This window comes from Panthera pardus, unplaced genomic scaffold, assembly GCF_024362965.1.
Source record: "Panthera pardus isolate Hobbes unplaced genomic scaffold, ASM2436296v1 HiC_scaffold_13, whole genome shotgun sequence".
In the NCBI taxonomy this organism is placed as follows: domain Eukaryota; kingdom Metazoa; phylum Chordata; class Mammalia; order Carnivora; family Felidae; genus Panthera; species Panthera pardus.
The window spans coordinates 78,719,250-79,694,424 of record NW_026526688.1 but is presented as its reverse complement, the minus strand read 5'-3'; the positions used below and the strand labels follow the sequence as shown (position 1 = coordinate 79,694,424).

The following is a 975,175-nucleotide window of genomic DNA, read 5'->3' as shown; positions in this document are numbered from 1 at the left end:
AAGCAAATTCCAAAAAGTTAAATAAATTGCTAAAGATCGGTTCCCTAGTTAATGATTAGAATGCAGGCCCCCATGGAACTTACTGCAATCTTACTTGTATTTTGCTCATGGTCTCTCTATGCCAAGTTCAACATTAAGAGGCTCACACAAACACTAAATGGGATTGACCTATACAAGGTTGCTGACCTACACCTGTTTTTACTCAAGATATTGTTGTTGCCCACTGTTTCTTTATAACACTATACAATGACATTAAAGAATTAATGACATATACAAAAGATAGAGTAACTATGGTTAATTTTATATGTCAGCTTGACTGGGCCACAGGGTGACCAGCTATTTGGTTAAACATTATTCTGGGTATTTCAGTGAGAGAGTTTTAGGTGAGATTAACATTTAAATTGACATACTTGAAAGAAGCAGATTATCCTCCCTAGTGTGGGTGGGCCCCATCTAATTAGTTGAAGATCTCAATAAAACGAAATACTAACCTTCACCCAAGTAAGAGAAGAATTCCTTCCTGACAGTTCAAACTGAGATATCAATTTTTTTTCCTGCCTTTGAACTCAAACTGAAATATCAGCTTTCCTGTGTCTCCAATATGCTAGCCTTCAGATTAGAACCATACCAATGAATCTGCTGGTTCTCTGGCATATAGACTCACACTAGAACTAAACTATTGGCTTTCCTGAGTCTCTAGCTTGTCAGTTTATCCTGCAAATCTTAGGACTTTCCAGTCTTTATGATCATGTAGTCAATTTCCAATAATAAATAAACTAATCAATGAATAAATGAATACCTTATTGGTTCTAATCCCCTGAAGAATCCTAATACAGTACCTTTCCTAATGTTCAGATGTTGTGTTTCTCAGGTATCTCAAAATGCACATTCAAGGAAATTTTATGAGCTTTTGCCCAGATGTCAACATAAATCATTTGGTGCCATCACCATAGTTCATATACATTAAAAAACAAAGGAGTAGAATAAACATGAACTCCCAAAAGTCATTGCTAAAATGAATATTGTACTATTCCAGTTGTCTTATGTTGATCATCTGAGAAATATGGAGATTAAGTTCCTGGACTGGTAAAATTTTATTACTAGATCAGAAGTTCTCTGGGAAAATAAGTTAGGCTAGAAGTGATTGGCCAGAAAATGGGAAGAGAAAGAAGAGTCTGATAAAAAAAAAAAAAATAGCAATAACTAGCATTTATTTGGTGCCTACTGTACTCCAGACACTTGGCAATCAATTATTCATCCAACAGATATTATCGAGAACTTTTTATGTGCCAGATATTATTCAGGGTGCTAGGGATACAGCTTTGTAAAAATAGACTTGATTTCCTGCTCTTATGGATCTTACAGTTTAGAGAAGGAAGATAGACAAGTAACAAATGTTATGGAGAAAAATAAAGCAGGGAGGAGACAGAGGCAGTACAACTGGAAGGGATCATAATTTTTGGTAGGGTTGTCAGAGAAGACATTACCAAAACCAAGGTAACATTTGATAATAGAGCTGAATGAAGGAAGTGAGGGAACAAGTCATATGGGGGACATTTTTCAGGCATTGGAATCAGTAAGTGCAAATGGCCTAAAGCAGATGGATGTTTGCATGTTCAAAGAACAACAAGAAAATCAGTGGGGCTGGGGCTGAGTTTTTAGCAAGGCAAACGCAGTAGAAGAGAAGGTCGTAAAAATAATGATAGTAATAGTGACATGATAGTAATAGTGTCTAAGTGAGATAACTGGGGCTCAGAGTAGTTTGTAACTTTCCCACAACTTAGCTAGTAGATGATGGAGGCTGGCATAGACCTAGGTATATCCACCTGGGTGAAAAGCTTTGACTCTTTCCACTTTATTACATTGTTTCTCCAGAAAAATCTTCAATATTCTCCAATTGTTTTGTGTATCCCTAGCATAGTATTTTCGGTAAATATTTGCCTTTTTTTTTTACTACCCAACATATCACATATCCTTCCTACTTGGAGGGAAATCCCCAATGTGTGAATCTTGGCTTGCCATAATGAAACCAAATGTCCAGACAGTTCCTTCTCCCTAGCCCACAGCAGTTGGAGGGAGAGCATGGGGCCTGGGTCAACTTGATGCCTACACCCAGACTTTGAACCTTGAGGGTGTAGTCCAAAAAGGCAGGGTTACACAGCCAGATGGGGTGTCTAGCAAATCTAGACAAGCAGCAGTGTCCAGCAGAGGCAGTGGCAGGAGTAGCACTCTGACCAGAGGTGCCTACAGCAGGACCTTGGTTGTATTGCTTGATGCCTCCCCTTTTCTCAGCCTGGTTTTATCGCTGCTAATGATGTTGCAAGACAAAAGAGGTGAGGGAACATCTCCCTTAGTTCCAATGATGTATTCTTGTTGGGAATAACTGTTGCAAGACTTTGGAATGGAAAAAAAAAAAAAAGATTATTGAGTGTACTCTTTAAAATGTTTGTTTCTTTGTTTATCTTGAGAGAGAGAGAGAGAGAGAGAGAGAGAGAGAGCATGAGCAGGGAGGGGCAAAAAGAGAGAGGGAGAAGAGAATCCCAAGCAGGTTCTGCACCATCACCACAGAGCTCACGAATTGTGAGATCATGACCTGAGCCAAAATCAAGGGTCTGACACTTAATTGACTGAACCACCCAGGTGCCCCTTGAGTGTCCTCTTTAATGTACTCTTCCCAGCTATCTCTGCCTTTTATCATTTTTGAGCTATTTTACAACTCAGTAATTTGTAGAAAGCTGGAAATAATACCAAAGATTCTTCTCCATACAAATACAAATCAGTTGTGTCAGAAAGAATGCATTCCCACTTTCTTATATAATTGTGTGGTACTTTGAATTCACCTTTCAACCAGTTATAACTTCTCATCAAGTTCCCCCAGTACTTAATGAGTGAAAATCTATGCCATATCATATTTATTTGTCAATTCATTTCATTATTTTTTATCTGCCGATATGTGTATGGTACCTTAGAGTTTTTCAACCAGTAACATCTTACTGGTGCCCTTAACAATTATTAAGTTATGGGGGCCTGAGTGGTTCAGTCAGTTAAGCATCCAGCTTCAGCTCAGGTCATGATCTAGCTGTTGGTGAGTTCGAGCCCCACGTCGGGCTCTGTGCTGACAGCCCAGAGCCTGGAGCCTGCTTAGGATTCTGTTTCTCCTTCTCTCTCTCTGCCCCTCCCCCTCTAGGCACTCTGTCTCTATCTCTCTCTCAAAAATAAATAAACATTTTAAAAATAAAAAAATAAACCAATAAGTTAAATAAAATCCATGATGCATGTTCATTTTATATTTGTATCAGAGGCAGGATTTTGCCACTTGGAAATATTCTTTAACAATAATGAATAGGAAAATCACATCACTGTCCTGTCTTTGGCTTGGAGCACTCTCTCTCTCTGACCTTCACCAACCACACACAGGCATGCACTTCATGAGACTGGAGACCCAGATGCTGGTCTTAGCTCTCACCTTAACCAGTGAGTTAATTCACACAGCTTCCCTGGACTTTAGGTCCTTCATCTTTGAGATAAAGAGGATGAATTCAATATTCTTCAAGATCCAACTCAGCTCTGACTTCTTATGATTGACTATGTTACATGCCCTTAGGTGTTCTCCCCACTATCTTTTGTGAGTTTTTTGTCCTTTTCCCCAGGACCTGCTGTATTTGGTTCCCTTTATTTCCTCTCTGCCACAGCAGGGCCTATTTTCCTTCTCTTAATTTCCCAAGGTTCGATTCCTCGATATTCAGCTTCCTGTCTTCCCACATCCCGATAAACACACACACACACACACACACACACACACACACACACACACACGAATACAAACCTCTTTATGGGAACCAAAAGACAATAACAAACTTGTAGTTATTATAGGATTACATGGAAGAAACAAGGAATTTCCACTCTGCTTTGCCATTAATCCCTCCAAAAGAACTACCTCAAAACAAAACAAACAAGCACTTCACTAAAAAATAAACTAGTTGAACAAACAAAGCACTTTGATCTCACTACTCAGTTTCACCCAGGGGTAGATAATAATAGCACAAGTGATGGGCGTTCTTTTCTCTTCTCTGTTTCCCTTGCCAGCATCACACTCAGGCTTCCCCAGCTGGGGCAGGAAATGCACATCCTGAGGATCACACTGTAGCTTACATAGACAACTGCTCAGGTCTGCGCAGCAGAACTCAGAAGTTCCTGACTCTTTGCCTGTGCTTCACACAATAGACCAAGAGTCCTTGAGGTCAGTCATCCTCAGGGAATCTGCTGTTACAAAATGCTTTCATGTGTGTTTTTCTGCCAAGTTCACTTAAAAACTGAAATGGTATCTTTTCTATCTAAAGAAAAGATCCAGGAAGAAAGCCAAATTAGATTCTCCAAAGATTTGTTTCTAACAGCAACTTCTGGCCAGTGTGATGTTATTTCTAAGCTTTCTTATGGCTCATAAAATGTCATGGGGTATTTGCAGGTTGAAGGAATTGTGCCAAACAAAAAGGCAGGAAGAACTTCTAGGCCAAGGAAATCCATGTGCAAAGCATGGGCCCTTCAAAGGACCCCAGTGTTCTGAGCATGGGGAGTAAGTCGTTCGATATGGCTGCAGTAAGGGGGCTGTGGAGGGTCAGGAGGGGGAGGCAGAGAGCATTAGGAGAGGGCAAGCCTGCAAAGATAAGGGAGAGCTAGAATACAAGGGCCAAACTGCCACCTGTACTGTCAGGGAGCTCACAAAAGGAAATCTCTGTCAGATCTGCTATCTTGTTAGTTTATAATTCAACAAAACATGGTGACGTGATGTCTGAAACTTCCCCTTTGAGGTACTCGTTCAAATCAATAGCATTTCCCAGAGACAAATACAACATTCGACCCTAAACATTTGCTGGAAAGTATGTCTATGGAAAATAGATGTGTAGTTGGAATTTTTTTCTCTATGCAAACGTGTGATCGTCTTTCTCTCCCCGCACCTCACCCTCCAGCATCAAGAACAAATGGAGCAATTGTCAGTAGAAGTAAACATGCATAGTTGCAGTAACTCCAAATACTTTATGGTACACTAACAACCCAAGAATTTGGATCTAAGAACATGATTGTTTTCTGTCAAGGAATTTCAAATACATATGCACTTGATTGATTTTTGGTCTCCTGGGAGATAATATGAACAGGTAATCCTTCAGTTGCCATGTTTAATGACTAGCACCAGACTCTCTGCAAGGGCATCCCTCCCATGCCTGGTCAACTTATGATGAGGAGAACTGGAAAGAGGGACTGCCATCTTGATAAACTCACATGGTTGCCTGAATCTAAAATCTCCATGCTCCAAGGCACAACTAGCTCTTAAGAGACTCAAGATAGTAGTTTTGCCTTCAACATGCTCCCATCTCATACCTACCTTCGTTCTCATTCTGTTCCTTCCTCACTGAGGCAACCAGGTATCTCAGTCAGCTCAAGCTGCCATAACAAAATACATAGACTGGATGGCTTAACAGGAACTTAATGTCACAGTCTGGAGGCTGGCAACCACAATCAAGGTGCCAACGGGGTAAATGCATGGTGAGAGCCCTCTCTCCTTGAGTTTCAGACAGCTGCCATGAGCTACATCTTCACATGGCCTTTCCACTGTGCTCATCAGAGAGAGAAAGAGGAGATCTCCTTCTCCTTTTTATAAAGGCACTAATCTTATCATAAATTCCCCACCCTTATGACTTCATCTAACCTACATGCCTCTCAATGGCCACAACTCCAAATACCATCACACTGGAGGTTAAGGCTTCAACATATGAATCAGGGGACACACAAATATATAGTGCATTACATTCCACCCCTAGTCCCTCAAAAGTCATGTCCTTTTCGCATGCAAAACACATTCATTCCATCTCAATGGCCCCATAAGTCTTAACTCATTCTAGCATCAGCTCCAAAGTCTAAGGTCCAAAGTCTCATTTAAATATTATATCAAGGCACCTACATGGCTCAGTCAGGTGAGCATCTGACTTCAGCTCAGATCATGATATCATGATTCGTGAGTTTGAGCCCGGCATCAGGCTCTATGCTGACAGCTCAGAGCCTGGAGCCAGCTTCAGATTCTGTGTCTTCCTCTCTCTCTGTCCCTCCCCTGCTTGCACTCTGTCTCTCTAAAATAAATAAACATACATACATACATACATACATACATACACACATACATACATAAATAAATATCATCTCAGTTGGGGGCTCCTAGGTGGCTCAATCAGTTAAGCGTCTAACTCTTGATTTCAGCTCAGGTCATGATCTCATGGTTGTGAGATCAAGCCCTGCAATGGGCTCCGTGCTGAGAATGGAGCCTGCTTGGGATTCTGTCCCTTCCTCTCCCTCTGCCCTTCCCTCACTTGTACTCTCTCTCTCTCTCAAAAAAAAAATCATCTCAATCAGATATGGGTAAAACTTGAGAGATGATTCATCTTGAGACAAAATTCCTTTCTAGCTGTGAACCTGTGAAACCAGACAAGTGATATGCTTCCTAAGTACAATGGTGGGACAGGCATAAAATAGACACTCCTATTCCAAGAAGAAGAAAGAAGAAAGAAGGAAAGGGTGGTGGGTCCTAAGCAACTCCAAAGCCTAGCAAGACAAATTCCATCAGATCTTAAGACTTGAGAAATCCTCTTTGTTTTGATGTTCTGCCTTCAGAACTAGGGCAGCAGCCGCACTTCCAAGGCTTTACTAGATAGGAGTTGCACCCCTAATGTACCCCCAGTGTTTGGGGTTTGGTGGGGCTCCTAAGGTTCCACAGGGCAGCTGTACTCCTGAGACGTGGGTGGGATCTTCCTGGTCCACAAGACAGGCAGCCTTACCCTTTGAAACTGAGGAAGAGACAGCCTGTCTCAGGACCACTGGTGAACATGGCAGTCCTCACAATCTCTTGATCTCCTTCTGGGTCATTCCTTTCTTTCTTTGAACAAAAACACACATTCACAGCCAAACAGGCCTATGGTCTTATCTTCTAGAATCCAAGAAGTCTGGCTGACTTTCTTCATTTTGTCCCAGCTCTGACCCTTCAGTTCAAACTGGCAGTGTTTCTTCTACAATCCCATAACTTTATTGAGTGATAGTGCATTTATGAGCTTGGTGTTCTCTTTAGAACATGCTTTATCATTTTTTGCAATATGGACAAGTGAGAATTATCCAAATTCCCGAGTCTGGTTCCTTTCTATGTAACAATTCCTTCTGCAATTCATCCATCTCTTCTCTCATTTTACTCTTCTTTCCTCTCTCTGTTCTCTCATTCTTCAGTCGTGGGAATCAAGCCACTCCTTCAACACTTCACTTAGAAATCTCCTCAGTTAAATATCTAATTTCATCCCTCAACAAGTTCTACCTTCCACAAACACTAGAACACAGTTCAGCCAAATCCTTTGCCACTTGATGACAAAGATCACCTTCCCTCTATATTCTAATAACATGTTCCTCATTTTAGTCTGAGACTTCCCAGAATCGCCCCTAATGTCCATATTTCTAGCATGCACCTCAAAACTCTTCCAGCCTCTTCCCATTACCCAGTGTCAAAGTATCTTCCAAGTTTTTAGCTATTTGGAGGCTGAGAAGTTCCAAGATCTACTGTTGGCAAGTTGGAGACCCAAGAGAACCAAACGTGTAAGTTCCATTCTGAGTCCAAGTCCAAAGGCTAGAGAAGACTGATGTCCCACCTAAAAGAGAAGCAGAGAAAGAGAATTCTTTCTTACTCAGCCTTTTTATGCTATTCCGGCCTTTGACAGATTGGATGAGGCTCACTCAAAAAACGGAGGACAATCTGTTTACTCAGTCTACTGATTCAAATGTTAACCTCATTCATAAACATCCTCACAGACATGCCTGGGTATAATGTTAAACCAAATATCTGGGCATCTTGGGGCCCAGTCAAGTGGACACATAAAGTTAAGCATCACACCAAGTCAATCCACCTTGACCTGCTTTCTCTTCTTTTCTTCACACGTTTAACTCTAGCTTTACCTGTTTATCACAATTTTCTGGTTTTGTCCAATAATCAGATTCTTCCTAAGATACTGCTTGATTGCCCTAAAAATTACTACTAAGCTATTGATGAGTGCAAATGATTTAACAATTATACTGTCTATTGCATTTAACTTCTCCTTAAGGAAGAAAAAAATTCCTATTGTATTGTGGTAAAATGCATATAGCATAAAATTTACCATTTTAACCATCTTAATATTTTTTTCATGTTTATTTATTTTTGAGAGAAAGAAAAACAGCATGGGCCGAGGAGGGGCAGAGAGAGAGGGAGACACAGAATCTGAAGCAGGCTCCAGGCTCTAAGCTGTCAGTACAGAGCCTGACACGGGCTCCAATTGACAAACCGTGAGATCATGACCTGAGTCTAAGTCAGATGCTTAACTGAGTCACCCAGGCACCCCACCATTTTAACCATCTTAAAATGTACAATTTAGTGAGATTAAGTACCTTCCCAATGTTGCACAGCCATCACCACTATTTCCAGAACTTTTGCAACACCCCAAAAGTAAACCCCATACCCAATAAGTAAATAGTCACTCCCTACTCCCCAGCCCCCCAGCCCCAGGCAACCACTAATCTGCTCTCTGTCTCTACGCACTTGCCTATTCTTGGGTATTTCATATACATGGAATTTTACACCATGTGGCTTTCTGCGGGCTTTCCTTCACTTAGCTAAGGAAGAATGTTAGAAGGTGAAATTGGAAAATAGAATATATTTTGTGATATAAACATTTTGAGGTATCTTTAAAAACACATCAACTTTCTATTTAATTATTTTACCAAGGTTTAGGGAACTCATCTGTGACCCATCTCCCCCAGACATTGCCCCAGACATTATGTTATTCTTTCTTTCCATGGAGGTTTGAAGCAGCCAAACACAAGCTAGCATCAGGCCAGTGTGCAGAATGTGAGGACACCTCAGAGGGCTCATTTCACCCCCATCAGAGAGGCCTTCCTTCTCTCCCAGTGACCTGGCAAAACCATGGGAGTCAGAAGGTCATACAGCCCTGGGGGATAAAAGGATGTTTGCCCACTGACACTTGAGGTCTTGATGAAAATAAAAGCAAGCACATCTCTGGCTGCAAAGTAAATTATTCACGGGCTTTATTTAAAAAGAAAGCATTTATATAAAAAAATGGACATCACTTGAATTCCAAAAATCATTTCCAAAAAAAGAACATTTTAAATCAAATGTGAGTGAAAGAGACTGCATTCACAGTTCACACAGCACAGCTACTGAACTATCAAAGGATCCCAGGTTTGCTGAGATACTGATTTCTACAATGTGGGTGATTTGAAAGGATACACAGCTTTACTGGGAATGTGCTGTGCAGATGGCCAGCCCAGACTACGAGTCTGCTAAGTTTGATGGGAAACGAGCCGTTTGGCAACCCCCCAGTCTAAAGGGTCTGAGAATGGCATGCCAGAAGGCCCTGGGCCGCAGGAGTTGTTCTAAAACCCTAAGCCCTGGAGGCCCCACTTGCGGGTTTCAGCCTGTGTCACAGATTTTATGTGCTGCGAGCTTTCACAGCTTTATTTGGCCTAACCAACGTACCTAAGCAGCATCTTTACTTTCTCAGTTCTTCCTTTTTACTCATCTCCTATTTTTATTAATAACCAGACACAAAGAGGCTACCAATATTTTTAGTCCTGATTTCTACCCTGTTACTACTTATATTTTTGCCAAGATCAAAGTCTAGATTCATCTTCAAATCAGTTCATGTTGTTTTCCTGCTTCTATTTCAAAATATGGACCACATAGTCTTTATAATCTTATTTCATGATGTCTAGCTTAGATTTAATCATATACACAAGCTTCAGTAGCTCACTAAACCATGTGAGGATAAAGGAAGATGTAGGCCTAGTCTGAGCATGAAAGCTTTTCTAGTTTTCTCCTTTTCAGTAGTTTCTGAGGTTTGTAACTGAACAGATTGAACCCTGGTTAAAAGTTCACAATTCCTTTTTAAATAACATCATTTCTTTTTTTATGGGGTCCGTCCGCCTAAAATGATCCCTGTGTTACAACATAGATATTTAGTCGGTTAAGCATCTGACTTTGGCTAAAGTCGTGATCTCGCGGTTCATGGGTTCAAGCCCTGTGTCAGGCTTTGTGCTGATAGCATGGAGCTAGAGCCTGGTTAGAGTTCAGTGTCTCCCTCTCTCTGTCCCTCCTCCAATCATGATCTGTCCCTCTGTCTTTCTCTCTTCCTCTCAAAAATGAATAAACATTTTTTAAAAAGTTAAAAAAAATAAATAAATAAATAAAAAGATATGACTACCTGGGCACCTGGGTGGCTCAATTGCTTAAGTGTCTGACTCTTGATTTCAGTTCAGGTCATGATGTTGTGAGTTCGAGTCCTGTATCAGGCTCTGAGCTGATAGTGTGGAGCCTACTTGGGATTCTCTCTCTCTGTCTCTCTCTCTCCTCTCTCTCTCTCTCTCTCTCTGCCCTTCACCCCCTCCCCTTAAAATAAATAAATATACTTAAAAATTTTTTTTAATTCAAAAGACATGACGACAAGGCCAGGTTACTGGATTTTCACAAATATACCTGAATTTATCCACAAAAATAAATATGTGCCCTTCAAATAGGTAGCAACATTCCAAGGATATTGTTATTGTTTAAAATGATTTTAGAACTCCAGTTAGGAACTGCTTTCCTTCACTCACTGAGGGGATTACTTTGAATGTCCCCAATGGTTAAAAAAAAAAAAAATCTTTTTCTCATCAGTATAAGTTTCATTTCCAGAAAAAACCAAGTCACTCAATAAGGCAGATGGCAATTGACTGAATAAACTGCTTTAGCCTAAATAAAAAGTGACTAAAATAGAAGACTAGCTTTTTCTTTAATATGATTCCTTACATTATTTTCAACAGTAATTTGAAAAAGCGTTCATCAAACAATAGAATGATAGCAGTATGGTGAAAGAAGTGTCTAGACCTCCAAAGCAACTCCACTGAAAAGGAGGACTTTCAATTGAATATATGGAGGGTTTTATTATTATTCTTTTAATGTTTATTTATTTTAAGAGAGAGAGATTGCAAACCGGAGGGGCAGACAGAGAGAGAGACAGAAGATCTGAACCAGGCTCTGCACTGACAGCAGACAGCCCAATGAGGGGTTCGAACTCATAAACAGCAAGATCACGATCATAAGCCAAAGCCGGATGCTTAGCTGACTGAGCCACCCAGGTGCCCTGGAGGGTTTTATTTTTAAGAAAAATAGGCTAGCCTTGTTTCATTTTCACAGAAACACCATATTATTGGTGACTGGATAAGAGAGTTGGCTGTTTTTCAGCTTACTACAGGATATAATTTAACAATTCAATCTTTGCAGTGAACAAAATACAAAACCTGAAATACCTTCATTGAACCATGCTTTAGATATCTTCCAAACCAAAACGTTCATATGGATATACAATCTGGAAGTCAATAGATACACTCTGTGCAACCAATAAACATATTGAATGTACATATGAATATTAACAAAATATTAAAAGTTAGTTCTACCCTCTAGAATTTATACTTTTGGTTTCAAAGCCTTGTTTCCAAAGCTAATTTCATTAAGCATGTTTGTTTGTGACTGGGTTGCAAGAACAGCATATATCAGAATGTCAGGCACTGTACAAATCGATTTAAACAAGTTTTGTATTTCACCCACATAGAGATATTTAATATAAATAAACCTGTGTTTTATTTTTTTATTCTTTTTTTTTTTATTTTTTTTAACGTTTATTTATTTTTGAGACAGAGAGAGACAGAGCATGAACGGGGGAGGGTCAGAGAGAGAGGGAGACACAGAATCGGAAACAGGCTCCAGGCTCTGAGCTGTCAGCACAGTGCCCGATGCGGGGCTCGAACTCACGGACCGCGAGATCATGACCTGAGCCGAAGTCCGCGCTTAACGACTGAGCCACCCAGGCACCCCTATTTTTGTATTCTTATTGATGATGAAAGGAAAAGGGAAATTATTGCACGCCGGGCACCTATTATACACAAGGATTGAACATGTTACGAATTTAATCCTCTCCACATCTCTGAGCTAAATACTTTTATCCAGATTTATAGATAAAGAAACCAAGTCTTAGGGAATTTAAACAGCAGAACACTGGCACATCACTGGCAAGTGGGAAAAACACACTCAGAATTAGCTGACCATGGTCAGAGAAAGAAGTCAAAGGTCACAGCCATTTCCCCCCACCCCCCCAAAAACTGATGTTATCATTCCCCATCATCTTTTTCTCACTAATCTCAATAATTCTTTTGTCATACTTTTCTGCAAACTGAAATAGCGCAATTACCTCCTAATCTGGGAAAATAAAATGTTCTATGAATTTTTATCATGTTATTTATACAAGGAGCCTTTGGAAACCAGTTAAGTGCTTGAACCAGTTAAGTGTTTGGGTGGGACATACAAAAACAAAGCAAGCTAAATAAAGAATTGTTGAAGCAAATGAAGCAAATAAAGCAAAGGAAAAAAAATCATGATCCTTAGTTCAAAAACACTAGCAGCCTTAATCATCTATAGGGGTAATAGGTTAAACATTTAACTTATGAAAAGGATAAAGAGCAGATCCTTCAAATAAAATGTAAAAGGAAATTGAGAATCAACATCAGGATGTTTCATTTGACCTTAGAGACATATTTTACTGGTGACTCTTTTAAGAGTGTTTCTGATTTGTTGTTGTTATTGTCAATGGCCTCGATTTTCTAGCTTATCTCCCAGTTTATTTTGCCTCATATAGTTTGTTCCTTTTTGCCTTTTATTTTCTTGTTCAACCCCTATTGACTGACAATTTGAAAGGAAAGAAACTAAAATAAAGCACCTGGTTTGAGTAATAAATTTTTGTAATTACCCTGATGGATAACAATCCATTTCCAAAATAAATGTAAGCTCCATAATTTACTAATATTTTGTGAGGGTCTTACCTTATTTCTGCAGGGTTTCATGCTCATTGTCATCTGTCTTTACCATTCATCACCCAAACTAACACTAACTACCAAGCTCCTAGAAGGGGTTAAACCTGAAGTGGCTGATGTTTTGACAGTGATATGCTAAAGGAAGGAAGGAAGGAAGGAAGGAAGGAAGGAAGGAAGGAAGGAAGGAAGGAAGGAAGAAAGAGAGAAAGAAAGAAAGAAAAATTGTCTTATTCAGAAATTTAGCCTGGTGAATATTTTATCTGAGGAGTTCTCAAAATCTCAAAATTACTTGCCCAATGCTGGTGTTTTTGGTTTGTTTTCTATAAGCCTCTGTCTGGCTTCATGCTTAAAAGGATATTCAGAAACTTGTGTGCATTGCTCATCTTAAATTGACATCTTATGAAGCTGAGCTGAGTACAAAATTTTCTTTCACTTCAAAGGACATACCACAGGGTACAGAGAAAGAAGGGTTGGGTCCTTCCAGCCAAACATTGCCCTCTGGCACTCACACTCAACTCCCCCGGGATGGAAGAGGGCAAACTCTGGCCCCAGTAGCCCTAGGTAACATTTCCCACAACCCTGACTCATAAATATTGACGTTTGGGAAAAACAAGCACAGAAAAGAAAAAAGAGCTCTACCTCCCCCCCAAAAAAAAGTTGTTTTCAAGTTGAAATGTTCATATATTTTCTAAAGCTTGATTAATATCAAAGATACTGATATAATTTTTAAAAATACCTCATCTTAACATCTTAAAATATAGTTTCATCCATCAATAACTAAAGAACATAGGAAACAAAATTTTTAACAGCGTTTTAGAATTTATTTTTCCATCAGGAAAATAGTTTATCAGGACTGGGTCGATGCAATTTTTCTAAAAGTAACTATAACAATGTTCTCAGAGAACATCTTTTCTGCTGAATACCAATTTTTAAATCATAGTGAATTTAAAATTCTTTATTTTCAGCAAGATCTTTTTTTTTTCCTTTTAAATATTTGTCTCCACCTCTCTGTGCTTCAAAAAACGGAAATACTATAGTTAACTAAGACCTCTGAGAATTCTTCACAGACCCTAGGCCTGTTTGTTTCCATTGTGGAACTACAGCGCCACCTGGTGGTGTATGTGTGTAAATGGCCAAAATTACAAACCAAAATAGAGAATGCCTAGTGTTTAGCTTTTAGAAAATAAAGTATTGGGGAAAAGAATGTGGTATGGCTCTCTTAAATCATAATTGTGGATAGATGTCCTTATAGTTTCTAAAATAATATACCGTAATAATGGTTACTGATGAGTCACTGACATAAATTGACACAATTTTGTTTTAATTTTTTTTTATGTTTATTTATTTCTGAGACAGAGAGAGACAGAGCATGAGAGGGGGAGGGGCAGAGAGAGAGGGAGGCCCAGAATCGGAAGCAGGCTCCAGGCTCGGAGCTGTCAGCACAGAGCCCCACGCGGGGCTCGAACTCACAAACTGTGAGATCATGACCTGAGCCAAAGTCGGTCACTCAACCGACTGAGCCACCCAGGCGCCCCGACACAATTTTTAACATTCATATTTTTTCACAATAATCTCCCTTTTTATGACTTTTCAAATTTTCTGAACACTGTTTCAAATGCATTTAAGGGGAAAAATATCTTTAATAAGTGGCAAAGTAAACTAATATTTTACCAGCCCTGAGAGGATTCTTTTCTGCTTTGTGCCACAAGTACAGTAAGCACCATCAAAAGACCAAAATAGAAAGATGCACTTGTCATAAGATTTTTCCCGAGCTGTCAAATTTTAGCTAACAACAAGTTAATTAGGCTCATTTCCATTCTTAAAAAAGACGTGTTTTTTATATTTTTCCCCTAAAAGCAAAGACAATTTTATATGCCTTTCTTTAACAGCTAACAATACCATTGATGCAAAACCTTGTAGACAAAATGGTGATTCACAGTAACTATAATAGTTTATTATGTGTTCTTAGGACTTTACATCCAATCTCTTATCTAATCCTTTCAACAACTCTATCGAATTAAGATCAGTCTCACCCTCTTACAGAGTATTAACACTAAGGCTTAGGGAGATAAAATAACTTATTCAAGGTCACTCAGCTAATGAGTGACAGAAGGGACTGAACTCTTCAAAGCCCATATTCAGGCTTTGGCACATAGAAAGCCCTCAATAAATGTTGATTGACTCAGTGAATATATGTACCTGTTGCAGGATAGGAAAAGTTAGCCTGGACTAAATCCAGTCTTTTGACTCTCCATCCAGTAATTTTTCCAGTAAAGTTTAGACATACTTCGACTTTTCTCTTGCATCTACATGTAATTATACTCTTCTGAGCCTGCAAAGTGCCTTCTATTTTCCAGAAAAACACAAAGAAGCAATACGAGGCCAGAGTCACCTGAGTCTCACATCTAAGCTGTTTTATTCATGAGGTACTAACAGAATCTTTATAATTTTTGTGCCATAGATCCCTTTGGAAGTCCAGTGAGGCTCCTGGGACCCGTCCCAAAATAATCTTAATAAATATATTAAAAGGGAAATCAACAGTTTAAAATAATATTTTCAGGGGCACAGGGGTGGCTCAGTCAGTTGAGCATCTGACTTCGGCTCAGGTCATGATCTCATGGTTTGTGAGTTCAAGCTCCACATTAGGCTCTGTTGTGACAGCCTGTCAGCGCAGAGATCAGATCCTCTGTCCCCCTCTCTCTGCCACTCCCCTGCTTGCACTCTCCCAAAAATAAATAAATAGTTTAAAAATTAAAATAAAATGTTTTCAAATATTTTTTTAAAAACTAATTTGTAATATATGTACTCATGAATCCATTCAATAATGAAAATAGCACTAGTGGCAGATTTAATAACTACCTTATTGATATAAATGGTATTTTGAGGTATCTGTAACTACTGTAATAAATTAATCATCTGTGACTTCTATTGGTAAGAGAGATATTGTTATATTAATAAGATATCTGATAAAGGGCTAGTATCCAAAATCTATAGAGAATTTAGCAAACTCAACACCCAAAAAACAAATAGTCCAGTTAACACATGGGCAGAAGACATGAATAGATACTTTTCCAAAGAAGGCATCCAGGTGACTAACAGGCATATGAAAAGATCCTCAACATCACTCATCATCAGGAAATATGAATCAAAACCATGATGAGATACCACCTCACATATGTCAGAATGGCTAAATTTAACAACAGGTGTTGGGGAGGATGTGGAGAAAGAGCAACCCTCTTGAACTGTTGGTGGGAATGAAAACTGGTGCAGCCACTCTGGAGAACAGTATGGAGGTTCCTCAAAAAGTTAAAAATAGAACTACCATAGGATCCAGCAGTTGTACTATGAGGTATTTACCCAAAGGATACAAAAACACAGACTGGAAGGACTACATGAACCCCAATGTTTATAGCAGCATTATCAACTATAGCCAAGCTATGGAGAGAGCCCTAATGTCCATTGACTGATGAATGGATAAAGAAGTTGTAGTATATATATACAATGGAGTATTACTCAGCAATCAAAAAGAATGAAATCTTGACATTTGCAAAGACATGGATGGAGCTAGAGTGTATTATGCTAAGTGAAATAGTCAGAGAAAGACAAATGCCATATGATTTCACTAATATGTGGAATTTAAGAAACAAAACAGATAGGGCAACTGGGTGGCTCTGTTGGTTAAGCCTCTGACTCTTGGTTTCAGCTTAGGTCATGATCTCACAATTTTGTGGGTTCCAGCCCAGCATTGGGCTCTGTGCTGACAGTGTGGAACCTCATTGGTATTCTCTCTCTCCCTCTCTCTCTCTCTGCCCCTCCCCTGCTCACACTGTCTGTCTCTCTCAAAAATAGGTAAACTTAAAGAAAAATAGATGAACATATGGGGGGGAGGGGAGGGAAAGAAACCATGAGAGACTCTTTTTAAATTATTTTAAAAAGTTTATTTATTTTTGAGAGAGAACATGTGTGTGTGCACGAGTGGGGGAGGAGCAGAGAGGGGGGGGGGGAGAGAGAGGGGGAGAGAGAGAGAGAGAGAGAGAGAGAGAGAGAGAGAGAGAGAGAGAATCCCAAGCAGGCTCCACACTGACAGCAGGGAGTCCTACGCAGGATGCAAACTCACAAACCCAGGACTGAATCATGACCTGAGCCAAAATCAGGAGTCAGACCGACAGAGACACCCAGGTGCCTGAAATCAGTCTAATCTTAAGAGTTACCTGTAGGGGTGCCTCGCCTGGGTGGCTCAGTCAGTTAATCGTCCAACTTCGGCTCAGGTCATGATTCCCCGGTTCATGGGTTCAAGTCCCTGGAGCCTGCTTTGGATTGTGGGTCTCCTCCTCTGCCTGCTCCTCCCCCACTCACTCTGTGTGTGTCTCTCTCTCTCTAAAAAATAAATTTTAAAAAAACACTTAAAAATTAAAAAGAAAAGAATTACCTGTAGACAAGTCTTTTCAAAAACTAAATTATAAAACAATTCTTAAATTTCAAAAATTCAGTACATATACTTATTTACATTTATATATATTCTCTTGATTACTATGTGAGATATGTACTTTACTATGAATGGTCTGAGGCGAGTCTCCAAAAATAAGCATGCCTGGGTTCTGGGAAGGTATTAAAATACCCTTGCCTTAATCTCATGACATTAATCAGTAAATAGTTATTGACTGCCGATAATAATAATTGCATTTGATTAGCAAATATTTGTTGAACAGCTACTATGTACCACATACTCTTCTGGAAGTGTTAGGAAATTAGTAAAAAAAAAAAAAATGAATAATTTTGTATCATTTGTGTAGCACTTTATAATCTTCGAAGCAGGTCTATATACATCCTTCATTCAAGCTTAATTACAACACTGAGAGAGAGGTAAACAAAGTATGGAGACTTATTCATTAATTCTTTATTTCCACAATAAATGCTACTCCAAACACATGGTGGATACTCAATAAATGCAGACACTGTGTGCTCTGTTCTTATTCCTTAAGCCCCTGAATTAGAGCACTCAATTAAATTTGAATTTCAGATAAACAACAAGCTATTTAATATAAATTTGTCCCATGCAATATTGTCACATACACTGTATTCATTTAGTGGGGCAACCATAACAAAGTACTACAGACTGGGTGACTTAAACAACAGAAATTTATTTTCTCAGAGTTCTGGAGGCTAGAAGTCCAAGATCAAAGTGTCAGTAAAGTGGGTCTCTTCTGAATCCTCTCCTTGGCTTGCAGATGCCTGTTTTCTTATGGTGTCCTCACAGGGTCTTCCCTCTATACCTGCCTGTATCCTAATCTCTTCTTATAAGACACCAAGCATATTAGATTAGGAGGCCCATTCTAGTAACCTCATTTTCTCTTAATTGCCTGTTTAAAGGCTCTATCTCCAAACACTGTTGCAATCTGAGGTACTAAGGGTTAGGATTTCAACATACAAATTTTGGGGGCACATAAGTTAGCCCATAACACAGACTAAAACATTCTCAATTATTTATCTGAAATTGAAATTTGACTGGGCATCCTGTATTTTTATTTGCTAAATCTGGCAAACCTACCTTGTAATTCTCTGGATTTCTCTGCCTCAGAGCTCTCTCCACTGCCGAAACTCAACCATGGGTAGAAACAGGCCAGAAGTGTAGGGAAGTTAAGCATAGTGTGAGCTGCCAGGAATCACCAGCTTTCTCTCTCTCTCTCTCTCTCTCTCTCTCTCTCTCTCTCTCTCTCTCTCCCTCTCTCTCAGAGATAATTCTGAGCTACAAAGTCCCCCAGAGGTTCTCAGTAGGTTAGCGTCCCAGCTGCCCATTAACACACTGCACTGGCTTCCTTCCCTTCTCTAACTCTCCTTCTCTGAGAAGTAAGGGAGATGATTCATTTTCAGAAATACCAAATAAAAGCTGTGCTGTCTAGTGGTTTACAACATATTGGAAATGTGTACAAACCCTCACCCCCCCCCACCCAACACACACACACACACACACACACACACACACACACACACACACAATGGAGTCCCAAACCCTTAGACACTTCACTTCCTGGTTTTTCCCCCTATCACTTTCCCAGGCTTATTTTCCTGGGCTTTGCAATGAGCATGTGCCAAAGAACAAAGGAGAGACTGAAAATCTGTCACCTCAAGAAATGTACATTTGTTCCACTCAGACTACTTTTTACCTTACATGGGCATCGACGATATCCCGGAAAGTCTGTAACCTCTGTAGTTACAGCCAATGAGGAATCAGAGGAGGGACTTTCACACGAGGAGATAAACTGACTAACTGCCTCCAGTGTGCCTGTCCATCAGACACCTGCTCTCGTGCTTCACTGCGCTCTGAGTCTCTGAGCCCCTCCTTTGACTGGGTCAGTGGGCTCACTTCTCAAACCTTCCCACTCCCCTTCTTCACTTCCTGGAGTCATCTCCCAAAGAAATCTTCATATTTACATCTTTGTCTCAGCATCTGCTTCTGAGAGAACTCAACCAAAATGCTTATTGAACTAAATCCTCATTTTCAGATGAGAACTTTGGGGAGGATAGCAGATGTTGACGAGCATGGGGACGGATAATGCTGGGCCTTCTTTCCTTTATTTAGCACTGCCTCAAGTACCAATCATTAAAGTCCTGTCCTGTACCAGGCCCTGGGAGAGTCCCTTTACAGTAGCTCAGTTAATCCTTTCAACTACTCTGCATGGTAGCTACCTATTGTCAAATTGCAAATGGGGAAGTGGATGCTCAGAGAGATTTTCTGAAGTCGCATGGCCATGGCGACTGTCTTTTCCTTTGCTTAAGTGAGTTGAGAATACATACGATCTACATTTGAATAGCTAACTGCAAACACAAGACGGTGGGTGGAAGTGTATGACAGGTAGCTCAGAGAGGAAGTCCTACCGGAGTCCAAAGAGGGATGAGGGTGAACAGCAGGGAAATCTTCACACAGGAGATGGGACCTGGGCTGCGTCTTAGCACATAGGTTAGCTTCAGCTGTGAGAGGAAGGGTAGGGAGAGCGTTCTGGGGTGGATGGGCTCAGTGCAGAAGCAGCACTGGGCAGGTGTGCTGTGACTGTAAACACACGGATGGCCTGAGGATATAGGATATAGGGGACAAGGCCTTATTGTAGAGGCCTGGGAATGCCAGGTAAGAAATACGGAGTTCTTCTAAAGGCTTACATGGAGCAAATGAAGGTCGTTACAAGAAGAAAATTGACATGATCAAAAGAAGATTTTATCATGTCATCTGGGAGTAGCAGGCAGGCTAGCTTGAAACAGAAAGACTATCTAGTAGACCCCTGACAGTTCATGCCTATGATAATAAAGACCTAAATAAGAATAATAAACAGGAAGGTACAGACAGCGCTACAAGGAAGGAATTATCAAATCTGAGTCATGGAAGGGTCAGGGAGAAAAAGAATAACGAAAATTCCTTTACTGCACCACGGTATGGGGGAAATGGCACCTGAACAAGAAACTGGGAAGTTGGCTTTAAGAGGATAAGCAAACCAGCTCACTCAGGGTATGATCATTTCTCTGAAAAATTATACTCTAAGATTTTCTGAATGATCTGGAATTTTGACTATGTCCCCAGCTACACAAAAGTAACTCAAACCTATGGGTGAGGCACTTATCTCTTCTCTATCCTCCCTATTCCACCCATGACCTTGCCTAGCACCTAAGACCACAATCAGTTAGTTGTTAACTGTAAAGGACATCTGTTGTTTCTGTTTGCCCAATATCACTCCACCCCCCTCCCCATTCATCTGGTAATGGCATTTGTCTTCCCACTAAAAGATTCATTCCATGCTGTACAGGAGGGCCTGAATGCTGCCCCCCCCTCCCCCGACCCCTACCTCACTCCACCTCACCCAACCCCACCCACCCCTAGCCCAGCTACAAAAACAAGCACATAGCCCAGACCTGGCCAATTAGACCACCCTGTACCCACTCCACAGCACAGGTTCAGGAACAGGCATGTGGCTGGAGCCAAGCCAATCATTAATTATAATTGTTATTAAGAAATAATAAGGAATTAGGGCACCTGGGTGGCTCTGTTAAGTGGTCGACTCTTGATTTCAGTTCAGGTCATGATCTCAGGGTTGTGAGATTGAGCAAGGCATAGAGACTGCTTGTGATTCTTTCTCTGTCTGTCTGTCTGTCTGTCTGTCCGCCTCTCTCTCTCTCTCTCTGTCCTCCCCTGTGCCCTTTTGCTCTCTCTCACTGAAAGAAAGAAAGAAAGAAAGAAAGAAAGAAAGAAAGAAAGAAGGAAGGAAGGAAAGAAAAGAAAATACTTCTTTCTGCTACAATTAAGGTCCATAGTAGGAGTTCAGGGTTAAAAATTAAGGGTTAAAGATCAAAGGATGAGAGGAGGTCTAGGAAAGAGATAAGAGAAGCAGAGTCTCAGCAAAATTGTTTGGGCCCTGGGTCCAGCCATATCTGAAGTTAGCTGAACTTCTGAACTTTCCAACTACATCAACAAATTCTCTTTTTTTGCTTTGAGAAAAAGAAATTATATTTCAATCACTTACTACCAAAAAAACGTTTGGGGCGCCTGGGTGGCTCAGTCAGTTGAGCGTCTGACTGTGGCTCAGGTCATGATCTCCCGGTTTGTGAGTTCGAGCCCTACTTCAGGCTCTGTGCTGACAGCTCAGAGCCTGGAGCCTGTTTCAGATTCTGTGTCTCCCTCTCTCTGACCCTTCCCCGTTCATGCTCTGTCTCTCTCTGTCTCTCAAAGATGAATAAACGTTAAAAAAATTTTTTAATTAAAAAAAAAAGTTTTTATATAGTTAATTTTACTTACTAGCTTTTTACTAAAATGTGTCCTGCCTGTGCCAACAGCCCACATCATCTTAGAGATCATTTTATTGAAGTTTCTTCATTGGCCACCCTAGGTGTGTTATTCTTCCTCTCAACTCTGCCTCCCACACCTAGTTATTTGCATTTACTTTGAAGAACATTTAAAAGTTCTAGCAGCACACCCTCCCACATGTGACCACTAAGAAAGGAGGATCTCCAGAAAAGTTTCCAAAAAGACGAAAGCAGCAATGGCTCAGCCCAGGTAACAACTGTAGCCCTAGCCAACACCTTGATTTCAGCCCAGCGAATACCTGAGCAGAGAATCCAGCCATCTGAACTATCAAAAGTGTAAGATAATCAACCTGGGTTAGTGTAAACCACTAACTTTCTGGTAATTTGTTACCCTGCAATAGAAAACTGACATATGCCAGGCACAACAACTTTTCCTTCACCTTGGAAGAGGTAACTTAAAATGTCCTAAATGACTAGGACCTTAGAAAACTGAAATGGAGACGTATGGGCAGATTCCAATGAAGCTGGGTAGCTGGAACACCTATATTCTTTTTTTAAGTTTGTTTGTTTATTTATTTATTTATTTATTTATTTATTTATTTATTTTTGAGAGAGACAGAGAGCATAAGCAGGGGAGAGGCAGAGAGAGAAAGGGAGACACAGAATCCAAAACAGGCTCCAGGCTCTGAGCTGTCAGCACAGAGCCCGATGTGGGGCTTGAACCCAGGAATCATGAGATCATGACCTGAGCTGAAGTCAGACACTTAACCAGTTCAGTCACCCAGGTGCCCCAGGAACACCTATATATTCTGTTGAGCCTTCTTTGCCAAGAGAAGCAGTTCTTCCAACTCTGCTTAAAGAGGTTATAGTTTCCCTCTGCCTGAAGAACTTTCCTGGCATACTGCAGAGGAGGTGTCTAGAGGCTGAAGGAGGTTGGAACTTTGAGCTGCAGCCTCAGACACAAAGACAATAGCCTTACAAAAACTGTTTAACCAGCTCCCACAATTGGATAAGGTCAAATCTTTGTTACATGCATGTGTGTGTGTGTGTGTGTGTGTGTGTGTGTCCTGGTGTTTCTGCTTCTCTGGTTGAATCCATAGTGATGAAGGAGAGGTCATTGTCACTAATTCCATGTTCAAGGTATATTCTCTTTGCCCCAGGTCCTAGTGTCCTCCTAGTTTACCTTCCTCAAAGTGTTATTACCTGCATCTCTGGAAGAGGCAAAATCATACCTATATTCCTCAATTTGGCTCAAGAGGTTCAGGACATATCAGGCTATCTTAATAAAATCATCATGAGTTATCATCAACCCATTGTTTATATATAAAAAAGAATGATGTGAGAAAACTTATAAGATTTTTGCTTCAAAAACTATAATTTTTTCAAAAGTGTTACCTTGATATTTCTCTTTATTCTGGGGGGGGGGAGGGTTGTTTAAGGAATGTGAAAAATCTAAAAAAAAAAAGATATCCTTTTGGTTTATATGCAAGAGAAAGAAAAATAAACTGGCTGTAGCAATCAGGCTTCAATAAGAGAAACAGAGCCACTAGCATATTATGGGAATAAGAGATTTATTAGAGGAAATAGACCACACACTAATGTGGGAGCAGCTGAGAAAGTGAAGGTCAAAGGACTTGAGAAAGAGTCACTAACTAGTTCTCGAAAAGCACTGGTATGAGTGGGTAAGTTGGAGCTTGCAGGGAAATCTGAGAGGCAACTGCACCCAGCTGCTTCAGGGATCATGAAGGGGGAAGATGTTCCCTCTGTAGAGCTAACAGCCTGCTTTGGGTGAGCAGGTCCAGCAGTTGGAAACCGGACAGTATGGAGGAGAACAAGAATAAGGTGGGACCCAGGGCACCTCTGTGTCTGTCTGCCTCACCAGGATGGCCTACTGGAAATAATGGTCTTTGCTTCTCTTCAAATTTCCAAATCTCTTGGAAGTTCCTCTTTGACCAACTCTCACTGAAAACTGGACACAGATGAGGACTCTGGGAAATGTAATTCCTAGCTTAACAAGAAGGCACAGCATCATCCAGCACACTAGCTAGGAAAAAAGAGGCATTTATTGAACCTAGGGTTCCTCAAAGAGCTGAAGACAGGAATGAGATTAGGTCTCAGGAATACTCGAAAACAGGAACTCAAACACCATCACTTCTCTCAGTGTCTTGTCTCCCTTGTGGCACCTCCTTCCCTGCTTCTTTATCTGCTTCTCCACAGACTGACTTGTCCTGCAGGAAACCCGTGCCAACTGCTGACAACTCCTGAGTTTTATTTCTTACTGTTTCTTCAAATGTATTAACTGGAGAGACTCTCCTAGCTCTATCTCTTGGTGCCTCATCCAAGACATGCTGGGAAAGGACTCATTGGCCAGTGGACTGGGTCATGTTATAATATTGCTGCTCCTGCTTTACCATGTAGATGGAGAAGGAAGAAGTTTCCAGAGGAAAGTAGAGTATTTTGAGCAAAACAGCTCACAGGTATCCACTGCATGGGGAAGTACTTATAATATAACAGGCTCTATGCTAAGAGCTTTGCACATGTTATCTCATTTAATGCTTACGTCAACCCTCTGAGGTTGTTTTCCTTCTTGTTTCCATTTTACAGATAAGGAAATTGAGGCTCAGAGAGATTATATCTTATGAAAAGTCCTAGAACTCGTAAGTTGTAAGATTGGTCTGCACTCCAAATACCACACCAGTGGCTTCCAATGTGTCAAGGAGTCCCAGTAGCTTTATTTGAATATCATTGTGTGATGGGCTTTCCCCCAAGACTGCATTTCAACAAAACTTACCATTTGTTTAACGTTCTTAAGAACCACTATGCCATATTGTACTACCTTCCTTTCCCATTTCACAAGTAGCAGAGACACAAAATGAGGACCTACAATACACATCTAAAGAAAAGTTCTGACTCTTGGTACAGAGTTCTTTTTCCTATTCCACATAGCTTCTGCACTCTTGATCATCCACTGCAGTAAATACAATAAAAGCTACTTTTAATTTCTTGTAGCAAGAGAAAAGCTTCTGCACTCTTGATCATCCACTGCAGTAAATACAATAAAAGCTACTTTTAATTTCTTGTAGCAAGAGAAAAGCTGTGTTCACTCTCAAGTTCATTTAGTTTAGCATAATCAAAATAAAACCCACACTTGATATAATCACATAAATTGCTACTGACACTACTTCAGACTCAAGAACCTTCTAATGCAGATAAATATCAAAGCAAAATGGAACAATAGCTTGAAAGTTCATTGTTTGTTTTCCTTCCAGAATTTCATTATCAACAATAACTAATAAATATTGAGCATGCTATTATAAAGTACTTACCAGGCATAATAGAAAAAATTGAGCATGTAAAACACAGCCCTAGCCCTTTTTTTATTTAAATTCCAGTTAGTTAACACAGTGTAATATTAATTTCAGGTGTACAATATAGTGATTCATCACTTCTATACAACAGCTGGTGCTCATCACAACAAGTGCACTCTTTAATCCCATCCCCCCACCTACCTCCCCTCTGGTAACTATTAATTTGTTCTCTATAGTGAAGAGTCTGTTTCTTGGTTTGCCTCTCTCCCCCTCTTTTTTACCTTTTGCCCGTTTGTTTTGTTTCTTAAATTCCACATATGGTATTTGTCCTTCTCTGATTGACTTATTTCACTTAGCATAATACTCTCCAGCTCCATCCATATTGTTGCAAATGGCAAGATTTCATTCAAATGGCTGAGTAATATTCTATTGTGTATGTGTGTGTAGATAGATAGATAGATACACAGATAGATAGATAGACCACATCTTCTTTATCCATTCATCAATTAATAGATACTTGGGCTATTTCCATTTCCATTTCCATAATTTGGCTACTGTAGATAATGCTACTACAAACATCGGGGTGCATGTATCCCTTGAATTAGTACTTTTGTATTCTTTGGGTAAATACCTGGTAGTGTTAATTGCTGAATCATAGGGTAATTCTATTTTTAACTTGTTGAGGAACCTCCACACCATCTTCCAGAATGGCTGCACCAGTTTGCATTTCTGCCAACAGAGCAAGAGGGTCCTCCTTTTTCCACATCCTCGCCAACACCTGTTGTTTCCTTGGTGTTGTTGATTTTAGCCATTCTGACTGGTGTGAAGTGATACCTCATTGTGGTTTGGATTCATATTTACCTGATGATGAGTGATTTGAGCATCTTTTCATGTGTCTGTTGGCCATCTGTACATTTCCTTTGGAAAAATATCTATTCATGTCTTGTGTCCATTGTTTTTTGATTATTCATTTTTAGGGTGTTGAGTTTTATAAATTCTTTATATATTTTGGGTACTAACCCTTTATTAGATATGTCATTTGCAAATGTCTTCTCCCATTCTGTAGGTTGCCTTTTAGCTTTGTTGATTGTTTTTCTTCACTGTGCAGAAGCTCTTTATTTTGACAAAGTACCAAAAGTTTATTTTTGTTTTTGTTTCCCTTACCTCAGGAGACATATCTAGAAAGAAGATGCTACAGTCAATGTCAAAGAGGTTACTGCCAGTGTTCTCCTCTAGCATTTTTGTGGTTTCATTCTCTATCAAAATACCAAGAGCAGTTTTCACAGAACTAGAACAAATCCTAAAATTTGTATGGAACCACAGAAGACCCTGAATAGCCAAAGGAACCTTGAAAAAGAAAATTGAAGCTGGAGGCATCACAATTCCAGACTTCAAGTTGTATTATAAAGCTATAGTGATCAAAACAGTATGGTACTGACACACAGATTAATGGAACAGAATAGAAAACCCAGAAATGAACCCACAATTATATGCTCAATTAAGCTTCAAGAAAGCAGGAAAGAATATCCAACAGGAAAAAGACAGTCTCTTCAACATATGGTGTTGGGAAAACTGAACAATAGCATGCAAGAGAATGAAACTGAACGACATTCTTACAGCATACACAAAAATACATTCAAAATGGATTAAAGATCTAAAAGTCCTAGCCTTTTAAATTTGGTTGAGTGGATAGAACACAAACATGGAATATAATCAACTATTTGTGGTAGCCTTCTAACCACTAATGAGTGATACGGAATAGGGAGTAACACTGAAGCCTGGAACAGTCAGAAAAGGTATCTCAGGAGAGATAGGAGTTGAAAGCTTGGACTTTAACACTTATTCCTACAATTCATTCATTCATTCATTCATTCAATATTTATTGAGTTGAGCATCATGCTTAATACATGTAAAAGTAAATGGGCAATGGTATATAGGCTGGAAAGAGGTATGAGAGAATCAGAAGAGACATTATTCCACTATCAATAGTACAATTGAAATGTGTACTCTTCACTCTCTCACCCACCAGGCACTTGTTGAGTATGTCTTGCCTTCCGAGTGCTGTGCTAGATCCCTCTTTAAATGAAGTAAAAGATAGCCCATCACTGTCTACAAAGATACAGAAAACATTTAAATAATAAGATAATTCTTTGTAAGAATAAGTGCCCAAATAGGCCTTGTTGAGGACAACTAGGACTGTAGCACAGAGTAGGCTCAAAGAAATGGCACAAGGAAAACAGTATGCACCTGGTACCTCAAGTTCTTACCATTCAGCTACTTGGGAGGGGCACAGCCAGTCACCCCATGGTTGTGCTCCAGGAAAAATACATGGATCCTCTGCCACCTTGCATATTTATGGAAACGATGAAAGGGGCAGGAATTATTCAACTGATTTGGGAAATTCAGTCTAGCTAGTACAAGAAACACCGTTTCCTGGAATGTTAATTTGCATATCAGCACCAGTTTCAAAAGAGACCTTGAAATTTATATCCCTCCTTGCTCAGCCAACTTATTGCTAGGCAGGGTTAACGTCCTTATCCAGGTGAGAAATAGTCCATCTTCTCAGCACTGTAGGAAATCAGAGTAAGGTGGGATGGGAAGATAGATCCACAGATAGGACTTGAATAGGTAAGAAAGGGGATTGGGCATGGCATTCTAAACAAGGGGCTAGCACAGGTGAAGGTGCAGAGGCAGAAGGCAGGATGCCATGTTCCCCATAGTAATTCAAGTGCTTAGTTTAGTGGCAATTAATAGGTAATTATGGCAATAAACAGGCAATTAATAGGTAAATATTTGTTGGCTGACTGAAAGATATTTAGGAAATCTGCAAGCCTAATACATCCCAAACTTAGCCCATAAAATAAGTGGCAAAGTCTTGGGATATATTCAAAGCCACAAGAAAAAAATAGCAACAACTTTACCAGATTTACTGGTACATTAATTTAAATTAAAACATATATGTAGATACATTTGTTTCAATTTTCTACATTATACAGGAGCGTATGTGTGTGTGTGTGTACATATATATATATATACATATATACATATATACACATACACATATATAACTAGATTGCAAAGTTTCAATAAATTCTTCAAACAAAACATGAGATAAAAAAAAAAGAATGAAATCTTGCAATTTGCAACAACATGGATGGAGCTAGAGAGTATTATGCGAAACAAAATAAGTCACCCAGAGAAAGATAAATACCATATTATTTCACTCATATGTTGAACTTAAGAAACAAAACAAACAAGCAAAGGGAAAGGGAGAGAGAAGAAACCAAGAAACAGACTTATCTAAAGAGAACAGACTGATGGTTACCAGAAGGGAGGTGGATGGAAGGAGATGGGTGAAATAGGTGATGGGGATTAAGGAGGGCACTTGTTGTGATGAGCACCAGGTGTTGTATGCAAGTGTTGAATCACTCTATTGTACACCTGAAACTAATACTACACTGCATTAACTAACTGGAATTTAAATAAAAACTTAAAAATATAAAATGAGAGAAACTTCTTTCTTGTGGTGACTTCAGGTACTATCTTAGACCCCTGGGAAACATATGTTAACTCTTCTACACTATTAGGGGTTCTGTATGGAAAAGCTGGAGAAGCATGAGTAATGGGTTCCTGTTAAGCAAAAGTAAAAGAAAAATGTGATGAAAATATCAGCAAAGAGGTCAGTTGTAAGATTCCTAACCTTTTCTGGAAGAAAGAGTTGTTAGTTAAGACTAAGAACATCTTTTTCTTTAAATCAGAGGTAAACTGGATTATGTAGCCTCCACAGTAATTATTATTATAATATGTATGTATATAATATATACCATTATAATATGTATTATTATATAATTTTACATATAATACAACTAATTTAAATATAAATACATATAAAATAAATATGTTATTGTATTATATATAATAAATGTTATAAATAGAAATACTAGTTTATATCAACAGGCTTCCACAATAAGAAAATGTCTACCTTTATAAACCATCTTAGGGGATGGGGCGCCTGTGTGGCTTAGTCGGTTAAGCGTCCGACTTCGGCTCAGGTCATGATCTCACAATCTGTGAGTTTGAGCCCTGCGTCAGGCTCTGTGCTGATAGCTCAGAGCCTGGAGCCTGCTTCAGATTCTGTGTCTCCCTCTCACTCTGACGCTCCCCTATTCGTGCTCTGTTTCTCTCTGTCTCAAAAATAAATAAACATTATAAACCATCTTAGGGGAAAAATAAACAAAAACAAAAACAAAACGCTGCTATATGTAAGAATTTGTAACTGCACACACATACACTCTCCCAAATTTAAAATAATCCAATTAAGAAACCACAGTCCCCTCTTAAAACTAAAATTTTTTAAGACCATGAATGAAGATGACAAAAGTATAGCTAATGAGATATAGGATCATAGTTCATTATTAGAAATTTTAAGGATTATCTATAAGTAGAAAGAAAACTGGACCACCAAGATTCACTTTGGTATATTTTGCATAAAATTTTACTAGTCTTCAAGTTTCAAAACTTGCTCTCACTGCCTTGCTTCACCTCTTTCAGAAAATATATGTTGCACAATTTGGGGCTCCCTGAGGTTAACTCGTACGGTCAGTTCAGTGTTGCTGAAAACTTCAGATCTGGATATTGTCCCCCATTTGCTCTTTGGAAAGATGCAGGGCACTTACTTCAGGACACCTGTCCTACTGTATTAGCTTATTAAAATTCTGGTGACAGTGTAGCTGAAAAGTCAAATGGAAAAGAATTTGAAAGTCTCAGCATCTTCCCTTCTGCTGATTTTTTAAAATGATTCTTGAGAAGAATGTTCCTATGCAGAATGACCAGGCAATGGCACCTGGAATCCCATCACTATAAGCCCCTTCATAATCGGTGTAGATGGCCACACAGTGCATGCACCCCATAGTGATGAGAATCAATCATGAAAATGGCTGAAATAATTGGGTCAAATCTACAGCAGGCCAGTTGAGTGGTCACATAAAAATGAGGGCATATTCACAAATCATAACGGATCATACTTTCTGTGGGTAAAATAGGAGTGATGATGGTGAAGTATCAGCCAATTTCCGAAGGACACTAACAACTAAAATGATGTAAATTATTAATATTTATATAGGTATGGAATAAAAATAAACAACACTGTTTATCATATAAATTTAGGCAGATTTATGTCCCAAACATCTAATTTCCAGCCCATTCTCTCTCATAAAAAAAAAAGTTAGCCAGTTATTGGAAGCATTGGGGAGGTAGAATATTTTAAGCTGAAGTATTATTTTTAATGTTGTTTCATTATGCTAGGTTGGATTTCTTCCATTTGTCATTCCATATCCATCCTCTGCCCTTCTCTACTGTGTCTGTGCCCTGGGAGGCTAGTTTGTTTGGACTACATCAACAGGCTTCCTTGTCATCTGGCTTCCAGTTTGGCCAATAGAGGGCATGAATGGAAGATCAAAGAAAGGGAGGAAAGTGAGGTTGAGCATTGTTTCAGCTCCCCTTAATGAAGTCATCCCTCCACAGAAGGTCATAACTCTTTTTAGATGGCCTGTTCCACACAGCCTCTCTGTCTTCAGGTTCCAGCAACTACTTCCTCCTTTTTGCCCTGCTACTGAACCACCCCGACTGGTTTCCACACTCCTTGACAATTATTCAGAATAATTGTCTGATGATAACAACAGGTGTGGCAGTTTCCCTCTACCTTTTGCATACTTTCCTTGATAAACCTGAGACAAGACTCATGGAACACACCTTCAGTATCATCTCAGACCTTCCTCAAGGGCATGTTGGCCTCGCTTCAAGGGTATGTGGCTCCAGGTCTAACAGCTGTCTTGGGGATGGAAAGCAAGTAATTCTGTCAGGTTGACTTAAGCCAGGCCTCTATTCATCAAATGTACAATTTTTTGGTGATACAAATCAAGTACGTCTGGCTATCTAGTTTAATCTTTACTAGGAGACAATTCATTCATAACATTTCTGCTTGCTTTCTATCAGCTTTTGTTCTCAACTACCTTTGCAAGGCTTTCTAAGTCAAACAGCCTTGGAATGTAGAGATAATATCTCCTTTCAGGAAAAGAGCACACTTGTTTCCTGACCAGGATAATAAAGACAAGGTCTCCCTCCAGGGCGAAGGTAGGCAGGTTTGCATGCAGGCCCTTATAAGAGATTGGGGGATTCTAAGTTTGGAGTTCCCCATCTGTGATGCAAACCCACTTCGTTCACAGCATACACTCACACCTTTCCACCTCACTTGTAGGACTTGGAAGGCAAGGGAACCAATGTAGATATGCAACTCACACTGCCTACTGTGCTGTGAGTAGAAAAGTTGTCTCTCTGTTAAAAACTGAGAACAAACTGAGGGTTGATGGGGGGTGGGAGGGAGGGCAGGGTGGGTGATGGGTATTGAGGAGGGCACCTTTTGGGATGAGCACTGGGTGTTGTATGGAAACCAATTTGACGGTAAATTTCATATATTAAAAAATAAAAAAAATAAATAAAATAAAATAAAATTAAATTAAAAAAAAAAAGAAAAGTTGTCTCTGTCTCCTTTGTCTCTGACCAAGATACCTCATATCTTCTACTGGCATCTACAAAACTATGGCAGGCTAATCTGTTAGTCTGCAAACAGGGTAAAAACATTATACCCTTCACAGCTCTTAACAGTCCAAGGACTCCCACTGTAACCGAACTAACTTTAACTCACTCCTTGATGAGTCACAGAAACTACACCAGGTGGAGTTGTCACACAAAGTAAACTTTATCTGCAGCAAGTCATGTGGAATAACTTTCAAAGCCATGATTCCTTGAGCAAGGGTGAATGGGTTCCTTTTATTTAGAGTTAGAATGAATATTTACATAGAAGAGCCTATGTCATCATAAGGTGGGCATGGGGTGGCACATGTTCCTTAAGGAAACATGCCTATACATACATATTGTATGTTATGTAAAGGAGGTTTGTGCTCCTCCTTCGATGGAGATTTTGGTCTCATAATGAGGTAAAGGTAACCATTGGTCACTCCATGCTCCATCTGTGCAGGCGTGAGTCAAGGTTAAGTTAAAACTGGTCTGGATGGGGGGCTTCTGGGTGGTTCAGTCGGTTAGGTGTCCAACTTCAGCTCAGGTCATGATCTCGCAGTTTTTGAGTCTGAGCCCCTGCTGTCAGCATGGAACTGCTCCGGATCCTCTGTCTGTCTGTCTGTCTCTTTCTCTCTCTCTCTCTCAAAAATGAATAAACGTTAAAAAAAAAAAAAAACTGGTCTAGATGGTCTGGGCCCACTTGGGTAGAACTTTGTGTGGGCAGTTGTTATTGCTTGAGGGTAGTTTCTGGTTCCATCACAAGATGCTATGTGCCTCAGGTCTTTGCCTGAATTAAGAGACAAGCTGGAAAGAAGAGCTTAAGGAAAAATGCAGGAAAAGGTCGTGGGTACAAGCAGGTGAGCAGTAAAAGGCAGGACTTGGGGTCTAGCTGGTGACACCGTCTCAGTAAGCAACCATCCTGAAGCCATGTATTTCTGTATCAGCCCTGCTGCCTTTTATACTAACTGTAATCACTTTTCCTCTGATCATTGAGTACTGCTACTTGGCTTATATCATGTCTGGATCCCCCCTACCCTCAGTGAAATTAGGAAACCTATCTTAAGTGTGCTATTCCTCAGTAGCAGCTACAATTACAGATGATAGCCATGAAAGCATTTTCCAAAGAGGGTGGTACTTATTTTACCAATGTATTTTTCCTGCACCCCTTCTGAGGGAGACAAAGTTAGAGGGTAGGGGACTGAATGGACTGCACATGAAAAATTCACTTTAGCACCCCTAGTCCCAGGGTCTCTAGATTCCTCCCTCTACATTATGCCAAGGGAATTTTTGCACCTTGACTTCATCTAGTGTGGCCCCATTGAGTCCAGGCTTTGGTTATCTAGAATTATTCTAGCTGCTCCAATTAGCAATATTTGTTGAAGGGAACAGAGTGCCAGAGGGTCTTATACCAGCAATGAAATATCGCACCCTGAAAATGACACACACGACTTTTGCTTATAAGCCGTTGGCCAGAACCACATGCCTCCTCCTGTAAGGGGGACAGCTAAGAGTAATCTTTCAGGGTGCTGGAGAGAGAGAAGAAAACTGGGTATGTGTCAGCACCACACCAGGTGAGTCAGGGCTGCCACAAGTGATAAAGAGCTACACTATCACAAACTATTTATGCACCCTGATGGACAGCCCACTTGGCTATGCATCCTCTCTCATTTCTCCTGAACCACTACCAGAAACACAGTTCCTGAAATCCTTGACTTGGAGGATTGCAGCAGCTTTGTTTTATGTTAGTCATTTCTTTGCTCCCTCTCAGGAGCCTTTTGCTAGTACAGTTCATTGGCGTCTTCTGGACCTAGTAGAGCCAGGTTGTATAGTTGCTACTTATGTTTTATAATGGAATGCTACTGGGCATGCCCAGCATTATGGTTCAGTGATCACATAATAGCTGATTTGTGATGGGTGATTTAGGTTGTCCAGTCACTTAAGAGTCCCAAAGTCAGATGCTCAGTTTCCATCAGGACTCAATAACGAGTTATGAACTGCTTTTCAAAATGAAGAACAGTTATAGCATGAACTTCCTCCAAAACCTTGTCTAATCTGGGGCCTGCCATGGTCTCCAGACCCCATCTCTGCTGCCAGGCACACTTCCACTGCCATTAGATCTGCTAGGCTGTAAGGCCCAACAGGCATGTGAGCTTGCTTAGCGGCCTGGACCTGTTACGGAGCTAGTTCTTGTTCTAGGACCCACTGAAAACTGGCAGCTTATGGGTTATCTGCTGCATGCTGCAGCATGCCCAAATGTGGTATAGGTGGTCACCACAATCCGGAAAGCATCATACACTGTGCCTCTTTCTTTGTGGTGGTTGGGGCAAGGTACTGCCACTTATCTCTCTGTAGAAGGTATCGCCTAATATGCTCCGAATCACTGGACCCCTTGAAACTTCATCAAAGTGGCAAGGCCCTTAGGAGCACCTGGTGGCTGGGACGGTTAAGCATCCAACACTTGATTTTGGCTCATGGTCCATGAGTTTCAGCCCCACTCGTGCTGACAGTGCAGAGCCTGCTTGGGATTCTGTCCCTCTCTCTCCCTGTCTCTCTGTCCCTCCCCTGCTCTCACTCACTCTCTCAAAATAAATGAATAAATTTTAAAAAGTTGGGGGGCCAAGGCCCTTAACTATCACAGTTTATTGTTTCAGTCAATATACATCTAAAACTACAGCTGCAATTAACATCATAATCTGATTAGGTCTGCAATAATCTATTATTTTTCAAGGCCCTTTAGCCTTTTGCTCTGGTCACACAGAAACATTTTACGCAGATATAATAGGAATCGCTATCCCAGCTTCTCTCAAGGTTTTTATGGCAGTGGTAATTTCTACAATCCCTTCAGAAGTATTGCTTACCAACTGGTGTACTGTGTGGGAAGAGTTCCAGAGCCCTCATTCTGAAGGAAAGGAAACCAGAGAATGGCATTTCATTAGTTACCGAGTACATGTGTGTGTGTATTCTCACCATATATTCTACAACTGTAATAATAAACACCATATATTCTATAATTGCAATAAAACACTAGGGCTCTATAGTTCCAACTAGACCCACTGTTAGCTGAATTTGAACCAAGACTTTATCTAAAGCCTGACATCCATAAGCATCTACTTTGGTGGACTTTTGTAGTGTTTTGGGTCTCTGGGGATCAGTGTAAAATTAGCATCAGTATGCAGTAGTTCCCAGAAGTTCTGGATATTTCTCTTTCCTCAGTGCACAGTCCCCTGGGTAAATAGCTATGGGTCACTCTGTGGAAAGCTCCCCACTCTGTGGAGGAAATGCACTGTATACACCTATGGCTGTACTGCAGTGTTCTTTTTCAGAGGCTCTCTTGCCTCCACCTCTGTTGAGGGGCTTCAGATCTACACACTGGCTTAGTTCTGGGCACCTGGTAGGAAGACATGAATCCAAACAGTGATGTCTGGTTAGTTTCTCCCCAGCTGAGCTCAGAGTATTCCTTCTACGTAAAGCAGAACCTGGGTAGGCTGCCCAGTTGTTTCAAAACACACCTACTACTATTTTCTGTTGATTCATTGGACTGACCACACTAAACAGATCTTTGCTGGGATCTACCACCTAGCCTCTACCCCTCTGAAATTCCATTTTCCCACTGTAATCAGGAAATGCAATTTTTGTAGCACTTCCCACTGTCTTCTATGGGTTTCAGGACAGAGTCCCACAGAGATGCTCTCTTGTTCCCTTACCCAATGCGTGGTGAAGGAAGTGGCCTCTGGGCTTTCCCAGAGGGCATACTGGGTTTGGAGAATCAAATCAAGAGGCTGCCACTGCCTCCAGCTTCTTCACAGAACCCCAGAATGCTGCTAGAAGACCACAACTATGCTGAACACCTCATTCTGCCTTCTGAGTAACAGAGAATGCATTACTGGAGGAAACTAATCACTACAGAACTTTAGCTCCAAAGGGTTTGAGAAATGTACTGTCTAGCTGGGTGGCTATGTCCCTGATCACAAGTCTTCTCCTATGGCAGAAGGGAAGACCAGGCAGATGTGGGAGGATTACCTCCAGGCTGTCATGCTTCACTCTCCTCTACTGGTTTCCTCCCATTAGCATTTAAACATGCTCAAGTCACTGTTGTTTTATTTCATTTTTGGATTAAAAAACAAAACAAAACCCTTCCCTCATCTCTATGTCCCCCTGTATTTCCACCTCCTTATTCTATATAGTTCTACATTATGAAAGAATTGTCCTCAAATACTTAGTTACCGGTGGATGTAAGAAAGTCTGAATTCAGCATAGGAAAGGAAGCTCGAGATATCAATCTGCAATGTATGAAACTGACAGCTGTGAAGTGACTAAAAGTTGATGATGATTCCAGTGTCAGGTCATTTACTAAAAACATCAGGTGTGATAGGAAAATAATGGGCCCCAACGATGTCCATGTCCTAATTCTAGAAACTGTGAATATGTTACTTTGCATGGCAAAAGGGATTTTGCAGATGTAATTAAGGACCTTGAGATTATTTTAAATTATCTGGGTAGTATCAATCTAGTCACACGGTCCTTAAAAGTATAAGATGAAGAAAAAAGTGAGGACTCTTGAAAGGAACTCAACCCACTGTTGCTGGCTTTGAAGGCAGAGGAAGAAGACCATGAACCAAGGATGTGGACATCCTCTAGAAGCTATGGACAGCCCTCGGTTGATGGCTAGCAAGGACAGGAGCTCCAGTCCTACAACTTCAAGGAACTGAGTTCAGCCAATGACTTGAATGAGCAAGGTAAGATATTTTCCCTAGAGCCTCCAGAAAGGAATGTTACCCTGCCAACTCCTGGATTTTAGCTCTTTGAGGTCCATGCCCCCAGAACTGTTAAGATAATATACATTATTTCATCAACTAAATTTGTGGCTGTTTGTTATGGCAACAACAGAAAATAAATCAAACAAGGTATGGGGTGCCTGGGTGGCTCTGTCAGTTAAGCATCTGACTTCAGTTCAGGTCATGAACTCTGTCCTGTCAGCTTAGAGCCTGGAGTCTGCTTCAGATTCTGTGTCTCCCTCTCTCTGTGCCCCTCCCCCACTCATGCTCTGTCTCTCAAAAATAAACATCACAAAAAAAAATTTTTAATAAAAAAAATAATAAATCAAACAAGGTACTTTTGCCACACAAGTCTTCCTTCCTGGGGACACTTATTATAAAACCAGAGTCCCTGAGATTAGGGGGAGTTGAAAAATGTTAGTTCCGGGACAACTGCCTGACTCTTATATCCTGACTGAGAAAAGGTTCTAGGGAGAGTATCAAGCAGGAAGGGAAAAATCAAAACGAGAAAACTGGAAAGCATACATCATAGGATTTGCACAATAGCAGCAAAAAATTCTAGTTCTACCTCTAAATAGTAAAGATGATACATAAATAAGGACACTGGCCCAAGCCTGGTGGGACTCCATTTAGAACTATGCGTACACAGAATATTGATTGGTTCAACAGTGCAGGAGAGGTATAATTCTCACCCCACCCCCATATCCTACCTATGTAAAAGCACATAGACATGTGCTTTACGTGAGTTCACACAAGCGCAATTCACAGCCTGAATATATGAGAAAAGTAAGAGTTTTACCTTACTCCATAGAGAGCTCTCCTTACATTTGAAGAAGAAAACTATTCCTCCACAGTAGATTAAAATCCTCCCATGTATCCTCTTTACCTCATGTAATTTGTCAAAGCCTTCTTTCTATAGGGATCACCATAGTCTAGCATCTTAATGTACAAATGAATGACATATTGATTCTTGTTTAAATCCTAAAAGAATTTCTCAATATAAAAACATTTTCTTTTCCCATATTTTTATAATGCACAGAATATTCTTCCTAACCAGAAATACCTTCTCTCCCAAATCTTTTGAATTATCTAGTCTTGAGCCTGTTACTTAACATTAAGGTTTTTCACATTTCTTTCAGACTGCAGAAGTGTCACTTAAATCAGCCTGAAAAGAAAACATCCATGGAGGTAAGAGAAAAACAACTTTCCTACCAGACAGAGCTACTGGAAAGTTCATCTAGTGAGTAATAATTTATAGAAAAGGTAATTTATTATTTACTGTGCAAGTTGTTGGCACCATTCACAGCACCTTCTTCACTTGAGTGACAAAGGCCAACATGTACAACTAAGGATTATCAGGTGGCTTAAGATACTTTATCACCTTTCTTGTGAGAAAACTAAAGAACCCTACAGTCATTAATCCAGTAATTCTAGTAACACACTTTTGAAGATGAGGGCAAATGTTCTATTCATTTAAGTATTTATTTCTGTAGTTTAAACACAGAGCCTTTATAAGGAAAACCCAACATAAAAGTTAACGTACTAAAGGAAGAAACCTGAATCAAGAATGTAAAAATTGGGGCGCCTGGGTGGCGCAGTCGGTTAAGCGTCCGACTTCAGCCAGGTCACGATCTCGCGGTCCGTGAGTTCGAGCCCCGCGTCAGGCTCTGGGCTGATGGCTCGGAGCCTGGAGCCTGTTTCCGATTCTGTGTCTCCCTCTCTCTCTCTGCCCCTCCCCCATTCATGCTCTGTCTCTCTCTGTCCCAAAAATAAATAAAAAACGTTGAAAAAAAAAAAAAAAAAGAATGTAAAAATTAAATGTGTAACCAAAGAAAGCCATCAGAAATTATTGTTAGGCAAGCCCTGGAAATGTGGGAAATTGTAATTGGGATAAAATAAGAAACAAGGCCAAGGACAAAGGCAAATCCAAATCAGAAACCCAGGTAGAAGATCCTAGGACTGTAATTCCCAAACTGTGTGCTCAGGGGCATAGGACTCTGGAGTGAACTCACAAGGCACCATGACATATTTTAAATGTTTCAGAGAAACACAGAGGCATTTGTGAGACATCATATGAATGTCTATGATTAGGTTGTTCGGACTTAATTACTTAATAAATGGAACTCTACAGTATTTCTTAGGCTCAAGACACTATGAAAAAAGTCCAACAATGCTATGAAACAAGAAAGTTTAGGAATCTCTGCCTTAAGGACATACCAGGGTTCAAAAGACATAGCCTGCCTAGAGTAGAACCGGAAAGGTAGATCAGGGGCGCCTGGGTGGCTCAGTCCATTAAGTGTCTGTCTTAGGCTCAGGTCATGTTCTCGCGGTCTGTGAATTTAAGCCCCACATCTGGCTCTGTGCTGACAGCTCAGAGCCTGGAGCCTGCTTCAGATTCTGTGTCTTCCTCTCTCTCTGCCCCTCCCCTGTTCGCTCTCCGTCTCTGTCTCTCTCTCAAAAATAAGTAAACATTAAAAAAAAGAAAAAAAAGAAAAGAAAAGTAGATCAAAAGTAAAAAGGACAGCGCCTCAAGCCTCTGCATGCCTCCTTATACATGGTAGGGCCTTTCACTCTACTGTAGCTTTAAAGAAAGGAACCTTGTACCCTATTACTCTGAATTTACTGCAGCATCCCTTCAAAATCAATGAATCTTGCTTGTAAATCAGTGAATCTTACTCTTAGTAACAAAACCAAAACCGTGATTTTTTCATTGTTGGTTGGGGACCAAACAACTAAAGTTCCCCAAATATTTAGTATGAGAAAGTCTACTAAAATTTAAATACTTCTCTAGTGAAGAAATGAATGAACTTTAAGATTCATTCAGCAATAATAGTCCATTATAGAAGTTTTAAAATTTACTCTAAATTAGGGGTTGGCAAACTTTTTCCATAAAAAGTCAGATAGTATTTTTAAATATTCTTTTCTTTTTTCTTTTTCTTTCTTTTACAACTCTAAAAATGTAAGAGCTAACTGAAAGCAGTGGGTATGTTCACATTGTTGTCAACCAATCTCCAGACCTATTACATTTTGCAAAACTGAAATTCTCCATCCACTGAACTAACATAATAATTCCCCGTTTCCCCTTGTATACCCGTGTGCATCGCAGCACTGGACACCGTTAGGGGATAGAAAGTCAAAAGGTCAAAGTACACACACCAATGTTCACAACAGCAATATTCACAACAGGCAAAGGTGGAAACCCAAATGTCCGTTGACAGATGAATGGACAAACAAAATGTAGTCTATACAGCCTTAAAAATGAAAGAAATTCTGATACCTGCTACATGAATGGACTTTAAAAATCATTATGCTAAGTGAAATATACCAGATGTAAAAAGGACAAATATTGTATGAATCCACTTACATGAGTACCTGGAATGAATTCATATAGACAGAAAGTAGGATAGTGATTACCAGGAACTGGGGGAAAAGGGAAATGAGCAATGTGTTAAACAGATACAAAGTTTCAGTTTGGGATGACGAAAAAATTCTAGATATGGATAGCAGTGACAGTTTCACAATAAGATGAATGTACGTAATGCCCTGAACTGTACACTTAAAATGGTTAAATGGTAAATTTTATGTTATTTTACCACAATAAAAAAAAAAAATGTAAAAACATTTCTTAGCTTCATGAGCCATATGGAAATAGACTGGAGACCGTAATTGGGTTGCAGTCCATAGGTTGCTCTGAATCATAAGACCCACTAAACAAAATGAACAAAATGACATGAAATACTTAGAAGTTTTTTTGAAGTCATTGTAATTCATTTTTATTTCAACATAAACATGTTAAACAGATTTTCACATTTAATATATTTGTTACACTTAAAAAATTATAAGTGTACCCAGTAACTTATAAGTGTAGCCAGTAAATGTTTGAGAGAAGTCTCTTTAAGATGAAGTCAACTGATGCCACATTGGGGCACCTGCATGGCTCAGTTAAGTGTCCAACTCTTGATTTCAGCTCAGGTCATGATCTCACGGTTAGTGAGATGGAACCCAGAGTTGGGCTCTGGCTGACAGCTTGGAGCCTGCTTGGGATTTTCTCTCTCCTCCTCTCTCTCTGCCTCTCCCCCACTTATGCTTGCTTTTGTTCTCTCTCTCTAAATAAATAAATAAGCATTGGAAAAAAAAAAAGACGAGATCAAAATGTATATAAGGACATACAGACATACACATAGAAATCAGGTATTACATGTAATATATACAGCTTTACCTGTTACAGATGTAGGGAGGTATAGAGGAGATAGAAATAAATAAATAAATAAATAAACCACGGTGTCTTTAACAAAGCTTAAAATGTAGCCTGAACAACGTGATAGGTAAAGCTGAAACTTAATGGGCAAAAAATACTCAAAGTTCAGATTTTAAGTTGGATATTACAGCTAGTTCCACTTATATTTTCTTCCCCATTCATTTGGTACATAGTAGACCATTTTCCCTCCCATTTAGGGGAGAAGAGAAAATGGTACATTACAAAATCAAGCATAATGTAAAGACCTGCTCATATCCCTTCCCTACATTTGCAACCTTTAAATCTAACACTCACTTAACTCTTTCATTGGTTAGCATAATCTCAAATTCTGAAGGCAACATACTCCTAAAAAAGAAAACCCTAGACACCTTATGAAGGCTCAAAGTCAGCTCTAGGCAAAAAAAGAAAAAAAGAAGAAAAAAAAAATCACTCTAAGCAAGAAGCCTTTTTCCAATAGATAGAGTGCACATAAATATGGAGACAAGAGACATGGTTTCAGTTATCTACTCACTGGAAAAGATGCGTAACAATCCTACACAGAGAAGTAAAATAATCATTTTTATTATGCTTATGAATTCTTTTTAAGACTTTAACTTTATTGTTTTTTCAGAGCAGTTTTAGATTTAAAACAAAATTGAAAGATACAGATAATTCCTATATAACCCCTAGCCCCTCCACACATGCATAGCCTCCCCATTACCAGTATTGTCCACCAGCATTGTACATTTTTTATCAAGGATGAATCTACACTGACACATCAAAATCACCCAAAGTCCACAGCTTACCTTAGGGTTCGTTCTTGGTGTTACACATTCTATGGATTTGGACAAAAGCATAATGACATACATTCATTAACATTATAGAGTATTTTCATTGCTCTAAAAATCCTCTATACTCTGTTTATTCATCTCTCCTTTGTCCCCGTCTGGGAGCCACTGACTTTTTTTTTTTTTTTACTGTCTCCATAGTTTGTCTTTTCCAGAATGTCACATATTTGGAATCACAGTGTGTAGCCTTTTCAGCTTAGTAGTATTCATTTAAGGTTCCTCCGTGTCTTTTCATAGCATGGTAACTCAATTCGTTTTAGTGCTAAATAATATTCTGTAGTCTGAATGTACTGTTGTATATTAATCCATTTATTTAATGAAAAACATCTTGGTTGCTTCTAAGTTTTGGCAATTATGCATAAAGGTGCTATAAACATCAATGTGCAGGTTTCTGTGTGGACATAAGGTTTCACCTCCTTTGGGTAAATAGTAAAGAGTTCAATTGCTGGATCACATGGTAAGAGTATATTTCATTTTATAAGAAACTTCCAAACTATCTTCCAAAGTGGCTGTACCATTTTGTATTCCCACTAGCAATGTATGAGAATTCCTTTTGCTTCACATCTTCACTAGCATTTGGTGTTGTCAATTTCTAGATTTAGGCCATTCTAAGAGATGTGTAGTGGTAAGTCATTTTTTTTTTCACTTTGCATTTCCCTGATGGCATATGATGTGGTGCATCTTGGCATATACTTATTTTACATCTGTATATCTTCTTTAGTGAGGTCTGTAAAGGTGTTGGCCCATTTTTTAAATGAGCTTTTGTTTTCTTATTGAGTTCTAACAGTTCTTTAAACATTTTGGATAACAGTCCTTTATCAGATGTATATATATATATATATTTTTTTTTTTTTGCAAATATTTCTCCCAGTCTGTGTCTTGTTTTCCATTCTCTTAAAATCGTGGATTCTTCAGGTCAGGAATTAGGACAAGACAGAGCAGGAAAGGCTCACTTTGGTCCACAAGTCTAGGTCCTCAGCTGGGAAGGCTGAAAAGGCTGAAGGGTGACTAAATGGCTGAGAGCTGGAATCTGCTTCTCCATTCTCATATCTGGCACCTAGGCTAACTGGAGGGCTGGGCTCAGCTGTGACTGTCAATCAGAGTACATTCAAGGGGTCTCCCTATTGCCCTGGGCTTTTCACAGCACATGGGACTCAGGTAGTCAGACTTCTTACATGATGGCTGAGAGCTGCAAAAGCAAGGGTTTCAACAGACTGCATGGCCTTTTATGACCTAGCCTCTGAAGTCACATATGGTGACTATGATCACTTTCTCTATATTCTCTTGTATAAATCAATCATAAGCCCATCCAGATTTAAGAGAAGACACAAAGTATATCTTTTCATGGGAAGGACATCAAAGAAGTCATAGCCATATTTTAAAACCACCAAGGGCATATTTGTATAGAGAGATGTGAAGACACATACCAAAAGGTTGACAGCAGTGCCCACCTCCCACATTCCCTCAAAGTGAATTTTATTAACTTATTATTTTAAGTCAGACTAACACAAACATATTCTCCATGGATGGCAAAATTCCATCTACCTATTTTCATGTAATATGGTAACAAACAGAAACTTCATTTCATCTATATAAACTGCATCAAGAATGAATAATGTCTTACTTTGGGGCCTAGTACCATCTGCCAGTTACAACAACTTCTTATCTTCCAAACACCATCAAGCTCAGATCCACCCTCAGGCTTAGACTAAGTCACATCCAGAAAGAATACAGAGAATACATATACCAGATAAAGTAAGTAGACTAGAATCACACCAGCATTATGATTGCTGAAATTGGTGGCCATTCTCTATCTCAGTAATTGCTAGACTTTAGGATCTCGTGGACCAAGAAAAATTTCAGAAATAAAATAAACCAAATGGGAGCAAATAAAGTTAGCAACAAATATTTCTTCAAAGAAAATTATTTAGAAAATAACTACTCTATAACTGTCATTGGATAAAAGAAATAGAATGAACAATTTCAATATAATGCACAATCCTTAAGAGTAAGTTTCACTAAATGAAAAACTCACTATATTTTTTTCTTATTTCTCTGCTGATCTGTAGCAACTTCACCATAGATGAACCCCAGTTCACAAACTGGTGTGCAAAACTACTTGCCCATCTGACATTCTGGTCTCTTCCATCTCTTACTTTATTCTGATAGTTCTACAACTTTAGCTTGCTCCTAGGAAAGACAGACAAATAAGTAATTAAAACACAACATGAATGCCATAAGGATACAGGGAACAAAATCAAGAAAGTTTTCACAAATTAGGTTGAAAAAGGTTTGCCCCTGGGAAAGAATGAGGAAGACTATTAAAGGTGGCAATGACTGTGACTGAAAGCATAGATACAATCTACGTATGCAGTATATCCAAGGAAGATACATTGTGAATCAAAAAAGTAAGTAGTGGTTATACTTGATTGTAGAGCAAGGGTTACTTTTCTCTTCTATATTCTTCTATTTTCTGAAATTTAACACTGGAATATGCATAAATTTAATGATCGGGAAATACACAATTATTTTGATTTTGTAGATTACCCTTAGGAAGAAGAAACAAAAGGTCTATTTCCCTTTGAGAAAGCAGTTTGTATTAAAAGAGGCCAGGTTGGAAAATGGAGATGTTAAAGACTGGAGGATGGATGCAGAAATGCAGCTCTAGACTTTGGCCAGGGCAGATGACACTGGGGAAGATAACATTCCCTCAATGCCTCTGTTAGAATTCTAGGCTAGGTGTACTCAGACTGAGGCCTTCTTGTCCACAGTCATGAGTCAGAAACTCTCAGGTGGCAGGTGTGTCTGACAAGTCAAATGCTTAGTAGTGCCTTTGGAATCAAGAGACCAAAGTTGGAATTTCAGCTCTACCACTAACTAGCTCAATGAACAAAGGCAAATTACTTAACCACTTGAAACTTTTTTTTTCATCTGTAACATGGAGAACTGCCTACTTTTCTGGATTTAGATTAACTGATATAATGTAGGTGAAGAATTTAGTACAATGCCTGCCCCTCAGAACATGAGAATTATAATAGAGGACACATTTGCATATCTAATTGAGAAGTTAGATATTTGTTTGCTTTGTTGGTTTTAAAAGGCTTTAAGATCCTATTTGCCATTTGTTGTATAGGTTTAGCTAAAAGCTGTCAGTTGGAACGTCAAAACCTTTTGAAACTTAAATGTATGAGTTTTTCACACGAGTTCTAAATGCGGAAAGGATATTCAGTATTTGCAGTTGCTTCTAAAATTCAGCTACCTTTAGAATTTTCTGCAAAATCCAGAAATAATTAAGTAGCCCTCCAGTAGTTTCTAACAACTGATAGAAAACTAGGAGGACGCTTTCCATTCTTCTCTTATTCCACCCGCTCCCCTATCCACTCACAGAGAGAACAGGAGATTTCTATGCAAATAAATGGCTCAGTTATAAGGTCTTACCCAGGCTTTCTTAATGCTGGAATACAGTCAGCAGAAGAACATAGTAGGTGTCCCTCAAGTGTTCTCCATCAGTTCTTACAGCTTCCAGAATCCTGTTCACGGGCCTTTGGGGCAACCGGTACCAATTCCAACAATTCCTAACCATCTCCTCTCCTACCAACCTCCCACCCTTGCTACGCCTCTCTACAGCCCCTCCCCCCGCAAATGACCAATCAGAGAGTGTAAAGTGAGGCGGATGGGGCGGGCCCAGTTTGGAGCTGTCGACGAATCAGCAACCTCAGACGGCGGGGGCGGAAACGGAAGCCCTGGGTTGGCTTTGGGTTCCGTTGTGGGGATGTCCCGTGGGAGTGAGTGAGGAAATCCTGGGGCCGGCAGGTTTGAGTCCTCACCTCCAATCTGCCAGCGAAATCGGGCGAAGAGACGCCTGCAGACGCGGGAGGGAGAAAGCTTGACCGCCCAAGAAAAGAGCAAGTGGGCAGGCAGCGGCGGGGCAGAACCGAACTGTATGCAGGGTCTTTAGGGGCCGGTCCTGGTCGGCGCCGCTCACCTCGAGGCCATGGTGCAGGCGGTGCTCTGGGCGATACCCAGGTGAGGGCAGCGGCTCCGCCCGGGTATTCCACCACCGAAAACTGGGTAGATGCGGTGTGGGGAAGAAAGGATGCTGCCCGCACTGCTCCCTGGTAGCACCCTGAGCGGCCGCAGTTGCGGCAGCAGTAGCAGCAGAAAGCACAACGCGGGCCGAGGAGGCGGCTCGAGCTGCTGGTAAAGTCGCCCAACAGCTGTTTCTCTGTAGCATGCGAGTTGACAAAACAACCAAAGAACAGGGCTCCCCATTACAATCTCTATCGAGCTCTTTTTCCTTGCCATTGGGAGCTGATTTATGCGGAAACATGCCTTGCACTTGTACCTGGAGGAATTGGAGACAGTGGATTCGACCTTTAGCGGTTGTCATCTACCTGGTGTCCATAGTGGTTGCGGTTCCCCTATGCGTGTGGGAATTACAGAAGCTGGAGGTAAGAGGGTGTTTCACCATTGGCCTCTACCCTTTCTTCTACCGTCCTGCCCGTCTAAGGTTGCCCATTTTTACCCTAGATGCCCCAAACTTGATATCCTGAAAATCAGGGCATGTAAATGAGCCCAGTCTTAGTTCATAAACCTGTCTGGTTTCTTGTTCACTGGTTTTCAAAGCGTGCTGCAGGTGGAACGAGGGCCAAGTCGAGAAAATAGAATATATTAAGATTGCTGCTTAGAAGAGCACTCTTTTGCAAGTATTCCATCAATTCCCTGAAAGTAAGATAATTTTATTACTGAAATCTGATCTGTTCAGATACTGGACTACCTTGAAAACCATGTATTGAATTTTATTAGCATTTAACTAGCTTCCTGAATTAAAGGGTTCTAGTTGGTTTAACTTTGTTGTTTGTTTTTACTTAGAAATTAGCTCTTAACCAATAAAGATTTTGCAAAAGTCCCTTGTATATTTTTTGATGTCATATTCTTATTATGACATCAGTAAAGTACTACAAACTGGAAGACCCCAATGTAAATACTCAACTAAGATAGGTACTTTATAAAAATTGTATAATGAATTTTAAATTCTAAGTTAATAAAAACCAGCAAGTACTTTTATTTAGCAACCACCTATTTTATAAGAGCAATGGTGAGACAACAGCTAGTTTAGGCTTTTTGTTATGGAAATGTTTTTACATAATTAAACAAAAATGCATTTTAATATGCATTGGTTTCCTGTATGTTCACTAAATTATATTTTGTTGACTTTCCCATTTTGGCATAGCCCATGTAGTTATTTTTAATGTTCATATAATATTCCACTACGTTAAATATTTCCCCTTTGTTAGATATTTAGGTTATTCTCATGATTTATCAACCAGAATTCAAGTACAGACATTTTATTACAAATAGGTATTTCTTTGAAGTATTTTTTTGGAGTGTGGTATAGGAACTACTTTTAAGGCTAATAATATGTGTAGTATCAACCTAGTTTAAGACTTCTCTTAGTTGTTGATTAACTATAGTTTTTAAGTCCAACTTTTAAGGAAAAAATTAATCTGCAATCTCTACTGCAAACACCCTGAACCAAATTCTCTTCATGTCTTGCCTGAACTATTCTCAATTCACCAGCCAAAGTATCGAATTAAAACAAGTCATATTCTTCTCAAAGTTTTCCAGTCACTCCGAGTCCAGATTAAAAGCTAATATCCCTCACTCTGGCCATTACGGCCCAACATAATCTGACACTACCCCACCCAATCCCCCTCTGACTTTCTCTTCTCAATTCCTTGCTTCTACCACGGGGACTTTGCTCTAACATGTGGGAGTATGTTATCGCCTTAGGACCTTTACATTAAATGCTCCCCCTTTATGGCATTCTCTTCCCCTAGATGGTCTTCTCATTCCTTTATGTCCTTCAGGTCTTTTACTTGAATGTCACCTTGCTACCCTGTTTAAAAATTGCAAGCTTTCCTTCATCCCAGTGATAAATCAGGCTCGTGTTCTATATGGTGAGAGAGAGAAATCTAGCACTCACCTTCATGGAACTTAGTGGTAGAGATCAATACAACCAAAAAAAAAAAAAAAAAGGCTATGGAAAAAACTAAAAAAAGATCTAATAAATGAACCAGCAGGCATCTTGAAAAGACTACTACCAGCTATAGAAAAGTGGAAGTGAAGGAAAGTTAGAAAACTGTTTATGGTACTTACGAGGTCATGGTGCCTGAGTTACAATGACTATGGCCCAAATCAGAATAGCAGAAATAGAGATGGAAAACTGACTTTTAAGTATCCTTGGCAGTGAAGAAACAAAACTGTAAAAATGAGATGTGTAAACTGTTTACATGTTTAGGGACAGGTTTATATGAAAAACATTTGTCTTTTAAACACTAGAATCACAATGCTCACACTGAGAAGTCAGTGGGAACTGAGATTGTAGAAAACAAGAAGTTTGTAAGAGCCCATCCCATGCCCATGGTGGGGCATGTACTCATTTATTGGAAGGGCAAGATGACCATATGCCCTCCTTAAATTATTTCTATCTCTTACTTGGCTGAGCGTGTATAATGGAAGGTAAGTAAGTGAAATGCACACATAATACTCACTCTGCAGTCATTTTACCCTGCCTTATGTGCACTTATGCCCCGAGTAGCTACTCTTTCTGTAAGTTCTCCTCTCTTCCCCTCAGGAAGATTGGGCCCACAGAGCACACTCTTATTGCACTCTGAACCAAATGTTTTCAATTGGTTCAGGTTCAGTTAACTCACTCCTGGATGCTTGTCTTCAATGGTTTTTTCTACTTCCAAGTTACCTTAGGGGGGGAAAAATTGTGCTACTTATCTCCTCCTTGTCTTGTGAACCAAAACAACCCTGCTTATGGCCGATAAGTTTAATAATGTTAAACGATAGCCTCATATCAATGTGTCTCAAGTGTGAGTAATTTATTTAGAAATAAATGTCAATTAAAATAAACATAATGATTTCTACAAATACCTAATGTTTACTTATTTTATTACTTAAATATGTGGATACCCAAAATAGCTTTAATTTCTTATGCATATAGCTTTTTAGGTACCTCAGAAATTAAAACAGCTATAAAACCAATGATTCAAATTAATGGCATTAATGTGGACAGATGATGGTTTTAAGAAACTACCCCTTGCAATGTAAAAATGGTACTAACTCTATGATGCAAGGTATTTTTTAATTTGGTATCTCTATACTGAAATGACTCAGTTCTCTAGTCACTTGTTTTATGATCATTTGAAAAGAACTTTCTTTTTTACAGCACACTGAGGATGCTTGGCCTTTATTAGTCACAAGCACATCATTTTTCTCTTAGGTCTACCACCAAGTTGGCACTAAGGCGATTATAAAAACAAATGTGGGCATTAAAATTACTTGGCAATACTATTCTTAATTATCACCTTATAATTGAGAAGATCTAGAATATGCTATTATTATTATTACTATTTTAGGTCATCATTAAAATGGATACAGATCTTCCTTGGTTTACAGTGGGATCACATCCTGATAAACCCATCATGTTAAAAATATCATAAGTAAAAATGCATTTAATGCACTTAACCTGCCAAGCATCATAGGGACATAGTCTAGCCTACATTAAACTTGCTCATAACAGTTACATTAGCTTATAGAGGCAAAATCCTCTAACAGCATATTTTATAGTAAAGTGTTGAATATCTCAGGTAATTGGATACTGTAGTAAAAGTGAAAAACAATAGCTGTATGGGTGCAGAAGGGTCTCAACTATGATATTTTAAAAAAAAAATTTTTTTTTAATGTTTTATTTATTTCTGAGACCGAGAGAGACCGAGCATGAGCAGGCGAGGGGCAGAGAGAGAGGGAGACACAGAATCCGAAACAGGATCCAGGCTCTGAGCCATCAGCACAGAGCCCTACACAGGGCTCGAACTCACAGACCGTGAGATCATGACCCGAGCCGAAGTCGGACGCTCAACTGACTGAGCCACCCAGGCACCCCTCAACTATGATGTTTTAACTTTTGACTTTACAATGGTGTGAAAGCAGTGTACATTCAGTAGAGACTGTACTTCAGATTTTGAATTGTGATCTTTTCCTGGGTTAGTGCTGTGTAGTATAATGTTCTCATGATGCTGGGCAGGGGCAGCACGCCATAGTTTTCAGTCAACCATGCAACCATGAGGGTAAACATCTGATACATTTAAAGCCATTCTGTACCCATACAGCCATTCTGTTTTTCACTTTCAGTATAGCATTCATTAAATTACATGAGCTATGAGATATCCAACACTTTATTATAAGTAAGCTGTATGTTAGATGATTTTTCCCAACTGTAGACCACTATAAATATTCTGAGTATGTTTCAGGTAGGCTAGACTAAGCTATGATGTTTGGCAGGTTAAGTGCATTAAATGCAGTTTCGGACTTAGGGTATTTTCAACTATGATAGGTTTATCAGAATGTAACCCCATCACAAGTTGAAGCTATATCAGTTGTTTACCCTCATGATTGTGTGGTTGACCTGGAGCTATAGCTCCCTGCCCCTGCCTAGCATCAGAATAGTATCATATCACACAGCGAAAAACTCAGGAAAAAATCAAAATTCAAAGTATAGTCTTCACTTAGCGCATATGACTTTTGTACCAATGTAAAGTCAAAAAAGTGAAAGTTGAACTGTGTAAGTCTGGGACCATCTATACTCAATTTTAAATGAAATTGAACAGGGGTGCCTGGGTGGCTAAGTCGTTTGAGCATCCAGCTCTTGATTTCAGCTCAGGTCATGATCCCATGGTTCGTGGGATCTAGTCCTGGGTTCAGCTCTGCACTGACAGTGTGGAGCCTGCTTGGGATTCTCTCTCTGCCCCTCTCTGTGTCCTTCCCCCACTCATGCCTGCTTGTGCACACTCAAAATAAGTAAATAAACATTTAAAAAAATAAATGAAACTGAACCAAGCAAAAATCCCTGGAAAATGATTATAAAGACATTCCTTTTAGAATCTTCTTCTGCACGTACTCACTTTTCCCTTACTATTTTAATATCCAGTGTTTAAGACTTTTTGTATAGTTGACCCTTGAACAGCATGGGTATGAACTGCAGGTCCGCATATACACAGATTTGCCGATAAATACAGTGTAAATGTATTTTTTCTTAAGATTTTTAATAGCATTTTCTCTAGCTTACTTTGTTATAAGAATACAGCATATAGTACATGTAACATACAAAATATGTGTTAATGGACTATTTATGTTACCAGTAAGGTCAACATTAGGCTATTAGTGGTTAAGTTTGGGGGAAGTCAAAAATTATATATGGGTTTTTGACATTTGTTCTCTATACTTTTTGTTTTCTACTTCTTTAATCTTTGACCCCTGTTGAAAAAAAATCTTGTTCAAAACAGTAAAACTAGAAGTTGTAGACTTCAGTTCTATTTTAATTAGCTGTTCAAATCCCAAAAGTACCAAAATTAAATGCCCACCTTTTTTCCTTTAAAACATTAGCATTAATGTACCCCTGCCTTGATGAGTGAATTCACAAGTTAATATAAAATTCATTCTCTAGGGCCCCACGGACAGAACAGAGGTTCAATTTTTTTTTTTTTTTTTTTTTTTTTTTTGGCAGAAAGTGAGTGAATTACTTCAACTCTACCTTAAGATGAGATAGTTGAAAGTGTATTTTTAGAAATTGAGTTTTTATAGGATAAAATATTGATCAGATACCTAAAAAAAGAAATTAGAGCTTTTTAAAATGTAGTATCCTGAGTTGATATTGTTATATGTAAGAGGGGTAGCATGTATTAACACTGTTTGCTTGGACAGTGGTTGTGACAATACTTACCAAATGGGAGGGTTAAAGACATAATGTGTACAAAAAAAAAAAAAAAAAAAAAAAACTTAGCAAAGTATTAGGCAATACTCAGTAACATGTTGTGTAGCAGTAAAATTCACAGAAAATGCAGGTAGAATTTTTACTTTCCAAACATAAAAGCAAAGGAATAGACCATAAAAAGATTTTTAGAACTTGTGGAAAAATTTTAAAACTTCTGTACATCCCCAAGCACAATAATCAAATATAAAAGACAAATAACAAGCTAAGGGAAAATGATCTGATGTTAATATTCTTAATGTATACAGCGTTGTTACAAAAGGCCTCACAAGGAAAAATGCTCAACGCCATAAGGAAAAATCATCCTCCTCCCTCCATAAAAGCACAGATAGACTGGGGTGTTTTTTTGGTTTTTTGGGATTTTTTTGTTTTTTAGGTTTATTCATTTTTGAGAGAGAGAGGATCTCAAGCAGGATCCACACTGTCAGCACGGAGCTCGGTGTGGGGCTTGAACGCATGAACTGTGATGTCATGACCTGAGCCAAAATCAAGAGTCTGGTGCTTATCCGGCTGAGCACCCAGGCGCCCCTAGGCTGTTTTTTGAAGAAGAAGAAAACAAGCAACTAGTTATTTGGAAAATGTTGGGCCTCATTAGTAATTACATAAATCTAAATTTTAGAAATAAAAAATATTTTATTTAGGTCTTTCATTTTATTTTTTTTTTATTTATTTATTTTTTTTTAAATGTTTTCAACGTTTTTTATTTTTATTTTTGGGACAGAGAGAGACAGAGCATGAACGGGGGAGGGGCAGAGAGAGAGGGAGACACAGAATCGGAAACAGGCTCCAGGCTCCGAGCCATCAGCCCAGAGCCTGACGCGGGGCTGGAACTCACGGACCGCGAGATCGTGACCTGGCTGAAGTCGGACGCTTAACCGACTGCGCCACCCAGGCGCCCCTAGGTCTTTCATTTTAATATCAGAGGATTTATTTTAAATATGTTCTTTTATTTTAGGTTGGAATACACACAAAGGCTTGGTTTATTGCTGGAATTTTTTTGCTGTTGACTATACCTATATCACTCTGGGTGATATTACAACATTTAGTGCATTATACACAACCTGAATTACAGAAACCAATAATAAGGTAAACCTTAACATATTGTGATTCTTTTACTGTTGTGTTCACTTGTTTCATAAATATGATGTAAACGGTTTTTAATTTATGCTTTGCTTTCCAAATAGGATTCTTTGGATGGTACCCATATACAGTTTAGATAGTGTAAGTATGTTTCATTTTATCTCATTAGTTAAGAACTTGTTTGATGATACAACAATATTTGCAGAACGCTTAAGGTAATGAAAGTTTATTATTTGACAGTAGGGGTTAGATTAATAAGAAAAGTGAAAAGATTCACTTGTTTTTAATGTTAATAAAAAAGATGAAGTATGACAGAAAAGACGGGTGTTTTAAAAAAAAAAAAATCTATAGCTGTTTTCTTTGCTGTATCTTTTAAAATTTCCGATTATGTGTTCTTAGTCCTTTAAAGAATGTAATACTTAAAATTACATTACATCCTTTTTATTTACTAAATTTTTTATTTGGGGGGGGGGGGACAAAAAAAAACCCTTCCCCAGTGGATTCTGGGGAACAACATGCAGTTGTCACAGATGACTGCTTTAATTTAATTAAATATAAAGGAAATGTCTTTAATTGTATTTTCGGTGATCATCTCAAGAAAAATTGCATGTTATATTAAAGAACCCGATGACAAAATAATTTAGCTTCTTTCTTCATATTCACTATTTACATGAATGTTTTTATTTACCAGTATCCAATATGTTTATTGCTTTTAAAAATTCATTTCACAGATTGGTAGCCCTCATAATTTTAGAAAGTTAGATGGAAATATGTGACAAGACATCTCAAGTTTAAAAATTAGCATTGTGAATACTATGAATTGGAATGGCAATTCATTTTATCTTAGCTCCAACTATTTTTAACCTCTCTGCTTTTTCATAGTGGATAGCTTTGAAATATCCCAGCATTGCAATATATGTGGATACCTGCAGAGAATGTTATGAAGCTTATGTCATTTACAACTTTATGGGATTCCTTACCAATTATCTAACTAACCGGTATCCAAATCTGGTATTAATTCTTGAAGCCAAAGATCAGCAGAAACATTTCCCTCCTTTGTGTTGTTGTCCACCATGGACTATGGGAGAGTAAGTATGTTTGGTTTTAGTCTTTTTATGTATTTAAACAGAATTTTTAAGCATCAGTCAGTTCTCTGTAAAGTGTGTTAAGTACTATGAGCAGGACAAAAAGTTAAGAAGAGTTCCTACCCTCAAGTAGTTCATAATCAAGTTTAAAGAATAATAAAACACATATTTATAATCCACACATACAAATTACTCTCATACATTATTCATCCTAAATAGCAAACTTAAAACATTGCAGGGGAAAAAAACCTTAGAAATCATTTAATCAACATCCTTTTACAATTGGAACCCAGGATCTACAGAGATTAACTTACTTGAGATTACATAGATAGTTAATGGCAAAATCAGGTGTAAGACCCAAGGAGAAGGTAGTCTAGGTGGGGAAACAGTATATGATATGAGATAGGAGCAACAAATAGTATTTATTCTAGTACTAGTACTAAATACTAGTACTAGTAATAGTAATAGTATTTATTCTAGTACTAAATACCAGTACTAGTACTAGTTAATTGGCCTTATTATATATCCATAGAGGACAGTAAAGGAAAATAAAGCCTGAAAAATTCAGTTGAAGCTAAGATTGCATTTTTTACGTGAATGAGCCATTTGATATTTTTCAACAAGGAAACATTTGACAATACCATTTTAGAAAGATAAATTTTGCAATACTATTCAGGATATATTAGAGGGAGGAAGATTCCAGAGATGGGGAAATAAAGTAGAAGGTTATTACAGTGGTCCATTTGTGAGATAAGCTGAAAAGGAGGAATGAAATTGGAATAGAAAGGAAAGAGACTGGAACTGAAGGACTGGTAGGAGTTGATCACTGATAATGGAGAATAAGGTGAAAATTGAAAGTCAAGGTAACTGGAAAGATTTGGAGTTATAGTAATCAATGTAGATATACAACCTAGGAGTACATTGCCTCCCATGAGATACAGAACCATTTGTACAACATTGGGAATAAATAGGTCTCTAGTTTACACATTTGAAATGACAGGGAGCTACCTAGCTATTTTAAGTAATAAGCTCCTAATGTGTTCATTAACACACTCGATATGTATTGAGCACCTAGTGTGTGCCAGTATATGGATATATCTTAATGCACATAACAGATGTAGAACTCGTGGAACCAACATTTTGGCTCAGAGGTTTGGAATTAAATGAAGGCACAAATAATAAGAGTTACTTATATCAAGAAATGCTTTGAAGGGAAAAGAACAATAGTGTATGAAAGAGGATAGTAAGGGAGAAGTATTATAATTTGGGGATCAGGGGAGAGATACTGTGCTTAGCAACAAATACAACACAGAGATTTATAGCTAATGAGCAGATTGAGGTGGTCACTGGATGGAAAATTACTAAGAGGAGACATCAAGAGTAGGGGTTCTCTCTCAATAGACATAATCGAATTCTTACTAAGGGCAGGCCAAGCACTTACACATCAAGAATGGGAGATGAGGAGCTTGATTAAATATCAAAGGTAATCAGATATCAAGGGTAGGATGACTTAGCAGTATTTTTTGCTGAGACTGACTTAGATCAAGTCCAAGGCCTGAGAATGATACCTAGTTGAAAAGAGAGCTCAGGAGTCCTGTTAAAGTTCATTCAAGGAGAGAGTCGTTGTCAAATGAGAAGCCATTATAGGATGTTAAATAGAGGCCCTGGTAGGCCAATTTCATTTTCAAAGATTACTGCTCTTGGTAGAGCAAGTGGGCAAGGATGGAAGAGATTGCAGTGGTCCAGTAAATATGATGATGATAGTTCAGCTTTGATCAGGACCCTCCTCCTAATACTGCAGAACCTAAAATGAGGCTCTAGCTGTATCATCACAATTAGCTAGTTGTCAACTAAAACCCCAAACCTTTTTCAGACCATGCTACTGGCCAAAATTCCCCTGTGCTGTGTTTGTGTAATTGATATGTTCCTAATCACACAGTTAACATTTATTCTTGTTAAATCTCTTCATGTTGGTTTCATTTTTTTTCTGATACCCTTGAATTCTGACATCTGCTTCCTGAATAATGTCAGCAATGCATCCATAGTTCAGGTATTCTTTTCTTTCAGAGGATATTCAGTATTTACCAAGTCATACAGTTTGGAGGTATGGTTTTAGTAATAGTAAAATGTCTGCTGTGTATAACCACATTGTAGGTTACCAGTCTCCCTGTAGTAGATAACTAGTGTTACAAATCTGATCATTAATCAGGCTATTGCTGTTTAGGATAATTCAATATAATGCATTTGTTATAAAATGTAAATACAATGGCAAGTTTGCAGTTGTTAATTGATAAAAACTAAGTCTGCTTTTTATACTCTGTTTGCTGTAACATAAACAGCACAATGCGTTTTCTTTTAATGAACATTAAATTTTGTGTATATTCATGAGAGGAGGGAAAATAGATTACCTAATTGTTGCAGGGAGTATGGCCAGAGTCGCAAAAGATGAGTCCGCAAACAAAATGCAGTTAAGTGAAGGTCCTGACTCCAAAATGAAGCTTCTTTTTATTAGGATAATTGCTAAAAGACTACGTACATAAAGTCAGCTAAGCAAGTGTGTTAATCAATCTAATGGTTTAGTTTTTCAAGGTTGAATTTCGAGTTAATTGGTTTCTATAGCACTAGGAAGGGTCAGGTGTGAAGGAGGATCTGGCCCTGGACCATGTTAATGGCTCTAGTGTTCAGCTGTGTAAACGTATCCTAAGGCCTTGCACCTTCTCCAGCCCTTCCCTTTTGAAGTCTTTTCCTTTGATGCTTCTCCTGCATCTCCCACATCTAATGATTTAGTACACTTATGAAACAAATGTTTTCATGAAATGGTACTAATCCATATTACATATTCTCTTCCTCTTGTTTAAGATTGCTGTAAGGTATATACCTTGTAGTGGAGTGCTAGGTCTTTAGATTTTGTTCAGCATTGTTAGCAGTAAATTTCCTTTTTTTTTTTTTTTTTTTTTTTTTTTAAGTATTTATTTTGAGAGAGACTGCGGGAGAGAGACAGAAAGAGAATCCTAAGCAGGCTCACACTGTGTGCTCAGAGCCTGACTTGGGGCTCAAACTCATGAACTGCAACATCATGCCTGAGCCAAAATCAAGAGTCCAATGCTTAACCGACTGAGCCACCCAGGTGCCCCAATGGTAAATTGGTTTCTGAAGTGGCAGTACCATATTAGTCTCCCACTGACAGTATAAAACACTTCTAGGGGCTCTGGGTGGCTCAGTAGTTAAGGGTCTGACTTCGGCTCAGGTCATGATCTTGGGGTTTGTGAGTTAGAGCCCTGCGTCAGGCTCTCTGCTGCCAGCACAGAGCCCGCTTTGGGTTCTCTGTCTCCCTCTCTCTGCCTTTCCCCACTCACATGCTCTCTCTCTCTCTCTCAGAAATAAACATTTAAAAAAAACTTTTAAAAACACACTTCTAATTGAACCACATCCTCACCTACATTTGGAATTACCTAGACTTCTTTATGTTTGCATATCAAGAGGGTGTAAAGTGGTATATTGCTGTGGTCTTAATTTGGATTTCCCTGATTAGTAATGAAGTTGAGCAACTTTTCATGTATTTATTAACCATTTATGTTTTCCTTTTCTGAGGAATGCTTGTTTTCTGTTTCTCATTTTTTTAATGGGTTGTCTGTCTTGTGGCTTCATGGGGATCTTTATATATTTAGATATTAATTCTTTGTTTAGTGTGTATTGAAAATATCTTTTCCAGTTTTTGGCATATTTGTCACCTTTATTAAATCTTCTGATAAATGGAAGTTTTGGATCTTAATATAGTTGAATTTATCTTATAGTCAATACTTTTTGTGTCTCATTCAAAAAATTGTCTCCAATTACAGCATTATAAAAACATTGTCCTGTGCTTTTCTTCTAAACATTTCAAAATTTTCCTGTTAAGACATAGAAACACTTAATGTTTTGTGTGTATGTTGTGTGAGGTAGGAATGCAGTTTCATTTTATTCCATTGACTAATTTCCCTAGCATCATTCTCTCCCTTCTACCTCACTCACCTCTCTGGCCATCTCTGTCATGTGTGAAGTTTCCACGTGTATGGGTCTGTTTGTGACTTTTTGATTTTGGTTTTTTGGGTTTGTTTTTGTTTTTGTTTTTTCCTGTTTTATTGGTTAACTTTTCTATCCCTGGACCAATTCCATACATTAAGCACTACAGGTTATTAATAAGCCTTAAAATGAGGGACAAGTGCGCTGACCCTATTATCTTGCTATTTTTGATTCTTTGCTCTTACATATAAAATATAGAAACAAGTTTGTCAAGTTGCTTGAAAAACCTCTTGGGTTTTTTTATTGTAATTAATCTTTATTGACATCTTTATGATTTTTTTAGTATTACCTATGAATATGGTCTAGGTTTCTGCATATTTAGCTCTTCATTTGTCTTCCAAAAGTACGTTTTTCTCATAGAAGTCTTGTACATCTTTGTTGACTTCGTAAATGTATTTTATTGCTATTATAAGTGGAATCTATCTTAAAAATCATTTTAACTGCTTCTAGTGTGTATAAAAGCACATTGGGTTTGCATATTAGCCTTATATCCAAAAATCTTGTTACATTTTCTTAGTCTGTAGACTTTTTAAGTTCCCTGTGAAGATGTCCTCTTCAATTAAAGGATTTCTTTGATTTTCAGTCTTTATACTATAAATTACTCTTCTTACCGTGCTGGTATCTCAAGATACTCTTGCATTATTCCTGATCTTGAAGGGAATTCTTATAAAATATAATTGAATTTTATGTTTTTAAAGGTGTTTTATAGGCATCCTTTATCAGATAAAATAAGCTTTTACCCATAGCTTGTTGAATTTTTAATCATGAATAAATGATTAAATTTCATCAAATGCTTATGCTGTATCTATTGAGATGGTTGGTTTTTGCCTTAACCTGTTAATTTAGTGAATTAGATTGACAGCTTTTCTAATGTTAAAACTTCCTTGCATTCTGAGAAGTGATTAAGATGTATTATCTGTTTTTCTACATCATGAGATTTGATTTGCTAATACTTTGTTTAGAATTTTTACATCTATATTCATGAGTAAGTTTAGACTATAAGTTTCTTTTTTACACTGTTCCTGTCTGGTTTTCATATCCAAGTTATACTGCCTGAATAGGTATTGCCTTTTACTTGTGTATCACAGGAAGAGATTATATACTATAGTTTGAAAGATTGGACCTGGACTTTGTGGGAGGACAGTTACAGAACTATTTAGGCTTCCTGTTGTTTCTGAAATCATTTTTTAATATAATTTTAGGAATTAGGCAGAATAAACAGTTTTTAAATGTACAGGCATGCATTAGTTTATATCTTCTCAATCTCTTCTGGATCTGTTGTTACGATTCCTTTTCCATTTCTGATGTTAAATTTAATATCTTTATTTTTTCTTTGAACAATCTTGCCAAAAGTTTGCCTATATCTACTAATCTTTTCAAGAAGTGACTTTTGGCTCTGTAATATACTGGTTTTCTCTTTGATTAATTTCTGCTCTGTTTTTACTTCCTACTTCCCATTTGTTTTGGTTTACTATCTTTTCCTAATATGTTAGAGTCTTAGCTCACTGATTTACACAGCCTTTCTTCTTTTTTTACTACTGCTTTGAAATTGTACATTTCCCTCCAAGTTTTACATTCACTGAATCCCAGGTTTTGGTTTTTTTTTTATTTTTTTTAATTGGCATATAATTGACATACATTATGTTAGTTTCAAGTGTACAACCTAATTATTCGGTATTTCTATATATTACAAAATGATCACTACAATATATCTAGTTAATATCCATCACCACACAAATCCCAAACTTTATATTTTTATTGTCATCCCATTTAATGTTTTTAAATTCCTATTGGGATTTCTTCTTTACTGTAATTATTCTGGAGTATTTTTAGATTTCCAAACAGGACTTTTTGGGGAGGGTTTTGGATTTCATTTTATTTATTTGCATTGCAGTCAGAGAATAGACTCTCTGAGACAGTCTTTGGAATTGGTTAAGATTTGTTTCATGCCCTTTAGTAGTACATGATCAGTTTTTATAAAGGTTCCCTGTGTGCTTGACGAGAATGTGTATTCTATATTAATGAGTGGCTTTGCTGTATATTCATGTGCATTGGGTCAATCTGTTCTTCAACTTTTCTATATTTCTGTTGATTTTGACTACTTGTCTGTCATTTACTGAAAGAGATTGTTTAAATTCTGCCACTAATTATTTGTCACTTTCTTCCTGTACTTTGGTCAACTGGTTTATATATTTCGATGCTTTTTCTACTCCAACTAATCTTTTATTATCTTAAAGCTGTTTTATCTGATATTACCAGGTATCCCATCTTTCCTTTGTTTAGTATTTGCCTGGCTTATCTTTTGCTGTCTTTTACTTTCATCCTTTCCATCTCCTTATGTTTTAGATGTATCATTTTTTTTGAGTTTAGTATTTTTTAATTCTTTTTTTTTTTAATGTTTATTTATTTTTGACAGAGAAACAGAGCATGAGTGGGGGAGGGGCAGAGAGAGAGGGGGAGACAGAATCCGAAGCAGGCTCTGGGCTCTGAGCTGTCAGCACAGAGCCCGACCTGGAGCTCGAACTCACAGACCATGAGATCATGACCTGAGCCGAAGTCGGACGTTTAACCAGCTGAGCCACCCAGGCGCCCCAGTATTTTTTTAAATTCTAATCTAATAATAGGCTATTTACATTTTTGTGGTTATTGATATATTCATTTAAAATCTTGCCATCTGTTTATTTCCTCTTTGTCTCTCTTCTTTCATTGATTGCATTTTTTTGAGTAAGCCTTTATTGTAAAATAATTTTCAATTTATAGAAAAGTTGCAAAAGACAAGACAGATTTCTAATACGCCCTTTACCCAGCTTCCCCTAATGTTACATAACATCTTATGTAATCATGGTATATTCATCAAAACCAAGAAATAACATTGGTATAATACTATTAACTGCAGACTCTTCAGATTTCTCAAGTTTTTCCACTAATGCCCTTTCTCTGTTCCAGGATCCAATTCAAGAATCCACATTTTAATAAAGATTTTAGTAAATAATTTTAAGGTTTTCCAAACATTAAAGGAATACAAACAAATATAAACAGAAATCTATTTTATAACACCCACATTTAACAAATACTAATATATTGTAGGTCCATCATTCCTTATTTGTGATTATAAAATATTTTTTTAAAACCCTTGAGAACCAAAAGCTTTTTCACAGGTTATATGGTGGCAAAACAGTGTATCATCTTTAATTTTAACGTGACTACTTTTAAGTCTTTTATAGATTTAACTACAAGTGTTAGAAGGTCCTCACTCCTTGTATCTCAGAGCAATTCGGGATCCATTACTTCTTTCTGAAGTATGACCTTTAAAAATTCCTTTAGTGTCAATGTATCAGTGGTAATTTTTCTCAGATGTACTTATCCAAAAGGTTTGCCTTCATTCTTAAAAGACAGTTTTGCTGGATGTATAATTCTGTGTTGACAGGAATTTTCTCCAAGCCTTTTGAAGATTTTATTCTACCTGATTCTGGCTTCCGTTGTTACTATTAAGCCTCTCCTGTCAACCTAATTGTTATTCCATTATAGATGACCTAGCTCCAACTCCATTTAAGACCCTGTCTTTGATGTTTTGCAGATTCACTATGAAGTATCTAGGTTGTTGTTTCTGTTTTTAGTCCTCCTTTATTTACAGAGTGCCTCAACCTACAGATTGATATCTTTCATCAGTTCTGAAAAGTTCCTAGCAATAACTTCTTGTGATTTTATCTTTACTCTGTCTGAACTATGAATATATGTCGGACCTTCTGATTCTATTCAGTTCTTTGTAACTCTCACATTTGTCTCTTTGTCTCAGCCTTTGCTACGTTCTAGGCAGTTTCTTCAAATACATCTTCAGTTCATTTATTCTCTGCAGCTTTCAAAGTTATCTAATTGGCTAATCCATTTGTAAAGAGTATGGGACAGGAAGAACAGCATGTACAGCCAAGGCATTCTCTCAAGAAGTCTTGAAACAAGCCCAAGTGCACTCCCTAGGCCCCCCTCAGGGAGGCACACTTAGCTGTAAGTGGGAGTGAACCACCTTAGCACAGAGAAGTCTCTCAGCACATAGAACCCCAACAGTTTCTTTATTCAGTCCTGATACAACACCTCAAGACCTATATGCCGAATCTTCTCAGTCTTGATGCAATTCTTAAATTAGGGGATTCATAATACATTATATTGATAATCAGTTCTCCTGATAGTAGTGCGAAATAAAGCATTTGCCCTCAGAGCAACTTGTTTTTTTTTGTTTTTGTTTTGTTTTTAAGTTTATTTTGAGGGAGAAAGAGAGCACAAGCAGGGAGAAGGCAGAGAAAGAGGGAGACTGAGAATCCCAAACAGGCTCTAAGCCCAGTGCAAGGCTTGATCTTGTGAACCAAGATCATGACCTGAGCCCTTTAGCCAAGATCAAGAGTCAGACGCTTAACCACTGAGTCACCCAGGCACTCCAGAGCAACTTGGTCTTTTAAGAAGGCTTGCACAACACTGTCAGGTAGAGCCGTTTTTGTTTTGTTTTTGTTTTCCCCTTGTAAATTTTCCCCTACACTGAGTAATCTTACATTTATGCAGATCTTTGTTTTGTCCTTTCATAAATCTAGTTAGTGATACTCTCTGGAATGATATTTAAATTCCAAACTTGAAAGAAAACTGAATTCTAAATGTAAATAAGTAATACTTTTTTTTTTTTTTTTTTAGTTTAGTTTTGAGAGAGAGAGGGTGCAAATGAGAGAGAGGGAGAGAGGGAGAATCCCATACAGGCTCCACACTGAAAGTATGGAGCCTGAAGCAGGGCTCCAGCTCACCTTAAGCAGGGCTCGAACTCACGAACTGCAAATCATGACCTGAGCTGAAGTTGGATGCTTAAACTGACTGAGCCTCCCAGGCACCCCTAAATAATACTTGCTGAATACGCTTTCACATATACATGCACACAATTCATCCGTTACTCAGTCTTTCTTCTAGAAACATACAGGAACACGTTTTTGTTTTCTCTGCTGCGCTATTCAGGAATTTGAAACTGAACACAGAAAGGGGGATCTTTCAGAAGATGTAGTTGTCAAATAATTTAAAAAACAGCATTTAAACAGTTTGTTTGCTATCATCCACATTCTTCCCCAGTTGCCATTTAGAATGACTAAATTAAAAGAATTAAATATAGAGGCACCTGGGTGGCTCAGTCAGTTAAGCGTACAACTCCTGGTTTCGGCTCAGGTCATGATCTTACAGTTTTGTGAGTTCGAGCCACATGTCTGGCTCTGTGCTAGCAACACGAAGCCTGCTTGGGATTCTCTACTTTTCTCTCCCTCTCTCTCTCTCGGTCTCTCTGTCCCTTCCCAATTCACACTGTCTCTGTCTCACAATAAATAAACTTAAAAAAAATTTTTTAAATAAAAGAATTAAATATAAATATGGCATCATTTGTCAAAGGGATTTTAATATGGGAGGCTTTGGAGAAAATCTGATACTATTTAAATGAGTAGTCGAAATGCTAAGTTTTTTGTTCTTTGGCAGAGTATTGCTGTTTAGGTGCAAACTGGGTGTACTGCAGTATACAGTTGTCAGACCATTCACCACCATTGTTGCTCTGTAAGTACAAGGAACTCATTATTTTTTTTTTATTCTCATGCTCTTGAGAACAATTGAGTAGACATACCAAGAGCATTAATTTACTTGTTTATGATATATATATACTCTTATAAAAAGCAAAGTGTATGAAAACACTACTTTTAAAAATAAATAAGGTGACCGTTTATAGGCAGAGAATCACTATGGAATTCTTCTAAATAACATTCTCTAGTTCATTCTGGAAAACATTTTTAAGGTACTTTTTTTCCCAAATATTAATATTCACACAGCTTTACAGAAACATCGATTACATGAAGTTAAAGTATACTACTTTAGGTTCATTATATGGTTTTGTTTTCTATATGGTTAACTTAGAATATGACTACTATATTCCAAGGATGAAATCATAATTTTCTTATTTAAGAATTCTGTCAAGGCTTAGGAGATGAGGTAAGATGGTATATCATTAAGCTATCTGGTAAAACTATTCCCTAAAAATTTAAGAACATCAGATAATTTAAAGTGAGTAGATTGCATATTTTATCTGCTAATCATAACTAATATTGTGCATATTCAGAGAAAGAAAGGGAAGAAAGGTGAAAGAAGCATTCAGTTCTTTATTCTACCTTTGACCTAGCAATTCTTTAGCAGTATTTACCTTAGAATTAAAGCTAATTAACTTGTTTATGATGGCAGGCTTTATTTGTCTGCAGTTTAGAAACTGGGTAATCACATAAGCTAATACTTAGATATGGGTATTCATAAAATTTACCTCCCAAGACAAGTTGTAGGAAAAGTGATACTTGTAGTTATAGACTTGGATTATAAGCCTATAACTATCAAGCTTTTGAAAATTAGGCAACCTAATTTTTTTTAATCTAGTAATTATCCTTTCTAGTTCAGTGCATGTATCTTATTTTGGAATTAAGATGCAGAAATAATCATTTGGTAATGTTACTAAAAAATGTTTAATTTTGAACCACTTCTATGACCAAAATCAAGTGATTATCTATAGGGTCTTTTAAATAAACTGACTTCTAAATTTAAATATTTCTGTCAATGCTATGTTTTAAAATATATATTTGATTTAATCATAGATCTTATTTTTACCATTTTAGAATCTGTGAGCTGCTTGGTATATATGATGAAGGAAACTTTAGCTTTTCAAATGCTTGGACTTACTTGGTTATAATAAACAACATGTCACAATTGGTAAGTAAATATTTTTTTTATTTATTTTTTTTTTTAAATTATTTTAAGTAGACTCTATATCCAGCATGGGGCCCAAACTTAAGATCCTAGGATCAAGGGTCACAAGCTCTACTGACTAAGCCAGCCAGGTATCCCAATAAATATTAACTGTATTAAATTAGTATCTGTGACTCTAAATTTTCTTAGGAAAAGTTTGAGAATGAAGTTTGTTATTTTTTAATCTTGAAATTTGATTTATAGGAAAGAACCTGAAGAAACTTTAACATGTCCTTATACATATATAAAGATATAAATATCTTTGGGTTAATTATTTGGTGACTTTTACCTTGACCTGTTGATCATGTTTGTTCATTTGGTTGTGGTAGTCACTACATAGTTGTGTGGATATGTCATAAATAAAAGCACAATGCTCTCCTTAAAATATACATAACCAGGGCATACTCAATAAGAGAATATATCTAATTGGATTATGACAGTACAAGGTTTGAATAAAAATGGGAGAATAAAATACTCTTATGTATTTGGAATTAAAGGAAAATTGTGAACGCCAAGTTTAAAAAAAAAATGTTCTAGAGGGGCACCTGGGTGGCTCAGTCGGTTGAGCCTCTGACTTTGGCGCAGGTCATGATCTCACTTTCCGTGAGTTCGAGCCCCACTTCGGGCTCTGTGCTGACAGTTTGGAGCCTGGAGCCTGCTTCAGATTCTCTGTCTCCCTCTCTCTGTCTCTGTCCCTCCCCTGCTCATGCTCTGTCTCTCTCTCTCTCTCTCTCTCTCATTCTCAAAAATAAATAGAGGTTTAAAAAAAAAATTTTTTTTTAAATGTTCTAGAAACTGAAATGCTCTAAAAAAATAATTGTCCAATCCTTTCAACTTAAGAACTTGCACTTCATTTAAATCTTTAATGTTTTCAACAAAATAATAGGTGGAATGACATGCACGTGTGTTATTAGATGTTTATAATAAAAATTATATGCCTGTGGGGACATCTGGGTGGCTTGGTTGGTTAAGCATCCAACTTTGGCTCAGGTCAGGTCATGATCTCATGGTGCATGAATTCAAGCCCCACTCTGAGCTCCCCACTCTCAGCATGGAACCCACTTTGGATCCTCTGTCTCCCTCTGTCTCTGCTTCTCCCCACCTCGTGCTTTCTGTCAAAAATAAACATTTAAAAAAAATTATATGCCTGTGTATTTAAAGCTTTCCCTTATGTTCATGTTCTTTAAAACCAGTAATTCCATTACTGGGAATGTAATCCTCAAGTAGTTGTAAGGGGGTGCCTGGGTGGCTCAGTCAGTTAAGTATCTGTCTTGGTTTCAGTTCAGGTCATGATCTCATGGTTTGTGGGATAGAGCCCCTCATGGGGCTCTGCAGTGACAGCGTGGAGCCTGCTTGGGATTCTCTCTCACCGTTTCTCTCTCTGCCCCCACTCCTGCTCATACATGCATGCACGTGCTCTCTCTCAAAATAAACATTAAAAAAAAGAAATAGTTGTGTTTTTGGTTTGTTGAATATCTTTGTATATACAGACTATTTGTAATAGAAAAAGACTGGAAACCATTCAAAGCCCAGTGATAAGGACTGGTTAAATGTATGATGGTCCTTCCACTGGTCAAAATACTAGGCAGTAATTAAAAATAATCCTTATGAGGGGCCAACCTAGTTGGCTCAGTCGGAGGAACTTGCAACTCTTGATCTCAGGGTTGTGGGTTGGAGCCCCATGTTGGGTGTAGAGAGTACTTAAAATCTTTTTAAAAGTATTAATAATAATCCTTATGAAATATATGAAAAAGTAAGGTACTTTAAGTGAGGGAAAATCAGGCAACCAAATTTTATTTTCAGTTGGTGATACCTGTTAAAAACCACCTATATGTAGAATGGAATGGTTGGACAATGGGACTATAGACAACTTTATATTTTACTTTACTGCTTTTATATTCTAAAATATTTCAAAGAAACATTTTCTATGACTGTAATGGGAAAAAATAAACTTTTAGGGAAATGTTTATTGCTATGTACACTATACTATGTTATTACAATTGATTTTTAAAAAATAGTTAATACTGTCTTGAGCGTTTATTTTAAAAAAGTAAATTCAGCCAGATTAACATACTGCCCTCAAGAAAAATTGTTGATTCCTTACTTTCATTTTTCATGGGCAAATTTTATTCAAATAGTACTTATTTACTGTGTTTTATAAATAACATATATATAATAGAGTAAGATAGTCAAACTTAACTTTTATAAAATTAATGATAATTTGTATATAAAAGCGATTAATAAGCAGATCAATATATTTTTATCTTGGCTGAGGGACAGCCTTTTCTTCCTTTCATGACAGTCACTTGTTCATTGTTTTCTTTATGGGTTCCAGTAAGTGAACACTTAAAGCCACTTTCAGGGAAGACATTATGCATCTCTTATTAGAAATTTCATATCATTATTTTCATCCCCAGTAAACTATAAAAGCTTGTTGTTAATCTAAAAATAACAGAATAGAAAACCTAAAAAATATTGCCTGAACCATGACTGTGTACCAGGTTCTGGTTTATAACTAACTGTATGATTTCTGTTACCATATTTAATTAATCTTATTGAAGAAGTTTAACTGTTAATCTTGTTTCTAGTTTGCCATGTATTGTCTGCTGCTATTTTATAAAGTACTGAAGGAAGAACTGAGTCCAATTCAACCTGTTGGCAAATTTCTTTGTGTAAAGCTGGTGGTTTTTGTTTCCTTTTGGTAAGTGTTGCTTTCTCTTAAATGTTCTTAGTTTCTACAGGGTAATAATACTGTTGATTAGGGAGGATTTTCAAAATGGTCTTAATGTAGAAGATGAATTAAAATGTCTCTGCTTACCTTTTAAAAAGTTCATCCTTTTAGCCCTTCTTGGTTTTTCATAAAGAAGTAATCAGATAGCATAACATTTACAAGAAAATAATTTGAGACAATCTAAGTGTCTCAACACTAGAGGAATCATTAAAATATATCATGGTCCTTTCACATAAGAGAATAGTCTGCAGTTTGGAAGATAAATATAGAATATTTAATACTGTGAGGTATAATGTTCATTAGTAAAATACATTCTTTAAAGCAGAAGACAAAACTGTTCATGGTCCCAATTTAGTGAAAGAGTGGGTGATAGGGGACCTAGAAACAAATACACTAACATACAAATATGAAAAGGGGAAAAAGAATAATCCTTGAACTCCTACCACCCAGAAAGAATGATTAACATTGTGGTGCACATAATGTCACATATAAAATTCCACAGAAATGGTTTCATACTATAAAAACTTGTAGAATTCAATGATACATTCAGTATATTGTGTATATAGTTCTTAGTCTATAAAGTGAGGATATAATTTTCTTGTTGTTTGGGTTTGTTTTTTTTGGTTTTGCTAAGTATTCTGTTTTGTGGATCTAACTTTTTAACTAATCTTCTATTGACATTTAGTATGTTCCTGATTTTTTCACCATTACAAGCAATATTGAAGTAAAATTCTTATATGCAGAAATATGAAAACTCGTCTTACTATCTTATTATTAGCTGTCTAAATTTCACCTAGGGTTATATCCATAGATGTGCTTGAAATGTTCAGTGTGACTCCATCTTGGGAGTCTGACACCTTCTGAGTTTGTCTCTAGTTCCAGCACTTCAAATAAGACGGGTTTTAATGTTTTAAAGAATAATCTGGATAATTAAGACAGGTGTAAATAACATTGAAGTATCTGTCCTGTATTTTATTTTAAATGCCTGATATACAAGGTGTTAGGCATTGTCTATGTATAGGAAACATTTGCTTGTACACACTTTCAAAACAAAAAGACATAGAAACCAAATACTGAGGTTACATATATTTAGAAATACATAATGAAAACTCATACAATGAAACTATACTAGAAGAATAAATTTGTAAAGCAAATAAATGTTTTTAATATAGATATATGCTATAATATAATATGCTATGAAGACAGGGTGGTGGTGGTGGTCCACAAGTTGTGCAGGGTTAACTTTTTTAAATGGCATATTTGTAAAACAACTGCTCATTTTATGCTTGATATAGATTTGGCGTTTACCTTTTCCTAACATATAGGCAAGCAGTAGTTATTGCTTTGTTGGTTAAAGTTGGCGTTATTTCTGAAAAGCATACATGGGAATGGCAGACTGTAGAAGCTGTGGCTACCGGACTCCAGGTTAGTGCTATCTGTGAATTTAATATAATTTTACTATTTACCCATTTTACATATTATCTCTGAAACCTGACAACAAGCAGGCTGTGGGGCTACTATTCTCACTTCACAAATGAGGAAACGGGGAAGTGTAGGGAAACTAGCCATCATCACTCGTGGTAGAGCCAGGAATAGAACCTAGAATTTGTTTTTCCTTCTTTCTCTGTGCATTTGTCTTTAGTCCTTGGGCAGTGGATTGAGAATGCACTGTACTTTAAGATATACTTGATTGGGGAGTATAAAGGAGGTTTAGATTTTTGCCATTTTGCCTTTTTTTTTTTGAGGTCGGAGACAGTTATTTTGGAAAATGAGTATAATATGGGGAAAAACAGATGTCAATACTTAAATACTTTTTGAAAAGAAAGATAGTGCTTTTATTTACAAAACTAGATTTAAGCTCAAAGATGGCTGATGTTTTTGTTGCTGTTGTTGTTGTAGGACTTTATCATCTGTATTGAGATGTTCCTTGCTGCTATTGCTCATCACTACACTTTCTCATATAAACCCTATGTCCAAGAAGCAGAAGAGGGCTCATGCTTTGATTCCTTTCTTGCCATGTGGGATGTTTCAGATATTAGGGATGATATTTCTGAGCAAGTAAGGCATGTTGGTAAGTACCAGCCATTTCATTCATCCAAACAGGTTATTGGAGTTCTCATACTAGGGCAATTTAGTAGCTATTTTTAAGAGATGAAAAGACTGTTTAAAGCAGTACCAGTAAAATTGGGTGTGGGGAGGTGGAACTTATTTTTAGCACGGTAAGTTTATAGTGATAAAAATAACTTTTGGCTAACTTGAAAACCTTTCTATTACTTTAAAGGAAGGACAGTCATGGGACATCCTAGGAAGAAGTTTTTTCCTGAGGACCAAGATCAAAATGAACATACAAGCTTGTTATCATCATCATCACAAGATGCAATTTCTGTTGCCTCTTCTGTACCACCTTCACCCATGGGTCATTACCAAGGGTTTGGACACACTGTGACTCCCCAGACTACGCCTACTATGGCTAACATACCTGATGAAATGTATAATGACACTACAGGAGATAAAAATGAACTTTCAGATAAATCTGTGGCCTCCTGAACAAGTGTGCAGAAGCAAACTGTGCTCCTTCTACCATGTTATTTCATCACTTGGTATCCCATTGCTCAGGATTTTGTGCTTGGGACAAGCCATAAATGATGGAAAGTTTTCAACACAAAGAAGGTGAGAAAGCCAGGTACAACTACTGGATTTATATAACTGAGTTTTGTATATCACAAATAATCAGTCTAAATATCCTAGACTTAGACTTGATTTCTTAACATTAGAGTATCACATACTCAAATGGTAGAAAATGACTCTACTAAATGTTCCTGGTGTTACATTGCTTTATCAAGAGGATGGACATTAAAAAAAAAAAAAAAAAATCAATGCTTCTACCACTGCTGCATGAATAGAACGCTCTGGAATTTAGCAGAAAGTATAATTTGGAAATACGAATTAGTGGAACTTAATCATAATCATGTGCCATATATGCCTACCTAACAATTATTTCTCTATTTCTCAACTGGATGTCTTTCAATAAATAAGAATTTATCATTTATTTTCTGCAATTTTTTGTCTCCCATTACTTCAACATAAACTCTTAATGTTTTTTTCAAAAAGTTCTTGATTAGAGGCACAGCAAAAAAGAAATAAGTGCAAAAAAATTAAAGGTTAAAGATTACACACCTACAATGAAGGATACCTATATCTTCTATTCCTTTTAGAAGAAATGGGACCTAATATAAATCTTAAAACAACTACTATCTAAAAATCTTATTTGCAACACTACTAATAGATTAATAAGTTATCCATGATTTTCAGATGAAAAGAATAAACTGGATAGAAGATTGGGAGGATAAATAAGAAACTTATTGGGCATCTGGGTGGCTCAGTCGGTTAAAGCATCCGACTTCGGCTCAGGTCATAATCTCATGGTTCACGGGTTTGAGCCCCACATCGGGCTCTGTGCTGACAGCCCAGAAACTGGAGCCTGCTTCGTGGATTCTGTCTCCCTCTCTCTCTGCCCCTCCCCCATTTGTACTCTGTCTCTCTCTAAAATAAATAAAACATTAAAAAAAAAAAAAACTTATGATAGCAATGGAGTCTACTTTTCCTCAATGCTGTCACAGGTGTCAGCAAATAAATCTAGGCTGAGTAGTCTTAATTATTCATTAAACCATAGTCAGAAGACATGTAGGTGCTATTTGGGAGACACTTCTTACTTAAGATGGAGTTTCTCAAATTGCTAATCACAACCAACTGGGTTATATACTGCAAATAAAATCTAGAAAGTGCCAGAGTAGTATGTTACAAATAGCAATAATAAATATTATTTCTCAAAATCTTTGCTTTATATATTTATGCACACACATTCACATACATATACTGGTTCACTGTAAATTGGAGTCTTTATTCTGTCCGCTATTATAAACATTTCTATTGAAAGTAAAGCTGGGTAGTATAATACTAGAGCAACAAGAGCAGGCAATGTAGAGACAAGGTATGTCTTATTTTCTTTGTGGCTTACTTACAAAGAGCACACAGTATTTACAAGGTACATCTTATTAATCTTCCTGTTGCAAGTCTTTAAAAATTGGACCAATTATTATATATTTCTTACTGCACATATGGATCAAAACTTTAAAAAATACTGATTTAGGTTTACCTCGTTCTTGAACTTACCAGCTTTTTCATTTTCTTTGCCAAAGTAGACCAGGAAAAAGGCTCCCTCTTTAAAACTTTACTTCATCCTTAACTCTTTTACTCTCATAATTAGATTTAGCTTATAGCTTAAATTCTTACTCAGGTTTGCATTCTCCAAACACAAAACCCAAGGAGTTTCAGAAACATACTAAGTATTTAAAAGAAGCAAGCTTGGAATTTATAAGTAACCATAACCCTGTCTTCAATTGAAGCCAACTTTCTGATAGATCCCAATTATAAGTTTGGACTTAAAAAACTCAAGATGCCTAAAAAATTAAAAGTTTGCTTTACTTACACAGGACAATGAAGACGGGACTCAAATCCCTTATATTTATAGATTTAGAATGTAGACTAAAGCGTTTAGGAAAATTGAACCCATTGTAAGTACAACCAAGCAATAAAAACAAAGCTTACTTACTTGAAAAATTAATAACAGCCTTTTTGAAAAAAGTCTGCGGCAATATTTTTATAATAACGCTCCTCTTTAAAATCTTTTAAATATACTTTATTAATCAATTTAAAAAATATTTAACCATTACAAGGAATTAAATCTTTATACCCCCATTTCATGAATACAATTCCACTACTAATTCAGACCAGAACTGCACACTTGCTGCTCTGCCTGAACAGTTTTTCATTAGAAAACTACTCTTCATTGTTTTACTGTGATGCTGACATTGCTTTTGTGATGCTGGACACTGAGTACTAATTCTTCTCCCATTTCCACCTGGATGGGATTATCTAATACAACTGCAGCTTGTTTCCAGTGGGAGGCTTCACTTGAAGTATCCAACCTAATCTCGTCATCAAGGTACATATGATACCAAAAGGGAATGGCAGTCACTTGTCCAGATTTACAAATGTGTACCTATGAAAATTAAGAAATTATGAAAATTTCATCAGAGTAAATAGAGCAGAGTTAAATAAGTAAGTTTTTGTCTTTTTAGTCAATTTTAGCTCCAAATTTTATAAAGATTTAATCATCCAATCCAAATATCAACCTATTTTATTCACTAGTATTTACCAAGCTCATTTTTGAATATTGTTTAGAAAAAAAACCTAACATTTAAATCTTCAAAGAAAGTGACTAATACTATTTTGTGTATATAAAGTATTACCTAGCTTAAGAAAATTCTGACTATGACAAGAATAATCATTTTGTATTACCTTTACTTCTCTGTCAGAGGTGTTCAGATATGGAGTCATTAAATCTAGTCTTAAGAGTTCCACTGGCTTGCTTAAAGGTATACAGGGCAATGAGGACAGATCCAAAAATACACGTATAGGTACCTAGAAAAAGTACAAATTTTTCACTTTTACTCAATTCTTTCTGTGGCCCAATGACCCTGAAGTGCTTACTTTGTACTTGCATCAGTATGATACAATGCTTTTTACACCTAATATCTCATTTAATTTAATTCCCATATCAACCTTAAGGCATAAGGACTTTCATGATTCCAGTTTTATAAGAAGGATGAACAAACCAAGGCTTAGGCAGGTTACATAATTTGTTATGGTTTCAATTATCTACGAATTCTTTTCTTAGATGAAAGCAGATTAAATTTTTACTTAAGCCAAATAGCTCCAAAAATTTTAAACACAGATGTGCTTATGTGTGAAAGATGAACTAATTAGCAAATAGTACAATATTATTGTACTGTTTGAGAAAATGCCAAATAATAGTGGATTTCATTGTAAAATAAAGTTTAATTCTAGAAAGCAATGTTTCCCAACTTCGGCTGCAAGTTAAAATCACCTAAAGAGCTTTTTAAAAGCCTCAACTGTTCAGGCCATACCTCAGATCAATCTGGAGTTGGGAGCCAAGTATCTATAGTTCTGAAAGTTCAGTCAAGGTTGAGAGCCACTGCTATAATGTGTTCCATCAATTTTAGCAGCAATAGAACCTTCCTACCAGTAACTTCAGCCTCTTCAATTTGAAGCAGAAAGGAAACTGTTGTTTTAAAAGTGCCCTCTTTCCTTTGAGTAAAATATTAGCAACTGTTCATGGTGAAACAATGGACACAGATATACCAACCTCTTCCTGGGCATCCTGAAGGCATGCAAGCTTCCCTCACCATAAAAACAGCAATTCCATGCCATTTCCAAGACTGATTATGCCCTTTACCCTCATTTGTATCAGTCACCAGAAGAAGCCCTAAATTCCTTTGTTACCTCTCATCACATGCACTCTACTCCTTCATAGCCTGTCCTCACTTCTGTTTCTCAACTAGCCCACTGGCCATCCCTGTCATCTGTGTTAATTCTTCTCACATTTCCCATCTAGAGTTCATCATTTCATGAGTTCTCTAGAGTTCAGTTCTTTCTATATACGCCCAAGGTGATTTCACTCAGACTTAGGGCTTTAAATATCATGTACCACATTTTATCTCTAGCCTGTATCTTTCTCTGAATTCTTATAAATGATCCTGCAAACACATAAATGCAACCTAATCCTCCTGCTATTTTCCCCAAATCAGTAGATGGTAACTATCCTTCCAGGTGCTCTCATTACCCACATCGAATCTATCACACAATGCACCTTCAAGTATGTCTACAATTGGAACTCTGCACCGTCTCCACACTGCTATGACTCACTCCTAAGTCACTACTACCTCTTACCTGGATTACTGCAATAATGCCTTTGCCTGCTCTCACAAGTGGCTTACTTCTAACCCCTTAACCATAGTAACCCTTTCAAAACAAGATACCTCATGTCACTCCTCCACGTGTTTTCCACCCTTTTCACAGTAAAAGTCTTCCTATGACCAAAACGGTCTACACGATCTGGTTCCTAATACTTTTCTGACTGCATCTTTCATCTGACTCACTCATGGTATCTTCCTGCTGTTTCTGAACACTCCAATCATGCTCTTGCCTCAGGCCATTGCATTTGTTGATCCTTTGACTTGTTTATGATTTGCTTCCTTATTTCTTCAGCTCCCTGCTTAACTACCACTTACCCATGAGTCCTTCCCTTAGTCATTACCTATATGAAACAGTATATATCACATACCCCCATTCCCTGTATTTCTTAACCTGCTTTATGTCCATAGCACTTCTAACCATCTATCATACTAATCTTTTTACTTGTTTATCTATTTCTTGTTTGCCAATTTGAGTGCTAGCTCCATGAATGCAGGAATTCATCTCTTATTTTCCTAGGCCAGTAAAAAAAAAACAGAAGAGAAGGGATATGAAAAGTATACAGACCATGAATACAAACTATTAAGGAAGGGAGGATATAAGACAGGAAGTACAGTGAAAAGATGGCAAGGTCAAAATATAATAGATTCTGATGGGACCAAAGAGTTGCTTGCTGATCAAGAGGGAATAAGCTAGAAAGAAAGGAGATGGTGGTATTTTTGAACCACACAAACAATTTAAACTTCTTCTTTTTTTTTAAGTTTATTTATTTTTTTAGTAATCTCTACACCCAATGTGGGGCTTGAACTCACAACCCCAAGATTATGAGTCACACACTCCTGCAACTGAGATAGCCAGGTGCCCCTAAACTTCTGTCTTCTGATAAGTGTATTCTCCTTATTAAACTCGCAAAAAATCTGAGATTAAACAAACTCTAAAACTTGTTAGCCAGCCCTGAAAAAAGCATTTTCTCAAGAAACTTATATTTGCTAAGTACTGTTCACATAAGATCTAACTGCATCTTCAAGGGTTTACTATGTATAGCCTTCAAATAAAAGTTTTAGATATCACTTCTTGAATTCTGTACCCAAATCCTACTTCCCAAAAATTCTGCTTTGGTTTACACATCAGTATCACATCAGTAGGTACCTCCTGCCTCTGTCTTCAACCCAAACTTCTTCCCTTAAACATTCTATCCACTCACACAATTTTAATCCGCAAATCTGTATTCTGCTAATACCTTTGCCAGCACTAGATCTTGACTCCTTGTTTCCCAAATAGCAACTAAACCCTTTGCCTTGCGCTCCAGTTTCCTAGGCTCCTATATTCTTACCCACAGCAGTCTAACTGTCTAGACACTAGCTGCTTACATCTATCACCTGCCAGCCTGAGGTTTCAATGTACTAAAGGGTTCAAGTTTGGAACACAGGTCTTTTTCTGACTGCTTCTGCTTTAGACAAGAAGCACCCTTTTTCATAAGACTAAACCTAGTACCCTATTTTCACTTAGTGGTTCAGAAGAATATCTATAGACTTTTGTCAATAGGAACAACAGAATTCCTTGGCGATTCTAATCCCTATGTTGATTTTCACTCATAAATTCCTTTGCTCTAGGAAACTGATTACCATCCTGATCCAGCTAAACACAGTGACTGTATTAAACTATGGAGAAAGATAAGGTAGATGGTGGGTAATAGCCACCTGATGGAACTTCTCTTCTAAACACTTACCTGAAACTGATTAATAAAGGGTGCTATATTCAATCCAAGAGTGCGTTCTGTTCCTTGAACAGCACTCTCTTCTACCAGTGTCTGTGATTCCACAAGCAACCCAAACATCAACACATATTGAGGAAAGATCTTGCCTCCAGATTGCAGCAAACACCTAGAGAAGGAAAAATGTTTTAAAAATCATCGTGATTCCCTGCATTTTATAAATACCAATAATTAATTCATAATGAATTGGTAAACTACAGATTGTACCTAATCTAATGGACTGTATGTTATTGGCTGGTTGTTCAGAGTGATAAACCACTGGAAATAATTTCCCAAAAAGTCAAAGTGGCCGCTGATCCATGAAAGAGAAAAACAACCAGTTGGCTTGATGGATGTAAGTCTTTAGATTCAGGAAGAGTAATCAATGGATGTTAAAACTAGTGGGTGAAAGTTTTATTTGGAAAAAGATATTTACATCGTCTCCAAGTATCGTCCCCACAAATGGCTTACTAGTTACAAAGGGAAAAACAGCAACTTACTATGGAAAAACCCAGTGAATACAACTTAAAACACACTGACCTAAATTAATATCAACAATCATGGGATAAAGCAATACTATATGCCTCCTAATGTGACAAAACTTCTGTGAGGAAAACTGAGGAAGACTGGGGAGAAAAAAAGGAATATAGGATATTACTGGGATAGGGAAATGTTTAATATAGACTATATGTTAAATAATAGTATCTTTATCAATGTTAAGTTTCCTGAATGTGATTTTATTGTGATATGTAGGGAAAAGCCTTTGTTCTAAGGAGATACACGCTAAATGTTAAACCGTGAAGGTTATAAAGACAAAAACAATAGTCTTATGTTCATTGTTACTATTCTTGCAATTTTTCTTAAGTTTGAAATTTTGAAATATTTCAAAATAAAAAGTTGATGGAAAACTTTATGATAAGTAAACAGACTGCTCTTGTAACAGCTCTCCCTAAAGATTAGGTCATTGGAAGCCAAGTCATAACTGGGTCATTTGATGAACATGGAATCAGCAAGGGAAGTTAGAGATGATTCCTAAGTATAATGCCATTAGACTGAGAAAAGTCATGATCTTAAACCAAGACAATCTCTCTTCAGTAAATAAATATAAGTACATCATCATTTACATTGTAGTAAGTCCTACATATTATAGATCAGCCTAAAAAAGGACTTCACAGTACTTTGCTCATTTTTGTTATTACTTTCCTATCAACTTCTAGTATTTTAGGTAAAGTCTAATAGAAATTAATCTCTATAATTAATAAAATTACACAGCTCTTAACAAAATTCCTGTCTATGTCTTTACCAAACCAGATAAAAATGTGTCTTCCTAAAAAACTGGAGAAATCTACCTGTTTTGCTCAAATGGATCAGGTTTATTCCTGATAATTCAATGGCACTAATTTTTCTGAAAAAATGATGAAGTTATCTCTAATTGTGATCCATTTAAATAGAGCCAGATCTAATCACTATTAAGATCACAATTTCTCAAATGACAGACCAGCCAGAGCTTTATGCTCTTGACTAAATTCCCTCCATCCCCAGTAACCACAAGAGGGTACTGTTCTATGAAATTTGCAAGCTGAAAAAGCACATACGGTTAGAAGTCAACCTTCTAACCATAAAAATCTATGGGGAAAAGGAAGGGAGGGCATTACATTAAATCATTTCAGAAAATTAGACTAAACAAAATATCAAAATTTTATCTTCTGAACCCTAAAAAGTCAGAACAGGCTGACTAGAGTACTAACAACTGTACTAGAGATAAATACTATACACAAAGGCAGTATATGATAATTATTTTAAAAGACCATGGTCATACTATTTTAATCTAAAATGTTATACAATGGGGCACCCGGGTGGCTCAGTTGGTTAAGCGTCCAACTTCGGCTCAGGTCATGATCTCACAGTTTGTGAGTTCGAGTCTCGCATCGGGCTCTGTGCTGACAGCTCTGAGCCTGGAGCCTACTTCAGATTCTGTGTCTCCCTCTCTCTCTACCTCTCTCTGCCTCTCTCTCTCTCTCTCTCTCTTTCTCTCAAAAGTAAATAAACATTAAAAAATTTTTAATATAAATAAATAAAATGTCACACAAATCCTTAACTCAATATTACTGTCACTAACAGGAATGCTCCTTAGTTATGTTTAGATAAAAGAGTAATTGCCTTGAAATTCTGCTTAGCTTTACTGACACTGTTTTGTTGTCACTTATACCACTGCAGCTGCCAGACTCCTCGATGGATCCTCTGCAAAGCCAAATAATACTTCTGAACCATCTGTGCCTTCAGCAGTGAGAAAATACGTTCCAACTCAAAAGTCTAACCATAAATGGCAAAAATTCTGAAGAAACTCTTCAGTTTCCTTGTGACCCAACACAAGATGTTTTTAAATGCGTTTTAAATTTAAAAAAAGAAAAGTACCAAGCTTTTAAACTTCTTCCTGTATTTTAATCTAGTATGACTGAGCAAAGTCTAAGAATGAAGATTTTAAAACAATGACTACAAAGAAAGGTAGCTAGAAACTAAATATTTGAGTCTGTGAAATGGCTCATTTTCCCTTGCCTTGTTTGGGGGTGCTCAGAGGAGTTCTAGTGAGACAGATGCCCTTATCCCAGATATAACTTCACCCTCTTTCACCAGTCATGAGACCTCCCCTCTGTTAAACACTGACCATTAATAACAGGAGGCCTGTGTGAGAAGTATCTGCATACCTCTGTCCCCAGAATCAAGATAAGCCCGCCCATTCAGGTAAGGAGATTGAACAATAGCTTGGGCTGAAGGAAAGAAGCACTGGTTCTTCACTGTTACTCAGGAGGTAGGGATTTGGAGGGGAGGGAACACTGGTTAAAACAATAATCATGGGCACTACTAGCATTTAGTGACCAGAGGTGCCAAACATCCTGCAATCCATAGGACAATCCTATATAAGAAAATTAAACCAAAACTGTCCCACCCAAACTTCCAATAGGACACCCGCCCCAACTAAGAAACACCAGGAAAAGGAGTTGGTAGCTTTATATGTTTCCCACTAATATAACTAATCATTCAGACAGAACACACTGCTCAATTGTTTTTATAACCAAACATGCTTTTTAAAAATCCTTTAAAGGTTACATTTAAATAAAATGTGACTGACTGAACGCTTTTCCACTAAAGATCAGGAACAAGAAAAGGACACCCACTTTCATTACTTCCATTCAATGTAGTCACTGTAAGTCCTAGGGGAAGCAATCAGGCAAGAAGAATAAAGGGCATCAAAGTTGGAAATGAAGAAGTAAAACTATCTCTGTGCATAAACAACATTATCATATATGTAAAAGCCTCTGAAGATTCCACATAAAAATATTACAACTAATTAATTCAGCAAAGTTGCAGGACATAAAACCAATACACACAAATTAGTGGTATTTTTGCAATTAATATGAACAACCCAAAAAGGAAATTTAGGAAACAATTTCACTTTCTATAGCGTCAAAGTAATAAAGTACTTAGGAATAAACTTAACGAAGCAGGTGGAAAAGACTTGTAAACTGAAAACTACAAACATTGCTGGAAGAAATTAAAGAAGACACAAATAAATCAAAAGATATCCCACATTCACAGACTAGAAGAAAATACTGTTGCTACCCAAAGTGAGCTATACAGATTTAATGCAGTCCCTTTCAAATCCCAACAGCATTTTTTACCAAAATAGAAAACCCCATCCTAAAATTATATGGAATTTCAAGGGATCCAGAATAGCCAAAACAATCTTGAAAAAGAACAAAGTTGGAAGTTTTATACTTCCTGATTTCAAAAGTTACTACAAAGTACAGGGAAAATGACCATATAAATAAAATGGTAGAAAAGGAAGCCTCAGATTCACCTCTTCCCACAGAGACACTTACTTACCCAAAACGGCACAGACTAGGGGCACTTGGGTGGCTCAGTCAGTTAAGCATCTGACTCTTGATTTCAGCTCAGGTCACGATCCCACAACTTCTGAGTTCAAGCCCCACCTTGGGCTCTACATTGGCAGTGTGGAGCCTGCTTGAGATTCTCTGTCTCCCTTTCTCTCTGCCCCTCCCCCACCTGAGCTCTCTGTCTCTCTCAGAAATAAACATGAAAAAAAAAAAAAACCTAAAAAACACACAGACTAAACTGTTTCTGTGAGATACCTAGAAACTAGTTAAGAGGTTCCTGTACTCCAAGCCAGTACACGGCCAGAAAGAACTATATGGAAGATGATAGGAAAGTGTATCGCATTTACTTGCCAGCTACATTTAGTCCCCAGCTACAGCACAGTACAATCAAGAGACAACCCCCAATTCCCAGCTTCTTGTTGGGGAGAGAAACAGAAGAATGGAACGTACATCCAACACTATGACTTTTGGGAGTGCTGCCCAAGGAACTGGTTTCTGTCTCACATGAAATCTAAGTGACAAAAAATGGGCGCCAGGCTGGGGCCCTCTGGTAGATTACAAAGGCGATGACTTGGCTTAAAGACCAGAGAGTCTGCAGTTCCACAGACAGTCATCAGGGTGAGCTCTGGTACTATGACTTGCTATAGCACCAAGGGAGCTGCAGTACTTCAGACCGATACTAGGGGAGCTCCTGAGGAGAAACCAGCAAGACTTCAACTAGCTGACACACAAAAGCCCCAAAGAAGCTACAAGCCCAGAAAAGGCTTGCGAGGTCTTCAGAATCTCTAGTCAGGCTGAATGGTAAAGGTCCTCCCTGTACAAAGCCTCCCTGTACAAAAACTGAGAGAGATGAGGCATTCTTCTAAAAGCTCAAGTCCTAACAAAAGTTAACGTGGCATACAAATACGGAAACATGGCATAATCAAAGGACGTTAAATATCCAGAAATTGACCCTAATGAAACAGATAAAAGAATTAAAATTAACTATCATTAGGATGCTCAAATAAATGAAATGCAGAAAATGATGCATAAATAAATAGAGAATATCAACAAAGACATAGAAACTATAAAAAAGAACCAAACAAATTGTGAGCTGAAAAATAACTGAATTGAACATTTTACTAGTGGGATTCAACAGAGACTTGACCAGACATAATGATCAAATTCGAAAACAGACAAATGAGACTACATCAAACTTAAAAAATTCTGCACATCAAAGGCCTAAAGGACACAATCAACAGAGTGAAAAGGCAACCTATGAAATGAGAGAAAATATCAGTAAATCATGTATCTCATAAGGGGTTAACATCCAGGATATATAACAAACTCCTATAACTCAACTACAGCAAAAATCCGATTAAAAAATGGGCAATGGACTTCAATAGGCAGTTCTTGAAAGAAGATATAAAAATGACCAACAACAATATGCAAAAATGCTCAATATCACTAATCACGAGAAATGCAAATCAAACCATAAAACATGAGCCTACACCCATTAGGATGTCTACTATCAAAAGAACAGAAAATAAACAAATGTTGGTAAAGATGTGGAGAAACTGGAATCCTTGTGCACTGCTGATAGAAATGTAAAATGGTACAGCCATTATAAAAAAGATTCTGGAGATTCCTCAAAAAATTAAAAATAGAATTACCATATGACTCAGTTAATTGCACCTCTGGATATATATCAAAAGAACTGAAAGCAGGGGCGCCTGGGTGGTTCAGCTGGTTGAGCATCAGACTCTGGATTTCGGCTCAGGTCATGATCTCATGGTTTGTGAGTTCAAGCCCGGCATCCCTGCTTGGGATTCTCTCTCTCTCCCCCTCTCTCTGTCCCTCCCCTACTTGCACTCTTCCTCTCTCTCTCAAAAATAAATAAATAAACTTAAAAAAAAATCAACTGAAAGCAGAATCTCAGAGATTATTCACAGTAGCTAAAAGGTAGAATAACTCAAGTGTCCATCAATAGATGAATGGCTAATGGCATATTTATATAGTGGAATATTATGCAGTTTAAAAAAGAAGGAAATCCTGTTACATGTTACAACATGGGTGAACCTCAAGGACATTATGGTAAGTGAAATACATCAGTCACATAAGACAAATACCATATGATTCCACATATGAAGTATCTAAAGTACTCAAAATAATACAAAATAGACATAGAAATTGGAAAGGTGGTTGCCAAGGGCTTGGGGGGTGAGGGGAATTAGTGTTTTGTGGTTATAAAGTTTCAGTTTTGCAAGATGAAAAAGTTCTAGAGACCTATTGGTTACAATGTGAAAATACCTTAGTACTACTTAGCTGTATACTTAAAAATGGTTTAGATGATAAATTGAATGTTTCCCACATAAAAAAAGAATTAGTTACTTAAAAACAAACTTATTATGAAGCTACAGTAATCAAACCAGGATGGTACTGGCATAAAGGGAGACATGTAGATCAATGAAACAGAATTCAAGAGTTCAGAAATAAACCTTGACATATACGGTGAAATGATTTTTGCCAAGGGTATCAAGAGCATTCGATGTGGAAAAGACAGTCTTTTCTATTAACAGTGTTTGGAAAACTGGATATCCACACTCATAGGAGTGAAGCTGCGCCCTAACTATATACCATATACAAAAATTAAGTCAAAATGGATCAAAGACCTAAATGTAAGACCTAAAACTATAAACACTCTTAGAGAAAACATGAGAGAATAGTTTTAGGCCACAGAATCTGACAATAATTTCCTGGATATCAAACCAAAAGCACAGGCAACAAATTTAAAAAAAAAAAAAAAAAGTGGACTGTATAAAAATTTAAATTTCTGCACATCAAAAGACACTTTCAGGGCACCTCAGTTAAGCATCTGACTTCAGCTCAGGTCATGATCTTGTGATTTGTGGGTTCCAGCCCCACTTCAAGCTCTGTGCTGACAGCATGGAGCCTGGAGTCGCTTCAGATTCTGTCTCCCTCTCTCTCTCTGCCCCTCCCCGCTCCTCTCAAAAATAAACATTAAAAAAACAAAAAGATACTTTCAATAAAGTAAAAAGGCAACCAACCCACAGAATTGGAGAAAATATTTGTAAATTATCTGATAAGGAATTAATATCCAAATACATAGAGAATTCCTAAAAATAAAAAAAAAAAAGTCTGACTCAAAAATTGGCAAAGAACTTGAAAAGACATTTTTCCAAAGAAGATATAAAGATAGCCAATAAGCACTTATTTTAAAAAGCTCAACAACACTAATAGGGAAATGCAAATCAAAACATTAAGACATCATCTCCCACCCAGTAGGAGAGCTACTACAAAAAAAAAAAACAAAAAAAAAAAAAAAAACAAAATAACAAGTGCTGGTGAGGATTTAAACCCTGTGTACTGCTGATGGGAATATAAAATTGTACATCAAGTGTGGAAAGCAGTATAGCAGCTGCTCAAAAAATTAAAACTAGAATTACCATATGATCCAGCAATTCCACTTCTGGGTATATACCCAAAAGAATTTCAAGCAGGGTCTGAAAGATATTTGCATTCTCATGTTCATTATTATTGTTATTCACAATAGCTAAAAGGTGGAAGTAACCCAAGTGTCCATCAATGAATGAATGAATAAGCAAAATGTGATATATACATACAATGCAATATGATTCAGCCTTAAAAAAAAAGAAGTTCAGGGGCGCCTGGGTGGCTCAGTCGGTTGAGCGTCCAACTTGGGCTCAGGTCATGATCTCACAGTTTGTGAGTTCGAGCCCCACGTCAGGCTCTGTGCTGACAGCTTGGAGCCTGGAGCCTGCTTCAGATTCTGTGTCTCCCCCTCTCTGTCCCTCCCCTGCTCATGCTCTGCCTCTGTCTCTCAGTAATAAATAAACATTAAAAAATTTAAAAATAAATAAATAAATAAAATTTAAAAAAAAGAAGTTCTGACACATGCTACAACATGGATGAACCTGGAGGACATTATTCCAAGTGAAATAAAGACAGTAACAAAAATATATAGTATGGTTCCAGTCATATGAGGTAGTCAAACTCATAGAAGCAGAGACTAGAATCATGATTGTTAGCTGCTGGGGAGTGGATGGAATGGGGAGTTATTGTTTAATGTGCAGAAGGTTTCATTTTACAAGATGAAAAGAGTTATGGGGATAATTGAAGGTGATGATGGTTGCACAACATTATGAAAATATTTAATACCACCAAACTGTACATTTAAAGATAGTTAAGATGGTAAATTTTATGTTATGTGCATTTTACCACAATAAAAAAAATTTGAAAAAGAATTAAAACTGAAGATAAAATAAACCATTAGGTAAAGTGTCTTTCTAAATAAGTCAAACTTCATTTGTGTTAAAAATTCATAGAGCTGAAATTCCTTCCAAGGTGGCTAATGCAATATCCCTCATTTTACAGATGAGGAAAACTGAGGATGAGAGTCTGTATTATGTGATTGATAGAAAATTTCACTACTTCAGGAATTCATTAACAAATGTGAGACTAGCTCTGAACCCTTTAAGCACCACATTCTGGGCGCCTCGGTGGCTCAGTCGGTTAAGCGGCCGACTTTGGCTCAGGTCATGATCTCACGGTCCGTGAGTTTGAGCCCCGCGTCGGGCTCTGTGCTGACAGCTCAGAGCCCGGAGCCTGTTTCAGATTCTGTGTCTCCCTCTCTCTGACCCTCCCCCATTCATGCTCTGTCTCTCGCTGTCTCAAAAATAAATAAACGTTAAAAAAAAAAAAAAAAGTTGGTTAAGCACCACGTTCTAAACTCTATTGAGTATATCTGATTAAAATTTTATGTGCATGTATGTATGTATTTGTGTCAAATCTCTGTATCCCCATAATTTGTGATATGTACAAAACTGTTTTGAAGAAAAAAAAAGTGGTGATTTTTATTTGTTACTCCATAAGAAGAGCTTGGCTAACAAAAGAAAATGTATATAGAACCTAAAATATAATTACCCATAGAATCACTTTTTCCTGGTTTTGTCAAATGTTTTTTTCTTCAATAGATAATCTGCCTTTGCTATTGCAATCTGGTCTGTATTCCCTGCTTTTCCTATACTACAAAACAACCCATATATACACCACAAAATCCAAAATCTGTAACATTCATTTTACTCAAACTTGGATCCCCAAACGTTAAATATTGCCATCTTTTCAGATCTGAGCAGCATGACCAAAGGTCTTTGAAGCTTAGCCAAATTTGCTTTCAGTATTAAATATTAGGGTCAAGTTTGCCTCCAGCAACAACACTGAAGGGAAAATCTCTTAGGGAGATAACTGTACTATAAAATAAAGATTTTAAGACCTAAGAGGACTGGGATTGTTCATCAGAAGCACTCTGCTCAGGGCACCTAGGTGGCTCAGTTGGATGAGCATCTGATTCTTGATACCTGCTCAGGTCATGATCTCACTGTTTGTGAGATTGAGCCCCGAGTCAGGTTCTGTGTTGACAGTGTGAAGCCTGCTCGGGATTCCCTCTCCCTCTTTCTCTGCCTCTCCCCCACTTGTGCACATACACACTCTCTCAAAATAAACATTTAAAAAAAAAATTTTTTTAAAGAAGCACCCTGCTCTCCCAACATATCATCAACTGTGTACTATATATCTCTTAAAGATACGTCTTATTAAGATGTGATTTGAGGGGCGCCTGGGTGGCTCAGTCGGTTAAGTGTCCGACTTCAGCTCAGGTCACGATCTCGCGGTCCGTGGGTTTGAGCCCCGCGTCAGGCTCTGGGCTGATGGCTCAGAGCCTGGAGCCTGCTTCCGATTCTGTGTCTCCCTCTCTCTCTGCCCCTCCCCCATTCATGCTCTGTCTCTCTCTGTCTCAAAAATAAATAAAACCTTAAAAAAAAAATGTTTTTTTAAAAAAGATGTGATTTGATTTTTCCCTATTTACCCTGAATGTCTTATCCGTTCTTATAGATCTCTGCTTAATTCTCTATATCATACATAGACAGTCCAATCTCAAAGCAGGCTCTCTTCTTCACACCTACAGAGCAGGGATTCCTTTAGACCAAAAACAACGAGTAATGACATGCACACAAAGAGAAAGGCATAAAGTCACATGTCCTGAAAAGCAATGCTTAGAACATACTATGATCATAACTCATCTGCACAGTTATGCCATTGAAGAACTAAACCAATTTATATCAATTTAAGCTCAAAATACAAAAGTTGCATTTTGTGTTTTACCTGGATATTGCAGCTTTTTCCATTATTTCCTGCTGAATGAGCCCAGATGGCTCAATGACATCCAGTATAATTATACTCCACAACTTGTCTGATTTTGGCCTTTGCAACACAGCAGATTCATCTTCCACATGTCTCAGCCAAAACTCAAGTGTTTCTTTAGGAAAGTGATTGGCTTCAGATATGAGGTCCAGAGTTATACGATGTTGGTCTTTCTCCACAGAACTGTAAGGTTTAACCTGCCCAAGTGTGCCAGCAATTATGGGCAGAATGGAGAAGCCTTCGGAAACATCTAACACATAGAATGGTTCAGGGATGCTCTCTTCTGAATTACTCTGTCCACTTCCACAGCTCATCTCGTTATTCTGGCAGTGAGTATCCATGGCCTGACACAGTTTCTCTGGAGTCAAGGAAGACAACACTTTTCTCATTGCCATTTTAAAGCTTTCATGATAGAGGTTGTTATTAAGCAAAGCAATTTCTGTGGATTCCAATATACATGTCTGCTCCATAGCATCTGGTTTGCTGGTCTGAAGGTTAGCCAGGGCACTACAGAGTTCAGCTTCACTTCCTAAGGAGAACAAGTCTTTATCCTTGCAAAAATCTTTTCCAACATCCATTTCATGTTCTGAACTGAAAACACTGATATTCTGGATTCTTAAGTAACAATCTTGACAAGACACTTCCATCATCACCTGGTCCCCAGATTTTATCCAGTAGTCTCCATAAAACAGTAAGAAAGAAAGAAAAATTGTAATTAATATATTTATAAGTCTAAGAATCATACAAATACTTCCACCCTCCCCTCATTTTGAAATCACTACAGGAAAGATTACATCTATTGATTTAATAGAATTAAGTGAATCAATTTATTCATGTCCTACAAAAAAACTAGGAAAAATCCCTACAGCTTTACTTAGTGAAAAACTTAAGTTTGAAGATTCAATTAACTAATGGCATAATAGATTCAAGAGCTCCATTACTGGACCCCAACTATTAGTTTTATAGTGCCTTTACTGCAATCACTAGGTATCATGTCCCCATATTATGGAGTGGGGAAAGGGGTACAGGAGACTCCGAATCCTCTTCAGTAGTGAAGCGAATAACAAAGATAAATAAAAGTCAGGGATCAATACCAAATCTCACTTTAGCTTAAAGGAGCATTCTTTTCTCTAACAGCAATTTCCAAAAAGAACAAGGCAGCATTCAATAGAACCTTGTCAGTAATATTTCTGTTTATATTTAAACGTTCTTTCATGTTTAGGAATTTGATAATATAAGGAAGGACTAAGTCCTACAATAAAGAGTGTATCATGGTCTTATCCATGAACTTTCAAACTTGGTAAAACTTTAAAATGTGCATGTATAATCACAATTTCTTCTTATCAGCATTTAGATATGGTTGAAAATACAAATTATTCTTTTGTTTACACATTTAAAATGTCCTTTCCCTAAGAAGGATTAAAATTTTTAAATCCCATCTAAGTTACTATAAGAAAGTTAGAATAAACAAAATAACAAATGAAAAGATGTGCAACATCACTAATCATCAGGGAAATGCAAATCAAAACCACAGTGAGATATAACCTCACACCTGTCGGAATGGCTGAAAAAAAAAACACAAGAAACAAGTGTTGGCAAAGATGTGCACTGTGGGTGGGAATACTGTGGAAAATAGCATGGAGGTTCCTCAATAAATTAAAAATGTAATTACCCCTGCTGGGTATTTATTCAAAGAACACGAAAGCACTAATTCAAAGGGATACACACACCCCTATGTTTATAGCAGCATTATTTACAATAGTCAAGGTATGGAAGCAGCCCAAGAGAACACTGATAGATAAATGGATAAAGAAATGTGGTATAGAAGAGAGGTGGGCTGGGGGATGGGTTAAATAGGTGATGGGGATTAAGGAATACACTTGGTATGATGAGCACCAGGTGATGTATGGAGGTATTGAATAAGTTTAAATAAAAACTTAGAAAAAAAAGATGTGATATATACATACAATAGAATATTACTCAGCCATAAAAAGGAATGAAATCTTGCCATTTGCAGCAATATAAATGGATCTACAGAGTATAATGCTTAAGAAATAAGTCAGTCAGAGACAAATACCACATGATTTCATTCATACGTGGAATTTAAAAAACAAACAAACAAAGAAAAAAAAAGAGACAAACTAAAAACAGACTCTTAACTATAGTGAACAAACTTATGGTTACCAGAGGAGAGGGAGGTGGATGGATGGGTGAAATAGGAGGTGAGAATTAAGAATATATTTATGATGGGGTGCCTGGATGGCTCGGTGCATTGAGCATCTGACTCTTGATCTTGGCTCAGGTCATGAACTTATGGTTTCTAAGATCATGCCCTCCATCAGGCTCTGCACTAACATCATGGAGCCTGCTTGGGATTCCCTCTCCCTCTCTCTCCTCCCCTCCCCTACTCACATGCATGCACATGCATACATAATCTCTCTCAAAATAAATAAGCATTAAAAAAAGAGTATATTTATGATGAGCTTGAATAAAGAATTGCTGAATTATCACATTGATGATCTGAAACTAATGTAACACGATATGTTAATTATACTGGAATTATAGTTTTAAAAATAAAACAAATAAAGAAAAAATGCCACTTACTGAGTGCCAGTTGCTATGATAGGCATTTTACATCCATTATCACTGATAATCCCTACAACAATCCTACCAAGTAGGCAGCAGCATCCCATTTTTATACATCACATAATAACAGCTCTGAGACATAACCAGCAAGGCTAGCCAGAGAGTCAGTAGCAGTGCTAAGACTTGAATCCCAAATCTACCTGACTGATTCCAAAAACACCATACTAGCCGCAACACTATACTCATCCCATGACTTAATGGTCTTGCCAAATTAAATCCTTGACTAGGAGACTAAACAGAAATAGAAACTTACTACCTCCCAGTTTAAAACAGGTATAATTTTTCTATGCAATACAACTTACGTGAACTACACTAAAACCCATCAAATTGCTGGCAAAAAAATTTCTACAGAAAAATATCCTTAACATAGAACTTCTCTAAGGAAGTCCATGAATTTATGAGCCCTCTAAAACTGTAAAATGTTGTTTATATGTGTGTGTATGCATTTCTACGACTCGTGGCTCCACAAATGCCATCAGATTCTAAAAGCAGGAAGCACTCCTGCACTAGTACTTTTCTACCATGTTCTATAAAAAATGGACTAGCATTCTATTATCTGCTGATAACCAGAGTAATCAGAGCTGAAGAAATTTAACGATAGACATTTTTGAATGGTATGCAGCAATTATGTTTTATTCTCTTTTCTTAACTATATATATTAACTATTTAAAACTACTTTTTAAAAAAGAAAGTTCTGAAAAACTTAACCAATCTCCCTCAACTGGAAACTTCATATTCAAAGTAAATTTTCTTACACTGATTGAAATGCTTAGAAGATTAAAGCAACAAGACTAAACAAACACACCAACAAACAAACAAAAATTAGACAAGATATACCTGCAAGGTCATGGACGGGGTAGACAGCCTGTTCCCAACATGTTTCCTCACTAGGACTTGTGGATAAACTGTGTTCATCATCAAGCTGGAGTACAAACCAAACCACAATAGCATCTAGTATGCCTTCTTTAATCACAGGAATACCAATTTTACCAGATTTTTTAGTTGCAAGACTTTTTAATTCCTGACAAAAATGTAAAAGGAATGAAAGCAGTTTATATATGCAATATATACATGTCCTACTATTACATCTCTTTCTATTTCTGTAAGTTCTCAGATCTGCCCAGCATCACTGGGGGAATCAGTATCTTGACACACCTATAGCCATTTAAGGCATACTAAATGAGAAGCTCCAATCTACCACAGTGGAAAACTGTGGAACTATTAAAAACAATGAGGCAGAGTGAGTGGGTGGCTCAGTCAGTTGAGCATATGACTTTAGCTCAGGTCATGATCTCACAGTTCGCAAGTTAGAGCTCTGCGTAGGGCTCTGTGCTGCCAGCACAGAGTCCGCTTTGGATCCTTGTCCCCCTCTGTCTCTGTCCCTCCCCCGCTGTGCACAAGCGTGTGCACGCTTTTTCTCTCCCTCAAAAATAAACATTAAAAATAAAATGAGGCACATACATAATACTGATGTAGAGACAAATCCAGGATATACTGTTGAACGAAGGAAGTGAATAGCAAAGAAATAGGGATTGTTTTTGAAAACATGAGCACATGAGAGTGTGTGTGTGTGTGTGTGTGTGTGTGTAGAAACACAGAAAAGCAAGTCTCAAAAGATATACTTCAAATTGGTGATCTGAGAAAGTAGGACCTAGATTTAAAAAAAGGAAGGGGTGCCTGGGTTGCTCAGTTGGTTAAGTGTCACACTCCTGATTTTGGACGCTCAGCCTGGAGCTCTGAGCTGCTTGGGATTCTCTTTCTCTGTCCCTCCCCCAGCAGCATGCATGTGTGTACTCTCTCTCAAAACTAAATAAATAAAGCTTAAAAAATAATAAAATAAATTAAAAAGGACGACATATACTTTTTCTTCTATTCTTCTGTATTACTTGAAAGTGTTAAAACAAGCAGATGTTACTTGAAATTTAACTGTGGCAAAGAAAAATTAATGTAAACTGTGGCAAAGAAAAATTAACGTAAGAAAATCTCAAAATAAGGACAGCTTTGGGGTATTTAGCAACTATAATCATGTTGATCCCTACTGTACAGTTGTATCAGAAAAGAAATGCTCTTGAAGCTCAGCCTCAGTAATCAATGTCAAAGTGTTAATGTAGCTCCAAACCACCTCAAGAAAAATCTAGTAACAATTAATAGGGGATTAAATTATATTAAATGCATTAAATTATAAAGATCTTAGGCTAAAATGACCTTCACAAAGTGTTCTGTGCTCACGCGGGTTTCATCTAATCTGACTTAAAGACCTTCAGAGAAGGACTCGATGTGACATTTTTTCATTTCCTTAGGCACTTCCTTTGTGTAGCACAGCCTCCCACCACCTACCAATACACACACACAGACACTTAGGGCCATCAACTTGTCCTGGTTTGCTCAAGACTGTTCTAGTTTTGTTTTTTTTTTAATTTTTCTTAATGTTTATTTATTTTTGAGAGAGAGACAGAGTGAGACACAGCACGAGCAGGGGAGGGGCAGAGAGAGAGGGAGGCACAGAATCCGAAGCAGGCTCCAGGCTCTGAGCTGTCAGCACAGAGCACGAAGTGGGGCCCGAACCCAGGGACTGCGAGATTATGACCCGAACCGAAGTCGGACCCTCAACCAACTGAGCCACCCAGGTGCCCCAAGACTGTTCTAGTTTTAAAAATGAAAGTCCTGCGCCTTGGGAATCTCTCATTTTTGGGCAAACTGATATGGGTGCTCGCCCTAATACACATACAATCTAGAGATCTGGATTACTGTTCATTTCAAGGAATACTGTTAACTTAAAACGACAGTACAACATTGAGAAAAGTCAGAAAGCTCTAGGTTATAACTCTTGCATTCACACCTGCATAATCTGAGGAAAATGAATGTAAACAAAAGTTCTCTCATCTGTACAGCCCAAGGATAAGTATAACTATATTGCAACACTGTTGTAAAAGCAATCTAAGAACACATGTGAAAGCACCTGGCACATTATACATTCCCAACAAACTTTAGGGATTTTCTTCCTATGTATTTAAAGTAAATAATTTCAGGAGAAACTACTGGCTACCATTTAATCATTTTCCTTACATATAGTAAACAGAATCCCATGCAAACTCATAAAATAAGACTGTTCTATGTAGTACTTTAAACAATGCATGAAATTTAATGCTCAAAATTGTAACTTTTTTTTTTTTTTTTACCTGAAGATTGTTGAAATCTACTGTCATAATTTCAAAGCACTCTGTCAAAGCCAAATATCCCCCAGGAACTCGACTCATCTTTTCAGTTGTATATGGTTCCACTGTCTCTTCAGTATCCACAGAAGAACAAGCTGGACTCTGAAATTTCACATTTGTTGGTAAACAGATCCCAGCAACATCCTTAGTACACACCCTGGTAAGAGGGAAAATGAGAAGCGGAAGGGAGAAAGATGGGGTGGGTTTTTTTGTTTTTTTGTTTTTAGAATTGAGTCGAGAAAAAATAAACAAAAATGACACAAAAACTTTATTGGCAAAGATTTCTTAAACACAATACATACACAATCACTAACTATAAAGGAAAACAAATGAAAAATAGATCTACATTACAATTAAGAACTCTGTTCATCAAAAAATACTCAGCTTTAAGAAAGTAAAAAGGCACATTGAGTAGAAGCAATTTATAATACACCTATTCAACAAAGGGCTCCTATCCAAAATATATTTTTAAATTTCTACAAATAAAAGAAAAACAAAAACGGGCAAAAGACTTAAACAGACAGTTCACAAAAGAGCATATCTAAATGGCCAAAAAGCATACAAAAAGTTGCTCAGTCTCACTAGTCACCAGGGAAATGAAGTTAACATACTGCACAACCACCAGAATGGGGAAAAGGGAAATGTCAGTACCAGGTGTTGGTGAAGACACACTAGGATCTACACTAGAAGTCTAATACACTATTGGTAGGGGTTTAAAATTAGTAAGACCACTTTGGAAGACTTTTCTTAGTACCTACTCAAGCTGAACATACCCATTCTGGATTCATTCTTAATATAGGAACCTGAAGGTATGTGGCTTTTCTACTTCTGGGAATACAGCCAACAGAAATTCATGTATACAATCACCAAAAGACTGTCCAAGAATGTTTATAATTGTACTACTTCTAATAATCAAAGAACTGGATATAATGTAAATATCCATCAACAGTAAAATGGGCAAATGTCTTGGTATATTTGTACAGTGGCATACCGTACATCAATGAGAATGAACAAGCTACACACCAGTGGATATGGATACTGAAAAAAGGCCAGGCACAAAAAAACCATTCTATATGACCCCACTTGTACAAAATTCAAAACAAGCAAAATAATCTATGATGTCAGAAGTCAGGATAGCAGCTATGGTGTCAGAAGTCAGGATGGCGGGTTTCTACCTAGGGACTTTGTGGGGTGGTGGTAAGGTTCTGACCATTGATCTGAGCATTAGTTACACAAGTGCATCAACTTCATGAAAATTCATCACACCATAAATTTATGGTTTATGCACTTGCTATAACAATGTTCTGATGTCAATAAAAGTCTACACTGAAAAGAACACTTCATGAGCATTTAGCAGCACAATTTTATGAAAAAGAAGGACTCCAGAGGAGCCCAGTGGCTCACTTGGTTAAGCATCCAACTCTTGATTTCAGCTCAGGTCAAGGTCGTGAGATTGAGCCCTGCATCAGGCTCTGAGCTGAGCATGGGGCCTGCTTGAGTTTCTCTCTCTCCCTTTCTCCTCCCCCTCTACCTCTCCCCTGCCTGCACAGGCTCACTCTTGCTCTTTCTCTCTCTCAAAAAAACAAAAACGAAACTCCGATCTTCTCTCATCTCAGAGGTATTCATTTATTGGTCTATCTGCCCTTACAGGGTTGAGGTTGAGTTGTGTACTTCCAGAAATTATTTTATTATACTCTCAAAAGATGAATGAAACTATTAATGGTTTTAATAACTCAGAAGTGCTACAGAAACAAAAAGGATATGACAACTTACTTTTAATTTCTTATAAAATACATGAATATAAATTTATCAAAACTCATGATCACATGGTTGATGGGTCCAAGCCCTGCGTCAGGCTGTCAGGCTCTGAGCTTATAGCACAGAGCCGGATTGGATTCTCTCTCCCTCTCTCTCTCTCTCTCTCTGCTCCCCCCTGCTCAGGTGTGTGTGTGTGCGCTCTCTCTCTCTCTCTCTCTCGCTCCCTCTTTCTCTCCCTCTCTCTCTCTCTCTCAAAATAAATAAATAAACTTAAAAACAAAACAAACCATACCACAGGGTGCCTGGGTGGCTCAATCAGTTAAGCATCTAACTCGTGATTTTGGCTCAGGTCATGATCTAACGCTCATTTATTCCTGGTGGGGGTGGGCGGGGGAGGCAGGGAGGGGCAGAGAGAGAGGGAAGAGAGAATCCCAAGCTGGCTTGGCATTGTCAGTGCAGAGCCCAATGTGGGGCTTGATCTCACAAACCGTGAGACCATGAGCCGAGCCGAAATCAAGAGCTGGATGCTTAACCAATTGAACCACCCAAGCATCCCAATAAGAAATTGGTTTTAAAAAATCATGCAGCATATCTACTAACATGAAGAGGCTCACAAAGAAAAAGCATATATATTTATTGATATTTTTAAAACAAAATTAAATTTATACACACATACACATTTACTTACAGAGCTGACATTCAACCAGGCACACTAATTCAGCCTATCTGCTAGTTAAGGCCACTGTTTGGCTGATGCTCTATGCCCTACCAACCACTAAACATTTTTACTTATCACCCCGTAACATGCATAGAGAATAAGGACGAATATACAATAAAGATGAACAGTAGTTATCTAATGGTGAGGAGTTTAGGATAATTTTTATTTTCTTCTTTTACTCATCACTATTTCTTAAAATAATTATATGTTATGTTTACTACTATTAAGTTATAGGAAGGGGACCTCTTTAAAAAGTCCTAATAAAATAAGAATCAGTATTTTAGCAAGATAAAATATTTTTTAATGCTCAAGAAAAAAAATAACCAAGAGGCTTCTATGACTAAAAATATTTAATATCACATTTTCACTTGTGTCATATTTGATAAGTAAATCTTAGAATTTCCAGAGCAGAAACTTCCTAAAATTTCATTCTACATAACCACAACACATTATAATATCAATAAAGTTATTAAGAAGAGGGAAATAGGAGAAATAAATTAAAATAAATTATTTTCACACTGGAAACTTTTATTTCACTTTCATCTGAAATCAGTCTGAACTTAATATTTTTCTATATGAATCTATCACACATCAAAAAGATACCTAATTTGGGGTGCATGGGTGGCTCAGCTTGGGATTCTCTCTCTCCCTCTCTTTCTCTGCCCCTCCCCTGTTCACACACTTGCATGCTTTCTCTCTCTCTCCCTCTCTCTAAATATAAACAAACTTAAAAAAAAAAGGATACTAAGTTGTATCAAAATTAATTTTCCACTAAAAAATCTAAAGCTGGTTTTAATTCTTTCTTTAAAAGAAAGAAAGGGGAGCTGGTGGCTCAGTGGGTTGAGTGCCTGACTCTTGATTTCAGCTCAGATCATAATCCCAGGGTCATGGGATTATGGGCCCTGTGTTAACCTCAATTTGACTCGTGCTCCATCCTGTGAGTGAAGCCTACTTGGAATTCTCTCTTTCTCTCTCTCCCTCTGACCTTCCCACATTCACACACTCTCTCTCAAATTAAAAAAAATAATAATTTTAAAAAATTTTTAAATAAATAAAAGAAAAAGGCAAAAAGGGAATTAAGACTGGAATAAACATCATGAATTTAAAGGTCACAAAACTACAAATTCTCATCCAAATAAATATTCCCTAAATAACCTTTCAAGGACAGTCTACTCCTTAAAATTACTGTTTTCTAATATTTACTACTTAAATAATCACTTACCTATGATGTCTTCTTATTTCTGCACATTCTACTGCCATTCCATATAGAACAGCACTTGCTGGTATAACTTTCCCATACTTTTCACAATTACCATTTTCACCTCTGGTCTAAAAATATAACAATAAAAATTATATTCAGTTATATGTATGCAAAAATATGTGTGCATGATTATGAGAAAGAAAATTAATTTTTAAAAAACCTTAAAAGCAATGGGTAAGGATAAACAAGTTAAGGAACTTTTTCTTTAAAAAGCTTCTTTTGGGGTGCCTGGATGATTCAGTTGGTTGAGCATCCAACTCCTGATTTCGACTCAGGTCATGATCCCAGGGTCTTGGGATTCTCTTAAGACTCTCTCTCTCTCCCTCTGCCCCTCTTATGCATGCCCTCACTTACACACTCTCTCTCTAAAAAAAAGTAAGTTTCTTTTGTGGGGCACCTGGCTAGCTCACTCAGTCAGTACAGCATGTGAATCTTGATCTCAAGAGTTGTGAGTTCAAGCCCCATGTTAGGTACAGAAGATTGCTTAAAAATGAAATCTTTTTAAAGACTGTAATTAAAAGTTTCTTTTGTTAACTAGACTCATGGTGATCATTTCATAATATATACCAGTTTTGAATCATTAATTCTACACCTGAAATTAATGTAATGTTATATGTCAATCACATCTAAATAAAGAAGTTTGTGTAAGTATATACACATACAGTGTGTGTTTATATATCATGTATGTGTGTATATATATGTACACATACATTGGAATATTAGCCATAAAAGAGAATGAAATCTTGCCATTAGCAACAACATGGATGGGTCTAGAGGATATAATGCTAAGTGAAATAAGTCAGAGAAATACCATATGATTTCACTCATATGTGGAATTTAAAAAACAAAAGAACAAAAAAGAGACAAAAAACACCCTTAAATACGAAAAATAAACTGGTGGTTGCCAGAGGATAAATGGGGGGGGGGGGGGGGGGGATGGGTGAAACAGGTGAAGGAGATTAAGACTACACTTATTATGATGAGTGCTGAATAATGTATAGAATTGCTGAATCATTATATTGTACACCTGAAACTAATATAACACTATGTATGTTAATTATATTTGAATAAAAACACAGTATTTAAAAAAATCAAAAACAATGAATGGGATCCCATGTTAACACTAACTTTATTTTTTTTAAGCTTATTTTACTTTCATTGCTATATGTATGTGTGTGTATACATTAATTTTTTTCATCAGTACAAATAGGAAAAGGAGGGTAGCTAGGAAGTCTGTATACAGCAACAAACTGTTGGGTATGGCTAACAGAGAAGCCAAAATCACTAATTTTTTTTTAAATCATTATTACCTAGTTGAAAAACAACCTCTCTTCTTTTTAAACTTTAATTAGGTATTTTAAATTCAAATCATTTTCTGTAAATAGTAAATTCTTGTTAAAAGCCTTTCATTCACATTACCTATTACAAAAACCAAATCGACAATTTGTGGGCCACATTAGAGGATTTCACTGCAAAACATAAGTTGGCAATTTTAAGAGTTGGTCCTGTCCAATCAATTGGTACGTAAAACATATACAAAGCCAGTTACCAATATCCCTTTTGATAATTTGCCAAACTCCAATCAGTGAGGGCTGTGAGACTGAAAGCACTTCCCTTTCTCAACCCTACTCAAGAATTCCACAATGCCGGTCCACAATGTAAGCTTAATTACCATGAATTCCTTCCTGGAGTGTTTTTGCCTGAATACCCCATTTGGGTACACAAGCGTACGTTATATGATTAAATGTGGTTTTTGCATGGATTTCTTTCCACCTACAAAGTATACACCTTGACAGGATGTATAGTAAAACCTTGGATTGCATATAAATTGTTCTGTGAATGTTCCACAAGATGAGCAAACATTTTTAATAAATTTTAACCTGATAAATGAGCAATGTCTTGTAACACAAGTAGTACATGACACCGAACATCACATGATCACAACTAAGCCAATGGTTCTTCTTGCTCTCTCTCTCTCTCTCTGCAGGTTATGGGTGATCGTCTCCCATGCTCAGATGCTCCATCTCAGGCCGCAGTGTTTGGCAGAAATCAGTAATTTTTCAGAACGTTGGAAGGTGTCCACAACTGGCACTAGTGTATTTTTTGTCACTTTATAAAGCACCTATGGATAGTCCTTCGCTTTTCCACACAAGAGTAAGCTTAGGAATGCTTTCCTTCATTCTAGGTCAAGATGCCTACAGATATAGACCCTTTCCTCTGTTGCCTTATTGCCAGTTACATTAAATACAGTATACGACAAGAATTTATTGATACTGTAGTCAACATCTGTATGAGCATATACAATGGCTCCCATGCAGAAAAAGATTCCACTGAGCCAATAGATAGCAGTGATACCATTACTGACAATGAAAGGCACCCTACACAATAACGCTCCTCTCTCATCTCCCCCACACCAGCCATGAAGGTTTTCGAAGGTAAGTGCAGGTTATTTTTCTTTATATTTCATATTTTCTTTATTATTTTGTATTATGCTACAGTAACGTAATCATTTTTGTATGAATATTTTTGTGTTGTGGGACAACTCATCTGAGTTTCCACTATTTCTTATGGGGAAATTCACTTTGATATATAAGTGCTTTGGATTGCAAGTATGTTTCTGGAATGAATTATGCTCACAAACCAAGGTTTTACTGTATTTCATACTGCTTTGCAAATACACGAGGGGTTCGATAAATACCTATTGCAATAATGAATTCTTAATCAAATTTAAGTGTTTTCATGCTGCTTACCTTTGGCTGCAAAAGTAAATGCTCCCATGCATGAATTAAACTCTCCACAATTCCTTCTCCAAATAAACCTGCATCGACAGTTTCTGTTACAACTAGGGACACTCTATAGAATGATTTTTTAAAGATATATGTAAGTAAAATATCATGCTATTTATGTAAAGATTTCAAAGCTGAGAGAAGAAAGGAAGAGTATATTATAGAAACAGTCCATATATAAAATTTTCTAATACATTTCATTTTTTATTTTCTACCCACAAATCTTAAGGAACTTGACTCTACTGTTCCTCAGGCTCCTCTGTTCTCCACTGACACCTTCTGGGGGTGGAGAGATGCACAACCTTCCCTTGACCCTGCTACCTCCTCAGGCTCTTCTTTCATTCCCTAAATCCTTAAGAGTGCTTCATAGCCAGTCCCCTCCTTGATGTCAACACTCCATAAAAATATTGTCATAAATAATTCCCTTACTTATCAAGATGATTCTTTCTCAGGTCTCATTTTCCTTAATCTACAAACACGTAATGTATATGAGAAGGCCTCCCTCTCAAAATCCTTCTCTTCCTTCATTACCCATGTTTACCTCTTATATATTCATAGGTCTCTTGTTGCTTCTTTTGCTTCACCTACTACCTGCGAGTTATCACAAAAGAGCCACAGAGCTCTGATCTTTTGACTGTTCTTTCTTTCTAGAAAATTTCACTCAAAGACATACCAAAATAATTCCTCTCTTCTCTGAACTTCTTTAGCACTTATTCCCAGTATCATTTATTTATATAGCTAGAAGATAAAGAAAAACTTCATGAATATTCCTTATCTTCCTCTTTTGATTGTGGGCACCTTGAGGACTGAAATAACTTTGGTATCCTCTACAGGGCCTAAAGCCAGTATTATACAAGTCCACAAAATTTTCAATATTTAAAGGCTGCAAACATATAGAATGTTGAAAGTATCCCAATCATCTAGTCCAACATCTTGATGTCTCTAGATTTGCTCAGGGCCAAAATAAATTATAACAGAGTCAGTATTAGAATCCATATCTCCTAATTCAAAGCTGTAGGTCCTTCTACCACACTCTCTGTGAGAGAAATGAAGGTTAAATTAAAGTAACTGATTCATACCATGGACTGAATTGTGGACCACCAAAATTCATAAGCTGAAGCCCTAACCCCCAATGTGACTACATTTAAGGATAGGGTCTTTAGGAGGTAATTAAGGTTAAATGAGGTCATAAGGGTGGGGCCCTAATGTGACAGGGCTGGTTTTCTTATAAAAGTGGAAGAGACACAGGCACTCTCTGTGTCTCTTCACATGCACAGAAGGAAAGGAAAGGAATACAGCTGTCTGCAAGCTAGGAAGGGAGCTCTCACCAGAAATCAAATTTGCCAGCACCCTTGATCACGGACTTCTAGCCTCCAGAACTGTGAGAAAATAAAAGTCTGTTGTTTAAGCCACCTAGTCTCTGGTATCTTGTTAGGGCAACAAGCAGACTAAGATAATTCAGGAGACTGCTGATTTCTGCCGCAACAATCTAATAAGACTTCTTTCATGCAAACAAATGTAGAGCCCATTAAAAAGTGAATTATGTATACAAAAATACTATTATACATATCGAAGAAGACTTTTAAAAATCATAGTCCAAATGACAACAGATGATAAAAAAGTCATCTTTCAATATAAGCTGAACTTAAGATAAGAAGACAGACCACCCAAGAGAGGTAGTAAAGCAAGTGCTACATAAAGAAAGCTCTGTCTCTAAAATAGTGTTGGACCAGATGATATATAAATCCATTCTAGCTCTAAAATGCCATCAGCCTTGTGATATAGATCAAAGCAAGATGACACACTAAAAAGCCAAGACTTATGAGACAATATTCAAAGCATCTGAAGAACCCAGGCCAAAATACATGGACAGCTGACACTTCCAAAGCTTTCATTTTAGCCAAGGATAACACAAAATGTGAGAAGTCCATCAAGCTTGATCTACTCACGTATTATTTTTAACTATAACTTTTAAATAGTTATTGACCATACAGGAAGTATTACCCATTTTCACAAACAGAATATTGAAATTAACAAAAGTAAGGTAACTTGCTAAAGGTCAAGTTTATCTGTTAAATTGCTTGGCGCAAAATTTTTTCAAGATCTTTAAATATTTTTTATCAAGAATATGACATTATGAAAATTTATCTTATGCTAAATGATCCTATATCGCTATCTTTGCAATATAAGGGTTTTAGCATTTTTATTTGGGCTAGAAGCTATAAATGTGAATATCTTAATTTTTTTAAATAAAATAGTGGATTATAAAAACTAAAGTTATATATATTATATAGTACCTTTCAGGAATGTGTTTTGGAATCTCTATGTCAAGTGACTTCATATGTAAGAGTTTGATTCCTGCTTCCATCTTGTTTGCTGCTACTACATCACAGGCAAGTTCATACATGGTCTTGGATAACTCACAAGCATATACTGAGTGTGCTCCAGCTTTTTTAGCAAACATGCTGCAAGGAAAAAGGTGCCCCATCAAGAAAAAATAATCCACTATGGTTTTTCAAATTTAATGGAATCATAATGTTAAACATGGGGTTTTTCTTTTATTCTGTAATACAACCATTATTCATTCCACATTAAAAAATGACCCAGGGGTGCCTGGGTGGCTCAGTTGACTGAACATCTGACTTTGACTCAGGTCATGATCTCACAGTCTATGGGTTAGAGCCCCACATCGGGCTCTGTGCTGACAGCTCAGAGCCTGGAGCTGCTTTGGAGTCTGTGTCTCCCTCTCTCTCTGGCCCTCCCTTGCTTACACTCTGTCTCTCTGTCTCTCAAAAATAAATAAACATTAAAACAACAAAATGAACCAATATTCTTATTAAGAAACAAATCATACAGGGGCACCTGACTGGCTCAGTCAATGGAGCACGTGACCCTTGATCTCGGGGTTGTAAGTTTGAGTTCCACCTTGGGTGGAGAGATTACTTAAAAATAAAATCTTTAAAAAAACAAAATAGAAACAAACTATACAATAAATCATGACATTTATGTTTTTAAGAAGATACAACTGGCATGAAAAATATCAATAGGTTTTAACTTAGAGAACTAGATTCAACCAAAATATTAATGCAAAAAGTACTCTAAAAAGGCATTCAAAATTTCAATCATAACCTCAAATTCTCCTTAGTAGTTATGTCCAGTTCTTGATAAATTAAAGTTACAGTAAAAAATACAATAATAGTAGTTGCATGAATAATCATAAGATTATTAGAAATAAAGTAAACTCTGTTTCAATTCCACTGTTAAATTTTCCATATTTGGCAAAAGCTTTAATTTACCTTGGTGTATATGTGTATATAATTAAAGCACAATTACGACAAACCTTAGTATTCCAGTTCCTGCTCCAATGTCCAAAACACTCTTGGACCCCAAACAAACTGCATCCTGGATTGCTGCATTATAAATTGTATTCCGTTTGGTGTCATTAAGCATGATAAAGTGCCAGCGTTCCACCAACCAGTTTGCAACACGATAAAAATTCTCCTTTGCATCATTGAAATCTGGGTTTAGTTTCACTGCTTTATGAAAATACCCAGCTGCTTCATCTCTAAAGCCCATTCTGTAGTAAAAAATGACAGAGAAAATATTCAATTACTATGATAGCAATTACTGTGCCTTTATCCATGGCACTCATCTGGCCTAAGAATCCCTCTCCAGTACCCCAAATCCTACTCAACCCAAGCACCATCTCCTTTTGTAAGGACTGCAATCCTTGATCACTTCTTTCCTCTCTGAACCCTTATTGTATTTATGCATTCTAGGAGACAGACTATAAATTTACTATTGTAACTAAAGTATAGTAGAAGCTCTCATAGTCCTCTTCAATTTAACCAACCCACTAAAACACGATTGCTTTCTAAAAACCATTCCCTGTGTAAAACATATCAATGCCTATAGCTAGTAGGCTCCTCGCTGGTGTGCCTGCATACCTTTTCTCTCAGCAACTGAATGAATTATCAAGAGTCAGTTGTGTTTGTGGGGTACCTGGGTGGCTCAGTAGGTTAAGTGTCTGACTTCGGCTCAGGTCATGATCTTGCACTCCGTCAGTTCTAGCCCCACGCTGGGCTCTGTGCTGACAGCTCCGAGCCTGGGGATTGCTTCAGATTCTGTGTCTCCCTCTCTCTCTATCCCTCCCCGCTCCCTTGCGCTCGCTCTCTCTCTCTCTCAAAAGCAAATAAACATTAAAAAACAATTTAAAATAAAAGAGTCGGTTGTATTTGCTGTAAGACCAGTTTACACCAGTTGTATTTGTTATTATAATTACATATTTTAATTAAATATTACAGAAACTAAATAAATTATGACTGCAAAAAGAGAGCCACTGTTTCTGAGGACACTTAGCTAAATAAATGCTTTGTAAAACATCAGAGGCAAATCACCCAAAAAACTGCTACTGAAGTTTATGTAAGCAAATCATCAATAAAAAGGGAGAAAACTTCCAAACTATCTAGAAAAGTGCTTCTTAAACATTCTGTGAAGAATTCATCTCCCCTTTTCTAAATATCTAATATTTGTAGACCAATACAGTCGCACTGCATGTAATTAGTATGCAACTCACACATCAGATTTCACCCAAACTGGTCCACATTATTTTCAAGAAGTGAGTTTCATGATCACATGCTTGGGATTACAGCAATGTCAAACTGCTATATACATTTCTAAACACTTCCTCTCAATCTCTATACTTATCCATCACTAACTGATAATTTGTGGACCAGCACAAGTGTGTAGTCCATAAGCTGAAGAGAACTGAGCTAGTAAAACCCTTTTACACTCATACTTCTTCAGAAGAACCTTTAAGCATTCTGTCAATTTTAAAGAAACCAAATCAGATTATTAATTCTATGTATGATTTACATAAAAAAAGACATTCTGGAATTTCAAACAGGAAACTGCATGGGCAATGGCCCTATGTCAAATGATACGCACTCATGTTTTAGGTTAAAATAAAAACATTTAAGATTAGTATCTGCTAGACAGAGCTATCTTAATCTGCAACTGACATTGCACACAGTACAATACAAAATACATTGGATGTAATCACTGCTTGGTGAGAGACAAAACTAGCAATGGATATTTTAAATTTTTAAATATCAACAATCTATTGAATCAATGCCACACCTGCCCCTAATAATTTCTTGGGGTTTATGCTTCCCTGAAGTTTGATTCTTAATATATCATTGTTTTCTTAAACTGCAACGATAATCTGAAAGATGTATGGTACACTCAAAATATATCTCATACTGATAGACTCAACAATGTGTCAGTATCAACAAACTATGAAACCACCTCTTTTCTTTTAACTAGAAAAAAAAAAATTACCTTCCCAATTAGGAACTTAAATGTTTTGTTTAAATCTGATGCTACTGGACTAACATAAGGTTGTAAAGTTGAGACATTCCAGACACAAATTTCATTTAATAAACAAAAGGAATAAAGGAAAGGAAGCTATCATTTACTCTGGAAATCTTTTTCTCCTGGAGCAGTGATTCTTTCAGTGGGAAGTGAGTGATCCACTCTTTGATGAGGAAAGTAGGACAAAAAGCTAAGAGCTACTGTTGTAGAGAACAAAGATAAACTATATAGCAAAAGCCACATTCACACTATCACAACTGATGAAATCTCAATGTCTAAATTAGAAATTTTGCATAATTATATCTCCCAAAAGCAAACAAGCATGGTTTTTTTGTTTTTGGGGTGTTTTTTTTTTTTGTTTTTTTTTTTTTTTTTTTTGTCTCACGAATTGGTAAATGCTCAGACTAATATCCTGCAACAACAGGTCACCAAGTTAAAATCTGTCAAAAGTGTGTAGAGCTCCAATTTTCTGTTAAATTGAGTTTATCCTTAAAGATAAGTTCTAGGATGTTATGATAATAACATGTGCATTACCTGGAAATAAATTGAATCCCATAAAGTAACTCCTCTTTCATGGACTGAAGAACTAAAAAAACTTTGAAATTAATGGGGCACCTGGGTGGTTCAGTCGGTTAAGCAACTGACTCTTGGTTTCAGCTCAGGTCATGATCTCACCGTTTATGAGTTCAAGCCCCACCTCAAGCCCTGTGCTGAAAGCGCAGAGCCTGCTTGGGATTCTCTCTCTCCCTCTGTCTCTGTCCACCCCCCTCCTGACTCTCTCTCTCAAAATAAATTTTAAAAAAATAATAAACTTAAAAAAATCTTTTAAACTAAATTTCATTTAAAGGAAAAGTAGTTGGGGCACCTGGGTGACTGACCGAGTGTCCGACTTCAGCTCAGGTCATGATCTCACAGTTCATGAGTTTGAGCCCTGCGTCAGGCTCTGTGCTGACCGCTCAGAGCCTGGAACCTGCTTCAGATTCTGTGTCTCCCTCTCTCTGCCCCTTCCCTGCTCATGCTTTGTCTCTCTCTGTCCTTCAAAAATGAATAAACGTTAAAAAAAAAATTAAAGGAAAAGTAGTTGCTAATTAATACAGATGGGAGTCTATGTAACAGGATCAGGTTAGCTGTTAGTGTGAACAAACAAGTGTCAGTTGACAATCTGCCTTACTTTCCCGGTTATTATCATACTCTACAATTAGAAACTATCAAATATTTATCTCTTAAAGGAGTACTCATTTCACTTCCCAGGCCATGTTGATTAAGACTATTAAACCATATAGCAGCTACCTCTCTGAGACTAACACACTTTGATAAAGGCATTTCTTATGTATAACTTTTCATTGACTAAAACTTAACATGACAAGATGAACAAAGCAGTAATACTAGAGGAAACTGCTGGAACATGTAAAATTATCTTACTATATACAGTAGGACATTATCATGGCATTTCCTAAATAAGAAGTCTTTTACTTTGTACAAAGAAGTGACACCAGATTTATTAAAACAAATCCAATACAAAAATTTTGGGTTTTCATCAGTTTTCCTAATTACACAGTTTCTATGAAGAATAGACAGAAATTCCAATGGCAAGTTTTCAGCAAGATCCAGAAAACAGAATTACAAGTTCCTTGGCAAGGCATCAGAGTGACTTCACTGCCACCCTGCAGCCCATGGCTGTGTCCTCTCCAACAAGGTCTGAATCTTAGCCAGGTGGAGGGAACTCTTCCTTGAATATTATATCCTAGCCCTAGGAGCAGTGGCTGTGTGGTATATGATTTAATGTTAAAACTGTTCTGTTAGTAAGTCGGACAGAGAAAGACAGAGATCACATGTTTTCAATCATATGTGGAATCTGAGAAATTTAACAGAAGACCATGGGGGAAAGAAAGGGGAAAAAACAGTTTCAAACAAAGAGGGAGAAAAACCATAAGAGACTCTTAAATACAGAGAACAAACTGAGGATTGATGGGGCGGGGGTGGGGGGAAGGAGGCAATGGGTGATGGGCACTGAGGAGGGCACCTGTTGGGATGAGCACTGGGTGTTGTATGTAAGCAATGAATCATGGGAATCTAATCCTGAAACCAAGAGCACACTGTAAAAACTGTATGTTAGCTAACTTGACAATAAATTATATTTAAAATAAGAGAAATTTTGATTGCAGATCAATTGCCTTTATATGCTGGAATAAAAACACTTTCATCGACTGAGAAGAATACATCAGAATATTCAATCTGGATCACTTTCGATAATCATACGTTCCCGAGCATCTTGACTTTTTTCTGTATAATGTTTATTACTTTTCCTTATCTGTGTCATTTCTTATGGGTACATTCACAATTGTTTTCTTATATGAAACAAAAGTTGGTGTAATAAAAAAATGCTCTGTTATTACATGTTATATTTGTGATTCTTATATTCTTCTGAGTTCTCTTTATTTTTTACCAGCCAATCCTTCATTACTCTGATCCCCTGTCACAGTTGATAATTCTTTATATTAAACTTTCCCTTTCAAATTACTGTGTGATTTATCTCTGATCAAGACTGATACAGAATAATTCTTAACAAATAACACTGAAATCACTACAAACCTGAAGAGGTGTTCCCCCATACTATTGCAAATCACTTCATCATCAGGAAACAGTTCCAAAGCCTGCTCATAACAACCAAGTAAGTCTTGTGTTCGACTGAGAGCATCGAGCTCTTCAGCCCATCTGAACAGTGTATACTGAAAAGTTTCCTGTGTAAAAGAGAAAACAGTAATTTAGTCAATAATATAAATTATGGAAGAATATACAACACTGGTTGATAATTCCACAGAGTACAGAACGTAATTACTACTGACTGATCACTTCAAATTTTGTTTAGCTTTAGTAGACAGTTTGCTAAATAAACAAACGCATAAATGAATTTTACCACTTAGGTGGCAATAACATGCAGAATTAGACAATTTGAGCACTTTAAACTCTCTCCATTCTTAGCTATCATATCAGATTCTCCACCTACCTCTCTTTTGTGGGCTTCTAGGTTTTAGAAGTTGTTTTGCCTTCTTTGTTCATCCATCTCTATCACCCGTTCTACATCTACATCTCCAATCAAGACCCTCTCTTCTGAATCTCAGACACACAGACACAACTTCCTATTAGTCATCTCAACAAGGGACTGCACCCTCAGCCACCTCAAACTCAGCACAACTCAAGTATTTCCTGAGCAATCAGTATGCAAAGAACTGGGGCTAAAATACAGCAATGAACAACATAAATCCTATTCCTATCCTCACAGAAGCCCTGTAGAAAGAAATTTAACATACAGTTCTTTAAAAATTCAAAATGCTCTAAACTGAACCTATTATATTCCTCTCACACAGGATATAAGGTTAAGGTACCACCAAACCTCAAATGACTAAGTCATCTTATAATGCTACCTTAACTTCCAATACAATTAGTTTCAAACCCAGTCAATTCTGTCTCAACATCTTTAACTATGTCACCTCCTCTCCAACCCACTGTTACAACAGTCTGGCCCTTATAATACTTTCTGGACTACAGTAACAGCATTCCCTCTGTCACCCTAGCTCCAATCTCACTTCTCTCCAGCCATTCTCCATACTACAACACAGTGGAAAAAAGGGAAGGCTTTAGTCATTCCAGTTTTTATCATGAACACAGTTTACATCATCTTCAGAGATTTACACAGAAGAGTTGAGACTTATAACTGAATCTTGATGAAGTTTACTAAAGAGAAAAGGATATGGAGGAAGACCTACAGTATCAGGAGAAAAAAGTACGGATGATATGAAATGGATAAGAGAATTTATAACTTGGTGTGACTGAAGTGTGGGCATAGGGAGTAGAGTGAGTAGTAGGAAATACGACTAAAGAAATGGCTCTTTCACAAACGCCCACATGAAGGAATATGGACTTTGTTCTACAGGAAACAGAACTAGTTTCTGAACCCTACTGAACACGAGGCATTCAAATACAGGCTTTAGATATACTTTTAATACACATTAAGTATCTATTTAAAAAGATACTGTCACTGTTTTAGAAAGGAGGAACCTTAGGAACAAAGAATTAAAGAAACAGCACTTGGGTTGATCAATCATTATTCTACTGCTGCCTACCTATAAGAACAAACTGTATCTCAACATAGCACTTTCTCCTCCTTAGGACCAGCTGCTCCTGAAATTTACACTAAGTTTATGTTAACTACAACCATCTAGAGGTTACTGACATCTAGTGGATAGATATCAACAATGCGGGTAAACATTCTACAATGGCGCAGGACAGCGCTCCACAACAAGAATCATTCCTTCCAAAAAGTCAACAGCGCTGAGGTTGAGAAACGCTAGGTGAAAAAAAGCAAAGTAGCTTGAGGCTGAAAACGGAATACAAGATTTAGTTAAATAATTTTTATAAATTTAGACTCCAAAATAACTTGGAAAAACTTAACTATTACATATAGAACGATCACAATCCAGTAACTGAAGCTTAAATAATGCATCATCAAATGACTATTTTATAGTAGCTTATTCCCAACTTTATTCAATTACAGATACCCACGACATTCCTTCTGCATACAAGTGCAAAGGTGCTGAGGCAGGGACATGCTAGAATTAGATATAGGAGGAAGAGATCACCCTCGGCCTCATTTGCAATATGGCCTTTAGAATTCTGAGTAAGGTGGAAGTTTTGAAATAGATAAGTGGCATCGTCTGACTTGTTATGAAATGCTCACCCAGGCTGTGTTGAGACAGGTTGCCGGAGGAAGCCTAGTTATGAGCCTACACCAACAGCCGACAGATGACTGAGGCTTGAACAGGGGTAGTAAAGGAGAAGGTGGTGAGAAATGGTTAAGATTTTGGATACATTTCAAATATGGAGCCGAGAGGATTTTTTTGATGGGCTGGCTGTGGGTGTGAACAAAAGACATGTCAAGGATGAATAGTAAATATTAACAGCAACCACCAGCCATTAACCTTAGCCACCCCTCCCAATGGAAAAACACAGGATCTGCCAGCAAGTGAAAGAAGGGACATCCTCACCTTCACGTCCTCTTTCAGCTCCGGCGCCAGGCTGAGTACAAGGAGGTAGTGGGCATAGGCGGTGCCAAAGTCCTGGGCGCTCAGGCAGTGCTCTGCGCTCTGCAAGGACCGCGACACCAGCCGGTCGCGCCCGACTGCCCCGGCGCCACTCCGGGCACCCCGGCGGGGCCTGGGCCGAGAGTTCGGCATGACAGAGTCACCGCCCTGAAACCTAAGCTTGTATAACCAAAGTGAAGATGTTTTACTAAACGGAACGAGAAAACGGTCCCTTTGGCTACACTTCCAAATGACTTAAACAGAGCGCGAAAACCGGTAACGTAAAGTTATGCCTGGGCCCGGGGTGTGCGCGCCCACCTTAGCCAGGCAAAAGCCCCGCCTCCTCCCTCCCAGGCGGAGTCTGCGAGTCGACCCGGCAAACTGCAGACACCAGCCCAAGGCGCACGCCCAGCGAGCGTCAGTGCGCTTGACGTGTGCACGCCGCGGTCCGCGCCCCTCCCCGTGGAAAGGGAGGCGCGAGGTGGACGGGGCGCCTGCGCGGAGGGCAGCGCTTTTAACGGTCTTGAGGTTCTTGCCTTCCTCTCCCTCGCCTCGCTTCCCCTTGCGCCGAAACCGGCGTTTTCTGTCCCTTCTTCCTGGCCGTCAGAAGTGTGTGTGTATGTGTAGTGTGTGTGTGTGACTTCGACTGCAAGACCCGACTGTGCAGATGCAGTTAGCGCGTTGCTGCACCCGACTGTGAGGGACATGGGTGGCTGTGAGGAGGTCAGGCGTTTGTGGTGATGTTTTAAGATATTTGGATCGGGATGCCTCATCTCAAAATGGCGAGACTGAAAAGAGCCCAAGGTTAACAAACGCACCCTAGATGTAGTGGAGCAAATGCTTTCACAGGCGTTATTTAAAATCATTCTCACAAAACCCCGTGAGGTGGGCTTCTAAATCACAATCTTAAAGGCGGCAAAGGGGACATTCTGAGAAGTTACTTGCCCAGTATCACAAAACTGGGTAGTGGGAAAGGTGTGACTCAAACCCAAGCTCTCTGTTATTTTAAAACGAGTTTAGGATTTATTTCACTGTTCGATGGGTCACCACTGTATACTGGCTATACTAATAACATAGGAAAAAATGTTCTACCTTCAAGTGTGGCCCCTAAGGGATGGATTCAAAACTTTAAAAGGGGAGGGGGGCGCGTGGAAATTACAGCTGAAAGAAGTCATTTTTGTCCTCATTTTCAAACATCTCAGTAGTGAATATTTTACTTAACAAAAAATAAGACCATTTGCATATCTAACTTTGGGGGGCTCCTACCATTTTCTGCCTTCTCTATTGATCTGATTATTTGAACCACTCTTCCTCTGGGCACTTACCACTGTAAACCCTAATCAGTTCTTCAAAGTCCAGGTTACTAGATTATAATCTCCTCCTGCCGTCAGAAAGTTCCTCAAAGGCAGTAACTGTTCTTAACCATTTTTGTAAGCTTTACCTCTAGCAGAGTCCAGTTCAGAGTAAGGACTCAAAAATTTTTTTTTAATTTTAATGGAAAGTACATTCCACTACCAGGTTTCACTTGTAGATTTTCCCCATCGTTCACATCCTTTTTTCTCTCCCCTTCTGAATTGCCACTTTTTGTACTAAGCAATTTAAGATTTAACTATATGATTTTTCCCTAACAAGCCTGAAATGCTAGTCCCAATAGGATGTAGTAGAACATGCAAAGGCCACTGAACAATACAAAACAAAAAAGTACATTCTAGTGCAAACTTGGTCCTTTTCTGCCCCTCCAATAACCTTTCCTTAAGAAGCATTATTTGTAAAAAGGCCTAACAAAGCTAAATTTCCTACTTTGGACATAAGATTGATATAACCATCAAATGAGATAATGAGATGTGTAAAAGCATTTTATATATAAGGTATATTTAGTGCTAGGCATTGTTTACCTTTAGAGTTATTTAAAACTTATCTGGATTATTTTTTATTTTTCTGTTTATCTTTGAAAGAGAGAGGGAAACACAGAATCTGAAGCAGGCTCCGGGCTCCGAGCTGTCAGCACAGAGCCCAACACGGGGCTGGAACCCATGAAACACGAGATCATGACGTGAGCTGAAGTCGGACGCTTAATCGACTGAGCCACCCAGGTGCCCCAAAATTTATCTGGATTATTAAAATGAAAATTATGTCACAAACACCTTTAAGCACTTGATCAGAAATGGTGCAACTCATATCATTTAAGAGTCTAATGTAATTGGCTGGAATCTCCCTTCAGAAACCAAAGGGAAACCTCCCAAGCTTTCTCTGCAGAGATTTGGGTCAATGGGGAATCACTTAGACTTCATCATTCTAGTAATCTCTGTGAGTCCACCATTCAGCTGAATTAGTTTACTTAACAGGTTACCTGTGGTTCAGGACATGCTTTCCTATTCCACAGGGACAAAGTTTCTTTTGTCTTATTTTACTTGTTTTGTTTTTTTGATCTGTTGGTTTATTGAGATAACCTGCATATCTCAAACATCTAGACCACATGAAGCTTAAGGTGGACAAATGTTACCAATATAGGCTAAGAAATGAAGGGGCTTGGCAGGAAGTGAAGAGAAGGCAGAGAAAAAATGAAAGGAGCCAACTTCTATTGCATCATCACCTACAGTATCAACCTGTGGTCAGTGACCACTGCTAAAAAAGTACAAGGGATGCTACCTGCTGTTTGTAAAATACTTCAGGTACCTTTGTGAGCTACTAAGGTTTACTGAGTTCTGATGTGATTTATCTACATGGAGAAATCAGAAGTTATTTGCATTTATTTGTAGTTTATACCTTAGACACTATATAGGGTAAGCCATTTGAAAAAAATGAACTCACACGACCAACATGGAAGAAAAATGGAATAAAATATATTTTACTATTTCCTTTTATTACCTCATTCCTAATTAAGACTTAGAATTAGATTTTTCATATTTATTGAAGGTTAATTGTGTTTATAGTAATTCTTTCAGTCCTTTTGAAAAGGCATTATATTCCATTACAAAAAACTCAAAAGTATGTTGCAAAACAATCATAGAATATAGATTTTACTTCTTGATCCTTAAAGTTTTCTTTAAAAATATTAAAGGTATCAGGGTACCTGGGTGGTTCAGTCAGTTGAGCATCTGACTTCGGCTCAGGTCAAGATCTCGTGGTCTGTGAGTTCAAGCCCGGCGTAGGGTTCTGTGCTGACAGCTCAGAGCCAGGAGTCTGCTTTGGATTCTGTGTCTCCCTCTCTCTCTGCCCCCTTTCCACTCATGCTCTGTCTCTCTCTCTCTGTCAAAAATAAACGTTACAAAAATATATTGAAGGTATCACTCCATTGTTCACAATACCCTTCCTCTCACTCCCATCTCACAACCAAAACTGTAATCTTTAGAATTAGAGAGTCTATTTGATTCCTCCATTTATGTGTTCTAGTTCACCCTTTTTAGGGTTCCAAGAAAAACCCACTGATTAGAAAACTGCTGACTCAGAGGCAGGTTTAATTGTGGTTGTTTTTGACCACATTCTGGGCAGCTTGTCAACAAACCACACATGCCAAACAAGGAAGCAAAACCAACTGAAAGTCTCTCAGTCAACTTTCCAATTTGCAAAAGTTGAAGGTTAACGGGGGAAAAAAAGGCTCACAGGAAGTTCATTAAGAAGAGATAAACAGCTTGCCAGGCACAAGTATCTCATGTTTATACTTTCTGTGGAGATTCATATCTTTTCGTGTGATTTAGTTTGTTTTACAGTTTTGTAGTTTGGAGCCTTGTTCTGAACTCGCTGTGCATTTTAGAATCATCTGAGGAGCTTTTAAACAATAACAGTGTCTAGGCCTTATACCTAAAGATACTGATTTAATTGGCCTGGTGGGGTCTGGGCATGAATTCTTTTAAAAAGTTCTCTGAGTGAGTCTAAAATACGTGGTAGGGGTTGGGGGGTATGGTGCAAGCTTCTGTTATATCTGATACACTTAAAGTATTTAAGGTATGCAGTATAAAGGCAATGTAGGGAGTAGAAAAATTATTTCTGGCTCCGCAAGAATTGTGAAGATTCTCTATTCTTTTGAATGAGGTGATTGCTATATGATAAAGAATAGAATCATATTGAATTACTTGTTGGAGAAAAAAATACATATAATTGGATCAACAGCGCACTACCGGCCATGGACCACTGAAATTTACATTGATACGTTCTCATTGCTAAATATTCCCAGTTTCTTCAATCTTTTTTACTTTACTACAGTTAGGATTTTATAATAGCCCCCTTCTTTTGCCCTGTGTGCAAAATACAAAAAACAATTGTGTATTTTGTCAAATGCTTTGTCTGCATCTATTGAGAGGATCATGTAGTTCTTGTCCTTTCTTTTTTTTTTTTTTTTTTAATTTTTTTTTTTTAATGTTTATTTATTTTTGAGACTGAGAGAGACAGAACATGAATGGGGGAGGGGCAGAGAGAGAGGGAGACACAGAATCAGAAGCAGGCTCCAGGCTCTGAGCCATCAGCCCAGAGCCCGACGCGGGGCTCGAACTCACGGACCGTGAGATCGTGACCTGAGCTGAAGTCGAACGCTTAACCGACTGAGCCACCCAGGCGCCCCGTCCTTTCTTTTATTAATGTGATGCATCACATTGATTGTTTTGTGGATATCGAACCAGGCCTGCATCCCAGGTATAAATCTCACTTGGTCGTGGTGAATAATTCTTTTAATGTGTTGTTGGATCCATTGACTAGTATCTTGTTGAGGATTTTTACATCCATGTTCATCAGGGAAATTGGTCTGTAGTTCTCCTTTTTAGTGGGGTCTTTGTCTGGTTTTGGAATTAAGCTAATGCTGGCTTCATAGAAAAATTTTGGAAGTTTCCTTCCATTTCTATTTTTTGAAACAGATTCAAAAGAATAGGTGTTAAGTCTTCTTTAAATGTTTGGTAGAATTCCCTTGGAAAGCCATCTAGCCCTGGACTCTTGTTTTTTGGGAGATTTTTTATTACTAACTCAATTTCTTTGCTGGTTATGGGTCTGCTCAAATTTTCTATTTCTTCTTGTTTCAGTTTTGGTAGTTTATATGTTTCTAGGAATTTGTCCATTTCTTCCAGATTGCCCAATTTATTGCAGTATAATTGCTCATAATATTCTCTTATTATTGTTTGTATTTCTGTGGTGTTGGTTGTGATCTCTCCTCGTTCATTCTTGATTTTATTTATTTTGGTCCTTTCCTTTTACTTTTTGGTCAAACTGGCTAGGGGGTTATCAATTTTATTAATTCTTTCAAAGAACCAGCTTCAGGTTTCATTGATCTGTTCTGTTGTTTTTAATTTTGATAGCATTGATTTCTGCTCTAATCTTTATTATTTCCTGTCTTCTGGTTTTGGGTTTTATTTGCTGTTCTTTTTCCAGCTCTTTAAAGTATAAGGTTAGTTTGTATATCTGAGACCTTTCTTCCTTCTTTAGGAAGGCTTGGATTGCTCTATACTTCCCTCTTATGATTGCTTTTGCTGCATCCCAGAGGTTTTGGGCTGTGGTGTTATCATTTTCATTGGCTTCCATGTACTTTTTAATTTCCTCTTTAATTCCTTGGTTAGGCCATTCATTCTTTAGTAGGATGTTCTTTAGTTTCTAAGTATTTGTTGTCTTTCCAATTTTTTTCTTGTGGTTGATTTTGAGTTTCATAGCATTGTGGTCTGAAAATATGCACAGTATGATCCCGATCTTTTTGTACTTGTTAAGGGCTGATTTGTGTCCCAGTATGTGATCTATTCTGGAGAATGTTCCATGTGCACCCAAGGAGAATGTGTATTCTGCTGCTTTAGGATGAAATGTTCTGAATATATCTGTTAAATTCATCTGGTCCAATGTGTCATTCAAAGCCATTGTTTCCTCGTTGATTTTTGGTTTAGATGATCTATCTATTGCTGTAAGTGGGGTGTTGAAGCCCCCTACTATTATGGTATTATTATCAATGAGTTCCTGTATGTTTGTGACTAATTGGTGTATATATTTGGGTTCTCCACGTTTGGGGCATAGATGTTTAAAATTGTTAGGTCTTCTTGGTGGATAGACCCCTTAATTATGATATAATGCCCTTCTTCATCACTTGTTACAGTCTTTATTTTAAAATCTAGACTGTCTGATATAAGTATGGCTAGTCTGGCTTTCTTTTGGTAACCATTAACATGATAGATGGTTCTCCATCCCCTTACTTTCAATCTGAAGGTGTCTTTAGGTCTAAAGAGGGTCTCTTGTAAACAGCATATAGATGGATCTTGTTTTCTCATCCATCCTGTTACTCTATGTATTTTGATTGGAGCATTTAGTCCATTGACATTTAGAGTGAGTACTGAAAGATACAAATTTACTGCCATTGTGTTGCCTGCAGAGTTGGAGTCTCTGGTGGTGTTCTCCGGTCCTTTCTAGTCTTTGTTGCTTTGTTGCTTTTTTGTTTTGTTTCATCTTTTCTCCCTTCAGAGAGTCCCCCTTAAAATTTCTGGCAGCGCTGGTTTAGTGGTCACAAATTCCTTTAGTTTTTGTTTGGGAAACTTTTCATCTCTCTTTCTATTTTCAATGACAGTCTTGCTGGATAAAGAATTCTTGGCTGCATATTTTTTCTGAATCAGCACGTTGAATACATCCTGCCACTCCTTTTTGGCCTGCCAAGTTTCTGTGGATAGGTCTGTTGCAAACCTGATCTGTCTTCCCTTGTAGGTTAAGGACTTTTTTTTTCCTTTGCTGCTTTCATGATTCTCTCTTTGTATATTTTGTGAATTTGACTATGATATGCCTCGCTGATGGTCGGTTTTTGTTTAATCTAATGGGAGTCCTCTGTGCTTCCTGGATTTTGATGTCTGTGTCTTTCCCCAGTTAGCAAAGTTTTCCACTATGATTTGCTCACATAAACTTTCTACCCCTTTTTCTCTCTCTTCATTTTCTGGGACCCCTATGATTCGGATATTATTCCTTTTTAATGAGTCACAGAGTTTTCTAATTGTTATATCGTGCTCTTGTGCCTTAGTCCCCCCCTTTTTTTCTGCTTCATTTTTCTACATAAGTTTGTCCTCTGTATCACTGATTGGCTGCTCTGCTTCATCCATCCTTGCCACTGTGGCATCCATTCAAAATTGCAGCTCAGTTATGGCATTTTTAATTTCGTCCTGCCTAAATTTTACTTCCTTTATATCCACAGAAAGAGATTCTATTTTATTTTCCAACCCCAGGTAGTAGTATTATTATCATGATTCTAAATTCTGGTTCAGACATCTTGCTTGTATCTCTGTTGATTAGGTCCCTGGCTGTCATTTCTTTCTGTTCTTTCTTTTGGGGTGAATTCCTGCATATTGTCATTTTGGAGGAAGAAAAATAATAAAATTAAACTTAAAAAGAACAAAAAAAATCAGCTAAAGGATGCTAGATCCTAGGTGTGTTATCATCTGATTGTTGAAAAAAGCTTGATAGAATAGAAGGAAAAGGGAAAGAAAAGAAAAGGAAAACATTTGAAAAATTTAAAAAAATGACTATATTAGGGGTGCCTGGGTGGCTCAGTCGGTTAAGTGACAGACTTTGGCTCAGGTCATGATCTCACAGCTTGTGGGCTTGAGCCCCATTTCACGCTCTGTGCTGACAGCTCAGAGCCTGGAGCCTGCTTTGGATTCTGTGTCTCCCTCTCTCTCTGCCCCTCCCCTGCTTGCACTCTCTCTCTCTCAAAATTAAAAAAATTTTTATTAAATGAATACAATAAAATAGAATAAAATGAAATGAAAGTAAAATAGAATAAAATTTTCAAAAAAGTAAAAAATATCGTTGAAAAAATTCAATAATAATCTTTTTTATTAAAAAGGAAAATAAAAATAATTTTTTCCCTCTGTATTCCACAATAAGAAAGGAAAATAAAAAGAAAAAAATTGAATAGATGGACTGACAAATGGAATGGAATATGATTGAAATTACATCCAGTTTCCCCTAGAAGTCAAACTATGAAGTACTTTATAGTCTGTAAACTAAGCAGGCAGAGAGACTTGTGGTGTTCAACAAGTCTAGAGCATGGTTGGTCCAGTTGGATGGGGCTTGGTGTAATGACTCCATTCTCCATTAGATGGCCCTGCTTTGTTTATCGGTGCTGTATCTTGTGGCACATGTATGCATGTATGCATATGCATGAGAGAGGTGAAAATGGTGTCACCCAGCTACCCAATGTCTAGTATCAGAATTCTGTGCTCTTGCCAACCAGCAATCAAGAACCCCTCCTTTGTCTCTGGCTTTCATCCACTCCCCGCTTCTACCCTATCAATAACCAAGTCATCAGCCTGCCAGGTGGTACCTGCCTCCTGAGTTTTATCTCAGATGGGGCTATGTTTCCAAACCCCTCACTTTTGAGGCCCTGTGGCTTTAACCTGCTCAGACCCTCTGGAGGAGGGTCTTGCCAAACAATATCCGGGGCTGGCCCACCCCCAGGAATATTCACATGACCGTACCACTGAAGATGCCCAGAGACTGGGGCCAGGTGCCAGTCCACCCCAGAAAAGGTTCATGCAATTGCATAGCAGAGGCCTTTCAGGGATTATGGTAAATTTGCAATATACACCTGGTGTCTGGCTTCACCATTTCTTAATGTCCTTGTTCCAACACCAGCAAACACGGCCATTTTCCGGGGTCCTCTGGGACCTTTGCCTGTGGGGAGGCCACACACAAATGTCCTCTCAGGAGGGAACTGCCTCCCCGTGTGGCCCTCGGACCCCTTGGACCTCACTTTCTGCTCCTGGGGATTCGCCCCTCCCACCAGAGCTCCACCAGGTATCGAGCTGCAGAGTTTCAGACTCTGCACTCCCCTGTTCATAGTCTTAATGGTATCCAAACCCTCTTCTTTATCCCTTGTTAATTCCCTTAGGGTGTTTTCAGTCTTTCTTTTTCTCTCCAGCCACTTTTGGGGTAGGGGAAAATGCCTTTCCAGTACTCTACCCCCTGTCTCCATCCTCTCTCTAAAAGCAAAAACAGCTCTTTACCCTCTGCAGCTTCTCTCTTTCCCAGTTCACTTCTCCATGCCGTGTACCTGCTGACTTCTGTGGTTCAAGTTATGTAGATTGTTGATTTGATACTCAGATCAATTTTCTAGGTGTACAAGATGGTTTGGTGTTGATCTAGCTGTATTTCAGGGATGAGAGACGCAAAAAACTTCCATGCTGCTCTGCCATCTTGGTCCCTCCCCTATATTTCTTTGATTTCTTATGATCTCCCATCTATAACTCTATCTTAGCACTTACCCAATTATATAAGTGAAATGATATGTTTGTGTTTCTGACCAAAAAGTGAGTTCTAGGCCTTAGGAAGTATACCCTTATTCATTCCTTATCTCCAGCATTCAGATAGTGACTAGAACTTAAAAAGCAATTAAATGTGTGGTAAACTAAGCTAAGGGCAATAGTAGGAAGATCAGAGAAATGATGATTTGGAAGATGTGTAGAGAACAGAATCTAATCAACTTGAAACAGTTATATGATAGGAGTACCAAAGACATAAGGAAAGGGGAGAATGCCAAAACTTTTTAGCTATAGGGACTTGGATACATGATGGTGCTGGTAACCAGGATAGGCAGTTCAGGCAACAATATCAACAACAACAACAACAACAAGAACAACAATCAGAATTGAAGAAAAAGACATGAGTTTAATGGCTGTATGTGAGATATCAATCAGTATCAAGTGAAGATGTCCAGTGACAAGGTAAGAAAATGTATTTAGAGCTCACAAGCAAGATCTGGTCTAGAATTATATGTGGAGGTTTTAATTCTACTGGTAGGTTGAGTTATGTAAGTGGTTATTATTCTACATGGAAAGTGTGCAGAGGGTAGAAGTGCCCAAATCAAAATGTTGAATGAGAAGAGAACAGCCAAGAGTCTGATTGGGAGAATCCTCTGAAATTAATAGTGGAGGAAAATAAAATCCTGGGTAAGATGTATTGTTTTTTAGACAAGCACTATTCGAAGGAATGGTTTATAAATAAGACCGGAGTCTTTCCCAAATCCAATTGGGCCAATAGCATATAGAATAGATAAATATAAGGAATATGAATGGCATATTTTTCTCAACATATTTGTATAAACCCTTCTTCAGATTTCTTTTGGTTTGTGAAAATAGGTACTAATGTAGGTCTTTTCTAAAAGCAAAATGATGGAACACAGACTTTTGGAAAACGGGGAATATTCTTCAGTTTATGCCATTTCAGCTTACACAGCTTTCATAGGAATATTCTGCTTTCAGATAGTAGTGGGAAGCTATATTATAATTCATCTTTATGAGGAGTTTTTGTAACTTACTGAAAGTGAGAGTTGGAAAGTTGGAATTTATTGGTGTTTCTCCAGGGAAGTCTATTGAATGCATTAAGTAACTTAATGTTTAAGTGATTTAATATTTCACCAGCCAGCATCTCCCCTCTCTTTTTCTGGGAACTGCTTATACTTGTCAACTTTCACTGAGTTATGCTATATAACAAACAACTGGGAGTTCAGTGGTTTACAAAACAAAGTACCTTCTTGCTTATATTACATATAGATCATAAGTTGCCTACAGTGTTGTTTCAGGCTTTTAGAAGACTCTGCTGTGAACCATGTCTTGTCTCATCCTGATTCTAGTCTGAAGAAGACCTGCCCATTCTCATGGCAGGGATGGGGGAAAGCTGCTACTAAATCACAATGCCTCTTTTTTTTTTTTTTTTAAAGTTTGTTTGCTTGTTTGTTTGTTTAATCTCTAGGCCCAAGGTGGGGCTTGAAATCATGACTCTGAGACCAAAAGTCACACACCCTTATGACTGAGCCAGCCAGGCACCCCTAAAATCACAATACTTCTTTTTTTTTTTTAATTTTTTTAACGTTTATTTATTTTTGAGAGACAGAGAGACACAGAGCATGAACAGGGGAGGGGCCAAGAGATGGAGAGACACAGAATCTGAAGCAGGCTTCAGGCTCTCAGCTGTCTGCACAGAGCCCGCTGCAGGGCTCAAACTCACAAACCGCAAGATCATGACCTGAGCCGAAGTCGGACGCTCAAACGACTGAGCCACCCAGGCGCCCCAAAATCACAATACTTCTTAAAGCTTCTGCACAAGTGTGTTGTATGTCATGTCCTTTCACTTCATTGGCTAGAAGATATCATATGACTAAGCTCAACCTTGATGGATTGGGGATATATACTCTTAACAAGGAAAGGGACACTTCAAGTCACATATACATATACATGGAAAGGGAGGAGCAAATAAGTTAATAATACAATTGGCCACATTATTCCTCTGTCAGCTTAAACATTGTGGCTTTTGTGGGCAAATGCCCATGTTCCTACATATTCCCAGTTTTTTGGCCACAATTGATTTCGTCAGAGTTGAGCATATAACTAATTCAAACAGAACCCTTCTACTTTCTAACAAGAATTGAGACAAAAATTTTAAAAAAGAATCTCCAGTAGCCACATTATAAAATGTAGTGCGTAGGAGGAGTTGTCAGTGACCATATTCTTCAACAAGTGAAGAAAACCAGGCTGTAGTGGCAAGGAACAGAGTTGACACACAGAATAAAGTTAAACAAGGATGGGGAGAAAGTTATGGCATCTCTGCTCTTTCTGTGGTTTGGTTGTCCATCCATTCTTTGGATTCTGTAAATTATGATGTTTTTCTTTTTGTCTAAGGTAAAATGGAATTGGTTTTTGTCATTTGTAGTGATATCATGGTTCATGGATGTGTGTAATTTCATTAATCCTAACACAAATACTTTTAGGCAGGTACTGTAATTAACATTTCACAAATGAGGATCAGAGTTAGGGATGGAAGTTCTCTCTGATACCCTGTCTAGAAGAAATATTTTACAAGAACACCCAACTACATTATTCTACACTATGCTCACCAAGCAATTCTTTGCCCTGGTTTCTTCCAAGGGCACTAATATACTGGGAAACAGTGTCCCCCTGCCCAAAAAAAAATGGACTGATGTTGGTTATCTTGCCAGAAATAGTTTGTATTATGAAATAACAAATTGATACTATGATTTATAAATTAAGGGATTTTTTTTACTGACTTGGGTTGGTGTAAATCATTTCTGAGAATTTGCATTCACTATTTTTTAACATAACCTCAAGATTTTATTGTCTTCATAATGTAACAAAATATGAGGCCTCGAACTGAATCATTTGGCCCTTTCTCTTCTTATCTCTTTCCAGTCCAAAATGTTTGCATCTCTTCAAAACCAGCATTCTCTTAGACCTGTAGTTGGGCTCAACACATTCAAGCCTCAGCATAGTCTTCTTTGTAGTTTTAGCCTTTTTCTGGAAAATCAGCTTAGTCTGCCCACCAAAGCCACTCTGCTTCCTGTCATAATGCCACTTTCCCTGGCGTAAAGAGAATATTTGCTTTTCTTGTCCTTACTTGTAGGGTTGGTGCTTGCCACACTTCTTGCAGAAAGTCCACAGGTTTTAGGAATGTTCACTATGTTTGTAAGAGCACTATCAGAAAGTAAGTTAACTATTTAGAATTTAAGAATCTGAAAATTGAAGATCATCTTAGAGGTGAAACTTATCAGGATCTGATCTTGCCTAGAACACCTGTACAGCCTATTTTTGGACAAGTACTTACTGCACAGCCACCATAAACTTGGATTTTTCAAGATGCTGAAAGATAGAAATTCTATAAAGAACTGACTTCTGGACACAAAACTGAACTTTCTGATCAGTTAAATCTCAAAAAGATCTAAAAGATGTATTAGTCACCTACGTTGTGCTTAGCCCTTGATTAGCTACTATTGGGGTTAAAAATGACCTGAGGTGATATCAGTGAAAATAGCACAGTAGTATACTCCAAATTTCACCACCACCCCCCCATAAAGGAAATGAAAAATGGGCAAAAATGTAAGAATCAACTTTTTTTGTAATTTTGGAAATTAGTGAAAGGCCTGTAGCAACTTGTCAAATACTCAGGAGAAATGGCTGTTTTTTATTAAAGAACTATAAAATTTATGGTGTTTTAACCTATGCCAGCCCCATCCCTTGCTCCTCAGATCAGTGGTAGCTGTAAAAATAACAGTCTGCATTCCTGATACCAGAGGGAGAAAAACATACCTCATAAGCAAAGAATTGTAATTCATTGCCGTTCACCCTTGAACAATATAGGCTTGAACTGCATGGGACCACTTACATGCAGATTTTTTTTTCAATAAATACAGTACAGTATAAATGTATTTTCATTATGATATTTTCTTTTTTTAAGTTTTATTTATTTTTTGAGAAAGACAGTGTGAGCAGGAGAGGGGCAGAGTGGTGGTGGGGACAGAGGATCCAAAGTGGGCTCTGCACTGACAGGCTGACAGCAGCAAGCCTGATGCAGGTCTTGAGCTCAAGAACCGCAGATATATGTATGTATAATACATATACAAAATATGGGTTAATTGACTGTTTATGTTACTGGTAAGGCTTATGGTCAATGGTAGTAGGCTATTAGTAGTTACGTTTTGGGGGAATCAAAAGTTATAACTGGATTCCCAACTGCACAGGGGGAGACGGAGGGGTTCACCATCCCTAACCCCCATGTTGCTCAAGGGTCAACTGTATTTGTTCTAAACTGCCTGTTGGCTCCCTCAAATATAGGCTTGTCTTTATTTTGCTTAACTCCATACTAGCCTCATGCTAAAGCTCCTTCCCACAGGGCATTTATTGAAAACATTTACAGTATAATGTCTTAGGTTGCTGCTCCTGCTGTGATAGATAATAGCTGGGGTAAATAATAGATTAATCAGAAAGGCTGGGCTATGAGTGTCCTGTAAGCTTACAAAGGTGAAAATCTAAAAGGCTAAATGCATGCTCAGGGAAGTGTGGATGCTAAGGAAAGATTCAAGAAAGCCCTAAACTCACTCCCTCCTGACTTTGAGGTTCTAAGAAAGAAGGACGTGATGGCTAAGGCAGAGTTGTAAAGTGACTGGTGAATGTTGAATGCATGCCACAACAAATATACATAGGTTCTCTCCAAAGACTGGGATATCCCTTGGTTCCAAGTATTTAAGAAAATCTGTGGCCAATCATTAGGTGACCACCTAATTAGCTTACTACCATAACAGATACTTCAGGGGCTACATACAACAAAGAACAGACTGCAGAATTAGTTCAGAAAAGTCACTAAACAGGTGCCTGGCTAATTCAGTTGATAGGGCATGCAACTCTTGATCTCTGGGTTGTAAGTTTGAGTGTTGGGTGTAGAGATTACTTAATTTTTTTTAATGTTTTATTTATTTTTGACAGAGATAGAGAGACAGAGCATGAGCTGGGGAGGGTCAGAGAGAGAGGGAGACACAGAATCCAAAGCAGGCTCCAGGCTCTGAGCCGTCAGCAGAGAGCCCGACGCGGGGCTTGAACTCACAGACCGTGAGATCATGACCTGAGCCGAAGTCGGACGCTCAACCTACTGAGCCACCCAGGCGTCCCAGGTGTAGAGATTACTTAAAAATAAAATTAAAAACAAAATCAGGAAAGTCACTAAACAAAAAATAACAACTACAATAAATGATAATATCAACAAATCCTAGGGAATGGAGAGTTAATATAATATCACCCAAAGTCTATATTTACATTAAGGTTCATTCCTGGTGTTGTACATTCTATGACTTTTGACACATGTTTAATGACATATATCTTCCATTATAATATCATACAGAATAGCTTCACTGCCCTAAAAAAAAAAAATTTTTTTTTAAGTTTTAAGTAATCTCTACACCCAGTGTAGAGCTCCAACTCACAATGCTGAGATCAAGAGTTGCATGCTCCACTGACTGAAGCAGCCAGGTGCCCCACCCTAAAAAATTTCTGTGCTCTGCCTGTTCATCCCTTCTTTCCCCTCTGACCTCTGGTAACCACTCGTCTTTTTACTGTCTCCATAGTTTTGCCTTTTCCAGAATGCCATATAGTTGGAATCATAGTATGTAGCCTTTTCAGATTAATTTCTTTCACTTACTCATATATATAAAAGGTTCCTCTATATCTTTTCATGACTTGATAACTCATTTGTTTTTAGAGCTGAACAATATTCCATTTTCTAGATGTACCACAGTTTATCTTTTCACCTACTAAAGGACATCAAGTTTTGGCAATTACAAATAAAGCTGATATAACATCTGAATGCAAATTTTTGTGTGAGCATAGGTTTTCAACTCCTTTGGATAAGTACCAAAGAACATGATTGCTAGATTGTATGTTAAGACCATGTTTGGTTTTTAAGCAGCCTCCAGTCTTCCGAAGTGACTGTACCATTTCTCATCCCCTGCAGCAATGAATGAAAGTTCCTGTTGCTCCACATCTTCACCAACATTTGGTATTGTAAGCATTTTGAATTTTGGCTGTTCTAATAAATGTGCAGTGATATTTCATCGCTGTTTTAATTTGAAATTCCCTTTTGACATATGATGAGGAGCATCTTTTCATATGCTTATTTGACATCTGGTATATCTCTTTTGCTGAGGTGTCTGTTCATATATCTTTTGCCATTTTTTTTAGTCGGGTCGTTGGTTTTCTTATTGTTGAGTTGTAAGAACTCTATATTTTGGAAAACAGTCCTTTTTCATATATATCTTTTACAAATATTTTCTCCTACTCTGTATCTTCTCATTCTCTTCACATACTATTCACATAGTAGAAGTTTTTAAATTTTTGCTTAGCATTTATTCATCTTTGAGAGACAGAGAGAGACAGAGGATGAGCAGAGATGGGGCAGAGAGAGGCGACACAGAATCGGAAGCAGGCTCCAGGCTCCGAACTGTCAGCACAGAGCCCAACGCGGGGCTTGAACTCATGAACTGCAAGATCATGACCTGAGCCGAAGTCAGACGCTCAATCGCCTTAGCCACCCAGGCGCCCCCTCATAGTAGAAGTTTTTAAATTTAATGAAGTCCAATTTATAAATTCTTTTTTTCATGGATTGTATCTTTGGTGTTGTGTCTAAAAAGTCATCACCATACCCAAGGTCATGTAGATTTTATCCTATGTTTTTACTAAGGGTTTTATAGTTTTGCATTTTATACTAAGTCTGTGATCTGTTTTTAGTTAATTTTTGTGAAGGGTATAAAGTCTGTGTTTCGATTTGTATTGTTACATGTGAACATCCAGTTGTTCCAGCACCGTTTGTTGAAAAGGTTATCTTTGCTCCATTTTCTTGCCTTTTGCTCCTTTTTCAAATATCAGTTGACTGTATTTACTTGGGTCTAATTTGGAGCTCTTTAATCTGTTCCATTGATTTATTTGTTATTTTGCCTATACCACAGTTTATAACAAGTCTATATGTCAGATGCTGTCAATCTTCTGACTTTGTTTTTCTCCTTCAATATTGTATTGAATATTCTAAGTCTCTTAATTAACTCTCCATTTAAACTTTACAATCAATTTGTTGATACCCACAAAATATCTCTCTAGGATTTTTACTGGAATTGCATTGAATCTATACATCAAGTTGTAAAGAACTGACATCTTGATAATATTGAGTCTTCCTAGCCATAAGTATGTAATATCTTTCCATTTATTAGTTATTAAATTGCATTCACCAGAGATTTATAGTTTTCTTCAAATAGATCTTGTACATATTTTGTTAAATTTATACCTAATTATTTCATTTTGGGGTGTTAATGCAAATGGTAATGTTTAAAAAAATTTTTTTATGTTTATTCATTTTTTGAAAGACAGAGAGAGACAGAGCACAAGCAGGGGTGGGGCAGAGAGATAGGGGGACACAGAATCCAAAGCAGGCTCCAGGCTCCAAGTTGCCAGCACAGAGCCCGACGTGGGGCTCGAACTCACGAACCGTGAGATCATGACCTGAGCTGAAGTTGGACACTCAACTGACTGAGCCACCCAGGCGCCCCGAAATGGTAATGTTTTTAATGTCAAATTCTACTTGTTCACTGTTAATATATATTCATTGTTTGTATATTTACATTATATCCTGTAGCTTTGCTACAATTGCTTTTTCATTGCAAAAGCTGTTTTTGTCAATTCTTTCAGATTTTCTACATAAGTAATCCTGCCATCTGTGAACAAAGACAGTTTTATTTCTTTTTTCTTTATCTGTATACCTCTTATTTCCCTTTCTTGTCTTATTGCATTAGCTAAGTCTTTCATTACAAGGTTGAAAGGGAGTAGTAAGAGGGGACATATTTACCTTGTGCCTGATCTTAGCAGGAAAGTTTCTAGTTTCTCACTATTAAGTATGACATTACCATAGGTGTTTTGTGGATTTCTTAAGTCAAAGGTGGGAAATTCCCCCCTTTATTCCTAGTTTGGTGAGAGTTTTTATCATGACTGGGTATTAGATTTTGTCAGATGCTGCATCTATGATATGATCATATGAATTTTCTTTTTTAACTTGTAGATATGATGGGTTACATGAATTTATTTTCAAAGGTTGAATCAGCTTTGCATACCTGGAGTAAACTTCACTTAGTTTTGGCATGTAATTTTTTAACACATTATTGAGTTTTATTTGTTAATATTTCATTGAAGATCTTTGCTCTGTGTCATGAGAAATATTAGCCTATAATTTTCTTTTCTTGTGATGTCTTTGGTTTTGGTATTACGGTACTGCTGACCTCACAGAATGAATTAGGTATTCTCTGGCAGCCACCAGTTTGTTCTCTGTATTTAGGAGTCTGCTTCAATTTCTTTTGTTACTTCTTTTATTCGTTTTGTTTTTAGATTTCCACATGTAAGTGAAATCACATGATATTTGTCTTTCTCTGACTGATATATTTCACTTAGCAAAATACCTTGCCTGTCTCTGTGTTATTGGGAAAGGCAAGATTTCACTCCTTTTCATGGCTGAGTAAAATTCCATTGTACATATATACCACTTCTTCACTCAATCATCTATTGATGGACACTAGGTTACTCCTATATCTTGGCTATTGTAAATAATGCTGCAATAAACATAGGGATGCATATATCTTCTCGAATTAGTGTTTTCATTTCCTTTGGATAATAGAAAAAGCTTTTTATTTTGGTACAGTCCCAATAGTTTATTTTTGCTTTTATTTCCCTTTCCTGAAGAGACAGATCCAAAAAAATACTGCTAAGGCTGATGTCAAAGAAATTACTACCCATGTTTTCTTCTAAGAGTTGTATGGATCCAGGTCACACCTTTAGGTCTTTAACCCATTTTGAGTTTATCTCTATGTATGACATAATAAAGTGGTCCAGTTTCATTCTTTTGCATGCAGCTGTCTAGTTTTCCCAGCACTATTTATTGCAGAAACTGTCTTTTCCTCCATCATATATTCATGCCTCCTTTGTCATAGATTAATTGGCCATATAAGCACGGGTTTATTTCTAGGCTTTCTATTCTGTTCTGTTGATTTATATGTCTATTTTTGTGGAGGTACCACACTGAGTTTTTGTTTGTTTGTTTGTTTGTTTGTTTCTTAATAATTTCTTTATTTTTCAATTTATATCCAAGTTAGTTAGCATATGGTGCAACAATGATTTCAGGAGTAGATTCCTTAATGCCCCTTACCCATTTAGCCCCTCCAGGAAACCTCTGTTTGTTCTCTGTATTTAAGAGTCTTTTATGTTTTGTCCCTCTCCCTGTTTTTATATGATCTTTGCTTCCCTTACCTTATGTCCATCTGTTTTGTGTCTTAAAGTCTTCATATGAGTGAAACTATATGATATTTGTCTTTCTCCAACTACTTCGCTTAGCATAATACCACATAGTTGCAAATGGCAAGATTTCATTCTTTTTGATTGCCGAGTAACACTCCATTGTATATATATATATACCACACCTTTATACATTCATCCATCAATGGACATTTGGGCTCTTTCCATACTTTGGCTATTGTTAATAGTGCTGCTATAAACATGGGGGTGCATGTGCCCACTTCGAAACACCATACCTGTATCCCTTGGATAAATACCTAGTAGTGCAATTGTTGGGTTGTAGGGTAGTGCTATTTTTAACTTTTTGAGGAACCTCCATGCTGTTTCCAGAGTGGCTGCACCAATTTGCATTCCCACAAGCAGTGCAAAAGAGATCCCCTTTCTCCGCATCCTTGCCAACATCTGTTGTTGCCTGAGTTGTTAATGTTAACCATTCTGACAGGTGTGAGGTGATATCTCGTTGTGGTTTTGATTTTTATCTCCCTGATGATGAACGATGTTAAGCATTTTTTCATGTGTCGGTTGGCCATCTGGATGTCTTCTTTGGAGAAGTGTCTATTCATGTCTTTTGCCCATTTCTTCACTGGATTCTTTGTTTTTTGGGTGTTGAGTTTGATAAGTTCCTTATAGATTTTGGATACTAACCCTTTATCTGCTATGTCATTTGCAAATATCTTCTCCCATTCTGTCGGTTGCCTTTTAGCTTTACTGATTGTTTCCTTTGCTGTGAAGAAGCTTTTTATCTTGATGAGGTCCCAATAGTTCACTTTTACTTTGGTTTCCCTTGCCTCCAGAGACGTTTTGAGTAAGAAGTTGCTGCAGCCGAGGTCAAAGAAGTTTTTGCCTGCTTTCTCCTTGAGGATTTTGATGGCTTCCTGTCTTACACTCAGGTCTTTCATCCATTTTGAGTTTATTTTTGTGTATGGTGTAAGAAAATGGTCCAGGTTCATTCTTCTGCATGTCACTGTCCAGTTTTCCCAGCATCATTTACTGAAGAGACTGTCTTTATTCCATTGTATATTCTTTCCTGCTTTGTCAAAGATTAGCTGGTCATACATTTGTGGGTCCATTTCTGGGTTCTCTATTCTGTTCCATTGATCTGAGTGTCTGTTTTTGTGCCAAGTACCACACTTTGTGTGTATAGCTTTGTAGTATATCTTGAAATCTAGGTTGTGATACCTCCAGCTTTCCTTCTTCTTTCTCAAAATTGCTTTGGCTATTCAGGGTCTTTTGTTGTTCCATACAAGTTTTAGGATTCTTTGTTCTGGTTCTGTGAAAAATGCTCTTGGTATTTGATTAAGGACTGCATTGAATCTGTAGATTGCTTTTGGTAGTATGGACATTTTAACAATATTAATTATTCCAATCCATGAACATGGTATATCTTTCCATTTATTTTTGTTGTCTTCAATTTTTTTCATTGTCTTATAGTTTTCAGAGTACAGATTTTTCACCTCTTTGGTTAATTTATTGCTAGGTATTTTATTCATTTTAATGCGATCAAAAGTGGATTTTCATTTTTTTCCCTTTTTTAATTATTAATTTTTATTTATTTTATTTTTTATTTTTTATTTTTTTAAACATTTATTTATTTTTGAGACAGAGAGAGACAGAGCATGAATGGGGGAGGGTCAGAGAGAGAGGGAGACACAGAATCTGAAACAGGCTCCAGGCTCTGAGCTGTCAGCACAGAGCCCGACGCGGGGCTCGAACCCACAGACCGCGAGATCATGACCTGAGCCGAAGTCGGCCGCTTAACTGACTGAGCCACCCAGGTGCCCCTATTAATTTTGATTTTTATTTAAGTAGGCTCTGTGCCCAGTGTGGAGCCCAATGTGGAGCTTGAACTCATGACACTGAGATCAAGACCTGAGCTGAGATCAAGAGTCAAATGCTTAACTGACTGAGCCACCCAAGCACCCTTGGAACTATTTTTAAATTTCTTTTTCTGCTACTTTGTTGGTGTACAGAAACACAACCAATTTTTAGATATTAATTTTGTGTTCCACAACTGTACTGAATGCATTTATTAATTCTAATAGTATTTTGGTGAAGTCTTTCAGGTTTTCTGTCCCTATAATACAAATGTTATTATGCTTGATATTGTCACAAAATCCCCTTAATCTACCCTAATTTTTAAATTCTTTATTCTTTTTGCTCTTCAGTTAGGGTGATTTCCACCACTCTGTTTTCCAGATTGTGGATTCATTTTTCTGCCTTCTCTAATCTGCTGTTGATTTTCTCTAGTGTATTTTTCATTTGAGTTATTGTATTGTTCAGCTCTGATTGTTTCTTTTTAATGTTTTCTATCTCTTTGTTGAAATTCTCACTAAGTTCATCTACTCTTCTCTCAAGTCCAGTTAGCATTTTTATGACAACTTCTTTGAACTCTTTATCAAATAAATCAGTCGTCTCCATTTTATTTTGTTGTTTTTCTGAGCTTTTTTTCTTGTTCTTTCATTTGGAACATACTCCTTGACTCCTCATTTTGCCTGATGCTCTGTGTTTTTCTGTGTATTAGGTCAGCAATACCTCCTGGTCTTGAAAGCAGTGACCTTCTGTAGAAGGCATCCTGTAGTGTGCAGTGGCTCAATCCCCTAGGTCACCAGAACCCAGCATTCCATGGGTATTCCCTATATGAGTTATGTGTACCCTCTAGTTGTGACTGTGTCATGTCTACTCTGGGTGCACTGGTGGGCAGGGCTGGCCCCTGGCATGACGGACTGAGAGGCCTGGCTATAGATGCTTCACTTGTGCTGGTAGATAGGGCTGCTTCCCCAACCCAGGGGAGTCAGTGCTTTGGATGGGCATTTGTCCTGGCCAGGGCTCTTTGCTGGGTATGGCAGGAGAGTAGTTGCATTCCAGGGACACCAGTCCTGAACAAAGCTGTCTGCCATGTGTGGCATGGTGGGAGCTGCTTTGGAAAGAAGTCTTCCAAAGTCAGTAGGTTGGAAGGGACTGGACCACAGGGGAACACCAGGGCAAAGGAGAGGTGTTCTCAAGGTAGATGGAGAGTGTCAGAACTGGCTCCCACAAGTGTCTGGCCAGCTAGACTGAAGAAGAGCAATAAAAATAGTTCCTACCAGCACTTCTATTCCTGGAGAAAGTTCATGCAAATTTCTGCCACTTTACTACAAACCTAAAAACTAGTCCATACATCTCCTTCATATATAACTCAGGTATTTTTCAAACTTCTGCCTCTGTGCTGGGTCTCAGAGCAAGTGATATATGTACTGACCCTTTAATAGGAATAGAGTCTTGGGGCACATGGGTGGTTCAGTCGGTTAAAAGTTTGACTCTTGATTTCAGCTCAGGTCATGATCTCACAGTTCACGGGATCAAGTCCCTTATTGGGCTCTGCACTGACAGCAGTGAGCCTGCTTAGATTTCTCTCCCTCTCTCTCTCTCTCTTTCTCTCTCTCTCTCTCTCTCTCTCTCCCCCCCCCCCCCGTCTCTGCCCCCACTCACATGCATACGTTCACACACTCTTTCTCTCAAAATAAATAAATAAACTTAAAAAAATAGGAATACAGGGGCACCTGGGTGGCTCAGTCGGTTAAGCGTCTGACTCTTCATTTCAGCTCAGGTCATAATCTCATGGTTTGTGGGTTTGAGCCCCATGTTGGGCTCTGCGCTGACAGTGCAGAGCCTGCTTGGGATTCCCTCTCTCCCTCTCTCTCTGTACCCCCCTCAAAATAAATTAAAAAACTTAAAATAAATAGGAATACAGTCTCAGCTTCCTATAGGTCTCCTGGAATTAAGCCCTACTGATTTTCAAAGCCAGATGTCAAAGCCAGGGGGATTATCTTCCTGGTACAGATACCCAGGATGGTGAGGAGCCTGATTTGGGGCTTGATGCCCTGGTCCTCTTGGAGGACTTCTGTGTCTATGATCCCCTCCCGTTTGGGGGCTGCTGGGCTAGAAGTATGGATCCTGACCCCATCTCTGCCCCTCCTACCCTTTTCAATGTGGCTTTTTCATTATATATTTATCTGTAGATGAGCTGTTATACCAGTCTTTTAGGTGGTTTTCAGAGTGAGTTGTGTTATATGTAATTGTAGCTGCGGTGAGTCTGTGAAATGAGGTAAGGTCAGGATCCTCCTATTTTGCCATCTTCCCCATCCTCCCACCTCAGTTCTTGTGGCTTCCTCTAAAAATTGCATTGTAAGCTCATTTAAATGGCTAGAATGAGTGGATAGACATTCAGGAAGGTGATAGGACTTGAACCAGGTCTTAAAGAATGGGTAGTATTTAGGATGTGCTCAGATAAAGGGAACGGTATTTTTTCCAGGAGAAGAGACCAGCAAAGCAGAAGCAAAAGGTGAAAATGGATGCTGGAGAGAATAAAGAAAGCTGTCCCCACAGAAAACTATTTATTGTTGAAGTTGAGTATCAGTGGCAAATAAAATCAAGAGTGTTAAACAAGTCCAAATCATGGAAAAGTAGAGTATAATACAAGGGAAACTCTCTCGACTCTGAAGGCAATAAAAAAGATAGTGTGTGTATTTACTTTTTAAAAAAAGAATTCACATTTCTGGAATACTGGGAAATTAGTCTGACATCAGTTGCAAGATGAATTTAAAAGAATTCAGGCATGAGATAATTAAAGTTCTGGAAATAGGATTAAATGAGATTTAAAAGGGTTTTGTTACAAAGATAGAAAGAATATCGGGAAACAAATGGATAGTGATGAAGAAAAGAACCAAGTAAAAATGAATCATCAGACAATTAAGTAAACTGAGAGAGGGGCGCCTGGGTGGTTCAGTTGGTTAAGCATCCGACTTCAGCTCAGGTCATGATCTCACAGTCCATCACTTCAAGCCCCACATCGGGCCCTATGCTGACAGCTCAGAGCCTGGAGCCTGCTTCAGATTCTGTGTCTCCCTCTCTCTCTGCCCCTCCCCTGCTCATGCTCTGTCTCTCTCTGTCTCAAAAATAAATAAAAACATTAAAAAAAATAAACTGAGAGAAAAATGGAAATTTAAAAAATGACAACTTATAGAGATGTGACAATATTGAGATAACTACAGTTAGCAAATCCAATTCCAGTGAAATAGTAGGACTAGAGAAGCATAATCAAGGGATCTTCAGTTTAAAAGTCTTCAGTATTATTGGGGCATCTGGGTGGTTCAGTCTGTTGAGCATCTGACTTCGGCTCAGGTCATGATCTTATGCCATACATTGGGGCTCACTGCTGTCAATGCAGAGCCCACTTTGGATCCTCTGTCCCTCTCTCTCTCTGCCTCTACCCCACTCATGCTCCCTCAAAAATAAATTAAAAACATTTAAAAAAATTTATGTCTTCAGCATTATTGAAGCAATGAATCATTTTTTTTCCAAATGAATATATAATGCTGTCAAAGGACTTTTCAGTAACCTGGGGACATTCTCCAATGTACTAGACAAGCAAAGAAGGAGTAAATATGGACTTTGGGAAAATTTGTACTTCACTTTCCCCTTCTGTAAAATGAGAATAATAAAATGACTGATATAGTAAGAGCTCAATAGCTATTGATTTGTGGTAGGGATGTTAAAGAACAGAAGTTTATTTTCTGACAGTTCTGGAGGCCAGCAGTCCAAGATCAAGGTTCTAGCTGGTTTAATTTCTGGTGAGGGCTCTCTTCCTCGCTTGCAGGTAGTTACCTCATCACTATGTTTTTACATGGCCTTTCCTCAGTGTGTGCATATGGAGTTTGTTGTGTTAAAATACACATAACATAAAATTTGCTATCTTAATGATCTTTAAGGTTACAGTTCAGTGGTATTAAATACTTTCATAGTGTTGTACAACCATCACCTCAAACTATCCCCGTAACTCTTTTCACCTTGTAAAAATGAAACTCTATACCCATTATACAATAACTCTCCCCCCAGCTGCTGGAGGCCACCATTCTCCTATCTTCTGCTCTGCTTTTACTCTGCTCTTCTACTGTTTTTATGTGACTGTCTTATTTTACTTAGTGTAATATTCTCCATGTTCATCCATGTTATAGCATGTCAGAATTTCCTTCCTTTTTAAGGCCAAGTATTATTCCACTGTATGTATGTATGTGTGTATATATATATATATATATATATATATATATATATATATATAATTTTGCTTATCCATTCATCTGTTAGTAAACATATGAGTTGCTTCCACATTTTAGCTGTTTTTTTGTTTGTGTTTGTTTTGTTTTGTTTCTTAAAGAGAGAGAGAGAGCAATTGTTTTGTTTTGTTTCTTAGAGAGAGACAGCAAGTGGTAGCGGGAGAGAGAGAGGATCTTAAGCAGGCTCCATGCCCAGTGCAAAGACTGATGCAGGGCTTGATCTCACCACCTTGAGGTCATGACTTGAGCTGAAACCAAGAGTTGGATGCATAACTGACTGAGCCACCCAGGTGCCCCAAAGCACTTGCAATTTAACCTACCACGTTTTCATACCATCAATGCAAATGTGAACACACTGGGAAAGTCAAATAATGCCTTAGTATTATTAAGAAAATGTTTTTGACCTTTTGGACCCTCTGAGGTATTATTCAGGGATCTGAAGACCACACCTTGACAACTGATGATCTAGAATGTAAGCTCTATAAAAGCAGTGAGTTTCTTTTGTTCACTGTTAGATTTTTAGCACTATTCTATCTAGAAGGGTTCTTGGCACAATAGATGATTAATAAATATTTCCTAAATGTATTAGTAAAGCAAGGACAAAAGGGAGATTAATTCTTTATAGAAAACAATAATAATTTAGAATGTATTTCTTTTTACTGCATGTAGCTACATAACTAACCAACCCATGCCTCAAAATGGCATGAAAATCTAATTTCATTAATACCATTTCTTTTGCTAAAGATCCCATTGACTTCTAAATTATGAACAAAAAGACTAAAGGACGTAAGTGAAGGAAGAAAGGTGAAATATGCCAGAATCAGAACAAATGCTATTTTTTCATAAAAGCACAGACCTTAAATGCCTTCAGATCATCCAGCCCAATTCCTTCATTTTTGCAAATAAGAAAATTTAGCTGCCAAGAAAGCTCAATGACTAGCCCAAAGTTAGTGACAGCAGTAAAATACAGGATCTTTCACACTTTTTCTTTTAGATAGAAATGATAGGAACAATAATGGGAAGCAAGAGAACTGGTATGTATATCTTCTATAGAAAAGTGGCTAAGCAAGTCTGAGCCAAATCCTTAAACCACTCCATGGGTACTTTAGGACAGAAGAGGAACTTGACATTAAGGGATAGGACACCTAAATAATACCTCCTGATAGAGTACCTAGCTCCTCCCCATGATAGCTCAGGCTGGAGACATGCAAAGACTGTATGGGTAGTCAGGCTAGTCCCATGGAGCTGTGAAGAGGAAAAGATTCAGGCTTGAGAAGTAAGCAAGGGCGGTCTGATGCCTAAAAGGAGGGCCTTTGGAGCTGTACTAGATAGTAACATGGATGGGGTCAGGGACTGAAAAAGCCCAACAGAAAATAAGAATGTCTTTGGTATTTTTCAGTTGGGAACTATTGGCATTTTGTATGGAACTGTCCTGAACTTTGCAGGCTGTTTATCATCCCTACCCTCCACCCACCAAATGCCAGTAAATTCCAAATCACTGTGATGACTAAATATGTCCTGCACATTTTCAAGTTCCCACTAGGGGGCTTGTATCACCCCTGACTACCATTTGTCACATGTTCACTAATAAACACTTCCTGATGGATGTAGTGGGATACAGTTTGGAGATAATGTTTCTCTCTTCACAGGTATTTTGGTTCTCCTCTCCCACCACCAGGTCTCCCCCTTCACCCACTGAATCAATACATTCATAGTTTCAAGATGAGGGTAAACAGCCAGGAACAAACAAGACAACTAAGTTTCTGAATGAGTTGTTTGTTTGTTTTTCATCTTCAAGTAAGTGACTTTTATTTTTCTCTGATACTTTACAGTCAATTTCTTCAAAACTTTAAGATCTCCAGAGAAAATCTGAATGGGATTTTAAAATCAAAGCTAAAACAATAGGCTTTTTATTATAAAGGCAGTTTTCTCAAAAGAGGAAACGTGGGTTTTAAAATTCTAAAACAGTTACAGCTTGGAGAATTCAGGGCAGATTGTTTACACTATAAGCCAAAGAGTTAGGAGGTATGAAGTTGTCCACCAGAAGGACTGGTGGAAGGAGAAGAGAATCTGGAGTGCCTGTGACTATAATTTGGATGCTGGTGGATGCCTAAGAAAGGAATTATATCTCCTATTCACTCTTCTGAGTCAGATGACAGGACAGGAAATTTCCTGGAGGAAGAGAGTAAAGACTTAAGAGCAGAGAGGATCTTCATCTCTCTCAAGAAGACCCCTGCTCACCACACATCTGAGGCAGAATGACTGAGATGCTCCTACCCACCCTCCAGGATACTGAGCATCCAACAGTTGTTTCCTGAGCTCCGCAAGGCAATACAGAGTGGCTGAATGGTGTGACAGAATGGGAGGGGCCTTGTGGTCAGGATGAGGTTAACAGAGATGAATACAGACAGGGGGTAGCAGGGAAAGGAGTTCACAATCAAAGTTTAGACGTAATTGTGCATCCCAGCAGATCCTGGGGCCAGGTGCCTCTGAGGTCAGTACAACATATATATCCCCAGAAGAAGAGAAGGAAAGCGAGAAGGTCAAACCCCTGGATTGACTAGTTGAAATCTATAAATTGAAAAACTTACATAGAAAGTCAAGTTTTGGCTCTTAAGTGAAAAGGGTCCTAGCAACTAAGTGCAGTAATAAAGACATAAAGAACCCAGGAAATTCATCCTCAATACAGTAATGAATATTTACACCCTCTTTGCTTGAGCCTGCTGCTTAAATTTGCAGGAGTTACCTAGATGCCAAATATCAGCTATTTGTCTTGTTCAGGTTTTACTATTTGTGTGGCTTTGATGACTATTTGTTGACAAATGCTCCTTTTACTTCACTGTGATTGGAAATAACACTGAAATAGCCCCTAACTATATAGAGGTTGAAGATCAGTTAATTTTGCTGTTATCAATGGGTGAGATATTTCAGCTGGAATCCGTTTTTTTAAATATATTTATTTAGAGGCACCTGGGTGGCTTAGTTGGTTAAGTGTCTGACTCTTGGTTTCGGCTCAGATCACGATCTCACAGTTCGTCGGTTTGAGCCCCATATCAGGCTCCTCGCTGATAGTTCAGAGCCTGCTTGGTATTCTCTCTCTCTCCCTTTCTCTCTGTACCTCTCTTGCTTGCACACACACTCTCTCTCTCTCTCAAAAAAACCAAAACCTTAAAATGTTTATTTATTTATTTTGAGAGAGACAGAGAGAGAGAGAACATGAGTAGGAGAGGGTCAGAAAGAGGGAGAGAGAGAGAATCCCAAGCAGGCTCTGCACTGACAGCAAAGGGCCTCGATCTCACAAACCATGAGATCATGACCTGAGCCAAAGCCAAGAGTCAGATGCTTAACCAACTGAGCCACTTAGGCACCCCAGCTGGAATCCATTTTTTAATCAATGGAATATTTACTCTCTATTTTGTATGTATGAACTATAGCTTAAAAATAACTGTCACTCAAAATAGTGTAATTTTGTAATTAATTGTCACTTTAAAACAAAGACTAACAAGAGAAAAAAAGCATTATATAATGATAAAGGGATCAATCCAACTAGAGTACAATATATAACACTTGTAAATATCCATGCATCCAACCTTGGAGCACCTAAATACATAAAGCAATACTAATACAATAATAGTAGGGGACTTTAAACACCCCACTTACATCAGTGGATAGATCATCCAGGCAGAAAATCAAATAAGGAAACAATATTTTTCTTTAAGTTTATTTATTTATTTAGAAAGAGAGAGAGTGTGTGCATGAGTGGAGTAAGGGCAGAGAAAGAGGGAGAGAGAGAATATCAAGCATGCCCCATGCTGTCAGCATGGAGCCAGATGCAGGGCTTGATCCCATGAACTGTGAGATCATGACCTGAGCTGAAATTGAGAGTCAAATGCTTAACTAACTGAGCCACCCAGGCACCTCAGGAAACAGTATTTTTGAACAACACTTTAGACCAGATGGACTTGACAGATATACACAGAACATTCCATCCCAAACCAACAGAATACACATTCTTTTCAAGTGCACACGGAACATTCTCCAGAATAGATCACGTTAGACCACAAAATAAGCCTTAATCAACTTAAGAAGATTGAAATCATATCAAGCATCTTTTTCAACCACAATGGTATGAAACTAGAAATCAGTTACAAGAAAAAAAACTGGAAAAAAAAAAAACACATGCATGTGGAGGCTAAACACCATGCTACTACACAACCAGTGGGTCAACACAGAAATGAGAGGAAATAAAAATACATGGAGACAAATGAAAATGCAAACACAACACTCCAAAATCTTTGGGATGCAGCAGAAGCAGGGCTAAGAAGGAAATTTATAGCAATATAGATGTACCTCAAGAAATATGAAAAATCTCAAATAATCTAATGACACAAAGAAATGGAAAGACATTCCATGCTCATGGATTGGTAGAACAAATATTAATAGAATGTCTATACTAACCAAAACAATGTAAACATTTAATTCAATCCCTATGAAAATACTATCAGCATTTTTCACAGAAGTAGAACAAAAAATCCTAAAATTTGAGAACCACTGCTACTGTTGCATTCTCTGACTCCATTTGGCCAATTCCCACCACTACCACCACCATGCCCCAGAGGAGCCCCAGTATGGCTGCCCAGTCAGGTACACTGCCTCACCCTTGTTCACCTGCCCATGCACCCACTGCCCTCGTTGCCACACTGGTCTGCTCTCTGGCCAACCTTGCCCGATGGGGCAGATGGTGTTCATGGCTATTGGCTCAGCTGTGGGACACATTGTTGGTAGTACCCCGACTGGAGCTTTCAGTGGGGGAGGCTCGGAGCCCACCCAGCCTGCTGCTCAGCAGGCACCCACCCACTCTGTCCCCTAGCCCCTGCAGATGGGGTGCTGGGCTTATGAGATCAAGCAGTTCCTTGACTGCTCCACCAGTCAGAGTACTCTGTCCCTGAATGAGGGCTTGAGCAGGCCCTGAAGCAATGCAAATTCAACCATAGTCTCAGCTCCCTCTCTTGAAGATCCATGGGCCAGCCCTGCACTCACCTTCACCCCTTCACCGACAGCCAGACCATGATGTCATATTGTACCCACGTAGCTGGAATTGGGAGTGAGGATGGGGATTTCCACCCCACAGATGACTAGAATCACAAATGTGTAATTAGAAGTGTCTATTTTTTTAGCCTAAAATTTATATGGAACCACAAAAGACCCCAAATTGCCAAAGCAATTTTGAGAAAGAAAAGCAAGGCTGGAGATACCACAATTCCAGACTTCAAGCTATATTACAAAACTGTAGTAACCAAAACAGTATTGTACTAGCACAAAAATAGACCTAGATAAATGGAACAGAACAGAAAACCCAAAAATAAACCCATAATTATAGGGTCAGTTAATCTTTGACAAAGCAGGAAAAAATATGCAATAGGAAGAAGACAGTCTCTTCAACAAATGGTGTTGGGAAAACCAGTTAGCTACATGCAAAAGAATGAAACTGGACCATTTTCTTACACAATACACAAAAATAAATTCAAAATGGATTAAAGACCTAAATGTGAGACCTGAAGCCATAAAAATCCTAGAAGAGAACACAGGCAGTAAGGTCTCTGACATTGGCCATCACAACATTTTTCTGGATATGTCTCCTGAGGCAAGGGAATAAAAGCAAAAATAAACTATTGGGACTATATTTTAAAAAAGCTTCTGCACAGCAAAGGAAACAATGAAACTAAAAGGCAACCAATGGAATGGGAGAAGATACTAACCCTTTATCAGATATGTCATTTGCTCAGTTGGTTGAGCAAATGACATATCTGATAAAGGGTTAGTATCCAAAATATATAAAGAACTCAATAAACTCAGCACCCAAAAAACAAACAATCCAATTTAAAATGGGCAGAAAATATGAACAGACATTTCTCCAGAGAAGACATCCAAATGGCCAACAGACACATGAAAAGATACCCAACATCACTCATCATCAGGGAAATGCAAAGCAAAATTATAATGAAATATCACCTCACACCTCTCAGAATGTCTTAAACACACACACACACACACACACACACACACACACACACACACACACAAGAAACAAGTGTTAACAAGAACTTGAAACACAAGAAACAAGTGCTGACAGGGGTGTGTAGATAAAGGAACCCTCTTGTACTCTTGGTGGGAATGCAAACTGGTGTAGCCACTTTGGAAAACAGTATGGAGGTTTCTCAAAAAGTTAAAGTAGAGGTGCCTGGGTGGCTCAGTTGGTTGAGCACCTGGCTCTTGATTTCAGCTCAGTTCATGATCCCAGGGTCCTAGGATTGAGCCCTGCATCAGACTCCATGCTGAGTATGGAGCCTGGTTGGGTTTCTCTCTCTCTCTCTCTCTCTCTCTCTCTCTCTCTCTCTCATTCTCTCTCTTTTTCTCCCTCTGCCCCTCCCTCTCCTCATTGCCCCACTTGTGTGCTCTCTCTCTCTCAAATTAAAAAAAAATTTTTAAGTTAAAAATAGAACTACCCTATGATCCAGTAATTGTGCTACCGGATATTTACCCCCAAAATACAAAAACACTTATTCAAAGCGATACATGCACCCCTATGTTTATACCAGCATTATTTACAATAGCCAAATTATGTAAGCATAATACAGGAATATTATTCAGCCACAGAACAGAATGAAATCTTGCCAGTTGCAACAACATGGATGGACCTAGAGAGTATATGCTAAGTGAAATAAGTCAGTCAGAGAAAGACAAATATGGTATGATTAGACTCATATGTGGAATTTAAGAAATGACACAAATGAGCAAATGGAAAAAACAACAAAGAAAGAGAGAACAAGAAACAGATGCTCAACTATTGAGAACAAACTGATGGTTACCAGAGGGGAAATGGGTAGGGGAATGGGTGAAGTAGGTGATAGGGGATTAAGGAGTGCACTAGTTGTGATGAGCACTGGGCGATGTATAGAATTGTTGAATCACTATATTGTATACCTATACTGAAACTAATATAACACTGTATGTTAACTATACAGGAATTAAAATTTAAAAAAAAAATAATCTAAACTTACATTTAAAGGAACTAGAAAGAAAAGAACAAACAAAGCCCAAAGTTAGTAGAAGGAAGAAAATAATAAAGATCAGAGCGGAAATAAATGAAACAGAAACCAAAATCAACAAAATCAAAAGCTGGTTCTTTAAAAAGATAAATAAAATTGATAAACCTCTAGCCTGGACTTATCAAGAAAAAAGAGAGAGAGAGAGAGAATCCAAATAAAATCAGAAATAAAAGAGAAGTAACAACCAACACAACAGAAATACAAAGGATTATAAGAAAATACTATGGAAAATTATATGTCAACAAGTTGGACAACCTAAAAGAAGTGGATAAATTCCTAGAAACATACAATCTTCCAAAACCAAATCAGGAAGAAATAGAAAATCTGAACGGAAAAATAACTAGTAACAAAATTGATCAGTAATCAAAAACTCCCAACAAACAAAAATCTAGGACCAAGTGACTTCACATGTGAATTCTACAAACATTTATTTCTTTTTTATTATTAAAAAGAACTTTTTGAGAGAGAGAGAGAGAGAGAGATCAAACACGAGTGGGGCAGGGGCCGAGAGAAAAGGAGAGAGAGAATTTTAAGCAGGTTCCATGCTTAGCGTGGAGCCCAACCACTGAGCCCAATCCCTGATCCTGACCACTGAGCCTGTTTCGGGGCTTGATCTCAAGACCGTGAGATCATGACCTGAACTGAAATCAAGAGTTGGGTCCTCAACCAGTTGAGCCACCCAGACACCCCATATTCTATAAACATTTAAAGAAAAGTTAATACCTATTCTCCTCAAATGATTCCAAAACATTGAAGAGGAAGGAAAGCTTCCAAATACATTCTCTTTTTTTTTTTTAACATTTATTTATTTTTGAGAGACAGAGTATGAGCAGGGGAGGGGCAGAGAGATAGGGAGACACAGAATTCGAAGTAGGCTCCAGGCTCCAAGCTGTCAGCACAGAGCCTGATGTGGGGCTCAAACCCACAAACTAGGAGATCGTGACCTGAGCTGAAGTCGGATGCTTAACTGACTGAGCCACCCAGGCGCCCATCCAAATACATTCTATGAGGCCAGTATTACCCTGATACCAAAACCAGACAAAGATACTACAAAGAAAGAAAACTACAGGCCAATATAGTGGCCTTGGTGAAAATAGATACAAAAATCCTCAATAAAATATTAGGAAACCCTTTCCAACAATATATTAAAAGGATCATTCACCATGATCAAGTGGGATTTATTTTAGGGATGCAAGAATCATTCAGTATTCACAAATCAATCAATGTGATACACTACATTAACAAAATGAAGTATAAAATCATATGATCATCTCAATAGATGCAGAAAAAGCATTTGACAAAATTCAACATTTGTTCATGATAAAAACTTTGAACAAAGTGGGTTTAGAAGGAACAAAACTCAACATAATAAAGGCCGTATATGACGAACCCACAGCTAACATTATACTCAATGGTAAAAAAAACTGATAGTTTTTCCTCTAAGATCAGGAACAAACAAGGATGTTCACTCTTGCCACTTTTGTTCAACATAGTAATGGAAGTCCTAGCTGCAACAATCAGATAAGAAAAAGAAATGAAAGCCATTTATACTGGTAAGAAGTCAAACTGTCACTATTTGTAGATGATGTGATACACATAGAAAACCCTAAAGACTCCACCTAAAAGCTATTAGACTATTAGAACTAATAAATAATGCAGTAAAGTTACAAGATACAAAATTAATGTACAGAAATTGATTGTGTTTTATACATTAATAAAAAAAGTAGCAGAAAGATAAATTAAGAAAACAATTCCATTTACAACTGCACCAAAGAATGAACTAATTAGGAATAAACTTAATCAAGGAGGAAAAAGACTTGTAATTTGTAAACTATATAACATTGATGAAAGAAATTGAAAATGACACAAACAAATGGAAAGACATGCCATGCTCATGGATTGGAATAGTTAATATTCAAATAACAACAGCATTTTTCACAGAACTAGAACAAAAAATCCTAAAATTTGTATGGAACCACAAAAGATCCCAAACAACCAAAGCAATCTTGAGAAAAAAGAATGAAGCTGAAGGTTTCATAGTCTCAGATTTCAAGATATACTACAAAGCTATAAAACTCAAAACAGTGTGGTACTGGCATAAAAACAGACACACTAATTAATAGAATAGAAAGCCTGGACATAACCCCATGCTTATATGGTCAATTAGTATACGACAAAGGAGGCAAGAATATACAATGGAGGAAAAGACAGTTTCTTCAGTAAATAGTGCTTGGAAAACTTGACAGCTACATGCAGAAGAATGAGACTGGACCACTTTTTTTATGCCATACACAGAAATAAACTCAAAGTTGAATAAAAACCTAAATGTGTGACCTGAAGCCATACAACTTCTAGAAGAAAACATAGACAGTAATCTCTTACAGATTAGCCTTAGCAATATTCTTTTAGCTAAGTCTCCTTAGGCAAGAGAAACAAAAGCAAAAAACCAGAAAATAAAAAGACGCTATTGAGACTACACCAAAATAAAAAAGCTTTTGCAGAGTGAAGGAAACTATCGACAAAATGAAAAGGCGACCTGGGGCACTTGGGTGGCTCAGTAGGTTAAGCATCTGACTTTGGCTCAGGTCATGATCTCACAGTTCATGAGTTTGAGCTCTGCATCAGGCTCTGTGCTGTCAGCACAGAGCCTGGTATCATCTGTCACCTGCTCTCTCTGCCCCTCCCCCGCTCATATGCTCGCTCTCTCTCTCTCTGTCTCTCAAAATAAATAAACTTAAAAAAAGAAAGAAAGAAAACGCAACCTACTGAATGAGAGAAGATATTCACAAATGATATCTCCCATAAGGGATTAGTATCTACAATATATAAAAAACTTATACAACTCAACACCAAAACAAAAAACAAAACAAAACAAAACAAAATTAATCTGATTAAAAAATGGGCAGAAGACCTGAATAGACTTTTTCCAAAGTCATACAGATACCCAACAGGCATGTGAAAAGATGCCCAACATCAATAAATCATCAGGTAAATGCAAAGTGAAAACCACAATGAGATATTACATTACACCTGTCAGAATCAAAAAGTGAAAGAATGAATAAATGAATAAATTGAAAAAAATAACAAGTGTTGGAAGGATATAGAGGCAAGTGAACCCTCATGTAGTGTTTGTGGGAATGTAAATTGATGAAACCATTGTAGAGAACAATGGTTGTTCTCTATTTGAGGTTGCTCAAATATTAAAAATAGAACTGCCATGTGATGCAGTAATTCCACGAATGGGTATTTATCCAAAGAAGTGAAATCAGTACTTTGAAAAGATACATGCATCCCTATGTTTAATTCAGCATTATTTACAATAGTCAAGATATGAGAGCAACCCAAGTGTCCATCAATAGTTGAATAGATAAAGAAGAGGTGGTATATACACAATGGAATATTACTCGGTCTTGAAATCTTGATATTCATAACAACATGGATGGATCTAGAGGGTATGATACTAAGTAAAATAAATCAGTGAAAGACAAACCATATGATTTCATTACACGTGAAATCTAAAAAACAAAACAAATTAACAAGCAAAGCAGAAACAGACCCATAAATACAGAGACAAGTTGGTGATTGCCAGAGGGGAGGAGAGTAGGATAGGCAAAATGGGTGAGGGGGATTAGGAGGTACAGGTTTCCAGTTATGGAATGAGTAAGTCATAGGGATAAGAAGTACAGCATAGGGGATATAGTCAGTGATATTTTAATAGTCTTGTATGGTGACAGATGGTAGCTGCACTCATGGGGAGCATAGTACATAGAGTTGTGGAACCAATATGTTGTACACCTGAAACTTATGTAACATTATGTGTCAACTATACCTCAATAAAAAAAACAGAATTTGTAAATAAGAAGAAAAATAAATAAAATTAACTGCTACTAAGAAAACAACAAAGGTTCACACCTTAGGATAGTTTTCTTGAAACATTTTCCAAAACATCACAATTCCTAAATTGAGAACCATAGTGTAAATCCAGAGAGAAATTCTACCTCAAATTTGACTAAATATCTAGAAGCAATGATTTTCTCTTTGTTCACACTCGTGTAGGGCTTTTTTAATTTAGATGTCATTAACATTCAGATTTTAAATTTGATAGACATAAGCTATAAAGACAGCCCACCTGTAGAGATGACCAAAATGGGATTCTTACTGCACACACTCATTCCAGGTAAACCTAAAGTTGATTTGTTTTGTTTTGCTTTGTTTTGTTTTGTTTTGTTTTGATACTGGTAAGAAGTTTGTGTTTTACATTAGTAATTTTTGCCTTTCTCTCTCTCTCCAGAACACGAGAGAATTTCAGCTTGTTCTCAAAGAATACCAAAATAGTCTGAAAGAAAGAAAGAAAGAAAGAAAGAAAGAAAGAAAGAAAGGCTCTTAAGCTCTCCTAAGCACATAATCAGATCTTTCCGTCTCTTATGGGGACTATTGTTTGGTAAATTGTGTTTTATGTTCCAAAAGAGCAAAGTGGCAGTATTCTAGTACACTTAGAGTTTCACAACAAAGTCCTGTAAAATTTCATGTTCTCATTTTTAAATATGTGGGCTCTTAAGGACAGTCTTATGTGTAAGTGATAAAGAAATGTGGTGATTACATACCTGACACCTTTTGTATTTGAATTTGATCATTTGATTCATGAAAAAAACTGCAAGCTTGATTTTCAGGTCATTTTGGTAGCCTTGTCTTGATAGCATTTCGTTGCTTGTGAGCTTTGCATTCTGCTTTTTATTTGTTGGTTTTCCTTTTCAGTGAAATGAGTTGGTAGTTCTAATGGTATCTATGCTTTAGATAAGTAAAAAATAAAGAGAGAAGTCTTCTTAGACTTCTTAATCACATTAATATCCTCTGATAAAAATGACAGGCCTGAATAGAAGAGACAGTTGTGAATTTAGAATTTTTCTTCTTTTGATTCATTCTGTAAGTTACAAGAAACACATGAAACAAAAAATTCTGAGAACTAACGTTTAAGCTCAACTGTTAAAAACTAAGAAAAATTATGAGTTAAAAACTGGGTGTCAGTCACTGAGTATGCCAAGCAAACTTATTTCTTGCTCTTTTAACTACTTTTTCAAACAGGTTAAAAACTGATAAGAAGCTCTTGGGAAACTCTTATCAGTCATTGCAAAAAATAGGTTAACCCATCCTAATCTGGCAAAGTCTTAAAAGGCCTACATTCCTAAAAGCATTAGGGGATTTTTTTTTCTACTTGCTAAGTATGCTGTATGAGAATCATTTTTTGTGACAACAAATTCAGAGTTAAAATATCTTTTTATTCATGTGATATGCTCTATGAGTGCATTCGTAGCCTATAAATGAGATGGTTGCTTAAGCTGACACTGCAAAACATTGCAGGAAGTGTTGATTACAATTTGCACATTTGTTCTGAGTTTGTGAATTCCAAGCAGGTTTGCTAATGGAGAAGCAGTGCCTTTTTCACAACTCTTCAGCTCTAGACCATGGCCACCTATGTGTGTTTCCTATATGGTGACTGCTGTTAATATTTTGTGTATATCCTTCCTGCCTTTTCTTCTCTTCATATACATTTTTTTACTTTGCAAAGTTAATCTCATTGTGTACTTGCTATTTTATTACTTTTTTCACTAATGGTGTGTTATTAATTTTTTGAAAAATATATTCAACCTTGTAAGACAATCTATCACCTAGCTATAACATAATTTATTAAACTACTTTCCTATTCATATGTGGAATTTAAGAAACAAAACAGTTGAACATAAGAGGAAAAAGGAGAGAGAGAGGCAAACCATAAAGCAGACTTTTAACTAGGGAGAACCAACTGAGGGCTGCTGGAGGGGTGGTGTGTGGGAAAGATGGGTTAAGTGGGTGATGGGGATTAAGTGGGGCAGCTGTGAAGAGCACTGGGTGTTGCATGTAAGTGATGAATCACTAACTCCTACACCTGAAACTAATATTACACTGTATGTTAACTAACTGGAATTTGAATAAAAACTTGGGGAAAAAACCCTACTTTTCTATTGTTAGATACTTAGACTATGTCCTATTCTTACCTATTATACATACTGTTGTAACTAGAATCTTTGAACTTAAATCTTTAGGCACATCCTAATTGTTTCCTACAGATAAATTCCCAAAAATAATATTTTTGGACAAAAAGGCAAATATTTTAAATGACCACCACCCTAAGATAGCCGTTGCCAACAGTTTGATGCATATTTTTACAATCTTTTTAGAATAAAATAATATTTATGGGCTTGAATGTATACATACAGGAAACCTAGTTAGGAGTCTATAAGCAGTAATACAGGAGACAAATCAGAGTATCTTGCAGCAGGGCTCAGTGGTAGGGGTAGTGAATGGTGGTCAGATTCTGGATATATATATATATATATTTTAATTTTTATTTTATTTTTTTAATTTTAATTTTTTTTTTTTTCAACGTTTATTTATTTTTGGGACAGAGAGAGACAGAGCATGAACGGGGGAGGGACAGAGAGAGAGGGAGACACAGAATCGGAAACAGGCTCCAGGCTCTGAGCCATCAGCCCAGAGCCTGACGCGGGGCTCGAACTCACGGACCGTGAGATCGTGACCTGGCTGAAGTCGGACGCTTAACCGACTGCGCCACCCAGGCGCCCCTATTTTTTTAATTTTAGATCCAAGTTAGTTAGCATATAGTGCAACAATGATTTCAGGAGTAGATTCCTTAATGTACTTTACCCATTTAGCCCATCCCCCTTCCCACAACCCCTCCAGTAATCCTCTGTTTGTTCTTGGATATATATATATATATATATTTTTAGGAAGACCAATTGGATGTAGAGTATGAGAGAAAGAAATGCGTGCAGACTTATTCCCAAGTTTTGGAGGGCTGAGCATTTGGAAGGATGACATTGACATTAAGTGGCAGGGGAAATTCTGTAGGTGGAGCAGATTGAGGGAGAGGAAAGAACAGGGTTCAGCTAGGAGAGAGTGAGAGTGGGATGTCTATTAGGTATCCAAGTAGAGATGGCCAATAAGCTATTAAATATATGAGGCTAGAGTTCTGCAGTGAGCAGGTATGGGAAATATAAATTTGGACATCATTGGCATACAGATATTTGAAGCCAGGAGACTGGGTGAGATTACCAAGGGAGTGAGTACAGACAAAGAGAAGAGTTCGGACCAGGGAGGAGAGCATTCTGATGTGAAAAGCACTTACTATGCACCAGGCACTCTTCTATGTGATTTGCATAGATTATAGGTTGACTCATTTAATCTCCAAAGCAACTCAATGGAGGGATATTATTAGTAACCCCATTTTACAGAGGAGGAATCTGAGGCACAGAAAGCTTAAGTCAGTAAATCAATAACTATTTTATGATATTAAATTATGAAATAAGTTATAACTCCCTTTTAAAATAATGCAAACTCATTCTGAAATAAATCATGTAAAGTTTTTCTGCACAGGCTTTATCCATCATGTCTCAAAAATCACAGTTATACATTCCAGTTATACTTTAATAAATCAGCATGACTAATCTGTTCAAGGGTGCTTTTCTTTTCAGCTGACAGCACATTCTAGAAGGAATCCTGAGGAGACACCGAAAAAGGGAAAAGAGCTTATTTTCAAAAAGGAGATAAGGAGAGCCATTTTTAGGGTTTAATGTTTCTTAAAGACATTGTGTTTGTTTGCTTTCATGAGTCTCTTCCTCAAGAACCATGTATTGTCTAATTATATTTAAGGATGGGAGAAGCAAGTTAATAAAGGGGAATTATCATCACTCCTACCCGTCTCACCCTATAGCATATTCAGCATATCTCAACAGGGAGGTTTCTAAGGCTATTCTTGACCTGTAACAGAAATATGCAATACACTGAAAACTATAGAAAGCTTATGAAAGAAATTGAAGAAGACACAAAAAAATGGAAAAAGATTCCATGTTCCTGGATTGGAAGAACAAATATTGTTAAAATGTTGATATTACCCAAAGCAATCTACATATTCAATGCAATCCCTATCAAAATAACACCAGCATTCTTCACAGAGCTAGAACAAATAATCCTAAAATTTGTATGGAACCAGAAAAGACCCCGAATAGCGAAAGTGATCTTGAAAAAGAAAACAAAAGTAGGAGGTATCACAATCCCAGACTTCAAGCTATACTACAAAGCTGTAATCATCAAGGCAGTATGGTACTGGCACAAGAACAGACACTCAGATCAATGGAACAGACTAGAGAACCCAGAAATGGACCCACAAACGTTTGGCCAACTAATCTCTGACAAAGCAGGAAAGAATATCCAATGGAATAAAGACAGTCTCTTCAGCAAGTGGTGCTTGGAAAACTGGACAGCGACATGTAGAAGAATGAACCTGGACCACTTTCTTACACCATACACAAAAATAAACTCAAAATGGATGAAAGACCTAAATGTAAGACAGGAAGCCATCAAAATCCTCGAGAAGAAAGCAAGCAAAAACCTCTTTGATCTTGGCCGCAGCAACTTCTCACTCAACACGTCTCCGGAGGCAAGGGAAACAAAAGCAAAAATGAACTACTAGAACCTTATCAAAATAAAAAGCTTCTGCACAGCAAAGGAAACAATCAGCAAAACTAAAAGGCAGCCAACAGAATGGGAGAAGATATTTGCAAATGACATAGCAGATAAAGGGTTAGTATCCAAAATCTATAAGGAACTTATCAAACTCAACACCCAAAAAACAAAGAATCCAGTGAAGAAATGGGCAAAAGACATGAATAGACACTTCTCCAAAGAAGACTTCTAGATGGCCAACCGGCACATGAAAAAATGCTCCACATCACTCATCATCAGGGAAATACAAATCAAAACCACAATGAGATACCACCTTACACCTGTCAGAATGGCTAACATTAACAATTCAGGCAACAACAGATGTTGACAAGGATGCGGAGAAAGAGAATCTCTTTTGCATTATTGGTGGGAATGGAAGCTGGTGCAGCCACTCTGGAAAACAGTATGGAGGTTCCTCAAAAAACTAAAAATAGCACTACCCTATGACCCAGCAATTGCTCTACTAGGCATTTATCCAAGGGATACAGGTGTGCTGTTTCGAAGGGACACATGCACCCCCATGTTTATAGCAGCACTATCAACAATAGCCAAAATATGGAAAGAGCCCAAATGTCCATCGATGGATGAATGGATAAAGAAGGTGTGGTATATATATACAATGGAGTATTACTCGGCAATCAAAAAGAATGAAATCTTGCCATTTGCAACTACATGGATGGAATTGGAGGGTATTATGCTAAGTGAAATTAGTCAGAGAAAGACAAAAATCATATGACTTCACTCATATGAGGACTTGAAGAGACAAAACAGATGAACATAAGGGAAGGGAAAACAAAAATAATATAAAAACAGGGAGAGGGACAAAACATAAGAGACTCATAAATATGGAGAACAAACTGAGGGTTACTGGAGGGGTTGGGTGGGGGATGGGCTAACTGGGTAAGGGACACTAAGGAATCTACTCCTGAAATCATTGTTGCACTATATACTAACTAATTTGGATGTAAATTTTAAAAAAGTAAAAAATAAAACAAGTTAAAAAAAAAAAAAAAAGAAATGTGCATAAGACAGGGAAAGACAATAGTCACCATCTGGGTTAATCATTGTAGAAGTCTTCCAGACAAAAATATTTCAAATTGTCCCCTTGGTACCCTGGAGATTTTTACATCTTGGGACAAGTGTGCAGATGAATGAACTTGCAGTGTGCTTTTCTACCTTCTCCTCTTCCGTGAGAACAGAGTCACTGTGAAAGGGGAGGTGGGCAGGAGAACTTGCAAAATGGTTTTTTTCAGATAAATTTTAGGATAAAGGACAACTGGAAGTTGAGGATCTGGAAATAACAATTTTTCCTGCCAACAGTGCTCCTTGAAAAGTATTCACAAACTTTTGGGGGTTCCTATAACTCAGGTTGAAGACTACTTTCTTAAATAATTTGAATAGGGAAGAAAAAAAGGGAGATCTTAAAACACCAAGTAACTCTAGAGATATTCCTTTATGAGCCCAAAATATGAAAGGTTAGATAGATGTGTACATTTACATAAATACTAGAGAGCAGCATGAACCTTGACTAATGATATCAGGGAAAGCAGAATCCAGAAGGAACTTAGAGATGTGAAAAATAGTTAAAAAAAAAAAAAAAAAAAAAAGGAAGGGGAGCCTGGGTGGCTCAGTCGGTTGAGCATCCGACTTCGGCTCAGGTCACGATCTTGCGGTCCGTGAGTTCGAGGCCCGCGTCGGGCTCTGTGCTGACAGAGCCTGGAGCCTGTTTCAGATTCTGTGTCTCCCTCTCTCTGACCCTCCCCCATTCATGCTCTGTCTCTTTCTGTCTCAAAAATAAATAAACATTAAAAAAAAAATTTAAAAAAATAAAAAGGAAAAAAAGGGGTGGGCGGGGGGGGGGTGGGGAGTGCCCTTTTAAGGTCATGTTCATGGCAAGAACAAAACTGTAAAGACTCTGGGGAAAATGATGTAATGTTTAAAAGATAACAGAGAAAGCAGAACTAACCAAAGTCTCTTTTTCTCCATTCTTCTCTCAATAACTACCTTCAAATGAAAAGGGTAAAAGAATAATGGTAGGAGGAAACATAAATTCAAGGAAGGTAAGAAGCAAATTTAATTCTTTTAATGAATTTTTTTTATGCCCAGATAAATTGTATCCTGAGATATTTAAAGGACTTGTAGTTGTAATCATGTAACCACAGTTAACAATCATAGAAAATAATTTTATAAACATAGTCTGCATAGATTCATTAAGAATCAATGCTGTCAGGGGTGCCTGGGTGGCTCAGTCAGTTGAGTGTCTGACTCTTGGTTTCTGCTTGGGTAGTGATCTCACAGTTTCATGGGTTCAAGCCCTGCGTCGGGCTCTGTACTGACAGCGTGGGGCCTGCTTACGATTCTCTCTCTCCCTTGCTTTCTACCCACCCACCCCCCACTCATGCTCTCTCTGACTCTCTCAAAATAAAGAAATGTATTTTTAAATTTTAATTTTCAAACTTAAAAAAATTAAAAATGAATCAACACTGTCAAACTAACCTTACATCTAAGAACTTATTATTCAACTTAAGACCTAGTGTTTGTATCTTTTTCATTTAACATTATATTGGAATATTTCTCTAATATTTTTCACGAAATAGTCTTCTGTACTATAATTTTAGATAGCTAAAATTAGTGCTCAAAGTATGAATATACCCTAAATTGTTTAATCAATCCACCATGGTCAAGTTTAGACAATTTCATATTTTTGGCTTTTAAAAACCATGCTAAGGTTAAGATCATTTTGCATAAAACTTTATAAATCACTATTTTTTTTTTAATTTTAGGTCGAATTCCCACAAGGAGAATAAATGAATCAATGGCATCACATTTCAAAGAAATTTTAATAAGTATCACCAAAACTTCCTCCAGAAGGAAATACCTGTTTATATTCTCAACAATATATGAATGACTGGTTTTCTAACCCTTATAATTACTGGAAGATTTTGGTAGAAAAACTTTATACTTGTGTTTTTTTATTGTGGTAAAATGTATACAACATACAATTCACCATTTTAACCACTTCTTAAAAAGATTTTTTAATGTTTTTAATTTATTTTAGGGGGGGTGGGAAGGGGCAGAAAGAGAGGGAGAGAGGGATATCCCAAGCAGGCTCTGTGCTGTCAGTGCAGACCCCAACATGGGGCTTGAATCCACAAACCGTGAGATCATGACCTGAGCTGAATCAAGAGTTGGAGGTTTAACTGACTGAACCCCCAAACACCCCTACCATTTCAACCACTTTTAAGTACACAATTCAGGAGCATTAAATATATTCGTAACATGCAACCATCACCACTATTTCCAGAACTTTTCATCATCCCAAACAGATACCAAACCTGTTGAACAAAAACTTAAAAATATATATTAAAATATATTACCAGGTGCATGGGTGGGCTCAGTCAGTTAAGCTTCTGACTTCAGCTCAGGTCATGATCTGTTTGTGAGTTTGAGCCCTGCATTGGGCTCTGTGCTGACAGCTCAGAGCCTGGAGCTGCTTCGGATTCTGCATCTCTCTCTCCCCTCTCTCTGTCCCTATCTGCCCCTCCCCTGCTCATATTCTGTCTCTCTCTCTCTCTCTCTCTCTCTCTCTCAAAAATAAGCGTTAAAAAGTATATTACCATTCTCTTGCTTTATGTTACTAAACCATCAGCAATACTCTTCCCCCTTCCTAATATCTTAGAATTCTTCTGTATTAGTCAGAATAGGACAGGCTGTACCATGGTAACACATAACCCCCAAATCCTGTGGCTAACAGATTCAGTTCTCACTCAAGTTACATAGTCTACACCAGCCAGTGAGTGTACTTGCTTCTCAGTCTTTCAGAGGCTCAAGCTAAGGGAGACCCAATCATGTCATGGCTTCAGAGTTTGGAACATGAGGCCTTCATGATCACCAAGGCAGGGCAAGGAAGTGCTGTAGAGCCTTGAACCAGCAATCAAATGCTTCAGCCTGGAAATGGCACATGCCACTTGTAAGAACTTTGTTAGAACTGGTAACACGGTGGAGGGGGACACGTACATTCCTTCCTTGTTATCTGAAAGAGAGGAGAACTGGGTATGTGGTCTCTACATCTTCATCTGTACCCTCCCTGATACAAAATTGGCTTCATTTAACTATTTGCATTTTTTTCCTATTAGTGAAGCCCACACATTAACGTTTTACTTTATGTAATGCCACAAGAAATCCTGGAATAAGTGAAAACAATTAATTTAGAAGAATAGTAATTTGATCTAAGTGACAAGTCACACATCACAGAGTAATATATAAACACTGCTGTGGCTGACATGTTAAATTGCTATCTTTGGGCCCAGTTTTCTTCATAAATTCTAAATAAAAAAATTTAGTTTATTTATTTTGAGAGAGAAAGAGAGACAGTATGAATGGGGGAGGGGTAGAGACAGAGGGTGAGAGGGAAAGAGAGCATCTCAAGCAGGCTCTGCACTGTCAGCGCAGGCCCTGATGCCAGGCTTGAACCCATGAAACTGTGAGATCATGACCTGAGCTGAAACCAAGAGTCAGACACTTCACAGACTGAGCCACCCAGGTGCCCCAACAAATTATAACTTTTGAAGTACATGCTGAACTTTTTAGTAGCACTGGGCCCTCTGGTTTTCATGTGGTTAGGCATGTCATTGTGGACGCTCCATGGAGGATGATAAATATTGACCAACACTTGACAAGTTCATTAGCAACTTTTTTAAGAAATGGGAAATCAGTACTTGATTTCTCATTAAACATGCATTCTTTCTTTCAGCTCATTCCTGCCAAAAGTTTTCTTTTGTACAAAAAAAAAAGTTACCAATCAGTAAAGTACTTACATAGTCATACATTTGTACAGCACAATAAAGGACAAATGACTGTAGGTGTGGAGTTTGGATTACTCTATGTTTGATAGCAGCTCTACTCACCCTCATTTTCTTTTATACCTTACACTCAACCTGTAAGTGTTTATGCTTCATGTTGACTCCGATAGCCAGACAACTTCACTCATCTTGCAGGTTACTGCATGGGCCATTCTACTGACACATCAAATAGCCAGCAAGAGTAGCAGTGTAAAACCACTTCTCCTATGGCCACTGGAAGGAGTAACTGTCCCCACCTGATCATATTCCTGGGGGGGGGGGGTTCATTGTACCCACAGGTGCCCTTTATGTGGTTCTTGAAAGTGTGTTGGTTACACTGCTTCTGGAAAGGTCAGTAAAAGAGAGGTACGTTATCCTTAGTCACCTTTCAGGTTTTCTACTTGTCAAAGTAAGAACTCTGTTCACTGCTTATGTGTCTCATGTACTACTAGATGAGACCATGGCTGGAGACTAAATACAGGGTAGAGGTCCAGGAATCCATCTTGGCTTAGTTTTTTAAAAAATCTTTTCAATGCAATTATGTATAGTAAAACTCCATTTAAAAATGACACATCTGGGGCACTGGGGTGGCTCAGTAAGTTGAGCGTCTGACTCTTGATTTCAGCTCAGGTCATGATCTCACAGTTGTGAGATGGAGTGCCGCATGGAGCTTTACGTGGAGCCTGCTTGAGATTCTCTCTCTCCCTCTGCCCCTCCCCTGCTCACATGCATTCTCTCTCTCTCTCCCCCTCTCTCTCGCTTTCTCTCAAAAAAAAAAAAAAAAAAACAACAAAAAAAAAAAGACAAAAAAAAAAAAGACACATTCAGGGGAAAATTGTAAAAGGGAGGGGATTCCAAAGGTGTAAAGCAGGCCAGTTACAGTCAAAGGGGGATATAATAGGGTTCCACAGAGGAATGGAACCAACAGAATATGTACAAAATATGTACAGATATAGATGAGGAGATTTATTGTAGAAATTGGCTTGTGTAGTTATGGGGACTGAGAAGTCCCCCAGTCTGTCATCTACAAGCTGGTGAATCAGGAAAACTGGTGGTGTGTAATTCAGTCTGAGAACCAGGGTGAGGGCTGTTGGTGTAAGCCCTGGAGTTTGAAGCCCCAAGAATCAGAAGCCCCAGTGGCTGATGTCCAACGCCTGAGAGCAGGAAAGATGGATGTCTCAATTGAAGAAGAGAGACAGGGAATTTGCCCCTCCTTTGCCTTTTTGTTGTAATTGGGCTCTCCATGAATTGGATTGGATGATGCCTGCTCATGTTGGTGAGAGTAGATCTATACTCAGTCTACTGAATCAAATACTAATCTCTTCCAACACCCGCACGAACACATCCTGAAATAATGTTTAACCAGCTCTCTGGGCATCCTTGAGCCCAGTCAAGTTGGCACATAAAACCATCAGAGAGGACTTAAGGTCATGTGACTTAGAGCTAAGTGATCAAAGTTGATAACCTAATGGCTTGTTTGTCCAGTGTGTGCCATGGGCTGCTAGATTTTCTCTCAGAACATAAAGGAGGAGGGTGTTACTGTTTTTTGTTTTATCTTCACCAAATAACTAATTCCAAATATGCCCCACAATTTCCATGAAGGTCCACTGCCAATTATCCAGTTCTAGATAGGCCAATCTAGCAGGCACTGGGTCTAGTATTATTTAATCAGTCTAGGTATTAATTAATCTTTGAGTGCAAGGGGAAAAACCCTGATTCTGGCAACTTAAGCAAAAAGGCATTTCATTTGAAGTATGTGGGATGCTAAAGGAAACCTGAAAACCAGCCTTGGAATGGGTAGCTGGGTAGACTGCCAGGCAGCAGGTCTCTTGACAGTCGTGGCTGGAACAGATGAACTTTGTTTTTTCTGTCAGTTTTTTACTATGCTTCAAAGTCCTGGGAAAAAGAGTCTGGTTGGCTGAGCTTAGGGCATGTACCCTGCCCTTGGCAATGACAGGCTTAAGAGGAAGGATTAGCAGGAGCCTCCAGGGATCTCTTTGGATTCCCTAGTATAAGCTAGGCCCATGAATTTTACCAAGACTATGTGCTATGTGGGAAAATAATTACTCAGGTGAAAGTCAGGGTGCTTTTGGCAAGTGAGAATAAAGGCTCAGCATCCAAAGATCCCAGTATCTACCACTACAGCAAAAAAAGTGATCATATTAAAAAAAAAAAAGTTTATTTGAGGGAGAAAAAGAGAGAGAGACAGACAGAGTGCAAGTGGGGGAAGGGTAAAGAGAGAGGGAGACAGAGAATCCCAAGCAGGCTCTGCACCATCAGCACAGAGCCAGATGTGGGACTTGAACCCACAAACTGTGAGATCATGACCTGAGCCAAAATCAAGAGTTGGGTGCGTTAATCAACTGAGCCACCTAGGCACCCCCAAGAGTGATTATTTTAATGGTGTCAAAGCCTGAGTACTTATGAATATGTTGAGTTGGTATGTGCTGATTTATTTTACTATTTTCCAATTGTTAGATTGCTTCCTTTTTTGCCCTTCTTTCCTCCCTGCAATAAATAGCCCTAAGCATATACATTAAAATATATACATATATTTATAAATATATAATTAATAATAATAATATATATATATATTTAGGGCAAATTATTAGGTCGGGAAATATTGGGTCAAAAGATAACAGTGAGTATTTAAACTTTTTTCATTTTCTATTTTACTGAAGTGCCAATGAACTCTGAGGGTATGCCTCTAATCATTCTAGATTGGCTTTCCAGTGCCTTCTAGATTGGCCTATCTAGAACTGGATAATTGCCCGTTTGAAGGTCACCCTGTGGAAACCTCTCTCTGGGTCATATCAGGGGCATTTGTGGTGCTGGGAAAAGCATACTGTTTAGAGCTCTCCTCTTTCCTTCTGACATTTTTTATATATATTGCTATCTGGATAAAATGAAGTGCAAGGTCTCTGCTTTGGTCAATTGATTCACATACTACAGAAAAGAGGGCAGCATTTGCCTTAGGGATCTGTGGGCAGTGGGGAGTGCCTACTGATATAAGTCAGCATATATAATATGATATACCCAGCCCCCTCTTCTCCATGCGAAGTCTCTCCAAACCTGGGGGCAGGAAAAGGAGTCATTTCACTATGACAGGGCACTCCACTTGACCCACATCTTCATGAGCCGGGTTCTTCTAACTCCAAACTTGAGAAGAGTCCTAGATTTCTTCAGAGGATTTTCATTTAAATGTGAGAGAATTGGAAAATCCCGCCTTCCTTCCCTGTCACACCCATTCCCCATTTCCCTACCCCAGTTCACTGGGAATGTCTGCTTCTTAGCCAGGCTGCCAGGCTGGCTGGATTAAGCAGCAATGTGCTTTGTGTTATCATTGTCCCTCTGTCGCTTATTTCCCATGGCTGGAGTACACCAGACTGTAGATGCCTCGAGATTAGGAACTGTCTCACCTTGGCATTCCTTGCAGAAGTTTCCACAGTGCCTTGCTCTTTCCAGGTACTCAATATTTGCTGAATAACATTAGGTAAGTGGAATAGTTCTAGTATTTTCTTGGGGTCCCAATTTCTTCCAAGTTATGTCTCAAAGTGCTGGAAAAGGTGAGCATCTTCTAAAAACAATCAGGAAAGCCTGGGGGGGCGGTTTCTAAACTCACGCTCAATGTTCTGGGGGAAAGAAGCTAAGCCTGGTGCAGATGCAGATGGATGGGCACTCGCTCCCTCTTCAAGGACTGTATCCCTTCCCATAGTGCTCCAGCCACATGGCCTTTTTCAGTTTCTTGAACTAGCTCTTTGACAAAGCTTTCACTGGGCATGTTTTTTCCCCACTTTAGATCATATCCATGTTACCTGAACCCATTGAACTCCTCATCCTTCAGATCTGGGCTCAGTTGTTAATTCCTCACTAACATCTCAGAAAAGGCCATATTCCTACTACATATAGCATCATGTACAGTTCTTTCCTAGCACTTATCAGTGATTTCATTTAATATTTATATTTGTAATTATTCGATATGTTCTTTCTCTCTGACTGGAGACTATTAATTCATGAAGGCACAAAGTGTTCACTTGCACAAAAGTGCTTGTTTTGTTCACTACTGTCTTCCTAGTTCTAGGGTCCTCCCTGGTATATAGTGAGTGCTTCGTAAACATTGGAGGCATGAGTAATAGTTTCTCCACAGCACATACATGTACCCACTGCACTCCTGGAAGACACAGAGTGTATTAGAGCTTCCCATAGAAACAGAACCAACCAATGGGATGTATAAAAACATATGTTTTTACTGTGGTATAAATAGATGTATTATTTTTATTGTGGTAAAATACATATAACATAAAAGCTACCATTTTAGCTATTTTAAGCATACAGTTTAGCAGGATTAAGTATAATCACATTGTTGTTCAACCATCACCATTATATTTTATAGATTACTAGTTGACAAACCTGTTGTGTAGCATCCTCGAATCTTAGTGGCTCAACCCACCTTAAGCTCAAAGCGTCTCTATATACACTCCCAAGAAGTCCTATGATCTTGCATTTGCAAGCTGAAGAACCAGAAAGCCAGTGGTGTAAGTCCCAGTCCGAGTCTGAAGGGGAGAGACCCAGGAGCACCAATGTCTGACGGTAGGAGAAGATGGACATCCCAACTCAGAGAGAGAGAGAGAGAGAGAGAGAGAGAGAGAGAGAGAGAGAGAGAATTCACCTCCCTCTGCCTTTTTCATTCCAGCCCCTGATGGACTAGATGCTGGCCACCTGCGTTGGTCACCCCAAGCACAAAGAGTGGCTCCACTTGGGTGGCCCAAGCTATTTGGCACTACTCCCACCTCTGCCTCAATGACCAGTTGAGGGAAAGCCTCCAAGTTTAACTGAGATAGGGCATGGCAGGCCTCTAAACAGGCTTGATGCTCAGATTGAAGTAGTTGTGATAGGTAGGGGGGCATCTTTCCAGTGTAGAAAGTAGCATTGTTTTTAGGTAAATCTGGAAACGGTGAAGCCATTTGATTCTCACAAAGGAAATTTCCAAAGGGCTGAAGTCAATACTCAGATGGGGCAGAGCTGAGAAAATCACAGACAAATGAGCTGGAGTGGTGATAAATCTACAGAAGCCTGTCCCCGCTTTTCAGGGAGGATTTTAGTGATATGGTCCAATAATTTCTTGTTTATACTATTTTGGCACCTCCCCCCATACTTGTGAGAGAAAACAGCCTAATACAGTTTGGAAGACACCCAAGGATTTATCTTATATTTCCTCTCATTATATCATTTATGTTTCGCCATAGCAATAATTTATGTACCTCACTCATATAGGTGTCAGCCTGCAGCAGAGACTGCTAGGTGCCTGCTCAAAATCTATTGTCCTTTTTCTCTTTGTAAGAAAATACAATTTCTTTCAACACGCATTTTTGGAGTGCCTGGTGGCTCAGTTGGTTAAGCCTCCGTCTTCGGCTCAGGTAAAAAACCCCATGGCTTGTGAGTTTGAGCCCCACATCAGGCTCTCTGCTTTCAGCACAGAGCTCCCTTTGGATGCTCCGTCTCCCTCTCTCTCTCTGCCCCTACCCCACACCTTCAAAAATAAATAAACATTTTTTTAAAAGACCATATTTTTCTCTTGCTGCGAAGTGTGGCCATGTGACTAGGTTCTGGCAAATGATATAAAAAACAAAAATGTCTAAGACCTGCAGGAAGGCTGAAAACAGTGCTGACTCAGTTTGGGGGGAGGCACTCTTATCCTTTCCCTTCCTTCACAGAGGGAGCTGTAGGAGCCACCTTGTATTATGAAGTGAAACGGATTGGAACCCAGTGCTTCCCTGGGAACCCTGGAATCACGTTAGGCTATTTACTTCTGGACTTCTTTTACATGAGAGAGAAATAAATTCCTTGTGGTCTAAACTACTGTTATTTTGGATTTTCTGTTATAATGTGTCTGGACCTAATTTTAACTGACTCACCCTGAAACATATCCAAAGAATAGAGTAGAACCCTTATTTGAACTTTATAGGTGGCAACTTTGTTACTCATCGGGGGAAGACGACATGGTATGTAGAGGAACCTACATAAAGGGAAGGTTTCATCTGTATTAACCTCTATTTTATCTAGACTAGAACCTGACCAATTTGCATTGTTTCAAATCCTTATCTAATCCAGGCACGGAGCAAAGCCTAAAAATGCTTACCTGACACACAGAGTTGTATGTCTCCTAGGCACCTAGAGCTTAATGAGTCTGAAGCTGAAATTGATCTTGCCCATCCCAGTCAACACATCAACTTCTTATCCCCTGTTTTCCTTTCAGTGAAATGTTCAGTAAAGTTCATCTCCACCCATCTAACCTATCATGACAGGAGCCTGGGGGCCATCTTTGACACACCTCATTTCTGCACTGTTACTTAGAGGGTGAAGCTATGCCATTTCTTGCCCAGACAACTCCAAAAGCCTTCCCTCTGGACTCCACACAGGAGCTATAGAGAAAACACAAACCAGATCACATTATCATCATGCTGAAAACTCTTCAAAGGCTCCCAATAGCATTATGGTACAATCCAAAATCCTCATATGGCCTATGACGCTCTGTGTGGTGTGGCCCCTGCCTATCCGCCACCACCTGTGTTGGCCTGAGCCAGTATCTCTCAACGACTATGCTTCAGCTGCCTAACCTCTTTTAGTCTCTTGAATGTATGACTCTTTCTCATTCCAGAGGCTAGCAGAGGCTGGTTCTCTGCCTGGACTACTCTGTTCTCAAAGCCCCCTGTTTAATGGTTAACTCCTACTGATTCTTCTGGTCACTGATTAAATGACCAGAAGTCATTGTCTTCCTGACCTTACTCCTGATTTATATCAGGCTCTCAATTAGAATCTCTCACACATCCTTTACTCTAACTGTATGGCACTTTAATTTGAAATTAGATATATATTTGTGTGTGGTTTTGTGTTTTGTTTTGTTGTGTTGTTGCTGTTGTTTGGTACCATGCCAATTTCCCTCTAGAGAACACAAGCACAGTGAGGATAGACACTGTTTTGTATTCTGCTGTACCACCAACACCTAGTATAGTTCGTAATATATATAGAAACTTCACAGATATTTGTGGGAAGAATGAATTGATTAATGAAAAAAATTGGGGCCTAGGAACTCTGGAGCATCTGCTTTTGTGATCACTTTCCTTGAATTCTGTCTTACATGGTTTAATGCTATGATTTTAGGAGGACAGGTTTCCCTGCCCTGCCCCCCCCCCCCCCCATTTTTCACATACTGGTGGAATGTAATCTTCATCTCTGCCTCCTCCTGACCATCATCATTCTTGCTTTCAGCAGGTGCTTTACAAAAACAAAAATTACTATTAACAAAAATTTTATTAAGTTTTCTCAACCAACTTGCACTTGCAGCATCATTGTCTCCATGCCACGGATGGTAAGCCTGAGATTTAGAGATTTTCCTTTGCCAAGCTGGTACAACTACTAAGTAGGGAAGCTGACTAGGAGCTCCTAAATTTCTTTTTTTTTTAATGTTTATTTTTATTTTTGAGGCAGGGGAGGGGCAGAGAGAGAGGGAGACACACAGAATCTGAAGCAAGCTCCAGGCTCTGAGCTGTCAGCACAGAGCCTGACGCGGGGCCTGAACTCACAGACCTTGAGATCATGACCTGAGCCAAAGTCGGACACTTGACTAAGCCACCCAGGTGCCCTGGAGCTCCTAAATTTCTTTAGGAGAGATGGTACCATTGTACCATAAGGGTTTCCCTTACTTGGCCATACTTCTCATTCATTCCACAGTTACTGATCATTTCTACCAGGCCAGGTACAAGGTGTAACTGAATAAAACTAATTAGGGCCTTCCACTCTTGGTGATCATTGGTAGAGCTATTTAGTACTGAATTAAGATTAAAAAAAATTTTTTTTTAACGTTTATTTATTCCTGAGGGAGAGAGAGAGTGTGTGAGTGGGAGAGGAGCAGAGAGAGAGGGAGACACAGGATCTGAAACAGGCTCCAGGCTCTGAGCTGTCTGCACAGAGCCTGGCGTGGGGCTCGAACCCATGAACCATGAGATCATGACCTGACCCGAAGTCGGACACTTAACCAACTGAGCCACCCAGGCGCCCCCTTTTTAAAAAAAAAAATTTTTTTTTAACGTTGAATTAAGATTTATATTCACCTGCTGTTTAAATTGTTTTGGGGAGTGCGTGTGTGTATGTGTGTGTATGTGTGTGTGTATGTGTAAAGACACAAGTAACAGTATTTTCATGATGTTGTATAATTGTTTTAAACAATTGTATAATTGTATAATTGTTTTGCTCCAAAATATCTAAATATCTGGCCACATTGAACCAGAGTCTTTGTGGCTGGAAGTAGAAAGTGGTAAGGAAGAAGAGGCACTCCTGGAGCAGCCCCCACCCCACCCTCCTTTTTAAACTTTATAGTTGAGGTATTTCACATACCAAAAAAAATTCACCCATTTAAATTATACAATTTAATGATTTTTAGTAGAGTTACAGAGTTGTACAATCATTACCAAAATCTAAGTTTAAATTATTTTCATCATCCCCAAAGGAAACCCTTATTCTACCCCCACCCCACCATCCAGCCTCTGGCAATAACTAATCTATCTACTTTCTGTCTCTTATGGATTTCCCTGTTCTGGACATTTCACATGAGTTGAATAATATATGTGGCTTTTTGTGACTGGCTTCTTTCACTTAGCATTATGTTTTGAAGGTTCATTGTGTTGTAGCATGCATCAGTCCTTAATCTTTCTCTATTAATATTCCATTAGTAGATTAATATTCCACTGTATGGATACACACATTGTGTTTATCAACCCATTCATCAGTTGATGGATATTAGTGCTGATTCCACTTTTTGGTTATTATGAACAATGCTACTATGAACAAGTATTTATTTGTGCAAACATGCTTTCATTTCTTTTGGGTACATGCCTAGGGAGTGCAATTGCTGGCTCAAATGTTAAATTTATGTTTAATGCATTGAGGAGTATCAGCAGCCCCTCTTTATGAGGATAGGTTTAGGGTTTTGCCCAGAGGAATTTAAAAATATATATTTATTTTTATTTGTTTTGAGAGTGAGAGAGAATGCAAGCCAGGAAGGGGCAGAAAGAGAATCCGAAGCAGGCTCCACAGCTCAAACTCACGAACTGTGAGATCATAACCTGAGCTGAAATCAGGATTTGGATGCTTAAGGGAGCCACCCAGGCACCCCATGGCCTAGAGGATTGAGTGCCTGTCAATTTGTCTTGTTTTGCCAGGTCCTCACTGTTTGTTTACATCCCTTTTATTCTTGCCTCTTTCCCCTTATATTTGCCTCTTTTATTCTCTTCTCTGAAGAATCCAGCCCCCTGCTGATTTTAGTAGGAACTGAAGCTTTCAATGCCTAAACGTTATTTGTAAAACATTTGGAACTCTCTGGAGGATGGACATTAAAGTAATAATGTTTATCTGTTTTTCTGAGGGTTAGCCCCACGCTGGAGGTGCTATTTTGTAACAAAAGAGCTCATTGAGTAGGAGGCTTATTTAACTTCTTCCTGAGGGTTAGGCTCCTACAACATGCTGTCCAAACAGATTCTTAATTACCTAGAGCTGAGTCTGAAAGTTTTAGAGAATAGCTTTGAAGTTTCTTTGTGGAAAGCAACATCTTTAGTAAACATATATATGTAAACATGTGTTGTGAGCTTGTAAAAAATGTGCGCAGAGTTCCTGGTGTGTGCCTGGCACATAATAATTGCTTAATAAATTGTAAGTTGCCATTATAAAAAGTTACTGGAATGAACAATTGATTTCTTTTGGAAATACATTTCAGGAACTTAAAATATCTTAACTTTTTAGGAGACACATCCGAGTTCTGCCAGAGAACACAAAATACTTTTCCATGTGTGCTGACACAAATTCTCATTTGATCGTCACCCCCGCACCTCATGAAACCTGGCATTTGTTTTCGTCGGTTATTTTTAGAACAATAAAGATCATCTCCACCTACCCAAGCAAATTTAATCTGCTGAATACAACAGAGACAACTTTTCAGTGGTTTAGCCACCCCTCTCTCTCCCTCCAAGCGGTTCAGTGTGGATACGCAGCAGGGTGTAATAGAAACTCTCGGCCCCCAAACTCTTCCTGCTCATGTAAAGCTTTCAGTTAAAGCGGAGATTCAGCACGCATTTTACTGCAGATGGGGAACGGGAATAAGGAAAAGCGAGCCCTGCGTGCGAGAAACTTTCACAGCTCAGGGTCGCTCCCAGGATAAGTGAGATCAAGGAGTCCATCGTTTCCCCTAGCAGGCCAGACCTCTGCGTGCAGTCGCTGGCAGAGCGGGGATTATAGACTGCAACTAAGTCTCCCCTTCCTTGCCCAGGTCGAGTTCTCTGCATCCGGGAGCCTGCGGGAAGTCATCCCAAGTGGGGGAGCCGAAAAAAGGGATGGGCACGCGCCCCGGGGGTGGAGGAGAAGCGCGGGACGAAATTCTAGATCGGAGGAGGCTCGGAAGGAAGAGGAGGGGCAACTGCGCGTGGGGAAGAGAAGGAAGAGGCTGCCGGGGAAAAAGGAAGAGAAGGGAAGGGAGGGAGGAAGAAGGAAGGCGGATAAAGAAGGGGCGAGCGGAGGCGGGCGCCCGGGGCGGGGCGGGGCGGGGCGGCTGGCGCCTCGGGGAGGGTCTGCGGGGCGGGGCGGGGCCGCGGGCGCCCGGGCATCGGCGGGGGCTGCCGGGATTGGGGCGCCGCGGTTCTCGCTCGCTTCGGCCGCCAGGCTCCGCTCCGAGGGACACGTCCGCGCCGCGCTCGCCGCGCGCCTCTCCGGGACTTCCTGGCCGCTGCCCCGAAGCCCGACGCGGATCTCCGCAGGGCGCTGCGGGCGGGTGGCGGACCGCAGCAGTCATGGGGCTGCAGCCCCTGGAGTTCAGCGACTGCTACCTCGACAGCCCGTGGTTCAGGGAGAGGATCCGCGCCCACGAAGCGGAGCTGGAGAGGACCAACAAGTTCATAAAGGAGCTCATCAAGGACGGGAAGAACCTCATCGCAGCGACCAAAAGTAAGCGGCGACCTGGGCGCGGGCGAGCTGCGGTGCGGCCGGCAGGAGCCTCTGCGGGAGCGCGAAGGGCAGTCGCGCGCCCCAGCTCAGCCGCCGGTGGAGCCGGGAGGCCCCGGGCTCCCTCCTGCCCGGCTCCGCAGGCAGCCGGCGGCGAGTCCCCTTTCCCGCCCCTCGCCATCGGCAGCGGCCAGAGCCGGGAGCCGTGCGTGGGAGCGCGCCGCCGGCAGCCCGGCACCCCTTGGTGCCTGCGTTCCCTGCCCGGCCCGCCCGAGGTCAGGTTGGATTGCACCCTAAAAGCTGCCCGGTCCTTTCCTGAAACAGAAACATCAGTTTCACTCGCCTTGTCTCGTGACCTCTCCAGAGGACTTTCTGGGGATTCTTTGAAAACCTGCTGGGTGTTGAATTTTTCAAAAGTCCCTGAAACGACACTCTTACCGTGGTATTTTCTGATCGTTTCGGACCATCTCGTCCCGAGTCCTTCCCTGTGCCAAACCAGAAAGTCCACCTGGCCTTGTGCTGCTTTCCGCACATTCTTGACCTCCTGCGCCGGCGAGGGTTCAAAGATTGCGGCTTGTAAGGGGGAGCAGACAGCCTACCCTTTGGCTGGAACCAGCAGTGCCTGCAAATAGGGAATTTCACCCTGGTCAGGCTTCATGCCAACCTCCCTGGTTCTTCTCTGTGTGTTTTTTTTTTTTTTTTTTAAACTACGAAATGGCCACTGGAGAAATAGATCTCTGTAGGTATATCTATTATCCGAGGAGATTCTTTTTAGGAGGGAGAAAGGCTAAAATTCATGCTGAAACACCGAGTTGGTGATGCTGTTGGATATGGGGCGGCATTAGCTCCAGTGAGGAGCTGGGTGGCCTGACCACACCTGTAGCCCATAGACCTTCTGAGGATGCTGCTGAGTGCCCTCTTAAGATAGCAGGCAGGGGACAGGGCAGTATCCAGCTTCTACAAGTCTGTGTTGCTGGGGTCTTTATCTTTTATCTAGTTTCTCAATTCGGTAATTCCCAGTTTTGGGAATTAGTCACTTGTACACTTGTTTGTAGATATCAACTCTGGGGAAAAATACCCTGTATCACCCTCTTCCCTACCCCCCCCCCCCCCCCAATTTTGCATTAAGATTAAAACCTACTGAACAAACTGTCTCAAGAACCCAGCACAGTGTCTGAACAGTAAATATTCATTTAACGAATGAGTTGAACTAAGTTTTAATAGGAAGAATTTAGTGAGCCACCCCTGTAATTTTGGGAGCAGGTCAGTCAACTTCTTTGGACGATGTCCAGGGTTCCTTTTGGTTCTCTGACCTTGTTCGTGTTGCAAAATGAAGCTTGGGCATCACTTTGGGATGTGTGGGCTTATTTGGATGATTTTTTGTCCAGTGCCTTGGGATTAGGTATGTGTGTTGGGTGGGAAGTAGGGAGAGTCTGTAAGTATGTAGGAAGGAGGGAGGAGAGGGCAGGGTGTACGTGTATGTGTGAATGAACGTGAGGGAGAGGACTCCTTTCTGTGGCTTGGGTCAGTGGCCAGGGGAGTGTACATTCTCCTCTCTTACTGGCCTTAGCAGCTCCCTCTGGAGCTAGGAAGATGAGGGGGGAGGCTTTGGTATGGGGAGAGGCAGATGGCAAAGCCAGTTTGGCCACTGGTAGAAAGCTATTTATGTGACTGCATGTTCCCTCTTCTGCCAACAGGACACATGCCTGGTGTCCCAGCAGCAGCTGGTACATCTGGGGGGCCAGCTGTCAGCCTTCCTCCCCAGAATGTAGACTTTCTGTGAACTGGTCTTACTCCTTTTGATTCTTGTACTTTACCATAAGAAACATAATTTATAATCGTAAGAGCCCCCAGAAAGTATATTTTTTTCCTCATTGTGTTTGATTAACTTAAATTCTTTTTTTTTTTTTTAATGTTTACTTTTGGGAGAGAGAGACACACACTGGGTAGGTAGCAGGAGGGGAGGGTCAGAGAGAGGGAGACACAGAATCCGATGAAGCAGGCTCCAGGCTGCAGGCTCCAGGCTCCAGGCTCCGAGCTGTCAGCACAGAGCCCGATGTGGGGCTCCAAATCACGTACCACAAGATCATGACCTGAGCTGAAGTTGGCCACTTAACCAACTGAGCCACCCAGGTGCCCCTGATTAACTTAAATTCTTTCCCAGAAGACAGCAAAAAAAACCCTACAGCTTTAGCTCACTTGCTTTAGGCAAGTTAGGAAGACCCTGTGTTTGCCCAGCCCACTCCTTAAATTTTAATTCTAGTTCCCATCAAAGACTACAAGCACCAATAGGACTTAAGTCAGGGCACCTGAGTTTAATTCACCTTTACTGTGAGGGCCTGGCTACATGACAGCTGCTCAGGTCACTTAATTCTTTTGTGTTCAGTTTCTTTTGTCCTACTTCTTCGAGGCATTGGTAAGGTCCTGCAGTGTTTGGAAATTGCAGTGTAGGTCAGCTGTTTGCCTAACCAGTTGAGCCTTTCTGTATAACATCTGAGAGCCAAGAAGTGAAGGGAGGACATGAGGTGGAGGGAGTTGCTGCAGAAAGAATAACAATCAACTAGGTCAGACTGATTAAATTTTCGGATGTTTTACACCTTGTTGTGCAAAAATAGCATTTGGTGCATTTTCAGAATTGAGTTTAAGTGATTTCTGTTTTTCATTGCCCTGTAAGATGTCTCCTGGGTGCATTAGATACTTGTTGGATTTATGTAGTTCTGATGTCTTGATGTTTGAATATTCCATAAATATTTAAAGAAGTTGGAGGTGGCTCTGTGGGACTTGAAGGCTTACTGCTGGGTTCAGTGATGGTGGCAATCAGCAAATATTTAACATCTATGATTCATTAAATATTGGGATTGAGATTCGAAGAGGTAATAAGTCCAAGGCCCTTGTCCTTGAGTTTATCATCCTGTAGTTGAATTCAGTTCAATCTAGGGAATATGTTTGAACACCTGTAGCATTGTGCTAAATTCCATTTTGTTTAAGTTTGTTTTGAGTGAGAGAGAGGGTGCTTGTGTGTGATTGGGGGGAGGGGAGTGGCAGGGAGAGGGAACAGAGAGAATCCCAAGTAGGCTCTGTGCTGTCAGTGACTCAGGGCTGGAGCTCACAAACTAAACCTTGAGATCATGACCTGAACTGAGATCAAGAGTCAGACGCTTAACTGAGCCACCCAGGTGCCCCCACATTGTGCTAAATTCTTGAAGAAACAAAGGATACACAGACACACATATTGAAAGGTTAAAAATTCAGTGACAAGCAAGTATTCTAACTTTGCCAGAAACAAGAGTTTGTTGTAGGTCAGAATGAAGACATGTGACTTGGGAGTTTGGGAACTCATTGTTTTAAGTAAGGAATAAAACCTTGTAGAACTTGGTCAGATTGAAAACAGCTGAAAAGAAACTAGACCGCCACAGTGTTTGAGGGCCATGAGGAGACCAGCTTGGAACGGGATAAAGGGAGAGGTCAGTTTCAGATTATGGAGGGTCGTAAAAGTGAGGTCAGGAATGTGGACTTTATCCTGTGGAGAATCACTGAAGGGTGTTCAGCAAAAGGCTGACATAATGGGAAAGAGATGGTTTCGAGACAGAATTTGACATCTGTGTGCAGGGCGGATTTGGACACAGCAGTGGGGGTAGGCGGGAGCTCCAGAGAGAAGTCTGGGATCATTGACTTCTGTGGTACATTTGGAGATCATTCACCCAATTCAATGGAGTCTTTGTTTAAATGGATTTTTTAGTCCTTTTTCTTTTTCACGCCTCTCCTAGAATAACCAGTGTCCTCTCTTAATACAGTCTTTCTTCTTGTAAGCCTTTCATGTGATATCTGTATAGTTTAAGATGCTTATGATTCATACAAATGTATAGCATATTTGCCAGAAATAGAAATGAGCTATGTATGCTTCTCTCACGAAGTTTACATTAGACAGTGTTGGGCGAACTTGTTCTGTTTTAGAGGAAAAAATATATTTTTTAAACAAACAGTCCTTACAGTTATTAAGCACTTACATAGTTATGTAAAATGCTCTTTAGTAAGGTTAGATTGTCTAGCTTTCTTGATGTGTGTTAGTTAAGCTGTAGGCCCCTCTGAGTGAACCTGCTCTTATCACAGACCCGGAGAAGGGTGCTGATGGCAGCCAGGACTAGAATTTCAGTCTTCCAAGTCTCGGTTTTAGTACTTTTTTTAGGCCTTGATATTTTATTTCTTTATTTTTATTAAAAAAATTTTTTTTTAACCTTTATTTATTTTTGAGACAGAGAGAGACAGAGCATGAATGGGGAAGGGGCAGAGAGAGAGGGAGACACAGAATCAGAAGCAGGCTCCAGGCTCTGAGCCATCAGCCCAGGGGCTGAAACTCATAGACCGCGAGATCGTGACCTGAGCTGAAGTCCGATGCTTAACCGACTGAGCCACCCAGGTGCCCCTAGGCCTTGATATTTTAATATTTGCTTTAATATTTATTTGATTTTTTGTTTTGTTTACTTCAGGACAACATCAGAGTTTTCTTTCTTTCTTGACATTCATTTTGGAAAGAGCGTACGTGTGTGGGCGCCCCTGTGAGTGGGGGAGGGGCAGAGAGTGGGAGACACAGAATCTGCTGAGCTGTCAGCGCAGAGCCCTACGTGGGGCTTGAACTCACAGACTGTGAGATCGTAGATCGTGACCAGAGCTGAAGTCGGATGCTTAACCAGCTGAACCACCCAGGCTCCCCTTTTTTTGCTTTCTTTACATTAATGTTTCAGACAGATAGTTCATGCCATAATTCCTTTCGGGGGAAATTTCCCAAGTTGCTATTGCATTGAAACATATAGAAATTTGGAAGACTTAAAAGAATTTCACATCGTAATCCTGAGCCTCAGTTTCCTTATTTGTAAAATGGGACTGTTGCAGAAAGCCCAGCCTGAGGATTGAGTAAAATGGTGTGAAAGTGTTTTGCAAACGTGCATTTAAGTGTTGGGCAGACTCTATTGTTTGCCCAGCCAACATTACTTTTCTCTCTTTGGCTTGAATTTTGTTCAGGTGTCTCTACCTTTTCCCAGGTGACTCAGGGAAGGATGATTAAGGGCACTGCGGATTAGTCTAACTCTGTGTTTTTCAATCCTAGCTGACCTTTAGAATCACCTGGGCAGTGATAAAAACATGCATTCAGGGTTAAGGGTCCCAGAACTCTTAACTCCGTTATGGTGAACCTATTTTCTGTGCTTGTAACCTGGTTTCAGAATGAGGATGTTTCTCAGTTCTGGTCATGGAGACGTGATAGGAAGTCTGCTGGAGACTGGGAAAAAGATTTCCTTTTGTGTGAGGAGACTCACCAAAAGGGTTCTTTACTCTTCTGTGGTATCTGGTTGTGTGGCCTGGAGCTGCTACCATCTTGGGAGGACTGAGTGGAGCCAAGGTAAAGAGTGTGGAGCAGACAGCTTACTGCATCTGGGTTTTTGATGTCACTGTGGGAGCCACAGACTATTTTATGCCTAAAGCCCAGGTCTGGATATATTGTTAAATGACCTAAGCCAGTTTGAATTGTGTTTTCTGCCACTTCACGTCCCAATATTGATGGAGAAATGTGATTCTAAATTTCATGCTGATCCTGGAATTGAGTGGAATTTAGAGAAGTATAGAAACAAAATATTATTGAAAACGTTGATAAGTTACAAATATTATTTTTCCCTGAATGTAAAAGAAGATTCAGGTATTTTTTGCCTCAAAGAAATCACCACGGACCCCCGACAAATCAGGGCATCACCTGGGGTAAGTCTTAAACTCTCTCTTGGGGTTTTACTACAGTGGGCTGGTCTCCAGTATGCATGTAGACTTTCTATAAAAATACTGTCTGACTGGAGCTAGGAGATGGACCTAGACAGCCTTTAAAAGCTTCAAATACCTTATTTGCTGCAGGTGGTCCTTGACTCCATTTAGAATAGTCTCTGTTTAGAGCTCTCCACTAGCCATCTGTGTTCATTTAGAATGTTTTATGGGTCAGTCATCCAGTGTGCTCAGTATCTTACAGACATGTTGCGTTTTCCCTGTCCTCCTATTTATCTGTTGGGGTTCCTTTGACCACATTTTTTTTTTGCTTATTTTTTTGGAGGGGACCAGGGAGCATTGTTGACTTTTGGAAGAGGAGAAAACAGGCATTTTGTGTTTTAATTTTTAAAATAGCCGATGACACAGTGTAGCATAGAAGATTAAGAGTGCAAGTTGATGGTACTGGTCTGTCTGGGTCCATATCTTACCTCAACCACTCACTGATGGTGGAACCTAATCAAGTTGTTTGGCTTATTTATTTTTTGAGAGCTCATGTGAGCTGGGGAGAGGGAGATGGAGAGAATCTTAAGTAGGCTCCACACCCAGTATGGAACCTGATGTAGGGCTCAATCCTACAACCATGAGATCATGACCTGATCCAAAATCAAGAGTCCGATGAGCTCAACTGACAGAGCCACCCAGGTGCCCCTAGCTTTTCTCTGTTTTGTCACACATAAAATGTAGATTATAATGCTATCCCCCGTATAGGCATGCTAGTTGGATTAAATAAGTTAATACATGTAAAGCATTAAGAATAAGCATTCAGATGTGAAATGTTAACACGTATGATGTCATTCTTTAAATTGTAGGCACATGTTTTAATATTAGGGCCTTTTCTTGCCTGAGAAACGTCTGTTCTGGCCCAGTGACTACTGGGTAACCTTTCAGTGCTTATTACCCCTAAGAGTATATTCATTCATGTCCTCATTACCAGTGACCAAGAAGATAGGCAAATTTGACAAACTCTGGGAAGGCTTCTAAAGTTTGAATGTGCAGGATATTGAAGTCTTGCAAGCAAGTTGATGAATCGAAGCTAAATGGTATCTTGGGAAAACATTCTCCAGAATTTATTTGCAGTTCACAAACATTTGAAGGTGAAGTAGAAGGTGTCAGTAAGGCTGCAGTAAATCTAGCAAACCACCTGCAGCTGGGACTCCAGCAGTCAGCAGGAGGCCTCTGTCCAGAGGACTGATGGGGGGGGGGTGGTGGTTGAAGGTGACAGAAAGAGTTGTGCTCCAGGTACTGAGATGATAACATCTCATGGAGCCTTCAGATACTTAAAAATTACAGTGATATTTTTAAAGGACATTAATGTTAGTGTTTAACCTGCAGGAAACCTTGACAACTAATGGACAGTGCTTGTATTTGCTAAGGGAAATTCACGATGAGAAATTCCAGATGAGAAAAGGCAGCCAGAGACATCTCTAAGAGGGATGTACCTAAGAGCTATTAGGTAATCCTGTCATCTATGAAAGAATCCTCAAATCCCCAAAGAAGCTGTTTTGAGTCTGTGACTCTAATAGCTCTTGACTACCTTACGGTTTTGTTTGTTTTTTGGGTCATAAGAGGCAAGAATTATGAAGGATATAAAAATGGTGGGTAGTCTGCAAAGTTACCATAAATCGTACTCTAAGTGATTGCTGACTGTATGTCGCAGTGAATAGGAACAGTGTGAAAGCTTGTTCAAATCACATAATTTGTCAGTGGAGGAGCTGGAATGTGAACCCACTTTTGTCTGACTCTAAAACCCTTAACCACAATCATTAGCTGTCTCCATAATGGGGTGTAACTGCGGTCTTGTGTTAGGGGAAGTGATTATGATAAATCTTGGTTATCTGGAATGTGTGTAAACTTCATGATCTAGTTGGGAGACAGTTCTTATTAGCTCAGTACAAGGACCATGACTGAAAGAAAATTTAAGGCCCTGTAGGATGATTATTGTAAATAAAACTGGTTGCTTGTTTGTATAGGAAGTATAGACATTCAGAGATTTGTTGATTTAGGATCAGTTAGGTTCAGATCTCTACTTAAAAGAGTATCATTTCCTTCCCCTCAGTCTCTGTCTCTTAATCTCTACTGTGCCCCTCCCCCCCCCCCCCAAGTTCCTTCTTCCTTTGTGTCCCATTCCTTCCTTCCACCCTTTGGTAGAGTAAATTTTCATTTTGTTCTCATATTTTGGCATTAGTATTTTTTGCTTTGCCAAAATTATGAAATAATTTAGAAATATAAAAAGATACAGAGAATCTCATAATAACTACAAGTGTGATATTGCATTTTTCCACTAACTTCTTGTTTCATTAAGATGTAAGTTTTTGTAAATGTATATGCAGAAGCATATAGGAATAGCTGTGACCTTAACTCATTGAAAGCACACTGTGTGTAAATCGTCTTTCAAGTAACATGTTCTCTCATTAAGATATAAGTGGTTGTAAATGTTAGTGGAGAAGCATATGGGAATAGCTCTGTTCTTAGCTCATTAAAACTATATACCATAGAGGGGCACCTGGGTGGCACAGTGGGTTAAGCGTCCTTTGATTTTGGCTCGGGTCATGATACGGTTTGTGAGCTCGAGCCCCACGTTGGTCTCTGTGCTGACTGTGTGGAGCCTGTTTAGGATTCTCTCTTTTCCTCTCTCTGCCCCTCCCCTGCTTGTGTTCTTGAGTTCTCTCTCTCTTTCTCTCTCTGGCCCCCTCAAAATAAATAAATGTAAACTGTGCTACACACATATATATTTACATAAATGTATATGAAGAATGTATCTGTAAAGAGCATATATATGTGTGTGTATATATATACACGTATATATATATAAAATCTCATAATAAACATTTCTGTATTAGCCTCACAGGTTGGGAAAAAATTGTTCCTGTCTGCTTCTCCCCAGTAGCAACCTATCCCTTCTCCCCAAGAGGTAGCAACTGTCTCAAACCAGCATTTATTATTCCAAGACACTTTAATATATCTGTACAAATTCCTAAATAATAGCATGTTTTTAGACTTTATATAAGGGTTTTCAAACTATATGTGCAACTCCCCCTCCCCTATCATATTAGTGAGATTTATCCATGTGGATACATGTAGTAGCTCTATTTCATTTAGTTCAGCCTCTTTTTCCTACAAGTGGCATTTAAAAAGACTTTGTTAATTTATGTTTTATAGATACTCTATAAAAACATGAGATGTTCTGTGATGTATCATATTAATGCATTTTTTGATTGCTACACAACTTATTAGTGAATTTATGTAGTATGAAATGATAAAGTATTGTAATTAATTTTAAAAACTTTAAACCAGTAGCTTTGACAACAATCTGTAAATAATGTTCCCATGAGAAGCACCTGGGTGGCTCAGTTAGTTAAACATCTGACTCTTGATTTCAGCTCAGATCATGATCTCACAGTTCATGAGTTCAAGCCCCACGTCGGGCTCTGCACTGTCAGTGCAGAGCCTTGTTTGGGATTCTCTCCCTGTCTCTCTGCCCCTTTTCCCATTTGCATACATATGCTCTCTCTCTCAAAATAAATAAAAAAAAATTAAAGTAACGTACCCATGAATTTTGCAGTCCCTTAGTGAAATTTTTTTTGATAAATTATCAGCTTAGTGTGGATGATCACAGGAAACCAGTTTAAGTGTCAGTTGCTGGTCTGAATCAAGAACAAACAAAAATTAAAGTCTTTTCACTTCATTAAGTTAGACTTGTTGTATTGGTATCAGAAGAAAAAAATGATGTTAATATTCATAAACACGATGTGCATTAAGAACTCTGGTACCTTTCAGTCTAGTTAGGTCAGATGAACATGATTTTTAGGCAGGGATTGGTTGGTATTTTGTGACAGGACACAAAGCAAGCAGCAACCACAGCCTGCTGTATTTGATTATCCTCATATAGGAACATGATTTGTAGACTTGCCAAGGGGATGCTTTTGTAATGAGGAAGGCTTGACATCCTTCTCTTTTACACACACACACACACACACACACACAAATCTCTGACGCTTTACATGTAGGTCTCAAGCTTCACGGGTATCACACCCGTGTTGTTGCTCTGGAAGCCTGCCTCCCTGGTTGAACTAGAATTTCCTCCTTGTGTTTCCTGAGGAAGATGTTAATCCTGTGCTACTTAATATTTCAACGGTGAGTGTGATTTCTCCTTCCTTGTTGACGTGTTCACCCATGGGCACTGTCTGCCCTTGGGTGTCAAGGTATGCATTCCATCACCATCTGGTAGCGAGTCATGGTGAGGTGTGTGGCTGGAGGAAATCAGTTTGGCCAGAGTAATGTCACTTCAGGTCTGAATACAGGCTGTTTAGTACTCTTTAAGAAGGTGAGTGTTTTTATCTCTGACTATAAAGTTGGCTCCACCACTCATCAGCAGTGTAGACTGCTAGACTTTGGGCAAATCACTTAGACCCTCAGTGCCTGACTTTCCGTTTCATTGTTAGTAAAATGGAGATCGTAAGAACTCTGCCTACTGGGTAGTATGATTTAATCCTAATGTTACATTTTAAAGGATCTCAGAACTGTGCCTGGCCTATGGTAGGTGTTATTATCGTCCCCATCATCAAAAGAGCGCCATTCTGACTTCCTTTGGTTGAACTTGGACACAGTTGTGGCTTACCCAGTACAGATAGTAGAAATAGTCTGTGAACACGTGTTTTTTCCTCTTTCAGGTTAACAATATTTTGAAGTATAGTGCTGAATATAGGCCTCTCATTTATTAAAGAGAAGAAACCATCTGTAATAATGTGTTGAAATCCAGCATATTACTGAAGCTCTTTGCTTGAAAGTGTTGGGGACAAAGCCAAAGAAGTACAAGGGAGTGGAGTGTCATTGACCTGTCATTACTTTTATTTCAGAATCTGGCAGATGGTACTTCTGTCACTGTGACAGATAGTTTTGTTTTTCTTTGTGAAGTGCAGGTCAAAGGAAGCATAGCAAAAATATTGAAGAGCATGGTCTTTGATGTCAGATTTACTGTGTAACCTTGGGCAATTTGTTTAACTCCTCTGTGCCTTGATTTCCTCTTGTGTAAAATGTGGATAGTGGTTTTTCTCCATAAATGTGTCTAGAAGTAGTTAATTATTTCTAAAGTACTTTGAAAACTGATTCATAGTGACCCCTGTATGTGTTTGCTGAGCATAGGAAAAAAAATTAAAAATCTTTTCACAGTTATCACTATAATAACTTCATTCATGACAGCGGGGACAAAGTTATCACTATAATAACTTCATGACAGCGGGGACAAAGTGTCATCCTAAGTCGTTAAACTCCACCTATTGTGGGCAAGTTGCTAGAGGCTTAACAGTGAACAGAGATCTTGTGTATCCACGCAGAAGTCAGAGTTCCGGTGGGGCAGATGGAAGATTAATTAAGCATTGTCATTCATATTGTTGAGTAAGATTGGGATGCTATGGCCATAGTTAAGAGGACTATCTAGGGAGTCAAAGACTTCAAGAAAGTAGTAACTTCTAAGCTGAGGCCACAAGGAAAGCTAGGAGCTTTCCATGCTGAGGGTAGGGAAGAAGGATTCTCCAAGCACAGTTAAATGCATGCCAGAGGCCTGGAGACTGGAGAGATATTGTGCTATAGGGCTGGAGGGACAGCTCTGGTAGCCAGGGAGAGAGGCCACAGCTCCTGCCCAGTGAGAGCAATGGGGCTGCAGAGCCAACAGGGGCAGGAGTGAGAAGGGCCAGGTGAAGGAGGGTAAGGACTTCAGGCTTCATTTGTAACACAGTAGGGAGTGATGGAAACGTTTTGAGCAGAGGACTTTGGCATCATAGGAATTGCATTTTAGAACAGTTTCTCAGGCAGAGGTTTTGAGAATGCCTTTGAGGAAAGGGAAACTGGAGGTTGGGAGGTCACTCACCTAGGCCAGAGACTCTGGTAGCAGATGAGGCTGATTCTTTAGGAGGGGTCAGGATACAGAGGCTGCAAGTTTTGGTGGGTGATTGGGTGTGGGGGTTGAGGAAGGAGGCACCCAGGAGGATTCCTCAGTTCCTGCCCTGGGCAGTTGAGTGCTATTCACTGAGGTAGTCCAGCTAGAGGAACAGGTTTTATGGAGAGAGGATACATTTTTTGGATTGGATATGTTGAAGCTGAGGTGCTTCTCAGCTATCCAGTGGACACATTCAGTACTTTGCTTCCTTTTTTGAGTATGTATTTCAAGAACAAGGACTAAAGCTAGAGGCAAAGATTCTGGAGACACAGCATATAGGTAGGAAATGACACCATGCAACTGGATAGCAAACCTGCTGGGAGAGAGATGTAGACGCAGAATGCAGTGTGGCTGGGCAAATCCTGGGGAACACAACTGTTAAAGGGTGGGTAGAAGAGCTTGAGGGGGAGATTTGAGAGCAGTAACGATTGTGGGGGGAAGAAGTGGAGATGGTGGAAAATTTGGCTAGGGTCGCACAAGTCACAGACAAAGTAGGAGAGAGGAGACAAGGTCGCCTTACAAAGAGGACCAGTTCTAGCAATACAGGTGACATTGCATTAAGCCAGTTCATTGGTCAAACAAAACAAGAGACTCTCAACTATAGAGAACTAACTGATAGTTACCAGAGAGGAGGTGAGTGTGTGTTGGGGGGGGAGGGGGCGGCGGAGGCTGGGTGGGTGGGGATGGGTGAAGCAGGTGAAGGGGATTAAGAGTACACTTGTCTTGGAGTGCCTGGGTGGCTCAGTTGGTTGTTTCTGACTTGATCTCTTGGTTAGTGACATTGATCCCTGCATCGGGCTCTGTGCTGGCAGCATGGACTCTCTCTCCCCCTCTCCCCTGTGCGTGGACGCTCACTCTCTCCTCTCTCTCTCTCTCTCTCTCTCTCTCTCTCTCTCAAAATAAAAGAGCATTAAAAAAAAAAGTACATTTGTACTAAAGAGCACTGAGTAATCTGTAGAAGTGTTGAATCACTATATTGTACACCTGAAGCTAATATAACACTGCATGTTAGTTTTACTGGGGAAAAAAAAAAAAGGACGGTGACATTGGTAATAACTGGGAGATTAGCTTATGGCACAGCAGGAATGGGAGCCTGACTGCAGAGGGTATGAGGAAAATAAAGGAGCCTCCCAAAGTATTGGTTAATGAGTGAGATTTGGACATTGCTAATGAAGGTATCCAATGGAGAGGAGGGGATTGAATATTCTGGGAATATTTCAGAGTACAAAGTATTTCTGAATGTAGAAGATGGAATTCAGATTCCAGGTGAAGGGGGGACACGCCTTTCATCTACTTCACTCCTAGAAGGGGTGGAGAAGATGGGTGCACACTCAGGCACATTTGGAGATTTGTGTCAGGACATTGAGGATGTTCTTACCAGTAGATTTATTTTCTCTGTGAGGTGGGTGGCAAGATAGTTTTCCGTAGTTAATTGTGTTTTAATTTCTTCCCCACCACATTCTTTGGTTAATAAATAATACATGACTTGTAGGACTTTTGTTTCATAGTCTGTTTGAAATGGGGGGAGTGGATGGAATCTGGATGTTAAACTGAGAATAGGTAATTGGAGGTAGGGAGAAAAGGTGGGAATAAGATGTCTGGATAAACAATCACTAGGACATTAAGAAAGTGCCTCTATTCCAGACTTTATTGTGTTGGCACTTAAAGTCGAATACTTTATTCAAACAGTCTTCAATCTTTTTTTTTTTTTTTTTTTTTTTAAGAAGTAAATGAAAACACTGCTGATTTTTCTGTTTTTATCTCCATGGAATCATGATGGTTCCCTTTGGATGTTTACAGAGAAGAAAATGCCTCTGGCAACATCTGAGAAGGGACTTTAGGCCTTTAGATTTCTACCCCTTTGTCCAAGAGAGGAGGAGGAAAAGAGCCTGTGAGAATTTAGAATGTATTAAACTATCAGCGAGCTCAAAAGATCTCTCCTTCCTCTTTCCTGGCTAACTACTTAGGTTCTAACAAGTTTAAGAAACGATCTCCGGAAGAAAGAAATGCTTACGATGACTGTAATTCTTCAGATGCAGGGGTGTGCAGATGGCACCCCTCTTCCCTTTAGCCCTGGCTGCACTGGCTGGAAACCACTGCCTGGAGATGAAGGGCAGAGGCTTTCAGGCTCTTTAAAGGGAGAGACTAGGAGTTCAGTGGGGAAGTTCCCCACTTGTATCCCTAGAGCTAGAGTTGGTGTCCTCTTTTTGTGGAAAGCACAAGATAGGGTTCAGAATTAATCTGCGCCCTTTTCCTTTCTTGACAGTTCGAATTTTTGACATAAAACATGCGTTACATCCTCATTCACTTCCTTCAGTTGCAAGTGAGAGAAACCCGATTAAAATTAGTTGAAGCAAAAGGATTTCTTGGCTCCTATGAGCGAAGTCTGAGGAAGAGGGCTTGCTTAGGTGCACCTGAATCCAGGGGTTCCCACAGTGACATGTCTGTCTTTGCATCTCTAGCATTTCCCTCAGTTGGCTCCACCCTGAGATTGGCGCTCTTGCACGGTGATGAGAGCTTAAGGCTTGCGTCTTTTTTTTTTTAATTAAAAAATTTTTTTTTTAAATATTTATTTCTGAGAGAGCACAAGCGGAGGAGGGGCAGAAAGAGAGAGAGACAGAGAATCCAAAGCTTGCTGTCAGCACAGAGCCTGACCCAGGGCTCGAGCTCCTGGACCGCAAGATCAGGCGCCCCGAGTCTTGCGTCTTTCTTATTGCCTGGTAATTGCAGAGAACAGTGACTCCTTTTCCTGAGAGGAGTTGTTCTCAAAGGGATGAATCTACCCCCTTGGAGATATTTTTGGTTGTCATAACTGGGAAGTGCTACTGGCATCTAGTGAGGAGAGGGCAGTGATGCCTTGCTGCTTTACGTCCTGCAAGCACAGGATAGCCTGCTACAACAAGAAATGATCCAGCTTAAAGTTACTTGTGCTGAGGCTGAGAAACCCTGCCTTAGAAGTAGAGAGACCATATATAGTCCCTATCAAGATGCTTTTAAGAGTAGGGGACGCCTGGGTGGCTCAGTCAGTTGAGCGTCTGAATTTGGCTCAGATATTGATCTCAGGGTCCATGGGTTCAAGCCCCGCATTGGGCTCTGTGCTGACAGCTCAGAGCCTGGGGCCTGCTTCTGTGTCTCCCTCTTTCTCTGCCCCTCCCCCACTCATGCTGTGTCTCTCATAAATATAAAAAAAATTTAAAGATGCTTTTAAGAGTGAAACTATGCCGGACAACAGGGATAAACTGGGATCGTCCCGGGTAAACCTGGACATGTGGTTGTCCACCCTAAAGGCCCTGTCAGTACCGGCCCAGTCTCTGAGCATGGCACATGGTATAGTTTGGCCAACTGAATGATGTGCCTGCCACCAGGTTGAAGAAGCAGGCATCCAGTGATTATCTTTGTGACCAGGATGCTAAGGCTCACAGCAAGGGGATGTGTAGAACATAGGAAGAAAAGCAGACATCTAATAAGTAAGAGAACTCACATATTTGAAAGTGACTTTTAGACCTGTTTTGATCTGGACCTAGAGACTTTATGTGACAAATGAGGACAGTATGACTTACTAGTCAGGTAAGTTTGCCGTGTCTTTTTTCCCATTGCTTGGTTGATTCCTTTTTTTTTTTTTTTTTAAGTTTATTTTTGATTTAGAGCACAAGTTGGGGAGGGGCAGAGAGAGAGAGTGAGGGAGGGAGGGAGACAGGGAGAGAATCCTAAGTAGGCTCCACACTGTCAGAGCCTGATGCAGGGCTCAAACTCATAAATGGGGAGATCATGACCTGAGCCAAAGTTGGACGCTTAGCTGACTGAGCCACCCAGGTGTCCCTTGGTTAATTCCCTTTAACAAAAATAGAGAAGGTTAGGAGAGATGAGAGGTGGAAATGAAGGCTGGGGTCTGTGTGACTTGCCTGGGTACAAGGTTAAGGTTGCTGACACAATGTGGTAGTTGGGGTCTGTGCCTTCCAGCGTTTAAGGTCAAAGTATGGAGCGACTGACACTTTTTTTGGTCATTGTGGAAAAAGTGTAGATCAGCATAGCTAATATTTATAATATTTTAATTTCTGATCATCCAAGAAAATATTTTAAAAATTAAATAGTGATTTGGTGGCTTAATTTAAATTTCTGACACTGATACAGTGCTTCTCTTTAGTTTTGGAGAAATAAAGTATTGCTAAGGAAAACTGATGTTTGTGAGTGTAATTCATCTTGCACTGTGGATTGAGCAATTTTACATTCTTTTTTTCCTTTTAAAGGAAGAAGGAAATAAAGGGGGGGCACCTGAGTAGCTCAGTTGGTTAAGCATCCAACTCTTGATTTCAGCTCAGGTCATTAGCTCAGAGTTCATTCAGTCAAGCTCTGCATCAGGCTCAGCACTGACAGCAAGGAGCCTGCTTGGGATTCTCCCTTTCCCTGCCCCCCCCGCCCCCCCCCCCCCCCCCCCCCGCCTCTCTGCCCCTCCCCCACTCATACTCTGTGTCTCTCAAAAATAAATAAACTTAAGAAACTTTTTTTGAACAGAAATCAGAGCAGATTTTTTTCCTTTCCATTCATGTATATTCCCTCAATTTTAAGGTTGAGATAATCCTGTAAGCATGTAGAAAAGTTGTCTACATAAGTTCATTTTCTTCTGAATTGCATGATGGTTTCTGGAAATGGAAACATTTTCCCTGTGTCCATTTTATTGTGAATGCTGGATAGTATCTAGAGCAGAGATGTGAAAGGAGGTAAATGACCTACTTGGACTATTTTCATTGCCAGTCTAGGAGAATTGTGGCGGTTAAATTAAATATTTATGTTGTGAACTCTGAAATCTTTGACAGTTGACTGCTTGTCTTAATTGACATCATCTAACAGGCTGGTATGTCTATGCAAAACTATTGGTGAGCGGTCCGACATCCAGAAACCGGATGTATCACTTAACCACAGTTAACAGGTTTTTGTTTGCTGTAAGATGGTTTGGTGCCTGTTGGCAGCATCTGCCAGAGTGTCTGCAGTACTGATTTACCTTGACAATCATGGAACAAAAGGTTTTAAAAAGTGCTGCTTTGTCCAGAGAACAGAGAGGCAACTTTGTAAAGACCTTCACATTTTGTGACTTTGAAGTTTTCATTCCACAAGCTTTAAAGCTGAACGTGGGGTTGTGAGTAAATGTACTCCCTCAGTTCTCACTGAACAAAACAAAGGAACGGGGGCGCCTGGGTGGCGCAGTCGGTTAAGCGTCCGACTTCAGCCAGGTCACGATCTCGCGGTCCGTGAGTTCGAGCCCCGCGTCAGGCTCTGGGCTGATGGCTCGGAGCCTGGAGCCTATTTCCGATTCTGTGTCTCCCTCTCTCTCTGCCCCTCCCCCGTTCATGCTCTGTCTCTCTCTGTCCCAAAAATAAATAAAAAACGTTGAAAAAAAAAAATTAAAAAAAAAAAAACAAAAAACAAAGGAACGGAGCGGGAGTGCGTTCCATGGTGGAAGCTAGTGGCATCGGTGAGCATTTGTTTGACCTTTGGAAGGTGCTGGAGGGCACCTTTTTGAATGACATGTGTACCAAAACTGAGAATTTATATTAGGAAGAAAAGTTGGAATGGAATGGAATTGATACGTATTCAGCTCTGTGGGCTTCTATTGTGTGTGTGTGTGTGTGTGTGTGTGTGTGTGTGTAATCATATTTTACATGTGACTAAACTATGCTTATTATTTAAGAGGGATCAGTGATGATTCCTTTAAAATGAATAGTCATCTCCCAACCTATTTTTGGCATGTGGATGTGAATATCCATTTTTAGCTGTTGGATTTGTTTAAATGAAGGTGCATATAAAATATCTTCAATTTAAAATAGCAGTGAGTAGATTACTATTGTTTTAAGTTGGAGATAATAAATTTTGTTTTAATTTGCCTCATAATCTACTTATCAGTTGAGCTTTTCGAAAACATTATCTGAGATGTACTAAAACATATTTATAAGTTTCTAAGAATAATAATAATTGTGGTTGTAGTAGCGGATAATAGGTTTTTATTTAATTTTTTAGCACTTAGTGAATAGCTATATAAGCATTTCACATGGGTTAGCATTTACTTGTCACAGTCTTATTTGGTGCTCGTTCTTTAAAAAAAATTTTGTTTAATGTTTATTTTGGGGGGGAGGGAGGAAGGGGGAGGGACAGAGGGAGAGAGAGGGAGACACGGACTCCGAAGCAGGCTCCAGGCTCTGAGCTGTCAGCACAGAGCCCAACGCAGGACTTGAACTCACAAGCCGAGTCGTGAGATCATGACCCAAGTGGAAGTTGAAGTCAGAGGCTCAACTGACTGAGCCACCCAGGTGCCCTGGTGCTCATTCTTATAGTAAATACCATTTGCAACTTAAGAAGCTGGGTTTTCATAGGTTGAGTTCGTTGCCCAAGGGCACTTACCCAGAAAGGCATGTGCCCCCTGCCAGTTGCACACGGACTGTGAAGCCTTTAGTTTCTAGAAGAGCATACATTATTGCCATTGATAACAGAATTTCACAAGCCTTATTTACAGTATTATCTTGTGTAAAGACATGGGGTGGGGGAGCAGTTACATTTGCAAAGTGCACTTAGGAAATTAAAAAGTTTTCTATGAAGGTGATAGAACTTCCTTTAAGCTATTAAAAGTCGCAGGAAAGGAAGTCATTTTTAGATGATCTGGAATAGTGGCTATACTATTCTATTTGTTTTACAAGAAATGAAAAAGCTTGTGGTCATTTGCTCTTTAACCAAAGCAGAATTTGAAAAGTAATGTTATGGTTAATGATCCAAAGGGTGTGTGGGTTTGTTGTGTCCTGACAGCTTGCTAGGGTTGCCATTTTCAGCTTCTCTGTCTTACCATGATAAGCAGAGACCTGGAGAGACCTCCAAAGATCTGGAGGATTTATTCCCTTAAAGGGAAAGACGTGTTTTGTGAAATGGATGCTTTACTGTTTATGCCAGTAATGCCTCCTTGCTTAAACTTGTTGCTTATTTCATGCCCCAAATTGTATTGCTCTCTTATTTTCTTCACAAGTAATGACCCTCTTATTTTCTTCACAAGTAATGACCATTTCTTTTCTTTCTGGATGTATTTTCATCCTTTTTGGTGATGGTATTCTGAATGTATTTACCCTGAAATAGATTTTTTCCTGGTTCATCTATGAGGAACTTGCTCTCCAGAAGTTTAAGAATTTTGTCCAGGGGTGCCCGGGTGGCTTAGTTGGTTAAGCATACAGCTTTGGCTCAAATCATGATCTCACAGTTCATGGCTTCTAGCCCCGCATCAGGCTCTGTGCTGACAGCTCAGAGCCTGGAGCCTGCTTCAGATTCTGTCTCCCTCTCTTTCTGTCCCTCCCCTGCTTGCACTCTGTTTCTCTGTCTCTGTCTCTGTCTCTCAAAAATAAATAAACATTAGAAAAAAAATTAAAAAGAATTTTGTCCAGAGCCATAGACAAAGACATTGTAGTTAATTTAAAAAATACTTTGGGGCTTTTTAATCTTTAATCTAATGAATTTCAGTTAAAGTCCTGGTCTCCTAACTCTTGCCCTGGAGCTGGAAGGAATGCCTGACCACTGTATTCTAAAAATGAGGAAACACATCCCAAGTGGCCTCTAAGATATCTGCTTTGTCCTGTCTGTTGGTTTCTTGACGTTCATTTACAGTGTTGAGTTTACACTGAAGTCAGTTTTTTTTAACTTTTTTTTTTTTTGAGACAGAGAGACAGGGTATGAATGGGGGAGAGTCAGAGAGAGAGGGAGACACAGAATCTGAAACAGGCTCCAGGCTCCGAGCTGTCAGCACAGAGCCCGACGCGGGGCTCAAACTCATGGACCGCAAGATCATGACCTGAGCCAAAGTCGGATGCTTAACCGACTGAGCTACCCAGGTGCCCCTGAAATCATTTTTGAATTTGTTTATTTGCAGTATTAATGAACAAGTAAATGTGGGAATCATATTTAAAGGGTGATTTTTTTTTCCCCTTTTGAAACCATTTTCATGGTGCTTACATCATAATTGTGTACCTTGAAAACTTAGATGTGAATGAGCGAAAAATTTGAGACTTAACCATTTAATTTACCCGAATGAAAGCTCTTCCTCTTGACGCTTCATTAAAATTGAAGTAGGGAAGTTAATGAATTGAATCAAGATGATGTGACATTGTTTTGTGGTTGGGATTTCCATTCATCTGCCACTACTGGTCTAATAAAAACTGAACGTTCTGGAAGCTTTGCCCCTAACCTTGCTCACATGCTGGATTCCAGTACACTTTCAGCCCCCTCGAGGGTGGTGGTATCTTCTCTCTATCCTTTGCCAGTACCTAGAATAGTGCCTGGTTCTTAGGTTTTTGGATTAATAACTTGCTGTGAGTAAATGCCTGTCTGGCTCCTGGAATGTTGGAAGTCCTTGAAGTCTGGAGAGGTTACGTGACACCAGTAAAGACACAGATAAGAATGTGAGAATCCAGAGCCTTCCATTCCTGTCCAGTTTCTGAGCCACTGATGTGAGACAGAAAGTGCCTTTTGTAACTTTGTATAGTGTCAGAGCTGGTACAATCTGGTTAGAAAGTTGTTTTGGCTTTCACAGTTGATAAACGTTTGGAGCCTGAAGACTGGCTTATGAGGAGTTAGGGTGCAGTTAGGATAGCATTCAAATTCTCCGGAGGGCCTCAAACTGTCTCCAGATGGAAAGAAAGCTCAGGGTGGTTACTGTCAGAAGTGTGCATTTCTTTTGGTTGACTTTTTATTGTCAATGTTTGTTTCTACTTAAGCTGAAAGTTGTATACAGTTTTTTGTTGTTGTTATTTTAGTCTGTCTCCATGTAGAGATAGTGTGGGTGAATTTTCACTGTTACATATGTGTGAAGATAGGGTGTTTGTGTTTAATTTGTTTCACATAATGAAAAGTAACAGGAAAAAGACAAAAATAGCAATTTTGCTGCACAGTACAACTTGTACATTCTTTTATTAGATTTATAATAGAACCGGGTCCCTAAAAAATATTAAAATCCTTTCAAACTTATACCTTTAAAAAAGTCCCAAGTAGTCCCACGATTATGCGCTTGATTAATCTTTGACAAAGCAGGAAAAAGTATCCAACAGGAAAAGATGGTCTGTTCAACAAATGGTGTTGGGAGAACTGGACAGCAACATGTAAAAGAATGAAACTGGACCACTTTCTTACACCATACACAACAACAAATCCAAAATGGATTAAAGACCTAAATGTGACACCTGAAACCACAAACATTCTAGAAGAGAGCATAGGCAGTAATTTCTCTGACCTGGGCTGTAGCAACTTTTTTCTAGGTATGTCCCCTGCCGCAAGGGAAACAAAAGCAAAAATAAATTATTGGGATGGCATCAAAATAAAAAGCTTCTATACAGCAAAGGAAACAATCAACAAAACTAACGGGCAGCCTGTGGAATGGGAGAGGCTATTTGCCAATGACACATGTGATAGTTTAGTACCCAAAATACAAAGAACTTCTAAAACTCGATGCCCCAAAACCAAATAATCCAATTAAAAAATGTGCAGAAGAAATGAACACACATTTCTCTAAAGACCTAAGGTAGCCAGTAGACACATGAAACGATGCTTATCACTCCTCACTCCTCGTCAGGGAAAGGCAAATTAAAACAACAATGAGCTATCACCTCACACCTGTCAGAATGGCTAAAATCAATAGTGCAAGCAATAAGTGTTGGCAAGGATGTGGAGAAAAAGGGAACCCTCTTGCACTGTTGGTGGGAATGCAAACTGGTGCAGCTATGCTGGAAGGTAGGGAGGTTCCTCAAAAAGTTAAAAATAGAACTACCCTACCACCCAGCAGTTGCACCACTGGGTATTTACCCAGAGAGTACAAAAATAGTCAAAGGGATACGTGTGCGCCTATGTTTATAGTAACATTATTTACAATAGCCAAACTATTGAAACAGCCCAAGTGTCCATCGATTGATGAATGGATGAAGAAGAAATGTGTGTTGTATAGACAATGGAATATTATTTGGCTATAAAAAAGAACGGGGCACCTGGGTGGCTCATTTGGTTAAGCATGTGACTCGTGATTTCAGCTCAGGTCATTATCTCATGGTTCGTGGGTTTGAGCTGCACATTAGGCTCTGTGCTGATGGTGTGGAGCCTGCTTGAGATTCATTCATGTTCTCTCTCTCTCCCTCTCTCTCTCTGCCCCTACTCTGCTTGTACTCTCTGTCTCAAAAAAGAAAAGAAAAAAAAAAAAAGGGATGCCTGGGTGGTTCAGTCAGTTAAGTGTCCAACTTTGGCTCAGGTCATGATCTCGCGGTCCATGAGTTTGAGCCCCGCGTCAGGCTCTGTGCTGACAGCTCAGAGCCTGGAGCCTGTTTCAGATCCTGTGTTTCCCTCTCTCTCTGACCCTCTCCCGTTCATGCTCTGTCTCTCCCTGCCTCAAAAATAAATAAACGTTAAAAAAAAAAAAAAACTTAAAAAAAAAAATCTTGCCATTTGCAACCACAGATTTGGACCTAGAGATTATAATGCTAAGTGAAATAAATCAGAGAAAGACAAATACCATATGATTTCACTCATGTGTAGAATTTAAGAAACAAAAGAAGAAAAGGGGGGGAAAAAAAGAGACAAACCAGGAAACAGACTCTTAACTATAGAGAATAAACTGATGGTTACCAGAGAGGAGGTGGGTGGGGGATGGGTTAAATAGATGATGGGGATTAATGAGGGCACTTGTTGTGATGAACACTGGGTGATTAAAATAAGAACTTAAAAAAAATTCCCAGAAAGTACTGATAAAATACAAGCAAACATCTTACTTAAGCAAAACCAAAGCTGTGATATTAGAAGTACTTGTTATTTTAAGCAGAACAGAATGTCATATTTTTCCTTATTAAAATTTTTTCTTACATAACCAGTTCATGTGAAACCTTTGAAACTTACTCTGGATGTTGTGTGTTCATAGCATCACTTCTCATTTAATTTCTCCTAGAAAAATGCAAGGCATCCCATTCCATTTGACTGTAAACAGGAAGGGATCCTGGCTATAGGAATATCAGTGCCATGTTATCAAAAAGTAACAGCTCTTTTTGAAAACATTAACGTTAGGGTTTTCTTTGTCAAGCTGTGGATAAGGTATTTTAAGGAGTAGCTATACTTTTGGTGTTATAAACACCGCACATAGATACTGCCCTGTTGTTCTTTTCTTATGCTTATATAGGTAGGGATGTTACGTATATGGATGTGTGTGTAGTACATTGTGAGTTAGCTTCTGTGGCTGTTTGCTGTGTATTTTGTCTTTAGTTTATATTGCTGTATTTATCCTGCTTATGTCTTTTTTTTTTTTTTTTTTTTTTAAAGAGTGAGCAAGTGGGGGAGGGGCAGAGCACATGTGTAAGAGAGGGAAAATCCCAAGGATGCTCCTGACTGTCGGTGCAGAACCCCACTTGGGGCTTGATCTTAGGAACTGTGAGATTATGACCTGAGCAGAAATTAAGAGTCTGATGCTTAACTGACTGAACCACCCAGGTGCCCCACGTCCTGTTTGTGTCTTGAGAAGCAATGCACGAGTAACAATTGGTTGTGTGTAACAGAAAAGCCAGTAGACAAACCTTGACTGAGTTGGTGTTTTTTTTTTTTTAAGTTTGTTTGTTTATTTATTTAGAGAGTGAGAGTGTGTGTATGCATGCAGAGAGGGGCAGAGGGAGAGGGAGAGAGAGAATCCTAAGCAGGCTCTGCGTCGACAGCGGAGGAACAAGATTCAGGGCTCAAACCCAGGAAACTTAAGATCATGACCTGAGCTGAAATCAAGAGTTGGATGCCCAACCGACTGAGCCACCTAGGCACCCCTTGGTATTTTTTTTCTCACAAAGTAAGTCAATAGTATGTGGTTGCTGGCTGGTTGTCAAGACTGAGGTTTCTACAGATTTCTTGGCCATTTCCTCATGGTTACAGTATGGCCCAGCCATGACACCCCCCTTTCTAGGGGAACAGGAAGAGGAAGAAGTAATAGGAAGCAAAGTATATATCAGAGGCTTTCCCAGGAACCTCCCATTAGCTTCTACTTATATCCTGTTGGCCTCTGCTTTCATGTGACTTCCCCTCACTGCAAGGGAGTCTGGAAAAGGGTTGTTGAGGAAGGCGAGGGAAGAGAAGATTGGAATCCCTGTTGAATGAGACACTTTCTGGACCAACCAAAAACAGTTTAGGATCTCAATCGTGTTTCTCTATCAACTTCAATCGATAGGTCTTCACTGAACACTGTTAATGTGAACTCTGTTGTTATTGGTCTTAGTGAATGAGAGAGAGCTACAAAAATATAATGTATTGTCTTATTAGAATTTACACTCTAGTTATGGAAACAAACATGAAACAAAAGGTTCTGTGGAATTAAGTGCTGTGTTTTCTCACCAGATTTTAAGAAGAGATGCCTTCATGGATACATGGTATAATTAAAAAGGCTCCATGGAGAAGGTAGCATTGACTTAGGATGGGCTGATGGGAGGGATAGAAATTTTTGGGAAGGGGGAACGTCTTGAATACCCAAGGTTATTTGGAATGTAGTGGAAAATTATTAGTGTCTATGGGAAGGATGAATGTGGAAATAACTTCTGCCTTAAAACAGAACTGTGTGCCTTAAAAAACAGAACTTCTGCCTTAAAACAAACAGTTGTGGTTTGGGAGTAGGAAATACAGAGATGTGCTCTTTAAAGGGGAAAATAATCAGGCACTCCTTTATGGATCAGGGAGAACCTGGGGCCAGGAAAGACTGTGGAGGGCTGTCCTGCTTACTTTCAGGACTGGGACTGTGGTCCAGGTTGGTGGCAGAGCAATTGGAGGGGGAGAGAGCACCAAAGGGTGAGCGATGCCAAAGGAAAGTTAGCAGGACTCCATGGCTTCTAAGATTTGCTGAGAAAGCTAAAGCAAAGATACTGCCTTCAGCTTGGTGCGCTAGGAATAAATTAGAGACCAGAACCAGAAAGTCCACCGGAAACCCAGAGCAGTCTAATTTGAACAAAAGGTTTTGTGACCCAGCTGGTCTTCACAGTCTAGGTTGTTCTGTGTCCACCATCTTGACTTCCTTTTATCCACTTCCATCAGTTCTGTTTGTTCATAGTTTCCGCTTCCTTCAAATTTTGGCTCACTCACAGGCTGCTTCTCTTAAGTGTTCTAGCAGCCTCACTGTCCTCCACTGTACATCTGAGTATTTCCATATTTTTAAGTCAGCATCCTATGATATTGCCCTTGTTTGGGGAGAGGTTGTCTGGCAACAACTCTTGGGAGGTCACTGACCACCCTGTCAGTTGTCTGCTCTTGGATCTGGTGCCTGTCCCTCCAGCCAGTTGTGACCTGGGATACAGAGCAGGTTTGCCCAAGCCTGCCACCTCACCAGCACCTAGAAGAGGAGGGGTCGGCTGATGGAGGGGCAGGCACGATGTAAGTGCGAAACTAGTACAGATGCCACAGCTTGCTGTGAGTTTTGTAATCCTCTATGAAGGGCAGCTATTTTCCATCTCACTCTATGAAGACTGTGGTGCAGTTACATATGCATGAGCCTTTGGTTAATACATTTTTATTTGGTATATTTTATTTTATTGAGATATAATTCACTTTGTTGAATTATAATTCACACACTATTTGATTCATCCATTTGAAGTGTACAATTCAGTGGTTTTTAGTATGTTCACATATATGAAGCCATCTCCACAGTCACCTCTAAAAGAAGCTCTGGACCCCATTGGGCTCCTCTTTTTTGTGGCCAATAATGTGTAACATGCTTCTATATTTCAGCCCTTTGCTGTATGAGGCCTTTTTTTTTAATAGGACAATCAAATGGTGAAGGCATATTTTTAAATTTTTTGTAATGTTTGTTTATTTTTGGAAGAGAGAGACAGAGTATGGGAAGGGGAGGGGTGGAGAGAGGGAGACACAGAATCTGAAGTAGGCTCCAGGCTCTGAGCTGTCAGAACAGACCTTGATGCAGGGCTCGAACCCACAAAGCGATCGTTACCTGAGCTGAAGTTGGACACTTAGCCAACTGACGCTTAACCAGCTGAGCCACCCAGGCGCCACAAGGTGAGGCCTTTCTGACCACATTGTTTCAGTTGGCACTCTTTCCCCATTCTTTCTCCCCCTTGCCTGCCTGTTATACACCAGAGCCCATATCACCTGATATATTTTATATGTGTATCTGTCTGCTTTTCTCAGAATGTAAGCTTTGTGGCAGTGGTTTTTGCCTGACTTAAAATATCCAGTACATGGTAGGTACTCAGATTAATAAATTGGTTTGTTAGGCTTCCAGCCGCCAGTGTTGTGGTTTTAGCTGCTTAGATTTTCACAAGAACCAGAAGAGGTAATTGTATCAGATACCTGTCCAGTTGGCATAGAAATATTACAGATGATGATATGGAGATCCCAAGAGCTTAATACCTTGTCCAGATGCACAAGGTTTCTACTTGGTAGGGTCAGGGGTAGACTGCAGCTCACTTGAGGCTTGGGCTAGTCCTTCAACATAAAGGGTTTGTCTGTCACCGAGATCCATCCCTGGCCTTCTGAGAGACTCAGTCTGTTAGAGAAACCTAGAGGTTGTTTGTTGCTGATTTCAACCATTGCTCATTTTGACCTCTCCCATGTTCACTTGTGCTGAACCCTAATTCATTTGTATTCTCTCTCTCTCTCTTTTCCAGACTGGGTTCATTTTGAGACTCTTGTTTCCCCCAAATTCTCCCCTGGAAGTTCCCTGTTCCATCCCTTTCATGATAAATAACTTAAAAAGGCAAAGAAACAATGTAAGAAAAAGATCTATTAATTTTCTGACTTAGTTAATTAGTAGTAGATGGGGTGCCTGGGTGGCAATTGTCCAACTCTTGATTTTGGCTCAGGTCATGATCTCACAGTTCATGAGTTTGAGCCCCGAGTCAGGCTCTGACAGCACGGAACCTGCTTGGGATTCTTTCTCTCCCTCTCTCTCTTCCCTTACCTGCTCGCTTGCTCTTTCTTTCTCTCAAAATAAATAAACATTAAAAAAAAATATTTGGTAGTACAAAACTAGTTGAAGAAAAGATTTTGTCGTTTGTGATTGGTTTCCCAAGACCCCAGTTAGATGCTGGGCTGTGTTAGTTTCTTTCAGGGGTGATAGGAACACTGTGGCAGGGTGGGGTGGTGGTTGGGGCTCAGGGCTGGGTGATGGGAGCCTCCAGGTGGAAACCATGGATGGAAACAAAAGCCTGGGCATGAAGAACCTTCGCTTGAGAACTGGAAAGGAGTTGTTTATGGGTAATTATTTCTGAGAGGCAGTTTATTTGATAAAATTATCATCTTTTTTTTTTTAAGTTTATTATTTTGTTTTTTGAGAGACAGAGCACGGAAGGGGCAGAGAAAGAGAATCCCAAGCAGGCTCCGCACTGCCAGCACAGAACCTGATGCAGGGCTTGAACCCATGAACCGTGAGATTATGACCTGAGCCAAAATCTGATGCTTAACCTGCTGAGCCCCTCAGGTGGCCCAGATTATTGTCTTTACAGTAATCTGGAGTTAAAATTGTTTACAATTGTTGAAGCTTTCTCCAGGGCTTCCCCCTTTGTAGCAATAATGTCTTCACTGGCCACAAGTCTGTCCCATGCGTGTTTTGTATTTGTAGATGGCTTCTTTGGCACTTTTTGGGTGTGTGTGGCAACAGCATTCAATTCAAATCGCATGAATCTGCCACATGACTTAGTGGTTCCTCTCTGATTGAAAACTCGTGTTAGGGTTTGTTTTCCCTCCTCTCCAGAGGAGCAACAGAAGTCTTTCATGAATGGAAGGAAGGCTGTTACTGGGGACCTAGCCATTCCTTCAGGCCTTTGCATTTATCCGCTATGAAATGCAATTGCATGGAATTCTGCAACCAAATAAGAGTGAACAGTGTGAATTGGAAGATCTGTCCATCCATGGTATGTGGGCTAGTTTACCTTGCACAGTGCTGGACTCTTAAGGTTTTGTGCTAATTGGTGGTAAGCAACTTCCAAGGTGATTTTAGGAAGGCTTTGCAGGACAAAAGAAGAAAGAAGACTAAATGAGTTGAATTAAATGAGTAACCACTTGCTTTGGCTGTTCTGAGCAGCAGCAGTATCTTGTGTTCAGTTCTCTGGACTCTGGTTTTTATGCTTATGCCTAGATCAGAAACTGCAGATTGTCCACCATCAGAAACTTCCTCCTTTTGAAATGTAAATGTGATATCAATTAATGTATTCTTATCTCCTAATGGATTACAGTCTTTAGCAATGATATTTTTTCTTTCAGCTTATCGAGGTATAACGGACAAAATTGTAAGATATTTAAAGTGTACAGTGTGATTTGATACATACGTGCGTTATTACCGCCAGTACTGATCTCCTTTGTAAGGTGAAGCAGACATAGAATGATAACCTGATAGGGTTAGGTGTAGGAAAAGGAAGATGAGTGTTGATGAGTTTAGTGAGATAGCCAAACAAATGAAATGCTGTGTTTATTTCTTTGTGACCAAGTGGACTGGGGTAGGGTGGATTGTTACTAATCAAAGATTAGTTGTTGCTACTCACCTACTCTCTGCCCTGTTTGCTGGGAATTAACAGGATACCAACAGATTTTAGTAATTGAGACAGGACGTAAACTGTGACAGGACACAAATACAAGGAAAGTAAAACAAGAATGATATAACCAATTAATGATACAATATAAAAAGACCTATAATAAGTATGTGTAAGATTCATTGCAAGTTAGATATTATAGAATAGCATTTCTCCATTCTCATTATGCATTAGAATCAAATAGGAATGTTTTAAAAAATGCTGATGCCTTATAAAATGATTGAGTGATTTTATTTGGTTGCTTTGAGATGGAGACTGGGCATTGTTTTTTTTTTTTTTTTTTAATGTTTATTTTTGAGAAAGAGCAAGCCAGCTCGCTCTCATGAGTGAGCAGGGGAGGGGTAGAGAGAGAGGGAGACACAGGATCCGAAGCGGGCTTTGCACTGACAGCAGAGAGCCCAGTATGGGGCTCGAACTCTGGAACCTGAGATCATGACCTGAGCCAAAGTCGGATGCTTAACCAACTGAGCCACCCAGATGGCCTGAGCATTGATATTTTTGAGAGCTCTTGAGGTGATTCTTATGTACAGCTAGGGTAGAGAATAACTGGCATAGAGGTGAATTAAGCCTTACAAAGGGAGTGTTTCCTGAACTTTAGTGGGAATCAGAATCACCTAGGGTGCTTATTAACAGTGTGGTTTCCTGGTCTCCACTCAGATTCTCTCTGGAGTATGAGGCAATGTCTTGGGCCACCCTTTGAGAAACATGATGGTAGGTATAGAATATTGGATAATAAGATCACTTGGCACTGAACAGGGTTGGACAGGTTTCATGTAAAGTGGGACATGAGCAAGTGTCTGAATAATGCACAGGATTCAGAAGAGCAATGGGTGGGAAAGTAAAAGGTATATTGGGGCATAGATAGAATTGGTTTTGGTGGGGGGAGTAATGGGAGATGAGGTTGCAAGGTAGAAGCCTTCTGTGCCACTTTATGGAGCTTACATTTTGCATTTTTAGGCTTGGAGAGACTTGAATTTGGAGAGTATGGCCTTCGCCAGTCCTGAGCAAGCTAGGTCAGTAAACAACATCCAGAGGATAGGTGTCCTTGGCACTATGGGAAGTGATTGTTGTATTGGAGGTGACTTAGGAAGTATGGTCTCATTTCACATCGGCCTGCTGAAGTAATAAAATGGTGACACTTGAACTAAGAAACTCTAAATTTGGAATAAATTAATCCAGCAAATATTTGTTAGGTGCCTTTTATATGACCAATATGCTGAGGACCAATAGGTTATTATTAAAATTTTTTTAAAAAAAGTGTTTATTTACTTTTGAGAGAAAGAGAGAGAGAGAATGAATCCAAAGCAGGCTCCAGGCTCTGAACTGTCAGCACTGAGCCCAGTGCGAGGCTCCAACTTATGAATCGTGAGATCATGATCTGAGCCGAAGTTGGATGCTTGGCTGACTGAGCTACCCAGGCGCCCCCATATTATTTTTAATAACATACTAGAATTCATTGTTGGTAACACATTTATAGAATTTCTGCAAACTCACCAGATCCCAACCCATCAGACTATGGAGGAAAATAGCAACTGTGACTTTCATTTGTTCACAGATTTAAATATCCTGGTTAGGACTTACTGGAAATGTTTTTTTTGTGTTTTTTTAAGTTTATTTATTTATTTTGAGAGAGAGAGAGTGTGCATACACTCGAGGAGGGGGAGGGGCAGAGAGAGTGAGGAAAAGAGAGAATCTGAAGCAGGCTCTGTGCTGTCAGCACAGAGCTTGACCCTGGGCTCGATCTCACAACTGTGAGATCATGACCTGTGGGCTCATGACCTGAGCCAAAATCAAGAGTTAGAGGCTTAACCAGTTGAGCCACCCAGGCGCCCCTGGAAATGTTTTAATCAGGATAACTTGCAGTGTTTTCAATGATCTTGATTTGACAAATACAGTTGTTTTGGGTTGGAAATATTACCAGAGTAATGCTGGAAGACTGTTCATTGAGAGTTTTTAAAAAATGTATTTTGGGCCACAGAAACCTTTGAATATCTAGTATAGGCAAGCGTTGCCTTTCCGCAAAAATGCACAGATACGTGTAATCTTGCTTATAATTTAGGGCTTTTAAATGCTGTGAAGTCAGTTTATAACCTGTGTAGGTATTCACAGACTTCAAGTTAACACTTAGAGTAGACCATGGAATAACTTTGATGTCATGTGCATTTTGGAGGAGTGGAGAAATATAGGTGTTTGTGACATTTTCTGTTCTTTTAATTGTTCACTATAAATCATTGTGACCTGTGAGTAATTTAGCATCTATGTAGCAAATGGTTTTTGAGTGAAGTTTGCATAAGCCACAACCAAAGTATTTGCATATCCTAGTACTGTAATTAAGTATGCTTTGGAACAGGTGTGTGTGTGTGTGTGTGTGTGTGTGTGTGTGTGTGTGTGTGTGTGTGTGTGTATCTCAGTGTGCCACATCCATTTGCCCTCCTGACAGACTGCAGAGTATTGAGTTGGTCTGTTGTTAGGTCTCCTGAAGTAAAACACAAGATAGGATTTAATCTAGCAATCCCCAGTGTGCTTTCTGAGGATTGCTATTTCTGGTAGAAAGAAGCTCCATGAAAAGAGTCTCTGAAGACAAAGTCCTTCTGTAACACATGACATGTTCTATCCTGTCTGGGAGATATACTACACATGTGATTATATTAAAGGAAGTCTGGCAGTAAAGAAACCTGTTTAACTTTGCTTAAACCTATTGATTTTTAAGTTTGTTTAATCAGGCTCTCTCTTCTCAAAACACTCTTTAACTTCTCAAAGATAAATATTGTGAAATAGTAATTTAGCTTACTGTTATCAAAGTTGGCTGCATGAGATATAAGTGAACGCTTAATGTGTGTGAGCTGCAGAATTTGCTTTTTTTGAAAACCCATCTGGAATGAATTATGTCGGCACTCTGGGTGAGAATTTAGTCTCCCTGCAGAAGTAGGGTCAGAATTTTGAAAGGCATTCTGAGATGACCGAGCTTTGCCTCGACAGTACCTTTTAAAAATGGCCATATTTACTGCTGTAATGAAAAGGTTATCAAGAATCATGTTGAAAATAAAACAAAACTTTTATAGTTTTCTTCCACTAACAACCTGTGCCTTTTGCTCAATTGAAGTCCTTTCCCCAGTATAACTAGCAAATTTGAAAATAATACTGATAAGGGTAGAGGATCAGGGAATACTGTATTTGAATGATCAAGGGAACGGGTCTTAAATAACAGGGTAGATAAATTAGAGTGCTTTATGTATGAAGGAGCAAAGGTAAAGAATTATATAGACTTATGGAAGATATTATATATGAATATACAAATACACTAGGAAGTCACCTCCCCTCCCATATGGTATAGATCTTAAGGCAAGAAAATTTGGTGTATTTTATGGATTATTCCTTCTTAATAGTTTATAGATTAACTACTTCAGGAAGATTTTCAAATATTTAATTGATTTAGATCACATATGAAATACTAAATAAACATCTGTAATTGGCCAGTACCCTAGCTGCTGAATATTCAGAAATGGTTAGGATATGGCTTCTGCTCTTGAGAGGCTCATAATTTTGGTGGGAGTTGCTTTCTCAACGTAATTTTCCTCTGGGTGGCACTTTTTCTTCTCTGGATCTTCTCTCCTGCAACCCCTCCCTCCCTCCATTATTGCTACCTACTACTGCTAGCCTAATCAGGCTGAATGAATCATGGAACTGAGCATGTGAGTACTTACATTGCTTTATTGTATTGTGAAACACTTTCTGATAAGAAATATAAGTGGTTTGAGTGTCTGGAAACATTGTAAGCCTACTGCCAAATAGTTCTGAGGAATCCACTGTTAATGTCAACATGAAGACTTGTTGGTGATTTGCCAATTCATTATTCCTATCACAGTGGTCTCCCTAGTTACAAAAAAGTCCTTGACATTTTGGATTTAGTGAATTTTACTTTTCTCAGGAATAAGAGGCTTTAGCATGGTCTCATAATAAAATTGTCATTCTATGAGCCTTCTCTGCCAAATTTTCCATTTTTTTTCAAAGACATTTTCTCCAACCCAGTAGAAATGGATGATAGAAACTGTAGAGATGGCAAGAGTTTGATGTCAGCTTTTGTTTTTGAAAAATTTGATTTAAATGCTAGTTGCTACTTAAAAATGAAGAGGAAATGATGCAGTGGTGATACCCATATTGCTTTCAGAACTGGATGATTCTTCAGGTAGCACCAAACTGTTCCATAATGAGGCATTTTCTCACCACATATGGTAGACCACATATGGTCTTTAGGGAAGTTGGTAAATATTCTTAAATTTTTTTTTAAGTTTATTCATTTTTGAGAGACAGAGCGTGAGCAGGGTAGGGGCAGAGAGAGAGAGGGAGACATAGAATCCAAAGCAGGCTCCAGGCTCTGAGCTGTCAGCACAGAACCCGATGCTGGGCTTGAACTCATGAACTGCGAGATCATGACCTGAGCTGAAGTCGGAGGCCCAACCGACTGAGCCACCCAGGTGCCCCAAGTTAGTAGATATTCTTGAAGAAGGAGGAAAAAATGGAAGTTATTCATTGTGGCCCATAATTTTAAAACTTAAGGTAAACCCCTAACTGGAAAGTAAGAGTAAATTTGTAGGCATCTAGGTTCTTATATGTCTCTGTTCTGTATTGTTTTCCTCATAATATGGATATTAAAAATAAACCATGCATCAAAAATTTATTTCAAATAGGATTCACAGTGCTTTTCTTTATTTACATCGTAAATTCCCTATTAGCTAACGTTCTGCTACCTTGGAATTTCCATATATTAAGAGGTTCTTTTTACAGCGATGATTAATACTTAGAGTGATTACCCTGAGGATCCACAAAATCCTCTTGAATCATCAAAGATTATATTCAGTATAGCTTTAATGCCACACACTTATTGTCTTCTAATTGTTTGAAAATTGAGAATCTGTGTTTTTTTTTTTTTCCCCTCTTGGCTGAATGCCCCATTTCCTGATCATTTCACGTAAGAAACTGTAGGATGCTATCATGCAACCTGATTTCCTTTGCTACCCTAGTTTAAAAACCAGTGGCTGTAATTAAGAGATATGTTGTGGAGGTTCACAGAGGAGCCTGAAGTGACTTCTACTTTCCTAACCATGGCTATGGAGTACAGCCTTGGGCTAAGAATGATTAAAAGACGGGTATTGAAAAGTCATCCTACTGTTAATGCACCTATTCCAGATAACAACATAGAGCCCCAAGGAAAGCAGGGGAAAGAATATTATGAAGCCGTCCCCTTTGATCACAGAGATGTAGTGTGTGTTCATGGGTAGCTACTCCCTCCTAACCTTATCGTCACTTCCTTGGGCCAAGTCATTATCAGGTCTCACTTGTGCTACTTCATCAATCATGTAATTGGGGAATTTGCTTCAGTTTTGAACTTAATTCCAGTCCGTTAAATTGCTGATATATAGTATTGTCTGTCATTGCACTCAGGAATTACAGCCCTCATCATGTTATGTTATGGCTATATCTCTGGATCCTGCATTCCAGGTTAGTCACTTGGTATAAATAGAGTGGTCACTATTTATTAGTACTTACTTTGGGCCCGGCTAAGTATTCAACTTGCAAAGAGTAGTTTGTGTTTTGACCTAGATTCAAATTCTAACGATGCCACATACTAGCTATGTGACCTTGATCAAGTTACTTAGCCTCTCTGAGCTTCAATGTCTTTTTCAGTGTAACAGTTATATTAATATGTTGGGGTTGCTGTAGCAAAGTACCCCGGATTGGATGGCCGAAACAACATAAACTTATTTTCTCACAAGTCTGGGGCTATAAGTCTGATATCAAGGTATCTGCATGATTTCCTCTGACATCTCTGTTCATGGCTTAGATAGCTGCTTTCTCCCCGAGCCTTCATGTGGTCTTTGGCCTGTCTATTTGTCCTAATCTTCTCTTATATGGACACCAGTCACACTGGATTAAGGTCCATCCTAAAGACCTTATTTTAATTGAATTTCTTTTTTAAGGACTCTGTCTCTAAATACAATCACATTCTGAGGTACTGGGAGTTAAGACACCAACATGATGAATTTTGGGTGAGACAGTTCAGCAATGAACATAATAATAGCTGTGAACATAATATGTGTTGTGGTGAGGATTAAATGAAGTAATATATGTCAAGGCCTGGCCTGAGTGCGAGCTTAGTGCATGCTCAATATTTTAATGTTTATTTATTTTTGAGACAGAGAGAGACAGAGCATGAGCAGGGGAGGGGCAGAGAGAGAGGGAGACACAGAATCCGAAGCAGGCTCTAGGCTCTGAGCCATCAGCACAGAGCCCGATGCGGGGCTCGAACTCACAGACTGTGAGATCGTGACCTGAGCTGAAGTGGGACGCTTAACCGACTGAGCCACCCAGGCGCCCCAGTGCATACTCAGTATTAACCACTCTGTGCTGGGGGTGGATGGAATCTTTGTTTTTTGTGTGTTCTAGCCAAGCATAAAAGTATACTTTGGTGGAATTGTGCTTTGAATATCTAGGTGTGTCTTTCCATAAGCTTCTTACCTCCTTTACCCCCCTTCACGCAACCAAATGATGTGCTTCCAAGGTGCTTGTGTTCTCTTCTGAGAAGTTCTCTCTGCTTCTGCTCCCTGCCCAGCAGGGCATCATCTCCACTTTTCAGTGTAGCAAGGCTTTCCTTCCTCCCAGTTGGCAGGAATGTCAGGCTTCTCCCAAGTACAGCAGTGCACTTTTTTGACTCCCTCTCTCCCTGGATTCTTTCAGTGTTTCCACCTGGCAGTAGTGTGTTTCTGCCATTTGACACTTTTCACACATCACGGTTTATGTTTTTTAGACCTGCTCTTCCCCCTCTCGCCCCTTTACTTAGCAGTACCCCGCTCCCCACCACAACCACATTTCTACACACAGACCAGAGGTGTAAGGCGGGGTGGGACAGAAGAGCGAGGAAGCAATGTGAAAGAAAAACTAAACACAGGCCTGGAATGACTTAATGTTTTTGTTCAGACCAGTGCCATGTGGCCTGTGCCTCATGGTGAATGAGCGGTAATTCCTCTGAGGACGTTCTCTTAAAGCATAATGTTTGACAAGGCATTAGCCAGCATTTATCATCCAGAGAGTTTCACATAAACACACATCAGTTTAAAATCCTGGGGTATTAATTGGTCACAAAATCATTTCACTTGTGTACTTGTAGGAGAAGATATGTGCTTTGTAAGTGTTTAAAAATCTTTGACAGGCATTTTCATTATTAACTGTAGAGGAGTTTCCCACAGTGTTCTCTCAAGTTGAGAAGAAGGCTTTCTAAATGTCGTTTTCCAACTGGAGCTTGGTTTCCTGAAAACTATTCTTAGTGTGGTGGATGAGTGCAGCTGTTCATATCTTAATATTTCAGTGTGAGTCATTGGGTGGGCGGAACTGATTAGAATTCCAAATGCGATACATACAGGCGGTTAGGTGGAACTCTTTGGGAATTTACTAGGAGAGATTTGTGACAGAAGTCCTACATTCTGGAGTTAAGTGGTAAAAAGAACACTTTAAGTACTAGGTATCTGAATAAACGTCTTCTGCATTTCTTTTTGGTTTTCTCTTTTGGTTGGTGGAAGGGAGACTTTTCTTTATGTTAAGAAACCATTAATACGTGTTGTCAAGATAGGATTCTTTGAAAATATTTAAAATAACACGCTTCCCTTCCAAAAAGATGCTTGTTGTTATGGGTCAGTGTGACCTTATTTTCATGATTCATATATCTGTTCGAGACATGATTTTTTTTTTCTTTTAAACACTTTACAAAGCTTTATTGTAGTTCCACTCAGTTTACCACAAATTTGAGTTTTGCTCTATCCCAAACACCACTTGGGAAGGGCAGTTATATTTATTGAGTGGAAAGTAGCTTTTGGGCTGGCTAATATAAACATCCCTTGGAACATTACCCAGTGTAACAAAGGGGGACAACGGAAGGGTTCATATTTTAGGATTCCAGCTGCCCAGTGACAGCTTGGGAAGCAGTGTTATGTTTTAAAGTTTGTGTTAGGAATCAACCCCAATCCATAAGTGGGCTTGAATGTTACATTCTGAGTTATGACATAAAGTGGCATTGTAATGTTTTCTAGGATGTGGTACCCAGGGTTGCCATGATGTCGTAAGTCAAGCTTTAAAAACAATGAACTGTTTTTCACGGGTGAAACTTAAAACAGTCTTTTAAAAAGCATGTGCTCTCCATAATACAAGCCATAAATCAAAATGGAATGATAGGGAATCCCTTAGAGAGGGAAAGAGGGCTCTTGGCTTTCCACCTCAGGTCTTCAGAATGTGAATCAGCACAAGTAAGAAAGTGGACAACTCAGAAACAGAGGCATATTTTAGAGCTCCTAGAAGCCCCTTTAAAGGATTATTTCATTTTCTCAGCCATTTAGCCCTTGATTAGTTCTAGAGCATAGCCTGAGCCCTTGATCAGTTCTAGAGCATAGCCTGAGGTATGTTTGGAAGTCATTCATGAAGCAGCACTTCTGGTTAGCCACGCAGTCTTGAGAACCTGATTGCCTGGGTGGGTCACACCGGGTCCTGCCATTCAAGCTATGTGATCCTGGGAAAGTTTCCTACTTCTCTGAGCCCCAGTTTCCTCAGCTATAAAATGGGTATCACAATAGCATTCATAGAGTTGCTGTGAGAATGAAATGCATTAACATATGTAGGGCACTTGGGGCAGTGCCTGGCACAGGGCTAGCCCTGAATAAATGTTGACTGCTATTAGCAGTCACATATTATCTTAGCACATATTAAATACCCGTATTTGACTACGTGCAGACCAGGTGGATACCTAGAAGCATCGGTGTCCATTCCTGACCTAATTTATCCTGGGTTCTCCAGCTAAACTATGTAATCCCCAGGCTAGGTAACCATGAGCTCTTATTCTTAGTGGAATCTTCATGCGAGAATTAGTTTCTGCAGGTACTTGATGTGGTTTGACAGGTTTGGTTTGGTGGTGCACATGACCTGGGCTTGTGTCTGTAGGGTTTAAAAGTATGTCTTTAGGTGGGGGTTAGAAGGGCGATTTCGAGATCAGAGGTTTTTTTTTTTTTTTTTTTTTTTTTTTTTTTAATCTTTTTGTCCTCTTAGTGTTCTCCACTCTGTAATGTACTTAGTTTTTCTTTTTAACCTGTAAAGCCTCTTTATTTCCTGTGACTTTATTTTGTGGAATGGTGACCACCCAGGGGTTAGAGGACTTGCTGCCTGTGTGCCATGGGAGATTGTATAACATTCACATAATGCTTTTACCCAGCCGCCTGCGTGTGTTTTATTTATTTTTTCCCTGGGCTTCAAGAGGCAGAGATGAGATAAACATTTTGGTGTTTACTGAGTCCCGCGGAATTCCGAGTCGACATAAGCAGTATTTGCCCTGTGACTTCTCCATGCTAAGACTCTGCCATCGCTCTTTCCCCTTTGATGCTCTTACCTACCCCCCACATCCTCATTTGCAGAGTCCAGGTGTAAAGCTTGCATCCCACTTCCTGGCCAGTCTGGAGCCCTGTAGAAATAAAGGGGGCTTTAGGTGGGCCCCTGCTATTTGCTGCTTGACTTTTGTCTCAGGTGGAAGGAGATGGCCTCTCTGCAAGGGCAGAGCTATGCAGGTGGGAAGCTGCTGGAAGAAAGCAATGCCTGTTGTCTCAAGGGCTGGCCTGAGAGCCAGTGCTGGTGAAGGCTTTTTCTCAGAGTTGCATCACAGTCCTGATCTAAAGCTTATTCTCACATATGCCAAATTGGTGTATTGTTGTGTGGCCTGGTCGGATGGTGAAGGGTGATTATTGTTGGTGCCCTTGTCTTTTGTCTTTCTTTGGTTCACTCAGAAGGCAGTGGGAATATGGAACGAGCATAGGCTTTGTGGGTCAGGCTGACTTGGGTTTGAATTCTTGTCTTTTACTCACTGTATTATTACAAAAAAGAACTCAAACTGAGCCTAAGTTTCCTCCTGTGGAGAACAGGGGTTCTCATTCTTCTTGCTCAGGGTTATGGTGTGAAAAAGCAAAGCACAGCACACCTGGCTGGTCCAGACAGTAGTGACCTTGGTTAACACGGATGCAGGGCTTGCTGTGTACCAGGTGTTGTCCTCAGATGTGACAAATACTAGGTTACTTGGTCCTCACTCTGACAGCATTTCTATTTTGCACACTAGGAAACTGAGGCACAGATGGGTTGTTAGTACTGAAGCTCAGATCTGAATCCAGGAACTCAAACGTTGCCTTCCACAGTTATCCTGGCATGTAACTTTTTGATGATTTCCGAGACTTGATATTACAAAATACAGTAAATATCTTTCTAAATTCTTAGTCTCGACATAGCAGTTTGTTGGCTGGTACATATGCTTTCTGTAGACCTACCAGTGTACAACAGATACAACCTACTAATGAGAAAAATGTCCTCTTGCAGATGTTAAGAAGTTTTAGTGGTTGTTCTGGTTCAATGTGAAGTGTATTTCTCGGACACCACCTGTGGCACCTCCACAGACAACAAGCTGGCTAGGAGTCGTTACTCTAGAACTTTTGATAAATTTGTGAAAAAGAAAGTCTCCAAACCCTTTTGCTTCCCCCCAACCTTTAAAAATTTTTTTCTAATGTTTATTTACTTTTGAGAGAGAGAGAGGAAGACAGACAGAGACAGGGTATGAGCGGTCAAGGGGCAGAGAGAGAGAGAGGGAGACACAGAATCTGAAGCAGGATCCAGGCTGTCAGCACAGAGCTTGATGTGGGGCTCGAACCCATGAACCGTGAGATCATTACCTGAGCCAAGTAGAACACTTAACTGACTGAGCCCCCCAGGAGCCCCCCTTTTGCATTCTTCATCCAGGATGATTGGGACCTCTGCTGCTATTGAGATAAGGTTTGATAGGGAGCAGCTGCCCTGGTCACGGGGTAGCATCAGAAGCTCATGCATCAGGACTCACAGTGGAGCATAGACTGTTCCCTTAGCTGCTGTGAGGTTCAAATGACATAATGTGGTTCATTCTGATCATTCTGGGGTTTTGGGGACTTTTCCAGGGCCTGGTAAAAGCTTTAGGGTAGGTTCTCTGCTGTGGAAGAAGAGCATCTATCTACTCTCCTCTTGAGTGGCCTGCAGTCACATTGAGGCTCTGGGGAGTAGATGTTTGCTTATATTTGTTACTGACTAGTCCAGAAAAACTCTGGCTGGGTTTGACCTGGCAGTGGAAAGTACTGTGTGTTGCTGATAGCTGTCATGATCAGTTTTCGTCTTTTGGACTTAAGTGTATATTGATGATAAGCTGCTGTAAGATGGATGTGCCAGATTTGAGTTTCAACTACATATCTGTGTCTGTTTACCATTAGGAGATTTCATCTTCTTGCTGTGCCAGTTGAATGAAGGTCTGTGTGGCTGGATAGAATTGTCTGCTTAGGGTGTGTTTTTCCAACTTGGCCTTGTGTTGAACCTAAGGCTTAGAGATGTAACTCTTCTGTCAGACAGGCAGATCTGTGAGTCACGCTGACTGGGCTTCGAGGGTGATTCATGGGTGTGTCCTTTCTGACTGTGTCTTTCCTATACCTCTGGTAGGGACAGTTTGTGTCTCTAAACAGTAATATGAATTGGGGGAGTGCACTCTGCTTTTTATTACCTTGAGTAGCATACATGAGGTTATACATTGGGGCCCTTCTTATACCATAAATGTTGTGTTTTTAATGACCTCAGTTTCTAAAAACTAGATTTTGTTTCCTATAGATGGGGAGACGTCTTGAGAGATTGGAACTCTAAAACTAGAAAGGAGTTTGTAGGTCCAGCCAGTGTGTAGTTACCTTTTATTACAGTCTGTGTATGGCATTGGACTAGATAATGTGAGCTTCAAAATAAATCTTGCTTCTTGTCCTCTATGTCCTTTTGGGTTAAAACCATATGTTATTGGATTGTTCCCACTCTCCCAAGAAATCTGCTTGTAGGGATATCGCTCACTGAAATACTCTTTTCCTACCTGGCTATAGTTGAGGAATCTTTCTTAACACATGGTTCCTGGCTGCCACTACTTTCTGCTTAAAGTTGGCACATTTTATGAAGTTTGTAATCCCCACCCTAGAAGTTTGAGGTATTGTCATCTCTCTGTTCTGTTGCATTTTAATAAGATTTAAGTGAGTGGTAGGGACAGTAAGTTCTGTTGGCATTTGAAAAGCAAGAATTCATTAGAGTGATCAGTAAAGATTTTATGGCGGAAAAAGGACTTGGTCTGTGCTATGAAGAGTGGCCAGGATTTAGATAGATGTCCTTTGCGGGCCAGAAGAGGAAAGTACAAACGTAGTCTGGGAATGGTGAATGGTGAATAAGTCAGTATGGTAGCTTTAGAGGGTTTCTGTGGGGCAGTGGTTTTTACTTTATCCCCTGTTGGGCCCCGTCCCTGAAGTTCTGTTTTAGTGGGTGTGCAGTAGGTTCCTATAATTTGCATTTCTAACAAGTTCCCATGAGATGTTGATGCTACTGGTCCAAGAGCTGCTCTTGAGAACCACAGCTGTGGGGAACGTGTACAGTGTGCTGGCGGAGTCCTGTTAGAGCAGAGGTGATGGCCGGGGCAGTACTGCTACCCAACTGCAGGGATCACCATTGCCACGTGTGCTCTGCTCTGAGGTGGTGCAAGGCAACACTCGTGCTGAGGTCTGGAGTGCCGGCCTGAGGAGCTGGCTCTTTATTGTGGGTAGTGAGAAGCCATGGGAGAATTTTATCAGTGTGTTATTATTGGCATCTCCTTTCACAGTTTGGTAGCAGGGGAAAGGGTTGTGGGGGGAGGATGGGGGGAAGTGGCCAGACATGGTAAGACAAGCTGGAGGGTAGTGCAGTGTCCAGGGGATGGGTTATTTTAGGAATGGATTTAGAGAAAGATCTGGAAGGTAAGAAAGAGGAAGAATACAAAGGTGACCCAACATTTCCTTCAGCTTGAGAGCTTGGACAGTAGTGTTCACATTGACATAAAGGGGAAATCAGAGCAGTGGCTGCTTTTCGGGAAACTTCTCAGTTTTGTTTTGTTTTGTTTTCCTTATTTATTTTTTAATGTTTATTTTTGGGAGAATGAGTGGGGGAGGGGCAGAGAGAGAGGGGGACACAGAATCTGAAGCAGGCTCCAGGCTCTGAGCTGTCAGCACAGAGCCTGATGTGGGGCTCGAACCCATGAACTGCGAGATCATGTCCTGAGCCGAAGTCAGATGCTTAACTGACTGAACCACCCACACGCCCCTTTTCTCAGTTATTTTTAAACTGAGTTTAAATTGTTTATCTTTTTTTCTTTTCTGTATCTTTTCTAGATTATTGTGTATCCTGTTTTCAAACTGAAGGGTCTATATAATTTTCCATGCCTTCCAATTACATTTTTCTTTAATATCTAAGCTTTTGTGGTTCTAAACATGTGATCACCTGTGTCCCAAAATAATTTCCTTTTGTGAAAATCCTGAGGTTTAAATGAAAGAATATTGTTTAAAAATCTGTTAGCCATATCACTGTAATTTTTCCTCCAGACTCTTACATCCTTATAGTCTTGCCTAAGTAAAAGAGAAATGGTATTGTTGTCAGTCATTTGTGTTTTTAGCAATAAAACGTTAATTGGGTTGTGGTATATCTCTAATTTTTCTGTAAGTTACTAATTTCTAATCATTTGATCACTGTGAACACCCATGAATTGGTTTATATTTCACTTTTTCCCCCCTCATTTTTCAAAGTAATACATATTCATTATAAAACAGGGATGCCTGGCTGGCTCAGTCAGTAGAGCATGTGACTCATGATCTTGTGGGTTTGAACCCCACATTGGGTGTAGAGATTACTTAAAAAAATAAAAAATGGGAACATAAATATATAATAAAAAGTAGGAATCAGTTGTGAGCTACCCATAAATTATATTTTTAACATTTTCACTTATTTCACTCAGTCTTTGCATGGGTGCATGTGTGTTAAGCAGTAGATTTGGGCCTGTCTGGGTCAGAGCTGGGGCCCAGTATGCCAGTGTGTAGAATTGAGTGACAGATTTTCTCCTCCCTCTCCTCTACCTTTGTATTTGGCTACCCCGCATATTTTGTGTGGGGCCAGATTACTTGGAGTGACCATAGCTCCCCTGAGAATGAAACAAAATGCCACGGCTGAGGAAGGAGTCTGGCAAGCAGGGCTTGAGGTGAAGTGAAGAGGGCAACGTTTGTGTCTCCGATGAGATGATGGTGTGCTTATCTCAGTTTCTTTTGGATCTGTCCTCCTGAGGCTTCAAGTGCTGGGGAAAACAGACTGAATTAACCATGTTACAGCAGGGACCATGCAGCTTTGTTGTGGGATTCCCCTGGCCTGATCCACAGAGAGGGACTTGAGAAGGGGAAGTTTCTTGCCGATCATGCACAGAGAGAGAAGGAAACATTTGAGGTTAGTGACCGGTCAGCCTCATCCTGTGGGTGACCCAAGCCACGGAGTGAGACATTGCAGATGATGGTAGATGCAGGTCATGACAGAACTTAAGGCACAGCTGGGCGAGCAGATGCCTAAGGGCGTGGTGCTAGAGTGTATTCCTCCGAGATGGGGTCCAGTGATAGTGAAGTGGGCTCAGGAGAAAAGCACCTGGAGCTCAGAGAGCAACCTGACTTTTGTGTAGGTTAGACACTTGCTCCACCTCTCACCTTTAGGAAATCCAGAGAGAGGGAAAAGAGCAAGGGCTCGTGTCTGGTATTTGGCAGTAGGAGCCATTGTTCCTGCAGACTTAGGAATAACTGTTCGCGACCTTATCTAGGACCTGGAAACGATTGGGATATAGGTGTGGTGACCATTGAGCTTGTTGACCAAACTGGACACTGTTAATATTTACATTGGGACTGGGTCTGGCAAGTCAGGATGTAGTGTCACTCTAGATACTGGAGATGTTCAGGCTCCATATACGTTAAAACAAACAAAATCTGGGAACTGCTTTTATATATTAAGTAGCTCCTTCCCAAGGCTCTAAACTATTGTCGTACTTTAACTTTTTTGTTCTCCCTTAAAAAAGAAATAAAGCCCCTTTAATATTAGGAGTGTTTTGGTATACTGTTTCACTGAAAATGTTGTTCATGGGTAGTTGTGTTTCATCTGATAAATGTACCACAGTTCCATTAATTGCATAATGTTACTAGATTCCTTTCCAGCTACTTAACTACCACGAATGATAGCAAAACAAATAATTCTTTGTGTATGTCTCAGTACTTTCATAAAAGTCAAATTCTTAGAAATAGAATAAGTGGGTCAGATTGTATAGTTCTAGATATGTATTGCTAAATTCTAGGCATTTATTTTATTTTATTTTTATTTTTATTTTTTTTAAATTTATTTTTTATTTTATTTATTTCTTTTAACGTTTATTTATTTTTGAGACAGAGAGAGACAGAGCATGAATGGGGGAGGGTCAGAGAGAGAGGGAGACACAGAATCGGAAGCAGGCTCCAGGCTCTGGGCCATCATCAGCCCAGAGCCCGACGCGGGGCTCGAACTCACGGACCGTGAGATTGTGACCTGAGCTGAAGTCGGACGCTTAACCGACTGAGCCACCCAGGTGCCCCTAGGCATTTATTTTAAATCTGAATTTCTAAACTGCAAAACTCTGAGAGGCACCTGGGTGGCTCAGTCTTGATTTTGGCTCAGGTCATGATCTCACAGTTCGTGGGATCAAGCCCCATGCTGGACTCTGTGCTGACAGTCGGAGCCTGCTTGGGATTCTCTCTCTGCCCCTCCCCCACTTGCACCCATGTACTCTGTCTCGATTTAAAAAACAAACAAACAAACAAACAAACAAACAACTCTGATAGTTGAGCTGCTCTGATTTGGAAGTGGTGCAAAATAGACAATTTTTTTAAAGGCACTAGATAGTTTTTGTCACAGCATTTCTGTTGTAACATGGGGATGAGGAAGGTGCAATAAGGTGAAGCAACATTTGAATAAAGAAAACACTTTTATTGCTAATGTAACGTGTTTCACATTGCTGTGGAGTGAATGTCTCAAAGAGACTGGATTTACTGAAGTTAACTCTGATGGGTGTGTGCGGTGTGGGCATAGAAATATTTGACTGTGAAAATCCTTAATGTTTTTATTGATAGTTTGCACAATATGGCTGAAAGATCAAGTGTTGGGTGTGTTTAGCTATTTGTAGTTTCCGTGAGGAACATGATTCTCTGTGTCTGTGATGACAGTTGGATAACATTATGGAGTGCCCGTGGCATTTTTCACATGGCTTATGCATTTTATCACAAGCAGGAAACTAGCACATTTTCAGGAGTGGGTTCTTCTAGTATGAGTCAGCTTTGCAGCTGACCAGTCAGCCACTAGTTACAGAATACTACTTTGTGGAGTGGTTGTCAGCAAAAAAGAAAAAAAAAAAAAAAAGAAAAAGTCTTCCTTACCTCAGCAAGAATTAGAGCTGAGAAATCAGCTTTGAGAGAACTGTGTGTAGATCAGTAGGTCAGATGAAGTGAAGGTGCTTTGTTGTAAAGCCTGTGTGGTAATTGGCTCAGTCATTGCCAGTGTCTGAATGCAGCATGCCAGCCCTATCTACGTCTGCTATGTCTGAGGTGCTGATTACTGGCTGTGTTACAACTTGCTCAGAGGGGCCAGACCAGTTTGCAAATAGGAAACGAAGAAACTTCTGGAAGGTTAATGTGTGAGGACTTCCTGGTTAGAGAGCATTCCTAAGTTTCTAGTTCCACCGGCCTTTAAAGATTTAGAAGACCCAGGAACGATTTCCTGGTATTTTAAAGACGATAGGCTACTGTCAGTGCTGAAGTATATGGGTGATTATGTTGTGACAGGAAAATAAATATAAGCATGACACCCAGATAATAATACCTAAGCTAAGAGGAAGGAATAATCTTGAATATTGACTTGTTTAGCTCCTAGAGCCTTTATGCTTAAGAGTGAAGCATGGGAGGTAATGCGTTTGGAAGTATCACTAAACCTAAAAATCACAGTGCTGGAGTTCTGCCTTCTGAGATTTCCCAGTTTTCTAATGATGGCCTTTGGTGTTTTGTACCTTTTGCTGTGCCTGTAATCCAGTGCTCCATTTTGCTTCTCTCTGGTCTCACGCCCCAGATTTAACATTCACTGATTCAGGTTTCCAGTTGTTTTTGAAAGACAACTTGACAGTGCTAGGCATAAGTGGAAGCAGTGTGGTGACCTTCAGATTAATAGCCTGTTACTTTTAGAATGTTGAGGATTACAGAGGTAGTGCTTTGGATATCTTAAGCACCTCCTTGTATTCCTTGGACGTCCCTGAAATGATGCGTGTGCCTGATATCCAGGAGACACACAACATGCAGTTTATGCTTTCGAAAAAGTCATCCAGGCCATCTCTTTTCCACCTGTAACATGGTCGTATCTGAGGTCTTTATTCTTTTTTTTTTTTTTTTTTAATGTTTATTTATTTTTGAGATGGAGAGAGACAGAGCATGAACGGGGGAGGGTCAGAGAGAGGGAGACACAGAATTTAAACAGGCTCCAGGCTCTGAGCCGTCAGCCCAGAGCCAGACGCGGGGCTCGAACTCACAGACCGTGAGATCATGACCTGAGCCGAAGTCGGCCGCTCAACCGACTGAGCCACCCAGGCGCCCCTGAGGTCTTTATTCTTAAGATGTAATGCTAAGCCTGTTGAAGGTAGTTACTAGGAGGACATCAATTTGGTTTTCCCTCTGTCATCATTAGCCATGATTTTGGCCAATTCTTGTGGGTTTTCAGCAGTCGTTTCGTTTAATTAAGAAAGGTTGCGCTCTATGAGATTTTAATACGGTGGGTTTAAAAATAACTATAAAGGCTTGGCTCATAGATGACTCTTAAATGAAACTCATTTTCTCAATCCTTTAGGTATGCAAGCCACTCCCTATTTTCATACTTTATCACTGAATACATGTTTTTTATATCCCAAGTCAGTAGTGAAAAACTTAACCTGTGAATTCTTTTTACAGGGTAAACTTGTTTCTGATTTTAGGAAAATTGAGGTGGGTGTGTTCATGTTTGTGGATAAGAATTTTTCTGAGATGGGTCATTCACAAGCTATTGGTTTCTTTTCTTTATACGTGCAAGGTTTTTTTGGTTAAAGATAGGCAGCAGCAGACTCTAGGCTAAGGTGTTGTGAAACTTTTAAACAGGCCTGATCGTCAGCGGGGAGAGTTTGCAAGCCTCTCTTAAGCAGCTGCATCATATCAAATAACTGATTTGCATCAATGTTACCAGGCAGTGTCATTAAATGTATTTGTTTCCAGGATCAGGCAATACCAGCATTCTAGTTGTGCGACCCCCTGGGTAATGGCCATGTGGCAATGGGGAGTGTAGGACGGTACTGAGGGATCCCTCCTTATAGAAGATTCAGTTCCTACCGATGGCAGGGAAAGGTAATGACTCAAAATTTAAAGGAAGGTTAAATAAAAACTTAAAAGTTGATAGGAAGGATTTTCTTCTTCCTCTTTCCCATTAATTCATTCCCTTAAGTGAGATGCTTTCCCATCTGTAGGAGCAAAAGAGGGGAAAAAAAAATCCATGAAACATTTTGATTTGCAGTGTGGGAGGAGAAAACTTGTCATATTTCAAAGGCTAACAGGATAAAATGGTATCTTAAATTATTGGTAGCTAGAACGCAGAGCGTGTAGACTGGGTGGCAGAGATTAGTTTTTATGTTTGATTTAATTTATTCAGTTATTGGTATCTTGCACACATAAGACCTGTTAAAGATATTTGGGCTTATGGATGGAGGAAAAGTGGATACAAAAATGAATCTGTGTTCAGTCTGCATTTCCTTATATCCCACTCTTTCATTGCTCAACCATTGTAGTTCTTTTCTGTCTAGTGATCACTGTCCTCACCAGGGTCATACCTGTGATCCCTTTGGACTCAGTGTAGTGGATGTTTTTTTTTTTTTTTTTTTGTCTTAACCCCTTGGCAGCATTTGATACATTGTAAGCCGCTCCTTTGTTCTTGAAGCACTCCCTTCCCCTTTCTGAAGGGGTCTGGAATGCTTAGTCCTTATGCTGAGGAAAGTTTGTCTCTCTCTTTTTTAAAAAAATATTTATTTATGTTTGGGAGAACACACACGGGGGAGGGGCAGAGAGAGAGAGGGACAGAAGATCTGAAGCAGGCTCTGTGCTGACAAGCTGACAGCAGTGAGCCCGATGCGGGGTTGGAACTCACAAACTAGGAACTAGGTGATCCTGACCTGATCTGAAGTCGGACTCTCAACTCACTGAGCCATCCAGGTGCCCCAAAAGTTAGTCTCTTATCTACTACTTTTATCTCCCCAGGGAATGACCAAGGTGGAAGCTAGAAGATCAGGGTTGTATTGTACCAATGCAAGGTGCTGTAGACCCTTAAGACAGGAGGGAAACTGGAGGGTTGGGTATGATTTCCTGGTAGAAGTAGTGCTGATTTTTTTTTTTTTTTTTCTTAAATGGCATTTGAGATGCACTTGGCACAGTGGGGGCTCGATATTTGAATGAATAAAGGTAGGGTTTAAAGAAACAGAGTGGATGAGGGATAAGTACTTTTAATTTAGGAAGCAGCATGGGCAAGGGGGAGATGGAGCTGGTGAAGGTAAAAATGAATCATTCTCTGGGCTGCAGTGGAGTGATGGCAGGGCTTGGGGCCTGAGGACAGCCAGTGTACATTCTTGCCAAGACTTTGGAAGGCTGCGAATAATAGCCAAGGAATTTCGGGTTGTGTTTGTTAGGCAGTGGGTGGACTGGAAGGATTCTGAGCAGGAGAGGCTGTTGGAATTGGGAAGACTGATTCAGCAGCAGTTTGTCAGATGGGATTAGCTTGAGAAAAACCTTTCGTTAGCCTCACTTCTGGACTCCTCACAGGCATTTTGCCCACCGCCCCCCCTTGCCCCCTGGGGTGGGGGGGGAGGGGAGGAAGACCTACCATGCTGCTTTTGCAATGCAATGGCTCAGGCCTTATGACCATTTGTCCTGTTGTCCTTTGGTCACTTTACCTGAGCCGCCTTGTCCCATGACCAGTGACCATTGAATTCCTATCAACTTGCATGCACAGTATATCAAGGTACAGCCTTAACTCTGGTCTCCTGATAACACAGATACCATTATAGTAACCTTAGCAGAAGTCCTGCTACCTGGTGGACACACAGCAGCGGTGTGGTTAGAGTTCACGTGAAGCACTGGGTCTGTACAGGTGAGAAGGGCTGTGATGTAGAACAAGAGTGAGGGAGGTTGTGAAACAGGTGCCGTGGGTAGTTGGATCAGGAGTAAGGGCTTAGGGCAAAATCAGGGCCAAGTGTTTGTCTTAAAATCCAGATAATTCTCAGATATGTAAAAAAAATCATGAGCATTTGCTTCAGAGTTTATCGGCTCTTGCTCTCTAGGCCTCCTTCCTCCTATATCCATGAATCAAATGCACCCTTGGGCCCCATATTGATACCATAATAGCTTGTTCTTTTTCTTTAAAAGAGTACTTGTGAAGTCAAGTGCAAGTATGAAGGAGAAATTTTGTAAGGGCTTCTGTTTGGTCCAAACCTCTGTATGCTTGGGGGTGAGGACCATGGTTGGAGTGGGGGGAATCCTCACCCTGGGCTAGGAAGGGTAGTGCCCTTCATTTCACCTCTGCCAATCTACACATTTGGGAATGTTTCAAGAGTACGATTGGAGCTGCAAGCAGCAGTAGTCTGCATTATCAATAAATGATATCTATGCTAGGTTTTGTTGTTAGAAATGGGGAAAATAGTATTATGAAATTTTGTAGAGAGAGAAGTCTGATTCTGAAGGCTTTGGTAGATTCCTGTGGACAACAGGAGAGCTAGATAGTTTTGCTTGAGAGGATTTTTGCTTGAGAGCATATTCATGCTTCATTGTTTACAAGCTGAAACCATCTAGAAGGTCACTCATATGGAATAAAGGTAGGTGCAAGTTAAATGTCGGTAGTATTTATTAAATAACCATGAATGTGATGCTGGTGCCATTAATACATTTAGTTTTTGCAATAGCAAAATTTACTCACCTTTACTCAGCCAATGACTATTCACTGGACTGAGGCCATCAGTGAAAACTGCAAGGTGGTGACTGCTTATTTTGAGAGTAGCCTCCCCACATAGCAGCTCCAACTGCCTTTGGGAGGGAGACTGGGAGAGAGGCTCTTGTTATAAGCATTATTTTGCTTTCTTTTCAATCTTGTGGAAGTCAGTTTAACTATACTCTTAAATTCCGCCAGGCATAGTGATGGTCTAAACAGCATTTTGTCAAGTATATTTCTGTGTACGTGGGCTGAGGCCACTGGGTTCAGTATCCACGTTTCAAAAAAATTTTTTTTAAGTTTATTTATTTTGAGAGAGGCAAAGACAACATGAGCAGGGGAGTGGCAGAGAGAAAGGGTAGGGGGGGAAGAGAGAGAGAGAGAGAGAGAGAGAGAGAGGAAGGAAAGAAGGAAGAAAAGAAAATAAAAAGAAAGAAAAAGCCCAAGCAGTCTCTGCATTGTCAGTGCAGAGCTGGACTTGAAGCTTGAACGCATGAAACTGCGAGATCATGACCTGAGCCGAAACCAAGAGTCAGATGCTTAGCTGACAGAGCCACCAATGCGCCCCTGTCTCCACATAATTTTAAGTGAGAGGTGCACAAATGCCTAATTAGTGAGATACCGAATTCTGAAACTGAAGAGCCTCTGGTCCCCTGGAGTAGTCTCCTGTTTTAGATAAGGTTGTCAGCTAACTCGAGATCAGCTAGCCTGCTGGTGTCACCCAGCTGTGTCAGACCTCACCCCTTCCTATTTAGAGCATCCCCCAATAAACTGAGGTTTTTCTGTGTAAAACAATGATGGAAGTCATTTAAAATCAGATCATTCCTGTTTGTCAGGGATACAGGACCAAAATGATAGAATGGAAGTCTCATCCCCTCTCTTTGGCAGGGATTGGTGAAGGCTGACAGCAGGTGCTTTCTATTAGCAATGAGTATGTTCTCAGCGGGAAGGTTTTTTGTTTTGTTTTTTTATCCTAGTGTCTTAGATTGGGTTGCTGTAACAAGGTATCATAGGCTAGTGGCTTAAGCAACAGACGTTTATTTTTCACAGTTCTAGAGGCTATCAAGTCCAAGATCAAGGTGCCAGCAGATTCATTCCTGGTGTGAATCTTCTTCCTGGTTTGCACACCTTCTTGCCGGGTCCTGAAGTAGTGGGTAGTGGAGGGGGAGAGCTCTGATCTCCCCCTTCTTACAAGGGCACCAATCCCATCATGGGGCCCCACCCTCATGAACTGATCTAAACTTAGTTACCTCCGAAAGGCCCCACCTCCAGACACTATCACACAGGGGATCAGGGCTTCAACATACAAATTTTAAGGGGGACACAGATATTCAGTCCATAATATATAGGATGCTATTTTTTTAACTAGGCTATCTGGTAGAAAGTATGTTTAAAACTTTTTTTTTAATGTTTATTTATTTTTGAGAGAGAAAAAGAGAATGAGAATGAGTAGGGGAGGGGCAGAGGGAGAGGGAGACACAGAATCTGAAGCAGGCTCCAGGCTCAGAGCTGTCAGCACAGAGCCGAATGTGGGGGCTCAAACTCATGAACTGTGAAATCATGACCCAAGCCAAAGTTAGACTCTTAACTGACTGAGCCACCCAGGTGCCCTGAAAATTATGTTTTCAGTTTAGGAGATGATCCAGTGTATCAGTAGTTATTATTCATACTCACAAATATTCAGAGACATGGTTAAATGTATTTGAAAATATCCAGAGGTGGCTGGGTTAATAATGTGACTTTTTTCAATTTGCTTGTCCAATTTATTCAGCATATGCTTATTTGAGCACATTTTATGAGTTGGGCCCTGTGCTGTGTGTAGCCCAAAGGGATAATAAGATAAAGCAATTTGTCTTCCTTGAGCCATTCGGTGGCTAACATGAAAATGGTATACAATTATTTTCCTCCAATCTTCTTTCAAATACATTTTGTCAGGTTCCAGTCTTGTCCTGTTTATTTTTCATATGAAATATTATAAAAATACTTAATATGTAAATAATGAATATGTAAATATTCATGGCTTTATCGGATCTTAATATTTGAAGGTAACATGTCAAAATATTTTTTTTAATATGAGAAATAAACATCACTGGGAATTGAAGATTCCTGTATGCTCCTCCCTGTCCTGTGTCTCTCTTTCCTTTTCTAGAAGTAACTACCAGCCTGGATTTGGGGTATGTCATTACTGTGCACATTTTTATATTTTTATTATGTACATATGAGTTTATGAGCAATAGACTGTATATAATTTTTAAAGCGTTAAGGAAAAAATAGCAAACTATATGTTTTCCTGTACCCTGAGAGAAAAAAAAAAAACAAAACCAGCCACGTTCTTTGAGATTCATTCCCCTTGATATATAGCTCTGGTTCATTTTTAAAAAACAGATGTACAGTATATAATATTCCATTGTATGATTATTCTACATTATATTAGTCTGTTCTCTTGTCAGATATTTTTGGAGTGTTTTGAGATTTTCATTACAATCTATAACACTGCTGTGGACATTCATGTACCTCTCTCCTGCGTGAATGAGAATTTCTCTGGGGACAAAGGTAAATGTGGTATTGTTGGATCATAGGATGCGAGTGTCTTCAGCCCCAAGGCTTATACTAGATAGTGCCACATCGGTCTACACAGAAACCAGTTTGTGATCCCCCTACAATGTATCAGTGATCTCGTTGATCTGCGTTTTCTCCAACACTTGGTATTATCAAATGTTTGAGCTTTTGCCCGTCCATTGGGTGTGAAGTGAAACGCTTCATTTCTCGCTTTAATGCTGTGTTTTCCTGATTGAAGTGAGATTACCTTTTTTACAAGTCTGTTGGCCTTTCAGGCTGTTGCTTCTGTGAATTGCCTGTTCATCATGTAGCCCCACCTCTTCACAGGTGGGAGCCGTGGGCTTCAGGTGCAGAGAAGTGGAACTGTCATAATCCTGAATTCATGACATGTTATCATTATTGGGTTTTGCATGACCCTCTTCTTTGTTCATATTTTTAATATAATGTATACAGGAACTCATGAAGGTCTGAACCACTGCCAACAATTTACATCTACCCGTGCCTCTCCCCACCCTTCTGTCCCTCTGACTCCTCTCCTGTACTTACTGTCCTGGACTTCATCCTTCCTTGTCATCTAGTTCTGTATGTGGTCTTCCATCTGGACCTGGCTTTTCTCATTCCCCTGTTCTCAGCCTGGTTTATCCAAGTTGTTGCATTGGCTTTAGTCCATTCATTTTCACTGCAGTGTAACATTTCCCCCATTGTTATTTTTCTGTTGTTTCTACCTTCGGATAGGCATTTTTGGGTTGTTTTCATTTGTCTGTAATTATGAACCCTTCTTTTATGAGCATTCGTATATGTGAATCTTGCTGGCCATGATCAAGATGATCTCTTAAGATGCCTCGGTGGCTCAGTCAGTTAAGCGTCTGACTCTTGATTTCGGCTCAGGTCGTGATCTTGCAGTTGGTGAGATCGACCCCATGTTGGGTGCTGTGCTGACAGCACACAGCCTGTTTGGGATTCTCTCTCTCCCTCCCTCTTTGCCCCTCTTCTGCTTGTGCTCTCTCTGTCTCTCTCTCTCTCTCTCAAAATTGAGTATTAAAAAAGCAATCTCTTGAATATTACATGCTACTGAAAATGTGGGATTAGATATTCTGATGTTTAACTTTGTTAGCTAATGCTGTTTTCCCTCACAGACGGACCATTTATATTCCCATAGGCAGTGGATCAGATTGCTCTAGGGCTTTGGCACAATTTGCACCTCTCTTTGTGTGTATGAGTCTCATTAGTAAAACCGTTGTTGGAATGGTGGAATCGGGCTGTAAGGTTTGGTTTCCTTCTAATATGCCAGCTGGTATGAAAAGGGTGCAAGAGGAGCATATAAGCCTGCCCTGCTCTTGGAGGCCATCAGTGTTTATGAAAAGAACGTGACATTTGCTGGATTGCCAAGTGGGCTTAGGTTAGTTTGCAGCTTCTCTCTTCATGCGTATTTGATTCCTGCTTTTATGTCTGTAATCATTTTAAATTTATAGTCTATCTCATAGGTCTGTTATTTAAAATTCACAGTGGGTCTAATCTCTGCTCTTTTGTGGTGTCTACTCTCTTTTGTCCATGGTCAGCTTTTTTTCCTTGCGTGCTTTTTAGTTTTAGATTGTGAGTTCCTTTTCTTTTGTTTCAAAATGTTTGTTTATTTTGAGAGAGAGAGAGAGAGAGCGCAGTAGGTTCAGAGAGAGAGAGGGAGAGAGAGAGAGAGAGAGAGAGAGAGAGAGAATCTCAAGCAGGCTCCGTGCTGACAGCAGGAGCTAGATCCCCATGAACTGTGAGATCATGACCTGAGCTGAAATCAAGAGATGGACACTTAACCAACTGAGCCACCCAGGCACCCCATGAGCTCCTTTTCAATTAAACTTTATCTGTGGATATCCTGGGATACTTGGTCAAAGGTGTATTAAAAATGTAGAGTTGAGGGGCGCCTGGGTGGCTCAGTGGGTTGAGCATCTGACTCTTGATTTTGGCTCAGGTCATGATCCCAGGGTCGTGGCATTGAGCCCCATGTCGGGCTCCACGCTGAGCATGGAGCCTGTTTGAGATTCCCTTTCTCTCCCCTCTGCCTCCCTTCCCTGCCTGTGCTCTCTCTCTCTCTCTAAAATAAAATCTATATAGAGAGAATAGGGGTTTTAGTTGACAAAATACTTAGCCATACTGGGTAAAATACAGCACACATGCTTTTAAATGAACAGCAGTGATTGTAAAAAGAAAGTATAGAAAGTCTCCAGAGTTCGACAGTGAAGAGAAGACATAATTCCCGAGCAGAGTCCACTAGGAGCTGAGCTCTCAGCATCAGAAACGAGATGCTGGGAGTCTTAACACCAATACAGGGGGGAAAAAATGAAGCTTGAACAAAAAGTTGGACCTGGGATCTCCCCTTGCATCTAGTTAGCCAGGATCCTCCAATGGCTGCACTCTTGGTGAAGGAGTAGATGAGAAAAAGTCTGTCCACCGGCACAGAAATACAAAGAAAAGTCCATCTCAACCTGGGCTCTGGGTAGAGGATAAAAGTACTCCAGTCTTAAAATTAGAAAGGACAGGTGTTCCCTTACATTTTAGGGTTCAGATGTATACTACCCACATGTTCCAGGAGTCCCCAAGTCAAGAAATGAGCTTAAAAACCACTCCAGAGTTAATGATGTTCCTCTGCTGAGATGCGTTACAGAAACAAATCTGTGCCTTAGTTGTAAGCTTCTTGGAACGTAGGAACATAGGTGATCTTATGCACCTTTGCACTTCAGTGTATTTTTGGAATGAATGAATAAGTGAACAGTGGAACCACATGGGCATTTTTAATAGAACATAAAGTTCATCAACAAGGTGAATTTTCAACACATTAAAAAATAAAGCTTACAAGGGATATAATTTTGCAATTAAACTTTACTGCAACCTTCAAAATCATCCTGCCATTAGAACATTCTGCAGATCACGGAATGAGCAGACATTCATTGAGCACCTTTGCAGTTCTGTGTGTTGTGAAGGATCAAAGACTACCATATGCTTTGTTCTTAGTACAGGGGAGTGACAGGCTTAAACACCAACGGTCATGGTGCAAAGTGCAAAATAAATGCTTTAGTAAATTTTCGAAGTAGTTTTGGGATTGCAGAGGTTGGCACTCCTTCATTTCACCTGAGGAATTTATTCATTTGGTTAACATTTTTTTTTTTCTTAAAGTTTATTTTATTATTTTGAGGGAGGGGAGGGTCAGAGAGAGGGGGGGAAAGAGAATCCCAAGCAGGCTTCGTGCTATCAGTGTAGAGCCCGACATGGGGCTTGAATCATCTGGTGAACATTTAGTAGAGCTTCTCATGTGGTCAGTATTGGGAGGATTATAAGAGAACCTATTTATTGTGTGCTCACCCATGTGTTAGGTGGCAAACATTTTATGTGCAGTTAATCTCTATAACACAATTTTAATTCTCGCATCATCCCTATGAAGAGGATCCTATAATTATCCTCATTCTTAAAACTATTTATTGGAATTTAGTATTTATAGAGAGAAGCATACTTTCGTATGTGTAAAACCGGATGGACTCTCATGAATTGTATACCTCTGTGTGACCCGTACCCAGAGCAAGAACAAACTGAACATTACAGACATTCTGGAAGTCCCCCCATTGCCCCCTTGACTTCCAATAGCAATGTTTCTTTTCCTTTTTCTGTATTTTCTGGAAACAGAATCATATAACTTGTATGCTTCTGCTGTGTGCTATTGTGTATGGTTGTGGACAGCTCATTCCTATTCTTGTCTAGTATTCTGTTATCCCCATTTTACAGATGAGGAAATTGAGACTGAGAGGTCAGAGTAACTCAAGAGCATGCAACTAGCGATGAACATATTACAATGCCACTAGACATTTTTTCAGAATGTGATTTTTAACGTTCTGGTGTTCTGTCATGTGAGTATATAGCACAGTTAATTTCGTCCCCTTCTGATGGTTGTCTGGGTTGTTGACAACATGTCCTCACTTATACTCTACCATAAAAGAAAAGAAAATCAATTTCAATATTTAAAGCATGTTTCTAAGTTTCCAGCTACTTTGCCATTGACTATAATCAGTTCCGTATAAGTATAGCAGGTAATAAACATGAATTTCCTCTGTGGCTCAGAGAGCAGCTGCCAGTCACGGGTGTCTTTTGTAGTTTTTATGTGGTCGACTTGCCTTTTGGAAGTGTCTTGTAAGAGTGTGTGGTGGCCTTGCTTTATTCCTCTTGACATATTTATGCCTTCTTCTTCCTACTCCCCATTTCCCCTTGAAAACTTCTCACTAGAGTATCTCTGTTCTGTAGTCCAAAAGTACATCCCTTTGCCTGAGGGATAGCTCTCCCTCTGGCCTGCTGATGTGTTATGCAACAAGTTCTCTGTGGGTCAGCCCTTCAAAAGACTTCATGAAATGTTCTCCATGAAACATTCTCTAGTACAGTGATTCACAAAGGGAACTTCTAGAGTGTGAGCCCCTGGAAGGTAGGAGCTGTGTATTCTTCACCATGGTGCCTGCCAGGTAGTGTGTACTAAGTAAATGTGAGGTGATTGAATGACGACCCACTAGAGCCTTAGATGGTTTTCTTTTGATTGACCTTTATGATGTTATGATTGATGCTTTGGGGGAATATGGATTAATTTTTTTAGGCTCTTCAAGCAGAACTAGATTACTTAGTTTGTTTAACCTTTTTTTTTTTTTTTTTTTTTTCCTGTTCTGATAGCAGAGGAAGAGCGATTTAGGAATGTGATAGAAAATAAGGTTGTGATGATTTTGTTACAGCATGAAGTTTCTTATATTTTCTTCACTCATTGAACACTTGTTGAAACCCTACTGAGTGTCATGCAGTAGAGACACAAAGATAAATATAATTCCTGCTTTGAGGAATCTAGTGGGAGAGCCAGACACAGGTGTAAGTATAATGCATTGTGGTATATATATATATGCATGCATGCATGCTATGAACTATGCTATGAACTAGTTTTTACTTGTTGGTTTGTTTTGAACACAATGGAGCAGCTGAAAGGAAGGTCCTCTTGGAAGATACGACAGGAGCACTGAGTCTTAAGGAAAGTGCACAGATTCCTACTCAGTCTTCCATCCAAATGCTACTCCTCCTTTCTTATTTCTAGAGTGGTAGTGCTGCCCATAGTTATGTCATTCTACCCCTTCTAATGTAAAAACCTCACTGTTGTCTTTTCCAGGACACCACACAGCTCTTCTCTCAGAGTGCTGTCGATTCTAGCTCTGAAATGGCTTCAGAGTATAGTTTCTGCTTCCTCTTCCCTCCCATCCTCACATCGATAACCTGCTTTCTTTGCAAGACCAGGAATGGAAATCATTCATCTTTCTGCTTTAAGCATCTGACCTAGAGCCTGGCACATACTAGATTCAAATCTTTGTTGAACCAAAAGATTGATCTGTAACTAGTCTTCCGTCCTCTAATCCCTTTTATTTTCCTTTGATCCTGTGCTGGGTTTTACCCTGCTGCTTAAAATTCTTCCATGACTCCTCATTACCTCCAAGATGGAAATGCACCTTCTCAGCCCAGGTCCTTACCATTGACCTCAGTCTGCTTTAAGTGCCTCCCATCCCTCCCCCGCCCCATGCTACCGTGTGTCAGAGCACATCTGGAGTTCTTTGTCATTCTCATGGCCCCATGTACCCTCCCCTTTGCTGATGTGTCACTTTTGTCTCACGTGTTAAGATCCAGCTCAGCTGTCACCAACCTTGTGAAACCTCCCCTACTTTTCCTAGGAAGAATTGGTTGCACCGTCTGCTGGGTTCCCTGAAGTCTGTCCAGTTCATCCCCTTGTTGCATTTCTACAATCAATTATGGTAGCTCTTTTCCTCTGTGTTTCTCCCATTAGATTGAGGGCCTGAAGTTGTGTCTGATTCTTTTTTGTCCTTTGGTCAGGTGCTTGTTACCTGTCAGATGAATAGGTCCTGTCTGTACTGTCCCTTAAAAACACCTGCTGCTATCACATTGCTTTGGTTTTGCTTTGCATGATTTTCATGGACACACCCTTTCAGCAGCTTGCTTTATTTATGTATGTATGTATCTGTGTATTTATTTATTTATTTATTTATTATGTTTTATATTTGAGAGAGAGAGACAGAGACAGAGAGTGAGCAGGGAAGGGGCAGAGAGACGGAGACAGAATCTGAAGCAGGCTCCAGGCTCCAAGCTAGTCAGCACAGAGTCTGACGCTGGGGCTCGAACCCATGAGCAGTGAGATCATGACCTGAGCCAAAGTTGGATGCTTAGCCAACTGAGCCAACCAGGCACCCTTTAGCAGCTCTCCTTAAGTGGAGTGCATTATTCAAGGGCCAGTGCAAGTAATATCTTGTTTGTGAAATTGTCTTTGATCATGGCAGCTCATAATATTGGCACTTACCTCTAAACCATCTTTGTTTGTTAGCCCTTGCCTGTGGCACTTACACAATACTTGCTGTCATTATTTGTATTGTTATTGTGTATGTATCATCTTTCCCTAGTTAGAGTATAAAGTCTGAAGTTAGAGGTTTCTCACAGACAGTCATGAATCTTCTCTGTTGAAATCTATAATTCCTTATTTAATAGACAGTTGTGCTTTTTTTAAAAAATGTTTTTTATTTTATTTTTTAATTTATTTTTGAGAGAGAGAGAGAGTGAGCAGGGAGTGGGGCAGAGAGAGAGGGAGACAGAGGATCTGACCCGATGTGGGGCTTGTATCCATGAACCATGAGATCATGACCTGAGCTCAAATTAAGAGTTAGACGCTTAACTTACTAAGCCACCCAGGTGCCCTTCGACAGTTGTGCTTTAAAGGTAGGTCTGTAGTGACATATTCTTTTAGCTCCCTTTGTTTGAGAATTTCTGTTTGCCATTCATTCCTGGATACCCTTTTGCTGGGTATAGAATTTGTTGTTGATAGTTCTTTCAGCACTTGAAAAATCTATTTCCTTTAGTCCCATGGTTTCAGATGAGAAATACACTGTCATTTGAATTGGTGTTCCCCTATAGATAATGTGACAATTTTCTCTGGCTGATTTTAAGATATTTTTGTCTTTGGTTTTCAGGGGGTTAGTTAAGATGTTTTGATATTTTACCACTGACCCTCGTGTTGTCATGGATTTATTTAAATTTATCCTGGTTCAGGAGTTTGCTCAGCTTCTTAAATCTGTATGTTTGTGACCAATTTGGGAAGTTTTCAGCCATTGTTTCCTTGAATACACTTCTGGCCTCACTTCATTTCTCCTGTCCTTCTGGGACTCTGATAATACAAATGTTCGATCTTTTGTTGTTCCATATGTCCCTGAGGCTCTGTTCATTTTTTCAGCGTGTTTGCTGTCTGTTATTCAGATTGAGTGAATTCTCTTCTTTCCTCAAGTTCACTGATTCTGTTCTCTGTACTTTCCACTCTAGTATTAAGCACATCAAGTGAGTTTTACTTTGTTACTGTATTTCCTGGTTATAGAATTTTTGTGAGGTTCTTTTTTTGTAACTTCTATTAATTTGCTGAGAATTGCTATTTTTTCATTTGTTTCAAAAGAATTTATAATTGATTATTGAAGCACTTTTATGACTTTTATGCTTTAAAATCCTTACCAGGTAATTCCAACATTTATTTCTGGGGTTAGCATCAGTTGATAGGCTTTTCTTATTCAAGCTATAGGTTTCCCAATTCTTGATATGATGGATGATATTTGATTATATCTGTTTTGCCTGGTTATATTAGGATATCCTGGGTCCCATTTTAAATCTTTTATTTTGGCAGTCAGCATGTTTAGTTTTAGCACAGAAGTCCCAGCCTACACTTATGGGCCAGGATTCCAATGGCAGCTAATTTTCAAAGCCTCTGTGGTGGTGTTTTAGTTTGCTTTGTTGATTAGCTGTTACTGGAGCTGCCGTTGCCCCCTGCTTACACTGGCTGTGGATGGAGAAGGAGTTTCCCTAGGCTGGGGCACCGGGTGTCGGGGGAGGAGGGCAGGTAGATGCAGGTTCCTGTGTACTTGGGCTTCCCTGAGTGTGGTAGATTCCACCCCCCCCCCCCCCCGACCGTGTGTGGGGGACAGTCTCCTTGATCCTGTCACTTGTCAAGATGAGATCTTTTTACCGGTGCCCATGGCTTCTCTGAGGTCTTCTGCGCAAGGAAAAGTAGGGAGTCCTTCCTGGGCCACATGTGTCTGGGTTCCTCTCGTTGGGTTGGCTTGTCCTTAGGCGTATGTCTTGGCTCTCATAGTTGCTTATTGTCGGTGGGACTTCAGATAGGTCCCCTTTTGGATGGTGTAGGGCTTGCCAGATGTTTATAGAGGGACTCTCCTTCCATCTGGGGTAGGAATGAGTCTGCTTGCTCTGCCTGCTGCTCTGGGAAATGATGGGTCCCAATGGTTGCCTTCTTTGTGGCAGGAATGCGAGCTGTCCTCTGTTGTGCTTCTCCTCCAGTCTTGAAGTCACAGACTGGTTTGCTTTTTTCTCACCACCTTTCAGAGTTCTTTGGATGCCTCTTGCTTTATCTCCAGGGTGAATAGTGCTTAGTGAAAAGGAACAGGGGGAAATGAGTCTATGCTATCTTGTCTCTTGTTACTCATTCTTATATGTTGGATTTTTAAAAGCGATTACAAATGTGAGAGAGGGTTAGCATTTATTTTCTATCTTTAGCAAATCATGTCGTTGAGCCTTCTTACTTTATAGGTAAGGAAACTTGAGGCCCAGTCAGGTTAAGTGACTGGTTGAGGGGGTCCCACTGCTACTTAATTGCAGAATTCAGATTAGAACTAGCCTCCTGGTGAGGAATCCAGTATTTGCTCATTGTAGGAAACTAAGGCAGAGAGTTATCTGGAAGATAAAACAAGAGAACTTTGCAAGGCAGTAGAGTTTTGGACTTTATAACATTAGCACACTAAAGGATTAATACCTCAAATGAAACGCCTATCATCAGAGTGTAAGAGTACAAGAATCCAGTTTTAAATTATATTGACTAGGGGCGCCTGGGTGGCTCAGTCGGTTGAGCGGCCGACTTCGGCTCAGGTCACGATCTTGTGGTCCGTGAGTTCAAGCCCTGCGTCGGGCTCTGTGCTGACAGCTCAGAGACTGGAGCCTGTTTCCGATTCTGTGTCTCCCTCTCTCTGACCCTCCCCCGTTCATGCTCTGTCTCTCTCTGTCTCAAAAATTAATAAACGTTAAAAAAAAATTAAATTATATTGACTAAGGTTGAATGACATGCTGTATATTTGTCCCCATTTTAATACTATTTTTGATAGTCTAAAATAACATACCTTCTGCTTTTCCTATAAAATATCTAAGTGACCTTATAAAATGTTCCTTCTTGCAAAAAGTTCTATCACTTGTTATCATCATCATTCATAGTCTACTTCAAAGAGAGTAAACAATATAATTAAGATTGGTGGCACTACCCAAACAAATTAATGTCATAACTTAGCCTTCTCTGTGGTTTTTTATCAGATAATCTTTGCGTACTCCACAGACCGTAGATATTTCTCACAGTATTTCCCCAGGAAGCTTTTTCCTGTATCGCAACTGGAGGAATAGAGAAACCCAGATGTTAACTATTCGGTTATTTGTAATTTTTCTGGAGTCTCCAGGGTTTTACAGAAAAAAGGGTCAGAACTGAACTGATGCCAGAAGTCTTTGAGATCAGAGATAGGAAGTATGTACTTCTTCCCCTGAGACTCCCTGAGGCACAGGGAGAGTGAGGCCCAGTGAGTAGGACTAAACACTGAGTTTGTTTAATGTCATTTGGGTAAGACGACTGAAGGGGTCTAAGGAGGGGGTGTCACTGCCTCCCTTCTTCCCTGGTGTACTAGTTCCTCTCTTTCTGCTTTTGTTTTTTCTTCATCTTCCTTACTTATGTAGTCTTTCTGGAAAGTAAAATCTCTGTACCGAAGAGAGGAGTTTCACATTGGGCATTGGAGAACTTTTCCTGTCACTCATAATAAGACTCCTGTATAGGCAATCTATAACCTGTCTTTTGTATGTACTTGAGCTATGTGCTAAAGGTAAGGTAATATTAGTGCCAGTAAAATAATTCACCAACTGTTGGTTAGTTTAGAATAAAAAAATGTTAGCATGGGGCAGGACCTTTTTGGACCCCTGCACTGAAGTTGCACCCTCAGCAGGGTGTCCCTACCATATAAGTAGTGGTGATGGCTCATAATTGCCTGCCCGGTGAGGCAGCACATTGTATTAGTTAGCAAGTTCTGCTTTACTTGAAACCAAACCTGTTCCTTTTAGCTTCTACCGATACTGGCTTTGGGATGAGTCTCGTGACACCACGCGGGTTGAGTCTAAGAACCGTTCTAGTTAATATCCCTCAATTCAGAAACCGTCCTAAGATTTTGTCTTTTTTTTTTTTTTAATGTTATTTTTGAGAGAGAAGAGACAGAACACGAGTCGGGGGAGGGGCCGAGAGAGAGGGAGACACAGAATCCAGAACAGGCTCCAGGCTTTGCACTGTCAGCGCAGAGCCTGACATGAGGCTCGAACTCATGAACCGTGAGATCATGACCTATGCCCAAGGTGGATGCTTAACTGACTGAGCCACCCAGTCACCGCCACCCCCAAGATTTTTGTCTTAATTCGTAGGCTTTTTAGAATCCTCATCATCCTGATAACATTTTTTTAGATGTTCGGTTTTGCCAGTGTCTCTTTAAAATGTAGTGCAAGCTAAACACAGTGCCCCAAGTTTTCTTACTCAGCTGGAAATGTTGTTTCTTTAAAAAAAAAAAAAAAAAAAAAGCCTAAAAAATAAAAACATAAAAGCGAGCTTGTAAAAAAGATCAATATTTTTTATGCTCCATATAATACCATACATGCAAAGGGAACATTTCTGAACTTGAATCTTCATCTACCCCTACCAGTTTTGTTCAGAAGTGTTTCTAACCAGATTACAGTAATGCCCCTACCTGTCTTCAATTCACTATACCAGAGCCCCCTATTTCCTCTCTTCTCTGCTATTAAAAAATGCTGGTATAGCTCATTGTACTGATTTTATCACCCACTAAGTCACATATGGCACCCTGAAAAATGCTGCTCTAGGTACTTTGAAAAATGCTGCTGTAGGTCAGTGCTACTCAAAGTGGGGCCTGTAGACCTGTGCTAGTCTGCAGACTGTTAGTTACAATAGGAGTTGACTTCCTTGAGGCAAGAAGTCTTGCTATAAAGAAAAGTCAGCCAAACTAAACAGGTGTGCTCAGTGACTCGGTTAATTTACATTTTGTCCCAATTCCTTGTTTCTCAGGGACCCTATGACCCACAGTTCAGGAGCTGGCACCTTGAGTAGCATTGCCTGCGGGCACCCCAGACCTTCCTTTGGCACCTACCAGCTCTCAGGCGTGTGGCTCTCAGATTTCCAAGCCTCTGTATATTTGAAACCAGGGAAGGCAGTGCTACACTCATTTGATATGTCAGTTAAATCTCGTAGCCCGGTGCCACTTAGTGTGCGAGCAAGTACTTCTGCCAGCAGAATTTAGGAATGAAGAGATCGTGAGCTGGGAATCAGGGTGACCTGGGCTTGCTTCTGGTTTTGCTGTGTGACCAATTTCACTTCTCTGTTTCCTCCCCTCCCCTCTGTCTATAAAATGAACATGTAATAGTTATCTTTGCAGTAAGAGTCTAGCGGTAATTTTTTATATAAAACACTCCACAGAATAGTAGATATTTATTGCTTTTAGGAATAATTCTGAAATGATAAATAAGGTCCTCCTGAAAAAAATAACAGGATGATTGGTTGTATTAGGTAAAAAGTATGATGTGAGACTGTGGTTTAAAATGCACAGAAAGAGAGACAAAGGAACAGAATAACTCGGAGATGCCAGAGTTAGGTTTCTTTTTTTTTTTTTAAGCTTATTTATTAATTTTGAGACCGAGAGTGTGGGGGAGGGGCAGAGAGAGAGGGAGAGAGAGAATCCCAAGCAGGCTTCGTGCTGTCAGCATAGAACCGTGAGATCATGACCTGAGTCGAAGTTAAGAGTCTGAAGCTTAAGTGACTGAGCCACCCAGGTGCCCCCAGAATTAGGTTTCTTAAAAAATAAAGTTTAAATAATTGGAAATGTTCAGTTTAATTTTCTTCTAAAATGTTGAGGGATGTAAATAGGTGGGTGCTTTTAAAGTGAGTAAATGACAGAAGCAGCTTTTTCAAAATGGAAAAATTTGACTACCTAAGAAGATACAAAAATCAAAATCATAATCCAAAAAGGAGGCCACACAGGTAAAAAAGAAAAACATTTAACATGAAGTTATATATCAAACTTGTTGGAGTAGAGAAAATAAAGACAGTACACCCATGGCACTTTAGACCATAGAAATACTTGTGATGAAGGAAATAAAGATTAAGATTAGAAAGTATAAAGAAATAACTTTTTGAAAAAAAGTTGGGCTAATGGAATAGTGAACTCCCATGTACCTGTTACCTGCTTCCAGGTATTATGAAGTCATGGTCAAGTGCTGAGGGATGATTTAGGCTCGATTTGAAGATGTCTGTCAGTAAGTTTACAACTTACAAGATTTGATCCTTGGATTTCTAGGTGCTAAAATTTATCATAATTTTATAATGTCTGTGCTTTATCAGCTTGCAGAAAATGAAATCCAGTGTTTGCTTTTGGAAGCTTTCCACCTCTGATTCAGCTTTTTCTTTCCTTCTGTGCTGTGTGTGTGATACATTTACTTTCTGTAACACAACTTGGTGAATGAAGGATGTTAGCTGAGCTCTTTCTAAGTGTCCTTTGAATTGGAGCCTGGAAGTTATTAATGGACCAGAAGTGTTCATAAAGGGCTTTCCCCCTCTTTTACTTTTATGTGTGTGTAGTTTGGGTTGGGGAAGGGTGCATCAATAATGTGTTTAAATTGAGAATGAAAGTAATAAAAAACTGGAAAATATGCTTTTTAGGGGCATGTGTATCTTCAGTCAATATATAGCTGATTATTTCTTCTACGTTTTAGTGTTTCCTTTTCAATTATTACTGATTTGGAATACAGACCATTTGAAATCAGGAACTGGATTTCATATACTACAGCTCCATACATCTTCTGTATATACATACATCTGATAACTGGAGCCCAGTTATAAAGGCAGGCAGAGGGGTCCTGCTGGGACTTGATGGGGTTCTGGTAGCTTCTAGTGTAGGTTGTACTTGAGTTTTGGGCATTCCAGGCAGAAGGCAGGGCATGTACACAGACCCCAAGGAAGGAGAGGACTTGGCATTTTTTTTCTCCCAGGACTGGAAGGGAGGCTGATGAAGCTGGAGTTGAGTGAGCTTAGGGGATGAATGAGGCTGGAGGGCTGAGCAGAGACAAAATCACTCAAGGTATTTGAGACCTTTGGTGAGGAGTCTGGGTTTTATCCTAAATACAACAGAATGATATTGAAGCGGTAAGCAGGGGAATAAGGAAATCCAATTTATATTTTTAGTTAGATTTTGCTGCTCTTGTAGGAATTGGGTTGAAGGGGAATGAGTGGAAGCAGAGTGACCAGAGAGGCTGTGTTAACAGTGGAGATAGAGAAGTGAGCAGATCCATGGGATATTTTGGATGTAGAGTTGGATGTGTAGTGGGTGAAGGGAAAGGGAGGAATCAGGTTGATTTGTCAAAGTACTTCTTGCCCAATCTCCAGCCTTGCAAACCATTTGGCACTTTTGAGCATTCTCAGTATTGTGTCTTCTCCGATTCTGCACACCCCTTGTACCTCATTTTGGGCTGTCTTTTCTCTGTCTTGTCTTCTTCTGCACCCCCCCCCCCCTTCTCCTTTTATGGGTGTCCACCATGGTTTACTTCTTTATTTTCAGCTCCAGATTTTCTACACTTTTTCCTTCTAACAAGGAAAATTCACTTCAGTTACCTCTCAGCACAGAAGTGATGATTAGAATCTCTGTCCGTGACTTTTATCTTCAGCTGTTTTCAGAATTTCTGTTTAGTTAATCTGCTACTTTGTGAAATACCTAAAATTCAGTTGTTTCTTCACCTCACATTGGCTTCCTCTCTTGACTTCCCCTTTACAAAAAATATGGTTCCGCCATTCTGTCACCCAAACAGGATAACTTAGTAATCTTTTGATTCATTATTTTCCTTTACTACAATTTGTTGTATAAAATCCAGTATTATTCCCAAGTTGTTGGTGAAGAAGCTGGAGCTTGGAAGGGTTGTCGCCTGCTCAGGGTCACTAGAAGCTGGTCATGGGGACCGTAGTGTGTGATCCTGTCAGTCTGACACCAGAACCCATCACTGTCATTAACTCTCAATGACTGTGCTAGGAGCTTTGTGATGAGGCTTTTCTGAAGAACAACTAACCTTCCTTCGTAAAAAGTATGTCACACTGGGACCTTAGCTGTTCATAGTAGTCATATTAACCATCTGAGCATTTTCTCTGAAAATATTGCACATATATTATCTTTTTTATCGAGACCTGCCGTGACAGGTTATTCATGTTCTTCCCTCTTTTAGGGTAAGAAGAGAGGAGTGACAGCAGTGACTGCAGGTTTCTTAATTTTCTTCTCCCCTACCAATATATAAAAGGGCTTATTTACCTATATGTTTGCAAATACATACTGAAATTCATTATTAAAAATAGTATGGGCCATCAGGTGAAAAGCCATGTAAAATTTTCTTTCGTTACTAGTGAATTTGAATTTTTTTAAATGTGTGTTTATTAGTGGTTGGATGATGTCAGTTGACAGTGGGGAAAGCCATCTGCTTTGCTCAGTCTACCAACTGAAATGCTAGTATCTTCTGGAAGCAACTCACAGACACCTAGAAATAATAACACAACATGATATTTAGGCATCCTGTGGCCCATTCAAGTTCATACCTAAAATTAACCATCATAGCCACATTGTCTTACAGCACAGCCTATTCTAATGATCAGATATCATCCATTCTTTTTTGGTTTGTTTTGGTTTTAACTTATTTTTTTCCCTGATTATAAAAGTAATTTATGCTAAATTCATAGAACATAAAAAATAGAACATAAAAAGAATCATTGGTTAAGATTTGGCGAGGGGGTGTTGCTTAACTTTTCAACTGTCTTATGTGCACTTACATACTTGACTCATGCTTTCAGTGATTTTACAAGTTGACCATGTAGCTTATTTATTTATATAACACCTCTTTCCTCTTTGTTTTTTTTTTTTTTTAAATTTTTTTTAACGTTTATTTATTTTTGAGACAGAGAGAGACAGAGCATGAACAGGGGAGGGTCAGAGAGAGGGAGACACAGAATCTGAAACAGGCTCCAGGCTCTGAGCTGTCAGCACAGAGCCCGATGCGGGGCTCGACCTCACGGACTGAGAGATCATGACCTGAGCCGAAGTCAGCCGCCCAACCGACTGAGCCACCCAGGCGCCCCACCTCTTTCCTCTTTGAATACGGCTAGTTTTCAGGAGGCCCAGACCTGTGTCCATATGCCCCTTATAAGAGGCTTGGATTGTGTTGATTCTGCTGGGATCCTGGTATATGTTGACCTTGCCCTTGAGGAAGCCTGGAACCAAGAAGCAGACCTCATGGACCTCACTGCCCAGGTGGTACTTGTTTTTCTAAGAGCAGCTTTTCCAAGTTTACTCTCTTTCCTTCTTCCTGTTGGCTGTGAGCTCCTCAGCATACCTTTCTTGTCCTTCTTCCTGGGCAACTTTGCTTTCCTAGGGGCTGTCCAAAAAAGCTTTTTTTTTTTTTTCCCTAGAACCAAAAATAATTTTTTTATTTCATTCTGAATAAAAGACGGAACAGATAGAACTCTCGGATATCCTGAAAACAATGTCATCGCTATGGCAAAATTTCACAGAAATCATTGCACAGAGTGTAGAGACCAAGCCTGGGCCCAAACCAGCTGTGAAGGCTGCCTCTCTGTGGAGGGGCATTAAGGAGACGGTAGCCAGGCACAGGTGGTGGCTGTGCCCCTGTGATAAGCCCTGTTGGGTCCCCAAGGACCAGGCTTAGCGCCTGGCCTTCAGCTACCACCACATAACTGCAGCCAGGGACTGGGAGGGATCACCTTCTCAAGGTCCCTCCGTGGGCGAGCCTTTCCAGCTGTGTGCCCCACATTCCCTGCTTGCAGTGGTATTGGTAGAAATTCCACCGTTGGAGCTGCTTCACCTCCAGCCCATCCTGTAGGACCCTGTCCAGAAGCTCCCGGTCCTTGCTTCCCCCTGGTCACAGAGCTTCTCAGTGTCCGTGCCTCTGATGTGGTCAAAGTTTGACTCGTAGATCCCAAAGAGGCCAAAGCCATTTACCTCCCAGGAATGGTGTGGGTCCCCCAGCGAGCTCCTTCAGGCATGATTATAGGGGCAAAGGCCAGCTTGCCCTCCATGCATTGTTTACAGATGCCCACAAAACCTTTTAAGAAAATTCTTGACCTCTCTTCTAACACTTCCACAAAATCAAGAGATTTGGATGATTTACATACATTTTATAAGGACATTGTAAGGAAATTGTGGCCCACCTATGGCCTGTGCAGTTTTCCTTGTGGGAAGACAGCATATTGTGACCATTTAGATGGAAAGCTGGCTTCGAGGTTCAAATCTTTGCTCCACCATCTAACACAGTGTGGTCCCTTTGTGTATCCTGGTGCTTGTCTCTAAAATACAGTGGAAAAAAGGCTTACCTAATTGGGTAATGAACTAATATACGCAGAGGACTTCCTTGGAGTGACCAGTGCATACATAGTGCTAAATAAGTGTCAGATGGTCATTGCACACATTTAAACCATTTGGAAGCACTGGATGTGAAACCATTTTCTAGTCAAATATGAGTGTTCAAACTCCTTATGTTGAACGTAATTCCTCGTGTTAAAATGGCCCTTCTCATAGACTGAGGCCCTGCCTGTTTCAGTCTTCTAGATAGATTAGTTTCTGCCTTTAGGGGCGTTTTATGGAATTTTATGATATAGTCAAGTCTTCAGAAATTATTTTGGCCTTTAAAAGGGTGCATTTTACTCGTTGGCTTTGGGCCCAAGTTGTCTCTTTTGGCATTTGCTAACTACTTCACAGTTCCTGTAAGGAAAAATGGCTTTGCTCATAGCCTCTGCTGAGGAGAAAGTTCTCTGAGGACCTCGTGACCTCCCTTCTCTCATCTTTCTGAGCTGGCTGATTTGGTTAGGGTGGGATACTAGAAGCTCCTTCTTTCATGGCCTTCTGTGGGGGAAAAAAAAAATGAACTGGACCTGTTTGATTCTCTTAAGAATTTTAATTTGGGAAATAAGGGAAAAGCAGTTAAGAGCTCCAGCTGAAAGAATGACATAATTGATACAAGGACAGTGAAAGGGCGCCACCAGTCAGTGACATGGCAGCAAACCTTCTGAGTAAGCAGCGGTTCTGACAGCAAGAATTGATACAAAATAAAAGAAAACAGAGCAGTTGAAAGTGAGAGAGAGAAAAAAGTAAACACTCAGAATCCAAGTTGCGTTGATGGCGGTGGTCCAGAAAGAAGATCCCAGGTTGGTTGGGCTATGCCACAAGTTCTCTGTTGTGACACACATTGTTTGCTTTTCTTTTCTGAGTTCTTTCTGATTGTATTCTCATTATTTGAGTCTTCGTTTCTTGTATTCAGAAGGCCCTAGTTTATATAAGTTGTGTAGTATATATAGTCTTTCTCATTCTCACTTCTGAAGGATTTCCCTCATTTTGTTCCCAATGCCTCAAAGGTCTTCTCTGTGGTTTACAGTGATATAAATTTAGCTTATGTTTTTGGGCCCTTATTCAGGCCCCACATTCCATGCATGCTGTGTTTTCCTGATGACTTCAACGTGTGTTTTGTTTTGTTTTGTTTTGTTTTGAGTTTGTCTTCCATTGGACTCCTGTGGAGTGTGTAATCTGGACCCCTCAGTTCATATGCCAGATGTGATGTGATGGTGACCTCTCTCCATTAGAGGTCACAGACCTTTTAGGACAACTGTCACATCTTGGTGTGTTATATGGCACGTTGGACTGTGCTGAGTGAATGATAGATGCAAGTCCTGGGGCATTTCTTGTGGCATTTCTTTCAGCTGTTGTGATCCTGGTTTATCTTGGGACACACAAAAACAGAGGTTTTAGCCCCTCCTTAGACTGAGTCTTGTTTTACTTTAAGAAGAACTATTTTGGATGCCTGGGTGGCTCAGTTGGGTAAGTGTGACTTCAGCTCAGGTCATGATCTCACAGCTCGTGGGTTCAAGCCCCACATCAGGCTCTGTGCTTACAGCTCAGGGCCTGGAGCCTGCTTCAGATTCTATGTCTCTCTCTCTCTCTCTCTCTCTGCCCCTCCCCACTCATGCTCTGTCTCTCTTTGTCTCAAAAAAAAATGTTAGAAAAATTATTTTAAAGGGAATAAATATTAAAGCATTTGAGAGAAAGGAGAGGCACATAGTAACTCTTGGCTTTCTTTGGTTGGCAGCTAAGTTTCTCGTTTGTGCTGTGAAATGGTGATACTCCAATGGCAAAAGGGCGGGAAAGCTCACATTCATTAGCCAGATGAACACCTGACACCTCAGTCCTTACTAGTATTTACTTTGGGCCTTAAGCATATACTGTGGTTAACACGGTAGCTTGTCTTGACATTATCCCCTCTCTATGGTTTTGTTTTTCTTTTTATCTCCTCTTTCTTAGAACATTTTGGTAAACCAGTTTGAATGCCAAGTTACTATATTCAGTACCAGAATGTTTGGATAATATTGCTTTGTCATTGAGTTTACATCCCTGATCTGTAAAAACAATCCTTGCCAGTAGTGTTTTCATGCCTGTATTTTAACCCCAAGGCTACCTTATTTTTCTAAAAAGAGAAAAAAAAGAATCATGTATTAGTTTGCTAGGGCTGCCATGACAAACTTCCACAGACTGGATTGGGTGGCTTACACAACAGGAATTTATTGTCTTACTGCCCTGGAGGCTGGGAGTCCAAAATCGAGGCGTGAGCAGGGTTAGTTCTTTCTGAGGGCTGTGAGGAAAGCCTCTGTTCCAGGCGTTCCTCTCTAGCTTGTAGATGGACGTTTTGTTCCTTGCCTCGCCACCTTGTCTTCCCTTTGTGTGTGTGTTTGTGTTCGAACTTTGCCCTTCTGTAAGGACACCTGTCATGCTGGATTAGGGCCCCCCCTCCCGCCCCCAGTAACCCCACTTTAACTTGATTATACTTGTAAAGACTCCCTAAGTAAGATCACATTCTGAGATCTGGAGGGTTAGGACTGTACTATGTAAACTGGGCGGGGGTGGGCCACAATTGAACTCCTAACACGGGGCAATGAAAATGCTCTACTGATGTTGAGCACTTACAAATCAGACTTTCTTCACTTTGAAGCCAAGAAGTTTTGAAGGTGATTGCTATCCTTGGGGATGTTTTTGCACGTGGGCCCCTCAACTCATTAGGTTGAGACCCTGAAATCTTATCAGTTGTTGGCACAGTTTCCAGAAATTCTTTAAAGAAGTACCATCATCTCTTGTTTGGATCGGGCAGTAGCCTCCTAACTTGTTTTCCCTTTTCCCCTCTTGTCCATCTTCCATGTGTTCTTGACACAGCATCCAGAGTGATGCTGTTAAATACTCGATCATGTCCCTTCTCAGACCCCTCCAGAAGCTCCCCCTCTTGCTTGTAATAGATGCTCAGGTCCTTTCTGAACTGCTTCCCATTGTCTTTGACTTTCTTGCCTTTTGCTCTGTCTGTCCCCCCCCCCCCCCCTCTGCTGCCCCACCTCAGTCAGCATCAGCAGTACTAGCCTTTTGCTGTCCTACACCAGGTCTGTTCATGACTGTGCCCTCTGTCTGGAAAGTCTCCTCTGCAGTTATCCATGTGGCTTGCTTCTTGCATCATTCAAGTCTTTGCTTCGATACCATCTTTTCTGTGCCATCTGCTCAGATCTGTTCAGGCTCTCCCCAGATGTTCCCATTTTCCTAACCTTTCTTCAGTTTTCTCCATGGCTCTTACCTGTTTACCAATGTCCTATGTAATTTATGTTTTATTATTTGCCTTCTCTATTCCCTTTCTACTTCCCCCCTCTCACTTTGGCCTGTCACCCACTCTCACTCCAGTTGGTGTGATTTATTTGTTGCAGTATGCTCTGTGTCTAGAACACTGTGCCTGGCAAATGTTTGGGTAAATGAGTAGAATGTGGATGTGTAGAATGAAGAACGGGGACGCTGAGAAAGGAACACTGGAATTCTGGCCACTTGGATTCCTGGAAGTATAGGAATGAGATGAAGGCAGATGGGATGAAGGACAACTTAAAGGAATCAATAAATGTAAAGTGGTCAGGAGAGTACCTGACATTATAAGGTATGGTAGGCAGATTAATGGCCCTCCAAAGAGGTCTCTTCCTATTCCTGGAACTTGTGAGTATGTTATTTTACATGACAGAAGGGACTTTGCAGATGAGATGAAAGGCCTTGTGGTGGTGAGATTATCCTTGGTTAGGATGGTGGTCTTTAAGAGTCCAAGAAGCTGTGTGACAGGAGGTCAGAATGATGTGACTGGGGGATGGTGGCTGTGAGCCAAGGAATTTGGGCACCTGTAGAGCCTCGAGAAGGCAAGGGAACAGTGTTCGCCTCGAGCCTCCAGAAGAAATGCATCCCCGTGAGACCCGTTTTGGCCTTCTGACGTCCAGGCCAAAGGTTCCAAAAATCTTCCTTATTTATAAGATAATAAATTTGTGGTGTTGTAAGCCACTACATTTATAGTGATTAGTTACAGCAGCAGCAGATACATTTAAGTGTCAACTAATTGTTCCGTTCTCACTATAAGATTTTCTTTGAACAACCAATTCTGTGGCCCAAGACAGTTTGAAAACTGGTAGGCTGGGTGATCGCTAGCAATCTCTGCTCAGTGACAGGTACTCTCTCTGTACACAGAACCTAGCCCGAATAGACCCTTTGCACTGCTGAATGTGTGCAGTGCAGTTGAAGCTTGGAAGAAGGTGTAGCGAAGATTGGGGTGGTGGTCTCCAGTGTGGACCTGCCTGTGGGATTCTTTGCAGTGTTCAGATCCCTTCCTTTGAAAGTACTCTCTTTGTAATTATTTTGGCTAACAGAATCTGGCTGTCTGTTAATGTGCCATGTTGGGTCTTGAGTCTTACACTCCAAGTTTGTGCATTTTTTTCCTGAGGCACATGCATCATTGTGGACTCACCTTATTTTCCTCGACTCCATAAATTTGTCAATTTAGGTCTAGAATATTCTAGTGACTTTAGATGGTGCTTTTCCTACGATTAAGAAGACCTTACTACATAGACACTCCAGTTGGGCTGGAATTGGAGAGTTAGGGCCAGGAATGTCTTAATGTAACAGTTCCAGAGACCAGGCTGGCCCTTGAGCTGTTGCTGGAACAGCCTGTGATTTGGCCTTCAGGGCTGCATTTTGGATTTGTGAGATGTTTGCATTATTTTAAAAAATCTACAAAGAGAGTCATTTACCTTCTTATTTGACTCCTATAGAGAGGCTTTTTTAGTATGTAGTGCTGCTGCCAGTTTTGTAAATCTGGAAAACAGAAGGAAAATATGAAGCCAGTTTACAGATCTAGAGGAATTTTGTTTCATTTCCAAGTTGAGTTGGGTTAACATCGGCATTATTTCCTTGGCATGAATCTGGCATGAAAGATATGAAGTTCTTAGAGTCTGTACCCTGTTCCTCTCTAAATAAAACACTGAAGAATTTTGGTACGTGTTTTGATGTGCAGAATGGGTGGCAGACCTTCTCTTGGCAGAGCTTTTGCATATTTGATAAACTAGTTACTTGGGTCTCTACATGCAAAGGAATGTGAACATCTAGGTGCAGTTTGCCTATTTGAAAAAAGGCTTTAGCATCGATATGGCTTGTGCAGAGTCTTATATTTCAAATTTAATGAGTAAGAAAGGCACATTTGTTTGCTGTTTCATTTTTCTTCTCAAGCCCAGAATTAGAGGACATGCCACATTTCCTTAGGCGTCCCCATTCATGCTTCTGTTGACAGTGTGGGGAGTTGCTGGAGATAGTGGTTATGACCTTATTACCAGAGCCAGGCTGGGTCAGGTAGAGCAGTCGAACAGAGAGTTTTCCCATTCGCCTCCTTCGAAGTGCCTGTATGTGACTCAGAGTTCACGGTCATAACTGAAAACTGGTTAATAGGTGGGCATTCTGCAAAAGATAGTTTTCTCATCTGTATCATCAGCAAGGGTGAGCTTTGGCAATTTGGGCCAGTGTCTGGAGGCTTTTAACTGTGATTGGATCCCTACGTGTGCTATATCTCAAATTCATGAGATCTCAAATGTAACTCCTCATCTCTCACACTGCTCTTAGCCCTGGGAAGAGTTATATGCCTCTGCTTCTTCCTATTTGTCTGTGGATTGAAGACCTAAAAATTCTAGTCTGGGCGACTCTGAGCCCAGGTTCATTTGAAAGAGTGCAAATCACATGAATTCTTTTACATTAGTTGTGCTTTATTTTCTTTCACACCTTGAAGGTATTTCATTCACAGTAGTGAGGAATTAGTAGACAGGAAAGGATGGGGGCATGGAGCCACGTGATTGTGAGTTTTCCATTTAGTTAGAATCTGCATTAGAGCTGTTCAGATAATTGGGTGAGATCTGGACAAGAGAATAATGTTCTGTCTTCTGAAAGTCGGAATGATGTAATGGAAGGGACATTGGTAGAAGCTTGAGAGACTAGGGAAGGGATCCTTTGCCTCCAGGACTTATTACTAGCAGTCTAAAGAGGTCTGTGACCTTGATCAAGTCACTAACCTGTCTCTGAACCTACTTAACCCATTTGTAAAATAATGTGACACCAGGGGCACCTGGATGGCTCACTTGGTTAAGTGTCCAACTCTTGGTTTCAGCTTGGGTCATGATCTCAAGGTTCATGGGTTCAAGCCCTGCATCAGGCTCTGCACTGGCATCTTGGAACCTACTTGGGATTCTCTGTCTTCCTTGCTCTCTGCCCCTTCCCCACTTGCACTTTTGCACATGCTTTCTCTCTCTCCCTCTCTCTCTCCCTCTCTCTCTCAAAAATAAAGTAAACTTAAAAAAAGTGACACCAACACCTACTCTCCAGGCTGATGATAAGGAGTAAATGAAGTAATATTTGTAAGTCATTTAACAAAGAGTAGGCACTCAGTAAAGGCATTCCCATCCAGTGGGCCCCTCACCATCTTCCCCCAATAGAGGAATGTTGCTAGCTTTTGTAACTTGAAAACTAAAGACTGGTTGAGATTTATGTGCAGTGATACCCGAAAGAGGAAAACATTATCCTTTGCATAAAACATCTTTGTGCTTCTTTAATGGACTGTACTAAATATAGTGAGCTATCTCATGATTTCATATATGTTTGAAAAGGCAGAAGATGTCTATGGAGGTATAAACTGTATGGGAGAATAAATACATTTAGAATATACTAAATAAACATGATACATTTGTGATTCTTAAATGGAATGGAGTTTGGTGTGGTCAAATTTTTAAACAATAAAAATTTTGCCTCATGAATTCTAATAACACCAGAAAAAAGTCAACAGAAAGAAAAATGATTTATTCTAAAATAAAGTATTGGGGCACCTGGGTGGCTTAGTCGGCTGAATGTGTGACTTCAGCTTAGGGCATGATCTTGTGGTTTGTGAGTTTGAGCCCCACATCGTGGTCGCTGCTGTCAGCGAAGAGCCCGCTTCATATCCTCTATCTCCTTGTCTCCCTGCCCCTCCCCTGCTTGCTTGCTTTATCAAAAAAATAAACATTAAAAATATGTATGTATTTAAAATAAAGTTTTAACGTAACTACAATACTTAGCACTTAATGAGAGAAAAGCATGCTTTTTACCCAGGGAGAAATATCATATTGGCTGTGCAAATGAACCCAAATTTAATCTGCTGTTATAAACATTTTAAGCCAGAATGAAATTAGGTATTATGAAATATTTAAAAAATTGATAGATTAAGTTTTTTACTTTCTAGAGAGCCTCCTGCCATGACCATATGAAACATGGTCTTCAAAGTATATTTCGACCTAGTGATTTGGATCAAATACCGCAGGAAACAGCTCCAGAGGGGAAAAATATAACTTATGCCAATGTTTGTACATATTATATAAATAATCTATATAAAATGGGTATAATGTATAAATAAGTAAATATACACATATAAACACATATATACACATAAGTGGAACCAATGTACACGCCCCTGTTGAGAACCGACAAAGCAAACGTTAGTAAAATGGAATAAAGTTATTAACAATGGTAATAAATGCACACACTATTAACATCTGGAAGTAGGTGCATGAGATACAAAAGAAAAATCCTGTTGTGGTCCCTGTTTCAGGGATATAGTGACACACAAGACTGTCAGTTACTGCTTCAGGGACATGACATGATATTGTACAGTGGGAAAATAGATAATCCTGAGTGAGTTCTGACTATGTAAGATAGTTTCAGATAATAAGTGCTATGAGGAGGATAAAGCAGCATTAGAATAGACAGGGATTAAGGACCACGGGTGACCTTGTTTTGGAGAGGATGGTAGGGAGGATGGCTCCATCAGAGACAGATGGACTGAGCCGTCAGGGTTGAGAACCAGCCTGGTGAGGGTGGGGGTAGGGGAAGAGTGTTTCAGGTGAGGGAGTAGCAATTTTAAGGGTGTCAGACTGGAGTGAGTTTGGCATGTGTGACCCAGAGCACACCAGTGTGGTTAAACCTTGGAGAATAATTATATGTTTGCCTGGATGACGACGGAAAATAAGTTACTTTGGAATGGACTAAATTGCTAGGTTTTACTCTTTTATGGTTTTAAAGATTTTATTTTTAATTGTGAAATTATGGCAAAAATGAAACAAACGTACACTTTAAAGAAGAATGTTAAAGCAAGTATCTATCTGTAGACTCACCCCTAGGTTATGAGCTAAAATCCCTTCAATCCCTTCGTCCCTTTGCATTGCTCTCCTTTGCCTCCAGTGGTAAACATTGTGTGACTTTTGAGATAATGATTTCCTTGCTTTTCTATAATTTTGTGACCTATATATGCAACCCAGAATATAGTTTAGTGTAGCTTATTTTGAACTTTCTATGAGAGAATCATACTGTGTGCATTTTTTCTGTGTGACTTGCTTCTTTCTGTCCAAGTTGTGAGATTCATGTGTGTTGACTTGTGAATTGATAGTTATTTTTACTCTGTGGTGTATGAATGTAATATAATTTTCAGTTCTGTTGTTACTTGGTATTTGTTTTTGCCAGTTTTTGCTATTATTATGATCATTCTGTTATGGGTTTTCTAGTATATGTCTACAAGTGCACATGTGTAAGAGTTTTTCTTGGGAATTTATCTAGAAGGACAATTTTGGGGTTGTAGGGTATCATCAAGTTTACTAGAAAATGCCAAAGTACTTAAAGAGTAAGTGTACCAATTTTTACTCTTACCTAACAGTATGCGAGGATTTGTGTTGCTCCAAACACAGAATTACACCAACACCTGGACTTACCAGACTAATTTTTGCCAGTCTGGTAAGTGTATTGAGGTATGTTGAGCTTTTCATTTTCATTACCACTAATGAGTCTGAGCACCCTTTTCATGTGGTTATAGGCCATTTAGATTTCCTTCAGTTCCTTTTGTGAAGGGCCTGTTGAAGTGTTTTGTTGAGTTTTTTTTTTTATTAGAATTTCTGCCTTCATTGATCTATAGCTGTTACTTACATCTCCTGGGTGTGTGCTTATCTTCATTTTTTTAATGTCTTAAGCATTTTTCAAGTTTAACACAGTCAAATTTTACTAACCTTTCTGTATTAATTTATCTGTTGCCTTGTAACAAATCATCCCCAAACGTAGTGGCTTAAACAGCAGCCATTTATTTATTTTAGTTTGGACTCAAGTTCATCTGGATTACCTCCTTCATAAAGGGCAGGAAAGCTTTGCTTCTGCAGGTTGGCTGCCTGACCCATGGGGCAGTAAGTTGGGGGAGGGCGGGGGGGGGGGTGGGTGGGGACACTGGGCCACTAGTCTTTCACCAACTAGCAGGCTAGCTTGGGCTTGTTCACACAGAAGCCAGAGGGTTCTAAGAGAGTCGAGTAGAGGTATACAAAATTTCGTGAGATGGAGGTTCTCAATTGGCACAGTGTTACTTTCACCACATCCTGCTGGCTCTAAGGCCAGCCTACATTCAAGGTGTGGGAAGAGAGACTCTACCTATTGCTGGAGGAGCCGCAGAGTCCACATTGAAAAGAGGTGCCTACAGGGACAGGTGGAGAATTGTCACCATGCTTGCAGTCCATCACATTTTACATTATGGTGTGTGCTTTTGTTCCATATGCTAAGGGTAAGAAGCTATAATCTTGTATCATCCTCTGAAGGTGTTGTGGTTTTTACCTTTTGCATTTTGGTCTTTCAGTTTGTTTTTTATTTTAAAGAGAAAAAGGATTTGAGAACAGCGAACTAAACATGAATTAGAGGAAGAATGACGTTTGAAAAGCTGCGATAACGAGAGATGTTGATAATGAGGGAGGCTATGCACGTGTGGGGGCCGGGTGTCTCTGTACCTTCTGCCCAGTTTTGCTGGGAATCTAAAATTTATCTAAAAAATAATAGTCTGTTAAGAAAATTAAGAAGCAAAACCAAACCATGACAGTAGCTGAAAGAGCTGGGGAGCATTGTCAGAAAGTTTGGGAAGTGAGAGAAAGCAGCTTGTCCAGGAGGGTATTGGGGAGCTTTGTACTTAATGATTTGAGGTAAAGAGTTGGTAAAAGAAAAAAAAAATCAGGTAGCATTTTATAATGTAAAAATAAGAATCTTTTGCTTTTATTCCTTGTTTCGTCAATGACTAAAAGAGAAAATTGCTTCTACTATCTCATTAAAAACAGCCCTCAGTTTTGACATTCTTGGCTTCTCTTTCTTGTCTACATTTATCTTTTGTGTGAGTACTCTGGCCAGCAGTTATAGATTGTGTTTTATTTTTTTCAACTTCTTAATCTGCTTGACATGAAACTTTAACACAGTCTGTCGATATTCACGGTGTGGGAGTCAGGGAACAGCTTCTTAAAAGGTGCTTTAGACCGGTGGCAGGATTGTATCCAGGGCCAGGGCATAGCTTTGTGCAAATAGCTCTGGAATAGAATCGAGCCTTTGCTGTTGTAGTAGCTGTGCAACTGTGTAAATTGTTTAACATCTCTGAGCTTTAGCACCCCACTGTAAAATGAAGATAATCTTTATTTTATATAAGAGTATTGAATGAGATATACACAGCATGTGCTATGGCCCATAAAATAAATGTTACCCTATTTTCGAAGTAGAATTTTCCATCATTTTCTTATTTTTTCTATCTTTGTATATACTTCCCTTTATTTAATTTTTTTAATTGAGGAATAACTGTATTAGTATCAACATAGTGATTCGGTATTTATATGCATTATGAAATGGTCACTACAATACACCTAGTTACTAGCTGTCACCATACAAAATTACTACAATGTTATTGACTACATTGCCTATGCTGTACTTTACATTCCTCGGTCTTACTTATTTCATCATTGGAAGATTGTACTTCTTAATTCCCTTCATCTATTTCATCCTTCTCCCAACCCCCTTCCCTTGGGCTATCATCACTTTATTCTGTGTATCTATGAGTCTGTTTCTGTTTTGCTTTTTGTTTGGTTTTTTAGATTCCACACATAAATGAAATCATATGGTATTTGTCTTCCTCTGTCTGACTTATTTCATGTTACATAATGCCCTCTAGATTTCTCCATGTTGTCACAAATGGCAAGATTTCCTTCCTTTTTTATGGCTGGGTAATATCCCATTGTGTATACATACCACATTTTCTTGATCTGTTCTTCTACCGATGGGCATTTAGGTTGCTTCCGTATCTTGGCTATCGTAAATGATACTGCAATGTAGTTTTCTACTATTTTCTATTAATTTCCAATAAAAAAAGATAAGAATGTGTAGGTCTTTGCAGAATGAATTCTTTCCATCATTTAAGCTTGGCCTTTAGCTACCTCCTGATGCTGTTTTCTATGAAAACTCTTTGATACTTCTGTGCTTCTCTGGCTGCAGTTTGCCAGTCAGTTAAGGGCATCTGGCCGGCTGACTTTGAGCTTTGATATTTTTATATTTGAAACCGTGGCATTCAGCCAGTTCTCCTCCAGCGCTGGGAGATACCATCAGGTGTATGTATTCCTAATCATAGCCTGAACTTTTGAATCGGGCAAGTTCTGACCTGAGTGAGCAGATAAAGAGAAAGAGCTTTGGGGAACAATGTGAAGCAGTTATATCTCTGAGGAAGAAGAGGGTGGGGGAGGGAGTAAACATGTCTCCAGCACCTGTTCCGTGCCAGAGTGTAGAAGGGAAGACAGAAGCATCCCAGAGCATGCCAGGTTGAGGGTGATGGGCCCCTTGGCAAAGGAGTTGGGTTGTGCCTCCTCTTGGGTTGGGCGAAGAGCCCTACAGCTCTAGTGACCTTAGGATGAATACATTTCTTCTAAGCCTGGACTGAAAACAAGGCCCCAGGTAATCATTAAATCTTTCTTTCTAGGTCTTTCAGCAGCCCAGCGGAAGTTTGCACATTCACTCCGAGACTTTAAATTTGAGTTCATCGGTGACGCAGAGACAGATGATGAACGCTGCATAGGTATGTAACAGTGAGGTTTTGGTTTATTCTCCTTTGCTTTGGCTACGAAATAATCGTAACTTTCTCTTTATAGATGCTTCCTTACGTGAATTTTCTAATTTTTTGAAGAATCTGGAAGAACAGAGAGAAATTATGGTGAGTTGCGGGATGTGAATTAGTAACTTGAACTTCAAGCAGAGAAAATCTGGGTCTAGATGCTGGTTCTGGTAGAAGTTTTGATGCATTTATCTGCGGATGAAGTAACACTTAGCAGTGGAGAGCCCTGGATGAGGTTTCAAGAGCCTGGATTTCTAGTTCCACAGTGGTGCTGACTGTGGTGAGATCTTAGACAAGTTGCTGGACCTCTAGACCAGGGCCCGGTTTCTTTATCCATAAAGTAGTGGGTTGGACTATAGCAGTGCTTTCTAGATTTTTGTTAGCAGTGGAGCACTTTCATTTAAATTGAGTCTCAGGCGGAACATTGATGTAACTAGAAGATCAAGGCAGAAAAGCTTATGTAGAGGCAGAGGGACAGCAGAGCAATGTTAGAGTCTGAATCATAATTTTATAGATTTTTAGGCTGTGTGGAGGGAGAGAATTTGGGCCAGGAAGTCCTTAGAATCCCTCTTTGCCTTGAGGTTCATGATCACAACAGTAAGAATAATAAGTACGTTCCATTGGGTGCTCTCCACATGCTTGATGCTGTATGCCGAGTGCATTGAGTGGATGATTTTATTTAACAAAAAGCTCAGCAATGGATTTTGAGGGTATTGAGTAATAATTTCACTTTTCTTAAAAGCTTCTTTCCTAATGTCTGTGATTCATTCCTTCAATACAGATTTATAGGAGAATTGCTCCCAGATTATTATATATTATCTATTCTCACCAGATTTTACAGGCGTTAAAAAAAAATGACAAACTGGCTTTTTTTGTATCCTTGAGGATGAATCCTACTTAGAATTACGTTAAAGTATAAATGTACCAGTTGGTTCAGAAGTGCTTATAATAATAATATTGAACATGATAACTAAGATAGTTAGCCTTTAGTGTGTGTCTGGTACAGGGATATCAACCCTATGATCAACCTATGATAGAGACTCTTTTGTTGTTCCCTATTTTACACTTGAAACTGAGCCATAGTACCTTGCCCAAGATCACATGGTAGCTGAGAGGTAGAGCCAGAACCAGGCACTCTGAATCACCCACCATTTTGGTCAGCTTCCTAGATGTTACTGTAATTAATCTCTTTGGTGGTGGCGGTGGTGGGATTTCTGTCTAGTGTAGTTGCAGTAGGCGAAGAAGTAGTGGGAGGACATTGATTTTGATTTAAAAGTGACAGTGCCATATGGCTTCTAAAAACCCCAATATAATTTGCATTGTACCCTATATCCTGAGATGATTTGTTTATATTGTGAATACTGTAGAGGGCATGTGAAGGTACTGTGGTCTTGTTAGGTTTTTCTGGCACAGACTGACATCTTCAGCCATTATTTGTGTGATCCCGAGTCACTAATTTTTCAGCCATTTAAGGAAGTCTAAATGTGATAGTGGATAAAAATAATGCTATCACCTTTGTACTACATGTGGGTGTGTGGGTAGTGATGGAAGTGTGTGTACTCAGTTTATGTATTTAATAGTATCAACTTTTTTGTTCCCAGCCCTCTTTGGTATTTAGTTGTATTTCTCCTGGGATCCTGAGCTTTCAGCAAATATACATTTGATCTCTGAGTGTTTCAATTACTGTTTAGAATCTGAGCACACAAAGGAAAACCAAGCAAGCTTCCTCATGGAAGTTGCATTCTAGGAAGGGAAGGTGATAAATAAACATGTACTATAGGTCAGGTAGCGTAAGTCCTACAAAATCAAATAAAGAGGGGCCTTTGGCAGCTCAGTTAAGCATCCGACTTCAGCTCAGGTCATGATCTTGTGGGTTGTGAGTTCGAGCCCTGCTTCAGGCTCTCTGTTGTCATCTTAGGGCCCGCTTGGGATTCTCTCTCTGTCCCTCTCTCTCTCTGCCCCTCCCCAACTTGTGCGTTCTCGCTCTCTCTCAAAATAAATGAATAAACCTAAAAACAAACAAACAAACAAACAAACAAAAACAAAAAAAATCAAAGTGAAGGAAAGTTAGTAGCCAAAGAGTCAGAGAGTAGGGCAGGGTACTCCTCTATGTAGGGTGGTGAGGGGAGGCCTGTACAGCTGAGAACTATGTGAGGCATCCTGACATTTAGGGGAAGAGTGTTAGGTGGACCCGTGCTGGATTTTATCACCACCAAAATACTGTGTGACTACTTCCTGTCTTGATGTCCTATTCCTATTTCTTGATGTCCAAAACACAGCCTGTTTTGTGTTCTTTGAGATGCACTGACTAGGTCAAAAAACTGGAATGTGGTCTTAGCTCCAGGCTGTCAGATGCAGATAGTGTGGTTCTCAGAGCTATTAATAGCTGGCATCTTGGTGTAATCTTCAGCTGTGTTGGGGGTTGATAGGGTCTTTTAGATAGGATGGGGATGATGGGGCTGGGTTTCTGGTACAGGGTAGAAGTAGAAATAGGATGTTGTCTGTATAAGGCTGGAACCTCAGGGAGGAATGGGACAGTATGTTATAACACATTTGTGGGAACAGCGACTCCTGCATAGCAGGAAACTATTCAAAGCCAGAAGGCAGTTTGGTGGTGGGGGGTGGGGAGCAGCTATGACCAACCATAGAATTAAAAGGACACCTCGTGCTTTTTTTTTTTTTTTTTTTTAAAGCTTTTTAGTTTGGAAAAGTTTGAGCATGTACAAAAAGTAGAGAGAAAAATACGATTTTTAAAAAAATTTTTTTTTAACATTTATTTATGTTTGAGACAGAGAGCATGAACAGGGGAGGGTCAGAGAAAGAGGGAGACACAGAATCTGAAACAGGCTCCAGGCTCTGAGCCGTCAGCACAGAGCCTGATGCGGGGCTCGAACCCACGGACCGTGAGATCATGACCTGAGCCGAAGTCGGCTGCTTAACCGACTGAGCCACCCAGGCGCCCCAAGAAAAATATAATTAAACTACATGTACTCAGTATCCAGCTTCAGTAACCATTGCCACACAGCCAATCTTGTTTCTCCTATACTTCTCACTCCTCACTCCCATGCCCCCACAATTTGATAGAAAGCCCATTATCATATTTTCATGCATAAATATGCTACTACAGAGCTCTAAAAGGTTAACTCTCTTCCTGATCCACAGTGTCCTTCACACACCTAAAGACAAGCAAATCGTCATTTCTTAATATTACAAGGAATTAGGCTATATTCAACATTTTCTGATACTCATTTAAAGTCTGCCCTCCCCCACAGCAGTTGGTTTGGTTTAATCTGGATCCAAACACATTGCATTTGATAGATAAGTTTCTAAGTCTCTTTTAATCTGTAGGTTTTTCTTCCTTTTTCCCCTTAATAAGAATTTCTGATACTTTTCTATTAGCCTTAAAAGACCTTTAAAATAGTATTACTTCCTGAGTTATCAATGAGTTATAATAACAAAATTAATAATAAAAATGAAAATGTTTAGTATTTAACCCATATTGGTGTTCTTTGGGTCTTTCTGTCTAATCTCCATCATCAGGGGTCTCACTTTTTTGTAACCATGAAAATTGCATGGAATCACAGCTACCTTTTTAAAATTTTTTTAATTAATTAATTTTTTAAATTTTAGTGTTTATTTATTTTTGAGAGAGAGGGAGAGAGAGAGAGAGAGAGCAGGGGAGGGGCAGAGACAGAGGGAGACACAGAATCTGAAGCCGTCTCCAGGCTCTGAGCTGTCAGCACAGACCCCAACGTGGGGCTCAAACCCACAAACCATGAGATCATGACCTGAGCTGAAGTCGCATGCTCAACCGACTGGGCCACCCAGGCGCCCCTAGCTACCTTTGTTTTAAATAACTTTGAACACTTAGTAAAAAAAACTTTGATGCCTTACTAGACACTAGCCTTAAACTTTTGAATAAGAAAAGATACCTCCCCTAGGAAGTGCTCAGTATGGCCTTGGAGAATAACTGGTAAAAAATGAATTAAAATATATTCTACTGGGGCACATGGTGGTTCAGTCAGTTAAGCATCTGACTCTTGATTTCTGCTCAGCTCATAATCTCACGGTTTGCGACTTCGAGCCCCAAGTGAGGCTCTGCGCTGACAGTGTGAAGCCTGCTTGGGATTCTGTCTGCCCCTCTCCCACTTGTGTGCGCCCCCCCCCCCCCCAAATAAATAAACTTACAAAAAGTCTATTCTCCTGTGATAACACAAAGTTAGGTGGGGTTTCATGGAGTAGGGAGAGGTTAAGTCTGTGCTTATCAGGAAGGACTTTGTGGAACAAGTTGTGTTTGAGCTGGAGTTTGTGGAGCAGAGACACAAAGGAGGACCTTTGTGTGGTTTAACAAGTTCATACCTCTCCAACACGTGACATACAGATGAGGAAAGTCTTTAAGTAGCTAAAATAGAAGCCAGTGCATTCTGGGAAATTTTTAAAAACTCTTGTTTCACTTACAATTATTACACATCAGCAGCAAAAAGCTACGTATTAAGAAAAAGGAATGCAAAATCACAACTCTAACATAGAGGTTGAAATATTCTAAACTTGGTTCTAAGAATTTAGCAAAATCTTAGTGGTCGCTTAATCTTTAAAAACAGTTAGTGTTGGGACACCTTTGTGGCTCAGTTGGTTAAGCATCTGACACTTGGTTCCGGCTCAGGTCATGATCTCATGCTTTGTGAGTTTGAGTCCTGTGTCGGGCTCTGTGCTGACAGCTCAGAGCCTGAAGCCTGCTTCGGATTTTGTGTCTCCCTCTCTCTCTGCCCCTCCCCCCACTCGTGCTCTGTCTCTCTCTCTCAAAAATAAATAAATGTTAAAAAAAAAAAAAAACCCAAAAAACCAAAAACAATGAGTGTTTTCTGAAGTCCTAAATTAAATGTTGCACTGTAATAATTAGATGTTCATAATTAAGACTGAGTCATTAAAATGTGAAAAAATATTTTGATCTGTGTTTTAGAAGGCAAGGACCAGGGTGAAAAAAAAAAAAACTTTTTAAAAAGCTTTCCATTTTTTAAATAAATGTTAAAATAGGATGTTGGGTTTTAGGAATAAAGTCATCAGACTGGAAGCTCAACAATAAGGAACAAGTTCTTTGTTGGTTGTGAGCCATCAGGAATATGTATACACACATGACTAATCTGTATACCTCAATAGGCTTAGATATAAATAGTTCAACAAATACTGTGTGTGCCCATACACTGTGCCAAGTGCTATAAAGATAAAGGCATAGTTCCTACCTTTGCGTAGTTAGCCGTCCATTGGGAGAGATTACACAAAGCATGCTTTGTGGTAACAGAGTTAATGGGGAATTTAGGGAAGGCGTAGTAGAGATGTCCTTTCAGACCTCAGTTGACAGATGAGTAGGGGTTATCCAAGTAAGCAAAGATAGAAGTGAAGCACTAGTTTCTTCCGGGCAGACAGAATTTGGGAAAGAAGAAGGTATCTGTTTGTGTTATTTCCCACCAGTGTCTAGCTGCATAGCTGTTAAAGCCAATTGTTGGGGAGGGAACTGGAAAGAAGGCTGGTCAGGAAGGCAGAGTGTCTCCCCCCGGCCCCTGCATGAAATTTCTGTGAATGAATGTGTCATGCCCTTTAAAAGGCCAATACTGACTTTTTTTGGATAGTGTTTTCAAGTGAGTACTTTTTATTGATCATTTTGCCAGCCTTGACTGAAATTGACCAACTCCAGTTGGGAGCTGAGTGCTGTTTGTGGCCAGAATTGCTGAGCTCACTTCTGTGCATGTTCTCTGAGGAAAGTACTGTGTGGTGTTTCACTGCCAGAATTCTGGAGATGTTCTCTCTGGCATGGCAGGACATGGCGTACTGATCTGAGGTGGGCAGCTGTCCAAGAATTTAAGGGCTTTTAAAATATTGCTGCAGCGTTTATGATGTTCTTTTAAAAACCCTTACTATTGGATTTACCTCTCTATATGCTTTTATCATAACTTTTTCTTTTTTTTGTCCTTTTCCTGAACACGACTGCTCAGTTTCTCAGTATTTTGGGCAATCAGGGCAGTTGCGTGAGGCCCAGAGGTTGAGGAAAGCTTCAGGGAAGAGGGGATGCCTTGAGAGAGAAGGCAGAACTTGCCAGATGGTGCACAAAAGGTACCTCCCTCTCATCCAGAGAGGACTGGGTGCTGACTGGGCTGCCAAACAGTGAAGAGACATCTTGTCCACCAGCTGCATCCTTTCCCTACTTGAGCAAGATGACCCTGTTCTGTTCAGAATTTTACTGTTACTTAATTTGTGTTTAGCATTACTTATGACTTCCTGAAATGTGATGAGTACCTAAGGTATTCAAACCACTGGGAAGATTGTGCCTTTATAAAGTTTCATCTGACTATAAAAATATTTTATATGGTATATCAAACCTGTTTTAATCAATTATTTTAGACTCTGTAGGCTTTTGAGAACTCCTCCCCCTCCCGCTCCCCCTCCTGCTTTTACTCCTCCTCCCCCTCCTCCCCCTGCTCTTCTCCTCCCCCTCCTCCTCTGCCTCTTCCTCCTCCTCCCCCTCCTCTCCCTCCTCCTTCTCCTGCTACCCCCCTCCTCCTCCCCCTTTTCCTTCCTCCTCCTCCCCCTTTTCCTTCCTCCTCCTCATGTTTTTCTCCACCACAGATTTCACTTTTGTGAAAACACCAGGATAGGGAACACTTGTTAGGTGATTTGCCCTGAGCTTATGCCCCAATAAAGAAGCCACTGGGCTTCTCAGTACCAAAGGCTTTTGTCAATAGCTTAGGTGGTTCCAGGCAAGACACAGTGGATGTTTCCTCAGTGCTTGCCAATTTGCATCACTCCTTCTTCATTGGTCTTTCATTGTGTCAAGTATCTTAAGTGATTTCTAGCTCTTTTGGGGTTTTTGATACTGATTTTTGCTCTAAAACTTCCTGTTTTTTTTCTTTCAAAAGTATTTCCTGATACTTTTAAAATGACGTGTGTTGGTTAAAATGAACTAAGTATCTTTTATCTTTTGGGAGAAATTTTCATGCTATTTTTGTCTTAAGTACCATAGGACGGTGGTTCCCAAAGCTAGGTCTCTGGTCCAGCAGCATCAGCATCACCTGGGACCATGCTGGATATGCTAACTCTCGGACCCCACCCTAAACCTACTGAATCAGAAACTCTGGGGTACAGCCCATCAGTCTGTGTTTTAATAACCCCTCCAGGTTATTGTGAAGCATGCTTAAATTGGAACCTCCTGACCTTGGAGCTAGAGATGTCTGAAAGTTGGAAACACTACAAATTGGTTTTTGATGACTTTCTGTTTACCAGGAGGTTAAAATAAAACAGACTTTAAAAACCTCAGCTTTTATATGCCGTTTCCAAAGGATTTTGAACTATAGCTAGTGTTTTTTTTTTTTTTTTTTTAAATAGGTTTCTGCTGTTAGGAATTTTAGTGTTCGTGTTTAGCATTACTTTGAGTTCTTGTAATGTGCTGGGTACCTAAGGCATTCCATGCCACTGGAAAGACTGTGCCTTTACTTTAATCTTACTGTAAATATTATATTTCATATGGTATATCAAACTGATTTTAACCAGTTCTTTTACAGTTAAAGTGACTTGTGTGTGTGTGTGTGTGCGCGCACGCGTGCACAGTTCTATTGGAAGGCATATTCAGGTGGGGAAAAAAATCCATCTTGAACTTATTTGTGAGAACATTTCTCAGTTTAGTTTAAAAGTTGTCAGTGACCTAACTTTATAAAGAATTTTTCTCCTTGGAACTGACCCTTACAATTTGACAACACTGTTTTGTTCACATAAATCCGTTTTTTACCCTTGTAAACTCATTATTAATTCAGTCAGATACAGATGTCATTGTGAAACGTGTTTCCTAGGAATATACTTTTTGAAAGTTGGACTTTTACTCAGAATCCTATAGAGGTTATAGTCAGAACTGACTCGAATAAATCAGAATTCTAAAATGAGTGAGGATGATTTAGGCAAGATGATTGGGCTCCTTGGTGGACCCCATTACGTGGGAGGCCTTGCTCATGACTCAGTGCCCTCTCTTGGTGACTCATAGTCATCTGTGGTCTCGAAGCGTTGTCATCGTCAGATTCTACTTCCCTATTGAAACTTATGTTTCCTATATTTCATATCTTGGGCTTTGTTCTTGTCCGCTTCTGAGGAATCCGCTTTTCTGATTAAGCCCCTTATTACTGACACGAAAGAGCAGAGTAGACAAGGACTCCTCAACCCATCCCCAGCACACATCCATGCACACCAACAACAGACACCAGAATGTGACCAGCCCCCTCATTTCATTGTCTTATCTAGAGGAGTGGTTCCAATAGTGAGAATTAAGTTCAGCTGAGTCTGCAGTTGCATGAGGAAAATATTTTTGTCAGATCCAGTCATGAAGTACTCAAAGGTATGGCCTTGGCTCCTAAAACAAAGAGTTGAGAGAGAACTTAGGGAAACTTTTAACCCTTTTACTGACCAAAAAAAAAAACCCCAAAAAAAACAAAACAACTGGAATTCAGTGAAGTGATTTGATCCATGTCACTTCAGAACATAAGTTGGTGACAGCGATGAAAAGAGAATCTTTCTCCTATCTTCCTATCTCTTGGTATCCTAACAACATTATTCTTTGCCTGTAGCTCCTTGTAAGATTACCAACCTTCCCTCCACCTTTGAACATGGCGGGGAATGGAAATTTATCCTTATATCTGCCGTCTGCCAGGCAGGAGTCTTGAAGAAATGTGAATTTTATTCTTTCTTTGTTTTTTTTTTTTTTTTGTTTGTTTTTTTAAAGTTTATTTGTGGGAGAGACAGTGCAAGTGAGGGAAGGGCAGTGAGATAGGAGACAGAATCCATGCAGGCTCTACGTCATCAGTGCAGAGCCCAATGTGAGGTTTGAACCCACAAAGCCATGAGATCATGACCTGAGCCGAAACCAAGAGCTGGACTCTTAACTGACTGAGCCACCCAGGTGCTCCTGTTTTTATTTCTCCTGGCTGTTTGGATAACTGTAGCTCAACATTTCAGTCAACAAACCACTTGGCCACTTGAGGAAGAAATATGAATCCTGGTAGCAGTTAGAAGACCTGCCATTAAGGCCTTCTGGTTAGGTCAAAGGAGTTCCAGCATCAGGAAATACCTAGAAAGTGGATGCTATCATCTTGGAAGAAAATTCTGTGTCCTATAGTGGAGTACCACTTCAAGAAATAAGGCATCCTCCACTATTCTTGATGGCACAAAGGAAAAAAGAACAATGTGTGGGCAAAACTAGATATCAGTGAGTGAGATGAAAAGTGATTCAGGAGAGCTGGACTCTGAAGAAGTTTTAGAAATATCTTAAATATATTTTGTTTTTTGTTTATGTATACACAAGAGGGATACAGGATAAAAATTTGTCAAAGAACTTTTTCAATAAATGTAAAAGTTTAAATCAAGGTTTCCATATTTTTCCATAATACTATATAGAAAAGTGGAGTGTCGTCTTCTTAGTGGCATGTTAGATTGAATGAAATACAGAACTTGAATGGTGGTGGGCATTACTAGAGGTCCAGGAGTAGACCAGTGGCCATGGCCATATAGTGGGAAGAACATGGACTTAGGAAGCAGTGGCAGACGGGCACCTCTCAGATCGCCCACTGCCAGGAGTGTAAGGACCATTGGGCCTAGCTGTTGCTATGTGTTCCATTACTGTGTTAGAGTGAAGGCCACACCTCCTACAGTCTGCCCCCAGCCAGGACTGAGACAGCGGGGGTACTAAAGCAGCTCATTACTGGGGACTCTGGAGTCCTCTGACAGGCAGCCTTGACTCAAGGAGTCCCCAATGGCCTTGCTGAACTTTCCTTCACTGCACTGCAGTCTAATGCATGTCTATCCAACCTTGCAGCCTTCCTCCCCTCCCTGTCTCCTTCCACTGGGATGAGATCTGCATCACTGTCTCCCTGATTACCCCCGCCCCCCCCCCCCCCTTTTTCTCATAGACATTCCCCCTAATAAATTTCTGGCATTTCTAATCTTGTGGCGGTGTCTGGTTCTTAGAGGACCTGGTGTAACACAGAAACAGACTGTTTTGAATGAAGATAATATGTACAGGAGACGCAGCATAGGTGTTCATAGTTGCCATTGTTGCCATCAGCAGGGAATGTGGAATTCATATAGAAACTCCATTCTTTACGTTATCTAAATTTGTGTGAGAATCCTACTGCTTCATAAAACAAGTATTTTTGAATGTTGGGAGCTGAGCAGTGTTTGTTTATTTATTTGAGAGAGAGTGCGTATGCATGTGAGAGCAAGAACAAGCAGGGGAGGGGCAGAGAGAGGGAAGGAGAATCTAAAGCAAGTTCCACACAAGCACAGAACCCCGCGTGGGGCTCGAACCCATGAACCATGATATGACCTGAGCCAAAGTTGGACACTCAACTGACTGAGCCACCCAGGTGCCCCAGGAGCTGGGCAGTGTCCTAGCACCCGACAATGCTAGAGTTAGTGAGGGATTAGGCACTTGTCAGGATGAGGTGCTCAGCTGCTGGCTGCTTAGTGGAGAATGAGAGCCTTTCTGTCTGACACCCTCCTTCTCTCAGCCACTCAAGTAGCCCAGGTACAGAAGGGCCGGAGATCAGTGTCTTTGCTTTTGGCCAAATGTATAGGTGTTCTTTTCTGAACAGATCCCCACCCATCTCTTTCTCTCTATTTCTATCAGGTTTTCTTTTCTTAAGTTCAATTATTTACTTTGAGAGACGGAGAGAGAGTGTGTGTGCCCACAAGCAGGGGAGGGGCAGGGAGAAGGAGAGACAGAATCCAAGCAGGCTCCATGCCATCAGTGCAGAACGTGATGCTGGGCTTGAACCCGTGAACCGTGAGATCATGACCTGAGATCAAGAGTTGGAAGCTTAATTGACTGTACCACCCAGGCACCCCTCTCATGTTTTCTTGATTGAAAATTTATTGCCTGATTCATGAGGTTCCATTTCTAGCTATGCCACTGACTTGTACCATTTGCTTCAGAAATTACAATTTCTCTCATTTAAAGATAAAAATTATAATTTCAAATTCTCTCATGATACTTTTGCAGCTTTCTGTCAGGCTCCTATTTCACTTGCTTTTGTGGCGTCTTATTCCTTCTCACAATGTTCTGCCCAAGTATTTAGTAAAAGAAAAAAAAAAGAAGCTAGATCTTTACTGTCCATCATGCACAGAGGGAAAGAAGATAAAGGTTAAATCTCTGCATGTCCTTATTAGGTTAACTCATTCCTAATATACCTAATCTTTGTTTGTAGATTCTTACTTTTTCCAAAGAATAATACAAATCTTTACTGGTTGAATCTACTGGATTTAAATAATTGGAGTAAAAGGGCAACCTTTAATGAAAGGCCTTCACAATTGATGCAAGCTTCCTTTTTTTTTTTTTTTCCCCTCTTCAGCTAAACACTAATACATTTGTAGAACATAGACATTAAGGGAAGCTTAAATTTTTTGTGATTCAGTGGCCTTTTTGTTTGTTTGTTTGTTTTTTGAGAGCCAGTTTATGGCCAGATATTCAGGGAATTAAGCCAGGGAGCAGAAATTGTCAGAAATTAGCTCAAATACTCTTGTTTTATTAAGGCTCTGTTCAGAGTTTACAATTGAAAGTTGACAAAAACTCTCATTGGAGGACTTTTTATTCTTGGCCTTTCAGAAGAAAACAAAAGTGTGGTGACTGATCTAGTGAATTTGGAATATATATTTTACAAATTATAATTTCCAGACTGTTAAATTGGACTGCTGTGGTTTAAAAGAATCAGATGTTCAAGGAACCATTTTATATTAATTGGCTTTTAATTTTCAGGTTTAAACTCTGTAGAATTAATTTATAGCACCTCTGTACCTATGTCTCAGACCTTTGTACATGGGTTTATTAAGGTTCTTACCAGTTCTTAGCTGATAAGTTTGAGGTATCAACACTCTAAAATTTAATTTTGTTTTTACGTTAGTTTTTTCTACCAGAAGGATTAGCTTAGCTTGAGCTGTGCTCACAAATAAAATAATATCCAGGGATTTATTTGGAAGTTAAAATTGCTTCTCGTGTGGCATTCCCTTCCTTTTTTTTTTTTTTTTTTTTGCTTGTGTTAAGTAGGTAGAGCGAACAAGCATTATTCCTTCTTTAAAGTTGAGAGTATTCAGGTAACAAAAGAGAATTGTTTCTTTTATGGTCGAAAAACAGAAATGGTTGGGTCTGAGCCCAAATGAGAGAATGTTGGCCTCTTATTTGTCACTGGGGCTGGGCTCTTGTAGCACACCAATGAAATGTTTTTGTTTTTTTTCTCAGCATCATTTTCTTTCTCTTATAATTTCTTTTATAATTTTAGGTATTAAAAAATGTGAGGGCTTTATTGTGCATTTCAGTTTTCCTATTATAACTTGAGTCTGAGTTGATGGGAGAAAGCACAGTCCAGAGAAAGACTGGCTAGATAGAGAAAAAGGGGGGTAGCAAAGGATGAGTGTGAATGGGAAATAATCTTTCTCTTATAATTTTAGGTATTAAAAAATGTGAGGGCTTTATTGTGCATTTCAGTTTTCCTATTATAACTTGAGTCTGAGTTGATGGGAGAAAGCACAGTCCAGAGAAAGACTGGCTAGATAGAGAAAAAGGGGGGTAGCAAAGGATGAGTGTGAATGGGAAATAATCTAATTAATAAAAAATTATTTGGTTTAATCAGGAGAAAAATCTTGTTTGGGAATTGAGATGGATAGTACTGAAAGCATTTTGACACGATTGCGTACAGTTCGGAAATTTTAAAGAAATGTGAATCCTGTGTTAGTCTGTCCTCAGTTGCAAGGTCTGAGTCTTCTGAACAGAAAGGGAATTTATTTAAAGACTGTTCAGTAGCTTGTGGTATCTTCATATGGTTCTGAGAACTGAGAAAGATGCCCAGAGTTGCACTGCAGAGCTGGGTTTGGAGAAGATAGTCACCACCCTTGCCACGGGGTGTAGACAACAGAACATTCACCAACAATACCGCTGCCCCTGGTGGTGGTTGTAGAACTTCTACTTTTGCAAATGAGTTGCTACTACACTCACCAGAATCTCTGGTCACTAGTTTCTGTAAGCACTGGCTTCCGAATCAAAGTCTGGGCTGGCAGAATCTGATTAGTGGCACTCTGGCCGGGTCCCCCTACCTCACTACAAGATGGCTAGGAGAGCAAATGTCTGTCATTTCCAGCTTCCATAGTGGAAGTTGGGCTGTGTCTCATATGTTAGGAGAATTCTCAAACATAGGAAGGTGTTTCAAGTGGTGCGTATCCCAGAAGGACAGAGATCCACTACATATAATGTTTATGCCTGACTCTATGCAACATCATTTTCCCATGAGAAGATGAAACAAAAATGTTTTTGGATGGCTTGAATGTACATACTTGTAGGTATGCATATGTATATCTACTAGATAATCACATGCCTACTTTCATTATTTAGTGAATTAAGTATGTGGCTATATTTTAAAATCAAATGATTAATGTATACTTTGGAAAAATTTCCCCCACTTATTTCATAAAAAAGTTATTCCAAGTCTTGACGACTTTTACATTAGTATGTTTATCACTGAGACATTCTGAATCTTTTGGCACAACTTTCCAGAGTATGTCATGGCCACATCTGTCTGAATTCTTTCTGATACAGCACCTTTGAAAAATCTCTTTCTGCTGCTTTCTTTCAATATTTTATCTCAAGCTACAGATACCCATGTGTAGCACATTTGGACGATATCTTTTACAGATTTTATAAGACAGATGTATTTTCATGACTTACTATTAACTACTGCCTTGTTTCTTTTAAAGTGATCTTTATAAAAACACCAAACACTTAGAATTTGAGGTTTTCTCCAGAATAACTAAAGCTCTTAAATTTCTTAGCTTCCACTTGTTTTTGTAACCCAGAACTCTTTGTAAACTGCAAGTATCTGAAACTAGGTGTGATGGGGGCTGTTTCAGGCTGAGGACTGTTTCCTCAAACAGTCCTTTGTTGATCAAAATAATGGAAAGCACACTCCTTAAGGAGACTCTGAGAATTCTTATGTAGGGTTAAGTCCCTCTGACAATTTTGGGAAAAATATTTCTTATGTTCAGAAATATAAATATAATTTTATATATATCATATATATATGATATATATATCATATATATAGTGTTATATCCTGAGGTTCTGTTTCAAGAAAAAGTAAGAAACATGTTCTGTGATGTATCTTTGCTGCTATTCTTGATATTGGAGTTGGAAAGTAGAGTTTTCCATTTAGTCTAATGAAATGGGAAGTATCTGGAAGGTCATGGGAGAAAATAGTGGAAATTCTCCTTTGCTCTCAGATTATGCATTCCTCTGGGGTCAAGAACACTTGGAATCTAGGCTTAAAATAACAAGGGCCATGGGGAACAGACATAATTCCTTCTGTTTCATTAGACTCAGTCTATCCTTGTTAGTACTAAGTGATCAGAAGGGCGTGGTTTAGTACTTACACTGACATATTCACTGTATTATTTAGATTGAGACTTTAAAAAACTCTTAAAGATCTCATAGAATGTAGTTTTACCTTTTTACTGAATATGGGTTTCTAACCCCAAGCCCCATTTTCTTTAGAATTAGAACATCAGAACTTAGCCTGCCCTCAAATGGGCAGCCTTAAAACAGCAGCAGAGGTTCTTCCCCAGCCCAAAGTAGAGTCTGATGGTCTGCTGGGTAGCTGTCATTGCCAACAGATTTCTCAGCTACTGCTTGAACTGTGGGGGCAGGCAGAGATATCACCTTACCTTCTGTTTTCCTTTTAGCCATTGAAGTTCTCACATCCAGATGTCTAATGAAAGGGATTTCAGTCAGACCTGACTAGTTGGAAATATTTTAATCCCCCAGGCTGTTATAAAATAGTGTCATTCTTTTACTTGAATTGTGAAGTTTTAATGGATTCTGTGATTTGCCATTCAACACTGAAATGTGGCTTGCATTTCTGCTTCTCCCACCTCACATAGAATCCTAGAGCTGGATGAGACCCCAGAGGTCTCCTAGGCCAGCTTTTCCTCCTGCAGGCCTCTGTGATAGAGTGTCCCTGGGCATTGGTCACCTAGATTGTACTTGTTGATGGGAAAGGAGCTAGAGGTCAGACTTTGCCTGGTCCATGCAGGTCTTACTGAGCTCCCCTTGGGAGCAAACCCCAAATCTGCATTACAGCTTCTTCCCATTAGACCTGATTTTGTCTTCTTTAAGCAAATCAGAATGCTTTTTTCCTTCTTTCACTTAGCATCTGTTTAAATGTTTATAGGCAGCTTTCATGTTTCCTCTAAATATTCTCTTCCTCCCCAATTCTATTGAATGCCTCTGGTTTTCTTGTTCCTCCTACATTGTTTTAGCATTCTGGGCACATTCTTGCTTTACCCCAGTTAGAAAATGTCTTTTTTAAAAATGCAATATCCATACTATTGAGATAGATTCTGATCTCACGGGACACCGTTGAATGATTGGCTTGTTTGGTTTGTACATAGCCAATGTATGAGTTCATTCTTTTCTAGGGCAACTTAGGACTCTTTTGACTCATGCTGAACATTCAGTTAACTCATTTTTAGGGACTAAAGCCCTTATTAAAGCCCGCTATAAATTCATATAAATTGTTAAGATAGTTTTTTTTTTTTTTTTTTTTAATGCTTGCACAGTTGCTTTTCAACGCTGAAACCCACTGGCTTACTTATCCCATGCAAATCTATAACCTCAGTTGTAAATCCCTCTTTTCAGCTGGACAGCTACTTGAACTATGATTCTCTCATGCAACATTCAACCTTTCCTCCCAAATTTTGTTCCCCTGCAAATATAGTAAATGTATATTAAAATATACACTGGGGCGCCTGGGTGGTTCTGTTGGTTAAAAGTTCGACTCCTGATCTCAGCTCAGATCTTGATCTCAGGTTCCTGAATTCAGGCCCTGCATTGGGCTCTGCACTGGGAGTGAAGCCTACTTAAAAAGAAAAAAAAAAGAAAGAAAGAAAAAAAAGAAGAAAAGAAAAGAAATATGCAACCAGAGAAGAGTAAGTAGAACATCTTGGGATGTACTCAGGATGATTCTCTCAGGCAGAGTTGAGCCAGCCATGGACCACGCCCACCTCACCTCCTGTATTTGTAAATACATTTTTGCTGGAATACAGCTGTGCTCATTCACTTATATACTGTTTATGACTGCTTTTGGGCTACAATGGAAGAGTTGGGTAGTTGCAACTGAGGCTATATGACTGCAAAGCCTAAAGTATTTACTACCCAGCCTTTTATATAAAAAGTTGGCTGACTCCTGCCCTAAGGTGAAAGCATCTGGTAAATCAACACATTTTATATTCATGTAGATGCATTCTGTTTCTAAGCAAGACTATCCAAAACCCTTTTCAAGGCTCATTAGTCAAAGCCTTTTCTGATTTCTTATTGTGGCTAGTTCAAGTATTTTATGGGGACTAATATGGTTACATAATCTTATAGGTGGAATATAAAATCACATTCTCTATTTGCTTTTTCTTTCTCTCTTTAAATTACCTGATTTCTACTGTATTAGTATTTGAAAGCTTTTCTCCATAGTATTACTTTCAGCTGTCTCTTTTAAATTGGGGAACTGTTACCACCAGAAATTTTCTTTAGGGTTTAGGAGCCATCCTTGATTTGGTATTCATTTGTCTCTGGGGAAGAATCATGTTTTGGCATTAGAACATTTCAGTAACACTTATTCCTAACAAATATTATATAATACTTCTGTGAAATTTTTAAAAGGAACTGAGAGATTCCATGGAGTGTCTAGTCTATTTTGAGAGGAAGAAGAAAACAATCCTTCTTGCTCAACCACCAGTGCCTTACTGAAACGTTGAGTAGCTCCTCTTGTTTTGTTTATTGAATAGAATGCTTAAGGCTCAGTTCAGAAGGTACATAACCAGATTTTAAAAGAAAAAATTGGTAATGAATTTTAAATTAAAGTTTTTTTTAATCAAAAAAGTTTTATGAAAGAGTTGGACATAGTGATAAGACAGCAACTCCTTTCTTATTCTGGAAATTTGCTTGTTAACTTGCAAACAGTAAGAAATCTCTCATACTGTTTTCCTTGGGAAAAAGAGTTAGACCTTGGGAGTCAGACATGCTGCATCACGTTAATTATCCAAGTGAAGGACACATTTAATGACCTAAAATTACTTGTGTGTAGTCTTTGTGGGCCCCCTTTTGTAAAGGATGGTGTTTACGCCACACGATGAACTTTTAGGACTTGCATTTTAAAAGGCCTTTCTGTGTCTGTGTTATTAATGCCTGTATCTAGCATTTACTGAACATTTCCTAGATCCTATTCTGATGGCTCCTGGGGCCCATTGGATCTCTTCAGCCTCCTCTGCTGATTTTCAGCTGCATTAGTGACACTGAATTGCTTGCAGGTGTATGCCCTGAAATTGCTGTTTTCCTCTCCCCTTTATCCTTACTCTTTGACATCGCTTCTTGGCCTTTTGGCTGAGATCAAGTGTATCCTTACTCTTTGCCTGGAGAACTCGTATGTCCTATTTCGGGCTCTGTTTTATCCCCTTCCAGAAATCTCTTTTACCCAGTCAGCTCCCTCACCTGTGCAACTTGCCTGTGCTGTGCACACCACATCAGTACTATGCTGATATGTTCACATGTCCTGGAAATACTCTTACCTTGGTTAAACCTAACTGCTCACTCACTCCCTGCATTGCTAGAGAAAATCGCACAGCAAGGCAGATGGATGTCTTCCCAAACTGCTGCTCAGTTATTTCAAATGGCCTGTAGCCCTGCCTAGTAATGTTCATGTTTCTCTAGGAAGTGCTCTGCTCACGGTTTGTAATGATATTTTCCTTCATTCTCCTCACTATTCAAACTTTTTCCCGTGCTCAACCTCTCTTGTACGTGATCTTGCCTTGTATTTCATGGAAAAAATAACCATCAGGTAGCAACTCCCAGCCTCTCTTCATGAGATCTTCACACTCATTTGTATTGATACAGTACTTGTGTTCTTACTTGTTATTACACGGGAGGGACAGATCCCTCCTCCTGTGACAGGTCAACACCCATGCATGGGCACCATCTCATCTCCTCCCACCTTAGAAATTTGGAACCATCTTTTCAGGATTCTTCACGTGGGCATTTAGATGTTTTACTATCTTTTGGGTGTCTCCTAGTATCTTAGATTTAGCATAATTCCTTAGTGCTTGCTCCTAGCTGCTTTTGCTCATAATTTTCCTATTTCAATAAATAGTATTTCTGGTATTCAGTTGTTCATGCCAGAAATCTGGGAGTGATCCTGGGAACACCCACCTTTCCCACATTCAGTCCATCACCAGTTATTTTGATTCTATCTGCAGATATCTCTGAAAACTCTATTTTTGTTATCATGACCTTATTCCAGCCCCCCATCCTCTGTTATATGTACCATTCTAGAAGCCTCTTGGCAGGTTTCTCTCTTTCCATATTTCCTCACTTCTAATCTCTTTTTCTCAGAGAATCCAGAGTAATCTTTAAAAGATCTAAATAATCATTGTGTTAGTGCCTGGCTTAAAAACCTTCCATGGCTTACATCATACCCAAAATGAAAGAACTCATTCCCTGGGCTCTCAAGGTCCTATATGTTCTGGTCCCTTGCCTTCACTCCTGTCTTTCCATTTACTTCTCTGTTCTTTATGTCCCGGCCACACTGGCCTTTTGCTATTTCCTGTCATATACAAATTTCTCACCTCAAGCCTTTACCTCTGCTGGGTTCAGGCTGAAAACAATTTCCCTTGCTCTCTGCACCTCTAATTCCTTCTCATCTTTCATATATGCACTTAAATGTCATTTCTCCTCCCTGCCTTTTTTTTTTTTTTGGCATCTTTTAATCTCATTTTTAAAATTTACATCTAAATTAGTATATAGTGCAACAATGATTTCAGGAGTATCTACTCCTTAATGCCCCTTACCCATTTAGCCCCCTCCCACAACCCCTCCAGTAACCCTCTGTTCTCTATTTAAGAGTCTCTTATGTTTTGTCCCCCTCCCTGTTTTTATATTATTTTTGCTTCCCTTCCCTTATGTTGATCTGTTTTGTGTCTTAAAGTCCTCATATGAGTGAAGTCATATGATGCTTGTCTTTCTCTGACTAATTTTGCTTAGCATAATACCTTCTAGTTCCATCCATGTAGTTGCAAGTGGTAAGATTTCATTCTTTTTGATTGCCAAGTAATACTTCATTGTGTGTACTCCATTGTGTGTACATCTTCTTTATCCATTCATCCATCAGTGGACATTTGGGCTCTTTCCATACTTTGGCTGTTGTTGATAGTGCTGCTATAAACATCGGGGTGCATGTGTCCCTTCCAAACAGCATACCTGTATCCCTTGGATAAATACCTAGTAGTGCAATTGCTGGGTCATAGGGTAGTTCTATTTTTAGTTTTTTGAGGAACCTCCATACTGTTTTCCAGAGTGGCTGCACCAGCTTCCATTCCCACCAACAGTGCAAAAGAGATCCTCTTTCTCCGCATCCTTGCCAACATCTGTTGTTGCCTGAGTTGTTAATGTTAGCCATTCTGACAGTTGTAAGGTGGTATCTCATTGTGGTTTTGATTTGTATTTCCCTGATGATGAGTGATGTGGAACATTTTTTCATGTGTCGGTTGGCCATCTGGATGTCTTCTTTGGAGAAGTGTCTATTCATGTCTTTTGTCCATTTCTTCACTGCATTATTTGTTTTTTGGGTGTGGTGTTTGATAAGTTCTTTATAAATTTTGGATACTAACCCTTTATCTGATATGTCATTTCCAAACTTCTTCTCCCATTCTGTTGGTTTCCTTTTAGTTTTGCTGTTGTTTCCTTTGCTGTGCAGAAGTTTTTATTTTGATGAGGTCCCATTTTTGCTTTTTTCCCCCTTGCCTCTGGAGACGTGTTGAGTAAGAAGTTGCTGCGGCCAAGATCAAAGAGGTTTTTGCCTGCTTTCTCCTCGAGGATTTTGATGGCTTCCTGTCTTACATTTAGGTCTTTCATCCATTTTGAGTTTATTTTTGTGTATGGTGTAAGAAAGTGGTCCAGGTTCATTCTTCTGCATGTCACTGTCCAGTTTTCCCAGCACCACTTGCTGAAGAGACTGCCTTTATTCCATTGGACATTCTTTCCTGCTTTGTCAAAGATTAGTTGGCCATACGTTTGTGGGTCCATTTCTGGGTTCTCTATTCTGTTCCATTGATCTGAGTGTCTGTTTTTGTGCCATTAAATGTCATTTTTTGGATGGAGCTCTCTTTGGGTAGTTTCTTCCTTATAAATCCTCTACTAAATTCCTCACCTTAGTTCTGTTCACCATTCGAAGGAATTACTAGAATTTGCAGCTACACGTTTTCTTACATGTTCCTGTATGCATCATGTCTTCCCTGCTAGACAGTAAGTTCCAGGAGGGCAGGGACTGTACTTACTTTGTTCATAGTTGTGTCTCCAGCACCTGGTGCTGAATGCTCAGCAGATACTTGTTTCATGAAATACAGGGTTTATTGTGATGACTGCTTGGAAAGGGGAAGTCCTGTTTGGTACTTCATTGCAATGTTGTACATTGGTTAAGGTTAAGCTTGGACTTACATGATTTTGAATCTCTGCTCCTATCTTCTGTGAAGTTGAGCACTTATTAGCCTCTGTGTTCCCAGCACTGTCATGCTGGGGTGACTTCTTTCTTGAGTGGGCCATCCACCCTGGAGAATGTATTTATATATATACTTATATGTAGGTTTATTCGGAAAAGGAGTAGGCTAGGCAGTGACACTGGTGCTAATAGAAATGCGCCTTAAATTATTGTGAGATGTTGTGTGTCAGATGGAGCCCTTTAAAAACGTATGGCAGAACTTCTCATATCTGCTGGAGGCATTCCATATTGTTCTGAGTAGTTGGGATTCCTGGCATGTGCTTTGTCTCTGCTCTGTTCTTTAGGACAAAGGGCTTTCTGGTTTGCCATTGTTGTAGGTCACATGGTCAACAACATAGGGAGGATAAAATGGATGTAGTATTTTGAAAGTGATCCTTTTCCCCTGACTAGTTGTTGCTCTTCTTTCTTTTAGTTCTCTGTTGCCCCAGCTCCTTGATAGTTAAGTTATAAATTCTCAGAGTGGGAGTGAGTGGAACCTAATTTGTGGCCTGGGAAAGAGAGGTCGAACTCTAGGCATCTCGAGTAGGCATAGTCATTTTTTGAGGATTCCCTATCTTGAGTAGGCATAGTCATTTTTTGAGGATTTCTTTGGGAGAAATCCTTATCTAATGGAATCTTGCAAAGGAGCTTTTGGTTAAATTCAGAATCCTTTACTTTTCTAAGTGACTTAGTTTTTCTGTAATTTAAAGCTTGGATTTCTGGAAGCCTTGTGTGTGTGTGTGTGTGTGTGTGTGTGTGTGTGTGTGTAAAAAGAGGCATGACACTTTCTTGTAAAGTGTTGTGAAGTTTCCTTTTCTATTCTGGATATTTCTGATCTTCCAGAAATACAGGGTGAGAAGACCACTACTCACCTGCATACTCTTCAGTGCATTTTTGTTAGGTAAATATTCCCTGTGATTTTCATTTTCAGCATTGTTTGTTGCATGTTCTTGTCTTCAAAGGAAAAGCCCCAAAGCAGCCAATAGAAGAACGAGTGGTTGGAGTGTGTATATGGCTCCTACCACATTGACCTCCTTCTGTACTGTTTGCCAGCATGCCCAGTATTTACTTTGTTGTGAGCTCCAGGGATTCTGCTTTGCATATACACCTTCAATCCTTATGAGTAATTTTCAGTCAGACTGAGTGTGTAAATTTGTAGCCACAAACTGAGTCCTTACATAATGTAGTCTGATCACTAGTAAAGGAATGTAATTGACTTGTAAATTTCTGAGGAGGGGGAGGGAAAAAAAATCTCCAACAGAAGTGTTCTGTTAATGAATGTGATAGACCCCTTTGTTGTTTAAAGACAACCGGCTTGCTATTTCCCTGAAGAAAGAGCTGTGTTGGGACTGTTTCACATTTCCCTGGCACATTGCCCCACCTCCTCTTCCCTGAAAATATTTATGGAGATCCAGTGTGTTAATAAATTTAGAAGTCATTTGATGGTTGCATTGGCAGCGTGAGATAAAGTAGTTAAAATATGTTGTTCATTTTATTTCTGGGTGGGGTGGAAGAGGGAAATGAAATACTGACTTTTTTTTTTTTTTCCCTCTTTAGAAACCTAATACGATGTTCTTTTGTTATCATTCTCATTCTCTAGGCATTAAGTGTAACCGAAACCCTGATTAAACCTTTGGAAAAATTCAGAAAAGAGCAACTTGGAGCCGTAAAGGTTTGTGTCTAATTTGAGCACACTTGTACGTGGAAGATGGACGTCCCTCTGCTGCTTCACTGTCCTCTCGATTCGCATTTGGCGGCTTGGAAGGAGATGCTGGAGTAAACCATCTGTTGTTTTATGTTGTAAATGCGCTTTTTCCCCTTGGGGGGTATGAAATTGTAAACCAAACAAAAACACCTGGACGGGATAGTAAAACCTCTAGCAGTCTTTGGCTACACCTTCCCACATAGAGGTTTGAAAATATCTTTAACCAGACCTCACATGCACTCGGAATAGAAGCATCTTACCTCTGTGGGGAGTACACTGATTTCCTCACACGCCTCAGTTTTATGGAGGAGTGTAGCATTATGTGAGGGTTTAAGATTAGAAATGCTGCTACACCATGATGCCGTTGAAGCTAGGAAGAGAATATTAGGTTTTGGGGACATAATTTCCTTCAATTTAACACAGATTTACTGAGCTTCTCTTAACGCGCCAGTGTTGTTATAGATAGGTGCTGGGGGTTCAGAGGTGGGTGAACAACAGCCCGCACTCAAGGATCTGGAAGGTAGCCAGGATTTCTGGGAACAACTTGGTGACTTTACCACAGGGAGCCTGAGATCTATTTAGCAACTTCCAATACTAATGAGCTTTGAAATTATCCCAGAGAAGTAATTTCCACCAACCTTTCCTGAATTTTGTGCATTCACCTGAGGGACAAAAAGTACCAATCATGTGTTGACTCTTTTTGGCTTGGCCCGGAAGAGAGTAACATCACTTTTAGGTAGGGAAGAGAGTTTTTACATTTGGATTCTCCCCACTCCGCACCAGTGGCTTGGGGTTGTGAAGCTTTTTTTTCTTCATCTTCCTAAGCAAAATATTAAAATGGTTTTGTGCAAATAAACTCTGTGGCTTCAATGACTGTAGCTATACAGATGGGCCCAAAGAGTGCCAGCTTTTTAGTTGCTATTTAAAGAATCATTTCTCCTGTGACTTGTTAAAATATTAGATACATTTCCTTTTAGCATACTATTTTACCTTTTTAATGAAGGGCTATGTTTTCAGAGGAGATTAGTCAGGCACCCTCTAAGTCCTCTTCCTGGATTGTTTGCTGAGTTCCATGAAGCTGACTGTGTCTTCTGGATTTGCAGCAGGACACTGGAGGTCTCCTTTCACACCTGTGACCTTGGGCAGATAATTGGCTTTATAGTTCCTTATCTGTAAAATGAGAGATTTGAGGATTTGACTGCTCTACTTTGTATTTTATGATTCTGTTTTCTCTGATCTTGTCTTCTTTAGGCTGTTTTAAAGCTCGAACACCTTGACTGTTTGTTTTCTAACACTTCATTAGCAGGTACTGAATGTAAACAGTGTCCGTTTCTTATTAATTGGATGATGGTGGTGGTGAGTGAGGATTATATTATGGAAATGGGAAATGAATATGACTTAATATATTTTCTTTTTTATTTGCCATCCCCCCTACTGTTTTTTGTTTGTTTGTTTTTAAGTAGGCTCCATGCCCAATGTGGGACTTGACCTCACAGCCCTGATAGACTATGTTCTAGCAACTGAGCCAGCCACGTGCCCCCCTACTGAGTTTTTATACATTTCTAACCTTGTATTTTCTATTGACTGACTCCTTCTCCCTCTAAAACTTTTCCTGTTTCTAATGTTGTACTTGTTCAGAGTATATATCCAGCAAGCACCTTGCAGAATAGCTTGCCATGTTAAAAGAAGTTATTTTAATAATTTTAGTCTATGCCTTGAGTTGTTTCATGGCCAGATTCCATCCTGAAGTCCCCCTTTTTTTTTTATTCCTTCATTGTTCACTGTCTTTAAGTTTGTGAAGGATTTATCATATGTTCTTGTTCAGTACAGTATGTGTGTTGGCTGTCATACTATGGATACTATTTGAGGAGGCAAGTCCTTGTGGGTCACAGGGAGAAGGCCTTTTTTACTCAAAGTTTTATATGTTAAAGAGTAGAGAATGGTGATGTTCTAGGTTATATAGTGTGCTATGTAAGCATCTGTCTCTAGACGTTCAGTGTTTAAATCTAGATTGTTCTGTGTTGAAGAGAAAAAGGCTGTGCTTTCTTTACTACCGGCCTCCACTCTTGTCTTAATATATAAAGTATCTGATAAATAACCTATTCCACTGATAATTCTAGAAGAGGGTTTGTATAAAGGTTTGTAATCTGGATCCTTGGTTTTCTACATCTGTACTTCTTGAATATTTCATCATGTTTTGACAAACCTATATTTTTATTCACTCGTTAATTGGGACACTTAAAAATAACTTTATGTAAGTTAAAGGTCTTTTTAAAAAAGCAGTTTTTATGTGGGGATTAAAAAAAAAAAAAAAAAGCCTTTAAAAGTTGACCACAGCAGAATGTTTCAGATCTCCTTGTTAGAATGTGGATCTTCTCTTTCTCTTCTCCTTCCCCACCTGGTGTGTCCTACCCTCTGCCTTTCAACTGGAGCTGTTTCCGTTCTGTTCACTCTTAGTTTCTCGGGTTTCCGGAATCTCAGTGACGTCTTTAATTGGTGGTTTTAATATGTCTGAACTGCTAGGTTTTTGCAAGCTGGATTTTTTAAAAGCCCTGAGCTATTCTTTTCTACTGTTGGCCTCCATATGGATTTGTTCTCCTTCCATCATATGTGTTTGGTTTGGGCTCATTCCTTGGTTCTTGGAGGTTCTGCTGATTTTCTTCCATGCTTGCCGGGTTCTCCTGTCTGTTGGAAAAATTACATTTTCCGTCGCAGGACACAGGTCCTTCTGTGCTGTGTCACATGAGGTTCCTGTTCAGAGTTCCCTTCACAGCCTCACTCAGCTTTTACTTCCTCTGCAGCTCTTTCCTTTCCCCAGGGGCTTGTCACTTACCCTAGTGTCTGCACAACACTTTATCCAGAGCCATTGCTCATTATGTGTCGAATTAGCCACTTAGTCAAATTAGGAAACTAGTATGGGCCCTGAATGACATAGGGGCCTAGTAGGCCGTTGTGTAAACTCTGTAAGAATTACCCCAACTTGCTATGACTTACATTGGAGAATTTAAGATTTCTCTTGTAGATATTGGAACAATCCAGTAATGAAAATGTGGCCTCATGCAGGTGGCAGCATGCATGCAAATATCAAACAGATGCAACTAAACTATTGATAATCGAGCCAACTCAAATGCTAGTCTGAAAGAGCCAATTACTATTTTATTCACTGGAATAAAAAAATGTAACCAGAAGGGTTGAAAAAGATGTTCATTTCATATATTATAACTTACAGCCTCAGCCTTTCAGAGACCCTTGTGCCAAATTTCTTTTATATTTCTTTCCAAGATTATATCTAATGACTAAATATTTAATAAAAGTTGACTTCCTGAGATTCTGTAAATGACTGCAGTGAGTGAATATGAGTGAAAAGCAAATCTACTTAAATAATTTCTCAAATTATGTTTGACAAAGCAGAAAAAAATGTTGACTTAATTACATTTTTTTTCATTTTAGTCATAAAACACTTACCAGCACCTATCATAAGGGAAGAGTCCCAGTATACAACTATGAATTAAAACACTAGTTGGCCTTCAAGACATGGTCAACTCTGAGTGTGGGGGAGATGCAAAACAAAACAAAACAAACCAAAACAAAACAAAACACTAAAAAGTGCTATAATTGAGGTAAGCATAGGTGCTCTGGAACATGCCCTATTGTCTCAACTTGGAGTGCCAGGAAAGTCTTTCAGGAAGACCTGATTCCTTCTTGTTTGAATCCCATTTCTGCCTGTAAGCTAGCTGTGTGGATTCGGGCATTCATGGTCTCCAGCTCTCAATTTGCTGATCTTTACAATGAGGCTAATGACCCCTGTCTCAGAAGGTTTTTGTGAGGATTAAATGAACTTGATAGTGTATTTCCCATGCCTCGAGTGGGGCCTGGCCTACATGGTTGCAGTTTATCTTATTATCCCATTTATGGCTTGCTCTGTGTCAACTTGCCAAACAAGAACCGCTCAGGTTTTTGTCTACTCTCTGGATGCTGCAAGCTTCAGAGGTGACATGCCAGAGTACCGTGGCTTATGACCCTCCTGGCCAGGTAGTGCGAAGATGATGGATAGGTGACCCTGCACAGTAGCTCAGGGTATCCATCAACTTTGTCATTTTTGGTGCCACTGCAGCCACAGGCTTCCTTCTCTCATCCTCTGACAGATGTCTCCTGGGTGTGGAGTTAGGTGCTGGATTCTGTGGGGGAGGGAAAGCTGAATTCTCATTTCTTTGGGTAGGCTGCAGGGACTTAGAGAAAGGGGGAGAGTGAGGTTGGATAAGGCAAGTGAGTTGTCAAACAGGGAGAGGTGACATTTGGTGCAGAAGTTAAGGGAGGGTGTGCTGTTTTCACCACCATTGAGTGGTAAGGGGGCGCTTCATGGATGAGATGGCATTTTTATCTGGGCTTGCAGGATGTTGGTAGACCAGGGGAGGGTAAGAACAGAGATTACAGAACAATTGGGTATCAGGCTTGGACATCAGGATTGCAGTTTAAAAGGTGTTCCTGCCAAGTATATGTGTAATATGAGTCTTGTTTCTTGCATGGGTGGTATTCCCCCCCCCCTCACCCCACCCCCATCTCCTTACTTAAATAAGGGAGGAAGAGTTGGAATCTCTAAGAAAGTATTTAGTTCTCCAAACTAGTTACGCCTTATTATTTTAATGTTTATCGTTGTAAAATAAGCTCTTTCATTTCCTCATCCCAGGAAGTTTGTAAAATAACCAAAACATTTTTAAAAAGTTACCTGGTAACTTTAAAAAGTTCCCCCCTTTTTCCAAAGCAAATTCTAATGCTCTAAAGAAATGTGGACAATTCACAATCTCAAGCTCTTGTGAATTCTTTATATATTCCTTATTCATTTTTCCATGGAAATACTAATATGTGATTTTAGCAGAAAATTGGTTAATCTTAAGAGTGTTTTTACGTATTAGGAGTATTTACTTCTTTTCTTATATATTAATTGCATCTTCTCCCTGCTTTGTCGTTGGTCTTTTAGCTTGTCTGTTGTGTATTTTTTGATATTTAGAAGTTCTCATGGCTTCTTCCATTTCTTTTTTGCTTAAAAAGTATTGTCTGTTGTGAGATCTGATGAAACTGTTCTTTTTTACGGCTTCATTTTTTACTCGTGACTCTTTCAATCCATCTGGAATTAATTTTGATATGAGACATAGTTCTCTATTTCCAAGTAGTTAACTAATTATACCAACACCATTAGTTGAATAATATTTTTTATCCAGTGATTTATGATACAACCTTAAAAAGTATGTTTACTTCTAATATATTTAAAATATTAAGTTTTGTTTCTTAGGTTTCTGAATTCCCTTTACCATTTATACAGCATACACCTTATTTGGTTTCACTGTTGTTTTTTTTTTTTAATGTTTATTCAGTTTTGAGAGAGAGAGAGAGAGAGAGAGAGAATGAATATGAGTGGGGAAGGGGCAGAGAGATTGGGAGACAGAATCTGAAGCAGGCTCCCAGCCTTGAGCGGTCAGCACAGAGCCCGATGCGGGGCTTGAACTCATGGACCATGAGATCATGACCTGAGCTGAAGTCGGCTGCTTAACCCACTGAGCCACTCAGGTGCCCTGGTTACACTATTTTAAGTAATAACTGTTCTTTACTTTTTTTTGGGGGGGGGGGGGTTGAGGGGGTCGTGGGGCATGGGCATAGGTTTTGTAACCAATTACAAGCTGACTTTCAGTGAATCATAGTTAACCTGTAAACATAATTTTGTTTGTCTTACTCATGTTAAAATGTAAAAAAAAAAAAAAAAAACCGATTGCCACTATTTTATTTTTTTTAATGTTTGTTTATTTTTGAGACAGAGAGAGAGCATGAGCAGGGGAGGGGCAGAGAGAGAGGGAGACATAGAATCTGAAGCAGGCTCCATGCTCTGAGCTGTCAGCACAGAGCCCAATGCAAGGCTTGAACTCATCAACTGATGAGATCATGCCCTGAGCCGAAGTCAGATGCTCAGCCGACTGAATCACCCAGGTGCCCGGTAGCCACTATTTAAAAATCACTGGGTTTTTCAGCTGTTCCAGAAAAATCAGATGACATGGCTTGTATACTAGCCTATACTCCCATGTGTAACACAAAAGCCATATGAGCACAAAGAAACAATACTGCCCTGTAATGGCACTGAGAACAAATGCAAGAAGAAATAATTTTATTTAGGTCTTAAGATTTAAAAACAAAACACAGCAGCATTTGTATAACGCCATACCACATGTGGACGAATGCATTTCCACTCTCGTTGGTGGGTGGAATGTTCTTTCTTGGCTGAATTCTTTCTGCATAAAGCCTTTGATACCCCCGCTTTCTTTCATTCTCAACTTTACCCACGTGTTAACTTACAAACCCCACTGCTGCTGAGTGTGCCGGGTGTTTTGACTGCTCTTTTTAGCATCACTGCTTCCTTTGTCCTGTTCTGTGATTCTGATGAAATCAAATGCGTAAAAATATTTTCAGTGTTCCTGGTAAGTACGAATCTGCACTAGGGAGCATTTTTTACTACACGATCCTGCCTTGCGGTAACCATGTGGTGAATGCAGCGGAATGCCTTCTCTTCCTGTTTTGTTTGAACGTGAGAAACATGCTCAGAGAACACTGTGAGGCTGGTGCAGTCACAGTCCTAAGTAGCCAGGATGAGAGCTGGTTTTCTCACACCAGATCCAGCATGCATTCTACCATATCAGCTTGTTAAAATAGTGGAGATTCTGAAACAGTGGCCATATGTTTGTTTTACTTTATTTTTCTGTGAGTCACCAAAATAGTTGATGAAAACTGTAGTAATAAAAAGCAGAAAAGAGAGTAACTGTATTCATGCCTTAAACTTTTTTTTTTAAATAGCTGTAAATGAAACCTAGAGAGCATAAAGAAAAAGTGCTTCTGTGTCAACAAAAGTGTGACTGTTGTCACACGTAGGTGATCCATAGGGTCACAGAATTTTAGGATTGGATCTAAAAATGAGCAAGTACAAAAAAAAAAATCCCCTGACTTCTTCAGTAAGAAAACTAAAGTTCTGTGTTGTGAATTTTTTTTCAAAGTTGTGTAGCTAATTTGTAATTCAACTTGGAATAGAAATGGGAAGAAACATCCGTTCTTGAGACTGTCTTCCCTCCGTGTGGGATGAGCCAGCAGAGGCTCTGTCCTAGGTTCCCACAGTTTTTGTAGTCCCATGTCCTGAAAAAATAATGACAAATGTGAAGAAACAGACTTCTCACGTGCTTTGTTCAGTCTCTTTGCCTAATAAGAAAAAGATCATATCAGAAAAGATGGGAAATGTTCGTTTTTGCTTTAGAAAATAGAAGTTGGAAAATAGGGAAGAGAATGTTCCTTTCCAGGAGCCCTTGGAGAGTTAGGGAGAGTTTGAAGTTAATGGAAACATTTTGAGGGCATGAGGACATAGTGTGCTCTCGTTGGTGCTCAGAAATGTTTATTAAAAATCCACTTAAATTGGCAGAGGAGATCGTCTATCTTTTCTGTATTTAACCATTAGGATACTTGTTTTCTCAAAAAGCTTCTATCGACAAAGGAAGCAAATGCTGGTTCTAGGCAGTACCTGAGAAATGTTTGTAATGCTAATCACAGAGTCTCAGTACAAAGGTGTCAGTGTTTACCTTATGCCCTGTAGACTGATCTAATTGATACATATTCTGAATAGTGTTACAGAAATCACTGGGAAAGTTTGGGAAAGGAGATGATGTTTCTGATCAGAGGGTCTTATTGTTATATTCACACTGGACAATTAAAATCTTTCCCAAGATTTTCCCCCCAATTGTGATGATGCTTCCTTTTTTTATGTAGACTAAAATTTACTCAGTTTTAAAAGAATCCCATTTCTATGCCAAAATCTGCACAAGTTTGCTGTTTTAACCCTGTGTTCTTTTTTATTATTATTTCTTTTAATGAGGGACAAGTGACATGGTATTAATTCTAAGCACTAAGTATGAAGAGTTGAAAACTAATGTGCTTGGTAAAAAGCCCATTAAAGGAAAAAAAAGAAAAGATGAGTGACTCTTTAATCCTAACGCTGCTTTGATGATTCGTAAGCAGTGGCATGAGTACAGATAGATTTTTCAGATAGCTTCCTCACACTCAGTGGTACTTTATTTATTTTTAGATACTATTCATATCTTGAGCTTCCTAGTAGATAAACTTTGCGCATACATTTTCCCTCCTGTTTAATCGTAGTTGTCTGTGTTTTCTGACTTGTAGGAAGAAAAAAAGAAGTTTGACAAAGAAACAGAAAAGAACTATAGTCTAATTGATAAGCATTTGAATTTATCAGCCAAAAAGAAAGACTCACACTTACAAGAGGTATTGTTTTTATTTTTCTGTTAATTTGTTCCTAAATTCAATGAGCAGTGCATGTCTTTTCCATTTAAAGTGTGCTTTTCTTTTGTGAACTTTTCATCTAGGGATGAAAAAAAAACGAAGAGGTAATGCCATGAATTAAGGGGAAAAAAAAGTTCTTGTGGAACAAGATGCAAAATAATGAATACATCTTACAGTGATTAATTCAGTATAGATTCATAGTATTAACATTTTTGATTCTGAGTATATTTTCACGGGAACAATTTTATCCAGCGTTACTGAAGAACGGGTATATTATTTTTGGGGGAATAGATTCATTAATTGGCTTTCAAGACTGTGAAGAAATGAATTTAATAAGCTCATCTACCATTTTGTTTTTATGTGAAGACAGCATTAATCTTATGTAATGCTGAAGATTCAGGAAGTTCAGCTTCATTGGAAAGAGAGCGTCTGCTTTACTTGTGGTAATAGACTTTTTTTTTTTTTTTTTTTTGGAGGGAGCCATGTGTAAGGAGAAAGGAATTTATATCTTATCTCTCATTTTGTCTGTCTTTCTCTTTTCTAAATTCCCTGGCACTTGTGTTTTCTCACTCACACACTTGAATGGAAACTCAGTGGTTTGCAATTTGGAACATATGTTTTCATTAAAAATAATGCTGTTTTGCAGCTGTTGGGATCTTGACTCATCCCACAACAGTGTGATTTTTTTTTTCTTATTTGTTTATTTTTAAACACCTAAGGAATCTGGGCATAATATAGCATTATAACATACTTTTACTGAAGTATCATCAAAATGACGCTAATAACATTGGCTCTAGTATAAAGCTGGTTTATATTTAAATGTCAGATATTTAGTTGCACACTATGTGTGTGTGTGGTCATTTTGACATTCCCCACATGTCACATTTACTTTTTCCTCTTTAATAACTTTGACATTTGGATGGCGTTTGGAAGTTTATAAAAGAGAAAGGAGCTTTTATACCATTTAATCCTCACTACAATACTGTAGGTAGGTAGGGCTCCAGTCTCTCCTCGTTCCACATTGTGTAGAAAACCATACAGTTGTTCCATATGCTCCCTCTGCCCATTTTGAAATTACAGCTGTTGTTTTCATAGACTCTCCTAATGCCAGCAGCATTCTACCTGTCTTTTCCCATTATCTCTCTTTTCAGAGATCCTGAAGGGAATTTCATGCTGTAAGTAAATTTCCGTCTTCACTGGCTAATTAGGTATCTTATTCAAGCCGTTGCTTAGGCAAAATCTTTATGGCCATCCTTGGCCCTTACTCTCTTACCCTACATCCAGTCTGTTGGCATATATTGTCTGTAGCTTCCGGATATTCTCAGAATATGGCCACTTCTACTCCCCCCGCCACCCCCCCACCCCGGGCCCCATCTCACCCTGGCCCATGCAGCTGGCATCTCTCACATGGATTACTGCAAAGCCCTCTTAATTGGTCTCCCTGTTTCCACCAAGATGTTTCTACAGTTTATTTTCTATACAGCAAGCAGGGTGAGCCTTGATGTTGCTGGTCCTCCCCAGACCCCCCACAATAGCTATCTTTGGAGGCCCAGGGCCCACCCTCCTGTCCTCGCACCCACACGGGCTGCTTTGCTCTGGCTGCATTGGGTCAAGCATCCTCTGCGCTCAGGGCCATTGCTTTTTTGTTCTCCTACTGCCTGATACGTTTCCAGCCCAGACCTGTATGCCTCACTCCTCCACGTACTCTCCGCTCAGAGTTCACCTTACTAGAGAAGTCCCCCACCGTCTTATTTAAAGTGTCCCCCTTATGCTGCTTTGATTTTTTCATACTCTTACAAACATTTGACATACTAAATATTTGGTTGTTACATGGCTTCTTGCACTATCTTGTAAGCTCCTTGAAGGCAGCGACATTGTTTTATTCAGTAGTCTGTCCTTTACACCTAGAATAGTACTAGTCAGGGAGTAGGCACTAAATACTGAATGAAGAAGGATGAAGTTGCTTGCATAGTGAGCTAGGGCTCCATCCATTTGATCATTTCCAAAGATAATTAGACTCCAGATCAGCAATTTGAAGAGACCCTCAAGATGAATCATTTTAGTTTCATTTAAACTGTACATTCTGCCCTATCTTGCTATTTACTCTTTACAAACATAGAAACTCCCACTTGAAACAGCTTTCTCTTGCAAACGTGAAGGCCTTTTTTGGGGGGGATGCTCTTTAAAAGAAAAAGGTTAGATTTGGATTTTCGTTGCTTTTGGCATTGGCTTATGTATTGCTAATCTTTAGTGAACTGAGTTGAGGTGCTCAAGAGGTTTATAAAGTTTGCTGAGAGTGGTACTGAACAAAGGCATAGAAACTTGCATCATTTATTCTTTCTCTTTGTCTCAAATGAAAGTAACAGGACACGATTGTTGCAAACACCAGGCTGGCTATTTTGGTAATTTTGTTAGGACATTAGCTGTAGTTCTGTGTTTATTGAGCACAATACCTTCTACTTCCATCCCCATCCCTAAATTATAATTAATATTTACACTAGAACAAGTATCAGACATTTGAGAAAAATCTATTTCTGTTAATTTTTGAAGTATATTTTTGTTTTTTAAGCAGTCGGTCAATTGATTATATTTCAGTATATGTGACTGGAGGAGTAGATCTTGTGAATAACTTTGCAAGAGAATGGTCTGTTCTTGTTACAAATACATATAGAAGGAATGGCCAGAAATTGGGTGATGGTCAAATTGGAATTGTTAAAAATGTCACTTTTGCTTGATACAGTAAAAAGTACAGTCTGAATGTGTGTTTTCCTACACTGCCCAGCAATAAGCTCACTACTGACACTATCTACCTGAGACGGCATCAGCCCAGGGGGTTAAGGGCTTAGTCCAGAGCACTGTCCCTTTTTAAGATACCAGTTGCAAATCAAGGTGTTACCTGTGCTTCTGATCTACTTGCTATAAATTAGATGTTCCTATGTCCCCCTCCTTGGGTTTGATTCATTTCCTGAGTGGCTCACAGAACTGAGATAAAACATTTACTTAACCAATTTATCGTAAAGAATAGTATAAAAGATTGAGATAACTAGCTAGATGAAAGGGTACACACCGTGGGGTCTGGAAGGGTCCCAAGCATAGAAACTTCTGTCCCCATGGAACTGGGGTGTATTACTCTCCAGGCACATGCATGTGCTCACAGACCTTGAAGTTCAAGCATTTTTACAGAACTTCCTAAGTTCTTTGCCAGAGGTCAGTAGGTGGGACTGAAAGTTCTAGCCCTCTGATCATTTAGTCTTTCTGGTGCTATCTAGAGGCCCCACCATAAGTCATCTCAGTGGCATAAACTCCGGAGAGGCTCTTTATGTATGGCAAAAGATATTCCCATCTCTCAGGAAATTCCAAAGGTTTTGGAAGCTTTGTGCTTTATTCCACATATAGTGATTGCCTTCCAGATTTGAGTCAGGCTCTAAAGGACTGTGCTGCTCCATATCATTAGGGTGCCCTTGGCATTGTTGTAAATGACAGGTTATGGGCAACCCTGGGGATTTTGGTGATCTAATCACACAGTGCGTGGCATAGTGGTTACGGATAACCAGAATAGTAGGGGTGTGTATAGAGGTTGACCATCAATGAATGCCACGGTGATTGGAATAGTACAGACAACCAGGTGAGAAAATCTGCTGAAATAAAGAGCCTACTTGGCTAAGTCTGATCCTTGTGTAATTTTCTTGAAGGACGTTTCCCAGTAACCAAACATGAGGAATCTACCTGGAACTCTTCACATCTTCATTTTATTAAATACAAAACAAAATTGCATCCCTCTCCCCCCCGCCCCCGCCCCCGCCCCAGAGTTGTGTCTGCTAGCTACTGGTGGCTGAACTTTCAAACTCTGGTTATTCGAGGCATAAAAAAGATGATTTTGATGAGTATTAAGTAGAAATTCTCATTTTAGCTTAGTAGCTTAGTAACATAACACTCATATAACATTCTACTCGAAAATTCATTTCATGCTAAAAAAATTTTTTTGCCATGATAGATACTTTTTCCCTCCAAGATGAAAAAGATTGTTGTCACATTTCCATACCATAAAATATACGCACTTAATGATTTTCAAGGGCACAGTTCAGTGGCATTAAATACATTCACATGGTTGTGCGACCACTGCTACCTTCACATCTAGAGCTCTTGTCATCTCTTAATACTGAAACTCTGTGCCCATTGAATAATACTTCCCCAGCTCCCTACCCCTATCTCCTTACAACCACCCTTCCACTTTCTGTGTTGGTTCTAGGTAGCTTATAAAAGTGGAATCATAGAGTATCTGTCCTTTTGTGACTTGCTTATTCACTTACCATAATGCTTTCAAGGTTCATCCATGTTGTAGCACGTGTCAGAATTTCCTTCCTTTCCGAGGCTGAATAATATTCTACTGTATATGTATATATATCACATTTTGTTTATCCATGTATCTGTCAGTGGCTACTTTGCTTGCTGTTGCCTTTTAGCTGTTGAAAATAATGTTGCTATGAACCTGGTTAGATAAATCTTTTCGAGTCCCTGTTTTCAGTTTTTATGAGTATATACCAAGAAATGGAATTGCTAGGTCACGTGATAATTCTGGTTTTAATTTTTTTGGAGAACTGCTATGCTGTTTTCCAGAGTAGCTTCATCATTTTACATTTCCACCAACAGTGCATAGGGTTTCAGTTTCTCCATATCCCCATCAACACTTGTTTTGTTTTAATGTTTTTAATGTTTTATTATTTATTTTTGAGAGAGAGAGAGAGAGGGAGAGAGAGAGAGCGCGCACGCAGGGAAGGGGCAGAGAGAGGGGGAGCCACAGGATCTGAAGCAGGCTCCAGGCTCTTGAGTTGTCAGCACAGAGCCTGACGCGGGACTCGAACTCATGAACCATGAGATCGTGATCTCATCCGAAGTTGGATGCTTAACTGACTGAGCCACCCAGGTGCCCCTGTTTCTCTCTTTCTTTCTTTTTTTTTTTTTTAATAGTTTTGTTGTTGTTTTGATAGGCATGAGGTGTTATCTTGCATTTGTATTTCTGTAATGATTAGTTATGTTGAGCATCTTTTCAGGTGCTTCTTGCCATTTATATATTTTCTTTGGAGAAATGTCTAGATAAATACCTTTAAAAGTAAAATTGGCCAAATTAAGAAATATATTATGTGATGCCTTGTAAGAATGGTTTCTAGGCTGGCCATTCTTTCCCTGCTCTTCCTCCATGGAATCCTGCTCCTCCCATAGTGCCCTTCTAGTTAGACCAGATAAGCTGGAACTTTTTTTTTTTTTTGAACAGTCTCCTGACCATCTGGTGCCTGTTTACTCCCAGAGGATGAGACATTTTGAGGACTTAACAGCCTGACTGCCTACAGATGGGCTTCAAGCTCTGGCCCAACTTTTGAGAACCAGGCTCTTTTCTTTTTTCTTTGATTGAAGTACAGTTGACATACAATTTTACATTAGTTTCAGGCACAACATAGTTCTTTGACAGCTCTATACATTTTGCTGTGTCCACCATAGATGTAGCTACCATCTGCCACCAAACAACACTGTTACGGTGCTGTTGACTATATCCCCTATGCTGTACCTTTCATCCTCGTGACTTACTCATTCCGCAACTGGAAGCCTGTACCTTCTCTCTCCTTCACACGTTTTGCCCATCCTCCTCACCTCTCTCCCCTCCAGCAGCCGTCGTTTCGTTCTCTGTTTTTATGGGTCTATTTCTGCCTTTTTGTTTATTTTGTTTTGCTTTGTTTTTTAGATTCCACATATACATGAAATCATATGGTATTGTCTTTCTATGTCTGACTTACTTCACTTAGCCTAACAGCGTCTAAGTCCATCCATGTTGTTGTAAGTGAGAAGAGCTCACCTGTTTTTATGGCTGAGCAGTAGTCCATTGTATATATAGCATATCTTCTTTATCCACTCATCTGTTGGTGGACACTTGGCTGCTTTCATATCTTGGCCATTCTAGATAATGCTGCCATAAATATAGGCGCGCTCACGTCTTCTCAAATTAACGCTTTTGTTGGGTTATACCCGGAAGTGGAATTACCAGATCGTATGGTATTTAAGAACCAGGTTCTTGAGATGGTACCATAGCTACCACTTCCTCACCTGCTGCCTTCACTCATGACTACTGAAGTGACTACAGTTTCCCAGGCCGACTGCATTCTTACAGGATTTGTCAACGGAAATAATGTTTATGTGATTTTGATCATATGTGTATAGTTCAACCTTGGGTGTCCGTTGTGGTTGGGGTGAGTTTTCCGTGAAGAGGCATCCTTCAGTGTTTAATCCTTTGGGGCCAATCTCATCATAAAGAGCAAGCGTTGGCAGACTTTTTCTGCAGAGTCAGATAGTAAACGCTGTATACTTTTGCAAACTCTAAGGTCCCTGTGGCAGCCATAGTATTCAGTTTGGCTGTTCTAGCAGGAAAGTGGCTATAGAAGATCTATAAACCAGTAGCCACGACTGTGTTCCAGGACAACTTTGTGTAGAAAACGAGGCTGCAGGCCATATTTTGCACAGAGCTTATAGCATTGCCAACCTCTGGTCAAGCGTTTCACTCCTTACCGTCTCTGATTTAACCAGCCTCTATTACTTTAACATAGGCAGATATGCAAGTGGAGCAAAACCGGCAGCACTTTTATGAACTGTCCCTTGAGTATGTATGTAAGCTTCAGGAGATCCAAGAAAGAAAGAAGTTTGAGTTTGTGGAACCTGTAAGTATCATAGAAAGTTGTTCTGCTGTTACATGTAATAGATATCCTAGAAACATTTTTCTTTCTAGATGAAATTTACAGTTCCTGGGGACCAGGATTCATACACAGGAAGCAAGACATCATGAATTGTAAAGGGTGGACCCAGATTGCGATGAGGTCAAGGAACCACCTTCACAGTTCGGTGGTTCTCGGCCTTCTTTGCACAGCAACATATGGTGAATATTATTTCTCCATGACTCTGCAATCAGGTGCAATTTCTGCCACCCTATTGTAGACCCACCCTTTAAAGAAAACCCTTTGAAAGAAGTGTTAGGATGGGAGAGCGAGCAGTGGTGTCGATGGATAATCTTCACTCTTCTCGAGTTTGTTCTGAAGCAAGTACAGCAATCCAAATTTTGGCACTTTAAACAGTTCTTGGTAACAAATTATTTTTAACACAACTGTATGCTCATGGCAACCTGGGTTAAGAACCAGCATATTGGAGCATTTGAAACTATTTTGTGAGTTACTCTGGCAGTTCTTTATACTTATTTCAGAGACATATGATTTGTGTTTGTGCTTATATAGATGTTATATATATGTGACGTATATGAAGATATGTAAAGTAATAATTCATACTGTGGGTTTTAGTGAAAACAAGAAACACTAGAATTCATGATTCTCAAGATTAATTTTAATATAGGTGTTTTTGCATGTGGTTTTTTAAAAAACAGCTTTACTGAGATAAAATTTACATGCTATACAATTATCCACTATATGTGATTTTGAGAAACAAAAAATAACCAAGTAATGATTAACTTAAAATTGGCATTCATGGAAGCAATAGTCCAGTTGGAATAATAGATTAACCTAATTTCAACCATTAGGGAACAATTCATCTCCTTAAAGCTTTCTTTTATGTGAAATAATAATGACCTACATTATTTACAGTGCTCTTTGTTCAAGGCATTGTTCTAATACTTCATCGTGCTCATGTGTTTATTCCACACAGGAACTCCAGAAGGAGATATTTTTATTATCCCACTAAGCAAATACGGAAATAGAAGTACAGAAAATTTCATTAATTTCCCCAAGTTCTCATAACATAGCTGAAGTTGGGGATTGATCCCTGCTGGCCACTTGACATTAGAGTCCCAGATTGCTAGCCATTATGCTATGTGACATTATAAAGAAAATGAATTTCAGGATTTTCTTAACTCCTATCCCAAATTATGCTTGTACTCACTTTAAATTTACTCCCATGTTTGGGCAGAAGGAGGTGCTCTCTAATCAAGAAGAGCAGGTTGAGGGTTGGTAAGAACTCAGAGCTTAATTATCTCCCTGTCTCTACCCGTCTCTGCCCCAGTCACTGACTGTCCTGGTAGACCAAAGAGAGAGGTTGTGCTGCACTAAATGCCACTGGAGAGAGCCTGTAGCTCTTTGATTCTGTGATTTCACTTTTTGTTACAGTTTGTGTTGACCTACGGTGATAAGGTTTCAATTATAAATGGATATGGAGATTCTCTTCACAAAAAAGAACACATGGGTGCTGTATCATTTCTCCAGTACAGTGCACTATAAAAGCTATCTAATGGCTCTGATATTTAAGGAGAAATCACAAATCCTTCATTTTTTAAAGAGATTAATAAATAATATGCGGTTAGATTTAATTGACTTCTGGTGACTTCTTTTAATTTTATTTCAGTAGAATTGCAATGGCATTGGGGGGAACATGTGGCTGTTTTTTATTCTTTCTTCTTCCCCCTGAGGTTTTTTTTTGTGCTAATGTCATTTTTTCCCCCTTTTGTCTTAGATGCTGTCATTTTTTCAGGGAATGTTTACTTTCTATCATCAGGGCCATGAACTTGCCAAAGACTTCAATCACTACAAAATGGAACTACAGATCAACATTCAGAATGTAAGGAAATGAAAGCTTTCTGGTATAAAGGATGTTTGAGATGTGTATTTTTGATTTGGTATATGAAAAACCTTAAACTAAGACCAGACTGAGCTGTTGGTGCTGAGAAACTGAGGCTACGTTGCCACCTTCTGGTCATTTCTCAGCATAACAAACTGTTTTTCATGGAGGTGAGGCTCGGGGAATTGTGCCACCTGGCGGTTCTTTTTTTTTTTTTTTTTTAAATTAATGAATTTGTTTTATGAATTTATTTTTCTTGCCTTTCAGAAAAGTCACTAGGTATGTTTTTTAAATCAGGAGTCACATAAATTATGTATTTTTTTCTAGTTTTATTGAGATTTAATTGACACACAGTACTATTATAAGTTTCAATTGTACAGCATACTGGCTTGACATATATGTTTTTTAACGTTTATTTATTTTTGAGACAGAGAGAGACACAGCATGAATGGGGGAGGGGCAGAGAGAGAGGGAGACACAGAATTGGAAGCAGGCTCCAGGCTCTGAGCCATCAGCCCAGAGCCCGACGCGGGGCTCGAACTCATGGACCGCGAGATCGTGACCTGAGCTGAAGTCGGACGCTTAACCGACTGAGCCACCCAGGCGCCCCTTGACATTCATATTGAAAGACAATTACCATGAAGAGTTTAGCTAACGTCTGTCACTTCATGTAGTCACAGAAAAATGTTGTTTCACGTGATGAGAACTTAGGATCCACTCTCTTAGTAACTTTTTTTTTTGGAATATTTTTTTTTTTTTATTTTTGAGACAGAGCATGAGCAGGGAAGGGGCAGAGAGAGAGGGAGACACAGAATCCGAAGCAGGCTCCAGGCTCTGAGCTGTCAGCACAGAGCCCGATGCGGGGCTCAAACTCACGGACCGAGATCATGACCTGGGCTGAAGTCGCACGCTTAACTGACTGAGCCACCCAGGTGCCCCTCTCTTAGTAACTTTTAAGTATGTCCTACAGTAGTGTTAACTGTCACCATATTGCACTTTGTGGGATAGTTGTAAGGATAAGTTTTGTTATGTAACTTTCAGTGTTCCATGTAGGGAACAGACAAAAGAGCACTCCACGTTAGATGTAAGGCATTTTAGTTCTAATGATCTCAGTTTCTTCTGTGTATCTTACTTGATTTTTGGTTGCTGGTTCAAGAGGAATTTCTTTCCTGTGTTTATGCATATTCACTAATGTATTGAGTTCACAGTTGCAGTTGGTCCGTATTATTTTCCTGGAAAACGTATGCTTTCAAAGAGGTCTTGGATAAAGAGATTTAGGAGAGCTTTATTAATTTATTAAATTATTACAACATATGTGATTTTGATCAGAAGGTGGTGGGTGTTTTTTCTCTTAACACTTGAGTTGACTTTGGGAAGTGTCCTCATTGGAATGCTATTCAGATTATGTTTAGTATAATTTTAGACCTTGATGAAAAAAAAGCGAGTGAGTTTTGGAATACATGCATATGAGCGCATACTGAAAGACACACGAAAGATGGGACTCTCTGTGCTGTTGTTGCCTGACTTTCAGTTTGATATCTTGAGACTGAGGAGGAATGATTTTTGTATAGATTTTGTTTCCAAGTTTTTGTTTTTCATAGTTCCCTACATTTGGAAATGTAGATAATGAAGTTTCTTTTTCTTTTTTTTTTTTTTTTGGTAAATCATGTGTCAATTTGTATTTGTAGATTGTTTGGATATTGAGCTGGGTTAAATAAAAGAGTACAACCCTCCCCCCCCCCCCCCCCACTATCAGTGATTATAATGTAACAGAATTTAAAAATATATCAAAATGCATATGTATAGATACTTCTAATTTTATTTGTGTGATAAAGCAACATTTTTTTTATTTTGAGAGAGAAAAAGAGAGTGTGTGAGCGAGCGAGCAGGGGAGGGGCAGAGAAAGAGGGAGAGAGAGAATCCCAAGCCGTCTGTTAGCACAGAGCCCAATGTGGGGCTTGAACTCATGAACTGTGAGATCATGATGTGAACTGAAACCGTGAACTGAAACCAAGAGTGATGCTTAACTGACTATGCCACCCAAGTGCCTCGATTAGTTCTGATTTTATTTTAGTTTTTTATTTATTTACTTTGAGAGAGACAGAGACAGAGAGAGTGAGTGAGCATGAGTAGGGGAGGGGCAGAGAGAGGGAGAGAGGAGAGACAGAGAATCCCAAGCAGGCTTGTGCTGTTAGCACACAGCCCGATGTGGGGCCCGATCTCATGAACCATGAGATCATGACCTGAGCCAAGATCACGAGTCAGACCTTCAACTGACTTACAACCAGTCGCCCCTAGTTCTAACTTGAAAGTGTCTCTATAGGTAGTGGAAATAGCCTAATGTTGCTATGATTTTTCAGAATACTTTTGCAGACAGCAGAACACAGTGTTGTGAAAAGAACTCTATATAGTTAGTGTAGAAGATAAATTATATTCTTGTACCAACTGGCTATATAACTTGTGGAAATGTACTTTTTCTGTGTGGACATCATCTGTCAACTGTAGGGCTGGCCTGGGTGAGAGAACCTTCAGGCAGAACCGGATCCATAATTTGTGGGACCAATGTAAAATGGGAAGGCAGGGCCCTTATTTAAAAATGAATAATTTCAAGTCTGTGACAACAGAGCATTAAACCAAGTGTGTGACCTTCTGAGCACAAGATTCTTTGTGGTTGTGCAGACTACATGCCCATGAAGCTGGCTGTGCCTTAGTGTCTTGGGTGACAGGTGGGATAGACAAATTATCATCTCCTGTGGGCTTCACTGAAACTGTCCATGCACGGCTTGCTTGTGGATGGAAGTACTTTTGTAACAAGCCTGTATTGTAAGAGGGATCTAGTTACCTTACATACACCAAAATAATTTCGAGAGATTAAATATTTCAATGTAAATGAGCCAATACTCAGTCATGAAATATTACAAGCAAAACTTAAAAACAAACTATCACTTAAAATGGTTCACAAGGGGCCCCTGGGTGGCTCAGTGGGTTAAGCATCTGACTCTTGATCTCTGGTCAGATCATGATCTCACGGTTCCTGAGTTTGAGCCCTGCATCAGGCTCTGTGCTGACAGCTTGGAGCTTGCTTGGAGATTCTCTCTTTTCCTCTCTCTCTCTGCCCCTCCCCTGCATGTTCACTCTCTCTCTCTCAAAATAAACAAACATTAAAAAATATTTAAAAAAAGGTTCACAAAATAACTTGGTTAAATATATTCAGAAGTTAACTTACACACTTGAGAACAGCTTTCCCATAGAGAAGTGGGCAAAGAACAGTTGACTGGAAAATTTTTCTGTATCCTCTGGAGTTTAAGGATTGTCATCAGTATTGCCCTGATACTGCTTCTCTAAATATTTTATCTCTTTATTTTGTTGTGTTTCTGAGTCTGCTCCTGCAACTCTTTCAAGTAGAGCCTCTTCTTTGTGCCTCACTGGCAATTTTGAGAACACCTGACCAAGGTGTCTTTGCTGTTCATTTTTGCTTTAAGCTAATTCTTTTCCCTTCAGAAATACCTGCACGTTTGAAACACATGGCACTTGTTCTGTGCTACCTGCTGAACATTTTTACTGTATTGCTGTAATTTGCTCATTTCTTGTCCATTTCTCTCATTCCCTCATGATAGCAGCTTTTAGTGTAAAAAAGGGAAAACGCTGGCTATATAAAACTACAAATTACAAAAAGGCATATTATTTTTATGCTCTGTATATTTGTGTATTCAAGGACATATACCCAAATATTAAAACCAAATCATAGTGTCGATTATCTCTGCACTATAATGCCATGGATGATTTTGGTTGGTAAGTATTTTACTATAGTAAAAAAATCGCAAAATCATTTTATAATCAGAAAAAAGGTAAATGTTATCTAAAAATGAAAACAAGCTACTTTTCGTCTATCTGATTTCACCTTTTCTATTGTAAAAATGATCATACCTCTTTTATTTTTTATTATTTTGGAAGCAACTTATTCCTCATCCACTTTCCATAATCCAGAGTAATACATGGAAAGGAAAACAGAGCAAGATGGCTTTTAGAAGATAGATTTTCTATTTCTAGGAAAATAGATTTCTATATCTGGAAAAATATAAATTGGATCAAAATTGAAGGGTATTTTAAAAAACTGAATTTAAACTTTTGTTATCTTTATCCCCAGAAGAATGTGGGGAAAGAGAGACTAGAATAGAATTCTTCCTAGAAGGAAATTTAATGTGAGAAATCTTAGGATTCATGGAGAATCCCCAGAAAATACTAAGAATAGTTAAGAAGATTTTAAGAATATGCCCAAATATTTTTGTTACAGTGTTGTGAGAAAAATAGAGCACTAAAATAATAAACTATGTTTTTTTCAAAAAGAGATTGGAAGTGATTGTGTAAAAAATACAAATGTGGTTATTTGTGAGAAATAGGTTTATAGTTCCTTTTAATTGCTTTTGAACCTTTTCTTTTTGTAGTTTGTGCCCTTCCCTCTTTGTTTTAAAATCTTGTGGATTAGTTTTTGTATTCTGAAAAAAAAATTAAAAATACAGTTTCTCTTCCAATAAGATTTAAAACAATAAATTGTCAGTTTGATAGTGAAGATTTCCTTTTATCCTCTGTTAGATGAGAATAATTGTGACTCTTGGGTGACTTACTTGTAACAGTAGTAGTCGTAGTAGTAATGGCAGCTAAATTAATTTTGTTACCAAGTGCCAGGTATTACCTGTGTGCTTTATTTGGATTATACACATTTAGTCTTTGTCAAAGTCCTATGATGTAGATTTTTTTTTTTTTATTCCTATTTTACAGATGAGGACAATGAGGATAATAACTTCCTGATATCATATCTTAAGGTCAGGGCTGACACTGGAACTTGGGCAGAATCACTCTAGGGGGTCATGGTGGTTAGTTTCAGCTTCTGTACTCGGATACACGTGGGTCACTCATGGTATTTCTGGGGTCAGTAAATAACAGGAACTGGGAAACATCTTGATATGGCCATTTGCTTGCCTACACCGTAGCAACTTGTGGGTAACATGGGAGTCCCTTTAATTATAAGAACCTAGATTTAGGCCCTGATGTTGCACCTCAACTCACCCCTACCTCGCACCTGTTCTAACCTGTGTTCCCCTCACCCCCATGGAAGTTGTCTTATATGGGATTTAGACTCGATCACCTATTCACTTGGGGTCTGTTGCATAACATTCCTTCTTCTGCCATCTCACATGAGGGGCGATATGAGAATTACAGTGAGGGTGTGTGTGTGTGTAGGTAGGAACTTACCCCTTTATGTTATGTTCTTTTGCAAAGTTACTAAAGCAGGGCTTCATGGGGTCCACCCTGATGTTTTACAACTACTTCATGAAAGCTTCTTCATAATTTTTATTTTATTTTAAAGAGACAGAGAATATGCAAGCCAGAGGGGCAGAGGGAAAGAGAGAGAGATAATCTTTTTTAAAAAAATTTATTTACTTGAGAGAGAGAGAGAGCATGCTGGAGGGGCAGAGAAGGAGGGAGAGAAAATTCCAAGCAGGCTCTTCACTGGTAGTGCAGAGCCTGACTTGGGGCTCAGACTCACGATCCATTAGATCCTGACCTGAGCTGAAATCAAGAGTTGGCTGCTTAACCCACTGAACCACCCAGGCACCGAGAGAGAGAGACAGAGAGAAAGAAGAGAAAGAAAGAGGCTCCATGCTCAGTGTGGAGCCTGATGTGGGACTCAGTCCCACAACCCTGGGATCATGACCTGAGCTGAAACCAAGAGTCAGATAACTAACTGAGCCATCCAGGTGCCCCTTCATATTTTTAGTTCTGCCTTGCCTTCTTTTCTTCTCTGAGTGAGGTCATGGGGCTAAGATGGGAAAACTTAAAATGGCTATCAGTAGTTGGAGTCAGCCTTTGCCTCTGCTTTGAAAGCTTTATTTCTGGGTATAACACTGTGAAAAGCTCCTTCTCCCCTTAATATGGGACTGAACCTGTGCTAATCTTGACTCACCGGTTTTCCAGACATACTCAGATGGGTCTGAATTCCAGCTTAGTCCCCAAATTGTTCTCCCAAATAGGTGATATAATAAAGTGTTTAATTTAGAAGACTTTAAGACTGGTTTATTTAGAAATTTATTTAGCAAAGCATGCAAGGAAAGGAAATAATACAGTGGTATATTGCTGACAATGGATAGCACTAGCCTAACTTAGAGGTTATTTTGAGGATTAAAACACCAAAAGTAGGGCGTCTGGGTGGCTCAGTCGGTTAAGTGTCTGACTCTTAGATTAGCTCAGGTCATGATCTTGCAGTTGTGAGATTGAGTTCTGCATCTGGCTCCACACTGACAGCGTGGAGCCTGCTTAGCATTCTCTCTTTTCCTCTCTCTCTTGCCCTCCCTCCCTCTCTCTCTCTCTCTCAAATAATAAATAAACTTAAAGAAAGTAAATAAAACACCAAAAAGTGCTTTCAGTAGTGCCAGTCACAGTGTAAACACTGTCATCGTCACTTACTGTAGAATTTACAGCCTAACGTTATTATTTGATGATATCTTTTAATAGACACCAGAATTTAGAATTGGAGATTACTGGGTTCTAGCCATTCTATTATTTATGTTCAAAGTTTTAAAAAATACAATTTTAACTACCATTCATAATTTACTTAAAATGGTAAAATCCTTTCCCTCCCTTTGCAGTGCACAGTCATAAGCATCTGAGGGAGTAGGACGATGAGGGCAGGGAGTACTCCATGGAGAGCCCTGCAGCAGGGAAAGTCGGGGTGATGGTATAGTGGGAGGGGGGAGGGTGTAGAGGCAGCCTGAAAAAGAGGTGGCTGGAGTAGAGATTGGTTGCATTGAGCAAATGTATTAATTGAGCAAATAAGTAAATAGATTAAGAGTAATGGGAACTAGATTTCTCACTATCTGAAAAGAAATATACAAAATTGGGAAGGGATAGGCTAGAAAGAGACTGGAAGTATTGGATTGGAATTAAATTTACCGGTATGAACATGTGGGTTTTTCCAATATAGAGACATATAGAAATGACAGGTGTATGTGTGTAAAAACATGTATGTATGTGTACATACACACACACACACACACACACACACACACACACACACATCCGTATAGTTTTTCTATCTGCCAAGAAGACCCAGAAGCAGTGACAACCTCTTAGCTGTGAGCACACTGTGTTCAGATTTTGGTTTCTAAATACTACACTCCAGTGAAAGGAATAACAGCTTCTTTGGGGGATATGACTGATTTTAGGACTGGGACAGAGAAAAGTATAAGATGGACCCAGGACTCCTTTGTGAACCAGAAAGTAGGGGATCACTCAAGAAGACATACCAAAAGGTACAGGGGTCAGGTAGAAGGGGCCTCTGCTGGTCAAATGTAGGAAATTTGGGCATTAATATAATTAATGAGAGTATTGGATACAAGTCATGACATAAATAGGAATATACGTATGTGCATGTGTGTGTCCTTGCTGGCATCTGTGCATACATGGCATGCACATGTCTATATATGTGTGTATCTATGTACAGGCATACCTTGTTCTATTGTGCTTTGCCTTTTGGAGCTTCACAGATACTGCATTTGTTACAAATTGAAGGTTTGTGGCAACCTATGTCCCCCAAGTCTACTGGTGCTATTTTTACAATAGCAGTTGCTTACTTGGTGTCTCTGTCTCAGGTTTTGGAAATTCTTGTGATATTTGATACTTTTTCATTATCATTACATTTGTGATGCTGATCTGTGATCAGTGGTCTTTGATGTCACTGTCATAATTGTTTTGGGGTGCTACAGATTGTGCCTGTATATGATAGCGAACTTGAATGTTGTGTGTTCTGACTGCTCCACTGACCGACTGTCCTGCACCCCCATCTTTCTCCCTCGTCTCAGGCCTCCCTATTTCCTAAGACACAGCAATATTGAGATTGGGTCAGTGAATAACCCTATAATAGCTTCTAAGTGTTCAAGTGAAGGGAAGAATCACACATTAAAGCAAAAGCTAGAAATGTTTAAGTTTAGTGAGGAAGACATGTCAAAAGCCCACAGGGGCTGAAAACTATGCCTCTTGTGCCAAACAGCCAAGTTGTGAGCGCAAAGGAAGCTTTCTTGAAGAAAATTAAAGGTGCTGCTCCACTGAACACATGAATAATATGAAAGTGAAACAGTCTTGGGGTGCCTGGGTGGCTCAGTTGGTTAAGCATCTGACTGGATCTCAGCTCAGGTCTTGATCTCAGGGTCATGAGTTCAGGCCCTGCTGTCAGCTCTGTGCTGGGTGTGAAGCCTATTGAGGAAAAAAAAAAGGTGAAACAGTCTTAATGCTGATACAGAGGAAATTTCAGTGGTTTGGACAGGAGCTCAAACTGGCTACAACATTCCCTTAAGCCAAAGACTAATCTAGAGCAAGGCCCTAACTCTCTTCAATTCCATGAAGCGTGAGAGAAGTGAAAAAGCTGCAGAAGAAAAGTCAGAAGCTAGCAGAAGTCGGTTTGCGAAGTTTATGGGAAGAAGCTGCTTCTATAAGAGAAAAGTGCAACATGAAGTAGCAAGTGCTGCTGGAGAAGCTGCAGCAAGCTATCCAGAAGGTCCAGCTGAGATAATTCATGAAGGTGGCCTCATGATACAGCAGATTTTCAACGCAGATGATGCCTGGCTTCAAAGGACAGGCTGACTCTCTTGTTAGAGGCTAATATAGCTGGTGACTAAGTTGAAGCCAGTGCTCATTGACCATTCTGAAAATCCTAGGGCCCTTAAGAATTAGGCTAATTCTAGTCTTACCTGTGCTCTGTAAACGGAACAACAAAGCCAGATGCAGCACATTTATTTACAGCATAATTTACTGAGTGTTTTAAGTCCTCTGTTGAGACCTAGATGCCATTAAGAACATTTGTGATTCATGGGAAGAGGTCAAAATACCAATATAAGCAGGAGTTTGGAAGAAGCTGATTTCAACTCTTATGGATGACTTTGAGGGGTTCAGGACTTCAATGGAGGAAGTAACTGCGGATGTGGCAGAAATAGTGAGAGAACTAGAATTAGAAGTAGATACAGCCTGAAGGTGGGATTGAATTGCTTCAGTCTCATGATAAAACTTTAACAGAGAAGTTGCTTTTTATGTATGAGTAAAGAAAATGGTTTCTTGATATGGAATCTATCCTGGTGAAGCTGCTATGAAGATTTGCTAAAATGACAACAAAGAAGTTAGAATATTCCATAACTTTAGCTGATAAAGCAGCAGCAGGGTTTGAGAGCATTGAGTCCAATTTTGAAAGAAGCACTGTCGTGGGTGAAATGGTACCAAACAGCACTGCATGCTGCAGGGAGATTTTTCATGAAAGGAAGAGTCATTTGATGTGGCATATATCGTTGTTGTCTTACTTCAAGAAATTGCCACAGTCACCCCAACCTTCAGCAACCACCATCCTCATCAGTCAGCAGGCGTCAACATCAAAGCAAGACCCTCCACCAGCAAAATGATTGACTCACTGAAAGCTCAGAAGATGGTTAGCATCTTCTTTTAGCAATAAAGTGGTTTTTATTTAAAATATGTACATTTTAAAGACATAATTCTATTGCACACTTAATAGACTACAGCATAGTGTAAACAGAACTTTTGTATACACCAGGAAACCTAAAAATTCATGTGACTTGCTTTATTGCTACATTTGCTTTATTGCGGTGGCCTGGAACCAAACCCCCAATATCTCAGAGGTATTTATGTGTATAAATATTCTACACACAGATGTACCTTCAGAAAGAAGTGAGCGTTGGGAGTTGTCACTAAGCAAAGTGACAAAGGAGGCAAATAAATAAAATCAGGGTAAGATGAGTATTAAAATGGGGACAAGAAATCCTGGAGGCTTGAGAAACAGGAAGGGAAGAGAGAACTGGCATTAACAAATGAGTTCCACCCTCCCTGCAATCCTGCGTTTTGTTCTAGCACATAAAGTTTATTTTTTTAACTCTCAGCTTGTTTTTTTAAAATAAGCTTCTGAAGATAAGTTTTCCCCTTTGCAGTCTGCATTTATCAGACTCCTCTTCTCCTAAAGAATGTGTACCATTCTACCATTTTTCTATTCTAGGACCGTCGGTAACCTCTTTCCTTGTAGGGAGGAGAGGGGAGGAATTTCAATAAAATTTTTTTATCTCCGCTTGTCCACAGTTTCACATCAGCAGTTTTTTGGTGTTAATACAATTATTTTAGAGTGTGGATGAAAGAAATGTCCAGAAACTTGGTGGTGCTGACTCATCATGCTTGCCTTGGTAATTTTGTCACTTCACCTTGCATATACGTTTTCAGGGTAGCCGTTTGACAGAGATATTGGCATGCTGAGTCTCCTGGGTTTCAGAAATGTGATTTGTCTCTTCAGATAGCAAAGACATTATTTGTACATGAAATTCCACCCCCCCCCCCCTTCCTTTATCTGAGAAGAAATATCATTTCAACTGCAATTGCCATGACCTGGAGAAGATGACCTCATATTTATTAGTTTGCAGAGCAGAATTAAGTTTTTCAGATTCTGAGTACTTAATATTGCTGGTATAAATAACAAAGAGTCAGGTTGATTGTGCAAAGGAAAGACTTCCAATATATTTTATGACCTATTTTTTTTAAATCTAAGATTTAGTAATATTGTGAGACATGGAGGTAGGAATCCTTACGTTGAATAACACAATTATTCTTGGTGTTAGAAAGCTTCGAAAGTAATCCCTACTTGGCTTATTAGACTCCTATTAGCTATTTTACCAGTAATGTTTTTCTTTGAATGACAATCTTAAAGAGACACACTGGAAAGGATGGGTATACCTTGAGAAGTTTATAGAAAAATCCTACAAATTTAATTATAGTTATCCAGAGGCTTAAAAATGTACATCCAAAACACATGAAAACTGAAAGCATATGTGTATATATATATTTTATCTATTTCAGACGCGGAATCGTTTTGAAGGAACAAGGTCAGAAGTGGAAGAACTTATGAACAAAATCAGACAGAATCCCAAGGACCACAAACGAGCAAGTCAGTTCACAGCAGAAGGCTACCTGTATGTACAGGAAAAAAGTAAGAGGACCCCGAGCAATGATGAATGACTGATGAAAAATTATTTTAAAACTCTTACTGTAATTACTCGATTTTTGGAATAATTATTCCTACCACTTCCTCTGCCCCCTCCTGTCCTAGAAGGTATATTTTATATTTGGGGGGAAAGCACATTTCTGCTCTGGGGAGGGGACCCTGAAATGAAGAACTCAAGATGCACCCTGTTTTCTAGCTGCACCCCCAAATTCTGTACCATACTTTGCTAACGCTTGTGAGGATGCCGGAACATGGTGTAAGGCTGAAAGCAAGGCGTGGTATTATCTTTTTCCTCCTTTCCCTTCACCCCCGTCCTTCTCACCTACGCATACACATAGGCACATTCATATACATATGCACACCCTCCTCCTCCCACAACTCCTTTTCCATGTTAAAGTCAAGAGGGACATATTCTTCCTATTCCTTCACGTCATTGCTTTCCACACCAATCTGAGATCATTTGTTCTTGCTAAAATTATCAGGGTGATTGCAGATGGCTATACAAAATATTCCTAGGTGGCATCCTAACTTATCTCACTGCATTTTTAGTATTGTTGCTCTCAGTGAATATGCAGTGCATAGAGTGTCCTTATTTTGAAAATTAAGGCACCTAAAAATTCTTTAAAACTTTTGACAGTTTGGTCTTATTTTAACTGTTCAGCTCTTAAACTTTACTTCTTCAACTGTAGAACCCAAGTACTATGTGGTAGAAAGGAGGAGAATGTGAAAAGGTTTCTGTATTTGCTCTCTTCCTGCCTCCCCACCCTTGACCGCCGTCAGAGTACTTAACAATTTTCACTGAGCATGGCTGATTTACAGGACTTTCAAACTGACCACTGTAGTAGGAGGGCATACTCGTGGGCTAGCTATGGGATATCTGTGCTTCAAGTTGAAGCTAATGCATATGTAGTCGGCAGAGTGGTTGTTCTTTTTCTCTCTGTCCTTATGTAATCTGGACCTCCATACTCTTCACGTCTCATGAAGAGGAGTTACATGGCGAGCAGAACTCTATTTTTCTGACACTTCAGCTTTTTAATCTGTTTGTTCAATGAATTTGAAAGGACTAAATTAACATGTAGGGTAGAGACAGAAGGATAGAATTTTTGTATTATATGCCCAAGTGAAAATCACAGGAAACTTTAATTTTTAGATTTGTAACTGTTGCTCAGCTTAACTGGCTTTGAGAGGAATTGGGCTGAAACTAGTTGGAAAAACAGAATGAAAACAACAGTGGCAAAATTCTCTTGTTAACTGTGTGCCAGGCACTGTGCTAAGCTTGTTATACACCTCACTTAGTCCACTAAAAAACCCTATGAAGTGTATGGGGCTATTATTGCCCCATTTACCATTGACAGAATGAAAATACCATTGAGAAAATAGAGAGGTAAATAATGTTCTTTAGATCATACAAGTCTGAATGCTGGTGTTGTCTGTCTGTGTTGTGCTCTCTAGTATATTATCTGGACCATGGACGGTGTGAAAAGCCTATATACTTGGGTCAGATGGGAGTCAGGAAAGGATGCTGGCTTAATTAGTGGGGAGACCTTGTTATGTGGGGCCAGAGACTCGGATTTGAGGTTAGGCTTTGTCATTTCTTGGGCATTTGGTCTAAGCTTAAATTTTTTTTTTTTTTAATTAAAAAGATAATACGCCATTCTCCCTCAACATTTTTTTCTTAGGAATGAAATACCTGCACAATATGTTTTGAACCATAGAATAGGATACCAAGCTAGCTATTCCTAACACACACACACACACACACACACACGCACGCACACACACACACACACACACACACACACACACCCCAGTGGTTCCTGAATTGTGGTTTTTGCACTCATGATGGTCTGAGGTGGGATTACTGTGGTCTGGTAACCCCTTTCAACCCTCTACTGTCCCCAAGACAATGTGGTCAGTTTTTCCTAAAGCTTGGTGGATTCCTTTTGAATGAGTCCCTTTTTCCCTCCTAAGCTTGTCCTTCTTGATTTTTAGATGTAGAAAGTTTACTTGTTTGTAGACGAAATTATGGTGACAAAACAAGTTACTTGCTTTTTATTTTTTTAATATAATTTATTGTCATGTTGGTTTCCATATAGCACCCAGTGCTCATCCCAACAAGTGCCCTCCTCAGTGCCCATCACCCACTTTCCCCTCTCCCCCACCCCCTATCAACCCTCAGTTTTCTGTATTTAAGAGTCTCTTATGGTTTGCTTCCCTCCCTCTCTGTTTGTAACTTTTTCCCCCTTCCCCTTACTTTTTTAAAGTTTATTTATTTTGACAGAGAGAGAGAGAGAGAATGATCGCATGCATGTGAGTGAGCACGAGAGCAAGGGAGGAGCAGAGAGAGAGAGGAAGAGAGAGAATCCCCAGCAGGCTCCGTACTGAGCCTGATGTGGGGCTCAATGAGTTCATGACCTGAGCCAAAATCAAGAGTCAGATGCTTAACTGACTGAGCCACCCAAGAGCCCTGTTACTTGCTTTTTTTTTTTTTTTTTTAAATGTCTTTACTTGGTAAAAGACAAAATGGTCAACCTCTGGGTGACCTAACTTGTGTTATAATTGTACTTTTATTGGCATGTGAAACTCAAGATTGCTAGGTACTCCTTATGTAGACCACTGTCTTCTAAGAGCTCTGATGGTGATAATATCAACTCTACAAGAGGTAAAGAGTGGTTCTGAGAATGTTCTGGTCAGATGTAGATAGCACCTCTCCATTCTTCATTTTTCATTTTAAAGCTTACCTTTACAAAGCATCATTAGTAAGGGCAGCTACCTACCAGGGTGCTAGAGTGGACTCAGAACTCCTGAGATGCTAGATTCTGTGATTGTATCATATTGAGAGGCCAGAACCAAATCCAGAACTATCACATACATTGAATGGAATCGTTGAAACCCTTGTGAACTCTTAATACCTAGAAATAAACAAAAAGTATAGTTCACAATTAAGACATTTTTAGGTGTGAGATAACGGTGTGGCAAACTGAGAAGTATGTCTGACTCATTGCTCTGTTGCTAAAAAGTATTGCATTTTCTCTCAAATGATCTCTCTCAGGCTTATTTTCCCTACTTTTTTTTTTTTTTTTTTTAAATTGGAATCCACATCGTTGCTGGTTTGTTTCCTTGAGCTGTGTTAGTTGCTGCTTATTTTTTTTTTTCCTCTATAGTAATGCGTTTGGCACTCTGTGTATCTGCTTATTTATGAGGAAAAATTTAAAGATCTATTTCTTATTGAAGGGCCTGCTCCATTCGGTTCCAGTTGGGTCAAACACTACTGCATGTATCGGAAAGCAGCCAAGAAGTTTAACATAATCCCATTTGAGCACAGATCTGGGGGAAAGCTTGTAAGTATTTGATTATATATTTTTGTATTCTGTGTGACAGATAGTTTTTTGAGGCTGACATTTTAATGGTGTATATATTCATTAATGGTAAATATACTGTATCTTGTTTTTAGGATTCAGATCTTTGTTTTCTTTTGTTCCTAAATGAAATAGGCCAATAAATAACAGCCCTTGTGGTTTTTGAATTGTATGTGTGGGTTTTTATGGTCAGGACTAGAATCCTTTTATGTCCAGTATTATTAGAGGATGTAGTGAACACCTCCGAGAAGCTTTCACGACTCAGTGTTCTGTCAGGTCAGTGTTCACACAGATCGGATGTGCGCACATGTATTCACAGCCTGAAAACATTATACAGTAGGTAATCTATAATGAATCATATTGTTTTCCATTTAGATGTACAAAGTTCTCACTTAGGCAGTTCCCATTTATTTCCCACAGAAATAAGTAGCAAAACAACACGTGATAGCAAGAAAACCTTAGGAGTTTGCTGTGTAAAAATGATGATCATTATTTGGGTTTTAAATAGAAACTGCAACTCATAGCAATAATCTATAGTGTGGAGACAAAGCTCTTCCACCAGTATTGAATGTAATTGGTAACACGTTAAAAAAAAAAAAAAGGTGAACTCATTGCTTACTGGGTGGATGGGTATGATTTTGCTTTGGTGAATACAGAATTAACCCAGGTTCACTTCTATTTACGTATACTTTGCATCTTCCTGAAAAATGTTTAAAGCAGCTTATAATATAAACATAGTTATGTAATAAACATGGAAAATGAGGGCCGTGGAGAAGAGGAGGAAGTCAGGATATCACTTTTTTTTTTTTTCTAATGTTTATTTATTTTTGAGAGAGCGAGAGTGCATGCTTGCAAACAAGGGAAGGGCAGAGAGAGAGAGAGAGAGAGGATCCCAAGACTCTGAAGCAGACTCCGTGTTGTCAGTGCTGAGCCTGACACAGGATTCAGACTTACCAACCATGATATAATGACCTGAGCCAAAATCAAGAGTCAGATTTAGCTTAACTGACTAAGCTACCCAGGGACTCTGTGAGGATATCATTCTTTTTTTTTTTTTTTTTAATTTCTATTATGTTTGTTTATTTTTGAGAGAGCAAAAGAGAGAGAGAGACAGAGTGTGAGCAGAGGAGGGACAGAGAGAGAGAGGGGAGAGACACAGAATCTGAAACAGGCTCCAGGCTCTGAGTTGTCAGCACAGAGCCCGATGCTGGGCTCGAATTCATGAACTGCGAGATTATGACCTGACCTGAAGTCGGACGCTTAACCGACTTAGCCACCTAGGTGCCCCCAGGATATCACTCGAAAAAGGCTGATGGGGTTAAGATTGAGCATGAGGACAGGGCGCCTGGGTGGCTCAGTCGGTTGAGTGTCCGACTTCAGCTCAGGTCACGGTCTCACGGTTCGTGAGTTCGAGCCCCGCGTCAGGCTCTGGGCTGATGGCTCAGAGCCTGGAGCCTGCTTCCGATTCTGTGTCTCCCTCTCTCTCTGCCCCTCCCCCATTCATGCTCTGTCTCTCTCTGTCTCAAAAATAAATAAGCATTAAAAAAAAAATTAAAAAAAAAAAGATTGAGCATGAGGGTTGAGTGTTAGTCACCAGTCAGGACTAACTCAAATGCTAAGATAAGAGATGCCTTTCTGCTAAACCACCAAATAATAAAAAATACTTTTAGAATATAATGACTGTTAATATTTAAAATATTGGTATATTTGAATGTTTGTTTAGTATTATTTGGAGATTCTTGTATTTTAGAAAATGTCAGAATAGTCTAGAAGTATATACTCAGAGTTCTTAACAGTTTTTACCCAGAACCCATGTTCCTGCATTGCCTCTATCTCCCTTGGATGGTTTAGTGAGGTAAAATAGTACTGTATTAAAACAAATTAAGTAAAGATAAATTCAGGGTGATTCACTAAGGAAACAAAACCTATATTGAGTGGTCTAGCTTTTGATGATCACAGTAGCTGATCTAGGGCCCTTTGATACATTATGCTTTTTAGGTAGATTCATATGGAATTGAAGTTTTTGTAGGTCAAAAATGGTCACATATTGACTGTTTCATACAGTGTAACATAATGCGAATTAAAAACAAATTATTCTTTTAAAAAGTGCAGTAAGAGAATAACAAATATTCTAGCATTTGGAAACCATATTGTTAATCTGCCCTTTAAAATCAGTGCTCATGAGGTCTGGTTTAGTGTTACTGTAATCAGAGAAAGATCTAGAAAACCTTAAGGAAAAGAGGATGATGAAAATTAAGATTATACATATAGTTTAAACTCGTTTGAAAGAGAACAGGATAAATGGACTTAAAATCTTGAAACTTGTGCCCCCTCCGACCCCAATATAGGATTCTTCAATATGTTTATGTTTATATTGTATTTTTGAGAATGTTAAAAATGATTATTTTCAGGGGGATGGAGAAGTGTTCTTTTTGAAAGAATGTACCAAGAGGCATACTGACTCCATCGACAGAAGGTTTTGTTTTGACGTGGAAGCTGCTGACCGGTAAGTTATTAGAATCATGCCACTTAAGGAAAGAAGCCTATAAAAAATGATTTAAAGAATGGAGGTTAATTGAAACTGAGGTTTCCTTGGCCTGAAAGAATGTTATCTTGTTACATTTCCAGGCTTTGTGTTCATTTTGACCTGTTAGTCTTTGTCCCTGTGTTTAGCTGTGGAGTGATAGCTTGCTCTCGGCTGGAGTTGGAGTTCTTCTAACCAGTAATTAAAAAATTACCTTGGAGCATTTCATTGTTGACCCAGGCCTGATTGGTGGCACTGAAAGAATAATGAATGAAACTGAGGAAGTAGGTGACATAGCTGACAAGAGATAGTGGGCTGTTAATACAGAACAATATTCATTTTTGTGTGTGGGAATTTTCAGTGTGTATATTCTGTATGTGATGGAGGGTTGTAGGCAAACTATTCAAAGATTAGTTATTATTTCCCTTGTCATATGACTTTAAGTTATTATAAAAGAATCTTTGCTAGAGAGGAGGAAGTAAAAACAGAAAAAAGTTCGTCCGATAACATTACTACTTGTCTGGCATTTACTTCTGTGTCCGATTGTACTAAGGAAAATCCTGGTACTCAGAGAATGTTTCTTTCGTAACGTCTCACAGTATGGTGGTTCCTTGCCACTCCTGGTTTTGTCAACACTGGTCTTTAGCTAAGGCTGTTTCATAGTTGTATAATAAAAGTTTACAATATGAGACTTCTGTAACAAAAGTTCATTTCAGGTCACATACAAAAGTAATTAATGCTTCCCCTTCCCTTAGAGGATGTGACCAAGTCTATGGCGTTGGTGCAGAGAGGGAAGAGCTATGCTTTACTTTCCAATAAATGGATTGAAGAGCAGGTGTGTAAAAGTGTGCCGTTAAGCACCATGATAAATTTGGTACCACCATGAAGAAGGCAGGTGGTTTAATAAGCATTTTGCCAAGAGTGGGAAAAAAAATGAAAGAGGATGTCATTGCGGAAGATGTTAAATTTCAAGCCAGCAAGGGCTGGTTCAGATACCTTAAGACATTCAGGCTGTCTAGTATAACTTGAACATATGTGTGTATATGCCCATAGTGGGCATTTGCTGAGTCCTAAGTGCCAGACAGTGCTCTCCATTCTTCCATGCTTTATCTCATTTTATCCTCATCACAGCCCTGTCAGGTAGGTATTATCCTTTTCATTTTATGATGGGAATCTGGAGGCATAGAGAGCTTGAGTGATTCTCCCAAGGGCATGTAGTTGGTAAGTGGAGGAGCTGAGATTTTGAGGCATTCTGAGATTTCTGAGAGGCATTCTGCCTCTAGAGCCCCTTCTGCTTCTTAGCCACGATGCTGTAAGTGAGTATTACCATGTAATTGTGACATTCCCTAAATAATTGAAAAAGGTGAATCAGCAGTGTTGTCTACTAGAAAATATGTAAATGTAGTTAATCTGATTTGCTTTGAAAGCAGGATACTCCTAGTACTTTCGTTTATTGTTTTATTCCAGTTCGTATTGTTTTTGCCTAACCCTATATTTTTTTCTAAGACCTGACCATGCCAAATGCACTTGGTCAACGATGATTCTTACTATGATTGTAAGCATTTCCCACTCTTGCCAGTGATCGATGAGGGATTACTGTGGAGTTACTTTCATTTATAAAGCAAAAGATAATACCTTATAAATAGGCTCTGAGAACTGGGGAAGACTTTAGAGGTGATCTGTTCTAGTGGTTTTTAAACTGTTTTATAAGGAACCCCCCTTTTCAAATAAAATTTTACATTTATATGTATATGAAACAAAAAAGTTGCCTTACTAAAGTGGGGCAAGGGGCCTGGATCTGTACTCTTTCAGTTTCCTTCTTCTTGCAGACATCTCTAATTTGCTTCTGCTGACACCCAGAGCTGCTTTCTGTGGCAGGGGTACCGCTAGTCTAGATAGATGGTTGAAGAAAGCCAGACGGAGGATCTGATGTCTAGTTGGTGACTGATGAATTATTTGGAGTCAGCTGGGGTTGAGACTCCTATTCCAGGCAGAGTGAATGGCATATCTGAGGGCCTGTAGGCAAGGGAGGGCGTAGCCCATTTGACATCCCCAGAGACACCAATGACACTGGAGCAGCCAGGAAGAGTGGGAGAAGAAGCTTGAGATGGGGGCAAGGGCCTGAGGTATTTTAGCTTAATACATTAAATGGTTTTAAGTAGAGTAGCAGGTGATACATTATACATTATATGTTTCAAGACTCACCCTGGCAGAGTAGAGACAGGTCTAGAGATGGCAACAGTAGGGGCCCTGGATTAGTGTTGGTAGATGTGGAAATGGAAGCTAAGGGATCCATTTGAGGGAGATGCTTAGAGCTAAGTTTAGAGACAAATTGGATGTTGGAGTAGGAAGTGAAGTAAAGGAAGTAAAGGAAGTGAAGGAAGGGAAGGTTTCTGGCTTAAGCAACTAGGTGGTGCCATTTACTAAGATGGAAAACCAAGGAGGCCCAGAGATGGATGGAGGATGATGAATTCAGCTGTGGTCATATTGAGTTAGATTGTTGTGGGTCATTCAGTAAGAAATCCATTGGCACCTAGGACATTGATCTGAGGATTAATGCAACAGTCTGCATAACTTGAGCCACAGAACTTGGCAGGTACATAGTGCAGAAAGGTGAACTGGGGGAGAGAAAAGCTGCAGAGGGTAGGGAGCTGTTTTTGCAGACAGAGGATAGAGAAAGAGAATGGGGGAGGGAGTGGTGTGTAGGATTGTGCAAGAAAAGCACTCCCCCCCCCCCCCCCACAGTAGCTGGAGAGAGAGAGAGAAAGAGTGAAAACACTCACAGGGGACTGAATAAGAAGTCTGTTCCCCACAACCATTGGCAGGAAGAAAGCAGAGAGTTTCAGTACCACCAGGATTCTACAAACAGTGGAGCGCAGAGTCTGAAGGTCTGGAACTCAGTGCCTGGTGGTGCTCTGGTGAGGAAGCAGGGAGAATCCCCAGGAGCAGGCATTGGAGTCTGTGGGGTCTGTGTGCCATAAGGGGAGAGGCAGTTTCCCTGCTTGCAGTGCATTTGGTAGAGGCCATAAACCTCCCCACAGGCAAAGGTCCCAGTGGACCCCAGAGAGCAGCCACGTTTGTTGGTATTGGGACAAAGATGCCAGAGTGAGGTGAAACCTGGCACTGACTGTGCTGTGGTTTGCCATAATCTCTGAACCTCTGACACTGCATGATCACAGGAATGTTTTGTGGGGCAAGCCGGCACCCAACCATTGCTCAGTGAGACCCTCCCCTAGAGAGTGAGCACGGGTCCAAGCCCCGGCGGTTTCTGAAGCATGTGGTTTTGAAACACAACCCCATCTGAGATAAAACTCTGGAGGGAGGTGCCGCCTAGCAGGCAGATGGCTTGGATGTAGACAGGGTAGAGGGGGAAGTTAGATGGAGGCCTGAGACAAAGGAAGGGTGCCTGATTGTGGGTCAGTGAGAGCGCAGAGTTCCTGTGCCAGAGACTAGGGAGCTGGAGAAACCATTTTCACCTCTCCTGCGCAGGCGCACCACACTGATCCACTCCAGTGAGCTGAGCAGCACCACTTAGTGGAGAATGGATTCGTTACACAAAGTCCCACCAAACTGTTCCCTCCAAGCACATTCTCTAGAAGACCAGCACAAGTCATTCCACTCACTTAGTGTACAGATTATAGAGGGCTTCATAGTTTCAGTTCTAGGGGAAACTGGGTTTCATTCTGTTCACTGGTTCATTTATTTGTTCATTTTCTTTGCATCTGTTTTTGCTTAATTGTTTTTCTTTTTTTCTGTTTCTTCCTCATTCTTGGATACAGAAAGAAAATATTATTTTTACTACTTTATTTTTTAGTTTTTTAAATTCTACTTCATTTTATTCTATTATATAATTATTTCTAATTTTTAAATTTTTTCTTTTTTTCCCCTTTTCTTCTTTTTCTGTATTCTATCAAGCTTCTTTCAACAAGCAGAGCAAAACATGTAGGATCCGTCTTCCTTTATTTGATTTTTGTTTTATTTTTAATTTAATTTTTTAATATTTTTTTTCCTCCAAAATGACGAATTGAAGGAATTTACCCCAAAAGAAAGAATAAGAAGAAATGACAGCCAGGGTCTTAACACAGGTATAAGCAAGATATCTGAACTAGAATTTAGAATCACAATAATAAGAATACTAGCTGGGGTTGAAGAAAAGCATAGAGTCCCTTTCTGTGGAGATAGAAGAAATAAAATCTAGTCAGGATGAAATTAAAAATGCTATAACCGAGATGCAATCTTGAATGAATGCCATGGTGGCCAGGCTGGGTGAAGCAGAGCAGTGAATCAGCAATTTAGAAGATAAAATTATGGGGAATAATGAAGCAGGAAAAAAAGGGGGAAACAAAGGTAAAAGATCATGATACAAGACTTAGAGAACTCAGTGACTTATTAAAAAGGAATAATATCCAAATCATAGGAATCATAGAAAATTAAGAGAGAGAAAAAGGGGCAGAAGGTTTATGTGAGCAAATTATAGTGGAAAACTTTCCTAATCTGGGGAAGGACACAGACCTCAAAATCCAAGAAGCACAGAGAACTCCCAGTGGATTCAACAATAACCAACCATCAACAAGGCATATCATTGTCAAATTCACAAAATACACAGACAAGGAAAGAATTATGAAAGCAGTAAGGGGGGAAAAGAGCCCTTAAACCTTTATGGGAAGACAGATCAGGTTTGCAGCAGACCTATCCACAGAAACTTGGCAGGCCAAAAAGGAGTAGCAGGATGTATTTAACATGCTGATTCAGAAAAAAATATGCAGTCAAGAATTATCCATCAAGGCTGTCATTCAGAATAGAAGGAGACAGAGAATTTCCCAGACAAAAACTGAAGGAGTTTGTGATGACTAAACCAGCCCTGCAAGAAATTTTAAGGGGGCCCTTTGGAGAAAAGACAAAACAAAAAAGAACAAAAGCAACAAAGGCTAGAAAGGACCAGAGAACACCATCAGAAATACCAACTCAACAGGCAACACAATGGTGCTAATTTCGTATCTTTCAGTACTTATTCTAAATGTTAATGGACCAAACACTTTAATCAAAAGACATAGGGTATCAGAATGGATAAGAATACAAGATCCATCTATATGTGCTTACAAGAGACTCATTTTAGACCTAAAGACACCTGCAGATTGAAAGTGAGGGGATGGAGAACCATCTATCATGCTAATGATCATCAAAAGAAAGCCAGAGTAGCCATGTTTATATCAGACAAACTAGATTTTAAAATAAAGACTGTAACAAGAGATGAAGAAGGGCATTATATTGTAATTAAGGGGTCTTTCCACCAAGAAGATCTAACAGTTGTAAACATTTATGCCCCCAAAGTGGTAGCACACAAATATATAAATCAATCACAAACATAAACTAATAGATGATAATACCATAATAGTTGGGGACTTCAACGCCCCATTTATAGCAATAGATCATCTAAACTGAAAATCAACAAGGAAACAATGGCTTTGAATGACACCCTGGACCAGATGGACTTAACAGATATATTCAGAACATTTCATCTTAAAGCAGCAGAATACATGTTCTTCTTGAGTGCACAAGGGACATTCTCCAGAATAGATCACATACTGAGTCAGAAATGAGCCCTCAACAAATACAAAAAGATCAAGATCCTACCTTGTATATTTTCAGACTATAACACTATGAAACTTGAAATCAACCACAAGAAAAAATTTGGAAAGACCATCAATACTTGGAGATTAAAGAACATCCTATTAAAGAATGAATGGGCTAACCAAGAAATTAAAGAGGAAATTAAAAAGTACATAGAAGTCAATGAAAATGAAAACACAACAGCCCAAAACCTTGGATATGGCAAAGGTGGTCATAAGAGGGAAGTAATCCAGGCCTTCCTAAAGAATGAAGAAAGGTCTCAAATACACAACCTAATCTTACATCTAAAAGAGCTGGAAGAAGAACAGCAAATAAAGCCCTAAAGCAGAAGACGGGAAATAACAAAGATTGGAGCAGAGATCAACGATATTGAAATAAAAAAGAACAGATCAATGAAACCAGGAAGTGGTTTGTTGAAAGAATTAACAAAATTGATAACTCCCTAGCCAGATTGCTCAAAAAGAAAAAAGAAAGGACCCAAATAAAGAAAATCATGATTGAAAGAGGAGAGATCAAACCAACACTGCAGAAATACAAATAATAATGAGAGAATATTATGAGCAATTATCTGCCAACAAATTGGGCAATTTGGAAGAAATGGACAAATTCCTAGAAATGTATAAACTACCAAAACTAGATCATTAAGAACTAGAAAATTTGAACAGACCCATAACCAGTAAAGAAATTGAATCAGTAATCAAAAATCTCCCAACAAACAAGAGTCCGGGGCTGGATGGCTTTCCAGGGGAATTCTGCCAAACATTTAAGGAAGAGTTAATAACTGTTCTTTTGAAGCTGTTCCAAAAAATAGAAATGGAAGGAAAACTTTCACACTTTTTTTCTACAAGGCCAGCATTACCTTGATTCCAAAACCAGACAAAGACCCCACTAAAAAGGAGAACTATAGACCAATTTCCCTGATGAACCTGAATGCAAAAATTGTCAACAAGATACTAGCCAACCGGATCCAACAATACATTAAAAAATTATACACCACGATCAATTGGGATTTATACCTGGGAGGCAGGGCTGGTTCAATATCTGCAAATCAATCAGTGTGATATATCACATGAATCAAAGAAAGGATAAGAACCACATGATCCTCTCAATAGATGCAGACAAAACATTTGACAAAATACAGCATCCTTTCTTGATAAAAACCTTCAAGACACTAGGGATAGAGGATCATATCTCAAGATCATAAAGGCCATATACGAAAAACTCACTGCTAATATCATCCTCAATGGAGAAAAACTTCAAACTTTCCCTGTAAGGTCAGGAACACAACAAGGATGTCCACTTTCACCACTGTTATTCAACATAGCATTGGAAGTCTAGCATGAACGAGACAATGCAAAGAAATAAAAGGCATCCCAAATCAGCAAGGAGGAAGTCAAACTTTCACCCTTCACAGATGATGTGATGCTCTATGCGGAAAACCCAAAAAGACTCCACCAAAAACTGCTAGACCTGATTGATGAATTCAGCAAAGTTGCAGGATATAAAATTCATTGTAAAGAAATTGGTCACATTTCTATACACAAATAATAAAACAGCAGAAAGAGAAATCAAGGAATCGATCCCCTTTTACAAGTGCACCAAAAACCATAAAATACCTAGGAATAGACCTAACCAAAGAGATGAAAAATCTATATACTGAAGACTATAGAAAGCTTATGGAAGAAATTGAAGGAGACACAAAATAATGGGAAAACATTCCATGCTCATGGATTGAAAGAACAGATACTGTTAGTGATGATACTTCCCAAAGCAATTTACATATTCAGTGCAATCCCTATCAAAATAATACCAGCATTCTTCACAGAGCTAGAACAAACAGTCCTAAAATTTGTGTGGAACCAGAAAAGAGCTCGAATAGCCAAAGAAATCCTGAAAAAGAAAACCAAAGCTGGAGGCATTACAATATCCAGACTTCAAGCTGTATTAGAAAGCTGTAAGCATCAATACAGTATGGTACTGGCACAAGAACAGATGCATAGATTAACGGAGCAGAATACAGAACCCAGACATGGACCCACAATCATATGGCCAGCTAATCTTTGACAAAGCAGGAAAGACTATCCAATGGAATAAAGACAGTGTCTTCAGCAAATGGTGCTGGGAAAACTGGACAGCGACATAAGAATGAACCTGGACCACTTTCTTAGACCGTACACAAAAATAAAGTAGATGAAAGTCCTGAATGTAAGGCAGGAAGCCATCAAAATCCTAGAGGAGAAAACAGGCAACAACCTTTTTGACCTTGGTTGCAGCAACTTCTTACTTGGCATATCTCCAGAGGCAAGGGAAATAAAGCAAAAATGAATGATTGGGACCTCATCAACATAAATAACTTCTGCACAGCAAAGAAGACAATCAGCAAAATAAAAGGCAACCAATGGAATGGGAGAAGATATTTGCAACTGACATATCACATAAAGGGTTAGTATCCAAAATCTATAAAGAACTTATCAAACTCTACACCCAAAAAACAAATAATCCAGTGAAGAAATGGGCAAAAGATATGAATAGGCACTTTTCCAAAGAAGACATCCAGACAGATAACAGATGCATGAAAAGCTGCTCCACATCACTCATCATCAGGGAAATACAAATCAAAACCACAATGAGATAGCACCTCATACCTGTCAGAATGGCTAAAATTAACAATTCAGGCAACAACAGGTGTTGGTAAGGATGCAGAGAAAGAGGAACCCTTTTGCACTGCTGGCTGGGAATGCAAACTAGTACAACCACTCTTGGAAAACAGTATGGAGGTTCCTCAAAAAACTAAAAATAGAACTACCTTGTGACCCAGCAATTGCACTCTCATATATCTACCCAGAAGATACTGAACAGGTGTACTGATTTTAAGGGACATATCCACCTCAGTGTTTATAGCAGCACTATTGACAAATAGTCGTAGTATGGAAAGAGCCCAAATGTCCATTGACTGATGAATGGATAAAGAAGGTGTGTGTGTGTGTGTGGGTGTGTGGTGTGTGTGTGTGTGTGTGTGTAAACACACACATAATGGAATACTACTAGGCAACCAACAAGAATGAAATATTGCCATTTGCAAGCAAAATAAGTCAGAGAAAAAATATCATGATTTCACTAATGTGGAATAAGAACAAAACAGATGAACATAGGGGAAGGGAAGCAAAAATAAGATAAAACAGAGAGGGAGACAAACCATAAGAGACTCTTGAATACCAGAGAACAAACTGAGGGTTGTTGGCAGGGTGTTCAGTGGGAGATGGTCTAATAAAGTGAGGGGCATGGCATTAAGAGAACACTTGTTGGGATGAGCACTGGGTGTTCTATGTGAGTGATGAATCACTGAAATTATTATAGACTGTTAAGTAACTTGGATTTAAATTAAAAGATAAAAAATACAGTGGGAAATGTGCATAGCACTTGGCAGCTTTAGCAGCATTTGACTTGTACTTACCTTCTACCTCCTGCAAATCATCTATCCCTTGACCTCCATGACTGAATCGTAGTGGTTGCCCCCAAATTTCTTGAATCTCTCCATATTCAGCTTTTGGTTATTTTATTTTTTTCCATTCATGTCATTACTTCTTTAAATGCTTATTTATTTTGAGAGAGACTACATGCATGAGTGGGTAAGGGGCAGAGGTGAGAGGGAGAGAGATGATATTGAGCAGGCTCCTGAACGGGGCTGGATCCCACGAACCATGAGATCACGACTTGATCTGAAATCAAGACTTGGACTGTTAACCGACTAAGACACTCAGGTGCCCCTTTGTTTTATTTATTTATTTTTATTGTTTAATTTTGAGAGGGTTCAGGCAGGGGAGGGGGCAGAGAGAGAGGGACACGGGGCAGAGAGCTTGATGTGGGGCTTGAATTCATAAACCCCAAGGTTGTGACCTGACCCGAAGTCAGACACTCAACCAGTTGAGCCACCCCGGGTTTCCCTCAGCTATTACATTTTTAATGTTTTTTCCTGTGGTTGTCTTTTCTTTTTCTGTCCATTCACCATGGTTTCATCCTCAAGGTGTATCACTCTATAGACTGTGTCTTTCTTTTTTTCTATGGTGTGAACTGCTTTTAGGAATCTCCATCTCCTTACATGGTATATTTCCAATTCTACTCCTTTCATAATTTTTGGTGATTTCGGTATTGCTTGAGATGATCCTTTTAGTGCTTTGCTTCTTGACTCCTTGAACTCCTCTCCTTCAGTCATCTTCTCCTTTACCCTACCTCAGCCATCACTGTCACAGTCATTGCTTAGATCTTGTCATTACAAGAACTGGCAACTTCTTTTGGATCTCAACTGCAAGTCTTTCTCTTTCTGACACTACTTTCTAGTGTTTTGTTTTTTTTTTTCTGGTAAGTTATCCTTAGATTCTCTCTAATCAGTTGAGCCTATTGTTTGTCAGTTTCCAGATACCCTCACTTCCTTCTTCACCTAGTTTAATTTCACAATCATCATAGTTATCTTTTAAATAAACTCTGTTACTCCTATCTTTGTTAGACTTGCTGGTACAACCCCAACTTTGAAGATTCACCTCTGCCTTCTATCTTCCTAGAGAGACATATTTAACCATGTTCACTGGGATCACTTCAAATTCATGATCACTAGCCCCACATGGGCTGTTAATTCTAACCACTAATTGTGTTAACGTTTTCTTAGTTCCTTCATTCTCTTGGTTGATGAATATTTCATATTTTCCTCTCTCTAAGCCTCCAACACTGTCTCTTTCCTGATAGTTTTGTGTCCTATTTAGCTGTGAAAGTAGAAGCAATTAGAAGAGATCACCCACTGCCTTTACACTCCTCCATCACCTTGCCCTTCTTCGTCACTGTGTGACCTGTGTTCCTGAGGCCAGTCTCTCTGTTCAGTTGTTTCTCATCCTCTCTCTCATCCTGTCTCTGCTATTCCGATTACCACTCAAGCAGTCTTCTTTCTTGTTAACATGAAGGTTGCCCTTTCTACTGGATTATTCTCATCAGCAAACAAAATATTCTTTTTTCAGCCATCTTGAAAAAATGCTCCTGCCATCACCAATGAAAAACGCTTGTTTTGACCAGTCTTCCCTTTTCTCTGCTGCTCATTTCTGTCCTGTCATAAGCAACAAAACTTCTTCAAAAGCTGTTATTTTAAGGTCTCAAATTTCCTTCTTTCTGTTCTCTTTTGAGCCTACTCCAGTCTGGCCTCTGCCTCTCTTCTCCACTGCACTTGTGTTTGTCAAGTCATCATCATCTCCATGTTCTACATCCAATAGTCAGCTCTCCTGTCCTCCCTGTTCTTTGCTGGCAGCAGCCTCTGACATGGCCAGACTCTCCTCCATGATGTACTTGCTTTACTTGTTCCAAAATATCATGCCCGCCTGTTTGTTTTCTATCCCCTCGTTGACTTTTCGTTTTTTAGACTCCTTTGCCAGTTCTCATTTCCCAGACCTCTTGATATTCAGGTTCTCTCATGTTCATCCTGGAGCTCTTCTCATTTTAACCCTTATGATCTTGTCTGGCTTCATGGTTTTAAATGCCATCCTTATGTTAGTAACTCCTGAATTTATTATCTCTACCAGGATCTTTTCCCTGAACTCGAGGTTCTTATCTAGCTGAAAACTCAGTATTGTTTTTGGGATGTCTAATAAGCATTTTTAACAGTGCAGAGGTGGGAGGTATTATTTTTTTTTAATCTTTCAAGAGTTCTTGGAACAAAAAAGATCTCTTTGTCGGATACAACATTTTATATAGGTATATTCAATCTTATGTAAATACCAATAGCATAGAAATATATTTTTTAAAGTAATACATACTTATTGTAAGTCTTTTTTTTAAAGCTTTTTGGTTAACTTGGAAAATAACTTTGTCTATGTGTCTCCTTGAGTCTTCAGGATTATGTTTCTTTTGAGTTAAATTATAGACTCCCATTGTCTTTGCTTAGTTCCTCATTTCTAAACAGGGAAACATTTATTCAGGTTTGATGTTACCAATGGATAGTATTTGTGGGGCCCGTGCCCTTAGGTTCCTGCCAACCCCCGTGTCAATGTGTTACTATTAGTCTCCCACTTCTGGAGCAAAGTCTGGAGGGTGAGTTAGTGTACTTTGAGGCCTCTACCCTAATTCTGGGGTTTTGAAAAGCTTATTTAGTGAAGAGTTTGCATGAGGTAGGCTCTTCTCTTGTCTATTTCTCCGATTCCTGGCCAAGTAGACTCCTGGGAATTATAAGTAATTTGTTCCTTGTCTGTTAGATTATGAATTCCATGAGGGTAGAAACCCTGTTTTAGGATTACTTGGTATTGCAATACCAAATGCAATGCTTTATGTGTGGTGGGCATTCACCAAATTTGTGTTGAATTAAATGAAATTGAATTGTTGCTTAGAAGTGGCAGAACTGGGATTAGATTCAATCAAGCAGTTGTCAGTTAGCCATCCTTTTCTTCTGTACCACACTGCAGTGCTGTGAGCTCTAACCCATTTTGGAGCAGGTGGGTGTCATAGATGGGTTTCTGATGGAAACCCATTTGTAGACAATTCCTGTTGGGTACCTACATATAAAATTTCATAGTTTATTGCATATGCCTGATATAAACATATTTTGTCTCCTTTCCTGGTATTGGTTTTTGCTTTTTTTTTTTATTTCTTGGATCAGAAAAGCAGTCAGGTAACATTGTGACAACAGGTAATACTTCATAAACTGCAGAATGGAGCCTGGGCTTGCATTTGATTTATGTAGATACAAATCAAGAGCTTTCATGTAATTGTTGTGTGAGTCTGAATCAGGTTTGATTGCACTGAACAGAAAAAACTCAAGATGGCTTAAATAATGCAGTAGTATTTTTTTTTCTCGTTTGGGAAAACAGAGGAGTTTAGATCAGGGTGGGCATCATGTCTCCTGATGTCAGATCTTGTTCCTTCGTGTGCATGACTTTTTTTCCCAGTCACCTGAGGTCCAGGATGCCTGATCTCACTTATATAGCACTGTCTCTTATCGTAGGAACATTTTCCAGAGGTTGAACGTAGCTCTTTTGATCACGTAATACTAACCTGAATGGAGTTGTATGGTTATACCTTGTTGCACGGGAGGCTGGGAAATGCTGAAGCAGGGAAATTGTGTCTTTTGTTACCAACATCCATGTGCTATTGTAATACTTGGGGAATCTATCACTGACAATGAAGGAGAGAATGGTTGAGGATGGGGGTCCAGGTAGCCATTACCACTTTGATTATCAGTGTAAAATGGATATGTGCTTCATTCTCCTCCTTTCATTTCACCAGTTTACTTTGACTGTTTCAGCTAAGAATATTTAGGAACACATGTGCTGAGAATACCATCCAAAAAGTGAAAAGACAACCCACAGAATGGGAGAAAATACTTCAAATGGTAAATCTGATAAAGGACTTGTATCCAGAAAATATAAATAGCTCTTACCACTCAATAATAAAAGGACAAGTAGCCCAGTTAAAAAATGGGTAAAAGATTTAAATTTGACCTTTTTTTCAAAGAAAACATACAAATGGCTGATAAGCACATGAAAAGACGCTTAATGGCATTAGCCCTTAAGGCATAAGCCGCAATGAGACACTTCGCACTCACTAGGATGGCTGTAATTAAGACATGAGATAATAACTAGTATTGGTGAGGATGCAGTGACATTGGGGCCGTCATACACTGATGGTAGAAATCTAACAGGGTGTAGCCGCTTTGGGAAGCATTTTGGCAGCTTTTCAAAAAGTTAAGCATTAAGTTATCATGTGACTCAGAAATTCTGCTTCTAGTTATATATGCAAGAGAAATGGAAACGTATGTCTGCATAAAAATCTTGCATGTGAATGCCCATAGCAGCATTATTCATAATAGTTGAAATGTAGAAACAACTCAGATGTCTGTCAACTAATGAATGGGTAGATAAAGTGTGCTCTATTCATACAACAAAATATGATTTGGTAATAAAAAGGAAGGAAGAACTACCATGTGCTGTAATGTGGAATAGCCTTGCAAACAGCAGGCTTAGTGAAATAAGTGAGTCACAAGAGACTATATATCATAGGATTATATTTATATAAAACATCCAGGACAGGCAAATCTTTACTGGAGTAAAGTAGATTAGAGGCTGCCTAGGGCAGTGGTTTTCAAGGGAAATGGACACTAACTGCTAATGGGTTTGGAATATTTGGGGGGAGGTGATGAAAATGTTCTGAAATTGATTTTGGTGAGGGTCATACAACTCTTTGAATATATTAAAAGCTGTTGAATTATATACTCTAGGTGAATTTTGCAGTGTGAATTATATTTCAGTAAAGCTTATTAAAAGGAACACAGCTGCAAATAAAGACCATAAAGAAAGAAAGCCTTCAAAAATGATATAAACATTCCTTACTTCATGCCAGCCACATGTCAAATACCACGGGCTGTGAAGTGATCACGTCACTCATTTTAGGTGGGAGAAGAGGATTTTGTGCAGTTATTTTCTCTATGGCAAGCTGTAGTCTGTCAGAAGAGGCAGCTTTCTTTAAAGGATGAAACACAGTCCCCTTCCTCCTGCCCCAACAGTTTTGTTACATAACATGCTTTGAGCTTCCTTCGCAAGCTCACAACATGCCACACTGTGCTGTGACCCCCACACATTTGCTTGATAAATAATTACCATTGTGTGAGGTTCTCCCACACATCACATTCAGGCACTGCTTCAAGAAAATGCTTCCCATTTTGCTCTCAACCTGACATTTCGGATATTCTGTTTGGTTTGATTTTTGCCTGGTTCCCAGTGTATCACTCTTGCAGGATGGCAAGATAACTTCTTACTTTTTATTTTATTTTTTTAAATTCATTTTTAATGTTTATTTATTTTTGAGAGAGAGAGAAAGAGACACGAGCAGGAGAGGAGCAGAGAGAGAGGGAGACACAAAATCCGAAGCAGACTCCAGGCTCCAAGCTGTCAGCACAGAGCCTGATGCAGGACTCAAACTCACGGACTGCGAGATCATGACCTGAGCTGAAGTCTGATGCTCAACCGACTGAGCCACCCAGGCGCCCCTGTACTTTTTTACTTTTATAATTCACTCATTTATGTTTTCACGATGGCAGGGGGTGGAGGCAGTGACCTAAGTATCTGGAGCAATATGTGTTTTATAATGCTGCTACACCAAAGAGTTTATTTAGCAGCTATGTGCGTGGCACTTTATTGTTTGTCACTTTAAAAGAGTGAGTTAATAACATGTTGCTCCAGAAGCCCATGCAGTTGAGCTGAATAATAATGTTTCTGTAGTACATTAACTGTAGTAATATTTGTAAGTATCTCATAGAGCATGTCACTCAGGCAGCTAAGCAATCATAGACCGTTTGGCACTAAGGTTGCGAGAATAAGAAACTAAAAGGCCTGACCTGAAGAGAACTCACAGACCAAGAGTGTTTACAAACAAATAACAGTTCAGAGGTCTAAGGTACTTTGGGAGCTGTGAAGGAGTAGGAGTAGGGCTGGCTGCATAAGCTTACTAGAAAAATTGATTGTTAAATTGGATCCTGAAGGTTTGGTAACAGTTTGGAAACTCAGAGGAAGGGTTGCCCAAGGCAGAAAGAATCCTAGGAGGTCTTAGAAAACATAATGAGAAAATCCTTTAAGTCCGGTTCTCAACTGAGAAATTGTGCCCAGAGACATTGTGATTGTCACAACTGTGATTGTCACTGCTGACACCTAGTGGATAGAGGCCAGCCCTGGTGCTAAATATGTAGCATGTTCTGTAACAAAGTATCATCTGGTTGAGTATGTTGGGAGTGTCGCTGTTGAGAAGCTCTGCTTTAAAGCCTTTGAAAAGACCACTCCAACACATTTGTGGGATTGAATGCAATTTTTTTTACATGTATATTTATGAGATGTATATTTTGTTAAATTTTTTAAATATTTAATTTGAGAACAAGGGAGAGAGAGAGAAAGGCATGGAGAGAATCCCAAGCAGGCTCCATGCTGTCAGTGCAGAGCCTGAGGTGAGGCTTGATCTCACAAACCACGAGATCATGACCTGAGCCGAAATTAAGAGTTGGACACTTAACCGGCTGAGCCAGCCAGGCTCTCCTATGAGATTTGTATTTCAATGAAAAAAAGTATAACAGCTTAATTGGTTATAGAGCAGGGGATGAATAAAGCCAGAATGCGAAGGGATCTGTGTGGCTTTATCCTGTCAGTGCTGGTGCATAGTTCAAGAATGCTTAGACTTCAGTGTAGAGAGAATAGAAATGGAATTCATTTTAAAAGAATTTAGGTGGAATTGTTAGAAAACGGATTGCATAGAATTAGAAGCAAGTTTTGTATATAGGCCGTGTGTTTTTCACAGAGTGTAAGATTTTGCTCTAGGATGGTAGTTGCCAGTGGCATACCGAAAGGCATTTTGCTTTCTCTTTGAGAGAGATGGAGAGAGCGTCAGTGAGCGCCCCAGCAGGGGAGAGGGGCAGAAGGAGAGGGAGGGAGGGAATCCCAAGCAGGCTCCACACCCAGTGTGGAGTTCGAGTGGGGCTCGAACTGGGAGATCATGACCAAAGCCGAGATTAAGAGTCTGATGCTTAACCTGCTGAGCCACCCAAGGGACCCCCGAAAGACATTTTATACGGGTTCTAATATTTAAATGTTTTAAAGTTTATTTATTTTAAGACAGAGGGAGGGAGGGGGCAGAGAGAGAGAGAGAGAGAGAGAGAACATGAGTGAGGTAGGGGCAGAGAGAGAGGGAGAGAAAATTCCAAGCTGTGTTAGTGAGAGCCCGATGTGGGGCTCAAACTCACGAACCAATCTTTAAATGGACATTAATATGAATTTATTCTTAAAATGCTTGCTGAAGGACATTGGAATGTGAATCATAGAAGAGTTCTTAGCTTTTATGAATAAAGTTATAATGAACAGTTGTATACAAGGGTTTTTGTGGACACATATTTTCATTTCTCTTGGTTAAATACCTTAGAGTGGGATTGCTGGGGTGTGTGTACATATATATTTACGTATATTTGGCTTTTTAGGAAATTGATAGTTTTTCAGAGTAGTTTAATCCTCCTGCCAGCAATATATGAGAGTTCATATAGGGTAGTTGCTCTACCCTCTTAGCAACCTTTGATTATGTTATCTTTTTCATTTTAGCTAATTATGGCTAGTGATGTTTAATACTTTTTCATGTGCTTTTTGCCCATTTATATTTCTTCTGTTGTCAACTGTCTATTCAAATCTTTTGCACATTTAAAAACTTATATTGTTGGTCTTTTTGTTATTAGATTCGTAGGAATTATTTTAAGCAGTCTGGATACAAATCCTTCATCAGTTATATCAGTTTTGAATATTTTCTCTAACCTGTGGTTTGCGTATTTATTTTCTTAAGAGTGCTTTTTGATTAGAAGAACATCTACTTTTGGTCAAGTTGAATTACTGTTTATGTTCATGAGAGAGAGTGTGTGTTATGTTTTTTTGTTTTGTTTTTTGTTTTCCCTGCAATATCTTTGTCTTATTTTGATGTCAGGGTTATGGTGGCTTCAAAAAGTGTTAGAAGGTTTTCCATGCTCCTGATATTTGAACATGTCTCTATAATACTGGTATTATTTCTCCCTTAAGTGTTTGAGAGAATTCACCTGTGAAGCCCTCTTGGTCTAGCGTTTTCTTTGTGTGAAATTTGAAAATTCTGAATTAAATTTAGTGAGTAAAGAGATACTTAGATTTTCTGTTTTTCCTGTTTTGCTAAATTGTGGTTTTCAAAGATTTATTTCTTCTAAGCTGTTGACTTTATTAGTATGTATATCTTCATAATATCCTTTTCTTATTCATATTTGTAAGATCTGTAGTGATACTTCATTTCTAATTCCTCATATGGGGATTTTTTTTTTTTTTTTTGAGAGAGTTGGGGTGGAGGGGCAGAGGGAAAGACAGGGAGTCCTAAGCAGATTTCGTGCTCAGCTGGAGCCTGATGTGGGGCTTGATCCCAGGACCCTGGGATCATGACCCAGGCCAAAATCAAGAGTTGGATATCCAACCGACTGAGCCACCCAGGTACCCCTGGGAATTTTTGTTTCATTGTTTTGTGATATCTTGCCTAGCTCTTTACCAATTTTGTTAATTTTTTTTTCAGATAACCCATGTTGTCTGTTTTATATTTTATTGGTTTCTGCTTTTATTTTCATACATTTCATTTACTTTGGATTTAATTTGTTTTTCTTTTAATTGCTTCTTAAGATGGAAGTGTTGATTTTTCCATTTTATTTTTGAATGTAGACATTTAATCTATACTTTTCCTTATAAGGACTGCTTTAGTTTGCATCTTACAATTTGTTTTGTATTCTAAAAATTAAAAAAAAAAGTTCATGTATTTTTGAGAGAGCACAAGCAGGGGAGGGGCTGAGAGAGAGAGGGTGATAGAGGATCTGAAGCAGGCTCCATGTTGACAGCAGAGGGTCCAGTGTGGGACTTGAACTATGAACCGTGAGATCATGACCTGAGCTGCAATCTGATGCTTAACTGACTGAGCCACCCAGGTGCCCCTGCATTCTACAGATTTTTATGTGCAGTGTTTCATTGTAATTCCATTCCAAATATTTAAAATTGTGTGTGTGTGTGTGTGTGTGTGTGTGTGTGTGTGTGTGAGAGAGAGAGAGAGAGAGATTTGGACAAATTTTAACCTAAGTATTATTTAGAAATATGTTTTAAAAGTTCCAAATGGTTGGGGTTTTTTTCTATGTGTATTATTATTGTTTTTCTATTACTTTCAATAATTTTCTGTTTTTCTTTAGTACTCTTTTGGCCAGAGAACATACTTTATTTTACTAGGAAGTTTACTAAACTTGCTTTACTATCCTAAATGTGGTCTTATTGAGTAAATGTTCCATGTGCACTTGAGATCAGTGAGTTTTCTGCTGTTGTTGGATGTAGTTTTCTCTAAATGTCAATTAGAGCAAGTTAGTAATAGTGTTGCTCAAATCATCTAAATTGTTTTGATTTTTTACTATTGTTCTGGCAGTTACTAAACTAAGGATGTTAAAATCTCCATGGTTAGAATTTGCCTGTTTCCCTTTAATTTTGCCAGTTTTTATTCCATGTATTACATATTTGGGAATTTTGTGTGTATGCAGATTTATGATTGTTATGTCTTTCTGATGAAATGTCCCTTTTGTCATTATGAAATCTCTGTTTCTAATAATCTTTATTTTGAAACTTACCTTGTTTGATATTAATGTAGGCACCCTGGCTTTCTTATGCTCAGTGTTTACTTGGCATATGTTTTTTAATCTTTTTCCTTTTACCTGTACTAAACTTTCTTTTTAACAAATAGCATATTACTGAGTCCTGAATTAAATCCAGTCTCTTTGTCTTTGCCTTTTAATCAGGGTTTTAATTTATGTATAATGTAATTATTGATTTGTATGGGCTTATGTTTACCATCTAAGTTTTTGTTTTCTATTTGTCTAATTTGTTCTTTGTTCTTCTGTTCCTATTTTGCTTTCTTTTTAATGAATTGAGTCTTTTTTTTTTTTTTTTTTTAGTATTCTATTTTCTGTTTTTAGTTATGCCTCGTTGTATGTGCCTTTTTAAGTAGTTGTCTTAGGGAGTTTAACATGCATTTTTAAATTCTTAAAGTATCTACCTTTCCTAAACAATATAAAACCCTTACAACAGTAGACTTCTAATTACCATCCTTTTGCCTTCTGTGCCCTTATTATTATATATATTTAATTCTATGTATGCTATGAACCCAATATATACAACTACTTTTACTTTATGAAATCAGTAACTAGTAATTTTAAGGATATTAGGTATCTTATTTACATATGTGTATGTGGTTTTCTTGTCCTTTTTAATACCAATATATTTGTCCATTTTTTTATTTTCTTCATTTTTTTTTTTCCTACAGAACTGAGTTTCTATCTTGTGCCATTTGCCTTAAGTCCCTTAGGCTCATTTAATCTGAGCATTTCTTGTAATACAAGTTTGCTGGAAAAGAATTCTTTCATGTTTCCTTTGTCTGAGATGTCTTTATTTTGCCTCCATTTTGATGGATACAGATTTCTAGATTAATAGGCTTTATTTTCCCTAGCACTTCAAAGAAGTCATTTCATTTTCTTCACTCCTCCTATTTTTTAAATCATGATTAATGATCCATCTTTTTTACTATTCCCCTATATGCTGTCTTTGTCCTGTGCTGCTTCTAAATTTTTTTTTTTTTTTTTTTTTTTGGCGGTGTGCATAGGTGTGGCTTTGTTTCATCTTGCTTTGGGTTCTTTGAAGTTTTTGGATATGTGGGTTGATATTTCATAGCAGGTTTAGAAAATCGAAGTCCTTATTTCTTCAAATACTTATTCTGCCATTTTCTCTTTCTTCACTTTCTGGAGACAGTTACATTGTCTCTGACCGTTTGGAATTTGTTTTGGTTGTACTGGCAGGATTTTGATTTACGGAAGTGATTGAGAGATGACAAGGAGAGACTAATGGCAGTAGAAGACTATTTTATTAATTATAGTTTCCAAGAGAAGAGGACTTGCCATGCCATATGGGGCCACGTGGGGAATGCCAGGTTTTGGTTAGAAGTCAGGAAGAAGTGAGGGAAAATCCTAGATCAATCTTTACTGGAGTTTCTGCAAAAGAGGCCAGGTAGAGAAGGGGAAGCAATTTAGGATTGGCTACTTTGAATAGTAGTGGTGGGCTCTTTCCTATGGGGATGGTTGTCCTGGGGTGATATAGGGCAGAGGAAACACTGTTTTTAGTGTTTTTTGTGAGTGAAAGTCAGATAAAAGAGTTGGTTACAGACACAGACTCAGGATTGGTTGGTTTGTATCTGAAATGTGTCCTCATCCTCCTGAATTCTTTATCACTGTTCCTTTATTTTCCATTTCATGCATATCCATTTGTCTCTTTTAAATGGTTTTCATTTCTTTTCTGAAATTTCCATCAGTTTATGTATGTTGGCCATCTTTTGTACTGAATCCTTTAACATGCATATAGTTCATTAGGGTGTTTTTGTTGTTGTTTTTGTTTGGTTGTTTGTTTTTCAGTCATTTTAGTTCTCTGATCTGTATTTCAGCACTATGATTTTGTAGGGTTTCTATCCTGTTGTTGGGGTAGAACTATGTTCTCTTACAACTTTCTTAGTTCTAAAGTAGTAGTTCTCTAATGATTAATGGCTTGAATTAGCTTTTATTAGAGGAAATAATCCTACTTCTGACTGTATCATTGCTTAACTGCTCTATTTGAAACCTTTTTATTATTATTGTTATTATTATTATTATTTTTGGTGGGTAGAAGAAAGAAGTTATTATAGTCTTTACCCTCAGTAAAATCAGGCAGCTTGCTTTGGTCATTTCTGGAAACATGTAAGATTCATAGACTTGTACTTAAAAAACTTTTTTCCTCAGCAATCCTTCTGTGAAACTGATTATCACAGCTACCTTTCTATAACTTTAGAGTGTTTTGTTTGGCTTTGCCAGTTTCCCCTTCACATAGTAAAATTTAGTGCATGATTTACAACATGCTGGTCTAGTTTTTTTCCTTTTCCTTTTCAATATTCCTTTTAGTAAAACATTAGAATATTCCTGATTGTTGCTATAGTAAGTTTTGATAGCTGCTGCTTATTTTTTCCTTAATTTCCCTATTTATGATATCACATTAATTGATATCTCATAAATGCCTTGTGAACATTTCTTTCTATTTTTATATTTTCTTAATTTACGAACTCATTGATCTATCGTGTAGAATATAAGGAAAACACATGTCTTCCACCGCTTTGATAGAACTATAAAAAATGGAGTTGAAAGAGAATACAGGGTCAAACGTAGAATACAGATAATAGCTCTCTAGATTGCTTCTCATGTATGGACCTTGGTAGTGCTTAATAGTGCCTATTTTTTTTAATGAGTGAATGAAGAAAACATGAATTGCTTTAACAAGAACTTTTTTAACTTAAGTGCGTGTTTAAGAAAACATGAATTGCTTTAACAAGAACTTTTTTAACTTAAGTGCGTGTTTATTTTTTATTATTTTTTTAAGTTTATTTTTTTTTAAGGAGAAAGCACAAGCAGGGGTGGGGCAGAGAGAGAGGGAGACACAGAATCTGAAGCAGGCTCCAGGCTCTGACCTGTCAGCACTGAGTCCGATGGGGGGCTCGAACCCACAAACCATGAGATCATAACCTGAGCTGAAGTTGGACACTTGACTGACTGAGCCACCCAGGTGCCACTTAAGTGTTTCTTTTCAGTTCAGTTTTGTACCTTGTGCTCTACAGACAACAGTTATGGTTTTAAGAAAAGATAGACTATCGTGGCAAGTTGCTCTCTTTTCCTTTGTCTGTTTTTTCTTCATGGAGCTCCTGCTGTTGACTTTGTATTTGCTAAGAATTAGTTTTGCTTACTGTGCATGACGATAAATTACTCAGAGTTTAGCACAATGTCTAGCACACAGTATGTACTCAGATGTTACTTTGGTTGAAATGAATTATCAGATGAGGAAGAGAATGTTGTGTCCTCTGTGAACCAGTGTAATGCATTGCAGCAATATTGGCTCTAACTACCAAAAATTAGAACTTTGTCCATTCTAGTTCCAGCTCCAACGCAGTCACTGATGTTGTTACCTAATGTTGTCACCTAATGGAGTCACTAATGTTATTGAAGATATAATTGCTCTTTTTATATAATTGTGAACAATCTATCTCACACACTAAAATTTTCTATTCTTGGCTATCCATATATTCACCATGTCGTTCTATGTATCCATTAAATTTCATGAGTAAGCCATGTCTTTGTCTCAAAAACTAAAGAGTTTTTATGGTTTAACAATGAGATGCTGTTAATACTGGAGTTTAAAATGTGTCCAATGCTTCCTAAAGTCTCATATTTGCCAAGTGATTTCCTAGCAATTGATTATTAAAAAAAGAAACTTAAGAAATTAAGAATGTTTAAAACTTTTTAAAAAATTTTATTTATTTATTTTGAGAGAGAGTGCATGCGTGCACTGGGGAGGGCAGAGAGAGAGAATCCCAAGCAAGCTCTGTGCTGTCAGTGCAGAGCCCAACTTGGGGCTCCATCTCGCAAACTATGAGATCGTGACCTGAGTCTAGATCAAGAGTCAGCTGCTTAACTGAGCCACCGACTTACCCCTAAAACACGTTGTAGTGCATTGTTTTTTTCCTACACTAATGTTTTGGGGGGGGGTGAAGCAAATGGGGGATGAGTGTGAGTCATGTCTGTGATGGGATGGGAACTCAGCTTTATATAATATTAGTGACTGATCCCTGTATATTGTACATATGAAGTCTTCTGATAATGTGTCCTGTGATGAATTAATTCTCAAAAGGGAAATTGTTTTGAGTTACCATGTTATCATTTGGCAAATGTAAACAGAAATAGAATTCTTTCTTTATAGCTGATATATTTCTGTTTAATCTCTCATCTTTCAATAAGTTTGCTTTTTCTCTGCTGTATTCCATAAAGGGCTAGGTGGCTCAAGTCTGAGTCATTGTTCTTGGAGACAAGGCATATACTTTAGTTTTTATGCCACATTGGATTTTTATCCAGATGTACTGTGGCTGTTTCATCTGAAGCCTGACAATTTTTTTTTTCTACTGTGCTATCTATAATTCTAGCTCATAACTCTTTAGACTCTTCATCATTCAACACTTTTTTCCTGTGTTTCAAGTTGCCACCAGAACCAGTCATTCTTTCTCTTATCTGTGTCTCTGTTTGCCACTGTATGTGAATATCCCACCATGTCCATGTGGTAAATATTCTTTCTCCTCACATATCAACGGAGAACCTTAGGGGAAAATAAAAAGGAACTCGAAAGTGCAGGAATTTCATCTGGTTCAGTTTCTAATTTTGTGGGTGTAAGTATATTAAGTCCTGATTTGCTTCAATTGTTTTTGGCTTTCATGGATTCCCTTTAGTAGTTATTGATGAAACATTGTAATTGACTTGTTCTTTACTCTTGATTCTTGGAGTGGCAGCTTTCTTACTCAGTATTTGTCGCCCATAACGCGTAGAAGCAACCTCCTGCCTGTTTCCGAGTTCATGCATTTTTTTCAATTCATTTGTGCCCTTCGATCTCATCCTCTTAGTTTGTTAACAAGTCTCTGCAGCCAGCTCTTGCCTGTCTTCAGTCCATTTCCATCCAGCATCCAATGTTCACCTGCACCTTTGATCATGTTATTTCCCTACTAAAAACCTGTGACATGTAGGATAAATCAGATCTTTCACACAGCCAAGGAGCCCTTTGTGGCTGGATCCCTTGGCTGCCTCTGCAGGGAGGATGGCTGATGAGGCTGATCTAGCTCCCCCAAAGTGTGTTCTTTCCTTCCTCTGTGCCTTTTCGGCTTAGGGAATACCTCTAGCCCTGGTGCTCTGACAAGGCTCATGTATCCTTAAGGCCTTAGGTTAAATGTTCCTTTCCTAGGGAAGCCTGACTTCCAGGGCTAGGTCAGACCTTCCTCTTTCTTAGTCCCCATAGTAAGAATGTGACATTTCCTCCCGAGACTGGCAGCCGAATTAGCCCACAGACAAGTCTTGACAACAGTTTAACATATTTGAGGTTGAATGCCTTTGTATTTGGGCATGCACCTTCTGATGTCTTTATTGTCACCTCTTTCTCCAGGGTAGCTGGCTTTTTGCAGGGCTCTGTACAATTCTATTTTTTGCAGGGCTCTGTACAATTCTAACTAATAGATTATTTGTAATTTTTTTTTTTTTTTTTTTTTTACCTTCTGCTTTCTCTGATAGACAGTAAGCCCTTTGTGGGTGGTATGCCCAGCCCGGTGCCTTGCATATGGTAGGGTATTCAATAAATGTTTGTAAACTCCATGTTTGTCTTCCTGGGATAGAAGTTACCATGTTTTGCCTTGGGTCCCATTTTCTCTGCTAATTTTGCCATTCCAGGACTAGAAAAGCTGTCAGCTTTGTATTATGTATTCGCTACCACATCTTATTTTATGTTTTATACTTTTGTTCATTTAAGTACATAACTAAATGTTTGAATAAATATAATTTTTAGAGAGGTAACTAGATATTTTTTCTTCTTGACAAGAATGGAGCATTCTTGCAGAAGTGAGACCCCCATATGTAAATATTGTTTTATCACTTAAAGAATGTAAAGAAAAACATTTGTGCCATCTGAAGTTTTCCCTCACAATTTTAATTAACTCCCTTGAGCCCAGTGTGGGTTACTAAGAATAAGGGCCAAAATCTTCACGTCCCAGTCAAGGAACTTCTTAAAACAGACTGGTTGTCTGGGCATCTTGCCTTGATGCTTGATCCAAAAAGATGCTGTGTGTAGCAGAACGGGAGGAGGTGGGACCTCGGGTCTGTACTGTGCAGTGCCGAGGTGATAGAAAAGTGAGGCCAGTATAAGAAAGTGTGGGGTTGGGGTGCCTGGGTGGCTCAGTCAGTTGAGCATCCGACTTCAGCTCAGGTCATAATCTCCTGGTTCATTAGTTCAAGACCTGCATTAGCGTCTGTGCTGACAGCTCAGAGCCTGGAGCCTGCTTCAGATTCTGTGTCTCCTTCTCTCTCTGCCCCTAACCCACTTGGGTTCTGTCTCTGTCTCTCTCAAAAATAAATAAACATTAAATTAAAAAAAGTGTGGGGTAGACAATAAAGAGCCATTTTGCTATTTAGGGGTGGGAGTGGGGGATTATTGGTGATTTTTTTTTTTCCTTTAAATTTCAGTCTGGAGAACATGGTTGTCATCAAGAGCCTATCAATTGTAGCTATAATTACTTTGTAGTGAACCTTAAGCAAACAATCATGTGGGGAGAAAGCGTAATACCTTTGGGAATGAGTGTTGGGAGCCCCGCTTGTTCACATTTGTGTCTGTGCTTTTGGAAGACTTTTGACTTTACAGTAATTTATAAAAATTGTAATGATTATTGAATTATAGTTGATTATTACTGTTTGCTTTATTTGAAAAAGATAATCCATTAGTTAAAAGTGAGGGGAGATACTGTCACGGGAGTGATAACTTTAAAAAGTGTATTCAGGGGGCACCTGGGTGGCTCAGACAGGTAAATATCTGGCTCTTAATTCCAGCTAAGATCATGATCTCACGATTCGTGAGTTTGAGCCCTCCGTCGGGCGCAATGCTGACAGTGCTGAGCCTGGTTGGGATTCTCTCTCCCTCTCTCTCTGCCCCTCCCCTGCTCACTCTCTCTCTCAAAAATAGACTTAAAAAAAGTATATTCAGTATCAAAGGGGAATTAAATATTGCAAGTATTAATTATTATACTTTTCGTTTCAACCATCCACTTTCATTTCCCATTTTCTGTGTTTTGCCTTTAAATTCTTTGCCAGAAAAGTTCATTTCTAATACTAATTTCTAATATTTGAATCAAATATTCCACATTTGTTTCATGTGAGAAACCACTCACAGGTTAAGAGGTATTATTAATGACTTTTTTACCTAGTATTCCTTCCCAGTATAAAGAGTTTTCTGGCTCAATCCCTGAGTGTCTGAATAAACTGAACTGAGAAAGATTATGTGGCCCAGAGGACCAACACAGGGCTCAAGAAAATAAGAAGGAAACACCAAACCGTTAGTAGTCTGCCATCTTGGAAGTAGAATTGGGATGGGGTGAAAAATGATTTTCTGGTTTTACTCTGTCCATGCTTGGGTAACAATAAGCCTGTATCTATTTTATTAAATTGTCATCATCGCTAGCACCACACACCCATTAGGATGGCTACTTTTGAAAAAAAAGAGATAACAGGTGTTGGTGAGGATGGAGAAATTGGAAGCCTTTGATATGCCCCGATTCGAGAGACCCCCCGAAAACAAACCACCAGAGTCCAGAGTCAAAGCCAAGCGGCAAGGGTCGTTTATTGCAGGTTCGAACCTGGTCCTCCACGCACTCGTTGCCGGTGACGCTAAGCGAGGATCTTACAGCTTCTTTTATAGACAGGCACAAACAAGTTAGGGATTTTTTTGCGGTTACAGAGCTGTTATTGGTTGACATTTAAATTTGAACACTCAGCAGAACTTGATTGGTTCCCGCCTTTTTTTCAAACCACTCAGTAGAACTTGATTGGTTCCCGCCTGTAGGTCAGACCACAACCGGGCACGCCCTGGCTGGTTCCGGAGAACGGCAAGGGAGGGGAGGGATCTTTTCTTTGCAGTTGTGAGTACACCTGGTAATTTTTCTCTTAGTCTCTCAGCCTTGTGCACTCTTGGTGGGAATGCACAACAGTGTAGCCACTGTGGAAAAGATGTGGCAATTCCTCCAAAAATTAAAAATAGAATTACCATTGGCCCCTTGTGAGGCAGAACTGTTTCTCCTTTCTGTACTACAGATGTGTGGGCTTTTCCACACCCAGCAGTTCTCCAGTTCTCTGCAGACCCTGATTGAACTGAATTTTGACACTAAAGTTAGTGAAGACCCTTCAGGTTCAGGGTTCAGGCAGCCATAAGACTGCCCCCCGCCACTTCAGATGCCAGCCACAAGTCCAGATTGTCACTTTTGCTTTGGGCTGTAAATTGGGGGTTCCCCTGGTTCTCTCCTTGGGTTTGGTAATTTGCTAGAACAGCTCATAGAACTCAGGAAGACAGTTTACTTTTGCCAATTTATTACAAAGGATATTTTAATGGAAATAAATGAACAGCCATATGAAGAGAGATATAGGGGAAGGGGCTTGAAGTGTCCGCGTCCTCTCTGGACATGCTACCCTTCTAGCACCTTCATGTTTATACCAACCTGGAAGTTCTCTCATACCCAGGGTATTTTATGAAGACTTTATTGCATAGGAAATAATTGACTGAATAATTGGCCATTGCTGATTGAACTCAATCTCCAGCCCCTTACCCCTCCTGGAACGGGTGGGGGTGGGGCTGGAAGTTCCAGTCCCCTAGTCACATGGTTCTCTTGGTAACCAGCTCCATCCCAAGACTGTCCTAGAGCTTGCAGCCCTGTTATCTCATTAGAATATAAACTGACATTTATTTTGGAGATACCAAGGGTATTAGGAGCTTTGTGCCAGGAAGCAGGGTCAGAGACCAAATACATTATTTCTTACTATGTCATATCCAGTAATTCCACTTCTGGGTATATACCTAAAACAACTGAAAGCCAGCTCTTGAGATATTTGTACACCTATGTTAATAATGGCATTGTTTAGAATAGAAAAAAGTAGAAGCAACCCAGGTGTCCATTGACGAATGGATAAGCAACATGTAGCGTATACACACAGTGGAATATTATTCACCCTTCGGAAGGAAATTCTCATCCATGCTACAACATGGATGAAAATGGAGGATACCATGATAAGTGAAATAAGCAAGTTACAAAAAGAACAATACTATATGATTCCACTTATAAGAGTTACCTAGGAGTAATCAAATTCATCGAGACAGGAAGTAGAGGGAGATTGTCAGGGGCTGAGCAAAAAGGGAACAGGGAGTGGTTTAATGGGTACAGAATTTTAGTTTTACAAGACGAAGAGTTCTGGAGATGGGTTGCCCAATAATGTGAATGTACTTAACATGGCGAACTGTGCAGTTAAAGTTAAGATGATAAATCTTATGTTACGTGTCTTTTATCACAATTAAAAAAACCCCAACTTAATCACCAGAACAAAACATTAGGAAGCGGTAAAGCAGGCTTTGTTGTTGTTTGTTTGTTTGTGTTTGTTTGTTTTACCAGCCCGAGGGCTAACCTGATCCATTACTGGTGTCTTTCAGGCCTGGCGTTTCCTTGACTATGCAGGCATTTTCAGAAGAGGAAAGGAAGCAGTGGTTGGAAGCTCTGGGTGGAAAAGAAGCTGTAAGAATAATCAATGGTTGTTTTATGTCAAATCCTTTAGAGTTGATTTGTATTCATTTTTACGTTGTTTTTGTTTCATAGTATTTGAAAAAGTTTCCTGCTGAAACTGGTATTTGAATTCATCTTGGGAGCATTCAGTATTCTAGTAATTTGGCTTGAGGTAGCAGCAACACATATAAGACAGGTGTATCATTAGTTTTTATTTTTGATTTTTCTTGACTCTGCCTCTCAGATTTGCTTTGCTTGAGGAAGTCATCTAAATTCTCAATTTTTTCTTTCCTGCCTGACAGTTCTTTGGGTGATGAACACAATAAATGCTTGCAATTCATTTTGATCTCAGTGGAGATGGAACAGTAAATATGAGGCAGTGAGGGCAATATTATAAGTGACTGCTGTAGTCATTTTGCTTGATTTAACAATTTGTGGTTTAGACTAATGGTTTATGGTATGCAATATCAGGTAGCCTTAGTGAATGGGCCTCTGTACGATTGGTTTGAGGATTAAATTAAAGGTAGTGGTATAGATCCAGAGGCACACACACTCAGCCTGTTTGCTGCTTTGAGTACTGCTTTCATTTCAGTGGCCTGGTGGCCTTTGGGAATTGAGAATTTGGCAGATCATGTATTGAATTGGGGAGTTAGTAAGGATAATTATAGAAAACACCATAGAACCCATTAAAATAAACTCTCCTGAAAATATTATGACTCTAAGTAAACTGCCAGTGCAGGTACCAGGTGGGCTTAACTGGAAAGCATTTGTCATTTTAGCAGGGTTTAAAAGGAAGGAGAGTGGCTTGCAAAGGGAAGGAGGGGTCATGTATAGTAAAAGGAGAGGTGTCAGAATTGAGTTGTGAAACTGGCAGAAGATAATGTTATCTTACGGTAGCAGAGAACACACTGGTGGAATATAGGGGCCAGGGAGCTGGGCCCTGGTGTGGGTGGCAGTCTTGATTCAGTGTTGGAAAAATGCACACCCAAAGTATACATGTTAAAAATAGATGCTATAGAAGAGAATGTATCACGCTTGGGGGGGGGGGAGTGGTAATCAGATTTGTGTATTATTTTATTATATTTGACCTACATTTGGCCTTCCTCCTTTTATTTCTGTCTAGTCTTAATTTGTCCTTGAAAATTTTAGCTGGGAATCCAGAGTATTTACAGCATTAATGGTTACTGAGAATCCAAAATACATTATACTAATCCTCTCTAGTAAAGGCAATGCAGCAACTAGGACTTCTCTCCCCGGACATTCAAGTGCTTTGGAAAGTGAGTTTGCCCAGGGAAAAGATCACATGACTCAGTCTTTGAGAAATAAGTCTGTTGTCAAAGGCAGTGTAACCTTGAAGACCTAACCTCTCCTTTAGCACAAAGAGGCAAGTAATTAATTTGAGATGCACAGACGAAGGCAAGTCTGCAGAAAGAAAACATTTAGCTATGTATTTATGCGAGGACACCTAAAGTAGCATTTTTTTTTTTTCCAGGTGCTATATATATGACTTGCAAATAATGGGTCAGTGCTGAAGTTCTTAGAGGCAGCCCAGAATTATCACCTAGCTCTTTCAGATGTAGTTATTTAAATTATGACCAGGAGTCCTCTCATTGTTAAGTAAATACCAGATCTTGGAAATAGTGGTGAGAAAATGAGCTTCATCTTATTGCAGCAGTTTCTTTGTCATTCTGTAACTGTAAGGCTGAGCATTTCAAATTTACATAAACTTCCAGTAAGTTGCTCAAGAATCCTAGCTCCTTCATCTTATTTCTTGTTACCATGGCATACCTCTCTGCAAGAGACAAAGTAGACTTAGAGGTGCCCCTGATTGTTATTTATCTTAGCATTTGAGCACATATTAGTATATAATTAGCCAATATCGATCTTTTTTTGTTTTTTTTTTTTTTTTTTTTGCATGGTCATAGGCATGCCTACTTGAAACCTTTATATTGATATGTTAAAAATATTGTTTTCCCTTTTTCTCTTTTACTAGCTGTTACATAGTTTTAATAGAGCCATCATCCCAAGACCAGAAGGAAGTAAGTGCTGATTCATAAAAAGGACTGTTTGTTGCCTTTCTTCATGAGTTAGTTTTCATTCCTGATGTCAGATTGTTGCCGTGTGCTCTGTATCCTCTCTAAGCTAGATCTCTAAATGTATATATGTATTCTGTTTTACCTACTGCAACCAACCCAGATTTTCCTGGACTGCTGTAATCCTCATTGATTTTTTTCTATCTCTCAGTTTTGTTTTTTTTTTTTTAAGTCTTTCTCTATAATTACTTTCTCTACAAAGCCCAAAATGTTTCCTCCACAATTCTCATTGATATTTATTCTTATAGCCATAAACACCTAAGACTTCCAGGTGTACATCATTCAGCTTCCTAAATTGTAAGTTCCTATGGGTAGGAACTGTTTATCAGGTCCCCTGTTTGCAACCCCCTTACCCCCACCCTTGATATTTTTTATCCTTAAACTCTCTGAGTATGGATTATAGAAGTAATAAATTATTGCACCTTAGAAAATAACAATTGGGGCATCTGGGTGGCTCAGTTATTTAAGTGTCTGACTCATGATTTAGGCTCAGGTTGTGATCTTGTGGTTTGTGAGATCCAGCCCTGTGCCAGGCTCTGCACTGAGCCTGGAGCCTGGTTGGGATTCTCTTTCTTCTCTCTCTGCCCCTCCCCTGCTTGCATGTGTTCTCTCTCTCTCTCTCTCTCAATCTCTCCAATAAACAACAAAGAAAATAACAGTCACACATATTCAGTTATTTTAGGGCAGTCATCTTCCATGTATCGTATGTACTCCAGGAATGTGGGAGTACTGCCTAGTTCTGTAGTCTTTATTTTTTCGGAGATAAAAATGTGATCAGAGTTGCTGGTTTCTTCATTAATTTACTTTTGATATCTTTGGTTAAATTAAGGTTACATTAATCAAATGTATACAGTTTGGAAAGTTTATGTTCTTTAACACATGATTTCCAAATTATCATGATGTGTATATATCACTTGAGCCAGTGCTTGAGTAAAAGACCTCTCTAGCCCACCTGGTATTGGAAATTGCCAGTTGTAAAGCTATGTGAAGCGCCTTTTTTTTTTTTTTAAATTAAAAAATTTATTTTATTTTATTTTTATTTTAGAGAGCACGGAGGGAGAGGGGCAGAGAGAGAGGAAGAGAGAGACTCTTAAGCGGGCTCCACGTCTAGTGCTGAGCCAAACACAGGGCTTGGTCTCACGACTCTGGGATCATGAAGTGAGCCAAAATCAAGGGTCGGATGCTCAACTGTTTGCATTGAGACACCTTCTTAATCCCTACCTGTCCCTCCTACTTCCTTCTCTCTTCCCTTCTGTCTTTCTCCTCTTCCTCTCTCCTCCCCCAACTCCTTTTCTCCTTCTGTCCTTCCTTTCAGTTATTTTTTATAGAGAAATAAAAACCTGCCACTTCTTTCGAAAAATAGTTTTGCTAAACATTTTATAAAATATGAATTATAGATCCTTAAACAGTAAACCATTGCCTGATATTCCTCATTAAAGTTCTCCTCAAACTTAGCATTAAACCTGCACAGTTTATATTTGTGGATTGTTCATGCTGTTCCCCCTGAGAGATAAGTGTCAATATTACTGTTCCTTAGTTCTAAATACAGGCTCAAGCATTCACTTTCCCTGATTTCATTTTTGAAACAAGAATCATCTTTTATTAGGATACTCAAATGTGCCAGCCTAATCACAGGCAAGCACTTATACTGGGGAAAAAAAATAGGAAATTTTAAAATCTTTTCTGCTATACGAATCATCTGTTTTAAATTCATTATGAAATGGGGCGCCTGGGTGGCGCAGTCGGTTAAGCGTCCGACTTCAGCCAGGTCACGATCTCGCGGTCCGTGAGTTCGAGCCCCGCGTCAGGCTCTGGGCTGATGGCTCGGAGCCTGGAGCCTGTTTCTGATTCTGTGTCTCCCTCTCTCTCTGCCCCTCCCCCGTTCATGCTCTGTCTCTCTCTGTCCCAAAAAAAAAAAAAAATAAATAAATAAATAAATTCATTATGAAAATAATAAAGCATTAAACATTAGAGCATGGTATGAAATGTGAAATTCTTTTTCAAGCTCATGGCTTAAATAATACTCCCCCCCCCTCCCAAATAATACTTTTAAGAAGTGTTTTAAAAATTTTTTCTGGGGGTGCCTGGGTGGCTCAGTTGTTTGAGCGACCGACTTCGGCTTGGGTCATGATCTCACGGTTTGTGAGTTCAAGCCTGCGTCGTGCTCTGTGCTGACAGAGCCTGGAGCCTGCTTCCGATTCTGTGTCTCCCTCTCTCTCTCTGCCCCTCCCCCACTCATGCTCTGTCTCTGTCTCAGAAAAAAACATTAAAAAAATTTTTTTTTCTTTAAATTTTTCTATAGTTGAAGAAAAAAAAAGGTTTCTTGGGGTGTCTGGGTGGCTCAGTTGGTTAAGTGTCTGACTTCAGCTCAGGTCATAGTCTCGCAGTTCGTGAGTTTGAACCCTGTGTTGGGCTCTGTGCTGACAGTTCAAGAGCCTGGAGCCTGCTTCGGATTCTGTGTCTCTTTGCCCTTCTCCCACTTGCCCTCTGTCTCTCTCTCTCTCTCAAGAATAAATAAAAACATTAAAAATAGTAAATAAAAAAAGAGGTTTGTGTTAATTCTCCCTCCAACTGTCAAGTAATTTACTTCACTCCTCTGTATAACTAAAAAAGAATTCTGAGCTGCTGTTGGAATTTTGGCAAAATGTATCTTACCCATTTTTAGATAGATATCCCTAAAGATTTATAGCACTTTCTTTTCCACTGTTTAAAATAAGTCATATGTATTAGTATAAAAATTATTTCGTATTATGAATTATAAATTTGTAAATTATTGGTAATTGGTGTCCTATTCCAATAAGTGCTTTTCTAAATATATGCAATTCTCATTTACATTATAATACATGGGAATACATGGCCTTTAGCTTTCTTTTAATAGTGAAATAAATTTAAATAATTTTTTTTTTTCTATTTTTGTAAAGAAGAGAAACATCAATAATTCATCGTGCCCTTAATATTTTAACACTATTTCTTTTAGGCGCACAGTTGGATAAGATGGGATTCACAATTCTCAGAAAATGCATCAGTGCAGTTGAAACACGAGGTAACATGATAGAATCATTTTATTCATGAAAAGCTCTAGGTATGTAAAATCTAAGAGTATTTAAAGTGCCTGTTGCATGGTTAAGTGTTGTAGAATGGAAGACGTCAATGCAAAATGTGTATGTACTCTGGGGGTCAGAGATTGAGCTGTCCATTTACTATGACAGCATGGGATTTTCCTTTGTGTTTACATTTATATTTCTCCCCAGCACTGAAGTCAGTGCTGAAATGAGAACTATTTGAAGAATCAGCAGTGTTGGACAGCCAATCTGAATCCTTTTTTGTTCTCCATTAGGGTAGTCTCATCTTCCATTGTCTTGCTGGCCTCTCTCTAAAAAGTCAGCTTCATTGAGGTGTCATTTACATACGGTAAAATTCACTGACTTTAACTGTAGGAATTGGTGAGTTTTGACAAATGTGTACTGTTTTGTAGCTGCCACCATAATCATAGGAGATTCCTGGCTTTCCTCTCCCTGTTCCTTTATGTCCGTTTGCAGTCAGTCTGCCTGCCCTCCCTCCTTGGCCCTTGGCAACCACTGAGCTGCTTTCTATCACTTTAGTTTGTTCCTTTTTTAAAAACCATTTCATATAAAAGGAATCATGTGGTATAGAGTCTTTGGCGTCTGCTTCTTTATGTAGCATAATGCTTTTGAGATTCATCTTGTGGAGTGTATACCTAGTTCATTTTTTTTTACTGCTAGGCAGGATTTCATTACGTGGATATACCACAATTTCTTTATTCATTCACCTGTTGATAAATATTTGGGTTGTTTCCATTTTTTTTTTTAATTTTTTTTAACGTTTATTTATTTTTGAGACAGAGCATGAACAAGGGAGGGTCAGAGAGAGAGGGAGACACAGAATCTGAAACAGGCTCCAGGCTCTGAGCAGTCAGCACAGAGCCTGACGTGGGGCTTGAACTCACGGACCGTGAGATCGTGACCTGAGCTGAAGTCGGACGCTTAACCGACTGAGCCACCCAGGCGCCCCGGGTTGTTTCCATTTTAAATTTAAGGAAAGCTAATCCCTCCCCCACTGAAAGTTTTTTCTTTATAATCCCTAAAAAAAAACCCCAAAACCCAACAAAACAGGGTCCCTCTGCTTTGCAGCTATTGCAGCAGACTTTGGAGAAATGAAAGATTAAACATTACAAAACAGGCTGTTTCTGGAGGTGGAGTTTCTCTTTGTTTAGAGACCGAGTGAAGTATGGATAAATGGATATTTCATTCACTCTCATGTATTGAGTATCCTGGTCCCACTCGGGATGACTTTGTGGATGAAGCATTGTGTTCATGCTTTCTGTCAAAACAGGATTTTTGTCATGGAGCCATGTCAGAAATAAAAGTGTCGGATGACAGAGAAGTACCAGCCCTTTTATGATTAGGGGTTTGCCCATCGATAATAAAATCCCTAGCCATAGAAAGCCTTTTCTCATACACTCTCTTATGGTGGCAGTTTGGTCTGTGACAGATTTTCCTTCATCTGCCCTGAAGTTGAGCTGATAAATTTCTTCATTTTCCTAGTGTTTCACAAATTTCCAAAATTTGGAAAAAATACTGTGATTTTCATATCTCTCACTTCATCATTCATGTTTCTATTTCTCCTGAGCACCTGAAGTGAAGCGCCTTAATTTTATCACTTGTGTGTTTATTATTTTGATAAATTATGTTCTTTCCCCAAAGGATATGTTTTATACATACTTGCTTCTGCCTGAACAGATTAAAATCTATCTAGAATGCTTTCTGATTGGTATATGTAGTTTTATGGAATGTTCTATACATTGAATGGAATATATATACACACACACACACACACACACACACACACACACATATACATACATACACACCCGAATCTGCATTGAATGTATTTTTATTGGATGTATTTTTATTATAAATATATAATTATTGGATGTTTTTAACAGAAGAATGAGTCTACACAATTTAAGTTAGATTTTTATCATTTAAAAATAAACTAAAAGCATATGTTTTTCTTCTTTTTTTTAATGTTTGTTTTTTGAGAGAGAAAGAGAGAGAGACCGAGCGCGAGTGGGGCGGGGGCATAGAGAGAGGGAGATACAGAATCTGAAACAGGCTCCAGGCTCTGAGCTGTCAGCACAGAGCCCAATGCAGGGCTCAAACTCCCGAACTGGGAGATCATGACCTGAGCCCAAGATGGACGCTTAACTGACTGAGCCACCCAAGTGCCCCATGTTTTTCTTTTTCAAATCTTTTGTTCTTAAAGGTTTTCCATTCCTGAATGAAGCCTTTTACTTTTAGTGAAATAATAGACTAATAATAGTGTTCAGAGAATCAGTGGTCAGATTATATTATCAAAAATGATGAGAAACATTGTAGAATCTCTGAGGCTTTTATCCTAAATTTGTGAGTTCCTTTAAGGAATATTGCTGTCAATGATTTCCCGCAAATCAGCTAGCATGACTAGTGATTTTCTTATGCTATAGGCATGATTTGCCATACTTATTTTTTCATCAGGATAAAGCTAGTTTATGTCTTGTAACAAGAAACCCACAAGTCTCTGTGTCTTAAAACAATAAGAATTATTTCTCACTCAAGCACTGGTAGGAGGGTTTTGCTCATCACAAATACTTAGGCTTGAAGGCTCCTGGTTGTTTTTGTGAACCAAACAAGTCAAGGGATCCTGGCTGCCTTGTCAGAGGGAAACAATTCTGGAGTGCTTTGGACCTCCAAGCAAAGTGGTCTGGGCTTGAAGCGAGTTAGGTTTGCTAATAACTAATTGGTCAGTAGAAGCCTCATGGTCATACTGAACCCCAAAGAGTCTAGGTTCAGCAACCCTACCAGGAGACTGGAAAACACACAGAGAGCTGGAAATCTTTGGGGAATAGCTTTAATGACTGCTGTGTACCTGGTGGATCTACATGCCTAAAGACCAGGGGCTTTTAATGAGATCTGACTGAAGAAGTATTTCGAATCACAGCTTGTAGTGTTTTAAACATGACCATTATTTTCTGAAAACTGCCCATTTCATGTGTGTGGGTTAAAACCATTAGTGTGTCTTTTTCCAAATATGTTTTTCTAAAAACGACTTTTGGCATTTTTATTGTCATCAACCTTATTTGTGACTTCACTGAAATATTTGAAAGCATCAGACAAATGTCTAAAATTTAGTGTCATCTGCAGTATCCTAAGAAGGTTAACATTTTTAGTGTACTAACATATCTTTGACAACATATACACCACATATGGAACTAATATGTATGTGACACTAACACAGGACAGTAATATATGACACAAACAAAATATATGATAATCTATGTTAACACGTACAATATATGTTGACCTATACAGATGCTGACATCTTGACCTGAGTGGGACTCTTTAAGCAGTTACTCTACTTTTGAGACGAGAACTAATCCCATGTCTCTACAACATCAGCATCAGTTAACAAATCATACTTGTCACTTTCATCGAGTTGTTTGCTCATGAAGTGAGGGTGTGTGTGGGAGTCAGATCAACTGATCTTTCAACCATTTACCAAATATTTGTAATTGATATGTACTGGTTCTTAATTCAGGCCAACTGACTACCTCTAGGAAATTATTGCTTATGTACATATACCAAGTTGAAAGATTTCCTAAAGCTATTATTCTCAAATATTGCTGCACGTTGGAATCATCTGGGATCTTTAAAGACTATAACCTGGCTCTCACCACCACCCACATCCCCCCCCCCCCCCCCAAGTCAAGTTTGACTTCCTGGCTGTCGGGTATGAACTGGGAAGTGGGATTTTTTTAAATTTAGTTTACTTTTTTATTTTGCAAGAGAAAGAGAGAGAGAGAGAGAGTACATAAGCGAGGGAGGGGTGAGAGAGGAGAAACAGAATCCCAAGCAGGCTCCATGCTATCAGCACAGAGCCCGATGTGGGTTCGAACCCATGAACTATGAGATCATGACCTGAGCCACGATCAAGAGTTGGACACTCAACCCACTGTGCTACCCAGGCACTCCTGGGAAGTGGGATTTTTTAAAATGTTCCCCAAGTGATTCTATGTAGCGAAGTTTGGGAACCACTGTCCTAATGGAAGGGTTGCTTGGTATTGAAGAAATAGTTTGCACAATTGTTATCTTTATGTTTATAGTATCCAGCTATGTGGGGAGCTTTTTTTGTAACTTCTTTTTAAAAATAACCCAACCTAAACCCAAAAAAACAAAAGAGAAAAGTTCTGCAGAAAATAGCATAATGTTCTTTTCCTTCCCTTAGTAACAGGTGACTTACCACCATTAAATCCTAGTTCTACCAGTATTAATAAATAAATACTGGTTAGTATTTATTTATTGAGCAGTATTTATTTATTGAGCAATCACAGGGTGTACATAGCTTTGTTCTAGTCCTTTGGGACACATTAAAGGTTGTTTACATATAATGCCGGATACATTAATAGTAAACATAGAGATTTGTAATGTAAATATAACAGGTGATAAAATAAGTGTTACAAGGTTGCAAGGATTAAGAGAATTTGAATGCATGTTGATAGAATGAAGTGTACTTGATGTTATATAATTGAGGACTGTGGTTAGAAATAGGCTTCCTTAGATTTAAAGGATAGGAAGGTATATTGTGGAATTTAGAGACATCTTTGCAAAGCTGTGGAGACAGAGTATGACAGAAGCCAAATTTGATTGGAAAGGAAACATGAAAGTGTTGGTGGGAATGCAAACTGGTGCAGCCACTCTGAAAAACAGTATGGAAGTTCCTCAAAATGTTAAAAATAGAGCTTCCCTACGACCTAGCAATGGCCCTGCTAGGTATTTATCCAAAGGATACAAAAATGCTGATTCAAAGGGGCATATACGCCCTGATGTTTATAGCAGTGTTGTTAACAGTAGCCAAATTATGGAAAGAGCTCAAATGTCCATTGACGCACGGATAAAGGAGATGTGGATTATATATACAATGAAATATTACCCGGTGATCAAAAAGAATGAAATCTTGCCATTTGCAACAATGTGGATGGAACTAGAATGGATTATGCTCAGCAGAAAAAGTCAGAGAAAGACAAATGTGATATGATTTCACTCATATGAGTAATTTAAGAAACAAAACAGATGAATATGGGGGGAGAGGAAAAATAAGATAAAAAGAAAGAGGGAGGCAAACCATACGAGACTCTTAAATATAGAGAACACACTGAGGGGTGCTAGAGGGGAGGATGGGGGGGATGGGTTAAATGGGTGATGGGCATTAAAGAGGCACTTGTTGGGATGAGCACTGGGTGTTCTATATAGGTGATGAATCACTAAATTCTACTCCTGAAACCAATACTACACTGTATGTTCACTAACTTAAACAAAAGAAAGGAAGCATGAAGAAACAGCCTCAAAGCGGTACTGAGGCATTTGCATTTAATTGTAAAGGAGCTGGGTAAGTGCTAGAGGGTGGTGGATAGCAGAGTAGGAGGCTTAGAAAGATAAATATGAAAATTAGTATTGACAGCCGTGTGTGGGATGACTTAGTGCACAGGAGCCTCAGAATTCGGTCTAGGCTGGAGGATTCAGTAGACGAGGTAGCTGATTTAGGATGGTCGATTTGGGCAGTGGGGTCAGATAGCATTGATGCGTCCAAATAATTGAGCAGATCGTCACAGTTAGCAGTTGGTCCTACATACAGGATCAGAGTTCTGTAAGGAATTTCACCTTCAGATTTTAGTGTGGAAAGCAAAGGATATCAAGGAAACTTACGGGTCCATGGCAGACATGTTGACATGTGTCAGGATCACCAGGGGGTGCTTCCTGAAAATGCAGATTCCTGGGTTCAGTCAGTTCTGTTGAATCAGAATCATTGGTAACTGGGCCTCTGCTGTAGACGGTGTGAGTTCCAATAAGAATAGTCCAGTGGAGACAGGAATTTTCTCATTTTTTGGTTTTAGAGGGTAGAAGAAGCCATGATGGTTTCCTGAGAGAGTTTATGAGGGCCCTGGATCATGGATCCATGTAGCTTTTGGGATCATGAGAGTGGGCATAGCAGATGTAGGGTAGACCTGCATCCTAAAAAGAGGGGTTGAGGGGCGCCTGGGTGGCTCAGTCGGTTAAGCGGCCAACTTCGGCTCAGGTCATGATCTCGCGGCCTGTGGGTTCGAGCCCCGCGTCGGGCTCTGTGCTGATGGCTCAGAGCCTGGAGCCTGTTTCGAATTCTGTGTCTCCCTCTTTCTCTGACCCTCCCCTGTTCATGCTCTCTCTCTGTCTCAAAAATAAATTAAAAAAAAAAAAAAAAAAAAGGGGTTGAGAGAAGAAATAACAAAATGGCTCATAGTGGCCAAGTCTCTGTGTCAGAAGCCAAGGGTATTTCGGATTTCACATAGTTTGTAGGTGGATCCAAAGCATGTTCTGAAGTATTCATGGCACCTGTCGCTCATCATCCTGTGCTTCATTGCCAGTCTCTCTACCTGCTATTTCAGATGATGCCTCGTTTAGTGCCCTAGTGCCTAGTGCCCTGTAGCAGTTTGTTCCTTTGTGGGAAGCACCTGATTATTCTCAAAATAGTTTTATACAACATGTCCTCCATTGTCTGGGCTGAAAACCATGCAGCCACCATGTGTCTGTGGCTCCCTCAGGATGGAGAATATGATGGGCTCATTCTTCTCCTTTGCCCCTCCTGGATCTCTGAATCACCATTGACTCAGGGCTTCCTTGAGGACTTAGCGCATAAGCTGCCTTCTGAAGGATGAGGGAGGAATTGACCAGATGCATGGGTGTAGGGTTACAGGAAGGATTTTGGCAGAGGAAAAGGTGGGGTTGAAGTGTAGATGTTTGAAAGAACATGATGCACCTGGGCCCTAGAAGTCCTTGGCAAGACTGGAGGAAGAGAGGTACTTTGATTACTCTGCAGAAGCCGCACCTCTCTGTTGGCTGATGGGAGCTGTCAGGCTTACACTCCACAATGGTGCAGTGAAATAGGCACTTTGGAAACATTCTTAACCCCTTGGACCCTCAGTTTAAAAGAATGTGACTAGGAAGTTCATTCACACTGCTTACCTACCCCCACATTTGTGAGGATTAGAGCTAATTTTCTTATATAGTAGAATATTTATTAAATGTATTGTTCTAATTTCCCCTTTCCATCCTTCCCTTGAAGTGCTTTCCTTGTGAGAAGGAATTTCCTCATTTGGCAGTTATATTGTCTGATATTGTTTTTTTTTTTTTAAATTAACATTTATTTATTTATTTATTTCTGAGAGATAGGGAGAGCACATGCACAAGTGAGAGAGGGAGACAGAGGATATGAAGCAGGCTCTGTGCTGAGCATAGAGCCTGTTATGGGGCTCGAACTCAGGAACTGTGAGATCATGACCTGAACCAAAATCAAGAGTTGGCCACTTAACCAACTGAGCCACCCATGCTCCCCTCTGATATTGTTAGTTATATGATATATTTATTTTGTTTCGGGAACTTTATGGTTTTCTTGGAGTGAAGAAAATGTCTTATTTCTGCTTTGCCTTTGCTTGCCTCTTCTTATTTCTCAGTATAGTCTGTGTCTTTCATACATAGAACTCAATAAGCAATTGTGTTTTGCTTGAGTATTCAGAGATTTGACTAAAAGCCACATTATGTGTTCCAGCAATTGGTAAAATTATTGGAAGGATTTCTTCTTCTGTGTGTGGTTAGGATTAGTACTTTCAAGTAACATAGGTAGGTTGGATTCTGTTCTTTGTAAATTTATGTTGGCATCTTTCTGAATTATAGGTAGTAGTTTAGACGTAGATATGTCATGTTACCTGTTGAAGAATTTTCTGGTTTCAGAGCTTGAAGAGTAATTCCATGATTTCCTTAAGTAAATTACTCCTGTTCCTATAGAGGGGCCAACTCCCATGACTGGTGCACTGAGTTTTTTCTGGAACTGCATGACGTCTGGTTTTGCCGAAGCATGCATTGTAAAATATACAAAAACAAATAAGACTCTAGCTTAAAAACTTCTTCTGGTTGCTATTTTTTAAATAGTCATCGTGATTTGAAACTAAATTTGTATGCCACTTTTGTTTAGGAAGTTTCTCTTTAAAGATCTTCCATATGTGAATAATTTGAATATTCGCTTTAATTTCTAGAGAATGGCATTAAAATATCGGTCTAGGCAAGCTGTCAGTTATCCAGTTGAGCACTGTAACAAGCTGTGAATTCATGGGATAGAAGTAGGAAGCCACGTCTAAGACGTGTCAGTCTTTGACTTGTCGTATGTAAAAGTGAGATTCTCTTTCTTTGAAAAGCAGAGTTTTAGGTTTTTGGAAAATCTTTTTGAAGTTGGCTTGAGGATTTTTCCACTTCTGAAACACCTCTGGAATTGTGTGGGGGTCTCAGGATGGGCCTGGTAGAAGATGATACTGTATAGTTTCAGTAGGAAGGAAGATGCCCAAGATGAACTTGCAGCATATTTTACTATTACTGCACATTAATCTTAAGTTGCTGAGGGCAAATTACATGCAAAAATGGAGAAAATAAAGAACAGCTGTCCCCAGAAAATTTACAGCAAGTAAACTTGAATTTTTCCCTCACTGTCTCTTTTTTAATCATAATGGGTGTGAGATGGGAGTGGGTGGATAACAAGAGGACAGTCTTACGTGGGAGGGAATTAGAGAGTCTTGTGGTGTCTGCAGAAATGCAAATGCAAAACTAAAATCCTAAATTCAGGCGAGTCAGGATTATTCATTTTCTTAATTAGTAATCTTATTTGTTTTAAGAACAAGTAAGCTTCCAAAGCTATTAGTTTCCAAATGAGTGGTTGACAACAGTTAATAGGGAAAAATGGTTAAACTATCCTGCTAGAGAGTAGGCATGCTAGGTTTTGTGTGTTCAGTTCAGATTCTGACGAGGTCCATGGCATTTTTATTGCAAGGCTCTGTCAACACTTTTAGCATAGTGGTGAATAGCATGAGCCCAAAGGTCAGTCTGGATTGGAATCTCTTTCACCACTTACTAGCTCTGCAACCATGGCACGTTAGTTACTTGACGCCCTGTGACCTGATTTTATCATGTGTCTCATGGGATAATGGTGGCAACTCCTTTGCGGGCTTGTGAGGATGAAAAGAGAGTGCTTGGGACCTTGGCACCTATTGAGTGCTCAGTAAATGTGAGTCACTTATTTAGAGATCCATCTGTTAATTGAGGCCAGTCACAATTAAGTAGTTCCGTTATTGATTCAAGGCTCTGGGAGCACTTTTTTTTTTTTTTTTAAATAGTAATTTACATAGGGAAATAAATCACTTGAGTTCATTTTAGCAATTTCATGTGGCACTTGCAACATGCAGCAAAAGTAACTGCTTTGGAATTTCAGTCTTCTGTTCCTCAGTGTCTTGTGGACACTGGAGCAAGAAAACGGCCAGGAGGTGGTGAAGAAAGGAAGGATGCTCAGGAACAAGACAATGGCTTTTGGATATCGTCAGTCGTCCCCCCCACATCCCCTCCCTGCCCCCCGTCCCCCCAAAAAAGAGATTGCCCAGAGTTGCCTAGAGTTGGTTTAGTTCCTGATGCTGCAGCTGTTCTGAGGTGGAGAGACCGATGGCAGCAGTGAGACTCTTAGACTTTTCCTGATGTTCTGATTTCTGTAGAGAAGGGAAGAAAAAGAGTGGCAAAAAACTTCAGCCAACTTTGCCTTGAGTTTGAGTCTCTTTTTCTGTTTTACGTTAAGTAAAATTTTGTGACCACTTAAGCTTGAGCTACATGAGTGAATTTAAAAATAAAATGTACTTTTATTTAGCTGTCTCATCCGTTCCAGCTTATTTAATACTTACGTATTCTTCGACATGCACGTGTTAGATGGGCTTTAGTCAATTCTTTTTGGGTGTTTCCTACAGGAAATATATTGGAGGAAAAAATGGTGGAGATATGGTTCCTTTTTCTTAAAGATTAGTTTCAATCTAGTTTCAAGGCAGTGAAGGCCTCTGATTTCATGCTTTCATGTGAACAAGTTATTTTGTATAGTTTCATGCATGCTAGTAGAAGACCCAAGACTCCTGGATCAGAGATGAAGGACAGTTTATTACTCTCAGTAGTCAGAATATAAATTTTGTGTTGGTCTCTAATTCCTAAGGGTACTGCAGAGAACGTCAGGTGATACCTGCCCACACAATGGGTCATATTACAAGAGAAAAACTCTTTGAGCTTAGGAAACTTGACTCTTATTATGGCTGACAAGTATGCCTGCCTTTTGTTCTAGATGGAGACACTATCTCTATTTTCCAAGGCTGCAAGCAAACCTGTTCTTTGCTCTAGAGTGAGATACTGGAACAGATGGTGTTCACCCGCCCTGGGGTGTTGCTGGCAGAGGGGGTGGATGGCTATGATGTGTTAAGATGCTTTGTGAGCAGTCGAGGCCAGAGTGTGGTAGATCCCAGGCACTGTGCTGCATGTTGCCTCAGTGCTATAGGCAGAGGTGAGACGTTGACAGATTTGAGCAGGGGTATGTTCAGATCTTTTAATGGGAGTTGGGTGGGATGGGGAGATGGCAGGCAAGATGGCTGGCTGGATTTTAGAAATAATCCAGATAAAGCTGATGGAGGTTTAAACTAGGGCACTGATAGTGGAAAGAAGGGATGGATAGGATGAGAGACTTGGCAGAAAAACAGAATCTGATGACATGTTGAATATAGAAGGTAGGGAAAAGGGAAGATAAAAACTGTAAGCTTCCCAACCAAGGTAGTTGAAGACATCTTTAGCCAAGACAGAGAATGCAAGAGGAGCAGTAGGTTTGGGAGGAATATAGGTTGGTTTTTGTTATTGTGAATTCAGAGTGCGTGTCCTGTGACATTTCTGTCAGAAATAAAATGAAGGCAACAGAAGAGATGGTGGGCATCATTTTTTAGAGAGGTGAAGTTCTTTTCTTTTCTCTTTTCTTTGTTTCTGTTTTCTTTTTTTCCTTTTCTTTTTTTTTTTTTTTTTTTTTTTGAGAGAGAGCATGAGCTGGTGGGGGGTGGGGCAGAAAGAGAGGGAGAGAATCTTAAGCAGCTTCTACACCCAGCATGGAGCTTAACGCTAGGCTCACTCTCACAAACAATGAGATAGTGACCTGAGCTGAAATCAAGAGTTGGACACTTAACCAACTGAGCCACCCACGCACCCAGAGAGGTCAAGTTTTGAGTGTCAAAAAGTCTTGGCAGGTGGATGGTGAGGGAAGAAAATAATGGGGGACAAAGGGCAGAATATTTGGGGATCTTTGCCTTTAGAGAATATGAGGAAAAAGAATAATTAAGGAGACATAGCACAGTTACAGGGTCAGAGGAGAACCCAAGACAGTGTGGTGTAAAGGAATCCAGAAGAGGGGTAATTTCAAAGAGGAGGAAGTCATACCTGTGTCACCTGCTCTACAAAGTTCAGGGAGGAGGAGGACCAAAAAAAACCATTTAAGGACTGGGAAGCAAGAAGCTGGAGAATAGCCAGGCTGTACAGGTTGTACTTCTCACAAGAACCCTAGGAGACAATGGTATTTTCCATTTTCCATGAGCATCTGAAGCCAAGAGACATGATTTGACTTGTATAAGTCTCAGCTAGAAGGCAGACTACAACTCAAATCCAAGGCTGAGTTTTTAATGCTGGTGCTCTCAACATCAATGAACACGAGGAGATGGAGACCATAGGCTGATTTCGGAGGATGCTGGAGATGAACAATATAATACAGACAAATACTTAAAGAATAGATGAAGTGTGAAACTGTAGAGAGTAGGAAAGGGAAGCTGGGAGGGAAGACTTAAATGTCATAATCTGAAGTGCTCCTCCAGACTTGAGATGAAGCCATTCTAAAGTCATACCTTCTTCTTTCCATACTGGCTCCATCATGGACCTTTGAAGGGGCACCATCAGCCCAAGAAAGATTTATCCCCTTTGCTGAGAATCTATGTAATACCTTGGAAAGTCTCTTTGTAGAAAACATAATGTCAGTGTGGAATCTGCATCTGACAGTATTTAAAATCCTAATAACAAATGGCATTTTATATTTTCTGAGTATTTCATATATTCTAGCTCACACAGTCCCTACAAAACTCAGTAGGTGGTTGAGATCTATCTTGTTTCTGAGGGATCTGTGGCATGGAACGTTAAGGGTAAACCTGCCACAGTTCACACAGCCTATAAAGTGGCAGAGCTGGGATTCAGAACCGGGTCTCCATACTCAACGTCAGAATTCACCCATGGCAGGAGAGTAAGGTGAGAGGAAGAGTTGGTTGACAACTCAATTTAGTGGTAATAGGGGAGCTGAATTCTGCTAGGAGGCCCAGGGACTGTGACACACTCCTTTCCCCAAGGTTTACACTGAGAGGAAAGACCGAAGGGCACATTGAATGAGTGGTAGATCTGTTAGATGTGGGACAGAAAGACATCAGACCTTGAGAGAGTTTGGGGCCCTGAATGTTATTAATGGAAGAGGAAACTTCCTGGTAGTCAGTAGTTTCTCACTAGCCCTGCTGGAGGCTGCCTGCCCACTGGCTTGGGTGAATTTATGCCAGAAATAGCAGCAAGTCTAGGGGTTGTCTGGTCCGAAGCAAAAATGCTTTCCTCTCATGTGGGCTAGCTGCATGGAATGCTGGGAATATACAGTCTATTCTGACCCTAATACCAAGGTAGCAGCTAATAAACCAAAAACCCTTTGTATTTGTGACTTGGAATGAAAGAATGAGTCTTAGAGTCAAGTCTAGATGTGTCTGAAAAGTCCTGGAATAGGAACTTCATCACAAAAATACTGGTTTAGACCTGGAATTGGGTATTTGCCTTGTACTTTGTCCCTACTTTTCACTTATGCTGGGATGGGATGCAGTAATGAAAGTGATATGACAGGCAGACTCAGTGGGCACAGCTGCCCTCATGCACCAAACTGTTGGAGTTCTGAGCTCTCTGGTTGGTTGGGTATAGGAAGATCATGTGAATGAAATCATGAGACCTGTCCTCAAAGTGCCTGCTGGTGAGGAGGCTATCCGTTGTAATACAGAAGTGGGTTAATCTAAAAAGAACATGTAGAGGCCAACATGAAAGTGGAAGCAAGACTTCATAGGAAGGAAAAGTGCAGAGTAGTTCCTGACACATAGTAACTGTCAATAATATTTTTATATCTGCCGCCCAAATAATCATCATCCAGGGGAGAAATTCCAAACGTTATCAGTGAACAGAAATGTCATATTTTCTGTGAGCCATTCATATTGAATAAATTTTGACACTCACCATGTGCTTTATTTTATAAATTAGGTTGTAGACTTAGGGCAATTTGTATGTGTAGTGTACCTAGCTGTTTTGATACTAATTTTGAATCTTATGCTCAATTAAAGTTTGTAATAGTGCTTGGTATGTGAGGCTCATGCACTTTACACACGGTGTGTCCTTTGATTTCCATGACAATCCCATGCCATCATTAACCTCATTTTTCAGGTAATGAAGCTGGGGCAGGGAGAGAATGAGTGACTTGCCAGGTTGTACAACCAGGAGGTGGTAGAGTTGGAAGTTTCCAGGATATGAGTAACCTTAACTTGTAATAATTTATATCTTACAAATTTAACAAAGATGTGTTTACTGAATATGCTTTTTTTTTAAAGTTTATTTATTTATTTTGAGAGAGAGAGAGAGCGAGCATGCACAAATGGGAGAAGGGGCAGAGAGCTAAAGAGAGAATCCTATGCAGGCTCCACGCCATGAGCACAAAGCCTGATGTGGGGCTTGATCTCATAGACCATGAGATCATGACCTGAGCCAAAATCAAGAGTCAGATGTTTATCTGACTGAGCCACGCAGGTGCCCTTACTTTTTTTTTTTTTTTTTTTTTTTTTTTGAAGTGAGGGGACTAAGATGTCCAGTATCTTGGAAGGTAGTCTTTGTGTATGAACCTGTTTATTTTTGTGTAACTCAGTGCAGTGGATAGTCTGGAAAGTGCTGATTGTATTTACACAGACATGTAAATAGAATGTTTATTGGGGATTAGTTATAAATATACGTAAAGGACACATTATCAAATCTTTGTCATTTACCTATGACCTGAAGCAATATTCATGAGCCTCATCATTTGCTATTTTTGGAGTCACCTTTATAGCATTTCGTTCTTAGCCTTGTTGCTGGGTTATTTTCTCATAAGCTTTTCCTAATCATTTTACGTATAGTGCTTTCTTCCTTTTATTTTCAAGACCCACTCCAGGTTAGTTAATATTTATAATTGTATATAAATGTATTATTATAAAACATTTACAATTATGATTGATATTTATGCATAAAATTGTGTGTTCATTACATAGCTCAAAGGAGAATTTGTCTTTGCAGTGCTGGTGGGATATATAAACAAATTTGCATTTATGCGTGTGTGTGTGTGTGTGTGTGTGTGTGTTTATGTGTGTGGGCTGTATTACTGATGACATGTGGCAGACTTTTGGTGTAAATCTTGTGAATATGAACCTGACCATTGACAACCTTTCATCCCTGTTGTAGACAGACAAAAGTGCAAATAAATGATTCAGTCCTGCCACAAATATTGGTCAATTATCTCATTCCATGCCAAACACTCTACTGGTTACTAGATGAGAACTGACTGAATGTTAGTTTATGGACCCATAACATATGGTCACTGATTTCTGTAGAATCATATACCTGGATAATTTTTTAAAATAATTTTGTACGTATCACCATCAAAGGTCTAAGTTTCATTTTGAGTCTTATTCCTTTATAATGTTATATTTGTCTTTTCTAGTTACAAATAACCTTTTCTGTCTCTTTTTATTTTCTTTCTATATCCTTTTACTAATCACTTATCAACTTACGAATGACTTATTCAGTTTATCTATTAATTTATCTGATTCACTGGTTAAATGTATACCATGTACTGAGGATCATGCAAGATATTAAGAGTCCCTGAGTTATCAAGTATGGGTTCTGTTCCCGAAGCCAGAAAGGAAAGATGAGACGTTGTGGCTGGGTTGGTTGCTCTCTCCCAAGTTGCTCTTTCTTTTAATTTTAATTGTCTTTTAAATTTTATTGTGTCTTCACTGTATTCTACCTCAGTGCTTAAAATATAAGTACACGATAATTTTTATGAAATTAATAGGAATTTAAATGTTACACAATGTCTAGCCTGTTATTGCCTCATTTATTTCCAAATTCTCCTTCTTTCTGTTCTTCATTGACCTTTCCTGTGTGTGTGTGTGTGTGTGTGTGTGTGTGTGTTGATTACCTGTCTTCTCTCTTCTACCTCCTTTACTCTAAATGCCACTTCCTGTTGTTTTCTTCTTACGCAACAAATTTTTTTACCAGTTGTGGCCATGTTAGCCTTTGCCCCCACCTCTGTTGTTTAACTGAATTTAGCCACCCTCTTTGGCTTTATTTTCCTTTTGTATCTAATTCTTTTATTGTTCCAGAGCATCTTATTTTCTCTTTTGCTTCTCTAGCCCACCTGCCAGGGCCTCTGAGTGCCCACTGGTGTTAGGTAGTTTTGTGGAGTGGAATAGACTGGTTCTGGCAGCATCGTCTGGGTTCCAAGAGGGAGACTGTGGGGCAGAGATGATGATGAAAGTTGACTCATTTCCTTTTTTGACTTTCTCCTCGAGAAAGATGTGGCTGGTACTCAGTGACAGGACTGTGTGAGATTGGAGGAGACAGGCGGTGGGAAGTAAGACACGTTTGATTTCACCTTGTCCACTTTGCCCAGGGACAGCTGTCATCAGCTGCTCATCACTGTAATGGAGAGCACTTGCCCTCCTGATCAGAAACAGCCTTATTTGTTAAAAGAAAAAAAAAAAAAAAACAAAAATAAAACTATAGCACTTTGACCAGATGAAAAATTTTTGTTAAAAGTTAAAAAGTGTTGTAGTAATAACATCAGGGAATATTGCTACCCGAGAAAAATCGTAGTAAGTTGGATATTTTAACTTTGTTTTTAGCTCCTAATTATAATGTCTGTTTTGGCCCAAGGCCAGTCTCTACCTGTAGTTCCATATTAATTCCAAGACCCTAGCCATATCTTTTTTGTACTCAACTATTCCACGTGAGGCACCATGAAAGCTATTAAAAACGAAACCCAAGATTGACCTAGTATCTTTCCATGTCTCTGTGTATTTGGAAAGAGAAGGTGGAACACAGGTCCTCAATTCTTAATCTGAAAATCATGAGGTTGGATGTGTTTTAGAAAGCGTATGGGACGTAAGGTATACTGCATGTCACATCTCCAGATGTGTGGACATACTTTTAACATAGTTAATTAGGAGTATTCACACTGAGCAGGGGAATATACAAACGAAGTAATCTGATGTCGGGTCAAGCATTCAGACTTTGATTTTGGGAATTGTGAATAAGAGATTGTGGGCTTGTTTTAAAATGTATTCAAGTGTTCGGAGGAATCAATTATGAGTCATGTTCAGGAAAAGGGAATATCAACTGTAGGCTGGTGTTAGACAAGGTGGGATTTTATCTGGTTTTGAAGGTCTGGATGGGATTCAATTTGCTCACTGTTGAACCTCTGGCAGCTAGAACGGCACCTGGCACATATTTGATGAATAAATATTTGACAGATGAGTAATTTGTGGAGAGAAGGCGGAAGAACATTTCTGTCCGAGGAGATGACCTGGAGGGAGGAGTGAAGGGAGTGAATTTGGTGACTTGTGGGTGACAGTTCGGGGTTTGCTCTGGTTGAGGTGAATACTCCACAATAAATGTGGGTAGGTGAGGTAGGGCCCATTGTAGATACTTGTGTATTTATGCCTTACCTACTACTTCAGCAGAGGAATCTAGACTGGATCTGAGTGATGGCTTACTCTTAAATGGGGATGGCAGAGAATTTAGATAATCAGTGTGGTTTGAAAAAGGAAAAGAAAAAGAAAAAATGATGTTCAGAATGAATTATAGTCGTGTGTGCTTCCCTACAGGGGTGTCTTAATAAATATGTGTGTATAAAACTCAAGACTGTGTTGAAGAAGCAGAGATGAGTCTGAATGTGAAGAAATTGTGCACATTGACCTAGTGAATTAGGAAAGTGACAGAGGAAGTCAAAGAAAATTTCCAAATTCTAATACGTGGTGATTAGAAATAGTGACTCCTTGGGCTGATGGGGTGCCTGGGTGGCGCAGTCGGTTAAGAGTCCGACTTCAGCCAGGTCACGATCTCGCGGTCCGTGAGTTCGAGCCCCGCGTCAGGCTCTGGGCTGATGGCTCGGAGCCTGGAGCCTGTTTCCGATTCTGTGTCTCCCTCTCTCTCTGCCCCTCCCCCGTTCATGCTCTGTCTCTCTCTGTCCCAAAAATAAAAAAAATAAAAAACGTTGAAAAAAAAATTTTTTAAAGAAATAGTGACTCCTTGGGCTGAAAGGGGAAAATGTGGAAGAGAAGCTGGAGAGACTGATAAACTCACTCATATGACTTGGCATAAGGATTGGTTCCTATTCTTCAAATGTATTTATTTGTTGTCTTTTAAATGATATGTGTATGTTCAGAGATATAAAGTATGTTTCAGTTTTCTTAATTCAGACCTTTTTAAGGATGTTGTAACAAGAAACAAAATCCTATATGACGTGTGTGTGTTACATGCTGTTTCTAAGCTGCTTTTATATGAGGTTTATTTAAATTTCATCTTAAAAATGTAGAAACTGTGTTGAGTAGCATCAATTCCCCCTTGCACCTTTCATTATGCATTAGCAATTAACTCAGCTTCTCTCAGGTTGATGAATTTGAACTTGATCAATTATCTGATAGTAATTACAAGCACAGAGTGATGATTATTGCTGAGGTAACATTCTTATTTCATTTCTTTGTGCATTTCAGGCATGTCTCAAAGATGCACGTTTGCCTGACTGCAGAATATGACTTGCTCTTTTGGCTTCTGGCACCGAGGTCAAACTATTTTAGGTTTTTTAAATGGAGTAGTATTGAAAAACAGTCCTGTGATATTTTAAACTCTGGACATGGCCTTCTGGCTTCTAGGAGAAGGAAGGAATGAGGCCCAGTCTTTTCTCCCGTAGCAGGCTCAAAATCTGATTTTTGTGTTTCTTGACAATTTCCTTTCTTTTTTATCAACTCCTGGCAGGGCTGACCTGAATTTGTTTCCCTCTCTTGGAGTCAGTGAGCTTCCCCATCAGGAAGGTGCATCTCTGCTGCTTTGATTCTTTAGCATTCAAAGCATCTTTAGAACAGATATGTGTAGACTGAAGGGCTGGCCTTTGCTCTTCTGGTTCTTTGAGCTCTGTTGAGATAATTGAGAGACAAGGTGTATGTGTTTGCTTGGATTGCCATAATAAAGTCCCACAAACTGGGTGGCTTATACAACAGAAATGTATTTTCTCAGAATTCTTGGGGCTAGAAATCTGAGGTCCATGTGTCAGTAGGTTGGCTTCTTTGGAGGGCCCCTGTCCTTGGTTTGTGGGTGACTGGCTTCTCCCTGTGTGTGTCCCAACTTCTTTTTTTTAATGTTTATTTATTTTGAGAGAGAGATTTAAAAAATTTTTTCTTATTCTTGAGAGACAGAGAGTCAGACAGAACATGCATGGGGGAGGGGCAGAGAGAGAGGGAGACACAGAATTGGAAGCAGACTCCAGGCTCCCAGCTATCAGCAAAGAGCCTGATGCAGGGCTCGATCTCACAGACCACGAGATCATGACCTGAGTTGAAGTTGGACACTTAACTGACTGAGCCACCCAAGCGCCCCAAGGATTGGTTTCTTCTGAGGGCCATGGTTTGTGGGTGACCATCTTCTCCCTGTGTGTCCCGACTTCTTTTTTTTTTTGTAGGTGTTGATTTATTTTGAGCGAGAGAGAGCGAGCAAGCAAGCAAGGGAAAGGGGGAGAGAGAGGGAGAGAGAATCCCAAGCTGGCTCTGTGCTGTTAGTGCAAAGCCAGACATGGGGCTCCAACTCACAAACCACAAGATCATGACCTGAACTGAAATCAACACTTGGGCGCTTAACCGACTGAGCCACCCAGGTGCCCCCCCACCCCCCAACTTCTTATAAGAACATTAAACATACTGCTTTAGGACCTACCCTAATGACATAATTTCAACTTAATTACCTCCTTTAAAGACCTTATTTCCAAAGACGGTCAAATTCTGAGGGTAGTGAGGGTTAGGACTTCAACATAGGGATTTTGGGGGGATGCAAAATGTAGCATATACAAGACAAATGGGACATTTGAGAAGCTTAAAAAATTATTAAGGAGAAATAAATGAAAGGCAAAATAGAGAAAAGGAAAATGAAGACTTGCTTTTGCAAGGAGTGTGATAAGAGCTTTTATGTGTGCCATGCGTTACAATTGATAGTACATGTCTTGGTGTCGTCTCAATGTTTTCCCCCCACCAAACACAAAGTGCAAGGTGCTGTCCTTGATCTCAGATACATCATCGAGACTCAGAGAGGTCCATGATCTCAGAGCTCAGGAGTGACTGAGTCTTGACTGGAAGCCAGCCCTTCAGACCCTGTCTGGTCTTTTCATCACCCATGTTGAGTAGATGAAAAGAAAGTAAGCTCTCCTAGGCAAATTCCGTGGCTTTTTTGGTGTTGTTGTTGTGTTTGGGAAACTTTGGGGATTAGAGGCATCATCTTCTTTTCAACTAGTTGTGTTCTTGTTAGTTTTAACATTGGTTGTGCAGAAAACAAACACCTGCAGCAAGCTGCAACTCTTTTGAGAAGTCATGATTTTTCAAAGTCGTTATTTTATTATGAAAGCTTTCAAGCATAAAAAGAGTAGAGAGAGTGGTGCAGTGAACTCCCATATTCTTATGGCTCAGGCTCAACACTTAAGATTTTGGTAAAATTGCTTCATCTATCCCTTCTTTGCTCTTAAAGCAAATCTCAGATAGGTTCCTTTCACTCTTTTCAGTATGTACCTTAAAAAAAATAGGGACATTTTCTGACATACTCTTAATGTCACTCAGAATTTCCCAATTGCCTCAAAAATGCCCTTTTACAGTTGGTTTATTCAAATCAATATACTGTGTATATTGCCATGTATTCAATATACTAAATTCTGTTTGACAATATATTTTCTTGCCTTTATTTCTCATCTGTTGTGCCCAGAGATACTTTGTTTCCCCAGCTCTGCAGAGAGAGAATGCTGTGATTTGGCTCATTCTGATGTATATACTTTGTAGTAATGTTCCTTGGGAGTTTCAGAGCTCCTTGCTGGACAGTGCATGTAACAGCTCTTAACCAAAAACAAAAACAGTTCTGCCTTAGTTTTGAATGGATTTCCATGGCCTTAAAGAATCATCTAAATAATGATTTTCTTTCTGTGTACTAAGCACCATGTTATTTTTTAAAAGGCTGAACTTTTCAAGAAAAACAACGTGAAAGTTAGAATGCATCTTTACAAAATGCATTGGTACACATGAGTACTACTTAAGGAACTTATTTCATTAACATTGACTCATTACATTTTGTGCACATGGAACACTGTTTTTATGAGATTATTTTCCAACCATAACTCATGAATACCAAGCTGCTAAAACAAGTTGGTAAACACTTGGTTTTGTCAAACGTTTATTTTTATAGTCAACAGGAATGCTGCTAATGTGAGTTAGCAAAGATTCTGAATACAATTGTTTGCTGACAGCTTTTAAAATATGACTTGTCTTATATTTTGCTAACACTTTGTCTCTTCCAATAGGTATAAATGACCAAGGATTGTACAGAGTTGTGGGGGTGAGTTCAAAGGTCCAGAGACTTCTGAGTATGTTGATGGGTATGCCTCTTTTCTAATCATTTTCCATGCATTGTTTGTTTATGTTCATTGACTTTACAACTTAATATTTCATAGTAACATACAGCACACTTGGGTGCCTCGATGAGTTTTCTCCTGAGCAGAGGTAGTTGATTCTGAGAAGTAGATTAGTGTTTGTCTCAGCACAGATTTCCACTCCCTCTTACCTTGTGTTCCATTTCTTAGTAAATGGGGGGAAAAAAAGAAAAGAAAAGAATGCAGCTCATGGGTGAATGTCGTCTTGTGCTTGCTTCTCACAGGAAAGTAGCAGCCAGGCCTCTGTGATTTGCATGGCTTCCAAATTGCCCATCCAGAGTCTTGACAGTACATTTGGTTGGACAAGACCACTGGGACTCACTCATTTTTATGTTGCTTCCAAAACTGTCACTTGACAGCAAGGATCCGATTCTTGGGGACTCATTGGTATTCACAGTGGCTTGTTCGTAGTTTGCACCAGGCTCTTCTCCAGAACCATGCATGCTCCATCTGTGCTGATAACACAGTGTTCTTTGGCATCACAGACTAGAGGAAGCCAGCAAGTGAATTCATTTCATTACCCCAGACATTGCGTGAATGACAAAGCGCTTTTACATGACACGCCGCTGTCGGTTCGGTGCCACCTGTAAGGTGTCCTGCCTCTCTCCCTGCCCCAAAGCTGGCTGCCTCTTGAGGAGTGATGATAACTCATCAGGCTTGAGGGCCTGTATGTCAAACCAATCTGTCATTTTGACCTTGCTAAATATTAATTAACTTGATATCTCACTTTAATTAATCAGTATTAACAATGCCCTCAGGTATGCTGTAGATGCATTTAAAACCTGTCTGCATCTTAAAGCATTGTGGGAAGGACTCGTTTTTAGGAAGCATAAACCAAGATGAATAAAATCAACTGACATGTTACAGATAGGATTGCTTGTTTGGCTGTATTTGAATTAAGGATTTAATAAGCAATAACCTTTTTTTAGCTATTAACTGCAGGAAGAATTGCCCATCATCAGTTGGAGAGCTGTCTTAGAATACATTCGCTTTCATGAGCTGTTTTCATTTTCTGCCTCTCTGGTTTAACTTGGGTGTGCAATTTTGGCAGTCAGATTTTCCTTTTTACCATTAGTGGTCTCCAAATTAAATAGACTCAGGTTGCCAGTGGTTCAGTAGCAGCTGGAAGAGTTTAATGGGGCTACAGCATCTGCTTTTAGTTAATTTTAAAATTAGAAACACTTCGCTCATTTCCAAGATGGTGTAATAATGATTAGAATTGGAAGGCTGTTGGTATCAGAAGGGGATATTTTGGCTGAAAGGCACACTTTGGCAGTAAATTGGTCCTAAGGATCCCAGCATTATTTTTATTGTCTTCTTGTTCGTGTTCAAGGGAAGTTCAAACAAGGGTGTCTCTGTGGTCACGGGGAAGTGTTAAGCTGTCTCAAAATTTGTTCTTAATCTCATAAAATCCCTCTTGATCTGTATCCCTGAACTAAGGTGGTAGTTTCCTCTGCTCATGGGAAATGTCTCAAGATAATCCTGTACTGGCAAGGTGTTTTAAAATATCTAAACCCTCAAAAATTCATGACCTGGAAAACTGTTTTCACTTTCCATGAGACTCAGAGCAGAGAAGTCTAGGATACAAGCGCGATACAACCTAATTTCAGCTGCTGACAAAGGAAATTTGTTTTCCCAAGAAGCATTTCTTCAGGAAGTTGAAGAATTGATGAGAGGGATGACACTGACTTGATTATTTCCTTGTAAAGGGGGGTTGGGCACTACCACAATAATTATTTTACAATAATTCCTAGTATGAAATTGAAGATGGTCAATCACAAACTTTGGATTTTTTTTATTAGGATTAATACTGCTTTCTTGTTACTTTGTTACCAACTCAAACTTTAGGTCTTTACAAAATAGATTTATTCACTGAATCTTAATTTAAAATTCCCTTAAGATACCTTTTCCCTTCTATCCCATTCACTAAGTGTTCAAATAAATAATTTATACCTCTTCCAAAAAAAGGATTTTAAGAGTTCTGTGCAGTTGTGTATACCCTATCCACTGGACATTCTTTCTTTCCATCTTATCTCACCTCCCTATGTTGTTCTAGGGTTCTATATCTTAAAGAGAAAGAAAACACCGGATGAGTCTGCCAGATTTTTAGCTTTGCTCTTTTAGACCAGTGTCCCCACTCTCCCTGCCCCAGGAGTTCTGATGATTTTTCCCATTTGGTATTAGGCAATTAATTATTCATTTTTTGAGAGAGAGTGCAGGCAGGGAAGGGGCAGAGAGAGAGGGGGACAGAGGATCTGAAGCGGGTTCTGTGCTGACAGCAACAAACCCGATGTGGAACTCAGGAACCGTGAGATCATGATCTGAGCCAAAGTTGGACACTTAATGGATTGAGCCACCCAGGTCCCCAGTATGAGGCAGTTATTTTTTTAAGTTGCTATTCCTCCAGTAATGTGTATTTCAAATTTGGATTTTTCAAAGTACAATTTGTTTGTATTGAATTTTTCTTTGTAGAGATGAGAAATAATCCATTTTTTTAATGTCTGAGAAAAAATTCCAAGGCATTTAGTATTTTTGACAAGAACTTCTGTTTACTTGGTTCTTTAGTTCTTGAGAACTAATTATTTACTTGGATGTGTTTCTATTACTGCCATTTTTATATAACGTGTGTATTGTTTGTTTGAAATGTTTTAAGTATTTACTCTTGTGTAGAAGTTTGTGATGATTTCTAAAGAAGGGATGAATGCTTAGTATCTTCCATGTTTTCTTCACTTGTTGGTATGTTTTCACTCTTCATATTTAAGATTAAAATAAAAATCTTTCTTTCCATTCTTCTTCTCTCCCCATTTTCTTCTCCCCCACACCCCTGTTTCCTCCACCCCTTTCTTCTCTCCTCTGCCAAGAAGGAGTACGAATGGCAGTTGACCACAGAAAGTCCTCTAAATAGACATGTCATATCTACTCCTCCAGGTCAGGTCAGGTGATGGGAGTTGTTGTCTTAGTTGTCTTCTATCCTGGGAGCCAGAAGGTAGTGCTCAGCTCTCTTTCCCTGGACCACACTTCTTAAGTTTAAAAAAATATATATATATATAAATATAAATATAAATATATATATATATATAAATATAAATATATATATATATAAAAAATCACACACACATACATAATATATACATATATGTATATATGTATATATACACACATACATACATACAAAGTCCAACTGAGCAATTGTCTTCCTCCCCTTTTCAGGTGTTTTTCTTCCCCTTTTGCTCTAACAGAGGGCACACACACATAGACATGTAACTTTGTAAAAGTTTTATGTTTGTTTTTTACGTAGTAGCTTTAGAGCCCTTGGGGAGGGAAGGGAGAAATACCGGATGAGGTGTGTTTGGGTGAGTCATGGATTTTTAGTAAATGGGGTGAGAATGTAGCAGGTTAATTACAATAGTTATTGGCAGGTTAGAACTCAGATGGGTTAGAGTTGTCAGTGTTCTCCCACTTCGCCACTGAAGAATGAAAACATCAGAGCAGGGAGGGGAAATTATAAGAAAATGTGGTGGCAGCTTAAGTGTGTTGGTGAATTTGGTGGTTATTTCTAAATTTAACTTGCAAAATAGGTAGGATTTTATTTTTAGGCACAGAACCATAGGAAACAAGAGATACAACTAACTTGGAAGTTTTACTCAAAAAAATTACCTTACTTGTTTGTAAGACAGCTTTTTCATATACATTGGGGAAAACAAAGTAAACTAATATAGGTGAAAATTTTGATTTTGGATTTATAATGTATATTCTCAAAATTCATTCAATCAGTGTGCTCCTTCAAGTACTTTAATTTAAAGTGGGGCCCAGGTCAATTTTTGGAATATTGCATTTAGGTGCTTTGCATTTAGGTGGGGCTGAAAATTTCCAGTTTCAAAAAAAAAAATACTGGTTACGTAATTATGAAACATTCACCCAAATAAACAGTTAACTGTTTGTATCTGTGCTTGTTAGTTTTAACTAGTACATAAAGGTGTTGTCTCTTAGTCAATAAGGGAGCAAAATCCCTTCCTTATTTACAGTAGAATGTATATTCTGATTGAACACTCAAATGCATTTATAAGTTTGAAACCCAAATAAGTTATTAGCAAATTTACCTGGTCCCAGTGCATCCACTGATTCTAAAGAACTGCTAGGTATGATTGAGTTATTTGAAAACAGTACAAATTTAATAGGGGATTAGTACCATAGACACTATGTAGTCATTAGCCTCTGATGTGACAGCTACTTTTTATTCCATGAATTCAAAGGGTGGCTTACTTTTCCATAGAAAGGCTATGATTCTCGAAATATAGAATGATAATTTGGTAGAAAGATGAAAATAAAAGATTTCCTTTAGAAGCCTCCTGGATTTTAAAATGCTGATTTGCCGGGAGCGAATTGATTGAAAATGTTATCTGACTTGTACGTTAAAATGAGATTTAAATAATTGATTTAATGAGAGAGAGAATATTCAGTTACTGAAGTAATGGGTTGGCAAAGCCTTTAGAACAGAATTATTTAGTCCCAGTTATAAAGGATTGCACCTTTAATCAGGGTGCTTAATTTGATTTCTTGAATGTATCTGTGGCTCGTCTGACAAGCTTGGTAACAAATGAGTTCTGAATTGTAGGAACTGATCAAAATGTAATCAGTGTCAATTGCCATTGTTGTAGTTTATTGCATGTTGCTGTCAGTTGCTGTAATCAAGAACTGTTGAAGTGCTTTAAAAAGTCTCCAGACTTTTGAGTAATTGACTTCATATGTATGATGTTATGGCTGTGAAATAACCATCACTTCCTGTTTTACTTTGTTTCTGGAAAGTTTGAGAATAGCATAGTTTGAGATAGGTGAGTTGTCACCTATCCTTCCTCATGCCCAAGCCTAAAGTTTTTTAAGTGACATGCCTGACTGAATGCAGTGGTCCTGTTCTGACAGGCTTTTCTTTTTAGTTCCTTTAAAGAGGAAATACTAACAAGATGTTTCCTCCCCTATATAGATAAATACAGTGTAAGAGAGGGGGAAAAAAGTCTGAAACAACTAGTTTTCTTGGCTCTTGGTTGAAACATCATTCTGGAGTGAGGGAGAAATCAAGTCTTTTCCTGGAATGTCTGATTTTTTCCTTTAGATGATGGGGTGTAGAAAATGAGGCAAGTTTCTACTGATTGTTTAATATCTGTCATCATAACCCTTTTACTACACTTCCCTTTGAGTAGGAACCACCACTGAATGCTTATACTTTTAGTGACTCGGTTGTGGTAATTGCCTACTCATTTAAACAAGGTACACATTGCTTATTTGCTTTGCTACTCTTTGTAGTTCTGTGAGAGTGTTTACATGATCGCTGTTTTGGAGATGAAAACCTGGAGTTCAGACCGGTGTGGATGTGACTTGGTTTGAGTGGTGTGGCTGCTTAGGGTGGCCGTGAGGATTTAAGCCCAGGTTTGTGAGAACATGCTGCACTCACTCCTCTCTGGTGCCAAGCCGCAGTTGAGTACAGTAGCCCAGCCTTGTAAGGATCAAGATGCCACCATGTGCAGAGTGCTGGCCTTTCCCTTTCTGTTTCCCACCATCGTTTCCTTTTATTTCAACCAAGACTCCTTTCTTCCCTTTAATTTTTATTTATTTTAAATTTTTTAAAATATTTTAGTTTTGAGAGAGAGAGTGAGTGAGTGAGTGAGCAGGGGAGGAGCAGAGAGAGAGAGAGAGAGAGAGAGAGAGAGAGAGAGAGCGGGCTCTAGGCTCCCAGCTGTCAGCACAGAGCCTGACACGAGGTTCAAACTCACGAACCTCAAGATCATGACCTGAACAGAAGTTGGACGCTTAACTGATGAGCCACCCAGGCCCCCTCATTTCTTCTTTTGTGGAATTTACTGTCTCCTTTCCCCTCCCTTGTTTGTTTGTTTGTTTGTTTGGTTAGCCATACATCTTTTTCTGTAGAGTTTTTTAGCTATTTGAAAGGGCATCTGGAAGAAACACATCATTAACACCCTTTCGGGACAAAGAAAACTAGTTTTAGTTAGAATGAATGTCAGAAACGTTGCACAGAGGCTTCCAATAAATATTTCTTAGATGAATGTATAAATTACGATGTTAATGTCAAAGTTGAGTTTAAATTTATGTATTACCATATTGCTATTTTGGTTAATCATGCATTAATCTTCAGAAAGATAATCTGTTGAGTCCAGATCTTAGAAGCGTGGGACCAGACTTCCTGTCCTTTCTTCCCACTGACTTGTCATTTTGCCATTAACAGGGCTGCCTGTTTCCCTTGTCATAACACAGTGTGATAACAGTAATGCCACCTGAAACATGGTAAAATGTATAGATACTGTAGATGCCACATGCCCCAAGCCCTGACTATGGAGTAGTGTCTTTAATAATAGAATAACTACCACCGTGGCAGTCATCACAGCTGTGTATGCTTTGTAGTTGTGAATATTGAAATGCCTACTGTGCCTAGGTCTTCCCTCCTCCCAGCCCCATCTTATCCTGTTACCTTGATCTTCACTATGGATTTTCCGAAGTTGCTTACAAATGTCTAATAATAGAACATGGCTTATAATAGAAGAAATTTTGTACATTTTTATAAGGACTCCCAGAATTAATTATTTGTGGTTTGGCCATTTAAAAATGGAAGCTTTGTGAGCCAGTCAAGAAGACCTTTGGATGTCCAAGGTTTTAATTATTGTTTTCTTGCCTGCTTGCTCACCAGATGTAAAAACATGCAATGAGGTGGACCTGGAGAATTCTGTAGATTGGGAAGTGAAGACAATAACAAGTGCCCTGAAACAGTATTTGAGGTAAGCTCCTCTCAGTAACAGGAGGGAGGCGTGGGCTCTTGGGTATCTAACACGCGGTAGATGCCAACGCTGCCTGGAGATCTCGATCATTGAGTTCAACCTTACAGAACAGGAGGACATTCATGATGGATCTGTGTCTCTGAAAGTGCCATCAGTAGTAGTTGAATGTCTGTTGTTAGGTAAATTGCAAAACAGAATCGGAAAAGACAAAAGTGTGTGAAGTAGATGTCTATTGTAGATGGGACTTTTGGGAATTAAATGTTATGAAGCAATGAGGAAGAAGCCCATTTATCAATTTTTATTGAACCTTTTATTTATGTTTTAGGCTACAATGAAGAATTTTTTTTGGTTTAAATTTAAACCATTGAATCTAGGGGCGCCTGGGTGGCTCAAATGGTCAAGCTTCTGACTTGAATTCGGCTTAGGTCACAATTTCACGGTTCCGTGAGGCTGGGTGCCACATCATTCTCTGCTCTTGCTTTCTCTGTCTCTTTCAAAAATAAATAACCTTAAAAAATGATAAACCGTTGCACCTAGAGGCTTATAATGATAACACATAAACACAAAGCTATTTTTAAAGAAGTTTATTTGAGGTTTTAGGATAAACTTAAGTTTTGCATTTATTACAGAAAATATTTAGGACCAGAGTTAGAATAGGGCTCAGCATCTCTATGGGTGATTACCCTTTTTATAAAGAAGAAAGGAACTTAATGATAGAAACCTTGAGGTTAGATGAAGAACAATACAAAGTGAGTGAAAGAATGAAAAAAAATTATGATCGTAATTCTTTTTTTTATTTTTGAAAGTTTATTTATTTATTTTGAGAGAGACAGAGCGTGAGTGGGGGAGGGGCAGAGAGAGACTCCTAAGCAGGTGCCATGCTGCCGGCACAGAGTCCAATGTGGGGCTCAAACTCAGGAAACTGTGAGATCATGACCTGAGCCGAAACCAAGAGTCAGATGCTTAACTGACTAAGCCACCCAGGTGCCCTACGAATGTAATTATTTTATTTTATTTTATTTTATTTTATTTTATTTTATTTTATTTTATTTTATTTTATTTCATTTTATTTCATTTTATTTCATTTTATTTTCATTTTATTTATTTATTTTTTTTAGTGTTTATATTTGAGAGAGATAGAGACAGTGTGTGAGCAGGGGAGGGAAAGAGGGAGATACAGAATCCGAAGGAGGCTCCAGGCTCTGAGCTGTCAGCACAGAGCCTGATGCGGGGCTCGAACTGAGGAGCTGTGAGATCATGACCTGAGCTGAAGTCGGTTGCCCAACCGACTGAGCCACCCAGGTGCCCCGACCCACGACTGTAATTCTTATGCTGTGGTTCTGTTGGGGATTTTAATAGCAAATGGCTTTGCTCCCCTAGTATCGTTTCTTTTTAACCAACACATAGGATCGTGTTTCAGGTAGATAGTATTTGGGTTTGAATGAGCACATAGAATGAAATGTTACTGTATAATTTATATGTCGAGTAGTTCATCTATTTGAAAAACTCCAAGTCTGTGCAACCACAGACAGTTAAGTATACTGAATCCTCATGGCTCCATTATCCTGCTTCTGAAGTTACCAACACTCTACCCTTCTTGTTTCTTCAGTCTCCCTACCTGCTACTTTTTTTGGATACTATTTGAAAGATTTTCTAAACCACCCTATTGCTTCCCCCCTAAATATTGAAGTATATACTTAGAAAAAGATAAGGACTTAAAAAAAGAGTGTAGAAAGGCAAAAAAAAAAATAGTTAACATACCCAACAAAATTAATACCATCTAATACTCAGTCCATGTTTGAATTTTCACTGATTTATTTTCCAAAAGGTCTTTTTATATTTACTTAAATTCCGACAGGGTTTGAGTAATGTCAACACATTTCATTTGATTGATGTGTTTTAAGTCACTTTTAATCTGCATAGTCTCCTTCCTCTGCACAGCTTTCTTCCTCAGCGTTTTCTTGTTTGTTTGCTTATGAACCTGGGTCATTTTTAAATAGAATTTTCTACATCTTAGGGCAGGTTGTGTCATGGTGTCATTTAACATGTTTCTCTAGCCATCATATTTCCTGTAAACTAACAGTTAAATCTATAGGCTTTATTAGATCCAGGTTAGGTTTTTATAAAAAAAATGATTTATTGCAAGAATACAGTATAGTGGTGGCATATTTTTCCTGTATTATATCAGGAGGCCTGTGTTATCTGGTTGTCCCACTTTTTAATGAAATTAAAATTTATCAGTGGGTTCAGATGTGTATTACCTATTTTTGAGTGTTTTATTTCGACAAGATATTTTTAACCACTGTTTAATTTTTTCCCTTAAAGTATTAAGTACATAATTGCACTTAATATCCCTAATTGATAAAGGGATAAAATTAAGGCTAAACCTATGTGCTTATGGCTGTCTTCCTATCTGCCACCGATGGTGACTAACTGGCTTGGATGAGAATTATGGACAAAATTAATCTCCTTAGCTCCCACCTTGGGATTAGAATGTAAGCTTCCTGAGGATAGGCACCGTATGTGTCTTGTTCATTGCAGTGTCCCCAGCATCTAGAGCTGTACCTGTCACTCAGAGGCAGTGCTTCCTGACTGGGGAAATTTTGCATCCCCCAGGAGATACTTGGCAATGTCTGGAAATATTCTTGGTAGTCATGATTGCTGGAAAGGGGGTGCTACTGGCATGTAATGGATGGAGGCCAGTGATGGGCTGCTAAACATCCTACAGTGCAGGAGACAACCCACCCTTGCTCCCGTATGTACAAAACAGCAATAGTGCTGAGATTGAGAAAGCATGTAATAGATGGAGAGGGAGAGGGATATAAAAATACAATGAGTTGCATATGTTAACTTGATGTGCAAAGGATGCTGCCGCTCCAGGAGGGAGCTTTAAACCCATTTTACTGTTTGGTAAAATCATGGCTACTAGAGTTAAAGGGATTAACCAAGGTGACTCAGTTATTGGTGTGGAAACTAAGGGCAAAAATCCAGTTCTTTTGTAATAAATTGCATGTTTTTTTCTCTCTGTTCCACACCAGTTCTTTTTTTTTCCTTGTGGGATAAGTAGTTTAATAAACTTAGAGGATCTTTTTATTGAGTACCGTAAGTAAAATTTCTTTTTGGTTCTTGATACTTACTGAAGCTAGTCCCTTATCGCTCTTGGTCTTGTGTTGCTTTTTCTGCCTTTTTCTCTCTTTGCGTTGCTTTATCCTTTTGAATTCTGCTTTTAAGCAAACATTGCCTAGAGAACAACATTATGAGATGCTATTATTATATAACTTCACTCCTAACAATATACACAGTCTGCCTGAATGTGATAAAGTGATTATCATAAAATGGCAGATGCCTTGGGAGATTTTGAAACTTAGGTTGCTGTTCTTTCCCCTGTGTTATTTTTAGCAACTAAAAATGCAGTAATTAGGATTTAAGTAATACTTTTTCTCTGGTGGTGCACCAAATGGGAGAAAACAGAGTTTGTATTTTGGCTATCTGCTTATGGTCTGAGCATGTGCATTTCTTTCAGTACAAGAGGTAATAACAGCGTGATGGTCAAGAGCATGGTTGGAGCCAGCCTGCGTGGGTTGGAATCCCAGCTTTGTCACTGAAGGCGCCATAGCACAAGTCGAATATAGCTTTTCTCACCACAAAAGCTATTGCTCTTGAATTCTTCTCTACGCAAATAACCCAGCCATCATATTGGATGGGAGGCTGGAGGTGGAAGAAGGGAAATAGCCAAACCCCTCAAACACTAGGAGAGAGATAAAGATGTGCAGCACATACGTGTATGGCATCTCCCTTTTGCTTGTATTGACTTGAGGCAAAAATTCTTTACCTGAGTGTTTTAGAGGGTTGAATACCAGCTCTCTGAATGAGTTCCTATCTTTTCAGACCACAATTTAGATTTTCAGCAACGTGTTCATTACAATGGGTTCCCATTGTGAGGGGACAGATGAACTATTTTGTGAGGTTTTTAGTAAACTGATTTTACCCAGAGGGAACTTTTAAAGCCTGGAAACTAGAATGGAAGTTTTGGGGAAGAAAATGCCTGCTTAGATAAATATTATGATTTATGTTCTTAGATCCCAAGGGGTGGCAAAGAGAGGTAGCTCAAAACATGTTGGATGGCAAGTTGAGAGATACAGTGACTCAGTATAATACATTTTGTGTGGGGAACGTGTCATTTTTATTACTGCTTCCCGAACTTCGACAATATTTAATACTTACTATTTATGCTGTATTGACCAGCAGACATATGGCAATGGTAGAAGTAGCTCGTCGAAGATACCTAGGTACAAGTTCATTTTTATTGGAAAGCAATGCTGTCCGTGCTTTTCCAAATGTTCTCTCCCCCCTCCCCCATTTTCTTCCCAGTACCATTTAGCTTTCCTTCTGTGCCAAGCCGTCATTTTCCTTCCTTGCCATTTTTTACTTGTCCATATTTTGAAACAAAAAAACCTAAAGGTTTACTTCTTTTTATTGAGGCTGTGGTATAATTGCTTTTATTTTTCTTCTTTAAATGAGAGCGTAGGAGATGAAGGGGAGGGAGAGGGGAAATAAGAAACAGCTTTTCCTCACTAGGGCTTTAAGTTTTAGTTAATGTGCCTATAGTTGTTATGTGTGTGTGTGCATATGTTTCCTAAGTGGTGTGTAGGGAATATAACCTGTAAATATGTTTTTGCATCTGTTTTATTTGCTTTATAAACCACTTTATTCAAGTGAAGTTGACATATAATAAACAGAACATTTTTATAGTGTACCTTTTGATAAGTTTGACATGTGTTTATGCCTGTAAAGCAGTCAAGATAATCAGGATACTGATCCTAACCACTAGCCCCCAAAGTTTCCTCATGCACCTTCGGAATCTATCTCTCCCACCTTTCCCTTTCACTCCCTCATTCCTAGGTTACCACTGCCCTGCTTTCTTTCACTGTGCATTATTAATTTGCATTTTTTATAATTTCATATAAATGGAATAAAAATACATCTTTAAAAAAAATCTAGGTTCTTTTATTCAGCACAATTAGAGATGCATTTGTGTTGTGGCAAGTCCAGTAGTTCGTTCCTTCTTGTTGCTAGTGTTCCATTGTATGGATACACCACAGATTTTTATGGTTCATTCTCTTGCTGATGAATATTTGGGTTGTTTGTAGCTTCTGGCTATTACAAATAAAGCTACCAAAAACCTTTCTGTATAAATCTTTGAGCAGACTTATATTTCTCTTGGTTCAAGCCTAGGAGTGGAATGTCTGTCTAGATTGTATGTTGGATATATGTTTAACAGTTTGGGAAACTGACGAACTGTGTTTTTCCAGAGTGGTTGTATAAGAGTTCCATTTCCTTTACACCCTTGCTAACTCTTGATATGGTCAGCCTTCTTCATTTTAGCCATTGTAATAGCTGTATAGTGGTAGCTCATGTACTTTTTTTTAATGTTTGTTTATTTTCAGAGAGAGAGGGAACATGAGTGGGGGAGGGGCAGAGAGAGAATTCCAAGCAGTCTCCGCACTATCAGTGCTGAGCCTGATGCAGAGCCTATGTCAGGAACCATGAGATCGTGACCTCAGCTGAAATCAAGAGTCAGATGCTTAACTGACTGAGCCACCCAGGCACCCCTCTCATGTACTTTTGTTTTTCATTTCCATTATGACTGATAATGTCAAGCTTTTCTACGTGTGTATTTTCATTCTCTGTATCTTCTTGGGTGAAGTGTCTGTGTCTTTCATGCAATAAAAAAAAATGGAGTTATTTGTTCATTTGCTCTGTTTTGATAATTTTTTAATGTATTTTGGATACAAGTCCTTTCTCAGATACGTGTTTTGCAAATGTTTCTTCAGTCAGTGGCTTGTCTTTTCATTCTCTTAATAGTGTGTTCCAAAGGGCAGTCAATTTTAATGTGGTGCAGTTTATCAGTTTTTCTTTGTATGAACTGTACTTTTGGTGATGTGTCAAGAAATCTTTGCCTAATCCAAAGTCACCAAGGTTTTCTTTTCTATTTTCTTCTAGAAGTTTCATAGTTTTAGGTTTTACACTTAGATTTGTGATTTTTTGAGTTAATTTTTATGTAAGATACGATATATGGATCCAAATTCACTTTTGAATATGAATGCCCAGTTATTCTAATACCATTTGTGGGAAAAGCGCTCTTTTTTCCCCTGAATTATCTATTTAGATGATCATACAGTTTTTCTTATTTTAGTTTGCTAGTGTGGCAAATTGTATTGATTTTTGTTTTAATATTAAGGCAGTATTGCATTTTGTGCCGTAAACCCAACTTGGTCATGATGTATTATCCTTTTATGTATCTTGTTGAATTTGAACTTTGCTGATTCTATTTAGAATAGTTGCATCTATATTCATAAGTATTAAGGTCTGTTGCTTTCTTGTAATGTCTCTAATTTTGGTACTAGGGTGGGGACATGAAAGAATGAGTAAGAAAGTATGCCTTCTTACATTTTCTGGAATTTGCATAGAATATGCATAGGATTGGTATTATTACTTCTTTGGTAGAATTCACCAGTGAAGTCATCTGGGCCTGAGGTTTTCTTATTGGCAAGATTTTTAACTACAAATTCAGTTTCTTCAGTAGATGTGTTACCTGTTTCTTCTGGAGTGAGCTTTGGTAGTTTGTGTCTCTCAAGATATTTATTCTTTCATCTAAATTACTGGATTTGTGGGCATAAAATTGTTCATGCTATTCCCTTATTTTCTTTTAAATACCTTTAGAGCCTACAGTGGTTTTACAATTATCTCTACCATTCTGTCATTCCTGGCATTAGTAATTTGTGCTTTCTCCTTTATTTCCTAATTACTCTGCCTAGATTTATTATTTTCATTGATTACCTCAAAGAACTGCTTTTGGATTCATGTATGTTTTCTATTTTTCTTGTTATCTTTTTGTTGATTTCTGCTCTGATCTTTATATTTTTTCTGTTCTTTTGCTTATTTGGGGTTTAATTTACTCTTTTGTTTTGTTTTTTTTTTTGTTTTTTGTTTTTTTTGTTTTCTAGCTCTCTAAGATGGAAAGTGAAGTCATTGGTTTAAGATCTTTCTGTTTATATAGGTGTTGAATGATATAAATTTACCCCTAAATACTGCTTTACTAATAACGTCCCTTAAATTCTGATATGTTATATTTTCATTTTGCTCAAAATACTTTCTAGTTTCCCTATCTTTTGGGTTTTCCAGATATCTTTCTGTTACTGGTTTTTAATTCATTTTTTATTGTAATCAGAGAAATAGCTGGTGTAAATTGAACCTTTTAAATTTACTAAGAAAGATTTGTTTGATGGCCTAAAATATGGTTTATCTTGATAAATGTTCTATGTGTGCTGGGAAAGAATGTGTTTACTGCTGCTTTTGGATGGACTAGCATTTAGGTGAAGGACATATCAATTGGATAAAATTGGTTGATAGGATACAGAAGATGTGAAAAAAGCTAACTGATTTTTTTTGGTCTACTTGTCTTATCACTTATTTAAAAAAAAAATTTTTTTTTTAACGTTTATTTATTTTTGAGACAGAGAGAGACAGAGCATGAACGGGGGAGGGTCAGAGAGAGGGAGACACAGAATCTGAAACAGGCTCCAGGCTCTGAGCTGTCAGCACAGAGCCCGACGCCGGGCTCGAACTCACGGACCGTGAGATCATGACCTGAGCCGAAGTCGGCCACTTAACCGACTGAGCCACCCAGGTGCCCCGTCTTATCACTTATTAAAACAGAGAGGTATTTAAATCTCTTGCCATAGTTGTGGATTTGTCTGTTTCTCCTAATAGTTCAATTTTTGCTTCATGTATTTGGAAGCTCCTGTTATTAGATTTGTTAACATTTAGGATTGTTGTCTTGTTAATTGTCCTTTTTATAACTATGAAAGGAACTCCTTTATCCCTAGATTTTTCTTATCTTTTGTCAGTGTCTTAAATTTGTGTGTGTGTGCATGTGTCTTTGATTTTTTTTTTTCTTGAGCATTTGAAGAGGAATTTCCGGGTTACACGATTTAAACCTTTTAAAGATTTTTAATATCTTGCCAGATTGCCCTCCAGAAAGACTGTGCAGATTGATACTTGTCTTAGTGTTCTTGAAGTGTTTTTATAGAGTATAGAGATCTGGTCTTCTAAAATTTAAGATAATGTATAAAAGTTGAGTGAACTGTAGCATTCTGTTGACCACAGGATAAAATATACTACCATTTGTGTAATCTGCTTGGTAGAAAATTAAAATTATATGTGTAATTTTCAAGTTGTCATGTATTTTACATCATATCTTTTATTGTTTCATATGCATAAGCCAAAAGTGGATATCCTGTTTCTATACTAGAGATATGTAAGAGGAGAGGTTATGATATTTGTTTAAACTTTTTAACATATTTTGTAACGTCTTCAGTTAATATTCTAGAGATGATTTTCAGAATTTTATGCTTACATTTGGTTGCATTGAATGTTTGTCTCTAAATAAGCTAATATGTGGAAGGAAGTTTTATGTAAAAAATCAGATATTTATAAAGGTACTTTCCAAGATTAAATATGAAATATTATGTGCTTAGATCTGATAGGGATTTGTGGCTGCTTAAGCTTTGGTAGTACCTGATGCAAATAGTGCTTTATAAGGTAATCCATTGGATTTATGTATCTTTTTGATATGTAAAAATGTTTCCTAGGGAAGTTTTACACAGTAAATGATAAATGCATATCATACTTATAACCTTTTATAAAAAATGAACACAAAGAGTATAGTGACCTGTTTGGTAATTCTGAGCTGTCCTTTTCATACAGGAGTCTTCCAGAGCCTCTTATGACCTATGAGTTACACGGAGATTTCATTGTTCCAGCCAGTAAGTATGATGTAGAGGTGCAGAGACAGTTGGATGGTTGACAGTGTGTTTAAACTAAAATTTCCATGTGAAAAATCTAACTTCGTGTTCTTGTAATCTGTGTTAAAAATAGAAATCACTTCAGAAGATGCTTGGTTTGTTCTTTTAGAGGGTGAAAAAGAGGGACAAGTAATATATTCATTCATTCATTCACATTTATTTATTGCCTACTGTGTGCTAGTCACTGGTAGATACTGGGTACATGGAACCGTGAAAGGATTTCTGCCCTCAGGAGTCAATTCTTTAGCAAGTATTTGGGCACACGCACCTCTCACTGTCCCATAAAACATATAGTAATGGCATGAACAAAGCGTTATGGGAACACACAAGTATTTAACTTGCAGAAGGTTGGGGAAGATTAGCAGATTTGGAGAGATTAGCAGGTTGGAAATGGCTTCATATAGAAAGATATTTAGATGGAAATTACAGGCAGAAGGAGTATTATGAGATAATGCCAGAAGCCCACACAGTATCTGATAGAGAGTGAATTATATGTGATAAAATGTTAAATAAAAAAGGCCTATAGTCGGTAGAATTTTAATTTGTGATTAAATTTTTCGTGAGTCATAATCATTTGAAGCTGTCTTGTTTTCTATTATTCATACACTTCAGTTTTTGTGTTTGACACGTGGTGTTTAATCATCAAAGTCTTCTGAAATACATTGGTGCTAGGTATTTAATAGTTAAGGAGATGAAGGTTGAGACACGTTAAGTAACTTGCCAGATTATAGGGATCTTTATTTAAAATTCAAAACCCAAGCTCCACTGGCTAAAACCTGCAGTATTGGTTTTCACAGGTGCACTGACAGTAGCTATAATCGTATTTTCATTTCCTCCCCCCCCCCCCCCCCACACACCCCTTGGATGTATTCCATAGTTTAATCTGTTGAAAAATTCAGAGTAATCCCTTTGGGTCCTATGTTACTGCTGCCCGAACATTGCTTTAAATGTTATCTTCTTGTGAGGTCTTTGGTCCAGCCAGTGTAAAGGTTCCTAGTGTGTTACAGAAGGAAGCAATGTGTAGGCCCAGCTAGACTATACATATAAAATAGGCCTTCGGAAAAGGCAAAAATGTGGTTCTACTCACTTTTGTTTTTATGTGGAAGAGGATTTTTTTTTTTTTTTTTAAGAGAATTTGTATGATCAAGGAAGTGGGGGAAAATTTTCTTGGCAAAAACTCAAGCAAAGACTTAGTTGTTTTGCTTTCTTCCCTGTGGCATTTTTGGCAAACTGGGGAAAGAGAAATTAAACTCTAGTTGAAGGACAATTGTTTCATGTTGTTCGCCTTAGAGACTGGAAAAAGCAGAAGAGTGCCAGTTTTAATCTAGACTCCTTTGAGAATTGGAGAAAGATAAAGTGATTATGGAAAAAGGTTTTAAATTACCACAAGTTAGTGTCATTATGATTATCACGCCTTATAATTGAAGCCAGTGTGTTTGAAATTCTAATGTCAATGTTGTTTGCCAGATGAAGTCTTCCTAAGAGGTGGGGACTTAGGAGTGGTAATGAAGTCTATGGTGGTAGGAAATGAGTTTAAAGAGTTTGTCGAGACTGTGCTTGAACAATGTGGTAGAAGAGATTGCATAAATATAAACTGTATCGTCCCCTACTAGACCTGTACCTTGTGTTTTGCCTCCTGACTTTCTGGGGATGCTGTAAGAGAGTCTTGACAATGATTTGAATAACAGGCCTGTTTCAAAGAAATACTGTAGCTGCTGTAATTATTGGCATGTATTTTCACCCAAGTGGAATTGCAGGTGGAACGGGACCTGTAGTTACCTTATTTAATGAGAAGAAGTACATGTGTCAATGGGTGTATCCAACATTCCCAGTGTAGACTTTAATTTGTTATTTGAATCTCTGTGAGTGCCCCTCTCTCTACTCACAGTGCCTCGTTTAGGAAGGAGTGTGTGAGCAAATTCTCTAATCTTCCTCACATCTACTTTGAAGTATTGCATGAAACCGTTACAGAAGTCAGGTGGCCAAAATTAGTCTCCTCTTCTGAATATTGTTGGAAAATGGGGATTGCGGTCAAGTTATCATTTTCTATTGACAACGGCAGAGATTACCTTGATGTGCGAAAGTGTCTGTTAGCAGAGCTGACTGCTAAAATTACCAAGCATTGCCAGTCTTTGTTACCGCCTCTCACACCAGCACAGAAACTAATTTTTGATTCCTTCCAGTCATGTGCGGTGGTTTCCATCTGTTCTGTGCTATTGAGATGGTCTCTTCTGCCCTCCCTGCTGAGAATTCTGAAGGTTTCTCCTCGGTCCCTTTATTTTTCCCTCTCAGTTTTTTTTTTTTTTTTTCCTCTGTAGACTTCTGTTCAGAACCCATGGGTTAATTTCTGGAGTGCATGATACGAATAGGAATTTCATTTGATTTTTGTCACCACAAAAGACAAACAGTTTTTGTTCTTCATTCTTAAAAAAATACTGTTCAGTGTTGGATGCCTTAGGAAATTAATTTTTCTTGTTCTTTTTTCTTTTTTTCTTTTTTAGAGAAAATTGAGAGTTAACTAAACCCTCTCAGCTGAGAGAATTAACTGAAATTGCTGAAAGGAACTAGAGTTTATCGGTCTGGGGAAACCACTCCTTTGTTTCGCTTTTACTTGTGCATGCAATAATTCACTTCTGACTTTCTGGTCACCAACTGTGTGGGATATTTTCCCCATGCCAACCACTTCTGTGATATCAGCTGAGCATCCTACAATTCAGTTTGGATTCTGTCTACTTGGAGGTAGTGTCAGATCCCCCAGGGTCAGGGCTCAAGACTGCCCCACTTCAGACACCAGTCACAACTCCCGGGTTATCCACGGGACTTCTGACTGACTAGAAATCAGAGTTTCACAACCTCCACCTTTGGTATGATAATTTCTTAGAATGGCTCACGGAACTCAGGGAAACACAAACTTATATTTTCCAGCTTATTATATAATGAAAGATATGTTAGAGGATATGATGAAAAGCCAGGTGAAGAGATACATAGGATGAGATCCAGAAGTGTCCTGAGTGCAGAAACTTCTGTCCCTGAGAAGTTGGGGTGCTCCACCCTCTGGGCATGTACATGTGTTCACCCATTCTGAAGCTCTCCAGACTCTACTGTTTTTATGGAGGCATCATCATGTAGGCATGATGGATTGTGAACTCCACTTCCAGCCTCTTGTCCCTCTCTGGAGAATGGGAGGTGGGGCTGAACATTCTGAGCTTCATGTTATAGCTTGGTCTTTCTGATTACCAGCCCCCTTCTAGGAGCCCACCAAAAGTCACCTCATTAGAACAAAAGATGATCATAGCACCCAGGAAATTCCAAGGGACATAGGAGCTCAGTGTCAGATATTCCTATCACTTAAGAAATTACGGGGGTTGTAGGAGTTTTGTGTCAGGAACTAGCATCAAAGACTAAATATTAGAACGGAAGATTCTCTGAGCACTCATATTCACAAGGCTTTCAGAAGCTCTATGTCAAGAATCAGAAACAGAGACTAATATATATACTTCTTATTACTTCACAACATCTATCTTGTGAGAAAATGTAATAAGCTTTTAGTATAGAAATTCGTAAGATGAAAACACAGTTTACTTGGTCTGTGCAGGAATGCAAAAGATGTGCCCACCTGGGGAAGGCTGGGGTGTCTACCGGAAGGTGTTAACTCTATGGCATTTCTTACCTCTGAGAAGGTTGCAGTCCATGGTCTATGTGTTAGCCTTCCAGGCTCAGAGTCCTTGCTATATCATATTGATAAAAATTGGACCCATTCTGGATTGGACTCATGTTAAGCTTAGTTTGAGAATGACAGCTGTAGCTTGGATGCCTAATATGGCATCACACAAAAATATTTACCCCCGAACAAGAACACTTGTCTTGTTATGTTCTATATATTTTCTTTCTGTAGTCAGATTACTTGGGAAGCACAATCATAATCACAAAGTTCTTAAGTCATTTATGATGAAAAATATAACTATTACGGGATCCAGGACACTGGTATTTGCCTAACTGGAATGTTCTATTCTTGTTGATAAACTTGCATAGGAAGCAGGAAAATCATGTGGTCTTGGTTGGGAAAGACTTGAAACCTGGACATTAAAGGAACTGAATGCCTAATGACATTCAGCTATTTTAGCCTGATATATTCATTTCTCAGTGGATAGGGTCTCCCACAGAAGAACTGGAATACTTGATGTCTGTTGAGTGAGGCACCTGGGGAAGTGTTTGCATATTTACTGCTAATGTTTTCCTAAAATTACAGTACTGTTGACTTATGACATTTAAATATTGAAATAATTTAACATTTATCTGCCTGGGTAGCTTTGATAAGCTCCAGTAAGCTGTGATCCTGTCTTTTTCAGTCTCTTTTGTTGGCACAGCATCCTAAGCACATAGACCTTAAGTGTTGTGGATGCTGATTTCTAGCCCCACAATTGTAAAAAATGCTTTTGCTATTACAGTAAACTAATTTCCTGGCATATGTTAGGAATTTGGTATTATGATTAATTCAGTATTCTAAATTTTTAAAATGGTATGCTTTTCATTATATAGTTTATATAAGTTAAAACATAATGAAATGCATAGAGCATAAACAACTGAAGATAATTTATCTAATTATATAATTTATCATTTAGAAAGCTTTTCTTGAGTACCTTAGTTATTATTAGGTTGTAGCCACTTGGAAATGAAATGCCTATTTAGTAGAGATTTCTGATTAATGTCAAAATGAAGCAATGTTTTGAGAAAAAAGAAATTTTCTTTAAAAGCCTTACTTCCAAATATTCTTCTTTTTGAAAGAGGAAAAAAGCATACTTGAAAAAAGTGTGTGTGATTTCAAATGAGATGGATGTGGGAGGGGCACTCAAAGAAGGAAGTGGAAGGCTCTAACTCTAATTTCAAAACCAATTCTACTATTTTTAGAAATGAAGAACCTTTTCCTGAGAGGGTGGGAAATGATTTCTGTAGCTTGTGTTTCTGAATAAGTAGTAAATCCCCAAATATTAACATTAGATTTTCTTTGGGAAAAAAAGATTATTAATGACACGATAGACAACATGAGTTAGAAGTAGCTTTTTTAGTGCAAAGTTTTAGAAAATTTTCAGTTTTGAATGTATAAAATTTTTACTGTTGGCGGTTATCCTTTTATTCCTTTGGAATATTTTTACTATTTTTCAGGGTCCCAACTTTAATTTTTTCCCCCTACATACATTCATTCATTCATTCATTCATTCATCCATTCATTCATTCATTTATAGCTTATTTATTTTGAGAGAGAGGCAGAGAAAGAGGGAGAGAGAGAATCCCAAGTAGGCTCTGTGCTGTCAGCGCAGAACCCAGTGTGCGCTCGAACCCATGAACCATGAGATCATGACCTGACTGGCAATCAAGAGTCTGATGCTTAACCAACTGAGCTACCCAGGTGCCCCAGGAAAATGTTATTTTTTAAAAATTCATTTCATCTTTCTCCAGCTTTGATTTGATAAGGCATTACCTTGGTTTTAAGTCTAGATAAGAAACTTGATTGTAATTAATCACCTAATTTGTGGCGTTTTTTTTGAAGTATAGTTAGCACACAATGTGATGTTAGTTTCAATTATATAACATAGGAATTCAGCAAGTCTCTTCATTATGCTATATTCATCACAAATGGAGCTACCATCTGTCATCATGCAATGTTATTACAATACCATTGACTGTTTCTCCTATGCTGTGCCTTTCATCCCTGTGACCTATTCATTCCATAACCGGAAGCCTGTACTTCCCACTTCCCTTCACCCGTTTTGCGCATCTCCCACCCCACCCCCTCACCCTCTGGAAACCACCTGTTTGTTCTCTTTGCTTATGAGTCTGTTTCTGCATCTTTTGTTTGTTCATTTTTTTTTGTTTTTTAGATTATACAGTTAAGTGAAATCATATGGTATTTGTTTTACTCTAATTTGTTTGTTCACCCCTCTAGGTCCATCCATGTTGTTGCACATGACATGAGCTCATCCTTTTTCAAGACTGAGTGATACTTCTTACCCAAGTCTTTAGATAGTTATACTTTTGTTTTCAGTGACAAACTTAGTCTGTATCTAAGAGTTTTTATTATGTAATATGATTTGATTATTTTCTACTTTATCAGGTGCCTTTTCATTTCTTAGCCTTTTGCTTCCTTTGTCTTTAGCAATAACTGTGTCCTGTGCTGTGAAATCTCATTCCTCACTCTAAAATATTACTGTTGGAAGTATAAACTGGCACAGGCTTACCTTTACAATCACTGGAAGCAACTCCTGTGTTCATAGAATTTGATGGTGTTGTGTTCCTTTTAATGACATGGAGAGATGTCCATGGTATTTTAAATGAAATAGGCTGTTTGCACGTTTTGTTACAAAAACAAAATTATGAAAGGTATAAACCTAAAATTTGTCAGCCTAAGTTGGGAAGGATGACATTTATTATGAGTAGCTTAATATAAGTGAACTTTTTGTTGAAACATAATAGAAATATACATGAATAATAAATATATAGCTTAATGATTTTTTTTTTTTTTTTTACAAATTAATGGTAGCCATGTTATCAGCCCTGGATTAAGAAGTAAGACATTTCATAGTTCCAGAAGCTCTTCCTAATACTCACACAGTCACTATGGCATGTAAGCACTCCCCTGACTTTTTTTTTTTTTACTAAAAAATTTTTTTTAATGTTTTTTTATTTTTGAGACAGAGAAAGAGTATGAACGGGGGAGGGTCAGAGAGAGGGAGACACAGAATCGGAAGCAGACTCCAGGCTCCGAGCTGTCAGCACAGAGCCCAATGTAGGGCTCGGGCTCACAGACTGTGAGATCATGACCTGAGCTGAAGTCGGATGCTTAACCGACTGAGCCACCCAGGCACCCCAGCCCCTGACTTTTGATACCATAGTTCCATAGGTTAGGATTGCTGCATTTGACTGTGTGTAAATGGGAATCTCTTCTTTTGCATTCAGCTTCTCTTGCTCATCTTGTGACATTTTATCCGTGTGGGGTGAATCAACAGTTCATTCACTCTCCTTGTGGTACCGGTTTCCATTGTATGAGCATAACCACAATGCATTTATCTGTTCTACAGTTGATGGAGACTTGAGTGGTTTCACTTTGGGGGTTAACAAGAGTGTTACTGCTATGAGCATTCTAATGTGTGTCTTTCAGTGAAAATTTATGTGCATTTCTCCTGGTTTTGCGTAGAATTTTTGCGCTGTGGGTTGGAATGTGTGTGTTCAACTTCAGGGGGCATAGCCAAAGAGTTCTCCAAAGTGATTGTGCCATTTCATTGTTCCCATGTAGTTAGAGTATGACAGGTCCAGTTACTTGCCAGAGCTTAGTATTTTATTCATTTAGAGCCATTCTGGTGGTGAGAAGTAGTAGCTCATTGTGGTTTTATTTTTATTTCCCTGATAAATAATGAGGTTTAGCACTTTTTCATATTTTTATTGGTTTATTGGCTAATGTCTTTCGTGAAATTCCTCCTCCAGTCTTTTGCTTATTTTTCTTTGGGTTGTCTCTTTCTTTTCTGATTGATTGATAGTTCTCCATAGTCTGATTGCAAATTCTTTCTCAACTATATGCATTTCAAATTATTAGTGATTTTTTTTACTAAGTTCTTTTATTTACATTTTCTGACATTTTAACAGAGCCAATATTTAGTTTTTACAAGAAGCAAAAGAGTAAAACCATTATCATTTTGAAGAAGCAAATTCCCTAAATCAGGCAAAGACAAAAACCATATTATCTCACTTATATGAGGAATCTTAGAAAAGACAAAAACAAGCAAATTAATAGATACAGAGAACAGATTGGTGGTTGCTGGGGGCTGGGGAGTGGGCAAAATGGGTTAAAGGAGTTGAAAGGAAACAAACATCAGTTATAAAAGGAACAAACTTCAGTTATAAAATAAATCATGGGGATAAAGCATGGTGACTACAGTTAATAATACTATACTGCATATTTGAAAGTTGCTAAGATAGTAAATCTTGAAAGTTCTTATCATAAAAAGATTTATAACTGTGTGGTAATGGATATTAACTAGATATATTGTGGTGATATCTAGGATTGTATACAAATATCAAATCATGTTGTATAACTGAAACTAACATAATGTTACGTGTCAGTTATATCTCAATAAAAAACAAATTCCTGTTTCTTGATCTGCTTTACCTTTCTTCCCCTTTCCCTTCCATTTCTTGGTTTTCTGAACAAGTGGTCTGAAATTCTGCTTTCTCTGTCCCCTCCAGCCACCCATGTTTTAGCCTTCTTGTGTTACTAAAGAGGGGATCCCGACTGGCAAACTTAGAGGTGGGTGTCTGGGCTCTCCTCCTGGTCTTTCTGTTCCCTAGTCCCTTGTTAACTATTGATACCACTGGCTACCCAGGCCTTGCACGTTTCTTCTCACTTCAGTTTCTAATGACAGTGAACCTCCTGGTCCTTCCTCTTCTTCTTCCTTCTGTGCTTTGCTTAGCCCCCAGTTGGCATCTCCTGTGCACCCCTCTGGAGATGTTTTCCCAGCAGGGCCCTCTTAGCTTTCTGGAGTGGTTGGGCAGCCTTGGCCGAGTGCTGGAGGCCACTCCCTCTGAAGAACACTGCTACCTTTAACTCTAACACCTCCTACCATTCCCAGCTCCCAGTTAGATACCTGGCCCTTGAACATCCCTTCCTCCTTCACTCCCAACCATCATCTTTCCCCTCAAACCGGCGACGTCTCCTCTGCTCCTGTCTGTCAGTGGGACTGACCATACTATCACATGACCCAGGCGTGAAACAGTGGTCATCTTTGCCTTCTTCCTTTGATCTGCAGCCAGTCTGAGGCTAGATGCTGTCATTCTGCCCCTTCCGTAGTAGCTCTCACGCAGTAAGAGTAATACAAACAACAATAGAGACGATGGCGCCTGTTTGTTCCTGTGGAGTTTTGTGCTTTGCAGGTGTTACGTCACTGAATCCTATAATGGCTTTTTGAGATAGTATTGTTAACTTCATTTTGCAGAGGAGGAACTGAGGCCCAGAGAGGTTAGGTACCTTGCTCATGGCCACTTTTTGTCAGGTGGAAGAAGCAATTCTAAATCCTGCTTGCAGGCTGTGCTTCTTCGCTCTACTTCCTTCCTTGTAATTCTACTTCCCGTCCCCCTTCCTGCCTTACCACTTCTTGCTCAGATAGCATTTCCCTCCTAATTTGGTTTTTTTTACCCCATTCTAATCCATCTTCCAAAAAATGTCAGGTATATCTTCCCCAAATTTAACTCTGTTCGTCTCTTTTCCCAGACTTACTCACAGTGACTACTTTAGAACCAACAGGAAGATGGATTCTTCAAATTTGCTTTTATAAACCAAAGTTTGGTGTTGGACTTCTCATAAGGTTGAAGTGCTCTCTGTCAATAGGCTGTGTATTTTCTCATACTGTTTGCAGAATCTGGAATGTGCCCCTTATGCCTCAGTTCTGCTTTTCCTCAAATTCTTCAACACTCAAGACCCAACTCAAATGTTCTCCCTTACCTGAAACCCTTCCTCTGCTGCTGCAGTCAATTCTCCGTGAACCTCCAAGCAGTCTGTCACTGTCCTTTCTGCTGCAGTAACTGATCACTGAATTTTTATCAGTCACTTCTTTGACATCCCTGCAAACACCAGTGGAATTCTCTATAATAAGCATTTTATTGATTTGTTTGATAATTTTTGGTTAAGAACACAATAAAGGGAATTTGGGCACATTGCTGATAAAAGCTGTGGATAATCCATTCCAAAGTCTAAGGGATAAAGTGAATGTGTGAGTTCTCTAGGGCTGCTGAATGGCTTACAACAGTCAGTCAATCAATCAGTAAGTAAGTAAGTAAATAAGATTCATTCATTCACAATTCTAGAGAATAGAAGTCCAAATTCAAGGTGTACATTGACAGGGCCAGCCTCTAAAGGGTCCAGGGAAGGCTGTTTCCTTGCCTCTTCCAGTATATGGTGGTTCGCAGCAACCCTTGGCATTTCTTGGTTTGTGGACACATCACTCCAATCTCTGCCTCCATTGTCACATGATATTCTCCCCTTTGGCCATCATATGGCCATCTTCCCTTTGTGTCTTTGTTTTCTTACAAGGGCACCAGACAGATTAAACCACCACCCTACTCCGATATGATCTGTCTGATCTGACCTGATGTCATCTGCAATGACCTTATTCCCAAATAAGGTCATTATGTTAAGCATGTCTCTTTATTCTGATGTTTTGACGTCTGGGGCTTTACTGACCCTGGGGAGCCTTCTCTCCTGGGGCTAACCAATTCCTTGAGATAGGAAACTGAGCATGTTTTCCATATGCCAACCATACCAGAGCCCCTTTTCTCTTCCAGACTCTGTCTTTTGGGCTCTTACACTCCAAGTCAGTATTCTCCTGCCCTAATCAGGGCCAGGTACCAGACATCTGAGCACAGCCCCTGTACCTCAGAGCCTGCTGAAAGAATTCAAACCAACCAGTCATTCTAACTCTGCCTCACCTGTTCCTTCACATGGAAACCACAATAAAGCCCCATGACCACACTTTCCCCTTCTTCCCTCTGCCCCGCTCCTGACCCTGGCGCAGCCCGATGTGGTGTCCTGTGCCTTCTGTTTCTAGGGATGTGTGAGTATAAACTTCTTCCTTCAAGTCAGTCGTTTCTATGTTTGTGTGTCTTACCATATCTGGTGAAAACAAACCCCACGCACATTTTAAAACAGGCATGTTCTGAGCCGCTGGAGGTTAGGGCTTCAGTGTGTCTTTTGGAGAGAGAGAATGCAACCGGTAAGTGGGAAGAATCTATCTGCTGATGTTTTACTTGCATTCCATTGTGGGGGCAGTGAGCCAGTGACTGAACTCCTTCAAGTGACGGGCAGACTGGAAGTGTAGCGTGCCAGGGTGAGAAGCTGGAGTAGCCCTCTATTCTCAAACATCACCCCAGGGAGAGGCACTAATTGCGTTCGCATGGAAATTACCTCATAGGAGAGGCTCAGAGACTAAGGAGAATAAGGCAAAAGATAGCTTTCCTCTCTCTCTCTTTCTCTCGAGAAGTGGCAAAATACATTTAAATTCTCTGTTTAAAGATGTAGAACAGATGAACCTTTGTAATGGTTGATTTTTAGGACTGTATTTGATTCTGAGTAATCTGGTTTTTTTTCTTCTTTCTCTTCTTCTTTTTTTTTTTTTTTTTTTTTAAAGAAAGTGGAAGCCCAGAATCTCGTGTCAATGCTATCCATTTCTTGGTACACAAACTGCCAGAGAAAAATAAAGAAATGCTGGATATTTTGGTGAAACACTTAACAAAGTAAGCCTCTTTTTCCTTCTAACTTTTTCTGTTTCACTCTGGGTGCTGTGAAGGGTTCTTGGGTTTGTAACAGTTGGAAGTGGGGCTGTCTACACAATACTGGGGGCCACGCCTGGAAAGGCAGGCTGGACATTTGACTCACTGTGTATGTCTTGGACAAAACCATTGAAATACGATGCTTTCGTGAAGTCGTATAATTATTTTCTTAACATCACTGCCAGCAACTTGGGGTTTGATTGGAAGTAAAAGAAGAGAATATTATACACTTCCCTGTACACAGATTCTGGAAATGTGATTATAAGTCTGTCAGCGAATTTAGCCTGGTTTCACACCTACCTAACTCTAAGTTTGAACATGTCCTTGAAGTTTGTTTAATCCAGTAATAGGTAGTAATTTCGTAGGATCCATTCTATTTTTTATTCCTTCTTTAAAAAGCAAGCAAAATCTAATCACTCAGTGGAAAAATTAGTCCTTTCTTCAAATATAAATGATTCTTAGATCACTATAATTATAGAATTTTAGAGGTAAGTGGAAGCTGAAGAATGCTGTTTTAAAATTTATTTTTTTTATTTTATTATTTATTTTTAGTTTACATAAAAAGAAACTGAAGGCCAGGGAATATTATGACCTGCCAAGTGTCCTACTACTGTCATAGTCATTCGTTCATTCAACATATACTTACTGAATGCCTTTTGTAGGTGCTAGTGGATACATAGATGAACAAAGATGGACAAATTCCCAGCTTTCATAAAGTCCCTTCTTTCTAAGAGGAGAATAATCATCATCAGATTACAAATAAAAATACAAAATAATTTCAGATAAGTGGTTAAAAAAAACCAAAATAGAGTGAGGGGTTAGAGGATATATATTGGGTGTAGGACTACAAAGAGGGTTATCATGGAAGGTATCTGGAGGATGAGACCTTTGAATTGAGGTCTGAATTAAGTGTCAGGGCTTTTGAGAACAGTTGTCCAGGTTGCTCACTGCACAGTGTATTGGGCCAAAGGGGTGAATGTGGGTGCTCAAGTTCTGGGTGCTTGTGAAGCCAGTTCTTGCAAGAGTGCCATACAGTCTGGTCATTACTGGAAGCCAAGGGTATAAATGGGGAAGGAGAGGATATTCTAAGTAGAGGGCAACAGTAAATGAAGATCTTTGAGGGGCATAAGCTTAGCATAAACATAGATTTATTAAGAACGCCATTGTGGTTAGAGCAGAGTGTCACAAAGAGAGTAATAGTAGGAAGGTAGGCAGGGGACTCATCATCTAGGGTCTTGTCAGATCCCGTTATTTCAGACATTGAGGACAATGGAGTCTCTTGACTCCTTGTTTGTTTTTGTTTTTGTATTGTATTGTATTGTATTATTTTTGAGAGAGAGACAGTGCGAGTGGGGGCAGGGCAGAGAGAGAGGGAGACAGAATCTGAAGCAGGCTCCAGGCTCTGAGCTGTCAGCACAGAGCCCGACGTGGGGCTTGAACTCACTGACCGCAAGATCGTGACCTGAGCCGAAGTTGGACTCCCAACCGACTGAGCCACCCAGGCACCCCTTCTTGACTCCTTGTTTTTAAGGAAATACAGAGTTGTAGAGTAATGTACATTCCTCCGTTATTGCCTCTCTTTTAACTGGAGACCTATCTTTCCCCCCACGTCTATGTTAGTGTTTCACATCACTCCAAGCAGAACTTAATGACTGTGGCAAATTTGGGAGTGGTATTTGGACCAACTTTGATGAGGCCCCAGGAAGAAACTGTTGCTGCCATCATGGATTTGAAGTTTCAGAACATCGTTGTGGAAATCTTAATCGAAAACCATGAAAAGGTAAACTCTCTGTTGTTTTCTCCTTAAGGAAATTCCTGTTTTTGGCTTTACCACCAGATGAAACTGTCCTCTAAGATCCTCCCTCCCCCATTAAATGATGATATTACTCTGATGATGAGCTTGGTTCTGAGAAGTTCCCACTGAACTTATGTCTTCTGATGGCTTTCCATAAATCTGAAGTTTACTTGGTCTTCTGTTGCCTCAGTAGTTTAAGGAAGAAGCATTTAACCCAGATGCAAATGAGTATCTGCAATATAATACTGGAATCTTCAGGTTTTTTGCTGCCTTGAGTCCTATCCTTGGATTTCTCAAATTCTATTTCTGTCACACAGGGAAAATATTTTTGCCAATCTGTGTCAGACTCTCCCTAGAAAAACACACATGAAACTCCCCGTCTCCCAAATTGTGCTAACAACTTCAGGGGATTCATATGCATCCTTGATTCTGGGAACCCCAGATTAAGAATCTCTGGTTTAAAATGAATAATCTCTTTGGTGACACATCTGCTCACTTGTTTCTCTGTAATCAGGGGACTATGGGGTTTTGAAAATACGATAGATTCTTTCAAGAACTTTTATGTAATTTTTCCTCATCCTCATTATAGATGAGGACCTTGCTTCTAATTGTCCTCACTTCTTCTAAGATAGGGAATTTGAAAAACTGTTAAAATCCTTGGTTACTCATTTGCTTATTAAAAGTTTGTTTTAATTTGTTGGTTCTTTTCAACTGAGATTGTATTCTGTGCCGAGCATGTATTAGGTGCTAGGATGTGAAGACGAACATTACAGCCCCTGATGGAAAGCAGCTCCCAGTATGTGGGGTACAGGCTGTCTGGGGACCTGTATCTTATAGCACTTATCCGTGTCTAACATGTTATGTAATTTGTTTATTGCCATAGTTACCTGTTTCTCTCTGCCAGGTCCTTGAGGGCAGAGATCTTTTTTTACACTTAGAATAATACCTGGTACATGTTGGATGTTCAGTTAATATTTTTTGGATGAATGAATGAGCTCAATAAATTTTGAAGGGGGCAGAGGAGCGAGAAGGAGACAGAGGTGTTAGGCTCTGTGAGCAAAGCACAGCGAGAGCCTTGCTGCATTTGCTGTTTGCTAGAGCAGTTCTAGCTTGTGTGAATACTGGTTCCCACTGAAGAGTTAAGGGTGAAACCTAGTCAGAGATTTTCTTTCCCAGTATAGCATAAGCAGCTTGTTTATGGGTGTAAGACGTTTGGGTTTTTGTTTTGCTTTGTTTTGTTTGTTTGTTTGTGGTGCCCTAAGCTATCCAGACAGCCTCAAGGAAAGATGGCTACTAATCATTTTTAGAAAAAGAAATAATTAGACCCACAGGCTTTGAAACAATGCTTAGTGGTACAACTATCATTAGGTGAACTCCCAATTAGGGAACTTTCATGCAGTTTATTTGTGAAAATACCGGCTCTGGGTCTTGCTCTCATATAAAAGGATCTCCATTTAATGCTGCAGCTTCCTATTTTCTTCTTTTATTTGAAGCTGAGAAGGTAAGTTCATGATTTTTCTGCTGGGAAGTAGATTGTGCTGCTTCCACCTTGTTAACAGACCTTATAGGAATTTCTAAGTGGCGCTGGTGAGCCAATTATAATGGTTACAGGGGATGAAACTGAACCAACTCTCAGAGAGGAAGCTTCCTAGAGCTAAGTAGAAGGCTTGCAGGTTTCCCCTCTGCCTTTCTGTGGCTACAATAGATAATGCTGCAAATGCACAGCCAGTGTGAATTGAAGCAGTGAGTTTCCTATCAAGAAGGGGGTAGGGAGGCTGTTGAGTTTCAGATTCTTCACTGTGTGCATGGGGTTAGGTTTGGATGTACAGGGTTGCTTGGGTTGGGGAGCTGTTAGCTTGGATTAGTTCTAATTTCTGAGAACTTAATTTCCCCGTTTCCTCCTCTTTTCACTCTGATTTCATCCTTGTCCACTTTCACTGCCAGCTCTTTGTCCCACTCAGCTGGACTTCCTCTCAAAGTCCAGGCTCAGCTCTGAGGAAGGATATCTGTACTGAAGAGGGTGGCTGTGTAGAAAAACTTCATATGGACGCGTGGACCCACAGGAGCCAGAGGCTTTGTTGGCCACAGATCCATGTTTACCACCCAGAGATCTTGTGTTTGACTTGAACATTGTGAGGGAGGGATATGGTTCCTCTTAGTAAATGCTTGAGAACAAAATAAAAGAGGGAGGGAGGGTAGAAGGGTTAAAAAGAAGAGTCTTCTGGGGGAGAATTATAATAGACAGGGGGGTAGAAAGGAGGGGCAATGAGAGAGAATGAAGAGACTTAAGTAGTGTCTATGAAGGAGAACAGACAGAGGGGAAAGTGACAATAGAAGGAAGGCATTTTCTTTTCCTCACTTATGTTTCCATCCTAGGAATGTGAAAAATGCTGCCTCTGACCAGGAAAGTCACCAAAGCAGAAGAGGAAACTTTCAGCATATAATTAAAGCAAGAAAACACTAGATTAATTTTGGAGTTAGAAAAAGGCCTGAGTTAATCTGCCTTGGAGATCACATTTTATCCTAGCCTCTTTGCTGTTTTCATAAAACCCATATGTACTCTATAGGAAACTTAAATCGACATGTTTTGGCTTCCTTCCCACACAGTACATTAAGATGTTGTTTCAAAAGAAGCATTCACGGCCAAAAATATCATCAAGGTCTTTCTTCCCGTGCAAACCAGAAAATTGCATTTCCCAGGTGGAAAAGGGTACTGTGAAATTCCCACCGATTTTCAAGTTGGGATTTTGCCTTAGAATTTATGGGGTTTGCCTAAGTTTCATTGTTGACAAAGTATACTTGTTATGGATTAATGGGCATGTTCGTGGTGGGTGCCTTCTCAGAGTTGGATGTGAGATGTGGGGGAAATGAGGGCAGTGAGTCCGGCAGGGGAAAGGAAAGGTCTGTCCAACAGTAACGGCGGGATGCGGTGGAGAATAAGCGCTCTCACAGAGATGCGGAGAAAGTTGCTGAGACTTCAGAGGCGGATTTGTGTGTAACTGTGAGGAATCTGGAACATTTCCTGACTAGGTGGTTTGAATAGGTTTTAGAAGAGAGTTTGAACAGGTGGAGTATGTTTTAAGAGGACATTTCAGGTATGGGGGAATCATGTAATCAGAGAAGCACAGAGAGTAGGTGTGTGTTATGGGAATGCGGCTCCTGTTGGAACATAGGTGAGTGGTATGAAATGAGATTGGAAAGAGGTTTGGACCAGGTGTAGGGAGGCTGGGAATGCCACCATAGGACTTTTGGATTTCACTTTATGGGTACCAGGGCCTCTCCTGGCTTTCAAGTAAACTGCTTCAGGAAACAGGGTTAATCTGCTTAATCTGGCAGCAGGGTTAGCGAGTAGAAAGTAGAGTAATAACAGACCAGGTGAGGGGGTCACACGGCGTGTAGTTGAGGACATGGTTGTGACAGTGGAAGTTCAAGGGTGGCGGGCATCATCTTGTGAGGCACAGTAGACACAATCCAGGGTCTGGATCTGTGGGCCATCTCAGAGGAATGGGTCATAAATCATGGTCAGTGAGTCACACCTGAGGACCCAATGCTGGAAGAATATCGATGTCATTAATAAAAAGAAGAAAAAAAAATTGGGTTTGGGGCAAGAGTTCAGTTTACGGTGTGCTGAATTTTATTCATCTGGATGTGTAACAAACAGTTGGAGATGGGGGGCTCCAACTTGTGAGAGAATTTAGTGGAAGGAAGTATAAAAGGCAAGAGATTGGCATGGCGCCCTTTGTGTTATATGCTTTTGGTCTACTACCTGGGGTACTTACCTCCTGTAACCCTAGTGTTTACATGTGTGTATGTGTGTGTATATACACACTTAAAATGGATATATAAAGTAAAAAATATTTAAAGTATTGCATATATACCTAATAGTATGCCTGTATGTATACACAATTCTTATTACACATACGTCCCTTTATACCATGTAAGAAAACTGAAGGGTGAGAGGTTAGCTTGCTTATGGGCACACAGCTGGTGAGTGGCAATGCTTGGGTCGAGTTAAGGATGGTTTGACCCCAAACCTTTGCTTCTCATCACTAGGAGAAGATTAAGAACAATATCTTTGAGCAAAACACCGAGATTTTTCTATTAGTGATAAAACAGGAACCAGAAGAAACCCAAGCAAGTTCAGTGTTAGGGTTGTCAAGGGGCATTGTCAGTGATGCCGGATGTTGTCCCTGTGGGAGAGTACGACTGTTTACTCCAAGAGTAAAATGTCTGTTGGGAGCAAGAGCCGAAGTTGACTTGTAAGGGTTTAAATGAGTGTGTGTTCAGGAATGGGTGATAGCAAGTAGAGATCTGCATGTGTTTTTCCCTGTAGGACAAGAACAGACAGGAGGAAAAGTCCGAGCAGACAGGACAGGGATGGGAAAGAGTAGGGGAGGACTGCTGGCACTTGAATTGTATATAGCTTGCTAATCACTTTTAATTCTAACTTCCTGTTATTTCTGGGGTAGGGAGCTCTTTAGAGGAGCTTAGACAGGTGGGTAAAGAACCCTCCTGGGAGTTAACAGTTTGTTGAAATAGAGCTTATTCTGCTCTTTTATACATTTTTAGTGTCATAAAAGAAATTTGTGTTGATAATGCGACACCCTCCTTGTCTCTCCCCAAGTCCCTGAGGGCCCTGGAAGATTATGAAGAGCCTTTGAGAATCATCAAAGAAAACATTAATATTGGTGTGGTTTTATTATCTTATTTCATGTTAATACTTAAATTGGCAATTCATGTAAAGTAAGAAATATGTTACTTTCAACCAAATCACTTGACATAATATATAGAATTTTTTTTAAAGTTTATTTATTTATTTTGAGAGAGACAGAGACAGCATGAGTTGGGGAGGGGCAGAGAGAGAGGAGAGAGAATCCTAAGCAGGCTCCACGCTGTCAGCACAGAGCCCGATGTGGGGCTTGAGCCCACGAAGACCCGAGATCATGACCTGAGCTGAAACCAAGAGCCAGATGCTTAACTAACTGAGCCCCCCAGTGCCCCGATAGTATATAGAACTTTAATCCAGATTATAGGCAGGCCTTGTTTTATTGCCCTTCACAGATACTGTGTTCTTTACAAATCAAAGGTTTGTGGCAGCCTTGCGTTGACATGTCCATTGGCGTCATTTTACTTTGTGTCTCTGTCACATTTCACATTCTAGTAATTCTCCCCATCTTTTAAGCTTTTTCATCATTATATTTGTTCTGGTGATCTGTGATCAGTGATGACAGTTTGCTGGAAGCTCAGATAATAGCATTTTTTAGCAGTATTTTTTAATGTAAGTTCATTGTCTTTTTAAACATAATGCTACTGCAGACTTAGTAGACTACAGTACAGTGTAAATACAGCTCTTACGTGCATTGGGAAACCAGAAAATTCATTGGACTCGCTTTATTGCAATACGCACTTCATTGCAGTGGTTTGGAACCAAACCCATAATATCTTTGAGATATGCCTGTATATTTATCTTATTAAGGATTATAATTGGGTTTTCAAGGTGATATGCCAAATGTGGTGCCCTGCTTGCTTTTAGCTCTGTGGGATGCTTCAGTTTGCTCTGATTTTCACTGATTCTGTGATGGCCAGTGGGTCATGAAGATTTTGTCTAGTGTTAGCCTTTATATACTACAGTTTCTGTGGGCCACAAGGTACTGAGAGATAATCACATTTTATTGGCATAAAACTTTTCCTTGGTGAGGATTCTTAAAAGTTTGTCAAAATAAGCAGTTTAGTCTTTGAAATAGATACTCAGGCAGTCTGCGTCTCCTTTTTCCTGAGAAAATGGAGGCCTTTTGTGATGATCATGGTTTGTGGAAAAGGCTGATGTTTTGTTCCTGCTCTGAGGTTTCAGTAACCTTCCCTATAATATCTGTTGCAAAATCCTTGGGTAGCCGGTGTCCCTCTAGTCACAGAGGAGACAAGGTGAGACGGGCATGTACGTTTTCTCTCAGGTGTGCAGCACACTCAGAATATTAAATTACACACACACATAAAGAGTATCAAATGGCACATTGCATTACTCTTGTTAACTTTGGGACAAACTTTCGGACCTGCACCCTTGTCTTTGCCAAAAGCTAGAAGAATATGTCTCTGCCCCCAGGTTCCATGGTGGAAGGGATGCCCTGTTCAGTCCCAACTTGCAGTTCAGAAGCAGCCACACGTGGACTGGTTTGGGTTTGGGGTAGCCCACTCCTCCACTCCTGTTGCCGCAAAGACAAGGCACATCCTGGCCTTTCTGCAGGTTGGTCTCTGTCATCCTTGAATATGAAGGAGGCCCGAGTGAGTGGTATGCCAACCATTTTCTTTGAGGTGCAAAGAACCTTTTAGTCTTAAAACATGCCTGTCATTCAGGGGGAAAAAGAAATCTCTTTTTAAAAAATTCAGCCTAAAATGCTTCTTGATAAAGCTTTGCTGGCCCAGGGTTGCTAGGCAGCACCAGTTTTCATATGAGAGAAAAATAAATATCTTAAACAACAGCAACAATGATAAAACTCCAAAATTTCTAAAAGCTTTATGGCTGCCTGAGTAGTGATGGTTCAGTACAGAAGTTAAAACCCCATGGCAAGAGGATCTGACAAATTGTAGGGGGTGGGGATGGCTTTTTCCCTTATTCCAGTTTTCTTGAATGTTGGCATCTTTGGCATAGCTGTGGAGACTTCCTTTACTGTTAGATTTTTTTTTTTTTTTTCTCAGCAGGGCCTTACATTTCTCTGGAGTGTTTATTTTTTATTTTTATTTTTCTTATTAATATGAAATTTATTGTCAAGTTGGTTTCCATACAACACCCAGTGCTCATCCCAGCAGGTGCCCTCCTCAATGACCATCACTCATCCTCCCCTCTCTCTGGAGTATTTAAAAAGAAGTTTTAGAGCCACAGAAAACATTCTGTCTGCCTTCCTCCTTTCTTGAAGGAGAGTCATAAAATAATAATGACATTATCTTCTCAATTCTCTCTTCATTTTGCTATGGTACAGGAAGTCCCTTCTCTGCACTGTAGTGTGGTTCTGGGGTAGGTAGTATTTTCCCATGGTACTAGCATGGTTTGATAAGAGAAAATTTGGGAGATACAGTTCTTAAGTTCTTCAGCATTTAGTGTCTGGTGTAGACAAAGCACTGGGCCTAGCTCAAGAAAATTGAAGAGCTGCAGTATGGAAGGGGTAGTAGATTTATTTTTTATCTAAGAAAGCTTAGTATAAGCGAGCAGAACTTGCTAGGAGGTGAGTTTTTGATTCAGTAGAAGGAAGAACTTCATAATATTTTTGATGATGAGAATGTGTTCATGTTGGAGATGGAGACTGAGGAGTTGGAGAAAGCGAGCAGGCCAGGAGGTCTGGCCCACTCAGAGATTCTCTGCCAAAGTCTCTGGAGACGCAGAGCTGCAAAGACAGGTCCTCAGAGTATAGCTTGGGGCATGGAACTTGGCATTCTATCAGTATTTGTAGAATTAAGAACGATGGGGAATATGATCCTTTTGTTCATCTCTCCTTTAGGAGCAACACCAAGAGTTCTTGGAAGAGAGAATAAGGGGATGGGGTGAGTGAGGACTGAGGGGGTAGGGGGGGGTAGTGGGGAATGGGTAGGTGAGTGATGGAGAAGGTGCTGTCAGATGCCTTTTCTTAGGGACAGGATAGTGTGGGGTGTTTATGGGCTGGATTATTTGCAGGGACATGCCCACTTTTATTTTCTTTTATAAAATAACTCCTCCCCCCTCCCAAAAGCTTTCAGAGCTGTCTCTGCCACATCTCTCGATATAAAATTGAGATCAGCAATAATAGTCAATATTGACAAAGGGATGACTGTGCACTAGGCACTAGGCTTAGCTCCTTCTCTGACATTTTACTGAAATACTCTGGAGAGTATCACATAATGTAGCATACATAGTGAGCTCTAAAATGAAATTCCTTGTGTTGGCATCTCAGCTCCACTAAGTTATGTGACTTCTCTGTGACCTGGGCACCCTCTTGACTCTCATTGTCAGTTTCCTCCTGTGTGAAATAGAAACCGCTGAAGTACCCATTCACTAGAGTGGTCACAAAGGTGAGGTGAGCTGACCCATGTGAGCTCCTCCTCTCCCTGCTGTTCTACAAATAAGGAAGATGAGGCCCAGGGAGGCTCGGTAATTTGCTCAAGGTCATAGTCCCAGAGAGAGTGGCCAAGCTGGAATTTGAACCCAGTTTGTCTCCAAGGCCTATCCCTTAACCCTACACTGTCACTGTCTGCTAAGGTATGTATTAATACACATTACACAAATAAATACACACATTTTATATTAAGCTGTAATGACATATTTGTATTTTTTAAAAGACTTCAATTTTTTTAAGAGCAGTTTTTTAGTTTACAGAGAGGGAAGTATGGAGATTTCCCATATGCCCCTTGTCTCCTCCTCCACCTCCCCATACAGAGTCTCCCTGGTACCCACATCCCTCCATCTCAGTGGTACATTGATACAATCGAGGAGTCTTCACTGACACGTCATTATTGTCCGAAGTCCAGAGCTTCTTTGGGGTTCACTCTTGTGCTATACATTCTGTGGGTTTGGCCAAATGTGTTATGACACATACTCGTCATTTTAATATTATCAGCATATTTTCATAGTCCTAAAAATCCCACGTTCTACCTGTTCATCTCTTTCCTCAACTGCCCCCCACTTCCCAGGTCCGGCACTCACTGATTTTTTTTTTTTTTAACTGTCTCCATAGTTTTGCTTTTTCCAGAATGTCATGTAGTTGGAATTGTATGTAGCCTTTCAGACTGGTTTCTTTCACTTGGTTATATGCATTTAGGGTTCTTCTATGTCTTTTCATGGTTTGATAGCTTATTTCTTTTTAGTGCTGATTTATTTGAATTTTGAGGGATCCAAGGGGTTTATATGATCATTGTACCTGGTGGGCATGGACAGGAATGCCGACTGCTCTCAACTGGCCATCTCCCCCCTTCTTCAGGTCATTCTCCATTTGCCACATCACACGTGACAGGCAGCCTGCTTCTGACATGTCGTCTCTTTGGGGTCATCAGGCTGTGCCAGGCCGCTCAGCTCAAGTTTGCCAGAAACTCTAGTGAAGCTCTGTTATCATCTCTCTCCTTGTGTTTATCACCATCAGGATTATTAATATATGATAATAGAAAGGCTAATATTCACTAAGTTCTCATACTGCTAAGTATTTTATATCATGATCTGATTTAATGCCCTGCTCAACAGCTCTGTGAGGTAGATATTATCTTCATCCTCATTTTACAAATGAGGAAACTGGAGCTTAGGGTAAGAATTTGCTTAAGGTCGCACAGCTGGGATTTAAACCCAGGACTGTCTGCCTCTGGAGGTGGGACTGTTAAGGAGGCCTAGACTATATTGCTGCTTTGTCAATTCTAAACAGCTTTAAGTGGAAGGTTTTTGTGTGGTCACTGCCTAATAGGCCGGACAACTACATTCTGATCCTCAGCAACAGCAGATCTAGAGGATATGAAGATTGAACTAAATCACTAAAAGCAGAATGTTTTAGTGTCCCAAATTTTCAGAAATCCAAAATTACATCAAATAGTGTAAGTGGGAAAATATAAACATGAAGTATTGCTTCAATAATATGTAAAGAACTGATTTTTCTAAACTTTAATCCAGAGTATTGAGAATAGGCTACATGCTTTTAGCAAAACATTTAGAATTAAAAACAATAGATGTTTATATTGATAAAGTATGCATACTGTTGAAGTCTATGCAATGATAATATGGCCACTTGCATCAGACTAGGATACCTTCAGAGGAAAATTTTTTTCCCTTTCTTTTCCTGGAAAGATGTCCTGCTACTTGGTAGACAAGATGGGCTGGGAAAAGGGTATTTTTCTAGACTCTGACCTCCGTCTCTTCCCCTTTTACCTCTCTTGGGTCCTTCTCGTCTGTACTGCCCCACAGTGATTTAGTACATATATGTCCTGGAAGATAGCCCAGCATCTCTGAGAACTGCTCACTGTGGAATTCATCCCTCTCGTAAGACTCAATGCCACTCTAATCTCGATCTGCTGACAAGAACTGGCTATACACACAAGAGTAGTTCCTCTGGAGTCTGGGCTGAGTCACGGTCTCTCCTCTGGAGATCTGGAATTGGGATGGGGAGAAACCCAGCCTGTTACTGTGAGATAGCCTGTGGGCTTCAGACTGAAGGAACCCCAGTGGTGGGTCAGATGCCCGGTGGAGAAGGCAGAGCACTGGAAAGGATGGGGAGTCTCATGGGAAGAAGGTGCTTGGATCAGTTGATTAAGTGTCCCACTTCAACTCAGGTCATGATCTCACAGTTCGTGAGTTCAAGCCCTGCATCAGGTTCTGTGCTGACAGCTCAGAGCCTGGAGCCTGTTTTGGATTCTCTGTGTCTCTCTCTCTCCCTCTCTCTTCCCCTACCCCACTTGCACTCTGTCTTTCTCTCAAAAATAAAGATTAAAAACAAAATTAGGAAGGGTGCAGAGGTGAGAAATGGAGAATTGTTGGTTGGCTCTTGATGGCCACAGGTTACTAATTCAGAGCACTTTTGAGTTTCAGCTCTTTGTCCTTCCTGCTGATTCCTTTTAATAAATCCCTTTTTACTTATGTCAGTTTGGTCAGTTTTGGTTATAACCAAGTCATCTTTGGACAGTGTGAGAAAATTCACAGTGCAGCATACCTACAATTTATTCACCGACTTTGATTTAACTCAGTTTATATTTTGGTGCCGTCACATAGCTCCAGCATGTTCTTGAGGCTGGCTGCTACTTAGGCCCAGTCCTTATGAAAATGGATCAGGTGCATCTGGTCAGTAGAATTTCAGGTGGAAACGGGTATTTTGAGGTCACCCAAATCTGAACCTGGTTGCTCTATTCCCGTGGTTTTAACTAGAGCTTCTTTAACTTTCTTCAGTTTTCTCAGACCAGTATTTAAACGAGAAGTGTCTTTTATTTAGATAATTGTTTTCCTAGCTGTTGTTCTCCAACCTGATAGACCCATTTCATCCTCCGTTGCATTCTTACACATCTCCTGGCTGTTTGGGCCTCTGGTCTGCCATTCAGTCAGTCATTTTAAAGTCTGTTCCTTCATCTGACATACTTTTCCTCTATCTAGAGCAATAGTTTTGAAGCTTTAATACATTAGGACTCAATTGAAAATTTAATGAAAGCTTTGGGTCCTGTTCCCAGCAAATAGTATATTATATATACATAAAAGAAACAGTACAATTTTAGGAATTTCAGGGACTCCCAAGTCAAGAACCTAGAACCATGGGGAAACCAAGAGCTGCCGTATATCCATGAGAAGTTAGGGTCTAGAACCTATCTTCTGGCTTAGCCTTTCTTGTCTTTTGCTGTTGACTTATTTTCTGTGTTTCTGCTCAGGAACTGGGAGGGAACAGGTGAGGATGTTACTCATCTCAGATTCTTGCTTTAGTTCATCAGTGATACTTTATTGTTTGTGCGCCTTCTGTGGGGCCAGCCACCAAAGAAACCCTTTATTGAGATACTTATGGGTGGCGCCTGGGTGGCTCCATTGGTTAAGCATCCACCTCTGGCTCAGGTCATGATCTCGTGGTTTGTGAGGTTGAGTCCCGCATAGGACTTTGTGCTGATAGCACGGAGCCTGGAGCCCACTTCAAGTTCTGTGTCTCTCTTTCTCTCTGCCCCTCCCCTGTTCACACTCTGTTGCGCGCGCGCGCTCTCTCTCTCTCTCTCTCTCTTTCTTCCCAAAATAAATAAACATTAAAAAAAATAAAAAAAATAGTAATGGCTCAGTTTGGCTATGGAAAGAAGGAGCCCACACTGAAAGGCATTGTGCTAAAATACTGGATGACAGCCATTTTCCATTATTTTGAGATGTGGTGATGTTCAGATTTCTGCCTGAGTGGGAAGAAGAAGGCAACTGACTTGGGGAAGTCTGATGAAGGCACCTCTGTCCCGGCCAGGTTTTCACACCGCAACGTTGTTGTCTCATTTAAATTCTTCTGAATTACTCTGATATTAAAACCATTCTGAGACACCACTGCTGCACTAGGTCGGTGATTGACCACGCACTAGTGTTTTAGTCCCTGCATCTTTAGCATGGCAAACACTAGTGTCCCACCTAACTAAACGTTTTGAATAATGAATGGTAGCTGGAAAAATGGCTAAATTAAGGGTTGACAGTTTTAGCTCATGCACACTGGGGCATAACAGTTCTATTTCTGCTAGGCTTCCACAAATTCTCGAACTTAAAGTCAGAGTGGATAAAATGTCTATTTGATGAAGCAGGCTACTACATAGTGCCCTCCAAATAGAAGTCTTCCTAGTAAATGTAGTGCCTGCCCTTCCTGGGTGTGCTTAGAGTCCTCAAGACCACCCCCATGTTTGGGGATGTGTTGGAAGGGGGCATGGGACTTAGCATATAGTTGTACTCACAGCTAGTTTCTTCATAGCGATGTAGTAAGGACACACAGAGAAGAATTTGACAAACCAGGTGGACTCTGGAGAAATCCACATGTAGTTTTGCTTATGTTCTCTCCTCTCAGGAGCGGTCACACAGAGCAGACTCTTCCCCGAGCACTGAAAATGCAGCAACACATGTGATACTTCTGTTCTGGAAAGCCCATTAGAGACCAGTGCCTATTGGGAGGTAGTCACATAGGCATGCTTTGCCCACTGTATACCAGGATTCCAGACTCCCAGAAGGAAAGCACGTGTTCCATATAACCCCCGCATATGCACATTTATGTACAAACAGCTTAGGCATGGTAGGCCATGCTAACTTGTAAGGGACTGTTTTATATCCATTTAAACAACTGTTTACCAGCCTAGTTCCCAGATGCCAACCAAGGGCTGACTTTGCAAGCAGACATTTCTAAGGATGGCCATCTTAGGCCTGCTGTGTTTACTCTCTCCTATACACTGGGCCTCTTCTTTTTTTAAAAATGTTTTAAGTGTTTATTTATTTTTGATAGAGAGAAAGAAAGCAAGCGAGCATGCATGAGCAGGGGAGGGGCAGAGAGAGAGAGACACACACACACACACACACACACACAGGATCTGCAACATGCTCCAGGCTCTGAGCTGTCAGCACAGAGCCCAACGCAGGACTCGAACTCACGAACTGCAAGATCATGACCTGAGCCAAAATCAGATGCTCAACCAACTGAGCCACCCAGGCACCCCTCACTGGGCCTCTTCTAACTGCTGGTGTGAGGAATGTGAGGGCAGGGGTGATGTTCTCTGTCTTTGGGATTCATAGCCTTTTCTCCTTTTTTGCTTGGGAAGTGTCTTCTCCATTCTGTTGGGGAAGTGTGTGTTGTCAGGCCTATTAGGAAGTACAGGATTAACTTTATTGAGGAGCATGGGAATCGACATGAATGTGGTCAGTGCAGGTCAAGTAAATTTCAAACCATGCAGCCTTATGTTGCTGGACTAATTTGGCACAGGATGAAAAGTCCCTTAAAAGCTCTCCTTGTTTTAACTTTCCGGTTGGTTGATTTCTCCTTGAGAGTGACCCCAAAGGGCAGGAATCAGTTTTGTCAGCTTTATTTCTGTTCTCACCCTTCAGCTCTATTGAGCGCTGTCATTGGAGGCCCCACATTTTCTCAAGGATCAAGGTGCTGCTCTGTCTGTCCTGCCCTCCGTCCTTGGCGTCTGGTCAAAACCCCCTTCCTCAGCTTGGCCTAGGCTTTGTAGTATCTGGTTGACACTGACCCTCCTCAGATCTGCTCCCTCCTCTATTTACCCTTCTGGATTTTTCTCTAAAAAGTTTTTTTTTTAATTTTTTTTTATTAAAAGGTTAAAAAAAAGTTAAATCCTTCAATCAGGATTTGTTAGGTGAGTTTGTCATCCAGTATTAATGCTGTCTTCCTCCTCCTGTGAGCTATCCCAAGTCATTATTTCTTTTCATGCAGATATTTGTAGAATTATTCTCATTCTCTCTCTCTCTCTCTCTCTCTCTCTCTCTCTCTCTCTCTTTTGGCATGTAATCATGCTACCAATACCCTCTAATCCATAGTGATTTAGGGGAAGAGTTTGATTTCCTTTTGTGTCATAGCTCCTCTCTTGACCAGGTAGTGATGGCTTCTGTCAATCTTTGCATAGTATTGTGTCTTTCTAGTTACTATAGAGATAAAAGCTTCTAGAATTCTAGAGTAAAATCTAGTTACTTAAAGCTCTGTAAACACCTGTGCTAAGTCTTGAATCTGGTTCAAAATAATCTGGGGACTTGGATGAATTAAGCTAGCCATCAGTTAGTGACTGAGGTAGTTAGGTGATGTGCCCCTAGGAGTTTATTAAATTACTTTTTACGTGTGTGTGTGTGTGTGTGTGTGTGTGTGTATGTATTTATATGTATAGATCTATCTATATATATCCATATATCTCATATTATTCACGATGAAGTTATATGATCTGATTTTTGGTGTTGGCATCATTTCTTTTATCCAGTTATCAATTCATTCAACAAACATCTGTTAAGCTGCTCTTTCATGCCTTGCACTCTGTGGACAGGCACAAAAGCTTAAGGAAAAAAAAAGCAGATCTTGCTTTCCGGAAGTTCAGCGTTTAGTAAGAAAGACAACGGTGTTCGTAACTGACACAGTGGAAATCCAGTAACCTGGCCTGAAGAGTGTGTGTTTGAGTTTGGACCTATAGGAAGCCGGTAGCTTTCTTTGTCCAAAGCCAGGTTAAGACCATTGCTATACTTTGAAGACTAAATGTAGTAGGCATTCCTTTGTGAATCAACCCAGTTGTTTCTTCAGAAGATATTCCATTCGCAGCAGTGTGTTGGCCTATGGGAGATCTAGTGGACATATAAAATTCAAATTTCCGGGGCGCCTGGGTGGCGCAGTCGGTTAAGCGTCCGACTTCAGCCAGGTCACGATCTCGCGGCCCGTGAGTTCGAGCCCCGCGTCAGGCTCTGGGCTGATGGCTCGGAGCCTGGAGCCTGTTTCCGATTCTGTGTCTCCCTCTCTCTCTGCCCCTCCCCCGTTCATGCTCTGTCTCTCTCTGTCCCAAAAAAAAAAAAAAAAAAAAAAAAAAATAATAAAATTCAAATTTCCTTTCCCTGAGCACTTTAGTTAGTCTGCTTAGGAAAGAGGGTCAGCACTAAGGGCTTCTTGAGCACCTGATGTTCCAGCCACTGGCCAGCTCTCGTTCAGACGAACCACGGATCAACCCGTCAACCCTGAGAGGGTAGATAGTATTGGTTGTGTGTTTTGTTTTTTCATTTTCTTTTAGATAGTAGTGTTTTTTTTCTGCAGTTTACAGACTAATGAAAGAAACGGAAGCTTGGAGAGTTGAAATTAACTTACCCAAGGTCACACAGCTTGCTTTATTCATTTACAGCCTGCCTTGGTCCAAAAAGGATTTCAGGCAGTTAAGCCACACAGTTAGAAAATTCCTTGTGGTCTTTCTACTGTCCCAAGAAAAACAAGACCATATTTTTTTCTTTTTAAGCTTAAATGATTCATAGTGTTTCAGGCAGTATTACTACATGGATAGCTCCAAGTTTGAATTTTACAAAAGTGCTTACGTATGTCTCTGTTGGAATGTGTAGGAGTCAGAAAGGAAATCTCTGTATTCGATTTCATAAAGTCATGAGCTTTATATAGTTGCTTGAGCCACACATGTCAGTGCTTGGTTGTGTGTACAAGAAAGTTCTTATTAATCATTGCACAGCTGGTGTGTTGTTTGCCAGCATTATTACTTATTCTTAATTACCAAAAGTGCACATGGGCTGCAAACTATAGATTGTGCCAAACCAAACCTCTAAAGTGGTCGAACTGATAGGTTTTGGGGAAGATTTATAATCCTTTGTAAATGATAGCCGTGCTGTATATATTCATATAAAGAAACAGTATACATCAGAAACTCACACAAAATCTGGATCATAATCTCAAGTATATGATTCTCAATATCTGCCTCCTGTTCTCTTTAACTTGTTGCTGAATCAACTTGGCTTGTTTTGTATATTGAGAGTAGAGTTTATTTATATTTTATTTAGGAAAGGCTCTGCCTTTTTTAAGGTACTTGTTTTTCTTTCCCTAACTCAGCAATGAGTAGAAGTGGAGACATTTTTTTCTCCAGGAAAGCCTTCAAACCCTTGATTTCTCTCGAATGTCATTTCTGTTGAGATGGAAATGGTGGACATGACCACTAAGAGGATTAGTCATCGTTTTCAAAATTTAATGAAGGAATTAGGTCATTTGTGCTTAATGTGCTAATAAGCTCACAGAGTAAGCTGTAGTTACTAATGGATTGATGTGGAAGGGTCTTCGGAATGATCATTGTTTCTTGTGTGTACTCCTTCTATTCTACAATTTCTGCAGGATGGTGTTACCTGCCATGCCCAGGGCCACAAACACCTGCAGCTGAACTTTTTTGGAAGTCCTCTGGGCTTTATCCAAATTCTGTGTAGCTTAAAAGAAAACTCTTTCACTTGACTTTATTATTCAGATGAATCCAAACTATTGTAAATGGCTTCTCAGTTTCCATTGTTTTCCATTCTTGGCAGACGGGAAGTAGCGAAGTTTAGCAACTTACAGGTTTCTGCATGTGATAGTGTGTTACCTTTTACTTATGGCTTTACCAGTAGTATTTATTGTCCACTTATTATCTAAAACAGATATCTCAAACACATGTTTTAAGATATCAAAGACAGAGCTCAAAAATCTTACAATATAAACTAAAAATAAGTTAAAGGAAAAAGACAAAAAAATAAACAAACAAAAAACACTTTGGTATCAGTCAAATTGAGAAAAAGGCCAGGGATCAGCAAATGATGTTTTTAAAAATTGGCATGGGCCATATCTGTTTTACTCCTAACTCAACCTTCCACAGACATGATACGAAACAGATGCATATGTAATCCTCAGAATCCCTTTTGGGAGGGAGGTGGAGAAGATGGTTCGGGCAGCTTTGGGTAAGACTTGCAACTTCCACAAAGGTAGAAGTTCCTCCTGACCATCCTAGCCTCCCACCAGAGAAAGGAGACTAGGTGGGGTGTGACTTCCTCTCATAGACACTGCAGGGTCAGTGATCTCTGGCAGTAGACAGAAAATCAGAAAGAAAACCTCAGAATCAAAACTAAATTTTAAAAAAGAGCTTCTATAAGAGAAAAAGATGGGAAGAATGAACCCTGAGAGTAGGGAGGGGAATCCCATTTCCCACCCTGATAACTTGTAACATGAACATCTAGAAGTCATGTCTCTTACCTGGTCCAGCTTCTGCCTAGTAAATGGTGGGAAGTGGTGATAAAGTGGCCAGCTAGGACAGAGACTTCTGGCAGGGGCTGAAGGGCCCGGGGCCTCCCCTGGAGTTTGTATAGCCCAGGCAGAGGGAGTGAACACAGGCACAGGCGTTTTGGCAAAACCACAGAGATGAAGTGAGAGAGCAGGTTGCTTATAGCCCTGGCTGCGTCCTTGTCCTCCCCATCCTTATTGGTTATGGACTCAAAATGTTGAAGCCCTAACCCCAATGTGACCTTATTTGGGGATGGGGTCTTTAAAAAGGGAACCGAGGTTAAATGAGGTGATACGGATGTGTCCCTCATCCAATTGGACTGTTATAAGAAGAAGAAAAGGCACCAGGGATGCACATGCACAGAGGAAAGACCGTGTGATGACACGGCAAGAAGGCAGCAATCTGCAAGCCAAAGAGAGAGGCCTCAGGAGCAACAATCGTTGCTGGCACCTTGGTCTTGGATTCCCAGCCTCCAGAGCTGTGAGAACACACATTTCTGTTGTTGGAGCCGCCCGGTCTGTGGTGTTCTGTTGTGGCAGCCCAAGCTGATGAACACACCATTCTCCAGCGACAGAACACTGGGCAGGCAAAGCTGCAGTGTGTAGAAGAAGAAAACAGACGTCCACAACATGGGAAGAGATTCAAGGACGTGTCACCCGTGGTGTCATGGTGTGAATAAAGTGTTGACAAAGCTGCCCATTTAAAACACTAGTATGGTTGAAATGAAACAACCAAAAATATCCAGCGTGTAGTCAATGAGCCTATATTGCAGAAGGAGAGGAGAAAATGTGAACTATAATTGAAAAATCTAAGAACTACTGGTCTAAGGAAGAGAAGAAAGGAACTCACTAAAATTTATCTCTATAGAAGAATTATTTATTTATTTATTTATTTATTTATTTTTAATTTTTTTTTAACGTGTATTTATTTTTGAGACAGAGAGAGACAGAGCATGAATGGGGGAGGGACAGAGAGAGGGAGACACAGAATCTGAAACAGGCTCCAGGCTCTGAGCTGCCAGCACAGAGCCCAACGCGGGACTTGAACTCACAGACCGTGAGATCATGACCTGAGCCAAAGTCGGCCGCTCAACCGACTGAGCCACCCAGGCACCCCAGAAGAATTAAATATTTAATGAAATGGGAGTTAAAAAAAATAAAATGATGAAGGAGGGGTTTTAAAGATACTTGCTGAGCTAAGGAAACAGACTGACACATGTACAACGTTTTAAAATGAACAAATTAAAAATACCAAAATAGAATAAAAAATTAAAAAACAAATTACCCTCCTTAATGGAACAGTCACATTCAATGAAAGGAGAGACACAAGTCAAAGAAACAGACACACAGGGCAAGAATGACCCATCAGAAGTCATCACAGGAGTACAGAATGAATGCAAGGAACAGAAATAATTTTGATGATAAAACAGAACTTTTTTCTGAATCAGAGTGAGACCATAATCTGATCAAAATGTTCGCTGAATTTCAGAAAACATTAATCTGGATAGTAAGTCCTTCAGAATGATCCGTGTAGAGACAAACTGATTCAGTTATTAGATTTTAAGGAAAAATAAAAAACACTGGGAGGATACATCTGGTTGCCAAATATTTTCCTACAGCAACTCAGAAGACAATAAAAGCAGTGTTTATAGGTCTTGAGTATCTATTTTTGGCTACAAAGAAAAATCCCAAATTTCAAAAGGCAGAAATAACACAGACCATCTTTTTTCCCCCCCGATCGGTAATATTCTAAATCTAGAAATTAGAAGCCCAAAAAAAAAAAAAAAAAAAAAAAAAAAAGAGTCCTTGGTCATCTGGAAGTTTAAAGACTTTCATGATTCATGGGTGAAAGTGGAAATAAAAAAGTTGTAGAATACCTAGAAAAATATTATGAAAACAAGCTTATCAAAACTTAAAGGATAGTGCAAAAATTATGTTCTAAGGGAAATGTATACACTTAAATAACTGCATAACCAAGCCAGAAAGAATGAAATAAGTTAAATTTCCACCCACCTACATCCCCAGAAATTTGAAGAAAATATGAAAGTTGAAATTAATTAGGAAAGAAAAAAGTGGTTTTTATAAAACCTCTTGCATTTTTGGTAGATTGGGGAGCATAAAATAAAACAGATTTTCTTGGCTAAGCTAGTCAAGAAAAACAGGGGTGGGAGAGAAGGCTCACATACATAAAAAGAAACATGTGAAAATAACCATAGATACACAGTGCACAGAATTTTGAAAATCTGAATAAAATTAGTGTACTAATAAACAGAAAACGTTCAAAGAACTGCCATCCCCTGCTCCCCCCCCCCCACAAAAAAAAGCACCAGGCAGAGATATTTTCACAGGTGAATTTTAAAGTTGGAAGAAACCATTTAATAGGTAAATCAGTTAGTATTTAAACTGGTCCACACTATAGCAGAGGAAAGTTTCAACTTCTTTTTATGATGCTGGTGGGGCACTAATGCCAAAGCCTGTCAGAGATAAAGTTGTAGATCAATTTTACTTATGCATATTGTGCAGAGACCTTAAATAATACATCATCAAGTAACAGCAGTATTTTAACGGGATAATATTTCAGTCTAAGTTGAATTCACCCCTGAAATACAAGGGTGGTTCAATATTAGGAAATACATTAATATAATAATATGCCATATTAATAAGTCTAAGGAGAAAATCTTACAGCAGATGCCTAAAAGCTGAGGCTTTTACATTATTCCTAACGTAATACTTTAGTAAAGCAGAAATTGTGGATGCTTCCTTAAAATGATTTAAAATGTATATTTTAACCCTTAAGTTCATATTCTATTTAATTATTGAAATATTTAAAAGGTTGATGAAATCATGACATGACTCACTGTTACTATTGTCCTAGAAGTATGATATAAGAAAAGCAAGAAACAAAACAGAGCTAGTTTGAAAACTAGAAGGGGGAGAGTTTGCATTATTTACAGATGCTTGTACACGTGGATAGCCCCAGAGAGCAGATTGAAGAGCTCTTAGGTACACTAAAATGATTCATTGGGATGAAGGATTAAAAGTAATTACCAAATCGATAGCTTCCTTATATACCGCAGGGCATCAGAAAATACAGCGGGAGAACAGGCGTGATTATCAGTGTTATCCGAAAAGATGAATTACCTGAACGTAAGCCTAAATCAAGAAAAGATAAATCACTGGCGTGTGAGCCTAAATGAAGAGATGAAGAGCACCTATGTGAAGAAAGTTTTAAAGTTCCACCCATGGGACTTTCCCAGATGAGGGAAGTCCCTAGGAGGAGGGGGAAACAAGTGTGTGTGAACTGGAACAGACTTTGTGAGACTGTTCGCAGTGTCCCGCAAGGTGTAGAATGCACCCCTGTCGTGAAGGCCATCTCTCTAGTACAAAGTACTCTGCAGATACTGTCAAAATTTTGCAAAAATGTAGAGCGTGTTTGCTGCCATTGACGTCTACTGTATCTCTCAGTGCAAAAATCAGACAGCCTTGCGGCGCCTGGGTGGCTCAGTTGGTTAAGCGTCTGAGTTCAGCTCAGGTTATGATCTCATGGTTCATGGGTTCAAACTCCACGTGTGGCTCTGTGCTGACAATGTAGAGCCTGGAGCTGGCTTCGGATTCTGTGTCTCCCTCTCTCTCTCTCTGCCCCTCCTCTCCTTGTGCTCGCTCTCTCTTTCTCAAAAATAAATAAATACACAATAAAAAAAATCACAAACAGCCTTCAGTGGCAGGCGAGAGGGTTAATCCTCTCACACAAATTATGTGATGGCTATAAGAAGAAACGTTCAGCAGCTTGTTAAAAAGAAGACTCACAAACATGGATACCTATCTTGGTGGACACATCCTAAGGTGGCCCAGTCATCTAGGCCCTTGGGTGCCTGTGGGACCCATGGCTTGATTCTAACCAGTAGAATCTAAGGTGATGGATGTTTTCCCCATGATTGTTTTGTTATGTAAAACTCCCTGGGACCAGACTGGAAGCAGAGGTTCTCACTGGCCTGGAAGAAGCAAATAGGCATGTTATGAACTGCTTTTGGAGAGGAAACTGTGGGGGCCTCCATCTCATATTCACCAGAAAGTCAGAACGTTCAGTTGTACAGCTGCAAGGAAATGAGTTCTGCTAACAACCCAAATGAGGTCGGAAGCAGATTTATCCCCAGTCCAGCCTCCGTAATACAGGCTGGCTGATCCTTTGATTACAACCCTGTGAGCTGAAGACCGGGGCAGAGGACCCAGTGAAGATGTGCCTAGACTCCTGACACACGGAAACTAGGAGATAAACGATAGCTTTCTTATGCCCATCAAGAATCAGAAAACACAGTAATGGTAAACGTGTTGTTTTTAGGCTTTGGGTTTATGGGAATTTGTTACACAGCAATAGTAAATGAGCACACAAAACTGAATGAGAGCTAAAACACTGGCATACTGGCTCACTCTGAATTAAATTTAAAAAATCTCCTACTACTTACCCAACTTTTCTTTCATACCTTCATATCTTAAACTCTAGTCATCCTGGCCTCCTTGACATTCCTGGAATACGCAAGGTACATTTCTCCCCCAGGGCCTTTGCACTTAATTATTTCCAATGTCCAGAACATTGCAGGTCCCGTAAAAAGCATTCAGTTAACAGTTGAATAATTCAAAAAATTGAGACATGGAACTGTATCTCTATTATGATCCTTTGCGTATTAAAATACGTACCTAGAAATTGTGTGTGTGTGTGTGTGTATGCGCATGCATAGGCATAGGCAACTTTTAAAATTTCCTTAGAAGAAATCAAAGAAACTATTGACAGTGATTAATTACCTTGGAAGGGACTCAGTATTTTTCCAGTATTCTGTGTGTCAGTATCCTCATCAACAGTGTTATTAGGATAAGGCTCATTTATAGTTTTCTTCTTTGACTTAAAAAAAGCCAACTATCACATACTTAAATTTACATTACAGAATAAACACTCTAGTTCTCTTATCTCAGAGTGTAAAAATATCTGTCAGTTTGACTAATTTTTTGGATGAAACTGGAAATTGCTGAAGAAATCAGGCTTCAGTTTGAAGAAAACTTAACAATGAGTCTGAATTCTTTTTTGAGTTTGAGCCCCTTACATTCTTTGATGTCTTTCCTTTCTGATGAATGAAGCCCTTGTATGGCTGTCTTGTCCTTAGATGACAAAAACTTGAAGCAGTAGTGAGAGAAATATTTATATATATGATCTGTTGAGCACATTTACTACGAAGTGGTTATATTTTGAAGTCACTTTGGGAACGGTTATTTTGCTCATATCCAGACTATCATCTGCTTGTACATGATATCAGATGAAGAAATGAAATAAATGTGTCTCTTTGTGACAGAGTAAATAAAGATGGCCACAAACTCTTCTATACTCCTTCCATAGAGATAAGAGAATCTGTCTCCTTAAATCTTGGTGGACCCTGTGTTGCTTTGGTCATTAGACTGTGACAGGAGTCACTCTTGACTATAGTTTGACGAGCTGACCGCTTCCATTTCCTTCCTCTTGGGATGCTCTTTTTGGGGGAAGGCAGCCGCTGTAGAGAAGTCCAGCTACCCTGAGAGTGCCAAGCTGTGAGGAAGCCCATGCTTATCATGTAGGGAGGCTGTGTAGGAGGGAGGAAGAGATATGCACAGCCAGACTTAGTTCTTCCAGTCTTCTCATCCCAGGCATAGGATGTGTGGAAAAACAGCGTGGTCATCCCAGACTCTAGCGGACAAAAGTGAGGAACCCAAATGACAACCGAAACTAGGGTTTCAGACATGTGTCCCCAGTCACTGTCCCAGCCACGCCCAGCCATTTGACCTTGGCTTAAGCTGATCATTCCTGCTGTGCCATGTCCAAATACCTGAGCCAGAAAATTGTGAGCGTAATAAAATGGTGGTGGTTTGAGACCAGTAAGTTTTGGAGAGGTCTATTACATAGCAGTCAATGGAAGGAATATCCCATTATTTCACTGAACATGAATTTTGGTTTAGTGAATTCTGTGTCCCTATTGACTTCCAGAGGGGGGGTGTTTTAGGTAGAAAAGGAAATATTTTTAAAGGTTATGTATTTAATGTTTGTTTGTTTGTTTGTTTAGAGGGAGGTGGAGAATCCCAAGCAGGCTCCATGCTCCACATAGAGCCCTATGTGGGGCTTAAACCCATGACCATGAGACTATGACCTAAGCCGAAATCAAGAGTCAGATGCTTAACCTACTGAGCCACCAAAGTGCCCCTAAAGGTTATATATTTAAAGAGCAACACGTTATCTGCATCTTTTCATACGATAAAAATTCTAAAAATGAAAATACAGAGCACAATCAGGTAATTAGTTCTCATATTATTTTCCCCAGTTTTAGAGCTTTAGCCAGTTGGCTGAGGTTTCTGCCTCCCTGCGCTCCCCCTGCTCATTCTTCCCCAACACAGACTTTACTTATCCCTGGGACTCTGGCCTCTTTTGGAGCAGTATTCAGTATTACTGCTATAGTACCTATCTAGTTTTTTCGTTCTGTTTTGTTGACGTATTTTTGCATACTAGGAAATAGGAAAATAAGGTTAAAATACCTATTGGTGTGCTGTGGTTCTTAGGAAACTTCAAGGGGGCCAATCATCATGCTCTTCAGCAAACATCTCTATCCATGTCCGTGGAACTGTAAGATCACCGTTTCAGGGGTCAAAGAAGGATGACTTTATTTGCAATGAGTGTATTTATGAAATGGTAACAGTTCACAAATTTTTGTCACGTATTTATTAATATCTGACACATTCTTCTTTTGGAAAGGGAAAACCAGAATAGAGGGGATGGTAAAAGGAGATTACTCCCTAAATAGTCAGGGCCACGCCTTTGTCATGTTAACCGTGCATCTTGGGTATAATCAGAACCCACAGTATGCCTGACCTGAAGCAGAAACTAAGGGAGCTCATGTCTCAGCATGGTACACTGTGTATTTATCAGGGGTTGGGGAGAGGTTACTCTGTCCTGCAGGGAAGGGTGACAGGTCAGTTTGACAGAGCTTGTTTCTGTATTGTGGAGTCAGTCACTTGGCTCACGTAGCTTGGTGAGTGAGACAGGCTTTGGGGGATGGGCATATATTTTCTTATTCATAGATTCATGGGTCAACTATTCAAGCCCTGCATGTAGTGTCGGAGCCTCTTTTGGAATGCTCCTAGTCTTACCTTGTAAAACTTTGGTGACATGGAACTCATTCTCTCCCAAATTAACTGCCCAAGAGTTGTGTAACTTCACACAGTTCAGAGGTTTTTCCCCCTTATATTCAGTTGACATATGCCTTCTTACATTCTTAACCCATTAGCCCTGGTTTTCATCTCTGGGCCCAGTACAAGGTGAATATCTCTTTCACATGATGGTTTTTTAGAATCGGATAATTGGCAAGTTGCATGACTTTGCTTTGAATTTCCCACTTTCCTGGTCACATTGTGCTGTGGTTTATACTAAGAAATACATATTTAGTCTTCATCCACAGTTCCTGGCTCCCAGTTCCCAGAACCCTTGGAATTTCCTGAGCCAGAAGAGCAATGGGAGCATCTTTGTGATATTTGATCTCTTGTCTTCAGTTCCTGAATTGCTTCAGGTGAAAGGGATGTCTTGTTATTCATGAAAAGCTTTCTCTACTAGGACTGGATTTATGTAACCAAGGTGCCTTTTGAAAAGTACGTAAGGATGGGGGGCTGGTTGCCAGAGAACCAACAGTGAATAGAGGATTGAAACTTTCAGTCCTACCCCTGGTTTGGCTGGCAGATGAGAGGCTGGAGGTCAAATCAGTTGCTGGTGGCTGGTGATTTAATCAGTGGTGCCTGTGTAATGAAGTCTTCATAATGAACCCCAAAGCAGAGGGTTTCCAAGTGCTTCCAGTTTGGGGAACCAGAAGGGTTCCCACATTCCATGGTGCTGTATCCCAGACTCTATGAGGACAGAAACTTTCTTCATGTGGCACCTCACCCTATGTGTCTCTTCATCTGGATGTTGATTTATATCCTTTAATATCCTTTGTAATAAACCAGTTATCTAGTGATTAAACCGGTTTACTGAGTTCTGTGAACTGCTCTAGCAAATAAATTGAATCCAAGGAGTGGGTCATGAGAACCTCTGATTTATAGCCAGTCAGAAGCCCATGTAACAATCTGGTCTTACAGTTGGTATCTGAAGCAGAGGGGGGTGGGGATGAGAGGGTTGAGGGACAGTCTTGTGGGACTAAGCCCTTAACCTGTGGGATCTGATGCCATCTCTGGCTGGATATTGTCAGAATTGAGTTGAGTTGCCCTAATGTGGTCTGGTCAGTAAGGCGTGCAGTTGGGATCAACATCTTCCTCGTTCTAGGTGTAGGATGTGTTAATTCTACTTGAGATGTTCTCAGTTTGCCAGTCATGACGTGTGTGTCCTCACTCTGGCCTTCCTGTACACATTGACTTTACTCACCACTGTGGCTGAGGCATATGTTCTCATACTATACTTGTGTGGCTGCTTTTTATACAGGTTCAAGAACTTCCCAGATAGTTTTTTCTTTTGAATCCTGTATTGCTGGTCTGTTTGTTTCCAACCTGCTGAAAAATGCCTGGGCATACTTCTTGCACAGGAAATTGTTCAGTATCTCTCCAGTTTTGTGTCCTGTATGAAGACAACAAATACTGAGTTAGAGCTCTGAGGCATAACACTAGAAGTATTTCTCTAGATTTATAGTGGTGGATCTCAACTCCCAGGGGACATTTGGCGACGTGTGGAAACATTTTTGATTGTTAGAACTGAGTGGTGTTGGTATGGGTATCTACTGGGTAGAGGCCAGAGGTACTGCTAACCATGCATAGGATGGTGCCTCCAACAAGAATTAGACCCAAAATGTCAAGGGTGCTGAGGTTGAGAAGTCCTTGTCCAGATTAATGTGGTTGTCGGAAACAGTGTCTGGTGAATATGATATTTTTAATTTTGCTAATCAGACTTATTACATTAGCACATAAGACAGTGATTCTCAAAGGGTCAACCGGGGGTCCCCTGAGGCCCTTTTTGGGGTCTCTGTGGTCAGAGCTCTTTTTATGATGATTGCCTTTTCCACTCATTCTTTTACAGAGTGGAGTGGAGTAGAGTGGAGTTTTCCAGAGGTGATGTGACATCTAATACGGAAACAGATTGAATGCAATAGCAGATATGAGAATCTAGCTGCCTTTTTTTTTTACATCTGACATTAAAGAGAGTTTTGGGGCATGTGGGTGGCTCAGTCAGTTAAGCATCTGACTCTTGATTTTGGCTCAGGTCATGATGTCACGGTTCGTGAGTTCACAGTTTGTCTGGCTCTGTGCTGACAGCATGGAGACTGTTTAGGATTCTCTCTCCCTCTCTCTCTCTAAATAAAGAAATAAACTTTAAAAAAGAGATTTTCCAAATGGAAAACAATACAATTTCTCTTACTAAATTATTTTCTGTTAGAAACGTTATTTTTTCATAAAACATGTTAATATGTAATTGGCATATTATTTTAATCAACTAATAATGCATGTAAAAATTAAAAGAATTTTTTTAATGTTTAGTTTTGAGAGACAGAGAAAAAATGAGAATGAGTGGGGGAGGGGCAGCGAGAGAGGGAGACAACAGAATCTGAAGCAGGCTCCAGGCTCTGAGCTGTTAGCACAGATTCCAACGTGGAATCCATGAACTGTGAGATCATGACCTGAGCTGAGGTTGGACACTTAACCAACTGAGCCACCCAGGTGCCCCTAAAATTTCTCATAAATTTTATTTTTTATTTCTAATACTAAGAATGTCAATAGGCATAAAAGTTCTTTGGGATCCTAGTAATTTTTGTAGTATAAAGAGATCCTGAGATGATGAATTTTAAGAACTTCTGACTAGGCGACATTTCTTCATTGTATATGCAAGGATATTATATTGAGTGACAGTTTTAAAGACCTTGTTAGAATCTAAATATACAGAGTGTTTATGTTTCCCAACCTGAATAGAGATTAATTGGCAGGTTCCTAGTTAACCTGTGGTAATTTCTAGTTATCCCTTGTCTGCTTCTCCAAGTGATCACCATTCCTTTAGTAGTAAATCTGAGTGCACTTTGGGATCTCCATTTGTCAGAAGGATTTCCTCTGCTTCAGTTCCTTTGCTTCATTCATGGATAGTATGTTTTTGTTTTGTTGTGGAGTTAAGATTAAATTTTTGAAAATATCTTTGGCCTTGTGAGAAGGCTTTCCTTTCAGGACCTCAAATGATGGAAGCATACATTACTTTATGTGGAATATTTTGAAGTCTCCTTTCATGAAACCTAAGTCTGGTATTCAGATAAGGGACAGTGCTATTCCTTGGAGAGAATGTGTGGCTCACCTCCTGAACTTTTTAAAATTTTTGAAATTCTATTTCATATGGTTAACCAATTCAAAATGTCATAGATGTCTGCGATTTGGTGTTGGTCATATGGATATGTTTTTTAGATACATTTCCCTTTGCTCTTTCATTCTACCATGAAGGTAGAGGGAGATAAAGACCTGCCCAGATGAAGTGTAGGAGGATATTAGTGATTGAAGGGTGCATTGACTTATGGGAGTGATGGTATTTGAGATGCTAGACATCATGTGGTCTGGTGCAACCAGACCGCATTTAGCTGGATCAGGAAACAGGCCTATAATGGTGTTGCTTTCCCAAGGTCATGTTATATTTAATAGCAAGGAACATTATCACTTAACTTTATGACCTTGTGGCCCTTTACTAGTAATATGATTGTACACAAGTTATTTAATCTCTTTAGGCATCTCTGTTTCCTCATCTATATCATTGAAATAAAAATAGCAACTTTGTAGGGTTATTGATATTAATTTACATAATAGCCTTTCTTTTGAAAAATTTCAGATCCACAGAAAGGTTGCAACATGATGCAATAAACATGTGTATTTCCTGTCCCCATACAGTGTAATTACATTATTATTATTATTATTATTATTATTATTGCTGTTGAACCATTTGAGATGAAGTTTGATTTCTTTATGACCCCTTTCATTTCTAAAAACTTCAGTATGTGTCTTCCAAAAACAAGGAAAAATTCAGGAAGTTTGAAACTGACACTATATTGTTATTTAATGTATTGTGACACTAAGGGTGACCCACAGTCCAACACATTGACACTAGCTGGGAATTTGTTAGAAATGAGAATTTGGGGCCCTACTCCAGGCCTGCTGAATCAGAATATGCACTTATTTATTTAATGTTTTATTTATTTAGAAGCACACTATGATAATTAATTTTATTTGCTCAAGGGTTCATATTGCAAGCACCAAACAAAGCATGGGCTTCAATTCTCTGAGCCCAGATTCACATATTTAGGAGGATAAAAGCAAACTGTGATCCCTATATATGGATGAAAAAACTAAAGGCTCACCGTACATCATGTTGTAGTTTAAAATTTTTAGAATCCAGAAGTCACAGGTCTTTTAGGTCTTTCTGGATGTCCCACAAAGTATCTGCACTTTTCTTGAGCTGAGCAGCCTCATCATCCTTCACCTTCTGGTTGATAACACTGGTTAATCCCTGAGTGTTCAGGATGCATGGAAGGCTCAGGAAGACTTCATTCTCAATGCCATACAGTCCCTTCACCATTGACACTGGATGAATCCTGGATAGATTTTTCAACATGGATTCAATAAGATCAGCCACACTTAGTCCCGCAGCCCAGTTGGTATATCCTTTTAGCTTGATGACTTTGTAGGCACTTTCAGCCACCATCTTATGCACTTCCTTCCAGTTTTCACTGTCATTGGCTATTCCCATTTCTGGATTCAGTTCCTGGAGAGAAACATCTGCCACATTCACTCCCTCCACACAGCCACACTTGAGTTACCATGTTCTCCCAAAATCCATCCATGGCAGTTGCTGGGATGAGCGCCAAGTTTTTTAGCCATAAGATAGTGAAATCTGGCAGAATCCAGATTATACCCACTTCCAATCACACAGCACTTGGGCAGTCCACTTAACTTCCAGGTAACGTGTAAGAATATTCACTGGGTTGGAGACCACAATTATGATACAATCAGGCCTGCACTTGACTATCTGAAGAATAATGAATTTGAAGACATTAACATTCCTCTGCACCAGGTTGAGCTGGCTCTGCCCCTCCTTCTGGCGGACTCCTGCAGTTACCACCACAACCTTAGAATTGGCTGTGACAGAGTATTCTTTATCTGCCACAATTTTAGGTGTCTCAAGAAATCAGCTCCCATGTTGCAGACCCTTCGTTTGTCCTTTGCATTTATCTTCCAAAACATCCACAAGGGCAAGTTCACCAGCCAGAGACTTTCCTAGAATGCTGATGACACATGCCATACCAACTTGTCCAACACCCACTTGAGTGATCGTATTGTTTGGGATGGTTGCTTCTTCTTCTGCGACTGGTGCAATCAGTTTTTCCTTATGAGTTGCCATTGTGCCCAAAGAGAAATGGCTGTTAAGAGCCATGCGAAGAAGACAGTGTCAGCTGCCCAGAATCTGTATTTAACAAGACCCCTGATTTGTATGTGTATGAATATTTGAGAAGCACTGGACTGAGCAATCCATATTCATACTTAGTTATTACATGATAGCTTTTTTTGTTGTTGTTTTTAAGTAATCTCTGGGTCCAGCATGGGGCTTGAACTCATGATCCTGAGATCAAAAGTCACATGCTTTACCAACCGAGCCAGCTAGGTGCCCCCAGGATACCTTTTGTGGAAATATTTTCGTCCATGCAGGATCCAGTCCAGTGTATTGAATTGTGTTTAATAATTGGCATGTCTCCTTAGTTTCCTTTAATTTAGATTATTTCCTCAGTCTCTGTCTTTCATGATACTAGTACTTTTGAAGAGTATAGACCAGTTGTTTTGTTTTGATTTTTAAATTTTAATTCTATATAGTTAACATACAGTGTTCTCTTAGTTTTGGTGTACAATATAGCAATACAACATTTCTACATATTAGTCAGAATTCATCATGGTAAGTGTATTCTTTAATCCCTGTCACCTATTTTACTTATCTGCCAACCACCTGCCCTCTGGTAACCATTAGTTAGTTCTGTCTATAGTTCAGAGTCTGTTTTTTGGTTTGTCTCTATTTTGTTGTTGTTGTTGTTGTTCATTTGTTGCTTAAATTCCACATACGAGTGAAATCCTATAGTATTTGTCTTTCTCTGACTTACTTCACTTAGCATTATACCCTGTAGATCCTTCCATGTTCTTTTTTATGGCTGAATAATACTCCATTTTGTATATATATACCACCTCTTTATTCATTCATCTACTGATGGACACTTGGGCTGCTGCTGTAATTTGGCTGCTATATATAATGCTGCAGTCAACATAGGGGTGCATAAATTTTTTCAAATTAGTGTTTTTGTATTCTTTGGGCAAATACCCCAGTAATGGGATTACTGGATCATATGGTAGCTCTATTTTTAGCTTTTTTATAAACCTTCTTACTGTTTTCCACAGTGGCTGCACCAGTTTGCATTCCTACCAGGATACATATTTAGAAAAATAATGCTATTGCCAGTGTCAGAGAAATTACTGCCTGTGCTCCCTTCTAGGATTTTTATGTTTTCATGTCTCACATTTAGATCTTTATTTTGAGTTTGTTTCTGTGTATGGTATAAGAAAGTGGTCCAGTTTCATTCTTTTGCATGTAATTGTCCAGTTTTCCCAACACTATGTGTTGAAGAGCCTTTTTCCCATTGCATATTGCCTCTTTTGTTGAAGATTAATTGTCTGTGTAATCATGTGAGTATTTCTGGGCTCTCTATCTGTTCCATTGATCTATGTGCCTAGGTTTGTGGCAGTACCATAATGTTTTGATCACTACAGCTCTGTAGTATATCTTGATATCTGGGATTGCCACACTTCCAGTTTTGTTCTCCCTTTTCAAGATTGATTTGGCTATTTGGAGTCTTTTTTGGGTTCCATACAAATTTCAGGATTATTCTAGTTGTGTGAAAAATGCTGTTGATATTTTGATACAGATTGCATTAAATGTGTAAATTGCTTTGGATAATACAGATGTTTAAAAAATATTTGTTCTTTCAATCCACAAACATGGATATTTTTTCCATTTGTGTTGTCTTCAATTTCTTTCATCAATGTTTTGTAGTTTTCAGAGTGCAGGTCTTTCACCTCCTTGGTTGGGTTTTATCCCTAAGTATTTTATAATTTTTGGTGTAATTCTAAATGAGATTGTTTTCCTAATTTCTCCTTTTGGTGCTTCATTATTAGTGTATAAAAATGCAGTGGATGGATTTCTGTGTATTGATTTGGTATCCTGTGACTTTACTGAATTCATTTATCAGTTATAGTAGTTTTTTGGTGGAGTCTTTTGGGTTTTCTATATATAGTATATCATTTGCAAGTAGTGAAAATTTTCATCCTTTCTTACTGATTTGGATGCCTGTTATTTCTTTTTGTTGTCTGGTTGGTGTGGCTAGAATTTCCAGTGCTATCTTGAATAAAAATAGTAGGGGTGGACATCCTTGTCTTGTTCCCAATCTTAGGGGAAAAGCTCTCAGTTTTTCACCATTGAGGATGATGTTAGTGGTGGGTTTTTCATATGTGGCCTTTATTCTGAGGTATGTTCCCTCTAAACCAATTTTTTTTATAAAGGATTTTATCATGAATGGATGTTGTCCTTTGCCAAATGCTTTTTCTGCATGTATGGAAATGATGCTATGGTTTTTATCCTTTATCTTGTTGATGTATTATGTGGATTGATTTGTGAATATTGAAGTACACTTGCATCCTAGATATAAATCCCACTTGATCGTGGTGATTGATTGTGTGTATGTGTGTGTGAATGATTTTTTAAAATGTATTGTTGGATTTGGTTTACTGATATTTTGTTGAGGATTTTTGCATCTGTGTTCATCAGAGATATTGGTCTGTAGTTCTCTTTTTTTGGTAGTGTCTTTATCTGGTTTTAGGATCATGGTAATGCTGGCCTCATAGAAAGAATTTGGAAGATTTCCTCCTTCTATTTTTTGGAATAATTTGAGAACAATAGACATTAACTTTTATTTAAATGTTTGATGGCATTCACCTGTGAAGGTATCTGGTTCTGGACTTTTATTTGTTGGAAGTTTTGTTTTGTTTTGTTTTTTACTGTTTATTTACTTATTTTTGAGAGAATGCTCACAAGCAGGGGAGGGGCAGAGAGAGAGAATCCACGCAGGCTCTGTGCTGTCAGTACAGAGCCTGATGTGGGGCTTGAACTCATGAACTGTGAGGTCATGACCTGAGCTAAAATCAAGAGTCAGACCCTTAACTGACTGAGCCACCCAGGTGCCCCTTGTTGGAAGTTTTTTGATTACTGATTCAGTTTCATTTCTGGTAATTAGTATTCAGTCTGTTCAAATTTTCTTCTTCTTCCTGATTTAGTTTTTGGATGCTATATATTTCTAGGAATTTGTCCACTTCTTAGGTTGTTCAATTTGTTGGCATATTATTTTTCATAATATTCTTTTATAATCCTTTGTATTTCTGAGTGTCAGGTTTTTATTTCTCCTCTTTCATTTCTGATTTTGTTTATTTGAATCCTCTCTCTCTTTTTATGAATCTAGTGAAAGGTTTATCAGTTGTGTTGATCCTTTCAAAGAACCAGCTTCTGGTTTCATTGATCTGTTCTATTTTTTTTTTTTTTTAGTTTTTATTTTGTTTATTTTTACTCCAGTCTTTATTACTTCCTTCCTACTGTTGGTTTGTGGTTTTGTTTGTTATTCTTTTTCTAGTTCCTTTAAGTGTAAGATTAGGTTGTTTGAGATTTTTCTTGCTTCTTGAGGTAGGCCTGTATTGCTACAAACCTCCCTCTTTAACAGCTTTTGCTGTATTCCAAAGATGTTGGAGTGTTGTGTTTTCATTTTCATTTGTCTCCATGTATTATTTGATTTCCTCTTTGATTTATTTGTTGACTTACTCATTGTTTAGTAGCATGTTATTTAACCTCCATGTGTTTTTTTTCCTAAATTTTTTCTTGTGGTTTATTTGTAGTTTCATAGCATTGTGGTCAGAAAAGATGCATAGTCTAAGTTCAGTCTTTGTGACTTTGTTGAGATTTGTTTTGTGGCCTAATATGTGATCTGATCTGTAGAATGGTCCATGTGCATTTGAAAAGAATGTGTATTCTGCTACTTTAGGACTGAATATTCTGAATATATCTGTCAGATACATGGGGTCCAATGTGTTGTTCAAAGATACTGTTTCCTTGTTGATTTTCTGTCTGGTCTATCCATTCATGTAAATGAGGTGTTAAAGTCCCTACTACTATTGTATTACTATTTATTATTTCCTTTATGTTTGTTATTAGCTGCTTTATAAACTTGGGTGCTCCCATTTTGAGTGTATAAATATTTACAATTGTTACATCTTGTTGGATTGTTCCCTTTATGTTATATAGTGTCCTTTTTTGTCCCTTGTTACAGTATTTGTTTTAAAGGCTATTTTGTCCAATGTAAGTATTGCTATCTTAGCATTCTTTTCCACCTCCATTTGCATGATAAATGCTTTTCCATCCCTTCACTTTCAGTCTGCCTGTGTTGTTAGGTCTGAAATGAGTCTGTTGTAGGCAGTATATAGATGGGTCTTGCTTTTTTGTTTATTCTATCACTCTGTGTCTTTTGATTAGAACATTTAGTCTATTTACATTCAAAGTAATTATTAATAGGTATTTGTAGCCATTTTGTCACTTGCTCAATGGTTGTTTTTATTGTTCTTTTCTGTTACTTTGTTCTCTTGCACTCTTTCATGGTTTGTTGATTTTCTTTAGTGACATATTTGGATTCCTTTGTCTTTAGTGTTTGTGTAAGTATTACTGGTTTTTTATTTGTGGTTTTGATTAGGTTTGCATATAACATCTTGTGCATATAGCATTCTATATTAAGCATTCTATATTCTATATTAAGCATTCTATCTTGTGCATATAAGCATTCATGGTTGCTTAAGTTTGAACCCATTCTTCACTCTTCTTCCCCCCCATATTTTAGGTATATGGTGTCATACTTTACATCCTTTTATTCTGTGAATCCCTTGACTGAATTTTTGTGGATATATTTAATTTTACTGCTTTGTGCATCCTACTTTTCACACTCCTACTTAGGGTGTTTCCTTTCTACTCAAAGAGTCTCCTTGAACATTTCTTTTAGGGCTTGTTTAGTGGTCATAAATTCCTTTACATTTTTTTGCCTGGGAAACTCTCTATCCTTCTATTCTGAATGATAGCCTTTCTGGATACAGAATTCTTGGTTGCAAGTTTTTTTCCTTTTAGCACTTTGAATATATTATGGTACTCCCTTCTGACGTGAAGAGTTCCTGCCGAAAAATCAGCTGATAGCCTTATTGGCTTTCCCTTGTATGTAACTGTTTCTTTTCTCTTGCTGCTTTAAAAATTCTCTCTTTATCAGCACTTTTTGCCATTTTAATTACTGTGTGTCTTGGTGTCAACCTCCTTGGGTTGATTTTGTTGGGGGGCTCTCTGTGCCTCCTGGATCTGGATTTCTGTTTCCTTCACCAGATTTGGGAATTTTTCAACTATTATTTCTTCAAATAAGTTTTCTGTCCCCCTTTACTTTCTTCTCTTTCCAGGGTCCCTATTATATGAATGCTATTAACCTTGATGTTGTCACTGAGTTCCCTTAGTCTATTTTCATTTTTTATTATTATTTTTCCTCTCTCCTGTTAGGTGGATTGCTTTTCATCACTCTGTCCTCCAGGTCGCTGATCTGTTCTTCTGCTTCCTCTAGTCTACTATTTATTCCCTATACTGTATTTTTTAATTTCAGTTATTGAGTTCTTCATCTCTGATTGGTTGTTTTATGTTTGTCTCTTTGTTGAGGGTTTCACTGAAGTCTTCTACTCTTTTCTCAAGTCCGGTGAGTATCTTTATTGCTATTACTTTAAATTCTCTATTGGATATTTTCCTTAGGTCTCCATTTTCCTTAGGTCTCTTGCTGTGATTTTCCTGTTCTTTCACTTAAAACATATTCCTTTGTGTCCTCATTTTGTCTAATTCTCTGTGTGTATTTAGTCAAGTCAGCTATGTCTACTGTTGTTGAAAGTAATGGCCTATGAATGAGAGGTCCTGTAGTGCCCTGAAATGCAATGTCTGCTATTCACCAGGACCTGACGCTTCATGAATGCATCCTATGTGTGTTGTTTGTGACCTACTATTGTGGCTGATTTGCCTTTGTTCAATACAGTCATGCCCGTTGTGGACAGGGTTTTGTACCTGTGTTGTTAGTGGGCCAGTCTGAGGCTGCCTTGGGCTTGAGTTGAGTCAGCCCATGCACTTTCCAGAGATACAGTACCACCAAACTACAGGGCACCTTCCCTAAGTTGTCCCCTGTGAAGCTTTTGTTGGTGGACGTATCCTGCAGTTAGATGTAATGTCTGCCCCTAGCCCACTACTCAGGCCACAGTTAGAGTAGTGTATGTAGTAATCTTCCCCTCTCCCTGGGCAGGGGTCGCTTTGGAGTGGTGTTAGCCACTGTCAGGGCTGATTGCCCAGTGCCAGGCTTATATGGCACCACTTTGGATGGGCTCTGGCCCAGGGTTTATTGGAGGGGGCAGGGCTGCAGGATGATATGGGGGCAGGGTGCACAATGGCAGCAAGGTCCACATTGGTGCACACTGGGAGAAGGCCTGCAGCAGCTTGGGAAAATTCCTGCTGAGGCCAGCCGGGTTGTGGGGGAGTATATCCACAGAAGTGCACTGGACAGAGGTGCTTTTAGCAAGCTAGGTGGAGAATGTTGGCCCCGTGCTGGTTCCAGCAAGTGTTTGTATACCTGGACTGGGAAGCAGGGAGGGTATGCCAGTAGCTCTTTTGTTCTTGGAGATGTCTCCCAAAGATCTCTTCCCTCTGCAGCACTTGCTCTGAGATTAGTAAATACATTTCTTTCATGTATATGCCTGGTGTTCTTCAAAATGCTGCTTCTATGCTGTATTGCAGCAGGGCTGTTTGTTGTGCTAAGGCTGGGAACTCAGTTTCCTCACCCTCCAGCTCCCAGAGCTGAGCCCACCAATTTTTAAAGTTCCAGATGCTAAGCCCCACCAATTGTAAGAACTTGTGAAGCCAGGCCCTTTCAAAGCCAAATGTTACAGGAATTCCTTTTCCCAGTGTGTGTTCCCCATGCCTGGGGTACCTGGTGTGGTGGGGTCTAGTCCTCTAACCTCTCCATGCCCATCATGTCTCTTCCTCTTGTGGACAGTCCTGTGGGTCCATTTGATTCCCGACCGTGTCTCTGCCTTTCCTACCCTTTTCAATGTGGCTTCTTCTCTACATTTAGCTGTGAAGTCTGTTCTGCCAGTCTTTGGGTCATTTTCTGGTTTATTTGCCCTCATGTGGGTCTTTTTGAGTTGAGTTGTCTGTGAGATGGGGTGGACTTAGGATCCTACTACTCCACCATCTTCCCTGGAAGTCTAGACCAGTTGTTTTATAAAATCTTTAATTTTAATCTTTCTTCATGGTTATATTCAGGTTATGTATTTTTGGGAGGTAAATGATCTTGATCATTCTAAGCAAACCAGCTGGGACATTTGAATGGCTATGGGCTGGGATCATCTGGAGGCTTTGTACTTACATCTGGTGCCTGGGTTAGGGTGACTCAGAGGCAAGGCTCTTCTGAGACGAGTGAGCAGAATCTCCTACACAAGCTTCTTCACATAGCTTGGGCTTCCTTACACAGCATGGCAGTCAAAGGGAGTGTTCTATCCATGAGGGCAGACATGGTAGGACCTTTTATAATCTAGTATCCGCATTCCTCTAGCATCACTAATGCATATGCTGTTGGTTGGCAAGGTCAGGAGCCTGCCCAGATTCAAGGGGAAGAGACATAGATGGAAGAGTGTCCATGAATTTGTGGTTGTATTTTAAAAATGCCAGAAGTAATGACTGCCAGATTTCTTAATTGTAAAAGTAGCTTTTTTTTTTCCTCTTTGTCATTAATGGTGATCCATTAGGAGATAGCCTGAGAATATTTAAGAATCCTGTTCCACAGTAGACTTTTATCCTTTAGTGATAGTATTCATTGATGACTCCTCTATATTTATGATTTGGAATTTAAATTACATAAAAATCTTAAACATAATACACTCATCTCCGAGTAAAAAAACGTATAATGATGACAGACAGTGTTGGATTCTTGAATAATCTTGTGACAAAGATAAGCTTGCATGACCCGATTTGACAAGTACTAAACATTTTATGCGGATATAAGTAACAAGCACTTGATTATTAGAATGTCAACAGAAATACACATGAAGAGGTTCAGTTCTCTGTATGTGGTTCTGTTGCTGTTTTATCCTATTCTTTCTTTCCAATCAAAGGAATGCACTTAAGGCATTTGTGTCAAAACTGGTGGTAAGAGAAGTGAGATCAATTGAGGCAGATCTTCTCCTTTGCACTTCAAACGTAGCTATAATAACTCAGAGTTAGCAAGTTCCAAACGGATGTGTAATTCAGAAATATAAGCATTAACCTTTTGAGCCTCACCTTTGAAGGTGCAAGAACTAGGTAAAGAGTATGCTTTTATCACATTTAAGTCTTATTCAAATGAATTGTGCAGTGCATATTGAAGGAGATGGTGTTAGTAGCCAGCATGTGTGACTTCCACAGAGATTTGAATTGGCAGGTGAAGGTCTAAACATTGAGCTGCTTGGAATATTCCTAAAATTACACATGAATAATTTCTAAATTGCTAATTAGAAATGTCTAATTAGGAGGTGAAATCTAACTGTATCCCAGTGTGTTTAGAAATCGAATCTTGCCCAAAACTTATTCCTAACAGATGTCTGTGCCAGAGGTCACCACCTCTCATGTGTAACTGTGGACCGAATACAAGTTCTAGGAGACTGTGGTCCATATATTTTTACAATCTTATATTAACTTCTTTAAAATGAGATAAATGTGGAGCCCCTGGGTGGTTCAGTCAGTTGAGCATCCGACTCTTGATTGCTGCTCAGATCACTATCCCAGGATCGTGGGATTGGCCTTGCATCTGGCTCCACTCTGGGCATGGAGTCTGCCTGGGATTCTTTCTCTCTGTCTCTCTCTCCGTCCCTCCCTCTCTCCCTCTCTCCCTCTCTCCCCCTCTCCCCCTCTCCCCCTCTCCCCCATTTGTACGTTCTTTCTCTCTCCAAAATAATAAAATAAAATAAAATAAAATAAAATGAGACAAATGTTACATGGAAAAAAAAAAACTCTGAAGAATAGTCATTAAAATTTTAACAGAAATGTTCCTGTGTGTGGGATGATGGATGGTTTTTATCTTCTTTAAAGAGGTTTTTTTCCCTTGAGTTTACCGGAACTTCTACAAGGACTGTAATGTGTTAGTTATCACTTTTGTAACATGAATAAATTATACAATTGACCTTTGCACAGTATGAGTTTCAACTGTGCAGTTCCACTTACACATGGTTTTGTTTTTTTTTTTAAGATACAGTATGGTATTTCCCTTATGATTTTCTTACTAACATTTACTTTAGCTCACTTTATTCTAAGAATACACTGTATAATACATATGACACACAAAATATTTGTTGATCAACTGTTTGTTATCAGTAAGACTTCTGGTCAATACTAGGCTATTAGTAGTTAAAGGTTTTGGAAAGTCAAAAGTTCTATGTGGATATTTGATTGCATGGGAGAAGGGAGATCAGTACCCTGACCCCTACATTATTACCAAACTATTCCTATAAATTTTAAAGCTGTTGATTAACAAAAAAATTTTTTTTGATATTTATTTTATTTTTTGAGAGAGAGAGAGAGAGAGAGAGAGACAGACAGACAGTGTGAGCGGGGGAGGGGCAGAGAGAGAGGGAGACACAGAATCTGAAGCAGGCTCCAGGCTCTGAGCTGTCAGCACAGAGCCCCACGTGGGGCTGAAACCCACAAGCTGTGAGATCATGACCTGAGCCGAAGTCTGTGCTTAACTGTCTGAGCCACCCAGGCACCCCTAAAGCTATTGATTTAATGTGAAGGCTGGTAAATATCCCCTGCCCCCCCACCATGCAGCTTCTCATAAAGAATTACCATTGACCACCTTCAAAGCATGGTTTTGCTTAGACATTTTTTTTTTACTTTTTTTTTTTTTTTTTTTTTTTTTAGAGAGAGAGAGAGCAAGCAAGCAGAGGGAGGGGCAGAGAGAGAGAGAGAGAGGGAGAGAGACTCCCAAGCAGGCTCCACACTGTCAGAGCAGAGCCCCACATGGGCCTCAACCTCATGATTGTGAGAGTATTACCGGAGCCGAAATCAAGAGTTAGATGTTGGATGCTTAACCCACTGAGCCACCCAGGTGCCCCTAGGCATTTCATTTTTATGAGCATTAAAATGGAGGGAAAAAAGTGTGTTGCACTATTTCTTAAATATGTAGGTCATACCTGGGGCACACATACTTGAGGTTTTAGATGATTCTGATAAATACAATCATATACATGCCTTCAGGAGATGTTTTCTTCACTGTGATTAAAATTCACACATTTCCTCTTAGAGAATAAATAGATCCATGGCTTATTCTTTCTTTCTAGGGAAATGATCATTGTGGCCTACTAAACGAGGAGGGGTCATAGCTTATATTCCAAAAGAAAATGTCATTCACCTTGAAATGTTCATAAAATGATGAGTCAGTGAGTTCTGAATATGTTTACTTATATTTGGTATAAAGTTTCACAGGTAACATTCAGGGAGGGTCCTGCTTTTTGTCATGGCTAGAGCTAGTCCTGTGTTGGGGAGGTCTCTCCTTGTGGATCCCCAGGCCTTTGGGGACTGCAAATGGTAGGCTTCTTGTGTTCTGATCCTCTGTACTACTGTTAGGACGAAGTGATTTTTTTTTTAAATTTTTGTTTTAATGTTTGTTTATTTTTGAGAGGAAGAGAGAGCATAAGTGGGGGGAGGGGCAGAGAGAGAAGGAGACACAAAATCTGAAGCAGGCTCCAAGGCTCTGAGCTGTCAGCACAGAGCCCGACCTGGGGCTTGAACCCATGAACCGTGAGATCACGACCTGAGCTAAAGTCGGACACTTAAGCTACTGAGCCATCCATGCACCCCAGGACCAAGTGATTTCTAAGGGAATGAAAAGTTTTGGAAAGATAAAGGGTGAAAAAGAACAAAAAAAATTGGAAGAAGTTCTACACCGAAATTGGAGGAGGAGTTAATTTTATTCTGGGCTTTTATACTGTAATGTAAACTTTTTGTATGTAAGCAAAAGACAAATTGAAAAAAAAAATTCTAGGTAGGCATTGGGTTTTTATTTAGTTAAGAATATTTGTAGACATTTGGGTTTTGAAAGTCAAAGTTACAGCTGTGTTTGGGAAAATGTATTCTTCTGACTTCAGAAGGTTGTATGCTTGTGTTTTCCAAATGTTTGCAGGTGCAAACTGATACAACTGCACCTGGAGTGTTTTTAAGGGTTTGCAAACCAGAAAACACAGCATTTTATAACTGGGAATGTATGTTCACACCTGACTGTAAGAGCGATGTAGTTTCAGCTTAATCAGGAGTTTACCTTATGAATTGGTTAGAGAGAAAGCTATTTAGTGAGCCTGTGAACCTTTACTTAATGCCATTTGCTTACCGATGTATCAGAGTTGTTAATTATTATTATTACCTCTGTCAGTTTTTGTTGAACACTGGAAATACCAGGGCACTGATGTTGCATACACAGTTAATGCCACTGAAAATACCCATGGTTTAGGGTAGGTAGTTCTGGGGTGTGTTTCATTATATAATGTTTGGTAGATAAAAGTTGTCATTTACTAAAATCTTGAAGTAGTAAAAACCAAAGTCAATTATGTATTACTCTATGTATGTTTTACAGCACATGGAGTGCTGAAGAAATTAATGCGGTATACGCCGTTAGGAGTTGGGAAGATGTCTGAAAATGTCTCTAGAAATTAAAACTAAAAGCTTGGAAAGGAAGAAAAACATGAACCCTAGCAGTCTGATAAATTCCAAAAAGTACACTTTTTGCTTTGCTTTATTTTTTTTGGGGGGGGGAGGGGTGGGTTATGGCAGGGAGGGAGTTTGTAAAGCAACATTGAAGTTGTTTTTCAAAAAGCTCATGGTAAGTCAGGGCCATAGTGAAAGCCTGAGCCTGTAGGATGAATAGGCTGGGACTGAGAACGACTCCTGCCTTCCTTTTCCCATCCCATTTTTCCTGGCTGCCCTTCTCAGTGTCTGCTGTGACATAATGGAAGGAGCCTCATGCTGATGGGTAACAGGAGGACTCTGAACAAAACCTTGTAGCAGGGTCCAATGTCAGCCTCACAGATCTAAGTGTTGAGGTTTGCATCAGATAATGCATATGAAAGCACTTCGAGGAGTTGCAGCTATTAAGCAAAATCTCCCCTGATGAGGAGGCACATGCATAAAGAATAGTGTTTGGAAAGAAATGTTCAGAGCCAGCCAGATGGGAAATAGCAGTTGGCGTTGAGGCCTTGGTCTGGGAATAAAGCTTGAGTTTACCACTAACTAGTGGTATAAATATGAGCAAATCTTTAACCACAGGGGCCTTGGTTTGTTCAACTGTGAGAAAAGGGCTTGGCCTAAGTGATAGGTAGGATACTTTTCGCTCTGAGAGTCTGAGTTTTAATGAACCAGAACAAACACGAAGCCTTAGAATATTTCCAGCGTCTAGACTGAACCTAACTGGTATTTCACTGTCAGTCCCTATTACCGATTCTAGTTAAATTTTCTGTAATAGACCCATATTTAGTCATGGGGTAGAGCTGATTCGAAGACAGCTGGAAAGTTTTCAGAGTTCTTTTGTACTGTTCACACAGTAGCTGAATTCTAAAGTTATGTTACAGATGGAAGGTTCATGCTACCTTGGTGCCAACTTAGAGTCATATAACCTTAAGGTGATGAGTGTTTGTCTAAGCACACTATAGACTCTGGAGCTGAAAGGAATATTTGGCCATTTCGTAGCTAAATATTGTGGAAAGAAGATTGGAAATTTTATTTTTGTCCTTCCTTGTATGTTAAATGTTCACTAAGGGGAGTAGGCATTGGTTTCCAACCATCTTCTGGCTAAATCTCTTTGTGTTTATGGATAGTATAGTTATGTGAGCTAGGCCACCATCAAAGAGGACAGAGTATGAATGGGGCTTAATGTGATTGGGTAACATTGGAGACAGGGCAACACACTGACTAACACATCCACACTAGAATCAGGAAATCTGGGTTCAAATCTTCGTAGGTCAACCACTTGGTCATAGGAATTTGTCGGGTATATTTCAACTACCCAATAGTTGCAGCTATTATTATTCAAGATGATGGGAGTATGCACACATATTAGTAATCTCCCTATCACAGTAAAGACCAGTGGATTCTCCTGTAGAAACATGTAAAAAAAATTATCTAATCCCCCTTAATTTCCTTTAACCATATTATTTGTTTACTTAGTTGAATCAAATGCTGAAGGTTTGAGTTGGGTATTAAAGCAAAATTTTCAGAGACCATTTTTATTTCCTGTTATCTACAAAGCATTTCTGGCAGAAGTGGCCCAATCATTTCCGTATGTGGCCCCTGGTAGCAGAGCATGAAGGACTCTGGGAGGTATTTATATGTATGGCTGAGTCCCACGGGCATAAATGTGAGTCTGGTGAGTCTGTTGAGTCTGCAGAATCTGTGACTTAACAGTGGTGCCAGACTTGTGTTTGTGCTAACACTTAGTAGATCTGAATAAGCGCTTATCTACCTGACATATCTATGTGTGGAGTTTTGTGTTTTGTCTTTGTCTTGTCTGGTTTGAGTTTTCCTTTGTTGTAAAATACGTAGGTGCAGTGAAGACACTTTCTACCCTGAAACAAATGTTTTGAGTAGACTTGATCTTTTAGTATTGTTGAAGATGAGTTCATCTGCCCTACAACAAAGGTAATAAGATGCTAGAGAAGTTAGGAGAGTCAAGAGACTTTGGAAAGAGACCTGGGCAGCAAAGGAATTTGCATCCATGCAGTGGTTCTAGAATTGGGAAGTCAGTATTATAGTCGAAGATGACATACATCTTGGCCATAATAGAACAAGATAAGTAAATTTGTAACTTCTAGAATCAGATGGCCAGGAAACAGGACAAAATTGTAAAGTAAACAGTTTATTGTTTCCTCCTCTCCTAAACTTAAAAAGAATATTAAAAAAAAAGTTATTTTTGGTGTTTCAGAGAGAACCATAAGAACATAGCTTTGTAGCTTAAAAAACAAACAAAAGTAATTGGGAACTTGAGTCTTGTGCATTGGCAAATAAGGTAGATGCATATACAAAGTGATGTGTTCGTGAAACATCTAGGAAGTCATGGCACAATGATGGTGAGTCTTACATAGAGAATCTCTTATAAAGATAATCTGAAATTATACAGATAATCTCCAGTTTTACTCTTTTTAAACAGATATAGAACATTATAGTTGGTGATTTTTTTCCCCCTAACGATTATATTTTGTTTGTTTTTTAAACTAGCAGTAGGGGCTCTGGAATCAGAACTGAGAGCAAAGATACCAACTCTGCCATTTTCAAACTGGACATTTGGATTAATTGTTTAATCTTTGAGCTTTTATCATTTGAGCTTATATCACATGTTCATGTGGGGAACAATGCTTCCCTCAAAAGTTGTGAGAATATTAAACAGAAAGAAAGCCTACTACCTAGTACGTGCTTTTAAATGTTAAATGTATTTAATGAAAGAGGAAGTAATTTAAATCTCAGATTTCAGTGCTGAAGTGCAGAAATGAATACACAAAATAATTTTGTGATTCTAGCTGACTTGGGAATTTGATAAGGGGCTCTATTTGTTTCTTCCCTTTCACCCCCACTGCTTGATGAGCTTCTTCCATAAAACATTTTAGAATCATGTGTTTAGAATAACTAAACAGTGGATTTGAGGAATATTCAAGACTTGAAAGAATTAGTGCCGTCTCAAAACAGTGGTTGAGCAGAGTAATGAAGGTCTAAATCCATTTTTATTATCACATGTGATCATATTACAAATACCAGTAGCTCCCATTTGTTTCTGGTTATGATGTGTCAAGTGCTATACTAAACAGTTTATAAACATTTTCTCATTTAATGTCTGTAATAACATGAGATCTAGGTGTTATGGCCCTCATTACACCTGTTTTAAGGAGTAGTCTATACATTCATAGCTGAGAAGACTTAAAAGCCAGGATAGTGCCTTCTCAAGTGAGCAAATGGGCCTTGGTACCACCAAATTCAGATGACAGGATAACTCTTTGAAATGTTAATACAACGTGGAGTTTGTTGAGGAAGTGGTCGGTATTTAGCATCTTTGAAATATTTTACTCTAATTATGACTTGAGAGGGTCCAAGGAATCGATTGTGTGTGTTCAGTGCCAGTTTTTCTGAGATAATATTTCTGGTGTTTTGATTTTGACTTTGGTCCATCCAACACAAGTATAAAATGCTGTAGAATGTTTGTCTGAATAGGTATTTCTCAGCCTTGGCTCCAGAGAAGAATCACCTGGAAGCTTTAAAATGCAGATGAAAGAAAAGCAAATAAACCTGAAGCCCAGTCCCCATTCCCAAATTGAATTTTTCCTGAGTTTCATTCAGATATAATTGACATAAAAAATTTGTATTAGTTTGAGGTGTACAGTATAATGGTTTGATACGTGTATGTATTGTGAAATGATTACCACACAATCAGTTTGCTTAATGCCTGTCACCTCACATACATTTAACTGGAAGAAGTTTGTACCTTTTGACTGCTTTCATCCATTTGTCCCCTACTTCCATCCCCCTGCCTCTGGCAGCCACCAGTCTGTTCTAACCTATTAGTTAGGTTTTTTAAAATTCCTCATGTAAGTTAGATCGTGAAGCATTGGTGTTTCTCTGTCTGATTTCACTTAGCATAATGCCCTCCATGTCCATCATGTTGTCACATGTGGCAAGATTTCCTTGTGTTTTTTTTATGGCTGAATAATATTCTCGCCGATATTCTGATATAAACCATGTCATAAGAATTCTGGAGGCTTGCAGAATTCCATACTTAGCCCTGGGGTGTCTCAGATCTTTCCCCTGAGAGCATTGGAGTTGCACTCTCAGGTCCTGCCTTTCTTGGTGGCTTGCAGTATGACTCTGAACGCTTGAGCCGCTCCCCACAACTCCCCCCTACCCCCCACACTCCTACCCATCTTGTTACCCTGAGGTGTGTGTGGAGGGAACAACAGTCATCGGGGTGGGTCTTAGAGGAAGGTCTGTTCAGAAGATTATCAGCTATGCAGAATCAGTTCTGGGATGTAACTTTCCCATTGTTTATTTAGGCTTTGGGTGTATTGGCTCTGTGTATTGTTTGGTTTCCTATTCCAGTACTGTCCCAGAGGCATTTCCCATATTTGTAAAGATCAAACATAGGTAAGAAGCTATTCCAACAGTTGGCCACACACGGGCTGTTTTCTTTCAATGGAAGTAAGTTTTCCCAACTTCTCTCTTTCACATTGTCATACGCTTCTCAACCTAACTTCTCTCCTGTTCCCACCACTCCACAACCTTCCTTAATTTGAGTAGTGACAGATGGTAATAAATCCAGCTGTGGACAGTAGTTTAGACAGCAGAGGATTTTTTAAGGCAGATAAGTAGTTTGCTATTTGCTGGAGTGCCCTATTGGAACACAGAGTCTGTGGAAATATGGTGTTAGCAGGTTGCCAGTTGGAGCACTAAATTAAATTTTCACTAGCAAATATTTGTCCACAGTAATTTAAATCATTTTGTATCCCATTTACGCATGAGGGGGCAGTATGGTACTATATAAAGCAAATGCTCTGTTGAAATTGTCTATTTTTATTGGTATATAATAGTTTCTAGGTGAGAACTTTTAGATTGCGATCGTAACTCTGACATGGTAGTTAGTTGTTGAATGTGATATGCATATGTGATCCCCTCACTCGTATACACGGGTCACATGCCTTTTTTATTTAAATGCATAAATAATCATTTCCTTGCAGCAGTGGGGCTTTCCCACAGTGCCTTTTTTATTGTGAGTTTTATATTTATGTTTTGTTTAATGGTAGCAAGCTTTCTTCCTGTTTCCTGCTTTCACTTGGGGAGCATCAGGCCTCTTGGAGATGCAGTGTCTATTAGGTTGATGTGTCTAAATATTTTATTTTATGACTTCATTGAAGGCTGAAGGGTCTCCAGTGTTGTTGGGGACAGGAAACCTCTGAACTCAGGTCTTGGCAGCTGTGGAAGGTCTATTATAAATTACCTCTGCATGATATGCTTCCCTTTATGGGACAGATTGCTTTTCTCAAAAGAAAAAAAAAAATTGTTAAGCAAAGAAGCAGCGCATTTTAATTAATGTTATTATTGCTGATATATGAGTGACACTGTAGATTATCAAGGTGCTAATATTCTAGGTTTCATAAATGGAAGGGAAATTATTAAGGGAAGTTGGAGGGCAGTAATTGATAAAATCTATAAAGTATTTTATGAAAAATGTACATGGGAATCTGAAAGGTAATTTCATAAGCATAAGCTATTTTTAAATGTGTAAAAAATATTTACAGTCATATGTTTCTGTTTATGTAGCTGAAAAAAAATTGAGACCAGCATTTGGCATAAACATAACCCTGTATGAAACTAAATGGGATATTTACTTTTAATGTTTTATCCTGGCTACTTTCTTTGTGGGTGAATAGCTGTGGTATTGTCTATACCTGGTAAAGTTAATTATACATACTTAGTTTTGGAACGAATTTATTTTGAAATATAATGATTGGACATTGCTTTTACTTAATTTTAACTAGAGATTGTATTTTGAAATCTTCTGTTAAAAAAATAAATGAAAGACTTACGACCTGTACCCACGATTTGAAGGAATGGATTTTTGGCTCCAGCCTGTTTTGGATGAGCTCCAAATCAAATGTTGCTTGATACTGGTTTACTATTGCAACACACAGGTTTCTGTTCACGGGAAACAATTAATGTCCTTTATGCTTCGATGGCAGATTTTTAGGACCCCGCCCGATGCGACATTCCTGGAGCCAGTCTCCCTGTCGACATCACCCCCAAATGCTCCACCAAGGCAATCGAAGAGACAAGGCCAGAGGACGAAGAGACCCGTGGCCGTGTATAATCTTTGTCTGGAGCTGGAAGATGGTAAGATGTTGATTCTATTTTTCTGCTTGACAGCATGTTGAGAGTATGGCATATCATATGTCCTCAGGGAAGGCCATTCTTTTCCTTCCTTTGTGTTTTAATTTCTTTTCACCTTAAGATAATTTTTTGAGATTAACGAGGAGGGTAAAGCCTTCTTGTCAGAGAGAAAATGCAAGTTTCAGGTTTGTGTTTGTTATTTGTTATGCATGTTTCTTTTTTTATTTTTAAAAGACAGCTTAAATTTCTTTTTTTGGGAAACTTGTGTGACCTCCTGTGAGGTTACATAACTCTGAGACAAATGGAAGAGGAACTAAAATTAAAGCAGATCTTTTGAGAGGAGCTGATAGTCTAATGTTAAATACATCAAGATTAAAGGCATAGTTTTCTGTTGCACTGAAGCTTAGGGCTTCTGCATCTTATTTGGCCCACGTTTTCTCGCAAGGCTGGCGCCTCATCGTACAGTAGGCGTGGCGAAGTGACCTGCCTTCAGGGGTCAGGCCCAGTGAACTAAGGTGCAGTGGGACTCTGGCAGATGGAAGTTCTACTGTCCTGTCCTGGCTAACATGTTCCAGTTACTTGTTGTCATGTGGCCACATTGTCTCAGTATCGTCAGATTGCCTAGTTTTTTAAAGAAAGCTTGGAAATTTGAATTTTATGCACTGATCTCTACAAAACAAGACCGTGTGCCACATACAAATTACTGACTGCCGATTTGTAATCGTGCGGTTATTGGCATGGAGGGGTAAGGTGATTCTGGCTAAGAACCTCTAGTTCAGCAGGCATGTCTGAAACTATGACTCTTTAGTTGTGGGACCTTTTGAGGACATTTCCTGAATTCGTAATTAATCTTCGTTCTTCTTTTTGTTACAACCTTTTTTTCTTTTTTGTATCTTTCATTTATTATCCTTGCAAGCTACTGAAGTTATATTGGTTTGGAAGTATGAGGTGATTGTCAGAAGGAGGAAGGGAATGAAGACAGAAACAAATGCAGTACCTTTCATCGTAAGGAGCTGTATAGTCAAATGTCCAGGTAGCTAATATCGAAAGATCCATGCAAGCAAGTGACAACTGATCAGGGAGTTGCTGCAGGAAGCCTCAGAATGCTTCCTGTAATAACACGGTGGGGGGGCTAACGTGTGCTGGTATTCTTTCACATCGTTTAAGATGGGCACCATATGATACAACTCTTAGTTTTACAATCAGATCCTTATTTTCCAGAGGAAGGGCATGAATCCTTAAAATTAACCTATAATTTCAGAGCTTCCTTTTAGACCTTAGTTTCAACTTCTGATCCTACCTAACTTTTTTTTGTTCTCTTTTTTTCTCACTCTCACTCTCTCTCAACGGAGTTGCTAATAAGGAGTAAAACTGACTGGTTTGAATTGCACCTTTTCTTGTATCTCACTTGTCCTCTGGTGGAAGTGTTAATAAATAGTGAAGGAGGCAAATGTTGGGAAGTAGGAAGAGAAAAAGAAGTCAAGGAGATGTAGAATAAAATCTGCATTGGCTCACTGGCCCTTGAGCAAAACCAAATTGGCTGTATTTCATAAAGGAAATGACCAAAGAGTGACTGTTTGTCTTAGAATCACATCTACTTTTTTGGTATTTTAAGGAATTGAATCATAATATCCAATCAGTATACATGGTGACTGATCTTTTGACCATTGTGTTGGAAAGTGATTATTAATGGGTAAGAAGTTGCTGAAGTGGTGCTTGGTACATCTTTTATGGGAATGCTCACGATGGCATATAATCATAGCTTTCCTAGATTTTAGGTCATATAATAATTCTTAATTATTTGATTATAAGGGAAAAAAGATTGTGAAATATTCAATTCCTTTAGTCTGTTTTTATGTTCATTATTTATATGGTGTTTTATTCTACGTTTTGTATTTTATAACTTTACATTAATCTTTCTTGATTGTAGCCTTGGAATTTGTTGTTGTTGCAAGTTGTCGGAATCAGGAAAGTCCATGATTTTGTCACAGAGTAATTTTATTTTATCTAGAGGTCATAAGATAACGCAATTAAAAACTAGAAGTTATTTCCTTCCCCCCCCCCCCCCCCCCGCCAATTATTTGTAGGTAAGCTTTAGTGAAACTCAGGTTGTGTGAAAAAGAATTATTTCAGAGAGAACAGAGTAGGGTCTACATATTATATTTTCCAAAAGAGGCAGGGTGGTGGGGATAAATGAAGAGAAGAGCTTCTGAAAGGAAGCATACAGGGGAAGCATACTAAAAAACTGTGTTATTGACTATACCTAGCATATTGAAAAACTCTGCTCCCTCCCCCACCAAAAAAATCTGTTGTCCCTAGTACTTAAATGTTTTTTTTTTTTTTCAGTAGCCTGAGTTCTATAATTGTCAACTTGAAGGTTTCAAAAAGTTTAATCTTTTTAATATTTTTTCTTATTGGTGGTAGTAGAGTCAATTTCCTATGTTTCACTAGGTCTGGTGAAGATATGCATTACAGTCAACTTTGGTGGATTATTCTTCCCAATTTTGTAGCTTAGATGAATGTGATAGAGATTTTTAAATGTAGATGTGTCCTTCTCCCATTGATGCAGTGTAGTATAAATTAATCTTGACTTAATGAAATATAGGACAAATAGTTATTGTTTAAATTTAGGTGGATTATCTGTCAAGAGCCAAGGTGCTAGATTAGATGATCGGAGATTTTCTTCAGCCTTATGATTTGGTCACAGATTTGGTATTTGAGTTAAGTGTTTGTAATATGTTATTTCTTCTTCTACATTGAGTAGGGTATGAAACTAAGTGATGTACCAAATAGCCAACCCTGGAAAACAGTCACAATTGGCTTCAATTTAACATCAGGCAGATCAAAAAGTCATTATTAACAAAGAGTCAGCAAGCCTATTACATGAGCTGAAGCAGGATAGGCCTGGAAGCAGAGAATCCAAGCTGGCGTAAAATGAGAGAGAAACCCTCTGCTGTTAGACATGAATTTTATTATGATATATTCAACCCCACCCCCATCCCAATTGAGAGGTGACCAGTTTAATTAAAGACGCCTAGTGTCTTTACTTTGTTAAAGACTTTAATTGGCTTTGGCACATTTATCCATATTATATACACAGTGCTCGTAATTTTTCTTTGTAATATATGATTAAATGATATTAAACTTATTATTTGCGAAAGACTTTAAAATTCTAGTTAGTTGCTTAAGGATCTTTGTTGATGATTAATACAAACTGAAATGGATATACTATCTGGCTAGATTTCTTTAAATAGAGCAGCTATTAAATCTTTACTAAAGGTCTTATCTTTATTTGGTAGAAGCCATATTGTTCATTTTTATATAGCATTTAATAATCTCATGAACTTCAAAGTTGAGAAGTTTGGCTGGGTCTGTTGTGAAATAGAAAAATATGAGGTATGCTGGAAAGTGCTAAAAAGATAACTAAAAATCAGAGGTTTGCTTTCATTCTCAAATGATCTTTCTGTGTTTTTATTTTCTTAGAATTCATAATAAAGTAACTCCAGACAAGTTTATAATGTATGTTCATTTTCTCCTGCTCATTCCATATTTATGTCCTTTACTACCTCTTATGTAAAGAGACACCTTTTTTGTTGTTGTAATTCTCCCAAGTACAGGGGAAGTTCATGAGGCTATATGAGATATATTCTTTGTTATTCTCATTCAAGGCCAAAGAAAAATTTTAAAAGAGATTTGGGGAGTGGGAGACAAGATGGTGGTCATCTAAATTTTGACCAAGCTCTTTCTTTATGCTAGTTCTAATTTTAAACAGAATGAGGCATTCATAGGACTAGTTTTTATTTGTATCTTCTTGAGTAGTTAGGTATTCTGTTGCCCATCTTCTTTTGTACATGATCTAGCAGTTTATTTGTTTAGGCAACTTAAAAAATATGATTTATAGCGAGTTGAAAACAGAATCATCTTGCAAGCCAGTTGGCAAGATTTAATATTATTATAGAGTAGGTCTTACTTGGGTATCGTTGGGTTGGCACTCTCACACTTGGATCCCGGATGTGCTAACTGCAGCACATTTTGTTGAACATGTGTTATTGTAGTCCTACAGTGTGACAAGGATGGAGAGCCTTATAAGCATAAAGTGAAAATGTAACTGTTAAAAGGGAGATAGATAAACAACGAAGCATGATCGTTTCCCTTCTGTTCTAAGGAGGAACATACTGTGATACGGATCAGTCTCTAAAATCAGAGTAGCATAAATAAGTTGTATGTAGATGTCCTTTCAGCTGAAATGACACCAAGGTAGATTTTTAAATGATTACCTAACATTTAAATGTCCCATATCAATGAGAGTGATGCTGAGAGCCACCTTTGGTATTTGGAAAGAATCTTGTTGAATAATGAATGAGGCATAAGCAAGAGAATAGAGAGCTAAAAAGGAGGCTCTTGGAAGGTCTTTTGAAATGTAGATTTTTAATCCTAAAGTATGGAATGCCCCTGGCAGTTTGGAGATTTTCTGCCTCTATCATTAATTAGTGATTTTTCTCATACTAGAGACTAAAATCAGAATTCTGTGTATCTATTGAAGAGTTTTTATAAACTCTGCATCATGTTTACACATGGTTTCTATTTCAAGGCGTCAGTATTCTACTCTCCTTCTGTCACTATACAGTAAAATAATGAGACAGCATGGTAGCAAGTGCCCAGTGCTGGGCTGTCGGCCTTATGGGCCCTGAGGAAGGCAACCCCAGGGCTGCGGTAGGTGGGAAAGGTGTCATGGTTTCCTTGAGCGGAGCCATTTTGGCAGTTGGTTGGGGCATGATTTCAGGTGAGGAAACTAGCTTGAATGAAGGCCCGGCAGCAATGGTGAGTAAGAATAAGGCAGGAGGGTAAAGAAGAGGCCAGCTTGATCAGAAGGGGGCAGGGTTGAAGAGTAGTGACCAGTGAACCCAATGAGATGTTGCCAAACCAGGGGAGGTCAGCTTAAGGAATGATGGTTAGAAGTCTGGTCAGAGGACTTTGTATTCTGATTCTACTCAGATAGCTTACCCTCTCTAAATCTATCGTATTAACTACAAAATAGTAGTTACAATGTGTGCTACTGAGGATAGTTGAGAAGGTTTAGGTGGTTAATGTGCTTAATATAGTGTCTGGTATATAGTAAACACTCAAATCCTAGCTTCTGCTATTCAATATTATTATTAAAGACAGAGAAACGTGCCTTATATATAGAATGATAAGAGAAGTTACTGTTTTTCAGCAAGGGAGAGTTGTCACATGGAAAATAATATTAAAGGAAGTTTAATCTGACTTAAATCTGTCTGTAAGAATCAGAAAGGCCATGGTAAAGGCTGGTTAAGTAGTTTAGGTTTAGGTTGGTATGGTGTTGAACCAGCACTAGGAATAGAAGATAAATCTGGGACAGGTGTTAAAGCAAACTGTTGGGACTTCTAGTATATGTGCTGCCGAAGCGAGCACAAACTGTTGGGACTTCTTAACTGACTCGATGTGGAGGATGAAAGCAGATAATCAAAACGATGTCTTCAGCCACATTTTAATATTTAGACCACCTTTTCATCAAAACGAAGGAAATACCTCATTTTGTTAGCATCTTCAATACATAGTGCAATATGTAACCGCTTTGGAAAATAGGTTTAATAAAAATAGTGTACAATGTATTAGTGTAAATAGTATATATGGAAAGTCAGTGGAAAGAGGAAAATATTAAATAGTACCAAATGGTATGTCTTCTTAGAGAAAGAATAGTCTCATAACCGTGAGCAATGGAGAGCTCATTTCTTTTCCCCTATTTACCGCACAGACCTATATCCACATTCACTCATGTGCTGGGAAGGTAAAGGTTGCGAGGCAACCACCAAACTAAAAGACGATCATTTCAGTAGAAGTCAAGGGTGGATAGCAGACAGTCATGGCAGCTCTGTACTCTCAAATCTCAGTTCCCAAGAGAGCGTCTTTAGAAATTGCCTTCATGAAAACATGCTTTTATCAGTGAGTTGTAACTGCCCTGTCATCCCCACAATGTAAGAAGAACCACTGTAAAACCATTGTTGATGGGAATTTTCAGTGACATTCTACAGCTATTGACATTTTATTGTAGACATAAGCTGATCAGCTTGACACAGAATTATAACCAACCCTAAGTAACTGGGCACAAACAGATCTCCGGCTCAAGCTTGGCGATCTTCCCTTGATTCTTATCATTTTTTTGGCATGACACTTCATGGGTGGACGCTGGATAATAACTTCCTGAGTGCCAAGGCCCCTTGCCATTTCTTCGGGGCAATGTTATGATTCCCTGACATGGAATTACTGTATTGTGAAGTTAAATCTAAGACCAGGCTTGAATCAGTGACAGTATATGTAGACAGATTATTTCTTAACTCACTGTTACAATGATGAGATCAATGGGATGGAAAAGGCAGCCAGAAATTTCAGGGCTGTAATTGAGTTGTGGCGTACCCATAAATCATGCAAGCTGCCTCCCCTGCATTGGCGTCTCCCCAGAAGCCTCCCAGAAGCTCAGCCCCCCTAATGTCAGCGACAAAGCACACGGCAACTTCTTATATGACTTCCTATATAATCTTAACTATGCTTCTGTGTGGGATGAACATTTCCCCCTTTCTCTGGAGGGAAAAGGCTTATTTAACGCCTTCAAAAAAATACATAGCTGCTTCTGTGGTGAAAATAAGTTCATGGCAGGTAACTAGAATTTATAGAAGAGAGAAAAATTCTTTAAAGCTTGTCTCCCTGTGGTGTGGGTTTTTTCTTCACTTCTAATAGCTTTTATTTTAATTTCTAGTTCTGAATTCAAGCAGCTGTCATTCTCTTTATAGCCCTTTTTGAAACTCCTACAGCGTAGGAGGTAGCTGGGCTGTCTAAGAAACATCTTTTCAAACCAACCAAAGTATTGTTTATCCTGAATGAAATAGAATTTTTAAGGCTGTCAAGAGTGAGTGATTTGAAGCGTTTTCTTTGATAGCCAGGAAGATGAGCAGAAATCTTAAAGAGGGGAAGGTATTATCTCAATGTGGCCAATTCCAGGTAACTTCTCTTACCCAGAAAAAACTCTTTTGAACCATGATAAAAATTACCACTAAGTGAGGGTGTTGTCTACAATTAATATAACAAAACAAACCTGTGGCAGCTCATTTTTACTTATTGAATTCTTACCAGCTGTTGACGAAAAAGAATGAGATTGAGTCAATAATGGAGAATACTCCTGTAACTAGTCCCCTCTAGTTGCCCTCTGTGAACTCTGGGTAGCAACTTTGCAGCTTGGTTCCCTCTGAGGGCTCATTCCGCTTTCCATGGCATTGCTGTGTACCCTCTGAGCAGTATCTGGAAGTTGAATGTTACTCTTGGATGAAAAGAATTCTTCAAACCTATTAAAATGAATTATCAGGCTGACGTTTTGCAGATACTAGTATTCTCTAAAGTCAGCAGCATGGGGTGCCTGGGTGACTGAGTTGGTTGAGCGTCTGTCTCTTGATTTTTGCTCAGGTCATGATCCCAGGGTCGTGGGATCGAGCCCCACGTCAGGCTCTGTGCCAAGTGTGGAGTCTGCTTGAGATTGACTCCCTCTGCCTCTCTCTCCCCCACTTGCACATATATTGTCTCCCTCTCTCTCTCTCTCTCTCTCAAAAAAAAAACAAAATTAAAATCAGCAGCATGATTTTTTGGGCTTCAAATGTGATTATGGTCATGATTTTATTTTTCTCTTTGGGTCAGAATAGAATAATATTAAGTCTTTATTAACTCAGTTATTTGACAGGTATATTCTTTTTCTTAAAAATTTTAATAGTTAATGCAATAACAGGATACAGAATTTGGAGGGTGGATAATGGTGATCAGTGACATATACCATACTATATGCCAGACACTGTTTTTAGCAATGTTAGTTAGATCTAGATAATCCTCATAACCATCTGAGAGGTAGTATTATGATCATCCCTATTTTATGGTTCAGGAAACTGAGGCCCAGAGATCAGCAAGTCACCTGTCTCACAGCTGGCCAGTGACAATGCCAGGATTGAACCCAGGCAGTGCAGTCCCACAGCCTGGCCCCTTTTCCACGCTGCTAGTGTGCTGAACACAAGTGCTGCAGTGACATCTCCTCTTCCCTGGAGTCCGTAGACATGGCCTGTTTGCCTCTGAGTCTTTTCAGAGATGCTCTGCATTTCAAACAGTATGTCAGTTTATTCTTTTTTTAATTATAGGAATGATTCTTAGTTTTCTCATTGTAAGAAAGTACTGGAATCAGAATAATGGTCTTACTGAAGGAGATGCAGGTGAAGAGAGAGCCAGAGATGTGTATGGTTGTAAACCTGGGGCACAATGCACGGTGACAGAAATGGGCCCTCCAAGAGAAAAGGGGGTGCTCATTTTTCTGGGAGGGGGAGAGGGAGGAGCAGTCATTTTATTTCAGTGACATGTTTGTTTTCATGTGGTTTATGCAACCATTTACCAAAATGGACAATTACCTGCTCTTGCGTTAGCTGTAATGCAGATCTCTCAGGTACCTGGTGCTTCAGCGGGTTGTTAGAGATGTGTAAAGGGAATGCAATCAGCAATTTGATGCTGCCTGAATATATTGGATTTTGCTGGTATTTTTTTTCCCTCTTTGTTCTTCGTTTTATTAAAAAAATTACAACAACAGGTAATAGGTTCCTTGGTTTGAAACCCAAAAAAGTATACAATGATGTAGTGACAAGTGTCTGCTCCACCCTGTCAGCTCGTTCCCCTCACCCGGCTGCACCTGCACAGGGCATCTGCAATCACTGACGGTACTGGCTTGAGCCATATGGAAGTGCCATCTTTGGGTTTCAAAGTTATCGAATATCAGCAATTTCAAAAAAAATTTTTTCATTAAGTCAAAAGTACTAAAGCATCAGGAATTTCATGTAGTTCAACCTACAGTTTCTTAAATCATTTCAGAGTTGAGATCCAAATTGGATTGCTGACCACCGTTAGTAGGATCATGCCATGTGAAATTGCTGTTTGTGTGCATCAGAAATGATTGCAGAGCAGTGGTTTCACGTGGTTAACCTGTCGTTTCTCACCCATCCTTCCAGAATCCGATATGTATTTAGAAGCAGATATGAATATATTGTTACCTTCTTCTTCACCCAACAGCCAGTTGTACTGAATTAAAAAAAAATTATAACGTACTCATTGTTGGTTTTCATGTTTCTACAGGGAGCTCTCCTTCCCCATTTTCACTGCTGTATAGTATTCTATGTGTTCTGTTGTACAGATGTATTCCTAAGAGGGCCCTGTGTTCTATAGCCCAACTCAAGTATATGGTGGAAGCCCTTTACTAACCACACACACTTCCAGCCTTCAGATGATAGTAAAAATGTTTTCCCAGAAATCATACACATGGGGCAGGGCCTGGGTGGGTCAGTTGGTTAGGTGGCTGACTTTGGCTCGGGTCGTGAGCTCATGGTTCATGAGTTCAAGCCCCGCGTTGGGTTCTATGCTGATAGCTCAGAGCTTGGAGCCTGCTCTGGATTCTGTGCCTTCCCTGCTCGTGCGCTCGCTCTCTCGCTCTCTCTCTCTCTCTCTCTCTCAAAAATAAACATTAAAAAAATTTATTAAAAAAAGATAATACACATGGTATGCTTTCAAGTGAATAAAAGCAAGCTGTAAACAGAAATTTCAGAATAATCTTACTTCTAGAGGAAAAATTGTGTAAGTACATGTGTAAGCATAGAAATAAATCTGGAAGCATATTAATCATTTATGACAGTGGTTATACTTAAAGGATGAGAGTCATGGTTTTCTTCTTTATACATACCTGTAATTCTTTTTCCTATATTACTGGTTACTTGTCATACACACATACATATTACTTGTCATACACAAATATTGTTATACATATTTGTACATATTACTTTTATGCACCATATTGTTATACACACATATGCATATAAACACATGAATATACATATATATCACATAAGTATATACCACATAAATATATAAATATGTGTTGAAGTCACAGAAGTTTCAGCTTAACACTGATGCAAGCTGTGCTTGGTATTTAGTGTGCTAAGTGTAAGTTTAAGATTTGAAGTGGAAAGAATGAAGCAGATTCCCTAGCAAGAAGCGTATGCCATTGTTCCTATGCCATTGTTCTGGCAAGAGCTGACTTGGACAGACTTCACTGGTGCCACTGTGAGAATGGAGGGCTCTTGTTGCTTAGTGGTTTCCCATTTGATTTAATATATTTCACCTTCTACCTGGGCTGCTGTCTCAGAGCCACATTGTCCTAGCATTTTGGGGATCGCTATCACTGGAAAGACTTAGGTAGCAAAGAGTTGTATTGACTGGTAGAATTGTTTGTGGTGAAGTTTGGATTTAAAGTAACCTGGATTTAGGGATGCCTCAGTGGCTCAATTCGTTAAGCCACCGACTTCAGCTCAGGTCATGATCTCAACGGTTTGTGAGTTCGAGCCCTGCATCGGGCTCTGTGCTGACAGCTCGGAGCCTGAGCCTGCTTCATATTCTGTGTCTCCCTCTCTCTTTGCCCCTCCCCTACTTGCATCTGTCTCACTCTCTCAAAAAAAAAAAATATTAAAAAAAATTAAGTAAGCTGGATTTAAATCCGTGTGCTTTCTCTCTTTTATGATCATGGCAAATTCGCCCCGAAGCCTCACAAGTTTGGGGCAATAAAATTTCACGTGATTTTTTTTTTTTGCCAAGAATATATGAGTTAAGAGTTGTAAACCACCCACTGTTTTGTAAATACTCAAGAATTTGAGCTTATTTGTTGAGGGCTTCATGTATGAAGTAGAGGGCTTCAAATATATTTTCATATATAGTATACTTTGAAAGAAAATGTAACTCCGTCTTTTATTTTTGTCAAGCATAATGCCTAGGCATATTGGTTTCTAGTGTCTTAATTTGGCCTTTGATGATACTTAACATTCCTTAGGTGAGGCAGCTGGCAGGGGAGGAAGACGGGTAAATAGCCAGGAGTCCAACAGCCCTCATTGTCTCAGCTGGACTGGAGTTTGTGTTCTGAGCAGTGATGTAAATTTCCTGAGCTGTCAAAGTGTCAGGCTTCCTCAGAAGTTTATGGAAGACAGTTTGATTCAGTATCTGATTACTTTTTGGTTCCTAAGGATAATAGTACATGGTTGTTATATTTTTTGTTTGTTTATGTAGGCAGAAATCTGAGTCTGTAAATAATACCTCAGGACTGTGATGATGTTGTAAAAATGCTCTCTGCTTTACAGAGTAAAGCAATTTGCTTTGACTTCTATTGACATTGCAACTGAACCGGTCTTATTCACTTTATAATTGAATTGCTACAGACTTCCATCGACCTTTGCAAGTGGTAGAGGTGGTTCCTGGAGTTGTAACCTAATGCCTATTAGCTGCTGCTATAACGTTATAATGGGGTCTTATGTTTTATGTCATGTGATATTAACACAGCTGATTCCCTCATGAGCTTCTCCTGGCATACACGTTTGGTGTATCTTAGCTGTGTGGTAGATTTGGGGGCAATCACCATACTTCATTTTTTAAATCTTTGGGCAACAGAAAATAAAATTTGCTGTATAATTTTATGGCCACTTCATTACATCTTTTTATGCCTTAATGTGATGCATTAATTTAGAGTTCAGGAGTTGCCTTTTGCCTCTTACGTAATCTTTTTGGGAGATGATTATCTGTATGTAGTTTTGTTTTGTTTTGCTTTTGGGATTGAGAGTAGGAGGTTATTCTGTTGAGATAACCTTTCCTAGACACAGTTTCAGATAAAGAAATTGTATTACCCAAGTGATTTCTTCTCATTTAGCCACTGACTGTCATTAATCTGCATGTTATTTAGCTTCATTAAGGTTCCCATTATCGTTTGTCTTGTTGGACGAGGGCAAAATGAAATGAGAGGAATTGGGACATCTTGCCCCCTACCCAGCATGACATTGCTTTAACTTGTAGCAGAACTGAGAATTTGGGTAAGTGGGACTTGAGGAACCTTTCCTTCCACTTGGCAGTTATAACTTGTCTCAGTGCACCTCCCACTGCTGAGAAACACAATTAGCTTTCTTTCCTTAATGGGCATTTGGCACGGTTAATTTCTTAGGCCTCCTCCCCCTTTTTCCCTAATGTAGGACTTAGGGAAGATTTTCTGATCAAAGAACCTAAACTTTACCAACAGTAATCATTTACCACTTTCCACTCTATGGATGGTTAAGAAGAATTGCCTTTGAAAGGTAGGGGTGGATTTGCTCTTTTTAAAAAGAATATCCAATTACATTAGCATTTCAAAAAGTTCAATTTTAAAGTCAAACTTTGAGTTTCTTAACCTATCTCTATTATTCTAATTAGTTTAAGAAAGGAGCTGTGTGTGTGCGCGTGTGTCTATTTTTCCAGTTAAGGAAAGCTAATGTATAAGATAATATGATGTGATTATTCTGGGTATCTTGCCACCCTGATGTCTGCAAATCAATAATTCTGGGAATGCTAGTGCTAAGGACAAGGTGCAAAAACAAAAAACACTGGATGAAACTGAAAACCCTGCCTTTGGAGCAGTAATTTAACAGTGAACCACTCTGGAAGTCACACTCCTTAGAGCTGGAACTGTTGGATTTTTCACTGTCTGCAATGATTTCACCCAGTGGTCTGAGAGCAAGTAGACATAATGATGTACTTCTAAGACTTGGATAGAAAATGTGAGGCCGTGGACAACTAGATTGTCTTTGGCTGTCTTTATTAAAAGTAGAATTCTATCCTAGATGGGTCATTATCCTGATCCAGTATGCAATTCTAGGACGTCTTATTTCTCATGAGTCAAGTAGTATAGTTTGAACCTGTGTTTAACACTTTTCAGAGAACAGCTCTGCTTAATGCATGCTAACTGTTCCCCTGCACTGAATCATTAATGAATTCTTTGATTGCTCTTGGCCTTAAAATTCCATTGTTGGTCCCCCTTCCATCTATTATGTTGGTTTTATGAAAATCAGTGGAAAATGTTTTCCTTCTACTGTTTCATATATCTGAAGCTTCTCACCAGCTCCTGGACTTATTTAGCTTTATTTATACAAGTCACTTCCATATTTTTTGTTCAGCGTTAGGTTTTATTTACAATGCCAAGTCTAACAGCATACTGACCTGAGGGGAGGGAAAACAAATTTAGGCTTATTCTAATTTACACCAGTCAGGGCAGCATTAGAATCTGTTTTTTGACATGGTGAAATATAGCAACTCAGACTATTTTAATGAAGTAGGAATTATGTCAGAAAATACTGGAAATAGATTTGGGAGTACTGTATTTGATACAGGGCATCCCTCTCCTTTTCAGTACACTTTACGTCCTGTGTAACATTAGGAGGAAAGATGTCTGTGGCTCGAAAGGGATTTTATTGATGTCATAATATCTGCCACATGTTGGAAACTAGGGCAGCGTGACTATGTCCCTGCTTCGTTCAAAGGTTGTGTTTTGAACAGGCTTATATAAGTTAGCAAAACAAACAAATGAAACTTCCTACTGCAGCATTTGTAATTCCCTTCCACTTTCAGCCTTGTCCCAACAGCTTAGTTCCCAAAGCTGTTGTCTGTCTGCGTCTGTGACAGATGTTTATTCTTGCGGATATCTTTTCTCTCTTTCCCACCTGCTCAGCCCTCCTCAGCGTCGGTCATAAAGCCTGAATGTTTGGTTCTTAAGTCTTCCTTGGGTACAGTGTCATTAGAGAAGAGACACCAATTGGGAAAAGATGTCAAAATACTCTAAGCAAGACCATACTGGTTATTTATTACTGGGCAGCCCTATTTTAAAAGATAGAAAATAAAGAATGACAAGAAAATGGATCCAGGCCCAAGAGAAGGATATTAACCACAGCAGCTTTGTTCACCCCCTTCTGCTGAAAGAGTCCACCTAATTTTGATTAAAGTCACCCTCAAAAGTGTAATAGATCATGTTTAGTCATGAGTCTTACTTCTCTGTACTTAGGATGAGTTTTTATTTGTCTAGTCACATTTTCTCATTGATTTTCACTGTGACTTTGGAGATTTTTTTTCCCCCAGAAAGTCTTAATGCCAATAACTAATGACAATAATAGTTAAGAATATTAGCTTTTTACTTTTTGGTATACCTTGTTTACATTAATTATAATATATAAGTGAGCCTTGTTGAATCAGTGCAGTATAATAAAATACAACAAATATATTTCAGTAAATTTTAGTTTTATTGAGAGTTTACCCGAACTAAATTTAATTTGACTGTTTAAACAGTCATGACTGTTGACTATCACTATTCTGGAAAAATGTCTATTTAAAATCGGCATAAAAGTATTGTGAACCTTTTTTGTTTCCCAGTAAACATTTTAGAGCTATAAAGTTCTCATTGATATTATTTTGCCGTGTTTCACAAATTTTGATACGAAATGTTTTTATTATCATTGAATTCTAAATTTTCCAAAATTTCCATTAGGATTTTCTTTTTTAACTATATTTAGTTTTCCCACATATGGAAATTATAAAATCTGTCCTTTTGTCTGTGAAGTTATAAATAGTTTGCAATTTTGATCTGAGAAGACAGTATCTATAATATTCAATCTTTGGTATTTAAGACTTTAATTTTCCTTCAAAAATATTCTATGTGTGTTTTTTTTTTAATTGAAGTATCATTGATACACGATGTTACATTAGTTTAGGTATAGAACTTAGTAATTCCACAGGTCTGCATATTATGCTGTGTTCATCAGTAGTGTCGTTACCATCTGTCCCATTACATCACTACTGTAATACCACTGATTGTATTTCTTATGCTGTGTACCTTTCATCCCCATGACTTACTCATTCCGTAACCAGAAGCCAGAACCTCCTATTCCCCTTCACCCGTTTTGCCCATCCTCTTACCTCATTCCCCTGGCAACCATCAGTTGTATTTATGGGTCTGTTCCTGCTTTGTTGTTGTTATTCTATGTGTTCTTAAAGAATATGTATCCTCTGCTTATTGCGAAGCGTGTGTGTGTGTGTGTGTGTGTGTGTGTGTGTGTGTGTGTAACAGATCACCTTTGTAATGTTGACTCTGTTTTGTTTTTGTTGTTGACCTGCCTGATAGTAGATCTGAGAGGAGTGTGTTAACGTCTCCAATAACAATTGTTGCTTTTTCTGTTTTTCCTTACAGTTCTACTTGTTGCTTAAGGCTTATATCATTAGGTGCTTATTTTCTTGCTGGATCATCTTGTCCCTTTACCATGTATAAAATGACTCTATCTCTCATGTAATTTAAGATCATTGTCTTAATATTTGCCTAGCACATGTTAATGTTTTTTACTTTCAACCTTTTGTTTTAAGCATGTTTTTTTGGTAGTCAACATATTGTTGGATAAAAAAATATATTTGGAAAGTCACTGTCTTTTTCTTTTTTTTAAAGTTTGTTTATTTGAGAGAGAGAGCGCGCTCGTGCGCGCGCTGCGAACACACACACACACACACACACACACACACACACACACACACACGGGGGAGGGGGAGGGACAGAATTGCAAGCAGGCTCTGCACTGTCAGCAGAGGGCCTTGGACTCAAAAACCGCGAGATCCTGACCTGAGCCAAAATCAAGAGTCGGGTGCTTAACCAACTGAGCCACCCAGGTGCCCCTGAAAGTCACTGTCTTTTAACTGTTAATTTTAATCCAGTTCTGTTACTGTATTTACCATTGTGTTAGGATTTCTATTATTTTATAATTTTTATTTAATAAACTTTGATATGCCTTTTCTTTCTTTTTCCTCCAAAAAACACACAAATGTTCTTCTGTTTCCAATATTCTGTTTTTGTTGCTAAGGTGATTGCTCTTATTTTGGGACTTATCTCATTTATCTCTTGGTTTCTTATACTTAATTATATGTGTTTCTCTCTCTACCCCTAATAAGACAAGTAATTTAATGCACTCTCTTCTGCTCTGGGCTACATTCCCCCCCACCCCCCACGTGGTATTTTCCAGAATTTTTGTTCTGGATCATTTTCATTATGTTTTTAACTTTTCTTTTGTCCTAGAGTTTTAAAAAGTTAACAATAGCATTATCAAGTTTGTTGAACATTTCACATTACTTCTTTGATTTAAACACTTTAATATTTTCTTTAAGAATGTTATCAGTGTAGTTCTTTGTGTGGCAAACCTTGGGTGTTTTTATGTATAATAATATGTTTATTGTGGCCTCACATTTGAATGGCTGTTTGGCATTTTGAATATATAATTACTTGCTCAAAATTCTTTAATGGTTTAAAAATATTACTTCATGGGGTTCCTGGGTGGCTCAGTTGGTTAAGGGTCCAGCTCTTAGTTTCGGCTGAGGTCATGATCTCATGGTTTGTGGGTGCGAGTCCCATGTCAGGCTCTGTGTTGGCAGCATAGAGCCTGATTGAGACACTCTTTGTCCTTCCCCTGCTCATTCTCTGTCTCTCTCTCCTTCTCTAAATAAATAAATAAACATGAAAAAATATATTACTTCATTATTGTGCATTCAGAGTTGCTGTTGAGAACTCTGATGTCAATCTGGTTTGTTTTTTGTATAATCTGCTCTATCAGGATGCTTTTTTTTGTTTTTTCTTTGTATTTGATATTCTTAAATTTTGCAAAAATGTATCTTATGTGAAATGTTTTATTATTTAAGTTTTAATTTTAATTCCAGTTAACATATAGTGTTATATTAGTTTCACGTGTACAATATAGTGATTCAACACTTCCATATGGCACCCTATGCTCATCACCTATTTAATCCATCCCCCAACCCCCTCTCCAACTTCAGTTTGTTTGCTAAGGTTAAGAGTGTTTTCTTGGTTTGTCTCTCTCCCCCTTTTTTATCTCTTTGCTCATTTGTTTTGTTTGTTAAATTCCACATAAAAGTGAAATCATATGGTATTTGTCTTTCCCTGACTTATTTACTTTGCTCAGCATTATATTCTCTAGCTGTGTCCATGTTGTTGGAAATGACAAGATTTTACTCTTTTTTGGGCTAAATAATATTCCATTATATATATATATATATATATATATATATATATTTTCAGATATATATAAATATATATATAAAATATATATGTAAATATATATAAATATACCTATATAAATATATAGGTATCTATAGTTATATCTATAGATATAGATATGTCTTCTTTATCCATTCCTGAATCAATGAACACTTGGACTGCTTCCATATCTTGGTTATTATAAATAATAGTGCTATAAACATAGGAGTGCATGTCTCCCTTTGAATTAGTGTTTTTGTATTCATAGGGTAAATACCCAGTAGTGATTGCTAGATTGTAGGGTAGTTCCATTTTCACTTTTTGAGGAACCTCCATACTGTTTTCCACAGTAGCTACACCAGTTTGCATTCCTACCAACAGTGAAGAAATGTTCCCCTTTCTCTGCATTCTTGCCAACACATGTTGTTTTATTGTGCTCTTGATTTTAGCCATTCTGACAGATGTGAGGTATTTCATCGTGGTTTTGATTTTCATTTTCTTAATGGTAAGTGATGATGAGCATCTTTTCATGTGTCTGTTGGCTATCTGGATGTCTTCTTTGGAGAAATGTTTCATGTTTTCTCATATTTTAATTGGATTATTTGTTTTTTTGGGTATTGAGTTTTATAAATTCTTTATATATTCTATATATATTAGATATATGATTTGCAAATAATCTCCCATTCTGTAGGTTGCCTTTTAGTTTTCTTGATTGTTTCCTTTGCTGTGCAGAAGTTTTATATTTTGGTGTACTCCCAATAGTTTATCTTTGCTTTTGTTTCCCTTCCCTCAGGAGACCTATCTAGAAAAAAGTTGCTTTGGCCAATGTCACAGAAGTTATTGCCTATGGTTTCTTCCAGGATTTTTATGTTTTATGCTTTATGTTTAGGCCTTTAATGAATTTTGAATTTATTTTTGTGTATGATGTAAGAAAGTGGTCCAGTTTCTTTCTTTTGCATGTTATTGTCCAGTTTTCCCTGCGCCATTTGCTGAAAAGACTGTCTTTTGCATATTGGCTATTCTTGACTGCTTTGTCAAAGATTAATTGACCGGGGCACCTGGGTGGCTCAGTCAGTTAAGCGTCTGACTTCGGCTCAGGTCATGATCTCTCGGTTCGTGGGTTCAAGCCCACATCAGTTTCTGTGCTGACAGCTCAGAGTCTGGAGCCTGCTTTGGAATCTGTGTCTCTTTCTTCTCTCTGCCCCTTACCTACTCGCGTGTGCACGCTCTCTCTCTTTCTCTCTCTCTCTTTCTCTCTCTCTCTTTCTCTCTCTCTGTCACAAAAATTAATGTTAAAAAAAAAGATTAATTGAATGCATAATTGTGGGTTTATTTCTGGCTTTTCTATATTGTTCCATTGGTCTATGTACCTGTTTCTGTGCCAGTACCATATTTTTTTTATTATCACAGCTTTGTAATATAACTTGAAGTCTGGAATAGTGATGCCTCCAGCTTTGCTTTGCTTTTTCAATATTGCTTTAGCTATTTGGGGTCTTTTGTGGTTCCATACATATTTTAGGATTGTTTTTTCTAGCTCTGTGAAAAATGCTATTGGTATTTTGATAGGAATTGCGTTGAATGTGTAGATCGCTTTTAGACATTTTAACAGTATTTGTTCTTCCAATCCATGAGCATGGCATGTCTTTCCATTGTGCAATATTTTCTTTATTCCTCTGTTTGGCACTCTGAATTTTTTGAATTGAGGTCTCTGAAGATCCTTTAATTTTGAGGAGTTAGTGGTTATTTCTTTAAATCTCTATTTATTTCTTCTTTTGCGACCAGGGTGTTGGCAATTTCACTTCTTTTCTATATTACAGATCTCTAAATATCTGAATTTTTTTATTTGTTGAGTTTGTTATCTTAGTTTTCTTTGCATTCTAGAAATTGTATAAGTCCATTGTGAATGAGGATTTTGTGTGTGTACTCGTGGCTGTGATGAGTTGGAACCTCCTTCTTCTCCTTTTTTTCCTACTCCCTTTCTGGCTCTTGCCTCAACCTAAGTGCTTTGGTTCAGAACCAGGTCTTATTATCCCTGCTCATAAATCACATCCTGGAGATGGGAGGGGTAGGCATGTCAAATCTAGTTTTCCTGCTGAGTGGGGAACTTGGTCATAGATTATTTGTTTCCGTATAGTTTGGAGAACATCTCCTAACCCCCAGTTCCACATGGAGAACCTGGTTCCAGCCCCCTGCCCCATGCCTGGTGTATCATAAGTGTGTTGTACTTGGGACACCACAGGATTTAAATGTCTGTCTGGTTCTGCTGGTTTCAGTAGGTCCTGGAGTCAGTAATCCTTTGGCTTATACTCCCACTGACCTCTGAAGCTCTGTTTCCATTCTGTTCCATAGATAGGTTTAACATATTTTTGAATGCAGTTATCTTTTTATTTAGATATTTTTAAAATGTTATTTTATCATTTTGGTGGTGGTGGTAACAAGTGTATGTGGGAGGGAGGGGTGGGTTCTACTTAAAATTTCATTGCCTTCTTGCCTGGAAATTTCCTGACTGACCTTTATTGTAGAAGCATTACTGTGGTGTTAAAAGTATAGTTACTTTATTCTCAGTAAATGTTTCTTTGATCCTAGTGATGAACTGTTTGAGACTTAGAAGCACCTGTGACTATCCTGACTGACAGGTGGCATATTTGTGTACCTGTGTAGCTGTGTTGGTGGCAGGTAACCCAGAAGCACAACTGTGAGGCTTGCTGGAGTTAAGTTCAAGTTCGGTTAGGATGCTGGATCTTTTCTTTCTATGCTTTTTTCTTTCCTCTTTTCGGTCCCCCTTTCCTTTTCTTTCTTATCTGCGAATACATAAACCAGGATGTTTAAGCAAGAAAAACGTGGAATATTCTTGCTACTAGGGAGACAATCCATTTCTGAGGAATAACAAAGTTTCTGTGGTTTCATAATGTACGCAAACATTTTAGGCTAAGTGGAAAACAGCAGGTAAGAGATTCAAAGGGAACTACCCCTGACTTCTTAACAGTTACACAATCCATTTGAGAGGAAGACAAAAAAGAAATGAAAGGGAAATGAAATGGAAGGGAAAACTCAAAGCCTTTTTCCCTCCAACAATACGGAAGCAGTTCTAATTAAGTGAAATGGCCAGAGATGAATGGAGAGAATCATTTGTCATCGTCAGAACAAGGAAGTTCAACCACTAAAGTAAAAGCTTATCCATCTATTAAAATTAAGGAGATGAGCGTCCTCTTATGTTGTTAGATATGGTAGAACTATCAAGTTCTTGTTTCCTCCTCTAGCTCTAATTTTCTGCCAGCCTTTGAAGTTTTAGTCTATCATGAAAGTAAAACCCTTGTTCATGTACTCAGGGTCATAAAAAAAAAAAAATCAGACTAATAGTGAAATGTAGTAGCTATCATGAAAGGTATGTCCTCTTACATGCTATTTTGCCCAATTTTAATGAAAACATATGGCTGTGAGGGAATCCTAAATATTTGCAAAATAACACTTCTCTGTATTTATCTTAATAATCACAGCAACAATCATGACCACCACCACCGCCACCACCAATAATCTTGCTTTAAGGAGAAGCCTGATCCTTACAGCTGAGGTTCCTCCAAGGTTCTCTTACTTTTCTGCAGCTTTCCTTTGCCTTCTTCCAATGCCATGACTTCAGTTCTACCTCCATGACACTCAGAACACACACACACACACACACACACACACACACACACACACACACACCCAACAGTAACTGTCCCAGACCTCTTTTCTGAGCTCTGGAGTGTATAACCAACTCTTCTCTGGCTATTTTCACCTGGATTTTTTTATTGACACCTCCAGCCCAGCCCAAGGTGTCTGCAACTAGTTTTATGATCTCTCACACCCAATTCCCTCCTTGCTTTTTATTCCCTATTTCAGGTAATAATTCTACCATTCATCTAGTTGCCTAAGTCAAGAACTTGAGAGTCATCTTAGGCTCCTCTCTCACCCTTCACCTTTATTCACAGAGTTCTAGTGAGTGTACTACTGAATATCTCTCTTTAATATTTATATTGAGAGAGGGAGAGACAGAGAACATGTGCATGTGCACTTGTGTGTGAGTGGGGGAGGGGTAGAGAGAGAGGAAGAGAGAGAATCCCAAGCAGGCTCCATGCTGTCAGTGCAGAGCTGACATGGGGCTCAATCGTATGAACCAGGAGATCATGACATAAGCTGAAATCAAGGGTTGGAGGCTTAACCGACTGAGCCACCCAAGTGCCCCAGTACTGAATATCTCTTGAGTCCATTCTCTGGATCATGTCACTTCCCTGCTTCATTCCTGCAGTAACTTCCCAATGATTATGGAACAAAGTCAGATACCCTAAGGTTATATATAACACCCCACTTCGTACTCTCATTTTCTGCCTTTGATCTTATTCTCCAGCCAAATCCAGCTACCTGTGGCTCTGGAAACTGCCACATTCTCTCTTGTTTCTATGCTCTCAACCTTGATATTTTCTCTGTCGGGTTCTTTCCATGCAAGTTTGGCAATAATTTCTTCCTCTTCCTGTTGCCTTTCTCCCTCTACCACTGGCAGATTTGGAAACTTCTTTTTCTGGGTCTCAAAGCTCCTTGATACAATCATAATACGACCGACACCACCTCCTGTTGTGTTTGTCTTTACCTGACTGTCTTCTGCACTGTACTGTGAGCACCTTTGGTTTAAGGACTAATTCTTCACATTTTATTTTATTTTATTTTATTTATTTTATTTTATTTTATTTTATTTTATTTTATTTTATTTTATTTTATTTTATTTTTTTATTGTATTGTATTGTATTTATTTTATTTTATTATTATTTTTAAAATATAATTTATTGTCAAATTGGCTAACATACAATGTGTAAAGTGTGCTCCTGGATTTTGGGGTAGATTCCTGTGGTTCATTGCTTACCTACAACACCCAGTGCTCATCCTCAATGCCTATCACTCATTTTCCCTTCTCCCTCACCCCCCCATGCACCCTCAGTTTGTTCTCTGTATTTGAGACTCTCTTATGGTTTGCCTCCCTCCCTCTCTGCTTATAACTGTTTTTTCCCCTTCCCTTCCCCCATGGTCTTCTGTTAAGTTTCTCAAGATCCACATATGAATGAAAACATATGATATCTGTCCTTCTCTGACTGACATATTTCACTCAGCATAATACCCTCCAGTTCCATCCACGTTGCTGCAAATCAGGCATCCCTGATTCTTCACCTTTATAAGTAAGCATCTGTGGTATGCCTTGTATGTAAGTAGAAGCCTAGTAAATGCTTGTTGATTGAATAAAGAGGGTGAAAGATATCTGTGGCTTGAAAGGGGAGAAGATGATAATTGGAAGCTTTGTTCTGATTTTTTAACAATACTTTGAGGTTTGCAGATTTGGTTTTCTCCTCTTCAATTCCTAGAGGCACTGGCTTTCCGTATTCATAATATTCCACATGGCAGTGAGTCCACAGTATTTCCTGAAGATTTCTGGTTTGCCTGGCCCTGCATTATGTTCTCTAAGGATTACCAAGACTGAGGCCTAGTCTCCACCCTCAAAACATGCATAATGGAAATGGGGAATTAAAACCAGGTCGTGGCATTAGTGAATGCCAACTTGGTTGCTGCTGATAGTTGTGAGAGAGGAGAGAAGAGGCAGAAAAGGCAGTTGGCAAGTGCTTTGTGGAGAAGGTGGCAATTAAGCTGGATGCTGTGAAGAAGTCATTTTCTCTTCTAGGTGGTGGTAGTTCTATTTCTGGTGAGTTTCTTATCTCAGAGTCTGTTCATAACACAAGCCCTTCAGCACCATTTCTGCTCACTTACCGGAACAGTCTTGTTACTCACAGGTGATTTGTCTGCCTGTAGGTGCCTGTTAAAGGGTAACACCTAAGGGAACAGGTGTGTGACACTCCAAAGAAATGGAAGGTGAGAAACAATGAGAGTATCCAACCTTAATTCTCAAGTACAAATTAGTTTCATAGGATTCAAAACCTTTATTCCAGAAATCATTGAACGGAGAGTTTTTTTGTTTTGTTTTGTTTTTGGAATAAGTTTTATTATATTCATACTAGTTAAAAAGTCATAGTTTGATTTGGGGGAACTAAGGCTTCAGAAATGGTTGTAAGTATTTAATGCTTATATGCCTTTTTCCTCAAATGCAGTGATTCTCTAGTAGATAAGCTCATTCCGGAACAGTGGAGGAGAAAGGAATTCTGTGTGCACAGAAAGTAGGGTGAGGTATCTCTTCATTTGATCAGTTTGTGTAAACATATTCCCTTCTACCAATATTCTTTTCACTTGAGGGTTCAGATTGCTACTGTTTGGCAGGAAGGGAGAAAGAAATTCTCTTTAATAGAATGTGATTTAATATGTTGAATGACCGTTGGTGCTGTGTCAGTCTGCTTGGGAAAAGAATTTTAAGCAATGTAGATGAGTTAGTGTATCTGGTTGTAAAAACATTTCAGGCATCTTTTGAAAGTAACACTAGACCCTTGCTTTCCATTTCCCCAAAGTTGCTTCTCATTGAAATGTTTCTCCTTGTAGGAATGAATCAGGGAATAACTGGCCCCAGACTCTCATTTGCTGCTTTTGCTATGTCATGCGGTGCCCTAGAGACAGGGCATGAGGCCCAGAGAGCAGAGGGCCAGGATCCAGCCTCCTGAAGCCAGGAAGCTGCTTGCGCCTGACTCACTGCTGAGGTTATCCTGTTCTGCTTCAGAACTGATCCTATTTTGCTACTTCTAGCCAAGCCTTGAATTGGCAGCTGTCGTACAGGTACATGTTCAGGAGTTCCCAGGGAAGCTGGAGCTCCAGCCCCTTATTCTTGGGCATATTTGCAGAACAGAACTGGATGGATCTGAACTATGCAGACATAGAAAGAGAAGTAGCTTTAGTTTCAAAGTGGACTGTGTCCCAGAATGAAAATAAATCAGAAGGAAATCCTGGTGGTCTATCAGCGGGTTATGGTTTATTTGCCTGAAAACTGGCCCACGTATGTGGGGCTGAGTTACTCCAATTAGCTAGACACTTTTGTGGTGAAGGGCTGTGGAAAAAGTGACTTCACTGAAAGAGGAATCCTCCAGCCTTCTACGCTCCGTGTTTGTGAATGGGCACTGAGCACGGCTTCACAGGGACACTTAGACCAGGGAGGAGACCTGCCGCCAGAGCTTGCATTCATCTCTTGCTTCAACGCACCTTTCTCGACGACACACTTAGGAAAGAAAAAGCTCAGAAAACTCTCCTCTACCAGAATCTTCTGCCCATGATTATCCTGGCATTCCCTCCTAACTGCCCCCATAAAGAATTCCTTTTTCCAGCCATCACTGCCATCTGTAACTCCTACTTTCCTGAATTCAACTTTTCTAGATCTCCATTTCTAAGATTCTCTCTCTTCGCCTGAGTTGTAAGCTGGGTCAGAGTTAAATAAGAATTATCTCTTACAATCAATTTTCAAGGTTAGCATCTTGGGATCTAGCTTAATCAGAGGCCAGAATTTCTCTTGTACTTCATTATGAGTAGGATTGAAATCTAAGATGGTTTTCTGAGAGCAAGATCCTTGCTGTTCCTGGCGTTCACGCAGGCTTTCCTTCTAGGACCGTGGCTGGGTTTTGGCCCTCCAGGTTGTGTATCATCTGCTTGATAGTTGTTGATCAACTATTGTGACCCATCATCTATAAAATCAAGGCAAAATCAGTGCCTCCTAGTAGAATATTTCTGCCTCTGCAAGGCAGCCTGGAGCAGTTAATATTTAATGGGGACTGTGAATGTGGCCGACGGGTCCAGGCTCTGATAGGTGCTATTCAGGTACGTTATGGTAGCTGGGAGTGCCGTGAAAGTAAGACCAGTTGAGGAAAACAGCTGCTCATGTGAGCTCTTTTTCATCTTCTCCATTTTTCCACCCCAGCCTATAATGTGTGCAAACGATACTAAATGTATTTCATAAAATGGTCCTCTGTGAATGAATAAATCATGCAATCCATTTAAAAAATGCTTTTTAGTTTTGGTTTAAAGTCATCCCTGCAGTCACTGCAGAGGCCTGATTCTTATATAACATCCTCCCTAATCTTCACAGGGAGATGGAAGTTTCTCTATGTCTGGGATTTTAATAAATTGAACTATTAAGTTGTAATCTAAGACACCAGCTCAGAAGACAAGGTCCCTTTAGAGTTGTTTAATTTATTACTCACTAAGTGGTGACTAGCAGTGTCTTAAAGAGGCTTCAGGTGACTGGAAAGTGAGAGGTTGGCCACTTTGGGGCTGGTGTACTGCTCTGAATTGTTCCTGAGGTTATCATTGATTTACAACTGTGCTCCTTAAACATTAGGAAGTCATTGTGGCCACGACTGAGGCTTTCACCTTTCATTGGAACTGATTTTATTGTATTTTTTTGTGGGGGAAACACCCCTCTCTATGTATTATCTATGATTTAGTTTAAGCATTTTTGGTTAAAAGCAAAAACAAAAAATTTAAAGACAGGACCCCTGAATAATCTCAGGGTAAATTATAAATATAATTTTGGATTTAATTTGATTGTATAATCAAATGATGCCATATAATTATTAATGGAGTGGTTTGTTTTTTTGTCAATCTCTGCATATTTGTTTGGAAGTTCATGTTATTTTCTTTTTCTTCCCTAGGTGACAGTCCTAACCTTCCTAAGGAGGACACTCCTACCAGTAATCTAGATTCACTTTCCTCCCCATCTCCCACGACTGCAGCTGTCCATGGGCCTCCTGGACCAGACAAAAACCACCTTCTCACAGATGGGGGCAGCTTTGGGGACTGGGCATCCCCTGTGTAAGTAGCTGTGTTTCTCTTTGGTGCTGAGGGAAGGAGGACTGGGACCTTCATTTTGAAGTTTATGTGCTGCATCGGTACTGAAGTGTTGGGTCTGAGGACCTCTGTTCTCTAATCAGTGGGACTACCTGAGGAAGCAGGACACATGAAAAAGGCCTTTCTTGACAGCGTCTCTGAGTTCCCCATGTGGAAAAGTGGATAGGAGCTGTTTCAAATCTGTTTTGAGTTTAATTTGTGGCAGTTTTGGCTTGCACAGAGGAAATTTGTTATTGTCCTGCTCAGATACTCGGGATGTCCTCTCACCAGCAGCGTAAACTTTTAGACCTAGGATAGTGTGTGCATTGTGATCAATAGACTCTTGAAACTGTCAGTAGAATGATATTTTAGTTGTTTGAATTTTCAAGAGCTTTATGCCAGTGTTCTCTGTTTTCTCCATAACATGCTGCATACTTGACAACTGGTGAATGAAATATCTGATTTTGTCATCTCAGTTTGGTTTAGTGCCAGGCGTGTGCAGATCAGCTCAGGTATATTAAGACAGATATACCAAACAAACAATACCATGGTCCTGGTTTGACTACATGGTTTGTCTTTCTGCATTGACCAAGCTGTGGAATAAATGCGGATTGGTGGTGGGATGGGACATCAAAAGAGTGTCAAATTACAAACAAATGCTCAGAGAACAAAAACAAAAAAAGAATCCCACTAATAATTACATGCCATTACTTGATTAGTCAATCACATTACATCCAAAAATACATTTTATAATTCAGCCTTGAGAGTATTTGGGCGTCTTGTCTTCAAAGTTAAAAAACATTTTTTTTTTTTTTTTAAATCAAAGTTGCCTAAAATAAGTCAGAGATAATGATGTCATCTGACCCTAGCTAGGCATTCTTGGGACTTTAAATGGAATCGGAAAGTGTTCCTCACATTACTCGGCTTTTTATAGTTACTGCTGGATTCACATGAAATCATTATGAACTTATTAAGTATTAAAAGGCTGGGAGACATTTGGTATGCTAAAATTTTGGGGTGACCTAAAGACTTTGAAAATGTAACTGAAAGTCCAAGTGGAACTCAAAATATGGAAGCATTCTCCAGATGAGATTTATCCCCCCGCCAAGATTGTAACACATACATGTTTAAATGCCAAAGACTGTGTATTGTGGACTTAAGTTGCAAAGTACTCGAACATGCTTGTCATTTTTACTATTTTTTTTTTCCAGAATAAAAATACTCTTTTCACTTTAGGGCTCCAAGCACCAGTGAAAGTGGTTACATAGGAACCTAGAATCTAATCCCGGGCACTCTGGGGGTAGAATTTGCATGGGTGCGTGTGGGTGCATGTGCATGTGTTTAAGCAAAAACCAGATTCCTAGTTATTTCTTTCAGTAAGTGTGTATCATAGTGGAGAACAGTTTAGTTAGTCCTACTTCTTCCGGAGTGGTTCTGTGGGAAAGTGACATTATAAGCCATGATATAGCCAATGCTCAATTCATAGCACGTTCATGCCTGAAACATGAAGAGCTTGATATTTTTGGTCATAAATCAAACGAGGAGTGAATTCCCCAGCTTCCTATTCATACAAATTTTAAAATGTCATGGAAAGCACTCCAACACTGAGAGGCCAAAAAAGCAGGGGAGAAAATAAGTAGCTGAAACAAGTCTGGAAAGATTTGTGTTATAATTTGGACTTCCTCCTACTTCAAGAATTTGGTTCTTTCTGTGTAGTGGATAAAATGTATGTATATTTCTCTGAATTATATAGAGTGTTCCTTGTGTGTCTTTTGAGGGGTTTTCTTCTAAGCATATTTCAGTCCAGATTGATCATGAAGTGAGGAATGCATCTCAAGCTTGAGCACACATCAGGATCACCTGGAGGGCTTGTGAAGCCCCCACTGCCGGCCCCTTCCCGGAGTGACCCTGAGGTTTGAGGGCCAATCTCTGAGCATGCATTTCTAGCAGAATGCCAGGTGATACAGACAAATGTCCCGCCCTCCCTCTGGTTCCAGGCATGTGTGGTTGTAAACAGCTTCCCTGAGGAGTGCAGTCAGGATAAGTGATACCTCTTCTTCACTTTATTTTCTTTTACGTCGTCTAGGATGGTGTGTTCCTGTCTTCAGGTCCCCCTCTGTGGCTCCCCCATACTTTGATTCTCTTTGCCTGAAATATCTCCCCCCCTTCTTTGCTCAAGGCAATCTGACTTATCTTTAGGGTCTAATTTAGTTTCCACTCTAAAGAAGCTTTCTCTAGCTCTGTAGTCTACAGGAAGATTCTAAATATCTTTCTCTGTCTATACCCAATAATGGACATTGGGAAAATACTGCCTTCTAGTATTAGGTAATATTTACCTTTTAGTGTTAGTTGATATTTAAGTGGTATATGTGTATGTGTATGCGTATCTATATACTCACAACAGTGTCTCTGCCTGCCTGCCTGCCCATTTATGTATTTTAGTTGGTGCAGGCTATAATAACAAAAATATTGCGAGAGCTTATTTATTTATTTCTGCTTAATGACAGAAATTTATTTCCCACAGTTCTAAAAGTTAGATTTCCAAGATCAAGGTGTCTGCATTGCCGGGTTCTGGTGAGAGCCTGCTTCCAGTTTGTGGAGTGCTTGCTGGCTTTGTGACTCTTCTTATAAGGACACTAATTCCATTCATGAGGATTCTGCTCTCAGTACATCACTGAATTCTACTTACTTTCCAAAGACCCCACTTCCTAATAGCATCACATGTGAGGAGGTAGGATTTTAACATATGAATTTTGGAAAGACACATTCAGTCCACAGTACTATCTTTCCCTCATTCCAAGATAGATTATAAAATTATTGATGATAGAAATTGAGTTTTATACTCTTCGAACTTTTTAGTGATCTTGACGTAGTTATTAAAGTAAGAAATAGAACATTATGCATTTATAAAAATGGTCTCCTTTTGGAAATCTCCTTTCTTTCTGTATATCACTGAATGTCTGTTAAGTAACTGTGTTTCATTTCTGCTCCATCTTCCTTCTTCCTTGTAGAGATTAACAGCTCTTCCTCCAGGAATTTCACAGAATTAATCTCACCATTTTCTCTGTAGAGCATTTTTCTGTTTCCTTACCATTTGTAAATTTGTTTCTCATTGTGTGGTGTTTTTTTTTTTTTTTTCCAATCCATGATCTCTGCACACAAGCTATACAGTATTGAATAGAATAGGCTCTGAGTAAATACTGATTAAGACTCCTTTTAATGAAACTAAAATTGCTGTGGGGTCATTAAACCTCTACCGAGGGCTTTAAAAAAGGAGGCAATGCCTGGACTGCCTGGTTTTAATCCAGGGTAGTGATTCTATATTATAAAACATACACTTGCCTAATCTCATGTCCTGAAAAATCGACAACTGTATATGGATCACATAGGACCCTGGTAGCTCGGCTGGAAAGAAATGCCATGACCCTAGCCGCTGGAAAGCACATTTGCAGAGGGAAAGCTACAGCAGCAGAGATTCTGATCGGGGCAGTGTGTAAATACAGCAGTAGCCTCTGACAGGTAGAAAACAATACAGCAGAATTGGATTTCTTGGGTTTCTGCTGATGTTTATGACTTGTGGGTATTATTCATTGCAGTCAATCAATCTGGAGCTATTACTTACCTGTACACTCAGTAAGGTGATGGGTGACTTCATTGCCAGTGAAGAATTGCTAGCTCAGTCTCCTTGGGGGACATTACATCATAGGTCAAGGTATTTCAGATGTTCCGAAGTCATTTTTTTTTTCCAGTAAAGTAGTTTTCTCTAAACAGATTTTCTTCCATTGTAAATGATGGAACAGGTTCTTGACAAGTAATCCTTTTGGGTTCCCAGCCCCAAAAGAAATTCTCTTGTAAGAAATAGCAGCCATTGCTATCTGCTTCCCCCAAGATTTCAAATGAAAAGGAACAAACTCCTTTTGTGCCCGCACTTTCCCACCTTCAAGATGGCGGCATCATGGAATAGTTTTTTGTAGCTGGGAATGTTGGTATCCCAAGGTATGGTTCACTGTGTGCTCTGGCAGGCCAGGCGGGCAGTAGATCCTTCTGTCCCATCTGATTAGAGGCTTGGCTTAGTTTATGCTGAATATTAAGAAAGTCCTAACCCATCTTTCCCAGTTGCTGCCCAGAGCTCCTCTTGTGCAACAGATTCATGCCTACCCAGACTTGATGCTGGTTGCTTGAAATCATCTGACAGTAGATTCCCACTCTCATTTACAGCCTTGGGCTGCATGTCGTCTGTAGGCTTAGTGTTGCACTCATTGGTAACCATTTGTATTCTTATCAATGAAATCACTTGCTTCGTTTGAGTTGTGCAAATAGAGGTCCCATAGACAACTACTTGCATTTTAAATTACTTGACTGGTGGTTCCATGATTGCTTTTTGGAAGTTGATGAAAACATTTGGTGGGCGATCTCACAGTACCTTTGAAGTTTGATTTGTGCCTTGGTGTACCATGACAAACCAAGAGTGATTTGTCTGAAGTTTGGAAAACTAATCACCTTAAAACAACTTTTAACAGATGTCTGTGAAATTTGGCATACACCTAGAAACTCTAAGTAATCGCGGTCATAGGTAAGCTTTGTCTCCACCTCCTCTTCCTCTCATTTTCTTCCCATTTACTGTCTTTTCCACCCCTTCGGGGAGGGCTACTTCAACCCCATCACTTCTTGATTTTACAGCTCCCAACCCTTCTTGGGCCAGGGGCAGTCAGTTCACCCTAGAAATTGGTATCTCATGTTTTTCCCTCTCTTGAAATGATCATTGTTTAAAAAGAAAATAAGGAATTTATCTTTTAAAACTTTTTTTCCCCCCCACATCTGTTTTTTTTTTTCCCTGACTTGACTAAAATGAACACAGAGTACTTTTGTAGCAAAGGGAAGAAAGCTCTGTAAATTTAAAAAGAGATCTGGCGAAGGACAAATCGCCCATCATAGGAATTTCCAGCATTGTTAGTGGTTAATGGGGAGATTGTATCCTAATAAGTGCATTGCTTTCCTCTGCTTACCTGTAGGCTGGCCCTGGTTATAGAACATGGTGGGTTACATTGAGATCTCTAGGATAGCTAGTGCCTTCATATGGAAGGGTGTCCTTTTTGGTGCCATGTAGTGTGAGGAGTGAACTGGAAGCCAGGCCCCCTCCCACTCCCCCCTCTCCCCTCTCCTTAGCAAAGTGACTAGCAAAGTCCCCGGGTGGATTCAGAAAGATTGAAGTCTAAGATAAGATGGCTCAAGTGAAGGCAGAATGGAGCCAAATGAGCAGGGGGAGCATGTGGCCTTGCCTTGAGCCCACAGCAGCCTTTTAAATTATGCTCAGGGGCACCTGGGTGGCTCAGTCGGTTGAGCGTCCGGCTTCGGCTCAGGTCATGATCTCACGGTTTGTGAGTTTGAGCCCCAAGTCGGGCTCTGTGCTGACAGCTTGGAGACTGGAGCCTGCTTTGGATTCTGTGTCTCCCTCTCTCTCTGCCCCTCCCCTCCTTGTGTTCTCTCTCTCTCTCTCTCTCTCTCTCTCTCTCTCTCTCTCTCTCTCTCTCTCTCAAAAATAAACATTTAAAACAATTAAAAAAAAATAAAGGCCCTTTTCTCAGAGGCTTCTACAAAAGAGGTTCCTACACTGAGAGGAAGAGGAGGTCCAAGCTGAGTCCCTTTGGAATAAACACAGTAACCAGGAGTAATAAGACAACTTCAGGCCAACCCCTAAGGCTTCCCCAGGACTACAGAGGCTATTTCTCTGAGCTATTTAGTAAGGAGCTTATGTAACTGATGAACCAGGAAGTCAGGTCAACTTAAACTAAGAATATCAAATTAGGTTCTCAGAGGGAAGGAAAATCCAAACAGGCGGCCACCTGGAGCTCCAAGGGGAACGGCAACTGGGTTTTAGTATATGTGATACCTTGAAACCTCGCAGCAACCCAGAGGGGCAGATGCTGTTATTCCCTTTCAACAGATAATCCTGCTAGGCCTTGGTTTGTTTAAATAATTTATATAAAGTCTCCAAGGTTCTAAGAGCAGAATGAGGATATGAAAGCCCATCCTAACTCTAAAATCAATGCTTTACCAGCCTAAACTCTCTTCCAATTTACAGAGAACTCAGGACGTCCCTGACTACACTTTGATATTAAGGCACAGACAACCAATCCATGCATAGAAAATGATAAAGTATAACAACAAAAACTGATGAAACAAATAATAATGAGAGGAATTCATTGTTTTCTCTGAGTGTTAAGCAGGACAAAAGCTATAACAAAATTCAGACGTGTGTCTTCATTTTGGAAAGTCAACTTTTCATTAGGGGGCTTTAAAGTTAATGTGAGCAATCAACATTATCAACTGAAAATGAAACCTTTGGATTTCAGTACCTATAGAGACAGCACAAAGGAAGACATGAATTAGGCCACATGCAAATCCGAGTACACAATACAAATACCAAAAATATCCTAGGAAGACACACGGATACGTATGGAAGGATGTGAGCACGTTAGGCAGTTGGTATGGCATCATTTCTGTACAGACTTGGAGAGAAGATTCAAGGAAATATCTGGGACAAAAATTGTACCCCCAAAATGAATGTGAGCAGACATTTATGGCTGGCGGTCAAGTATGTGGGTCCTGTGATTAGCTTCAAGACCTTTACTGAAGTTAAAGAGACAACTGGATATCACATTACTCATTAAAAAATTATGAATGCTGCTCCGTTGCAGACTTTCAGATTTCCAAGCCTCTCAGTTCTGTTGTTGGGAGGGATGCCCTCCTCCCCAAATCTCGGCCAAAGGTGTGGCATGATGAACATGCAGCAATCCGATTCAAGTGTTTATTCCCCACAGATAATCCTAAACCAAAGCCACCTGACCTAATGTGGGATCAGTGCTCCCTCTTCAAAACAAGGGCACAGCCACTGTTATCTCACTGGGTTTCAGATCCAGGGGAAACCCACACTTCAAACAATGCTCGCATATGCAATGAGGTCATTTCAATCCTTACAGTAGAGTAAGTCTAAGGGCACCATGATCACTGGGGCAGACAACTCAGGGACAAACTCTACCTCTGTCCCTTATTAGTCTTGTGGCTTGGGGAAATTTTCCTACCTCTGTGTGCTTTGGTTTCACTATCTTTAAAAATGAAGATATATCTACCTGACTGGGTTAATGTAAGGATTAAGATGAAATACCATTTTATAAAGCGGCTAAAACAAAGTCTGGTGGTCCTCAGTAATTAATGCTCCTTTGTCCTCTTGGGAAATGCAAGAGAATAAGTATCCAATCAAGCCTTCTCTACAGCCTCTAACCACCAGCCACTGATGAAAAAAAAGCTTCTACTCCCTCTAAGTCCCCAATCCCCCAAAAGAGAGTCCAGAAAGGAGCCAACTTCTGAGCATAATTAAATTTTTTTTTGTAGTGTTTTTATTTATTTTTGAAGGAGAGAGAGAGAGAGACAGAGCATGAGCGGGGGAGGAGCCCTAACATGGGGCTCAAACTCATGATCTGAGCTGAAGTCAGACACCCAACCGACTGAGGCACCCAGGCGCTCTGTAAAGGGCCTTTGCGTATTGCATGACCAAGGCATGGGCACCTGCTGGGACCCAGTCATTCTGTAGATTATTTTGAGCACTATGGGTAGCTCTGCCATTACAACACATTACTCATAAAAACAGCTTGTAAGTAACTGAAGGATTTTTCTTAGCAGAGTAATGTTGTACCCCTTTGGAGCTGCACTTGGTAGCTCCCGTTTTATATGTTCAGGCTTCACATTGGGTGGCAGCTGTTTTCCACGTAAGAATTGACCTGGCAGAAACATTTTTGTCATTTATCCTGCAGGACCTCAGTGCCGAGACCTCTAATGCCCCATGATTTTCTGAAATGAAGCTTCAGTTCCTTTTCTGTTCAGCTAGCAAGCTAAAGTTCAACCTTCTTACCTGATTCCAGTGATCATCCGGAAGAAAGAAAAATGGGATTCAAGGAACACTATTCGGGCAAAAGAATAGTTAGAGATGTAATTCTAAGACAGTTCTTTTATAGTAAATCCCAAGAAAATGATTGCCCTTGGAGTGACCTTTGTAAGCTGTATGATGACCAGGTGGTGGTGTTCTTTCTCCTTAAGGAGGGAACTCTCCAGAAGCCTTAGTATCCCACAGTGGGGAGGACTGAGTGTTCAGTGTGGCCGTGTCTAACTTCAAAAGGCTTTGTCTTATCTATGCTCCAGTGATTTCCTGTGGTGCTCTTTCTCCTCTCCCTGCCCACACCCCTCCTGCAAAAAACTTTCTACTCAAGGCTGATCAAGCTAATTGCTTTTATGTGCTGGCTTGATGTGTTGTTGTCTCCCCTGTGCATGGGAGGCGATCATGAGCAGTTCGTGAGGATTGCTGCTGCTGTGGGCAAGCCCTGGGCCTTTGCAGAGCGGCTTCTGGTGCACACCTGGGAGCCCCATGCCACACAGCCAGTGGAGATGGAGGGGGCAGGGAGCAGGGGCTTCTCAAGCCTGGGGAGTTTGCCATCATTGTTTTCATCTCCCCTAGCTCTCCACTCCAAAGTGGATTCTCATGTGGCTCATCTAATGCAGGGGTTAGCACACTGTGGCCCACTTCTACCGGTTTTCATACATAAAGTTTTATTGGAACACAGCCACCCCGGCACTTAACGTTTTGTCTGTCACTGCTTTTGCACAGCAGTGATGGCAGAGTTGAAAGACCCAACTGTATGGCCTGCAAACACTAAAGTGTTTACTCTCTGGCTCTTTACAGAAAAAGTTTGTTGACTTTTATCTAATCTATAAATAAAACAAATCATTTTGGGGAAAAAAAACAAAACAACTTTTCTTAAAACCCAGTTTCTGGCACCTGGGTGGCTCAGTTGTTAAGCATCTGACTTTGGCTTAGGTCATGATCTCATGGTTAATGAGTTCGAGTCCCACATCACGTGAGCATGAGCCCCCTCCAGGTAAGCCCTGCCTCTGTCTCTCTCTCAAAAGAAAAGAAAAGAAAAAAAACACCCCAGTTGTATCAAGTGAGATTAACTGCCTTAAGATGGGCAGTGCAGGTGATTTTTAAATGTAACCCTTACTAATTTTTTCTTGTCACTAAAGCAAGCAAAAGGTTTCCTTATGGTTTTTGGATGTCTTCAAAGTGTGATCCTAATTTCAAAAGGTCTTTAGTGTTTGACTGAATCAAGAGTTTATTTGGGGTTCTTTTTTATTTTTTACAACCTGTTGTTAAAAATAAAAATTTTAGGGGCACCTGGGTGGCTCAGTCGGTTAAGCATCCTACTTCGGCTCAGGTCATGATCTCACAGTTCATGAGTCTGAGCCCTACATTGTGCTTTGTGTTGACAATGTGGAGCCCGCTTCAGATCCTCTGTCTCCCCCTCTCTGTCTACACCTCTCCTGCTTGTGCTGTCTCTCAAAAATAAATAAACCTTTAAAATAAAATAAAAATTTTATTTTGAAATAATTTTAGATTTACAGAAAAGCTACAAAGAGTTCCTCTAGACCCTTCACTCAGCTTCCCTTACTGTTAACATCTTACGCAGAGCCACGGTAGTTTTATTAAGAATAAGAAATTCACATTGGTACAATTCTGTTAACTGTAGACTTTCTTTGGATTTCACTAGTTTTTCCACTCATGCCCTTTTCTTCCAGGGTCTGTTCCAGGATACCATATTGCATTCAGCAACTTCTTTTTAAAAAAATTTTTTTTTTTAACGTTTATTTATTTTTGAGACAGAGAGAGACAGAGCATGAACGGGGGAGGGTCAGAGAGAGAGGGAGACACAGAATCTGAAACAGGCTCCAGGCTCTGAGCAGTCAGCACAGAGCCCGACGCGGGGCTCGAACCCATGGACCGTGAGATCGTGACCTGAGCCGAAGTCGGACGCTTAACCGACTGAGCCACCCAGGCGCCCCGAGCAACTTCTTTTTTTAAATGATGACATCCACTTAATATCTGTGGGTTTTTTCTCTTTGATATAGTTTAGACGTTGTCTTCAGGCAAAGAAAATGATTTGTTAGTGATGATGCAACCCTGAAAAGCACAGGTGAGATCTGCCTGCAAACTACCTGATGCTGGTAATACAGGCTTCACTTCCTGAGTGTTCACTTGCTCCTGGCCCTGCGCAGTACTTCCCACCTAGCATCCCACTCAAGTCTTTTGGCCACTTCACCTGTTAATGGTTCCTTTCTTTTCAGTGAAGGAAGCTGAGACCAGGGAGTGTGAGACTTTAGTTTTGGGTGACCCTCAGCCAAGGCTAACAGTGCCACCGTGCAGCAGCCTCCAACAGGCATTCTGAAGTCATTCTCTTGCTCCTGGCCACGGCCTCTAGCGAGTGAGAAGTGTCGTCTGTGTTTACAGAAAAAGGAGAAAGCATAAGGAGATTAGCCACAGCTGGCTTTGGAACCCAGGTCCCTCTTTGGAATGGTGGCACTCACGGCACTTGCAGTTGGTGTAATCACAGTCCTTCAGCACACAGTCCTGCCCCCTGAGTAGGTCTGACTCCCCTCCTTCTCCATTCTTCTCCTTGTATTCTGTTCCAGCCACCCAGAAGAATGTGAGGGTGTGAGCTCCATGCAGTCTAGTCAAAACGGAGTTTAGCAGCAACATGACCTCTTTTAAAAAATTTTTTTAAATGAATTTATTTAATTAGAGAAAGCGCATGCACAGGGGAGAGGGGCAGAGAGAGAGAGAGAGAGAGAGAGAGAGAGAGAATCTTAATCACACTCCGTGCTCAGCATGGAGCCTGACATGTGGCTCAATCCCACTACCCTGGGATCATGAGCTGAGCCAAAATTAAGAGTTGGATGCTCAACCGACTGAGCCACCCAGGTGACCCAACCTTTTTTTTTTTTTTTTTTTTTTAATGTTTATTTAGTTAGAGTGCATGAGCAGGGGAGGGGTAGCAGGAGAGAGAGAGAGAGAGAGAGAGAGAGAGAGAAGACAAAGAATCCCAAGCAGGCTCTAACTTGGGCCCTGATCCCACAAACCATGAGGTCCTGGCCTGAGCTGAAATTAAGAGTTGGACCTCCAACCGACTGAGCCACCCAGGTGCCCAGAGCACCAACATGACCTTGAGTGAATCCCTTTTAGCCTTCTGAGATGTCTTCTCATACGTCTCCTGTGGAATGGAAGCATACCTTGCAGTAAGTGAATCAGCATATGCAGATTGTGCCTAGCAGGAGCCTGGGTGTGGACAGGTGATGATATTGACACTGGCAGCATCAGCTCAGGGCAGACGCCGCCTCGTCCAGAAAGCCTTCCCAGTGCCCACGTGATGGTTAGATGCTTCCTCCTCCGTTCTCCCAAAGGACCCTGGGCAACTCTCTGCATGGCATTCGTCACACTGTGTTATGATTATCAGCTTGTCATTCTCTACTCACTTGACTGGGCACTCATGGAGAGCAGATGTCACAGTCCCCTGGGTGTCCCCAGGGCCTAGCATGGGGCCTGACAGGTAGTTCTCAGACCGTGAATGATGAGTGAACAAGGTCCATGTCCAGCTCTCCTAATGGGCAGTGAAGGCCTCCTTGCCCAGCACTGGATAATGGTGACTCTCTTGTCATAGGCGCTTGCATTTCTCACTGCTGTCCCCCTCAGTATGCTCATTTGGAACCAAAAACGTACTGGCTGTGGAATTCTCCCTCTCTGGCACTTAAGGAATAATGATGGCATTTATTTGAACAGAGATTTCCCATAATATACCGATCTACAATATTTCCTTCTGTCTTTATTAACATTTTCAAACACTTTTGCCCAGGACAGCTGTTCTAGACTTATGCTGTACGTTTCCCAGGCTGGAATGAAAGATCATTTCACTAATGTGTTAGCTTCTGCTCGGAGACCTTGCAAATGAGGTTTTAAAATCTTTCATTCTGACACAAACTTCTGATGTGATTCTGACATCATATAATCATAGTCAAATATCTTGGTACTTGGGGGATTTAATCACTTCACACAAGCAATCGTTTCTTGATATGTGTTCTCCCTTTTCTATGGCCTCTGTCACTGCTCCAAAGCCTGGAATCAGGCACTTGTATCTCCCACGCTGCCCAAAGCCTGACCTGTCTATGTTATGCAAGAAATGTTCATTAGATACAGACGTTCTCTGGTGACTGGTGCAGCTGTTGTCGAATTTTAACAGTTAAGGTCCTGACTCCCCTCCCCCATTTCTGAAATGCTTGTGTTCTGCTGCTGCCAAAAAGTTTTTAATATGCATGGAGCGTAGAGTCTGGTATTGGAAAAGATCGGGTCACAGTTTGAATCAGAAGCGGCACATACTGCTGATTTGTTGCAGTTTATAAATATAAACTGTAAAGTGGATACATACACAGCTACTGTCATAATGTTATGTTTTTGAGGGTTTATTCCTCCTCACTGTGAAAGCTGCAGGGCCTTTCCCTGCAATACAGACTCCAAAGCAACAGTGTGGCTTTTTCTTTCTTTCTTTCTTTCTTTTTTTTTAATGGAAAGAAGGCTCTCGTCCCTTTCACAGATGCACATTCTACTCTCTGCTATGTCTTCCAGCCCTCCACCCGCCCCACCAGGGCACAGACTTCTCTGTTGCCTTAGGGATAGCCAGATAGACTTTCAGCCTAAGTAGTTTCAGGAATGAGGTTCTGAGTGAGCAGTATGAAACCTTTATGTGTCTTTAGTGAAACACTCTTGTTGCCATTTGTTCCTTTTCTTTGAGAAGGAAACATTCCTCCTCAGAGGAAGGTGGGGATATTGGCTCCTATGCACTGAAAACGGAGAGGAGTTTTACTTTTGGAAGAAGGTTCTTTCAGTTTAGTGCATGAAATTGGGAAGATAGCAAACAGACAGATATTAGTACTTCTCTTTAATTTATTTCTGTTTTGGTAAATGTGGTTTCTGAGCTTTTCAGGAAGAGTTGACTTCGGCCTCCATTTCTGCAAACCACAAGTTGGCTCTCAGGAAATATGTGGCATTTAGGTACTTTTTTGAAATTGGTAGCAGCTCATCATTAAATAAAATTGGTGGTTTGTGATCATGCCAGTCTTACTCATCAAAAATTTGTAAAGGGGCAGCAGGAAAAAGAATATAATTTTTTTTAATGCTTAACTCAAAATATTTCGTTATGTTTTAGCAGGTACTAAGCTTTTTATTCTTAGATTACCCATCATTTTTGGTTTAACCCAAAAGACTTTTTTTTTTTTTTTTTTTTTTTTTTTTTTTTTTAACTAGGATTCTCCTCTGAACCACAGACTTTAAAAAAAAAAAAAAAAAAAGGGAGGGGATGATTGTTTTCTCAACTCTCCCAAGGATGATAATGTCAAGAACTTTAAAGTCTGAAATCGTACTCTGCTTACAAGCTACCAAATTTGTCTGCTATGATTTCATGGATTTTGGCAGAAGACACGGGACTCGTGGTGAAAGGACTACTAATTGCAGCAGTAGCAATGCTCACAGTATCAGCTCTTTGACCCTCAGTTAACAAAGGGTGTTGCCCCACGGGTGGAGGATACCTGCATAGAGTGTTCTAAGAGAGGACGGGGGTCAGTTGGTTAAGTGTCTGCCTCTTCATTTTGCCACAGGTCACGATCTTAGGGTACTGAGATTGAGCCCTGTGTGGCACTCTGTGCTGAGTGTGGAGCCTACTTGGGATTCTCTCTCTTCCCCTGCCCCTTCCCCATGCATGCGTGCTCGCTCGCTCTCTTTCTCTCAAAACAAAAACAAAAACAAAACAAAACAAAAAAACAAGAGGAACCCAGAGCTTAGGAAACCCAGATCTTTCATGGTGGTTATTAAAGCCTACTTTTTTCTCTAGGAGGAGACCCAGTCTCTGTCTTCCCAGGCTGTTTGCCCAATAGACATCCTTGTAAAGATAGTCTAGGACAGAGGCAGAAGTGCAGAACAGTCGTAAGAAGTGGAGAACACAAGAAACCCATCAAGAATTGTCTCCTACCACATAGGTAGCTGGAACTATTCTAAATATATAGGAGAGATGTGACCGATATACATGGATGCCCTAGGGCTTAATTCTCTTCTAGGGCTCAGGCTAAGAAAAACGGAGTCCTTTGTCTAGGCAAGGGGGGGTGGGGGCTGCCATTTCCAAAATGCCCAGTGTTTCTGTCAAATGTATTAAATCAAAGAAGAGAAAGAGAATATCAGAAATTTTATTTAAAAGCTAATATTTTCCTTCATTGCTTTTTGGGAAAATATAAGTAGTATATTTTAACCATTAAATACAGCTGACCCTTGAACAAGGTGTGTTTGTACGGGTCCACTTAGGTGTGGATTTTTCTCAATAGAGTACAGTGGTGTAACTGTCTTTTCTCTTCATTACAATTTTCTTAAAAACATCTTTCCTCTAGCTTACTTTATTGTAAGGATACAGCATATAATACATGTAACATACAAAACGTGTGAATTAACTTATTGGTAAGGTTTCCAAAGGTCAACAGTAGGCAACTAATGAGAGTTAAGTTTTTGGAGAATCAAGAGTTATATGTGGATTTTGGACGGCATGGGGGTCGGTACCCCTAACCATCACATTGTTCAAGGGTCAACTGTAGTTAAAGAAAAGTTTTTGATCCCTATTACAAAAACAAAAAACCCCCAAACAAACAAACAAACAAACAAACAAACAAACCCCACACCAAATTCTGAAAAGTAGGAGGTGATTTAGGTAAGGCAGCTTATGCTGATCATTTCTTGCTTTCAAAAAGATACGGACAGTGTGCTTTTGGGAGACACCTATGAAACATATTGTTATCTGACCTCTGTTGGCTGAAGTGAGAACTCATTTTAGGACTTTATATTTATTTAATCACTTTATGCCCTATCCTTACTCCTTCTTAGCGGAAGGAGCCTGTGAAAAGTTTCTTGTATCCAGCCAAGCATCTACTCTGTTTGTTTTCCACACTTTGTTTTACTACATAGGTCTCTTATTTCATAGGACTTCCCATTCTCCAGGTAACTTCTTATGCCTCCTCTCCATAGAGATTGTTTCCAGACTTGGGTTTTGCTGCCTGTTAGGAATATTCCACCTCGCAAAGTTTGTGCCATGTGGGATTCTGAAATCCAAAGGAGAAGTAACTGGGTCAGGCTTCTGAGCTGTTGTGGGGAAAACCCAGGAAATTGAATACAGAAATGTTAAGTCTAAATGGGAAGTCTGAATGGTTATCTTGGTGGCCTGTTGAGTGCTGGATCACATAGCACATCTATACGTTGAAGGACAACAAAAGGGTCACAGAAAACAAAGGAACAAAAAGGTTAATGTTGAGAACCTGACCCTGAGCCAGGATTGCTGATTCTGAGTCCCTGTTTTGGGACAGGATGGAGAAAGCTGAGCAAAGGGATAGGCCCATACTTTCTGCACCTGCCGTTGCAACAGTTCTTTCACTTTCCAAAAGGAGTGTTTTTCCTTTACCAAAAAAACAAAGCCATGTTAAAAAAAAAATAATATGTGAAGATTAAGTAGATAATAGCTATAAAATTTATGATCTTTATTTTTTAAGAGCCTTGTAAATATAGTCACATTGTTACTTTATCTTCATCCTGTAGCTGTCCTCCCTCTCAGCAGATGGATGGCCATCATTTAATCACTAGGCTATTTATGACCTGAACGAGTTGATGGGGGTGTGGTAAAACATCTCATCTTCCACCACCACCACCCCAGAAGCACCTTGAATAATTGCTGGGAGATGAAATGGGAATTGTTTGGCTAAGTGTGGTCTTAAATTCTCTGTCAGACCTTCCCTCATCCTCTCCCTTTTGATTAGTAAGACACCATTTAAGGTTCATTTTCTGATAAAGAATGGAGTGACTTTTTTGCTGCTGGTACTACAGATCATTTGAGATTTATAGGTTTCTTTGCTTGGTATGAAATAGGTTTTATGACTTCCAAATGAATTGGCTGGATAGGGGGATTGTAAATAAATTGTTCAAAAAATAATGTTTTTTAAATGTGAGCCCCTGTCCCCTTTTCTGGGCAAAGGGTAGGAAACCTTCTAGCATACTAAATACCTATCAGGTCAGTAATGCAATATTTCATGTACTTGATTTATAAAATCCAGTTTTGGTTGTAGAATGTGTGAATTGGTTGTTAAGATGTCCGTGGAAGACTTCACGTGCCCAGCACTCTGCCTGGCTCTGTGAGGTCTACCGAGAGAGTTAAAGACCTGATTATAACCCAAAGGCAAGAGAAATATCTGAAACAGTCACAGAACAAGGATGGGCCTTCAGAGAAGATCTGTAATTTAGTCCAAAGGAGAAGCATTTGGGCAGGCAGGTCTGGAGCTGAGCCAGGGAAGGGACAGATCAGGGCTGGCAGAGGGGTTGGGGAGCCTGATTGGTGAGGAGAGACCTGAGGCACAGGGTGGGGGACCATTGGGGGAGCAGACATGGAGGGGGTACATTGGGGAGCACACTAGTTCTTGGGTAGGCGGATGGGGCAGACTGGGTCTCACATGGCTAAGGGTGGCTGGTCGAGCCAGCTAAGTGGGAGGAATTAGACTGGGGGCTTATTCAGGGGACCACAGAGGTGACACAGGCATGAAGCGATGAGAAAGGGAGTCTCCTGACACTGAGGAGGAGGTGGAGAAGAGAATAGCGTGGGAGCTCTTGGAAGTAAAAATGGATAGAACTCGATGTTAGCTTTGCTACAGAAGACAGAACCATAGGTAATGCTCAGGAATGTGGAAGGATAAGGAAGCTGCTCACGGAAACTGGTTTTAGCTGAAGAGGGTGAATTTGAGGTGAAGAGCATTTGGGTGTAGCAGCCATTGAATACATGTGTGTTGAGAGTGTAATTGAAATGAGAAGCTTCCATCGCTGTGCTTTTAAAGTAAGCTTCATATACCAAGTCACAAGCCTCCAGTGTGAGATAATTGAAACATAATTTAATTCCAATCAACCCATATTTATAGAACTCTCTTTTACATTTAGGCCCCTCCATGAGTCTGTTCACTGACCTTTATACGTTAGCTTTTTTTTTTTTTTAATTTGCAAATACTGGAAATGTTAAGGTCATCAAAGATTTTTGCTGCTCATGGGTTTCTGTCTCAAATGCTGTCTGTGGTCTGCTCTAGAGGAATCTTGATTCCTGGCTGCAGTTTTTTTCTGAGTTGTTCCATGTACACAACCAGATGAAAAGGCTTTAAACATTAATAGACCATGTCTTGAATTTTTGGAGCTACAGGTAATGAGTTTGACTGTAGATTCTCACACTTTCCTTAAAAGCAGAAAACACGGATATCTCAAAAGTCCAAGCAGCTAGTCTTGGCAATTGGATTCTGGTGTCCTAATTAGTGAACTGATTGGTGCTAGGATGGGCAAGACTCGATCTCCACAAACCTGGAGAAGGACTAGGCATCTCTACTTTTGGGTTGTGGCTTTTGGGGCTACAAGACCAGGAAGGATACAATGAGAACTCTGTCTCTTCTGGTCATCAGGAGAGATGAGGAAGCTATCATCTTAGCCAATTAGGAATGCAGTTTCATGTATTTGGTGTTCTATTGCCTTTATTACTATTAATCCTGTTCTTCCAACTTCCACCTGTAGCCCCTGCCAGACGCGATCACCCATGGTCCAGTGGCTTAACACGCAGTCCCCGACCACCCCAAGCTGCAGCCCAGCGATTACACCGCCTTCACCCAAGCCACCGCCTTCCCCCGTTTCTCTTCCCACCACCATAGTGGACAAGCCGCCTGAAAGGTACGGGGTTTGGAAAACGATGTGGATGATGGGCAGCACGCAGAAAGGGCTTGACCAACCTGAGCAGGTTCTTGTGTTCCTTGCATGGGGCTTGCTCAGGTTCTCCCAGCCTCCTGGACCTCGTGGACAACATTGACAACCTTGTCTCTGACTGTGTGTTGGTTCAAGAGCAAGTAGCTTGTTAGGAGAAATTGGCTCTATGTGAGTGCTGCTCGAACCTGCTGTCCTACTCTGTCTTTTTGGTGCCTGTTGTGCATTTATGAAACTGCTTATTTTGGAAGAATTTCTCATCCATGAATATAAAACACACGCTGTTTTTTAAAGGAAAGTAAACTGGGCATTGGGAGCAGGAATTAACGTGGCCGTTTAATGGGCCAGTTGTGCAGAAGCCAGAGGTGCTGGCCCAGCAAGCTCTTCTTCCTGGGGGGTAGGCTGAAGTTCTTATCAGCGGCTCCCCCCACTCCAGTGAGGTGGGATGCTTCCTTTGCTGCAGTTTGCATCTGGCTAACAGCACGTTTTCCATCCTCGCCTGTGTGCTCTTTCCCCAGAAGGGCACAGAGGGTGTTTTGACAAGTGGTGAGAAGCTGAGCCTGAAATGCCTTTTTCAGGCAGAAGGGAGTGGGTCAAACAGGGGAGACCCAACTCAGAACGACAAGCTCCCTCCAGAGTGACGTGGGAAGCAGACTGTCAGTCTTGACAGATTGATGTCGGGAGCTCACTGCTGAAGTCACTTGGTGTGTGTGCGCCTCTGCCCTTCACCGCCTGGCCTTCTGTCTCAAGATAGTAGTGCCTCCCCTAATAGGTAAACTAAGGGCTTAGGAATAAACACACCCTGTGGCTCTGACAATGCTGAACGAGAGGAAAGGGCATCCCACCAGGCAGAGAGGACAACTAGGTGAAGAGGTTCATCGAAAGCTTCTCAGAGAAGCTCCCCGAAGAAAGATTTGAATTTGAAACCCATCATTTACTTGAAAATCAAGTGCTGGAGTTCCGCCTGCTGTTCACTTCCCTGCTATTTTTTTTTCTTTTTCTTTTTTGGAAGGAGTTGTCCCACTGGTGCTATATAAATGAGATTTGGGAAGGGAGGGTTGGGGTAAGGTGAGGTTTCCCCCTCCCGGTTTCTCATATTTTAATTTGTGTCTTGCACGTTCCCTTTTCAGCGTTGTCAACCGGAAGGCTCGAGCAGTATATCCGTGTGAAGCAGAACACAGCTCAGAATTATCTTTTGAAATAGGAGCAATTTTTGAGGATGGTGAGTGTTAGCGGGAGCTTGGTAGTAGCATGTATTCTGTCCTCCCCAGAATGTCTGTAATCCAGCCACGGGTTGTGGGTTTGTCAGGAGCACACATCTATCCCTTGACACTTTGGACAGGAGAGAGCTGGCCCCTTTGGCTGCCAGGAACTGAACACCGGTGGGGGGGGGGGGCTGTGGAGTTCACCTTCTGGTTTCATCTTGTTTATTCTCCAACCCTTTTAACTCTTGCGCATCTTTGTTCAGGACATCTTTTTCCTGATGTAAAGAAGCTAGTGCCACTGGGAGTTCAATACTTCTGATTTGCATCCTTTGTTTGCTTCTCCCAGAGTCCCCCGCCAAGCCTCCTAAGTGTTTCAGGTTCGCCAAGTCTGAGTTACAGAAGAGTATACTCTTGTCGAAAAATTTTGGTTTATAGTTTCTCTTACCATTCTTAGGCTTTACATGATTTTTTTCATTTGAATAGTGTGTGAATCTCTAGATTTGGGTATTGCCTCTGCATATTGAAACAAGGGTATGGATTTTATCCGAGTCTTTAATATTCATACACATGCATGGAGGATCTGTGCCCAGCTTAATATTTCACAGATTTCTCCTATGGTTCATTGTTTATCTCTTTTCCCCCAGTCTCTTGATATCTTCCTTAACAGCCCTGCTCATCATGAAATTCATTGGTTGCTGTGGAAACAGTGATGCGTGGGGGTGGGACTGCCCAAAAGAGTTCTGTGGAGACAGTGAGGGTCTTAGATGCCTGGAATGCAATGGTCGATTAGCCAGAATGTGTGGAATATATGGAATATAGGAATACAACGCCTAGTGGTATATTGTCAGTAATGTAGCATTTGCTCGTGGTGGTTTTTTAGAAAGGAAGTTAACTGCCTCCTGTAGAATAGATTTCTATATATGAAGGACATGTACTCTTGAGAGCCAGGGACTCTAGATAGTGTCAGAAAACAAACAGCACCACCACCAAAACCCTACATATGAAAGAATTATACTCTATGGAGAACTTTTGTTCTTGGAGTTGAAGCAAGATCATTCCTCTATCACCATAACATACATACCTGTGATTTTGCCAGGATGGCGTGGTACAATAGCCACCTACTCTAGCCCTGTCACATACTGGCATTCCATATGGCATGAGGGAATGCTGAGACAGTAGTGTTGAAACCCACTCATCTGAGAAATGATGGTGAATTTGTCCATCGTGTGATTAGATTTGACTGGGAGCCTCTGAAATCCTTTAGACTGTATCATTTGAGAGATATTTACCTTTGTAGAAGGCGTTATCTGTTAGGATGCCTTTGGCTGCAAGTAATGGAAACTGACACAAATGGCTAAATTGTCATTAAGATGGATTAGTTCATATAATGATAAGTCCGGAAGGGTTGGTTAATTCACATTCTCAAAGATGTCATCAAGACCACAGTGGATCCATCTCTGCTGAACCGCTCGTGGTCACAGTTTGTGGGCAGGGGCCTCTGGCCAGCATCCCCAGTGGGGATGAGATGGCTGCCACAGCCCGGTCATCGACCCTAATAGAAGGAGGTGGCTCAGTCAGTTGAGCATCCAACTTTCAATTAGTCGTGATTCTAGGGGTTTGGGATTGGGCCCTGTATTGGGTTCCACACTGAGCATGGAGCTTGCTTGAGATTCTCTCTCCCTCTCCACCCCCCACTCACTCTTGTTCTCTCTACCCCCACCCCGCCCTCAAAAAAAGAAAGAAAGAAAGAAACTTTTCTAGAACTTCTTTCCCAGTTGACCTGCTCTGATGTTTCAGTAGCCAGAACAAGGTCATGTGCCCACCTTAAACCCATCACTGGCAAGGACTTAGGGCAGTCTGAACCACACTGGGTGCAGGGACACCTCCTGCGCGCACACACACACACACACACGTATGTATATACACGTATACATGTGTGTACACACATACCAGTATCTCATTGTGTTTAGAAAGAGGAGAGTTAGCAGAGATCTATGCATTGCCAACTCTGCAGTTATCTTGCCTGAGAGCAGATTGGCCTTTCTACTTTCTCTGTGCTTTTGGGCAAGTTCTTTGAGTTCTCTGTGTATCAGATTCTCCATCCGAATCTTCGAGGATGTCTACAAGAGTGATGCAGTGTAGGACAGCATTTGGGGCCATGGGTAGGTAGGGCTTTGAGAACAGCACAGACCTCTGTGGAGGACGTTGCCGACCAGGGAGCCACTCTTGGCACACCACCGTGTGCCGTGGTCGGGCTCCTCTTTGAGCCAAGGCCTGTCTCCCTCACATTCAGTGCTCTGTAGTCCTGGTGTCCAGCTCTGTCTGGACCACTTGCTGGGGCACCCAGGGTGTCTCCGTTGTTCCTCTGTCTCTTCCTGAAGGCCAGCTGCTCTGCAGATGTGTCGACACCGTCTCCCTCCACGAGCGTGTGAGCATCTTATTTTACGTGAGCTGCTTGTGTTGCACGTGCCTCCCTGTGACCTTCCGGTAGTGGTACAAATAAGCACAGTGGAATGCATTCAGGGCCTCCACCATCAGACTTGCTGTGTCTTAGGGCTGGTTCTTAAAGGGTACAGAAAATCAAAGGCCCTTGAACAGGATTTACTCTTTTTTATGTGTTCGCACCTTCATCGCTGTGCATGATCTCTTTGCAGAGAATTTATAATTAGTTAAAACTGTGTGCTTGCTCAGAAACTGTCTAAGGAAGCACTTCCTTGACTGGCTTGGGGTCTTCCCTTCTGACGACTGACACAAAATAGGGCACATAGGCAACTCATCCAGCCTCAGCTTCTGTGGAGCAAGGCTGAGCTCCAGGTGGCCACCATTATAGCACAGCCCACAGGAATGTGGCCGGGAACACACCCTTTCTGCACACCAGCAATACTTAGGCCCCTAAAATGCCCAAGACGCTTTTGCTGTGTCCACTTGTCCACTGAAGTCTTGCAGCTGTCATTAAATGCTCTTGCAGAATAATCCCCTTTTGTCCCTCATATGGGCAACAAAGGAAATTGGTTTATGGCATTCAGTGGCCTTCGGTAAAGACAAAATCCAGGTCAAAATGGCCCCTGGGCCACGTTGTCAGTAGTTATGTGGCTTGTAATATATACAACAGTAAGAAACCCTAAACCAGAGTGTGGAAGAGAAAGGGATCTGTAGTAATTAAGTAGCTTGATAGCTGTTCCTTGCTCTTTGCTCTTACTGTGTGGACCTGGACTTAAGTTATGGGTTTAAACTCTAGGCTAAAGATTGATCTGTATGGTAGACACATGAGTGCTTAACCACTGTTCAGGGGAAATGCCTCCCATATCCCCCAGGGAAGGCAGTGTTTGCGAAGTCTCAGAGCAGCCTATATTCCTGTGACTGTCACATGGACCTTCCCTTTTCTTTTGGCCTGGGAACTCCAGAAACACTTTAGCCTGGTGACCAGTTAGTCTTGCTCTCTTTTCAGGTAGGCGGCCCTTCAGCTGGTAGACCCTCCAGGTCAGTGGGAAGTGGCATCCCTCCACAGGCTGCCGGGCAGGACCGGAGGGGCCCTGGTGGGAGGATTTCTAGGAGCTGGCCATCTCTCAGACGCGCTTCCTAGACTTTGTTCGTTTACACTTGGATACATGATTGATCCGATGCTTTGGAGAGCAGGTGTGGCCCAGGTTGATCTTGTGAAGCTTCTGGTGATTCCTTTTAAAGGTCTCAAATACATAAAGAGTAATCCTTGCAAAACAATTTAGCATTATCTTGGCAGGTTGAATCTGTACAGAACCCACAACCCAACAATTGTACTCCTAGATCTATTCCTAACCTTAAGGAATCTTTACATATTAAGTAAAAAAAGGGAGTGCCAGAATAATGTGGTTCTGGCTAAGCTTGGAAATAAGCAAAATAAATAGTCTATTATTTAGAGATGTGAACAGATGTGATGAGATTGTGTTTTAACCGCAGCCAGGGTAAGAGAATGAAAAATAGAACATTCAAGCTCCTGATCACCTCAGGGTAGGAAGGGGCTTTGGTGAGGGGATGGCATAGGGACAAGCCTAGGACGAGGCCTCTGTATCAGTCACACATCACCTGGGTTCTGGGTATTCACTATATTATGATGATGCTTCAGTGACTTGAATATTTGTCTTACATCTTGTTTTTATTATGCTAAAAAAAAAATCCCACCACATTCTCTTCTGGAGAAAGCTTCTTACAAATTATTCTTGTCTCTAGCTCTAGTGCCCCTGTTGTTATGGAGTGGTAATTCATGAAGACATGGAAAAACCACAGTGAAATTTCACCTCATATCCATTAGGATGGCTATTAATCAAAAAAAACATGTAAAGTCACAAACAAAAAAACTAACTCTCTGGGGGCACCTGAGTGGCTCAGTCGGTAAAGCGTCTGACTCTTGATTTCAGCTCAGGTCATGATCTCACAGTTCTTGAGTTCGAACCCCACATCAGGCTCTGTGCTGACAGTGTGGAACCTGCTTGGGTCTCTCTCTCTCTCTCTCTCTCTCTCTCTCTGTCTGTCTGTCTGTCTGTCTTGGTCTCTCTCTCTCTCTTTCCCACTGCCCCTCCCCTGCTTGAGTGCACACTCTCTCCCAAAATAAGTAAACATTAAGAAATCTTTAAAAAAAACCTCAGAAAGTAACAAGTATTGGGGACAATATGGAGAAATTGGAACCCTTGTGCATTGCTGGTAGGAATGTAAAATGTTACATGTAGCTGTTGGAAGGCAGTATGGAAAAAAATTAAGTACAGAATTACCATGGAATCGAGCAATTCCACTTCTGGATAGATAGAAGAATTGAAAGCAAGGACTCAAACAGGTATTTGTACACCCATGTTCACAGCTGCCTTTTCACAATAGCCAAAAGGTGGAAACACCCACGTGTTCATTGGGTAAACAGAATGTGGCATATATATGTATAATGGAATATTCATCCATAAAAGGAATGAAAATCTGATACATGCCCCAGCATGGGTGAACCTTAAGGATATTATGTTAAGTGAAATAAGCTTGTCACAAAAGGACAAATAGTGCAGAATTCCACTGATATGAAATCCCTATAATAGGCAAATTCCTAGAGACAGAAAGTAGACTAGAGGTTCCCAGGAGCTCAGGGTGGGGAGTGAGGAGTTAATGTTTAATGGACACAGAACTTCAGTTTGGGAAGATGTAAAAATTCTGGAAATGGATGTGGATAGTGGCGATGGTTACACAACATTGCAAATATTCTTAATTCCCCTGAATTGCACGCTTCAAAATTATTAAAATAGTAAATTTTAAGTGCTACATATTTTACAACAGTTAAAAAAAACCCACACATATTAGGGAGCATTGGTATAATTGTCATCACGTACTGATTGGGTTCTTAAGGGTGTGTGACTCGCCCAGGACCACACAGCTCTATGTGGCAGGACAGGGTGTGGCCGAGGCCCTTCCACGGCACCGGGCACATAGTTAGTGCTCTCCAGTGCTTGCTGAGTGACTGCCATACTGTCTCCCTCTGTGTCCTGGGGGTCTTCAGTGAGCAGCTGCCTCTCCACAGCCTCTTGGTTGAGTGCTGGAGCTGCCGACCTGGCCCCGACAGGGAATTGTGGCTGGTGGCAGCCCAACGTCAGGGAATTTGGTGGAACTATCTTTAGTTCACTCCCCCCATTCCATTCCCATGCCTAGTGGCTTTGGGAGCATTTGAGGAAGGTATTTACTACTCTTCAGTGCTAGTTGGGGTCCCTGGCCCCATACCCTTCATCTTAGTTGGGGCTTCTGTAACAAATACCACAGACTGGGTGGCTTAAGCAGCAGAAATGTATGTCCCACCATTCTGGAGGCTGGGAATTCTCATCAGCATGGTCGGGTTCTGGTGGGAGCTCTCTTCCCGGTTTCCTCACATGGTGTGTGTGTGTGTGGCCGGAGGGGGGGGGGGGCGGGGTAGTGGTAGGGAGGTTGGAAGGAGAGGAAGTGATCCTCTCCTGTCTTTTCTTACAAGGATACTTCCATCATGGAATGCCACCCTCATGAGCTCAGCTAACACATATCCCTCCCAAAGACCCTACCTCCTAATATCGTCCCGCTGGCAGTTAAGGTTTCAATGCATGAATCCTGGGCAGACACAAGCATGCAGTTCATAACACCTGTCTCGCCCTGTGCCCATGGCCTTCTCCCAGCATGAGGCTGACAGGGGCTCCACAGTTAAAGGAGAGCCAAGCTCTTGCACTGAGACAGACAGGGAGTGTTCAGCCCTCAGGGACAGGCACCAGGGGCATGACAAAAACTGAGACCCACACACATTTACTTGCCTGCATTGGACAGGGGCATGGACATGGTGTGTGCCTGGCATCACATCTCATGTAAAGTGTCTCATTTTAATCTCAGCAGCAATTTCAGATCGCTTCTTGTCTTTTAGAAACGAGGAGCATGGAGGTCATGAGAGATGGAAGTAAATCATCCAGGGTCTCCCAGTCATTAGGGAGCCAGAGTTCCAGCCAGCATCTCATTTCTCTTAGATTCACTGCCTCTAGGAGTCAAAATCTTCCCAAAATGAGGTTCTTATTTCCAAAGCCACCTGTATCAGGTTCTCCAGAGAAACAGAACACATAGGATGTGAGTGTATGTGAATGAGTGAATCGCTTTTGATAGATAGGTATTGGCTCATGCAGTTGTGGAGATGCAAAATCTGTAGGATAGGCCAGCAGGCTGGAGACCCAGGGAGTAGTTGCTGTCTGTGTCCAAGGGCAGGGTTCCCTCTTCTTTGAGGGATGTCAGGCTTTGTTCTGTTAAGGCCTTCAACTTCTTGAATGAGGCCCACCCATATTATGCAAGGTAATCTGCTTTACTCAAAGTCTGCTGATTTCCCTGTTCATCACGTTTAAACATCTAGAATAACGTGTGAGTCTCATGGCCTAGCCAAGTTGACACGTGAAACTATCACATTGCCATTGGAGGAAATGGTTTGACCAGTGAAGTACAGCAAGGAGTCTAGGATGGGCATTTTGGGATTTGACGCTCCCAGGAGCGTGGTGAGACCCTCACCGGCCTCATCTGAAACCTCCGAGGCACTTTCCTGTGCCTGGGGAGGCCCAGCTACGGGTGCTCTGCACTCCTCCACCCGTTCCTGCCCTCCTGTCAGCCCGTGGCCACTTCCAAGCTCTTGGATACTGTAAGAGGTCCTCTCAGTCCCCTAAGTTGGTGACATTTCTTTCCTACACCTTGGGGAATTAAGAGCTGCAGAGGAAGCAGATGAGGTATGGATAAACCCCCTGGTCTAGCGGTAGGATGGGTACAGGATTCCCGACCTAGCCTGGTTTCCTGTGTGCGGGCCTCCTTCACCCCTAGCTTTATGGGAAATTTCTTTTCTTTCTCTTCTGTTCAGGCTGTGTCTGTCAATACCTGCTCTGTGTGAGCGTGGGCGTTGGTGTGTGTGTATCAGAGATGAAACAATGAGCACATCCAAGGTGTTCTTCCATAAACTATTTGACGGCCTCCTACTTGTAGTAGTCCTACAGGCCAAGTGCTGTAACCCCATCTTGTAGGTGAGGAGGCTGAGCGGGGCCCTGAGGGTTAAGTAGTTCCCCAGGCGCACCTGGTTAGCACCTGTCAGCTGGGAGTCCCCTCCAGGCCCTCTGTCCTGAGCCTGGGGCCCCTTTCCATTGAGGTCCCCATGTTGCACAACCCCTGGGGGTCGTTCCCATGGCATCCAGTCCCCTCCCCTGCCGGTGGCTGCTCTGGTAGTATTGCCAGCTTGGGTGGTTTGGAATAAGTGGGAGCCTTTAAAAATGCTGCTCTGAGGCACAGCCTCAGGCCGGAAATCAGTGAGGGAGCAAAGAGGCAAAGAGGGGGACTTGCTGCCAGACTGCCTGGAGAGCACGTACCTAGTTCCTTCATACCTGTTCATCCTTCAAACAAATCCTCACGCGCTGGGCATGGTGCTCGGGGTGCGGTGTCCCTGTCTCATGTTAGAACCTAGACTAGAAGGGAGATAGTCCATCTCCCTCTCCCTCCCTTCCCCTCCCTCCCTCTGTGTCTCTGACACACACACACACACACACACACACACACACACACACACACACACACAACACGTATGGTGTATAACTGGGTGCTCTGACCTAGTCTGGAGCACTAGGAGTGATCTCAGAGGGACGGACACCCAAGCTGATATCTGAAGGGTGAGGAGGCGTTGTCCAGGCATATATAGGCCGGGAGGAGAGCGTCAGAGCTGAATGAACAGCTATGCAGAGGTCATACTGTGGGCTGCCACACGTTAGTGGCTTATGAACTGCATTTCCTGAGTTGCAGTCAGCATTTCAGAATAATAGAATAAAGAGAGTGCATTGCACATAGGGAGGTGTTGTTTGATGAAGCTTTTGTGTGTTGTGTACACATCCTTGTGTGCCGGCTTCTGATGCCCAGTAGTTCTTATGGGTCGCCATCACAGCTGCATTGCTCAGCCAGCTCCTGGGCTGGTGTGCTGGCCTAGGCCACACCTCCCCTCGCCTCACCGCGCACGGCCGGCTGTGGTCAAGGCCTGAGTGGCGGCTTGCCCACACTTGGGGGTTATTAGATGCGTCTGTATTTTACTTCTAAACCCTGGTGATGCCCTTTGCTGTCCAGCCTGTGGTTATTTTCTACTGTATCCGTCATGGATATTTATGGATACCTGCAGTTTGCTAGGCACCGTGCCCAGGGTATGTTAGGCCTAGGCCCTGCCGTCAGGAGCAGCCCATCCAGTGTGGCAGACACACAAGTGCCCAGATGACGCTGTGAGGCCTGATGAGTGCTGGGAATGGTCGAGGGAGTCTCCCCAGAGGATGGGGCATTTCAAGGTCTCTGAAGAGGAAGAATCACCTGGTGAAGAGGTGGGAGAAAGGCATTTCAGGTGGAAGCCATGGCACTGGTGGGGAGAGTGAGGGGAGACTGGAGATTCAGGTGGGCTGGGTGTCTGTGCATCAGACCAGTAGAAGCTTGGGTTTGCTCCTGGACACAGTGGACTTTAAGCAGGGGGACATGATCAGCTCTGTGTTCTAGAGAGTTCGTTGAGCTCCTTTATGCATAGCGGATCAGAATGAGCCAGGCAGGCTGGAAGCTCGGGGACCTGTTAGGAGGCTGCGAGGGGCTGCATGAGGTCTGTAGTGGCCAAGGGGCAGGTCCTATAAATAGCCCTTGTGCAGATTTGTAACCAGACATCCCAGACATGGGCCCCATTCTCTTCTGGTTGATCCTTTAAGACACCCAGCAGTACAGTGAATTCCATAGGGAGCAAGTACTTGGGGACATTTTGGTAAAAAGCAATTTCTCTTCCTTTTCAGTACAAACCTCGAGGGAACCCGGCTGGCTAGAAGGGACTCTGAATGGCAAGAGGGGGCTGATTCCACAGAATTATGTCAAGCTGCTGTAGTGTCCGGCCTGCGAGGCCCCACATGGACCTTTGGCTCCTGGGAACCTGCCTTCTTCCTCCAGGGCGGGACCCACAGCCCCCTGGACACGGGAACTTCAGACCATGGATTGGCACCTGAGGGGAGGGGAGGGAGACACCCCGCCAGCGGTGGGGGGAGCGGGCGCACCGCACAGAACCGTGTAGATCTGTGGAATGGGAGAAGAGTAGCAGGATTCGCGGAACGGACTTTTCATTTGTCAAGCCTGGGGACTTTGGACTGTGATTTTTAATTATCCAGTCTTCTGCCTGCCCAGCCTCCCCTGTTGGTGATCATCCCACCAGGCACTTCTCTGCACACGTGCTGCTGAGATGTAAAAGGGAACTGCACTTACTCGTGGTGTTTGCAGGCTGTGCTCTTGGCTTTGGTTGATGTGGTGTGGAGGGGGCTTGCCGCTGGCAGGCGGGGAATTGGTCCAAACCCACAGGGCAGCAGAAAGACGCTCCTTCCTAGATGGCCACCGCTGGGACCCACATTCACTCTACTTAGAGCACACTGGCGTATTTATAACAGGCTTCTCCTTGGTGCTTATCACCTGTGTGCTGTTTCCCAAACACCACCTTTTTGCCCCAAGGTCTCTGTAAATGAAATAAAATGTAATTTACTATTTGATTTGTGTCATAATGTGGGGAAGAGATGGTGGAATTCATTCCCTCTGCAACGTTTTATGATTTGGCATCCAGTGGATAGAAACTCATTTTCCTCTGACGTTGGCACACGCAGGTAGAATTTATTAACAAGAAGCCTTGCTTATTCATAGCAGGGCGTGTTCCTGAGGGCAGCAGACTTCCCTGACGTGTGAAATCCTGGAGGGGCTCCTCCAGCCACCGGAACAGGCCTTTCCCCCATGGCCCATGTGACTCCCGAGCAGGAGTGGGGCTGAGGTTGCGCCTCCCCCCTGGCCCCCCGCTGACTAGCTTCACCGTGCAAGTCTGTCCCCACCCTGCCCTGTGTTCCCTCTGTCTTCCAGGCCTCAGCACTAATCTCTCCATCTGCCTGAAGCCTGGCTGCAGTGTGGCTGTCAGGCCTCAGCCACGACCCTACACGTTATGGTGCCCCACCTGTGGGTGGGCCACACTGTGATGCTTCCTCATTCTTTCCAGGCACAGATTCAGCCGAATTCCTCTTTGTCCTCTGATCTGGAGTCCTGTGGAGTGTGGGACTCATTTTTAGGAGCCTCATCATTCTGAAGCCAGCCCCACCACAGAGCCTGCTGTGGGGGCCTGGCATGTCTCTCTTCCCCACGGGAGGTTCCTCAGCCCGTCAAACTTTTACTCCTAATAATTTGTCACAAGAAAGATGTGTCCGCATCGTCCCCAGATGAATTGATACAAGGCTTGCTGGCTCTCAGGTTTGAATTCACCTACACGGACCATGTAGGGTGTTCAGTTTGGGGTGATGGGTGTACAGGGGAATGGGCCTGTTGAAAAGTATCCATGTTTTACATCAAGACAGTCTCAGTGCAGCGTAATTTACAGTACTGAACTGTCCATTGGGAAAGTCCTGGGACTGCCGAGGAGCCCAGGGCCGCCCGACAGTGGCCAGCCCCGGTGTCCTGTTTTCTGAGTTATCACTTCCTGTGCATGCCCACTGCTAAGGGATGCGGAAGGGAAACTTGGCTTATGAGAAGGAGTTACTGACGTGTCCCACTTTACAAAAGGCCTCTGCGGGAAAATGCAAACGTATGGGCAGTTGGAGTGGGCTCAGTATAGCACTGGGAGTGATTTCCTGGCAGTTTTCCTAATTGGTATATCCCTGTAGGGCATTGACAATAAGACCCACTGCACCAGGACTTGATTTATTTGCTTGCTTGGAGAAGATTTCCATTTTTCACGGTGAGGTGCACCCCCACCCACGGTTATCCGTCAGACTACCAACTCCCAAAGTGTGTTTACCACCACACGCTTGATCAAGGAAATTGCTACGAAGTGTGACTGCCTGTGTGATTTTGGGTAGATTAAATTGATTCTGTGATTCTTCCTCCTAAAAAGAAAATGATGCCCAGAGGTTTGGGTTGAAATGATCTAATGCAAGTAGGATGCCCGGTATGTAGTACGTGTTCAGTGAATGGGAGCTGCTATTCCTTGTATTGTTCCCACCATGACCGTCACTTGCACCTCTGTTGTCAGGGCCATCTGTGTTCTGTAGGATGCCAGTGTGGTGGTCACGAAGCCTCAGAACATGCTGGATCCAAGGGCTCCGACAGCACCAAGCCCTGCAGTCCCCTCCTGTGGCTGTCGAGGGAGGAACGCCAGAGGGGACCTGGGGTGCTTTGCTCTGCAAACAGGACCGGTGTGGCCAGGCTTGCCAAGGCCTTCAGGTAGGGAGCTTCCCTCTGGGTCTGGCCCAGGGTATACCTAGTAACGGGATCAGGAGGTGTGCTCTTACGTTGGCAGATCATCTTCGTTTCCCCAGAAGAGAAATAGGGTGTATTTGTTTCTCCGTTTCTGCTGCATGGATGTGGCCAATCCCCCGAGCGTCCGCAGGGCTCTGGCTCCTCAGCCCACCTCATCCAGCGGCCGCTCAGAACGGGTCTCCAGCTTGTATTCATTGACAATCACCAAGGGGATTGGGGACGAAAACAGACACTCAGGTGCTGCCTTTCTGCTTGCCATGGGGCTGGCTGTGGGGCTTGCGTCTGATTTCATCGCCCAGGGCCTGTTCTGCAGACCATATAAGAAGATGCCATGTGAGATTAGAGCTAAAGACCTTGTACTGGTTTTCCCCCTTCCTTTATGTAGCAAAAATATGTGCACTTGCAGGTATGGGCAGGGGAAGCAGTGGACTCTGCCAGTGAAGGATGGTTAACTCATTCTTGCCATACAGTGATCGAATGAGCCAGGAGAATTTATCCCGTTTTATGGATGGGAAGATGGAGGCCTCAAGGACAAAGAGCCTTGCTCAGGTTCAGTCAGCTGACTACATGTTCTTTCTGCTGTGCCATCTTGCTTCTGGGGGCCAATAAGGGACAATGGCTGTTTGGGGTTGATTTGCACTCCCCTCCAAAATGCGTATGTTGAGATCCTAACCCCTAGTACCTCAGAACGTGACCTCATTTGGAAGTAGGATGGTTGCAGGTGTAATTAGTTAAGATGAGGTTAGTAGGGTGGGGCCCTAGTCCAATATGACTGGTGTCCTTATAAAAGGGAAATTTGGACACTGAGACAGACATACATATAGGGAAGACAATGTGAAAAGACACACAGGGAGAAGACAGTCGTCCACAAGCCAAGCAAGAGAAGTCTGGAACAGATCCCTCCCTCATGGCCCTCAGAAGGAACCAGCCCTGCCAACACCTCGCTCCTGGACTTGCAGCCGATGGTTTGTGGCACCTTGTTACAGCAGTTCTAGGGACCTAAGACAGTGGCTAAAAAAAGTGTGAGCTTTGAGTTACAAACAACCAATTTTGAATCCTTTTTTTTTTTTTTTTTAAACTATTTTATACTTTGGTGACCTTGGGCAAGTGAACTTGCCTCTTTATGCTTCAGTCCCCTTCTGTGCAATAGAGAACAGCACCAACCTCATTGAGATGTTGTGACAAAAGATAAGTGCCTGAAGGGTGCCCAGCGGGAAAGAGTTTGGTAAATGGAAATGGGAGAAGGTAGACAGCAGGGTACCCTGGTGGTGGGAATAGTCTCTGTCCCCCTTATCTCTTGGCCACTCACTGCTTTTGTCCAGGTACTTTTCCAAAGGCCATTCCTCGGCTTTCCCTTTACATGGTCTGCCCTTTCCTCTCCTTCCCAGGGGCATACTTTGCCTCTGTAATCTTGCCCTTGTCTTTGTTCCCTATTCACCTCGGTTCTGGCCCCCTTCTCACCTTCTGACTGTTCTCCCCTCCAATCTCTCAATGCTGGTCTTGGTGACTCCTTTCTCAGCCAGATATTTTCCATGCCTTTTTTTAATCTTCCTGAGCCACATAACTTTCCTTCCTTCCTCCTATCCAAAGATGTCATTCCAGGAGCATGTCCTCAAATGGCTTTCCTGCTCCAAGCTCTGCAAATGTCTTCTCCAGTGCCTGTCAGCACTCTTTTTCCTTGACTGGCCAGGGCAGTAATTTATTGCCACCCTCCTCAGGTAACCTGGCATAGTCTCCTAATGCTCATGGCTGCAAACAAAGTTTCTCAATCTACTGGTTGGAGGAATATCTCCAAGAACTCTTTCCTATCAGAAAAGATCAACTTGATTGGAAAGCAGACTTCTGCTTTTTGTCCAGCAAGAGACCTGCACTTTGAACTTGGGCAGTAAATGCACAATATTGATTTAGACAGCTCAGTGTCATGTGCTGGTGTCTAGATTTCTTCTTCCATGGAGGATTTCAGCAGCGAGGAAACACTGCAGGAGAAACACGCTCCAACACGGCTTCATAGTAGCTGTGACCCTTTCTGTAGCTGTGACCATGGATAACTTGGAAACTGCTATCCTGGCAATGTAAATTCTATGAAAAAGTATCAGGATAATTGCCAGTGTAGATTGATTTAATGATCCCAAATTTCACCCCTCTTTGAATCCATGTCCCTTTTTGTGGAGCCCTCCATGATGACTCTAGACTTGACCTTGTAACCTGTTTTGGCCAATGGCATGGGAGCAAACTTGATGCAATCGGAGGCTTGAAAAGTGTTATACCTTCCCCTTCCTTTCTTATTAGAGCCTTGCCTTTACCATGAAAATTCGCCTAGGCTGGTCCGCTGGAGGATGAGAGGCCACGCGGAGCAGAACTATCCCAGACCAGTCGGACTGCTGCTTAACTGCAGATGCCCCATGAGGCCAGATTCCCCCGAGCCTGGTCCGGGTTGGCAGAACCCTCCCAGCTGATTTGTAAACTCACTAGAAATAACAAACGGTGGTTGATTCAAACCCCGCTACATTTTGGGGTGGTTTGCAGCTACCGGCCTGCTACTCTGCTCCGTGGTTTGCTTTGCTTTGGATATAGTCTTGGTCCATGCTGACCGTTAAGATCATATTCTAATCTTCTCTTATCCAGTGTTGTTGGGAAAGCCACAGTGTTACTTCCAAGAAAACTGCTGCACTGACAATCGGAGGGCTTGAAATTAAAGTGCCAGGGAGACTTGTAATCAAGTCATTTTAGTCTGTGTACACTCACAGTTTATAAAAAGTATGTTAGAGCTGACTTTAACATAGAGGGACAATGTTTTCTATTTGATTGAGGGGCATTCAACACACAGAAGCAAACAAACCCCTAATTATAGATGCATCACTGCGCATAATCTTCACTGCTCTGGTGTGCAGTGGCTGGCTGTCTCAGGGGAAGAGTCTTCGTTCTCAGCTAAGGATTCCTAAACGTGAAGCTGGATTCTTTGGGTCTGAGAACACTTTTAGAACATCTCAGAAATAGAGTGACACTTGTCCCAAGAATGAGTCCGCTCCAGAAAGGACACCCACTCTAATTAAATAACGGCCACCCTAGCATGCTCCCTTTTAAAGTTAGGGGTTCTTGGTGAAAAGCCTTGCTCCCTAGTAGGTCAAATTCTGTTAGCTTTAAGATATAAAATAACTGCATGTACAGATGTTTTAGAAACAAATTTGTGCTTACAACTCTAAAACTGTTTCTCTCCCGTCCTGTGTTTAATGGCCATGTTGTGTTCCAGAAATCTATCATGTTAGAACACAGTTGAATTTGTTTAATGCTCAACTAGTCTTCTCTTTCTGGAAGCAAATAGTTTCATCACCAGTTAAATGACATGTTAAAAATGAACTTGAAATTATCTGGTGGGAAATACATGTTTTCTAATTTTAAGATGAGCTGATAATTGTTTGCTGCTCTTCTGTGGTCCATATAATATGCGTGAAATTAAGGGGAGCAGCCTGTAAGGAGTGTGAGAAGCATTATGGCCAGTGGGGAGCCAAGTCTCTTGGCCCAAGAGGATCTAATGGGAAGGAGCAAAGCAGAACTGCATGGAGGAAGAACTCTGGAGTCAGGTGGGGCATCTGGTCTACTCAGGTCAGTCTCAAAGTCTGAAAAATGAATGATCGAGCTTTCCTACGGCTGTGAAGATAAAGGAGGCAATGTACACAGAGTGTTTAGCAGCAGTTATTGTTATCAAACTGTTACAGGTTTTAGTGACCCCAAATATTAGCACTGAGAAATAAGCATCTAATTAGTCCCAAAAGAATATAATGGACATGTGGCTAATGGGGGGGGGGGGCTTTAACACGGGGGGCAGAAATGTTACTCTATCTTGGATGGAGGCAGAAGTGCAAGTTATCAGATTGAGAGGGACACAAAAATCCAGGTGTTCCTACGGACATTCAAATGAAATGTTTCCAAAACAACAGGTGATTAAAGTAAAGGATTTATTGTAATCTGCTTACAGTCCTTTGCAAAGACAGACATATGTTTTTGCATAAAGATATAAATTGCTTCATTTTAAACTAATTTAGTGTTTTTTAATTATATGAAGAAGTTTTGGTGAAATATGAATTGTACCAAACCAAGATTTTTAAGAGCAATATGGTACAAAAATAAGAGCAGACACACAATTTGGACTGGGACAGGCATTCAACAGTGAATTTAGAATATGGCTTTGCTGTTTAATCAAGCAAAGTTACCTGGAGACACATAAAGAGCCAGTAACTTTGTTAATACAAAAAGCTGATGCAGACTGTCTCCATCCCAAACCTGGTTACAGTGAAATTCCAATTTCATAAAACGTAAGTCTTGAGCTAAAAGCTGCTCTTGTAAGCCATTTCTTTTCTAGAAACTCCCAGTCTGCATGCTGAGTACTTATCACCTTCCAAGTGTGGCTTTCATATTGCTGTGCATGTAAGTTGACTATATTTAAAGATCTGCCTATAAATTAAATTACTGAAATTGCAAATTATGTAAGAAAAAGTCCTCCCTCTGAATGCAGCTTTCACAGGCTTCCCCTTGCATAAGGCAGGTGTCTTCTGAAAGACAAGGTAATGTTGCCTGCATGGTGAACCCTGGAGAAAAGTGGTGATCCCAATGCTGCCTTCTCCTGGCTTCTCCAGCTACAGCTTTTAGGTTCTGGAAAATAATGTGATTTCACTGAGTACCTGATGATTATCGTCACTTTTAAAAGACTAATTTGGCCTCTGTTCAAACTAGTTTATTTAGTGCAATCATATTGTTAAGTTTCCCCAAAGATATATAGGTTTGTGATCTGGGGCAAGAGAAAAGCGATAAATTGCATCAGTGCCAAACAGATTAATGAATTAAAAATTTTAGTGCCACTGTCTTGCTTATATGATCTGTAGTTATTTTTTTTTCCAAAACTGTTTATGTATAAAATTTATTTTTAAAACCTACCTTTTAAAAATCTAAAAACCCTCTAATTATCGTGCGGTCTCCACGCCACTCTGACCGAACCGTGCCAAAATGCATCTTCCCAGTGCGTCCTGCAATGGCCTATGTATTCCCATGACCAGTTCCGGGAGTGCAAAACCCCTTTCCAAGACCAGAAGTGAACATGTCACCTCCGCCGATGTAGAGAGTGCATGGAATTTCTTTCCCAAAGGAGAAAATCCAATTTTCTACAATGGGATGAGACTCCGCTCTCTGGGCCATGGCATTTCCGGTCTCACTCTCCTGGAGCCGATTCTGATTCTGCTTCGTGAGGAAGAAAGGAAAAGAGGCAACTCTCCTAAAGCTGCGGCACTCCCGGACACCCTCTCGCACGTGTGTTGTCAGGTGACCCCTTGGAGGAGCTGCGGGCACCACAGCCTGTCGCTCCCGGACGGAAGCAGGATGGAGCAGAAGCCAGAAACCGTGCTCAAGTCCCAAGAACACCCCAAGCGGGAGACCAGAGACAAAACAAAAGTACAGAAAAGGTAGAAAGGCTTAGAGACAACCAAAGAGGTTTAAGTGTGGTTATTTACAACAGAGACTGTAAAATGGTAAATTAGATATGAAGCTAAAAAAGGCACAGCTTTCCCTTTCTTAAATACACTGTAAACGGTTCATTATGCATGCAGAACATTTCACTTTACAAAAAAAATTTTTACCTTGTTTAGACAAAGATAGTACTTAAATAGTCTCCAGCAAAATAGAATTCTTTCAAAAATACTTTCCCCTTCATCCTATCAACCATTAAAGTTTTTTTTTTTTGTTTGTTTTTTGTTTTTGTTTTTTTTTTTGTATGTGTCTCATTTACAAAAGTTCCTTATACCTTATTTCAGGTCCTTCACAATTGATACATACAGTAATGTACAGCACAGCAAAAGACTGCAAAAAATTATTTGTAAAGCCAACACAATAGATACTAGAAATTGAAACCAAGGCATTTGTTTAACATCTTATCCATTCTAATTAAATAAATGGACGCTAAAGGGTGTGTATACCAGTGATGCAGAGGAACGCGGGCGAATAAGTCCCCACCCCCCGCCACCAAGGGGGCCGCTCTTCACCCCACGTGCTCTGTTATTACACAACAGGAATCTGTATATATTTTTTTCTTTTTTTGTGTGTTTTTTTAAATAACAAAAGAATATTAATGCCCCATATTGACTATACGTTTTATGTGCAACCAAGGGTAAGCTCTAAAAAGTTCGTTAGTCCTTGAACCCTTTTAAAACAAGCGATACCGGAAACTACATGGCATAGTTAAAACTTCCATCTGTTAAAATATCAAAATCAGAGAGTTATTGACTAGATATGGCTTTTCATCCAGAGGAACAGGAACATGTTTCTAAGCGCTGGGGATTGGACAGGGAAGAATCCGTCAGACCGCTCAGGTCTTGCCAAATCCGTGTCAAACTGCTTTCCCGGCTCTGAACCCTTGACGTGATTTTCAACTTGAGAAACTGCTGAACAAGTATGAATCAACCATCACATGTCAAAAATATGATTCCTTGGGTCCTTCGTGGGTGTAGAATAACATGGGGAAACTTAAGGCAAAGCTCTCCTGGTAAGACGTCTTCCTTCACTTCCTGTGAAAGTAAAGGGGCTTGGCGTTCCCGGACTCCACCTTGGGCAGCTGGTCGCTGATGATCTCCACCAGCATCGCGGGGAACTCGACCTTCAGGGCCTGGGACTCTCGGAAGGTGTAGAAGCAGAATTCCAGCAAGTCATTGACCAGCTGCAACACAGACGGGGAACAGGACAGTGAGGCCTCATCTCCGTCCCCACGCCCCTCTGTGTCCTAACCCTGCTGTAAGCTCAAGAGACTTGCAGAAATCTGACCAGGAAACCGTGGCCGTGAAGCTGCCTAATTTGGCTAAGGCATCTGTTTTAGGGGAGGATGGGGTGCTCATGTCTCCTGTCACCATGCCTTTCGTGCAGAACTGATCCCAGCTGAGAACTGAGTGTGCAATACTGAATATACCAGTAGGAACAGGGTCAGTTACAGAGGTCCTAGTGGTGGGGACACGGAATCGCTCTCACCAAGTTCTCGTTCGTAAACATGCGAATTCGGTGGAGCAGGCGTGTACGTGTATCTCTATAAGGTGGTGATGGGCCTTCCCAGGTTATAAGGTGGGCTGGGGTGGAGGGGCAGGTGGTGCCCAGGCCTTTGCTGGCATGAGTCATGCTTCCTCTAGTCCCGGGTGGGCCCTGTCAGTTGGGGCTGGGGCCACCACATGCTGGCCTTCATCTTGCCACCTTCTTCTCTCCTTTGGCTTCTCACCCTGAGCCGGGGGGCAGGGTTGAGACTTCTCAGTACCCACTGCTAGCTTTATTAAGGTGTCACTGATGCGCTACACTATGTAAGATTAAGGTGCCCAATGGGCTGATCTGATACTTCTATATTGCAAAGTGATTAACGCCTTCATTGTGTCATATAATTACCTTTTTTTTTTTTTTGTGGTAAGGAAATTTAAGCTCTATCTACCCAGCAACTTTCAAGTAACAAATACAGTATTAGCTATAATTATCATGCTGTATTTCATATTCCCAGAACTTATTTTGTCAGAACTGAAGTCTGTGCCCTTCGACCACCGTCTCTCCATTTCCCCTTTCCTTACTTAACACCACTCTATTCTCTGTTTCTGTGAGTTTTTTTTTTTTTTAGGTTTCATATATAAGTAATGTCATACAGTATGATGTATAATCTTTCTTTGTGTGACTTCACTTAGCATAATAGCCTCAAGATCCATCCATGTTACTGCAAACAGCAGGACTTCCAACTTTCTCACGGCTGTGTGTTTGTGTATTTCTCCATTCTCAGCCACTTTCTATTTCAGGCTGATTGTGGAGAGCAAACAGCAAGGGCCACCTCCATGCCTACTTGTCTATCCAGCTATTTTTCCTACTTGGTGACCCAAGGACCTTTTCCATCCTCCAGGACCTGAACCACTCCCAATTCTGTAAGTTAAAAAACCCAATTATCCACAAATGCGATATACCATTATTTCCATACCTCACTGTAGGAAATTTTTGGCCATTTCCCACTGTATTAAAGCAGACAATATTACAGGTCATAAAAGAACTCTGTAGTCTTAATAAAATGATGGTAGTGAAAATACCATCTATAACTTTCCCTCAGGGTTTTTTTTTAAACTCAATTTACAATCTTAAGAATAGTAAATAACTGTATGGCAAAGGCCTTTAATACAAAAAAAAAATGTCATCAGGAAAAGTATCTGGTGCTTCTGTTTGTGCCTGTCTATGCCCTCTGTCTGCAGAGGGACATTACCCTAATGAGGTTCCAAGGACTGTGAGAGCTTTAATAAGTCTCATTCACTCACAGAAGGTTGGGGTCAAATAAACTGGAAAACAGCACAAGCCACTGTCCAGTCTGGGCACGTTCACATCTCTGTGCTTGCTTTGTGAATGCTCTCAGTTTCTGTATCTGTAAAATGGGGTATCTGCCTCCCAGGGTTGTTTAAGAGGATGGAATGAGTGAACTGCCATAAAGCAAGTACAATATGGATGCCAATTCTCAGTCAAGATGTTGACAGGTAGTGCTGGTAAAAGCCCTCTGATTCCATCCTCCCAAGTGGTCCCAAACTCTTTAAGCCATAAAACATCCTTTTTCTCTATGGGACACAGTTTGCAAAATCTGCTCTGGGTCATCTTTGTGTAATTTTGTATCCTCGGGTATAAATTGAGGGGCTGGAGAATTTTGTGTTTTACCTTTCCAGGAGAGAGATTTTTAGAATTGGGATACCAGATTTCTTACTAATTTTTTTAAGGCAGTGGGCTAGTGGCCGTGAAAGCTAAAAGCTGGGTGCCACTCTCCAGGTGTGGTGCCACGAATGAGTTAGTAGTTTCAACTGCAGAGAACGCCTTTCAGTGGGTGACAGCAGAGCTCTGTGCACCAGCTGCCGGTACAAAGAATCAAGTTTAAGTTCATCCTGATCCCTCCCCCCATCCTGCCCCCAAGGTCTCTCTGTGTGGTGCCTGCAGGGCTATAAAGGAGGATGATTTTTCCTTTTAAAGAATGTTAACCTCCATTTAAAATTGTACCAAAAGGGAGTGTCTGGGTGGCTTAGTCATTGAGCGTCCGACTTGGGCTCAGGTCATGATCTCCTGTTTCGTGGGTTCGAGCCCTGCATCGGACTCTGTGCTGACAGCTTGGAGCCTGCTTCGGATTCTGTGTCTCCCTCTCATCTCTGCCCCTCCCCCGGCTCGTGCTCTGTCTCTCAAAAATAAATAAAGAATTAAAAAAAAAATTTTTAATAAAATTGTACCAAAAAGAATAAAGTACCTAGGGATCAGCTTAATGAAGGAGGTGAAAGACCTGTACTCTGAAAACTATAAAACACTGATAAAAGAAACTGAAGATAACACAAACAAATGGAAAGATATTCCGTGCTCATGGATTGGAAAAATACTGTTCAAATGTCTATACTACCCAAAGCAATCTGCAGAATTAATGCAATCCCTATCAAAATACCAACAGCATTTTTCACGGTACTAGAACAAACTATCCTACAATTTGTATGGAACCATGAAAGACCTCAAGTAGCCAAAGCAGTCTTGAAAAAGAAGAACAAAGCTGGAGGTATCACAATTCTGGATTTCAAGATACACTACAAAGCTACAGTAATCAAAACAATACAGTACTGGCACAAAAACAGATCATAGCTCAATGGAACAAAGGGCCCAGAAATAAACTCATGCTTATATAGTCAATTAACCTATAACAAAGGAGACAAGAATATGCAACGAGAAATACAGTCTGTTCAATAAGTGGTGCTGGGAAAACTGGACTACTTTCTTATACCATACACAAAAAATGAACTCAAATGGATTTAAGGACTGAATATGAGACCTGAAACCATAAAACTCCTAGAAGAAAACATAGGCAGTACTCTTTGACACTGGCCTTCGCAACATGGTGGAAAGAGGGGCGGGAGACACAGGCTTCCAGCTATGGGATGAGTAAGACATGGGGATGAAATGTACAGAATGGAGAATACAGTCATTGGTATCGTCAATACAACGCTGCATGGTGACAGGTGGTAGCTATCCTTGTGGCAAGCACAGCATAACATATAGACTTGTCCAGTCACTACGTTGTACACCCAAAACTAATGTAACATCGTGTGTCAACTATACTTCAATAAAAAAAAAAAAAAGGAGACCGCTCACTTTCTAGGCAACATCAACCCCCCCCTTAGGCTGGCTCTGCTGCCCTTTTCACTTCTCTGGGGTTGGCCCTACTTCATGTCCAGAGATGAAGGCTCCCTGGGCCACAGGGCGTTCAGGGAGGTGGAGGTCCTTTTCCATAAGTCATCCTCCGTGTGTGTCCATCCAGGTTACAGAGCACCTGCTCTGGGCCGGGCACAGAGAAACCATGACAAACACAACAAAGCATTGGTCTCAGGGTGTCTATGTTCTGCTCTGCCTGAGAGGAAATGATAAATGCGGTCAGGTGCCGGCAGTGCAAGAAGGGACAGAGGAGGTGCTAGTTTTGGAAGGGTGATCCAAGTGCCAAGGGGGGCGGTGGCTGATGACCTGAAAGAGGTAGAGCGGAGCTATACAGCCATCAGGGTGGGTGTGGGGTCGCTCAGAGGGTTCAGAGCAGTGCGAAGCTCGTGAAGCGGCACCTGTTAAGTGACCAGCTGACATTTGAAACAAGTTACCTGGCAGGGCCAGGGCCACTTAGGGTTTATATTTGTAAACATGCCAAGTCGCGTATGCGATAGGAGATGAGAAGCAGAGTAAATCAGGTCTTTAGCACCAGGCAGCACACACGGGAGCACCTCTGGGACCCTGTTAATGGGGACACACCTACCTTTAACACCTCATGAGCATCACCTAGGAGATGCCGAGGGGAGAGACCAGAGCCCAGGGCTCAGCTGTCATCCCTGACAGGTTGGCTGAGGACAGGTGTCCCTAACCAACCATGCATATTAACCTGGGGCTGGCATTTCACAACTGCCTCTGTTCCACAGACTGAGACAGCAGTTCCTTTCCTGTCATGAGCGGACACCCAGGGCTTCTGTTTACAGCGAACGCCTCAGCCAGCTGCATAGGGATGAGGGCTTTCCTGGGGCACGGGGGGTAGGCCTGGCAGCCTGGGATTGGGTATCTCGCCCTGTGAACACCTGGGAGTCAGGGGACTCCATCACTCTCTCAGGAAAGGGCTCATCCCTCGCTGCTGAGGCGGCCAAGATGCCCATGGGGCCGGGAGCGCCCAGAAAGCACTGGCTGCTTCAGGAGTCTGCCTGGCCCACTCCTCCTGAGGCAGAGCTGAAGACCTCTGCAGGCCTCAACCCAGCAGGACCCGAGCCAACAACTAACCGTGGCTGGTGAGGTGAAGGGTTCTTTGGGAGAATCGAAGCCAGGCGCTCCTGGTCGCTGGGCGAGGAGAACATGGGCCAGTCTGATCCAGGTTGCAGGTTCTGCCTGCCAAGTGTTCTCTGGCCCACCAAGCCCTCCCACCGCCCTCCCCAACCTTGGCCTGCTGCACCCCGTGGGTCAGGGGCTTTTAGGACAGGACCCATGCGTACCTGGCCCTTAACAGGTGTCTGAGGTGGGCTGCTGCAGTACAAGGGCAGCGCACGTACTGGAGCACACAGGGCACAGGAAGGGCGAAGCTGCGCGCGGCCAGAGCGTGAGGAAGCGGGGACTGGGCCCTGGCAGCTAAGCAGGAGTTACATAGCAAACAGCTAGGTGGGCAGGGATGCTGACCAGTCAGAATGAACATAGGTGCATGAGCCAAACTTCTGTGTCACAGCCACGTGTCTAGCAGTCCTGCTGTTCACATGCACAGGTGTCTCCCAAGTGTCATCCTGGTACAACGCACACACAATAGGGCAGGGCCCCCGCCTGAGCCCAGAGCAGCCAGGAAACACGGGTGCAGACAAGCACCACGCACATGCCATCCTCAGACACCATCCGCTGTCCCAGGTACAGAGCTGGTGGGGGAGGCCATAGTCACACCTGGAAGCTGGCCCTGAGTGGAGGTTGTGTATCACTAAATGAACATAGCTTCCGTTGAACCTCGAACCACCATTCCCACTATGAAGGCAGAAGCCGCCAGGGAAAAGCTCTGTTTGTCACGACCTGCTCCCATTCTGGTGCATCACGTGGGGAGAGCCAGACCTTCTCAAGAGCGGCCTTTAACGTGAGATTACTTCAAGACAACTGTGGACAACCCTTCAGAGATAAATCAGCAGTTCCCTTGGATATTCACTTGGTAAGGAATCATTTCTCAAAAGTGTCACTCTCTCTCTTTTCCAGCAAGGTGAGTACTGGCTTCTTCTGCTTGTTTTCTGGGTTCGTTCTTTCCACACCCCTCGCTCCCTGCAGTCACCCCTGGCCCAGGCCTACCTGGAGCCCCAGCCTGAAGGAGGCTTCCTCTCCTCTGAACTCACAGATGCCACCTGCTGTCCTTCTAAGTTGATAATTAGCCACGGAGCCGGGTGGCACAACCTTCTCTTTTTTCTGGTGGATCACATCTCCTATCGATGTAACTTTTCACATTTCCAGGTCCCGAGGCAGCCTTCAAGCTCCCTGAAGGCAGGGACCGCCTACCTTCTCAGCCCCACGGCATCCCGGAGAGTCCCCCTTCCCATTCCTTCCATGCAGCCCTGGTGAGGGGCTGAGGGCTGCAGGGACCAGAGCTACTGTTGCTGCGGCCTTGCTCCTGTGTTTCTGTGATTTCTTCCAAACTCTAAAGTGCTCAGAGTTAACGAATTTCAACAGTGTTTTCTTAAGGCAGCGTGTTGCTGGTTTTAATCAATGAACCAAAACACCAACTGGGCACTTTAAATAGACATCCTCACTTTAGTGCCACTAAGTAAATAATGCAGGACTCAAGACATAAAGCTAACCTTTTTCATCTTTCTCTCTGAGTCTGATTTCCTTCAACTCATTTATTGCTGGGTTTTAATGTGACTTCATATGTAGGCTATGCCACAGGTGCCAGGAGCCCCAGTCACTGCTCACTGTGATTAGAGGGACAGGCATAGGGAGGGGGGTGGTCACAGTTAGAGAGAGAAAAGCTCTATTACCCTGTTGGCTTGTCAGCATGAATGCCCTAACTGCAATGAGAAGAAAGGCCTGATGCCTTGATACTGGTTCCCACCAGCCGTTCCTGGTAAATACCAGGCTAGAGGGAGAGGCAAGAACCCTAATTATAATCAGAAATGAGTCTCACATTATTAGGAATCAGAGAAAAGTCCTGTGCACTGACTTTTCATTCTACACAAAATGTATCTGTGGGGATCACAGAAGTTTAGCTAGATGCCAGGCATAATTTATCCAGCCTGAAGGGCCACAGCTATCAGGGCAGTGGAGGAGCCTGACAAAGTCTCAAGGTAACTGGTGGTATTTTACTCACACTGAAGATGAAGCCATTAAGTTCCATCTCATCACCAGGGGCACGGCCACTCCCACCACAAGCAATGGCCTCTCAGCCCTGTTCTAAGGTTACAGAGTCACTAAGCGATGACAGACACTTGAATGATAACAGCCTCTCTGAAATAGGGTCCCACATATTTTCAACAGCATGCTCATTTCTCATGAGATATCTGATGACTCCAGAACTTTCCCCCAATTAGGATCAAGCTTTTAGCCTGTAATAAGCACTGGGGCGGGGGTAGGTTAAAAGGTTTATTTTCAAGATCAGAATTGTAGCCAGCTACGTTAATAGGGTCAGAGGCAAAAGATACAGAGCTTCACCTCTAAATGCTGTGACACTCATAGAAATGGCTAGCACCTATTTACTCCAGGTGTTCCTGCAATAGTTCTGTGAATACTGGAAAATGTTGCTCAGTGATTGTATAAGGAGTTTGGCCTTCCCACAACTATATGGTCAAGTCATATTTGACAAAGCAGGAAAGACCATCCAATGAAAAAAGTCTCTTCAACAAATGGTGCTGGCAAAACTGGATGGCAACATGCAGAAATACGAAACTGGACATCTTTCTTACACCATGCCTAAAAATAAATTCAAAATGGATGAAAGACCTGAATGTGAGATAGGAAAACCATCATAATCCTAGAGGAGAACATAGTCAGCAATCTCTTTGACCTCAGCCACAGCAACTTATTAGACATGTCATCAAAGGCAAGGGAAACAAAAGCAAACATGAACTACTGGGACTTTATCAAGATAAAAAGCTTCTGCAGAGTGAAGGAAACAATCAACAAAACTTAGGCAACCTACAGAATGGGAGAAGATATTTGCAAATGACATAGCTGACAGAGGGTTAGTATCCAAAATCTATAAAGGACCTATCAAAAACCCCAAAAATAAACAACCCAGTGAAGAAATGGGCAGAAGATATGAATAGACATTTTTCCAAAGAACACATGGCCAACGGACACATGAAAAGATGCTCAACATCACTCATCATCAGGGAAATACAAATCAACCCATGATGAGTTACTACCTCATACCTGTCAGAATAGCTAAAATTAACAACACAAGAAACAATAGGTGTTGGCGAGGATGCGGAGAAAGGGGAACTGTCTTGCACTGTTGGTGGGAATGAAAACTGGTATAGCCACTCTGGAGAACAGTATGGAGGTTCCTCAGAAAACTGAAAATAGAACTACCCTACAATTCAGCAATTTCACTCTTAGGTAGTTACCCAAAGGATACAGACATACAGATTTGAAGGGGTACATAACATGCATCCTAGTGTTCTTAGCAGTATTATCAACAATAGCGAAACTATGGAGAGAGCCCAAATGTCTATCGATTGATAAATGGATAAAGAAGATATGGTGTGTGTGTATAGGAATATTAGCCATCAAAAGGAATGAAATCTTACCATTTCAATGACATGGATGGAGCTATAATGTATTATGCTAAGTGAAATAAGTCCGAGAAAGACAAATACCATATGATTTCACTCATATGTGGAACTTAACAAACAAAACAGATGAACACATGAGAAGGGGGAAAAAGAGAAGGGAGGGAAACAAATCACAAGAGTCAAGTCTTAATGACAGAACACAAACTGAGGTTTGATGGAGGGAAGGGGGGTGGGAGATGGGCACTGAAAAGGGCACCTGTGATGAGCCCTATATATAAGTGATGCATCACTGAATTCTCCTGAAACCAATATTGTACTATATGGTAACTTACTAAAATTTAAATTAAAAAAAAAAAAAAGAGTCTGGCCTTCATTCAAAACCCCACTCTCCACCCAGTGCAAGCAGTGTGGAAGATGCCTGCATGTGCACAGGTGGGTGCCTGTGGCCATGTAGGGCTGACTGTTTTTCTCTGGTTGGTGATGCCTTGGTGAAACCTGATGGTAACATGGTACAAGAGTAACAATAGCACCCCAAATTTAGTAGCATTAGCTTCTATACCCAGAAGACAATATAACCTTTTACAACACAGTTTACACTACCATTTCCTTGTGGATTCCTCTTAGAAATCCAGGCCCCACAGTGCCAATACTCTGCTGAGTGCTCTTGGAGGGCTCACCTACAGGATGCGTTTGGGAGCAGTCCTGAAGGCCTCTTAGATGTGACCGACACAGAAGATCGAGAAGATATCAGGGAGTGACATTAGCACCACAGTGACAGAAGGCACCTTTCTGTCCCTCTTTTTTCAATGAAGAATGAGTCATCCATCCATGAACAAAAGTGCCTTTGTGGGAGCTGCAGGATCTGGCACCATAGGCCAGGGAACTCAGGAGGAGTCTACATACCTGTGCATCCAGTTATGGGCACAGGTGGAACCCGTGGAGCAGTGAGCCTGCCCCAACTCCTCTTGACATAGTCATGAAAAAACCTAGAGAGTGCTGATCTAAGCTGATACCCACGGACAACAGAGAAGGTGCCTAAGCCTAACTTTTATGAAGGGAGATTCCAGCATGCCAACGGAGCAAAAAACAAGTTTGGACACAGCAGAGATGGTAAAAAGCACTTTACCAACGCTGTCCTCACCCCCACCAAAGCAACATTGCACTGGGCTAAACTATCAGGTGGTAGTGACCTCTCTCACAGAGAAAAAGAAGAGCAGTGAATAAGTGTCCAGCTACCCACAGTGGTATGGAATGCAGCTGGAGGAACCCATTCCTCTCCAGGAGCACTCAGAGTACCTAGGTGAGATCTCCACGATGGAGGAAAGAAAGATAAGAATATCAAAGGACACTAAAGGGACTCAGGGCCTGCTGCCTGCACACAGCAGAAAAGTCCGATCATGAGCTTCTCAGAGTACTACACCTGAGGATCTCCCTACCAGGCCTGTGGGCAACCCTAATGCCCCAAGGACTAAATCTATACCTCCCTCCACTCTGCAGGTGGCTCCTTGTACACACTTCTGAGTGTGGTGGCAAGAGCAAGCTCCTTGGGAGTGTGCTTGAAAAACAGGCCAGGGTCTGTGGACTAGGGAGAAACCACAAACTTGAGCTATAGCACCGTCTTCTGCAAAATAAAACAAAGGTTTCCAATAGCCAGCCTGGTGAGTTGTAAGAACCAAAGATGTAAAAGCTTAAGAATTTTGCCACAAGAGGGAGCAAGAAGAGTGGAACAGGTGTACCCATACAAAGGCCAAGAAAACCCTAGATGGCAATAGCACTAATGAGCTGAATACCCAATGTGAAGGCAACACGCAAAGATTTAAAGAGGTGGCTGCTACTTCAAATGTGAAAGCAGCAATGCAAAACTACAAAGAACATGAAAAATCAAGGAAATGTGTCATCACCAAAAAATAATAATTCTCAAATAACAGAGCTCAGAGGCATAGGATTTTGGATAAAGATTTCAGTACCAGTATTGAAGAAACTCAATGAGGTACCAAAAAAACTCTAAGGACAGTTGAAATCACACACACACACACACACACACATGTGAGCATGCGCATTCAAGATGAGATATTACCAAAGAGCTATAAATCATAAAGGGAACCAAGCAGAAATTCTGGAGCTGAAGAATTCAATAAATGAAATGACAAATGCGGCAGAGTAGAGCAAATGGAAGACAGAATAAGTGAATTAGAGAAAAGAAATTTTGAAATAACCAAGTTAGAAGAGAACAAAGAAAAAAAAGAAGGAAAAACTGTGAAGAAAGCCTACATGATCTAATGGGGTTTCATCAAAAGAACACAGAATCAGGATTACACAAAGAAAATAGAGAAGGGGACAGAAAGTTTATTTAAAGAAATAAGAGCTGATAGGATGCTTGGGTAGCTTAGTTGGTTGAACGTCCAACTTTGGCTCAGGTCATGATCTCATAGTGGATGAGTCTGAGCCCCACATCAGCCTCTGTGCTGACAGCTCAGAGCTTGAAGCCTGCTTTGAGTTTTGTGTCTCCCTCTCTCTCTGCCCCTCCCCTGCTCACGTTTTGTCTCTCTCTCTCAAATATAAACATTAAAAATTTTTAAAATACTATTAAAGAAGTAAGAGCTGAGAAGTTCCTAAACGTGCAAGGGAACTGGACATCCAAGTTTACAGAGCTATAGAAAATCACCCAATTATCTCAATGCAAAAACACCTTCTGCAAGACACATTATAATGAAACTATCAAAAAATTGGAAATAAAGAATGCTAAAAGTATCGAGGGGAAAAATATTGTAACCTACAAAGGAACCACCATTAAACTGTCAGCAGATTTCTCAATAGAAACACTACAGGTCAAGTGAGAGTGGAAGGTCATATTCAAAGAATATGAATTGAAAGAAAAAGAAATTGCCAGCCAACAATGCTATATCTGACAAAGTTATCCTTCAGATATGAAGGAGAAACAGAGACTTTCCTAGACAAACAAAAGCTGAAGGAGTTCCTTTAGCACTAAATCTGCTTTGTAATAAATGCCGAAAGTTCTTCAGGCTGAAATAAACTGACACTAATCAGCAACATGAAAATACATGAAAGTATACACCACACTAGTAAAGGTAAAAAATCAGACTTTGGGTGGTATGTTAACCACTTAACTGCAGTATAAATGTCAAAGGAAAAAAAGTATTAAAAATAATTATAGCTACTATAATTTAATAAATATACAACATAAAAAGAGGTAAACGATACCAGAAATATACAAGGGGGAGTAAAGGGCGAAGTGTTTATAGACAATTGAAGTTACGTTGCTATCAGTTTAAAATGGCCTGTTTTATTTATGAGATGTCTTATGTAAGCCTCATGGTAACCACAAAACAAAAACAAAAACCTAGAGTAGATGCACTAAAGATAGAAAAGGGGGAAGCAGAGCATACCGCCATAGAAAATTATGCATTTACAAAGGTAGTGAAAGGAAACAATGGAAAAACAAAATATCAGAAAACAGTAAGATGGCATTATAAGATCTTACACAGCAATAATTTTAAATGTAGATGGATTGAATTAACCAATCAGAAGGCAGAGTGGCTGGATGAATAAAAAATGACTCGACTATATGATGCCTACAAGAGATTTGCTTCAGCTTTAAGGACATACATAGCTCTGAGTGAAGAGAGAGAAAAAGACATTCCATGCCAGTAAAAAACAAAAGAAAGTAAGGTAGTTATACCTACATTAGACAAAACAGACTTTAAGCCAAAATGGTAACAAGAGACAAAGGTCAATATATAATGAGAAAAGGGTCAATTCATCAAGAAGATATAACAATCAGACACACACACACACACACAATATTGGAACACCTAACTGTATTAAGCAATAGATCTGAAGGAAGAAACAGACAACAATACAATAATAGTGGGGGACTTTCAATACTCCACTTTCAGTAATAGACAGATCATCTAGACAGAAACCCAACATTTACATTGGGCCTGAACCACACATTAAGCCAAATGGACCTGACAAAGATTTGTGGAACATTCCATCCAACATTCTTCTCACGTGCACGTGGCACATTTTCCAGAATAGACCACATGACAGAACACAAATCAAGTCTTGTGAATTTAAGATGACTGAAATCATACCAAGTCATCCTTTCTGACCAAAGCGGTATGAAACCAGAAATCAAAACAAGAGGAAAGCTGAAATATGTGAAAAGCTACAAATACGTGAAAATTAAATACTCTTGAACAACCAATGGGTCAAAGAAGAAATCAAAAGGAAATAAAATATCTCAAAACAAATGAAAATGGAAACACAATGTTCCAAAACCTATGGGATGCTGCAAAAGCAGTTCTGAGAGGGAAGTTTATAGTTATAAATGCATATATTAAGAAACTAAAGGGATCTGAAAAAAACCTAACTTTATATCTCAAGGAACTAGAAAAAGAAGAACTAAGCCCCAAGTTAGCAAATGAAATTAATAACAAAGATTAGAGTGGAAATAAATGAAACAGAGACCAGAAGAATAATAGAAAAAAAAAAATCAGTGAAACTAAGAGCCGGTTTTCAAAAAAAAGTAAAATTGAGAAACTCTAGCTACACTAAAAAAAATAGGATTCAAATAAATAAAATCAGAAATGGAAGAGTGACATTTCAAGTGATACTACAGAAATACAAAGGATATGAGAAACTACTATGAACAAATTAAATGCTAGCAAATTGGATAATCTGGAATAAATGATAAATTCTTGGGAACATACAGTCTGCCAAGAGTGAATTGGGAATAAAGAGAAAATATGAACAGACTGACAATACATGAGGTGATTTAATTAGTGATTAAAAAGCTCCCAACACAGAAAACTCCAGGACCAAATGTCTTCATGAGTGAATTCTACCAAACATTTGAAGAAGAACTGATGTCAATTCTTCTCAAACTCTTCCCAAATTGAAGAAGGAACACTTCTAAACTCATTTTATGAGAGCAGAATTACCCAGATACCAAAGGCAGATAAGGACACTATAAGAGAACTATAGACTAATGTCCCTGATGAATACAGATACAAAAATTCTCAACAAAATAAAAGCAAGCCAAATTCAGCAATGCATTAAAAGGATCACACATCTGGGAATGCAAGCTGGTGCAGCCACTCTGAAAAACAGTATGGAGGTTCCTCAAAAAACTAAAAATAGAACTACCCTACGACCCAGGAATTGCACTACTAGGCATTTATCCAAGGGATACAGGTATGCTGTTTTGAAGGGGCACATGCACCCCCATGTTTGTAGAAGCACTATCAACAATAGCCAAAGTATGGAAAGAGCCCAAATGTCCATCGATGGATGAATGGATAAAGAACAGGTGGCATATATATATAAAATGGAGTATTACTCAGCATCAAATAGAATGAAATCTTGCCATTTGCAACTATGTGGATGGAACTGGAGGGTACTATGCTAAGTGAAATTAGAGAAAGACAAAAATCATATGACTTCACTCATACAAGGACCTTAAAAGACAAAACAGATGAACATAAGGGAAGGGAAACAAAAATGATATAAAAGCAGGGAGGGGGACAAAACAGAAGAGACTCATAAATATGGAGAACAAACTGAGGTTTACAGGAGGGGTTGTGGGAGGGGGGATAGGCTAAATGGGTAAGGGGCACTAAGGGATCTACTCTTGAAATCATTGTTGCACTATATGCTAACTAATTTGGATGTAAATTAATAAAAAATAAAACAAGTTAAAATAAAAAATAAAAGGATCACACATCATGACCAAGTGGGAATTATTCTAGGAATGCAAGGATGGTTCAACATACATAAATCAATAAATGTGTTACACTACATTAATAGAATGAAATATAAAAATCATGACCATTTAAATAGATGTAGAATAAACATTTGAAAAAATGAAACATATTTTCATGATAAAAGCCCTCAACAAATTGGTTCTGTAAGGGACATGCCTTAACATAATAAAAGCCACATATGACAAACCCATAGCTAACATACTCAATTGTGAAAAATTGACAGCTTTTCCTTTATGATGAGGAAAAAGACAAGGGTGTCCTCTTTTATTCAACATAGTAATGGAAGTCCTAACTATATCAATTAGGAAAGACAAAGAAATAAAAGGCACTCAAATCAGAGAGGAAGAAGTAAAATTGTTATTTGCAGATAATATGACCTTATGTATAGAAAACCCTAAAGACTCAACCTCAAACTGAATCAATGAATTCAGTAAATTTGCAGGAGATAAAATCAATGTATAGAAATGAGTTGCATTTCTATAAAATAACAACAAAACATTGGAAAAAGAAATAAAACTATTCCATTTGCAGTAGCATTCAAGCAATAAAATTATGACTAAATTTAACAAAGGAAATGAAAGACCTGTACAATGAAAATTACAAGAATTTGATAAAAGAAATCGAAGATACACGTGCAAAGATATCCTGTGTTCATAGATCAGAAGACTTGTTATTAAAATGTCCTTACTATTCAAAGACATTTCCAGATTCAACACAACTGCAATTAAAAATTTAATGGCATTTCTCATAGAAATTTTTCAAAATCCTAAAATTTATACAAAACCATAAAAGACTCTGAATAGCTAAACCTATCATGAGAAAGAAGAAGAAATCTGGAGGCACTGTACTTCCTGATTTCAAATTATACTACAGAGCTATGCAGTAATTTCAATATATGGCTATTATAAATATAGCAAATAGAGCAATGGAATAGTGAGCCTAGAAGTAAACCCCTACATTTATAGTCTACTAATATTTGATAAGGGAGCCAAGGACACTCAATAGGGAAAGGATGGTCTCTATAACAAATGGTATTGAGAAAATTGGATCGCTATCTTACACCATACACAAACATGGATTGAAGACTTAAACATACAACCTGATACCATTAAACTCCTAGGAAAAAAAGGGCACCTAGGCGGCTCAATTGGTTAAGCATCTGACTCTGATTTTGGCACAGGTCATGATCTCACTGTTCCTGAGATGGAGCCCTGCCTCGGGCTCTGTGCTGACAGCACAGAGCCTGCTTGGGATTCTCTCTCTCTTTCTCTCTCTCTGCTCCTCCCTTGCTTGTGCTTTCTCTCTCTCTCAAATAAATTAATAAACATAAAAAAAAAAAAAACTCCTAGGAAAAATTATAGGAAAGAAGCTCCCTAACATTGGTCTTGGCAATTTAGATATGACACCAAAATCACAAATAACAAAAACAGAGTTCAACAGGTGGGACTACATAAAACTGAAAAGTTTCTGCACAGCAAAGGAAACAATAAAAAGAGAGAGAGAGAGAAAAGGCAAACTGTTGAATGGGAGAAAAATATTTGCAAAATCATACACCAGAGAAGGAGTTACTATCAAAAATATATAAAGAACTCATCCATCTCAATAACAAAAAAACAATCCAATTAAAAATAAAAACTAAAAATGAACAAAAAAACCACATACACAAAAACATGGCAGATGAACTAAACAGATATTTTCCAAAGAAGGCATCCACATGGTTAACAAGTATGGGAAAAGATTCTCAGCATCACTAAATATCAGGAATGCAAATCAAAACCACAATGAGATAATACCTCTCACACTTGTTAGAATGGTTGTCATCAAGAAGACAAGAGATACCAAGTGTTGGTGAGGATGTGGAGAAAAGGGAACACTTGGTGCACTGTTGGTGGGAATGCAAAGTGGTTCAGCCACTATGGAAAACAGTATGGAGATGCCTCGTAACATTAAAAATAGAACTACCATGTGATCCAGCAACCCCACTCTTGGATATATAATCCAAAGGAAAGGAAAACAGGATATGGAAGAGATCTCTGCACTCCCATGTGCACTGCAGCATTATTCACAATAGCCAAGGTATGGAAACAACAACAGATGTATAGATAAAGAAGATGGGGTAAATATACACATACACACAAAGGGATATTATTATTCAGCCATGAGAAAGAAGGAAATCTTGCCATTGGTAATAGCATGGATGGCCCATAAGGGCCATTATACTAAGTGAAACAAGGCATATAGGGAAAGACAAATATATATATATATATATATATGTAGAATCTAAAAAAGATTAACTTGATGGTAACTTAGGAAGATCCTGAATTCATCTCCTCTCATGGACACACCAAATCTATACCTACATATACAGGAATTCCTCCTAAGGAAGAACTGAAGGCTGACTGAACAGTTTCTGCACAATAAAGCACTGAGGTGCCACACAGAGAACAGCAGGAGAGAGGGACACAGTAATGATGGGAACGCCACCCCTAATGTGGCAACCTACAGCAGGGAAGGGATATCACAGATGTGCCACGTACAGATTCATCTGACCCGAGTCACTGCAAAAAACAAAACAAAACAAACAAAACCATCAGTTTAAAAGGCAAGTAGACTGTAAGTGAAGGAAACCCATGTACTAATCCTGAGTGTCTCCCATATGGTGGGGGAATTGTTGTAACTCTCTCCGGGGTCAATGGTGCCGGCAAGAGCCATTGTTTACACCCTCCACCTTGACAGCACAGACAGGAACAGGGACCCAGTACTCTAGCAGCCTGCTGCCTCAGCAAGCTCTGAGTCCCTAGCTCACACCAGCTCCAGCCATTCCATCAAGGCTGCCCCAGCATGGCCCACATCTGGTTCAGCTCCAGCCATCCCACCAGGGCAGCTCTGGCATCCTGCCAGGGTTCCTGCTATGCAAAATGCCCCGGTCCACGCCTGCCCCAGCTCAAGCCATCCACCAGGGTGACCCTGGTATGGAGCAGCCTGAGACCTGCTGGTCTGTGGCCACTTCAGCCCCAGGTGTCCAGTGCCAGCCCGGCATGAAGCACCCACTTCAGCTCCAGCCATCCCTCCAGGGTGCCCCCTGTGCAGAACACCCTGGGACCCTCTGGCCTGTGCCAGCTCCAGCTCCAGCCAGCCAACCTCAGCTGCCAGGCATACAGAGTCCACATAGGGGACGTTCTTATATAAGGTCACTCCATCAAGACTGGGAGAGGTAGCGGTTTCACCTAATAAACAGAAAGTCAAACGAAATGAGGAGATGGAGGAATATGCTCTGAACTAAAGAATAAGACATGGGGCACCTGGGTGGCTCAGTCAGTTAAACATCTGACTTCGGCTCAGGTCATGATCTCATGGTTTGTGAGTTCGAACCCTGTGTTGGGCTCTGTGCTGACAGCTCAGAGCCTGGAGCCTGCTTCAGATCCTCCCCTGCTTCAGATCCTCCCCCCTCTCTCTCTGACCCTCCCCTGCTCACACTCTGTCTCTCTCTTTCTCAAAAATAAATAAAGATTAAAAAAAAGAGTAAGACAAAACTTCAGAAAAACAAGTAAATGAAACAGAGGTAAGCAACTTACCTGGTGAACAGTTCAAAGTAATAGTCATAAAGATGCTCGCCGGATTTGAGGAAAGAGAGGATGAGCTTTGCGAGAACGTCAACACAGACAGAAAATGTAAACAACAACAACAATTAGAGTTGAAAAATAATGTAAATGAAAAATCCTCAACAAATTAGAGGATGTGGAAGAGCAGATCAGCATCTGGAAGGCAGGGTGATGGAGAGTTCTCAAGTTGAACAGGAAAAAAAAAAAAATAAAGGTGAGGCTATTTTAAGGGCCCTGTGGGGCAATATCAAGAATACTAACACTTGCATTATAGGGATCCCAGAAGGAAGAAAGAGAAAGGGGCAGAAAATTTATCTGAAGAAATAACAGCTGAGAACTTCCCTAATCTGGAGAAGGAAACAGATACTCAGGTCTAGGAAGCACAGAGAGGCACCAAACAAGATAAACCCAAAGATGTCCACACCGAGATACATAACTAAAACGGCAAAAATTAAAGAAGGAATGTTACATACCAGGGAAACCCCATAAAGGCCATCAGCTAAGCTTTCTCAGCAGAAACTCTGCAGGTCAAAAGGGAGTGGCACGATACAGTTGAAAGGCTGAAGGGAAAAGACCAAAAATACTCTACCCGGAGAAATGACCATTCAGAGACAAAGGAGAGTTTCCCAGACAAACAAAAGTTAAAGGAGCTCTTCACCACTAAACCGATGTTAAAGGGACTTCTTAAAGCAGAAAAGGAAAGGCTGCTAAGTAAAAGAAAATTATGAAAGGCAAAAAAATTTCATTGGTAAAAGCAAACATACAATAAAAGTAGTAGGTCAATCACTTATAAAGCTAGAATGAAGATTAAAAGAAAAAAGTAGCAAATCAATTACATCTAAAAATTCAGTTAAGGAATTCACAAAATAAAAGGATATCAAATATGATTATCTGGTTCATAAAACATGGAAGGGAGGAGTAAAAATTTAGTGCTTAGTAAAAATTTAGTGAACACATTTTAGAATGTGTTTAAACTAAACCAACCATCAACATCATAGACTGCTATATAATTGCTATATATATGAACCTCATGGTAACCACAAACCTGTAACAGACACACAAAAATAAAGAGAAAGGAATTTAAGCTGAAAACTAAAGAAAGTCATCAATCATAAGGGAAAAGAGCAAAAGAAGAAAAAAGGAACAGAGAACTACAAATAAAAACACTACCAAAAAAAAAAAGAAAAAAGCCAAACTCATAAAAACAGAGAATAGAATGGTGGTTTCCAAAGGGTGGGAGAATTGAGGAGGCATTGGAGGGTACAAAATCACATCCAGTAAGCCAGTCCTACAGATCTAATGCATTGGGTTCAAGTGTGTCCCTGAAGCAGGGGACAAGGCTCCATGGGGCTGCTGCTCTCACATGAGATCTGCCTGCAAATTCTAGGTAAGGGGACCCCCTGCAAGGGTGGCTGAAGCCAGGGCTCCAGGCCAGGATGGGCACCTCTAGCTCTGCTTCCAGAGAGGCCTGGCTGCCTGGAGAAGTGAAGGAGGCAGGGTTGTCCTGTATAGCCTCACAGGGTATAGTTCCAGAGCCCAGGCTGGTGCAGGCTTGGGCATTTTGGGCCAGACCAGGTGCCCAAGAGGAAAAGAGGCTGGCTTCTGGGATGGGTAGAGCTGCTCCACATCTTATGAAAAACCAAGGGCCTTTCTAGAAACTCTGTTATCTCAGGCTACTTTTTAATTTGTCTTATCATTTTTATATTGAATTCAGTAGAGTCACTGATCTCTGGTCAGTGATGAATACTGTATCTTCAAAATATGTTGTTTGGATGCTATGCTAAGCAAGATGGGTTCAATTTCCTTCCAATTTTTTTGGACTCAAATTTATTTAATTTCCACCCTGTTTAAGTTTCCTTGTGTTACAAGCCTCATTCTGGATCACAGCTCCGCCTTCTTGTGCATAAGGTCTATTGTACATGTGAGAAACACAAAGAAAAATGACACAATGGAAACAGAGAAAGGAGAGCTTAAAGATAAAGGGATAATTAGAACACTGCTGAACAAAGGGAATCTGAGGAAAGGGCTGTGTTTGAAATGCATTGGCATGTTACTGTATATAGAAGTATGAACTTTTCTTAATTTTGTTTTCAGTATTTCCTAGGATCCTTTTGCCAGTATACACTGTACTAAGCCACGTAAAAATCTAAACCAGCTCGTATTGGTAAGTTACCAACTTTAATATCAGGTTAACTCAAGAGTTAAATCCATTAAAATCCTTACTTCAGTTTCTGAAGGAAAAGGAACACTAAGGAACAAGGGGCAGACCCCCACTGGGCAGGGGCAACCTCTTTTGATCCAACTAAGAACACTTGAGACCAAGGGGTCTCATTCATTCCCTTGTTTCTATTATGCCACCGAATAAATCAGGGGTTAGCCAACTGTAGCCTGCAGGCCAAATCTGGCCTAAGAACTGTTTTTTGTTTTTTTTTTTTTTAATGTGTTTTTTCATTTGGTTTTTCATAGTTTTATTTATTTTTATTTATTTTTTTTAATGTTTATTTTTGAGAGAGAGAGAGGTATAGCATGAGTGGGGGAGTGACAGAGAGGGAGACACAGAATCTGAAGCAGGCTGCAGGCTCCGAGCTGTCAACACAGAGCCCGACGGGGGGCTTGATCCCATGAACTGTGAGGTCATGACCTGAGCTGAAGTCGGACGCTTAACCGACTGAGCCACCCAGGCGCCCCTGTTTTTTATACTTTTAAAAGATTGAAGGATAATCAAAAGAAGAGTATTCTGTGACATGCAGAAATGATAGAAATAGCAATTTTACTATTTTTACTTGAACACCACCAGGCTTATTCATTTATGGCTGCTCTCTGCTACAATGGCAGAGCCAGGCAGTTGCAGCAAGATTGTGGGGCCCAGAAAGCCTACAGTGTTGACCATCTGGCCCTTTACAGAAAAAGCTTGTGGCCCTGGACTGGAAGGCATGCCAAGGATTCTGTAAGTTTATGGGAGAACAGGTTTGGTGGGTTGTTAAAATATATAAATCAAGTATAAGATGTCTCCTGATTTCAGAAATATTGAAATGTGAAAGAAAAAAAAGTGAACCAAGCAATATGGTTGGTAGCTAGAGCTGAGTTTTCAAATGCTCTCCAGATTCTCTGAGCCTTTAGGAAAGGGTTTACAAAGAATCCCTATAACATCATTGTCTAGCTTAAAGGCTCCAGAATTTGTCATTTGAATGGAGAACCACTGTCACCCTTGTCTTCCATTTCTGGCTGTTTTTTCAGGAGTCATTTCCCTTTGAGTCTATAGTCCCTGTAGGTACATACATTTCCATTTGTCATTATTCACGGTAGTTACATTCTGTTATGTCATGGAGAACAGAATTAGCAGATCCTGAACCCTTGTTCCTAGGGAGAATACAGGGTTAGGTTTCCATGAACTGCTGGTCACACTGTCAACAATCAATACACAACCTTGTTTTATGGGTTTCTGTTTAAAGGCCTTATTTAATGTATATTGCTGATTCTTTAACGTTGAACTCATGGCCAACAGCACTATAACTCATGCCTGAATGGAGTTTTACTAAACACAATTATTTTCTCCATTAGGCACATCACAGCTTTCTTTCTGCTTGGGAACATGAGACAGTGCATGAGCACTACATTTGGGGACCATTTTAAACATCAAAATCACCAAAACAATGCAAAACCTGTGCCACTAAACAGATCATGAAAAGGGCACTTCTTTGCTATAGGAGAGATGGAACAAGAAGGCAGAATATCACCTTGTTTGACCTTAGCTGGGAACGTGCACATTTTTACTACTTGTTGCATGTCTGTGAATGACTGCAAAAGTTCCATATGGATTTTGGGTTTACAGATACACTTTAACCAGTAGGAAAATTTGTAAATAAAGAATCTGCAAATAATGAGAGTCAACTGTGTGTGAAACCACATACACTTTCCAGGTCCTTTAACCATGACCTTGGTAAACGAAATTGATCAACTGGCATCTTCCGGGTCCCTGCAAGCTCAGTCATTTAAAATGATCCACCCTCATCTAAAACAGCACATGATAATAACATTCCCCCTTTCTATTGCTTCACGATGTCTCTCTCCCTTATGAAATCTGTCCACTATTTCTTTTTGTGTCATGTTGGGCTAGCTGTTTAAGGCTCCTTTCCAGTGTATCGACAAGTCTCTTACTTCCCTCAGTTCTCATACCCTGCTTCCTTTAAGCTTTCTGCCTTTCATAACCTCTGCTGCCTCCTTTCAAAGACACATGTGCACCGTGCACCGCAGGCTGCAAAGTGCTCTTCATACTCAGCATCTCTTCTAATCAACATGATCTTAGATGGATAATATTATGCCCAGGACAGGCTGCATTATTTGGGGAGCCCCGTGTGCAAAGTTTGCTACAGATTTCAAGATGGCGAGAGCAAAATATTAAGCCAAGAGTGGGACCCTCCTATGTGCGGGGCTCTGAAGTGATCCCTAACCTACCAGGGGTAACAGAGCTACCCAGGTATAGGGCTGGCCCTACACTGACGTCTCTCACACATGTTCCCTTCCCTCCTGCACCCCTGCCTTCTGGTCCTGCCTCATTTTATGAACCTGGGAAAAGGGCACTTAATCACTCCCTGTTTTAATATTTTTTCTCTATAAAACATTAAAAAATGAGTAAATATTACTTTTATAGAGAAAAGTATAGAGAAAGGAATTTTTTTTTTTTCAACGTTTTTTATTTATTTTTGGGACAGAGAGAGACAGAGCATGAACGGGGGAGGGGCAGAGAGAGAGAGGGAGACACAGAATCGGAAACAGGCTCCAGGCTCCGAGCCATCAGCCCAGAGCCTGACGCGGGGCTCGAACTCACGGACCGCAAGATCGTGACCTGGCTGAAGTCGGACGCTTAACCGACTGCGCCACCCAGGCGCCCCGAGAAAGGAATTTTTATAGAGAAAGGAATTAGGATGAGGTGATTAAGTGTAAATAGTAGTATTTACTCATCCTTGCCTCATGGAGGGAGTAGAAGGATTTAATGACAGGACTTATGAAAGAAAGACACTAGGTAAACCCCAGGTATTATATAGTTATTTTATATTTTAAGAAGAGGGATTTAGGCTGCATAAGAGGTGGGGATTTATTGACACAGGTGTTAGACAATGAGATAGTTTTCCCAAATCTTCCCTAGATATATTTTAGATTAAGAAAAGATGCCTATGTGTCTGGTTAGATTTCAATGTGATTGTCTATGAGCATGGCTTCTAGGACCCTCAGTGGTTCTTTTTTACCGGATATCTATATCTATCTATATCTATATCTATATCTATATCTATATCTATATCTATATCTATATCTATATCTATATCTATATCTATCTCTTCCCAGAAAGCTCACCCTCTAGCATCATAAGTCTTATAGAATCAGGTAGGAATGGAATGCACTATTCTTTCATATGTCCTCAAACAAGGCAAGATCCTGGTCCCCCCCTGGCCCCCCAGCATTCTTTCAAAAATGTGAGCAATGGCACATGTTCTATGGCTTTGCAACTTTTAAAATGTTAATTAATGAAGCCAAAGGAGTAGTTATTACTACAAGAAAATACACCTTTCCCCCTTTCTTTAAATAAATTAGGATCAGACACAACTTTTAATTTTTCCAGTTAAGGATTAAAAGACACAAACTGCTGTCTGTTATCGTTATAAGTTCATAGGGGAAAGATTCTGACACCAAAATAAATAAACAACAAAGCCCACGGAATGAGAGAAAATACTCGCAAGTCATGTATCTGATGGGGGATTAATATCCAGAATAAAGAACTTGTACAACTAAACAACTACAACAACTCATTTAAAAAACGGGCAGAGGAGTTGAGCAGACAATTCTCTGAAGTAGAAATACAAATGACTAATAAACACCTGAAAGATGCTCAACATCACTGATCATTAGAGAAATGCGAATCAAACCACAAGATACCACCTCACACTATTAGAGTGGCCACTATCCAAACAAACAAACAAACACAAAACAAAACCAAAACAGCAACCAAAAAACAGCAAATAACAAGTGTGGGTAACGATGTAGAAAAACTGGAATCCTTGTGCCCTGTGGGTGGGAATGTAAAAAACTATGAAAACCAGCTTGGTGGTTCCTCAATAAATTAACATAGAATTACCATATGATCTGGCAATTCTACTTCTAGGAATATACCCAAAGAATTGAAAGTAAGGTCCTGAAGAGGTAGCTACACACCCATGTTCACAGCAGCGTTATTTATCATAGCCAAGAGGTGGAGGCAACTCAAGTGTCCACCAACAGATGAACAGATACATAAAACATGGCACATACTTAAAACAAATATTACTCAGCCTTAAAATGGAAGGAAATTTGAACACAACATGGATGGACGTGGAGGATAACCTAAGTGAAATACATCGGTCACAAAAAGACAAATACTGTATGATTCTATACATCTGAGGCACCTAGAGTAGTCGAATGCAGAGATAAAAAGTAGAGGTTGCTAGGGCTGGGGGAGGGGGATGAGGAGTTGTTTAATAGCACAGAGTTTTGGTTTTACAAGCTGAAGAGTTCTGGAGATTGGTTGTATAACAATGTGAGTGTGCCCGGCACTAGTAAATTGTACAGTGAAAAATGGTGGATGCTTATGTATTTTACCACAATTAAAATAAAAGCAATGACAAAACCCTGTATGGAATTTTTTTCCTCACTTCTTTATAACTGAAAGCAACTGCATCTCAGAATGTTGCCTGGCTATCGACCAGCAGTTGGTAAACATTGCCATAGTCTAAACATTAGCCACTGAAAACATTCAATGTTTTAAATCAACCTTTTCCAAAGAGGTAAGGAAGTAACACAGATTTGACATTAAGTCAGTCACAGGAAACCACGGCCAACCATGAAACACCAAAGGAGATAAAGTTCTGTGGCTGCATGTGGAAATTAACTGTCACTGTAACTAAGGTTTCATATGAACATGATGGGTGAGAAAGGACTCAAGAGCAGTATCACTGATAAAATCGACTTGAAATGCAAAATCAGCCTTGAAGCACCACGGCTGCCTTCAATGCCCGCCTTCCATCTCTGTCTCTGTCTAGATCCATATACTGTGCAGTATGTCTATGTATATTTAGTGTACAGAATACATGTATATATATATATATATATACTACCTAGTAAAGCTTTCACTAATGCACAATTAACTCCTACATGGCTGGATTGACGTCTGTAATAGTTTGTTTTGAGGTTACTCACAAAGATAGAGTTTGCAAAGCCATTGTGATTTCTTTGCTGTACTCAAACATAAAAACTGCAGGTTCCTTCATCCATATATACTCACTTACACACATGTTCTCACATGACAGAAAGATTCATACTTCCTATTTATAACAGCAATTTTTTCTAAGGAGCTTTACTGGAAAATACCTTGAATTTTCTTCTTTTTACAAAAATATTTTCCCAGTTTGCTTTGTGGATTCTGACTAGTTACTAGAAACTACAGAACATTAACACAAGTTGAATCAATCAGTAGTTTTTCACAATAATCTCCTCGTTGCTATGGCTATTGAAGTTTTCAGACTGTTTGCTGACTGACCTTTCTGCAGCCTCTGACCCCTCATTTGCACAGTGGGAGATACATTGTTTTCTGGTTTGTCCCCTTTGTACCTCTTTTTGCCTCCCCCCCCCTTTTTTTTTTAAGCTCAGCAGCAGCTCCTTTGTAGCCTCTCAGGAAACTTCCTTCTTGGGATCCACTGGCCGTTTCTCCCTCTGGGTTTGGTGCCAGGCCCTGTGTTCTCCACACCAATGCCTGGGCAGTGCCATCTGCCCTCAGGCTTCATGACTGCCATGTGCTGCCACCTCCCCAGTCTGTATCAGCACTGTCATGCCTCATCTTCTTCTGTATGGAGCCCAAAGTCTACCTGACATTTCTCCCTGGATATGCTAATAAGGGCACCTCAAATCAGTACATCCAAAACCTGCTTATCATAGCTCCTCCTGCTCAGGCCCCTGGTCAGTTCTGGTTCCACCCCATCCAGCCACCTATGTCCAATTCCCAAGGGGCATCTTCTTTTCTCAATCTCCGTGTCCATTCCACCACATGAATATCTCCTCAGTTCCTTTTCCCTAGCTCTGACTCAGTCCCCCATCTCTTCCCCGGATCACTGCACCAGCACCCCAACTGGCCCTTTGTTTCTCTTGCCCTCCACTAATAGATTCTCTAGATCAGCACTGTCCAATAATGGACAGTTGTCAGACTTCCTACGTTGCCCCAAATGGTGGCAACTAACTACATGTGGCCACTGAGCATCTGAAATGTCGCTGGTGCAACTGAGGAACTCAGCTTAAAATTTTACTTAATTTTAATTAACTTCCATGTAAACAGTCGCATGTGACTAATGGTCATTGCACTGCAAAGGGGCAGGTCTAGATTCTCCACAGATGTGCTCAAAATCCCTCAATAGCTCCCTTGAGGTGATTCACAGTTTCTTTCATTGTCTCCATCCTCATTTCTCTCAGTTCTTCCCCGATGCTCTTGGATACAATGAAATTCTCCATGTCTCAAAATCACCATGTTGTCTCTCTCTTGGGATATTAACTCCTTTGGCTACGAGCAGCTTCCTTCCATCTGTCTGGCAAACTCCTACTTTGCCTTTGGGGCTCAGCCCAGCAATCACTTCCCTCACCTCATGCCTTGGGCCTTCTCCACTGTGCCTCTTCCTCTTCCAGATACTCCAACTATGGGCCTTACAGCCCATATTGAGCACCTGTCATGCTGGATTTTAATCCCCAGTTTGATTGTTATACTCCCCATCATACTGCACTCTGAGGTCAAGGACCAAGTCTCCTTTGCTGCTGTTGTATCCTCTGTACCAGTACGGTACCTGGCCTGGTGGAGGCCGCTGTACATGTGCCTATTCTACTGGGACCTCGGGTCCCTGAAGCAGAGCCCCTAAGCAGCACTTCCTTTGCATACCTCTGTGGAGATGATAAACAGGAAGTGTAACTGACAAAGGGATGTCTCATTCCACAGGGTCTAAAACAAGGAGACACCGAAAGATATCTTTTCTTATGCAGTGTCCTGGTTATTGAAATCCTCTTTCCAACAGGTTTGGGAAGACAGTAATTCAGTTATTCTTTTGCCTCTCACAATATGAACTGATCAGAAACCCTAGGGGAGCTTGGAGAATCACAGTCATGACCACTGACGCTGCCCTTAATTCATGTGTGAACAAAAAAGGAACAGGTAAAGACATCCTTCATATCTGTGGGGAGTTATATCTTCTATCTGGGCTTCATGGCCAATCCTTGAACCGCCCAGACCTTTCTATACCACACCCAAAGTCAAATTCCTATTTATCCATAACATTGAAATACTAGAATATTCTGACCTATTTTTTTCCATTTCTCCCATTCTTATTTTTTCTTACATCTGTTGGATTTTTTTTCAACTCTACGAACATAAAACATGTTCTTTTTTTTTTTTTAATTTTTTTTTTAACGTTTATTTTTGAGACAGAGAGAGACAGAGCATGAACGGGGGAGGGTCAGAGAGAGAGGGAGACACAGAATCCGAAACAGTCTCCAGGCTCTGCGCGGTCAGCACAGAGCCCGACGCGGGGCTCGAACTCATGGACAGCGAGATCATGACCTGAGCCGAAGTCGGCCGCCCAACCGACTGAGCCACCCAGGTGCCCCATAAAACATGTTCTAAATGAACATTTAAAATAAGCACTCACTGGCACAACTCACCCAGGACAAAGCATTCTGAATCATGCTATACTCTTTAAATTAAAAATTTGTAAAGGCAAATGACAGTCCTTACATACTATATAGAAGTGCAGAAACAGATGCTGTAAGCCATTAATAACTGTTCCACTGGTTTCACCAGCTAGACAAAGAGTAAGATTTGCCATGTCAATTATTCATTTAATTTGAAGCCTTTACTTATGAAGACTTCTTTTTCAAAAGGGGAGGGAGGGTCTTTGCATAATTTGTATCCTCCCTCCACTGGTGCACAAGGCTTTGCTCCCTTCTCTGACTCTGGAATAAACAATTCTTCCTTTATTTAGAAACTTTCTTAGTCATGGTCTTGTCAAAGGAGAAGGCAGTGTAACACTGCTAACAATTATATTAAATAGTTAAGTTTTGGTCAGTGAAATAGAACTGTGGCTTTGAATTTGAACTCTCTTACACACATACACGTGCACACACCCAGGTGTGCTATTGCCAGTAATGTACAAATAGAGAATCAGGAGCACCTGAGTGGCTCAGTTGGTTAATTGTCTGACTCTTGATTTCAGCTCTGGTCATGATCTCATGGTTCGTGAGTTCAAGCCCCATGTCAGGCTCTGTGCTGACAGCCAGAAGCCTGCTTGGGATTTTTTTCTCCCCCTCTCTCTGTCCCACCCTGTGATCTTTCTCTCTCAAAATAAATAACCATTAAAAAAAAAAAATAGAGAATCAAATAGTGTCATTTCCTTGTCACCTGATCAACAGGAAGAGAGGGAAATTTCTCTCCTCGTGCTGCAGCAGCATGGTCAGCCTTTTTTCATTGCTAGCAGTATTCTGGTAACACCCGAGGCAAGGGTTTATGGTTCTCCAGGATCAATCATCCTCATGGTCACCTCACAGCAATCATTCCATCATCAAATACCTTTAATCCTTTTAGCGAATCAGAAAGTGGTTCAAACACACCCCAACACGTTTGTACCAATACCAATCTCCCCTGGTAAATGTGTAGCTGATGTGTGCACCAGGACCTGAAGTACCGTGGAAATGCTTTAGGACTGACTTAATTCTATTAACTCACTACCAGATAACTTTTGTGCTTCCTGCCCCATTCTGTGGAATGATCTTTACTGCCTATTTCCCTGCTTGATCTGGCCAACTTTTAGACTGTCATTTCCTTGAAGGTACATGCTATGTCTCAAAGGTTTGGGTGTCTCTGTATTTAAAAGTAAATTAAGGGGAGCCTGGGTGGCTCAGTCAGTTAAGGGACCGACTTCCGCTCAGGTCGTGATCTCATGGTTCGTGGGTTTGAGCCCCACATTGGGCTGTCTGCTGTCAGCACAGAGTCCGCTTCGGATACTCTGTCTCCCTCTCTCTATGCCCCTCCTCTGCTCTCTCTCTCTCAAAAATAAACAAACAAAAAAAAAGTAACAAGTAAATTAAAACTGCCTGATGGAAGGTTTTTGGTAGTACAGAGACATGCTTTTGAGGAAATTCTAACAAAGTATGGGAAAAGGTGATGCAAAGGGGTGAATAAAGTTTGTTTGGTGCTTGCTATGTCGCAAATGCCTTATGCAGTACCTGTGTTATTGCATTCAGTCCTAAAAATTCCCTATAAGGTGGATACTATTCCTGTTTTATAGTTGAAGAAACTGAGGGTGGAAAATTTAAGTGCCCAAGTTTACTGAGTGAAATGGTGGTGCAGCACCACAGGCCATCCCCAGGGGTTCCATTTCTGTGGTGGGCTCCTATTTTGGTCTCAGAACACTTCCCGAGGAGAAGCTGATTGGGAAGATGTAAACCAGAATCAAATGTGAAAGAAAGCGGGCTGCCCAAATGGTGGACCGAGCCAAACTTGTGGCTGGCATTCTTCAGCGTGCGGTAAGAAATGCTGAAAATAGGTTTGCGTCGATCTCAAAACCACCTATAGTGTAATCACGATGGAAATTACCACTACCACAGCCCGGATGCAAAAGCACCCACTAATTAAATGAGCAATGAGAACCTCAAAATAATTTGCTAATAGTCTCGACTGCTTGCAGCAATATCTCTTTTGTTGGTGACTGTGTCACTGAAACTTAACGCCCTCTTCATGTAGAGCATGAAGTCTCCCCAGTGTGCACGTGTAGCATTAACTGTATCACCAGATGTTCTGCTCCTCACCCCCCCCTCGTCCCCCCACCTCGCAGAAGGAAAACCTTGGCTCCGAGAGAAAAGCCACTTCAGTTGTTGAGCATTCTCTCTGGAACCACAGAAGGCAATTATTCAGCAACATGGCCCTCAGAGTGTTTCCTTTTGTCACACAGAGAACAGCCTCTAAGTGATACGCCAGTGCCTGCCCAGGTTCTTACCTGGATTTAACGATCGTCCGCAGAGACAAAAGCCTCCACGCTTAAGTCTGCTCAGCTTACACTGAGGCAGACCCAACATTATGTTTTGGGAACTGCTAAACATGCGTGCCACTTTAATACAGCACCAGGTTTCACTGCCTTCAAGATGCAACCGTGTGCCTCACGAAAACAACGCATTCCACAAGATGCCAGGGAAGATCCAAACGAGTCTGGAGAGCTGGAGCGCGGTGCAGCTGTTTTTAATGTTCCTCGATGCTAGTTTTCTGATCTGCAAAGATGCAGACCGGCCTAAAACTGAGCAGCTGCTCTGAGCTTGAAGCTTTCCTTCACCATGACGATGGTATGAAAAGTACTAGACAGTGAGTCAAGAGGGCTCAGGTGCACTGGCTACCTATGGACCCTGCAAAATCACTCTCTGGGTCTCTGTCTCTTATGAAATAAAGATTCTCTGAAATCCCCCCCCTTCCCCCCCACAAGCCTTCCAGGACGCCTGCCTGGCACAGCTGACTCCTGTAACTTTTCAATTAGACTTATTATCAACTCAGAGTAAACAGCAGTGAGTCCACATCCACAACTAATGGCACGCTCACCTCATCGGAGCTCCCAAACACAATGCCTGTGTAGTGCCGTCTGGGTGCCCTGGGCAGACTACAAGCTCCTGGAGGTCAGGCTTTGGGTTTCTTCCCCTGAGTACGCTTCCTTGCACTTTCAGATATGAAAACATTTGTTGAGTAAGTGGAACGTCTTCCCCCATCAAACAAATGGGATTCCTAAGGACAGGTATTCTATTCACCTGTTCACTTGCACCTGCGGTTCCAGAACAGGGTGGGGACTCACTGGCACAGGAAAGAATGCAACTCATGTGCTCTCCAAGGTTCTACTGCCCAGATGGCCAGTTCTGGTGCCTGATTACTTTCTGCTGCGTGCATATTGTGCTCCAGCCACCTGCCTAGAATCTAAGCTATCTGAGGGTTGGGTTGGTGTCATGTATTTATTTTGTATCCCCTGTAGCCCTGTCAATATTGCTAGGCGCCAGGCCCCTTTTTTTCTAGTATATATGTTGAAATAAAGTTATCACAATAGTATGACCTTGAAACTAATAGAAAAAGGCCTCTAAAAAGTACTATTAATATCATTTAACATTTACTAACAGTTCTACACAAAGATCATAATATAATCCTTGACCTCTATGAATGAACAGAAGTTACCAATAAATTTATCAGAAATGTGCTTCTTTCACATAGAAAATTAGTCACCAGTCTTAGCAATAGCTAGAGAATGACTATTAATGATCGATTCTCTTTAGAAGAATAAGAAATCTGTATGCTTTACAAATACCACCCAAACATTTACAATGCAAAAATACATCTATTCCTAGCCGCCTGCCCACAGCTGCTTTCTTTGAAACATTCTTTGGGGAGAGATTGATGTTCAGGAGGATTATGATTCATTAAAGTTGCTGACCGATTCAAATAGCTGCCAACCTATTTTTTCAGAGAATGTTCCTTTCACTCACCTTGGCACCATTCTGCCAACACACGTGTGCACCATGTGGGAGAAATCCACATGTCCTGAGATCTATGGACATGTGTCCTGAGGGGTGGCATGCTATGCACGCTATTTAAGCAGAACTTTGATTTGATTCATAGGGTTCTTATTTGTGCGAACCTCAGGAACAAATGCTCTTTTTCCACAAGGTGACCAAAACTAGGCTTGAGCACAGAGCCAGTCATTGTGTAGCTCTTTGTTCCCTGGAAGAAAATTCCACAAATGTTGATTCACTAATTTACTCTAATGAAAAAGCTGTAGGCAGTCTCAAGTCTGAGTAAGCGTGAATGTTAGAAAGGTCCCTCTAGACTTACAATGCATTTTTCAATGTTCTGTCTAGAACAGGAATATAAATAGAGCGTTCAAGATGCTTCTGTTGGGCTACTTCTAAGAGCAGACATTTTTGATAATTTAAAATGAGGGTTTCAGAATTAAAATGACAGCAGTGATTCCCCAAAGAAAGTTCTCCTTCCAGCTATGGTGGAATAAGGAGGATTGGATTCACCCTTCCACAAGAAAAAAAACAAAAAACAAAAATGCTCTGAGAAATACATTAAAAAAAATGGTTTTTAAGACACTCCATATCTGTCAATGAAGGAGAGTGATCTCTAGAAGACAACAGGAGAAAAGCTTTGTGACACTGGCCTGGGCCAAGACTTCTAAAAACAGGATTCATGAAAGAAAGAAAGAAAGAATCACTTGGACTTTATAAAAAAAAAAAAAAAATGGGAAACTGCTCTTCAAGAGACATTGTTAAGAAAACGAAGATAAGCCACAGACTTGGAGGAAATACTTGCAAATCATAAATCTGATAAAGGACCTGTATCTAGAACTTTTAAAACTCAACAATCAGAAAGCAATCCAACTTTTAAGAACGAGTGAAACAGCTGAATAGACAACTCACAGAAGATGACATAAAGATGGCAAATAAGCACACGAAAAGATCACTAATCATGAGGGAGATGCAAATTAAAACCACAGTGAGATACCACCACGTAGCTATTAGAATGGTTAAAATTAGAAAGACTAGCCATAACTGCCAGCAAGGAAGTGGAGTAGTCTGAACTCACACGTCTTAAGCGGATGTACAACTGGACAAGCACTTTGGAAGACAGTTTGTCAGTCTCATAAAAAACGAAACCACACATACCATATGACCCAGGCATTCTACTACTAGCTAGCTCTTCACCCAAGAAAAAGAAAGCAATATCCATACAAGACTTGTACACAAATTTCTATGTTACAGTCCCTAATCTGGAAACAACCTAATGTCCATCAACAGGTGACCGGACTACCAAACTGTGCAGTATCTGTATGGTGGGATGAACTAGTGATACGTGCATTAGCATGGATGAATCTCAAAATAATTATGCTGAGTGAAGAAAGGCAGACAAAAAGAAAAAAAAGCACAGTACATACTGCATGATTCCATGTATGTGAGACTCGGGAATATGGAAGTCCAACTTGCCAGAAAGCAATACAGAAAGCAACTGGGGAGCAGGAGGTGGAAGTAAAGGTTAAAAAAGGGGCACAGGGAAATTTTTCGGGTAATAAATATGTTTGTTATCTTGATGGTGATGACAGTTTCATGGGTGTATACGTGTGTCACATTTCCCAAAGGCACGCTTTAAGAATGTTCAGTTTAGGGGCGCCTAGGGTGGCTCAGTCAGTTATGCGTCCGACTTTGGCTCAGGTCATGATCTCGCGGTTTGTAAGTTTGAGCCCCACGTTGGGTTCTGTTGCTGACAGCTCAGAGTCTGGAGCCTGCTTCAGATTCTGTGTCTCCCTCTCAAAAATAAACATTTAAAAAAATGTTCACTTTACTGCGTATCAATTATACCTTGATTAAAAAAAATACTAAAAGGACCCTTTTTCCCTCGGGGAATTTTGCAGAATATCATCATTTATGATATAGCCATTTGGGTCAAGCAGTCACTGAGTTCCGATCTTGTGCCAAGCATGGCACTGAGAAAACCAAGCTGGCAGAGGACAGTCGGACACACTGACCACTGGGGTGGACTCTAAGTGTTTCCACAAGGCCACTTTGCTTAAGGCACACAGACTCTGAAAGGCTGTGGATAAGCAAGTTTTAACTTTGGTCGTCAGTCTCCTTACACGCAAACTGCTTCAAAATGAATCAGCTATTATCATACGTTGCAATGATGACACATTACATACCAATCTTGATACTGCACTTGTGCCTGTCCATACGTTTGAACACATATGAGAATTCATCAAGAAGGAACCACAAAAACCCATTCTGAGTCCACTAGAAAGGACTTTCAACAAAACTGACAGAAGAAAGTAAATGTACTACTCGTTCTTGTGCAGATGACCTGCCCTCCAGGCACTGTTTTTCTCTGTTCCCCATGTGAGTTGTGTTCTCTAGAGCTCTGTTTGCCATCATTTTTTCGTCCTAAGATTTTCCATTAGGCCATGCTCTTTAGGCCACTGACAATTAGCAAAATTATCACTGAATTCACCTTGTGGGAATGTGACCCATCACATGAAAAGTTGAGAGAAAGCAAAATCAATGTGATATGTATGGAGTCTTTGGTGTAAAACACCGGAAAATGACATTCTTTATCAATCAAACCACAGAGACGCCACATTCCACTGGCATAAACCAAATTTTAAAGGATGACTCATTATTTCAATAGTAGTATTGTTATAATACCAGCCATGGAGACTGGCAACATTTTTCTGAACGGAGAAATATTTGAATTCTTATACAAATCATATGGGCTGAACTTGGGCAATAACTTTTCCAGAAGAAAGTACGAAAACCTCACAAATATCAAAAACCAAATCAGCATGACTGTGTACAACTTTTTTTTTTTTTGAGCCAGAACTAGAGAAAACTGCTCACAAAGTGAAACAAGAAGCATATTTCAAGTGACATAACAAAGCAAGTTATCCAAATCGATATTTTGTAGAAACTGCTAACAAACACCTCGACTACATCTATAATTGATTGATTTAGAAACAAGCTCAGAATTTACTTTCTATATTTACGTAAGACAAGAAAGGTGACTCCCGTGAGGAATGAATATAGGATTCAAAATTTGGCAAAGATTGAGATGATCCCAGTTGGCCCTAGACCACTAATAATGTTTTGGGAAGATTGGGTTATTAGATTAACAGTTGTAGAAGATGGACGCTATTTGTGCAATGTTAAAGCAAACATTTTTATTAACCAAACATTTCCTAAATTGTAAGCAGAAATGTGAAACTTGATCTGACACCTGTAGCAAATCTGAGGGCTTTCCCTGGCCGAGGACACAGAGGTTTCACCATTATGGTCCATAGTACTCTTACCCTGCTCAGAATGGAAAAAAGCCACACCCTTTACTTTAAATGAGGTTTGTTTCAAAGGTTATCTGAAAGAAATTTCCTTTCTAATCAGTTCTCAACTCTTGCTGCCTCCCACTGGATAATTTACCTCTATTCTTCCCAAAGCCCTGAGAACTCTTTCTCCCCTCTCCACTGTTTGGTCAACAGTGTGTGTGATTGTTGATCCTTCATTTAACAGGCACCAAGAGGCTCTACTTACGTCATGCATGGAGTCCAAAAGCTTGGTCAACTGGTAGAACCTTTGCCAGCTCTGCCCAGAGTTGTTGGGACACTTAGTTACCATCTTCCTCAGTTCTTTGATGTAATTTGTCCTCATTTCTTCAAATGCAGCCTGGCTTTTGAGGCCATCCTTTGGAACTGTGTTTAAGGAATACAGACATGTAAATTCCCAGGATGGGAAACAGCTCTAACAATGGTGTAGAGTATTTTGGGGTTTTTAGGCTCATACTTTTAGATTGATACTGAATCGTAATTAATTGCACTTATAAATAAATATGGCAGTTATCTATTGGCGAATTCTCGTTCACATCCATATATGAAAGAATAGTAACTGCTATTTATTGGATGTATATTAATATACACCTTGCATATATTAACTTGCTCTTGACATCAATTTTATGACATAACCGTTATTCTCATTTTACAGATGAGGAAATTGAAGACTGGAGGTTTAATCCTGCCCAAGAAACACAATAAATAAATGGCTGAGAAGGAACAGAAACCTAGGTCAATTTCCAAAGCCTGCCTCATCACCACAATGCTACACTGTCTTGTGCCCTGTCATCAAAGTTTCTTATGAATCCTAACTTGCAAGTACTTCATAGGTAAGAAAATACACTTTGATTTTCCAGGAAAACTGGAAGAGCCACCAACAGTCTAAGCCGGGGCTAGAATTAGAAAGCAACATCTCCATATCGATATTCAAATATCAAAGACACTTGGGGATACTGGCCATCTACCAAGGGGGAGGCCAGGCATGCTGAGAAGTGCTTTCTACCTTCTTTGTACCAGGATCCTATGAGCAGTTGGGCATGGTCACGTGGCCTTCCAGACAACCTGGTGGTGGTGCTGTGCACTGGTTTGCGTGTGCAAAGGAGTAACACAGCGGTGGCTCTGCGTGCAAGGCAGAATCGAAAACTTTTCGGAGAATAAACCACGTTCACCTTATCTGTGATGATGTGGAAAATGAAGCATCACATTTTCTTTTGTGTGGTGGCTGGTGTTTACTTTTATTTGGGATTCAGGGCTTGGAAACGTATCAAGTGTTTCTGTGACCTGCTGAAGGGAGATGCTTTGTCCCAGGACACACGTGAAAGCACTTTACAGAGGACAGGCGCTCCTGTGCCTGGAAGGAGGTGTATGTAGGGCAGAGTATAAACTAAAGTACTCCCTTTGAAAATCTACTTTCGTGTTTGCTTTCTTTCTACTATAGCCAATAGTGATATGCATGCTTTAACTTTGAAAAATGAAATCACTTAGGACTTTATTTTTAGGAGATGAAGATCTAAAGAAAATTGATCTTGTGAAATTAATGTTCTGAGTTTGAAACTGCTCTTATTTTCACTTCTTAATTATACAGCATGTTTGTTAATTTATCATAACTGGGATAAATAATGATTCACTTGGGTCATCAGCCCTTTAGAACAGCTAAGTACATTTTTGAGTATTATGAGGACCCTGGAAACCTGAAATACTGCTGCTTCCAAATTAAACCCTGGCTGTCCCGTACAAAAATATGGATTATCTTGCAAATTAAATTCACATATTATGTTAACAGTCTTCTCGAGTTTAATTGTTGAGGCTTTGGTTTGTGGTTTATCTAAGTCTATTTTTGTGGGGAAAAAATAAATCCCTAATAGTAATTGCACAAATTCCCGAGACTGCCACAAGAGTGGCTGTGGTTTCAAATATTTGACATTCATGTCAAAAGTTAAATGCCATCCATTATATAACAGATAGTTTGTTTTCTTTAAAAATAAAGCCTTGTTTTAAAAGTATAAAAAATATGAAGGATGGTAATAACCAGGATGTTAATAGTCAAACTTTAGATCTACTTTCTACCAAACTTTTAATGTTAACTTAAAACTTTCTGAAAGAAACTGAATGTCTGCAAATACTTTGCAAACAGTGCCCACCCACAGATTATCATTTATTTTTTTAAGTTATAAAATGTTATGGAGTAAACCTTTTGCTTTTCAGTATAAATATTTATGGATAACATCCTATACATTAAAAAACTACCTAAAATTAGAATGGAGTGAATAAATTTCACTACTATTTGGTATATCCACTAAAATCCACCAAGACCTTCATATGGATAGTCCTGTATCGGAAATTCTCAAGATTATAAACAACTTATGTCAAATATTACTTATATATTATCTGTAACTGAAATATATTGTACCAATTTCCCAGCCAGATTTTTTAGGAGTTGAAGCAAACCCACAAATAAGGAGAACTTAAGCAAAACCTCAAATTTTGGAGGTCGGCCCAGATTTTCTGAATTTACTTATTAAATACAGCAGGGCTGCTGGAAATCATCCAAAATCTATGGGCTGGAGAAGAGCAAAGAGACAATTGGGATAGAGGGTCGTCTGCTTTCCTCCATAAGCATTAAGAACACAAGATTCTCTCAATGTCATTGGTAAAGACATTCTTGATACACTGGACATTAGGTGTACAATTTAACATCCTAAATAAGAAGAACAATTTTCACACATTCTGTCATACATTAGCAAAATAAGCTTACTAAAGCCTGCAGCTCTATGATTCATACAATTCTTTACTTATGTTTTCTTGCCTTTTTATTTTGCTTTTCCAGTATCTACAAAACCCAGAATTGAAAGTATTGAGCTAGTTGGAAGCTAATAAATTACTTCGGGTAGCTTCAAAATGGTATCAGAATTGATTAAAGGCTGACTGATTAAATGGTATAAAAGGATAAGACACCAATTAAGATTGAGTAGTCAGGATTTGTAAAGAATTGGTATCATGAGCATTTTTTAGAAAAAAATACTTTATTTAAATTCTATCACCCATTTGATCTATCTATATCTATATATTTATGTCTATATCTATATCTACATCTATATCAATCTAAAACATTTTTCAAGCCAGTAATGGTTAATGACCTTGCTTGGAAAGGGGAATAAAATCACGGTCACCGAACTTATAGATTCCAGTTATATTCCAAAAGGATAAATCAGGAACATCAGAAATCTCGAGGAAGAACAGAGCGGGGAGAAAGAGCCTGGTTCTACTGACCCTGCAGAGGAGGGTTGCAAACACAACCCTACAGGAGACTGCCTGAGTGTAATTAGTGAGGAATGGTAAGGCCTGCGGCAAACAGGAGAGAGCATGCCCTGCCCTGGGCGATCAAATTCAATGAAAATAAAACAAGACAAAAGGCCAAAAGCAACCTAAATTCCTGTGCAGGCCAAACAAAACACAGCTGTGAAGTGCTGGTCCCACCTCCCTACCAGGCTGCTGTTTTGCCCCCTTCCTGGGAGCCTGAGTCTGGCCCACTAACCGATCCACTCTTCCTGCCACGCTCCTATGCCACCAGCCTGCCTTTGCACCCTTTGCTCCCTGCTCTGGGGGCCAGCACGAACAACACTGGATGTGAAGTCCAAAGCCATGGGTTTGAGTTCTAATTCGCAGAGGATACTGAACACAAACACTTGTGTGCCTCCTTTTTGTTAACTTTAGAATGGGGCTATCAATTTCAGAGGGTTGTGTGAAGCATTAAACTAGATAATATACGAACACTTCAAAAACTGCAAGGTGCTAACCATAGGGAAGCAGATGCTTATCTACAGTCGCTGTGGCAATCCCCTCTTCCTGCTCGTCACTACTTGATTCAGGCTAACTCCTCCTCAGATCCAGTCCCTCTTTGCTGGAAATAACATCTCTTCTTACCCCTTCTGTCCTTGGCTAGTGATGCCACTTCCTCCCAATGACTCTACTCAAAACTGCCCCTTCTCCCATGTCCCTGATTCATGGACCAAGGTGGCAGGGAGTGGTGCTGGGCAGGCACTGGATTCTCTTTTCTGCCTCCAGGTGGTCACTCAACAATCTCTCATCCCTTGAAGTCCATGTCATTCGCCCTGGCATCCAGAACATTTCTGTTTCCCCAGCGGCCACAGCACTTGCCTTAGACATTTCTTCTCCATACTGTCTCCTGCCATCGCTCTCATCTGGCTCTCATCTGATGTAAACTTACTCAAGTTCTATCTCCTCAGTTTGAAAATGTCTGTGTTGTTGCCCAAGGAAGAAGTACTCAACATCTTTGCCAAGGCTAATCCTGTCCTGTGTTGTCTCTCTGGCACCTTATGTCATCAACCTCTCTTCTCTCATACTTGGTTCCAGAAGCCTAGAAAAGCTTCCCATCAATCTGCAAGTCCCTGGCCATCTGGCAGCTGCTCGATGTCTAATGGTCAACTCTAGTAGGCTTCTCTCTGAGCTCTCAAGTTTTCTCTTGGGGAAGCTTTGCTCTTAGTCAAGCCCCTTTTGGAAACCAGTACGTGGATCCCAGTTTCTCTGCTTCTCTGACAGTCCCATCTCTGTCTTTTTGGTCCTGCCATCTTCCTTTCATGTAAGTCAACTGGATCATTCCTCTTCTTTCTCTGCCCTGGCAACCCCACTCCCCATTTTACTTTAGATGACAATTTTCTATGAGGATAATTCCACATTCATATCTCAATCCCCAAATCTGTCTTCTGAGTTCCAGTCCCCAATTCTCCTTATCTTTTGGCCTATTAGGATACATCTGAAAATTAACCCATTTGAAACAGAACTCAGTTTATAAAACTCCAGCATATCTTCTCTGAGTCCCAACATAAACATGTTCCTCTTAATGGTATGACTGCCATCTTAGTCATTTCTCCATGCTCAAAACCTGTGTCACTTCTGATCCATAACCTTTTTATTTCCTCTTCTAGCCAGCTGCCAGTTCTGCAGTGTTTCTTGAATCCATTTGCTCCTGTCCATCATACCATCATCATTTAGGTCATTATTTCAACAGCTCACAGCAGGTCTCTGTGCTTCTAAGCTGGCTAAATTCTCTTTGCTTCTCAGCCTCCCCTTAACTTTGCCCTTTAATCTAATCTAGCGCCAGATACAACTTCATAAAAACACAGAACACAGCTTAAGTCACGTCATCCCACTGCTCAAAGCCTGTGGTGTTGCACTCCTCCGCCCACCCAATAAGGTCAGGTGTCTTCTACAGGCATTGAATATTCTGGTCCAACCTACACCCCAACCTTATTCCCCACTCCTCTCCAACCAAATATAGCCTGATACCCCTTGAAAAATTAATTAAATTAATACAGAAGTAAGATAGAAATTTAGAACTTAATTGGCAAAACAACTTTTCCAAAACTAAGTTCTATTGCCTGGATATGCTTTCCCACATTTCCACAATCCCTCACATCATCCCCTCATGGGAATGCCATCTCAGACCTCATATCCAATTCATTATCCTTGCCAAGTTCTCCAAGATTCAGCTTCACCGTGACTCGCTCCTTGGTCCCCAGAACAAAACATGCTTCTCCCTTTTTTGAGCCATCATGACATTCTTTTATCTTCTGTAATGATTGGAGTATCCCTTTCTGCAGTGTATTAAAATTATCTTTGAATCTATCTTATAGTAAAACTCTCTGAGGGCAGAAACTGCACCTCATTCACTCCTGTAGTTCCTGATCTGCCTAATCCTCCCATGCATGTATAACAGACACTTAATATTTATTTAGTAGTTAGGTGGATGAAGGAATATGCTCCTTCTTTACCCAAGGCTTCATACTCTCCATGTAACTTAGTTCATTCACTAAAGACCAAAGCCCCTCTCCCACCTCCTCAGAAAATTTTTTTTTTTAATTTTTTTTTTAACGTTTATTTATTTTTGAGACAGAGAGAGACAGAGCATGAACGGGGGAGGGTCAGAGAGAGAGAGACACACAGAATCTGAAACAGGATCCAGGCTCTGAGCTGTCAGCACAGAGCCCGACGTGGGGCTCGAACTCACGGACTGTGAGATCATGACCTGAGCTGAAGTCAGACGCTTAACCGACCGAGCCACCCAGGCGCCCCAGAAAATTTTTTATACCTACTACTTGACACTGTAAACAGGCTCATCTCCTAAAGGTAAGATTATTGAATAATGTAGAAAAAGGGCCCAAGTGGACATCAGCTTACTTGTGCTTAGCAGCAGCAACACTTTCATTATGGTGTATTCTTCAAAGGTAAGCTGCAGTCGAACAAACTGAAGGCTGATTTGGTGCATCCCCTGGCACAATTCGTACATGGCGGACTGATGCATCTTCTCTCTGCAAAGGAAATGAAGAAAATGTCTGAGAATACAAGGTTCATGATCAAACCCAGACTGGTGGCCCAAGGCAGCTTAATAAGAGATCTGACTCAGAGTTTTCCTTTGGAAAGGCTTCAACATGGAGCAGATACGTATTTGAAAGACAAGTTAGATTTCACACCGATTGGCAAACTGCTTCTAGGCCAACACTGCCATCCCATTTACTAGTACCCTGCAACCATGTATCAGAAGCACTGAAACCGAACTTTTTCGAAGGGTCGCATTATATAATTTTATGTCAAGAGTAAGGATGACTGTGTTGTGTTCTATAGCAGAGAGGCCATTGTGATGTGGGGTAAAGCCCACAAACTTCTGTTCCTTTTCAGATACCAAGTGCTTATTAGCATTTTGATAAACTGTATTAGATGCTGTGAACACAGGACAGTGATGATCAGTCCTGTCTCCACATGGACCATCCTCGTGGAGGTCATGAAACACGACGGTTAACTGTTTGCAGCAGTACATTCCAAAAGGAAACTGGACAAAATTTTTAAATGTGAGAACCTTGAATAGAATCTTTCTGATAAAGGCAAAAAGCAAGATGGGGGTTTGGGGCAATATATGCACATTTTCATGGAAACAACCAATCTTCTCCCTCCACCAAATCCAAATGTTTCCCTAAACATCTATATTATGTAACAACAGAAGTCACCATTGTCCCTTTCCATGAGAAGTAAGCAAAGCATCAGTTCATTTTTAAGATTTTTCTTTCTCAAAGTCATAAATCTTTTGGGAGGGCCTGGGTAACTATTGCTTTATGATGACCAGAACTTAATAACTGAAAAAGAGACTATTAGTGAAAAATGGGAACAGACTTGACAAAGGCCAAAGAAACAGAAAAAAAGGTCAATGATGGCTGATAGATTTCCAAGGGTGACTGATGGCAGGTAGGGGTCTGTGGGACAGCAACATTGCGATACAGCTCCCAGGATGCATTCCTGGGTTCCCCTCACTGGCAGAAACCCTTTGATCCCAACTCTGAAAGCCACCTGCACAGAACCCAAAATGGAACACAGAACATTTTCTCTCCATTATTATTATATGTCTTTTGTCTCCCAGAAGCTGGAAGATATTCTTAATTAAATAGATGTTTTATTTTATTATTATTATTTTTTTAACGTTTATTTATTTTTGAGACAGAGAGAGACAGAGCATGAACAGGGGAGGGGCAGAGAGAGGGAGACACAGAATCTGAAACAGGCTCCAGGCTCTGAGCTGTCAGCACAGAGCCCGACGCGGGGCTCGAACTCATGGGCCGTGAGATCATGACCTGAGATGAAGTCGGATGCCCAACTGACCAAGCCACCCAGGCGCCCCTAAATAGATGTTTTAAACACACACACACACACACTACACACAAATAGCAGGAGCCTAGGTATCCACTATCCAGAACTAACAATGTAAATAAATGCTAATTTTTTTTGTCATATTTACTTCAGATCTTTAAAAATTAAACATGGCAGAGTTACAGCCTGCTCTGTCTTCCTTCTGGTTCCCATTCATCTTCCTTCAAGAAGGGCACTCGCGCACGTTGGGGGATCTACTGTTTCCTCTCAGATGTGCATATTTTACTACCACATGTATGTATCTGTAAAAACAGCATACAGTACCTGATTTGTTTTATGTAAATTTGAGATTAGATACACACATTCTTCTGCAACTTATTTTCATTCAATGTTGTAATTCTGAGATGCATCTATTTTAATACAGGTAACTGTAATTTAATTCATTGACACTGATGCAAGTTTTGTTTGTTTGAATATATTACAATTTACTTATCCATCCCACTGCCAATGGCCACTTGGGTTGTTTCCTCTTTATCACTATCATGGATGATGCCCAAGGTATACCTTGTGCATTAATCTAGGATACACAATGACAGCAGAATTGCTGAGTCACAGATCAGCACACATCTGCTGCCTCCATTCCAACCAGTAAGAGATAAGAATTTCCTTTTATTCCACATCCCTGGCAATACTTTTCATTATCTAATTTAAAATTTGTTGCCAACTGATGGGGGTTGAAAGGACAGTCCCATTGGTGCTTTTACTTGCATTCCCATTAACACCAGTCCGCTGAACATTTTTCAAATGCTTTTTGACCATTTGGGTTTCTTGTTTGGTGATGTGTCTCTCCATATCTTTATCCATGTTACTGTTAATCTTTTTCCCCTTCTATCACTAAGCAACACTACCTTTATTCTTAGTATTTTTTTTTGCCTTAAATTTTTTTTCTGATATTAATTTTGTTTCTTCCTTTCTCCTTTCCTGTCTCTTATTTTCTTCTGCTCTCTCTTTAGAATTTCCCTGGTAGACCCTAATTATGTTTCACAGGTCTCTTACCAACAGCAAAAAAAAAAAAAAAAAAAAAAAGGATTTAAAAAATCTGAGAGTCTGTGTATTTTAACAACTTAGTTTAATCTGTTTTCCTTTATCAAGGTTACTGATGTTTTATGATTTTTTTTCTATTACTCTAACTTTCCTCTTTTCCCTCTTTCTTGCCACTTTCCTTCCTTTTACTGAATTGATCCAGCTTAAAAAAAAAAAAAAATCCCCCTTTGCAGGGTGCCTGGGTGGCTCAGTTGGTTAAGGGGTTATTCAGATTTCACCTCAGGTCATGATTTCACAGCTCGTGGGTTCAAGCGCTGGACGGGACAGGCTCTGTGCTGACAGCTCAGAGTGTGGGGCCTGCTTCGGATTCTGTGTCTCCCTCTTTCTCTGCCCTCCCCCCCACAACCTTGTACTCTCTATCAAAAATAAACATTAAAAAAAAAATCCCCCTGTGCTCCAGGAATGGATTCAGAAGGTACACATTTTATTTTCACTCTTTAATTATCATGTTGTGAATTTGTATACTTAAAAATTGAAAGTTAATCCATAGCTTTTCCATGAGAAACACACAAACAAGTAGAATACCTTTGGTCTACTGCTTCTGGTCCTCCATGTTACTGCTCTTTAGAATTTACATTACACCGTTTTTCACATCTCCCCTGAAATCAGCCCATCTCTCTTCAAACCCACATGACCGTCTGTCTCATTTTGATGTGTTTCTTTGGTCCCCATTGTTCCCTGTACTTTACTCCATCCTTCTGGGTTCGATTTCTTACATATTAAAGAATATTTTCTCATAATTCTTTCAACAGCGGTCAATCACTGAAAGTTCAAATCTTTCAGTCTTGATTTGTCTGAAAATGCCTTTATTTTATCTTCATTCTTTAAAAAGTTAGAAGGGCACCTGGGTGGCTCAGTCAGTTAAGCATCCGACTTCAGCTCAGGTCATGATCTTCCGGTTTGTGAGTTTGAGCCCCTTGCGGGGCTTTGTGCTGACAGCTCAGACCCTGGAGCCTGCTTAGGATTGTGTCTCCCTCTCTCTCTGCCCCTCCTCTGCTCATGCTCTGTGTCTGTCTCTCAATAATAAATAAATGTTAAAAAAAATTAAAAAGTTAGAGATTTTCCAGCTTGATACTTTCCCTCAATACTCTGAAGATAGTATTCCACTGTAGCTGGGCCTTAATAGCAGCTGCTTTGGGGAGATTTCTTGTTAGGCTAGTTGTCATTCTAATGCAGGTAGCCTCCATTTTCTCTCTGGTAACTTACCAAAAACTCCATTTATTTGATGCCTGCAGTTTCATTATGAAGGACCTAAGTCCTGCTCAGAACTCAATATCCTTATTTGATTTGAAGATGTAGGTATTTCTTCAGTTCCGAAATGTCCTTCTACGTTGTTTCTTCAAGTATCACCCTATCCCTTTCCTGTTACTTTTTCTCTTTGGACTGCTATTCGTAGGGCCTTGGATCTTCTCATTATGTCTTCCATATCAACCTCCCTCTCATATTTCTATCTTTTTATCTCTCTGGACTGTAACTAGGTGATTTTCTCAGATTCACTTTCTAACTATACATATTTTTTGTGTGTCTGATATGTTTAATGTCTACAGTGTTTTAATGACAACATTTTTCATGTGTAGATGCCTAGAAATAACTACTTAGTTCTTCCTCAAACGTCTGTTATTTTCCATAAGGTACTTCTTACTTTGTGGTTATTATATATTCTTTCCCTAAATTACATCTTTACTTACTACATCCCTGAATACTTTTAACATGTGTGTTTCCTAGTTGCCTTCAGATTTTTTGGTGGTGGTGTTCAATTTACTGGGATGCTAATATGCGTGTCTGAGCACTGTTCTGGGTGAATCCTCGGGGCATTGTCTTGTGGAAGGGACTCTGAGGGAAGTTTCAGCATTTATAACTGTTGGGGGTATAAACATTTCACTTGTTTTGGACAAGCTTTTATGCTAATGTCTTAGCTTACATGCTCTTTGCAAGACTTGCGTAGTTTAAATTTAGACTCCACATTTGATGTGATACAGGCTTGTGTTTCTTATGTCTTTCAGCTTCTCTGCCATGTCCCTGGGCTTGCTGGCTGGTGTGTTGAGTTTTACTGTCCTTATTAGTAGACAGTGAAATCTTTGCAGAGCTGTGGCTTTATACAAGAGCCTCCACTTTAGGCCCCAGCCTTGCCAGAGTCTATGTTCTTGTCTCCTGTTCGTGTCCTAATATCCACCCCCCCTGTCGAAAGCATTCATCTACATCCACTAGTCTGTGCGCCAGCTATAGCTTTGGGTCCAAGTTAAACCACTCTGGCTGTGAATTCCCTCTTCTTGCACCTGTTTGTTCCCCCTTTTAAGCTTGCCTATATATCTAAGACTTTCTTTTTTACTTAAAAAATTTTTTTTGAATGTTTATTCATTTTTGAAAGAGAGAGAGACAGAGCACAAGCAGGGGTGGGATGGAGAGAGAGGTTGGCCGGGGGGGGGGGGGGGGGGGGACACAGAATCCAAAGCAGGCTCCAGGCTCCGAGCTGTCAGCACGGAGCCCGACGCGGGGCTCGAACTCACGAACCGCGAGATCATGACCTGAGCTGAAGTGAGATGTTCAACTGACTGAGCTACCCAGGCGCCCCTCTAAGACTTTCTTTTTTAAATGCAGAATTTCTATGTGCTTAGAGGAAAAAAGAAGGCTCAATTCAGTTCCCCCATTATGACGATTATGATTCTTAAAGGCAGGATCCATGTCTGGCTAACCTTTCTGAATATTAAACAGAATATGAGAGCCAAGTGTCATGTGTCAATCTTTGCTCAATGTATGTTCTATGAATGAATGAGAGAGAGAAGGAAAGAAAAAAGTGAAGACAACCAAATGAAGATTTGCATATGATGATGCTATTAGAGCAAGATGATACTGAAAACTTACACAAAGGAAGATCAAATGTCTAGTAAGATAGATATGGCATTTGTGAAGTTCTTCAAAACTTTCTAAAAAAGAAAGAGGAGAGATTTAGGTTGTACAATGGGGTGGAGTGGATTACAAATCAGGATATCCATGGAATACAGCACAACATGCATTTGACACTATACAAGTTAAAAAGCAGACTCTATGCATTTGATTCCTCAGGCCACCTTGTGTTGGAGACAGCACAGCCATCCTTGGCTTCACCTCAGGAGGGTCAGGAGATGTGCAGCCCATGAGCCCTTCTGGGTGCTGGCTTTGTGAGTCTGCGATGGTTCTGTTTCTGAGACCCAGACTTACTGCATGTCAAACTGGGATACTAAGAACAATTTCAACCTTGCAGAAATGTAGGAATCAATTATATGGGAATTCTTTTTTAACCTTTTAAAAATTTTTATTAATTTTTGAGAGAGAAAGAGAGAGAGAGAGAGCATGAGTGGGAAGGGCAGAGAGAGGGAGGGAGACATAGAACCCGAAGCAGGCTCCAGGCTGTGAGCTGTCAGCACACAGCCTGATGCAGGGCTCAAACCCACAAACTGTGAGATCACAACCTGAGCCGAGGTCAGACACTGAACCGACTGAGCCACCCTGGTGCCCCTGGAAATTCTTAAATTATAAAGTACTGTACAACTCTTATATTCTTTTGTTTTTTTGGTATAAGAGAACAAAATGCTTTCTGAGAGACCCAAGATCATTTTGCCTAAAACAAACCAAGCAATAATCAAATTTTTAAAATGAATTTATAGGAAAATAATATTGTATTATCATGATTATTTCTACATGTAGGTTGATAATGCAGAAAAACCAGAGAGAGTGCCGATTTTCAGGAAGGTGAAAGGAACATGCCTGGAGAAGAACATGAGGACTAAACACCTCCGTGTTCAAGTGCTTCTGTTCTCAGATGTGTTGACAAAACATCCATGCACAGATTTAAGGTTAAAGAGAGACCTCAGATTCTACCAGAAGACAGATTAGAAGATCAATGTGTGCACACCTAAAGAAAGCATTTATTTTTATTTTTATTTTTTTGCCCTTTCAGTCTGAACAGCATCTCCTTAACTCCTTCTTGAGGTATTATTATTACCTGAATAACCTCCGTGGTCTTCGTAGCTATCATGCATGGGCTGCCTACTGTACACCAAGGCTAAACTTATTCTTGCCAATTCTCACGATGCCCTGTGAAGAATGATCTCATGCTCATGATAAGGAAATGCAGGTACACGATGCAGCCCGGAGCCAACCCCAGGTTTTCCATCTCAAACTCAGGCCGTTTATCTCTCTCCGCACTTGCCAGTGGCCCAACAGTTTTTAGCTGTTTTCTCCAGAGCATCTCTTCACAACTATGAAGAGATATTTGGTACCTCATATGTTTTGTTATTACATACGCTCATTTGTTTACCCCCTGCCCTCCATTATGTGGGAAGATTTTGTGTTTACAAATGCCGCTGCTGTTTCCACTGCATGAAATTGAGTTCTCCAAATGAAGAGTACCAGGTACTCAATATAGCTTGAAATCTCAAGAAAATAGGCCATCTTGAAAACACATTTTACAGCACATCATTTTTGCACAATTAGATTAAATGCACAGAAATGTACATCCACAGAAGCTGAAACAAGGACAATCTTTTTGGCATGATACTGGTATTAATTTTACAATATTACTTCACAGAAATACTCTTTGCTACGTGCTTTTATTCATTTTATAATCTTACCTCATTTTCAGTAATGTAAAAATACATGAGCAACTTTGGGGAAAAGACAAAATTTGTATAATGCTCCTAAAACATAAAAGTAAATGCAAAAGTCACCCTTGAACACTGAACCAATATAAAGCCAGTAAGAGATTACTGATGTCGGCAACATCCTTGTACTAAAGTGAATGTCAGGACTGAATAACTGACAGCCTTCTCCACAGTGGGCACATGTCATCCGTTTATAAACATCTCATTTGCAGAACAGAATGAACTCTATTTTTGGATAAATAAATACAATAACCAAAATGGGCATAGAGACCCTGTTCCGATTCCAAAGACCTTGGGATAAAATCGACAAGAATAATAGTTCTAAAATATTTTTAAAAAAACACTTCAAAAAGATAAAAGAAATATTTCAATAGTTTTGCAAACTTGTAATTTTCTCAAACTAAGAAACCAATTTTATTCAGAGCTATAACTTCATCTGGTTCTCTCTTAGAACGTCCATAAAATCATATGGTCATTTGGAAATAGTTTTAAAATATTAAAATAATCTAATGTCTCCAAACCTGATTAATAACTTGGAACAAAAGTGAATAATTCAAGAGTTAGAAAATATTTTTTTCCTGGCTTTTTGAGAGAAGTTGAGGTTGAAAATGGAATTCACTTTCATGATAACAGTGGGAATTAGAAAAAGTCCCATTATAATCAGAGTATTAAAGACATTCACAATTTAAATGATTCATATGCCAGTTGCCTGCTTTTAATTTAGTAAATAATCGGAACAACTTTTGTGTCTATAGGACCCATGCCTTCTTGCCATTATTATGTTAACAGTATTGCCTTATTTTACATTATGAGGATAGTCCTTTGAACCTATTGGCCACTGGCCATTAAGGAACACTCTTGTTTTGGTATTCAAGTATCGGTTTACCAAGACACTACTAAAAAAGTATATGAAAAGCTTAGTCATTCAGTTATCTGGAGGTCTAGCTGGAGGCAGTTGATTTGGGAAATTACTGACCCAAACTAAATGCAATCCTGGAATCATATTTATCTTCTGTTCTGTTACAGGTAAATATTTGATAAGCGCAAGCTACAAAACATTCCAAACTATGGGCATCTGCAGAATTCAGGAGCTCTAAGTATTAGCCCGAATGTCTCCTGTGACTTCTCATGCTGTGGCTATCTACAGACAGAACACAAGCTAACTTCTACTTAAAGAATCTTTGCAGAAATTTAAAGCAAGGTCTCAAAGAGACATTTGTACACCCGTGTTCACAGCAGCATTATTCATAATACCCAAAATGTGGAAGCAGTCCAAGTGTCCCTAGACAGATGAATGGATAAACAGAATGTGCTATTTCCATATAATGGAATATTATTCAGCCTTAAAAAGGAAGGATATTCTGACAGATGCTACAACATGAATGAACCTCGATGATATTCTGTTAGGTAAATAAGCCAGTCACAGAAAGTCAAATACTATGTGATTCCACTGATATAAGGTATGTGGAGCAGTCAAACTCATAGGAACAGAACGTAGAACGGCTATTCCCAGGGGCTGGAGGAAGGAAGGAACGAGGACTTATTTACCTAATGTGTGAATATACTTAACATTAGTGAACTATAGAGTTAAAAAGGGTTATGTTGGTAAATTTTATGAGTATTTTTATCACAATTGAAAATATTTCTATTAGAAACAAAAAGGCTTCTCTGCAGCCCATGATCCTATCTGCTGTACTTTGATTGAGATTAAGAAACTAGGATGTGCATTTAATTAAGTAGCTTCTCTTAGGGTTCGGGCTTTTCATTCATTCTTCTTCTTTTATAATACATAAAATAATCTCTTTTCTTCTCGGTTTCTGCTACTTGCCTTTCACCTTTTTGTGTCTTGATGGATTTTTAGTCTTACTGTATGTACTTTTACTGCAGGCTGTGCTAAATGTTTTTTAAAAGCAGTAAGGGTAAAAATTCTTTAATAAACCATAATTTCAGAAAGTCAGTCAGAAACACTTCCTCAAAGGTCTGTCTGTTGTAGTTCTGGTACCCTAAGGGAGAAGGGAAAATACAACTACCTTTATCACTCTTTTCTCTTTCCAAGAATTTACATTTAATAAACATAATCCCTTCACATTGGCTGGTTTTATAAATGCCAAAGCATAAAAGGTCCCCAGCTCTTTCAACTACAGGAGTCTATGAAAGGTACAGTGACATTTTTTAACTTACAATTCTTTAGCAATATTGCACTAAAGTGTACCCTGGTCACCTAAATACCTTTCAGGGGTGTCAAACATCACTTTATTTAGTAAGGAGCTACAAAAATGAACTTTTCACATTAGCCCGTGGATTAAGCAACAGGCAACTCTCATCACTTCGAAGGCACGTGTTCTCCTGGATAATCATCTGTGGTTGATTTTTGTATGTGTGTAGATCCCAAATTACGCCAGTGCTAAATAAATATCTGGTAGCCACTGAGAACAGGTAAGTCCAATGGATTTCACACACTGTGAGTTGCTCGTAAAATATAGATACCAACAACACCCAGCAAGGCTCATTCAGGGCCAGGCTCCCTGGAGCCTCAAGACTTCACAAGCAAGTTTGCTAACATTGCTCTTACTTCTGTAAGTTGCCCCTAGGAATGTGTGTCTGTATTACATTGTAATACTGTCAGTCTTACACAGAGAGTGAAATAATTTCAGTGGTGTGGTGCACGCACAATCACAGCCGATCTGAAAGACCAGACCTTACATCTGATGCTGCAAACCACATTATTATGTCCAAATAAATGTAACATCATGTTAAGTGGTCAGTGTTAACAGATGGTCCCTGTCTTAGGCTTGTTATTTCCCTAAAAAATAACATGCAGAAACAGGTTCCCCCCCAACCTTAATTAAAATAAAAATGAACTCAATTTGAAGATCCAAATTATTCCAGTGTATGATATACATTTTTTTTCATAGTCTTACCAGATTTTTCCTTAACCGATGAACAAGATGTATCCATAAAAGGACCATTAGGCTAGCTGCAGTTCTGATGTCTGTTATAGTATTTACGTTACTTATTTACAGCCAGGGCAGAACTCAGTCACTTTGGTCTAGGAATTGCTGGAGAATGTTGCTTTTCTGGACTAGTGAGCCAGAGAGTGGTATCCCAGTGGTCTTTATGACATTCATCAATTCTCTATTAATTGTACATGGCCAACTCTAGTAAGAGTTAAAAGCTAACTCAGTGTTTTGTTTGTCACCTTAAGTGACGTTCCAGAAGGGATGTGTTTTTCTAGAAGTACCCTTGAACCTAAGCATCACAAATGGCCACTGACTTTAGTAGATGTTACACAGATCAAATCATATTTGACAATCTAAAAACTGAGAAAGGGCTTGGCTACATGACCATAATTTGCTACTGATAGTCCTAGAAATCATGAAAAAAATTCTTTTCACCATATATTTTAGGTACAGTTTTTTGTAAAACACTCTTTTGTACCTTAGGTTTTAAAATACTTACATAGCACAATTTCTTTTGGTACAAGGACACATATTTGTGGTACAGGAAAGAAAACAGGAAGCTATAACCCACTGTGAAAATTTCCTCTTACCTGCTATATTAAGGTTAAAATACCCAATAGCATGCTTAGAGCCTCATGAGCACTTAATAAAATGCAAACCATGTTAAGATTTAACACCTCAATTGCTCGACACATAGAAAGGATACAAAAAACCAATATTCTCTGGTAAAGGATTTTTTAAAAAATTATCAAAGTCTCACTTTTGTAGGATGTAGACTTTAACACTAAATTTCTGCAGATTTAATGATATGCAGACCACAGATGTTCCAACAGAAGACAGAAAACCTTCAGTGAGCTATTACTGCCTCAAACCGGGACACTTTAGGTATAGACTTAAAGACACGGCTTAATTTCAATAAACGACCACAGTTTCCTCACTTGTGAAAAGGAGCCGTAAAAAGGCTAGATTCCTCCTTGATAACCACTGAATTTCAAGAATGTCAACAAAGTTCATTGCTGAATTCAGGAGTGTGGCTAGACTATTGTGTGGGTAAAGGGTGACAGCAAAGCACTTTTCCTAGTACAATAAAAGATTTGTATTAAGTCGCAACTTATGGAGTCATGGTCTTCTTGAAGCCAAAGTCACATTATTCTAGCCACAGACCTGGCCCAGGTTATAAGGAAGGACATTTACTCCGATAAAGCCCAGGTGTTCAGTTAGGCTTCCAAGGTAACAGCAGAGTGTGGCTCACACAGAGGTGCCCGCCAGTGCGCGCGTGGTGAGAGTGGGGCTGCAGAAGGCAGAAAGCAACTGTGCTCGCATGACAGGACCGCGGACTCCTCCTTCTACCTGCAAAGTCTTACCGTGCAAGAAGAAAACAGCCGAACCCCCAGAGACTGTTATCACAGACACTACTCAATTCATTAATCAAACTGGGTCCTAGAAAATGTTTTCGGGTGCCATAGTTTTGGAAGAAAGGTTTTTTTGTTTTAGAGTTTGAATCATTCTAAAAGCTGGTAAGTCATCTGCCTAAATACTAATAAAAAAAGATGATGTTCAACTCAATTAATTTATTAGACATTAGCCACGTGTCCTTTCTTATTATTCTGAACATCTGTCACAAAGCAGATTTTGTTCAGGACATTATGAACAACTGCATCATTCATGACTGGGTGAAGTGAGTATAACACTACCAGGCCACTATGCCCGTAGTGACATCTGTTTCCTCTGTAAAACAGCAACACTGAAACCATACTACACATGTGCAAGAAGTGACATGAACACAACGCTTATTCAAAGCACAGCCTAAATATTTCTCATCTTCTTTACCCACTTGCAGAAAACTGCTAGTCAAGATAGCTGAGTACAGCTGATGTTCCTAACCTTCCCTTATACTCTGAAATTCTATGAACTTCTGAACATTCTCTAATCAGAACAAAATGGCCATGCAGTCTTTAATGACAAATGATTTTGGGGGGAGTTTTTGGGTTCATCTACCAGAGCGTGGAGGCTAGAGGCCGATGCTTCAAAAGCAGGCAGGACCCCATTCCCAGCCAGACACTGGGCCTCACAACCTGGCAAGAGACTGTGATTCGAACCCCTCCCTCACTACTGCTCAGCACAAAGGGCTGGGGGTGGGGCCGGGCAGCCAGTTGACAGCAGTGTTTTTCTGCAACAAGTACAAAGGATAGTGGTCAGGAAGGATATAAAATATAATAAAAATCAGAAAAGCAAAGTCACTTCTTCGAGTAGCTTCTGGAACAATTTCAATGATTTTAAGACTAAGACTAAGACCAGGATAGGTGGAACGTGAGTGAAAAAGCTTCCCATTTTGGGTTACCACTCCAAAGAAGAGAGCAAGAAAGGTCATATTGAAGTGAAACAGCAACTTTGTTCTTTCTGTTTTTCTTCCCCCTGCAAAGGTGTATGAAAACCTGAACACATCTCGTTTCAGAACTTGAAAATTGCTCAGAAGGTAGATCTTAAAAATTCTCATCACAAGATGGGGTGCCTGGATGGCTGGCTCAGTCGGTTAAGTGTCTGACTTCAGCTCAGGTCATGATCTCAGGGTTTGTGGGTTCAAGCTCTACATCATGCTCTGTGCTGACAGCTCAGGGCCTGGAGCCTGCTTCACATTCTGTGTCTCCCTCTCTCTCTCTGCCCCACCCCCACTCATGCTATCTCTCTCAAAAATAAATAAAACATTAAAGAAAATTAAAAAAAAAATTCTCATCACAAGAAAAAAACCTGCATTAACTATGGTGACAGATGTTAACTAGACTTACTGTGGTGATCGTTTGCAATATGTGCAAATATCAAATCATGTTGTACATGAAACTAATACAATGTTACATGTCAATTATGTCTCAACTTAAAAACTAAGCTGACATCGGGATGTAATATTTTTATTTGATAGATGAGACGCAGTGAAGCGCTGGAGAGCCACAGGGGGACGAAGACAGAGGAGAAAAAGAGGAAGAGAAAAATTGGAAGAAGCAACGGTCACACAGAAGTGGAGGGATGAGACAAGACACACAAAAACAAAAAGCTGCGGAGGGAAGGAGATTGGGGAAATCAGAACTAACGAGATGAAAAGGAGAGTGGGAAAGAGCCCCCTCCATTCTTTTTTTTTTTATAAAATTTTTTTTTTTAACATTTATTTATTTTTGGGACAGAGAGAGACAGAGCATGAACGGGGGAGGGGCAGAGAGAGAGGGAGACACAGAATCAGAAGCAGGCTCCAGGCTCTGAGCCATCAGCCCAGAGCCCGACGCCGGGCTCGAACTCACGAACCGTGAGATCGCGACCTGAGCTGAAGTCAGACGCTTAACCGACTGAGCCACCCAGGCGCCCCAAGAGCCCCCTCCATTCTGAAGTGTGAGTCCACAGCTCTTCCTGACCTATGAGCAGTTGGAGAACTTCAGCTGTGAACTTCAGAGACTCACCCCCTTTCCTGCTCAGCTACAGTTCCTCACCTGTGGACCGTAAAGCGTTGTCTTCACTGTGCCCATCCAAATTCTCACCCTCCTTTGGAGGCCGACTCAGGTTTTAAAATTATACAGTCCCACTAGGCAGCCTTCTTTGATCACTTCAGCCCAGGAGAATCACCTTCACTTTAAACTCCTGGAGCACTCAGGAACACCCCTCTTAAATAAAACTCGTCACTTGTCATGTGGTCTTCGTCCTGTTGGGCCACTACACATATGTCTAGGTCTTAATTCACAAACCACACCATAAAATATTCCAGAGAATGGAAACTCTGTCCTTACAACAGCCATGGTGGTGCTTTGCATATTGTAGGTATTCTCCATATTTATTAATGACTCATGAAATCTAAGTCTTTGTTAATCATTTTTTTTTAGCTAAACAATTAAGAGATTTAAATTTCACTTTAGGGGAAGTGGTTAGGATATTCACTTATATTGTCCTTCCTTTTTTAAATTTATTTTAAAAATTTTATTTATTTATTTTGAGAGAGAGAGCGAGAGAAGGAGACGGGGGAGGGGGGGCAGTGAGCACAAGGTGGGGAGGGGCAGAGAGAGAGGGAGAGAGAGAATCCCAAGCAAGGCCCTATGCTAACAAGGTGGGGCTTGAACTCACAAACTCTGAGATCATGACCTGAGCTGAAACCAAGAGCTGGATACTTAATTGACTGAGCCACCCAGGTGCCCCTGTTTTAATTTCTAATACGGGTAAATACCAATAGCTATAACTTATATAAACAAAAGCTCTAAAAGCACCAGCTCATCATCCTTCAAATTTCCCCTGTAAACCACTTGACTATTAACTGCCTTTGTACCATACATAGTATGCATGTAAATGGAGATACTACAGACTGAATGTGTGTCCCCCCCCACTCCCCAAATTCCTATGTTGAAGTCCTAAACCTTACCAAGGTGATGACAGTACGAGGTGAGCCTTTGGGGAGTAAACAGGTTTAGATGAGCACAGTCCCCAAGATGTGGTGGGAGGAGAGGACGAGGAGGACGAGGAGGACGAGGAGGACGAGGAGGACGAGGAGGACGAGGAGGACGAGGAGGACGAGGAGGACGAGGAGGACGAGGAGGACGAGGAGGACGAGGAGGACGAGGAGGACGAGGGGGAGAAGAAGAAAAAAGCAGCAGCAGAAGCAGCAACAGAGACCCCAGAGCTTTTTCTTTGCACCACATGAGGAGACAGTAAGAAGGCACCATCTGTGGGGCGCCTGGGTGGCTCGGTCAGTTAAGCGTCCAACTTCGGCTCAGGTCATGATCTCATGGTCCGTGAGTACAAGCCCCGCGTCGGGCTCTGTGCTGACAGCTCAGAGCCTGGAGCCTGTTTCAGATTCTGTATCTCCCTCTCTCTCTGCCCCTCCCCTGTTCATGCTCTGTCTCTCTCCGTCTCAAAAATAAATAAACGTTAAAAAAAAAAATTAGAAGGCACCATCTGCAAGCCAGGAAGAAGACCTTCATAGAACATGACCATACAGGTACCCTGATCTCAGACTTTCAGCTTCCAGAACTGTGAGAAATGAATGCCTGCTGTTTAAGCCACCCAACCTGTGGCATTTTTGTTACAGCAGCCCAAGGTGACTGAGACAGAGAGTGACATTATACCTGTAGCAAAAAGGAAATTAGGAGTTTATCTACTAATAATTCCTCTGATTCTATTGAGACAGTGGTCATTTCAAGGTGGGGGAAGCACAGATGATGGGCCTTTAAACGATGGTCGCCACATCTGTAAATGTGGACCCTGTCTGGGGCAGTACGCCTACTACAGAAACACAGATGAGCTTTACTAAGAAGGCTGAAGGTCACCAACTATGGCCGTCTCTTTTTTCTTTTCCTTCCCTACTAGTTTTTTCAGAAAAGTATCAATCCCAGAACCACCCCTCAAAAATTAACCTCTTCAGAGCCCTCCGAGTACACAACTCTATTAATTTGCTTAGGGTTCATAGGTGGAAGTGAGGGATTAAAACCAAATCATCTGTCATGTACGATACGATAAAAATGGATAATTATGTGGCTCGGTTTTGGTTCTAGAACTGTTTAGAGATGCAAGTTCAGTGAATACTTTGTATATCAAGACACATTCAAGTGTTCTCTTCCTACAACCTAGAGGAGCATGATCAAAGACACCATCTGTGTCTGAGGATGACACAGACGTCCTCTGTCACAGGATGACCTGTGTGAAGGGAGGAAGCCTAGTGCTCTCCTTTGTTTTGTAACTGACTAACCATTCCTCACCACCTGCCCCAATCCTGCAATAATAATCACTGCATTGAAATTAAATTTTTTAAAAAATAAATTCACTCTAGTGGTTTTATTTTCTATTGAAAGGAGGAATATTTTTAGCTGGAGAGACCAAAGTCCTTGGGCATGTTGATTGAAATAAAAAGCAACATGCTAGCATTAGCCACACTAACTAAGCCTTTTACAGATAACATGTCATATTAAACTGTTTCTGACTTTTATTCAAAATAAAAAACTGCTCCCTCTAGTTATTCAGATTAAAGCTTAGACATGTTTCTTGCATCATTATTACTCTGTGCAGTCTCTGTATGATTCCGTATGGCTTAAACAGTGCATTCTCTTTGCAGTTTCTTTTGTTTTAATTTCATACTAAACTGGAAATTTCCCAGTTTCATTAACTATCAGGAAATTTCTCAGGTATGCTACAAGAAGCAACATGTAAGAAATATTAATATATAACAATGTTCCTGAAGTAAAATTTGAAAGAACCCTACAAAAATGAATCCTTTTCATGAAGTTCACACGCCAAGCCCTAAGAGCACTGCAGAGTAAACCTGTATCAGGGATCTTGCATCTGATGCTTGTGCTAGAAAGAGTACTTATTAACAAACCAAAAATAGCCACCAAGTGTCAATTATGTAAAAAGCATTTTGCTAGACATTAAGGAAAATTTTTTCAAGTATACTTTCTGTGCTCTAGAAATTTACAGTGTATCTGGAGTGAAAATGTATATAAAACACAAAAAGCAGCAAACAACTGATACAGAAGAAAGTAATACAGATAAAAGGTTTTTAGGGTGCCTGGGTGGCTCAGTTGGCCCAAGACCAACTTTGGCTCAGGTCATGATCTTGTGGTTCACGAGTCTGAGCCCTGTATGAGGCTCTCTACTGTCAGCACAGAGCCCGCTTTGGATCCTCTGTCCTCTTCTCTTTCTCTGCCCTTCCCCTGCTTGTGCACACATGCTCTCTCTCAAAAAAATGAACATTAAAAAAAAAAAAAAGAAAAAGAAAAGAAAAGAAAAAAAAGGTTTTGGGGGAAAAAGTCCCTTCTGATTTTGAAGGGAAGAGAAGTCATTAGAGAGGAGGCATCCTTTGGGTTGGGCTTGAGGGAGAGAAACGGAAAATGTTAGCAAAGGCACGGCAGTGGAAAGATAGGACTAAGAGAAGAGAAAGGTTAATTTGGTTCACACAGCATTTATGCAAAGAAGCAGCAGGAAATAATGCTGAAAATAGCATTTTAAAATTAATTAGTTTATCAAGCACTTACTAATGCCAGACAGTATTCTAGGTGCTGGGTATGCAAAGATAAACCAAACAGGCCTTCCCTCCCTGAGTCTATATCATGCAGGCAGGAGACCTACTACAAAGAAAATAAATGTGTGATATAATGGGGGAGGGACTGACTACAGGAGTCTCCCTAGATCTGGTGGTCGGACTTCTGAATAAGGAATATTTGAGCTAAGACAAGAAGGTGAGAAAGGACCATCCTCCTGCACAGAGCAAATAGCATGTATAAAGGGGGCCTGAGTCAAGAGTGGACTTAGATCCTTCAAAGCACCACCAGGAGGTCAATGTGGCTAATCAAGGGTGCTAGTACATCCTCTGAGAGAATCCAAACTGCACCTTATCGTTTTAAATACCACTTTTTCGTGGTTGTTTACAAGGATGATGGTATGCCACCTGAGCCATGGGGACACAGCAGGTGGGACTTCTTCATGCTGCCTCCATGTTTTCCACCACCCCACCCACCTACCATTAGAGTGTGAATTCCATTTGTTCCCTGTTGTTCCAGTGCCCAGAACAGTGCTTGGTGTATTGAAGTCGCTCAGGAAATATTTGCTAAATGGACTGAATAAATATCACATATCTCCTTCACCCAAGAGCAGTTCAAAATGAAAGGCAGGGTTTGGGGAAAAAGAAGACGTGTCGAGGAGTGAGTTAGAAAGTCTACCTATGGTGCCAGTCCTTATAGGACTCTTCAGTGTTCTCACCCTTCTCAGGTGAGGGTGGTCCCCGGCCCCTACGTGTTCACCTTGGGAACTTTCTTTGATGAGCAGGAACTCAGCAGAAGCATCCATAGTGGTTACCCATTTATTTAAGAACTTCTCTCCTCTAAACTCCTTTGCTGGAAATGTCTGCAAGTAACTCTTTGCTCCGACTTTACTTCCTATCACTGTGGTAGGTTGATTATGGGGAGGAAAAGCTGTTTTTAAAAGAATCAAAAAAAAAAAAAAAAAAGAAGGGAAGAAATACCCCTTGTTTTGAGTTCTGTACCTACCTTTCCTCTGCTCCCATATAGGACTAGATGATTATCTCTCATTTGTAGCTTATAAGATCTCCTCAGGTTTCACTGTACCTTCCCCTAGACTTCCCTCTGCCTAGTCACCTTCAGGTGGGACAGTGTCTTCCACACCTGAACTTTACACAAAAGAAAGGTAATTCCATTCTGTCATGTTTCTGCACCTTGTAGACAAGGATTCACCATTTGCTGACTTGTGACATTGTTTTTCTCTATTTAGGAGTGTCAGACTCCTGAGTGAAGAGGGCCAGGTGCAAACAGCAGGGAGTGGTGGGAACCATGGGGGGAAGGGCAGTGCAAGCACCATGGAAAGGGGGAGCTTCAACTCCCGTCCAACACACAAAATGGCCACACCATTCTGCTGCAGACTCTGGCCCTCAAACTGGCAGGACAGGGCCTGGTTTCCACAGGGTCCGAGGGAAAGATAAGGCACACTTTTTCTTCTTTCAAAGTTTATTTCCTCATACTGACCAAATGGAGATTTCCAAATAGAGAAAATCTCAGAAGGCTGCTGGTTTTTCAGACAGGAGGTAGGCATGCCTGTGTGTGTGTGTGTGTGTGTGTGTGTGTGTGTGTGTGTGTGTAAGACAGGCACAGAAAGAGAAGGAGATGGAGAGGGAGGAAGGAAGGAGGGGGGAGCAGAAGGAGGAGGAGGGAAGGGAGAGGGAGTGGAAGGAAAAGGGAAAGGGTGGAGGTCAGATACTGGAAACTACACAGAACAGTGCCCCAGTGAGCACAGGGGAAGTAAGAAATCCTGTCTGAAAGCAGCAGAAGGGGAACAGAAGAGGGAAGAGCCACTGGGGAGAGAGGAGGAAAAGCAAATGCAGCCAGTAAAGGGGAAGCTTATCCAGGCTCACCCCACTTCCCTGGCTCCTCTCACCAGAACTCCTGTCCCTCATCCATCACTGGCTCTCAGCTGGAGCAAGGGTCCAGGCACAGAATCCACCTCGAGTGGCTCAGGAATACTGACCATGATGCCTTGGGAGGTGTGGGTGGGGCATGCCATGTTCTAACTCCATCTGTGCCTGCCTTCATGAAGACACCCTAACAATAATGACACGGCCTTGGAACACACGGCCGGGGTATGAGCCAGGCCTATTAGAGCTTTAGGACCTTAGGTGCAGAGGGTCCTTGAGAGCACTGGGGAGGGCCCCTCACTAAGGACAACTGGACTATGGCAGCACAGTGGCCCCCCTGGGGATACAGCAGGGACAGGCAGCACTCCATGAAACAGACAATGACTGATAACGGAGTTCGTACTTCCCTCCTGGTACTGCCATCACACAGCCGGGGTGCGGGAGTGACGGGAGTTCATCTTCCATCACTAAGGAACTGAGGCTAATGCATCTGTCTGGCATACTCAGGGCCCTCACTCGGAGGGGTCCAGAAAGTGGTACCCAGACTTAAACTCTTGCTCCTACCAACAGTCTCTGAACCAAAAATACATACATACATACGTACATACATACATATATACGTACATAAATGGTTCAGAACCACAGTCAAAGATCATTCAAAAAACATTTCTTGTTGGGCTACCACTTGAGGGAATGCAAGCATCCTTTTATTTTATTTTTTTAATTTTTTTTTTTTTAACGTTTTTATTTATTTTTGAGACAGAGAGAGACAGAGCATAAACGGGGGAGGGGCAGAGAGAGAGAGAGGCAAGCATCCTTTTAAATACACTTTTAATTCTAAAATACTGGCCACGACTTAAAACATAGTGGTAACACTAAATCTGCCTTTCAGAAATTAAAAAAAAAAAAAATTGGAAGAAATTTCATTACAGGCTTAAATGGGAGTTTTAATATGTGTACTGAATTGATAAGAAATTTGAATACTTGCAGCTATCTGTAGCAATATATGATGAGCTGTTTCAAGGTACAATTGAATAATTAATCATTTAATACATATTTGAAAAGTTTTGCATTTATAATAAGAAAAGTTCTATGCTAATTTAAAGTATTAACTCCTATCTTCACCCCAATGTTTAATAAAAAAATATTGGAAAGAATGTTTTCCTTAATTATTCCTTGCTCCCCACCTTTCTTCCAACTCCAATAAAGCCAGTACACAGCTGAAGATAAGATCTCTGGTAACTTTCAGATCTGTTTCACAGGTGAAGGCAAACACAAAGGATCAACCTTAAAATTTTGTTCACCATTTTAAACGTAGCAAAGCCTCTGTTCATGAAAACTGCACCCCCTATCATACTTCTTTATCATAAATGTCATCCTCATAATTAGCAATGATAATTTAGAAAGTGTCTTCCAGACTGATTAATAGATTGTTTGGTTCATTTGTTCAATAATTCATTTATTCGGCAAATATTTATAGAGTTCCTCCTTTGCCTTGGACACTAGGCCTATGCCAGGTGCTGGAAATTAAAAACCAATTAAGACAAAGTTCGTGATTTCATTGAGGAGGTACCAGTGAAACAAAGTGGGGATACAGATACCTGAAAAAGAGCTGCCAGTGCAGGTGAGAGGTAGCCTAAAACAGTGAGTGGGAGAGCAAGGCGGGATCACATCACAGCATTCTAGCCTCAGCTGAATGGCGTATATTACTCCCATACACAAAATGCCAGTTCCTTACTTCACTTGCTGGAAGGGTATGGCAGTACAGGAACTGGCTGAGGGAAGTATAGGGACACGTTCAGCAGACATGAATGTGCAAAGTGTTGGCAGGTGACCAGTGACACGTGCTTCCAATTTTGTGGTTCACTTCTCCAGTTCACTCAGATCACATGGCATCTAACGTTAGTAGCCATACTGTCTCTCTTGAAGCCCTCAGTTTTCTTGGGATCTGTGATGTGTAGCACTTCCCTGTCTTGCTTCTTTTAACCACTGCCTCTAAAATGAATTCAAAATTTGTATCTTCAGCTGGCTCCTCTCTTTAGGCTTCAGATGTCTATAATAACTGCTTATTTGATATCTCTTCTTGAATAATTGGAAGGCAATTCAATCTTATGTTCAAAACTGGCCTCATACAACACTCCCTACCTCTTCCCCTCCAAAGTCTGGTCCTCCACCTTTGCTCCCGTATCCCAGGGAATGACACCAAATCCTACCTGGCACTGAAGGTGAAGGCCTGGAGGTCATCCCCGACACCCACTACTTCCTCCCTTCCATTCTCTACCTGAATGTGACCACCAGTGATTCCTGTTGATTCTGCCTTTCACATCCTTGCATTTCCCTCTATGTCCCATCATCACACTGTTCTGAATTGAGTTCCTTCCTGCCACTGGCTTTGCACATGCTGGTCCCTCAGTCTAGGTCAGCTTCCCTCCTCCTGGACTCCCTACACCTGGTTCACACTACTTTAATCAATCCCAGGGAAGGCTTTCCTGACTAGATCAATACCTCCCATTAACTGCCATTAAAGTACTTTCCCTTTCAATACTTGGAATTGGAATTTGAGGATTCTCAGGTCAATTATCTGTCTACCTGATTAGACTGTCTGTTCCACGAGACGAGGACTATATACATGTATTTTCCCTATTTGAGAAACACCACTCAGAACATGGGCGGCAGTTAGTAAGTATTCCCTGAATGAATGCAGGATGAAGCAGGAGTGTGCATTCAGACTTTAGTTGCAGGCCATTCTTTCTAACCTAGTAGTCTCCCGAAAAAACACAGGTTCTGTGACAGAGTCACTCACCAAGCTCTTTTTGTTGGCGTGATCTCATCAAAAGGCTGTATGTCATTTCCGAATGTTTTCTGAGAGGCACTTCTCCCCCTTCTCAACTTTGAAAAACACAGGCCTCCCCTGCTCTGTAGTTGAGAGAAAACTAGAGAACTCTAGGTTGGGGCTGAGGTCAAAGTCTGGAGAACAGGGACAAAATTTTCAGTCTAATAATTATATAATAACATGTAACTGTTTATAACATTGGAAAGCAATATTTGTGTTTCCATTTTGTCTTGATTTTTTTTTTTTTTTTTAGAACAAACAAATGCACACAAAGCATATATGGCCTTTTCTATTTTGGGTTTCTAATTTATTTCCCAAATGCTTTAATTACATTAATTTAGATTTAAAATATAAGCTGCTTTCCCCTAAATCTCATTTGTTAAAAAGGATTCTTACAATTCTGTACTTTTTTCAGAATCTGTACACTTGGACATGTGTGTACTATTACAAATTAACAGAATACACCATACGCATAGGCAATAAAAGAAAACAAAGATAAATTGCACTTCATTAAAATTAAAAACTCTAATTTTAAAGGGGTACTATGAAGAGTGAAAAGACAACCCACAGAATGGGAAAAATATACAAATTGTATCTCTGAGAAGAGTTTAATATCCAGAAAACATAAAGGCTTCTACAACTCAAGAACACAAAGACAAACAACCCAATTAAAAATGACCAAGAGGAGGGGCGCCTGGGTGGCGCAGTCGGTTAAGCGTCCGACTTCAGCCAGGTCACGATCTCGCGGTCCGTGGGTTCGAGCCCCGCGTCGGGCTCTGGGCTGATGGCTCGGAGCCTGGAGCCTGTTTCCGATTCTGTGTCTCCCTCTCTCTCTGCCCCTCCCCCGTTCATGCTCTGTCTCTCTCTGTCCCAAAAATAAATAAAAAACGTTGAAAAAAAAAAAAAATGACCAAGAGGACTTGAATAGACATTTCTCCAAAGAAGATCTACAAATGGCCAATAAGCTTATGAACTGAGGCCCAACATCATTAGTCATTAGGGAAATGCAAAGCAAAACCACAATGAGATACAACTTCACAACTACTAAGAAATAAGTCAGACAGAGAAAGACAAATGCCGTATGATATCACTTATATGTGTAATCTAAAAAAGGCTCACTTGTAAAAACAGAGAGTACAATAGTGGTTACGGGGGCGGTGAGGGGGAGGGAACAGGAAAGATGCCGTTTTAAGGGTATAAACCCGCAACTAGTAGATAACTAAGTTCTGCAGGTTTAATGTACAGTATAGTGAATGTATAAAATATTATATTATAATCCTCAACCTTGCAAATGGACTAGATCTTAATTACCCCTACCAAAAGAAAGAAAAGAATTATGTGCCTTGATAGAGGTACTAAGACGGCTACAAGGGCAATCATATTACAATATATAAATGTATCAAATCAACAGGTACACCTTACCTTTACTCAATGTTATATGTCAATATATTTCAAAAAAAATCCCACCCCAAAACATTTTATACCTAATAGTATGGCTATTAAAAAAAATAATAACCCAAAACCAGAAAATAAGTGTTAGCAAGGATGTGGTGAAATTGGAACTCTTGTTACATTGCTGGTGGAAATATAAACACTACAACTGCTGTGGAAAACAGTATGGTGTTTCCTCAAAAGGTTTTTTTTTTTTTTTTTTTTTTTTACTTTTTAATGTTTATTTATTTATTTTGTGACAGAGAGAGAGCTAGTGGGGGAGGGGCAGAGAAAGAGGAGAGAGATAATGCCAAGCAGACCCCGCTCCATCAGCGCAGAACCCAGTGAGGGATTCTGTCTCACAAACCATGAGATCATGACCTAAGGTGAGATCAAGAGTCGGCCGCCCAACTGATGGAGCCACCTGGGTGCACCTCCTCAAAAGTTTAACACAGAATTACAATATGCTCCAGAGATTCCACTCCTAGGTATATACCCAAAAGAAATGAAAGCAGGGACTCAAACAGATACTTATACACAAATGTTTATAGTAGCAATATTCACAATAGCCAAAGGTATAAGCAACCCACGTGTCCATCAACAGATGAATGGATAAATAAAATGTGGTCAATGTTCTCTATTTGGTAAAAATAAATAAGGCAGTTATATTCTATAAAGTTGCAAATACTGAATGAGTGACTACTGAACTGCTCCTCCTAAGGGTAATAGGTTCTCGAGAGCCACTGGTCACCTTTATCAACCAATTTATATATAATCCTGTTTTATGTGCATTTCTGTTTAAGCACACCTTATTAATATATATATACATTATTATATATATATGCACACATATATACACATATATATACACACACATATATATACATATATACATATGATTCATAACACTGAACTTACAGCCAACAGCACTAGAACTCATGCCTAAGAGAAGCTTATCTAAGACCTGTATTTTTTTTCCCTAAGGCACATCATAGCCATCTTGCTTTAGGAACACTAGATAGCACTTTAGCACTATGCTTAGAGATCATTTTAAACAATGAAATCACCAAAAGACAGCACAAAAATGCAAAAAAAAAACCCCACATGGTACTAAGTAGACCATGAAAAGGCCACTTGTTCACAGTAAGAGGGCTGAAACAAAAAGGCAGAGAGTCTCAGCTGAAATGTACACGCTGGGCAACTCTAATTTATTGCTGCTCTGGGCATCTACGAAGGACTATGGGAGTGCTCTGAGTATGGACTTTGGGGTTACAAAGAAATGTAGTCAGAAGGTCAGTTCCCAAATACAGAATCTACAAACAATGAGGACTGATTCTATATATAATGGAATAATAGCCATAAAATGAAATTCTGGTACATGCTACAATAAGAGTGACCCTTGATAACATGAGTCTTAAGGGAAATAAGCTAGACACAAAAGGAGATACATACTGTATGACCCTACTTATAGGGAACACCTAGAAGAGGCAAACTCATAGGCTAGAGGTTATGAGGTGTTTGGGGGAGGGAAGACTGTGGAGTTACTGTTTAATGGGTTGAAAGTTTCTGTCTGGGATGATGAAAGTCCTGGAGACGGACAGCGGCGATGGTCGCACAACCCTGTGAATGTAATTAACGCCACTGAACTATACACTTAAAAATGATTAAAATGGAAAAATTTTAAGTTGTATGTATTTTATGAGAAAAACTTCTAATAGATGTGCTAAATAGGACTGAACGGATCATTTAAAACTCCTGTTAAAGTCAAATGGAGACATGCTGGATGGCCCGAGTAGCAATTCTTATTTACCCACACTTCCATTTAAATCAAGGACCTTCTGGGATGCCTGGGTGGCTCAGTTGGTTAAGCCCCTGAGTTCGGCTCAGGTCATGATCTCGCGGTTTATGAGTTCAAGTCCCATGTCAAGCTCTGTGCTGACAGCTCAGAGCCTGAAGCCTGCTTTGGATTCTGTGTCTCCCCCTCTCTCTGCCCCTCCCCACTCACACTCTGTCTCTCTTTCTCAAAAATAAATAGACAGTAAAAAAAAATTTAAAGCAATGACCTCCCTTAATGTGTTTTTCTTTTGGTTTATAGACCATATTAAAAAAAAAAAAAGCCTTGCTATATAATAATATCAGCTGATTAATGAGGAACACAAGTAAATGAAAATGTGCATGTCGGTTGTTTAGCCTTGCTTCACTCTTTTGGTGAAAAATTATGTGCAGTAGAAGTATTCTTTCTGACTAATCACCAAAAGGAGGGTCACCTTGGGAACCAACAGTGGATGTTCCCAATTTATACTGGGATGAAATGGTCTTGGTGACGTGCCATACTTGAGTGAACTGGACTTCCTAGGTAAACTGCTCTGGTACCATTTACGTATCTCGGCACTACGTGTCCACTATCAATCTTTTGCATTACTCTTATCACCAACCTATTTCTTATGCGCTTCCTTCCTTACCAGAACCCCCTATTTTCCTATCTCTAGACGGAGCCATCTGTTAGAATACCGATGTGGTTACTATCATAATTCAAATGTTCCTTTTTATTTTAGGTATTTCTTGACCCAACAATTACAAAGAAGCACTGCTGGAAACAAACATATGCAAAATGTGCTAACGCGGAATGAGAACGGCGTTGAAATGTAAACGTAACATAGGAAGGAATTCATGGCCAAAGAAATATCTCTTACAGTTCTTTTGATCTTTTAAAATGCGTCATAAAACTAAAAACGTTTCACTACAGAACAACATTTCGGCTTCTTTTATGATTGCAAAGAAGGATAATTATGATTGTCATGAAAACACATTGAGCAGCTGTACACTGTTAACAAAAGAACCACTGTATGAATGCATATAAAAATTGACACTTCATACATTCACATTTCCTAGAAATTAGATAGTCTTCTCAACTGGAGTAGATACCAAAAGAGACTGTTTTCTATTAATCGTGGCTTTGTACCAGTCAAGTTTTTAGAGCCAACTGGATCATCTTTCTTTTGGGACAATTCCCACATATTATACGAGATCTATATAAACTGATTTATATATACTCAGACATGTGCATTATAATTTTGCAAAAAGTAATTTTTAAATTCTTAAATGATAGATTTTCTACTCTTAAAAATGCTAGTGTCAGTGGATTCTTTCACAAATATACATATGATTTATGTTTAGAAATCATAAAAAAAAAGCATAACAAATAACTCTGCAGGTTATTTTATGAAGGCTAATTAATAGGTACTTACTCATTAAAGACTAGGTCTGGCGCAAAATAGAGAAATTGGCTGTTTGTATGTTTGTACGATCTCCAGCTCAAGGCAAATGATGATAGACACATCCAAGAATACTGGATTAGGGTAATTTGGTCCTCAAGAGGCAAGTTTTTGAATCCTGAAGAACAGAACAATTAATCACAGAAATACACTTAGCATTTAAGTACATTCCAGGAAGACGCTTCTTAAGGCAACCCCAAATAGTCACCTTTCTCTAACAGACTCAGATCAATTCAATAGCCATTTAAGGAGCACCCACCATGGGCATGGCCCTGTTTAACGTCTTATTTTAAGTTTATTTATTGAGAGAGAGAGAGAGAGAGAGAGAGAGCACGCGCATGCATGCATGTGTGTGCGAGCAGGGGAGGGGCAGAGAGAGACAGAATCACAAGTAGGTTCCTCCCTGTCAGTGCAGAGCCCCACTTGGGCTCAATCTCATGAACCGTGAGATCATGACCTGAGCCGAAATCAAGAGTTGGACGCTTAACCTACTGAGCCACCCAGACTCTCCAACATTTCATTTTAAATTCACCCTAAACTTTCAATGAGGGTGAACTGCCAGAACAAACAAAACCAGGGAGTTCAGACAGCTTCACTGTGGGTAAAACCTTTGGTTAGACTGAAAGAATTTGTGTTAACTTGTAAAACTTGCTTCATCCTATTCACATTAACATTCAAATAAAGACTATTTTAATAACTGTCAACTCCTACATATCTATAGTTAACTTTTGTGAATTTTACAGTGGTTGAAAAAGTACTATTCCTTGTTTCCCCTCGTCTGGGAGAATACTGGACTTCAACAAAGGTATAAAGTAGAGTAAGTGTCTTTGGCATCTGTCCTCCTCTCTTACAGTCTTCATTTCTGGGCTTACATCAGCCCATCTTTTGTTCCTTTTCTCACCCCCTGTATTCCCAGGGACATCATGGTATTCTTCTGTTTGCAGAGTTTCACCAGGGCATGTTCCTCTTCACAGACCCAATCATCAGAGCTTTCCCCAATCTTTTTTCTTATGCCTCTTGGCTGACCATAGGTAATCCAAGAAATTGCTTATAAATTACATTATTATTATTATTATTATTATTATTATTATTATTGAGACAGAGTGCGAGTGGAAAAGAGGGGCAGAGAGAGAGGGAGAGAGAGAATCTTAACCAGGATCCATGCCCAGTGCGGAGTGTGACACAGGGTTTAATGTCATGACCGTGAGATCATGACCTGAGCCAAAATCCAGTCAAATGCTCAACAGAAAGAGCCCCCCAGGCGCCCGAAGAAACTGCTTTGATTAACGAACTGGGACAATGTGATAACAATTCTAAGTGATGTTTCTGTAGATTAAGAAGGACTTTATTAATAAAATTCTATAGCATAAAAAGTGACTACAGTAGGAATTTCAAGGACAATTTAAAGGGTGCTGGAGGCAAGATGATATTTTCAGAAAGAACAGTCTTTCAGGATCTCCTACAACTTACTTGATAGGTCATGGTTTACTGGTCTATGCTCAGATTAGCCCTGGTTATGAGCTGCTAATAATGGGCTCACCTTGCATTTTCACAAACAGATTGTATTTCACCTTATCGATAATTCGAGGTGGAAATGTCCTATTTCAATCACCAGCACAAGAAACGTAGATTAACAACAGAACCCTTAGCCCTAACAGCTCAGGAGAAATGAGCACATTGACAGATTTTCCCTACACACTTGATTAGTTTGGTAGCGATTACAAAATTTGGTTATGAGGACCTGACAGAAAGCTAACTCCAACTGCACTCTTGGGGAGATGGTGAAATGTGTTGCCCTGACTTCTCTTCTTCAGGATGCAGACCTTGAAAGGAGAGGCATGCCTACCTGGAAGTACCTTTGCCCACTTCACGACTTGGATCATCTGTTTGCCTGCTAAGCGGTTTAGAGTGGAGAGTAGGTTTTCGGCTGTGTCTGGTTTTGAGTTGTCGTAGCCTGCATACACGATCTCAGGCTCGATGTTTTCAAGGATCGCAACAGGGGTAGGCGTGAGCGCTCGTGAGATTGTGGACAGCTGAGGAACCAGCGCTGAGTTGACGGAGGGCTCTTTTGCAGGAGCTATGTACGTTGTCCCCTCTTCGGGGCTCTGGGGGGGTGGGGGAGGGGGCGGGGGCTGCTGCTGTGACTGCTCCTCGTGAATACCTTTTAACTTGCCCAACTTCTTTGACTTTCGAGCTGTAAAAGAAATTGTAAATAATAAGGGCAAATTTAAATTAGGATTGGGATACCTTACATGAGGTAAGTTACAATTAAACATTGACTTAGATGTCTTGTCACAGTAACAGAAATAGAGCCTTCTCAGTGATTTTCTAATATCGGGCACAGTCCTAAATGTTTTATATTAATTAACCAATTTAACAATTTTATGAGTAGGTACCATTAAGTTTCTTATTTTATAATGAGGAAACAGGCCAGAAGGGTTAAGAAATAGGTAGGTCTAAGATCACACAGCTAACACATGATAGAGATGAGTGTTCAGAGGAAGGTAAAATTACTTCATATGCTAATAAGTTACATATGTCTCCATTAAATCTTATATAAACCAATAATTCCCGCCTATTCTCCACCAGGTTGCCAACACGTGCTAGAATGGGTCTTATTCTAATGCAGTCTCTGCTCCCTCTAATTAGCTCTGCTGGCCCCTTTACTAGTTCCTGTACTTCTCTACCACTTACTCTTCCTGTTCTGGTCCATGTGTCATCGCTGGCTTATGCAGTTATTTGGCATAAATTCTGCTAGCCCTAATCCCCAGTTACACTGTGAACCACTGAAACACAAAGACTGGGTGTTCCTCCTCGTTTACAGCCCCCGTGGCATGCTGGTGAATGCTATACCTGGAGAAAGTGATTTATAGATTTCCACTGAATTAATGGGAGAGCAATCAACCCCAAAGCAAGGCAACAAGATGGAATAAATTAAGTATCTAGATGATCTCAAATTGGAGAGCTAACTACTAAGCTAACTACATGTATAGGAATTAATGCTATGAAAAAATTCATTTTTCATTAATGCTAATGAAAAAAAAACCATGTTTAAGTTACATCAACGCACACATATACAATATTTAAAAATCTGACCCACTCTATATTTTGAATGCAAATCAACAATTCACATATCACATAATCTAACTAAAAAATATCATACTACGATATTAGAATCCCACTTCAGATTTTTAGGAGAACTTATTATGTACGAGTGACATTATGTTCTGATTTACCCAGAACAGTCCTGGTTTATGCTGGTTTTCCCGGCATGATTACCAATAATGCCCTGTTTATTCTTACAAGTGTCATATTTTGGACAATAAATATAATGTGGTCATTTTAATTAAAACCAAAGGATCAGTAAGTATTAATTTTAACAGAAACTGCTTTTCTTTCTCATTTTTCTCAAGGGCACTTAAAATAGACGAGAAATGAAAGAATGGGGAAATGTAAGGGAGACTGGAAGGTAGATGAGAGGTTGGGTTTTGGATGGCAGGTGTGTGGGGTCAATGGGTAGACAGATAACTGTTTGTTTGTTTGTTTTTTGAGACAAAGAGAGACAGGGGAGGGGCAGGGGAGCAGGGGAGGGGCAGAGAGAGAGGGAGACACAGAATCTGTAGCAGGCTCCAGGCTCTGAGCTGTCAGCACAGAGCCTGACATGGGACTCGAACTCACAGACCGTGAGATCATGACCTGAGCCGAAGTCGGATGTTTAACCAACTGAGCCACCCAGGTGCCCCTTGATGTATGACTTAAAGGATAAAAAGAAAAGAAAGCTTAGAAATGCCAAATTGAGCTTAGAGCTACAGTGATAACTTATTTGCAATTGTAAGGTTTCTTTATTTTATTTTTGTTTATTATTTTTGAGAGAGAGACAGAGTGCGAGAGGGGCAGGGGCAGAGAGAGAAAGAGGGAGACACATAATCCAAAGCGGGCTCCAAGCTCCATGCTTTCAACACAGAGCCTGACGCAGGGCTCAAACCCACAAACTGTGAGATCATGACCTGAGCCAAAGTATGACGCTCAATCGACTGAGCCATCCTGTAAGGCGCCCCTGTAAGGTTTTCAATTTCACTGAAGAATTTCAAAACTCTACTTAGTTCAAACACATGAGGGACTTCTAGCATACACGTTTAATGTAGAGTAGAAATACGCCACACTAATTAGCTTGATTTTAGAAATAACCATTCATGATTACAATCATGGCCATTCATCTTTACCACATTCATCACAGAAACACTTACCAATTTAGATGAACGACAAGTCACTGGCCAACAATAGATCTACCTGCCACACATCTATTAAATACTGGAACTGGGCTTAAAAGATATAATTCCTATATTTTAAGGAGTTTTAAAATTAGCAAAACAATTTTAAAGCAGTCATTTCAAATCGTTTCATTTCTTTACAGACTACCTCCATCAATAAAAGATTTCTGGCAGAAAAAATCTGATGTTTGGAATTGTTTTAATGAAAAGCAAATGTATCATATTCACATGTGCTAATGGGAAGCTGTCGGCAAGTACTGCACAGTAGTGCTAAACTTACGGTATGTAACTAAGATGCTTCTGACAAACAAATGAGTGAGCCACCAACCAAGAAAAAAAATCAGCAAAGTGCCTCATCGATAGCATACTGATTATTTGGGGATAATAGATACTTGGGAACTGCCTGGGTCATATAAACTTTTCTCTAAGCCTCAAGGAGAAATGGAGACGATAAGGCTCCCCTCTCCTATGTCACAGAGGGCTAAATGGATAAGAAAAATAAAAACATGTTGAAAGTTATTGCTGACACCTGAAGTAATATTTCAGTGTTACTTCCATTCTTTCCATAATTCTTCAAATAGTAAAAATATTCCAGTTCATTAAAATGTCCTCCTTCTTTATAAGACTACATCTGATGATAACTGTAATTTGATTGACTAGCAACAGCCAAGGGTTATAGTTTCAAATTTTATTAAAAGTGATATTTGCTTGCAAATTAATTGTAAAAATCATATTTCTTTTTGGCCTTAGGTCTATACTGCTGTGTTTATTCTCATGGCTGACTTAAGGTCAACGCTATAAAATATCACGAACATTTTCTCTAGCACTTATCCACAAGGCTATGTCTTGTAGCATAACCTATTGAAGAGATTATCAACATTATGTTTGGTATTTCAGTTACACTTAACTTTAGCCTATGATTTTGGGAATATATGTGGGACACGCTTGGAACTGAGTAATAATCTATATTTATTTAAACAGCTCAAGGTAATAAATATCTTCAGTATGTAGATTTTGCAGCCATGTGTATCCATCCAATATCTTTTCTAAAAGCACGGGGAGATACATAATTAGTTATACTTATATTACTCGAAGTAGCCTTTCTAAAGTGTTTGGAAAGTTTATGCTGCTCTTCTAATACGTGTTATATTCTAAAATGAAAGTTCCTAAAAGTTGGTAATAGTGTCTTACACATTCCTAAAACATCCTTTCCATTATGCTTATGGGTACTTAATAAATGCTGAATTTATTTCAAATTCACATTTTGAGAAACTTTAATAAATTATTATACTCTATTAATGGAGTTATGCTATATGGTTTCCTTTCTAATCCTTCTTTCTTTATCTAATTTGCATTATTTTTATACTTTAAGATTAGCCACAGCTTCAAATCCAAGTGTATAATTAAGATGTTTGCTAATTACACAGGAAAATCTTTTGCCAAAGATCCTTAATAAGCATGTTTCCATTATCCAAAGCATCAGTGAACATAAATTGGGGGTCTTAGCACTGCCTACAAACCACCTTACTAAATTAACATGGAGTTAATGGGCATCGGGCTTGGGGACCCATGCTCCCAGGTGGCCACAGCCACACTTCATTTCTTAAGTGCCAGCAACAGCTGTGTGTGTGTGTGTGGGGGGGGGGGGAAGGGTGCATGGAGAGGTACATTAATGTGAATTTAAACATGTCCCAGTCCCACTTGGACCTAAAGGAGTTTCACTCATTCTACGTGGATGTTACAGTAACTAGTATGTGCTTCCTGGCTGCCCTCAGCTGCCAAGTCCTTAATTACCAGCAACATTTGGGCAGCTACTTTTTCCCGGCACTGCTGGAGGCCAGAACTCTACAGGCTCTCCACGATTGTTCCCCTCCCCCTCCCCCCCAGAGGAGCTGTGCAGTGGGGAGGCCCTGCTTCCTATCTTGACCAAAATGCAGAACAGCAAGCAGGGCGCATCTGGTGGAACCTTATAAAAAGTGTGAAGAATTCCCATTGAGATCTCACGATTCACAAAGGCCTTGAGACATGGCATGGCAGGTCTTCCTTTGTGGTTTACTCTATGTCCCAAGGTGGACAGGACCAGTAACATACTTTTTGACAAACTACTGGTGTGGAAGAATGATGGCTGGATAGGAATGATTTCATTTTTGCACCTCACAGTAAGATGGTGGGATGGCACTCTCCCATGGTTCATGTTACTTTCATCGTGATCTTTCTCAAGTATGTTCAATTAAAGATATTTTAGTTCAAGAAATGGGTAATTAGGACAGCCTTCCCCCTGCCCCTTCTGGGGTAGAATAAAAGACTAGTATGAGATTTTTTCAATCATGACATTTCACTGGAGAAATTTAAAGTGAGAATTCTGTCATTTTAGAAATGTCTTGAAGTTTTAGGTCTTGGCAGTAAACATTAGAGAGAATAGACTGAGGTTATACAAAAACATGTCTTTTCTGTTCACGGGCCAAATATAATTTCTGGTTTGAAGCCACAGGACAGTAACAGTACCCACCCATTCCTCTCTCTTCTCTCTTGCCACCCTCACCTTGCTCCCGTTTGCCCTATCCTCCTCATCCTCTTTGTTTGCGTGGCTTCTCTTTGCTTTCCTACTGCCAGAGAAGACATGCTCAGAGAGTTAGGGGGACAATCGAGTATTTCTGTGTCATAGAACCAAAGGAAGGAATGTCACCATTCTATAGGTTTAATAGTTTTGCAGCAGGACCTCTATAACTGGTACTAACAGGAAAAAGAGCACATATTGTTCCCAAGGCAGTACATACTAATGGGAGTGGGGCAACCATCCAGGGGCAATGTGCCTACACTGCTTTAGGAATAAATGATTAGCTTCTCAATGGATAATAAAAAAGTGCATTTCAACTGTTTATAAATACTCCTTGAGTGGTTAAAGAACTTGAAGACAGTGTTTTAAAAAATATTTCTGAATAGTCTCACGTTAATGAACAAAATTTAATAAATTAACAGGCATTATCAATGTTATTAGCATAGAACACATGCTAAGACAAACTCAAACCTAACTTCTGACCACATTAAAAGACTTTCCACATTACACAGGCCTGCAGATGATAACTATATGAGGTGATGTATTATGCGAATTAGCTTGTGGTAATCATTATACATGCACATTATATCACAATACCATGTAGTACACCTTAAATATATATAATCTTTTATTTGTTAATCATAACCTCAATAAACCTGAGGAAAAAAGACATTCCGAATGAGTGGATCTCCATATGTTTAATTTTAATATGTGCACAGGGTATCTATAGACATCTTTGTATCTTTAATAAATATAATTTTGTGGCTACCGTAGAATATATTTATTCACTACTTAGCAGGTAACCAATATCCACCCACTGTGTAGAGGTATGCTGTTTTTGTGAGCAGTGCAATGTTGAGTAACGAGATCTGAGCCTAGACAAGAGGTAACAATCTTGGGGAAGTTCGATCAATACATAAGAAAGTAATTAGGTCTATGAAGTGGGCAATGATAAGTTTGGGGTCAGTGGTACTGACAATATATTTGGAGAGTCAGACAATGGCAGGGAGAAGTTGTTGCATCTTTCTATGGGAGGTCACAATTTACAATACCCCTCTGCCATTAATTCCCACCATGTCCTGGTTTGCTTCTAGTGTGATTCATGTTATACGGAAGACCCATGTGGACCAGGCCACCTTCCTGTGTTGGGAATCCACCCAAATTTAAGCACAACTGACCTCCCCTCAAAGAGGGGAGTCCCTCAGACCAGAAGCCAAATCTCAGAAGAGAGACTCAGGGGAATCTGAGGCAGTCAGAATAGGGGTTCACTAATTGTGCAGAGAGGGTAACAAGGTTCTGAAGACAACCCCCAATGACGTATTCTGACACTTTCCCTGCCAGAGGTACAAAGTCAGAAAGGTGCAAAGTCAGCACCTCCCTACAAGGTACTTCTGGGGGCTAGACAGACAGCCAGACTTATGAAGATGAAGCAGCATGTCTTCGAGGTCTGGCCAGGTTGAGACTACTTTAAATCAAGCAAGAATCTTACAAGAGGAAACAATGTCAGAGAAATGGCCTCTTGGTGGTAGGTTTGTATTAAAGCAAGAGACTGCCATAGGATTGAGTGGCAGGGCTGAGCATAAATCGTAGTTCCAAAGCTCTCTGTGGCACGACTTCTTTTCTTTTTTAAGTTTATTTATTTATTTAGAGAGAGACAGAGACAGTATGAGAATGGGAAGCACAGACAGACAGGGAGAGAGAGAATCCCAGGCAGGCTCTGCACTGTTAGCACAGAACCTGACATGGGGCTCGAACCCGCAAACTGTAAGATCATGACCTGAGTCGAAACGGACAGTCAGATGCTTAACCATGCCCGTAGTGCCCCTGGGGCCCTACTCCCACAGAACTGTAAGCAGTGGTGGGGCAGGGAAGTAGCCGGCACCTCAAGGCCAGCTGGGGTGGAGGGTGGGCTGGTTACATGGAACACCTTCTACCTGCACCTTGCCATTTATGTGCTGATACATACCCCAAGGAAGTCTCAGGGGGAACAACAAAATGACAAATCTTTTACCCACAAAGCCCTGGACAAAAAATGCTTAGTGAAGAGGGAAAAAAAAGTGGGAAAAGACTGGGATCGACTTATTCTACAGTAGAGGGTGAGGAGGGACGTGAGAGACGAAATAGCAGTTTCAAAAACTTAACAAGGCACGTGGCAAACCCTGGTGAGGATCTGCTTTCTATCCCCATTGAAGTTAAGATAAGATATAAAGGGTTTAAAGGGCAGAAGAAGGGATTGAGATTAGATATCAGGAGAATTTCCTTCAAGTGTTCTGGAATGCATTATGGAGAGAGCCTGGAATGAATTACCAGCAAGAGCACGTAGTAATATTATTTCCTAAAAACTCTAAAGTAATAGGTAGACAGGCATCCTGCTTGCCTGAGTGCAGTTCTGTCCAAAGGTAGAAAAACGTGATTCAATGAGTTACTGAGATCCAGTGGCCCCACAATGGAAGAAAATCAGACCTCCACTGTACGTTCCGGCCTTTCATTTGTCTGAAAGGAACTTCTCTGGTTCATATTTGTTTGAGAAACAGGAATAAATCCCTTACCCCTATAAATGTGGTAAGAAATAAATTTAGAAGTATTTTTCCAAAATAAGCTCAAAAGACAAATACTGCGATGTCAGAATGCATGCCTGGAAGAAGGTCCAGCACCATGGAAAAAAACACGTCAAGTCCTCTATGCTCTCTTCTACCCTATCCCCCAGCAGTCACACCTTGTTTGTTAGAAACAGTTTCACCACTATAAGCTACAGGACTGTTTGCTTTAGTTCTGTGTTTAAAATGGGCTCTTTGGTTTTCTTCTAATCCTGAGACTATGTAATTTTCTTAGTGGGGAAAAAGCAATAGTAAAGAGCTACCATTGATTGGGGATCTGTATGTTAAGTGCTAGGACACCATCTTTTAAAAATATCTCATTTAATCCTCCTAAGGGCCTTATGGGGTAGGTACTATTGTCATCCCCATCGTACAGAGGGGTGCAGTGGTTTGCAGGGGGTCACAAGGATGGCACTTGTGACTGTGGCAGAGTCAGCAGGTGGTGGGCTACTGTAATGACATGGAAAAACAGAAGAGAGAAACCCCATTACGTTTGCAGATGACATCAAACCAAGAGGCCAAAGGGGTGTGAAAAAGGGTCAAGCCCTCAAACGACTTAAATTTTCGGCAAGGTTACCATTAGGTTACCTGTACTGAAGAGATTATTAATCTCTTTAACAGGAGGCATATAACAGCCTGTACCAATCCACAAGATATTTTCTTTCCTAATTCCTTAGGCAGAACAGTCAACTTCTGTGGACTCGGGGGCTGCTCCTGTAGCAGGCAACCCAGGCTTTATGCTTTTGCTCCATGTGAAGACACCATAATCCTGATGGAAGGAGATACCAACAGGCAGAATTCAAACTGGTCTGTATGAAAAATAGAATTCATGGGGGAAGAAACTACTACTTCTGATTAAAAATAAAGTTCCTAAGTTCCATTGCACCTGAGAGTTGAGTTCTTTGCACAAATAGATATTTGAAATCAAATGAACATTATTAAGAAAATACACATTATTTATCTGCTTTGTAAATTCACATTCTTTAGGAATAACTATGCCATGCTCAAGATTGATACAACTGTATACGCAAAACAAAACACAAACAACTAAGCAAAAAAAAAAAAAAAAAAAAAAGTAGAGAAAACCTCCATCTAGTTTTATAACATACTTAAAATAAGAAAAACAGAGCCATGATAGCTATGGACGGCAAGCAAAAGTTCCCTCCCTCAGTTAAAAAGTTAATTCTTTAACAGCTGCAAGGGTTGCCTTCTTGGCATATGTTCGAGCACAGAATTTATTACACAAAGCATGATCTCATTGGGTATGCAAGGTAAATAGTCTCATTAAGGATGTTTTATGAAGAAACATTACTGTTCTAACAAGGTCAAAGGGTGAATAAGGTATGAGAAAGAGGCAGAAGGCAGTGACCTGGAAACAGACTACAGTGCACAGCTTAATTTACTGTGCCTTCCTGAGCCCCAGCACGATCCTCCATAGGCTCAGGCCAAAAAGAACTGGTCAGATGCTAGAACACATGCTGGGCAGAAAACCCATAGAAAGGGTCCCATGAACACCTCCTCAAACCAGCAAGTCTGCTAAATAGGATCTACCTTAAGCAATTGTATGTATGTATTTATAAAAGTTTATCCAATAGATATATTAGGAGGTTATTTACCCTAGGTTAATGGCATTTTTCTTTATAATATTTTTAGCAAAACATTCTGTAAATAAGCTCTCAGAGAACATTTAAAATATAATGCTTTAACATTTGCCTGAGTGTCACATTTAGGCAGGTTTCAGTTATTCCGTTTTTCCCTCTTAGCATCTGCTCTCACTTCACTGCAATGGCTTCTTCGTCTTGGACTCTTTAATTGTACCCAGTGACCTTACGACTTACAAGTATTCAAGAATTCTAATGCAACGAGGGAAGATGCCTAAATTCAATTTCAGATTTTTTTATGACTAGTATTTGTGTACCTGAGAAATAAAAACTATGGAGTGGAATGGAAAAATATGCAGATTAAGAGAATAGTTTTATCTCCAATACCAGTTTTTTTCAAAATATTTTACCCTTAGCTCAATACTCATACTGTAAAAGAATTACTTAGAGCCACATCATTATAGTTTTAATTATCTTTTACGGACTATTACTTAACAGCATATTTTATATAAAATTGTCTCAATTTTAAGCAAATTATAAGTAACGCTTTACATTATTTACATGAAAAGTAAACTGACTAGGTTCTAGTCGAGACTACCAATGTTGAGATTATAATTGAATGATTAAAAATTATTAAAATTTAGCAAGAGAAAGAATTGAACTAGATAACAAAACACAGAATAATAATACCATGAATTGATATAGACACATACTTTTCACAACTGGCATAACACAGAAAACATTCTGTATTTCTGACTACCATTAGTCTAGTGTTTTAACATTTTAAAAATGCAAGACAAAGAAGCCAAGCAGAATTAAAAAAAATATATTCATATTAGAAGCTAAGACTAATATAAAAAAAGGATGAGTGTAATAAGTACATGTTAATGAGTTAACAGGATGACACTCAAGTTGGGGGGGGGCAATTAAATAGGCCTGAGGGAAGAGAGAATGTCAATGTTTGTATCTTTTATGCATTTTAAATAAATATTACTCTACATTTTATTCCACTGACATTATCAGAATAAGTCTAAATTAGGAATTAATAGTAGCCAATGATGCATGTACTTGAAAAAAAATTATTTTTCTAGGCTGGGATCTCTTCAGGATACAGGCTGAATTGGTCTGGAAACTCCCAGATAAAGCAGAGCCAAACCAAATGGCCTTTTTTGAATAAGTGATTCTCTTACATTTGCTTCTCATGGTTTCATTCCAACTTTTCTCTGCACACAGAGTTAGTACTAAAACATTTTGAGGCGCTCTGATGATGTCTTGTGTTGGCAGGTCTCAGGTCCCTGCTGAGGACGAGGCCTTCTCAGCTGCCTGGTGGTGAGCAGAGCCATGCCAGGGTGGGGGCAGACACACATGCCTGACCTCGCAGCTCTGTTTAGAAGATGAACGGCTATTTTTTCATCTGGTATTCTGCCACAGTGTAAATTCCAGAGCTTTGGTGACTCTCTCAAAACCTAATTCAGCACGCCAGGCTGGACAAAAAGAGTCTTTAAAAGAATATGCTTTCCACTTAAGTTTCAAAAATATTATTCAAATGTATACCACTTAGCTACACTAAAAGCAAAAGGTCCAAGAAAGCATTTAAGAAAGTTGTTAATAAATATGATGCTAACTCATCAAAAAGAAACTTTTAGGAGAAGTAAACATTAGATCCCTTTTTATATTGAGTGATTCCTTATAATCTATTTTGCCTTCACAGAGGAGAAAGAACAGTAGATTTAGATGAAAACAAGTCAGCCCATCTCTGCCAGAGCTAGAAGATGAGCTGCCCTGAGGAGGTCTTCTGGAGACGATTTAAGTAGTTCCGGAAGGATAATTGGGCCATTCTGGAAGTTTTCCTTTTGGGCTGTAATTCATATTTATGCCACTGTTAGTAACTTTTAAAGTAATGTCACATTTACAATAAGGATATTAAACAAAAACACTTAGGGTTTCTTCTCACAAATTGCCTACCATTTTCCTATCAGTATTCTGCTTATGTTCCAAAGATAGGTTTCCCTTCATTTAAAACATAGTCTGCTAGCATGTTGTGATTTTTAACACTTCTATATGTAACTGGGAAGAATTCATGGTGTCTTTGATGATAAATTTCACTGATGGCTTAGCTGATGTTAGAACAAGTCTCTTCTAGTGTAATGGGGTAGCCCACGGCTGTCCCCCCAGAGCAGAGGTCTTTGCTAGGAGTCAGTTCCTCATTGCTGATTTGGGTTAGCGCCAATTTCATGCTAGGATTTTCAAACAGACAATGTGGTTCTAAGTTACACACCATGTAAAGCACAATTTTTAGCGTCCATAATAATTTTTTTTTTTTTTTGATGTTTATTTATTTTTGAGACAGAGAGAGCATGAACAGGGGAGGGTCAGAGAGAGAGAGGGAGACACAGAATCTGAAACAGGCTCCAGGCTCCGAGCTGTCAGCACAGAGCCCGACGCGGGGCTTGAACTCACGGAACCGCGAGATCATGACCTGAGCCGAAGTCAGACGCTCAACCGACTGAGCCACCCAGGCGCCCCTCGTCCATAATAATTTTTAACTTCCATAACTGAATGGGGATGATACAAACCTATAACCTTCCCTGCAAAGAATTTGTATTCTTTAATAGCAATTTCTTTGGGCCCAGAGTTAGGATTAGAAATTCTTTTCTTTTCAATTTGAGAGAGTGTGTGTGTGTGTGAGAAAGCACACATGCAAGGGGGGAGGAATGGGGGGGGTGACAGAGAGAAGAGAAGAGAAGAGAAGAGAAGAGAAGAGAAGAGAAGAGAAGAGAAGAGAAGAGAAGAGAAGAGAAGAGAAGAAGAGAGAGAATATGAATCCTAAGTAGGCTCCATGCTCAGCACAGAGCCCAACACAGGGCTTGACCTCATGACCCTGGGATCATGACATGAGCCGAAATCAAGAGTCAGACGCTCAACCAACTGAGCTACCTAGGCAACCCTAGAAATTCTTTTTTAGATTCAACAGGGGGTGCCTGGGTGGCTCAGTCAGTGGTTAAGCATCTGACTTCAGCTGAGGTCATGATCTCACAGTTTGTCGGTTCGAGCTCCACATCAGGCTCTCTGCTGACAGCTCAGAGCCCGGAGCCTATTTTGGATTCTGTGTCTCCGTCTCTCTCTGCTCTCCCCCTACTCATGCTCTCTGTCAAAACTATATAAACATTAAAAAAAAATTTTTAGATTCAACTATTCTCCCTTTACAGACATGATCACAGACAATAAAAGATCATGAGATATGCCCAGAATAATGATACACTCTACATTCATTTGTTTGGTTTCTGTATTCTCATGCTCAGAACTTGTCTAAGCATTTTATTGCACAGCAATAAAGGGGGAAAAAAGGGAAGATAAATAAATGAATGCTTTGCTGACATTCGAAAACTGGTTATATGTCTTAACGTGAGGACTACAGTTGCCATTCTCTAACAAAGCTGTTAAGGGAAATAGAGAGTATGTTAGGTTTCACCCCAAGCCCCAATGAGCTAGGCTAGTCTATCCAGAAAATAACTGCAGCCAGGGGCTCAATGAAGCCTTGGTATGATAACAAAGGCAGGTCAGGTGCCCTCCAAGAAGCAGCAAGCCAAGTACAGTAGGAGAGGGCAGGCAGCCCTGCCACTTCTGACCCTGAGAAAGTCTAATGAGAGATGAAAAAGGGAAAAGCCAAAAATAAGTGTTTTACCTCTTTAACTTCATAGAAGAACAAGACTAGAGACAGGATCCAGGAAAGAGGTACTCTCCATCCCTAATCTTAGGGTCCAATTTGTACTGCTGAGTTTGACACATCAGCATGATTTCCTTTCTGTGGATGCAATCATGGGAAATGATTCTGCCCTTGACCCTGACACATCCTTGGGGAAGGGGCAGGGATGCAGAGAAAAGCTGTGATCTTCTCCTGCCACAGATGGACCCCCGACGATTCAACGTTGGATATCTATATTGTGAGCACTCTAACAGAGTTATAGCCTTCTAGAACAAGAAGGAACATCACAGATCAGCCAGTTTAATCTCCTCATTTTAAGTCAGATGAAATAAAGTTCCAGGAAGATGAATTCACTGAGATTCCAACTGGTAAAGGGGATTTCTACACATGGCCTCATCATTTCAAGTATAGTAGCCTGTTGGTTGGGTCAGCCATAAGGATTTTTACAGAGGAGGGGCTCAGGGAAACCCGTGAAAACACATTTGCTCAGCAAGACATTTACCTGTATTTATTTATTATGAAAAACATTTGATGAATATTATGAGGGAGAAGCTAATGACCTCTCCCCAGGACATTCGATAACTATTTTAATATCTGCCAATAAACACAAAGCCATCCAGATAGAATTCCAGCTTTCTTAAAAATAGCTTCTTTGGGATTATGATGAGAAGTGGTCAAAGTTGGATAACAAAGTTACCCATGACCCTTGGTGGCAAGCTGGTTAGCAGACCAACGATGTTTGCAACTTACAACGATTGTAAGTTGTCTTATCTGTGTGGAAGGACATCTGTGTTGGTAATGACATCCCAGAGGCTATGCCTTGATAAATGATCCAAATAACTGCCACGTATCCTTCTAATTATAAATTTCAACAAGACACTGAATAACTGCTGTAGACCTATCAAAGTCCTGTGATTTGAACTCAATTTTTATAATACATGGGATGCCAGTCATGAGCTGAAGCTCCTGAAGGCAGGTATCTGCATAAACATGTAGTTTTCCTGAGTTCCCGGAAGTATTTGGAGAAATAGCTCTTATGTGCCTATAAATGCCCTCCCTTTTTGCCTCCATGGAACAACTACATGGCATAAACTATGATCTCAATTTTTGGTAATATTTCATATGCATCAGTTTGGTCAAGGAATCACTTACATGGATTATTTCTAATATTTTCAAGTTTTTAATCTTTTATTTTCAGGGAAGCACTATCAACCAGTGAAAAGACATATAGTATATTACAAAAAAAGTAGAGAAAAGAGACCAGAAATTTTGGGAAGAAACTCTGTAAGATATATTATTCAGCTACTTGGATGACTGATTGTCCATAAATATTTTAGTTTATTTCCCAAAGTGTAAATAACTATTAAAAGATATGTAATTTTTAAAGGCTTAGTAAAAGTAACAATATAGTTAAGGAGTTCAACTAATAAAGGATCCAAAAAAAGTGGAGAGAAGCAGATATTATGAAAACGAGGATTGTCCTACCACTTTCACTGTGGTCTGTGCACGGTCTTCCTTAGAATCACCTGCTTATTTCAAGAAGCAGAATCTTGGCCCACCCCAGATCCACATGTCAGAATAGCTACAAGTGGGGTCTGAGAGTCTCCATTTTTTAGAAACTCCCATGTAGATTTTTTCTACATTCTGAAATTGAGAACTACCAACCTAAAGGTTCTGAATGAGATTCCAGGAAGAGGAAACAGAGTATCTGGAAAAAAGTGCTTTAAAAGAAAGGCAAGTAAGAAGGGAAGGAGGGATACACAGAAATTAAAAACAGGGTCTACATGAAGATTTCTCAATCGTATCACCATTGACATTTGGGGCCACAAAACTATTTGTTGTTGGGTTCTGTCCTATGCAACGTAGAGCCCTATGCAATTTAGCGGGATCTCTGGCCCTTTACTCCCCTAAAGGCCAGTAGCACACTCTCACTCTAAGTTGTGGCAACCAAAAGTATTTCCAGACTTGGCCAAATATCCCTCCAAGGGATATAATTGCTGCTGATTGAGAACCACTGGTCTACACTACGGAAGTTGATAAAAACAGGAACAGTAAGCTAGAAAGATAATTAAATTCCTAGACTATATAAAAACAAGCAAATGAGAACTGAAGTAAGCAGCATGCTAATTTATGATGCTCCTAAAGTTAGTTTCCTTGATAGCAAAAGTCACAAACTGGAAAGTAAGCTAAGTAAAATTAAACAACAACAACAACAACAACAACAACAACAACAACAACAACAACAACAAAACCCCTTCGTTTTCATCATTCAGAATGTGGCATATTTCACAAAAAAATTGTATTTCTGATATCTCAAAAAGAAATCTTAAATTCTGACAAGATCTGCCTGTTTTCTCCCATGGCAACAAATGTCTGGAGCTGAGAGCTGGCCATGCCCTTTCAGATGAAGCACTGAAGGTTTTCCCCTGCTCTCTACAGATAGGTGAATTCTATACAGAATTCCTTATTTGTGTCACCGGTGTTGTAAAGGATTGGAACCTATCCATACATTTAAAACTTACGTTTAGTTTTCTGGAAATCCAAGTCTTATTACCAGTGCCACACCACATATTTTACGAGCAACATGGGCACAACATACGGTGCACTAGAGAAGTTCCTGCAGCTTAGTGTAATCACAGCATCAGGTTTACAATTTAAAAGGCATGGCCAAGTGCCCTACCACGCCCAAAGGGTGTGTGTACTGACTGACAAGTGCATATCCTGTAGGTTATTACACTCATAAAAAAAATGAGTAATGACTGACTGACTTCAACATTCTCACATTAAAATTCAAGCTGGGCTTTATACAATAGGCTTCCTTACTAACTACCCATTAAAAGAATATCTGTTCCTGTAATGAAACAAAGCATAATCTTCCTTCAGCTGTGTTGCTGGCACTGCTCCCCTTGGTCAACATCCTGCTGACACCACCTGGAGGGAAAAAGGTGCACACCCCTAGGTTTATAGCCTGTTTCTCATCTTCGGAAGTTGCACCTTTTACCCATCCCATGAATGCTAGCCCTGAGCCCAGCCAAATTAAGTGTGCAATTAAACCTGACTACTGTGTGAAGGAATTTCCAGGTATAACCTGCCCAGAGTTACTTCAATCATGAGTGTGGTTTCATGAGGTTCAGTTAGGTAGGCACACATTTTCCTAATGGGTGGAGGCCTCACAGACACTGTCTGATAACATTCTCCTTCTTCAGCTTGTAGGTTTCTCTATTTCCCAGAAACGGAGCCAGAATACTGTCTTCATGTTTATGGTTATGAACACAGCATTGCTTATTTCTGCTTTATTCAACTGGCCACCCAAACATGGGCTGAGCGTTTGTTTCTGTCAATCTTGGTGAAGTTCTTGGGAAGATAGGTCCCTCTCTCACCTGAAATCAGTACATATACCTGACTTTGACCTTGGGTTACAAATGTTCTGGAAACCATGATTCCACTGATGTAGCTCATGATCCCTGGGATTTAGGATCTCACTAAGCTGCTCAACTAAATCTTCATCTTAACCTATTCATCTCAGGTTTCCCTCACTCCTGTGTTTCCTTTCCATTACCTCTTGGCTTTGTCTTTTCAAATTTATTTTGGGGGCTCATTTCTCTAGCCCTTTTACTCCAGGTCAACTCAAACTAGCCTCTCTTGACCTTAAACTTAAACTTCACTACAAATTACCAGACCAGGGCTAGAATTTCCACCTTAATAGCTATAAGAGCTATCCCAAGATGGCCATTCTCTCATGTTGGGGACAAAAACTGTGGTTAAATAAGCATAATTTGGAAGTTCAAAAATCACATAAAATTCTTCATCAGTAAATGAAGAGATACATAAAAACTTTTTTGCAATATATTATCATTTAAGAAGTTGCCAAATTATACTATATAAGTCAACATTATGATCAAGACTTACATGTTTTTTTTGGAAACTGCACCTTCTTGGTAAAGGGATGGAAAAAACAATATTTATAGAAATTTCTTAAAATATCATCCTTGGAATCTTTGTTATGGGACTGTTTACAAAATGAAGCCTACTGTGCCTTTAATAACTATATAACCAACCTTACAATTTTTTGCTGAAGTCAGCTTAGCTATGTATGTGCAAGGTTTAACTGCATGCTCATTCACTCATTTATTCTGTAAGCATTTATTAAACACTAACCGACTTGTTCCAAGTGCTCTAGATATGAAGACAAAGGGACAACTTTGCTCCTAAGAAATTCTTGACTAGTTGGCATGAAATACCTATAAACAAATAATTGTAATAAAAACTGATAAATGCTACAATAGGGGCTTTGGAAGCACAGAGGAGGTACTAATTAACTTCATCTAAGGAAGTAATAAAAAACTCTATACAAGAAGTCTTAATAAAATACATACATATATAATATCTGGAACAGCCTAAAAGGGAGTGAAAGTTCTTTCCAACTGTGTAAAAGATTGATCTGTGAGGGCTGCACTTAATGTGGAGGTGATGCAGTGTTTGAAGCAGGCCTGGGGTGGGTGATGGAGACTAATTAGCATACGGAAGGAATATGTAGGCCATTTAAGAATTGTGCGGACAAAGGCACAACCAGAAAGTTGTGAGCAAGAAATCAGAGTGGCTTCATGGAAAGAAGTGGTGCCAGGGGGTAAGGGGAGAGGGGAATGAGCTGGGTGAGTATGTAGAGGGCCCAAGTCAGGATGCAATCCAGAAATCCCAAAGCAGCAGTGTGTTTTGATGGGTATAGGTTGTTAATAGTGTGATGGCAAAATAATGGTCCTCCAAAGACATTTACCACCTAATGCCCAGAACACGTGAATGTGTTATCTTATAGGGCAGAAGGGACCCTACAGATTGAAATACATTAAGGTAGGAGAGATGCCTTTAATCTGGCTTTGAAGATGGAAGAGAGTCATGAGCCAAGGAATATGGGCAGACTCTAGAAGCTGAAAAAGGCAAGGAAATGGATTTCCTCCTTGAGCCTCTACAAAGGAACAAAGCCTGCTGACATATTATTTTAGCTCAGTGAGACCCATTTTGGATTTCTGACCTCTAGAACTATACGGCAACAAATTTGTGTTGTTTTCAGTTTGTGGTACTTTGTTATAGCACTGATGGGAGACGTGTACACATAGGAATACAGGTGGTTTTCTTGGCCTTCCCCTATGTCTACTGCAAATGAGAGGACTTTGCTGTGCCTGACAAAGAGTGCTGTCACTCAAACCACTGAGACTGACTGGCAGGAACTTCTCTGTAGTGCAGGACCAGAGGGAGCTGTGGGCGGGAGAAGTCACTGGCGGTGTGGAGGGCACACTGGAGCAGCTGGAAGGACTAGTTACACAGGGTAGAGCCTAGGAGTGGCACAGAACCTTTCAAGGGGCAGGGTAAGCAGGTAGAGGCGAAAGGGGTGTATGTGAGTTGAAAACAAACCAAGCCTTGTGTTCGCTGCGTTATGTTCAGTCACGGGATCCTATTTATTTTGAATTTCAAATAACCTAAGGGGAGGCTTCAGATTCTGTTTATTAAAGAAGAAAATGAGTCAAACATTTTGAAAAAAACTGACCTACTGGATATGAAAGCTTGTTGGGAATGGGGCAGTTAGTGAACCTTAGAGTAAATAAATCAAATACAGCTAAGTCTTTTAAGTTTTATTTTGAATCTGTCTTAGACTCCGGAGTATTTTAATCAAATCTCTTATATAATATTTAAAGCCTGATAAGGATTTTTGTTTAATCATGAAACAACTGGAAAGCCAACAATATGTCACCACTAATATTATCTGGAAAGAGTTTAATGATGTGACCAAACCATCTCTACTGGGAAAGAATGGAGAAGGGGGTCAAGATGTCCTTTGCTCTGAAGAACAGTGTGGAGAACAGACCCACTTGAGGTCTTGGACGACACCACATACACAAACATCTGACCCACTGACTACCAGCTTGAGAGGGAACAGCCACAGTGCTGGCATGGGGGCACTCTAAGTGGGGGGGGGGGGGGGGAGGAGTTATAACCTAGCTCCTTTTCTCTCTCCTCAGTGGGGGCAAATGTCTACACATGTCCAGGGTATGAGGTAGGAGCAAATGAACAAACGTGAGGTGACACCTAAAATGGCATTTCTAAATCTGCTTCTTCTCTCGTAAAAAATCACAAACCTTTCCATGGACTCTCTCACCCCCCAGTTTCCTTCCTGAGATTATTCTCAGCCTTCTCATCTCTTTCCTCACTCTTGGCTCCCCAGAAGAGAGCTGTAGGGTCACTGTTTCAGACTTTTCCTCTCTGACGTTAAGAAACCTACCTTCATCTTTGCATTCTGAACACTCTGTCCCCAAATATTTGTAGCATTTAAATGTAAAATTTAAAAAGTTATTGCTTAGAAATGCACAACCCAGTAAAGTCAGTGGACTAAACGCTAACATGGACCTTTGCAGGGCTGTTAGAGTTGACAAGGAAAATACAAATATGTATTAACTTCAAATATCATTTTTAGGGGACCTCTCCTGATAAAGAAATATTTTCCAAATGCTGATTAGTGATTTACTTAAAAAGAGAAAAGTAATGCTAAATGGAAAAAAATAAATAAATAAAACAATGGTGCTTTAAAAAACAAAAACGAGGGCGGGCGACTGGGTGGCTCAGAAGCTTAAATCATGGTTTATGGGTTCAAGCCCCACATTGGGCTCTGTGCTGACGCCTCAGAGCCTGGAGCCTGCTTCGGATTTCGTGTCTCCCTCTCTCTCTCTGCCTCTCCTCTGTTCATGTTCTTTCTCTCAAAAATAAACATTAAAAAAAAAAAAAAGAGGGGTGCCAGGGTGGCTCAGTTGGTTAAGGGTCTGACTCTTGGCTTCAGCTCAGTTCATAATTTCCCACTTGTGGGTTTGAGCCCCACATTAGGATCTGCACTGACAGGGCTGACAGTACAGAGCCTGCTTGGGACTCTCAGCTACTCCTCTCTCTCTGCCCCTCCCCTGAAGCACAAGCTCACTCGTGTGCATGCTCTCTCTCTCTCAAAAATAAAGAAATAAACATTTAAAAAACAAACAATGAAAGGGCTTTCTTATCCTAAGAAAACTGCTGCCAGTGTTCTAGTAACCCCTAGAACAGATGTTCTTGGCTCTAGTGTACTGATGTACAATGCATACTATTTTAAAAGATGCCCGTGCTCCCTCAGATTTACTGCATGAGGGTCTCTGGGAGTAGGGCACGGGTGAGTGGGTTTAAAACAAAGACTTGACAGATGAACGTGATATACAGTGAGAACCAAGAATGACTGATCGTTTAATTACACAGTCCTCTTGGGCTTCCTGTTGTTCCTTTGCATTATCTTTTGAATTTGGCTTAAAATTTCTAACTTAACTCAATTTATCGAAAAATAGGAGTATATACAGAATGGAAAGGTGTTTTTATTCTATAGGCTTTAAGTGTCTGCTTTAAAATTAAAAACAAAAAAGTGAGCTACTTAACATATGCAAATGTTTCTAAGTCATTATCATGAAATGCCAAATAAAGATGAAACTGAATTTTCACTGGTGAACTAATTTTAGAATTAGCAATGGCTTGGTTTGAGTCTTTCTAGATTAAGAAAACTTTGTGTGGAGAGGTCTTCAAGAATAAAAACATTAAAAATATTATTCACACAAGTTTGTCTCCTGGCTTCTCAGGCCATTGCTGCAGGTGAGTCCTGAAGTTCCTGAGGGAAATAGTAACATGCTATGGTGGTTCAAGAACTGAAGGGAGCTGAGAGAGAGCTCCTAGAAAGTGGCTCCTGAAGTTCCAGCCTTTCTTCACACACGTTTCCTAGCATCCGTTACAAGAGTGATAAGAGACAGAGACATGGCACATGTTCTGAGGAGACCAACCAGAGCTGCTTCAGTTGTCCTCAGACCAGAAATGACTTAGAAACCTCTAAGGTGGCCAGAAATCTTCATGGTGAAGTTCAATTTTTCAGCAAGAATGTGAAGAGCTTATTTTCACAGCTTGAGTTGAGGGAGCAACAGGAAGTGAAGAATTCCGTTTCCTGACAGATGCTGTAGTTGGAACTGGGACGGAGCTATGGTCATTCTGCAGGAGTTCGCACTGCACAGCTGCTCCCTTCTAGACAATGTCCCATGCAAGCATTAGCAGATGCCACAGGGCCGTTTGGTAGGATCAGCACGCATGGGAAGCAACTAGGCAAGATGAACCAACCAAATATCAAGGGACACAGTCATGGGAAGTCATCCTGAGGTGCCACCACTTTGATCAATACAGGTCAAGAAGCTATGGGTACCACTCTAAGGCAGAGAGAAAGAACTCCAGGGATTTGGGCCGCTATCAACGGTAAGGATGTTTTTTAAGTACCCTGCTGCAATTTTTAATGCTTATCGGGTCCAAAATAAATCTCTTCATTCTTAAAGATTAGGTCTTTGAAAACAAGGCCAGTGCCTGTCTTCTCATTGCTACATCGGCAACATCATGTGGAACATCTGGAATTTCAGAGGTGTGCGATGGATATTTGCTGAACAAATCAACGAATGGGTTCACCAGAGATGCACTTTTGGAACAGTATGATCCCCTCCTATACAAATTAAATTAATCTTAATATAAAAAAAATAATTAGCTGGTAACTGAGCAACTGCTTATCTTCCTCACTATTTAAACATGTTCCACATTATCATCCTCTCAAAACAAATACTGTACAAACACTGAAGGAGAAACAGAGCACAATTACATTTTGGAGTTTCTGACTTCTTTGACCTAACTCAGCAACTGCCTTTATATTATTGTTGATAGATCTTCTTTTCAAAATAATGAAGCAGCACATTCTGAAGAAACCATTTTTATTAGCTCAGCTAGTTCAGTTTTTAAGAGCCTCCCTGCCAAAATGTAAATCATTATTTTTTCATCAGTAAATAAAGTGCTCGGCAAACGTCTTGACTCTTCTTCCATCTTTATTTCCTCAATATATTGCAGAGAACTATTAGTTTCCTTTATTAATCGCTGTAGCAAGTATGTATAATTTGATAAATCAATAAAAATATTTTTAAAAATCTGTTAGAATTGGGTTAGCCTTTATTTTATTTTATTTTTTGTAATATTCTTACTCTAATACTATTCTTTTTTTTAATGTTTTTTTTTTTTTAATTTATTTTTGAGACAGAAAGAGAGCATGAGCAAGGGAGAGGCAGAGAGAGGGAGACACAGAATCCGAAGCAGGCTCCAAGCTCTGAGCTGTCAGCACAGAGCCTGACATGGGGCTCGAATCACAGACTGTGAGATCATGACCTGAGCTGAAGTTGGACGCTTAACCGACTGAGCCACCCAGTCACCCCAGAATTGGGTTAGCCTTTAAAGGGTAAGTTATCTGTGCCAGAAAAATCATCATCTTAACAGAAACTAATGATATTAAATATCATACATATTTACTACTGAAGGCTGACAGACTGTTGGCAGGTTAGCTGGATGGTTTTCTGTATGTCCTAGAGGTGAGAACAGAGGACTTTATTGTAATATAAATAGCTTCCTCTCCCCATCTTCACAATCATAACATTTTACTGTGAAGACGGGGAGAAGAAGATGTTTATTCAGAAAGGCAACAAGCAGATGATCATTAGTCTCTAGGTTTTCAAATGAAAAAGATTAAATTATATTCCTTAGTGGACATGCCTGTTAATTAAAAGTAAATGAATTCAAGATTTTCACTGTGGGAAATCAGAATTTGAGGTAGACAGTGCAACGAATCCTAGAGAACAGACAGGGACTTTAGCTAGAATGACTGAGCACCCTTTCTAAGTTGACTGAGTATGGTAAACCTATGATGCCTAATTTTAAGTGGTTTCATCTTCTTCCCTAATATTTCCTTAGCCCTCATTCCCTACCCTTCCCATGATCCTAGAGCTCCTCCTTTGTCCAGAGCGTGGCATGTAGGGACAGAGAACTATCTTAGTATAGAGATGTTTTACAAGAAAATGTCTACCTTATGCATTAACTGGTGATTTTTTTTTAAATTAAGATTTGCTTTATTTATGTTGTGTGTGTGTGTGTGTGTGTGTGTGTGTATGTGTCTGTGTGTGTGTGTGTTTTCTGAAGAGCTATATCAAAAAGCCCTGAACTCCAAAATAAAGCCTTAGTAGTTTTTTCCAAGATCATGAAGTTATTGTTTTCCTTTGCCAATTTGCTTGCTAAAAACAAATGTTTTACTTTTAAATATATGGGTAACTTATAACATGTGAATAAAAATCAGGGTGTTGAAAAAATTACTATGATTTAAGGGATTCTCTACAATTAACAGTTATTGTAACTGTTTAATGAGTTTACATTGAGTCTATTATACTCTGATTGCTATCTATACTTATAGCTCCTTCCTGAAAAATGGGATCAAAATCTTTCTTGTCAAAGATCATCAAACTTTGCAGCACAGGGATCTATAACCTGCCACACCAGCCTGGGTAAGGTAGGGGCAGCAGAGGCAAAGGCAGCCATGTGTCTATATCCTCTGGAGGATTCCACCCAATCAGAAGCCCCATTCTGATAGTTAACCAACCAATCAGCCCAGACCCTCTCTTGGAAGTTTGACTCCAGGACACTCAGATGACAATGAAGCTACAGGGTACAGAAGGTAGCGCCTAGAAACAAGTATAATGAAAATAATGAGTAAGCAAAAACACCAACAGAGGGAGGAGAGAGCTTCCTGCTTGAAAAGAAGCCAAAAAAAGAGGAAAACAAATCTAAGAGAAAACCCTAGAAATTGAAACCTGATGTGTCCCAAGCAACATCCCAGTATTTCCCAATGGCTAATTGTGAAATTATCAATATTCTTATAATAAAACTCTATCACCTGGGGTGCCTGAGTGGCTCAGTTGGTTAAGTGTCCAACTTTGGCTCAGGTCGTATCTCATGGTCTGTGAGTTTGAGCCCTGCATCAGGCTCTGTGCTGACAGCTCAGAGCCTGGAGCTGGCTTCAGATTCTGTGTCTCCCTCTCTCTCTCTCTCTCTCTCTCTTCTCTTTCAAAAATAAATAAAAATAAAAATAAAAATAAACCTCTATCATCTGAAGTAACTTTTCAAAGAGTGCAACAATAGGAAGCACTGCGAACAAAGCAAAAACAAAAGCTCCCCACAATTTATCAGAGAGTTAGAAAACAATCATGTATTACAGAAAACAGCACTGAGTGTGTGGAACTGGAAGGCTGCTGGAGTCCAGACAAAAGAGGACCGTACATCCGAGGTGGTGCCCAGAAGGAGAGAGGCTGGCTCTGATGCCAGTTCTCTGGAGATCACCAGGGCCAGTGACAAGCTATCCTGGCCCCAAAAGGTCAGAAAGGCTAAGCTCTCCTGCCCATTACGTAGAAGGGATGACAACCTACCAGGACAGACTGCAAACAAAAAAGTTAAAGGATGCATGGAAGTAACAAGGGGCCTTTGTATACCAAGCAAAACTTCCCAAACATCTCTGGGTCATATATTTTAAAAGATTCAAGAAAAGCGGCCTACCTGGGTAAGCCCACCCAGACATGAGTATGTGCCTACAAATGTGTATGTTCTTAGGAGGGACGAATCTTTGAATCGAATGTTTCTATTGCTAAGATGTCATCTGTCACCAAATAAGACACCAATATAATTAAGAGTTTAAAAAAAAAAAACTAATAAAAATTAAATGCACATACTGATCGCAAATTATAATCATAATAGGTAAACTTTGGAAGAAAAAAAGTCTCAGAAATGAAGAAAAATAGTAAATCTTGAAATTGTGTCTGCTTTGGGACCAATCCTGAACTTTCCTCTTTGAAATTTTGCAAGGTAAAAATACCAGTTGTTTAACTCAAGTCATATTACTAAGAAAATGAATATGGCGTAACTTATACGTGAAGATTCAAAAACCATACTTTCATTGATTTATAAAAATGTGTTATTTCCCTCTGCACTTTACTGTTCAAAAGTCCCACTGAAATTCTTATTGTCTCCAAGCAAGAGGAATTGGAAAGAAAAAAAAAATCCAAGCAATGGTATTTCTTCATAAAACTCAGTACACTTGGGCTTTCTAAACTTATACAGACTACTGCATATCCTGCCTCAGGAGACCCTTAAAGATATAAAAATTGTTTTCCTTATTGGATTTCAGATATTAAACCTCCTCTTCACTGGCGTTGATCCTATAACTTCTCTCACCAGACCCACACCGCGTGTGAGTTTTGCAGGTGACCAAAAGTTGCTGGCAGGTAAAGCCAATTTACCTCAAGTAGAAAAGATCCCTTTTCTTGGAGAATCAGTTATGATTCTGTCACTCTAGGATCTTTGGGTCTTTTGTTTTTCACCCACTTCTCCATTTCAGTTCTCCCAGCATTTCACAGCAGGAGACTGATTTACTGATGTCTCTAGTCTCCTTCCCCCTTTTCCTCCTTTCTGTTCAGGGAAAACTCCTTTGGTTATCTGTAGAATTCTTTACTTCTTCTGCCCAGTAGCAGTATTATTCTTATGTTTCCCTTCTTTTTAGTTCAAAATTGTGAACTCTATTTTTAAAGTTTTATTATAAAACGTTCATATTATTAAAAACAAGACACAACCTACTTGAACATTTCTTCCTCAGTCTCTTGACTCCTCCAAGTCTTTTCCTATATAGCTAGAATCATAGAATAAGTAAAATTTTAATAATTTTGCATGCTAATTTTTCATTATTACTTTTTTTAGAAAGTTTCTATGTTGCTCTGAATTTTCATCGCCGTAATTTTATTGGCTGATTAATATTGCATTATGTGGATGAATTTTAATTTACAGATTTTCCTCTCTTTGGTTCCATCCTCATCAGTAATATACGAGAGTGTATCTTTGAACACTGCTAGTATCAGCATCTTGCTTCCCTTCCTTTTTCACTGAGCTGCCTCCTCTCTGTCTCCAGAAAGCAACCATCATGTCTACTGTTGCTACTGCTTCCTGTGTCTGACATCCCTCTCTTCTCACATGACATGACATGGTCCATTCCAGGAGGAAGAGGTAGCCCTGCCTGATACGGCCACCCTTTAAAGGAAGGCTCTGGCTAAACCCAGTGAGAGTGATTTTGCTGGCATTGAGGAAAGCTGCAGATAGGCGCTGGAAGTAAATTGGAACCCAGATTAGAAATGCCCTGTGGTTTGTAAAGTCTACATTTCTAAAGCTACAGGAAGCAAGATTTTAATGTTTTAGAGGCTTCATTAAAGGAAAGTGAAAGGGGACTTAGCCTATTTGATGAGAAATGAAATAAGAGAGGGGTGTGTTCTGGAAAAGAGGGAAGACAACGGAATTAGAATTCTTACGTTGCATTTTTTAAGTCTCTGATGATATGATCTTAGATTCCAAGTTCCTCTTCTGTACATGGGAGGACTGGAATAGAAAAATCTTGAAGATCTCCTCTATATGCCATGGCCAGAGTGCAGTCAAGTGAGTGAAGTGCTCCTCAAAACTTATTCTTGGTCTGAGGGCCACTTGGCTTTAATGATGTTTTATGCATTTTAGGAGAAGCTCTAAAAGACATGTATATAGATCATCCTCATCAGAACACTGGCATGTAAAAGTGATTAATTCTTTGGAGAAAGCTATGTAAAGCAATAAATTCTCATGCATATGGAACCAAGACTTTTTTAGATCTACTGATAGGGGCTAGAGCAAGCATGGAAGGCCCAGCTTGGGGCCAGAAAAGCTGTTATTTTCCTTTCAATTTCTCTGTTGACATTCTCACATCTTCTGCTATATTTTCCTTTGCATGCAGCCTAAAGCGCAGCAGGATTTTAAAGAAAAGGAATGGTACTTGTGGTAGGAAGGAGGGAGCGGATCTAGAGAAAAGGGAAGAGGCACATTTTCTGGCTTTAACTTCCGAGACATAAAAATCGACTTGTTCTTCCTTCCTCCCACTTTCTAAGGTAGATGCTAGTGTGGGGACACAGTTAGGATTATACACTAACCAGATGATAAGCTAGGAAAAAAACCGTTGTCAAGTATTTTGGATTCCTGAAGTCTTCAGAAGGGGAAGGCTAATTTTGTTCCCAGAGTGATGACCACTCACCGACAGAAAATGCCGGCCAAATAGTACACTGGGTTGGCAGCTGCCTTATCCCCCAAGAGAGGTAGCGGGGAAGAAGGGTGGATCAAAGGAAACTGCACAGTCCTCCTTCATTAGGACAACGGGTGAGATTGGAACATGTATAAAAAGGTTTCACTTCACTCACATTTTTAAGATTGCTTCACATTAAAAGGTTAAACTTTACATTATCCTTTTTGAAGATGATAAAATTGCCCACATTTCCTATTGCCCAAATTGAAACTAAAAGCAAGGCTTCAAAATAAATTATAAAAGAAAAAGAAAGATTACAATGTAGGTCACTGCAACTCGACACTTAATAAAAGTTAAGGATTTAATCTCTGAGCCAGAAATGGTTAAGTTGTAACTCGAATCTGAAGAAAAGAGTATTTTTCATAAGTATTATTTCCTACTCTGCCCATTTTTGACTCACTACTTGCAATGACCTCGAGATTCAAAATATGCTTTCTCTCTAGTAAAATGTTTTACCAAAACTCACAAAACCTATGCCTCATACACAGAAACCAACAACAAACTATGTGAATTCTATATTCAGTACTGTGTCAAACCTCACTTACAGATCATTACAGACACAAATAAAAAAGCAGGGTGCTGCTGCCATTAATAGATAATCTGGGCTATTTTAAAAATGCCAATCTACAGGGGCTCCTGGGTGGCTCAGTCAGTTAAGTGTCTGACTTTGGCTCAGGTCATGATCTCACAGTTTGTGGGTTCAAGCCCCGCGTCGGGCTCTGTGCTGACAACTCAGAGCATGAAGCCTATTTCAGATTCTGTGTCTCCCTCTCTCTCTGCCCCTCCCCACCCCTCACGATCTGTCTCTCTCAAAAACAAACAAACATTAAAAAAATAATAAAAAAATAAATAAAAATGCCAATCTACAAATAGTGGACCTAGGTCATACAGCAGAGTGACACTGGGTACAGGCTTTGGTGCCAGGGACAGAGATTTGAGTTCTGGCTCTGCCATCCCCTGGCCCTGTGGCCTTAAGCCACTCCTTTAACCTCTCTGTACCTCCATGAACTCACTTCCAAAATGGACAGATTAAAAGTATGTATCACATATGTTAACCGAGGTTGAAAAAGGATGACACATATAAAGTCTTAGCAAAATGCTGAGGACACAGAAGCCTTCAAAAATGCCAGTTAATCATTCATTCAATTAATTAATTCAATAAATGGTTACTGAACACCTACTTTGTGCCAGGCACCATTCTAGTTACTGGGGAAAAGGCAATGAACAAAATAGACAAAAATTCTTCCCCTGATGGAATTCACATTCTAGCAGAAAATATCTCACAACTGAATAGTGCTTACAATTATTTATTATTATAGCTAAACCAGTGGGTTTTAATGCCACCCAGGGTACATTTAGTGAAGTCTGGAAACATTTTTGGTTATCACAACTTGGGGAGAAGAGGTTGCTATCAGCATTTGGTAGGTACAGACCAGGGATGCCGATATACCAATGCATAGGATGGTTCCTTATTATGAACTACCTGGCCCAAAATGTCAACAGTGCAGAGGTTGAGAAACCCTGTTTTATTTATTTATTTTTTCAATATATGAAGTTTATTGTCAAATTGGTTTCCATTGGTTTCCAGTGCTCATCCCAAAAGGTGCCCTCCTCAATACCCATCACCCACCCTCCCCTCCCTCCCACCCCCCCTCAACCCTCAGTTTGTTCTCAGTTTTTAAGAGTCTCTTATGCTTTGGCTCTCTTCCACTCTAACCTGTTTTTTCCCTTCCCCTCCCCCATGGGGAGAAACCCTGTTTTAAAGGTTATAAACGGGCTCAGTTCATTCTTAACAATACACTATGAGGTAGGGAATTATAGATATGGTTATTTTGTTATAGTAACTAATAGTACTTATATTTTATAGAATGGGTTATATAATATTTATAGTAATATTTACAAAGTTTTACAATATTTGTAAATATTTGTAAGTTATATAAAATTTACATATAGACACTTTAAAAGATACTTCAGTTGTATGTATATTTAGATTCAGATGTTGGATTTTACAAAATTGATTCAGTTTATTTTATAACCAATGGCTGTACCCTTGTGCCATCTAGATTTTAAATGATTCATTTCTCCTGATTCTCACTCACATGCTTAAGAAGGTGATCTTTTGCGCCACATTTGCACTGATTCAGATAACAGAAAAAGGGAACAGTGTGGTTACTAGAAACACCAGACCACAAGTCTAGAGATATAAGACCATTTTACTGGCTGTGACATGTCTGGGCAAGTCACTTAGCCTCTCTGGGCACCTGAGGTTCACCATCACCAAAACATGGGGCAGTAATATCATTTGGATCATGTGTGAAGGCGCTATGGAAATCACAATGAGCATTACCTCCACCCACTGAACATGCACTGAATGCTTTCTTTTCTTTGCACACTGACTCATTCAATCCTCATCACAGTCCATGAGGCAGACATGCTGATCACTACAAGTTGAAGATAAGGAAACATGGGCACAGAAAAGGTGGTAGCTCCCTTGAGGTTACATGGTCAAGAAGTAGCTGGATTCCCACCCAGGCAGTCTGGCTCCAGAGCCCATCCTCTTAACCAGCAAGAGCCTCTCTGGCTGAGCTACTGTGTCACATATTCAGGCCACAGTCTGACATGAACAGTCTCAGCTGGCCATGGTCCATACCCCTCTGGATTTCTAAAAGTCTCTCTGCTCTCCATCCTGCCATTTTACTCACCAGTCCCGACCAGCAGCCTATTGGTTCATTTATCAAAGCAAAGAAGGATGAAGTCTCATTTGATTTCTTTTTCAAATTACTTTATTTCTTTTAATTAGGCAACATGTGTACATAACACATGCATTAAACAGAATACAAAATTCAAAGCCATGGAAGAGAATACAATGACAGTAATTCTCCTTCCTATCCTTGTCTCTCAGCTACCCAATCCTTTCTACTGAGACATGACCAGTTTCTTGTTTCTTATATATTATTCCAGAAATGTTCGATACAATATATATTCTTTTTCCGAAACGGATATACCACTAGTAGTAGACAAAACATCTATTTTGCAACCTGATTTTTTTCACTAAACAATATTTTGGAGATCAATCCATATAGAGCTTCCTTTATTCTTATTAATGTCTGAAGAGTATCTGTAATTTATTTAATCAATCTTGACCACATGAATAATGTATTTCTGATGGTCAACAATGTTATAATGACTATTTTATGAATTTATCATGTCTTACCTGCAAAAATATACTTAGGATAAATTCCTAAAAGTGGAGTTATTGAGTCAAATGTTTACCATTTTACTGAAATAGCTAAATTCCTCTCCATAGGGGCTGTATCACCTTATTTCCATCTCAAATGCATAAGATCACCACTGAATTTTACTTTATTTCTATATCATCAAACAATATATCATAAACATGTTTTATTTTTGACATTTGTAAAAAATATCTTAAATTTGCGTTTCTCTTATTATGGTTAGACTGAGACTCTTTTCATGTGTTTCAAGTACCAGTTGTATTTCTTTTGTCTATAAGTGTTCTGTTCATATTCTTGTTCTGTTCAATCTCATTTTTTATAGGAACTTTCTTTTTCTTATGAAATTGTAGGAGCTTTTTATGAAGAAATAAACCTTTGTCTGTAAGTTGCAAGTAGTTTTTCCCAGCTTCTTATTTATTATTTGCCTTTGAAGCAATATTTGATTTGTAAATAGTGTTGATTTCCTCAATTCTTTTAATAGCTTCTGAGTTTTATACTTAGAATGGTCTTCTCCACTTGAAGAGTATTAAAGAAATATCCATGTTTTCCTTTAGTACTTCTATGGTTATATTTCCAAGTTTAAAACTTTGAAAGACTACGATTTATTTGGGTGGAGATTATGAGTTTGGATTCAACTTTCTTGTTTCCCAGATTGCTTCCCAGTTGTCACAATAATTTCTGGTGAATAATTGATCCTTTTACCACTGATGTGGAATGTCAAATTTACTATATACAAAAATCTCATGTTAATTTTTTTCTTGACTTTCTGTTGATCTTACAATCAGTAAACAAACAGACCATTTTAATGACTATAGCTATATCATATGCTTTATTATTTGATAGAGCTAGTTGCCCTTACTATTTATCTTTTTCAGAATTTTGTTGCTTGTTGTTTAAGAACTTAGAATCACCAATTGGTAATTTAGTTAGGACTGTGTTACATGCATAAATTAATTCAGGGAAAACTGATACCTTTAGCACACTGGACCTTCCCATTCATGGGCACTGTATACTTTTGTGTTCGGTTCAAGTCTTTTACCATCCCCACCACCCATCCTACCCCCCTTTTGGCAGGTTCATGTGATATTTCAAAGTGTCTTTTGTTTTTGTTTTTCTTTAAATACAGGTCTTCCTTTATTACATTTATTCTTAGAGTTAGAAATGTATTCATATCTGATTAATGTTATCACATATAGGGCTTATTTCTAAACAGACATTGTAATAAAAACTGTTAGTTATGGTTTTATATAAAAAGTCATTCATTTTTGTGTTGGTTTTGGTTATGTTCCCAGTTTTTGAAACCTTCACAAACTCAGGGTTGAAAACTTCACTAGGACTACAGCCACATAACATACTTTTTTTTAACTGCTGCTAAGAAAGAAATACTAAAATGTTTTAGCATGAGTATAGAACTTGTTAAGATTTTTAGAAATCTTTGCTCCATGTTAGCTTCATCTTAAATTTTGGGAGTATACAGAGCTTCCATCTTAATTTTTATTTAACTAAAAACACAAGACTTACCTCCTAAATTCATTCCAGCTTGAAGACATTTCTGAAGTCTGCAGGCAGGACAATTCTTTCGTCGAATCTTATCAATGATACAGTCATTTCTTCCAGCACATAAATAGTTGTGTTGCCCTGAATAAAAAAAAAAAATTGTTAAAACAAAGACTACTACACTAATATAAAGTACTAATATGTATAATCAGAATATGAAACTTCATCTTTCCTGCCTTGAAATTTCTTTTAAAAAATAGATGAGAAATATGATTTACAGATAATACAGGCATAGGAATGCTCACTTTAACCTAACACAGACATAACAGAGTCACTTTAAAATAACATAACATAATAGACTTTATATTACAGATAAGATTAATACTACATTCATTTCCAACTCTCATATACATACAGCCACGTTCCCTCTCTCTGAAATTTTTGATAGCTGCACAAGCCCTCACGGGCAATGGTGCAACTTTCATTCAGATATCACAGCAGCAGCAAAGTGAATTATTCGAAGGCTCTCTTGCAGTTGTTTAAGCTATGCCTGCCCACCATTTACACGTGTGATTTCAGTGGGAAGACTTTTAAATTATACAACTGCAAATGTTTAACTATTTCATACTGTGGACCAAACTGTAACTTCAAACATTCAGATGTGGGAATATGCTTAGCGAGAGGCATCTGCTGGCAAAATGTAAAATTGTAGCCTAGTTCTATTATTCATTTATTAATTTCAAAAATAAGTACCAGGCACTATTAGAAACACTGAGGAGAGGGGTGCCTGGCTGGCTCAGTCAGAAGATCATGCAACTCTTGAGTTTGTGAGTTTGAGTCCCATCTTGGGTGTAGAGATTACTTAAATAAAAAAAAAACAACACTGAGGATCTAGCAATGAGAAAGGCAGTCAGAAGTCCCTGCTATCATTAACTTTCATTCAATTGGGAGGAGACAGTCAACAGACAAGGTAATTAGGTAAAATATACAACTGTTGGACAGTTAAGTGCTAGGGGGACATGAAGAGAAGGGGCATATAACATGGTGGAGATGTGGGAGGATGTGGGAGGATGTGGGAGGATATTGATATTTTAAAAAGAGTAGGGAAGACCTTACTCAACGATGCTTTAAATAAAAGTCTGAAGGAAATAAAGGTGCTGTGTGGACATCTTGGGGAGAAAGTACACTAGGCAGAGGGAAAAGCGAATGAGGGAAGGGTAGGGTTGGGGAGGATACTTGGCATGTTTAAGGTACAGCCAAGTGTGAAAGAGTAGAAAGCATGAGTAGAAAGTAAGAGGTAAGGAAAAAGAGCTAATGGGAGTCAGATCACATGAGGCCATAGTAAAGACCATATTTAAGACTTGGACTTTTTTACTCTGAGTGTAACAGAAAGGTTCGAGCAGAGAAATGACTTGATGTGATTTACACTTAGCAGGATCACTCTGGCTGCTATGCTGACAACTGACTCAACAGATGCAGGGAGATCCGGGGTAGGAGGCTATCACCACAATCCAGGGGAGAGATGATGGTGGTTCTGGTCAGTGTGGTAGCAGTGACAGTGGTGAGAAGTGGTCAGAATCTAGATGCATCTTAGAGGCAGAACTGTTAGCATCTGCTCATAGACCAGAGAGAAACAGGAGTCAGAGAAATTAAGATTCTTGGACTGAACCCTTAGGAAAAATGGAACTGCCATTTAAGGGCATGTGGTTTATGTGAAACTTCCCCAGTTCAGTTTTGGATGTGTTAAGTTTGAGATGCCTGAGAGGGATCTAAGTGGATATGTCAAGTTGACAGTTAGATGCACAGGTCTGTGTCAGGGAGAGGTCTGGGCTGGAGATGTAGTCAGCTTGTGGTCATTATTTTAAGCCATGAGACTGGATGAGATCATACAGAGAGTGAGCACAGACTGAAAAGTGAAGAGGTCCGAGGACTGAGTCATGGGCCATTGAAAACATGCAGATAAAGGAAAGAAGGGGTTTCACTGATTACTGTAAAGCAGTGAACAAGCTCTAAAGCACTCCCTTCAGACTAGGACTCTCCTGCTCCCTTGGTTGAGACTAAGTAAATTACAGTAAATACTCAATAAAAATAATATGTGTTGCTTAATGTAATTAAAATAATTTAATCTAGAGCACATTCTCGGTAACATTATGGTAAATCTTAGTAATAATAACAATAAACAGTACTAGAATAGGGAAATCTATCAAAGTAAAGAAATGGAAATCTACCATTGTAATAATCTAATGGCTTTTTTAAAAAATGAAGACTCTTAGGGAGTGTAAGTAGGTATAGATAATTACACAAAGGCAATCAATACCCATTGGTAAAGACAATACCTGATTCATATAACATTTTGTGATGCCATGCATTATTAGGTAACTGGTTACCACTTTTAAAAGTTTAAGGCCCTATTATAGCACTATCTTATTTAAGCCCTGTAACAACCCTACGGTACAGAAGGAAATTATTATTATTGCTATTTACTCAAAATAAAAAATTCATGCTAGCGCTGGTAAAGTGGCTTCCCCAAATGGTGAAATTGGAAGAATTCAGGAAAGCTGACAGTATCCGTGTGCCTTAAGGCCAGAAGCCTTTTTCAAACATCAACTTGCAATATAACTTACTGGTGGTCCAACAGGATGCTAAAAGTACTCTTTGGAACCAATAAGCAAAGTAACATTATTTGAATGAGGAGTATTCTACTTTATCAGCCACTATTTTCACTGGAAACCAGCACCATGTAGTTGTGTTGCCTTTTGCATGGTGTGAACTTGAACACAAAACCACAGATTTTATCTGTAACTCCTATTGAACTTTAAAGTCCAAAGAGAAAACTAAATGTGATTTTAATTGTTTTCTTCAATATTTATTTATTTCTGAGAGAGAGAGAGAGAGAGAGAGAGAGAGAGAGAGAGAACAAGAGCAACTGGGAGACAGAAGCTCTGAAGCAGGTTCTAAGCTGTGGGCACAGAGCCCGATTGAAGGGCTCGAACTCATGAACCGTGAGATCATGACCTGAGCCAAAGTCAGTTGCTTAAATGATTGAGCCATACAGGTGCCCCCTAATTGGTTTTAATTCAGCAAGTATTCATTGGGAACCCACTATGTGTGGAAGGCTGCCAAAATTTTGCATAAGGAGTTGGGGTAATCTAAGGTTCTTTCCGTTTCCGTGAATGTGCAATAAACTGTGACTAAGTCTCTGAGATTGTAGGCATACGAAAATGCATGAAAAATGACCACCACTGACTTACGTACACACTAGAAGACTTTGTTCTTTGGGTGTTCAAAAACAGAAACTTCCAAAAGCTGGGATATTTCTTTTTTTTAAGTTTACTTATTTATTTTGAGAGAAATAGGGAGAGAGAGAGAAAGAGAGAGAGAAGGCATGCGGGAGGAAGGGGCAGAGAGAATCTCAAGCAGGCTCTGTGCTGAGCTGGGATATTTCTATAAGAATTCAAAAAAAGTGAACACACCTTAAAAATACATGTTACATTAATAGCTGCAGGATAATTTCCTTCCTGCAGTAATATTTGAAATTGTGTATTTGGTTTCTACCAACCAGTGTGGTCACTGCCACCAATTCATCTTCCAAAAATAGGATGAGAGCAATGTAAGGGACTGCTGCAGGAATGTCTTAAGGGTTTTCAGATAATTCCCTGCCATTTATATTTTTAGTTGTGCAAACATTAAAGATTTAAACTGTAGCTACACAAATATGTAATGTGTGTCCCATCCCTGAATCTATATTAAATCATAAAAGTAGTAACAACAACAACAACAACAACAACAAAACCCACAATGAAAACAACAGAATGCATCTAGAAGATTTACAAAACTTTTAATCATGTCCTATTTAAACACTGTGTTCTCGGGCGCCTGGGTGGCTCGGTCGGTTAAACGTCCGACTTCAGCTCAGGTCATGATCTCGCGGTCGGTGGGTTCGAGCCCTACGTCGGGCTCTGTGCTGACAGCTCAGAGCCTGGAGCCTGTTTCAGATTCTGTGTCTCCCTCTCTCTGTGACCCTCCCCCGTTCATGCTCTGTCTCTCTCTGTCTCCAAAATAAATAAACGTTAAAAAAAAAAAAAATTAAAAAAATAAACACTGTGTTCTCCTAGTGTTAAGAGTGCTAATCCTCAGCAAGTCACGTCCCAGGCTCTTTCAGGTAAATGGTTTTCTACTATGATGCTATGATAGGGCAGACAACCAGAGTTCTGGGGACCAGACAGTGGAGGCTTTGGATGATAAGCTAAGGGACTCAAATTTTATTTGGCAGGTTATAGGATATCAATGAAGAATCTTGCTTACAATATGTCAAGTCCAGAGCTGTGTTTTAGAAACATTAATCTGAAGGTGATATACTAGGTAGACAGAACGGAAGTAGGGGACACTATTAACAGTCCACTTGAAAGTTCTCAGACATGGCCTCCAAGCAAATTAGTAGCCGTATCTTTGTCAGACTATAAAGGAACAGGAATAATCCTGCAGTTAAGAAAAAAATCAAAGATTTCTCATTGAAATTACATGTCCATTATGGAGAGAATTCCAGTTCTGGTAGTGGCAGAAGAGCTTGAATCAGATGAACCTCCTACAAACAACACTTATAAACTGTCCACGAAAGAAGAGAAAGAAAGATTTAAAGGCAATGGGGAGCAACCAAAAGCAGGCAGAAACTGGAAGAAAATGGATTCTTGAAAAAAAGTATCACCATAAACAATATTCACCTCTGAATGGCTCTTTCCTTGAGAGCCTTGTGTTCTACTCAGTGCAGGGTAGATAGAAATTAAGCAAAATCCTCAGTCTTAATGGCTTGAGAAGGGAGAGAACAGATTTGGGGACTGCCAGAGCAGCCAGAAGTTGAAGGAAGTCATTCTGGAAAGACGAGTATCATGGAGGGGTGGGGGGGGGGGTAGAGGGAGATAAAATGTACATATTAACTCTCCTCAAATTTTTGGCTGATCCCTAAACTGAACATGAAACTCCAAAGAGTCAAGGGGTGAAAGAATTGAAAGTTGAAAGGGCTGAGCAGATGATTTCAGCTTCTGCCCACCACAAAAAGTCTGAATCCCACTAAATCAGGGCTCACTAAATAACTCAGGCTCTCCATTGAAATACCAGAAGGTCCCTGCCTTAAGAGGAAATACTGTATTCCAGGACTGAGGCATTTACCCTACAGTTAAAGGCACAACCAAAATAGACCTATCCTAAAAAAGTTTTTTTTTTTTTTCCTTTTGAGAGAGAGAGAGAGAAAAGAAGAAGAAGAAGAAAAAAAAAAAAAAAAACAGCAGGGAGGGGCAGAGAGAGAGCAGGACAGAAGATCTAAAGCAGACTTTGTGCTGACAGCAGAGAGCCCGATGCAGCGCTCAAAGTCAGATGCTCAAATAACTGAGCCACCCAGGCACATCATCCTAAAGAAGTTTAAAGCAAAGGCTCTACAAGTTTAAGGTGATGGGTAATTTAATTGACTACTAGAAGAAAACTCAATACTCTTCAGAAAAATATAACAGGATCTGGATTTTCCAGAAAGTCTAGAATACAATATTTAAAAACAGAAAAATATGAACCAAAGTCAATAGAAAAATTAGTCCGTAGAAACAGACCCAGAGGTTGGAATTAACAAATAAGGATTTAAAAACTGATATGTCAGATTGTGTAAGAAAATATCATTAACAGGAGTTAAGAACTGTGGACTATCAGAAGAGGTTAGGAAACTATAAAACAAAAACAAATGGACATTCAAGAACTTAAAAATACAGTATATAAAATAAAATATTTATTGGTTAAAATTAATAACATATTGGGCATTAAACAAAAATGGGTTATTAAAATTAAAGAAATATAAATCATCCCAACTAAAGCATAAAGAGAAAAGATTAAAGGATAAATGAACAAGGCACCAATACCTTGTAGGACAGCATTAAGCAATTTAATATGTGTGCAGTTGGAGTTCCAGAAAGAGAGAGAAAATGGGTCAGAAAACTATATGAAAATTTACAAATCTAGAAAGCTTAGCAAATGCCCCCTTTAAAACATAAATACAAACAAAAGCACTATGGCACAATACAGTTAGGTTGCTGAAAAACAAATATAAAAATAATTATAAGCAGCCAGAGCCAAAACAAATTACATTACATAAAAAGAAACAAGGAAAAGAGTAATACATGATTTCGTATCAAAGCAATTGAGGACACAAGACAACATCTCTTTAAAGACCATCAACTCAGAATAACCAATGAAAACACTTCTCAAAATGAAGGTGAAATAAAGACATTGTTGTATAAATTAAAGCTAAGGGAGTTTGTTGCTAGTAGGATTACATTGTAAGATATGAAAAAAAAAAAAAGTTCTTTTTGCTGAAAGAAAATGATACCAGATAGAAATTGGGATGCATCAAAAAGAAAAACAAGAACTGGAAATTATGGATGATAAAATGTAAAAGAAATTTTCTTTCTAAAAATTCTTTAAAAGTCAAATGATTGTTTAAAGAAAAAATAATAAAAATGTATTATGGGATTTATAAAATATGTATGAGAGAAATACCTGAGAACATAGCACAAATAAGGAGGGATATAAATGAAATTCTACTGCTGTTAAGTTTCTTACATTATCCTTAAAATGGTATACCTGAAATTGATTCAAGGTAGACAATGATAAATTAAGAGTACATCCTGTAATTCCTGGGTAAGCAACATTAACATCACATAAGAACTTATCAGAAATTTAAATTTAAATTCACAGGCCCACTTCAGACTTACTAACTCAGAAACTCTGGAACAGAACCTAGAAATCTGTGTTTTATATAACACTTCAGGTGATTCTAATTCATATTAATGTCTGCAAGACTGCCATGAAGCAGTCACTAGAATAACAACACTAAGAAGTATGGCTCAAAAGATGGCAGAGATATATAATGGCATACTATAAAGTATTTAACCCAAAAAGTAAAGGAAAAACAAAGGAACAAATCACAGAGGGAACAAAAGGGAAACAAACACCAAGATAACAGATATAAATCTAATATAGCAAATAATTACATTAAATGTAAATGGTCTATACACTTTGATTAGAAGTCAAAGATGGTGGACTGGATTAAAAGAAGACTGAGGTATGTGTTAAGATGCATTTTCAATATATAGGCACAGGCAGTTTGAAGGTTAAAAGATGAGAAAATACATGCAATGTAAAATGTTAACATAAGAAAGCTGATGTAGCTATATTAAAATCAAACAAAGTAGACTTTAAGACAAAGAGTATCAACAAAGAAACAAAGTCATTTCATGATGATTAAACGGGCAGATAACAATCCTAAATATAAAATGCACCTAAGAGCAGAGTTGCAAAATAAATCAAGCAAAAATTGACATAACTAAAAAAGGAGAAAAGATAAATCCAAAATCACAGTTGGAGATTTAAGAACCCATCTCTCAGTAACAATTTCTCAGAACCACTATCTAGAGAAACAGTAACAATATAGAAGATTTGAACAATATTATCAAATGATTAACATTTAGTCACACAATTACACAGAACATGTGTCCTTTTCAAGTGCTCATAGAACATTTGGTGAGATTGTGCAATGCTGAGCTATGAAACAGTGTCAACTTCTAAAAGGATTAAAATCATGCATAGTATGTTTTCTGATCGCAAAGGAACTAAATTAGAAATCAATAACAAAATATCTAAAAAAGCCCCACATATGTGAAAATTAAGCAACACCCATCTAAATAATTTATGGGACAAAAAAAGGGATCAAAATGGAAATTACTGAGTATTTCAAACTGAATGATAATGAAAATTCAACATATCAAAATTTGTTGGATACAGCTATAGTACTTACAAAAGAATTTTTAGCTTTATATCCTTATATTAGAAAAAAAATATTTAAAATTGATGATCTAGAATTCTACCTTAAGATGCTAGAATAAAAACTAAACCCAAAGCAAAATAGAATGAATGCAATATAGTATAGAAATCAATGGCAAGGACAAGCAATAGAAAAAAAATCAACAAAGACAAAAAGTTGGTTTTATTTTAAAGAACTATTTTTCTGGATCTTTAAATCATATCCCGTTTACTTTAAGCTTCTATTTCCCTCCATGTTATGGAAATGTACCTTTTTTTGTAAAGATATTAATGAATTAGTCAAGAGCAGATAGGCTGGATATTCTGTTCCATGTCTTCTCACTTTGGGCCCCATGTCTTCTCACTTTGGGAGGAGTCATCATAGTGAATATTGTGAGTCTTATGCTATAGAGGATGTAGAATATGACTTAGGAAATATAATGCTCCAGCCCAGAAAGGGCAACTCACTATTCATTGCTCAGATTTAGTACAATGATCGCACTCAACCACAAAGGAGGCATGAAATGGAATCCTACCTTGTGCCCAGAAGGCAAAGAGATGGAAACAGATGGGGAACACCACTGAGGACTACCTCCATGAAGGGGAAACCAGAACATAAAATTCAGCCTCTGTATTAGTTCTTCTCTGAAGTGTTAGATTTACATTATTTTTTATGGGACAAATTAACTTTGATAATGTTGAGGGCCCTTTCCATAAATAGCTGAACTTTTCAAAATGTTAATGAGAAGATACTAGTGTGTACTACATTTCCTTTTAGAAGAAAAGAAGCATCTATGGACTATTTTAATAAATAATGTATTCCAGTGACCACCCCCAAGTCCAAACACCCACAGTCTATTTTATCAATGGTAGTATACTCATATGCACATGTACTCAAGAATTTGTACTGAAAAAAAAAAAAAAAAAAAAAAAAAAAAAGGAAAGGAAATCAATTAAAACTTACATGGGAAGTGCAAATGTCCTACCATTTTCAAATAGATTACTTTTCCTCATAAAAATTTTGAGAATGTTCCATCTGGCTAGTTGGTAGCAAGCACTGTAATGGATTCTCCGAAGAAAAGAAGGTACATTTCCACAACATGGAGGGAAATAGAAGGTTCAAGTAAATGGGATAGGATTTGAAGATTCAGAAAAATAGTTCTTTAAAATAAAACTTTTGTACAAAATTTCTGAGCATCCATCTATGGCACTCTACTAGGCTCTGTGAAGAAATAGCCTACCAGCTAATGGAGAAAGTAGAGATACAGCACAAACAGCATACTACCTGGCCCATCGTTGCTACTGAATAAAAGGATCAATGAACGAATGCAATCATTCTGATAAATTAAATCATGTACAACATTCAGAATGTACACGTTCATATAGTGTGTTGTATATGCAGACAAACCCACAGTAATGAATGTTCACAGAAGGCCTTATTGGCTCCTAGGTAATTGGCTTACAAAAGACAGATGCATATAAATCTTTTCTGCCTTATCTCCAGCATCATACCTTTCAGACTCTCCTACACACACACACACACACACACACACACACACACACACACACACACACACACACCCAATTGAGAAAAAGAGCTCTGAGGATTTGCAAGGAAGCAGCAGAGAGTTCTGTGAAAGGCAAAACTTAAACCAGGGTCAGAATCCCACAGGGGATGAGTGTGCCTTCTTGGTGTCCTAGGTCCTAAGTAATTCTCCCCCCTAGGAGACCCGCTTTATGCGCCACTGAAATTCCTTAGGTTGCCTGTAACTGTAGCCATTACAGAGCCATCTGCATCTGAAAGCATCTTGTTTTAAGAATGAAAATCTGTTCAGTAGGGCTCAGGGAACTTTAGTCACTCATCCATCTGTGTGTACTAGTTCAACGTACCTCCTGCCTGAGGAAGTGAAAGCTTTTTGGAGAAAAGACAGTAATTCTAGCAAACAGAAAGCTGCCAAGGTTACAGTAAATCTGAAGGGAGTACCAGGAAGTTTAGTTAGTACATATGTAATATAAATTCACGGGTTTACAGAGTAACCAGAAATACAAAAATCAAAGGGAAAATGCCTATGGACTTTAAAAAACAAAGTTTGAGTTCAAAAATTAAAAAAATCAAAAGTGTCATCTTCCCCCTGTTGTTTTCAACTATGGTATTGCTTTTAACTATAGAATAATTCAGTAAGTGCCTAAAACTTAATTTCATTATTTTAAAAGTTACTGAACTCAAAAAAAATTGTCATGTAAAATTTTCAATTACTTTGAAATCAAAAACCAAGTTTTTGTTGTACTTGGGCTGGTCCCAAATGAGAAAATACAGATTGGGTGACATATGGGTCTTGCCTTAAAGCATCAATAATGCTAGAAAGGAAAGAGTGGAAACATGGAAGGCGGGGCGGGGGAAGGAGACACAGTGAGAAGGGCACAGCTTTGTATCCAGACACACCTGGCTTCCAACCCTACCTCAGTCAATAGGGAACTGTGAGATTCTTGGCCACTTTGCTTAGCCTGTTCTGAGCTTCAGTTTCCTGATCTATGATGTGAACACAGTAACACCTGCTTTGTAGGCTGTCAGATGGATTCAATTAATATATACAAAACAAGACGCACAAAGCCAGGCCGAAGGTAAAAACCAAAAAACCAAAAAACCAAAAAAACCCACAAATGGTGATAGTGATGTTACCCATCATGTTTTTGGTTAGCTTGGTCTTAAATAAATAAATAAATAAATAAATAAATAAATAAATAAATAAATAAAATAAATAAATATAGAATTTTGAAAATCCAAAAAACAAACACAGTCAGCTCTTAATTAAATACATCAGCAAAGAACTTCCTGTGGGAAGAGAATATCACCACTGAATGAGGAAGACCTGTAGATGAACAGAGACCACTTGAGAAGAGACAAATACCAGTCAGCTCTGATCTCATCTTCAAGCCTTGACTTTCTCAACAAACTGGCAAGGATGTGAGAGTGGTGAGCAATATCCTTAGGGTAAACACAGGACAAAATGCTGGGATTCTGGTCTGCAACTCAGCTAAGAATTCTAGACTGGGGCCCAAGACCTTAAGCGTGGTAGAAGACTCTGGAAAGTTACAACCGCCTTGTACTGTTGCTCCTCACCTGCTTTATCTGTTTTCCAGTATCACTCAATATCAAAACTCTTAAAAGTAAGTAGGCACACATTTTAAAGGCAAAACATAGTCCATTCCCTCCTCAAACTTTCTAGAGGGTGGATAAGGCTAGGGAAACTTCATAAGGTAAATCATGTGGGATTCATGTGGTACGGCTTTTTTTTTTTTAAGTTTATTTATTTTGAGAGACACAGAGACAGCATGAGTGGGGAAAGGGCAGAGAGAGAGGGAGAGAGAATCCCAAGCAGGCTCCGCACTGTCAGCACAGAGCTTGATGTGGAACTCAAACTCACGAAACCATGAGATCGTGACCTAAGCTGAAACCAAGAGTTGGAAGCTTAACCAATGAGCCACCCAGGCGCCCCTGATGTGGTAGGACTTTAAAGAAGGAGGTGATTATACTGGGAAGAGAGAGATGAGGAAGGCTTTATGCAGAAAGCAAGCATCAGAATTAAGACTTGAAGAATGCTGTGGAGATGAAACACAGAGGGGACAGTCATACAGGCATCCCAGGCAGAGGATGGGGGCAGGGAACTGCAGAGACACAGTTAAATATGCAGGAAGCAACTGGTCTGGTCAATTGAAGCCCAGAAAGACAGGGGTCCAGAGAAGGAACAAGCTATATCTACACATTCTGGTGACTAGAGGACATCCAGGGAGCTGTCAATGCTACGAGGGCTCCTGGGCCCTCTCTTTTGGGTTTCAGACCCACGCATCCACCTAACTCAGAGGACATCCCTACCTGAACGTCTCTGACACTTCAAATCCTCCATATTCACAAACCAAACATAATGTGCTTCCTATGTTCCCCACTGTGAAAGCTACAACTAGCTGTTGGAACTAGAAGCTTCAGGGTCACACTTGATTTACATCCCATCCACCTCCCTGCAAACCCTTGCAATCCTAAATATTCAATTGGCCATGAGGGCCTGACGATTCTCTCCCCTGAGTTTCTCCTGAATCCCATCTATGTCCACCAGTACCTTCTCTCCTGATTTCAAAGCTCTCTTGGTTAAATTTCTGAATTACAGAGTTTGAACCCTTGCTTACTGTGTGATCTGAGACAAGTTACTTAACTTTTCTGTACATCAGTTTCCTTCTGTGTTAAATAGGAATTATCAAAGTGCCTATGTCATGAATTATCTGGAAGACGAATACACTACATAAAGTCCTGAGAATAGCCACTAGCATCCAGCAAGGATCCGGTGAATGGTAACTGTTATCATGATATTATTGCTATTATCATATAGCACTGCATATTACTATTATTATAACTAGTCTATCCTGCCTCTACTATGTCTCCACTTCTAAATCAAATGATTCTTAAACTTTAATTTAAAAGCTGTCTAAAAGAAATTACTCTAACAGATCTCAGTATCTTAGAATATGAAGAGAAGAGTGACTCTGGTTGAAATGAACATAAGCCCCCCTGCCCGCCCCCCCCCCCCCCCCGCGCCAGAGCTGCTCCCCATTTTGTATCGTCAGTGATCCAGGAGGCACTCCACTCGCTAGAAAACCAGGGCTCCTCTGAGGACACAGTCACAGCCATGAGCCTCCATCATCCACAGAGCTGTGCAGTGATCCTTTGGAATCACAAATCTGATAATCTCATCCTTTTGACTGAAAGCCTTCTAGGGCCCTTCACTCCTTAAAGTTTCAAGTTGAAACTCTTATGTATCTTATTCAAGTGACACTGAGCCACTGGGGAACAAAAAGGGGAGGCAGGGGTAGGCAGAGCTCAAAGACGTGCTCAGCAAAACTTACTGCTATTTCAGGAAAAGTAAGCAAAGCTGGGACCAGAGGCATCGGATACCGTAAAACCGGACTGTTATTTTTTACTGGTGTTTTAGTTATGGTGTTTTTACTGTCATTTTATTGCTATTATCAGTATGAAAGACAATGTATCTGGTGGCTTATTTTAACAAAATGGAAAAATTTCAGAAGACTGGTCACTGTATATTTGTATCTCTCTTCGCAGGTACAGGCACACAGGCTGGTCCCAAATTATATACCATCCTTTGCAAAATCCTAAAACTGCAGACAGGTAACACGGTGTGCAGTGAGTATCCCTTGCCTGTCTGATCCTGGCTGAGGTTCAGCCCTAGGCTGTGGCTGCACCTGTGGCACATCTTCCCGAATACCTCTCTGCTTTGACCTTAGGAAGGAGTCCTATTTGTGCTTCTGGCTCAACTAATTTCATATTCAGTGGTGTCTGTGGACACACACATCTCCTTCAATTCCCAGCAATGTTCTGCTCCTCTAATTACATGTGAAAACAAATACGCTATCTTCTCTTATCCTCTCTTATGGCCTGGGAGCTGGGCCATAAGCAGGGCTGATATCAAGTAAAACACTAAAATTCTCAGGTAAAACTAGATGTGGAAAGAATCAGGTTCTAGAAGCCCTTAGAACATCTTGAACACCTATAAACACCTTTATGAATGTTTGAAAAAGATACACAAAGAAGGAGGTAGGTGAATTCAATCTGATGAGCAGGTATTTAATGTGATGGGATTAAAGTGATTCTAGATCTAACAGAATGTCCCAAGTTCTACATTTTGAGAAACTGACTTATCATGACACTTGGGGAGCATAGCCCTTTACAAATGGGGGACTGGAGAAAGTAAGGACACACTGAACATGACATCTTCCCCTGCCTCAGCACCCAGATCCCTTTTCACCACCCCCCCAAAGAAGCTGTGCCTGAGTTCAGGTTGCGCCTTCCAGAGAGGAACACTCCCGTCCCTCCCCCATTGATATTTCCTTCCAGGGGAGACAGCTCTATAGACGTCACACTTCCGGCCGTCTCTTTCTCCTTTACTCACTCTGCCTTGGTTAGTAAGTCTGAAAAGAATAAATCTGACTTCTTTGCCTCAGCATCTTCCCCTTGGGGGAGAACTCCCTCAGCGTGCAGCCTCCAGCCTTGAGGAAGCATATCCTGATCCAGCGTTTGCCTGTACCTGTATCTAATTCTGTGTCTCAGGTGCAGTCCTCCTTTTTTTGCTCTTAAGCCACATCTTTCAACTTATTTATTCCCCCCACCCCCCACCCCCCAAAAGCTGATATTTTACCTACCATCAACTATTGCTTTATTTCTTAGTTTGTTCAGAATCCAGGTGGGGAAACATGGTGCTAGTTCACAGGTTTCTTAGAGATGAAGAGAAAATCCAACACCAGAGTCCCTGAGACTAAGATCTCAACAACAGGGATATGATACCACATGAGCTCCCTCTGTGTGAATCCTGTAACAAAGATCCTACGGCTCTTTCTCCATCTACTTCCATGGAATCTTGCTCCCTGATTCCTGACTCCCCAGACCTGCAACATGTTAAAAGGCAGGGAACCCAGAGCATACGGTCATGTGAGAACCCAAATGTCATGGTGCAAACCTCTTGATGACAGTCAAGTTTAGATCCTTTTCTGTTATTGTTTTTGTTTTCCTATTAAAAACAATCTGTCAAAGAGATTTCACCAAAGAATCTTATTTTCCTTTAAAACTTTATTTTCACACTTACCATGTCATGTGAAATGTAGTTTTCTTTTTCACACCTTGAAACTACAAGAGAGTTTAAGAGCAGGCAGTAATAAAATAGTTTAATATTTATCACCATCTGAAAGATTCACTGCTCAATAATTTGTTATATGCCCAAAACCGTTAAAAAATCTGATGGGTTTTGTTGTTGCTGTTATTAAAACCCGAGAACTCTCTGCTTTAGCAAAAAACCAAACTTTCTGAGTCCTCTTTATTTAACTACCCCTGATGGATACTCTAGACTATCCAGACTTTACGTACAATGTGGTTTTCCTTTTTCTGGAAAAAAAAAAAAAAAGGCATTCATTTTCAAAAAGGCAATTTCACCAAATCCCTCTTAGAATTAACTTTTTGCTTAAATTTCCTTCTCATTTTTAAAGGTCCATTTGTTATCCTGCTGGAGGATTTTTTTTTTTTTTTTTCTAAAGCAGTTGACAACTGCCCAGCAACAGCAGCCTGTGTTTGCAGTCACTATTTTGGGCTACATCACATGTCACTTACATAACCTTGTTTAACTGCTCTTGAACTGGTTTGAACAACCTGGGAAACAGATTAGGGCAGTCCCAGCAAATTCCCTCATTGCAGATTCTGATGGGCGATTTCCCATCCCCCGCCTCCCCTGGCCCCCTGTCTTATAATGTTGCACAGTGAATAAGACGGTGTCCGACAGGAACTGGTTATTCATTGTCAGAGCCAGCTAAAACGTTTGATAATTAACTTCCTCTGCTCAGTTTAAACCAGTCCGGTCTGCCCATAATAAACCAATGAACAATGATCCCCTGCTGCTGGCGTTTATGAGTGAGCCTGGATTAACATGCTTTAAAATGCCAGGGGGTTAAAAAAAAAAAAAAAAAAAAAAACTCACTTGAGAAGTAAGTATAGGTTGCCTTTGCCACCTTTAAACACAAAGCTTTTGAAGTTATGTTTTGAGGATTCTAAGATTTTAATTTAGAAGTCAGATTGGACTTATTTTTTTCCCTGCGGTGTTTCAAGAGTTCTTCCCATGTGGGTAAGCACAAAATTCCCAGATAAACATTCTTCTTGGTGTGAAAGGTGTTAGTTTTTCATTAAAAAAATATAACTTCTAATTATTGTGACTTACATTTTAGGCACTCTGTATATTTTGGTGAAAGATAATCAAAGAAAATATATGACAAAAGCCAAGTGCAGTAAGTTTTTAACCTTGAGAAACATTTACTATGATGTGCAATAAGAGAAGACAAGTACGTTATTGACAAGAAACATTTTTTTTTTTTCAGGAGGAGTGACTTATGTCCTACACACATTCAGTAGTAGGAATTTAGCATAGTTGTTACTTCACTATGTAAAAACATCTGTTATCTTGATAAACTTATAAGTTATTCAGGGCACTGGGCAGGGAATTAACATTTGTTGAATTCCTATTATGTGACAGGTGCTTTACCAATCATATAATTTAATCCTTAATTTAAAATCCTATGGGGTGAATCCTGTGAGACTGGTCATGTTTTCTCCATTTTGTCAACGAAGACACACAGAGAGGCTAAATCATGTGGCTCGCTTAGCTGGGGTTTCTACTTGGTGTTCTTGCATTACTCTCTCTATGGCTCCACACATATTAGAAGTATCCGTAAGATATTTGTACCCAGAGGGTAAAATGGGACAGAAAGAGAATCTCTGCACTGAGAAACATTATCCAAATAAAGGATAAGTTTTAGGAGACTAAAACATTAACTGCTCTGACACTTGGGAAGGGAAAAGGCATGAGTTTAGGCGAACCTATAACTCTGAGCTTCAAATGATTATTTCATAGCATGGCAAACTTATATAGTACCTAATCAACCACTTCTTCCGGATTCAAATGTACCTGAAAACCCCAGACCTTGAAGCAAACAAATCCACAGTCTTTCAGAACTGAATCCGTGTGCTGGGTTCTTAATGATCAGATTTCATTCACTTTTGCCCAACCAGCAAATTCCCCAAGATCTTAAAAGTAGAAATGAGGCCTGGCAGAGAGAAGGGGTTTTGTTCAGCCACCCTGGCCTCAAACTATTTGTTAAGATTGGAAGGTCTCAACACAGCTCAGTGGGTCCTTATTTGCCATCTGAGGCATAGCCTGGTTTCTAAAGACCCTTATGGCTTGAAACCCAGATGAGAGCTGTCTTCGTAAGAGAGAGCAATTGTATCCTAAACTTATATTGACAATCTAAATTTTTGCTAGAAAAGAAATTATGAAACTATTTAATATGAGGTTGTTTTGCTCATACACACACAATTAACTAAACTAATTTGGGTATATAATGATATAATGCATGCACATGGTAGAGAATTCAAGCAGCATTATGGGTCATATGGTGTATAGGTTCTCTCTCTCTCTACACTATCCTCTGGCTACACCCAGCTCCCTTCCCCAGAGGCTACCACTGTTATCAATGTCTTTGTAGCATTCCAAAGGTTTTCTAGGACACATGTTTTTTAAGCACAGTGAATATATCATTTGTTGAGTTAGGCACTATTAACTCAACATGTCTGCTTGTTATTTTACTAATTAACTCAACAAATAATTATTGGGTGGCTATTACATGCCAGTTATTATGATCAGCACAGGGGCCGAGAGATGAATAAGAGAAGATCTCTATCCTTGAGGGACTCATACATGGTCCAGTGTGGGAGACAGAGTGCTTAGCAAATCAAACCCCGGAACAAGAACAGCATGTGGGCAGAGTGCTAGAGGAACATGGAACTAGTGACTGTTGTTTCAGAAGTCAGAAAAGGCTTCCTAGAAAAAATTATATTAGGCCAGATTCTTGAGGGATGTTTGCTGGATGGAAAGAGAGAGAAGTTTTCTAATTAGAGGAGAACACCATATTTAAAAAAAATGTTGTCAAAGAGTATCATATATAGCGATGGGTGAGCTTGGCGTGGCTAGAGCACAGGGAATGTATGTGGCGTCAGTACAAAATAAGACTGTAAAGATTTGCCATGCCATGCTGTGGAGTCTTGACAGGAATTTTTAGGCAATGGAGAAGCCAATCCAGGGGGTAGGTCAGTGGAAAATATCCAGAGTATAGTGAAGAGACTGGTTAAGCTCAGAATTTGCATGGCTCCTTAAGAGGGTGATTAGGAGATACAATTTCCAATTAGTCATCCTCCTCTCTGTTACTCCTCAGCCCCAAATGTATTTTTCTATATCTTAGTTGCTTCAACATCCACTCATCATCCAAGTGAGAACAGTTGAAGCCATGCTAAATTATTTATTTCTAGTCCTCCATGCAAATATTCCACACCTTTTATAATTCAAAGTTGTTGACTTCTGCCTCCTGTGTTCCATCATTGTCTCAAAGAAACAGATAATATGTGTGCTTCAGATAAAAATGGAAGCCTTTGGGTTACCTACTTACCTTGCCAAAGTAGAGGAGTATTTTCTTTTTTAGCATTCTAAATTGGGAAGTCCCCCTTTATCTAATTATTCCCCAAAGAAATGACTCACAATCTTAGGTTGTTTGAGCCAAACTTCTTGTGCTTATGAGAAAGAAGTGGTAAAGGACACAGATCTGCGTACACCAGGACTTTGTATAGGATTATTTTACCACTTGGCGTTGAAGATCAGAATCAGATAAAGGAGAGTGGAGGAACTGTGGGAAACTGCCCTGAGAAATAAGACAACCTGTTGGCTGATAATGAGAAGGGCAGGGGGGGATGAGAGACTGGCTCAAAAGTGTGTGGAACAGTCATGAGAATATGAGAATAATAGCATGAGATGGAAATGCAGAGGACTAACGTTTGGTAAGGAACTACTATGCTCTAAGCTACTAGTCTGGGAAAGTTATATTATAATCATATTCAATATTTATGATAACCTTTTTGATAGGTAATATTATCCTCACATTCTGGACAAGGAAATAAGTTAAGCAGCTGTCCATGGTGCTTCTCATGGCCAGTGGTGATGTCAGGATTTGAATCCAGATCGGACAAAGCCCATGCTCGCTGGGTGAGTCACTCAGAAACAGTCCTGAAATCTTAAGAGGCACAGCAGTAGCTCATTCTTGCCTTCTAAGAAAGCTTTGTACTTACACATTTTAACCTTGTACATTTGATCATTTGACTACGTTGAGTGAAATCAAAGAATTTCCCATTTAGAAAACTGTTTAGTCCTTATTTACAGCTGAAACCCAGGATATGAAAAGTTCCTAACCATAGTTCCTAATGTAGTGATGGGCTTTGAGGTCAGACACATGTGGGTTATATCCAGACACTGTCACTTATCAGCTGTGTAATGCTGAGGAAGCCATTTAACCTTACATTTTCTCATCCATAAAGTTAGAGTAACCAAATGTATCTCATGGGGGATTATAAAGAGGAAATGCAATAGTATGTTTAGCACCATGACTGGAACACAACTGGTGCTCCACAAACCTTCTCCTCCAAGGTCATACCCTTGAGATGGGAGATAGGGGAATAGAGTACTGTTCCGGGAGCAGAATGCCTGGCTCCCACTTTGTTTCATCATGCCCTGTCTGTGAGGGCTGGTTGGTTTTCCTCACGAAGCCTTCAGATCCCCACCTATAAAATGGGAAGAGTAACAGTACCTCTCCCTTAGGGCAGCCCTGTCCAGGCCAATGTTGACTTTGAGCAGGAAGGAACTAGTCCCTCTATTCTAAACCTGGGATCTCTGTGTGAAGTCTAATATAATCTCTAATTATATTTGTATTCTGGGTTCACTTTCTGCCAACTGGGCTTATGTCTTCATTCCCCTGTGTCCCGTTGTTCTGTTCTGTGGCTTGCATAGCACCCTCAATTCTTATAGAACAAAATTCCCAACACCCTGGCTCCCTCCAAAGTCCAGCTCCAAGACTGAGCTTCTGACATTTGTTTCTCGAGAGCCCACCTGGCTCCTCTTGCACCCAGAGGCTCTCATGATGCCTTGCCCAGACCACAGGGGCTTCTGCACTCTGCCTTCTGGACTGTATTTTCTTTCAGCATTAGTGTCCACACTGGTTTGTCCTGCACTGGTGAGCAGGTCCAGTTTCATACCCCAGGCCTTTCTAGTTTGCCCCATCATTACTTATTCACCAATGATCTATATTCTTTAATTCTTGTCACCATTTCTGTTATACAGAAGAGATAAGACACACAAAGAAATAAGCATCTATCGTATTTGCAACTATACGGTGCTTTTTTTCCCTCTCTCAAAAAGCAAGAGCCTGTCATGAGGAATAGAAAAAACAATTGTGTTATTCGATCATTAAGAAATTATGCAGATTTACAAACTGATTGCCTGATGATCACTGAAGTCATTTTTAAATCAGAGAGACACATTCACTTCAGTGGCCCAAGTCACTGGAAAATGGCCAGCTGATTTTTAGCTCAGTTGGACAATCTACTTAGGCCTGGGATGCTCGCTCACAGCCCTTACCAGTCTGGGCCTTTCCCCACTCTTCCAAGTCTGCCATCTCCAGGACTCATCCAGCCACAGGTTTGGGGTTGATACTACTTTTGGCCAAAAGTTGACAGAACATTCCAGCCCTTCCTACCCCTACTCCACATCTATGATGCTGGTCTCCTGAGTTGGCTCAGAGCTGCCCTGCTGCCTGATGTTCTCTCACTAGACAAGAGTTTCCCATGCCTTAATTTCCCTACTGGACCCCGGGTCCCAAGTCAGCAAGTTCTATGCTGTGTCCTCTTCTCCTTGGAGGGTCTGGATAGGTCAGCTTCCAGATGGTAACCCTCTTTTGTTAATACGGAATGAAAGCAGGCAGGCAGAGGCCAGCTTTGGTGTGACACCTGACTGGCTGAGTTTCTAATATCCTCTCGAGACGCAAGCCCAGTGCACTGGATCAAGGCAATTTGCTTCCCCACTTGCCAGGGTTCCTTATGCATAACCCCTAAGGAGAGAAAAAGACCTGGGATTTGAGACAGGTTGGGCCTTGGTCTTGGTCCCCCATCGAAGCTGCTTTCCCAGGCACCTGTCTGATATTGCTGGTGCGTCCTTAGCACTCCCTATGCTTTATCACTGTACTCTACCACATGGCTTAAGCTCCATGAACCATGGGCAAAACTCCAACATTCCAACTGTCTACGTGGGTTCTTACTCTTACGCCCTGTCTGTCCATCTGCTACATGGTCCCTGAAGCCTCATACCAACCATATGCCTGGACTGCGGCTGGGGAATGCTGTACCCATCTGACTCTTGACTTCATTCCTATTTGTCCTAAGATATGCTGTTGGTACAGTGCCATGTGGTGAGAATGAAGAAATCCGGAGACATAACAAATGCAAAGAAATCATAATGTGGTTTTTAAGCCTTTTCTATCCACAGTGCCAATAAATGACTACTTTAATAAGTTAAATAATCTTATATAGTAGTTCCTCAGCAATCTTTGTAAATCCCTAATTTGCTGGTCGTCCTGGTCAAGTGACAGCCTTCCTAAATCCCTCTTCTTCACTTTACAATGTAGACATGGAATTGGATGATCTGCACTGTGACTGTGCCTCTATCTCTGCTTCTATGGTTCTGAAAAGAGCAACGGTTGAGGTTGAAGGAAAGATACAAAGTCATCATTAGATAGAACAAGCAGCAAATAGGGCAATGTAGCCTTACCCTGTGGCCTATGTAAATACACAGTGTAATTGGCAAAGCCAAACTAAAAGCAAAGTGCTAAAGACAGGACAGGGAGCTGTAACCACTGTCCTTATCCCACACAAGAGTCTTAGAATTGCAAATTAGTTAAAAGAATTCAAAAGCAGCCACTATGGCCTTTGATGAGAAAGGCGACTAGTCAAAGATAACAGAACTTACTTTTTTGAAAATACTTCTAAAGAAAGTACTCCAGGAGATAAAAAGCAAACAAAATCTTAAGATTGTGTATATATGTGTATAGATATCTATCCATCCATCCATTTTAAATAATTGTAACACTGCTGAAAGTTAGAAAGCAATCACATTACAATCTTGATGCTATGTTTAAAAAAATCTAGAATTTTTCACTAGGTATTCCAAGATTTAAAAAATGCAGAAATGGAATATCTGCCCTCCTCCCTCATTTTCCGTGCTCACCCCTACAAGTTTTTAGGGAGGCTGCTTGTGTTTATGTATTTATCTTTATGCTGCAACTATAAAATTGATAAAACACATTGGCAAAAAGTCTAGAAGTAATATTCTAAGTCAGAGAAAAATCAGAGATGATGATACTTGAGAAGCTGTGGCTTCCCTGGAAGAATATTAAGGAAAGAGTTACACTGTGGTTAACATCTCAGATCAAGTAACGTGGCATAATATGCCTATATGAAGCAGCATGGTGAACAAACAAAATACAGCTTGTAGGCCAAAAATAGCCTAGCTTTTCCCAGCTCAGAATTCCATCTGTCAGAATAAGGTGGATGGCATTCATCAGATACCAGCAATGCGAATAGAGCCGGACTGATTTAATCCTCTGGGGGACTTAAGTTTTATTACCCATAAAAATAATCAACCACCAATTAATGGGATTTGTGTAAATTCTTATGTAATGGAGGCTTTGGACATTATCATCAGCCCATTCCTTCTCCCTTTCTAGAGACTAAGGTCTTGACTAAACCTCACCATTCTCTGCAAACTTAACTGACCTTGGACACATACATCTCTCTGAAACATCCTCACACATTATTTGAACCTCAGGGATCTAGCTTACATTAGCTGAGAACTGTTATGAGCTGGGCCCCACAGTGCTGCGTTATTTTAATTAAGATTTGTAAGAATACCAGACACTATTAAAATTATTCCCATTTCATGTTGTTCTTACTGCCCTGGCAAATTCTCACTGGCAATTACTGCTTTCTTCCCTATGTGAAGGCTGGGTGTTTGTGAGCCAGTTCTTCATATCTGTATCAGAAAACCTTCAAGGTAGGGAGCCTCATGGTGCAGAGTACATGGTAAGTGTTAAAGATGCATTTATACCATTCCCAGAAGAGTGCAGTCCTCTTCTTTGGCACCAGACTAGTGTCTGGGGCAGGGAGGCTCTGTCTTCTCAGCTGATGCACATGCCCTGTGATAATGGCAGTTTCCTCCCAAACTTCTCAATGCCCTGGCTGGCAGAGCTGTAGGGGTTAACATTTAAAGTCTTGCACCAGAGGAGTCAGTGGTTATTGTGTCACCATATAATAAAACAAATATACACGGGGGGCCAAGAAAATATCTGAAAGTGAATGAGAAGTTCATTTGAATGAAAGGAAATTTTTTTTTAAATTTTTTAATCTTTATTTACGTTTGAGAGAGAGAGAGAGAGAGAGAGAGAGAGCGAGAGCGCAAGCACGTGAGCGAGCGAGCAAGCCGGGAAGGGACAGAGAAAGAGACACAGAATACGAAGCAGGCACCAGGCTCTGAGCTGTTGGCACAGAGCCCAATGCAGGGTTGAACTCACGAAATGCGAGACTGTGACCTGAGCCGAAGTCAGATGCTTAAACAACTGAGCCACCCAGGCGCCTGAATGAAAGCGAAATTTAAACAAAAAGTACATTTTGCGATTTTTAGTAGTCTACAACAAGATTTTGAAAAATAGATTCTCATTTAACCAAAGTTTAATCTTAGGATACAAAACGATTCGTGATAAAACAAAAATATTTTCCAATTCTATGGTTTCAGCCTCTGTCCCTTTTATAAACACCTATGTGACAGGCATTGTGTTTACTGACATACAATGGGGTGTAAGAAAAGTACAGTTGTTCACAAAGAACTTCATACATAGTAAAATGCACTTTGTGTATAAAAGTGTTACAAGCTTCACACCTATTAAGATGGCTGTTATTAACAAGTGTTGGAGAGGATGTGGAGAAAAGGAAACCCTTATACACTGTCGGTGGAAATATAAACTGGTACGAGCTACTATGGAAAATAGTTCTTCAAGAAATCAAAAATAAAACTACCATATGATCTAGCAATCCTATTTCTAGATATATATCCAAAAGAATTAAAATCATTGTCTCAAAGAATTACCTATACTTCCACGTTCACTGCAGCATTATTCACAAACTAAGGTACAGAAACAACCTAAGTGTCTGCTGATGGATAAATGCATACAGAAAATGTGATACACACAGTGGAACATTATTCATCCTTAAAAAAAAGCCTGTATGCAACAAAGTGGATGAAACTGTTGGGCATTATGTTAAGTCAAATAAGCCAGAGAGAGAAAGACAAATACTGATTGGTTTCACTTATATGTGGGATTAAAAAATAATAATAATAAAAATTAAAAAATAAAAAAAGGTCAAACTCATAGAAACAGAGCAGAATGGTGGTTGCCAGAGGCTAGGAGATGGGAAAATAGGAAGTAACTGATAAAGGGGTACGAAGATGAAAAAGGTCTGAAAATCTAATATATAATATGGTGACCATAACTGATAATACTGTATTGTATAAGTGAAATTTACTCAGAGAGTAGAACTTAAATGTTCTCACAAAAGGAAAAAAAAAATTTTTTTAAGACAAATACATGAGGTAACGCATTTATTCATTAACTCAATGGCGGGAATTCTTTCACAAGGTGTATGTGTGTCAAATCATCACACACTTTTAAATGTATTATAATTTTATTTGCCAGTTTTACCTCAATAATTCTGGGGAGAAAAGTGTTATGAGATCACAGAGGAGGAAGAAATTAATGAGGGAAGGAGGGGAGATAGCCAGTGGTGACTGGAGAAGCTTGATGAAGAGGTCACCTTTATATGGACCTCAAAACAGAAATGCAATTTCCCCAGCTGAGAAAGAAGAGGGAAGGACACTGGTGCTTTCAGACAAGATCATACCTGTCCATCTAGGGCCTCAGCTGCCATGACATGGTCTCACAGCACACTCAGTGCCTTCCACAGAGGACTCCAAACAAATCAGTTGCATAAGTGTATAGTGAAATTCAATGAAGTCATGGGATTAATTTTAAAATCAGGATAATAAAGATATCAAAAAATATTAGTAAAGACAATCATATTGCTAAAGCCAAGGGAAAAACAGAAATCAACAGACATGATTCTAAAAGTCCAAGAGATGTCCAAGAAAAGGTGAGAAACTGACCCCTAAAACAGATGAAATGCTCTTGTAGGTCTGAAGTTACATGATAACTTACTAAAGAATCTGTTTTCCACTTTAATATTTATAGTATTCTGAACTGAATATGTTTATCTCGTATGAAATTAAAGTTGAGTATTATTATGCAGCATTTTCAAAGGATACGGTCTTTCACATGTACTCAACCTTTAAGTCAATACAATCTAATCGTTTAAGAAAAGAAGACATTACATCTCAGACAGCCATTCTGCCTAAAAACACTCTAAATTATTTAAATTGAATTCTGATTAAAGTTAAAATAAAATCTTCTTCAATAGGGCATGCAAGGTTCTTAGAACTTTTGCAAATGAGATCTTTGTAATCTGATTCTGTTTCATCCAGGAAAACCATATAATGAATGCGGTATGAAACTGCAGTCACTGTGGCCGCTGGTAGAATACTTTTCACTTACACAGTCCTCTGTGTAAGTTCTTCTTAAACTCTAAAAAGGAAGGGGGAAGCCATACAAATGGCTCTCCTGCAATTCTGAATACTAGGCACTACCTTCAATGATTAGATTGAGGATTTTGTTCCTTCTAGAGGACAATAGTTTTTTTGTTTATTGTAGAAAATTATATAATTTTAGAACTGGAGGAAAATAGTTCCTTCCAACCTAGGGGTTAACCAAGGTCACAGAGATAATAGAGAGATGGGAGACTTTAGATCAGAAGAGCTAGGTTTAAAATCAAAGTCATCTAATCACCTGCTGTGTGACCAGGGACAAGTTACTTTACTTCTTTAAAAAAAAAAAAAAAATTATGTTTATTTATTTATTTTGAGAGAGAGAGAGAGAAAGCACAAGTGGTGGAGGGGCTGAGAGAGGGAGAAGACAGAGGATCCCAAGCAGACCTCCACGGTGTAGCATACAGCCTGATGCCGGGTTTGAACCCACAAACTGTGAGATCATGACCTGAGCCGAAACTGAGGGTCAGATGCTTAACCGACTGAGCCACCCAGGTGCCCCCAAGTTCCTTCACTTCTTATGGGTGAGTTTCTTCACCTGTACGTTTGTAAAAATATAATCTGCCTTTCTAGAGTATTGTAAAGGACAGGGGAAAAATATATTTAAGGTGCAAAGTATAGTGCTTAGCAGAATAGGTATATACCAGCTTAGTTTTTAATATGGATTATAATGTTGAGCCCTGAACCACACAAGACCTCCTGGTTGTCAGTCCACCATACGGTCTGGGCTGTTTTTATTTGCTCTGCCTTAAACACACACACACATGGAAAACTACAGAGTAATATAATAACCATGTACCCACTTTCTACAATTTGAGCTGTTTTTCAACCCTAGAAACAAAGTAAGACAAAACAAAAAGATTTCCCAAATCACAGGCTAGCTCAAAATGAATGCACTTGGCTCTGTAACCACTTAGCGTTTCGGGTGGACCACTGAAGGTTGCCTGTGACTAAGGAAGCAGGGAAGACTAGACGGTACCCCTGAGGAACCACCAGAGTCCCATGTAGGAACGGTGGGGCCCGGCACGTTGAGATGAGGCTGGGGCCGTGAGATACTGAAATGCGTGAAACAGCAGGAGACTGCAGGCCCTGGCTCAAGGAAAGAGCAGCTGCTACAGCTGCTACCCCGGGCGTGCCAAGTGCTGGCATGCGGGAATGCAGGGGCAGCGATGCCAGATCCTCCACTGCTTCAAGAGAAGCTGGGCATCCAGATTTTATGTGAAATCTCCGACTCCTAAATGCTGGCAACGAACTCACAAATTCAAAAAGAAATACTGTATAGGCCGAATGAAACACCTCAGCAGGCTGAATTTCAGTCTGGGGAAATCAGCGGTAAGACCCTTACAAGGACAAGAACACCCAGGTGTGGGGGCTGGGGCTTCATGCAGCCGTCAATAACTAGATGGGGCTTGGAACGAGAAGCAAACGAAATGCTGCTGGGCAGGAATCTGGCCTTCTGTATCTGGATTTTTATTTTTATGTCTAAGAATTCACAACAAATCCTGGAAACTGGCATTAGGACAGATAATATAAACCCCGTCCGGGGTATGAGAAGGAAAACAGGGCATCTAGAACAGAGGCATGTCCCTGAATTTCGTCACCCTTATGTCCTTGGGATTCACTGCTATATGCCTCTGGTGTTTCATAGAGCATTGGGAAAAACATTCAAATTGACTCTCAGTTCTCGGGAAAGCCATTCCAGTTCACTAAGCTGCAAATGTTATTAAATGCCCTTGAGGCGTTTATCCACGAACTGCTGTATGCTGGTGGAGACTGTGCTCAGCAAGCTTACAGAAGCTGATCCAGGCCTTCCTCGTGAGGAAGCAAATACTGTAGATAAACAATATGGAGAAAGTGGAGGTCATTTATTAACTCAAATATCAGTAATGCCACACATGACCAAAGATATGCATCTGTAACATCAGGATTAAAATAGCTATTAAATTTGTGCTTCTTTTGACATACCCTGGTAAGTAACACCGGGCATCAAAGACAAGAATATCAAGGCAAGAGGGCTTCCTCATTCTGTACCCTATTTGAGAGAAGGTATGATTACCCTGCCAAGCTTTGAATACTGCAAGGCTCTATCTAGAGAAGGGGTAGACAAATTTTCTGTAAATGGTCCAAACTGTAAATATTTTAGGCTTTGCAGGACAAACATATAGCTTCTGTTACAAGTACTCAACTATGCTATTGTAGTGTGAATGCAACAACGCACGATATGTAAATGAATGAGTATGGCTGTATTCCAATAAAACTTTATTTATGGACATCAAAATGTAAATTTCATGTATTTTTTTACGTATCATAAACTATTATTTTCCTTTTGTTTTTCCATCCATTCTTAGCTCATACAAAAACAGTCAGTGGGCTAAATCTGGCCCCTGATCTAGAGAAATAATCAAGCAAGAGGAAATTATATTTCCTGGTCAATTACCGTAATTCGTTTAACTGGGATAACAACCCTATGAAATATTCTTTTAGTTTCCTTTTTACATATGAGAATGCTGAGGCTTGTCTAAGTGTATACAGACAGGAAGTGAGAAGCTATGATTTGAACCCAAGCACAGACTGTGGGTTCCACGCTGAGGGCCATAAGCACATAGTTCTCAACCCTGGTGGGCATCAGAATCTTACTGGAGAGTTTTTAAAAATACAGATACCCAGATTCACCCCCTGCCCCCAGCTTCCCTAGCATCCCAGTTTACCAGATTGGAATCACTGAACATGAAGAAACCAGGGCATCTGGATGTCAACAAAATATAGTTTCCCACTAGTTCTGGGATATAATGAGGACCTACTATATGCCTAGACCCTTTGTGGGGACAAAGACTATCAGACATTGTCCTCCTAATAAAGAGCGTACATATCTTGAATGTAAACCACCCTATTTGGACCTGTTACTTAGTTCATGTTCATAATCATAGGCAAATTCTTAAAAAGCTTCAAATTACAGATCAGGCTCACAAGAAGCTAAGTCCCAGATGGTGCCCAGAGTCTTATTACCAAAGCCATATTTGCTGAAAACTACTGCCACAGAACTGGGGATGAGCCAAAGTTGAACTAAAACTGTATGCCTAAACCATATCAAGAGCAAAAAGTGGCAAGACAACTAGAAAAGGCAATACAAATCATATAAGAACTTTAAATACATTTAAATAGGATAGGCATAGATAAACCAACCTGATTTGGGGCAAAGCCTTTATGTGCATGACTGCAATGGGTTTCTAGTGGTCAGAATTCTCCCCTATAGCTCTGGGAACTCATGCAATTAAGCCTCTGCCTCAGATAATTCACCATAGGAAGCTGCTGTGATCTCCCTTGCTAGATTTAACCCAATGGCAACCTCACAAGAATGTAACCTGCCCAGGGAATGTGCTTCTACCTTAGAACAAAAATAATGGAACACTCCTAGGACATGCACAGGAAAAATCTCTCATGGTCCAGAGAATCCAACCTATACACCTCAGAGATTTGCAACCTGGGGACAGGCAAGGGGCCTGAATTTCCCCTTGTCAGAGGTCAATAGTACAACAGATTATATGGAACTCACTTGAATGACGTGACTGTCCTTACTGAGGTCTTCCTGGGGCAGATCCATTCTCCTACTGTGACTTGACCATGCAATGGACTTTCTGCCTCCTTCCAACTTTTTTCTTTTTAATTGTTTAATGTTTATTTATTCACTGCTGGGGCAGGGGGGCATGAGAGAGGGAGACAGAGAATCCAAAGCAATTCCACACTGTCAGTGCAGAGCCCAATGCAGGGCTCAAACTCACAAATGGTGAGATCATGACCTGATGCAAAGTCAGATGCTTAACCGAATGGACGACCCAAGCGCCCCCCCACCCATCTTTTCTTTTTGATGACCCATGCTGATACACTTGCCACTGTCTCTTGACATCAGGCAATCTTTCCTTCCTTTTTATCTAACTTGGCTCTGACACCAAATGTGGGTCCAGGACCCTGTGACCCAGAGTACTCTACAGGTTTTCACTCTCTCACTGGGATTGAGTTGTTGCTGCTTATCAAGTATTCAAGAAGCTTTGAGCTACAAAGAATGAAGACAGATATGGAAAAGAACTGTATATCTAAAGGGGTAGACAGAATGTATATGTAATGAACTGTAGCTCTTGTAATGAATGTCTCTTGCCACTGGCAGGAAACTTCAACAATGGCAACCTTTGAATATAAAAGACAATGAAAGCCTCTTAAAACCAGGGCAAATCTACTGCAGCTACATGCCTTCTACTTGCTTAGAGGTTTACTCAATCAGATAAATAGTTTTGTTGTCTTGTTTTAATTTTTTTAAGGAGTAACTTGTAACTTCAGCAAAGCAGTACAAAAGAAAAAGTTACCAACATTTGATCTTAACTTTTTAATACACTTGGAGCCAGTGTCTGGAGTGTGTTAAGACTATAAATTTGCTATAAGCTTAAGTACAAAAACAAGGGTAAATATCATAGTTACAATTAGTAAGTGTTACCTTAATGAGAAAAAATGAAAATAAGAAAAGATTTCAGTAACAAGAATATATGAATACATTGAAAATATATATAAAAAAATAGACGGGCAAACACAAAATAATACTTTGAGAGTGCAGTCCACAGAGATCCCCAAGCAAAAAAACATCTCATAGTTGAATAGTCCATCATACAAATGACGCAGGATTCTGCAGAATCATAGAAAGTGCTATGTTTTAAGGAATCTAAAAGACTACAGGATATAACCACATGCCCTCTCATAGATTAACAAGAGTTCAGTATTAGTCTCATGGTTTTCTAGCTTTGGTTAATATTTTCGTGTGTTTCCCATGTCTTATTTTTCAAGTACGCATTCTTTAAAACACAAAAATATATTTTTCTCATCCATTTTAAGTGTATAACTCAGTGATTATTAGTTATTTTGCAGACCTGTGTAATTATCACCACAGTCCAGTTCTAGAACATTCCCATCACCCCAGAAAGGTGCATTTATGCTCATGTGCAGACACTTCTCATCTCCTCCACCCTGATCACCAATTAATCTATTTTTGGTCTCTTTCAATTTGCCTTACTGGACACGTCATATAAATGGAATCATAACAGACAATAATTTGCTTTTGGTGTTTTCTACTCAACACAATGCTTCTGAGGTTCACCCACGTTGCAGCATGCACTAGTGGCCAGGCTTTTATTTGTTTGTTCATTTGTTTTTTAATTGCTGAAAAGTATTCCATTATGTGGATATACCACATTGTTTATTCCTTCACCAAATGATTGACTTTGGATGCTTTTTACATTGTTGTTATACCAAATAATGTTCATGTGGACATTTGTTTATAAATCTTTGTGTGGGCTTACATTTTCATTTTTCTTGAGTGTAAGATACCTAGGAGTGGAATTTCTTCTAAGTTTGTTTAGTTTTTTAAGAAACTGCCACACTGCTTTTCCAACTAGCTATATCATTTTACATTTCCACTACCAATGTGAGAGGGTTCAAAGTTTTTCCATATCCTGACACCTAATACTATCTGTTTTATATTTTTATTGCAGTCACTCTAATGAATGTGAAGTGGAATCTCCCTGTGGCTTCAACTTTCATTTCCTAAATGATTAATTATGCTAAACATGGTTTCATGGAATTATTAGCTATTCATGTATCTTCTCTGGTGTATGTCTATTCAGGTTTTTTGTTCATTTTTACAAGAGTTGTCGGTCATCTTGTTATTGGGTGCTAGGGGTTCTTTACATATTCTAGACACAAGTGCCCAACTAATGTCTAATTTTGCGTGGAACTCTAAATTAAACTTTCATTTGTTGAGCTAGAGGAGGGGATCTCAAATTGTGATCGAGGGTTTCTAGGACTATTTTAGAGAGTCCAAGAGGTCAAAGCATTGTCATATGCTCTTAAATACTTTTCCCCTTTTTCAACTATTTATCTGTGTAAAGCCAGATTTTCTTCAAATACCTCAAACAAAACAACATGAGTCTCCAGCTGTCTTCCACTAAACCATACATTAGGTAGATTTTCAAAAATATACACCAATGACATTCTTCTGGTTTTTTTCTTCAGAAAGCAGTTATTTTTCATAAGAAGTATATAATGTATGTTAACATGTAATGGATTTATTGTTATTCTTAAAGAAGTTAATTTTTTAATGTCTGTTCTAGTTCCTGACACAAAAAATATCAATAGATATAACTCACATGAACAAAAGGTTTTTGGCATCTTCACTATTCATTAAAAAAACCAAAAGTTTGGTTTTTTTTTGTTTGTTTTTTTTTTTTTTGAAAGAAAAAGAGAGACATAGTGTGAGTGGGGGAAGAGTTGACAGAGAGGGAAACACAGCATCCAAAGCAGGTTCCAGGCTCCGAGCTGTTAGCACAGAGCCCAACTCGGGGCTTGAACTCACGACCCATGAGATCATGACCTGAGCTGAAGTCAGATACTTAACCGAGTGAGCTACCCAAGGGCCCCAGATCTTCCCTATTCTTAAATGCGTCAAGGAATCCTGCAACCTAAGTTGAGAACCACTGAGGTAGAAAAACCATAAGTCAAGAAAATATTGGAATGACGGATGATTATAGAGGTCACCAGAAAGCATTTTCACATGCCAGAGTCTGGCACACCAAATCTATAATCAAAGGGAGAATTTCCTCATGGAATCCAGCTGAGCGGCAACAAACAAGTGGCTCAAATATGGAGAGGCTGAGTGCACTCCTGGGCAGACGTGGTGGCAGGGATCTCTGTCCCTCATCTGGACTGGGGTGGAAGGGATAGGGGAGCATGGGGATACAGCACTGGGTTGATGTAAAAGAATACACAGAGTGGACTCTGATTAAATTCCAGGTTTTTAACATCTGCTTCTTTATTTCAGATCCAACAAATGTTTTTAAAGGCTCTGAGGCCTTTGCCATCACATGCTGAAGACTGAAATAGAAACACTAGCAAATAAGAAAATATGTGCAAAGAATATCTGAAGGTGAGACCAAATTTCTGATGAGATTATTGTTGAAACCTATTAAACTCTACGTATTATATGAGTCTAAAACAGATGGCCTCTGGGTCATGATGCTAATGCAATGCTAAACTGATCATCTGCCTCCTGGGTCACTTGTCAGAAGACAGTGGCTGAAGGTTTGAAAGGTAAATTGTAGGTCCTTATTATTATGCAAACCTACCAATAATTTTCTTTGTAAAACATGTGCTAAATCTTAAACAACATTTCCAGAGAAGTTGCACTATAAAGTCATATGAAGTAGATGTACAATTCATAGAGCCATCCTTTCTCAAGCACTATAATTTATTCTCAGATATCCTGGAGTTTGAAGGGGACTAAGTTTAATTACTAGTCATAATATGTCATCAAATACTACAAATGAAAAAATGGAAGATAAAAGTTGGAAAAAGAAAGAACTAAGTTAGGTAAACTTCTTCAAAACAAACTGATTAAAGTTTACTTATTTTCTTCCATTATTCAGATTAGAAATGAAAAAAACCTCTAATAACTAGAAGATTTATTCCAAAGTAAAACATATCTTAATTACATTTTAAAGTCAGTTTGGAAACAGTACTATAATCTTAATACTCTAATATGGAATAATTATAATAACATAACAGATTTGTGTGTGTATATATGCAATAAATGAGTTAATATAATCTATAAAGAGCTAAAACTGTGTCTGTCAATCACTCAGCTTACTTGCTTACTTGATTAATAGTTGACTAAGCAGTCAGTAAGGGTTAGCTATTATTATGATTGTAACTAATACAAAAGGAAACTCACTGATACCAAGTAAGACTTTTGTCTGTTTAATCTATGGAACATAATCATTATATTATCTTGAAATTAAAAGAAACATCACTGCAGTTAGGATATACTTTAGGAAGAGTCATAAAACACCATATAAAATGACTAATATTCCAATATTTGCAATTATAAGAGCAAGGGGACATAAACAAGTAAAATTCCTCAGTGTACTCCTATTTCTTAGGAGGTGGGCATTAAGTACACAAAACCCTATTGATTTAGTAAATGAGCCAAAGCCCACTTTATCCTACAATGTTCACCTGAAAGAAATGCACCCTGGTTATCCAATGCTACTAAAGAAAAGCTGGTCAAATTCATATTTTTTTCAACAGCCACTCTGCCACTCAACAACCGGAAATTTGCAGTATACTGTATTACAAATGGTAACATTTAGGACATTAATGAAACATAATAAAAGTGACGTAACTTAAAATACAAGTTATACGTTCTATTTAAGATTCCTTATTTAATTCAGATAATTGTATAGCTTGCCATGTGAAATATTCACTAGGAAGGAGCAGAGAAGGTAGAAATGTTGCCATTTATTTTACTGCAATCCAATAACATAAGTTTTTATTGATCATGTACTGCGTGCCCACCAGCTTTTTAGATACTATGGGAATATGAAGACATTTCAGATAACGTTTTATGCCCTTGGGACTTCACGGAATAGATTGAATGTGACAAGATCTAATACATCAATGTGTGGGAGCATAAAGAGAAAGATATCAAGGGTAAAAATGTGTGGTAAAGATAAAATAGGCAACTGGGTAAAAGAAAAGAATGTGAACTAGAATACTTTACAAACACTATAGAGAGAAAGAATATTAAAAAGGGGCTAGAAATTGAATAGCTATAGAAGTGTAAGGTATTCTACTTCCAGCCCCACTTTTCAACCTTATCCATCCACTTGGCCCTACACTGGCATCCCCCCTTCAGCAATATTTTAGAGCTATGCATTAAGCTCCAAATATTCCTTACGTCCTCTTCAGATCTTCACTCATTCTTTGTCCCCAGAGATCCGTACTCCCTGCATCTATAATTCTTAGTATTCACCAAGATTCAGCTTTAAGACCCATAAGGAAGCACTCATTTGGCCCTCATTAAGCACTACCATCTATTGTTAGTGTTGTTTTCACACATATGTTTTAATTCTCTAACTAGACCATAAACTGCTTGAGCACATGGACTGCGTGTTATACAAATCTGTGTATTCTCCACAGCGCCTGGCAGGCTTTCAATAAATATTTGGTAGTTGATTAAGGTAGAATCTGATTTATGAGCAAAGTCAGACTGCTATTGAGCTATGATAAGCTCTTATTAGAGAAAGGCACAAGGAAATAAGCACTGGGGAGATACCAGCTGAGCAATAGTATGGGTAGTTTGGGGATAGGGAAGAGTCTGCCAATTGATAGAAAATCAATACCTGAGTAAACAGGAGAAGAGAAGGCAGAGATACTTTGAAGGAAGAGCTACTAAAGAGTTAGAGACCGATTTTACTTAAAGAACAAAGGCAAGAGATATATCCAAATGACTTTAGGGTTATAAACCTTAGTGCCTAAAATAATAATGGCGTTATCATTAATAATAATGCGGAAGTTGGAAAGAGCTGCCATGTTTGCAGGGGGCTGGAAGTTAAATTTTCATCTTGTTTTGTCTTAGGCATCTGCAAAATCCATACATACAAAGATCCTATGGGCAAATGAACAGATAGAACATGACTGAGAATTGAAGCTGAGTATGCTGATTTGGCAGTGTTCACAAGCATATGTTGACTGAATACACCAAAGAGATTAAGTCAAAAAAGGAAAAGACCAGAGAGTCAAGAACCTCAAGTTATGTGGGAAGAATATGAAGGAAGAACGAAAAGACAAAAAGAAGTGGGGAGGAAAAGTGAATGAGCAGAGACAACATGGACTGCCTGATCTTGGGAAGAAGTATAGGTTATCTTGCAACACATTTAATTGAGGTGGACAGCCAAGAATTTTATGATTAAGGGGCATACTGAATTTTAGTGAAAGGATTTTATGAAAGACTACACACACACAGACACACACACGCTGGTCAAAATGGAATGTATTAGAATGACATTCAAAGCACAATGATTTTATCTCCTTCACTTCTTCAGCCCTCACAGTAAAGCTCAAAGAAAACAGTGAATAAGCGTTCATGTAAACATGCAAAACGTTTCCAACTTACAAATAGTGAAGAAGCATTACGTTGTGGATTATACCGAAAATGGAAAATGAGACTCTCAGCTCTATAGTGAGTCCTGTATACAGTGAGTTCATTCCATAGCTGGAGATCATTTAGAAGTTTTTTTGCATATATGATTTCAGTTCTAAACTTCAAGAGTTTATGTGACATGTGGGAAAATGTTTGGGACTTGGAGGTGAACAAAATGGGTTAGAATACCAACTTGGCCATTTATTTTAAAACTCTGAAGCTTCTGGAAGTAACAACTTCAATGTCCTTATTTAAAAATGTTAGTGAAAGATACAGTGAGAGGGCCTGACTCAAAGAAAAAAAAAAAGTTCATTTTTCCTCTAATAAGAGGGAAACTACCTTCAGAAAAAAACTCCTAGCATTGAGATTCCAGCATCTTGTTTCCATTTTAATCAAGTATTTCCTCTTCCTGCTGAATCAAGACAACACTGCTGAACAAAGAGGGATGTATTACTGGGAATTATGTATTAAAAACTACAACTTTAAAAAGGGTATCATCTAGAAAACTGGAACCTTAAATCTTCATTGGGCTGACTAGAGGCCATAAAGACATATATTGCTGACAGAACACCAATTATTTTTCTCTCTCCTAAAGTCCTCCTCTTCTAACTAGAATCTCCTCAACCCCCACCCCAGCTGACACAAGATTCGAGAGAATCCTGTCACAAAATCCAGAAATTTCTGGTAAAGCTTGACACCTCACAGAAACCTTCTGCTGAATGATCAACAAAACTAGAGTCTAAAAAATGCTGTGTGGGGCGTCTGGGTGGCTCAGTCGATTCAGCAACCAACTCCTAATTTCGGCTCAGGTCATGATCACGTGGTTCAATGCGATTGAGCCCCGCTGTCAGCATGGAGCCTGCTTGGGATTCTTAATCTCTTGGGACTGTCTCAATTGATGTTGAACAAATTGATTGTTCATCAATTTTTAAGATTCATCCTCTCTCTCTCTCTCTCTCTCTCTCTCTCTCTCTGCCTCTCCCCCATTCACACAAGCACTCTCTCAAAATAAATAAACTTATAAAAATTCTGTTTGAGTTTCCAGAAAAGTTTATCTATGTATCAGAAAATACGAATTCATGTTTGCCAATGCAATTCGTTATGAAACAACAAAATAATGCCTCGATAGATATAAAAATATAAATTCCCTTGTCTCCAGAACTTTGTTTTCAAAAGTTTATATGTAATAATTTTATGAATTCTGTAGTTTAATATTTTCTCTGCTGAAACTGACACAATTATTCACTTAGAAATTATCCATTCCCATCACCTCCTAATGAATTATACAGAATTTGTGAATATTAAAACTTGACTAATTTTGAAATAAATAGAGCCCTTCTGAAAAGAAAATATCAGTATCACTTCTATACTGCTAACAGATTTACTCGGTTCCAGAAAAACGACACTAAAAAAACACACCAAAAACATTTTTATTAACAAAACCCAGTCTTCATAGGAAACGGATGCAAGGCATTTAACGGCAGACTCGCCCAGATTATACTCCTAATATTTTTACACTCTAACTTAAGCTACTTACACATCTAGCATTCTAACTCTTTCTCACTGGGTCATTTTCTCCCTTTCAAAAAGGACATTTATGAGGCACCTGGCTGGCTCAGTCGGTTGAGCATCCAACTGCAGCTCAGGTCATGATCCTGTGGTTCCTGGGTTCGAGTTCCGCATCGGGCCCTGTGCTAAGCTTACAGCCTGGAATGTGCTTTGGATTCTGTGTCTCCCTTTCTCTCTGTCCCTCCCCCATTTGCACTCTGTCTCAAAAATAAATAAAACATTAAAAAAAGGACATTTATGACTAATAAGTGTCCTAGCTTTATACAGTTTACCAACTGTAGATATTTTCAGATGTCTGCAATCCACAGTATAGAATTTATTAATGAAATTTAATTTTTTTAATGTTTATTTTTGAGAGAGACAGAGTGCAAGTAGGGGAGGGGGAGAGAGGGGAAGGGAGAGAGAGAGAGAGACAGAGACAGACAGACAGACAGACAGACATAGAATCTGAAGCACGTTCCATGCTCGGAGCTGTGAGCACAGAGCCTGACATACGGCTTGAACCCATGAACCGTGAGATCATAACCTGAGCCTAAGTCAGATGCTAAAATGTTTGAGCCACCCAGGTGCCCTTATTAATGAAATTTTGATAAAATATAAATATGCGTTCCTAAGATATGTCTAATAAAAAATAATATGTTAGAAAAAATAATATAGTGCAAAATTTTGTTAAGGCATCTACCACAGACTGTGACTGTGGTTCCAGTTTTACACATGCCATTCTTGCTTATATTATAAATCCTTCAATTTTCTACTAAGAGCTTATTATTCAATACCATGCAGTCTGCTCCATTCTGGGCCTTGTGTTCAAATGATATAAAGTTTACTGTATAATTCATTACATTTGGGTAAATACACACACACATCAAATTCATATGCAGAATATCTCCATCATCCCAAAAAGTACCCCTATGCCCCGTCTTCCAGCCAATTCCCACACACCACTGGGCAATCACTGCTCTGATTTTAATCACCACAGTTTGGTATTTGTCAAAGTTCATACAAATGGAAGTTCACAGGCAGTGAGCTAAGTTCTTTGTTCAACTTCAATTTTTAAGATTCATCCATGTTGTATGCATCACTAGTTCATTCTTTTTCACTGACTATCCTGTTATATGAATACAGTTTGTTATTAACACAGATGTTATTAATATTCATGTACACATATTTGTGTGGATATATGTTTTTATATTTTCAGATAAATACCCAGAAGTAGAATTTCTGGGTTGGAGGGTAGGTATGTATTAGATAGGCACAGGGCATATATAACTTTACAGGAAACCGAGAAATTGTTTTTCAAAGTGGTTGTATTATTTTATGCTCCCACCAGATTGTAAGAGTGCCAGCTAACCCACGTCCTTGCTGATATTTGGTGATGCCCATCTTTATCATCAAATTTTGTAGATGCCAACTAGTTTCACTGATTTTTAACTTGCAATTTGTATTTTTCTGACTGCTAACATCTTTTCACGTGCCAACTCAGCATCTTTTGCAGAGTGTGTGTTCAAGTCTTTTCGCTAACATTTTTAACTTTAATTTTGAAATAATTTCAGAGTTAGAAAAAAAAGCTGAAAAAAAGTCCCAAGAGTGCCTGTAAGCCCTTCACTCAGCTTCTCCAAATGGTGGCATCTCACATAACCACAGTACAATTATCACTGGTTTACACTACAATACTATTAACTCATCCGCAGACCTTATTTATATTTCACCAATTATCCCACAGAGGTCCTTTTCTTTGGGATCCAATCTAGGATTCCACATTCCATTTAGATGTCATGTCCGCTCAGTTTCTTTCCTCCAACCGAAGACAGTCACTCAGTTTTGTTGTTCATGACACTGACACTTTGGAAGAGGACTGGCCAGTTATTCTGTAGAATGTTTCTGATACTGCCTTATGTTTAAATTTATTTTTGGCAAGAAAATCAAAAAAGTAACATTGTACCCTTCTCAGGTCATCACACCAGGTGATGGTGACATTTCTCATTACTAAGTATATTAACTTTAACCACTTAAGGTGATGTCTGCCAGGTTTCTCCACTGCGGTGGCATTAGGTTTTTCTTTGTAATTAATAAATATTTTGGGGAGAGATACTTCGAGACAAGGCAAATATCCTGATTCTTATATTTTCACCCACTAATTTAGTACCCATTAATTATTCTTACTTGTAAAAATCATTACTGCAGTGTTGGCCAAGTAGTGGTTTTCTATTTCCCTTATTTCTTCAATATTTATTAAAGGAATTATACTATGAGAAAGAATTATTCCCTTTCCCTCATTTGTATGTTTACTGTGTATGGAATTATGGATGTTTAATTTATGCAAGGGGCTGTAAACCATTACTATCATCCATTTATCTCGTTGTTTAGGCTGTCCCAGATTTGCTACTGGGAGCTCCTTCAGCTTGGTTCTTGCACATGCCCCCATCATTTATTTTTTGAAGACCACCTTTCTGGTGCCGTAAGATGTTCCAGGATCATCGTATACAGTCCTTGCCCCAGAACTAAATGGAACCATTCTCCAAAGATTGTGACCTTTTTGTTGCAAATTAAGATCTAGATGTTAGATGCCCTTATTGCTACTGGGTGTCACTGTTTCTGGACATTCTCACGAGACAGAACAAGAAAATGTGTATATGCATATGTAAACAGGCATATAAATCTGCTTCCCTATCTACATATATGTACACCTATTAAAAATCATGAGTTGATATGAGGCCAGGATTACCTTGATTCCAAAACCAGACAAAGACCCCACTAAAAAGGAGGACTACAAACCAATTTCCCTGATGAACACAGATGCAAAAATTCTCAACAAGATACTAGCCAACTGGGTCCAACAATACATTAAAAGAATTATTCACCATGATCAAGTGGGATTCATACCTGGGATGCAGGGCTGGTTCAATACCCACAAATCAATCAATGTGATACATCACATTAATAAAAGAAAGAATAAGAACCACATGATCCTCTCAATAGATGCAGAGAAAGCATCTGACAAGATACAGCATCCTTTCTTGATAAAAACCCTCAGGAGAGTAGGGATAGAGGATCATACCTCAAGATCATAAAGGCCATATATGAAAGACCCCCTGCTAATATCATCCTCAATGGAGAAAAACTGCAAACTTTCCCTCTAAGTTCAGGAACACGACAAGGATGTCCATTCTCACCATTGTTATTCAACATAGAGTTGGAAATCCTAGCTTCAGCAATCAGACAATACAAAGAAGGCATCCAAATAGGAAGGAGGAAGTCAAACATTCACACTTCTGAGACGATATCATACTCTATGTGGAAAACCCAAAACATTCCACCAAAAAAAATGTGAGAACTGATCCATGAATTCAGCAAAGTCACAAGATATAAAATCAATGCACAGAAATCAGTTGCGTTTTGATATACCAATAATGAAGCAGCAGAAAGAGAAATCAAGGAATTGATCCCATTTACAATTGCACCAAAAACCATAAAATTCGTAGGAATAAACCTAACCAAAGAGGTGAAAAATCTATGCACTGAAAAGTACAGAAAGTTTATGAGAGAAATTGTAGAAAACACAAAAAAATGAAAAAATATTCCATGCTCATAGATTGGAAGAATATTGTTAAAATGTTACTACCCAAAGCAATCTACATATTCAACGCAATCTCTACCAAAATAACGCCAGCATTCTTCACAGAGCTGGAACAAACAATTCTAAAATTCATATGGAACCACAAAAGCCCCGAAATAGCCAAAGCAATCCTGAGAAACAAAACCAAAGCAGGAGGCATCACAATCCCAGACTTCAAGCTATACTACAAAGCTGTAATCATCCAGACAGTATGGTAATGGCACAAGAACAGACACTCAGATCAATGGAACAGAATAGAGAACCCAGAAATGGACCCACAAACATATGGCCAACTGATCTTTGACAAAGCAGAATATCCAATGGAATAAAGACAGTCTCTTCAGTAAGTGGTGCTGGGAAAACTGGACAGCAATATGCAGAAGAACGAACCTGGACCACTTTCTTACACAATACACAGAAATAAACTCAAAATGGATGAAAGACCTAAACCTAAGACATGAAGCCATCAAAAGCCTAGAGGAGAAAGCAGGCAAAAACGTCTCTGACCTTGGCCTCAGCAACTTCTTACTCAACATGTCTCTGGAGGCAAGGGAAACAAAAGCAAAAATGAACTATTGGGACCTCATCAAGATAAAAAGCTTCTGCACAGAGAAGGAAACATTCAGCAAAACTAAAAGGCAACTGATGGAATGGGAGAAGATATTTGCAAATGACATAGCAGATAAAGGGCTAGTATCCAAAATCTATAAAGAACTTATCAACCTCCACACCCAAAGAACAAATAAGCCAGTGAAGAAATGGGCAAAGGACATGAATAGACACTTCTCCAAAGCAGACATCCAGACGGCTAACAGACATATGAAAAAATGCTCAACATCATTCATCATCAGGGAACTACAAATCAAAACCACAATGAGGGGCGCCTGAGTGGCTCAGTTGGTTGAGTGTCCGACTTCGACTCAGGTCATGATCTCGCAGTTTGTGAGTCTGAGCCCCACGTCGGGCTCTGTGCTGACAGCTAAGAGCTTGGAGCCTGCTTTGGATTCTTTGTCTCCCTCTCTCTCTGTCCCTTTCCCGTTTGCACTCTGTCTCTGTCTCCCAAAAATGAATAAACGTTAAAAAAAACAAACAACCAGAATGAGATACCACCTCACACCTTTCAGAATGGCTAAAATTAACAACTCAGGCAACAACAGATGTTGGCGAGGATGCAGAGAAAAAGGAACCCTTTTATGCTGCTGGTGGGAATGCAAACTGGTGCAGCCGCTCTGGAAAACAGTATGGAGGTTCCTCAAAAAATTAAAAATAGAACTACCCTACAATCCAGCAATTGCACTACTAGGTATGTATCCAAAGGATATAGGTGTACTATTTCGAAGGGGTACTTGCACCCCAATGTTACAGCAGCACTATCAACAATAGCCAAAGTATGGAAAGAGCCCCAAAGTCCATTGACTGATGAATGGATAAAGAAGATGTGGTGTGTGTGTGTATATATATATATATATATATATATATATATATATATATATATATATATATATGAATGAAATGGTATATTACTCGCCAGTCAAAAAGAATGAAATCTTGCCATTTGCAACAATGTGGATGGAACTCGAGTGTATTATGCTAGGTGAAATTAGTCAGAGAAGGAAAAATATCATATGACTTCACCCATATGTGGAATTTAAGATACAAAACAGATGAACATAAGGAAAGGGAAGCAAAAATAATATAAAACCAGGGAGGGGGGACAAAACATAAGAGACTCTTAAATACAGAGAACAAACTGAGGGTTGCTGGGGGTCATTTGGGGTGGGAGGATGGGCTAAGTGGGCAAGGGGATGAGCTTGTTGTTGGGATGAGCACTGGGTGTTATATGTAGGGGATGAATCACTGGATTCTACTCCTGAAATCATTATTGCACTATATGCTAACTTGGATTTAAATTAAAAAAAAAAAAAAACTTAACCTCTACCTGGTTTTAACATGATAAAGATTATTAGAGCAAAAGTGATTAACTTTTGTAACTATTATAGGTTACTTTGGTCCTCCATCTACACAGAATTCCTGAATCATCCCTATGTAAGTTTATTACAGTTTTGTTTTTAATCCGGTTTTTTCATTTTCACTTTAATTTCAATATAAGGATACAAATTACTATATGATTTATGTAAAATGTTTTATACTTATATCATTTAAAAATATGCCTTTTCTCTAGCAGTAATGATAGGATTTGTGGTTATGTGAAATAGCAGGTCATCTGTTGTGTAGTGGTGAGTTCAGAGTTATTAAAAATTACTTTTTATGAAAAAAAATCATGAGTTGATACTGCTATTTCCAATTCCAACCCAATACCACAGGGTTTATTCCTTATTTGTTATAAATAAGGAATCTGTTTCTGGTTTATCCTTCCTGTACAAATAAACATAAATATGCATATATGTGTATGTTAGATCTTATATTTTCATCTGTCTCAAATTAACAGTAGCATATATAGATAGGTACTTTTGTACTCTGCTTTTTCCACTCAACAAAACGTCATCCATATCAAGTCTGAGATCTTTGTCATTCTTTCAGAAAGCCGTATTGTACTCCATTGCAGGAAGTACCCACGGTTGATTTAATCACTCTCCACCGTATGGATGCTTAGGTTGTTTCCAATATTCTATAATAACAAATAAAGCTACGATGAATTTCTGCATTTTTTTAAATTGGGTGACGTGTATTTTTTAAAAGCTGTATCTATTATATGTATTCATTCTAGCTTATTTACATAATGTGTAAGATGTATCACAAATATTTACTTCATTCTGTACTTCTCTCTGCATTTTCTTCACAGTATCTTTTGATGAACAGAGTTTAGAGTTTGATGAAGTTCAAACTTTTGATGAAAAGATAGTAAAGCAGAAAAATACTTTAAAAACTCTGAAGAGTCACTGAATTTTGAACACTTATTTTTTGAAAATATGCAAACTATAAATATACAGTTTAGAAAACCTCGTATTCAAGCCTATGCAGTAACAGCTTTGGAGAAACAGACAGTATCTTGTCACTGCAGCCGGACTGCTGGCAAGAGAGAAAGGTCAGGACATTGTCCAAACTTCTGTACCCTGTGGATACATGAGCTGGAGGCATGGATGAGAAGAGGATAAACGAGCCAGGGGCATGGATGAGATGAATAATTATGGTGAGAGAAGGAAGGACTAAGAGAAACACCTGGTCCAGACTCCATGAGAAAGACTATTGAGCAAAGAGACCAGGTATAGACTGAGAAGCTATCTCTTAGCTTTGTGCTGAAAGCAGGCCAAAGCAAGTGAGACCAGCGTACATGACCAATTCTGGGCCTGAAAAGGGTCTCGAGAGCCTGACTCTAAAAAAACCAATCCTGTCTGGCTGTGGCTTTCCTGAAGAAAAGGATGAGATAATGGCTGCAGAGTATGGACATCCTCAGCTCATAGATGCATGTCGTGACAGGTCACAGAAAGTCCTATGACACTGAGGTCTTCCAGTTCTAAGACCTGCCACAGCGAAGAAAAAAGAAACCAAAGTGAAATTCACCGGGGTGACCTCTGGCCAAATATGCCAATTTAAAGTCAGAAGTTTAAAGTTTCTTTTTCATGAGCTGCCTAGAATTGAAAAGACCTTGTAGGGGGCCTTATTGTACTTTACCCATTTCCTTCTTCTCCCTTCCCCCAAAGAACTGTAAATATACCCCCTCTGCACCTCTTCCTTCTTCAAGGGAACTAACTCCAATTTCGGCCCTAGGGAAATTCTTAATCCTACAGGGTAACACCAACACCTACCCCCCACCCCACATCCCCCCACCAGTCAACAACTGTTCTTAAGTGAGCATGTAACTCCAAGGCCAAAGGTTTGCTGAGGACGTCTGGAAAAACAAACCTCTCTTACTATTATTATTATTTTTTATGAATGAGAATTCTCTCTTTTCCAGTGCATAAATGAGAAAGCATAACTGCAGTCACTTCTGGAAGCCAGCCTTGGAGTAAAACAGACACTTAGAGGAGAGAACAGAGAGAAGAAAAGAACCTGTATCTTGGTATTTTTATTCTCTTGTATTAGCCAACCCTGACACCTGCCTTCCTTCTGGATTTGCAGTATGTGAGCCAGTATTATTTTGTATTATTGAAGTCCGTTTGCATTAAATTTCTGAAAATTAATCACAGACAAAAGCATCCTAAGTGATAGAATATCCTACCTTTGTCTTAGCTATTTTTTCTCTTACATTTCATTTAAGCTTGCATGTTCAGTTCTAACCACGTAGTAGGATGAAGTAAGAGTAAGCACACTTCAAGTTTCACGTCAATGATGGGACAATGTAATTACGCTTTTAAGTCTCAATCCTGGATTCAGCAGACCGTGTGGTTTCCCAGTGTCACACTGAAGTTTAGCAACAGCACAGAATGAGAAAGATGTGCTCAGCAAATTTTCAAAATTTAAATATCAGTTACCGAAAATAAGCTCTTGTAATATAAACTCAAAATGAATTCTAAAATGTGAAATTCATAAATGTGCACGGTAGTCACACAACCTAACAAGAAAGATGGATTTTTATTCTTAGTACCATCTAAAGGATGTCTTAGATCCTATTTGTCAAGGTAATTTTCACCCCTTGGTGAGTATCCCAATTCCTATGACAAATTAATCATCTCAAATAGTATCCTGCTAAAAGCATAGTGCTCTAATGTGACAACCAGAGTACCATGTTCTGGAAGACATAATTCTCTACTGAGAGTCAAGAGCTAGATTCTAGGTCCAGATGAACAACTAATGATTTTGCACAACAAACTGAAACTTTTTAAATTCAGCTCTTTTGCTCTAAAAAGCAACATGTAAGCAAGACTTGCTGCAACCACCAACAAACACTTGTATAATCACTGTAAGGACGAAATAACCTACCTATAAATCACTGAAATAAATGGCCCATACTTACTGAGTAACAAGGTTGCCCATCACTCACAAGCAACACCCCAAAAACAATTTCTACGTGCAAGTTTGGTTTCTGCCGTGTTTAGTCAAGAGTCTTAAAGTATCCTGCCTACTGAATACGCTGAACCAATGTGTACAGTGTTTCTACCTTAGATTTTGGGAAGGAGACATAATCACCAATGACTTTTAAAATAAACTAGAAAGATCTGCTCTGTATGAAGATATTTTCACAGGATACTTGGCTAAACCACATCTGCTGTTTTATGATATCATGAAAATATTTACAAGACCTTTGATATGGTTAATAAATCACACTTAAAATTACAACTCCTGGCCCCCAAGATCCTACTCGTATGCTATTTAGGACATTAAGCTCTGCAGAGTTTGCTTGGTTCCTGATGTGAACAATTATACAAAAGATATTTATAATATGATACTGAAGAAAATTTCAATGATTTTCTTTTAATGATAATTATATTTAACACTTTTAAGTGGCCATTTTATTACATTTTTTAAAAGAGATCTATCTCTAAAGGATACATACTGAAGAATTTATGGATGCCAGACATGCTTGAAAATAATCTAGTGAGGTAGAAAAGGGGACATAATGATAAATGTTGAACCTGGGTGATGAATACATGAGGGTTCATTATACAATTTCATGCATTTTTAATGTAAAATTCTCCACAATAAAGTTAAAAGAATTTATTTTAAGAGAGAAAGAATTAAAGCAGAATGGTTTAGTTTTCTTTCTTAGTTTAAGGATAAAACGAAACTACTCTGAAACAGGATTTTATTGGACTTTTAACTGCTTTACTAAGTATAATTTACATCCATACAATTCACCCACAGTAAGCACACAGCCTATTGACTTTTAGTTGGCTTACACCACTGTATAACCATCAGAACAATGATTTCAATTTTAAGCCAGGAGAATTTTTTTTTTTCAGTTAGGAGTATTTTTTATTTTTTGTTGTTGTGAAACAAAGTTCTATTTAAATACTGGTTATCATAACAGCTTAGTTATGCTTTAGAAACATGCCTATTTTTCTCTTTTTGAAATATCAGTAATCCTAAAAAAAAACAACAACAGTATTTATCACCAACTAGATTTTGAGACTAAAGCCATCTTTTTTCCTCTATCTTTACTGACATATTTTCTCCTTGCCAAGTTATGAGGAAGAAACACACATTTCCTCCCAACCACCCCCTTTTTCCATAGAACTTCCCTGTTGGCAGACTGCCACAGCATTAGCAGCGGGCAAACACGAGATCTGAATTGGTTCTCCTGTGTTTCCACAGCTAGACCAGGGCAGCCCTGGGAGGGTTCCCACCCCCTAATCCAGGACCCCTTGGGAAGAGCAGAATATAATTTATCTTCCCCACTTCTCAGGAAAAGAAAGAAAACCTGAATACACTGACACAGGCCTGCACAGCACAGTGCTGTCAGGTAAGCCAATTTTGTTCCTGCTCCACCATCATCTCTATCCGGGTCTTAGAGGCTTGAGGCTGGTTATCATTTAGCTAACAATGGCTCCTGATATTTGTTTCTATACAAATCACTCTATGTTACTTCACTGGCAGCTCTGGGAATTGGCGTTTGTAATTTCATTTTAAATTTCCAGTCTCAACTGAAAAAAGAATAATGGATTTTTTCTAACAAAATACTATATAGGCTTTTCATGTGGGTGAAAAGATAACTTAATATTAGGATAATTCATTTTGGACACACCCCATTAATATATACAACTTGCAACTGATAGCCTTTACATAAAAAAAAAAAAAAGCTTAGAAAACTTTTTTTGAAGATTTACAGATACCATAAATAAAATATGCGGCATTTTATAATCAGTCATAATGCTCAAATTTCATTGTTTTGAATATTTAGAAGAAATAAATACTTCTGGGGAAGTGCTGCATATACCTGAAGACTCGCGGTCATAATTAATAATGCATCAAACAGAGTAGCCGCACAGTTTATTATCCAAACACGTGTGGGTGTGAAAGGAGGTGCTGTTAAATACTGTACCAGGAACAGGCATAAGCCAAAACTATCCCAGGCAAATGGGACTAAAAAAACTATCCTATCCCTGGGACAAAACAAAACTATCCCTGGGACACATGATCACTTTAGGTATAAGCAAGTCAATGCAAAAACATTTAAGATTAACTGGACTTAGCTACAATTCCCAATTCTTTGGGGTCTATAGTGAAGTTTCTACAATAGTTATTCTCAAACTTCTACCCTTTGGAAAGCTCTAGCCACCAATATGGGAAAAGCTAAAAGGAATGTTTTTAAATCTCATCCTTTGACTCTGATATTTTACCTCTGTACCATTAATATCCTTATCTTTGTATTTATAATACATGTCAATGAACTATGGACTTTAGTGAACAATATTAAACATAGCAAAACATTAAAACTTATCAAACGACAATTACAACAATCATCCGATTGTGTAAAAAAAAAAAAATATATATTTTTTCACCCAACTGTAAAATTTTGAAACCAACATCCAATTCTAGGGAAGACGCTTTCATTTCCCAATTAGATAATTTAATTGTTTTGGAAATATATTGCCAAAACCTGCTGGCACTATGAAATACCAATGACAATTTTGAGACTCAGAGTGTACAGAAAAAGAATGAACGTGGCGGTACTCCCCACAACTAGCTATGTCATTTGGATAGTCCTAGAATTTGAATAACATTTCAATTTCTTTTAAGGTCTCCTCACACTAAAAACGTCATAATTAACATTCTCAGCAGCATTTATGTCCATGAACGTTAAAACCCAAATCAAACTAAAAAATTAAAAACAGCTGGAATTTATAAACCAGAAGGATTTTCTCCTCTGGTAAAGAGATTATAATGAAGTGTGGCACAATTTTATGAACTTATTAGTCCAACTAAATGAATTTACATTCTGCAGCACTTCAGTAACTTTGTAAGTCGGAGCACTGCCCAAAAAACAAAATGGGAATTTTTTTTCTTGTTGCTTTTTATGCAGAAGTCAGAATGACATTTAAAAATTAAATCACAGAATAAAATACAGGGTATTAAGAAATCAAGTTAAGTATACTAATGCATCAAGTTGATACATGATACAAAGTTGAGTAGTGTGATAGGCTTTTTGTGAAGCTAAAATGGTTACAATGAGTGAATAATAACGTGAATTTCTATCTTAAGAAACAAGCAAAATACATGCTCAAACTATTTCTGAGTGAACTTCCAAAACTATTAGCATCATTCATTTAAACACTCTGATATTAAGACGATACCAGCTTAAATATGGATTCTGACAGTTTATTGCATTTATACAAGACAACACAAGGGGAAATTCAGACACATTCTTAGGATCCCAAATGGGAAAACCTCAGTAAAATTTTTCTACTAATATTTAGAGCAAACCATCTGAGGATACCATCCAATACATTTCCCTAAGTGATCACTACAATATCTGCTAGTACTATTTTATATTTTTATTTAAAATTACAAACTATATTTGCAAGAGTCTCTATTTTCAGGCATGGCCACTTGGCGTGTTCAGTACTTGAATCTAGAAGAGGGAGGGGGTAACATGTAGCCACTTGAGAAGTGCTTTAACAGGGAAGACTATGCAGTCACAGATGGAAACTCAAATTTATCCTTGATAGCTGTTTCCCAAAGCCAAAACAATGTTTTCCCTCAGCTGAATTTTACCATTGGACTGATCCTGTATGTCAAAAATGACTTTAGTCTCTTAATGTCATCTGTAAGAACGTGAGAAATTTGAACAAATCACTGTGACTAACACTCGTAACAAAAAAAAAGTCATTTTGGCAGACAAAGGAGAGGTCAGAGAAACCAACACAGAAAAGGAACTGAAGTAAGCTATCAAAATTGTGAGAACGATTTTAAAGGAGTAATAGATATAAATTGCATCAAAAGACCATCATTAAGTGTTGAATTACAGTGAACTGCAGAGACCCAATTCAAAAGATAATAATCTTCCATTCTTCTCCTATAGTTAAAATTTTAAATATTGTATTTTCCGAGATCTGATGCAAGACAGACATTCAACAACTACATATGACTTTGAGGGGACCCTGGCAATCTGGGTTTATGGCTCACTCCTTCCTTCCCCTACAGTGTACTACGTACTGTGTTACTTGCAGAAATAAAAGACTAAACAAGGCGAGGTCCCTGCTCTTAGCAGTCCAGCGGGAAGACACAAATAAGACGTTTAACAGAGCTTGTGAAGATGTGGGGTGGGGCAAGCTCAGGTGTCACAGGACACATTGGAGTCGAGGAAGCTTTCCGGAAGCAGCCACCTCTAAAATGAGAACTGAAGCCCTGGGAGCAGCCGGCTGGCACCGTTCAGAGACAGGGAGGACAGAAGAGTAATCCAACAGGGAACTGCGTGTGCAAAGGCCGTGTGTGCGAGGGGGCAGCCAGACAGACGCACGGGAGGGACTGACACTTTCCTAAGCTGAGTGCAGCTGCAGAACGGATTCTGATGCATGAGTGGAGAGCGACAGAGCTAGAGAGGTAGGCAGGTTCCAGAGCTCATACATAATGCTGAAGAACCCTGAAAAGGCAGAAAGCCAAGTGGAAGAGTGAATGCTGGGTGGAGTCACTTACCCTCTGTCATCTGCTCCCCAGCGCCACCCTCGCCACACAGCGATTCAAAGTGGTGTCTCTGTGACAGTATTAAACGTCACGCATCTTTTGATGAAGGCCAGGCTCACAGGTGGCAAGAGGAGTTTTGTTAACCCGGTTCATGGCACTTGGTACCTGTGGGCCTGATGCAGGGGGTCTTCAGTTCAGCTCTGGGGCTCACCTTGCCCTTTACCTGGCTGCTTATCCTCTGAGGCCATCTGAGTCTGCCCCTGGTCTGGACTACTGAGAGGGAAGGCCCAGTGAAGACGCAATGTGGAGAGTCTTCTGTGCTCTCCAAATTCCTAGTACACGCTGAGTATCAGGACAACTACACAGAGGCAGAGGATGGGCAACTGGGTCATTATCACAAGCCCCAGAAGGCACGGTTCTTAACCCCTGCTAGTAAGTCCAGCAGATCTGGCTGCTTTTTGATAAATTGGGGAGATAAAACACCAGGTAAAAATTCAAGTGTGAGAAGAGACTCTCTCCATTGTTTGGGAGACTGTGGGACCTTTCAAAGTTCTGTGGGCACGTTTCCAAGCTTGTTTTATTTTTCTCTGTGGTCAAACTCTAGAAGCTCCAGAGAAGACAGCGTACATGGGATCTGGAGCCACCCCTCTCTTCTCTCGTGAGGGTACTGTTCAATTAGTACGCAGAGGGCAGTCTGATGGGAAAGCACGGCACGAGGTCCCCTGTGCATAAACGGGCATGTGTGTGAGGGAGGTGGCAGTGAGTAACAGTTAAAAGGCACGGAGATAAATACTTGAAATTTCCTGGTAGCCACATTAAAAAGTAAAAATAAACAAGTGAAATTAATTTTAGTATGGTCTTTTATTTAACCCAATTTCCCCCAAAATGTTATTTATTCAACATAGAGTCAGTATAAAAATTATGAAAGGTATTTTATATTCTTTTTTTTTTTATACTAAGTTTTCAGAAGCTAGTATGTATTTTTACATTTACGACACATCTCAATTAGGACTGGCCGCATTTCAAGTGTTCGAAAACCCCATGTGGCTGGTGTCTGCCATACTGGACAGTGAAGGTCCAGAATATTTTACTGAAACGTTCCATCTGCCACCAACCATAAGGCCGTCAGAATACACAGACATTTTTCTCATGGCAGAAGTAGCTAGCCTAGAATGAGGGGGAGGCTCTCACTGCCAGGAGATGGTAGTTTCATTGGGCTCCTGCCCAAATGCCCAAGGGCAGTGGAAGAACTGAATAGGGATGGAGGCCGGCTTAGGGGTGGGGTGATTCAGCACAGGTGGGAGACTTAAGTAAGTAAAATCAGCTCCCCAGTTATAGGAACAGAGCTATTGCAGATGTAAGATCTGCTAAGTTCTGTTTTCCAAAACACCTTTTCCATTCATTCCTATTGTTTACAACTAAAGGTCCGGATACAACTTTTTACACATCAATCGCATCTTAAAATAGTTTTTAAAGACTAAAGGCCTGGAAACAGGAGAATGTATGTATCTGGCTCTTTGCCACAGAAAGACACTGGGAATAAAGTCTTAGGCTTTCCTTACCTCACCTATAAAATGGGAAAAAATTATAGATGCCAAGTGTTGTGCCTGTCAGAGTGGTGATTTGTGATTTCTCTCCCTTCCTTCCGGACTTACTGTTAGGGATAAAATGCTGTACTTCTCTGGAACTCTGATGGGTGAAAACCATTCCATGTCTTGCTTCCAAGTGCCTTTACAAAAATAAAATCCAACCTCCTAACAAGGGTCTTTGAGGTCCTACATGATCTGGTGTCACCTCTGTGCCCTCACTCTACACTACCCTCATTTCATCCTCCTCTTGCCCATTCTTCAGCCACAAGGGCCACTGCCTATTCCTCTATCATTCCAGTCTCTTTCCGGCCCCAGGGTCTTTGCATTGTACCCAGGGCACACTGAGGGCTTATTTCCACTTCAAACTTTTAAGTCCCATTTACTTCTCTGGGGAACTTTTTGAGAGCACACTAACATAACCTTTCCCCTGCAACCCAGATACTCCATCTCAGAATTCTTCACCCTCCGCCCCCCCCCCCCCGCCCTGGGGCCCTTTACTTTACCTATTTGTTTATTTGTAAATAACCTGTCTTCCCCACTAAACCATTCTATCTATGAGGGCCAAAGTGTTGCTCTGCCCCCAGTGCCTGGAATAGCATCTGGCACCCAGGAGATGCTTGAAATTTTCATGACTACAGAAATAAATGAATGTCATCCAAATACAGATTTTTATCAGTAACTACTAGGACAAATCCTTTCTTGAAGAGTTCTCTTTCATCATAAAAAATATATTTTTATTGACATTAAGTGAAATAAGCCAGTCATAAAAAGACAAATACCCAATACACTTACATGAGGTAACCTACAGTAGTCAAATCTACTAGAAAGTAGATCTAGAAAGTAGATTAGAGGCTACCGGGGGCGGGGGGTGAGGAGAGAATCCATGGTTTAATGGGTACAGTTCAAGCTGGGGAATGAATGGAGGTAGACTGTGATGACGGCTGCACAACATCGTGAATGCACGTAACATCCCTGAACCACACACTGAAATGGTTAAGGTGGTAAATTTTATGTTGGGTGTATTTTCCCACCATTTTAAAAGAGGGTAACAATGATACCGATACCTATCCAACTAGCATAAAGTAAAGAGTGTGGTACCACCTATTACAGGTGAAGCTGGAAATACACTCCTGGTCAGAATGCAAATTATGGCAATCTTTGGAAAGCAATCTGGCAACACTATTTTTTTTTAATATTTTTAAAAACAATGTTCATTTATTTTTGAGAGAGAAAGCATGTGCATATGATTGGGGGATGGGCAGAGAAAGAGGGGGACAGAAGATCTGAAGTGGGCCCTGTGCTGACAGCAGAGAGCCCAATATGGGTCTTGAATTCACTAACCCAGAGACCATGACCTGAGTGTAGTTGGACGTTTAACCAACTGAGTCACCCAGGCATCCCTGGAAACACTTCCTAAAATCAAAATCCTCATGTGATTAAGAAATTTTAGTTTGGAGACCTATGAGATGTAATAAATATAAGGACGTATATAGGAAAAATCTTGGAAGCATTCTCCCTCCACATGGCAAGAGCCCATAGCATATATATTTCTGTATTCCTGTGGGCCTTGCATTTACTGGGCAAGTAAAGCAAATATCACAACACCAACTGGCTTTCATATAATCCCTTGCTATGCTCAAAGGACAGATATTTATTCTATCTTCATTCTTTTTTCCTAAAATTTCGCAGAAAATATTTTCTTACATAAGCAGGGGAAAAGACTACTTATTAAAAAGCAGGTTAACTGATGCAATTTTATCATCAAATCAACTATCCCCCAGGATTAGAAGTCTAAAAGTCTGTTACAAAGTAAAAACAACTAATTCTTATGTTTAAGATGCTGAGGTATAGGAGTGAATCACATTAAACCTCAAACATTTAATTTCCCAAAATATACTGCGCATCAAAAATGTATCTACTCAGGGGCGCCTGGGTGGCTCAGTCGGTTGAGCGTCCGACTTCAGCTCAGGTCACGATCTTGCGGTCTGTGAGTTCAAGCCCCGCGTCGGGCTCTGGGCTGATGGCTCAGAGCCTGGACCCTGCTTCCGATTCTGTGTCTCCCTCTCTCTCTGCCCCTCCCCCATTCATGCTCTGTCTCTCCCTGTCTCAAAAATAAATAAAACGTTAAAAAAAAAAAATTAAAAAAATGTATCTACTCAGAGACAAACTTAAGGCACAAAGGAAACACTATTAAAATGATTCTAATAAAAGTAGGAACATTAATTAATTGGTTGCAAGAAGGTTACCATTTTAGGTAGAAGGATTTCTCCAGATTTTTTTTCCCCATTTTAACTAAGATAGGGAGTTCGCTATAAAGGCATTTCTTTAACTCTGGGAAAGATGGTTCCATAATAAACAGGATCTCAAGTATCACTAATAAGCTGATGAATATCATGAAAAACAACTCAAAGAAAAGCTAATTTTCCTTCATTTACAGGCCCCAATGGTTCATTTTAAAAAAGGATTTCCAGGATCCCGGGTTTCCTTTCTGAGTTCTGTTTAAGACTAGACCTATATTCCTGGATTTTAAAGGGTTCCATGGCACCTCCTGATACACAGGAGTAAGACAGAAGATAGAAGATATACCATGGGAAGACTCATTTTTATCATCTTTATTTCAACAAATACAGACCTCCATATAGTGGGCCTTGTTTATTTATTTAATGTTTATTTCTGAGAGACAGACAGAGTATGAGCAGGGGAAGGGCAGAGGGAGGGAGACACAGAATTCGCAGCAGGCTCCAGGCTCCGAGCTGTCAGCATAGAGCCTGATGTGGAGCTTGAACCCACGGACCACAAGATCATGACCTGAGCCGAAGTTGGATGCTTAACTGACTGAGTCACCCAGGCGCCCCCCAGTGGGCCTCCTTTAAATGGGGTACACTTGAACCACTCTCAACAGTGCTCTTGACTAGCTCCCTGTGGCCTGAATATGTCAAAGAAAATCTAAATGACTTAATCACAGGTCAAAAACATGAAGCCATTGCAATGTCTTACGAGGGTGTAGAGCATTTAGAAGTCTTCGGAAGCAAATCATCTTTGATTTGACAATGAGCCAAGTATGACTTTGGTACCAGTTTATTGAAGAAAAGTGTTGTATGATTCCTGCTATAATTTCCGCAACAGAAAAGTTTCCTGTGGTTAGATGGTTTACAACTGGCACTGTGCAAAGGTATTAAGATGGGTAGGTTTGAGAGACAATCCCTTATGTAGGAGAATAAGTTTACATTATAGTAAATTCTGGCTAAAACGTACCAATAGGGTTAGCTGCACATACAGGTGGAACTGGCAATTAACTACAGACAAAACTACCAGCTTGACATATTGAGACATGTATTGACTTCGTTGGTTTAAAAGGCTAGTGACACATGGGGCACCTGGGTGGCTCAGTCGGTTGAGGGTCCGACTTCAGCTCAGGTCATGATCTAATGGCTCATGAGTTTGGGCCCTGCGTTGGGCTCTGTTTTGGATTCTGTGTCTCCCTCCCTCTCTCTCTCTGCCCCTCCTCTGCTCGCACTCTGTCTCTCTCTAAAATAAATAAACATTTAAAAAAAATTAAAAAAAAAAAAAGGCCAGTGACACAACAGCCATCCTCAGTAAACAGGACCCTCTTAATATTAGCTTATATACTTGCTTATAGAGGGTCAGCTATAAGCTTTGGGATAAGAGAGGTAGGCATACCTGGTATTTCCAGGGAAAACCACTAGAAGTTAAAAAAAAAATATTTTTGGACAATGTAAATCAACTGCAGGCTAAAATTTTTAACCAAGGGGCACCCCCTCTCCATTTTTCTCCAGTATGTCACACTCCAAGCGTTGTATCTAAGCTTTGCCATTTACTAGGCTGTGTGAGCCTGCCTAAGCCGCTCAACTCCAAGTGTTTACTGGTATGAAGACATGTGCAAACATAAGCTGTTATTATCACACTTGTACATGAAGATGTGGAAGTGAGCTTTGCTGTGTATTTCTTCTTAGGAGCAAGCTCACAGCTTCTTAACCTAAGCTGCAGAGTATTTGGATTTCTGAAGACTTGGTCTTGAAGGGAGAGAAACTGCCTAATATTTTTTTCTTTTCGTCAATTACTGCTTTTCCTTCTCTTTCTTCTCAAGTTTTTTAAAAGAATACTTCCATATTAGGACTATGTGGACTAAATTTTAGTAAAATTTTTGTTTCAAGTTAGAACTTAAACGTCTCCTTTTAGAAAAAGTACAATTTAGGACTTTTGATTTGTGCCCTTACCTAATATCATGCAGTGAATCTCTTCTACAAAATAGTATTACTGTACTATTATAGCTTTTAATGTCATCCATCACCCTATTTGATAATAAAACAGAGCTATTTTAACAATTGAAAAAGTTGCTTGCCCTAGGTCTGCATTTGATTCCAATGGTATTTACTCTCACCAGGATTCAAAGAAGCCTCTTACTGGTTTTGAATACACATTTTATATTTAATACACGTGGGGAGGGGGTGGAATCTGACATATAAAATTATTGTTCCCCTGACATTTTATATACTATTCCACCAAGGAAGCACTTGGAGAGCTCTGCATAATCTGTGGTCTATGTCTAGTCTGACAAGTAATAAGAACACTCTGAAAAGCTATCATTTATTTAACGTCTACGACATGCCAGGTAATTGGCATACATCACCTCCAATTGCCAAAATACCACGCTAAACTAGGAATCACCTGGTCTTCATTTTACAGCTAGGAATCAGGGAGAGGCTGATAACTTTCCCCAGGTCCCAAGGCCAGTAGTGCATAATGGTAAAAACAAACAAAAGAGAGCCTAGAGCCGGAAAGACCTGCATGCAATTCCTACCTCTCTCCTTCAGTGTGTGACTATGGACAAATTACTTAATTCTTCTGATTAACCTCATCACAAATAAGAATAGTACTTAATTCGTATAAAAACTGTAGAGAAATAAAACCACAGAATCTCCATTTCAGTGCCTAGTTCATAATGGCAGCTAGTAAATGTTAACCGTGATGAATATACCGTGTACAGTAACACTAGAATTTGAACACAAGGCTCCAAAGGTTACTATGCTGACTGTAACATCATACATCTAAACTCAATGTGAAAAATGGGATCTTATCATCTATTTTCAATTATAATTAAAATTAAGAAAAAGCACTTGTAGGGGGCACCTGGGTGGCTCAGGAAAGCTTAGGACATGATCTCACGGGTAGTGAGTTTGAGCCCCATGTCAGGCTCTGTGCTGGCAGCTCAGCCTGGAGCCTGCTTTGGATTCTGTGTCTCCCTCTTACTCTGCTCCTCCCCAACTCACACTCTGTCTCTCTCTCTCAAAAATAAACATTAAAAACTAATAAAAATAGTTAAACAAAAAAAAAAAAAGAAAGAAAAAGCACTTGTTAAAAAAAAAAAAAACACATACGGGGCACCTGGGTAGCTCAGTTGGTTAGGTGTCCGATTCTTGGTTTAGGCTCCGGTCACGATCTCATGGCTTCATGGGTTCGAGCCCCACATGAGGCCTGCTCTCTCTCTGCCCCTCCCCCACTTGCGCTGTCTCCATCTCTCTCAAAATAAATAAACTTAAAAAAAAAATACATACAAAGACAGAAAGCATAATGGTAGTTGCCAGGGGCTAGGGGAGAGTGGAGAGTTCTTGTTTAACAGGTATAGAATTTCAGTTCCACAAGATGAAAAGAGTTATGGAGATGGATGGTGGTGACTGCAAAACAACATGAAAGTATTTAATACCTCTGAACTTACACTTAAAAATGATAATATGTAAAATTCATATATATATATATGTAACATATAATGTTACCTCAATAAAAACAAAAACCAACATTAAGCTTTATTAGACTGAATCTGAAAATACAGTCTTAGATGGAAATTTTGTTTAAGGAAATTGAATTATGACATATTTTTCATATGACAATAAAAGTATTTTATTATATGATCTTAAACAAAGTATTTATTCTATGATTTACCTGTGTAATATAAAATAAATCATTGCCTAGAACTGATTTCCAATAGATTCTTTTTATTTTTGTGTGAGAGAGAGAGAAAGCACGCACAAGTGAGAGGGGCAGAGGGAGTAAGAGAGAGAATCTCAAGCAGGTTCCATGCTCAGCACAGAGCCCGACACAGGGCTCGATTCTGCGACCCGGGATCATGACCTAAGCCGAAATCAAGAGCCAGACACTCAACCGACTGAGCCACCCAGGCGCCCCTTCAAATGATTCTTTGTTTTTAAATTTTTTTTTTTTAACATTTATTTATTTTTGAGAAATAGAGTGAGACAAAGCATGAGCAGAGAAGGGGCAGAGAGAGAAGGAGACATAGAATCTGAAGCAGGCTCAGGCTTTAAGCCATCAGCACAGAGCTGGACACGGGGCTCAAACTCACAAACCATGAGATCATGACTCGAGCCAAAGTCGGACGCTCAACCGAGCCACCCAGGCGCCCCATTTTTTTGTTTTGTTTTAATGTTTACTTATTTTTGAGAGCGAGAGAGACAGAGCATGAGTGGGGGGAAGGGCAGAGAGAGAGGGAGACACAGAATACAAAGCAGGTTCCAGGCTCTGAGCTGTCAGCACAGAGCCTGATGCGGGGCTTGAATCCATGAACCATAAGATCATGACCTAACTGAGCGCCCAAATGATTCTTAAATAGATCTTTAATATGAATGAGTGGGTACATGCAATGTGTTCTAGAAACCTGAATATAAAAAAATGTTTGGTTGTCCCCTTGTTAGAAAACATGAAAGAAAGCAGAGGCTCTTTCTGTGATTCTATAGGCAGCAATTTCTATTTTAAAAAAGACTGCTCTTCAGTAGGCAGCATGAATGCATCACAGTACACACCTCTCTACATAATGACATTTTATTATTATTTTTTTTATTTGAGAGAGGGAGAGAGTGTGTGCAAGTGGTGAAGAGAGACAGAAGGAGAAGGAGAGGGAGAAGGAGTGGGAGAGGGAGAGAGAGAATCCCAAGCAGGTTCCATGCTCAGCACGGAGTCCTACCTGGGACTCAATCCCATGACTCTAGGATCAGGACCTGAGCTGAAAACAAGAGTTGGATGCTCAACTGACTGAGCCACCCAGGTGTCCCAATGACATTTCCCTTAGAAGTTGTTTTTCCTAAAAACAAGTCATCTATAATGCATAACAGAATGAGGTCACAATGCAATTACTAAAGGAAAAACTATTTATACATTGAAAAATGTTTCAACTTAAATCTTAAACATATCTCAGTAACTGAAAAAAAAAAATTTAACACAGGTTTTTTTTTTTAATCTTTATTGGAAGCACCACAGTCACGACTATCTGAAACAATATTCCTCTTGTAGTCTAGTCAATGATTGAGGTTCTTCAAAAAGTCATAATCAGACATGCTGAACACATTTAAAAAATTTTAAGGAAAAGTTGCAGTAATTTTATATTTAAAACCATTTAATAATGGTATTTCTCTATTTTCTCTTAAAAACAGGGATTTTTATCAATGCCTATTAATACTCTTACAAAATTACTATTGTTTTTAAAATTATAATATCAAATCATATTGGATGGTAAAAAAAAAGCACAATTACTACTTGTGTAATGGTAAGTTATGGTAAATACAAAATAGGAAAGTCTACTCCATTTTTCTACATAAATGAAAACACCCAGGGGTGCCTGCGTGGCTCAGTTGGTCAACTTGTTGATTTCTGCTCAGGTCATGATCTGGCGGTTTGTGACTTCAAGCTCCGCATCAGGTCCTGTGCTAGCAGTGTGGAGCCTGATTGGGATTCTCTCTCCTCTCTTTCTCTGCCTGCCCCCTCCCACGTGCGTGCGCATGCACGCTCTCTCTCAAAAAAAATAAACCTAATAAAAAAAGAAAATCCATATTTTATGTTACACTTCTGACATGCCCCCCTCACTATAGTAAAGATAATTTGCTTGATTTTTTAAAATAATTTAAAATTGCTTTAAATGTCTCACTTGTTTTTACAAAAGATGTGTTAATGGCTCAATAGAGGCTAATTTTTGATACTAAAATAATTTCTATTTTGTTCTCTCCCTGTGGATCATGACTATAAATTACAACTTACTCTCTTAAATAGCTACCAGTATTTGAAAACTCCAATTTTCTGCTTAGTAAACGGAGTTCAACAGTGAGAATCTTTGTAAAAAAAAAGGAAATCTTTACTAGTTCCATTTGAATTTTATACAGTTTGTACAGCTTCACTGGAAAAGACAAAGTTAATTCCTAAGGCTCATCATTATTTTGTATTTTTTTGAAAGAGAGAGCAAGCACACACGAGTGTGGGGGAGGGGGAAGGGACAGAGGGAGAAAGAGATAATCCCAAGCAGGCTCCATGCTCAGTACGGAGACTGACACATGGAACTCAACCCCAGGACCCTGGGATCGCGACCCAAGGTGACATCAAGAGTCAGATGCTCAACCCACTGGGCCACCCAGGTGCCCCTAGTTTGCTTTATAGGTAATTTTCAAAATCTAGAGGGGAAAAAACCAAAGCAGAACAAAACACTGCTTAGAATGATATAAAAGGTGGTATCTGGGATCCTCATGTCTTTTCATTAATAGGACTGGACTGCAGCACACCCCCAGGGCCTAGTGCATAGTAAGCACTCGACAGTGTTTGCTGCATTGAATGAAGATGCGTGGGTCGAGGTCCGACTCTACACTATGCCACAGGTGGGGCATTTTCCTTTCCATTTTCAACGACTGCATTATCCCTCATTGGCTCTGGCCCTGTTGGGTCCCTGCTTCTGGCCCTGCCCTCTCCTCACCTGCTCTCCAAGCTTTGGACCTTTCTACATTTCAGTGATTTCTGACCTCAGTCACTATTACAACTCTGTCCTGTGAGATGCTGGTTAAATCAATTAAGCAAAGGTCAGCTATTTCAGTATTTGGGAGACATAACATAAATATTTTGAATTTTAACTATCACCAATTAGAGCAACTAAAGCTCTTCAAATAAATCTAAATCCTAATCAGATGTGTCAGAAGCACATTTAATTTTAAAAATTGAGAGGGAAAGTTGTTTGAAGGAATTTTTTTTTATCTAGTATCATTTAATAATGGCATTTTCTATAACTATTTCTCCATCTATTCATCTTTAAAAACAGTAAATTTTTAAAAATATTTCTAATGAATGGCTACCAGTACTCCATTCTTTTTTTTTTTTTTTTTTTTTTTCTGAATTCAACTCTAGTTCATATGAGATAGTGAAAAACAAAACAATTAGTACTTATGTAATGCTAGCAATATCAAATTGCTGAGCCTGGTTCAACTGGGAAAATGCTATGGTGTAGGCCAGATGAAAAATAATCAACCTAGACTAATTGTCCACTGGTTTTCCAATTAAGTCATTTGTCAAGAGTGGGAGAGTAAGAGAAGGCAGTATGTTTTAGAAATCTTGATATGGTTAATCAAAAAAAAAAAAAAAAAGTAAAAAGTGGCTGGGATCTTGCAAATGGTTAAGATGTTGAAATATCCTTTGTTCTCTGATTCTGTATTCAGGTGGATTACATTTAAATCCTGACCTTAAACACAAAGGTTTCCCCACCACCGCCCTTTGGCATACAATACTCGTAACAATATAGATCTGCCTCAACTAGTGACAAAGAGGTCAAAACTCCCAGTCTTGCCTAAAGTAATAGACACTTTAGTTTTTACTGGTTTTTCCTTCAAAGCAAATATTTAACATACATAAAGTAGCTACAGTTTAAATATTCCGCATTTTATTGTGAACCAAAGTATATTGATTAAATTGCTTCCTAAGTAGGAGAAAATTCTTTTTTAAATGTAATGTTTGTAAAGCAAGCCTTTATTGTTTCTAAAGCAGTTTAAACATACATGTACTCGGTTTCATCTTCCTAACTCTGAGGGATGGGTAGGGCTGATGACTTCAAGATTTAATTTCTCTTGTTTATAGAAGAGGAAACAGATGTTCAATTATCTGCTCAAAGTGTCAGAGTGAGTAGCACCATTCTGGACTCAAGTCCACCTTGTCTGACCCCAGGCTAATTCTCTTTCTGCTCTATCATTCTCCATTAAAAAATGGACTTTAAAACCTATCTTGGTAAGGTTTTATTATATGACCTCTTACCAGAGGACTCACACAGTAAGTGTAAAAATTGTGGGATGACAACAATTAAAAAATCAGTAAGTGATCAGGATGCCTTGGAAGAGGGTGTTATAAATCTGGGAACTCAAGCCGAGGTTCTTCCTCCTGAATTGGAGAAGAAAATCAAATTTAAGAAGGGATTAGAAGGGAGGAGGAGGAGATATCTCCCTTTTAGTTTTCAAATTATATAGTTTTGATCTACTGAAATAAAAGAATACAAGTTAATGCACCTGACCTATACTACAATGATACATGTAATTTAAAATTTACATTAAACTTCCTAAAAACCTCACCCTGTCTACTCCTCAGCTAATTTGCTGGAAGTGACTCTTCAGTTCTTGCTGACAGTTACGATTCCCTTCTAGATTTATATCCTTTAATCTGTTGTTTTATTCCATTTGCTTTATTTCATGTTTTACCTTTAGAAAAGTAAACAAAACATGTTTGTAATCATGTATTAGGTTGTCAAATGCCAGTGATTTAATGGAGGCTTTAGTCTTCTACCTGTAAAAAGAAAATACATTTCTCACTCTTCCCTTAGGGATTGTTCTTTGCTCTGTGAGGTATAAAAGTTCACTGTTAATTAGCAACACAGCACATACAGGAAGGTGATGCCTTTGTAAATGGAACCTTATAGTCAACAAATTCCAAGAGCTAGCATTTATTACAGAGCTTCAAATGGGGCCAACCCAAGGGCAAAATGGAAACAATCTACATTGCTCATGAAGAGCTGTGAGCTCCATTCCGGAGCGTCAATCTGCTCTTCTCCGGTTGTGGATTTGATCTATGATGTTGGAAGGAGGTGCGTTGAGTGTGAGAGAATGTGTGCATGTGCACAGAGGGCTTTGTGACAATTCCAGGTGGTTCTGAAGTCCTCTTGTTGACATTCGGGGTTTCCCTTGCTCCTTAGCCTGAGGAAGAGCAATCACTGGGTGATCAAGGGAGGTGGGGCAGAGCTCTGGAAGTATGTATGTGCTACACCTATCCGCTTGTCTCTAGAAAAATCATTATCGGCCTCTCTCTGTTTCCCACCTACGAAGTCAGCATGGGCAGTGAACAGATACCAAGGAATAAGGTGAAAAGGGAAAAAATCACTACACTAGATAGGTCTGTCTTTATTTTTTATTTAAAAAAATTTTTTTAACGTTTTTATTTATTTTTGAGACAGAGAGAGACACAGCATGAACGGGGGAGGGGCAGAGAGAGAGGGAGACACAGAATCGGAAGCAGGCTCCAGGCTCTGAGCCATCAGCCCAGAGCCTGATGCGGGGCTCAAACTCACGAACCGTGAGATCATGACCTGAGCTGAAGTCGGACGCCTTACCGACTGAGCCACCCAGGTGCCCCAGATCTGTCTTTAAAGAGCAAAAACTTACAGGAAAAGTTTTAGGGACTTGAAACACTGGCATCTTTTTATTTGCTACAGAATTTTTCTGCCTTCTCAACCATAAATAGCTTCATGTATTTGTGGCTCCCTATGGGGCCCTAAGATGTTGAAATCATCATTTAGTACCTCTACTATGAGAAGTAACAACAGCACAAGTCCCCCCAGTGAGCCTGCTCCATAGGTGCTGTGGGCCCAACACCTTCGCCAGCCTTTCAACTTCATTGTGTAGCTTCCCACACACACTGCACCAAATATCCAGAGCAGCCACTGACATCGACTACCTAAAACTAAGGCCGTCTGCCAACATGCTTCATACTTAACTATGCCGTTTGTTTTAAACATTTCAAGAAAATATTTCCAGGTAGAAAGGGAACTTTTTCAGAATTTTGTCTCTGCTTTTCCATTCCTATTTACCTGGACTGCTTCATCCCTTTTGGAGAACTGACTGCCACAGATTCACCAGTTCTCAACTCCACTTATCCGTCATGTCTATTTTTTTTTTTTTTTTCAATTCAAGTTAGTTAACATACAGTGTAGTCTTCGCTTCAGGAGTAAAACCCAGTGATTCATCTCTTACATATGACACCCAGTGCTCATCCCAACAAGTGCCTTCTTTAATGTCCATAACCCATTTATCCATAAGATCCATAACCCATTTATGGATGGGACAACCCATCCATCTCCCCACACCTCCTCTCCAGCAACTCTCATTTTCTTCTCTGTATTTAAGTCTCTTACAGTTTGTCTCCCTCTCTGCTTTTATCTTATTTTTCCTTCCCTTCCCCTATGTTCATCTGTTGAGTTTCTCAAATTCCACATGAGTGAAATCATATGATATTTGTATCTCTCTGCCAAACTATTTTGCTTAGCATAATACACTCTAGCTCCATCCACGTTGTTGCAAATGGCAAGATTTCATTCTTTTTTATCACTATCACTCATCAGCATGGAAATACAAATCAAAACCACAATGAGACACCACCTCACCCCGGTCAGAATGGCTAAAATTAACAGCACAGGAAACATCAGGTGTTGGTGAGGATGCGGAGAAAGGGGAACCCTCTTGCATTGTTGGTGGGAATGCCAATTGGTGCAGCCACTCTGGAAAACAGCATGGAGGTTCCTCGAAAAATTAAAAAATAGAACTACCCTATAACCCAGCAATTGCACTACTAGCAATTTATCCAAACGATACAAAATTGCTGATTCGAAGAGGCACAGGCACCCCAATGTTCATCGTCTCTGTTCTTAAAGTGTTTCCTTCTCCAGTCTCTGACCTCCTTCCCCAAACTAATCCACCATCGGCTCCTGCCAATTCTTCCCTGTCACCACTCAAATCAGGCCTTTTGCTCAAGGGCACAAATGCTGTCCCAAATTAAGTGCTTTCTACTCTGTCATCCACAATCCCATCTCAGTTGTCATCCATCCTCTAGAGGGCACCTGCCATAAGCCACTGTACCACACCAAGGGACAAAACTGCCTGGGCCACTGCACTGATTTTTTCCACTGTGAAGAACTTATTAAAAGACTTGATGTATTTAGGAGAAGGGCTGCGATTTCTCATTCCAATTTGAGGGCCTTACGTAATGCGGCCCTTGTGTCTTTGTTCAGTTGCCTGCTCTGGCCAGGCTGTCCCCTGATCTGGGCCTGCGCAAGCAAGCAGGCTCAAGTTCAGGCTCCACCTTCCTGTTCCTCCTCCGCCCACTTCTCCTTAATGCCTAAACGCCTCCTCATACTACCCCCCCCCCCCCCATCCTTCCAGGATGCTATTTTGGCATTTGACTGCACTCAATTTAGCAATTTTCATATTTTTGGTGTCAAAGTATCACATCATGTAAGTTGTATGATCCTGATTACACCGTGAGTGCAAGTTCTGTGACAGCAGCTCTGTGTCCTATGGCGCTTGGGTATGGTTCTGAGCCACTAGGCATAAAGAAGACAACAAGACCTGAGGAATTAGTAGCTTTCAGCCTTGTATGAGGAAGGCCATTCTCACAATGATTCTCTGAACCTGATAGGCTACATCTAATTTTTATCACACACAGGAAATGAAACACAGGAAGATAAAATTTTTAAATAAAGCTTTAGATTAATATCAAGATGTTAAAGAGGTACTTCAGGATGGTAATGGTGACTTTTTTTTTTAAGTATGGAGATCATTCCTTAAGAAAAAAATAGAGACTACCCAATTTCTTTCCCATCAGGGCAACAGAAATTCAAATTAGAGTTTCAACTTGAAATGGCTAGGAGTTAATTATTTAGAGTATAGCGAGATAACTGTTAAATTATAATGTGCTCTTCATAAGTGTTCTGAAGCCAGAGATGTTGCCCTACTTTTTGGTGGGTAAAAATAGTTGGGATCTTTGTAACTCTTGTGAGAGGCAGTATAGTTTATGTGTTAAGTACACAGAGTCAAAATGCCTGGACTTCCTGAGTTCCAATCCCACTTCCTTCAGTCTGAGCGATCTTGGACTACTCGCTCACTTCTCACATGTCTCAGATGGCAGATATCTAACATGAGGGCAGATAATTATCATACCTATTTCATAGGGTTATTATGAGGATTAAAACGAGAATATACAATAAAATTATTAGCATAATGAGCACAAAATAAGTACTCAAATATTTACTATGACTGCTATTAGTTTTAAAAATTCAAGGACCATACCAAAAAGGCTAGTTAAAATACATTCAGTGTTTTCTTTGTCACAACTGCTTAGAGTTCAGATTTAAAGATACTACCTTTCAAAACTCACCAAGCTTTCAGACTTAAGAAGAATGTCATGAAGAATAAATGGGATAAGGGTGCCTGGGTGGCTCAGTTGGTTGAGTGTCTGACTTCAGCTCAAGTTATTATCTCATGGTCTGTGAGTTCGAATCCCATGTCAGGCTCTGTGCTGACAGCTCAGAGCCTGGAGCCTGCTTCGGATTCTGTCTCCCTCTCTGCCCCTCCCCTCCTCATGCTCTGTCTCTGTCTCAAAAATAAATAAAAACATAAATAAATAAATAAACAAACAAATAAATAGTTATCAAGTAGTCAACCAGCAAATGTTGCTTGAGCACCTGCTACATGTTTGGCATCATCTCTGCACTGGTTAACAAATCAAATCCCCTTTACATCATGTTTAGCTGTGAGCTCTGGACTGAGATTCAATAATAATCAAGGCTTAATGATGAATAAAAAACAAAAACTGGGATTGAAAATTCCACATATGCAAAACTGTCTGATGTCTAGCTAAACTTGGAATAAACAGAGACCAAGTTAACTGGGGCTTTCTGTGTGCAACTTAGAGAGAGAAAAAATTACTCATACATGTATAACACACACACACACACACACACACACACACACACACACACGCACGCACACACACACACACGCACACACAATGTCCTACATTCATATTCTGTAAGGTTCTAACCATGGCACATTCTTTGTCTAAACACCCATTTCTTGGGCAAATGCATCTATTTTCATGGATGATGACTCCAAAATCTTTATTTTCAATCCTACCTTGTTCCCCAACCTTCTGCATCTCATCTCCAACTTTCTGTTAGGCACACCTGAATGTCCTATAGACATTTCAAACTCAATGTCCTAAATCGAACCTCATTCCAATCTCCTTTATCCTGGCAATGCCCCTTCCCCCCCACCGTTTTTTTTTCATGTGCTACATAAATAACTAATTTATTGTGTCTAATCTCCCCACCACCTCTCACTGGAATGTATGCTCCACCAGGGCAGGGATCTTTGTTCATTTCAGATGTCCCTTCATTCAAGATGTCTAGGTATGCCTCGAATGGTGTCTGGCATTTAGTAGATATCATAAATAAACTCCCTCTCCAGTGTTACTAATATCAGCAGCTGAGCCTAGGGGATCATCTTAGATCTTTGCTTCTTTACCTCCAATATAGAACTGCTAATGTTCCTTCCCAGATAGTCTCGTTAACTACCCCTCCCCTCTCAATGCCTAACACTGATGGTCTAGTTCTTTCCCTGGACATCTCTTACCAAAGTGATTTAAAACAGCCACCAGAACTCTTTAAATAAGCATACCACCCTAAATCCAGATATTAAATGCAAAACTGAGCCTGCCATTCTGCTGAAAACATCCAGAGGTTCTGTTTTGCCCAAGGATAAGTTCAGGCCCTGCCTAACAGTCCAAGACCTGGACCCAATCTGCACACTTAGCTTCACCTTCTACTCACATCTCAATTTTCAAAGTGGTTAACACAAAATTGCTTCTGGTGCCCTGTGCAGACAGACTATCCTTATTCCTCCTCACCACGGCCAATTTTAATCTTTCAAGATTCAGTTTGGGGGTCAATTCTTTAAGAAGCCTTCCTTGACCTTCCAGGTTAGCCTAAATGTCATGGCTTTGCATGTTCCCATAGCAACTAACTCAAGGGCTACAAAAAATCTGGGCAAACGTGCAATTAACACTAAAGCCTTATGATTATACAAGGAGGAAGGGAGAGTTCATAAAAACCGTAGATATAATCTACTGAATAGATATTTATTTAAGCTCTTAAAATAAGTGAGTAGAAAGAACCAGGTTATCCATTTCCTAACATCTGGTAAAGGAAAGAAATCATCTTTAAAGAGTTTTATGAGAAAACTGTAAGCCAGAACAGTCCTTGGTTTCCTATCTCTGACTCAGCAGTTCTGTAAGTGACAATGGACTTTGATGTTCTTTAGCTCCCTGTACACAGCTCATGGAGACACTGAGGGCTGTATCGTAGCATGAACTGAAGACATCTAATAAATACATGTTATTTCCTTGCATTATCATTTCCTTAATTTTGTATTTCAAGTTATAAGGGAATACCTATATTTCAATTATTATATAATGCCACCCTGAATAGTGTGTGTCCACTAAATTCAAGTTCTCTATTTTGGGGTGCAAGTGTATTGTGCCCATCCCCACCCCCCTGCACCTCCCACTTGCTCACATTGAAGTGATAGGGCTAATGTGGGTATATGACACAGTGAGACAAGTTCCTCTGGACCTGTTCAGTTTAATCGTTAATTTTATAAAGCAAAGGAAATTAACTATTAACCAACCATCACATTTCCTTAACAACAGTTACCTCAAAGAGTAAAGTATAGGGGTACCTGGGTGGCTCAGTTGGTTGAGCGTCCAACTTTGGCTGAGGTCACGATCTCGCAGTCTGTGAGTTCGAGACCCACATCAGGCTCTATGCTGACAGATCCTGGAGCTTGCTTCGGACTCGTCTGTCTGTCTGTCTCTCTCTCTCTCTCTGCCCTTCCCCCAATCATGCTCTCTCAAAAATTAACATTTGAAAAAATTTTTTTCAAAGAATAAACTATAAATTTAAAGATTTTCAAATCTACATGCTGTGAACTACATATGTTAAGACTGAAATACATGTTCAGAGGCTTGGTTACCTTAAAATTCTGCCTATTTGAGGAATCTTTTGATTAATCTGCAATTGTACCTCTTAAAGTTATTTTGTTTCAGGAAATAGATTTGTAAGTCTCTTACTTAAAAGGAAATGTCTAAGTATGGAAACTGACATCACATGATTTGGCTGACCTTACCAAGATATGCACTCTTTAGCCTAACAGGTCTGCTTGCAAAAATATAAATCCAGTTGACTTTACATAATAATGAACTCTGTCCTTTCATAGCCTTGTACCTCTTCAGTGATTTGTGGTAGCTGTGTCTTCCAGATACTGCTTGTACACTGGGTATCCAAAAAGGAAATTAGGTTATAAAATAGTGTAGTGAATGTAGTCGCCTCTGTTCACTGAGGGATCACAAAATAAAATACACATGAGATGAAAGTAATGGCAATTTACAGTTGGAAAGAGAGAGTAAAAACTCAGACTAGAATTACAAGTTGCAGATTAGAAGGTCAAAAGCCTGCACCAATTCTTGCGCTGGTTTCATTGCTAATTTCCTGATTTGCAGGGAAGTCACTTAACCTTAACTGCTCTCATGCCACGTGTAAACATTCATGTGTACATTCAAACATTTATTTGGTGGCTACTCTGTATCTATAGTCTTGCTCCGTTCTGGAGATAAGACTGTCTCACCCTAAAGACATCTCACAGAGGAGCTGAAGGTCCAGTAGGTTGGTGGCTCTTAATATTTTCTCTCACTATGCAACTTCCAAAGGCAAGACTGCCTGCATGGGTGACAGAGGGTCAATTATGGGGTAAATATCAACAGTCTAGGCTGAGTTGGAACATGTGGGACAGCCTCTCCAGAAAATTCTGGCAGACCCTCTGCCCACTTCTCCCACATGCCCTCTGAGAACTTTGAAAACTCCTAGGCTAGAACAATCTTACAACCTCCAAGGGAGCTCTATGAAGAAAATAATGTATTACAGGAAAAATAAAAACCTAATGAAGAAAAAACAAAAACCTAAAAGTGCCACATTATTGTACCACTTACACGATCTCTCTCTAAAGACATTAACCAGAAAACTGTAGCATTTGATTCTACAGAATAAATCTAATATTTTGATGCCACTTGATGATTTATAAAATCTGCAAAAACATTTTGTTTCCATTTTATTTTTCTTAGCATTAGGTAGGGCAATACTACTTTCCCTATTTAGATATAAAGAAATTATATAGGCAAATTAAATAATGACACGTTATAAAATTTTTTTTAATTAAAAAAATTAAATAATGTCTTACTCTCATACCTAGTGAGTGACAGAGCCAGAAATTAAAACTAAATCCTCTGACCCTAAAACCAGTCCAGTTTCCACCAAGGGAGAACCCTACTTAAAAAATATAAATATATAAATGTTTATTCTTTTTCTTTTTATTTATTTATTTATTTAAAAAAAAAATTTTTTTTTAACGTTTATTTATTTTTGAGACAGAGAGAGACAGAGCATGAACGGGGGGGGAGGGGGGTCAGAGAGAGGGAGACACAGAATCCAAAACAGGCTCCAGGCTCTGAGCTGTCAGCACAGAGCCCGACGCGGGGCTTGAACTCACGGACCGCGAGATCATGACCTGAGCTGAAGTCAGCTGCTTAACCGACTGAGCCACCCAGGCGCCCCTATTCTTTTTCTTTTTAATATAGAAAGGTCTTGACAAACATTCAAGGCAAATAAGCAATTCAAATTTAAAAACAAAATTATAAACTTCCATTTGTAACGTACAATAATATGGCTCTTAACTGACATTATTGGAAAATAAGCTGTTCTGGATGAGACTTCTAAGTTTTTTTATATTAAATGTTTAAGATGAAAAAAAATAAGCACATATATATGTCCCATTAAACAGAACACAAAGAACATAATTTACACATTTTTTAATGTTTTTTTTAAGTTTATTTACCTATTTTGAGAAAGTGTGTGGATGGGAGGGAGGGAGGGAGGGAGGGAGGGAGAGAGAATCACAAGCAGGCTCTGCACTGTCAGCGCAGAGCCTGATGTGGAGCTCAGTCTCATGAACCATGAGATGACTGAGCTGAGATCAAGAGTCAGGTGCTTAACCAACTGAGCCACCCGGGTGTCCCCATAATTTATACTTTTAACAAATGATTTGCAGTCTCCTTACACCGTTACTACTACACTATTATACCAAGCTTTAGAGTGGAGTGCTCTAGGGCATAAAGCCCTAAACCAGTAAACTCAGAGCTCAGACTGTTCCATCTTTCTTCCTGCCTCCACTCTAGTGGATGCTTCCAGTTCTGAGCTTGGTGTGGTTAGCTCTTTTCAGCTTACCTGACTTCCCTTATCCCAGCTCTCTCTATCTACTGCTTCTTGAATTCTCTGCTTTTATAATCTAAGGAAGAGCTTAAGGTTATCAGGGAAAGCCCGATATCTATCTATCTATCTATCTATCCACACACACACACGCATACACACACACACACACACACACATATATATATACACATGTATTATATATATTTATGTGCTATATATGTATTATATATTTTTATATACACTATAATATAGACCAAATTATGTCTTCTCAATGCTTACATCACACCATTATCACCAAGTAGGCATGAACGAATGACATATAGGGTAGAATTTCCATGAGCTTGAAAATTATAGAAAATGAAAGAAGTAGACTGAGAGATTCAGAGTTGTGAGATGTTGGGTTGGGTCTAGGTGTGGAGTCCTGAGACTTTAATCCAGGTCCAAGTTTGGTCTAATGATTCTGAATAGATTGATAAACTGGGTCTGATCCCAATTGTCTTCATCTATAAAAGGGGAAGAATAATATATCCATATACCATAATTTTATGAAACTAGTGCTTCCAACTATAAAGCATTATAAAAATAATTTATTTTTATTAAGTCAAAAAAGTTCTGATACAAACAGAGTCCAATTTCTCACATATTCTCTCTCATACACACATGATAAAACAGTAAAGAAATACAAATACAAAATAAAAACAAGTAAGTCCTCACTCTGATCAAGTTTATTTTCAAAATTCATGGTCTGGTTTCACTCAGGTGAGCTCTAAAATCAAAATTCCCACTTAGTTCTCTAATTCTCCCCTCATACTCCTGAATTTTTATCTTTTTCTCAGCTTCCTCTTTTTCCATAATTTTATCTTCTAATTCACCTATTCTCTCTTTTGCCTCTTCAATCTGTGCTATGGCCGCCTCCATTTTATTTTGTACCTCATTTATAGCATTTTTTAGCTCCTTGTGACTATTTCTTAGTCCCCTGATCTCTGTAGCAATAGATTCTCTGCTGTCCTCTATGCTTTTTTCAACCCAGCAATTAATTTTATGACTATTATTCTAAATTCTTGTTCCATTATATTGCTTAAGTCGTTTTTCATCAATTTGTTAGCTGTCGCTACTTCCTGGATGGGTGGGTGGGAGGGGGGGAGGGTGGGTGATGGGTATTGAAGAGGGCACCTGTTGGGATGAGCACTGGGTGTTGTATGGAAACCAATTTGACAATAAATTTCATATTAAAAAAATAAAGTCAAATCAAATCAAAATTCCCCCCAAAATAGGGACTACGTTGTATTTTTAATTTTTAATGTTTATTTTATTTTTGAGAGAGACAGACAGACAGACAGACAGAGTGTCAGCAGGGGAAGAGCAGAGAGAGAGAGAGGGAGACAGAATCCAAAGCAGGCTCCAGGCTCTGAGCTGTCAGCACAGAGCCCAATGCAGGGCTTGAACTCAGGAACCGTGAGATCATGACCTGAGCAGAAGTCGGACGCTTAACCGACTGAGCCACCCAGGCGCCCCGGGACTAAGCTATATTAACAAAAGTCTTAAAAGGTGCTCATCAAGTTTCATTATCTATTATCGATCAAATTTCCAATGGAAGAAAAGGATGTCTAGACATCAAGGTTTTTCCATATTTATTTATACCTCAGTTACAAAAACAACTGTTTCCTCAGCTACTTCCATAGAAACTACTTAAAACAACAAAACTAAGCAAAACCTTTGGGAAAGCCATTTGCTTCAGAAGCAGAGAAGTTCAGGTTCCGAAAACAGCCACAACTTGGGTTCTGATACGAAGGCTGAGCCACAGGCAGGGTACCACAGAAGGTACCATTCCAAATGCCCTCTCTACACTGCTTTATTGTTATATATTGCCTTACTTTGTTCACTAATTAGTGAGCCTAAGAGGGGAGTCCTTATATTGGAAGGTACAAAGTGGCATTAGGAAGGTACCAAAGGTAATTTTACCTTATTATCTTATCTTCTACTGAGCCAATCATATAGTTAAGGATAGAAAGAGGGGAGTGGTGGGTGAGGAAAGTCTTAAAAAATAAATTGATCTCAGTACTGCACAAATTTATTTTCCAGAAATCAATCTCCTGGTAACAGAATCCATGGTTTCCTACAGGAAATGCTCTTCCCCACTGTTAGTGTAGGTAGTTTAAGTTGGCTGACTCTACCCAGAACTAGCCTGTCAGATCACTGCATTCCCAGGTCACTGTAATTGGTTTGGAGGGGAACATGGGAGCCAAGTGCAGTCTTAGAGGAGATTTAACTGGGAGCTTTTCTAAGAACTGCTGGGAACAGAGAACTTCTTTTTAATGAGGTCCTGGTGGCTATCTCATCACCATGAGAGAACCTGGATGAGAACAGAGCCAGAGCAAAGTCAAGCACTGGAGAGAATGCAGTGGAGTTCTAACCACCTGGTTTACAACCATGGCTTGTTTGAAGCCAAGCCTACGCCAGGGCTTTACGGTTATGTGAGCCAATGAATTTCCACTGCTGCTTAAGCCTGTTTGTGTTGATTTTCTGTCACCTGTAACCAAGAACCCATATTCTGAGAAAGAAATACAGAACTCCTATTACCAATTTAATGCTGAGTTTCGGGACTATTAAATAATTAATAGTGTAAATAATGTAAAATCATGTAATATTAATTAAATAACATGAAACCAATCCTAGAAGCACAGAAATAATGAGTTGGTCAGCTTTTCCATCCAGAACTGAGGACACCAGCTTCCTGTGGTCACCAGCAAAACAAAGATGAAACATTCAAGTGCTTTAAGTCTCTGAAGCAGTAGTTCATCCCCCAGAAAACTGCCCGAGAAATAAACCTACAGGAGTCTTAGTGTTGAGCTCCTCGGTAAAATAAGCATCAAGGATGCAATAATGCTGCTACTAAGAGCAAAACTTCTACACTTCAGCCAATCATATAGTCAATATTACTAAAACCATCTAAGTCTGATGGTAATTAATGGCTTACAAGTGAGGACGGAGGAAGGAGAACACAATCTAAAAGACTACCTCTCCCCAGGAAGTACAATTACTTGGACAGAAGCAAAGCTAGCCTAAATATACCTAGAGAATCTCAGTCAAATGTTTAATTTAGTGTACTGGTTTGGAAACCTTCAGTTAGAACAACGGTAGGACTGAAGCAGGGACCTGGAATCTGAAGCAGCTGTTCAATGCAATTATTCTGTATGGAACACAACTTAAATCACAGACACGATCGTGATATTAAAATTTCAATTTGCCACAAACACATATATTTATACAGAAACACAGAAAAGACGTGACACATTCTATGTGTGCCTAGTAAAAATGCTCTTGCACATCATGCAAATTAAGCTTATGGAGAATTATTTTTCTGAGTCTCACTGAAAAACAAAGACCAATAAAAACAAAAAAGTTCTTTCTGACAGATCTCAATTCCCAATTTCAAATTCTGCCCATTCAACAGCATTCAGTGGAAAATCTCCAGGTGGTTTTTAGATAAGACATTACTACTATTTATCACTGACAGACTGCCTCAGAAGTATTTTGTATCTATTTCCCTGTAGTGATTTAGAGTTAACTATGGAAGCAAACTATGCAGCAGGAAAGAAAACGTGTAAAAGGAACACCCACATGAACATTTACCTTCCACTGCTCTTTTGAAGAATACTTTGCAGCTGCCACAGGTTACTACCCCATAATGACATCCTGAAGCCTCATCCCCACACACCAAACATATTTTGGAAGGTCTTGAAGATCCAGTAGAAACACTTCGTAAAGTAGAGCTGGGGAAAGAAATCAAGATTTAAATAAATACGCTACAATAGCAAATTTGATATGCTGTACAGCTTAGCTCAAACTTTGTCAATACTTGCAGTTTCATAAATGAATTCAGTATTTACTGGTCACAGATGTGACCTAGAAAATGAAGGTAAAACCCTACCAGTGGAGTAATGCTATCCAGAATTCTATGCAGCAAAGCCTTTTCTCAATACCAAGAAACAATAATCACATAAATACTCCCCCCGGCCCCAATATTTTTGAGAAAGTTGACCAAAAAAATTATTTGCATTCTAGGTGGGCAGGGAGGAGGAGAATCTTGAGCTGAGTCATTACGGAAGTATTTTTGGCATCAAGGAGCTGTTACAATACTTCTTTACTCTCTTCACCCAGACTCACATTATATATCTCAATTATGCCAGATAAAAAACTCTCCCATATCCAAAACAATCCACTAATCAAAATGTAAAAATTCTTGCCTTGACTGCCAGCAATTCTACCCCTCCAAGCTTCTGCATTTTTCCGTGTTACCTTATATAGGTATATTCAAATCACTTCATTTTGCTCACTAAAAGGACACAGTCAATACTCAAAAAACAAAAGCCATATGTGGTGAATATCTCAGGTATCTTTCCGGTAAGAAAATGAAGGGCATCAGTTTTTAGGGAAAAATTTAGCCCTTTAAACAAAAATCTGTATGAATACTTAAAAAAATTTTTTATTGCTTATTTATTTTTGAAAGAGAGAGTGCGAACAGGGGAGGGACAGAGAGACAGGGAGACACAGAATCCAAAGCAGGCTCCAGGCTCTGAGCTGTCAGCCCTACGTGGGCTCAAGCTCACGAACCGTGAGATCATGACCTGAGTTGAAGTCGGACGGACATTTAACTGACTGAGCCACCCAGGTGCCCCTCTATGAATACTTTTAAAGGGGAATATTCTCATATATACTGTGATACATTCTATATTACTGTGCTAATTTAAACAAGAATGTTTTACATTCTAATAAGGCATCGTAGTTCAGTGACAGACGTATTCTGAACAGGCAAAGAAGGTGACATTATTCATTTGTAGTCCACATGTATTTGTTGAATATGTACCCACAGGCCCTGTGCAAGGTACTGAGGAAATAAATACCCAAACCCAGTCTCTGTCCTCCAGTGAGTGGGGACCTGAACAATTACGGTAAGTGCTATGGTGCAGGGTAGTATGGCGGCACATACTGGGAAGGGTGGGACTCTGCCAGTAAGGAAGCGCTTCCCCAAAGGTGACCACTGAACTGAATCTGGAAGCACAACAGGATGAGAGCTGGACAAAGAAAAGGTGTGGGGGAAGCAGAGGTGCAACGGCTCAGGGAAATGCCAGCTGGACGTGTTCAGAAGACTCTGAATAGAACTGTTGTATGTCACCACCATCGCCTTGCTGTCACGACGACATCAGTCTCCATGTGAAAAAGCAGGAACATGTGGAAAAGACTCAAAGAAAACACATTAAAAGACTAGAATGGTTATGTCACAGTGATGCTTTCTCTGTTTTCTAAATTAGCTAAAACGTGATTAATTCTGTCCTGGTAATTTTTTTTTTTTTTTTTTAAGACGTTTTCACTACGTTCTCACGAAAAACAGAAGGAACAAAGTATTCAGCTGCTGGAGCACTGCAGCATGACTGACTTTTTAGAAAATGACTTCTTAAATCAAGGACTGCAACAATGTTCTCCAAAGTTGTTTCTCCTTCCGAGAAAAGTGCTCTTTATTATTTTTATTAGTGTCCTTTGACTTCTTTATGGCATTCAAAACATTCCATTTCAGCACCAGTAACTTCTTCAGCATGTCAGAGAAACTCAATCCATGCTCTGTCCGACCCTCTTACCTCTCTTACGCCTCACAGGGAAATATCGCGACTTTGTAAACAATTAGAATGCAACTTACAATCGTCGTTAACTGTGGCTGCTTTTTCACAACTACAAGCGTAGGTAGGACTTGTGTTTCACATTTATGGGAGCCTTGGTCTTGGTCTCCAAACTTAATAATCTCTTAACTTCACTTTTTATAACCCTCCTCCTCTTGTCAAACCCATCCTCTCTGTGATCTTGTCTAGTTTCTTAGCTTTAACGTCATGGATATGCCCAGGGCTTCCAAATATTTATCTCCAGCTCAGACACCTCCTGAAATTTCTGACCCATTTATCCACCTGCCTGACATGCCCACTTGAGTGTCTGAGGTACACCTCAAACTTAACATGTCCAACTTTGCTGATCTTCTCCCTGCCCCAAACCTGCTCCTCCTACAGACAGACTTTGTCATGTCGGTTAATGGCAACTGTTACGGGCTGAGCTGTGTCTTCTCCAAAATTCCCATGTTGAAGTCCTAGTCCCTAGAACCTCCAAGTGTGATCTCTTTTGGGAATAGAGTCATAGCAGATACCTTAGTTAAGATGAGAGCATTCTGGAGTAGGGTGGGCCCCTATTCCAACATGACCCACATCCTTCTTAAAAAGCGGAAATCAGGACACAGACACACACAGAGAATGCCATGTGAAGGTAAAGGCAGTGACACTTTCACGAGCCAGTTAACATCAAAGATTGCCAGAAAACCACCAGAAGCTGGAGACAGGTAAGAAACAGATTCTCCCTGACAGCCTTCAGAAGGAAGCGATCCTGCTCGCACGTTAACCTTGGACTTCGGGTCTTCAGGACGGTGAGACAATACATCTTTGTTGTTTAAGCCACCCGGTTTGTGGTACTTTGTTACCATGGCCCTGGCAAACTAAAACAGCAACTTGGACTCTCATCTCTGACTCTTTACTCTCTCCCTCCACACATCCAATCTGCTAAATTCTATTTACTCTGCCTTCAGAATACATCCAGATTCTACTCGCTTCACACACCTCCTCTCGTACCACTAGCTTCAGCTGTCAACACCTCTTCCCAGTGATTTGCAAAAGCCTCCTAGGTGATCTTCCTGTTTTTCCTTGCCACCCCTTCCTTCCTCTGCAGCCAGAATCATCTTTATTCACTCCTTTGCTCAAAACCATCCAGGGGCTTTCCCTCACGCTCAAAAGAAAAGTCAGTTATCCATGTTACCGCAGGGCCAAATCTGGCCTCCCAGACTTCTCTAACCTCTCTTGCCTGCCTATACCACTCAGCAACACTGGCCTCCTCAGTGGCCCCCAAAACCACCAGGTGTGCTCCCACCTCAGAACTTTTGCACTTGCTCTCCCCTCTCACCTAGATATCTACAGAGTCCCTCCCACCTCCTTCAAGGCTTCATCCAAATGTCACCTTCTCAGTCTGGCCTCTCTGACTACACTGCTGAAAATGCCTCCTTCCTTAGGACCCTCTATCCCCTTTCTGCTTTATTTTCCCTCTCGGAACAACACATTACCATCTAATATGTTGTCCTCTTTACCTCTGTACTCTGTTTATTGTCTTCCCCATACACACAAGGAAGTAAACTCAATAGAAGCCAGGATTTTCTTCTGCTATTTACAATCGTGTGCCCAGTTCCTGGACTAATTAGTACCTGGGGCAGACCAGGACCCCAGTCAGCTCTTGAATAAATGACTGATTTTGAATAACTGGCATTGTTGCAACAGACACCATAAAACCCATCCCATCGTCAATTCTGAAGTCCTCCCACAGTCCTTATATGAAGGAATGAGATTTGTTTTTAACTATCTTGAGAGTGAGATGTATGTAGTGGAACCAAATTAAGAAAAGTTGAAGAGAAAGTCTAGCATAAAAAGGATGCACTGTGAAATTCAAATTAAAACATTTCTTTTTCATTATAAAACTAAAGCAAACACGAACCCTTTTCCCCTCTTGTTCACTACCATCTTTCAATGACATTAGAGCAAATCTGCCTGTACACGCCTCTCAGCAGCCCTCTGCCTCCTGGGTTTCTGTAACACTGTACTGAGCCTGTTCTCCCTAACACGCCTCCTCTATTTTTCAGGCTCCTTCTCATTTTCTAGATCATCAATGTAGCTTTTCTTCGGAGCTCGACCCTTGGCCATCTTTTTCCTTATTTCTGTACTTTGTCCCTTAATGATCTCATTCACTCTCCCGGCTCAAACAGCTCTCTTGGTGAATGACTTCCCAAATCTTCCCATCCTGCTCCAACCACTCCCCCCATGTCCAACGGCCTGTTTTCACTTCCTTTATAGAACATCTCTGCCTCTGTGTTCCATGCACTTCTGGAAGGGTACTGCCATCTGTGAACCTCCCAGGTTCAAACCCTGGACTCCTTCCTAACTGGCAAATCTAACAGTTACCAGGTCTGCCATTCGGCCTCACCGGCTACTGTGAACAGGGATTCAGGTCCCTGTCACTCACTTTCTCAGGCATCCTCCCTGTCACCAGCCTCTCCTCCCAATTCCTTCCACACTGGCTGACAAATGACTTTTCCTATTTAAGAGCTTGACTGCATTACTTCCATCATCCCACCAACACCACCATGAATGACGACCTCGGTAGGACAGCTCGGTCTTCCTCCCTCTCAACCTTCCCCTGCAGGTCCTCTCACATGCCCAGCTCGTGCGGGCCGCATGACGCTGACATCCCTGCCGGTGCAGACACTGGCACTGACACAACCCTGCTTCCTCACCCCTGTTCACACTCCCCGTAGCACATCCATCCTTTAGGAGCCCTGGTGTTCTCCCAGCAGCAAGCACCGCTTTCCCTCCCCCGATTCACCCCAGCACTGCGCTACCCTCCCCTCCCCCTTTCAGCAGACACCACTTTGGGCCTCACATTAGTGACCTGTGCACTTATCCTAATCCCTGGAGGGCAAAAATCTTGTCCTGTGCATCTCTGTGCACCCTGCTGCCATTAGTGGATGGTTGCTACTATTTATTGAATGAATGAAATCGCACTCTTAATCTCATTACAGTAGAACATAAATTTCCAAAAGGCGATTGTACAGAAGGTAAATTAATGAGGCCAAGGTTATAGGTTCAATTCCCATGCGGTTCATTTAGCTTTGCACAGGGGGAAAAAAAACATCCAGGAACACAGACTTCTCTCCAAAGCTCAGCCAGCTGTCTCACAAACATATGCATTATTAACACAGAAGACAAGCCACAGAGCGTGGATGGGTCAGGGAAATGCCAGTCTCTACTGACACCTTATCGTGTGGTTATCTTTAAAACTGAACTACGGCACGTGTTGGGAAGTTACATATCTAGTTTTAAGCAATATATCAGTACATTTTAGAAGGGGGGGTGGGTAGGGAAGGAGGAGGGGAAGGAGAGAGACAGGGAGAGGACAGGGGGGCAGACCTTGAACTCACTTCTTAGACACGGAGTGTTATGAAAATACAAAGTTTACTCAGTGATTCTGTAGATCAAAATTCAACTTTACAGTATAATCTATTTACTAAGCACCTACACAGAATGTGAGGCCCACACTGTAGGGCCAAATATGCAGGGGCAAAGGCGGGGACAGAGGCTCGAGCCGGGGGCCTCAGCTCCAGTTCTAGCTCAGTCATTTCCGAGCGAGAAACCACAGCAAAACCACCTCTCTTTAGATGATAATTCTCATCACGAAAAGGTTAAATAGAAAATCTCTAAGATTATTTTTAAGAAATCCTTTTAAGTTAAAGATGGATACAAAAGATAAATGGGACGGCCTGTCCTGATCAAGTTTTATACAAATCGAATTTCAAGCTCAAATTAAAGACAATGTATTACACACCACAAATAACCACTTTCTGATCTAGATCAAGGATAAAAGCATATGTATGTAAAAACTTATTCTTTCTAGAACAGCTATTCATACAGCATTTAAAACTTTGTTACATCTTCATGATTGTCTCTATGCTGATTTTGGTTAAAGTTTCTTTATAAATGTACACATTAAAATGCTACTTTACCCCCTAAAGAACATTTTAATATTGACGTAAAAAACTACCCAAAATGATCATTTTGGGTCTTGGTAATCAAAGAAACAATGTTTACATAAAGAAGTTTATAATCAACAAAGGCAGTTGGTTCATAGGATTTCATACAAATGTTAAAATATTATAAAAGCAGAAATCTGTGAAAATTGTATTTCCATTTGTAAAGACAGTGTCTCTTTTAGGGAAACACAAGTGAGATGCAGCTATTTTTTTTTTTGTGCCAAATATAGTAATTCTAATGACCCAGTGAAAAGCCTGAAGAGATTAACCAAAGGTTCAAGGTGCACATTAATTCTGGTGACATTTGGAAGGGGATAAATTAGCCAATCATCAAAAACAATTGAGCTATCTTTTTCCCTGAAATGGTTCAATGTTTAGGAAGAAGCCATAGGAGAAAAAATGATTTTTACTGATCAAAACAAGACTAGGAAACCAGCTCACTGAGAAACTGTAATGGACCACATTGTTCCATGAATTACCACATGTAAAACTACCCTTCACTGTCTTTATAACAATTATATAACAATACAGTGGTGACGGATCCACTATTCAGTGATAGGAAACTCTTCGTATGAAAATACTGTCTCATTTCTTAAACTCATTCAGTATGAATTGACAAACCTATCTTTTGTACTGCCACTTAATCAGCTGTATGCTTCTACCATCACCTGCAGCTACTAAAAACATTTTTTCCATGTGTAATCAATTCCAGTATTCAGTCAGCTATCTAGAGCAGGGTGAGAATTTTGAGGAATATGCAAACAATACTTCAGTAAGCATCCTTGTATCTGAACATGCTGGTGCGTTTAAATTATTCATTAATGAGGCGATTCACTGAAGGCCTACTATCGGCACCACTGTGATGAGTAAGAGAAAGTTCCTATTCTTGTGGAGTTTCTACTGTAATAAGAGAGGTAGACAACACAGAAGTAAGCAAATAATTTTAGAAAGTGATAAGTGCTAGAAAGAAAGTAACAGACTGAGATTGGATGGGGTGGTGGAGCATAGGGTTCTTTAGAAAGGTAGCCTGAGAAGACATCTTTGGGGAGACTGAAATGACAAAGTAGCTAGCTATGTGAAGATGCCAAACAAAGAGACAAGTGCAAAGTCCCTGAGACAGGAATAAACGTGACACCTTCCAGAGACAGAAAGGAGGGCATTGTGGCTCAAATTCAGGCAACAAGGAAGAAGGGAAGATGGGCGATAGGATGTGACGTCCAAAAAGAGGGTGGAAATGGACCACACAGGCCTGTAAGGCTATAGTAAAGAGTCAGGATACTATTCTAAGTGCCATCAACATAACGTGAATATTGACATGTTTTCAGCAAGAGGGTAACATGATCTGATTGACACTTAAACATCTTATTGTGACTGTTGTATAGAGAATAGACCAGAGGATGGGGTGGTGTTGGGATCAGGGAGAACAGCAAAGGAGACTCCTGTAATTATCCAGCTAGGAGAGGACAATGGCTTCTACAGATTAAGCTTTAATTAGTAAAGACTGTGAGAAGTGACTTTTTGTTTTTACATAGATAGCAGTGGCAGGATTTGTAGCATAATTGGACAGCAGTGCTGTAAATATATAAGATTGGGATAAAGAGCAGGTTGGCAAGGTAGGGTCTGTTTTGGATCTCACAGTAGGACAGTATTGGTACGTTATAGTCTACTTTTGTATATAATATAGTAACGATTAAATTAAAAGATAGTCTACTCATAGGAAAGACAGGGAGTGATCCACACCAGTTTTCCTTAACCTTTCTGGGCCAGTTTCCTCATCCTTAAAGTAGTAATAACAAAGCTCCTACCTTATATTACTCCATATATGTAAGCACACTAAGAACACGGACGTACCTTCAGTGTTATTTAAATTCTGGTGATTATTAACCAGTATTACTGTTGGATCTATAATTCTTAACAGTGACTGCCACAGTAGTGGATCTACAGGTAATTCCACTTTTCTATATTATATTTTTCTGTATTGATTTTAATTTCTATAAGCAGGCATAACATTGGTAAGCAGCAAAAGAAAGGTTTTTTAAAAATATACTATAGGGGTGCCTGGGTGGCTCAGTCGGTTAAGCATTCAACTTTGGCTCAGGTCATGATCTCGTGGTTTGTGAGTTCAAGCCTGGCATTGGGCTCTGTGCTGGACAGCTCAGAGCCTGGAGCCTGCTTTTGATTCTCTATCTCCCTCCCTCTCTCCCTCTCTGGCCCTCCCCAACTCACACTGTGTTTCTCTCTCTCTCTCTCTCTCTCTCAAAAATAAACACTAAAAATTTTTTTTCAAATATACTATAAAATAGTGGTATTACAATAGCTATGTTGTGTTATTTACTGCAGTTAGTAGTGTTTTGTGTGAATATGGATTTAAGTATTTCTCATGTCTGTAATGTGCAACTTGGAAACAGCCACATTAGATCATTAGGATAAAAAATCACTGAGATTCAAACATATATTCTTTTATATAAAGAACACTAAATCTAAGAAACATAAGAATCTGGAAAACACTCAAAAAAATTTCCAGAGTATAAATTAACCTTTACCAACTTGTTTACTAAAATCCTATTTTCACCAACACATAAAATAAGCAAAAAACAAAAAGAAAAACCCTTTTTGTAGACTATGTCCTTTTGTTTTGATAAAAAAATATAATACATATTTTGTATTGTTCTCAACAACATATTTTGTTGTTGAGAAAGCGTGAGAGGGCAAGAGGGGGAGAAGGGCAGAGGAGGAGAGAGAGAGAATCTTAAGAAGGCTCCACACCTGGAATGGAGCCCAATGTGGAGCTTAATCCCATGACTCTGGGATCATGACCTGAACCAAAATCAAGAGTGGGATGTTCAACCTACTGAGCCACCCAGGTGCTCCAATAAGCATATATTTTGAATCACAATATTTAACCTGTGCTATCTCATCCTAGTTTTCCTATTATTTAGGGGGAATATTTGGGAGTGAGACTTGTGGTATATTTTCCTTTATGGTGTTATCTTTGTTGATAAATAAATCATTAGTGTTTTGGGGGGATAATTCATCACTAAATAGAGTTTATCCTCTTAAGCCGCAATTCATAATGCACCACAGATAAAAATTAAAAATTGGTATACCATCTTACAACTTCAGTTGTATGAAAAGTTATGAATAAAATTATATACAGAAAATTCAAGGATATACCTGGATTAGGAAATTAAAATTTAAAACACAGCCATGGCTGATTAGTATTTTCCACTTTACTTTTTTATTTGTTTTCATAACAGTTTATACCATTAATAATATTAGAGTGGCTCTGTTTAAAGAGGTATGCATTTTCTACACTCTAAATTTCATTTAAGTGAAAGAAATTTGCCAGTAAAAGACTTCAAATCATAATCAAGAAAGCATAGCTTTAGCACAGCAAAAAAGTATCTTGACACAGATCTCAAAGAAAAAAAAATATTTTGGATCAAAACAAACTGAAGCCCACACTACAATATGTAGAATTCCATTAAAATATATATATATATATATATATATATATATATATATATATATATTTTTTTTTTTTTTTTTTTTTTTTTTTTTTAAAGTAATTCCTACACCCAATGTGGGGCTCAAACTCACAACCCTGAGATCAAGAGTCTCATGCTCTTCTGACTGAGCTAGCCAGGTGACCCAAATTTCATTTTAAAAATAAGGATCTATGTTAGGAGGGCATTTGAGTAACTTTTTCTCCTTAACTAGCTAGACAAATTAGCATTTGATCAAAATATGCAACATCTATTTTTTGGAAAATAAGCAAAAATATTTTAATCAAGATTAAAACGTATTTTCTAACAAAACAAAGAAAACAGTCAAATATAATTATAGGCCTTTGTATTATTAATGAATCATTTTAATCAAATGACTTTTATTAAATACAAGTTATGTGACAGTCCTTTTGAGAATACAAAGATAACAAATGGCTTCTACTCTCAAAGTTTAAAATTGAGCAGGGTAGATAAGACCTGCAGATTGGTAAATATTAAAGTCATTACACGGTAAGAATCATCCATGGTTTAAAAATAAATCAAAATTCAAAAGTGAGCTGCACCAAAAAAAAAAAAAAAAAAAAAAAAAAAAAAAAAAGAAGAAGAAAAGAAAAAAAAAGTCCAGACAATGGCAAAATGCTCCAGGGTCCAAACTCCAGGAATGCATTCTAGAGACAAGTGTGAAAAATAACCCAAACCATGGAGGGTCTCTTATACTAGATTAAGTAGTTAGAGATGATTGTAGGACAAGGAGTTGAAACATCTGGTAGACAACTGAAAATGTGGCATGGAAAATGGAGGTGGGTATAAAAATCTATGTTAAAGGTCATAATAAAAGTGACCAGTTTACAGTTTTTAATGTGTACAATACAGACAATGAAAACAAGAAGATGCAATAAACTGGAAGAAAAGTAAGGACCACTGCTAGATAGTATAAGCACAAAAAACATATTCAAGTGTGCAACACAACTTAAAAGATAGGTTATTCTTGGGAGAGCAAGGACTCTAGATTTTATTTATGGAACAATGAATGAATTCACCCAGGGAGAAGTTGAAATGAGGAGAAAAGAAAGTCTCAAATGGAAATCTATAGAAAATGAACGTTTTTGGTTAGGCAGGAAAAGACGAACTCACTAATAAACCTAAGGCAGGAGGGCAGGGGGTACACAGAGAAGTAGGAAGACAAGATAATGCAGTCTTAGAATCAAAGGGAGGGCAGATTCAATGGGAGGTCAACCGTGTCAAATGCCACCAAGAGAACAAGACTTAAGGTTGACCACTCGGATGCTGTCATGGTTAACACCACTGACCTTAGTGATGGTCATTTTTATGCATATATAAGATGCATGTAGGGGCACCTGGGTGGCTCAGTTGGTTAAGCTTTTGACTCCTGGTTTCAGCTCAGGTCATGATCTCACGGTTCATGAGATCGTGCCCTGCATCAGGCTCCGTACTGAGAGCCTGTTTGGGATTGTCTCTCTCCCTCCCTCCATCCCCCTTTCCTGCTTCAGGCTCTCTCTCAAAATAAACTTATAAAAATAAGATGCACATATAAGCCATATTGAAGTGAAAAGCATTCCACATCTTTCTATTAAGGAGTTTCCATATTCAGAGAAGTAGTCCTTGTCATAAAACTATACCTGGTAGTATACTATCCTTGAGTATATGCAGAGTCTCCAAAAAGACTTAATGTCAAATTATCTCCAGAAACATTTATTGAGCATGTATTTCTATGTCAATCAGTGGTTGCTAAGACAATGACCAAATATATGTGCTAAAAAAGATGCCTCCACATTTTATTTTGCCTCTGTGATCCCTGGCATATGTGAGTGTACTTATATACATCATAAGTTAGTTATCCAGAATTCTCTGGAAAGGAATCTTTCCAGAACTTATCACATCATCTGCGGGTCAGTACTTTATAAAGTATGTTTTAAGGAGATTACTTCTAAATGCTTGTTTGAGCATATAAAGTGGGTTTTAAGAAGATTACTACAAAATGCTTGCTTGAGTGTTTTTAATTACAGTAATTTTGCTTTTGAAACATACTATATATAGTACACATGACTTACCTTTTCCCCCTGAATGTTAACTACCCTTATGTTAAGATGCAGACTTAGATGCGGATACAGATGGCATGAGACACTGAGCACTAATGGGTACTGAACCTAGGTATGGACCTTGAACCCGAGTTATTTAGAAATTACTGATCAAAGTGTGTTCTGTTTACCACATTTTCAAAAAGTTGATGTAAAACATGCTTCACCATGGACTTTCTGTGCAGAATACAGCTTCTTTCTAGAAATATAATTTATCAGTCAAAGCTCCGAACAGCTTTTTCCCAGAGTGGTTTTTCTTACAGTCTAGAAATAATCATTTTCCTTGCCGCTGGTATTGCCCTCTGATTCACCAACTCAATTCCACTATCACTGTTACTGTGCAAGATTCGTACATAATATTACAGGGCCTTTTTGTATGAACTCACATCCTCCTACCTGTCTTATAATAAGTTTTTTTTCAGGTAGGATAAAGGGATATCCTTCATTATTTCACCAGTATACATGTCATAGGTTCAGAGAAGCTCATTCCAAAATCTACAAATTAATGACAATGTCATAGTACTTTCACTGACATGACTTCTTGCCATATTTACTTAAACCTACTCAATATCTGACTTTGAGCAGAGATACCACCCTTAAAAATATTAAAATTAGCATCTTCACATGACGTTAAAATTCCTGAAGAATGGTTATAATTAATGGGATTAGCTAAATTCATTCTTTGACATTTCAGTTTTTCAATAGTCAATGAGGTGTCACTTGAAAACTAGAAGTTGAGAAAAAAATGCCCAAGTAATAACCATATTTTCTTAGGGTTAATTCTATTGTTTTAAAATTTTTTTTTCATGTTTTATTTATTTTTGAGAGCAAGAGAGACAGAGTGCAAGTAAGGGATGGCAGAGAGAGAGGGAGACACAGAATCTGAAAGAGGCTCCAGGCTCTAAGCTGTCAGCACACAGCCCAATGCGGGGCTCGAACTCACAGACTGTGAGTTCATGACCTGAGCCAAAGTCAGACGCTTAAACCAACTGAGCCACCCAGGCATCCCTCTATTATTTTTAAATAACATTAATGCTTTCAGGTCAGCTTAATACTCTGAGATGGTCTTTCAGTAAAGGTGTAAGGAATCAGAAAAAAAAAAATCTTTCCTAAGCACACATTAGCTTGTAACAGGTAAAAAAAATATGTCCCTTTCCAAAACAGGGGGTTTTCTTTATGGCAGCCGACACTATAACCACACACACACACACACACACAAAGCAACCCTGTCCTTACTGTGCTGAAGGGCAGCATGACTGGTACCTGGATCCTGGTGGCAGTCATCACCAAAGAGAATGATTTGGTCAACTCTGCAAAATGCTACTCAGGGGACAGACCAGCCTCACTGGTAAGCTCTGAAAATAAGGTGTTCACTAACACACACATTGAAGAGGAAACACATACACACACAAGCAAAAATCTTCTGCAGTGTCGTGATTTGCTGCTCTTCAAAGTATTTTTCATTAAGAATTTCCTGGGAAGAAAACAGCAGAGGCTTTAAGTGGGAGCAACTATAGGCACTAGGTCAGCAGGATTAGATGGCGGAGTCTGCAGGGTAATTCAGAGACACCTCTTCTACCTTATTCCTATGCCCTTCGGGGTTGATGTATCAATGCTGTTCTATTCTATCAATAGTTGCCTGTGTTCACCTTTAAGGTCCCCATAGAACTCTCTTTTAAAATTCTCCCACTCAAGCATAATTTGTAAGATTAAGCCATATGAAATAGTTTTTTTCAACGGTTTTTGACCTGAAAATTTGGGAATTTGTTATGGTTCCATGTAACACCTTTCTGGCCTCTGGCTTTAACGATAAAACCAGGGTCTGCCATTGGACAGCAGTTCCAACTCAATAAAATGATCATTTACTATCATGTGGGCAACAGCTAAGTATGGTGGACTTGGGCCTTCAAGGTAACACACGGAAGTACTGAGGTGAAGTTAGATATTGTTTATTCCCACCCCACACTGCTAAGTTCCCTTCTATTACCACATTCTCCACCAGTTTTGACTAAGACTTACACATTTCTTGCAATATGCTTTTCTTCATTGTTTTCTCATCAATTTTATTACTTTTACTTTTAAGTGAAAATGCGATGTTAAAAAAAAATAACTTTAATAAACCAAACTGTACACTCATTTCCTGACTTGGCATGAACAGAACAATGGCAGAATCCTGAGTACTTTCTTTAGGTCTTTGTTTTTCTTAGGGTTTGAAGTTTGGGGCTGTTTCCTCTGTCTACAAATATTTGAAAACTAAGGTTGCAGAAAGGTTGTTCATTGGTTAGCTAAGATTCTATGGGCACATGAGTGATAACACACAGCCACTGAATTAGCACTGTTCCACGCAGTCAACACAAGGGTACATACAAATGCTGTATTAATTTACTTCATTAGCTGCCATCTTTTCCAGATATCTTACACCCTATCCTGCACTTAAGGACAAATCAAGAAAAAAAATCCCCCCAATACTCTGCCTCTTCCTCCTTTCTCTACCTTTCTCTTCTCATCCCTGTCCCCACCTTCTGTTGCCCCAACTCCACTCTCCCGCATATTTTGACTTTGAGAAAATGGCTACCACTATAATCAGAGGTGTGGGTATACTTGGTCCTCATTAGAGCAGACATTAAAATTCTTTAAATATTTAAATTTAAATTAAAAGGGCCATTTAGATACTTGCCAGTAGTTGAGAGTGGAAGAAGGGAGAACTAATCAGTGCTCAGTGTTCTTCCAGCTACTCACTTGAACCTCCTTCCTCATCTTACCTCTGGTGCTATTCTTGTACTAAGGACTAAGGAGAATCACCTCCAAGTAGCTCTCCGAGCCTATAGTTGTGTGCTATGAACAAGTGTTTGTCCCTCTTAGCATTTACCCAATACCATTGCTGAGTACCTAGCACATGCCAGACGCTGCTCTGACACATACAAAATACAAACAAAATACACTAAAGTCCCTGACGGTTGGACGCCATATTCTAGTGTCAGAATGGAGGTGGTGGGCCCAGCAGTGCAGATAAATCCCTACTGGAAAGTGAGGAAATATTACTATGTATAATAACCTCTGAAACAATTTTCTATTATTTTCCTCTTAAAAAAATACATCAAGTCTGCTTAAAACAGCCCTTCCTCAAATCAAGAAAAACTAAAATGACAGCTCTAGATTCAGTTAACTCAGTGTGACTTCTATTTCTTATAACTGAGATGTGAATCGCAGAGATTCAAGGAGACACTCCCAAGAGTACTGAGTCATAAACAGGATTTGGATCCATACTTGTACCGCTAAGTCCTGGGTGTGTTGTGTGTAAATACCCACGGCATTTATTTACGTAAACATGCCAGTCTTCCTTGCTTTCAGTGAAATACGGTAGTCCCTCAAATGAAAAGGTACTCCTCTTTACTACTGGCTTTAATGCTAGATTTAATTATCTTCCAAGGTTGCAAAAAAAATCTGTACTTATTAAAGACAATTGTTAACTTAAACATCAAAATTGCCCTGATGTTCTTAAAAGAAATTATGGAGGTTTCTCTCAAAGGGTTTAAAAGTTAGGCTTTTCCTTTTGGAAAAGATCTAAGAAAAGATGAAAAAGGTTTTTAAAACAAGGCAAAGTGCATAGATATCAAAGCAAATGGGACATTGTTTAGTGGTCAGAAGTAGTTCCAATGGAGTTTGTGGGGGGAAAAACGGATTTCAGTGTACCTATAAATAGTGATGAAAGATGGTGAAGAAGTTGAGAAAGGGCATTCCTTCTGTTGTAATGGAACAAGGCAAGAAGTGGTGGAGAAGTCACTTAGATCTACTCTGCTTCAAAAATGACTTCCTGCATTATACTGCTGCCAGACGAGAAACAGGACAGTCAACTGATATCAACCTGATAACCTACCACCAAAGATACGAGGGCGACCAGCCTTTCTCTATCTTCTATATGGAAATGCCTAAAATAAGATGCACTAAACCTCCTATGGTTAATTTCAGTGTCACAGAACTAAAACTGCTAGATGTCCTGACTTGATTTCAAGGACCCTGCTATGCCCTGTATTGAAACTGTACTATCAACACCTGCCTGCAATATAAATTTTGAAATCTATACCAATATTCTCTTTCTAGTGTTTGAAACAATGCAAATATGCATATGCTATATGCGCTCTGTGGCAGAGAGAAATTAATATAAAATATTTCCACACATAGGGAACATAAAGCATGTGTGTGTACATACATGTATTTCTATCTAGGCAAATTTCACCATGCTTTGAAGAATATGGTTGGCAATATAATTTTTTTAATACAGTAAAATAATGTTCAGGAATCAGATGTCATGTTGGCCTTTACCCTCATCCCTTAATTTAGTAAGACTTATATAAATTGATCATTTTTAAAGACCCAGAAAAGAAAAGCACCCAGAGGTGCTGCGATCCCAACACACTGAGAGACAGAGAAAGGAGACAACTTACAAGAGCCCACGTGTACACCTGAGAAGGAACACAGGGCTGAGACATGAAGCGGTCAGGAAGCCAAAAGAGAAGAATGAGAGGCAGAGAAAGCACACTGGGAAAATGTTGGGCAACCATCTTGAGCCAGTAAAGGCAGAGATTCCCAAAGTTATAAAGGAAAGGTTCCAAGTCAGCAAGCCCTTGGAAACCAGGTAACAGAATTATGACTATCGGGGCAGAAGCACACCATTAAGCTCCAAGGCAAAAGACAGCCTGGGCTGGGTCGAGTTGGGGGGCAGACATAGAGACCAATGTTGGAGACAGATGAATTTGGAAGCTCTTCTCTCCCAGGGAGCCTCCCCAGCTTGCCCAGGGACACTGAAGCCCCACCCTAGGCCTTGGGTGTGCTCAGCCCCGACCACTTCACCTGCAGAAAAAACAGGCCAGCACATTCAATAGGTAATAGGAAGCCAGTTCATGGGAAAAAAGTAAAGTTAATGCAGGTGAGAAAGGAAAGGGAGAAAAATAAACCTTTCAAAAAAAACCTGAGGTAGCTAGAAGCAGCATCAACTTTCCGAATATGGCAAGTGTTTTAAGGGAACTTCTGTTGAGAACAGATGGTGTTCAAGGAGACAAACGGCAATTTATCAGACTCCTAGAAAGGTGGATACATACAAGCTTAGTCAGAAAAGTTGCCTAAAAATGGCAGGCATTTCCAAGAAGGAAACAGGGAAATAACGGTAGAAATAAATTTGTCATAAAGGCAAAATAATTCTGAAGGATGTATCCAAGTTCACTGTTTACCTTCTGAGCAGAGAGGGCTATTTATTCGTTGAAATAATTACAGCCATGATAAATAGCAAGGTCATTAGAAAATGGTAAGTGTAAGAAATTAAAGGTAGGGAAAGGACTGGTTAGGACAGAAGAAGGAATTTTCTGCTGGACCCCTGAGGGTAAGAAAATAATTTGTTGAGGTCTAAAATTAAGCCAAAAATTTTTGCTTCCCTTTATTTTCAAATTGAAATAAAAAGGGAGTTTGTGAGGCAACATATTTTTTAATAAAGTAGATAAAGCCTAATTTTTATAAACCATATAAAAACTAAATATAATGGAAATAACCGATATCGCCATATGCAAGTCACACAACTAACAGGAAGAAAATGTGGAGTTCCTAAGAGTCAACAGATACCAAACACAGAACAGATTTTTCATTCAGTTCCTGAAATGGGGAAACCTATTTCACCATAGGCTTATTTAAATAAGCACATTAAGTATGATTAATAGAAAATGTGATTGCAATAAAAATAGGATAATCTGTGTTATGAAATGTGGTGATACTACTTGAGTATAACTCAAAACTCTGATCTCTTCCTTAAAACTAGTATTAAAATCATTCTAAAATATACAGAATATAGTGAACCTAATGAAGATTTTCACCTCACAGCTTTAGAATCCTCACTGTGAACATGTTATGGCAGCCTTAATACGTCTGACCTAAGAACATTTCCTGGATTGGGAGGTGGGGAGTGTGTGCACAGGGCAGGGGCACAGGGGCGTGAGGTGCTACTTTCCTGATGATTTCCTAGTAACTACTTGAATTCTGCATACAAATTTGTAAGTGCAGGTTCTGATTAATTTAGATATATTTAATAGTTGGTTTTGGGAGTGTTTTTAAAATACAAGTCTGATGTAGTGGGTCTTGCATGCATTTTATAGACCTTGAAGTAGACCCAGAACATAGTAACGAAAAGGCCAAAGACGGGAGAATTTACTCTTATTACTCGCAGTTGCACAAAGTTAAAAGACTTTGTGTGAGAGTTAAACAAATAATGTCATGACAGTATTATTGGGGCAGGGATTTCTTCTTCCTAACGATAAGTAGAGTCTCAACAAGCCTTACCAAAACTAGATAAAGGACCACAGTCTGGTAACGGTTCCAGTAAGGTGTTTATCAAGGGGAACTGGATGAAAACAGATGAATATGGGTACCCTCCCTTTCCCACAATTAGTAATAGGCTGTTCCTGAGAAAGAAATTTCAATCATTCAAAAGTGTACCGCAATTTCCTATTGTTTGTTCAAGTGAAACTTGGGGTAACACTTACAGAGGCATAAGGGAAGGCAATCGTTTTACTATTTTTCTTTTATACTACTGAAACAATTCACTAAGTTATAATGCCAATCACCAATACCATAACCCAGTGATAAATTTCTCTTTTATATAAATGGTTTCAAGAGTATTGGCAGCTTATATTCTAGTTAAAGTAACTGATTACATTTGTTTGCATATTGTTTCAAGCACGGTTAAGACTCAACCTACTGTGTGTTCAGTGACTTGATAATACCATTTAATATTATTTGTTTCACTTGATCTTTAGAAGCAAAGATTCAATTTAAGAAAGGAATCAAAATATTCATAAATGGGATCTTCTGAGCTATACGTTAAAAATCAAACATTCTAGGGGAATCAAATATATAGTAGCAACTTGAAGATCAGCATCACCTAATTTTTTGGGGTAAATATTAGCATGAAATCCTACAAAATGCGATCTTCTAATAAAAGCTTACATTTCAGCTCTAAAAAATTCAAGTCTGTTACTTTGTGGTATTAAGCAAGATAATAAGTACCCAAAGAAGACATTTAAAGACTATTAAAATGATATGAATCATCGCTGTATAGAAAATAATACGCCTTGGAATCCTCATGGCTAGGGGCCATCCTCACAGGCATATGAAGTACTACATGACTTTAAATATTATAATAAAGTATCTAAATCTCTAACAAATTAATCTACATCAAAATTATACGTGTTCTTTTATTTGTGCTGTGAAGTTCAAGTGAATAACAGGAAGTAAAAGTTTTACAAATGGTGCCCGAATTTAAAATAATCCACACCTCCGGAAGGCTGCTCCCATTACCTCTACCCCACCCCAGCACTCATGCCAGAAAGTCTGCTAGCTCTGTGGCAGCAGCTACACTAGTCATCAGCACCTAAGGCCAACTGCCAAGGCCAAGACTCAGGAAGGCAGGAGACGGGCAGGAGAGTATAGGCAGATCTACACCTATAGGACCTCAGGAGAGGAAATGCCTACAATTTTGATCTCTGTATGAATTCCTGGGAGCCAAAGTGTGTTTTCTTAGAAGGAAATGAAAACAGATTCCTAGCATCCAAAGATGTAACTCTGCTACGAATAACATTATTTAGTTAAGAAACTATCTTTCAGGAAACGTTTCAGAGGGGTTACAGAATCAAGTTTTGAAATACTTATTTTCTAAGTTGAAGACGGCTCGCTTTGAGATTTGCAAATGACGTGTAAGATTTTTCAGGGGACCGTGGTCTGATTACAAACAACCTGGGAAGACTAAATATGAACCTATGACTGTAAATACACAACATATTTTTTAAAGTTTTGTATATGCCTGGTTCTCCCTACCACACCCCAAACCTTTCACCTCCCAAAAAAGCTCAATTTTCCTTATGACTTTGTCAGGAAATACCTCCTTAAGAAACTTTATCTGGTAAGAAATGCACTGTGTTTTTAAAGTACACGTATACACACATACATAACATATATAGATGTCTATATCTCACAGTGATACTTAAAAGTATGTATTCTTTAACCAAAATGAGAACTACTCATTTTTTTCTTTAACATTCTGGCCTTGGAAGTCAATCTTGAATTGTGAACTCAAGAGCTGTCAAAGGGGAAAAAAAAAAAATCAAGACTGATTTCTGGCCTTGTGAAATAGCTAAATCATACCCTAATGGGATGGGGAAATTTTTCAGAAATTGTTATTCTAAAACAAAGTAGTGATTAAATTAGACAAATTTAGTGGAGAGTAAAACGTTCAATGAGCATTATCCTTAATTCCTTTTCTTTCTGTTATAGGAAGTGCAGGAACTATCAAAAATATGCATTTTATGCAAGATTTACGTAAAGGTTTATATATTTTCCTATGGGAAAATAAATCTAGTTTTCAACAACTGTTCAAAGAAATTTTAAAGCATAATGTCTCCTCACAATTTTTCTGAAGTGCACTTTTGACTAACTACTATCAGTTAACATGATCCTATGTCCTGGGAGAAATAAAAATAACTTGTTCTGCAATTTTTCAGTTTAAAAATACAGTTACCTGTTCACTTAGAAGAGTTAACATGGAAAGAAAGTTACGAATAATACCAGAAAGGATGTCAATTACAGCAAAGAAAACCGTAATGTACTTAGAAATACAGGCATACCTTGTTTTAGTGCACATTGATTTACTGCGCTTTGCAGATACTGCGCTTTTTACAAATTGAAGGTTGAAGACTTCAGTGGAGGAAGTAACTGCAGTGTGGTGGAAATAGCAAGAGAACTAGAAGTGGAGCTTGAAGGTGGGACTGAACTGCTGTGATCTCATGATGAAACTAACAGATGAGTTGCTTCTGATGGATGGGCAAAGAAAATGGTTTTCTTGAGATGAAATCTACTGCTGTGAAGATTATTGAAATGACAGCAAAGGATGTAGAATATTCCATAAACTGAGTTGATAAAGCAGCAGCAGGGTTTGAGGGGATGGACTCTAATTCTGAAGGACTTCTATGAGTCCTACTATGTCCTACTATGAGGACACCAAACAGCATCACATGCTACTAAGAAATCATTTGTGAAGGGAAGAAGTCAATGAATGTGACAAATTTCACGTCTTATTTTGAGAAATTGCTAGAGCCACACCAACCTTCAGCCAGAGCTGACCACCACCCTGATCAGTCAGCAGGCATCAACATGGAAGCAAGACCTTCCCCAGCAAAAAGATTAGGATTCACTGAAAGCTTAGATGATGTTTGGTGTTTTTTTAGCAAGAGAGTATTTTTAATTAAGGTAGGTACTTTGTTCTTTTAAGGCATAGTGCTATTGTGCACTTAACAGACTAAAGTATAGTGTAAACATAACTTTTACCTGCAGTGGGAAACCTAATTCATTTGATTAGCTTTACTGCAGTGGTCTGGAAGCAAACCTGCAATGTATCTGGGGTATGCCTTTCACAAGAATGGGATAAGGCTTTCAGATATACTAGGCCTGAAAGTCTTGTACCTCAAGTCACAGAATGCATCAAGTCATGGAATTAGTTCTATTTTAAAGCATGTATATGATATTTCCTCTGGTAAACTCCTATTAAGGCAAGAGAAACAGATCCATATGTGCATTACTTCCCCTTTTATGCTAACTTTTGATTGTGAAAATGTGTTTGAGAGAAGCAGTGAAGGCAAGCTGGGAAAAGCAATGAGCAGAAAGAGAAACTGAGCCCCAGGCTATCTGTGCTCCTCAGGCCAGAGCTGTAGGCACCGGCTAGAGCCATTTCCTTGAGAATTCCACTCGGACTCTGTCCCTCTCTTCATCTCCCATTGATACTTCATTCTTTTTTGTTCCTCAGCTCTCTACAATCAGGCTATCATGGCTGTGACCCCTCTATGTTTTCTTTTATCCCCTTGTTTAATTATAATCCCCAAATGGGAAGAAACAGTCTGTGACACTAGCTGGTTGGCCTCATGAGAAAAAAGTTTGTGAAAGATGAAAGAAGGCATTTTTTATTTTCCTCCATAAAACTAGTGCCTGTGGTTAGATGCAAATGCAGGAATGCCTGTTTGAACTGTGGTAAATTATATTTAATTGAAACAGAAGTTTCAATTCATTGCAACATAATTGAGCACATTCTATGGTTTTATATATTATTGCAATTACTGTGTCCTTTTCTAATTAAAAAAATGAACACTTTATATACACTTATACACTTTTAGTCATTACCAAATATTTTTATTTACATTTTCTCTTTCACAGTTACGAATTTTCACTTGCAGAACATTCATATACTCAGTATATATTTTAAAGCTTTAAAAATCAGTGTTTTCAGAGATATGTCCTCTACCTTGTGCTAGCTCAATTTAAATCCCAATCTTTGCTCTAGGTTCCATTGTTTCTTATGCCTTATGAAGAGAAGTGTTCATTGGAATCTCCTTTTTTTTTATTTAATATTCTTTCTACCTCTTGATTCAGTATAACAAACATTCAGCAAGTATCTATGCTATGTGGGGCATCATGCTAAGTGCTTTGGGAAATGTAAAGATGATTCCTGTCCTTCCACAAATATATGTAAAGATAGCCATATATAATATTTATTAATGCTATAATATATATAGAAATAGTATCGTGGAAATAAAATAGGAAGAGATTAATTCATTTTAGAGGCAGTAATACTTAAGATGGGCCTTGACATACAGGTAAGATTTTAACACCTCAAAGTTTTCATTAACTTTCTGAATATCCCTTTTAGATTATTTGTTTATATATATGGTAGGCTTGGACAACAATTAAAAACAAACAGAACCATTTTCTGTAATAGCAAAATTAAAAGGAACTCTGTTCAAGCTAAATACTGCAGGCAAGCCTACCATATCTTAGAATCTAAAAGTATGTAGAGTAGGGATAAAAGTAGAAAAGTCAAGTAGGCTATTCTTTCAACAAACATTCACTAAGCAAAAGTCAGTACAATGCAGAGGGAATGGTGACAAAGTCCTTGCTGGGAAGGAGCAAGGAAACAAGAAAGTCCCAAATTAAACATAGTGTATGTACATGTGTGGGTGTACATACCGGGAGGGACAGTAATGCCAAGAAATTGCCTAAAACTCATTTGGCAGGAGTAGTCTAAACAATTCAAGGGTGGCAATGAGGGAGGGAAGATAAAAGTCAAGGAAAGACAGGGGTAGGTAAAAAGAAAAGAAAGGAAGGGAGACAAGATGGACATAGGTGGAACAGGGCAGTGCAGGAAGAACAGGATTTGCAAGACTGAGAAGAGACACAAAGGGGATGCCCAGGAAGGGCAAGAGTTGAGGGACTGTGCTGACAATAAGAGGAAAAGAAAACAAAGAAATGAGGGAGGAGGTTAGAAGGAAAAGGAAGGAAACAACTAGTTGAGGGGAAAAAACAAACAAGCACACCCAGCACACTACAAGGAAAAATTATTTTAAACGTCCTATGTGCTACGAGCACAAATACCTGGCACTTGAAAGAAGTAGACAGAATACCTGCGTCGTTTTAAAGATAAGAAGCACGATGGAAGAAGAGGGAAGAGGGAAGAGAGGGAAGAAGATAACTTTTAGTAATTAAAACCTGAGTAACTTTGCTTAAGCCTATGCTCAGGTAGGGGCGCCTGGGTGGCTCGGTCAGTAAAGCATCTGACTTCGGCTCAGGTCGAAGTCGCAGTCGCACTCCGTGAGTTCAAGCCCCACATTGGGCTCTGTGCTGACACCTCAGAGCCTGGAACCTGCTTCGGATTCTGTGTCTCCCTCTCTCTCTCTGCCCCTCTTCGGCTCACTCTCTCTCTCTCCCTCCCTCAAAAATAAATCAACATGGAAAAAAAAAAAAAGACTATGGTCAGGTAAACCAATTTTAGCCACTACACCCAACTGAAAGGATCAGAAAACTCAGCACCGCTGTCACAGTCTTACATTCACAGAAATTATAACATTGCAAAATTGAAGAGTGTTTTCAAAAGAGTATTAAATTTTTAAATAAATGATACCAGGCTGATAACATTGAGGGTTTATAAATTGTGTTTCCTTCAGGCCAAGGAGTATTTTCGTGAAGAACCCATTGATAAGAGAAACACAAGAGCACCACTGACCGCAAGAACTCTCAGGGTTTTTCCCATTGTGATTGCTTGTGATGGATGTTTTAAGAATCTTAAATGACTATCAAGAAATTTAAGTATTAACTACTTCAAATTCAGATGATTGTTTTTCACTTGAATTGGATTTACAGTTTTATATTCAGTTCCTATCTACCTCTTTCTGTAACTCAATTGGCAATCTGTAACTCAATTGGCAAAAGGCACTTAAATATTTTTTCTCCATTTTCAGAATCCAGCAAGAAAAATGCTAAAAAGTTTGCAATCTATACAAAAAACAACAACTTGTAATTCAATTCTTGGTTAATTCATAACTGCTCCTTAGACAACAAGTAACTTAGTTTATTAATTCATATTTGATTACATCAGTTTCTGGTAAATCATTATTCAAACTTTAGCAGTAGCAACGACAGAAATCCAAAAGGACATGAACCCTCTTGTGTCACCTTCGAGACAACTGAGGATGAAGATAGTTAACAGCCTATCCCTACCCATGGGAGTAATTAGTACTTCCAAGATATTCTCATACCAATTAAATTCACTTTAGGAAATATTTTATTGACCTTCTACCATGTGAGAGAGACACCTGTGAAGAAGAATGGGACAATGCAGCACTGAAGAGCCAGGGCACTAAAGGAGCAGCAAGGAGGGCTCGTGTGGATAGACCTCTACTAGTATTTATTCTTCTGGGGTACTCTTTGCATACATATGTATCCCCCAGAAGCCTATCAACTCCTTGAGAGTAGAAACTGGCCTTCTAATTTTTAGGTCCCCAGCAAAAGATGTGGCATACATTAATACTCCATACAGATTTGCAGACATAAATGCATGAATAGATGAACCAAAGAACAAATGAAGGTGTCTGAGTTTTCATTGACAGCTCAAGGCAGAACCAAGTCTAGGTACTGATCAGAGATCTTGACTTCTACCTAGGAGAATAACAGAGTTGTTTCGTTTTGCAAGAAATCAGGTAGATGAATAAATACATTCAGGTTGTTTACTATAAGGATTCCTGCTAATCTATCTTGTCAAGAATACTTACTGGTACCGCCTTCTGACCAGCAAGGAAGGTGAAAGGATCCATGACTTCCTATCTTGTGGGCCAAGCTTTATTTTATACTGACATGCAGAGCTCCAATTAGTGCTTTCTGCCATCAGATGGCACACTGGCCCATAGCACTGTTAATCCCAGGCCACTGTCCAAACCTTCTGACCTTCAAGGGCAGGAGGAAGGCAATTAACATGTGCTGAACCCAAAAGCACTGAGGGTCTAGAGACTTTACATGCATTCTCTTATTTAATCCTACAGACAAATCTTCCTGCTATGGGTTACTGTTCTCACTTCATGGATGGGAAACTCAGGCCCAGGAAAAGTGAAATAGAACTACTATCTGGTTACAGAGCAGGTACCTGGCAGAGGAAGATGTGAACTTGGGTTAGTAAGACTCCAAAGCCATTTCTCTTTCCATCTCCCAGGATTATATAACATGTCGTTCATGTCCAGAGCCCCGCTCCCTTGATGTAAACTGTCGCATCAGAGCAAAGAGAGTCCTACTCTAGAACTGTCAGGCTTATACATTATGTCAAAAAATGAACTGAGGATGTCAAAAGAGACCAGAATCCAGAATGTTTTCTGCCCCAAGAAAGAAGTGATTTCCCCTTTGTTGCAGCCTTTATCATGGAATGATCATATTAAAAAAATGCTCAGGACTGTCTAATCCATAACTTACATTAGGGAAGACACAGAAAAACCAACCCTTCTGAAGAATGAGGGTGAAGTTGTGCAGAGGGTAGTGCAACCAATGAGAGAAACAACAAGCCTGGTTCATGGAAGAGGCAAGAGAGGAAGCATATTTCATCTTTTGAAATTAAAAACCTCCTCCCTCCATGGGCAAATATTACAGTTGGTTTACTGTCTCTCACATGCGGTGACAGGCCGAGTCAAATATACTGTTACCTTAAAAAGTCTGATGGTTTCTTATATAATTTCTATCAATCTATTTAAAATGTAGTCTGTCATAAAATACATTTATCTGTCACAGAATTTGTTCTAAGGGAAAAACATTAACATGTTAGTTTTATTCAAAGAATGATTTTACCATGTGTTCTTAAAAAGATTAAAAACAAAAGGAATTTTATACACCATTTGTTTTATAATTAACAGACAGTCCACTAGAAGGGCTGGAAAACAATGTGTTAAACCAGAATAATTGGAGAAATCTTGCCTCATCTAAAGTGACACTGCAGGCCAAGCCTAGGTGTGCGGCACAAAGAATTCTGTTAATTAAATTTCTGCCAGCAGTTCAAATTCTATAAAAGACCGCGATGAACAGAAATGCAGTTTTTGGGGGGTATGCTGAACTGTTAAGATTATATTTTAAAGCCAATTGATAACATTAACAGAGCAAACCAGCAATCACTTTAAAAGACTCAGCTACCATGAATGGTTTTAAGTCCATCTCTCTTGTCTTCTAGGGTACTTTCAACCGCTCCTGAATGTATAGGTCAGTAAAAATCAGGTTGTACAGAGCTAAGGAAAATAATCTGATTATAGGAATCAACTATTTGGATTCTAGAGCAACAGAAATTCTCTGTGATTCAGTTCTACAAATAATGGCACAGACCTTCACAATGACCATATGGTCACTGAAAAAAGAAAGTTCAGTCAAATCTATTCTTTTATGAAATAAAAGAATAGCCTGAACAGTCATTCTTGGCCCATCCAACAGAATCTGGATGAAGGAGGGACAAACCTCTTTCCTGAATAAATCCAAAAAACCACCACAGACTGTTCAACCCAGATACGGAAATCCTGCAACTGTCAAGTGCAAAGATGTTTTCTCAAGTTGTACACAGCCTTTTCGAGGCATGAGATGGAATACAGGGGTAAAGACATCTATGTGCAATCGCAGAAGCTTTTTAAGAAATTCAGCTTATTTAACAGACAGCAACATAAATCCACCACTTGAACTCAGTGACAGCAAAAATCTAACATAACTTCTGTCCATTATTACTTTACAATCATGTACAAAGAGAGTCATGATTCTTCTCTGAATGGGGAAGTCTTTAGGGAGTCAAGTGCACTAAACTCGCCTGCCCGCAACACATTCTTATTCTGCATCTGTATTTCCTGCTTGCTTGTGGCAGAATGCTAATTTCAGCTAATTTAAATGAAAGCCCCACAGAATGTGGCACTCTCATTCTATTTAAACAAAAACTAGCGATAAGGAGCAAGTAAGGGATGGCCCATGAGGCTGCTCAACCCAGCTTTCCATTATTTAACAGAGAATTATTAGCTATGCATGGTAACCATTTTTTTCTCCAATGTTTTTGAATTCTGATCAGAGCCATTACTACTGTTTCTAACTTTGTACCCTCTTTTGCAAGCTTTCACAAGCCCCTTATTAAAGCGCTGGGAAGGCTTCCTATCTGATGCTCTGCCAGGCACTGTCCTTTTGGACACAATGCATTCAGGTTATTAGCCTGATGTGCACCATTCAGCAAGCTGTCTTACAATTTCACTGATCATCATCTAGTAAGACTGAATTGCTGCCTTGCCCATGGCTTTTAGATTTATATAATTAACCAAAATTAGCTTGATGTTTAAAACACAATGCCAGCCTACTCATTTATTTTTGGAAGAACACTTTAGTGAGCACAATGAGTGGGCTGATTTGGAATTGCCAACTTAAACTGTCAAAGTTTTCCTATAAAATTACTATGCTTAAAAAACTCAAATTCTATTAAGGCAAATACCATTACAAGAAAACTAGGTGATAAAATAATCAGGTACCATATTATTTTCATTTAGGTTTACAATTATATTCAATTAAGTTCTAATATAAAATATGCCACACAGTTCCTTGGTTGTGTATTATGTTAGTTATACATGGTAACTCCTGGAAAAGTGTATAATGGTTTTAGTTACAAAACCTTACAGAAACATAGCATGCACAAAACGACATGTAATAACTATCATTTAGAAGTTATTAATGTCAAACAAAAAATTTTAAAAAGCCAGCTACATGCTAAACATTATAGTAGATAGCAGAGGATACCTTGGGGGAAAGCTTGAGTTTTTCCCAGCACACTTTTGCTTCCTTATATCAAATTTACCTTTGTAAGTAATCCATGAAAATATATTTAATTACCAACATTTTTCATAAAGGGGATTGAAGAATAGAAAACCAAAATGATTTCCGTAAAATGAAATAGTATAGTCCGTAAATAGCATGTAGAAAAGCTGAAATTAAAATTCAGCTCTCATGGCTATTTCTAGTTCCACCAAAGCCAGTAATATGTATTTTAGAGTTTGCTGGACCCTGGTTTGAATAATTTTAGGCAAATTCCAACTTGTCTGTAGTTCAGTTTTTTTTTTTTTTTATGTAAGAGGATGTCAATAATAACCTACCTCATAAGGATCTATTAGTAAGCACATCAATACCTTACAAATTATGTGACCAGCACAAACCATAACTGATATAAAATAGGTGATTTGTAAATGCTACTTCATTCATTATTCATTCATACTTAAATTTATTCAGCCGATATTAATTGAGCATGTGTAAGTGCCAGGCATTGTCCTAGGCCCTGGCCACGTGGAGCTGTCATTCTAGTAGGAATAATCAGGAAGAGGTTGGCTTGTGCCATAAATGCCAACGAATAGTCCCTCAGCCAACTTGTCCTCACCCCTCCATTCAGCACATAGTTCCTGGGCACCAGCCAGTTGCTCTGGCATACAAAAGGCTGTAAGATTTGAATCCTGCCCAGCTGCTTCACTTTTTTCTCTCTTGTTCACTCTGTCTGCTCCTTTCTTTTCTCTCTACTCTTTCAGTCTCAACCATCTACAATTTAAAACAGTAGCTTCAAATTGTGCCAAACACAGGGGTTTAGCCAAGAAGGTGACTGAGAGTAGGGACAGGCGTGGCTCGGGGGGACAGGTCTCTCAGCCTTGCCTAAATTAGAACAGATGTCTCTATTTTATCTGTTTGATGCCTTCTACTTAACATAAGAGGCTTCCAGTTGCAAGATGCTGGTGTGAATAAATAACTTTACTGATCAAGGAATGTTGTGGGGGGGGGGGGGGGAGGCAAGGGGGTGGACCAAGTTAAAATATGTCCCATTCTTTAACAAGTTGATGTCAGGAAAAGGAAATGAGAGTTTCTTTCAACTAAAAGAGACTTGTAAGACAGAAAAACCAAGTGGAATATATGGTTCTTGATAGGATCCTGAGTTGAACAAGTCAACTATAAACAGGCATTTTTGAGACAACCAAGGAAAATTTAAAAATGATCTGGGTACACGATAATTAATTTTATTACGTATCACTATGATAATATGTTATGCAGCAAAATACACCTTTGTAAGAGAAGAGTACTGAAATATTTAGAGATGAAAAAGCATGATGTGTGTAATTATACTTGAAATGCTTACAGCCACAAAAAAAAAAGATGATATAAATATGACAGTTGAGAACTGTGAAACCTCAGTGATGAGGGTGAATTATATGTTTCTCTTGACTTTCGATATGTTGGATACACCTCATTAAAAAAAGTTTTTAAATGCTCAATGCCTATTAGCATTCATTGGCTTTAACATGCCTCAAACTTCGTTCAGCTGCACAAGTTAAAACTATATACAGGTTGTTTGTTTTGTACTTTAAAAGTTATATAATCCTATTATAGCATTTAATAAAACATCAAAATGACTCACCACCATAAAGAAAAGAGATGGCTTATAAATTACATATCATCTTTACTGCATGGTGTTTCTACCCATGTTCTGGCATCTTCCTGTTATACAGATAAACTTCATGGCAAGTTGATACTTACAAAGAGTCTATAACCAGGTGTGGTGGGGCAGCCTCTAAGATGGCCCCCAAATGAGCCCCACTTCCTGGAATTCAACCCTTACATAATCCTCTCGCCTTTAGCACTAGGCTGGAACTAGAGACTCAATTCACAATGGAATAGAGCAAAAGTGATGAGAGGTCACTTTGGAGACTGGATTGTAGAAGACTGCAACTTCCAGACTCCCTCCCTCCTCTCAGCCTTGAGACTGACTGCTTGCTATGATGCAGTGAGCTTCCATGTTGCAAGCAAGCTGCTCTGACACAGCCCCGCAGGGCCTCAGAAGAGCAGATAATGGGGAAATGTGGCCCCTAGCTCAAAAGCCAGCAAAGCACTGAATCTTGACAACAACCACATGAGTGGGCTTGGACCAACCCCTTCCCTCATAGAATCTTAAGATGGCTGCAGCCCGTGAGACCCTGTGTTAGTTTGCGAGGGCTGCCATTACAAAATACCACAGACTGGGTGCTTCAACGATAGAGATTTATTTTCTCATAGCTCTGGAGCTAGAAGTCTGACATCAAGGCATATGCAGGTCTGTTTTTTTTCTAAGGCCCCTTTCCCTGGCTTGCAAATGGCTACCTTACTTTCCCCAGTCCACATACATGTTTGTGTGAAAGTTACCTCTTCTTATAAGGACATCAGTCACATTTCATTAGGACTCACCCTAACTGATTCATTTCAATTTAATTACCTCTACAGAGGCCTTATCTTCAAATGCAGTCACATTCAGAGTTAGGGCTTCAACAGAGGAATATAGAGCAGGATACAATTCAGCCTGTAACAGACTTCTAAAGCAAAGGACCTTGCTAAGTTACCACTGGATTCCTGATCTACCAAAAAAAAAAAAAAAAAAAAAGTGAGAGAATAAGTGTTGCTTCAAGCTGCCAAGTTTGGGGTAATTTGTTATGCAGCAACAGATAACTAATATACCAGGTCAAATAGTTATTACCATTCACCATCTGGACCTAGTGAAAAACAACTTCATGAAAACTTTATGTGAATATAATAAGCTCAAATTTTTACTCCATATTTTCCTGCTTATGAAGACATATATTCCTGAAATGGTCAATATCCTTTTAATGCAAATTAAAGTATTATTTTAATGCAAATAATCGCTCAGATACTGTCACGTATGAACCTAGAACATATTCACCTTGTAAACCCCAATTCCTGATTTCAAATCTCTTTGACAGGTTCTAGTGTATCATTACTTCTGGTACTTTTCCTTGCATTTACATCATCAAAGCACAATACTGAAAACCTTGAGGTTTGCCAGTTTCAAGAGAGGATGATCTCTTCTTTGCTCTATACATGCAAAATATTTTCACCTTTGATTTATAATAACCCATTAGAATGAGCAATACAATGATTTTTTTCATTTCTATATTATTTATTTCCTTTTATTCAACCTTGTATACAAGCCTGCCTTTAGCACTTCTCTACCTGCAAATGGTATCAAGTAAATCAGCATTTTTACTGCAAGGATGGTGCACAAACAACATGGTTTTCTAGACTGACTTCTCTTTATTCCATTTTTATTGATGTTTATTCATTTTCAAGATAGAGAGACACACACAGAGCATGAGCAGGGGAGGGGCAGAGAGAGGGAGACACAGAATCTGAAGCAGGCTCCAGGCCCCAAGCTTTCAGCACAGAGCCCAATGCGGGACTTGAACTCACAAACCACAAGATCATGACCCGAGCCAGAGTCGGACATTTAACTGACTGAGCCACCCAGGTGCCCCTCTTTATTCCATTTTTTAATTAAAATGAATGATCATATTATTTAAAGACCAAAAAAAACCATGCTCTCCTCCATTTTGGTTTTATTTCCCCCCTTACTAATTATAAACCTAACTAGATTATGACTTTGAATTTTTTTCTAATAATTGTAAGAAAGATTTACCACTTGAGTCTTTATAGCAAGAATTTCTATTCTGCTACACAGAAAAACAATACGGACAATATCCTGAGTTCAGCCTTATGACACACTATTTTCCAAAAACGTCTCCATGCTTACATTTTAGGAGATGAAATCTATCTTAGAGGACTGCTTTGTACTCTATTTTTTGGTATGTATTATTTTTATTGATCTTACTTTTGGGATTTGACAAAGCTTTCATATCCTTTCCTGTTACTATCAATATTCCAGCCTGTTACTGAACATTAGTCCATGAAACCCAATTCTTACCTACAAAAATTACCTTTTATTCAGTTCTCACCTGTATTTACATATAGTGAAGTGAGCATACTCACCTTTTTTTCTATGACCTTTTCACTATTATCAGTGATGTTTACTTTTTCTTTAGTTTCTTAAAATTTTTCAAAACATAGGTTTCCTACTGAGTAAACAGTATAGTAGCATTGTCATTCTTAACCCTGCTTTGTAGTACTTATTTCTAGTAATGTATCTCTTTTCCTTATGTGGAGTAGCCTCTTTAAGTCCTTCTTATATATACTCTATCACCACTCTCTGGATGTCATTTGTAGCATACAAAGGGTAAACTACTTTATGCACATACAATCAGCAGTCATCCTGATATTCACTATTAAGAAATTGTTATTCTGGTTCTACATTTACCTCTCATGGTTTCTTCACTGAAATGCTGTCTGGCATAGAGTAATGCCTACTAATATTTACTGCTTTATATAATGATATTTTAAGAGGACAGATAGAAGATACCATGGTAACATTATAAAACCCTTAAGACACATATTTTTAAAAGAGATCTAAAGGAGGAAATTCTAATATTTTAGACATGTTGCTATATTGACTTATAAAGTTGGAAAGAAAGGAGCTACATAAAAAACATACTAGTTCCCTGCCCAACCACCATTATAGTCCAAAGGAATCCATTCCAGGTTGGTGGTCAGAGTATGAGGTTTCTCTCAGACTGTGGTTTGCATGAGTGTGAAGGACCAAAATATAGAGAATTTTGGTAAGGCCTTTTAAAAAGTCAAACAGCTGGGGTGCCTGGGTGGCTCAGTCGGTTGAGCGGCCGACTTCGGCTCAGGTCATGATTTCGCGCCCCGCGTCGGGCTCTGTGCTGACAGCTCAGAGCCTGGAGCCTGTTTCAGATACTGTGTCTCCCTCCCTCTGACCCTCCCCTGTTCATGCTCTGTCTCTCTCTGTCTCAAAAATAAATAAACGTTAAAAAAGTAAAAAAAAATAAATAAAAAATAAAAAGTCAAACAGCTGAGTTCTTGACTGTCCCCCAATACTGTTCTCAAAGGTCTTTGGACTATTCAGGGCTACTGCCACACACTAGGCAACAAAACCAGTCATAATGCTGATATGACAGGTTAAAGTCTATAGAAAAATAGGATTTTATAACCTTTTAGAATGTATCTATTTCATATACTTTTTAAAAAAATTTTAATGTTTGTTTATTGTTGAGAGACAGAGCATGAGCCGGGGAGGGGCAGAAAGAGAGGAAGTCATAGAATCCGAAGCAGGTTCCAGGCCCTGAGCTGTCAGCACAGAGCCTGATGCGGGGCTTGAACCCACAAACTGCAAGATCATGACCTGAGCCGAAGCTGGACGCTTAACTGACTGAGCCACCCAGGCACCCCTATATTCTCTTGTAAATAAGCAATTCAAAGTGTACTCACTGGCTTCTAGACTTCAGGGCTATGATAGGTGAAGGGGACAGAGAGATGATATTGAGTAACAGCTGTACAGAACACTAAAACATATACCTATTTAGAGTTTCTGAAAGAATGCAGGACACGAAACAAAGTTACCTGTTAACTCCATGGCTAAAAACCCTGAAAAATCTCAAAATAAGAACCTTTGAATTTATGGCAAGCATTTTTTTCTGTTTTTTAACTCAGAATTATAATGTGTAAAAATGTAAACCCTTATTCAACAAATGCAATATGTAATACATATATATAACATCCACTATTCATATGTAATATGGATATATCAGAAGATTGATCACAGAGGATCAAACCAGATATAAACCCTTCTCAAAAAAAAAAAAAAAAAAAAAAAAAAAAAAAAAAGGTGGAGTTGATTTATAACCACTCATTTAGAAGATCAAATTCCTTGCTTGGGCACATGCAGGAAAATAATTTTGTTATGGTAGTCCTCAGACCTATCTCTGCATCAGAATTTAAAGGATGAAATGGCATTTCATCTCATCAGATCATGCTGTGAACATTTTGGAAATCCAGAGACAGAGATTGTTGGGAACCCCCAGACGCTGGTTCTGCTTTACGATGCTGAGGCTGGTGAAGTGTGGGTGTGCGGTTCCCTCCTCCAACTCATTACTGATTGGAAATGCCTTAATGACAATGTATTTTCACCTAAAATGCTGACATTTAAGTTAAATTCTTACAATCAGAACTGATACTGCTCTTCATTCTGAGAAATCTGTGTTCCATCTGAGGGTCTTCTGTGTCTGTCGTCAACTATTCAGAGTCTGGCCTGTATGCACAACACATTTCCGGGGCAAGGGGAAAAGGAAGACACGTACTGCCTCTAATGGTGTAAGAGGTCAGTCTGGTGATCTACCTGTTAGAGATCATCACTTCAGATTTTTCACTGGTACGAGTGACAAAAGTCCTCCTACCAACACATGACCCTGGCTTGTTGGTTGCCCCTGACCTGGTCTCTGTGTCGGAGCACAACCCTCTCCTCCAGGAACAAGGTCCGTAATCCACGCCAGGTCATGAAAGTGGCCTTTAGTTCTCAAAGCCCCTCTTCTCCCAGTACCCTTCCCCCAAACAGGGGATTTGGCTTCTTGGGTGTTCTTCTAGGGACCTTCATACTCTTTCAAAAACTGATCCAGTGACATTACTGGTGGTTGCAAACACCAGATCCGCGGGCAAACAGAGCCAGGTTCACATCACAGTGTCTTACTTAGCCACGAGTGATTCTGAATTAAATATGTGGTACCTTGAGCCACAGTGTCCTCACCTATAAAATAGGGATGGCAGCCGCTTTGTAGTTTTGAGGATTAACAGGGACAAACGCTTGGCAAAGTACTAGGAACATGGTCAGCACTCAGTATTCACCTTCAATTCCAGGCCGTAAATTTGGAAAAGTCCTGAGTGGCAGTTCCACCTCTTATATTTAATGAGCTCCAAGTAATTTCAGCTACATTATACATAAAACCACTTTGTGTTTTCCATATACAGACAACCTGTGCCTGGCTGCTTCTGACAAAACAGTATTTAAATTGTCTGAAAACATTTTAAGCATATCATCACCCACTCCCTCCAAGAATAGCCCTTTATCCTGTGTTCTATTGTAATTTAGTCCAAGGACCTTAACTGTTGACAATCCGAATTTTAATCTAGTACTATAGTACCTCTACCTTCATTCCAGCTCAAGAATTCCTTTTAGAGTTCCTCACTGATATAAAAAGTATGCTGCTTTGTAACGCTGTTAATCAAATGACTATGAAATAAGCATTCTCGTATTAAATACTGACAAAACTATGAAACATTTTAAAACTTATTTAAATATATTCATAAAGAAGAAAAAATTAAAAGATAAAACAGAGGAGGAGGGTCACTAAATTATACCTGATTTTAGACATTTCACAAAATGGAAGTTTCCCCTTAAGATACATTTTAGGATCATCTCTTCTGGAACTCAATTAATATTTAAGATATACAGATATAATAAAAGAAGAAAAATTTTGAGGAATAATTCTGTGGAAAAATTAAGAAAACGGAATGTATTGACAATTACATTTCAGTATGAAAGTAAGCATTGTCCCCCAAAAAAGTCCAAAAAGCCATAGCCCTGACTCAGAATCATCACAATAAGGCTCCAGCTGTAGCACCTAATTCCCTTCTATCCCCGTGTTAATTCCCGTATGTCCCCTCTACTCTGGAGACTAAATACACAAACATTTGTGGTCTGTGACCCATTATCTATGTCATCCCCTACACCTAGAATGAATGTCTACTCCCACCATCTTTGTTAATCCTCTAAGGCCACGCCCAAATGTTGGCACCTCCACGCACCAAGAGTGAAGGGCTCTTTCTTATACCCTCACTGTTGGCGCTACAGTGAATTCATCTGGCACATGTCTACCCTCCTCTATTAGAACCTAAGCTCAATAAAGACAAGAAATAGTCCTATTGCCTAATTCATCTTCACTTCACCATATCTCCCAGGAGAGGCACGTGCATAAAGCACCAACAGCTTTAACGCTGTGCTGCCTTCTCATCTCCATACAACTCACGACACACATAAGCTGCAGCCTGATAGGACCTTGAAAAGTTGCATTTTTATTTCAGAATCGACCCATTTCATCCAGAAAAACAGCAAGCACACAAAACACAGGACAGTTTTGTTCCAAGTTAATACTTTTGCTCAAGTTAATACTTTCCTTGAAACAGAGAGACCCTTAGTATGAGCTGAGAGAGAGGGAAAAAGAGAAGAAGATTGGGTCATAAGACAGGACTAGGCAGATGTAGGATAAGCTTAGGAAGGTCACAAAATATCTTCTTGGACTCATATCCTTTATCGAAATCAATTATCACAGCACCCACTTACTTAACACCTATTATTATAAAAGACTATTTTAAAGGACTACAGTAATATTTTTACTGTCAACTTACTTAACTGTGCTCCAGCATCACTTACAATGTTACCACATTTCTGGGAATTGACCCAAAAAAAGCAGCATTCACAGTTATTCCTTAAGAATGCCTTTTACTCCTATAAAAGATTCTAGATTGGAAAAAACAGAAACAAGTAATATTTTATTTTCTCCCATTATGGTTCAGTAGTAAAATAGACTGCTGTCTAATTAGAATCTTTTATTTGTTTTCTTTCTTTACACCAAGACATTATACCTTTCATAATCACATAATCATTGAAATCAAATGACTTTATTCTTAAGAAAACTGGATTGTTTTTAATGATTCATTGTCTTTATGACTTCAATCTGCTCAGTAATGATCTAACCAATTAAAAAAGCACATGTGTCTATAACATAAATGGAATAGATGAGAAAGTTTCTAATCCCGTAAACGTAAAGGGGTCTGCATCGGCTGCCCATTTCAATTCATGCATAGAAACAACTGACCAGTGGAAAGAATTTCTTACCGGTGGCTATTATTCTAAATCTAAGCATTAGATCAAGTATACAGAAAATGTAATTTCACATACTGGGAATTTTGTATTTGTATCTACATCAATGTTCTGGTTGTGACACTGTACTATATTTTTCCAAAATGTTATCAAGGGAGGAAATTGGGTAAAGGACATATGGGATCTTTATTAAGTCTTATAACTGCATATGTATCTAAAATTATCACAGTAAAAACTTCAATAAAAAAATAGTAAGAATATGAAATAAAATTCCAAATACCAAAAATTTAAGTGAATTAAAGGCAATGATTACAGCCAGACTTGCACTTTCTAGTATATAAAGGAGACAGACACTTTTGTTATTTTATGATATAAGACCAGACAACACCTGGATATATTTACCTGGCCATGCACTATTCAATGCAGTAGCCGCTAAGTCATAATTAAGATAAACTGTAAATCCTCTGCCCAGTAGCACTAGTCATATTTCAACTGCTCAACAACCATGTTACTAATGGCCAGCCATACTGAATAGCACAGAATGACCACGTCTATCAACATGGAAAACTCTACTGGACAGCGTTGTTAGGCAATTCCATTAAAAAGTATTCATGAATGGGTGAACTAAATAAATGACTTAGCTAATGAACAAACCAACCTATTAAAAACATAAGTTTTCTGGGGCACCTGGGTGGCTCAGTCGGTTGAATGTCCAGCTTCAGTGCAGGTCATGATCTCGCGGTTGACGAGTTCGAGTCCCACATTGGGCTCTGTGCTGACAGCTCGGAGCCTGGAGCCTGCTTGGGATTCTGTGTCTCCCTCTCTCTCTGCCCCTCCCCCACTCATGCTCTGTCTCTCTCTGTCTCAAAAATAAATAAAAATTTAAAAATATTAAAAAAAAACATAAGTTTTCACATCAAATGTGATGAATGCTCATAATTGCCTAGTTAGCTTTCATTATCTTTTACCTTATCCTTAAACATTATCTATTACCTTAAATTGTTAAATTTCTCAATTCAAACCCATTAACAAAAATACCTGGGCAATTCTAAAAAGAGCCCACGTTTTCTAATTAAAATATGTAGGTATAACTTAGAGTAATTCATAACAAACTGACCTTAGACTTCTGAGAAATTTGCCTTGATATTAAAAAGTCACACACTATACATCCACCAGAATGGCTACAATTAAAAACACAGACACCCTAGGGGCGCCTGGGTGGCTCGGTCGGTTAAGCGTCCGACTTTGGCTCAGGTCATGATCTCACGGTCCGTGAGTTCAAGCCCAGCGTCGGGCTCTGTGCTGACAGCTCAGAGCCTGGAGCCTATTTCAGATTCTGTGTCTCCCTCTCTCTCTGCCCCTCCCCTGTTCATGCTCTGTCTCTCTCCGTCTCAAAAATAAATAAACGTTAAAAAAAAATTAAAAAAAAAAAACACAGATAACCTAAAACACTGATGAAGGAGTAAAGAAAAAAAAACCCTCAGATACTACGCTGTGAGAAAAACGTCTGGCAGTTTATTTGAGACTTAACATACATCTCTATGATCCAATAATTCCCCTCTTAGATATTTTCCCAAGGCAGCAGGGGGGGAACCCTGTCCACAGAAAGTCATGTAGGAGAACATTCATAGAAGCTTTATTCTTAATAGCCAAAAACTGGAAAAGAGCCTCTAAGTGTCTATCAATAGAAGAGACACACTGGTATACTCTGACAATAGCATACAATACAGCAATAAAAAAAAAAAAAAATACCCGAGAACACTTGAAAACATTATGATAAGTAAATAAAAAACATACTACATGATTCCACTTATATGAAGCTCCAGAACATACAAAACTAACCTAAGGTAAAAACAAAATAAAGCAAAACAAAAGCCAGAAGAGTGACTGGCTCTGGGAACCAGCCAGGAAGGAGAGTGGCACGGGTGACCGAATGTGTTGCATCTTGATTGCTATTTTTAGAAGGTATAGTCTTTTTAACTAGAAATAAGGGACTAGAATGAATTAATTGCTAATCTCACTTCCTCTTTACCAGCAAAGGCATAGCTAATTTAAAAATCACTAACAGCAACTTGAAACACTGACCTATGAATGAATATGCTGATCAAATGACTTCTGTGGAGGTCTTAGAAAAGATAGCAGATACTGAAGAGTACTTTCTGCAGAACTCCAACCCCTTGTTGGTCCCTCATCCAACGTTTGCATTCAACAAAGCACAGAAATTCCAGTTATTCTGTTGGCAGAGAAATTACAAATGCCATCGTATATATGCCATGTCTTCCATAAGCTAAGGCTTTCATATTTGGAATTTATCCTTAATGAATAAACAACACATATTTAGTTTTATGTGCTATTTACCATTTCTTGCAGTTCTTGGGTGATCAATGAAAACAAAAACTTTCTCATTTACAAAATAATGAAAAAAGCGCAAAGCATTTTTTGTGTCGCCGGAACACTTTGACATTCTGGTAGATACACGATGAAAAGGGAAGCATGAAGCTGTTCATTTTCCGTCTAAGTAATTTGGATGCTTTTCCTCAGGTTTTGTTCTAGACCAAATATCTTTGGTATCCAGGGCTAACTAAAACACTTTTTCTCTTTCTCCATTCCCCTCAATATAAAACACAAATCTTCTCCTAAAGCCAGTTACGAAAGGCAGCAGCGACAATGAAAAGGAGCTGGCAGCATGGGGGACGGGGGAGTGGGAGAGACAGGCTTCCAGTTAGGGAAGGAATAAGTATGGGAATAAAATGTACAGCATAGAGAATACAGTCAGTGATACTGTAATAGCCTTGTTTGGAGACAGATGGCAGCTGCACTTGCAGTGAGCACAGCATAATGTATAAACTTGTCAAGTAACTATGTTGTACACCTGAAACTACATATGTGTCAACTATATTCAAATAATAGTAATAATAGTAATAATAATAAAAACCCAAGATGGCTGGCAGAGGCTAAGGCTATGGCTTTCCCAGCAGCACTAGAGTCCCATGTGCTGTGCCCCGTGCTGAGCACCTCCCCCCACGGCTACAGCAAGGGGCACAGGGCTGGGCTACGGAACAGCGCAGATGCCACGCGATCCTGTTGTCAAGTATCCCGTTCTTTAAAAGAAAAGAAAAATTGCAACTCCCAGAACTCCTCTGAAAATCTCCAAAAGGAAGAAAAGGCTATGATCTGGGGGGAAGTTGGGGACAACCGTCACTGGGGCTGTGCACATCTAGGGCTGCCCTCCGATCGACTGGGCAAAGCAGTGCTTTGTGGATGAATGAACACCCAGGACCTCGGAGCTGGGGAAAAGTTGGGGCTTGCCTGCAGGTAACTCAATTTGGGGATGTGGAATCGAAGAAATGTTACAACTATTAAAACAGGTGGACATCCTCTCAGGAATATGAATAGTTTATAATAATTCAGAGAATTTACAGATTCAGTATGTGTCCTGGGCTATTCCAGTTGCATTTGTTTTACATATGAAGCCAAACAAGCAGCTGCTCCCAGAGTTCTCAGAAAGGAAAGACTTGTGGGAGCCTGAAGGCCATGGAAGGGATTCTGAGGACAGACTAATGAAAGGACAAGAGTTGATTCCACTTTAAAGTCAAACAGCCCACAACAGCCCTCTGACCACCACTGCACACCGTGCCATGACCTTGTATTTTCTGCGCAGCACGTTACAGTTTAAGGCATGTTTTTGTAAAGTGAACTCTTCTTCTGCAGCCTATCACCTCACCTACATCTTCTTAAAAAGGCAAAACTAACCACCCAAGGAAGCAAGAGGTACAACAGGGGTTTGGATGTGCAGGCTTTTTCTGGATTGAAACAGAATGTTCTTCCTTGTGTTGTGTGTGACTTCCATTCACATACCTCTGAGGGGACTCTTGGTGGTATGCTGGCACTCAGGGAAAGAAGATGGCCTCTTTTGTTGAACAGTTAAGATAGATGCCTGGTGCACTTTAACTTTTTCCTGCCAAAAAAGAAAAGTTGGGGGCACAAGATGCCATGGGTATCCAAAAGCCTAGATCACAAAGAAATGTGTGGGAATGATAAACAACTCCTCTTGTCTCTGTTCTCCCCAACCCTTTAGTCTGAAGATGCTCAAACCTACAAAAAAGCTGAATGATGCATATACACAGTAAACCCTGTACCGAGATTAACCAACTGTTGGCATTTTCCCACATTTGTTTTCTCTCTTTATAGATACATAGATAGGATAGAAATAGTATGATGTTGATTTTATTGTCATTTTGACAGGGCCATGGTGCCCACATACTTGGTCAAACGATATTTCTCTGAGTGTTTTTTGATGGCACTTAAATTGGAGGACTCAAAGTCAATCGCCTTCTATAATGTGAATGGGCTTCATCTGGTGAGTTGAAAGCCCAAATATGATCAGAGACTGACCTCCCCTAGGCAAGAGGAAATCCTGATAACAGACCTCCAGACTTGAATTCTAACATCAGGTCCTCCTGGGGTCTCCAGCCTGGGGACCCATCCTGCTAATTTTAGACTTCGCAATTTCCATAACTGCAAGGACTATTCTTTAAAATAAATCTCTCAATAGACAGATACAAACATAGATATAGATCCATTATATTGGCTCTATTTCTCTGGAAAGCCCTAATATATACAGTTTTCTTTCTACTGAAACATGCAAAAATACATGTAGACATCATACAATCTTACACCATCTATCATTAATATATATCTCCTAAGATTAAGACTATTCCCCTCCATGAACATAATTCTATTATCACACCTGAGAAAACTAGCATTCATTCAATAATAGATAAAATATAGTCAACATAAAAACTGTCAATAAAACATTTAAAAAAATGGGGCGCCTGGGTGGCTCAGTCGGTTGAGCATCCAACTTCAGCTCAGGTCATGATCTCACGGCTTGTGAGTTCGAGCCCTGTATCCGGCTCTGTGCTGACAGCTCGGAGCCTGGAGCCTGCTTCAGATTCTATGTCTCCCTCTCTCTCTGCCTTGCCCCTCCCTTGCTCACAGTCTCTCTATCTCTCAAGAATAAATAAAAGATTAAAAAAATTAAAATTCTCGCAGTTATCCCCAAAATGTTTTATACTTTGTTTTGATAAGGATCCAATCAAGGTCTACTTATTGCATTTGGAAAAATCTTTTTTTTTTTTTTTAAGAATCAGACTTTTTAAATGGGGTTTACATTCTAAATGTCTTGTTTTCTCATATTTAGACCTACAATAAACTGCTTTGGCAAAAATACTACATAGGTGATACTGTTTTTTATTGTGTCATTATCAGGAGACATCATATCAGAGTATTCCATCACTGATGATATGCATTAGCAACTTTAAACAAAAAATTTAGTATCAAGTATATATCCCTTGCCTTCTAGCTCAGATTCTGTTATAATTATGCACTGAACACATTTAAGCCGCTTGCATTAACATTCATCCCATACAGAAACACAGGGCCAGACCCCATGCTTAAGGTCTGCAGGTTTTAAAGTAAAAACTTGCCAACTGATGAAACTGGCTTTAATGAAGTAAACAGCAAGGTAATTCACCTCAAAGGACTTATTTATACAAATAATCGCTGGAGAAGGACCAGGAATGATGTCAGTCTGTCAACCTCCAACTCACTGTATTGAAGACCAAATCCTGGTTACTTCCCTTCTTTAATTTTCTGTATATTCCCCACTTTTTTTGTTTTTGTTTTTGTTGTTATTGTTGTTGTTTAGGATGAAGAAATAAAAGTTAAATAACATGTTTATATTTCCAAATCCATGGGGAAACAAAATTCTGGGATGAAGCCTACTAAAAAGGAGAATTCTCTAAGTTCTGTTACTCAAGCTAAAACCCAACCATCTCTTTCTTATGATGTTCCTGCTTTTACTCTTGTTTGACAACTTGATTGTCTTAAACCGTGGTACAAGTAAAATGAAATTCTCTAACTTACCTTCCTTTCTACTAATAAATCACACATGGAAAAACCAGAAAATCAGAAGAAATACGGGAAGAATACTAATCAAAGAGGAGACAGAGTGACTGTTAAGTGGAAAAGTCTGGGATAGTGGATTCTTGGTTTTAGTGAATTCAAGAAAACAGAATTTTACTTTGAGCTGTGCACTGAGGATCTGTTGACCCAGGTGGATTTTATCATTTTCTCTGTAGCACCTCCATACATGTATTTCACTTACAAAGATGTCAATGTGAATTTGAGAAAACTGTGCCAACATAGATTTGGAACCCATGGTGCTCTGTGTCTCTCTCCTCCTTCAGCTGACCATTTTACAGAGACAGTGGAGGCAGCACTGAGGGTTCCTACACCTGGAACAGCCTCTTCACTGTTCACTCTTCAACTTTTACAGGAAGGCAAGGAGATATATGCAGTTGCAATTCTTTTTTTTAAAATATTTACTTATTTTTGAGAAAGAGAGAGAGTGAGTGCACGTGCGCAAGTGGTGGAGGGGGCAGAGAGAGAGAGGGAGACACAGAATCTGAAGTAGGTTCCAGGCTTTGAGCCGTCAGCCCAGAGTCCGATGCGGAGCTCGAACTCACGAACTGTGAGACCGTGACCTGAGCCGAAGTCGGACGCTCAACCGACTCAGCCTCCCAGGCGTCCCTGCAGTTGCAGTTCTTGAGGAAGTGTGTTTATTTTAATATCGAAAGCCATATAAACATTTCTACAATCTGGGGAAGGGAGGGGCTTGATATACATTTTTAAAAAGGTAAAATGTCTCAGATAGTAAGAAAGAAAAACTGAGGGAAGAGAGAACACATCTGATAATGATCATACGTTTGCAAAGGGATAAAAGAGAGAAGTAGGGTAACTTTCATAAAGCAATTACCTGTAAACTGATTACACAAAACAAGAGGTGACCAATTTGTACAAACCTCTTCTACCCCTGTTTTCAGACTCGTGAATTATTATGCATATCTTACTACTCTATTAAACTTCCTTGAAATCTGGGACTCTTGTATTCAGTTTCAAATCCATCCCCTATGTCACCTTCTCCAACTGCCCAAGTATATTTTCGAATAAACAACAATTTTTTGTTTCTCTATGTGAGGACAAGTCTCTCATGAATACTCCTTGAACACATCCTAAAGTTTAAATTACTGTTAACTGCATCCACTTTTTTTGCTGCCTTAGTAAATCATAAATGTTTATTTTTATAACACAACTCTAAAATATGACAGAATGCAAAGCAGTAAAGTTTGGACCCCCTGTGGGAATAAATAAAACTACTTTTCAATAATGTTTTTCATTCTTTCAGTTGTGAACTAGGAAGGATATTATTAAATATTTAAGTCCCCCAAATAAGGGAACACATTAATGAAGGAAGTTCCTATTTTCCAGTAAGTTATAACAGATGGTTTCCAAACACATACCAAAGATTTAAATGCATAATTTCACCCTATAAATATGCTGCAAAACATTAAAAATAGATTATAGCACATATGCCTTATGGGGCAAATGAAATGATGAAAGGAATTTTGTAGTGGATAAGCTCATAATTAAGAGATCATACTTGTTTACAACTATGTGTCCCTTTTAATAGAATTAATGGATTAAATGGAACAGCTTTATAAATAACAATTAAGATTATTTCCTTAATTTACATCTTAATATCCCAGCACAGTATAAGAGGAAAGGTTTTTCCCTTTAACATAAATTTTTTCTTGACAGGTTAGGGTTTTGGGATTTAAATTTTTTTCTATTTCTACCTCACTAATAAAAAACCAAGCTATATATAGTTATATACACATATAGTTATTATCTCACATTGCATTAGGTAAAAAATGCAAAAAAGATAAAACTTGGCAAAGAGAAATGGCAATCATCTTTGAAGGAATTTTCCTATTTATGATTTGTTTTCTCTGTTGAATTCTCTCTTGGAGCCATTAGTTTTGATGATTTCAGATACAGCTTACTAATGCAACTAAAATGTGTTGTGTATCAGAAAGTGAAAACAAAACGGCGAGTTAAGGAATTAATCAGTTATTCTGTGTTATATTTCCATCAGACTTTATCAGAGACTCTTCAACAGAGTTGCCTCAAGTATTAACTTACAGACTTCCAACAGGATGAAATGAGATTGGGAAGTAACATTTGACAAACGAAGACACTGAGAAAACATGAGATGTGTGTGACACGGTGCTACTAAAACATCCTTCACATCAAAATCACCACGAGCTTACACCTTGTGAATGCCCTTCCAAATCACACATCCAAACATGACCGGATCTTTGCTTCGGGAGCTCATGTTTATATTTACTTAATATGCATACGGATCTAGAGGTGGTACCAGCAGTGCTTTGGGGGTGGACGCCCAACTTAGCTGAGAAACATAGAGAACAAGCTTGTTCCCCAAAGACAGGAATCAAGTGACAAAAGGCGACAACAAATGTGTTTCCTACGTACAGGGGGGGCCTACTGAAAGAAAGGAAAATGTTTTCAATAAACGCCTGGATGGGAGAAGAGTGAGGGTAAAGATAAACTCTGCATCATAGAGGAAGGGGGCTTTAGAAACACTTTACAAGAAAAAAAAAAAAAATTCTAGTATACAAGTATGCTATTTTTTTTTCTAGAGAGAAAAAAAAAAAAAAAAACAACATTTTGACTCCATTTCCAAGCCAGTTCTCACCAAATTCTCTGTCCTCTTTCACAGCAAAACCATGGAAAGAACTCCCCACGCTCCGTCTCCAGTTTCTTTCCTCCCAGAGTCTCATTAAACCAGTCTCTGGACATGGCCAGCCACAGCAGAACCACATTCACCACAGTCAAAAAGGACCTTCACGTTCCAAGGCCAAAACAATTCTTAGTTCTCACTTATATAACCCGTAGCTTCAGACATACTGGATCATTCTCTCCTTGAAACATGCACTTGACTTGTTTTCCAGACACTGTTTCCCTTCTAACACCCAGGCTATCTTTGCTCAGGCTCCTTAACCGTCTCATCCTTATCTTCCCACTGGGTTTGGACAGCTAGCTCTCTGTTCTCTCAGTAACCTCATCCACTTCTGTTCTGCTGACTCCCAAATTTGTATCTCCAACCCAAACCTCTCCCCAGTTTCCTAAATGCGACTGCCCACCCCACAGATCTACTTAAATATGTCACGGTCACGTAGAACACAACATAGGCAAACAAACATACTTGTCTCCCCAAGTCTTCAGTGGTCTCCCTCATCTTAGTTCATAATAACTCCATTTCTCCAGCTGCCCAGGCACCAGCCTTGGAGTCACCCTCCCTCTCTCCCGTGCCTCATACTGGCAAACCCAATTGACTCTACGAGCAGATAAGATGCAGCATTTGGTCATGTCTCATCACCTCCAGCACTACCGCCATGACTCAAGTGACCATCAAATGAATCACTACAGAATGTCCTCCAACAGGCTTCCATATCTCTGTCCTTGTCCCTTAGAAATCGTACATCAGCTAGAGTCAGCCCGTGGCATTTGCAAAGCCTCTACTGACCAGCCTTTCCAGAACAGCACAGGTACGTGCATGTGCACACAAACACGGCAATTCCTTGCTCCCACTTCTGCTTTGGTTTTTGGTCACACGTCACCTTTTAACATGTGTTTTATTTTTTAAAGTTTATTCACCCCTTAGCACTGTATTGGAGATAGCTTGTATTGGCTTAGGAAAGCCAGTTCTTAAATCTGTAGGAATTCTGCAAATCGGTCATTAAACTACAGCTATTATTAAAAATTACTTTCTATAACATTACAATTTAATTTTGTTAAAAAGAATAATAAATGCTCAAAAGTTATTGTTTCCTGTTTTACTCTGTGTCCTTTAGGTATTTACATTTGTTCTATCAAGAAGGTAACTGTGCCACTTAGCACCTTTTCACAACTCATTCAATCACATCACGTTTGTAGACTGAGATCAGGGTGGTGGGAGTATTCACACTATAAAAAGCAACAACCACTAAAAGCCAGGGCCTTTCCTCCCAGATGGAAAGCCCATTGTTAAAACATTTACCGTTACCAGCACAGCACTGATGGTCTGTCTGACTCGACTCTACTGTAGCTGTGTACCTCGTACAGTGCCTGGCATATGGTAGGCACTACAATATTGAAGGGAAGAGAGAATAAATTTCTCTGAAAGTCACTTGCTAAAGTATAATGAGAAGAAAAATTGCAAAAACTATAATGTATCTCATTTGACAAGTCATATACAGTTTTATATGGTATTCCATTAAAGAATGTCACATTAATTCAAATAAATGTCTCATAAAATGATGACTCAACCTGGCTGTAGCTGGCATTTTCCCAAATAATCATACTTTTAAAATAAATATACCCTTGCTTCAGAGTTTCATTTAGTATCGCATTTCAGCAAATTTATAAAAGCTTTTTTTTTAAAATAAAGCATATGTCTTTAGTTAAAGATCTGTAATGCAATTAAATGTTACAGAATTTTTTTTTACTATTGGAATGATTCACCTTTGAACTACTATAAGTTGTAAGCATAGACAATAAATGCATCATTAACCCACAACAAATAAAATTAACACTTTTCAAAGGCAAGAAATAGTAAATGATGCTCTTAATTACTTGTTTAAGTGACCGAGGACTCTCTTTTATTACCAACTGCAAGGAATATGCCATACCAAAGTAAGATAAAACGTGATGGATAATATACCAGAAAAAGGAAACGCTAGACTTTACAAAGTCCTTGGGCTGCAGTCCAATAACGTTTATCTTGTGAGCAGTAAGCAGATTTATTAAAATCCATTAAAAAAAAACACCATAAAACATGATCACTTTTTAACATACTTAGTCCTGAAAAACTTCAAATTTGTAACAAGTCCATTTCACTAACTGAAATTTTGATACACAAAATATTTTAAGCCATCCAATGTGTTACACTTGTGAGAAAACTTAGCTGATGAACAACAACACTACAGTTTGGTATGGCTCCTACTAGATTTTGAATTGACGGAAGAACCTTTCAATTTACATTTTGAAAACTAAACCAATTGCGGGGCGCCTGGGTGGCTCAGTCGGTTGAGCGGCCGACTTCGCTCAGGTCATGATCTCGCGGTCCATGAGTTCGAGCCCCGTATCGGGCTCTGTGCTCACAGCTCAGAGCCTGGAACCTGTTTCGGATTCTGTGTCTCCCTCTCTCTGACCCTCCCCCGTTCATGCTCTGTCTCTCTCTGTCTCAAAAATAAATAAACGTTTAAAAAAAAATGTTTGAAAACTAAACCAATTAAACATTGTTATCATAAATTTAGCAAAATACTAAAATCCTTTTAATGCCAAGGACAAATGTGCAATATGCATATTATTTTCCCCATTTTAAAAATGAAAGAAAACTGAGTTTCAGTGACTTACCCAAGCCTCTATGGTTATTAGTCACGTGGGAAAATGGGACCCAGGTTTTGACTCTGAATTCTCTGCTCTCTCCATCATACTAAAGCAGGGTTTTCAAATGTTTGTCATATATCAAGTTTTTAAACTTTATTTGCTTTGGCCTTACCTACTGCAGGCTGGCTTTACCTTTCCTGTATGTATTCTGAAAAAATAGCACAGCAACTTTCTCGCTAAGCTCAACAGTAAAAACTAAGATCCCCAAATCCTATGGCAAGCCTTTTTTTGCTAGCACCCACTTGCAGGTTTTCTGAAAATGGCTAATATACCTGTTCCTTACACTTTTGCTAGGAGGAAAGCAGGTAATGGAAGGTTCTTATTTACAGAAGCTGCAAATACTCCAACTTCTTTTTGAAAGAGGTATATTTTATTGTAACAGCAAGTGCATGATACTGCAGTTCCAAACCTGACTAAGGAATCACAAAGTCTAAAGAGAGCTACTAAAAATGGATTCCATTACAAGAAACAACAAAAGGACTATATGGGGGAAAAGATCTTCATAAGCAACACAATCACATCATTTGAGGTGGAAATGAAAGGGAAGAGCAAGTGTGACATGAGGGGGGTGAAGTATCCACCTTTCCACACTTCACCAGAAATCAACACAATGTCAGATGCAAGTACACTATTTTTAGCACAGCATTAGACTTGGGCATTTTTTTAGTTCTGTGAAAAATATCATTCTTTCAGATCTATAACCGTGTTTAAAATACAAGGCCTTCGTAACATTTAAGAGCTTTACTTGGTCTTAGTCATGGAGAAGGTGCTGCGAGTTTACAATGCACATAGTTTTATAGATGTTTCCTAATTAATGGTCTGGTTGCTTTAAAATTATATTTTACATTTATTATTTACAGTTTACACAGTCAGAAAACCGAATACCTAAAGGCCTTCATTCAATACAACGTTTAATGAAACACTAGAAAACCATCTGCATGTCCATATTTTAAACATGATCTTAAGGTTACTAATAATCACTAACAAATAGTTTTATGATTTCCTAAAAAGGATAACTCATTTTAGAAGTATCTTAATGTCCGCATTGGTTCTGAGGTGAAGGCTAATCAAATCCAGAAGATTTCAAAAGAAAAATTAAAATCTAAAGCCTTCATTTACAACTTCTTTGTAAAAACAACGGCAAATTCTACACCTATTTCTGATAGCAAAATAAATTACCATAATGTTCTCATAACTAAGAAAACATACATCCAGTAATTACACAGAATCTTTAATTAACATGCTAAACAATTTGAGTGTTTTATACAATGAAAATGATGTAAAATCTCTATTATGCAAAATTCTAACACTGAAAACAGAGTTTTGTAAACATCATATAGTAAATGACAATTATGTACTTTTAACATTGAAAACTCTTGATTATCTATAATTCAGGCAAATAGAAGTTTTAAATAACCAATGTTTTGACAGTATCAAAGTTGCCATGAGAATTTATTTTTAAAAAGCAGCTTTTGCAGTATGTCATGGGACCAGAATAGTTAGGGCCAGCACTAGATTTCCTCCTACATCATGGCTCACTATCCCGTCACTAGGATCTGCCAATTCCTCCCTAAATCTAACAGGCTCTTCCCAGGTTGGCCGGCCCGGTTCTTAGTTCCTCGCACGGTTCATTCCACTGCAAACCACAACCACTCTTGGGGTTCGAAGCTGTCACCCTGTCGGAGCCCACCTGTCAGGCAAAATGACTGCAGCGCCACCTCAGAGCTGCCACATTTAGCTGTTATCCCCGATTCTTCAACACCTAAATGCAATTTGAGCAAGGTAAAAATAAACTCTTCTGGAAAGCTCTGAACCCCTGCCTATCTGACTAGTCAGTAACGTGGCGTTACAATGATGCTTTCAGATTGTAAGGTCCTGCAATACCTGTTGAAAATTTTTCTTGATGTAGCTTTTAAGGATATTTTGTTTTCATGAGAATTGAAAATTAAGGCTGATTGTAATGGAAGTTTTACTACATTTATAAAAAGTCTTATGACCTACACTTTCAAAAATTCTCACTCTTCGACCTTATAAATCCCCTGTCTTAGAATTCATCTTAAAGTGTTAGCATTCAAATGAAGATTTAAGTACAAATATGCACATTACGAGAATCATATGAGGGGGAAAACAACAACACAAACTTGAATGGTCAAAAAAAGAAAATGTAAACAAAGGACACATGATATAGGCTATATGTTTTTTGCAAGCACTAAAAATATTTTCCATACTAAAAATGCTTATGGTATGCTAAATGAAAAAAGCAAAAAAAAAAAATTTATCTCATTTACATTCAATATACGTGAAGTAGTACACACACACACACACACACACACACACACACACAGAAAAGATTACAAGGAAATATGTAAAATATTCATAGTGATCGTCTGGTGTGGCTGAGAATATTAATTTACCCAATATGTAGTTATATATAGTTATTATGCATAATAACTTAAGATAAAAATAGGTATATATTTATGGTGAGCATATAATATTTTTAATCCCTCTTTTAAGGGGGAAAATGAGATTATTTACCTTCTGAGAAGCCACAACCCATGTAAATGTAGCTTTAACTTGCTATACACAAATTTCTGTAAGGCAGTGATTTAATACAAGTGCCAATTCTTTTTTATTTTTTTTTAATGTTTTATTATTTATGAGAGAAAGAGAGAGACAGAGCACGAGCTGGGAAGGGGCAGAGAGCCAGGGAGACACAGAATCCCAAGCAGGCTCCAGGCTCCGAGCTGTCAGCACAGAGCCCAACCTGGGGCTTGAACTTGTGAACCGTGAGATCATGACCTAAGTCGACGTCAGACGCTCAACCGACTGAGACACCCAGGTACCCCAATACAAATGCCAATTCTTATGGAACATTAAGGGAAAGTATTATCTTCTACAGGTCTACAAACAGGAAGGGATAAAAAAAACTGGTATAATTTAACATACAAAGTGTCACTTTGAATTATGAGAAATAATCAATAGGTATTTGTGAAATTTTCTCTTCTCAATTTGTTTCAAGAATGAAATTTTTATAATGAGCCAAAAATTATGCTTAATTATATAGATTACTGATTTATGGCTGTGACTCCAATTTGATACTATGTATTTATACTTCACATTATTTTAACAAAACATGCCTTCTGGGGTCCAATATATTCCCCTTAAAAATTAAATGTTCACTAGTATTTTTAAAGAGAAATCATAGTCCTATTAATGCCTTAATTTATTGACTTAAGAGACTAGAAATTGAATCTATTTATTTAAAGGAGTCTCATAATATTTGAGGGGTGCCTGGGTGATTCAGTCAGTTAAGCAAACGACTTTGGCTCAGGTCATGATCAGTTCATGGGTTCGAGCCCCATGCCGGGCTCTGGGCTGACAGCTCAGAACCTGAAGCCTGCTTCAGATTCTGTGTCCCCTCTCTCTCTCTGCCCCTCCCCCACTCACACTCTCTCAAAATGGATAAATATTTAAAAAAAAATTTTAAGATAATTATCTGAGTGGAAGAGGATTTTAAAATTTTCCAGTTAGAGAAATTAAGACATTATCATTTTATCAGTTTATTCACAACTATAGTTACTTAATGAAATATAACTCAACCAGGTTGCTTTGTACCTATTTTGAACAACTGATAAAAAGTATAGAAGCTACATAAAAGAAAATACAACTGACGTGGTTATAATGTAGAGAGAGGGTATGGGGATTTGATGATTGCAAAAAATGATCTCAAAGAAAAAAGGTATTTAGTTTTCATTTTCCTCGTGAGATACATCATAAATCATTTAGGCATTATTTTAAATGTATGTACAAGAAGAGGAGTTATGGTAAAAAATAAAAAATAAAAACCTAATGGTTCTGTAGGAAAAACAAATAAAAATTACATCTGCCTCATTTTTTCAAAAGTCTTCAATACCAAGATCTAAACCTTACATAAATTAAAATGTCTGCATATGTTTTTATTCCACAAAATTACTCACTTCCAAAGTCTACACAGCTCTGACAAGAACACACCTAAATCTCAGTGCAGAATGACAACCATCTGGTGAGACCAGCATCTACCACCAGCCCATTCTCTTCCTGTATCCCCATTACTAACCAAAGAAAATAGCATAGCTCAGAAAAGATCAGCTGTCTTTAACTGGATAAAGAATCATCCTATCTGCCTTAACAACTACTGGGCAAGTCTTCTGCTGTTGTTTAATTGCCCCAGTCCAGCAAATTAAAGACATGCAAACTATCTGTGACAGAAGCCAAATGTTACTTCAAATATTACATGGGCATGAAAAAGAAAATCAGTATCATCATTGCAGGGCCACATCCAGGTTATGGAATCATTTGTTTAAGCACAAATTCTCCAAAACAAGCATCACAAGGCCTGCTGCTGTGCCTAAGGACTGAGTATAGGAGCGCTGCGTGCATACATGGGGACGGGATACCATAATCAACGCAAAATTTCATCATACAAAAATCACTCAGCTCTGCTACCAAATAGCTTTGTGACCTTGAGCAAGATAGCTTGGGTCTTGGTATTTTTATCCATAAAATGACATCTTTCCTATATATTACAATACACTAAAACTATAGGAGGTAAGCAGACCAAGTAACTAACATTGCAAAGCAGCATCTGTGTATATGTATGGCTTAGCTTCTCTCTCTTTTTTTTTTTATCTCCAGTACACTGTCCCTATTGTTAGCCTCTTCTCTAACAGCAGAGATGTCATCCCACACAGGTGTGCTACAGATCAATGAGAAAGAGATGACTGGTCTTAGGGCAAGCAGGAAGTCATGAGGTGAAGTACAGTAACTCTGCATGAAATCTAGGTATTCTCTCGCGACGGCAGATGTGGACTTTTCACACGTGTGATTGTCATCTATCAAGTGTGCTACAGCACGAAAAGGGTAAGATCAAAACAGATCTAAATAAGGGGTAATTTACTCACCAGGGAGAGACAACCCTGACTTTTACTACTGCAGTTAAGTAAGCAAGTGGTAGCAAATGATAAAAGAAAGTTTTCTCCAATAGCTGTGCTAACTAAGCCAAGTACTTCCCCTACCTATAAGAATTACAGCAAATGATTATCCTTTAAGATATTCAGAGATGAACCCTTACAGTAGTAGATAGTATCTAAGATCTTGTTTTGTTTTGTCTGTAAGTAGGAGATACATATATACATACATGTATGAGTTTGGCTTGCATTTATCAAGATTCTGTTTTAATTTTAGGGTTTAAGATTCAAGATTTTAGTTTTGTTTTATTTTGTTCAGTGAATCATACCACTGTTAACAACTGTTTGGACAAGTTTGATCCTCAAAAACATACTTTGTTTCTAACTTATAATTCACTCTAGATGTGAACTTCAACCAGCAAGAGGCAAGATCACTGGAACCAGGTTGTTGTAAGAACTACAGATGTTTCCTTTTTTTAATTTATCTTTTTCAGAGTACCTTTATAAACTTCAAGTTTTCTAACATTACTATTCCAAGATGAGTTCTTTAGAACTCCTTAGAGTAAACTCCTTAGCTTACACATAGCTTTAGTTGGTCCAGGAAAAGGTTTTATTACCCATTATTTCTATTGTTCCAGTATGCAAGATGTCAATCTTTCAAAGACTTTAGATTCTCAGGGTTATTTGTTTTTCTTTAGGGCTTGAAGGATTTTGACACCAACTGTCTATGGAACAAATAGATTTAAACCATACATTTAGAACAAGGACTGACAAACATTAACCTCTATGAAAACGAAGCTTCACCATTACTAACAATGGTCACCTTTCAAAAACGGAGCCTGCTGTTTGAGAAATCCCACCGTCTAATGCTTACAACTGAGAAATCTCACTGTCTAATGCTTATGACTAAATATAAATATTTTAAATATTTAAATATTCTAGAAGAACATCTGCTTTGTAAATTAATACATAGGTAAAAATAATTAGAAGTAAAAGCACGGTAATAAAATACCACTAAAAATCATCATACTCATAAAACAGAACTTAAATGGATCTAAACCACTACTTTAATTACTTCTTTACAGATGTACCATCTAAGATAAGTCCATAGTTGAGTAAGAATTATTTTTATCTGATAATTCAGTTCTATATTTTCAGGTCTACAGAAGAAGAAGATACATTAATGGGAAGAAATTAAAATTAAACTAGAAAAAGATGTCAGTTGGGTAAGGGCATTAATCTTCAACAATCAGTGTGGTTCAACAGGAATATAAATAAAAATATCTAATTTCCGCAATTCTAAGTCATGATTGATGGTATGATGCTGCACTGATTGATGTAGAGAAAAGCCTACGTTACGTGTTCTTACTGATTAAAAGAAACACCTCAATTTCTGGAAGCCCAAAATGTAGAAGAGAGAGAAAAAGCACATTTTAAAATTGAGGATATGTAGCTAATCTAGTTGAGGATATGTGAATCTGCAAATTGAAGTTCAACCTTGTATAGTTCCAATCCGAAAAAAAAAAAAGAAGAAAGAAAGGTTTAGAAAAGGAGGAAGGAGGAGGAAAAAAGAAGAAGAGGAAAAAAACCTGGAAAACATGCTAATCATGGACATTTTCATGTACCCTTCAAACTCACCACAGTGATCCCTTATAGTACTGTTGGATCTTAGGGGCTATTATTGTGGCAAAAACGTTATCTATAGTCTGTAGCCCCTCCAAACACACTATAATGATGGCTTCTGGAGTTCCTGTTCTTTCCCATAGTCAATAATTAGCTGATAACTTCAGTGTACTAGAGCTCCCAAAGTCCCTTTTCTGACACCCTAATGATGATTACACCTAAGGGAGTAGAACAGCAAGGGGACAGGCATGGATACGACTGGACAAGGGGCAGGATGGGTGTGCTCTCTTACAGGAGTCAAAGTATTTACCTATTAGTCTTATCTCCTTTCTCAGCACAGACATTACTTGCTAGACTTCACTTTTCTCTCCATCACCTATACATTTTTCCTCTCACATGCATGGTCTCACCTGTATGCAAAGGAACATGGCTCAGCCAGGCAGAAGAATGTGAACCAACATGTTAATGGCCAAGTGTTTTCCCATTCCCAGCCCCTAAAGCCTCTTAGTTCTTGTGGGGGGATTTTGGTCATCGCAGGTTTCCTTTCTTGCCTTAATATTATGCCCCAGCTTGTCCTTTTCCAGAGGCAATGGTGGGCCCCAACAGCTACGGCTATTTATTTCAACACCAGCTTCCTGCCAGAGCTCTGCCACCTGTAGCTGGGGCTCCATTTGCTATAGAAATGACCAGAGTGATAAGGAGAGAGGTGGTGGGGCAAAAGATGGAATGTTCTACTTCCCACTGTAGAAGGAGGGGAGAAGTTGAAGGCAGAAGAATCAGCATGGGGAGGAAGATGCTTAAGGAAAAGAGAGGCATCTGTTCTCATGGCACAGAATACACCTGCTCCCCACCTGAACACTCTACAAATTCTACCTCTTGCAAAGGTGGACACAGAATCCGCTCCCAAGGAAGAAAAGACACAGAGCCAAAAGCCCTGCCTTTTAAGAACATCCTAGCATTTGTCTTTGTCTCCTCTGCCAAAGAAACAGAAATGACGACAACTTTGGACAGTGTAAAGGGAATAGGAGTAGACCCCTCTCACTCCCCAAAAAAGAACAAGTCTTCTCCCTAGTAATAGCAACTAAGCTACCTGTCCTCAGTTTTCAGGAGTTATCCACCCAGCCAATGCAGATTTTTACATTTGTATCCATTAGTTTGAAGAGTAAAGAGGGCATCATTAATACAGAACTGTATTCTAAGTCTCAATTAACAGAAGGAAGAAACTAATAACAGGTTAACAACCACCAATGAACCAGGCACTGTGCTGGCTCAAAGAATTTATCCAAGGCCTCACAGCCAATAAATGGTGGAGCACAAATTATAAACCTTGGTCTTCTGATACCAAAAGAATTGTATTTTTCAAATCTGACTTTGACATACAGTCTCAACCAATCTCTAACCACACTTCTGCCAGACTGCTTAATGATATAATTAGTTTTTATGTTCTCCCTTTTCATTCTCTGTATCTGCAGAAATTTAAAACCTCTAAAGTTATAAGATATTAGAAAATAAGAGGATGTGATGAAGGCCTATCAGGGTCAAAAATGCAAACACCTTCAGGGGCCTGGAGACTGGGCACATGAATGAGGAAATGAAAAACTGTGCTTAATGAAGGCGCCCCAGCCCTAAGTCCTATCCAACATGCAATCCCAAGGACCTATTAGGATATCTTTCATCTACACTGCTTAGATTCTATACTTTTTGGTTCCTTCTTCTAAAACTTCATGTCCCTTTCTTCCACAATACCAATTTTACATCACAAGAGATTTTTTGGTAAAAAGACAGTCTTTTAAGTAAAGTAAAAAGGAGAAGGTAGAAAGGCGACTTCTCTTTACTGAATACCTACTATGTACCAGGTAGCACACTAACAGATTTACATACACCAACCTCAAGCAATTCCTGGTAAAATTATAAAAACTTCTCTATATACAAGCAAGGAAGCTGAGGGTGACAAAGTTTAAGTAACTTGCCCAAGGTAGAGAAGACTAGATTTGAATTCTGACCAATTCTAAAGTCAACAATTCAATTAACAAAGAGAATTTTAAAATTAAGTTAAATTTAAATTCAAAATACCTAGTGATTATTCATGAATTTCCATCTGTTAATTGGAAAATGTTTTATTTAACTCATTTGTCTAACCTGACACCTAAATTACAAATTGACTTAATAGCTTTTCAATCTATGATCACCTCCTACCTTTACATGCTTGGTCACTAATCATCTCTTATTTCTGACTAGACAGGGAGACCATGAAAATATTTTGGCGTTACGTGGAAAAACTTAATATGCCTCCTAGCACCTACATGTGCTTTTTATCTTCATAAAACTCAACAAATATTAGCTAATTAATCCTAGTGAAAGCCCCATAATATGCATAAGATCAGATTCATTCTCAATGGGCATTTATAAACTAGACAGTTATGGCTTCAAAATTGATGAGGTCCTCAACCCACAAACATATGAAATACAACCTAGATTCACAACTAGCCCATCTGGAGTCCTGATGAAACAACAGGGTCTCTCTCATCAATTTATCAGACATCAGTGTCTCCTAGAGGTTCCTTTGGGCTATTCCATCGTCTCCAAGCTCACGGTATCCCAGGAAACAACACCCTTCATGCCTCAAGCAGGTATAACCCAATTTAGGTATCAAAGTCTAATTTTTTTATTGAATATAAAATTTTTATATACTGTTAATAATATTTTTATTTCTCTGATTTTGGCAAATAAAGATTTAAGAAAAAGCTACTTGTTTTTTTTTTTTAACTCCAAGCTTTAGGCATATGTGCACATTCATGCAAAATGTCAACACTTGTCTCCCATGTCACTTTATATTCAAAAGTTCACTCATAGTATATAAATGATACACATATATTCTCCAAAATCAGTCAAGAGAAAGCAGATCTAAACCTCATCTTTGGCATTCATTAGGTTTCTCCCTAGGTGCAAAAGAAAAAAAAAAAGAAAAAGAAAAGGTCATTCTTCTACTTGCAAAAGGTATATCTAGTAGTCTTTAGAATTTACTTCTTATGACAAAAAAGATGGGTTAAAACTAAAATGACCATGAGAAAAGATTGCCCCAAACATGGAAAGAACCAGCCGATAAAGTCCCCTCAGTGGACTATACATATCAACCTAAGGGGTAGCACAGAGGTGACAGTGTCTTTCAAATAGAAATATTACATTATATGAGGGCCAAGGTAACTCTAATTCAAAAAATAAATATATGACAATTAGAAAACTTTTACACTTTAAAGGTACTTCCACGGTGAAAGTTATACAATGACATATCTACAAGGCTTCCAAGTAACAACTTAAACCTAAGCTTTTCTTCCACACTTACATAAAATTTCTAGAAATCCTATGAAATACTACCATTTTCATAAATATATAAAGATACACTTTGACTTTAGAAACAAAAGAAGACAAGTAACTTCCCAGTACAAGGGCAGCAGTGGTGCTCCAAAGAGAACAATGTCTATACGTTCTGATATCCTGCATCCAGGTGAACAAAGGGTGTGAGGAAATGAAACATGACATTTTCTGGAGGATATCTGACCTTGTCATGTATAAAATACCATCTTTCCTGACCCTGTCAAATAAAAAACATCATCTTTTATTACTAAATAGTGAGTACAACTGTCAACTCTCACCTTGGGGCTCATTCATTCTTCCTCATCTCCACTTCATGAGGTTGGAGAGCAGGGTAGGAATACTGGCTTTGCATATTACTTGGTAAAGATGAACCTGAAAGCTCAATGGTTTCTAAGAATATCAGAAGAAAATTTAGGAGAATTGTCCAATGAACTCTGGGTTGGAAAGAACTCTCCAAGTTTGTTGCTAAATTAGAAATCATAAAGGCTGATGGCTATTATTACTTTAGAAAAAAAGCACTTATGGGAATGCAAGCTGGTGCAGCCACTCTGGAAAACATTATGGAGGTTCCTCAAAAAACTAAAAATAGAACTACCCTACGACCCAGCAATTGCACTACTAGGCATTTATCCATGGGATACAGGTGTGCTGTTTCGAAGGGACACATGCACCCCCATGTTTATAGCAGCACTATCAACAATAGCGAAAGTATGGAAAGAGCCCAAATGTCCATCGATGGATGAATGGATAAAGAAGATGTGGTACACATATACAATGGAGTATTACTCGGCAATCAAAAAGAATGAAATCTTGCTATTTGCAACTACGTGGATGGAACTGGAGGGTGTTATGCTAAGTGAATTTAGTCAGAGAAAGACAAATATCATATGACTTCACTCATATGAGGACTTTAAGAGACAAAACAGATGAACATAAGGGAAGGGAAACAAAAATAATATAAAAACAGGGAGGGGGACAAAACAAAAGAGACTCATAAATATGGAGAACAAACTGAGGGTTATTAGAGGGGTTGTGGGAGGGGGGGGATAGGCTAAAAGGGTAAGGGGCCCTAAGGAATCTACTCCTGAAATCATTGTTGCACTCTATGCTAACTAATTTGGATGTAAATTTTTAAAAATAAAAAATTAAATTAAATTAAAAAAAATAATATTAAGATGACAGTTCCAAGGTTATAGCTGTTTTTACCCTTCATCAAAGTGTACACCTAAAATTTGTGTATTTTTATGGAAATTATACCACAATAATGTTAATTAGTTTTACTTTCAAAATACAAGATAATGGGATGCTATTTTTTTGTGGCACAATCTTACAAATATAAAATCAAATGTTTATTGTGTTGTGTTTTGGAAATGTGAATATATTATTGCATTGGTTTAAATACTATTAAAACTGAAAAAAAAATATTAAAAAAAAGAAAAAAGCACCTAAAAATATTGACAATCTACAAACCTGAAAAAGGTATAAGTGTGACAAATTATGATTACATTCCAAGCTTTTTCAAATCAGATTGAACAAGAAATACAAAATGTTAGAAAAAAATACAAAAAAGAAATGTGGTAGTGATGATTACACGCATTTGTGAATACACACATTTGTGAATATACAATTCAGAAAACCACTGAATTGTATAGTTTAAGTAGGGAAATTGTATGGTCTCTGAATTATCTTTCAAACTCTGCAGATGAAAAGAAAGAAAGAAGAAAGAAAGGAAGTCAGGAAGGAAAAAAGGAAGGTCTTAAAAAAAAAATCTATGTACATCAATCATGGCAAAAAAACCCCTGCAAATAAAAATTACCACCTTTTGCCCAAGATTACAATACTTATAATGCCTGTTACCAATGGTAAAGTAAACCGATTCAACCATTTAGGAGGCCATTCAAAAAAATGCTTTAATATTTAAACTATTATAACCTTTGAGGCAGAATTCCACTGGGAGTGTCTTTTTTAATACTTAGGTGATACCTACATGAATATACATACCCATGTATCACGTGTGTAAGAACACATACAAAAATTTGCTAGCAATGGTTATCTGCAACACGTTTGCTTTTTTGATGTGTATCAAAATACCCTATATGAAAATAGCTATCAAACTGTCCTTAGTATGATAATATCCATGGTAAAACATCTGAGTCAAAACGTCACATTATCTACAGCAAGGCTAGAGTAAGGCTGCCATCTGACCTGAAAGCCTTTCTTCTCACACTAGGATACGGGTATTCCCAAGGGCATGCAGTACCATGGAATGTTAGATAGCCATGGATATGGTGATACATCTTCATGGAGTATTAATTTTATTCAATTTTGGAGAAAATGTTGGTTCTTTCCCAAAGGATTGTTTGGGGGGGGGGGGGGGAGGGCTTATTTGTTTTGTCTTGTTTTTGGTTGCACCAGTACAAATAAAATCGATAGAAACTTAATTTTCCAAACGTACTCATTTTGTGTCTATTTCATCTAAAAAACCTTCAGAATTAAAAAAGAAAAATAAACATTATATGCTGAGAACAGGCCGAAAAATTGGCATTTCTGTACCATCGTTGGATAATTAATAGTAAAAATAACTGCGTTTAAACTGCACACAATACTGTCTACCCAAAGGACACTTCCAAGTCTAATTTGCAGCTGGATGTTGGAGCCAATGAGGCATGAGCTGAACTATCTCAGGGAACTTTCAGAAAGTCTCCTTAAAATATTCCTAGTGATGGGAGAATGAAAACTCGGGAGGACCCCTAAATCTCCTGAGTTTCTGATGACTATCCAGAACCACCAGTGATAGCTCTAGCCACCTCCTAGGTTCTTTTACATGAGAGGGAAATCTCATTTAAACCATTACTTTCTGTGTGTGGAGCTAAATGTAAACCCAGACGACCCAGACGATATAAATAAAATCAGGAAAAGCAAGGCACTATTCATGTGAAGACTGTTTCAAAGTGAAACAGATACATTTTTGTGGCAAGCACAGACTGTGTCCAGGGCCTGGACCCCGCCCCACTGCGCCAGTCCTACTCCAGTCCTACTCAGAAGGAAGCAGAAAGCTAGAATTTGTGATTTCAGGTCCAGTCCCCTATGAAGCCCACACCACTAACTTTCTTTGAAACTAACTTACAAAAACTCGATAAAACAAAACAAAACAAAACAAAACAAAACAAAACAAAACGAAACACCCCACAATGTTTTGCTTCTGTTTTTGACTGTATGCTTTAAAAATCAAAATAATTTTAAATTTATTTTCAACAGGGAATGTGCCTCGATAATGAGAAAACAGAAATGTGAACTTGAAACAAGGGAAAATATACACAAAACAACAAGGTGCATTTGCAACAACCAGAAGTCATGCAATGCCACAACTGACCTGATCACAAAGGTCATGCATACCGTCAGGAAAATTATAAAGAATGCTAGAAAACATTTATGGCTAAAATAAGAGGTTTTGTGATTTAGAGAAAGCAAAAGAGCACATAGAAATTTGCATAAAGCATCCTTCAAGGATTCGTAACAGAATAAGCAAAAATGGGGAACAGCACACAACAGAAACTTTGGCATTGATGTGACCACAATTTGTTCTAGAAGACAAAGAAAAGGTGCAACCAATCTAAAAGGGGGTAAAATGTAACCTTGGGTTATCAGACTATTGTAAAACATTCTTGAATTGATGTATTAGCTTGCTGAAAATGCCATAACGAAGTACCATGAATTGGTGGCTTCAACAACGTAAGTTTATTGTTTCACAGTCCTGGAGGACAGAAGTGCAAGACCAAGGCTGTCGTCAGGGTTGGCTCCTCTGAGTGCTGAGATACACAGAGGGCTCCAGGTCTCTGGCCTGGCTTCCGGCGGTTTGCAGGCAATCTTTGGCATTCCTCAGCCTCCGCTGCCACCACTCTGATCCACCTCCATTTCCATCTGGCGTTCGTTCTGTGAGTACCTGCCTGTGCCCTATTTCCCCCATTTTTAAGGACACCAGCCCTATTGGGTTAGGGGCCCACCCCATTCCAGTATGAATTCATATTTACTAATTACATCTGTGATGACTATTTCCAAATAAGGGCACATCGGAGGTATTGAGGAGTTAAGACTTCAATATATGAATTTTGGCAGAATACAACTCAACCCATTAACAACTGGTGAGAGGTCAGCTTCTCTGAAAGTAAGAGGATGTTAACAATTGATTGTGCCATCTGGTATTGATTTGTATTTATATATATACATATATATACATATATATATACATATATATATATATATCTGTGAAACGTGTGAATTTACAAATCATATGATCACAAATAACTGAGTTATTTGTGATAGACACAAAATGAGTACGTTTGGAAAATTAAGTTTCTATCGATTTTATTTGTACTGGTGCAAAAAATACTGAGTTAGCTGAGAGCTCTTAGTGGTAATGACTGGAACTACTATTCAGTCTGAACACAACAGCAGCCACTTACTCATCCACTGAATACACTGGCTCCTCTCAAGTATCTCCCTGTGCTCAGTGAGTTTGGTGAAATTGGAAACATTTAAAAGCATTAGCAATGGTCAAACACTCATCATTTTAGAAAACCCTGAAATGAAAAGGAGAATGACTTTGAAAGCCTGCTCTACTCACTACACAGTTGTACTCCCCAGAATGGTCCACTCAGTTTTCAAATTCAGCATTGGCAAGCAATATGGCTATATAGTATCTAAAAAGTCATTAAAAAAATTTCATAACTAGTAATGATACTTTTGAGAATTCACGTTAAGAAAATCATAAATAGAGAAAAAAGTTTATGCATAAAAATGTTCACCACAGTGTTATTTAGAACACTGGAAAGTAATGAACAACAACTGTATGAGTAATGGAGATGGTCAGCCAACTACAGCATCACCAGGGTAATACTAAGCAGCTAGGACTGAATAACATACGAGGTTACTGATTTTTGTGTCGCTTCCCCTACTCGCTCTCCCAGAGTGAGTAGACACTGTATGTCCCCCTGTTGCCTCTGGGGATGGTGTCTCAGAAGGCCAGAGGCAGATATTGCTCACAGACAATCTGACTTCCTCACACCTTCTGGAAGCCTGTGCTCCTAAATGGGATTAGATCAAGTGTTCTTGTCGGTGGGAATGGAAGAGAGAAGCATGCCTTTGACAGCTGTGAGATCCTGGCAGCATCAGGGAGGCCTATTCAAGCCAGGAATAAGGGAGCCCTATGGAAGTGGGTGGCCTGCTAGGAGAAAGGGTTATTTGGTGGGGCTATGCAGAGATCCAGAGGCCACAGTTGCCAGGATTCCCATACTCCACACGACAGTGAAGGTACAGATCCTTCAAACTTTGAAGGATCATAGCGGCTTGCTACCAAGCTATTAGTGGTGATGGCACAAAAACTCCTAACTAGGGGATCTCCATAGTGGTATGTAACCCCCCTATACACACTACAGGATCTTTGCCAGGCCCTGGGAAGAGAAAGCTATAGTTGAGAAACTGAACACCGCTTTCCCTAACCTGTCAGAGCAGCCTCCTAGATTTAGAAGGAGAAAAAAAGTACAAGTCTCTTGCATCCCCTAGTTTGTAGATTAAGAATCATATGTCCTACCTAGCCATTAGAATGGTATGAGAACATTACAATTATGTGAAGAAATTTGTAATGTTGTGGGGAAAAGGCAGAGCACAAAAATATACGAAAGTCTGATGGCATATATATATAGTGTTGTTTTAAACCACATAAGGAAAAACGCCTGTAAGGAAATACATCAAAATGCCAATAGCTGCTGCGTCCTCTTTTTCAGAGGCCTGGGAAGAGGGAATATTGTTTTTCTTTTTTCTATGATATGGTTATAGTACTGCTAAAATGGAAAAATGATTCAAAACAAACACAAATGACTAAAACATTCTTTCGTTTCAAACCTACATTAAGTCGATTTTGGATTCATGTAGCCTTGTTGACTTTCATGATAAATTTTGTTGGTACAAAAGTTATAGTTTAGTGGTGGGTTTACTGGATTTTAAGCAGGTATACCACAAAGTAGAAACATTAGGAAGAAAAGGTCTTTTTCATTACGTTTATTTGAACTTCCAAATTTACTTAAGAATTTACTTAAGATTTGCTACTTATAACCAGTCAAAACATAATAACATCTGTTTTTATAAAGGACTTAATTTGATCTAGAAATCTTTGGTTTCAGTATTGGGTAAATATATAGGTTTGACAATCTTTTAACAACTGAAAAAAAAAAATCAATGTTTGAGATGCTCCTTCAGAAAAGTAGAAATATATGGTACACCACCCAAATTAAGCTAACATTTCAGTCAAAGAAAATCAGTATTTTCATTAAGATACTTATAACGCAATGATTTCAATATGAAAAATGGGAATTCATTTTCTGTTCTTTGGTTTTTGAGAGAGGGATGTTTCTCCTCTTAATTTTGGGAAACAGCATGGTGGTTAGTGTTTATAAAGATAGAAAACCTGGATTTGTATCTTGGATTTCTCCCCAGCTTTGTGACCAGTTATATATTTTCTACACTTTACATACCTCATTTTTTCCCCATCTGTAGTACTGGGATAATATAAGAACTGGCCTCACTGAGATACTGTGAGGATTAAATACTATATGTAGAAGTACACAGGTGCAAAATGAGCTCCAAAGAGCACCCAACAATATATGACTCTACTGTGATTATCCTTTCAGAAACAGGACTTGGTCTCAAAAAGTAAGGTTTCCCAGGGCACCTGCGTGGTTCAGGAGGTAAAACATCCACCTCTTGATTTCAGCTCAGGTCTTGATATCATGATTTGTGAGATCCAGAGTGGAGCCTGCTTGGCATTCTCTCCCTCTCTCTCTAAATAAATAAGCTTAAAAAATAAATAAATAAAAAATAAAAAAGGAAGGCTTCCCCTCACTAAGGGCAACAGCAAAACTGTAATGTAACTCACAAAAGTCACTTTCCATTTAGAAATTCCCAGTTGTTTCTTATAGTATTTAAAACTACCTTAGAAGAAAATGCACTCAGTTATAGACTGGTTTCTCTTTACTAGACTACAGTATTTAATATCTAGTTAACTGAGAAAGAAATGCTAAGCAGCAAATTAAGCAGATCCAGTGCTCTGTAAGTTTTAATACATCTGGTCTACCAAAAGTATTAAATTCAGACAGTGCATGTATAGACTAATATTCAAAGTAGGATTCCAAGCAGGATATCTAAGAGTTAAATGTAATGTGATTTTTAAAAGAGTATGTTTTTTCCAAAGAGGCAAAATTAAAATGTCTACATTTTTAAACAGTGAGATGAAGGCATCTTATCAGTACCTTTTACTTTGCTTATGGTGAAAAGGCTTTCTCATGATTTACTCGGATTGGTTTATTCATGTAAAAGTCAGGCGTCAAAACTCAAATGGTTTATAGAAGTTAAGCAGGTAAAATAAAGGAGGAAAGCAGCCAGGGTGGGCATGCTCAGCCTGACATTAAAGGGCAACCAACCCTTCATCTTAGCAGGAAGGAGTAACAGGGAACAGTGGCAAATCCAGGGACCTAAAGAGGTGAGCCATCAAAAGAAAGTCGCTGCTCTGGACAAGGCAGAACTCAAATCCAGAAGTGCCAGACATTCTGGTCTCACTACCCTCCCCCCCCCTAAAGAATGAGAAAATAACTCCATTTTAAGAGTTAGGAACTAATTTAATTAAAAACAACAACAACAAAAATGTAGGGGCCAAACAAAACACTTCACAGGGCCAAATTTGGCCTGGGTGCCAGTTTGTGACCTATGATGTAAGTGTTCCCAATCACCTAAAACATTTTCAGTAACATCCTTTGGGAATGTTTGAAACAGAAAAAAAATTATACATACATCCATTTTAATACATCTACTTATTTTTTAACTCAAGAAAAAGTACCTGAAAACTAGGGTAATAACTCACGTATCTGTAATCAAAATACCCCTAAAATGCTGCCCATGCACACGTAGTCCAAAGCCAACCAACCAGCAAAGCAGCTTCTGAGCAGAAAACCACTGTTGTCACAAATCCGTGCACTGGATTTACATGGAAATCTCTAGTGCTGCCCCCTCCTAACTTTCTTACTCTTGATTTACATGTTTTACAATGAGTTGGCCAGTGGAGTAGGGCTGCTGAAGACAGTCCCAATGATCACAGATTTCAGGGTAAGAATGAGGATAACTGGAAGACTCAGAGGGTGACAGCTCCAAGCAGCCAATGTCACAGCCTGAGATCTTTGTGGAAGGGTCATGTTGCCCAATATGACCCAGGGAGCTCAGAGTATTACAAGGGTCTTTACTAAAAGGACGTGGTGGTTTTTCTATTCAGCACAACAGTTCAAACTAGTACTATAAATAACACACACCACACACACACACACTCTCTCTCTCTCTCTCTCATGGTCTGGGTTCTTAAGACAAACATACATAATTGATCAGCATTACATTTCAGAAAGATCTCTGTTTAATTCAACAAACATTTATAGGAAATCTATTATGTGCAGGGCTCTGGGCCACTGCAAATACTTGGTAAGAATTATTTTAAGAGCTGATGTTTCTGTGTAGGTGAGTCTACATCTCTGACATGCCTCATAATTCTGAAACTGGTCTGTGTTTTTTCCATAAGAGGTTAAACACTCAAGCTATCCAGAAAATCAAGATGTGAACATTTAAGAGTTCCTAATGGTAGAGATAAGGGTTTGGTTTGGTTTTGCTTCAAATCAGAACTGTGACTACAGATAACAAATTACAGAAAAAAAAAAAAATCTGATGTTTAAGGACTTTAGCTATCAGTGAATTGATCAAAAATAAGTTTGCTCCAATAAGCAATCACTCAAATAAAGCTTGGGGGCAGTAACTATGGTCAAATTGTTTGTGTAGATGGATTAGATGTTAATAAAGGGTCTGTTCGCTGATGGCACATTCTCATGAAAATAGGAGGCTTTATCCTCTCCCTCTTAGCTAATAGTGTCTAGGAAGTAAGAAGCAGCAATTAACCTTCAGCTCAATGCACACAAAGAACGGTAGAAATCAGAGATGCCTGGTTTTGTTCTGCTGAACTTCTTGTGAGTTGGCATTTAAGAACTGATGCTATGCATTTTTTGTTATTAACGTGTGGTTATTTATTTCTCTAAAATACATAATTCCTAAGCCTAGAGAAGACATGAGCTACTGAAAATTAGAAGTAAAAAATCTGTAGGTGACTTTTTAAATAAGTTATTTCTAAGTCTTCACTAACTCACTATTACATAGAGTTCTGTTTCATTTTTAAATTTTTGTTGTTTTTACTTTACTCCAAAGAGTTTTAGATTTCAAGTAAATTAAACATCAAGGTGAGGAGAGCATTTCCTCTATCACTTAGAATGAGTCTAAGTTTGGCTTTTAAAAGCCCAAGAACAAGACTACAGTACACACAAAATAAAAAACTTTTCCCAGAGTCAAGCTTTGTGACATATCCAAGGAGCCATCAAGAGCAATAAGGAGTGCAGTTCAAATTAAGAAACACTGGAATTGTCAACGGAAAAGAGAAAGCACAGCTGAAAGGGGGAGAAAAGGGAGAGGCTTATAGAGGAAATCTATCATATCATTTCTTTAATGTCATGGCTACCTCGAAGCACCAACTAGCAAGATACTGAACACTGAAAAGCACAGCAGAAAGTTCTCCGTTAGAGTGCTCCATACATGCACTGTGACAGGTATCAAATGGCACAAAATAAAACAACTCTGAGAATACACCTGTATTTCACATCTGATGAGGCCCTGGTTTGCTGATCCATAATAAGCCCCTTATGAGCTAAGCTGTGCTTTCACTATAATCCTTTCCCACATATCTGAACCTGCTGTGGGATTTTTTTAAACTGCTATTAGCAGTGACTAAAACTTCTAATCCCCTGCTATGCCTTTATTATTAACACATACAATTATCATGCTGTAGCATTAAAGAACTGTGAAAAACCTTATCTTATTTCTAAATCTCACTATTTCTAAAAGAGTAACAGTAGGATTTTCACAGAAATACTATTTCAGTCATTTTGTCTGTATTTTTACTGTAAATTACTTCAGCTATAAGGTTAATTGGCATCTCTTATAGGCCATGAGAAACTTCAAAGTACCTGGAATGAATCCATTACTAATGCAACTACTTAAGATATAAAGTAATCTTTCTTTAGTTTACTAAAGACAAGGGCAGATTTTCAGCCCATTCCTGGAAAGAAAAATAGAACCCATTTTGGAGATTAATATGGTAGTTGGGCACAGAAAGGAGTTCATTTGACTCCATGGTGATTATTAAATCAAGTATCACAGCTTTTTCCCTAGTCAAACTGAGGCAAGATTACGAAGCAGCCCAAATTCTGCAAGCTGCAAAGCAGAAACATATGTTCACCACGCCAAAACTTGCAGGGCTCTGAAGCAAAACTCACAGTACTCTACTCCTTACTGCCATGAGTAACTTATCCCCCACCACCTTCCTTTTATGCCTTCAAGTCCTTATTATTTAATCTCAGGATCAGTTATTTTGCCTTTATCAGTCTCTGTGTCACTGAACAATAACTGCTAAGCCATAAGGAAGTTTGAACCCTTCAGCCCAAATCCAGGGTCTCTGCAGCTCACTGAATCAAGCACCAAGGTGGTAGGGGGGCATCCCCATTTTCTGACCTACCCAAACTCCAGTGTTAGAGAGGTAAGAGTAGTGGCTGTCTTCTCCCTGCTGACATCAGCCCCTGAATTTTACTGAGTGGATTATTTTTAACCTTCAAGGTTTGGGGTAGAGTTGGATGGTATGAAGCCCAGTTTTCTCCGTGTGTTTGTAGACAATTCCAACCTAAACTTTTGGAAAATAGGATGAAAACTTCCTATGAATGAGCAATGAAACTCCCCCAAAGAAGAACTGTAAAGGTATATGAGAATGAACATCAATTAGAGGGCCAAAGTCACTAAGTGACAAACTCACAAACACATACACACACAGTCCAAAAAAAAAAAGCAAAGGAAAAAGAAAATGTAATCATTAACTCACAGTCTTCTCTTTTTGTGGTTGGGGCATTTTAAATTATGACTTCTCCTTGCAAAGTCAGGAGGCAGCGTGGTACTCGGTTCAGCTACAAAAATTACAAGGCTGGTTGCATTCCTGTTTGCTGGGCCAAGGAGTAAAGTTGTTGACAACTCCTGATATAGCTTTAAATCAACTGAATGACAAGTAAGCCATAAGCTACATCTAGGAAAAGGATGACAGACCCATGTTTTATTGAAAACTTCACAAAGAATAGTTCTAAAACCCTTGCTCTTTTTTCTAAGACTGACTTTACTCCAACAAGGCAGAGAAACTTCCATTCCATTTCTCTTCGAGTACCACCAACGGCTACTTGAAGGGTTAGATCTTCACAAATACTAATACCTAGAGTTTCTAAACTTGCTAAAAATACTCAAATGTATTCCTCATATACAGTTTGATTAAAATATTATTTGAATTATAGATGTAATATGCTGCAATAGTGGAATTTTCAGTAACATCAAAGCTAGTAACTCAAGAAATCTAAACAACATACAGGCAACGTGGCTGGAAAAAGCATGAGCTTTAAAGCCAGACACCAGGGTTAGAGATCAAACTTCACTGGGAGCTACACAAATTTAGCAAGTTATTCAATCTCTAATTTATAAAACGGAGCTACCACTGTGTCCCAATGATAGAACATACCTAACGCACATGGAACTGTGCTTGGCACCTCGTCAGCATTCAGTAAGTGCTGGCTGCTCAGAGCAGGAGCTGGACAACAGAACGTGGCCAGCCAGGATTTGAGTCCATCTTGTCTATCTCTAAAGTCCCAGTGTTTCCACTGAGCCTCTGGTATTAGTCTGAGGTCCACACTGCCACTATTGCTCAATACGCTTAATATAATTAAGAGGTTTAGAAATTTTAAAACTAGATGATGAAATCTGAATTCTCTTGAGGAAGAACCAGGACAATACACATGATCAAGATTTGCTTCTCTGCTGGATCTGAATCTGACTCTAAGAATGGAAAGAAGAGTAATTAACCCATTAAACAAGCTGGCTCCTTTTCACATTATTCCAAGGCCATACAGGATTAGCAATTCTTCCAGATTACTTTCCACTGATTAGCAAAGGATTAAAGACAAACAAATTCAAGTTGGTTTTCAGATGCACAAAATTAAAGATTGAGAAAACTTGGTATGTTCAAAGCACGCACCAGTGAAGGATTTCTTTTTAATTTTAATTGTTCTTTCCAAAACTTTTAAACATTCAGTGAAATAATCTCCATTTGTTTCGCTTTGTTCTTTGCTTTCAAATACTGTAAATGGCTGGATTCCAGATAGAGTAGTTATCCTCAAATGCCTTCCTATGAGGCCTGCCAGATTCTGTGGTTCAGAAGTAATTTAAAAGCAGAAATGTGTAACAAATGAGACCTAATGGAAAACACTAGATGCTTTATAGTTAGAAAGATCACTTCTTTTTTTCCAGCAAGAAACAGACAATACATATACACACATGTGCACATGAATGCATACATACAGATGCATGTAAACAAGACAGAAAATGAACTGACACATGTTTTACTTCTCTTCATTGTAGACACTAATTAGTAAGAGTGAAAAAATATATGTAACTGTTGTTTTTCAAAAGAAAATGAAATTCATGATGCAACTATAAACCAAACTCAACAACAACACTAAATCAAAACAGAGTATCTGGGATAATACAACCTTTACCTTATGGGTTTTTGTTTTTGTTTTTGTTTGGGGGGGGGGGCGTAAGTTGGAGAGCACATTCCCTGAGTGTTCACAAATCACTTTTTTACATAAGACAAATTCTTCCTCCATATAATGAAACAGCTTTTTAATGGCTTGTTCACAAGAAGAAATGCCTATCTAATTAGCGAGATTTCCATCACTAGCATTCAAGCAGAAGCTGGGATGTTCCAAAGGTAAATCACATGCTAGATAAAGGTTAATTAAACCTGGGACTACCCCACTGTGTTCTTCTGGATTTGTTCATTCATTCATCTTTCCTGATATGAAATGCTCACTAAATGCCAGGTACCCTACCTACCTACCGCACACTATATGTACCACAAAGGACAGACCTCGCTCCTGCCTTCCTGGAGCCTAGAGTCCAGTAGGGAAGATGAAATACAAACATTTACAAACATGATGAATGCTATATGGAAGATTAGGAAAGAAACCTACGCTGGAGGCAGAGAGAGATTTCTCTACTAAAACCACCTGAGGGCTGAAGTTAGCTATATAAGCAAAGTGTGTATAAGCAAAGTATGTATAAGCAAAGTGTGAGTGAGAAGTGAAGAAAAGCCAGGATGGCTGAAACGGAGGCAGAGAAGGGTGAAGCCTGCAAAAGAAGGCAAGGAAATGACCTTAATGAACACAATTAGGCGTGTGTGGATTTTATCACATGAGCAATGGAAACTATTAAAAGATCTTAAGCTCTGAAGCAATCCTTAGACTGGCTCAGGAAATGTGGGTAACATTGTTTAATGGAGAGAATGGAGGCAGGAAGATCAGAGGGGAAGCTATTACCATGGTCCAGTTAGGAAATGATGGTGACATGGCCCAAGGAAATGGCATTGATGACAGCTGAGTAAACAGATTCAACGATACCTATCTTGTTGTTACATATGGTAACATTGGATGTGAGGGTGAGCAGTGTCAAAGAAAATGCACAGGATTCTGGCATGGGCAACCTGGTAAATGAAGGTGTCTTCATGGGATGTGAACATTGGAGGCAAAGCAGATTGGGACTAGGAAGGGAAGGTAATATGCTTAGCTTTAAACAGGTTAAGTCTGAGGTGCTTCCTAGGTACATGGATAAAGGGTCTAGAGCTCTGAAAAAGTTGAGGGCTAAAGAGGAGGATTTGGTCTTTGTGAGCCAGATCTTTAGGGTCCAATATGGCAGCCATTAGCCACATGTGTCTATGGAGCACCTGGGATGCCACTAGACCAAACTGAAATGTGCTGTAAAAAAAAAAAATACATCCTAGGTTTAAGAGAAATCTATATGAAATGTAGGATCTCGTTAATAATTTTTATATTGATATGTTGAATGGATAAGATTTGTGATGTATCAGTTGAAATAAAATTAAAATGGATTCCTTTTTTAAGTATAGTTGACATACAGTATTATATTAGTTTCAGGTGCACAATATAGTGATTCAACAGTTACATACATTATGAAACGATCACCATCTTCTGTTTCTTTTCACCTTTATAATGTGGCTTGACTAAAAAATTTAAAGTTACATGGGAGTTTTGCCATTCTATTCCTATGGGTGGCACTGGTATAGACAGTAACTGAAGTTTAGAAGAGTCAGGGCACCTGGATGGGCTCATTTGTTTAAGCGTCCGGCTTCTGCTCAGGTCATGATCTCGCGGTCCGTGAGTTCGAGCCCTATGTCAGGCTCTGTGCTGACAGCTCAGAGCCTGGGGCCTGCTTTGGATTTTGTGTTTCCCGCTGTCTCTGCCCCTACCCTGCTCACACTCTGTCTCTCTCTCTTAAAAATAAATAAGCATTAAAAAAAATTAGAAGAGCAGGGGTGCCTGAGTGGCTCAGTCAGTTAAGTGACCGCCTTTCGGCTCAGGTCATGACCTCACTGTTAGTGAGTTTGAGCCCCAAGTAGGGCTTTGTGCTGCCAGCTCAGAGCTTGGAGCCTGCTCTGGATTCTGCGTGTGTGTCTCTCTCTCTGCCCCTCCCCGCTTGTGCTCTGTCTCTCTCTGTTTCTCAAAAATAATACATAAAAACATTAAAAAAATTTTTTTTAATTAGAAGAGTAAGGAAGACCATTAATGAGTCTGGTCTCTGTTGAAGCTGCAGGATTCAACACACATAGGATGAGTGGGATGAAGAGGAGTTGAGAGAGAACACGAAGTGGATTAAGCTGGATAATGTGGTGCAGTCGAGGGCAAGACCAGCACAGGCTCTCTGGCCAGCAGAGATTGCACAAGAGGGTCAAATTCTGCTGGGTAGTCAAGTCAGACAAGGACTGAAAAGCATATTTCAACTAGAACACAGAAGAATAAATGGGAAATACTACTTTATTAAAAAAAACCATCATTGGGGCACCTGGGTGGCTCAGTCAGTTAAGCGTCCGACTTTGGCTCAGGTCATGATCTCACAGTCCGTGAGTCTGAGCCCCTCATCGGGCTCTGTGCTGACAGCTCAGAGACTGGGGCCCGTTTCAGATTCTGTGTCTCCCTCTCTCTCTGCCCCTCCCCTGTTCATGCTCTGTCTCTGTCTCAAAAATAAATAAATGTTAAAAAAAAAATTTTAAAAACCCATAATTGTATTACTATTATTTAATTTTCTTGAGTTTCTGTATATTTTGCCACAAATTTTCAAATTCTTACTGTATTGACTTCCAAATGGCATATTATTTTAAATCAAAGGTTTTCACCTTTTATTAACCTATCCTTGTCACCACCACCCCCAAAATGCTCCTTCAGTATTATGTGAAATCCCTGATGACTGAAAATAAATCAAAGAATAGAAGGAAAAAAACTCTGTTTTCAAACTATAGCTCCTTTTGCCCCATGAGTCACATATTCCCTCTACTAAGTCATCCTTGTTCATCACCATATCATCACTGATAATCTACAAAATTCTTCAAATTCTAAAATTATATGCATCTTTGTTAATATCCGCATTAATTCTTCATTCCATCCTCAATAAAATCAGTGTTCCTGTAAGATATGGTGGCTTCACTAAAAGCACCCATTGTGAAAAAAGCACACGTCTGCACATTTTTGTCCAATTTGACTTTCCCAAAGCATTTAATTCAACACATATTTATTGAGAGCCTACTGCCTACCCCCAGTGAGCTTCCAATCTGTGGCACAAAAAACAAGTATCATGATAACAAATAACAACCATCATAGCAGCAGTGGTTTATAAGGCTTCCAACTGCCAGTCATTGCACCATCCAGCCCCTTACACCAATTAATTTATATGATATTCACAATCAACTCAGGTCTATTTTAAATATGAAAAAACTCAAGACTGAGCAGCCACTCCTCCAAGCCACACTCTGCCTATGTAAATCTAATCACCTGATTAGGCTTTAATTTACATTCCCCCCCCCCCTCCATCCCCCAGCTGTATCAAGTCTGAACTTGATGTTACAAGGCTCTGTCCTCCCTGAACAGGACCTATCATGGTGGTAACTCACACTACGTGATTCATGTCTGAGTCACCTACTCGTTCTAGACATTTCATGACGGCAGGGATTGTATGTTTTTATGTCCTCAGACCTAGAGAAATACCTGGAACATACTCATTAAGTACTAGTTAAATGAATCAAAGTAAACTTTCCAAATCCAAGAAATTTATTCATGTTCAGGCCCGAACTTTTATTTTCACCAAAGAAAAATCTTTTATTCTCATCTGCCTTCTTGTATAGGGCAGAACAAATGTAACTGTAACTTCCCAGGGTCATCATTCTAAACTCTAATTTTCGTACTTCGTTGTAAATGCAGTGATGCCATTGGGGAGCTAATGAGGTTTATAGGGTCGTTTGCCTGGATAACAGATAGCTCCCTAATTGCTGTGCTAAGTGCTTGTATGGGTTTTAATGTCCTACCCTACCACTTCCAATATGTTTGTTCTTATCCCCTAATTTACTGCAAATATACGATAATCCAAGAAACCTGATACTTGTTTACGGACTTTATGAAAAGGGCATGCGTTTTAACGCAGAGATTTTGTTATATCTATTTTAAAGACTAGAATGTCTTCTCTGCACTCTCCCTTCAGATTGTTTCAAGCCTTAAGATTAACTTGTTACTCTATCGTTGCTGCATTCATAGCAATAATATCAAGCACAAAGAAAACAATTAGAAAGAGAACGAAATAGCCGAACATACACTAAACTAATCTACCCAATTATTATTTAGAAGTGGAAACAACTTCCAAAAGCCTGGAGGAAATGCTTCCTTACTATTAACCACTATTAACCGGGAACCTGACACAGATAAAACAACGGTTTCGAATGTGTCACTTTTTGGTATAGAAAATTCCACTACATAATCCTTCATATTTCTGGTATTAAAGTGTTCTCCCTCACAAGAGTCGTCTTTGTTGCTCATCATTTTATTTGGCTTTCTCTACATTTTTTTTTCCGGTTTCATTATGTCTCTCTTGTACTATAACTTGGGTCTGAAATATAGCAACTTTCCAGGGACCCCTCATGATTTTGACTGTTGGAAATGTTAAGGTCAGCTAGAAAACCAGCCTAAAATAACAGAAATTGTACTCAGAGAAGGGTGTATGATGAATGTTTATCATCTTCTTTAGTGTAGCCCCACAGGGTTCCTGCAAAAAGGGATCACAAATGCCTACAGAGATGCATCCTGCTCTAGAGCTGAACAAACCTGTTAATGAGAAATGTCTCCCTTCTGTGAAGGCTATGTTAGTTGCTTGGGAAAGGAGTTCATAATGACCACTTTCCTTAGTGTTTACAACACGTTTGATTTTTTTGTCGTCAATGTTAATGTATGACATGCAATATCCTAGTTAATTTCATGGCTTCATTTCCCATTAGACAATTTTCCATTATTTGCTAAATTTCTTTGAGTCCCCAGAAAAGTGTAAAAGAAAGGTTTATAGTGTATATTGTTGGTATCAAATAACACTACAGTATACTGCTCCCAATGTAATGTTATGAGGCTGAGGGAAAGTGTCTGGAGGAGGAAGAACAGATACATAAACATAAAGTTGAGGAAATATGCAAACACGGGTCCCATTATACAAGTGGGAAAATAAACCAAGAGGCCCCAAATTACAATATAATTTTCTTTCCTGAAAGACAAGTACCTTACTATAAATAAAAACAGGAAACATTTACTTATTGCTTAGAATGTGAGCTAGTATTGTGCTAAATGTGTTATGTTATATCCTTACTAACTCTATAGGCCAGGGAATTGGACATTATGCCCATTTTATAGATGAGAATACTGAGGCTGAGAGAGATTAAATTGCTCAAGAAATACAAAGTACAGAAGAAGGTCTGTTTGAATCCAAAGTTAGTGCCCTTACAGATGACCATTTTGAAATTATTTGTACCCTGACCTTCCATTGCTGAATATGAGAATTTCTAAGAAATTGCAGATGGTGGGAATAAAATCCTATGTTTATATCCATAACATATGAATAAGACTTTTAATTGCTATACGTTTGGATAGACCACACACACACACACACACACACACACACACACACACACACACACACAAGCTACATATGCTTTAACTTTTCAAATAACTGGCCCTAATGCATTAAGGGAAGAAGCTCAAAGGTTTAGAAATCTCTCTAAACGGCTATTTTTTAATTCTTAAACTCAATTATCCAAATTATACCCTCATTCAGGCCATGCTATTTTCTCAGACTACTAGATTAGTCTCCTAACTGATCCTCTCAAAAAAAAAAAAATTTTTTTTTTTACATAGCTACCACAGTAAAATATTTAAAACACAAATTTAAAACTGTCTCCTCTGCTTAAAAGCCTGTAAGATTCCCATCAACTACAGAAACACTCTAATCTCCTTGGCATGGGATGTAGAGCCCTTAGTGGCTGGTTCCCATCACTCACCTGTCTTAAAAAAGGGTGTGAACTCAAGGGTAAGAAACTAACAAGTTTTTAAAAAAGGGTGTGAACTCAAGGGTGGGAAACTAACAAGTTTTACTCGCTCAATCAATGTTTACAGAGATTAATTAAATTAATAGCCATAAACTTGGTACAAAATATTCTTCTATCCTTGTATTCTTTTTTTGTTTTTTATTCCCTTTTTCCATCCTGAAACTATATTGTATACATCTCTGAATGCCAAAGAATCTGGTGTGTAGGTGTTGAATAAAACTATATTGTATACATCTATACAACTACATTGTATACATCTATACAATTATATATATATGTATACAAATATACATATGTATATATATATACAACTATATTGTATACATCTATACAACTATATATGTATACAAATATACAACTATATATGTATACAAATATACATATGTGTGTGTGTATATATATATATAACTATATTGTATACATCTATATTGTACACATATATACAATTATATTGTACATATCTCTCAATGCCAAAGTATCTGGTGTGTAGGTGTTCAATAAAAAAAGAATTATAAAATCCTTACCAGTCTCCTGTTTTTATGTTTCAATGTCCTCAGGTAACACTTAAAAGGTGTTGCATAAGAAATCCAAATCTGTTTTAACATCCATTTCATGTTCTAGGCTAACTTGTCTTTTCTAATATGTAAATTTCCTTCTTTCTTCTCGCTCCTCAGGAACATCTAGTACCTCACCCTAACACCCTACCCTCTACCTTTCTCAGTGGCACAGTGGCAAGAGCCCTGCAGGGCCCTTTGGCCCCACTGCTAAGGACAACCCTGGGGAGGCTATCAACCACCTGAGGGCAGGGACAGACCCTTGGTCACTGTGTATCCCAGCATCTTCCCAAGGCAGTTGCCAGGCGATCAACAAGTGCTTGTTGAGTAAATGAGGAAATAAAAGAGCAAATAAATTGACTCACAGTGAGTGAGTCTAGGTCTCCTCAGTCATGAAAGAGTAATAAATGATTTAGCTAAAAATGTGTCATTAGATCTTGCAGGTAGTATTACTACGTCATAGGAGACATTCTCAAAATTCAGTCCCCATTCATTTTTTTTATATATATCACTGACAAATAACATTATATTAGTTTTCAGTATATGCCATAATGATTTGATTATACAATCAAATATTGTATATATAATCAAATATTATATTGCAAAATGATTACCAGAATAAGTTTAGTTACACTTACCCCCTCACACAGTTACAATTTTTTTTCTGGTCATGAAAACTTTTGAGATCTACTCTCTTAGCAACTTCCAAATTTATAATACAGTACTGTTAACTATAGTGATCAGGTTGTACATTGCATCCCCGGGACTTAATCTTATAAGTGGACACTCGTCCCTTCTGGCTGCCTTCACCCATTCTGCCCACTGTCCACCTTCACCTCTCCCACTCTCACCTCTAGTAATCACCCAGGTGTGGTCTGTATCTATGTCAGTCTCCATTCTCTTTTTAAAGCCTTGGTTGATCAAGTACCTAAGTTCAGGACACTGAAATGGTGGATAATTTGTGGTTGAAGAAGAAACGAATTTTGGAATTCCAATGGAATTATAGATGACTCAATCTTTCTGACTTCCCAAAGGAAGGAGGGGGTGATAAATCAGATCTGCTTCTTTGGAAGCTTCCTTAAGCAATGAGATGGATTTTACAACATTAGTTCTGGAAGAACAGTGTCCTACTCATTTTCCAGCAAAGAAACACTTGAAAATATTGTTCTGGATTTCTCTTTCAGTTTTTGGAAGTCATTTTGAGAAAAAGTAATTTGTGGAGTGATACTTATGGGATGTTACTTTATACTTTATTTTTGAGGTCACTCAAGAGTATTTGTTTTCTCTTTTCTGTGTTAATTGAAATAATAAATCTTAACCCTACATAGAACTATGACAATATGTATCCTTGCTCATCTAGCCAAAATGCTGCTTGGCATCTTTGAGATTCTATTCAGCCAGGGGTGCAAACCACAGAGTGACTCATTGCAGGCGGCTGCTTGCATGGAAATGAAAGGCCCTTCTTCTTATATCAAACTGTGGATTTTCTCCTATTGGCATCAGCAGGTCATTAGAAAAGGATGAGAAATTCTGGTCATTGATCTCTATTCATCTTTGTCCTAACATCAATCAGCAACAAGCTTCTTCCACAATGAAACCCAGTAAAAGCTAACTATAGAGTCTTCATGTTTCTAAGATGGTATCTTACTGTTTGGGAAATGCTAAACAACCGGGTTATTCTGATTTTTTTTAAGTACAGATATGTAAGTAGTGTGAATGCTAAACTACAAAGAAAACTCCTGAAGAATAAAGATTCTTATATAACATGGTATAAAAATGTAGGGCAGCTAACAAGTTACTTAGCACATTTTCTGAAATAATGTAAAATAAAAGTCAAACACTGAATGAACAAACATTAATGGGAACTCAAGTGGTAATAAAGCAGGTCTTAATATTTTAAAAAATTCTTCAAAACTGTGTACATAGATTACACATAGAAAAAAAATTAAGTACTCACGTTATGGCAAGGTATCAGTTTTTACAAAACTAGAAAGATCTTCTACTTTTGCCTAAATAATTGTAGATTCATTCTCAACATGCCCCTAAGATATGATTGATCCAGATAACATATTTTAAATTTATCTATGTCCTGCTTTATTCTAAAAAATGTAAGGAAGCTTATATTAAAAACACTAGTTACATTAATTCCAAAACCCTGATAAATATACAACTGAAGCACCAATATATTTTCATTAATACAAATTCATTTTAATTTTTGAAATCCAAGAGCCACGGCTAAATCTATAGTTCGTCAAAACTACAATAAGAAACAACTTGTCTAATAATAGAGAACTGCTTACATCCACAAACACAAAAATTATATATAAATTTTCTATATATATGCATAAATATTCATTATATATAACAACATGGGAAAGTTTTGATGAGATATGTTAATGCAAGTGGTTGCAAAAAAGACAATTTGCACAAAATTATACCACTTTTATTTAAAAAAAATATATGGATACCCAGGCAAAGAAGAGTGGAAGTAAATCCTGGAATTTCAAGTTTTCTACAATGAATGTGTTTTAAAAAGTAGAAAATTACACTTTCTAGAAAAATGTATAATTGTCCTATGATTATCTTCGTATATGAAAAAAGCCATCACTGCTACTCAAAACAACAGAGTTCTTGTTAGAGGAGTAGAGGATATATTCTCACTCTTATTACTGACTTCATACGTTGTATCAAGATTTTCTGTTTTACAAATAATCCAGTGAAGAAATGGGCAGAAGACATGAATAGACACTTTTCCAAAGATGACATCCAGATGGCTAACAGACACATGAAAAGATCCTCAACGTCACATCATCAGGGAAATACAAATCAAAGCCACACTGAGGTATCACCTCACACCGGTCCAAATGGCTAAAATGAATAAATCAGGAAACTACAGATGCTGGAGAGGATGTGGAGAAACGGGAACCCTCTTGCACTGCCGGTGGGAATGCAAACTGGTGCAGCCGCTCTGGAAAAACAGTGTGGAGGTTCCTCAAAAAATTAAAATAGATCTACCCTATGACCCAACAATAGCACTGCTAGGAATTTACCCAAGGGATACAGGAGTGCTGATGCATAGGGGCATTTGTACCCCAATGTTTACAGCAGCACTTTCAACAATAGCCAAATTATGGAAAGAGCCTAAATGTCCATCAACTGATGAATGGATAAAGAAGATGTGGTTTATATATACAATGGAACACTACTTGGCAATGAGAAAGAATGAAATCCTGCCATTTACAGCAACATGGATGGAACTGGAGGGTATTATGCTGAGTGAAATAAGTCAGTTAGAGAAAGACAGATATCATATGTTTTCACTCATATGTGGATCTTGAGAAACTTAACAGAAGACCATGGTGGAAGGGAAGAGGGAAAAAATGGTTACAGAGAGGGAGGGAGGGAAACCATAAGAGACTCTTAAATACAAAGAACAAACTGAGGGTGGATGAGCTGTAGGGGAGAGGGGAAAAGGGATGAGGGACATTGAGGAGGGCACCTGTTGGGATGAGCACTGGGTATTGTATGTAAGTTGACAATAAATTATATTAAAAAATAAAAATAAATTTATATGATGGAAAAAAAAAGATTTTATTGTTTTATAGAACAAAGTTTCACCCTAGGTAGACTCATGTACTGTAATTAAGGAACCATAGCCTAGTGATGTTTCACTGCATATGAAATGGATTCTACCTAATGGGAATTTTCATTCACCATCTCTTACAAATAGTATTACACAGTGTAAACATGATTACAGAAATTGTAAATCCTACGTTATTTATCTGGACATGTAAAAATTATTTTAAACCTACACAACTCACCCCAATGAAGAAAAATAACTGAAAAAAGGAAAAAGTGAAATGCATTTTCTGAAGAAGTGTATTAGAAAATAAATATGTTGCTCTGAAGGATAAATAGTTATAAACGCATTTTTTTCAAGCCTGTGCAAGGTATCTTAAAATAAAAGATCCTATTACAAAACAATGATATAATGCTAATAATTATGATAAAAGACAGATTTTGTATATGTTACTGGTACATAGAGTATCTCCAAAAGAACACAGTTCATGAAGTTATTTTTATGAAAAATATTAAAAAAACTGTACTAGTTATGAATAACATAGATTCATCTTATAACCAGGAAAAACATAAAATGAGAACAAAAACATAATACTCCAAATTAACCATGGAAATTAAGAAACGATTTGATTTTTTTTTTTACCAAGTTTATGCTATTGTTCTTAAAAATTAATGCCTCTATCACATAATACCACTAAATTATTTCCATGAAGGGAACAATAAAATAACAGTTTTTAATGGAATTGAGCAAAATTAAACAACCACCTATTTAAATAATCAAAAGTTTTGGGGCTCCTGGGTGGCTCAGATGGTTGAACGTCAGAATTTTTGATTTTGGTTCGGGTCATGGAATCAAGCCCTGTGTCAGATTCCCTGCTGAGCATGGAGCCTGCTTAATATATTGTCTCTGTCTCTGTCTCTCTCTCTCTCTCTCTCCGCCCCTCTCCCCTGCTCGTTCTCTAAAAATAATAAAAAAATAACTTTTTTTTAAAGTTTAAAATGAATTGTTCTTATTGTCAGAAATTGCCTAGATGCAAATGTTCTACACATAGTAAGGATTCCTCTTGCTGCCCCACTCCACTCACAACTTATCAGTAGGATACCTATACCAAACTTCTCAAGGTGAAGTTCATACATCTCTTGGAGTAAGTTAGGTGTGCCAGCAATCAGAAATCCCAAGAAAACTATAGCATGTCACTGTAGGTTTTTAACTTTATGAGTGGAATGCTTCAAAGAAAAGTATCTTAGACAAAAGCACCAGCATGCTTAGAGCCCTGCATTCACCATAATGTTTCTCTCTCCTGGTCTCTGCATATTCCACCTTTTCCTCTGAACGCCCTACTCTATTCCCACTCCAGTTATTTTCCAGATTAATTACTAATAACTTCAATGTTGGTGTAACAGTCAGAAGAAAACTATCCTTAACGTCCTACGTGGCATCCCCTCTGGGGTAGTACTTCTAAGGCACCCTAGAACAGGTCGGCCCACACATCTGCCACCAGGCAGCATCATAGATGTTTCCCCTACCAGAGGAAGGGCAGGGATGCTCCCTCAGTATTGTGAACACATTACTATTAAACAACAAATATACAACCTGATCTAAAGCTTGGAGGTCCACCATGATCACTGGAAGATACTGGTAGGCTACCTGCTAAAAAAGCTCAGCACAAGGTTAAGGCTAACATTTTGGATAAAAACGTATCTTATCTGAAGAGGAAAGGTAAAGTTGAGGTTTTGGAGATCAAATTTTGGTCCTGCTACCTGACCCTGGCCAAATTACTTAAACTTTCTGTATTTCCTCACTTTAAAATGGAGCAGGGCTAAATCCCACCACATTGGATCAGAGTGTGCATAAAATGAGCCATGTGCATAACATTCTTAGCAATGGGACCCAACAAGCACCTAGCATTTCCTGAGTGCCGCTATCTTGAAAGTCAAGATCTTGAAAGTGAAAATTTCATAATGTTCATGTGCATACTTCAGACATACAGAATAAAATGATCATTCAGCAGAATGAAAACGGACCTACTGAAAACATTTTATATGTTATACTTATTAAACCAAAGCTATTGTTGCTGTTATAATGAAAGTATGCTCTCTGTATATTTGAGAAATTTTCATTTATAGTACTTAAAATACCAATGATAACTAAAACACTAATGAAAACTTAAATCTATTGTAAATGTACAGTTTCATTAAAATGAGTATACCTGTGTGTGTGTATGTATACATACATACATATATATACATATACACGCACACAATATAACTTTGAAGAAAGTGATACAAATATGTACAAATGGTAAATTCTTATTTAAAGACAGACATCTGTGGGGAACCTGGGTGGCTCAGTTAAGCATCCAACTTTAGCTCAGGTCATGATCTCATGGTTCATGAGTTTGAGCCCCATGACAGGCTCTGTGCTGACAGCTCAGAACCTGGAACCTGCTTTGGATTCTGTGTCTCCCTCTCTCTCTCCTCCTCCCCCACTAGCATGCTGTCCACCTCTCTCTCTCAGAAATAAACATTAAACAAAATTTAAAAAAAGGAAAACATCTGTGAAATAGACATTCAGAATAAAAAGGAATTATTTTTCATACTTTCCCCCATAAAGGCTATATATCTAAGCTGTAGCTTACTGAGCCACAATTTTCTACATGTGAATTATTGGGAGATTAATATAAAGCTATCCACTATAACTTGGAATTTGCTACCGGGAAACTTAAGACACATATATTACTAAATAAAAAAAGACCACTTCTTAAAGTAACCTTATGAATATGACACATAGCCCAAGAACAGACTCATTTACAAAAACACTGTCACAGGAGCATATGTATATGTATGTAAAAATAAAGTCTTGCTACCAAAATAAAAATTGCATTCCCTACAGGTTTCTGGTTGTAACTTTATAACTCTGGTCAAGTCTTTTTTTTTTTTTTTTTTTTTACGTTACAGTTGACAATGCTATATTAGTTTCAGGTGGACAACAGTGATTCAACAATACTATCCATTACTCAATGCTCACCAAGTGTAATCACCATCTGTCACCATACAAAGTTATTACAATATTATTGACTATACTCCCTATGCTGTACTTTTCATCTCTGTGACTTATTGACTTCATAACTAGAAGTTTGTACCTCTGAATCCCTCTATTTAACCCACCCTTTTCCAACCTCCCCTCTGGAAACCACCAGCTTGTTCTCTATTTATGAGTTTGTTTCTGTTTGTTAATTTGTTTTTTAGATTCACGTTTAAGTGAAATCATATGGTATTTGTCCTGTTCTGTCTTATTTCACTTAACAAAATATCCTCTATGTCCACCTGGGTTGTTGCAAATGTCACGATCTCATTCTTTTTTTTACAGCTAAGCAATATTTCATTCTATATACGTACCACAATTTCTGTATTCATTCATCTATCAATGGGCAGGCATTTGGGTTGCTTCCATATCTTGGCTATTGTAAATAATGCTGCAAATAAACACAAGGGTGCATATATCTTTGCAAATTGGTGTTTTTAGTTTCTTTAATACCCAGCAGTGGAATTACTGGATTATATGGTATTTGTATTTTCAGGTTTTTGAGGAACCTCCATACTGTTTTCCACAGTGGCTATCCCAGTTTAAAATTCCCACCAACAGTGAAGGTTCCTTTTTCTCCACATCTTTGCCAACACTTGATTTTTGTCTTTTTGATACTAGCCATTTTGGCTGGCTGCATTTCCTCAATTAATGATGCTGAGCATCTTTTCATGTTTCTATTGACCATCTGTATATCTTCTTTGAAAAAATGCAAATTCAATAAAGTTGTAGGATACAAAATTAATAGACAGCAATATGTTGCACTTCCATATGCTAATAATGAAGTAGGAGACACAGAAGTTAACAATTCCATTTGCAATTGCATCAAAAAGAATAAAATACCTAGGAATAAATTTCACCCAGGAGGTGAAAGACTCATACTCTAAAAGCTATACAACACTGATGAAGTAAACTCAAGATGACACAAACAACTAGAAAGATATTCCATGTCTATGAACTGAAAAAATTAATATTGCTAAAATGTCCACACTACCCAAAGCAATCTACAGATTGAATGCAATCATTTTCAAAATATCAAGAGTATTTTTCACAGAACTAGAAAAAATAATCCTAAAATTTGTATGGAATCCCAGATGACCCTGAATAGCCAAAGCACTACTGAGAAAGAAGAACAAAGCTGGAGGTATCACAGTCCCAGGTTTCAAGATATACTACAAAGTTCTATTATTCAAAACAGGCACATAGATCAATGAAACAGAACAGAGAGCCCAGAAGTAAACCTACATATGGTCAATCTATGACAACAGTGGCAAGAACATACAACGGGGAAAAGACAAGTCTTTTCAGTAAATAGTGTTGGTAAAATTGGACAGATACATGTGAAAGAAAGAAATAGGACCACTTTGTTACACCATACACAAAAATAAACTCAAAATGGATTAAAGATCTAAACGTAAGACCTGAAACCATTAAACTCCTTAAAAGAAAACAAAGGCAGTAATCTCTTGGACATTGGTCTTAGCAACATTTTTCTGGATATATCTCCTCATACCAGAAAAACAAAAGCAAAAATAGATCATCGAAACTACATCAAACTAAAAAGCTTTTGCATGGCGAAACAAACCATCAACAAAGTGAAACAGCAACCTGCTGAATGGAAGAAGACATGTGCAAATGACGTATCTGATGAATTAATATCCAAAACATATTATAAAGAACTCATACAACTCAACGCCAAAGGAACAAATAATCTGGCCAAATCTTCACTCGTAAATCTTTAAAATTAGGATGCATTCATTTCTGTATTGAAAGTGTCAATATAAATACAAGACAAGTTCATTCATCTATGGAAACAAGATCTATGCTTATAAATGCCAAAAACATCATCATCCTCTGGAGTGAGAGGACTGAATCTAAGGTATATTTCCCCACGTAAATTCATGTACTTTTAAATGACTAGAGTGTGAGTCTTTTTACATGGTAGCTACAACATGGAAGTCTCTCCCAAATCATAACTTTATCAAGCTAAAGCAAGTATCATATACACACATATTGTTCCAAATATAAAACATTTCTGTGATACCTACAGATTTTAAATTTCTCCCCAGAAGAATCTGGGGAAATATTAACATGACAAGCTTTTTTTTTTTCTTTTTTTTTTTTTTTAACGTTTATTTATTTTTGAGACAGAGAGAGACAGAGCATGAACGGGGGAGGGGCAGAGAGAGAAGGAGACACAGAATCGGAAGCAGGCTCCAGGCTCTGAGCCATCAGCCCAGAGCCTGACGCGGGGCTCGAACTCAAGGACTGCGAGATCATGACCTGAGCTGAAGTCGGACGCTTAACCGACTGCGCCACCGAGGCGCCCAGACAAGCTTTTATGTTAAATACAAAGGAATCTCCGTGAAAGGCTCATTATTTATGTAACATTAACGATTTCTAGTGATTTCTGCTAAATTGTACCATATTATATTCCTTTTTCTCTGTTTATCAATCCCCGTTGTATCTTCTTTCCAATTATCATTAAAAAAAAAATTTAACAGAAGCATAAGCCACTTTAGTTCCTGACATACTAAAATCAAAAGTATAGGCTTACAAAGATGAGGAACAAGTCAAAAAAGGGATAAACACACTGAGATCAGAAACTTTTACTTCTCAATTTATAGAGTATTGTTATAAAAGAAAATCACAAATATCTTTAAATTATGAAAATGCACTGAAAGTGTCCTCTTTCAAAAGGGCTATATTTACTCAACTATGTGTTCCAAATACAAGGTAAACCCCTTATTAAAATGCCATGCCTCAGTTCTTTGTTTGCTAAATTTAAATTATATGAAACTGCTTAATCACTGAGTTTCTAAAAGTAGTAGGTCTTAGAATCTCAAGGGAAAAAAAAAAGATTCCATTTTCAAGACACTCATAGCTGTGCTTGTAGTGACCCATTAGAGTACTTGGCTAGTACGTTGATATTTAATTGGTAATTTACTTAAATTGCAATAATAGCATACCAATAACAGTATTTCCATAAGACAAGTTTGACCTTGAAAAAGGGAAAGTATCTACAATAACACAAATATGATAATATAAAATAAGCTAACCCACAATTCACAAAAACAACAAAGTACAAAACACATTCCAAAATACTACATATATAATTCACTGCTAGGTCATAAAAGAGATCTGTTTTTCAAGCATCATTTCTTTGAATCATCATGCCAGAACCGAACTGTTTAAAGGAAGAATACATGTGCTGGAATTGATAAATAAAATTGCTTTTGCTAATCTTTAATTTTGGCCCAACTTCCTTATACAGTTCTGTCTCTTTATTAATTTTTCTTTTCTGGACCATTCAACTTGGATATCATACAAAAAGATCACAAGCCAGTTTTGACCAAATGTGTTTAGTTTCTCTGCCCTGCCTTCACTATAGCTATTAAAAAGTTAGAGAGGGAGAAAGCCAAACCATAAGAGACTCTTAAAAACTGAGAATAAACTGAGGGTTGATTGGGGGGGGGGGGTAGGATGATGGGGGGTGGGAGGGAGGGGAGGGTGGGTGATGAGTTGAGGAGGGCACCTGTTGGGATTAGCACTGGGTGTTGTATGGAAACCAATCTGACAATAAATTTCATATATATAAAAAAAAGAATACTTTGAACACCTTATAACCTAGATAAAATTTTTAGACTTTACTGGACCTCATGGTTATAATAGGCTCCCAACAGAAGTTACTTCTTCATATCCACTTGGGTTATACACAAGGATCTCCCCAAAACAAAGGGATTCTAGCTACCTTTGGTTTTACCACTCACAACTGGCAGATGTAGAAATGTATGAAACTTGGAAGCGAAACAAAACAGTACCAATAAATTTACCTTTTGCCAAAAATAAATTAGTCACCACTGTATCTTGCACTACTGTTTAAGAATAAGAATTTAGCTTAAAAATGGGGGTGGGGGGAGGAAGAGAGGGGAAGAAGGAAGGAAAGAAGAAGGAAAAAGGGAGAGAGGGGGAGAGAAAAGATATGGTGGTAATGGTGGAAATTTAAGAGTTAGCTCCCAGTTTTTCCCCATACCTTTGGTGTCCTAACTCCCTCTGAGAAACAGCTATGTACCCACTTCTATTCCATATGTACATATATAACAAATTTTAGGTATGATTTCAAGCAGCCCGTAAAAGCTCCCAAATTAAGGCTTTAAAACTTTTAAAATGGCAGTATCATGTACGGGAGGGAGCTGTATATCTTTACACACAAACAACTGATTCAATCATCCTGTGTAATTGATTATGTGGGCTGGAGACAGGTGAGTGCTGGGAATGAGAGAATAAGGCAGATAGGTATGAATGGGGAACTGATATACAGTGGTATGGCAAGGTCTGTGGATGTGCTCTGTTTACTTCTAAGCAGGAAGCAAAGGTAACAAACTAAAGTGGAAGAGGTTCTTGGTGACAGTAGCTAGAAAGAAATGGAATTTTCAAGGCAGCATGTTCAAACACAAAAATATAGAAGAGATATCATAAGTCATTTAATAAAATCTTGGGATTACAAAGGCGTATTTTCATCTCTCCTTGCTTCACACTTCATTATTATTTTGCTTATTTAGCATTAAGCACTATAGGGAAAAACTTTATAAAAATAAAAATTATATAATTAACACAATTTATAAACACATACACCTAAGCATACTGTATAAATGTTTTCTCCACTTAACAGTGTGTCCTTTCTCCTTTAAACAAAACCAAACTGAAAGTGAATCATACTAATGTAGGCCTAGATCCATACACTATGTAACTGCATTTAAGTATGCTTATTAATTTCTTCTCTATGCTATAGGTATTAAAGGGTCTTACAATGAAGTTAAGGACTCACAGAAAAGGCAACATACTCAGCCAAAAGCATTACAAAACTTGTATTATATTTAGAATTACATTTTCAATAACAAACCCACTCTTCCCTTAAAAAAAAACTTATAAGGATCTGACATATTAACTAAAGATTAATAATCCCTATTTGGATTTAGGATGTGTTTGGGTTATAAACAAAATCATGCTATTGAGTTGCTGCTAGAAACATGATTTCTCAGATTCTGGAATATTCCAAATCACATAGTAATTGACTAGGTTTATAAAAAAAAAAATGTTTAAAAACTCTTTAAGTGCTATGTGCCAGGCATTTTAATAGGAGATTTCATGTAAGTTTTCACCTTAATTATATAATGCTGAAATCTTTTATAATACAATATTAAATATGGATTGGCAAGAAATAGTAATGTTCAATTATATTTTTGACTCATGAAGTCTGGGGTTCCAAGTCTGGAGTGTATGACTCCAGCCATAATTTATACATCAATGGATCAATTTATACATGAGAATTCTCAGTAACAAAATTAAAGTGTTAAACCTCTAATCACTTTGAATAAAAATCTCTAAACTATGATATTCTTTTTTCTCTTAAATGTAATATAATTTGCATCCTTCCAATGACAGTAATTATTGCGAACACCAGTTATTATACAGAACTTTGCAGGTAGCTGCACCTACTGATGGCATAAGCCAAAGAATGAGAGAACCACATGGAAACCTGCCCCAGCCCTAGTCTTGCAAGCCGATGCCCCGAGAGGCTTCTGAAGTTGTCCTTTTTCGTCCTCCTCAAATATGATGTAATTAACGGAAAATTATGGGCTCTGGTTTTAATCTTAGCTCTGACGCTTTATCATCTGAATCTTGGACACGTTAAATCTCTTTGGCCCACCACGTCTTCAGCTGTTCATTTTGCATTAACACCACCTACAAAAGTCTACTGTAGAGGTAGAATGAACACCCGCTACCTTCAGGGCCTTTCCTTGTCCCTCCATTCCTATAAGGCATGACTTACCTTTAATTGTTACTGAGGTATAGGTGACCAGAATTTTCAGAACCAAAAACAGAGAGACATAACCACAAAACTAGATTAATATTTAAAATATAGATTTCCTGGATAGTTCAGGATACACGGCACACCCTAAGATTGCAAGCTGTCTGCACTATTTCCTTTTATGAGAAGTTTCTTGGAGTCTTTATCTCCACACTGGTCTTTCTATTATTTCCATCCCTGTATAGAATAGCATACAGCCATTCCTGCTTTCACCTGCTCAGGAGTTACAGAGTACCAGGCACTGTGCTCTGAGACTAAAGCAGGGAAGAAATGGGCATAGCTCCCATTGCAATCAAATTTACGATCCAGATGCTTGAGGAAGAAAGAGCCATTTCACACAAAAAATTACCCACACAAATAATTACCAGTTGTGATAACTGCTGTGGGGCACAAGAGAGTGAATCCTACCACAGGAAAACCAGATTTGGCAGAGAGATGGGTAGAAAGTGAGGGAGGCTGGACGGGGTGTCTGAGGAATACCCATTTAGGCACAGCACTGAAGGCTCGCACACTGTTTCTGTTCGCTCTATTTTTCTACCTTTCTTTCTGTGGCTTTCCATTTTCTCCATTCTCTCTCCCTCCCTCCCCAAAGATGCCCAGATGTTGAATACAAAGATCTAGCTCTGAGGTCTCATCTGTAAAGGTGACAGAGTTACAGCATCTTCCTGGGCTCAGTCTGTAAGATGGGGAGGACATGTGCCCCAGGTGCCTCATTCTTGTGAATCAGGACTGTATGTGAAGTAACAGATGTCAAAACTCTTGATTACAGGATTCCCTAACAGTGCAAACTTATTTTTCTCACTACATTTTTCTTTTCTCTTATAATTTCTGTTTTCTTACATTCAGTGATCTCCTTACTGCTGCTAGCGTTCTCTGGAAAGAATGGACAGATATCCCAAGCCAACCTTCTGTTTCCTTCTTGTCAGAATGCGACATGTCTTCCTACCATTTTTCAGTCACTCATTCGCTGAACAGACCTTCAAACTGTGTGTGTTATGTATCCAAGTCACGGGCATTAGGGGATAGCATTTTAAAAATGAAAACAGGGCACTACTCCTAACAGCAAAAGTTGACTTTTCATATATCTCTACACCCAGTCTCACCTATAATTTCAAAAGGGTAAAAATACTCTCTTGTCCAAACTGCAGTCAATCTCAAGCATCAATGAAAAGAAAATCAATGATGCATTAAAGATAAAACCTCTAAAAAGAAAGATCACATTTCAAAATTAATGCCTAATTCATTTTATTCAGTAATTATATTTTAACTCAATCATATGGCTTTACAATTAGTCTTGAATATGAATCCAAGTTTTAAAGCTTCTGAGTAACGTGACCACTTAATAAATTGACACCAACTCCAACTGACTCATCTATTAAATTGTATAATATTGATGAGCTCCATAAGGCTGTCATAAAAAGAGAACGTTCATAAAACATCAAATACAATGTTCAATATCTTTGTTCTTCCATCTCTTATTTATTTACTTCTTGATTAATTATACTAGGTACAGGAACTGAGCCACGCTGCTACACTTTGGTTTTTGCTGCAGAAGAAACATGTGTTCTCTCGTGCTTTGCCTGACTCACATACTGCTTTGGGGAGCACCGAAGCCCATCAGTTTGGATTAGAGGACTGGAGAATACAGAAATCAATTTTAAAAGAAATATTTAGGGGAAAGCAATCCTCTTTTCTTCCACGACTGGTAATGTTTTGGAGCTACAATGAAATTGGCATGTTCCTGTAGCAATTCATCGTAAAGTGTAATGACGTTGAGCCACACTGAAACTGGAGAACAAAAGCACAATTTACATTACCTCTAGATGCCTCGCTTACACTCTTAACAATTACTCATACATGCCCTGTTCTTAGAAAAGCAAAAATTCATATAATAAACATCTTCTGTATGCATAACGCTAAAAATTTTTAATACTATTTCCTTTGTTTTATCTTTACAATTTCCCGAGCCAATGGGTATCATCATCATATGGCACACATGTGCCACTACCCAAGGTAGTGGCACCCAAGGTCACACACAGTGAGGTAACAGTAAAACCAGCAGCAGAGTACCCACCTGCAATGTTCCCCTGTCCAGGGACCCCGTTTTATGGATACCTTTGGCAGTCTAGTGAAGTCTACAGACCCCTTCTTAGAATGTTGTTTAAGAGTGTTACTAGACTACGAAGAAAATCATCAGATTGACAGTTATCAAAATATTTAAAATGTGATATAATAATGTACTGCTTTATTAACGTATTAAATAACAAGCTCTAGCTGTGAGTCTAATAAATGCTGTAATTTTAAAGTAGTGATGAGCTTCAATATTTTGAGATATCTGTAACAACTATAATGTAAGATGAAAATATATGATTTCTATCAGTGGCAAAGTCACAGGCTGCCAATACTACTAGAGTTGATTGCCTACATTCATAAATAAGGGAGAGGCCAAATTTCAGTTAGATACTAGTGAAAATAAAAGAGTAATTTTCTCCACATGAAGGCTCACAAACTCCGGGGAATTTTGGCCACTGACCCAAGTGGATCCCCTTAAAACTCTCACAACAAAGCTCACCAATATATAAAATAGCCACAGAAATCTTACAGTGTTTTGATTAATGACAAAAAATTATCCTTACTATCAATGTCAAAATCTAAACATGAAACCTTCCCCCCTCCCAAAAAAAAAGCCAGAAAATTGTTTCAGAAATTCAAAACTATTATTTCCTAACCTCCACCAACATTAATATTCCAAATCTTTTTTAAAAATTTTTAACGTTTATTTATTTTTGAGACAGAGAGAGACAGAGCATGAACGGGGGAGGGTCAGAGAGAGAGGGAGACACAGAATCGGAAACAGGCTCCAGGCTCTGAGCCATCAGCCCAGAGCCTGACGTGGGGCTCGAACTCACGGACCGCGAGATCGTGACCTGAGCCGAAGTCGGACGCTTAACTGACTGAGCCACCCAGCCGCCCCTAATATTCCAAATCTTAATATAAATCTCTAAAATGATTTCAGGAAATATGGAATTCTTAAAAACTTGATCTGCTGAAAACATATATGTTGGATAAACTTACTTTGGCTTCCAAATCAAAAGAAACAACAACACAGTATATGTCACCACACATAAGAATGTTAAAAAAATCGGGGCGCCTGGGTGGCTCAGTCGTTAAGCGTCCGACTTCAGCTCAGGTCACGATCTCGCAGTCCATGGGTTCGAGCCCCGCATCGGGCTCTGTGCTGACGGCTCAGAGCCTGGAGCCTGTTTTAGATTCTGTGTCTCCCACTTTCTCTGACCCTACCCTGTTCATGCTCTCTCTCTGTCTGAAAAATAAATAAATGTTAAAAAAAAATTAAAAAAAAAAAAGAATGTTAAAAAATCATGGGTAGGGAACACTTGTTTCCATGCCTTTTTCCAAGCCCCTCCCTGCCTCCCAGGGCGCTCTCCCCCCACTGTTTGTGTGCCTTTCCCCCACAATTTAGTGCACTTGTTGCTTGCTCCCTGACTTCAGTGATATCATACACAATTCTACCTAGCAGGAAAGTACCCCCTGGAGGGAGACCTCATAGTGGCCCCAAGTAAGGAGCACAGTTTCTAAACCCTAAATAAGGAAACATGTTTGACAAGTTTATCTGTGGAAACAATTAGACAAAATACTTGATATCAGAAGGTTCTTGGAAAATCCGTAAGATGCAACATAATAATGCACATATAGGCAAGTTCTTTCTCTCTCTAGAGATAAGGTTGACCTTCCTATACCATAATTGGCACACATGCCTACTCTACACACTGCACAATAAAGGAGATTTAGGAAGACTTTTGCCAATTATGTGACAGAAGTGCTCAGGAATTTCTGAAGTAATTTCAGCTGCTGTTTTAGATGCTTGTTTTTTTAAAAACACAGCAATATTCTAGAAGATATACTAGAGAAAAAAGTTACTGGCCCTCAAATTCAGTTATAAATTTCAAGACACAGGGACTAATTTAGAAAAATCTAAATTGACAAACTTACACCAAATCAATGTCTCTATTCTTCCTTATCAGTTCACAAGCCTTCTCCCATAAGAAGTGAAATAAGTCTCTATCAAATCATCAAAAATTTCTGATTTCTCCTTCCTCCTACATACTTAAACCCTGAGTGATTACATTCCATTCTGAGTATCGAAAGCTAAAAATTACAAAAAAGAAAAAATCTCTACTAGAAAGGAATTTTCTAGAATGGCAAATCATCAAACAGTGAAAGATGACCTATTAGCTATGTTTGAATTTTATGAACAATAGCTACATGTACAACTACACTGGCAATGTGATTTCAATCATGCCAACCTACAAGAAAAATAATTCATTCTTAGGTTTTATGCATGGGGATTTATTTTCTATGGGGATATGCTAACACTTTGCAATCTCTTAAGTTAAAAAACAGCCCTTAAAAAGTTCAGAATGAAGTATATTATACTCTATGAAACCAGTCTTGAATTTTGTCATCTCAAAGGTTACCCATTTTAAAGAGAATTCACTTAAAAATGCAAAAAGGTTCCAGTAACTCTACATTTGAAAGTCAGTATTCAAAAAATATATATAATAAAATGGAATTTTCATAGGATTGTGTGCTTTCACTACATCTGAAACGCTGCTGAAAAATTAAGAGGTGATCTTAAGGAATGAATTTGTTTGAGCTGATACAGCAAACCAATATTATACATAAATTTTCAATACAGACAGACCACAGTGGTATCGTGGATTTGGTTCCAGACAGTCATAACAAGCAAATATCAGAATAAAGTGAGTCAAATTAATCTTTTGGTTTCCCAGGACATATAATAGTTATGTATATACTCTGGTCTATGAAATATACAACAGCATTAAATCTAAAAGAAAATAAAACTAAGGCACACGGTTTAAAAATATTTTATTGTGGGGGGGCGCCTGGATGGCTCGGTCGGTTAAGCATCCCGACTTCGGCTCAGGTCATGATCTCACAGATCGTGGGTTTGAGCCCCCTGCGTCGGGCTCTGCGCTGACAGCTCAGAGCCTGGAACCTGCTTCGGATTCTGTGTCTCCTTCTCTCTCTGTTCCTCCCCTGCTTGCGCTCTGTCTCTCTCTCTCTCAAAAATAAATGAAGATTCAAAACAAAATTAAAAAAATATTTTATTGCTGGTGCCTGGGCGGCTCAGTCAGTTAAGTGTGCAGCTCTTGGTTTCGGCTCTGGTATCTCACAGTTCACAGATCAAGCCCTATGTTGAGCCCTGCTGACAATGTGAAGCCTTCTTGGGATTCTCTCTCTCCCTGTCTCTGTCCCTCCCGTGTGTGTCTCTCTTCCCCACCCCCCACCCTCAAATTAAATAAATAAATACGTTATTGCTAAAAAAACACTGCTAACCGTATCTGAACTCTCAGCAAGTCACAATCTTTGTGCTAGTGGAAGGTCTTGCCTCCATGCTGATGGCTGCTGACTGATCAGCGTGGTGGCTGCTGAAGGTTGGGAGCGGCTGTGGCGATTTCTTAAGACAACAATGAAGTCTACCACATCCATGGACTCTTCCTTTCGCAAACCATTTCTCAGGAGCATTCAGTGCTATCTGACAGCATTTTACCCACAGCAGAACTTCATTCAAAATCAGAATCCATCCTCTCAAACCCTGCTGATGCTTTATCAACTGAGTTTATGGAATATTCTAAATCCTTTATTGTCATTTCAATAATCTTCACAGCAGTAGATTCCATCTCAAAAAAAAAAAAATTTTCCTTGCTCATCCATCAGAAGCAACTCCTCATCTGTTAGTTTCATCATGAGATCACAGCAATTCAGTCCCACCTTCAGGCTTCACTTCTAGTTCTAGTTCTCTTGCTATTTCTACCAGACCTGCAGTGACTTCCTCCACTGAATTCCTGAATCCCTCTCAAAGTCACCCACAAGGGTTGGGATCAAGTTCTTCCAAACTCCTGTCAGGGTTGATATCCAACCTCTTCCCATGAATCATGAATATTCGTAATGGCATCTAGAATGGTGAATTCTTTTCCAGAAAATTTTTAATTTATGTTGCCCAGATCCATCAGAGGAATCACTACCTATGCCAGCTATAGCCTTACAAAATCTATTTCTTAAATAAGACTTGAAAGTCAAAATTACTCCTTGATCCATGGGCTGCAGAATGGATACTGTGTTAGCAGGCATGAAAACAACATCAGGGCTCTTGGGTGACCGGGTACACTGTCAATAAGCAGTCAATATTTTGAAATAAATATTTTTTTCTGAGCATAGGTCTCAACAGTGGGCTTAAAATATTCAGTAAACCAGGTTGGAAACAGATGTACCGTAATCTAGGCTTTTTTGTTATATTTATAGAGCATAAGCAGAGTAGATTTAGCATAATTCTAAGGGTCCTAGGATTTCTGGAATGGTAGATGAGCACTGGCTTTCACTGGAAGTCATCAGCTGCATTGGCTCTTAACAAGAGAGTCAGCCTGTTCTTTGAAGCCTGAAAGCCAGCACTGACTTCTCCTCTGTAAAGTCTGAGATGGCATCTTCTTCCAGTATAATGCTGTTTTATCTACATTGAAAATCTGCTGTTTAGTGTAGCCACCTTCACTAATGATCTTAGTTAGATCTTCTGGATAACTGGATGCTTCACCTTGCACTTTTCTGTCACAAAGATGGCTTCTCTCCTTAAATTTCATGAATCAACCTCTTTAATATTTGTCAGTTTCCTCACCTGTGTGAGCCTTCACGGTATTAAGAAGAGTTAGGACCTTGCTCTGGATCAGGCTTTGGCTTAAGAGAATGTTGTGGCTGGTTTGATCTTCTGTCCAAACCACTCAAACTTGCTCCTTATCAGCAATGAGCCTGTTTCACTTTCTTATCATCCGTGTGTTCACTGGAGTCGCACTTTTCATCTTTTCAAGAACTTTTCTTTTGCACTCACAACTTGACTGTTTGGCACAAGAGCCCTAGCTTTCAGCCTATGCTGACCTTGACGTCTTTCTCATCTAAAGCTCCATCTTTTCTAGCTTTTGATTTAAAGTGAGGGATGTACAACCTTTCCTTTGAACACTTGAACACTTACAGGCCACTGTAGGGTTTATTCACTGGCCTAATTTCAATATTGTTGTGTCTCAAGGAATAGGGAGGCCCAAAGAGATGGAGAGAGATGGGGGAATGGTCAGTCAGTAGAGAAGTCAGAACAAAAACAACATTTATCAGTTAAGTTCACTGTCTTATATGGGTACAGTTTACACCCCAATACAATAGTAACATCAAAGATCATGGATTTGTCACCATAACAAACGAAATCATGAAAAACTCTGAAATATTGTCAGAATTGCCAAAATGTGACACAGAAAGATGAAATGAGCAAATGTTGTTGGGAAAATGGTGTCAGTAGACTGGTTCAATGTAGGGTTGCCACAAACCTTCAATTTGTAAAAGCAAAACAAAACAGTAAACCCCTTTAAACTCATCTGTGAAGCACAATAAAGTGAAGGTCAATAAAAATAAGGTATGCCTATACAGTTTAATTGTCCTCTTGGCCTATATCATGTTACATAAATACTATAACATTAAATCAACAGTGTCATCATTTAAGTGGAAGGTATAAAATATTAAAAAGTTTAAAGATACTCTCAAATAAACCGAAAAAATATCTATTAAAATTCAGCTTGGGTTTAATATGAAAAATGTTAACGTACCAAAAGAATTCTAGCTAAGCAATCATGTAAAAACATAGATATTAGCCTAAAATTTAACACAAGCTGCTGGATTGAATGATGAGACCATCAACTTGAGTTCTTCAGTTCATTAGCTTAACCACAATCCAAACCTAATATCCATAAAGTCACAAAGGCAAATGTAATGTACCTCCTAAGTTTAGAGAACTACACAAATTTTTCATTATTCACATCATGAAGGATTTATGTTCAGCATTACTTTAGAGACAGCGAAGAAAAAACTAGAACAATCCTTGAGGAAGAACTTTTGAAAAAGCACTAAAAACCTATTTCTCTTAGGTTCCATACCAACATACTGAAAAACAGAAATGTATCCTTAGAAAACAAAAACAAAAAACTGCAAATTACTCAGTATGCTTCCACCGAGAGATAACACCATAGCAACACTCAATCTTCCTCCACAGACCTGCCCTCCTGCTACATTTCCTCTACCATCTATCTAGATGCCCAAACCAGGTCCTGGGCATCATCCTGAACATCCCCTCCTCCCCAAACCTTCACTCACCAATCACTCACCTTTGATTCCACCTCAGTGTCTCACAGATCGGGAGCCTGATGCCCTGGCTGGGGTAGCGGGCCCACCTCTCCCCATACAACACTAGTCACCTGTCTTCCTCTCCTTCACTTCCTAAGACACCACTGCACCTGCTCATACTCTTGCAGGGTCTCTGAGCCTTGTATTTCCTGTTTCACCTACAAGTTACTTCCTATGGGAGGAGGAAGATCTCTAAAAATAGGTACTCGCTTCTTTGGTTGGATGTGTTCTAATAAGAAGAAAGTGTTTCAAAGGAATTAGTACATAGTCAAAGAAGAGAATCAAGAGAAGGAGACAGAATTCTGAGCTGTGCAGTGGTGCTTTAAATGTCAGGATTGATATTTAGCTCCCACCAAACCCCTCACTTCTGGTCTCTGCTATTGTTATTATTGTATCATCATCACTATTCATAATAATAAAAACCCAACAGTGGTATTTTATTATTAATAAAATGAAAGGATACTTTAACATCACAATTATGTCTTTAATCCTTCCCTGGTTCTAGTTACACTGAGCACAAGAAGAGTCCTCTACATTCTATCAGTACATAATGGTTCAGCTTTCTAAATGCGGGTGAGAGAGGAAGCAGCAGAAAGGGATCTGAACACTGGATCAGTATATAAACCAGCACTGGAAAGGAGAGAGTAAAAGAAAAGATAGGACAATATAAAAGGCACAAAGGGATATTTAGGAGATGTCCACAGAGACATCCCAGAAAGCGGGGCTCAATTCATAAGAAATCTCAATTCTTAAGTCTCTGCTCCACTTTACCCAGCATGATTTCCCAAAAGGTGCAGCTCTGTGGAGACCGAGCTTGTTTATATCATACTGGGGATATTTTCCTGGGTACTCACTAACTTTCCTTTTTGGCCTTTTCTAAACTTGTTGCCTTCAGTTCTTTTCTGTTTCTACCCCTCTACAGCTTTTTGCCATTAACTACATTATGTAAAAATGCAGTCTGCACTTCAGAATTCTTTGCAAGCAGCAGGGTGGGTCACACTTGGCAATTACCTGTTAGCAAAGGAAAAAATCATTTCCCTTAATAGAGTTTATGCAAAGATGATCCAGAATGGATTATTAGGGCAAGTATCTAAATTGTGATTCTATACATGGCAAAATTAGTGATTTTATGTGGTTTTGAAGCATTTGCTATCAACGGATAAAAATGAAGAGTTCTTTAAAAAGTTTAAGATGCCCATAACATGAATTAAAAATATATTAGAATACAATTTCACAGTGACATATATAAGCCACCTTCCAATGCTTATTTGCACTTCCCCCACACGTTTTAGGACTACAGCATTTGTCCATAGAAATTTAAATGCCCCAAATAGCAGCATTAGCAGAAACATACTTCACTTGAAATATGAATAATTTGAGTTGGATTAAAAAAATGAACTGACAGAACTTAGCTGATAACAGATCTGAAAACTGACATTTAAATACTTCCTTAGCACTTTGCATATAATCATCATGTTCACCATTTCTCTTAAACCCTTCACAGTTTCTCTAAATTTTAAAGCATAAGCTTCTGTTTCTGTATGGCAAATGGATTGTGCCCACTCTAATGTAATTATATAAATCTTTACCCAGTGATACCGATCTACTTCTTTGGAGGGATCTTAATTAATTAACAGAACAAGACAAAACAATAATTTTGTAAAAGGAAAAGCAGTAGAGATGAGCTACATTGCAAAAAGTAGCAAGACTTGCCTCTGAGCTCATGGTTAGCTATCCTGGCTGTCTCAGTCTCTCCATACGTGGCAGAGAACCACACAAAATCGGACACAATTAATGGGCACTAAGGAGTTAGAACCAAACACTTCCTTTTTAGAAGCAGCAACTTTCTAAATCAGGAACAACATGCTTTCTTGTATAGCAAGATGATGCAGCCAGCCTCCCTACTGGGAGGCACGTGCTTTGATGTATTTTTCTAGCAGTGATGATGGATAGAAGATTTGTCCCATGGGAATAGATGGCCGGTGACAGGTGCAAGACAACTGGCCAGTGTCAGCCATGCAATCTGACCACCAAACAAAGCAGAATTCCTGCTTCTGGAAGGAAACCTTCACCTTGGGCCCCACAAATACCATGACTGACCTGGTCAGATAGGCTAAGGCAAAAAAGCCAACATAAGACTTTGAGGGCAATTTTTCCTACACCTATTTTCCTATGGATCAACATTTGGAAGAACCTCATTGCAAACCAATTAAAATAATTCAACAGTACACAACAACAATGACAACAATAAACACTTTACTAAGCAATGAAAACATTGCTAGTCAATTTATTTTGCTAAAGTCTTTCTTGTGAATGTAATCGTGAAAGTGGTATGGTTAGAAGAATCATAGAATTAGTCTGAACTTTTTTTTTCAATACTGTATTTGTGTGTCACTATGTCTGCACATGAAAGAAACAGATGTTTATTATTTTGGGTAAAATCATACGGGATGCTGTCAAAATCAAGAGATTCAGATAGGAGTTTCCCTACCCATGCAATTTATATGAAATTTTGAAACATGAATGGAAGGGTATGCAGAAATTTAGATATGCAGAAAAAACAAAGCACCCTCTCAGTCTGATGTAAAGAATCAGTCTTAACAGTAAGCATTTTATTTAGAGAATAAGTTATGAAACTTAAGTTCCCTTCATTACTTTTAATTCTTATAATCATGCGGTAAGACAGGATAGCTGGTAAAAATGTCTCTGGACCTGTCTGCAAAGGGAACTAGATAAATGCCCAAGGACCCCTTGGCTTGATGGCTTTACAATTTTATAATTCTATAAATATTCAGAGACAGCAGAGACTCCCAGAGACACTACTACACCACAAAATTAAACAGGTATACCCCACCTTATAGAAAGTAAAAAATTGTACACCTTTACAATAACCTTGTGTGTAAGCAGTCCCTTTAAATATAGTCTCCAATTCATCAGAGGAGAAAAAAATGAAGGAAAAGACATTCAAAAGCACCAAGAACTTATTAGGAGGGATACCTAACAAATTTACTAAACACTTCCCTTAAAATTTCACTAAAATGAAAACATTATCAGTACTCACTAACCTGATATAGGTACTGTGATAGAGATTATGCAAAAGGAGGAACTAAAGATTAGATATATTAAATGAGGTCATTGCCTACAATCATAAGCTAGTGAGTAACAGCACCCAAATGATACAAGATTAAAAGAACAAGGTGGAGAAACTCAACTCTCCAATTTTTTCCCATGGAAATGATTTATTCATTCCGCAAACATCTGTGACTACCCTACACCAACTACTGCTAGCCCCCTAGAAAGAAAAGAAATAACATGGGATGAATATTACTCCTATACAAAAAGCTCATGGTCATAATGTTAGTACAACAGATCTAAAAGTAAAAGTAAAATGCACCTGTATGTTTTAGCAAATAAAGAGTATTTAAGTTCAGATGCATTAAAATATAACATTAAATACCACACTCCACCTTAAAAAGTGTGTTGTGGGTAAAGAAACCAAAGCAAAAAGCCATTTCACTTCCTGAAAATCTCCTACTGAAGTAATGACAATGGCAGAAACAGAATTCTAAATCCAAGACCATGATCTCTTATTTTAAAAACATGCTATATTCCCTCCCACTGATATTGTGCTACTAATATGTTCTTCAAACAAAAGCTACTATTGACCACTACTTCTCAGTGATTCTATTCATACCCCTGGAGGTGATGTAACGGATAATCTCAGCATACCCAAAAGATGAACAGATGCCAAATACCAAAGAAGCTTTCTTAACATGGAAGAAAATATGTGACTCAAGGTTTGAGAAACACATTTCCTACTGGCAACCAGATATACAATGTGCCTATAAGCAGTCTTATTCACTGTAGCTTATTTTAAATAATCTAGCATGAACTAGTATCTCAAATGGTTTGTTGCCAAATGAAAGGTACATGAAAAGAAAAAGTCAATAGCTTCTTTATTTTTCCAAGTTATTAACACTTAAAAGTCAAATATTTGCTGCATCGATTTCGGAGAAAAGTTATTCAGTCATAGCATGATTTTAAGGGATAATAACCAAGATTAAATATGCCAATCCTAGGGTACCTGGGGGGCTCAGTCAGTTAAGCATCCAACTCTTTGATTTCAGCTCAGGTCACAATCTCACAGTTCACTGGATTGAACTCCACATCAGGCTCTGTGCTGACAGCGTGGAACCTACTTGGGATTCTTTCTCTCCCTCTCTCTTTGCCCCCCCCCCTCAAAATAAATAAATAAACTTTTTAAAAAATATGCCAATCCTTCCACTGATTTCTGAGTATGCTTCAGACAATTTAATCTCTTTAAAGAACCTTTGCTCTTAAATTGTCCAAAAACTCAAAACTCAGGAGTATAATACTTTTCTACTACTAAAGGAATTTATATGCCACTTGTAATTGAAAGATTTTTCAGCATTATCTATCTATTTGTTATATGATCTGGAAAAAGTATCTGAAGAAGGTAGAGAGGTCTTTGATAAGGAATTAGGATAAACCAGCACTCAATGCAAGTTTCCAATATATAATGGGGTTAAACGTTATTTCTTACTACATAGAGCAATGTTATACTTTGATTTCCTCTTAGAGTTACTTGTTTTTTCTTTCCTAGGGAAACCAGGTTCCATCCATGCATCACATCCTCCAACCTCAATGGCTCTCTTCTTCCTGACTGGAAGTTCCTCCTGGCTCTTCCTTCTTCTCCTACTGGTAACATCCTACCCACCTTTCAAGCCCAGCTCAAATCCACCTTCTCAGATACACCTTCTCTTACAAAACATTACCAGCTGAAATCCATTGTTACATCTATATTATTACACTCTCATTCACTGTTTTACAACTAACCTTCCACATTATGCCTTCCACTCCTGTTACCCAGGTGTGTGCGTGTGCCCTCTGAGCACCATACCTTAGATATCCAACAAAAGGTTTGCCAACTTGAACCGAATGATGAGTTTTTAAAATGTTAAAACTTAAATTAAGGATAGTCACACACACAACCTAGTTTAAAGCTCAGTTAATATGCAGATCTGTGAAACTGTCTTAAATTATCCTTTTAGAGACAAGGAAACTCAGAATCAGGGAATTTTAATGCATGATCCCAGGGACCAAAACTTTTGGGTAATAGAACCAGGACTGAAACCCACAGCCTGGGCTCAAAGGCCTGCAGCATGGTGCTTGGCAGCAGCCTCTCAAGGTAGGAAATGGAATTCCACCCCCCAGAAGGTTTTATCTGCACTGGAACTCTTCAAAATTACCAAATGCCCTAATCCATATGCCATTTTTACTCACAATCGCCCTGTGAATGACATCAAATGACAGCAGCCTATATAATAAATAGAAGGAAAAGGAATGACTGGGTACTAAGGAGGTAAAAATTTCTTCGAATTATACCACACTGCAAAAGTACACATCTACATTCAATAAACGTAAATAAGCTACTCCCTATGTTAGCATATTGTGTTCTCACTTATTCATTAATTTCTAGTCTACAAAAAAAGCAAAATAACCATAGAATTTTGTCTGGACTCTTTATGTTGAAAGGAACCTCTAAGATCATCCCGTTCTACTCACTACTTTATAGATGAGGAAACTGGGCCCACAGTGAGTAGATAGGCTCTAGGTCATATTATTATGAAATGAAGGCAAAGATGAGAACCTGGCCTCCTGAGGCTCAGCCTAACTGCTTTCCCACTGTACTGGCAGAACTCTATACGTATTTCTAGAGAAGCACTAGAAGTAGGAACATACGAAAAGAACCTCAAGATACTTAGGCCTTAGTTTAACAACCTAAATTTTATGAAGAAACTGAGGCCAAAGTAGCCAATATCATTTTGCCCAACTTTTAAAATTGTTTTCAATCAGTTCAGTGAAAATCCCCCCCTCAAAATATTAAAAATATATTAGGATATAAAGAAAATTCATCACAGTAACTGACAGAGCATCTCTGTAGAAGCAGCATCCTTTCCTCCTTCTTAGATTCTCCACATATCCTAAAAAGACTGTCATAAAACCTATCTGATGATAAACATAATCTCCTCTACCTTTAACCATGTCTGAAAACAAGACAAATACCCCTAATTACATCCTAGCGAAGTTGTCTTTTTATAAGAAACAGAGATTAATGAACCAAAAGAAAAAGTATGTTGACATGTGCCTATTGTATAAAATAATTTTAATGTCACTGAAGTAGGGAAGAATGGTATATTCAATCGTCGCTTGATTTTTTGATAAATAATCACAATATACGTTTCATTTCTACTCAGGTCTAGAAGTTTCTACGTGTAAGATTAATCAATAGAACTGCAAAAATTAAAAATTTTCACAAGATTTTTCTATCAAGAAAGTATCTACTTCTTCCTGGCATCTCTATTTTAATATCATGAGCAAATAATCCTTCCACAAATATAACATTTCCAAGCCTTTTCTTACATTTAAAAGAAAAAGTTTCAAAAGGGACACACCCTGTAGTTGAAAGGCAGAACCACACACCCTTCATTTCCCTCTACCTCTTTTCAATTCAGCAGCAGCCACACAAATTCCAACACAAGGGGAAAGCAACTTGGTAACGTCAGAAGTAAAGCAGGCACATTAAAACTAGAATTTAAAACCAAAAAGATTCTAGGACAACAGGAAGTTAAAACCATGATAACAAAGAAAAGTAGGAAAACACCAACACGGAATTAATTTTTAAAGTCAACACAGTGTTAAGTGTTCTGAATTCAACTCAGTTCACACTGCTCTACTCAAGTTCTTTTCATTACCATGAGAGGACATTGTCCTTTTAAAATTTAAGAGTAATAAAAGTACTTCTGCTTATTTCAGCAGAAACGTACCCAAGACAAGGAGGAAGGCAGAAAAAAAAAAAAAAATGGACTGTTTGGGCACTTTTTCCCTCGACCACAACAACTGTTTTTCTATCTACGATAGAGGAAACTCTTCAGTATGGAAGGAGAAAGCAAATAAAAGGAAGAACTGTAATTCTTGAGCCTGTGCCAGTTTACAGTATTTAAAAAAAAGAATCTGCGCCACAGCTTGGCGGTCGGCCATATTTACAGTAAGCTATCAGAGTTTTGCCCAACAGGAAGAACAAAGGACTCAGTGTAGTGCTGCTGGTTTTGTGTGCTTCAAACACTGTACAGAGTAGGAATGCAGGTCCACGTGCAAAAGACCCTTTGCTTTCTGTAGCTCTGTCTCTCCTCAAGGACTCTCAAAACATGGTCAGAGTCTACAAAAGGCCAAGAGACAGCTTACTGCCCTAAGAGTTTTAGCTTAAACTTTAAACAACCATTTCTTTTACTTTTAAAAATACAACCTATTAATTCAGCTTGAACTTTTAAAGTCAAAAGCTTTAAAAGCACGTGATGTTTAACAATATAGGTAATTCTATCTTCCAAGAATAGCTAACCCTGAAAAAGAGCCCTGGGTACAATTTTCTTGGTGAGATTTAATATATATTTCTTCCATTATACGATTAGAAATTTTTAGCAAATAAGTGGAGTGAATAACACCAAGGAAAATGATGTTAGGGACTCAATTACTATTTTAATACAGTGCATTCCTAGTTTATCTCCAGATAAAAATAAAAATTTAAAGGTACAATTTTATGACTGCAGTATTAAAATCAGCAAAAACTCTTTTCCCTCAAAGTTATATTTCTTTTGAAACTTTGCCCAAATATATTGTAAATTCAAATTTAATTGTGTTGAAATTTACATATTTGCTAAGGTCAGACTTTTTTTTTTTTTTTAATCCTAAACCGACACAAAGGACAACACATCTCTGATTGAACTTTTAGTTTTCTCACTGATATTTTGTTCTACTGGGGTTTCCTAAGGAATATGTAAGTATTCTCAACTATTGTGAAGCTCTTCTCAAAGGTGAGGGGACAACAAAGGTAGTTTCATCTAAACATAGATGCTGTCCAGAAAACAAGAAAAGCAGCTGGCTCTGGGTCAGAAGGAACACCAGCAGCTAGAAAGAATTTATGAGGAGAAAAGGTGTATTGAAAGAACAGATGAACACGAGAGAAGCAAAGCAAGAGACAGGTGATAATGATGTTGAGAGAAAAGTTAGTGCCCTAAAACTAATTATTACAATAGCTAGACGCTGGACACTTGTGAAGAGTCTGTAAACTGTGGCAGCCTGGAATAGGCTTCTCGTCAGAGTCCGAGCAGCTAAGCAGAAGAATCCCCAAGGCAATGTCAGACACTTCTACAGAAGGGTAGTTTACCGAGATTTTATTTTTTGTTGTCTCCATTGTTTTGTTTCTTCCCTGTGGGGAAAAAATGGAGGAGAGAACTTCTCTGGGATACAGGCTGTAGAGCCTCTTGGTGCCCAGGAGATAGCAGGAGAGAGGAGTGGGTGCATGGTGCACATAGAGACCAGGCAGGCAAGGCACTGCATGGCAGCTGAGTGTCACTTCATATGGTTACAGGACCCGGGTGGTAAGACACACCAGCTATATGGGGGAAAGTGTAGATGGACAACCAGAGGAACTCCTCAAATGTCCTACTGTGTGTGCAATTGCTGGGTCCCTCCCATTGGCATGGAGGTGGCTGGAGGAACAATAATGAGTATGAGGTAGAAAGATACAATTTCCCTCCAATCTGGTTGCTTGGGGGCTCTTTAGAAAGAAGAAAAAGCAATTGAAAAACAAAAAGAAAATACTCATGCCTATCAGAACAGCAAAAACTTTTAACTCACTGATAACAGGGTTGCTAAGAGTGAGAAACAAGGAGGACTCTCAGACACTGTGGGTAGGACTACAAATTGTAGAACTTGGCAACAACTAGGAGAAAAAATAAAGATATTCGTACACCATGCCCTGTCAATTTCATTTACAGGAATATACTCAGAAAAACCTTTGTGCCACTGTATGTTTGCACAAGGAAACACAAAAAACATTCAATGCGCTAAGGTTTGAAATGAAAAATTACAAAGAATTCTCATCAAAAAGAAATTGTGCTCATTATACTACAATATGATGTGGCAATGAAAATAAATTCACTGAATCACCCTGTACAAGCAAAAGATCAAAAAAAAAAAAAAAGATAAAGTAAGCTACAAAAGAATTCTCAGTATATTACATGAAAATTAAAAGCTGGAAAACAATACAAAAGAGATTAAGCAACTAATAAATGAAAAATACAGGATGAAGAATCTTTATCTCAATTTAATCATGTGTCTAAATTTAACTCTCTAGAAAATCTAGATAACTCTTTCAGAGTATGCATGTTATTTTAAAATAATTCTTACTTAAAAATTCAATTTAAGGATGTAAGCCAAGTATCCTTTATAACAGAAGTTCTCAAACAGAAGTGGTTAGGAATTCATCAATGAATCTAGGCAGAGATCGACCTCCTCCCCACCTCCGTGTGAGGAAGAGAGGAAAAGATTCAGACCCTGGTGTGCACATGAGCAGAGCAGAACACACAGCCTAACAGCAACACGTGCGGTGAGGCCACCCTCCCTGCCAGAGTCGCACAGCTGACAAGCAAGGCTGTCTCCGCGTTGAGAAATGAGATCTTGGAGAAGCACCAAGAAGGCGCCAGGAGAGTTGCTAAGTGGGATTTTCAAAGGGGTCTAATACACCATCACTTTATAAAAACTACTTAAGCTTCTACTCAGAAACAAGTGTTGATAAGAGATAACAGGCCAATTTAAAATAAAAGAAAAATTTTAGAGTATTCTCCCATGTTATTTACTAAATAAGGAACTTTGATTTTCTAATGATGCCAATGATAAAAAGACGAGACGCAGCGAAAGGTTCAAAGAATACTTTGGAAATCTACTTCAACAACTTTAAGTATATTAAGAAGCAGGGTAACCTTCAACCTGGCCTCTGTCCTTGTTCTGCCTCATAGATGCTCTCTTATTAAGTCCATATTTCAGCATGAAAATACTTTAATACCAACTAATACTCTATTTTCACCTAATCTGGAAAACTAAAATTGAGAATTACATGAAAAAGTTCACAAAAATAGATTTAAATGACTTTTTATGTTATTCAAAAAGGCATACAGGAAACTTAGGCTATCTTTGAAAAAATATAATGATTTAGGGGCGCCTGGCTGGCTCAGTTGGTTAAGCCTCTGACTCTCGGGTTTCCATTCAGCTCATGATCTCACTGTTTCAGGCCCCAAATCAGGCTCTGCAATGACAGTGCAGAGTCTGCTTTGGGATTCTCTCTCTCTGCCCTTCCCCTGCTCATGCTGTCACTCTCAAAATAAATAAACTTAAAAAAAATTTTTTTAATGTAATGATTTAGGGCAAATATAGTACCAACGGCACTACACATGCACGCAGTCTTTCTTCCCGTTTTTTTCATTGAAATATAATTCATATGCCATATAGTGCATGTTTTTAAAATATGCAACTCAGTGATTTTTTTTAATACATTCACCAAGTTGTGCAACCATCACTTCTAATTCCAAAATATTTTACCACTGTATCCATTAGCAGTCATGCCCCATTTCTGCCTGTCTGAAGCCCCAACAACCATTAATCTATGCTCTGTGTCTATAAATTTGCCTATACTGGACACTTCAAATAAATGGTATCAGATAGTATGTGGCCTTTTGTGGCTGGCCTCTCTCATTTGGCATAATGTTTTTAAAGTTTCATATATGTTGTAGCATGTATTAGCTCATTTTCTGGTTCAATAATACTCCACTGTAGAGCTATACCACATTTTGATTATCCATTCATCAGCTGATGAACATTTGACTTTTTGGCTATTATAAAAGAATGCTTCTGTGAATACTCATGTACAAGTTGTTGTGTGAACGTATATTTTCAGTTCTCTTGGAGCTTCTGGGTCATATGGTAATTCTACGTTCAACTGTTTGATAAATTGCCAGACTGTTTTCCAAGAAAGTTGCACCATTTTACACTCCTACCAGCAATGCATAAGTGTTCCAATTTCACCACATCCTCAGCTACACTTGGTATTGTCTGTCTGTCTGATTATAGCCATCTTGGTAGGCATAAGTGACATCCCCCTGTGGTCTTGATTTACATTTCCCTAATTCCTAATGATGTTGAGCATCTTTTCAGCACACAGATTTTCACAATAAGAATTTTCCATATAGTTCAGACTGATCTAACAAATGCTGTAACAGTAACAATGAATAATTTTTCAATTCACATGTATTTTTTTACATTAGACCTCACTAAGTAGACTTACATACAATCAGTGAATATTCTGTGAATAAGAAAACTACTAAAAGATAATCAAAAAGTCAATCTTAAAATATTACATACAGTGATACAAGGTTTTATACACTTATATACGTATAATAATACACTGTCCTTTAGCAAAAATGGTTGATCAAAGGATCGTTAGGGTAAGAATAAGTCTGTAAAAAGCAGTTCAATATCTTACAGCAAAGTAGCAAATGGTGGCAGGCAAATGAGCCTAGTTGTTTAAATGCCATTTATTATTTTTCTAGAAAAATGTACTGATTCTAAATAATCACTACGTTTCATCACTTGTAAAAGTTTCTAAAATGCTTTAAAGTTTACTTCTGTGACCTTTCTATTTGCTAGACCAAATATTAAATTATATTCAGAAACATTTCATTATTAAGTACTAGAAAATATACTCTGTCATATGACAAACTATATTACTGCCTACACTTGTGACATTTAAGACCTCTGTACAATAAAAGTATGGAACCTGATGTTTAAAACATGCAAAATTCAAACAAAATGCTTCTATTTTTAGAAACCTAAAACAAGGAAACAAAAACTCAAAGTAATGCTGATAGCAACTGTTAACTCACTTAGGTTACGATCACTTTTTAACTCATTTGGAAGATGCCCACATTATCATTTAGTAAATGACACCATGATTTTTTTCCACTGAAAGAACCAAGCCCAGTGAGCTGTGAACATTCTGTGTGTGTTTTAAATGTTCTGGTCTGACCACTCCCCCACCCACCCCCCACCCCCATATGATACTTCCAGCCTCTATACATTTGTCTGTGTAAGTCTCCTTGTCTGGAATTTTCCTTTCCCCGGTGTTCTTTTCCTCACCACTGCAATCTATCCAGATCCAACAGAGGCTCCATCTTGGATATAGAGACGTCCCGACTGCTCCTTCCACTGAGCAGTTACACCAAGTATCAGTGAGGGCAATTATATTCACAGGTAGGTAAAAGAAGCTGGATTCTGAAGGATTGACAATGACTCCCAGTTTCTAGTTTGGCTGACCGTGTAGACAGTCACAACCTGTTCCACATAAACCTTTATGAAGGTATGAGTCACGTCAAAGGCGACCGTCACCAAATTACAAGGCACAAAAGTAGTTGCAATCCTCTCTAGGATCTCTAGATGAGTTAGTTATTACCTATTCTACCTCCTCCTGACCGGACTCTGACCTAGGTATTAAGGATAAAAATAAGAAGATGGTCCATGAACTTAATAAATATCTAATATTATCAAGCACTTATTTTGTAATAGTTGCTCCACTTCCAAGTTACTACTTTTATTTATTTTTTAATCTTTTTAAGTTTACTTATTTTTGAGAGAGAGAGAGAACAAGAGCACAATCCCAAGGTGGCTCTATGCTGACAAGCACAAAGCCCGATGCGAGGCTCAGACCCACGAACTATGAGATCATGACCTGAGCTGATACCAAGAGCTGGACGCTTAACCAACTGAGCCACCCAGGTGCCCCCACACTACTACTTTTAATCTTCACAAAAGACCCTGCCATTGTACTCACTGCAGAGAGCAAACAAACTCAGAAGTTAAATGGTCTGTCCCAGCTCACAAACCAACCAGTACTCAGGCCAAGATCAAAAGACAGATCTGTCCGACCCCAAAGCCACCCACTTCAATGCCTCAAGCAGCTCAACCACTGAAAAGCATATGGAAGGTATAAAATAAATATTATGCAGATGCAATCATTATGCATTTATAGCATGTAAACGTAATGTCTACAGTTTCCATGATATTATACATTAAATAAGCTAGCCTGGATATTTTATTCTAATTTGTAACATCATCTCTTTTTAAAATACGCTATGAATGGCAGTCATCAGTTTAGTAGAGTTTTTACAACATAACCTGTTTATAGGTAACTAACTTCCTACTGCCAACCAAGAGATCTACTATGGAAAAAACCCATAAAAATCACTCGAAGTATTATTAAAAGCAGGACACAAGTAAGATCTTATAAATAAAGTAGGAATGCACGTAAAGCAGTGAAATAATATTACCCCTTCTCTCCAACAAAAAACCCCTGCTCCGTACTCATATTTGTAAAAAAATGTAAATGGTTAATGTTGCAATTTACTCAGAGACTATTTCAAATCCAGTTTATAACCACAAGTTCGTTTATCCAAAGTGTAAATAAGACAACCTATAAATTAGACAATAAGTAAACATACTCAGAATATTCTCAAAAATAAGCTATTACAAGAGTTAGAATATTCACAACCTGATTATTATATACTAACTTGTAGGTAGAATGAAATATCGTCATGCTGCATGTTTCATTATATTGTATAAAAAGTGGCTATAATAATATGAACTGAGGCAGTAATTCTGTATCATTTTCTAGCATTTTCCTTTCTGAGCTGAGAAAAAAATAAGCCTTAGGCAATGAGGATGGAGATAAATCTACTGTAGTAAGAGGCATTTTAACTTCATTTAAATCAAGACAACTTAGTTATAATTTTCTTATAGTCCAGCTTGTAGTAGCCTAGAAATTCCAATAGATCTTTATTTCTTTTAGAATCATTTCATACTTTTGCCTTTGGTTAACAATTATGGGTTTTCTATATTTTGAATGTATCTGAAATTAAACACGACAGCTTTGCCACAATTTTATGAAGTTGTATAAATGTTAAACAACAGCTGTTTGACTAAGGATTTACCATACCAAAATGTAAACTAACATCACCAGTGCAAAGGGCCTAAGTTTACAACTTTAATGCAATAAGCCAAGGACAGTTTGACTTCACAGAGTCTATAAATAAGCACCTTTAAAGCTGAATGACAGCAATAAGGAACTACATGCTTAGTAAAATGATAGGAATTTTTGTTGTTTTTTATGAACCAAGATTCACTGGCAATTTCTGGAAAGAAAAAAAATTTATGTAGATTACACTTGGCATGTATTATTCCACCATATTCAAAACAGAAATTAAATGATCATGTATGATAAATAATATATGTTTTCTATTACCAAAAATATTAAAAATGTAAAAACAAGTATCTTCTACATGTAACAGAAGCTAAAACTTTTTACAACATAAGAATACTTGGTAGTAATTCTAGATCTTATTCTTATACATATGTTTCACATATAGTATAAATCTTCATATTTATTTAAAAGCACACTGGATTTGCTTTGTAAGAAAGTACCGTGAGAATTGTAATATTAATGTATTTTTTCTAGATGTTACTGACACACACACACACACACACACACACAAAATACATACCATATGGTCCAATCAACTGAATAAGTTTTTTTAATTAAAATTTTTTACACAGAACCTACTAATATTATGCACATCAACACCATGTGGTTTTGAACTTATCACTCAAGTCCAAAATTCAGTACACACTCTAAACAAACAAGAAACTGTATTTATACTTAATTTAATTCCCCAATCAAATACAGAGGATTTTCTTATTCTCTTTGGTGAAAACTACAGTTTTTTTTCTATGCTTTTATCAATTTTGTAGCCATGATGTTCTATTATCTGTTCTTCCTAAGATATAACATAAATGGAGAACTGCAAATCAATTGAATAAAATATTTAATCGCATTTTACGGTTTCTTTTTGAAATCAGTTGTCAAAACACCAGTAACTAGGCATACTGGTAACCAATCTGCAATTACGGGTCTTATAATAACTACAAAGGAACACTAAATAGTGTCAAAGGCCATCAGGGCAAAATCTGTACAACTCTATTCATGGAGGCATCATCTCCCTGGACACCATTTTCTGAGGAGAGAAAGGAGATCCTAGATCTTGCCATGCTCATTTTATCAAAATGGAGGCACATTCCTGTGGTGTTCATGGGCCTTGAGAGGTTAGCAGACAGTCAAGTAGGAATAGCACACGGATTCAGGGGCCTGCATCAGACCCCAGAGATCCTCCTATGGGCCAGCAACACTGAGATTGCCAAAGGCAGGATCTGAGAAATAAGCTACCACCTAAACGGAGGAACAAATTCCCAGGAAAACAGACTTATCACATCACTATTATATAATAGGAAGAAACTCTATGCATCATGCGGCTTGTGCTAAAATGCTTAGTGATCTCATTCTTACCATAACAAATTATCTGCCAGAAAAGACCTTCAAGGTCAACCCTGGCAACAATTAAAAAATAATGAAAAGCATTCATCCCTAAGGCAGAGTTAGAATGTTTTAGTTTGAAGCAAGGTGCTGTATATTTTATTAGCTATAACTTGTTTAATTATTCATTGCAACTCTTCTTATATTCCATACAGAAACCTCAGGTTGCTCAGATTTCTATCTGAAATCCCCCTTTTTCCCCCTTATTCAAGGGCAAATGCCTTAAGAACCCAAATTTCTATCCACTATTTCCAACTGAACACAGAGCTATACTTGTTTAGAATAAAATGCTAAATTAAAGCCAGAAAGATACAGAGGGAAAGAGAGAGAAGGGACAGAGAGAAAAAGAAAAGACAGGGAGACAGACACACTGTTTCATCATGATCCTTTCTGCACCTCGGCTGCGCACGCACCCCACCTCCGTCCCGCCTGCGTTCTGCCCTCGCCCTGTGGCGTTCTCAGTGTCCAGGACCCTCTGCAGCCTGAAAGGCTGGCTGAAGCATTGCTAGGGCACCTTCTAAAAACACTTCTGCGTGGCTGCCCATCAGTGATGCCACTGCTTCCTGTGCTGTTTTCGGGCACCTGCCACCCCTACGGAGAGAGCTACTGTCATCGGCTGATGGTCTGTGTCCGAGAGGCTGGACTGCCACAGGTGCTCTCTGCTGGAGGAGCCGGGGGCTGGTCTGCGCTGAACGCCCACGCAAATGAAGGAATGTTGTTGGTGTTTGCAAGCCGGAAACCGCCCTGATGCACATCTGAGAAGCAGTTTCCCTCATTCACATGAAATTGAGGAATTCCCTCCTCTCTCTCTCTCTCTCCAGCCCTGAACAGCAGTCCAAAAAAAAAAAAAAAAAAAAAAAAAAAAAAATCCTACTTCAGCATCAAAATGAACAGGGCCATTCGCATGTGTGGTCACAGGTCCAAGCCAAGCTACAGCTGAGTCTCAAAGGGGTGACGTGCCTGAAAAACAGCCTATCCTAGCTTTCCATACGAACGAAAGCCCTAGCAAGTAACCTGATGGCAATTTTTCATAAAAATGACCACCAATACTATATACGCTTAATCAACTTCACATGTGGGGATGCAGAAGAGAGCTAGATTTGGGGTCAAACTGAGGAAACTGTGAGCAAAAGACCCAGATAATCAAAACGTCTTTTACCTCAGAGGGATCACAGTGACTCATTCAATTCCCTAATTTTAGAGAAGAAAGGAGGAAGCCCTCATGCCAAGAAGAATGCAGTGATTTGTTGAGCATAACAAAGTCAGACATCAGCAGATTCAGGGCCAGACCCTGTGGTCTCCAAACACTGGGTCTGTAGCATTTCTACAGCACTACTGACTGCTTTAACTTGAGAACTACCTACAGTCAATTTTAAAGAGAAGGACTGTAGAAGGCTACCTTCTTTTTACTCTATTATTCATTAGAGCTTTGCCTCATTCCTAAATCAAGGATTTTAAAAAAACAACAAAAAACAAAAAAAAGCAGTTCTCTTCTATCTGCCATTTTCCTGGGCTGTGTCTTGGGTCTCTGCCATAGAAATCTCTACACACAGGGTTGCTGGATCCTTCTACCGACCTACTCCAGTTTACCCCCTTTATTCTTAGTGACACTACCCCTGCTTTGTACACAGCAGCAGTTCCCAGCTAACAAACTATATACCCCAATCTCTGGTTCAGCTATGGATGGCAAAGAGACTTAGCTCTGGCCATGGAGATATAAGCAGAAGGCACCATTTGGAGCTCCCAGTTTTTTTAAGGGATACTTGACTGGTTTGTGCCTTGTGCTCTTTGCCTTTCACCTTCTTTGTTCCTCGGAGGATTGTGGAGGTCCAGCAGCCACATTGTCATCATGAGGCAGCAAGCATGAGGATGAAAACTGGACAACAAAAAGGAGGGCTGAACAGAAAGTCAGGAAGCTCCTCAGATCTCATGATGTTGGGAAGCTACCTATCTGGCTCAGGCTGCCTCCCTCTAGATGACAGAAAAGAAGACTCGTTTGATTAAGCCACCGTGGCTTGAATTTTCTGTTATGCGCAGCTGAAATGATTGGTGATTCATGTATCAGGTATCACTGGATGTCACCATGAACAAGAAAATCACAATTGTATATTTTTAATTGTATTCTTCACGTTTTTAATGGTAGTGTGTTTAGATCAACCATTGCCTGAATGCTAATTTTTTTGGATGAACGGGGCAACATTGCTGGGATGAGAGATCACTCTTAGAAGAGGTATTGGTACGTCCCACTGTCAAAAATATCCTCACCTGATGTATAAAGCATTAAAAATGGTTGTATCCCAGGAAGAGTTGACGTAAATTGTGGTAAGATCTAAGAATTTAACAGTGACAACTACATGTCCTGCATGAACTCCTCCTACTGAGAAAGATGTGTTTTTATTCTAAACGGCTAATATCTCAATGTCTTAATTCCAAAATTTAGAGCAAGCAGTATTTTACAGGTGGTGCAAAGAACATACAGGCATCTGGTTCCCCATTTCCTATCAAATACTTTGCAGCCGGAAACAGTGTATCCGCACACTACTGAAAACCTGGCCACCTACCCTGCATTTCTGATAAGTTGCTTTAGTTTCTATGTCCAGAGTCATTCCCGAGACCACCCGAGAATTCTGGACTGCTACTACGTCCGCCTCTGCCACACACACTCATTTTTATTCTTCTCTCACTTGCAAATTCTAATAAGCTGAAATGAGAAAATGGCTGCAGAAAACAATTTATATGCTACAGTAGTTTTCTTTACTTTTTCTCTAAATTTTAGGCAAGTAAATTAAAAGTCCAATACACCTGGACAAAGTATTGTGAGGCTGCAATGACCTTTTCTAAATTTTAAATTATAAAAATTTTGCTCTAAAAAAAAGTCTACTTATGTCACATCACAACTTCACATAAAAATCTATCAGCCATCAATACCAATTTCAACATATAAAACCAGACAGAAAATGACAAAATGCTTAGATATAAGTAGGAAAACATGACACAGTCACTTATTTGGAACTAAACAAACCCATTTCTTGAAAATGCTTACTATTCAGTCACTGTCTTGCCCCAATACTAACAAAGGAGTCATAAGTAGAAGAACTAGGAGGGAATGGCTGGGCCCTGAAAGGTACTCTTTAGTCACGGGGCTGTAGGAAAGCCAGGCCAGAAAGAGAGGAGTTTCTCTGACTCCCCCCAACCCCCCCCCCACCCGCCCCCCACCGTTCAGCCAAGCTTAGTCAGGGGACTTCGGTGGCACACATCCATGGCAAGCAGGCTGGAAAGGGACATGTTCACTCATAGACTGCCTCTGCAGGCCTCCCTATAGCATGCTGGCTCTACAAGAGAAAACTCTGCCTGGCTACTGCATCATAATTAAGTTGCACTACATGTCAGTATTTTAAAGACGTATGTTGTACCTCAATTGATTCAACATTCAATTTCAAGGTCTTTCATCTAAGGTTTCCACTTTCATTTGCCAAAGCATTATACACGGCTCTTCCTAAGACTTGAAAAAAGCCCATCTCAGCCACACCTCCAGGTCTTTGAAGCATTTCAGCTTGTACTCAACAGCAATGAGGGGCCTGGCCACATCTTGCAGAAAGAGCAAAGCTGAAGATTTAAAAAAAAAAAAAAAAAAGGCTCACTGCAAAGAGAATTTGGTCTATCTGTATTATGAAGAGGATAGCAGGTGCTCTGCCATGATCCTATAGTGCACAGATAAAAGGTGGTTCAGCTGCAGGATTAAACAGAGAAGTTTCCAATGTAAATGTACTATTTACTAACTTGGTAAATGTGCCTGTCCTTTTTATAGTATATTTTAAAAATACATAGCTTTGTAGCTTTAGAAGTCTTCTTGTCCTTTGCTCTTGTCTTTCTTTCCTTATTTAGATCTTAGTATTACTTTTGTGAATTACAAAAACTAAACTGTAAAAAAAAAAAAAAAATACTTTCCTTGGACTGATCTAGATGTATCTTGCATCTTTGTTACATTTCATAATGACTGAGAGAATCCACTCTCACATGTGTGTTATTTCATTTAAATATACAGAAAGCATTCTGTTGGTTATTAATTATAAAACATGGAGGACAAAAATACTAAAAGGATAAAGGATATTGCTCAGGCAAAAAAACCTAGATTCACAAGCTACTACTTTATTAAAAATGAATTAAGAAATTTAAATTGTAAAGAATATAATAACGTTATTGAAAAACTTTCATCTATACATCTTATGTTACAGGGAAACGCAAGTTAAAACGACAAGCTACAACTACACACGTATTAGCATGGCCAAACTCCAGAACACTGATGATGCTACATGCCGGTGAGGATGGGGAGCAACGGGAACTCTCACTCCCTGCTGGTGGAAAGGAAAAATGATGCAGCCATACTGGAGGCCAGCTTGACAGTTCCTTACAAAACTAAACACACTCCTAGCATACAGTCGTGCTCTTTGGTATTTATTCAAAAGAAGTTAGAATGTGTATCTGCCCAAAAGTGTGCACACAGATGTTTACAGCAGCTTTATTCACAGTTGCCAAAACTTGGAAGTGACCAAGATGTCCTTCAGTATATGAACAGATAAAGTGTAATGCGTTCAGACAACAGATTATCATTCTGTGCTAGAAAGAAAAAGGGCTATCAAGCCATGAAAAGACATGGAGGAACCTTAAATGAATATTAATAAGGAAAAAAAGACAATCTTGAAATGGCTATATCCTCTATGATTCTAACTATATGATACTCTGTACAAAGCAAAACTATGGAGACACTGAAAGATCAGCGGTTGCCAGGGGTTGGCATGAGCAAGGAAGGGATGAACAGGCAAAGCACAGAAAATCAGGGGCCCGTGAAAACGCTCTGAATGATACTATAATGACAGATACATCTCATTCTACACTTGTCCAAACTCATACGATGTACAACACCAGAAGTGAGTGATAATGACGTGTCAAAGTAGGTTCATCCCTGATAGCAAATCTACCATTCTGGTGAATGATCCTGATAATGGGTGAGATTATGCATGTATAAGCTAGCGGGTATATAGGAAATCTCTGTACCTCCCCTTTAATTTTGCTGTGAACCTAAAACTAGTCTTAAAGTCTTTAAAAAATTCACTTGTAACACAATGCCTCAATTTTTAATATCATTGCCTTTTACATATACAAATTTAAGAATATATAATGCAATAGTAGGTATTGTTTGTAGGTAAATAGGAAAGTGGTAAAAGAACACATGTACTAGAGAGGGGCACACAAGAATGGTCATATCTGGGTAAGGATATATAATTAGGGAACCCTTCAATTACACATTCCTTTAAAAAAAAATGGAAGGGGGGAAGGTCTGCAGTCAATATGCAAAATGCTGACAATTAAATCAGAAATAAATGCCTGACTGTTTATTAGTGTGTTCAATTGTTTTCTAGTCGTTTCTGCATGAAAAAAAAAAAAAATCTTGGAATTATAACATTCCCAGAAGAAAATATGACCAAATGGGATGTAGGGTTAGGTAAGAAGTGTCAGGCTGCAGTAAGAACTGGAGAGAGTGGCAGGAAGCATATGCAGAAGGGTCAAAGAGTCGCGCCGAATCACCTGAAAAGAGGACAAGGTAGGACTGTCTGGGGAGAGAGTACACTAAAGGCACTGTGTGAATGGAAACAATGGATGCTGTTTACTTGGTGATGTGTGACCCCAGAATTCAGTACTGTGTATATCAGCTTACTAAGAACCAAAGAGAAAAGATGCTTGATTTGCTAGCATAAAACAAGACCTTAAACACAGAGGAAACCACTGAAATAGTGTTAAGAACAACAATCTTCAACTGGGATCTTGACAGCACACATGCAAAAATGGTTATAAAATACGTGCTTACCTATAAAAGTAAAAAATTATGCCTGCTCATAATATGACTTTTAAGAGTGAAGTCAGGAATTTATTTTATCTGGTACACCACAGTAATTTGCTGTAAAGCTTTATGAAACAGCTAAAATAATGTTACAGCCAGGAACCAATTGTTGCTAAAATGCATTCAGTTAAAATGGAAAATATAGGGAAATAAAACACTGTAATTGTCTCTCAACCCACATTATATATTATGTTGCTAAATTATATACTATTATATTCTCTACATTTTAATATGCTTTCCCATAGAGGAATTGATAACATAAGGAAATGATTCTCTGCTTTTATTTCTGAAGACCTAAAAAATATATCACACATATTTATAAACCAAACAGGGCCTCAGCCTCTTATTGGATCCCAAGGCTTATAAAATCTTTTTCACAAAACCACAACATGCAACAATGCATGAAAACCTAACACAAATGGTTTTCTGTTCTACTTCTTACTTTATTCACAACTGGGGAGTTACATATTTAAAGTGAACTATAATATGCAAGAAAAAAATCAAGATTTTCTTAATTTTAGAAAATCTTTTAATAGTATATTGTATAATTCATACAAATATTGTCTTTGGCCTTGACAATATTTTTTTTTAAACTTGTCCATCCACTGAATAGTTGGTGCAAGTAAAGAAGAGATTTCTCCCCAAAGGGATGAAAGAATTCCATAGCCCTGATCCAAATTTAGCAGGATGCTGACAAACCATATACTAGAAAGGAATACTACTTAAACAAAGGGCAAATGTCTCCTTTACTAGAGACCATGTGAGAATTTTTTAAATGTCATAAACTATTACAATTAATAAAATAGTAGAAAAACTTTGGCGAAGAAGCTTAGGTACCTCAAGAAAGTGAATAATTTTCCAAATATGAACAGAGAGACTTGAATCAAAAGAGACAGACCTTGGTGGACGTTTTAAAGGAACCACTTCCTGGGGTGCCTGGGTTGTTCAGTCAGTTAAGCATCTGGACTCTTGGTTCCGGCGTGGGTCATGATCTCATGGTTTCAGGAGTTCAAGCCCCACATCAGGCTCCATGCTGACAGTGGAGAGACTGCTTAAGATTCTCTGTCTCCTTCTCTCTCTGCCCCCTCCCCAACTCACGATCTCTCTGTCTCTTTCACAATAAATAAAACTTAAAAAAAAAAAAAAAAAAACTTTAATGAAACCACTCCCTAATTCCTTCCAGGTTATGTTATCAGTTCAGATTTTCTATGAATACCTGAAAGCATGAAACAGGAAAGACAATAATGTGCTCACCCCCCTTTTAAAGTTCAGACTTCACTGAATTCACTCTGGGAAACTACTGTGCTTCTGAAATGTTTGCCAAAAGCAAGATTCAACCCATGTATTTCTTGCTGACTTCCAGAGTAGCCAGCAGGAACCCTCTCTTAGGAGACTTATGACAACGATCACCCCCTGACCTTCTCCTCACTGAGGGCATGCGTGTCTGACTGGTGTTGCCAGGATCTAGTGTAGCACTTGCTTATGACTCTGTGAATCTGTACCCTACAGAGAGAGAAGACTGGACTAACAAAACTGACAAGGCAGGTCAAGGAAAACAAAAGCTGACCATAAAACATAGTGGTGGTGTTTTTTTTTTTTTTTTTTTTTAAAGCAAGCTCAAATAAGCACTGACCATATCTAAAAAATTATGTAATTTTATTATTGTAAAATAAAAGTACTTTACTAAAATAAAATAACGTAAAAGAAGCTGCTTTCTGAGACACAGAAGGAAGACACATTTTGTGTGCTTCTAAGTCCCTTTAATAAATTAAGGCTTTACCTTAATTTCAAGGTAAATGGTACTAGCTCCACAGAATTTTCTATAGGTAATCAACTGTTAATGTTCACAATTCTCCCCCATCTTTATAAAGACATCTCTCAATAGGTACAGATTCAAGTGCTAGTAAAAGGATCACTACCAAAATTTATTGCTGCTACTGGAGTTTCCTATAAGTAGAAGATCCCTCAAGCTGTAATAAATGATTTTTTTTTAAATATGAAGAAGGTAGAGTTTCAGGAGACAAAATTAAATTTTCCAGCTTCATAAATTAATTTCCCTATCTTATTTCATCACCTATTCTTTTCACAGAGAACTTGTGAGGAAAAATTAAATAAGTGCGAAAGCATGTAACATTTTTTAAGTACAGAAAATAGGTATATTCAAAGCATAGCCATTTTTCGATTATTCAGTATCATTCAAATATGTGAGAGCCTTATCTTGGGTCAGTGGTTCTTAATGATGGGTGTGGAGAGAAGCACCTGTGAAGCTATGGGCCGCTGCATATACCCAGGCTCTGCCTCCCAGTGGATCGTGTTCCATAGGTCTTAGGTAGTGCCCTGGAACTGGCAGCTTTAAAAGCTTCACAGGTGGTTCTGGGGTACCTGGGTGGCAGTTAAGCATCCGACTCTGGCTCGGGTCCTGATCTCATGGTTCAGGAGTTGGAGCACAGAGCCTGCTTCTGTCTGCCTCTCTCTCTGCCCCTCCCTGACTGGTTCTCTCTCTCAAAATAAATAAACTTAAACAACAAGCTTCACAGCTGGTTCTGACACACAGTGCTGGTTGATGATGAGCTGTCACAGGTTCAAAGGCCCTGGGAGCTGGATAGATAATTTGAACTAGGGAAAGGGCAGTGGTGGGGACTATGACAAACCAGAAAAGACACCCCCTATCTGAAGAGGCAGTCTACTTAGCTCCAGCCCCTTGGGGACTTGTGGATGCAAGCCTCGTATTCCAGGGCTTCCATTTTGTTAAAGAGAAGAAATTCAGGTTCAGTTTAACGTAAAATCTCTTGGGTCCTAAATGTTTAAACACACCAATGATCACACTGAGGCCTTGGCAGTCAGTTTGTAATCCTTGGTTTGTAAGATCAACACTGTTGAATAATTTTTGCTTCTCAACGGGAATACTCAGAAGGGTATATAATACTGGGGTGGCAGTTTGAAAAAGCATGGCTACGGTATTTTGCGGCTCTTTCCAGAAGCAGTGGGGTCTATTTACCTGCCCCATGAGTCTGGCTGGCGACTTATTTTGAGCAAGACAGAAGTGACACTGTCTAGTGTTCCAGAGGGCCTCAAGGGGCCTTGCAGCTTTCCATCCTCTCGGAACATCCCTGCTGCCACATAAGCATGCGTGAGGCTGGCCACTGAGTAATGAAAGACTACATGGAGCAGAGGGCCCACCTGCTACATAGCACCGAGGCCCCAGTGCGTGAATGAAGAGATCATCTCTCCAGCCCCAGTCGGCCAGGCTATCACATGACCACAGCTGCCTGAGCGGACCCAGCTCAGCCCACCCAAAATGCAGAATCATGTCCGAAGAGTTACTGCTTTAGCCACTAAGCTTGGGGAGGCTGATTAAGCAGAAATGGAAAACTGCTACAGGCACCTCACTGAAGGTAGACTGCTAGGGCCATAAAAATAACAAAGACTTGAAACAGGTGGCTCAGTTTTGGGAGTGAATGGTAGGCAGGAGCAGGGAAAATTACGAAGCAATGATTAAAGACTGGAGAAACGGCAGCCTGTGGTGGCAAAGTAACTGATAGCATTTTGCCTCCGATAAGTTGGAAGACAAAGAATGTGCCTAATGAACTCATTGAGGCGGCTAAGAAGACCCTAGAAGGAAGACTGAAAATATAACTTAGTTTCCTTAAACCGCTTATGATAAAGGCACAGAAAAAGAAGAAGAGCTAAAAAAGAAATTGTTCAGTTTGCAAGCGGAATGTGGCAGGGGGAGGGGCAACGGGGAGAAATAGAGAGTCCAGGATTTGGTGAGTTAGAAATAAACCTGTCTCTCATGCTCCAAGTTTTCAAAGTTATAGATAACCAACATGACTGTGTGCGTGGGAGGAGGGAAGGAGAGGTAATACTTGAGAAAAACGGAATATATACTTACACAGACATGCACATGTGTGAGCAGACATAATGTTTTTCTATCAGTTATTTAAAATATTGTTTTTCATCAAAATAAATATAAATATACTACGTATAGATTCTAAGTTGGCATTACTTTTTAAGACACAATGTAAAAGACTTCAAAGATATTTGATTCTTGGGACTAGTGGTTAGGGATACATCCCTAAATCGTCTGGGACAGGCATTTATTTCCTCCTACCACTTTAGGAGTACCTTGGTGGAAAAAGTGAAGCTTCAGGGAGATGAGCCCCCAACCCCACCCAGGTGAGCCTCACTTCACATGGTTTAGAAACCTGGTATCCATGAGAAGTCCCAACAAGATGAGGAGCGTGACAAGCTGCTGTGGAATTACAACTGTGCCACAAGGGTGATCCCGACTCTCAACACATCCACTTCTCAAAAGACTAAAGCACGTGGCAGGAAAATTGAAGAACACAGACCTCTGTAATTAAAACAGATGACCTGGAATCCATGTGCTGAGAGTGCTCCCGTACAGGTAGAGGCAGTTGGGCTGTTACCTGGAGCATACTTGCTCTCAATGGACATAATACTAAACCACACTCGATTCAATTTTCCTGACTCATGACAAAGGGCATAAGGTATTGAGGATGAGCTCAACAAGCTAGATAAGATTATGGCCCCAAAGCAGGAAGCAGCGACAGCAGTCTGAGATCATTTATTCTGATGGCAAAGTACACTTAAAATATCAGTTGGTATTAAGGGCATCATATTTTGCCATAATGGTTTCATTCATTCACCTGAAATAACTGACCATGTGCCTATGGGCCTTGTTATGTGCCAGGGATTAAGAATCTTAATCTGGCCCTCAGTGTAGTCACAAGCGGGTAGAAATGGTAGTCATACCAGGCTAGGGATATGGAATACTACTACGCTTATGTAAGTAACCAAGCTCCGAAGGAGCTTAAAATAAACCATAGTTTGATCATTCATCAAGGAAAGGTTTTTGCTCAGAACAATCTATTTAAGACAGGAAAACGGGCAATTTATTTTAGACAGACTTCTATTCCAAATGTCTAAAACAAAACAGTCTTGAATTTTAAGCAAACTCTCAGCTCTGGAATGATCCCAACGCCAAAGTTGTACTGAACATATCATATGCAATATTTCATGATACCTCCTATAAATATAAAGCAGAACATAAAATAAATTACATATATAAACAGAGACTAAAAATTCATATGTTAGTACTTATGAGTAATAAAACTTGAAATAGTTATGTTTTCCCTGGGGCAAAGTTTCTTCATTTTATCCATTAAAAGTTCAAGGCAATTTGAGAAAAATTTATATCCAACCATTCTGTATACATCTAAATTACCCTCAATGTTGTATATAACTGAAGCACTTCTAACAAAGACTAGAAAAATAACTTAAGCCTAAGTTGAATTTTTTTAATTGCAAAAGAAATTATTTTTCTTCCACAGTTAACAGAATACGTTAGTTTCATTAAACTATAAAAAAGCACAACTTTCATACCATGAATTTGATATTCTTTCAACCTAAATGATAAAATAGGGACAAAAATGTTTAAGTCCCTGGAAACAGGTTCCCATAAAACTACCTTCTTGGAAAACAACTGCAGGCACTGAAGAATATTTTTAACTCATTTAGAAATCATACAATAGCTCATCTGAATGTATTCCATGAAGTAAAATATACTCTTGATTAGCTGAAAACTTAATATACTCTAATAAACTTTGAATAATTTTAAAGCAATTTCTGATCTTTTCATTAACTTTCCAAACTTTTCCTTACAACATTACATTACAAAAAAGAACATGGTTCTCTCCAGCCCCTACTCCTGTTTATAAAGGACAATTCAATTTACAGAAGTTGATGTTGTGCTCATTTATTTTCTGTCAGACATTAAAGAGCATTTCTTTTGGAAGAATTTGAAGGTTTTAAGCAACAAGTGTAAACTACCATTTACAAATATTCTCTAGAAGTTCCAATATCACAATGTGCCACATAAAACCCCACTGAGATTTACAGTTTGAACAGCTATTTCGGCATTTGACTTCATCGATCACATCCCATGTTGCAAAGCTGCTGCTACCACTGCACATCCCTCCAGGGTCCTATGGTGGGAAATTCCAGTGAGGACCCGTCTCCTCCTTTTCCCTCACCCTGACTGGCTGCCTAACTACCAGACTGGGCTCTGCACCCCTGAAGGGCAGGCAGCCTCACTCCTGACCCTGAACCCTTGGGCTTTCATCATGATCCCATTTCAGGTAGCCTCAGGTAGTAAAAACAGGAAAGCTTTTGGAGCTGTACTCCTGGGCTCTAAATCCTGGCTTACAGCCCAAGAACTATAGCCTGGACCAGTTAGATAACCACTGTACGACAGATACATAGCGACCAATCTTAGATAGCTATTAAAATGGACCGTCACATTTTTAACTACATTATGCAATCGGAGACAAGAACCTAAGGTTAAGTATTCCAAATTCATAGATGAGAAAAACAGACTCAAAAAATTAAATAATTTTCCCATAGCCCCACACAGTTAACTAGGAATCAAATTCCTGATTCATTCATTCAGGATATTGAGTGAATGTTCCATACGGAATGGCCACAGATCTGTAAACGTAACAGATAATCTCTTCCCTCATGGAATTTACATTCTATTAAGGAGACAAGAACTTAATAAATTGACAATTACCTGCCACCTAGAGAAATACAATGGTGGGTGAGTATGGGAGAGTAACTCTGTGTGCGTCTGTGTGTGTGCACGCGCATACATGGACGTGCATATGTGTGTGTATGTGCATGTGGTGACAGGACGCCAAGGAGTTCAGAGTGTGTCTGGGGAAGGCCTTTCATGAAGAGGTTAACTGTTCAGCCACCACATGAGAGAAGGCATTTCCATAGAGGAAGAACATTCTAGCAAAAAAGAACAAATGTATACTTAGGGTGGCACAGACAAGGCTCTGTAAACCACCTCCTGGTCATCTCTCCAGGCTTATTTTCTTGCCAAACTGCCCAGCTCAACCTCTATGCTCTGTCATCCATTCAGAACCACTTTCCATCCTTAAAACTGCCTGCCTACTCTTGCCCCGGGCCTTTGTGTAAACGTCTTGGTATGTCTACTTATACTCAGAAAACATACAAGATTATTCTCCTTTTATATGACAGTGCACATTTTCCGAACTTGTATGAGCTTCATGATTATGCAAAAATGGCAAGATAATATTCCACTAAATGTCATTCCATAACTTACCATCTTATTATTCACTTATTTTTTTAATACCTAACCTAGCATTTTCCAAGTATGGAAGTATCCAGGCTGTAGGTTCCAAAATGGGACACTGGTGCAGGTTTTTAATCTTAGCCCAGTGGAGTGGTCAGTACTATATGTATAGTAATAAGCCTCATGAACAGTAGACAGACACAAAAATTACCTTTTGGGCTTTGAATTCTTAACAATAAACTGCCAGACTAAATTACATTTCAGTAATTATTCTGAACTAGGAATAATGGGAGATAGGAGGAAGAGGAACTAATCATGATGAAGCTCTTAATAACAAAGGCATCTAATATTTAATAAAGGAACATCATCAGAAACCATACCTGCATTGTAGCAAAGGATATATGAATATGAAATATCTGGCCAAGATATTGTCATTCTTAAATCAATAAGCTGTTATTTAAGTGAGTTTCAGGTTTTGTAGAGATATAAAATTCACATATCTGAGAGAGAAGCACCACAAAGATGGATGTAAAGACCCCAGACGGAATGGACTGCTCTTTAGTAAGACTTGCTAAATTTGCAGTTAGAAAACATATTTGACATTTGTATCGTTTTTTGTGTACAGAAACAATACAAAAATCACTCTTGAAGTCCTTGAGGTCAAGCAGCTATAACTTTTCAATATCCCTAGTACCTATGTGGCAAATGATACACATTCAATCAGTATTTATTTTATGAAAAAATAAATCGCTCAAATCTATTTCTTTAAAAGTTTTAAGTTTTTTTTTTTTGTACATGCCTTATTTATTTTTGAGACAGAGAGAGACAGAGCATGAGCAGGTGAGGGGCAGAGAGAGAGGGAGACACAGAATCTGAAGCAGGCTCCAGGCTCTGAGCGGTCAGCACAGAGCCCGACATGGAGCTCGAACTCACAAACCACGAGATCATGACCTGAGCTGGTCAGACGCTTAACCAACTGAGCCACCCAGGCACCCCAAAAGTTTTAAGTTTTAAGATTAAAATGTATACATGCCATGGAAAACAAAATATGCTTAAAAGGCTTTTCTGACTGACATGGAAAGAAGTCCAAATTTTATTATTAAATTTTAAATGGCAAGTTGCAGACAGACAATGAGTAATTTTTAAGAAAACTGAAAAACCTCTGAAAGGATATACACCAAATAGTGGCTCCTTTGGCTTTGACGGTGGGTTTTTTGGTTTTGTGTTGTTATTGTTGTCGGTGGTAGTGGTAATCAATAGAGAACTTTTTGGTCTATATAATTCTGTATTATCTCACATACACATACGTATTTGTATGTATATACATATATACCACATATAAAGATACACACATACTTATAAAACACGTACTCTGTAAAAGAGAAATTAAATGAATTTTAAAACTACCTGAGTAATCTAAATGAAAATAAATTAGTTCACAAAACCAAAAGCACAAAAATAAAAAGTGTTTAGTATGAAATCCTCACATTTCCCTTCTCATAGAACTACAAAGCTTCAATTGTATGTTTCAATAAATTGCTATTTGAGTACCCAATCATATATGGGATGCTGAAAAAGAAAAAGAGTTCTCTCTATTCCACCAGTCCTTAATTTTTACACTTTGTTACCGTCTTTCCATTTACTGGGCAACAATATCTTTACTCCAGGGGAACCCCACCCCCAGCTTCCAAAGGAAATCTTCCATTAGAAAATGGTCAAGTGTTGGGGTGCCTGGGTGGCTCTGTCAGTTAAGTGTCCAACTTCCACTCAGGTCATGATCTCACCACTCATGAGTTCGAGTCCTGAGTCGGGCTCTGTGCCAACAGCTCTGGGCCTGGAGCCTGCTTCGTATTCTGTGTCTCCCTCTCCCCCGCTGGCGCTCACTCACTCTCTCTCAAAAATAAACACACATTAAATTTTTTTTTTTTTTAAGTAGTCAAGTGTTGAAGCCCAAAGGAAAACAGAAATTTAGGGAGATGTTCTATTTTCTAATGATTGAAAGGAAAATATCGACTTCTAGCAGATTTCAATGCTTGCCCTCTCCATGTAATGTTACCCAATCTTATTTTAGAATATGCTTTCCAAATTACTCTTGTGCTTGAGAAAATATATTTTTATACAGAGCCAGATACTGATTGAAAAATAAGGCCATGAAATTAAGACAAACTTTTCACTGCACTAGATTTGATCATAGTAATTTGCAAATTTAAGTGTTCTAAATAATACAGAGTGGAAAATAGGTACCAGTATAGAAGCCCAAGATTTCTACCAATTATGAGCACTTTTCATACTTCCTCTGATAGCTAGTTTCTTTATGTTTTAAATGAAGGTATATTTTCTGAAATCTTTTCAAGTGCCAAAAACTTCATGTTCTGTTTTATATACTTTCTATCTTAAATGTACCTGAGGAACTGCTTATCTACTGAGAGGAGGCCAGTGATAATTTGTTAACTATATGAAGTTTCACATTCCACTACAAGCTTTACATATCTGTCTACTCTTCTGGTAAGTATTATCCCCATTTCTTGTATGGGAATCCAAGAGTGAAAACAGTTGTATCTTTTGTTCAGGCTCAGAGAGCTGGGTCAAATTTTAAACTCAAATATTTTGGATTTCACAAATCTGTGCTGATGCTTTCCACTTGGAACTACTTTGTAAATTATACATTCAGATCTAATTTATCTTCATTTCATTTTATACATCAGGCTTAAAGGCAGGTACACCTGCACAAACTAGCTGAAACTCTAGTTTATAAAAATTTACATTTCAAGGTAGAAATTATTCACAGATTATTTACATTAGATAATATTTTTCTTTAGAATAAGATTCATTTAAAATTAAAGTTCTTCTGGGGCACCTGGGTGGCTTAGTCAGTTAAGCGTCAGATTCTTGATGCTGGCTCAGGTTGAGATCTCACAGTTCAGTTTGTGGGAGTCTACAATGACAGTGTGGAGGGAGCCTGCTTGGAATTCTCTCTCTCCCTCACTCTCTGCCCCTCCCCCCACTTGCACGTTCTTTCTCAAAATAAACTTTAAAAAAATAAAAAAGTAAAATTAAAGTTATTCTGAGTAAACCTTAAATGTGACATATGAAACTTAAGTTCACAAAAGAGGAATAAGAACACATTTATTAAATGAAGTATATTAATATTTAATAGTCGAATTTTTGGTTTTGGCCAAAGACCATTTCAAGGCTCCCAGAGCCTTGTTTTGTTTCTGTTTGTCTGTCTGTATGGTGATGGGGAGACAAGCTTCTGCACACAAAAATGCAAACAGAAATTATTTCAGGTCTCCTGCTATAAGCATAAGTATCATGCTAGTATAATGTTCTGTTAATTTCAGGGAATCGTTTTTGAACACTTATGATCTACCATCTCATCTAGAAATTCAAATTCAAACTAATATACATAGATCTTGATGAATTTTTTGGAAGGAAAATGATAAAATGATTTTAAAACATAATATCAAAGCATAAGAAAACATAATAAAAAAGGAGGAAATGTACTTAGGGGCATACTTTCAGTAATGATGAAAGTCTATGTGATGTTTTTCATTTACATTCACAATTTATTTGTGATATTTGCTTCTTAGAATGTTACCTGAAGGAAAATATTATAATCAAATTTAACTGACTTAAAATAACCAGAAATAAAAGCATATATTTAGTAGAATTTCCTAAGCTTATAAACATAATGCATGTGAGGAATTAAACAGTTCCAAATTCATGTACTGGAGTTTTTAGCTTGTTATTTCAGCACACAAGGTCAGTGGACTGATAAATTTTCAAACATTCAAATATATAGAAATTTTTTAGGGGCACCTAGGTGGCTAAGTAAGTTAAGCGTCTCACTTCAGCTCAGGTCATGATCTCATGGTTCAGTTCGTGGGTTCAAGCCCTGCATCGGGCTCTGTGCTGACAGCTCAGAGCCTGGAGCCTGCTTCAGATTCTGTCTCCCTCTCTTTATGCCCCTCCCCCACTCATGCTGTCTTCTCTCTCTCCCTCAGAAATAAAATAAACATTTAAAAAAATTGTTTAAAGATAGTAATGTTTTAGAAACGTTTTCTGCTCCTATAATATTCGAAACCCAAAATGGACTCATTTTGCTTAAAGAAAACTTAGTAGATAGAAATGACAAGTCATGGCAATGACAATTTGACATGCAATATGCCTCTGTACAGAAAGATACACCATTCTCACCAAAAGTCTGTATGAATTGCATTATATATAGCCATCATCTTTCTGCAATTCTCAAGAGTAAAAATACCTTGCAGATCTTTCACCAATACACATGTGCAGCACACACACCACACATACACACCCCTTTCTCATATATTCACAAACTGGGACTAGGAAAGGGGGAATAGGTGCAAGATAATAGTGCCCATCAACCTCCAGAACCACATCAATTCTTTTTACAGATACATTCATAGCAGAGGTGCAAAGACTTCATTCACTTCTCCCAGGCAAAGGATTATACTTCTGGGAGTTACTAAATTTAACAAAATTCCATCACTACAAAATGCTGATCAGTTCCTGAACTAGTCTGAACTGGGGTTTACCTACAACAAGAGGAATCAGCCCCTTTCTAGCAAAGTTTAAATGCTCTGTATTGAGAAAAATTGAGAGAGCTTTGGATTTATAAAGCACTTCACAGATGCGTGGTCTCTACTGGAAAGTTAGAGGTCTCTAAAGGCAAGTTCCTGCTTCATACTCAAAGGGCAGGCAGCAGGGCACCTGTATGTGCACCTGCAGACATAACAGTTGTCCAACAGAAGTCCAGTACCCCCAGCAGCTCTCACTGGCCTTGACACTATTTGCCAACTCCCAGGCTTTCCAACTTTCAAATAATAATCTCTGTAAGAATAGTAAGAGAGATCCAGCACTGTCCTAATGGGACATGCATTCTAGAAGGGAGGTATAGTTCAATAGGTTATAGAAAATTATAAAACAATAGCAGTAGTAATAATTGCAATATTAATAATGTACATATTTGGTAAAGAACTATGAAAAGCCATATGAATACACAGAAGGAAAATTTAAGGTCACAAAGTTTGGAATGCCTTCTTCACGGAGAAACGTTTAAGCTGAGCCCTGCAGTACTAACAGGCAGGACAGACTCATGAGGCAAGGCAGTTGTGGTGGTTGGGAGGTATGCAAAGAGTACTGCCCTGGAGATAGAAAACTGCCCACAGAAGAGAGTACATACTGTTGGAAAACTTGGAAGAAATTCAGCACATAAGAACTAGGTTGAACTAAAGATCCTGACTGATAAGCTCCTAAATATTGACATTTAGGATTTTTCAAATACTAAACTTAACGAATGTTAAACTAAGACCATTCGTTATGATACAAAATAACTGTTCAAATTTTTTTTTAATTTCTTGAACTTCAGGATATGTGATCTATAAAACACAAAATAGGTATATATCTCAATGTTGGAATCTGATAGTTGACAGTCCCAGGAAGATATGAATTTAAGTTGCAGGTTTTAGTCTAAGAAAACGTAATACCAAGCAGTTAAAAAAAAAAAAAAAAGTATGTATCTTAATTAACTAATGGCAACCATTTGCATAGAGTTAACACTTACATAAGTGCCAAGCACTGTGGTAAGGACTCTGTGCGCGTATTATTTGGTCCTCACAAATTCCCAGTGAATTAAACAGATTATCACTAGTGGAGAAAACTGAGGCTTATAGAAATTAAGAACTTTCCCAAGGGCATAATACTAGCAATTATCCAGAATCAGAATACAAATGTAAGTCGATACGATTTCAATTCCCACCAGTACACCATACCAACAGTCATAGGTACCTGTTAGGAAGATGGTACCTAGAACACAAGACAAATACGCCTACAAACAACAACAAAAACCCCATTACGTGTAGAATCCACTTGATTATATTTTCTTCAACTAAACAAAGTCTTAAAATCAGAGGCTGTGGCCATAAACTGCATGGTCCTAAAAATAGATCTCTTTTCACATCATTTCCCATATTAAAATTATTTTATCATGTCTCCCAAACATATAATTAGTTTTGATTGAATGGTTTACTTTTGTGAAATTGTATTGATCCATTCATTAAACAGCTTATTCTTCAAAGAAAACAGTGTTAACGTCCGCATATATTACTACTGATAGACAGGATTTCACTAGACTTTCCAAGTACGCCAATACATTTTTTTCACAGTGCTAGAATATGATTTGCAAGCATATGCACATAATGAATCTAAATGAATGTAAATCACTCAAATCTATCAAGTGGTCCCACTTCGCTGGAATACATTCTTCTAAAAAAAATTAGTTCGCCATTCCATTTTTACATTAGTTAGCAGTTCTTTTAACTATTGTAGAATTTACTGGATTATAAAATGCTACACTCATTTTTATAAAAATTCAAGTATCCTTGCCCCATCACTATTTGCTAGTGGAATAGTGTTCAATCTAGAATGTTAGCACAAATATTAGAGTCTTTTCTTCTAGGTAATTTATATTAGCAAATGGATGTAAAGAGAATTCCAACAACCTGGTGACAGGCCCTCAGGAACACCTTCCTGGAAATTAAAACAGAACAATTTTTATATTAAAAAAACAAACCAAAACAAAACCTTGAGAATCCTCCCTCCCACCGCCCTCCTTCTGCTATTGTGTGGTAGCAGGAGGAAACCCAACATGTAGCCAAATTAATATCCTTAAAAAATTAAAAGGTTCCTTTATTACCTGTCACATATGAACTAGCAGGGACCCAACACCTGCAAGTAACTGTTTTTATTTTGTTTTTTAAGTTTCAATCTGAACGTGGAAAAGGTGGGGGACAGGGAGTGGCATGGTACAGATGGGCCAAACCAGGGCTTAATGAATTAGAGTAAATAATCAAAATCATTAATTCTACTAATCACTGCCAGTTATCAGGTAGTTATAAGGACGTAAGTTAGATTTCCATCCTCCACTTCAGAGGTAGTTTCTGAAAACCCAGAGAATTTATTTGTAGGACTTTTTGAAAAGTTTTATCTTGCCTCTCCCACTAAGGCTTATACTCCAGGAAGGCAGAGATCATACCTTATTTCTTCATCTTCCACAGCATCAAACTCAGTAATTACAGACAGTTGAAATAACCAAATCACCCACAAAAACTTTACAATTCAAAAGAGTATTTTTTAAAAAAAAATTCTTTTTAACATTTATTATTGAGAGAGCATGATCATGGGAGGGGCAGAGAGAGGAGGAGACACAGAATACGAAGCAGGCTCCAGGCTCTGAGCTGTCAGCACAGAACCCAATGTGGGGCTTGAGCTTCCGCGAGATCATGACCTGAGTTGAAGTTGGATGCTTAACCGACAGAGCCACCCAGGCACCCCAAAAGAGAGTCTTTTTTTTAAATGTTATGCGGTATGTTTACTTATAAAATGTAGCTGCTTAATTTAATTTTCTGTTTATAAAAACAACAGACTGACTACAGGAAACAGAATAAAAGCGTTAAGAAAAATGAAATCACTCATAATATCACCATCCAGAGAAATAGTGTATTTCATCTATGAATCTATTTCATCTATAAGTATGTCTGAGAACGTTTATTTTTGCATATATGGATATATGAAAAGATCATGCTGAATATGTTGTTTTATACCATTTTTAATTCAATATTTTCCTAGGTCTTCAAAGTTATTAGAAAATATTTAAATATTTATAGTTAGAAAGCCCCATGTAATAGGAATATAGCAAACTTTGTTTCATAATTCACCTCTTAGTTATCATTTTAAACCTAGGTCCTATTAACTCTGTGATGAATCTTTGTAAATATCCACATTTCTCATTATTCTCTCAGGACAGTTTCCTGGAAGTAGAGAAACTGGACCAAAGGGCAAAGGAATAAAGCTACTAACATCCTGCCAAACTGTCCTCCAGAAAAGGCCCTTCATCCCTCTTCCATGCTCTTGTTAGAAGCATACATGTATCTCTTATTTAAAAAAACAAAAAAAAAAAAACATAACTTTTTTAAAGTTTATTTATTTATTCTTGAGAGAAAGAGAGAAAGTGTGAGTTGGGGAGAGGCAAGCGCCACATTGGCAGCGTGGAGCCCAAGGCGGGGCTTGAACCCACGAACCGTGAGATCATGACCTGAGCTGAAGTCTGACGCTCAGCGCCACTGAGCCACCTGGGTGACCCCAAAAAACAGAACTTATTTTTAAAATTTGTCAATATAGAAAGCAAGCAATAAATATTATTGTCTTAATTTCTATTTCTTTGATATTAAGTAAGGTAAAACATCTTATCCCAGGACTATCCTTTTCTTTCTCTACAAAAATTCTTCCTATGTGTCCTTATCATGAACCATGAACTATTCAGAACCTGATTTCAGAAACCCATGAGTTTCTGCCTTCAGGAAGAGCTATATACTCCCAAGTATTTAGCCACTAGACTTGGGCCATATCTTTATTGCCACAATTTTGTTTTTGTCAAAACTTTTAAACCTAGACTTCATCATTTCTTGATGGAACTTTTCTACAGTTATAATATGTATATTTAAATTTTATTTTTATTTTCCACAGAATTACCTACAAAATTATCCTTAATTAAGTCAAGAAGTCACTTTCTAGGTTAGTATTTTGTGACTTGAGAACATTATATAATAAGATATTGAAAATTGGAAACATATTACTAAAATTGAAATATAACCACATTTATATGTAAATGTTATGTAAAAATGTGATTTTACATGATGTTTATTTGATTTTTTAAATTTTATTTGATTACATGATTTTATTTAACTACCTAGGTGGTCCTCTTAACTATCATGTCTTACGTAAGTTCACGGTAAAACATCCCAAGGAAAGTAATCTACTTAGTCCTAAATGCTGCTTTTTTAAAATTGAGGTATAATTAATATACAACCTCATATTTGTTTCGGGTGTACAACATAACAATTCGATATTTGTATACACTGTGAAATGATTATCACATAAGTCTAGTTAATATCCATCACCTTACACAGTTACAAAATGTTTCCTGTGATAGGAACTTTTAAGATCTGTTCTCTTAACAACTTTCAAATATGCAATACAGTATTATGAACTATAGTCACAATGCTGTACATTCCATCCCATGACTTATTTTTTTTAACTGGATGTTTGTCCCTTTTGACCCCCTTGCACCCATTTCTCCCACCCCACATCCCCTAAATTCTGTTTTTGCCAGTGCTTTTCCTCAGGACTTTAGGTAAAACATACTTTGCCTTTACTAAAAGTTCCCCTGTACATAATGGAGGGTTTAAGAATGCCCCTATCATCACAAGAGAACAAGATTATGAGTCCAAATGACATGTGTCTCTAAAGTCCTTTAAATTATCTTATATTTAAAAAAAAAAAAAAAAAAAACCTCTACATAAGTTCCTAAAACTACCATTATATATAATGTTTTCTAAAAAAAAAACAACAAAAACCATTAAGTAAAAGTCACATCAATATTTAGTTACTTTTATTTTTTAATTTTTTATTTATTTTGAAAGAGATAGAGAGAATACAAGCAGGGGAGAAACTGAGAGAGAGGGAGAGAGAGAGAATCCCAAGTAGGCTGAGCAGAGCCTGATGCGGGGCTCGAACTCACGAACTGTGAGATCATAACCTGAGCTGAAATCATGAGCTGGATGCTCAACCAACTGAGCCACCCAGGCACCCCAAAATATAGGTACTTCTAAAGGGCTATCTCATTTTTAATGCAAAAGAAAACCATTTTTTTAATGTTGATTTATTTTGAGAGAGAGTACAAGTGGAGGAGGGTCAGAGAGAGGAGGGACAGTGAGAATCCCAAGCAGACTCCGTGTGTCAGCACAGAGCTCAGTGCGGGTCTCATACTCACAAACCCGGGAGATCATGACCTGAGCCAAAAATCAAGATCAGATGCTTAACCGACTGAACCACCCAGGCATCCTGAATGAAAACTCTTTAAATGACAACCTATATTCATTCATTTCTCAATCGATAGACTGTCATTCAACAATACATCTGAAATTTTAGAAAAGTATGCTAATAATCATATATGTATGAATTTCCTGTTACTATGAAATACTAAGTAGTAACTAAATCGCTTTCTGAACTAAGCTCATCTCAGACCAGCTGCTACTTCTTGCCCATACTATTCCAAATCAGGTCATCTGTACTTCCAATAAATGAAACAGTGCTTAAATTATCTATTAAAAAAGTTTTAAATAAAAGTCTACTCTCAAAATGAGGAATGGACACAGAAGGCTCCAAGAAACCAGACCAACCTCCAAAAGATAACAAATGAGCTTGTCTCAAATCCTCAGTTCATAGCATATTCCCTTTAATTGAGCAATAACAGGAGTTCATGGGCTTTAAATTTATAGACTTAATTCAGGGACCTGTTAACACCACATTTTAGTTTAATTGCAGAAGTGTAAATCAAAGTATAAGATACAGAAATAAAATTAAAATACAAGTTAGTGTCTGGTGATGTACCTACACGAGACCTTTCACTACATTTCAAAGAAGCAGGGTGTCTCAAATTATTTTTCTTACCTGTTGAGTCTTCTTGAACATCTTAGACTGTGAGGAGAAAAAAGTAACTCCAAGCACTGAGTACTTGTAGACTGGCCATTCAGACTTCTTTACCTATAATACCTGAGGTTGTACTTCTATTATTTATATGCCCACAGAGCACAGTACAGGCACACATTATTTCACCAAGAGGAGTGACAAGGGATGCTTTATAGATGGCAGAATTCACAGACATACAGAACACGCATAGCTACCAAGGACACAAACCAAACCCAAGCATACAAAGAAGCCTCAGATATTCCAACTCTCAAGTCGGTGTCACCTTATCCAATTTGGGGGTCCTAACACAACAGTTTCTTGCTACTTCCCAACTACATATTTTTAGTTCTGGCAAGAAGAGCTACTTTTGGCTGCTTGCATCAGGCTTCTTGTCGTTTCAATGGCTCAAACAAAGGATTAAAGAAACGATTTAGTTCTAGGTTCCAAAATATTTTTGTTTGGAAGTACAGTAATTACCAGCAAATCCCCCTGGCCTGTGGCCATTTGTTGCCGTGGTGGTTATTTGAGTGAAAAAAAAAATTCATATACAGAAAACTGGAAGCAACTTTGGTTGATGTCTTTGTTCCATATTTTTATACTTCCATCATGCACGCATATAAACAATAAATGGACATATTCTATGTGCTTTTAAATTTGTATACGAATGGCATCACACGATATATATTGTTATAAACCTGCTTTTTCTCTTTCCTTCTTTTCCCCCTAACTCAACAGAGTGCTACTGAGGCCCATTCTCACACATTCCGGACCGTGTGGTCCTACTCTACGTTGCCTTCAGACACTGTCACATCACAAGACACTAACATAGGGTACCATCTGCATACACATCCAGGACAAGCTCTAACATTAACTACTAGACAAGCAAACTTAGTCTTCAGTGTCGCTAAAATAAATACTCTCTTTTCCCTCAACTTACCTCCTCTGCAGGTACATAGCAAGATGAAGAAACCCCACGACTCCTCTTCTTCTACTCAAGAATATAAAAATCCTCTCATGCCGAGACACAAAGTCATACCATTATGAAACCACTGCTAATTTTAATTAAGACAACAGTAGTGGTAAGAAAAGGGTTTTCAGAGTCTGTCAGAGCTAGGTTGTAAGCCCAGTTCAGCATTCGCTAAGTGCATGATCTAGCTACTCAGTCACTTCAAAGCATCCGTTTCCCTATAAGCAAAGCAAGAGCTAGCACACCTGTCTCCTAGACAGTTGCCACAAAGGCTAATGCTTGGAAAGCACAGGGCAGCTAAGACTGGCGCATGGGCAGTGATGAAGCCATGGTTGACCACGGCTGCAAACGGCTGCTGGTATATCCAAAAGGCTTTCTTCTCCGCGGTGGGGGGGGGGGGGGCAGTGATGCCTTGCTTACTGCTAAGAAAGCGATGAATCCTTTACATTTAATGACTTATTTTCTAGGGACTGACATTCCTAAAAGTACAGTTTAAATTAGTTAAATTTCAAAAGACTGAAATTGTGTTAGAATACGTAAGTGAAATAAAAAAAGATCAAGCTGGAATTCGAACTACTTTCTTGGCTAAGTAGTCACAGTTACGGGATTCAGATTTAGCCTTTCAATGATAAAATGCAGGCAGCGTCTATTGGTAATTTAAATTGAAGAAAGAAGCAGAAGCAAGAGAAGTAGAGAAAGGGTAAAAAATGTTCCTTCCTTTCTTAGGAAGAAAAAATAGGGTTTGTCTGAGAGCCTTATAATGGCAACACCAACTGTGGCTTCAAAAACTCAACTGCCAGCACTTTCCAGTCTCATGAACATTCTTTTTCTTACTTACAGTTTCTAAAAATGTGTAATTTTTATCTTTGAATCTGTGATGAAGCCATCTCTGACCCAGACCACACCACATGAATATCCACCCCCTATCCAGGGATCATCCCCAAAGGGCCATTGAGTGCTTCTGTCACACCTCAGGTGGCAAATGCTGTTGAGAGTACAGAGTACAAATTTGTGTCATTTGAGCTTTTTCCATCTGGGTAGCCTTATATTTATTTCCAAAGGCACTTAAGATAACAATCTAAATCTACACTGAATAACTGCGATCATCAAAATGAGAAGTTTCCTCTCTTTCATCTTCTTACACCAGCATAGGATTTTCACAAATATTTGAATTTCAAACCCAAATAACAAATAAACAACCCTGACTTCTGTGTTTTATCTTGTGTTTATTGAACGCTTCTAAATAGCTACATAGCAGTCACTCTTGGTTAAGTCAGTGTGTAACAGTTTTCGGTTCTTAGCTCCACCAATATCATAGGGAGTTATTCCTATTGATGTGAAGATCAACTCTGAGGAGAGTAGTGGCAATGCATCACTTCCTAGGGTAACCTCATTTCTGAACACTAAATTCTTTTATCAACTACTACATGAAAAGTGTTCAGACTTAAAGAATAACAAATTCTATAGAAGTATAGATCAAAAAATATCTTCATGAATATAAGGTAGGGAAGGATGTCTTTAAGAAAGCATCTAATGTAAGAAAAACTGAGGGGTAGGGCACATGGGTGGCTCAGTCAGTTGAACAGTCGACTTCGGCTTAGGTCATTATCTCACAGCTCGAAGGCTCATGAGTTTGAGCCCAGCATCAGGCTCTGTGCTGACTGCTCAGAGCCTGGAGCTGGCTTTGGATTCTGTGTCTCCCCTTCTCTGTCCCTCCCCTGCTCGCTCTCTCTCTCTCTCTCGAAAATAAATAAACATTTAAACATTAAAAAAAAAGAAAGAAAGAAAGAAAAAAGAAAAACTGAGGCGCATCTGGGTGGCTCAGTTAAGCATCCGACCATTGAGTTTGGCTCAGGTCATGATCTCACAGTTCATGAGATCAAGTCCCATGTTGGGCTCTGCGCTGACAGAGTGGACCCTGCTTGGGATTCTCTTTCTCCCTCTTGCTCTGCCCCTGCCCCTCCTCTGCTCACACTTTCTAATAATAAATAAATGAACATTAAAAAAAATGGAACCTTTACATCAAAAAATTTGAATTATTAAAAAAATACCATAACAAAGTTAAAGAACAGGCCACAGATTGGGAGAATATATTTTCAACTCACATAACCAAAGATTTAATGTATGGATTGTTTTTATAAATCAATAAATAGAACACAAGCCGAAAGAAATCTGGGTAAACGGGATATGAATAGCAATTTACAGAAGAGGAAACCCAGTCTCATAAACCTATAAAATAAGTCCAACTTCACTAGTAATGAGGAGATTCACATTTGAACCACAAATGAGGCACTATTTCCTACTCATAATACAAAGTGTCAGCAAGGACCTGAGGAAACCAGGAATTCACACATGCTGTTGACAATGTAAATCAGTACAAACACATTGCCAAGCACCACGCGAAACTTGTAAAATTTAAAATATATACATCGTCCCTTACCCAGAAATTCTAATTATATATCCTAGAGAAATCTCTGCTCATGTGTATAAGGAGACATTTATAAAATTGGTCTTTGCAGCACTATTTTTATTAGTAATAAAATTGGAAACAACCTCAATGTCCACCAGTAGGGAACCAGATAAGTAACAAAATTCTATAAAGCACTTAAAGTGGAATGAACTAGATCTAAATGCATCACACATAGAACTCAAAAATTGCTCAATGTTTTACAAGGCTAAGATTCCATTTCTGTAAAATTGTTAAATATGTGCATATACATATACATGTGTAGGATAAAAACATGGGCAGAAGATACACAGGACATTCTTGACTTTGCCTCTGCACAGACAGTAAGGGACAGGCAGAGAAGGGATTCAAATGTGACTTGAAATTCATCTGTAATATTTTGTGTCAAGTTTAAATAAAGATCTGAAAAAAATGAGAAATTAACATGTGTTAACTCTGGGTGGCAAAATATGAATATTATTTTTGCCTTTGGCAGTTTGATTTTAAAAACAATTAAAAAAAGGACAAATAAGGCATTGAGTGAAAATTCCTAATCCCTGTCTAGACGATTTAGCCTCTGTTTGGTTCAACTGATTCAGCTTCCTGGAAAATAATGGTAATCTACCTTGACTGCCATCTACCTTCAGTAATTCTATTCTGAATTTCATGCCACTTTCAAAAAATACAGCCAATAACATTATTACCAATAGGTCAAACTTAATTACATTAAGGTCTTTTGGAAGATAATTTGTCATATATACTGATGCTAAACATGATAACTTCTGGAAAAAAATACATTAATTTGCCCTTAATTTGTATAATGAAAATTTTATTTTTTCCTATAAAGAAATATTACTTAGGAATAACAACAGAATAACTATAAATATAAATCTAGACAAGGCACAATTTCCACAGTCATCATATGCTCAATGAATATAAATATCTGGTCAGCATACCAATTCCAAACCATAACATTATTAACAATGTTAGGCACTTTTTTAATAGTAAGAATTTCATATTACACATAAAACCCAATCTTTAAACATCTGGCAACAGATTAGCCCAGATATATAATATTATATATTTAAAAAAATATAATAAAATCTATTAGGCTTGCAAAGTTTCCAACGATCCACCCAATATCAAATAATACAATTCTTCCTGTTTTTTCACATTTAAAACTTCTCTTCATATCATTAAGGTAAAGGACCATTATGTGAGAACAGTACAACTTTAAAAATAAGTTAAAGAAAAATCAAAAGGTTGTCCATCTAATCTAAGTACCTCAAAGAACCACTGTTACACAATCATAGGAATTGAAAGGGTCAGATTTCAGGCCTGATAAAACAGAGACCCCATGGTGGAAGAAGAGGAAAGAAAGATCATTAAGGTAGAGGAGAAGTAAATGTGAGGATAATGGATTTTTTTATGCACTATTTTTATTCTGCCCAAATAGCTCTTAAGTTCCTGTATTAGCTTAGGAAATAAACCAAATTATGAAAACTTTGCTTTATTCATCATGCGTGCTTATTCAGATAATTATAAACATAACAATTTAATTTAACTCTCAGATAGTTTTAATACACATTACAACAAATGGCCCTACAACTTCAAAGAATCTAGAAGCAGGCAGAACCTCCCAAGAGGCAAAGCAAATATTCTGAGAGGCAGGTGCAGGCCTACACAGTCCTCCCTCGACACCCACCCAGGTCTTCCAGACTGGTCTAGAAAGCAAGACAAACATAACCTTCAAGCACAGATTCTAAATGCACATCAGCCCAGAATTCTTTACTTCTCTCTGAAAATGGTAGTGCCACCTGGAGGCAAAGATGATCTTGTTCTTATAGGAGAGATTTACTCCACTCTCAAATGAAATCATTACTGGTGCTCTTTTAATAATTTATTGTAGTAGTCATAATACAGTCTCACTGTAAAAACTTTGGTAAATACAAGAAAGAAAAATTAACAGAGCAGTAATCCTATTATTTGAGGATAACCACTATTGATTTTTAGGCAATTTCCATTCCATTAAGAACAAAATATATACATTCATTTATCTCCACTGAGAATAAAATACACACACATAAATGTGCAAAAATTCTGTAGATGCAGTTGCATATATAATGTTAAGTGAAAAAATTAGATTTTAATGACTCCCCATGTTATTAATTTTCTCTGTAGAAATCACTGCATATATTACACAATATTATTAAAAATAAATTTATCAATCCATTGAAAAAAAAGGTATTTATTTTTTTAAGTTTCTAAATAAATATATTTTGAGAGAGAGAGAAAGAACCAGGAGGGGCAGAGAGAGAGAGAGACAGAGAGACAGACAGAATCCCAAGCAGACACCACACAGCGCAGAGCCCAATGCAAGGCTCTAACTCACAAACTGTGTGATCGTGACCTGAACCGAAATCAAGTCAGACACCTAACCAACTGAGCCACCCAGGCACCCTGATAAAACATCTATTTAAAATTTTATAAGTTATGCTAAAATGAACATCATTATACAACAATCTCTGAGCACATGTAGAATAATTGCCTTATGATACAGTCCTAGAAACTGGACCTTATGAGGTACATACAGACAATGATAATAATAATAACAGCAATAAAGCAAATACACATACGTAGGGTTACTATAGGCCCAGGACTTTTCTAAGCAGTTTACATATACTAACTCAATGAGCCCTTATAACAGTTGGTAAATTCTATTATTGTTCTCCATTTTACAATGGGGACAACTGAGGCATAGAGGTTAAGTAACTTGCCCAAGGTCACTCAGCCAGTAAGTGGTAAATAAAGCTCAGATCCATTTAGCTGTAGAGTTCATGCTTAAGAACTATATCATACTATTTCTGGTGTTTTATGCTGTCAAATTACTTGTCTCTTTATTTAAACTCTCCACTTTCCAAAGCACCATCCATCCATCCATCAATTGTTCCCCTCTCTGAAAATCTGATAGATGAAAAATGCTATCTGTTGCTTACATTTGTCTCTATTTACTAGCATGACTCAACATGCTTTTCTATGAGCTTTTCTATGAGCTGCCTGTTCATGTTCTTTGCCTGTGTTTTTCCCCACCCCCACTGGAAGTCTTCATGATCTTCTTATCGATTTGTATTAGCTCTTAATATAGTTAACCTAATCACAACTTCCCATCTTTGTCTTAATTTTACCTGGCATATAGGCATCTAGAATTTTTACACAGTCAGAAGTTTTAGTTTATGTGTATGTACTTTCTTCCTCCCCTCTAATCTTAGAAAGCACTTCTCTCTCCTGGGGTCAGAGATGCATTCAACTAAATGTTTTCCTTGACCAAGGTTCTCTTTAAACCATCTGGAAATTATCTAGTGTATGGTGTTGGCATTAAATCTTAAGCATAGTGGAAGTGTAAAGATTTGCTACTATAGGTGGTTTTACATAATATGTTTTTTATCCTTATGTAGATTTCAGATTAGACAGCAACATATGCTGACTTATTACAACAGAATTACTCAATATGAGGAAAAGCCATAATTTAAGACACTTCTATTCTGGTTACAGCCACATCAAAAACATCTCAAACATGAAAATCATTCTTACCTTTAAAAACCCACAGAGTAAAAGCTGTCACAGGCCTTCCCTGAACAATAATTCTAGCCCAATGTTCAATATAAAAAGTCAGTTTTTTCATAGCTCATCTGAATCCCTAACAGGCCTTCTTCTTGTTTTATTCTGTTGTCCAAAGGAAAAAGCAACTATATATTTAGTATCATTGGCTTACCAGTTCTTACATATTTTTTTAGTGTTCAGTATTTACTTTTGAGAGATACAGAGAGAGAGAGCGCAAAAAAGGGCAAGGGCAAAGAGGTGGGTGGGGGGAGAGACTCTGAAGGGGGCTCTGTGCTTACTGCAGAGAGCCAGATGTGGGGTTCGAATTCATGAACCGTGACATCACGACCTGAGCCAGTTAGGCGTTTAACCAACTGAGCCACCCAGGAGCCCCAATGGTTTTTATATTTGAACAACATTATTACACAGTGATTTTAACTGTGTGGAGGAGGAGGAAGGGTCTGGCCATTTTTACTGACGTCTCAGGGTACCCTCTAAATCAGAGTACTATATAATAGGGCATGATCAGTTGTGAGTGGTGTGCCAAGTAATTTGTTAATAATGATGATACTGATGTTCGTAAATTACTTTCAAAACAGAACCACAAAACAAGTTCACAATTCTTCCCATAGTAAAGCCACTTACTTCTTTGCATTCTCATGTTTTCACAAGCAGGAGAAGAACTGGAAATTAAAGCCATTACTGTATATTACCATGCGGCTTATATTCCTAAGCAACAGCCCATAATAAGCAATTCTTAGTGAATAATATTTTTATGCCGAGTATTGACTTTTTATGAATACCACAAAAACAAAAAGCTCATGGTGCTATTTGCTTTACTGCCCACACACACATACCCACACAAGGCTTCTAAATCAAATCTGCCACTGAGTTTGTGATATATGTGAATATTAATCTTCATTTGTATTGCTCTAAAAAAGAGTTGAGAATCCCTAGTCTAAACTATCTTCATAATCATCTCTATTTTTGGAATTCAGAAAAGAATGAGTTCTCAATTAAGGATCTCATGAGGGCACAAAGAATTGGAAGGATTTCCTCTCTCTAAAATAATGTTAGTTTTGTGGTTGAATTTATTAAATCTACATTGCTAATTCTTTTCACAATGGAATCTCTTAGGTCATACTTTCTTATGAGCAATTATTTACCCATGTAGTTCCTATTTGTTTCTATTCCTCTATTTCAATTCTAATTGAAACTGATAATAAAAATCAACAAGAATAAAAACTAATATTTTATTTTCACTGAGCCGTCACTATATGCCAGCACTTTACATGGACTAGCCCAGATAAATTTCCCAATAGCCATAAGGGTAAGGACTATTATTGTCACTGTTTTAAGATATGGAAAATCATTGATAGAGAGGTTAGGTAACTTGCCTAAAAATATACAAGAAGCAAGTAGAAGTGCATTCCCATCGTTGGCCTTCCTATCTACCACTCTTCTCCTATACATTCATTTGTTACATTTTCTCCAATGAACCAAGACCATGCGGGCTTCTGATTATACCCTTGCCAAAAGATGCTACCTGTACCTACAATATCTACAATATTGATCTTTATCTTTTCAACTTATCAGATACCAACTAATCAGATCAACTAATAATGCTGGCCAGTTTACATGGGCCACTCAGTACTCCGTATTTCATGGGATTCTTTTTTTTTTTTTTTTTTTAATGTTTATTTATTTTTGGAGAGACAGAGAATGAGCAGGGGAGGGGCAGCAAGAGAGGGAGACACAGCACCTGAAGCAGGCTCCAGGCTCCGAGCTGTCAGCACAGAGCCTGACGCAGGGTTCGAACCCACGAACCGTGAGATCATGACCTGAGCCGAAGTCAGATACTTAACCAACTGAGCCACCCAGGTGCCCCTCTCACAGGATTCTTTTTCCCAAATAGCCATCTTGCATAAGTATTTACCACGTGTTAGGAGATGTTGTGACTGAACATATAACCTAGCACTACTAGCAAACAAACAATTCAAACCGCATTTTCAACTATAAATGTTCTCTTGGTAGTGGATCACTATGGTTCTCTTATACAATTATATTTTAACAACGACCAAGAGAAATAGTTCTTAACCTGGAGCAGGGAGTTCATAAAACGGTGCGTGAATCTTCTGAAACCATGTGCAAAATGTTGTAAGTATGCACATATTTCTGCTGGTGAGTAGGTAGAAGTTCATTTCCTTAGTAATCCTCCCACACTAAGAAAATATCATTTGCACCAAGAACTGAAGAGGCTCTCAATCAACAGACCAAAGAAAATAATAATATAAGATGGGCACTTCTTAGGTGCTCTTAGGTAGACCATCTCTGGATGGTCTAGGGCCATATTTATTAATGGGGTCAATTTAATAAGCCTTTTGGTGTTACATTAAAGCTGATTTTCCATATGTATCAGAGAATGGGACTGAATCTGCAGTGTACTGCTCTTGGAACACATTCTGGTTACTACTAAATTTTATCATCATTAAAGTATCTATAAATGTACTCCACAAAAGAGACTATCAGATCTCTCTAAAAAAAAGTCACCTTGGCCTTTCCAATCATCAATTTTCTGTCCTCCACAAGTTCTCAATACAACTAGATAGTCTACTTCAATAATAGTAAAGTCTTATTAACCATAATACATAGAGAGTCAAGCATTGTAGTTAATGCTTCTAATTAAATACAGGATAACTAATAACTGACTATATGATCAGTTTTGAAATTACTGACACAGAGTACCGTTTTTGTTTGCCTGAACACTAGAGAACTATCTTCCTGTGTTCTTAGCCCACTGTGCTGGGCAAGGCCAAGCACCCACCCCCGCAATGCATATGTGCACACAAGAGCTATCTCTGCTCCAAACTTGTGGTGAGACCCAAGCCAGGCCAGTCAAAATCCATCAAGAAAAGGGCTGATCCTTTCACCAGGATCAAAAAACTAATGAAAATGCAAGCCCAGAGTGAGGCCGACCATACCTTCGAAAAACAAAGTTGAATGAAAAGAGAAAAACTGCAATCGATGGAGAAATAAGGAAACTCATGACACCACCATGTGAAACCTGGGATCTAGCCAAGCCTGAGGTTTGCCCCTTGAACTTCTCCCATTTTGTGAGCCAAGAGATTCCGTTTTCTTGAAGCTAGTCAGAGATGGTTTCCTGTGCTGTTTACAAACCAAGACTTCTCATTAATTACATGAAACTCACTTATGGGCATTATATAATTTCATTAGTGAAATTAATATTTAATTCCGAAGTATTCCCTCTCCGTGTGCTCAAAATATTGTTTGCTACCTCCAAAACAAACAAACAAACAAACTTTCCACAATCTACTTTGTAATTGGATCTTGGATGTATCTTGACTGGGTGTCCTAAGGGATGAGGAATTTCTCATTTTTGCTCTGACCACACACCTAGGATCATGCTTTGACAGAATCAAGTGCTTAATAAATGCTTCTTGAATGAAAATCAGTATTGAACACAGTTCATATGGGATGCTGTACTTAGTAGTCCAGAAGATCAAAGCTAAGGATGACATGGTCCCTGCTTTAGTCTCTGCTCGGAGGGGCTCACACAGTGGACTTTTCAGTACACCTCCGTATCTCTGGATGCCAAATTTCATCAACGCAAGGTACTCCCATTTTTGTCAAGATTAAGTGCTACTTTATTTGTGATAAAATGTACGTACACAGAATTTACTCTCTTAACCATGTTTAAGTATATAGTTCAGTGGCATTAAGTGCAGTCACAGTCTTGTGCAGCCATCACCACCATCCCTCTCCAGAACTTTTTCGGATTAAGTGCCTTTAACGTGCATTGTTGTTTGTTATAGATTCCAGGGAGTTCAATAAATAGAATTGATATTAGTTATTTATAGGTGGCAGTGCATTCCTCTTTGAAAAATCTCCATGTCTTCTGTCTTGTAATCATCTCTCTTCCCTCTCTTGGGCTAAGGACCAGGGAAGAGCACCCCCTTTTATTTTTAAAAAAAAATTTTTTTTTCAACGTTTTTTATTTATTTTTGGGACAGAGAGAGACAGAGCATGAACGGGGGAGGGGCAGAGAGAGAGGGAGACACAGAATCGGAAACAGGCTCCAGGCTCCGAGCCATCAGCCCAGAGCCTGACGCGGGGCTCGAACTCACGGACCGCGAGATCGTGACCTGGCTGAAGTCGGACGCTTAACCGACTGCGCCACCCAGGCGCCCTGAGCACCCCCTTTTAAAGCCAAGCAACTGAAGTATCAACACTAAAAACAGCATGACAAGCAAACTTTCAGCATTCTTCATTGATTAAAAGCCCTGAATAACTCAGGTTATCATGCTTAGTATCCATTACATGTGTGGAGGAGACAGACTATATAGACTCTGACATATTCACAAAAACTTAGTCATTTTTCCCATTAAAACAACATTGTTTTATGTCTATTCTCCTTAAAACCCTCATGATACCAGATTTAATGATTTCTGCTGTAGTTAAAGTTGGAAAGAATTAAAAAGCTTTAAAAAGCATATTGCATCAGGGTTTTGACATCACAAAGATGAGACCATGTTCACAGTTAATATATATATATATATATATATATATATATATATTTACTTCTTCTACTCTCAGGTACTGGCAACAAATTCATCCTTTAACAAATGCACAGTTGACACAATTATACTCATAAAAATCTTTGGCTTTTTAAGTGAACATTAGCTCAAAAATAAGGGGTACCTGCTAATGGACACCTAAGACCCTCCCATGAAGCCATTTCAGATTCATATAAATAGGGGTGCTTGAGTGGCTCAGTTGGTTCAATGTCCAACTCTTGATTTCAGCTCAGGTCATGATCCCAGGGTTGTGGGATCGACCCCCATGTGAGGCTCTGCTCCGAGAATGGAGCCTGCTTGAGATTCATTCTCTCTCTCGTTCTCGCTCTCGCTCTCATTCTCACTCTTGCTCTCTCTCTCCCTCCCCCTCAGCCCATCTCCCCTGCTTGGGCTCTCTCTCTTTCTCTCTCCCTAAAAAATGAAAAAAATAAAAATAAAAATGTTAAAAAGTTATATAAACATAAGAGCTCTCGGGTCTAGGTTTTCACTACGAAAGGTTACCATGCTTATAACCTCTCCTTCCCTTACTCTACCCATCTGTCAGTTTCTTCAGTTTGCTAAAAAACAGTATTTAGGACAGGGGAAAAGTGCTGTTTGCACCTGAATCATAGCAACCAAGTCCAAAATACAGGGTATATGTCAACAAAATTATCATATTTCTACCACATACAGAAAACTCAAATGCTTCCAGGAGTCTCAAAGGAATACCTCACATGCACATTTACCTCAGCTGGGTCTGAAAATGATAGAGAAACCAAGAAAAAAATACTTTGCATTCGATGAACATATATTATTCTGCCATCATACAGTAGCTCCAAGAACAAAAGCTGCTCTGAACAGAATCTGCACTTCAAAAATACAGCTAAGAATCCAAATTGGAGCAAATTGGAGATCTGCTCCCATGAAATCTCTCCACTCCCAAACTTTGTCCTTGGAATCTCTTCTCAAACTTATCAGAAAAACATTTATTAAGTAAATACAAACTGTAACATGTGATGGAGGAAAATAAGCATGTGCCCAGTTTCGGAAAGAGCCCTGCTAATTCAAACAGCAGTTACTTGGGGACACAATAAACGGGCTTCCGAACAAGCTAGGATTCTGCTCATTTACAGACCTGTGTGCACCTCTGAAATCTATAATACTTCTGATTCATTTATATCATCTTTTACCAGCTTGTTTTCCAACTTTGCCAAACCTGTTCAGCTCTTCCTGTTCCATTTCCCAGGGGTATTTTTTTTTTCCTCCACAGTCTAATAAAAAAGTATTCTATTTTGGTATCGAAATGATCAGGTTTTATCTTCATCCACATAAAATTATTTCACTTCTTTTCTCTTAGAGTCATAATTATGTTTAAATGTCTTCCTTATTACTATTTTTGTTCCTTATACCCCGTGGCAATCTACGTCTTGTGGGGCTTAGCACATATGGCTTAGTGGTATAGTGGAAAAGAAAAGGCTTTGGGTCAGATGATCTGGCATTCAATTATTTCTTCCTTCACACTCGAACTTCTATCCCCAGCCCACCATCCCAAACACTCAGCACTTATCCCCTAGGTTTGAATTATCAATACAATAGCCTTTCAACTGTTCTATTGTTTCATTCACTATTTCTTATCTCCCTCATCAGATTTCCCTATCTACCCTTTTATGTCATTTCCAAGTTAAAAGAATGTTTAATAATGCTATGTTAAAAGTGCCCAACACTTCTTTTTGGCACTCTCGGATTTTCTATAATCTAGTTTTCCCTAAATACAATTAAAGCAACCCAAGGGGGTTTCCGTCCTCTGTCCACACACCTGACCTGTGTTGATGCTTATCCTCTAATACATCTCTACTCCTCACCAAACATCACCAATCTTCAATTGTTTCCTGAAATCTCATCCCCTTTATGAAGCTTTTCTTGGCTATTCCAGCCCACAGAGAACTCTTTCCTTTCTAATCTTTGGTAACAGTTCTCACCTGCATCATTCAATGGAACAGATGATTACAGAACTACTACCCAGCCCCCTCGCAAAAAAAGAAAAAAAAAAAAAAGCTGTATATACTCACGTGAGTCATCTCCACAGCTAGAAAGGAATACAGTGAAGACCACATTAAGAACACAGTAGGTACTAAATAATCCGAAAATTGTCTATTATTTTTCCTTCTGTTAATCCAGAAATTTAAATAGCTAATTTTATCTTCATTCTAGGTCTTCTGTCAAAACGTTTACATTAATATCCACTGATAACAGAACTCAAAAAGAAGAAAGCAACCCAATAAAAATGGACAAAAGGGTTAACAGGTATGAGAAGAAGGCATATGGATGGCAAGGAAGCACATGGGAAAAAAAAAATGTTCAGTTTCATTGAGGCATTAGAGAAATGCCAATTTAAATGACAATGAGTTTTCATTACACGCCTATCATAATGTCTGTAATTAAAAAGACTGACTCTCTCAAGTGCTGGCAAGGATGTAATGGAACCAGATCTCACACAGTGTTGGTGGGAATGTAAAAATGGTACAATCACTTCAGAAAACAGCTTGACAGTCTCTTAAAAATTAAACCTACACCTACCATATGATCTAGCCATTCTACATGTACGCATTTACTGAAGAAAAATAAAGCATATGTCCATACAGGGAGCTGTATGTGAATATTTACAGCAGCTTTGTTTGTAACAGCAAAACCTGGAAACAACCCAAATGTCAATCAGCAGGTGAGTGGATGAACAAACTGTGTGGTACAGCCATAAATGGAATACTACTCAGCACTAGAAGGAAACTAGTAATGCGGGCAACAACAAGGATGAATGTCAAAGGCATTACGCTAAATAAAAGAAGCCAGAATCAAAAGGCTATAAAAAGTGTAATTCCATTTATAAGACAATCTACAAAAAAATAGATCTACAATGATGGGGAACATATAAATGGTCACTACGGTTTGGTAGTGAAGAGGAGTGAAGGGACAACACAAAAGAATTCTACTGGAAGACAGAACTATTTTTATCTTGAATGCATGGTGGTTATGTGACTACTCACTTGGCCAAACTTCTCCCAAAATAATGAATTTTACCGTTTGTAAATTAAAAATAAATAAATGACCTCGTAAGTAAAGACTAAGAATATGTCACCATATAGCCTGTAATACATCACCAACTACCTTATTATGCTGAGATTAGATAAAACAAGAACAGTACCTATTGATTATTTTTGTGAAAATCCTTAAAAATATGTTCATGGGTCACAACAACTTTTCGCTAACAACACAATTCTGTTATTTGACAATAATTGTAGGAGTCTTACACAATCACCAACACTTATCTAGTCATTCCAGATACATGTCTGCCCCTAAGTCCCTCTGCTAAGCAACTCATTCATTCATTCATTCATTCATTCATTCAGAATTTACTAGACATCAACAACGTACCTGGCACTGTCTTAGGTATGACAAATACACTGGCAAACAGGACAGATAAGGTTCCTGCTCTCAGGAAGTTTACATTCTAATTGGAGGAAGTAAACAAAGATAACTTCTGATAGGTATGTGCTATGAAGACAACAAAAGTTTGTGACGCGTTGTTAGAAGGTGGGGGGGATAGAGTCACCACTTTAAATAGGATGTCAGGGAAGACCTCCTTGAGAGGGTGACACTTAAGCTAATTCCAAGTGACAAGAAGGAACAGGCAACCAAAATCTGGAGGCAGAGCCTCAGTGGGGAGAACAGTAAGCATGGAGGCCCCACAGGGTAGGGGGCTCGGTTAGTTTGAGTCACAGAAAGGTCAGTGTGCAGAATGAGCAGGGAAAAAACAGATATTAAATAAAACAGAGCTCTGATATTTCAGTACTTTCCAGACCCTCAATTATTTTACCTTATGCTGCTTGTAATGAGAGGCAGCCAGAGGGCTTTATATCGGTCACATAATTTGATTTATGTTTTTAAAACTACCATCTTTCTTAGGACATTCAGTTTTCTTTTCTATCTCAAGCATTTGTTTCTTCATTTACCTTAGTTATGTGGCCTTAGGCAAATCATGAATACCATCTGAGCCTCAGTTTCCCTATCTTAAAAACAGTGATGCTGGCTGCCCGCAACTGCTTACATATACTGGTTCGATATGGCAGTTAAATACCTGACCCTGCAGCTAACCGTAGTCTCCCTTTTATTCTCAGCTTCCCCAGACACTGCCCTCATCATTCTCTGCCCTCCTTCTCACATTTTCCATCTCAATCGCAGCACAGTCTCCTCCACCACCCTCGTCATATCTCACCTGTCCAACAAAATCCTTACTCTGATCCTGCTGCTCCTTTGTGCTACCACCTGTTCTCTCACCCTTTCTCTTTACCACTGAACAGATGCCTCCCAAGGGTAAATCCTGTGCCTACCTCCCCTAAGTTTCTCCTCTTCCTAACTTATTCCTTAACCGATCACAGTCCAATTCCCATTCCTACCCCTCTACAGAAGTCCTTCTTGAAAAATCACCAGCGCCAACTACTCAGTCTAATTTCTAGTCTTCCTCACCCCCATCACCAGGTTTTGAACCACCACCTCCTACTGAAGGGAAGAATGATGTAATAGACAAAAGGGCAGGATCTACTCCCAGTCTGCTACCAACTGCTTTGTATGATATTGGAAAAGGCATGTAATCTCTCTGAACCTTAGTTCCAGGCCTGGATTTACAGATAGCCTTAGAGCCCTTCTAATTTGGAAAGTCTAAGACTACGTGATTCTTCCCTTTGGCATCCATGACTCGGCACTATCTTAATTCTCCAAACAACTCTGTCTCCTTTATTAGGATGTGTTGCTCATCTCCTAAATGGGGTTCTGTTCCTCCAAATGCCTCTCACAATGCACTGTAAGCCATACCTGAGTCATACATACATTCTCTCCCTGGGCAATAGCACCCACATTGACACCCTCAACTGCCACTTCTATGAAGAGGCCTCCCACATCTCCAGACCAACATTTCCACCTATAGGGAGGACTCTTACTGTCAGAGGTAGTGTAGAACTTAAAACTCATGGAACCAAGATAAATCATCACTTCTTCTCCAACCTATTCCTTCTTGACCTCTCCATTTCCCTTCATTGCTTACCATTATCCATGACAGTCAAACTCACAACTTGAGTTTTCGCTGATTTTCCACATACTTTACCCTCCATTTCTACCTAAGTATCTAGTCCTCTCCTTTCTCTTAATAATTCAGTCCTAAAACCATTAGGCAAGACATAGCAAAGTAAAAATCCACAGTAGGGGGTAGGGCGTGAACAGGTGTCTTGGCCCACAGTAGGGCACCAAGCCCAAGGGTGGCTCTGATGCCCAATGCAGTGGGGGGGGGGGGGGGGGGGGGGGGCGGAGGGAAAGCATGTATGTGTCTATGCGTTCACATGGTCTAGTGCAGAGCAGCGCCCAAGCAGGGAGAGGATGGCCCAGCAGGGGGAGTCAGTGCTGGAGTGGGCTAAGGAGGGCATCTGTAGGGGGGAGTGTGGCCCTGTGACCCAGAACACCGAGTTAGACCCCAAAGGCAGACAGGAAAGTATCTGCGGGGATGGGGCAGTCCTTGGAGAAATAGCTGACTCCAGGACTGGGGCAGAAAAAGCACAAGATGGGCCTAAAGCAAGTAACTTAATGTTAATTTCTTGATTTTGATGGTTATATTGCAGTTATGTGAGAGAATGTCCTTCTTTTTAGTTCATAATGGACTTATTTTTTTTTTTTTTGGTAGGTTTGTGATTATTTCAAAATAAAAACCTTATACAAACTCCTACAAGGGCTTCTTCTGTAATGTCTCACATCTGTCTCTTTTTTTCCATTACCCTGGACATCCTTGCTCCAGAGAACCAAGTTCCCATTCCCCTGCACTGCTGCAAGAATTTCTTAACAAGGCTCCACCCCACAGCCATTGCCTAATTAAGGTTTTTCCAAAGTGCACTTCAGCTCATGCCACTTCCCTGCTCCAACATTTCAATAGTTCCTCATTACCTACCAAATTAAGTACAAATTTCTTAGTGTGACTTTCAAGTTCCATTCCCTTCTAGTTCCAACGAACTAATCTGTTACAGGCTTTCTTCTCCTTATTCGCTATTGTCACAATCAGCCATACATCTTGACACATTCAGTGTTTTCTGCCAATCTCCAAGTTTAGCTCACGTAACTCCCTCCATCAGGAAATGACCACTCCTACCCTCTGCCAAATTTTCAAGACTAAGGATAAATATCCACTCTGACCACCACCAACCCACTCCTCATTTTCCAAAACTTGCCTAGATAATCTTATACTGTCAGAATACCCAAAGTTGACTTTGCCCATTGTAAATCTTATTTCACTCTGTTTTAGATTATAATTTTTATTTGTAAGTCTCGACAACTCCTAATATATAAGGTAAGGGTACATAACGATGAAGATATCATCATTAATTAAGTCACAGCCATGGTTACATATTCAGATCTCCAGTTATTAGCTCACTCTCCCTCCCTAGTGAATTAACTTTTTAGGTATTCAAATTACTTTTTGTTTGTCCTTTTTCCTTCCTTATGCTACAGTTTTCTATTTCTTGCATAAATACAAGTGATTTCTACCTCTTTTCTACATAGATATTTTGGCCTTGGCCTTACCACTGACAATAATAAATCCAGAGGTTTCCAGGCATCCATTAAGTAACAGGTGCTTATATCTAATTATGTTTTAACTTCATCATTACCTCATTATATAAAGAACAAAATAAAACTCTTAAAACTGAAAAGAAAGCCTATACAAGTTTAAAACTAGAAATTCTAAAATTTAAGATAAAGACCAACACATTTAACACAATTCTTTTTCCTGGGTCTTCACTAACTTTGGAATGCAGTCCACAAAAATATACAATTTAATGACTATATTTAAGTTCCATATAAAAGCTAATATTTTTCTCTTGATTTGAATTTAGCAAATGAAAGAAAATGATACACTATGTAGCAGGAGAGCTGAAATTTTATCAGTAGATGAGTAGTATTAAACTAAAGCAACAGTTGAAAGCCTGGAAAAAAAATATTATTTTGGAGAAAAAAATTAATGCCATCAAAGCATTAGGGGAAGTGAAGTGTTACTCCTAAATTACTTGTGATCAACATAACATCTGGTACCACTCTAAACATTACAAGTATAGAAAAGGTCACACACATCCAGAATTTTACTCCTGCAAAAGGTATCAAATCCATAAATGCTACATCCCCTGGTCTTAGTTCTAGCACACCACTGCTGGGTATGCAAACAGCCTGAATAGTCTGAAGTTGGATAATTTGAGTTTATTTAACTGAAAGCAAGGCTTTTATCTCTATTTTTAAAGTATGAAGTAAACAGTTCTAAGTATATTAAGTATATCTAATACTTTAGATAATAAAAGGTAGACATACTGACATATAAACCTAGGACACTTATGATGTTAAAAGCAAAATTTATCAAACTGTACATAGCGATTTGTTCGTTAAAAACCACTAAGGGTTTTCTTCTTTTTTTCAATAAAATTATCACTACTCTTACCAGAAATACCATAAATGAATGAAAGTGGATGAATCATCAGGAGAAGCAAGTCTCATTGTGAAATCATTTCTAAAAATATTATTTAGAATACTAACCGGGAGAAATTCTAGGTACACCAGCAATTTCAAAATCAAAATATTGTAAGACAAATAATAAGAAAAAGAAAGTTCCAGGTTTTCACTTCCAAATGACCTAAGTAATTCTTAATGGATTTATTTATTAGAGGAAGTATGAATACTCAATCACTCCAATTCCACCTCCCCTCCAAAAAAAAAAAAAAAAAACCCATCAGTCTTTCATACTCTGCATTACATAGACATATTTAGATCTCACTGGTTTACTCAGAAAGTCTGCTAAGGGACAGGTAACTATTCTAACAAACTCCTTGAATTCTAAACCTTTTGGTGTACTACAGAAGGTGAGTTTTTAAAACTCTAGGCACAACTGAAAAAAAAAATAACCATAGGTTATTTACTAAACTGTTTCACTCTACCATGGAAAAAAAATGCAGCATAGAATAAGATAAACACCTGATCATTCATCTTGAAACCTACCAGAATATGCCCTTTGAAACAGTGAACTTTACATTCAAAGGTCTAAGTCAATGTTAGCGCATGTTATGATGCTATGACCATCACCATAAACATCAATGTTGTGTCAATAGAAAAACCCTGTCTTCAAAAGAAATGGTGAAATTAAAAGAAAAATAAATTCATAGTGAATATCAAATTTTACAAAAGATTTGATTTTAAAAAACCTCTGCTTTTCAAACTGAAATAAGTCACTGCTTCTTGTTTTTAAATGGTAAATGGTGGGGCACCTGGGTGGCTCAGTCAGATAAGCATCTGACTTTGGATCCAATTTGGCTCTGCTCAGGTCACAATCTCACTGTTCTGGGTTCAAGCCCCATGTCAGGCTCTGTGCTGACAGCTCGGAGTCTGGAGCCTGCTTTGGATTCTGTTTCTCCTTCTCTCTCTGCCCCTCCCTACTCATGCTCTGTCTCTCTCTCTCTCTCTCTCTCAAAAATAAACAAACATTAAAAAATAGTAATAACAAATGGTAAATTACAATAATGTTTTTCTATCCAGGACACCCTGGAAACCACAGATCTAGACCTGCCATTAAAATATACTCCAAACCAGATTAGCAAATATGTTAAAGGATACTCTTGATTTTTCACAAACAGAACTCCAAGGAAACTGCACAGCCACTCCATGGTTTTGCTGGCAGACCCTCAGGAGAGCACCGAGTTCAACACATCCGCTTTAAATGAAGAAACTGAGGCCAAGAGAAGCTGTGACTCACCATGGTCACAGTTTTGTTTGTGTCCTAGATGACAGGGAAACTCCAATCGACATGACACAACTAGGTCCAGTGTCCATCCTCAAAGCTTTACATTCAGCTTGTGTCATAATTTACTTTACACTGTGGTGCTCAGGCAATCCACTCACTGGAAATGATTAACAGACAGATGGCTTTCGTCACCGCTCTTACAGGATGCCCACAGAGAGGAGGACAACACACACTTCACAGCCATTACTCACTTCTATCAGCTTGAAAAATTAACTAGAGGAGAATCATTTTTCTTATTTGAATAGGGCACTCCTTCCTCAGCATCATATTCAGGAAGGCTAACATAAATAAAGTAATAACGTCTTTTTTCATTCACTGCCAAAGGGTGTAGAGAATAGAAGAGACCAGCAATTCTCAACTTTGGGGTCTTAGGACACCTTTCCACTGTAAAAATGTATGGAGGATTCCAAAAAGCTTTTGTTTAGGTCAGTTAGATCTAATGGTATTTACCATATTAGAATTTAAAACTAATACTCATTTTAAATCATTTAAAAATAAGAAGCCATTACATGTTCACATAAGCATATGTCTATGAAAAAAATAACTGTTTCCCCAAAAACTTGAGTGAGGAGAGGCACTGTTTTACATCTTTGCAAGTCTATTGTCTCCCTTAATAGAAGGCAGCTGGATATTCATACCTACTTGTGCATTCAATGTGTGGCGACAGGTTTTGGTTCAAGAGTATGAAGAAAATCTGGCTTCATACGGATATGTTGTTGGAAAAAGGAGGAGTATTTTAACGATCACTGGAGATAAATGCAGATGTGATTCTTTGACACTACCTTGAAAACTGCAAGTGAGTAGTTTCTTAAAGGTTAGTTGCAATGTAGAATCTGAAACCCTATTAGTAAATTTTTCATACACTAGCACTGGTCTATCTTCCATTTTGAATGGATCTTTTACCGATGATGATCTTTCACTTCACAACCCTTCTTGAAAGGGTCTCAGGAATCCCAAACAACACTTTGACACCTACTAGAAAACAGTTTCCAGTTCAATCTAAAGATGAAGGTTATTACAAAACCTATGAACAGTCACACACCGCCTTGATCCTCCACAACCTGTAATTCTTTATTCCACATCTCCCAGAACAGGGTATCATCATCCCACATTAAGATATAGACAAAAAAGCTCGATTTTGATCCAAAAGACACAAAACAAGAGACCAGAGATGAAGCATAGATGAGGTTAAATATTATAACACGTAGACTGCAATCTAGAAAAAAATCTAAATATCTTCTGATCCTTGAGCCTTTATTCTGAGAATGATCAAAACAGCAGGTTTCGATAATATTCACCAGAAAAGGCTGTAAAGAACCAGCAGGCTATAAGTGGCTTCAAATGACAATAAAGCTTTGTTATTAAAAGTTTGGGGGAAACTTCTACAAACTAGCAACCACACTAACATGCATGTAAACAAAATGAATCCCCTCTGATGATACTAACACATACATGAAGAATTTTGGAATCCTCCTGAAGAGACACTGAACAACACCTCCAGTGCCCACAAACACAGAGCAGGCTCAAGGTCCCTGATTCACATTAACATGTTTAAGGCTATGGGTCACTAGAACATCGGGAGGGGCTTCAGGAGTGTAAAAACTACAATTAAAGTAGTGGAAAGAGGATGCAGAACAAAACAGAGCAGAGAACTGATGATTTTATCTACTATATCTCTACTATTGCTACCAGGAACATCATTACCTAAAGCAACTGCCTTCAAAACCAATAAAGCATAAATAGAAATGTAGTGGCAGGGGTGCCTGGGTGGCTCAGTTGGTGAAGCGTCTTTAATTTCAGCTCAGGTCATCATCTCCTGGTTGTGAGATGAAGCCCCTAGTGGGACTCTGTGATGATCATGGAACCTGCTTGGGATTCTCTCTCCCCCTCTCTCTCTGCCCCTCCCCCTGCTCATGCTGGCTCGTGCAGGTGTACACTCTCTCTCTCTCAAAATAAATAAACATTGAAAAAAAAAAAGAAACGTAATGTCAAATGTATGGTGCCTAACCATAAAAAATAATAATAATCAGAGTAGGATTCAATCATAAGAATTAACAAATATTTCTTTCAACTATGTATAAAATATTTCTTCAAAATATTTTGTGTAATTTCATATAATGAAGAAAACAAAAAACTAAAAGAAATGAAAACTAAAAATTGTGCAACCTAATCAAATGTTAACAGGAATAGCTAAATGTATATAATACCTATTGCATGCCAGATGATAGGCAAAGTGCTTCTCATAAATTAACTCAATTATCCTAACTACCTTTGAGATGGGTACTACTGAATTCTTTTTCTTTCCTTCCCCCCCCCCCCCCCCCCCCCCCCCCCCCGGGGAGGAGAAAACCAAAGCCCAGGGGTGAAGGGATTTGGGCAGTGACACAAAGCAATTAAGTGGCACAGCTGAGATTTCGACCATGGCAGCATGCCCTCCACTACCAGGCTACACTCCCTCATACTAACTCACTAAAAACATCACTCACGAAAATATCAACATCGTGTGCAAAATTTCCTTCTCTGAAAGTAAAACAAAGCACTAACAGTAGACCACATGCTGAGTTTGTTTCTGATGAAAGCCATGCTGTCTTAGGCTACCTTGCATTAGTGTTTAGAATTTAAGAGACAGAGGCAGGATCCCAGTATGACAGTTCGTGCTATGGACAATTGTTATAACGTATCCTTTAAATGGAATGTTTGCTTCCATAAAGGCCAGAGGAGCAAGGTGTGCATCAATGACAAGGAAAGGAGTGCACCAATTAAAGTTTTAGCTTTTGGCTCATAAGGAAGGCAGAACGGAAGAAGAAAGATACAGAAATACATATAAGCCCTCTGTTGTTAATGGGATGAACATATCTCCCATAACATAAGTTTTTAGGGAAAATATCTGTGTATTCCTAAATGCCAAAAAAATGAACTACATCTAGGAAATCTATTTTTTATATGTTCAATAAAGGGATCATTTATCACAACCATGTAATAAAAACAGTACTGAAGCAAAGTTCAATACAAGTATTCACTATATAACTTAGAACCACCCTTTACAGTCATACCAAAAACCTCTTCCTTGTTTTTTCTAAACATACACAATATGCCATCTGCAAAAAGGAAAGTCAAGAGATATTTTACAGTAAGTAACGCATGTCCTCTTGCAGATCATAAAAGTTGTAAATCTACCAATTCAAAACTGCTGTGACATATTTTACTTCCAATATGAGTAAGAAAACAAGACTGTCCACTTAGTAATTTTAGATGTGCTGAGTCTTTAAAAGCCCTCACAGTTAAGGAAATGATTTATTTGTATTGAAAACCATAACTTACATACAATTAACCTACCTAGCAAAGGACCAAGAGGGTGCAGAGCTTGTGGGTAACTGATTTGGGGTTCAATTTCATATTTCACAACCAATGAAGAGATGAATTAAAAAAAAAAAAGCTAAGGAAAAAGACTAAAACGACAAAGAAACGAATTTAAAACAATTCTAGTGAACCGGTGTACAGCTAAAGAAACAAACAGTCTAGCGCTAGTCTGCTAAAGTAAATACAGTATCAGGCAGTACAAAACAAGCCTTTCCCAAACACCTACAATAGGCAATGTAGAAGCGGGGGAGGGGACACCCATATAGGCTCCCTCCTTGAAGATCAACACCAGTATTTCCTAAAAGATTTTAAGAGGTTTTTTTTTTTTCCTCTATTTCAAAAAAGCAGTAACATTATACTAGCAAGGAAAGAGGGGAGCACTCAATGACCATCCTGAAAGCAAACATAAAACAGTAAACTGAAATGTGTTTAAAATTACCAACTGTAAATACTTTTTCAACATTTTATAAAGCCATGATTTTCAAAAAAGGAGGAAAAGCCAACTTACCTGGATACGTTTTCTGGAATGTATTCTAGAACTGGATACCCATCACTTCTTCTAGACGACAGGTCACCATGTGACTTCCATGACTCCACTAAAGTATTAACAGGAGGAAAGGAACTCATATGTTGGAAAGATTGGTCTCTAGCTGTTCGTGATAAAGATATTGTACCTTGAGCACCAATCCTGTAGTGAAAGGACTGTCCACCTGAATTCACACCAACAATAGCGGATGAAGGGATGCTGGCCTCTGGGTAATAGCTCCCATCATCTGGTTCCTGTTTAATCCCCATTGGGAATCCGCTGCCTTCACAGTTACCATCAAAGCCGGGCACAGGTGGTCCTAAAATTCCTGATAGAGAATAATAGTCTTTATCATCCATAAAGGAAAAATATGAACCATCCATAAATGGAAATGGGTTCACTGTTGGATTCCCTTTAAAAGCGGTGCCTGAACACGAATGCTTGGTTGATTCTTGTTTTATTGGTACCGAGAAAGGGGAATCGGAATTTATTTTGCTATTTCCTCCTAGGCATGAGCTGCTAAAAGCCCCATCTGGCTCCGGTTTTATGTACTGTACAATGTTAAGCTGGCCAGTCACACCATTGGAGATGGCACTGTCTACTTCCTCACTCTTAGGAAAGGGGACCTCGTGAGCACCTTTCTCGTGGGTGTCTGGACTAGGAACCACATCCCGGGCTGCACTGGATCCAGCAGGGGTGCCAGAGGCAGTGTAGCTGAAGGCATTGTTTACAGGGCTACAGATAGATCCCACAGTACTAGCAGTTGGACTGGAAAGCGTGGATCTGTTGTTTGTGTTGGAAGGGCTGGAAACAGAGCACCTTGAGTTGTTGACGTTTGCAGGGCTAGACACAGAGGATCGCAGAGTGACGTTAGTAGGACTGGAGACCGGAGATTTTACACTGCAATGACTCGGAGGGCTGGATATTGGGGATTTCATGCTACTTAATGGACTTGATAGAGGAGAGCCCACATTACTGGCGTGTGCCGGGCTGTGCGACCTGGAGCCTCGGTTTTCAACATTAGGGGAGCATGTCAACGGAGTCCCCTGGGTGATAGGGCTGTGCACTGTGAAGCTGCCAAAGCTGGCAGACGTGGAGGACACAGAGCTGATTCCTGCAGGGCTGCAAGCTGAAGAGGCCATGCTCAGGGGGCTGCAAACGGATGGACTCTTCTCATGACACACGATAGGGCTTTTAACGATGGCACGCATGACCCCACCATTCACAGAGCTCCCAGAGTCAGACAGGAAGGATCTCAAGGGCCTGTTCACACCACCTAGGGTGGAAGGATGATGGCCATTTTCTTTATAAAATTTCACCAGCTGTTCAACATTTTGATAAATCTTCGCTGGACTCATGCTTCCTTGTTGGTTCTGCTGATCATAGGTGTAGTCAGCATCTCTTACGGAATCCATGTATAAACCCATGGACTCAGCTACAGTTGCGGCAAGTTCCTTGGACTCCAGCTCAGTTTTAATATCAGATGTTAAAATCCCCGACCGATTATTGTCTTGCTGAAGGCAAGGGAGTAGTTCGTGTTTTTCTTTGCTGCTTCCTTGAGTACTGTTGTTTGGAATAGCACCGGAAACACAGCTTACGTTGACAATCTCCATGTAGTTATTCTCATCGGTCCTCTCTGTAGGTCCCAGGGAAGAATGTTCCACAGCCTGAGAAACTTGACCCCACCGTCTTTCCATATCTAGACCTTCAGGGAGACTGTGGTAGCCTTTGGTCTCCATAGCTAACAAATAAATTTATATTAAAAAATCGAATTAGAGTCATTTATAGCCATATCACCCTAGAAGACATTCTAAAGTTGTATTTATTAAACTATGAATACATATTCTACTTATTATAAACGGCACTTCTAGTTATATTAAAATTATTATCTTTTTGGGGTGCTATAACAGAGTACTGACTATTAACTTGTCCAGAGGCCAGAATATGAGCAGCAAGCATACAAAATTATTTTGCATGTAAGTAAAAGTAACATATTTGCTATAATACACGTTTTAGAATTTGCAAAGAACGTTCACAAATGTCAACTCACGTAATATTCAGAGTAATCCTGGGGACTGATGAGGCAGACAAGGAGGAAACTGAGAGCTTAGTCATATGGGTTATTTGCCCAAAGTCAAAGACATAATAAGTGATGAATATGGGTTTAAAACTAAATCTTCTGATTCCAAAACGTTTGGAGTCTTGCGGCATATGGAAGCTGCTTTCCAGATCTACGTGGTTTTATTAAAAACCATACGGAAATGCAATCAATGTTACCATTTCTCAATATAAAATTAAAGTTATCAAGTGAATTATCGCAGGAAAAATAATTTAAGATTTTTTTTAAAAAATAAGATTTTCTTAAAATGTATTAGTGATCAAGATAATCCCATATCAGTTCTGAAAACAAAAGATTCATATGTCCTGATTAACTAAGATGGTCCATAGTTCAGACAGGCAGTATGAGAAGCTGGGAATGTCACCACCAGATTCTCTGTATTTCAATACTGACAGGGACTTCAACATGCGTCCTTACTTAGTGGTACCTCTGCTATAAAGACTTCTAGCAAAGACAGTTTTATTTTCAAGAGCAAATGGAGGAAGTCTGAGTCCTGACAATTTATGTGTTCATTCATTCAACAAATATTTACCAAGTGCGTGCTACATCCTAGGCCTATAAAGAGTCACTGAATCTATAGTGATAAACAAAACAGGTACAGTCCTCATCCTCAGGGAGCCCAAAGGTTGTTTTTTTTTTTCTTCTTAGAATCATATTCACTGACTCTCTCTATAAATTTATTTCATAGACAAAATCATTATAATAGGCTATATTTACATAATTCTATGCATTATATAACTCAATGCAACATTATAAGCCTCTTATTCACCCTAATAACCCTATAAGGTCAGTAAAACTATTATCCAAATGATACATTGGGGAAACCGAGGCTCTGGCCACACAGCTATACGGCAGGGCTGAAATGTAATCCCATGTCTCTCTACAGCAAGGTATCTCGACCTCAGCACTACCGACATTTGGGGCCTGATAATTCTTTGTGTGAAGGTCTGTCCTTCTGCACTGTAAGATGTTTAGCAACATCTCTGACACCTACACACTAGACTCCAGTAGCACTCCCCATCCCCAGCTGTGACGACCAAAAATGTCTCCACATTGCCAAATGCCCCTTGGCCATTGGGGGGGGGGGTGGCAATATTCACTCCTCGCTTTGAGACCCACCACTCTCAATAAACATATTTTAAAGAAAATTAACTCATTCTCAGTACAAATTTCATTTGTACATTTTAATATACAAAACTGCTGAAGTCATTATGTATACATTTTTCAAATCCTTTCAGGTCTGTAAACAATCCATGACCCAAATAAAAGTCCAGTGCAGTTTCTGCAGATCTGCACACCAACATTACTTTAGGCCCTCTCATCCTTCCCCGCCCCACCCCCACCCCCACCCCCACCCCCAGGGCCATGCACTACCTCCATCCTCCCTAGCTTCTCCTGAAAAAGAGACCAGGAAGTCCTCAGGCCACAGAACTTATGTTAATTAACAGAGAAAAATAAGAGAATGGCTCTACTAAATAAATCGGCAATAGACATCACAAAGCTGTATTATGACATTTAATGCCTAAATTGTCTGAGTACCATAAATACCTCTTACTTCTTTGTATTCTACACTTGAAGTTAAGAGGCAAAAACTATCAATTTCACCACTGCATCCTAAGCAGATACCTAGTACAAATAAAAAATCTTTCATTATAACATAATCAATACTCAATTTGTGATGATTAAACTCCGGTATGTAGCCTACTTTTTAAAGAACATTCTATATAAGTTCTTAATTACAAGTCAATCACAAAACAGGGGAAAATGACAAATTACAATAGTTTATCTGGTAACTCCAGCCAAAAAATTTAGTATGGATGAAAGACAAGTTGAAAAAAAATAGACATAAGTTGAAAACTACAAGTATTCTGTGTTTCTACTTCCACCTAAGAATATTCTGTCCACCCCATACCAAACTTGAATGGATGCATATCTAAGGTATAGATGTTTTAGGTCCAAATACATTAAACACCACAAGAAACATGTCTATTCATGTTCAAAACTGAACATCTTGGGGTGCCTGGGTGGCTCAGCTGGTTAAGCATCCGACTTCAACTCAGGTCATGATCTCATGGTTCAGGAATTTGAATCCCATATAGGGCTCTGTATTGATAGTGAGGAGCCTGCTTGGGATTCCCTCTCTCTCTCTGCCCCTCTCCCACTAGCTCATGTGCACTCTCTCTCTCCCAAAATAAATACATAAAAATAAACTTAAAAAAAAAAACCTGAACATCTTCTGTGTATCACGCCCCTTTCCTGCAACCCTGTCCCTAAATCCACATTCTTGTCTTGGTGAACTGCACCGCCCTATACCCTAGTGACTGCAGGTTACCCTTGCCTAGGCACCTTTGCCAAAGGCCTCCAAAGGCTCCAGCCTCCCCACCTTCCACCTAGCTGCATTATTCATCTGCACCCCCCACACCCCCCACTCCAAGCAACAGGCCTATCTACCCTGAGTCTGAAAGGAGAATCCCCAGCTCCAGATCCCTCTTCAAAATCTATCCTCCAAACGTTTTTTTGGAAAGGGTGATCACTTACTGCTTTTTTGAAGTTTCACGCTGTAAATCTGCCTGCTAAACTCCTGAGAAGTTTTCCAGTACAGAAACCTGTTTCCTTTCTAATCCAATGTCCTCTAAATAATTTGGCCACTGCCCCCTTTTTTCACAACACCTACTAATATTCTAAGGGATGTCTTTCATCATACTGCCTTAAAGCAGGAGCCAAATCTAAGACTCGTGAGGCTATATGAAGATTTGAAGAGAATCGACATGGGAGATAGCAGGCAAGTACAATCTTAAGGCACTCTACAAGGAAGCACCTTATCAGCTAACATGCAGCTGATCACAACTTTCCAAGTCCTGTTTGGCTAGCCTTGAACCTTTAATAATAACATAAAACAGCCTGCATTTCACCACGTTATTGACAGGGCTATCGTTAAAGAATTTGCAAAAGGCTTTACTGAAATCTAAATTAGTTCTATTTAAGGTACCGTATTCATCTACCAACTTAATGCACTTCTCAACAAAGAAAATAAAGATTGGCAACAGTAAGGCACAAGACTAGAGGACATCTAGCATCTGCATGACTTCTACTGCAAACATTTTTCAAGATCAGAGTTTTTTAAAAATTTAGGATTATTAAAATATTTTATACTGAGTTCCCCCTATTATTTTAATCAGTCTTCTCTGTAAAAAAAAAAAAAAATAGATTAGGTTAAGCATTTATTTCCTATGTTGGCCAAGAAACCTAGGTTGTCTTTCTGGAATTGGCACAATAACCATGGCTTGATCAGAATTTCAGTTAACCTGAACGTACTAGAAAATAACGATAATTTTAGTTGATGAATATGAGCCTTATAGAACTTAATAACCAGAGGGTAAAGGAAAAGTTTTTGTTACTGAAGTATAAGATGAAGCAGACACTGGTATACACATCTAGCTTATATAGAATCAGACTTGTCTCCCTTACATCGGAAACTATAACAGAGGCGCTCTTGGGACAAAGACAAGAACCAGAAAGATCCTTTAATTTTCATGCAAATGACCTCCCCCCAAAACATAAAGGAAATTTCACAAAAGAAAAAGCACTGAGAGAAGTTCTACCTTAAGCTATGCATATGCTCTTAAACACTATTTCTGCAAAGGAAAAATCTGACTTTAAAATTTTATGTTTTACAGTCTGTGTTAAATTGTTCTTTTCCATAAGGAAATAGCTTTTTTTCAGGAATATTAACAAAGATTCTTGCCAATTTATATTTTATCTGAAAACTTTCACTTTTAATACCCCCCCAACCTAGTCCCACTTAAAACTTATCATTTTCTATAGTTATTTCACTATAATATGAAATATAATTTCACTGGTTGCATCGTTGTAAAAGTTTGCCATTCTTAACTACCTTTATGTCACCCCCACTACGGAACTATTATGATGTTCCCCTCCTTTATAGAGGAGGTAAATGACAGAAACCTGCCCAAGGTCACCTAAGAGTGCTGGAGAACCAGTTAGAACTGAGCACACCTGATTTCTATTCACTCACCTAATTCACTCAGCCACCTGATCTTTCTAAAATCCCCAAGCCACACTATTTCTCCCTTAAAGGAAAAAGCTCTCCTTTAGATTATTTTTTTTAAACTTCTATCCTCAGGCATTTCAGCGACAGTGTGCCCTGAACTCAAACATAAAATTAAAACTTCACAGAACTTCACAGATGGAGAACGCTGTTATCATTACTATGTAAATACCATCAATAACAGCACCTAGAGAAATGGCAATACAAATGTTAAAAAGCAAATTAGTGTATTAGGAATTCGGCGGTTTCCAAAACTTGTCTGCTATCAAACAAAAGTTTTCCTAACTTCTAGGTTATAATAAATAGTTAAAACTGATGGCACCCTAAATCATTATGATTCAAACCTGGTCTTTTAAAATTCAGTAGGAAAAGCCATGCACCTAAATTCAGTAGTAGGGTACGGATGACATCAAAAGAAGCTTCATCCCTTCTCCCCTGCCTTTACAATTGCAACTGATGCCACAGAAAGCATTTGCCTCTCCCAAGAGTTTTATAATACTAGGGGACGGTAAATGCACGAATTTCCAGAGCCCCCTTCATACAGGCTCCATCAGGATTCTGTATCTCCTTCAACTGCCCTTATCCGCTACACCTCCAGCTAAGATCTGGGTGCTTCCGCAATTGATAGAGCAAAGAAATATTATTCAAACGTCCTTTAAAAATTGTAAAAGGAAAACGATCCGAAATTCATCCTTGGGGAAAGGGAAGGGTGGTAGACCTCCCACTGCCAAAGGCAGTTGAAAGCTGCTCGTTAGAGGGCATTTATCCAAAGTGGCCAAACTTTCCCAAAATAGTCCTCTGGCGGCCAAAGGGGGGAAAAAGTGGAAAACCAAAACAAAACAACAAGCACACAGCACCATACTGACTGTGCCTCCGGATTACGCAGCCACTTCTCCCTGCAAAGTGCACGCTCCCGTGCGGCGGCCGCAAGCCGAGTCCGGCAAGCGGCGCCCCGCGGCGCACCCCTACACACCTGCCTCGGCCGGGGTCCGTCTCTCGGCGTCTACCTGTTGCAGCGCTCGCCAACGCCACGACACCCCTGCTGAGGAGCCCCCCTAAATCCAACCACATCCAGGCCAGCGAGTGCCGCTCTCCCTGCAGCGAGAGAGCCCGAGGCAGCAACGCTCTTGCACCCAGGTGACTGCACGGGCTTCCTCCGAGCAGCCTGAAGTTGGCTTGCGTCTCCCCGGCCCAATGACACCCCGGGCGCGGAGAGGCGGAGAGGAGGGGGCAGGGCCAGGGCCAGGGCCAGGGCGGGCGAAGTGGGAAGGGAAAGAGGGAGAGAGGGCGGGCGAAAGCCCGGAGGGGGAGTGGGCCAGCTCCAGGGCCGGGGTGGTCACATGTCCAGATAAAGTTCAGGTTGCTATCCCGCCCCCCTGAGCCCTTCCCATTGGCCCGGAGGGAAGCAAGGCTCCACGCTGCACAGGTCAGGCGGGCTTCTCATTGGACAATCGTGGCTGTCAGTCACCAGGAGGGCGACATGACTGATACAAAGTTGCTGCGACACAGCCTAGACTCGGCAGCTCCCTTAAAGCCGCAGCCACGGCGGGTGCTTGGGGTGCCGGGCAGCAGCTACGACACTGGGCACTGGGCACCATCCACACTCTGACCCCAGCCCCTCTCGCTCCACTGCCCCAAACTTGCTCGCTCCCACCTGACTCTCCTCCTGGCCGACCTCAGGCTATCTGGAAAGACGTGAAAAGTGTGGTGACGCGGAAGAAGTCGGTTTTCCCGAGATCCAGTCAAGGTGTTGTTCCCTCATGCTCTCCACCTGCAGCGCCAGGTGAGCGGCAGTCCTGGCCCAGGCACCGCCCACAGCGTCCACGCGCAGGGGAGGACTCCTAGTGGGCTTTACCCGACCCCCGAGGTTCCTCTCCCCGCCCCTTTTCTCGGTCTTGCGAGTTACCTCTCAGCGGAGCAGCCGCAGCGTCGCTGCCAGCGAGCAAAAGGATCACGTTCCCACTCGATTTGAATTTCCTTGTTTTAACCGTGCGGGAAAAGTGGGTGATTTCAGTGCAGCCAAAGCCCTTTAAACGCAGCCTCTCTCCCACCCCCACCCACCAAAAAAAAAAAAAAAAAAGTGCCAGGGTCAAAAGCTGCTGGTCTCCTTTATGATTTTGTTGGTGCATTTATTAGTTTAGTATTGGATTTTTCCACTAGCTCAATTTGAAAGAAAGCATACCATCAAGGGTATTCACTTCTTTATAATGGGTGGGAGGGGTTGCACATAATTGGGAGAAACATACATGAGGGGTATGGAATCAAACAGTTTTCTAAGGATCGAGTGTCTGCAAGAAGAAATTTCGGTTTCCCTCCAACCACCCCCACCTTGACTCTCGCCCACCCGAACGCTTTAGTTACTAAGCAAAAGGATGGGCTTCTTAACTTTGATTTCTAAGGACTTTGAAGCTCCGCGTCTGACTCTCGGTTTTAGGCTCCCGGCTGGCCGGGAGTCAGCACCAGTGACGTACACACCTAAATCTGGTCCCCCGGCCCTCGGCGACCCGCAGCCCGGTGGCGGCAGCTGTGCAGCCTCCAGCCTCACCCTTGTCTTGCACCCGCCAAAGTCGGAGGGCGGGGGAGGTTCACCCTGGCTGTGCCCAAGGGCCCCTCCTCTCTTTACAATAATTAAGCTTCGGGATTCCAGACCCCGAACGCTGGAAGACTCGAACTCTCCGCCGCTGCAGGTAGGGAACTCCCTGGCGGCGGGGACGACTCGGTGCTCAGCAGTCCCCTGCGCAGAGCGGCCGAGAGGCCCCCGGGACCCCGCAGCCGGGAGTCCCCGCCAAGTGTCCCAACTTTCCCGCGGGGCCCGCCGTCACGCGCACTCTCCCGACCAAGCGAGCAGTCTGGCATCGATCGCACCCGGGCCGAGCGCGGGCGAGCAGGAACGAAGGGAGTCCCGGACCAAGCGCCGGGGCAAGCGAGGAGGCGGCGGCGCAGCCCGCGTTGACAAATTATTCATTATTAAAGCAATGGACGTGTGTCTTTTACTAAGTTTTTACCTCCCTTACGGAGGGCCGGTCTTGCCCTGGATCTCAGCTTCTTATAAAATCTAGGTTAGAACCGTGCAGGGTCAGCCGCCGCGATCCCTTGCCCGCCGCCCAGCACCCCTGCCCGGAGGCGGCCCGGCGGGCACCTGGTCTCCTGCCTGCAGCCCGCCTCGGTTCGCCCACCCGCGCCCTCCATGCGGACCCTGCCTTTCCCAGAGCCGCCTCTGAGCTCCCCGGGCCCCCTCCCGCCGCTGTCAGCGCAAAGTGACTGTCGCTGCACTCACCTTTTCTAGGACATGGTGGGGAAGCTGGGGCGCGGGGCGGGGGGGGTGGGGGTGAGGACAGCGAGACTCCCGCCGCCGCCGCTGCCGCCGCCACCAGCAAGTCCAATATTAGCAGATCGGCGGTAAGGATGGAGAAGAAGATAATCCCGGCAGTCGCCCTACTGACGGTGGGTAGAGCAATAGACCAGTAGTGTTGTTACCCCGCAGGAGGAGGCGAGGCGGCGGCGCCAAATCGCGCAGAAGGGGACGCGGGCGCCTGCCCGCCCCCAGCAGCGGCGGCCCGGCCTCCAGCCGGCCCCTCTCCCGGGGCTGTTGGTCTCCCAGGCGTTGACGGCGGCGGCCGTGGAAGCCGGGAAGTACAGCGGGATGATTCCGCGCCTGTGCCCCGCAGCGCGGCTCTCCGCGCCCCCTCTTCGGGCCTGGGGTGGCCGGTGACAGCTCCGGCGGCGGAGCGAGTGTGTCTGTGTGTATGTGAGGGGGCGGCCGCAGGGGGAGCCCGCGGCGCCGCGGCCCCCTCCCCGGGTCACACCCTCAGCGGCGGGAGGAGGCTGCAAAGCGTCCAGCCACCGGCTGGTGGGAAATCGGGATGGGGGCGCCAGTGGCTGGCTGCCCTCTCACCCTGGCCCCTGGCCGCACGGAGGCCGAGGGAAAACGGTAACCCCCCCCCCCAGGCACGTAACCCTCCCTCCACCACTTCCCACGGCCCCCCAAAGTCTGGGCCTGAGCTCCCGCCCTGGCCTCAGGTGCAGTCCCCACCCGCGGGGGGCGGCGCGGGCTGGGGACCACGCGCGGGGGGCGGGAGTGAAAAGTTTCTTTTCCTGCTCCCTCGCCGCCCACCCAGTGAAGCTGCTCCTCTCCCCCTCTCCAGGGCTCGCGGCGCCTTTGCCCCACCCCCACCGTGGGGGGGGGGGGGGAGGGACGCCGGGTAAGGACCCGGTGTCTGCGCGTGGGGGCGTGTGGGGAGAGTGGTGAGGAGCGGCGGCCGTGACCGGTCCCTTAGCTCTGACAGCGGCTGACACACGGCCGTCTGTGGCTCCGCGGAGCGAGCTGAGTAAGGGGCCCAGCGCCAGGACCCCTCCCCCTCCGCTCGCAGAGCGCTGCGCGCCCCCGCGCCGCCCCGCGCGCCCCCGAGCCCTCGCGCCAGCCGGGGCAGACACCTACGCAGACGCGAAAGTGAAAGGGGGGAGAAGCCGCGGGGTAGGCTGACGCAGGGCAGGGGGCAGAGAATGAAGCTGTGGCCCGGGGTCCCGGGATTCTCCCACTCCCTCTGCCCTGAGGAGCAGTCTGCTGCCTCCAGGCTTCGCAGCCTGCCCAAAGTCCCACATCCGTCACTCTCTGCCACACAGATTCCCCCCCCCCGCCCCCCATCAGGGGATACGTGTGCGCTTGTGTGTGTTTGTGTGTGTGCGTGTTCACGTGCATTCACGTGTGTGAGATACACGTTCAGTCACAGACTCTTCCACTGCACCGTTACACTTACCTTTGGTGGAAAATTTGGGGGGGGGGGGAAGGGGGTGCATTGTGACTGTCACTACCACTTACAGGCTTCCTTGCTTCTTGTCCTTTACGATTTAAATCCCGCGAACTGACCCTGCACACCCCCTTCCCGGTTTAACACTCTTCCTAAAGGATCTCTTGACCACCACCCTACCCGCCCGCCCCCACCCCCGCCCTTTTCTGGGTTCTTTCCCTTTTTCTTCCTAAATAGCTGTGAAAGTTGCTAATCTCTTCCCACACAAAACCGTGTTAAACACGGAGCTGCCCTGTTAAAACAATCACTGCCTTTCTTCAAACACATTCCCACTGTCCGAAAATCGAGCTTCCCTCTGCGTCCATCACCCACACAGTGTTGGCACTGCTCAGTTGTTAGATAGTTGAAGGTGGCATTTTGGCCTCTAATAAAACCTTTTTGCCTCAGTTTCCTTATTTATAGGGAATGTGAAGTTCTTAAGGTGTTATGTTTTAAGTGAAATCAAGAAAATAATAACATATTTTCAAAATTGACATTAATAATTACTTAGAAGTGTCCTGACTGCAAAACCTGAATCTTGAAATGCATCAAAAATAAGGTGGATTGACATTGACGGATTGGTAAAATGCACAGAAGGATGGATAGATATGTGATGAAGAATGTATATACTCTAGTACAATATTAATGGTAGAGTTTAGTTGTTGGGTATACAGGTGTTCGCTGTAAAATTCTTTCTGCTCTTCTGCATGTTTGAAATTTTACATAATGAAATATTAGAGAAAACTCTTATTTAAGGTAACCTATGTAATATAAATTCTGTTTACAAAATTAGTAAATTAGCTATTAATTTTTCCTTTCTCTTTAAAAAAAAAAATGATTTACCATAAACATTCTTTACCTAGATACTCCACCATGATTTTAATCAATAATTTCCATTACAGACAACTTGTCAGAGATCAGCCTATAGTGTAAAGAAGGTTATTATAAGTGCCACATTTTAGAAATTTAGAAGATTTCTTCCTGTGTTTTTTCTTGACCGTTCTCAAAATGTTATCTTCCCTGCCTTAAAACCATTTGGTATTATAAAACTAAGATTGAGTTTTTAAGCGTATATAAATATTCTTTTGAAACTTTTCCACACCAAAATAGCTAGGGGGTGGGGGGGGGGGGGAAGCATATGCCCATATATAGCAGCTTCTCTTATCCTCTGGGAGGGATGTTAGGGGATCTTGCAATTATTGACAGGCAAATCTCTGGGGATATCTGAGTACATACTTGCCCAAACATTTGAACAATTAGGTTTTCTTCATGTTTTTATTTTGTTGTGCTGTCTGTAAGACAAGAGGTGGTCCTGTGCCACCCTGTAAGGAGAACAGCTCCAGGATAAGATCTTGGCTCTGTCATCTGAAGAGAAGGTGAGGCTTGTTTTGCTTGGAATCACCTCACGGTGATGCCTCTGAGAGACTCCACCAAAGATGGGGATGCAGGGTGTTCTGGTTGTTTGGAATATTCTTTATGCCAATATTCATTAATAAAGAGTCCTAGCACCTTAAAAAAAAGTGTATGCCTAGAAATGCCATTACTTGCTTATTTTTAAAGCTGTCTCAAGAAAGTTTGTTCTTTTCATCCTTTTAGATAAGCGTATTTTCTCTTTGCAAAAGGATGAAAATGTGTTTTTTTTTAAATAAAAATTAAGAAAGGAAAAGCACAGAAAAGAAACTTAACTTCAGTTAGAGACAATTTACCAGTGCCATAGAGTCTTAAATCTTAAAGCAGCAGCAATAGTTATCACCCTTTTGATAATAGATCACCTAGGTCCACAGTCACTGTACCTTAGGATACCTCCCTCCCTCATCCCATTAGTGTCACATTCCCTGAGGTTTGCCACCATAAAATGCAAGACTCAGCATTTGCAATTTACATGTGTGACATCACATCCTCTATTATATAACTTCAGATACAAAGCCTAATATCATCTCTAAGTTTGTGTTGGAAAAATTCTCCCTTGCTCTTTATTTTAGCTTTAGCAGAGCCACCCATTAGTTCCCTGATCCTAATCCTATTTCTTCAAACAGCTGACTGTTTAGGGGAAGAAAAAAAGGCATAGAGTAGTTTTAGCCATGAAATCATTACCCACCCACCCCCAAAATTGTTTTGAATATATTTTGAAATGTATTAAATACCTCCCTCTATGTCTTAACTTACAAGAAAGTAAAGACTATTAGGTATCATATAATTTAATTGTATTCAATAATTTTTAGAAGTTAAAGGCTAAGTATTTGGCCATAGTTTAAGTCATTAATAAGCCTAGCCATGCTGGCATTTTTTTCTTTCTAAAAAGCTAGGCTCCCCACCTCCCCTGCTGTCTCTTACCAGCTGTTGGAAAGAGTTGAGAAAGACAGAGAGAATCAGCAAGAAAGGAGGGGGGTGTTGGAGAGAAAAGACAAATAGGGGAATAATATAAGATAGAGCTTTTTCCTTGTTTATTGCAAAACACACATGTTACAGTTTATAAACATTGCAAGCAAATAAGAAATTGTGGACCAGAAGATAAATAGAAAACATATCAGTGTTTTTGTTAATATCCAAAATAGACCAAGCTCAATTTTCTGGACTACTTGGAATATTTTTATTAGCTTTGGTTATTCATCCATTTCTGTATTTGTTTACCTAACTATTTATTCATCTATCTACCTTAATTTCATTTGTAGTCATTTTAAATAAAAATATAAAAACCTAATACATTTCTATGGCCAGATTTTGAGATGACAGAGCACCCAACAGCACATGCATCACAATTAGTATGCCATATTATTAGAAGCAAATCAGATTTCACTGTGCCTACACTGATGTTCTAAATTTAGAAATAATGTACAGTAGTTGAAAAGGGGGAGAGGAACTTAGAGCAGTATATTTTAATAAAAATAAAGATTTTTTTTTTCTGTCCTCTTTTTCTTGCTTTAGTACAGGAAATTTGTCACCTTTAAATAACTGTGCTAACCTTACATAAATAAATTCATGGTTTGTTTGCACATTAGGACTATACCAATGCTGTTTCTCTGATATTACATGCAATAACAACCACAGAAAAGTGAAACAATCCAGTGGGTCAGGTGTGAGAAACAGAAGAGTCTGTTGAACTTGATGAAAACTCATTTAGAATTTCTCATTAGGACTTCACAGGAGCAGTTAGCTTTTCAGTAGTTGGCACTATATTTTTAGCAGCATTTTAACAGCTGTCAGTAACAACTAAGACAACATTTTGATCAACACCATTTTTTTTATTCTAACAAAGATGATTACAAAGAAGCAAAATCTTTTAGGATTTCAATGTTTAGCTATGAAAAATCACAATAAAGAAGATTTTTTTTGCAATATAAAATGTTAATAATACCTCAAGGGCAGGTAATAAGGTATCCATACCAAATGAGGCCAAGTAGATTTTTAAATTTTAATTTTCTGATGCCTAGGTACACATAATAAAGATTATTTTATTCTTAAAAGGTATGTTCGATGTCAGAAATAGAAACGTCAGAATAAGAATGTGCAGTGTATCTTGTCATATATTTGCAAGTAGGTCAAGAATAGCCATGTGGGCACCCAAAATGAATAAAATCTTTCCTCAACATTAAAGTTTATAAAGGGAGGTTATCATATGTCAGATATATGACACTGGAAATAGCAGACAGAAAAATGTAAGAAGCTTCATGGCGGATGTCATCTTTCTTCCTAAAGATAGAGGTAAATTTGCTATGGGTAATGCATTACAAAGCAAACCAAAACTAAATCTCTGCAAGTGTCAAATTTTCCTTTCACCCATAGTCTCCCCAAGTGATTTCTGTTCCAAGGCAAGTAGAGGTAATAGTATATTATTAAAGCAGCCTACTGAATCATCTTATTTAGAGGTCATCTACTCATTTTGAGGACCTAATCCAAGTTTTGAGTTTGTCCCAACTAACGCAGCTGAGTATTTCCCACTTCATCTAGCTGGCTCAGTGAGGGAATTAATGCATTCTTATGTCGAATGATATTTTTATATTACTGCATTTGTTTTTTCTAATCCTTTTGGGGACACTTATCTATTAGCTCTTTCTACATGAAGCATTTTTAACTGCTTGGTAGGACTTTTTTTCCAACACATATATGCAACTTTAGTAAAAACTGAGATATCCTTTAGTAAAAACTTTAGATATCCTTTCCTCTTTCCCAGCACCAACCCCTGCCAGATGCAAATCTTTTGGTGTTAACAGTTTTTCACAGATCATTATATGGTTTTCTTGGTGCATAAATTTTGGACATTAAATATCCATGTGTAAAAATGAAACACCTATAAACCCTTTCTATATGGAAGGTATATGCCACATAAATTATTAATATTTAAACCACAATCTATTTTGAAGTGCTTAGTGCTAATTATAGCTAGACTTTAATATTTTATCCAAACAAGTAGACATGTTTCCATTTCAACTAGTTCATTACTTTAAAAAAAAAAAAGTTTTGTAATGGCCTTTGCCATGAATGTAGTAAAACCATGTCCTCTAAGTAGAAGTTAAGTAGACTTATTTAAAAAAATTTTTTAAATGTTTATTTATTTTTGAGAGAGAGAGAGAGAGAGAGAGAGAGAGAGAGAGAGAGAGTGCAAGTGGGGGAGGGGCAGAGAGAGAGAGGGAGACACAGAATCAGAAGCAAGCTCCAGGCTCTGAGCTGTCAACACAGGGCCAAATGTGGGGCTCAAACTCACAAACAAGGACCTGAACTAAAGTCAGATGCCCAGTCCAACCGACTGAGCCACCCAGGGGCCCCAAAGTCAAGTAGACTTATAATGCCTCTAAACAATGACAGTAGAGATTGCTTTCTTGTGTAAAGGACCAAATAAGCACCTAGAGTCTTGAGATTTTTCTAATATTTATCAATGTAACTTTTTTTGTTTTGCTTTTTACTTGAGAGAGAGAGACAGAGAGAGAGAGAGAGAGAGCATGAGTGGGGAAGAGGGGGAAGAGGGAGGAAGAGCTCCACACACAGCACAGAGTTTGACTCCGAGCTTGATCCTATGACCCTGGGATCATGACCTGAGCTGAAATCAAGAGCCAGGCACTCAACCAACTGAGCCACCCAGGCACCCCATGAATGTAATATTTAATGTATTGTTTGAGGTAATACAAAAGCACATGTTTTTATAATAATTGTATGCCTCAAAAAAGAAAAATCTCCAGGCAAATTATTATAATTACATCATTTCAACATATATCACTCCCCTATTCTTTTATAAATTATTGCTTTTATTTTCAATTTGAGTATCACATGAACTAAAGTTTTGTTTGAAAATACAATTAATTTTTAAATTATATTTATTTGTAAATATATATATTATTATTATAATTCAATAAAAACTTCCAAGGAACATAATACAGTATCATTTATGCATATCTTTTTATTCACTATAAGTTATTTCCATGGCCCCATGTGATTACAATACTAAAACACAACTACTGGTACATTAACAAACTATGGACCCAATAGCTAAATCAAGATTATTAATCACAGCAAGTGCATTCACTGGGAAATTTAAACAAACAATAACTTCTGCAGATATTTCAAAAAGTCCAAGGTACAAGAAAGAGCCGAAGTTCAATCTTCTTGAATGAAAAATCCAAGCAAAAATAATCTGTCTAGAACTATACTTCACTACCCCTTTTCATAGAACCAGCAAATCAAGCATTACTGTAGAGTCAGCTTACATGGCTTAGAATTCTGGCTTCATCACCTACTAAACTTATGACCCAGTGCAAATTACTTAATCTTTCTAAATTTAGTTTTCCTTATTTGTAAAATGAGATTATTGATACCATAACAGGATACGTACTTAACATAGTACTTGGATCCAGTAAGTGCTCTCAAAAATGCTAAATATCTATCTCTGGAGGTTTGTCATAGAAAATCAAGATTGATTCTCTGGAGAATTAGAGATCTTGCTTCCAATCAAAGGATTTTCAAGGACCCTTGAGAATCAGAGCTTCACCTGAGATCTTCAAGCATTTGACTTCTGAGACTTCTCTTTTCTAAAACAGAGATTCTCAAATTTTAGCATGCATCGGAATTACCTGGAGAGCATGTTAAAAGAGACTACTAGGCTCCACCCCCCAGAGTTTCTCCTTTAGTAGGTATGGGGTGGGGCCTAATAATTTGCATTTCTAACAAGTTCCCCCCTTGAGGCTACTGCTGCTAATCAGGAAAATACTCTTTGAGAACCACTGCCCTAGGGTACAGTGAATGAAACAATTGGTTCCGGGCTGCTCACTTTGCTGGCAGCTGCTGCTGGGAGTGTGGGGGGTGGGGATGAGAAACAGGAAGTAGGGGACAGAAGAAAGGAAGTGTCAGGTAGTGATAAAAAAAAAAAAGAGTAGGGGTAAGGGGTGGCCTTCATAATCACATAATTATCGGAATAACAAGACTGACTAGCTGCTATTGAGGACTTTCTCTTTAAATACACAGCCCTTGAACTGTATGTTGATTTTTCTAGACCTCTGGATTCCTCCTCTGAATCAGTATTTGGGAAGTACTTTATCACTTTCAGACTCTTGAAGTACCTATTAGTTTATTATTGTATTATCTTAAGGCACTAACTTTGGTTTATTTGGGGGAGCTGAGAATTGATAGCCCAATTCTTTTAATTGCACACAGTTCATTGTAGTCAAGTCCAGATCACTTTTCCCTCTCAATTCTGAGTGTGACATGAAGACGGGTTCATTTCTCTTGAGTTAGATTTTAACTGAGTTCTTTTTTCAGTTTTCATTCTATCATAAGGGAATATTAGATCAATTGGATGTGATCAAGTTTTGACAAAGTCATAACGGTTCATTCCTAGTTTTTAACCAAATATAGTATCAGGAAATTTCTAATGTTTTCCTCAGGAACTCAGGTCTACTGTTTATACCTATAATAATGTTTTCACTTTATTAAGAAATGACATTGTCATTGTAGGATTTTCCGTCCTCAAGAAGCTGAAAAATAAAATCCAATCAAGATAGATGAAACTCCTGGGGCACCTGGGTGGCTCAGTCGGTTGAGTGTCCAACCCTTGGTTTCAGCTCAGGTCATGAGTTTGTTCAAGCCCCACATGGGGCTCGGCACTGACAGTGCAAGCCTGCTTGGGTTTGTCTCTCTCTCTCTCCCTCTCTCTCTGCCCGTCTTGAACACACACTCTCTTTCTCTTTCAAAAATAAATAAACTTAAAAAAAAAAAGATAGATGAAATTCCTATATTTATAGAGATGCACCTAAAGAACAAGCAAGTAAAGCCAACAGAAATAAAATAATGCTACATTCCTAGCATTACTTAAATCAAACTTGACCTGGAATGAGCAAGATAAAAAGGGGAAAGTAGAATATGTATCTGGGAGGAAACTTGGTGTTATAGTTAGCAATGGACCTCAGTTGGAGCATTATGTCATTCATGGGTTGTGGAAACAATTCAGAAAGAAAACCTAATGTCAGTAGCAGTTTTTGAAAGTAAGATATACATGAAAAAATTAAAATGATTGGATTTCATTAATCTAGTAGATAGTGACATCATACAAAACGATTCATAACAAGTTAGGTAACCCATTGAGTTCATTTTATTTTTTGCCACTGTAAAAATCACTTACAGTTTTTGACTGCTTTTTAATGTTGCTATATTAATATTTAATTATAATATTATAAAGTATAACATATTTTATACATTTATAAATATTTCATGAAATATTTCAAGCATACCAAAAAAATAATCACAGCCTACAGACTTTAAGTAGTCACCAACCACCTTTATATCATGAGGTAGGAACAATTTGTCATATTTGCTGCAGAAGTATAAAAACCTGCATGGGAGTGATACATTCCTATTTCTTGATAGGGGTTACTGTTGGAGAGGGAAGGAGCCAAAAAGTATAGAGGGTAGGCTTTCATCACCTGGGAGTTTCACTCCCACTGTTATATACCCTTGGTATTGCACTCTTGGCCCAAGAGTTTAAGAGGGAATTAGTTCTTAATATATGCAAACAACACTCCAAGTGGGGCTGTTGGATAATCCCAGCTCATGGTTTCAGTTGAGGGAAAGGATTTAAAAGTCAAACTATTCTCTCTGAGATCCTCAAGAATGAAGATGACTTCAGGGCAATGAGAACTGCCCACCTCAGAGACTACTGATCCTTGGAACAGAGCAATTCAAATTCAGTTCATTTCAATGGTACTACTTCTTGGGTCACTTTTTAATCATCTTTTTTCTTAGCCCAATTGATTCCAATCACCTTTTTTTCAATGAAATGCAAGACTCACATAATCCATTGCATGTTGATTTAACTCATTACCAGAACTATTCTGATTGGTTTGCCTATGCTGTATGAATTGCTAAATATTTTGACTCTAATCCTAGAGAAAAGTGTTCAGTCCAAATTGGGCAGGTATCTTAGCTTGTTTGGGCTTCTATAACAAAATTCTACAGACTGTATAGTTTATAAACAGCAGAAATTTATATCTCACAGTTCTGGAGGATGGAAATACAAGATCAGGGTGCCAAAATGGTCACGTGAGAACCCTCTTCTGGATCGCAGGCTTCTTGTTGTATCCTCACGTGGTGGAAGATGTCAGAGAGCTCCTCGGGGCCTCTTTTATAAGGGCACTAATCCCATTCACGAGGACTCTGCCCTTATAACCTAATCATTTCCCAAAGGCCCACTTCCTAATATCATCACTTTGGGGATTAGGGTTTCAACCTATGAATTCTAGGGAGACACAAACATTCAGACCAAACCAACAAGGCTTAGGAATTCAGTGAGTTTAACCACAATTTAGCTCATTTTATTTGGTAATATGTTGCCCTTTAAGCTAGTTCTTAAGTACTTATGTATTATGTATTCTTAAGTACTAGTTCTTAGAACTTAAGTTCTTAAGTACTAATGTATTAGGTACAAATGAAGCTCCCATAAATGGGTGGCTCAAATAGGAAAGAAGTTTAATTCTATATCACATAAGGTCAAGAAAAATGAACCTTGTCCAGGGTAGATAGGTGGTTTTGCTACATGAGGTCTTCAGGAACCTCTTTATGGGGGCAAATTTTACCACCCCAAAATATGCCTCTTTGACATATTGATTATTTTTTTTTTTTGACATATTGATTATTTTAAGCTGGTTATTTTTAAGAAACTGTGGACATAAGAGAATCTCTGAAAACCAATTAGAAGTTACCTTTTTGTAGAAGTCATTTACATGTGTAAGAGAAATGTCCGTTTGTGAAAGTGTCTCCTTGGCTATTCCAAGATAACTCTAATTCTCTAGAAACTGTTATCAGTGGAGAAGGCATGGATTTAAATCCATGTAACATTACCCTTCTTTACTGTGCTTTTCCTGGTAACCTTCCATAACTGACTCTCCACATCTTTTGTCTTTTGCTGGAGCTATTTACAATGATAGCTTTGGCCATTTCAGAGACTTATTTTCCCAGGTCTTTCCCATATATACATTTTATTGAACTTTGGTTGGTATTTCTCCTGTTAATCTGTCTCATGCCAATTTAATTCTTAGAGTAGCCAGGAGAAATTTGAAGGACAAAGAAAAATATTTTCTCCCCAATAGCCCCAATTCTGTAGAGTGTTGTCCTCATCTATATGGTGGAAACTGTGTCACCAGCATCATATCCACAGTTTTCTATTAAAAACCAAAATTTTTGACCAGGTAATTTGTACACATCACTTCTGCTTACATCTCACTAGCTAGAGCAATTTTCAAGAAAGATTGACTGGCCATACCCCTGCCAAAACTATAGTTCTACTACTAAAAGGAAGAGGGGGAGAATAAGTACAGGGGACAAAGTACAGCCTTTGTCATGTGATGATCAACTCCACTTAGCAGAGAAGAAAGTGAGACAGGCTTAAACTGTGGCAGAAAGATCTAAAGTTATAGCTGATGGTATAAGAAATGATGTGTGGAAGGGTGGGCAAGGTCAGGGGCCAGGATGTAGATACTGGGATCAGGATTTATACTCTCAAAATCAAAGGGGCCATCTTTTGCAATACACCTAGATTGTGGAATCAGTGGTAACCAAAGATTCTAGTTAAGATGAGCTAACCTTTCACCAAGCCACGTGGTAAATTTATAGAACATGCTAGATTCAATTAATGATTTTTTTAAACTGAGAAGAAACATATCCAATTCAAACCAATCTCAAAAAAAAAAAAAATCATTGCAATATAATGAGAATTTTAGCTATTCGAGATATATCAGTAGAGTTTGAAATGCAAGTAATACTATTCCATAGAAAGCCAAAAGAGCTCAGATTTTAACCTGCACCTGACACAGAAATAGAGAGCTAGTATGTGGCCCCCAGTGTTTATATTAGCACACACAGGGGGAATGTGCAGGAGATTACAATCTCCTTTAGCATGCTGCCAGAGCACCACAGCACAAGGTTAAGAGCAGGCCTGATGTTCAGTGGGTTAGTACCAGGACAATTCCTTGCTTACAGCCTGTGGCCCTGCTGATTGGCTGATACCCAGGCCTGATTGGTAATGCTGCCATACATGTCATTAAATATTAACAACATTATTCTTGCTTTTAAAGACTATTCAAAATTTCCTTGAGAGATGATCAAACTACAATGGCCCAGGAAAAAGGTTCTTAAGAAAAAAGGAAGAGTTTCTTCTCCAATCTGCAAAAACTCTTCATATAGGATAGATAAAATAGAGAAAAAAAAGAGACAACACCCAGGTTGATCTGTCAATCCATCTTTGAGATAGTAATGTAGAAGGTCTGCAGAAAGCATACATTTTGCTAGTTTTGATTCATATGCTATTCAGAATTTACTGACCTTTCTGGAATTTTGATGAAGCATTCTAGATTTCCCATACATCCCAGATGCCATGTATCTACTTACAGAATGTGAAATGTTGAGACAGATTACCGAGGAAGTTGTGGACTTCCTACTCTGGAGAAATTTAGAAGTAGCATTTCCTCTGATCTGAAATGGCAAAGGCAGGGGTCTGTAAGCAGGGTGATGGATAAGCTATCCATCAGTTTGTTTAGCCTTTTAAATAATTACTTTGCAAAGAGGAAATGAGATCAGGAAGAAAGAAAGGCCCAATATAGCCTGATGAATCAGTGGGTGATAAAGTACATTGGAACTTTGACATCCAGCCTTTTACATTTTCTTTTGAAAAGTTGCCTCTATGTCATAAACTAAGTATCACTTAGAAGAGGAAATCCAGCAGGGTTTGTCTTTTAGAGTGGCAATAAAGTATAAAGGTTAAAAGCATAGACTCTGGAGCCAGATTTAGCTTGGGTTTAGATCCTAGCTTTGCCTGAGTAGCTGTGTGACTCTGGGCCTCAGTTTCGTCACCTATAAAATGAGATACTACAACTTACCTCATAAGGTTGTTATGGGGATTAACAACCTATAAAATGGATTATATGTAGTAAACAATTAACAATAACTATGATATTTTTCATACCATTAATCCTAAGCCATTTGTTCCTACCCATTACTCTACCCATATTCTTTCCTGCTCTCCCTGAACTTGACATCTGACCTTATTGGATCTCTTCTCCCTTTTTGTATTTTCCTTACTGGTTTATTTGATATTCATGGCTGTCTGCCTGGCTTCTTCTCATATCTCAAGCCTCCTGTCACAAAACATGCAACTCTCCTGGCACAGTTCTGCTCCTCCTATAGTAACCTAGTGTTCCATGGCATAGACTTGACCTTGACTTTTACATAATATTTATAGAGTCTTTATGTTATTTGAAGAAGTAAATTTCTTTAAATAGTGTAGAAGACACAATTCTATGGGTTCTCCAAATTTGATCTCTTCCACTCATTCTCTCTTTTTTTATTTTTTGAGCACACGGAGAGGCTACAGATCTCAGCTTCCCTTGCATTTCGGTTGGGTCCCTATGACTGGTTTGCATCATGTTACATTAGTGGAAGTGATGTGCTCCACTGGTCATAAGACCCCTTCACTGATTGTCTAAACTGTCACTTCCCTTACCATGAATGCCTGGGAGGTCTCAAGTTTAGGATGGCATTATCATAGCATGGAAGGAGATTGGATCTCTGAGACACTCCTTGGAGCAAAGTTACTATGGAGAGTTGCCTGAACTGCATTGTACTGGAATGTGAGTGACCAATTTTTATTGTATGCATTCCATGAAATTTGGATGCATTGCCCTGATCAATTTAGATAGGACAGAATATAAGCCCACAGGGAGTAATATAATAAAGTTTGAATGTATTTATACTAGGATGTTTCCCTATATTGATTATTTAGGCAGCAGAATATTGTGGAGAAAATGATATAGATTATAGAATCCCCAGAACCAAATCTGAATTTTGTCTCAAACAGTTGTAACTTTGACTTTAATATGTCCTTTCTCTGGAATCAAAGTGATATTTTCTTTCTAATAGTGTTATTGGGTAAGTCAACTAAAACCTATTAGGTAACTATCTTCCAACCCTGTATCCTTTCCAATATTCTAATATTTCCAATCCAGTATTTAATTTCTGCAATTCTCTATTCTAAACTGTTTTTCATAAATTGTACTTCATAGCAACACTGAACTAAAATCTTGACAATAAAAGGTAGTAATTTGGTCTGGAGAAAGTATCTGTATCCTTAATTTGTGCCCAAATAAAAGAAAATCATTACAAAATTTTATGTGTTGAAAATAGTACTTAGTAGAGAACAATTTCCCCTTTATTTAGTGCATTATTCAGAAAGTTCCCAACTTAGAAAGCCTATGCCATGCACCACAGCACAATTTGGAAAATATTGTATTTAATTAAAATGGGAATTTCTGAAATGATTACTATAGAATTTATCTTTTCAAACCTCACATAAAATGTTTGACCCATGCAATATTTATGAGTTAATTTTCCTTTTCCCCATCTCATCTTAACAATCAGAAGAATAGCCTCCATTTCAAATTGCTGAGTGTGGGCCATTGGCAGAATGTGCACCAGCAAAGACAGAGATAAGTGGTGACCACCTATTTTTCAACCTCACTGTTTACACACACAAAAAGCCATTTGCACACACAGTATAAACACAGACTTCAAAGGCACACCTGCGAGAGCTGCCTTGTTACTTGTTTAATATTTAAACAAATTGTTTAGAATTTATGACATATACTTGCTGGCTTTTTAAATTAAGAAACAAGCCAGCCCAAAACTCATTAAATTAAATGACAAAGACGACATTTTACATTAGGCATGCAAGACAAGAGAGTTAACAATTCAATAGGTATTAGTAGAAGTTTGCAGACCTTGATCCTACATTGCACAGTAACATCTTTAAAAGATCAATACTGCAACAAACTAAGCTTTCTGTGGCATAGCTTCCCTTTTATAACGTTAGTAAAATTCCTTTCAATGAGCAGACAGATGTGCCTGAAAATTGATAAGAGTAGCCATGTGCTCTCTCCATCTTCTTTGCATTTCTGATCTTCGTTCACCATCTTTTCTTTTCTTTTCTCTTTTTTTTCCCCACCATCTCAACTCTAATTTCCCTCAAGGTTCCATCCCAAGACCTTTGCTTCCCTGTCACCTCTCCTTTAATGTGGAGTTGCACTTTACAGAGCGTTTTGTTCTTAAGTCAGTGAGTAAGGTGAAAAATCATACCAAGTTAGAAATACCCTAGGGAAAAAAAAAATCCCTTAAAGTATAATTTACATGGCCATTTTTGTGCATGTTTGAGGCTGATATAGCATCCAACTCAGCCAGTTTTTCCTCCAGCATTGGAACAGATTGCTGTTTTCTCAGCTAAACACCTGATGAAGTAGTTGGCTTGCATTTAGGGGCCATGTTGTACAAAAAAAAAAAAAAAAAACGTATCTTAAAACACTTGAATCACACTCAGCATGGTAAGATGCTCATTCTATGAGAGCAATTCAGGAACTGAGACCAACTGAGGGAACATCAGATTCGCATCTCCCATCCTGCGCTCCTCGGGGCATATGCTCTAGTGGAACGTGGAACAGAATCACCCACACTATTTACATTTTTCTCTTTCTCCCTTTCTCTTTCTGGCAGAGTAAGTAGAGTTGAGTATGGATAAGAACTTTATTCTCTATGGATTAAGGAAAGATTCTATTGAAAACCACAAATTTTTCTAAGAAGGGCAGCTTGTGTTAAAGGAAATTTCAGGGTCTCTGTTGCTCCTGTGTCTGTATCAGTCCCCTTCAGTTTAATGGAGGGAACCACCTCATAGGTTACGGACTTCAGGTGGGAAGACATGGAGTCTGAGAGCATGGATGCTGGAGAGAACAGACTTACTGTATGTCATGTTTTCTCAACCTTGGCTCTATTGACATTTTGGATTGAATAATGCTTTGTTGTTGGGGCTGTCCTGCGAACTAGGATGTTTCGCAGCATCTTCAGTCTCAGCTTACTAGGTGCCGGTAGTAAACGTGCCCCCAAGCTTTGAAAATCAAAAATGTCTCCAGACATTGCCACATCACCCCAAAGGAGCAAATCACCCTTGGCTGAAAAACTTACTGGAAAGAGTTTGAAAATCTTGGGGATAAATTCCTAATGGGAGAAGTAAAATTGAACTTTGGGGTGGGGTAGAAGGAGCTTTCGAGATAGTGCAAGGTTGAGCACAATACGAGGTAAGGTGGCCTCTGAAAAATTCTTAGTCATAGGACAGTTGAAGGCTTTTAAAAGACAGATATGTCTAAAATCCCATTTGGAGCCGTTTTTTGTTATATGAACTCCCTTCCATTTCCCAAACCTTCAATAAAATCCATTGTAAGCAACAACACCATGTGAGAGCAGTTAGTTTGTGGGTACCAAAGAAGGGAATGAATTCCCTAGCTGGGCTGACACAGTATAGAATGGGACAGCTCATGTGGAAAGGTCACTTAATTAAGGAAATGGCACCTTGGAACCAAGGTAAACATTCACAACATGGATTGTGCAAAAATCTTTGGATTTCCAAAAGGAATGTATTGTAGGTTTGAACAACTTATCTGTATCCTCCAGGGCAAGGACTTTCCAGTGGCACCATTAATTAATTAGTGGTACTCTGAGGTTTTACAGTGTCTGGGCTCCACAGGCCACATGGAGGCACCACTAACTCTGGCCAGGGTTAGTGTTGAAAACAGACTCATCTCCACGTCTCTCAGCATGTTAACGATTGGAATCTAGGGCCTCCTGAAAGGGAGCCGATCACTTCTCATGGTGCGAATGGTCTTTAATATGTAACACAAATCTGCCCAGGACACTTTTAATTCTTCAGCTCCATCACCCTCAAAATCTGTCACTTTTGCTTTTCCCTCTCAGCTGCTTCTTTATCACCCTGTCACAGTGTCCCATACATTTTTCTACAAAAATTTTTAGATGTATTTTTTTTGTCACTTTTCCCAAGGCTACCTTGTGTTGATTGAATACAGATTTGGAAGGGTCTACTTCTCTTAACCCACTCCCCTTTTAGGATCAGGTCCATCCTGTCAGATATAAACTGTTTACTCAACATATTCTGTTCTTTATTACTCCCATTCTATTCTAGTCTCAAGCTGTTCCTCTCTATAGAAAGTCTTTCATTGCCATATCTTCCTGTCTTAATTTGATCTATTCTACTTGAAAATACTGATTCAATAATACCATTTCTGATAGTAAGATAAACTCTGAACTCAGAGTTTTATCCATTTTTTTTAGTGGGATTTATCATTTTCTATCCGCTGTGAGAGCTATTTGCGTACATGGTATTTTTACTTTTAAACTAAGAGCTCCTTGAAAACAGGAACTATGTCTTAACATAATAATTGGTTCATAACAGCTGTTAAGCAGTTGATTTTAATTTTATTTCTATTTTTCCCAAAAAGAATTTAAGATGCCTTAGAAGGACACAAAATATTGGCTGATGACTTAAATTAGAAGAAAAGGAGAAAAAAAAGCAAAGAGAGATGTGATAGCAATTTAAAAATAGTAGGTTATCAGTAAATGCTTGCAGAAAAATAAATCAATTTTCTTTACATAAGCATTGTCAATGGGTGCAATCATAGACACAAACTGTATTTGTTTCCTCACTCACAACTCTCACAATGATGACAACCATGCTTCATACCCCTTCTTTAACTCCCTATTTTTTCCCTTTCCCAAATCTGGCCATGCTGTATTATGTGACCCATTAGAAACTACCATCTTCTTCCACAACCTTACCTTTCCGACTGCAATGCTGGTTCTAGGCATGGGGACTTGCTTTAAGCCAAGCCAAAGAGAATACTTCTCTTGCATTTTGGAGCTGGAGCAAGAGGTAAGAGTCTTTTCTCCATGGATGGTAAACCAGGAATCTGCTGAATCACCATACTCACTGGGTAGAGAAAACTGATTTTCAGGAGAAGAGATTGAAGCCAACCTACAGAAAGAAGCAGAGATCAGAAACAAAGAGAGAATTCTGATGGCATTTGCACCCTTCGTTCTTATTTCCAAGGACCCACCCCACCACAACCCCTGCCCCAAAGCTTCACTCGTCCCCTGCCTTTCAAGGCATTTTGTTAGAGCTTCTTTTGATTTTTGTTGGATTAAGTCCAAGCCCTTGAGCCTGACAATACAGCATTTCCAGCACCCAGTCAGCCTTATCTTGCTTCTAAATTCACAGTTGAGAGCTGCCATCTCCCAGATGCCAGGCTCATTCTTTGCTCTGTGGTTTTCTTACAGCTATTTCCTTACCTTGAATGACCTCTTGCCTCCTCTCTCTGCAATACTAATTCTAGCCTTTCTTCAAGGTCCAATTCGAGATCTGTCTCCTCCATTAAAACACTTCTTGATTGATCTTTTCCTTCTCTGAACTACTGTAGCCCTTATTTCCCCAGTTTTTACGATGCTGTCTAAAATACACTTATTTTTCTGCCTTAGATTGTTCTCTTATATATTTTCTGTGTAAGATAATGTTTCGGTTTGTTTATTACTCCCAAACTTAACTACTTTTAAGAAATGGTATCTCCCCTTTGTTTGTTGGCACTTTAATTTGTTTGGGTATGAGAGTTTGGGGTGAGGATTGAGGGAACAATGCACTGGTCTACATAAAAAAAAGAAGAGGAGACTGTGAGGCTCTTGCAAGCATTTCAGAAAAGGAGAAATGGAGAGCAGAGGGTGAGACTGGGAGGGAAGGGAGAGTAAAGCAGTGAAGCAGGAGAAAGTTGTACATAGCCCAATAGGATCATTTCCCATGATCCTCAATTGCCCAGGAAATTAAAATAAACTCATTAAATGCTTGGAGAGCATGCATATTTTACGGAAATTGGTGAAAGGATAGACTTTTGGGTGTAGGCTGTCAAGGAAGAAAACAGAAGCGACCCACATGGATGCAGGTGCTGTAGAGAGTGACCCTGAAAGATATGAGCCCCTAGGGATTTGCAGAAAGTATGAAAAGAGTTTTGAAATTCAATCAGGTGTGGATTTGGGGGTTCAAGCCAAAGGGCAAAAGGTTACATCTGGGGCAAACATCTGGGTTATAAGCGTTTATTAGTTTAGTAGTAGACACATTAGCCTTGCCTTCCCATGTTGATTGTAGGTTCCATGATGTAGACCATCCTGTCTTCTGTCTCAGAGCCTCTCATGCTGTGTCAAGCCCATGGTAGTAGTTTCCATCTTTTGTCTCTTCACTTTCCAATGCTTCCTCTATATCAATGTTAGGCTAATAAATCTTATAAGTTTCCTTTTATTGTATCAGTTCCCTGATGTATGAAAAAGGAGGAGGAAGAGAAGGAAGAGGAAAGGAGGAAAAGAGTCTGTAATTGGTCTCAGCAGCCGTGTTAAACTTCATTGCTGGAGTCACAAAGGTCACAGTCCTTTGTTATCTGACCTCATCCGATTTATCCAAACTCTCTTCCTTTTGTCAGACATAATCTCTTTTCCAGGAATGCTGAGTTCCTCTCTGTCTACCCACATGGCGTGTAGAGTCTCATCTCAATGCCTTTTTAATGCAGTTGTCCTCACCTAAAAAACTCCCAGTCTCAGGGTACCTGGGTGGATCAGTTGTTTAAACATCTGACTCTTAATCTCAGTTGAGGTCTTGATCTCAAGGTCATGAGTTCAGACCCGCTGTCGGGCTCCACACTGGGCATGAAGCCTACATTAAAACAAAAACACAAGAACAAACCAAAACTCCCAGTCTCCTTTCTACCTATCAAATCCTACTGGTCCTCAAATTCTGGTACAAGACATGGTTTCTCCAGAAAACCTATTGTGTCTCTCAACCAATCTCCAAGTATCTTTCTGCTCAGAACTTTAATTGCATTTATAGTTTGGAGCATGCCACATAGCACTGATTATTGCTCTTGTGATTTAATGGTGGTTAATCTTCTTATAAGCACCTTGAGGACTGAAAGAGTGATTTACATTTTTTATACAATGGGTGCTCAGTACTATTAAGTGTTTAAGAAGTCCCTTCCCTAAGTAGATTCACAAAGAGCAGGGGATTTATTTGGTTTTCTCTTCTTTCCCCAGTGCCAGAACATTGCCTGGAAAATAGTGGGTACTCAATGAATATTTGTTTAATGAATGAATGAATGAATGAATGTATAAGTATTGGTCTGCCAACCTTTATGACTCCCAGGAGGGAACACCAGTCTTTTTACTTTGTCTTCTCCGGCACATGTTTAGGGCCTTGACATAACTCTCTTGACCCTTATAATTGTACTTCCTTTGTTGGATTTCTCAGCCTTTCAAATAATTTCAAATGGTGCTATGTAGCTCCTTCATATGACATCAGTCATTCTTAAAGTGCTGCACTTATTTCGAGTCACATTTGTGCCAAATTTAAACTGTTTATTCCGAAAGAGAAAACAGGAGAGCAATGCATATGTGTAGCCTGCCCCTTTACTTCCATGCTCCCTTGGATGCATCACAATATTGAAAAAGTGGGACTTGAACATGTATATGGTAAAAAAGAATCTCTTTAGAGATATACCATTTTCATAAATGGAAATTTTAATATTGTAAAGATATCAATTATCTCCAAATTAACATATACAAATATGATGCAATTCCAATCAAATGCCAACAGAGAATTTCATTTGGTGAAAGTTAGCAGGTAGATTCTAAAACTCACTTGGGATAAAAAATTGAGAATGGCCAAGGTAATTTTAAAGAAGCCTTTTCAGATACCAAGAGTCATTGTAAGGCCATAGTAATTAAATCTGGATGATGTTAGTGTAGAAACAGACAAATAGACTCATAAATAGGGCAGAGGGTCCAACACACATGTGCACACATGCACATACATATACACAGAAGTGGCATTACAAATTAGGGATATTGGGGCACCTGGGTGGCTCAGGTCATGATCTTGTAGTTTGTGAGTTTGAGCCCAGCATTGGGCTGACTCTGTCAGTGTAGAGCCTGCTTTGGATCCTCTGCTCCTCCCCCACTTGTGGGCATGTGCACATGTTCTTTCTCTCTCTCTCTCTCAAAAATAAATAAAAACATTATAAAGAATTAGGGATATTAGTTTGACAAAATAATCTTGGGACAATTGATTGACCATATGAAAAAGAATTATATCTTTATATCATATACAAATATAAAATAAATTCCAGTTGGGTTAATAGCTTAAATGTGGAAAGCAAAAACCATTAATGCCTTCAAGAAAAATCCAGAATATTTTAAGACCTGGGGGAAGGAAAATTTTTGTATATAACACAAAATGCATAGGCATAAAGGAAAAAACGATAAAGAAATTTGACTACATTAAAATTTGAGGCTTATTTATTTAAAAAAAAGACATCATTAAAAAAGTTAAAAGGCAAGTTACAGACTTGGAAAAAATATTTCAAACCATATATCTGATAAAGAATGGTATCATGCATATTTAAAGCTCAGTTTTAAAAAATCAAGAATCTAACTGAAAAAAAATGGGCAAGGAATTGAATAGAAAATTCCCAGAAAAAAATAAATGGCCATTTATTCAGGGAAATACAACATTTAATAAAATTGAGAGTGTAAAGACCCTATTTTATTATAATTCTTATTTTAGTTATTATTTATTTAGTTATTATTATATATGTATATATATATATATATATATATACACATATATATGTATATATGGTATACATGTATTTTTAAGTATATGTGAATAAGCAGATATTTGCAAAGAATCTCAGCAAAATTCTCATATTGAAAAAATGGGAAAAACCCAAATTCTTCTTAATAGGGGAATAGATAAATTGTGGCATTTTCCAAAAATCAGTTCAAATAAATGAATTAGAGCTGCATGAATCAACATGAATAAACCTCAGAAACATAATTTAAAGGAAAAAGGCGCATGTAGAATATGTATAACACAACAGTATGTAAAATAAAGCTTAAAACATACAAAACAATATTTCAGGTTATTCAAAAACATATGGTGTATAGTGCAGAGGACTGGGGTCCCTGTAAAGCAGGTCCTGAGATAGAGATTACCAAGCAGAAGTTTCTTTTGGGAGTGCTTTTGGGAATAATCTTACCTAAAGGAGGTGAAGGAAGCAGGACTGAGCAGGAGAGTTCGAGCCATGGTACAGTCTTTTTTTTTTTAATTCTTTTTTAATGTTTATATATTTTTGAGAGAGAGGGAGTGGGGGTGGGGGGGAGGAGCAGAGAGAGGAAGACAGAATCTGAAGCAGCCTCCAGGCTCTGCGTTGTAAGCACAGAGCCTGATGCAGGGCTCGAACCCACAAACCGTGAGATCATGACCTGAGCTGAAGTCACTTAACTGATTTAGCCACCCAGATGTCCCCAAGCCATGATCCAGTCTTAACAATGGCCTCAGTCAATCCCTCTGAAAACCTGTGAAACTAAGATTGCCCCTCAGAATTGTCATGAGTTGGATGAGGGCCCTGGCCTTTACATGCCTGCAATCCCACTGGATATGGGAAGGTGCATCGTCTTGGAGGAGGCAGTTCTCCTCAGACTCTGTGTAGTCATTAGGAACATTCACACAGATATTCTGACTCTCTTCTCCAGGACAGATAATAACATTATATTTCCCTGTGTCCTTTGAGTTAGGTATGGCCATGTTACATGCTTTGGCCAAGTGGAACGGAAGCAGAAGTTGTATGGGTCACTTCTAGGTAGAAACTTTTAATAGTCCACAGGTGATCCTCCACCTTCTGTTCCCATTGTCATGGTGATCTGTGACATTGTAGATCTGTGGAGGCTCTTCCACCTGCATGTATGAGTGAAGACAACGTGGAGCAGTGCTCTCAGCCATCCTGTGATCAACATCAGGCCTGAACAAAAAGTAAACACTGTCTGTTTTAAATCACAAACTTATTGGGTTGGTTTTTTGTCTGTTTGTTTGTTTGTTTGTTGGTCACTGTAGTGTAATAAAGTAGGTATCCCAACTCATACCACCTCTTTTTTTTTTTTTTAATTTTTTTTTTTTTTTTTTTTACCTTTATTTTTGAGACAGAGAGAGACAGAGCATGAACGGGGGAGGGGCAGACAGAGAGGGAGACACAGAATCGGAAGCAGGCTCCAGGCTCTGAGCCATCAGCCCAGAGCCCGACGCGGGGCTCGAACTCATGGTCTGTGAGATCATGACCTGAGCTGAAGTTGGACGCTTAACCGACCGAGCCACCCAGGTGCCCCATCCACCTCTTGATTCCATATGTCTTGATTGCAAATTTTTGCCATCTTTGATCTCTTCTTCTTACCATATATACTTAATTAATAGTCTTTTTGTCTTGTTTCCTAGATCAGGGTTTCACAAAATATGTTCTGCAAAAAACTATCATATGAGTTGCCCTCTAAAATCATGGTTTTTATGGTCAAGTAGGTAGGAAACCACATACTTTATCACTTTTTCAGGGATTTATAATTGCCCATTAGTATATTAAATTTCCAGAGCAGTGTTTTTTTCAGAAAGAAACCTGTTTTAACTAATTTTAATCTTCCATTTCACAAATTCATTTGACTATGGAGTCCTAAAAATAACATCTATTAACATCTGACAGAGGAACACGTTTTTGGAAACTATGCCCTAAGCAATCTTCCTCTTTCCATTCCAAATTAAACACATCCAGCAGGTCTACTTGGAAGTGAAGAGAATGGCACTGGGGATTTTTTATGATGGGTTCGAGAACTAAAAGCCTTTTTAGAAACGTACAATTTCAATAGAAGTGACTTGTAAAAACAAAAAGCAAACATTAAATTAGCAGGAAGATCAATCAACACACACATAGGATATACAGTCTAGAAAACACATAGATGTATTGGATGTGCAGTCCTTAATCACCTAGGGATGGTAATATGTTTGCAAACATAATATGTAAGCACATAGAAAGCAAAACAATAAAAGTATACAATCGCTGTCAGATGAGTGAAGACGGAACCTTGAGGATATCTAAGATCACATAATGAGAGCCAGCACGCTGTCTACATTCCATGTATTAGATCTGAGAATCAAAGATTCACTGAATCATAGACCACTCACTCTTTGATAGTATTCTGAATCTCTTACCTGTGGTATGATGTATAAGAACTTAAATCTTAGGCACAATTAGGGTGATTAACATTTCTGTATATTTCCATCATGGCATCAGAAAACAAAAGAATACTAGCCAGTTTCCCAATCTGGCAAAGTCAAAAAATGTCTGCTTGTCTACCTTCTCAATGTAGCAAATTATAGCACTGCTTGTTGGCTGACAAAAATGGCGCACTCAGAATGATGAGGTAGATAGAGCAGATGGCTGCCTGCACCTCTATAATTATTTTTCCCTTACAGAATTTAGAATTAAGGAACTACGTTTTTTTAATGAAAATTCCATATTTTAATAAATTAAACGGTCAACAGCCTGGAATGGATGGAGCAGAATGTTATATAATTTCTAAACTCCTCCTCTTCCTTTTTATGTATTTTGAATGAAGAGGAAACTATTTTAGCCGACAGGAAGAAAAGACAAAACTTTAAAAGAAATACAAAACTACCAAACTCTTGCTTTTGCCTACACACGTAAGAGTCTGAAATAGGAATAAAATTCACAGTGTAATGTATTAGAGACTCAGAATCCAGATATTTTGGGAGTAGATGGCTCAGCAAAAACACAAATTACTTTTAGACCCAATCTATTATTTATTATTTCAATTTATAAAAAATGCACCCAATGCATCTTTGGGATGAAGAGTTCAAAGTCATTGTGATTGTTTAGTTGGCTTATCTCTGGCATATAGAAATCTGCATATTTTATGTCGACTTGAAGTTGTATTCTATATGAAGTGTGATGCCATCAAAACAAAAAGCTAGTTTTCAAGAATAAAATTCACAATGTTATCATAAACATATTAATTACTTTTAGGTTACATATTAAATAATATCCTGTCAATAAGAAGTTGTAATTAAATTGTGAGAGCTGACTGCTGAGATTTGGAGTGGGGCATTATTTTTATCACTATAGTTAATCATTCCTATTGCCTTGAAGCCAGAATAAAAAGTCCTCCACAGAATTAAAAATGTGAACCTCATTATTTGTAAATTGAAGTAATTAGTTTCTTTAGTTGGATTATCAGTGCTTACACTAAGTCACCATTTCTAACACCTTCATTCCCCAGCCCCCCAACAATGCTTTTCCCAGCCTCCCAACTTCCAGAGGTTTCTGGTCCACTTACTAGAGCCAGGTTTCCAATTTGAAAAAGAGACAGTAGTTATGCTGAGCTAAAAAGTTTCCCTTATTGCTACAGTTTGAGATTAGTGACAATTTTTAGAAGGTTCTAATTTTGATTTTGAGACTCTTCTTTCTAAAATAAAATTGTAATTGAAATTGAAAAATATTGAAAAATATTACTTTGAAATTAATCTCTTATTTTTTTCTTAAAATATACTGCATGCAAGAAGATAAGAAAAATTAAATTGTCTTTTAAAAGCTGAATTGTAGATACCCCCATACATTAAATATTCAATTCTCAAGTACGGGTTTTGTTTTCTACTTGCTTTTCAGTGTCTCTTATGTAATTTTACATATCTGATGTGTATGTGCAACTACTTTCAAAAGAATAGTGCAACTATTTTCAAAGTAAAAAGAATCAAAGTTTAGCTATGTAATAAATATAGTTTACTGCTTTCTTTATTAAGGGTAAAAGACTGTAATACATTTGTAAATTCATAAATAAGCAGCCGGTTTGGCAAACTTCTTATATTAAATAAGATGGCATTTAATTATTAAGACAACTAGGCGATGAATGCCATGCTAATTAAAGACCCAGCGAAACAGCTACTCTCCATTCCTGATTTATAATCAAAAAAGTAAAAAAAAAAGTTCACCATATCTTCTGACATGTGCATATATCTAGGAAAGAAATCTGGCTATTAAGTATAGCATCATTAGATATAAATCTTAACTTGAAAAAATAAGCGTATAAAACAACGAACCAAACAAACCGAAAAACTTCATAGCCTGAGATTTCAAAAATCACAAGGCTATAAGACAAACTACCTAGAAAAATTACAGTTCACAATTTTGTGTGAAAAGTGAAAGCAATGCATCATTTTCAAGCAGCAGGTAAATAGACATTTGTGTCGTTGCATCACAAGCTCAACATCTCTGTAAGGCATAAATACAGTACAGAAATAGATTCTTAAAAATTGAGTTCAAGTTTTATCTTGCTCATCATATGAATGTGAATGAAAATAAGTCAAAAGCTTAATCTGAACAAACTACTTGTCATTGGCGCTGTTAATGAAACACTGGTTTCAAACAGCATTTAGGGTATAAAACACAGAATGAAGAATCAGAGATCCCATTTTCTGGTACAATGAAGTGTTTTTGAAGCTAGTTTAATTCTTTCAACCTCCAGTTAGTTGATAAAATGATTGGACCATCTTATAGGAGGAGGCTGAGTGAGTCCCTCTGTGGCGGTCTACCTAGAAGTTTCTAGAGACAAACTCATATCACATTAAATATTTTGACTGTTTTCTCTGCACTGCCTTCAGAACAGCACAAAACAAACCAACTACCCAAAGTCTGAGGAAATGGGAAATTCACATTTTCTCTAAGATTTCTTTTTTTAAAATGTATTCATTTTTGAGAGACAGAGACAGAGTGCGAGTGAGGAAAGAGCAGAGAGAGAGGGAGACACAGAATCCGAAGCAGGCTCTAGGCTCTGAGCTGTCAGCACAGAGCCCCATGCAGGACTTGAACTCATGAACTGTGACATCATGACTTGAGTTGAAGTCAGACACTTAACCAACTGAGCCACCGAGGCTCCCCTCTCTAAGATTTCAACTCTGTGTTTATAAAATAGATTTAATAGGAGTGAAGAATTTACTTAGTTTGGTTGATTATGGTAACCCTAGAGTGGTAAGATTAATTAACTAGTCAAGCGCTTTTTGTCAGTGAAGCCAAGCACTCTGCTGGGTACTTACAGTCGTCTACTGGTGTCATTTTCATGCCCACCCTGTATCCATGCTCTTAGCCATGTGATTTCACAGATCCGTTCCTTAAGAGACAGAGTCCCTATCCTCGCTCTTTTGGAACTTCTTCCTCCATCAGGTAAACAAGCCCTGGCTATCTAGCCAGGGGATGAAAGATCACTGGGACCAGAACAAAGTCAGTGCAGTTGTCCTAACAGAGGCCCCAGACACGTGAGGGAACCCAGCCAAGATCAAGACCTGACCTGACACTTCAGATCTAACTTGAAGTTGATCTACAGCCAATTGAGGACATGAAGAAGCCCAGCTGAGCTCAGCCTAAATTTCCTGGAGCTAAATAAATAGGTAGCTGATAAAAATATACTGTAAATTGATAATACCCCATTGTCCTCAATTAGTGATGTGCCACCTAAGAACTGAATCAATAAATTCAGGGCCTAAGGACATAAACACATTTAGCCACATCTCTATATAGACTGTCATTTTTACTTTTTAATTAATTAATTAATTAATTAATTAATTAATATAACATTTTTGAAGTTATTTATTTATTTTGAGAGAGAGACAAAGCACCAGCAGGGAGGGGCAGAGAGAGAGGGAGACAGAGGGAACCCCAAGCAGGCTCCACACTGCCAGCGTGGAGCCAGATGTGGGGCTCAAACTCACGAACCATGAGATCATGACCTGAGCCAAAGGCAGTCGCATAACTAACTAAGCCACCCAGGGACCCCTGGACTGTCATTTTTAAAGTATCTGTTGACATTTTATTTTGCAGTGCAATACACAAATTAGATTGATAGTCACTGCCTTTTGGTACTTAAAAAAAAATGTTTACCATACAAAATACATTTACGTTCTTTACGTTGTATACAAGTATCCAAAAACAAGTGTATTCATGCTTGATTGGTTGGCATATTTCATATACTAAATAATTTAACATCAAAAAACCGAAAAGAGATGAACCTAAGAAGCCCCACATACCTACTAAAAAACAAACAGTAAAGTCAGTATATGTATAGTCGGCCATGTATATGTACATGATATTATAAAAGCTCATCAATGCTCCCTTGTTTCTGGGCATTTTCAGAGCAGTCAAGGACCATTCTATCAAAGGTCCCTTTTCTCCAACCAAACCTTTTATATTATTATAACCTTATTTAGGACATTATAGATCAATCCCCAAATTCATCATGAGCCACAGAGTAGATAAATGATAGAATTTTAAAGTTAGAAGGAACTTCAGAGGTTACTGAATGTGTTGGTGAAAAAAACAACATTATATGCAGAACCCGATTTTATTCCTACTTGTGTCACATGTTACCTTTTTTAGCTGAGAGTTTTGATCTAATAGTAAAATGAGAGCTTTGGTATATAAGACTTCTGTGCATGGGAGGGCAATTAAAAACATTAATTCCTCTTTGCATTCTACAAGATAGCCAAGAAATGCTGAATTGCACAGGACTACGGAGAGGCTTTTCAAGAGGTCAAGTGAGGAAAGAGAGAGAGGAGAGGTCACTAGACATTTGGGGAAGTTTGTTTTGTATGGTATGTGAGTTTCTTCCCACCAAGACTTTTAAAGTTGTAATATTGGACAGGTAGGGGAGTGGGGGACACAGCCTGAGGAATATAGCTAAGTGCACCTGGAGGCTCCAACACAGGCTGGAAGTGAGAAAAGAAGCTGCCCCCAAAAGCCCAGTCATACTTGGGTTACATAAGATTCCTTGCATGTCTAAAAATCTCTGGCTGTGAAGGCTGCCTGTGCAGCATTTATACTAAATAACAGTCCTCTGTATTCTAAATTCCCTAACTCAGAATTTTTGATGAGCCATTTGGGACCTGGCTGATGTATATCTCTATGCTATATATAAAGAAAGGGTTTGTCAAGGAAATAAATGGTACAAATAAGATCATAAAAATGACACTCAAAATGCTTGAAAGAGCAATTTTCAAACATCCTAAATACTTTAGGAACATGATTTAATCAATGGTCCTTAATAAATACATTAAAATTATGACCAATGACCTAAAAGGCTGTATGTATATGTTTACTCTAATTTTGCAGAAAGGTAATCGGAAAACTACCTTTTCGGTGCATGAATTTTAACAAGATTTACGGAAATTGGCTAGATGAATTAGTAAATTAACCCAAGCTGTTACTGTACATATGTAAGTCCTCTGAGATGGGAATTTTTAATTGATTCCTCATGGGTGCTTGTTAAAGTGGCAAGATAGCTGCCTGACTGTTCACGTATATTAAAAAAAAGAAAAAAAAAAAGAAAAAAAAAGCATTCCGTTAACTAGTGGGAATTGACTTCATAAAGACATCACAACCAGTGAATGTCAAAGTTGCAGTTGAAACTCAAGGCTGGTTGGTTTTATTTGCTCTCCTCCTGTCCATCTCCCAACTTCTCACATCCCCAGTGCCATCGATCAGTAGTAGGCAGTCCCCTCTTGCCAAATGTCCTTGCTCATGTTCTAATCTCCTCCTCCTCATTTTTTTTCCTCGTCTTTTGCCTCTGTCCTCTTCTGTTTCTTCATGCATCATCCCAGTGTTTTATATTCTCATTTCCCCTATAAAACACTGGTTTAATGTACTGAAGTGGAGTGGATAGGGAATGAGATTTTATCTGCGTTGGGTGCAAATCCTGATTATTCTATTTAGTAACTGTGCAGCCTTGGGAAAGTTACTCAACAACAGTCCTGTTTCCTCATCTGTAATTTGAAGGAAATAATATCTGCTTTGCATGACTGCTGTGGAAATTCAAGATGGTATAGATAAAGCACTCAGCACTTAGCACATAATTAATAGCTAAATGATTTTCTTTTCCTATTTCTTTTTCCTGAAACTCAGACTTCTTGTGACACTGCTTTCCCCACAATACTCTAGATGTTGCTCCTATATTTTGGCTTCTGGAAGAGGACTCTGCATTATCCTGGCTCCCTGCAACTTCCGGCAAAATTTCATGTAGTTTTCAGTTAACAATCTCTCCTCCTTTGAAGGACATTCTGGCTCTTGGTATCTCTTACTTCCCAACAAGAATGTGTATAATTTCTTTTTATTTCATCCTCCTAAGAATGCTGGGTGATAGGGGGGGCCAATATTATGTTGATGAAATATCCATGTTCTTGTTCCTGTTACCTCTGGGTCATTTTTTTCTTAATCGTCAGGGACTTTGGAACTTAGCTCACCATTTCTCTCTTTACTCCAGCATCTGCTGTCATCTTAAGTGACTTTATGATATAGACCGATGAGCCATCCCACAGCCTGCCCTCACAATTGACATTTACCTCCATTCTACTTTAGTAATCCCATTTACAGAAGCACACTTTGGACCTTTTACTCATTTGGGAACTGCTCCTTGAAAATTAGAATTTTGAAACAACTCTCTCTGCCCACACCTTTGTATTCTTTCTCTTCTCAAACTCTTTCCCACAAAACCTGTTCTTTAGTCTTATTGCCCACGGCTACTGTTTCTCCAATCCTTCCTAGTCTCTCAGTTTGTGAACATCCTCCCTCCTCATCTCCCACATGACCCCTCTGAATTCCAAGTGTGTGCTCGTTCATACGTTCCTTCGTTCCCTATTTCTCAAGTGCCTTCTATGTGTCGGGCACCGTGGTGGGAATCCTGACAGGTCATTACCTCAGCCCCAAAGCAGCTCAGGGTGGACTTAGTCCTTTTCTTCACATACTCACCAACACTTTTGGATTCTTCATCTCTTTTTCTTTCCTTTGTTTCCACTGGGAAAAATGTTGCTTTTGGTTATTTTCTCTGTCCTTAAACTTTCTATATCTAATCACTGCTAGAGAACATCCTAGGGCCTTATGATTCCTTGCTTCACCTGGGTCTTCAGTGCAAATCTAATTTCTCACACGTTCCAGACAGAGCCCTCTTTCTCTGCGGCCATCATTCCAAAACTTGACTCTCTTCTCAGGCTTTTACCTGCTCTCTCATTGAATGATCCAGTCTGGCTTCACAAGGAAAATAAAGGCTGTCAGTTTTGAAATACCTCAATATTTTTCATCATTCATCCACACTTAATCCTCCTTATCCTTGTTCTTCCTCTTCTTCCTCTTCCTCTTCCTCTTCCTCTTCTTCTTCTTCTTCTTCTTCTTCTTTTCTTCTTCTTCTTCTTCTTCTTCTTCTTCTTCTTCTTCTTCTTCTTCTTCTTCGGCAAGGGCAAGATCAAGCAAGACAAGACATATTTTGCCCAGCTAGCTTCTCCACAGGTACTTTGGTCCCATCTCTTCTGACTTCTACTTGATTCCTTAAATTATGTGCTCTTTCACTCTTCCACTTCTCCACCTCCAACAGAGTCTTACCTTTAGCATAACAAAGACCCTAAACAAGCTTTCTCTGAACTCTGTCTACCACTTAAGCTTCCATCACATAATTCCATTTAACATCAGCAACCTTGAGAAAGATATCTTCACTCACTGCCTTCAATCACGAACCTCACCTTCACCCCAATGCAATGTGGCATCTACTCCCAAAACTAACAAAATCACTTCAATACTTAATTGCAAATCCCTGCTGACCTTTCAGTCCCCTTGTTAGTGGAAATGGTTTACCATCTCTTGTGTTTAGTCATACTCAGTCTACATCTGGCCAGAACTTGATAAGGATCTCTGACAAAAATTCTGGACTTTTTGCCATTTTGCAGTCTTACTCCTCTACCTCCCTAGTTGTGCATTTACTTGATGTTTGACCTCTTGCTCCCTCTCTGATTTATAGCCACCATTTATCACTTGACTCTGATGACAGATTAGCATTCTTTGGCAAATCTTTGGAACATGCCCACGGTGTCTGATGTAATTCCAAGATCTATAATCCTACTCTATGACTAGATATCATGTTGGTTTCCCTGCTGGGTTTGGTCTGAACTCCTCTATGTGGGTGGGACTCTTAAAGCCTGTCCTTGCCTGGTTTTCATGATACTCTTCTCTCCTGATGCTTTTTATACTCCTCTAACCATTCTTTCAAGTATCCTGTGAAATCTCTTCTTCCTTCGCTTCTCACTCTATACACTTTTCTTGGCAGATTTCATCCACTCCCATGGCTTAACCATCATCTCTATGTTGCCAACTCCCAAATTTATAATTCCAATTTTGAATTTTTTTTCTGAGTTCTATATTTGTAATGCAAACTGCACACTGGATAGTTCCTCTAATTTGGACTCCAAATTCAACATATTTAAAAACAAATTCATCATCTTTTTCTTCTAACCTCCTCTTGTGTTCCCTACCTCAGTTAATGTTACTTTAACTTCTTATTCCTAACAGCTACTTGAACATTATGCTTTAGGAATGCCTCCTCTAAATGCTCTCATATCTGTTTTTTAGCAATTTCTTCTGATGCAGTCTAGATTAGACCTTGCATCATTTCTTGCCTACACTTTTCCAGTAGTCTGGTAACTTGTTTTCCCTTGTCATATTTGCTTCCTCTTCCAAGCGGTTTCTCACACTGCATCAGAGTTTACCTTCTAAGGGAGGGTTTTGTTTATGTCACTCCACAATTTAATGTACCTGGAGCTACATCAGACAACTTGCTGTTCCTGCAACTTAACCCACGATTTTCACATCTGAAGCTCTGTGTATGCTTCTTCCTCTATCCAAGGTGAATTTGCTTTTTTCTTCCAATTGAAACCTTACTTCACTTTCTATCTCTGATACAATGACTTCTGAAAGGCCTTTCCTAAAACTTTCCAATGCATCCCATAGCATTTATTTTTCTCCTCCAAATGGTGACTCAGCGACCCAGGCTCCTTTTATTTTGTGGCTCTGCCATCTCCTGGGACTCAGAGTATTCCACTAGTTCCACTGCATCTGGTTGGAAGATGAGGGAGATAAATGGAGGATCGCACATGGGAGGGATCTATGGCATATGACACTGTGGCTGACAACCTAGTGGCCAGAACTCAGTTACATGGGTGCTGCTAACTGCAATGGTGGTTGAAAACAGTAGTCTTGCTCTGCCCAGAAGGAAAAGGGATATGGTTTGGTGAACAACTAGTGAATGTCTTCCACACTGGCACATGGGATATGGTTAGTATATATGTTTGCAATGTGAGAGTGAATTAACTTAGAGAATGACCATTAGCTGAGCCCAGTGTATACTGATATTCCTGCCTTCCAGATTTCTTATTGGCTTTCAACATGGTAATTCAAGAAAAATAAACATGATTATCATATGGTCATACAACAAATTTTACTATTGGTCAGGAATTTGATTTTATTGCTTAACCAAATATTTTCATTAATGATATTTTTCATGTATAAGACTTACTGACATTATAATTTTCAGAGACAGACCACTATCCAAAGAACACTAAAAGTGTAATGAAAATCATTGAATCTGCATTCCTCATAATGATTCACAAATCACTGAAAATTACTTTGCAGTGTCGCCATGCTTCAAGACCATTAATTTCAGAATCCATCCATTTAACTATTTGGGAATGGCAGACCTTGTGCAAAATGTGATCCAACTGTGTGTAGTAGAAAGAGCACTGGGGAATTCAAGTTCTGACTGCACTGCTTCCTGGCTGAATATGACTGATAAGACAATTTAGCCTAAATTTCTTCACCTTTAAAATGAAGGGCTTTTAATGGAAGAGCTCTCATGCCTCTTAGAATTTTAACACTCACTTCTAGGATTTGTTTGAAAGTGCTAGTTAATAGTGGATAGAATGGCAGTCAATGGAGAGTTTACTATATCTAAGTGAGTTAAGTTAAATAAAGTTGTGTGTAGTATCGGAAGTCGGTTAGTGATCTTTAAAAGCCAGGGGCAAGTACTATCTAAAATTATGTAAAGTCTTCTTTATTGCTATATTTACAATCGGACTGAAGCACTGCAATTATTGGGTCCATTTGCAAAGGCTGTTCCCCTTTCCAGCGCTCGTGCGTTAGCACATCCCTGTCTCGCCGCTAAGTGGTTTACCATTGAGAGTAGCTGGTAGTTTTTGTTATCTTAATAGCATCATCTCTCAAGATGCTGTTATTGTAGCAGAAATAACTATTTGCTTATTGACAAAGAGTACTTTGGAATGGCTCACAAAGGGTTTATTTAGGGACCGTGTAAGATTAGCACCCAAGAAATGCGTATTAGTTCTCAGTGTGGTGCCAACAGCTCTACCTATACCACAGCTTAAAAGTTTTCCTACCATCCTGTCTAGTATTAGTAAATGTAACCTGCTTTAAGTTTGCTTTTTTTTTTTTTTTGGCCCCAGGTAACACTCATGAAATTGTAAAAGAAGTTTCCAGATCTCACACTGCTTCAGAAATTAATGCCTCTGAGGTTAATAGTGTAGATCAAGTTAGCACAATGTCTCTCTAGAGGTCCTGAAAATATAGTAGGACTTAAAATTTACACCTGTGACCCAGAACCTAATCTGCCACTCAGGAGATGTGCCAAGTTGGTCAAATCTCTTAAGCCTACTGCTCATTATTTATGAAATGGGATCAATGCCTTCCTGTATTTATTGGGCATCTACTATGTGCTAGGGATTGTTTTAGGACTGGGGAAATAGTAGCAAACAAAATTAATTACCATCCACATGGAGCTTATGTTCAAGTACAGAAAGACAAACAAAAACCACATTTTGTCAGATGTGAAAAGTGGGGAGTGAGATACTATTTTGTTTGGGTAGTGAAGGAAGGGTTCTGAATAGGTGACACTTATGTGAAACTTGAAAGAAGTGAGGCTGAAAGCCATGTGTATATCAGGGCAAAGTGCATTTCAGGAAGAAGGGGGAGATATGTAAAAAGCCTGAGAAAAAGAATCTGGTTTTTCACCTTCATTATAAAATTGCTGTGGGGATCAAATGAAATAAAATACATGACTTGTATATTGTTAAGTATTTTGTTAATTTTCACTGCTGTTGTAGTTAGTATTTTCGCATAGAGCTTCTTTTTGCAAAATGAACTATTTTGTTTTAAAAGAGAAATTCATAAAGACGTGTAGTGAATACCATAATCTTGAGGCTCACTGGTGAAAATGCACTTCATTTCTATCTTCAAAGAATTTAGGAACTACTAGATGAAATCTGTAGGAAAAAACCAGAATGTAAGAAAAAATAATGCAAGACAAGTGCCAGGCTTGTGAAGCAATCTAGCAAACAGTCTCTGAGATTCAAAAGTTCAGATTCTTTGGGGTGGCTGGATGGCTCAGTTGGTTAAGCATCCGACTTCAGCTCAGGTCATGGTCTCACTGTTCGTGGGTTTGAATCCGGTGTCAGGCTCTGTGCTGACAGCTCAGAGCCTGGAGCCTGCTACAGATTCTGTGTCTCCTTCTCTCTCTGCCCTCTCTGCCCCTCCCCTGCTCGTGCTCTCTCTCTCTCTCTCTCTCTCTCAAAAATAAATAAAACATTACAAAAAAATTAAAAAAAGAGAGAATTCAGATTCTTATGACATAAGAGATGGATTCTTCTATTTAGGAACACTTTTCTCTAAATCACGTTACCCTCTGTCTCTTTCCTGCTCTTCCTCTCTCTTTTTTTTTTATTTCTCTTTTCTTGTTTTTTTCCTGCCTTTTTCACACAGACTTTGAGGTGGCTTACAAGAAGAACACAAGCAATAAATAGTGGTTAAGAAGGAGGAACTTAAAACATTCACATGAATACAGCTAAGAACACATTTCTTTTTTTTTTTTTTTTTTCAACGTTTTTTATTTATTTTTGGGACAGAGAGAGACAGAGCATGAATGGGGGAGGGGCAGAGAGAGAGGGAGACACAGAATCCGAAACAGGCTCCAGGCTCTGAGCCATCAGCCCAGAGCCTGACGCGGGGCTCGAACTCATGGACCGTGAGATCGTGACCTGGCTGAAGTCGGACGCTTAACCGACTGCGCCACCCAGGCGCCCCAAGAACACATTTCTTAATGTTAAATTCAAACACTGTTAGATATTTTCATGACAAGTTAAGCAGCAGAGAAATAGTATAATTTCTGCAGATAAACAGGAGTAAAAGAAAGATGGCTCCTTGGTTCTGCTCCTCTGATATTGGAGAACAGTTGGCTTGAGCACGGAAGTACTCTTGACAAATATTTGTATTTGTTTCTACATACACATGGAACAAATATTCAAAAATTTTTGTAAAGTGAGGCAGGGTACAGACAAACCTGTAAACAACTAACTTTGAAAACTGAATTGAAACAGTGTTCATAAAGGTGCACAATGAGAGAGAAACTCCATTAAGGAGTTGTTTAGCATTATTTGAAATACCCATTCCCAGAGTAAGTCACAATATTTAGTCATACATGTTTATAGATATAGTCATTATTTATTTTAAATATCATTGAAAAATTTAAAATATATTCCCCCACCTAAACACTAACCCTTACCATGATCTCAAAATAAGAACTTTTTTGTAATGAGTTGCAGGCAATAGATTCTACAGTCTTTCATTTATGCATTTATTTAGTCATCTAAAGTTCCAGATGTGCCATGCTTTTTAAGCATCTGCTGTATAGCTTTGGGGTCATTGCTTCATAGTGCTTGGGAAAAGAAGCAGGTTCTGGAGATGTAGAACACTAAGGTTTTAGTTACTTTAGTTGGCAAAGAGAAAAGGATTTCTTTCTGAGTTCTCCCAGATTGCTTTTCTCAAGTTTAGGCCAAGTGCTGCTCCCCGTCCCCCCAACCCACCAAATCCTTCCCAGGAGACTCATGATTGTTAAACTTAAATGTATTAAGCCACACCTGGAGTGTTTGCTACAAATCTAGAGATCTCATTTCAGCATGTCTGGGGTGCAGCCCGGAATCCGTATTTTCTATAAGGACCCAGGTGCTTCTGATGCAGATGGTTTGTGGACCACACTGTGAGAAACACTGTTTAGACAAATTTACTCAAAGGTAAAGAAGTCTTTAAAGAAGCTGAATGTTGTAATGAGAGAAAAATGGTTGACACATGGTTCTGCTTGAGCAAGAGACTGGGAGTCCTGTGAAATTGGTGGGATAAATTATTTCAACAGGTAATTTTTAAAAAACATTTTATTTCATTTTTTCCCCATCATGATGAGTGTACTCTTTAATGCCTATCACCTATTTCACCCATCCTTCCACCCACCATCCCTCTGGTAACCATCAGTTTGTTCTCTATAGTTAAGAGTCTTTTCCTGGTCTATCTATCTCTCTATCATCTATCTATCTATCTATCTATCAATCATCTATCTATCATCTATCTATCTATGCATCATCTATTTATCTTTGCTCATTTGATTTGTTTTTTAAACTCCATATATGAGTGATATCATATAGTATTTGTCTTCCTCTGACTGGCTTATTTCACTTAGCATTATACTCTATAGATCTGTCCATGTTGTTGCAAATGACAAGATTTCACTCTTTTTTTATGGCTGAATAATATTCCATTGTATATACACACCACATTTTCTTTATCCATTTATCTACTATGGACACTTGGGCTGCTTCCATAATTTGGCTTTTGTAAATAATGCTGTAATAAACATGAGGGGGGATACATGTATCCCTTTGAATTAGTGTTTTTGTATTTTTTGGGTAAATACATAGTGGTGTGATTACTGGATTGCCAGGTAGTTATGGTTTTAACTTTTTGAGGAGTTACTGTTTTTCCCAGTGGCTGCACCAGTTTGCATGCCCATCAACAGTACCAGAAGATTTTTCTCCACATGGTCATCAACACTTGTTTCTTGTGTTTTTGATTTTAGCCATTTTAACAGGTGTGAAGTGATATCTCATTGTGGTTTTGATTTGCATTTCTCTGATGATGAGTGATGTTGAGCATCTTTTCATGTGTATGTTGGGCGTCTGTATGTTTTCTTTGGGGAAATGTCTGTTCATATCTTCTGCCCATTTTAAACTTAGATTATTTGTTTTGTTTTGTTTTGGTGTTGAGTTATATAAGTACTTTATATATTTTAGATACTAACCCTTTATGGATATGTCATTTGCAAATATCTTCTTCAAATCCATAGGTTGCCTTTTTGTTTTGTTGACTGTTTCCTTCTCTGTGCAGAAACTTTTTATTTTGATGTAGTCCCAATAGTTTATTTTTGCTTTTATTTACCTTGTCTCAGGAGACATATTAAGAAAAATGTTGCAACCGCCAACGTCAGAGACCTTACTGCCTATATTCTCTTCTAGGATTTTTATGGTTTCAGGTCTCACATTTAGGTGTTTAATCCATTTTGAATTTATTTTTGTGTTTGGTGAAAGAAAGTGTTCCAGTTTCATTCTGTTGCATGTAGCTGTCTAGTTTTCCCAATACCATTTGTTGAAGAGATGGTCATTTCCTCTAAGGTCAGGAATAAGACAAGGATGTCTACTCTCACCACTTTTACTCAACATAGTACTGGAAGTCCTAGTCATAGCAATTAGCCGACATAAAGAAATAAAAGGCATCTAGATTGTTAAAGAAGACGTAAAACTCCCACTATTTGCAGATGACATGATACTATATATAGAAAACCCTAAGACTCCACCAGAAAACTACAAGAACTGATAAATGCATTCAGTAAAGTCTCAGGATACAAAATCAATGTACAGAAATTCATTGCATTCCTATACACCAATAATGAAATGCAGAAAGTGAAATTAAGAAAACAATCCCATTTATAATTGCACCAAAACCAATAAAGCATCTACAAAGAAACTTAACCAAAGAGGTGAAAGACCTGTATTCTGAAAACTACAAAACAGTGATGAAAGAAATTCAAGATGATGCAAAGAAATGGAAAGACATTCCATGTTCATGGGTTGGAAGAACAAATATTGTTAAAAATGTTTATACTACCTAAAGCAATCTAAAGATTTAATGCAATTCCTATCAAATACTAATAGCATTTTTCACAGAACTAGGACAAATAATCCTAAAATTATTATGGAACCACAAAAGACATTGAACCAAAGTAATTTTGAAAAATAAAAACAAAACTGGAGGTATCACAATTTCAGATTTTAAGTTACATTACAAAGTGGTAGTAATGAAAACAGCATATGGTACTGGCATACAAAATAGACATAAAGATCAATGGAATAAGAACAGAAAACCCAGAATTTAACTCACAATTATGTGGTCAATTAATCTTTGACAAAGGAAGAATAACTATACAATGGGAAAAAGACAGTCAATTTAACAGATAATTTTTATAAAAACTTAATAAAGAATTATGAATTGACATGGTTAGAAGGAGCTATGGTGGGTATCAGGAAAAAAGGACATTGATTGATCAGAATTACAAGAGCCTTGAAGGCAAGGGTAATGATTTTTCATCATGAAGATATGGGGCCCAGAGGAGGGACAATTACTTAAGAGTTGTTCCAGTTACTATAGTTATATAACAACTATCCCAAAACTTAGTGGGTTTTTTGGTTTGTTTTTTGTTTTTGTTTTTCCCCCAAAAGTTCGTTTTTAAAAACAGCACCCATTTGATTGTGTCTATGGATTAGGAATTTGGATAGGGCACATGGATACTAGCTTGTCCCTGTTCCACAATGCCTGGGAGTTCAACTGTCAAGACTCAAGCAACTCAGTGGATGGGTCTGGAATCATTGGCTGGGTCCTTCACTCATGTGTGGCAGTTGAATGACACCACTTTTAGGGCTAGAACTGCTACCTGAAATTCCCAGACATGGCCTTTCCATGTAGTCAGGCTTACTTGCAATGTGGTGAACTCAGGGTATGTGGACTTCTTACATGGTGGCTCAAGCTCCAAGTATGAATGCTCCAATAAATAGGGTGGAAGTTGCATCATCATAAGACTATGACCCAGCCTCAGAAGTCACACAGTGTCACTTCTGCCATATTCTATTGGTTGAAGCAAAGCCCACCTTGACTCAAAGAGAAGAGAATTAACCTACATTTCCTCATGAGATAGTGGCAAAGACATGTAGTAAAAGAGTGCATGGTATGAGGAGTATTGATGTACCATCTGTGGAAAACAAAATCTGTCAGGATCTAGGTAGTGGCGTGGCTGGAAGAGTGGGAACAAAATGGATACATCAGTAGTAGTAAGCTTATTCAGTGCAATACTATACAGTAATAAAAATCAATGAACCATAGCTATACACATTAACATGGATGAAGCTTAGAAATACTGTGTGTTACTAAAAGTGCAAGTTGCAGAATACTTAGCAGTATGCTACCATTTTTTTAAAGTTTAAAATAGTTAAAAATGAATAAGACATTTTTATTGCTTAAGTTTATCTACATATGTGATATGACCCTAAAGAAAAAACAAGCCAATGACAAAATGGAAAACTTTAGGATAGTGGGGACTTCTGAGGGTTCTAGATGGCAAGATAAAGGGATGAAGCAGAATATACAGGAAGTTTCTAGGTTCTAATATTGTTCCACTTTTGAGGTAGGGGATGGGCTCATGGGTGCTTGTCCCACCCTTTATTAATTTAGTGTTAATTTGTCCATGTTGACTGGGTGGTTAATTTATTTGTTCTTTCAACAAACATGTATTGAGAGCCTAGAAAGTCCCTGCCATGTGTTAAGCCATAAGAATAGAATGATAAGATAGTCATGTATGTTTCCCACCTTTTCAGAAGGTGTTTGTGGTGAAGAAATACATAGTGGAGGAAGAAAGTAAACAGAAAATGACATACAGTGAAATAAGTCATCTCACAGGAGGACAGCAGCTATGAGAGGCACATAAGTCAGGAAAGATCTCTGTATGGAAAGAAACATCTTAATGGAGACTGGAAAGATGAACAGACAGAAGCAAGAGCATATCAAAGCAAGGGTTTGGTGGTGAGAGGGACCTAACATGTTTGTGGTATTGAATGAACATTAAAGATGAAGCAGGAAATAGCCAGATATGAGTTTGGATGGTCAAATAGGGCCTATATCATGAAAGGCCTTGTAAACTATTTGCCTTTATAAGGGTTCTTGGTTGCAAGGGTCTGGAGCATAACTTGACCAACTTAAAGGAGATGATTTTTATCACAAATATGCTGCACCATCTATAGAGCCCAAAGATAAGGGTGGGACCAGTTTACGGGGACATCTGAGACCAGAAACTCGAATGCACTCAAGGCATCAGCGCTCTCTTGATTTAGTTCATATTTGTGTATCTACCTTCTCTCTGCTGACACCTCTGATTCTAAGGGTCACATAACAACAACAACAACAACAACAAAAACCAGGTTCACTGACTTCCTTAGTCCCAAAGTCTTAAAACCCAGGGGAAGAGACCGAGAAACTATGGCTACAGTAACAATGCAGCTCTCACAGTGGCCATACAGACAAATGGGAACAATTACTTGAGAAAGGATTCTCCAATGTCCTTAAATCTGTATGTTAAAAACTGGTAATTTTCCTAAAGGTGATAGAGTTTTAGTAGGATGGCAGTATAACCTGATTTGCATATTGGAGAGATGAATTTGTCCAGAGTTTGGAGAATTGCTTTGGGTGGTGGTGATAAGGTCAAAGAGAGAAAAATGAGTTGTAGCTTGCTGCAGGTGGGAAAGAATGTGGTGTGGGTAGTGGCAGTGGGACACTGAACGCATGTGGTGAATTTCTGTTTACTTTATACCACACTTGAGTGTTTCAAACTGTCATTAGAGCACTCTTCCAAAAAGTGTAGCACCCGAAGAGGGGTGGTAAATGTTTTCATGGCCAATAAAATAACCTTCTGTAGGAGGGGAGTAAGTTCTTTTTTTCTATGTGATTCCTACAGAATAAGTATGATTCACTGAAGCTCACTGTTTTGAGCTTCTTTAATGTCTGCATCTGCCCCTTTTGTTTTATTCTCATTGCCACCATCAGGGCATAGATCCAGGCTTAGGAAACCCCATTTTAGAAAAAAACGTCAAACATTACAAATACAAAATTAGACATGGAAGTTAATTTGTGTTTAGAATGGTGAAAGGAATCATCATTACTAAATCCATAAAAATAACAGGACATTTTTATTAATTCACTGCTTCATATACCTCACCACAGTTTTTTTTCCTGGTATATATATTTTTTGGCTGCATATTTGTTGATCACCTCTTTATAAGTTAAGGATTGTGTAATATTAAAAAATTTTTTTTTAATGTTTATTTATTTTTGAAGGAGAGAGAGACAGAGTGTGAGTGGGGGAGGAGCAGACACACACACACACACACACACACACACAGAATCTGAAGCAGGCTTCAGGTTCTGAGCTGTCAGCACAGAGCCCGACGCGGGGCCTGAACTCACAAACCGTGAGATCATGACCTGAGACGAAGTTGGATGCTTAACTGACTGAGCCCCCAGGCGCCCCGTAATATTTTTTTTTATAGAGACTAAAAAGACAATTCAGTCTTTCTCCAGCTTGGTGGATTAAAATTTTAAAAATTACTAATAGTTTAGAAACATTTCTTTCAGCATCACAGATGATTACTGGGGATGTCATGTCAGTTCTCAGTTGTAGCCTCCAACTAATGAAAAAACCTATTAATTTTTTTCCTCATAAATCAATTGCTTTAAACTTTTTGTGAAGTCGGGCTAGAAGCACATATGTGTTTTATAAAGCAAAGTGTTCTGAAAACTTTTATTTTATACGATTTCATTTTAAAAAGAAAGTGTGGTGTTTAAAATTATAATACAGCTAAACAGTTATAATGCATATGCTGCATTGTTGAATACATTCCAAAGAGGAGAGGGCATCTATTCTGATTAGTTATCAATAAGAACCAAATCTTCCATGGGGTGCCTGGGTGGCTTAGTCAGTTAAGCTCTCTGGCTCGTCTGGCTCTCGAGTTCAGCTCAGGTCCTGATGTCAGGGTTTGTGGGTTTGAGCCCCACCTCAGACCCTCTGCTGACAGTTTGAAGCCTACTCTGAATCCTCTCTCTTCCTCTCTCTCTGCTTCTCTCCCACTCACATGCTCTTTCTCTTTCTTTCAAAATAAATAAATAAACTTAAAAAAAAAACCTTAACAAAAAAAGAACCAAATCTTCCACTTCTAACTTTACATATCAGATGGTTGGTAGAATTTTCCACAGACTTGGCTTCCAACTCCACATATTTCAAAATGCATTTCTCCTTTACCACCCACACCTTTGGGGCCTAAGGTTCTGAGGACATATCATGTTGTAATACAAATTGTGTCCCTGCACCTTCATGTCCAGACTCCAGGTAAGATGGCACTGGGGCATAGGAGTATTTCTGAAACCACTTCTGTGCAGGAAAAGACAGTAGCAACCTGACTATACAGGGCAGTGAGTGAAAACCATTTAATATACTAAACCCAAGGTAAATCTTTCTCCAACACAAATTGCTCTTAGTCCAATTCCTATAATGTCCATGGCCTCTCCAGAGAACAACAGAAGGAAAGTGATATGGAAGGAAAATAGAGGTGTGCCATAGACTGAAATTTTGTATCCCTTCCCAATTCACATGTTGGAGTCCTAAACTTTAATAGGATGGTGTTAGGAGGTAGGGCCTTTGGGAGGTGACGAGGGTTAGGTTAGGTCATGAACATAGTGCCCTCAGGATGAAGTCCTTATAAGTGTCCTTGTAAGAAGAGGAAGGGAGCTCTCTCTCGTCCCCCATGAGGACAGAGGAAAGGCTATATGACCACATAACACCTCACGGGGCTATCTACAAACCAGGAAGAAGGCTGTCATCAGAATTCAGCCAAGCTGGCACCCTGATCTCATACTTCCAGCCTCCAAAACTGTGAGAAAAAAAAATTTGTTATTTAAGTCACCTAGTCTGTGGTATTTTGTTATGGCAGCCCAAGGTGACTAAGAGAAGGTGGGAAGAGAGAGTGGTCTTAACCAATCAATATCTCATTTTTGCAAAGTTCACCAAACCACTTGACTATGTGAAGGTATTGACTATGTGAAGGTATTTCTGAAGCCTTATAGGAGGCTCATGCAAGTGTGATGCCAAAAATTAAGTTTCATTAGCTTCAGGTAAATTCATCTTTGGCCACAACCCTAATTCTAGCCTTTAATACTTAGTGCTTGAATCATTGCATTAACCTTCTAATGAATTTCTCTGGATCGAGTCTCCTCCCTCATCCAGGTTGGATAACTACTGCAATAGTCTTTCCCCAATACCTTCTCTGCTTAACGCCATCAGACACCTATGGAATAAAGTCTAAATCCCTTAGTCTGGTATTGAGGTCTCTACAAAGTGGCTGTAGTTTTTGTTTACAAATTGTTATCCTGTGGCTCCCCCATGCTCCACACACAAAAGCAACTACTGGGGGTCTGTTTAGCCATAGGCATTTTCCCAAATGTTAGTATTTTAAATTCTTATAACAAATGCTCATGATTTACAAACAAAAGAATAGAACTCAGAGACAACAGCTGGAGTTGGAAGGTAGATCTGTCTGACTCAGTTCCCTTGCTCTTAACTACCATACTATGTGCCTTTAGCTCAGTTCTTGACTCTGTGAATTTGGATATGGTTAAATCTCCATTTTTATCCCATCATCTCAGGAAAGTCTTTCCAATTTACTCCCTCAAGTATGGGCCCTTCCCTACTTTGAAATGCTACAGTATTTGGAATCTGTATTATTCATTGGGCATATACTCTACACTGCCTTGCATTTTTAACTTAATTTACCCTATGTGTCCCAACTATAACTTGTTTGTAAGCCCTTTGGCGGAAGAGAGAATGGTTGATGCTTTTGTGTATCCCTTGCAACACATGGCAAGGCTTCCTACACCAACTGATAGATCATTCTAGAATAAGGATATTTGTTCATCAGAGGGAACCACAAAATTAAGCTCAAAGGAGGGAAAACCCAGCCAACCGCCGCTCACTATTTCTCTACCCCATTATTAGATTATTAGGGCAAGGACAGTTGCCACTGGGGCTTGGTTTTAAACTCTTCTCAGTATAGCTGCTGACTGACAAGACCTCAGAGAATATTAAAACAGCACAAGCACCAGTTGGCAATAGCTGACACAGCGATGCTATTCCCCAAAGCACTACGCTTAGAGGTGACTGACACACCCATCAGCTTTCACAATAATGACAGAAGATAAAAGAGCTCCATTCCCTGGGGACTCAGGACGCTTTAACAGGAGAAAAAGTTGACATTTCCCAAATCATCCTGACACATGTCTAGTGCTCTCTGGTAAAGTTATATTTACCTTTCTATCATATTTATTGTTGGTCTTTGTGCTTCGTAAGGAGTATGACATTCGGTTTTGAAGTTTTAGTTGCTATTTTCAACTTTTGGTCATAGAACATTTAAAATATATACAAAAGTAGAGAGAAGGATGTGATGGACCCCATGTAATCATCCCAAAGCTCCTAAAATCAATAGTCCATGGCCAATCTTGTTTCATTTGTCCTTCAACTTGGGATTTTTTTTGAAGCAAATTCAGGGATCATATTATTTCATCCTTTACTCTTTTTAAAATATGACAAAGTAAGTCTTGATGAAAGAAGCTCAATCTAGAAAAACTTAATGAGAACTCTTTTAACATGACAAATTTTTAAAATCATGACATTTGATTTATTAAATTTTACAAAAAATACTCACGTGAAATATCTCTTTATTATACAAACTGTGACTATAGAAATCCTGAGTGATAGCAAAAAAGAGTAAAAATTAATCATTGGGGCACTTGGGTGGCTCAGCTGGTTAAACGTCCAACTTTGGCTCAGGTCATGATCTCACGGTTTGTGGGTTCGAGCCCTGTGTTGGGCTCTGTGCTGCCAGCTCAGAGCCTGGAGCCTGCTTTGGATTCTGTCTCCCTCTCTCTCTGCCCCCCTCTCCTGCTTGTGCTCCATCTCTCTCTCTCAAAAATAAATAAACATTAAAAAAAATAAAAAAATAATCGTGTTCATCTTATTTAAATATTGAGAGTTAGCTAGTAGGAATAAGTAAAATAGCCAACTAATACAAATGTTGATCTGGTGTTTTAGCTGGAAAACATTTTCTTTTTTTTTTAATTTTAATTTTTACTTATTTTTAAATATAATTTATTGTCACATTGGTTTCCTTACAACACCCAGTGCTCATCCCAAGTGCCCTCCTCAATGCCCATCACCCACTTTCCCCTCTCCCCTGCCCCCCCATCAACCCTCACTTCTCTGTATTTAAGAGTCCCTTATGGTTTGCCTCCCTCCCTGTCTGTTTGTCCCTCCCCCTCACCTCCCACCCATGGTCTTCTGTTAAGTTTCTTAAGATTCACATATGCGTGAAAACATATGGTATCTGTGTTTCTCTGACTGACTTATTTCACTCAGCATAATACCCTCCAGTTCCACCTATGTTGCTGCAAATGGCATGATTTCATTCTTTCTCATTGCCAAGTAGTATTCCATTGTATATATAAACCACATCTTCTTTATCCATTCATCAGTTGATGGACATTTAGGCTCTTTCCATAATTTGGCTATTGTTGAAAGTGCTGCTATAAACATTGGGGTACAAGTGCCCCTATGCATCAGCACTCCTGTATCCCTTGGGTAAATTCCTAGCAGTGCTATTGCTGGGTCATAGGGTAGATCTATTTTTAATTTTTTGAGGAACTTCCTCATTGTTTTTCCAGAGCAGCTGTACCAGTTTGCATTCCCACCAGCAGTGCAAGAGGGTTCCCGTTTCTCCACATCCTCGCCAGCATCTGTAGTTTCCTGAGTTGTTCATTTTAGCCACTCTGACTGGTGTGAGGTGGTATCTCACTGTGGCTTTGATTTGTATTTCCCTGATGGTGAGTGACGCTGAGCATCTTTTCATGTGCCTGTTGGCCGTCTGGGTGTCTTCTTTAGAGAAGTGTCTATTCATGTCTTCTTCCTATTTCTTCACTGGATTATTTGTTTTTCAGGTGTGGAGTTTGGTGCATTCTTTATAGATTTTAGATACCAGCCCTTCATCCGATATGTCATTTGCAAATATCTCTTCCCATTCTGTCAGTTGCCTTTTAGTTTTGCTGATTGTGTTGGAAAACATTTTCAACCCTGTTTACCTAACTCATACATTTCTATTCTGCCAATCCAATTCTTTAGCAATACATAAGTAGTATCTGTTTGATTCCAGAATGGTCATTAGATTATTGAGACTTCCTTAAGTGAGGAGTTTCACAGCTCTTTGGATCTAATTAGAACAACAGAGTCATATTTAATGGGGAAGAATGTGTTGGTGGCAAAAGTCACACCTCTTCCCTCTTCAACTCTCTCTTGATGTCATTTTTCCTCCTGCAATGAAAGACACTGAAAGCTCATTTTGATAATCCTAACAAACTTAGAAGACAGGGCAGGCGAAGAAAGTAAAACACAAGATAATTTAAAAGACATTTAAAGAGCCTATAATGAAACTCATTCAACTTCTTTATCTTTTTAGTTTCTGATGTCTCTCACTGTCTCTTAGGATTCATAATCTCCTCCTGGTTGCTATGATGAGACACATGTGGAACTTTTCATTTTCCTGGATTGTGTAGACTTCAGCTGTCATCTTTACTGAATAAGCCAACCTACAAGACAGCTCAGTTCAGGCCTTTTGTTATTTTTGGTTTTAGTAATCAGAAGAAAAAAAACGACTGATGTAAAGAGAGGAATGCATTTCTAAACCCCACTCAGGCGAGAGTTTCTGCAGAAGGGCAAATGATGAGGGAATTAGAAATGCTAGTCTGGAAGAAGATGTAGAGGTTTTCTCTGAATCTGAGAAGAAGTGCAAGTGGGTGGTTTGGAGGCTCAATGAGTATAGTAGTAGAAATCTCTGCACTGTTCTCTCCCTCTCATGCCGTCCTCGGGAGGCAGGGTCCAGGTGTCAGGCTCTCAGTGTCTGCAAAGCTCCACATTGCACCTCAGCTCTGGAGCCACCATGTGCTTTGGACAATAAGCAGGGACAATGGCAAGTGTGGGCTGAAAAACAGTGGGTTTCTCAGCCACGTAAGACTTTCGGGATCTACACTGAACCTGGACAGGGGTGGGGGTAGTGGTGATAGTGCCCAACTAGTAACCAAAATCAATTTTCCTATAGCCTGTTGATTAGATTATTTAGAAACATTATTTAGAAAAATGACAAACATGGCATTTCTTAGATGTGAGATGTGAAGTCAAATTCATGAGAACTGCATTTTGTGTTTTGCCTAATTTACTTTCTCAGAGGACTTGAAAGAATCCTCTGAAATATTAAGGGAACTTTCTTTTAATGGGATTTATGATTTTGAAGTTTTGCTTTTTTCATATGTTATGGACTGAACTGTGTCCTGTTCCTCCACCTACTCCCTAAATTCCTATGTTGAAGCTCAATCCCCCCGCAACATTTGTATGTTGAAGCCTGACCCCCACCCCCAATGTACTTGGAGACAGAGACTTTAGAGAGAAAATTAAAATTAAATGAGGTCATAAGGGTGGAGCCCTATTTCAATATGACTGATGTCCTTATGAGAAGAGAGAAAGACACCAGTAGTGTGCACACAGAGAAAAGGCCTTGTGAGGACACAGCATGAAGGCGGCTATCTACGAGCCAAGAAGAGAGACCTCAGGATGTCTAGCCTCCAGAACTATGAAACAATACATTTCTGTTGTTACACAACTTACCTTGTGGCATTTTTTTCTAGCAGCCCTGGCCAACTAACGTACCATGTTCAATACTTTCATATATAGGTCCTCATTCTCCGAGAAAATCTAGTGAGATTGTATCCTAAGAGAAATCCTACTGTTGGGTGGAACTGGTTTACACTCTACTGGGCAAAATGATTCACTTTCTGAAAAGAGTGTTGCGAGGGGCCACAGAACATACTGGATGCCACTGACCAAACATACAGACAATGAATGCCTCCCTAACAGTGACTACTAAAAACCAGGTGTGTTTGCAAGGGAGATGCGACCACATTATGTCTCATGGGAAATGCTTTCCCCAGATACCGTGGTAATGCTAGAATCACATTAACCTTTGTTAGTATGAAATTGCTGAATATATGTAGTTAGCCAGGGGATAATATTAACTTACAAAAGTTACTTTCTTTCTCCCATATTTGCCTATACACTGCTATTATAATTCTGCTTAAAATCTTTAAAGATTGAGAGTCAATCTGTTAATGATTTTATAAGCCTCTAAAATTGCTAGTTAAATTTCATGTGCACTGAAAAAACAGAGAGAGAGAGAGAGAGAGAATAGGAAAAATACAAAGATAAATACCTATTGCTAAACTATATGTTTCTAGAAGTCAAGGTTATAGCGTTGTAACCTTAAGATCCTCAAACACACTATTTTACACACGGTTGGCATTTATGATTGGCTTAGTGTATGCAGAGAAAAGCATGCAACTAATATGACTAGAGAAAAAAGATTAAATTTTGCATGTGACATGTGAAATTAGTTTCATCACTTTACAATTATATACTGTATATGAATGACAATATGTGAGTAGGCTTTAGCTGGGCCAATATAGTTGCGCAAATGTAGGTATTCCTGAACTTGTAGGTATTTCCAAATATCTATGGTATTAAACAATGTTAAGAACAGACAAATAGATGGTCTTAATTGGTCACTTTTTAATTGGTTGGCTTCCCAATCCCCACCAGCTCTATTGAGGTATAACTGACAAATAAAATTGTAAGATATTGAAAGAGTACGACGTGAAGATTTGATACACACATACACTGTGAAACGATTTCCACAAATGAGTTAATGAACACATCCTTCACCTCACATATTTAGTTTCCTTTTGGTTTGCTTTTTGTAGAAATATTTGATATAAGAAAAGCTTTCCTTATTTAAGAGCAAATACTAGCAAAGGTTAGTAGTGTCTAAGTTTCCTAAATACATCAACCTGGTAATATGATAATTTGATATACAATTTGTCATACCTTAGTATATATCATTATATTAGTATCATATATCATGAATTAAAACAAAAAGAAGACCATTATTTCTATATCCCAGATAAACACAGGATTCTCCCAGGAGTCAGTGAGAATTGAACCAAATTGCCTGATTCTACGTCTGCAAAATAAAATGTTGGGTAAAGTTCCCTTCGTTAATCTATTACTTCTTCTCTCTGACACATACCATAAGAATCTCCTGTGTGTTATGGTACAATCAGAACACAGGAGGGGGAGAGAAGGACCTGGGTGACAGGGGGATGTGGGAGTCACCTTTTTGTGCTGCTACATAAACAAGCCCAGTGTATCCACATTGGCTAGGTGTTAGCTGTGTCCTCTGTAGGCTCTGCAGCCTAATCATAACAACGGCAGTAACATCAGAAAGCACTTGTTTAGTGTAGACAAAACATATAATCTTGTGCTAGGTGGTTTCATTTATTATGTTTAATCCTACCAAAAACTCATGGCAAAAACAAAGTCTAACTTGGTTTCCGCTTGTGGGGGAAGTCTCACAATGGTATAAGAAATGCTGGAAAAGAGTGGCCACAGTGCCAAAGCTGTGGACCATTTTAACCAGTACTTAAAGAGGCTTTCTTGAGGTGGTCACTTTGGAACTGGACCTTAAATGATGGCTCTAGATTTGTCAGGAGAAGAAGGTGCTGGGCACTCAGGACAGAAAGAACCAACTTTGAAAAGCATTGAGGCATGATATGGCATGACACATTCAGGGAATACTTCAAACAAACCTCATAGTTTACTAGAGCCCCAGTACATTTCTTTTTTTTCTCTGAAAAGAGAAAACAAAAGCAAGCAAATGCCCAGTGACATAGTGGTTACTTTTTATTGAGCTTTTTCTGTCAGCTGTTTGACTTGTTATTATCTTTGTAAAGGCATTGAATAGACATTCTACTTTTTAGAAATGTTGGTGGGTATAACTTTCATGTTCTAGCCTAGAAAATCTCAATTAAGATTTTTATAAATCTGGAGACTTTATTCAAAAGGCTATCATATTTTATATTTTACTTTTATATTAAATTTTATTTTTTAAATGTTTATTTTACTTATTTTGAGAGAGAAACAGAGAGACAGAGAGAGCATGAGTGGGAGAGGGGCAGAGAGAAAGGGAGAGAAAGAATCCTGAGCAGGTTCTGTGCTGCCAGACAGAGCATGATGCAGGGCTCAATCCCACGAATCGTGAGATTATGACCTGAGCCGAAATCAACAGTCAATGCTTAGCTGACTGAGCCACCTAGGTGCCCCTGTATTTTACATTTTAAAAGTAAATATTTATACTTAAAAATAAACTAAATTAGAGATATTTTTATATTCATATAAAGCTAATTTATTTTAATTTTGTAATTTGCACAAGCTCTAAAGGATAGTAAACTTTGGTCCCCAATCAACTTTCTCATTTTTAAGACAACACATAAAATGAGATAATAATTTGAGTTTGGATGAGGAAAGGAAAACTTTGTCATAGTTATATCCATGAATCACTGGTTTTCTTTTCTAAATTTCACAGATAGCAGCATCCAGCTTTAAACTGTTAGATAATATTAGGACTCCCTAAATAATGAATTGCATTTAAAAGAGAATGTGATATATGAATCATAAATGAAACCAATGATTTTATTATTGTCCATTAGAAAAAAAAATCCACCGTTCTCTTAACTTTCAATGTGATGAAGACAAGTTTGAAAATTTTTATGTGAAGCCATAATATCCCAAACAAAGATGTAGGCTGGCAAAGGACTAGCGAGAGAAGTAGTGGAGAGGTTTGGTTTCTTCTGCATGTAATGTGAGCATACTTATTTGTCTTAGACTGAAGTGGTACATTTGTACTTTGCAATATCTGTTTTTTTGTTTTTGTTTCTGTTTTTTGGGGAAGAACTGGTTTTGGGGGCACATGTCCCTTTAAGGGATTGCAGTGTTACTTAATGGCATGGATGAGGTTTTGCCCACAGGATGTTGTATTTTTGAATCTTTATCCCTTGCCCCTTGATGTCTTTCTCATCCCTGGAAGACTGCCTGGGAAGAAGTGCATTGTACGAACAACTACATATACTTCCACTGTTGTTTCATGAAGAGGGTCAAGGTCAGTTTCTGGCTATAAAATGTAGAAGCTGACCTCTAAACTAAGAGGAAGTCCGGGCTTTATAATTTATCCAGGAACTCTAATCTTAATATTTCAAAGATGTACATGCTTGATAAACTTTTAAACATCAACTAGGTCAATGAGTATATTCTGCGGTAACTGCTCTGCATAGTTCTACAATGCAACGTACTTTAGAATTTACTGAATCATTGGAAAGAAAAGATTAGAGCTATTTAAGTATAATTTCATATTGCATCTCGAAATCAAAACTCATTTTAGTCAGCAGTGGAAGACGAACTTGGCACGTATGTTCTAGTTTACTTAATAAAGTCTTAAAAATGTAGCATGACTATTAGTTTAAATAAACTTTTACATAAATGTGGTAATCTAGGAATGCTCAAAAGATCAGTGTTTAGTTTTCTTGGCTCAATCAGTGTCTGCCTCTGCAATTTATTTGCTGCCTCAATTGTATAAGCTGGAGAATGTATAAATCATGCTGTGGTGTTTTTTTCTGGGGGAAACCAAGTCATTTCCAGACTCACAACATGACTTGAATGATACACATTCTATGGTTTCAAGCTACAAAGCACTTTCTCTGTTATATGTAGCCACATGGTTCATTTAGTGAAGAGCTTCCTAAATACTTTTGGTCATGACACAACAAAAATTGTCTTAGTCGTATGGCAAACTAGAATAAATGGAAGCGGGTGCTCCCAGTGATGGGTCCTGGGGCTCCAGCCTCCCTTGTCTCTGCCCCACAGACCTGAGAGATAAAAATATTAGCATCTTGGGAGACTTACAATCTATTCATAGGCACACGGGTTGAGCTACTTTCATAGCTCATCTAAGAACTCCAAATACTCATCTTCTACAGTCAATTATCACATTTTAGAGTTAAATGGGACTTAAGAAAACTTTTAGGATGATCATTCAATGCACAGATAAGACAAACAAGGAAGAAAGTGATAGCATGATAGAGTGAGGGCAGAAGGGATTTTATTTTATTTTATTTATTTATTTTTAATATAATTTATTGTCAAGTTAGCTAACATACAGTGTATACAGTGTGCTCTTGGTTTTGGGGGGTAGATTCCCGTGAAGAAGGGATTTTAAAAAGAGAAGTAGGTCTGTGTCTTGGGGCTACTGTTTAGTATATTTGTAATTTTAGGCATGCTACTAAGCCACTCAGAGTCTCCCTGTCTTCATCTGCAAAGCAAGGATAATTATAATTACCTTGCTATAATATTTTAAGATTAGAAATAATGTATGTGAATTACATACCTAATATGGTATGTGACACATAATTAATTGCTAGTTTGCTAAGTGACTTTCCTGGTTTATAGAGTAAGATATAGAAATGGAATTTAAATTCTATACCCAACTTCCAGCTCAGTGCATTGTTTACACATTGTGGTGTCCCAGATATTTCAAAATATTTTGATCCCTTATGTTGACTGGATGTGTGCCCCCCAAATTCATATGTTGAAATTCTAACCCCTAGTGTGATGGTGTTAGGAGGTGGGGCCTTTAGGAAGCAGTTAAATTTAGGTAAGTTCACAAGGGTAGAGCCCGCATGGTAGGATTAGTGTCCTTACAAGAAGAGGAAGAGATCAGAGCTCTCTCTCTTCCCCATGTGACGATGCAACAAGAACAGTAGCCAACTGCAAACCAGAAAGAGGAGCCTCACCAGACACCAAATCTGCTGGCACCTTGATCTTGGACTTCCCAGCCTCCAGAACTGTGAGAAATAAACGTTTGCTATTTAAACCACACAGTTTATGACATTTTGGTCTAGCACACTGAGCTGACTAAGACACTTTTCTTCTGCGTACTTGAGTTCACTCATGTTGTATCTCATCAGTTTAGTGGTTCTCAACCCCCACTTTATTCTAGCAAGTAAACCTGGGGGAGAAGAGATCTTTTGGTAACAATCCTAAAAGCAACCAATATTTGGGGAGCACTTACAGTTTTCAGAATGTTTTTAAAGATTTGGGGTTTCTGAATAATCTTAGGGAGCTGCAGCAGTCCATGTCTTCCCCACCCTCACATAGAGAGATGAGGCAGCCTCAGTCAAAGATGCTAAGTGTGGCCAAGGCCTGTGCCTCCGTATGAAAGGATACAAACAGATTCTGTCCCAAATCCTTGTGGTTCCACTGCTCAACGTGTTTCACTGCTGGATTTTACAGTGGACTATAGACGAATATGCTGATGGTTCAGACCCCTAACCACACACAGTGGATCAGAACATAGTGATTAGAGGGGCGCCTGGGTGGCTCAGTCAGTTAAGCATCCGACTTCTGCTCAGGTCATGATCTCGCGGTTTGTGAGCCTGAGCCCTGCATCAGGCTCTGTGCTGACAGCTCAGAGCCTGGAACCTGCTTCGGATTCTGTGTTTCCCACTCTCTCTGCCCTTCCCCTGCTCACGATCTGTCTTTCCCTGTCTCTCAATAATAAAAAAAAATAAACATTAAAAAACTTAAAAAAAAAAGAGCATAGTGATTAGAGAGGCAGGAATAAAACACACAGTGATGGTGGAGAAAACAGTTCCGATGGAGGAAGCAGACACAGGAGGAGACCACAGTGCTGGAAGCTAAGAAGTGGATGAGCCTAAGGCTTCTCCAGATGTTTTCAAGCCATTAGGATAATTTCAATTTGCTAAAAAAATAGCATGATTTGAGGCCTCTGTAAAGTGGCATGATGCCACCTAACAGCATCATGCCTTGCCTTAGCACAGACTGTTTTTCCGGTATTTTGATACGGTAAGGGAGTATTGTACCAAACATTATTTTACTCTTAATTAAACTTTAAAAAGTTCAAGTGATACGTCAAAAATTTTTGAAATAATCTGGTTGAGCCAATATTCATGACAATCTAAACTGGTATATGCTAACAGTCATTTGGAGAACTGATTCATCATGCATGGTTTCTAAGTTTATTTATCTGGTTTCAAAGACAGAGGAGCTATAAAAATATAAGAAATTAAGATTAATATTAAGAGATTATGGTAACTTATCCACATATATTAAGCTTTGTGGGGCCTAAGAAAAGATATGCTGAATTGTGCCAAAATATATGTACAATTAAAAATAGAGGACAGATCCAGTGAAATCTGCCCTCAAATCCGTTAGCAGGAATTAGTACAGACTCCCGTTTCTCTGAAGAGCATTAATTTTTGACCCTTCAGCAAACCACTTGTTCTTTCTAGACTAATTTTTCTCATTTATGAGAGGTTGCACTAGCCTGTGGCTAAGCTTTTCATTTTAAACTTATTTTAATAGATGATCTAAGTATTAAATGGTAAAAATAATTTCAATTTATTGAACATATAACAAATATCAGATATTCTGCTGGACCCTGTGTGTGTGTGCGTGTGTTTGTGTGTGTGCAACATCTGTAATCTATACTACAACCTGGAAAAGTGAGCATTATAAGTCTCATTTTATAGAAGGGGAAATTGAGGCTCAGTTCATTTGGTGATTAGCCTAGATTAGAATCCAGTCTTGCCTACCTATAAAGCCTACACTCCTTCTTCATCATACACATTCTGAAGGTGTAGAGAGATGTTTGATATTCAAGAGGCCAGTTTGAATATACAGTATAATTCATGCATTTATTCTACAAATATTTATTGAACTTTTATTATGTTCCAGGCATTGTGATAAGAGATGAGTCTACATTGATGAACACAGCCAACAAGGGGCCCTTACCAATGAGGACTTTCACTATCTTGTGGAGGAGTTTATTAGTTTACTGCTCTAGCAAGGAGAAAAACAATGGCTGTTATTGAGAGGTGCTATGTTAAGTCTCCAAGTGCTTTAAGAAAAATAATAATTATGAAAAAAATTTGATTCTTGAATTTTGTCTCTAAAGGTAGCAGAGATATTTCTTTTTTAAATTAATTAATTAATTTTTGTTTGTTTCAAGTTTTTATTTAAATTTCATTTAGTTAACATATAGTGTAAGATTAGTTACACTAATCTTGTGATTTTTCACTTACATGTAACACTCAGTGCTCATCACAACCAGTGCCCTCTTTAATACCCATCCCCCATTTAACCCATCCCACTTTCCACCTCCCCTCTAGCAACCCTCAGTTTGTTCTCTATAATTAAGAGTCTGTTTTGTGGTTTGCCTCTGTTTTTGCCCCTCCTCCATGTTTATCTGTTTCATTTCTTAAATTCTACATATGAGTGAAACCATATGGTATTTGTCTTTCTCTGACTTATTTTGCTTAGCATTACACACTCTAGCTCCATCCACATCATTGCAAATGGCAAGATTTCATTCTTTTTTATGGCTGAGTGTTATTCCATTGTAGGTATGTATGTGTCCACACCTTCTTTATCCATTCATAAGTCCATGGACATTTGGACTGTTTCCATAATTTTGGCTATTGCTGATAATGCTGCTATAAATATGCAGGTGCATGTATCCCTCTGAATCAGTACTTTTGGGTAAATACCTAGTGGTGCTCAACCTTTTCAAAAAATAGTGATAAAGTCATCCCTCCGTAGGTAAATGTATACACTGAATTCCTCTGAAGACTCACCATAGGTAGTTTCCCTAACTCTGCTTCTCAAGATATGGGGTCTCTGACTACATCTAGAATTAAAAATAATTAAGAATATTTCTATTTTTACAAAGAAGCCATTAAAAAATACAGATAGCATGAAAGGCAAAGGTACAGTATTTCTAGAAACTGACTTTTTTTTTGCTTAACATTTCCATCATTAATATCAATTAGCAAAGAATTAAACATCATCTCTGAGTGTTTATTTACTTTGGGAAAAATGAATTAATTAACAATAACATTTATGTATCTAGTTAGTTAAAACCTATGGCCCCTCCCCAATGTGTTTTATTTCATTTCAGAATGTAACAGATTCCACTATGCATTGTCTTAGGTATGGACTAATGAGATTTATGGGATTTAATCTATTCTTGATTTCATCTTTCTGTCAACCTCTCTGCCTTACTCCTGCTAAATTTGGTTGCGTGTTGAATCTAATACTTGCTGCACTTTCTCCCCATTCATTACTAACCCCAACCTGACTTTGATGCACCTGTTCCTATTATAAATGAATCTCAAAGTGAAAGATAATCACATTCAATTTCCACTCTTCCTGAAAGTAAAAATCTCTCAGTAAAGTGGAGAACTTCATTGTGGAATTTTTGGTTTCCTTTAAATGAGGTTTAGTGTAACCAGACTTGCCCAGATGTGCCTGAGAAAGAATGTCAAAAGGAAAAGATCAAAATAAAGGCACTAATGAAGCCAAGAATAGTTGCCTATTGTTCTTGACTCTTAGATCCTTTTTTAAAAATGAAATGCTTGACTGACAAGGATTCAAATGCTTGCCTTTCTTGACAAAGGCTAACTCAATGTGTTGACATAATTGTGCAAAAGTGCCTTACTAAAGTGCCAAATAAAACAGGACATAAGCTCCAATAGATGTTGCATTCACAAATACAATTAAATATTTAAGATTTTGCAGATAATGAAAATTATTCTTAAGAGATTTGGAAGTTCAAATGACCCAAGAGAAATCTTGCCTTCACTTCTCTTGATATTTTCATGTTTAAACTGTCTTTTGGACATTATCTATTGTGGTATTATCAACATTTTCATTATTGACTCAACGCATGACATTTTTTCCCTCTAATACCCTGTTTTCCTTATAGCCTGAGGCCTGTAGGAATGGAAGGAAGCCTCACATTCAGACTTTGCTAAAGGGAAAGGTCATTTAAATAAAACTTTCAATAGCCCAAGTTCCTGACTTGCAGTTTGGAGGTTATTCTGCGAACTTTCTCCAAGTATATGAAGTAACTTCAGAGTGTAGAGACTATTGTCACTATATTAAAATAGATGACTCATGCTGTGCGTATTTCCAGGATGGAGAGTTAGTTCTTCCTGCATTTCTTCCCATGTAGCCAGAGCAGACAGGGTTCTCCTCTCAGTCCTCCCTGACTTCAAAGGAAATATTACATTCCTGTTTCCTCCTCATGTTAGAATAGGGGTGGAATTAGAGAATTTAGACAAAGTCTTTCCTTTCTAGAAATATCTATATGTAAGTAACACATATAGAAATTTATCTAGAGTCTATGCACAGAAACATATAACAAACTTTTATGGAGAAATTTATCTAGGAATATATATATATATATATATATATATATATATATATATATATATATGAACTTTGAAAAAATATGGCAGTACTCCAATTTAGTTTACATTCTAGAGGAAAGAATGCTGGATTCTGAGTTAAAAAACCTGCACACTTACTAGTCATGGGTCCTTAAGCACCACATGAAATATCTCTAAACCCAGGTTAGTTTACTCATGGTACACTAATGGTAATAACTCCTGTCCTACTTCTTAGGCTATTGTGAGCATGAAATAAAGTAATATATATGAAAGTGATTTAAAACCTGTAAAGCCCTATCCAACCGTAGAGTATTATTATTGTATGACACCTTTTACTTGCCTGTGATTGTCACCAGCTTAACTTATGTGCCTTAAGAACGTCATCCACAAAATTTATCTTGGAAGCCCAAGGAAAATGGTTTGATCTACACAGATATTTGTTTTGTCTATAACATTTACAGCTAAAGGAGAAAAAAAACCCTGCATTTGTGTGAACAATTATGCAGAGAAGCATGTTTACAAATGAAGTAGAGGTAGATGTTAGCATTATGTCTTAGTCAAGGGAGTGATTACACATTTCAGGGTGAAAAGTGTAGGGTGTAGGAGATGCCTGTTCAGTTGTGCAAAGACAGCTGTGTATTTAATCTCGGTAGCCCAGCCAACTGGTATCAGCTCTGTTATCACTCATCACCTGATCCTACCTCTGCTGTTGTGTGAAAAACAGTGAGACTCTTGGCATGTACCTATCACAAACTTTAGTTTGGATCTTTTCCTATCAATATATTGGCAGTCTGAAATGACCTCAACTGAACTGAACACTAAGGTGGAGTAATCTACCTTAGCTGATTTGGGTCCATCTCCTAAACGTGAGGATTAGTACCTATTTTCGTGCCTGTGTTGGCACATGCCATACTTGATTCACTAGTGAACATACAGAGGCTGCATCCCCTCAGATAACCAGTGATCTTGCAGTGTGTTCAGCTTTGCTCTGAGGCATTCACTTAGCTAGCTTTCTTTCCTTCTTTGGCCAAAGACACCCAGCTGTGTTTTTGGCACTTCTGCATTTCTATCATTAATTTGTGCAAGTGTGTTTAGCTGCAGGCTACACTCTCACCCCTGATGTTTCCCAGAGACACCAAGACCCCTCACAGAGAGGTGAGTTTCATGCTCTTCCTCAAGGCCAGTTCAGAACGATCAAGTGCCACCATGCCTCTTTGTTTCTCCTAGGCAAACATGGGTGCTGATTGGCGCTATGTTCACATATGGGTATGAGTTTGCTAAAATTCTGCCCTTCTGGAGGTTGTATTTTCTCAACCATGACTTCTGAGTCTTACACTGTGTATATGTTTAGGGCTTGGAGTAGAGAAGAATTGTTGGTATTTTTATAGTTCTGAACTACTTCCTCCAAAATCCAATTGCATATTAATATTAGTCAGTCCCTATGGATCCTAGCTAGTGGCATTCTTTTTTCTAAATATTTTGATATTTTTTTGAAAGGAGAGAGTTAAACATTTCTGCAATAGGTAAGCGTGCAGAGATCACTAGAATAAATTTGTGACAATTTCCTGCCAAACAAGTACCAAGATGTGGCATATTAAAAGTTTAATTCAGATTGAATGAAGTCATTTTAAAATTAGCAGAACAGCAGCAAGTAATAAAATTATGGTAGCATTTTGGGACATGTTCTTATATTCATATATTCACAAGTCCACCTTTCACTTGCTGAAATGGTAGATGGTTACTATATCTGTGATATGTTAATCATATTTCTGTTTGCTAGAATCACAAATTCAGATCCAATTATGCTTGGTTAAGTCTAACATCTTTCAGAGAAATAATTGATATTTTCAAAAATTCCCAGGTCAGAAATTTTACATAGCTTTAAAAAATGAATCTCTCTCTATTTCATCTGTGATTAAAATGCAGTGGAAATTTTTAGAAAGGTTACATTCCACCTTAATGTTCATGGGTAGAATTTCTGGAATGCTGCTACATTTTTAAATGCTAAAACATGTTTAGCATGTGTATGTATACAAAATATGTTTACAAAATATTCATAGCTGTGAAAAAACTACCTTTATGCAATATTTGCCTTCTTGAAAATTTGCATGTCCATATTTCTAGAAATGCAGTATTTTTCTATGGATTTAATAGCAATTTCAGAACTATGTTTCACACAGACTTATCCTTCAAATATACAATTACTTTTTCAGGATAAAAAGATAAATCTCTTTTCTTTTTTATGTATTTTCCTTCCAAAAGTCTGTAGTGAGTATGAATTGTTTGTTATGAGAAAATGTATTTGTTTAAAAATTTTATAAATTTTAAGCAATATCCAACACAAGATGAGCTAAACTAGTGTTATCTTTTTACAATGAATTAATATCCAGTCGTTAAAAACTCATAACAGAATACGATAACGTGACAAAATAAATAATATATTACATGAAAAAGTCTGTTACAAAGTAGTAAAAATTAAATTTTTGAAAGAACACTGTGTGTGTACACATGGATAGAGAAAAATCCACAATGGAATATTAACTATAGTTGTATGTCACTGGTAAGACTATGAATGTTTTGTTCTTTTTAAAATGTTCTCGATTTTTCAGATTACTCTGAGAGTTGTGTATCATTTCATAAGCAAGAAATACATATATTTAAACATAATAGAGTATACAGTGCTTAGATATATCTTTTAAAATTCTATTAGTAGGCATGAAAATGAGAGAGATCTAGACCCAGGGACCAGAACAATGAAATTCACAGAAGTGTAACAGGACATTACATTTGGTGAATGACAAGTAGATCTACAGAGCTGAAGAGATACACAGGGCCAGATTATATAAGAGCTCATGAACTAAGCTAAGAAATTTAGACTGTGGATGAAGGGTGACCATACAAACTGGTTTACCTGAAAGAGTACCATTTTAGTCCTATTGTAACAACATAATTAGTAATAACATCCCCTATTATCAAAATTGCTTGGGTTTAGATGATAAATTATGGGGCTATCCTATATAGATCCTAGGAAACCACTGAATCTTATTACTAGGAACTTAACGTAGCCAGATTTACATTTTGGAAAGAGATCCTTGGCTGCACTGTGCAATAATGAATTTCGGTGGGGGGCAGGGAGTGCAAGGATGTGTGCAGGGAGACTAATTAAGAGACTATTGCACAGCTTATGGCAACTAAGTCAACAGCAATAGGGTTAGTGTAGAGGAGGCAGGAAGGAAATTTATATGGAAGAGGAGGTTTAAACATTCATATAAGAGAAATTTTAGATATTTTAAGGTAGAGGTGGGTTTCTCTTGATATCACTTGTAGAAAGTTCTAAACCAGGATTGTCCAATAGTGCTTTCTTTATTGATGAAAATGTTTTGGATCTGAACATCTGAAAATGTGCTGTCTACTTAATTTAAATTTGAATTTGAGTAGCTCCGTGTATCAGGGCTTCTGTACTAGACAGAGTAGCTCTAGATTTTTGTCTGTCAGCTATGACAGAGAGAGATCTGGCCTATAGATTAGCTTTGTGAGGGATCAGTTAGGTGCTGGATGAGTAAATGCAATTGACCAGCGTAACTTATATACTGAGAAGAGAGGAGGGTATCATATTTAAGAGATTAGCAGAGAAAGAGGAGTCTGCAAAGATTAAGGATTAGTCAGATGGTTGGGGGAGACCCAAGAGAGGGAGTTGGTTTTGTAGTCAAAGAAAGGAGAGAATAATAGTGATCAAAGGTCTCATGCTGTAAAGACATTCAAGTAAAGTGGACACATTTTGGAAGGATTGAGGCTAGGAGACTATACAAGTAGGGAAACATTTAGGGGGCAGTAGAAGAGTCTAGGTCTCAAAGAGTTGAACTGAATCTGGATTAGAATAGTGCTGCTGAAACTCCACTCTCAAAGGGAGTGATAAGGGAGAGAGTTCAGAAAGCAAAGCAGTGGAATTTGAGGACTAACTCAATGTTCTGGGAGCCATGGGGGTGGGATTTAGAGCTGACTAAGAGGAGACAATGTTGGTGAAAAAGACAACAGTGAGAATGAAGTTATTTATACAGCCTCTATAGAGGTTGAAACACAAAAACTCACTATGCCCTGATTCTTAAGGAATTGTACAGCAGATTCTTGATGCAGCTACTTTCATAAGCAATGATGGCTTGTGCCAACCAGGAAGGAAACCTGTTCATAAGTGCAAGGAACTTCTTTTTTTTTTTCTTCTTTGATGATATCAGGCAAGAACCTGGAGGTTTGTTTACCATTTCAGCAGGGCAACTGCAGCAAAGGCCCACAGATGAAAGAAAGGTGGAATCCAACAAAGGAAGACAGAATCAAAACATCCTCTCAATAAAAAGAATGATTATTGAAGAAAAACTCAAAGTTTATTTTAGGAACATTAAGATGGGAAAGATGCAAATAATTGTGTTCATCTGTAAGCTGCTTTTGGGGAGGCAATGTGATACGGTGGAATAAACAATTGAACTAGTAATTCGTCTAGTAGCCTTAGGTTCTAGTGCTGGCTCCATTGTTAATTAACTATAGGACCTTGGCATGTATGACATTTAACTCTTCTGGGTAACAGCTACTCATAAAAGTAGATTAGTGTTCAAGTTTATGTTTTTCAACTTTAAAATTCTATTAATGTAAAGGCCAAGGTAAAATTAGTGTAAAGGTCAAGGATCCATGAAACTGCTAAATTTTGTTGACCTGCGTCACAAAATTTCACTCACTGTTTCAGTGGAGACATTTGAAACGGCTTTAATGGCTGTGTTGGCCATCCACATATGAGACACCAATACTAAACAGATAATACAGAGACTAACCCAGTTTTGTAAGGTTAAATAATGATAAAATACATAAGGAGTTATTTTCAAATTACAAAAAAACCCACAAAAAACAAAAAATAAATAATGAGGTTGTGTCTAGGCTGAGAACCTGTATGTCAAATTTCAGTTCAAAGAAACTGTTGGAGGCTTCTTAATGATGCCTGGAGGGGTAGACAGTGTGGTGGGTTAGAGAATGCAATACATTTAATCTTTGGTTTTAATACCTATTCAATGCAAAAAAAAGAAAAAGAAAAAGGAATGAAACAGGAAGAAAGGAATGGAAGAAAGAAAGAAAGAAAGAAAGAAAGAAAGAAAGAAAGAAAGAAAAGAGAAAAGCAAGCAAGCAAGCAGGTGAGCGAGCAACAGGGATGGAAGGCAGGGGGGGAAAAAGAGAAAATGATATGTGTTGTTTATTGTTGCAAGAAAAGGTTGGTGTGGTAGAACATAACTAGATTCAATCCTTAATCATCCAGTAACTGTGTAGCCTTGGACAAGGAATTACCCATCTCTGGGTCCCCATTTCCTCATCAGTAAAATAAGGGATTTTGGCCAGGACATTTAAAAATTTCCTTCTAATTCTACAGTGTTACAACATTGACAGTGTAACTCACATGGCCCAGGACTGTTAGTGTTGTTCAGGAAAGAGCAAAGCATAGCGTTAGGGAAAAGTTTTCTATTCAGTACTTCATTTTAATGCATATATTCATTTTTAGGAAACCATGATTTTAGCAGACTGAGGTGAGAAAATGAGAAGTGATCTTACCAGTTCATGAGCCCTACTATTCTAGCTGGGATGGAGGGGTGCCTAGAATCACCAAACCTGCCTAGGGGGTAGAGTCCTGAGGATTCCCCTCTTCTATTCTCTCTGCTACCCCTTCCAACATCAGTCCTAGGAAGATGTGCTCATCTCTACCACCTCTGTTCTAGAGAAGAAATGTGGGAGAGAGCTAAAAAATACTGTAGGAGACTGGACCTGTTGAAATGCATGTATTTTTGCAACTCATAGGTGTTTAACAAAGATTTGTTATAAATTGCTAGCCTTTCTACACTTAATTTTTTTTAACGTTTATTTATTTTTGAGAGAGAGAGAGAGAGCAGGGGAGGGGCAGAGAGAGAGGGAGACAAGAAACCGAAGCAGTCTCCAGGCTCTGTCAGCACAGAGCCTGATGTGAGCCTCGAACTCACAAACCCTGAGATCATGACCTGAGCTGAAGTTGGAGGCTTAACTGGCTGAGCCACCCAGGCACCCCAGCCTCTCTATGCTTATATGTAGTATGATCACTCCTTTGAGGCACTGAGGTTACTCTGTAAGAACATGAGAAATATCTTTTTTGAAGAGATGGCTTGCCCTGGTTTTTATGTGCCAAGCTCCTTCCTTGTACCAAAACTAAAAAAGATTTTCTTTAGAAAATCTTGTTTCCAAGAGACAAGAATTTTTTTCCCCCTGAAAGTAAGGGTCTTCTTTTAAAAATCTTTATTTTTGGAGTAGGGTTGGGCAATACTCTCGCTATCAGAATCTTTAGACTTATCAAAGTGCTAGCTGAGGTTCTGGAATTAGGAGGGTCCTACATGTTTACCATTTCCAGAAATCACTTAAGTTTGGACTGTCCTTAAGAACAGGGTGAGGGTAACAGAGTTCACTCTGCCTAGATTCCCAGGGTGCATATTACTTCTCTGTTTCATGTAAACAGCTAAAATGACAGAGTGTGATGACTCCTCTCAGGATTGTTGTATTTTTTTTCTTTCATTATAGAGAGTGCTAAAACACTTTAAGTGATACAAAGCGACAGAAGAAGAGCAGTGCTTTTTAAAAAATATTAAAGTTTGTGAGACTTTAAATATCAGGTTTCTGGAAAAAAGGGTGTTATTTTGGTTGAAATATTCTTGACCTTTGGGTATTAGACCTGGCTCACTTGTAACTGCTTTTTGTCCTTTTTGCATCTCAACTGGTGAGGCTGTGGTATAGAACTCCCCCTACCTCTCCTCCTTTTTTTTTTTTTTTTGCACAGAAACATTTTAAAATCTTTGACTACTAGGCACCATAGCTATTCAGTATGGGCGTTTCTTAGAAACCAGTGTAACAATGCATTATCTATATTTACTAATACAACTTTCTCAAATGTCATTCAAAAGCAAATGACCTTAGTCCTCATTCTCTAAGACCACTATTCATATTGGGCTTGGCTAACCAATGCTTGTCTCTTGAAATTCTCCTTCTTTGACATGTCCAACATCACCACTCTGGTTCTTCCCCTTACTTTTCACCTTTCCTAATTAAGTTTTGTTGTTAAGTTTCTTTCCACTTTACTTCCTCTTCAAACTTGGCACTTTCCTCTCTCTACATTTTTCTGGAATATGAGCTTTGTCTTTTTTTTTTTTTAATTTTAATGTTTATTTATTTTTGAGAGAGAGAGAGAGAGATACAGAGCATGAGTGGGGAAGGCACAGAGAGAGGGAGACACAGAATCCAAGCAGGCTCCAGGCTCTGAGCTGTCAACCCACAGCCCAATGCACAGAGCCCAATTCGAACCCACCTACTGTGAGATCATGACCAGAGCCTGAGTTGGACGCTTAACTGACTGAGCCACCCAGGCGTCCCATGGAATATGAGCTCTTTCTTATGGCTTTTACTACTATTTCTAGTTTCTTAACTCAAAATCTGAATCTCTTGCTTTGATATGGTATCAGAGTTACATTCTTGAGTCTCCAGGTGCTTCTTATGTGTTTATAACTTGTGTAATTAGTGCTAGGTGAGGTGAGAGTTAATTGTGTTTCCAGTGAGTGAATTACATTGAAAAGTTACTAATAGCTTTTATTTATGGAGGCAGATATTCACTATGGAGCAGATCTTTGCTTTCTTAAGTTACACAAATACAGGGCTAATTTAATCTTGGGGTGGCTCTGAATGATAGTGACATTACCTATTTCAGAGATGTCTAGTGTTATGTTTAAGAAGATAAAAAATTCTCTTGCATCAATATAGATACTACAGATAAAATGTCATGACAATAAATTTGAAAAATCAGAAAAAATAAGCACCTTTAAAATTATAACTTATTAAAACTGATGCAAGAAAACAGGTGAATAATTCTATTTAGGAAATAGACTCCCTTTTTAAACATCTTCTCATAGGGGCGCCTGGGTGGCTTAGTTGGTTGAGCTTCCGACTTCGGCTCAGGTCATGATCTCACGGTCTGTGAGTTCGAGCCCCATGTTGGGCTCTGTGCTGACAGCTCAGAGCCTGGAGCCTGCTTCAGATTCTGTGTCTCCCTCTTTCTCTGACCCTCCCCGTTCATGCTCTGTCTCTCTCTGTCTCAAAAATAAATAAACATTAAAAAAGTAAAATTTAAACATCTTCTCATAAAGAAAAAAATAAATTTTAAACATCTTCTCATAAAGAAGTATCCAGGCCCATTAATGTTCCAGATATTTAAGGAAAAAATATTACCAATAGCAAATTATCAGTTGATTACAAAAAGAATATCAACAGGTCAACGTCACTCATAAACATAAAAGCAAAATTCCAAAACACAATATTTGCAAAAAGAATCCCACAATATGTTAACAGGATGATATTTCACCAGTGTTGCAGATGTGGCCTATGGGAGGGTCAAGGTTATCTTCCAGTATACTCATTTGTTGCCTGAGGGCTTTCTCTGGAACACAGGCATGGAGGCCACAGATACCAGAGGATTAACACTTTCCAGAAATGGTTCTCAACAAATGATTGATTGATGGGGAGGGGTTGGGTTATAAATATTCCGGTTCCCTCTTCTCTCAGGTGGGATAGCTCTGAGACATGTGCCTATACCATTTCCCAGAGTTTCTTGGTAGATTTAAGCTCTAGTCACCTACCATGGCCACTGGCTTGATAATTCACCCTTTGTTGACTTCCTTTTCTTCCCTGCCTCACTTCTCCATTCCCTTATCAGAGTTTTCTTCAACTCCTCAATAAACTATGTGCAAGCAAATCTTTGCCTCTGGGCCAGCTATGGGTGGGGAACCCAAGCTAAGACAATAACCAAGTTGGATTATTCCAAGAAGGGAAAATAATGTTAACATTCAAACATCAGTCAATTTAATCCATCACATTTACAGAATAAAGGAGTGAAAATTACCATAGTATTATCTCAATAGATGCAGTAAAGTATTTTTCTAAAAATTAATACTTGTTTATGGTGAAAATTCCTAACATAAAAGGGAATTCCTCAAACTGAAAAATAGTTGGTACAGAAAAAGGAATTCCGCAATCTGAAAATAGTACATACAGAAAAGTCCTACAGGGAGCATAATACATAGTCATGAAATATTTGAATTTCTTTCCTTAAGATAGGAGACAGATATTTGCTGTCACTACTTCTATTCAACCTTGCACCAGGGGTGCTAGACAATGAAAGAAGGACAGAAAAAATCATATGCTTTGGAAAGAAAGAAACAAACTCTCATTATTCATAGACAAAATAATAAATGGTATAGAAATTAAAAAGAATGTGCACATAAATTGGAATTAATAAGTTAATTTAGTGAAGTAACTGGAAATAATAGGGTTAACATAAAAATAAATTTTATTTCTATATACTAGCAACAAATAAGTAGAAAATTAATTTCAAGAGTGCCTGGCTGGCTCAGCCTGTAGAGCATATGGCTTTTGATCTCCGGATCATAAGTTTGAGCCCCACTTTGGGGGCAGAGATTGCTTAAATAAATAAACTTTAAAAAAAAAAGAAAAGAAAATTTAAAAAATGATACCATGGACAATAACATCAAAAGCAACAAATACCCGGTAATAAATCTAACAAAAGATGGAAACAAATCTCCATATAAAACTATAAAACATCACTGAGATGGCATAAAGAGCTAAATAAATGGAGAGATTTTTTTTTATGTTCATTAATTGGAAGACTCAATATTGTAAATATGTAATGTCTTCCCCAATTTGTCTGTAGATATAACACAAGTACAATGAGTTTGGAAAAAGGTGCAGAGCGTGATGGAGTGCAATATGGAACTGATGCTAGCAAGGGGCAAAGCCAGCCAGCCTTCAGAGGCTGCAGTATCACTGTCCTACCTCCTAGGGTCCCCTGCAAAATTCAGAACGACAGCAACTTGCCCCGGGAAGTGGTGCAATTATGCAGTTTGGAGATTGTGAGTGCAAGGCCATCAAGCTTGATTCCCTGGCCATTGCCTAGATTCCGTGATGTAAAATTTATCCTTTGGTACATTTCTTATTCTGCTTAAAATAGTGCAGGTGGGTTCTGTTGTTTGCAACTACAAACCTTAACAGAGACAAAAGTGGTGAAAGCAGAATATGCCTCTTGAGTCAGTACTTGTCTAGAAGGAGAAAGAAAGAAAGAAAAAAAGAAAGAAGAAAGAAGAAAAAAATACATATTAGTAAAAATGCTAAGTTCAGAACAAGTTTTAGAAAACTGAGGGGAAAAGCAAGTGGCAAAAGGATATAAAGAGAACATGATAAATTTAATATAATAGTGTAATATGCAAAAGGTGTTAATGCATATTTGACAGGGGAATACATTCCCTGCTGCACTCTTCTCCTTTCTCTCACTTGTTTGTGCCTTGGGAGGCTGACTTCTGTCCTCTGCATCATTGGGCCCCCTGCTTTCTGGATATCTGTTGGAAGCATCATGAAGCAGGAGTGTGAGACAGAGAAGTCCATTCTATTTTGGCTCCCTCCATGCAAGGTCTCATGGATGGAAGCCTACCTTGACCAAAGGGCTAGGTTCTAGTAAGACAGCCTCATTCTCCCCACATCCTTTCTTTGATAATCTTTCTTAGCTGTTGAAATGTACGGATAGGAATGGAACTCCAAAGCTACTAGTCCCAGAGTACTACTTATCCATCCAGTTTACCTGCAATATATCACACCTCTCCAAAGAGTCTCTTTATAAGGTCTCTACCATTTACCCATTTGAGTGTGCCATCAGTTTTCTGCTGGTATCCTGACTAATAAAGTAATATATATTATTTGGGGTACATGTCTTACAAAACTATAAAGACCTGCAGGGAAAAGATAAACACAGTATTCTAAAAAGTGGCTAATCCCAGGAGACAGGAAGACAGTGAGAGTAATTACATTGGAGGATGGTGAACAGGAGACAGAGATAGTAACTATATGTGTAATATATATCATATAAAGACTTATTCATAAGCTGGGTCATGGGATTGTGAATGTTACCTATTTATTATTTTTATTATTATTATTATTTTTATGTTCAAGTTCATAATTTTTCACTCTCTTAATGATATCTTCCAATGAATAAAAATCTTAATTTTAATATAATTTAATTTATCATTTCTTTTATGGTTAGGGCTTTTTACATCCTATTTAAGAAATCTTAGCAAAAATGGCAACACAGGAAATGCTGACCTCTGTCCCCCAACAAAGAAAAACAATTATATTGACTATCCATAAACAAAAACTCATAGAAACAGAGAGTAGAATGATGATTATCAGGGGTGCCTGGGTGACTCACTGTTGGTTAAGCGTCGACTCTTGATTTCAGCTCAGGTCATGATCTCATGGTTCATGAGATGGAGCTCTGCGTTAGGCTCTGTGCTGATGGCACAGAGCCTGCTTGGGATTCTCTTTTTTTTTCTCTCTCCCTCTCTCTCTGCCCCTCGTTTGCTCATTCTCTCTTTCTTTCTCTCTCTCAAAAAAAATAAATAAACTTAAAAAAGATGATGATTGCCAGAGGCTTGGGGGCAGGAGTGGAAATGGGAAGTTGTTGGTCAAAAGGTACAAACATCTAGTTTTGAGATGAATAAGTGCTGGGGATGTGATGTATAGCATGGTGGTCATAGTTAGGAATACTGTATTATATACTTCAAAGTTACAAAGAGTAATTTTTCAATATTGTTACCACAAAAAAGAACCAGCAATTACTTGAAGTGATAGAGGTGTCAGCTAACGTTACAGTGGTAATCATATTGCAAAATGTAAGTGCACCAAAAAAACACTTTAAACTTTAAAATGATGTTATATGCCAATTATATGTCAATAAACCTGGGGGTGGGGTGGGATCTTAACCTATTTAGGAATATCTTAGTCATTAAAATGTGCTCCATGTTATTTTCTAGAAGCTTTATCAGGTTACCTTTCTCATTTAGGTCTACAATCTATTTGGAATTTATTTTTTGCATGGTGTTAATGTTTTCTATGGTTAATGTGTTGTGGCATTTTTACAGCTAATATTGTAGTTTAGGATTTTTGCCTTTATGTTCTTGAGTGAAATTAGCCTATCAATCTTTTCATTTGTAGTGGCCTTGTAATTGGCTATTGGTAATATTTCTCCCTTAAATATCTGGAACATTCACTGGACCTGGCTATTTCTTTCTAGGGAGGTCTTACATTGGAGATTCCTTTTCTTGAATATAACTATTCATAATTCTTTTTCTTGCATCAATAATAAGTAGGTAAAGATAAATGTTCACTTCTTTTCCATTTGGATATCCAATCTACCTTGCACTATATGTTAAAAAGATTTTCTTCCCATTTCTGCCACTCTCACTGCCCCAGAAGCACCTTTAATATAAATTTTTATATATTTGTGGTAAGTTTTTTTAAATGTTTTATTATTTATTTTTGACAAAGACAGCATGAGTGAGAGAGGAGCAGAGAGAGAGGGGGACAGAGGATCTGAAGCAGATCCTCTTCCACCGACAGCAGAGAGCCCGACACAGGTCTAGAACTCATGAGCTGTGAGATCATGACCTGAGCTAAAATCTGATGCTTAGCCAACTGAGCCATGCAGACACCCCTATTTGTGATAAGTTTTGAACTCTGTATTCTATTCGCCATCTTGCATCTATCCTGCTATCAATATCTCACTATTTTAATTACTATGGCTTTATAGTGAGTCTTGATACCTCATGTAGCTCTCCCATACTTCTTTTCAGAATATCCTGGCTATTCTTGACCCTTTATATTTCCACATAAATAGAAACTCACCCTGTCAGAATTTCCAGGGCAAGCAAAAACTTTTTTTTTTAACTTTTTGATTGAAATTACATTGTACTTGCGTTATATCTACAGATAAATTGGGGAAGAGATTACATCTTTACAATATTGAGTCTTCCAATGAATTATGTTCATTTTCATGTTCTTTCTGTTTCTAGACAAGTACTGACTCAAGAGGCATATTCTGCTTTCACCACTTTTGTCTCTGTTAAGGTTTGTAGCTGCAAACAACAAAACCCACCTGCACTATTTTAAGCAGAATAAGAAATGTACCAAAGGATAAATTTTACATCACGGAATCTAGGCAATGGCCAGGGAATCAAGCTTGATGGCCTTGCACTCACAATCTCCAAACTGCATAATTGCACCACTTCCCGGGGCAAGTTGCTGTCGTTCTGAATTTTGCAGGGGACCCTAGGAGGTAGGACAGTGATACTGCAGCCTCTGAAGGCTGGCTGGCTTTGCCCCTTGCTAGCATCAATTCCATACTGCACTCCATCACGCTCTGCACCTTTTTTCCAAACTCATGTCTTATATGAGGTGCACTGGAGAGGCCCAGGTCACGAGCCCATACCCTAGATCTGAGTGAAGTTGGAAAAGCAATTTTCTAGCTTCTCCTTGGGGGAGGTAAAGACTCTCCAATATAGGGGGTGTGTTCAAAAGTTCCTGGACAGCCATGGAAGTGTAACAAAATGTCCTCCCATCTTCTACCACCTGTCATATTCATGCTAATTCTTGCCTCAGTGCCTCAGATTATTGTATGCCAACAAAAGGCCCCATACCCTGGGTGCAGCTGTATAAATGTGGTTCCTCTTCTGAGAGTACTTGCTCTGCATGAAGCACCTAAACTACTCAGTACCTCCTTGTTTCTAAATTCCTTTAGTGTTCATTAGTGGTACCATTCAATGAGCCATTGATTTTGCCTTTTTAATGATGTTTGTGATTTTGCTAAAATAGTATGAAATTCCATTTTATCAGTGGCCATGTATTTAATTATTTGGGTTTCTCTCTTCATTAAAATTTTAGACATCCTTGGGAGAGGATAATAATCTTTTCCTTTTCATAGGAACTAGTATATTGCTATGAATATGAGAAGTGTAAAATAAATGCTTGTCTTTTGATTGTGTTCTATGGTTTGAGTCTTGAGGGACAGAGATCATGATCAACTCTTTTTTAAAAAAATATATTCACGTACATTCTACTGTCCAAATCATGACACAAGCAATTCACACAATTTCTATTCCTAGTTATCCATTAGTATACTTGTTAGTTGTTAACACATTTTTGAGTTTTATTTCCCTCCCACTCCAACTTTGTCTTAGCCTAAATAGAGGGCAAAAGCTGTAAAATAATATGGTATTTATAAAAAGTCCAAAGGGAGATGAAACTTGGGTAATAAGATGTTTAACCTTTTTGAATCCAAATTTAGGAATATAACCAACAAGTCCTTTTTGGGGGGAGGATTTTTGCTGAGTTAGAAACATGAAGTTGGGTATAAGTAGGCTTTGTCAAAGAACTTTTATAGTAGGAATATGTCAGTACCTCTTTTGGGAATTCCTAAAATATAGTCTGGGGAATAAATAACCAACTGGCCAACAAACTTCTAAGATGCTTGAGCCCATAGGGCATAGAAAGAAGGTAAATGAATGCTAGACTCATGTTTGTGTTTACTACTCACTTGTTATGTGTCACCAACTGATGTGGGTGTGCTGGTAAATATTAGTGTTTGAAAAACATGGAAGGAAGGTGAGGGAGCATGTCAATCCTGGTACAAGCCTCCATGACAAGTCCATGTCAAGAACCCATACTTGCACTCCTAGAATACAGTTGAGGTGCTCAGGAAAAATGCTAATAAACTATATGGAAATCTTGGCAGAATACATATAGGACCACAGACTTAGCATCTAAATCTGGGAAGAACAGTCATATCCCAGCTTAAAGAGAGAAAACAAAGTAGCCAGTTATTTTTTTTTGATTAATAAGGGATAGATATCTAAAAGCCATCATGATTTTTGTTACCTAGGCAGCATGGAGATCCATGAGATCCAGGATGCAGGTGTGGAAAGTGGAATCAACCAGAAGTCCAGTGTTCTTGCATATGTGGAATTTAAGAAACAAACCAGATGAACACAGGGGAAGGGAAGGAAAAGTAAAGTAAGATAAAAACAGAGAGAGAGGCAAACCATAAGAGACTCTTAAATACAGAGAACAAACTGAGGGTTACTAGAAGAGAGGTGGGCAGAAGATGGACTAAAGTGGGTGATGGGCATTAAGGAGGGCACTTGTTGGGATGAGTGCTGGGTGTGATAGATGAATGATGAATCACTAAATTCTACTCCTGAAACCATTATTACACATTGTTAACTAACTGGAATTTAAATGAAAAAAAAAAACACAAAAAAGAAGTCTAGTGTTCTGCAAGGTTTACTGTCAGGTAAGGTGTATGTGTGTGTGTGTGTACATATACATATGTGAATATACACATATATTCAGACTCTAGCATAAAATGAGGCTTTCTGACCTGTCTTATCAACATATATTAAGCACTTATTAGCTGTAAAAGAGTTGTCTAAGTGATTTAAAGAAGAGAGGCTATCTTTCCACAGTGGGAAGAGCAATATACATTACTGTGATTAAAACTCCATTGTGGATGGGGGGGAAACTATGAACTTTCCCCCTGAGATCGGGAATATGACAGGGATGTCCACTCTCACCACTGTTGTTTAACATAGTGTTGGAAGTCCTAGCATCAGCAATCAGACAACAAAATGAAATAAAAGGCATCAAAACTGGCAAAGAAGAAATCAAATGTTCACTTTTTGCAGATGACATGATACGCTACATAGAAAACCCGAAAGACTCCATCCAAAGACTGATAGAACTGATCCATGAATTCAGCAAAGTTGCAGGGTACACAATCAATGTACAGAAATTTTGTACACCAATAATGAAGCAACAGAAAGAGAATTAAAGAAACTGACCCCACTTACAATTGCACCAAGAACTATAAAATACCTAGGAATAAACCTAACCAAAGATGTAAAAGATCTGAACGCTGAAAATTATAGAAAACTTATGAAGGCAATTGAAGAAGACACAAAGAAATGGAAAAACATTCCATGCTCGTGGATTGGAAGAATAATTATTGTTAAAATGTCAATACTACCTAAAGCAATCTACACATTCAATGCATCCCCAATCAAAATTGTACCAGCATTCTTCTCAAAGCTAGAACAAACAATCCTAAAATTTTTATGGAACCACAAAAGATCCCAAATAGCCAAAGTAATATTGAAGGAGACAACCAAAGTGGGACGCATCACAATCCCAGACTTTAGCCTCTACTACAAAGCTGTAATCAGCAAGACAGTATGATACTGGCACAAAAACCAACACATAGACCAATGGAATAGAATAGAGAACCCAGAATTGGACCCACAAATGTATGGCCAACTAACTGTTGACAAGGCAGGAAAGAGTTTCCAATGGAAAAAAGACAGTCTCTTTAGCAAATGATGCTGGGAGAACTGGACAGCAACATGCAGAAGAATGAAACTAGACCACTTTCTTACACCACACACAAAAATAAACTCAAAATGGATGAAAGACCTAAATGTGAGACAGGTAACCATCAACACCCTAGAGGAAAAAGCAGGCAACAACCTCTTTGACCTCAGCTGCAGCAATTTATTGCTCAACACATCTCCAAAGGCAAGGGAACTAAAAGCAAAAATGAACTATTGGGACCTCATCAAGATAAAGATTTTCTGCACTGCAAAAGGAACAATCAACAAAACTAAAAGGCAACTGACAGAATGGGAAAAGATATTTGCAAATGATGTATCAGGTAAGGGCTAGTATCCAAAATCTATAAAGAACTCACCGAACTCCACATCCCAAAAACAAATAATCCAGTGAAGAAATAGGCAGAAGACATGAAGAGACACTTCTCCAAAGAAGACATCCAGATGGCCAACAGACACATGAAATGATACTCAACGTCACTCACCATCAGGGAAATACAAATCAAAGCCACACTGAGATTCGACCTCACATTGGTCAGAATGGCTAAACTGAACAAATCAGGAAACTATAGATGCTGGTGAGGATGTGGAGAAACGGGAACCCTCTTGCACTGTTGGTGGGAATGCAAACTGGTGCAGCCGCTCTGGAAAACAGTGTGGAGGTTCCTCAAAAAATTAAAAATAGAACTGCCCTACAACCCAGCAACAGCACTACTAGGAATTTATCCAAGGGATACAGGAGTGCTGATTCATAGAGGCACATGCACCCCAATGTTTATAGCAGCACTTTCAACAATAGCCAAATTATGGAAAGAGCCCAAATTTCCATCAACTGATGAATGGATGAAGAAAATGCGATTTATATATACAATGCAATACAACTTGGCAATGAAAAAGAATGAAATCATGCCATTTGCAGCAACGTGTATGGAACTGGAAGATATTATGCTGAGTGAAATAAGTCAGTCAGAGAAAGACAGATATCATATGTTTTCACTCATATGTGGATCTTGAGAAACTTAACTGAAGACCATGGAGGAAGAGAAGGGGAAAAATGGTTATAAACAGGGAGGGAGGGAGGCAAACCACAAGAGATTCTTAAATACAGAGAAAAAACTGAGGGTGGATGGGGGCCTGGGGGAGAGGGCAAAATGGGTGATGGGCATTGAGGAGGACACTTGTTGGGATGACCACTGGGTGTTGTATATTATCCAATTTGACAATAAATTATATTTAAAAAAAAAAGCTCCACTGTGGAAGTGACTGTTCTCTGCTGTATTCTCATCACTCAGAACAGCTCGGTGCTCCAATAAATAAGCACTAAGTAAACGAATAAATTATTTCTTGAATAGGTTCATCAGTTCCTCTGATGTGAGTGATGTTTACCTTAAAGTAGGCAAGTCAGACAGTGAAGACCTAAACTTAGTTAGTGTATGTAATTCTTACAGAAGCAGGAGGCTTTGAGACTGGGCAGGTGTGAAGAATATATGACAATAGGAGACTCTCATAGATGCTGTTTGCCAAGCTGGAGGATGGCAAGCAAAAACAGAGTGAGCGGAAGAAAAACTGTAAAGATCCCACGAAGTAAAACTTCATATGACTCAGTGTAATTCTGGAATTCCAAGTGATAACAGGCAGAACATCTTTACTTGCATCAGTTAGAAGTATAGCTATATATGAATAATTGCAATGGGCAGAGTATGATTTTAATTTGTAGAGTCACGAATAGCTCTGGGCTCTGCAAATAAGGCTACAGCTGCCAACTACAGAACAGCCTTTATGTGTGTATAGTGTGGAAAGAACAGTTGGTCAGGCAAAGGTTTTTTCAGCCACACCTGTTCACGCAGATAGCAATCGCCAGCACTGGTATCTCTGCATGTAAAGATAAATATATATTTTATGTATCTTTGTCTATAACTATATACACACCTTGCAAACTAAGTGGAAGTTAGGTTGGTTGATTTTGCTCTTTTAGAATACAATCCATCATAGACCCTGGGTAGAAACTGGTAAATCTAACATCATGTAGAGGGATCTTTTCATTGAGATGATTCTTTCAGAGTCATTTATTGTGGGCTCACTTATGAGTACAATACCAGAAGAACCTTGTTATGAATGAATCATTAATTATATCAAGTCAGTTATATCATGGGTCAAATCACACCTCCTGAAGTAAAACATCCACATGTAATAAAGCCTGAAAGAATGCAATTGGCCTATTAACCATTCACTCATTCACTTAACAAACACATATCCAGTACCTCCTAAACTGGAAGGATTATAGGTCATATAAAGATGAATAATTCATAAACTTTGTCTATAATATCCTAAGAAAACTAGTTTGATTTTGTGAGATTGGTACTTTAAAAGAATTCTTACAAGGTTCTGTGGCAATATTAATATCTATTATGTGATATGTTCACCCTAGATTTTTTGAGAAAGGTCCACGACATCCCTCTCAAAATAGTTTTTAGAATATCTATTGCCTTAAAAAATTTTTTTTAATGTTCATTTATTTCTGAGAGAAAGAGTGTGAGTGGGGGAGTGGTAGAGAGAGAGAGAGAGAAAGACAGAATCCAAAGCAGGCTCCAGGCTCTGAGCTCTCAGCACAGAGCCCAACACAGGGCTTAAAGCCATGAACAGTGAGATCATGACCTAAATTGAAGTTGGACGCTTACCTGACTGAGCCACCCAGGTGCCCTTCTATTGCCTTTTAAACAAAAATAAAGTAAAAGGTCAGTAATATGCATCAATGTGCTATTTGGATGAAAAACCTGATTACGTGTCTTCATTATAATTATGAAGTTTAAAATCGTTTAGCTATAGGGTAAAAACTTGTTAGAGCTACTTGTCCCTTAACTCAAACTTAATCCAGGCTATTAACTATTTAACTAAAATTTAAGATACTTAATTGTCATGATTTAGAATATGTCTATGCATTCTACAATGTGCATAAGTGGAATATGTTTTTCTGGTTAAAGTCATAGAGGAGGTAATGTTTGCCCAATGTGAGATTCTCTTCCTTTACCATAGATTAAAATTTACAAATTATTTAAAATAAGTTAAATGATGTCTTATTCATCTCTAGTAGATGGTAATTTCAGTTATCTGTTGCTGCCTAACAAATCATCCCCAAACTTTGTGACTTAAAATAATAATCATTTTATTTGCTCACATTTTTCTAGGTAGGCTGGGAGGCTCTTTGATTCTGAGCCAGCTTTGTTAGTCTCTACAGTAAATGGGCAGTTTATCTGAAGCTAAATGATCTGGGATCATTTCACTTTCATGTCTGTTAGCTGGAAGATTGGTTAGACTAGAGCCTTTCAGCTGGGATGGCTCATTTTTGTCCACAGGGTCTCTCATCTTCCAGTAGGCTAACCTGGGCTTCTTCACATGGTGGTGGAAAATTTCCCTGATGCAAGAGAGAGCAAGTCCCAAGGAACAAGTCCTTTTCAAGTCTTTGCCCACATTCATGTTTGCTGATGGCTTTTTGACCAAACCAAGTAAAAAACCCCAAGCCACAAACAGCCCAGGATTCATGGAGTGGAGTAAAGATTCTCCCCCTTGTTGGGAGGAACAAACAAGTCACATTGTGTAGGGGTGTTCTTATAGGAATGGGGGGAATTTTTAGTGATTTATTTGTAATCTACTGTACAGTGTTCTACAATAAGTTTTACACTTCTCTGTGAATTAATGCCAATGAGCATAACATTGTGTAGATGTTAGATTATTTGTAGATTGATTCAGGTTCTTATCTAGGAGGTGTTTTTTGTGTGTTTGTTTTGTTTTGTTTTGTTTATTGTTTTGAGAGAGAGAAAGAGAGTAGAAGATCACCTATGCATGAGCAGGGGAGGGGCAGAGGGAGAGAGAGGATCCCAAGCAGGGCTCAAACTCAAGAACCCTGAGATTATGACCTGAACTAAGATCGAGTCAGATATTTAACTGGCTGAGCTACCCAGGCACCCCTATGAGGTGTTTTTAAAAAGTAACATTTACTTATAATTAGAGATTAAGAAACATACTTCATTAAGAAAAAAACATAAACATTTAAAAATTATTTGAGTAGAATAATCAGGGCAAGTTGGTGAGGATAAAGAAAAGCTGAACCCTGCCTTAGCTCTAAGGTACAGCCTTTTCAGCCCCACTAAGTAGAACATAATTTTTAGTTGGTATAATGTGTATAGGTCTCTGTTGTTCTTTCTTTGCTTATTCTCTTTGCTCTACTCTAAATGATCTCTACTTTCATCTACACACCATCACCTATATTATAATAATTCCCAATCTATATCTTCAACTTTGACCTGTCTTTTGAGTAACAGAGCTATTTAATTAATTAACTCCTTGATTATCTTTAGAGGGCTTTCCCCAGGGGTATTCCAAACTCAACGTGTCCAGATCTGATTTCATTGTCATCTGTCCAAACATTTTTCTCCTACTGCAGTCTCTAACTTAGTGAATGGCAATGTCAAAATTTATTCCATGTCCAAACTAGAGAGTGGAGAATTAGCTGAGGCTCTTCCTTCCCTCCCATCATTGCCTCCTTTTCATCTATCACCAGGTAAGTGGGTTTTGCCCCTTTGATATTTCTGGATTTCAGTCCCTTTGGTTCCACTGCATCTGTCCCAATCAGAGTCCTCAGCTCATCTCTCTGCTTTCAACTTTTTTGCAAATGCCTCCAATCCATTGAATTGCTAGAGAATTCAAACAAGGTAGGGATGTAAATTTAATGTAAACAATTATGTTTTCAAAACCCAATTTCTATAGAAACTGTTTTAAAATGTGAATTTCATCATGTCATTCCAAAGCTTCCATCAAAAAAAAATCCCCATAACTTTCAGGATATGATCCACTTCCTTATCTTGGCTTACAAATCTCTTCAGGATCTGACCCCTGTGCTCCATCAGAGGAAACTGTGGAGATGCTTTATAACATCTCTCACTTCTTTGTCCACACGGATCCCCCATCTTTATTATCCTTCCTGATCCCTTTCCTTCTCCACCTGATTAACTCTTGCTCATTCTTTAAGAACTCAAAAGCTGTCTTCCTTGGGAAGTATTCCTAAGTTAACCCCAGGCTTAGGTGGGTGGTTCATTGTTTTCCCTTATGTGGTGCATACTATCATAAGTCACATCTCATAGTTTTTAACTGGTAATTTACTTGGATCATCTTGAGATTGAATGAATTGGTTAAATGAATGAGTCAATTAATGAAGGATGTGAGGAGAGTATAATTAGATTAGAGTTGTCCACCTGCCCTGGCTATATTTCCACCCCACACACATGGTTGAACTATTTATTATTCAGAAGTAAATTATGTAAGCCTGGGTGTTGGAAGGAATGCACATGGAGTTTAAGTCAAGATTGAGCTGAGTGTAAGAATGAAGGTCAATTTGAGAATGGGAACAGCTCTGGTTCTGAAATTTTGAGGCCATTTATCAGTTATTTGATAATTGAAAAAGAGCTCTGTTAGGCATTTGTCTCATCACAATTGAGGGGATTTATTTTCTTTATTATTGGTGGCTAACTCTTAATGTCTGGTGGGATTCTTTCTAAACTCTAATCCTCTTCTAGCCTGATACCACTGAGTATTTTCCTAGAAAATTTAAACTAATTTTAATATTTTCCTAAGTGAGGTAAATTAGGAATGTAAATTTAATGTAAATAATTATGTTTTTCAAAACACAATTTAAATCATTTTGGGATATCTGCTGTTTTTGATTATTCAGGTCAATGCTTCTAGCATCTAACCATGGGTAATAGAGTTGTAGATGATTAGTAAATTGAACCTGATTCTCTGCATTTATAAGCAGCTGGGTGGTAGCAATAGACTTTCCTGCACTCTCATTTTGGAATATTCTGCTTTGAAAGAGAGATTATCTTCTATAAATGGAGTTCTTTTCATTTGCATCTTTATGATACATCAAGAGTAGTGTTAAGATATTTCTATCATCAATGTATGTATATGTATAAAAGTGGTCTTATATTACTTTAAGAATATCCACTCAGTGAAAAGAAGAGTTATATCATTAACTTTTTGTTACACTTTCTTCCCTAGATACAACAGATTCCTAGTCAACATCCTCATTCTTCCCAGCAGCCCATTTCTCAACTATTCACCTTGAACTACTGACTACTCCATTTTTTCCTTTATGTTGAGGAAATTATTTTTCCTTCTGTGTTATAAGAAAAGAAAGCTATTAGAACAAACACTTTTAACTTCCTGACATGAGATTGATTACTTGTTAGGAACTATATTCTTTCTTGTAGGAGGAGGAGTCCATTCTCTAAAGCCTAACCTGGAAACTTTGTCTAGAATCTGTTTTTCTCCAGACCTCAGTGTCTCCCCATTAACATTTGAACATACTCAAGACTGTCCCATTTTGTAACCTCACATGCCAGTCCACTTTTTGCATTAACTATCTCTTTTGCTTTTGAGCCAAGTTTCTTGAAAGGGTTGTATATATTCATTTACTTTGTCCTGACTTACTTTTTATTTAGTCTACAACTCATTTCGTTACGAATTCTGACCCATCTCTCTACTTAAACTTGTCAAGGCCTTGTCAATATCCTTGGTCTCTAAAGCCAATGGACATTTTGAAGTTTTTATTTTATTGTCTTGAACGTTTAATACTGCCAACCATCCCTGTCAACAGAATAAGATTATCCAACAAATAGACTAAGCACATGCTTGTGGCTCTTGCAAATTAAGGAAAAATTGAAGAAAATTAGCCTTGTTGAATTTACCTAAATTCTTCCATTGGAAGTTTATAAAGAAACTATTTTAATTTAAACATATGTGTTGGTTTCATGCTTTAAATGTTTATTTATTTATTTTTATTTTGAGAGAGAGAGAAAGAGAGAGAGAGAATCCCAAGCAGGTCCATGCTGTCAGTGCAGAGCCTGACGTGGGGCCTGATCTCACAAACCATGAGATCATGACCTGAGCTGATATCAAGAATTGGACACTTAACCCACTGGTGCCCCAGCAGGGACTTTAAATGTTGGTGTTCTTTGGGGTTTTCTTTTTCTTTTGACCTGTCTTCTTTTCTCACTGTAACCTCACTCACTGGATGAACCTATCCACATCTCAGCTTCAGTTTATCTTTCTGGAATAGGATGATGCCTCCTGAAAGCACATCTTTGTGTTAGACCTCTTTCCTGAGTTGTTAGTATACTAATTATCTATTGGAAGTCACTGCTCAGATACGTATCTTGGAGATGACTTAAGTTCAGTGTGCTCCCAAATGATCTCAGTGTGTTTCTCCACAACTCTCTCCTTTCTCCTCAGTGCTCATTTTGGTGAATGGCACTACAGTCCAAACCAGAAAGCTGGGATTCTGACATAAGCCCTCCCAGTCCTTCATGGTTACAACCAATCAATCAGCAAATCCTAGGATTCTGCTGCCTATAATGCCTTGATTATGCTTACTTTTCTCCACAGCCACTAACACACCATTTCAGGCCACCATCATTTCTCTTCCTAATTACTATGATAATCTTCTAATTGATATCCCTCCAGTCTAGTTTCCAATTAGAACCAAAGTGATTTTTTTTTTTTTTTTAAACAACATCATACTGTTTCTCTCCTATTTAAAGTCATTACTTTTAAGATGACTTAAAAATCCTTCGTGGATATATCCAGACAATGGAACATCATTTAACACTCAAAAGAAATGTGCTAACAAGGCATGAAAAGATATGGAAGAAACTTTCACTTTCAGCATATTACTAAGTGAAAGAAGACAATCTGAAAAGGCTACATACTGTATGGTTCCAACGGTATGACATGATGAAAAAGGTGAAACTATGGAGACAGTAAAAACGTAGGTGGTTGCCAGGGGTTAAGGGGGAGGGGAGAATAAATAGGTAGAGTGCAGAGGATTTTTAGGGTAGTGAAACTACCCTGTATGTTACTATAATGGTGTGTGCATGTGATTATACATGTGTTAAAACCCATATGATGTACAACACCAGGAGTGAAACTTAAGGTAAACTGTGGGATGTTGATAGTGGCAGAGGCTGTGGTATGTAAAGACAGGGGTATATGGGGACTTTCTGTACTTTGTGCTCAATTTTGTTGTGAATCCAAAATTGCTTTCAAAAATAAAATCTATTAAAAAAATCCAACCCTCCATGGTGTAACTTCTCTAACCCTCTCTAAAATAATCTCTTCTCCATTCTGCCCTTGCCGTATTTTTTTGTTTTTATATGGAACTCCTTTGTTTCTTTGCATTAGCCTTATTCTTGTTGATCTCTGAATTTTTGCCCATTTCTTCTTACTTTTCGTCTTTGCTTGCTGTCTGCTTGTCATCTTTGATCATTTATCATACTACATTGTTACCATGGTTTCATTTTTCTGTCTTCTTTGGCCAGATTCTACATTCTGAGTCCATCTCGCTCACTGTAGTATCTTTAGTGTGGGGCATACAAAACACTGAATAAATGAAAGGGTGGCATAAGGTTTGGAACAATTTTCTTCCATTCTTATCTAGACCTACCCTGGTTTTGTTTTCAACTGCTCTAAGCTCTTGGTAAGAAAGTACTCTAAAAAAAAATTACCAGCCTACATTGCCAGATTTAATAAGGACAACAAAAAGTACAGGACACTCATATAAATTTGACTTTCAAGCAGACAATGGATCATATTTTACTATAAGTATGTCCCCAGGTATGTAATATTTTTATAATATTTGATTTAATATTTATATAATATTTGGCGTCATTTATATTAAGAATCTATTCATTGTCTGGAATTCAAATTTAACTGAGCTTCCTGTATTTTATCTGGCAACACTACTCAGGCCCCAAGAACTGTTTCCTGGTTACTGGAATCATTTGTTTAAACACAGATAATAGAATTGGGAAACTGCCTCCATTTTGAGCTTTCTACAGTAAATTTCTGCTGAGGATTCCCCTTTTCTTTTGCAAATTTTCATTATTCAGTACTTGCAGCAGAGCATTTCCATCTCTACCCATGGAGAAAGTTTTTGCCATTTACTAGGAGGAAAAAGTTTTGCCTTTGAGCTATTGTCTTTTGAAATGGTCTTATTCACATATAATTCATACACCATACAATTCACCCACTTACAGTAATGGTATACAGTTTAAAGTGCACGATTCAGTATATGCAGAATTGTGCAACTGTCATCACAACCTAATTTCAGAACATTTTCATCACTGCAAAAAGGAAGCTGGTACCTATAAGCAGTAACGCCCATTTGTCACCTACCCTCAACCCTGGGTAACCACTAATCTACTTTCTTTCTCTATGGATTTGGACATTTCATTTAAATGGGATCATGTACTACATGGCCTTTTGTGACTGGCTTCTTGCCCTTAGAAAAATATTTTTAGGGTTCATCCATGTTGTAGCATGTATCATACTTCATTCCTTTTTTCCTTGCTAAATATTATGGCACTGTGTAGGTACTCCATATTATATTTGTACATTCACCATTGATGGACATGTGGATTGTTTCCACTGACTTTTGTAAAGGTAACATTCTAAAATATATTTTTGTCAATTTTATGTTTATTGTCTGTGGTCAAGCTTTAGAGAAAAGCAAAGAATATACCCTGCTTGTTTTAGTGCTTATAGGATTTTATTTTGCTTTTGAAATTTCTTTGGATTCATTGATCTATCCTTGTTTTTTATCTAAATCGTTTCTTTCACATGGGAATTGTTTAATACAAAGGTATATTGGATGTTGTGATAAGCAATTTAGATTTTGTCAGGTGGCACAAAATCTGTGGTACAACAGGTCTGTCCAGTGTGGTATTTTCTGTGACTACAGATAATATCTTAGACCAGAGCATCTGGACTTGATTATAGTCTTTGGCACAGATGTGTGAAATTGTGGTGTGAGGCTGGAATTTTTATGTTATATGTTTTTACATAATATATTCTCATCTGATCTGTGGATGACTACACCCAAGATGGAAAATCAAAATATAAAACCAAAACATATCAAGGTAATAAGGATGTTTGAGTCTTAACAGACACAGAAATGTCATTTTAAAAACAAGTAATTTCTTAGAGAATGTGAATACATGAGAGACAACACTGACCTTTCTACTATACAAGAATATTAATTATGCCATAGGGGGGTGTCACAAGGCTATGTTTACATTAACCCCCAATATAGGAAGATTTGTAAAATTAAATATCAACCTGCTGTGCTTATGTTGTCAATGTATGACTTTCTTTCTTCCTTCCTTCCCCTCTTCCCGCCTTCCTTCCTTTCTTCCTTCTGTCCTCCCTTCCCTTTCCTTCCTTCCTTCCTTCCTTCCTTCCTTCCTTCCTTCCTTCCTTCTATGATTTCCCTTAAGTCACCTGGGTAGAATAAACAGTTGGAAATTGCTTAAAAGAACCAAAATACCTTGGGCATTTAAAAATAAATATTGATGGTTGGGGCACCTGGGTGGCTCAGTCGGTTGAACGAACGACTTTGACTCAGGTCATGATCTTGTGGTTCTTGAGTTTGAGCCTGGGTTGGGCTCTGTGCTGACAGCTCGGAGGAGCCTGAAGCCTGCTTTGGATTCTGTGTCCCCTTCTCTCTCCGCCCCACCCCTGCTTGTGCTCTGTCTCTCTCTTTCAAAAATGAATAAACATAAAAAAAATAAATATTGATGAATCCGAGGTACTGATTTTCAAACTCAGGTTTTGTGATGACCTAGGTAATATAGAATTATTTCAAGGGGTGTGAACAAATTTCAGAATAAGATGAATATAAATTAACTTTAGTTTTTACAAGTACCTATCTTAATTGTTGTTTAAAAATAAGATGTGAAACAAAAACTGCTAGGATGTCAACTCCTTATAAAGCTTGAATGGTGTCTTAATCTATTGGAGGTTGTGCATTAAGCAGTCTGAAGCACCCTCCTTTTCACGCATGTACATATTCAAAGCTGACTTTTTAAATATTCCTAAAGTTGATACTCAGAGACTAAAATCCAAGAAATAAAATAGATCACTCTGGTCCACTAAACTGCATATTTGCTATTTGACTTTCATTCAGGACTTAATGAGTGTTCATTGTCTGGAATTTTATATGTGAACCGGAATCTAAGATTCCATCAATTTTCCACCAAGAAAGAAGAAAGATACTAATGAATTTCAATGAATTGGAAGCAATATCCTAACTTCAGAGATGTAAAATTGAGGAAAAATATACATTGTAGAATTAATGAAGAGTACTAGCACTACTGAAAGTATACAAATATACTCAAAAGGCATACTGCACACTAAAGTATATGAAGCATCGGTCAATTTCATTCAGTTATAAATTAACTAAGCACTTTACATATGCTTAGTTCTGGGCTAAATCCTGGTCCATAACTGGGCTAGAGCCATTTAATTATCTAGGCATTTCTATTTGTTTGTAATCTTCTATGTGTACCACGTTATACCAGTTGGAACAGGTGGAGTAGGTAGCTGTCCATGAAATGTGGGTTAAAGTTCTCTGGGAAGGTCTTTATCCCTACTACTTTTTTCTGATGCCAGAAAATTTCCTGTAAGCATTTTCTTCCTTTGGTCTTATGTCCTTTGAACATGTGGGTATTTCTGGAAGGATGTATTGAGTATTTTAATTATTAACTGCCTGGTGTGGAATCATTGGTTACATTTTCCCAATGAGATAGCAACTAGGGCTTTCCTTTCCTTTTTTTTTTTTTTTTCTTTTTACAGCACACTATCATAACTGATGAGGAATCAGAGACCTCGTGTAACTTGTCCAGGACTGCACAGCATGTAGGTGATTTAACTGGGCTTTCAACTGTGCTGTTTACTGGGTCAGACTGTCTTTCATGTACACCTCAAATACACAGAAGGGAAATCTCCAATCTGGCTGACCTTTTGAAAGATAAGAGCATAAAGATAGAAGTGGAGAACTGGAGGTGTTGCCTGAAAGGATGACCCCTAAGTGGGGACTGAACAGGGGGTTGGCTTGGGCAGTGAGAAGGCAAAGATTTCTGAAGGGGAAAACGGAAAGGTTCTAGAAGTGGACTGGTTGCTTCCCAGTTCCCCCTGTGCATGCATCAGAATTACTGATTCTTAGAATGGAGCTCATCTATCTTTCACATTTGCTAGGTTTACTTCAATTCAACATTTTACTGCAGTTCCTCAGGAAGACTAGGACTCACTCAGAAACTCTGGTAAAATTTTTATCTTGACTCTATTGGTGCATTTTTAACTCATATTCAATGCAAATTTTCTGACCAGTATTTAAGACATTGCATGTTCCTTTCCTCCATTTTTTTCTATGATTGTGATGGGAAGGCAGATGAGAAACTGCCTTAAATATTAGTGTGCACACGTTTGAACATACCCACACTTGTATCTGTATGTAAATCTTTTTTAAAAAATTTAGTGTTTATTTATTTTTGAGAGAGAGAGAGAGAAAGAGAGAGAGAGGGGGAGGGAGGGAGAGAGGGAGGCAGAGTGCAAGCAGGGGAGGGCAGAAAGAGAGGCAGACACAGAATCCAAAGCAGGCTCCAGGCTCTGAGCTGTCAGCACAGAGCCCGATGTGGAACTGGAACCACAAACTGCGAGATCATAACCAGAGAAGAAGTCAGATGCTTAACTGGCTGAGCCACCCAGGTGCCTCTGTATGCGAATCTTAAAGGCAGTTTATAACACTCATGGAAGGATAAGAGATTTTAGTATCATTTTTTCTTAACAAGTATAATATTGTCTCTTTGTCCTTTAATAACACTGAAAAATAAGCCAGAGATTTGATATGAACACAAGGATGTCATGTACTCTTACTTGTGCAGTAGGTGCTTGACATGCATACATGATACCACTGCAAACCCTCAAGTTTAACCATCAGACTGAACTCACCAGAGTTCCTGGTTGGAAGCCGTAAGCAGAAATAACAGGGCGGTGTTGAATTTATTAATTCATTCCACAAATATTTATAGAGCTCCCACTATATATCACTGTCTATACACTTTGCTGGGAGGTAGATATACAGCAGTGCACTAATCAGACAAATCTGCCCTGAATCTAGTGGAGGAAGGGATGCATACAGTGAGAACAATTATGTGCTTAAGGTCATGAACAGATACAGTAATTTTCACACTCGCTATTCATTCTGCTTCAAAAACTTCTCACCCCGACGTTCACTAATTCCTATTTACCCTTTATGTCTCCATTTAGATGATTCTTCCTCTGACCCACAAATTCAACGTATCTGTCCTTCTCATCCACTCTCATGAAACTTTGCATTTTCACTCTTACGTTATTGCTTTCCTTGTAGTTTTTCTCTAGTAGATTATAAACACTGAGACAATAAGACCCATGAACTCTTTGGTCCTATTTATACTTTCAGCAACCTGCACTGTGTTTGGCATGGGATGGGAACTACTGTTTACTCAGGGAATAAATGATTTAATGAAATGTCTTCTCACACATCAGTCACTTACAAAGTATAATTCAAATCCATATTTCTTCTTGTTACAGATTAGATGATAGTTATTTAGGAAGAACCTGCCAAGGATGTGAGATCCCAGTTTACCAACTGTCTAATGCATTGAGTTTCTGGTCAATGTGTCAATGTTGTACAGTGGCTGATAAGATTTTAAAATGTTCTTGTCTGGGATGTAGGGAGTGTGTGTATATGTGTGTGTGTTTGAAGAGGTTAACTTGGATTTGCCACATCTTGGTATGTGAATCTCAAAGTATACTTCATATCTCAGTCCCTGCAAATACGCAGTATAAGAGCGCCAAGGAATGACACCGCACAAAAGCAGTGATATGGCAAGATAACAGTTGTAGGGATAGCAACATACACTTATCTAGTCTTACTGCGTGCCAGGCGATGTTATAAGCACTTCATCCATACGTACTCATTTAAATATACCCACAACTCTCTGAGGAAATGGAGGCTGGGGTGGGGGGGAGGGTTAAATAATTTGATGACAGAGTGTGTAAATAGTGGAAAGGAATGTGAACTCCAAAGCTTAGCTCTAAAGTTCACGCTTCTACATTGTACTCCTACTGTTTGAAAAAACAATAATAAAAACCCACAAAAAACAAAAACAAAAACAAAAAACCTCTAGTGATCTGAAAAAAAAGCAACAACAAAAAAACAAAATAAAAGAATAAAACAGCTCAAGAAGTAGCACTTGAATTGGACCTAAACATTCTCTCGATGTATTCAAAACTAATATATTAGAAGCTACCACCGTGCCTATTTTTTTTTTTTGCCAAGGGAATTAATTGCTTATTAGACAGATGGAAGGGTTCAGTGGAGGGGGAAAGCGCTAAAGTATGTAGCCTGTGTGAGAGAAAGGGCAGGCGTGGCGCGCCGTGATATTCCAAAAATACTTGCAAAAATATGTCAGAAAGATAGCAGGCAGGTGACTAGCATCCCAAAGTCCACATGACTGGGGCCAACATGGGGAATGAAGAGAAGGCAGTGAAAAGAGAGATGACAGGTGAACAAAAACCTTTTATCTTTTAAAAGAAGTCTTGTGCAATGAAACAGAAGAGATGAGTCACAGTGCTGTAATTAGATAGGTAGAACATTGTAAATCACAGATTATTGGTAGAGTAGAAAATTTTAATGACTTAACCAATTAATATCAAATAATATTTTTAAGAAAAATAATTTTTGATAATCACCCTTTTGATGAGTAAGGATTTTGATTTAGGGTAAGGATAAAATATACTACTGAGAACTTCTATAAGAGAATATAGATATTTCTTCTACTGAACGATACACATTTTTCTGAAAAACCTCATGTTTGGCAAAATCATCTCTGAAAAATAACAAAGGCCTTAATGGAAAAATAGAATTGGGGCAGGTCATTCCAAACCTGTACAACTTACAACCTGTGCATAACAAAAAATAACAATACTAATTACAAACTCTATTTCAGTTAAAAAGATATGCAATACTCTTTTAAAAAGAGCACTACAGTACATTTTAGATTTCACCCTTGGGGCATAAAAGGTGAATGAATCTGGGTGGAGGTGAATGTAAGGGAGGGCCGAAGCATCTGAATTATGGAAATAAGGAAAGAGAGTTAAGCTGCAGGTTGAAGAACAATTTCAGGCTTTGCAAAAAAGATGATAAAGACCTCCCACCAAGTGCTTCCAAGATAGTGCTTGTTTCACTGGGCATAGTACTGTATCTGTTTGCAGCCTGCTGCAGTTAGCTGTGTTATTGTATTGTGTTCAACTGTTGTTACTCAGTGACACAAAATGTTAAGGGGCTGAGAAAGTTCATGTATGAAACAAGATGACTTTTGTGTACAAGCTGCGACATTGTAGAGAATCTATGAATTGTAACTTTCTTTCCTTCCATCCACCCATCCATCTATCATCCATCCATTCATAAGTCTATCATCTGTCTGTCGGTCTGTCAACCTACCTAGTTACCCACTTACCTATCTACATATCTACAGAGCATGAGAGACTGATGATGTTCTTAAAATGAGTCTTTCCCTCTCAGTGCCCAGAAAACTGTGATCCCTCCTGTCACTGTAGCACCTTAGAACTCCCATTTGGATCTTTTATTGCTTGAAGCTGTTTCTCATATCTGTGACTCTCTGCCTCTATTATTTACTTTGGAGCTCAGAAACCATGTTGGTATTTTTTGATTCAAATAAGTTCAAAATTGATATTCTTGATTCAAAAAATTTAAAATCTCAAACACCTCTGATTACAATAGAATTAGTCACAAAACCCCTCAAAATTCCTTAAGAATATGGAAAATCTGAAATATATATTTATCCTATGAAATTAAAGTAAACACAGCATTTTCTCTTTTCTATTGAACTAAATTGCTGTTAATGCTTTTCCAGTTCTATTTTTATACCGAATGACTAGGTTATATGAATTTTTATTGCATGCTGCTTCTTTTGCATTGGTAAAAAAATCATTTTGAGTGAAGAATTACTTCTCTCAATATAGTTTAATTATTTCTGAGGAGTTGGCAGATGAAAAAAATGACAGGAATATTATTGCTTGTGTTTAGCTTTTAGCATATTTAACATGTGTAGCTAAGATAATTAGAATGAAAAGAATGCTCTTTTTATTTAATGAATTAATGGAAGGGCATCCAGAAGTTGCACTGCAAAAGTTCAACTGAAGCTGGTTAAACCTTCTTCCATAAATCAACTGAGTTGGTTCAGTAATTTCATAGCCAATAAGATAATAATGTCTTTCTTTGCCTTACTTTTATCTTCTGCATTCAAGTTACATGCACACACTCGTTTGATATACAACTTCACTTTTAAGTTTATATGAAAGATGCAACATAATTTTATTCTAAATATGAACTTGACAATATGGATTCAAATTTGATTCACTGATGTGCAACCTTGCGTGTGATATCCGAAACCAGAAATTGTCAAATGGTATATCAAAAAGGTAAATTAGCATTTTCTCAGTGCAACCTGACATGACAGATGGGTAGGAGGAGCGCTGTTATCTCTGAGAAGAGACTAAATATATTATAATTTGGATGTATACACAGACTGGATAAAGATTTTCATAAAAGAATTTTCAATGCAAAAATCTATTTTCCACACTCATAATAGTTAGTTAAGCCCCCTCCATCACTCACTTCTTTCTATGCTTCTATGAATTGCTTTGCAAAGCATCCATGCATAAAAATTATTTCATAGGATTTATGTTTATTGAGCACATACTAATTCCAACACACAATGCTAGACCCTGTAGAGTGCATTGGTAGGTCATTGCCATGAAAATAATATTAGTAATAGTAATAATAAGAATACTCATACTGATAACTGCTAACAGTGATTGAACATTTATTGTGTGTGTCAGGAACCATGCTAAGTTCTTTACATGTATTCTGACTTTTGTACAGAGATATGTACACCAGACAGTCACCTAACAATAAATGACATGTGAGTGATGTGAGTGATATTTGTTTTTCAAGATCAGAGAGGCCTAACACCTAAAGAGTCACATGGAGGAGGTGGATGAGCTAGGAGCAGAAATGAGCCAGAATTGGGTAGACAGCATGAGGAGATAAGGCATTTGGGGGCAAAGAGATGGGGAGAAGCTCTGTGGGAAAAAACTTAGCGGTGGGAAATTGCAGTCTGCAGGAACAGAATTTATATTAGGAAGGAAGTTATGGTGGCTAAAGGGGGAGGACTAATGTCAAGAATAAGGTTCTTGAGTGCAAAGCTGAGGGGTTTAGATTCAATACTGTGTAGGTCATGGGGACCCACTGAAGTTTTTGGATAAGGGGAGTGATTTAAAAGCAATAAACTGGGAAGATGTATATGGTAACAGGACAAGTTGTGTCGAAGTGAGGAAAGGTGGAGTTGGAGCTAAATGAGGAGGCTGTGGTTTGTCTAGAAACTGATGCAAAGTGAGGATGATAGGAAGCTGTACTTGTCAGCTATCACAGGTGAAGAAAGAGGAATCGAAGAGGAGCCATTTTCTTGGTCTACATGACTGTCAGGATGAGGACCTATTTATGGGAGGCAGGTGATGAGTCAAATTCTAGAGCTGGCATAGCACTGAGATGTCTGGGCACAGGACTGCAGAACATGGTCTGAAATTTATGAGAAGGGCTCAGTTTTGGGAGTCATCAGCTTGGAGGTGAGAGCTAGACTAGAGATAAGGGCAACTTATGTTCTGCAGAGACAGAGAGTAAGAAGGGCAGGAGAATAAGGAGAAAACCGAACAGTGGAGGCGGACTAAAACCCAGACAGAACAAGAGAAAGAATGGTCTGGAAGGGAGGACCAAAACAAAGAGCACGCGCTATGGGAAGGCAGGGCAGAAGAGAAGACCAGGAAGGAAGATGTCTTTGATACTATGTGATGTTGCAAGAGCACAGAGAAAAGGGGCTGCATGCAGATCAGCGTATTGTCCTTACAAAGTCACTCGACACCTGAGAGTACAGCTTTAGGAAATTTAGACTACATTTTTACTGATCACAATAAGTTACTTGATGCCATCAGTTGCCTACATTCTGCTCGTTTCTAGGTAGGCTAGGTTGTCTAGAAAAAATATCACGTACGTCTTCAGGCTTTCAACAATGGTAGGCACCATAGATAAAGAAGCAGGGCAGGGCACTGTTGGGGATTCATTGTATTCCCAGATTAGAGAAACAATAATGTGAGAGGCTTAGAGTTATTTAATCATCTGCTTAAAACTATTCTTCCTAAGGGAGACAGAGTAAGTGAAGTCTGCTCTCAAACCGTATATTCAGTTTTTGAGGAAAGTCTTCCTGTCCAAGAGGCCTTTAGCTTTTGTTTGTGTTCTTGAAATGCTTTAAAAGGAAATATGGCTTGTTTATGACTCTTGGGATGTGGATAGATCTAAAAGCATGAAAGTTTTTCTATATACTTATAATTACACTCAATGGTAATTGAAAATTACACTTGAAATTCAAGTGCCAGCATTACCCAAAAAAATCATATTCTGTCAACCCCAGCCAAAAATACAAAAAAACAAAAAAACAAACAACAAAACAAAATAAACAAAAAACAAAATAAACACAAAAAACAAAAAAACAAAAGAAAAAAAAAACAAAAGAAAAAAACCGACAAAAAATAATTCTCCTAGGAGACAGAAGTTAATTTTTGTGATAACTGGTGATGAAACTATAGGCTTGTTCAATACAGTATTCCCAAGTGGCCAAGTGAGACTATTAAATTAAAATTAATTAAAATTAAATAAAGTTGCAAGTTCCATGCCTCAGTCTCACCAGCCACAGTCACATTTTAAATGCTCAATAGCCAATGCAGATGAAAACCTCTCCATCATCTCAGCAAGTTCTGTTAGACAGCACTGGTATAGGCTATAAAACCATCTAAAGCACAGCCTGGTGTCATAACCAGATGTGGAGTGCCACATATAGATAATAATTTCATTTTAAAGAATACAACAATATTTCAAGACGGCATTTGTGTTTGTTAAATCTTGTTACAATGGGACTTATTTGCTACACAGCCTTGGGATAAATTTTCTTTTGTAATAGTGTTGCCCATAGCTATGAGCTGTTTTCCAAATAACTACGAATGGGGGTGAGAGGTAAAGGAAACAGCAGCAGAAGATGTGTGGAGAACCTCAAAGCATTAATTTCTTGGGATGGGGCAGCCGTTTCTACCTGAGTTCTTTCCACTGTTCTGCTCTGCATGGATAGTGAAAGCTTCCTGTGAGCGCTGATGCTAAGTTTGTATCCATAGGAGCCCATTTACAGAGTAGCTCAATGATGTGATGGTGTCATGAATGTAGAGAAGCAAGACATGGGAGGGGAAGAAGGCGGGACTGGAGATGGGAGAACAGGGCCCCCCCCTTCACTGTTGAACAGAGATTTTTCTGTTGGATAGCAAAGGCTGTAGGGGCCCAGAGGGGAACAGAACTGTGACTGGAAGCCACAGGCAGCATCTGTAAATTCTGTACTCCACAACTGGGTGAGATTGCAGAGTGAGATAACATGGATACAGGTATTTAGCAAGTTGCACATCATGGCTTAAATATCACTTGTGGAAGAGGACATGATAAGGAAAGGAATGGACATTTTGTTAAGTCATTGCATCAATTTAAAAATGCAGCTTTCTGGTGATAAGCTTGTGTGTCAGTCTGGGTTCTCTGGAAAGCAGAAGTAGAAGTGGGGCAGTGGGAGAGACAGTTGATTTGAGAGGTGATCTCAGAAATCTGGAGAGAGGGAGTAAGAAGTATGAGATGGGGAGGAGGAAGACAATATGAGGGTACATTATTAGGGACAGCTGCTGCGGGCAAGGGGTCTCTATTCTGCTGGAACCTCCACAGTTCTTCTGAAGGACAAGAAATTGCTATCAGCTGTTTGCCGAGGGTTTTTTCAGGGGTCTGAACTCCCTACATTCCAGGCTGCACTTCAGGCTGGCCCAGCAGTATTCCCAGGATCTGGGGCGGAATGCAGAAAGATCCGAGGCACTTTCCTGAGATGGGATGCTGTCAGTGCCTCTTGAGTCTGAGACACATAAATCTGTCCATCCCATCTGTGGTTGAAATCAGAGGGGCCTAGGGGATGAGATGCCAAGCACCAGAGGTATCTTCTAGTTTACTTAGAATAATCATTATGTACCACTGTGCTATGACAAAGCATATGCTTTTTCTTATCTAGCCATACAGTTCCCCATGAAGTGGATCTTATGTGCCTGCATCTCATAGAAGAAGATATGGAGGTTAGAGAGGTTAAGTAACTTGCTCAAGAAACAATATATCAAAAGACTAAGGTCACAAATGGCTGACACACGATTCTTACCCTGGCCTTTGTGGCCCATGCACCTAGTTCCACTATTCTTCATGCTTCCTTAATGGCTCTAAATTTGGCCTTCCATCTTGCTGTTTTTTGGAATATCTATCCTCACATCCCCCCACTCCCCAATTGCTCTTTATAGTGTAGTGTTTCTGCAAGTTTTGGCAAATACATACATCCCTGTGGACAATGATCACCACCATAGTCACTATATAAAATCTATCACCCTCAAAATTCCCCCATGGCCCTTTGCAGTAAGCCTCTCTTGCCTCTTTCCAGCTTCTGGCAACCACTGAATTCTTTTGTTTCCCTATCGTTCTGACTTTGCAAGAATGCCATATAAATGGAATCATACCATTTATAGCCTTTTAAGTCTGGCTTCTTTTGCTTAACATAATGCATTTGAGAATCAAATTGTGGTATCAGTAGTTCATTCCTGTCTATAACTGAGTAGGATTCCATTGTATGGCTGCACCATTGTTTACCCATTCTCTAGCTAAGGGACATTTGGGTTGTTTCCAGTGTTTGTGGTGATTACAGGGAAGCTGCTATAAGCATTTGCATAGAGCTATTTGTATGAACAAAGGTTTTCATTTCACTTGGGTAAATACCTAGGAGTCAGATTACTGACTCTTATTATAAGTGTATGTTTAACTTTTTAAGAAATTGCCAAACTGTTTTAGATACTGACTTTACTACTTTGCGTTCCCACCGTTATTTCCTCCATGTTCTCACCAGAACTTGATAGTAAAAAAATACTTTTTAGCTATCCTAATAGGTATTTAGTGTTTTATCATTGTAGCTTTAAGCATTTCCCTAGTCATAAATGATGCTGAACATCTTTTCATGTATTTACTTGAATCTGTATATCTTCCTTGGTGAGATATCTGTTTAAATCTTTTGCCCATTTGTTTTATTGGGTTATTTGCTTTCTTATTATTGAAATTTGAGACATCTTTTTATATTAGGCATATACAGGTTTTTGGTTTTGTAATAATTTTTTTAATGTTTATTTTTGAGAGAGACTGAGCACGAACACGGGAGGGGCAGAGAGAGAGAGAGGGAGACACAGAATCTGAAGCAGGCTCCAGGTTCTGAGCTGTCAGCACAGATCCTGAAGCGGGGCTCGAACTCATGAACCATGAGATCATGACCTGAACCTAAGTTGGATGCTCAACAAACTGAGCCACCCAGGTGCCACACAGTTTTTTTTTTTTGTTTTTTTTTTCAAATCAGATATGTGTATTATGAACATATCCTTTCAGGACATGGCCAAGCTTTTCATTCTCTTAAAGTGGTTCTTAATTTTATGGAGTCCAATCTGTCATTTTTTTTTTTATGGTTTGTGCTTTTGGTGTCATGCCTACAAATCTTTGACTAACCCCAGGTCACAAAGATTTTCTTCTAAAACGTTTATGATTTTAGGTTTTACTGGAAGATATATGATCCATTTTGAGTTAATTTTTGTATGAGGTGCAAGGTGTATATCAAGATAACTAAAAAGAAAATGGATAGCTAATTGTTCCAGCCCGTTTGTTGAAAATATCCTTTCATCATTGGATAGCTTTTACGTCTTTTTCAAAAATCAATTGACCATATATGTGTGGGTCTGTTTCTGTACTTTTACCGTGTTCCATTGATCTACGTGCTTATTGTTTCTCCAGTACATTGTCTTAATTACTATAGTTTTATAAAAAATCTGGAAATAATGTACTGTTATCCTTTCAACTCGTGCTTTTGTAAAAAAAAATTGTTATTGTTATGTTTCCATATACATTTTAGAATCAGCTTAAGGATTTCCAAAGAACAATCATGCTGGACTTTAACTAGAGTTCTATTGACTCTATAGCATATTTTGGGGGAAGACTGAGACTGTAACAAGATTCCCCTTGTTTTATCACTTGTAGTCATCACATAGAGGGACTGAACATAATATAATGAAAGGAAGACATGTTTTTAAAGTGCGCCAGCATAGTTAGAAAATTGCAAACACTTGTTTCCCAGGTTTGCATATAAGTATCAACCAAAGTAATACAACCTTGTGTTGTTGCCTAGGAGGAGGAAATAGTGTCTGTTGGTCTGGAGAAAGCAATGATATTTGAGTTTTGCTGTTGCTCCCTCAAACTTTGCTAGTTTCCCCTATGTGATCAAATATCTGTACCTGCCAAATATAAATTCTATATCATTTGTAAGTCTTTATGGAATACAGTAAGTTGTTAAAAAAATCATTAGTTCTTAAAATATGTTTCTTAGTGAAATACTCCCTACTGCTAAAATAAAAAATTGGGATACTTACAGGAAAAAAATGTAGTTTATTATTATTTTTAAAAATGTAGGACAGGTAGAGATGCCTGGGTGACTCAGTCGGTTAAGTGTGGGACTCTTAGTTTTGGCTCAGGTCATGATTTCATGGTTCATGAGTTCGAACCCTGTGCTGGGCTCTATGCTGTCAGAGTGGAGCGTGCTTGAGATTCTTTCTTTCCTTCTCTCTCTCCCCTCTCCCCAACTCATCCTGTCTTTCTCTCAAATAAATAAATAAACATAAAAAAATGTAGAACAGGCAAATAGATGATCTGTAGTGCAGGTCTCTGGCATGGAATATTTCAGAATTTCTTGACTCTGCATGTTTTTCAGTGGTAACTCTAATTGTTGGGATTTTCTAAATGTCTGTGTGTAGTTTTTAGTTGATAACTGAAGAAAGCATAAATGTTTCTGATAAAGAAGGAGAGGTTTCTTCAACTTAGATTCTGTCACCTTTACCTCTGGGTGCCAGGCCTCCTTTCTGTTGTTCATGCCCCAAATTCAACTTTCAAAATGTTGCTACTTGCCAGCTCTGTGTTTTAACCTTTCCCCAGCCTATTGCTGGCTCCTTGGCAAGATGTCAGCCCTGTCCAGGCAGGACGTCAGACCAGTCCGGATTCAACTAGCTTGATCGAAGAAACAAGCCAGTGCAAACAGCAAGATCCTCATTAATCTTAATTAACAGTTCCAGAGTTGCACAACAAGGTCATTTTCCCTAAATGAATTATTAGAGATAATATAAGAAGTAGACTTCTCTGAGCAGTATTTTTCAACCCCAGGAGTTGGCAAAAACCGTCCCAGAGAATCTCTTTCTGAGTCAGTTCACTCTCAAAAAGTTGAGGTTGAATATTCCCTGAGAACATTGAAGTCATGGTCTATACCATTTTCAGGGAAAGCTATACAGTGTTATTTCCTCACCTGGAAAAAAAAAATAATTAGAAAACTCTAAACAGACTAGAAAGCCATACTTCCTTATAAATTGAGACTATCCATTGTCTTCCAGAGAACTCTAAAACAATCTTCTCTAGCTGTCCACTTGCTTATCCATTTTATTGACTCTTTTGCTTATTAAAAATTAATCGGGCACATTTTTCATAAATTAGGGCCTGTTTTTTTTCATTTACTTTGTCTTTCACTTACTCGCATGTGATTCTTATTCTCCCCCAAAGCAACCAATATTGTTTCCATGAAAAGACTTGACTTTATGAAATGTACAGAGAATGGTATTTTTCTATGCATTTGAGAGCCTACCTTTATTTAGATACTATCTAAAAATCCAAATAAAATTACTGGTTAAAAAATGCAAAAAATTTACTTGGACACATAAATACAAATGTCAGAGTAGATTGACGGTTTTTCAAACTTCTTGATAAACTCTCAAAGTATCTGTAAATAAATATAAATACGCATGAACACTGTTGGCTTCTCTGGCAGTCTTATACCCTAGTGAAGAGATAAAAGCACTTAGCTTCAAAGTTTATCTAACAAACTCTGTTAGATTCAGAGTTACTGTAACAATTCTTGTGAAAAATCAAAACACTGCCAAAAGCAGCTGAAGCCGCTGACCTGGCAGCCTGAATCTGAAAGAGGCCTGCACTAAAAGCTAAAGGGGTTGAACTAAACATATGGTATCGGATTACTATTAATCTGGAGAAACAGACCATCAGCAAATTGAAAAAAGAATCTCTTATTACAGTGATTTGTCAAGGCTTTGAGTTTTCATCCTCGTTCTTCCTTTCTGATTTATCTTCTGGTATCTGCCTTATTGTCATGTAGGGGTAATGGTTTTCATAGTGAATAGACTTCCCTTGCAAATGCTTATACACATGTTCTCACCAATGAATTGTCAATTTCAAACTGACATTGACCTATATGCACATATATATGTGTGTGTGTGTGTGTGTGTGTGTGTGTGTGTCTATATTGGTAGATGCTATTATAGCTATATACTTAGATAGTTTATATATAAAATATGTATATATTTTAATGCATTAAATATTGAAGATATTATATATATAAAACCAGGTAATATTTTAAAAAAATTTTTAAATTCATGTTTAACTTACTAAATAATTTTCTCAAGGTGACGAAATAGTCTATGCAAACTATAAGAAGATGGTGTCTAGGCTTAGATACAGTTTGGTGATAATGGCTGTTTCATTGTGCAAATTGCTTTACCAATCAATGTATGAGTAGAACAAGTTGATTGTTTTATCTCTGGCCTTCCAACCTCACAGGATGCAACTGTTTAAATAAGTTTTTGAGATATGTAGATAGGTGAAGATATAAGGAGAAAATAACAGTTTCTTACCCCAATTTTGGTATAAGATGTCTGAAAGAGTAGAAAAGAGGTGACATTTTATTAAGAACAAAATAACCTGATGGTTAATGACATTCAAAAAAAAAGTGAAACCAAACCAGCAAATAAATTGGTCTCAACATATTCAAAGATCAATTCAATCAAAGTGAGTTCAATTAGTAACTCTATATAAATAGTTTTACTTACATGTGGTATATTACAACCTGATAATATGTGTGCATTCACTAAACTATCAAAGTACCAATATTTACATATCATAGACCTTGTCATATAATGTTGAAACACACTGTTTTTAGCATGCATCCTCCACCAGTCCCTCAAGAGCAGGAAAAGTCTGCTTCCCTCCAGCACGCTGCCAGTGATTAGTTCAGTGTTCAGCAAATTATAGGAAGATCCTGCAGGAGTGGATGGTGAACAAGGTGACAGGTAGAAGAAACAGTGAATTGTTGGAAGTGACTGAGATAGGACATGTTTCGGATACCAGAAGCTGCTACCTTTAAGAGATTTGGTGATGCCAAAGCCTGCTTTTCCGGGAGGGCATCCATACAAATGCTGAAATGAAGGTCTTTGCCATAAGTGTCTATGGCTCTAGTTCCCCTCCCCACCCCCCATTCCTCTAGACTTCCGAATCTCTGAACATATTACACAAATTTACTATAAATGTAATTTCCCCTTTATTTTTTAATTTATTCTGCCTTAAACTATGGTTTTTAAAAATGTAAAAGCTTTAAGCAGGGACCCATATAAATTCTATCAGTCTTGTATTTGATTATAAGCTGCTACTAAGTGAGAATGGATTCTTCTCTGTAGGATGAATAATTAGAAAAACCATAAGACTTATGAAAAATCATTGAAGCTTAGAGAGAGAGAGAATATGAAATTTGGATATGGGGGCATTATGGAAAGAGAAAACAATCTAACAATCTATGTTCTGGAAATATTGCATGTATATGGGAAACCTAATTGTTTAATGAATAGATAAAACAGAATCAGTAGAAGCAAAACGATGAAAGTTGAATTGATGAAATAAAAAATGAATTAAATATATTCACCCATAATTCAGAGATTAAGGAGGAGAAAAATGAGACATAGATGACCCATCAAAAGGTTAACCTATATAAAATAGAATTCTATAAATAGAAAAATAGCAAGAATGAATCAAGAGCAGTGATCAAAGGAAAAATGAAAACTCCATCATGGCAAAAAGGATGACCTCATCCTCAAAAGATGGAATCTATTGAAGTAAATTATAGGTCACCTTTATGAAAACAGAACCAAAAAACTGCACATATTCTGGTGCAATCCTTAAAAATCCCAGTGAAGTTATCAATGTATGAGAGCAACAGAATGGTACTCTTTGGTATGTATGAATTAAAAATATACTATCCTGACAACATAAATACATAATTTGAAAATCTGAGTTATAACAATGTAAATAGTATCAAAGTTTCCTTGACAAAGGAAATAATGGTTACAAAAAGCAACTAGTCTAAATTATTGGTAAAAATGATTAGACTTATAATTTAGTCTAATGTACCACATGGATTACAAAATTTGGGTTTCATTGCATAATGTATTAAAGGGATAAAAATGCAGAAAAAATGAAATTAAAATCTAGAAATTGGAGAATATTCATAAGCAAGGCACAAAACATTTTTTTCTCTGTCAGTGGCAGTTCACAAATGATTATTTTGATCTAACTCTTATGGTTACTTTAATATCATCTTATAACTGTCTTTGAAAAGTTTAAGGTAATTACATAAGGGATAAGTATAGATATTTTTCTTTGTAAGTCAAAGATATAAACAGCAACAAAAACAAACACCCAATCCCCCCCAACCAAACTTCTACTTAGGGAAAATAAACAGAGGAAAATCAGCAGGAAAATATTTTTAGAAGAATAAAAAGAAAATACATATTGGTAGAGGTACGACCAAGGACTAATTAAACCAATAAATGTATATTAGTTAATATATTACAAGGCTATGATAATAAAACAAGTATGGTATATGAATAAAAACAGACACATATATCAGTGGAACAGAATAGAGGGCCCATAAATAAGCTCCTGTATATATGGTCAATTAACGTGCAACAAAGGAACCAAGAATGTACAATGGGGAAAGGACAGTCTCTTCGATAAATGATGTTGGGAAAACTGGACAGCTACATGCAAAAGAATGAAACTAGACCACTATTTTACAACATACACAAAAATTAACTCAAAATGGATTATAGACTTGAACATAGGACCTGGAAAATAAAATTCCTAGAAGAAAATATAGACTGTAAGCCTTTTAACATCAATTATGACATGAGCTTTTTTGGGCTTGACACCAAAAGAATGTCAACAAAAGCAAAACTGAACAAGGGGCTCTATCAATCTAAAAGTATTCTGCACAGCAAAGGAAACTATCAATAAAATAAAAAGACAACCTACCTAATGGTAGAAAATTTTTGCAAATTATATATCTGATAAGAGGTTAATATCCAAAAATATATCTGTTATAAATATATATATATAAATATATAAATATAATATCCAAAATATATCTGTTAGAAATATATAAATTTTGCATAATTCTATGATAGAAAAATACTGTAAATAAGATATCCGTTAGTAGAAAAATGGTTAGGGAAATTGATTTTGCCACATATTAAAATGTTATACTTGAGATTATCTATAATAATATTTTTGAAGAATATTGTTTGACACAGGAAAAAGAAAAATAATATTTATTACTATTATAAAGAAAAATTATTACACAAGATTCAATAAGTAGTATGGTTCTATTTTTTGGTTTAAAAAATAGAAGTGTATAGAAAAATGTCTAAAACTAAATATGGTAATTATTAATACTGTTGATGTCTAGGTGGTATCATGAGTGATTTTTCATGTTCTCTTGTATGTTTTCTAATTTTTCATTAAGTATATATTACTTAAATTAAAAAAAATATTTAGAAAAGAAAGAGCATGGAGAGTATTGGCAAACAGATGTGCAGAATGGAATCCTTTGAAAAGTACCTTTTCTGAAGTATTCTTTAGGTTTTTGTCATTAAATAATACCTATAAACAAATGGACTACTCTATTGTCTTCCTTCCCTAAGACTTGTAAAAAACACTGAGTATGACTGAAAAATTGGAGCATCAGCCAAATAACCACAAGTTTTCCCTATCATATTAAGAAATATTAGAATTTATATAGGACTCTGGATATTGGACAATATTTCCACAATTACCACCTGATTTAACTTTCACAACAATCCCTGAACAAAGTGATACTGTTATCCCCCAATCTACAGGTGAGAAAAGAGACTCATAAGATATAAGTTATTTGCCCAAGGACATACAGATAAAGTCCTGGACTCTTTCCAGCATTCCACCTGCACTGTTTATGCAGGTATTTGAAAGTGCCCCTGACACTTCCTCGCACTGCACTTTCCTCAGTACCTCCTTCTCTGAAGTTTTCATTCAGATTCAGTTTTTCTTGTTTATTAGGATACACAAGTATTGCTATTGTGTAGACATACCTAACAAATATGGAGAAACATTTTATTCCTAGGCATGATATATCATAAAAATTAGTGATACAAACTTTCTTGGTTACCAAGAAAAATTCATATTCCTTTTGTTTTAATTTTCATTTGGTTACCAATTTCGAGGCACATACAATCGACCTACAGTTGTAAACTTACACCTATCATTTTTTAAAAGACGCTTTCTTTTTTAACAGCAGATTTAGATTCACAGCAAAATGGAAGGGTAGGGACTACACCTGTTTTATTGATGTCTCTCTACATGCCCCTAGTCACATCCGATGGTGTGCAATTTTGTGACTGAATCTAATGCTACATTTATTAGGGAGTTTGGTCTACATATAAAACTCAGCCAAGCATTAATGGAAGAGCCACTGGGTATTGAAAGTGAGTATATTCAGCATTTTATCTGGGCTCGAAGTCAATCAGAATGCAATCATTCATTAAGGCTCCTGCAAGCAACGGCCACTGTGCTGTGCCAACATTCATCAAGTTAAGGGCCAGGAAATGTGAGTGCCAGGACAGATCTCACAGAGATAGCACAAAAGTCAGCCCGTCTCAATTACAACACAGCAATGGCTGCCTTCCTCTGAACTACACTCTCGGAAGGGAATCTGGGAGGCAGTTCAGTCCTTTTTCCTTGGGCTCCTTCCCAGCAGGGATACCCTAGAAGATTGTAAACAAACTAGGATCCTTATTTTCATGTTCTTGATTTTCACAAGAACGGTTGAATACAGTGCCTATGTCTTGCTGACTCAGGAAACGAAAGAAGCAAGAGTTAAGAGGAGCAGTGGATATTTGGTGTCATGTTGAGGGAGGATATTGAAGTGGGGACACTGACCAGTTTTAGGAAGACAGTTAAAATCTTAGCTCTACCTCTTGCTGACCATGCATCCCTTGGCAAGTTCTGTAATTTTTCTGAATTTCAGTGTTCTTATCTGTAAGCTATCGGATCCATAGGGTTGTTGTAATAAATACATAAACTAATGTAAATAAAGTACCTGAAAAGGTGCTACAGTACCTGGTAGCTGTCATAATGAAGGCAAAATGTCACCAAGATTAGAAAATTGTCTCTTGTGAAATTTGCATGTAGATAGCTATGTTTTTAAGAGTCAGATAAAGAGTTAAAGTTTGGAAGCAAATGGTAGACATCAGGGACTTAAAAAAGTCCTAAGAATTCCTTGGAGAATTTTCAACTCCTGTGGGTCTCATTATGAAATAAGATCGATGTATGCTTCTCACATAAGCCTAAAAAGATGTTTGAAGTTCACCTGTCAGCATGGAGACATCCAGGATAATTACTGAAAACAAATGGAGCTTTTATATGTCCAAGATGTTTTGACAGTAGAGGAAATGACTAGAAGTGGGTTTGACTTTTGGTAGCACTCACTCATCTTCATGGTTTCTGTGGGCCTCTGTCGGTGTGTATGTGTTATAAGGAGGTTGAATTATAAAAACCCAACTGTTTATTTAATGTTCTCCAGAATCACATGTAAATATGATGTAGTGTCTATAACATTTATGAAATTTATTTATGAAAATAAGATAATATAAATATAATAAGGATGTAAATACTACTGTCAACATGGTAATATACTTTGTATCTATGTGTGTGTTGTGATTTACCAGGTATCTGTGAATGGCGGTGCCTCATCCCTGTACAGTCATGTAGGAAGGAGAATTCTGTTTGAACTCATGGTCAGTTTCTACTACTGTGTGTGAGGAAAGCCCAGGGTACAATTCACAATCAGAGTTTCCTATTTCACTAAGAAGCCTATGGCATGCAAGCCTGTAATTCTGGTATGCATGACTCCATGGATGAGGAATTGGAGTCCTGCTTCAAGGGTTGGGCTCGATGTTACTGTACAGCACATGGCCACGGTGCTGCTGGGCAACGGGTTTGTTTTCCTGCTGCTGGGATTCCCACTTCTGCTTTCAGAGACGCATGCTACATAGTTTATCTGTGTGGTGTGTTCTAATTCTGTTTAAGGAGGGTGGCTGCCAGCAATCCAGGCTTGGCAAGGGCGGGGGGGGGGACGTCGGTTATATAACATCTGTCTCTTTTGTTATAAGGTTAAGGAATAATATGAATCTTCCATTATACAGATGAGCTTTCAGTGTCACACTCTGGCAGGCCACCACCTGTTCAGAAATCTCCAACCACTGGCCCCTGTCCCACTCTTCTGCTGGAGTACTATGTTTTAATTTCTGAAGATTCCGTGGAAAAGTAGCTGAGAGCGGATAAAGGAATGACGTATGTGCCAGCAAGGATGGTGTTTACGGGAACTGTGTTTCAGCCCAGTCTGACAGAAGAAGTTGCTTACTGCTCCGACATGGATGGGACAACATTCTTTAGGACCCTGGTCATCTTAGCCAAAAGTACACCAATCTCGAAATACTTTGATACGCTGTCCTGTGGGGAAGTGGAACTGTTTCTCCCGGATGGGATCAGCACTTGTTGCAGTTGGAGAAAAAAGTAATTAGAACTTTATGCCAGCTAAGAAAAACAGTATGGCAGAAACATACAATTTTAAAATTGTCTCCTTCTGCTGCTTTGCAAATGCTAGAAATGTTTCCTTCTACCCTCAGATTTCTACACTTGTATGGCAACACAGCAGGAGATGCCTTTCTACTTCGTTTGCTTTCTCAACTTCTACTCTTCCCCAACATTCTATTCAGTGTTTTAAAATTCTCTTAATGGATAAATTCCAGTATGCTAGGAGTAATACAATTTTGACTTGATTTTATGGATTAGAAATGAAGAAGAGAACAAATTTAAAATTATTGAGGACAACCAGATTCCAATAAAATGAAGTAATGTAAATAATTTTGAAATAATGTAAAAAATAATGTAAAGAGTTTTCCTGTGCCCCCTAACATGTTGAATCTGCTAGGGTGGTGTGCTGAAAGTTGCTTCACAACCAGCTCGGGGGGATAGGTGGAGTCTTGATTTGTAAGGCTTGCTGATTTCTATGGCATACATACTCTCACCATAGCTGATTTCAAGCTGCCAACCCAATTTCACTGGACACAGAGATGGGAAGAGATAAGCCCAATTGGATCTCTGCACAAGCTGGCTCGAATACACCATGGCTGCTAGGTGTTAACAGGAATTTTGGAAAGAAAGCATTCATAGTTTTTTTAAAAAAATGGCAAATACTGGGTAAATACTTAGAGAATTAAGGTTAGGTTAAACATGTGAGAACTCTTGTAGCATTTAGAATACTAATTTATATTTTGTAATTCTAAGATATCCTTTATACATTTTTTGACTATTGAGCATTTTACTTGAAATACCCATTAACCTAAGGTAAGATACTAGTATTCTAGGAAAGACAATTAAAAAAATGCATAAGTTAAAGTTAATTTTTTTAATCTTCTAAATCTTATAATTCTTTTAAGCTATTAAAGTGATATTCAGCTCAAATTAATAAATCCCTGATAGAAATTTAAAGAAATTAAATTATCTCTTTTAATTCCACTTCCCTGCATTAGTCAATGCTAAGGATTTGATGTATGCCCTTTCATATTCTTAGCATATCAACATATAAAACTTGTAACTACATATATAATAGAAGTTCCCCCCCGACCCCTTTACTTTTTTAAAATTATTTAAAGTTTATTTATTTTGAGAGAGAGGGAGAGAGAGGGAGGGAGGGAGAGAGAGGGAGGGAGGGAGGGAGAGAGAGAGAGAGAGAGAGAGAGAAACACAAGCAAGAGAGGAGCAGAGAGAGAGAAAGAAAGGGAGAGAAAGAGAGACCCCCACTGTCAGTGCGGAGCCTGATGCAGAGTTTGAACTCACGAATTGCAAGCTCATGACTTGAGCCAAAGTCAGAAGCTTAACTGGCTGAGTCACCCAGGTGCTACCCATCCTTGACTTTCTAAAAAACACTTTACTCTGCAATTAAAAAAAAAACAAAAACTTTTAATCTTCTTATTGTAAAATAAAATGTAGAATCAGCAAACTGCACAGAACAAATGTAGAGCTCAATGCAATGATTCTCAAATTTTACATGCATCTGAACACCTGGACAGACTGTCCAGACACAGATTTCTTGTCCTATCTCAAGAGTTTCTGATTCAATAGGCCTGGACAAGGTCTGCGAATGTGCATTTCTAACAAGTTCCCAGGTGATACTGATGCTGTGTATCTGGGACAAAACTTGGAGAACCTCAGGCTTAGTGAGTTATTTATAAGATGAATATCTAATAAACACAAGGCAGGAGAGGAAATAGAACTCTGCTGCCACTGACAAGACCCTCCGTGTAGCCCCTTCTAACAAGAGTTCTTCTCAGCCTTCCAAGGTAACCACTATCCTGTCTCTCAATCACTTTCTTGTGTTGCTTTGTGTTTTATTTTCTCATGAACATATTTTTTATTAAACAAATTAAGATCATTCTGGACACACTGTACATGCCACAACATAGTGTGTTTCCATGTCAGTAAAATACTCATCTATATTATATTTAAAATTAATAAACTTATTTTTTAGAGGAGTTTTAGATTCATATCAAAACTGAGTGGAAAGTTCAAGAAAGTTGTCATGTAACCCCTGCCCTTCTCACCCCCACAAACTCACTGTTGACATCCTGCACCGTAGTGATATATTCCATTAGGTATACCTGAAGTCCATAGTTTACATTTGGGCTCCTTCTGTGTGGGTGTTATATATTCTTTGGGTTTGGACAAATGTATAATAATATGTGTCTATCGTTATAGTATCACAAAGAATACTTTCCCTGCCCTAAAAGTCCTCTGTGCTCTGCCTATTCATCCCTCTCTGCCCCTTTACTCCTGGCAACCACCCATCTTTCTACTATCTCTGTAGTTCTGCCTTTTCCAGAATATCATATAGTTGGAATCATACAGTATATTGCCTTTTCAGATTGGCTTCTTTCACTTAGCAACATGTTAAAAATGTGACATTCCTCATGTCTTTTCCTGATAACTCATTTCTTTTTAGTGTAGAATAATATTCTATTATCTGGATGTACTGCAGTTTATATACTCATTCACCTACTGATGGACATCTTGGTTGCTTCTAAGTTTTGGCAATTATGAATTAAGTTGCCACAAACATCTGTGTGCAGGTTTTTGTGTGAGCATAAGTTTTTAATTCATTTGGTTAACTACCACGGAGAACAATTTCTGCATTGCGTTTGCCAAGAAACGTTTAATTTTGTAAGAAATTTGTCTTCCAAAGTGGTTGTACCATTATGCGTTTATACCAGCAATGAACGAGAGTTCCCATTGCCCTACATTCTGACCAGCATTGGTGTTTTTAGTGTTTTGGATTTTGGTTATTTTAATAGGTGTGTAATGGGACTGCATGTTTTAATTTGTAATTCTTTAATGACATAGAAAGTTGAACATTTTTTTTAATGTTTATTTTTATTTTTCAGAGAGAGACAGAGAGAGAGAGACAGAGAGAGAGGGAGGGAGAGAACAAACAAGCAGGGGGAGGGCAGAGAGAGAGAGGGAGACACAAGATCAGAAGCAGGCTCCAGGCTCTGAGCTGTCAGCACAGAGCCCATTGCAGGGCTCGAAACCAGGAACCAAGAGATCATGACCTGAGCCGAAGTTGGACACTTAACAAACTGAGCCACCCAGGTGCCCCTGAACATTTGTATATTCTTATTTGACATCTACATATCTTCTTTGGTGAAGTGTTTTGTCCATTTTTAAATTGGATTGTTCATTTTCTTATTGTTGAATTTGAACAGTTCTCTGTATATTTGAGATAACAGTCCTTTGCCTGATGTCTTTTGCAAATATTTTCTCCTAGTTTGTGTCTTGTATCCTCATTCTCTTAACATTTTTTACAGAGCAGAAGTATTAAATTTTAATCGAGTCCAACTTATCAATTATTTCTTTCATATCGTGCTTTTGTTGTATCTGAAAAACGCCTCTATACCCAAGGCTATCTAGTTTTTTTCCTATATTATTTTCTAAGAGTTCTATAGTTTTGTCTTTTACATTTAGGTCTATAATGAGTTAATATTTGTGAAGGGTGTAAGGCCTATGTTTAGATTTTTCTTTTCTTTTTCTTTTTGAATGAGAATGTCCACTCACTTCAGCAACATTTGTTGAAAAGACTATCTTTGTTTGTTTGTATTGTCTTTGTTTCTTTTTCAAAGACCAGTTGATTATATTTATAGGTCTATTTCTAGGATTTCTATCTTGTTCCATTGATCGATTTGTCTATTTTTTGAACAATTCCATAGTTCAATCCAAAGCACCTTTACCTATTCCTTCTCCAGTGCTCTTCCTTTCTTTATGTAGATCCAAGTTTCTGACATTTCAATTTTTTTTCTCCTGGAAGAAATTCTTTTTAATTTAAAAAAATATTTTTTTTTCATTATTGATTGATTGATTTTTAATTAAATCCAAGTTAGTTAACATATAGTGTAATACTGGTTTCAGGAGTAGAATTTAGTGGTTCATCACTTAACATATAACACCCAGTGCTCATCCCAACAAGTGCCTTTGTTAATGCCCATCACCCATTTATCCCATTACCCCCATTCACCTCCCCTCCAGCAACCCTCAGTTTGTTCTTTGTCTTTAAATGTCTCTTATGATTTACCTCCCTCTCTGTTTTTATCTTATTTTTCTTTCCCTTCCCCTATGTTCACCTGTTTAGTTTCTTAAATTCCACCTATGAGTGAAATCATATGATATTTGTCTTTTTCTGACTGACTTATTTTGCTTAGCATAATACATTATGGTTCTATCCACGTTGTTGCAAATGGCAAGATTTCATTCTTTTTGATCACTGAGTAATATTCCATTATATATATACACCACATCTGTAAAAAATTTTTTTTAATGTTTATTTATTTTTGAGAGAGACAAAGACAGAGTGTGAGTGGGGGAGGGCAGAAAGAGGGAGACACAGAATCTGAAGCAGGCTCCAGGCTCTGAGCTGCCAGCACAGAGCCTGATATGGAGCTCGAACTCATGAATCATGAGATCATGATCTGAGCCAAAGTCAGACGTTCAACAACTGAGCCACCCAGGTGCCCGTATACCACATCTTTATCCATTCATTAGTCGATGGACATTTGGGCTCTTATCAAATTTTGCTATTATTGATAGCATGCTACAGACATTGGGGTGCATGTGCCCCATCAAATCAGCATTTTGTATCCTTTGGACAAATTCCTAGTGGTGCAATTGCTGTGTTGTTGGTAGCTCTATTTTTAATTTTTTGAGGAACGTCCATACTGTTCTTCAGAGTGGCTGTGCCAGTTTGCATTTCTACCAACAGTGTGAAAGGGCTTCCCTTTCTCCACATCATCACCAACATCTGTTGCTTTCTAAGTTGTTAACTTTGGCCATTTTGACAGGTGTAAGGTGATATCTCATTGTGATTTTGATTTGTTATTTCCTTGATGAAGAATGATGTTGAGCATCTTTTCATGTGTCTGTTAGCAGTCTGGATATCTTCTTTGAAAAAGTGTCTGTTCATGTCTTTTGCCCATTTCTTCACTGGATTATTTGTTTTTTTGGGTGTTGAGTTTGGGAAGTTCTTTATAGATTTTATATAATAACCCTTTATCCAATATGTCATTTGCAAATATCTTCTCCCATTCCGTTGGTTGCCTTTAGTTTTATTAAATGTTTCCTTTACAGTGAAGAAGGTTTTTATCTTGATGAGATTCCAATAGTTCACTTTTGCTTTTGTTTCCTTTGCCTCTGGAGACATGTCTAATAAGTTGCTGTGATCTAGGTCAAAGAGGTTGTTGCCTGTTTTCTCCTCTAGGATTTTGATAGTTTCTTGTCTTACATTTAGGTCTTTCATCCATTTTGAGTTTGTTTTTGTGTATGGTGTAAGAAAGTGTCCAAGGTTCATTCTTCTGCATGTTGCTGTCCAGTTTTCCCAATACCATTTGCTGAAGAGACTGGTTTTTTTCCATTGGGTGTTCTTCCCTGCTTTGTTGAAGATTAGTTGGCCATACAGTTGTGGTCCATTTCTGGGCTCTTTATTGTGTTCCATTGATCTATGTGTCTGTTTTTGTGCCAGTACCATATTGTCTTGATGATTATAGCTTTTTAATACAGCTTGAAGTCCGGAATTGTAATGCCTCTAGTTTTGGTTTTAGTTTTCAACATTACTTTTGTTATTTAGGGTATTTTCTGGTTCCATACAAATTTTAGAATTGTTTGTTCTAGCTCTGTCGAGAATGCTGGTGTTATTTTGATAGAGATTGCATTAAATGTGTAAATTGCTTTGGGTAGTATTGACATTTTTCGATACTTGTTCTTACAATCCATGAGCATGAAGTGTTTTTCCCATTTCTTTGTTTCTTCTTCCATTTATTTCACAAGCTTTCTATAGTTTTCAGTGTATAGCTCTTTTACCTTTTTGGTTAGGTTTATTCCTAGGTATTTTATGACTTTTGGTAAATGGGATCAATTCCTTGATTTTTCTTTCTGCTGCTTCATTATTGATGTATAGAAATGCAACTGATTTCTGTATGTTGATTTCATATCCTGTGACTTTGCTGAATTCATGTATCAGTTCTAGCAGTTTTTTGGTGGAGTCTTTTGGGTTTTCCCCATAGAATATCATGTCATCTGCGAAGAGTGAAAGTTTGACTTCTTCCTTGCTGATTTGGATCCCTTTTAGTCTTTAAGTTGTTTGATTGCTGAGGCTAGGACTTCCAGTACTCTGTTGAAAAACCGTGGTGAGAGTGGACATCCCTATTGTGTTGCTGACCTTATCTTTTTAACATTTTTTTGCAAGGCAGATCTACTGGCAACAAATTCTTGCAATTTAAATGTCACAGGATATAGAATTCTAGGTTGGTGTTTTTTTTTTTTTTTTTCTTCTCTTAACACTGAATATTTCAATTTCTTTTTCTTGTATGATTTCTGAGAAGAAATCAGGTGCACCTCTCACCTTTGGTCCTCTATGAGGGAGGTGCTTTTTTTCTCTGACTTCCTTCAAATTTTTTTCTTGATCATTGATTTTCTGTAGTTTGAATGTGATATGCCTAGGTATACTTTTTGTTTGTTTGTTTGTTTTGTTTTGTTTTCATTTTATCCTTCTTAGTATCTCCCAACTTCCTGGAAATGTGGTTTAGTGTCAGATTCATTTGCAGAAATTCTCAATCATTACTGTCTTAAGTATTGTTTCTGTTTCTGTTCTTAGCTTCTTTTCTTCTGGTATCCCCATTTTGCACTTGTTACACATTTTATAGTTGTCCCACAGTTCTTGGATATTCAGTAGTCTTTTTTCAGCTTCTTTTCTCTTTGCTTTTCAGTTTTTGAAGTTTGTACTAACATAGCCTTAAGCTCAGAGACTCTTTCCTTAGTCCTATCCAGTCTACTAATAGGCCCACTAAAGGCATTCTTCATTTATGTTACAATGTTTTTTAACTCTAACATTTCTTTTAGGGCTTTTTTGTAGGATTTCCATCTCTCTGCTTATATTATCTGTTTGTTATTGTATGTTGTCTACTTTTCCCATTAAAGCCCTTAGCATATTTTAGTCATAGTTAAAAAAAATTAAGGGTATGAAAATCTCAAAATTCCTGCCATATCTGACTCTGGCTCTGATACTTATTCAGTCTCTTAAACTGTGCTTCTTGCTTTTTAATATCACTTGTAATTTTTTGTTGTTGTTGAAAATGGATGTGATGTTCTGAGTAAAAAGAAATATGACAAATAGGCCTTTAATAATGTAGTCATAAGTTATGGGGGGAAGGAAAACATTCTGTAGTCTTGTAATTAGGCCTCAGTCTTTTGGTGAGCAGGCCTCTGGAATGTGAACTTCACCAGTGTTCTTCAGTTGTTTTTCTCCTCTTAGATGGGACAGGATGGCCAAAGGAAGCCGGAGTTGGGTATTTCCCTTCTCCCAGGTTGGTTAGGTTCTGATTAAACTCTAGCAGATTACGCTTTAGTAAAATAGTTTTGTCTGAGGGCAGGTCTTATTAAAAAAGAACAGAATGCTCTGGCATACTGCAAGATGGTTACCTTTCCCCTCTTCATAATGGAAGCACAGAGGGGATTTTTCTCTGATATTTACTGTGAGGACCTTGTAGAACTCTTAGAGATGAAACTCATAAAAGTGTGAAGGCTGCCTTGTGACTGGGTCCCTTGGAGTTTTTAACTCTCAGACTTATCCACACTGAGCCTCCAGTAACTTGTCATTTACAGTCTAAATGTTTGTGCCCCAGCACTAGTTTCTCTGGACATTTCTGCTCATGGGTTTCTGCTCTAGTAAGTTGTGATTCTCAGTATATGCCTATCTGTCGCTCAATTTTGGAGGCAACAGTTCTGTGACCTCACTTCTCTGATGGATATAAGAAGAATTAATTTCCATTTGGTTCAAGTTTTTACTTGTTGTTATGATGGAGTGGTGACTTCTAAGCTTCTTACATGTTGGACTGGAATCTGGGAATGTGCTTTATGTTTTTATTACCCAACTGTGAATCCCTACACACAATTATTAATTAATTAGTTAATTTTTAAGTAGGATTCATACCCAATGTGGAGCCCAATGCAGGGCTTGAACTCATGACACTGAGATCAAGACCTGAGCTGAGATCAAGAGTCAGACACTTAACTGACTGAGCCACCAGGTGCCCCTCCCTATACACTATTGACCAAGCTTGCTTCTCCCAATGTCCCAGTTTGATATGTCTTAAGTCTGTAAAAGTTTTCTGTTAAAGAATCCTGGTCATTTGACCTGTAGAGTTTTCATAACCTGGATCTTGTTGATTTTATAATATTTGTCCAATTTAACACAGTCATTTGTCTTTTATATTTCTTCAAATACAAGCTGGATCAAGAGGCTTACTCAGACTCACATCCAAGAACTTTGGCAAATGCAGAAGTGGTTTGAATTCTTCAGCATGAAGTACATGAAGTCTGGCTTTTTCTCTATTTTTTTTTTTAACGTTTACTTATTTTTGAGAGACAGAGCATGAGTGAGGGAGGGGTAGAGAGAGAAGACAGAATCTGAAGCAGGTTCCAGGCTCTGAGCTGCCAGCACAGAACCTGACTTGGGGCTTGAACTCCTGAACCGGAAGATCATCACCTGAGCCAAAGTTGGACACTTAACTGACTGAGCTACCCAGGTGCTCCACAGCTTTTCCTTTATTTCTAAATCAGTTTTACTGTTATGTAATTTATATACAATAAAATTCACCAATTTTAAATGTGATATTTGATGAGTTTGATAGATATGTGTATCCAAGAAACTATAACAATGATGATACTGAGCACTTCCATCACCTCAAAAAGTTCTCTATACCTCCTGTACCCATCCTCCATCTCCTGAAAACCACTGATCTTTTTATCCTATCATTTTTCCTTTTCTATAACTTTAAATAAATGAACTCATATACTATGTAGTCTTTTGTATTTGTCTTATCTCACATTACATAATGCTTTTTACTTTTAAAAGAAGGATATCCACCACACAATTTAATTTTATTTACTTCTTAGAGAGAGAGACAGAGAGTGAGCAAGCAGGGAAGAGACAGAGAGAGAGAGAGGGAGGGAGAATCCCAAGTAGGCTCTGCACTGTCAGTGCAGAGCCCGATATGGGGCTCGAACTCACAAACCATGAAATAATGACCTGAGATGAGGTCAGACACTCAATGACTGAGCCACCCTGGCCATGTGTTTTAAGAAGGAAAAAATATGGATTCTGAGAAAATGATGGCAATAGCACAGCTTTTGGATATTTCTGAATTCTTACATGAAAACAACCCAAGTAAGTAACTAGAAAGCAAAAACAAAATATTTACAACAAAATCAATAATAAGTGAATCCCAAAATACAGATACAGACAAACCACCAACAACTACAAGATCTAAATGTTATTGACATTTGTATGAAAGAAAGCAGAGAGGAGCCAGATTACACCTTAATGATCTGAGAACAGTATAACACAGAATAGTCAAACTAAACTCTGTGAGGCCAGTTTAAGAACAGTAGCTACATCCAGAAAGGGTTTTGCAATCTTAGTATATAAGCATGAAGAGCCATGGTTGGGGCTAGAGAGTTTAGAGCAGGCTGGCCCCTGGCTGTGAACTCTTGAAATTGAATTAGCAGGGATCCTTTATAGGACAGTGCCACAAACAGGAAAAATGGAGGGAACAAAATGAAAACTGATACCACTGGGAAAAGAGGGACAAAGAAAAGAGAAGAGGCCAAAGAAAAAATGAACAAAGTGAATGAAGCCAGGAAATCTTAGAAAGCATTATGTCATATTTTTAACAGTATACAAAATCAGAAAAGGAAATTTTGTGAAAACAGAAAGCCAAATAAGCCAGGCTCCTCATAAAAGTTCAGAAGAACTGAAATTATTAATATTATGGTGAGCAATATAAATTACTGAAATCAAATCCCATTCAAAAATACTGCATTAAAAAAAATAAGAGGGGTTCCTAGGTGGCTCAGTGGGTTAGGGGTCCAACTCTTGATTTAAGCTAAGGTCATGATCTCAAGGTTCATGGGATCGAGCCCCATGACAGACTATGCACAGACAATGGAGAGCCTGCTTGGGATTCTCTCTCTCCCTCTCTCTCTGCCCCTCCCTTGCTCTCTCTCTGTCTCAAAATAAATAAATAAACTTAAAACAAAGAATAATAACCAGAATGACATCTCCATAGCCAATAAAGACTTGCTAGAAAGACACATTCAAAAGATAGTAAAAAATATTAAAGTACTATTTCAAAACAAACTAAACAACATTAAGAAAATGTACAAAATATGAAAAACAAGTATAATTCAATATTAGAATCCAAAACTGAGATGACAAATTTCACAAATTAGAAAAAAGATATAAAATCATTTTAGAACTAAAAACTAACCTGGAAGGAAATAGGAATTAATTAACACAAGAAAAATTATCTTTAAATATAAATGATGAGAAAGAGGAAATACTTTTTTAAATCTAAAGGAAATAAGAAAGATTTCAGATAGTAACACATTTAAAGATAGGCAAAAAAAAAAAAAATCCAATATATGGATAAGAGGAGTCCTAACAAGGAAAAGCAACATAACTAAAAGTTTATAAAACTTACCTAAAATAATAATAAAAAAAAATTTGTAACTATATATTGAAATAATGCGTACTCAAGAATATAGACTCAGAGCAACAAACCAAGACATTCTAGTGAAATTGTTATGCTTATAATAGACAACTTATAACCTTTGGTGTTCAAGAGAAGAAAACATATGACTTTATAAAAAGTATAAAAGTATATTATTATCAGAATTTTGTCATTCTATCTTTATGCCAGAAGAAAATAAAGTAAAATATTTAATGTAGTCAGGGAAGTAATATGTGAACCATGTAATTTCTACTATCTTTATGCCAGAAGAAAATAAAGTAATATATTTAATGTAGTCAGGGAAGTAATATGTGAACCATGTAATTTCTATCCAGTGAAAGGGATCTTTAAAATTAAAAAGCACTAGCTATTATCAATAACCAATAATTCAGAGACTATTGTTGCCATGAGAACTTCTTAAGAAATCTGCTAGAAAGATGACTTAAAGCAACCATAATGACCAAAGGGACATTTACATAAAGACTAATGTAAGAAACAAATATATGAATACATATAGAATTAATTCTAAATAAACATCTCACATGTAGATGTATTATAACTATAAAGAGATAAAGAGTTAGACAGCATATAAAAATTTTTAAAATATTTCCAGTAACCATAATTAGTGGTAGTAGTATTAGTATTTTTATAAAATTCATACGTTTAGAGTAAAACAAATAATAATGGGATGTTTTAATTATAGTATTTCCTATGAGTCTACAGGGTTTTCAGAATGTAAGAAAAAATATATAGCAGTATAATACAGACCAGATTAAGTAAAAACCATGTTGTATTGAATCTTAATCAAAAATATCATTAAAAACATATGAGGTATTTTTTAACTGTGTGTGTGTCCTAAATGTCTACTGAAAAGGTCTAGAAACAATCCAGCAACAAAGAGCATCAATGGGGACCCAGATTGTAGCCTTGAAATGCTATTTCCCAGTAGAAGCTTGGAGGGGTGGTGCTTCCTGAAACTTAACTGATTCTGGTCAAAAAGGAGATGAACAAAACGAGCATGAAGTATATACATGTACCAGATAGCATAGAACTATTAAAAACAGGATTATTATATATTTATAAGAGCCAGCTTAAAGAAGAGTCCACTATCCAAAGATAGAAATTTTGAATTTCAGTAAGAGTTAGAACTGCAGTGTATTAAAACTCAGTGCATATGTTTAAAAACATGATTTCATAATGACATTTTCCTTTTCTTGTCTTCATTAGCTAGGATTTACAGTATAATGTCGAAAAGGTGTGGTGAGAGGGGTCATCCTTGCCTTTTACCTGATTTTAGTGAGAGAGCTTCAAGTTGCTCACAATTAGCTCTAGGTTTTTTTTTTTGGTTTTTTTGTTTTTGTTTTTTTTGCAGATTCTCCTCATCAAGTTGAGGAAGTTCTCTGTTCCTAATTTGCTGAGAGTTCTTATCATGAATGAGTGTTCAATTTTGTCAAACGCTTTTTCTGCATCTATTGAGATGACCTTGTGATTTTTCTTCTTTATTGGTATGATGGATTTCATTAATCAATTTTCAAATATTGATTCAGGCTTGCATCCCTGGGATAAATTCTACTTGGTCATAGTATATCATTCTCTTTATATCTTATTGGATTCAATTTGCTACTATTTTGTTGAGGATTTTTGCATGTATGTTCATGAGAGACATTAGTCTATAGGGTTTTTTTCTTCTATTGTCCTTGGTTTTAGAATTAGGGTAATGCTGTACTCAGAAAATGTTAGAAAGTGTTCCTCTGTTTCACTATTTTGGAAGAGATTAGAGAGAATTGGTATAATTTCTTTCCTAAATGTATGGTAGAATTCACCAGTGAACCCATTTCGACCTGTGCTTTTTGTTTTGGAAAGTTATTAGTATATTCTGAGGATGACTAGAATTCAATTCATTTTGAAAACTGGGTAAATAAAAAGAACCAAGCATTTATCCTGTCATTCCAATGGGTAATTAAATAGTATATGTGGGAGTTCACTCTTTGGTAAGTAATATATATTAAACAAATAAAATTATAAATGAAAATGAAATAGTATCATTATTAAGAATATCATCATTATGAGAACAAATACTTTAGGTAATGGCAAACTAATTTCCCAACAGATCAAAAAACAACTATGGGGAATCTGGCTGGCTCAGTGGGTTGAACATCCAACTTTTGATTTCTGCTCAGGCCATGATCCCAGGGTCGTGGGATCAAGTTCCACATCAAACTCTACACTGTGTGTGGAGCCTCCTAAGGATTCTCTCTCTTCCTCTGCTCTTCTCCCCCACTCATGAGCTATTCTCTATCTCTGTCTCTCAAATAAAAAATAACTATAATACAAGTACATAATTCAAAAATGAAAAAAGCAGGTTGCTTGAAAGCACTGCTGAGTGAACAAAAACTGACAGATTCTGGTAGGGAGACAGCGCTCAAAGGAGAAGAGCTGTAAGTACTGGATTTCCCCTTGCATGAATTTATCTGGGAGCCAGACACGTTCAGCACAATTTCTTAAAAAAATATTTTAATGCTTGTTCATTTTTGAGAGACAGAGAGAGACAGAGTGTGAGTGGCGGAGGGGTAGAGAGAGAGGGAGACACAGAATCCAAAGCAGTTTCCAGGTTCCAAGCTGTCAGCACAGAACCTGATGTGGGATTCAAACCCAAGGACTCCAAGATCATGACCTGAGCCAAAGTCGGACACCCAACTGACTGAGCCACCCAGGTGCCCTACATTTAGCACAGTTTTATTTGTAATAGCCCCAAACAAGAAAAACCCTAAAGTGTCCACCAACTGGTAAACAGATTAACAAATCTGTTAATTTACCAGATTTACAAATCTGGTAAATCCACACAATAGAATACTACTGTGTAATAATAAAGGAACAAACTACTGATCCACACAGAAGCAGAGGTAAATCTCAAAAGCATTATACAGGGGCACCTGGGTGGCTCAGTCCATTAAGCGTCCAACTCTTGATTTTTTTTGGTAGACTCTACATTCTCCCATTTGACTATTTCTGTGCCAACATATTCTATTAAGATTATGGTAACTTTATAGTAATGCATTGTGTTTAGTAGGACAAGCATCCCTTTACCATTTTATTTTTAATTTTTAGTTACTATCAGTTTTTCATAATTGTTTTTGTATATGAAATTAAAAATATAATTTTTATATTACAAAAATACCTTATTGTAATTTATTTGGAAATGCATTAAATTTATATATTAGTTTGAGGGATAACTGACATTTGTATGATATTGTCTCTATCTAGGAATATGCTACGTATCCAAAGTTATTCAGGTCTCAATTTTGTGAATGTGTGTATGTATAAAGAAACATAGATTATATGATTTTTCTTTTATGTCCTTGGAATATTTTAAAGTGTTGTCTGTGCACTTGGTCACAGAAACTATTTGCCCTTTAAAATGTAGACATTTTCAAAGCACGTTCTCTGAATATAATCAAATAAAGAAAGAAAGTAATAATAAATAGTTTTACAGGATAGTTTCCATACACTTCTTTGAAAGTATAAACTGGTTTAACAACTTTGAAAACTATTTAAAAGATTAAAGCTCAACGCTGAATATACACATACGCAACAATTTGACAACTAAGTCTAAGCCCTATGGACAATGTGTACCAAAACACGAATGTACGTAGTATTACTATTTATAATAGTTCCAAACTAGAAATAGCCCAAATATCCTTCAATAGTAGACTTCATAAATAAATTTTGGTATCTCCAAACAATAAAATACTATATAGTAATGAGAAGAACAAAGAATTGTTGCAAAGAAAATCACTGATGACTTTCATAATGATAATATTAAAAAGAGGAATCAGCTAAGAAAGAGTATAGACAGTATAATATCATTTATATAAAGTTCAAAAATAGGCAAAACTAATTTAGGGAAGTCGGGATAGTGGTGCCCTTAGGGGAAATAATGAATGGGAAAGAATAAAATGGCCAATGCAGTATTGATGATGCTCTTTGTTGATCACTTTGTGAAAAGTTATTAAGCTTTATGCTTATGATTTATGAACTCTTTTATGCCTGTGTTACACTCTGGCAACAAATACACTTAAGAATGTGTTCAGGATATATTCTTGTTAATTTTACTTATTTTCTACACAAGCAAGCAAAAAGCCACTCCCAATCACATAACCAAATAAACACATACATCAATTTCAGTACACAAATAAATATTTTTCTTCAGATGGAACAGATGGTTTTTGTTGTTGTTCATCAATTATTTTTTTACCTAATTTTTTTTTTACCAAAAGAGGTTTTGACAAATGACTCTGGAAGAATTATAATGTTGAGGAAAGATGACTATTAATGCAGAGGAAGAAAGTATCTGTTACTGCCTGCTCCTTTTGCAGCTATCAGGCTGACCCAATGCCATGTAAGCAGTATCCATAAAAGCAGAATTTCCAAAGACTTTGCATTGTTTAAGGTTTCAGACCTGGAGTTCTTCTCTAATCCATTTCAAATCTTGCTTCCCAATTTCCTGCAAATCTGAGTGGCTTCTGACACCATGATTCTTCTCACATTCAGGAATCTACACATCTCTTGCATCCCTTCTCTTTTCTGACCGTGACTATCCCCTCCTAACCATGCTGTAATGGTCATCCTGTGTAAATCCGCCTCTCAACATCCTATTCTTGGCTTAGCCTCTCTCACCCTCTTCCAGTGTCCTTAGATTATTCTAGGCCCTGAAAAAGGGTTCTAGACCAAGGGTTCAGGGTTTTTTAAACATCATTTAAAAATCCAGACTTACATAGAAAAAGTTACAAAAAAGTAGTAGAAATAATTCCTCTATAGTCTTCTTTCAGATTCTCCAAATTAACATTTTGCCACTTTTGCTTTATCATTTGCTCTCATTTCCACTCTTTCTATATCGTCATTATTCAAGGTATGTTTGTTCTGTACAGTCACAACAAACACTGAATTAGCAAATACTGAGCTCCTGGGGGAAATGTAGGATTAGATTCCCACGAGCCTCTGCCCACAACGTTTCCCTCAACTGATCAATACAAAATCTTGTTTAATGTGTGTTTCTGTTTAAGACACTTAAAAAAATTTTTTTAAATGTTTATTTATTTTTGAAGGAGAGAGAGACAGAGAGTGAGCAGGGAGGGGCAGAGAGAGAGGGAGACACAGAATCCAAAATGGGCTCCAGGCTCTGAGCTGCCAGCAAAGAGCCTGAAGGGGGGCTTGAACTCATGAACCGCGAGATCATGACCTGAGCTGAAGTCGGAGGCTTAACTGACTGATCCACCCAGGTGCCCCTAAGACACTTTTAAAAACTTATGCTATTGATTCATTAACATTGGACTAACAGACGACATCACTATAATCCATGCCTGAAGGGAGCTTATCTAAGAACATCTTTTCTCCATGAGGCACATTACAGCCTTCTTTCAGTTAGGAACACTAGACAGCACCTTAGCAGTATGTTTGGGGCCATTTTAAACAGTAAAGGGGCGCCTGGGTGGCTCAGTCGGTTAAGTGGCCGACTTCGGCTCAGGTCATGATCTTGCCGTCTGTGAGTTCAAGCCCCGCGTCAGGCTCTGTGCTGACAGCTCAGAGCCTGGAGCCTGTTTCAGATTCTGTGTCTCCCTCTCTCTGACCCTCCCCTGTTCATGCTCTGTCTCTCTCTGTCTCAAAAATAAATAAACGTTAAAAAAAAAAATTAAAAAAAAAACAGTAAAATCACCAGCAAAAACCAAAAATGCAAAAAGCACATGGCACTAAATTAACTGTGAAAAGGACACTTATTTACAGTATGAGAGTTGAAGATGGCTGAACATCGCTTGTTTGACACCAACTGGGAAGTGTGCACAGAGTGACTCAGATATTTCAACGCACTGCGTATGTCCATGAATGATTGCAAAAGTGCCACAAGTATTATTTTGTGGATGCAAATAAACTTTGGTAATTAAATAAATTTGCAAATATGGAACCCATGAATAATTAGAATTGACTATATGTAGGCATACATGTATGTGTGTGTGTACACACACACACACACTTTACTGAGACATTTGAAAGTAAGTTGCACATGTAATACTTTTTTAGTCCTAAATATCTTAGTGTGTATTTTCTAAAAACAAGAACATTATCTTATATAACTTTATTACAATGGTCACAACCTTGATAAAGTACTATTTATAAATTTGATAAAGTACTATTACAGCTACAGATTTAATTTATATTTCATCAACTATTTCACTAATGCCCTTTGTATTTCAGGATGCAATCCAGAATCATATGTTGCATTTAATTGTCATGACTCTTTAATTTCCTTTAATTTAGTCTTTACTTGCTTTTCATTGATGCTGTCTTTTTAGTGGTGTTAGAACATGGAAGCAACAGAGAAAATTGTAAACGATACAAATGAAGGCAGGAGATGAGAGAATATTTTTTATTAAGCATTGTTGTATTCTCATGATGGTAATACAGAGGAAATACAGCAATGGGAAGCAAGAACTTTGTGCCACCTACCACACTATTTTCACTTTATTCTTTCTGAACTAATTACCTGTGATTCCATATTTATGCAAATAAGGAACTAAGGTTTTAGATGGTAAGCCTTTGTAGAAGGTCACTTAGCACTGGAGAGATTAGAATTCAAACCAGGTTAATAAGGCTCTAATAAGCAATGCTCTTTAAAACATACACCCAATGGCATCCAATGAAACATCAAGTAATCTCATGTACAACATAATTGTTATACTGCTCTTATCCGCTATCTAAAAAAATTTTAAAAAAATTAAAAAGACACCCCACAAAAACAATATAAGAGAAACAGAACAGGCTTTAACAAAACAATTGTAAATCCAGACAGAACCATTAAAAACTTTCCATCAGGAGGTGGCCTAGAGGCAATCTCATTATCATTTTTCCCATCAGCATCTCCCATGAGTATGCATTTAATTTTATTGTTAAACTTGACTTTTAAGATTTGTATAAAGCAGTATTTACAAAGTTGTTAGCAGAGCCTCCCTTAAGGTATGAGATATATGGATTTGATTAGTCTGTGTTCTCAGGCATGTTGGAAAGGGATATATCCTGGGAGTTAAGTTTGAATTTAGGGACTGTAATTCCAATCCAGGAAAAGTCTGTTTAACTAGAATGCTTGTTCTTGTCCCAATGGTCTAGTGAATACACTACATGGTCAAATTGCTCTGTATAAGCTGAAATCAACAGTACAGGAGGGCACCATGGTGTAGATGGGATGTATGGTGGCATTTGAACATATACATGAGAATCAAGCATGAATTGTTTCCCTGATTCTTCTGTTTTTGTTTCTAATCATAGAATCAGAAATAGAACCGGAGGGCTTTAAGAAATCATCTTGAATAACCCTCTAAATGCAGGATTTTTTCTACTAAAATAGATTTTTATAAAAAAAAACTAACATTCAATGAGCCCTTATGATGTGCTAGATATTGTGTGCTTCATTACTTAATTTTCACAATTCTCTGAGGTAGATATTACTACCCACAGTTGGCAGATGGTGAAACAGAGGCTCAATAACTTGTCCTAGGTCACATAGTTGACAAGTGATAGATTGAAGTCTGGAGTCAGAGCTTCAAAAAGTGTGTGTTCATTTCATCACATCACTGATTTCTTAAGTTTAATATGTCCATCCTCTCTGAGGGACTTGTTGTTATACTAACAGTTATTAATAACTACCAATAGTCTCAAAAAACTGTGAATTAGGTGAAATCTGTCCTTGTTATTTTCCTAGTCATTGTCTTAAACAATCAGTTTACAAGTCTGGCTTATATGTCTTGGCCTGTATCTTTGAAGATTTATTCCATTACCTATCACTCTGAGTTTCTTAGATCCAAAGGTATCACCTAGATAGTCAGATAAATTATACTCATAACTGTGAAAATGGGAAATTACTAGATAAGTAAACTTTTGGAGAAAATAATGCACTTTTTTCTGTAAGATAGACTTAATATTGGTGTCTAATTCATTGAGATGCGGTTTTTCTATGGTAAATTGTATGGGATTAAGTCTGCTCATGAAGTAGAGAGAAGCACATCTATAAAAATGGATTATTAATGCTCATCTCTTCTATGTTATCTGTTTCATAACTCCTGACAGGTTAACAAAATAGGTATAGGAAATTAAAATAGTACAGCAAGGAATTAAAGGAAGCTTGAGTTCTGAGTTCAAACAAATAGGTTATTATTATGATATTAGGCATGGGGGAGTTTAAGAATGCATTGCTAAAAGGTTTTCATTGTCTTTCAGCACTGTTATTTTTAAAGAATATAAAATGTAGTAACAGAAATACCATAGTCAGAATAAGGTAGCTATGATAGCTTAAACTGTATGTTGAAATCAACTAGCAATCCCTAACCCACAGCATTTTACTCATTTCATTGTGTAAAAGAGCTTCAAATGGCCAGGGAGTCTTATAATGCCTTTACTTTATGAAATGGAAACATGAAAAAGTTCTTGTTTCGGTCATAATGTCTGAAGATTATTGTATGTCAAAGGAAAACTCACATCTGAACACCATGTGTTTAACATCTGCAGAAGGAGGAAAAATGAAAGATTCGACCAATTTATTACAAAGTTCTAGATACAATTAACCTACCCATTTGTAGAAGCATGGAAACTTAGGATACAAAAAGGGAAATCACTTAAAAATTTTTTTAACATTTATTTATTATTGAGAGACAGAACATGAGCATGGGAGGGGCAGAGAGAGGAGGAGACACAATTTGAAGCAGGCTTCAGGCTCTGAGCTGTTAGTACATAGCCCAACGTGGGGCTCGAACCCACCAACTGTGAGACCATGACCTGAGCCGAAGTTGGACGGCCAACCGTCTGAGCCACCCAGGTGCCCGGGAAATCACTTTTACAAATACAGTTGACTCTTGGACAACATGGGTTTGAAATGCATGGGTCCAATTATACATGTATAATTTCATACAAAATATTGGAAATATTTTGGAGATTTGTGATAATTTGAAAAAACTCACAGATGAACCACATAGCTTAGACATGTCAAAAAAATAAAGAGAAAGGTATGGCATGAATGCATAAATACATGTAGATACTAGTCTGTTTTATCATTTACTTTCATAAAATGCATATGAATCTATTATAAAAAGTTAATCAAAGCTTATGCACTAAAAACACTTACACACCATATATGACACCATTCACAGTTGAGAAAAGTGTAAAGAAATGTGAAGATGCCATATGATAACTGCATAAATTTAACTGTAGTATGTACTGCGCTACTACAATAATTTACTAGACACCTGCCGATGCTGTTGTCATAAGCCCAGGTGGTACAAGTGTCTGCTTAGAATGCCATGTGATACTAATCATCCTCACCTAAGCAGTTTGTCTCAAGTAAATTGCATATTGCAGTAAAAAGTGAACTCTCACAATTCTCATGTATTTTTCACCACGTTTAGTGTAATACTGTAAACACTGAATAACACCAGGGGACACATACGAAGTGCCACTAGTGATGCTAGAAGTTCTCCCAAGAGACAGAGAAAAGCAACGGTACAAGAAAATGTTGAATTGCTTGACATGTAGCCATAAATTGAAATCTGTAACTGTGGTTGCCCACCATTTCAAAATAAATGAATCCAGTGTAAGGACCATTGTAAAAAAAAAAAAAGAAAAGAAAAAAGAAAATTCATGAAGCCATCACTGCAGTTTTGCCAACAGACATGAAAACCTTGTACTTTTTGTGAAATATCTTTTTACCTCATACTGAAAATGCAGCTTTTATGTGAGTGCAGGGTTACTATAAGAAAGGAATACTTACACACTCTAATACGATTTGAGAAAAAGCAAAGTCATTATATGTCAATTTGAAGCAAAAGGAAGGTGAAGGATCTAAAGCTGAAGAATTTAATGCCAGCAAAGGATGGTTTGATACTTTTAGAAAGAGGTTTGGCTTTAAAAATGTTAAGCTAACCGAAGAAGCAGCTTCTGCCAATGAAGAGGCAGCAGATGAGTCCTAGATGCCATTAAGAAAGTCATTTAGGGAAAAAAATATCTGACAGAACAGACTTTTCATGCAGACAAAACTGCCCTATTCTGGGGCAAAAATGTCACAAAGGATATTTACTAGTAAGAAAAAGAAGTGAGCACCAGGATTGAGGCAGGGAAGAAAAGGCTAACTCTACTATTTTGTGCAAATGCAATTGGGTTTTGATCTGGACTGCCTTTGTCTACAAAGGTGCTAACCCCTGAGCCTTGAAGGGGAAAGATAAACATTAGATGCCAGTCTTTTCATTATACAACAAGAAGTCCTGGAGAATAAGAACCTTTTTTCTGGATTGGTTCCACTGATGCTTTGTCCCTGAAGTCAAGAAGTGCCTTGCCAGTAAAAGACTGCCTTTTCAAGTTCTTTTGATATTGGACAATGCCCCTGGCCACCCAGAACTCCATGAGTTCAGTACCAAAGGTGTTAAAGTGGTCTACTGGCCCCAGACACATCTCTAATTCAGCCTTTAGATCAAGGAGTCATAGGGACTTTTAAGGCTTATTGCACATGGTACTCTGTGGAAAGGATTGTCAATGCTAAGGAAGAGATCCCCAATAGAGAGAACATCATGAAAGTCTGGAAGGACTACACCATTGAAGATGCGATCATTGCAGTTGAAAAAAAGCTGCGAAAACCATCAAGCTCCAAACAATAAATTCCTGCTGGAGAAAACTGTAACCAGATGTTGTGCATGACTTCACAGGATTTACGACAGAGCCAATCAAAGAAATCATGAAAGAGATTGTGAATATGGTAAAAGAAGTGGGATGTGAAGGGTTTCAAGATACAGATCTTGTAGAAATTCAAGAGCTAATAGACACCCTACCAGAGGAATTAACAGAAGATATCCTGATGGAGATGAGTGCTTCTGAACCACAGCCAGACTATGAGGAGGAAGACACACAAGAAGCAGTGCCAGAAAACAAATTGCCATTAGTCAAACTGACAGAAAGTTTCTGAGTATTCAAGACTGCTTTTGACTTCTTTTATGACATGGACCCTTCTATGATATGGACACTAAAATCAAAGCAAATGGTGGAAGAAGGATTCGTATTGTATAGAAACATTTTTAGAGAAATAAAAAAATAAAATGTCTGACATTTATATACTTCTATAAAATTACATTGAATGTGTCTGCCTCTCTTACCTACCTTCCACCGCCTCCACTCCTCCACCTCTTCCACCCCTAAGATAGCAAGCAGGATCAATCCCTCTTCTTCCTCCTTCTCAGTGTACTCCATATGAAAACAATGAGGATGACGACCTTTATGATGATCCACTTCCTTTTAATGAATAGTAAATAAATCACTATCGCTTCTCGGCCTTTTGGCTAAGATCAAGGGTAGTTTCTGTTCTTATCAGTAAATAAGTAAATCACCACGCCATACTGTTCTTATCAGTAAATAAGTAAATCACCACGCCATACAGTTAATAAACTTAAGTGTTGTGTGTGTGTGTGTGTGTGTCTTCATATGAAAATCTAATGACTGTTCGTCAAGGTCTGTATTAGACATTTTTGGGTCATTATTGTCATAATTGCCTCAGTCTTCATCCTGTAGAACTTTGCGCAAGACTTGTATGGAAGTGGATAGTCTATCCTTGAACACGTATAAAGTGAGTGATATTTAATGTAAAATTAAGAATGTGTTAGTGTTCTTACTGTTGTATAACTTTGCTTTCAAAGAATTACATTACCATACAGTATGAATGTCTCATAATTGGAGAAACTGCATATCACCCTATCATCACAGGTAAGCGGTTTCTCTTGAAAAATGTAACAATTTTTCTAATACGGTATTATAAAAATGATTGCAATACCAAATATCATAAAAATTTTATAATGGTTCATTCATTAGTGTATAGGCTAGACTACAATAAAGCAATCACATTGCTGTTTCTTCATTTTCAATGCATGAATCATTATACCTATAGACAAATATGAATTTTTTACATTGTCTTTTCATTTTTGATGTCTAGTGTTAGCAATATATTTAACATCTACAGTATTTTTTTGTGTTATATTGAATTGTGTCAATATTGAAATAGGTACTGACGGACAATTTATCTTATAAAGAGGTGACATAAACTAAATGCATCGATAAATACAGTAGAGTACCGTAAATGTATTTTCTTTTCCTTATGATTTTCTTAATAACTTTTTTCTCTAGCTTACTATATCGTAAGAATCCAATATATATAATACATATAACATATAAAACATGCGTTAATCAAATTTATATTATTGGTAAGGCTTCCAGTAAACAGTAGGTTGGTAGTAGTTAAGTTTTTGGGAATCAAAGTCATATGGATTTTTAGGGGGTTGATACCCCGATCCTTGCATTGTTCAAAGATCAAATGTATATTTTCTGGTTAGTAGTATCAAATAAAAAATATACACACATTATATATACATATGTATTTTTTCTATATATTATAGAAATATATATTTTTCTAATATATATTTTTTCTAATATTTTCTATATTATATATATTATATATTTATATGTTTTTCTAATATTTTCTAATATTTCTTTATTACATATATTATATATATTTTTCTAATATTTTCTATATTATAAATATATGTTTATAATATATATATAATATATATTTTCTATTATTTAGTGCCAAATTAAGTGATAAACTATGGTAGAGAACACGAGTTAACTAGCTTCAAGTCAGGACAATGAAAGTAAACTGTTGTCCTTGAAAAGAAAAGCTAAACTGTTTTTAATCCCTCATAGTTAGGGAAATTTTGTTACATAAATAAATGCCAGAAGCTGTGCTGATCTGCTCCAGTAAAGAGATTATATTGTACACAGTAACTGTAACCTTGTTAAGTTTTCAGAGGTTCACCTTCATTTGCCATGATCCATTGGGTTTATGAAGGCCTTGATGAATTGATTGAGATATGATGTACCACCACTGTATCCTTCAGTTCTTTGATGATGGTGGATATCTCTGTGATTCTTTATGAGATCTGACATTTCTTCTGATTTTTTTACTTTGATTACTTCTGATTATTTACCCTAGCTAGGATGCAAATTTTAGGAACTTCCTTCCATAATATCTCTTGCCCCAACTAATGTGAGCTGCTGCATATATGTGCATCAATTATACATTTAGAACCTGAGGAAATTACCAAAGAGTAGGCTCAAGGACTTATTGCACCCACTATCAGATGATCCTGAGCTATAATTGCATTGATTACCTGGCTTCCATAAGCTCTCATTCAAACTAGAGGACTATGATAGTATTTTACATCTCCACAGAAAGTATGGGTATTACTTGTTCCCTAGTAGTCCTTTTCCTGGCATATGACTTCAGTTTCTTTAGAGCAAGAAAGAAGGTATATTTACTATATATACCTGTGGCAACATTGTAGGGTCAATCTTCAGAGGGATCTATCCTCCGTTTATTTATTTATTTATTTATTTAAATATGAAATTTATTGTCAAATTGGTTTCCATACAACACCCAGTGCTCATCCCAACAGGTGCCCTCCACAATCCCCATCACCCATTCTCCCCTCCCTCCCACCCGCCATTAACTCTCAGTTTGTTCTCAGCTTTTTAAGAGTCTCTTATGGTTTGGTTCCCTTCCTCTCTTTCTTTTTTTTTTCTCCTTCCCTCCCCCATGGTCTTCTGTTAAGTTTCTCAGGATCCACATAAGAGTGAAAACATATGGTATCTGTCTTTCTCTGTATGACTTATTTCACTTAGTATAACACTTAGTATAATACTCTCCAGTTCCCTCCATGTTGCTACAAAAGGCCATATTTCATTCTTTCTCATTGCCACATAGTATTCCATTGTGTATGTAAACCATAATTTCTTTATCCATTCATCAGTTGATGGACATTTAGGCTCTTTCCATAATTTGGCTATTGTTGAAAGTGCTGCTATAAACATTGGGGTAAAAGTGCCCTTATGCATCAGCACTCCTTGGGTAAATTCCTAGCAGTGCTATTGCTGGGTCATAGGGTAGACCTATTTTTAATTTTTTGAGGAACCCCCCACACTGTTTTCCAGAGTGGCTGCACCAGTTTGCATTCCCACCAACAGTGCAAGAGGGTTCCCGTTTCTCCACATCCTCACCAGCATCTATAATCTCCTGATTTGTTCATTTTAGCCACTCTGACTGATGTGAGGTGGTATCTCAGTGTGGTTTGATTTGTATTTCCCTGATGAGGAGCGATGTTGAGCATCTTTTCAAGTGCCTGTTGGCCATCCGGATGTCTTCTTTAGAGAAGTGTCTATTCATGTCTTCTGCCCATTTCTTCACTGGATTATTTGTTTTTGGGGTGTGGAGTTTGGTGAGTTCTTTATAGATTTTGGATACTAGCAATTTGTCTGATAGTGTCATTTGCAAATACATTTTCCCATTCTGTTGGTTACCTTTTAGTTTTGTTGATTGTTTCCTTTGCAGTGCAGAATCTTTTTATCTTGGTGACGTCCCAATAATTCATTTTTGCTTTTAATTCTCTTGCCTTTGGGGATGTGTCAAGTAGGAAATTGTTGCGGCTGAGGTCAGAGAGGGTTTTTCCTGCTTTCTCCTCTAGGGTTTTGATGGTTTCCTGTCTCACATTCAGGTCCTTTATCCATTTTGAGTTTGTTTTTGTGAATGGTGTAAGAAAATGGTCTAGTTTCATTCTTCTGCATGTTGCTGTCCAGTTCTCCCAGCACCATTTGTTAAAGAGACTGTCTTTTTTCCATTGGATATTCTTTCCTGCTTTGTCAAAGATTAGTTGGCCGTACTTTTGTGGGTCTAATTCTGGGGTTTCTATTCTATTCCATTGGTCTATGTGTCTGTTTTTGTGCCAATACCATGCTGTCTTGATGATTACAACTTTGTAGTAGAGGCTAAAGTCTGGGATTGTGATGCCTCCTGCTTTGGTCTTCTTCTTCAATATTACTTTGGCAATTCGGGGTCTTTTGTGGTTCCATACAAATTTTAAGATTGCTTGTTCTAGCTTTGAATGCTGGTGCAATTTTGATTGGTATTGCCCTGAATGTGTAGATAGCTCTGGGTAGTATTGGCATTTTAACAATATTTATTCTTCCAATCCATGAGCACGGAATGTTTTTCCATTTCTTTATATCTTCTTCAATTTCCTTCATGAGCTTTCTATAGTTTTCAGCATTCAAATCTTTTACATCTTTGGTTAGGTTTATTCCTAGGTATCGTATGCTTCTTGGTGCAATTGTGAATGGGATCAGTTTCTTTATTTGTCTTTCTGTTGCTTCATTATTAGTGTATAAGAATGCAACTGATTTCTGCTTTTTTTGTTGTTTTGTTTCAAAATTAAAAATGTTTGTATTCAAAGGACACCATCATCCTAGAGAATGTGAGAAAATATTTGCAAATGATAGGTCTGATAAGGTACATGGATCTAGAATACACAAAGAACACTTTCAACTTAGCAATAGAAAGACAACCCAAATGAAAAACAGGTAAAAGGATTAAAATCCACTTCTTTAAAGAAGATGTACAGATGGCCAATAAGCACATAGAGAGGATATTAGAGAAATGCAAATCAAAATGCCAATGAGCTGCCACTTCATACCCACTTAGGATAGAAATAAAAGAATAGATAATAGCTAGTGTTGGCAAGGGCATGGAGAAGTTGGAACCTTCGTACGCTGCTTGAGGGAGTAAAAAATGATACAACCAATTCGGAAAACAATTTAGCAATTCAATCTGGAGTTAACATAGGACCCAGCAATCTACTTGTAAGCATATATCCAAAGGAAAAGACATAGGTTCACGTAAGTTCTTGTATACAAACATTCATAGTAACATTAATCATAATAGCCAGGAAGTAGAAGTAACCCAAATATCCTTCAACTGATGGATGGACAAAACGTAGTGCATCCATACAAGTTGGAGTGTCATTTGACGATAAGAGAATGAAGTACTTCTGTAGGTTGCAATATGGATGAGCTTTGAAAACATGAAGTAAAAGAAGCCAGTCACAAAAGATCACATATCCTATAATTCCATTTACATAAAATTTACAGACTAGGCAACCCTAGAGAGAACATAGATTCATGTTCTCTCGGGGGTGCTCACATGACACTTACTGATTTTGTATTCTGCGACTTTGCTGAATTCATGTATCAGTTCTAGCAGACTTTTGGTGGAGTCTGTTGGGTTTTCCATGTATAATATCATATCATCTGCAAAAAGTGAAAGCTTGGCTTCATCTTTGCCAATTTTGATGCCTTTGATTTCATTTTGTTGTCTGATTGCTGATGCAAGAACTTCCAACATTATGTTAAACAACAGCAGTGAGAGTGGACATCCCTGTCGTGTTCCTGATCTCAGGGGGAAAGCTCTTAGCTTTTCCCCAGTGAGGATGATATTAGCTGTGGGCTTTACATAAATGGCTTCTATGATGTTTAAGTATGTTCCTTCTCTCCCGGCTTTCTCGAGGGTTTTTATTAAGAAAGGATGCTGAATTTTGTCAAATGCTTTTTCTGCGTCAATTGACAGGACCATATGGTTCTTATCTTTTCTTTTATTAATGTCATGTATCACATTGATTTGCGAATATTGAAGCAGCCCTGCAGCCCAGGAATGAATCCCACTTGATCATGGTGAATAGTTCTTTTTATATGCTGTTGAATTCGATTTGATAGTATCTTGTTGAGAATTTTTGAATCCATATTCATCAGGGATATTGGCCTGTAGTTCTCTTTTTTTTGCTGGGTCTCTGGTTTAGGAATCAAAATAATGCTGGCTTCGTAGAATTAGTCTGGAAGTTTTCCTTCCCTTTCTATTTTTTGGAACAGCTTGAGAAGGATAGGTATTATCTCTACTTTAAATGTCTGGTAGAATTCCCTAGGGAAGCCATCTGGTCCTGGACTCTTATTTGTTGGGAGATTTTTGATAACTGATTCAATTTCTTCACTGTTTATGGGTCTGTTCAAGTTTTCTATTTCCTCCTGATTGAGTTTTGGAAGAGTGTGGGTGTTTAGGAATTTGTCCATTTCTTCCAGGTTGTCCAGTTTGTTGGCATATAATTTTTTATAGTATTCCCTGATAATTGCTTGTATTTCTGAGGGATTGGTGTAATAATCCCATTTTCATTCATTATTTTATCTATTTAGGTCATCTCCCTTTTCTTTTTGAGAAGCCTGGCTAGAGGTTTATCAATTTTGCTTATTTTTTCAAAAAACCAACACTTGGTTTCATTGATCTGCTCTACAGTTTTTTTAGATTCTATATTGTTTATTTCTGCTCTGATCTTTATGATTTCTCTTCTTCTGCTGGGTTTGGGGCGTCTTTGCTGTTGTGCTTCTATTTCCTTTAGGTGTGCTATTAGATTTTGTATTTGGGATTTTTCTTGTTTCTTGAGATAGACTTGGATTGCAATGTATTTTCCTCTCAGGACTGCCTTCACTGCATCCCAAAACATTTGGATTGTTGTATTTTCATTTTCATTCGTTTCCTTATATTTTGTAATTTCTTCTCTAATTGCCTGGTTGACCCATTCATTCTTTAGTAGGGTGTTCTTTAACCTCCATGCTTTTGGAGGTTTTCCAGACTTTTTTCTGTGGTTGATTTCAAGCTTCATAGCATTGTGGTCTGAAAGTATGCATGGTATGATCTCAATTCTTGTATACTTATGAAGGGCTGTTTTGTGACCCAGTATGTGATCTATCTTGGAGAATGTTCCATGTGCACTCGAGAAAAAAGTATATTCTGTTGCTTTGGGATGCAGAGTTCTAAATATATTTGTCAAGTCCATCTGATCCTATGTGTCATTCAGGGCCCTTGTTTCTTTATTGATCCTGTGTCTAGATGATCTATCCATTTCTGTAAGTGGGGTGTTAAAGTCCCCTGCAATTACCACATTCTTATCAATGAGGTTGCTTATGTTTGTGAGTAATTGTTTTATATATTTTGGGGCTCCCATATTCGGCGCATAGACATTTATAATTGTTAGCTCTTCCTGATGGATAGACACTGTAATTATTATATAATGCCCTTCTTCATCTCTTGTTACAGCCTTTAATTTAAAGTCTAGTTTGTCTGATATAAATATGGCTACTCCAGCTTTCTTTTGACTTCGAGTAGCATGATAGATAGTTCTCCATCCCCTCACTTTCAATCTGAAGGTGTCCTCAGGTCTAAAATGAGTCTCTTGTAGACAGCAAATAGATGGGTCTTGTTTTTAATCCATTCTGATACCCTATGTCCTTTGGTTAGAGCATTTAGTCCATTTACATTCAGTATTATATTTAAAGATATGGGTTTAGAGTCATTGTGATGTCTGTAGGTTTCATGCTTGTACTGATGTCTGTAGTACTCTGTGGTCCTTGCAACATTTCACTCACAGAATCCCCCTTAGGATCTCTTGTAGGGCTGGTTTAGTGGTGATGAATTCCTTCAGTTTTTGTTTGTTTGGGAAAACCTTTGTCTCTTCTTCTTTTCTAAATGACAGACTTGCTGGATAAAGGTTCTCAGCTGCATATTTTTTTCTGTTCGTTACATTGAAGATTTCCTGCCATTCTTTTCTGGCCTGCCAAGTTTCAGTAGATAGGTCTGCCGCTCGTCTTATGGGTCTCCCTTTGTAAGTTAGAGCCTGATTATCCCTAGCTGCCTTCAGAATTTTCTCTTTATCCTTGTATTTTGCCAGTTGCACTATGATATGTCATGCAGAAGATCAATTCAAATACGTCTGAAGGGAGTTCTCTGTACCTCTTGGATTTCAATGCTTTTTCCCTTCCCCAGATCAGGGAAGTTCTTAGCTATGATTTGTTGAAGTACACTTCATGCCCCTTTCTCTCTCTTCTTCTTCTTCTGGAATCCCTATGATATGGATATTGTTCCACTTGATTGCATCACTTAGTTTTCTAATTCTCCCTTCATACTCCTGGATTTTTTTCTCTCTCTTTTTCTCAGCTTCCTCTTTTTCCATAATTTTATCTTCTAATTCACCTATTCTCTCCTCTGCCTCTTTCATCCATGCTATGGCTGCCTCCATTTTATTTTCACCTCATTTATACCATTTTTTAATTCATTATGACTGTTTTTTAGTCCCTTGAGCTCTGTAACCATAGATTCTCTGCTTTCCTCTATGCTTTTTTCAAGCCCAGTGATTAATTTTATGACTATTATCCTAAATTCTTGTTCCGTTATATTGTTTAAATTGTTTTTGATCAATTCGTTAGCTAATGAATTCATTAGCTGAGAATTTGACAGCTGACGAATTTCTTTTGTGGAGATTTCTTCCGTTTTGTAATTTTTGGTAGTCCCTGTGGTGGCTCCCAACTGCAGGGCACTTCCCCTGTGCAGTCTGGAGAAACTTGTGTTGGTGGGCAGGGCCACAATCAGACCTGATGTCTGCCCCCAGCCCACCGCTGGGTCTACAGACTGGTGTGTACCTTATCTTCCCCTTTTCCAGGGGCAGG

At 39.0% G+C, this 975,175-nt stretch overlaps 4 protein-coding genes, 3 long non-coding RNA genes and 3 pseudogenes across 13 annotated transcripts; 5 read left to right on the top strand and 5 right to left on the bottom strand.

Moving 5' to 3' along the window:
- Positions 1-1,194: 1,194 nt before the first annotated feature.
- LOC109250090 (uncharacterized) lies at positions 1,195-45,129 on the bottom strand. Its single transcript, XR_002072877.2, has 3 exons — positions 44,891-45,129; positions 43,488-43,642; positions 1,195-7,676 (listed from the first exon to the last, which is right to left on the bottom strand). It is a non-coding gene; the product is annotated as an uncharacterized LOC109250090 (long non-coding RNA).
- A 66-nt stretch (positions 45,130-45,195) lies between these two features.
- Positions 45,196-70,092, top strand: TMEM184C (transmembrane protein 184C). Its single transcript, XM_019420980.2, has 10 exons — positions 45,196-45,903; positions 52,246-52,376; positions 52,475-52,511; positions 53,253-53,458; positions 63,011-63,085; positions 64,183-64,276; positions 66,901-67,013; positions 68,369-68,468; positions 68,943-69,114; positions 69,325-70,092. The coding sequence occupies exons 1-10, from the start codon at positions 45,685-45,687 to the stop codon at positions 69,588-69,590; spliced, it is 1,413 nt and encodes a 470-aa protein (XP_019276525.1). The 5' UTR covers positions 45,196-45,684; the 3' UTR covers positions 69,591-70,092.
- Positions 70,093-71,720: 1,628 nt separating this feature from the next.
- On the bottom strand, positions 71,721-108,978 carry PRMT9 (protein arginine methyltransferase 9). 3 transcript variants are annotated; one of them, XM_053901205.1, is made up of 13 exons: positions 108,551-108,978; positions 106,098-106,246; positions 101,473-101,709; positions 100,430-100,597; positions 98,097-98,199; positions 95,308-95,414; positions 91,574-91,766; positions 89,232-89,415; positions 85,710-86,427; positions 82,976-83,032; positions 75,610-75,763; positions 72,405-72,527; positions 71,721-72,105 (listed from the first exon to the last, which is right to left on the bottom strand). In XM_053901205.1, the coding sequence occupies exons 1-13, from the start codon at positions 108,737-108,739 to the stop codon at positions 71,890-71,892; spliced, it is 2,598 nt and encodes an 865-aa protein (XP_053757180.1). In that variant the 5' UTR covers positions 108,740-108,978; the 3' UTR covers positions 71,721-71,889. The 3 variants fall into 3 exon arrangements, with proteins under 3 accessions (XP_053757180.1, XP_053757181.1, XP_019276563.1); XM_053901206.1 differs by lacking the exon at positions 108,551-108,978 and adding an exon at positions 107,630-107,739; XM_019421018.2 differs by lacking the exon at positions 82,976-83,032 and having other exon boundaries at positions 108,551-108,977.
- An 11,688-nt stretch (positions 108,979-120,666) lies between these two features.
- Positions 120,667-121,655, bottom strand: LOC109246830 (60S ribosomal protein L36a-like; annotated as a pseudogene).
- A 2,700-nt stretch (positions 121,656-124,355) lies between these two features.
- On the top strand, positions 124,356-151,910 carry LOC109250115 (uncharacterized). Its single transcript, XR_002072882.2, has 5 exons — positions 124,356-125,414; positions 144,504-144,575; positions 144,690-144,839; positions 150,976-151,017; positions 151,741-151,910. It is a non-coding gene; the product is annotated as an uncharacterized LOC109250115 (long non-coding RNA).
- Positions 151,911-164,436: 12,526 nt separating this feature from the next.
- On the top strand, positions 164,437-486,152 carry ARHGAP10 (Rho GTPase activating protein 10). 4 transcript variants are annotated; one of them, XM_053901200.1, is made up of 24 exons: positions 164,438-164,787; positions 244,999-245,094; positions 245,168-245,229; positions 261,010-261,129; positions 267,319-267,390; positions 275,629-275,730; positions 282,342-282,452; positions 284,245-284,349; positions 295,246-295,375; positions 298,625-298,731; positions 301,161-301,255; positions 329,554-329,635; positions 331,617-331,662; positions 334,694-334,759; positions 355,330-355,404; positions 362,156-362,243; positions 371,013-371,071; positions 382,282-382,387; positions 384,044-384,203; positions 431,360-431,510; positions 457,065-457,224; positions 474,740-474,892; positions 476,053-476,144; positions 485,418-486,152. In XM_053901200.1, the coding sequence occupies exons 1-24, from the start codon at positions 164,634-164,636 to the stop codon at positions 485,504-485,506; spliced, it is 2,481 nt and encodes an 826-aa protein (XP_053757175.1). In that variant the 5' UTR covers positions 164,438-164,633; the 3' UTR covers positions 485,507-486,152. The 4 variants fall into 4 exon arrangements, with proteins under 4 accessions (XP_053757177.1, XP_053757175.1, XP_053757176.1 ...); XM_053901204.1 differs by lacking the exon at positions 164,438-164,787 and adding an exon at positions 242,739-242,784; XM_053901201.1 differs by lacking the exon at positions 261,010-261,129 and having other exon boundaries at positions 164,439-164,787.
- LOC109262548 (L-lactate dehydrogenase B chain-like) lies at positions 412,822-413,845 on the bottom strand (annotated as a pseudogene).
- A 5,686-nt stretch (positions 486,153-491,838) lies between the features above and the next one.
- NR3C2 (nuclear receptor subfamily 3 group C member 2) lies at positions 491,839-838,160 on the bottom strand. 2 transcript variants are annotated; one of them, XM_019441306.2, is made up of 9 exons: positions 837,801-838,160; positions 830,622-832,380; positions 669,452-669,603; positions 595,327-595,443; positions 563,646-563,993; positions 561,773-561,917; positions 535,212-535,342; positions 529,219-529,376; positions 491,839-494,599 (listed from the first exon to the last, which is right to left on the bottom strand). In XM_019441306.2, the coding sequence occupies exons 2-9, from the start codon at positions 832,376-832,378 to the stop codon at positions 494,444-494,446; spliced, it is 2,964 nt and encodes a 987-aa protein (XP_019296851.1). In that variant the 5' UTR covers positions 832,379-832,380; positions 837,801-838,160; the 3' UTR covers positions 491,839-494,443. The 2 variants fall into 2 exon arrangements, with proteins under 2 accessions (XP_019296851.1, XP_019296856.1); XM_019441311.2 differs by having other exon boundaries at positions 669,464-669,603; positions 837,801-838,157.
- LOC109262547 (uncharacterized) lies at positions 779,385-787,160 on the top strand. Its single transcript, XR_002077817.2, has 2 exons — positions 779,385-779,555; positions 786,960-787,160. It is a non-coding gene; the product is annotated as an uncharacterized LOC109262547 (long non-coding RNA).
- A 128,906-nt stretch (positions 838,161-967,066) lies between the features above and the next one.
- On the top strand, positions 967,067-967,180 carry LOC128776850 (U2 spliceosomal RNA; annotated as a pseudogene).
- Positions 967,181-975,175: the final 7,995 nt, after the last annotated feature.

What these genes read in the sequence shown, in the direction of transcription:
- TMEM184C (XM_019420980.2), top strand. Translation starts at nt 45,685, where the DNA reads ATGCGAGTTGACAAAACAACCAAAGAACAGGGCTCCCCATTACAATCT. An exon ending in TTACAGAAACCAATAATAAG is followed by an intron (nt 52,377 to 52,474) that starts GTAAACCTTAAC and finishes CTTTCCAAATAG; the next exon opens with GATTCTTTGGATGGTACCCA. An exon ending in GTGGTTTTTGTTTCCTTTTG is followed by an intron (nt 67,014 to 68,368) that starts GTAAGTGTTGCT and finishes CCTAACATATAG; the next exon opens with GCAAGCAGTAGTTATTGCTT.
- PRMT9 (XM_053901205.1), bottom strand. Translation starts at nt 108,739, where the DNA reads ATGCCGAACTCTCGGCCCAGGCCCCGCCGGGGTGCCCGGAGTGGCGCC. An exon ending in GAAAAAGCTGCAATATCCAG is followed by an intron (nt 83,033 to 85,709) that starts GTAAAACACAAA and finishes AATATCTTTCAG; the next exon opens with ACCCTGCTTGAAATTCTTTT. An exon ending in CCTCTGACAGAGAAGTAAAG is followed by an intron (nt 72,106 to 72,404) that starts GTAATACAAAAT and finishes TAATTTTCATAG; the next exon opens with GTACACATTTGTAAATCTGG.
- ARHGAP10 (XM_053901200.1), top strand. Translation starts at nt 164,634, where the DNA reads ATGGGGCTGCAGCCCCTGGAGTTCAGCGACTGCTACCTCGACAGCCCG. An exon ending in AAGACTCACACTTACAAGAG is followed by an intron (nt 275,731 to 282,341) that starts GTATTGTTTTTA and finishes ACTTTAACATAG; the next exon opens with GCAGATATGCAAGTGGAGCA. An exon ending in AGTTTGAGTTTGTGGAACCT is followed by an intron (nt 282,453 to 284,244) that starts GTAAGTATCATA and finishes CTTTTGTCTTAG; the next exon opens with ATGCTGTCATTTTTTCAGGG.
- NR3C2 (XM_019441306.2), bottom strand. Translation starts at nt 832,378, where the DNA reads ATGGAGACCAAAGGCTACCACAGTCTCCCTGAAGGTCTAGATATGGAA. An exon ending in AGTGGAAGGTAAATGTTCAT is followed by an intron (nt 595,444 to 669,451) that starts GTGGGTGTTCCT and finishes TTTTTTATTCAG; the next exon opens with GGCAACACAACTATTTATGT. An exon ending in GTTGCTGCTGCTAAGCACAA is followed by an intron (nt 529,377 to 535,211) that starts GTAAGCTGATGT and finishes CCTTAAACACAG; the next exon opens with TTCCAAAGGATGGCCTCAAA.